Source organism: Ambystoma mexicanum, chromosome 8, assembly GCF_040938575.1.
Source record: "Ambystoma mexicanum isolate Mex_15411 chromosome 8, UKY_AmexF1_1, whole genome shotgun sequence".
In the NCBI taxonomy this organism is placed as follows: domain Eukaryota; kingdom Metazoa; phylum Chordata; class Amphibia; order Caudata; family Ambystomatidae; genus Ambystoma; species Ambystoma mexicanum.
This window is the reverse complement of record NC_090929.1, coordinates 1,507,366,298-1,508,407,675: the sequence shown is the minus strand read 5'-3', so window position 1 is coordinate 1,508,407,675 and position 1,041,378 is coordinate 1,507,366,298. Positions and strand designations below refer to the sequence as shown.

The 1,041,378-nt window shown below is 47.2% G+C and overlaps 3 protein-coding genes and 1 long non-coding RNA gene across 7 annotated transcripts; 2 read left to right on the top strand and 2 right to left on the bottom strand.

Moving 5' to 3' along the window:
- Positions 1 to 103,357: 103,357 nt before the first annotated feature.
- Positions 103,358 to 407,392, bottom strand: TAF5 (TATA-box binding protein associated factor 5). Of its 2 annotated transcripts, XM_069611702.1 has the most exons (12): positions 406,776 to 407,325; positions 340,653 to 340,893; positions 331,486 to 331,801; positions 327,055 to 327,218; positions 305,047 to 305,182; positions 275,197 to 275,317; positions 263,205 to 263,334; positions 223,111 to 223,275; positions 185,450 to 185,627; positions 124,093 to 124,270; positions 117,068 to 117,144; positions 103,358 to 103,894 (listed from the first exon to the last, which is right to left on the bottom strand). In XM_069611702.1, the coding sequence occupies exons 1-12, from the start codon at positions 407,218 to 407,220 to the stop codon at positions 103,802 to 103,804; spliced, it is 2,244 nt and encodes a 747-aa protein (XP_069467803.1). In that variant the 5' UTR covers positions 407,221 to 407,325; the 3' UTR covers positions 103,358 to 103,801. The 2 variants fall into 2 exon arrangements, with proteins under 2 accessions (XP_069467803.1, XP_069467802.1); XM_069611701.1 differs by lacking the exon at positions 117,068 to 117,144 and having other exon boundaries at positions 406,776 to 407,392.
- LOC138473806 (uncharacterized) lies at positions 166,317 to 167,589 on the bottom strand. The gene is made up of 3 exons (XR_011268928.1): positions 166,739 to 167,589; positions 166,512 to 166,634; positions 166,317 to 166,419 (listed from the first exon to the last, which is right to left on the bottom strand). It is a non-coding gene; the product is annotated as an uncharacterized lncRNA (long non-coding RNA).
- A 333-nt stretch (positions 407,393 to 407,725) lies between the features above and the next one.
- PCGF6 (polycomb group ring finger 6) lies at positions 407,726 to 991,383 on the top strand. 3 transcript variants are annotated; one of them, XM_069611700.1, is made up of 10 exons: positions 407,726 to 408,042; positions 508,046 to 508,145; positions 553,552 to 553,648; positions 630,252 to 630,307; positions 633,052 to 633,111; positions 682,082 to 682,190; positions 756,050 to 756,077; positions 809,307 to 809,405; positions 821,033 to 821,119; positions 968,482 to 970,422. In XM_069611700.1, exons 1-10 carry the CDS (start codon positions 407,866 to 407,868, stop codon positions 968,536 to 968,538), a joined length of 870 nt encoding a protein of 289 aa, XP_069467801.1. In that variant the 5' UTR covers positions 407,726 to 407,865; the 3' UTR covers positions 968,539 to 970,422. The 3 variants fall into 3 exon arrangements, with proteins under 3 accessions (XP_069467801.1, XP_069467800.1, XP_069467799.1); XM_069611699.1 differs by lacking the exon at positions 968,482 to 970,422 and adding an exon at positions 991,062 to 991,383 and having other exon boundaries at positions 407,762 to 408,042; positions 682,085 to 682,190; XM_069611698.1 differs by lacking the exon at positions 968,482 to 970,422 and adding an exon at positions 991,062 to 991,380 and having other exon boundaries at positions 407,763 to 408,042.
- Positions 991,384 to 1,006,501: 15,118 nt separating this feature from the next.
- LOC138473412 (histone H4-like) lies at positions 1,006,502 to 1,006,858 on the top strand. The gene has a single exon (XM_069612082.1). It carries the CDS (start codon positions 1,006,502 to 1,006,504, stop codon positions 1,006,856 to 1,006,858), a length of 357 nt encoding a protein of 118 aa, XP_069468183.1.
- Positions 1,006,859 to 1,041,378: the final 34,520 nt, after the last annotated feature.

The window sequence follows — 1,041,378 nt, the reverse complement described above, 5'->3', positions numbered from 1 at the left end:
TGTAACTGAAGGCAAGCAGGTGGCCAACTGCATAAAAAAACTGGGTGCTGCAGACTTGTGTATAGGGGCATTACAAATGCTATATCATCATATATCGTATCATAGCTGAAGGCATGCTAATTGTGTCATGCCTGACTTGGGCAATCTGGTGTTAAACTTAAAACACAGGCCACTTTACTCAACATGCCTATTGCACCAAATGCACTGTTCAGTAAAGCATTTGAGGATGCCCTTAAAAGCGCCAAAGAAGAGTATGACACCCTAATATCTCTTGGGCAGCTGTTCAACAAGCCATTTGTGTTGAGGGAGTCTTTCAACACAAGACTGTTCACTGGGCAGGGCCCACAACACTTCAGTTTTGGGCGAAGAGCAGAGTTAGAGCCTCCTCTGCAAGGGATTCTACCCCTCCCAAACAATGATAACCTGCTCCAGGTCCCCTCCCATGCCTCTCCAGTAGGAGGTTCCATCTCGCACTTCACCCATGCATGGGAGGGGAATCGCCTCAGACAAATGGGTGTTAGCCACCGTGGTGGGCAGATACTATATAGAACTAGTGTAAAAAACATCTGACCACCTGCCGAAACAAAAAATCAAAACGAGGATAAACTCCTACTGTAGGAGGTGAAATCACTGCTGGAAAAGGACGCAATAGAAATCGTCCCAGTAAACCAGGGTATTCAACGTACTTCCTTGTGCCAAAAAGACCTAACAATCCTCCCAGTACTATACCTCGCCCAGCAAACTCGTATGTCAAGCCACAAACCTTTCTCATGCACCCCTTCGGAAAGTGATTCCCCTTCTAACCAGATTCATAGTTTCATATTTCCATGTTTCCATCGCACAGAAAATACCTGCGATTCCAGATAGCGGGAGAACACTACCAATTCAAGGTGCTCCCCTTCGGCATGGTCTCGGCTGCAAGGGTGTTCACCAAAGTGCTGGCAGTCGTGGTGGCGCACCTACGCAGAGTCCATCCTAATGTACCCTTATCTAGATGACTCGCTGATAGGAGAAGGGGAGGGGGGTAGAACCCTCAAATTTGCAAATTCAACACCCAGAGAATAATCAACAATCTGTTCCAATTGGGCTTCCCCTCAAACGAAAGAGTTTAGAACATGCTGCTACAAATAACTCACTACCTGGTTGCCATACGCAAAGCAATGTGCCTGCTCAGGATGGATGGCATCATGCATCTACCTAGCGCGGCTGCGCATGCAAGAATGGTTAGCTAAACAATGGTGTTGAGCAGGCAGACAATAGGACAATCTATTGGTTGTTTCGCTAACCCTGGTACAGGCTCTTTGCTGGTGGTCCAAGACAATTTATTGAAGGGAAAACCTTTTAGCAATTCACCAGATCAAGCAATACTAACGAGTGATGCCTCACTGTACGGTTAGGGAGCCCATTTCCTTCACCACACAGCTCATGGGCAGTGGAAACGCACCACAGCCCAAAACCACATCGACCTTCTATAACCTCTAGCAGTTTTCAAGGCCCTGCAATCCTTTCAGCAGTATCTACTAGGTCAGACCTTAGAAGGCCTCATAGACTGCACCACTGCCATGTTCTACCTAAACCAGCCGGGAGGAACACACCAAGTCTGTCCAGACTGTCCCAAGAAATGTGGCAGTGACACACACGCAAGTGGAGCATGTTCCTATTCTCGCAACACGTTCCAGGGGAACTCTATGCTCTAGCATAGTCTCTGAGCAGAAATCCTCTTACAGAAGAACATGAGTGGCAGTTCAACAAAGACATTGTAGACTTTTTCCCTGTGGGGTTATCCCCCTTTAGACTTATTTGCCACAAGCCAAAACAAACCATGCTACGACTTTGCATCTAGGTTTCCCCAACCAAAGTCCATGGGGAACGCCCTGTGGATGAGTCGGTCAGGGAAATGTGCTTACGCTTCCCCTCGACGCCACTCCTCAGCAGAATAGTGCACAAGATGCACCAGGAAGAAGCCACACTGATCCTGATGGCCCCAATGTGGGCAAGACAGCCATGCTTTCCACACCTGCTCAAAATGGCAATATGCAAACCAACCAAATTCACGTCCCCCTACAACATGCTGTCCCAGCATGGGGGGATAACGCTCAATCCACATCCTCAGTCTATGAACTTGGCAGCTTGGCTCCTGAAGTCTTAGAGTTCAGGCACTTAAAACTTCCTCAAAAGTGTATGGATATCCTTGAGGAGGCATGGCAACTCAACACCAGATACGGTTACTTCAACAACTGGAAAAGGTTTGTGATATGGTGCCAGTCACAATCCTTAAATCCAATTGAATGTTCCCCTTCCAACATTCTACACTACATGCTTTACCTACTAGACTCCGGCCTAGTATTTAACTCCATCAAAGTACACCTAGCAGCTCTGTACGCATATGCCACTTCACAAAAAAATGTGTTTTGGTGGAAAGTTCCTGTTCTTAAGGCTTTCATTGAGGAAGTAAAGCGACTACCCTCCCATTTCAAACCCTCCACCAGGTTGGGATCTTACTGTTGTGCTCTCAAAACTCATGGGTCTGCCATTTGACCCTATGCACAAACCCAGCTTAAAACACTTAACCTGCAAGGCTGCCTTTCTAGTAGCCATCGCTTCCATTAGACTGGTTAGTGAGCTACATGCATTGTCTCTACAAGACCCTTTTCTTTGTTGTCGACAAGGACAAGGTGGTCCTTAGAACACATCCTAGGTTTTCACCTGGACAAGTTCCATGTCAATTCATTGAATTACCTACTTTTTTCCAAAATCTAACTCTGCTGAAAGGAACCTCCATACACTAGATGTAAGGAGGGCGGTCTTGTACTACTGTTTCCATAGCAACTGGCAGGGAAGGTGATCACTTTTCAGAAAACGGTATCTCCAGATGTATAGTCAAGTGCATCCAACTATGCTATTCATTATCCAAGAAGACCCGGTCTTTCACACCAAGAGCTCACTCTTACCAGAGGTACAGGAGCTACATTAGCTTTTATCGCAAATGTCCTCCTAGATGCTATTTGCAAAGCAGCTACTTGGAATTCCGTACATACCTTTACTCGGCACTACTGCATTGACACTTGTTCTAAAGCAGATTCACAGGTGGGACAAGCGGTGCTAAAACATCTGTGTGCCGCTGTACCTGCTCACAACCCACCTCCAGATACTGCTCGCTAATCTATGCTTAGATTCACATGCGCCCACCCTTTCTCCTGTACTTGAGGGTGGAGCATCCTCTGAGGGGCCCATAGGTCAGAACTCGCCCTCTAGTACCTGTAAGACAAGATGGCTTCACCTTGAGGAGGTTAGGTGGCAAGATTCATTTACTCTGACACACTTCAATAAGGACAACTCAATAGTTTGGCAAAGGGAAGTCCGTTTAATGACCAGTACAAAAAACGGGGACATAAATGGTAATCCTCAATGATGCGATCGCCTGTCTTGCTTCAACTCCCAACTTCTGCATTCAGACAGCAACTTTTATGGGCAAAATTCGTCCTCATTTGACGTGCAACACTCATAAGTTTGTCATGCAATTTCTATTGGTCGGAAATGTAACTTAAGTATAGGTGCTATATCTGTATATGGTAACAGAACAATGCGATTGGATAACACTTATCGGGTGGGCGTCTAAGCCCATCCCGCTACATCACTCATGATAGACGTCACTACAACTACAACGTCTTATTGGTTCTACAAGCTATAGGACCCTAGATTATTTGGTCCATTGTGATTGGGTGGGTTGCACCCCTAGACATAAATCTCCACTTTAATTAGCATGCAGAATGGACACCCAGATGTGGCGTGCCCCAAGATTCACCCTGCCTCCCTTCCATCAATCAGTACCTTTAGGGCTATGTCTATGTGTCAATTAGTAGGCCGAGGATGGAGGATGGCCTCGAAACTGTAGTTCTTATCACGAAAAGTTATGGCATCCTCGGGCTCTGGGTGACATCAGACGTTGGTACCTCTTTGCCCTTAGCTGGTCACGTGTCTGTTCACTGTGAATCTGCTTCTTTTTCCTTCTTTTCGTATATTTGATTCTTTGTTCAGCCCAGCCACCTGCCTGAGGCCTCTTTATCTCGACTAGCAGTCATGCTCTGGAGTTCTGATTCTTTGGAGTTGCCGCTTTCCTCCCTTCCTGGAGTTGACCTTGAATTCCCAAGCATGAACTACTTCTTGTTGAGTTTCGATTCTGCTCTTCCCTTCTGGCTTTAGCTGGAATATGAATCTCGGCCTTGGTGGCCCCCTTGCAGCCTAGGCTTTGTTCTGCTTTACAAAATGGAGTCGCACTCGTATAGCGTGCTTCTTTGAGGTAGAGATATAATTGGCGCATGCCGCACTAAGCTTCTACTAAGCATTGCAAGCAGTACCGTTTACTTTGCTTCTTGCGTTCCAAGCCTATTTACATGCATTGTCAGTTAAACGATTCCATCCTGGGTACGTTCTTTGTGCTGCAAAGTGGTATTTTATACGTTTGTCACATCATTATTCATTTACAGTTCGTCCTTGTGTACTTTCTTTTGCTTATCGTTTTATGGTTGTCTGTACGTCACGTCTAGGCTCTTATATCGTCACCAATTGCCTTCCATTAAGGTTCTGTGGGCCTCTTCGGGGACAGTCTGTAAGTAGTCTTCGTATCTTGTCGTCTGCTGGTATGGTTGTCTCAGGGGATACCTTGCAGCCCACGGTTGTCTGGTTATTGGTGCTTCAATAGGCATACATGTCCCTCTGATGGGTACTGGACAGAGCCCCACCGTGGCTCTCTGATTCATTTGCTCCTTATATGTCACATATCTTGGCGAGTATGCTTCTGGCATTTCAACATGAGTGGCTGGAGTGCAGGCCATATTTGGGACCTCCTGTATACTCTCCTCCTGGAGTCGAAGGTGCATAGATGTTCTTGCTCCATTGCTATTTTCTGCTTGATTACATATGTACTCATGCTAAACTTCATGCTACCCCCTGTCAGAAACAATGAAATCTGAGGGACCTCAACGTGTGAAGGACCATGGGTACAGTTGACGTCACACTAGGGATACTATTACTGACATACCAGCCAACGTCCCTTTTTGAGTTTCAAATTAAAATCGTGTAATACTCAGCAACTACCACTAGATGTCAGCCTATGCATAGCATGTGAAACTAAGCCAGTGGTAGTCTTCATGTTTTTAGGCCTGACCGCCTGCCCTCCCCCCCAGACAAAATGTGCGCAGGCTGACCACCCCCCCACCCAAAAATACCAAATGGACAGTTAGTCCAAATGGCTATGAACTATTGTGCACCCTCACTGCACCCTACTCGGTATAATCCATGGGCTGCCCCACCTGCTCCATTAGTCTCTAGGCTTCTTCATCCCACTCCTACCCAGTCCCTGGGCTTTCCCCATCCCAACACAGACCCTGGGCTCTCCCCACCCTGCCCCCACCACTATCCCATGGCTCCTGCCCATCCTGCTCCCACCACAGTTTCTAGGCTCCTCCATCCTGCTCCCAGCACTGTTCCAGGGCCAGTGACGGCTGGTAAATGTATTAAGTGGAGGGGCATATTTACCCCAAATATGCCATAGAGACCGAGCGTAGTGAGGGAGCCCGAACCAATCCAGGGCGCTTCAGGGGGTTCCCCCGTGAATTGTTTTTAAGTAATGGGTTAACATGTTGCATTTTAGAGCATACTTTAAAAGAAAATTGGGTAAAAAGCCATACAGTTTGCAATTGGTACTGGGGGGACCAAGGGGGCAGGCATGATATGGACATCTATGATAGATGTCCAGTAAAAAGATACCATCCCTGGGCTCCAAGCGCCTCAGGAGAGCTGATTTTGGCAGATGGGTAGGGGATTATGCAACAAAGCATTTTTAAAATGCCTTTGTTGTACAACCCTCCCACCCCCAGTTGCCAAAATCAGCTCAATGGACCAAAATAAACATGCACACATCCACACTAGCACCCATCGCCATAGATTCACACAAAAGAAGCATACACGCACCCTTACACATATTTAAATAAAAAATAAATGAACATAAACTTACCTTCTGCCCTGGTGTTTCCTCTCCAGCGCTCCAGAAACTCCCTGCTCCATGCTGCTCTGTATGTGTGAGGAGGGGCAGGAGCTCCCCCTCGCACATACAGACATGCAGTTCCCCAGCCAGCATTTCCAATGAGCTATGAAAGGCTGGTGAAGCAAAACACCCACAGCCTTGCATGGCTCAGTGAGCATGTGTGGCTGGGGAACTGACCTGTCGAAGGCAAACAGTGTTTCCCTTTGACAGTTCAGCCAGCCCCAGAGCACTCCCTCAGCTGGAAAAAGCAGCTGAAAGAGTGCTCAGTTTTTCATTGGGCTGGCTCCTTGGCGCCTCGATAATGGGTAAGGGGGCCATTGGGTCGACGCCCCCCCCCTGCCTATTACGAATGAGCCGCCAGGTGGACTGGCTTATAGTACTATGCAGCGAATAGTTTTCACCATTGTTTCTGAATAAATATTCTTTAAATATCACAATTTGCCTACATTTTAACAGAAAATATCCCTTTGAGTACTATTCAAACTGTCCAGTCTGTGACTAAAGGAATGAATTGCCATTTGCAACTGTGGGCCACTTTTTCATTGCTGCCCTAGACAGTTTCATGCTCCAGTACGACCAGGTGAGCCGCCCATACCCATTTCCTCCATTAAAAATAAAGTGTTTTGTTTTTTTTAATTTCAGGCTGGGGTCTCGTGCCCCACCCCTTGTGGGAATGCGGGTGCACCCCACCCCCACAGTTTGAAGACCCCCTGATCTAAGCAGATGGCATCAGAAATAAGATCACAGTGAATAATGTATTATATACCTACACATGTAGATACACCTTCAGAAGGATAAGTACTATCACAATAAGCAAACACAATGTATAACTAACACACTACCTCTTGTACGTGAACCACGGTGTAAAAGGCTTGTAGAATGGCAGTATGCCATTCAAGCTAAGTAAAAACCACTTTGTAGCTACTTTTCTTTTTTAGATTAATATACACAATTCAAAGGTAAGCAATAACCTAACAAGTACTTTTCAAAATGGCCTAATGCAATTCAAAGGTGAGTAATAACTTTAAGTTATTCAGTTCAGGAATAACCTGGCTGTACATGACCCACACAAGTAGGTTACCACTTTACATAACTTGTAGTTACTTTTCAGAATAGGGGAACCCATTCAAAGGCAAGTAGGAACTTCGTAATACTTTTTAGAATGACTGCATGTAATTCAAAGGTGAGTTTTTTTTAAAATACTTTTTAGACTAGTAGACTCAATTCAAAGGTAAGTAAGAACATGGTTTCAGATCCTTAAGATAGAAACCACACCAAAACAAGGTAAGTTACTGAGCAATCATTTCAGAGCTTAGGCTTTAGGAGTCCTTCCCTATCAAGTTCTGAGTCTCTTTCAGGGTTGGATTGGCGGTCAAAAAGGCAGGCACAAGCTGTAGAAAAGTCAAGAGTTCCTGTGGAATTCTTTTGGAGCAAGTACGTGTTTATGGGTAGAATGGTTCAGGGACTTCGGAGGAGGCTTCCAGCATTGGGCCTGGACGAACGTGTATGGACGAACACTCCACCACACTAATTGCCCCCCCCCCCCCCCCTCTAGCCACACAGGAGCGACTGAATGTCTCCTCTAGGTAAGTATTACCTCGAGTCCCACAGTACCTCGGGAGTGATGAAGAAAATGCAGCTGGATGCCTTCACGATGTGGCAGCGGTGGACCCGGTCTCATGTTACTTGGTCGTGGTGTCGAAAGGATGGACTCTGGAGGGAATTTCACAGGAGCAGTCGAGAGAAGGGACTCCCTACAAAAAGGATTCTTCATGCTCCAACCCTGATCTGCAATTTTGGTGCCTTTTCAGAGACACCAGTGAAGAACTTGATTTGCCTTTTTGCTTGCTCAGTCCTGCACTCTGTAGAGGAATGAAATCTTGCTTCTGGAGGCCTTGAAGGAGTCCACCAAAGTTTTGGGAGTGTTTGTTCACGGGAAGACTATGCACTGCAGGATGGTCCCAGGGTATTGGCAGTTTGCAGCCCAGGAAGATCGCAGCACGTTGTGGGATGGCTCAAATTGCAGGTCGTTTTAGGACTGATTATGCCCACCAGTCCATGGGAGGGAGGAAGTCTTCTTCAGAGCTTCCCTGGTCGATTCGAAAACTGAGTTAGGACAGGTGCGGTCACTTCAGCCGGCTTCACATGTTAATGGAAGGGGCTGCAGGCATCTCTGGTCCACTTCATCTTCAGTTTGTCTATTCCAGTGGTCGACTTGTCTTCAGCTTCCAGATCCAGGCCATTTATCCAGGAATCCAGCCAATCAGCTATATTTAAAATTTGGAGGGTGCGCGGGGGAGGGGGTGTCCTTTCAGGACAGCCATCTTCCCAGTTAGGACTAGATCCAGGCAGGCATGCTAGAAGACTGTGCTGCAGAGTTTCAGATGTATCCCTCATTTCCTGCCCTCAGACACACTGGAGCCTTGGTGGACTTCACAAAGGATTCCCGCTGAAGACAAAAGTCAATCCAGGACCTCCCCTCCCCAGGACGGCATAAGGACCAAGAAAGGACAAGCACACAAGAAATGGTGAAAAAAAGAATACAGCCACCATTTGTGGAAATGGTGACCCTTCTGTGCATTACAGGGGCTGTGAACACAACCTGCTGGTAAAAATAGCACAAAAGTTGGTAGAACACACCCACTGCCACCAGCCATTCACATATTCTTGTTACTGTAACAGAAATGTTACAGGACAGTAGGAAAGGGGGTACTATTTATTGTTCACTTGGTAGGGGCTTATACAGCAAGTAATGTCTTTCAAAGCGCCCACAGGGAGGGACATGGGAATGAGAAGCTTTGAAATACATACAATATTAAATACGGTGGAGGGGAGAAAAAGACAAACCTACTATGCCTTTTGAGTATTCAGAAAGTGCAAGTGCAAGTGCAGGAGGGAGGGGGCAGTGGGTGTAGGTGCCTGTCCGTGAACAACAGATGAAGTGCATCGTAAGGTAAGTGCGAGCCTCCAGGACGGAAGGTGTGCCGCAGCAAGTGCTTGGGGCGATTGAGTGTGGTTGATCAGAGCCCCGAGGATGCACAAGGGCCCTGGAACTCAGTTGAAGCAACTGAGATTAGCAGACGAGAGAAGGGGGAAGGAGGAGGTAAAGAGGGAAGTCTTGAGGAGCTTATGGAATTTAAGAATGTCTTGCTCAAGACGCAGAGGGAGAGGGAGGCAGGTTCATAGAAGGGAGTCAGCTGAGGAAAGCAATTGACCTCCTGCCCTCTGTTAAGCAAATCACTTTACACAGAAATAGTTTGCGCCAAAGGAACGCAGAGGTCTAGAAGGGGGATATCTAGTAATAGAGTTGCTAATAGTGGGGTCCCAGACCCCGTAACCTTTGTGGATGATGAAGGGATTTAAATTTCAATCCGTGAAGCAACCGGGAACTAGTGAAGACTGTTTATGGCAGGCAAGATTCGGTCTCTGGGCTTGAGGCCAAGGATAAGTCTTGCTGCCCTATGCTGGATTAGCTGGAGGTGTCACAGAGTGGAAGAAGGTAGATTCAGGAAGAGGCAGTTGCAATAGTCAAGCCTGGAGAGAACCAGGGCTCAGGTAATGAGATTCTGGGGGAAAGTGAGAAAAGGTAGGATGGCAGGCAGTCGGATGATGTAAGGTGCAAGAGGGTGAGGGGGAAGTTTGAAAAAGTTGTGTTGTCTGCGTAACACTGGAAGTTGTAGGAGATGAGGAGTGCCAGCTGCGTGAAGTAGATGTTAAAGAGCCAAGAGAGTGGATAGAACCCTGGGAGACACCACAGGTGGAGAAAGAAGTGGGAGAGAAGGTGCCCAGGATGACTTGGGAAGAGCAGTCACTTAGGAAAGAGGTCAGCCAATCCAGTGCCCGTTCCAAGATACTAACGGTGTCATGGAGCCTTTGTATGATGATGGATTGATTGACTGTGTCAAAGGCAGAGGAGAGATCAAGTAAGATGAGGTCAGCTGGGGAGTTGGACTCCACAGGTGCAAGCAGTTCTTCATGGGTGTTCAGAAGAGCAGTTTCTGTGCCTCTGGATGCTCGGAATCCAGATTGATGGTCGTGGAGACCACCCACAAATTCCGTGTGAGAGTTGAGTTGGGGCAAGGCCAACCTCTCCAGACGTTTCCAAGGAAGGGGATGGGCGGAAATAGGGCGGCAGTTGGCTGGGCAGGTAGGGTGTGCTGACAGTTCTTTAAGGAGTGTTAAGGATTCTAAAGGGGCGTCACACACTGGACCAGGACTCTTGCTACTGGCCTAGGATGCAGCGCACAATTAAAACACTTTCTTTATTGGCTAAGAATTCAGATTGAGAAGGCATCCAACCCGTCTCACACCCCCTCTTAGAAGTACCCTGGGCCGCAATGAACCATGAACCAGGCCGGTGGATAGTAGTACAATATTTATTTATTTTAAAATCCAAATGAAATCACACATTTAATATAGGGCAGCAATCACCAGTGTGGTGGTAATTGCACAGTAAAATGAACGGATACACTTAGTTTGACCTTTTCATATAAGATAAACACTACACAATTGAAAGAAAACAAAATTAATGTTTGAGTGTACTTTTAAATGGCATCACGATTAATCATTCCCCCCTGCACACTCCCTCAAACCCCTATTAAGCACGTTTTGCGTGGATGGGGAGATGTAGCAAGTCAGGTACACTATGCAACAATCAGAATTAATATCTGACTTACTCCCACTGAATAGGAGGTGAAAAATCAGATTTAGCTCCCTTGAAAACTGAGCAAAACAGCCTGCAAAAATACTAAATGGTTATTTTACATGCACGGTTGAATGTAGAAGGCACAAATGTGTGTGGCTATATCAGAAAGGCAAGGAAACTCGGAAAATACAATGCAAAGGTACTGAGCATATACATACAATTTGAGTTGGGAATGAAAACACAGTGCAGAAAAAGGCCACGTGTAGAAATTGAATTTGGTTATTTTCGTGGGTTTAAAATGACGAAACAGCTGGAAAAATTGGTTAAACAGACACAATCAGAATGCAGTTTTTATGCTAAGGGACAACTGCACATCACAGTTATAATATGAAAGTGAAAGGTTAACTCTGGAGGGATGACAGGATAAGATTTTTAACGGGAAAGGAAAGTTTCTAAACGGAGAGCAGTTTCACAGGGAAAATCGGTTTGGAAAGGTAAATGACAAGTGATACTGCAACTATATTTTGTGACTAGATAATCAAGAAGAGAAACACTGCCCGTGGGAAAGGTCAAGCTGCAGTCTCAACCCCCTCATGGCGCATAGCTCCTTATGGGGGAATTAATTAGTTTATTCCAAATATGACTAAGGATTTATGCAAGGGACTATAAGGATGGGGAAGAAGGACGCTAACACCTGGAAATCAAGGAACAGGATACACAGAGGGTTCTAATAATTTAACAGTTCCTAGTGTACTTTCAGGATTACTTATAGGGTTGAACAGATGGCAAAGTATCAGAATGGGATGTCCTACGTTTTGCAATGGCATAGGGTTATACTTGCAATAAGCAATTGAATTTGGAATTTTGGACCACCAACTGGGTATCTGAACAGCGGGGCTAGGGTCTGGTCATGGCACTGTGGCGCATCAGCTGAATAAAGCAGGTATCAGGGCAAGCAGGTAGCACTGGATAATTCCAATGATGATTCAGCCATCTTTGCCCTTCTCCCTGAATTAGTGGGATTTTTTGTGGGGTTTAATTCTGAAGGGTGGTTCTGCCTGGATAAGAGGGTCTGGATCAGCTATCCCTTTCCTGGCAGTGGAATCTGGAATCTTGCAGGGTAAGTATGAAATGTCTGGATCTCAGGATATGCTGGAACTGGAAATCAGAAGTCAGTGAGTCCTTTGTCTCTCTGAGCCTCCACCTTTTATAAGGAGGATGACATCACAGGACTTTACTATGGGGGCAGACTTTGGCTGGACCTGCCTCTAACAACTGGGTTGGTCGGGTGGCTGTTACCCGCCTTCCTGTCAGCCGGTTAGACTTCAGGGACATGACATCAGTTGGACGGTGTGTGCTTACCATGCCCATGGCCCTCCCACAGTTATTTTTGCCAAAATCAGTTATGACATAAATTGCACATTTTTACAGTTGTGGCGCTTTTGCAAATCACATAGGCAAAGACCATATTTTACAGAGATCCTGTCATTCCAATTTCCAAGTTTGTACGATGTCGTTTAGTCCTAATAATCTTTCACTGTTTCTAGTGGGAACCGTTTTACCTAAAATTCTACAATTTTATATGTGTACATATTATCGCAGAGCATGTTTGCATTTCTTTTCAAAGTTGTACCATGTATACTTTTCCCTTAAATTAAATATTTCTGGCGTTTGTGTGCCAAACATGCAAGGGAAAGCTACAATGTCTTATTTTAATGACATAAAAATGACATTCGAAATGTTAAAGTTTCGCATTGCTGCGTTTTCTGGTTGCAGAGATAAAAGTCTTAAAGTCTATTAAATAAGAAAAGTATTTTGACCCAGGTAGCCTGGCTTTGCCTTCCAGATAAGGGCATTCCTTCCAAACCACAGCCAAATGTCAGGCTCTAGTCAGCCTCAGTCCAATGTTGCCATGGAGTTGCCTTTGTAGTTCTTCAGTTTGAGTTGAGGTGAGGTGCCACCAGGAATTCGCACCTATGTGTCCTGGAAAATCCATTGTCCCATGCTGGAGCACTGCCGCTTTGTCTGACGAGGGTGCAAGATCCTCCACCCTTACCCATTCATATGTTATGTTACTTGGCATTTATATAGTGCCTTATATATCATTGGTATGACCTCAAAGCGCTGGTAGGGTTCAATGCCCTTGGGAGCCGCAGTTCAAGTCAGAGAGAGAGCATGTCGTATGGTGCGTGGGCGAACCGGATATGTGTGCATCTGGTGTGGTTGTTGCATGGTAGCTGCTTCTTAGCGGTAGGTGTTGTGCTGAGGAAATCAGTTGGATGTGTTCAGTCTGGAGGGTGGACACCCAGACTGAGTTCTGGCTGCATTAGGCCTGAGGAGACGCCTAAACTAGCCGGAATGGGCTCAGCTAGCTGTGTTTTATTAGGATGAGGTGTTCGGGGGTCATGTTAGTATGAGAACAGCTAGGCCGAATGTGTCATAGTATAGCTGTGTTCTAGTTGAATGATGGTGTATAGGAGAAAGTGTAGTAGTGGGATATGGTGGTTATCAGTAAAGTGCCTGCGACCAAGCACGAGAGCAGGACAGGGAGCATACATAACGGCATGCGTATATCAAGCGACCCTATGGATAGGGTAAACATGTGCTACAGATAACATGGGGATAGAGGTACATAGCATATACATAGCATAAATGGGAGATACAGAGATATATCCACACCATTCACTCTATCCTTTCCATCCACTCCATCCATCTGTTCCATCCACTCCATCCGTTCCCTCTTATGCCCCGGGGGCTGGTCTACTTGGGGGGTGGGGGGGAGTTAGATTCTGTTCCCAGGAAATATATGGTTTGAAGCAAACCCCCATCACATTTCTATGCAAGGACAGGGCCTTGATTCAACATTTATTTCACTTTTAAACAGACATTTTCTTGTTTGTAAAAAGCAACATTTTACACGTGGGGTAATGTTCATGGGCTGTCACTTTTACAAATGCGGCCTTCCTCTCATTCATATTCTGAACCCTTCCAAAGCCCTAGTCATGTTTCTAATGCACAGGCATTTGTTCAAATAAAGGGTCCTTTGGAACTGACATGAGCTAAGAGAGAGAGAGAGGGCTTTTTGGGAACAGTTTGCCTGTGATATTTTGTTGCGGAAAAGTAAAACACTCGCCGTATGGCTTGGAGTGAATTTCTTTGCTATTTCGCAGGTCTTGCCTGACACAATCTGTCATTCAGTGAGAAATGCCTCCCTTTGCTGGAGCACAACCTGAATATGGATAAACTTAGCTGGGTCTTACTGAAACCAAGTTGTGTACTGTTGAAAAGAGGGACAGGGCATCAGTGTGCAGTCATTTTTAAATGCAAAACCTTTTCTTTTTCAATGGGAAATTTTGAGCTGGCAGCATAGCAGCGCTGCCTTTGACTTCTTTGCTTTGGTGCAAATGAAGAAAGAAACAGGCAGCAATTCGTGGGATATTCTGTGTTTCATCTTGCACCATATGTGCCTGGAAAGACTGCGCAACCAGTATTTTGATGACTGCAAAATGCAGTTTTGATGCAAGGCATTAGTGCTCAACAGAGCCAGCGCAGCCATTCTGCTGATAACTGCTGAATTGCAGCTTGGTGAGGTAGGGAAATTCTGCTGGGCTGGTAACGTACCCCACAGGAGGGGGGCATGAGGGAGTGCTTGAGGGAGGAGGGGAAAGATCCAGTGGCAAAGGAGTGGTTGCAGAGGGCAGCGAGTGTGGGGGCAAGAGAGCCAATGTTATCTCTGATGGTTCTGGATGAGCAAGGGGAAATCTGTTTGGAAGAGACCTTCATGGAGCGGACAACTCTGGGGACTTTTTCAGGCATGACAGGGGCGAAGGAGGAGAAGTGGGTAGGAGGAGGGTGAGGGGGGCCAAAGGGGTGTGGGATGGATTGAGAGGGCGAGTAACAAGGCTGTTCAGGATGTTCTGAGTTTTTGTAGCAAAGTGAGTGGGAAGTGTGTTGCAGAGGGCCTGGGAAGGAAGAGGAGACTGCGGTAGGATTGGCTAGTTCCCAGCAGATTTTGAAAAGTTCAGCCATGTTGTTGGATGCACCAGATACCGGTGCCTGAATGTGAGCCCTTTTCTTGGCATGGATGGAGTCTGTATTGCCTTTGGAGCAGACGGCAGGCCAGTTTGTCAGAGGGTGAGCCTGAAGTTTGCCACGTCTGTTCCGCCGCTGTTCACTTTTGTTTCAGAGCTGCAAGTTTGGAGTTGTACCAGGTTGTTAGGCTTAGAGGTGGATTTGAGGTGGGTCCTCATGACTGGGGAATGTCAAAAGTGTTGGTGAAGGACAAGTGGAGGTTGCAGAGAGCAGTGTCGGTAGTAGAGTCAGTTATGGGGTAGGGTAGATAAAGATGGAAGTGAAGACAGCAGCTAACACTCGTTTCATCGGATGGATGTTCGTGAACAAGGTTGACCGGCTTCTTGGGGGTGCTGTCAGAGGGCCAAAAGGACCCAGGTGGGAGGAGAGAAGAGAATGGTTTGACAAAGAGAGAGGGGTGACCAGAAGAGATGAGAAGGAGGTCAGAGTGGATGAGGGCATCAAGAGTGTGCCCAGCAGAGTGGGTTGGTCCAGGAGGGAGAATGGAGAGGGACAGAGAGGTGGAGAGGTCACTGAAGAGTGGATGCTGTGCCTGGGGAGCCCAATTGGATGTAACCCAAGAAGAGCAGATTGGAGGAGGTTGAAAGTAAGGAGGAACAGAAATTAGCCCATTCAGAGAGGAACAGGGAGGTAGCGCCCGGAGCCTGGTAAATGGTAGCAATAGTCAGGGTGGAGGGAGAGATTAATAACCTGCATACCAAGCTCTCAAAGGAAGAGTAGAGCTGGGTGGGTAAGAAGGAGGAAGAAACCCAATCGGGGACGATTAGTGCAACCACACATCCAGCACTGTGAGGTTGAGGCTTGGAAATGATCTCAAAGCCATCAGGTAGGAGGGAGTCAAAAGCAGTGACTGAGCCGGCATTGAACTGTGCCTCAGTAAGAGCAAGAATGTCGAGGTCAGTGTCTTCAAGAAGGAGGCAGAAGTCAACAGAGTGCTTGTTGGCTGAGCGGGCATTAAGAGTCACCAGGTGGAGATGGTCTCTGCCTTTTGAAGGTTTTCTGAGGTGGAGTACAGGGGCGTGGTACTCCAGTCAGAGGGGGCGGGGGGCAGAGAGAATTTTAGGGGGATACGCAGGAGAAGGAAGAAAGTTAATGAGGGACGGCAGGATCTGGTCAAAGAGAAGGAGGTTGGCTTGAGGACCCTGAACCAGAATAGTGCCAGTGTGGTGGACATTAATGATGCAGCGTGATGAGAAGAAGCCTGCCAAGAGGACTTCCTACTTGGTGCCACCATTAATGAGAGAGGATGTGAAAGGGGAGAGATTAGAGATGAGATTAGAAGTCCATAGGTCTGGAGAAGGGACAGAGAAACGGACATTGGTGAAGCTCTTTCTGGAAGATGCTCCGACATGGGTGTCTGCAATGGGAAGGCCAGGATTTGCACCCAGAATGTCCGGTTTGTGCTTTTTTCGTCCAGATTTTGTGAGAGGAAGGATGGGTGATAGTGTAGCAGTTAAAGAATATAGGAGAGATGGAGAGTGCCATCTCAGTGGTAGAGGATAGATGAGAGAAGGAAAGAAAGGATGTGTGCTGCACTGCACAGTCCTGGCCCTTACTCCAGAGGCGGCCTAGTAATTAAAGAGGGAACATTTACAAATGCAGAGCAATAAGGGGGTGCAGGAAACAATTATAAAAGGATCACAATGCAGTGCACAAAATGGATTCAAGATGAGAAGCGCACCCACCTAGATATGATTTTAAAAAGGATCACAATGCAGTGCACAAACCGGATGCAAGATGAAAAGCACACCCACATATATATGATTTTTTTTTAAAACCTCAGCACTCCACACAAGGTGGATTGTGCTGATCTTGCAATAGAAAATGTAGAAGGGATAAAAAGTATCCCACTACCCTTGGAGACAGTAGTTCACACAATGAAAATAAAAGAAAATATAAAGGGAAGCCCAAAGGTCTCCCAGAAGCACTGCACTGCTATATGCTACAAAAGTAAATTACAGATGCCTTAGAAATATGGAGGCAAACATGCCTTCATAAAATAAAGTACAGAAATAATGAACTAGGGTTCCCATAGACAGACCAAAAAGATGAGTGGGTGGGAAAAAGGCTCCCAATTACTCAGAACAGACCAAAACATCCATTAGTCCAGCAAAAAGTGCTGGGGTCTCACGGGTGAAGGACATTTAGAATAGAAATGTAAAATCTACCTAATGGGTACCTGCATGACTCTGAACTCTCTAGATGTCCTTGTAGTTCCGTTGCTTACTTCCAACGTTCTTTCTTCCATATCTCGTTCTCTTCGCTGGGGTCACTGATGCTGTGACTTGAGTCAGGAGTTGCTTACTCCCACGGGTGGTATCGGCATTGTTGTGCAGGTGGGTTGCCCACCACATTTGCTCCATTGTCATGCCACCACCGACCTTTCTATTCCAGTGGGTCGAACCTTCCTTAGGTTTCATATGCCAGCATTTCTCGCTCTGTGTTGGAGCTGATCTGGCTTATGCAGACTCGTTTGGCAACCGGCCGCCTTCCTCCATTCTGCTAGTGACGGGATTTTTCCCTTGCTTCTGTCGACTTTCCACGCTCTCTCCGCTTGCTGACCTGTCTCAGTGGTTCTTTTATCTCTCATCCCTTTTCAGCCTCCTCTGCACAGTCCATTGGAGACTCATTTAAAGGGACATCCTCAACTTCTTTTTGTTGCCCATATAGATTCACGTTATCTTCATGAGACGTGTAGCATTCTGACTCTTTATACAAGTCCATCACTTGTGCCGTATCAGGGAGTTCCTCAAGGGAACAGGAGTCCTTATCCCCAAAGGGGGAGTCTCTCCCTTGAAGTCTCATTTGCCTTGACTCCCTAGGGAGGGTGTTGCGGAGCAGGCTCACCCTATTAGCCTCAAAGGGGCTCCTCCTTGGGGAGAAGTGAAGAATTACCTCAATTCATCATATAACCCTACACCTTATTTTTGTGGTTCCCCTTTACTTATGGGAAATCGGCTCAGGAAATCAACATTCCCTTGTTCTTGACCTTTACGATGTTCAACCGTAAAACAGAAGGGATGTAAATCCAAGAACCAACTAATTATCCAGGGATTGGCATCCTTTCTCAAACTCATCCATGTTAATCGGGAGTGGTCTGTGATTAGCCTGAATTTTCAGCCTGTCAAGGTGACCGCCCATTTTATGGCTAGAGCCTCCATTTCTACAGTAGCGTAAGATTGTTCTCTGGGGAAGATCTTCCAGCTTGCATATCATATAGGGTGATCTATACCATCATGTTCCTGGGAGAAGACTGCTATTGAGCCCACTTTAGAAGTGTCCATTTGCAATAAAGTTTAGATTGAAATTGGGCATTTTAAGGACAGGTTCACTCCACAAGATTTTGATCTCGTTTGTCACATAGTAGCTTTTGTGGTTGGGCATGTTTGAGCTTTTCTGCGAGGTTGGCTGCAATGGTGGAGTAATTGGGAATTAATCTCCTATAATATCCAGTCAACCCCAGAAAGGCACAAAGCTCTCTTTTTGTCTTTGGGACAGGTGTTAGCTGAACTGCCTTCACTTTTTCATTTTATGGCTGTATCAGACCATTCCCTATGACAACTAAGTATTTCACAGAAGATTGTGCGAGATGGCACTTTCAAGGGTTGGCTGTGACCAGCTTTTCTCAAGGCCCTAGTAATTTCATAAAAGTGATGTACGTGTTCTGGCCAACTGTGACTATGGATTACATTGTGCCACACAGAAGCTTGAATACGGTTTTAATAGTTTACCCATTAACCTCTGAAAGGTTGCTGGGCCTCGTGCAACCCAAAGGGTAGAACTTTAAACTGGAATAACCCCAGTGGGCTGGACAAATCGTTCTTTCTTGGTCATCTGGATTTAGAGGGACCTGCCAATTCCCCTTTGTCAGATCTAAAGTGTAGATGCATTTGGCTGAACCCAACTTTTCGATGCTATTCTTGGCATGGTGGATTTTTTTAACACTGAAATTGAATTCATCATATGTCAGCTGAGACACATAATTATAAAAATATACAAGAATAGCATAAATATCAAGATAACCCAATAAATACGCAAGATAAGAAACAATAGTAAAATAATATCTAAAACAGTACAGGAAAAGGCATGCCAAATAAGGAACAAGTCACATACCTGTGTAAGTCCTGTTCTCCAGCATGGGTCTGGCCGTTTTGCTCAAGCGTGACAACTGCATTTCTCCTCTAAACCACTCACACTACTTTGGGTCATACAGCCACCCTCGAATGACAGTCTCCCTAGGCTCCACCCCCTGGTAGCCATTCTCAGATTTGGTAGAGCACGTGAAGTGGTAGTATGAACCAAGAGGAGCCACAGAGGGTAAGGAGGGAGAGTACACATGTGAATCCATGCCAGACCCATGCTGGAGAAGAGATGTTACAGGTAAGTAATTTATTCCTTCTCCAGCATGGGGTCTGGCATGGATTCACATGCTCATAAATACAATTAAACAGCAGTACACCTACGGGACGTGGCAAAGCTAAACGGAAGCAATACATTTACCCCTGGAACAGACTCACCTCAAACAGGTTGCGTAGCACCGCTTGGCCAACACAGGACTCCTCCCTGCAATCCCTGTCAATGCAGTAGAATCTCATGAAGGTGTGGGTGGACCTCCATGTGGCAGCCCAGGCGATATAGAGCCGGGGAACACCAGAGAGAAACAGCATAGTCGTTGCGATGACTCTGGTGGAATGGGCTCTCTGCCAGCCTGGAAGCGGTCTGTTGGCCAGACTATGACAGTGCATGATGCAGCTGGAGAGCCACCTGAATATGGAAGCCTAGATTGGGCCTTCCTGTCATTCACAGGTCCAAAATTCACAAAGTGGAGATGTCTTCCGAAAATCCTTTGTGCGTACCACATAAAACTTCAAGGCACGAGCACCGTCCAGCAAATGCAATGTTCTTTCTGTCAGTGTGAAAGGGTTCAGGAAGAAGACTGGTAGAACCAAAGGCTTGTTCAGGTGGAATTCCAAAGGAATTTTTAGCATAAAGCTGGGGTGGGTCTGCAACACCACCCTTGTAGTGTGGAAGGACAGGTACGGCTGCTTGTGAGAGAGCCTGGATCTCCCTGACCCACCTGGCTGAGATCATCGCCACGAGGAAAGCCGTCTTACATGAGAGATACTTGTGCCCCATGATCTTCGTCAAGACGACGTTGAGCTCCTAAACTGGAGCCTTCACTGGTGGAAAAGTCCTGAAGAGGCCTTTGGGAAACTCTTTTCCGAGCCTTTATGACCACAGGGATGGCTTTCCAGGCGTCCTGGTGTAACTGGATATGGCAGCCCGGTGCACCTTGATGGAGGCGTGAGCCTTGGCCAGGGAAAGCAGGTATGTAAGGAGCTGCAGAGCGGTGACAAGCAGAGGCGTAATCTTCTGACTCCTGCACCACACTGACAAGCATTTCCATTTATGGCCGCAGCACGCCAACCTAGAGGATGCTCTGGCTAGGATCTTCTTACATTCCAGCGGCAGAGAACAGTGCCCAAACTCTAGGGCTGCAGGAGCCAGGCCGTGAGGCTCAGCGGTGCCGGGTCGTGGTGCAGAATCGCCCGGTCTTCTCTGGCGAGAAGATCATGAAGTGAAAGCAGCCGGATGGATGGATGGAGCCACTGACAAATGGAGCAGGCCACGCTGGAGTGATGAGTATCATCCTGCAATGACACATCTGAGTGTGTTGGTCACTCAGAGCAGGATCAGAGGGAAAGCGTACAGGAAGAGTACCTGCCATGGGAACGAGAAGGCATCCCCCAGGATCCTCGGCTGAGGGAACCTGCACGCACACCTCTGGCACTTGGAGTTAGCTGCTGTTGTAAAGAAGTCGATCTGGGGTTGACCCCACTCACAGAAGAGACACTTGATCCTGACGATTCCATTCGTGGCAAGAACGCAGCTCCCTGCTGAGCAAGTAGAATGGATGTAGAACATGGTGGTAGTATTGTCTGTGAAGATGCTCACTACCTTCCCTTTCAGCAATGGCAGGAATGACTTGAGGGCCCAGAAGACTGCCCAGAGTTCCAGGACGTTGATGTGAAGGTCCTTTTCCTCCAAAAGTCAAAGGCCTCTGGCATGCAACAGTCTGGTGTGGGCCCGACCCCTCCGGGGAGGCATGTGTGGTGTCTGTTTCCTGGTACAGTGGGTTCTGAAAAGGAGCTCCTTATTTTATTTATTTGCTTGTTAGGCGCTTATACAATAAGAATATACTGTTTCAAAGTGCCCACATGGCAGGGAGGGAGGGGGGTACATTACAACACAATATTAAGAGCTGAAGGGGAAAAGGAAGAGAGACGCACCTAGTATACCTTGTGACTATTCCGAAAGTGCAAGTCCAGAAAGGAAGAAGGAAGAGGGGTTAAGTGTTGGGGAGTTCGACCTCGTGGGTGAGCCATGGAGAATGTGCTAGGAATGTTGAGTGCTACACGGCCTGGGCCGCGGGAGGTGTAAGTGTGAGTCTCCAGAACAAAGGGTATGCCGGTGCAAAGTGCTATGGATAGACAGGAGATGGGAATAATTGGTGTGGGAGGTCAAGACCGAGAAGATGCATAAGTGCCAAGGACACCGATTCAGCAACTGTGGGACTAGCAGAGGAGAGGAGGTGGGAAGGACGAGGCAAAGAGGAAAGTCTTAAGGAGCTTCTGAAATTTGAGAAGATCCTGCTCAATGAGCAGCAGGGGAAGGTAGACGGGAAGGCTAGTCCTAAGGAGCGAGCCCACAGAGGAAAGTGAGCGACCCCTTGCCCTCTTTTTAGCAAAACACTTTACACACAAGGAGTTGGTGCCAGAGGAGCGAAGAGGTCTAGTGGGAGAGTATATAGTGAGATAGAGTTGAAGATAGTGTGGTCCCCAGGCCCAGACAGCCTTGTGGATGATGCAGAGGGATTTGAATGTAATCCGTGCAGCAACCGGGAGCCAGTGAATACTTTTTAGTGCAGGAGAGATGCAGTCTCTTGGCTTAAGACCAAGGATAAGTCTTGCTGCCCTATTCTGGATAATCTGAAGGGGTCGCAGAGTGGAAGAAAGAAGATTCAGGAGAAGGCTATTACAGTAGTCCAGTCTAGAGAGAATTAGGGATTGAGTCACATTGAGCCTCTGCAGGAAAGTGAGAAAAGGTAGAATTCCTTTGAGAAGGAACAGCTGATAGTTGGACTTCTTGGCAATGTCCTGAGTGTGAGGGAGGAAGGAGAGAGAGAGAGGAGTTGAAGATGACTCCAAGTTTTCTGGCTTCTGTTGAAGAAGCTGGGGGTAGAGCCCAAGGAGGAAGTACAGAGTGAGGGGAAGAAAGAGGGAGCAGGCATCCCAATGGGAAGGATCTTTAACACTCACCTGGTTCCCACGGGGGCGCTGGTCTAGTCTGGATTGCTGTGGCCTCTTCTAGCGTGATGCGCAGGACCCGGAACACCGATTGGACAGGACCTCCAAATTGTGCTTGCCTGGCCCGTAGGAATATCCTTCTGCAGATGAGAAAGGGGATTAACAGTCTGCAGAATAGTGTGCTAGCTCCCCCTTTCCCTCTTCGTCCCTCTCTAACTTCCTCCAAACCCCGGTTTAAGCTCACCTTATGGTTTGGAAGGATGAACTCTCCATCCTGCTTCTGGTGCAGGGGGGCGTGTTCGTCCAGTTACTTCACTGGTTTTCAGAATGGCGCTGGCAAAATCCACTTGACTTTCCTGAGCGATGCGCCGTAAGTATGAAAGTTCAAAGTTCAAGTGAGGCCCCCTTTATGTTGTCTTTCTAACCTGTGATCTTTCCTTTATTTCAGGTGCAGAATGAAGGCGATGCGTCGAGGGGTTGAACTGCCGAGGTGAGTAGTGATGAGGGCGATCCCTCTAAATGTCCTTATCATTCCCCAGAAATGTCTCTTGTCCTTTCCCCATAGGGGCCGGGGTACGGTACCTGCCAACGGGGCGGCGCCGACCCGAAATGTGGAAGAAAAGCTGGTAAGTATTATGGCTGTTAATCAGGCTTTCCTTCTGTGTTCCTTCTGCTCACCTTTTGTTTCTTCCTCTCTCCCCTAGGTGCAGAGATGTGGCGTCCGAAGCTGACAGCCACAATGGAGCCGGGAGATGTCTCGAGGACAGGTGAGTGAAGCGTGGCGCTGCAGCGAGCAACGCAATGCTTTTAAATGGAAGTCTTTGTTCAGGGATGCTGGCGAGAAGATTCTGGATGCAGGTAAGAAGTTTGAAATAGTCCTTGGTTTTCACCTTTCTCTTCTCTTCCTTCCTTGCAGGTCTTCCAGGTTTGAGGCGGGTGTGGCTGGAGTCCAGGAGCAGGAGCAGACACGGTGAGCGTTAAGCTGCAGGAAGCAGAACAACGCAAAGCATGAGCTGCTGTCTGGGCGTGGCTTAAATAGCCCCCCAAAGAAGTCCCAGGTATGTATCCTTCCCCAACTAGGTATGTATCCTTCCCTGGCCACGCCCGAGTGAAAAAATAGTCCCTATGAAAAAATAGTCCCTTTCAGGTCTCAGGGAGGCCTGAAGCGTGCAGCATGGTCTGCATCAGGTAAGTGCACAAAACACCTCCCTTTATGAGCCTGGCGCCTATGGCGCCAGGACTGAGTCCAAAGAGCCCCTATAAGGGGCTGCTGGGCTTTTACCCGAGGGCATGATGCCTGCTTCAAGGGGTGCTGGGCCTGGCCTGGTGCTCCGGGGGTAGGCATCATGACAGGATCTCAGTTTTACAGGTGTTGAGGCAGAGATCATTGGAGGTGCACCAGGACTGGATGGCAGATGGGCAGTCGGGGATGATGGAGGGTGCAAGAGGGTCAGCAGGGAGTCTGAAGAAGAGCTGTGTGTCTGTGTAACACTGGACGTTGGAGGAGATCAGGTGTGCAAGTAGCCAGGGGGAGAGAATAAAGCCCTGGGGGACATCACAGGTGGACATGGAAGTAGGAGAGGAGAATGGGCCCAGGATGACTTGGAAAGAGCGTTTAGTGAGGAAAGAGGACAGCCAATCCAGTGCCCGCTCTGAGATATCAAGTGTATTGTGGAGCCTTTGTATGAGGATGGAATGGTTAACTGTGTCAAATGCAGACAAAACATCAAGAAGGATAAGGACGGCTGAGGAGCTGGAGTCCAGAGATGCGAGCAGTTCTTCACAGGTGTTCAGAAGAGCAGTTTCCGTGCCTCTGGATGCTCAGAATCCAGATTGATGGTCGTTGAGGCCGCCAACAAGTTCAGTGTGAGAGTTTAGTTGGGGCAAGGTCAGCTTCTCTAGAAGCTTCTCCAGGAAGGGGGTGATGGAAATAGGGCGATAGCTGGCAGGGCAGGTAGGGTCAGAGATAGTTTTTTCAGGAGTGGGCGCACAAGGGAGTGCTTAAGGGGAAGATCCAGTGATAAAAGAGTGATTGCAGTAATCAGCGAGAGCAGGGGCAAGAGAACCAATGTTATCGTTGATGGTCCTGGATGAGCAAGGGGAGACATGTTTAGAAGAGACCTTCATGGAGTGGACAACTCTGGTAACTTCCTCAGGTGTGGCAGCAGGGGAGTTGCTAGGTCTGGAAAAGACATGGGGCTAAGCTTATGTCGGAACTGTTGGGACCGGGGGCTAGCTAGTCTTTTGGCTGCAGCTCCTGAGATTCTATCCGGGGCTACAACCAAAAGATCAGGGGCTATAGCACCCTTAGCCCCCCCCTAGCAACGCCCCTGTGTGACAGGTGAGAAAAGGGAAAGGAAGAAGGGGGGTTGGGGGAGGGGCATGGAGGGGTGTGTGGGATGGAATGTGAGGGAGTGTAGAAAAGGAGGTCAGAATGTCCTGTGGTTTGGTGGCAAAGTGTGAGGACAATGCATTGCAGAGGGCCTGTGAAGAAGGAGAGGAGGAGACTGCGGATGGTTTGGCTAGTTCCCTGCAGATTTTTAAAAGTTCTGCTGAGTTATTGGATGCGCCGGAGACCCATGCCTGAATGTGTGCTCTTTCTTTGTAAGAATGGCGAGTCTGTATTACCTTTGGAGCAGGGGCCAGGCCAGTTTGTCAGAGGATGAGACTGAGGTTAGCCACTTCGGTTCTGCTGCCCTGAAATTTCGTTTCAGGGCTGCAAGTTCGGAGTCGTACCAAGTGTTACGCTTTGAGGCAGGTTACAGGGGAATCCTCATCATTGGGGCAAGAATGTCAAGAGTGTTGGTGATGGACAGATGGAGGTTGCTGATGGCAGAGTCAGAGTCGGAGGTGGGAGGGTGAGAGGGGGTATGTAGTTGGAGTGAAGGCAGCCACAGTCAATCATTTCATCAGGCGGGTGTTGGTGAACGAGGTTGGTGCGACTTTGGGGTCGGTCAGGGGGCCAATGGGACCCAGGTGAGAGGAGAGAGTGGTTATACCAGGAGAGAGGGGTGACTGATGGGGGGGGGAGAGAGAGGTCAGAGTGTATGAGGGCATCCAGAATGTGTCCAGCTGTGTCAGTTGGCCCAGAAGGGAGAATGGAGAGAGAAAGGGAGGAGCAGAGATCAGTGAATAGGCTGGTCGAGGAGCCAGGGGAGTCCAATTGGATGTTGAAGTCATTCAGGTGGAGAAGGTTAGAAGTGGAAGCAAGTAAAAAAAAAATCAGAAGTCAGCCCATTCAGAAAGGATTAAGGAGGCGGCGCCTGGAGGACGGCAGATGATAGAAATGGTCACAGTGGCGGTGGGAGAGGTGACCAACTTTCAGACCAGGCTTTCAAAAGAGGAATAGGTCTGGGTAGGTAAAATGGAGGCATAAACCCACTCACGGAAAATCACTGCTTTTGACTCCCTCCTCTTTGTCGGATTCAACAAAGAGGAGGGAGTCAAAGGCAGTGATTGAGCTGGCATTGAACCAAGTCTCGGTAAGCACAAGAATGTCGAGGTCAATGTCTTCAAGAAGGAGACAGATGTCAGAGGAATGTTTGTTGGGTGAGTGGGCATTAAGAGTCGCAAGGTGGTCAGTGCTTTTGAAGGTTTTCTGAGGTTTGGTACAGGGGTGTGGTACACCATTCGGAGGAGGGGGAGAGAGTAGAAGGGGGAGATGCCGGTGAAGAAAGGAAGTTAATGACAGTAGGCAATGTGCGGTCAAAGAGAAGGAGGTTTGGTTGTGGGCCCTGAACCAGGATGGTGCCGGTGTGATAGACATTAACGAAGCAACAAGAGGATACAAAGCCAAGTGGGAGGACTTCCCACTTGGTGACACTGTTAATAGAAGAGTGTGAGGAGGGAGGGAGAGAGAGAGTGGAGATGAGATGGGGAGTCCAGGGATCTGGAAAGGGGACAGAGAAAAGGATATCAGTGAAAACCTCTCTAGTCTAGAGGAAGCACTGACATAGGTGTCTGCAATGGGAAGTCCAGGGTGTGCACTCAGGATATCTCTTGTGTGCATTTTCCTGTCGGACTTGGAGAGAGATGGGGGATAAGTGATGGTGTAGCAGGCAGAGGTTCAAGTCAAGGAATGAGGCAAGAGAGTATTGCACAGTTCTGGCTAACTCACTATGAGGCCTAATACGTTGCGTAAGAGAGAATGCAGATGGTGCACAGGGAAGCAAAAGCACCCAAATTCGATTTAAACAGCACACCCCAAACATTACTTTAAATGCAGCATACAGTACAATGCGGATGGTGCACAGGGAAGCAAAAGCACCCAAATTTGATTTAAACAGCACACCCCAAACATTATTTTAAATGCAGCAGACAGTGCAATGCAGATGGTGCACACGGAAGCAAAAGCACTGCGAAACATTGATGAAATAAGTAAATGTAGAAAAAAGGAATGAAGTTAGTTAACATGATGATGGATTGAGAGTACAGCACAGGCAATGCCTCAAGAGAGTTACAAATGAAAGAACAGCCAAACTCACATTCAATACTGCAGGGATTGAGGGAGGCCTTTGAACCTGAGACAGAGGAGCAGTCCAGGAATTAGTCTGGGGGACGGAATATAGTTAGAACAGTGATTTCTATGGCTCTCCAGGCCCTCCTTGGCCCGATCAGGCACAGATAGTGTCCTTAGAAAGTGGGCCTTTGAATCGAGGGCTGGCTATTCGCCTTCTGGCTCCTGATTGGCTTGAAATGCAGAAGGATGGCCAATCAGAGTGAGGCGGGGCCAGGTAGCTGAGCACTCGCTGCTTGGTAGAATAAAGCAGCCATTTTAAAGGTGCAAAGATGACAGAGGCACCACATGGCCCACTGGCCAAGAACACAGCCACAGCATGAACTAGCACACAGGAGTTGAGGGGTACATAGCAGCAAAAAAGTGAAAACCAGCAATGCCGAAATAGTTAATTTTGTGCTCGCCACCACGCATGCTCTAAATGTGCTAATTGCAGTCCCAAGCCTCTTTTGGGCATACCTTCTTAGCTGTGATGTTGAAATTCAGCTGCAGCCAGCAGGAAGGAGCTGCTCATATCAGGTGGAGGAGACCTCCTTGCGTGAGATGTGAGTGCCCTCCACACCATCGTAGAGCCTGCCGGAACTCCTGGTTGAGGACGATCTTGTCTGTCCATGTGCCTGAGAACTGCAGCCACTGTGCGCCCAGAAACTCCTAGAGGGGTCTCATCTGCAGCCTGCAAAAAGGGATGAGGTGGACGCAGGAGGACATCATGCCCAACTGCGACTTAATGGCTCGCACTGGTGCGGATTGCGACAAGTGCTGTACCTTCCCCAGGATGGCCGTCCCCCCTCTCCTCAAAGGGAGTTACTAGGCAAGCAACCGTGTTGGGACGGGCGCCCAGGATTAGAGCATTCTGCGATGGCTCCGTGCAGAACTTAGGATAATTGTTGGGGAATCTGAGATCCTTCAGGAGACATATGGTCTCTGCTATGTGCCGGTTTGCCATTGCGTGAGCGGATAAGCCAATTGGCCAGATAAGGGTAGACTTGTATGCCCTTGAGACGAAGATGCAGCGTCATTGGAGCCAAGCACTTCATGAACACTCTTGGGACCGATTTCAGGACTAAGGGCAGTACCTTGTACTGCTAGTGCTGTCCCTGGACCATAAACCACAGGAACATCCGATGCTTTCAGTGGAGCGGGACATGAAAGTAAGCGTCTTCCAGATCCATCGTCGCCAGGAAGTCTCCTTCCTCCAGTTGGCCGTGCACGTGCTGCAACGTGACCATCCAGAACTTCTGGGACTTAAGTACTTGTTGAGATGTCTTAAATCCAGGATCAGCTGCCACCATCCTGACTTCTTTCTTACCAGAAAGTATCTGGAGTACAATCCGGTGCCCCGGAGGTGCTGGGGGACGGGTTCTATCGCCCATTTCCTTAACATGGCTTGTACCTCCTGCAGCAGTTGAGCCATATGTAGTTCTTGGCGCGCCACAGGAGGAATGCAAGGACATCTGTGTTGGACTTCCAAGGTGTGTCTTGATGTACATCCAGCACCCATTTGTCTGTGGTGATGGTCTTCCACTTGCTGACAAAGTTCACTAGTCGACCTCCCACTGGGGTGCTAAAGTGGGGGCCCGGATCCACATTAGCTTCAGGCCTGCTTGGGAGTTTGCGTCTTAGCCTGCGGGCAACAAGGCTGGCCCCCGCTGCTGCAGGATTGAGAGTAGCCTCTTTAGGCTTCCTAGGCCATAGTTTTGATGATAGGGGTGTCGTACCCCTTCGAGGACCTGCCAAACCGCCCCCTTGAGGATCGGAAGGACAACAACCTCCTCTGCTGCAATGTCCCCAGTGAGCGTGTAATCTCCGTATCCATCTTAATCGCCTGGAGAGACTAATCTACAGTCTTGCCAAATAGAATGTTCCCATCAAAGGGAATTTCCACCACCTTCGCCTGGACGTCCGCCCTGAAGTTGGTGGCCTTCAGCCAGCCTTGTCGTCGGAGGGACACCCCGTTGCCCATCTGGTGAACCCGGTACCTGCGATGTCCAGGACCACTGTGATGGCGTGATCCGGAGCCACTTTACCTTCCTGGAACAGAGTCATGGCCTCGACCATCTTGTCCTCAGGCAGGAAGTCCAAAATGGGCCGTAGCTTATTCCACAGCCCACCGTAGCGGGATAAAATGGCCAGGGCATTAGCGACCTTGACGTGGAGGCTGCAGTATAAATGATGCGCTTCCCCACAGCATCAAGCTTCTTTCCCTCATCCTGGTCTGGAGGCACCATGGCAGACGCAGATACCACTGAGTCTGGGAAAGGCTGGGACCTCAAGCACATGGGGCCGAGTCCTGAAACCCTATATTTTTTCTCCAGCCTGTCTCTCTTTGTGGGAGTGATACTTGGCATCTTCATTAGGGCCAAACCCTCCACCTAGACATCATCCAGCAGAGGAATTGGCATGGCTATCTTCCGTCTGCACTCCCGATGCTGAAAGAGGAACCCCTCTTTCTTCGGCCCCTCTGGTACCAAGTTGAAGAGAGTTGAGACTCTCAAAATCATGGCGTGAAAGGAACCAACCTCATCTGGCGGTGAGGCCCTAGTGGGCGCATTGGCACCCAGCGGTTCCCTGTCTGCTGGTACATAGTCCTTGGACTCATCGGTATGAGTTGAGTAGAGTCTGTATCCATACCGTTGTCCGTGTGTGGGGGCTCCTCCACCACTGGAGTCAAAGGCTGATGTAGCAGTGGTGGCGGTGTCTGTTGATGCCTCTGGGCAGACGGGTCCCTTGACCTATGCTTCAGCCTGGAAGGGCACCTAGTCTAAGGCCTCGTCCGACTCTGTGTCAGAACAGGCACAGGAGTAGTAGGCAGCCACTGTTCTATCTCGTATACCAAAGTGTGCAGGGCCGTAAGGATGTCCAATGACATGGCTCTGGGCTGATAGCGATCCAGGTTTGTCTCGCGGAGACCCCTCCATGGACATGGTACTACAACCTCTTTCATCGTCCGAGTAGTAGTCCTCTGGCAAGTTGTTGTCTGAACTCGTGTAACTGTGCACATGTTCATTCAGGGAATCTCTTGGCATCGCTGGGGACCCCCTCCCTGCATGACAGGAAGCTCTGTGGGCAGTAATCGCTCCTTGTCCTTACCTGACTCCTTCCTGAGGAGTCGATGGCTACCCAGACTTTCACAGGGGCATCGGCTGATGTCATTGGTGCTGCCGCCAAAACCTTATGCTGCGGAAGCGAGGCCAACCATGGAGTTGATGTCGTTGCCAGGCCCCCTTTTGATGAAGTTGTGATGGTCGTCGATGGGGTCGTCGATAAAGTGGATGCCGATGAAGTGGATGCCGGTACTCTTGGAGAGGTGGTCGTATGTTATGTTATTTGCCATTTCTTTAGCGCTCTAAATATCATTAGTATGACCTCAAAGTGCTGGTGGGTTGAAGGCCCTCGGGGACCGTGATCCAGTTCAGTTGAGAGAGTAAGGTGGCATAGGGTGCATGGGTGCACCAATTATGTGTGCAGCTGAAGCAACAGCGTGATGGTAGCTGCATCCTAGCATTAGGTGTAGTGGTATTTGATATCAGTAGAATCTGTGCATTCAGGGCGATGGTCACCAGGACTGGGTTCTGGCTGCTTTAGGCCTATTTAGGATGCTTATGTGTGCAGCTAGTTTGAATTTGAGGGGTATAGCAGAATTTTATCAGGGTGTTAAGGTGTTCATGAGAGGTATTGTTAGTATGTGACCAGCTAGGCCGAAATTGATCGAGGGGTGTAGCTGTATTGTAATAGTGTGTTGGTGTAGAGAAGAGAGTTAGCGTAGCGATATGAGAGGTGAGTGTATGGGAGGACGGTTTGATCTAGCAGGTTCGCTGTTCCAGAATTAAAGTCCGTGTTTGCCATTGCCACGTTCAGAGTAAACCTATTCGTAATTTTTTAGCGGTCTTCAGTGGCGTTATTGCACGGGATTTCAGAACATTTGTCATCAGGTAGCAAGGTTTCAGCAGTCCCAGTCACATTCGGCATTATGGAAAGAGCCAGTTTTTTAGAACTTTGCGAAAGGCCATCTAGTTATGGGTGTGTCGAATATGAGTGGGAAGAGAGTTCCACAGAGTAGGGGCTAAGGTTGAAAAAGCTGATCCTGGCAGAGTTGGAGGTTGGAATCGCTAGAAAGAGGGCAGAGCTTGATCTGAGGGTACGTGATGGGAGGTAGGGTTTTATTTTTTCTTGCAGGTATGTTGGACCGCTCTTGTGCACTGCTCGTTGGGTTATGCATAGGGTCTTGAAGGTATACCTTCGTCCGACTGGGAACCAGTGGAGGGTTTGAAGAGTGGGAGAGATGTGGTCTCTGTGTCCCAGGGCGAGAAGGAGTTTGGCGGCAGAGGTTTGGGCTCTGTAGTTTGCTGAGTTGGTGACCCGGTGCTCCCAGGTACAAGGAGTTGGCATAGTCCAGTCTCGACATCACAATAGATAAAACAGCAGCAAGTCTGTTGGGATAGGCGAGGTAAGGAAAAATGTGTCTTAGAAGTTTGAGGTGATAGTTACAGCATTTTGAAACATTATTGATCTGATGGGAGAGGGTTAGGCCTGAGTCCATAGTGCAGCCTAGGTTTTTGACTATATCGGAGGGATGGGGAGGGGGGCCATGGTAGCGGTTGTGGGAGAAAGGTGGTGTTGCTGCATACCATGATTTGGTTTTATCAGGGTTCAAAAGGAGGTGGTTACAAGTCATCCATCGGTCAATATCACAGAGACAAACCTCAAGCTCAGGGCATGGGTTGGTCTTAGTCTTCGGGATTCTTAGGATAATTTGGGTATCGTCAGCGTAGTTGTAACAAGAGATGTTGCGCGCGCAGCTAATTCCTGGCAGAGTGGTGAGTTAGAGGTTGAAGAGGAGAGCAGAGAGGCATGCACAGTGTTGACTGGCGAGCAGTTGAGACAAAGGGGGGGAAGGAAGACAGTGTGTTTCCTGTTGCTGAGGAAAGATGCAATCCATTTGAGTGCTGAGCCACGTATCCTAGGGAGTGGAGGCAGTCAAACAGGATTGAATGGTTAATGGTGTCAAAGGCTGCAGAGAGATCGAAGAGTATCAGTGCTGCGCATCCCTCCGAATCTGCCGTGACCTTGAGATCATCACAGATCGAGATCAGAGTGGTTTCTGTTCCATGTTGAGGTCTGAAGCCTGATTGAGCGTGGTAAAGGAGATTGTTTGATTATACAAAGCAGTTGAACTGGGAGTATGCAGTCCGATCAATGAGTTTCGCTAGAAATCTGGTGTTGGAGATCGGTCTGTAATTCTTGGGTTCAAGTGGGTCGAGGCATGCCTTTTTTTAGAGGTGGCTTGACATGCACAGTTTTAATGGCATCTGGGAAGAGGCCAGAGGTGAGGGAGCCATTAAGTATAGCTCTTTCATGTTCTCCTGCAAATGGAGAGAAGAATATTTCTTTCAGAACAGAGGCAGGGCAGGGGTTGAGGGGTGGTCCGGAGGGTCTGCTGGCTGTTAGTAGGTCAATGAACTTGTCTCTGGAGATGGGTTTGAAAGAGTCGAAGGTTGGTCGAGTGGGCGTCTGGGCAATGGGGTCCGTGTAGGGGAGGGTTTCAGCAAGGACAGTTTGAAGTGAAGGGTTGTCATCCGGTCAATTGCGATGTTGTAGAGATGTAGCGAGAGGGAGTCGCCGAGTGATTGTGTGCGAGTGGATTGGGCGGAGGTGCAAGCAGGTTTCATGAATTCAGAGATGATCCTGTGGAGTTCTTTGCTGCTGCTGCCACAGTTCAGAATTTGTTTATTGTAATAGGCTTTTTTTGGCTTTACGGATCTCGGATTTGTAATTACGGTGGCAGAGGGCGAACAAGGATCTGGTGGGGTTGGTTTTAGAAGTTCGCCATTTGCCTTCAAGAGAGTTATTTTGTTTTTTGAGTGTCGTCAGGAGGGGAGTGAACCATTTGGAGGACGGTCCTTTGTGTGAGGTTGCATGGCGCAAGGAGGTGATGTCACGATGCCTGCCCCCGGAAAGCCAGACCAGGCCCAGCAACCCCGGAAACAGGCATCATGCCACTTGAAGCATGCCCAAAAACCCCAGTTAGGGGCTATTTGGCTACAGTCCTGGCACCTCTGGCGCCAGGCTCATAAGAATAAAGTCAGTCCTGGCGCCATGGGCGCCAGGCTCATTACAAAAAACTTACCTGATGCGGACCATGCTGCATACCTACCTGATGCAGACCATGCTGCACGAAGCCACAAGCCAAATGAGGCTTAGAGGGACTATTTTACCTCAGGTACTCCTTTCCTCTCGGGTGGGGCTGTGGAAGAATACTTATCTGGAACTTCTTCCAAGGCTATTTAAGCCACACCCGGACAGCCTCACGTGCTTCGCGTTATTCTGCGTGCTGCAGCGTAACGCTCACCGTGTCTTCAGCAGCTCCAGTCTTCAGCCACGCCCGCTTCAGCCCTGGAACACCTGGAACAAGAAAAGGAGAAGAGATCAGAACAAAACCCTTACCTGAATCCTTGATCCAGCACATTGTCGATCTGGACGAGAGAAGTCTTCACAGTGCCTCGCTGGACCGCGCTGAACTCACCATCCGGGGCTGCATTCCTTTACTCCATCGCGAACCCAGCATCTCCAGGCCAATCTTCAACACCTGGGGGAGACAAGAACAAATAGGTGAGCAAGGGCAATACAAACCACCCCCAAAGACTTACCTGATTACCACAGGGGGGTACTCGCCTCATCTCGGTTCGGCGCAGTCAATCCTGCATCACCGCCGCACCCCGGCCCCTAAGGGGAAAAAAAGGACAATACAACCTAACCCCAAAGACTTACCTGATTTACCACAGGGGGGTACTCACCTCATTTCGGGTCGGCGCAGTTAATTCTGCATCATCGCTGTACCCCGGCCCCAAAGGGGAGAACCACAATAGACTTACCAGGATCTTACCAATTGCCACTTGGAACTCTTCTAGTGGTTTAAATCTGTAACCTGCAAGGAATCTGGAAGAGTGAAGATCAGACTTTTGAACTCTTACGAACGATTGGACTTTAGAGTCAATACTGGAACTCGCCAATTCCTCCACGCCAGTGAAGTAACTGGTCGTCTACGCGCCCCTGCTCTCGACGCAGGATGGAGAGCTCATCTTTCCAAATCATCAGGTGAGATTAAGAGGGGACTTCAGGAGTGTTCTGTGGGCAGACAAGGGGAGTGGGAAGGCGGGTTAACGCTCAGATTACGGGAGGTTAATTCCCCTTCTCCATTGCAGAAAGATATTCGTACGAGTCCAACAAACGAAGCTAAGTGGGTCTGTCCAGTCTGTCATCCCGGCTCTACGTGTTACTCTGGTGGAAGCAACAGCGGGCCAGTCCAGATCGACGCCCCCGTGGGAATCAGGTGAGCGTAACAGAACGCGAAGCCTACCCACAAATACCCACCTGGGCGTCATGGAGACCTCGGAAACTGATCAGTTGGCCCAATTATTAGGGGAACTAAGGGCCGAAGTGCATTCCGCCCGCCAGGAAACCAATGCCCTCAGGAGGGAATTGATAGTATCAAAAGAACGAACAGATGATTTGGCCAGACAGCTATTACAAAGCCAGGCTGGACAAACACCTCTACCTGGACTCGGGGCCAGCCCAGCTCCGGTGACACCGAGTAAACCGGTGCAGATAAACCTTCCTGGAGCCGTTCCCTTGGCTCCGCCTGAACGCTTTGCCGGAGACCCAAAAAGGTTTGCTATATTCATGAGTCAATGACGTTTACACTTTTTATGCAGACCTGGAGCTTTCCCAAACGATCAAGCCAAGGTAGCTTTTGTAGTGTCATATCTCAGCGGCAGTGCAGCGGACTGGTCCATTCCGCTAGTAAATCAGGATGACCCGATTCTTCGAGATTTCCAAGGTTTTCGAACAAGCATGGAAAGACTGTTTGCCCGACATTCCCAAGGACAGGCTTTGGATAATGAACTTTTATCCTTACGGCAAGGTAATCAGGATCTTTTATCTTACATTGCAATTTTCAATAGATTAGTTGTGGAAACCGAATGGCCTGAAGCCAAGCGAATTACATTATTCCATCGAGGGCTTCGGGGAGAACTCAAGGATGTTTTAGCCCAAGTCGTGAACCCGCCTCTAGACTGTGCTGAATATATAGATTTTTTGGTCCAGTTAGATCACATACTTCAAACCAGAAAGGCTGATCGAACAAGTTTGAAAACAGGGTCTTGGTTAAAACCTACCTAAGCTCTAAGGGGGTAGATGCCTCAGAACCCATGCAAATCGGGGGGGTTAGAGGACCCTTAACCCAAAAGGAAAGAGAAAGAAGACGGCAACAGCAATTATGTCTATATTGTGGGGCTACTGGTCATTTCCTTCGGAACTGCCCTGTAAAACCACCCAAGAAAACTATAGGAGCAGCAGACGAAAACCACTTGAAACCTGACTCGGGAAACGACCACGCCCGGCAAGCGTAGAGGTCTGCTTGCCGAGCTTACAGAAGGACACTCTGACCTCGCATTTCACCATACCCATGGTCCTTATAGATCCAGAGCAGCCATCACGCATGCACGCGGTAAAGGCGTACGTAGATAGTGGAGCCATAGGAAACTATTTGGACTGCGGATTGGCTTCCAGGATGAATCTATCTCTCACCCGAAAGACCACTGCCGATGTTGTCACCACTGTTGATGGAACTGAAATTGCCTCTGGGCCCGTAACTCATTCCACTGCAGAGATGACATTGCTGGGTCAGGATGGACACCGAGAGGTTATGGTGTTTGATTTAATCAAGGCTCCACAGTTTCAACTGATACTGGGAATCCCTTGGTTGGAAAAACACAATCCCTGTATTGATTGGCAAGAGAAGAGACTAACCTTCCCAGAATGTGCTAACACCTGTTACCCAAAGAGAACTTTAAATTCAGTACTGGCCCCAATAATCCCAGCTGCCATACAATTACCTGCTGAATACCAAGACTTTCAGGATGTCTTTCAAAAGGAGCAGACAAACACCTTACCACCGCACAGATCGTATGATTGTCAAATAGATCTCATACCAGGAGCACAACCACCTTGCAGCAGAATCTATGCCCTCACGGAACCTGAAAATCTCCACTTGCACCAGTACCTAGACCAGTATCTTGCTAATGGCTTCATCCGCCCGTCCAAGTCCCCTGCATCTTCCGCTTTGTTCTTCGTGCCTAAAAAGGAAAGCGACCTTAGAACATGCATTGATTACCGCGCGCTGAATCAGATAACTATCAAGAATCGATACCCATTGCCTTTGATCCCTGAACTACTAGACCAGGTAAAGAACGTTTGTATATACACAAAACTAGACCTTCGGGGGGCATATCATCTGGTACGCGTCAAAGAGGGTGACGAATGGAAGACTGCTTTTCGCACCAAGTACGGATTATTTGAGTACCAGGTGATGCCTTTCGGACTGTGTAACACACCAGCGGCCTTCCAGTTCTTCATGAACGATGTCTTCCGAGAGCTCATCGATGTTTGTGTAGTCGTTTACATCGACGATATCTTAGTATACTCCCTATCAGAATCCGATCATGTAAAGCACGTCCGAGCAGTCCTAGAGAAGTTACGCCAGTATAAGTTATATGCTAAACTGGAAAAGTGCATCTTTCACACTACGGAAGTAGAGTTCCTTGGATTTATTCTGACCCCGAAAGGAATCCGGATGGATACACGTAAGGTGGACGCAATTCTTAATTGGCCTTCGCCAAGCTCAGTCAAAGGAGTTCAAAGCATGCTCGGCTTTGCCAATTTCTACCGCAGGTTCATCCCGGACTTCTCACACATTGTACATCCCATTACAACACTATTGCGAAAGAATAAACGCTTTGAATGGACAGAAGAAGCAGAGAACACCTTCCAAGAGTTAAAAAAGAAATTCACGTCCGCTCCTGTATTACGACACCCGCGCCCAGAGCTTCCCTACATAGTGGAAACAGATGCATCCAGTTAAGCTATGGGAGCAGTGCTCTCCCAAAAGGATCCTGAAACTAACCGGCTGCACCCAGTGGCGTTTTGGTCAAGAAAGTTTTCGGCTCCCGAATTAAATTATGCCATAACCGGCAAGGAGCTGTTGGCCATCAAGTCCGCCTTCAAGGCTTGGGGGCACTATCTGCTGGGCGCCAGACATACCATTACGGTCATCACTGATCACCGCAACTTACAATACCTAAAGGTAGCCAAGGCCCAATCTTCACGCCAACTCCGTTGGGCATTGTTCTTCGCCGAGTTTGATTTTGTAATAACCTATCGACCAGGTTGTAAAAATGGGAAAGCTGACGCCCTGTCCCGAATTGGAATGGGAGAAACAGAAAGAGCTTTAGAACCTGTACCCATAATTCCCGAACAGAGGATCCTTGGTCTGACATCCATACACTCTCTGGAGGACATTCAAGAAAGGGTCCATCAACTCTTTGATTCCGATGCCTTACAGGGCTGGGCAAGGAAAGGTCGAGAGTATTCTGTCACCAACAATCTACCTTATTACCAAGGCCGGCTATTTCTGCCACTAGAGGAACTACAGAAACTTGTCATTTCTCATTACCACAACACCTTGATGGAAGGGCATCCTGGCATTGCAAAAACTGAAGCCAAAATCAAGAAACAGTTTTGGTGGCCCAACTGGCGAAAAGATGTCAAGTTGTTTGTCATGTCTTGTGGCATTTGCGCTCAAAATAAAGGGGAAAAGAAAAAACCAGCTGGATTATTACAACCATTAGACATACCACCTACTCCTTGGCATACCTTGTCATTAGACTTTATCACGGATTTACCCCCGTGCAACGGTTATAACACCATTCTAGTTATTGTAGATCTTTTTTCTAAAATGGCCCATTTGATTCCTTTAAAAGGAATACCTTCAGCTTCAATCCTGGCCAAGGAGTTCCTTGAAAATGTTGTCCGCCTACATGGCTTTCCTTCCGTGTTAATTTCGGACCGGGGAAGTCAATTTATTTCACATTTTTGGAGGAAGTGCTGCCAGCTGGCACAAATTGATGTTAGGCTTTCAACCAGCCACCATCCCCAGACCGACGGTCAAACAGAGAGAACCAACCAGACTCTTGAGCAATACCTACATTGTATGCTACATCAATCTGAGGGGGATTGGAAAGACATTCTTTGGATCGCCGAGTATGCATACAATAATTCTGTACACTCAGGAACTAAACAAAGCCCTTTTTTTTAACCATATATGGTCATCATCCTCGAACCTCAGATTTAGATTCTCCCCAGCATTTAGAGATTCCCGTGGTGGACCATCTCCACGCTGTTATCACACAAGCCTTTAAAGAGGCGACTGCACATTTACAAAAGGCTAAGGATAAATACAAGAAGGATGCTGATCAACACAGGAGTGAAGCACCGCAATACCAAGTAGGGGACCAAGTATGGTTAGCCACCAAGTACTTACCACTTAAGGGAACACGGACTTTTAACCCCAGGTATTTGGGACCTTATTCTATTAAGGCTATAATTAACCCAGTGGCTGTCAAGTTGGACCTGCCTGGTCATATGCGTGTTCATCCTGTTTTTCACGTGTCTCTTTTGAAGCCTGTGCAACCAGGAACTAGGCTAACCACCCCACCTGAGCCTATCCTCATAGACGGAGAACCCGAATTCGAAGTCAACAATATCTTGGACTCTAAAAGGGTGAGATCAAAACTCTTCTATCTCATTGATTGGAAAGGTTATGGTCCACAAGAAAGATCTTGGGAGCCTAGTGACCATGTGCATGCACCTCAATTAGTGAAAAGGTTCCACCAAGAATTTCCAGACAAACCTAGGCCGAGAGGGAGAACAGCTTTAGGAGGGGCCTTGAGGGGGAGTGCTGTCACGATGCCTGCCCCCGGAAAGCCAGACCAGGCCCAGCAACCCCAGAAGCAGGCATCATGCCACTTGAAGCATGCCCAAAAACCCCAGTTAGGGGCTATTTGGCTACAGTCCTGGCGCCTATGGCGCCAGGCTCATAAGAATAAAGTCAGTCCTCATTACAGAAAACTTACCTGATGCAGACCATGCTGCATACCTGTAACGCTCACCTGATTCCCACAGAGACGCTGACCCGAACTGGACTGCTACCGTTTCTTCTATCGTGAGGCGCAGGGCCCGGAAGATGCTCTGGACGGGGCCTCCGAATTTGAATTGCCTGGCTTGTAGAGTAAGTTTTCTGCAGGTGGAAGAAAAGGGATTGATTACCAGCTGGTGTGGATATGTGTTCCCACCAATCTCCCGTTTCTCACTCTTCTTGACCCCCAACTTGGTTTCTGCGAGCTCTCACCTTAGGTATTGTAAAGATGAGCTCTCCGTCCTGCTTCAGGTGCAGGGGTGCGTAGGATCCAGTTACGTCACTGTATGGGAAATAGTTGTGGACACTGTGTCCTTTCGTCTCTCCTGCGGTAGCCGTAAGTATGAGTGTCTTTTCTCCACAGGAGCCGGGGCCCAGAAACCTAAAGCAGGTAAGTCTGTTGGTGAGTATTTGTTCTCCGTGCTTAGTTAGTGCTCACCATGTATTCCTCTTATGCAGGCGCTGGGATGTAGCTGGCGTTGTGGCCGCGGTGGAGGAAGGTAAGTGAAAGAAAAGCGACTGCTTACTTCTAATGATTGTCTTTTCCTGCTTACAGGTGCCGAGATGCTGCTGGCGACACAGCCGCTGTCGCGCGTGATGAAGCACGTAAGTAAGTGGAAGAAATGTGGGCGCTTTAGAGCGGGCACCTCTAATCACTGTCTTTTTCTGTCTCTCAGGTGCCGAGATGCTGCCGGCGTCGTGGCCGCGGTGGAGTTCGGCGAGGCCACGGATGGGTAAGGCAAGGTGGCGCGGCTGCGAGCGTTTGAGAGCGCTGCTAATCTTGTACCTTTCCTTTGCAGGATCGTCGGAGGTAGGATTGCTGAGGCCGGATTCCTGTAAGTATAATTTCTAATGCTCGCCTTCTCTTTTCTTGTCTGTTTGCAGGTGTTCTGGGTGCTGGCGGGCGTGTCAGGAGCCAGGATGCAGGAGCCGACTCGGTGAGCGTCCTGCTGCTGATGCAGAATAACGCGAAGCACGTGTATTCCATCGGGCGTGGTTTAAATAGCAGAGAAGTGCTTCAGGTGTGTGTTCTTCCACCGGCCCCACCCAGGTAAGAAAAGAGTTCCTGAATAGAGGAAATAGTTCCTCCCAACCTTGATGGCTGGGGACTTCAGCCAGACTGGATTGTTCTGGGTAAGTATGCAGCATGGTCTGCCTTAGGTAAGTCCACCCAAGCATTATTACACAGTTTATCAATATGAGCCCGGCGCCTATGGCGCCGGGACTGAAGTCCTTTATGAGCCTGGCGCCAAAGGAGCCAGGACACGGTCCAAAGGGCCCCTGTAGGGGTCTGCTGGGTCCGGAGATGTGGAAGAAGGGTCTGCTTCCAGGGGCGCTGGGCCCGTCCTGGCTCCTCGGGAGTAGTGCTCATGACAATACCTACCTGATGCAGACTTAGAGGAACTATTTTACCTCAGGGACTCCTTTCCTCTCGGGTGGGGCTGTGGAAGAATACTTACCTGGAACTTCTTCCAAGGCTATTTAAGCCACATCCGGACAGCCACACGTGCTTCGCGTTATTCTGCGTGCTGCAGCGTAACGCTCACCGTGTCTTCAGCAGCTCCAGTCTTCAGCCACGCCTGCTTCAGCCCTGGAACACCTGGAACAAGAAAAGGAGAAGAGATCAGAACAAAACCGTTACCTGAATCCTTGATCCAGCACATCGTCGATCTGGAAGAGAGAAGCCTTCACAGTGCCTCGCAGAGCTGCGCTGAACTCACCATCCGGGGCTGCATTTCTTTACTCCATCGCGAACCCAGCGTCTCCAGGCCATTCTTCAACACCTGGGGGAGACAAGAACAAATAGGTGAGCAAGGGCAATACAAACCAGCCCCAAAGACTTACCTGATTACCACAGGGGGGTACTCACCTCATCTCGGGTCGGCGCAGTCAATCCTGCATCACCGCCGCACCCCGGCCCCTAAGGGGAAAAAAAGGACAATACAACCTAACCCCAAAGACTTACCTGATTTACCACAGGGGGGTACTCACCTCATTTCGGGTCGGCGCAGTTAATTCTGCATCATCGCTGTACCCCGGCCCCAAAGGGGAGAACCACAATAGACTTACCAGGATCTTACCAATTGCCACTTGGAACTCTTCTAGTGGTTTAAATCTGTAACCTGCAAGGAATCTGGCAGAGTGAAGATCAGACCTTTGAACTCTTACGAACGATTGGACTTTAGAGTCAATACTGGAACTCGCCAATTCCTCCACGCCAGTGAAGTAACTGGTCGTCTACGCGTCCCTGCGCTCGACGCAGGATGGAGAGCTCATCTTTCCAAATCATCAGGTGAGATTAAGAGGGGACTTCAGGAGTGTTCTGTGGGCAGACAAGGGGAGTGGGAAGGCGGGTTAACGCTCAGATTACGGGAGGTTAATTCCCCTTCTCCATTGCAGAAAGATATTCGTACGAGTCCAACAAACGAAGCTAAGTGGGTCTGTCCAGTCTGTCATCCCGGCTCTACGTGTTACTCTGGTGGAAGCAACAGCGGGCCAGTCCAGATCGACGCCCTCGTGGGAATCAGGTGAGCCTAACAGGTGAGCAGAATTAGTGATTCTTCAAGCCAGGAGTCGAAAGATTCAATGGTTAAGGGTACTACCACCGGACAGGGTTGTAGCGGGATGGTGTAGCAGGGCTTCAGCTAAGTCGGGAACTACTTTAACTCTGTTCCAGCATTTGTGGACATGTCTGGGGGCAGAGGTGGCCGCAGGAGGTGGGGCTGCTGTGTGGATTGAGAAAGGGATGGCAAAGTGGTCTGTCCAGATAAGTGGTTTGGGACTGGATATAGAGGCCAGGTCGTAGGAGCTAAAGATCACGTCAAGGGGGTGCCCACCTGAGTGGGTTGGACCAGTTGTATGGGAGAGGTTGAGTGAATCAAGACTGTCGACCAGCGGATGGGGTTGTTGGGCATATCAAACCAGATATTGAAGTCTCCCAGAAGTATAAGGGATCGGTGCTTTACCTGAATGGTGGCAATAGAGTTGCAGAGATTCTTGGCGAAATGTCTGTCATATACAGGGGGTCTGTGGATGAGTAAGAAGCTCTGGGTGAATGTCGATGGTAGAGAGAGTTTTACCAGAAGGGATTCACAGGAGGCGTTACATGTCTGGCTTTCGACGAGTGGGACGCAGAAATGGGGTTTGTAGAGGATTGCCACTCTGCTACCTCTGGAGGGTCTATTGTGGGTGATTAGCGAGTAGCAAGGGGGGAAGGCCTTGTGCACCACTGGTGCAAAATCATTGGAGAACCAGGTTTTGGTGATAAAAATGAGGTCGGGATTGTCAGCGGAAAGGAAGTCAAAGATGCCGTGTCTGTTTCGTGCTACGGAGCGGGCATTAAAAAGGATGCCTGTGACTTTGTGAGAGGAGGTGGATTTCGTGGCGCTCATCACAGGAGGTGTTAGGGGGGCAAGGGTGACAGACGTTGAAGGGGTTGTGGGAGGGTTATTCTGGGTGGTGAGGACTGGGAGAGGGGGATTGGAAGGGGGACTGGGTGCATGTGTACTTTGGGTGATGTGAGGGGGTTACGTTGGGGGGGAAGAGTAGGCGAGCGGTGGTAGGTATGTGAGAGATGAGGGGAGGATCAGGGGGAAAGTAAGGGAGGTGGTTGGAGTACATGAGGTGGGGGGTTTAGGCAGATTGCTTGTGGTTCGAGTCTGGTGGGCGCAGAGGGTATAGGAGTGCTGGAAGAGAAGTCAAGAGTGAGGGGGTGGAGAGTGGGAGAGGGGGGTTGGGAGGGACTGGAGGTAGGGGTGGGAATGGTTGGTAGGACAGTCACTCGTTTGGCATTTTGAGGGTTTTGGTGCCATACGAGTGTGACACAGGGTAGGAGGGTCGGGGGGGAGGAGGATGAAGCAACAGTTCTGGAAAGGGCGTTGGTGGGGTAGAGTAGGGGTTGGGGTTGAGGGAGAGGGAGGCATTGGAGATGGGGTGAGAGGGCGGGGAGTTACTCGATGGGCAAAACAATGGTGTGGTAGTGGGGTGGGGACAGAAGGGAGGAGAGGGCGGCATGGGAGGTAGAGTGAGAGGGTGAGGAGTTTCTCGATGGGCATAACAATGGTGTGGTAGTGGGGTGGGATTTGTGATGATTGGCACGCCAGAAAGCTCCCCTTGCTTGAGAGTTTGATATTGCGCGTGGTGGATGGACAGACAGAGAGGGGTTATCAATGGATGCAAGGGGGATGATGGGTGGTGGTGTGTTTGGGTGGGTTGAGAGGTGCTTGTGAAGTTTGGAGCGCCAGAGAGCTCCTCTGGCTTGTGAGTTTGACACTGCACGGGGTGTATGGACGAGGGGTGAGCGGGTGTTCTCAATAGATGCTAGAGGGAGGGTGGAGGATAAAGAGTTCTGAAGGGATGGGGAGTGGGGAGATGAGCAATTGAGGGGGTGGGGGCATGGCACGCAAGAGGGGTCCTCCAATTCCAGAATTGGGGGTGGGGAGATGGTGGTGGGGTGCAGGTGAGTTCCAGGTGGAGTGGAGTTAGGGGGATGTGTTTATGGGTTATGGGCTGATATGGGGTCTAGGGGCAGTTCATGAATTTGGGTGCAAGGGTGCGGGCCATGCGCAGGGTGGATGAATTATAGGCGGAGGGTAAGGTCTTGAGAGGCCGGGAGTGAGGGAGGGTGTAGCCGAGGGGGGGTATTGTTGATGTGGGGTCTCCATCCAGGGGATGTCAGGGGCAGCACTGAGAGTCCGAGGTACCTGTGACAGCGAAAGCAATGGCCCTGGATGTGATACCAACATCTAGACTTAGGCTCAAGGACAGAGGGGGAGGGTCAAAGGGGCAACAGAAATTGTAGGAATTCAGGGTGCAATAGGAGTGCCTAGATTTGGGATGCCTGGAAAGAGGGGGAACGACCCAGTGCGGGAAGAACCCTGTAAGTACCAGTTGTGCCTAGACTAGGAGCACTTGGATAGCGTGAGAAAGCCTAACACAGGCACAGCAGTAAATGCGGTAGTGAGTGATCTATGAGTTCCCAAGCTGAAACCGCAGCCCCTAGATTTAAGATACCAGGATGGAGAGAGAAAGGACTAACACAGGGACAACAGAATTGACTAAGGGTGGGGTCAATACAATGCTAACAATTTTCTAAGTTTGCGACGCAGGCTAGTAAATTCATAGTACTATCAAAGTGAGCACTTTCTAGGTTTGAGTCAATGCAATGCTAACAAGTTTCTAATTGCGCGATGAAGGCTAGTAAATTCACAGTACTATCACAGTGGGCAATTTCCAGGTTTGGGTCGATGCAAAGCTGACAAGTTTCTATGATCTGGGAATATCCTGGATACCTCGCTATTGGTTTATTTTACACAATGGATTTTCCACACCGTTTCTTGTTTTGTGATAAATGCAATTGATTTTATTCATCAATCGTTGATGAATAAAATCAATTGCATTTATCCATTGTGTAAAATAAACCAATAGTGAGGAATCCAGGATATTCCCAGATTATACCACAAAGGAGGTGTGGGCTTCACCTCAACAACCAAATCCTGTGACCTTGCACTAAGGAAAAGGACACCATAACAAATAACAGAGGTCAGCAAGGAATGTTCCAAACCTAGGGCCCAACACAGAATCTTGCTGACAAGTTTCTAAGTGTGTGACACAGGCTAGTAAATTCACAGTACTATAATAGTGGGCACATTCTGGGTTTGAGTCAGTGCAATGCTAACAATTTTCTAAGTGGGATTCAATGCAATGCTAATAATTTTCTAACAATATTCAGAGTGTGCGACGCAGAGTAGTGAATTTACAGTACTATTGCAGTGGGCACCTTCTAAGTTTTGAGTCCATGCAATGCTAATAAGAATGTAACAATTTTCTAAGTGTGCGGCAGGCTAGGATATTCACAGTACTAAGACAGTGGAAACTCTCTCGGTTTGAGCCAATGCAATGCTAATTAGTTTGTAACCATTTTCTGAGTGTAAGATGCTGGCTAGTAAATACACAGTACTATCACACGAAGCAACTTCTAGGTTTGAGTCAAGGCAATGCTAACAAGTTTCTAATTGTGCAACGCAGACTAATAAATTCACAGCACTATCGTAGTGGACAGCTTCTAGGTTTGAGTCAATACAATGCTAAGGAATTTCTAAGTGAGACCGTGTAATGCTAATTTTCTAAGGGTAACACAGAGTAATGCTTAATAATTTTCTAATTGTGCGACGCAGGCTAGCACACGCACAGTACTGTCAGGCACACGGAGAGCGAGCAAGGGTGCAGGCAGAGCCCGGGGGCCTGAACAATGATTCAAAATTACAAATGTCAAGGCCCAGGAGGGTCTGAACACCACCACGCTTACCTGAAATGCCTGGAAGCAAAAGAGGCGATCAGGGACTTGTGCGGCAACTAGCCACGGCAAGGTTAATATAATTACCTTATCAGGGGAGGGGGGGGGCGGTGGGAGGTGGGAGGGGTGAGGGAAGGGAAGCAGTGACAGGGACAGCGAGCAAGAGTGCAGGCAAAGTCCGGGGGCCTCCACAATGATTCAAAATTACAAATTGCAAGGCCCAGGAGGATCTGGACACCACCACGCTTACCTGAAATGCCTGGAAGCAAAAGAGGCGATCAGGGACTGGTGCGGCAACCAGGCACGGCAAGATGGATAAAATGTACCTATCAGTGGAAAGAGGCAGGCTGGGAGGTGGGAGGGAAGGGAAGCGGGCACACAGAGAGCGAGCAAGGGTGCAGGCAGAGCCTGGGGTCTCAACAATTATTCAAAATTACAAATTGCAAGGCCCAGGAGGGTCTGGCCACCACCACGCTCACCTGAAACACCTGGAAGCAAAAGATGAAGTTGGTGAAGTTGGCGCCTTGGACGACTAAGTGGTCGTTGACAAAGTCGTCTTGGTCACCGACTGTCGTCGACAGAGGGTGAGAGGAGCCACCCGAGGACTAATCAGTTGCAGCCTTGTCCGAGATCGGCACTTGCAGCCTCAATGGGCTTCCTCTTGGAAGGAGCACCCCTAACTGGTAGGTACGCCATGGAGGTAGATGGCAACGATGAACGTGTCCTTCCTGAACTGGGACCTGTAGGCCCGGTGAACCCAGCGGCATCTGTAGCATGTTCTTTAGCCTTCTTTTGGACCGCCCTGTGCAGGGGCGTCCTCAATGGATCTCAGCCTCTTCTCAGAGGGAGTTTGCTCATGGGACCAGCCAGTCCTGGATGATGCATGTCTGTGCCTAGAGGCCGTGTCAGAGGCCTTCCCCCAACTTGAGCCACGCTGCTAGCCTGCTGTAACAGCCCTTTTTCGTCTATGAAAAACCACGGCAAAAATGGCATCCCTCCACATTGTGGTCCGGATGCAGACAATACAAAAATGTATGGTGTCGATCCTTAACATAGACATTTCTTAGTGCACATTTCACGCATATCTTGAAGAGGCTCCTTCTCCTCTGACATGATGTCATGTGCGAAGTATGCCCAAGCCTGGGCCTGTCAAACTTTTGAAAAGAGATCTGTGATGTAAAGATGATCTTCCACGACAATGCATCCCCAATGCCGGTAGTTGACCGATGGAACAAAGTCAGCCAAAAAAACACTAAACTTTATCGAAAAAACTCAGAATATCAAAAAAGCTCACATAGCAAGATGAGGACTCTCAACACGGAAACGTGTGGGAAAAAATCTGAAGATGGCCTCCAGGGTTGGAGCTTAGGGAGAGGACTGTCATTGGATGGGGGCAGTATGACCGTGGACGGTGATTGGTTTAGAGGAGAAATGCAGTTTTCAGGCTAAAGCGAAGCTGCTTTTCTTTTTACTGAGGATTCCCAGCCTGACAACAGGGAATATTCATGAGCATGTGAATCCATGCAAGACCCCATGCTGGAGAAGTACATTATCAATTAGCATAAAAGTGCCAAGTGCCGATACCAATATTCAGGTAGTTGTTTGAGAAATCCTTATCAACCAAGCAGGTGGATAAATGTAGCAGTGGAAAAAAATATTAAAGTTGGTTGCCTTACAGAAGGCAATTGCTTCATGAGTAAAATTAATATTAGCTCTAATCATGGAGAGGAGGTAATGGGCGCTCAATGTTCTATAACCATTACAAAGCAGCAAGAAATGGATGACCTTTTCAACACTATAGCTGCAAACCGGGCAAATGGTATCTTGGTTGCCCCAGCTACTTTTCGGCACCTTTAAAATACCCATGTGACACTCCAAAAATAAGGCACAGTCAAATGGTGGGATAGGTATATCAAGATATTTTTTCAAACCCAGGAGCCTGTTTAACCTGTAAATCGAGCTGTCCTGTGCTCAGTGTATTGCAGGAGCTCTTTAGTCTTTGCCAAGATGGCTTCTTTGCTGCCTTAGATAACACAATCTCACACCCCCTTCCCAAGGAGTGCAGATCCTCCCACATGCTCTGTTAATTTAGGGTAAAATAAATGTTTTAACATAAGCTACCCATGGTAACGACCACCCTTGATAGAGAGAACATAAGAGAAAGCCTCCCTATCCTTCCCCCATTTCGAGGGTGATCCAAATTCTTGCCCAGTATAATATGAGTTTTTGATGCTGGAAATGCCTTATGGAGGGACAGGGCCTCCTGTTCTTGTCAAGCCACTTCTCTGAGTTATGTCTTCTCTGTGTTCTGCCATTGAGGTCCAGCCTGGACCTGTGAAAGTGCAGCTCTTCCTTTTTACCTTTTGGTAAACATTACCCATGGGATATCCTTATGGCACCCATGGGTGGGGGTACACCCTTGTACCTTTTATGTGTGTTATTGGGCACCTGTGTGTTGCCCACAGAGCAGGGTATGGGCTGGTGGCAGCTTCATGCTCATATGATAGGAGCGCCGAGTATACTCCATTTTGGGATACCAAGGCCCTTCCATAGGAATCAGTGGATTCCTGATAGAAGCCAAGGTGGCCCCTGGGCCTCTTGATTTCTATTGGCTGTTATCTTTTTTCCCAACATCCTGGGAAGTCCTGGGAAGCCCTGACTCTGTCCCTTCCCAGGACTGGCTGTTGGGTGGAAGAATCATATATGGTATTGTGGGGAAGTCCAGGCCAGATTGGCTGGAGCCTTCCCAGTGACTGTATGTTGTGGGTACACCCTTGGGGTTGGACCTCTGTGAATGGAGTGTGTGACCACTATGCATTCCTTGTTATGGGTGTCTGGTTTCTGTGTGTGTGACACAATGAATGAGACAGCCCTGCCTGAAACTGATATGAATGCAGTGTAGATTGCTGAAAGGCTGGGTGCTTGCCCCAATCCACATTCCTTGTTATGGGTGTCTGGGTGGAATGAATGGCCTGGATGCCTGTGAGCCTGATTGCCTGCCTGCATGGATGCCCTTCTGTGTGATTGGCTGACTGAGCCTGGCTCAGTCAGAGTGAATGAGGGACAGATGTGTATATCTGGGGACCTCTCTATTACCAATTTGTTCAGAAGCTGAAGTCGAAACTTGAAACAGATCCTTGAAGCTCAGCTGGAGGAAAAGATTGCTGCCGCGTTTCCTTTGATGTAATCCAAAAGCTGTTGAGTCTGTTGAGGACTGATTCAAGAGAGGACCTGGCTAGGAGACCTTTCCCCGAGCTACAAGGGTCCATCGTGCAGAAACTTCTATTCTTCCTCAAAGAACCCTGGATGCCAGTTCTGTGAGTCTGACGTCCAGAAAAGGGGTCTCCCGAGAATCCTGAAGGGTACCTGGACATCAAGGGTCATCGAAGTCCATTGGCTTTGAGCAGGGTCGGAAGATTTCCGTAACCGGTGGAAGCCAAGCCAAGTCAAATCGTGTCACCCAGAAGCCGAGAAAGCTCCACCTTGCCTAAGAACATTTGAAGGAGGGCTCCCTTGACATCACTGTCGACCACTTTGTCCCGCCGGTGAAAGTTGAGGTCGCCGGCTACCGAGGAAAGTCCGCTGGTGCGTTTCCCGCCACCAGAAGCCGACAAAGACATTCCGAGGACACTGACGGAGTGAAGATCCGAGGTCCAGCCCGTGGTCGAGTTCTGACCGTCAAAGCTATCCTGAGGTAAGTGCTGCGGCCACAGCACTGACAGGCCAGAGGACCGGCGAAAGCGACTCCTGACAGGCCTGCATCCATCACCGCTGAAGGTTTTTCAAGTCCACTGAGTCTTACCTGCGGCACCGAACATTTTGCATCTAGGCCTATCACACGCCTCATCTTCCCAGGACTTCCACCATCGAGGAAACAATCCATCGTTGAAGAGCACCTCAAAGGTCGAAGCTGCTGTATCGCGGCAAGTGTACAACTCCTCCTCGAGGTTCTCGATGCCCTGTGGCTTCTTCTTCAAAGGGGGTCCATCCTCAGAGGATAGCGTTGAAGAACCATCGAAGAAACTCTCCCACTTCAGGTACATAGGGGTGGTTGAACTTTTTAACCAGGAAGCAAGGCTTATTGAGCATTTATAGACTGGGCTTGTTAATTATTTTATTACAGGTTGCCCAGGTGGGGGGGATCCTCATTCAGAATTGTGCATCTATATCCAAAGAAAGCATTCTGCCACTGCTTAACCTTATACTATAACAAGAAAGTCCGTACTGCTGTGAATACAATTCTCAATAGGTTCAATTTGGATTGATTCTCTAGGCGTACCACTACGGTATCACACATTATTTTAAAAAAAGGTTCTCTGAAACAATCAGGGCAGCCTCAAGTTTGTGAAAAGATTCTTTAGGTATTTATTTCACAAGGAAAAAAGGTACGCATGAATAGTTTATAAACAGTAAAAGACATAATACAAAAAACAAATAAATGTGATAACATATAAATTCAAAATTAGTGAAAAGCGAACTGCAATAAAAAATCAAATATCAATTTCTTAGAACAAAAGAAAAAATACTGGAGGAAACTAGACACATAGACTGCCAATAGTGGAAAGTGGCCTAATTATAAGCCCACATACATGATTTTGTGGCTTAGTGAAGGGCCACTGTGTAGTTTATTTTCAGAAAAGAATGGCAGAGTCTGAGTTTGTTCTGTTTCCTGTATTTCATTGACAGGTCTGCCTATGTGTACGTGTCAAAAAATAATAATACTGGAACTGCAAAAGTTCAACTTGACATCATTAAACCACGTTTCGGCAAGGGTGCCACCTGTCTGGCCATGAATTCCATAACATAGGGAAAGTTGCCTTCCTCAGGTTGAGATACCTCACAACAACTGGACCCTGTGGGGAAGCAGACATAAAGAAAATAAATAAATAATGTGAAAGGGATAATCCCCCTTCTTGGAGACTACCAAGATTGCTCTGAGAGAAAGTTAGAGTAAAATACCCATTGGCAACATGAATTACCTAATTGGTTGGCTGTGGATGAATAGAAAAACAGGCGCGTTGTGGGCGGGGAAGCCCAGTACTGGGCGTTTGGAAGAGTGGAACCGGGGTATCCACGCAGTCCCTACATCAAAGCAGAGGTCGCATTGGAGAACACTCTCTCTGAAAGTGGAGAAAATAGTCATGAGAGGAGAACTATTACTGTGTGATACAATATGATTAAATGCATATGAAAGTTACCTTATAAGAGAAATGCTTGCAAAAAGACGCTTGGCGGAGTCTGTTCCAAATAATGGCGTTCAGCAAAGCATGTTGGAAGAGTTCCTGAGGTATGAGTGTTCACATCAAAGAGTAGACCTAAAAGGTTTAAGTGTATATACAAGATCAAGTTGAGAAAAATTTGGAAAGGAAAAACAAAGTGTTTAACGTTGTAAAAATCTTTTTGTAAAAAGTATATAAGTGTATAAAAGCCTACCTCATTCGAGGTAACAAAAAGAAACATCCAGCCAAATAGTCGCTTTTAGTACTGGATCCGAGCGGTGAAATACTGACTTACCGCCTCCAAATTTGCTGGGCTGAAGAGTGAAGTGCTGCCTCTACAAAGTGAAATAGAGGCAAAGAAATTGTTAAGTAAACCTGCACGGCTCTGGTTTCATGCAGCATGAATAATAGTGGAAAATATACACGGACCTCATCCGCATGAACGGTACAAGACTAAATGTAGTGTGTTACCTCGGAGAGACTTGAGCTAACGTCTTGTCGATTGCTCCTTTCGCACTGCTCTGTGAAAGCTCTGATTGTGCGTATGCGTATTGAGTTGCACGAGGAACAAACTGCTGGTTGCAGTGTAGGCATTGGTCCGAATGGCCTCATCCTATTGGGACTAGTCCTGGAAGAGACCTGATTCGCCGGGGGCTAGCGTGCCTCCATGTCAATCAATATGGAGGATTGGGCAAAAGCCCAACCCTTGAAAGAAACTGCACAGAGGCTGCTTCTGTAATGGCAGGCTGCTGAGTCATAGTGCACATGACTCGGCGCAGATCGTGCAGATGGCCGCGAAATGCAGCGAGCTGGCTTTGGTGAGTGCAGCGAGCGCGGCTGACTCAAAGTGAGTCAGCCGAAAAGCGGGAAAACAATCCCAAGAAACAGAAAAATGATTCAAAGGCACTCCACGCCTTCCTTAAGGGGAGTGCCTTTGAATCATTTTTCTGTTACGATTTATTCGTTTCTTGGGATTGTTTTCCCGCTTTTTGGCCCTATCCCTACTGCTTCTGGGACATTTCCCCTACTCTTTTGTACACTGCTTAACCTTAACCTGCCTTCCTTCCCTGTTTTCCACATTGATACACCTTACTGAATAATTTGTATGCTCTATTATAACTGCCAGCAGTTGATGCATTTTAAAGGAATCTAAAGTCTAATGGCCTCATCACGAGTTGGGCAGAATCCTGGCGGTATGACTACCGGAATACCGTCCACGCTTATAGCGTTACCGCCCAACCGTCGGGTGCTATTAGCGCCGGATCAAGGGTTGGGAGGTAATGTGTATTCCCCATGGGTCCATTGGACCCCATGGGGAATTGTTGGCGCAATTACCACCGGTGGCATTACCACATGGTAATTGCACCAAGAATCGGCATTTTTCCAGTGCATTTACCCCCATCTTAGAGCTGGGGGTAAATGCTGCCAACTCATGTTTGGGCAGACCCTTAAATGTGGCGGTAATAGCGTTACTACCACATTTAAGGGCTGCTGCCCAACTTGTGATGAGGCCCTAAGTGTGGTACCACATCGAAGTGTATAGATTTGTCATTATAGTATTACCAGAGGACAAAGTGTTGTTGAAATGTGTATATATATCTGAACGTTAATTTTATATAAAGAACTGTGTTATCACAAAGATAGTGTGTGGACATTCCTTTGTGGGGCCTTGGGGACTCACTGTACTTAAGCTGCTTGCATCACCTCCTGAAAGCTTAAGCCTGGCTGCTCGTCCATAGCTACCAAATTGGGAGCCTTGCTGGGGTTGTTCTGTGCCTTTACCCTACCAGATTGGGGGTAGAAGTACAGATACTCCCCTTCAGTCTTTGCAGGGTTTAAATATTGAAATGTCAGAAATTGTGCAGAGACCGCACTCGATATAAAGAGAAGTATTAGGTCTTCCTTCGGGAAGCCTTAGTATTAAATTAACAAATGTGTTCTCTACTATTGCCAAGGGTGGACAATTAATGTAACCTCAAATCTTTGCACCATAAAGAGATGCGGGAGTGCCTGCAGGTTGTAAAACTCTTAAGGCGGGGGGTGGGGGGGGCATTGATCTACAACCATGTATGCTGCTTGTGAGGTCCCGCATGTTTGTCTCGAAAGTCACTACCTTCGCTTTGCAGTTATTAAGTTCTAAACATAATTGTTTACATTTATTGATAAAGCAGCTCAAGGTGTGCCTTAATTCCATAGGGTAAGTGGGTAGAAGCACGGAATTATCAGCAAAAAAAAAAAAAACACAGGAACTTGTCCCCCAATTTCGGGGGCGGGTCAAGACAATTCCCAGACAATCCAATAACCTCCTCTATATGGATGTTAGTGGAGTGGAGCAAGGGCACAGCCCTACCTCACTCCTCTTTCAACCCTGAACTCTGCAGTTACTTCACCGCCCATGCCCCAATGCACAACTGCCGAATTCCCGGAATATAACTGATTTATTATTGACAGAAGGTGGTTTGGGATACCTCTCTTGGTTAAAATCTGTCAGGGGGCACTGTCAAAGGGGGCCTTTAAGTTCACGAAGGCTGCATAAAGGCTGACCTTCCTTAGTACCGTGTACACCTACAATATTAAAAGTAACCGGAAGCTCTGGTCAGTGGTACTCGTACCTAATCTAAATCCGGGTTGGAGGTGGTTCATAATACTGTTGTCATCCACCCACTGCAATAAATGGTTCAACCCTAGTTTAGGCAAAGATGTTTCCCACCGCATCGAAAAAAGCAATGGGGGGTAACTATCTACCGCCCTTTTTGGGGACGATGAGCGGCTACCGCCAGAAAATCGGAATTATCCCTGTCCTCCTCACCGCTTTAAATAGTTAATATAAGACAGGAACCATATACGGCCAGCTCGTGTTTACGAAGATCTACTGGGACAGAGTCCAGTCCTGGGGCCCTTGAGCGGTTTAGCAGAATGCGATGTTAATTTCAGCTTCGGTAAAGATTAGTATATTCGTCTCAGCCACTAAGGGGGGAGGGGTCGCTGGTAATGATTCTGTAGACATGTCTAGGGAGTTCTTATACAACCGTGAGGTGTTCCCAGCAGGTTTCCGGCCCTATACAACAGTGTTCCCCACCATCCCTGCATCTAGCAGGCTATCCCAAATTGCCTGCTCAAAGCTGTTTTTCTTATTCCTAACAATGGTTTGAAATTTAGTTCTGGCTATCCGCAGACATTGCTTATCTACACGCGACTTCCCTGCTAGACAACATGACAGCTCCTGGCCACTCTACAGAGGTCATTGTACTAGGCCTCCCCCACTGGTAGATGATTGTCGAACTTCTTTCACTGAGCAAGTTAAAAGGGGGGTGAAAGTCATGGATCATTTTATCAAGTTCCTGCAGTACGCAATCATCCGAGCTTGTGGAGTCGCATATTGTCCTAATACTAGGAAGAGCAGCCTCATAAATGTGTTGCTTAATCTCGGGTGACACTACCTGTGCCCATTTTACCATACAGCGAGTATGTCCCGCCATTCCTATGACAATAGTGGTAACCGTTCCAGTTTCACAATTTGTTGCCTTAGACAGGATGCACAAGGTCGCTGGTATGGGCCTAGGGTCACTATCCGAATGTTCAGACTTCAAAGGCTGTTAACCAATTCCAGTCATTACCTGAAATCTTAACCTAATCAATTAATGAGAAATAGTCTGGTTTACCAAAGGTTTTCTTGGCCGGTTGGTCCAGGGGAACCATCAATTGCAAGCCCGGAGGTTTAGCTCAAATATCAACCGAGCCTTATCAACGGCATATCTGTTCTAGGATGGGGTGCAGTGACTAGTGGTGGTATCTCCCATGTTGCATCTTGCTCGTCACAGATTTCGTTGTGAGCAGCTAGAGTTGCGCATTAAAATCACCTACCACTAAAATGCAGATATTGGCATCGAACCAGTGTTTTAAGGTTTCAAATTTGTTCATACATAAGGGACACAATACCCAGGGGAGCAGCCCCCAGAGGTCTATTGTTAACATTTAAAATGGCTAGATGTTGACTGGCCCCCATTGTTGCAATTAAGCATTGAAGGTCTGGAGAACCAGTGTCCAGGCTCCCAATGGCGCAGTTCAGACTTGAGCTAACCCAAATACATAAGTCTCCATTGGTCTACCCTTGGGTCCCCTTTGGGCTGGGATATGGAAGGCTTGATATCCCTGGAATTCCACTACCTCCATGGTCCAGGTCTCTTGGAAATAAAGCAAATCATGTTTCCACACAAAGCTGCACCACCCAGTGAATACATCAAGCCATCTACGTTCCACCCTATTAGCTGGCATGAACCGGTCCTCGGGGCACCCTCCAATTTAGGCTGAAAAGAGGATGTTCAGTCTATCTACAGCGTCTAGGCCCTTGCAGGGCAATCTCTGTGGTTTATCCCTGGCAGATTCACAGAAACCCATCAGCAGGGGATTAGTTGTGCGCATTGGGAGGCATGGTCTCAATGACACCTTTGTCCCCCTAGGAGGATAAGATTTTTAAATGTTTTCAATCTTCTTTTGATTAGTTTTCCACCAAAAACCTCGCGGGACCAAACCATATAACCCCCCCTCGACTTTGCCTCCTGTCCAATTCTCCCTCTCAGTCCCTCCCGCTGTCAGCTGATGCTCTACCATTCCCTTGTACACGTTGTACGTCACTGTGTGCGTTCCTGGTGGCCTACCTATCATTCCTAGCATTCTATTTTGTTTCACTCCTCTTCACTTCCTATCCCTGTACCAGTTAATGGGGTTTCAAGTCCTGTGTGAAAGCCAAATAGTTCAATAATTGCCCTCAGTCTATTTCCAAATCATTCTCCCCCTCAGGGTCCCTATTTTTGAGCAGATGTTCCATTTCTGCCCACCTGTGTACATCTTGCAGCCAATGTCTCAGCAGCGGGCCCTGCGCCCCTTTCCATGCGATTGCTATCCGCCTTTTGGCTAGGACTAATAGGAACCTGCCAATTCTATTCCTCACTCTGTACTTCTTTGTCCCTGGTAGTAGCCCCCACAAACATACCCTATGTTCACTTTTATAGTTGCTTCATAGCAGCGCATTAATGCATCCCACCAACTCTCCCCAGTATTGCATAATCACTGGACAGCTCCAAACCATATGCCAGAAACCGGCGTTGCCTTGCCCGCAGCGTGAGCACTCACGAGTCACTGAGGAGTCTATGACATACATCTTTTCTGGCGTCATGTATGCCCTGTGCAAGTAATACAATGGTCTGAGCTGGAAGCGTGCATTCCTTGATGTCTTTCTCAGCTGCTCCCATATCTTTGGCCATGTTTTGTCTTCAATTGGCAGTCCCACGTCCCTCTCCCATTTCGCCTTCACCGCCAATTCCTTATCCACCCTTGTTGCCTGCAGCGCTGTGTACACCCCTGATATTCGCCCTTTACTTCCTTTAAGTCCCAACAACGTGCGCATCAGCAGGCTCACCGACGTCTCCCCGGTATGTCCTCTCACAGTTCTGCTAGTCGTTGCACCACCCTAGCATATGTGAGGAAGTGGCCACTTGGCTACCCCCATACACCTGTCTCCATTCATTGATCGCCATCAGTTCACCCCCACGAAGAAATTCCCCACTGTAGTGCATTCTTTCCGTCAAGGTTGCCAATCGAATACCCCTCTGTGCCGTCTTGATAGTTGTGTCGAATACAGTAGGTATCTCCCCGTCATACATGCCTTTGGCTTTCACCTACCCTAGCAGCTTTTTCCACACCTCACGCACCACCTTGAAGTCATTAGTGTCCCCTTTCCCCTCTATAGGGTTCCACAACAGCTCTATGCTCTGTCTATCTTCTGTTATTCCTCCCTATAGTCCTGTAATTGCACCTTCTGAGGAAATATTTCAGTGCACCACCAATTGTAGACATGCCGCCATAAAGAATCATTCGAAATCTGGCATGTTTAGACCCCACTTACTCACGTATGCGTCGTAATTTGTGCATGGCTACTCTGCATCTCACGGTGTTCCATAGCAGCTCCCCATATGTCGTATCCAATGTCCTAAAATATTTATTTTTAATTTTTGATAGCATACAGGATGTTTATGAAATATATAACCTCGGTAGTAGCATCATTTTTCACATTGCTACCCTCCCCATCAGCGATAGTGAGAGCTTCCTCCAAAACTGCACTGTGTCACCTGTGTCGGAGAGTGCACGTCACGTATTGTACATGAACGTCTCTTCGATATCCCGGAAGATCTGAATTCCCAGGTATTTAAAGGATTCCTTTTCCCACCGGATTCCCCACTCCGGGAGAGCATCGCTGTCCTGGGTGCGAAGTCCCGCCAATGGAAACAGGACAGATTTATCTCTATTAATCTGAAAACCTGATAATTTCTGGAAATTATCTAATATTTCCAATAGAATCGGCATGTTTTCTAGAGGGTTATCCACGTATTGTAAAATGTCACCAGCATAAAGCGAGATGTTATGGACCACCCCGTCCGCTAAAATACCTGTTTCTGGGATGATACCTAGCCAATGGTTCAAGTGCCTGTGAGAATAGAATAGGGGAGATCGGGCAAACCTGTCTTGTACCCCTCTCTAGTGTCCATTCCGGCGGCACACATCGACTCTCCTTAAAAAAAAAACGTCAGCAGACCCTGTACAGTCCACTACTGCCCTATTTCCATCGCTGCCTTCCTGAAGAAACTGCTTTAGAAATTGGCCTTGCCCCAACTCAACTCTCACACTGAACTTGTTGGTGGTCTCCACAACCATAAATCTGGATTCCAAGCATCCAGAGGCACGGAAACTGCTCTTCCGAACACCCATGAAGAAATACTTATATCCCTGGATTCCAACTCCCCAGCTGTCCTCATTCTACTTGATCTCTTCTCTGCCTTTGACACAGTCAACCACTCTATCCTCATAAAAAAGACTCCATGACACCCTTGGTATCTCGGAACGGGCACTTGACTGGCTGACCTCTTTCCTAACTGACCGCTCTTCCCAAGTCATCCTGGGCACCTTCTCCTCTTCTACTTCCTTCTCCACCTGTGGTGTCCCCCAGGGTTCTATCCTTTCCCCTTGGTTCTTTAACATCTACCTTACTCAGCTGGCACTCCTAATCTCCTCCTTCTGCCCCAACTTCCAGTGTTATGCAAACGACAGAACTTTTTCAAACTTCCTGTCCTGCAGACCCTCTTACACCTTACATCATCCCTGACTGCCTATCTGCCATCCAGACCTGGTGCACTTTCATTGATCTCTGCCTCAATGCCAGCAGAACTGAGATCCTTCCCATTGGAAACCCTGCTCCCGCCTTCTTCCCTTCACTCTGGCCTTCCTCCATGGGCTCTCCCCCTGCTCTGTCTTCTGAAGCCACAAACCAAGGAGTCCTCTTTGACTCCTATCTCCTTCCTCACGCTCGAGATTTTGCCAGGAAGTCCCACTTTCAGCTCTTCCTTCTCAAAGGAATTCTACATTTTCTCACTTTCTCCCAGAAGCTCAATGTTACCTGAGCTCTAGTTCTCTCTAGGCTTGACTATTGCAATAGCCTCCTCCTGGACTCACGCATAGGGACCGCATCTCTCCTGCCTTTAAAAAGTCTTCACTGGCTCCCGGTTGCTTCACAGATTAAATTCAAATCCCTCTATCATTCACAAGGCTGTATGGGGCCAGGGACCACACTATCTGAAACTCTATCTTACTGAATATTCTCCCTCTAGACCTCAGCGTTCCTCTGGCACCAACTTTGTGTGTAAAGCGTTTTGCTAAAAAGAGGGCAGGAGGTTGATCGCTTTCCTCAGCTGGCTCCCTTCTATGGACCTGCCTCCCCCTCCCTCTGTGTCTTGAGCAGGACTTTCTTAAATTCCGGAAGCTCCGCAAGACTTTCCTCTTTACCTCCTGCTTCCCTCTTCTCTCCTCTGATAATTCTCACAGTTGCTTTTATTGGTGTCCAGTGCCCTTATGTATCCTTGGGGCCCTGACCTCCCACACCGAATCGCTGCTAGCTTGTGTCTATCCTCAGCACTTGCCTCGGCACACCCTCTGTCCTGGAGGCTCGCATGTCCCATACCTTGCACTTCATCTTTTGCTCACCTACAAACCAGCATCTACCCCCACCCTTCTGCACTTGCACGTTCTGAATGCTCATAAGACATAGAAGGTTTGTCCTTTTTTCACCCTCCACTGTATTTTATATTTTGATGTATTTTAATGTTTCTCATTCCCATGTGACCTCCCTGTTGCCCTGTGGGTGCTTTAAAACAGAATTTACTTGCTGTATAGTTATACAAAAAACAAGGGGGATCCTGGGAGTCCCTCTGCCGGACATTAGTCACAGTTACGAGAGACTTACCCAGAGTCTTTAGCTCACTATTTTCACAGAGGAGAAATATCCAAAAATATCAGTCTTTGTCCTGCCCCAGGGCAGTCCAGCACCGAAAGGCTAAGCAATTCTCTTTGAAAGATATTGAGCTAAAGAATCTGGGTAAGGCTCTCGTAACCGGGACTAATGTCCCGCAGGGAGACTCCTAGGTCCCCCGCTTGTTTTTTTGCATATTTAAGTAACTTTGGGTCTCACCCTAAGTTACCAGAGGAATCCAGACGTGGACCCCTTGCTCACTATTCCTAGAGAGGCACAGCTCCACCCTACCAATGAGGTCCAACCAGACCGAAAGACGTGTCTGAGGTTGCTGTTGGTACTCTTGTTCAGAGGAGAATTGCATAGCATTTCGGTGCTGGACTGCCCCTGGGCAGGGCAAAGACTGATATGTTTGGGATATTTCTCCTCTGTGAAAGATAGTGAGATAAAGAATCTGGGTAAGGCTCTTGTTTTTTTGTGTATAATTATACAGCAGTCACAACCACATCTAGATCGCACTCCCAAAGCATTAGGCTTCCAATACCTTGAATATCCATGGCCATTCAATTGAATTGAAGCCCTGACTACATTGAGTACAGCTAGCACCATTTCTCATTGCAAGCCCTTTACTGTGTCCATTAGGTTGTGCAAACATCACAGGTTCATGCTCATATCCCTCCCTCCTATAAACCCACACTGATCTGGGTGTATTAGCACGTGGGCCACCCTAAAAATCTTGTTGCCAACACTTTGCTGGGGATCATTGCGTCAACATTTAACAGAGAAATTGGCCTGTAGAAGGCACATTGGGTCGGATCCTTATTCAGGAGTACTGTTATTGCCTCTCTCATTCTTACTGGTACTTCTACCATACAAAGTGCACTGTCATACCCTTTTCAATTGGGGGCCCAGGTCATCGGCAAATTCCCAGTAAAACTCCACCGGGAACCCATCGCTCCCCAGAACCTTATTTGTCTGCATAGCTTGTATCGCACCCAGTATCCCCTCCTCCATTATGGGTGCCCCCAACCCTTCCCTGGCTTCCCCACCCAGATTGTGCATTTGCATCAAATGTAGCAAGTCTAAGGCCTCCGATTCCGAGTAGGTGCCCTCAGTCGCGTACAATGCCTGATAGTACCGCCGAAAAATGCCTCTTTTTATCTCTTTGCAAGGACATCAGATCACCTGTTGGGTTAGGAATTTTGGTGATCTTTGTCCCCGGGTGTTCCCGTTTTATTATCCATGCCAATAGCCGGTCTGCTTTATCCCCCTCTCTGTGTGGTTCTGCCGTATAGCGTCTATGGTCGAACTGCGAGAGCATGTTTTGGGCTTCCTGATGGGCTTGCGTTTTTGCCACCAGCTCCTACCCTACCTGTTGTCCCTTCCCGAAGTCCCTCTCCAACTCCCCTATTTCCTGTTCTAAACTTTTTAGTGAGTTGTCCAGTGCCCTTCTTACACCCACCGCCTGGGATATGCAAATCACTTTGAATGCATCCCATTGTGTGCCTACATCCTCTACTGACCCCTCATTTAATTCAAAGAAGGAGGTGATAGCTTCTCATAATGCACAGTTGCCCTATCTTCCAGTACACCCGCCTTCAACCTCCAAAACCCCACGCCAGGCCGCCCACGCAGGTCCTCTAGAGTGGCCACCAATGGTGAATAATCTGACAAAGTCCTTTCTAGATATGTCGGGTCGGCAAACTAATGGAAGTTTTCTCTCCCTACCAGCAGGAAGTCCAACATGGAATGCGAGACATGAACCCCTGAATGATAGGAGTACCCTCCTTCCCATGTACCTCCCTCCATATCGCTACCAACCTCTCCATGACCGATGCAATGCTCCCTGTGCTTGTTGCTTCATAGTCCCCATCCCGCCGGTCCGATCCAGGTCTGGATCCATGACACAGTTGACGTCTTCCTCCAAACATAAACCAGATCTGCAACCCCCTGTCAGTTTCTGTACTGAAGGGAAATAGTCATAATCTTCCACATTCCGGGCGTATGAGTTTATCACACACATCCTGACCGTCCAAGCGTCCCACTAGCGCTATCGTTCTCCATTCAGTATCACAGATTGTCCATTCCACCTGGGGCCATTTCACCAGGGCCACCCAAATCAGTACTCCCCTGGCAAACGTAGAGTAAGAGGAACCAAACACCCTACCCCCCATTTAGCTTTCAGCTGTGTCAGATCTGCACCTTAACTGGGTTTTCTGCAGTAGTGCCAGCTGTATCATGTGCCTGTTCATGTACTGCCCTTCCCGCAATCGCTTTCTGCTATTCCCCAGGCCCCACATGATTCCCGTGCCTCTTTTAAGGAGCCCTGTGCCCGTTCTGCAGCCTATGTTGGGTCGGTTTCCCCCTCTTGTGCGCCCATGGACCTTTCCCATAGCTCTCTATATTTCAACTGTTTCCTACCTTCAGCCCGGTTAAGACTTTCCCCTTTAACATATAACTCTTCTTACCCAACTCCCACCTGTCCCTCTCCCTTGCATCTCTCTCCCTCACCCGTTCCCGCCTCCCCCTTCCAATCAACAGCAACCTAGATGTCCTTCCCTCCCACACCTGACTCCAGATGCGGCCTGCCGGGTCCTGTTGTTTGGGGTGCCCCATCTGCTTCACTTAGTTTGCATCTTCCTGTGGTGGCCAAGGAAGAACTCTGCAAGGACCCAAGGCAGGCAACAAATTTAGTTCTCGGCCTCTGTCGCTGACTCCTCGTGGTCTCCATCTAACCTGCGTTTGCTCCCCTGAGGAGGATGACTCCCAGGCTCTCTTGGCATCGTCTTGGACGTCCTTTGTTCCAGCCAGTCCAACACTGCCCGTGGTGAGATGAAAAAGAGAGATCTGCCATCATCAGTTAGTTGCGGTTTCGCTGGGAAATCATCATATATCGTAGATTCAGGTCTCTCCACTCACGTCGGACCGAATCGAATGATCTCCTCTGCTTCTGTACCTCCTGTGTGAAGTCTGGAAATATAAGTATCCTGGTGTTGTCAACCTCTAAGTGGCTGGCCTTGCGAGCCGCCTGCAGTATTGTGTCCCTATCCGTGTAATGCAGTAATTTGGCCACTATTGCTCTGGGCTGCCCGCCTGGCGGTGGCGGATTGCCCGGCATGCTGCCCATTCCACTGTGAAGAGTTTGTACAGGCCTCTTGTGCGTAGCTTCTCCATGATCAGTTTTTTTTTTTACATATAGTTCAGTGCTTGGCCCTTCCTCTTGCTCTGGGACTCCCACCAGGCAGACATTATTCTGGCTGGACCGACCTTCCAAGTCCTCCACCTTTGCCTCTAGTGTTCTTGTCACAAGATCATCCTCAACAGTGCTTACCCGCTGTTCCACATCTGTCACCCGTTCACACGCCTTCCGCAGGTCAACTTGTACTGGGGGGACATCAACTCTTATATCTTGTATATTGTTTAGTTAAATCTCTTCCCAAAGAGTGGAATGCGAATAAGTTAACTGACATAGCTCTTTAATCCGTTTAGTCCCCGAGGTGTTCAATGTACAAGGTATAAACTTGTATTCTTCTGTCCTACAATGGGTTAAAGACAACCCTATTGGTAGTAGCTGGAGAGGTAATCTATCAACAAAACAAAACATGTTACCGTTAATATCTCACGTCTTTGTTCGTTTAGAATGCTGTCATACTAATGAGAAAAAAAATCACTTACTATTGCCCAGAATACTCCTCAGATGTTGATTGTGAGTTACTTCTCCCTTCTGGCGCGGAAGGAAACTCCTCAACTATGTTTTTTTTTGTTTCTTTCAGTATTGTTACAAATTGAAGATTAGTGCCTGAATGAACAAACGTAACATTCAATCCATGTAGCATGATTGGTATAATTATAACCTTCTGATTATACGTGGGTCCTGTAATTCAGAACGCCAGCTGGTACATTTAGACTAAGAATTCAAAAAGGTATCATTTTTTTGACATTACTACAATTGGAAATTGGTACCAGAAACATAATGACATAAAGTAGACATTCGGTACTCTGTAACATTGTTACAATGCTTGTAAAATTCGGATTATTCCAATTCATCGATACAAATGGGTCCTCTAATGCACAGGACAAGATGGTACAGTTAGGTTCAAAATTCAAAACAGAAAAGAAATATGGAAATCATTAAAGAAAATGTATTATGATGTAATGGTGTAAATAGGGAGAATACAGCATAGTGAGCCTGATTCATAACTGTAGTCATTGGCATGTTAGATTATTGTTCCCTAGGATATTTACTTAGAGGTAGCAGTATAAATCCCAATCCATATTCATCCCTTTTGGGTGCATCAAGTCCAATTTCTCTATCCAGAAGGTTTCTCTCTGTTGGAGTAGTTTTGGAAGGTTACCTCCCCGTCTTGGTAACTGTACATGTTCGCGAATTACAAACTGTAACTGAGCTACTGTGTGTTTCGATTTGTTAAAGTGTTGGACTACAGGGGATTTTGGTGATCCCAGCCGCACATTAGATTTATGCCGTCCCCATCTTTTTTTGGCCTTTCTTGCCGTAAGTCCAACATAATAAAGACCACACAGACATTTAATTTCATAAATAACATTCTTTGTATCACACATAGAAATGTCTCAGAAAGATCTTATTGCCTTTGTGGGGATGGTTTAAATAGTTGCCTTTAATAACATTGTGGCAGCAATTGCAGTTATTGCAGGGGAGAGTGCCCCTGATGTTGAAGTTTGGGTTCGTTGATAACTGAAATCCGACTTGATCAAATAATCTCAAACCGACCGGCTCTTATTATACGCAAAGTGGGGTGGTGCTGGGAATAGTTTTGCAAGCTTCGGATCCAAACCCAAGGTATCCCAGTTCTTCTTGATGATTTTTTTTAATTTGAGCACTTTGTTGTGAATATGTTGTTACGTAGACTAAATCGTTGTCTTTCTTTTTAGTGATAGGTTGCAAGGCTTCTTGTCTTGTTATAGCTTTGACCTTATTAGTATCCATTTGGATCTTGGTTGGATCATAACTGCTTGACTGAAATTTCAATGTTAATTCATTAGCTGTTGTGTGCAATTCACTCTCCTCTGATATAATTCTTCTGTACTGCATTAGCTGACTCATGGGTATGCTTTCAATAGTTTTTCTTGGGTGGAAACCTGATGACATCAATAAGCTGTTTCTGTCCGTTTCTTTTGTAAAGACTGTTGTTTCTAATCTGCCTTGTTTCGGGTATACAAGAACATCTAGTAATTCCATCGATGTCTTGCTTGATTTATAGGTAAATTGAATTCTTGGAGTGAGTGAATTCGTAAAGTCAAATAATTATTGTATTTCCTCTTCAGGTCTTGACCATACACCAAACAGGTCATCAATATACCTTACTAGGAATTTCAATGTGTCTTTCCATAAGGGGTTGTTTATCACTCTGGTTTCTTCCAAATAAGCCATGTAGATGTTAGCATAACTGGGAGCCATAGCGGCTCCCATAGATGTTCCAGAAATTTGAATGAAGTATTTATCTTCAAACATAAAGAAATTATTGTTAAGTACTATAGTTAGTAATTTAATTACAGTCTGTCACTTTTGACTTGATTTTCCGTGTTCAGAAGTGCCCATTCTATCGCTTCCAGGCCAGCCTGATGTGTTAAATTTCTATAAAGACTGTTTACATCCATTGTAAATAGAAGATCTGATTCTTGGTTGAAATCAAGTGTTTCCAATTTGCTCAGAAAATGATTGGTATCTTTGATATAAGTTGTTGCCTTCTGTACCAGTGGTTGTATAATTTTATCAATATATTGCACTACAGGTTCTAGTAAACTGTTGGTGGCTGCAATTATACGTCGTCGTGGTGGATCTTGTAGATTCTTGCGTATCATAGGTAAAATATATAACTGGCATGATTGGGTGTGGATTCATTAGGAAGGTTTTTGTCTTGTATGTAATGTATTCTTCTATTTCTGCCTCATCTAGTGTCTTCTTAATGATTTCCTTAACTTGTTCCATTGGATCGGTGGTAACTTCCAAGTAGGTGTCTGTCTTGTAGCTGTCTCTCAACTTCGAGCTTGTACTTGATGGTATCTAGGATAACTAGGGCTATGCCCTTATCCACTGGCTTGATTATGATATCTGGGTCGGCCATAATTGGTCCAGGACTTGCATTTCTCTTTTAGTCAAATTGGTGCATTGGGCCTCATTACATGTCGTGCGGTAAAAATAGGATTTTACCGGCATGGCGTAATTTGCGTGTCCGCCCTCGCAAGCGGCCGCCATTTGCGTGCCATTACGAGTTCGCGGGCACGAGCATAGCGCCATGCCGGTAATGATCCTACCGCCATGCCGCAAAAGTCCCCAAAAAGTCCCTTAACGGCATCCTTGAAAGCGCTGTTAGCACTTCCGACCTGCCGCCACATGCAAATAGCGGTCACCGCAATTAGCGGACATCGGCATTAGCGGTCACCGCTAATAGCGGTGACCGTTATTTTGCGGAACCAGAAATAGCGTCATCGCACAGGAACGGGAAACAGCACGGCGGCCATCTTTAAAAACACAATCCATTGCCATCCTCCTTATCCAGGACACCTTACCAGGAAACACGTTCATAAATCCTTCCAGGACACTAAAGATGCCCAAGGCCATTAAAAAACAATCAGAGCGGCAACGCAAGGAGAAATTCAGCAAGGCGGAGCTCATAATGCTCACTCAGACACTAGCAGAAAATGCACAGGTGGTCTTCTGCAACGACAGGCGTGGGAGACCATCCTGAAGAAGGCCATCTGGGAAGAGGTAGCCCACAAGGTCAGCGTGGTAGGCACCACCACCCGCACAGTTAAAGACTGCCGAAAGAGGTGGGACGACCTCCGGCTACGTGTGAGGAACATCCTATCTGTAAACCACAACCTGGCTACGGGCACAGGAGGAGGAGGCGAATCGCCGATTAAGCTCGGTGAGTGGGAGGAGACCTGTGCATCGACAATCGGCGTGGAATCCAACGAGGGAGTTGGACAAATGGAGCATGGCGTGGTCATTTCATCTGATGGAGGTGAGTGTATGCATCAAACAATGCACAGTGAAGTGTAATGGTCCCCCCAATCATGTGTCCATATGAATGCCGTGGATCCAGCCACAAACACACATGCATGCATCACCACATACCCGTTCAACACAGAGCCATTCATGCATGACCCACCCAACATCCCCATTACCTGCATCCACACTAAAGAGCCCTAAATGCATAGAACAGCATGACGTACTCTTTCAGCATAAGACAGGTCGACCCATTAATGATGATTTTCCCCATTTCTCGCCCATACAGGATCACACACAGAAACTGAGGAGGCACGCACTTCCACACCTGCTCCCACATCCAGCAAGAAACCCAGGAGGGATGCCACAGGGGACACCGCCACATCCTCAAGGGCAGCCAGGAGGAGTGACCATGACCACAGGGACAAAGGCAGCAAGAGCACCAGTTGCACGCAGCCACAGGCCATGCCTGCTGCCGTCGTGGCACCCACGGGAGTGTGTCTCCCAGCAAGTGAGCTGCTGCCACCAGCTCAACGGTTGAGGCAGCAGCCACTGCCCCACTTTCGGATGAGGAGGAAGCACCTGGCATTGAGGATCTAAGCCAGAGCCCCAGACCAACACGCCCCTTACTGGCAAGCCAGAGGTCGTCATCAGGTCCGGGTAGCCAAGGAGAATCACCCACCCCCACCCTTGAAGGGGCATGGAGCCCCCAGGTATTCTCACCTGATGCAAGTGCCATGGATCCAGGCACATCAGCCATCCCACCAGCACCCACCATGCGACATGACCTATCATCCATTTTTCAGAGGCAGACCGAGATAACTGGTCTAGTAGGGCAGCATGTGGCTGAGACAGGTCGCCTGAGGGAGGACATCGGTACATTTGCACAGCAGACGAGGGAGGCCATGGAGGCATGCACCAACAGAATCTGCAATGAAATGGCCCAACTCAGGGAGGCCATGAACCGCATAGCAGACGCAATTGAGCGCCGATGCCCACTCCCAACCCAGGATGAACCGGGCCCAACCTCCTCTGGGAGTTCACAGCAAAGTAGCCCCCTACGCCGGTCTCTGCGGAACCTGCGGCGCACCACTTCACAACCACCAGATGACGGAGCAGGCACTGGCAATTAGGGCCAGCAAGGACTGGGTGCCACATGTGGAGAAGGACACATTCACGCCATGAGGCTCACATGGGGGTGTTGTGGGGGGAGGGGGGTAAGGGTGATTTTGAGAGTGTTGGGGGGGTAAGGGTGATTTTGGGAGTGTTGGGGGGTAAGGGTGATTTTGGGAGTGTTGGGAGGTGAGGGGGGTAAGGTGATTTTGGGAGTGTTGTGGGGGGAGGGGGGTAAGGGTGATTTTGGGAGGGTTGGGGGGCAGGGGGGTAAGGGTGATTTTGGGAGTGTTGGGGGGAGTGTTTTAAGGGTGATTTTGGGAGTGTTGTGGGGGAGGGGGTAAGGGTGATTTTGGGAGTGTTGGGGGGCAGGGGGGTAAGGGTGATTTTGGGAGTGTTGGGGGTGAGGGGGGTAAGGGTGTTTTCACAGTTGGGGCCCTGCACTTAATGTTGTCTTTTGTTCACAATACACTGTTTGAAAGTTTACACTGGCTTGGTATTCATCATTGTGTGTGTGTACTGTATTGGGGAGATGGTTCTTTGTGGGACTGACCACATGCATCAGGGCAGTAATGCCCATCTTTATCCATTACAGTCATACCTTGTATGACATGCAATCTGATGCATCCGATGCTGACGCACATCGTGTCCTGCTTGGACATTGCCACTTGCATGTCCCTGCGGGCCTTTTGCGCCATCCTCATCATCCTCATCTTGTGCTTGCATGTCAGGTGGCATAGTCACATTCCGCCTGATGTAATTTCAGTCCCGCAACACTGATGCCATGGTTTACTTCGGCACTTTGTCATGGCCGTACGGGAGGGCTTCACCCGGCACGCTTAGGGACCGGTGCTGTGTGTTGTACAGGCCGGATGCCTGCTCCATCACAGCGCAGGTACGGCTATGTGCAATTTTCTTGTCCTCTTCCTGCTGGTTCTGTGGTATTTCTGGGTGCCCTGCTGGTGCTTGCTGCGCCTGTCTTGCCCTACTCCTACTCCTCCTGCGTCTCCTCTGTGCCTCGTGTTGTTGATGGTGCCGCACTACAATCACATCCTCCAGCCCATGTAATGCGGGCAGTATTGGAGGCATTTTTGTGTGGGAAGGGGTGTGCCCTTTTGTGCTGCCACAGTCTCCATCCCCTACACCTGTGCTGGATGTGTCCACCTGTGGCAGGTGGACTGCTCAGGTCTCTTAACGGGTGGTTCGCGATGCCGGTATTAGCGCCATGGTGGTAGGGTGTTTTGGGGTCTTTACCATGCCACTATTACCATGTCTGCCTACCTTGTGCTGGGATGCTATTATTGACATGCCGCTATTTCCGACCTGGGGGTCGCGCGCCCACAGACTTGCCGCTATTAGTGCCACCGTACTTAACGATGGCGCTAATAGAGGCAAGTCCGGGTCGTAATTGGATAGGAAATTTAGCGTTACCGGTATTCACTTACCGGTAACGTTATTTCCTTACCGCCGTCCGTGTAATGAGGCCCACTGTCTTTTCTGGAAATTGAGTTTCTTGAAATCTTTAAGAACTGATTTCTGAAATGCCTCAAGTATACAATTCTGTACTGGTGGTGAAAAAGTACTTTTCGGTGTCATTTCTAAATATTCCGATTGATTTCTATTTTCTGTCAGTTAAATAGAATCTGATGAGTCCATTCTTAATAAATCGAATTCTCAGTTATCACCCTTTACTTTGGTTTGGTCTAGCATAGCAGGACACAGCGCTTTAATAGTGACTGGTCCCGCCCTAGACCATTTAATTACCGTAGGTCAATTGGTGGAGTAACTTTAGTTTTGTTGCTAATTTTTTCAGAATATATTTTCCGAAGCAGTCTGCAAGAAATAGTTGATTCTTAGCAGCTCATACAAAGGTTAGTGGACACAGCCTTCTCATAATCTTCAGTTTTGTAGTTACGGTTTACCAATTATGAAGATTAATACATTTTTTTAAGAGTACTTACCTTTGCTACAATTTCAGAAATAATTACCTTGATATCAAAACCTGAAGAAGGACGTCAGGCCCGAAATGCGTCGTAGATGATAGGTGGACGATTTGTATCATCAACACGATACACATCCTCTATCAAGTTATCAAGAACACTATTGTGGATAACTCTGTTTAAAATATCTGAAGAGATGTAATTAGCAGGAAGGACATTTTTGAATATTAAGTTATTAAGTATAAGTTGTATGCACAGAATCATTGTTTTATTCATTACATTGAATTAATTTGTAAAGAACCACGGACGGTTTTAAAATGTACATTTTGTGGATATTGTTTTCAAAATTTTAAGTTGAACTTATTTACATAAAATTGCTCTATACATAATGAATACAATTTGTTGAAAATTAATGTCCTTGATTTATTGAATGTCTAACTCTTTTCACAACCTATGTGGTTGTCTTTGTTGTGCCCTTGCTTGTATCCCGAGATACCTTTTGTTTTTACTTAGTTTCAGATCTAGTAGCACAGATCAAACGAGGAGCACCTTGGAACATTATTTAGAATATCGCATTAACTCATTAAGTGACAATTGATCTGTCTCTGAAAAAAGAGTGCACCCCTACAACCACACTAGTTCTGGTACCCTGTCTGGAGCCAACCTTTAGTGTGTCCCTGATATCTCTTCTAGGATGCGGCTTGCATGTGGCTCTGGATCCTGCACTCCTCAGTAGGCTTCCCCTGTTTTCTTGTAATTTCCGTGTAACCCCCCTGTCTCTCTGGTTGCCGCTGACTGTTTGGGTTCTTGCACTTTCCTCCCTGTCCAGACCAGGGGTTCTGCTCCCTCTCTCCTGCAGTACCCCCTCCAGCTGATGGGACTGGGCCTGCTTTGCCCTCTACATGAGTCCCACAGCTGGACTAGTGCTGGACTCCTGGGTAGCTTCACTGCTACGTCTCTTGCAGGACCAGGTTATTTGGTGTTGCCCCAACACCCTCACTCTATGGCCCAGTTTGCTTCACCCTTGCTTGGGTGCTCCTTCAGTAACGTTTCTTTTTTATCAATCGGTACGGGTAAAGGCCTTATACTGTCTGCCGGTTCCTCTCACCTGCATAGGTTGACCGCCTTCCGTCGCCACTCCTGGCTTCTCCCTGCCAGCCTACTTGCCGGCCTCCCAGCAGTGAGGTTGGGTCTCTGTTTTTGCACCTCGTGCTCCTGGTGCCCCCACCTACGCTGGATTGCTTAGGAAGTCTGGGCGCCTAATCTGCTGCCCTTACTTCCTCCATGACCGACGTCTCTCCTTTGCTGTCCTGAAGGAATGTTACTTCGCTGGTGCAATCCCGACCCCTGTAGGTCTAAGCAGGGCGCTGCGAGCATCACCAGCAGTTCTTGGGTCTCTGTGCAGCTGTCGGGTCCCCACCTCTGGGTTCCGATTTCACTGCTCCTTCGTCCACGCTCTGACTGACATCTTGCTGCCTCCAACAACTGCTTGCCGGCTCGTTAGCCTCCCTTGATCCAGCAGCAGATTCCAGCCATCTTGCCACTCACCGTGGCTAGATTCCAATGCCCAAGGCACTCCAATACGTTATATGCCTTGTCTTTACCATAGAAATGCTCTGCTGCAGGATACTTTTCAGGATTTAATGCGGCCTGGGACAGAGCTCTGGAGTCTCACTCCTTCATCTGCCGCTCGCCGGCGAAGCCCCACCTTAACGCTATTTTGATTAAATCATCTGGCATGGCCTCACTCCGGCAGTATGTCATTGCGTATAACCGACCTACAATCTCTGATGTGGAGAATCCAGTATAAACGTTTCTTAAGTGCCTCTTGATTCTCAAAGGATCCCCTAAGCAGTCTGGGTACATTATACATGCAAGCAAAATATACCCCATCCTGTGCAGAGGACTTAAAGTGAGGAGTCTCAACTAGAGTATACCTTCGTGGGGCTTGGGGCACATCATGAGTACATGGGAAGGAGGTAATAGGAGAAACTGGACGTGCACAGAATAATCCCCATACAGCAGCCGTTTCCGAGATGCACTAGACTGAACACTGTTTTTAGGGATAACTCTCACCATCCAGCCTGCAGAAACCCTATGGAGGCAATCTACATTCGTTAGCAGATAAACTTTCCCTTTCACTGAACTATCCGGGGCAGCGCCCAATATGGGCCTATTGGATGCCCTGTGGGGATGCCGGCATGGTAGTACATTAGGTGCCAAGGTACCTACGAGAGGATTACCGTAGTTTGCCAATGTATCCATTTTAGTGCTGAGTAGATCAATAATTCCTCTTAGTTGCCTTACCTCCCTCAACAGGATTTGATTAGGGGCTTTCATACAACAATTGCACACAGTGATGTCCAAGGCAGGGGTGTCTCATCCAGGCACCATAGCAGAGGTTTTAATTAAATTACCCACACTGGCATCTGACATGCTAATGGGACACTCATCAATGCAATTTTCAGCACAGGCAGAGCAGGGGATCAAAGCTACATTGGTCCTTGTGGTGTTGTCCCCACTAACCCCTTCCTCTAACCCACCCAATAGGGAGAACCGATTAGTCAAGGTGATTTCAGGGGCCACAACAGTTAATGGAATATAATATCATGTTGAGAAGTTGAAGTGAGTGAAAGGGTGAATATTTGATGTAAACCACCTGAATTTAGCACAACATGATTAGCATAATCATTAGTTACTGGTGAAAGGGTGACGGGTGTTTGCATCAACAGGGTGTTAGCAGATTGCTGAAAGGGGAGTCACCCGCGTTACACCATTTCGCCAAACAACTGTGGATACATTTGCTGCTACGTGACACATTACTAGTGCAGACGCGTCTGAGGACTTCTGACTGATTGAATGAAGGTGCCACCACAAGCTTGTGTGTTGTACATGTTTTGTAAGTGCACTGGTTCACTTGCCCGGAATACCTGCTCTCATCAAGGATCTTACATTTGCACCTGGATATTGCCATTGGTTTTGCTGCCTCTCTGCCTGAACTGGTTGACCGTGTTGAACTTGTTTATGCTTGCGGAACAGGCCCTGTTCAACGCTGCAGCTCCAACGGATATTGAGCATTGATTCAGTATTGATTTCGGCACTGCCTTTTGGAATATCTTCATCACCAGCATCCTGCCGTGTCAGAGGCATTCCCCTGTGCTTACCACAAAGCTGCACAGTTCCCAAGGCTATTTTATTAAAGACAGCCAAGAGCGGGGAAGAGAGTCGGACTCTTGCAGCCCTTTGAGCGGTCACGCGTCCCACTCCCAGCTGGTGTTGGCTCCTGTGTTTTTATAACAGTTTGTATTGCTCTGTCTTTCAAGATTCTCTCGGAGAAATCCTTACATAAAAACAACTTAGGCAGAAGCATATGTTTTGGTAGCTGGTGACTTGAATTCCCTATGTGTCCCATATAATCCAGGGGGGCAATCGTCAAAAGCAAGAATAGTAAGTGCCAATGGGAAAAGATGGTGCTCTGTTTTCAGAGAATGGGACCTAAATATCCTGAATGGTTCCGTAGAGGGTGGCGTACCACCAGCATACACATGGTCACGAGGGAAGACCAAATCCACTCTGGACTATATTCTTTTATCCCCTAATTTATTACATCTATGTGACCATTTTGAAGTGGGAGAAACCAATTCAAGCGATCATAGAAGGCCAGAAGCTTCCATTCGTTGGAGTCACCATAAAAAGGTGACATTATGGCAAAATACACTGCTGGTAAATAATCAGAAAAATCGAGTAACAAAATATAGAAATGACGGTTGCGGTTAAATGAACCTCTCGTCCAGATTCAAAGTGCCTCAGGAACAGATGCTTTGGAACAAAATTGTCAACCTCAGCATTTTCATGATTTTTTGTGGACAATAGAACGCCCTCAAGCTATAACGTTGAATAGAAACATTGCATATAATCATGTATTTCACTAAACAACTTGGGAGAAAAAGCAGGAAATGCGCTGTCTTGTGAACACTGCCAAAAAATAAATAACTGACAGTACAGTCCTCTGGAAAGAAGTAAAGTTAATTAAAAACACCTATAAAAACTGGTCTAGGCATCAACGAGTAACGTTTACAAAAAGACGGAGAATCAATGTTTAGAACTTTATCTGATAACAACTCTTGTCATTTCTGGTCACTGATCAACTCCCAAGGTAAAGACCAAAACATCATTCAAACAAACTGTGTACCAGAGTCTGTGTGGATTCATTACTTTTCCGAAAAATATTTGTAATCTAAAGGGGGTCCAACATTTGATATCTCTGATATTCCATGGTCGTTTGAAATCACAGAAGAGGCTATCCTTGAGCTAATCAACACATCCTCAAGAGCTGCAGGGCCAAGTGGGCTCACCTACCAGGTCCTAAAAGGAAATATAGTGATGTGGGCAAGAATACTGCAATATCTCTTTTGTGGAATTTTGAAGACCAAATTAATTCCACAATCATGGAAGACCGCTCTAATCATACCCATTTATAAAAAGGGAGACCGAAAGGACCCACGAAATTACAGGCCTATTACTTTGTTGGACATAGAAAGTAAGATCTTTGATGGCCTACTGTTGAAAGAACTGGAGAAATGGACTAGATTCAACAATATTTATACCGAAGCAACAGACCGGCTTTAGAAGGGGACACTCTGCAGGTCTGAACGGTATCACATTGGCAACTCTTTGTAACGGGGAGGAAAAGAAGAAACCATCAAAGATATTCGTAGACTTATCAAGCACCTTTGATTTAGTTGACAGAGAGGGACTTTGGCTTAAGCTTAGTAGCAGAGGTGCCCCTAAATCAATACTAAACATCTTAGCAGCTCTGCATGAAAACAACGCTGCAGTAGTGAGATTGAACATGGAAGGTCTTTTGTCGGAAGATATCCTGGTGAAAAGAGGAGTGAGGCCGGGCTGTATGGTCGCCCCTTTTCTTTTCAATTTCTATCTTTCAGACTTTGTTGAGGTGGTCGATTCTGTAGCACTAGCAAGTGTCAAAGTCTGCCATAAAGCAATGAAATGGCTCATGTATGCTGACGACATTGTTCTTCGCCATAGAACACCTGTGGGGCTTCAAAGGATGCTGTGTGCCTTAGAAACTTACATGAAGCAAAACGACCTATAGTGAATCCAGAAAAATCAAAAATAGTCTTGTTCAGAGGGAAAGGGAAGGGTGACGGCTTTCCTTGGAAAATGGGTGGCCAAATAATACCAGTGGTAGAGGAAATCGTATACTTAGGCTACACCCTGTATGCTAAACCCGAAATGGTTCAAACGCTGTCAGTATTCATATGTAAGACCAATCGACTCACAGCACAATTACAATGAATTGTCAGGCAATTTTGCAAATTCTCATTACTGCCAGCATTGAGGTTTTACAAAGCAAAGATCATACCAACTCTTCTTTATGGAATTGAGGCTAAACCATTGGCCTGGACCATTGACTAGAACAAAATAGACGGACAGATTTGGAAAAAGGTTTTAAATCTCCCCAAAAGTCTGTCACTCGCGTGCCTAAGGTTTGAGCTGGGAGTAAAATCCTTAAAATCCCAAATGGACTGGAAATTACTCTCACTATACAGACTCATAATAGATCCATTACGGAACTCATTATATGAAGATCTCAGAAAACACCTCAAGCAACTTTCATCAGTATTACAAGAATTAAAAAATCTGGCACAGGAGATCCTCATTACCTGTGATAGTGACGAAGTGACACTAGTATCAAACCCATTGAAGACTAAAAAGGCAATGGATACAACTGACTGGATTAAGACAAGTGAACAAATGAGATCTTCACCAGTCACAGCCTCTCTTTCTCCTATTGATACAAATCTGGGTTTCTTGGCAAGATACTTTATAAAATTTCCAGACCCCAAAATAAGGCAGAATTTTCTCAGACTGCGGCTTAATCTGGTCCATACAGGCGCAGTCCTAGTAAGGAGAGGTCAGGAAGATCGATGCAAAATCTTATGTCGGGGATGTCAAGATCCAAAACATCAGACCCTCGAACATCTACTACGATATTGCCAAGGAACCCGGAACGCCTAAAAAAAACATTTTGGGAGATTTATATCTAACACTGACTATGATGAAGGGCTGGCCCCACAGATGTTTTGGAATAAACTAATTACCAGACAGGAAACTGCTCTAATGATAAATGTCATCAGAATGCTCCAAGAGACTGAGGGGCCGATTCGTGGAACAATTGTGCGCCGAATTCGGTGGCGCAAACATGAAAAATCCAGCGCACGCGTGCGATTCATGGAAGTCTGTGCGCGTGTTTTTCCAGGGAGCTGCGCCGAAACCGCGCGTGTTGCACACGTCACTGCAACATCCCGAACGTTGGGTGCGACGTGCACAGCGAAAGCGCACAACGTGTAGCGCACACACCAAAAAGGGGCGGAAAACGTGGAATTGGGAACAACGCGTGAAAATGAAGGCGTAACTGGGGAAGTACTGCTGGGAAATACATGGAATACCCACACGCTCACAAACAACACGTATTCATGGAATGGAAAAGGGGAAACCTGCGCACACCAAAAGACACACACAGGCGTAAACACGTCCGCCACATGAAGGCAGGCGGAAGCATCCCTGCGCAGTATAAAAGTGCAGGCAAACAACAAACACCATTTCTCGCAGCACTGATCGTGGCACACCGCAGGAGGAGGAGAATAGCCAGGCCCCGCATTTTTTTTGCCCAGGACCAGCCTTTTTGGGATGCCCGATGACCAGGTCTATGGCCGGTATAGGTTTCCACCTCATATCATCCTAGACCTGGTCACTGAGTGGAAGGATGACCTCATATCACCCACCTTGTGCTCCCAAGCACTGAGCCCCTTGGAAAAGGTGCTCAATGTACTGCATTTTTTGGCCACTGGGTAATTTCAGCAGGCAACTGCCATAGTTGGGGGTGTCTCACAGGCCACACAGTCACGCTGCCTACACCAGGTGTTGGCAATCATGACTACGCGCCCCTCAGTCCGCAGGCACATATACATGCCCAGAACACCCGCAGAAAGGCAGGCCGTGGTCCAGGACTTTTACAGGGTGGCACACTTCCCCAAAGTGCTTGGTGCCATAGATTGCACCCATGTGACCTACGTCCACCTACGGCTACTGAGAACATTTACCGCAAACACAAGTACTGGCATTCTATCAACGTACAGGTTGTATGCGATGGGCATGGAATCATCACCTCTGTCTATGCAAACTATCCTGGGTCTACCCATGACAGTTTCATATACAGAATGTCTGCCCTGAGCCGGGACCTGGAAGCTGGGAAGCAAGGCGACACATGGCTCATTGGCGAGTACAAATGTCTGTGCACATGCATGCATGTCACACATAGACAAATACACAAACCCAACTAATGACAACCATCCTCACCTCTCCAGGGGACATTGCCTACCCTCTGAGCAACCACATGATGACGCTAATACGGAACCCCACCCCAGGTAAGATACAACGCAGCCCATATTGCAACCAGGGGCACAGTGGAGCGCACATTCAGAGTGCTCAAGTCACGCTTTCTCTCCCTTGACTGCTCTAGCAGCCAGCTACTTTATGCACCCCCAGTAGTGTGCAGGATCATTGTGGCAGCATGTGTCCTGCACAATGTAGCAACACGGCGGGGCGTACCGGTGGACATGGTGGTGCCCCCACATTCCCAACCACAGGCGCTGCCCATGGGAGGGGAAAGGGCACGTGGCGAGGCAGCCCGGACCCAGCTTGTGGGCAAATTATTCACCTAAACCCGCACCCCTGCAGTGTGCACACAGGCCTGCCACATACCAGGTGACAATTGATGACAAAGAGACAGTCAACTGTCACAACCTTACCACCCTGAGAATGTTTCCACGGAAGTGCTCCATTGTGTGCATCCCTAGCTACTTAAACATAACCAATCCAGTGTGACCAAAAGGAAAACATGCAAGGTGCATATCACACCACCCCCTGCAAAACAGGCCATGAACATCACTGGTATGTCACCCAAACCCTCCCAACCCCCATCACCCTCGTCGGCCACACCATGACATGGCATTCAACAGCAAAACAGCAAACCAAAAGCACAACACATGACAAATTAGATATGAAGTGCCAAGTGATAAATGGAAAGAGGTCTGAGTAAATCACACCTGACATGGAATCAGATGAAATGACTGACCAACAACCTACCACACATACAAAGTCATACACAAATGCATGCCACCAGTGGTACCATCAACAAAAGATAGAATGCCTGTTGGCATGCACATTGGCCAATCCAAATCCATAAATCCCAAAAACGTGTGCTTTGTGTGTCTCCTGCAACACACCGCTCTGCACACAGCACAGTGAGCAGCCATTCTGTTGGGGCTCACAAGTGCATGGTGCCATGTGGGCTGCCTGTGGTGCATGTGCAGGGGTGATGGGCTACCTGTGGGGCATGTGCAGCGGTGTTGGGGGGTGGCCTGTGGTGTGGGCTGCCTGTGGGCCATGGGGAGGGCACACCCGGCAGGGCACACACTGCCAAATTGCATTTAATTCTCACTTGTGTACCGCGGCATACATGTACCCCGCTCGCGCAAGGGTAATCGCGTGTAATTCTCACTCGCGTACCCCGGCATACACGTACCCCCACTCATGCAAGTGTAATTGCGTGTTGTTCTCACTCCCGTACCCCCAGATTCACGCAGCAGTGTGGTGAGGAGCCACATGCACCCCATGCAGCCAGACCACACCACAGGGGTCCACCCTACACCCCTCCCCATTCCCCGCAGGCAGCTCATCACCCTTGCACATGCCCTACAGGCAGCCCATCACCCTTGCACATGCCCCGCAGCCAGCACAGCAAAGAGTTTTACACGCAATAGGCCTGGCACGAGCGGGGTACACGTATTCAGAGGGGTGCGGAGGGAGTTTTACACGAGATAGGCCGGGTGCGAGCAGTGTACGCGTATTACGAGGGGTGCACAGGGAGTTTTACACACGATAGGCCTGGCGCGATCGGGGTACGCGTATTCCGAGGGGTGCACAGGGGGTTTTACACACGATTGGGATCTTGCATGTGAGCTGTGTGGCGTATTTAGCGCTTTTTCATTGTTGGGGGGCTGTATGCTGGTCCACTGGTCTTTGTGCCATGTAGGGGATTTGTGCGGATGTTTTTTTGCGCACAGGGTGGGGTGGGGGGCATAACTGGCGCTGCTGCAGGGTCGCTGCGCCACGGCTGGTTATGGATGTAAGTATCCTGTGCGTCAAAAAGGGTTTTGGCACAAGCGGCTGGCGCACGCTCCCTCTGTGCGCCACTTCTGCGCTTGATTCCATGAATTACCCTCCGAGTTTATTCCATCAAAATACTGCTAAAAATGCTAAGGAATTGATTAGCAACTCACTAATGAGTAGGGATTTGATTTTCTTTCTTTTTCTGTCTTCTAAAAAAAGTGAGAAATGTAATTGTGAAAAATCAAATTTGGTTAAAACACAAATACAAAATAACAGTTTGTATTGCTTGTGATTGATAGTTGAACATTTTGGCTTTGTCTTTGCTCCCGTTTTTATGCTTATCGAGTGGTTTGGTACAGCTTTCATTTTATTTTATCTGTCTTAGCAAACCACATTTGTTGCCACCAATTGCTGTCATTAATAGATGTTGGTGGTGGTTTTAATTATTTTGAGTTTCATGATTTTAGTGTTATTTTTTTTTCAATTGCTTAATTGTCTTACTTAGTCCCTTTTGCACATGTATAACCTTGGGAGTAGCGCATCCCCTAACCAGAATGTCTACAAGAAAAGCTTCTGCACCACTATCACCACAGGCGGGCCTGAAGGTTTACAAGCTTTTAAGTCAGTTAAGGAAGTTAATTTTTTAATTACAGAAATACAACATCATTTGGATGACATTTGGGGAGGGCGGAACCTGGCTCTGGCCACAATAATTTTAACGGCTATAGAGCGCACAAGTCAAATTGCACGTCTAGTGAATTGAAGCCTGGTGTCTTGAATATTATAGCTACTGATAGAGCTGCTAATGATTCAATGCCCCAGGCTTCCAACAATAGTGCTCATCCCATTAGAGCCATGAAAGTACCGGATGATCCGCTAAGTTTATTTGAGGTGGGGAAAACTAGTTGCCAGGTTGGGGGGAAACTAGAGGGGGCGGGAGGAACTTCAAGCTACTACCTACCCTTATTGTAGGGACTGGTAGTAATGCACCCTGTTGTGGTGTTGAAGTTTATCCTGCAAAGGTGTGTGATCCAATTGGTGAAACTAATGGATTTTGAGTTCAACTTTCTAAAGTCGATGTAAAACCACCATGATTGATCCGGTTTTGCAACCAAGACAATAGGGCAGGACCAAGGACTCTCAGCGGGCTCGATTTATATCCGCCTTGCCTCTACACAGAGTTTTATTATTTTCTTCCGAATCTCAGGGATTCTATATGGTCTCAAATTAATGTTCTTCCCTGTGGGTGTTCTGATGAAATGGAAAAAAATGGTTACCCTGCCTGGTTGATCCGAGAATACCTCGGAAACTACTCCGGTAAATCAATAATTTCTGATTTTTGGGAAGGGGACAGATCAAAATTAAGGTGTGATCTTTTCCAGTCATTTTGTACAGCGTCCATAGTGATGATAGTCTCTTGTTCATGGTCTACTCTCCACTCTTTTAGCATATTAATGTGATACATTTGGGTTTTCCGTTGTCTAGCTGGCTGATGCAAGATAATTCAAAGGGCCTTTCTTTTCCAAGATCTTGTATGGACCGTGCCATTTAGAAATCCTCTTGTTCTCTGAGGTAGGTAAAAGAACCAAGGCTGACTGCCCCACTGAGAATGTGCATGTTATGGCCAGTTTATTGTAGGTAGCTTACTGTTTTTGTGCTTGACCCAAGTGTATGGCAGCAGTGCGAGGAATCCTGAATAAACAGACTTTTCATTTCTGTGCATTCAGAGAAAGGGTTAAAATAGCTTCTTCCCATTCTTCTAAAGTTTCCCTTAGCATATATAGGATATCCCCGGACTCTCTCCCACAGAGTAGTTTGAATGTTGAATATCCCAGTGAAGCTTGTGGGGTTTTACTGACTCTAAACAACGCCCAGAGGGATCATCACGTCCCAATTATTTCTGTCGGCCTTACCCAATTTCTTTTTTAAGGGGTTAAATAAAACACACCACCAGACCATTGGTTTGTGGGTGATATAGCAAGGTTTTTAAGGTCTTAATATTGAGCATTTATTTCCACTCTTGCATTAGATGTGACATGAAGGTAGTACCTTCATCGGTAAGGATCCATTTAGGAAATCCGACTCTTTAGAAAAAACGGTAACAAGTGTTTCAGTATTTGCTTTGTTGCATTATCGAGGCTAGGGAATGCCTCTGGATAGCGAGTAGCATAATCCATAATAACTAGGATGTAACGATTCCTGAGCTTGAATTTTTATAAGGGGCCTACTATAGCCATTGCTATCCTGCAAAAGGGTACGTCAATGATGGGCAATGGATGTAATGGGGCTGGTGGAATAGAAGTGGTTGCTGTCTTTGGAAATATGTCAAAAAGAAGTTCTTAATATCGGCAAAGATTCTTAGCCAATAAAATCTGGGAATTATCTGGCTTTGAGATTTTCTGATCCCCTGGGATCCAGCTGTCAAATGGGAGTGTGCCAGTTCGAGAACTACTCATCTAGCTCTGTGGGATAACTAGTTGTTTACGCCAAACTCCCTCAGGAGTTATGTCCCCCCAAACCCCACTGATTAAGCAAACCCTTTTTTAAAAAGAAGAAAGGGCTGGCTTGGCTTCATCCTGTCTCTTTGGTAATGACCTTCTAAAAGGCCTTTGTGAGAATGGGGTCATTTCTTTGAGCACAAGCTAGGTCAGTTGAAGGAGTGACCTCCTGTGAGGAATAAGGGCTGGAAGCGCACAGGAGTAACACGTTTTGTTTCTTAAACCTCCTAAGGCAAGTACGGAGGCAAGACTACAATTCCCAGGAAGTCACAGGGGGCTTGTAGTTCAAGTCACGGCCACAGGTGTATGTCACGTGCGCTTTGCCAGCTGCAGTGATTGTGAGCAGCATAAAGGGCAACAGCGCGTAAATCAGGTGTGGCTTGTTAATGATCTGGGTGCGGTTGGTGTGAGGAGCAGGTCGACGGAGCGCTGCGGAGCCATGGACGGCGATGCTCTGTCCCTTTGATTGCTGCAACGAAGCTTCACACGATGGACCGTTGAAGCCGCCAGCGTTCGCTCGCACAGTGCAGAGCAGGCGGACCGGCTGCGACTCACGGCGTGCTACAAAGACTCCGAGGTGTCCCGAGGGGCCCTCGGAGATCAGATAAGTGCTGAAGGCATTGCGGGGTGGGGGCTCATTATGTACTTGCTTTCACTCGCATTGGATTTGTGCTTGGCAATCACGGAAGGTCTGAGTTGGTTGCTGATAGTGGGTTTGTTACCATGATGCAAGGACTTCGCGGAGTGCTTATGCGGGCATAATCTCACCTGTTTAAACTTCAAGGACATGAAGTTACGTGTTTGTGTATCGCATCAAGCTTGCCTTACGGGCCATGTGTTTTGTCCTTCATTTATGGGGAAATTCCCCTTGTCCTGTGTTCATCCCGCTTGCTACTACATGTGAATGTTTGCTTCTCTATGTTTTCTCTTAAATCGAGTGCATACGTATTTAGGTGTGTCTTAGGTTATGCTACAGTATGTTCAGGTATTAAGAAACAGGAACCAGATAGGAAGGGTTTTTTCCCAGTGCTTCCCCCTACCTATCCAATTTAGGTTTGCCCTGACCCTTTTTCCGGTTTTCCTAACTTCCCCCACCCCATCCACAACCTCTCCCTAACTCCTCTTACCTCCACGGGCTGCAACGTGATGTCCTGTGTACTACTTCAGGCACCTGTGCCAACCACGGTGGGAGGGTCAAATTCATTCGGCTTCTGTGGTTCGGGGGAGAGTGTCGATTCCTCTCCTCCCTCATTGTAAGTGTGTTTTGACACCTCCTCTACCTCACCAGCAACATTCTCTATGAAGGGAATGTCTGCCTGCCAAATTCTTTAGTCACCCATGCAGTTTGTTCTATTACTTGCTGAAATTTCGGGAATAAGATCTTCTTTCCTTTTTTCACAGTATAATGATGATTATTCCCATGGTTATGTATGAGGACCTTGATATCGCAGCGAAGATCGGGATCAAGAACACCGGTCATAACATCTAACCCATATACCAGACTTGGAGGCTAGTCCAGCATAGGTTGATTGAGGAGGTACCAAGGTTCGTCCTGTAGGGATTAGTGGTCTTTCACCTGGTAAGATTATAGTATTTTTAGTACTGTCTAAAATCAAATCCTATGGACTCCATGGTGGCTACCGTAGTGGCCTTGGCCAAGCAAATAATATGCGTCCCCAGCTTTTATCAGTTGGAATATATCCCACTCTAACACCATATGTGCAAGATCAGAAGGACACAACATAGACATTTTGACTATATAGTTTAACTTAAAATAAGACCCATCTCTCCCTATAACTATGGGGTGTTCCCTGCGTATGTTTTAATTAAGTTGTTAGTCAGTGTGGATGTAAAAAAACAAGTCTGTCCACTGTCCAAATGTAACCCATCTGACCCTACCACTACTATAACTAAGGCCAGGAGAATGACTCCCTTTTCCTGGTGGCTGTGTCTCGTCACAGGGATTCTCTTAACTACCATAGTCCACTCAATAAGCTATACACATAGTCTTTGGTTATCCGCTGGATCAAGTTTTGTAATTGTTGTAAGGGAATGGCAGCTTCTCTTGTCTCTTCTTTAGATATTATTTTAGTTTTGTTCAGGTTCCGTCTTTCTCTCCTGCAGGGTTTCAGACCCCCTATTATATTACTCTCCTCTAGGATGTCTTGGCTGTTTGGAGTTATAATGACCCATTCCCAGAGTGATGTTTCATGTATGAGCCTTTTCTGCCTATACTCGCAGGTTGGTACTCCCCACATGACTTTCTCTAGTATAGTTTCTTATCATCTGGATATGTGGTGACAAGCTTTCAATGTTATTTCTCTTCCTCTCTGTGGTTTTGCTTATTTCTCGTTATCTCCAGAATACAGTTCTGGTTCAACAAAATGCCTCCAATCCGTTCCTCATTAATACTGGGATAGGTGTCGTTTAAGTTATAAGTCTTTGCAGACTTTAAGATATGCCGGTTTCCTTTATTGCTTTTGGTCTTCAGGGGCAGCGCTGTTGTCACTGCAGGACTGTGGAATCTCTATAGATATCCTTGTAGTTCTGCGGCTTACTTCCAGCATTATCTTTCTTCCGTGTCTCATTCTCCCTCAGCTGTCATCATATTACGGGTCTCCTTTTTACGGTGAGACACACTCATATTACGAGTGTCCTAATATGATGTGATGGTTCCGTTAAGGTACAGGAATAAGTCTTTCTATTAATTACATATTTTTGCTGGGGAATACTCCCAAGAAGGATTTCTTCGAATAAAAGGTTGGTAATTGTCACCTATATTTTGGGAATGCACTATTCTGTGCTATATACAATATAACAAGTTTGCAAACAATCAAAAAACAATTACAACCATTAGTCAACAGATTCTCTACCTCTAATGGAGTTTAAGGCTCAAAAGAGGAACAAATCAAGTTTAAATCTTATTTGTGGTACGTAGAGGAATAACTAAGTGGTATATTATTTAGCTTGTGTATCTTCTATACTTATGTGGACCTAGAGAAATCCCACCAGGCAAAATGTCTGCATGTGCTCCAAGGAGTTAATGTTGAGAAAGCCCTCCATGGGAAACATTAGCACGTGCTCCAAGGAGCTAATGTTTTTTATTTTCTGTTTTGGGTCACTCAGACGGGTGACACACTGTTATTTGTTTATATATTTATTGATCTATACTAAACATAATTGTTTTTGATTATGTGAACTGCTTATACATTCTTATTGTTAAATATATATTACATGAGTACTTACAATGAAAATGTGGATTAGGGTGTTATTAACTAATTCAGTTATAAAAAGGGCTTTTTTTTTAAAATAACATTGCACTTTTTGCGCATCATTTGGCAATATAGGTTGGTTTATGGTGTTACAACCTCCAAATTTTTGCAGCAGCAGTTTTTGATGCTGCAGTTTAAGTGTCTAATAATCATACTGTTTTCGTGAAATTTCACCAAACAAATTGTTTAGGTGAGCAGTTTCCCAATATATAACACTGTCTCAAAAATGTGTTTATCCTCAACGTCTTGTTTACCATATAGATTCAACTTTATCTTCAAGAGACTTATAACTTTCTGAGTTTTTATACAAGTCCAAATAGGCCATCACTTGGCCCCCACAAGGGAGTTCCTCACAGGAACGGGATTACTTGTCCCCTAAAGGGAGTCTCTGTCATGGGGAGGTCTCACTAGCCTCGACCCTATGGGGAGGGTCTTGATGAGAGTGCTCACCTCCCTAGCCTCACAGGAGAAGGCGACAAATTCCCTCAATTCGTTACAATGTCCCATAGAGGATTGTAGTTTTCAAGTCTGCATGATGATGATTGAATACAAAAATGACCAGAAAAGTGTTCTGGTTCACCTTCTGTCACTAACATTTAAAACTCAGAAACTTTAGTAGAAGGGACATACATTCTGGTTACAGTGCAAAACCATAAATACGTTATGGAACCAGATAAAGATCATATTGGATAGAAAAAATTACCTACCTTAATTAGGGTATGAGGTTAGGACTATTTGTCATCTATGCATGAAGTTGGTACTAAACATCACTTGCATTTCTCCGATATATAGCAATTTACACTATGAAATGATTGATCTACTTTTAATAATTTTAGAAACAATCTTTTGTACGTATAACTGATGTATGAATTAATTGTATACATATGCAAAGTTTTAATAACTAAACTTAGTAAAAGAATACAGCGCAAAACCACTGAGGTTCTCAAGTTATGGTTGCCAATCAAAACTTGCTAACCCCCATGCACTGCTAATAGCATCACACAAACGTGTCCATGTCCTCAGGCAAAGGGGTTATGCAGAACAGAGATTCCTTTTGAGGCCATGACCAGGGGCTTAAAAATGCTGTTTCTGGGCATAAATGTTCCTGCCCCGTGCATACTCTGGGATGGGTTACTTGGTTTCAGGCGTGAGCCGAGATCCATAAGGAGGTTGTTGGTATACTTCGAGGACAGGATTTCAATGGTATCTTTTTTTAGTTGGACCAATCTTTTGCTATTGGGATTCCCAAATGCGATTTTCATTAAGCAACGGAATGAACAGCTGTGTCTAACACACATACTTGAATGGTGAATTCTCGTATGACGGGAGTAAAATGTATAGATGCCTTTACTCACTCATGTGCCTATAGCCCACTGCCAGAATGGAGGGTGTCTGTTTGCAGCTGTTATAGTAGTGAACACTCACCACCAACCTCTTTCTATTAAAAGTATTGCCACCGCTAGTCTGGAGAGTAGTGAGAGGACAGCTGTTGTGACATGGAGGTGCTTGAGCACCAGCAAGATCCCTTTCTGCCCCCATTGCAGGCCCTGGAACTTCCCTGTCTGTCCTTTGAAATCCTGCTCACTCATGGGCCATTGTAACATTCCCAAAATCCCCCTCCACAATTAGCCACACACCCATATTTTTTTAACCTTGTCTGCCTTCTCCCTACTTCTAATTTCACTATTGGCTCCTCTCCTTCTGACCACTCAATCCTTTACTTTTAGTACCTCTGCCCCCTTCACTAAAAACAAATGCAAATTTAATCCCAACCCCATGCCTCGATACAGTTGGATCCTCGCTGCTTTTTCTTGTGCCTCCTCTATTGACTAGGTCTTTTCAGACTCTAAATTTTGGACCTCCACTAGTCCTCCAGATCCTTCACTCCGTCCTACACCAGCAGCCCTGGATTACCCCTTAGATTTGCCTCAGAATAAAATTCCACCTTTGCAAGTGACACAAATACCATACAGCCACATCTTCAAGAATATCCTCCTTCACCATGGCTCTAGATTCTGTTCAACCATCCTACACTTTAATCCACACAAACTGTCCTCGACACTACACACCATTCGGACTCCTCCTTTGCCTACATTGTCTTCTCTCTTTACAAAGGAGTGTATGACTTAAGAGAAGTAGGAGGGATTTGGAACACCTTTACTGCTTTCCTATCCCTCTCCCTGATTCTTCTTCTACCACTTCACTTGGTTCACCCTCCCTACTTTTCTTCAGCTTGCCCCCATCTTTAGTACTGCAAACCTTTTCTGCGACTCTGTTGATAAGCTTTCCTCTCACCTATTCCCAACTATAATCCCGGTTTAACTTCTTGCTATCTCTTGGTGTGTTTCCTGCTTGATTCTGTTTTTGTCAGCTTAGCCAACTTTCAATCAGTATTGATCCTATGTCACTATTAAAGCTCTTTTTTTTTATAACTCTGTTTATTGCATTTAAACATCACAGCAACAACATAAATGTTAATCAGACATTCGTTGGAAAAGGAAAAACAAGGCAATATCGACAGCGGCAAGAGCACTGCAGGGCCAAGGGTCCGTGAGACGGTTGCGGGACAAAGAGATGGTGGTAACCCAGGTTGCACCCTAAGTCCTAGAGTCAGGGGGGGGTGAAGAGGAGAGGGTAGGGAAGGGGAGGGGGGGAAATGGGAGAGGGTGGGTTTCAGCGAGCATCGAGCCATTTACCCCATATTATTTCAAATGTACGGGGACAGCCCTACGCGTTATAGATCCGGCGCTCTGAAGCAGCGCATCTGTCCAGTTCATTGCTCCATTGGTTCGGGGACAGTGGGTCTGCAGAGCCCCAGTTTGCCGCGATGAGTCTTTTACCCGCCCCGAGCGCAATCGCCAAAAATATTTTCTCATATTTTGTCAAGTCCACTTCTCCCCAGATGCCCAGGAGTGACATGTTAGGATCCCTAGGAATTGGCGACACCAGGACCGTGGAGATCGTGTTGATACAGTCCCTCCAGAAGACTTGTAACACCTGACAGTCCCAGATCATATGGTAGAAGGTGGCCGGCTCGGTTCGACATCTGATGCATATCACATCCTCGGACCCCCCCCCCCATCTGGCCATGTCAGTGCGCGAATAATAGGAGCGGTGGACAATTCTCAGTTGTATTGGTGGTCTGAGTTTGGTTTCTATCCCAATTTCTCTAGGGGACATTAATGCATGTATCCAATCTTCAGGTTCCAGTTCACCCAAGTCCCTTTCCCACCTTTCTTTGAGCCTATCGAGTTGTGCGGCCCCGAAGGAGTTGAGGGCCTGATAGAGGGTAGAGGTAACCTTGGAGGGAATGCGTTGCGGGAGGACATTGGTCTCGATGGGAGAGCAGGGGGGGTATAGTTGTTGTGTCAGGGAACTGGGTGCGCATGGCATGGGCCAGCTGCACATGTCGAAACTGGTCCATGGGTGCCAAGCCTAATTGCTCTTGCATGGTCTCAAAGTTTAGGAGGCGACCCCCCCCAGGATCACATGTGCTAGCGTAGTTATCCCTTTCGCTCCCTAGTGTTCATAAGAGCCCATTTTCACTATTTCCGGGAGGTGCGCGTTCTGCCATATGATATGATGATGATCTGATATGATAAGGCATTTGTAACGTGCCTATACACAAGTGTTTCAAGGCGCGACGAGGCGGGGGGGGGAACAAGGGGAGACAGACAACGATCTTACTAGGCCAGGTGTCATTCAGATCACGCAAGTGCAAGAGTAGAGGGGAAGGGAAAAGTGCATGGGGGAAAGGGAGAGGGGAAAGTGCAGTACAGGGATATTAGCATACAGCATAAATAACAAGGGCCAGCTGGTGGCAAGTGCGAGGTAAGTGCAGACAAGTGCTGGGAAGGGGAGCTGTATGGATACAGACACAGTCCAGTAGTGCAGGGGTTGCCGTGGAGGCAGTGCTGGGGAGAGTGGCTGGGCCGAGAACGGTGAATGGCCCAGTTGCAGATTCAGTGCAGTTTCAGTAGTATTAGCAGGGGAGAGGGGGAGAGAAAGCGGAGGCAAAGAGGAAGGTTTTGAGGTGCTTCCGGAACCGGAGTTGGTTCTCCTCAAGTTTCAGGGAGGCAGGAAGGCTGTTCCAGTGGGAGGCCCCTGCAGTGGAAAGAGATCTGCCCCCAACTCGTTGTTTGGAGAAGTGGCTGACCCTGAGGGAGTTGGAGGCGGATGAGCGAAGAGCTCGAGAAGGAAGATATTTAGGAAGAGAGAGTTGAAGGTATTTTGGCCCAAGGCCCCAGACGGCCTTGTGGACAATGCAGAGGGTTTTGAACTTGATCCTCGCAGTCACTGGGAGCCAGTGTAGTGATTTCAGTCCTGGAGAGATACGGTCCCTGGGCTTGAGGCCAAGGACAAGTCTTGCAGTCCTGTTCTGGATGAGTTGCAAAGGGCGGAGAGTAGAGGTGGGCAGATTTAGATAGAGGCTGTTACAGTAGTCCAGCTTAGAGAGAACCAGGGCTCTAGAGACAGTGAGCTTCTGGGGGAAGGAGAGGAAAGGAAGGATACCTCTGAGGAGGTGTAGCTGGTAGTGTGACTTCTTAGATACGTCGGATATGTGAGGAGAGAAGGAGAGTGTGGAGTCGAAGATGACCCCAAGGTTTTTTGCCTTGCAGGTAGGAGCAGGAAGAGGGCCCAGAGAGGCCGGCCAGAGAGCAGCAGGGAAGGAGGGAGTGGGAGTGCCGATGAGTAGAATCTCAGTCTTTCTGGCATTAAGGCAAAGGTCGTTGGCGGCACACCATTCCTGGATAGCAGAAAGATAGTCAGAGATGAGGGAAGGAGAAGAGGAGGCCGAGGGTAGCCTGAAAATGAGCTGGGTATCATCCGCATAGCACTGAAAGTAGGGGCAGAGAGCGGCGATGTGGTGGGCGAGAAGTGCCAGAACCTGGCTGAACAGCCAGGGAGAGAGGTTAGACCCCTGGGGAACACCACAGGTAGAGAAGATGATGTCAGAGAGGAAAGACCCCAGTTGGACCTGGGAGGGTCGATTTGAGAGGAAAGAGGTCAGCCACGCCAGAGACTGACCAGTGATACCGAGGTTATCACAGAGACGGTTGAGCAGGATGGTATGGTTGACAGTATCAAAGGCAGAAGAGAGATCAAGCAAAATGAGAAAACAAGGAATGTTAGAGTCAAGGTTCGAGAGCAGGTCCTCACGGATGTTCAGGAGAGCAGTTTCCGTGCTTCTGGCAGCTCTGAAGCCAGACTGATGGTCATGAAGACTACCAACACATTCAGCATGGAGATTAAGCTGGGAGATGGTCAGTTTCTCCAGGAGCTTGCCCAGGAAGGGAGTGATAGAGATTGGGCGATAGTTAGCTGGGCAGGAAGGGTCGGAAGAGGGTTTCTTAAGAAGGGGGTGCACAAGGGAGTGCTTGAGGGGATGGGTTGGGATAGTGTTGGCCTCCCCTTCCAGCCGACCAGTTTGTGTGCGTCCCGCCAGGCACGGCGGATATGGTGCGTTATTTTTGGTAGCTTCGGGAGTTGGTTGTTGGTGGCGTACAGGATCAGTAGTGGGGGTATCGGGGACATAGTCTCCATTTCAATACGGATATGTGGTAGTGTGGGATCTGCGTGTAACCAATCGTTTACCACCCCGATCTGTCACCAGATAATATGTGCGTATGCAGGGTAGGCCAATGCCTCCCTCCCTTACCGATCTCTGGAGCGTTTTAAGGGCTATTCTGGGTTGTTTCCCTCCCCATAGTAGTGTGCGAAGATTCTTATCAATGAGTGTGAAAGTTTCTCGGGGGATAATAAGCAGAGCATTTTGAAGAACATACAGGAGTCTGGGGACGGTCATCATTTTGAATAGTGCGGCCCTACCTATTAGGGATAGGGGGGAGTGATTGCCAGTGGGAGACATCTCTATTAAACCGCTCAATTACAGGCTGAAGGTTGAGTTGGAGGAACCCTTCTAGTGTCGGGTCGAGCCGTATGCCCAGATATTTAAATTCCCTGATACAGACATGATATAGACAGGTCTCTGGGATCGCAGACTCGCCGCCCTGGATCGGGAAGTAGATGGTTTTGGCCTCATTCACCTTTAGGCCCGCAAAGTTTTGGTATTCCCTAAAGATACGGGAGACGGTCGGGCATGAAGCCCTCAGGTTGCTAAGGTATACCAGGAGGTCATCCACATAGAGCGAGAGTCGGTCCTCACCTCCCTCCGGCCAGGTAAATCCAGGCCAGTTATTATTCGCTCTGAGTTCTATTGCTAGTGGCTTGATGGCAAGGAGGAAGAGGAGTGGAGATAATGGGCACCCCTGCCAAGTACCTCGGCCTAGAGGGAATGGTTGGAGGACCTACCTTTTACCCTTACCGCGGCCTCTGGGGATGCATAGAGGAGTTTGACCCATGATATGAATGTTTGCCCGAGGTTCATTCGAGCCATGATTGCCCATAAGGCGTCCCATCCCAAAGAATCAAATGCCTTCTCAAAGTCCACTGTCAGGAGGGCCAGTGGAGCCGGTATTTCTGTGGCTCTGCTCAGGGCGATTTGGATTCTGCTTAAGTTCATGCGGGTGGATTTGTTGGGCATGAATCCACATTGGTCTGGGTAGACAGTCTCAATCACCTTCAATAGTCTATTAGCGAGTGTTCTGGCGAGGACCTTGGCTTCTCCGTTGATCAGTGAAATGGGACGGTAGGAGGCACATTCCTCCGGGGGCTTTCCAGTTTTATGTATGACAACTATGCACACCTTTCTGAGGTCCGGTGGGGAAGCCGTTGGGGCCTGGAGTTTTCCCAGGTTGGAGCTGTGCGAGCGCCTCTTGTATTTAAGTCTCCGTGATTTCAGCATTCAGGAGGTCTGACTGGCGTTGTGAGAGTTTCTGGATCTCAATCCTGTCTAGGTAGCAAGAGGGCTCAAGTGCAGGTCTTCTGGTGGGCGGAGTATAGAGTTTCTTGTAGTAAGCCGCAAATGCTTCCACAATGTCAGTCTTCCGTCACCAATGTTCCCTCCGGAGATTTGATAGAACGCACCTGTCCTCTACTTTGCTCCCGCTTCTCCAACCAGGCCAGGGTTTTATTTGCTTTATCACCTCATTTGTAAATTTGGCTCCGGACTGGCTGATGGGCAGTTTGTGCGTTGCCCAGAGCTGTATTTCTGAGGGGATCTTGTGCTTCTTGAGTGTTCTGTGCCAGGATTTGCCATTCGCATTCCAGGACTTGTGCTTCTGCTTCCCTGACCTTTTGGGCATGTCTTTTTTGGTGGTCGGAAACCGCCGAGATAGCTTCTCCACGGAGGACCGTTTTATATGCCTCCCAGATCGAGATTGGGCATTCCACTGAGCCTTCATTTATGTCAAAGTATTCGGCCGTCTTTTTTTCCAGCTCTTCCGCGATTCCCGGGAGCTGCAAGTGGTATGTGCTCAAGCGCCAGTTGCGATCCGGGGATTGGGAGGGATTCTTCATGGTCATGAGGAGCGGAGAGTGGTCCGAAATTCCCCTTGCGAGGAATTCAGCAGACAGCAGTCTGTGGTTTGTGTTACGGCGGATGAAGGCATAATCAATCCTTGAGAATGATTTATGCACGCAGGAAAAAAAAGGAGAAGCCAGCCTTGTCACCATGGAGTGAGCGCCATGTGTCTGTTAGCCCCTGTGCCTCGGCGAACGTGGCAAGCAATGACAGGACGGGCCGGTCTCCTGTAAGATCTATCGACTGACATCCATCACTTCGTTGAAATCTCCTCCTATCACCCACAGGTTGGCCTCTTCTTCCAGGAGTAAGTTCCGCAGTTCGATCAACAGTTCTTTCGTAAGCATAGATTGCGACGAGGTGCCATTTCTCACCCCAGATATCAGCAAGCAGTAGCACATAGCGGCCCTGGGGATCAGTTCTGACTTTTTTGACCTGTAGGGGGACTCGCTTATGGACGAGCACCATTGTACCCCTGGCTCGTTTCGTGAATCCGGCGTGGTAGGTTTGTGGGTAATTGGATCGTTTGAAGAAGTTGGTGTTCGTCCGATCAGATGCGTTTCATTAAGGAGAGCTATGTCGGGTGAATACCGGTTGAGATACTGGAGCACCAATCTTCGTTTCACGCTGGAGCCGAGGCTGTTAGCGTTCCAGGACAGTAAGGATAGCGTGTTGGTGCTTACTCTATCTGCGTCCGTTACTTAATGGGGTATTTGGAAGGAGCAATGGTGGTCCCTTGTCTTCCCAAGGTGCGCAAAGGTATTCACCAGAGGGAGACCTCTGGGGGTTGCCCTGTGGTTGTGTGGCTGATGACTGGGTAGCTCGGATGTGACTGCCCCGCCCTTAGACAGCGTTTGATTCTCCTACCAGCATGCGTCAGTGTACTGCCTTCTTATCCTGTGATTCTGATTACTTACACCCTTAAAACTCACCCCACCCTGTACTACCCCCATCCCCCAACTGGGAGCACCTGTTGCCCAAACATCAAACTTATAACTTAGAAAACTTCCTTGGGATGACCTGGGCTAGGGTAGTAACTTCTATGGGGTCACCCGGACTGCAGTCGGAACTACGCTGCCTGTAGGACGGCGGCCACTAGAGTGGAGTTTCCGTAATGTTACATTGCGGATCAAGTTCTATGTTGCCCAGACCTCATCCGTTCTCTGTGATATTTTTGGCGGGGCGCTGTGGCGACTCGGCTTCCAGGTGTACCGGAGTTAAGGGTGGCGAGCGCTGTTCGGGCCTGGGCTGCCGTGCGGACGGTCCGGAGGGTGAACGTCGGGCCTCAGGCCCATTGAGGATCTGCGTTTCAAACCATTCCCATGCTTCTTTGGGATTGTGAAATAGGTGGGTCGTGCCCTCATGATGGACCTTGAGCAACGCCGGGAAGAAGAGAGCATATTTGATTGACTCAGTCAAGAAGAAACTTCAATCCCTGTCTAACGACTAGTGGGCTTTTTGAACCTCCTTAGTATAATCTGGATAGAACCCCACTCTGCATCCGTTGTATGTGATTGGGCCAGGGGCCCGTGCCATCTGTAGGATAGCGTCCCGGTCCCGATAATTGAGGAGGCGTGCAATTATTGTTCTGGGCGAGGCTCCTGGGGTGGGCACCTATGTGCTCTTTCAATGGAGAAAAATTTCGACAGTTTCTTGGGGGTGAAGCTATGAGTCAGCCAGTCCTCTAGAAAGAGTTCAACACTGGGGCCCTCCTCTTTTTCCGGAATCCCAAGAATCCTGAGGTTATTGCGACATGCCCTACCCTCGGCATCTTCGGCTCGGAATTCAAGTTGGCTGACTTTCTGGGCAATTGTGGCAAGTTGCTGCTCCAAGTGACGGACGTTGTCTTCTGTGTCCGATACTCTTTGTTCCGCTTCGCCGACTCTGGACGATAAGTTGCGGAGATCTTGGCGCAGGAGAGATACTTCCGTGGATACTCCACCAATTTTGAGTTCCAGCGATGTCCCCAATGGCTTTCATTAAGTCGCTCAGGGAGAGCTGGGGGTCCTGAGACTCTTCCCTGGTTTGCGTTTCCGCTGGAAAGGTCCATCTTGCTTTGTAGGGTTTGCCTCTTAGCCTTGTCCTTGCCCATGGTGGAGTCGGTGATTTGCGTGAGGCGTTAAGTCAGGGTGGACCGTGTTGATGCCCCGAGGGGGTTATCTTGGAGTCCGAGTTGGGGTGGGCTTGTCGTATATCTATCTTCCGCAGTTCTGTTCCTGTTCCGGAGCGCCAGCGGGATTATCTTAGCCACTGGGGGCAAGTCCTTTGCTGCGGTTGGCCCGCTGTGTCGGTTGGGGGGGGGGGGGTTGTGGGCCCCCTGGTGGGTATCCGCAGGTACGCCCTCGCAAGGGCCGTGCGCGCAGCCTTGACTATGTTCTTTTCATGAGCAGCGTATAGAGGGCAGCAGCCTCCGGCGTTGGCCACCAGCAACCCGCTGTGCGTGCTACCTTGTAAAATAGTACCTCCCCTGTGAGTGTTGGTTGTGGAGTGGCAACGAATTCTCCCACTGTTGATGGTCCCCAGGATCCCAGGTCCGGGTTGGCCCAGTGAGGTTTGGGGTTTTAGGGTTTTTGCCCCAATGCGTAGTTTCACCCAGGGTTTTTCTCCCCGCTATGGAGTATTTGTCAAGTACTTTATGGTAGCAGGATTGTGATCTTTCCAACCGGGGCCCCTGTCCCTCCAGCGGCCGTGTTCCAGAGATGCTACCTTGCTGCCCGGCCCCCGGGCCCTGACCGATAGTGCAGCATGGGGGGCGGGGGGAGCTGCGGGCGCTGTCAGAGGTTCAAGGGGCTTACACTGTTGGGGGAGTGGAGCGCCCTCAGCCCCCCCATCGCCCCGTGCTTCCTCGAGCAGATCTTTTATTTTGAAGAAAAAAGGAGAGAAGGGTGTGCCGCCTCCACAGTGCAGGTCAGTGTCCAGTAGTTTGCAGGGTTGGGGGGGGGGGGTTTGCACATACCATGTCGGTGCCGTTGGGGGAGCGTGGCACCTCCTTTCTTCCCCCCTTTTTTCCCTCGCCGCGTCTCAACCCCAGGTGCTGCAGTCTCGCTGATGGGGGGAGGAGGGCGGAGGGGCTCCCACACCGCAGTGTGTCACGTCCCAGTCTATGGTGCCGGGCAGCGCAGAGTGGGCGCCCCGCGTTGTCGGCGTCCAGTCGCCCAGTGCATTGCAGATGTCTGGCCGCCGCGTGGATGAGGCGGTTCTCTCACAGGGGGCAGGGTCGCAGCAGACACAGGCGTAGGACGTTGGCTGCGACCGTACCCGTGATTCGGGCCCTCGTCTGGCCTCCGTGCCTAGAATCCAGCAGGGGGGAGGTGGGGGGCCCAGGCAGTGGTCTGTTGGTGTGGTGCCGTCGTCTATTGTCTCAGGTTCATCCGGTCCCCGGGGCCTCGAAGACCACGGCAGCCCAAGGGGGAGGGGCGGAACAGCCGCTCATGTCCGCCTAGCAATGGCGGCGAGTCTCGCGCTGGCAGACACCGGGACGTTGCTGGTGTTCCCAGGTCCGATTATGCCCCAGCTTGCGGGTGTTGTCACCTGGATAGGTCCGCTGCTTCAATGCTTTCCGAGGTCGGGCGTATTTTCAGTAAAACGGAGTCTTTTACAGGATATGTTGTTGCGGCCGCCGGGAGCTGATGCAATTAGCTCCTCATGCGCGGCTTGCGCATCTATTAAAGTTCTTTAAGTCCCAAAATCAACATGTCCTCAATCTACCTTGACTAACAACAACCTCAGGAACCCTATTCAGTCTCGTTTGTGCCAGTAGAATTCATGTGAATTGACCACACTTTTTTCAAGCTTCCCACCCCCCCACTCTAAAGTACCTTACATGCTAATCCTACGCAACTATTTTTGATTCAGTAGACCACTGCCTTCTTCAGACCCTCATTGACCTCAGCATTCCCTCCCAATTGTATCGCCTCTTAAACATCTCATTGGTCTGTCTTGATCTCTTGGAACTGTAATAACTCTGACCCAATTTCTCTCCCGGTTGGTGCCCTCAAGTCTCTGTCGTTGGCAGTCTACTGTTCACCGGTTACAACGCACCCTACCAATTAGATGCTTCTTTTTTTTGTGCCTAGCACCTCTTTGTGGCCACTACACAAATCATCTTTCCCCACATTTGCTCCAAACCTCTACCTGCACATTGGAATGCAATCAGACACTGGATGACACTGCCAAAACTGAAGTCATCTACCATCATGCAAATACCACACCCTGCGGTCTCTTTTCTTTAGCCACCGGAACTACTCTTGTCCTTCACTACGGCTCACAACTTGGTGGCATTAAGGGGCTTTGACAGTGACCTCAATTTCTCCCCGATATCACAATTGTGGTTAAGATTAACCTTCTTATATTAAGAAATTGTGCCACCTCTCACAACTTCACTGAAACCCACATCCTAACCTTGGTTCTTAGCCACTTGGATTAGTGTGCCAGCCTCCTCCTTAGCATTACGTTCTACAACTGCTCTCAGCATTTAAATGGTACTCAACTTTGCAATCTATACCTACAACAATCTTCTACTGCTTTCATGCCGGTTGGCTCTCCATGCCTAGTCAATCTCTCAAACTTTTATTTCTGATCTTCAAATCCATCCATTGATCTGCTGCCCCCGCCTTCTCCCTCGAAAACAAACTATCCCTTGCTACTCATCCCATGCACTCTGCTCATCCTCGCTCCCCATTCTTTGTCACTATCTCCTGTGCTGCTGCTCCTTATCTCACTACACTTCCTTTGCTTGCATATTAACTCCTCTCCTAGCTTCCACCTGTTCAAAGATTAACTCAAACACCACCTACTTGACTTTGAGGTGTACCTGCCTTTATATCTCACCTGCTTATTAACTGGTTTGCTCTCTACCGTACTGTACATGCTAATCTGTTCTCAGCCTGTTTCCTGTAATAATATCCCATTATTCTCTGGCCTCCGGCCAGTTCTTGCTGCCTACATTGCACAGCACCAGACTCTGGATCACTGCATTATATTTTTGGTGTGTTGCTGATCAAAGCCCCGATTTCTTCACTAAATACAAACTGCCTTTTAAAGCGCTGTTGAAGCAGAAACTGGTTCTCAATTGCTGTATGATTTTATTTTCCACCAGAAAGTAGGAGTAGATCCTTTTGCCCCACTGGAAGGCAACACTTTTTCTATTGTGTTTTTGCTAGGAGTAGACACTGACCTATTGAACCCATTCATCCAGACACGTGTGCCTTTGAAAACAGAATACTTGTGTTAAAACCTAAGATTATAGCTGTCATTTTGCTATAGTAGAAAGTTGTGTGAAATGCTTCCAGCCAATTTCACCCTCTGCACTGACAATGCCAGTGTAATGTGTGCTTTGGGGCACATTTTGCGGCAAGTATCCTAGTTAAGTTGGAGCCACTTTGACTCTTCTCCACTGTCCTCAAGCCATGGCAATGCCCACCGCTGTTACTTGCCACACTGATAAGCACCTGATTAAAGCAGACACCCCACCATCGCTGTCAACAGTTTGTCTGCCAGAAGGCAGGCTTCAGGTGGTTTAAGGAATCCTCAGCACCCTAACTACCCGGCACAAAACATTGTTTAACTAGCTGCTTCTAGCATGGTTACTAAAATCGAGCAGGGTTTTGCCTCCACTGCGTTTATCCGCCTGCCTTTTCCAAGGAGTGGTTTCATAGGCCATGCACACACATTTTTAGGTTATTGCATTATAGGGGTTTTTAGTTGTGAGGGATGTTAAATTAATGTGATTGTGTACCTTGTAAAATCACTGCCATAGTCATTTCAGAGCACCTAGGTTTGTTTTTGTCATAATGTGCACTGCCAGGGGTATCCAGACCTTAGCCTGCTGAAGAAGAGGAGGAGAAAGCAGGAAATATGACATTAGTACTATGATTGAAGGGAACCATTTTTTTTTTATAGTATGGGTGTATGTCCTGTTTGATGGACCATAGTTCTGGAAAAGGAGGCGGATAGGTCCTTAAGTGTTATAATAACTGGGTTGTGTGCTTCCAAGACAGATTTGAAGAATTTTAAGTTTGTATGCAATAAAATGTTGGATGGAGGACTTGTGTATGTGCAGGCAATACTGGAATTTTGATTGCTTACTGTTGGATACATTTTCACTTACTGCTATTTTACCTCTATATTTGTAGATCATCCCCCCCCCCCCCCCGACTGTGCTTTTGTTTCAGCCTCCTGTCCTGACTTTCTGCCAGTGAAGCACAGCCTTCCGCTGTGCCCCACTGGGCTTTTGCTCATCATTATGGGGAAACTGACTTGTCATTCTGACAGTCAGTACTGGGAAACATGTTTCCCTTAGTCTTATGACTTTGTTGGCACTTTTGGCAACTATAACACAGTGCAAAGTATATTACAGTAATGTGCACTGGGGGTCTTTGCATTTTTGGACTGTAGACATCCCTTAAGGATTACTTTGTTAACTGGACAATGTGCCTAGGAGTAGACTAATGGCAGCAGAAGCTTTTTTGTGTATTTCTATTAACTTTTACCGAGCCATATCGTGCTTACCGCATGTGGCTAGTGTCCGTCATGGCCATACCACAAGATCTTTTGTCTTCTCCTTTGGCCATCCGCTTGCTCTTTGTGACCTGGGGAGTACTTATTTGGACATGCATTCTCCTGCAAAAGCCAGCGATATTCGTGGGCTAATGCAGATCACTTGGATGGGTACCCGGGAAGTTTGCTGGGACTGTCTGGTCCCAATCCACACTACTGGTGCCAGAATGTCTGGTGTGCCTGTGTACAAGAGAGCCGCAGTAGTTGCCGATTGGACTACTGTTGGCAGGCATGAGTGGGCAGAGCTCCTCATTGGCCAACTGCATGAGAGCCAATCCTGGACTTTTGGGATATGAGGGGCTCTGAGTGCAGACCCGCAGATCACCCTTGGGTCCAACTTGACCTATACACAGAGCCAAGTATCCTGAGAAGCAAAGCAGATCCAAGGGCTGTCTGGAACCGCGCAGAAAATGTTTGGCACCATGAGCCCGCTGTTGGCCCGGTGGAGCCCTGCTTTGCACGCGATCTTCGAAGACCTGCAATCACTCACAAGGCCTCCTTGGTGCCCTACAAACAAGCCTTCTTGGAAGTGTCCCTGGGCCCTCCAGTGGATTGACCAGCTTGTCCCTTGGCACCCGTGCTGGAGCGTTGCGACATCAAGTTTTGGTACAAGCTTTGGGAGAACCCTAGTTTGCACTGCAAAGCATCTTCTTGCAAAATCTCCTTGTCCCTACTGCTTTGGGCCACGAGAGAGAAGGGTGCATCAGTCCATGAGACTTGGGTGCTCCTGCGACAGTGGCGGTCTCTGCTGGCGACTTTCCCGCCTTTCTTCAAATGTCCTGAGACCAGCCGCATCAGTGCTTTCTTTGTCCTGCATTTGGGACAATAGATCCAGCTCCCGATATAAATCAGATCCACACCTGCAACGCCTGCGCACTTTGAAGAGTAACCAATGAGGGGATTTTGTAGCCCAGGTGACCTTCAAACCTGCCAAGTTTGGATCCGGAGTGAGCTAAGGGAGGTAAGTAATCATACCACTTACTGGTGGCCCCTAGTTCATCTCTACCGTTTTTACGCACAAAGGATCCCTTGTGGTCCTTGCCTTGGTTTGGGTGACTCTTTCTTTCTGAAAGTTGGGGACAGCTTTGTTCTCCGTAGCAGACCCACCTCTGACTTTTGGACCCGAATTCCTCACAGTCCAGTGTGCTCTTCTAACATTTCCAAAAACAAAGAATCTTAACCACTGGCATTGCTCTGGGCAACCCACCAGACCATCGTTCTTCGCCTGGCAAGCCATTACAAAAGGGGAAAGACCATATGCAAATCAGGCATGGTCCCAACCCAAAAGGGGCAGTCCAGCCCGAACTGCTAGGTCACATCCCTTCTGCACGAGACCCCAGGCATCCCCAAACATGTTTTGGCCTTGTTGGGCCTCATCGGTGAGGAGTAGCTTGAGTCTCTAGGCCCAGCAGGCACGGGACACACGTCTGGGCATGCCCGTCCCATTCAGGTGACATACCAAAAACAAAGCGGTGATAGCTGAAGGTTTAGAATGAATCTTAACCACTGCCATTGCTCTGGGCAACCCTCCAGACCATCATTCTTTGAAGTTTGTCCGTTGCAAGCTTTACCCATCAACGGGCGCTTTTTTACGCACCAACATAACATTGAGCACAAGGCTCCAATCTTCGTAGGGCTGAACTTCTTAAGTTAGGGATACCCATTTCTGGAGTTGGCCAATGTGTTAAAGTCTGTTTTCCCCTCGGCAGGAATCTGCACTTTACCACATTGACCAGTTAGTGACAGTATATATATTTTACATAGTGTGTGTTTAAGTAGTAGTAGTATTATTGTGTTTGCCATTTATCACTTGTGTTTGTTTTGGACCTAATAATGTGTATATTTTTGATAAACTGTCTAAGGGTAATTCTTGTCCTAGTGTGTGTGCTACTCAGATCACCCCACTACTCCTGAGACTTAGTGTTGACTGCTCTCCAAGCTACCTTGAATTGCCCTGGCTAACTTCACAGAAATCTTCCGTTTCACTAAACAAGGGTGGCCGCCTGAACATCTGTTCATCAGGGCAGAGTTCAAAAATACATTCTAACACTTACTTGCTTGGGCATCTCTATACATTGTACCTCAAGTCAAATAGCAAAAATGTTATTTCACTGACTGCATGCCTGAGCCAAGAATGGACAATGCTTAAAGGTAAATGTTGGAAAAAAGAAATTCAAGGAACAAGTGATCAAACTAGTATGGTACAATTGGAAAAGTCTGAGAGCTTGATGTGTAAAAAAAAAGTTTATTAAAGGTTTGTTCTGTCATGTCAGGCTAGATTTAATTTATGGTGAGCCACGGTGGTGCCTTATTGGGGGATCGGTGATCACAGTATAGTAATACATAGCATCTATATTGCTAAAACGTAGCCACAGCTCCTTATCAGGGTGTAACCAGACTGTGAAAGGTGGATGTGTAGCAAACACTTTAGGGAGAGAAGGGTCTGATATTATGTTTTGACCGTTACCTTAAGGCTATGGCACGCTTTATGCCACAGTAAGGCCTCCTCATAGGACTGAGGAGCAGCGAGTCTTTTCAGTTTGCACTCTAAAATCATACCAGTGCGCCCAAAGATTAGCACTAAGACACCTGCCAGCCTAAACGTACATGAAATCGAAGTCCATGTGCACAAAACACAGGAGAAATGGTGATGAGCAGCTCTTATACACCTGGGAACCCCTTAAAAACATTGTTCAGGGAAGGGGGTTTATGCAATTCCCTGCAAAATGTAATCCTGCCACCCTCATTAAAAAGATTTTATGTTGTACCAAATCACCACTGCAGTTGTCTCAGAGCACCTAGGCTTCTGCTTTTTAGCAAAACATTTAAGGTCTCTTGAGCACTGTCTTTGGCTCAGCAGTGGCCTTGCTTTTAAACATGCCAGTGTCATTGTGAACATGGGCATGTTGAAACCACACCGAAGAAAACAGTAGGTCGAAGCGCTGCTAATTACTCTGCTAGGTGCTGAATGACCACATTCTTCAAGGTTCATCTGGGTCTGTATATTTGACTATTAGCACCCATCCTTATTTATCGGTCTTCTACAGTGTCCTGCAATTCGCTGTCTCAGCTCTTACAGTAGTATTTACTGATTCAATCCTCCCCAATGTCTCATTGAAACAAGCGTCATTCATACTCTTTCATGCATTTTACTATTGGATTTCTGTTGTTGGGTAAGCATGTTAGCTAGGTTCTAGTCTTTGCTTACTGTTGCCTTTATTATTTATTTGTTCAAATGAGTCACTGGATGGCTGAGTTGTTACACAGCTTGGCACCGATTTTCTTACTAACCATGCACTTTTGAGTAATATTTTGATTTTAGGAGTCTCAATGCCTATTACTAGACGTCTTGCCCATAATATGGCATCTGGGCATATTCCTGAATCAACCCCCTCTCTGCCTTCTCTTGAGTATAAGTTGCCTTGTTTGGAAGTAAAAAGCGTTTTTGCAAAATGCATGCCATTGTTGGATCTTGTACAAACCAGGGTGGAGACTTGTAGTCTGATGGTTCTCGACCCCACCCCTCAGAAACCCCAGCACCCCCCAACCCCCATTCCTTGGCAGCTGCTGAGCAAGTTGTACAATGGGAGCACATTTTAGAGTTTAGAAAAATGACATGTTAATAATGGCTCCAAAACTGATCTGAAATTCTTTCTGGTAGACCAGTTTGACAATACTGATCAGAGGAAGCATTAGAGATATCTTAATGGTGGACAGTAAATCTATTACCTAGTGTGCAGTGAATACTCAATTGGTGGAAGGTTATGGAGCTAGGGTTGGTCTTGGCATGAGGGATATGGCTTGTCAGACCGATGTTGCTCCAGAGTCGTCTGGCTCACTAGTAACTGCAAATCTTTGTGTTGGTACATCTTCTATGCCTGTGATTGATAAGATCATGAGAGAATTTGTTCTGAATATAAGAAACATAATGACCAACAATGAAAAGCCGGTCTGGCACAAACCAAAAAAGTTTTGAGGCATGCAATGCTGTTATGTTCACATGAAAGAACTGGGCTGGATATCATTAGAACCTCTGGCCTTAAAGTTCTCCATTGAATTAACATTGACGGGTGGTGGTGCGCAAAAGATAGTGTGTGCTCGTGGTGGTAGTAATCGTCCATGTTTTCTGTACAGGTGCCATGATATTGTTCACAGCCCTACTAAACTAAATCTGGTAATTAACTTGGTTTAAGCTCTCTTTAGGTGGTAATGAATAGTCTTCCCGGTGTCCTGACTTGCTGCTTCTGATCTGTATTTTGTTCAATTAACAGCTTTGTACATGTACCCAATTCTTTTTGTTTAATCTGTTATTTATTGAATGTATAGGTTTTTTGTGTGTTGATGCCTACGTGCACTTATCGGCACAATCCAAATAATAAATAAAAATAGCATACTCTGTGTATTCTAAAAGAATGCAGTGCTGAATTGGGGAGGGGGGGGGGAAGATTTAGAAACCCGAACCCTATTAGGCAGTGCTCTTCCAAGTAGTCATTTGCATAATCCACCCCTATAATATCCTTCTTGACTTCAGCTGCAATTACAATACCCTCTTCATAGGAGGTCCGCATGCGACTCTTTGGTCAAAACCCAGGAACATGTAGTCAACATCTGCTTACTGTATTCTACTTTGAGCAAGCTTTACAGTGTATTAAGCAGTCCTTAATCCACAATTTGGACTGGTATTGACTGGTTAGCAAAATTGTCTGTCTAAAATGGACTGCGGCCTCCTCTAGATAACATCATTTGACCTTCCAAAATACACAGAGAACATGAGAAAGACAATAAAAGCACTTGTGAATAATAAAGTGGAAACTTGCCAAACATGACCCTTCTCCACAGGCAAATGGCCAACTTAATAGGTTTTGCATAAATGATGGATATATACTGGCCATATGTGCTTTTACTCAAACCAATTGGAGGGTGTTCTAAAGAGGACTTGCACCAATATCGCAAGACACATCACTTACCAGTTTCACTCAACACTATTGGGCTCAGCATTGTATAGACCACTTTGTTAAACTATATACATTACCTTTTTATGGAACAGCTCCCAATGGCCCTTCTGTAAACTTTAGGTGATGATCAATGTGTCTAAAAGCACACAATACCTAGCTCAACCATACCAGGCACTAGCAATCTGCCATCACATAGATGTAGCCTTTTCTAGCTCCCATATCTGAAGATTACAAACAGACCATTTGGTACAGTAGCATTGCACACTCTTTCAAAGAGCATCCAGAAAAAAAGTATACGTGGCGCTTACACAGTGGAAGACAGGATTGTCAGCCACCTTTCCCTCAACACTGTATTTTGCAGACCACTTCCCCTAGAAGATACTGATTTGCTTAGATCATGAAAGACAAGGTGATGATGAACACCCCATTCTCCTTTCCCCCCCATTTCTTGAAACAGTGTGGAAAAGCAATGATATGTACATATTATTCCACAGTATATGCAACACAACAAGAAGTGAAAGGAATTTCTCTCCAAACTCATTCCATTTACATTACTTAGTGCTCTCTGCAAGCCACGAGCGCAACTAAACAACATGATCCTCCTCATTGAGGCAAAGACTGCTGTCAAGCACCCACCAGTGAACCGAAATCCCCTTTGGCATGAAGGGAACTTCTGCAGTCGTGAAAGCACTCCATTTCTTACCATTTCACTACCTGCACACACTGCAAGCCTACATTCTATGAAGTGTTTCAAGACAGCTGTGCATTTTCATTCACTTTTAAGTGCTGTGTGCAACCATGAATAGTGCAGTTCCAGTCCACAACTGTCCTTTTACATAAGATGAGCAAACTACTGGATCCTGCACTCCTAATAAACTGCAAAATCAACCTAGCACTAACCCTCCCCGACCCCCCTTGCATTCATCACTTGCTTTTCAACCACATCAGTCAAACTCCCCCAATTCTCCTGATAACGTAATCTTTACTATCATAGCAAAATTGTAGAACTTACAGAAAACACTTGTCAGTGAGTTCAATTCAACCATAAATCTTACTTCTGAAGGTTACCCATCATCATAACAATCAAGAACTGAATGGCACATTAGCAATCCTGCAAATCAGTGACATTGTTGCCCTTCTTAACACAACTGTGGTCTTAATCAGGCTGTCAACACACTGCAGGTCCATTTCCCTGTTGGAACCTGCTTGAAGTAATCCTTTGCTTCCATTTCAGAACTGTACAGGCAATTGCACAAATACACAAGGCTTTTTCCTCAGTGTCTACTGTGGACTATATGCTCCAGCAGCAAGGAGTAAGTTTCTGCGGGTGAAATGGATATGTGTCACAGGTGTCGATTTGGTCATGTATACACCAAGCAACAATTCATGTGAATTGTCCAGCAGGTTTATGTGTCCTGTTGATGTGGTAAAATCATCAGTCTCCAAATCTTCAAATGCTTTTGCAGAATCCCATAAACGCACTGTGTTATCCATTGAACCTGGGTGGGGACAAAAACAGATTCGAACAAGAGATATAATTTCTAAACATCTTCCACAAAGCCATCAGAACTTTACTTAACCCCCCCACACCCCCATTTAGTAGCTAGCGCAATATCACCATAAGCAGTTAGCTTTCTTCCTCCAACTACCACACCTCTGAATTGCCAACATAAGGAGATGTATCCTCCAAAAGCCCCTCTAGCAACATGGGTAGTTATAATGCTTCCTCCCATTAGTCTGTAGCCTTAATGGCCCAAGTACATGATGCAAGGCGTGGGACCATTGCTGGACCATCAGAAGACATACACAGAGGATATCATACAGTAACTTTCAGGCTCTTCATTTTGTTGCTCAAATAAAGTACATTTTAACCTTACTCCCTACAGCCCAGATTCTCTGCTGCTTCAGAACATTCTATGCAGGAACCCTTGGGACTGTGTTTCTGTACATCATCTTCCTGTTTGGGCTATGTGGCCTACAGAGGCCCCACTAAAGCATCTACTCTAACCAGCAGCTCATCCCCTCTGGTAATTGTGCTATACATCACAGACCAAAATTGAAAGGCAGGCTGCAAGCTGTGATCCCAAGCATAATATTTTGATGTAGAGTTCTTCACAATTTCAGTGTGACAGGCGGTCCCAACAAGTTCCTAAATGTAACAACCTTATTAAAAGTAGCTTGGCAAAGTCGCAATTGTCCAAATTAATAATTTCTGCAGGATATTCATTCTTCTCACTTCCTTCAACCCATATGAAGGTTCTCGCAGCATTGTTCACAAACGTCTAAGTGCCCAAAATCAGCCCTCAAGGCCAAGAATAAACAGTGTGACCAACATGTAACACCAGCTAAGGGCATGAACTAAAATAAATCTCAAACTCTGCTAGATGAAAAGGATATTTATCCTACATACCAGAATTTATAAATGGAAAAGAAAAAAAAAAAATATTAGGTTATTTGAGCACAGATCTAGCTTCAAGAAGTAACAGACCGCTTTACAACCATAGGTAACGGGGGAGGGGGGGGGACCTGCTGAGGAACACAGAGAAACAACCAGGGCAGGCAATTTGTCAGCAGGGGATCTATAAGCAACCACAGGAGGAAATGGAGGATAAGATCACCCAGTCTCGAGTGTAGGGCACGTAGACCTAGCTATTAGGGAGGCACCTTTCATGCTCAGCAAATAAACCACAAGCGCTGTTCACAACTAATCAACCAACCCAAACTGTTCCCTCACTGGAACCAGTCACAGCCCTACTATGCAACATGGCTCATTTCTTCCCAACTAACGTGGAAGCTATAATAAAATATGGAGTTGGCTGCTGAGTTGGTTGCAGTCTGCAGCAGCTCGCTTTACTTTGTGGAAAGGCTTTTGCAGTCTGTTCACTACCTCTATCTGGTGAAGGAGGAGAGACTACATAAACCCCTTTGCGCCGCAGAGTTGGCTGCTACGGTGGTTGCAGTCTGCAGCCGTCCGGCGGCCTCGGCAAGAAAATTACATCAAGACGATTTCAGGAAGATGAAGGGTGCCGGCTACGTAGCCAACGAGCCGGCAGCAAGGACAGCAGACTAGAACATAGAAGCCCGCTGAAATCTCCCTTGCGTTCAAGAAAAAACCCTGAAGGACCAGAACGTAATACAGGAAGGAGGTAAGAAAGTACAAAAACCACTTTCATACCAATGTACATCTCCAAAAATAACTAATCGAAATATGAACAAAGAAAATCATACCCCACGTTTGGCAACTCTTGCACAGACACATTTATCTGACTCAGTGCAAAATCATTAGATAATTGATAAAATAAAAATATCATACTTACAGTGACCGAGCGGGAGAAAATTACGGCTGATGCAGGGGGCGGTGCCCGTTCGGGGAGTGGAGGCACAGACAGGGATCAGAGGGCTGAGGTGGGGGCTCCGGCTGCATTGGGACTGGTCACGCCCACAGGCCAGGAGGCAGACACCCCCGAAAACTCAGCCATCAAGTCAGCTGAAGTTAAAGAGCTTCTTCCTGGTTCAGGAAGAGACGGAGCTGATCTGGAATCAAGTAAAAACGAAAGTACAGACCAGCAATTTGAATTCCAAAGCCTAGAACAGACGAAACTTAGGAAACAAACAAAGTTTTACAAGAGTGCCAATCCTTCCTGAATGAGCCAGAGAATCGCAACAACGAAGATAATCAGGAAGTTGAAACAATGGGAAAAACCACAAGCACTCAACAAAAAAATCTGATCCCACTTGAGGGAAGGAATCACTAGTTGAAACCAGTTGAAGCACAAATTCATATGGAATCGAACAGAGAAAAATCTGCAAGTCCACAAATAGTGGACTTAACCACGGATCCCATACAAGAGGGAAGTGCATCACACAAAAGAGTAACAACAGGTCCCAACTGTAGTTTAAACATGGAAGAACTAAATGAAACAATGAACAATTTGAACACTCCACTAAACTCAACGGATGTTGAAACAAACCAAGAAGAAAGACTGGGAACACGTAGCTTAGACAAAAATGTGCAACAAAACAAACAATACAAAATTAACTATAAAGCATGCGAAATTGAGAGGGAAATTAAAACCACCACTGAAGGGTGTTACAGAGAAAGATCACAAAGGACCCAAAAAAAAAAAAAATAAGAAAGTGAACGCACAGAAAGATAACGACTAAAAAAGGGAGCCTGTACCAGCACGACCCCTACCATACCTTTTCAAAAATACACCAACACAAGAACAATGCTAGGGGAACTTTGCAACGCTGAATTGTTGGAGGGGGCCCAGGTCCAAACCAATGATGAGACCTGGATAAATCAGTGCTTCACTTGGTTAGGCATACACTTGTCAACGAAAAAAAAAGAAAAGGTTGCAAAACGTGATGCTACCACAATCTACATTTTCCCCAGAATGTACCCGTGTCACCACCAAAGAGACCTGGAAATCAATGCAACAGGTTAGCAGCAGCAGCAAACTTAGTTACATCAAAAGAAACCGAGTGAATTAAGAAGTTCACGTCTGGGGAAACAACTCCTCTGGACTCAGGGGAGGCCCAACTAAGATCAGACACAAATGCACCAGATACAGGCACAATCCCCAAAACATCAAGCGAACAGAAATATATGAAAACAGTAACTCTCTGTGAAACAAAGAAGTAAAAAAATCCAAACGGGGAACAACTATCTGGAGAAAACAATGAAAATCAACCAAGGGCCGATCTATTAATTAGTCTGCCTCCTGAAGACTAGACAGACTAAATTCAGTTGATCCAAACACCAACTTCAGCCACAAGAACATCATCGCCGCAAATAAAACAAAGGCCGAAACTTTCCTTAACAAGAAGAAAATCAGTAGCAACGCCTTCGGTCTTGGATAAGGAGCCCAACTAAAGAAAACATATTTTTGCAATCATGTCAGCGATGACAATGGCTTTGGCACCATTTACCAAGTTGTATGAGAGCATCAACGATACCTTGAAAGACCATACAACATTGACTGCCATGATGCACACAAATCTGATGTAGATGGATACATATCAGATTCAGAAAAAACAAAAGAAGCAGCTTCACACGCAAATGTAAAGAGAATCAACACAAGACAAATGCACCTGAGGGGAGAAGGAAAGAATTAATCAAGTCAGTAACAACATCTGTTAGTACCCAGACGCCTTGTGAGACAAAGTATACTCAGACGATAGAGATAGACAATGTTTCATACAAAGATGCTACTGATTCAACTTCAACAATTGGAAGGACTACACGCTCAGCAGTACCGAAACACTTAAAGCCAAAAAACAACTCTGAGAAGTCTGTCCAAAATGTATCATACTTGAATACTTCCGTGGCAACCAGATGTATCTACTTCCAATCAAACAAAAGGACCAAAAGCTTCATAATAATGAAAATATTAATGAGGAAATCCTAAATCAGACAAACAATGATACTTATCCACTGTTTAACAAAAAAACATGTTTGAACGCATCTGTAAGAGACACACTAACAGCCATAAAAGCTAGCATATTTAAAGAGATACTCTCACAAGAAAATAAACGTAACGAAACAACTTCCTATTTCAGCACTTAGAAAATCAAGACTGAGTCTGCGATCCAAAGAAGGTGCAACAACTTCACTTGACAACTTGCAGGATAAAAACAAACCAAGCACAAAAATTGTGGAAGTATCGGCGGTGTCAGTAGATCTGATGTATCCGTCGCAATACACGATTAAAGGATCGGAATCAGAGCTCAACCAAGAAAATGTGAGAAGCAACTCAATAACAACAAACAGTGAGATTACATTCGGCAAAAACCAACAATACAGCAATCTTTATGATACTAGCAGAAAAATGTGAAGAACCAGTGGAGACTGAAGAGCGTCGGCTAAATGGCTCTAATCCCCGGAAATAACAAATCCAAAACAAAGACTGGGAAAGGGAAAAACATACAGTAGTGCCCATACTAATCCGAAACAGCAACATCTAAGAATACCAGATCTTGCAACAAACAGGAAAACTGTGTACTCAAGAGTGAAATCACCACCCAGGAAGGAACACCGACCGCGTGAAGAGAATTGTTGGAAAACGAACAAAAGAGTTGAGGTGGCGAATGAGCAACACCTTACATATCAGGAAAAAAAAAAAATCAAAGTCTCAGAAACTTTAAACTGGAGCAAATTGGAGGAAGCCAAGGAGAAAGTCCTAAACAGGAAAAATGTAATATTAATTAACTGTATACCTGACCAAGTTTGTACGGACAATATAAAATAATTGTGGAATTCGGATTCAGAGGAAGAACAGACTGTATACCTCCACATACCATCTCCCGTGGTAAGGTCGATGTTCTCAAAAGCCACACAGTTTTCAAATGTTAGGATTTGACCTAACAGAACACACTCAGAACGATGCAGTACTAAAGGAACCAATTAAAAATGACCACAGGGGCTCCCCCCAAAAAAAAAAAAAAAAAGCTCCTTTTGTGCACTCTAAATCAAAACTTAACCAATCAATCAATGGAGAAAAGGGATAGAAGTACCGGGTCCAGGAATAAGGAGGCACAGACTGAGGCCCGCAAAGGCAACAAATCAAAGGAAGATGAAACAGCCTTTGGAAGACGAGAAAAACCTTATAGTTGTCGAACATAAGATCCAACTCTTCCAACAAAACTGAAAACTCAAGTCCTGTCAAGACGTGTTGAACATAAGGCGTAAACCTCAGAGCCCGCTTTCAAAGTTAACAATCTCCTTCAAAACAGACAAATAATTTACGGAGTCTGTAGAACCAGATAACCGTAAGGAGAAGTAAAGCTTGTGAAAAGTGGGCTTGGATACCTGAAGTTCTGGCTACCTCAACTCGAAGATAGCAACCCACTGACCTCAAGAACAAACAAGGCCCCCCAGAAGGAAGTGATATGTACAACTAAGGCAACTGGACAATTAACGCTGGGCTCGTGGAATACCAGAGGGCTCACACACACATCCTATCACCAAGTGATGTAAACTTTGGAGATTTGTCTTCAGGAGACCTGGCTAGCAGAAAAAACGTATATGGACGGCTATGAGACTTATTTCAACAGCTGCAAAAGAGTACGCTTGGTCGTCCATCTTCAGGCCTCTTGACTTTGATACGTTCCAGCAGCGAAATCCGCCATATACAAACTCTGACGTCAAGTCTTTTTTCCAAGTACTACATCTGAAGTGGGAGCACGTCAACTGTACAAAATCAAAGGATGAGGGAGATGATATTGTTCTATTTAACATCTATTGCAATCCGCAGGCCATGAGCAATACAAACTTCCTGGAACTGGCTGAAACAACAGTGGACAAAGTCCTTGTAAACTTACAACCAAAGTACGCAAAACAGCATGGAGACCTGAACTTAACCTATCCGAAAGTTGGAAAACCCGCTAACAAGCGAAATCAAAAGTCAGCGTCATACCAAAGGGGCACACTATGGCGATCGATAATGACCCCGAGAGATCTGCTAAACCTCCTACTGACAGTAAAAACAGAAGAGGATCCAATCCCAACTTGGGAAAGGGATGGTAACTCAGCCATTAAAGCGCATGTTTTTGTGTCAAGAGAATTTCTCACACACATCCCCATCCTTTGCAACGGTTCGAACTACTTATAGTGACCATAACTTATTGATGATGAAATGAAATAGGAGATGTGAGACGAAAGAAAAGATGGAAGCCACAATAGAATAATGTGGAGGAAGAACTCGGATGAGACCATCAGCAACAGCAGTCAAAAAACTAACGACATACACCACCATCACCTCAACAACAGACGGAGACGCTAACAACAGCGACTACGAGCCTTATTTAAGCATCTACTGAGTAAAAGGCAGGAACACGAGTAATGACCAATGTGACTCTAATCCAGTGACAAGAAGGTCACTGCAGAAAAAAGGTTAAGATTTCTGAAACGCTAAGCAAAAAGAAATCTAACTGCAAAGGCAATAGAAAAAGCTGAAAAGGCACAACAAACATACAAAAAAAAAAAATTGGTTAAGATCACACAGCTCATCACTATATCAAACGCAGAAGGCATGTTGAGAGTGATTTGTGGGAGAAAACAGAGAATTTTGGTCGCTTATCAAGCTCACATCGAAGGGGACAAAGAACGTGTTGTAAAATAGTGTGGGAGAAAACGTATGGACAAAGCATTTTACAGCTCTTTCCCAAAAACCTACAGTAACCGGTTTGGATTCTTCAGATAACATGCACGATGACGCTCTGTCCAAACTTACGAACACAAACTGGGATATTTCCTGTGATAAGGAATTGATACTAGAGAAAATCCAAAAACTTAATATATCAAGGGCCCAGATGGCCCGACAAACGCCCACCTGAAGGAAAACTCTACAGAATGGGCCACTTTCATCGCATAGGTCATCAAAAGAAATCACTGACGCAAGAACCATATCAACGTCATGGAGAACAGCAACAGTGGTACCAATATTTAAGAATGGGCCAAGAGATAATCCAGAAAACTACCGACCCATAGCGTTATTGAACGTTATCAGTAAGATCTTTGGCTCCTTGTTGCTAGAACGCTTCCAAGCGTGGACAAAAGCAGAAAACCTGGCAGACACTTTCCAATTGGGTTTGGTCAAAACACAGGAACATCAGTGAACATTCTGTTCCTAAGCGTGTTAAAAGATCTGAACTCTAAAATCTATGTGGCTTTTGTTGACCTAGTCCAGGCGTTTGACCAGGTCAACCGGGGAAATCCTTTGGAAGAAGCTCTCAGCAAGAAGTTGTCCAAGAGAAATCTTGGAGACAATTAAGTTTAAGTTTTACATAAAGATACATCCATGAAAGTAAGGTTGAACCACTGTCCGACAAAATCCTCAACCTGTGCCCGTCGTCATATTTGCGCTCAATATTTAAGGTTTCGACTCAATCTCTGGCCGACAAGAGATATTATGGCCAGGCATAAATGGATTCCAAAAGAACTTATTTTTGCCGCTTGTGTGTAAATAAGTCAGAGCAGGAGACACTAGAACACTGTATAATGCACTGCCCCATGTTGTCCATTCAAAGGAAAAATCATTTGGTAAATATTTATGGTAACATGGAAACAAATGACATCTGGTGAGTCATATTCAATAGCTCTAAATTGGGAATGCGTGTGGCAACAGTTCACTTTTTGGACTCCATCTTTCCCAAATGTGATAGTAACAAAGTTGATTCTGAACGAAACATTTTATGAATTCAAATGTCATCCTAGAGGTTACAAAAATTGTGGCCATAAATCCTAATTGTACATCTCCTTAGAGAGATTTATCGCGAACAAAGCAAGTTGATAACAAAATTTGAGTTGAACAAGCTATGTTTTAAATGTGTTGGAAATTAAATATTATTCAATTGATAGTGATGTAATCTGAAACTGTCATTCACATGTTTTATATATTTGAAATTGACAGTGATGTAATTTGAATTATTATTTGTATGTTGCTGTATGTTGTTATATATCTGTTTTATATATTTGAAAGGATGATTGTATTATCTAATACAAAAAAAATCCTCACTGCTAGAGGAGTGAAACAGGTGTGCCCCCCCTAGCACCCACCCACTTTTGTTCATACCTATGGGACTTTGGCGAAACAGAAGGTGGTGTTGGAGCTTTCCAACTGACTATGGGAGGAGTAAAAACGTCCCGTTTACTTTACGCAGATGATCTGATCTTATTAGATCAGACCTCCAGAGGTATGCAACATCAACTGGACAATCTGATTATCTCTAAATCGTTATTTTTGACGTAAACAAAAAAAAAAGACCAAAATTATGATTTTGGAGAAAACCCCAAGAAACAATGAGAAATCACAGTGGTATTTGGAAGGCGTTAAAATTCAGTGTGTGAAAGAATTCAAATACTTGGGAGTCATGCTGGGCAACAGTTTAAAAGAAACTAATATGCAAGAGTCTTTGGTCAAGAAAACTAAGAAATTGACACTCCAAGTACGAGCCAGAGATAAAAAAAATGCTGGCGCTTTACTATGGTTCTACTAATTTGGAATTACAAAGCAAAGGTGGTACCCTCCTTGACGTACATGGCAGACGCTATGCCTAGGATCCCGGAAGTAACCTGGCCCAAACTACAAGGTCAATTTTGGCACCAGGTTCTGAATTTGCCAACATCAAACCCCCTCCCTCCCCTCCTCCGATAGTTCAAGAACTGTGCACACTCACTTCAAGCTACAGTGGATAGAAGCAGCCTCATGCTCTATAGGAAAGTAATCATGACAGAGCCAACAAACATTTTTGAAATAATTAATAATGAGATAAAAGGAGGAAAGAATAAACTACTGTTGGAATGGGTTCTGAAAAGTCAATCCAAGTTGGAAGAAATAAACTCTACAGAAGAAGAAATAAAGACAAATCCAACTAGAGTGCAAAGGAAATTGGAAGAATGGGATTGGATCCAAACATTGGAAAAAAGTGCTAAATAAAAACTGACTGCCCATCTTCCACCCACAATAACACGATTTCACAAGATCAGAACGTATTGGGGAAAATGTCCTAACTAAAATTTGAGCGCTATTTTTATGAGGGCATCTCCAAATCTAACAAATGCCGCTTCTGCATGAACCAAAATCAAGTAGAGACCATTAGACAGTTAATGAGGGATTGAAAGCCGAAAGAGACTTTACATTGGCCCTTTGTTTAAAAACGCCAAAATATGCCAAGAAGTTATGTCGAAATGACTAATTGAGGGAGAGCGAACTGGCAATGTGATAGCAGCGATGCAATTTCTTCAAAAAAAATCTACTTACAAAATCATGAAATTAAAGAAACAAAAGACTATGGACAAACTTCAAGGACCAAGACATGGAGTTAAAAACTAAAGCAATGCACTTCCGACATATCCTTGTAAACTTTATCTGGACCTGGTTTTGTGGCTCTGCTTTTGTTTGATTTAATTACTGTTTCATACTCCATTTGATCATCAGATGAAAATGGGTGAAAAAAAAAAATTGGAAACTTTGAACGATGACGCTGATGACTGAGTCAGGATGCTCGAGAGAAATAACCGTGGAAAAATTGTTATAAATAGTTGAATCAAGTAAAAGCCTTCCAACTACTAGAATTGGCCACTGTGAACCTCGTAAAAAAAAAAAAAATTAACCATTCAAGAACCAAGCTTTCCCATTGCTCAGCCTATCTGATCACGTCACGCTTGCCTCCCCGACAACCTTATGAAATGTGTCCTTCCACAAGAATACTCAAAGGCAGTTATTGCTCCTCCTGAAGAAACATGCTCCATCAGTCCTAACAAACTACAGGCCTATCAGTTCTATGGGATGTGGTTGCTTTTTCTGTACAGCAGGACACCAAGTGAGCCTCATGAATGGCACCTGCCCGCCTAACCCATTTCCAGTTCCTCCCCACCTGCCTTACCGTGTGCCCACCAAACCCCTGCCAACATGCTAGTTGGTCCTTTCCACACTCCCTCCCCTTCCCAATATCCACATCCCTACCCCTTCCAACCCCCTCATTTCCCCATCCCCCTACATGTAGCTTGCCTAGCCCTGCATTCCCCACCATGAACACAACATTCGCCTCTGTGGCCTTTCCAGTGAACCCCTATGATGGCAGCACTGGGAATACTTTTGTGACAAGTTGGAGGGCCCAGAACCACTGTCATCTGGACCTAGACCTGAAATGACCACTGCCCTTGCGACCCCTAGACTAAGACTGATTGCATCAACCAGTCTTAAAACATGTTTGTATGCCTCACAGTCTTAGAACACAGAAGAGGCAGAGTGTGACATTTCGTTTGCATCCTCCTGAAGCTGATCTGCCTCATTGCAAGAGTTCCTTCCCTGTGCTGCAAAGACTCCTTCACCTTGCTGCTGTCAATCCTCACCACATAGAGGGTCAGGCCTTTAATCAAAGACGGACCTCCATGCTGCCTCTTATCTGCTGACCCTGCAAAACATAGAATCTGCTGCTCCCAAGTAGTCCCCATGTCACATGGGATTCAAAATCAGTCTTCTTCCCCATTCAGGGGACCTGCTGGTGTCTGACCACAACCGTCCTGGATAGCCTCGAAGCTGTGACCAGGGGCCCACTACTGCAGAGTCCAATGAGCACAGTCAACTATCTGCTGTGGAGGGTTGTAGTTGCTGATCAGGGTCCAAGGGTGTTAGAACAGTTTTTCTGAAGTCCAACTAAGGGCTTAGTAAAACCATTCAACTGAGGCAGTACAAGACTCCACTCTTGAGAGAGTGGCTGTAGAATCAGTGCAATGGAATCGTACTACAAATGGTCGAAAGAAACTATGTATTGTAGAAATAAATGGCTTAAATACAAGTAGGCACACATGGCTAGCGGCCATGGCATGAGGTTGTACTCCTAAGAAGCTCCTGCACGATCCTGGAAGAAGACAGATCCTGGCACTACTAGGAGTGCACCGCCCACTAAAATACACCTGCCAGCACCAGACCACAGCAGGAGCTGGCTGCAGTGGACACTGGCAAAAATGGGAGACATTAGCGGTGAATGCCAGCCGCACAGACCCAAGGAGTGAGTCCCAAGATAGCAGCTGCAGCGATGCTGAACGCACCTGGTGAAGCAGAGGAGACCGCACACAGCATGTGGCTGGGCTAAACGAGAGAGAGAAAAAGGGCAAGAGAGGAAAAAGAGGGGGTTGGGGGGGGGGGCAGTGGACTGCAAAATCCTAACGGCAATCCCGGCCAATAGGCTAAAAAGGGCGATAGGAGACGTAGTACACATAGACCAGACGGTATATATTCCAGAGCAGAACACCAAATGGAACTTGTGGAGGCTCCATTATGTTATAGACAGCAAACCAGCAGTCTGGGGACATGGCCTTGTTAGATGCAGTCAAGGCCTTTGACTCAGTCCAGTGGGACTGGATGATGGCCACTCTAGCACATTTCGGAATCGGCAAAGCCTTGCTGCGGTGAAACTGATCTACACAGCACTTAAGGCCTGTATAAAACAGGTAGGATGATCTCTGAGGGATGGGAAGTGCGGAAAGGCACCAAGAAGGGTTGCCTGCTGTCCCCAATGTTGTACATCCTCGCACTGGAACCACTGGCCGTGTTCCTTAGGGAAGAATACACAGATGCAAGAATACCCCTAGACGGGGTGGTACACCTAATCTCCCTGTATGCAGACGTATTGCTGTATGTAAACAGACCAGAATACAACTTGCCACTCCTGCTAGAGGTCATGGATCAGTTCACCAACCTATTAGGGTTCAGAATAAACCAGGAGAAATCCTGCCTGTTCCCACTCATGGGACTTCGAGATCTGGACAGACACTGTCTGCCACAGCTAGGCCTCTGATGGGAGACAAAAACCTTCCGCTACCTAGACATTAACATGTGGCATGACCTGGCTGCCTCACACAGGAACACCACCCAAAAAGCTATGGAAGGGGTGGCCAGCTCCATGAGGTTTTGGTGGAGACTCCCTCTTGGAGTGCCAGGGAGGCAGGGAGGGCAGCCCTCCTGAAGATGGACCCCCTGCGCCCCCGCCATCTCCTGTATTGCTTTGCCAATGTGCCATACAGCATACCGACAAACTTTGAGGGCTATTACCTAACGGGACAGTTGCAGCACGTGGTGCACTGGTTGGGAGACAAAGCTACACAAGACACCAGGCTGCTACAGCCGCTGCTAAAGCGATACATTTTGAAAGAAATATTGTGGGTGAAGGAGCCAGCCTTGGCGAGACCCTCCGAGCTATTGCAGCTGGGTAAAGACACATGGCACAGGACGTGGAAATTCCTGGGTAGCCCAGATACTTATTCTATAAACATACCCCTGGCCGGGATAGTTAGTGTGAGGTGCACTAGGACGGTACAGAAAACACTAGGAGGGAAAAAGGCATGGCCACGGTAGGGGACATGGTAAAATAAGGGGAGACAATACCCTTCCAGGCCCTGGTCAGGCATGGTCAAGAGAATTGAGAGGCAGTGGCTAAGTCAACTGAACAGGGAAAGAGCCAATGAGAAACTAGACACCATGAATGACTTGGCAGAAGGTGGGGGGAGACACAGTCTCCAGAGTATATGATCTCTTTCTGTGTAGCCTGGGGATAGTGGAGCTGAAGGCGCAGAGCAAATGGGAGGACCCTTACAAACACAGAATGGAAGAGCGCCCTGCTCTACATGCAAAAAGGATCTAGGAATGACAGATTCAAACTCACCCACTCTTGTGGCAGGGCGAGGGGCTCAGACATGCCTAAAAATGCACATAAGGAGGAGCAGATCTGATACACATGTTCAGGGGGTGCCCGGTAATCCAGAAATTCTGGGGAGACAGAAGGTACAGCGAGGAAGCATGCAAATACAAATGGGGTCACCAAAACACTGTTTGCTAGGACTGTTCCCCTGGAGTGGGAGGAAAAAGGCACACCTCGCTAAAATGAAAGACCTAGTCTGCATATTGGCAATACGTAGGTTGCCATTGCATGGAAATTAGCATAAGGCCCTAGAATAGAAACCTGGTGGACGGACTTGCAAAGCTGGTCATTAGCAGAGCCAGCAGTGTGGCACAGAGCATTGCAGAGATGAATGCACAAAAGAAGTGAGAGTATTGTGACACGGAACACCCTGATGCACACTGTTCACCCCCCCGAAACAGAAGAGCCACACTGAAGGTACATGTTAAAGCTAGGCGGCAACACCCGGGATAATGATGCATAATTACCATGCACAGAACCACGAGACATTTTGCACAGGTGAAGGTGTTTGAGCCAATAGATCCACAAGCGCTCCATTTGAAGGCTAAAAGGGACACAAAAATGAAAACACCCCTGAACAAGGGTCGTGTTGATGAAACCGACATGTGCGAATAATGGTATTGACATGGGCTAATAATTATGTAATGCTATGGTGAATCCTGACAGGTATTTGTTTATACATAAAACCAAAAAAAGTAGGCCCAGATAAATCCTGGGGGAAATAAGTACTATCAGAGATCCTATAACACACTTTTTTAAATGTTATTAATTTCTTCACACAAACAATACAGACCAAACTTGCAGTGTATATGGTAACATTTCAATTATGCATCACTCAATTATATTCACTGCACCCCTTATCCCTCCCCCTTTTCGAGGCTACTCCTTCTCACATTCCGTTCCTTCATCTTGTGACAGGGTGTCCTCTGCCATGGGTTCCGTCGAATCTCGCACTGGCCCAAATAACTCTGCTATTAATAATATCCAGGCCATCAGGGTCTCTGTCTTCTCCTCCCCCCAGCACTACTTGTTTCTTGCCATACCATGGTTTCTGCCTCAGTCCATTTCTGCAAATCTTTCCACCATACCTCTAGTCGTGGTCTATGGCACGTCTTCCACCCAATAGCAATTCTCTTAGCTAGCACATATGCCATGTCCCTTAATTTGCTCACGTGCTTGAGTTTTTGTGGTCTAGTGAAGCCCCCTAATAAGCAGGCCCACACTATCAACTACAATCTTAATACCTCTTTCTGCAAGTCTGTGTGCCATTTCGCTCCAAAAACGCTCAATAACCGGGCATGACCAAAACATATGTACCATACCAGCATTCTCTTCATCACATTTGGGGCATCCTTGCCGTCCCATGTTTTTAAACCTAGCTATCTTCTGTGGCGTCATATACGCCCTATGCGTGACATACAGTTGTACTTGCTTTAGTCTTGCATTCCTCGACACCACCTTGTGGTACCCTTGAGCTTGTTCCCACATCCCATCATCCATCGGTGCTCCCACTTCCGCCTCCCAGTCTTGTCTCAGTTGCACTACCTCCTTTCCTACTTTGGACATCATCATCTCATATATCTGGATATATCTCGTGGCCCCCCTCTGCTATGTCATAGATTACATCTATGGTGCCATCTGGTTCTTCCTCCAGTACCACTTCAGACCATGTCCTCTTGATTCTCTGCACCATTCTATGATGCGTGATATACTGGCCGATATGTAACCCCATTTCCCCTTTCAGTGCCTCAAAATCTATTATAGTCCCTTCTCGCCAGACATCACCCATTGTTGCTATCCCAACCGGTTCCCAGTGGTTTCCGATTGTCATCCTTAGTTGCTTTTCTTCCCCTGCTAGTGCTACCAATGGCACCTGTGGAGAACACGGGGATGGGCTCTTCATCATCCGACAAGCCCTGCGCCACATCTTCCACCCAAGTATCATCATCTTGAGGCACCCTTCCATTACTGTCTTGGGAAGCCACATGATCTCCCATCATATAACGACACTTAATGGAACACAACACTATGCTTGAAGGTACACAGACCAACGCATGTATAACCTTATTTGGAACACCCAACAGGAGTTCTAGGGAAGTCAAAACCAATAGTTACTTTTAGATTACTTTCAGTAATACCATGGTAGTAGACCATATCCGTTGTACCGTGACACTCGGCAAGAAATCACACAGTAATATGAACTGGACAATATACTTTTGAACTAGTGAAACACAGATTCTAGGAACAGTGTAAACCTGTAACTGATTCAGGATAACGGTGATTCTAAGGGAGTTAGAAATTGGGGTGTTATATTCAATTACAGTTGCTTTTCAGTTCACAGACTAAGTGAAGCAATAACTAACTTATTTTGGTATAACAGTTATAGTCAAGGTAAGTAAAACCTATACACTTTTTACAGGGGCTATAAGCAACTTAAAGGCAGGTATAAGCCTCAGACTGTTTGTGTCTGTCTGCAACAGACCAGAGAAAGCAAAACCCAGAGTTACACTTTATTAATTACTCAAAGTTATTCTAGGTAGGTAAAACCTAAGGCAGACTTATTCTGGACAGGCTAACAGCAGGTCAGGGGAAGCAAGACCCAGTTGGGGACACCCATACATTTATCTTAACAGGAGTAGTGATGTGAAACCAACAGCATTACTTTCGGGAAGAGGCACAACCAAATCACAGGTGAATAATATACCCTTACATTTACTCTGTTAGAATGGTGAAACGGTTCCTAAGGAAAAAAAGGGGTTACATATCATTTTCAGAATGGCAGAACATTTCTAAAGGTAAGTAATAACAGAATTACAGTTACAACCCCACTTCTTTTTCAAGTAACCTCTAAACACTTCTCTTTTCTAGGCAAAAGGCCCAATCTTTAGAAGTCTTTCCCCTATTCTTGGAGCATGAGTGTTCTCTGTGGCAGAAGGCGGCAGGAGGAGGGGGGGGGGGGGGAGTCAGTCTCTAGGGTCTAGCGTCCAACAAGCAGGTCAGGATAGGTTCAGTAGAAAATGTCAGAGTTCCTAAGGAAGACTGTTAGAACAAGTACGTACTTTAGAGTTGAGGAACCAGGGCTTCATAGAATACAACCTAGAAGGATTCCAGCAGGGGCATGTGTGCACTGGACAAGAGGACTTCTTGTTAGGCAAGAGTGTGTGCAGTACCCTATGGGAGACTACAGCAACCTTGACCTCCTGGCAATAGGAACCCAACCTTTGGTATAAGTCTGTACTATGCAGGCTGGTAGTGTGGCTGAGCAGCCAGGCTTATCTCAAGAGGGGTCAATGTGAGCAGTGAAGTGGTTACACAGGGCTACACAGTGACAAGTACTCAAACTCTTACACTCAAGGTTTCCTGATGGTTAAATTAATAAATGTTTAGTCAGTTATATAAGCCTTCTTCAGAAGGGAGCAAATATGCAACACCTCAAAATACACTTCAAAACACACAAGGTTTCTCTAAATAAGATTATACCCATTGGGGATGACACACAGACACCTCCTACACCCTCTGGTGACTTAAATAGCTAGGACACTGTGGACATTGATTTATCAATGGTACATTTAGAGCAATACTGAGTTTGGTGCAAAGGTTAGATAGGGGAATAAAACAAAGGTTAACAAATACTTCATAAAACTGGTAAGTACTTTTTTAATCCTCCAATGCAAAGCAAATTAACCCTTTCCTGGGGGAAAGGTAAAGACACAAAGTCAGAGGTAAGAAGAGTCTCAGGGAGCTAGGAGAGTCAATGTTAGTTGAGCAAAGTCTAAGGGAGCTGAAGATCTTCTTGGCAGGTAACTAAAAGTCTTGCACAATGGTTTTAGAAAAGTTTGTAAAAATACGATCACTTGAAGGGCCACAAGCTGTGAGGCTTGTGAGGGGCAAAGTTGCAAGCAACTGTGCAAGGTTAACAAAGTCAAGTCTCAACTGAGAACAAGTAAGGCTACACCACAAGAGAGAAGTCCTCTCAACTTTACAGTACCTTTAGTTAGAAGAAATGGTTCCAGCTGGCTTCTGCTCCTGTACAGCTCTACAGATCCTGGTGTTCCTGGGACTCGGTCGTGGGCACAAGAGTGAGGTCCTCTGGGGACTCCTGCACTGCAATGGGAAGGTCGGTGGCAGCAAATGGCAAAACTTCAATTCAGCTGAACTTTGCTGTCAGACGCGAGGAGCTGAAACAACAAACAGCAACACCATAGTTCTCGGATACCACATTAGACTTTCCTCGGATCTGGGGTCCAGCACTCTGTTGAGGTGGCTCAGGCTTGGTCAGTCCGGAGCATCATCTTGCCGCTCGGGTCTGACTTAAAAGCGATCCACTAGATTTGGTGTTCCTCTCCCCAGCACTTCAGTTCCAGCAGCAAAAGTACAGCCATCTCAGAGAGGATGTCCAAACGAGTTCACTTTGGGGTCGATTGGTCCCACCAACCCAAGGGGAGAAGTAGTCCTTGCAGGGCTTCTCTAGTTGAAACGAATTCGGAGCTTCAGCCTAGAAGCAAGGCTTCACCGGGCAAAGCAACGGTTCAGGAGTTGCAGCAGGCGTCTTCCAAATTCTTCTTTGGATTCCTTCCTCCAGTGCTCGTCTCTGCCTTCCAAACCAAAAAGCCTTGCCTTTTATGCAGGTTTCTCCCATTCATTCGCAGCCTAGCTGTCACTCACATAGCAGGGTGGCTGTCCTCCACAAACAGACAGCCAGCCAGCTAGCCAGCCAATCACCTTTGAGTGCATTCATGCAATCAAGGGGATTAAGCAGAGGGAGTTTCGGGCTCCTCCCTCACTTCTTGCCCCTGCCAGACACGCTGGAGCCAGAGGCGGGCTTCAACGGTGAATCCCGCCAAAGACAAAATGAACAAAGGGACCAAACCTGGGTTGGCCCACAGAGTAAATCTCAAGAAGGTCCTTTCCAACAAGAAATGGTGAAAAAAACAAGACCGGGCCTATTTTGACAAAATGGGCACCCATGGGTGCCTTACTGCAGCTGCGATTGCAGCCCGCAGTAAAAATACACAAAGGTAGTAACTGCCACAAGCCATTAATTGTAGAAAGGCTAACATAAAAATGTTACATGAGAAACTACACAAAGGGGATACTAAGTAACCCCTCCCGCACCCTATGGTAAAATAGTGTGTGCTGGGTCTAGAATGTTACAAAATGTAAGTAAAGTCAATTTCACTTCACTGCCCTTGGAAACAGTTTCACCAAGAGAAGGTATTTAAACCTTTGGGAAATCTAAAACTTACCTGTGCCACTGCACTGAAGGTGCTGTGACACAATGTAAAATATGATGCCTATGGAGTGTGTCAGACTTCAAAGTCAAAGGAAACAGTCTAATTCACAGAAAAATATATGAGAGTTTGGAAAAAGGTTTTGCTCTCTCCAGGTTAGAAAGTAAAAGTGCTAGAGTCAAGCAAAAAGAGCTTGGGGTCTCTAAGGTAGGGGGAATTAGCACATTTGTGAGAATTCTCCCTAACAATTACATATACACACACACACACACACACACACACACACACACACACACACAGAAGTCACTGTTAAATACGTATCACAATAACCCAACACACATGGGTATACTTAACAATACTTTCAAAAGGCCACTTCTTAGTTGGCAGTTGCTGAACACGCACAAGGTTACAGGAGTTTCACAGGTCTATCGTACAATCGGTAATAACGTGCACCCACAAAGTAATATAGTAATTGTATTTATTCAGCATACACATAGAAGATAGTGATTTCTGGGAAGGGAAACAGTTGGTTAGTGTTAACCTAGTAGAGCTTTAGGTTCTAGAGGCAGTCACGGCACAGCAAGTCTTTCAAAGTCAAAAATACAACCTTAGCTAAAGGGCATTTCGTAGCGGCTTAAAGTCTTTGCAAAGCAGTAGAAATCAAATTTTCCTGTGGATACATTCTCGTCTCTAGGAAGGAAGATGTAAGAAGGCTTAACCAACTTTGGAGACCCTATTAAAAGGCTCACTAAGAGGACAAAAGCAGCAACGAGTCGGAGGTAAGCAGGGGTTGCCCTGGACACCTATGTGCACTCCAATGCTCTGGAGCAACTTTCTGGAATAAGGTAAACAATACCCTTTTCCCCAAAGTACCTTAGGTTTGAAGAAAACATTTGTGGTGGATGCTCCGCGATGTTGCAGCTCTGGACCCAATCTTTGGATTCCTTGGTCTGATGATGAAAGACAGGACAAAGGACAGGATCTCTCAGCAGCAGTCTCGAGGGAGTACCTCTGGCACAGCCTTCATCAACTTCTTTGGTCACTGCGATTTTAGCACCTTTTCTGCAGCCCCAACAAAGGACGCGATTCACCCATTCAATCTTCTTCGGTTCCTGCAGTCCCGCCCTCTGATGAGGTGGGAGGGGGGGGTGGGCGGGGGGGGGGAGAATCTGGTCAAGTTGGATTATGTCTCTGGAGTGTCCTTGAGGACTCAGCAAAGACTTGGACGGATTCGGCCTTTCCACAACGATGCACTCGAAACGTGCAGCAGGTCTCCTGGTATTGGGGTTCCGCAGCTTTGGAAACTCACAGGACCTCAGGAGAGGGCTCAAATCAGTTTGTCTTGGGACTGGTTGAACACATCCACCGCCACCAACCATAACTAGGAGATTATGTGACTATAAAGTCACAGTAGCAGAGAGAAAGGGGATAATGGTATCCCTTTGGCACTCCACATAAGGTGTTATGTGCCAATCTCTCAGACTGAAGTTTTTGGAGAGATACTAAGTATCTCTCTATCCTGTAGAGCTGTAGTTACTCTAGGATACTGAAAAAGAATCTCGAGAGGACCCCAAAGATCCTCTGCAACACTGCCCATAAGGAGCTGTGTGCTGCAACAGTAAAATGCAGATGCCTTTAAGAGTTCCAGATAAAAATAGACTCCATAGGATAGGTACAATACAAAGTACAGAGCTCCAAAAGACAGTACCCATAAGAATGAAGTGTAAAAGGGCTCCCCTAATTCAAGACTTCAGAAAAAGGTCCAGAAGTCCAGGAACAAGTGTTGGGGCTCTCGCTAGGAGAGGAAGCATACAAATGATAAATCTCCCTAACATGAGTGCGTCAAGAGAGACTTATGAAAAAGCCCTGGCAAGAGAGTATACCAGATCAGGAATTTCAATTTAAAGTTTCATTTTGACACTGCAAGATATACAATCCTCAAAACTTTAGTGTCTATTCAGAAATATCTGATGCTGCTAGGGTGCCCATCTCCGACGACAAAATACAAACATGGGATGTAAACATTTATGACTAACTCCTGAAGTTGCATGCTGGCAGTTTCTTACCTTAAGAATTGACACGGCTGTATCCCAGGCCCGATCTCCCCCCTCAGCCCTCACACCCACCCGGCCCCCAAGCCAGGAGGTGTATAAAACCTGGTTATGACTCTTGAAAATAACTCAAAAGGACTTTGTTCCTTTACCACTAGACCCAGCTTAATTACAACAGCTCCCATTTTTAATAAAAAGAAAACTACTAACCTGATGCCAAAATCTCTCCTTCTCTACTGAATTTGAGAGCGTAGACCGTGTCTGTGTGTCCCTTTAGCTCTGAAATCATTAATCCATGTCCAATGTCCCAGAGAAGCACTCTCCCATCTGATGCACCACTAGCCAGGAATTTACCATTTGGAGAAAAGGCCAAAGTGTGAATTGGTCCCTGGAAAACAGAGTGTGATCAAATGAGCAGTAATAGCACACAAACCTTCGACAACATATAATGTATTTCATATTCAGTGCTTAATAACTAATTTGCGTTGATCAGCTCAAACTGTATGTTCAAGCGGCCACAATGTGGTGCTCAGCATATCAAAATTTGAGTACATATTTTGGTGTATGCTATGAGGCCATGCTTCTCCTAATTGATTACAAATTAGCGCAGGAGGAGGCTGATCTGTTGAAGGAACTTGGGTTCAATGAAAAAATTCAAACAAACTTGCCTTAGGAGTCTGAGCTCTTAAACATTCCAGTTCCATGAGAAAGGCATCCACTTATGTTTTTTCTTTGGAATTCCGTGATTTGTAGTCTTATTTAAAGAATGGAAAAACATCCCAAGTGAAAAACCAGGACTGATGCCCTGCTCATTTAAGGAACAGGTATGTTTGAGACCTCCGATAAACTTATTGCAGAAGCAGAACATGTAAATAACTAATATTTTACCTTAAACATTGTTCATGCAAGACTGATTTATTTCTCAGTGGATGTATATTGCACCTGATGTAGGATACTGGTGTTAGAGCAAAGTAGGAGTAAATACTAATTTAGCAATAAACCAACCAATTTAGCACCAGAAACTCACGTTTATAGCCACTCTGCCTCATTGCACTACAAAAGGATCACGTGTTGTGGGAGATCTCAATTTCTATATGATTATAGTGCATAGAACTCCATGGGTATTTACCACAAGCTGTAATGCCTACGCTGTAAATGTAACCATTTTTGGGGGATTCACCTCCAGCTTTTTACTAGATGTGAATCCTTCCCTTTACCTCCGAACTTGGAATTCAGCTGTGCAATAATTCTGTTACCACCAAATAATAGCACCAACAAAATTACAGGCACTTTTTTTTACTGCACCAACATACTCTTAATTAGGCCCGTTTTATCCATGACTATATGTGGAGAGAGGAGCTTACTTAAATGCATCACGGAATTTTGGGTTAAGCGGTTGAAAAAGCATGAGGGAGCAATTTCTGAAACCTATACAACCTTGTTGTTAGGCAAATATGTCTTGGGCTATAATGTTGGGGCCCAGAAATATCACTCTACTTGGATCATAGGCCGTTTACTTAAAAAGTCCAACCAAGTGGAAGAATCACATGAGCAGTCAACGCAACTCTTCAGAGGGGTGAACTGGTTTCATAATACAGTAAATAATTTGGAGGATCACAGGGGGTGGGGCGATAACATCTGTAAATGTATTCAAATATGTTTGTGCATGGGATTAAACTATAAAGCATACATGCAAGTACCCATCTGAATTAACCTTGCATTATATTGATAAAGAAATACAGAAAGTCTCACAGGACCACAAAGTTCAAATAGTTCACAGTAGTTGAATTGGCCTTTTTCGTAAGCCGCACAGGCCTACAAATCAATTACCCCCAATTTAGGGATACTTTAACTTTTTTCACTTTCCCTCCATTGATTTCAATGGGACCCCCAGGATCTTGGTCTACGATGGCTTCTTGGCTTCTTCTGGAGTGAGCAATGACTCTTCACTCATCTGCTTGACTCACTTTTACCAGTCCAGAGAGATTTTCTCCCATTTGATTTTTACTTTGTAACTCAAGCCACGTTCAGTGGAGTTCAACTGTGCTACTTTTTTCTTTTTGTCTAGCAACAATTGTTACGTTGCAGATGTGCGCTGGTGACAGTGGCCTGGGTCTTGCTTTTTCCAGTGCACTGACTTTTCTTTTTTTAAACCCTATTAATGCATTTTTTTTAAATACCATTCTCTGAATGGATGCTCCTTGTGGTGCAAGTCCTGGGAACTCCAATATAAGAAAGGCACTAATCTCGGATACAGCCTTGGAATCCCGGTCAATGCTTGGTTTACTGTAACTGGTTGGATTGGGAGCAGACCATCCCACAGGTAATGCTCATTACTGGGCAGCTGTGAGACAGTTGGCTGTTGATTGGACAGACCAGCTTGTTTGAATGTGCACATCCTTCCCATTGGTGGGTTGGAGTAGTCCCTTGTTGGGATTTTAGATAGGAGGCTCTGGAGCCATCTTGGTGGTCGACCACTGGAACGAAGAATCAGAATAAATAAGATACCACAAAAACGAGTTAAGGACTGTGTCTAAGGGAATAGGCATTAACAAACACAGCCACCAGGGAACTTCTAGATCATCTTTAGTGACAAGAGAAGATCTTGAAGAAAAAAGGGGGAGGTATCGCAAAGCACAACTCGCGATACAAACAGGGGCACAGACCATAGCAAACGAATAGTTGCTAAAACACTTTTAGGCTCTTAATAATTACAAATAAGACAATTCAAAGAAAAGACATTTCAAAAAGAGAAACTTTTTTATATTCAATTTCAAAATAAGCGTTAATCAAAGCAAATAGACAATAAATTCTTGTCAGTAATTTTTCAACAACCTCAAAACCCACATTTCATATAAAAGAATCTCAACATAAGAGATTATAAATTACATTTGCCAAAAACATATCTGGGTTATACATTCAATTGTTGACCAGTTGTTACATTCAAATGATATACACTGATATCTAGACAGGGAAATATTATTGTTGTTGGGTCTTCTGTCCTATACTACGCGTTTCGGGTCTTCATTAACCCTTCTTCAGGTAATGATATCAGATAATTCTTTCTGAAAAATTAATAGGAGGTAATTAATATAACTGCGCTTCTCAGAAAAACCAGAAAAGGAGAAGAAAAAGAAACTAGACTATGGGCTGTGATAACCAATCACTTAACTAACCTGCACTTAAGGTCAAAAAATCTTGGTCAATATTCGCAAAAGGTTCACTCTGTAGACTTCCTGAACCTAAAGATGACAGAAAATTACAACTTACTGTCAAGCTAGAGGTGGATGTTAATAGTGAGTAAAGTGGCGATCTGGAGTGGGACCAGTGGCGCAACGAGGCGCTGGGTCCCACTCTCAGATCGCTAGACTGAAAAAAGGATTTTTATTAGCTCACCTATCAGGGTAGTCAATAATCTGTATGGAGATCGTAGGGTACTTCAACTGTTTTAGGCCGCAGCTTTAGGAAAACGTGCAAGCGGCTGTAATCAATGAACAAAGATATTATTGTTTTAAATCTGTCTTGAAAGTACAAGATCTAAATAAACTCTTTAACTTAGGCTATTAGGCGTTACCTGGAGCCGAGTGTGGCCTAACTTCCTTGGTGGAAGTGTTGCCGTTCAACGCCGTTAATTCCCACTTCCCATAAACGATAAGACGGATAAGGTCACTGAACCACCTTTATAATGCACGTTCACAGTGATTCGCCTCGGTAACTGATGTCAAATACAACGCGACAGTACCGCTGTTGTAGAACTCTGTTAGAAAAGGGGAATATAATAGCACCCCTGTGTTAGTCTACATAAACCAAAAACGCAACCTATCTCGCGGGTTTGTGTTAGTCGTGAAAGCGAAATAGTTACCTGCTGCAATGAGTACGAGCCTCGCACTGCATTCGTCTAACGGGAGTACCGCGGACTTCCTGTTTCTCCTTTGATTTCAGCGTAGCTAATGGCAACGTGTGTAGATAAATAGACTAGGATGTACGAACGGTTCTCAGTGGCGGCCATGTTGAAAGAAGAAGTGAATAACTCCTATCCATGCTGTTGCATGAATGTGAGCTGACCCAGTTGTTAATATAAATTAATGGTCAATCGACGGGACAAGAGAAAATAACTGTCCGGTTTGCCTGTTCTCTACTGGAATTTCATTTGCTCACAGGTTTATCAGTATATTACCCTAACGATCATTGTTACCAACAAGTTATAGAGTTACAGAACAAATTCCCTCTATCGCCACCCAACTGAAATATCAGATGTATGTCTCAAAAGTTTATGTATAACAGTTAGAGCAACAATATCGTTTTTAAATATGTGAGAAAAAGTGTTTTTGATATTCAAAAGCAGTGATAAACATTAAATCACAAAATATTGCAACAAATAGTCCAATGTGGAGGTACACCCTATTAGATCTCAAAACACAGTAATGAGCCTTCAATCACAAGAATCTGTAGCAGACAGACCATCACAAAAAACAATACAAATCCCATTCTAAATTCATTCCCCGAGGGGCCATTGAGTCCAATTTGTCTATCCAGAATGTTTCCCTTTGTTGGAGTAATCTTTGTAGGTTACCTCGTCTGGGTAATTTGACATGTTCCAAAATTACAAACTGCATTTGTGCAATTGTGTGATTGCGTTCATTGAAATGTTGTGCTACAGGGGATTTCATGAGTTTTAATCGCACATTAGATTTATGTTCGCACCATCGTTGTTTGGCTTTCCTGCCTGTAAGGCCCACATAATAGAGCCCGCAGGGACACTTAATGCCATAAATCACACTCATGGTGTCACATGTAGAGGTGTGATTTAGTGCAATCTGATTGCCTTTATGTGGGTGGTGAATATAATTACCTTGTGGACATTGTGGCAACAGTTACACTTGTTACAACAGTTACACTTGTTACATGGGAGGGTTCCCTTAAATTTGCTCAGTTGTGTTTTCTTGGCAGAGAAGTCTGATTTAATTAGACAATCTCGAATTGACTTGCTCTTATTGTAAGCAAAAAGTGGAGGTGTCGGAAACAGGCTTACTAGTTTAGGATCAAGTGACAATTTCTCCCAATTACTTTCCACTATCTTTTCAATATGTCTGCTTTGTTGCGAGTAAGTAGTGACATACACAATGTCTGCAGTGTTTCTCTTGACGGCTGGGCTCAAAGCTTGTTGTAGTGTAATGTTCTTGACTTTTTTTTTATCCTGTTGTATCTGTGTCTGATCATAACCTCTCGAAAGTAATTTTAGTTAGTTCATTCGCTTTCTTCTCAAATTCGTTTTTTTCGATACGATTCTTCGGTATCTCAATACTTGGCTCAACGGAATACTTTCAATCGTTGTTCTTGGATGAAAGCTAGATGCAAGAAGAAGACTGTTCCTATCTGTTGATTTGGTGAATACGGTAGTAGAGAGTATCCCTTGAGATTCATATACCATTACATCCAGGAATTCCAGTGATGTCCTACTCATTTTGTATGTAAACTTGATCCTTTGTGCCAATGTGTCCATAAATTTAAAAAATTGTGTTAGTTCTTCTTCTGTTCCGCTCCAGATACCGAAGAGGTCATCTATGTACCTAGTGTAGAGTTTCAATTTTTGATTCCACATCTGATTATTAAGTACGTTCGTCTCTTCTAGGTATGTCATGAAAATGTTTGCGTAACTGGGAGCCATCGCGGCGCCCATTGAGGTTCCAGAAATTTGGATATAATATTTGTCCTCAAACATGAAAAAGTTATTGTTCAAGACAATTGTAAGTAGTTGCATAATAAACAGTCTATCAGACTTAATGTTGTTGGTTGTTCTTAAAAGTGCCCATTCAATTGCCTCAAGTCCTGCCTGATGTGTAATGTTTGTATAATGGCTGGTAATATCCATAGTGAACATAATATCCGTAGTTGGATCAAAGGTAATTGTTGTCAATTTCGATAGGAAGTTATTGGTGTCTTTAATGTAAGAGTGAGCCTGTTGTGCTAAAGGTTGAATTATTTTATCTATGTATTTTGCCAGTGGTTCCAAGAGACTATTGCTAGCTGCTATTATTGGACGTCCTGGTGGATTCCGTAGATCTTTATGAATTTTCGGTAAAACGTAGATGACCGGCATGATAGGATGTGAATTTATCAAAAAGGCTTTAGTTTTGTATGAAATAATTTCCTCTTGCTCTGCTGTTTCTAAAGTTTTCTTGATTATTTCTCTCACTTGTTTGGTTGGATCTGTATTGACTTCCATATAGGTCTCTGTATCAGCAAGTTGTCTTTCCACTTCTGCTTTATATTTTGATGTGTCTAATAGCACCAAAGCTCCGCCCTTATCAGCCGGTTTGACTATTATTTCTGGGTTTCGCCAGAGTCTGTCGAGTACTTGTTTTTCCCTCGCCGTCAAATTTGTGCGCCGTTTTCTTTTGAAATCGATTTTCCTAAAGTCATTAAGGACAGATTTCTGGAAGGATTCCAAAATACAGTTCTGAACCGGAGGAGCAAATGTGCTTTTGGATTTCATTTCAAGAAATTCAGACTGAGTCTCTTTTTCAGGTACTTCAATAGAGTCAAAAAATACTTAGTTTCATCTTCCGCATCAGTTTAAAGAAGCTGATTTTTTCTTTCAATAAGGTGCTCGAATAGTGGGGAACAAATAAGAGTCCTTTTTGAAGCGTCTGGTGTTCAAATTGACTTAACTGGTATTTAGAAATGTTGACTACTAGGTCTTCTTTGGCTGAGGAAGTACTTTTTTGGGAGGATTTCTTTTTTTTGCTGCGTCAGATCTTAGCCGGTCTAAAAAAGAATAAGATGTAGGTAGTATCTCTGAAGTTGGCGCCAAACACCTAGCACCTCTACAGCGCCAGAAACAATAATGCAGTTGAGTAACTTTTTCTATGCTTTACATATCCAGCACACAGAGTGACGTCAATTAGGATCAGTATAAGCAGTTTCATCACCTTAGCAAAATTGAGATGGGAAAGTTTCAAAGTTAGGCAGAACACAACCAGCAACTGTTAACAAGTACACTCTTCCAGAGGGTTATAGGCAGTCTGTTTCCTAGCAATACAAGTGTTCACAATTAAAACCTATGGCGGAACCAGCATTGCCAAAGCCAATATGATCAAGAAGATGGACATTTGGGAAACCAGGACAGCCAAAGTCAAATGGACAGTTCCAGTTCTGATGAAGATCTTCAGAGGAAAAGTGAGTTAACCAGCGAGTGGTTCTTGGAGAAGTACAGGAGCTCAAGGGAAGCCTTCCTGATAGTGCACAAGCTGCAAAGCCTGCACAGAGGAGTTGAGGTTAACTCTCAGTTGAAGAAAACAGCACTTCCCAAGCCAGAAAGCACTGGAAATGGCACAAGGCAATTACAACCCAAGCCCCACAGAACCTTGAAAGTAAAAATAAAAATAAAAAAAAAAAGAAATTTAAAAAAAATTGTAGCTGGCTTCCTTCTGGGTACAAAGTTGCAGACCCCAATTCCTGCTCTTTGGTCGTGGTGCCAAAGAGAGGGGGAGGGGGGATCCCTGACGGGCTCTTGCAGTAGCACTCACAAGGGGTCGGCAGCAATGGATTCAGCTCACTCCAGAGGCCCTCTGTGGTTTTGGTGCCTTTTTCTTAGTACTAAGAATAAACTAAGATCGGCAGAAGGATTCCCTTCAGTTACTCAGGCCTGAACTCTAGTGAGGGGACTTTTGGTGAATTCCAGCGCCTGGAAGCCCTATACGGATGCAGGCAAAGTTTTAGCTGGATTCGATCTTCGGGAGATGATGCACTCAATAATGGTCCAGGTATCTCGGGTATTGGGATTCTGCAGACCAGGAAAGTCGCAGCAAATCGGGGGATGGCCCAAAATGAAGGTCTGGAGGCTAGTTGGTCCCACCAGCCTAAAGGAGGAAGTCATCCTTGGCAGATCTTCCCTGTCTATGTGATAACTGGGTCAGCACAGATGCAAGGCTTCACTGGTGCTTCTGTAGTCCTGGAAGGTGCTGCTGGCATCGCTTCATCGGATTCCTTGTTCCAGTGGTCGACTGCCTGTGGTGCCGAAATCCTTGCCTTTTATGCGGGATCCCATTCCTTCAGACTCTCAGAGCAATCACCTTGGGGGTTGGCTGTCCTTTAGGACAGCCAGCCGTCCAGTTAGAACTGGTTTCAGCTAGGCATACCTACAGACAAAGGACAGTGATTTTTCGGACTCCTGCTTCACACTTCCTGGCTTCCCAGACACACTGGAGCCTGAGCAGGCTTCAGGGCTGAAGCCCGCCAAAGGCAAAAAACTCACAAAGGACTCAAATCTACTCTAAAGGAAAGAAGAAACGGCCAGAAGGAACTGCAAGCGAAAAATGGCGACAAAAGACGACCAGGGCCATTTTGGGAAAATGCTCAACCATGGGTGCTGTACTGCAGCTGAGAAATCAGCCTGCTAGTAACCTGCAAAAAAGGTAGTAAAAGAAACCACTGCCACCAGCCATTTAAGTTAGTCATTCATAACAAAAAGTTACACGAGGAGTGGGTGAAGGAGTTACAATGTAACCCCCAGTACCCTATATAAGGTGGTGTGTACTGGACCCACGAAAGAAAAGTTAAGTAAGATAAAAGTTATCTTACCATTCTTGGGAACTGAGTTCTCACAAGAAAATGTATTTAAACAAAGAGAAGTCCAAGGGACTTTTCAGTGACACTGCACATAGGGTGCCGAGTGTCACAAAGCAAAAAGCAGATGCCTGTATTAAACATATGGAGTTTGCCAGACTCCAAAAAACAGTACGAGAAAAAGAATGAGTGAGTGGTAAAAAGTTCCACTCACTCAGGAGATCAATCAAAAAAGTCCAGAGTCCAGCAAAAGCGCTGGGGGTCTCAGGTTAAAAGGAAATTAGCACATCCACTGAAAATACTCCCTAATACAGAGATGCGGTCAGTGAGGGAAAGGGATCTGTCTACTGGGTTCACAATCAGTGCTCTAAATCGCTCGCCGTATAAGGTGGCGAACAAAGGTGTAAAAGGGTCAGAAACCTTGCTCCAGCCAACGTTGAACTAAGTTCAGGTCTGGTGAAGGTAGTGGAAATTGATTTGGGAAATGTGATGTGTGTTGCCACTGTGATAGGAAGAGGGTGCACTGAGAACACTGCAAACAGTTGCACAACAGGGAGGGGAGACAAATCAAGATGCATATGTCCCAATAGGCTTCGGCCAGGTGCAGAGCAACTCCTTTGGTATCCAGAGAAAAGGTACATTGGGACACATGGCATTTAATACAATCCCTGTACTGAACATTAGGAGAGCCATAGCAAAGCAAAAAAGGATGGCAGACTTTCTCTGGGCATGGAAGCCTGCCTATGCCTGGCACTAGCACAGAGATTAGGCACAAGGGGAGAAGGGGAGCTCCAAATGATTGTGACAGCATTTCATCAGTGACCAAAGTGTAATAGCAACAGACTTATTGGAGGAACGGAGTGTACCCAAATGTAATTTTACAATGGGGGGTTGGGAAGGCCCTGTGCATTTCAATGCCCCGATGTTTTCTTACATGACTGAACACCATATCAGCACCTCAGGTGGGGGATTTGATGAAGGTGGAGTGCCCAGTCATGAAGCTAGCCCCTTGCCACAGGGGATGCATTACACTTTGAGGGAGCTAGATTAACATGGGAGGTGAACTGCTCTGGAGCTCTAAGCCTTAAAACATGCTTCCAAGCTCCTTCGTTTCTTTGTACGACAACATAAAAACTTGCTTAGTTACGACCCATACCGTGTGCTAAGTGAGCTGAAGTTGGGTATAGAGGAGGTGCAAGGTCAATGTAAAAAATTGTTGGGAAAAAACAACCCTGAAATCACTCAAGAAATTAATCCACACGTTCAGAGGTTGTCTTACATCGGGCCGAGGGGAAGTCACCACCCAAACCCCAAAAAAGGGAGAAAAAGGGGAGGAATTCAGGCTCTAGAAAATAACTCAGGAACATGGTGTCACCCCAAGCCCTACAGTCCATGGGAGACTGAGGATGACTACTCTGGTGTATGAAATACCACTGGTGACAGGTAGGTCAGAAGAACTGAACAACCCTGCCTACTATTAGAATAGGAACAAGCGGGTAGCGAAGAAGACAACCAATGAGAGATGCCCTTGTCCCAAAAAAATACATCCAACGCCACACAGTGGTCCACTCTTCTTGGCCAAAAAGGTGGGGCGGGGAGACATGGGGACGATCATGATTCACAACACATAAGTGGGTGTGGGATGTTCCATTTTATTGGGGGCGAATGGCCCAAAGGGTAAAGGAATTGATGTGTGTATTCAACCATGTGGCAACGAGGGCGGGGGTGGTGTGGGGGGGGGGGGGGAGGGGGCACCCATCCTAATCCAGCCAGGGCAAGTATTTTAAGATCTGTTGCAGTCTTGGAGGGTGGTGTGGGCCCAGTCCAGGACCATCAAGGGCAGCCCCCAAAGGCCAACAAGAGGTTCAACCATATATTCTTTTGATAGGGCACCTATAGGTCCCCAGCTGGTAACCACAAACAGGGTTATTATCTAAATCCAGTGTCCGGTTCGCAGGGGATAAAAAGTGTTTAAAGGTCAACATCGGAAGAGGTGCATGACTCAAGGAGGGCTTATCCTAAGCAAGAGAAGTGTAGGTGTATGGGGTGCACGGTTGTGAGGAACACAATCTGTTGCAAAGTGGGAGAGGGTCCCAAAGGGAGTAACGCACCTTAATGTGTGGACAGAGTCAGAACGAGCAAGCTTTGATGAAGGGAACCGTTTGATGTTGGAGCGTTCATTTGCTATAGCAGACAAAGTTGCCAAGTTATTGAATGAAATCGCGCAACTTCGCTTGATCAGTTTAAGGGATATTGAGAGAGTTTATTTCCCTGACAATAGGCATACAGATGTTGTACAATTAGTACTAAAATCGATGTTGGCAGTTAATTTGGTAACGGCTGAAGTGGAGGTACTACAGAATTTGCAAAAGGAAAAGGTGCGGGAAGAGGATACTAACACTTCTGCGAGGCAGTATCAACAGGGCCTTTTACGACCTTTCAGGATTACATGCAAGCTGGCAGATTACAGGTCCAGGTCTGCTGTGGGGGGCACAGGCGGCTTAATTGTAGCTGTGAAAAATGCCTTAATAGAGTCAAAGGTCATCTCAGAAGAGGACTACGGCATCTTAGCGATCAAAGAAAGACACAAACATTTTGGGGGAAGAGCCAGTTGCTGTTGCTTAACCTATACAGTAATCCTGCGTGTGTTATTCTACCTTCCTATTTGCATAAAATGGCTAAAATTTGTGAACATGTTGGGGCACATGTGCTGTTGGTGGGTGACTTAAATGCACCCTGTGTGGAGGCAGGGTGGGCAACTGGATTGAAGCGAAGAGGGGAGGAGGAGGCTACACTAGAGCTCCATTAAATCAGGTTATCAGAGTGTTTAATGAGGGCATGCGACTTCAAATTCCTGCAACAATCCTGAGGGACCATAATCCTTTAACAATTTAGGATTTTAAAGTTAAACCGAACATGCAGTTTTTCGAACCTAGTCGTTGCTAATGGACCCAATCTATTAGGGAGGAGGATTCCCAAAGGGCACAAGTGTACCGAATATTTTGAACAGCTCTTGGGCTCAACCACCTTACTTGAGAAACTAGATATGCTAAAGGTGGGATCTTTTTACCACTTATTGGACAGGTTTGTAGTATCCTCCAACTAACACAAGACACAATAAAGTGAGGGAGGCCGGTACACAACCATTTGATCAATTGGTCCAAGAAAAGAAAGGTATTTTGCGTAAAGAAATCCAGAGAATACATAGAGACTGTCCCAGATACATCCGTGCTAGGCAAACAGATGAGAAAATTGAAACAAGCTTTTCAAAATTGGCTCAAATCCCATTCATACCACAAGCACAACTAGAAGGTGAAAGAATGATGCTCAGAACTTTTTGGCGGTAACACTCTGGTTCACTCCAGGACAAAAAACAGGATAATCCTGAAGAGAGGGTCCCTGGAATGCCCCACGTCACCCCCAAGAACATGACAGCCCGATAAGTTAAGAACGCACAAAGCAACTCACTATTCGGACAGCCTCCAAGAGGGCCAGCAATATCCACGCATGCAGACACAGCTACCCTCTTAGACAACCATTCAAACCTTACCCAGTGAATTTGTTTTTGGACACTGGTACTTCAACACTGGTCATGGACCCAAATGCCTTGATGGAGGACGTGGACTAATGTCGAGAAACCAGTGTGCTGACTTCATTAGTGACACCACAACATGGCCACGTTAGTCACGAAGTAAACTTGCAGCCATGAACGAAGTTTCACGAACATACACTTGCACACACAAAGAACAGGCTTACACAGTTCTGATGATATATATATATATATATATATGAGAATGCATTACTTACCGTAAAAGCATTTCTGATGGTTGTATCTGCTTAGATTCACATGCTGTGCATAGGTCCGACATCCAGTGGTCACTGCGGAGTATTGCATTTTGTTTTTCGTAGTCGAAAAGGGGACGTCGACCAGGCGTGTCTGAAACACTATCCCTATAGTGACGTGCATTGTACCCACAATCCCTCACGCGTCGAGGTCCCTCTGTTTGTATTTTTTCTGCCCTGAGGGAGCCTTCTAGACGTGAGTGAGTACAGAAAGAGAGAGATATATAAAGGAAGTCTATGTTCCTTCCATCCGAGCGGGGAGGAAGGGTGGGCGCATGTGAATCTAAGCAGATACAACCATCAGAAATGCTTTTACGGTAAGTAATGCATTCTCTTCTGATGTTTGTTAATCTGCTTAGAATCACATGCTGTGCATAGACTAGCGAGCAGTACCCGGAGTTGGCGGTGGGTTATGAGAAGGAACAGTAGAGAAAAGGTGTCGTAATACTGCCTGTCCCACCTGGGAGTCAGATCTAGAGTGTGTATCTAGACAGTAGTGTTTTGTAAAGGTGTGCACAGAACTCCAGGTAGCCGCTTTGCATATGGACTCAAGGGGAACATTTGCAATGAATGCTATGGAAGCCCCCGTGCCTCGAGTAGAGTGTGCTCTTGGCTTAAAGGGTAGTTCTCTCTTAGCAAGAGTATAGCAGAGAGTGATGCATTGAACAATCCATCTAGAAATAGTGGACTTTGAAACCGCATCTCCTTCTCTTCCTGCTGCCACCGAGACGAAGAACTGATTAGTCTTCCTCAATGGTCTGGTTCTTTCCATGTAGAACATGACCGCCCTGCGTACATCAAGTGTGTGCAGAGTCCTTTCTCCCAAATTGGAAGGATTTTGAAAGAACGTTGGTAGTTCTATAGACTGGTTTACGTGGAATTTAGAAATAAATTTCGGAGTAAACCTAGGGTGAGTGCGTAGAACCACTTTATCTTTGTGAACTGTAACAAAGGGGTCTAGAATAGAAAGAGCCTGAAGTTCACTTACTCTCCTGATGGAGGTGATAGCTATTAAAAAAGCAGTCTTAAGAGTAAGATGTTTAAGGGATGCTTTGTGCATGGGTTCGAATGGAGAGCCCATGATTCTGGTAAGTACCACATTAAGGTCCCATCCGGGAGCAGGGTCAGCTATCGGGGGGTGTATTCTTTTTACTCCCTCCATGAATGCCTTTATAACTGGGATCTTCCACCACGACACTTTGAGTTGGGAGGTGGTGTATGCAGAAAGTGCCGCTAGGTGGACTTTAATGGAGTTAAACACTAGGCCTGAATCCAAGAGATGGGTCAGGTATAGTACCACATGTGTGGGAGAGCAGTCAATAGGGTTGATGCTTTTACTCCTGCACCAGATGACAAATCTCTTCCACTTGCTAGAATAGCAGTGGCGAGTGTTCGGTTTTCTGGCTTCCCTGAGGATGTCCATGCATCTTTGCGGGAGTTGTAGATGCCCGAACTCTATGACCTCAGGAGCCAAGCTGCTAAATTCATGTTCTGAGGGCATGGGTGCAGAGTCCTGCCCTTGTTCTGAGATAGCATGTTGTACGGGCAGGGGAGTTTTACTGGGGGAGATAGAGACATCTCCATCAAGTGAGCGAACCATGGCTGTCGGGCCCACATTGGGGCCACCAGTATCATGGTCACTTGTTCCTGGTGCATCTTGTGCACTACCTTGTTGAGAAGGGGAGTCGGGGGAAAAGCGTAAACAAATTTCCCTGACCATTGCATCGATAGACCGTTCCCCTTGGATTGGTTCTGGGGGTACCTGGAGGCGTAACTTAGGCATTGAGAGTTCTCCAGGGTTGCGAACAGGTCTATTTCTGGGAATCCCCATTGTGTGAAGACGTCGAAGACGATGTCTTCGTGCAGACGCCATTCGTACTCTTCGGGCAGGGGGAAATCTCTGCTGAGTCTGTCTGCCAGCAGATTGAGTTCCCCGGGTACATGTAGTGATAGTAGGAACATGTCCTGTTTGAGAGCCCACTTCCATATATTCTGGGCCAGTTTGGACAAGCCTGGAGAGTGGGTGCCCCCCTGCTTGTTGATGTAGTACATGGCTGTAGTGCTGTCCGTAAGGACCATTACTGTCTTGCCTTGTAGGAGTTCTTGGAAGGCTTTTAGCGCCTTGAATACCGCTAGTAGCTCCAGTAGATTGATGTGTTTGGATGCTACGTTCGGAGTCCACACTCCGTGAGCAGTCTGATGGGATAGGTGAGCACCCCATCCTGTGAGGGATGCGTCTGTGGTTAGAGTGGCTTCCGCCGCGGGTGTGGCAAAGGGTTTTCCTTTTTCCATGTTCCCCTTTGTCCACCACTGTAGCGAGAGAACCAAGGCCTGCGAGACCACCACTAGATCGTCCCATTGTCCGCTGGCCTGACACCACTGGCTGTTGAGCCACTCTTGCATTGGGCGCATGCGCAGGCGCGCGTGAGGTACCAAATAAATACACGACGCCATCATTCCTAGCAAGCGCATTGCTTTGCGTACCGTCACCTCTCGGCCGGTCACATATTGGGGGATCTGAAACAGCATGTTTTGGACCCTCTCTTTGGAGGGGAAGACGAGGCCGTCCCTTGTTTGAATTAGAGCCCCTAGGAATGGTTTGATTTGACTGGGGTCTAGACTGGACTTCTTTTCGTTGATGGAGAAGCCCAGTTGGAACAAAAGGTCTACCGTCTTTTGGGTATTGGAGAAACATGTTTCGTAGGAGTCCCCTGTTATGAGCCAGTCGTCGAGGTAAGGGTAAACTGGGATGGACAACCTGCGCAGGTGGGCCGCAGCCACTGCCAGTACCTTTGTGAATACCCTTGGTGCTGAAGCTATACCGAAGGGTAGCACCTTGAACTGGTAGTGTTTGCCCTCTATCATGAACCTTAGGTATTTTCTGTGCGCTGGCAACATTGAAATATGAAAGTATGCATCTTTCATGTCCAATGTTGTCATGTAATCTCCCTGTGAAAGCAGCGGGATCACCTCCTGTAAGGTCACCATACGAAACTTTTGGGGTTTGATAAACTTGTTCGCTGGGCGCAGATCTAATACAGGGCGCATGGTTAGATCCTTTTTGGGTACAAGGAAGTACACTGAATAAATACCTTCCGTTACCTGAGATAGAGGCACGACCTCTATGGCTCCTTTTTCCAGCAGTTGTTGTACTTCTTGAAGAAGGATGGCAAGATGTTCCGGCGTCAACCGCCGTCCCCTCGGGGGTCTGTAGGATGGGGAACTGTTGAATTCGATACAGTATCCGTGGGCTACGGTGGAAAGTACCCAACGGTCTGACGTTATCTCCTCCCATGCAGGAAGAAAGGATGTTATCCGGCCCCCGACCGGTGTTGCATGGGAGGGGACGCGAATCTTCGCGTCACTTGGAGTTGTTGGGGGCTTGGGAGCCTCTGGGGGTGGATCCCCGACCTCTCCCTTTGCCCCGGCGTTGGCCTCTTTGGCTGTACTGCCCACTATTGGCTTGGTAATTGGTGGCAGGGTATTGCTGATGCTGACCTTGTTGTTGTTGCCGTTGGCCACGAAAAAAGCGCTTGTTGCCATAGCCGCGTCTGGTAGTGGGCTTAGAGATCTGGTCAAGAGTCTTGATAGTGTCGAACTCTTTTTTGGCCATCTCTAGGGCTTCATCTACCGCCTTTCCGAAGAGGTTGGCGTCCTCGACAGGTTTATTTATTAAAGACGCCTGTGTCTCCGGTTTAAAGCCTGAGTTGCGCAGCCATACATGGCGCTTTAGGAGTATTCCTTGTACCAGGGAACGTCCTGCTGTTTCTGCCGCGTCCAGAGAGTTTTTTTACAATGCTCTGGTTCACTTGTGTTCCTTCGCCAATAGTCGACAGTAGGCGTGTACGTAAAGGCTCCGGTGCTTCCTCTGCGTCTTTGCGCAGTTTGGCCCACTGCGCGTCTGCGTAGCTCGCAAGCAAGGAATTGTTGTTGGCAATTCTTGCTGAGAAGGCAGCCGAGGAAGTAACTCTTTTTGCAAGGGCATATAGCCTCTTGCCCTCCTTGTCAGGGGGTGCCTCACTGGTGGAAAGTGGTACCCCTGCCCTCTTTCTAGTATTAGATACAACTAGGGAGTCCGGTATGGAATGTCCCCTAATGTAGAGCGGATCTGAGGGTGAAGGAGCGAAAAGTTTCTCAATCCGTGGATTGACCCCTCTGATCAATGCGGGAGTGGACAGCGACGGGGTGATCCTCCTTTTCACTGAGGCGAGGAGTGGAATGGTCTGGCTGACCGGGGGTTTTTCTTTAATGACTCTTTCTACAAAGTCTAATTCTGGAGAGAGTTCTCCCGTGTCCAGTTCGAAATGCGCTGCTGCTCTGCGCAACAGTGCATTGAAAGTAGGCTGATCGTCAATTGGAGACGTGTTCCTAACTGGAGAATTATCCGGAGGAGTTAGATTTAGGGCATCAGTGTCGGAACACACTGATGGTGATTGCCAGGGGTGCGAAGGTCCTTCTCCTGGGCTAATCCCGAAGCCTTCTTCTATCATATCTGTTCTGTCTTCTAGACATTCCTCCTGGTCCATGAAATCATCTTCTTCCTCGAAGTATTGTTCCTCCCCAGTGAGGTCATATACATCTTGGGAGTCTGAGGCTGTGTCCAGCAGGGGATCGACCAGCCTCGGTTTTTTGGCTCTGGGGTCGTCTTGAGGCCCTTCTCTAGTTCTTCTGAGAGTTAGAGGGGCTTGGGTACTCATAAACTTTTCCATCCTCTCCATACAGAGGTGGAGTCTCTCCATAGTTTCATGGGGTACCCCAGAGCGGTCTAGCGGGGGAAAACTCGAGTTGTCTACCTCGAAATGGCTCGACCTCTCCCAAAGCGTCGAGGAAAGTGTCCCGTCGCCCTCCTCAAAACCCTCAGGTGTGTCGGGAGACTCCCTGACTGAAGGGGGTAGTCCCTGCTTTCCTTCGGGTGTTTTCGGCGTATCCTTTGATCTATGCGTAACGCTCGACGAAATCTTCGGCGTACGCTTTTGGGCGTCGGCTACAACGATCCTGGCTAAGCTATCGGCGACATTTTTGTCGGCGGAAGCTTGAGTTTTCGACGCTATGGGTATCGAGCGCTGTACGGCGGTCTGCGCCTTCTGTTGAAGCGCACCGGCCGATGGTTTGGTGGTGGCGCCCTTGTTTGCCGAAAGCCCAGTCGCAGGTCGCGGCTGCGGTTGCGAGAGGGGCTTCGAACCCGAACGGTCCGAGGAGGCCGCCGGTGGAACCTGCGTCTCCTTGGGCGCCGAAGCTCTCTTCGACTTAGACGAAGAAGAGCCATGGGTTGTGTGCTTACCTTTATGTGAATCTTTGTGTGCGTCAGTGTCGCCGGGGTGTTCATCCCCATAAGCAGGGCGTGAGCCGAGCCCGTCGGGGCCGGGGACAGACGACGAAGCGCGTAAGCGCTCCTTAGAGGGGGTTTCGACTTCCGTGGCGGAGGTCGTGTCATCGCGTTCCTCGTCACTGTCGGTGGTAGCAGCGGCGGGTGAACCTTCGGCCTTCGACATCGCGTAGGCCGCCCACCTTTTAACCCTACGGTCTTTTAGAGTTTTAGGCTTCAGAAGCCGACAAGCCGCGCACCCTTCCTCTTTGTGATCGAGGGGCAAGCAGCGGTTACACCGTGAGTGCTTGTCCTTCCAAGTGAATTTGCCTTTACAAAGTGGGCAAAACCTAAATGGTGTCCTCTCCATAGCAGAGGCAATAAATCGCGATAAACACCCCAAGGGAAAGGAAGGGGAAAGGGAAAGGGAAAGGCATTCTCAGAAAGACCCAGAGATGTCCCACGACCCCACTCTCCCTACTGTATGTGGCCAGCGAGGCCAGGCCACGTGTTCGGCAGCGCCGAAGATTTCCTCCGCTCGACCCTCCGTCGACGATTTTGCTCGGCGGAGAACAGCTACACTGCGTCGAGGGAGTGCTGTATTAATCTTCGTAGAAGAAACGACCAAAGGTCGAGGGTTGCAATGTCTCTCGAGGAGCTCCGCGTGAAGGCGACCAGAAGCTGGGCGGAAAAAAACAATCTGAGGGACCTCGACGCGTGAGGGATTGTGGGTACAATGCACGTCACTATAGGGATAGTGTTTCAGACACGCCTGGTCGACGTCCCCTTTTCGACTACGAAAAACAAAATGCAATACTCCGCAGTGACCACTGGATGTCGGACCTATGCACAGCATGTGATTCTAAGCAGATTAACAAACATCAGAAATATATATATACACACATATACACACACACATATATACACACACACACACACATATACTGTCAAAAGCTTTTATTATTTTTCCCACTAGCTAAATGCAGAAACGCTGAACGCAAGGCAAATTAAGATGCAGAGCAAGCTTGCAGACGCTTGTCGCAACTAACCCTATGGAACTACAGGATCATGTAAGGAGCCTGGAAGGACCAAACGCAACTAACCTACGGGAAACATAGCACAGATCTGTAGAACTCATAGTATAATTATAATAAGGTTACATGTGGCAACAGGCCACAGAACGAGAAATCAAAGCAGCACTATGCTGCACAGAACTGCAGACCAGGGCTCGCAGCCAAGGTCAGAAAAAAGCAACACATTCCGAAGCTAAAACAAGGAGCCATCTGCAAAAAAAACAGGATTGATTCTCAAATTGCAAACCCGAGAGCTTGATTTTGCGGTTCTCAACCACGTGGTGCTGCTGAACCAGACAATAGTCATTCACCCGCAGTGGGAAGACGGACGATTCCTAGTAAAACAGACATGAAGTGATACATGGAATCTTTAACAATGTTGCAACGCTGAGGGCACTCTCAGAGGCAGAAGTAGTAGTACCAACAGTTACATTGGGAACACTTCGTCTTTCTCATTACCTTGAGAAGGTGCATAGAGCGCTGAGAACAGAGTTGGGCATCAGGCCTGGGGAGACCAGCTCCAGCCAATCAGGGAACAGAAATCCAGGGGTGGATGGCAGAGGGCAAGAGTCAATGGTAATCCTGCAACAACGAAATAGTTTCTTGGGGAAGTGGCAGGCCAGCCAACTGACATAAGAGTACCAATAAAACAATATCTATAGGTGTCTACCATAAATGATACCACCCCAATCACCCAAACAAGCAAACACTTATTTTTTTTCCCCTTTATTGCGCTTTGGTTTCTACAAACATTTGCAAGTAAGAACCTTTCACAAATACAAAATACAAGTAACTTGTGTAAGAAAAAAAACAGAAAAATATAAAGTAGAAAAGAGAAGGAAAAGAGGAAGAGAAGAAAAAAAAATACTAAAATGCATCGCATTATTCACAAAGTAAAATAATTTTAAAAAAACACTCCGGTTTGGTCTAATTTGATTACAGTGCATCAGCACCAGGCGTTACCATTTCTAACTTTTTCAGAGATTGGCCACCCATCACGCTACTCCACAGTGCTTCATTACCCACGACTTTAGCCAAATGTTTTCTCCAGTCTTCCTTCAGAGCCAGACAAACCATCACCAGATTTTTCGTGGTTTCTTTCATATTTACCATTCCACGAAGCTTACAACTCAAGTCCCCGTCCAGGTCCTTCCACCTGCTCACTCTTTCCAATGTTGGTAGCTGGTTTAATAAAAAGTGGAGATATAAAATACGCTTTTTTGGACATGGAAAGATTAGTATGTATTTGGACACCTGCTCCCTTTGGTAATCAAGCTTGGCATATTCCTAATAGAGGGTATATTTAGTCAGCTCATCAATAGTTTTTACCAAGTCATGTTGCAATAGTTTTTCTTTCGCCCTTAAAGGCATCTATGGCTAGCTCTTCTCTAGAAGAGCCTACAACGACAGCAGGTCATTCATTTGCTCCTTTAGTTTAGAATTGGTTATACCTGAAATATGCGTTTGATCTTCACCCCTCTTCATATAGTGAATGAGGGAGCGGATTTATCAGCTTGGCGTACTGAGTCAAATTCCTCCATTGGGATCTGGTAGTCATAGAAACAAGCCCAAACTCGTGTCTTATAGCATACCCTGAATTTAGTTTGTCGCCCAAATCATTTAGGTTGATATCTAATCCATAAAGTATGGTGGGTTCCACTTGCATCAAGTAGAATTGATTCAAGGGGTTCATAGAAAAAAACAACTGTGCGCAGACCCTTTTCATTTTAGCTAATGACGGGCTAGATTTTCCATTAATGTGCTGTATCCCACTATGTTTTGATGTGGTATTTAGGACCTCGTAGCCCAAGTAGGTCAAAGAATTTGTCCGCTCAAGGGCCTCGTCCACCACATGCCAAATCAGGGGGTTTTGTGCTTCTCTTTGTAGAGAAAATCAACACTCTCGATTTGTGTCCATTTACTTTTAAGTTGTTTTCTACTGAGTATGTGTGGAACAAAGTGAGTTTCCTTTGAATTCCATTTGGGGTGAGATCAAATAGGACTATATCGTCCACGAACGCTATCCAGTCTTAGGTTTTTTGGGGGAAGCGCCCATGCTGTGATGTCAAAATGAAACAAAATGGCCCGACAGGGGCTTGGAAGTAGTGATCCTGGGAATTTTTCGAATGTCCTGTATGATCCATGTCTGTGTAATAAACAACACTTGCCTTTGGCTGAGTCCTCCATTTGTGAACTAGGGGAGGGTTGTTGGGCCCTGGGAGCTGAACCGGTGAGGTCGTAGTAACTCCCAGTCGCTCTGGTATACCCAAGCCAACAAGATGGTAGCAGCGGTATGGTTGGCTACGTCCCCTCGGCATAAGCAGCATCTCCTGCCTCAGTGCCTCCAGGGCTCCACGGTGCACCCCCGTGCAAAGGCCGTCAGGAGCCAGCTTGGAAATATCCTGCATGCAGTCCGTGAGGAGCCTAGCAAACCAGAAGCGGGATGTGACAGCTTTGAGGGAGCCGGTAGCCGAACAGCGTCAGTAGATCACAGAGTGTAAGTATTGACAAGGCAATTGAGGGGCAGAGGGTGGGGGGTGGTAACAAGTATTGTTGAGTATCTTTTGAAGTACTGTTTAGTAGTGTTGAGTATAGTAAAGTATAGTAGGGAAAGGAGCGGAGGTAGATGTCATTTTGTTGGTTAGGGAACATTCGGTCTTGAGGTAAAAGGTTCTGGCAAATAACTAGACTATTGACTTAAGGATACAGATGACAAAAGCTATGTGAATGTTGGATTCCCTGTGGATTGGGCATTTTAGCTTGGGTCATGGATGAGGGTATGCCCGTGTAAGGGCTTAGGAAAGGGAGCATGACTAGATTGTGGAAGGTGTTCTTCTGGTTGAGTCTTGCAGAGGCGTTTCATCTACAAGGCAACACTGTAGGAACAGATTGAGCACGAGAAATATTGGTATCCCCTGTAAGGAGGCAGGAAGAAAGCTGTGGGTTCATGTTGGGGTTGTGAAAATGTTGGTGTAATGGGACATTAGCACTGTGAGCTTTGTAAGTGATCTCTAGCACTCACTTATTTATTGAAGCCATCACCCATAGGGCCTGTGCATAGGACTAGGAGAGCACGAGGAGGTACAGAAGTGGTGCTCAGAATTTTAAAATTGATGGAGTAGGCTGTTCTGATGCGGTGCGTGGAAGGCGCATGCACAAGATTGGTGGGTGTGCTTAAGGTGGGAGAGAGTTGTAGAAGGGCGGTGCACGCAGTACGGTTGAGAGAGGCTCAGGAAGAATTGACAAGAACTGGGATTTGTGAAATTAAGAAAACTGAATTGAAAGTATTTTCTGTGCTTGTATAATAACGGAAGTATCGAAAGCCTCGACGAGGTCAAGTATGTATAAAACAATGCATCAGGGGATGGGGAGAATATGCCCCTACAGCACCTATGTAAGGCCCTTCCGCGATATAAGGACAGTATTTGTAAATATAGCATGGAATGGACGAAAAGCACAGAAGAACAAGTTACTTACCAACTGGTAACGTTCTTTCGACTGGATGTTCCTCCAACGCATTCCACATCTTTGACATGTAATGTCCACAGCTGTGCACTTTGGAAACTTTTTCAGCTGAGGGCGTTCTGCGTCTATGACGTCGGGTCGATGTCCCTCGAAGGCCTCCGGATGTTATAAATAGGACGCACGGCGCCCATAGCCTCAGTTTAAGTTTTTTGCCTCTGGACGTGTGGCACCAGTCTCATGCCTGTTTGACTGCACATAGCCTTGCGGAAACGTAAGCTGCAATCGCATAGGACATTCTCCAGAGGGGCAGGCTGGGAGGGCGATGTGGAATATGTTGGAGGAACATCCAGTCGAAAGAACGTTACCAGTTGGTAAGTAACTTTTCTTCAAATGGATTGTGTCCTACAACGTATTCCACATCTTTGACAGACTCCCAAAGCAGTACCAGTAAATGGAGGAGGGAAAAGAATTTAGAGTACCCAATCAGATGGCGGAATAAAGAACCGATTTACCAAAGGCCATATCCTGACCATGGACTGTATCCAGGGAGTAATGCTTAAAGGAGTGGAGCGAAGGCCATGTAACGGCATCACAAATATTCGGAATAGGACCCCCCCCCCCCCAAACCCCTGCTGGAGGGTGGTGGAAGTAGCCACGCCCCTAGTGGAGTAAGCTTGCAACCCTTCAGGAGGGTCCTTACCCGCCAAACAGTAACACACCGTAATGGTAAGGATAATCCACCTGGACAAGGTCTACTTGGCAACAGCCTGGCCCAATCGGTGTCCAACATATCCTACAAAGAGTTGATCGTCCACTCTGACCCTGGACATCCTAGAAATGTAAAAGCTCAGAGCTCTCCTAGGATCCAACCTATGGAGTCGCACCTCATCCTTTACAGGATGAGGAGAAGGATAGAAAGAAGGAAGAACCACCTTCCGACTGAAATGAAATTCAGAAACTACCTTCGGTAGAAAGGATGGACGTACCCTATGTACTACCCTGTCTTTATGGAACACAGTAAAGGCCGGCTTAGAGAAAAGTGCCTGCAATTCACTCACTCTGCAAGCGGAAGTAACCGCAACCAAGAACACGGTCTTGAAGGACAATCTCAAAAGGACAAGAGTGCAACGGTTCAAACAGAGCACCAATGAGAAATTTCAAAACCAATTTTAAATCCAAAACCGGCACCTGGAAAGGAGGCAGGAACACATTAGTCAGTCCTTTAAGTAATTGAGAAATCAAAGGAATCTTAAAGTAAGAACATTCTTCAGACGAGCACTTCAATATAGACAGCGCCGCCAGGTAACCCTTAAATGGTACCAACTTGAAGGCCCCTTTCAGCCAAAGAAAGCAAAAGAGACAAAACCATAGGAATGGAGCACTGAAAAGGATCCACATTGTGACCTCTGCAACAGTCCCAGAACTTACGCCAACGATACAGGGATTTTGTTGCAGGCCGCCTGGCCGAAAGCAACACCTCCATCACGTCATCCGGGAAGTCCCAATCATTATACCTCAACCTTTTACATACCAAGTGTGAAGGTTGAGAGTCTTCACCTCTGGATGGAGAACCTGCCACCCCTCTGATACCCCCTGGCGTGCGCAAAAGCAGATCCTCTCGGTAGGGAAGACGGCATGGAGGGCAGATGGACATTTCTAGAAGGTCAGAGTACCACGCTCTCCTGGCCCAATCCGGAGCAATGAGGATCATGTATGAACCGAACCTCCATAACACACGAGGAATGGCTAGGACTGGAGGAAACGTGTACAGCAGTGGGATTGACCAAACCACTACAAACGCTTCTCCCAAGGATCCTCTTGGAGGAAATTCCCTTGAGCAGAATCTCTCACACTTCCGGTTGACACTGGTGGCTAAGAGATCCACTTGTGGGGCCCAGAACCAGAGCTGCATTGCCTCTCTGCACAACGGGAGTGACCCTACCCCCTTTCTTTTTGAGGTAATGCATGGCCACTGTGTTGTTAGTTATGATCAGGACACTCCAACACCACACCCCCTGCCTCCCCCCCCCGTACAGCCGGCAGAAAGCCTTCAGGGTGAGCCTGATAGCCCTCAGCTCTAACAGGTTAATGGAGTTTGGACTCCGACAGAGACCAACGACCGCTGGCGGTGAAGCCGTCGGCATGAGCACCCCATCCCCCTTCTTCAGGTTCCCTTCGTTGGCCCACCACAGAAGATCCTGGGAGACAGAGTGGAATCTGAACGGGATCCGACATCTTGCCTGAGAACTGCGACCACTGCATCTTGAGGACCCATTGCAGGGATCTCATCCTCAGCCTGGCCTCTGGCACCAGAAAAAACACAGGATACCATGAGGCCGAGCAACCTTAAGAATTCGAAAGCCGGGAGACTCTGGGCCCGTTGAAACTTGTCCACCATCAGCACAATACGATGAGCCCTCACCCTGGGAGGCGAGCACTTCCCCCAAGGACGTGTCCAACACAGCCCTGATGTACTGGAGCTGTTGGGAAGGTGTCAGATACGACTTCTTGAAATTGAAGGAGAAGCCCAGTCTGTAGAGGGAGCGGCAGGTGTGACCCAGGTTATCCAATGGTTTCCTGGGAGAGCGTGCCCAGCTCAGCCAGTCGTCCAGGCAGGGGTAGACGTGAATCCCCCCCTCACCGAAGTTACACTGCCACCACCACCATTAGCTTGGTGAAGACCCTCGGGCAGAGGTCAATCCGAAGGGCAGTACCCCGAAACTGAAAGTGTGAGTCACCAGCCGCAAACCTCAGTTACTTCCTGCGCTTTGGATGAATCAGCATATGAAAGTAAGTACCCTGTAGGTCCAGAGACACCAACCAATCCTGAAGTTGAAGGGCCTGGAAGACTTGAGAAAGAGTAACCATCTTGAACTTGTCCTTCCAGAGAAGCTTGTTCAACCAACGCAAGTCCAGGATGGGTCTCAATCCCCAGTCTTTCTTTGTGATCAAAAAATAAGGGGAATACCATCCCTTGTTCCTCTCTGCTACAGGCACCAGTTATATAGCGCCTTTCTCCAGCAGACTTAAGATTTCCTGCACAAGGAGCAGATCTGGAAGCTTCAAAGAGAGTTTCACCGGTGGATTGTCAGGAGGCTGCTGTAGGAAGGGAAGGCAGTAGCCGTGGGCTATGGTATCCAGAACCCATGCATCTGAAGTAATGGCCCGCCACTCTTCGAGATGCTGAGACATTCTACCCCCAACCGGCGAACCATGGGACATGGCCACATGACTGACTGAATCGGCTGCGGCAGTGCCTGAAGGCAAAGAGGCAGCTGCTTGAGCGGCTTTGGCACCTCTATTTCCCTGCCCACCACGGGTACTTTTTGGCTGGCCCCCTTTGACTGGCAGCCCCTCTCGTTCTACCAAAGGAGGAGTAGTAACGAAAAGAACCTCCCCTCCAATGCTGTCCCCTAGGACGAAAAGGCTGAGGTTGACGCACAGCTGCGCTCAAAGATTTTGCCGCAGCTTTCGAGGTCTACAACCTCGCAAGGCTCTCATCAGCCTTGTTGCCAAACCAATGTCTGCCATCAAAGGGCATGTTCAGAAGACTGCTTTGCACATCCAGAGCAAAACCAGACTTCCGCAACCACAGGAACATGCGTATAATGGTGCTGACAGCCATGGACCAGCTAACACTATCTGCCGTATCCAAACCTGACTGAAGGTATTCGCACATGGCATCCCTGTCGTCCTGCACTAGAGCCAGGAAACCATCCCTTTCTTCACCCTCGGGAATATGCTCAGCCGCTAATGAAACAGTTCCACTGAGTGTGTGAGAACCTTGCTAAGGCACAAGTGGAGTTGGCCGATTTGAATGCCATGCTCCCGCAGAAAACACCTTCCGAGCCCAACCGTCGAATCGCTTGTCGTCCCCATCAGGAGGGATGGTAGGGTATGCCGCCTGCCTCAAGGCGGCCGTAGCCGCCTGAAGCACCAAACTCTCGGGAGTGGGGTTAGTGGATAAATATCTGGGGTCACTAACGGAAGGGCAGTACTTTTTTGTCAAAGATTTATTAACAGCCAGAAGAGATTTCCGGGGACTGCCAAGCAGCTGCCTCCCTTTTCTGTAAGGTAAGATGAAACGGTAACACTGGGTCAGAGGACAGACCTTGATCTAAGATGTCCATTAGATCATCCTGTACAAAGTCTTCAGGAGGACTGGACCAGCCCAGATACTCCAATACCCTATCCATGAGCCTCCTGTATGAAGACTCCTGAGCCCCAGGCTCAGGCCTACCAAATTCCACTTCCGGAGAAGTGTCCAACCCACTGGCATCATTAAGGGTTTGCCTCAACTCCTCCAATTGACTGTCCAGAAAATAAATTGGACCCACATCAAGTTCACCAGGATCCTCAAAAACAGACCTTTCTTCCTCTTCATAAAAGTTATCCAGAGGGAGTTGAAACCCTGGCCAGGGGACAGAAGACGACCTGGAGTCCAACACTGGCCTCACAGACTTCACAGTAGCCTTCCTCGGAGGATCCACCACATCGGGGTACCCCAACGGCAAATTTTGGGCAAAAATGTTGGCGGTAAGGGCGCCAAAGGCTTCGACAACTTCGGCGAAGACGTAGACTGGTGCCAATGGCGCCGTGGGATGATAAGATGGCAAAGCATTGACGTCTGAGTCGGACGGACACAGCGCCGACTGAGTCAATGCCGGCTTCGAGCCCTTAGTAGGTTGCAGCGGTCTCGCTGGGGACGAGGACCGAGACCTAGAAGCACATCTCTTGCGACTATCTGAAGCCTTGTCTGAACAGGACCTCAAAAGGTTCCAGATGAGTTGCATCGCGGACGAGAACCTGAAGGCGTGCAAGCCACTGCACGAGACCGATCCTGGCCAGCTTCGTTAGAAGGTGCGACCGGACCAGTGTCCTGTGATTGAAATATCGCCAACATTTGCTCCTTAAAAAGGCACCCCATTTCTGCAGAAGTCGAGGACTTTGTCGGGCATGCCACTTTCCTCGTGGCTCAATCCTCCGAGGAGGACGGGGAAAGTGACTGGTGACGGCGCTTCCGAGAATGGTGCGATGAGGAAAAAGAATGGCGGGAACCACTCCGGGACCGAGAACCCCAGTCCTCCTCCCGACGCAGAGAGTCGCCCCTCGAGTCGTCAGTGGACACCCCTTTGGATTTTGACTTTATGGGACTTACTGGGCTTAGAGCCCCTACCTACCTGGAGCTTCCCCTTATGCTCCCGCAAGGCATTGACAGTTAGCGACTGGCATTTTGAACAGTCTGTGTCGTGACTCTCGCCCAAGCACCACAAATGCGATGCGGGTCGGTGATCTACATTTTGGACTTGCAGTCCCGGCAAGTCTTGAAGCCAGACCGCAGAGTCGGAGGGGTCGAAGAAAAAGACAGCTCAACGATGAAACACACGAGGCGCGCTGAGTTTCACAAAGCAACACGTTCGCGGAAAAAACAGAACTGAGGCTACGGGCGCTGTGCGTCCTATTTATAACATCCGGTGATGTCGTGCTCGACGGAGGCCGGAGGCCTTCGAGGGAAATCGACGCAGGACGCCCTCTGCTGAAACAGTTTCTGAAGTGCACAGCTGTGGACATTACATGTCAAAGATGTGGAATACATTGGAGGACACAATCCATTCGAAGGTAAATTGACTAATGGTACACGGGAGGGTCAACCACTTCTCTGCCAAGGGCCAGGGCAACATAAACATACTACAACAAAAGGTGTCCTGACAGGAAAACTAGACAGTATTATTCTAAACAGTTAACAGGATTCTTTTACACACCTTGCTCCTCAGTTGTACTGGGAGCATTTCTTATTGTTCTGTATCTATCAGAACAGAACACTGTACTAGGTCTCCAAAATAGTCACTTTCCATAAATGTATTTAATATATTAAATTGAAAAGAAATTTTTCACAAATTGTTATACTTACACAGAAGTTTGTGCATAAAGCAGGTATTGCGTCAAGCCCAAAAAAAAAAAAACTATTAAGTAATAAATAAATAAAAGAATAAAAACGAAGACCACCACAGAATTTGAAAACCGTTACACAAATGTAGTTTCCAAATTAACAGTAAATCTTAATGAATACAATCAATACTGCATCAAAAATAGCTATAAGCATTACACATTGTATTGCCTCACTAGCTGACAACTAATACGTTTTACTTCTCACGTTGCACGTAAATTTAATATCGTTAGTTCAGGGGTCTACGTGGTGCACTCTTGTAAAGCAGACGGTATCGCAGCCCAAAAGCGTGATTTAATCAAGACGCAGGGGCTGTACGTTTCAGCGGTCTTGTATCGATATATCCGCCTTCCTTAGGACCAAAAAAAAAAAAAAAAACAGAACATACTTGATGGCTCCCGAAAACTGATGGGAAACAAAGGAAGGAATCAGGCTATAGCTGAACCTGTATCTTCTATATGTCCCTCCCAACGTTCCCTCCAATTATTTTTCTCCAAGTGCGGAACTGGTTGCCTTTCGTGCACACTTTATTTTCCATGTGTGCAACTGACTAACAAGGTAAGCCACTTTGTGAGCACGCGTAGTTAGTGAGTTACCATCTCCAAAGAGTTTGGAAAGGTATTTCCCCTTCCCAACCACTGCAATTCTTTACAAATCTGTGTACAAGGTGCATCTTCCAGCTCTTTTTCCAAACACATAAGCTAAAAAAAATAATATTGTATATGTGATTGTAAAGAGAACTAAACAACCAGTTCAAGGTCTGCCACAGTAGCTAGCAAAAGTACTCATGTGTGGAAAAAAATGTTTGCTTTATGCCACTGAGAAAACACTATTACAAAAAACAAATATCGCTTTTCATAACTGAATTGGCTGTCAATAAATCAGACCAGATACAAGGGCCAGGAGAACATGCCTCATAATTTGAGAAAGGATGATAATTGAATCAGAATAACTGCATCACTTAATATGATGATCAAAATTCCCTGGATTCTTATTACTATCCGTATTACGTTGTCATGCGAGTTGTGACAACACTTACTCAAAACCTGCCTTACAGCCAAGAAACATATACACTATCAATTTTTACTCCCTAAAAACAAACATGTGAAAAACGGGAAACAATAAACACATATTAGCCAACCCTCTGCTTTTGTCCACAAAGCGCTCCACTGTAATTTTATTTGATTTATTGACCAGCATAACAGTGGCATAGGAAGGAACTATAATAATATTTCTGCTCAATCCTAAAATGAATTTTAACAGGAAAAAAGAAAATTTTTAATATGCATAAAGTATCCTGGTTGGCAAAGCTAATTGCTCTTTGACTCCCTGAAAAATCATTTCACTGTAGGAAGCATATTCTCACCGGAGCCTTGCTGGTTACCCTGACATAGGAAGTAAAATGACAGGGCACATATTACTGCCCACTCTTCCTCACCAGAGCCTAGATAAAAATTAAAAAAGAGCCTTACTGAAGATTCTTATGGAGCTTGGTTGAAGAAAATCACATATATATGCCTTTTAGGTTAATAGCAACAATGCTCAGGAGGTACAACTGCCTGGGTGCCTTCTTCTATAACTAGGGACCCCTCTGTAATTCATTTTTAGAAGTTAAATAAGATGCAGGGGGATGCTAGAGTCAACATTCGTATATTGAAATGTCCTCAGCAGCTGTGCCTAGAAAGACACAGAAGTTGCAGTTCTATAGACTGTTACTAGTGTTTCCTATCCTTCAGCAAACACACACATTTCCTCAACTGTACTGTCCTGCCGAAACAACTGACTTGGTTTTGGAAAGTTACTGATTAGCTCATCACCCGCAAGGAGTGTTCTCCTGTGCCCTTCCACTCGTACCCCTCTCCGGCTCCCATGATAGCCTCCCATGCTAGTTGGCAGAGCACTATAAAAAGTCAGGGATTGCAACAGTAAAACACTCACTGGGATATTTGCAGACCCATAATACTTTGAAATTAAAAAATATGTAGTGCCTCACCATGATATGATATGCATTTTAAGAAAGTGTCATGAATCTGCATGTAGGCTATTATTTTGTTTGCAACTTATCCCACCCTTATATAGTTGGGTAGGATTATACAACTGATTGAAACTGTTTGTATAGCAGTGAGTTAAATATAATTTGTTGAGGTCTATGCCCAATGCAACTCTGAACACTTGGAAAGGATGCAGATTGTGTGAAAAGCATTCTATTGTCTGAATATCTGTTGCCCTACTACTATAGATTAGTAATACTGGGGTTAGTCCATGCCCATTATCCCTTGCAGGTCAATTAAATATTGCAATGTTACTCACCACCTATAGGGAGGTATTAGCAATGTTAAAGTAGGAGACGCTGAGCATGACATTTGTCTACTCAAAATCCATAGAGAGAAAATTAATATTTGAGTTTTATAATTCATTAACTTGTAAGGGGACCCCTTCAAAGCACTTGCGTGGCATATGTTCCAATAGAAAGCAAGGGATGAGGTTAGACATCTAAGTAGCCTGCTTAATTATAGTCAGTATCCTATATTTAAGATGATAGTTGGGTTACATAGTGTGGGTGACACTATTACTACTAGGGTATTTATTGAGCGCGGACCTAGCTTCGGGAAACTAAGAGAACTTTACAATCACATTAAGAGAAGCAGAGAAAAAGGGAATGGGAGCTAACGGGTGGGCAATTTGCAGCAAGGGATTTACAAGCAACCCAGGTAGGAGACAGTGAGGAGCAGATCAGAGAGTGTCAATACGGTGGGGAGTGCAGGGTGTGTGGACCTATGTGTTACAGAAGAGCCATTCCTTGAAAATAAAGGTCTTGAGCTCTTTCCTGAATGGTCTGAATGATAGCAGCAATGGGGTGAGTTTGATGACCGTATCGTTCTTTTCTTCCTGCGCCATCGTAGTTCAAGTCTGCATATTTCCCGACTCCTTGTGGATCGCAGGCCTCTGGAGATGCAGAGTTTCTCAATGAGGTATAGGATATATTATTTTATTTATATCGCGCTCCTACACAAGTGTTTCAGAGCGTTACCAGGCAAAGGAAGGAGAACAGGGGAAAACAAAAACAACAATGTTACTAGGCCCAGTAACATTGAGAACGCGCAAGTGCATGGGAAAGGGAAAAGGGGGAAGTGCATGGAAGGGGAGGGGGGGGGAAAGAGGTGAAAAATGCGGAACAGAGGCGATAACAGAATAAATAAAAAGCTAAAATAAATAAATTGTGGTGGTGCAGCCAGCAAGTGGCAAGTGCTAGGTTAAGCAGGTAGGGTATATCTGATAAGTGCACAAGAGAAGCAGGTGGGGACTGTATGGGTACAGATACAGACTCCAGTGCGTGAGGTGGCCCGGAGGCAGTGCAGGAGGGTGGCAGGGTGAGCAGGTACCTGGGCCCAAAGGACAGAGGGTGGCCAGGTGCATGGCGCAGAGAGAGAAAAAAGATCAGCAGGGGAGAAGAGAGCCAAAGGCAGAAGCAAAGAGGAAGGTCTTGAGGTGCTCTCGGAACAGAGATGGTTCTCCCCAAGTTTCAAGGTGGCAGGGAGGCTGTTCCAAAGAGAGGCCCTAGCCGAGGACCGAGATCTACCCCCAGCTCATTTCTTACAAAAAGACTGACCCTGAGGGAGTTAGAGGTAAAGGAGCAAAGCGCTCGAGAGGGGAGGTATTTACGGAGTGATAGTTGAAGGTCTTTTGGACCCATGCCCCAGAAAGCCTTGTGGACAATGCAGAGGGTTTTAAATTGTATCCTTGCATCCACTGGGAGCCAATAAAGTGATTTCAGAGCTGGAGAAATACGATCCCAGGGCTTGAGGCCAAGGACAAGTCTTGCAGACCTGTTCTAGATTAGTTGTAAAGGGCGGAGAGTGGAGGCAGGTAGATTTAGAAAGAGGATGTTACAGTAGTCCAACCTAGAGAGAACCATAGCTTGGGAGACAGTAAGCTTCTGAGGGAAGGCGAGGAAAGGCAGAATACCTCTGAGGAGGTGCAGTAACAAGTTTGACTTTTTAGAGATGTCAGATGTGCGCGGAGAAGGAAAGTGTTAAATCAAAGATGACCCCAAGGTTCATAGCCTCGCAGCTAGGGGTAGGAGTGGGCCAAGGGAGGCCGGCCAGAGAGTGAGGGGAAAGAATGGTGCAGGTGTACCAATGAGGAGGATCTCGGACTTGTTGGCATTTATACAAAGATCGTTGGCGGCACACCAATTTTGAATGGCGATTAGGCAATCAGAGATGAGGGAAGGAGAGGAGGTGGCTGAAGGAAGCCTGAAAATTAGTTGGGTGTCATCAGCATAGCACTGGAAATTAGAGCAGAAAATGCAAATGCAGTAGGCAAGAGTTGCCAGGTATTGGTTGAAAAGCCAGGGCGAGAGGTTAGACCCCTGGGATCACCACAGGTAGAAAGGAAGACAGAAGATAGGAAGGATCCACGTTGTACCTGGGAGGGTCGATCAGAGAGGAACAAGGTCAGCCAGGCCAGAGCTTGATCTGTGATACCCAGGTTGTCACAGAGACGGTTGAGCAGGGTGGTATGGTTGACCGTGTCGAAAGCAGAGGAGAGATCAAGTAGGATGAGGACAGAGGGAATGCAAGTTTGGAGAGCAGATCTTCACTGATGTTCAGAAGTGCAGTTTCTGTGCTTCTGGCAGCTCAGAAGCCAGATTGGTGATTATGGAGAGAACCAACAGAATCGGAATAAAGGTTAAGCTGAGATATGGCCAGTTTTTCCAGGAGTTTACCCAAAAAGGGAGGAATGCAAATTGGCCGATAGTTAGCAGGACAAGAAGGATTTGCTGTTGGTTTCTTAAGGAGAGGATGAACAAGGGAGTGCTTCAGAGGGGAGGGAAGGGGAGGGGAGGGGAAGATCCAGAGGCAACGGAAAGGTTGCAGAAATAGGCATGGGTATCGATGTGGTCCTTAATGGTTTGAGGAACAGGGATAGACCTATTTTGAGGAGGCTTACATAGACTGGACTTGTCTAGCAACCTCATCAGGGGAGAAAAGAGGAAAGGAGGAGAAAGGGGGTTGGGGGCAGCTGAAGGAGGGTCAGCAGGAAGAAAAGGAGGAGGGGGAGCGGAGGAGAGGGTGGACAAGAGGTCATGGGTTTTAGAGACAAAGTGAGTGGCAAGGGCATTGCAGAGAACCTGGGAGGCGAGAGGAGGGGTGGCGACTGCTACAGAGTTGGCCAGCACCATACAGATTTTAAAGAGTTCGTCCGAGTTGTTGGATGCCACAGAGACACAGGCTTGAATGTGGACTCTCTTTTTGGTGCGGACAGAGTCGGTATTGCCTTTGGAGCAGGCGGCAGGCCAGTTTGTCAGAGGATGAACAAGAAGGCCTCCATTTCCTCTCAGCCCCTCTACACTTACATTGTGTAGCTAGGTCAGAGTCATACCAAGAATTGCACTTGGCTTTAGACTTCAAGTGGATCCTCATGACAGGGGCACGAGCATCAAGAGTAGCAAAAATAGAGGAATGGAGCAGGGACAGCGCTGTGTCAGGGTGCGAGTCAGCCTGGGCTCGAGGGGGGAGAAGGTGGCGGCGAAAGCCTCGACTGACACGCTTCATGGGCCGGATGTGCGAGAAGGTGGGTGGCAGTCTTGAGGAAGGCTTGGGAGGAGGAGATGGAAAGATGAGGAGAGGAGGCAGTGATCACTCTAGGAGAGAGGAGCGGAGAGAGAGGCCAGAGGGAGGTAGCTTGGGGACTTCCGGGTGACAGCCTTGCAGCAGGAGCCAGTCCAGTTAGAGGAGGGTCAGGGTCGAGTCCTTGGATGACTCGTGCTGCAGCATGCAGAACACATCTCAGGGGTGCCAGTGTAGTCAAAATGGCACTTTTGATAAGGCACCATGAATAATATAAGGTCTGCAGCTTGAACGTTATTTAAATTACAACAAACAAAGCAAGTGGATGTAGGTACAAGTCTGGTAACCTTTTGCATAGCCAAGAGAGGAAGAGTCCCGGTTGTCCCTTAATTTCGAAATAGGTTCTGGGGTAGAGTTTAGAGGTCTGAGTAAATGTGTGGTAGAGTAAAGCATAGGAGTCATGGGTGGGGAGGGGAGGGGACAGTATTTAGTTAATGTGTGCAGGCATATTTTATCTAGATTTTTCTGTTCATGGAACCACTTTTTCATATTAGTTTTTACCTCTTGTGGCTGTATTCGGGTTTTAAGGTCACATTTGCATAGTAGGGTAATGTCAATGAACTAGACCAGAACATCATGACTAGTTCATTATTTTGAGTGAAAGTAAATGTCAGGTGATTTCTGTGGCTTGTGCCTTATTAAATCTTATTGCATAGGTGAGAAATGTCTGTGTGCGCTGCTAAAAATCATCTGAGCGGCACCCAGAAGGAAGCTGGGCAAGCGCACAGCTTAGAGGGAACATTGGTCCCCCCTAAAGTGGATAGTGAGCCCATGCATTAGGTTGTGTGTTTGAGGGGAAAAAAGGGTGCTAATTAGAGGAAAGAACAAGTTACTCTCTTACCTGGTAACGTTCTTTCGATGGGATGGTCCGACGACGTATTACATATCTATGACAGTAATCACCACAGCTGTGCTGCTTTGGAAAATCTCAGCATCTGCGTCGATGTGCTGTCCACGAGGGCCTCCGTCGAGCCGATGTCACCGGAAGTTATAAGTAGGACGCACAACGCCAGTAGCCTCAGTTGTAGTTTTTTCCCCAGAACGTGTGGCACCAATCTTCTGCCAGTATGACCACAGAAAGCCTTGTGGAAACGTAAGCTGCAATCGCATAAGAAATTCTGTAGCAGGGTCGGCAGGGAGGGAGCGATGTGAATTACGTCGTTGGAACATCCCATCGAAAGAACGTTACCAGGTAAGAGTAACTTGTTCTTCGAAGGGATTGGGTCCTCCGACGTATTCCATATCTATGACTCCCAAAGTAGTACTAACGTATGGAGGAGGGAAAATAATTTAGAATATAGAATTTAGAATGCCCAATCAAATTGCAGAGTAAAGGACTGCCTTGCCAAAGGCCAGATCCTGCCCATGGATAGTATCTAGGGAGTACTGTCGTACAAAAGTATGGACCGAAGCCCAAGTGGCTGCTTCACAGATGTTACGAATAGGAACACCCCTCTGCAGGGCAGGAGAGGCAGCCATACCCCTAGTAGAACGGGCCCATAAGCCTACCGGAGGGTCCTTACCCGCCAAGCGGTAACATTCAGAAATTGCCAAGATAATCCATCTAGAAAAAGTCTGCTTAGTAACAGCTTGTCCCAAATGCCTTCCAGCGTAACCTATAAAGAGCTGATCATCCACTCTGACCCGGGACATGCGTGAAATGTAGAAACTTAAAGCTCTCCTAGAATCCAACCTATGGAGCCTCTCCTCGTCCTTACCAGGATGCGGAGGAGGAAAAAATGCCGGAAGAATCACCTGGCTTAAATGAAATTCCGACACCACTTTCGGAAGAAAGGAAAGACGAACTGTAAGGACAACCCTGTTCTTATGAAACAGTGAAGGGTGGCTTAACTGAAAGTGCCTGTAACTCGCTCACTCTGCGAGCGGAAGTGACCACAACTAAAAATACAGTTTTAAGGGTTAACAGTCTCAAAGGACAAGAATGTAAAGGCTCAAATGGAGCACCCATTAGAAACTTGAGAACAAGCTTCAAATCCCAACCGGGCACCTGGAAAAGGTGACCGAGGGAACACAATGAGCCCTTTCAGAAACTGAGAAATTAAAGGGATTTTAAAATAAGAACACTCCTCAGACAAGCGCTTAAATATGGACAGCGCAGCCAGGTAACCTTTAATGGTACCCACTTGCAAGCAAAAAAGACAGAACCACAGGAATGTCACATGAAAAAGGATCCACATTCTTAACCCTGCACCAGTCGCAGAACTTTCTCCAACGGCACAGGGACTTTGTTGGCATCCGTCTGTCTGAAAGCAACACCTCCATCACGTCTTCAGGGAGGTCCCAATCCTTATACCTCAACCTTTCAGAAGCCAAGCGTGAAGGTTGAGGTATCTGACCTCTGGATGGAGAAGATGACCCCCCCCCTCCCGTGAGAACAGATCGTCTGGGTAGGGAAGACGACGTGGAGGGCAGATGGACAAGTCGAGAAGGTCCGGGTACCACGTCCTCTGGGCCCATGCCGGAGCAATGAGGATCATCCGGGAACCGAACCTCCGTAACCTCCGCAGCACTTGCAGGATGACGGGGTCTTGAGGAAACGCGTACAGCAGTGGGAAGGACCACTCCACCACAAACGCGTCTCCTAAGGCTCCTCTTGGAGGAAATTCCCGCGAGTAGAACCTTTCACACTTCTGGTTGACACTGGAGGCGAAGAGATCCACTTGAGGGATCCCCCAAAGGGCGAAGATCTCCAGGAGAATCTCCTGAGCCAACTCCCATTCCTGAGAGTTCACGATCTGCCTGCTCAGAGCGTCCGCAGTCTCGTTTTTGTCTCCGGCCAGATGAACTGCTGAGATCGAAATTTCCTGCTGAATTGCTCAGAACCAGAGCTGCATCGCCTCCCTGCAAAGAGGAAGTTACCCTGCCCCCCCCCCCTTTTGTTGAGGTAGTGAATGGACACTGTGTTGTCCGTCAGAATCAGGACATTCTTTCCTCGCAGTCGGCAGAAAAGCCTTCAGGGAAAGCCCGACGGCCCTCAGCTCCAGATTAATATGGAGTCTGGATTCTGACGGAGACCAACGACCGCTGACTGCCAACTAGGTCGCATGAGCTCCCCATCCCGTGAGGGATGCGTCCGTTACGATAGTCACCTCAGGCCAGGGTAGCCAAAATGGAGCCCCCCTTCAGAGTGCCTTCGTCGGCCCAGCACAGAAGGTCCTTAGCGACCGAGGGCAGCACCTGAACGGGGTCCGACATCCTGCCGGAGGACTGTGACCACTGCATCTTGAGAGCCCATTGCAGAGATCTCATCCGCAACCGGGCTTCTGGCACCAGAAGAATGCAGGATGCCATGAGGCCAAGCAACCTCAAGAACTCGAAGGCCGGGAGACTCTGGGCATGTTGAAACTTGTATACCATCTGCTGAATGTGAAGAACCCTCACCTGGGAAGGAAACACTGCCCCAGGGATGTGTCTGATGTACTGGAGCCGCTGAGTTGGCGTCAAGTGGGACTTATCGTCCAGGTAGGGGTAGACGTGAATCCCCCCTTTCCTGAGATACGCTGCCACCACCACCATGAGCTTGGTGAAAACCCTTGGGGCGGAGGTCAATCCGAACGGCAGGACCCGAAACTGAAAGTGCGAGTCACCAACAACGAACATCAGGTACTTCTTGTGCTTGGGATGGATCGGGACATGAAAGTAAGCGTCCTTGAGGTCGAGAGACACCAACCAGTCCTGAAGTTGAAGGGCCTGGAGGACTTGAGAGAGAGTAACCACCTTGAACTTGTCCTTCCTGAGGAGCTTGTTCAAACCGCGCAAGTCCATGATGGGTCTCAATCCCCAGTATTTCTTCGAAATCAAAAAATAAGGGGAATATCATCCCTTGTGTTAGGGAGAATTCTCTTATAAGGCTAATTTCCCAAACCTAGTGAGTACCCCAGCAGCTTTGCTGGATTTTTGGGGTTTGTTTTTTTCTCCTGCTAAGAGTGATACTCTTTTCCTCCCACTCTTAGGCATGATCTGAGGTATGTCTGACTGTGTGCTTATGGGCTATGGGGTTTTCTTTCTAGTCCATAGGCTATCATCTATTTTTTGTGTTTTACACAGCACCCTCAGTGCAGTAACACAGGTGTCATAGTGACCATAGTGTCTCCCAGGGCATGTAAAGTCACCATTGACTTTACTAGTCCTAAATTGTAAACAGAACCAGTACAAACCATCATATTGTGGAAGTATGATGGAATGGGTTAATTCTATTGCCCCTGGGTCTGTTTTCAAGGGGGCACTTTCCAGTCCCCTCTTGTCGAGTTTCTGGCTGGTGGCAGTGGTTACCACGCAAAATATTCCACCTGAATATTCTCTATGGGATTTTCCCATTGATTTTAAACGCACCATTGTAATATTAAATCAACGGTTGTGTCTTTTTGCCAGAACTCTTTTATAAAATGGCGTTCATGTCTGTAACTCTGACCATGGTGGAGCCCTTTGTTCCACTTTTTGGCGGGCTTCTCCACAGAAGCCCTCCAAATGGTGCCACCATGTCTGGGTTCCACAGGATGTGTGCGGAGGGGAATTGGCACCCTGGACTGCGTTGCCTTAGCAACTCAAGTCGCACTCTATTCCAATTGGCACGGTGGTGAGCCGCCCGGCTCACCACTTAGCATGTGCGAGTGACAGCTAGGCTGTTGAATGGGGGTTTTTCTGCATAAAAGCAGGGCCTTTGGGACTGGAACTTCAGAAGTTGCCACAGGACCTAAGAATCCAAAGAGGGAAGAAGCTGAGCCATCTACAACGACAACACCACCGGTGAAGCCCTGCTGCAACTACCTCACCACTTTCCCGACAACAAGAGAAGATCTTCTGCTAGACGAGTCTTCTTCCTCTGAGCTGCCAGTTTCGACTTCCAAAGACGTCTCTTGGTCGAATCGCCCGTGCCAAGCAACCCGGCAGCCGGATAGCCAAGCTTCACCACTTTTACCACGAATAAAAGGAACGCACCATTTACCGACAAAACTCTGCGGCTGGTTTCATCCCTGTGCAGTGCAACGACTCCACGTTTCCTCCTCGACAAGATCCTCTCTTCCCCTGGTCGAAACAATGAACTGCAACCACTGCCATGAACAACTGCCACCGTTGGAGCTTCCTCTCTTTAAGGTACTGTGTCCTGCCTGGCCTCCCTTTCTTCGGTTTGCCCAAGCATCCTTGGCTTTCCAACTGGGTTGGCCCCAGACCTTCTAACTTTACCTTCTTGAATCAGCCCAACCTCTTTTGAACATTCTGCAAAGACTTAGTGTATTTTAAACAGTGTGATCCTGGGCAGATTTCGCTTTGCTCCATTTAAAGTGGGCCTGGCCTAAAAACTTTGGCTCTACCGGGCATACTGCCTTTTTTCCCTTGCTGAGAAAGTGTTGGGACCGGTTTTATTTCTATGCTCTGCCTTTTTCTCTCCCTTTAACTGAACTATTGGAGTGCCATCAGGTTACATGCTCACATCTGTTTAACAAATCGTGGTGTTTTAACTCTGACTTGTCTAATAGTTATCAAGGGAGGTGTGTATACGTTACCCGACTGTTTTAACTTGCTTTTGATTTAGAGTGCTAGTATATTGCCTAAAGTGTGTTTTAAATAAATAATTATATACTTTTTATACAAAGCTCTGGTCAGTGTTTGTTTGCTCTACTGTGTTTTTAGCCCTATTGTGTATACTTTATATACTGCACTACTCTTCTTGAGAGAAGTCTGGCTGCTCAGCCACAGCTACCAGGTAAATCCGGGTGATGCAGACTGCTACCAATTGGGTTTACTGCTTACTCCTGTAGTCTTAATCTTTTTGCAGTGTTCCCTAAGGGAACTGCACAGGATTCCGCCTAACACCTTGTTCCTCTCCGCTACAGGCACCAGTTCTATGGCGCCTTTCTCTAGCAGGGCTTGTATTTCCTGCACAAGGAGGGGATCTGGACTCTTCAAAGAAATTCCCTGGTGGATTGTCGTGAGGCCTCTGCCGGAAAGGAAGACAGTAGCCGTGGGCTATGATGTCCAGAACCCACACATCTGAAGTAATGGCACGCCATTCTACAAGATGCTGTGCCAGCCTTCCCCCAACCGGCGAACCATGGGACATGGCCTCATGACTGCGCTGAAGCGGCTGCGGCATTGCCCGAGTGTAAAGAGGCAACTGCCCGAGCGGTCTTGGCACCTCAAGTACCTGGTTTTCCACCTCTGGTACTCCTACGGTGGCCCCTTCGACTTGCAGCTCCTCTCGAGCTACTAAAGGATTAGTAATATCGAAAGGAACCTCCCCTCCAGTGCTGTCCGCTAGGACGAAAAGGCAGAGGTTGGGGGAACTGCAGTGCTTACAACTTTGCTGCAGCTTTTGAGGTCTGCAACCTCTCAAGGCACTCGTCAGCCTTGCTGCCAAAAATATGTTCACAATCAAAGGGCATGTTGAAGAGCCGGGCTTGCACATCAGCAACAAACCCCGACTTACGCAACCACGCAAACCTGCGTATTACAGTGCTTGCCGCCGACACAATCTGCCATGTCCAGACCCGACTGAATGGACTCGCACATGGCATCCTTGCCATCCTGCACCATAGCAAGACAACCATCCCGTTCCTCCCATTTGGGAATATGATCAGCCGCTAACGAAATACAGTTCGAGTGTGTGTGAAACGTGACAAGCCACACACAAAGTTGGCTGCCTGCAAAGCCATACCCCCTGAGGAAAACACTTTCTTTGCCCAGCCATCAAAACGCTTGTCGTCCCCATCAGGAGGGATGGTAGGGTACGACGCCTGCTTTGCTGGGGCCGTAGCCGCCGGAGTGGGGTGCGTGGTCAAGTAGCAGGGGTCGCTACTGGCTGGACGGTATTTTCACGGCAAAGACTTGCTCACTGCCGGAAGAATCTCCAGGGCAGTCCAAGCCGCTGCCACCCTTCTTTGCAAGGCCATATGGAATGGCAGTACCGGATCAGTTGGTGGACCTTGGTTGAGGATATCTGTCAGGTCATCCTGCAGAAAATCCACTGGTGGCGCAGACCACCCCAAGTATTCCGTTACCCTCGACATAAGGCGCCGGTACGATGACTCGGCATGGGTGCCAGGCTCAGGCCTACAGAACTCCACCTCCGGAGAGGTGTCCAGACCACTGGCGTCGTGCAACGACTGGCGCAGGTCTTCAATCTGGCTATGACCAGAGAAGATCTCGTCCGGTACCGTATCAGGAACCAACCCTTCCTCAGAACATTCTCCCACCTCAGAAATATAATCCAGAGGCTGGAATGAGGGCACAGAAAAAGGGACAGACATTTTTAGCCTTGGCCAGAGCCTTTCTAGGGGGTTCCACCGTGCCACGGGGTACCTATGACAAAACCGCCTCGAAACGCGTTGGAGTCGATGGAATCGGCATCGATGTCGAGCGTGGCGCCGACAGCTTCGACACAGTCCTCGAGGGTGGAGCCCCGAGTGTGTCCTTCGACAGCCTGGGCGTCGATGGAGTCGACGGCTTCCTCAGAGGCGGAGCCTCGAGAGAGTCCCTCAACGACCTCGGCGCCGATGTCTTCTTCGAAGACTTCACAGGCTCCAACAGTCTTGAGGGCGTCGAGGACCAGGACCTGGAACGGGCATGTCTAGAGCGACCAACCTTGTCCAACCGGGACCTTGAAGGCGCCCGGTGATCGCGACGACCACTCGAGCCTGAAGGCGTGCGAGTAGTGTCTCTAGCACTGTCACGGCCAGCATCTTTCGACGGCGCGGACGGACCGGAGCCCTGCGACTGAAAAAAATAATAAAAAAGCCATCATTTCCTGCCGAAATGAATCCCATTTGGCAGGAGTGGAATGCTTGTTGGGACAAGCAACCCGCCGACGGGCGGAGTCCTCGGACAAGGAAAGCAACTGGTGACAGCGCGTCCTTGAGTGCCTCGAAGAAGTAGAGGAATGGCGGGACCTACTATGGGACCGACAACGACGCTGCAGAGAGTTGCCCCTTGAATCGTCAGTCGAAAAGCCGGTGGACTTCGACTTCCGGGGCTTGGCCACCTTACCTACAGAAAGCTTCTTATGCTCCCGCAAAGCCTTCGAAGTGAGCGACTGGCAGTCCACAGTCATCTGTGTCGTGGCCTTCACGGAGGCACAAGAGACAAGCGACGTGCAAAACCGTCAACGACATCTTGGACCCGCAGTCCTGACACTTCTTAAAACCCGGCCGCGGGGTAGAAGAAGAGGACATCATGGATATTCACAAACGAACAGGTTCGAGGAACCGAAAGAACAGAACTCAGAAGAGTCAAGGCGCACCGAGATCTCCGAAGCGAACACGTTCGCGAAAAAAAGAGAAAATGGACTGAGGCTACTGGCGTCGTGCATCCTACTTGTAACATTCGGTGACGTCGGCTCGGATAGCGTATTGACACAAAGATTTTCCGAAGCAGCACAGCTGTGGTGATTACAGTCATAGATATGGAATACGTCGGAGGACCCAATCCCCTCGAAAAAGTGCTCTTATAATCCCTTCACCCGTTAAAACAATTGCAAGAACATTGGAGAGAAGTTGAAGAGTTGATAAAATTGATAAGTGGGTTAAAAATGCATGAACATTCCCTGGGGGTACAGAGAGAGGCCAACACAAGTGATGTGCTTACCCTGGCCGGAAGGTGTCCCTGGGGAGGGTGCCACAGGATCTGGGAGCGTGAATGGAGCGAGTCCTTGCTGCGCTGGTTAATACGCTGGATGGCTGCCTCAAACTGTAAAGCAAGGCAGGGTTGTCAGGAAGCGCTGAACAATGTGCTGAGGGAAGGCAGAACAATATGAATCAACGCATCCAGGACCAACATACCTCAAAATGTTGTGGCCGGTAAATGCGGAAATTCAGGAGTCGTCCCGTGAGTAGATGGTCTGCTGTAGAGGCTCTCCAAAAGTGTCATGGACATGTGTCGGCTTACATGTCTGAGAGGTAGATCTATAGGAAAATGGACGGAAGCACACACGGGTCTTCAGTTAACTGCACACTGGACAGTATGTGCAAATGCTGGCGTCTTGGTTTTTGCGAGCGCTGCTGCTTACCCGATCGACTGTCCCCGATGCGTGGGCGTGCTGTACTCCGCGACGGAAGCTGTGCCGTGGGTTGTCGTAGCAAGGTCACTATGGCAACCAATAGTGGCGTCTCGGGGGGAAGGTTGTGCGGGATCTGATGAACATAGGCCCTGCGAAAGGCGTGGTTAACTGCGCACAAGAGTATATTAGAAGTACTGCACCCCATGTAAAGGGAAATTGTAAGTGGCGGACAGGTCCTGTGGAAAGGGATGTCTGAGGGAGCTGCAGAAAAATTCATAAGCATTACCACTGTGTAGATGAAGTGGCGCGAGAGATAGCATGCATATGCAAGCAACTGCTAAACCTCAAATTGTGCAGCAAATAAAAGGAACGTGTAGGCATTGTCCAACACGGGCATTGGTGCAAGTTGGTCTCTGCAAGATATGGAGTAAAGGAACACTCAAGGATCCTGTAGGCTGGGAGAAGTCAACTGGTGTCCGTGGAAGATTGGGAGGCACTAGTATGGAGTGCTGACATTCAGTGTTAGCAGGGTAAGTTCTGCAGGGGTCGGCAGAGTGGCGATGGCCCAGGGCCTCCCAGACACACACTGTACGTGTTGGGGATTGCAATGGTATCAATTCAGGTATAAGGTGGTACCTCTTCATTGAGCCCCCTTTCCATGGTACGGAGACGATGTATCCACCATGCCTCTTTATTGGGAAGACTCCTGTGTGGGCTGGATGCATTTTTTTTACTACATCAATAATACACCATTTGAGGTCATCAGGGGAATGTTGGAACTCCAGAAAGTGGGATACTAATGATGCCGTATGGCTTCTGCATCATATCCTGGACCTGTGCTCATTGATCCAGACATAGGCTGCCCAACGTATCTCAAGCCGCATGGGCATTCTATGCAGTATATGACATTAATGGTTTTGAAGTTAGACATGAATCTCAATTCCCATGTTTTATACTCAAGTGTTTTGAAAGTAAACTTGCATGCTCTGCAGATGCCACATGGGAAGTGTCCCATGAGTGGGCGTATGTCACAGTTGCTTATATTGGATCTGGTCTGCTTGGATCCAGTTGATGATAGCACCAGTCAGCTTCACTCTTAAATACTGGCCTGGCCTTTATATTTCCGACATTGAGGGGCTATATTTTACCCCACACTACTTAGGAACTCACCCCCCCCCCCTGCTCGACAGTTTCTCAGACCGCTCAGTGTGAGAGAAAACGGACTAACACCTGAGCCGTATACCTGACATGTCCAAAAATAATGGGAAAGAGACAGCAAGACCAGAGAGAGTTGCAAGGAGGAAGTGCCCTTAACATTTTCAGTTACTTTCATGAGCCTTCCAGAATAAGAAACATAAGACCTGGAAATAAGGCTGAAGAAACCGGCGTTGGTTGTCGGGGGGGTACCCAGGGCTCTCCTGCGTCGATAGCCAAGTTGGGGGGGGCGGGAGGGAGGGGGAAGAGCAGGGGAGCGTTTGCCGCTGTGGTACTGTCCTTGGCTACCACAACAACGCTGCGCCAGTAAAGTCAGCACAGCCAGTGAGTCGGGGAGAATGATGATAGACTGTTCTCTGTTAGAACCAAGGTTGCAAGTAGCAACATTGTATGAAGAAATCTGAAGAGAACAGTGTGAAGCATATGTGACTAGCAATGCAAATATAATTGAACATTAAAAGGAGAGACTGAACTTTTGAAGCCAAGATAGATACTGTATATAAGATATAATATTGGCTTTCACTTTCTACAGCTGGTCACGTGGGCGACTCCTTAATCTCTCTTTTGGTTTTATTGTGATAAATCTTGTTAACATAATCTGAGGATTACACTTCCCTCATGATGTCGCAATTCCTCGGAGTTGCCGGTATCAAGCCTATACCGTTAAAAATGCATTGAATGAAGAAATACCTCTGTGACTCTGCGCCAATTAATTTTCGGAAGTTGTACGTTTTATTCAATCAAAGGTTAAATCAGAAAAAAAACGCCAACAGAACAGAAGTAAAGTTCATCACACAATATAACCAAGATCATAGAAGAATTCAAAAAGCCTTGAACAAGCTCATTATATGGTCTTGATTAATATTCAAGTAGGATTAGATATTTATCTTTCTGAAATGAATACAGTGAATTAAGCAGACCAATTATATGTAATTGACAGAGAAGGAGCTTGGGATTGAACCCAATTAAATCAAAGCAGAACAACTTAATCAGGGGACAAACTAATAGCAATTGGGTAAGTGAACATGTGGTTAAGAACATATCAGAGATAATTACAATACCACTAGCATTTGGCAACCAGTGCTAACAATGTTGTATTTCTCTCTTTCTCCATTTCGTTTATTTATCATTTTTATTTTATTTACCTATTTGCTTTGTTGTGTCTATGAAACTGAATCAAAATATGTTTTACTTTCGGTTTGTTTTCATCCCTTTTTACCTACCATTTCGCTTTTTTGTGTGTTGCACAATGTATTTGCACAAATGTGATTTTTCTTTTATGACCCATACAATCCTCCCCGTTACCAACCCTGAATCTCTGTCTTTAAATATCAATTGGAATACTTTCGATTATATGTTTTTGCGGGGGGGGTATCGTGATTGGGGGAACGTTTTGAACATATGTATATTTTGTTACATGTAAAAGACAAATCAGTAATGGAATAATAAATGCACCAAAGGAGCCCACTTTTGAAGAAGGCTTTATTAAGCCGAAACATGTGTCAACAGGGCGTTTTTTTCTGATTTAACCTTTGATTGAATAAAACGTACAACTTCCGAAAATTAATTGGCGCAGAGTCAGAGTTATTTCTTCATTCAAGATAGATACTGTATACAGAGCGGTCCAGCACCACGTGGGTGCTCATTCGAAGGTCTCCGTTAGGTATCTAACGGAGAGGTGGAAAAATGTAAAAAGGAATTGTGAAATCAAAGTGGTCCTGCAACGGGTCAAGCTAAATCCTGTGCACATTCAAACATCTTCAATAGTTTATGCAAACTGAAATTGGTCCGAGCCCGGCTGAGGGTAACTAATTGTGTAAAAGGAAGGATCCGAGCACAGGCTGAAGAGTGAATCACCTGAATTAAGTACTTGTAAGGTAAGAGGAAAGTCAATTTGTGTTTATTTTGGTACATCAGGGCCGCTGAATCAAGAGACTTTGATAAAGAGACTTGAGCACAGAAGGCCCTGATGCTGTTTATTGAACTGTATCCTTGTGATGAAGAAGCCAGAGTGTGCTATGCTCGAGTGAACCACATTGTCCTTTGCTGAAAACAAGGGCAAGGGAGGCCAACGGCCTGAACATCAAGACACATTTTTGTGAACACTTCTGTTTCATAAACACTACCCCCACACTATTTGTATTTTGAGGCAAGGATTGGCAATAGGTTTGTTAGCATTGGCCCTTTTATTTTGACGAGACTCCAAAAGGACTGCACTATTATTAGATGGTCGTATCGTGCTCCCATCTGTAGATTTAGGATTAGATAGGCGTTTATCACACCCTTGTTTAAGTTCAAGAAACACCCTTGAACTGTGGTCACTTATGTCGGTCTTAGTCCCACCTGTAAGGAAGGCATGGTATCAATACTGTCTGATCCCATTCCACATCCATGGAGCCAGAGTCTAGGTGTATCACACGAGTGAAACCAATAGATTTCCTTGATTGGCCAACTACTTGCTATTTCAAGGTGCAGATCCTTAACATTGGTGGGTTTGGACTGGTTTCCAGGCTGGATTTTGGATAAGAAAAGGATTCCTGCAGACATTTCTTCAGATCAGTGTTGGAGCCAAGAGTCCCTCGTAGAGGAACAGCTGACTTAAGATCCAAAGACAACTCCTGAAGAGGCCTGGAATCCCTTCCTGCGTCTGGCCCAGTGAAGCCCTGTTTAACTACCTGATATTTGAATACCCTGAGCAGTGCTTCCGCCCTAGGGCAAGTGGGACTAACTAGTCTCTCTGCCTTCCAGGATCCAGCTGTCCTGAGCATTTGGAAGGGTCACTGGAACATCCCATAGACTGACCAGCTCTCTCATGGGCTAACTCGCTAGAACAGTTGCTGTTTCTGCAGCTGCACCCGGAACTTTGGTGGTAACCTGCTTGTGGTACAAAACGCCTTCCCTGTGAATATCAGCATCCCCTGTGAATATCAGGATCCCAGCTTCAAGGGATCCTGTCCTGGAGAAGCTACTTCCACCACGACTAGGACGCCTGCTGTCATTTGTGTGCAGTGGCCATTGCTGGAATTCTCCTTCCCCCATCCTGTGAAGAGTCCTGAGGAGGACGGCATCTGTGAATCTTGCAACCTACAGAGGACGTCACTACCTGATCGGGCGCGCATACAACACATCTCCACCCGAACTGCTAGGTATGTATTACGCACCACTCTGGTGGACACTGGCAACAGGCATGGAGAGCCGCACACATCAGAATACAGCAACGACAAATTTGGTCTCACTGGTCACATAATTGTTCCGCCTACTTACACCAGACTACACCTCAACACCTTTGACAACAGTACGCAGGGAAGACCTACAACAAATTCAGGTGCCCTCGACACGTAGCGAGTCTCTAGCACACCATCTCCGGACTCCACTCAGCACCTATCCACATGCCTGACCGCATGGGTTGCTTTCTACCAGATACCGTAAATCTGGTCAACCCTGCAAAGCCTTATTTGGCCAACTGCACACACGTATTCTAATCCTACTCTGTAATCTCCAACACTCTAGACTTTGGTCCCCGGGGGCGTTCCCACCTCCAGTGCATTGAGACAATGGTAAAAGGCACTATATAAACGATAACTACAATACCATTTCTTCTTCGCCAGGGGTTGCATCTTGACCAGACCGGAAGAATCCTTGCACCCGCATCTTCTGGGCACCTCACATTGGAACCAATCCAACCTCTACTGACTGCCAATCAGCCCATCAAGTCATCTGGGATAATCCGAGTCAGGGGAGTAAGCAAACGCAAAGCATTTCCTTATCTAGTAACCTTGTTCAATATCTTCTTTGACCTCGCCAACACAAATAAAATCAGAAATCACCTAGAGACTACATCTGGGGGAGAAGCATTGTGACTCCTGTGAGTTTTGGGCACAAGGTCCCATTGTTCTTAGGGATTGGACTGTTGAAGTTAAAGAAATTCACTTGTGACTTGGTTCCATCTTTGCTTCATTAACGTACTTACCCTTTGGGTTAAATAAGTCATTTGAATGCATTTTAAAAACCTATGGTGAATGTATCCGTTCATTGTGAGATGATATCACCTGCTAGTTTAATCTTTTTAGTGTGTGTGTAAAAGCATAGAATAAATATTTGTAATGTTACACATTCCTGTCTAAATTTAATTATTGTGAATTATATTGTGTAGACTCATGGAGGAACCCGACCGCATTCACACTTCTGAGAATAGCCTTGACTGCGCTCCATGTTTATCTTGATTGGGTTTCGGCCAACCTCTGAGTTCCCGATGAACAATAACTAGGGTGGACCCCTAAAATATGTCCTACACTTACAATTGGTAGGCCTGGACTTGATTCCAGCTCAGATTTCAGTAAGCGGACTTCTGCTGCCATTCTTCAGATCTACATTGGAGACAAGTATCCCTCGAAGTAGTGCAGGTCATACATGTCCCAGAGACAACTTCTGCAGTGGTCCAGCTTCCTCGCCAGTGACCAGCCCGGCAAAGTCCTGCTCATCTTCCTGATCTCTGAAGACCCTCTACGGTGGTTCTGCCATAGTTAAATAAATAAAAATAAATACATTGGAGAAGTGGCACCAACTAGTCTCAATGCCTTTGAGGATCCAGTCCTTCAGAGCCTTTCGAAAGTGGCCCTGGACTGCCTTGTGGACTAACCAGCTCTCTCCTGGGCTACCTTGTCAGAAAAGTTGTCGTTCGGTGGTCGCATGCTTGTGCCACAAATTGCCTTTGACCTGAATTTCTCATCTTCAGGAAACCTGTCCTGAAGCAGCTTCTGTGACTGGAAATAAGTTACTCACCGTAGTTACTAACGTACTCCTAGTCCATAGCCCCCTTTCCTCCATACTGCATGGGCGTCTCTCGATAGGGACGGAAGATGGAACCTTTTTCACCAGAAAACATTCCCCTTTAAATTTAGACGCGTGCGGTGGCTTCCCCGACTCTACCCAGCGGCGCCACTCCTCAGTCCCCCTTGAGGCATCGACAATATTACAATTGCCTATGTGACACTAGATTTATTAGGGGTAGGATGGTGGGATGTATGGAGGAAAGGGGACTATGGACTAAGAGTACATGAGTCACTATGGTGAGTAATGTGTAATTACTCTTACGTCCGTCCCCTTTCCTCCATAGTGCATGGACGATTACAACTGAATGTAGCCCAAGGGTGAAGAGGTGACCCTCCTTAAGAAAACAAGTTCATGAATACTGCCTGCCAGATTGCCACGTCTGACCTGGAGCCGATATCCCAACAGTAGAGTTTGCAAAAAGCCAAGGGAGTGGCCTAAGTGGCCGCACTGCTGATGACCTGCTACGGTGCGTGTCTCTGGAAAACAACCGTTGTGGCCTTGGCTCTGAATGCATGGGCATGCATTTTTGCCAGAAGCGGTTTGTCTTGCCCCTCCTAGGCTTCCCTAAGGAGGCCACCCTCCACCTTGCTATGGGGGCCTTGGATGCCCGATATCCTGGCCCTAACCCTCCGATGGTGATTAATAGAGCCTCAGACTTGCAGAAGCTATTGGTCCTGTCCAGATAGAACTTTGGCGCACATCTAACATGAAGAAAGTGCAGGAACCTCCGAGCATAGTCCCTAGGGTCAGCGAAGAAAGTAGGGAGTACTATCCCCTCATTTAGATGGAACGGAGAGGCTACCCCCAGGAAAGTATGAAGGAGGTGTTCTGATGACCACCCTGTCCCTGTCAAAGTTAGTGTATGGCTCGGGTGCCATCAGAGCTTGGATTTCACTGACACAGCGTGCAGACGCAAGGCTCACCAAGAGGGCTGTCTTAATGGTGACTAGCCTAATGTCAGTTAGGGAGAATTCTCAGAAATGTGCCAATTCATCTCTACCTTAGAGATCCCCAGCTCTTTTGCTGGACTCTAGGACTTTAATTTTTTGCCTGGAGAGAGAGAGAGACCCTTTTTTCCCCCACTCTCGTATTTAATGTGATTTTGAACTCTGTTTCTTTTGGTTGTGGAGTCTGACAAACTCCATAGGCATCTTTTACATTGTGTTACACAGCACCTCAGTGCAGTGACACAGGGAAGTCTTCCAGATTTCCCAAAGGTTTAAATACCTTCTCTTGGATAAACTATTGTTTTCAAGAGCAGTAAAGCGAAATTGACTTTACTTACATTTGTAACTTTCTAGACCCAGCACACACCATCTTACAATATGGTGCCGGAGGGGTTCTGGCAGGGGTAGGAAGCGAGGGAGGTGCCCGAAACTCCCTGTGCTTAGTCTCATAGGAGACAGGAATGCACTCTTAGGTGATTGGCCGGCCGGCTGTCCGGCAAGGATAGACACCCTGCTGGGTGACTGACAGCTAGGCTGGAATGAATGGGAGAAATCTGCATTAAAGGCGAGGCTTTTTGGTTTGGAAGGCAGAGTCTACCACTGGATGAAGGAATCCGAAGAAGAACTTTGAAGACGCCTGCTGCAACTCCTGGACCGTTGGTTTGCCTGGTGAAGCCCTGCTGCTGTGCTGAAACTCCAAATTCTTATCGACGGAGAAGCCCCTCCAAGGACGACCTCTCCCTATGAGTTGGTGGGACCAAGCAATTCCAAAGTAAGGCACCTGGACATCCTCTCGGAGCTGGTTGAAATTCCACTGCTGTCGCTGCTGGAACAGAATAGCCAGGGAGAGGAACACCAGATTGTGTGCGTTGCTTTTAAGCCGGCCAAGACCTTCAGGAAGATCCTCCAGACTCCCAGGAAGCCGGACTGACTGAGCCTGAGCCACCTCAGAGTGCTGGACCCCAGATGCAAGGAAAGCCCATCTCAACAGCCAGGAACCGCTGTGTTGCCATTTGCACTAGACACGAGGAGCTGAAACACCGAAGTGCCACTTGTTTGAAAATTGCCGTTTGCGGTCGGTGACCGTCCCTTTGCAGTGCAGGAATCGCCAGATGTCCTCCCTCTTGTCCCCACAACTGAGGCCCAGGAACACCAGGATCTGCAAAGGAACTGAAGTCATCTGCTGCCCTTTTTCTTCAACTTAAAGGTACTGTACAGTCTAAGAGAACTTAACTCTTGTTGTGTAACTGCACTTGTTCTCTGTTGGTGAGACCTGTTGCAGTTGCTCTGTAGAGTTGTGAAGTAGAGAATCTATCTGCAAGTCTAAACAGATTGTGGCCCTGCTTTGAATTCTTTTTTCTACAAAGACTTCTAAAACATTGTGCAATCATTTTACTTACCTGCAAGAAGGGCTTCAGCTCACCTAGACCTTTGCCCAATTGACTTTGGCCTAGCCTGGCTCCCTGAATGACTCTTCTGCCCTCCGACATGGTGTGTTGTCCTCCTTCCAGGAAGGGGTTAACTAACCTTGCATTGGGGGTTACCAAAAGTACTTATCTGCTTCAGAATATTGGTGTGATCTCTTATTCTCTTCTAATCACCTTTTTCTTTACCAAACTCTTAAGTCCAATCCTAAATGCAAACAGTAGTATAATAATGTCCAGTGTCCTAATGACTAAAGTCATCTGAGGGTGTAGGAAGAGTCTGTGTGCCATCCCAAAAGGGTACTTACTGGTTTAGAAATATTAAGAGTGTGGATTTTGGAGTGCATTTGTGTGTTACTATTATATTGCCCCCTTCTGAAGAAGGCTTATTCTGACTGTTAAATAATTGTTTAATCAAGAAACCTTGTGTGTAAGAGTGTATTTGAATACTTGTCACTGTGAATCTCCAACTCCCCTACAGCTCACATTGACCCCTCTTGAGATGAGCCTGGCTGCTCAACACGCTACCAACCTGTGTAGTACAGACTTATACCAAAGATTGGGTTCCTATTGCCAGGGTAACCATTGTATGGTGAAAAATCCATGAATAGGAGCCCAGACCCCGCTGGGAGGCTGACTCCTTCCACTGCCTGCCTCTCTGTGTGTGAGCGAATTTCCGTCCACAGTTATTGTCCCAATCTGTGGGAGGGGAGGTGTGAGGCGAAGGAGGGAATCGGGAGGCAGCAGCCAGAGGACACTGCGGGGAGGATCTAAGGGACCGCAAACCTTGTTCGCCTGGCTATATGCCTTTGGGGTGGCCTTAGCGAGGGTGGATAAGGGTTCAGCAGTCTGGGGACTGTTCTTCCTCTTATCAAGGTCCTAGTCAGTCGTATAACGGACATGCCCCCCCACCTCCAAAGGGAAGGTGGATTATGCATTCCTGGGCTTCCGGGTTGAATTGGATTACCCATAGCCAGGCAGTCCTTCCCCTGCCAGTAGCGGTGCAAATGGCACCACCTGAGGCATAAATGTACGCCACAGCGGACTCCATTATGTTTCGTGCAACGATTTTTGGCCTCCGCCAGCCCTACCTTGAAAGTGGCCAAGGAGTGTGGATCTGAGTGCCAACAGCAAGAGGGGGCTCCCTCCAGCTGTCTAAACGTGGTGTCGAGGCGCCTGTTGGTATGTTGCGCCAAATGGGGTTCAAGCTGTGTGTCCCGAGCCGGCTGCTGAGAAGGAGGCTGTGGGGCTGCCAAGATCGTTTGAGGTGGAGCTGGTGTTGTGGGTACTGGCATGGGCAGCTGGGGCTGCACAGGAGCCGGAGGCACTGGATCCAAGGGCGGAGTGGCCGTGGGGGGAGTAAGTCCTGAGCGTCATGGCTTTAATAAATAAATAAATCAGTCTTCACAGGCCGGTGGAGCGCTTCAAGGCACGGGGCCTTGAGGGTGCTGCGGCCTGAACTCACTTGGCCTTAATGTCTGCGGGGTGCATCGGCCCTGCGACAATGAAGGGTATGTCGTGGGTCTCGTACTTCGTGAAGACCAGTCCCATCTCGAAACTCGTTCCCCCAAAGAGGGATGGTGTTGGACGAGCCGTTATTTTATATGGCCCGTCGCCATTTTGTCGGGCTGTATGCCGCATACCTGTGTCGTGGTGCTTGCAGCGTAGGGCCCGCCTCTTCCAAGACTCCTGGCGGTGGAGGTTGAGGGCTACCTTGCACCTCCGGACAGGGCCTGGTAGGTGGATTGCCCTTGGCGATGCTGCCGGTAGTGCTGCGTACAGGCACCCCCTCAGATGTCTGTCTGGTACTAGGGCGTGGCCCTTCGGGCCTAACCCCGGTAATGGAACCTTGCAGCCCCTCCGCTCAGTCACTATGTAGGATCTTGCGACCCTTCGGCCTGGCGGCCAGTAGCAGCTTTGGTACAAGAACCTGTAAGGTCCCTCCCGTGATTGTGCCTCCTGGACGGAGACAACTTTGCGGGGTGCGTACAAGCGCCCCCTCTGACATCTGTCCGGTACTAGGGCGTAGACCCGAGAATAGTCCTTTGGTGCAGTGTCTGGTAGGATCTGGCGACCCCACGGCCTGACGGCTGGTAGCTGTAGCAGCCTTGATACTTGCACTGGTACCAGGACCTGAACGGTCCTTCCTGCTCCTACGCTTCCTGGGGAAGGAGTCGCCTTTGTGGGATACGTGGTGCATACCGGTGCCCCCTAGGACATCTGTCTGGTACTAGGGCGTAGACCCGGTAAGAGCCTCGACGCCCCTCGGCACAGTGTCTGGTAGGATCCTGCGACCCCTGGGCCGGTAGCTGTAGCAGCCTCGGGACCTGCACTGGTACCAGGACCTGAAAGGTCCCTCCTGCTCTTGTGCCTCCTGGGGGAGGAGTGGCCTTTGCGGGTTATGTGGTGCATACAGGCACCTCCTCGGATTTCTGTCCGGTACTAGGGCGTAGCCCCTTGGGTGTAGACACGGTAAAAGCCTTGTGGCCCTTTAGCGCAGTCACCGGTAGGATCTAGCGGCCCCTCAGCCTGGCGGCCGGTAGCTGTAGTACCCTGTACTGGTACACAAACCTGAAAGGTCCTTCCCGCTCTAGGTGCAGATGAAAAACAGAGCCTGTACCTTGGGCCTGGACTTGTGCCGACGAATTCCTTTGAGTCCTCTGGAGGCAAACTTTTGAAGAGCTCCCTCCCCCGGGCTAACCTGTTCTTCAGAGCGCGTTCTAATCGTGTTGCACCCGGCACAGGACTCCCAGCCGTGGTCAGAGCCAAGGAAGCAGAGAGCGAGGGGGTGAGACGTAGGGAAGAGCCCCTTGCAGGCTGAACACATGCTGGAGCACGCAGACGAACTGTGCCGGGGAATTACAAGGCTGGAGGACTAACCCAGGAGCACTGGTAACAGCGGTCCATTTCCTGTTGACGTGGAAAAGAGGACTGGGGAGTGGTGCCAGTGGGCGGAGTCAGGGGAGAAGAACAAGTTACTTTCTTACCTGGTAACGTTCTTTCGATGGGATGGTCCGACGACGTATTCCATATCTATGACATGTAATCACCACAGCTGTGCTGCTTCGGAAACTTTTTCGGCGTCTGCGTCCTGCGTCGATGACGTCGATGCGCCGCCGTCGAGGACCTCCTCCGACGTCATCCGATGTGATAAGTAGGACGCACAACGCCAGTAGCCTCAGTTGTAGTTTTTTCCCCCAGAACATGTGACATTAGTCAACTGCCAGTCCGACACAAAGCCTTGCGGAACGTAAGCTGCAATCGCAACAGAAATTCTGCAGCGGGGAAGGCAGGGTGGGAGCGATATGGAATACGTCGTCGGACCATCCCATCGAAAGAACGTTACCAGGTAAGAAAGTAACTTGTTCTTCGAGGGGATTGGGTCCTCCGACGTATTCCATATCTATGACAGACTCCCAAAGCAGTACCAAATCAAGGAGGAGGGAAAGAATTTAGAAACAAAATTTAGAATAGCCAATCAAATAGCAGAGCAAAGGACCGCCTTGCCAAAGGCCAGATCCTGCCCTCTGATGGAATCGAGGGAATAATGCCGTACAAATGTATGTACTGAAGCCCAGGTGGCAGCATCACAGATGTTGCGAATAGGAACACCCCTCTGCAGGGCAGTAGATGCAGCCACGCCCCTGGTAGAATGGGCCCGCAAGCCAGCCGGTGGGTCCTTACCCGCCAAGCGGTAACACTCCGAGATGGCCAAAATAATCCAGCGTGACAATGTCTGTTTCGTCACAGCTTGCCCCAAGCGCTTACCAGCGTAACCAATAAAGAGTTGATCGTCCACTCTGACCCGGGACATGCGAGAAACATAAAAGCTCAAAGCTCTCCTAGGATCAAGCCTATGGAGCCTCTCCTCTTCCTTACCAGGATGCGGAGGAGGATAGAATGCCGGAAGAACAATCTTCTGGGCCAAATGAAATTCCGTCACTACCTTTGGAAGAAAAGAAGGACGAACTCGAAGGACAACCCTGTCCTTGTGAAATACAGTGAAGGGTGGCTTAACAGAAAGTGCCTGTAACTCACTCACTCTGCGAGCGGAAGTAACCGCAACTAAAAACGCAGTTTTCAAAGTCAACAGCCTCAAAGGGCAAGAATGTAAAGGCTCAAACGGAGCACCCATAAGAAACCTAAGAACAAGGTTTAAATCCCAACCGGGCACCAGGAAAGGCGACGGAGGGAACACATTAGTGAGCCCTTTCAGAAACTGCGAAATTAAAGGGATTTTAAAGTAAGAACATTCTTCAGATGAGCGCTTAAAGATGGACAGCGCCGCCAGGTAACCTTTAATGGTACCCACTTGCAAGCCCCTGTGGGCCAAAGAAAGCAAAAAGGACAGAACCATGGGGATGTCACATGCAAAAGGATCCACATTCTGAACTCTGCACCAGTCGCAGAACTTACGCCAACGGCAACGGTACAGAGACTTAGTTGCGGGCCTTCGGGCCGAAAGCAACACCTCCATCACGTCTTCAGGGAGGTCCCAATCCTTATACCTCAACCTTTCAGAAGCCAAGCGTGAAGGTTGAGGGATCCGACCTCTGGATGGAGAACCCGACCCCCCTCCCGTGAGAGCAGATCGTCTCGGTAGGGAAGACGACGTGGAGGGCAGATGGACAAGTCGAGAAGGTCCGGGTACCACGTCCTCCGAGCCCACGCCGGAGCAATGAGGATCATCCGGGAACCGAACTTCCGTAACCTCCGCAGCACTTGCGGGATGACGGGGACTGGAGGAAACGCGTACAGCAGCGGGAATGACCACTCCACCACAAACGCGTCGCCTAAGGCTCCTTTCGGAGGAAATTCCCGCGAGCAAAACCTCTCGCACTTCCGGTTGACACTGGAGGCGAAGAGATCCACTTGAGGGGTCCCCCAAAGGGCGAAGATCTCCAGGAGAATCTCCTGAGCCAACTCCCACTCGTGAGAGATCGCGCTCTGCCTGCTCAGAGCGTCCGCCGTCACGTTTTCGTCTCCGGCCAGATGAACTGCCGAGATCGAAACTTCCTGCCGGATGGCCCAGAACTCGAGCTGCATCGCCTCCCTGCACAGAGGAAGTGACCCTGCCCCCCCTTTTTTGTTGAGGTAGTGCATGGCCACAGTGTTGTCCGTCATGATCAGGACAGCCTTTCCTCGCACAGTCGGCAGAAAAGCCTTCAGGGCTAGCCTGACGGCCCTCAGCTCCAACAGATTGATATGGAGTCTGGACTCCGACGGAGACCAACGACCGCTGACTGTCAGCCCGTTGGCATGAGCTCCCCATCCCGTGAGGGATGCATCCGTCACGATCGTCACCTCCGGCCAGGGTAGCCAAAACGGAGCCCCCTTCATCAAGTTGCCTTCGACGGCCCACCACAGAAGGTCCCGGGCGACCGAGGGCGGCACCTGAACCGGGTCCGACATCCTGCCGGAGGACTGCGACCATTGCGTCTTGAGTGCCCACTGCAAAGATCTCATCCGCAGGCGAGCCTCTGGCACCAGAAGAATGCAGGATGCCATGAGGCCGAGCAACCTCAAGAACTCGAACGCCGGGAGCGTCTGGGCATGCTGAAACTTGTGCACCATCTGCTGAATGTGAAGAGCCCTCACCTGGGGAGGAAAACACTGCCCCAGGGAAGTGTCGAGCACTGCTCCGATGTACTGGAGCCTCTGTGTTGGCGTCAAATGGGACTTCTTTAAATTGAGGGAGAAGCCCAGCCTGTGAAGGGAGTGGCAGGCGACGGACAGATGATCCAGGACATGCTCTCAGAGCTCCCCCTGACCAACCAATCGTCCAGGTAGGGGTAGACGTGAATCCCCCCTTGCCTGAGATGCGCTGCCACCACCACCATGAGCTTGGTGAAAACCCTCGGGGCGGAGGTCAAACCGAACGGCAGGACCCGAAACTGAAAGTGTGAGTCGCCAACCGCGAACCTCAGGTACTTCTTGTGCTTGGGATGGATCGGCACATGGAAGTAAGCATCCTTGAGGTCGAGTGACACCAACCAGTCCTGAAGCTGAAGGGCCTGGAGGACTTGAGAGAGAGTAACCATCTTGAACTTGTCCTTCCTGAGGAGTTTGTTCAAACCGCGCAAGTCCATGATGGGTCTCAATCCCCCGTCTTTCTTCGAAATCAAAAAATAAGGGGAATACCATCCCTTGTTCCTCTCCGCTACAGGCACCAGTTCTATGGCGCCTTTCTCCAGCAGGGCTTGAATTTCCTGCGCACTTCAAAGAGAGGTTCCCCGGTGGATTGTCGCGAGGCCTGTGCCGAAAGGGAAGACAGTAGCCGTGGGTTATGATCTCCAGAACCCACACATCTGAAGTAATGGCACGCCACTCTACAAGATGCTGCGCCAGCCTTCCCCCAACCGGCGAACCATGGTACATGGCCTCATGACTGAGTAGGAGCGGCTGCGGCGTTACCTGAGGGCAAAGAGGCAACTGCCCGAGCGGCCTTGGCACCACGGGTACCTTGTCGTCCACCTCTGGTACCCCTGCGTTGGCCCATTGACTGCCAGCTCCTCTCGCTCTACCAAAGGACGAGTAATAGCGAAAGGAGCCACCCCTCCACTGCTGTCCCCTAGGACGAAAAAGCGGAGGTTGGCGAACTGCAGCGCCCAACGACTTCGCTGCAGCTTTTGAGGTCTGCAACCTCTCAAGGCTATCGTCAGCCTTGCTGCCAAAAAGATGTTCACCATCAAAGGGCATGTTGAGGAGCCGGGACTGCACATCAGGAGCAAACCCCGACTTCCGCAACCACGCAAACCTGCGTATCACGGTGCTCGCCGCCATGGACCTACTGACGCATTCAGCTAAGTCCAAACCCGACTGAACGGACTCACACATGGCATCCTTACCATCCTGGACCATAGCAAGGAAACCATCCCGTTCGACCCCTTCGGGAATATGTTCAGCCGCTAACGCAACACAGTTCCACAGAGTGTGCGTGAAATGCGACAAGGCACAAACGGAGTTGGCCGCCTGAAGCGCCATACCACCAGAAGAAAACACCTTCGCCCAGCCATCAAAACGTTTGTCGTCCCTATCAGGAGGGATGGTAGGGTACGACGCCTGCTTTGCCGGGGCCGTGGCCGCCTGCACCACCAAACTTTCCGGAGTGGGGTGCCTGGTCAAGTAGCAGGGGTCGCCACTGGCTGGACGGTATTTTCGCGACAAGGATCTGCCCACTGCCGGGAGACTCTCCGGAGCAGTCCAAGCCGCCGCCACCCTACGCTGTAAAGCCATATGGAACGGCAGTACCGGGTCAGTTGGGGGACCAACATCAAGGATGTCCGTCAGATCATCCTGCACAAACTCCCCTGGGGGAGCAGACCATCCCAGATACTCAGACACCCTAGCCATAAGGCGCCGGTATGAGGAATCGGCATGGGAGCCAGGCTCAGGCCGACCAAATTCCACCTCCGGAGAGGTGTCCAGTCCACTGGCATCATGCAGCGACTGCCTCAAATCGTCAAATTGACTATGGCCCGAGACAATGTCATCCGGCACCTGACTAGGAACCAGGCCATCCGAATCCTCATCCGCCTCCGAAATATAATCCAAGTGGTGGAAAGGCACCCGAGAGTGCCTGCTCTTAACCAGAGCCTTCCTAGGGGGAACACCCGAGACACGGGGCACCTCCGACACGAAAGGCGTCGATGGCGTCGAGCGAATCGGCGCCGACGTCGAGAAAACCGGCAACGGCGCCGAGAGGATCGGCGTCGACGTCGAGGAAATCGGCGTCGACGTCAGATGCAGCGCCTCCAGTATCGGCGGCGTCGACACAGCCCTCGAAGCCGGAGCTCCGAGCGTGTCCCACGACGACCTGACCGTCGACGGCTTCGACGACTTCCTCGGAGCCGGAGCCTCGAGAAAGCCTGTCGACGCCCTCGACGCCTCAGACGTCGATGTCTTCCTCGAAGACAACACAGGTGCACACGGTCTCGATCGCGTCGAGGACCGGGACCTGGAACGGGTACGGCGAGAACGAGCCCCCTTGTCCGAACGGGACCTCTCCCGTGACTCGCGCCGACCACTCTTGCGAGCGGTGGCTCTCGACCTCTCACGGCCGACCCCACTCGGGGGCGCGGACGGTTGAGTACCCTGCGATTCAAGAATCGCCAACATCTTCTTCCCGAAGGAAGCCCATTCCTCCGGCGTCGCACGGCTGGTGGGGTAACCGACGTGCCGGGCAGAGTCCTCTGAAGAGGACCTGGAAGGCGACCGGTGTCGGCGCTTCCGAGAATGCCTCGAAGAGGCTGAGGAGTGGCGAGACCGACTCCTAGAAGAAGACCGACGAGACTTCCGACGATGACGCGGAGAGTCACCCCTCGAATCATCCGTCGAAAGCCCCGCCGACTTCGACTTCCGGGGCTTGGACACCCGACCTACCGACAATTTCTTCTTACGTTCGCGTAAGGCCTTGGACGTGAGCGACAGGCAGTCGACACAGTCATCCGTGTCGTGGGCCTCCCCGAGGCACCAGAGGCAGGCATCGTGCGAGTCAGTCACCGACATCTTGGACCCACACTCCCCGCACTTCTTGAAGCCCGGACGCGGGGTTGAAGACGAAGTGGAAGACATCGCCGAAGGAATATTCACAAACGAACAGGTTCGAAGAACCGGAAAGAACAGAACTCCAATGAGTCGAGGCTAGAACCGAGAAACACGAAGCAACACGTTCGCGGAAAAAACGGAACTGAGGCTACTGGCGTCGTGCGTCCTACTTATCACATCGGATGACGTCGGACGTCGGAGGAGGTCCTCGACGGCGGCGCATCGACGTCATCGACGCAGGACGCAGACGCCGAAAAAGTTTCCGAAGCAGCACAGCTGTGGTGATTACATGTCATAGATATGGAATACGTCGGAGGACCCAATCCCCTCGAAATGTTCCGTCTCCTGTCCCTAGTGAGGGACGCCCATGCAGTATAGAGGAAAGGGGACGGGATGTAAGAGTATGACTCCACTGCCTCCATCCTGTGAAGTGTACTGAAGAGGTCTGTATTTCTTTGCCGACAGATTGCAATTTGCAGTTGCACCCGACCAGAAGAATACTCCAACCCCCAACTGCATTTATCTCCCGTCTCCTCTCCACTCACATTTGGTTATGAAACCTGGGTCGGGTATCCTGCCCCTAGGTTAGCCTTGGATCTGGAAGAATGGAGAGAATTTACCTATCTTTGGGTAAATGGTTATTGAATTAGTTTGAAACCAATCACCACCTCAAGCCCATTGCATCTTTTTTCTAAAGAGTACTCTTACCTGTGACATTTGGGCAAAAGGCCATATTCATTTTAGGGTCTGAACGTTTGAAGTTGGAATACTGTACGTGGACTGGTTCCCATAATTTCATTGCATCTGCAGTACTCGCCTGCAATGCTTATTTGAGGAGGTCTAATAACTGAACGTAATGGTGATTGTATACATTTGTACTATAGAGTGTTGTGATAATACTACCTACTGGTTTCATTTTTCAGTGTGTTCTAAAGGCCTAAATACATTTTATAATGGACTGTCTAAATTGAAGTACTGTGTAGATTCACTGAGGGCATCTGACCACGCTCACACTCAGACTAAGCCTGGACTGCTCTTCAATGCTACCTTGAATGGGTTTTGGCTAAATTCCCAGAGCTCCCTGTTCACCATAACTGGGGTGGCCTCCCAAAATCTGTCCACCAGGCCGGATTGTAGAAATCCATCTTAACTGGATGGATGAAGCAGCGAGAAATTGGTGCACGCCCATGTGACGACTCCTGTTCTCTAGCAGAACAATCCGGCTTGCTCCCACATCAACAGTTCTGTTCTAGCGAGTACTCTACTGAGACTACAACACAGTATAGATGTAGAGGAGTTGCAAAAGTTCACAATTTAAAAGCTTTGGTACAAATCACTCCGACCACTGTTCGTGGAGGGTGACAGAGTACAGGGATTGTTTAAGTGGTGAAAATGCCCTCAATATGCTTTAAACACATTCAGAGCGGGGTATATAACTTATGTAAATAGTCACTCACAGCTGAACTTAAGTGTTGCTTAACCCTGGTCAATTCTATTTCAAATAAAATGATTGCTTTGAAAAGTTACTTATCCTAAGCATATTCGCACGTGACAATTTTTGATTATGTGAGTTTGTGTAGGGAACATTTGTATGAGGGCCTGAAGTCTGAATGGTAAACGAGAGTACCTTTTTAATGCTTATATTGCTCAGCGGCACAATAGTCCTGTTTTAACCAAAATGTTGACATTTGTACAGTTTTCAGTAAGACATGCACAAACTCTGAAACCACTGCCTCTACTTGCTATAGATTTACCTTGTGGCCAGTGAAAATCCGTACACAGTTCCCATTCAGAACATCCCAAAGTCTAACTGTTCTGTCAGTTGAGCCTGTTGCCACATAATTGGAGTTTGGATGAAACCGGGAGCATGTCACATCAGCAAGATGACCAGCAAATATTCGTAAAGGCTGGTAGTGGTCTGTAGCCCATAACCTTAAAGGGAAAAAAAATGGAACAGTAAGCAATGTGAAGCACGAGTATGTGACAGCTTTACCAGGATGATTGGTCGAGTTAATGAAAGAATAGCTGGAGGAGTCATGGTGGGTGAAATTATGCAAGACCTTTTTCTAGGGGAAGGCGAGTGAAAGATCCCGATAAACTACTAAGTTGCGTTATGGTGGACCTGTAATGAAAACCTACCAAATTCACTTGGGGGGGGGGGGGAGGTTGGAGGGTGGCCTGATGAGTTGGGGGGGGCAGCACCTTAGCTGAAAGGACAATATTGATAAAAATTAAAGTCCTAAACTGACTAAGTAAGTCCCATATAATTTTTAAATGTTTCCCCTCTCGGCTCACCAACTTCCCTTTTATCCCCAGATAGTCCCTGTCCATGTAACTCTGTGCGTCTCCAGGAGCCCCCAAGCCACCCAGGGCAGAGTCAGTTTCCTACAGCCGGTCGCTCTGCTAGATCCCTTAGGAGTACTCACTCATTGGTGGAAGCAGTTTTAAACAGCATGCAGCTTTCTGAAAATGTACAGCCAGTTTAGGTTTGAGAAGCAAATTGCTCATTATATTCTGCTCCCCATTAAAATGGTACCTGGACTTAGAATTCCGCTTACCTGTTAAGCGTGGAAACAGGTCTGCCATATACAGACAAGCTTAGGTTCTCTGATACTGCTATGGTTGGGATTTGACGCAGTATAAAAATTAAACAACCTATGGTCATGTCTTCCTGCAGAATACAAAATAAAGTTACCCTACTGTGTGTGACGCTCTCATCCAACACCTACCCTTTCTTTAGTGGTGTCTAAAAAAATAAAATGCACTTTTAGACATAGTTGTTACCATAATAGCATGTACTACTTCAGTTCAAAAAATTATTCTGATAAATGCACAAATACATACATTTTTCAGTTCTCATTTTAACCTAAAAAATGTGCGAAATCTCCATACAATACCTAGTTTTAATAAAATAGCCTGCACCCACTTGTGGACCCTGGCACTCAAAAACCAAGTACCACAATAATCAACCTAAACAGAGATTACACAAAGTAGGAACTGTTGCGTTATGCTGGTTGGTAATCCTACAGCAATGCCAGCCATGTTTCCATCCCAGTGTTAAGGGATTTTCTTCAGAGGCTGTGTTCAGTAGATAATGAGAGGTGCCTATAAAAGAAAATGTGTGTTACTAACAAGAAGGTGAGATCTAATTATATATATCCATCTACCTCTGGTGCTTGTATCTGCTTAAATTCACATGCTCTGCAAAGTCAGACATCTAGTGGTAGTCGCAGAGTATTACAAGATTTGTTTTCGAAACTCAAAAAGCAATAGCAATACTATCCCTAGTGTGACGTGTACTGTACCCATGGTCCTTCGCACGTCGAGGTGCCTCAGGTGATTTCTGACATGAAGTTGCATGAAGTGTAGCGTCAGTACAGATGTGATAAAGCAGAAACAGTGATAAACCCAGAAAACATCTATGCGCCTTCTACTCCAGTAGGGGAGGAAGCATGTGAATCGAAGCAGATACAAGCACCAGAAATACAATTACGGTGAGTAATGTATCCCTCCTGGAGTTTGTGGATCTCCTTAGATCATATGCTCTGCATAGATAAGCAAGCAGTATGTGGAGTGTTAAGAATTTCAATCAGGCGACTCACATCTTGGTCTCTGCCTAGTATGCAGCGCACGACCGAAATGCTTATCTTTTTATATGCATAGATTCAATATTGAGATGTTACACCACTCATATGACACCTCCTTTTCAAATACCCTGGGTCACAATGGACCAGGCTGGTTGGTAAAATACAAGATTTGTTTATTTTAAAATTAAAAAGAAATCGGACACTAATGGGGTGATAATTACAATGAGAATGTGAACAATGCTTTTAACCTTCTAGTGGAACATACACACAGCACAGCGGAATAGGAGCACTTTTTGATTTAGGAAAGATAGCACCCAAGTTAGAATTTCACCCTGCAATGTTCCCTCAACCCACAAATAATCAATTCTGAGTGGATAAAAAGAAGTAACAGGTAATCAGGAATAAGAGACAGGAAACAGAATCAAAATCTGAACTTCCCACCCCAAATAAGAGAAAAATGGATTTTAAACCCCTTGCAATGTTATGAAATGGCACTCGGAAATTGACAATTAATGTGTGTTAAAAACCTTGAGGCAAAGATAATTCCTCACTAAAGCACCAATGCAAAGACACTAACAATCCTAAAGAATGGTTTACCAAAAGCATACAGTTTGAAAATGAGTGGTAAATTTGAAACAGATGCAGCAAAATGACATGTTGGATACTTTGCAATTTCCGCCTGAAATTACCCAAACGGTTTTGAATAATAATGGGTGAAATACACTGATTTGGAGAGGCTGGGGTATAGAGATATATCACAGGAACACTATGGAAGTGAAATTAAGTCTCTAGCTGGTAAATTGGGTGAGTTATGCAAGATACAAAAAAGGTGCGCTTGGAGTAAAATGGAGCTGTGAAATAGGAAAGGAAATCGGTTGTGACAAAAACAGTTTTACTTTACACTAGAGTATTCAGGCTAGGCCACCAAAGATGGACACGGTAAGCTCCAGGGTTGATTCGCAAGTTCAACCCTATCACCCCAGCGCCCAACCCTGGCAGAAACCAGTCAGATGGCGCTAGCACTAGAAATCAAGGGCAGGGTTGCAAGAATGATTCTGACAGTGAACAAGTTAGCAGGGTAAGGATAGGATGACCGAGAGTGAGATAAGGACAAAGACAAGAGGCTATGGGTTAAGATGGGGTGGCGATTATAGTCTACTTTTAGTTTGGGATTTTGGACCATCAAGGGATCTGGTCACTACACGGCAGAGAGCCTGGTAAACAGCTGGGCAGTCCTGGTCACCGGATGGCACTGGACTGGAATGGCAATTCTGGTCACTGGATACTAAAGATCAGCTTGATGGCAGGTTTGCAGCGGCATGCAGTTAGGGTACCAGGATGCTTCCAACAAACACCACAGCTTTCCTCTTTGGTTATTTGGGAATTTAGTGGGTTTTCAGAATTGGGGCCTTGTTGGGAATAGGATCAGCACTGCTTGGGTTTTGCAGTGGGTCCTGGAGTAGGGTCAGCAATGCTTTGGCCTTGTAGTTGGGATCTGGAAGGAACAGGAACGCAGCGCAGGAACGTCAGGAAGAGTGTCTAGAGTCTTGTCAGGGACTCTTATTTATAATGCATAGTGACATAAAAGTATATGACTGGGGCAGGCTTAACTAAACATGCCTCCAACAACGGGATTGGACAAGGGTGATAGTCTCCGCCTCTCTCAGCTGGTTGGATTTCAGGAAAATGATGTCAGATTTATGATGTGAATTTTACAATGTCCAAAAGCCTCCCACAGTTACTTTAACTAAAATCCGATTTTGCCACAAACATACATTTACACAATTGCAATCTCTTAGCAAATTATATACACCAGTTACATATTTTGTGCAGCACATAGCAGTCCAATCCTCCAGTCTGTGAGACCTTGTTTTGCCCTTCTACCAGTTTTTTGCGCTTTTCAATGGGAGTTATACTACTCAAAATTCTATAACTTTATACATGAGCCTAAGTGATGCATGTACAAAAATTGCAACATGGATGCTTTTCTTGTAATCAGCCGTACTTTGCCATTTCTGTCCCCAAGCGGTCAGTGAATTCTACCATGTCTTAAAAGAAAGTCCAAAATAAAAAAAAAAAATCACTTTTACACTGAAAAAATTCTACATGTTTACAAGGTCTTGCTGCAGAGATAAAAGTCTATAAAGTTTATTTATGAAATAGTCTTTGGAAACAAATGGCAGTCCTTTGTCACTGGCTCATTTTTCTTCTTCCTTCAACTGCTACCAAATGTCATTTCCTTCAAAGCAAGGTGGGGGTTTCTCAGCTTGAGTGAAGGTTTATTGCCCCTTCACACTTCAAACTTCCTGGCCCTGGGAGTTCCATTGTCAGTGGGTTAGCCTAGACTAGATTCTTTCCCACCCTGTAATTATCATTAAGGTGTTCGTATCTGCTGAGAATCTATGGTGTGGCTCCCTTCCTTGGGGGAAGCTTTTAGGGCTGCCAACTGGAATATCTTGTTTCTGGGAGCTTGCAAATCCAGCCCATGTGGCTTACAATCTTTATTTTCCTATTTTGGGTCCTGGTTTAAAACAAACCTGTGGAATAAAATAGCCCATGTGTGTGTTATCACCAACAACGCAACCCCTTTGCATTGCTAAATAAGGGAAGCTTTCATTCAACACTTTACTTTCTATACTGGCCATTTTTTTTTCTTTAGTTTGCAAAGGCCCATTTTTACATGTGTGGTGAAAAGCTTTAAATTCGGTTTGGCAGCGCCATCAGATTCCCACACTTTCTTTGCAGCAATAGCCATTTTCTTGAAAGCAGGAGTTTTGTCTGAAGCACAGATATATTGAAACTGACCTGGCTCAGAGAGTTAGTCTCTCTTTGGACTGCTGCGCTTTAGATACTTTTGTAAAGAAATAAACGTGTGTCCCGTGGGAGTGAAAGTAAAGTTCCTTGTTGATTTCTCTGAGTTGGTTTGTCAGGGCCTGTCATTCAGAGATTATGCCTGGTTTTGGTGAAGCACAATGCGATATGCTGGGCATGGCAGGGCCTTATTAATCACAGTGGTTTCAGAATGAACAGATGGAATTAGCGTCAAAGCAGCATTTTTAAAGGGTAAAAACGTTTTTTTGAAGGTGAATTTTGGGTTTTCAGCAAAGCAGTGCTGCCTTTTCACGTTCTTCCATTTGTATGCGTCAGGACACACTGGCATGCTCTGTGTGTTCCCTGGTTCCATCCTGCCCAATGTGTGCTTGGCAGGATCGTGCAGCCATTTTTATTTGTTGTTGCCAAACACAGTTTTGAGGCCATGGCGCTCACAGGAGCCAGCGCAGCCATTTTGCTGTTTCTTGCACAAATGCAGCTTGGTGATGTGGGGAAATGCTGTTGAATGGGTCAATATATCCCACAGGAGAAGGAGGTGGGAAGTGAGAAAGTACCACGGCAAAGATGTTTTAGAACACTTGTCCCACCTGTGAATCTGCTTTAGAGTGAGTGTCAATGCAATAATGCCGTGTGAAAGTATGGATGGAACTCCATGTAGCAGCTTTGCAAATGGCGTCTCAAGGGACGTGTGAAATGAAGGCTAAGGTAGCTCCTGTACCTCTGGTAGAGTGAGCCCTGGGAGTGAAAGGTAAAACACTTTTGGATAGGGAATAGCAGAACTGTATGCACTTGACTATCCATTTGGAGATGGAGTTTGATATGCGATTGCCCTCTCTCCCAGGTGCTATGGAAACAAAGAGTTGGTATGTATTCCTTAGATGTTTAGTTTTGGTCACATAGTACAAGACTGCCCTCTGTACATCAAGTGTATGGAGGCTCCTCTCGGCTGTATTGGATGGATTTTGAAAGTAGGTAGGACGTTGTATGGATTGAATAACATGGAATTTTTAGATGAACTTAGGTGAAAACCAAGGATGTGTTCTGAGGACAACCTTGTCCTTGTGGATTTTGAAGAAAGGGTCTTGTACAGACAAAGCCTGTAGCTCACCGACTTGTCTTTTAGACAGCTACTAGGAATGCAGTTTTGCAAGTTAGAGGTTTTGGCAGGCCTTGTGCATAAGCTCAAAAGGTTGACCCATGAGCTTTGAGAGCATGACATTAAGATCCCAACCCGGAGAAGGGTTGGACTTTGGGGGTCTTATAGCCTCTTGGCCCCTTCCATGAACCCTTTAATGGACAGGAACATTCCACCAGGACACCTTGTTTTGTGAAGTGGTGTAAGCCGATAGGGCTGCCAGATGTATTTTAATGGAGGTGAATACTAGGCTGGAGTCTAGTAGGTACAGCATTTAATGTAGAATGTTAGCTGGGGAACATTGTTAGGTTTAGTGTTTGTGATCTGCACAAGATCAAAAATCTCTTCCACGTATTGAAATAGTGTCCAGTGTTGGGTTTTTGTGCGTACTTTAGGATATCCATACACCTTTGTGGAAGATTCAAGTGACCAAATTCTATGACTTCGGGAGTCGGGCTGCCAAGTTCATAGATTGAGGTTGCAGGTGGAGGGACGCTCCCTTGTGTTGTATTCGCATGTTGTACGGGCACAGGAGCTTGATTGGGCCGTACATCACCAGTTTGAGCAGATGCGAAACCAAGGTTGTCCTGCCCACATAGGAGCAACCAGGATTAGAGTTACTTGTTCCTGGTGCATGTTGTGCACTATTCTGCTCTGGAGTGGCGTGTGCGGGATGGTGGGGGGGGATCTTAAGCAAATTTCCTTGACCAGTTCATCCACAGGGCGTTCCCCCTTGCTGGTTGGGGAAACATGGACGCAAAGTCTGGACATTGTGCGTTTAGGTTTGTGGCGAACAAATCCAACGGGGGATGACCCTATCGTGAGAATATTCCATCTAGGATATCCTCGTCTAGTTGACACTCGTGTTCTGCTGGTAAAGGGTACCTGCTTAGTGTGTTTGCCAGAGAATTGAGTTCCACTGGAACACGTTGGAATGTTAGGAACATGTTCCACTTGAGTGGCCATTTCCATATTCTTTGGGATAGCCTGGAGAGACAGAGTGTTTGCCTCCCTGTTTATGTAGAACATGGCAGTGGGGCCGTCTGTAAGGACTTCCACTGTCTGACCTTAAGATGTTGCTGAAAGGTCTGGTCAGCCTTGAAGACTGCCAAGAGTTCCAGGAAGTTGGTGCGTCTTTGGGCTGTAGCACGCGTCCTGTGGCCGTGGGCTATGTGGTGAAGGAAGTGAGGCACCCCCCCACATCTGGCAGACGAGGCGTCTGAAGATTGCTTGTGCTGGTGGAACACGGAAGGGTTTTCCCATTAGCAGGTTGTCCCTGGACCACCAGCAAAGAGCCTGTACGAGGGTTAAAACAACCACTACATCATCCAATGACTGCTTCCCAGAGACCATTGTTTCGCACAAGTGCATTGCTTTGCGTAGTTAACTAACAACCGGTCTTGTAGTGCAGTACCTTTACTCTCTCGTTTAATGGGAAAGTCGGCGGCTCCTCTTTTGTCTGTAGAATGGCCCCCAGAAATTGTTTTAAATTGGCTGGGGACTAGACAGGATTTATTTTTGTTGATGGAGAATCCCAGATTGAAAATATCCATTGTCTTTTTCTTGCAAATTCGAGGAGATTCCCCAGTAATTAGCCAGTCGTCCAGATAAGGGTATACAGGGATTGACTTTCTGCGCAGGTGTGCTGCTACTACTACTAAAGACGAACGAGAAGCATTGAAAATGCTCTGTGAAGATCCCCTTAGAATTATTAAACCTGCCGATAAAGGGGGTGGCATCGTGCTGATGGATATTCAGAAGTACGAAGATGAATGTTTGAGGCTCCTTGGAGACAGGGATGCATACAGAAAATTAGATCATGACCCTACGCAAGCTCTACAAGAGGAAATTAGAAATCTGATGAGACACGCAGTGAATGAAGAATGGATCAGTGAGGAAGAACAACAATTCCTATGTAAGGTTCATCCAAGAAAAGGGGCATTTTATGTACTTCCAAAAGTGCATAAAAATGCAGAGAACCCACCAGGGAGACCGATGGTCTCTGCAATTGACTCATTGTTAGAGCCCCTATCTGTATATACAGAGTTCTTTTTGAAATCATTTGTTGAATTAATGCCTGCATATATAAAGGATACAACCCATATGCTCCTGATTTTGGAAAGTATCACCATGGAACAAAATGACATTTTAGTGACGACGGACGTCGAATCATTGTATACGTCCATCCCTCAGATGCAGAGTTTGGAGGTGTTAAGAAAGATTCTCGATACAAAAGAAACACCATTAAATCCACCAACGGGATTCATACTTGAATGTGCGCGTTTGGCCATGTGTGAAAGAAAAGTTTATACAAACAACTCAGAAGGGTAAGTATGGGTGCCACCTTTGCACCTGACGTGGCAAATTTATATATGGCTGATTTTGAACATAATTTTGTACTGGGACCCTTATGTGCTTTGAAACAACAGCCGTTTGGGGGATACTTGAGTGTGGAAACGGTTCATAGATGATGTGTCTTTGTGTGGAGAGGTTCTATCGAATCTGTGGTGGCCTTCCATATGTGGGTTAATGCATGTGATCCCCACATCAAGTTCACAATGGAGTGGAACAAAGCGAGTAAGTTTTTTGGATCTAGTGATCCAAAAGAAAGAAGATCACTTGGAAACAACATTACACAGGAAAAGCACTGACAAACACACTCCTACATTACTCGAGTTTTCACCCGGGAGGCCTTAAACAAAATCTACCATGTGGTCAATTTCTCTGTATTATGAGAAATTGCACACAAAAAACCGAGTTTGTGAACTACTCTGTGAAATTGAAGGACATACTAATGGATAGAGGGTATCCAAAAAAGCTGGTGAAACAACACTATAAACGAGCCCTCAACACACATCGGGAGATCTGTTTATTAACGAAGACCAAAGAAAAGAATAACAGATTGATCTGTGCGTCTACATTTTCCCCAATAAGCAATCTGATCAAGAGGAGTGTGAATAAGAAGTGGCATCTGGTGAAATGCCCAGGGTGTCTGGCACACAAACCAATGTTCGCGTTTAAACGCAACATGAATCTCAGACAAAAACTGGTCCACACATACAAAGAACAAGAAGATAACAAAACAGTGATGAACCAATGGGGTTTGAAACCCATTATGGGGCGTGTCAATTTACCTCTATGAAAAAAATCATTTGAATATGGCAAGAAGGAGTGGTTTTTTTAAAATCAACCAATTGCTTGAGCAAAAATGTCATATACATTATCCAATGTCCATGTGATCTTGTATATGTAGGAAAAACTATGAGAGAGGTACGCCAGAGAATATCGGAACATCGTTCCTGCATAAGGAACAAAGTGCAAGACAAACCTTTAGTTGAACATTTCTCTAAATTGCGGCACACAGACAAGGATATTAGGTGGTTTGTACTTCAAACCATCAAGACCCCCATGAGAGGAGGTGACCTGTCCACTATGTTACACAGACTAGAACAAAGATAGATTCACTCTTTGGACTCAGTTAAAAAGGGTTTGAATATTTCCATAGAGTGGAACAAACTGGTAACTGGATAAGAGACATGGTCTCTGCTCTTATTGGTTGAGCACCGTTTTATATCAGTTATCTGGTGAACTTTGGATATACATGCCATCTGATAAATATATATGAAGGGCATGGCATGTCAGCACATACATTTGGACTCTGGATTACCCATATTTGAATTTTACAATATTGGTTTTGGTGAATGCGCCTCCTGCCACTGTGACGGGGGAAGGGCGTTTGTATCTAATAGTGAGTCATGGAAGTAACCTGCATATTAGATCACACCATGATCCAGGATGAACCGAGGGCGAGTGGCCATGACCCAGAATAGCTAGCTATACACAAGGATCACCTCGGATGTTGTAATGAGCCGCATACACCAACAGTAAAAATTATGCAGCATAAGCACCCATTGGTCTATGCACGAAAGAGGGTGAGGTAATGCATTTTTGTAACATCCCTCATGCTGCACTGGTATCTTTACACAATCCAAAATGTTTATGTAAAAAAAACATTTGTCTATGAAAGGCCTACATTGCTCAAAATCACTGGAAGCCGGGGCTTAATAGTCCTGTCCACCTTCAGAAACAATCAGGGTTTAGCAGCATTTATTGTTTTCATGCACGTAATAGGGTTAGGTAATTCATCCTTCACGCTGCATTATTTCCCAAGATTTACCAAACAAACAATATTTGGTTCAAAAAAGAAAAAAAGAAAAAATGCTTTACAAAATGTTTTTCACACGGAGGGACTACATGGCCCAGAAGTCTCTGGGAACTGGGGCTCAAGAGTCCTTTCACTATGTTGGTGGCGTATTTAAGGAAGTCACGCCCAGGAACCAGCATGAAATTTGGAGTGTGCAGGACGAGAGAAGGAACCCAGGTTAAGTAAAATGTGCGTGCGTGTTTGAGTGTTTAAATACACAGTTTGTTTGAGGTTTAGAAGAGAAAGAGCGCGAGGGTAAACTCGACCCTTTCAATTCCATTTCTGCTGACAATCAGCATGCACAGCGCATGCGAATAGATGCGGGATGGGTCTGCTTTTCCCTTTTTCACGCATATAGAGGTGTTTCAACAGCCATGGAGCCCAGCTAAGGCTGCAGTTGTGTGTTTACCATCAGCATTATAAGCTGTTTGGCAGTCACTGTGCACAGCGACCCATTATTATTATTATTTTTAGGGTCAGAAAAGCCTAATATGATATCGTTAAAGACCTCCAGCATGATTGAACAAAGGTTCATGAAGGGAATTTTTATCGGTTTCCTTCACAAAACTCTATGTAGGGAGGGGCAGGGGAGTGAGACAGCAGCATTAACAAAACCTTGACAATGTTCTCAGTTAGATATATGAGCATGACGTTTCGTTCCATGTATCCCTTCAGGAATATTGAACTGGAATCACTGCGCAGTGAGAAAAATTGGGGTACCAGAATAAGAACATATCTGGACTCGGCCATATGAGGTGAGGCGAATTGATAGGAGGTTTTGATTACCTCCAGTGTTGTCAAGATGAAAATATTTGAGTATTGAGTCTCTGTGTTTCATTTCAGGTGAGAACCGGGATTTTTCCTCTTTGGATTTATTGACTAAAGACGCAAGACACCCCCATACCTGAATTTTTGATCAGGTAAGACAGTGTGTCCATACTATATATATATATATATATATATATATATATATATATATATATATATATATATATATAAAATGGTGTATTGTTTATAGGGCAGGCTTACTAAGATGCTTTGTCGTCCTCTTACGTTGCAGTATAGGCGCAGAGTTATCTAGCACCACTGCAGGATTTAGTCCATCATTTACATGCGTCTCCATTATTTCACGTGAAGGTGAGTGCCAATCTGTATACACATAAACTGAGATATACACATAAGATATATCTGTGTCTAAACAAATAAGAGATTGGAATTCTGAGGTTATGTATATTGTTTGTAGATTGAGGTTTGACGACATCCTCCACCTTTTGACATTTCGGAGTGGTTGCAACAGAACCATCAGTCTCCTGAAGAAGGTCGCTTATATTTACCGGCTTGAATTAGGGGCCTATTGTTACGACCGAAACATATGTTGAGTTAGAGCAAATAAGTAATACGCTATTTGTTTTTGTATTAACACTTACTGTAATCACCAAGAGGTGTTGAAATTTATGTCAATATATTGGTTCTAGGTGGTCTTAGTACCACAAGTGTGGAAGATTGACATGTATAGTGAGATTATGAATGATGGAATGAATGGTGGTGTTTAAACGTGGATGTTGAGAACAATAAATATGTGTGCAAATTGCTTATAAATAAATATATATATTTTTTGACATGACTTGGTATAGTTTAAACGTGTACAGATGTTTTGATCTCATTTCGCCCAGGTTAATTTTTGTTGTTCCGTGCTGCTACTACTGCAAGCACCTTTGTGAATACTCTTGGCATTGAGGAGAAGGGGAGTACCTTGAACTGGAAATGAAGTCCCGCTATCTTGCAACGCAGATATTTTCTGTGCGCAGGTAGCACTGAAATATGAAAGTATGCATCTTTCATATCTAATGTTGCCATGTAGTCCTGCCGTTTTAGGAGGGGGATGACTTCTTTGAGCATGATCATGCGAAACCTTTGGCGTTTGACATAGTTGTTCGCAGGGCGCAAATCTAGTACTGGGCACATGGAAAGGTCTTTTTGGCACAAGGAAGTAAGTTGAATAAATACCCGTTTACCTGATTTGCTGCGACAATCTCTATTGCGTCCTTTTCCAGCAGTGCCTTTACTTCTGTTAACAGAATGCACTCTTCTTCTGGCTCCGTCTTGGTGGACGGTTGGGTGTTTTTTGTAACAGTTCGATACAATACCCATCTGCCATGGTGGACAACACACACTTGTCTGACGTTATCCCCTCCCATGCGTGGGTGAAGGGTGAAATTTAGCCTCCTACTGGAGTTTTATGGGAATGGACTCTGTAGTGGTGCGTCATTTTTCGGGAGGGGTGGAGCCTCTCCCAGGTGAGGCTCTGGACCTTTGATTTCCTCTTTGAAAACCAGAAGAGAGAGTTTGCCCTTGCTATGGGCCCCAAGATGAAGACCGTCTGCCCAGAGTATATCCAGAGGAGCGTTGGGAACCCTGACCCTGAAACCTTCTGGAATTTGAGGAGCCCCGTTGTACGTAGGGCTTGTTTGTCAACTGGCTAAGGGATTTAAGAGCGTCATACTCCTCCTTTGCACTCTTGAGGGCGTCTTCGACAGCCTTAGCCAAGAGTACATTAGGCTCCACCGGCATTTTAAAGATGGTGGCCTGTGTCTCTAGCTTAAAACCAGACTGAGCCAGGCGTGTCGTTTGATGAGCGTGCTTTCTGCGATGATGCAGCCTGCAGCAAGATTATTTTTGAGGATGCAGTTTGATACCTGCTTGCCGTCTGCAACAGTACTTAATTGCGACTTTAGGGTTCTGGAACTGCTTCAATCCGATGTTCTAGGTTATCCCACTTGTGGCAGCCGTAACTAGCTAGAAGCGGAGTGCTGTTAGCGATTCTGCCTGGATATGCCGCTGAGGAGGCAAAATGGCCCCGGTCGTCTTTTTTTGCCATTTCTTGTTGGAAAGGTTTTTCTTGAGATTTACTCTGCGCGCCAATCCAAGTTTGGTCCCTTTGTTTGTTTTGTCTTTGGCGGGTTTCACGAGTGAAGCGCACCTCGGGCTCCAATATGTCTGGCAGGGGCAGGAAGTGAGGGAGGGGCCCGAAACGCCCTGTGCTTAATCCCCTTGGATACAGGAATGAACGCAAAGGTGATTGGCAGGCTGGCTGTCCTTGGACGACAGCTGCCCTTCTGTGTGATTGACAGCTAGGATGGAATGAATGGGAGAAACCAGCCTAAAAGTCTAGGCTTTATGCTTGGAAGGCAGTCGACCACTGGACAAAAGAATCCAAAGAAGAACTTGGAAGAGACGCCTACTGCAACTGAAGGACCGTTGGTTTGCCCGGTGAAGCCCCGATGCTGTGAAGCTCTGAATTTGTTTCGACTAGAGAAGTCCTGCAAGGATGACTTCTCCCCTTGGGTTGGTGGGCCCAATCAACCCCAAAGTGAAATCGTTTGGACATCCTCTCGGAACTGGCTGTACTTCCACTGCTGCTGCTAGAACCAAAGTGCCAGGGAGAGGAACACCAAATTGAGTGGATCGATTTAAGTCTGACCCGAGCGCCAGCAACATACTCCGGAATTCCCTGAAGCTGGACTGACCAAGCCTGAGCCACCTCAGAGTGCTGGACCCCAGATGCGAGGACAGTCTGAAGTGGTATCCAAGAACCGCAGTGTTGCTATTTGTTGTCAGACGTGAGGAGCTGAAACCGCAAAGTGCTGCTGAATTGAAGTTTGCCCAATGCTGCCGCCGACCTTCCCATTGCAGTGCCGGAGTCCCCAGATGTCCTCCCTCTTGTCCCCACGACTGAGGCCCATGAACACCAGGATCTGCAGAGATGTACAGGAACATAACCCAGGTGGAACAATTTATTCTAACCAAAGGTACTGTTAAGTTAGGAAGATATACCTCTTGTGGTGTAGCCTGACTTGTTCTCAGTTGAGACTGGACTTGGTTAACCTTGCCCAGTTGCTTGCAACTCTGCCCCTCACAAGCCTCCCAGCTTGTGGCCCTTCAAGTGATTTTATTCCTACAAACCTTTCTAAAAACATTGTGCAAGACTTACTTACCTGCAAAGAAGATCTTCAGCTCCCCTAGACTTTGCTCAACTAACATTGGCTGTCCTGGCTCCCTGAGAGACTTTTCTTATCTTTGACTTGGTGTTTTTACCTTTCCCCCAGGAAAGGGTTAATTTACTTTGCATTGGAGGGTTGAAAAAGTACTTAACAGTTTCATGAAGTATTTGTTAACCTTTGTTTTATTCCCTTATCTAAACTTTGGCCAAACTCAGTATTGCTCTAAATGTACCAGCGATAAATCAATGTGCACAGTGTCCTAGTTATTTAAGTCACCGGACGGTGTAGGAAGTGTCTGTGTGCCATCCCCAATGGGTATCATCTGCTTAGAGAAACTAAGAGTGTGTTCTGAAGTATATTTTCAAGTGTTACATGTTTTGCTCCCTTCTGAAGAAGGCTTATTTAACTTAATTGTTTAATCAAGAAACCTTTAGTGTAAGAGTTTTTGAATAATTGTCATTGTGAATCTGTGTAACCTCACTACTGCTCACATTGACCCCTCTTGAGATAAGCCTGGCTGCTCAGCCACACTACCAACCTGTGTAGTACAGACGTATACCAAAGGTTGGGTTCCTATTGCTAGGAGGAAAAGATTGCTGTAGTCTCCCAAAGGGTACTGCACACAATCTTGCCTAACAATGTGTATAGTGAATCCTTCACTACGGTGATGCAAGCTAAACAGTGGCTCCCTCTGTTGCCCTTGCACGGTGTGAGAGACTCAATGGGGGGTGTTTTTCCTGGGAGTGCTGCTTTTTGGGACAGCATGAAGAGAGTGCAGGATGGGTTCGAGAGAATGGTGGTGAAGGGGCCAAACATGCAGAAAGGTTACCCACCAAATAGAGATGGTCTCACCGGTTGTGGCCTGTTCACCAAGTGTGTATGCTCCTTCTTGCTGTTGCATGTGGTTGTTTAGTTAAACCTTACGGTGCACATTTGGATGTACAGGTGTTTCTCGCCTTGAGATAATTGCATTGTGCTACAGAGTAATGCAACATTATTAACATGTATACATACACATGGGTAGTGTTCGGTAAGAATTGGTGCAGTCAAACTGGGTGAGACTACACAAGACTTATCTGCGTGGTATTAGGTAACCCACCTTTTGGTATAGGTCTGCACTACACAAGTTGGTAGTGTGACTGAGCAGCCAAGCCCATCTCAAGAGGGGTGAATGTGAGCTGTACAATTGAAATCTGTAAATACAAATAGCCAAGTAATACTTACACTAAAGGTTTCAGTTCTAAATAGTTATCTATTTAACATCAGTTTTAAATAAGCATTCTTTAAAAAGGCAAAAGATTGTAACAATATGAATAAACTTTGAAAAGACTTTTCAGAATCAATCAAGCCAGTACATCTTTGGATATGCTGAATACATTTCTCCTACACCCGGGGGTGACTTCAATCACAAGGATAGTATTTGCATTTATATATTACACTAATATACTTTGCAGAAAGGATAGATTAAAGGAAAAAAAGGTTAGAACAGTATCTCAGAAAAATGTGAAGACACCTGAATCCCCAATGCAGTCTAGATGAGCCTTTCCAAGCAGTAACAGAGTTTAACAAGCCACAACCTACGGGGGAGAAGAAATACCAAAGTCAATGGATTTAGAAGAGTGCCATAAGGGAGCTAGGAAAGCCAACGTCATTTGGACACAGTCTACAGTTCTGATGCACTTCTTGGATAAAAGTCTTGCACAAAGTTAGAGAGGTCAGAAAAATCACTTGTAGAGCCACAAGCTGTTAAGCCTGTGTAAAGGTAGTTGAAATCAACTCGGGAATTAAGTAGGTGCAAGCCTTAAGTGACAGCACGACTTAAGGCAAGAAGGTAAGTTCCCCTAAACTCAAACAGTACCTCTGGTTAGAAGAACAGGAGGTTCAGCTGGATTCCATCTTGCTAAAGCCAAGCAAACCCTGGTTCCTGAGCCTCAGTCGTGGGGACAAGAGGGAGGACGTCTGGAAGGCTCCTGCGGCAGTACTCAGGAAGGTCGTCAGGAGCTACGGGCTCTTTGTTTCAGCGGCACTTCGCAGTTGTAGCACTTTGTAAACTGCACTGACGCAGAACGCTGGACATCGGTTGGACTTTCCGTACACCCTCATTCCTGGTCTCTGGCGTGGGGACTCTGGATTGGGATTTCCTGCTTCTGGAGGGTCCTGGAGCTTTTGGTTGGATTTGTTACCCGGCAGAAGTTGCCCTCGATTATGCACACTTGACCACAGGCACTGGACTTCTGCAGCAACGGAGTGGCACAGCAAGTCGGGGCTGGAGCCAAGTGCAGTTTGTCTGGAGCTTAGTTGATCCCACGAACCCAAGAGGAGTGCAGAGCTTCTCAGTCAAGGTGAAAAAGGAGGTCAGCACTGCAGTAGGTCTTCACCATACAATTGAAGGTCCAGGAGGTTGCAGAGGGCTTCGTTCATGGTCTCTTCTTCGGATGTTTCTTCCAGTGACCGACTCTGCCTGTAGTCCCAAAACCCTCGTCTTTTAAGCAGGTTTCACCCATTTATCCACAGCCTAGGCAGTCAATCACAGCAGGGTGGGCTGTCTGTTTAGGACAGCCAGCCAGCCAATCGGGACTTGTTTAGTTTCAGGCACACCTAGATACAGGACAGGGGAGTTTCCAGACCCTCCCTCACAACCTGTCCTTCCAGACACACTGGAGCCAGGGGCAGGCTTCATGTCTGAAGCCCGCCAAAGGCAAGACAAACAAAGGGCTCAAACCTGTCAACGCACAGAGTAAAAGCCAGCCTACAGACCAGTGAGCAACCAGAGGAGGGATGGGAAACCGGGAGGCTTTGTGGGAACCCCAAGGGACGATACCACAGTGGGACACTTGAGTACAACCCGGATCCAATAAGGAGTGGCCTCCAGGGTAGTCTTCATGGCAGTCCCTGGCAGACTGGGAGATCAGGGCTGCCCAGGACCCGAGAGGAAGCAACCGAAAGGGGTCCTGGACCCGACAAAAATACAGGGCAGGATAGTGAACCGGGTACAAATCCTGAGAATCAAGAAGAGCTGTTAGGAATTAGCACATTTCTGAGAATTCTCCCTACCTTAGAGACCCCCAGCCCTATTGCTGGACTCTAGGACTTTAATTTCTTTGCCTGGAGAGAGTGAGACAGTTTCCCCCCCCCCCCCCACTCTCTCATGTAATTTAATGTGATTTTGAACTCTGTTTCTAAAGCACAAACTGAGCTCAGTCTACCACCTGCAAGCCAACGGATTTGTAGAGCAGCGTAACAGCCTATTGGAACAATGTTCAGATCAAATCTGCCATTCTTTAAGCAGAAACTGTCTTCCCATTGCTTTGTTCAGACCTTGGAATCAGTCAGACAGCCTCCGACGCTCACAAAACAGCAGAAGTATTACAGGATGAATAAACACGTTTGAGCACAATTTTGATTTCCTCTTTTTTTTAAAAGGGGGAAAAGGGTATATGAGGAATAGACCATATACAAAAGCAACAAACACCACTTGCTACCCAACTTCCTCTATACTGTCAACGGGGTGGTAGTTCCTTTAAGTGATATTTGTTTCACTTAGCTGCAAAGATCACATGAACATGAATGTTAGCAAAAATATAACAACTTTTAATTCATAATCCAATTGTTAAAACCACCATCTGAAAAGCCAATATAACGATGGTGTAACTAAAAAACAAGTCACCGATGTACAGACAGGTAGATATTTTCTCAGAGAGCTTCACAGTTTGAATCAAAGCATCATCTATATGCATTTAACAAGTGTATTATGAAAATGTCTTATTTCAAAAAAGATCTTTCGTATCTATACCAGCAACTGTGATGTTAATATCAAAGTGATATGAAAACAACATGACATCTTATCTTTTGTCATGACACGTCTACACCAACTAGTGTTTCGGGGGAGAGGCATACACCACAGCTGATGTATCTTGATGTAAGGTGGGTAGTCTGTCCCCTTCTTCAGGACGCTGTCAATTTTTCAGTGTATAATCCAATACACATACAAAGGAGCAGTCATGTGATCAGCATATACTGCCTGTAAATGCAAACAAATAAGTGGCTTACTATTAAAAACCTTGTATTCATGTGACCATAACGGTTTCATCTAGCAGCACAGGGGCTAAGCACCCCACTGACCTGCTACTCACGCAGCTAGTTCGTTCGTGTGGGAGTCAATTTTTGTTGTTTGGCATCACTATTTTGCCCAGTGGATTATTCCTTACTGAAAGACAGCAAAAAACAGCAGAGGGCAGAGGTTATATAGATTCTCTCCTTACTGCTACATAGGCAAATCTATGAAATATTCTGTTTAAAACCATTACCTGTTCATGGTAAGGGATAGGTACGACATTCTGGTGTACAGCGACCTTATCTGGAGTGGGGCGAAGAAAAGTCTCCACATCCAGACGTCAGCAGCGTCTGTTGTGGTGCTGCGGACATGAGAGAGAAAAGGGGAGGGGGAGAAGGAGGGGAGAAACAGACCAAAAGACTTAGCCTACATGTTTCCAGTCATGTATACTGTTAGTGAAAGTTACAGGTGTGGACGTTTGCACTTACTTTTGCGACGTTCGCAAGGTAATCCGAAAGCCGTGATTACATTTTGTAACGCAATGGCAGTCCACGTGTCAGTGATCCGCTGGAGCCTGCCGATCGCGGAATCTTTAAAAAAAATTGAGGGTTTCCTAAGATTCAAAGATAGGGATTTTTTAATGGATCTGCATTTATGTCTACAAGTGCTAGTGGATTATTGAGGTTACCGCTTCACTTACTCGTAAGGAATGGAAATCTTCGTATGTTCGTCTCGCGGCAACACTTCCGTGGTGGCTTGTTTACATCCAGCCACCATGTTGGAAAAGGGCATACTTAAGCTAGACCGCTCAACTGACGTCTGTGTACGCACGATGTGGCGGCCATCTTAGATTGGTGCCGCGGATGTACACACAAGGGATAGATGTTAATCTATTCCCTGCTTGTACCCAGAAGTTAAATCTATTTGTCCTATGCGAGAGACCCTGTTTCGTAAGGGTGCAGTGACATTTTAGTGCTAAAAAGTGTACATATAAGTTATTGTGTTTACCATCCCATAATAGCGATATCAGTTCAGTGCGCACACTTAAAAATGTGTGCATGTTAATATACAAGTTACACCTTGTTCTGGGTCACCTTAGATGTTTGAGAAACAAAAGAAAGGAATATCTGAACAGGGAGGCCCTTAATGTATATGGGAATACCGTTATAGCTCAATAGAGACGGGGAAGGTGGATTGCATGTCCTGAGTCAATGATAAAAGAGATTCCACTCTACAGCTAGATTTAGACCAGTTTTTGCCACGTCCAAGTTATAAATCCATCTTTGTTCAGTTTTCCTCCGGGTTAGCTCCCTACCGCCTCCTCATGGGTGTGCTCGAACTACTTGAATTACAAACCAATACATTTCATCTTGGGTGTGTTTTATTGCATCATAGTGTGCCACCAGTGGTTTATCTGCAGTGTGGTTTCTTATGGCTGATCTATGCTCACATATGCGTGTCTTCACTGTTCTTTTGGTCTTCCCAATGTATAGGAGACCACAAGGGCATCTAATGCCATACACTACCCATTTTGTAAGACAGTTTGAAAAGGTGTTCAGTTTCCAGTTACACCCAACCCTCCCCGATTTGCATTCAAACGCATGCCCAACCTACGTGACAAACTTGTGCATACTTACCCCATTGATAGAAACCCAACCATAGATCAGACCCAACTATGGCACCTACCTCCAGTAGTAGGCCATTTCAAATGTGGACACTGTACGGTATGTCACCTGATGAGTGATATCAAACAGGTTGATTTAAAAGGACGTAACTCCACGAGGAGGCGATAGGGATCTAACCCTGAGGAAACCTGAACAAAGATGGATTTATAACTTGGACACAGCAAAAACTGGTCTAAATCTAGCTGTGGAGTGGAATCTCTTTTTTTTTAATTTACTTGTATATAATCAAAGAGAAAGATTTTTACAAGGATGCGACCTAAGAAATAAGGGGGCATCTTGAGATTTGGGGTCTAAATCTCAGCGTGTCGAGTGCAGTAGTGGTCTCGAAGATTTTCTGTGACACGGTCATCAGATGCTGGGAGCCTTGCCACTGGAAGTGAGTGGCCAGGGGAGCGCCTAGGTTGCAGCGTTGATTTTGATGAAGGCAGCTTCCATTATTTTGGCCATCGCAGCAGCCCAGCGGGATTTTTCACCAGATATCAAATGGTACCACCATGTTTGCTCATCGATCAGTACCGAGTCGAGCCATAGGGGAGATAGAAAAGCTGTACGAACTTGAGTTAAAGCGGGGCAGTTTAGGAGAAGGTGGCGGACGGTCTCAATAGAGTCCGGAAGTTTACACAGTCTGCATGTGGTGACGATCGACAGCCTTCTCATCGCTAAGATTTCCCGCGTATGGAGCAGATTTAAGCGCGCTCTTAAAAATATAGAGCGAAGCTTTTTGTCCGGGAATCTCAGACAGTACGCCATGGGAAGTTTCAATTTGTTGTAAGTCGGTGGAAGACGATTAAGGAACTTGGTTGCCGCCGCTTTGTCAGAAGTATTAATCCAGTCTTGCAGTTTCAATTTTCACTGACTCTCTGCGGGTTTGAGATCAGGTCGTTTAATGTACAGTGCAAGTCCTCCAGTTTGGTTTTTGGAGGTGAGTCCATTTTTGGACAGCCTTACAGTTCGATGACTCGAGTTCTTGACCGATGATGTTGGAAATTGGCAGGCCGTCCTTAGTAAGAATCTTCCTGAAGAGGGCCAATGAAGACCCACTAACGGAGGCAGTTAGTGATAGGAGGCCCAGGTCTCGTCTGATGGCTTCGATTGGAATGGCGGTGGGTAGGCCTAGGAGCGATTTCCAAATGTAGGCTTCCAGAGACCGCCAAAGTGTGGACGGAACAGTGAACATGGCGTCCATGCCATAGGTCAGGGTCGGTACCATTTTGCCTTTGTAGAAATGAATGGCCGGCACTAGCGAGAATTTGCCATTCTTTCTGTCGATCGCTCTTAGTTGAGAAGTAAGTTGTTTGGTTTTAGACCACAGACGTTGTTGCATTGTGAGTTCCTGCGAGGAGCCATCGAAAATCACTCCTAGATATTTGAAGTGCGAGACCACTTCAATGTTGGTTTTACACACTGACCAGGGTAGAGTTTTTTTTCTGGGGGCGGCCCGATCTTGAGAGGATCATGATTTTCGTTTTCGTCTGATTGATCTGAAGATTGTTGGTGGTCATATAGGCTTCCAGATTGTCCAGCTGCCGCTGGAGGCCGATTGGGGTTTGGTCAAGCAGAATCAGGTCATCCGCATAGAGAAGGCGTGAGAGGGTACTGTTGCCAAACTTCGGCGGGAAGCTTCGGACCTGGGCTTCCGAGTCTTTGTAGTCCCCCAAAAAAGCCACGAACAGAGCAGGGGCTAGAGGGCAGCCTTGTTTTACTCCTCTGTGAGCGTGGATTTCTTTAGACAGTGCTCCCTGTCTGTTCAACCGGACACTGAGTGTATTGTTGGTATGGAGGGCTATTATTGGTAGTAGCACGTCTTTCGGGCAGTTCCAGTTTTCTCCACAGTTTACATCTCTCAACTTTGTCGAATGCCTGAGAGAGGTCGATGAACGCCACGTAGACTGTGGGGGACCCTTGTTTTATTTTGGCTTTCAGGATGGTGAGTATGAGGATGTTTAATGCGGTACCGCCGTTTTTCTTGAAGCCTAGTTGAAATGGGTCACTGCAGGGGGCCAATTTCTCCCATCGGTTGAAATGGTTCAGCAGGAGGGACGCAAAAAGTTTGCCCATTATGTCCAATAGGGCAATTGGGCGATAGTTTTCAGGCGCTTCCCTGCTGCCTTGTTTAAAGATTGGGATGATTGCTTTGGACCATGATGCTGGAATCTTTCTAGTGGATCGGCAATGGTCAAACAGAATACTGATGAAGGTGGACCATTCCGTGTGGTGTTTCTTTAGGCCTATGTTCGACAGGCCGTCTGGGCCCGGAGCTCGTGAAGATTTTAGTTTTTGAATAGCTGCACTTATGTCTGCTGGAGCTGACAGGTCGATCCAGGGGGCGGCCGTAGTATCAAAAGACGTGTTAGTGGCAGAGGACGGACTGGCGAAAAGATTGGTGAAAAATGTGACCCGGACTTGTTCCGGGACTGCGTTGATCATAGTTGAGGTTGTGATACCATGGGAGGCGTTTACCAGGGACCAGAAGTCCGCAGTTTTCTTTGTCATTAAGACTCTCGTCATTAATTCAGCGTCGTGTTGGTAAAGTGCGGCTCGGCGCGCTCTGATCCATGATTTATAGATTTAGTTTTCGTCTTCCCATCGGTCCCATGCAGCAATGGTGTTATCAGCCTTGGCGCGTCTTCTGAGTAGTCTCAGTGCTTTTTTTTTTCAATGCTATTTGTTTGTCGTACTGATGGATATGGACTTTTGGGGTCGCCAGCCCCTGTTCCACATGATGCTTATGCTTGAGAAGCATAGGTAGGTAGTTCGGCCTTGGTGATGGATCGAGAACCATTTCTGACAATGTCTGAGACGTACTGATGAGTGATCATTCTAATGTTGGCCGATGTCAAGCGGAGACGCGTTTGTTGGGGATTCGTTTCGACCGATGTCAGGTAGCACGGTGCAGTGCGGCCGGTAGAAGGCCAGGATACTGTTAGAATTGGTAGAGTTTTGACTACGCGAAAATCTTGAATAATTGCACACAGTGCTGGGGAGGCGAAGATGTAATCTAGAGTGGCTGAAGACCGGTCTCTCTCCCAGGTCGGTAGGTGTGGCTGGCCTTCCAAGAGCCAGGCAGCGTTATGCAGGTTCCTGGATGTCATCAGGGTCATCCAGGCTTGGCCCCTGAGCTCCGCTGCTGTGGTGATGGTCGAGTTTAGGGGGATGTTTTGTGGTTGAATGCATTTCGCGTTGAGGTCCCCGCAGATAAGTAGATAAGGGGTGTTCCATTCATTAAGAATCTCGTCGATTGCCTCAGCAATAGTTTGACAGAAGAGTGATGTCGAAGACCTTTGTGGATTCCAGTAAGTAGTGAGCAGAGCGAGCGGTAGGGCTGAGGACTGCTTTGCGTGTGGTGTCGGGAATTCGTGTGCCGGGTTCCATTCAATTAAGACCGCCAGCACCTCGTAGGATCTTGCCGTTGTTTTGATAAATTTTAGGTTTTGATCTGACCGAATTCCAATCAGAAGGCCTGCTGAAAGGCGGCCTAGTCGACCTTTAACAGCTGGCGAGATCACGATGTCATATCCGTCCATGGATGGTTTTTCCTGGAGCCATGTTTCCTGGAGACAAAATATGTCAAATTGACCCAGGTCTACGGTATTGTGATCAGTTAGGTGGGAGTGTCCTCTGGTGTTCCAGGAGGCCAACGATAAGGACTTTTGATGAGATTGGGCATCGGCTTCTTTTGATGATTGCTATCTAATGCGCTTTAAAGATAGAGCATCCTTTATCCATTCCCATGGGCCAGATGGAGTTGTCGAGTTTGTGCTGGCCGTCGGCGAAGATGGTTTACGTTGCGCCCGGGGACTGTAATTAAGCCGGACTCTTCGCAGGGACTGGTCTCTCCAGCTGGGCTTTCTGTTCTCCCAACGTGGTCTATGGGCTTGAGAATGGGGTGGGCGAGTCTTAGCAGGATCTTGTTTTCTAATATAGTGGCTTTTCTGTGGTGACCGGTTTAGCTTGGAATGTTCACAGACTGGGCGTGTCGAGCGGGCAGGGGAGTCTGGGTGCGTTTTCGGAGACCCGGGTGAGAGTATGAAGTGAGATTTCAATTCAATTCTTCGGTTATCGTGTCGATTAGATGAAGTGTGGGCGCTTGACCTTCCTTTATTATGGTGTGTTTCTCTGATTGGGATCTTGGGATCCAGAGTTGGTAATTCCGAAAGCCACAAGCCTTGAGCTTTTAAGTCTTCACCGGCTTGGCGGCAGATGTCTTGTATTGCGGAGGAGTAGATGTGGAGGTAGGCTTTAGCCTTATTGTCTCTGTGATAAGGCTCAATCCACTTAAAGTCAGCCGAGTTTAGGTTCTTTAGGGAGGGTAGAGACGATGTTATCCTTAAGACAGTACTTCTGTTCAAGATGATGTATTTGTCTTTGCTAGAGAATTGTTCTAGCTTGAAGAGGCGGGTAGGGTTGGCCCTCATATTGTCAGCGTATTGTAGTGCTTGCTGTCGGGAAGGGCAGGCGTCTGACATAGGCGACCTCGTTGATCTGGTTCTTGGTCTTGATCTTGATCTTCTTTGTGTGGCCGTCGCATGTCTTAAAGGGTCTGTATTGCCAACGCCCTGAGTGGACTTGTGGGGACTCTGAATCGTCAGTGATTGGAGTTGGGGGTCCTCTGAATGCTTGAGGTTGGAGGTAGACGGCGATGATTGTGAGAAAATGCCTTTGGAGGGACCTGACTCAGGCACTGCTTGAGCGTTGTCAGATGATTCCATCAGTATGAGACTTGAGTTTAAGGAGTCTTCTGTTAAGACCGAGGCCTTGGATGGGTCCGTTATACAGCTCGCTCGAATGGGGCCACGAGCGGAAGGTCCCGCATCGGTGTGATGATTGAGCGTCAACACTCCAAACTCGTCCTTTCGTTGGGTCCGTTGGTGGGGTGGGGCAGGTGATTGATCGGTCATGGCTAATTTTAGAACTTTCTTGGCTGTGGCCGTGTTTGTGCTTGACGATGGTTGTAGCTTGTTCGCGAATATTGAGGCGAATTCGTTAAGGTTTTTGGGGTGGGAGGTCTGAGTTGATTTGTGCAGTGGTATATCTGATGCAGAACCTTTTTTCAAACAGGAGGGAGCTGCGGCCATGGGCGACACAGGGACTGCCTCCTGTCTTGTTGTATGCGTTAGGTCATACTTCAGGTCGATGGCTGTTATATATCCTTCTAAGAAGGTAAGCTTTGACTGTATGTTCGCCAAAATGGCCGTGTTGTCCTTTGAGACGTCGCTTAACGTTTCATACAGCTTGCAGAATGGGGCCATGGCAATGGTTATGGCTGACATAATTGTGGTCAGATCCTCTGTTAGGGGACTCTTTGTGGGGCGATGGAGGAAGGTCCCATCTTCTTCCCGTCCTCAGTGGCGTGTCTCTTGTTCCTAAGGAGGAGGGGTTCGCCAAAGAGTGTCTACGAGTGGGATTGGTGGATCCAATATCCAGCGAAGACGATGGTCTTGAAGCTGCTGGTCTCGTTTGGAAGTTGGGGTCGTCCCGACAAGAGAACTGGGGTGCGGGGACTAGGTGACTGGACTTGGGCGTGGCAGGGGTTAAGACGGTCTTTACCTGCAGGTGGGGGGGCGTTTCTCTGTGTGGCCCTGCTATTGGTTGTAGTAGGTCTAGAATGTCCGTAAGGCCCTGATGTGGCAATCTAGTGGTGTTTATTGGATCTGCGTTTGCGGGTGCCACCCGCCCCGGGGTGGGTGATGGTTGGGACCTCGCCAGCAGGTCTGAAGGTGTGACCGAAATGTCAATAGGCGGGCAGTCAGAGCCCGGATGGGAATCAATTGGTGCGTCCGGTAAGGATCCGAGGAGGTGAGTGCTCAGAGGCGGAGTTTGCCCGACTGAGGATAGATGAGGCCCGGTTGAAGCTGTAATTTTCCTGGATTTGGGCACTGGAGGGATCTCGTCAAAAACTTCCAGGATTTCCGCATCTGATAGTTCAGAGTCATTGGATAATTTTCTTTTACCTTGTGTCTTGAAAAAATTCATCAGAGCGTTGGACAAACGCGGGGTGGAAAGGGCAAGTTTTGCATAGCCCTTTTTCCTTTGTATTTGTTGTGAAGCGACCTTTTTATTCTGGTTGCTAGCTTTATAAGAGCCGAGCGCTGGATTTTGCTGTTTCTTTGTCGAAAGAGCTTAGGAGTTTGTGGCTGCAACCGCCGTGGGCTTAAGTGTCAGTTTGCTTTTATTCCTATGTGTTGGTCTTTTTGCGGGATGATTGGTGGAAAGTTTGGAGCTGGAGTTATCCAGTGTGTCAGGGGAGATGTCGGAATCTGAATCCGGACTCTCCTCATGCAGGGGAATCGCAAGCAAAGGGTCAGTATGGGTGTGAGAGTGCGTGACATCATAGGCCCTGTTTTCCGGAGATCCGGTTGGGTCTAAAGGGGGCGATGTGGTCACTGGCATCAGAGGCGGCGTAGACATACTGGGTGACAGGTGTAGGGTAGTCTCTTCGGCGTCCCTTGGTGTGGTTAGGTTCCGTGAGTGAGTAGCGTCACCCGTGCCAGGTCTGCCCGGTTGGGCTTCCTGAGCCAGGTGGATCTGGGCCGTAGTGGTCCGGAGGAACGGGCTCTTCCGCCGGTTGCAGGGATTCTCCAGATCAGGAGAATTGATGTTCCGCAGTGTAGAGTTCGCGGCTTCTGCAGCGAGCGGGGCTGATGCCCGTCTGCCCGTTTCATCTCGGGTGCTAGGCGCTTCAAAGGTGGCCGTCGGCTTTAAGGTGGTAACCGAAGATGTCGAGCAGTGGACGTCGTGCGCGGCAGCCGCCAGCGATGTGGCCACCCTCAGACCCCCTGGCAGGGGCCCTCCAGCTCCCGCACAGCCTGGGTCGCTCGCCGAAGCGGTGGGGGGGCGGCCATCACCGGGTGGGGCTACCGGGCCTTGTCGTTGGTCTTGGAGAAGACCATAAGTTAAAACTGAAGAGGCCTTGTGGTTGAAAGCTGGAGGCTGACTCGAGGTAAGTGGGGTCCTTTTCGTGTGGCTCCTTAATAAGCGTTGATCTGGATCTTCCTCCATCTCAGATAAAGGATGCTGGAAGGGGAAGGAAGGGGGAAGGGGACAGGAGAAGGGGGAAAAGGAACGGAGGAAAGGAAGAAGGGAAGGTGCAGGACCGGGGAGGGAAGGAAGGGAAGGGAGGGAACGGGTGGGGTGGGATGGGGTGGGATGGGGAGGCTGGTGTAGGGGAGCAGGAGGATAAGGTGTCAGTGTCAGCAGGTAGCAAAGATCGGTCGGCTAAGCAGGACCAAGGGGGGCACAGAGCTCACTTTTATACCCCACACTCGTTTCGGTTTTCTGTTGAGGTCAGCTCAGTTCAGTTCAAATTAAGTTCAGAACAAAAGGGAGACCCGATAGAGAGATAAGTGGCAATGCAGGTCAAAGAGAGTTTCCGCTGGGCAGTATGGGCACTGAACGCCTACCTCTGTGTCCTGGCAGTTCTCATGCAGCTCTCTTGTATCGGTGAATCCGTCCGACAGCCCCAGCTCCCGGAGCGGACTGGAGCAGACTGGAACTCTGCCCGGCGCTCCACGCGGAAGAAGGGTTTTTATGGAGGTTGGGCTTGTTTTCTCCAAAAGCCCAGCCCCAGCCAAAGCAAAAAAAAAAAGCAGAAGAAGCAGCACGCACGTCCTCTCTTTTATCATTGACTCAGGATATGCAATCCACCTTCCCCGTCTCCATTGAGCTACAGCGGTATTCCCATATACATTAAGGGCCTCTGTTCAGATATTCCTTTCTTTGGTTTGTTTTTCAAACATCTAAGGTGACCCAGAACAAGGTGTAACTTGTATATTAACATGCACACATTTTTAAGTGTGCGCACTGAACTGATATCGCTATTATGAGATGGTAAACACAACTTATATGTACACTTTTTAGCACTAAGATGTCACTGCACCCTTACGAAACAGGGTCTCTTGCATAGGACAAATAGATTTAACTTATGGGTACAAGCAGGGAATAGATTATCAACATCTATCCCTTGTGTGTCCATCCGCAGCACCAATCCAAGATGGCCGCCACGTCGTGCGTACACAGAAGTCAGTTGAGCGGTCTAGCTTAAGTACGCCCTTTTCCAACATGGCGGCTGGATGTAAACAAGCCACCACGGAAGTGTTGCTGCGAGACGAACATACGAAGATTTCCATTCCTTACGAGTAAGTGAAGCTATAACCTCAATAATCCACTAGCACTTGTAGACATAAATGCAGGTCCATTAAAAAATCCCCATCTTTGAATCTTAGGAAACCCTCCATTTTTGAAAGATTCTGCGATCGGCAGGCTCCAGCGGATCACTGACACACGGACTGCCATTGCGTTACAAAATGTAATCACGGCTTTCGGATTACCTTGCGAACGCTGCAAAAGTAAGTGCAAACGTCCACACCTGTAACTTTCAGTAACCGTATACATGACTGGAAACATGTAGGCTAAAAAAGTATTTTGGTCTGTGTTTCTCCCCTCCTTCTCCCCCATGTCAGCAGCTCCACAACAACAGACGCTGCTGACATCTGGATGTGGAGACTTTTCTTCGCCCACTCCAGATAAGGTGGCTATACACCAGAATGTCTTACCTATACCTTACCATGAACAGGTAATGGTTTTAAACAGAATATTTCAAGATTTGTCTATGTAGCAGTAAGGAGAGAATCTATATAACCTCCCCCCTCTGCTGTTTTTTGCTGTCTTTCAGTAAGTGAGTAGCAGGTCAGTGGGGTGCTTAGCCCCTGTGCTGCTAGATGAAACAGTTATGGTCACATAAATATGAGGTTTTTAATAGTAAGCCACTTTTATTTGTTTGCATTTACAGGCAGTATATGCTGATCACATGACTGCTCCTTTGTATGTATATTGGATTATACACTGAAAAATTGACAGCGTCCTGAAGGGGACAGACTACACACTTTACATCAAGATACATCAGCTGTGGTGTATGCCTCTCCTCCGAAACACTAGTTGGTGTAGATGTGTCATGACAAAAGATAGGATGTCATGTTGTTTTCATATCACTTTGATACTAACATCACAGTTGCTGGTATAGATAGGAAAGATCTTTTTTGAAATAAGACGTTTTCATAATAAACTTGTAAAATGCATATAGATGATGCTTGGATTCAAACTGTGAAGCTCTCTGAGAAAATATTTACCTGTCTGTACATCTGTGACTTGTTTTTTAGTTACACCATCGTTATATTGGCTTTTCAGATGGTGGTTTTAACAATTGGATTATGAATTAAAAGTTGTTATATTTTTGCTAATATTCATGTTCATGTGATCTTTGCAGCTAAGTGAAACAAATATCACTTATAGGAACTACCACCCCGTTGACAGTGTAGAGGAAGTTGGGTAGCAAGTGGTGTTTGTTGCTTTTGTATATGTATTACAGGATGCGTTTCAGGGATATCTTAGGGACGTAACTCAATGTTTAAAAGTTATATTTCAACAGTTTGGACTGCATCCACAACTGCCGGCTGCATCAGATCAACAATTCAGCATCTCTGCAGCAACCATTGTTCTTCCCAGGCGATCAAGTTTTTGTGCGACATTTGTAAGAAAGCAGAACGAAGATTCCAGGGACCTTGCCAAGTAGTCAACGCTACACCCACTGTTGTGAAGGTTAAAAGGACATAATACTGGGATTCATCTAACGGACATTTGGAAGTATACCAGAACCGGCCCACCTCCCCAGGAGCAGGACATAAAGAGTGGTGTGGGTGGGGGAGTCAGGGAGAGCCCAAAAGAGGAGTTTATTTAAGAAATACGTTATTGACATTTCTATAGTCAGTGTGTCTTTTCGGACGAACAAACGCCAACACTTCTCTTCTTCACAGCCTCCAGGAACAGCGGATAAAATTAGGAGAATTGGGTTGTGTATTGATTGTCTTTCCCTCTTTGCCTTTTTATGACCAGGTTTATATTGTTGGAGGGATATTGGAATAGCATATCGGTTAGCAAAGGGCAGTGTATCCGTGGCTTGAAGCAAAAGGGACACTGAGGCTCAGGAGGTTCTTTTTGAGAGTATTTCAGAGGCGCATCATCCCAACACAATTTATGGTACAACCACACGTGGGAGGTGGGAAGAAGGAAGTCAAAAGAATCCTTTTATGTTTGTTCTTTAATAACCCATGCCACTGGCACACCGACTATTCCCAAAGAAATGTCACCTCCAAAAGCACAATGTTTAGGGCACCTGGCTCTATATAGGGAGCGTGGGTTGTTTTAGGGACATAAGGTTCAAACAACTGTGTTGGAAGCAGACAACAGTGAATGTGCTGAAAATAACGAGCAGTTACAGTACAGAATAAGACCCTTATTACAGCTGAAGGGTGCAGTTTTTCACAACAAAACGTGAGTCAACTAATGGGGTGCAAAGCAGGACTGTTGGGGTTTTCGGAGGCAGTAGTGGCACATAAATGAAACAGGTTATGAGGTGTGGTGACTAACAAAAAACAAGTGACCAGGATCAAGCAATGTCAACGTCCCAATAAAGTACAGATACTGACAATTCTCCTTGTGTTTCAGGGGCAATGGCAGCATACCTGTTGGTACAAATTGACAATGCAACAGAACACTTGATATTCCACATCTCGTACTGCTCCATATCTCAATGGAGGAACTGCAGCGCTCCGTGGACCTTTTTGGGCATGTTGGAGTTTTGCATATGTCCAGCTCCCACTGTTTTGGAAAGGAGGGGTGGGGAGGGTCTATTCCCCAACAACTTCACATTCCCATGTTCTCAGTGTGCCAGATGCCCATCACACCATAACAAATGTGCCCCCCCCCCCCAGTAACCACCCGGTTAGGTGGGGTGGCGTAGCGCGATTGGCTAAATGGCAAGTTTTCATGGGCTCCTTCCTGGATGAGCATAGCCATAAAAGTGCTAGTTCCCATTGTTGTCCTGTTGCTGGTCATATTTTGCTCCGGTCAGCTGGTCCTATGGTGCTGCACGAAGGCGCTATCCAAAGGAACAACTATGATGTCCCCAAGCTTAAAATGGGTGAGGCCACGCTCCTCTTGAAACATGTGCACACACAGATGACACAGACAGACAAATGGAATGGTGAGATTGAACACGGAATGTCAGGATAGAACATCAAATTGGTCCCCTGGGACACTTTCCTATCCCCCACCCCATCCAGAGAACTAGATGTTATGTTGACTTATACCATGCACCGCTACCACCCAGGGGCATTCTCCAGGTGCTCACGTGGCTCTGCAAGAAAGAGGACGGATTTGGTTAGTGAGTATAGAGGGATAAAATGGGTCCAGAACCAGGAGAAACTGGAGTGTGTGTGTTGGGTTGCAGATGGGTTGTTTGCATACACTGTTTTGTTGTATCCAGAAGGGTGAGGCCCAATGCCTGGGTTTATAGCTTAGGGGCAAGGCACTTGCCTTGGAAGCAAGATGACGCAGAACACAGGTTCGATCCCTGGATCCGCGCTTAGAAACCTCTGGGTTTTAAGCGTGTTATAAATAACCAAATATAATAATTGTTTGTTGTATGTGAATGTCTGTTATGTTGGTGTGTATCTGTGTGTGTTTCATGTGTAAATTGGCTGGAATTTAAGGTTGTGGTTGAACGCACTGGCTTGTGTACCCGTAAGGGTTAGGCCCAGTGCCTGGGTTGTTTGTTGAATCAGTATGTATGTTATGGTGGGTGTGTGTTTCATGTGTACATTGGCTGGTGTTTGAGGTGATGGTTGTGCACACTGGCTTGTTGTGTCCATAGGGGTATGGTCCAGTGCCTGGGATTGTTGTATGCAAGTGTTAGGCTGGGTGTGTGTATGCATGTAGTTTGGCTAGTCCATGGGCATATATGGTATAAGGGATGTGTGTAGGAGGGGAGCAGAAGAGGGGGCTAGGGGCTTTAGTACATTGGGTACAAAACGTTCTCAGTTGGTAATTGTGCAAAACCTGAAGGTGTCTCACCCGCTAATCCCCGGGATTCGGTCATTCAGGTGGCCAGGACATGGCCATCGCTTTTGGATCCAGTACCACGGGTGGACAAGTGTGGGAGGATCACCTGGATGAGGGGTCTTCGGGGAGTGGAAGTGGGACAGCTGACAGCGAGACACAGTATCCCCTTCCCTGTAACACCTTTTCCCCATCCTACCAAACCCACCCCTTTTCAGACACAAACACTTTCTCACAAACAGCTCACTGAGAGAAAACGGATTAACATCTGAGCCATAAAATTGACATGTCCCAACACGAGTCAGGCAATTACTGATCATTACACACACCCGACCTCCATCACACTTCCCCACATGGATTAAAGGCAGAGCACGAAAACATACTCTAAGCAAGGCAATCACGAGGAAGCAGCAGTTCCAAGATGGCACTTTAATACGTGGAGAAAGACGGCAAGACCAGAGAGGGTTGCAAGGAGGGAAGTGCCCTTGACCGGTAAAGAGAAAAACCATTACTTTTACGAGCCTTCAAGAATAAGAAACATAAGACATTTAATTAAAGCTGAAGAAACCTACATTGTCAGAGGTACCCGGGGTTCTCCCGCTGTGATAGCCAAGGCTGGGAGGAGTGCTTGCCACTGTGGTACTGTCCATGGCTCGTACAACAAAGCAGCGCCAGTAATTTCAGCACAGCCAGTGAATCGGGGAGACTGACAGACTGGTCCGTGTTAGAACCAAGGTTGCAAGCGGCAACATTGTATTAAGAAATCTGAAGAGAACAGGCGTATGTGATGACCGACGCAAGTATAATTAAACATTAAAGGAGAGACTGAACTTTTGAAGCCAAGATAGATACTGTATACAGAGTGGTCCGGCACCACGTGGGTGCTCATTCGAAGGTCTTTTTTGTATCCAACTGAGAGGTGGCAAATGTAAAAGGAATTGTGAAATCTTAGTGGTCCTATAACGGGTCAAGCTAAACCCTGTGCACTTTTGAAAGTCTTCGATAGTGAATGATGTTGGGGAGAATTCTAATTTCTGTGCTAATTCCCTTCAACCTTCGAGACCCCCAGCTCTGGACTTTAGGACTTTCTAATTTGAACCGTGGAGGAAGTGAGAGCTTTTTCTCACTCATGTATTTTTGATCCGATTTAAACTCCGTTTCTTTTGGTTTTGGAGTTTGATAAACTGACACCGCAACCTCAGTGCAGTGTCACAGAGGTCAGTGTCACAGAGGTCCCCTGGATTTCTCATAAGGTTTAAATACCTTCTCTTATGTAAACTACTGTTCCCAAGAGTAGTAAAGTGAAATTGACTTTACTTAACTGTTTTTCCTATGTAGGTCCAGTACAGGCCATTTTATGTGGAAGTACGGGGGGGGGTTACTTAGTAGCCCCTTTTGCTACTTACTCATGTAAAAAATGTATGTTACTCTCACTACTTTTAATGGCTGGTGGCGGTTTAAATTTTCCTACCATTGTGCGTTTTTACCGCAGGCAGAATCCTTAGCTGCAGTATTGCCAAAATATCAGCGGTCTTTTTTTCGCCATTTCTTGCTCGCGAGGTCTTTCTTGGGTTTTACTCAGCGCGCCAAACCAGGTTTAAACCTTTTGTTTGTTTTGCCTTTGGCAGCCTGCACTGTTGAAGCCCGGCTCCAGTGCGTCTGGCAGGGCAGGAAGTGAGGGAGGTGTCCGAAACTCCCCGTCCTTGTCTCCTTGGTTACCTGAACGCACACAAAAGGTGATTGGCTGGCTATCCTTGGAGGATAGCCACCCTGCTGTGCGAGTGACAGCTAGGCTGTGCCTGAATGGTAAAAAAAACTACATAAAAGGCATGGTCTCTTGGACACAAGGGGAGTCAATCACTGGACGAAAAATATGTAGAAAAACTGGAAGAGAAGCTTGCTGCACCTCCTGGACCATTGGTTTGCCCAGTGAAGCCCTGCTGCAGTGCTGAAGCTCCAAATTTCATATCGACTAGAGAAGCCCGAAAAGGACTACTTCTTCCTTGGGTTGGTGGGACCAACTGAGCGCAAGACGAGCTTCACTGGAACCCCCATCCCTGCTGGCTGTACTTTTCTGCTGCTGGAGTCAAGTGCCAGGGGACAGGAATGAGTGCATCGTCTTTAAGCCGGACCCGAGCTCCAGGAAGATTCTAAGGACCCCTTTGAAATAGGACGACCCAAGCCTGAGCCCCAACAGAGAAGCAAGGGAAGCCCACAAGGTGTCCAAGAACCATGGTGGTGCCATTGACGGGTAGCAATTGCCGCTGATTTGGAAAGAGCCCATTGCCGCAACCGACCTTCAAACTACAGTGCAGTCTCCTCTAGACGTCCACCCTCTTGTCTCCACGACCGAGGCCCAGGAACCCAGGAACTGCAGGACTGCAACCGGAAAAGACGCAAGCTGTATCCTCTTCTACCAACCTTTAGTCTTGACTAAAGGGGTACTTACTTTTTTGGTCTGTAGCTTATTTGTCTCACTGGAGACTTGCAGAAGCTGCTTTTTCTGCAAAGTTTCTTGCAGCTTTGCCTTCACAAGCCTTACAGCTTGTGGCCCAACAGTGATTCTTTATCGACAAACGATCGAAATAACATTGTGCAAGACTTTTGTGCTATCTTAAGAAGTGCCTCAGCTCCCTAGACATTGTTCCAATTGGCTTTGGCTATCCTGGCTCCCTGCAGACTCTTCTGACCCATTGACTATGTTTAACTGTCCTTAATGGGCGGTGCATAAGTTACTTGTATTGTTGGGAAAGAGTCAACTTGCACTGCATTGGGAAGATTGCAAAGTATTCACATATTCTGAGAACCAGTTAACCTTTTTCCTTCCCTAACCGTTTCCCACAACCTCAGTATTGCATTAAGTGTTAAAAAGTGTTATATCAATGTCCACAGTGTCCTAGCTATTGAAGTCACCTCAGGGTGCAGGACGTGTGTGACATCCCAAAAGGGCATCTACTTTCTTAACTTCAATCTGAGGAAGTGTATTTAAATTATTGTTGCAGTGTTATTTGAATACTTGTAAATGAATCTCTAGGTTACATCTCTACAGCTCACATTTACCCCTCGTGGCTGCTCATTCACTACCACCTTGTGTAGTACAGACCTATACCAAAAGGGGGGTTATCTATTGCCAAGAGGACAACGCTGGTATAGTCTCCCACAGGGTTAGTAGATACAATCGGGCCTATCAAATGCGAAAATTATTGGTCCGAGCCCAGCTGAGGGAGACTAATGGTGTAAAATGAAGGATCTGAGCCCTGCTGAGGGGGATCCGTGGTGAACCATGAGTCACCCGAGAAAGCTTATTCTCTGAACACTGGAGAAAGATCTGAGCCCGGAAGAGGGGGGATCCAAAGTAACAATCGTTGTATAAAAAGAGATCTGAGCTCGGCTGAGGGGGATCCAGGGTCAAGAGTGAATCACCTGAATTAAGTACTTGTAAAAGGAAAGGAACTTTGCATGTTTTGATACATCAGACCTGCTGAATCAAGAGATTTTGATAAAGAAAGGGACTTGGGTGCAGACGGCCCAGATGTTGGTTATGGAACTATATCCCTGTGCCGAAGAGAGAGAGAGAGTGCTGTGCTCGAGTGAACCACCTTGTCCCGTGCAAAAACGTGGGGAAGGGAGGCCAACAGGCTGAAAATCCTGAGATCATTTTTGTGAACACTTCTTTCTGTTTCATAAACATGACCCCCCACACCATTTGCATTGAGAGGTAAGTATTGGCAAATGTTTTTTAGTATAGGCCCTTTTATTTTGACAAGACACCACTAGGACTGCATTAGCTTGCTCCTATCTGTAGATTCTGGATTAGATAGGCGATTATCATACCCTTGTTGAAGTTCAATAAACACCCTTGAACTGTGGTCACTTGTGTCCGTCTTACTGTTGATACCATGCCTTCCTTACATGAGACTCACGATTCTAGGTGTGACACATGGCTAATCTTCACTAATCTAATGTGAGGCAAGGCTAATCTTTACAAATCTATCTGGGAGCCTGACATGCAGACCAGAAGAACATGCAAAGAGCAGAGAAAATATATACGTAATGTGTTTAAAGTGTGGGTGCACAAGGATGATTTTTACAGGGAGAGGGGGAAAAAGGATAAGTTAATGAATTAACTAAAGGGGGGAATGTTGGCATGCAAGTGCAACATTCCAAATGTGGAAGGAGGTTCAGACTGCATATATGACCAGCAAGGAGAGCTGGTCATATAGTGTGTAATTTTTGCTATTTGGTTTAGCATTTCTGCACGCGTGCTATTTGTAGATAGCTTTATGACACTTTAGAGAGCATCACACAGTAACAGAAGGAGCAGCAAAGATATTGCGGATAATATTTGGAGTTTAGGTGAAGGATATTTGAAGGGCTTTATTGCTAGCCTTAGTGAATTCAATTGGAGCTTTATTATTTAGGCGAACTCAGAATATGTTGTTTTGGTAGCTGGTGAAAGGGTGAAGTGCCACATAGTGCAAACATTAAGTAGTATAGATGTTCCTACTTTGCTAACTTAACGGCTGTCGGCTATGTTAGCAAGAGTTCTGCCATTTTGATGTAGGCCCAGTTAGTGGTTGCAGTTTTAGTTCGAGCATCAGGCTGGATCTTGGAGCTTCTGTTAATTTAGTTAATTGTATCCCCCCCCCCAGTGAGTGTTCGACAACCAAGGCTCCTGGATGAAGGGGGAAGCACCACGCAGATAGTTAATGGTGCAGGGTCGAGCAGTCCACAGGAGCTGGGAACAGAATGTATTATATCGGTTTTGTCCAGAAGATTAGATTAGTGCAGCAGCTGTGAAGGACGAATCTTACAGAGAACAAGGCCTGGCGTTCAGACATAGCCAGGGTGATGAACTAGGTTGTGGTTATACTGCCCCCATAGAGAAGTGGTAGGTCCATTAGAACTACAGGTAATCTAAATAGGGCAAATCAATACAAGAAATATATCCCCAAGAGTAGTGCCGTGGCTCCGTTTTTTCATGAAGACGTCTGGTTCCCAAAGAGATCTGGAAGGATGTACCAGGAAAGCAACATGTTTCAAGACAGGAATTGCAAGAGGTGTTGCCAAAGAGTAAAATGCAAGGTCGAAGAGCTTTTCAGGGTTGCCAAGTTGTCTGATCTCATGAGAAAGTCCACTTCATTGTTCACACTCACAGTGGCTCATGATTGGGTCTCTTCAAGGGGCATGCACCTCACAAATTATCTGAAGTTGCTTTGATCAATAAAGAAAGTCCATTGTTGCAACAGGTTGCCTGAAAATATCGGAACAGAACAAAGTATTTTTTGCGGATTGCACAATGAGGTCATTGGCAGGGGGCTGTTATGTTATCATGGATACTTAAATGACCAGTGGGGTAGTAAAATATAGGTGACGTTTAGCTTTTTGTATAGGGATTAATCTGCATTGGATATGTTGCCAAATGTAGTTATTGTGATTTTGGCGTGTTGTGTGAATTCTCAGTTTTCAGTTCTACAGAGCAGACTGACCCCTCCCGCACGTATTTGCATGTAATAAAACTTGTTTTCCTTGGAAGACGTGCGCTTTTTGTTGACCACTTGGATTATTTTTTATGTTTTGTTTTTTGGTCATACTTTACACACCTTATGCATGTGGTCATATATCAGAATGACAGTTCTCAATGGTTGCAAAGGGTGGAAGACATTAATTATGGGCATACAACAATGCTAAATAGACCGATTGTTTAATATTTTTTTTAATTCAGACGAGTGTGGCCATTTATTTGATTTTAGCTTGCAAACGTTTGTGCACAAGATGTGCGGTAGTGTAAGGAGTCGAGACAATTTGTTCTTATACAGTTCTACTCCCAATTAAATATGCAATACACCTGCCGTTTCAAATCTACGATCAAATTCAAATTTACACGTCAGCCTGCGCCATTGTGTTTGTGCTGGGAAAAAAACCCCCACAAATAACTAGAGGAGTGATTGGTTAGGAGTATGGCTGAACATCAAAATCAAGGGTGCATCTACTCATAAAAACAAATTATTATTGTAATACATACCGAGCAACTCGGTCATGACCTCCAGATATGAAATAGTAACCATAGGGAGAGAACTGTGTATCCCATACTGGATAATTATGACCTTTGTAGCCCACCAAGCAGGTGAAGGTTTGCAGGCTCCACAACCGGATTGTGCCATCTTCTGAACAAGACAGGAGGTAGTTCCTATAAGGGAACAAAAGTGAAAAATGCACTTAGGATAAAGATAAAATAGAGTAAGGAGTTCAATATGGTTTGCAAAGGTACCATTTAGGAGTGACATTTTATAATGACTTGACATTTAATAAGGTGTCTTTATTACAACACAATACACCACTTTTGCTGTTACAAAGAAACATTACCAAGAACATTTTTTTGTAAACTTCTTTGGCGCGATCTTAATTCCTCCTGGAATTAATGCAAACAGTATGTAAATGTCTAGGCCCTTTTCAGTTCATGGATAAAGCCGTTTACATGCGTGTCCCTTGCATCTAATGGATTAAATCATTCTTCACAACACAAATGTTGGGATTCATGTAATTTTTACCTTAGACATTACATGATTTAACCATCAACTGCAAACGATAGTATGATTGTACCATTTGTCTAACCATTTAGTATTTTACAACTCTATGCTCTTCTTCCACAGCACGCAGCTTGAGATTTGAGGCTTTGATAAAACAATATGCATAGACCCAATTCGGAATGCCTGACAGGCCAAGTGAAGAAGCCATGTTTTAGAAGATGTGGCGTTAGGGAGATTTCTTGCACACTTTTCTAGGGTCAGGATACACCAACTGTTGGGTATGATTTTGTATACTGTGGCCTGGTGGACAGACGTATAGAAGGCAAGCCTAGTATTGTGACAGGGACAACTCAGAGCTGTAGCCAAACCAGTTCAAGGTAGCAAGGCGAGTGGTCTAGGACAAGTCTCAAGAGGTGGTGAGCTTGGAAGGGGGCCACAATGAGCACGAACAATGACAGTCAAGGAACTCACGTTCCACAATCGGGTATCAAAAAACTTCTTTACTTATTGCCATATAACAGTATTACTTGCTATTAGTCATTTCATTCACCATCACACAACACTAATAGATACATATATACAATCTCTGGAGTAGGGCAAAGTACACATCAAACCCCTGAAATGGAAGGTACATATTAGTACAAGCACTGCAGGTCCACACCGATACAGGCCTAGCTTCAGAAGTCCATCCCTAAGATGCATGGGGCCTTATGCCCAGAAATGCATCAAAGTTCCATATAGTTGTGTGAAGGTGAGAAAAAAAATGAAGGTAGGGTCTCTGGGGTCCAACGAACAGTTCCAAGTGTTAGGGGACAAGTTATTCTAACAAACAAACGTGTCACCCAACTTTCAGAGTGCTTGTGCGAACAAGCAATGGCAACGGCAAACTATTTCAAATGTTTATATCAGTTATCAAAACCTTTAAGAGTTAGGGGTTCAGGTAAGAATTGGTATAACTCACCCCCCTACTCAAATTCTTCGTAGGACTGGGCAGGTCTGCTGAAGAGGGTCCAAGGTCACTTTTCTCGCCGTCACCCTCAGTCTTTGATCCCCAGGGGGTTGCAGGTTTGATCACTTCTCTGGTCGGCTACTATTGCTGGTGCAATGTTTTCCAGTTGAAAAAAGCAAAATAACTTAATGCAGGCCCCCCTCTCAGGACAGGAGTGGACGCAGGCAAGTCATTTCGGACGACGGCCACCCGTGCCGTGGTCAGACTTCGCATTCTACCTCGGGTCCTCTTGATGCTAGGAACATGATATTTCACAGAGGTAAGTCTTAAAACACAAGACGAGGATCCCCCCTACCCCCCCAGTGCCAGGCCTCAACTTGGAACGGTGACGTCTGCAGCACATTAGCCCAAACTCTGAGCTGGTCAGCCACTGGGTGGTCCAGGGGCACTTCCCAACGCTCTTGTTTACCTTTGCAGATGGGGAGCAGGTGCAAGTGGATCTAGGTCACCTGGCCTAAGCCCCACCCACCTGGTGCCTTGCTGCTTGCCACTCTTTTTCACAATGACCTGAAGGTTCGTCTGAAGGCAGACGAAGAAAAGGGCAATTCCTGTTTGGACCAGGAGAACCCAGGGCCCGACCGCAGGTAAGCATGAACCAACATGTGTTACTCCCTCTGTCCCCACAGGCCATCCCCACCCCCTCTGGTCCCCCCCGCGATATTCCCTTGTGCCCCCACCATTCTCGCACACAGGTGTTGCCTGTTTTGCATGATTCTTCTACCCTGCTCCCCCCTCAAGCCTACTTCTGCAGGAGTCTGTCCTGATAGATTCTGGTTTCACCCTCACTGTCTTGTAGCCAATGCTGGATTTGACTTTTATGGACTTCATTCACCGTGCGTCACCCTTTCTCAAATCTCATGCTGGACTTCCTTTGCATCTTGTACACATGGTGGCCCTGAATCATGCTGTTCCCATCTTCATCTTGTATCCTGGCTTCCGACACTGTGTTACTACTGACTTCTGCAATTGTATTCACTCTCCCCTCTTGCTTCTCCACTCTTGACGGCTAACTCTGTTCTCTCCTCCTTTCCCTTCTCCCTTTTCCTATCTCCCCCCCCCCCACTTTCTTCTAAGCACTTACTCTATCAGAATTGTCCCTGGACCTAGTATGATCGTAACCTTGTCTGTCTCCTCTCCCCTTACTGTTTTTTTCCTCCCCACTCCCCCCCCCCCCCCCTCCAGTACTATCTGAAATGTCGTCAGGCCTAGTAGGATAGTCCCTTGTTTTGTTCGTCCCCTAACTTTCTGCTCTCCTCTTGTTTTTATCCGGCACTATCAGAAATGTCGTCAGGCCTAGTACGATAGTCGCCTGCGTTCCATTTCCTTCCCACTCTCCCCCTGCCTCATCTATGTCTTAGCTCTTGCACTATCTGAAGTGTCGTCAGGCCGAGTACGATAGTCGCCTGCGTTCCATTTCCTTCCCACTCTCCCCCTGCCTCATCTATGTTTTAGCTCTTGCACTATCTGAAGTGTCGTCAGGCCGAGTACGATAGTTAATTTCACATCCTTACTGTTCCTAGCCTGTAAGAATGTCATTGTATTTTCCCGTGATCCCTCCCTTACCTTGAAACACATTGTGTATAGGCGCTATATAAATAAACTATCATAGCATATCTTCTTCAGTAGGACTCCAAGCTGACTTTGAGAACGGATGTTCCCTCGATTGCAAGCATCGCAGCTCCTTCGCAGGACTGCTGGAGCTCTTCCACCCGACGGGGCTCTACCAGGACAGCAGCAGATGTTGGTTGCCAGGCCTTCTTCCAAAGGGGCTAGATAGGATTCTTGGTTTCTTCCAGGATCTCTCTAGAGTGGGTGCAGGGGTCCTCTTCCTATCCAAGAGGACAGGTAAAAGATGAACCTCCCACTAACAAATGGCAGATGTGGCCCACACACACCCCAGCAGTGGCCCAATCAGGACCACTGGTGGCACAAATCATGAATACCAGTCACACACCAAAACCAGTTTGTGGATTGGGACCAGACAGTCCCAACCCACTTCCTGGCAGCAAACACCCATGGCCCACCAGTAGCCCGCCAAAGGTCTTGGCTTTCCCAGGCACTGGAATTCCATATAAGGAGAAGGGCAAAAGACAAGATGGCAAAGGACAAGTGAAAAACCATGTGGTACGTCCATGTTCGGACACTAGCCACACTTGGTAGCCAAACGCGGTAAGGCCAAAATGAAAAACCCCAAAAATAGCAAAGAGTAACTGCTGCCACCAGCTTGTCCCTTTAGGAACACCTAAAGTAGCCAAAAATCCTCTGAGTGTTAGTCTAGGGCAAAACAAAAAGTGTACCCCATTGTAATACACATTGTACAACGATAAAAGTAACCAAAAGTAGTAACAAGACTAGGGGAAACAATGTTTCCCAGCGCCGACAGCCTTATGGACAGGTCAGTGTTCCCATGACAAATTAGCAAAAACCTGTGTAGTGCCTTCAGCTTCACTGCACTGCAAAAAGAGCAGGTCAGAATCAAAACTAAAGGTGTTCATAAAAATAGAAGGAAAGGTGCTGTAAAGAGAAATCTTTCCTAACACTAACTTACTTTGCTTAACAAGGTGTTTACTCAATGAATGCATGGCTCTTCAAGTAGTGCAATAGACCGAGGTGAAGGCAAAACCTCCAGAAGATTTGAAGGTACAATAAATACTAGGGATTACCACGCAATAAGATAAGGTGTAGACAAAGCATCTATATAAATGAATTTAAAACTGCACAGGAATGAACTACAAAGTCAACTGACATTGGGACCTTTGGAAACAGGGCTAGCCAATCAAAAGGCTAGGAAAGAAGGTTTGCACTGACAGTATAGAAGCCTGTATTCCTCAGTGCCACTATTCTCCCTTCACGCCGTGCCACAATTGTTTTTCTTTTCACGTTCCGCTCACCCTCACAACCCCCCCATTCCAAGCACCATGCAATCTCCACGACCTCTCCTCACTCGCTTAAACTGCCGCTCCAGTCCTCGGTCCCATGCTGCTCTCAATGCCCGCCTCCTACAGCTGCCATGAAACTTAGAAAAGGGACTTCTGCCCCTTTCTATGCTGCATAGCAACCATCTTTTTTAAATGAATAAAAACAAATATGTTGGCCTTATGCTGTCATTGCACACAGTTCCCTTAAGAAAAAGATTATCGCCCGAAAGGGAGCCACCTGGTGCAAACGGCTTTAAGTACCTGGGTGTGGTCTTGCCCGGTAATGACCCTACGACCCTCACAGGGGTGACTTTGTGCTTGTGATAGTGGCCCGTTACCAGCCAAGGCCAACCCTCCAAACAGACTTAACTCTACAACGTAATAACTTAATGGAATATGGCACAGCTACAGGACCATAAAATGTTTAGACAAATCCACAAAGTACAACTTCACATTCAGTGAGGATCACAGGCCTCCAACATAATTACCCTTAAGCGCAAATGTTAAGTATATAGTATTCAATTAGCCAATAGTAACCAGGGAAGGAAAGCAGATCTGCATACAGAACCCTATAAGCAGTTGGGACCCAAAGAGAATCCAGAAAGAGGAGTACCCACCAGAGTTACCCAAGTCGAGGAGTTTGACTCACCAATAACCAAGACAGTAGATTGCAGAGTTGAGTAGCCAAAACCAGCAGAGAATGTCCAAGTTTAGTTTTGGATAGGCTAGCTAATCACAAGAGCTCTACTGCCACAGAACAAAACAAAACCCCCTCAGGTGAGTAAGCGAGTTTTGTGAGGATTTGGGGGGGCGGTACGATTGGGGGCACCAGGAAATTCCAACAATGAAGTCGGCTGTGAACAGCTCAGATTTGGAGCTTGCAAAGGTAGATTCAGGATGGTTTGGAGTTGTTCCCTGGGCAGGTAGTGCTCTGCCCTGGAGCGTCAGAGGAGCAGCGCCACCAATTCCAGCAGCATCAAGGCTGCTCACAAGAACAGATCAACAAATACACACTGTTTAAGAGACTGTACAGTTCAGTTTCTGGAGCAGCAGCAATGAAAAGTTGTGGCCATCATCCAGATTGGCAAGGTTAGCAAACAAAGACTGTGGCCCCCTAGGTGATCAACCTAGCAAGCCCAACTGAGTTTGAAGGGACCCAGTGCAGAAGTGCAGGTGAAGAAACAGAGGCTCAGTGACTAGGTAGTTTCAGAAAATTGTGACCACTGCCATGAGTCATAGATTGCGGTGTGAAGAAAGCACACAGTTGGGACACTCCACTGGACTTCTCCATGCCGGGAGGACAGCACCAGGGTCTCGCTACTCAGATAAAAATGGTGCACAAGGGATCAATTAGAGCAGCACAGGTAGTATTTACAACTTTCTGTTTCACATAGTTATATTCTGTACATCTTTCATCATTTCTACAAGCATGACCTGTTGGCAGAATTTAGGTTTTCAGGAAGTTTTAAGTATTGGACCATTTAAAATTAAAAAGAAAAAAGTGATTAATTGCCAGATTGAGTATACATTCAGGAGAAGCATAACCTTCTCAGAGAGTCTGCCATGACTTTCGCTCTTGATGAAATGCCACAAAGATCAGGCTGCTGATAAATGGCAAGCTCCAAATAAAAATAGCAATCCGTCAGACAGGAGAGTTATTTGTAGTGTGATCCAAAGGAAAATAAAAGATTTAAAAAACGGAATATCCTTGCAGTGAAACACCCTTCATTGAAGGAGAAAGTGTTTGAGCATGTTGAAGCTTGCCTTAAACTAGCCACTTTGGAAAATCCTGTCTCATCCATTAATGGAATGCTTCTACCAATAATAAAAAAAAGTACTGAATGAGTTAAATGCATCACTAATTTAACTTGAGAATCTGGTGTTTGAGTCCAATTCAGTCAGGTCACTGGGGTTAACCTTTTACAGATTGCTAAGGACTTGCATGATCATATTCATTTCTCACTCAGATTCACTTGTCAAGGTAAGTCCTATATTTGAAGGAGTGTTGCACTTCGGCCACCTGGGCGACAGCCACAACCCTCGATTATGACAGTTCTTGGAAAGGTTCATTATTTCCTTGATTATGGGTTAGTTACAGATTGTAGTTTTTGGGTTATTCATTTGTGAAGAATCTGGACAATTCGTCCCTTCTCCCCAGAGGCGAGCCACCCCAATGGAGGCTAGGGAGGTGAGCCGTAATGATGTATGTGCACAGAATAAGACTTGTAAATGGAGAGAGACCGGGAAGACGTGCACGACTCCTACGCAGAAAGGAGAATCCACGATATGCAGAGGCAAGCCTCTTGGAAGACATCCTGGATGGGCAGAGCTATGCACGGCCACTAAGCCAGTGGTAGCATAGCAGGAGCTAAGCCCACTAGCTGGAGGCTATGAAACTGGTACGCTGACCCACAGGGTATGTCCGAGCAAGGAAGGGAGGCAGAAACCAAATTGTGGCGCAACCATGAAAGCCCAGTGGTGGGCTGGGCACCCAGCAACTGATGCCCAAATAACAAACCACCAAGGAGCCAGAGTCTCCAGGCTCCACACGGAGAGTGCAGGTCCAGGTGGGACAAGCATGAATGGGGAGGTCAACGCTCCCGAGTCTGCCACAACCATTCCTGGTATGAAACACTAGAAAAATCGAAAACAAGCCTTGTTCAGTATTAGAAAGTGAGAGACTTGTATAGACACAAATCTTGTGAACCAAAGAGTCAAAATGAATATGTGTGTTGTTGTGGAAGCCAAAAAAAAGATTTTAGGGGTTTTAATTGAGGCATATCAGAGCCACAGGACTTTGGGGGTGGGGGAGAAGTGTCCCAGTGACAAGAGCAGGGGTGAATTTTCAAAGTGTCCACATATTATGCATTTTCAGCAAGCCCTACCCTTTTCCTATGAGAACAATTTGAAAATTAAATGGGTTAACCTACAAAAGAACAGTGTAGGGTGGGAGACACACAGTATCATAGTATGCACGCAAGTCAATTAGGCCAAACTAACTTATAAAAATGTGTAATTCAAAAATAAGATTTCAGGTGCAGCAGGGAGAATCTCGAGGCCACTCGGGATTCAAAAAACAAAAGCACAAGACACACACCTGCCGTTACCAGCTGGTAGCCCCAAGCTGCACTCCTAGTGGGACCTAGTCCCTGATGTTTTTTTTAAACCTCGTAAATCCAATTCAACTCCCAATAGGAAGTGTTTAGACCTACGATGGTCGCTTATGTAAATTTGTTTCAATGTAATAAGTTTCTCATCATTTGCATAGTATTCAATAAATCAGCAATGTATATAGAGTTCTGTCAAACTCTATGTCTACAGACAGGAACCACAAGGCTAAGACAAGCCAGTTAGACAGAATGTATTTTATATTTTAACAAAAAAAGATCAAAAGGCACACCACGCTATTACATTATAGTGTGGGATACCATTTCAGCAAAATTATATATTCACACAATTCTGAGACAATGACAGCGATCCAGTTGAGCTGAAAAACAACACTTACAAAAACCGTAAAGTATACAGAAGTTTATACACAAAATAACACATTAAAGAAGGGATTTCTTTGTGGCTGAAAAGACCACATTAGCACGTTTGTCCTTCTGGGCAGTATAATTCACTCTGCTCAGAGCTTCCTAAACACACTCCTAAAATCATGTGTGCCGACGTGTATCGGATTAATCAAAGTCCATCTTCAAGGCAGGGTGTGTTCTAGTTTCAACAATGTTCAATATAAATTCCTAAAACGAATAAGGATAAACTAATTAGACCTCCATGGTAAGAAGGAGATTTATCAAGTTGCTTTCATGTGAGCCGAAGTACACTAACCTTGATTTCTGTGTACGTAGAATATACGGGCAAATACCTGTGTGGTAAATGCAAAATAATATCAATTGCAAGTGTTCATTCCAAGGCAAGAGTCACTCTCTCAAACGATACAAATGATGGCCAATCTACTTACCCGGAAGGAAGATCAATTCCTCTCCCCGGGTAATGTAAAGGTGACAGGCTGTGATTTCCAGTGAACAATGGCTGAAGGCAAGAAAAGAGGTCAAAGGTATTCAGTTCCTGTCTAGAGAATATACCTCATAGCAACTGGTGAGGCATATAAATCAATAAAGTCAGTGACTAGATAGGTTTCTACCGTAAAACAATATTGTACTCGTGTGGGAACAAAACTTAACTTCATGTGCATGTCAGGAGAATATCCCCCATAGCAACTAGTGAGGCATATAGATCCATCAAGTCACTGACTCAATAGAATCACTGTACTCGTGCGCAGTGAAAACTTAACAGCACACACCTAGGGAGGTCTGCTACTGACAGCGTTTGGAGTTTGGCACCCATAAAGAAATGCTTACTCATTCTCCACATAACAAACGCGAGTCTGCAATCTGTTACCGTTTACATGAGAACGGAGCAGTCAGGGCCTACGGTAAATCCTCAAAGCCACTCACCTTCGAGGACCACGTTACACCAAGGAAAATGAGCTGTGTCGTCAAGACGCGCTGCTCATCTGACTTGTATTCATGGTCATCAAGGAGGCAGCGCGCACGCGCGTCCCGGCTCCTGTCTCCATCTTGGTGTGGGACTGGACATTTGCAACATCGTGTTTGTAGGACGTGCATAATAACAATATACCCTCCTCTCTGTGCCCGGGCCCTGCAAAGGTCCAAAGGGACCAAATGCTTGGCTGTATGTAAATGTTAATATCTATATAGTAAACACCATAAACTGGGGTGCTGGAGTAGATCTAATTGCAACGCGCACAGGCACCAACACTGCGGGGCAGCGCGTAAAGTGCACGTGTCCATGGGTTCATCTTAAAGTAAGATGTGAAGCTGCGTGGCATCCTGTGGGGCGCAGCTGTCTCAGCACATCAGTGTCATGGGCTGGGGGACCACACTCATCTCAATTAGGGATGTTAAAGTGAGAGATAGAAGTCTCTCAGCAATCGCTGGTGAGTAGAGGTACATGGGCTCTTGATGAAGATTAAGGGCGGGAGGAGGGGCATCAAAGCAGTAAAAAAAACTGCGTGGTGCTCCTACCTCCCGCTGGCAATCAAAATGAAGAGAAGGGACTAGGTGTGTGTAACATGAGTGAATGAGAAGTAGAATACTAGTGACTCAAGGAAGGTTGAGGGCGAGAAGAGGGGCGCTGAGGCAGTAATCTACTGCATGGTGCCCCTACCTCCCGCTAGCAGTTAACCATCTGGTGAAAGTGGGGTGGTCAGATTACCAACTCTCCCCTCTCTCCCCGAGGTTCACTCCATTAATGGTGTGATGTAGAGTACAGATACATCAAGACTTCTGGATGTCAGCGAGACCGATAGATCCAACCAATAGTTACATATGATTTTCGTCAATCTCTCGGTTTTAGAACCGTTCACATTCTGATCAGTTGGTAGGTGGAGCAGATGACAAAGCATTACTTACCGTAAAAGCATTTTTGATGGTTGTATCTGCTTAGATTCACATGCTGTGCATAGGTCCGACATCCAGTGGTCACTGCGGAGTATTGCATTTTGTTTTTCGTAGTCGAAAAGGGGACGTCGACAAGGCGTGTCTGTAACACTATCCCTATAGTGACGTGCGTTGTACCCACAATCCCTCACACGTCGAGGTCCCTTGTATTTTTCTGCCCTGAGGGAGCCTTCTAGACGTGAGTGAGTACAGAAAAGAGAGAAATATAGAAAAGGATGTCTATGTTCCTTCCATCCGAGCAGGGAGGAAGGGTGGGCGCATGTGAATCTAAGCAGATACAACCATCAGAAATGCTTTTACGGTAAGTAATGCATTGTCTTCTGATGTTTATTAATCTGCTTAGAATCACATGCTGTGCATAGACTAGCGAGCAGTACCCGGAGTTGGCGGTGGGTTATGAGAAGGAACAGTAGAGAAAAGATGTCTTAATAATACCTGTCCCACCTGGGAGTCAGATTTAGAGTGTGCATCTAGACAGTAGTGTTTTGTAAAGGTGTGCACAGAACTCCAGGTATCCGCTTTGCAGATGGACTCAAGGGGAACATTTGCAATGAATGCTATGGAAGCCCCAGTGCCTCGAGTGGAATGTGCTCTTGGCTTGAAGGGTAGTTCTCTCTTAGCAAGAGAGAAACAGAGAGTGATGCATTGAACAATCCATCTAGATATAGTGGACTTTGAAACTGCATCTCCTTCTCTTCCTGCTGCCACCGAGACAAAGAACTGATTAGTCTTTCTTAGTGGTCTGGTTCTTTCCATGTAGAACATGACAGCTCTGCGTACATCCAGTGTATGCAGACTTTTTTCTCCCAAGCTGGAAGGGTTTTGAAAGAACGTTGGTAGTTCTATTCACTAGTTTACATGAAATTTCGATATGAATTTTGGTGCAAACCTTGGGTGTGTGCGTAGAACCACCTTATCCTTGTGAACTGTTACGAAGGGGTCTAGTACAGAAAGAGCCTGTAGTTCACTTACTCTCCTAATGGAGGTGATAGCTATTAGGAAAGCAGTCTTAAGAGTGAGGTCTTTAAGAGTTGCCTTGTGCATGGGTTCGAAATGCGGGCCCATGAGTCTAGAAAGTACCACATTTAAGTCCCATCCGGGAGCTGGGTTAGCTATCGGAGGGTGTACTCTCTTTACCCCCTCTATGAAGGCCTTGATAACTGGTATCTTCCACCATGACACTTTAAGTTGGGAAGTGGTGTATGCAGAAAGTGCCGCTAGGTGGACTTTAATGGAATTGAAGACTAGACCTGAATCCAGTAAATGGGTCAAGAACAGAACAATGTTAGTGGGAGAGCAGTCAACTGGGTTGATGCTCTTAATTCTACACCAGATGACAAATCTTTTCCACTTGCTAGAATAGCAGTGGCGAGTATTAGGTTTTCTGGCTTCCCTGAGGATGTCCATACATCTCTGCGGGAGTTGTAAATGTCCAAATTTTACGATCTCAGGAGCCAGGCTGCTAAGTTCATGGTCTGAGGGCATGGATGCAGTGTCCTGCCCTTGTCCTGTGACAGCATGTTGTACGGGCAGGGAAGTTTCACTGGAGGAGATAGGGACATCTCCATCAAGTGAGCGAACCATGGCTGCCGGGCCCACATTGGGGCCACTAGTATCATGGTAACCTGCTCCTGGTGCACCACTTTGTTGAGAAGGGGAGTTGGGGGAAAGGCGTAAACAAATTTCCCTGACCATTGAATCGACAGACCGTTCCCCTTGGACTGGTTCTGGGGGTACCTGGAGGCGTAACTTTGGCATTGTGAGTTTTCCATAGTTGCGAACAGGTCTATTTCCGGGAATCCCCATTGCGTGAAGACTTCTAAGACGATGTCTTCATGCAATTGCCATTCGTACTCTTCTGGCAGGGGGAAGTCTCTGCTGAGTTTGTCTGCTAGCAGATTGGTTCCCCTGGTACATGTTGTGATAGTAGTAACATGTTGTGTTTGAGAGCCCACTTCCATATATTCTGGGACAGCTTGGACAGTCCTGGAGAGTGAGTGCCCCCTTGCTTGTTGAGGTAGTACATGGCTGTGGTGCTGTCTGTGAGGACGATCACTGTCTTTCCTTGTAGGTGTTCCTGAAAGGCTTTCAGTGCTTTGAACACCGCTAGAAGTTCCAGCAGGTTTATATGCTTGGATGCTAAACTCGGAGTCCACGCTCCGTGAGCAGTCTGATGGGATAGGTGAGCCCCCATCCTGTGAGGGATGCGTCTGTGGTTAGAGTGGCTTCCACTGCGGGTGTGGCAAAAGTTTTCCCTAATAACAGGTTCTCTTTTGTCCACCACCGTAGCGAGAGAACTAAGGATTGCGAGACCACCACTAGATCGTCCCATTGTCCGCTGGCCTGACACCACTGGCTGTTGAGCCACTCTTGCATTGGGCGCATGCGCAGGCGCGCGTGAGGTACCAAATAAATACATGACGCCATCATCCCTAGCAAGCGCATTGCTTTGCGTACCGTCACCTCTCGACCTGCCACATAATGGGGGATCTGAAACAGCATGTTTTGGACCCTCTCTTTGGAGGGGAAGACGTGGCCGTCCTTTGTTCGAATTAGAGCCCCTAAAAATTGTTTGACTTGGCTGGGGTCTAAGCTGGACTTCTTTTCGTTGATGGAGAAGCCCAGTTGGTACAAAAGGTCTACGGTCTTTTGGGTATTGGAGAAGCAAGTTTCGTAAGAATTCCCTGTTATGAGCCAGTCGTCGAGGTAAGGGTATACCGGGATGGATAACCTGCGCAGGTGGGCTGCCCCAAGGTATTTGGGCGTGGAACCTTTGGGGCTGGAGCCACGACCTCTTCCTTTTCCACGCCGTTGGCCTCTTTGACTGAACTGGGTGTTGTTACCCTGGTTAGAGGGCCAGTTGGTAGCAGAATAAAATTGCTGTTGGTTTTGCTGCTGGCGTAGGCCACGAACGGAGCGTCTATTGCCATAGCCGCGTCTGTTAGGGGCCTAGAAATTTGGTCAAGAGTCTTGATGGTATCAAACTCTTTCTTCGCATGTTCTAGGGCCTCATCAACTGCTTTCCCAAACAGATGTGTTTGTGTTATGGGCTTATTTATCAGGGACGCTTGGGTTTCCGGCTTAAATCCTGAATTGCGTAGCCAGACATGGCGTTTGAGAAGTATTCCCTGAACCAGGGAACGGCCAGCCGTCTCTGCGGCATCTAAGGAGTTCTTTACGATGCCCTGGTTTACAAGAGTTCCCTCTGATATTATAGCTAACAGGCGTGAACGCAGGGGTTCTGGTGCGTCCTCTGCTTCGCTGCGCAGCTTGCTCCACTGTGCATCCGCGTAGCTAGCTAGTAGGGAATTGTTATTTGTAATCCTAGTTGAGAAGGCGGCGGAGGTCGTGATTCTCTTTCCAAGTGCATAGAGCTTCTTGCCCTCTTTGTCAGGTGGTGCCTCACTAGTGGATAGTGGTACCCCCGCTCTTTTTCTTGTATTAGTAACTACGAGGGAGTCCGGAATAGAATGTCCTCTGATGTACAAAGGGTCAGAGGATGAAGGGCTGAAGAGCTTTTCTATTCGAGGGTTGACCCCTCTTACTAAGGCAGGATTGGAAAGGGAAGGAGATATTCTTCTCTTTATAGAAGCCAGGAGCGGAATAGACTGGCTAACAGGGGCTTTTTCTTTAATAACTTTCTCTACAAAGTCTATGTCAGGAAGAGTTTCCCCTGTGTCTATCTCAAAATGCGCTGCTGCCTTGCGCAATAGTGCATTGAGTGAAGGTTGGTCATCTATGGGAGAGGAGTTCCCAATATGTGAATCCTTGAGAGGAGAAGGGTGAAAGACATCAGGGTCTGAGTGCACTGATGGGGATTGCCAAGGTTGCACTGATGGGGATTGCCAGGGCTGCGAGGTAGCTGTATCTTCTTCAAAAGCTCCTGCAGTAGTGTAAGGATCTTCTTCGAACCCCTCTTCCTCATGTTCTTCCTCTCCACCCAAACACTCCTCATCTTCCTGGAGGTATTGCTCCTCTTCAGTGAGGTCATATACGTCTGTGGAAGGGGGAAACAGCCTAGGAATCTTGACCCTAGGGTCATCCTGGGGCCATTCTCTTTGTCTTGTGTGTGGGTGGGTCTTGGCTTCCCAAAAACCTTTCCATTTTCTCCATACAAGAATGGAGTCTTTCAAGGGTCTCATGGGGTACCCCTGAATAGTCTAGAGGGGGGTAATCGGTGTTTTCAGCTTCAAAACGCTTAGAACGCTCCCACAACGTCGAGGAGAGGTTTCCGTCTCCCTCTGAAAAGCCCTCCGGTAGTTCAGAAGTGCCCTTAGATGAAGGGGGCTGTTCCTGGCTACTTTTGTGCTTTTTCGGCGCGGTATTCGACGTTTGTTTCGTCCTCCGCGTACGTTTGTCTTCGGAAACAATTCTCGCCAGGCTCTCGACAACGAGTTTGTCAGTCGAGGGCTCTGGTGTCGACGTTGCCTGCGTTGCGCGTTGTTCCTCGACGGCCGCTCTATGGAGCGTTACGTCGGATGATTTTGAGGTAGCGCCCGTGTTTGATGAAAGCCCAATCGATGGTCGCGGCTGCGTTTGCGGGTGGGGCTTGAGACCTTTACGGTCTGAAGTAGACGCCGGAGTGCCCTGCGTCCCCTTCGGCGCTGATGGATCCTTCGTCCTCGACGAAGAAGAGCCGTGGGTTGTGTGTTTAGTCTTATGGGGTCTATGTGCGTCCTTGTCGCCGGGGTGTTCATCCCCATAAGCAGGGCATGAGCCGAGCCCGTCGGGGCCGGGGACGGGCGTCGAGGAGCGCGAGCGCTCCTTCTGGGGGTTAATGACTTCCGTAACGGACGTCGAGTTATCACCCTCCTCGTCACTTTCTGTAACAGCGGCGGCGGGTGAGGAAACTGACTTCGACATAGCGTAGTCCGCCCACCTCTTAACTTTGCGTTCTTTAAGAGTTCTTGGTTTCAAGAGCTTACAGGCCGCGCAGCTGTCCTCTTTATGATCGAGGGGCAAGCAACGATTACAGAGCTTGTGTTTATCCTTCCAAGTGTATTTGCCCCTACAGCGTGGGCAAAACTTAAAAGGTGTCCTCTCCATAGCTGAGGCAATAATAACTGGTGATAACAACCCCAAGGGAAAGATAGGGGAGAAAGAAAGACATTCTCAAAGAGAAGATAAAAGTTCGAACCCCCACTCTCCCTACTGTACGTTGGCCGGCGAGGCCAGGCCACGTGTTCAGCAGCGCCGAAGGATCTCCTCCGCCTCTTCCCCTCCGTCGAAAACTTGCTCGGCGGAGAAACAGCTTCACAGCTAACGTCAAGGGGAGGGATCTTTAACAATATAATAAGTATAATTAAGGACCAAGGGCCGTAGTAAGTATTAGCAATGTCTCTCTAGGAGCTCTGCGTAAGGCGGCCAGAAGCTGGGCGGAAAAAAACAATCTGAGGGACCTCGACACGTGAGGGATTGTGGGTACAACGCACGTCACTATAGGGATAGTGTTACAGACACGCCTTGTCGACGTCCCCTTTTCGACTACGAAAAACAAAATGCAATACTCCGCAGTGACCACTGGATGTCGGACCTATGCACAGCATGTGATTCTAAGCAGATTAACAAACATCAGAAACCTATTTACAGACTCAAATGATTGACCATAATTCGATCGCCCGGTGCCCAAGCCGTACACAATCTGGAGTGTGACAGTGAAACCCGACAGCTAAGTAATGTTCAGATAGGTTGCTTTAAAGACATGTTATCACAAGTATCTGTTGAACTCAATTTTAACCGTGACTCATGCTCAAGATATGACCTTAAGCATGCTGTACAGGGTGCTTAGAGATGTACTGTTAAAACCACTACACCAATACCCTACAAGCAACATTACAATAAACACTACCAAAAAACACTACAGAACACACACAAGGTCAAATTCACAATTCATTCCTCTTGGGCTCAGACAGTCCAATAGATCAATCCAAGCAATCTCCCTCTGAAGTAGTCTCTTGTGGACGCCCCCCCCCCCCTCTTGGTCCCACCTTCACTTGTTCCAAAATCATACACTTAAGTTGGGCAATAGAATGCCTTGCTTCCAAAAAGTGCATTGATACTGGTGATCTGAGACTTTGTCCGAATGTTGGACTTATGCTCAGTCCAACGCAGTTTCGCCTTTCTCATGGTAATCCCAACATAATAGAAACCACAGGGGAATTTGAGGGCATAAACGACATTTGTGGAATCACAAGTACACAAATGTTTTAGTGCAATAGGCTTTCCTGTGTGTGGGTGTGAGATTGTGTTCCCTAGAAGGATATTACTGCAATGCTGGCAGTTATGATAGGGTTGTGTCCCATTGTGTCTTGTCAGTGTCCCTTGAGGCAAGGGCAAGTCTGCTCTAACCAGACTATTTCTTAGGGGATCGCTGTTTCTGTAGGCGAATATTGGCAGTTGTTGAAAGAGTGGTTGTGTTAGAGGGTCCATTTGCAACAATGACCAGTTTCTTTGGATAATGCTCCTGATTTGTTTGCTCTGAGCGGAGTATGTAGTAACATATACCATGGAGTCATCTTTGTTCCGATTTTTGGGTTTGAGTAGCGTTTCTCTATCAATGGTTGCCACTTTCTCCTCAATCTGGGCTAAGGTGGTTGGGTTGTAGCCTCTTTCCTTGAACTTGTGACATAGTGATGCAGATTGTCTCACAAATTCAGTATCTTCTGAGATGTTCCTCCGATAGCGTAAAAATTGGCTTAGGGGGACACTGTCAATTGTCCTGCGAGGATGAAAACTCGTTGCCAGTAGGAGGCTGTCTCTGTCGGTGACTTTAGTGAAGATCCGTGTCTCCAGATTATCCCCTTTAACATAGACTTCGACGTCCAGGAAGTTGATCATGACTTTGCTAGTTTCGGTAGTAAACTTGATCTTCGGGTGCATTTCATTCATCATGCAGAAGAATGCATGTAGTTCATCGTCCGGACCCGACCAAATGCCAAACACGTCATCTATGCATCTTACAAAGATGGTCAGATGACAGCCACCTTGCCGATGTCAAGACATGTTCCGTTTCCAGATGATACATATAGGTGTTCGCATATGCTGGGGCCATTGCGGCCCCCATGCTGGCTCCTGAGATTTGTAGGTAAAATCTGTCTTGGGAGGCCACCAGGGGGCGCAGGCAGGATGGACGCCTGAGCTTCGAGCTCCGCACCCAGCCCCGGGTAAACTGCGGTCCACCAGCGGAACGAGGGTCCCATGAACCACGCGACCCCCACCAAGAGGTGCGGGAACCGGTAGCCCCCACCTAGACCCAACTCCGGTCCCGATCCGACGCTCCTACGCAGAGCTTTACGGGCTGAGACGATACCAGCAGCCCCTCCCCCACGGCCTGGTGTGGAGCAGCGTGGGAGGTGACGAGGGAGAGCGTCCGCGCACACATAGGCCGTGCCGCTCACGAGAGGGCCTGGGGCCGCGGACACTTAACGCGGCCTACCGCGGATCATCGCACGAATCAGGGGCCCGACCCGAGGAAGGCCATCCGCCCGCCCAGGGAGCTGCGACATCGCAAGGGGGCCGACGCGGGAGCGTGCCCCCCTTTCCATCGCGGCACGCATCAAGGCAGCCCGCGGCGCCTGGGGGCTCCACGCCTGGCGCTCCTGAGGCGGGGCAGCCGGGAAGCCGCCGACGCGGCCCGGAGAGGGCCATCCTCCCACCCTTAGAACAATGACACTGCTGAGAGGCCGACGCTGGGGCGTGCCCCCCGCCCTTCCACCGCGGCCCCGCGCCTGGCGCTCCAGACACTCGAGGCGGGGCAGCCGAGGTGCCGCAGGTGCGCTCTGTCGGAGGGAGGCCCGGGCCTACCTGCCCATCCCACGGCCCCAGGGTCCGATCCGAAGAAGGCCATCCATCTGCCCACGGAACATCGACATCGCCCGGGGGCCGACGCGGGAGCGCACCCCCCCCCCCCCCCCAACACACTCCCCCCTCCTCCCGCTCTCACCTAAGGAAAGTGCCAGGGGACACCTGCAGCCTCGCGACGACGACCCTCCCCACTGCGGCTAGGTTTGGGGATCAAAGTGAGGCAAGCATAGAGGGCAAGGACCCCTGCCCGGCACCCCTACAACCCCCCTCCATTGGAAGGCCTCTTGGAGTAAACGGGGTACCAAAGGGAACGTTCCGCAAACTAACGGAGCCAAACAGGGTAGACACGATCCTCCCATGAGCTGGAAAGAAAACTTGCTGAAATACCAATTTGTTGCCAACGAGAGTGTCATGGCGACCGGGGGCCCCGCTACCCCACCCCCAGACTTGGGGGCCATCCAGAACAATATCCAGACGATTCTAGAGGAGATACGAGGGATGAGGACTGACATGGGCGCCAAATTGGCTGACCTCACGACCAAAGTCACCACCCTAGAAGACCGAGTGGAGGGAGTCGAAAACAATCAACTCTCTGTAACACTCCTCGAAACCCAAATGGACATTAGACTCCAAGACATGGAAAGACGAGAGGAAGAACTCTGGCTTAAGGTCGACGACATGGAGAACAGGGAGAGAAGGAACAACCTGCGCATTTTTGGCCTGGTGGAGTCCGAGGGCGAATCCACACAAGGACTCGAGGGCAAAGTGCACGACATTGTGAGGATCGCCCTGGGAACATAGGCTCCGGGCACGATCAACTTTGACAGAGTGCACCGGGCGGGGGGGGGAGGGGGGGGGATGCAGAGGCCCGCGCTCTGTCTTGGTCCGGCTACATTATTATAAAGACAAGGCCAAAATCCTAGAGAAAGCGAGGAACCTCGGCAACATACAATATGGCGACTCAAGGGTGTCCATCTTCCAAGATCTGTCGGCCCTCACCCTGTCAATGAGGAGGAAATGTGGCACCCTCACAAGATGGCTTCAAGGTAAAGGGGTTCAATACCGCTGGGGACAGCCCTTCTCTTTGGAATTTGAATGGCTAGGGGAGAAGTACCACCTGGTGTCGGAGGAGGATATTCGGAGGGCCACAGACGACCTGGTCAGCGACCAGGCGGGCCACTCAGGCGCCCAGGACGGAAGAGCCCGTGACCCCCCCAGGGGTCCTGACAGACTGGTGAACCACAGCGGCAAATCCAAGGTCAAGGGGGCCCAGAAGTTCCGGAAAACTAGACACCCGTCGACAAACTCTGAAGATCACTCGAAGTCATGATAATACCGCTCGAGCGGAGGTGGAGGAGATCACGAGGTGAGCATTGACTCGGGGCCCGGGCTCTGGAGGTCCTGGGTCCACGAGATGCCATAACTGGACGCCGCGTTGGCGCAACGGCTGGCCCGCCGGACTACAGGGCGGGCGAAAGTTTGTTAAAAAGTTAACTGTTTGGTTGAGTTAGCCCACACACGAGGCCCAAGTTAATGGTTGGTGGGCTGGAGTGGGGGCTCATGGTTCCAGAATTCTACCTCGGACACTTGTACCGAGGTTCTGACGGGCCAGCCTATATTGATCTTGAGAATTGGGATTCCCTAACACATGAAAATCCCGGGGCTGGGGTTAGAGTCCTTGGTGGTTCGTTGACCAACCCCACCGTATGTTGGGGAAAGTGGACGAACGACTTATGTTTCAGGGGAAGGGTGGGAGGGGGGGAGGAAACAGGGAGGGGGGCTTGGAATAGGGGGGAGGGGGGAAAAATGGTCAACAGGGCAGACAGAGTGGTAAGGGGGGAAAGTCAGTTCAAGTCACGTAAACTTGCTTGGCGGCGGGCTCCGAAATTCAGATACTATGAGGGGTCCAAAGTGCACAACCGAAAAGGCGATAATGATTGAAGGGAAGATAGGCACGTTGAACGTCAAGGGCCTTAATTCTCAAAATAAGAGGTCCCTTACGAGCAATATGTTCCGCAAACAACATCTAACAGTTCTATTCCTACAGGAAACACATAAACGTGGGAGGGAGTCCAGAATCAAAGGGAAAGATATTGGCTGCAACTACTGGGCATCACACCCGACCTCAAAGAAGGAGGGGGTGGGCATTCTCTTGGGAAGGGCACTCCAACTCACAGGGGTAGAAACCAAGAGAGGATTTGGAGGTCGATTTTTAGGTGTTAAAGGGTTTTGCGAGGGACAGCGCGTCACTCTAGCCACCATATACGCACCCAACTCGGGTCAGGTGGAATTCCTCACGCGGGTCTTCAGTGTCATGGACGAATGGGCAGAGGGGGCCATGATACTGGGCGGGGACTTCAATCTAATAGCTGACCCCCAACTGGACTGGTGGTCTGCCAGGGGAGGGACACCCAAGGGGATCACTAAGGACAACCTGGCCTTGCAAGCCCTCCTGAGGGATCACTACTGGGTAGACACCTGGCGCAAAGCATACCCGGGCCAGGGCGGTTAGACCTTCTTCTCTCCCCCGCACTGCACCTACACTAGAATCGACCTCCTGCTGTCCTCAGAGGAGGGGGATGGGGTGGTAACCCAACCAAGGGTTGAGGCCATAACGTGGTCGGACCACGAACTGCTCGTGGCTAACTGGTCACTGCCCGTTGCCCCGAGATCAACTCGATGGCGGTGCAATGACACGCTCCTTAGAGACCCCGTATTCCGCGACTTTATGAAACAAGAAATGCTGGCCTACTTTGAGACAAACGACACCGGGGAGACTGACATGTCTATGGTATGGGAAGCGGGGAAAGCCACTTTTAGAGGTCTCCTCATAGCAGAGGGCTCGAGGCGCAAAAGGGAGAGGGGCCTGATCGAGAGCAAAGTCCGTGCGGAGTTGCAGGTCTTGCGGACCAGATTGGGCGCCCCGGGGGTTGATCGGGAGGCACTCCTGGACGAGATGCAGGGCAAAAGACAGGAGCTCCATACGGTTCTCATAGGGGAGGTTGTCAAAAAAATGCGGTACACTAAGCAGTTATACTATGAACGGGGCGACAGGGTAGGGACTCTGTTGGCACAAAGGTCACGGGGGTGCAGGGTGGAAAGAGGGATTACCCAGCTTGGTGATGAGGGAGGCAGAATTCATAGGGACCGGCAGAAAACAACGGAATGCTTTGCTGACTACTACAGCAAACTTTATTCCAGGCAAGTGGGTGAATCACAGGAGGATATTTCCTCCTACTTGGCGGAACACCCCCTCCCCAGGCTGACCGACGAAGACCTAGAGGCCCTCGAGGGGGAAATCTCAGAAGAAGAGGTGGAGGGAGCCATCAAAAGACTGAAGGCCGGAAAGGCACCAGGCCGAGACGGCTATACAGCAGATTTTTACAAACAGACCCAATCGATCCTAGTGAAACCCCTGGCTAAACTGTTCAACCAGATTAGGAGTCGCGACACAATCCCACCGACATTCCTGCAGGCCCTCATCACCGTCATACCCAAACCAGGCAAGGACCAGACGGACTGTGGGTCTTACAGACCCATCTCACTTCTTAATTTGGACGCCAGGATTTTCGCTAGCATCTTGGCTTCCAGACTGGAAAACTCCCTCCCACGCCTGATACACCCAGACCAGGCGGGATTCGTCCTTAACAGACAGGGCTCCGATAATTTAAGGAAAACGCTCCACATACTTGCCACAACTGAGGCCAGAAACGAGGGCACACTCTTACTGGCTCTCGACGCGGAGAAGGCCTTTGACAGGGTCAGTTGGGCCTTCATGAGGGAGGTCCTCACATCTATGGGGATGGGCCCAAGGTGGTTGGGATGGATATCTGCGCTTTACTCCTCCCCCTCGGCCAGAGCGGTGGCAAACGGAATGGAATCAAGAGAATTCCCCCTTGAACGTGGTACGAGGCAGGGATGCCCCCTATCCCCGTTAATCTATGCATTGGTAATGGAACCATGGGCAATCTCGGTCCGCAACGATATAGCCATCAGGGGAATACAGATGGGGGACATGCACTGCAAAATTTGCCTCTTCGCAGATGACGCCCTGCTTTATGTCACCAGACCGTCCCAAACAATCCCCCGGTTGCTACAGGGCCTCACGCGATATGGGGAGTTATCGGGGTATAAAGTCAACCTGGACAAATCGGTAGCATTTATTGGTGGGAATCTATCGGACCCGGAGATGGCCTTTGTGGAGGGACTCCCCTTCAAACGGAGTGAGGAGGGGTTCCGGTATCTGGGAGTCCAGATCACGCGCGACCTTGAAGACCTGTATACGGCCAACTTCCCCCCCCCCCCCCACCCCCCTCTGGTCAGCAATCAGGAGAGACATAGAAAGGTGGGCGGGAGCGGGTCTCTCGTGGATGGCACGCCTCAACTTCATAAAAATGGTGATTCTCCCAAAATTCCTGTTTCTCTTCCAGATGCTCCCGGTGCAGGTCCCTAGGGCCTTCTTTTAAGAAACAAAACGTGTCCTCCTTAATTTCCTCTGGCAGGGTAAAAAACACAGAATTTCGTACGAGGTACTGACCAGGGCCAAGGAGGACGGGGGGGTGGGTTACCCTGACCTGGAGACATATTACAGGGCATCCCAGTTGAGGATACTGGTTGATCACTTCTCACCGGGAACGAAAAAACAGTGGGTAGCCATGGATAATAGGCCCCTTGCACCTGTCACAATAGAGGAATGGCTCTGGGTCCCAAGGAATAAGATCCCCAGAACCGTCCTGAACCATCCGATTCTGAAAGTACTGTGGTCCTTATGGAGAGAGGGAGGCTACTACAGATGGCTCACAACATGGCCCTCCCCCTTAAGCTGCATTTGGGCCCCTCCTTTCCTGGCCAAAATAGCAAAACCAGCAGCATACCAGACATGGTTCGAGGCAGGCCTTAGCAGGACTGGTCATATGTGGGTGGGGGGCTCTTTCTTACCCCTGAGTGACCTTGAGGAGGCCCTGGGAATAGGCACGCTTTCCCCTTTCCGTTATCTTCAGCTCAAAGGTGTCCTCACTGAGCCATCCTGGGGCGATACCCTCAGGAGGGATCTTACAGACTTTGAAAAGCTCCTCCTGACCGCGAGGGGCTCCAAGGGGATAATATCCCGCCTCTATAAGCTCTTTCTGTTCTCTGTCCCCAGAGACCCACCGCCAGCACGCACACAATGGGGTAGGGACCTAGGTGAGGAGATCGATGACGAAAGATGGACGGAGATGTGTAGACGGGCTAATCGATCCACGGCCTCCCTCCAGTATCGCCATCAGGCCCTCAAGATACTACACCGATGGCACTACCCCCCGCAGAGGATAGCTAGGATGAGGCCAGGATATGACCCCCACTGCTGGAAATGCAGGACAGAAAGAGGAGACTACCTTCACATGTGGTGGGGATGCCCAGTGGTCCAAAACTATTGGGACAAGGTACGGGCCTGGATCAAGGGGGTGGATAGGGTTGAGCGACCTTCCTACCCTTGGCTCCTCCTCTTCGGAGTTGACATTGGGGAAGGCCAAGAGGGCACTCAAGACCATATGCTTCAGGTTATGCTGGTAGCAGCCAGATGTTGCCTGGCACAGAAATGGAAACATCCGGGAATGCCAGGGGAAAAAACCTGGGTAACCAAGGTACGGGCCATCTACGACATGGAGTTCCTCACACACCTGCTTGATGAGTCCAAATCCAGCATCGAGGAAATCTGGCTCCCCTTTTTTGACAAATACGGTCGAGCGGTCTAGTGCCTAAGGGTGATGCCGGGTGATGCCGGGGGAACCCCCACCCCCCTCCCCCCCAAGGACACGGAGCCATGACCCGCAGACCCGTTAGTGAACTTTACCCAGTTGGTCCACACGACTTCGACGTGCCAAACGCACAGTGCACTGACACTTTTGTTTTCTAAGGAACCCGTCAAGCAAGCAACTAACCAACCTATGAACATTTGAACTGAAGGGGGGTGGAGGGAGGGAAAGGGAGGGAGGGAGAAGGGGTGTGTTGCGTTTGGTTTTTTCTTGTTAACTCATATCTGCAAATGTAATGTAATTTCGTAATGCACAAATGAAACTTAATAAAATCGATTTTCAAAAAAAATCTGTCTTGAAATCTGAAGAAATTGTTCATTAGCACCAATTTGAGCAATGTTAATGCAAATATCTTGTCGCCCTGGCAGTTATCACAATTTAATAGTAGCCATTCAACAGCCTCTAGGCCAGCCTCATGCACGATATTGGTGTAGAGAGAGGTTACATCCATAGTAAACAGAGTATCCCTATCTTTGACAAACTCGATCTCCCTTAATTTTGTCAGAAAGTGGGTAGTGTCCTTGATGTAGGTCAGGGTTTCCTGTATGAGGGGTTGTAGGATTCTGTCCAAGTATTTTTCCAATGGTTCCAAGATGCTGTCTGTTGCCGCTATAATGGGTTGCCCAGGAGCCTACAAAAGGGCCAGGGTGCAGAGACCGATTGGGAAATCGCCAGAGTTCCCCAAAGGCCTGTCCAGCTCTGGACAAGAGTGAAAGCAAGAAGAGGATATGAAAATGTAATCCTGGAGGGATTTGTACTACTGGTAAAGACTAAATGGATCCTGGAGGCATTTAGCCAGCGGTGAGTAACAAACGAGATAAAACAAGAATAATTGTCTGTTGGTTCCCCAGGGAGGGAGAGAACAAGACCTGTATACAAGATAGTCACACTTTAGTGACAAACTGCATACAAGGACTAGATATCGTGTAGGACTATGCTGCGAAAACCTCGATACTGAAATTCCAAGTGCCAAGCAGCTGCACATGCAGAGCTTGTTCTGCAAGCCTCATTTTCTTTTTAGATAGGTTTTTCTAAAGTGGTTGGGCCAGATAGGAACTCAGGAATTTGGCCTCCAAGCTCATTTTGGGCAATGACCAACACCTTTAGTTTTTGTTCTAGAAGGCAGGGAATCTCCCTCATAGTAATGAGGCCATTTCTCATTTTATTTTGAATTAACACTGATATAACTCGACCGATTGTTGTCCCTCTTATTGTTCGCCACACTGTATTCTGTGCTAATGCTCCAGGCACAGAAGGATACACCCACTGCAACGTACCCATCCTAATGTTGCCTCACTAGCAGTTTTCATTAGAACCATACTTGCTTTAACTCTTTGGGCATTCTAGTACTCTTTCCTGCATTGTGATCCTCCACAGGATCAATGGGCTCACATTCTGCTACCTCATTCTTTTCAGCCTTTCACATTGGAGGTCAACATTTTTTTTTAAAAAACCATTAAATTGCATCCTGGTAACAATTTACAGTACTACAAAATTGTCAAAGTTAGAGTACCACGCCTCACAAAATACCACACCTCAATGGAAGTAATAACTCTCGCGGTTAGGACTGGTTATCTATAATCTGGCCTGGTGGACAGATGCCTAGGAGACCAACCTAGTTAGTGAACAGGGACAACTATGGGAGCTGTAGCCAAACCAATCAAGGTAGCATGAGAGAGTTGTCAAGGCTAAGTCTGTTTAGTTTATTTATATTGCGCGCCTGGCCCGGAGGCATCTGGGCGCATTTCTTACAAGGTACAGGTTACAATACAACGCATTTCTTACAGGTTACAAATATTAGCTGGTACATTTGTAACAGCAAAAGTGCAGGTACTCAAGAATACAGTGGGCAAAGATACAGGTCATAGACAGACCAGCATTATGAGCGAGATGCCGCTGTGTCCTGCTCAGAGTGCCATTTTTTAGTTGTGTGTTTGAAGGCAGGGAGGGGAGGCTCCTCTTGGATGGGGAGGGTGTTCCAGAGTTTGGCCGCGAGGACAGGGAAACTGTTTCTGCCTGCTGTTTGTAGCTTAAATCTAGGAATGGACAGCGAGTGAGTAAATGTGGATCTCAATGGACGAAGGGCAGTGTGTATGGTGATGCGGTTGGCCAGGTATTCGCGGGCAAGGTTAGCTTGAAACTTTTAAGAGATCATTAGTATTTTCAGTGAAATTGTGTGGGCGACTGATAGCCAATGAAAGCTCCGTCTGGTGTCCGAGATATGTAATTTCCTACAGATGCTAAGATCAGCACTAATGGCATTGTTCTGGGTAACCTGAAGTTTGTTCATGTTTCTTTGGCTAGTCCCAAGGTAAAGCGCATTACAATAGTCGATCTTTGACAAGAGGAGTGTTCTGGCCAGGATGATACAGTTATTAGTTGTAAGAAAGGGTCTGCATGCTTTTATCAGCGTGCATGTGTAAGCTGTTGCAGAAGCCACTGTGTTAGTTTGTCGATGGAGTGATAGGGTGGAATCTAGATAGATACTGAGGGTTTTGGTATCATTGGACACCTTAATGGGGTTCCCCATCAATGATGAATGATTGGAATACTGAGTCAGGTTTAATCTAGTTTGTGAACCTAGGATAAGTAACTCAGTCTGATCGTTCAAGCAGAGCCCATGATGCGCCACCCAGGCTTGAATGACGGTGTAGACATCATTGAGCGCTTTTGAGTCGGTTGCATAGTCACCATTGATAGAGATCAGTATCTGGGTGTCATCTGCGTAATTCGTGTAGGTGACACCCAGAGAGTCCAGAATATTAAAGAGCGGCTTTGTAAATGCATTGTATAATGTGGGGGGAAACACATGACCCTTGTGGGACCCCGCAACTGACTGGAGAGAGCTTGGGAGTAGTAGATGGTGAGAAGACCCTCATTCTGTTTGCCAGGAAGGATCTAATCCATGAGGTGGCATCTGAGAAGTGGGCAGCGATTTTGAGGTGATGGCAAAGAATTTGGTGGTTGACCAAATCAAAAGCTGCTGAGAGGTCAAGCAGAAGGAGGAGTGCCAGTTTGCCCATGTCGTTTAGATCCTCATTTTGCGTTTTTAAGTCTATCAAAGCAGTTTCCGTCCCGTGTCTTGGTCGGAAGCCTGATTGACGAAGAGCCAGCAGTTTGTTATCTTCAAGATAGGCCTGAATTTGTAGATGGCCAGCGCGGTCAAGAATTTTCAGGAGAAATGGCACTGTGGTGATGGGTCTGTAGTTTGAGGGGTTACTCGGATAGAGGTTCGGTTTATTGATTAAAGGGATGACCCACGCGGCTTTCAGATTGTCGGGGAAAATACCGGATTTGAATGAGGTGTTAATAAATGTGGTAATGAAAGGGGCATGGTCATGGGCTGCCTTCTTGACGATAGGGGCAGGGGAGGAGTCGTCTTGACAGTTGGAGGGTTTAATCTTGTTAATGAGGTTTTCTACTTCCTGGATAGTTAAAGGAGAGAAACACAAAGGTTTGAAGGGATGATTAGTTGCTGGTGGTTTATTAGCAAAGGAATTAGTTGGTAGGTCTGGTAGCAGACTACTTTTTTGTTGTTGATTTTGGTTTGTGAGGTAGAGCTTTTATTAAGGAGTGCTTTTTGGATATTGTTACACCATAAGGTGTCGGTGTTGCACTTGTTAATTGGGGCAATGGGCGATTCAGGGTCTTTTAGAATTCGGAAAAGCTCTTTGGTGTTGGATTGAGCTTGCAAGATGCATTTGTTATAGATCTCTTTTTGCCAAGAGAATTTCTTCTTTGTAATTGGATGAAGCAATGATCAGGGTGTTTTAGTTGGAAGCCCTTTCCAGTGTGCTTCAGCATTTCTTTTAGTTTTATGTAAATTACGTAGGTGACGTGTAAACCATGAGTTGAGGTGCGCTTGGGGCTTAGGTTTGCGTAATTTGAGCGGGCAATGGCATCCAGTGCTTTTAGTATACATTGGTTGTAAATGTCTACTAGGACTGTGGTGTCAGAACAGAAAGCTGTGGTGTGGTTGAGAAGGGGGGAGGATGTGAGAAAACAATTTTTCCTTTATGTCCTTGTTGCGGGTATGTATAGCTGGTGTGATGTTAGATTTCTGGATAGAGGTGTTGGCCTGGATAGCTAAGGTAATCTTGTAGTGGCCAGACCATATACAAAGTGCCACAGTTAATTGACCAATGGTACAGTTAAGATCGGTAAGCCAGTCAAGGGTTCTCCTTTTGTTGTGTTTGGGTTCTTGAGTTAGCCAAGTCAGAGGCTTTGTGGTCATTAGGGTCAAGGTAGCCTAGATTAAGGTCTCCAAGTAATATAATTTGAGACTTGGGCTTAGTATTGGCAGCTAGGAGAGATATGTCCTCTATAAATGTTGAACTGGATGGACCCCAGTGCTGAAGCTCCAATTCCGAATCGACTAGAGAATACCCAGAACGGACGACTTCTTCCTTTGGGTTGGTGGGACCAACTAACCCCAAGACAAACTTTGCTGGAGGACCTTCCCCAACTGGATGTACTTCTTTGCTGCTGCTGGAACAGAGGGTCAGGGGTCTTTAAGCCAGATCGAAGCTCCAGGAAGATCCCGAGGACCCTCCCAAAGCAGGACGACCCAAGCCCCCCTCACCAGAATGCTGGACTCCAGAAGCAAGGGAAGCCCATCAAGTGTCCAAGATCCGCGGTGGTGCTATTTGACGGTAGCTGAAACCACGAAGTGCCGCTGAACTGAAAAGAGCCCGTAGCTGCCACCGACCTTCAAACTGCAGTGCAGGAGTCCTCCAGACATCCTCCCGATGGAGGCCCAGGAACCCAGGATCTGCAAGGCTGCAACCAGAACAGAAGCCAACTGGATCCTCTTCTTCAAACCTAAGGTACTGTCTTGACTAAGGGGTACATACCTCTTGTCTATAGCTTGCATTACCTGAGTTGAGACTTGCAGTAGCTGTTTTTTGCAGAGTTGATCTCAGCTCTGCCTTTCACAAGCCCAACAGCTTGTGGCCCAACAGTGATTTCTTTACAAACTCTAAACTTTGTGCAAGACTGTGTGCCTAAGAAGTGCCTCCGCTCCATAGACATTGTTCAAATTGACTATGGCTGTCCTGGCTCCCTGCAGACTCTTCTCACCCATTGACTTTGATTCCAACTGTGCCTCATAGGTGGGGCATAGGTTTAACTTGTATTGCTGGGAAAGATCCAATCTAGACTTCACTGGGGGATTGAAAAGTGCTCACATGCTCTGAGAACCTGTTAACCATTTTCCTTCCCTAACCTTTTCCACAACCTCAGAGTTGTATTAAGTACAAAAAGCGATATATAAATGCCAATACTGTCCTAGTAATTGAAGTCACCTCAGGGTGTAGGAAGTGTGTATGAAGCATCTCCAGAGGGCATCTACTTGCTTGTCTTAAAATCTAGGGAAGTGTTATGAAGTGCATTTTTATTGTTGCACATTGCCCTTTTTAAAGAAGGCTTATTTAAAAAACTGACCGTTAAAATAATTATTTTACTAGACAACCTTGAATAAGTGTTATTTGGATACTTGGATTTGTGGATTTCGATGCCACGGCTCTACAGCTCACATTTACCCTTCTATAGCCAAGTCTGGCTGCTCAGTCACTCTACCAACATGTGTAGTACAGACCTATACCAATAGATGGGTTACCTAATACCAAGAGGATAAGACTGGTGTAGTCTCCCACAGGATTACTGCATATAATCTTGCCCAACAACCACTGTAGGACAACATCCGAAGAAGAAGTCAAGAGACTGCAGCAGCACCCTCCTGGACTGTGAAGTGCCCCGTGAAGCCCTGCAGCTGTGCAGACCCCGTTTTCATTGGGACTGGAAGGACCCGTACAGACAACTTCCTCCCTTGGGCTGGTGGGACCAACTAGCCTCAAGACGAACTCCATTTTGGCTCAAACCTCAACTTGCTGTTACTTTCCAAGGCTGCAGAATCCAATACCTGGGGACACCTGACCATCGGGTGCACGGTCTTCGGAAGTGCGAATCCAGTCAAAACTTTGTGGGCATCCAGAGGACCCTACACAAGCAGGACATCTTCACCCAGAGTCCCCTCACCAGAGTCCAGGACTGAGGGATCAAGTAATTTCTAACCAGAGCCGCTTGTTGTTTTTCTTTGGCGCTGAGAAAAAGGCACCAAAATCACAAAGCCGCTGAATCAGGCCGAATCCATTCATGCAGAGTCCCTCTCTCGAGAGCAGCCGTGGGAGCCCGCCAGACGTCCTTCCCTTTCGTCACCATGACGAAGGACAAGGAACAAGGTTCTGCTGCACGGCAACAAGAAGGCATCCAGCTGGAACACATTTTTCAGTTTACAAGTACTGTGGGGTTTGGGGTACATCAACCGTTTGCCATTTGTGGTGCTTCCTACACCCTGGGGAGTGCTATTTTTCCCTCTTCTGAGTTGACCTCAAGTCACTTGCACTCTCCTTTGAGCTTGTGTTTCTTCAAGGAGACTGCCCTTGAGTTGCTGTGATTTTCTATTTGTACTCTTGACTATTTAAAAACATTTTCTGAGAAGAGGGCATCAGACCTTTGAACTGGCACATTGACTTTGGCGGTCCTGGCTTCATAAAGGCCCCCTTCTGAACCACTTGGCTTTGGCAGTGCTTGTTCCTTTACAGGTTTTAATTGAACATTATTATTGCTGGGATAAAAGACTGCATGCATCCCTCTTGGAGAATCTTGTTTTTGTAGAATACCAGTATGTTCTGAACCAACTATAAACTTTCCCTTCTTATAACTCAATACTGCAAAGTTGATACAAAATGTGTTATTACGGACCACAAATGACGTCACTCAATGTACTGGAAAATGTATAACACATGAAAGAATTACTCACCTACTTTATTGTTCTCTTTTCTAATTGAATCCTAACTTGAGATTAATGTTACTATCAGTTGCTGCTTTATCTTAAAAACTTTAACAGGCCGATTCATGGAATCAACGTGCGCCGAAAAAACAGCGCACGCGTGCGAAAACGTGCGATTCGCAGTGAAATAGCGAAAATCGCAGTGCAAGTGCGATTATCGCACAGAAAACATCGCACATCTATTCATGGAAGTCCGTGCACGCGCAAAATGTGGGATGTGCGCGGCGCACGCTGGCGCACAGGTCATCGAACGCCGTGCGATAAGGACACAGCGAATTCGCACATAGCGCGGCGCACATAACAAAAGTAGGCGTAACACGGGGCGTTACACGCAGAATGGGGAACAACTTGTGAAAATGTGGGCGTCACGGGGGAAGTACAGGAGGCAAGTGCACAGAACACCCACACGCTCGCCTACAACACGTATTCATGGAATCGAATAGGGAAAAACAGCACACGTCCAAAGACGCGCACAGGCCCATACATGTCCGCCACAAGAAAGCAGGCGGTAGCGTCCCTGCGGAGGAAAAAAATGTGTGCCAAAGTTCTACACGCGCGAGAAGTACCACACGCGATCGGGCCTGGGGGAGCGTGTGCGTGTATTTCAGGGGTGCGCGAGAAGTTTCACACGCGATTGGCCTGGGTGCGTGTATTTTAGGGGCTCGCGGGTGTTTTCACACGCGATTGTCCTGGGCGTGTGTATTTCAGGGGTGCGCGAGAAGTTCCACACGCGATCGGGCCTGGGGGAGCGTGCGCGTGTATTTCAGGGGTGCGCGAGAAGATCCACACGCAATTGACGTCAGGCGCGTCTGACGTGACACGCGCGGGCGTGTCCCTGTACCCGGGGGAATGTTACAAGACCAAAAACTGCACGTCCGAGTGTCAGCCCGCGTGATTGGAGGATATTGCCTCAGTGCGTATACGCGGAAGTGACGTTGGACGTGTGGTGCGGTTTAAAAGGTGCGTGTAGTACATCATTTCCTTGTACGTGCTTCCCGTGGAGAGCGAGTGGGTGAAATCTGTACTTCTTGTCGGTTCACACGCGATTTACTTCACAGCGTTTCTAGTTCGTACTCCCTTTTACCTCTGTCAGTATTTTTCTGATTTTCTCTTCGACCTGTTTCCTCAAACAGCGTTGACTTCTCCTTTTGTCTTGTCTCCTCAGACAGTGTACAATTCTTCTTTTGGCGGGGGTGTTGCCAACGCGCACACGCGCGTATTTTTCACGCTGTTTTCCCAGGCAGACGGTGAGTCGCGCACTTTACCAACTGTGCTAGCCCCGTGTGTAGCGTACCCCTTCAGAGGTCATTGTAGGCTGCGTGTGACACGCATATGTTCATTTTTGTGTTTCTGGGTACCACAGCGTAGTGCAGGTTCCTTTTCCCACGCACGTGGTCTATGAGGGGTCGCGTGCACGTCATTTTCTGTTTAAGGGGTGCCTGTGCATTGCGTGATCCGTCATCTTTCCCCAGGGGTTACATACAGCCTTGCTAGAGCACTAGGGTACGAATTCCATCTAGTCCCTACCCCTTTGACCCCCAATTGCCCAGGACAATTGTTCACTGCAACTCCCATACGCACAACTCCATCAGTGCCATGGCTGGGAGGTGAGCAAGTGGTAAGGGTGGCAAAGGTGGCCGAGCCTCAAGAGGTGGGCGTGGTGGGCGCGGTAGGGGACGTGGCCAGGATTTGCAGACTCCCCCAAGCCCCCCACGTGTGGAGGACCAGTCAGGGACACACATCCCCCCCCCCCAATGGTTGAGGGAAACGTGGCTGACACCATCCCTGCTCAGCCCTTGTTGGACCGGCCCGTTGTGGCACCTGACCTAGCACAGGGTGACTCCCAGGCTGACTTCCAGGTCGCCAAGTCTAGGCCACGTGTGGCGGCGCAAGCCAGTGTCACCAGGCCACGTGGTACAGGGGCAGCCATGTCATCTGCTGCCCCGAGTAGGCGGGGTGGGGAGGCTGCAGGGGCAGCTGCAGCTCCATCCACCCCAGCTCTGACTCCTCCAGCAAGGACAGTGTTGGTCCCGGTACATCAGACTGAGGTTCCCCCTGCCATCATCACACTTCAGCTAATGCCTGCAGAAAGTCATGTGGTCAGTGTGCCATTGCACACTACTACTACACAGTCCACCGGTGCTCCTGCCTCTAGTGTCCAGAGCGGCGTAGGGCACTCCGGATCCCTACCACCCACAAAAAGAAAGAGGAAGAGTGCTCGTCCAGTACAGGCTGATGACCCCGACACGGCTACACGGTCCGGCACGCCAAGGAAGCCTAGCTTCAATGATGCCGAACTGGATGCACTTGTGCAGTATGTGTCCGAACATGACGCCGAAATGTTGGTCACTTCAGGGTGTAGGATTACACCTGCTCGACGTCAGGCACACTGGCAGTCCATCGCAGACAGCATAAGTGCCCTTGGGTTTATGAGGCGCACAGCTGTTGAGTGCTACAAGCGCTGGAACGACCTTAAGCGTAGGGCAAAGAAAAAGCTGGCCTCAAGTCATGCCGCAACTCTGCTGACTGGAGGTGGGTCTCCACAAGAGGACATAGAACTCACTCTACATGAGCATGTTGCTGGGACCTACGTCACAGAGGAGCAGATCCAAGGTGTGGGAGAACTGCCAGATTACGAGGCATTGTCCGGTGAGTGCACATGCATGTGTGTGTGATCCATGTGTATGTAGTTTGTGGGAGGGGATCTGGTTGAGTGCCAGGTCAGGGTGTGTGTGCCTGAGTGTTTTGTCCCACCCATGTGCTTCATCCAATGCATTCTGCGCCCCGGGATTTGGGTATTACAGTATCCCTTCTGGCCACAGTAGGCGTTTTGCACTACATTGCGCCAGTTGCCCTTGAAGTGGCATCTTGCTACCACATTGTTCCGTATTTAGCTGTGTTCATTCAGGCTGATTGTAGGAATTCACCTGTTCTACTGCGCATCACTCTGCCCCATTGTCACATATATGACATGCCCATGGTACATGCCATCTGTGTGATGGCATGTGTCATGTATGTGTATTGGACATGCCACTCACAGGCCAATGTGTGATGGCACTGCTAGCCAGCAAGCAGCTGATGTGTTGCTCTCCCATCTTGGTGTCATCAGTGTCTGACATTTTCCTCCCCTTCCAACTCATGGACAGTGCATGCATGGGAGGGTTATAGTCATGTGGGACATGTGTAAATCAAGTACTGGTACTGTAGCTTGTCTGGCCTAACAGCGTGCCATGGTGCTAATGCCTGTTTCCATTTTTTGTCTTTCTTGTTTTTGCAGAGGATGACGCACCTGATGCTGTTGAGGGAGAGGAGATGGTGCAGGCCCATGAGGGATCTGAAGCACGACCAGGCACCAGTGGGGACGCGGTTTGGTGGTGGGGGAGAACCTTCTCTTGCTGCAGGCCATACTGTCCCGGGGTGTCCTTGGCTGCACCTCCCCAGAACTCTTTTCAGGTGTTGATTCGGATGAGGCCTATGTGGATTTGCAGGTATGTGTTCATGGAAGGGATACTGTTCTGTCCGATCCACCTGCACCAGGGGTAGAGCCCACTACGGGGATGTCAGTGTTGGTAGGTGCACCTGTGGTGGTTACGGATGCAGGGCCACACTCATATGATCCTGTTCCTGGGCCAGCAGTTCAGAGGGGAAATGCAGTCCTGCAGCCTCAGGCAGTGCAGACACAGCAAGGCGCAGTTCGCCTTGCCCCAGACAGGTGTGGTGCCTGCCAAGGCGGTGGCCGTCCGCCACCAGGCTATACCGCATGGGAGCAATCCATTTACGGTATGGCCAACCAACAGGCAGCATCATCCGAAATGATTGCTCAAGCCATGGAGAGGGTGGCCACTTCCATTGTCCCCCCAGAAAGGCAGATGGAGCTACTACAGCAGGCAACAGACTCCATTTGCCAATCAGTCAGGGAGGACATGTTGGCGTCCAACAGGGACAGACAGGCGGCCCTGGACAATCTGAGGGAATCAATTTCTATAGATGCCCAGGGACAGAGGGAAGCCCTGAGGGGAGAGGTCCGGCACCTCAGGCAGACTCTTGTGGACCTTGAGGCTTCCACTGTCATCAGGACGGAACAGCTGCTGGAGCGCCTCACCCGTACGCTCTCAGCAGAGATGCAGGCAACTCGGGCAGAGGTCCGGGCAACACGTCGGGTGTTGCATGGGGATCTCCGCACCATATCCCTCCAGAACGAGGCCTTCCAGACCCGCATGCTTGCTGCCATGGAGGACCAAACTAGGGCATTGCGTGGGCTGCCTCCCATGGTACCACCACCTCCTGTGGCAGCAGCAGCAGAGGTTGAGGAGAGCGAATCCAGCAGTGAATCTCCCACTATTTAGTAGCCGTGCAGGCCATGAGCCCATGGAGGTGTTTTTTTTGCAACATTCACGCAGGTGGCTGTTGGTGGGCACCCTGTCCTCGGACCTCCTGGGTGGCCTCCCCCACCCCCCGGCCCACACATGGCCATTTTTGATTTTTGATTTTTTGTTGCAGTGTGTTGCCTTGTGTGGCTCCCGTGGGCATTCACTGTATTCTGGCTGGGCACATGCAGGCTTGTCCCGAGTTTGGGTTAGATGCTTGGGTCAGTGAGACACACACCCCTCCTGCTTCCCGTTTCCATGGGCTTGCAAAGGGTGTGCCCAAGTGACAGTGTATTACACAGTGACGTTGGACTCCCATGAGCTGTGTGGGCAGTCTGTAGTCAATACTGTGTATACATTCCTAGTGCATATTGTTGTTGTATTGTGCACTGCATGGTGTATTGATGTGTGCTTGTGCATCCATGTCTCCCTCCTAATTTGCAGGTTCATTCCTCATGTCTTCACAAGGCCGTCCACTTTGGAGATGGAGCTCATGTTGTGAGCAGTGGACTTCCAGATGTGCGTGGCAACAACACTGTACAGTTGGAGGTGGTGGATGTGCTGGCATTCTCATGTTGTAAGACTACGTATCCTTTGCCTTAGTACTGTCATGTTTATGCTATGTCGATTGTATTGTGGTAAGTATTTGGTCATGTGTGTTGTTGTTTCTACATTTATGTGGGCATATTGTGTGTGGCCAGTTTCCATTAGGGACACTATACTTTGTGACACGTGTCATGTTTGGGGGATGACTTTGCTTGCTCTCACATGGCATGTCATGCCATGGTGTGTTGGGTGGCGGTGCTGGGGAGGGGTTGGGTGACATGGCACTGTTATGTGTCTTGCAAGGGGGTAATGATTTTAGCAGCATAGAAGTGTGTCTTTTGAACACAGCATTGGTGGTGTTTGTGTAGGTAGGGAAGCACAAAATGGAACACTTCCAGATGTACAATCTCAGGCTGGTATGGTTGTGACAGTTGACTGTCCATTGACACATAATTGTCAGTAACAATCATCATTGATTGTCAGCTGGTATGTGCCAGGGCTGTGTGCACTCCACAGGAGTGTGATTTTATGTGAAGTAATTAGCCACGAGCTGCGTACGGGCTGCCTCACCCCGTGCCCTTTCCCCTCCCATGCGCAGTGGGCATGCATGTGGTTGGGGATGTGGGGGCACCACCATGTCCACGGCCAGGCCCCGGCGTGTTGCAACGTTGTGCAGGACACATGCTGCCACTATGATCCTGCACACTACTGGGGGAGCGTATAACAGCTGCCCGGCAGAACGGTCAAGGGAGCGGAAGCGTGACTTGAGCACTCCGAATGTGCGCTCCACGATGCCCCGGGGTGAAATGTGGGCTGTGTTGTATCTTACCTGGGGTGGCGTGGTGGGGTTCCGAATTGGCGTCATCATGTGGGTGCTGAGAGGGTAGGCACTGTCCCCTGGGGAGGTGCTGATGGGTATCATCAGTGGGGTTGTGACATTACTCAGTATCTGACATGCATGCATGCGCAGTGGCATTTATACTCACCGAGCAGCCATGTATCGCCATGCCGCCCAGCTTCTATGTCCCGGTTTAGGGTAGACATTCTGTAGATGAAACTGTCGTGGGTGGAGCCTGGATAGTTGGCGTATACTGAGGTGATGATTCCCTTGGCATCACATACTACCTGGGCGTTGATGGAATGCCAGTGCTTGCGGTTTCTATAGATGTGCTCAGTTGCCCTGGGGGGACGTAGAGCCACATGGGTGCAATCAATGGCACCTAGCACTTTGGGGAGTTGTGCCACCCTGTAGAAGTCCTGGGCAACAGCCTGCCTTTCTGCAGGTGTTCTGGGCAGGTATATGTGCCTGCGGACTGATGGGCGTGCAGTGATGATGGCCAAGACCTGGTGTAGGCAGCGTGACTGCGTGGCCTGTGACACCCCCCCCACTATGGCACTTGTCCGCTGAAATGATCCAGTGGCCAGGAAGTGCAGTACATTGAGGACCTTCTCCAGGGGGCTGAGTGCTTTGGAGCACAGGGTGGTTGATGTGAGGTCATCCTCCCACTCACTGACCAGGTCGAGTATTATGTGAGGTGGAAACCTGTACCTCCCATACACATGGTCATCAGGCATCCCAAAAAGGCTGGTTCTGGGTGTAAAAATTCTGGCCTGGACTATCCTCCTCCTCCTCCTGCGGTATCCCACGGCCACTGCTGCTAGGAACGGTATGTTCATCCTGGCGTGTTTGTTGTTTGCGTGCACTTTTATGCTGTGCGGGTGGACGTACGCCTACTTCCTGCTGGCGTACGTGTTTCCGGATTGGCCACGTTCGTTTCCATGAATACGTGTTGTAGGCGAGCGTGTAAAACTTCCCGCGCAGCCCTGGAATACCCGCACCCAGCCCAATCGCGTGTGGTACTTCTCAAGCACCCCCGAAATACACGTACCCCGCTCCCCCAGGCCCGATCGCGTGTGAAACCACCCGCAAGCCCCTGAAATACACGCGCCCAGGCCAATCACATGTGGAACTTCTCGCGCACCCATGAAATACACACACCCAGGCCAATCGCGTGTGGAACTTCTCGCGCACCCCTGAAATACACACACCCAGGCCATTCGTGTGTAATACTTCTTGCGCACCCCTGAAATACGCGCACACGCTCCCCCAGGCCAGGTCGCATGTGAAACATCGCACACGCGTGTTCCCGACACCCGTAATACGCGTTCCCCGCTTTGCGTTTGCTGTTTGCCAGTCCGGTAAACTGGTACAGGGTTGGCGCAGCCCTTTGCGATGGTTTTGCGATCTTGATGGCTTTTCCTTGCGCGAGGGCGTTCTTGGGGGCGTAACTGGCGCTGCTGCAGTGTCGCTGCGCCACTCTGCGCCACGTCTGCTTTTGGAGGTTGGAATCCATGAATACCCTGTGCGCGGAAATTGATTTTATCGCACGCGGCTGGCGCAGACATTCGCACGGGCACGCTGTGCGCCAGCCGCGTGCGACACTTTTGAGAGGAATTACATGAATCGGCCTGTAAGTGGGTAAGTGTTTACCTGGATATCCGCATTTACTGATTTCATTGTACACAGAGCAGAGAGAAGGGGGTTACACCAAGTATCCATTTGGCACGCCACTGAAGGTGGTGTGTGCCAATCTCTCAGACTATAGAGATTTTGGAGAGATACTAAAGAACTGTAGTTATTCAGGATATAGAAAAAATAATCTTAAAAGGAGGACCCCCAGCAACACTGCCCTAAAGGATCTGTGTGCTGAAGTAGTAAAACACAGATGCCTTTTAATGCTATGGAGCAGACATACTCCATAGTTCAGGTAGAATAAGAATAGAGAATAGAATAGAGAATAAAGTTCCAAAGACAGCCCACAAGAATGAATGAGTGGAAAGGCTCACCTCATTCAGGATTGAATGAAAAAAGGTCCAGAAGTCCAACAAAAAGTGCTGGGGGTCTCACTAGGAGAGGGGGATGAAGAATAAAAATGATAAATCTCCCTAACAAGTAGGTAAAACTAATTTACTTACCTGCAGGTCTAGTGGAAATCTAAAGAATTTGCAACTTCCGATTTGTCTCACCTATATCTTACTTCAGCAGTACATAACAATGCTGTATGTAAGCTTATTGAATTTTTGGATGCAAATAACTTCTGGTGAGATTAAAAATATTAGTACAACATTGATAATCAAATGGGTGTGTTTTTTTCTAATCAAGAACATTTTAATTAGCAAACTCTGCTGATCTATTTTTGAAAACTAATTTATGCCTTGCTTGTTACAGGTCGAGTTTTAGAAAAAAAAAGAAAAATAGTAAAAGTCTCAACATCGCTAGGGCCCACTTGAGCACCTCTCAAGTCCTTCACAACCACACACCAATCATGTTTACACCAAGTATCATCTAGTCAAGAGACTGCCATCATAGTTATGTCTTGCTTGTAAAACATACTGCATACTCCTTAAACCTTCTCTCATGCCTACCAAGGGCTAATCACAGCTAAGAAACATGCATCCCAACAAACACAATGATCCCTCTTCATAACCTCGTTTTCCCCCCACTAACTTGTTTTGTCCACTAACCCCCCCTTTCCCCATCACCTCGTATACCCTCAACCTTTCTTTCGTACCCACAGACCATGGTCTGATGACACCGGGGCAGGGTCAAAATACGCTGCATTTCGGGCAAGGTTAAGCATTGGAAGGCCACTACGGTGGTGATGGGTGCAGTATAAATACTGAACAACAACTTCCAGCTAATAGGGAGTGCAAGGAATCATTTAAGGAAAACCCTGCACATATGCTACAGGTTCCTTTTCCTATGTCCCCATTGGAGATCTTGTGGAAAAGCTGCAACAAAGAAAATGGATGACGCCATACATGGTCATCATCTCTGCATGCCTTGGAGGGCGAGGATAGGAGCAACCAAGAACAGACCTGGCCATATGCGTTAATCTCATCTGGGATTGTTCAGTGAAATTGAAACTTGAATGTTTTCCCAGGAAGTAGCAGCAGCCAAATGAATGACTAAATCGAAACCTCCCAATTCGAAGTTGAGTTTGCACTTGGTGCAGTCTACAAGGTTAAATAGAAATACTCAGAGCCATTAGTTTGGCCCTGGGATAAGTCGCAAATCTACCCATTCCTCTGCTGGAATACACAAGGACTTCTTTCAGACATAAAACAGCCGGTGTTCAGAAGGGAAACTAGGATACCCAATTTCATGCATAAAACAAGGAGGCAGTGCAACACTCCTTAGTGTGCAAGACAAACTATGCACCATGTTTGCCACACTATGGCTGGTTTACAGCGAAGATCAGCAAGGTAAGAATGTTAATGCTCCCAATTCCCTCTAGCCCGGCAGCCCCAGGGGAAAGTATGGTTTCTCAGCTCTGCAACTATCTGGAATAAGATTATTTTTTTAAATAAAAAAAAACATGGGGAACATGATATTCAATATTCTGATGAGGATAATGTGAAGATTTAGAAGTAAATACACTCAATGGGCACAAAAATAAGGCTGAACAAAAGGCTTAATTACACCTGCATACATCCAAGAAGCTAGAGTTAACTGGCTTGCTTTTACAATGGATTCCTCCACACAAATATCTAATTTAAGTTTTTCTGAAAGAATGGGAAAGGTTGATATTAGCAACAGTGTGAAAGGCCTTCGTTTTTGTACTATATAGCCTTGTATACACTTTCTCACATGTGCAATAATTTCCCCTTTGAACAAACACATTCAGATTATACATGTACAATGGCTCCTTAGTTCACAACCAAGGTTTGAAAAAACATCACCTGGAGTGATGTTTAAGGTGAAATTATGGTTACGATACACATTTCGAATCAGATGCTACAATCTTCCAATTTTACCTATCGGGACTGAAGCTGGTTCCATAGACCGGTCCACTGTGGCCGTGTAAAACCTTCAACTCACTTGCTGTTCGCTCATCCATTATCCTCTCGAGCACATCATCTGATTCTTTGTCTATGAGACTGAGATCTGCAAAGTACCAAATTTAGACAAACATCCAGTGAAGGTTAAATAAAACTACTAACAACTAAAAAGTAATAAAAAATGTTTTAAAATATTACTCAATATTGCATCAGCCTCATACATTTGTAGGCAAAGACCTGCTGATGGCAACCTAATTCCATTTTAAAATCGATTAATTTTGGGAAAGATCTCTTTACTGCACCTTTCCTTCCATTTCTATGGACCCCCAAACATGCAGCTTTTATTTTTGATCCTGACCTGTACTTTGTACAGTGCAATGAAGCCTTAAGCTTCACTACACTGTTTTTTGCTCATCTGTTATGGGAAAACTGACATGTCCTTCAGGCTGTCAGTGCTGGTAAACAGTTTCACTTAAGTCTTGTTACTTGGTTACTAGCTTTAGTAACTTGTCGTAACTTTTTGTCATTGTACATTTCCAGCGTTACAAACTGTGTCCGAACATTTCCAGAACTGTTGGGCATAAGGTCCTAGATAACATATATTTATCGAATTATTAGTGTTGTGTGATACCTCTACCTGTTAGTAGTCTTTTTCATGGTGTTTGGCCATAAATAAACTATTTGTATACAGATTGTCTAAGTGTAATTTGTGACTCCCATGGTGTGTACTCATTGTGGACCCTTTACAAGCTCACCACCTCTTGAGACTCAGCCTTGACCACTCGTCACTGCTACCATGAACTGGTTTGGCTACAGCTCCCAGAGTTGTCCCTGTCACAATATAGGTTGGCCTTCTATACATCTGTCCCCCCCAGGCCAGAGTATAAAAAAAATCAGTCCCAACAATGAATAAAATGTAAAGTATCAATATAATGCATGAAAATCCCATAATTTCCAATTTGAATTCTTATCCCTAGATGCCCAGAAATCAACCTCTTAGCGCATCTCCAGAAATATATTACTCATTTGGTTTGGCTTAAACAAAAGTAGCTGTTTAATGCAAAGGGGCAGTAGTTCCTCCATTTATTGGTTTGGTTTCATTTTCCATAACCACTGCGTGGTTTGCATTGCTTTAATGACCCATTCTTTTGGTTTTGTCCAGTTTAGCTTAAAGTCTGATGGTGCTCCTACACAAACTGCATAGAATCAGCTACTTATTTATGATAGTGTCTTTCTAGTACTATACAGAGACTGCAAAAGGGCAGCAGCCTAGCCTTTTCTTTGGCCTTGCAAGGCACAGTGCAATGCTATGCATTATGCATGATCCATGGAGCGGACCAGATATTTGGGCTTTAGGGGCCTGATCTGGACTATATGCCTTATGACACTTAAATTAGTGCCTTCTTTCTATGCACAACCCCTATAAAGAGTAGATTTGTCAAATAGAACAGTGTGTGGGCATTCTTTTAATGTATGGCGGTGTACGCTGTACCTTACTACCTCCCCTAGCATCGTCTTAGAGTGAGTCTTCTAGTATAACGTATGTTATGATATAGTGCTTGCTACCAGAATCCTCAAGCCTCCAAGCGCTTTAATAACGGGTGGTGTTCTTACACAAATAAAGTGTGCTCAATGTATCTGTCTCGAAAAGATGAAAGGCCCAGTCTGCCCTTTCACAGAAAACAAACTTTTGAAGTGGCTGCTGTGCCCATATGAGAGGTGAGCACTTAACTTGAATTACGTGAGCTATCCAACCATACAGTTACCCCACAACCAGTGTAAGTAAACTTTTCTCCACATTTGATTGTGGTTCTTCAAAACAGATAATTCAATGGTCTGGTTGACATGGAGTTTAGGTATACCAACGTTTTCACCAAAATGTATCCTAAACAGCATATTTTCCTTACAATTCCAAAACTGATAGGACTTACAGCTCACTGACCCTTCGTATAGAAGGACCTATTTAAAAACAAAAAATATTTGCACCTTTTAGGTAATATTTGTGCGTGGGTTTGAGGGATCGAAGTATGAGCGTAAGTAGAACAGTGTTTTGGTTCCAACTTGGTGCTGGTATGGTGACCCCCCACCCATGAAAAACAATGGGTACTACCCCCCCACCCTTCCCCACGTGCGACTATTGCACACTAGTCCATTCATCGTATGCGCTCATGCATAGGCATGCCAAGTGAATACATGATGCCATCATATGCAACAGTCACATAGGCGCTGTGACAAATATTGAGATTTTGTCCCTTCTTCCTTGGGGGAGCCAGTCTCTTTGAGGCTAGTGAGTGTTAGGACAGTTTTACTAAGGTACTCCCAAGACTTCTTAAAAACCATATCTGAGGCAGTACATACGCTCCATAAGGCTGTCCCACATGAGAACGTGGTAGCATGAACAGAGCAGCCATGGTCATTTTAGGAGGGAGAGAGGGCTGTAGCTTGGTACAAAGAAATTGTAGCATACATATGATTCAAAGAAACACTATATATTGTAAAAATAAAGGGTAGGTAAATACTATAACATCATATAAACACAATCCCAAAAATCCAAATCAATACCTATGGTATGCAAACCAAGGTATAACCTTATTTAGAGAAGCAAGTCAAAGCGAGTCAAACCTAAGGTTGTACATTCAGGATAGTCATCTACTATTATTGGGGAATAAGACCAGGTTAGATATACTTTTAACAATCAGTATTTCAAGGGCAGTTGACCCCGTCAGTCATGCAGTGGCACTCTGTTATGAAATCACATAATAAACCAACCCGGTTACAAGTATACACCTTGCAACATTATCTTTTAGAACTCAGATCAGAGCTAGTAAAACTCATACTTTCTGGAGGGGCCTTAAACTACTCTATGGCAAGTATTAACACGCAATAACTATTTTAAAATCAGGGCAAGCAAACCCCCATTACGCTGAAAGACAATGTATTTTAAAGGTAAATAATGAACCTATTGGTACATAACTATCTGCTATCAAATAGCTAGTTATACCCAGTATACTCTGAATTGTAGAATACATTTTTAAGTAATAACTTTATTTAAATATTTTAGAACAGCACCAAAGCAATTCAGGGAAGCACAACCCATGGTTACACGTCTAGAAGAGCACCAGTAAGGCCTATATATTTTCAAGAGTGGCTACAAGCAACTCAAAGACAAGTATTATTTTTAAGACTGTTTTAGATCTGTATGAAGGAGACCAGGTAAAGCAAGACCCTGATACACTTTAAGAATCACAATGTTATTTAAGGCAAGTAAACCGTATTGGTAAGCGTTTACACTCATTCAGTTTGGCAACGATAACACAGTACCAACACTTTACTTTTTAGAAGTGGTGAAACAACATTCAAACTTCTTTCACATAGATGCAGTTACTGCACTAACTTCTTTAGCAAGCAAGTACTTTTACACTTACACTTTCAAGGCAGAATCCTTCCCTTATCCAGTCCTTCTCTAGCCTATTGCAGGAGTTCTCTCAGAGGCAGAAGGGGGACCTTAGTGGTCTAGGTGCCAGCTGTAGGCAGGTTGAGACAGGGTTCAGTTGCAGTAAAGTCAAAGTTCCATCGAAGTTCTTCTTAAACAAGTATTCACTTTGAGTTAAAGTGTTCAAGGACTTCACCCAACGCTCCCTATATGCAGTCCAACATTAGGCCTGGGCAAGGGGCATGGGCAAACTCCCAAACACACAAATAATCCACACAGCCTCACAAGAAGCGCACCAGACTTCAAGTAAGTATTATCCAAGTCCACATAGTACCTTAAGAGAAAAGAAGAGCTTCCGAGTGGATGCAGCACACAGGGACCGGACCCTGGATTCTTGGCCTGGAGACCAAAGAACTAGACCATGGATGGGAACTTGCAGCAGCAGTAAGAGGAGGCTTTGTTAAGTAAGAACTGATGTAGTAACACTGTGCGAGGCTACACAACACGTATCTGCTTGGCATTAGGTAACCACCTTTTGGTATAGGTCTGTACTACAAAAAATTGGTAGCGTGACTGAGCAGCCAGGCCCATCTCCTGAAGGGTAAATGTGAGCTGTAGCAACGAAAATTGCAAATACAAGTAACCAAATAACACTTACACTCAAGGTTTCAGTTATAGTTATTTAACATCAGTTTTAAAATAAGCGTTCTTTGAAAAGGGCAAGATATTTAATAGTAAATATATTTTTAAAATACTTTTCAGAATCAAACAAGTTAGTGGATGGATATGCTCCTTGCACACTTCCTACACCCTGAGGTGACTTCATTCACAAAGACAGCAATGGCATTTATAGATCACACAGATTCTGAGGTTGCCGAAAGGAAAGGTTTAAGGAAGGAAAAAAGGTTAAACAGGTTTTCAGTATACGTAAGTGACACAAATCTTCCAATGAAATCTAGACAAGCTTTTCAAAACAAGTTACCACCTATGAAGGCACAGAAATATCAAAGTCAATAGGATAGAAGAATCTGCAGGGAGCCAGGACAGCCAAATGTCAATTGGAACACAGTCTATGGAGCTGAGGTACTTCTTAGATAAAAAAAAAAGTCTTGCAAAGTTAGAGAGTTTGTAGAAATCACTTGTAGGGTCATAAGCTGTGAAGTCTTTGAAAAGCAGCAGAGTTGGAATAAACTCTAAAAAGGTAAGCTAATCCAATTCCCAACTGATAAGAGCACAGCTAAAAAGACACTGAGATAGGTACCCCAAGTCTAAACAGTACCTCTGGTTAGAAGAGTGGTCCAGCTGGATTCTGCTTTGTTGCAGCGATGCAGACCCTGGTTTCCTGAGCCTCAGTCGTGGGGACAGGAGGGAGGACAACGGAGGTTTTGTTTGTTTTGTTTTTTTATTTGTTTTGGCTCGATGAGCCTTTACAAAAAGACAAATAAACAAGCAAATGACAAAGTTACTTTACAAATATACACATTTTTGGCTAAGATGAGACAATGCTTTTTGCCAAACCTGCCACTTTTCTACAAGCCATCTGAGTGCACAATGTTGTGGTGATCTATTTTCCTGGGCTATACAGGTTAAATGATTATTTCACAGTTGGTTAACAACTGGATAGCTGCCGACGTCAATGCAACATTAGTACCAGAAATAAGTCTGTCCCACAAAAAGTCTGATATAACGTCTTCCTCTCTGCGCACAAAGTTCCTAAATAATCTTAAGCGATGTATCCATGAACCTTCACAGTCCATTAGTAAATGCCTTAGTGTTTGTTTGGCAGGGTTTAAGCAAATGGAACAGTTTTTTTGCCTTATGCCCTTGGTTTCGCTTTTCTAAAATTGCCCCACAGCGGACTAAGTTTAATCTCCTTCTGAGGAAATTTGAACGCAACTTTCTATTAGGGGATTTCATTAGATAGCAGGAAAGACACCCAAGTTTCTTCCCCCCCCCTCAAGAACGCGCTTTGAACTGGATCTGATCTAACCTTCTCTATTGTTTCGATCCAGTCTAAGAGTTTTTTTTTTTTATTTCGAGTGGGTTTGAGATCAGGGTTTCCTCATCAATGTCTATTTTTACGAGTGCCTTCGTGAGATCAAAAGTGATGACTTGCCCTGCAGCTTTTGAGACCCGAGGTCTCTGTATAGGGAGGTTTCTTTGCCCGTAATTATTTCTCAAACAGGGAAATCAGTTTCTAATCTGTCATACACTTCAATGACTTTAAGCCCAGCTCGAATCTCAGGCTTCTTATAGATGTGCAGCTTGGAAGTCCCAAAACTCTTTTCCAAAGTCGACTCTTGAAAATTACCCAATTTGCAGACCAGAGACCCGGTTTAGCTTCCAGTCCATAAAGTATCACTGGTACCACTTTTGCTAAATAGTACTTCACTAGCGGAAGGATGGAAAATGTACAGAATTTATAGTTCAGTATCATTTGTGATCCGGCTTGTGTTACCTTGTCCATAACCTCAGATTCTGCCTTGTATTGGGCTGGATGAGCGTGTATATTATAACCCAGATATTTTATGGTTTCTACAACTCTACATTCGCCCCTCAGTTTCAGTTTTTATATTTAGTTTTTGACAACGGATGTTTAAAAATGAGGATGTTTGATTTGGCAGGGTTGACTGTTCGTTTGTTTATCCCAACATACTCATTCAGTCTCGTTAGACGTTGCAGACCAATTGGTGTTCCATCAAGAAGTACTAGATCGTCTGCGTAAGCCAGCCAACAGATCTATCTCCCATTTAAGGTGGGACTGGCCGAAGCAGCAGCCGATTGTAGGAAAAGTCCCATGTCTGCCAAAAACAGATTGAAAAAAAGAGGCGCTCCTAGGCACCCTTGTCTGACCCCCGTCCTCCACCCGTTTACCTCTATTAGTTTTGATAGGTGGCCCATTGCATCAAGGCAAACTCTTAGGTTTGTGGCTCTATGCAGTTCCACCAAGATTGATAATAGCGTTTCTGGCATTCCCCACCATCGCAATTTTTTGCCAGAGTAATGCTCGTTCTACTTGATCAAAAGCTTTCGATAAGTCGATCCAAGTTCCATACGATGGGGGCGATTTTTTACTCTCGGTTTGTTCGTTCAAGAGGTTTAGGATCACACCATTGACTGATGTCGAGTGCCCCTTCCGGAATCCTGTTTGGAAGCGTGATAGGACGTCAAAATCTTCTACCCATTTTGAAATATGGTTTAGTAGGAGTTTCATAAATATTTTGCTTTCGATGTCGAGCAGTGCTATTGGCCTATAATTTGCTGCTGCCCGACGATCACCGTTTTTAAACAAGGGTATTACCAGTGCCATTTTCCAGGAGATTGGAAATGCCTTTAAGGATTTCCCCAAAGAGACCGGATAATAATTTCAACCATAGTTCCGGTTCGCTTTTAAGTGTCCGATAGATCAGGCTGTTCAATCCTGAAGCTTTAGATGTTGAAGAATTCATTATAATTTAATAGATTTCCTCTTCATTGAAATTGAGTTGCCATGGTATATCTGGTTTGGTCGTAAAAGGACAGGTACTCTGACTCTTGTAAGTCTCTGTTAGATATTCAACCCAACCTTCTTCAGAGACTAGGTTACAAAGAGAGTCTCCCGTTTCCCCCTCAAATTGGTTTAGTGCTTCCCAAAAGTTTTTATTGTTCTCTCTTAGTATATTAAGTATATATTCCCCGTCTGTTTGCATCCGGATTTCCCTTTGTGAGAGTGATCAAGATTTATAATTGGTTTTTTCTCTATTTCTATTTTCGGTTGTTCTACCGGATACCCTATTTTCTTGATTTCTCGCAGGGCTTTCCTATGCTCTCTGTTTCTCCTTTGTGTTGTTTCATGAAAGGCATGGAGATGTTTTTGTTGGTCTCTCCCCGCTAAATCTTCGGGTGCTAGTGTTGCCCAGAGAAATTTATTAAACCTCTGGGGGTCGCATTCCAATTTCCAGATATACTCGGGAATCTCTTTTAGCCTCTTGTTGAGCTTAAATCCCCCATTCTTGTATTTCACAACTCTAATTTTCCCTTTTTTTCCTTCTAGGTTCCGAGTTTCTCTTTCTGTTCTTGTTCCTAGAATGTTTTGGAACGATAGCTCGAGTCTGCTATGATCACTGCCCCCATCCCGTTTGAGAACAAGAAGGGAAGGTGATGCATGCAGATTTTTGGAAACAAAAATCAAGTCTAAAGTGGAGGAGGATTTCCCTCTATGCTATGTTGTATATGTTCCTTGATCACCCTCTTGTGGGCTATTGACCATTCTGCGGTCCCATCGTTCCATAAATTCCTGCCACATTCTACCACTACCTGTCTCCCCAGCAATCAAGTGTTTTGCCTCACCTTTTTGTGGGTATAGGCAATGTGTATTGAAATCCCCTGCCAGAATTATGTTGCTAAAGGCTGAGTTCACTTTCACTGCTTCCAGTAATAGACTGGAACCTTCCAAGAAAATGTCCAGTTTTGAGCTGGCGGGGGTTCCAGTATATGTTTATCATGACCCAAGTTGAGGGTTTCCCTTGTAGATGTTTTTGCTCTGCATGCGTGAATACCTAACGTATTTTTCCAGATTTCTACTATATTTTGGAAAATGTGGTTCTTCAGTGCTATGAGCAAATCCCCTGATGGTCGCCCTAATGATTAACAGAAAACTGTGTACCCTTCAATGTTTAATGGGTTCACCAACCAGGTTTCTTGTAAAAAAACGGCATCACCAATATTAAATTGATGTGCCCTTGTTTCTTTTGCCCTTATGGAACTGGAGCCCCTGGAGTTCCAACTGAACACATTTAAATCATCTTTTCTAAAGTTGCTGCGTGCCCATTCCTAGCTTCTGCAGTACTTGCGAGAGAATCTCTGGATGAAGTGTAAGGGTGTTTTCTTTTGTGTTTGGTTCCATCTCTCTGCTTCCCTCCTTCATCAGGTTCCGTTCGTTTGAAGTTTCCCTTCCCTTGTTTTTTAGTGTTGGAGTGTTCTGATGATTGATAGTAATGTTTCTTTCCGAGTCATTGCAATAAACTTCCAACCCGTAGGATTCTAGCTCCACGGACTCTTGCAATATGACATTTTTATCGTTCCGAGGTAAATACCAGTTCGACCAAAAAGGGATCTTGCGACATTGGAAATGTAACACTTTCTATATCTTCTGATGAAAAACGACGAAGGTTTTTCACTTTCTTCATTATGCCCAGTATTACTGCCCGACTGAGTGATTTATGACGCCCTATGTTGGAGCGCAGTCTCAACCAAACTCTGGATGGGATAGTTTTTTTTATTGTTTTTGTTCAGATATTCACTCGTTTTTGATGGTATCTGTGTCATCAAACAGGTGTCATCTTGGTTTTCTAGGCTGTTTAATTTGACCGACTTTCCTTCACCATTTCGAACTTTGTTTTTATTTTGTTCAAGGTTGTGGCGGTGGTCGCACTTATCGAAGATGCACTAAGTTCCTTGCCGGTCTTCTGGTTCTTCGTTTCAAATATGGGAGCATTTTTTATGTTTTGATCGCACTGTACCGTCGCGCTGTTATCCGAACAATTACTCAGATTGAAGATCTTTTTTCAGAAAGATTGGGGCCCATTTTATTGCTTTTATACCGATATTTTTTTGAGGGGCTCCAGTTGGTTCTTTCTTTGCTTGTGATTTTTCAGATTGTGGTTGATCTTTCAGGATGCTCTCCTCTGTTTTTGTCCTTGGATTATTGCTTGCCTCTACCTTATTCTCGGTTTGCAGACCGATACTTGCTTTTGTAATTGCTACAATTTCTTCAGGTTACGGTTTCCCGTTTTGATCTTTTCAGAGTTCTTTTTAGTTTGCTTCTCATTTCTCTTCTCTTGGCTAATCCTGTTTTTTCCCCCAAGGGAGGTTGTGGACCTACGACATCACATGTTGAGCTGTCCTGTTCATCGCTGTTACCAGAAGTTTTAGGATTTGCCTGCAAGTTTGTCCTTTTATATTTCCATTGTTTTTGTTGTCTTTCAGCCTTTTCTTTTGGCGTTTGTTTTAGGGTGTACTGTCTTTGACCTCTCTCTTCGTGCGAGACGTTTCCTCATTTTTCTCCTACCTCTTGAGGTCTGGTCACAGGGATGCTGCCAGTCGTGGACTGTGTTTGCTTCCCATTTGCCTTTTCTGGCTGCATTTTTTGGACCCCTTCTACAGTTTCCATTTCTTCTACTACATTGACAAGTCTTCGGAATTATTCCAGCACAGAGTCCGAGAGCGGTGTATCATCTAGTGAGTATTCTCGAATGTTTTCTACATTTCCCTCTGCTGGATTTGTTTTCCGATTTTCTTTCAATAAGGAGAGGGCCTCTCCCAGTAGTTTGTTGTTTTGTTTCTCCATGTGTTTCTTTTCTTTCATACTTTGCTGTATGGAGGAGATATCTAGTCCTCGTTTTACCATTTCCAGGTTTAGATCCCGGAGCGGCAGGGTCATGTTTGTTAGTTGCAGCAACCAGACCGACTAAGGATGAGTCACACAATGCGATTTCTTTTGTCATCTGCAAGAGTGTCCCATTTTGTGCTTGTACCTCCATTTTTAGCATTTCAAAAACTGAAACCAATGAATTGAGAACAAAGTTTAAGGCTTTCAATGTTTGTGTTTGTATCTGTTTTTGTCTTGTGATCTTTGCGATAGGCTAAATCTCTTAGTTCTTCTGTAGTTTGTCCTATGTTTTCAGGTGACTGTTTTGATGGGCTGGTGTTGCCACATTTTCCCCATCATTTGGTATATCGGTTTCGTTCCCCAGTTTTGCTGGTGATGAGGGGATTTCCGTGCTAGTAGATGGGGTTTGGGGTTTCCTCGGATTTTCCCATAAAATAAGTGATTCTCCTTCGGCATCACTATGGCTTTTATGACATTTTTTCCCGAAGTGGTTTTCTTTTTTTTGTTGAATTCTTTTCGTTGTTGTGTACTCTAGTCCCCGTTTCCATTTATTTATTATTGCAGTACTTCGGTTCTTCTCTTTGTGGCAGTCTACCAAATGGCCAGGTATTTCTTCTGCATGTATTTGAACCTAGATTTTCTGAGGAGTGTTTAGGTGTATGTTTTCCTGAAATTGCCCGTTAGCAGAAATGTCTGTTTCAGGGCTTCCACTTAGGTATGACCCGTTCCCTTCTCTCCATGTCTTTTGTACTGCGTAATTTCATTTCAGATCTCTGAGTCCAAACTCTGATTGCAGTTGTGAGAATTGTTTTGGATTGGCCACTTATGGAGTTCCCCTTGGGTGCGTTGGACTAGTTTTTAAGGTTTATGGCAGGCTGCCACTATACCCCGTACTGTCCCACACTCTGGCGTTTACAGATCCTCTATAGATACCTCTAGTCCCAAAACTCTCACCTTTTAAGCAGGTTTCTCCCATTCATGAACAGCCTAGGCTGTCAATCACACAGCAGGGTGGCTGTCCTAAAAGGACAGCCAGACAATCGGGGCTTGCTGCATTTATGCACTCCTAGAGACGGGCGTTTCAGGAACCTCCCTCACATCCTGCCTTTCCAGACACACTGGAGCCAGAGGCTGGCTTCAGGGCCGAAGCCCGCCAAAGGCAAAACGAACAAAGGGCACAAACTTGGCTCACAGTAAAACCCAAGAAAGACCTCACAACCAGAAAATGGCCAAAAAAGACAACTAGGGACATTTTTGACAAAATGGTCACCCATGGGCGCGGTACTGCAGCGGAGTGTTCAGCCTGCGGTAGAAACTCCATGGTAGGAAAATTAAACCTCTGCCACCAGCCAATTAAAGTAGTGAGGATAACAAAAAATGTTACATAAGTATGTAGGATAAGGGGCTACTAGGTAACCCCGCCCCCCACCCCCACCCCACCACTCCACATAGGATTGGGTGTGCTGGACCTACAAAGAGAAAAGTTAAATCAATTTCACTTTACTATTCTTGGGAACTGTAGTTCACAAAAGAAAAAACGGCATTTAAACCTTCTGAGAAATCTAAAGGATTTCTCTGTGACAAAGCACTGAAGGTGCTGGGGTAACCATACAAAAAGTAGATACCTATGTAGTTTATCAGACTCCAAAAATAGAGGAAACACATCATCCAAATCAGGGCAAAAACATGGCGGGAGCGAGAAAAAAGGTCACTCACTCCAGAGTTAAAATTAAAAAGTGCTATAGTCCAGCAAAAGAGCTGGGGGTCTCCAAGGTTGAAGGGAATTAGCACAAATGAGAATTCTCCCTAACAAAGATTAAAATCTGTAGCGTGAAAACTGATGTGCACAGGGGGCCCCCCCCAAGGTTTACAAGGTAGTATTTGTTGCAGTCCCCAATCCTCTGCAATTTTATTTGTTGCTTTCAGCTTGGATTGTCAGTTTGCTTTCCCTTACAGTGATGTAGCACTCAGCGCCGAAACAAACACTGCAAATGTTTGTTGCCGTTTAGGTGTTAAACCTGTTTTCAAACTATTACTTTACCATGTTAAGAGCCTCAACTCACTTCCCCTTTTCATATCTGGGACACCAAGGTTCAGTAGAATATGGAACCCTCCTCTTTAAAATTAACTCAAGATTGTGTTTTGTTAGAGAGTCATAACATTACCTTGTGCAGTTTTCACACTGCGTAGTTTCTTTGGAGTCACAGACCATACTCTAACTGTGGAGTCAGCAAAGCCTCCAGCCATTAAGCTGGAATCATCTGTGATGTCCACTGCAGTCAGCCCCTGCACAAGAGATGCAGATTATGAAATTGTAACAAGATGGAAAAAGAACAGTCATCTACAGCAACTCCATAATCACAGTAAATGAGCTAGTCAAACCCCACACATCCCACCCTATGGCAAACCACTTGTAAAAAGGACAGGACTAGATTTCTCTGGTGGTCAGACGATTTCAGTTCCAAATTCCTTTTAGTTATGAATGTGGCAAGCATAACAGTTGAGTAGAGGATTGGAAGGAAGGCAGAAGTCTGTATATTCATTTGCGTATTCTCAACAAATTAACTAACTAAAATTTTGGGTGGAATATCCCAGTCCTGGATTCAGGGTTTAGGTTACCTAAGCATTCCTTAAACTTTCCTGGTCCTTGCTCCGGTTCGAACTGACCTATAGGGCAACACCTAAAATACAGGTCCAACATGCTAGTGTTGGCCAGTTTTTTGGCTGAAGTGTGCTAGTTAGAAGTGATACTTCACTGTGCAGCTAATCCGTTTGACCAGAGTTACTGAGCAAATCTTTGACATGCACAATTTGTAATCTATATCACCATACAAAAAATTATAAAAAGTGTCATGGGTTACTACTCAAACCGTCCATCACAAAAGTCATTTGCAGCTGTGGGCCACTTTAATACTGGTGACCAGTGACCCCACGCACAACACATTTGCATGTTATGCTTCTTCCTTGCAACCTCCAAGCCATAATCAGAAGGCCGACTTCAAGTAGGGGAGATAGATGAGAACAAAGGATAAGAATATTAAGTCACAGATGAACTTAATACAAACTCTTAGAGAGTTCAACTGTTACGACAAATGTTCTCTCCAAGGGCCTCACTCGCTCTCTAGTCTAGAAGAAGCAATAATCTCCCTTACCCAAGCACCCCTATTCCCCAGGTTAGTATCTAGGGCTTGTTAACACCTGCTATCCAAGTTAAATCTTCACTGTCAGTGAGGGCCTAAAGGCAAATGCCTGATCCATCTAGCCTTACACTAGAACATCCTAGGTTAAAACTACATGATCAAATGGTTAGTGGGAGTTTGTGCCTTCCAGATACCCAAGCTCCCAATAACCAAGACGACCACGAGAGCCCAGGGGAAGCAGCAGAAGCTTACTTGTGTTGGCGAGTACCGACACCCCCATGGACCAAGTACAAAGGTATGCAGAGGGGACAAGGGAGATCCCCAGAGGCTATGGTTAGGAGGAAGTAGAGAACCACCTTCCTCTTCCCCAGCGGGACCAGTGAGTGACCAAATAAGAACACATGGAGTGAAAGACCATCTCATGGAGAACCATCAGAGTAATCAGGCGAAAAGGGTGTGGGAGCCATGCTGGGGAAGTGCACCCCAAACAGGAATAAGAAGGCGTTAGGCACGATTGTATGATGTACCCTTTGGGAACACTACAACAACCCTGACTATAGGCAATAGGAAACCGAACCTTTGGTATAAGCTTGCACTACACAGTTTTGGTAGCGTGTTGAGCAGCCAGGCTTTTCTCAAGAGGGGTCAATGTGAGCTGTGAGGAGTTCGACTCACAGTGACAAGTATCCAAATAAACACTTACACACAAGGTTTCTTGAATAAACAATTATTAATTTATCAGTCAGTTAAAGTAAGCCTTCTTCAGAAGGGAGCACTAACATACAAATACACTTCAAGACTGTACACTTAGTTTCTAAATCAGTAAAGACCCTTTTGGGATGGCCCACAGTCACAACCTACACCCTCAGGTGACTTCAATAGCTACGGTACTGGGGACATCAATATCTTACTGTTTGCATTTCGAATACTTTTAGAAGTGGGTTAAAGGGCAAGGTTATTAGAACAAACAAGAGACCACAAATATTCTTAAGCAGGCAAATACTTTTGGATCTCCCCAAAAAAGCTATTTTTTTTATTTTTATTTATTTATAAAGCGTGCAGCTGCCCCAGGGCATCGTGGCGCTGTTACAGCATATTCACTTAGGTGCAGGCAAAAACTGTGTACAATTTTAGGGATCAAAATCATACAGATTAGGCAGTAATCCGGTTCCTTGGTTACAGTGGAACAGCAGTTATTTGAATAGTATGGTTTTCAAAGCCTTTCTAAAGGCTAGGAGTGATGTTTCCTTTCTGAGTTTGGGTGGTAGTAAGTTCCAAGATTCTGGTGCAAGCACTTCGAAACTCACACCGCCGGGTTTGGCTCTGTTAAAGACAGGGATCGAGAGTTGGTCAGAGTAACGTTCTCGCTTGGGTCTAAGTGATTGTACAAGGTGTATTCGATCAGCTAGGTATTGGGGCGCAGATTGGGAGAGACATCGGTGTGTGATTGTGAGCGCTTTGAACAGTATGCGTTCTTTGATAGGGAGCCAGTAGGCATCTTGTCTGGCCTGGGAGATATGCTCTCTCCTGGAGATACTGAGAGCAGCTCGGAGTGCATTGTTTTGCGCAATTTGTAGCCTGTTAATGTTCTTGGCGGACATACCTAGCAAGAGGACATTGCAGTAGTCCAGTTTAGCGCCTATGGTGGCTCTGGCAATGTTGAGACAGTTCTTGGCAGAGAGGTAGGGTTTTACCGCATTGATAATTTTAGTGGAATGGGCTGCTGATGTGGAAATATAATTAACTTGTCTATTCATGGAGAGGGTGGAATCCAAAAAGACTCAGGGTTTTTACTGCAGCAGAGACTGTGATGACAGTGTTCTCGATGCTGAAGTTGCTGTATTTGGTGTCAAGTTTTATAGGGTTTCCTTGGGGCCTACAATGAGGAGTTCCTTTTTATCCCTGTTAAGGCAGAGGCCGTTGGCCGCCATCCAAGCATGGATGATTGCATAGGTCTGTTGTAAGGTTCTGAGGTCTTTCTCATAGTCACCAGATAGTGGGAGAAGAATTTGTGTGTCATCGAAATAATTGGAAAACGTTATGCCGAGACATTCCAAGTCATTAACTAGTGGTAGAGTGAAGAGGTTATAGAGGGTTGGCGAGGTGCATGAACCTTGAGGCACTCCACAGCTGATGGGAGAGGGAGCGGCTGATGCCTGGTCTGAGAAGACCCTCATGGCTCGGCCCTCTAAGAAGGAAGTTATCCAGGTGGTGGCTTCTTGGGAGAAGTGAGCAGAGTTTATGAGATGCTTCCCTAGTATTTTGTGGTCGACCAAGTCGAAAGCTGCTGATAGGTCGAGGAGCAGGAGAAGCGCAGACTTGCCCTTGTCCATGTTTTCTAGGAGCTGATTTTTTAGATCTAACAGGGCTGATTCTGTGCCGTGCGTGGGCGAAACCCAGATTGCCTCCTACCCAAGATGTTGTGCAATTCCAGGTAGGATTGTATCTGTAGGTAGGCAGCTTTATCAAGAATATTCAGGACTGGCACAGTGGTGATCAGTCTGTAGTTGTTAGGGGAGTCAGGGTCAAGTGTGGGCTTTTTTAGCAGTGGCCGGACCCAGGCTTCCTTAAGGGAGGAGGGTACAGTGCCCAAGGTAAATGAAGCATTAATAAAGGCTGTATAGAAGGGTGCTAAGGCTGCAGCGCAGTCCTTGATAATGTTAGCAGGGCAAATATCGCCTTTACATAGCGAGGGTTTTATGTGCTTTAAGATTAGTAGGACTTCAGGGATGGTTACTTCTCTGAAAGCAAAGGGCGTGAGGGGATTGGAGTCTGAGGAGGTGGAAGTTTGTGGCCCGGTGCCAACCTGTGTTGGGGGCGAGGCTTTGGGTAAGCTGTTGAGATTGGCTTTAATTTTCTTTTGGAGTAGGTTAATCTTGTCTAGCATAGCATGTTGGATGTTGTTACACCATTTTTCATCCTTTACGGTCTGATCTGTAGACGTGGGGGGAACAATCAGTTCATTGAAAATGGCAAATAATTCCTTGGATTGGGATTTTGCATTGTTTAATACTTGAGTTGTAGGCAGCGGCTTTAGCTGTGGCGATGGCATTTTTATACTGTTAAGCAATTGATAGATAAGTAGGTCTTGATTGTACCAGGTGTTGAAGTGTTTGGTACTTTTGGCTCTTACTTTCTAGTGGGGCGATGACGTCGACTGCCTCTTTGCTGACTGTGTTGTAGAGATCGACCAGTTCTGTGGGATTATTGTGTAGAGGCCGTGCTAGAGCTGATGCTTCAAGAAGGGGGGAGGATTTTTTATTTAGTGAGCAGTTTTTTGGATCTGGCTAAGGTGGCAGGCATTGGAGGGTTTTGTTGCGCAGGTATTTTGGATGGTATGAGGAAGTGCAGAAGGTGGTGGTCAGTCCAGGGGCAGGGGGTGTTGGAGCTGATGTCAGCACCACAGTTGTGATCGGCTAGCTAATCTAGTATGCAACCTTTGATGTGGGTTGGGCTGCTAACTTTTTGGATAAAACCAAGGTCAAGGAGAGATTTGGTGAAGGCTTTGCCTTTTTTATCTTTGGGATCCTGGAAGCCACGATTAAAGTCTAAGAGAATGGCTCTGGTTTTGAGGTTACTTCCAATGAGGTGTAGGAGATTAGCTTGGAAGTCCAGCAATGGGTCCGGAGGACGGTAGGTGTAATGTCATAGTGTCATTAGGAGAGAAGGAGATTTTTATGGAGAGTGCGTCAAAGTGATCTGAGGTGGCTGCCTTGATTTGTCTAGCTTTGAGTGATTCTTTGACGATACGGGCCAGAGTCATTCAGTACAACAGGCTAAGCAAAAGTTAATGGGCAAAAGTCTTATATGGGATGAAGCACTTCTTGCAGGCAAGCAAGAAACGTCTTTGCACAACGTTTTAAAAGTCTGAAGAAGAATCAATGTGGGGCCACAAGCTGTTTAGATTTGCGAGTAGTAGAAGATGCAAGCAACTCTACAACAAGGAGGTACGTTCTCTTAAACTTTTACAGTACCTTTGTATTGAAGAAAAAGTGCAGCAGAGGACTTTTGTTCCTGAGCAGCTCTGCAGATCTCACTGTTCCTGGGCCTCAATCGTGGGAGGGAGGACTTCTGGGGACTCCTGCACCGCAATTGGACAGTCACCGTTCGCAACCAGCAATCTTGCCAACAAGTGGCACTTTGGTGTTTCAGATCCTCGCAACTACCACAAATAGCAACACTGCGGTCCCTGGCTGTCAAGATGGACTTTCCTTGCTTCTGGGGTCCCGCACTCTGTTGAGGAGCCTCAGGCTCGGTCAGTCCTGCTTCCTGGGAGTCTGGAGCGCTCTAGGCCAGCTTAAAAGCAACGCACACAATCGGGTGTTCCACTCCCTGGCTGCAACTCTGGAAAAACAACCAGCTCTGAGAGAATGTCCAGGTGGCTTACTTTGGAGTTGATTGGTCCCGCCAACTCAATAGGAGAAGTCGTCCTTGCAGGGGCTTCTCTGTCGATATGAATTTGGAGTTTCAGCACAGCAGCAGGGCTTTACCGGGCAAACCAACGGTCCAGGAGTTGCAGCAGGCGTCCCCTTCAAGTTCTGCTTCGGTTCTTCGTCCAGTGGTCGGCTCTGCCTTCCAAGCCAAAAGGCTCGCCTTTTATTCAGTTCTCTCCCATTCATTCCAGCCTAGCTGTCAGTCACCCAGCAGGGTGGCTGTCCTTGCCGGACAGTCAGCCAGCCAATCACTAAAGAGTGCCTTTGGGTCTCCTAGGAGACGCAAAGGGAGTTTCAGGCACCTCCCTCACGTCCTGCCCACCCAAGACACCCTGGAGCCAGAGTCAGGGTTCACACATGAATCCCGCCAAAGGCAAAGCGAACAATGGGACCAAACCTGGTTTGGTGCGCAGAGTAAATCTCAAGAAGGACCTTTCCACAAAGAAATGGCGAAAAAAGACCGGGGGCATTTTGACAAAAATGGCACCCTGGGGGCTTTACTACAGCTGCTAACGCAGCCCATGGTAAATGCACACCACGGTAGGTAAAATTAAACCACTGCCACCAGCCATTCATTGAGGAAAGGGTCACATAAAAAATGTTACATGAGAAGCAAGACAAAGGGGAATACTAGGTAACCCCTCGAGCACCTTATATAAAGATAGTGTGTGCTGGGTCTAGAAAGTTACAAATGTAAGTAAAGTCAATTTCAATTTACTGCTCTGGGAAACAGTAGTTTATCCCAGAGAAGGTATTTAAACCTTTGGGAATTCTGAAAGACTTCCCTGTGCCACTGCACTCAAGGTGCTGTGTGACACAATGTAAAAGATAATGCCTAGGGAGTTTGTCAGGCTCCATAACCAAAAGAAACAAAAAGCACATTAAAATACCTGAGAGAGTGGGGAAAAAGGGTCTCACTTTCTCCAGGTTAAAAAAAAAAAAAATCAAGTCCTCCAAATCCAGCAAGTTGCTGGGGTCTCTAAGGTGGAGGGAATTCACACAATCCTGAGAATTCTCCCTAACAGAAGGGATACAAACTTTACACTCAAAAAGTGCTCATAGACCTTGGCATGAGAGTAAAATCAAGGCTGGGGCCTAAAGAGCGCTGTGAAGCCAACCAAGAGAAACACAAAGTCTACATGCATGATCGGCATTTAGACCTTGGCAGGAGAGTAAACCAAGGCTGCGGGTGGATATGAAGTTAGAGAGAAGAGACAGTGTGACAGAGTTCGTTGAGGAACTCGCTTGGCATGAGAGTGGACCAAGAAGGGGTTATGTAGGGGAGGAGTGGTCCAAAAGACCCCCCCCTTGCCTACATCCCCTCCCCAGGTGGGGGCCATGGCTCATTGGGCGTTCCCTCAGACCACCCGGGCCCAGGTGGTGGAGGGTTCACCTGCTGAAGACATTGCCCTCACGTATTGAATTTAGCTAGGCCCAGAAACCATTTTGTCTATCAAAGATGGTGTGAGCTCAGCGCACTGTAGCACGGCCCCCACCCTCGGAGAGTTTCGATTATCCCTGTCGCCGCAGCACCCTGGCAGATCCGCTGTGAGCCCGTTCCCACGAACAAGACGGACATGAGCTAGCATAAGATACTAACACTAACATTTTCCCGTCCACAGTGTATCACTGCTCCCAGAGTGACCCGGTCAGCGAGGCCTGGGTGATGGGGAGATCTGTAGAATGGTCATCCGATGAAAGCAGAAAAATACCCAAATACGAATGTCAAAAACTACTTTTAATACGTGTATTCTTTCCATAAAACTACTTCTACTAAAGAAACCTGTAAAATTGTGTAATTATTGTATGAAACGCATGTTTACATGACACCAGCAATGGAGGACCCACACCCCTGCAGGGGTGTGCAAATGATAAAAAGCATTTCCGGGAAATTGTTCTTTATATGTATCATTGAAAACCGTACACCCCGCGGTCCCGCGCCATAACTGAACTAATGCTGCTAGAGTACACAAGAAGACGAATGTAACCATACAGAGGGCTCATGTGAAGGATGTGCGAGAATGCACTTGTCATGCGTGTATGTCTAAGCCCCTTGTGTGCCACCACCGTCACGTACGGTGGCAGGTCATTTTCTATGTACTCCACCAACCTCACTACTACCTCACTTACTGCAAATGTATATGCATATAACTAAATACTGTAATTGTTAAAACAGTGTACGAATAAGGTGCTCAGACTGGATATAATCGAGACACATCCAGCAAAGTTGAAATGTATTCAAACAAATATTATAAAGTGTTTAAATGATTGTGATGTTTTCACCTCTAAAAGCCGGCAACACACGAGGAAGATACCTTTGTGAATATGTGCAAGGACATTCCCCCTCCCACCCTGCGAAGACTGCCAAACATGAGAGCAGAGGCCCGCGCCGCGCTGCTCCACCTCCCCCAACCAGACTGGAGCCGCTTCAAAGATTTGTAGCCCCCTCTGCAGCACCCAAGGCCACGGCCCGCCACCTGCATTATTTACAGCACAGCAGTAAACCTCTGCCTGAACACACACTTCGAAAGGCGCCCCCTCGTAAACCCCACAACCCACCGGATCATCTTAGACTTACGGCCCTGTGCAATCAGGACACCCAATACTGTGGCAACACACAGCGGCACATTCATAACCACATCTAACAAGACAGGAAGGCATGTACCGCTTGTCCCATGCCCTGAAGCTTAGCCCCTTGACCTATGGTCAAACAGGACACCGGTAACCATGCACGGATAAATCACCATCAAACCCCTCACAAGGTGCATTCCTCTTGTGTTGCATTAACCTGTAGGATAACCTATTAATAGATTTACTAAAGGAGATAACATTGCAATGACTGAATGACTGCGGTGTGCATGGCATAGGGCAAATAAGTCAGGAAAAGACATTCATCTCTGACACTGGCCACAATGGCACAACAACACCGCCCGGATGAACTCAGCTGACCTGCCAGGCCCAGCCCAACCCACGAGGCTGACAAGTGACGTCCTCCAGCCAAGGCCAACCACATCGCAGCAGCACCTATAGCTAGTCATCGCCACCCTATCCCATTGAACTTGTGCCCCTTATAGTATGTAGGTACTGATGACGTTTTTTGTAAATAAATACGCCTGTCTTTGCTATCATCAGGCAGAGCGCTCTCAGAGTTTGCAGAGTTCTTTGCATGCCCTATTCTGATTGATACTCTCTCATTTAAGCTCACCCGCACTCTGTCTTGCTTTATTCCCGACTTGGGAGAGTCTGTCATTGTCTCTCATTGCGGGGAGGATCGTGCTGGCTGGGGACGCTTGCCTTCAGTGGTGACCCCGAAAGCGTGATTATTATTATTATTATTATTATTATTATCCGACCTAACTTTACCGTCCCCTTTTGGCACGAGAATCTCCGGTCGAAAAGGGATACGCACGGTGCGCCGGCTCCGGGAGGCTGCCCGCCAACGGCGACCGGTACACTAAGAAGTGCGCACTCAATAGAGAGAGGGTACGGGATCCCGGTTGAAAAATCCCCTTTGAGTACCGCTTGCCGGAGCCGGGGCTGACTGTTGAGCGGACGGCAACACTGCCTGGACAGACCCAGTTTCGGAGACTATCGGTTCAAGACGGGCACGTGAGTATTGAGTGCGAGCGATCGTAAAGGGAGTGGAGGAAGAAATTTAGGACAGAACGAAGAGGGGTAGAAAAGGGGGGTACGTAGATCTACTAAGGATCATCCTAAACTTTCTTTGCTTTTTCTTTGCATTTGGCCATTAGGATTAAGAGGTGAATAAGAGATAAGAGTGACGGGAACCTAGCTCCGAAAGGGGGTGGAAGGCGGCGCCGCATAGTGCTATCTTGACTAGTACTCGGAATATATGAAGAAGAGGATAATAAGATAAAAGTGTCTGGCAAAGGGGGACACGGAGAAAATATTAGTGACTGCTATTTCTTCTTTCTATTCTTTTCTTTAGGGTTGGGGGAAATTAAAAGTGAGATTAGTACAAAACGTTAGGGAGGAAGTAAAAGAGAGAGAGAGTCCTACTACAAGAGGGAAGAGCAGACCAATATATACGCATCCATATATCTGCATAAGACGGACAGGGACAGCCGGCTAGGGAGGAAAGGGAGGGCAGCTTGAATTGTGAATAAAGTGTTACAGAGAGGTGTGTGCACCTTGTATGCGTCGGAAAACAATTTGGTGCTGTGGGTGTGTAAAATGGTTATAAATGTATGGTAATTGAATGGTCATGGTAAGTGTGGCCGGATAAAGCTTCTTGAAGACAAAAATGACAAGGTGAAGTGAGCGGGTACCTGTTTGATTTCCGGGTTAATAGTGTCAAAATCAAAGATGGTTTGCTCTTGTATGTGCCCCCCCCCCCAAAGAGAATAACAGACTGTGTACAGCCAGTTTTGCATTGCGCAGGCAGGGGGAAGAGTACAAAGGAGCCCATTATTGAATGTGAAGTAGAAGACGAAACCCATATTGGTAGTAGGTTTACATTGTAATTGTGGACACGCAGGGACACACAAGTACTAAGAAAACACAAAGATGGGGGCCGAAAAACCCTTATCACATATTTGTAAGAACCTACCAGGGTACGCGGAGCGAATTAAGAAATATCATGACCAATGGATAACAGAGCTGAAGGGAGAGGGGTTACCCCACATCTGGCCCGAGGGGGGGTCGTTTGATAAAAGTGTTCTGGATATGGTGGCCACATGCATTTGTTTGAAATACAAGGGGAAGCAGTTGCACAATAGGAGGGAAATATTAGATCTCTGGAGGTTATTTGAAGAGATACCACCGCCTTAAGCACCAGCATTAAATCCTGATCTACCCTCCACCACTGACAATCCACTGATGATACAGAAAGATGGTAAAGAATCGTCAAATGTAGAGCCACAAGTAGAGGTAATAAGCTTGTACCCGATATTAAACAAGCCTGTGCCCGCAGAAGGGTACAGTGACCCCACTTATGTCCCTCCTCCCCTGACAACTACTACACCCCACCGGCCAACGGCACCCCCGCCCTATGAAAGTACTAGGGAGCGAGCCCAGGCAGGTACACAAAGAGTGGACATAGAAAAGCTAACAGATTTACAATCAAGACTCTCAATAGCGAAAGATGAGCTCACCAGGATAAAAGAGATATGTGAACAGACAGCACTTAATGCAGCAAGATCAGGGCGTACGTCTAGAGCGCCGAGTGAGAATAGAACACTTGAAGATGGGTGGAAAAAAGGTGAGATACTGTTCAGAATTGAGGAAGAACCGACACGAATAATAGAAGTAGGGACACGAGAGGGAGGTATTGATAATGAAGAAAGGCATATAGGGGACAGAGAGGAACTATTATGTGATATAAGGGACGATTTAGAAGAAAGCGACAGTTGAGCATGGCAATGGGTGGGGGAAGTGAAGGTGGATGGTACATGTTCAATGAGAACACTGGATGATGAGTGGACAGGGCGATTAAGGAATAGGGTGGGGAAAATGGCATCACTGAGAACATCAACGGCCAAAACGGGTGTAGATGCAACGACAAAAGGAAGGCTACAGCTCCCATTGATACATAGGGGAGGAGGGAGGCCGAATTATATCCCATGGGCTCAGATGGATAAAGCCAATTTATTAAAGCTATTGCCCCCGTTATCGGGAGGGGCAAGAAAGTGGATATATGCCTTTGAGAAACACACTGCTGGGGTACCCCTAGCAATAGGAGATGTGAAGAGCTTGCTCATATCAGCAGTGGGGGATCAGGCTGATAGAGTATGGGTCAAGGCCGGTTTCCCGGAAGTAACATTAGACTGCGACCGCCATGATGGGGCCTCCTTTAACAGTGCGTGCAAGGGTGTGGGATGCCTTGCGAGAAACGATTCCAGATACACCAGACTTACAGTCAGTAATGCAGTGTACAATGAATGACAGGGAGGAGGCTATGGATTACATTTTTCGGATCCAAGAGATGTGGAGAACAGAAACGGGCACGCCCTGGTATCAATCGACATCTTTATTTTACTTCATTATAAAAAGAGGGCTCCCAAAAGAAGAGCAAAAGGCGCTCGACAAGATAGCAGGGATTGAAGCAAAGGGATGGCCTGAGATCCAGAGCATAATAGTACACCATTGTAAGAGAATAAAGGAAAGGGAGAAGGAGGTGGCGCAGAAGAGATTGGCAGACGAAGCAAAACTAGTGCAGACAAAGTTGGTGAAGGTCGCAGCGGCTGTAGCCGCACTCCCCCACAGCAGGGAGGGAGATGAGGAGGAGGAGGGGCTGATAGCAATACAAGGAAGGATGGCAACTAATTGGGATGGAGCAGGACAGCGGCAGTGGAACGAACAGGAGCAAAGCGGAGGTCCGCAGTGGCAAGAGTGGACCCCTCGAGGGGGACGAGGTGGGTACAGGGGCCGAAGAGGAAGTGGACCGGGGTACGGGGGAATGGGAGGAAATGGATGGCAGGGCCCTAGAGGTGCACAAGGGAGTTGCTGGAACTGCGGAAGATGGGGCATTACTCTAGGGAGTGCAGAGCCAGACCCAACAACGGGTTCCAAGAGGTAGAACAATATGGCCATCCCCACCCGGGGAGCCCATATGGTCTTCCAATGGGACAACAACACCCGAGAAACCCAGGCCAAGGTAATAATGAGCAACAACAGGGGCACCAGTATAGAACACAGAACCACCCACAAAACAATGGCAACTTGCAGTACACGCCAGGCAACCCTTTTGCGACAACAGCAAACGGGGCCCCCGCACCAGCACCTTACAACGGAGTGTCAGTAGTTTCAGGAAGTGTCTTTAATGAAGGGGGCGATGAGACACCCTGCATAGGACAGCCCACAGAGAACACTTGCGTGTCCAGTTCTATCTACCACCTACGATGCAGCAGAGGAACCATTGGTAGGGGCGCAGATAGGAGACAAGCAGTTCATATTCATGGTGAATTCGGGAGCAGAGAAATCATGTATCAGGGAGGGCCGGTTCCCGTTATCTAACCGGAAGTTAGAGACGCAGGGGTTCTCTGGGGCTGTAATTGAAGTTCCTTACACAGAAGCATTGGACGTAACGGTGGGGGGGGGGAAGACTGTAAAGACACCCTTACTGTATTATGAACACTCACCAATAAATTTACTAGGAAGGGATCTCCTGAGTAAACTCAACATGACCATATCATTCACTGAGAGAGGTATAGTGTGTTCAACACCTGGAATATGGCCATTGCGGGCAATGTTGGTAGTACATGCCCACACGACCACACAAGAAGTACGAGGTTTGCCGGAAACGAGGAAATGTTTATTGAAGGGCTAAAGACATTGGCCCTCATAGTCCCAGAGCTGAGGAAGATGGATTGGAGGATTCCAGCAGAATTCCTCTTCCGCCCCATAGTGTGCCCTGACACAGCACCAGGGTAGTGGTATCATTAGACTTGCACGCTGTACAGGTGTCAGCAAAAAGGATTGCGGTGATTGGAATAGATATGGAAGGATGCGAGTGGCGTGCAGTATTGTGCACGAATGCCAACATCGCCCTAAGAGACTTAACAGATGAGGATCTCTTTTCAGATGCAGAGGGGAATGGTTAAATTATAATGGAAATAGCGATGCCCTGTGACATTTTGATTCAAGCTAGGGAAATCCCCGTTCAACTGATGGCAGTGGTAGGAGCACCACCGTCATTCTTTGATGATGACATGAGACTTGTACCAAATAATTTGTGGACAACAGGCCCCCATGATGTAGGCCTATTGCATGGAGTACAACCTGTAATAATAAGACTAAAGCAAGGAGCAATTCTACCCCGAGTGAAACAGTATCCATTGTCCCGTGAAGCTGAGCAAGGGATAAAAGAGACAATAGATGCACTACTAGCACAAGGGATAATAGTGCCTTCAAACTCCCCATGTAACACATGTATTTATCCAATCAAAAAAGCGAAAGGAGGGTCTTGGAGGATGATACAGGATTTATGCCCCCTAAATGATGTAATTCAGAAAGAGTTCCCTTTGGTCCCGAACCCTGCATCAATATTATGCAGCATCCCAAAAACGGCATCACACTTCACAGTAGTAGACTTGAAAAACGCATTTTTCTCAATCCCCCTGGCTGAAGAGAGTAGATACCCGACAGCATTCACACTGGGGGGAAAGAGATATGAACACTGCAGACTACCGCAGGGATACTGTGAGAGCCCAAGCATATTGAACCGCATATTGCATGAAGACTTGGGAAACCTATCAGTTGAGAGTACGATCATTCAGTACGTAGACTATTTACTAGTGTGTGCACAAGACGAGGAAAGATGTAGAAAGGATTCAACAACACTCCTGACTCTATTGGCCAATAAGGGGTACAAGGTAGACAAGGAAAAGCTACAGTACTGTCTGACAGAGGTCTTATACTTGGGACAGCTGGTATCAAAAGATGGAAAAAGAATAATCCCCGACAGGGTAGAAGCGATAAGATCAGTAGGAGAACCCACAACAGTGAAAGACATGCAGAAGCTCCTGGGAATGTGCAACTATTGCCGAGCATGGATATTAGACTATGCAGCATACACGAGACCCCTATTACAAGCACTCAAAGAAGCACAACAGGAAAATAAAAAAATAGAATGGTCAGAAGAAATGAGCGCGTCATTCAAATCATTAAAAGAGTTAATTTCAAGCGCTCCAGTGCTAGCAAATCCAGATTATGGACGCGAATTTTACCTATTCTCGCACTGCAAGGGAACACTCATGACAGCTGTTCTGACACAAAAGACGTCCCTAGGGCACAAGCCTTTGGCTTACTATAGTGGTACTTTAGATGCCGTGATGCAAGGCCATTTCGCGTGCAAGCAATCACTCGCTGCAGCCGCGTTCGCGATTGAGTAAAGTGCCACAATAGTAATGGGATGCCCTGTGACATTATTTGTGGAACATTCACTATTTGCAATACGAGAGGTCAAAAAGCACACTGACGACACAGCGGGCGACAGCCTATGAGATCATATTGTCTAGCGCCAATATCCATGTGGTGAGATGCAAGACAGTGAACCCCGCAACATTCATTACAGAAGCATGCACACTAGAGGACATGCAGGACCACGATTGTGCAACTTACACAGGAGAACGAGGGGAGGACACAGTGGTGTGTGAGAATGCCCTGAGCGAGGGGGAAGTGTACTTTGTGGATGGGTCTGCATCGATTGATGTGGACACGGGAGAAAAACATGTTGGCATGGCAGTGGTGAGGTTAGAAGACGGTGAATATGAAACACTAGCACAGTACCGCCTCCCATCACATTACTCCGCACAAGCAGCAGAACTGATTGCGCTCATAGAAGCACTACATGCAGCAAAGGGTTGCGCAGTGACAATATATACAGACTCGGCTTACATGACGACAGTACATGGAGGTCTAGCGAGATGGGGGCGGAGGGGATTTCGACGGGCAGACGGAACACCAGTACAGCATGCAGAATTGTTGAAAGAGTTAATTGAGGCCCTACAAAACCCAACTGAGGGAGCAATAGTGAAGTGCCAAGCACATACATCCAACACAGACGTTGTGTCTTTGGGAAACGCGGCAGCGGACGCCGCCGCCAAGGAGGCTTCCTATTTTCAGAAATATGAAGCAGGTGAGTACATACTGCAGCACAAGACAAACGAAGAGCCCCCAGACAGGTACAACATGATGCCTATATCACAAATACTAGAATTACAGGAAGGAGCTAGTGCAGACGAAAAATTGATGTGGACAAAACGAGGGTGCAGCAAGTCGGCGACAGACTTACTGTGGCGGCAAAATAACTCAGGGAAAGTGGTAATGCCAATCAAGTTACTAGAAATTGCGTTTCAACAACTACACTTCCCTGCACACAATACCAAACAGCACATCGCAGCAGAAATACAGGAAGAATGGTTCGTGCCCTGTCTCCAGGAGCACGTATCTCGATTAGCGATGGAATGCACAACATGTCAGATATACAATTCAGGAATGACATTATGCACGCTCCGGGGAACAATTCCAAAACCCATTGGCCCATTCAGAGAGCTACATATTGATTACGCGGACATGGGGGAGAGGTGTGCACGACCTGATGCCAAGAGCGCTGCAAAGTTCCTAGTGAGGGAAGTGTTCCCGCGCTGGGGAATTTGTGACGTTATTCGCTCAGATAATGGCACTCACTTCGTAAATGAGCTTTTCAAGGAAGTTACTACATTATTGGGAATAAAACAAATTGTGTTCGATTTATCATCCTCAAAGTAATGGCGTAGTGGAAAAGATGAACGGACTGTTAAAAGGCAGGTTATCAAAACTTTGCTTTTCATTGAAAAAGAATTGGATTTACTGTCTGCCCCTTGCGCTATTTGAGCTGAGAAATCAGCCAAGCAAAGACCACCATTTGTCCCAGCACGAGATCGTGACTGGGAGACGAATGAGCACAGCACACTCTCCACTGCGCGAACACTCAGATGCACACAGGAGCACCGCGATATTGGGAGAAGAGTTTACAGACTATTTGAAGAAATTGACAAGGGCAGCACGCGCAATATCAAAGCAGCTCTCTCCACCCTTCACAAGAGAGGAGGGAAACATAACAGGGTCTGTCACAGAGCCTGAGCAACAGCTACAGCTGATGCCGGGCGAATTCATTTATGTCAGGAGTTTTGTGCGTCGATGGAATGCACCACGGTTCCATGGCCCATACGAGGTAGTGTTCTGCACGCCCACGGCAGTAAAAGTAAAGGGCCTAAAACACTGGGTACACTTAACAGATATACGAAAAGCATATAGTAATGTGCAGGAGGAGGTAGATGAGGAGGCACAGACAACAGCAAACGGTGTAGCTGAGCAGAATGTCTGAATATGAACATGTGTATGTGTGACAGTAACGGACCTGAATGGGAAAATGACTGATAAGTATACTGGCATTATTTTTAAGATGTTACTGATTAAAAAAAAACGTTTTTTTCTTTTTATCTTGTGGACTTATATGTAATTAATGAAGTGATCAAATTATGACGTGTTTACACCCTTGTCTGTGAATACCCTTCCCCGCAACCCTACCCGCTTCCATTCCTCGTCAATATATAACTGGCACTGGTAGTGCCCACAAAATGTTTACATTAATGCACTTAATGCACTTTTATATCTCGAACAGGAACTACCATGGCATCTAACGGGCGGCCTGCAACGGATCCATTTACTAGAGTTAGAGAGTGGTTAACTGAGAAATGCAGATATTCGTATGAATGTGGACTATCAGTGTGTATTACATTGTTTTTTTACACTAATGTTTGGCCTGGTTACATACTGGTTAATAGCGTTTATCTCTATCGAGATAAACGAGAGGGGAGGGACTAACAGCACTACTGTAAGTAATGCAACCACGAGTGTAAATACTAAGGAAGGTGACTTCTTGGTATGGGACGGGACGAAACTTGTATGGGGTTATTATACAACGCCATCCAATGCTGTCATGATAAAAAACGAAGAGCTACAGGGTGAAATGCAAAATAACAGTGTCCCCGCCAAAGATATCTAATTACAATGCTCACAGTCTAAACGACCGAAACCCCTCGGCCATATCCTGGTTGTATAACACTCCTACCAGCCAACCTACCCCCATAGCTACAGACGCATTGTCAAATAATAGAATGGAAGAAAATGGAAGAATGAAAGCAACACATGAAATGCTATATGATGATTGGGTGAAGGGGGGCGGGAAGGAGAAAGGGGGGTCTACTATGTCTATCACCCCTGAAGCCGGGAAGTACATTAGGAAGAGAAGTAACAGGAGAAAAAGGGGAGCGGAAAGGAGGAAGTATGATGAGTACTATGGGTTAGGATTAGATAGAATGGAAGACCCACGACACCCCCACCAAACGAATAAATGGTATACGGATATGAGTGCAACAGCTAAACAAACAACAAACGAGAGCTGCTATGTCTGCTCCCTCATTCCCCATGCTTCAGGTACACCCAAAGTATTGCTACCCAAAGAGTTGCCAATTATAGATGCCCAGTGTCTCCTTCATCTTACGTTGTGCAGGATTAAGAACACCTTCCAGGCACATGAAGTTACTTTTAGAATGCTGCAGAACGAGAAAACTTGCTACCCGAAGACGGCAGGGGTGGTATGCCTGGAGGAACCATTTTTTGTAATACAAGGGACACTTTTTTCGGACAACAAGTGGAAGGATGAAGAAGTAATGTGTAAAGCTGAAGCACTGAGAGGTGTGGCACCAGAGAAATTGCAATGGATAGAAGAAACATGCACACCAGTATGGAAGGAAAACATCTCAAAACTAACTTGGGTAACCGCCATTGAAAAACCCTTCAAACTGCAGAACGAAATAGACTATGAACTATGTTTTAAAGGAGAAGGGAAAACCTCCATGGGGACAAACAAGAACTGTAACAAGACCCTCACCATCCCAGATCTGAGAAAAGGGGACAGCGGCCCTGATGGACACGTACTGGGTATGCGGCAACCAGGCATCCCTGCACCTTCCCCCGTCATGGAGTGGCAGCTGCTCAATGGCCACTCTGCACTCAGCCCTAATGGTAATACCAGAAAGCCACATCGATGGGAGCAAAAAGACACAGGAACGCATACAACAGAGTGCAGCCCAGCCGACTGCGGAGTCACAGATGTATGTCCTGTCTTCCGGGAGCAAGGAAGAGGTGCTGACCCGTAACAAACTAGCATCAAACTACATATCAAAGGCATCATCAGAACTGTTGGCTCAGATCCCAGACAGATACCGATTATTCAGCTCAGCAGAAACATTCTTTGCCTCACTCATCTCAAGTGTCCAAGCAAGGGCAAACGCAAAATGGCTCCAGATAACACGCTGGGAATTGATTCAGCTGGCAAATGACACTGAAGAAGGGTTCAACGTAATAAAAGTGGAACTAAGGGCTTTACGGCTGATGACAATGCAAAACAGCTATGTCTTGGACCTGTTGACGGCGATGGATGGAGGAGTTTGCCGAAAAATTGGAAGTGCCTGCTGCACTTTCGTACCTTCCGAAGACGCAGAAAACGGCTCCCTGTCCCATGTGATCGAAGCAGTACACAACCTAGGAGAAAAAATGAAAATGGAAGGTGGAGCCGAAGACAGTACGTGGTTCGACAACATCTTCTCCTGGGTCCCCTCATGGCTTGGAACAACTGTGAAATTTTTGATGCCAGCTGTGGTGTTCCTCCTTTTAATTTTTTGCATGTGGCAGGTGGGTCTTCGATATTGTGCTAACGCAGTACCTAATGGTGCAATGATGATGGTGACAATGGGCAACACCCGTGGGAAAATGCAAACTATGCAGGAAGTGCAGGTATAAACCGGAACTGATGATACACCCAGGTATCAGCTAGTGCCCAGGTATCATGACAAGGATATCATAGACAAATTATGGCACACCACCATCAGAGAGCCCCGTATACTCGAATGGCACCAGGAGGTGTGGGTAGACTTGGAAGGAGAGGGCGGATGTATATATCTAACCTGTACCCCAGATGAATATGCTAGGAGGGGTGAGAGCTTAAGGGGGTTGTGCAGAGCCTGGATGCCGATAAAAGGCACACCAGCATGGGATGAGGCAGTTACGGACGAAGAAGAGTGTAGGAGATTAAATGAGTTAAAGAATTTGTTACTTAAGTAACGAAAGGGGGGAAATGTAGGGGAGGAGTGGTCCAAAAGACCCCCCCCTTGCCTACATCCCCTCCCCAGGTGGGGGCCATGGCTCATTGGGCGTTCCCTCAGACCACCCGGGCCCAGGTGGTGGAGGGTTCACCTGCTGAAGACATTGCCCTCACGTATTGAATTTAGCTAGGCCCAGAAACCATTTTGTCTATCAAAGATGGTGTGAGCTCAGCGCACTGTAGCGCGGCCCCCACCCTCAGAGAGTTTTGATTATCCCTGTCGCCGCAGCACCCTGGCAGATCCGCTGTGAGCCCGTTCCCACGAACAAGACGGACATGAGCTAGCATAAGATACTAACATTTTCCCGTCCACAGTGTATCACTGCTCCCAGAGTGACCCGGTCAGCGAGGCCTGGGTGATGGGGAGATCTGTAGAATGGTCATCCGATGAAAGCAGAAAAATACCCAAATACGAATGTCAAAAACTACTTTTAATACGTGTATTCTTTCCATAAAACTACTTCTACTAAAGAAACCTGTAAAATTGTGTAATTATTGTATGAAACGCATGTTTACATGACACCAGCAATGGAGGACCCACACCCCTGCAGGGGTGTGCAAATGATAAAAAGCATTTCCGGGAAATTGCTCTTTATATGTATCATTGAAAACCGTACACCCCGCGGTCCTGCGCCATAACTGAACTAATGCTGCTAGAGTACACAAGACGAATGTAACCATACAGAGGGCTCATGTGAAGGATCTGCGAGAATGCACTTGTCATGCGTGTATGTCTAAGCCCCTTGTGTGCCACCACCGTCACGTACGGTGGCGGGTCATTTTCTATGTACTCCACCAACCTCACTACTACCTCACTTACTGCAAATGTATATGCATATAACTAAATACTGTAATTGTTAAAACAGTGTACGAATAAGGTGCTCAGACTGGATATAATCGAGACACATCCAGCAAAGTTGAAATGTATTCAAACAAATATTATAAAGTGTTTAAATGATTGTGATGTTTTCACCTCTAAAAGCCGGCAACACACGAGGAAGATACCTTTGTGAATATGTGCAAGGACATTCCCCCTCCCACCCTGCGAAGACTGCCAAACATGAGAGCAGAGGCCCGCGCCGCGCTGCTCCACCTCCCCCAACCAGACTGGAGCCGCTTCAAAGATTTGTAGCCCCCTCTGCAGCACCCCAGGCCACGGCCCGCCACCTGCATTAATTACAGCACAGCAGTAAACCTCTGCCTGAACACACACTTCCAAAGGCGCCCCCTCGTAAACCCGACAACCCACCGGATCATCTTAGACTTATGGCCCTGTGCAATCAGGACACCCAATACTGTGGCAACACACAGCGGCACATTCATAACCACATCTAACAAGACAGGAAGGCATGTACCGCCCGTCCCATGCCCTGAAGCTTAGCCCCTCGACCTATGGTACCGGTCAAACAGGACACTGGTAACCATGCACGGATAATTCACCATCAAACCCCTCACAAGGTGCATTCCTCCTGTGCTGCATTAACCTGTAGGATAACCTATTGCTAGATTTACTAAAGGAGATAACATTGCAATGACTGAATGACTGCGGTGTGCATGGCATAGGGCAAATAAGTCAGGAAAAGACATTAATCTCTGACACTGGCCACAATGGCACAACAACACCGCCCGGATGAACTCAGCTGACCTGCCAGGCCCAGCCCAACCCACGAGGCTGACAAGTGACGTCCTCCAGCCAAGGCCAACCACATCGCAGCAGCACCTATAGCTAGTCATCGCCACCCAATCCCATTGAACTTGTGCCCCTTATAGTATGTAGGTACTGATGACGTTTTTTGTAAATAAATACGCCTGTCTTTGCTACTGTCAGGCAGAGCGCCCTCGGAGTTTGCAGAGTTCTTTGCATGCCCTATTCTGATTGATAAACTCTCATTTAAGCTCACCCGCACTCTGACTTGGCTTTATTCCCGACTTGGGAGAGTCGGTCATTGTCTCTCATTGCGGGGAGGATCGTGCTGGCTGGGGACGCTTGCCTTCAGTTACTGAGCAGGGACCCACGACAGCTTGGAAAAATCATCCATGTTGTTCTTTGTCGCAGTACCTGGGAGCCGTGACTGGGACCCTCAAGACTGCTTGGGAAAGGTATCCAGGCTATTCTACCTCATCATAGGACCTGCTAGCCAGGCCTACCAAGAAGGTTGAAGAAACTGTGGGGAAAGGGAAACAATCCTTTGAGTCGTGTGGAACTTTTGTTTTTCTTTCTACACCTTTTGGAACGTTTGTTTTTAACTGCAAAGCTGGGCTACAGGCGGCTAGCCAAGAGACATTTCTATTAGCACATTTGACTGAGTTTAGGTTGTGGGGGATAGGTTAGTGTTGGGGAGATCATTTTTATGCTTCATCCCCTCTCCTAGTGAGACGCCCCAGCACTTTTTGCTGGGCTTCTGGAGCTTTTTCTTTAATCCTGAATGAGTGTCATTCTTATTGGCTCTTTCTTTAGGAACTCTGTTCTTTGCATCTTACCTGTCCTAGGGAGTCTTTTTTCCTCCACACCTCTTTAAAGGCATCTCTAATTTACTATTGCAGCACACAGCTCCTTATGGGCAGTGTTGCTGGGGACCTTTTGGGTCCTCAGAGATGCTTTTCATTATCCTAGAGTAACTTTGTATCTCTCCTAAAGCTTTATATTCTGAGAGATTGGCACACACCACATTATCTGGAGTGCCAGAGGGATACCTGGTATCCCCCTTCTCTTTGCTCCTTTGACATTTTAGTCACACAGACAACCTCTAGTTATGGCTGGGGGCAGTGGACGTGTTCTACCAACTATTGTGTGATTTTTCTACTGCAAGCCATGTCCATATCCCCCAGTAGTGCACAATAGGGGCACCCAAATATTAACTTAGGGGCTTTCGCCATGTCTAGCGTGGTTGTTCTTTGTTAGCCCTTGTACCATTCTGAGAGGGGGCGGTCTGCGTCCCTATCTATGCTCCAGCATGTGTCTGGCTGGGCAGTAAGTGGGGGGGCGTTTTCCACCCCTCCTGTTCTTTGTCAGAGTGTCTGAATAGCTCTCACTGTGGGTCTGGCTGTCCTGATTGGACAGCCATACACCCCTTTCTGTAAATTGCTGAGCGAGATTACAGAGGAGTGAGTGCTGGAACTGTATAAAAGGTGATGCTCCCGAGTGAAAAGCAAGTCGACCACTAGAAACGGAAGTAACCGAAGATGACCAGACGCCTGCAGATCCTTTGCAACACCGTGAAGCGACCACTGCTGTCCTGAACCCGTTTTCTATGCGACAGGTACTCTGAAGAGGACACCGACTTCCCTTTGACTGGTGGGAACAACTAGTCCCAAGACGAACTTTGATTTTAACCATCTCCCTAGGTCCTGCGAGTTTGCAGAGCTGTGGAACCCCAATACCAGGAGACCTGCTGCTCAATTTGAGTGCATCGTCGTGGAAAAGTCGAATCCATCGGAGTCTTTGCTGAACCCTCAAGGACACTCCAGCAACACAATCCAACTGGTCCAGACCCCCTCAGAGTGTGGGACTGCAGGAACGCAAGAAAATTGACCGGGTGATCCGGGTCTACTGTTGGTGCTGCAGAAAAGGCACCAAAACCGCAAAGTGACCCGAGAAGTTGATGAAAGCTGTGCCCGAGTTCCTCCCTCGAGACTGCTGTTGAGAGATTCTGTCCATTGTCCTGCCTTTCATCATCAGCCCAATGAATCCAGAGGTCTGGTCCTGAGCTGTAACATCACAAGCATCCAGCCACAAACACTTTCTTCTGCCCAAAGACACTGTGGGGAAAAGGTATTGCTTACCATATTCCAGAAAGTCGCTCCAGAGCATTGGAGTGCACATAGGTGTCCAGGGCAACCCCCTCTTACCTCGGACTCAAGCTGCTGCTAGTTTCCCTTTAGCGAGTCTTTTCACAGGGTCTGCAATGCTGGTTAAACCTTCCATCTTCCTTCCTTGAGACTGGAAAGTAGCCGCAGGCACTTTTGATTTCTGCTGCTTTGCAAGACTTTAAGCTACTTTGAACTGCCTTTTAGCTAGGGTTGTGTTTTAGAATTTAAGACTTGCTGTGCCTCAAATGCCTCTAGAACCTGAAGCTGTGCTAGGATAACACTAACCAACCGTTTTCCTTCCCAAAAATCTTTATCTTGGATGTGAATGCTGACTAAATGCAATTACTGTATTACTTTGTGGGTGTGCGTCATTACCGATAATACGGTAGACCTGTCAAACTCCTGTAACATTGTACGTGTTCAGCAACTACCAACTAAGAAGCGGCCTTTTCAAAGTATACCTGTGTGTGGTTTATTGTGCTAAGTATTTAACAGTGACTATTGTGTAAATATAATAATTCTATGTTTTAATATACATGCATGTGTATTTCTTTGATGTGCATTACTAACTGGGTTCATTGTACTTCCCTACAGCTCCCATCTTCCCCTTATGATAAGCCTGACTTCTCTGCCACTCTACCGAGGTCTCCGAGTAGTACAGACTAATGCCAAGAGTTGGGGGATCTACAAACCACTGTGATAGCTCACTTAATTGGGAGTTTAGGAAAACTCCCCTAACAGTTAGGATTTGACACAGGACTGCAAACTTTAGTTTGGGAAACTCCAACCGTTTTCATTAGCTAGTTTTGTTGAGGCAGGGAAATCCCTCATAGTGATGAAGTCAGTTAGGTTTTCCTCCAACTCCCCGGCCCCCATTTTCGTTGTCAATAAGAGCATTTGCCATTGTGTGGCCCTTACTCCTACACCCCCACAATATCCAATACACTTTCCTGCTTTCTTTGAGGTTGCTAATGGGCCAACTACACTCAACTTCCCACAATTCACTTTCTTCATGCCAGCATTTCTCCTACAGGCACTCCCAAACTTTATTTCCATGCTGCTCTTCTCCATCAGAAGCCTCCTGTCTAACACTAGCTCCTCAACCTCCAGGACCCCAGTTTGGCCCACCTCACATTTGAATGACCGGTTTGGTCTCAAATGCACTGCAATTTAGCTAGGGTGTGACTTCACGGTATTGGATTCAGCTTGCCTACGTATTGGACATCTCCCGGTTAAAGGTCTTCCTGCAATTCTAATCTTTACACTTTCCATCTTTCAGCATCCACAGAGTGTGTGAGCCTTTATCACATAGACAGTTTACCATTAACTGCTCCTCCTTTCTGCATAATTCTGCAGTTGCAATTGGTAGCAAACAGGTTGAGTGCTCTCTCAGGTCCATGGGAGCCAATTACTCTATTGGTCAACAATTCTTAACACGTTCACCAGCCAGGATCTCCAGGAATAAGGGAGGAGGTGGCTCCATTCATTTCATTTGCTCATTTAGCATCACTGTTAGGCTCATTCTACCTACATCTGCACTCATAATGGCCATTCTCAGAACAGAGCAAAGATCAATCTCCCTCTAACACTACACTGGAGGGCGTTGGGGGAGGGGGGAAATCAGCAGTCTGTAAATAGGACAGCTTTAACTCCTGTACATTTAATAGGGATATTACTAATGCAGTCAGCAAAAAAGCAATGGTCTATCACACAAACTATGAGTGGAGGACTGTGAATGGTAAAGAGGCACAGGGGTGTGGGTCTGAAGCCAGCAGCCATCACTTTCAGTGGGCAAGGCCCAAAAGTAGGTCTTGGTCATTTTAGGTTTTGAGCAGCAGGGAGAGAAAAGTAGGTTAGAATAGGATTTCTGGTCAGAGGACTTAATTTATGTTTAGCCAGGTTGACACCTGGAAGCGCACCCTTTTTTAACTTCATTTGTAAAGAGAGGTGGTCTCTAGTCTAAAGATGGAATAAAACCATGATAATGATGGCTCCTTTTCAGTCTCCTGATTCTGACTTACCACAGGCTTTACAGTAAACCCTTTATGCTTCCAAACTATCCCAAAACCTATACCTGATGGCCAACTACTCATAATTCCAGTGGAACTTGATTTAGTTTTATTTATGTATTAATTTATTTATAAAGCGCACAAACAACCCGTATGTATCGAAGCGCTGTTACAGAACCAGTTACTTGCATTAGCACAGAGGAAAGGACATCAGGTTCACATTTACAGTAGTAAAGGGCTAGTTATGCCAGTAACCATGTTTTGAGGTCTCTCCGGAAACCCAGTAACACAGCTCAGCTCTGAGGGTAGGCGGCAGGGAGTTCCACTGTTTGGCAGCGATGAACAGGAAGCTCTGGCCACCAACTCCGATTTTTGGCTGCATGAGACAGTGAGCAGTTGGCGTAAAAGATAAAGATCTGGTGATTTTCTGAGAAAGGTAGGGGGGGGAACCGTATTAGACAGACCTGTGTGATGGACATAGTTTTGAGGATAGTCCGTTACCAGATTGGAAGCCAGTGGCTCTGCTGATATGTGCGTACATTTGGGAATGTTCAGATCTGCTTTGAGAGCATTTTTTAGAATGACTGCATTTTCTGGAGGTTACTGCTCATGCTATGGTGAGGCAGCTATCGGTTGTTCGGAAGGGTCTCGAGGCATTTAGTAGTTTGGAGGCGTAGAAGCGGAGGACAGACATGATGACATTCACCTGACTGGTCAATGAGAGGGTGGCATCAAGTTATACCCCTAGCATTTTTACGTGGGCAGATACAGGGACCTGGATGTCGTCAATTATGAAAGCGGAGTATTGAACATTGAGTTTTGTAAGTACCGCATAGGGTCCTACTAGAAAGATCTCTGTCTTATCTCCATTCAGGAAGCGACAGTGCTTAGCCATCCTGACCTGAATGGTAGAGTATGCAACATTGAGGGTACAGGAGTCTTCATCGTAGTTGCCTGAGAGCAGGAGGAGAATTTGAGGGTCATCTGCATAGTTTGTGTATGCTATGCCAGAAAGTCAGAGAGGTCTGGTGAAAATATTGTAGAGTGTGGAGGGGTATACATGACCCTTGTGGTACTCCACATGTAATAGGAGTGGGCCAGGCGCTAGTATTCTCAGCAAGTACTTACATGGTTCTCCCCTCCTCCAGACAGAATGCAATCCATGCAGTGGCTTCAGGGGCAAAGTTTGGTGCCGTTTTGAGAAGGTGGCATAAGATGGTGGTCGACCAGATTAAAAGGAGGAGGAGGGCCGGCTTCCCCTCATCCCTGATCTCAGCCATCTGGTTCTTTAAATCCAGCAATGCTGACTCCGGGCCACGTCCTGGCCGGAAGCCGAACTGGCTCATACCTAGGATGAGATTAATTACTAAATAGGGCTGTACTTGTAATTATGCAGCTCTATCTAGAACTAACAAGAATGGTACGGTTATAATGGGCCTGTAGTTATTTGGGGCTTCGGATGTAGCATGCATTTTTTTTTAGGAGTGGAAATACCCAAGATTCCTTGAGGCTGGAGGGCACTATCGCTTCAGAGAAGGAGGCATTTATAAAAGGCAGTGATAAACGATGTTAAGACTTTGGAACAGTCTGATGATAGTGGCAGGACACATCCCCCATGCACCTGGATGGTTTTAGGCTTACTATGATATACGACATTTATAACGCGCCTATACACAAGTGTTTTAAGTATGGCGAGGACTTCCGGTTCCGAGATCTCTTTGAAGCAGAACAGTGGTCCATCATGGGTCAGCTGTGGGGGCTCTGGGCGATACAATTATAGTACCGTCGGGCGAGGAGTGTAGGCTGGCTTCATTGGTGAGGATTTTTTTTGTTGAGGACGTCAATTTTCATAAGCATAGCAGTTTGATCGGTACACTGGTCTTCATCCTTGATCGGGGTGGGTGGCAGCGGGAGTTTCCATTTCCGAGGATAGTAAAATATCTCTGGTATCAGATTTGGCATTAGCAAGTCTGGCAATATAGGCAGAGTATTTGGCAGAGATGAAAGCTCGTTTGTATCGCTTAGAGGCCTCAATGAACTGAAGCCGCAGGGAGATTTTTTTTTTAAAAGTAGATTCCGCCAGGTGTTTTTTACTTCCAAGTTCAAGGACGTCTGGGGTGAACCAAGAGTTGGAAGACCTGGCAAGTTTGGCTTTGCAGAGAGCTAGAGGGGCAATGGCGTTTACTGCTGCTGTTAGGGTCGAGGCATAGAGGTCCACCAGAGTAGTAGGGTCTATGGAAAAATGGTTGCTTTAAGTTAGACAAATCTAGAAAGGGCAAGATCCTTTCTTTAGAGAGCTTCTGGGAGATGTGTGCCCAATGCGGGTGGTAAGGGTACTGAGCTAGGCTTCCGTTTCTTCTGTTGTGGGATGACGAAGTTGATAATATTATGGTCAGACCAAGGGCAAGGGGCGTGAACGCTGATGAGATTAAACAATTGAGGTCGGCTATCCAGTCCAACGTGCGAACTTTGGCATGCGCAAGGTCATTAATGTAGTGTCTCGGGCCTAGCACTTTGAGGGAGTTGGCGACAGACAAGGCCTGTGGGTCCTCGGGGTAACTGAGACCTAGGTTCTGATCACTCAGGAGGATGATCTTGGAACAAGCCTGATATCGTCACCAAAGATATGGAGAAGATTCTCTTCAAAGTTCAGGGTTGGATCAGGAGGGCGGTATATGAGGTGGATAGTGATGGTACTAGTGGGTGAGGTGGAGAGTTTGATGGAGAGGAGGACTCCATTCCCTTCTAGGGAGGATTTGGCTGGCTTAAAGAGGATAGAGTATTTAGCTACAATAGCAACCCGTCCTCTAGCGTTGATGTGGTCTTTACAGAAGATGTTGCCTGGCCCATATGTTTCATGCAGCCAGGTTTAAGATACTGCCAAGGCGTCAAGGTTCCAAGAGGTGAGGTCGTCGTTGATGTCTAGCGCATGCGCTGATATTGAGCGAGTGTTAATTAGAGCACAGTTCAGATGAGTTTTTTTACAACAAGAATAGAATGGTATATATTGGGCTCTGTGAGGTTGGGTGTGAAAGTAGGTGGCTGAGATTGTGGGGTAGAGTGGCTGCCTGTCAGTGATACTGTGCTGCCCAGTCTCCTGTGATGGACCTGAACATCTGGTATAGTGAAGTTGTTCTTGTGATAAGGCAGTTAGTTCGTAGTCCTGGCTGGGGGGGTGGGGGGAGGGGGTGTGAGTGTGGGGGCAATATGGTGGCAGCAGGGTAGCTTTGCCGCAAAGCAATGACCCGAGCAGTCAGTGCAGTCTAGCATTGGTGCAGTGTTCAGGGCATCATAAGGTAAACTAGGAGCAGTTAATTCACAGCAGTTATTGGTTGAAGCCAGGGAGTGTCACGCTGATATCATATTAAGGGCATCATGTGGTGCGCTGGGTACAGTTAGCATGTTAGGAGCAACATGAGATGCAATTGGGACACATCCTACAATCACTGGTTGGCAGAGGATCCGACAATACAGGGTTCCGTACATCATACATGTGCCGGGTACAGTTAGCACATAATGGTTCCCTTGTAGAACAGAGTAATCTGGCAAAGATGGAGTAATAGGTGCATCATCGGTGTAACCAAGTATATTAGTCACATGGCTTAATAGTCACAGCACCAGTGTCTATCTGTGAAGCAGAGTGCCCAACACTGTAGAGCGAGGCGAGTTTGTCAAAGAGTTGGAACTCCTGGGTGCAAGGCAAATCTCCTGAGCTCCAGTACTATTGGCAGCGTGAGGAGGACTCTGAAATGCTTACAGTGCGCACAAGACTGGGCCTTTGTTGCAGAGCAAGGCACATAGCGGGTGGAGTTGGGCTGTCATGTGAGGTGAATGATTAAATGTGGCAGGTTTGGGGCGTGCAACCCTGGCGTGTGGCTCTGCAGGGCTGGTGGTAGGAGAACGGAGGATATTCCAGAGTGCTTATGGGGGAGGAAGAGACGGCCATTGATCACTGCCCGGTGAGTGCAAAATTTGAGCCCTGCCAACAGCCATTGGCAAGCTAAAAAAGAAACTTGCCAAGTAATAGTGGGCTATGCGTAGAAATGAGAGGGAGAGTGATTTGATGGCTGATTAGTAGCTCAACTTGAAATGTGTAACCCTGGCGAAGGTATAATACCTTTCACTGCTCGGTGTGTTCTGCCCATTTTAAAATCTCTAAACCACAAGGATTGGCAATGCCAACACTTTCAGTTTTTTTGTAGCCCTGGGAAAGGCACTTGCCAGGTACTGCCACATTGGTATTACTTGGCCATAGATGGTAGCGGGTGCAAAATTGTGTGTGTACTTGGACATTTCATACCAGTGCCCGGCAAATTCCCAATACTGATACACAAGCCAAACCTGTTGGCTTAGCCAATGCAGGCTTTTAACAGGACTTCAGTGAACAACACGCATAGTGCTTAACTGTCAGAAGGCTGCTTTGAAAAAACACTGGGAGGGACTTGGACGGCAAAGTTTGATGGTATGGCTAGATTAAAGCAAGCTCAAAGAGTTCCCATGAGGAGGTGTTTTGGGCATGGAGGGGTAGGAACTGGGTGCGACTGGCCATAGGGATTAGCACGGCCATGAGCAGTCAATGGGTCAGCAAATAACCAAACACTTACAAGCTTTCTGTTGTTCCTCATATGCCATTACTCCCCATCTGTAGTCTAATGTAATAGCATAAGCTTAAATAATGCTATGGGCCACTTCTCATTACAGTTGGCAGTAGTGATCACTTGGGATTCCTATGAAATCTGGAGTTAGTTTGCCTAGAATTCTGGGTATTGCATCCTTCCACCATGAGGGTTTGCTGGCCCTCGTCCCCAAATTATCAGCTACACATGACAAACGCATTCCTCTCCTATTAACAATGAGGAGCCCAATGTCAAACAATTCCCAAACATTATAAAATACTTGCCTATCTGAAGGATGATTCTGAAAGACCAGGCAAAGATGCGAAAAGTTCACTAACCTGATAAGCATTAAGGAAAGTATAGAAACAGATGGAAGGAAGACAATCTGGACCCAAGCGCACGCGTTTGGTGGCTTCCTTCATGTTCATTATTTTGTCCAACTTGTCAGAATCCTTTAGCTCCGGTAGAGGAATCCTAATGCACATGAAATATACAGTTAAACAGCCATTAAGTTTACATTAACTGAAAAAAGACAAATGATAATCTCCCGAAAATGTTTAAGAAAAAAAATAAAAATAAACTGCAAGTTCTCAATCATGGCATTATACAAACTGTTCATTGGAAAACTACTGGGGTAACATTCTAGTATTGTGAAAGTACCACCTCTCAACGAGAAAGCGCTGGGTACCTCTGTAGAGCTAATCACAATTTAGTCAATAGAAGGACAGAATAAAGCAATTTCTTTGAATAACTACCAAAACAGTAATGGAAGTATAAGAATGAATAGCACCTGTGAAATTGAGCTACCTTTCGGCCCCTTCCCAAGGCCACATTGGTAGACCCTTCTGAACCCCATGCTGCACTTGTTCACATGGTTTTAAAACAGAACTTTTGTATCCTGTCTGCACAAGCCCATCAAGTCTGCCCATTTCCACAAGCATAAATGTTACATGGCTGCAGAAGAAAAAAGGTAAGCGCTTCCTCAGAGTTGCTAAATGGTTTGTTTTTTCCTAGATAGCCAGCAAAGGGTTGAGATTAGGGTGACTCCCGTTCGCCATTGCCTCCCTACACTGCAACCCAAATGCCCCAGCAAGAGATTACTAATCAGCAAGTTAAGTCTGACGAATTGAGGCAATTTGTCCCTTCGCCCCAAGGGGGAAGAGGGTCCCCCCCTGTGCCCCTGTGAGGCTAGGTAAGTGACCCCGCTGAGCAACACCCTGCCTAGGGCTTGAGACAAGTAGGACCTCAACGAAAGACTCCCACTTTAGGGACCAGATTTCTTGTTCCATGCAGGAACTCCCTGATGACATCCAAGTGGTGGCTTATATGGACTAGTGTAATACATCACAATGTTATCAGTTTCATGGAGATAAGTGAACCTACATTTAAGCAGCAATAAATGGGGGCTATCCCTTTAAATCAAATTCTTCAATGGACGGTGCTGAGAATAATGAAAAGGGATGACAAACCAAAAGACCAGAGAGAAAGGGCGGAAAGCTGAGCGAGAGGCTGAGAGAACCAGGTGATGCACCTGGTATGTCGTAGATCGGGAGGCGCTGCTGTCACAGAATGCAGAGCCTATGTAAACCAGAGCAGGAACCAGCATGAGAAAGTGAAGAAATCCAAACATGGTGGAATGGAGAGCTCATGGTGGCATGACCACAAAGCAATAGTCGCGAGCCGCCAACCCATGCAACGCTGCCAATACCACCAGTGAGAGGCAGGACTCCTGATCCAAGTCACACCACCAGCTCTTTCCAGAAGAGCTAAAGTGGGATGCCAAGGAGAAAGAAGCTGAAGGGCTACGAAGAAAACAAGAGTCCAACGTCCTACAGGTACCAACGTCGTTACACCTGAAAACCAAAAAAAATAATAAAAAAAAAAAATAAAAAAAGGGTAGTACAGGGTAACGGGAATACCACAAAAGCATGACTCATACGAAAATTGGCCCAGTCCTAATGTGAAAAGAAGTGGAAATAATCTGATAAATCAGAACTGTGTTAATGAGATCAAGAGAAACCCAAAAACCACTAAGGGGGAGAGAAACAGAAACATGTTGTGGAGTGCAATGTACCAGAGGGTCTAGAACCTTACAAGAAAGAAGGAACTTGAACAGAAATAAGAATCTCTACGAAAGAGGGAGGGGAAAATACCAGTCCACTAAAAGAACTGCATACCTTAATCCAGAGGATAACCAGAGATCATTTACAAATGGTCTGCTGATTGAGACAATAGAATCAAGGAAAACAACAACCAGGAGGAGGGAGTCATTCTCCTGGCCTTAGTCATATTAGTGCTAGGGTCAGATAGTTTACATTTGAACAGTGAACAACTTGTGTTGGACATTCACACTGACCAATTAGCACCTTAGTAAAATAGGTAGGGAACACCCCATAGGCGTAGGGAAAGACGGGACTGTTGGGTAAAGTTTGTGTGCAGTACCCTTTGGGACCACTACACACAACTAGGACTACAGGTGTAAGCAAAACCAACCTTTGGTATAAGTCTGTACTACACAGTTTTGTGGTAGCGCTGCTGAGCAATCAGGCTTATCTCAAGAGGGAATGTGAGCTGTAAGGATGTTACACAGAGGACTATAATTACAAGTATTCAAATATACTCTTATACTCAAGGTTTCTTGGTAGTAGGTTAGGCCAAAGTAAATGGGCTAACGTCTTGTATAGGATAACGCAGTTCTGGAAGTTAAACGGAAAAGTCTTTTCCCAAGTTCTCAGAAGTTGCTCGTAAAATAAAGATTCATATGTTGGGTCACAAGCTGACTAGTACTGCAAGTTGCCAAAGTTTCAATCACTTTCGCAGCGAGAGGGAAGTTCTCTCGGTCGGGTTTTCACAGTGCCTTACAATGAAGAAAAAGATGCAGCTGAAGATGTCTGTTCCTGGCAGTTCCTGCAGATCTCGCTGTTCCCGAGCCTCAGTCGTTGGGACAAGAGGGAGGACGTCGGAGGACTCCTGCACTGGGACTGGTCAAAAAGCTGGCAAAGGCAAATCTTTGATTCCGGTAGCTGTAGTCAAGCATACAAACTGGTGTCCTCCTCTCTGGCTATTTGGTTTCTTGCAGCACTCTGAGGAAAATAAAACCAGCTCAGAGAATGCTATCAAGGTGGCTTACGAGTTGATTGGTCCCACCAACTCAAAGGGAGAAGTCGTCCTTGTAGGGCTTCTCTGTCGAGATGAACTTGGCAATTCACACCTGCAGCAGGGCTTCACCGGGCAAACCAACGGTCCAGGAGTTGCAGCAGTCGTCCTCTTCCAGCTAATCTTTGGTAATTTCGTTCCAGTGGTTGACTCGGCCTTCCAAGCCAAGAGACTCGCCTATTAAACAATTTTCTCCCATTCATTCCAGCCTAGCTGCCACTGACCCACCTTGCCGGACAGTCAGCCAGCCAATCACACCAGAGTGCATTTGGGTCTCCTAGGAGACTAAGCACAGGGATCAGGCACCTCCCTCACTTCCTTCCCACCCCAGGCACTCAGGCGCCAGAGGGGGTCTTCAGTCCTGAAGCCCGCCAAATGCGTAGGAACAAAGGGACCAAACCTGGTTTGGCACGCAGAGATAAAACTCTAGAAGGACCCTTCCAAAAAGAAATGGCGACAAAAGAAGACCGGGACCCGTTTAAATAAAGGAGGCTCAGACGCCATCTTGAAAAACATGGCTCCTGCGATTTAACACTACCGGTGTTCGCAAGCGGGAAAAATCATGGTAGTTCGTTGTAAAACAACTGCCACCAGCCACTTTGAGAGTAAAGGGTAGCATTTGACTGCTACATAAGTTTCTAGACATAGGGGATACTAGGTAACCCCTACAGCACTATGGAAAGATAGTGTGTGCTGGGTCTAGGAATTTGAAGAGACTAGTAAAGTCAATTTCATTTTACTTTCTCTAAGAAAGCAGTTTTTCCCAGAGAAGGTATTTAAATCTTGGGACAGCCTAAAAGGCTTCCCTGTGTCACTGCACTGAGGGTGCTGTGTGACCCAAATGAAAAGATGATGCCTGATTATGGAGTTTTAGAAAACTCCATAATCAAACAGCGGAGAAAAGAGTGGGGGGAAAAAAAGGCTCACACTCTCCAGGTAAAAACATCAAAGTCCTCAAAATCCAGCAAAGTTGCTGGGGGTCTCTAAGGTGAAGGGAATTAGCACATTTATGAGAATTCTCCCCAACAGGGACTTATTGTAGTTTAAATAAAATGGTGAACATGTCTTTATTGCACCCGTGTTGTGATTGTGATAGGAAGCTCAATGGTTCACACAGACCAGCTGTGGAGCCTCTGATGTAATTCCAGGAGTCTTTATTGTACATATTCACAAGTATACAGTTCCAGTTACTCTTGGCTATAATACAGGTAATTAGACATGCAGTACACCCACCCGCCATCCTCACATCACCAACTCAGGCCCCCAACTGACACACATGGTACATTCAGATGCAATACTCATTCTCCTGAGCTGCCAATCACATTCACCAACATTCTACCAGCATAAATCAATGGCCAGCAGGACAGGACAAGACTGGACATACATTAAACAACCCGCCTCCTTCTGATCCTCCACACCAGGTATGAAGCACTGCCTTCAAATCACCTTCTGTGACACAGCTGCTGCATTTACCCATGTTTATCCTGCTCCCACTGTAGTTGCGTCTGCAGATTCAGACTAATTTTGTTTCTAGGTCTTATGTGCTACCTACTGTAATTATTCCCCAGCTAGACGTTAATTCTAGATATCCTCTACTCTATCCCAGTTTAATTTTGATCCTTGTTCCCCATTGTACCTGTGCCCCAGTGGGTCGACCGTTCCAGGTTTTGCCCTACCATGGTTTTTCCCCTGAAGCCTTTCTATTTTGTTTCCAGGTTTCCCTTGTTGCAATTTTGCTCACGCTTGAAGCATAGGTGTCCTCCACTGATTTCGCTCCTAGGCGTTTTCCTTACCTTTTTGTCACTTGTAGCCCAGTGCTTAACACCCCCCCGTCCAAAGTGCACTGTTCCGTCGTCAACCACAGGGCCTTCATGAGGTTTACCCTGTTACCCTCCCTCAGGACATACTCCTCAGTCAGAGACCTACACTGCACCAACCTCCCAAACCTCACTTCCCCTTAAAGCTTTATTGGGAGATTTATTCCAAATCCCTCCGACGAGGGGTGTGAAGAGATCCATCCTAAGCGGAAACAGTGTACACATCAAATTAGACCACAAATCTTTATGTGGAAAGTAGCGGGGCTCCGCAGAGCGAGCATGCTTCAGCTCCAGAACCTGCTAGCAGAGCTAAAGGATTTAGAAGGGCAGTATAGCTTGCGAAAGTATAGAAAAACTACAAGAGATCAGGAGCCAGGTCAATTTGATTGAGGAAAACAAGGCAGGATTTGCTCTATTAAAAACAAAGCAACTATATTATGAACAGGGGAAAAAAGCAAGCAAATTACTAGCTTCGAGGCTTAAGGCCCAGTCCAATAAAAGGGTGGTGGGAGAACTGCGAGCTTCTGGCGGAACCTCTGTCTCCGCTGAACATGGGAAGCGCAAGGTATTCGATGACTCTTATTGAAAGTTACACTTCAGACCCCCCTAAGTCCAAGTTGGTTGAAGCTTTTTTGAGCAGATGCAGTATACCGAAATTGACGGCGGAGGAGAGGCAGGGGATATAACAAAAGATGAGATTCTAAAAGCCATTGGTTCCCTCAAAACACAAAGCCTCGGGGCTAGACGGATTTGCACCAGAATCTTCAGATGTATGCCAGCACGCGCCTAGGACCACTACACGCTTTATTCAATATTATCTGGAGGGAGGGTCACGTCCCGAAATCAATGGAGGAAGCAAGGGTCTCTGATTCTCAAAAAGGGCAAAGACCCAAGTCTGTGCTCGTCATACCATCCTATAGCGGATGGTAAATATTGACAGGAAATGGTTTGCCACGATCCTTTCGACCAGGCTTGACCCGGTCCTACCATTCTTGGGGACCACGGATTAAACGGGATTTGTAACTGGGAAGCAATCGGCGGACAACACTATACTGGCCATACACCCCATTGATATTGCGCATAAGAAAAAAATCCCAGCTATGCTAGTATCCATAAATGCCAAAAAGGTTTTTCGGCTTGGTAGAATGGGGCTCTCTGCAGGCAGTGCTACACAAATTCGGCCTGTGTGAACAATTCATAGCAGGAGTCTTTGCCTTATATAGCGATCCGACAGGCAAAGTAGTGGTTAATGGATACCTCTTGCAGGGCTTTTAGGTGAGCAGGGATACACGTCAGGGATGCCCGCTATCAACCTAGTTTTTTTTAAAACATTTTATTGACGTTTCTTAATTTTGAACAATACCAAGTATTTGAAAAAGACTAACATGAGGAACATGTCCTCCAGAAATCCTCCTGTACCCTCTACTTGACCCCGCCCGAGACCCCCCCCCACTTCAAGTAAACTCTACTTTAGGCAACTGAACATGACAGACTGTTCGTACATCAATAAATGTCAAGTGGTCCATAAGCACCTATTCAACCCTATATCACTGTCCGTGATGCGCCCCTGCCATTTAAAGTCTCACAGGGTTGGGCCGGTCCTCTCTTTGAAATCCATCAGTCCCCCCACCCTCCTCATCCAAACATTACAAAATTGGAGCCATTCTGTTTCAATGGATGCACTTCCCCATGAATAGCTGCTGTGATCCTCTCCATTGTGTAAATGTCTTTTGCTGTGTTAGAACTCTTTTACCGTGGGGAGGAGACTCCTTTTCCAATATCCAGCCTGGCAGGCACTCTTGGTAGAACCGCTAGCTGAGAAAATAAGCAGCAGGAAGGCTGCCTAAACCAGAAGGTGCAGACTACACTACCTTTGTATGCTGCACGGTGAAGTCCATGCAAGCCCCCACATTGGATGACTGGTTAAGAATCCCTGCTATCCTAACTGGAAAATCCAAATGGCTCAACTAGATACCGGGCGTCACGGTGCGACATCAGACCAGAACTACTTCCCTAGGGATGTAAGAGGATAGGAAAATAATAAGCTGTGTCCATGGCCATGTTGAAAGACGCCCACAGACAGAAATCTGTGTCACTATCTTGGGAAAGGAATTCTCTCTCATATTAGCAGTGATTCCCAACTTACCAGTTCAATTAGTTATAGGGAGCGACGTTCCCCAGTTTGACCAATGTATCTCCCAGGTGGTCCTAATAAAAATAAAGGACCCACTGAAATCTTACAACTATCATTTCTAATGACGTCCATGTACCCTTGCCACATGCATATATGGCATATTGTGATGTAGAAAGTCCACATTTTTTCCAGTCAAGTACAGTATTTGCCTGTTCTCCCACCCACCCACCCACTACCCGGTATTGTACTGAGACGAGGTAATTTGAATACGAACAGTATTGGCAAAGGCACAGTGGCCCCAACGCTTGAAGGGAAATGTGGAAACTAAGGCGAACATTGTTAAAGGGTCAGTGACCCAGCATTGGATCAATGTCATCTCGTGGATAAAAGAAAAAAATAATTGGAGAAAGCGAAAGCCCTGGCAGGTTAATGAACCATGCGAACCGCAAGTCTGGGACTCACACACAGGAAAGATAGAGAAGTAAACTTGTGATTGAATTTGTGAAACAGTAACATCCTGGTAGGAGAGTAAAGCAGTAGTGGGAAAAGTAAAGAATTAATGAAACAGTAATGTGATACCCTGGCAGGAAAGTATACCAAGGGTATAAAGGAGGAACACTGGAAATGAAACCATTTCCATCTGTTTTTTTTTTTAAAAAAGGGGTGCGAAGTACGGGAAATTGAATATGAACTGTGATAGTGACTTTAATCACCAGAAGAAATCTAGGGTAAGGGAGGCCCCTTTTTTCTTTCTGCACTCTGAAGCCTTTATGTTTTGGAACTTTATCAAAAGTCGAGTATGGCTTGTTGAAATCCCCTTGTACACATTATATTGAGTTTAGAGCGCAAGGGTCAGTTTAGGGTTTGGACACGGGACAGAAGACGCTCTTTTGTTAAACATCCTGACACAGACATTCCGTAGTTTTGTTGAGGGAATTTCCACCAACTCTTACTGTTTTGAAAAAATAATGTCTATAGCCAATAAGCAACATGCAACCAGGTCCGAGTTTTGCTCTTGATCTCTTAAAGCGCAGGACAAGATACCTAGGGTCATTATGGAAAAAGCGTCTAGCCCGCCATTAGATTATAAACCAATGTTGTGCTCTTTGACGTCCACGCTGATGGTATTTTCTGAGGCAATTGAGAAAGAGCACATCCTGGACTCTATGCTGACAGCAAACAGTGGTATTGGCACTTAGAGAATACCCAGATCTCCCTCCCAGCGCGGTCTGAAACCATCAACAGATCCCCTTCTGGTATCCACTAAGGACCTGTATAGTGCACAAATCAATCCCCTAGAGTAGTGTTAGGGAGAATTCTCAGAAATGTGCCAATTCCCTCTACCTTAGAGACCCCCAGCAACTTTGCTGGATTTTGAGGACTATTTTCTTTACCTGGAGAGAGTGAGACCCTTTTTCAGACTCTCGTGTATTTGAATGTAATTTCTGAACTTTGTGTTTCTTTTGGTTATGGAGCCTGACAAACTCCATAGGCATCATCTTTTACATTGTGTCACAGCACATGAAGTGCAGTGGCACAGGGCAGTCTTTCATGATTTCCCATGGTTTAAATACCTTCTCTGGGATAAACTACTGTTTCCCAGAGTAGTAAAGTGAAATTGACTTTAGATTTGTAACTTTCTAGACCCAGCACACACACACTATCTTACAAAAGGGTGCTGGAGGGTTTACCTAGTATCCACTTTGTCTAGCTTCACATGGAACATTTTTAATGTTACCCTTTCCTTAATGAATGGCAGGTGGCAGTGGTTTACTTTTAACTACCGTGGTGTGCATTTACCGCGGGCTGCGTTCGCAGCTGCAGTAAAGCCCCCAAGGGTACCATTTTTGTCAAAATGGCCCGGTCTTTTTTCTGCATTTTTGTGGAAAGATCCTTCTTGAGATTTACTCTGCGCGCCAAACCAGGTTTGGTCCCATTGTTCGCTTTGCCTTTGGCGGGATTCACGATTGAAGCCTGACTCTGGCTCCAGGGTGTCATGTCTGGGGTGGGCAGGACGTGAGGGAGGTGCCCGAAACTCCCTGTGCGTATCCTAGGAGGCGCTCTTTAGTGATTGGCCGGTTGACTGGCAAGGACAGCCACCCTGCTGGGTGAGTGACAGCTAGGCTGGAATGAATGGGAGAGAACTGAATAAAAGGCAAGGCTTTTGGCTTGGAAGGCAGAGCCGACCACTGGACGAAGGAACCAAAGAAGAACTTTAAGGGGACGCCTGCTGCAACTCCTGGACCATTGGTTTGCCCGGTAAAGCCCTAGTGCTGTGCTAAAACTTCAAACTCGTATCGACAGAGAAGCCACTGCAAGGACAACTTCTCCTTTCAATCAACTCCAAAGTAAGCCACCTGGACATTCTCTCGGAGCTGGTTGACTTTCCAAAAAGTTGCTGCTGGAAACCCGAAACGCCAGGGAGAGGACCACCAGATTGTGTGCGTTGCTTTTAAGCTGACCAACAGCTACAGGAAGATCCTCCGGACTCCCAGGAACCAGGACTGACCGAGCCTGAGCCCTCCACAGGGTGCGGGACCCCAGAAGCAAAGAAAGTCCATCTCGACAGCCAGGAACCGCAGTGTTGCTATTTGCGGTAAACGTGAGGAGCTAAAACACCGAACAGCCACCTGTTTGAAGATTGCCTGTTACGAGCGGTGACCATCCCATTGAAGTGCAGGAGTCCCCAAAATTCCTCCCTCTTGTCGCCACGACTGAGGCCCAGAACAGTGAGATCTGCAGGGCTGCTCAGGAACAAGTCATCTGCTGCACTTTTTCTTCAATACAAAAAAAAGGTACTGTAAATGTCTGAGAGAACTTACCTCTTGTTGTAGAGTTGCTTGCATCTTCTACTACTCACAAGTCTAACAGCAGTGGCCCTACATTGATTCTTCTTTTTCCTCAAAGACTTCTGAAACCTAGTGCAAAGGCTTTTATTACTTACCTGCAAAGAAGTGCTTCAGCTCATATAGACTTTTGCCCATTAACTTTGGCTTAGCCTGTTCCACTGAATTACTCTTATTGGGGATCTGAAAGTAATTGCCTACTTAAAAAATATTTGTGGTCTCTTCTATGTACTAATAACCTTTTCCTTTGATTGGCTCCTAAATGATTCTAAATACACAGTGGTACATTAATGTCCCCAGCACCTTAGCTATTGAAGTCACCTGAGGGTGTAGGTTGTGTCTGTGGGCCATCCCAAAAGGGTACTCACTGATTTAGAGATATAGAGGGTGTATTTTGTGAAGTATATTTGAGTGTTAATGTTATATTGCTCCCTTCTGAAGAAGGCTTACCCTAACTGATAAATTAATAATTGTTTAGTCAAGAAACCTTGCGTGTAAGAGTTTATTTGAACCCTTGTCGCTGTGAATTTCTCTGCAACTCCACTACAGCTCACACTGACCCCTCTTGAGATAAGCCTGGCTGCTCAATCACGCTACCAACCTGTGTAGTACAGACTTATACCAAAGGTTGGGTTCCTATTGCCAGGAGGTCAGGGTTGTTGCAGTGCACCAAAAGGTTACTGCATACAATCTTGCCTAACAAGTAGGAAGCAGTATCCAAGATCTTTTTGAGGGGCGTAAGCTCCCTTTGTAACTTTTCTTTCCAAGCCTCCCTCGTTGGGGTCCCCTTCAATTGTAGGTACAGGATAGCAGAGTGTACTAGTCCTAGGGCCTCCTCTAGCTCAACTATTAAGATAAACCTTTCCATTTTTCCACAGTTGCCCAATCCTTTCTAGCCCAGCCTCGTACCAGGTTTGGAACCTTTCCGCGTTTAGTATGGTACCCCTGACTCGCGGTACCCAAAGATGTCCCAGAGGTGAGGGCCAGGATGTAGCGCCACCCAATCGGCTCCCGGTCTCCAGATACTCCAAATGGTGCTTAGGATGCGCTGTTTGCGTATCCTGCGCAAAGAATTTGCTCTGGGGACCCACAACCATCCCGTAGATGGAGGTTGTCTAATCCCACCCGTTGCAGATCTCCCTGCATTCTCAGGTATGGGATCAGTACTCTAAGCTGAGCAGCCTTGTAGTAGAACTGTACATCAAGCAACCCCACACCTCCACTGTCCTTGGGGAGACTTAGGACCACACTCAAAACTCTGGGCTTTTTCCCTTGCCACAGAAACCATAGAAGGGTACCCTTAGTAACTTTGAAATAGAGGTCAGGGATCTGAATTGGGAGCATCTGGAACAGGCATAGAATCTGAGGGAGCACCCCCATTTTTAGCACGTTCAGGCACCCCAGTCATGAAATAGTCAGCTTGTTCCATTTCTTAAGATCTTTCTCCATTTCACTCAGCAGATGGGTGGGGTGGGGGGGTTGGTGGAGGGTGGGGGGGGGGCTAATTGTTCGCTTCATATAACCCCCCTCAGGCTTCTCATGACACAGATACTCAAGTACCGAATCGTGTCCAGGGGGACTCATGCCCAGGGGTGAGAAATGTTCAAGACTGTCGTCAAGGGGAAAAAGAACCGATTTGCCCTTGTTAATTTTGAACTCCGACATAGGACTGTATTCTTCGATCAGACTCATGGCCGCCGGCACAGAGGACAGCGGGTTAAGCACATGCAGTAGCATGTCGTCCACATACAGACCCATTTTGTATGTCTTCCCTCCCACCTGAAATCCATCAACTTTCCCCATCTTCCCTTGGCCTGTGGGCCAGAGGTTCCAATGAAAGCACAAAGAGCGTAAGAAAGTGGGCAACCTTGTCTTGTCCCTCTGCCCAAACCACCAGGAGTATCCCTCCCCCCCAATCACCACCACACATGCCCCTATTATACCCCTCAGGAGTCTTGCCTACCCCAAATTCCAGGAGTGCTGCTTCTAGGAAAGTCCACTCCACCGTATCAAAGGCCTTCTCAGCATCAACAGAAAGGAGAGAGAGAGATCTCACCTCATTTATCAAATGCAGTGTTTTTCTCATGGTGTCCGCTCCCTGGCTTCTCTTGACAAAGCCCAGCTGGTCAGAGTGAACCAATCTGGGTAGGTGTCCTAACCTAGTGGCGAAAACCCTGGCATATATCTTTTCATCTATGTTTAGGAGGGAATTTGGGCGATATGAGCCACAGAGTCTGGGGTCCCTGCCCTCCTTTGGTATCACAGAAGAGGGCTTGGACGAAGGAGCCTGGCGCCCTTCCTGTCTCCATGATGTCATTAAAAAGTGTTGCAAGGAAGGGGAGCAGAGCTGGTAAAAAGATTTTATAAAACCCTGGGGTGAAACAGTCTTCCCCTGGCGCTTTCCCCAAGGCGAAGGCGCCCTATCGCGAGCTTAATCTCTTCTCCTGTAATTGTGGCATCTAGAACCCCATATTCTTCCCCAGTTTACCTTGGGAGACAGGACTCTTCTACATAGCTCTTAATCTCCTCCGCCCAGGCAGACGCTTCGCGTCTATATAAACCCTCAGAACGAGGTAAAAGCCTCCTGAATCCCATCTGCTGAAAACTCCATACTCTCGTCCCCTACCTCCTTTTCCCTTACCCATTTTTCTGCACTTTGTCCCCTGCATACTTGCAGCAAGAAGAGCATCTGCCTTATCCCCCTTTTTGTAGAATTTCTGCTTCAGAAATTGCAAGGTACAAACTGTTTTCCCTTCCTCCACTAGTCTCAATTCCTCCCTAGCCTCCATAATTCGATCCACCCCGTTTCTAGTGGACGACCGAGAGCCTTTCCAGGGTTCGTATCTTCGTCCGCAATCCATTCTCAATAAGGGTACGTTCCCTCTTCTTACGATCCCCCTCTCTAATCAATATGCCCCAACACGTGGCCTTTCGCAGCATCCCAGACAGTTCCCATCCGCACTTCCCTGGTGTCATTAATATCGAAGAATCCTTTGATACCTCCCTCCATTTCCTCTTTGAACAAAGGGTCATCCCTCAGAGTCGCTACACCTCCATTTAGAGTTCCGAGAGCAGGGATCGGTGCAACTAATCGACGTACACCATGTCATGGTCCGAGCAACTAATTTTCACTGACCCCAGTGAGAGATCCCACAGGTCCCTAGAAACGTAGAAGTAATTATTCTCGTTAAGGTTGCATGTGGGGGCGAATAGTAGGTAAACCCCGTCTCCTGTTGGTGAAGGTGGATCCATAGGTCTCAACACATAGTTCCATGGCAGTATTGAGTGCCATACTTCCTTGTTTCTGAGATTTCCGTACCCCTGGGTTTTTAGACTGTCTCGGTCCATCCAGACACTAAGATCTCCTCTAACTACGATGTGTCCCATGCCCTCACTCCTGACTTTCTCCAAGGTTCTCTGCAGGAAACTCCTCTGTCCCTGATTCGGAGCGTAAATTGTGGCCAACATGAACCTCATTTTTTTGATAAAGCCTGAGACCAGGACAGCCCTCCCCTCGGTGTCCAACCACACCCTGGTAACCTCCATCCCGAGTACTTTGCAGACCAGGATCCCAACTCCTCCAGTCTACCAGTTTTAGTTATCCCTGAGCCCCAGTACTCGCCCTGAATCAGGCCACAAGGAATCCTACGCTCCCCCCCCCTAAGATATTTAGTTTCCTGAAGGAACAAGACGTCGATTTTGCATCTTCTAAATTCCCTTCCTTACAACCGAAAGACCTCTTGGCGGGGGAATTCAGTCCTTTCACATTCAGAGTACACACCCGTAAATTGTCCCTGCACCTTCCCTTTGTCATGTCAGCCATAAGAATGACCCTTATCCACACCATCCATATGCCTCTGAGTAAACACCCTCCCAATATAAGTGAAAAAGTCCATAAATGAGCAACGTCACAGCCTTGTCATAAGTTCTAAACTCACGCAGAACCCAAATCGCACCGCCCTCCCCCTCCCTACCCTCCCCTTGGTGTCCGGTCCCTTCCAGTTACTTTCACTGGTGGAGTGCCTAAACACTAGCCCAGCCCGTAACCCAGGCCCCTCCCCTTATCTCCTACATATCAGGTGCCCCCACACCCACCCCCCCCAAACTTCAACCAACACTAACCTCAAACCACTTCAGCACAACACAAAAAAGTTCCCAAACCCCAGTAAATCACCTCAGTAGATAATTTTTAACTTCAATCACCCCCCAAGCCCCATACAGACTTAGCCATATAGAAACCATTACAGTTTCCTCTCCGGCCCCTTGTAGAAATCATTCAAGACATTATCCGGGGGAGTGTTCAGATTCATGAATTTCCTTGACTCAGGGATTCGTCCCCTGCTGGGTCCCTTAATACGCCATAGTCTGCCTCCTCTGTTGTCTCCCCTTGGGTCGAGTCCTCCCCTCCCCACCCCCCAAAGTAGCTCTCGAGAGACTATTTATTCCTCAATTGCCAGCCTGTAATTACGACCGTCCAGCTCAAAAGAGAATGGGAAGCCCCTCCCACCCCACCCCTCCCCATCTATATCTGACCCCCTTTTCGTTCAGCCATTTTGTCAGCGACAAGCAAAGTCTTCTTTTGGTTAGGGAGGACAGATCCTGTAAGATTGAAAGATGGCGATTCTTGCTGTGCTGAGGGTCACAGGGCCCTCAGCCCTCGCCTTTTCCAAAATCTTAAGCTTCTCCGGGTAGTTCTGGAAACGTGCCAGGGCTGATCTTGGGCCTCTACCCCAACCACCAGCCCTATGAACTCTCAATTTTCGTCTCATCGATTGAGTCATTGTTGAAAAGGAGTTTAGCGATTTCATGTATCCTCCGCCTGAGGTCCCGGTCTACCCTTCAGTCTCCGGCATCCCACAAAATCTAAGGTTATTCCTCCTTTCGCGATTCTCGAAGTCATCCATCTTCAAGACCATCCCCCGCCTCCCTCTTCTCAATTTCGCCCAGTCTCACATCCATTTGAGTCTCCAGGGTGCCTAGGGAGGATTGGTTGCATTCAACTGCCAGCAGTCCCTCCTCCATTTTGTCCTTCCTCACATTGTTCTCATCAGCCTTTCCCCCCCTGAGGTCCATTTCCAGCCCCCGTGATTTGTGTGACTGCTCAGCCTCGGTGCCAGACTCCTCGAGCAGGACTGCTCTGTGGAAAGCATTTTCACTTTCCGACTCCTTTTACCCCAAGGTAGATCTCGACTATCTGCCCAGTTTTTTGTCCCAGGCACTCCTGGTGGGGTCCTCAGTCGTCAGCTGTCAGCGTTTACCCTCAGGGGTGGGGGCAAGTGGAGGCACCTTCCCTTAATCAGGGAGCCAGAATAACCTGCTCAGGCAACCTCCTTCCATGCCCCCCTGGCACGGAAAATGCTTTTAATAAAGTGCAGTGGGATTACATGTTCACGGTATCATACAATTACGGCTTCAGCGGTCATTCTGCCATACACAAAACTACTTTACAATAATCCCTGTACTGCTGTAATAACAAATGGATGTACGTCCGAAACCTTCACCCTCCATACTGGAGCCAGACAGGGCTGTCTATGAACACCCAAGTTGTATGCTCTTGCTATCAAGCCACTGGCCCAAACACTAAGAAAGGAAACTAACTGGTTGGGCATTCACAGAGGCGATACGGAACACCGGGTTTCACTATATGCAGAATTTTCATTGTACAGCCATTGCTCCAGCTCCCTTCCACACATCCATGTTTTACTGCAGGAATATGGTACCATATGCCTGGACCTCAGGCGGAGGATACATGAAATTGCTAAACTCCTTTTCGACAATGACTCAATCGATGAGACGAAAATGGAGAGTTCATAGGGCTGGTGGTTCGGGTAGAGGCCCAAGATCAGCCCTGGCGCACTTCCATAACTACCCGGAGAAGCTTAAGATGCTGGAACAGGCATGGGCCGAGGGCCCTGTGACCCTTAGCACAGCATAAATGCGGTTAGTCAGAAGTCATAGCCCTGCATTCGGATATTGTGTGGGGTAGGGGTGGGGGGGGTGGCAAATCACTGAAATGATCCATGGATCTGCAAAGTTCATTAGTCGGGACTGAATGTGAAGGGCAAGCCCGTCTCCCCCCACACATCCTAGAGAGCTGTGGACCCCGATGCCCTCCTTATTGTCTTTTACCCATCTGAGACAGGTACCTGGAAGAAACCCTTGTTTGAGCTACTTTGCTGCTTGCACCTGTGGAGGGTGGGCACCGGACCGGCTGGCGTATTCTGCATTCCTGCAAGATCTGGCCTGAATCTGTTCATAGGACTTTGTGGCCGGTTTAGCCAGGATCGTCAACAACTTGGCTGTTTGCGAGCTGGTTTCTTTTTATTCAACTCCCTTGTGGAGGAGTGAAACAGGTCCCCCCCCCCCTCAAAGCAGAGATGCAGGATGCGGTCCTGGTCATCTGGGTTAAACAGTTGCCCTCATTCAAACCGAATACTGCATTTCAGTAGCGATACAAATGGCTCTCCATGCCATGTCTATATGGGCCACAGTGCATAATGTCCTGAGCGACCAACTTGCCTCGGCTAAGCCTGACTTGAAGGCTGCAGGTCTATTTACTGGCAGATCCAGAAGGACTTCCGCAAACTCCATCTATGGCCTTTGGTTGGCTGCGGCAAGCATCGCATCCACGTGTGCTTGCCCACGGTGAAGCCCGGCATTCAAGAATTTGGTCGCCCTTTCCCAGCAACGTAGAGGTTGAGTACGTGAATGCCTGCGGCTTGGAGTACATGGAAGTAGCTGCTATGACAGAGGAGTGTGGCTGCGGATGGACCGACAGCAGCAGGGTGTCACCTTTGGTCTACCAGTAGTTGTCGTCCAGGCCTTCTTGGCCAGCGCCTCAACGTCCTTCTGCAGAGGAATGCCGTAGACCTGGTGGCGGCTCTAATAGTCCATACCTCGGCCAGGACTGCCAGACTCAGGATGTTTCTTCTGTGGCTGAAGTATACCCAGGTAGCCTGGCGTGGAAGGTCTCAGCAGAAGTGGAGGTATCTGCATCATCTTCATTGTCTGAGTCAGCCTGGCCTGTGCTGCCCCCCCCCTGTTCCCCCCCAGTCCCTGATGAGGGTCTGTAATACCCTGATCGCTGCTGTCTGCTGGCGGGGTCACCGGCGATATCTTTGGGATTTGCGGCGTCAGCGCTGGGAAAGACACTGGCGGCAGAGGCTGCACTGGGGGCAGCAACTCAGCCTGATGCTGTACTGGAGCAGGTGGTGCCGGAGGCTCGACTGGAGCAGTGTCACAACCCTCGCCCAAAACCCCCCTCTGGCAAACCCATTGGCCAGGTGGAGTCAGGACTCGGGCCTCTATAGCCTGGCATCCTCTTCAAAAGCCCTCATGGGGCCAGTCCTGGCACCTATGGCGCCAGGCTCATACACCATGAAAAACAATGTGCTTGGGAACTACTTTATTGTATTGTCAGCCAACATGGAGGCATCCACAAAGCTTGGTTAATAAGAACCAAGCTATGTGGTCTAGTGTTTTGGGTGTGGTAGCCTGGGACTACTTTGCCTGGACTATTTTGTTGGGGCTATTTAAACCACACCCGAGCAAGACAACACGCTTCGCGTTACTTTGCAGCTTGCAACGTGACGCTCACCGTGTTCAGCTATTCCCTCGAACCTCGGAGAAGCAGAACCTGCAAGGAGACAAAAGGATCATCATTAGCAACAGCATCTTACCTGCAGTCTTCATCTTTAAACACTCGCAGCTACTGAGAACAGCTGCCTCGAAACTGCACGCCTCCCAGAAGAACGACCTGAAAGAGGAAGATAGAGGCAACATTAAAGAAAGCAGTAAAGACATTTACAAATTACAAACTGCTCAAAAGGCTTCCCTGGCTGGTCGCCTCTCGGCTGGCACCACTCTGGTCATTCCACTCACGCTGAAGAACACCGTGACCTACAAGGAAGGAAAACACAGGTTAGCAAAGGCAAAACTTTGCAGCGCTGCGCATAGCGCTTACTTACCGCATCATAGCGCTCTTAATGTGGCATCATTTACCAGCGGGGCTCAACCAAGCCAGTTTGCCGCGCTGAAGCTCTGCATACCTAAGGGAGAAAAAAAGAAATTTTAAACAAAGAAAGGCATGCAGGATAGCAACAAAACTAAACAGCAATAAGACCTACCTGAACAATATCAAACGGGCCGGCGTCAGTGAAGTAACTGGACCGCACTCGCCCATGAAAGACAAGGCGCCCCTGCAAAGAAGGCAGGGCAGAGAGCATGCTTAATTCTACCACAAGGTGAGGAGAGGGCGCCAGAGGGACTGAAATCATACGGGGGTGGAGGGAGGATACTTACCCCAGTCGGTCAGTCTTGAACACAGTCCTCCTGCATTTTCAGGCAGAACCATCCCCGCAGACCACAGCTGAGAAGCATACCAGCGAGTAACCCGGCTGGGTGGCGTCCCTGTGGATATCAGGTGAGCGTAACAAGCAGGCAGTGGCTGAGGCAGTACCAGAGCTGAGGGCTGTGCTGGTGCAGGCGGTAGAGGAGGCATTTCCTTTATGAGACCCTTTAAGATGCCCGCCATCTGTGGCGACTTCATCTTTGTCATAAATTTATGACATTCTGTCCTCACATGCAGGAGTGGCACGCTCTGGAGATACTAGGGCTGCTGGAGTAGTGGCCTAGATTGCGTATAACTAGCCTCGGTGTTGGAAATGTCCTACATGTTGGTTAAGTTTGGTGTGGTAAAAAATAATTAAAATTGTTTAAAAAAAAATAAAAAACTAGCCTCGGAGTAACGCACTGACAAGGAGGGTACTGGGAAGACATCTGCGGCATGTACGTGGGCGACCATTCCACCAGTGGGGTAAATTCCTACCTGGGTGCGGGAGGCGAGACTCCCCGTGTGCTTTCAGGTTGGGCTGGGTGTGCCTCTGTACACAGCACCATTTTGGCACTTGGTGCCACCATGTCATCTGGTTGGGTTGGCAAGTGCGGGAACTGTGTGTTCACCCACATACTTGCACGTGCCTCCACCGGTTTGCCTTCTAACCTAGGACCCCCCCCTCTTCTGCTCCGCAGGCATGGACCGTGATTTTTTTAATCGCTAAAAAACCATCAAATTTGTTTTAAGGGGGGGTGGGGGGGTTAAAAAAATTATATGGGTGTGGGTTTTTGGTTATAGATATAAACTTAAAGGGATGTTGGGGGGGGGGGGGGGGGGAGACCAAAAAAAATATTCCAATGGGTTTTTTCGATAAAAAAAAAAACTCAATAAAAACCCAGCATAAAAACATCCTGCAATGAAATGACATGGAACCGGGCATAGACCCGGTACTGCACCAGAGCAATGCCCCAGGAGATTTCCCGGTACTAGAACCTTTCGGTCCCTCCGTCCTTGGCCTGGGAGGATCCTTCGATCCCTCCGTCTGCTGAGCGGTAGCTTCAAGAGCCTCAGGTCTGTGACTGGTGATACGATCACCACGGTCCCTTCCGCTCTGGGTCTTCCCAGGGAAGGACTCGTCCTTGCAGCATGCTTTAGAGAAGAGTATAGTTACCTTGGACCTTAATTTCCTACATACATACTCAAGTGTTTGGGCAGAGATCTGGAGAAGAGCTCCTTCCACCTGGCGAGACGGTTCTTCAATTAACGAGGGATAAGCACGTTGCACGCCGATAAACCTTCCCACCTGAGGTCCTCACCCAGGCACTGCAGACACAGCGCGTGCAGGTACGACACCGAGAAAGATGTGTCGCAGGAAGGTCACCTACTAAAGCCCACCTGGGCCGACATGCGCTGGGAAGAACTATGGGACAATGGATCCAGGGAAAGGGGGGGGTGGAGGAGGGGAGGTCGTCGGTCAAGCACGAGGGAAAAGTCTTCAGCACAGGTGAAGCACGTCCAATCCCGTTGCCGTGGAAAAGAGGACAGGGGGTGGCACCACAGGGCGGAGTCAAGGGGAGCGCATGCTCCTGGTACCACGCCTCCACCAGCAGCTAAGGGCAAAGGCTTTTTTGTGTGAAAAAAAATAAAGGCTCATTCCCGTCCCTAGGACGCCAATCCAGTATGGATTGATGGGACATAAGATTATGCAGGAAAACCAGCTCTACCTCTGGTGAAGCAAAAACTAAATTACAGCTTCCACCAGCCTACTGCACCGCACCATTTTAGGGTCGCACAATCACCTTATTATGAAGGATCCTGTGAAGAGCACAGGTGTAGCACCACTCACCCCATGTACAATCTGCAGTCACATCAGATAATGGCAACCCTCACATCTGCACTCAGGCTAGTGTGATGAATCTGATGGCGTCATCATTTCTTTCCCAGCGGTGACCTCTCCCCCATGTTGCCAGGGGATGACAGCCACTACCTGATCCTGGCCCTGAGGGTGGATATATGAAGGAGGATCACATGGGGTGGGTGTGTGGGGGAGAAGGAGTTGGAGGGGAGGTGTAATGACAATCGGAAAAACATGGCATCCCATTTTTCTTTTGAGGATACCCCCTCCATTCCCGATGGCATATTGTCATGCCTCACCCACCTAGGAAGTGTACTGAAAACAATTCACAGGATCTGTATACAAGTGATCAAGAAATGAATTGCCTTTCAAGATCACTGTCCAACAGACTTCCATTTCACTAAATACCAAAATACTGTGACGAAGATGAGCCAAGTGTAAATCAATGGGGACCAAGAGCACAAGCTGTGCTCTAGTCATTGCAGGAAAAGGCTAGCTGCTGGGAAATTTAAAATGGTAGACTAGCTGATAAACATACTGGCTCAAGATCTCTAGTCCTCTCTGTGTATACCAAGGGACTGAAGGGCTGGTGCGAGGTCTGTGGGGCTAACTGGCTTACCGAAGGAACCAAGGGGAGCAGACTGCACGGGACAGTATGCTGAGAGGACGCCAGAAGCAGGCAAGAGGCTTCAGAGTGATTGCAGGCACCGAATGTCTCGGGAGACACGAGAGACACAGAAGCAGAGTCAGCGAGAGGGAGCTGTATGCCGAAGAGCCGCCGTAGGCTTACCGTAGGAGAGCCTACACACGCCATCAAGAGCCGGCGAGTCCACTCAATGGGAGAAGGGACATCAGGGCGCACTGGCAACCCTGCCAAAAGCAAATCATGGTGAATGCAGTATATGAGAACTAGCAAGTGAATATCACTTGACAAAAAGAAGTAAATATAAGACAGGCATAAGTTATGCTGTATACCTATAATAAAAGCCCTGACAGGATAGTATACCAGGTAGAATCAAGACAGACCAGAACAAACCTAAGACTATCAAGTTCGTAAATATGCACATATAAGGAAACCCCTGGTAGCAGAGTATACCAGGTAGATACAAGCTGCAAGTGTATTCATACAAGAAAGCCCTGGAAGGAAGCATACTAGGCAAGGTCAAGTAGAACAGTGTGTAAACTACATCACCTAAGTCGTCCTGGGAAGGATACACCGGGACTAGAAAAAGGATGCGTTTAAATCCAGCTCTTGCAGGAGAGTACACCAGGTATCCTACCAAGATACAGACTAACAGCCAAGATGTTTTGTGTACCAGTTCTGGTGTTGATCAAGAGAAATGTTAGGAACTACTAATCCTGAAAGTATAAAACAGAGCGAAGATAAATCCAGGGGGAAGGGAACCACCCTCTGAAACAAGGAACTCTATCCTTCGAGAACTTGTGCTGGAGTTACACATTTCCTTTTTGAACACTTGTACACTACTTGAAGCCAAACACATTTTTCCTTTCACCTTGGAGTTGTTTTTTAGAATGTGAGGACCAGAATAGTACTTTGGTACACATGACGTTTTGCTTTGGACATTCTGACATTTGACAGACCCATAGTTTTGTTTTAGGTAGAGAAACACCTCTTAGTAGGGACAGTGGGGCATTTCCCAACCCCACTTACTTTAGTTAATACATGTTTATGGCGAGAATAGGTTTGTGTGTCCAGGTTTCATTTGTGGTTCTTCACACTAGAGAAGGGATCCGTAATTTGGCTCTCCAGATGTTTAGCACTTCAAATCCCACGATTCCCTCATTAACTTTGCTGGCTAGAGCTGATGGGACTTGTAGTCCAAAACATTCAGAGAGTGAAAGGTTGTAGACCCTGGTCTAAACTGTTCAGTGCCCATCACAATTCTGATGCAAGAAACCAAGCAGCACAGTCCTAGACGACATTGATCACCACATGCACTACTCCCCTCACAGCCTACCTCAGTTCAACTTAGCTGAGAGCTCTGGTTCAGAGCTGCCGCAAAATCCTTTTGGACAAGGAGGTGGAGCAACAAAATCATACCAATGTATACTGTTTACTGTATAAAACAACATTTATGAATCTGTCCAGCAAAACCCCAAGCTTTGCAATACATAATACACACAGAATAAGTTACAATACAGGTCTACAATGACACCTTTCTCCATGTACACACTGACACACCTGGTTTGTGGAGGCGCATTAGGGTCCTGCTTCTTGCTTTTTGATCCCAGACTGTCTTTTTTGGGTTTTTTCTTTTTTGGTTTGCCTTCCTCATTCTCACCTTCTTCGTCTTCATCATCTAATGGCACCTCAATCTCTGGCTCTTTCAATAACCCAAAGAAAACCTGCAGTACACACATGAAGGTAATACAGGATGTTGAACAAGAATTGCTCATGATTAAGTAATCTCTTGCTACTAAACACCATAAAACCTCTACCCCAAGAAACAGCAATACCCAGATACAATGTGTTGGCATAAAATGCACCCACAAGGGGTTCAGAAAAGAAATGTTTTAAAAAAGTATTCACTTGTCCGAGCTACCTTGCTATTTTGCTGGCTTTGCAGAGTCTTTAACCGTTTTGTCAACAGTGCAGCTCTTTCTAAAAAATCTCACTGTAGACTGCAATTAACTTTTTTCATTGGCAACCTTGGTAGGGCTAACAGGGCTGGGGTATTTCCAAATTATCCCATTTATTCCCTTGGAGTGTCACCATACCTAGAGAGTCAGTCCGGATGCAACGGTTCACCTTTTACTTGGTTGGACGTCAGTGAGCAAAGTTGCTGGTAAGGGTTTTTCAAATCCTATGAACTGGCCATTTTCTTTGTGGCCCTGTTTCAGGACAGGAATGGCCATTTTACCAATGGGGGCTCTCAAGAGCTTCCCCAAATAAAAAGGGATCCAGTTTCAACTAGGAGTGAGACCAACTACCACCGACTGGCAGCTGCCAAACCCTTAAAATGTGGCACCAATTTTTAGAGGGCTGGTGTGGGAACATGTGCTATACGGCCTAATCCAACAGATTCGGCATTGTCTCTTTGCACTACTACTGCTGCTGTACCTGGATCTATCAACTTGAGTGGCATCTTGGGGGTTCCACCAACAGTTTCCATAAAGAGGGTTAATCGCTTTCGCTCTACTGTGTCAGCGACCTCCCTCCTAGGAGTCCGTTTCATAGTCTCTTAAGGTGACCACTGTGTGGCATTTTACCCTGTAGAGGGCAGAGTTGCACTTTGCAACATCAGGTAATGTGGCAGGGTGCAGACTGACTGATAGGTGTAATTAACTATTGGATTGCAAAGTTGAGGGAGACTGGTTTGGTAAAGAGTCCTACAAATCGGTACCTCGATAAGGACTTTCCCCAATATCCAAATTCACAGTGCTCCCCTCTTATTTAAGGGGGTGCTCGAAACATGCACCTGCCGTGTTCTTACAGCTATACTTGTGTGGCTCAATGGACATCAGAATAGCCCACCAGGAAGTGGAATCCATGTAGGCATTGAGTGGAGCCGATACTGGTGGTGCAGTCTCCTCAAAAGGACTCCCCCGGAACGGCAATTCAATGAATTGGAATGAAGGCTGGAAGAACCACCGCGCGAGCAGGATCTCTTGGAGGATTTTTTCTTTTTCTAATCCTCGAGGACCGGCAGCCTTCTACTGTACGACGCTCCATTGCATACAGCCTTGAACAAGTCTGCCCCCATCACTGAAGCACATAAACTGACAACCTAAAATTTGCAGGTCATGCTCCTCTCTAAGACAGTAAAGGCAATTCGTGTTTGGTCAGAACCGGACATCTGTGGCCCGCAGTCCAAGCAATATTTAAACCCCAAAGCTTTAGCTTGCTTTGACGGGCGCAAACGTGTTAGGCACGATTGTATGCAGTACCCTTTGTGAACACTACAACAACCCGGACTAAAGGTAATAGGAAACCCAACCTTTGGTATAAGCTTGTACTACACAGTTTTGTTAGCGTGTTGAACAGCCAGGCTCATCTCAAGAGGGGTCAATGTGAGCCGTAGGGGAGTTAGAGATTCACAGTGACAAGTATTCAAATAAACTCTTACACACAAGGTTTCTTGAATAAAAAATTATTAATCAGAGTAAGCCTTCTTCAGAAGGTAGCAATATAACAGTAACACTCAAATATACTTCATGAAATACACTCTTAATATCTCCAAATCAGTAAGTACCCTTTTGGGATGACCCACAGACAACCTACACCCTCAGGTGACTTCAATAGCTAGGGTGCTGGGGACATTAATATATCACTGTTGTATTTAGAATCAATTCAGAGTAAGTCAACGGAAAAGGGTTATTAGAACATACAAGAGACCACAAATATTCTTAAGCAGGCAAATACTTTCACATCCCCCAATAAGAGTCATTCAGTGCAACAGGCTAAGCCAAAGCCAATGGGCAAAAGTCTATATGAGCTGAAGCACTTCTTGGAGTGAAGTAGAAAAGTCTTTGCACAATATTTTAGAAGTCTTTGAAGAATCAATGTAGGGCCACAAGCCGTTAGACTTGTGAATAGTAGAAGATGCAAGCAACTCTACAGCAAGAGGCAAGTTCTCAGACTTTTAACAGTACCTTTGTATTGAAGAAAATGTGCAGCTGAGCAGATCTCACTGTTCCTGGGCCTCAGTCGTGGGGACAAAAGGGAGAACTTCTGGGGAATCCTGCACTGTAATGGAATGGTCAGCGCTCGCAACCGTCAATCTTCATATCAGTAGCTGTTCGATGTTTCAGCTCCTCAAGTCTATCGCAAATAGCAACACTGTGGTTCCTGGCGCTGGAGATGAGCTTTCCTTGCTTCTGGGGTCCTGCACTCTGTTGAGGGGGCTCAGGCTCGGTTAGTCCTGCTTCCTGGGAGTCCGGAAGAGCTTCCTGGAGCTCTAGGCCAGCTTAAAAGCAATGCACACAATCTGGTGTTCCTCTCCCTGGCTATACAGTTTCCAGCAGCAACTCTGTGGAAATTCAACCAGCTCCGAGAAGGATGTCCAGTTGGCTTACTTTGGAGTTCATTGGTCCCACCAACTCCAGGGGCGGAGTTGTCCTTGCAGGGGCTTTTCGGTCGATACGAATTTGGAGTTTTCAGCACAGCAGCAGGGCTTCAACGGGCAAACCAACGGTCCATGAGTTGCAGCTGGCGTCTTCTTCAAATTCTTCTTCGGTTCCTTTGTTCAGTGGTCGACTCTGCCTTCCAAGCCAAAAGCCTTGCCTTTTATTCAGTTCTCTCCCATTCATTACAGCCTAGCTGTCAGTCACTCAGGGTGGCTGTCCTTGCCGGACAGTCAGCCGGCCAATCACTACAGAGTGCTTTTGGGTCTCCTAGAAGACTAAGCACAGGGAGTTTCGGGCACCTCCCTCACTTCCTGCCCACCCCAGACACCGTGGAGCCAGAGGCAGGCTTCACTTGTGAATCCCGCCAAAGGCAAAGCGAACAGAGCGACCAAACCTGGTTTGGCACGCAGAGTAAATCTCAAGAAAGACCTTTCCGCCTTTCCACAAAGAAATGGTGAAAAAAGAAGACAGGGCCATTTTGACAAAAATGGCAGTCTTGGGTGCTTTACTGCAGCTGCGAACGCAGCCCACGGTTAATGCACAGCACAGTATTTAAAAGTAAACCACTGCCACAGCCATTCAGTGAGGAAAGGGGAACATAAACATGTTTACATGAGAAGCTAGAAAAAGGGGGATACTAGGTGACCCCTTCAGGACCCTATTGTAAGATAGTGTGTGCTGGGTCTAGAAAGTTACAAATGTAAGTAAAGTCAATTTCACTTTACTGCTCTGGGAAACAGTAGTTTATCCCAGAGAAAGTATTTATATCTTTTGGGAAATCTGAAAGACTTCCCTGTGTCATTGCACTGAAGGTGCTGTGTGACACAATGTAAAAGATGACGCCTATGGAGTTTGTCAGACTCCACAACCAAAAGAAACAGTGTACCAAATCACATTAAAATACATGTGAGAGTGGGAAAAAATGGGTCGAACTCTCTCCAGGTAAAAAATTCAAGTCCTCAAAATCCAGCAAAGTTGCTGGGGGTCTCTAAGGTAGAGGGAATTATCACATTTCTGAGAATTCCCCCCAACAAAAAGTGACAAACCTTTTAATGAAGTGGTGTTCCTGATGAGAGCAGTGTGTGTGTGGAGAAAGGGAACTGAGGTCACAGGGCAGGATGTCTCAATACATACTGGCCTGGATGTTGCATCAGGCAGGGGCGCATAGAGGCAAAGACTGGAGCCAACGTGAAGCCATGCTGCACCCCCCCCTAGTGGAAGAAACGCTTGACGAGCAGCTGCGCTGGGAGATTGATGATATACATGGAAAACCCAGGGGAAGAAGGAACCCATTCGAAAATGTTATGAGTATGCAATCTTCCTGCCAATTCTGCAATAGAATAACCTGCACCACAGTAAATGACAAATCCTCAGATTTACTAGACTTTTCTTTCGGTTTAAAAGTCAACAAGGGACCATCGCTTCACAGTAAACTCCAACACTGTGCATGGGAGAATGCACCCACATACACCGCTAGTGCATTTAGAAATGTAAAAACAGTTCTGAATGAAACTAAAAGAAATCTGCGTAACAAAGCAACAAATACCTTTGCTTTATTTGCTTCACGCTTTGCCTCTCCAGCCAAGCTGCCAACCATTGCATCAATCTGCTGCTTGCTGCGGGGCATTCCATCAAAAATGTCAATGTAGAGGTGCTCCTGCACAATGCTCCATATCTGATTGTTCTGCCGCTCCTGAAGATGCCTCTTCAGAAGCTGATAAGAGTCACGTGAAATCCTTAAAACAAATTTGCTAGTCCGGAAATCGAGCATCGTCTCATTGCCCTTCATGTGTTCTTTTTTAGTAAGGCTGGCAAGAACACGCAGGTCATCTTCATAGTAACATTCCTGATCCCCATAAAACCTGTTGATAAAAAAAGTAAGTCTACAGGTCAATATTGATTTCTGAATGCACACAAGCTAACCATATTAATTTGGGAGAGAATAGTCTAATCCTCGTTTAAACTTCGCATTCTGGGATTTGAAGGCCCGGCCAATCAAGGACGTGTCCCAGAATGCAAAGCTAAAACCAGGACTGGGCTAGCATCTTCCAAATTAAGTGAATAAGGTTGGCATTTAAGTGAAACCTTGAAGTGTGTCAGTTTCAGTAAAGAGTACGATTTTGGATATGTATACAACTACAGAAGCAATTGGAATGAATTACAAAAAATAAAAAGAAAAATTGGTCAGGAGGGGTACAATCAACAAACAGTAATATTTGTTCATTTTAAATACTAAATTATAATACTAAATAATAATCAATCCAGGATTTATTTTTACTTCAACGCTCCTCATTTCTGCATTACTTATTACATAATCATCTAACTCCATCTCCAGCAACATACAGGCGAAGCAGTGGCACAAACAATTAGAAAGGGGACTGTGCGGTTCCACCCTAGTACCCGCAGTGCAGGGAGCCAAACCACACGGAGCAGACACAGAGCAGACAGCCCCCAAAGCAGATGACCGGAGGAAGCAGGTGGAAGACCTCCAGTCCTGGGAAGGGCCGCCGCTGTATGCAAAGGAAATGGGAGGAACTAGCGGATCAGCAGGGACACAGGGAGCGCAGGAGGGTCTCCTAAGCACACCGCAAGGGTCGCTGGGTTGAGATAAAAACAGAAGTAAGGAATGTTTCCTCATTGGGCAGGTCAAGTAAAGCCCAAGGACCACCAAACACTAAATATACATCAATGTGAGAAGTCCTCTTACTCAGTACTGGGCAGAGGAATGAACTAGGAGCTCAAGTGCAAAGAAGAAAATGAAGATCATGGGGAAGAGTCATTCCCTCCGAATTTTGACTGGAAGAAGAAAATCCTTGCTCGATTTGTGACTTTTTGGAATCTAATGCCAGGCGAAGAGAGTCATCCTCATGTGAATTGAACTTTAAGTTAAGACTTCAGTTTGAAGCGTGAGGGGCAGAGATAGGATTGTACACACAATGGTGGATATACAGCCATCCGGACAGACCAATTAGTATTTTAGTTGAGCCAGGGAAACCCTTCACAGTTCGGGAATGTTAGGTTTTCTCTGGCTTTTTATTTGGCCAATAAACGTCTATAGCTCCAAGCATGCCACCTCTGTGTCAAGTCTCGTCCTTCTGCACCCTTACAGCATATTTTCCTTGTTTGTAGGGGACTGGTTTAACAGTCACTAAATCAGGTAATAAGCCAATGGAGAATAAATGTACAGCCAAGTGATTTTGGAAAGCACTCCTCTGCCATGTTGACAGCCTTGTTGACCATGACCCTACAAGAAATGGGAGTGGAGATGGTTAGTGAGATAGAGAAAAAGGCAGACGTAATTCCTTGGAGGTGTTGATGTGTCAATGCTGTAAATACCAGATTGCTGGTATGAGGCAGCATGGGTTGTGGCGGAGGCACGTGTGTGTGTCAGATGGAGGAGCCCAAATTTAAGTAATTTGGAGGTCAGCACTGCGAGACCTGGGTTGCTGCTGGCATAGTGGCAAGGGAGACTAGGACTAGAAAGGGGAGCACTGTTGTTGCTCCCTTAATGTGGTATGTTAGTAGGCAGCTGGATGAGCGATTGTGTGAGCACTGTAATGTAGTAAGATTGAGGTGTGAGCAGGTTAGTTGGGGGGCGGGGGGTACATATGGGGTGTGTTGAGAGTTTCAACTCCTGCCCACAAAAAATGTTTGCAGAGAAACATCACCCACAGAAGGTTGGTTATTAGTAAGTATGTGGCTTATGGTGGTTTGGAGGGGCATGAAGGTCAAGGGGAGCGGTCTCTACACAGGTAAGTGGAGTGGTTTGTACAGCCAAATGGGTGGGGGGACTGGGAAAGGGGAAGGGGCACAGAAAAAAAGGAAAGGTTCAGTGGGCAGTTGGTCCAGGAGGGCGAGTTGCAGAATGGGCGGATGACAAGTAGTTTGGGGGAGGGAGGGTCAGATGCCTGATAAGGGGGACACTTGGGTGGGAGGAACATAAACCCTTCAACCCCCCAATCCTCTCAGGAGAAGAGGAGAAGTGGAAAGCGGGGGCGGCCTTGCGGGCCCAGCACAAAACGAACATTGCAGGTGTGCTGAAAATGCTGCATTTTTGTCTACGGGTGACGTTTGTATCCTTTGTTTTAACATGTTTATTTTAAATCTGCTGCACAAAGGAGATAATACAAGCAGATATACAATGCAATATAATCAGATCATCGCTAGTGAGGACAGAGTAGTCATGGTCCCGCTACCCCAGAACCCCACCTCCCGTCTCTCCCCTTGTCTTCTGATCAGATCTCACCCTGGCTCAGTGGAGCAGTAGCATCCGTGATCAGATCTGAGCCCGACCATAAAGCCAGTCTGGGGGAGGTTTGTAGGTCAGCGTCGGGAAGTTCCCATCATATTCCATCAACAGGGCCCAAATATCTGTAAACCTCTAAGAGGCCTGCTTTAGTTGCCGTAACTTTTTCAGCCACTAAAACGCCCCAGAGTTTGATCCACCACAGAATCATGGCGGGGCCCTCCGTGGTTTTCCATGTGCAGGCTATTGCGATTCTTCCTGCCTATAGGAGTTGGATCAAGAGGTTGTCTCTTCTTCCCGATCTAGGGTAGGTCTCTGGAGCCAGAACATCTAATAAAATAATTTCCAGTTCCCTAGGAATAAATCAGTTCCCTAGGAATAAATCACATGAGTGATTCAATAGCAGAGATGCAATGTTTCCAGAAAGTCTGCACTGTGGGGCAAGTACACCACATATGGAAGTATGAGCCGGGCTGACCACATTTGCACCAACACCAAGGATCAAGGGATTGGTTGAACCAATGCAGGCGGGTTGGGGGGGTAGTAACATCACAGGAGCAGTTTATGAGCGCACTCTTGTTGGTGATGCAAAAGGAAGAGGAGTGGGTCCGGGACCATATGTCGACCCAGGTTTGGTCCTCCAGAGGGTGTTTCAAGTCCACCTCCCATTGTGCCATATAGGGGAGTCTGGTAGTCAGGACATCATCCTGTAACAGTTTGTAGAGAGTAGAGATCATGCCCCTCTGTAATCCCTGCAAGGTAATCTCCAGAGGGCTGAGAGCTCGTGTGACTGCCTGTCGAGTCTGGGTATGTGAACACCAATGCCGGAGTTGCGAGTAAGAGAACCTATCCGCTTTGGTTATGTGAAAGGTTAATTTACACTGTTCAAACGATCAGGGTTGGCCATTCTCAAACAATTGTCCCAGGGATTCATGCCCCCCAGCCGCTCAGTTTTTGAAGTGCCTAGGGTGTGACCCAGGTGAGACGGCTGGATTGTGAAAGATGAGAGATCGGGGGCTCAAGTCACATGGGATACCCTTGTGCTTTAATGCCTAATCCCAAATGCTAAGGGTGAGTTTGGTGGAGGCCAGGATCCCCACAGAGGACTTCCGCAGCAGGGGTGGAGTCCAACTGCTCTAGTTCCACCCATTTTGGGGGCCCAGAGGTCATGTCCCAGGCTTGAACAAGCGCCAATTGCGACGCTATGTGGTACTTACGTAGGTCGGGGACCTCCAAGCCGCCCAATCGGGTACTGCTCATCATTGCCTTCTGGGATATTCTCGCCTTTCAACCTCTCCATATAAACCAGAGCCTTTTCCTCTGCATGCGCCAGAGGGAGGGGCGTGAGTTTGGGGTTGGCAAAGAGGAACAAGTAGAGAAACAGAGGAAGGAGGTTCATCTTGCAGGTGGAAATTTGCCCAATGAGGGAGATTTCCTGCGAGGTCCATCGTTCCAGGTCGATTTCCATTTCCTTAAAGAGCGGGGGAATATTTAACAAAAATCTTTTGGACAGGCTGGGATCTGGACTCCCAGGTATGGGATCGATCTCTCACTCCAGTGGATCTGGCATAAGGGCCCCTCGTTCCGCAGGCTCCAAGCCTATCCCCAGGACCGTCTATTTCCTGTAGTTGATGGCAAACCCAGAGACCCTCCCAAATCTGTGGAGCTTCTGGAGGGCCGATATCAGTTATGGATAACAGCACATTATCAGCATAAAGTGAGATCTTGTGCTTGGAGGTAGCCACAGGAAGGCCTTTAATGCTTGGGTCTATTCATATGCGCTGGGTGAGGGGTTCCATTACAAAGGCGAATAAGAGTGGGAACAGGCGGCATCCCTGTCTGGTCACAGGTCAAGGAGATCGGGTCTGAGATTTAGTGATTAACTCTGAGAATAGTTTTAGGGGACTGGTAGTAAGCCAGGAGTAATTTTCGGAAGCTCGGGCCAAAGTGAAAAGCTTCTAGGGCGAGTTGCAGGAAGGTCGAATCTACTTTGTCAAAGGCATTGGTGGCGTCCAGTGCCAGCAGGGCCAATTTATGCTAGTCTTGTGCTGCTATGTCCACTAGGTTGCTATGTCCACTAGGTTTAAGGCTCTACGGATGTGGTCTCCAGTTGATCTATGCATCATGAACCCTGTCTGATCCGAATCGACCAGTTTGGGCAAATAGGGGCCAGGCGATATCGCCAGAACTTTAGAATAAATGTTGGCATCAATATTTAGTAGGGAAATGGGCCTGTGTGAGCTATTTTCTCTGGGGTCTTTGCCGGGTTTAAGTGCAAGCACGTTTATCGATTCTTGCATGGATGGGGTGATCGAGCCAGAATTGAGAAAGGAGTTGAAGAGGATCGTTGACGGGGCCACCAGCTGGGGGTGGAACAGTTTGTAAAACCTTATCGTGAACCCATCAGGGCCTGAGGTTCTAGACTTCAGAGACTAAATGGCAGCCTCCACTTCCTCACCCATGATCGGGAAGTCCAATCCCTCTTCATCGGGCTCCTCCAGTTGTGGAAGGTTGGCTCCCTGCAGGTATTGTGCCCGTTTAGCATTGTCTCGAGGCACTGCAGGCATCGTTTTCGGCGAGATGGGTCACCACCAGTTGCAATTTATCCCGATCAGCATATTGGACTCAGCCCTAGGAATCATGGAGGCCCACTATGGTGTTCCTTTTTGCCTTGGCCAATTTCTCCACTTGGAGTTTGTTTGCTTTGTTGTTCTTAGCGGAGTAGCCTAGTAAATGCATTGTCTCCTCTGCGTAATGGGCCTCCAACTTCTTCCGGGCAGTCTGTAGGGTGCGTTGGGTCCTTTGGGACCATCCCTTTCTTTTGTGAAGGGCCTCTGCCTTTTGGACCTCCTCCTCTAGTTCTGTGTGTAAGTTTGAGATTACGATAAGCTGCCCCATGTGCAATCAATTCTCCCCTCACTACAGCTTTCATGGCATCCCAGGTATTGGCTGTGGATGAGTCTTCAACCGGGTTTTCTCAAAAGAAGTTCCTGATCGCTTTAACAATGGAATCCCTTAGCTGCATCTCATTCAGGATGGGATCATATAGGTTCCAGCGGCATTGCGGGAGTGGATCAGGACTATGGGCTCAGAGCGTCAGTTTAACCAGGGCGTGATCCAAGAGCACTTTCGTTCCTACGGCAACTTCGGCTACAAAGACGAGAATTTGTGGGGAGGTCAGCATAAGATCTATTCCAGAGGATGTCCTGTGTACATATGAGGAAAGAAGTCTTCCACCCGGGTGGAGCACCCTCCCATAAGTCACCACCCCCAGAGTCTGGAATAGGTGAAGTTTTGTGGCAATTTTATAGTCTCGGGGGGGCCGGGACGCGAGACCTAGCCCACAGGGGGTCTGGGACCCCATTGAAGTCTGCCCCTATGATTATTTGGCCATCAACAAAAAGGAGAGGAGGTAGTTGCCCAGTGCTTCATAGAATGCTTCCTGACCCTCATTTGGGGCATGATCCGAAATTAAAGAATAAAGCTGTCCATATACGAAGCCCTTGACTGCCGTGAATCGCCCCTTGGGGCACAGTAGTGTTTCCAGGGCCTTGAACCGGACATTCCTGGCAAAAAGGATGGCGTTGTCCCCTCTCTTGGTCCCGTAAGAAGCAAGAAATTGGAGTGGGAACTGCCTACTTCGGAGTCGTGTGAAGTCTGGCGGCAGCAAGTGCATTTCTTGTAAGAAAACCACTGAGCCTTCCATGTCTTTGAGCCATTTCAGCGTCGATTTACGTTTGAAGGGGGAGTTCAGGCCCTTTATGTTTAACGAGATCAGGTTCAGTTTCTGATGTGGAGGGGATTCCTCAGGGGCATTTAGATTCTGCAGGTGAGGGTCAGGGGCCGTGTGCGACTCAGTCGCCATCTATGTCCTCCGTCATCCTGCCTCCATTGTTCTGCCGGGGTTTTAACTTTAACTTCCAACGGTAAGCCTTAAACTTATAGGAAGCCGACCCTTCTTCGTAGGCGACTTCCTTAACTAACTGAAACCTATTGGTTTGTGAGTCCCTCCAAGGGCGTTCCAGTGTCATCCACCTTGGAGTTGAGCATGGCCGTGTGAAGCCCGCTAGAGTGCATCAGTTACGTTGCGTTCTTTGGTGTTCCAGGGTCAGCCAGAGCGACTGCTCAAGATAGGGAGCCCAGAAAAAGACTGGCATCGTGGCCATGGCAGCCCTGGTCTAATAGTCCTTTGGGTCAAGAATGGGGGTCATCTTGGATTCTGACCTTTCTGTACCTTCGTCCAGGTTGTGCATTTTGGTTTAAGGGGCGAGATCGCAGGGTCACCCATTGGAGAGTCAGGGGAGGTGCCCGCCATTTCCCTAGGTGAGTTGGGATGTAGGATCGATTGTGCATCTTCCAATAGTCCGATTGTCTGGGATACCCCTTTGTAAGAGAATTGGAGCGCAGTTGGAAATAGCCAGCAGTATCTAATATGTTGCTCTCGGAGGAACAATGTTAGGGGCCTCAGAACTCTGCTTTTTTTATTGTCGCTACAGCCAGGTCCTGTAAGATCTGAAGGGGAAGCCCTGGAATGTTATTTTGTCTCTGGAACGACCTAGCGCCATGACAGCCTCCTTAGATGTGTAGAAATGGACCAGAGTGATCATGTCTGGAAGGGGCATCCGAGTCTACCCCTCGGCGGGGTCGGAGTCTGTAGGTGCGGTACAATAGGAGTCGTGCTTTATCCAGGTGTGGGAGCAAGGACTGAAAGAGGTTGCCTACATATTCAGCAAGATTTTGGTTCAAGATTGAGGAGGGGACCCCCTTGAATTCTAATGTTCCGTCAGGCCCTGTTCAAGGTCTTCCTGTTGATATTCTAGGATCTCATTTCTGTTGAGTAGGTTCTGGATAGTGCGTTGTACCTCCAGGAGTGTTGCTGAGTGTTCTTGGGTTAGGTCCTCTACTTACCCCACTCTCTGATCCACCTCCACTACTCTGTTTGTTCTAACTTAGTCTTGAGCTCCGCCATACAGGATCTAAATTCAGCCTGAATGTCTACCATGAATGCTTGGAAGTCCCCCTTGGTTGCCAACTGACCAGTTCCTTCAGAGGCTGTTTGCGGTGAGGACTTCGGTGTTTCAGGCTTTTTCCCCTTGTCTGCTGGGAGCAACATGGTGGCGATGTCTGCATATTTGGAAGAATTAAGGTGTTTGGCCATTTTTCGCAGGATCCTGAAGGTATCCATGTGTTGACTTCCAGGAGCGGGAGATGTGGACTTCCCCAGGCTGTTCTTTTCCAGGGTTGGGGGAAGAGGACGTCTCTTCCACTCCCCATGGGGTAGGCTCACAGGAGGTGCTGGCCGAGTGGGGCAGGTGTCAACACCAGCTTTGGTCCTGGGGCACCACTGGCAGTGGGAGGCACTGCTTTTCCTGTCACCCAGGGGCTTCTCAGAGTAAGGAGGGTAAAGTCCTGCCAGATAGTTCTCAGTGCTGTGTCAGATGCAGGAGGAGAACCACTGCAGACGTGACCTTCCTTCCCCTGGGTGTCGGGGGGGGGGGAGTGGAGGGGGGTGTGGAGGAGTGAGGAGAGCAGATTGGCTCCCAGCTTCCAAGTTCAGAGGGCCTCAGTTAAGTAAGGGAAGTGTATCACAATCAGGTGGTTATCCTAGGGGGATGGAGTCAGGCAATGGGGCCCCAAGAGATTGCGTTCTTCCTGTTGCCTTCAGATGGCCAAACCAGTGGGACGTCAGGGGCCCGGGGGAGAGAAAAGTGGTGATGCCCCCTGCTGATTATCCTGCTTCGGGAGCAGGGACTGCACACCCGAGTGGAGTTTGGGGACCGGAGTTCATCTCGCTATGTGGAGGGGGAGGCCAAGGGGGTGGGGGGGGTTTCCGTCCATGCCCTCAGTGTTTAACCATTCCTTCGGCAATGTCGGGGCTGCAGCGGGGACCCGATGTGAGGGCTACGCGGCTCACCAAGGGCACAGGGGTCACCACAAGGATTCGCTGTTCTGAAGAGGGCCAGGGGCCCGTAGTGAAGCAGTGATCCCGGCTCGAGCCATGCGAACACCCCAGAAGCCGCAGACTGCGTTCCTGCGTAGTGTGGGGGGATGAATTACAAACAAATTATTTGGTATGGGCGTTGTAAATAAAACAGAAGCTGCAAATTACTTATATGAAGAAGAAAGTTGTATTCTATCAAAATAAACCATAAGTCTTCTGGTTGTCACCTCCAGCCCCCAAACGGAATGCATTGTGCGTCAGTGGACCAAAAAAACAAAAAAACCGCACACACCATACTCTGCATGGAAGAGTAGAATTTGACTGCATCATAAGCATTGCTTTACAGGGTGATCCTTGTGAACTGAGAGGCTATTTGCACAGGTTGCAAGGCATTCTTTAGACACCCATCTTGAGACTTCGGGTCAGATATTTTTGGGCAAACGCTAGTTTCCCCTTTGTTACTTTAGTGCACTTATTTCACCACAACTTTTATAATACAAAACTTGTGATACAAATGTTACTTTACTTGTCAAAAAATGTCTTTGCTTCAGTTTCATGTTGATTATACACAAGCTCCAAGTACATATGCACAAAGAGCGGGTAGAAGAGCTGAGAGAGCTCTGCACGGTGGCAATCCAGGACTGACTCGATAAAGCGCTTCAATCCACTGTAGTAGGCTTCATACTTGGATGGATCCCCTTGCTGAGTGTAGGCTGAAAGTACTGCGCTCACATCCGGTTGGTTCTCGGCATTCACACTCGAGGTAACTAGTAAAATAAAAAAACATGACATTTATGAAAAAAAGAAGAAAAAAAAGTGTAAGAGAAAAACTAGAAGTACTGCTTGTTTTGAACACCCACATTCTTGGCCTTCTCTAATAAATGAGAAGTATGTGAAAGTTCACAATTTTAACCAATTGCTTAGCGCATCGAGCATTTCAGCAGGAATTCCTTCAGCACCAAGGAGGTTAAACAGATACATCTGGGTAAGTTAACAATACTCATTTACAGGAAGAGGGGTAAGTGAAGGGGTAATAAAAGAACGAGATGTTGGGAGAAGTCAGTCTAAGTGCATACAATTTACACCTCACCTACAAAAGCTAGGTGACGAATGACAATTACATGTAAACCATATACACAGACAATTCCTTAACAAAATGGTTACATAAGTAAGTGCAAATTATAGTTGCTCTCTACTAAACATGCCAAATAAGGACTTTGCTATACAAGGCACAAATGGCAAACGGTGTGGCACACCATAAAAGAAACAAAACTAAGTTGTTGACAACTCAAGTAAGACCAAAAATGAATTTTACATTGCGCTATTTCCAAAGAATAACTTGCAGAAGTATCTCAACATTGCTCAACTCCAAAGAAAGTAATTTCATGGTTTAACCCTCACCATTTTTAAATATATATTGTAATAATTTTTTTTAAAAATCAATCATTTTGTATTGGCATTTCAAGATTAAATCACAAACTTCTCTCGCCCACCCTTTAAACCAACCTCCCAAACACCCCAGCCCCCCCTGCCTCCTTCCTTCCCTCACCTGGATGCCACAAAATTGAAAACAATGTAGTGGTAATAACACATTACAACATTAGCCTAGTTCAGCAAATCAAGAAATACACAGCAGGCGCAGTCTTTGAGGGCAATACGGTATGGGAAAGTCTTTGTATAAATTTGTTAGCACAACGTTCCAGTCTTCAGTGAACGGGGAAAGGTCCCACTGTAAAGAGTAGGTCATGCATTCTAGTGATAAAAAGTTCCATGCTTTTGCAAACCATTCAGATGTTGAGGTGGGTCTTTACGCTTCAAATTCTGGGCAATTACAAGCAGAGCAGCTAGTTGCAATATCACAAATGCTTTCTGGACAGCATTCGGCCGATGTCTAAAATCATTGTCTAGCATAAGAAACACACCGGTACGTAAAGAGAGGAGTTTTAATAGAGAAGATGTCAAAGATACACGAGTTAACCTCTCCCCAGTATTGGGCTAACCTCGGACAAATCAGCCAAATGTGTTCCAATTCCCTACATGGTCACATTCTCTCCAGCATGTGTCAGATATGCTAGGTTTCATTTGGGCGAGGCGGGCTGGAGTGTAGTGCTATTGCACCATGGGTTTGAGCCAGAATTATTTTATTGGTATCGATCTGGTAAGTTTGGGGATTGTTCACCAAAGTGGCTCCCAATCCTGATCAGTGATCTCTTCCCCAATTGTGACCTGCCAGCCTGTTTGTAGCTTATTTTTGTTTTGGGTGACCCTTGCCCCAATATTCTGTATAGAGCGGAAATAAGGGCCTTGTTCCCTGTATTGGATAATACATGATGTTCAAATGTTGTCAATTCCCTGGTGGCCGCCACCTTAACTGGGGGGAGCTAGAATCCAATGCTGCAACTGTAAGTATTCATTTTTCACCAGTGCTGCACACAAAAAGAAGTGCATTTATAGCTTTGCACTTTGAATTGCGACTTTGTGTCGCCCACGAAAGTGAGAGCTTGTGCAAAATGGACCTTAACCAATGTGTATTGATCTTGCATTGAAGAAGACTGGATCATAACTTTGCAGTTTGTTAGAACAAGTAATAGTTGTACCAGCTTTTAATACAGCGCATGCCACGTCCCACTATTGTGTGTGAAAGGTAAACAAATTGAGTAATAAAAAGGAAAAATGCTACTCTCCCCCTCCCTCCCCCTCATCCCGCCCCCTTTCTTTGCTTTCTTTCCAAATCGCAAAGTGACACTTAACCCGAAAGCCAGCCCTACAGATCTCTGCCACTTTTTCTCCCTAAAAATAGGCAAATATTGACATAAAATTTAAATAGGGAGTCAAAATACTCCCAACAAAAAAAGGAAACCAACATTCAAGACCTTCTGCCCCTGCTTCTACCCAAACAGTTCCATAGATATGTTTGGACTAGTAGTGCATGTAGAAACAGGAGGAGGAAACTGCTATTAATTGCTGATTGGAAGAGGAAACATGGTTACACATCTGCATAAATATCTAGATGCAAAGAAATAATACACATTTTTTTTACTGGCTTATAAAATAGTCCCATTGGAAAATGGACTTCCATTCCCCTCAGCCCCACCCACCAAAATCATTTTACTCCCACCTTCAAAATAAATGCTTATCTGGAGTTCTGCCGAAGACACAGAAGAGTCACGCGTTTCAAAGTCTCCCGGACACCTCTGCTGCCAGGCAAGGCTTGCTGCAGGTTCCTGTGGAAACCACACAAGGAATGTGCTGCAGAGTACCAGCTGGGTGCAGATCCAGAAGCCCGTTTTTTGTAACCAGGGACAAAGACCCAAGAAATGGAAAGAGCAACACAAATCAAAAGTAACGTCGACCCCAGGCCAGAAACAGCTGAAGCTACCAAATCTAAGGTTCACATTACTTTCGGAAAGAGCCAAGAGTGACCACAAAGGAAGTCCCAACGGTAACAGAGTACCACTCTGCATCAAGATCAATATCCTACTCAGCCAATCAGAAGCAGACCCATCTCTTTAATAGTAGAGAAACTCCTGGGCGAGTAAACAAGCTCTGCAGGCCCCTTTGTCCACCCTTTTACCAAAGGATACAGATTGACCTTACATTTTGTGCAAGACCACAACATCGAAAGCAATGCCCTTAAGGGACTCCTGCATTGCTTACTTGTAACCTAAACAAAAACACGTACCTACGTTTTACTAGAAGCAAAGTAAATCTTCATAACAAGTGTGGACACTTTGTGATTCTGCATTGTATACTACCCTGTATACTAACATACTCCACTCCAGGGGAACAGGACTGTTCTACTACCACTAGGCAAGCCGAGGAGATCTTAAAGAAATCCATTTGTCTAGGTTTAGGAAGGTACCCAGGCATCCTCTGCACTGGATTAGGAGAATCTGTTCCACCAGCCACTGCAGAAGAGGGATACGAGTGGTTAGTGCCACAAATCTTCGCTGTATGGTTAATCCAGTTGGCAGACCTGCAAATCCATGCATCATATGGCATTTGCATTTTATCATGGTTTTCATTTTAAAATTGAAGTTTAGGGCTGGCACACGTTCTTGGGTGAAAGAAATGACTCAAAAGATCCATCTTTATTAATGGGCCAAATGCTATAAATGCTTGCCAGTTCCATGTTCAGTTGTCTACAATAATCTGCCAAATTTTTGACTTTTAATACATTTAATGTTTTATATCGTGATCGCTACAGAACTCTATTGCTAGGCACAGGCAATCCCCCAAAGAGCTACAGTAAGTAGCGGTAGCTACATTAGAAATGCAAGCAAGTTTCCAAGCAGGAAGTGTTTGCATGACAACACTACCATATTAGCAACTAATGGATTTGATTAAAATAGGTCCATCAGAGCACAGCCATTAAATGTGTAATATGTGGGTGATAAGATTTGCTTCAAGTTGTACATGGTTCAGGAGCTGGGCAAGTTTCACTTAGGAATTTCACTCCAGGAAAAGTGTCGGTTCTCAGATCATTTGAAAATTGCTCCTGAATGGTCAGAAGATTGGTGCAGCTGTGTGAAGTCCTGTAGCGATGGGTTGAATTTCTTTAGCAAATGCATTGTGGTTCTAACATTTTTAAGAAAAGGGACCTTGTAGAGACCCTTCACACAGCATGAAGAAAACGTTTGCTTGCAAGTGGGAGGATTAGACTGCTGCACTTACCTAAATCCGAAGCACACACCGACCCTAGGTTTCCATTATTGGTTTTGATGGAGTCTGCTTAACAAAGAAGGTGGAGATTTGGAAGAGGGTACATTTTCAGGAGGTGGTGTAGGTGTAGAAGTGTTAGGAGGATCTAAAATGGCAAAAGTTAGGTTTGAAGCAGTTCAGTGTAAGGCATGTTTTGATGGGCACAAGTCAATATGAGACAATAGTAATATTTTCTTCTAAGGACTGTGGTGAGTCACAAGGAGTATGCAGACACTGAGGACACTTCCAACATCTGTTTATTAAAGAATAATAAGGTGTAACTTTCCTTATTGCTACGGGGTATTCCCTACCTATTTTACTAAGATGCTCATCAATAAAAGTCCAAGGGAAGAAGTCTGCTGTCCAAAACTAATGCTAACTGACCCTACTACTATTCTAAGAAAACTAAGGTCAGGAGAAGGAATTATTTCTCCTGATGAATGCTACTTGCACTTTCCTTCTTGTTGCTTGTTAATATTCAAGTATTCTCTTGTTACTTTCTGTACCAGTTCTTGTAGTTCTCTTTGAAAACGTTTGGCTTTCTTTTCCTCTTTAATGATTACTTTCTTTGGTCTTTGCTCAATGCTTTGACTTGTAGTAACGGGTAACTGAGGAAAGTGGATTTCCCTAGGTGTTTACAATTAGGCTTCCACCTTTCTTGGCATAGTCTGTCTTATACATCATGCATTCCTGAAGCTATACGCTTCACTTATAATATTCTTTCTCTGTTGACTTGCCCTCATTGCACATGATTCCTAAGGCTTCTCTGTCCCTCAGTTATAATATTCTTCCCCTATCAAGTGCTCCTCAATATTCAGGACGACTTTCTTTAGCCCTTGTCGAATCCTTTGGTTCAGGCCAGGTAATCATGGGCAGTGTCCTTGCTTAGGAGTTTGTTTTCTATGCAATTATGGTTCAACCTTTCTTGGAGTAGTCTGTCATATTATTTACTCCTGAGGCATCTCTGTCCTTTCCACTTTACAATATTTCTCCGTTACGTTCCTCTCAATATTCCTTGAGTAATTGGGTGCTTTCCACCCACCCTCTTCGTAGGATAGTGCAACCCACGTTCCATTGCTTCCTCTCTCAGGATTACTATGATCTTTCTTCTTATAACCACACTATTGAAGTTCATCAGATTAAGTTTCACATCTTAGTCAATTGTACCGAGATAGGAGTGTGCTTGCATGAGCCTTGCACGGCCACCCTGTTCTCCCCTTAGCCGGGCCGGGGGGGTGCAGGGTGGAAACATCACTGGGGCCTCTACTTGTGTGCAACATTCTTCCATCGTTTTCTCTGCTGGCGTCTTCTCCTTGCCGTTCTCTCGCTCCATCTTGCCGTCAGTTTCCTTACGGGAGATCAGAGCGTTTTCAAATTCTCTATTGGTATTGTGCCAGCGTTGTTAGACGGGCAGCCTACCCACCACAATGCCCTTGTGGTCACACCACGGCCCACTTTGGACTCCACTGACCTACGCGTCTCATTTTCTCCACGCACTGGGCTTCCAGCGTTCGTTTCCCATATTCAGAGAATTTCTTAATGTCACAGGCTCTTGCAGGTTTCTCAAGCGCCACCTTCTCCAGCTCTTACACTTCCAGGGGCCGCCCCTGCGCAATTAAGCCATTGTAGGACAGCTTGGTGGAAGGCTTGATAGAGATCTAGGATTAGGTGCCGATTTAAAGGAGCAATTTCTTGCCATGTGTATTACAATTAGCGCCAACATGTGTGCATCAATTATCCGGTTCGATAATTTGTTGTTTCAAATTATTGGGTTTGTTGGCCAAACCTGGCACCGGGTCCTGCAGTGACCTTCGGCGGACTCTTTAATAATCTGCAGACCAGGTGGCAGTGTAGAGTTAGAGATGCTGAAAGACTTGGCGAAGCTTCAGCATTGGCCAAACTAGGTGTTCAAGCAGCAGCTTAGATGGGGTCAGAAATGCCCAAACCAGTGTCTTGACAGTTCGAAGATACAGGGATATCCAGGAGTCACTTGATTTTGCATTTGCTGCGTGTCCCAAGCCAGTAGCTCTAGATCAAGTTGAGTCCTTGCGTTTCACTCCCAGTCCAGGGAAAGCGGGCTGGCATTTGCAGTAGTTCCTTCAACTCCAGTGAAGAGCAATGTTCCAGTGAAGCTAGCAGAGTGCAGGCCTTGGTGCACAGCAGTTCATCCCCAATGTCCATGGGAATGGTAAGGAGACGGAGCTTGCCTGTGTCTTGGAAGCACTTCATGTTCACCTCACAATTGGATGACTTTGCAATGATTGTTCTCCCAATAGAGGTCCAACAAACTCTACTGGTCTTACTAGAGGTCCAAAATGAATCCAGGAAGGAGTGGGAGACCCCTTGTTTACACATGTAAATAAGGCCCCAGGGAGTTGGACAAAAGGGAGTCTAGTCACTGTAACAAGGGAACCTTTCCTTCCGGTCCCTTCCACTTATTATGCAACAAAGCCAACCCCACCTCATTCCCAATCCTGCAGCTCCAAAGAAATTTTTTGGTGTGCAACCCCTTCGTGTGAGGCTATCCTTTATTATGCATGTGCATCTTTGAAGTACGGTTTACAGAAGATCTCCCATGCGTGGGCAGAGGAGTTATCCAGAGCATCAAAAGGAATGTTTTCAGCCTGCTGTCTCACTTGCTGAAGTGGAGACAGGCAGTTGAGCCATGAATCCATACAGTCGACCTGGCTCACAGGGTTGAAAATATTTTTCTTCTTTTTTTTTTAGAGTTTATTACAAACGTTCAACAATTTCATTCCATCCTTTCATTATTGCGCATCAATTCATTCCTTTAAAACACTAAGATTTTGACACTAAAAACAATACATCTTAATAGTGCATAACATTTTCCCTCATTTATTCCATCGCTTGAGCTTACTTTACGCATGATCTTTTTTTTGAGGGGCGGAAAGAAAACTAATACCATCCAAAAATCTTATCAGGGCACAATTCAGCCTAAAATAAGTGCCTCCACATCGAATTTACCACCACTCTTCTTCCCCAACCAATGGGGTCCCCATCTGAAGTCACCTAAGCATGCATTTCTCCAGACCTTTAACCCTGGACAATCCATGACTAAATGTTTCAACAATGCCACCTGTTTTTTTACAGCATCGACACAGTCACGATCATAGGTTCCCATGTTCCTACATCTCAGTATTTCCTTAGTCAGTAATAAGTTCATGCAGAAGCGAACGATTGTCACAATGATACCTACTAGCGAACTTTTCCAAATATGTTGGCAATCTTTTTAAATGTTTTACATCCTTCCTCAGTTGTATATAACAAGTAATAATTCTACTTTCTCTCACACGTATCTCTCCAACCATCAGCCCACAATACCATTTTCACAGAATCTGGGTTTGCTTTCAATTGTTCTTCCGACACCAAGATATTTTCACATTCTTTGCACCACAATCTTTCAAGATAAAAATTGAATTTTGCTATCTTCATAGATTATTTTCCTGAATAGTGATAGCGTTGACCATGCCCCTCTTGCATACAATGACACCAGCCCTAGCTCGTATCTAATGACGGCCATCAGGACACAGTTTGGAAACCCCAACGCTCTTCACCATAAGATTCCCTCTAGTGTCTCCCACATGTCTTTCAGGGTACACCCAACAAAGCCTCTGCTCCATAGCAAATTGTAGGGGCTGCTTTGTTTTTAAAACATTAAACGGGACCATTGAGAAACTTCCAAATTTAATGTGGATCTTTCTCCCTTGGGCTGCCATGCTTTAAGTCTTTGATTTACACTCCTTGATCTTCATCAGGTTGCTTCCACAACCTTTCACATTCATGCCCAAATACTTTAACGACTCCGACGGGTGGATTACTGCATCTCCAAATATTAATCTCAGTGATGCTTTTCTCTTTGCCCTCGCCAGTTGGATAATATCACTGACTTTGCTGCATTATTTTTTTTTTTTAAACATTTGTATTGGTTTCAAGAACATAATCAACATTTCCCCCCAGCACCCTCACCCCTCCACCCCCAACAAGAGGAGTTTCTTTCCGCTTCAGTGGAAGATTATGCGTCACTAGCTGAATAAATCCATGGTCCTGATCTTGTGTGGGCACCATTGCACCATATAGTCACTTTGTAAGAAGGATAGTACTGTTCCCCAGTCTTCCCGGAAATTATTTTAACTGTCCTGCAGCTTACCTATTCCCTTGTGACATAAGACCATACCTTCTGCAGCCATTATTAAATGGACGGTGGGGCTTGTTTGCATTTTTGCCCAATCGCCAGCCATGCTGCTAACGTAGGCCCATGAAGTTTCATTTTTGCATTTTCGGCACGACCCTAGAGCTGGAATCCCACATTCCGCAGAGCCATACTTTTTTCTCCCACCTGGTCTAAATCTTTGAACATTACCAGCACAGCACCTGAGTTTTCACCTCAGACCAGAAACTTTTGATGCCCGGGCAGTCCCACCATTTGCTGCTCCTCCAATTTCCCCTCCCTTTAACAGCCTCTCCAACACAGTTTTGATGTTTGCAGATACATAGCGTTTAGCCTCTATGGGGTGTAGTGCCATTGAACCATCATTTTTACCCACATTTCTCTTAGTTGTATTGCTCATATCATTTTTGCGATGGCTCTCCAGGTGTATTCCCACTGTGTTCTTGAAATTGTTTCCCCCACGGTTTCTCCACACTTTCATATAGTTCCATTGGACCTCCTCCTTTTAGGTGTCTAAAAATGTATACAGGGCTGATACAAGCTTCTTTGTGCCTGAGTGAGACATCAAATATAACTCAAAGGGGGTTAGATTTCTGGTCGCTGCCTGTTTTATGGATGGGGATGACAGCCAGTGTCTCAGCTGTTCACATTTATATCTGTCTTTAGCCGTCAGGCCCAGTAAAGCTTTACAGTCCTCGAACAACCTAATTTCTTTGTCTTGGTACATATCCCCTATTTTATTACACCACGCCGTCTCCCATTTCATGCATGCCCACCCCCTTCTCTACTCCCAGAGGGAATTCCAGGTTTCCAAACAGGTCTGAAGGGCATATGTGCTTCAGTCAGCTCGCCTTTTTTGGTTGCTTCATCCCATATGTCCAGGGCCACCCCATCACTTCACTAACTTGGAGGTTAGGGTGTCTATACTTTTTCTCGCTCCATAGCAGGTCGGGCAGTGATGTCCCCACTACTGCCCGGTCTTGGTTTGCCCAAATTTTGTGTGCGTCCGTCGGGACCCATTCCTTTAGTACCAACAGCTGCTCTGCCTCGTAGTACTTGAGAAAATGCAGAAGAGATAACCCTCCTATGTGATTTGGCGCTGGCAGCATCGTTCGCCACCCTTGGGGGGTCCTTTGTTCCAAATATATGCCATGATTGTCCTGGTCAGTGATTTAAAGAATGACTTGGGGATTGTGATGGCGGTAGTGCCTGAAAATAATAAAATAATTTGGGAAGTATATTCGGTCATCCTCCCCCCATCATGAGATCGTCAGCGGGTTCCATCTCTCTGTATCCTGTTTTATTCTCCCAAGTAGTTGCGGAAAGTGCTTCCCAAATAACTGTCCCACTCTCGCTGTTAGGGTACTTACTAGGTATTTAACCACTCTATCTGCTACCTTTAGGTTTAGGCTAGGAGGAGATTTTTGAATTGCGTCCGTCTCTGGCTAGGATTAAAAGCTCTGATTTCTGCCGGTTTATTTTTAAACCAGAGACTGTCCTAAAACTCCACCAATTCCAGCATCACTGCTTTCAGCGAGTGTTCAGGGTCCGACAATGCCAGCAGGTGGTCATTCGCGTAAGCCATTACTTAGTGGGGTTTCCCCGCCATTTATTTGCCTTTAATACAGTCCGAGTCTCACATTTTAATTAAGAGGGGCTCCAGAAATATTGCATGGGGACAGTGGGCATCCCAGTTTAGTTCCCCTGGTAATTCTCAGTTTCTCCGTTACCTTCTCGTTTATGTCTAGTCGTATGCCGGGGTATTGTAGTTGGCCTGTATTATTTTAATATACTGCTCCCCAAATCCCATTTTCTTCAGATTGCGGTACATGGGCGACCACTCTACTTGGTCGAACGCTTTCTCTGTGTCTAGAGAAAGCAGTATGGCCGGGGTCAGTGTAATACCTATTTTTTCCATCAAATGGATTATTCTTCTGGGGTTGTGGGTCTGCCATTCAGAAATAAAGCCGGATTAGTCTTGGCCTATTATTTTAGGGAGCAGGGGTGCAAGTCTATTTGCCAGGACTTTCGTACACACTTTAGCGTCTAAGCTGGTGTACCCCAGGTTCATTCCCTTCCCGGGCTGCAACCTGATCCTGGGGCAAGTTACCTGCTGATCCTTGCAGGGTTAAATACCGTTCTTAGTTTCCTCCAGAGATCTGCTTCTTCGTAGCTGGAGGTGCCGGCTGGCTTTCTTCAACCGTCATTTTGTGCTTCCATTGTATTTCTTTGTAATTGTTTTTCACTCCCCCGGAATTCTTCTAGCTCCGTCGTCGTTAGTTTGCTTTCCCTCCTCCCTTCCCTCTTCTCGTGGGTTAAGGAGGAGTACGCCTTCGTCACAGGTGGTCACTCTTGTCTACAGTCTCATGCTACCAGTAGTCCGAACGAAAAGGTCCATTTGTATCTAATTTGTTTAGCCACCACCAGGCCCATCTCTCGACGTTTTTGCAGCGTCGACTGTACCAAGTCCTGGTATGGCTGAATTTTCACCCCTTTAATTCGGGTATGCCGAATCTTTCTTGCTTTGTGTAAGATTAGTTCTTTTTGGGGGTATGATGAGAGCGCGTGCTACCAGGACATCTCTGGGGCTTGCGCCTGGTTCACCAATCCTTCGTGGGCCTACCCAGTGGATTCCGTCAATCCGGACCTCTTCCTCTTAACTACTGGCCAATTAGTCCTTGAAGACGTGCTGCCCTGCCTTCTTGAGGTCTTTCTCATCTATAGTTTACAGCATGTTCTTGATACAGATATTGGATCTGCGGGATCGGTTTTCGAGATCCTCGCGCTGTAGTTCCAGGTTATGCGTGAGGCGGAACAGATGTTCTTGGGCTTCCCATGACCACTGTGCCTCTTCCTCCACATTCTTCACAATTCTCTCCATCATGTCTGTTCGTTCTTCTAATTTTGGCACATCTACCCTTACATCTTGCACCGCCTGTTTCAGTTCATCCTTCAGTGTTTCAAATTGTCTGTGGAGGGTGGTCATAAATTGTTCCTGCAGCTCTTTGAACCACAACCACTATCTAGGAGCAAATTCAACACAATGAAACTTTGAGGGCGCACTCAATGTGCCCCATTAGTTTCACTTTGTTGTATTCTGAATCTAGGTAGTGAGGCCAAACAGAGCATCCCTTGAGCAGGACTCCATCCCACCATCTAAATCCAAAATGAGAGCTTTACTCTGGCGCGCCTCACACCTGTTAGGCAGAAACCTGTGCAGTTCCCTTGGGGAACACTGCAAAAGATTTAAGACTACAGGTATAGCAGTAAACCCACTTGGTAGCAGTCCGCACCACCCAGATTTACCTGGTAGCTGTGGCTGAGCAGTCAGACTTCCCTCAAGAAGAGTTAGGCAGTATGTAAAGTATACACAATAGGTACTCAAATACAATAGCACAAGCAAACACTGACCAGAGCTTGGTTTCAAAAGTATATAGTTATCTATTTATTAAACACACATAAGTTGAAATCACTCTAGCAAAATATAGTAAAAACACTTCAAACACAGTTATAATGAAAGCAGTTCCAACCCTTACTCCTATCTAGACAACTCTAAGTTAACACCACATAATTAAAACAGAGGTGAGCGCTTAACGTTAGATGACACTCTAGTAGGTTCAAGAAAGGGGTAAAAAGAAACAGAAATGGGTTAAACACACCACTCTAAGGTCCAGAACACTTGCAATAGGCTCAGAGAAGCACAAAGTCACAGGTGAGCAAAAGTCACTAGGCAGGGCCCACTCTTAGAGTAGCCGGAGCGAAAATGTGCCCAAGATCACACTGTTATTAGGGATTCAAAGTCTTGCAAAGAGTTAGAAAGAGTTTAGAGTGGCTTAGAAAGTTTAGCCAGGGTGTCCCAGGCACTCCCAGGGTCGAAAGCCGGGGGCTAAATCTACCCCGTACAGTCGGTGGCAAGGGAAGCCAGGCGGAACACGGTACCTTAAGCGGAAAGGATCCTCCAGCGGTGGCAGTTGTTCCAGGCAGTGGCAGCAAGGCTCGACGTCGGTCAGGGGAGAAGAAGTTCTCGCTGAAGAGCAGAAGAAGAAGGTCGTTGCACTGCCCGGGAAGAAACCAGCCGCGGAGTCCTCCGGTTAAAGGGTTGTACCGACTTTCGTGGTTGGGGTAAAAGTGGTGGGGTTCCGGTTACCGGGGTGCTTGGCACTGGCAAGGCGGCCACGAGATACCTCGAGAAGCGAAAAGAAGGCGAAAACTGGTTGTCCCCACCAGTCAAGGGAAGGAGCCACTCCGTTAAGAGTTCTCCTCGGTCGTCGGGAAAAGTAGTGAGACGGTTCAGCAGGGCTCCACCGGGTGGTGTCGTCGAAGCAGGTCGGCTCAGCTCTTCCCTCGTCGGATTCTTGGTCCTGTGGCGACTTCTGAAGTTCCAGTCCCCAAAGCCCTGCTTTTATGCAGCAAACCCCCATTCACCCAGCCTAGCTGTCACTCAAACATGCTAAGTGGTGAGCCGGCCGGCTCACCACTTGGGCCAATCAGGACGGAGTGCGACTTGAGTTACCAAGGTAACTCAGTCCAGGGTGCCTAAATCCCCCTCCACCCCTCCTAAGTACCCCAGACAGAGTGGCACCACTTTGGAGGGCTTCTGTGGAGAAGCCCGCCAAAAGTGGAACAAAGGGCTCCACTTTGGGTCAGAGTTACAGAGGCGAACGCCAACGCCATTTTAGAATCAAGTTTTGGCAAAAAGTCCCAACCGGAGTTATAATATTAAATATATAAACCGGCGGTATGTTTAAGGCTACCGTAAATAAATAATTAAATGTGTTAGCCTAAAACAATGGGAAATCCCATAGGGAAATATTTGCGGTCGAATATAAAAAGTAGTTTCCACTGCCACCAGCCAAAACTTGATCAGGGGGGACGGAGACGTGCCCCCTCGACTAACAGCCCCTGGGGCAATCGAATTGCCCCAGCCAGTACGTCCACAATATGATGGTTTGTACTGGTTCTGTTCAGGATCCAAGACTAGCAAAGTCTTTGGTGACTTTACATGCCCTGGGAGACAGTAGTCAGTCCCAGGGTATGGAGTCTATGTTGGGGAGTCCCTAGGACACCCCTGGGTCACGGCACAGAGGGTGCTGTGTAACCCACATCACAAAAATACATGAGGCCCTATGGAGTAAAAGACCCCATAGCCCATCCAACACAAGGTTTAACCAAGAAAACACACTTCAACATGTCCAAGAGTGAGGGTAAAAGAGTCCCACTCTTGGCAGGAGAAAAAAAGAAACCCCAGAAATCCAGCAAAGCTGCTGGGGGACTCACTAGGTAGGGAAATTCAGCCTAAACAGAGAATTCTCCCTAACAACACCTCCCTCCCCTAAAATCCCCAACCCTACCGTCCCTAACAAACCCACCGCCCCAATCCACCCTCCATCCACCATCATCATCATCATCATGAGCTCACCTGTACCACCCCAGCCCCTATCCAACTCCCAAGCCAGAGGAGCCCGATGGCGCTCCAAACATCCAAAGGCCTGTTTTTCCATCCCCTCCCTCAACTCCCCTGTGAGCACTCCTCCCTCTCCCCCCTTTACCTCAAAGTCCACACCCACTATCCATCACTGAACCACCCACCCCCACATCCCCCCTCCGACCCCCTGCCCCATCACCCCACTCCTGCCATATCCCTTCCCCTCCCTAAAAACTGCATGTCTCACCCTGGCAAGAACAGTGGCCTCATCTCCATCACCATCCGACCCCACCACCCTCTCACACACCGACTGCACTGAAAAACATGAAAAGAAGAAAACAAGCCTGGTCCCCTTCTCTCTCTCCCTCTACTCCTCACTTGACCCATTCCCATTCTCTGACCCCCCCACCATAACCAACCACCCTCGCCCCTTCCCTCACCCCGCTTCCAACCCCTCTCCCTCGACTTCTCCAGCCCCATGAGATACACACATGAATCCCCAGTCCCCAAGGCCTCCCTGCCCTTTGAACAACTGCGCACCCGCCCGCCCAACTCCATCCTCCCCCCGCTCACATCGTCCTCCGCCCGCCTACTCTTCCCAACCTCTACCGACAAGTCCACGACACACACCAACCAGAACCCGCAACCACCCTACCCCCTCCCTCCCTATCCTCCCTACCCCTGACCCCGAACCAGCCACCGTCCCCCGCAACTCCCCCACCCACACCCTTACAACCGCCAGGATAACCACCCCCCCCAACTCCGAAGTCAGATGCATCCTTTTTAATGCCCGCTCTGTAGCAAAACACAGAGAGCATCTTTGACCCCCTCTCCTCCGACAACCCCGACCTAGTCTTTATCACAGAAACCTGGTTCTCTGACTACTTTGCCCCCGTCGCTCATGAAGCCCCCCCCCGCCCTCCGAATACTCCCTTATCCCGCTCAAGAGACCCTCTAGATGAGGCGGAGTGGCAATCGTATTCAAATCTCACTTCATCTCACTCGTCGAGTCACAGACATGCAGTCCTTCGTGTAAATCCCTTCTCGTTAAACTCACTTCTCGATGTTCTCCCATAGCTTCCTAATCATCTACAGACCCCCACGGTTATGACAGACATTTCACAACCAACCTCTGTGACTCTATAGCCACCATCCAAGTGAACCACCCCTTTCTGACTCTTCTGGGAGATTTCAATATCTGGCTAGACATTCTGTCACGCTCACCTGATTCCCACGGAGGCGCAGGTCTGGCTTCGAGTGCTGATGCTTCTTCAATGGTGAAGCGCAGGACTCTGAAGATGGACAGGAAGGGGCCCCTCTACTCTGGCTTCTCTGGCTCGCAGGAATATTCCCCTGTGCGTGAAAAGGGAGTATTACCTACTGACGGAATAATGCTCAAGCCTCTCACTCCCTTCCAGCCCTCCACGAAACCCTTCCACGATTCCCAGTGAAGTCTCACCTTTGGGTCTGGAAGGACGAGTTCTCCATCCTGCTTCTGATGCAGGGGCGCGTTGAAACCCAGTTACTTCACTGGATTGAGGTTTGATGGGAGTTCAAAATAAGCTTGACTATTCAGGTAAGGCGCTGTAAGAGTTCTGTTGCAAGTTCAAAAGTTCAAGCTTAATAATAATGTTCATTGTCTTATTGCAGCAAGCGCTAATGCTTATGTCTTTTTCCCCTTAGGGGCCGGGGTTCGGAATGCCGGAGATATGGCGCCGACCCGAAGTGAAACGTGCAGTTCCAGTAAAATGACAGGTAAGTTCTGGATGAGCGTTCAGGTAATGTATTTGAATTCGCTCATTCAATGTCTTTGTCTTTTTTCCCCATAGGGGACGGGGTCCGGAATGCCTGGAAGCGGCAGGACCCGAAATGAAATGGGAATGACCCAACAGGTAAGTCTTAGAAGGAAACTGAGCTTTTCCTATTCCCTTCCTTCTCTCACCTTGTTTTCTTGTCTTTCTCTCTAGGCTCTGGGAAGTGGGTGCGGATCCGGATGATCGCTGCTGAAGATGGAGGCGCCCAGGAAAGGTGAGTGAAATGCAGCGCTGCAGCGATCGAAGCGAAATGCTTTTAAAATGATGTCTTCCCTTTCAGGATCGTCGGTGTGATGTCTCCGTGATGCAGCTTTAGCAGGTAAGGTCTTCTTTCTCTCCAATTCTCTCTTATCTCCCTTTGCAGGTGACCCAGGATGCTGACAGGCGTGGCTGAAGTCCAGATGCATGAGCTGACACGGTGAGCGTCCAGCTGCGAGGAGCAGAACAACGTGAAGCGCGAGTTGCTGATCGGGCGTGGTTTAAATAGCTTTGGAAGAAGTTCCAGGTATGTATCCTTCCCAGACCACACCCAGGCGGAAAGTAGTCCCACAGGTAAAGTAGTTCCATTCAGGCCTCAAGAGGGCCTGGATGTAGCAGCATGGTCTGCCTCAGGTAAGTGCACATTAAAACACTTGAACACATGTCTTGCTTCATGACACATGTCTTGCTTTATGAGCCTGGCGCCTAAGGCGCCAGGACAGGGGTCCAACATGAGCCTGGCGCCTAAGGCGCCAGGACTGTGTCCAAAGGGCCCCAGCTTGGGCCCGCTGGCACTTCCCTGGGGGGGAATGATGCCTGCCTCTGGGGTTGCTGGGTCGGACCCGGCTCCTTGGAGGTAGGCATCATGACACATTCCCACCAACCCCATGACCCACTCACTGGTTGACTGCCTTGATGCGCTTAACCTCTCCCTTCACATGAACGGCCCAACACACCCTTGATGCCATCTTCAGCTCCCACGACCAGATACATCTAGCTCCCCCCACCCCTCTCATCTGGGCTGATCACTTCATCGTCCCCTTCTCCATCTGCTCCCCTGCCTCCGCGCCCAACCCTGAACCAACCGCCCTGCTCCACTGCAAATGCTGGAAGAAACGAATTATCCTCCCAGACCTAGCCGAAGCCCTGCTTCACAGAACCCCCACAACCACCCCCTGGGATGATCCCCTAACCAACTCCTTTGAATCATGGTTCAATAACTCCCTAATCCCGCTCACCCCCTCATGCCGCCCCACCTCATGCCTCAGTCCTTATCCCCAAATGGTTTACTCCTGAGCTAAAGATTGCGAAACAACAAAATAAATCCCTGGAACGCAAATGGCAGAAAACAACAACAAATCTGAGTAAATCCACCTTCGCCTTGCACCACCCCCACTATATAGCGGAAATCCAGAAAGCCAAAAAGCCAAAAAAGCCTACTACAACAAATTCTTGTGTAAACACCACCACTCGACAGAACAACTTCTCTTAAACTGACCCTCCTCTCCACCACAAAATATGTTCGCTCCTCCAAGCACCCCCCCGCCACCACAACAAAGCCGCTGCCACCCACCTTCGACTCCTTCAAACCAATCTCCAAAGATGAATTTTTCAAACTCCTCTCTACCCGAAAACCCTCGGTTGCCCCCCCACCCCCCCTCGACCCCTGCCCCGCCTCAGTCCTCAAAGAAATCTCATCCACATGCGCAGGAGAGTACGCAAAGACCATCTTAAATGTCTCCCACAGCTCTGGGATCTTCCCCGATGCCTTCAAAATTGCACATGTCAAACCCCTTCTAAATTAAAATATATATATATATATATATATATATATATATATATATATATATATATATATATATATATATATATAATCCCGACCCCAGAAACTACTGCCCCATCTCAAACACCAGATTCCTTGCAAAACTCATCGATTGAACCACATACATACTCCCAACTAAACGCCTTTGTCGAATCCAACAACCTTCTGGACCCCGCCCCATCTGGCTTCACACCACGACACAGAACCGAAACCACTCTGGCCTCAATCTGGGACGATCTCAAAATCACTGCTGACTCTGCAGGATGCACTGCACTAATCCTTCTAGACCGCTCTGCCACGTTTGACACAATTAACCACTCAATTCACCACTCAATCCTACTTGACCACTTCCACTCCATAGGAATCTGTGGAACCACTCAAATGGATCTCCTCCTTACTGAACAACAGGAAACCAATAACCCTCCTCTCCACTTTTGCCTCGGCCGCTAGCCCAGTCAACATGAGGTACCACAAGTAGCATGCCCATCAGCCCTCCTTTTCAACCTCTATATATGCCCACCCTCCCTGGAATCATCCGCCCGCGCAATATACTGTGCTACAACTACGCCGATGATACCCAAATCATCCTGAAACTCAACTAAGACTCCAACTCCCAGCCCGACCTCCTTGACATCGACCGCTGGATGACTACAAACCACCTCCTCCTAAACCCCACTAAAACCGGAATCATGGTGTGCAGCAACACTGGGCTTCTCTCCCATCTTCTACCTTTGCCCCCATCCATGGGTCAGCCACCCACCCACCCCCGCTGCCACAGTAAAAAAACCTTGGATGCACTCTGACCTAAACCACTCTCGTCAAATCAACAACGTATTCAAGTCTTGTCATTACCATCTCAAAATTCTCAGACGCATCTTTCCCTACCTCTCCTTTCCTAATAGACTTGCTGCCATCAAGTCTATTGTAATGTCAAGACTAGACTATGCCAACACCCTTTACCTCAGTGTCCGGGCATAGCCCCTTATTAAATTGCAAAGAGCGCAAAACGATGCTATCTAAATGCTACTAGCACTGGGCCCAAGAGACCACACCTCTCCAGCTCTCAGAACGCTCCACTGGCTCCCAGTTGAGCGAAGGGCCACTTTCAAGACGTTATGCATCATTCACCGTGCAGTGCACAAAACCGGCCCTCTATACCTGCAAGACAAGCTAAAACCTTACCTCCCACAGCGGACCCTAAGATCAAGCTCTGCCCTCCTTTTAGTGATCCCAACCACCAACTCGGTCAGAATCGGAGGATCCTTGTCCTCAGCCTTAGCCCCCATTTTATGGAACTCGCTTCCACCTCACATCCGACACACCAAAAACTATTTTTCATTCCGCAAATTACTAAAAACATGGCTCTTCCCATAAAAACGTGTCTGAATCTCCCCCCCACCCCCCAAACGACAAAACACTCAATGAGACTATTCTACTTGGTGTTGAAAACCTGCAATGCTACCCACAGGATAGGATGGAGTAAGTGGATGGGGTGCATGGGGTGGACGGAATGACAGCTAATGAGTGGAAGGAATAAACGAGTAATTGGAGTGGATTGTGGAGCATAAAGAACAGGATGAATGAATAAAATCAGAAGGAATATATGGTGTGGACGGAGTTAGATGGAGTATAAGCAATATATGGAGTTGGAGTGATCAGATGAATGAATGGAAGTGCATAGAGTGAATAGAATCGGATAGAGTAGATAGTGTGTAGAATGGGTTGAGTGGAATGAGTGTGTTGACTAATGAGTGAAATAAGGTGGAGTATGTGAGCAAATTAAGCCGATGGAGCGAATAGAGTGCGTGGAGCAGATTGGATCAGACGTACTAAGTGGAGTCGATGGAGTTGATAAAATGAACAGGAATCTAGATAGAGCGATGGGAACTGATGAAGTAGATGGAATGAAAAAACAAATAGTTTGGATGTAACGCTAAGAGTAGTTGGAACGGACAGAGTGGATAGAACGGATGGAATAAATTGAACAAATCGAAGGAATAGTACGGATGGATCAGATAAAACGAATATAACAGATGAGAGCAGAAGGAGCAATCGAAATGGATGGAGCATATAAAGTTAATAGAACAGATAGAGTTGACGGAACGGACAGAGTGGAAGGAACCAAAAGACTAGATGAACAGACATAGCGGACTGAGCGGTTAAAACGGACAAAATGGAGTGAACAGACAGAGTGGACGAAACAAATTGAGTGGATGGAACGAATGAAGGTTTAACGTCTAAGGCGCTAACCACCATATCACACCACTACGCCTACTCTCTACTATACACCATCAACTAGAACACAGCTATATCCCTGATAATTCTGCCTAGCTGTCCACATACGAATATGACCCCATGAACACCTCATCACCCTAATAAATTCAGGCCTAATGCAGCCAGAACCCAGTCTGGGTGTCCACCTACCAGACTGCACACATCCAACTGATATCCTCAGCACCACACCTATTGCCAGGAAGCGGCTATCGTCCAACAACTACACAAGCTGCACACATATCCGGTGCACCCACACACCTTACGACACAGTCTCTCTCTACTAATTCAAACTACGGTTCACGAGGGCATTCAACCTAGTAGCGCTTTGAGGTCATACCAATGATATGTTACTTGGCATTTATATAGCACTTTATATAACATCTGCATGTCCTACTGGTTGCCACCATTGGAAGTGCCGATGTATGGCCAGCGTTTGACTGTCTCTCCCTGACTTTTGTTTGGGAGGTGCGTCAGTGCTGGCGAGAGTCCTGCTTCGATGTCTGGTTTTGCATTGTCGGCTGATTCCCTTTTCCCCCTTGACTTGGACATGAGGTCTGTCGGGCGTGTGTTTCGCCTGGTGTCCTGCTGTCATGACTTCGTTCTGGTCTGTCGGGGGATTAGCACTCCTTTCTTTGGGGGGTGTCTTCTGTTAGCCTTTGTGTGGGTGCTGCTCTGTAATGAGTGCACCTTTCAGGGTGGGATTCTGGCTTGTCTGCGCTTGTGGTTGGGGGGGGGGGGGGGGGGGGGAGTGGGAGGGGACAATTCATTCGGGCTATCGCCACAGAGTTGTACCACTGTTCTTACTGCCATTGCATGTAGAGCTCCTAATCGCTATGAGGAGTTGCGGCGTTCTTTCCGGGTTTATTCTTTGCATGTGTGTGTTTTCCTCGCTTTGTCCCCTTTCCCACATGGGCATTGTGCAGTTTGGAATTCCTGCTTATTTGTTGGTGCCTGCTACTCCCCTCCCCCCCTTCCCAGGGTGTCTTGGGTGGGGGAGGGAAGGGGCGCTTTGTTTCATTGTATGTTTCACCGCCGCTACCCCGGGGGCAGGGGAGGGGGCGGACGGGACGTGGAACTCAGACCACGAGCCGTACCTTTTCCCTTAAATTGGCGGTAGTCAGACGTCCCGTTCCTCCTCGGCTACCTTCTCCTGGGGCGCGAGGTGTCGGCTGTTCTCCATTTCCTTCCTGGGCCTGTTTTCCAAATGCAATGCTCCTCCCTCCCGCTTCCCGGTCGTAGCTGCTCTGGGCGGGTGACTAAGCCTCACACTCCTGACGGGAGCCGGGGCGAGGGAGACCCTCCTTGCTGATCCGTTACTGCGGTCTACCTTTCCTGGTGCCGCAGCTGCTTCCTCCGTCACTTCTCGCTCCCGACCTGTGTAGGCTCCAGTGAGGCTGCGCTGTAGGGCTCATCCTTCTCATCTGGTCTATGTCTCAGAGGACCACTTTCTGCTCTGTAGGGCCCGCCATCGCTGCACCCTGCCAGTATAGAGTTCGCCTCTCTCCCGTTCCTTGATGCTGCCCTTGGTGTTCTATTGCCAGGCTGCTAGGCCCTGAAGACCCTCCGCATATGGAAACAAGCATAATCACCAAATACTAGTGATACGACACACAAGGTTCGATTTCAAAGTACTAGGGTTTATTGCAAAGAAAATATATGCTCAGTTGGCCGACTGGGTCTAACATTTCGCAACGTGCGTCACCCAGACCTCGTGAGACACAAGAGCGAACATTATACAACAGTATCATATATATATAAACATGCAATCATACAATCTTTTTGTGACACATCAAAACCGCCCATAATGTATCTTGTTGAGTTAGGTTCGGTAATTGACTATGACATTATGACAAGCTTCTTATTTAATCTATTATACTCGTTTTAGCAACAGTTGCAGTTTGCAGACATAGTTCTTTGTTATGAAGAACATAAGGCACTTGCTCGCCATGGATACTGTGTTCACTGGAGAGACACATTCCAAAGTGTGTTATCTACCGGTTTCTATTCGTGAACTAGGGGTCAGCCTGATCTAAGGAAGAGTCCCGAAGGGGGGCCGCTAGAAAAGTATATTTCATGCCTGTTTCTACAGTTCTAGCGAGACAAGCCGGCACCTGGGCCACTGATTAAATGCCTTCTCTACTCGCCTTCAAGGACTTGTGATGGAGGAAAACAATGTATTTCTGTACAGTTTGGCATTTCTGTCTGGGCTGATCAACATACAAGCTGTGGCCTCATACTGTGTATGAGCTTTAAGAATAGAATACGTTTTGCAAAGCATTTGACAAAGGAAGAAAAAAGCAAATGACGGATGTTACACAAAATGACCGACCTATGGTTATACTGACGATTCTATTGTTGGCGAGGATGCGATGCGATTGGTTTTCGGCCAACATAATATACCTTCTATGCTTCGTTAGGGTCGTTTCTAGACTTACAAACCCTCCTTTTGGCCGTAAGCCAAGAGCATCAACCATACACCTCATCTTCCTCTGACCATGTATCTAATTTTGAATTATGCATGCTACTATAATCATCATCTTCAATACTTTTTTTTTTTATTTACTTGTATTTAATCACACAAAAGAGAATTTTACAAGAGTGAGTTTCAATCTGGACACTTTCATTTCGGATAGCGTCTTAAGGTAAGTGCGATCTTTGCATTTAGATTATTTGATGGTTCGTTGTAACTCCGACCTCTGTCACTTTTGTTCTTTCCATTGCCAGGGTCAAAAGTTTTGCAGCAGCCGTATGCCATAGAGTCTTTTCTCCTGTGATAAGGCGATTCCACCAGATCTGTTCGTTCCCCACGAAGGAGGTGGTCGTCAAAGGAGTGAAATAGGCGATCCTGGCTTGATGGAGAGCAGGGCAGCGCATCAGTAGATGTTTTATCGATTCAATTTCTTCGGGGTTTGCACAGAGTCTACAGGTTTTTTCCTCTGAACCTGTTCTGATCGCGAGAATTTCTTGAGTTGGTAAGACATTTCGACGTGCTTTTAAGAGAATTCTCATCAATAATTTGTCAGGTTACTTTTTGCAATACTCCATGGGTTCTTTCAATTTGTTTGTATTCATGGGAAGGTGTGCTAGAAGTTTGTTGCAGCTTTTTCGATCGTGTTGAGTCTCAGTATTCCAGTTTAGTTTTTATCCTAGTTGGATTCTCCTTCAGTTCTTCTTCGGTGCACGTTATTTTCTGTAGTTTTTGCTTTTGGTCCGTAGCCCACAGATTCATAGTATGATTGGAGCCCTTTTCAATTTCTTCTGCCATCATTTGATAGATTTTGAGACTCTCTGGGTGAATGATCTTTCTGTATAGCTGAAGAGAACTGTGATCCACCACTGCTTTCAGAGACAGAAGGCCATGTTCTCGCCTTATAGGAGCTATCGGAGTAGAGTTTGGTAGACCCAGGACAGCTTTCCATATGTGGCCTTCATGTTTTTTGCCAGAGTAAAGGAGGGATTGAAGGTATGGCGTCCATGCCGCAAGTCAGTGACAGAACAATTTTTGCCTTGCAGTAGTTTATTGCCGGTTGAAGTGAACTTGCCGTATTTTCGGTCTACTAGTCTCAATTGCGCTGTCAGATTTTTACTTTTTGACCATAGGATGGATTGCACGCTGCCTCTTCGAGCTGTCAAGTTGTACTCCCAGATATTTAAAAGAGTCCACCACTTCAATTTGTGTCTCGTTGAGATGCCAATGAAACCGCTCCTTTTTGCTGGCCGGTTTTTGTAGGATCATTATTTTTGTTTTGGATTTGTTAATCTCCAAGTTGTTTTCCTGTATATACGAAGACAGATTGTCCAGTTGACGTTGGAGACCAACCTAGGTGAGATCGAGTAAAATTAGGTCGTCCGCGTACAGCAATCTAGAAATTCTTGCCAAACCTATTTTTGGTGGCAATGATCTGATCTTACTTCCTTGAAATCTCCCAAAAAACTATGAACAGCGCCGGAGCCAGGGGGCAACCTTGCTTTACTGCGCGACACGTCGAGATGGAATTTGATGTTAAGCCTTTGTTGTTTAGGTGGACTTTTATGCTGGTGTCGGTATGGAGACTTATTATGGGCTCCAAGATTGAATCCGGACAGTCCCAGGTCTTCAGTTCGCCCACAGTTTCTGCCTGTCCACTCTGTCGCAAGCTTGAGACAAGTCAACAAACGCAAGAAAGATTTGAGGGCCTCCTATCAGGACTCTTTCTTTGAGTATAGTCAGACACATTATGTTTGCGCCGGTACTTGCGTTTTTCTAAAAGCCTGTTTGCATAGGATGGAAACATTTGGAGGAGAGAGCCCATTTCCGAAAATGCGACAAGAGGATGGAGGCGAAAAACTTCCCAATAACATCGAGAAGGGCTCGGCCGATAGTTCAGAGGATCCTCTCTGGAACCTTTTTGGAAAATTGGGACGATCAGAGCTTTTGACCATGATTCTGGGACTGTTCTTTTTACTCTGCACATTTTGAAGATTGCACTAATAAGATTAGACCACTCGTCCGGATGTTGTTTTAAATCACAGTTCGCTAACCCATCCGGTCCGGCTGCTCTTGATGGGTTTAGTTTCATTATTGTGGATTTGATGTCACTTATGTCCGTCAAATCCACCCATGGTTAGTCGGTAGCTCGTATAAAAACCTCCTTGTTACCTTCTGGTGGTTGGAACAATTTCGAAAAGTGCGTACTCCAATTTTCTTCCGGAACTGGGTTAATCATGTGCGAATTTGAGAGCTTATTGGGTTTGTTTATCAATGCCCAAAAGTCTCAGGATTTTTTGTTGGCGAGGGCCTTCAACATCTGTTCAGCGTCCGCTTGATATAGGAGGCTTCTTGAATTTTTCAGCCATTGTTTGCAATGTCTAGTTTCCACTTTGAGAGTTTCCCCAATGTGATGGTAGGTTCCAACTTACTGCTTCTCAGTTTTCTTAAAGCTCTGCGTTTAGCGACCAAAGTTGCATTGTATTCGTGGGTGTGCTGGATCGACTGCGTATTGAGGTTTTTTCTCTGCTTTTTGAAGGCCAGAAGAAGTGGAATGTAGCCTGATCTAGCCACACCATCTTGCAATGCAGGATCCGACATTGGGGTTGTAAACTGGTCTGTAAGTTTGCAGAAATCTGATGCGATCATACGTAATCGAGTTTGTTGCGTATTAGTCTTGATTTTCGGATCGTAAAACTGCGACTTGGTCCCCTTGTATCTGCATGTGAGATTTATTAAGTTGTGGTCACTGTGTCTTGTTTTGACGGCACTGAAGGAGACTATGTTGAGATATAGAGAGTTGGAGACAAAGATATAGTCAAGAGTGGCCGATGTATCGCGTTCCCAAGTTGGAATCAGGGCATCTGAATCAGTCACCATGGCCGAGTTATGAAGATTACGCGATTTCATGATTGCGTTCCATGCCAAACCCCTATTTGCGGAGGTCGAATTTATCGATTGTTTTCTTTGAGTCGAACTGCATGTTGCGCAATTGGCGTTGAGGTCACTGCAAACCAGAATATTGGAAGATTTGTAGTTGATTGCGATTTCATCGATTGTGTTGGTCACTTCCAGCCCTCTAGATAAGGTGCGTATCTTTCCTTTTTACGCATCTAATTGTAGCCAATACGGATGATTTCACCTTCTACTGCGTACGCTTTATTTATTCATTTAAAAAAACATACTTTCCACCACTAGATGGCACTGTAGCATTTCTTTTGTCATAGCCTTTCTTATGCATGATAATTTCCAACCGAAAGACCACCAGTCCCCTTGCAAATGTGTGACAGTTAGAATAACACAATAAAGCATGCACCCTTTTAAAATGTGGTCATACCATATCGAGAGGGTAACTCTGCTGCTGGCGAGTGCCAGTACTCCTGTCCAGTCTGGGCTGCAGATAGTATACCTGCCAGTAGAGAGGTGTCGGGACTGCCCAGCAAAAGGTTAGCAGTCCTGCGGAACCGTGCCAGTACTGTGCTATTAACAGTGGACCGGGCCTGGCCATAAGCAGCCCTGGTACAGCAGCCTGCTGCCAGGTAGCGGCACAGCACTATCATTAGGAGCAGCTCTGATGTGAAGGGACAGCTCGGGCCCAATCTTAAAAAGGGAAGAGCATCGCCGCGCTTTTTGTCGCCCCCCCGATTATCTGCCCGTGAACTTGCTTCCCGAGCCCACTACGTGGCAGTGAGAGGAGGTCACTGAGGTGGGTGGGGGGGCTTTGGGCAAGGAGCCAGGGCCTCCTGCAGCAGAGTCCCCGCATGTGTTTATTCGCTGAAACAAAGGCGATCTTATTTCTGAAGCCTGGAAGGGGTCTGGTGGCCCTTCCCACCTGGGCCTCCCCGTAGTCTTCATGTCATGTTCCACAAGTGCTGTGTGCGCCCCTCCCCTTTTCTGACAGACCAGCATGTGGAGAATGGGAGGCTGGAAAGCAGAGAACAGCTGGAAAAATATCACACTCACGAGCATCTTTAGTTTAGTGGGACATGGAGTGTAAAGTGGACTTCTATGGAAATCTACACTCCCTAGAATCCACGGATTGCGTTCTATTATAATAATTTAGCATTTATATAGCACTACGAATCCTCAGGTATCTGAGCGCTGCTTATTAATGTGTGTGGTGCCCATTTATCGACTTCGGAAGGATGAAAGGCTGAGTTTGGCCCTGCCGGGATTCGAACCTGCATCTGCAGGCTCTGTACATATGTCAAAGCGAGCGCCCTACTCGCTGTGCTATCGAACCGGCTATTTTCTGCCTCCAGTGAAAAATGTAAAAGGAAAAATGGCAAGTGCCAGAATTTAAAGGGGAAAACGTGGCTCGGTGACTGCAGCTGACATGGGGGCACGAGGGTTCTAAGAGTGCGGGGGCTGGAAGCCAGCGTGAGCTGCGTAAACGCTCACGCATAGGCCCCACACCTCCCATAACGTCTGTCCTTGTTCCTCAAGCTTTTTGGACTTTCCATACCCGTGTGGAGCACTACCAAGACCACCCCGCTCTAGCCGAGGAATCCGACTATCCTTCTGGGTGAGATTGAGGGCCGGCTGAAGACGTGTTGAGGATGGTGGGGGACACTGAGGGCCAGATTCGGAAAAAGTAGCGCAAATGACAGGCGCAGAGAATGCGCTCATTTCACTTGCACTAGTGTCAGAAAGGCTCTGCTCCCCTTATTCTCAAAGGTGACCTGAGCATTTTAGGGGAGGGGTGGGGGGGGCGAGATTTTGAGGATTACAACTCCAACAGAGCAAAGGTGCGCTGTGAGGAGGGGCTGGACATTAGTGCTGAGAGCCACCACGTGGTTGTGGGGAGCACATTTCACAGAGATGGGCTTCTCTCGATGCAATGCTTGAAAAAAAAAGCATGTCCATCTCTGTTTGGGGGATGGAAATTCTAGTGCAACAGTCGCGGTTTAAACCACTGTCTGTGACACTTAAAAAATAAAAAATAAATCATGACAGTTACCCTATCATGATTTGCCCCCCCCACCCCCGAATACTGCCCTCATTGGCGCAGCGGGATAACCCTCATTTTTGGGCATTTAAAGGCACATCCTGTTTGTGAATTCAGGATGCACTTTTGAATGCTCAGAAATGCTCCCTGATTTCAGCAAGTGTGCAGAGGGGTGAAAAAGAGCACCTGAATGAGTGAATCTAAAATGCGCTCATTCAGATGCCCTTTGAGAATGGGCCTGCTCCTTTTTTTGGCGCAATTTTTAAATGTCCACTGAAAAGCTATCAATCGCTCTTTGCCAGCGCAGTGCTAATGTCAGGGAAACCTGAATTAACAGGCAACGAGGCGCTAAGAATGTTGCCTTAAACTGCCAGAGGAAGGCGATAGCCAGCAAAGGCAGCCTGCGAGGTGCACGCTGCGCACATTTAATGTCATGAATTAAAGGAGTTGGTTTCTGTGGAATAAGACTGCCAACATGGGACAGCTGCTCGGCCCCTCCACCCCCAGAGCTTAGGGCCCATTTCAACTGAAAAGGTTAAAAGGCCCTGTGGCCGTAACTGGTAAGAACACCCATTGCACCTGCATGAACCTCCAGAGCTGGTAATCCTCACGGCTGCCAAACCAATTAATCATTTCTCGTCAGCTAGGATTGCCCTGTGACTGCATACCCTCAGTGACGGAAGAAAAACAAAACGTACTTGTAAGCACCCTACACTTCCTGACATACTACCTGTATTGAACCTATTCCCAAGCTCTCTGACCCTTACTTCCGGTGTTCGAGCGAGAGCGAAACTTCCCAGCCGCTACGTAAGACAAGCATTTGCAATGCCAACAGTTTGACCTATTGTGAAGGCGTGGGAAAAACACCTGCAAGGCACTGCCATAAGGGTATTCATTGGACATCGATGGTAGCAGGTGCAAAATGCTGCGAGTACCTGAACATCTAAGTGTAGTGCCTGGCAAATACTTAATAATTATACACAAGCCAAAACTGTTGCCTTTGCCAATGCTCGTTTTTAACAGGACGTCAGTGAATGACAGTGCTTATTAATCAAGTAGCTTAAGACCAACCTGGTTAAGACATTTTTATTACACCAGTAAAGCTTTTATAGCTCCAGTTAAGTCCTTAACTGTAATAAGACTGCTTTGAAAAAACACTGGCAAGTACTTCAAGTGCAGAGTTTTATGGTAAGGCTTGATTAAAGCGAGCTGAAGGAGTTCTCACGAGGAGATGTTTCGGGCAGGAACTGGGTGGGAATGGCCATAGGGATTAACATGGCTATGGGCAGTCAATCGGTGGGCAAATAACCAAACAACACCTACAAATTTAGTGTCCCTCCTCGTATGCCATTTCTCCCTAGCCAGTGCAGGAAATGGGAACCATATATTGGGGAACCCTCTCCTCCTTTATGGGGTGTGGCCGTGAGGGAGGAGTGGACAGGGCCGAGGGGCATGGTCCCAGGCCAGGTAACGCAATGCAGCATCTCTTCATAGAATCCCATCCTAGCGATTTGCATAAAAGCAAAAAGCATTATGGGAACATAAGTATGTACAGAATTTTAAATTTGAAATAGGTCTTATCGTGATTCAGTAAGAAACCTTTTTGAGAGAATAATGGCAGTTGGGGTCTGCAGTTTTAATTAGTCACACTACTCACCCCAAGAAGAAAATGTCTCTACACTGCAGGACAGCTGCAAGCATGTGAGGCTTTGGCTGTTACTATATTCATAGACCCATGTCAGAGTGTACTGAAAATGTCTGTTTGCTGAAACGTGTGTTGCTGTGCAGGCTTCAGGGCAGATCTTGCTGGCAGTATCCTGCTTTGAAGCAGAGTTGTCACACACTATTGCAAGCAACCCACGCTTTGTGGAGCCGACTGCTTACAGAAGAGACTCATGAATGCTGCAAAGTGCTCTTTCCCGGCCTTAAGCCCACCTCCCAGTCCTCCCCCTCCCATAATTGGTTGCCTCCCTGGCCTTACCTGTTCCTCCCTGGGCAGCCCACTGCCCGGCAGCCCCTGCGGCTAAGGGCCCAAGGACAAGGGCAGCTCCCACATTGGCAGTCCCAAGATGTGTCTGCAGATGTCAGCAGGGGAAGCCAATGAAGCCACCAGACACCAACAAAACTGCAAGTGTTGGCATGGGTGGGGGTAGAGCAATTACTCTATGTCTATGTAGAGATATGTGACCACCAGCCTGAACCGATTCATAGCTGGACAGCAAACATTGCCTGCAGTATAATGTTAACTAGTACCATACCCAGAGAGAACCATAAAGATTATCCTGTGCCAAATCTAGACAGAAATGTGATTGTTAGCATATGCCATTGGAATTCTCAAGTTTAGCCCGCGCCACATCTAGATGGAGGTGCGATTGTTGGCATGTGCCGCACATATATGGAATTCCTAAGTCTAGCCTGCGTCACATCTAGATAGTAATGTGATTCAATGATTGCCATACGATTCGCCAGCCATGCCGGGACCAAGCGTGCCATGCAATCATGAATCAATAACCGACTCACTAACAATTTCACCCCTCCGCATATATCCTATCAAACTCTAAACACAACCACAACTCTATAACACAACAAACCGCACAAACTTCACTACACAGCAACAACAAAACAAAAAACAGACTTGCACAACAGTACAAGACGTCTACCGAACGGAAAACACCCCAAGCCCAGCCAACGGACCCACCGGGCTGAGGCCGCCAACAGCACATCACAACTCTCTTGAACTTTTCCAGCTTACTCCCACTAACTCAACCCTCCTTCCTCCCAGTTTCTTTTTCAGAGCCGCAAGGGGACCACTCCGATGGTGATAGTGCGCGGTACAAATATCCTTTAACATTAACATAACGTCTAATAGCTTCATTTGCTAAAAAGTAAAGTTTACTTCGATGTCTTTAGTTGAATGTTCTTTAACCATTCATAACACAGAGTTTTGTGACGAATCGCCAAACCGAAGTGAGTTTATGGCAGAACTTATTTTTTGTGTGTTTTTAAAGCGCTGAAAATAAAGTGGGTAAATCGGGATGTTTTACCTTTTGCATGTGGAAAATAAAAAGGTACAGTGATATTATTCTGGCCCAACATGCTGCTATAAGGATTTACATGTTGTCATGATGCTTTTACTATGAAATTTGTTTCTTTTGCAAGTAAACTCTATAGGACAGTATTATTGTAGGTCTTGACACCCAAAACTTACATTTTTGTTCCACGTAAAACGCAGAAGAAGGTGGCTGTTCCCAAATTGAAAGCGTGGGTTAAAATCAAAGCTTAGATCCTGGGCAAATAATGTAATCTCACCCTGACTTCAGTTGCAAAAAATTGGAGTGCTTATAAATGGTAACGTTTACATTCTTACAATAGGACCGTTTTAAGTGTAGGGTCACATTGGTGTATCCTGGTGCTCCTCTGCTAGTGGCTCCAATACTGCTGCATAGAATTGCATTATTGCTGCACTAGCCCTCCCCCAATCTTGTAACACGGTATTTGACAGGCCGACAGTCTCACCAGCCAGTCGGTGCACCAGAGATTCTACTATAGCGGACTGTGGTAGAACCAACATTACATTTTCTCCCCTGTTGCTCCCAACAACTGAATTTGCTTGGGCCGTGCAGAGTACTGCCCCACACTCTGCAATGTCCTGTTTTGCTATGATCTTGAGTCTTTCATTGCACACCAGCTGCCATTTTCCCACTTTCTAGGACCTTCAGGATCTGCAAGAAGTGGGTGCTTCAGACTCAAAGGAGAGAGAGCAGTTAACTGATTGTAACATTGAAGCTGCACTAGAATAGTCTTATAACAACGGTTAATGAAGGTAGATGCCCCTACACAAGTAAGTTTGCCACTCCTCCACAGTCTCTTAATTTAGTGCCTCTCCCAAAATTTGAAGGGTTGGCCCACCCCTAAATTTTAGCCTAGGTGCACTCCTGGATGGGTGCACTTGCATTTTGTTAGGCAGAGAGGCGAGCCTTTCCCCGAAACTGGCAGCGTTAAAGTTTTATTGTTTGTGATAATAAAAATGTACTTGAACAAACACAGTAAAACTTTAAAGCTGTTACTTTCAAGAAAGTCCTCCATCACCTCTCTGCATATTGCGCTTTAAATTATACTAATCGATAGTTGGTCCCCGCACCAGACCATGGGGCAGGTGGGTAGAACAGTGGGGGCAGAGCCTCCAAGTTTGCCCTGCCTATTTATGTTGCCCCTCCCATCACGACTTAATCCCCCACACCCCCGAAATGTAGGTTTTGTTGCACCCATGCATGGGAGGGAGGTCAGGTAGGTCGGCTCACTCTCACAAGCCACCAGCCACCCCCACCGGTCCCCTCACAGTGCTGAAATAAAGGGGCGGGAGCCAAAACATCTGCAATAATTCCTTTACTTGCTGCACCATGGCCCGTTGCAAACCTGCTCTGTAATGTATAATTTATAAAGTTATGCTGGCTGTAGTAAGACATGCGCTTGCTGGTGGGCTATACCACGAGGGATGGGCCGTTACCCCATGCAGGGATGAACGGTTCCATTACCCTGCACCAGAGATGCGGGGCAGCCCGGGAACTGAATAGATTTGCCATTAGCACATGCAGGGAGGCCATGTGCCACTGGCACATGCAGAAAACAGATGCTCAGTTGTGCAGAGAGATGTGCTGCTGCATGTGTACAGAGGCTATGCCAATAACATGTGGAAAGGGAGTATGTGTTCTTACATAGCGCTTCTAGCAAAATTCCTTCAGCTTTTAAGCACTGTGGTGACAGTTATTATCCCAGTTCGAATTTTATTACAGGAAAACCAAGCAGAATGCCAGGGGAGCACTGTTGGGCATTGTGGTGGGGGCTGGTGAGGACGTGTTCGAGTCAGGCTGAATAAGGAAAGGGGAGGGGAGAAAAAAAAATATATATATATAAAAAAAAGAAAATCAGGTACATTTGGCCCCAGTGCATTTTGTCCATTTCCAGCACCGATATTAACTTATGTGAACGGTTATTCTTATTATTGCACGTCTTGTAAGAAAGAAGCAACTCTTCTGCGGTCTTCCCTTTGTGCCACACCCATCAAGGCTGCGTCAGCCCTCCACGTAATTGGAACTTGGGATGTGCAGGCCGCCCTCCTGCCCGGTAGCTTTCCAGCCTTTCTTTGGATGCAAGGTTAGCATGTGCTTTGCCAGCATTAGCCTGTGCAGAAGGAAGCCCTGCCATTAAAGGCATGGTCCAGTAAAAAATGTTATTGTCCCTACGGGACAGCCATGTTTTTTTAAGCCTAAGTGGCTCGATTTTACAAAACTTTCCTATACCTTACCTGAGTTTTCGTCCATTAAACGCACGCGAAAACAGGCACCAGGGAGCCGCCATTTTGTGATAATCCTATCACTTGCCGCATCGCCCTGGCTGACCTGCTTCTGCGGCACTAAATCAATCAATTCCCCCGCCCCTGAGCCCGACATTATGAAAACATTCATATTCCCCGTCTCTCTCCACGACGTTACTGTGCTGCGTAGGCAAACGCGCCCAGTCTTCTACGCGACTCCACACAGAACCCGGAAACCAACACAGACCATCTCACAACACGGCGCGCCACAATTCGGAATATGAAACTGTACTTTAAAATCAAACAGCAACATGGTACATTTGGTAAAGTACATTTATTTGACATTAAATTTTTAGAGAATATTCAGCAATTGCCATATGAACTCCGAAAGCCATTTATTTTCTTTTATCTGTATCTGCAATGGTACACAGGGTGTTGCTTTTCGTTAAAAGAAGCACTTTGGAAGCACGGTGAACAGCAAGGCTGTTCCATCAACTAGGCACTAGTCCATCGTAAAGGTTGATATGTTGCTTCTAGCCACTAGTACAGCGTAAGGGCATGTGGGCCCCTGGCGATCGTCCCATAAAATTGTCAGTGTGCTCCAGTTCACACGAAGCTGCAGGTCTCACGAAAAAACCATCTGCTGGTGTCTCAAACCGATGACAGTAGCAGAAGGGGAGCAAATACCTGTTATGAAAACAAAAAAATTATAATTAGTCTCGCCAGCCGATCATTAATATTACTCATTTTATTTATTACGGCCGATGAGAAACTATTTGCTTGCAAGGATAGTTCAATGGAGTATGTTCGGCTCTAAAATCAATGCGAAAAGTAACGAAATAAATCGAAGCCAACACCCAATGATAAACGACAGTTAGTCTACATGCGTGTGGAATGATAGGATATGGCATTTGTAACGCGCCTATACACAAGTGTTTCAAGGCGCGACGAGGCAGGGGGGGGGAGCAAGGGCAGACAGACAATGTTCCTACTAGGCCAGGTGTCTTTCAGATCGCGCATGGGGAAGGGGCAGGGGGGTAAAAGTGCTGTACATGGTTAGTCGAATACAAGATAAATCATAGGGCCAGCTGGTGGCAAGTGCAAGGTAAATGCCAGGAGAAGGGGCTGAAGGATACAGAGACAGTCCCGTAGTGCAGGTAGGCAGTGCAGGGAAAAGTGGCTGGGCCAAGGATCGAGATCGGTGAGACCAGTGGACCTGCATGCCCATGTGCCCACAACAAACACGTTTTCCTTGCTTTTCCTAGCTCTTTATTCATTCATGCATCCATTAATTAATTCTTCCTTCCGGTATAAAAGCGTCTAAAGATTCTCACATTATATTTGAAATTTCCATTGTGTCTCTTCGTAATGCAGTCTGTAAAACAGACCGTGCTCTTGACAATGATTTTTCGTATACTGAACTAAAATGAAACTCGGTCTAGTTTCTGAATTTTCTGCCTTATCGTCTTACGTTATTGCGCACCCCCTTCAAATGTAGTTCTTTCGGCATGGTCCCTGTCTCAAGGTCAAAAAACAATAGACCCTTATACTTCCAGTGCGACTTGTGGGCCTCTTCTGGGCGCCAGCTGAAAATCAAAGCCGCTGTCCTTCGCATTTTTTATTTGCAACATCACGTAGTAAAGGCATCTGTGAGAACTTGAAGTTTAGAATCCCTCTATGTAGTGCGCCTCAATGTGCAAATGCGAACTGGCTTCTCTCCCAAATGCCATGGCCCGCTTGGCGCGTTCTAAGGCCCCCAATTTTGTCCCTGTTGTCTGCGAGCTTTGCAGCCCCAAAAAATCATAACTATGGAGACATTTCATTTTTGGCGGAAGGTCAGGGATAGTGTAAAGTACCACAGGAGTTGAGTTAAAAGTGAGATTTATTGTTTGTTTTATTATTTGCAATACGCAAGCCACCCCTCCGTTAACAGTGCACAGCATTTACATGAGAGGAGACATGAGAAAAATATATACATACACATATATGAGGTGAATAGAGGGAATTCAAAGATGACACCCAGCTTGTTCGCCACCCATGATGGTGAAGGAAGGGGTTAGGGTTACAGGTGCACTGTACAATAACATTTATTTACAAAAAGACAATCGTATTGCAATTATTTAAACCGGGATTTGTACTTCACAACCAGCTGTGCTTCGGGTGGACATGGCACAGTTGCAATGTTCGGTGGCAATGGATCACTGCTCTGCACAGAAACGTCCAAAATTCCATATCTGTGCTTCTCTAACACAGCAACAATAAGGCCTTTCACAAAGTCGAACTGCATTTCATCATAGACTGGTTTGATCACCCATTGCTTACTTCGTTTTGAAAACACCTTACTGTAGCAAGGCATCCTTACTTTACCCCTAGTCCTAGATTGTTCACGTCCAACATTGCTGTTAGAGGCCAAGACCGCTAGTAGAGTGCGATGTTTCATGCCCCGAAAGCTAAAATGCAAGCGCTTTGGCCTGTACTTTAGGCACATATTGTGGAACACCTCCAAATCTCCTGTGACACAGAATTCTGTCAGTCCTCTCAGTTTTGTCGAAAACAATCTTCTCAATGGCTTTGTGTGTCGGTGAAGATGGAATCAACCACTTCTTCTTCCGTGCCTCCTCTGGGGACAAAGGGCCATGTTCACATTGGTGGAAATGTTGGTTTTCTGTCCAGCGGTGAACGTTGGTTCAGTGGTGCATCAGTGACCGCCATTTTTCAAGTAGTATTTCCACTGACCCTTCACAAGTTTTTGAGCTGCACCAAAGATGGTTGGTGATAGACTGGGACCACTGCAAAATACTTTCAAAACTTTTTTTTTTCCTGCAGCCGAGATTTTCTTACTGATTGATTTAGCAAGATGCCATACGTCAAATTGATATGTGGGAACTGCTCTCTCATTGTCTTGGCAATTGAAACGTGTCTGTCCGTGGCTATGAGGTCGATGTGCATTCCCCTTGATTGTAGATATTCCACTGATTTTATAAATCCTAGTTTCTCCATGGCCACTGAGGATGTACATTGTGTTACCTGCACGACCACCGAACTCACAATTTTCTTACTATCCATGTCCTGAAAGTGGTAGGTGCAGTACTTGGCAGAAAATCCAGGGCTGTCGCACTGTCCATCGCCGGCTAGCCTGAAACGTTTCCCTTCGAATGTACTTACTAGAGACAATTTTTCAATTTTCCAAGCATCACTAATGGCCGGAAACAGATAATCACGTTGGTATATGTAGTACAGAGATTTAGAAATGAAATGGAGTCCCACAAACTGAAAGAAAGCCTCTAACTTTCTAAAACTGGAGCCACTAAAAAGAGATGCAGCTGCACACAGTAGATTGCCTGCTGGCATTTTCCCCAGCATCGTTTATGCAGACCATGAGAACCTATGATTTAATCTACAGGCGGCATTTATTTTGATGAGTCACATTAATCAATGGCTTCCCACATACTTTCCCTCTAACGGAATGCACACATTTCAGCATACTTATTTCCATCAAACAACTGTCGAAATACAATGTATTTGCTCTCTTTCATTAGACGGTCATCCTTCGTCAACGTTGTTTCGGCCTGTGACGTTGTGGAGATTAATACATTGGAAAGTAATATCGCTGATATCAAGTTCTGATGCGTCTATGGATGCTGCGGCTGGTTCATTCTCTGTCATTTCGACATCTATTACTTCAACATTGATGGGAGAACACAACAATGTCGACAGGTTTTTGGGTGGCAATTTTTTGGCGGGTGTAGATTGTGTGAATTGATCTGCAACTACTTCAGAGCTATCTTCAATACATTCAATATCATCTTCTTGTGGTGGTGCGGTCGCACTGTAGCAATGGTCCAATGCAACTTTGCTGTATTCTCCAAACACAGTTAATTCATGTTCCGGCCATTGGACATGAGCATCTCGAGCCTGAACACGACTCGCCTCAATTAATAGTTCCTCCATAGTGTACATGGTCTGGCAAGCAACATCTCATTCACTTCACTGTCTGTGTATGTATAGTTCTGACACCCACGAGTAACTGGAGGAGAGATTGGAAAAGGGATGTTCAGTTTAAACACAAGATAAAGTGTAGTCCAATTGACTGGAAAAAAACAAAATAGTCCCCAGCACAAACATTTTTTTAAAGTTATGAACTGTTTGTAACTAACCTTTGTTTGGTTTTTTTTCTTTGCAATTTTTTATGACTCGACCTTCAACATCTGCACGCTGTAGCTCCGATTCGTTTCCGCATGTCCTCCCTTCCTCTTGCGCTACAACGACTATATTTTCTGTATCCGCATAGACAGCACGGAATGAGGCTCCATCGTCTCCCTGAAACATAGTACTTTCATTACTATGTATCACAATATTGATTAGCATAAAACACACGCGAGGACGAACACACAAGTACATCTCAATAGCCAAACACGATTTAAACACTGTGTGCAACAATCAAACGACAAGTATTCGACCAGTGATGATCTATTTCGATGGAGCTGTCAGTATCCATACCTCTGGCTCTGCATGGACTGCCATGAATGGTTGTATTGGAGAGGAGGCATCAGCATCTCCCTGAAACACAGTACTTGCATTAGTATGGTTTTCAATATTGGAAACATAACACACACTTGGGGTCAACGGCACAGGTACATATAAAGAGATAACCACAAATGATGCATTGTCTAAAAGAATCAAGGAACATCTAAATATGATCACATTTCATCGACTTATTTCTCCGATTTATTTACATCTGCATCATCTAAATGGGATGTTGTGATTGTAGTGGAAGCTCCGTCGTCTCCCTGAAACACAACACTTGCGTTAATAGGGAAGAAAGTATAGCAAATGGAATCACGTTATATGATCAAGCATGATGGAGCTGTCAGTATCCATACCTCGTGCTGCTGAAGAATATCTATGGATGTTGCAAATGTAGTGCGCACTTCCGAAAGCTGTTGCGCCGATTCGTATATGCATGGTCCCGCTTCCACTTCCCCTGGAATTACTTGAATGTCAGGCTCTGCACCAAGTGCAGGGGTTGACGCTCCATCAACTGCCTGAAACATAGTACTTGCATTAGTGAGGATTACAATAGTGAAAACATAACACACATGGGGTCTACAGCACAGGTACATATCAATGGCTAACCACGAATGAAACATCAATCGACAAGAATTCCAGCTCTGATGATGACGCTCGATGGAGCGGTCAGTATCCATACCTCCGGCTGGTGAAGAACATCTAGAAATGTTGTAGATGTGGCGGACGCTTCAGCATCTCCCTGAAAGACAGTACTTGCATTAGTATATCAATTGGAAAGAACTAACCAAACATTTGGTAAAATAATTACACAATAGAATAAAACTATTACTTGACATGCATAAAACAAGTCTGTAGCGGATTAGCCTAGTAAGATTACCCGATACGCGCTAGAAGTGGTTGATAACTGCGACCACGTCAAGGATGTAGAATGTTCTTGCTTCAGATTCAAGGGATAGTCAAGAAGTTGTAAAGGTAAATTAATGATTGATAATGAAATGCCAATATTAAAAATAGCCATGTAAGGCGACGGAATACTTGAAAAATGCTCAATACAGCACAGTTCCCTGTTCCCATATATATACATTGCGTTTGTGGGTCATGAAATCGAAAAAGAATATATTGATAAATGTCATTATTCAAAAAACTATACACTAATATCAATATCGAAATTATTACAAGGGATGGAACACCTACAATATCTATTAATCCATTAGGCTACCTACACACTACCGCAAGGTCTAAAGCTAAATGCGGACACTTGACTCACCGGTGGCGGAATGTGGACGAATAGAGTGGGAATAGCGTTTGAGCAATTTCTGTATCGTTCGCCGTTTATTCTTCTTTGTTACCAAAGATGTTGTGTACATGTCCAAGGAAAAGTGCCGGCTGCAGATGCGGTATCGATCACCCCTCTTGTCCTGTAAGACTTGGTGGACTCTACTTTCCAGCTCATCCAGTGGATATCCGCAATGTCTGACCCATTCTCTTATTCGATCAACAGTTTTCGGGAATACATGCATTGTAGTGCCTTCAGATTTCGCATGGGTCTTCGAAGGGCAACCGCTAATCGAACAGGCAGGCATTGTTGATAAATCTGAAAAGTAAATATCGACATTATTATACAATCTTCAAGAATAAAGATTTGATACAACAGTAAATGAATCATACAATGATCAATGGAAGGTTTGTTTTGGTCGCAGGAACTATACCAGTTCATTATGTGCGGCTTAGTATTTGCATAAGTTGCAGAAATGTATAAATGATGGGACTAAAATCTGAACATGTGACTCGTCCCTTGGATGTTCTGTCTTGCACGAGAAGGAAACATGCTTACATTATAGACTGGACCCACGAAGGATGCAATTCGATGACAATAGACACAGATGAAAATAAATAGATCTATTGATAGCATAGCAATGGAAACTCAAGTCAATAGCAATGAGACCAATGAACATAGCACTATTGTGTACTCTACTCGCAAATAGATAGAAATTTAAAAATCTGCGAAATATGACTAGGATACATGGCCTTACCTTGACCAAAAAACAGTTGGATTCAGCAAGCAGAGCAGTATGTTGCAGGAGAATAGGTGGGTGGCTACAGGTAGCACACTGATGGGTTTGCTCTAAGCGGTCACAGAAGTTCACGGATAGCACGACGACGAGCAGATTAGCTTAGATCTCAGTGGTTGCCAGGTAGCATGTCCAGGAGTTGACTTGCAAAGCACAAAGAGGTTCTCATGAGACATATCAAGTGGTTTATAAAGTATTAGAAACAGGGGTGTGTTTGTGAATGAATGACGTATGCATGTCGTGGTATTAGGGGGGGCGGCCTGCTTTAAGGGGAGGCCTGGCTGGAGACACGGGGTCTGAGGAGGACATGTGACCGATGGCCCCTTGGCGTGGGATACCTTTTGAAGTGTACATGTAGTTTGGCACCTTGGCCTTTCGCGCCCCATGACAGCGCTCATCCCCGGGTGCGAACCGCCTTTGATAGAGGGGGTGGGCCTGGGGCGTGCAGATAAGGCACTGGAAGACTGTTGAATGGAGACACACTTATGTGGATTGCAGGGGGGCGGCCTGCTTCAAGGGGAGGACTGGCTGGAGACACGGGGTCTGAGGAGGACATGTGACCGATGGCCCCTTGGCGTGGGATACCTTTTGAAGTGAACATGTAGTTTGGCACCTTGGCCGCCCCCCAGACAGCCCCACATGCCAGCGCTCATCCACGGGTGCGAACTGCCTTTGATAGTATAAAGTTGCTTATCAATAACAAATGCCACATACCGGAGATTCTTGTGAGCACAGACCCACACTTCAACCGGTGTATTATAGTGGTCAAGACCCTTAACCTAAGGCCTGTATAATCCAATGGTAATTGTTAGTATAGCTATATGTGTGACTTTTATAGAGACATAACCTACTGAAAGACTTTGAACAAGTGTTATTTAGTGCATGCATTATCAAGAATATGTTATGTTAGCTTAGATAGATAGTGACCACCCTGCTTCTCAGGGACCAGACCTTCACCCATTCGGAGCACAGATGTCTGACGTCCATCCTTGAATGGAGACACACTTGATTCATTTTAAAAAATCGAAACAACCGTTGTTTAAATATATGTGGTGTTTTATTTTGTATCTTATTTTCATGACACAAAAATACAAGACTTTAAAGATTATACAGGTCGGGTTGCAGCACAGCAAGAGAAAATCCCCTGTACTGACCGCTGTCACTCGGGAACGTTTCTCTTATGGCACGAACGGCACAGGCGGGTATCACTCTTGGAATGCGGTGTCCAAGCCTCCCGTGCAGCCACCATGTAAAGGAACGATAGGCCACCAGCCTGTACCACCTATGAAAAGGAATGAAACAAACTGTTTTTAAATGACCAAGATAAGTTTAATAAACGTTTGTTGTCAATGACAATTCTTGTAACTAATGGCATTCTGCACAGACAAATGCTATCTAGACAATGCACACTATTGAACGACTTACATGCGTTACAATGATAGGTAGATGTAATTTTGCATATAGTAGAAGAACATGAAATAGGAGTGACATGACAAGCAGAGTATACTTACTCGTTACTCGGATTATGAGGACGAACAGTTGCGCGAAGTTCATGCATAAGCACCATCATTATTCTCAACACGGCCCGTGTGAGGCAGGCTGCCCTGAAGTCTGGCAGCTCGGTGATGCATTGCGGTCGTGGCTCGCCTTCCGAAATGTAGGCCAGGCATCCCGAGTTTTCTCGGCAGCAGCAGTTCTCCTCCTCGGTTGGCATTAGCTCGCACCAATTGCATGTGCACCAGGTGGAGACGCCGTCCATGCGACTAGGCCCAGGCTCTTTATCTGTTGAATCGTCCTCCCAACTGCCGTCCGCATCCCCATCGTTTTCGCGTGCTTTCCTTTCCAGTAGTATACTCCTCTGTATACTCAGGCTCGTACATGTAGGGCATTATTGTAGCCATTGTGTGGTAAACAAAGTAAAATAATTTACCGAGATGGTACAGGTGTTCACACGGGCTACAAGCGGCGAAGGTAGCTGACCAGAGCACAGAAACGAGTCACAAAATACTATAAGTAACACAGAGAGAGGAATGGAATCGAAAATCTGCTGCTGTGTGTTGTGAAACGGTCTGTTTATACTTATTGAGGAAAGAGGCGTCCTGCCATTTCCATGGCGACACGTCATTAGCTGAAGCGCAGCAATGTTGACACAAGACGTGCTTTGGCGTTGGGAAATGGGCGGTACGAGTCTGCTGATGACAGGCTCAGGGGCGGGGGAATTGATTTAGTGCCGCAGAAGCAGGTCAGCCAGGGCGATGGGGCAAGTGATAGGATTATCACAAAATGGCGGCTCCCTGGTGCCTGTTTTCGCGTGCGTTTAATGGACGAAAACTCGGGTAAGGTCCATAGGAATGTTTTCTAAAATCGAGCCACTTAGGCTTAAAAAAACATGGCCGACTGGTAGGGACAATAAAAAATTTTACTGGACCATGCCTTTAAGACTGGCAGAGAGGAGATGTGCCATTATAGCAGGGGCAGAGGAGATGCTATGTTAGCACTCGCAGAGAAGAAATGTCTTCTAGTACGTACTTAGTAAAGGTGTGTCATTTGTATGTGCCAAGAAGAGATGTGCCATTAGTATGGAACAGAAGTGCAATTGGCATGCAGAGCCGAGATGTGCTGCTAGAATGTGCAGAGACAGGATGTGGAGTTTGCACATTAGCACGTGCAGAGAGGGTATGTCCCATTAGCATATGCATAGAGAAGGCGTGTCGTTAGCATGCGCATCTTCTCTGTGCACATGCGCGCAATTAGCATGCATGTATAGAGAGCTGTCCCACTAGTATGTGCACAGAGACAATGCACCATTAGCAGATGAGCAGAGATGTGCCAATAGCATGCGCAGAGAAGAGATTTGAGGTCACTATGGGTAGAGATATGTCCTGTCAAAGTGTGCAAATATCGGGCTTGCTCAACAGAACGTGTTCTAGCAATACGTGAAAACAATGTCTGCCATTAGCATATGCATAGAGATGTGCTTGTTAGCATGCGCACGGTGTAAAGGTGCAATTTACACATGCAAATGACACAAATTTGCTCTTCAAATGCTACCAGCACATCTCTGAAAATGCTGAAAAGAGATGTTCCTTTACCATGTGCACAGAGTACGTGTCATACTCGTTAGTATGTGTCAAGAGGAGATGCGTAGCTAACATGTTCAGGGAGGATATATGCCATTATCAAGTGGAGTGATGTGCTGTTACTGTGTGCTCAGATGGGATGTGCCGTTTGCATGTGACGTGAAGGGCTCTGCGCAAGCCAGACACCTCTGATCTACAACTCCTTTGGTCTACGGGTCTGATTTTACATATATATTGGGTAAATGTGTTGGATACGTTTTACTCTCTTGCAGAGGAGAAAACCCATTTTTACTCTTGTTTTTGCATTTACTCTCGAATTTGAAAAATCATGCGTAAAATACTCCCACCTCAAAATCTTATCTGGAGCACTGGTCACTTCTTCGCACATGTTCTCAGTTGAAGTCTTTTGAGGATTCCAGTACACATTTATTATTGCTACAACATCTTGTGTTCCCGGCTTAGTCAAGAAAGTTCCCGAATTCCATGTGGTTAGAACTGCCAGGATTTCGTAGGTCTGCTTTATGACCTTTATGATTGATACCCCGGAGCCAGTCCGGATCGCTGTGAGTAAACCTGACGAGGGGCGGCCTAGTAGTCCCTTGTGGGCCAGAGATATTTCAATGCAATAGCCGTCGAGGGCCGGTTTTTCGCGCAGCCACGTTTCTTGCAAACATATGATGTCATAGCGGCTGAGGTCATGGCTCTCAGGTTCAGTAAGATGGACATGTCCCCTGGTGTTCCAAGATGCTATACTTAGGATTTCACTCACAGGTGTTGTCACAGACGAATGGGATGCGAGTATCATCGACTTAGCATCCCCAGATGATTGCCATTAGTTAGGACACTGCGAAACCAGCTCCATTTGTCCTTCTTTGTTACTTTTTCTAGCTCAGTCGGGGTTTGTTTAGTGGCTCTTCTAGCGGACATGTCATCAAACAGAGTTGTAGCTGATTTTATGTACCGCTCAGATGTGCTTTTGTCTCCTCTCTTCTCTGTGTTCAAATCTTTCGTCCCTACTTGACTTAGGTGTCCAATGTGTCAATTTAACGGTACTCTCTTTGCAAATATCTTCTGTGTGAGCAGCAATCAATAGGTCAATGTATTCACTGGGCTAATTACTGGTGTACCTGCGAACCCTACCGAGATGTTTTGCCCCGACAGTGGTATTTCTGGAACCAAGTGATGGTCAATTGAGCACTTCTGTGCACCTGTGTCCACTCGAAAAGTGTGCTCCCTATTCCCAACATTTCTACGTAGGGGCCTTTCTGGTCTACGGGAATAGATACTGGTTCCAAACCCTGTCTTGGGCTGTCCTAGTTGAACAATACATCATCAGATGTAAAGTCGCCAGAGTAGTATGCATTGCCCCGTAGCAAAAACATTTCCTTCTCCTGTACTATTCTGCAGATGCTGGCTTTGGTTCCGATTCTGGTACCAATTGTTATTCCCCTGGTTATTCTGCTTTTGTGGCACCCTGAGTTTCTATTCTGTCTTCTCGAGGTACTCCCATGTCTACACTAACTGTGGGCACTGTGCTTTCCAATGACCTGGTTTACAATAGGTATATTGATTCAATCCAATTGGACCTCCATGCATGTTGGAAATGTTCCCTCTCGTTTGCGCATTCCCTCCAACCCCGTTATTATTTGCCACCTGCTGCATTAAAACCCTTGTTTTTAAATTAACTCTGTCCCTTGTTTCTTTCACTTTTCCTGCATTTACTCTATTCTCATAGTGTTGGGCCGTGTCTAATACTTCACTCTGTGATTTTGCTTGCCATGCACTTTCAGATGTCATCGGTAGCAACCCTCTCGTCAAAAAACTCTTCCCGGGTTCAGTACTCAAATTTTGGCCACTAAAATCTGCAAATACTTCTTCGAATCTATTGAAATAGTCTGTAGCCGCTTCATCTTTACCTTGCACACAAGTAGTTAATTTACCCCAGACAATTCTTTGTTCAGGTATTAAAATGTTTAATTTCTGTACTATTCGCGCTGGTAAGGCTAACAGGACCGGCGGCCGCTTCTCACCAGATTTTCTGTCTGCATCCTCTTCAAACAAATGTTCCCATGTACCACCCAAAATATCAACGTCATCTACATTTCTAATTTGTTTCTATATGTCTATCGGGAGAATCACAGGAAATAGATCAATATCACTCATTGTGAAAATAGATGATTTTAAATAGGACTCAAATCTCCTTATAAAATCCCACCAGATTCTTCCTTAAATCAGGGATTATTCGTTTTATATTATTTACCTCCTGTCTGGAAAAAGGGACATGCACGAACTGCGCTGTATAATGGGCTTCTACTACCCTCGCTGGCTGTCCATCAACAACAGCAATCTCTACTTTGGGTACAAACGTGGGGGGCACTCCTCTCATGGGCAATTGCAAACTAGGCGTTTCCTCATTGGTTTGTTTATTAAGTAATAAAGCTAAATTGAGGGAGAGGGCAGACCTTCCAGTTTCAGGTAAAAATGCTCTTTTGTATATTGTCATTAAATCGGGGCGGTGGGTGGGGGGGGCAACAAAAAATCTTAAACACTCATTTTGCAAATACTCAACCATTACCTGCAATACCTTTCTCTGCATCTCTAGGGTATACTTATTAAACGTATCATGCACTTCCATTGGAGTAATGGCAGCATCCGTAATCCATCCAAGCGCCTCTCGCGTAAAAATGTTCATCTCTTCACTAACAGGTTTTAACGGCGGCAAAAATTGCTGTTGGACATATGGCACCACCTGTTTCCCTCTTTTGATCTCTTCATGCAATTGATAAAGCTCACTTTTAAACTCAAATAGTCGGCCTACATGGTCTTGTACTTCCGCCGCACTATCCCTCATACGAGAAAAAAAATTTAGATCCCGCAACTTCTGCGGTGCCAATATACCAGTCAATTGTTTCCATTTATCTATAAGATACTCCGCCATGCATTCTAACAATACCTGTTCGCCAAGCTTCTTATAGTCATACATGGAACTCTGCATGGATCCCTCATCATTGCCTTCAATGTACGTTTCTGCCCATTCATTCAGCTTTTCTTTTCTCTCCCTGCTAACCGTACTATGAGTTACTCTGGTGCTCCCTTTTAGAGCAGGCCCCTCCTCCGTAGAACTGCCTCCTCGGGCAGCTGCTAATTCACGCTCTCTCGGTAATGGGGGAAATGGTGTCACGTTGTAACGCTCACCCGATTCCCACGGAGGCGCAGGTCTGGCTTCGAGTGCTGATGCTCCTTCAATGGTGAAGCGCAGGACTCTGAAGATGAACAGGAAGGGCACCTCTACTCTGGCTTCTCTGGCTCGCAGGAATATTCCCCTGTGCGTGAAAAGGGAGTATTACCTACTGACAGAGTTATGCTCAAGCCTCCTACTCTCTTCCAACCCTCCACGATACCCTTCCACGATTCCACGTGAAGTCTCACCTTAGGGTCAGGAAGGAGGAGCTCTCCATCCTGCTTCAGATGCAGGGGCGCGTTGAAACCCAGTTACTTCACTGGATTGTGGATTGATGGGAGTTCAGATAAGCTTGACTATTCAGGTAAGGCGCTGTAAAAGTTCTGTTGCAAGTTCAAAAGTCCAAGCTTAACAATAATGTTTATTGTCTTGTTGCAGCAAGCGCTAATGCTTATGTCTTTTTCCCCTTAGGGGCCGGGGTTCGGAATGCCGGAGATATGGCGCCGACCCGAAGTGAAACGTGCATTTCCAGTAAATGACAGGTAAGTTCTGGATGAGCGCTCGGGTAATGTCTTTGCATTCGCTCATTCAATGTTTTTGTCTTTTTTCCCCATAGGGGCCGCGGTCCGGAAAATGCCTGGAAGCGGCAAGACCCGAAATGAAATGGGAATGACCCAACAGGTAAGTCTTAGAAGGAAACTGAGCTTTTCCTATTCCCTTCCTTCTCTCACCTTGTTCTTGTCTTTTTCTCTCTAGGCTCTGGGAAGTGGCTGTGGATCCGGATGATCGCTGCTGAAGATGGAGGCGCCCAGGATAGGTGAGTGAAATGCAGCGCTGCAGCGATTGTAGAGAAATGCTTTTAAAAATGATGTCTTCCTTTTCAGGATCGTCGGTGTGATGTCTCCGTGGTGCTGATTTAGCAGGTAAGGTCTTTTGTCTCCCTTTGCAGGTGACCCAGGATACTGACAGGCGTGGCTGAGGTCCAGATGCAGGAGCTGACTCGGTGAGCGTCCAGCTGCGAGGAGCAGAACAACGCGAAGCGTGAGTTGCTGATCAGGCGTGGTTTAAATAGCTTTGGAAGAAGTTCCAAGTGTGTATCCTTCCACCGATCAGGTATGTATACTTCCCAGACCACACCCGGGAGGAAAGTAGTCCCACAGGTAAAGTAGTTCCATTCAGGCCTCAAGAGGGCCTGGATGTAGCAGCATGGTCTGCATCGGTAAGTGCACATCAAAACACTTGAACACATGTCTAGCTTTATGAGCCTGGCGCCTAAGGCGCCAGGACAGGGGTCCAACAAGGGCCCCAGCTTGGGCCCGCTGGCACTCCCCTGGGGGAAATGATGCCTGCCTCTGGGGTTGCTGGGTCGGACCTGGCTCCTTGGAGGTAGGCATCATGACACACGTGCACAGGGGGAGATGGTGCAGATGGAACAACAGGAGTGGGAGTGGCAACTGAGGTGGAGGGGCAATGTGTATAGGTGCAATAGGGTCAACATTACTTTGAGGATGTTCTTTCCTTTGTTCGTTCAGAATTTTGTTTATTAGTTCATCTGATATATGCAAATCTTGTGGATATATTTTTTGTATGCCTAATGAAAGCTCCTGTCCTGTCTTCTGATATCTTCTGTCACTTTAAGCTCATCTAGCTTGTGTGCTTTTTCTGTGTTTGATTTGTGTCTTCGTGCATGCTTCTCCCTACTTTTTTGACGGAGATTAGCTTCCCTCCTCCAGTCTCTTATGACATCAAATGTCACGGGGCGTGCTTCCTTGTGCAGCAGTACTGATTTGAAGTGTTCTATACGTGCCAATTCAAAAGTTCCATCTTTCGGCCACTGTAAATCTGCTTATGCCAAATTGCATTAAACATTATTGCCCCTATTCCATACTACACATACATTTCAAACGCTGGTGACCCTACGGGTGGCGCAACCTGGCCAGTTTCCAAAGATGATCTACTGCTATACAAAAATCCCACTAGACAGGAAGACAATTTCCCAGGCATAATTGATCTTACTCGTTTCTTACCCTGGGCGTTTGATATTGCAAGAGCAACACTCAATGAATATCAGGGCTGTTAAGAATCGGGGCACGACTCACCTGATCAATCAGTTCGTCACTCAAGACGCAATTCGTCCGCATACAGACGCAACCAAGAATCGTCGTGACTCCGTATCTGGCTCAATCTGCCTCGTTTCGGAACCCTCGTCTCGATGCTCTCATCACTTTCACAGGGGCACCCCGAACACCTTTCGATCCCAGCTCGACGGCCTCGATTTGTTTTCGCCTTTTTCAAATTCAACGCATACGATGGAGCAAAAGGGGGGAGGGTCCCTATTCGGGCGCCATTTTTTGCTAGGCCCTGAAGACCCTCTGCATATGTAAACAAGGCATAATCACCATATACTAGTGATACGACAGACACGAGGTTCGATTTCCAAGTACTAGGGTTTATTGCAAAGAAAAATATATGCTCAGTCGGCCGACTGGGTCTAACGTCTCGCAACGTGCGTCACCCAGACCTCGTGAGACGCAAGAGAGCGAACATTATACAACAGTATTATAATATATATATGAACATGCAATCATACAATCTTTTTGTGACACATCAAAACCGCCCATAATGTATCTTCTCGAACTAAAGTTCGGTAATTGACAATTATGACAAATATGACACGTTATGACAAGCTGCTGATTTAATCTATTATACTAGTTTTAGCAACAGTTTGCAGACCTAGTTCTTTGTTAGGAAGAACATAAGGCACTTGTTCGGCAAGGATACTGTGTTCACAGGAGAGACACATTCCAATGCGTGTTATCTACTGGTTTCCATTTGTGAACTAGGGGTCAGCCTGATCTAAGGAAGAGTCCAGAAGGGAGGCCATTAGAAAAGTATAATTCATGTTTAACTGCCTGTTTCTACAGTTCTAGCGAGACAAGCCGGCACCTGGGCTGCTGATTAAATGCCTTCTCTACTCGCCTTCAAGGACTTGTGAGGGAGGAAAGCAATGTATTTCTGTACTGTTTGGCATTGCTGTGGCCTCGTACTGTGTATGAGCTTTCAGAATATAATACGTTTTGCAAAGCGTTTGACAGAAAGGAAGAAAAAAGCAAATGGCGGATGTTACACAAAATGGACGCCCTATGTTATACTGACGATTCTATTGTTGGCGAGGTAGGGCATGCAATGCGATTGGTTTTCGGCCAACATAATATACCTTCTATACTTGGTTAGGGTTGTTTCTAGACTTACAAGGAGGGCCCTTTGTTCTCATCAGCTCTTCATGTGCGTGATCCCGCCTTCCACAGAGGATTGTAGGTCTGTTTCTCTCTGCAATTGTCACCTCGGAATTCGGCTCGTGCTGTTCCTTCAAATATGTTGCTCCCTTGGGAGCTCCTGTGTAGCATCACTGTCCACGGCTTTATTATTTCTGCTTTACTGTTGCAGGCCGGTGGGAGAGGCGCTTACGCACGTCTGCTTCCTCCGGCTGCCATCTTAAGTACCTGCAGCGTTTATTTTAAGGCCATTTTAATTTATATACTCTGGCATCATTACTAATTTCCACTGCAGCCAGATTTGGGTCTGATCAATAATGACAAGGTCTCCTGCGTAGAACAACCATCCCAGCCAGATTTGGGTCTGATCAATAATGACAAGGTCTCCTGCGTAGAACAACCATCCCAGGGGCACCCCTGCTATTCTAGGCAGGAAAGTACCAGACTCTCATTGCCACTTTCAGGTACGAGATAAATAGGCTAAATAGCACAGGTGCTAGGGGGCATCCCTGTTCCGGGCCTCTCGCTGTATCGATTTCTTTTGTCATGAGCTCTGTCTGACTTAGTCTCACCTGAATTGACGCGTTTTCATATAATGCTTCAATAGCTCTAATCAGGCCATTTGGGCATCCCCATGCTGTTAGTTTCCTCCAAAGTAATTCTCAATTTATTCCATCGAAAGCCTACTCTAGATAGAGAGGTAGAATTTCTTCCCCTCCCACAGTGCTTTAGTTTTTAATAAATTGATACGGAATAAATTCAAGGCACAACCTACGCCTTTGGTGAACTCTGCTGGTCTTTCATCTCTATGTCCTGCTTTTATTGCCCAGCACTGTACTCTTCTCAAAAGCACAGCCACAAAATATTTTCACGGCACGTTTTTAAAATTCCAAGAAGAGGGGGAGGGGAAAATTGGCTTTGTTTTTACTTCTGTAAATTATGCCATTGCAAAATTCACCTATTCGTCCCGGGCTGATTACAGCATTGCGTTTGTCAGTCTGTTTGGTCCTAGGGCTCGGAAACTGCTGGCCTATCAATTCGACCAGCTCTTCCTGTTCAAAAGGTTATATTCCAGTCAGTGGCATCTACACTAGATTTTTTTCAGACCACTTCCGATACAGGATTCATTTGAATTGTCTGCCAGTTTTGACCTTCCTCATTTAACATCTTTCACAATCCTCTAGTATTACTGGAGGCAATTGCTCTAACATTGTCTCTGCATCTTCATCATCTCACTTTTATGGGCAATCTACGAGTTTTTGTTTACGAGCTCCACAACGCTTTAATCACATTACAGCCGGTAGCTTTTTTAGTCTTCCAATTTCCTTCCTTAATAGGTTTTTCTGTATCGCGATTTCATTATCATATGCATGCGATTACAGTTTCTGGGTCTCCCCTTTTTCCTCTAGACTTGTGAGCAAAGGTAGGTAGTCTTTGGTACCCTTATGCGCGTTTACCCTAGCTTTAATGTTTTTTGTTGACCGACTAACTGCCTCTGGGTTTACATGCAGGCTGATCTTATTCACTTCCTTCTACCCTTACCGGCCAGTTTTTTTTTGTTTTTTTAGATCTTTCTCATATGGGGCCTTTCAAGTCAATCTCACCTTATGGTTGTCCTACTTTGCATGCATACTACTTCTAATGATCATACTACATCAAACACACATTCTGTGACACAAAGTAGTAATCCAGAACAGAGTTTTACTTCCCTCTACACCACATTTGTGTGCTTGGAATGTCACGAGCTATTTGGATATTTAACATCTTTAGGTTCCTAATTAAGGTTTCCTTCATCCACCATTCTGTTCTTGTTTTCTTTCGAACCACTACATACTTTCTTTTACCAAGTTCATGCCTCCCTATCTTTCAATATTCGATGTTCAGATCCCCACACAGAATCCAACACACATTCTCATATTTGCAGTACATCTTATGGATCACTTTCATCACTAAACTCACATTTTTCAGTTTCACAGCTTTTGTCATTCCAATAGATTTTAATTAAACCCAGGAAGTGCTTCCCTCTACCCTCAGATCCTCTTAGACCGATGATTGAATAAAAGGGTTTTGTGGAAAAACATTCATGATCTCCAGGCCCATTCCATTTTTGATAATCGTTATTAGACCAGCCATTGCGCTGCCTATTGGCCCCTTTATTGCGTTTTTTGCGAGTATACTATACTCATCGATTATGGGGTTGTGCGTTAGCCAGGTTTCCTGCTGGCATAACAGGTCATGATACCTGGTTTCTCTCTTCACCGTATTGAATAAAGGAGAAAACCCTTGTGTTCCAGGTACCCATCCCCATCTTATTGTCCATAGTCTGGCGTGACCAGTTTTTTCCCCCGCGCCACCAACGCACCAGCCAGCCAATCCCAAGATGCATCCTCTTGTGCATCAGGATTCTTTTTTTTTTTTTTAGTCCTTAATATTCTTCTTTTACCGCCACCTGTTTGACAATTGCCCTAGTTGGCACCTATTCTCGTAGTTTCTCATTATCCAATACCCCAATGCCCTTGTGCACATTTGATTGTTTTCCTCCTTTATCACCGTCCCTTTTTCAGTATGGGGTCTTAATTCCTGCTCTTAAAAACTCCTCCATCTTTTACACATTCATCAGAGCAACAGATGTCGAACCCTAATCGTCTTAGGCTAGGGGCAGCGTCAATGAGTCATTTTTGGATTATATTAGACTTAATGTGGAGACACACCAAGTCATTTTTCTTTCCTTGGGGAATTCTACTATCAAAATATCCTCGAATTCAATTTTTCGCAAGTTGGAATGTGGTGTAAGAGCCTCATCACATTATTGCGGTTCAAAATTCAATTAATAATTTGCAGTCAAAACCCTCTAATATTACACAATTTTTTTCTTTTTCCTTATGGCTGTCTTCTCGTTCTTTTTTTTATCTTAAACCACGTGAATTTTACAGCATTTTACCCATCAGTACACCATTTAATTCCTGGCTCTTTACTTCAGGCCCTCTGGTTTCACTTCTTTTCATGTGTCTAGAGGTCTGGTTTTCACCCTGTGTTTTTTTATCCCACTTTGTACGGTGGGCTATGTCTGCTAATGTTCTTTTTTCAGCTAGGGTTTTGAAGTTTGACTTTGAGGGCTCCTTTACCACTATTTGGCGATCTTCCTTTATAATGTGCACTTCATTGCGCATTGAATTTACTCTTCATGGTTTTGGGGAGGCCTTTAAATCACCCTCGACTTCAATTTCCTCATCTTCATAAACTGAGATGTTCCATTATTCTGGATTTATAGGACTTCTGGCTTCGTTTCCATGCTCCGAATCCTGACATTCTTGCTTCCGCAGGAACTACCCTCTCTTCTACATGGTTTCGCTCTTTGATCTTTTTTGAGTTGGTGTCCTCGACGCTCAAACTTTCTTTCCTATTTCTGAAGTGGAGACAGGCAGGTGAGCCATGAATTCCTAGAGCCAACCTGGCTCACAGGTTTGACATTTTTACAATATCAATTTGATGTGGCTTTACCGATTGTCTGCTCTAATCAATAACCATAAGGGGGAAAAAAAAAAAACCAAAATAAAACAGTATGGCATATTCCAAGAGATGACCCTATCACCAGAATGATAGGGAACCAATCTATTCCAAGCGCTGAAGTGAAATGCAGCCTACTTCTGCTGGTCACGACAGCTGCCAGCATGAACATGTGACCCTTGAACCTGCCCTATGTCAAGAGTGGGTGATGCAGGGGTCAGAAGAATAGGAACATCATGGGTCTCAACTGTACAAGATTAGCACGGATAAGTCCTTGGTCACAGTAGTAGAAGTTCCACTCGGATAGAGAGGAAACTGCATGGGGTGGGCAAGCACCCCCACACTGAACAGGGAAATGAAGGGCCCAAAATGTAAGCTAGACTTCTGTATAACAGGAACAGCATAGGCCTCAGCAGTCCAAATTCCCATCACAAAGAACTTGCTCAGCGGAGGCTAAGTGATCCAGGTTTCCCTAACATAGAATAGGAATAGCTTACTAGCAGTGGGAGCACCATCCACATACTACAGGAACAGTTAATTGCCTGAAAGCTACTTCTGCTTCCAGAATAGGAAAAACTAGATAGTAGGAAATTAATTACATTTGTGGAAAACCTTCTCCTACAAACTAATATGCAAGAACACACCACAGAGGCATCGTTATGCATCATGCAGCGTAAGATATTTCAGCAGGTTGAGCACTCACTGCTGCAATCTAAGTGATCTACAGGTCTCTGGTTCGAATCCCGGCAAGGCCAACTCAGTCTTTTATCCTTCCAAGGTCGATAAATTTGGTTGTGTGATAATGGTTTGTAAATATGCTCCATGTATAGTGCTTGGCGAAAGCCCTTATAACACACATAATAGCCATTATCCTTGATGATGTATGCATACAACACAGGAACTCCAGAAAATACCCGTTTGCAATGCAAGCAAGCATTCACTTAAAAAAAAAAAAAAACACAAACATTTGTTTGTTAAAAGGATACTTCCCAATTGTACGTTTTCCATCTCATTACTATGATCCTAAAATGCTGCGTATATAAATGTGCATGCATTAAGAAATGCATCATTTCCATGATCATCTACAGACACAAAACAAAAAGTGAACATAAAGAACCCCTTCATAGTGTGCCGTTTACATCTCACATAATAATGTCTGAACTGATTCCATCAAGTCTCTTGCCCTTTGCATTGAACTCTGCTCTCAAGTGGTGCGTAAATGGTAAGCATAGAAAGATGAAAGTTGTCGTATACATGATTTCAATGCATAAAAAGACCCAGTACAACACTGATCTGGAGGCCTGCATGGAACAATTAACGGACATATAGGAAACCCATACAAAGTGGAGAAGATGCAAAAGAAAATAAATTACATTTCAAAATATATGGACTGCATCCTGGGCAAAGCACTTCAAGGAACAAACGAGAGTTAATATGGTAATGTCAGCACCTGATCTACAACAAGAGTGCGTTTGTCCACAGTAAATGAAATGGCCAACAAATAAAACCTTCCAGTTACATAAAAAGTATCCAGTAATCTTTATTAAAGGGATGAAAAACATAGCAGGTTATAGAAAAGGGAAAATCGAATTGAGGCCTGTATTATTTCTGCTTTCTTCTTCAACGAGCCGAGAATCGACATTATAACAAAAGCCTGCAGAGACTTGGTAGTGTAAATCTTTGACAGGAGTTTGATGCAAACATTTTAATGTTGCTATCATTGAAACGTGGAAAAGAAAGTTACTTTAAAAGCTACATTTGTGAATGGAAAATGCAAAGTTGGGCTAAAAAAAGCGAAATTTTATTTTAATTGACCATACTCCACCCAGAGTGCTGAGGAGAGATTTTCCCAGGGAAATGAAACCCAGACCACTGAGGCTGGGCTATAAACTTTGACACTGCCTGGATACACCAAATGACCAAATGTTTTCGTTGTTCTCAAAGACAGGCCTTGCCAGGAAAACAAACAATACTCATTATGAACCTCCATTTGTCACTGTGCCTAGCCAACAATTCCCTAAAAATATAGAGAAACACATCCTGAGAAGTGGGCTTGCAGTGTACTTCACCCAGGTAATCAGCAACTTCATCAAACGGGTTTTATTCAGACATGAAGACAGCTTGCGACAGCCTGCTCGTGTAATCATTCTGAGCATCTGAAGTTCAAAGAACTTTCAGACAAAGATTCCCATGACATCCATCCTATCCAGGATCATAACTGGCCTAGGTCAGGTCTGAGCCTCAAAGGGACCAACATTATATGGCCTGTTGCAAGGCCAGGAAACATCATTGATATTTTGTGAACCAATCACATGGAAAACAAAAATAACTGCACTTTTGTATATGGGAATCAGAATATCTTGATGGCAATTTCCTTGCAACTTTTTTACATTTTTTAAAAATTGTTCAGGGCGAAAAACTATTAGCTAAATGAAAAATATTTTTTAATGTCATTTATGCAAATTATACAAATGTTGCTATGTTTGCACAGAAGCGCTGCACGTCAGCTCCCTTGCCTGCTGTGCCTTCCTCCTCCTCCGCACAGGCTCCCTTGACAGCTGTGCCCTCCTCCGCACAGGCTCCCTTGCCTGCTGTGCCTTCCTCCTCCTCCGCACAGGCTCCCTTGCCAGCTGTGCCTTCCTCCTCCTCCGCCGCACTTGCCTACAGTGCCTTCCTCCTACACATCTGCCGCACAGGCTCCCTTGCCTACAGTGCCTCCCTCTTTGCTTCTGCTTTCTCTCCTCCCCTCCCTTGCTGAATTCCTGACTGAAATTGCACTGTTACCTGGCCACCCTTTCTGATCTCTGGCCCAGGCCCAGTCAATTACCCACCTGCACTGCCTCCTTGGCAACCCCTGCACTTGAGGACCGTTTTTCTGTACCCCTTCAGTCCCCCTGCCAGCACTTGTGTCTGCACTTCCTTGCACTTGCCACTAGCTAGCTGTTTTATGTGTCATTTATTCCACTTCCCTTGTACTGCACTTTCCCCTCTCCCCTTCCCCCTTCCCATGCACTTGCACGATCTGAATGACACCTGGCCTAGTAGGAGGGTTGTCCGTCGTCCCTTTGTCCCCCCGCCCCCTTGCCTCGTTGCGCCTTGAAACACTTGTGTATAGGAGCGTTATAAATGGCAATATCATATCATATTCTTCTGCCGCACAGGCTCCCTTGCCTACTGCGCCTTCCACCTCCGCATAGGCCCCCTTGCCTACTGTGCCTGCCTCCTCCTCCGCACAGGCTCCCTTGCCTACTGTGCCTGCCTCCTTCGCATAGGCCCCCTTGCCTACTGTGCCCTCCTCCTCCTCCTCTGCACAGGCTCCCTCGCCTTTCCTCACTTTCCTGGCTCCCTTGTCGGCCTTGGCTCCTCCCGTCACCCTCCCACTATCCTTCTGGCTCTTCTGTCCCTTGCGCCCCCCTGCGGAATACCTTCAAAGATGGCAAGCTGCTCCATATTGCCACGCTTTACTCTCATTCTGCTGTCAAACACTTGTCTGACATCGGCAACCTCCTTGAACTCGTGGATCTTGATGTGCTTGCCATCACAGAGAAATGGTTCTGTCACAAGCTTTGACACTCCTCCCTGAAGGATACAAGATCCTCTCTGTGCCCACACCCAAAGGGATAGGAAGGGGGATAAGAGGGGGATGGGTGGAGTGGCCCTGATCCTCCCAGAATGGATACCTGTGTCCATCATCCCTACTCAGGCCTACTCCTCCTTCGAGAGGCTAGTCTGCGGGATCTCACACTCTCCTAAATCTTCTCTCCTAATGGCCACCTTCTATCGGCCACCAGGACAGTCCACTCTCTTCCTCTCTGAATGGGCTGACCTGGCCTCCTCTTGACTTTCCTCCTGCTGGGTGACCTCAACATCCATAAGGACTCTCCAGACTCCTCAGGAGCTTTCCACAACCTATACAATTCTCTCTCCTTCTCCATCTTACCCTCTGGCTCCACCCACACAGTGGGCCACACTTTGGATGCTTTCATATCTACAAACATCCCTCTCTCTATCGCTCTCACTACCTCTCGGACGGACCACTCTCTTCTCTCATCACACTTGAAGCTCTCCTCTCCTCTTGCATCGGCACACCCAGTGTGGGCACTCCGTCTCAAAGTCACCAGACCCATGAAAAGAATGAGTGCAGCTGCCTTTGCCACCAACTACTCTGCCTACCCCCTGCCTCCTTCGGCGGGACTCCCACCCTGACACAGCCCTCGCTAACTTCAATCTCTCCAACACCCTTGATACTCTTGCCCCTGTCATTAGGTCCGACTGAAGCCTCCAAAAAGTGCAACTCTTGGTATGACTCAGATCTGGCTGCCCTTAAACGCAAGTGTAGGGCAGTTGAGCTGAAATGGAATTTGTTGGCCGGACCCTCTGACAACCCGCCGCCTCCTTCAAAGGCAATATCGATTCGGCATCCACACCAAGTAAAGAGTAATTATTCAAGCCTGCATCTCTGCGGCATCAAACATGGCTGAACTTTCCAAAGTCTGTAAGGAACTGGCCAATCCTGCAGCAGCCTCTTCTTTTGTCACACCCATCCAGGATCTTTGCTCGGCCCTGGCTGCACACTTCACTGCAAAAACCCAAGACATCCTTTCCTCTCTCTCCTACACACCACCTCATTCACCAACACCTCTGAAGCCTCCCTTGCACCCACCACCACGTCTCTTCTCTTTTCTCACTCCAGTCACACCTGATGAGGTCACCAGACAAGTCTGGTCTATGAAGGCTTCATCCAAACAGGTGGACCTCTACCCCTCCAAAAACAAACATGGACTCTCGCGCTCCTGCCTTGGCTGATCTCTGCAATCTCTTGCCACTGGAGTTTCCCGAACTTCTCTTAAGCACTCCCTTGTGCACCCTCTACTTAAGAAACCCTCCGACAACACCTCCATTCTGGCAAAATACTGCCCCATCTACCACCCCTTGCCTGGGCAAACTCCTGGAGAAGCTTGCTATCCCTCAGCTCACCCTCCAAACTGAAACTACTGGTTGCTTCCACGGTCATCAGTCTGGCTTAAGAGCCTTCAGCGGCACGGAAACTGCTCTTCTGAACACCTGTGAAGACCTGCTCTCAAATCTCAACACCAACACTCCCTCTTGTCCTCATTCTTCTTGACCTCTCCTCTGCCTTTGACACAGTAAACCAAAACATCCTGATTGCACATCTGCACGACACCCTGGGAATCACAGGTCAGGCACTGGCGTGGTTTACCTCCTTCCTTTTCCTGCCACCCATCCCAGGTGGAACCTTTCTCTCCACCATCACTCTTTCAACCTGTGGCGTTCACCAGGGTTCTAACCTATCCACCTGGTTCTTCAATGTCTACATGGCTGACCCTGCAAGTGTGATTGCCACCTTCATCTCCAACTTCCAGTGTTATGCGAATGACATGCAACGCTCAGCCACCTCTTTCTCGGTCATATCCGACTGGCCACAATTAGTCATGGTGTGCTGCAAACGACCTCCCGTCTCGACGCCAGTAAGACAGTTTGTTCGCAAATGGACTCCTGCTCCCACTTTCCCACTCTGGCCGTCCTACCTTGGCCCTGCGCCGGCACCCACCTGCGAGGCAAAAAACCTTGGGGTTATTTTCGACTCCACTCTCTCCTTCTCCACTCACATTTCGGACATCTCTAAAAAATCCAACTACCAGCTACACCTCCTCAGAGGTACTCTTCCTATTCTCACCTTCCCCCAGCGGCTCACTGTCTCCAGAGCCCTAGTTCTCTCTGCCTCTGCTCTGCGCCCTCTGCAACTCATCCAGGTCATAACCACAAGACTTATCCTTGGGCTCAAACCCAAAGACTGCATCTCACCGGCGCTGAAATCCCTCCACTGGCTCCCCGTGGCTGCAAGGATCAAGTTCAAGACCCTCTGCATTGCCCACAAGGCTTTCTGGGGCCTGGGACCTACCCATCTGCAACGTTGCCTACCTAAATACTGTAATTCCTGAGCACTCGTCTACCTCCAACCTTCTGCGAGTGAGCCGGTGCTCCAAGCAGAGCTTTGGTGGGAGATCTTTATCCTCTGCAGGGGCCTCCCTCTGGAATAGCCTCCCTGTCACACTCAGTCTTGAGCTTGATCGCCTTCAGTTCAGGAAACTCCTCAAGACATTCCTCTTCTCTTCCTTACCTCTCCCCTGCTAATCTTTCTCTCTGCTCCATCCCTCTCTCCCTCCTTTTTCTGCGTAGCCTTCCGACTGGCCGCCTGATGTAACTCAGTCTCACAGGTCCCCGACACCCTCGTCAGTCCCCTCGCACTTATCTCAGAGCCTTGCACTTGCCTCATTGTTACTGCACTTGGTCAATGACCCTTGAGAGTGACATCTCACAGCACTTAACCCAGCTTCTGATTGACTGGGTGCATTTGGTCCCCCTCACCCACTGCACTTGCGCCCCCCCCTTTCCTGCACCTGTCTGCGCAATTGCACGATCTGAATGCACCATGCCGTGAAGATCATCTGTTTTTCCCTCGTCTCCCCTACTTGCATGGTGGCGCCTCGATGCACTTGGAAAAACTGCAGAATCGTTGTCAGACCCATTTACTGTTATCTACATAGTTATGTATTATATGCACTTGTTATGTTATGTTATTTTGCATTTATATAGCGCCTTATGTCCCATTGGTATAGTCTCAAGGCGCTGGCAGGTTGAACGCCCTCAGGAACCGAAGTTCAAGTCAGTCGAGAGACTAGAGAGAGTCAAACGGAGCGTGTGAGCACCGGATGTGTGTGCAGCTGGTGTGGGATTCGTCTGATAGCTGCATTCTAGCGGTAAATGTAGTGGTTGAGAGATCAGGAGTATGTGTTCGTTCTGGCAGCTTTTATACAGACCGATTCTGGCTGCGTTAAGCCTGAGGAGAACGCCTAGGCTGGAGGATGTATAACCAGCAGTGCTTTAATTAGGGTGATGGGGAGTATGAGGTAGATGATGGTATGAGAACAGCTATACCGAATGGTGTCATAGTATCGCTGTGTTCTAGTTGAAGGGTGTAAAGAAGAGTAAGCGTGGAGATGTGATATGGTGGTTTACCTTAGGTTTTCTTGAGATTTGGCTCACTCCAAAAGTGCCAAGTGCTCCATCCGTTCCATGTACTCTGACCGTTGCATGCATTACGATCGTATCAAGCACTCGAAAACCGTACAGTGCCATGCTCATTTCAAATGTTCCATGCATTCAAATCATTCTGTCCTGCACATATATGCCCGTTTGCTCGACACTCTATATCCGCTCCGTACTCTACACCCGCTCCGCAGCCGCACCATAATCCACATCCGTTCAGCACCTTACATTGGCTCAATACACCGCAACCTACATCCACTCACTCTACATCTGGTCACCCCCCATCACGCCTCTACACCCTAAATCATGACAACACTCTATACCCGCTCGATTCTATTATCCACTCACACAACCTGCATCCGCACCACACTCTTATCTGCACCATGCTTCATTCGTTTTGCGCTCTCGTCCGCAGGCACTCTTTCCCACCCCCTAGGCACTCCCCACCCCCCCCAGGCACTCTTCCCCCCACACCCCCTATATACTCTACCCCCCCCCTCTAGGCACCCACTCTGCCCATGCAGACTTGTATCGTTCAGAAATTCAAGGTCTCTGAAAAGGACTTGTTTTTACCCCCTTGTTCCCTCACTCCTTGGGCGCTTTGAAACACTTGCTTTGTGTATATGCGCTTTACAAATAAACAATACCATACATACAAGCGTCTGTGCCAGCTAGGCTGACATTCTGGGATAGGAATAGAGTATTTATTGAGAAAGTAGCAGAGAGTTAAAAGCAAAAATCTGTCGCATGCACATCACACGATGTGCCGAGATGAGTCTAGCATCATTGGATTCACCTGTGCGAGAACAATCTGAAAAGCTAATTTTTAACTTAATCATGGAACATAAGGTTTTATAAAATCACAACTGTTAATGTAAACATCTTCGAGATGACAGCACATCAAGTGGGAGGGAAGCTGGGTTTGCAAGTAACTCCAATTAGACTGCCCTCCTCATTAATATGCCCAATGAGCACAAGGGGGTTGTTTAGCGGAATGTCACTTTTGAAACACTGTCCCATCACATACGCTGACCAAAGAAGAGAAATCATACATAACTCTAAAGGGGAGTGGTTTCTAATCAATAAAAGTCCAAAACCATACATGAACAGAGATTCACTCATTGATGGACGTACAGCCCTACTGGAAGGAGGGGAAAGAGACAAATTGATAACAGTATGGAGAATAGAATGGCTTACTTTCCTTTGGACACATTTTGGATTGCTGGAAGACCACAACGAATCTCCTTCCCATGAGGCTAGGGTGGTGAGGCCGCTGCCCGATAGTCCCCCCAGGGGGTGGTGTGGTCTGGTGCTCAGCAGGAGGATCTCATGGGGAGGGAAGACCCCACTGGGAATATCTCAGGAGAACGCATTGACCCTATAACCCTTGAACCTTCCCTTAAGACCCCTCCATTTCCCTCATTCCCCATTACTTCCATGTGCTGTAATAGCATATCCCGAGTGAGAAGAGGACACTAGGAATGATGATCACTTGTCAGAACCAACACACATGCTCTAGTCTCCCAGAAACTCCCACTGGCCAAAAAGCCAAGGAGGGAAGAAAACGATGGCGTCTTGAACTTCGGTCCTGCACGGACCGAGAACACAGCAAGACCGGAGCAGACCCAGAGAGCAGAATGGAAGACCGTGTCCTGGAGGGAAACATGCACGCAGGGACACCATGACGCAGTAAGCCAATTGAAAACTGGGTGAGGACCCGTCTGTAACTGAACCTGCTGGCATCCCAGAATCCTGCTGGAAAGTTGCAGAGAAGGGACACGGAAGGCTAGAGAAGGTCACGAGAAGCCAGGCACGCTGCCGAAGCTCCTGGAAGACATGAACAGCTAGAAGATGACAGCCAAGACCCTACAGGTACCAGGGTTGCTAATCACAGGGCTGGGGAGAACCAGAGACTACAAGGGGTGAGAAGCAAAGCAGAAAAGCAATAGGGGGGCTGGGTCCCACATAAGGAAGGCATACCCCTACCAGTCACAAAAGGGGATACGAACTTCACAAATATCAGTGGCAGTCACAGACAGTGGCAGAAGAATAAATCAAGGATGTGTATATAAGGAAGATCAGGCTAAGAGAACATTGTGCATAATCAAGCGAAGGGGGTCTGGGAATCATAAGGAAAGCATACCCCTACCAGTCACGAAGTGAAATGCAAATATAAGTGGCAGGCAGACCTGGAACGGGAAGGGAATCAAGAGAACATTGCTACAATCACGTGATGGGGGTCTAGGACAAGTTGTGAGTAAGAGGAATACGGATCTTATGTGTACAAGGAACACCACCCAAAGACTTGGCAGGAGAGTAAACCAAGGCTCTGGGTAGAAGTGAAGAGAAAGAACTGTGAACATTCGGTACCCTACTTAGCAGAAGAGTGTGCCAGGAGGAGGGGTACTGGGAATAGGGTCCGAGACCATCAAATAAGCTTGTCAAAGATAGCCAGACCCTTCTTCCTTGTTGGGGTTGGGACTGATGTCAATCGAGTAAAGATCAAGATTTGTTAAAGACACAGATGCAAAGTTGGATAAAGCCAGAAAGACTCTGGGGAAAGGAAACACTGCCACCTTTGTGTCCATCTCTTACTTCTAGAACCTCACACCACTGTGAAAGACTCCTATGAAATTCAACCCCAGGCCTTTCTCAGTGGGAAAAGAAGCAAACCGGCCCAACACAAAAGGAGAGAAACCAAGCATTAGAGTGGAGCTGACTTCTTGCTGACTGATGCCCACCGATTACTAGAAGGGGAGAAGTAAAGCAGTCTTAGAGAGGGTATCTACCTGTCGGCGAGAAAGCCAAACAGACATTCCTATGCAAGTATAGTAAGGGGAATATAATTATGATTGAAGGTTGACTCAAAAGGGAAATAGATTACATTCCAGACCTTTTCTGTTATCTGTGAAAGTACTGAGGGGGAATGTCAGTAGACAGTAAATCCTGGGAACATGAAAATATTTCAGAAGTGTAAGTGCTTCTGGAAGGTTGGATTCGATAAAATAGACCCAAAATGTGTGTGTGTATTGGGAGATCCCAGGCTCCTCCTCTGTACCATGGCCAAATACAGGCTGGGAGTCCAATAATATCTCACTTTACATACGTCTAGAAAATATATATTTTGTTCATTTGGTTTACAAATCAAACCATCGACATATTTCATCAATCTCAACACAGTACAACAAATAAAATAATCTAAGAAGCCAAATACACGAAATATAAAAAATACATTTAAAAAATACATACATACCACATAAAATATCTGTTCACTGCAAAAAAATGATTTTTCCTCAAATTCCTTCCATATATTAAAGGCAGCAGAATAAAGGCAGAATAACCAGTGAATTCCCTGAAAAGATGCTGCCCCAAAATTGATCTGATTCAATACAACCAAAGTATTAAAGTCTTTATACCCGTTTATACAAATCGGTGTAAGAATGTGTCTAGATGTTTCAACCTCTACATATAGTTTATAATTTATTGTTTTCCAGGCACCTAGAATTTCAAAAGTATAAAAAAAATGTCTAAGACGCATGATAAAATTCCTCAATTGAAAACTATATGATTTAATCAAATAACTAAAAGGTTCAGGGAAAGGAAAGCTCTGTTTTATATATTAGAGAGGCAAAGCTTCACCTCACCAATGACGCTATGCTATACATGTGTCTGGGGTTGCTGTTTGTACTCTTGGTCAGAGAATTGCCTACCATTTTGGAGCTTGACTATCTAAATGGGTGGCACCAGACTGATATGCAATGGATATTTCTCCTCTGTGAAAGGTACAGTGAGCTAAAATGTGGTTGTAGACCCTCCCGAGCAGGCACCTTCCCTTAGAACAGGTTTTTTGGCTGCGTTTGTTCTCGGTAGATGGCCTCCCACGCATTTGTCCGTTTTATACATTCATTAAATAGCGTTTTCATAGAGAGTTTTTGCATCAGCCATCCTCTATCCCACAGCTTGGCTTCATGTTTCAGATCTTGGAGTATCAACTTTAAAATCATGATGAAAGGTTTCCACCTCCTGCACAAAAGTTCTAAACACAGTGGTGATCGCTTGGGTCCCACTCAATATTATTACTAATAAAAAGGAGTGTACATGTCTGTTCCATCATTACCGTCTAGAAACTTCAAATATGAAGTGCTACGGGCCATTTTCCATAAAATTAATTAAGCCAAACCTAGTTAACAGAGTATTGCTTATGCAAAAACTGAATTAGGAAGACCCAAACGGGCGCGTCAGATTGCCAAACCATACAACATCCTTGTCATAATAGGCTTAAAGGCTGTATAGTATCGCTGGGATAATATTAACTCCATACATATTCAGCATACCTTCAATTGAATAACCTTCATTAGAGGAAATAAAAGATTTAATTATACGACATTTTTTGCATAAATACATGTAGTCCTCAAAGGTATCATCAATCCTATATATTTATTTAATGCATTTATTGAACATTTGTATGGTGCCTATACACAAATGTTTCCAGGCACCTTATGAAATGCTCTCGGCATCTTCTACTACAACCATAACCATAATCTTGGTCTTGTTCAGATAAAGGGTCAAATTATTAGCTCTAGAGTATTCAGACAACTTAAACAAACTACGCTGATGGCCAATAGAAAAATAATATAACTTAAGTTATCCCCTGGTTATATATCATCAAGCTGATTCTTGTTACATACTCTGCACCATTCAAGCGGAAGGGATTTTTAACTGCCACCCATTTTCCTACCTTTGCAAATGACAAATGTGCATTTTACACATTAATGGAATAGAAAAACTATTGAAGGGAACATAGCAAACCTACACGTTAAATAAACACTTCTTTTTTCATGAGATTTACATGCAGGAACGTCAAGTGGACCAACTTTAAACAGTTTTCTAGATGCTATTTGAAATACTGGAATGTCTACTGCGTATGGGGGAGGTGTTTATTTTCAATAAATGAGAAGAAAAAACATTTAGGTGGGCAGGGATGCAGATTTCATTTTGTTTTTAATAAGTTGAAAGCTCTGTCCTGAATCATCCCTATTCTAAGTTTCAACGCAGTATGCGCTCAGGGTGAACAGAACCAGTTGTCCATATTGTGAGGTGTGTGCTTTAAAAAATACGTTTAGGTTAAATGCGGCTTTAACAATCCAATTGACCAGAAGATGATCATTCATCATTGCAATAACCACTGACATTGGGATTGAGAATGATGAAAATGTCGAATTTTAAAATTGGTTTGATCATTTTTAATAACCATAAACATAACATCTGAGCAACTCTGCGTGTTTCTTGTCCCGAAAGGGGAGGGAGGCTGTAGGGATTTGATACTGAAACTGGTGCGTCTCATGTTCATAAAAATTATCGTTAAATAAAAATGTGCACCTAAATTGTGGTATGTGGGGAAAAAAATTCCAAATTAGATGTTGCCTGATTAAAACATTCTACAGTTTAGTTGAAAATAAATGCTGCAGCATAATGCCATGTGGATAAGTAGTTTTCACCTTGCTTACTTTAATGAAAGGAAAGAAGCGAGATGGCTGCGCTTACTCACTGAAGACTAGTACTACCTCTCGAAAAACTTATTTCAACACAGTGCTCTTTAACTGTGGTAAATGTGCAGGACATGTAATAGAACACCACTGTGGTAAGCTGCACGCATATGCTTTTAAGAAACACCCTTATTGCTATGTTCCAGTAGTATTCTTATTGCATGAATTGAATGTACTTTTCATCATTAACTGGGGCAAAAATGATGTAGTCCAAATCTCAAATCCACAACTATATTTAGTTGAAGCTGAGAGACAGTGGTGTGTCCATAGTGGCCAGAGGTGGCACGTGCACTCATAGAATCTGATTGGCCACCCGATTACCCTAAACTATGATCATTATGTGTGTGCGCTTAATCTTCATGCCACCCCTGCATAAGTCAGTGCCCCACTTGGCTGGCCCAGTCAAAAGAGTCGGGACACGCCATGGGCAGCAAACCCCTCAAGATGCCACCTTGTAAGTGTCCTCCGCTGCCGTGTGTTTTCTCGTAAAGGCAGCAAGCCCTGGCATGAATTCCAAACATTACCAAATGGTTTTATGCAGCATCAAGAAGTCAACCTATTTTTGTACATCTACTGAGCTACTATTAAGAAAGTTCAGTGGTGATTGCGCTACTGCACCCTTACATCAGCATAACTGCAGGCACAGCGCTCCGAGTTCCAATCTTTGCCTCCATTCTCACAGCCCCTCTAACTAGCGCCACGTTCTATAACATCCTGCCGCTGCTTTGTAGCAGTTACAAAGTGCTCTGTGACGTAAACATACATAAATATAAAACACTAATAGCAACATCATTAAATATACGCTCAACTTATTTGGTGGGTCCGTAGGCAATTTGGGACTTTAGTTCCTTCTCCTGGTTTTCAGGGGTAAAATTGTTTTATTAAAGAATTAAAAGCAGATTTTAATAAAAAGTGGCGTTTTTTTAATATACTGTAGGCAAGAAAAATGTCTCCTGGCACACAACTGATAGCTGGACTGCTAAGGAACGGACACTCAAATTACGACTTACTCAGGAACTGCCTGCACATATTTAATTAACAGTGTATACTTGTGCCATTTGAGGGGGGCTGGGCGGTTACAATATGTGAATGTACCAGAAATATGACATTAATGGGGCACTTAATATATGACAGATAAAACCTTTTGGCAGTAAGTGTATCGCTTGTTTTGGAGGTAACGCGGAAACCACCCATCATTGAAAAAAACTCACTGCACAGTTCTGATGATATTTCTGGACAACAATTCTGGTCTAGATGGTGGCCTAATGCTGGGGGTAGATTACAGTTATAGTTTAGGAGTATTGGTTTTGGTGTTTGATTCACTTAGATACTTTAAGCTTGTGGGTGGTGGGCGTGTCCTGTCCGAGCGCGACAGTTGAAATCCTCGGTGCAGGGCTGTGCTTAGGCATCACACAGCGTGGGGGAAGAGGGACGAGAGGGTTCTAAAAACTCACCTTTGACAGGTGGCGGCGCAGGGACGGCGGTGCTCCGATTTAGAAACAGTGGGTCGGGGGCCCCTGCGGCATCTCCACCTGGCGCAGAGTCCTCGGGAAGCTTCAGCTCACGGCGCAGGACGTTCGCAGCCTCCAAAAGGTTGCTTTTCTTGAGGAACTCTAACACAGAGCGCAAGGCGTCTGGGTCTGGCGGTTCTGGGGCGGGAGGCAAGACGGGGGTTTCAGAGTCACCCGCATTGGTGGCGCCATCCGCGCTCACCTCTGTCCGGCTTTCCTCGCTGCCCGTGGCCTCTGGCTTGGGCTCGGCTTCAAAGCTCGCCTTGACTGGTACGGGAGAGGGCGGCGGGGGTGGGCCTGCAGCCCCAGCCGCCGCAGCAGCAGCCGCGGCCGCCACTACCTCTTGCTGCTCCTCGGGCAGCGCTGCCATCGTCCACTCCCCCGGCATGCCAGGACGTGCTACAAAACACTAGAGCGGCGGCGCGTCTTGCAGCAGGACATTATTTTCATGTACATACAGACCACGTTAGACGTAGGTACGTCCCCGTCCAATAGAAGATTAGGGCGTGACCCATGTGTGGAGGCACTTCAGATAGAAAGACCGATTCGCTGTAGAAAGTAAAGAAGGACTACAGGGAATGTTTATGTCAATCCCCCCGACCCCCCACCCCCACCCCCACGCGCACACTGAAACTTTCATTTTCGAGGGTGCATCTTTTTACAATATCAAGGACTGCAACGAAGTGTTTTCATTTTGCGAAGGAGTGTTTTAGTATTTATCAAGTATCAAATATTTATATATCGTGCCACATATATAAATGATCACACGAAATCATCCAGGCCTATTAAACCAATTATTTCCAAGTATATACATTCGTTTTTTTAAACTCACCCTCTATGTACTAGAAGATGTTGACTTTATATTGTAGCCATCCCACCCAGCCCCTCAGAATGGGTCTTGGTTGCTTGTCCTTTTTCTGTTTCCTGTCTAGTGACCGTGTGGTCTGCATATAACTAAAACTACACGGATCTGTGGCGTGTGGCGCCCGCTTTCGAACTGTATCCGCGGGCCAGTGCTAGCAGTGCCGTAAACATGGATTTGACAGAAGCCGACTCGGTACTCTCGGGTTCTCTAGGGGACGAAGAGGAAGAAATGGGCAGCCCCGAGGTCATGGACGCTGCCTTCCAATTCGAGGGCTTGGAGTCCAGCGAGGAGGAGGAGGAGGAGGTGGTGGAGGAGCGCTGTAATCTGGGGGCGCCGGATGAGGAGGTGAGCAGGGTCTCCTTAGTTACGAGGGTGCAAGGAAATCTTGTCAGCCTCGTGGAATGTCGATGAGCTCTTCTCTCTTGTGATCCTAATGCACGCAAGCACGACCAAGTGCAGATGTCCACCTGATGAACACACAACAACATTGATAACATGTGAACTTCCTACTTCTGCAGGTATGAAGCGTTGCAGCCTTATTACTGGCAGCAACTACACGAGTTCACCTTTTGAGCAAGTTCGTCCTCTACGTTGCTGTAGATCATAATGCAGAGCTCTCAGCTAATTGACCATATGTGAAGTTTGAGATTGCAGTGGATTTTATGTCAAAAAGGGAGGCTCGACAACATCCAGAGGAGACAAAACGTAATTGTAGTTTAAACTTGGTAGGGTGTTAAAGTCCATGCGACACGACCACCGTCCAATCCCATACCACCAGAGTCTAGACCATCACTGGCTGCTGCTCGAGCAGCAGATAAGTGCACATCTTTCTCATTACGTGTGGTGTGTAGCAGGTTCGCGCGTGTGGCCTGATTATAGGGTCCGCGCTTTACCCAGACAAGTTAATAGTAGCGCAGCGGCACATGCGAGGTAGAAAGATTACTCAAAGTATGTTGACAGAAGAGCGACTGGGCCTTGCGGCTCCATTGCTTCAGTTATTGTTGCGCTCCAAGTGTAGTGGGACAAACCCACAGGCCCAAGAAGACAGGTCACTCAGAGGAGGTCCGGGATCAAGAAAACCGATGAAAAAGACTCCCCCCCTCCCCCCCCCCCAAGTGCGCAGCTTGCAGGATTGCATAATACCTGACAGGCTAGGGGCTTGAGTGAAAAGGCAGGAGCAGCAACAGAACAATAGAATGGATTCAATGAGTGTCAGCAGTACACAAGAGATCCCAGCTGCACCACCCTCAGTAACCCCACTCTTACCTGCTCTATGGTGTGAATAGGCTGGAAACCTACTTAATGTCAAAAGGTAGTTCTCCGCAGTTGATGATGATAGTGGCAGAAGACTCAAATCCCCAGAAGATTGTCTGTTGAGTGAAACCTGACCTGAACGGCACGAGGGCGCAAGCTAAGAGAATCCAGAAGTCCAGTGAACACATCAGAGCGTCCCAAAGAAAGTCCAACAAACAATCCAAAAAGTTACCTGTGTTTGATCCCAGCAGAGCGGCCAACAAGTCACTGAAAGGGGAAGTGAAGGGGGAAAGAGCAGCAGAGCATCCGTAAAACAAAAGAAAAACAATGTGTGGATCCGGTGGTGAACTCCGTGTGGATGTGGAGCAAAGTGTCCTTGAAGTAAAGCTGGTAACGTGAGGAAAAGAGAAAGGTATGGAAAATAACTCTTTGAAGGTGTGGGACTGATGTGGTTTTCGGAAAAGTGCCCACGGTTGGAATGCCGCGTTTGACACTGGAGCAGAATGCAGGGCGAGGCTGCGAAATGCAGAGGGATAATCACGGGACTTAGCCAAAGGGTCGAGTAGCCAGGGGGAAGCAGTCAGAGGGAACCGTAAGTCGGAAGCCAAAAAGGGTTGACCATGGGCAAGGTTCGGGAAAACAATCCGAAGTCTGGTAACCAAGAAAAATGCAGGAAACATGAAATACAACTTTTCCGAAGTCGTAACAGCAACGGTTAAGGAGCATCTGAACCGCGGCTGTCAGCTGTGTAAATAGTTACAACGCTGGATGACTCGGAGGGCACGTTGCAGGCGCGCCACATGATTGGATAGTACCGGGCCTGCAGGGACTTGTAGTGCGCTTACGCCTGTGATCAATCCGATGCTGGAAAAGGTGCCAGTGCAGCCTCCAGGAACTGCTGGGAATGCCCGGAGTGCCCTGGTGTTTATGTAGGGGAACCCAAGGCATGACCGTGATGGGGGCAGAGTACGCAGAAGTTCACCAGTGGAGCGCGACTGGTCCGGCGCTCGCCTGCATACTTTTATGCGCCTCAGTGAAGCACGGGCAGCAACCACAACGCTCCCGCTCCATCAGAGCAGAGTCTTTTGCCTCTGTAACACTATACACCTAAACCAGGGATTGTGGTTTCATTAACAGCTGAACATCCCTAAAAAAGAACACATCTCAGCAGCTACGAAAGCAGTAAACTGGCTACTCGGCCATGAACGTATCCTCTTCAAAACCCTGTCCATTACCCACAAATGTCTCGCTAACTCTGCCCCCCATAGCTCTCCCAGAAAATCTCGAGATCCCAGTCGTCCAGACCAACCAGATCCTCCTACCTACACAGCCTCACCCAGCCCAAAGTCAGACGAGCTAATGCAGGAGGCTCTAGCTTCCTCTACATCGCAGCAAAGCAGTGGAACTCACTTGAGTGTGGCACTATCATACTGGATATTCAGGAAATCCCTTAAAACCTGGTTGTTTGCCTAGTTTGTGATTGTCTACAAATAAGATCTTGTAACCGACTTGCTGCTTAATCAATTGTCTTTGTTCTGCCTATTGCATGTAACTGGTATCCGTAACTGCGCCTTGATACCTTCGGGTTATTTGTTTGCTTTATAAATGGAAAAAATAAAGCGAAAGCTGGGGTGGGACATGGCGTCAGAGTGCGGTGGAAAAGCCTACCAACGTCGACTCTGTCAGCGACAGTGCCACCTGGCAGCCACAGAGAGATTGGACGAGTTTTCCTCGTATCAAAGGGCAGAAAGCTTGCACCCAGCGCAGCCTTATCCCGTGGAACGGCTGCAGGCCAGGGCACAGACTGGGTCAGTCCCAAGTTAGCATATACATATCAATAGCGACCCAGACCAGCATTACTAATTTGACGGGGGCAGGCTCAGGTATACCTTCAGAAACCCAGTCCCCATGTTGGTATGGCCAGCCAATTAGCATCATGAGCTGGAGAGAGAACATCTCCACGGAGGAATCGGGTGAGCCGCACTCCAGCAGTAGGCTGCACCCTTCAATGGGGCACATGGTGGAGAAAGTCATCTGCGCTGGTTTAGGGACCCTCGGCAAGCATCTGAGCGTGATGGAAGACTTTCTGTCTTTTTCGCAAGGCATGCAGGAGCAGAAAGAGTACAACCTCACAGACCCTGCGATAGATGGCAGGGAAGGGGGAAGACCTAAAGCCTGCATGGCCAAGAGCGCCTTGACCCCCCACGCTCACTGCACCATAAGTACATCCAAAGTAAAAGAGTAAGGTAATGGGACAGCAAAGGCAGAGGTCGTAGAAGGGATACCTCCTCAGACATTCCAGACGAGGATAGTTGGGCGACCCCTCTGAGATGAGCTTGGAAGAGAGGGAAGAATCATCCTCGGGTACAGGGAGATCGCACCAAGAAAAGGAAGACACGGGGAAGAGGACCAGGAATTGTTTGACCCAGACAGTCTCGTTCACCCCAGATCAGCTGTGTGGGAGCCGCCAGAGAAAATTGCCACCTATCTGGGGAAACGCCTGCGCACGGCCCTAGATAAAGAGGCCCGAATAAGCTCAGGGCTGAGTGCCACCGGCCTCATCTTCCCGACAAAGTGGCAGAGACCCCAGACATTGATGAGCGCATGCTCACTTTTATGGGTCGCTACAGGACAGATGTGAAAAAAGATATTGATATATCCTAGAGGGCGTGCCAGGGCAAAATGTTGGACTTGTTCGGACCACTCGCAAAGATTTGGCAGCTAATTGAGGAAGCTCAGCAGCAGCAGCAAGCCATCGACCCAGATATCCTAGTGGGCTGGGCACAACTGGCTATATGCCTTCTAGAAAATGTCAATTGCACCCTGGCTACCCAACATAGCTCTAATGTAGTCAAATTGATCTAAACTGGGGTAGCTCGCTTCGTTGGAAGCAGCGGGTGCTGCGAAAGGGAAGCTATTTGGAGGTGTTTTTATGAAAGACATGAGAAAGTTCCCTATACATATGCAGCGCTAGATAAAGCGCAAGCTTCTTTTTAAAGAGGGTGTTCGGCAGTGGAGTTTTTAGAAGGGCTGGCAAGGGCTGCTCAGCCAGTGGCTCCTTCGGCTACAGGGCCCCTTCCGGCAGAGGCTGGCGGGAACAGGACGACAGCAAGCCAAATCCCTTCTTCCCGTCCTGAGGGAGAGGCAGAGGAAGAGGGTGAAGACACAGCGGGAAGCAGCAACCTACTAACCCAGGTGAGGGTCCTGCCTGCACTGCGCCGCGAGCAAGCGGGCACGGATATCCCTCTGCTTGGGGAGGCTGGCGCAGAGCACAGAGAGATAGGTAGATATCACCAAAGACGACTCCTTATTACAAGCAGTACAAAGGTTCTGTTTAGAATGTTTATCAGCAGCCAGCGCAAGCCTGGCTGCCCAGCCCCATACTGTTCTCTGCGGAAGACGAGCGCTTGTTAGGGGCAAAGATTGAGCCACTACAGCGCAAAAGGGCTATCGCGATGGTGGAACGCGGCACAAGCACTTTCGCAAGCTACATGTTCTTAGTAAAACAGAAAAGCAAACTTCATCCGGTGATAAACCTCAGAGCGTTGAATGCTTTTCTAGTGTATACTTCAAGATGGAGAGCATTCACCTCCTGCGAGACATCGTTCAGACAGAAGATTGGCTAGCAACGATAGATCTGAAGGGTGCTTATCTCACATTGCCCATTGCGCAGCAGTACCGCTGCTTCCTGCATGGTCAGAGATGTGAGTACACCTGTCTCCCCTTCGGACTGGCATCAGCCCCATGGTGCTTCACCAAGTTGATGAAACGGGTGGTCACCAAGCTGAGAAAACAAGGCATCTGGCTCGTTATCTACCCTGGACAACGTGTGCCTGATGTGTCAGAAAATGCAGATGTTACAGGGGCAGGTAGCATACACAGTCAAGTTACTGCAGGGTCTGGGGTTCCTTATCAATTGGGAGAATTCGGAGATCGCTCCATCCCAAATGATGGAATTCCTGGGCTTAATCGTGGATTCGGCAATACGATCAGGAAAGAGGTCTGGGCATTCATGTCAAAGGACCGGGTCTCGCTAAGGGAATCTGCAAAGCAAGTAGGGTGCCTCGCTTTGTCGATCTTTCCCAGCCCTCTCCACTACCGGGTGCTTCAACGACTCAAGATCCAGCATCGTACGAGCAGAGTCCCTAGAAGCAAAGACGGAATTGTCCTGGTGGTTTCACCACATGAAGGCTTGGAATGGGAGAGCAATTTTCAGATGCTCCCCTGACCTGGTCATAGAATCGGACGCCAGCCGTTGGGGCTGGGGAGCCCAATGTGGTAAGATGATGACCAGAGGTAGGTGAGCAGAGCAGGCGCTCAGTCTGCATATCAATTCGTTCTAGGTGAAATGATCTTTTTAGAAAGATCTTTTCACCAAAAGATTGATTTAGAACGGAGCTGTCTTTCTAAATCTAACTGTAACTCCTCTGCCGCACACGAGTTCTGACGGGCTCTGCGGGACCCGGAGGCATGCAGCGAGGAGGAGGGGTTAGTGTGTGTGTGTGTGTGTGTCTAGCTGTCTTGGGGGGTGGGGGTGAGTCTTGGGTGGGGAAGGAGAGGGCTGAGATATTTGAAAGAAATCCTGCCGGAGGGTGGAGGTAGGTGGAGTTTTTTTTTTAGTGGTGGAGGGCATGGAGGAACCAAGAGGGCCATGGGGATGGGGCGTGAAAACACCCAGTAAAGCTCTCAAGCGAAAAAGACCATTACAATGCCGGTTTTAAGATCAAAAGAGAAACGGTTATTGTAAATCTGTCTTTTTCATTTGAGAGCTTTAAAATGAGTCAATTTCACATAGAGCCTATCAATTGCCTAGAGTTGCTGGCAGGCTCTTTCGCAGGAAAGTATTGGACTCAGGAGAAGGCGCAATGCTGCGTATTGCTCAAAATGAACAATGTCTCTGCGGTCCGATACATCAATCGGCTTAGGGGGGACGAAGTTCAGAATGCTAGTGGAGCTAGTGAAAGATTTCTGGCATTTGTGCCTGCTAAACAAAATTAGCGTGATGCCAGAGTATCTCCCGCGGCTACAGAATCAGGCAGCCGACTGGAATTTGAGATACCTCAGGAATTTCAGCGACTGACAGCTGAATCCAATGGTGTTCCTCGAGATGATGGCTCAGCCGCACCCCTGTCAGATGGACCTGTTCGCGTACAGGCTAAACAGGCAGCTTCAGCGCTTCTACAGCTGGAGGCCGGACCCTGAGGCGGCTGCGACAGACTCCTTTCTCCAGTTGTGGCATTCAAGCACAGAGTATGCGTACCCACCTTTCGTCATGATGGCGTGGACGCTAGCTCAAGTGAGGAGGTAGAAAGTGTAGCTAGTGCTGGTCACTCCAGATTGGAAAGCATGGTTTCCAAGCCTGCTAGAGATGTCATGCAAGCTTCCCATTCTACTGCCTTGACATCTGTCGATCCCGCTGGACACAGCAAGCGAGAGGCATCCGCTTGTTCAGGCGGCCAGTTTGAGCCTAATAGGGTGGACGATTTCTGGAGAGCCTGGTCTCTGCCAGGCATTTTGGGAGCGGCTGAGCAATTTATCAGAGTGTCCTGGACCCCAGGGACACAAAAAGCTTACAAAGCTGCCTGGGGAAAGTGGCGTAGCTGGTGCCTGGCTAGGGATGTACATCCCATTAGAGCGGCTATAGTCCTTGGCCATGCTGGTGGCATAAGGCAAGGCATACCGGATGGTTAACGCAGCACATTTGGCCGCAGCAGTGGAGCATGCACGTGTGGCAGGGCTCTCCATGCAGGAGCATCCTCTGGTGCTAAAGGGGGTATGGCTCTTGAAGCCTCCGGCAACCAAGTATTCCGAGTTCTGGGAGGTTGATGTGATCCTCAGCCAATTTCAAATCTGGCCGGAGAAGGAGGCATTGTCGCGTAAGGCACTCTCTGCTAAGCAATACCAAGAGAACGAAAACTGGGAATAGATTGTTGGCATGTCTGCCGTTTCCGCATCGGCCGAAGCTGTGTCCAGTGAAATGCCTGGCAGCCTATGAAGCTTTGATGGAGCAGATTAGGCTGCCGGAGCAGTCCCGTCTATTATTAGCCTTATGGAAAGCGTTCAAAGCAGTATCTTCAGCTACGCTAGCCAGACGGGTTCGTCCGCGCATGCAGCAAGCGGGCATCAATATCGAAGCTTACGGAGCTCACTCGAGGCGCAATGGCATCCAAGGCCTTCACCATAGGGGTCCGCCTGGAAGACCTCACAAATGCGGCCGACTGGCCTAACAAATAATTCTTGAAGACCTTTTACTTTAGACCGACGGAGCAAGTGTCGACATTGATGGTAAGTAAGCTTTAAACGCGCACAATCCGAGCCTCCGGTCTTGACATAGAATTCAGATTTTCCCTACTTGCGTAACAAAGTCCTAATTCTATTATACACAGAGGTGAAGGATTATCCCACCCAAACAATCACGTAGGCATACGCATGTAAGTAGAATGTGTGATGTAAGCACGTCATATGTTGCGATTGCCCGCTCTGTGGTTAGCCTTCATTCAGTGTTGGCACATTCTTTGTCTCCATGCAGGTGCAGAGGTCAAGTTGGCGAGCTTGTGAAGCAACAGGATAGTATGTTGGATGCGAGAGCGTTTACCGGTTGGAGCGCTAGTTCGTTTATAGAGGCAGCAAAAGAAAGAGGGGGAAGTTCAGTCAGTGAGGGATGAGTGGATGGTCGTGTCACATGGACTTTAACACCCTATCAAGTTTAAACTACAAAAGACTTTTGTCTTCTTTGGCTGTTGTAGTTGTTTTGTGTTGTTGTACAGTTTTATTATGAAGCTGCTCGAGAAGTAAAGAGTAGAATGGAGCATAATCCTTCGCCTCTGTGTCTTTAATAGAAGTATGACTTTCTGTTAGATAAGTAGGGAAAATTTGAATTAATCTGACAACACAGCTCTTGGGTTCCAATATACATCTTTATTTTGCATCAATAATCGCTGACACCCATCATGTAAATAATGTGGTGGAGCTGTGGGGAGACGCAGCTTCTTGCGTCAATCGCCCAGCTCCCTCTGTGTGTGCCCGCCGGTCACTAATCGTTCAGGTACATCCCTTCTTTTTGGTCTGTCCATTTCTGGCAGAGTGTCTTTTCTTCCCGTGTTACCTCAGTCTTCTTCTCACCCCTCTTTATGAATTTTTTCAACTCGTTCCCCTTCAGTCGGTCATCTGTTGTGTTCTGCTTCTTGTGAAAAACCAGAGGGCGTTTCACACCCTAGTCCCTGGGGATCCCGTACTCAGGTGGCCAGGGAAAGGCCATTGCTTTTGGATCCCAACCCTGGGGTGGACAAGCAAGGGAGGATCCCCAGGGGTAGGGGGTCCTCAGGGAGTGGGGGAGAAGCATCTAATGGTGAGACATGGGATCCACCTTTCCACACAGCCCATCTAACCCCTATCCCTATCTATTTTATGAGAAACTACAGCTCCCATAATTCCGCCCCACTTTACACTGACTACACTATTGAGCCAAGGAAGATGAGGAATGAGGCTAGGAAGATTACCTCTCATGACCTGCAATGGCTCTGTCCCTTTTATGCGATCGGGCAGAGTCAAGCACGTAATCCTAACTGTAAGCACCTGCCACTTTACTCCCTGTCTGCATAAAAGGTGGCACGCACCGGCACCCTCTGAGCGAGGCTTGGTGCGAGAAGGACCAGCTCTTCCAGGGCTGATGCGCACCAGTCTAAGTTGGAAATACAAGGGGCCAACCCCATTTGCGGAGAAACGGAGAGAGCCAGGTGAGAATTATATACTTTCATAAAGCCATAAGTGTTCCCAAACTGACAGAAGGATTTGCTTTCAAAGTGCTTCAAGGCAGCCCGCTCCCCCCCCGGGTGAACGACAAAGCTGGGGAGGAGCAAATGAGGTATTGGTAACGGCCTTGACTGCTGCATGAAACGCGGTGAAGAAAGAAACCCAATTAACACGATCAGTGAGTTATCGAAGGAAGCAAAGGCCTGGTTTTGTTAAAGGCAAGTGAAACTGTAGCAAGAGTTAAAGGCTGCGCGTGTACCGATAAACGCATAATGGAAAAGCCAATCGTTGAACTGAAATTAAGGTATACAACGTAACACAGTGGTCCTGTGAGGTGAAATCGCACATTCGAAAGTCTCTGTAGTGTTTGAAGTTGTGATAAAGCTTGAAATGAAGGCAAGATAGTAACCGTGATCATGAATGAAAGTTGATTGAATGGAAAACCTACATGAACTTTGATACGCCAAGAGGGCAAAGGGAAAAAAAGGATACCGAGAAGCATTGGTGTTGAGAATTGATGAAGGTTTTTAATTTGGTTAAAGAGAGGTCGAAGTGTCATGCAGAGGTTTATGTAAAATCCTTGCAGTTTTGAAAGTCTTTGACAGCGAAAATAAAGTAAGGTGAAAGTTGTATGGAGCTGTCTCGGGGAAGGAAACCCAGCAAAGAGAAAAGACTGTTTTAACCCCCGCGGAGGGAGACCCATGTGGCAAAGTAAAGGTGAAGTTTGAAAGGAAAGACCGACTCGAGCCCGGCAGAGGGAAGAATGTGCTGAACTGTGGTAAAGTACAAGTTAAGAGTTGAACTGTGTATGTATAGCAGGGCGGATGAAGCCTAAAGGATTTGTGAAACTGTTAAAAACTTGAAGCCCAAGCCTGAACTGTTGAATTGTACCAGTAAGTCAAAGTGTGTCAGATTGATAGAACTGTGCCAACCACCTATCCTTTTAAGAAACTCTCGAGACCCTGTGCTTCTGAACGTGGGGAAGGGAGTTGCTATCTAAGCCATTCTGACATTTCTTATGAGGCACCATTTTTCCTTCATATATTCCCTTTACACATTTGTCATTTAAGGAGGAGGCCAAGGTCAGGTTTTGTTAGTATATGCCCTTTTATTTTGACTATTGCTTTAATGGTTAAGACTACTCCCATTCAAGAGTTGGGGCCAGTTAGGAATTCTCCCAACCTTACTGAACCACAAAATAAAGGTTTTTGAAACTTGCAACTATTGTGTTTGTGTCTGCTATTGATACCACTCCTTCCTTACATACTTCAGACTGAGTACATCTAAAAGGTCCTGTCCATTCTGGTATGACTCCTTCCCTTCTTTGATATACAGCTACTCTGGCCATAATCAATTTCTTGCCTCCTTTGATCATTATGGTGTCTGTCGGGTCTACTGTATGTGGAAGAAGTGTTTTTAGTCTTTCTGGGGCATCTGTATCTTTACTTCGTCAACGGCTTTAATTACTCTTGACATTGCTGCACTCGTTTTCCAAGGTCTCCCCTTGCCATCTTTGAGTGTTAGTCACTTGGTTAATCATTTCTGATATGTTTATCGTTTGGTTGTTATTCCTTGGGTGTCCCCAAGCATGATGAAATTCAATTTTTGGCTTTTCGTCCTCTCAATAATTGGAAAGGAGTGACTTGATTTTATAGTAACTGTATGAACTGATCTTGTTTTCTGAACTGCAGTTGGTACCGCAAGCTTAGTTCTGCTAGATTGCTTCCTTAATCATGCAACTTGCTCTTTTTACCTGGTTAGTTCCTCTTTGGTAATAAAGAGCTACATGGATGTGTTTTGTTTCTTGTTAAAGAAGTTCACCATTTTGCCTGAGATGAATTCTATGTCAAGATCCGGAGGCTCGTATTATGCTTCTCTTTATTCACCACTCAAGCAGCAAAAACCAACAAGTTTTCAAAAACATGAAACACATGAAGGATCTTCCTTCCAGGAAGGACAGTCTTTTCTTTGAAACTTGAATGTCTCAACTTCCCCTCTCACTCGATTCCGTCCTCCAATCCAGATCTAGCTCCATACGTAAAGTCCTGTGACCCTCCATTTCAATCCTTTTTCTTTGCGGCTCGAGCAGCAGGTAAGTACAATGTTTTGTTTCATAGTTTTTGATATAATTGTGTGCTCACACTTCAGTGTAGAGCAGCGCAAAAGTGTCATTCATTGCGATCCTGAAGCATGTTATACACGCAGGCTTCAACTTCCCGCTTGGGAGTATAGCTGCATGTTTTCTGGCAGCGCATAGCTGCTTCCCGTGACGTGAACGCCGCAGAGTGAATCGCAGCTGGCGTCAGAACTGTATCATGAAGTTACGGGTGCCGGCACCTTCGCTCCTCACAGTCCGTGCACGGCAGAACTGGGGAAAATGAACCCCAGCCTTCTCCTGCATTAAATTTGATAGTCTTCACCAAAGATCAGGAAACGTTACCGAGTGCACACCTCAGCCCGCGGGCTGCATCCCGTGAACACCACCTAAAGGCTTTTTAGCGGGGTGCACATTTTTTCTTGAAATCACACCAATGAGATGGGATCAGGCACAGGAAACCTGAATATACAGATAACTGGTGTTTACATCAGCAGCAGCCGCCAATAGAAGAATATTCAGTGTGAGCAGAACCCATGCAATGGCTTAGCTTCGAGACTCATCTTCTGGGTCAGAGTCTCCATGTGCTTGTCCTTCAGGCTTGTGCTGGCTGTCGCAAGACCTGCAACAGCTGTTGAAGACAGCAGTCTGGGCAGGGTTGGGTCTCATTTCCAGTAAAGCCGATTTCCTTCAAGATTGGATAACTTTTTCACAAGGCCCCACCCTTCTCCGGGTTCCCTACCCAAACCCTGTCATGCTCAGAAAAGAAGCTGCGAAAGTCTGCAAAATGCGCCATGTGCAAGGACGTACCCCTCTATCCCTGAGGAAGAGCACTGATGAGAGCTGCACTACCGGCTATGCCGGGGATGAAGTCTACGCTATCGAGTGACTCCACTGACAGCGAGAGAGAGAGCGGAGAAGGGCCCTGAGGAAGCATAAAAGGAAGTCTGTCAGTCATTCAGAATGGGAATTTGACCCCGATTTGCTGGTGCACCTTAATTCTCCAGAATGGGAGCCTTCAAAGAAAGCAAACCACTGAAAACTCTGCTGTACAAAGAGGCTCAGAGTAAGCTCAGGGCAGTGTGTTCTGGGCCCCTGCTTCCTGGCAAAGTTGCAGAAACCCCAATAATCGACCCATGAATACAAACCTTTATGGCGAAGTATGCCAAAGATATCAGGATAGATATGACGGCTCGTGGTCCGCTTGCCAGGACAAATTACTTGAAGCCTTGGGGCTGCGGGCAAAGATAATGGAGATGGCTGAGAAAGCAAAACAGAACAAAAGTGAGGTGGACCCACAAGTCTTGGTAGGCTGGGCGCAAAGGGCAGCTTGCCTGTTTGGAAACGCCAACTGCGCTCTAACAGCCAAAACGTGCAGTCAAAATTGACCCCAAATTGGGGAAGTTAGCGGCACTGGAGAAGTTGTCACCTCAGGAAAAGGATGTCTGTTTCGGCGACACCTTCAGCAAGGATGTCTCCAAGTGTGTCGAAACCTCAGCCGCCCTCCACAAGATGCAAGTGTCCCTGCAGAAAGATTTTGCTCCCAGAGATGTTGGCAAGGCCAGCAGAGGAAGTGTCATGCCTGCTGGACATATCTCTGGACCAGGAACGACCTCTCCATACAAAATGAGTTACGCCCATAGAACCACTAGACCATTCTACTCGAAATGGAGGTTGTTCGATGCATTACCCGGAAAACGACGTCTGCATTTTTCACGCCGTTAAAATTCACGTGACTTAGTTCCGTCACGTATATCACGGCAGTGCGTACATAAGCAGCGCGGAAACGCTTTTGGCGTTTTATAGCTGAACCTCGGACCTGCGTTCTCTCATTCCCTTCAGCAACTTCTTTGGACTTTTTTGAACATGTTTTCCTCCACACGCTAATTCCTGGAAGCGTATATCCTGTTCGCGTGCCAAATCTCCACGCGGACGCTGTCTGCAACCGCGGCTGTCCTGAGCTGCGTGTATCCTGTTCGCGTGCCAAATCTTCATGCGGACGCTGTCTGCAAGCACGGCTGTCCTGAGCTGCGTGTATCCTGTTCGCGTGCCAAATCTCCATGCGGACGCTGTCTGCAAGCGCGGCTGCCCTGGGCTGCGTGTATCCTGTTTGCTTGCTAAATCTTCACGCGGAAACGCTGTCTCCAAGCGCGGCTGGCCTGGCTGCGTCACCTGCGTGTACGCTGTCGCATGCAATCCTGCACGTGGTTTTCTGAACTTCTTTGAATCTTTGGTGCCTGTGACAGTTAACAGGTGAACATCGTATTTTGTTCTTCGTGGGAAAGAAAGTATTTCATGAACTTTTTGAAGGTGATTGTGCACAGTACTTTGGACGCTATCATGTCGTGCACCAACCCGGTATCTAGCGTGAGCCTCGTGCCGTTCGGAATAAGTCTCCCTTACTAATCTTCCCCTCCTTTATCGTTGTTTCAACTTCTGGTTTTCTTCAAGAGACTTTCGTTGAATTCTTCAATTTGGCCATAAGGTTAGTGTTTCGAATTAATGCTAATAATGTGCTATCATAGTGATTTGAGTTTGGGACAGTTTCTTATGATACTTTATCTATCCTAGGCATATCTTACAATACAATACCCACGCCCTTTCCAGTGATCCATCTCTCTGCCTGTTTTATCAGTCAGAGAGTTGATCATTTGGAAGGTCTAATTTGACCTACCTACAATCAAGTCGTGTGAAAAAGGATCCGGAAGAGCCCTACCAATTGTATCCTTTTTTGGTTACCGTATCCTTTTCAATTGATACATTGGTGATTTATGACAGGAAGAGGGTGTTCAGCTGGCTGTTCAGGAGGACACAGGCCCTCGTACCGAGGATCTTGGCACACGCAAGACATCCCTACTCTGGGAAGAGGCAGAGGTTATGGCAGTAGAGGAGGCAACATGATTCCAAATACTGATACAGGTGGGGGCACAAGCTCCGGCAGCCAAAGCCGGTGGTGTGCTTCCTGCAAAAGGAGGTACATCAGCCACGCCCTTGCAGTAATGGCAAAGGAGTACCAGAGACGCCTGGTTCCTACCATTTAATGGTTTCAGCTGGATTTTTATGCGGCGCCAGCTCAGACAGAGCTCCCCACACCGCTGATTTATTTTACAAGCAAGAGCAGAAGCTCATGGCAGAAGAGAGCTCCAAGCTTCTAAGAAAAGGTGCGATCAGACAGGTCGGCAGCAGAGCAGAAGTGTTCGTAAGCAATCTATTCCTGGTGAAGATGTCGGCCAAGTCATGACTCTCAGCGCATTCAATGTTTTTCTAGTATACCGCCATCTCAAGATGTTGGGCATCCATCTGTTGCGGGACATCTTGCAAGCAGGAGATTGGATAGCGCGGATAGATCTCGGGGACGCATATCTATCGGCATTTCCTGTAATTTATTTGGAAGGGACAGAAGTGGCAGTTCACTTGCCTTCTGTGATGAATCCTATGGATCACTCACTGTATCCCTGCCTAAAGTCTCCTCCCAGGTCGCCAAGGAAAGGCAGAGGCTTCTTGATCCTGCCCTTGGTGGTGGTATACCGCAGGAGGATCTCCTGAGCGGAGACAGGGCCCACGGAGGTAAAAGCATCCTCTGGGGTGAGACACAGTATCTTCCTTTTGAAAGGGAATAACCTTTCATATATACCAAAACATACAATGGCTTATTGTCATTATAATATGTATGATCCCTATATTAAGTTGAGAAATATGGGCGAATGGGATGTAACATCTTTAAATATCATACTTGGTGTGCGGTACAAATATCCTTTAACGTTAACACCACTGCAGTAGACCTCTGGCGGCTCTGAAAAAGGGAGTGGGGCGTGAGTTAGTGGGAATAAGCTGGAAAAGTGCAAGAGAGCAGTGATGTGCGGTTGGCGGCCTCAACCCGGTTAACTCCGTTGGCTGGGCTTGGGGTGTTTTCCGGTCGGTAGTCGTCATGTGCGAGTCTATGTGTGGTTTGTTTTGTTGTTGCAGTGTAGTGAAGTTTGTGCAGATTGTTATGTTATAGGGTTGTGGTTGTGTTTGGTTAGAGTTTGAGAGGTGTATGCAGAGGGGTGAAATTGTTAGTGGATTGGTTAATTGGCATTGCTGTCTGGAAGCAAGGCATTATACTTGTGTATTCTCTCTGGGTTGGGACATTAACAGTCCCTTTCACACATGGCGTCCACTCTCATTCATAAACTTGCCCAAGATCGGCCTTGGCCACCTATGTGAAACCTGTCTGCAGGCAGGCGTTTGTGCGTCCCTTCATATCTGGCCCAGAGAGCATTGCCAATCCAGTCAGTGCATGGCATTGGTCAGTTAAGCTACTCCATCCATATGTGGCGGTGGTCGACATTCGTCATCTCATTCAGTCGCTCGTGCAGGCTACCGCTTTCAGCCCCTTCGAAGCGTGGCACATGCCAATGCTTGCAGTTACGTCCAGGGGCGGTACCTGCCATCATTCACAATTCCATCCAGTTTAGGCCCATGCCAATGTCCACAACTTAGTTCAAGTGTGGCAAGTGCTAACATTCACACAACTCTATTGAAGTATGATACCCGGTAGCAATTTTGAAGCGGGTGAGATTGTTGGCTGGAGTTGGCTAGGGACGCAGATTTCTGTCCTCATGGGTGTCGCTTGAGTCCTAATTCGACCTAGCATCGTCTCTCTTGTTGTAGTAGAAGTTTCCTTTAGACGGTTTTAGATGTTGTCAGTGTCATCCTAAATTCTGTCATCCTGTCCTTTGTGTTTCCCGTTTGATTGTTTAGCTTTTTCAATTTGAATCTGTGATGTTGAAGAGCCAGGTGTTTAATACTTTTCTGAATTATAGGTGGTCTTTGGTGTTTCTTATTTCTTTCAGAATGTTGTTCCAGGTTTTTGCGGCTAGGTGGGAGAAGGAGGAGCCCCCAAGTTTTTTCTTATGGTATAGTTTTTGTTCTATGCGGATTTCGTTGCTTGATCTGAGGAGTCTCGTTGGCTTGTAGATTGTTAAGGAGTTCAGCTACCTGTCCGCTGATTGCCCTGTCTGTTATGCACATTTGCGATGGTTGACTGGGAGCCAGTGTAGTGTTTTTACTGCTGGAGTGATGTGGTCTCTTCTGGATAGTTTGAGGAGGAGTCTGGCTGCTGTATTTTGGATGCGTTGTTTCTTCAGGAGGTATTCTGGCATTCCGAGGTAGAGGCTGTTTGTATAGTCGATTCTTGACATGATGAGGGCGACGATTGTGAGTGTTTTGTGGGTAAAGGAGAGGAAAGGTAAGATTCTTCTTGTGGTGTGAAGGAGGAAGAAACATTTCTTGATTATTGCATTTATTTGTGATTCTAAGGTTAGGGTGTTGTCCATCAGGACTCCGAGATTTTTTACTACCTTAGATGGTGTTGGTGCGGTTCCCATTTCCCTTGGCCATGGAATGTAGGTGTTGTTCTCTTGGTTTTTGTATATAATCATGATTTCTGTCTTTCCTGGGTTGATTTTCAAGTTGTTGGCGTTCATCCAGTTAAAGACTTCTTTTAGACACTCGATTAGTGTTCGGCTTGAGTGTCTTGGATATTGTAGATGATTTGAGTGTCATCTGCGTAGTTGTAGTATATAATCTTGTATTTTTTGAAGATTCTGATTACTGGCATCTGGTAGATGTTGAAGTACAGTGGTGATAGTGTGATAGTGAGGACCCTGGTAGTACTCCAGTCGTTAACTTGTGGGGTGGATTTGAAGGGTTTTATCCATACGGTTTCTGTTCTGTCTGCTAGGAATGTTTTCATCCAGAGTAGTGCCATGTCCGTTATGCCTATGTCTTCTAGTCTTTTGGTTAGGGTGTGATTGCTAACTGTGTCGAAGGCTGCGGAGAGGTCGAGCAGAATCAGGGCTGAGGTTGTGTTGGAGTCTGCGTTTATTTTTAGGTTGTCCCAGATGGATAGTAGTGCTGTTTCTGTTCCTCTTACGGGTCTGAAACCGACTTGTGCTTGGTCTAGCAGGTGGTGTTTTTCTACGTCTTCTTGGGTTAATTTGTGTGCGTAAGTTTCAAGAAGTTTTGCTGGGTAGGGAATGTTTGAAATATGTCTGTAGTTGGATTAGTCTTCTATGTCACAACTTGTGTTTTTTTAAATGCGTTTTGATCTATGCTGATTTGAAGGTTCTTGGTACAGTTCCTGTTGATAGTGAATTTAGGAGGTTTCTGTAATATTCTGATGGTGTTCCATGTGCGAGGATTGATTTGTAGTTGTCAGGGGGGCGTGGATCCATGGCTGATCCTGCTTTCTTGCTGTGTTTTACCAGCAAAACGAATGCCTTTGCTGATATTTCAGGAAACTTTTGGAGTTTGTGCTGTGGCTCTGTGTTAGGTCCGGTTGGTTGGTCTGTTTTGTAGGATGTCGTTGATTTTGTTCTGTCTGCCAAGTTGTTGCAAAGTTTCTCTGAGGGGGTTGGAGTGTTGTCGCGGCTGGTTGGGTTTCTCACTTCTTTAACAATGTTGAACATTTCTTTTTGTGTGTTGGTGGCATTGGTGATTCTGTCATCATAATGCCTTCTCTTTGCCTTTTGTATTCCCTTCTTGTATGCACCGATTTGTTTCTAGAACAGTATTTTCTTGTCAAGGTTGTATTCTTTCATCCATTCCAGTTCCATCTTCTTGTCCTTTTTCATGGTGCTTAGTAGTGGGGTGAACCATTTTGCCACTGCCCTTTTGTTTGTTGAGGAGATTAATGGTTTTTCCGGGGCGATGCTTCCAATTGTATTAGCAATCCATTTGTGCAGTAGCTCCGTTTTCCCATCTAGGTTAGCCAGCTCTAGTTCTGTAGTTGAGGGCTTGGACATCTCCAGTTGTTCGAATAGGTTGCTTGCTTTGACGGTTTTCCAGTTTCTTTTTGTGGTGGTTGTGAGTTGGGGGGGCTGGATGTGGACTTGAGTTGGTAGTCTGATCACGAATGGGATGATGAGATGGTCGCTCCACAGTATTTGTATCGGTGGTGCCGTGGTGATAAGTTTTTCCTTGCGAAGATTGCATCGAAGGTGTGTCCTGCCGAGTGTGTTGCCCGATTGACCAGCTGTTGTAGTTTCATGGTTGTAAGTTGTCCATTCAGTGAGTTTTGGAAGTTGGTGTCTCTTTCTTCAAACCAGATGTTGAATTCCCCCAGGATAATTAGATGTTCATGCTTGTTGGCTATGTTGGTGATGGCTTCTACACTTGTGTATAGGCGCGTTATAAATGCCATATCATATCATGAAGTTATTGACGAAGGTTGCATCGTATGTCGGTGGTCTGTACACCAGGATGAATGTGATGTTGGTTTTTGTATTCACTGTTAGGTGTATGACCATGGTTTTGCAGTTGATGATGATAGAGGTTTGTCTGTTTTTATTTTCAGGTGTCTTTTGAATGCTATTGTGAGGCCTTCTCCTTTTTTAATTTTTTCCTGTTTACTTGAAGGCATTTGATGTTGATTGGGAGGCAGCTTTGGAGTGTGAATTTGTAGTTGTTGTCCAGCCATGTTTCTGTGATGAATAGGATGTCAATGCCGTTGTCATAGAGAAGGTGGTGTTCAGGTGTGTTTTGTTCTTTCTGCTCTTTTTCTTTCCCTTGGCCAAGGTCTTTTGTGCAGCATTTTGAGCTTGAGAGTTTTTATCTTTTGGTCTTTATTTTGTTTGTGTCATGATCCCAGTAAAAGAGCACAGTTCCCATTCAGGCATACAGGAGAAGCAAGGGACATCACATCAGTCAGCAGGTGAACAATGGGTACAGCCTGGCACAAATGGCATTTGTACCATTCTTAGCATGTGTATCCATAGGCTCTCGTAGTGCTTACAGTGGTTTTCATACACTAAACCTGGCCGCCACTAGGTCCAAAGATAACTTACAGCACACTCTATACCTATTGTAGAGGGAGCTACTTAAGCTCCGCCTCCGCTGGAGCGCTTTCTTCACGTCTGCTCCGCTGACAGCAGGTAACGCTACCAGCGTCTCTCCTCACAGAACCTATCAAAGGAGAAAACAGACACATTCGTTTTCACAGAAAAAGCAACATAATTCCATAGTATTTGAAAGGACTTACCGAACCAAAGTATTTCCGAAGTGTTTCTTCAGTCAGCTGTTTTTGTCGTAGCCGCAGCATCTTCTGTCAGAAGTTTCCTCACAGCCGCAGCATCTTCTTCGCAGCAGTCTTTGTTCGCGGTCACAGTACCTTCATTCAAAAGTTTCCTCAGCAGACTCTGCATCTTCCGAAGGTATTTCTTCTTCTGCTTTCCGAAAACCTGCAAACAAAAGGTTTTTCATTAACGAACAAACTTAATAGAAAGAAGAAGTTTAACTAAGTTATGTACCTGAAGCTTTTTCAAGTTTTTGCCGCTTATTTTTTACCTCGCTCTTCCCTGCATGCTGAAATTACTCTGCATAGACGTACTTAGGTTTGTTAAATGTTTCTTCATCCCGCGTAATTTCGCAGTCATTCCGCAGCCACTAACCTTTCCGAAATCCAAGAACCGTCAAGATTAAGGGAAACCTATTAGAAAGAGAGATCTCTCCAATGTAGGGACTATTCAGAATCTAACGGAAAAGCATAGACATTATAAAGACAAGAGTCCATTGAACTCTGTAGCCTTCCAAGTTCAAAGTTCGTCATTCCAACGTGCCCCTGTAGAATACAGGATGGCGAGCTCCACAAAACATAAACACAGGTAAGAAAGGAGGGATTACCAAAGGCACACTGCTATACAGTAATTTCCCTGAAAAATAGATATTATAGTAGTTCTATTGTTATTATTGTCGTTACACAGAAAGGGAATCTTAAAGGTGCCCAAGTAACAGATCACTGGCTGAGAAGGAATTACGCTCCCGAGAAATCCAGGTAAGTGTTACAGAACGCAAAACCAGTACTTAAAATACTCCACCTGAGCGTAATGGAGGACACAGGAATTGACAATGTATCCTAGCTTTACGGAGAGTTAAGCGCAGAAGTCCATGCAGCTAGGTCTGAAACCAACTCTCTTTGTAGTAGTAGTTGGTGGTTAACAGACAGTGCACTGATGAATTGGGTCACCAATTGCTACAGTCCCAAACAGGACAAGCACCACTTCCTAGTGGGGTTTCACAGGGTCACATTTCCGCTTCCAGCCCTCCTCTACAAGTACTTTTACCCGGGAACATTCCACTAGCAGCCCCAGAAAGATTTACAGGGTACCCAAGGTGTTCCAATGTAATTTACACTTTCTATGTAGACCTGGGGTCTTTCCTTCAGATCAGGCCAAGGTGGCATTTGTGTTGTCATATCTGGGAGGACATTCTGCGGACTGGTCCATACCCTTAGTAAATCGAGATGATCCATTACTGAGGAATTTTCCTGGTTTTCGGCAGGAGTTGGAGAAACCTTTTGCTCATCCTGCTCAGGGACAGGCATTAGATAATGAGCTGCTCTCTTTACGCCAAGGTAACCAAGAATTGTTGGCTTATATAGCCACCTTTAGTGGCAGAGACCAATTGGCCTGAGGAGAAGAGAACCACACTCTTTTATCGAGGATTAAGAGGAGAACTCAGAGATATTTTAGCGCAAGTAGTGAATCCTTCTACAGGTTGTACTGAATTCATAGACCTGACAATACAGCTGGATCACCGATTGCAGAACCAGAGCTCTGATCGGGCCAGATCAGAGGCTAGATCATTTTATGTTAGTTCAAAAGACTCTGGAACTCCTCCAATGACTGAAAGTCATACTGAGCCAATGCAATTGGGAGTTGTTCGGGGTCCCATATCTAAGGAAGAAAGAGACGAAAGAAGACAGCAGATCTTATGTCTCTATTGTGATTCGGCGGGTCACCATTTGCGAAACTGTCCAGTGAAACCACCTTGGAAACCAGTGGGAGCAGTAGACCAGGTGGACAGGAAAATCACAGAAAATGAACAGCCGGAAAACTCCAACGCCTGACAAGTGTAGAGGTCGACTTGTCGAGCCAGAAGAAGGAAATTCAGATCTCTCATTTCGTTTCAGTCATCTTAAGTAGTGACATTCAACCCTCTAAGATATATGCTCTGGAAGCATATGTAGACAGTGGTACGATTGGGAACTACATGGATTGCGAACTAGCAGGAAAGATGGGTATTTGGTATGCACCCAAAGGCTGTGGTAGAAAATGTCACTGCAGTAGACGGTAGTCAAGTAATATCCGGACCAGTGACTAGGTGTACTGACATGCGATGGCCAGTAGAATAACATGTATAGTGTCCACTATAGGCGGTAAGAAGCTCGGTATCCAATTAGGAGAGCCGATAGGTTTTTGGAGAAAGGCCCAAGTAATGACGGAAATTTTGCGAGCCAGGAGAAGTTGAGACGTGCATGGATTTTTCCTGTTCCTGTGCTCATCCCTGTTGCTTTTGTTTGTAACAAACCGCAGTTTGAACTTGCCATCGACTGAATCCTCAGTTTGTCCTGAGGAAGGTGCTGGGCCTTCCGAGAGTCTGCAAACTCCTAGAGGCTTTCTGGCATACCTGGGTGTTTGCCCCAACAAGTTGGTAGCAGAGGCATGGTTGGCTGCACCAATCCAGAACCAGGTTGTCTCCTTTGCCGCCGAACCCGAGAGATCCCTTAGTCTGTCCCATATTTTGAGAAGACTGGAAAACGCGTGCCCGTGTACTGGTTGTCAGGAGCCCCTTGTGAATCATCCTGCCCGAAGTCAGCGAGTTGTCCAGGCAGACCAAGAAGCGGAGGCGAGCGCCTTGAGGAGCCGGCATCTGAGCAGCTCTTGCAAACCACGGAGTACAAGTATTGACCCAGTCTAACAACAACTATGGGTGTGAGGGAGGGTACTGAGTATTGTCGAGTGTTGTTGAGTATTGTCAAAGTGTGTAGGGACGGGTGCGGAGGTGTCCCTTTTTCTATGTTTAGAGAACACTCGGTTTTGGAGGTAAAAGGTTCTGGTGAATAACCTAGACTATTGACTTGAGGGCTTGGATGAAAAGATATGTAATAGTGGTATTCCTGTGGGTTGGGCGTTTTAGCTCGGGTTATAGATGATGGTATCCTCATGAGGGTTAGCAAGGGAGCTGGCCTAGATTGTGAATGGACTGGTTAAGTCTCCTGGAGTGAGCGGCTCGTAGATACTGAAAAGTATTATTATTGCATTGGCTTTTCTCCCAAACCAGCGGACTATCGAAACCCTCGACTTGAGGTCAAATAAAGGTACCAAAATGTATTGGGGCAAATGCAGGGGGGGGATACGCCCCTTTAGCACCTGTGCAAGACACTCCCGTCTTATAGGGAAAAGATCTGTAAATATAGCATAGAATGGTCCAAGGGTATCAAGGGGAAATTGACTAAACCATGGCCACCTTGCAGAAGTTTCTCCAAAGACTTGCAGAAATCACTATTGACACACATACAAGGTACCTACAAGGGGAAGAAACTGACCAAGCGCATGGCTATATTTGAGTTATGGTGCATGTTCCAGGAGGGCGAGGGGGATGCTGCGAGGCGTCAGTGGATGCTAAGCCAGCAGGAAGTGAAGGATTCAGGGACCCATCCCTCTGCACCTCCGCCGGCCAGCGACCGAGAGGCGAGCAGTGAGGCACAGCATTGCACAAAGGAGGGGCTCAAGGGCATAACCACAAATGAATGGATAGTTGCACAGGTACTCTTGAAGCTTCAAGGGAAGACACATTGAGAGGCAGAAGGGGCAACCAAGGCGATATTAGGCCTGAAGAGAAGCAGCGACGCAACAGATTGGGCAGAAATAATGGATGAGGGGAATAGGAGGGAGAAGGACAGAGGGGAGGTTGGAGAACAAAGACAGGGATAGAAGAGAAGTTGCAAAGGGAGGATGGGTAACGGCAAAGGGAGGAAGAGGAGGAACGCCTGGAGAGGGAGCGGCAAGAAAGGATTGAGAGATATTTCAAGGAACGGAAGGGGGTGGAAAGTGATGAGAGAGAGAAAAGGGAAAGGGAGCTGGAGAAGGCAGAAAGATGGAGAGAGATAGCAGAGCAAGAAAAAACAAGTTGGCAGAGGTGGAACAGAGGAAGCTATAGTTGGACGGACTGGCAAGGGAACGAGGACGAGCGAGCAATAAGGGTGGTAAAGACACAAAAAGCATTAGGTAGGGGAAAAGATTGATTTGAGGAGGGCAAACGGATAGAGCCAGGCAGTACAAATTCTCAGGGCAGGATACAACAGAAGGAGGAGGAGCGAGCCTAGGGGCCTAGGCGGGAGGAAGTAAGTATGACTTGAGAGACATCGATCTCAGCACGAAGCCCAAAACAGACGTGATATCGAGGAGACTGAGTTTTGCAGACGATTTCTGTAGTAACATGGAGACATGATCTGAAAACGAGGACAAATACAGTGGGGACGAGAGGGGGGAGCAGTTTCAATCCCAGTCAGCGGGGACGGGGACCGACAAACGGGTGTCATGGGAGTTTAGGACACATACAAGGGGAGAAGTGGGCGGGTCCGGTTCAGACGAGCAGGTACAGTGGGTGAATGACCTTTGTTGCTATAGGTGCTGTGTGAGGTGCAAACTAAGGGATCTCCCAGGACGAAGGAGAGGGGACATAGCCATAGCGTGTTCAAGGGAACGATTGACTAGGGTTTATGACAACAGGAGAGTGCCCATATTGGAACCAGTAGATGTATGCACAGGCATTGAGAGCGAGAGGGGGGATCGACAAATAAGACTGACTAGAAGGACACATGAGGAGGAGACAGCATACACACAGATGCCCTTATTGGAGAGAGGAGGGATCAGACCTCAGTGTGTGCCATGGAAGCACACAGACGAGGAGAATGTGAAGTGCAGACTACCGTCGTGAGTGCGGGGGCTGGGAAGTGGATTTACGAGATGGAGAAAATGACAGCTGGCCATAGGCAGGCAGTGCGTGACATAAAGGTTTACTGAAGAACTGCACTCAATGCGATCCCACAAAAGAGCAGCCCTAAAAAACTGGCAATCTGACCCCTGCACCAATACCAAAAACATATTCAATTTAATCTCCCGCCAATACAAGAGAGCTATCTCCAATGCCAAAGCCAACGCCTTTAACGCTCGCATCGCCAATGCCAAGTCACACTCCAAAGAGATTTTCGCAATCTTTAATGAGCTCATCTCCCCCCCCTAATACTCCAGATGAAATAATCAAAGATGAAGCGTGGTGTACCAGCATTCAAGCTGCCATGCTTCACAAAATTGACCTTCTCCAAAGGAAAATCAAAGACCACTGCAAAGCACTTCCACACCAGACAGGAACCAAACCGACCAACACCCCACCCACCTCCTTCAAGCCCACCATACCTGACTTCTCCTTCAGAGATGTCACTGAAACAGAAGTTATTAATCTTCTAATAAACCTCAAACCCTCCCCATGCAAAGGCGACATCTGCCCACCTAAACTAGTCAAAGACTGCGCAGACTGCCTTGCGCCGCTCCTCACGGCATTTATCAATGCGTCCTTCAAAACAGGCATCATCCCAGCCAACCTCAAAGAGGCTTGGGTCCGGCCTCTCCTAAAAAAACCGACTCTTGACCCCTCACAACCCAACAACTATAGACCCATAACCACCGTGCCATTCTTGCTGAAATTACTGGACAAAGCCGCACACTGCCAAATCCAACACTTTCTGGAAACCCACTCCATCCTCGGGACGAGACAATCGGGTTTCCGGAAAGGACATGGCACAGAAACAGCCCTGGTAGACCTGAAGAGTCAGATCACCCAAATCATGGACAAAGGCAAACCGGCTCTTCTGCTTCTTCTAGATCTCTCAGCCGCGTTTGACCTGGTTGATCACAAGATTCTCACCTCCCATCTCACACACTCAGCCAACTTCTCCAAAAAAGCAGCCGCCTGGATCACTTCCTTCCTCGAAGGTAGGGCCATGAAAGTTTTCTCGGACATCGCTAACGCCACACCCACAACAATCCACTGCGGGGTCCCTCAAGGTTCCTGCACTGCACCCACACTCTATAACTTGTTCACCAAGCCCCTCTTTGACAAACTTGACTCACACGGCATCACCTACACGAACTACGCGGACGACACACAAGTACTTCTTCCCCTCTCAGGCTCATACAACGAAGACGCAAAGGCACTCCACACCATCTATTCCATCATCAAGGCTTGGATGGCAATTAATGGCCTCTGCCTCAATGGGGATAAGACCGAAATCTTGATACTTGGCCAACAGAACACCCTGGACAAATTGGACAAACTGTACACCAACTTCTCAATTGACAACTCCATCATTCCCGTGTCCACAGCCGTCAAGACACTGGGAGTATACCTTGACTCCTCACTATCCATGACCAGACAAATCAGCGCTATCACTTCCGCATCCGCACACACTACCAAACTTATAAACGCCATTAAGCCTTACCTCTCTAAACCTAACTGCCTCTTCATAGCGAGGGCAACCATAGGAGCCAAATTGGACTACTGCAATGCTCTCCTAGCAGGCACATCAGCCAAAAACATAAATAGACTACAAATCACACAGAACAACGCTCTCCGGGCCGCTCTCAGTATCCCAAGAAGAGAGCATATCACCCAGGCCAGGCTCTCAGCCAAATGGCTCCCAGTCAAAGAACGGATCACCCTCAAAATCCTCACCCTCACTCACAAATGCCTCTCCTTCTCCGCCCCGTCCTATCTTTCAGACACCATCCTCAAACCTTCCTCCACACGTCCCACCAGGACGCAATACGCCAACCTACTCTGCACCCCACGCATCAAAAAAACCAAAGCCGGAGGTCTAGGTTTTCCCTACATTGCAGCACAGACATGGAACGCTCTCCCTTCAGACATCCGAACGGAAAACTCACTTCCCATCTTTCGCAGGAAATTGAAAACCTTGTTCCTTGATAAATAATTAGCAAATTTCAGGAAGCCATGTAAATATACTGCCTTGCTATTGTATATATTTCCTATGTAATTTATGTATTGATTGTAACTACGGTCTCCTTTGCAACTAAGATTTCTGTAACAAGCGCCACGATGCTTCTGGGCTGATGTGCGCTCAACAAATTTGAATAAATAAAGGTACCATTAGTTTCGATATTAGGGGACGCAGCTGATGGAAGAGGGCGGGATTCCCAGGGCCGACGACACAGAACACAGCACACAATGGGTCGCCATTTGCAAACTGCAGGGCAGCAGTATGGCAAGCATTGAGGACACAACCCGGACGGCATCGGGCGATTACGTCACGCAACATGAGGGAAGATGAGGATCTGGTGCAGTACATTCAGGAGATTCAAGAGCTTTGGTGCCTTTAAAACGCCTTGGGACAAAACAGTAGCAATATTCTACCACATATTAGTGCAGGGACTACCAGAGCAAGTTCAGAAGAGTTTGAGGAAATTAGTGGGGATGGAGGCAAAAGGTTGGCCAGAGATACAGCTCATGATAGTTCATTGTAGGCTGTGATAGGAGAAGTTTAAGCAAAAGGCAGAGGACAGGAAGGCAGACGAAGCAAAGCTAATACAGAAAAAAGTATCAAAATATGCAATGGAGGGGGCGGTGATAACCAGCCCCGCACCACAGTTAGAGCAGCCACAACAGTTTGCACCACCCATAGGAGGAGGGTTTATGGGGTGAGGTGGGCAGCAGCAAGGGTTCTGAGGAAGAGGGGGGGCCTACAGAGGGGGTGTTGCTTCGGGCTACAGTTGCATCACAATCAAGGGGGGTTACCAGGAGGGTTTTGGTGATATGGACAACAGATGCACCAAAACCCAGGGGACTCTTCGGGGAGCTTCCAAGGACAAGGGAGGGAGCCACCACAGTTTTGGACCTGTAGGCAAATGGGGCACATTTTCAAGAGTATGATGGTGCAAAAGGATGCAGCAGAATTGGGGAGGGCAGGGCCACCAGTCATATCGGGGGTGTGAGAGGATCAGGACAATTATTGTGCACAGGACCAACAACCGCAAGGACAGATACAAGGCACATATCAAAAAAACGGCACACGCACCACCAACACAGATGCAGGTACCACAGCTGCCAGCACCAGTACCACAGTATCTACAAGCACCACAGATTCGAGGGAGCACACAGCTAGCACAGATACAGAATGATGATGCACCAACACACATGGACACTGTGGCAACAGTACCCGTCCGACAACTGGGGGGGGTTACGATGGTAGGGAACAACCCCTTTACATGGACTGGGTTGTCCCTGTACCCTCAATACTACAGCCCACAGACAAACCTGATACCCAACGCTGTGGAGGAACCTAGATTAGGGGTAGCGATATGTAACAAAATATTTTCCTTTATTGTTGACACCAGGACGACTAGGTCATGCATTAGGGAAGGATCCTTTGTGTTGTCCGGAGATGCCATGAACACTTGAGGGTTCTCTGGGGCTCGGGAAGTGGTTCCTTTTACAGATGATATCTCACGATCTATAGGAGATCACAATCTATCACTGCCTTTACTTTACTCCCGACAGACACCTGTATACACACTGGGACGAGACATTATGAGCAGACTAAACATGACCATCTCAATCACAGACAAGGGCATAGTGTACTCGGCACCAGGCATACACATGCTAAATGTAAGGCAGATTCTCCAAGCATATTTTGGACGCACAGTACAGAGGGGGGGGTGCCCGTGGACCCAGAGATGTTCCAGTATGGGACTGACATTGCCATTGCATGGCTTCCAGGCATTGCAGGGAAAATGTGGCGAGTTCCAAACAAGTAACTATTTAGTCCAGAAACACCTATGCCAGAAGGAGCAATAGTGCCCATAGAAATAGAGGCAGTGGTGGCAAGAGAGGATTGGATTTGATTGCAGTGCTTGGGATGGATGACACAGGGAGGGCATGGAGAGCAATAATTGCAGTTGCAGAGGGGTGCAGGTTGACCACAGTGACGGATGATGGACTATTCAAGGAAGAGAGGCAGGAACCAGAGATGGTTTTCGAAATGAGTGTAACCTACTGGTTACAGATACACTACAGAGAGGTGCCACAGAGAAAGACGATGGCGCTGGAAGTGCCACCCTCATTCTAGGAGGACAAGGCCAAAGTACCCAGTAGGTTAGGGACCACAAGTCCTTATGACCTGGGTTGCATAAAGAGCATAGGGGAGTGAAGATAAAATTTAAGTCAGGAGCGATTATGCCAAGAGTAAAACCGTACCCACTAACTAAGGAAGTGGATTAAGGCATTTATAAGACAATCGCAGCACTAATTGAGAGCGGCATCCTGGTACCATCAGAATCCCCATGTAATACGGATGTGTACCCCGTGCACGAAGCAAACGGATGGTCATGGTGTTTCATACAAAGTTTTAGACCTCTTAACCACATCGTAGAAGCAGAGTATCCTCTAGTTGCAAACCCAGCAACAATCTTGTGCAGCATTATGGCAGAAGCTGCCTGTTTCATGGTCATTGATTTGAAGAATGCATTCTTCTCAGTACCACTCCACCCAGACTCGCAAGACCTGACCAGCTTTATGTATAGAAACCAGAAGTGGAAACCTACTCGGCTTCCACAGGGGTCCTGCGAGTCACCATCTATTTTTAACAGAGTAATCCAGATGGACCTGCGCAACATACAAATGAAAAGCGCAGTTTTACAGTATGTAGACAACATTTTGATCTGCAGTGAGACAGACCACCATTGCAGGAGGGATTTGGTGAACACGCTGGCAGTGTTAGCTGACAAAGGGTACAAGGTGGACAAGGTCAAGTTACAGTATTGTCAGAAGGAGGTGCTATACATTGGACAGACGATATCCCAGAACGGCGAACAGATAACCCCACAAAGAACAGAGACAATACGCAATACACCTCAGGCCATGACAGTGAGGAAAATGTAGCAGTTCTTGGGGTTATGCAATTACTGCAGAGCATGGGTCTTCGACTACAGCACATACACAAGGCCACTATTGTGCACCCTGAAAGAGGCACAGACTGGAACCAAGACACTGACATGGACCACAGAGATGACTGAGGCCTTTGAGGAACTGAAGGAAGCAATAAGCACTGCCCCAGTGTTGGGGATTCCAGACTACAAAAAGGAATCTTTCCTATTCTCACACACTGACGGTACTATGATGAAGGTAGTACTGACACAAAAGACAAGCATGGGCCACAAGCCAATTGTTTACTACAGTGGACATCTTGACCCATTGATGAGAGGCCATTATCCGTGCGAACAAGCTTTGGCAGCTGTCGCATTTGCGGTGGAGAAATCGGCAGCAGTAACAATGGTGTGCACCACCACTCTTTACGTGGAGCACTCCCTCTTTGCGATACTGCAGAAGCCAGAGAGCACACTGACTACATAGAGGGCATCATGTTATGAAGTAATGCTATTGAATGTAGGCTTGAAGATAGTAAGATGCAAGACTGTAAACCCAGCAACATTTTTGGCAGATGTCCTTCAGACAGGAGATTATGCACACGACTGCACAAAGAACATAGAAATGTTCAATGAGACACACAAGGTAGAGGAGGACGTCCTTGAGGGGGGAGATGTGCTCTACATTGGCAGTTCTTCAACTATTGATCAAACTGATGGGGTCAGACATACTGGGACTGCAGTGGTAAGATTGAAGGAGGACGGGACAAGTGAGGTGGTCGCAAGTGCACGGCTACCATTGCATTATTCAGCACAAGCAGCAGAACTAGTGGCTCTCATATTAGCACTGGAAAGCAGCGTAGAGAAGGAGGTGACGATCTATTCTGACTCCGCCTACGTGACGTCAATAGTACACTAAGGACTGGCACGATGGCTCAGGAGAGGGTTCAGGAGAACAGACGGGACCCCAGTGCAGCATGTGCTATTATTGGACAGATTGATTGAAGTGATTGCCTATCCAACAAAGGTAGCAATAGTGAAGTGCCAGGCCCACACAAAAGGGGAAGACCCTATCTCAAGAGGAAATGAAGCAGCAGATTTCAAGGCAAAATGCGCAGCGTACTTTGGGGAATTGTGGGAATTGAGAGAATCATATAAGGCACAGGGAGGAGCGAGAAACGTGGTACGGAAGGAGGGCTACAATGTATTGCCAGACACACAGATTATGGAGCTGCAGGGAGCTGTGCTCAAGGAGGCGAAAGAGCTATGGGTGAGGAGAGGGTGCTCAATGTTTCTGACAGACGCCCTATGGCGACAGAACAACACAGGGAAATTGGTCCTGCCACTAGTATTATTGAACATGGCGTTAGCACAATTGCACTATCAAACATGCACACAGGCAAGGAGGTCATTGCTACAGGCATTGGAGAAACGTGGTTCTACCCCAATTTAAATGAACATGTGGCCGAATTTGTGAGTAACTGCTTCACCTGTCAGCAGTTTACAGTAGGGCATACCTTGAGAGTTGTGAGAGGAGCCATACCAAAACCAGTAGGCTCCTTTCTGCATTTACATGTATATTACGTGGATATGATCCAAGTCTGTCAAAGGTACCGCTACATGATGGTGGTTGTCTGCCCATTCTCTAGGTGGTTCGAGGCTGGTCACTGTTCACATGCCGACGTTCTTACAGCGGCCAAGTTCTTGGTCAGGGAGGTTTTCCCGGGATGGGGCGTGTGTGAGGTCCTGCGGTCTGACAACAGCCCTCACTTCGGCAAGGAAATGTTTCTGCTTATCACAACCCTGCTAGGCATTCAGCATAAATTTGCCTGTGCGTACAGTCCTGCAAGCAAAAGGGGTGTGTGAACACCTGAATGGACTCCTGAAGGAGTGCATAGCCAAGACCCAGCAAAGCACCAAGAATTGGTTGCACTGTTTTCCCCTTGCACTGTTTGCACTGCGCAATAAACCAGGGCCCTACCACCATTTAACGCCCCATGAGGTGGTGACAGGACGGTGCATGCATCTTCCCCTGGCTCCTCCCACAAGGGCACTGAAAGACTGTGAGAATAGTGCAGATGTGTTAGCACAGGAAATGTATGAGTACATTACTTCTCTGGTGGCCAGCGCTTCTGTTATCTCTCGCCAGATACAGCAAATTCAGGGGACCCAGAAGACAGCGGAGAGGCCAACTGCGATGACGCACCAGAGGACTGTGAACTAAGACACCCTGTGAAAGTGGGTGACATCGTCCTCTTGAGGAATTTCATAAGGCGCTGGAATGCACCCAGGTATACCGGACCTCATGTGGTGGAGCAGGTGTCCGACCGTGCTGTCAAATTAGTCGTAAGGTGGTCTGGAACCACCTGCAGGACATCAAGCCCTACAAAGCAATGGCCTCTCCTGGCAACAAAGTCTCTGTGACCGACGGGGCCAACGTTCAGCATCTAGACGAGCAGCAAGTACGACTAAGGAGACACGGACACCCGATGGTTACGCCCTCCCAAGCAGCGACTGGAGCACTTGTGGAAATTGATTAAGGATACACTGTCTGTTATTTTCCTTTTCCGCACATGCAGAGCCTATGTGAATGCCGCAGGGATTGCACTGTTTGTTTTCAGCCATGTTGCCTTCCACCCGTCACCCAGACACATTCTTTAACCAGTTTGTCCACGCTGTAAGGAGACCCAACCGATTCAGAGCACAATCCCCTGGAATATATTCCCCTGGAGTATATTATCTTGTCTTCATAGGGTACTTGTCCCAAACATACCCACAACTTGAGCACGGTGAATCCCCAGTGCTGGCCACATTGAGACCCATCAGTAAGAAAGGTCTGGGAGGAGGCGTTTGCCTTCGCCATCAGTGATTATTTGGTCTGCAGAGTTTAAGTGCACTGACAATACTGACAGTGTAACACACTTCTTTGCACTTTCCAGGTGGGTAACTGTATCACCGAGTTGCAAGGATCAAGAGGCATACATGGAAATAAAGGAAACAATAAAGAACATTATCGTTATGTCGTGTCTATTAATTCCCAGTGGGTTGCTGGGATTGATATTCTGGCAATTATATGTTGTTGTTACTGCTACCGCTGTATGTTAGGCAGAAACCTGTGCAGTTCCCTTTGGGAACACTGCAAAAGATTTAGGACTACAGGTGTTAGCAGTAAACCCACTTGGTAGTAGTCTGTACCACCCAGATTTACCTGGTAGCTGTGGCTGAGCAGTCAGACTTCCCTCAAGAAGAGTTAGGCAATATGCAAAGTATACACAATAGGCACTCAGATACAATAGCACAAGCAAATACTGACCAGAGCTTTGGTATCAAAGTATAGAATTATTTATTTAAACACACACTGTTTGAAACACTCCAGCACTCTTTTTGTAAAACACTCTAAATACAGTTACTATTATGATATATACAACCCTTATTCCTTATCAGACAAGTCTTAGTTAACACCACTTATTTCCAGACAGAGGTGAGCGCTTAACTATAGATGGCACTCCAATAAGTTCATGAAAAAGGGAGGGAAAAAGGCAGAATATGTGAAGATACACCACTCTAAGATTTAGGAACACTTTTAGCAAGGCAGAAGAGCAAAAGTCACTTGTGAGCCAAAGTCCATAGGCTGGGCCCACTCTTAGAGATAGCAGAGCACAAATGCGCCCAAGATCACACAGTTACACTAGGCTTTGAAAGCCTTGCAGAGAGTTCGAAAACAGTTTAGAGAGGCTCAGAAAAGTTTAGCCAGGGTGTCCCAGGCTAACCCAGGTTCGAAAGCCGGGGGCTAAATCTACCCCGTACAGTCGGTGGCAAGGGAAGCCAGGCAGAACACGGTACCTTAAGTGGGAAGGATCCTCCAGCGGTGGCAGTTGTTCCTGTTAGCGGGTGCAAGTCTCGGCGTCGTCCAGAGGAAGAGAAGATCTCGACTTGGAGGAAAGATGAAGGTCGTTGCACTGCCAGGGAAGAAACCAGCCGCAGAGTTTTCAGGTTAAAGGTATTACCCTTTATTTCGCGGTCGTGGTAAAAGGTGGTACTCCGGTTGCCGGGGTGCTTGGCACAGGCAAGGCGGCCACGAGATGCGTCAGGAAGGCGAAAAGACGGTGAAACTGGTTATCCCCACCAGTCAAAGGAAGAAGACTCTCCGGCGGGAGATCTCCTCTGTCGTTGGGAAAAGTGGTGAGACGGTTCAGCAGGGCTCCACCAGTGGTGTCGTCGTAGCAGGTCGGCTCAGCTTCTCCCTTGTCGGATTCTTAGGTCCTGTGGCGACCTCTGAAGTTCCAGTCCACAAAGCCCTGCTTTTATGCAGAAAACCCCCATTCACTCAGCCTAGCTGTCACTCAAACATGCTACCACTTGGGCCAATCAGGACGGAGTGCGACTTGAGTTGCCTAGGCAACTCAGTCCAGGGTGCCTAAATCCCCCTCCAGCCCTCCTAAGTACCCCAGACACAGTGGCACCACTTTGGAGGCTTCTGTGGAGAAGCCCGCCAAAATAGTGGAACAAAGGGCTCGACTTGGGTTGGAGTCACAGAAGAGAACACAAACGCCATTTCAGACCCGAGTTCTGGCAAAAAATACCAACCGGAGAATTAATAATAAATAAATAAACCAGCGGTATGTTCGAGGCTATCGTAATTAAATAAAGATAGTAGCCTCGAACAATGGGAAAATCCCATAGAGAAATATTCGCGGTTGAATATAAAAAGTAGTATCCGCTGCCACCAGCCAAAACTCGATCAGGGGGGACGGAGACGTGCCCCCTCGACTAACAGACCCCGGAGCAATCGAATTGCCCCGGCCAGTACGTCCACAATATGATGATTTGTACGGGTTCTGTTCAGAATTCAAGACTAGTAAAGTCAATGGTGACTTTACATGCCCTGTGAGACAGTAGTCAGTCCCAGGGTATGGAGTTTATACTGGGGGGTCACTATGACACCCCTGTGTTACTGCACTGAGGGTGCTGTGTAACACACATCACAAAAACACATGAAGCCCTATGGATTAAAAGACCCCATAGCCCATTCAACACATCTAGAGTCAAAGGAACACACTCAAATCATGTCCAAGAGTGAGGGTAAAAGAGTCTCACTCTTGGCAGGAGAAAAAAATAAACCCCAAAAATCCAGCAAAGCTGCTGGGGGACTCACTAGGTTAGGAAATTCAGCCTAAACAGAGAATTCCCCCTAACACTGTATCCCCTACTAACATTCCCCCGATCCAAGCAGGTGGAACAACCATGTCAGGTGGGCGAGAAAACACTGCTGATAAGGTAAGGAGAGGTAAGCACAGTGTTGACACAGACATGAAAGGAGTAGGCCTGTATCTCACTGACACTGCTCGAGTGTCTAACAACATTTGGTACAAACACATGACAAAAGTAGGTAAGGAAACCACTGCGGAGAGCTGTTATGCCTGCTCTTTAATACCCTACGCAATTAGTCCCTCTAGAATGTTCATAGCAACTGAAACGCCAGCAGCAGAGCACAATGCCTGATTATCTCGCGATGGTGCAAACATGAGGAAAACTTCAAGGGAAGTCAGCAAAGTTGAGATGGATGTCCAAAAGAACATTCCCATACGAAGATAATTACATCCAGGTATTAGACATGACAACTATTGGCAGCTAGACAAAGCTATACAATATATAACTGACAGTCCTGAGAAGGGAGAAACAGACTATCACGCTGAAGGAATTGCCTTGTCCCTGGACAAGAGTGAGGGAGATGGGAGTAGAACCTGGCTGCTGGGAAAAGCCACAGATATAGTGTATGGACAAGTGTACACAAACGAGGGATAGCAAGATGGAGTGGTGGGAAGCAAAACACTGACACTAGCCCAGTCGTCAGTGAGTAAGGTGCAGGAAGAAAATGACAAGTGCCTGAAGGAATGGGATGTGAGTGCAAAGTTACTACGTGGGTGTAAAATGAAGCAGGCCTGATACCGAGAATCCCTCTGAAGACACCAGCCCTGTGCTATTGGAACAATGGCGAGTTTGAAGTTGCCGAGAACGTTGGGTGCAAAACAATTGAACAGCTTGCAGCTATGAAGGCAGGAACAGCGGTACTGATGGATCACTATTGGGCCTGCAAATCGAAAACATACGAGAAGATGCCACCCGATTGGGGAGGAGTTTGCTCGTTGGTACACATCAATATGCCTTCATTGGCCGTGCCCAGGAAAGATGTAAAGCTCGATGAATTCCCAAAAATGAACAATAAGAGAAGGAAGAGATCGGTCGAGGTGGCACCAACGGCCAAGGCTGAGAAACGGGATGGGTTGAGCAGAGTGAAGAGGAGGGAACGTCTTCTCGGAAGCATCATAAACGGCATTAGATGAGATCCAAGCAGAGCACAGGCTGTTCACCAGGACGCAAATGTTCTTCGCATCAATAATACCATCCCTACAGTCATACACGAGCGCCAAGTGGTTACAGATCACTCGATGGGAGCTGATGGTAATGATTAACTCTACTGTGAATGGGTTCAATGCAATGAAGGAAGAGCTTAGAGCGATAAGGCTGGTGGCATTCCAGAATAGATACGTTCTGGATCTCCTCATGGCTATGGAAGGAGGAGTTTGCGCAAAGATAGGGAGTTCCTGTTGCACATTCACACCTGCTAATGACGAAGATAACAGAACGCTATCGGATGCAGTGGTGCAAATGGCACAGATACACGCCAAAATGGAAGATGAAGCGCAAGGAACGGGGAAGGACAAGAGCTGGCTAGCATACATATGGTCAAGGATGCCATTGTGGCTGTCAGATGGACTAAAGGTGATAGCAGGAGCTCTCATGTTGGGAGCAGCATCCATGTGTCGGATCAAGATCTGCATGGCAAGATTCAAGAAAAAACAGGAGGCTCAGAATGCAGATCCTGATGGATCACAGGAGGAACAAAGTACGAAATTGTAGCAGAGAGGGACAAGCTCAGAGAGCAAATCGCACAGACTCAACTATTCCCCACTGAATCCTTGAAGCTTGACAATCCGCATGACCCAAAGTACTATGAAGGGAGGTGGGTGTCATGCCTGTCTGCCCTGTCAAGCCCAGACAACTGAGGTCACATGCCCACACGGCTCATAGAACTGGCAGACCGTTTTATACTCCCTGGAGTCTATTTAGAAAACTCCCGGGGAAACGCTTTTATTAAATCACAGCGCATGGTAAATGCTTGATTTACCCTGGATGTGCATTGATTGATGGGGCAGGAATTACATTCATCGTTGCACTCGGGTCTTGTCAGGTGGTACTGTGTCCAGGCGTACGCGTATCACGCAAGTGTTCACGTGACCAGTATTTAACCCAGAGGTGGTGTTGTACGTTGCTTCTGATTGTTTCCTGTTCGGAGTTCAGTTCTCGCAAATCCAGCCTTTGACCGCGTTCCCCTGCGGTGCATCTTTCCAGCTTTCTAGTGCTCCAATTCCACTCGGAGCAGTTGACTGGACTATCCATTGCTTACCCTGCTCTTTGTTAATTTGGATTTATTTCCTTGCTCTGTGAACAGTTCCACCTCTACTGCCAGTCCATCCCAGGTTACTCCCAACGTCCTTTCTTTTGCTGCAATCCAACAATCCTCCTTAATTTCGGATTCCCTTTTCTTTCTGTGATCCAATCTGAACTTTATTTACCTCACAGATCCTACAAGGGCATTACTAGTCATCAATCACCTGGAACCTTGATCACCACTTTCCATTATACCTTTGGGAGGTTTTCCATGCAGGACTAAGTGCACTGGACTCTATGGACACTAACCTGGGTGCACCAACCTGACTCTAGTGCGGCCCTCGTTCCATTTGGGTTAGTTCCCTTACTAACTACCTTCCCATTCGTTGTTCCTTGGAAAACCTATTGACTTTGGATTCTAGCGGTGACTGTCCTAATCACAGGTTAGTGTTCCTCAGAAAGACTAATAGCTTGTTGTATGATTGTGGTATAGGTTCTAAAGTCATTCTCATTTCTTTTCACAGTCCGGTGGTTTTTTGGTTCCTTACACGCCCTTTCCACTAATTACTCTCTTTGTCTGTCGAATTCACCCAGCCAGAGAGTGACATTAGTTGGAAGGTTTAATATAGACAGACGTTGCTCTACTCCTCGTCACTCAGGGGCGACTCCAAGTATATCCTTTTGAATACCTATCTGTATCCTTTGATTGGTGTAGTATTGGTATTTTCTGGTTTGTGTAACAGTGGGTTTGGTGCAACCTTGAAGGAGTGTGTTGCTATATGCACTGGTCATTCGATGACCACACAAACTATTATGGACACCTCGGAGGAATAACGAAGATATGGCAGCCCCAAGCCACAGGACTGTCCTATTAGGATGTGGTTGTCAGGTCGACCAGAGGGGGGGGGACTGAAGAGGGATGGGGGAAGCCTCCTCCGTCCTCCTCCACCTCCTATGAAATTCATGACATGGGAGAAGGCCAGGAAACACTGCAATTACCCATTCTATTTTGGATGAATTCCCAAAGGACCAATGGTTGCCAAGTATGTCGAGAGATACGCCCTTAACCAGCCCTACCGACAAGGTGCAGTACAATTTACTCCAGCGTGGACGAGGAGCCCCAGGCTATGACCAAAGACGCCTCCATTGACAGTCACGATTAAGCCCACTGAGAAGCCATGATTGCTGACGTCGTTAGAGACACCACGACTTAGCAGCGTTAGACATGAAGCACACGTGCCATTCGCACTCCGTGACATAAACACACACTTGAATACGTGGAGATCATGAGCGTACAGTTCTATAGTTGGAGGACAGATGCATAGCCATACTGTCATTGCTTTGTTATTTTTGCCATTAGCTAAACGCAGCAATGCAGAAAACGCAAGAAGCAAGAGATACTCAGCAAGGCTATGCTTACATGCGAATAACCCTATGGAATTGCAGGAGCACCTATGGGACCTCACAGAACCAAGTGTGACTAACCTATGGAGAATGTAGTTTATCATGGATATTGTAGAAACCACATTATAATGGTGTAGGAAAATTACAGCAGGCTGCAGGCCTCTCAACAAGAGCCGAGCTGAGCTGAATTCAGGCTGGACAGAGAACAAGACGTGTGAGACAGGCTCCGCAGCCAAGGCCCCAAGATACAGATGGCATTCCATTCCCTGGACCACAAAGGCACCAGCTGCAGTAACTATGAATTATTCCTCATGCTTCAGAGCTGCACAGCTCAAAATCGTGGTCTCGGAACACGTGACCCGGCCGAAGCAGACAATAGACAGCGACCAGCACTGGGAAAGAGAGCCGATCTCAGGCTACCAGACAGAAGAGTGCAACAAAGATGCTACAATATGAGACAAGTGTTGCAGTGAGCAAAAGAGCTCTCTCATAGTCTAAGGTGGTACACACAAGTTACAATGCAGACACATAGTCCTTCTTATTACCTTGAAAAGGTACACAGAGAGCTGAGAATCTTTGCAGATCCCAGGCCTGGTTACGACGGCTCTAGCCAACCACAGTTCAGTATCTTAGGGTAGGTAGAAATGGGTCAGAACCAATAGTAAGCCCACCAAACTGCAACATTGTTATAGTGACTTTGGGATGGACCAGGCCAACCACCTGACGTGCGAGTGCCAGTAGAATAACATCTATGGTAAAAGTCTCGGTATCCAGTTAGGTGGGCTGAGGTTTTTGGACAAACGCCCAAGTAATGACGGAACAGTGATGTCATTTTTCATCAAAACTGGTCTGCAAGCCAGGAGACGTTGAGACGTGCATGGATGTTTCCTGTTCCTCTGCTGAGCCCTGTTGGTTCTGTTTGTAATAAACCACAGTTTGAACTTGCCGTTGACTGAGTCCTCCGTTTGTCCTGAGGAAGGTGTTGGGCCTTCCGACAGTCCGCGAACTCCTAGTGGCTCTCTGGCATACCTGGGAGTTTGTCCCAACATGGCCAATAAGATGGCTCAGCCGGTTCAGCGCTCGTTGTTGCGATCTGTGTGTGACCTGTAGGTTGCAGGTTCGAATCCCGGCAAGGCCAAGTCAGCCTTTCATCCTTTCAAGGTTGATAAAGGAGTACCAACTTTGGTTTGATGATAATTGTGATAAATATGTTCTATGTACAGCGCTTTGCCAAAAGCTCCATGTAAATAACCATTTGACCATGAGATTAGGTATAGATTTTAGGATGGAGTCCTTGCCTCTGTGCACTGTTGTATCATAACATTGCCATTCCATTAGGTAGTAATAGCTCCAGGAAATGAGGATTGTCATTTAACATCAAAAGACAATTTTGCTATCGAACCTCAAAACGCACAATACTATTCATGTTTGCTTTACTATGTAATTGGCTAAGTTTTTGTGTTTTAAACATTTAAATATATACAGGAGAGATGAAATGGCCAGACCTTGGAGAAATAATTAATGGTGTATTCTGTCACAATGCAGAAAGCTGCTGCATGGTAATTATATTTTATTTATATCGCGCCCATACACAAGTGTTTCAAGGCACGATTTCCATACAGTTTTTGCACATGTCTGCCGAATGTTACATACATTTTACTCTCTTGCAAAGGAGAAAAGTCCTTTTTACTCTCTTGAAATCACATTTACTCTCAAAGTTTAAAGAAGGGAGTAACATACTCCCACCTCAAAATCTTATCTGGAGCACTAGGCGGAGGGACTAGTTGAGGGAACATATATGCCTATAGTTCATTTATGTGTTAGTAACATCGTTGGCTGCCCCTGATCAAGTTGGCACACCTTAAACCACCAACTACGTATAATACAGATAATAGCAGAATAACAGCAGATTGGCTTCTGCAACAATGTATGATCCATCATTTCATAGGCCCTCATGATTGGTTGGCACTCACTTCCAACCTTGGACATTCAGCTCGTTAGTAGCACGAAAGCAAAACGAAACCCAGGTGCGGGGCACAACATCAGACAGTTGCCCACTTGGCTAATCAGCCTACCATCTCATCAGTTAGGCCACGGTGCACCACATACGGCCCGCGGGCCAAGTGCGGCCCGGCATGCTTCTTTTTCCAGCCCGGCAGCCTCAGATTTTCCTAATGGAGGCCAGCCCACTATCAACAACGGCCGCCCTCCATTAGGAAAGTCTGTTTGCCGGGCCGGGAAAAATCCTTACCCTCTATTGGTTTAGTGCATTCACTACGTAGCTCTTGCGAGCCACGTAGTGAATGTGCTGCAACAATAGAGGGCCAGCACTGTGGCCTGTTGCTGGAAAGCATTTCAGTCTTGCCGCGCCAGCCGCAGGACTAGAAAATCTCCCTTCCCTCTCCTGGGAGAGTCAACAGATCAAGGGGTATGCAGGAGACAGACACCCTCTCTCTCCATACCTAGAAACCTCTGTGCTGGCCTGGGAGCAAGATCTGTCACGGAACATGAGAATATGAGGGGTGCAGGCTAGGATGAACTAAGATGCAACTATGTCACCCCCACGAAATATGCAATGTGGGTATTATACCGTAAATTACACATTCTCATGGGGAGTTTACTATCAAATCTCCTTACCGGCAGAAGAAAACTGCACATGTGAATAGAAGGTACACTTGCGAACATGTTAGTGATCCTGAGAATATTGTCTCGGACCTTGAGATGTCTTCATATTCTTGGAGACTTCTGACCTCACCCTGGGAGTTCTTTGCGCTCTTGCCTATCAGAGCACCTGTGAGTGGACTCAGTAGTGTGTCTGACTTTGCAGATGGCGCCCAGCAACCCGCACAAGACAGGAAAGCAACACGCTTAGCTGGAGATGCCATGCACTGTCCTGGGAAGTAAATACGGAAGTTTGTCCCGCCTCCGACCCAGTGCCCTTCTGCGAACAGGCACATAGTATGAATATTCGGTGGACGGTTGCGAAGTGTCGATCTAATGATACAATCGTAAATGTTACGGTTTTACGCACCTAACACAAGAGTAGAGCCGGTCATCCACGAAAGATGCAGACCCGCACCGACTACTTGTTATTGTCAATTGACAAACTACAATCACCAGATATAAAAACAATGCTGCAGCTCGAATTCCGTATTGTGGGTTTGCAGGGTGTCCTTCCTAAAAAGCGTGCATTTTTTTTAGTCTTATAAAAAGATCGTTTTTTTTTTCAAAGCTGTGGCTCTCTAGATCGCCCTTGCAGTGATCATGTTTAACCGATGTAGCCTAGCAGGTAGAGGAGTTTAAGTATTAGAGCTGCAGCTCGCTAGGCTTCATTGAAATACAGAATACAACTTTTTAAAACAGGAATACAACAGGCTTCTAGCAAGAGCACTCCATGTCATCTCAGCCGGTATTGTATGCTATCCTACGTCCCATGGTAGCTCGAGGGAGGCAGTGTTCGGCAATCTTCGGAGCCATGCTCACTTTGATTACACTGCCCACCCACAGATGGCTACAGCCATACAAACTGCGTCAAAATGAAAAATGACAAACCGCAGTGGCATAGCCCCCCCCCCCCACAGCTCTCTTCCTGGGATGGGCCAGTGATGTCTTTGTAGCTCCGCCCCTGCCCATTCCTGTCATCTGTAGGGGATGCAGAACATCACACAAACCAAGAGGCAACAAAATGTTAGCTTGCAAACAGATCAACTCATCAAGCACTACCCGTTACCCAGTGTCACAGCCCACCTGAGTCACAGGCTGAGTAATAAACCCCACAACACGTTTCTTGTATCATAAGCAGCAGAGGCTTTCTTATGCATGATGGTGACTTTCCAATTGAAAGGCCCCAGTCACCGTGCAAATCTGTGATATTTAAAGCGAGCAAAACAATAAAGCACCATTTGAAAATGTTTTCACACCCATAACGTCTAATAGCTTTATATCCCAAAACGTAAAGTGTGCTTTCGTGTCCTTAGTTGAATGTTCTTAAAACCATAAATAACAACACGCTGGAGGTTTGTGACAAATCTCCAAACCTAAGTGAGTTTTTTTACGCCTCTTTTATTGTGTGTCTGAAAGCGCTGAAAATAAAGAGGGTAAATGGATATTTTGCCTTTGGCATCTTATAGTTTTCCATTCAGGATGTGGAAAATAAAGTTATGCTGATATTATTTTGGCCTAACAGATTACTATAAGGATTTAAAGGTTATCATGATGCTTTACTATGCAATTTGTGGATTTTACAAGTTAACTCTATAGGACAGTATTATTGTAGGTCTTGACACCCGAAATATTTGTTCCAAGTAAAGCGCGGAAGAAGGTGGCCGTGCCCAAATTACACAGTGGTTTAAAATCCCTGCCTCACTGTTTAGCAAAGTGGGTGATCCTGGGCAAATAATGTAATCTCACACTCGGCCTCATTACAAGTCCGGCGGTAACCCTGCCGTGCTACCGGCGGGTTGTCGTCGGACTTGCAAAATTTACCGGCACCTGGCTTGCCATAAACACCAGGGAATTACTACCCCGGTGTTCCGGGAAGTCAGGCGCTGGTAAATGGTAAATCCCCCATTCCCATGGGAATGGGGATGATGGAAGCACCGGCTTCCATGAAAGTCTGCAGGCAGGTGCCTTTCTGCCCGCCAGGTCTGACCCTGGTGGGCCGGATTGCACGCGCCCGCAGACTCGTAGTGTGCCGGTCCGGTAACAACAATGCTGGTACGCTTACTGGTACCGTTGTTACTGGACTGGCACACTCGTAATGAGGCCCACTGACTTCATCAGCAAAAATTGGAGTGCTCATAAATGATTACGTTTACACCCTCACAATAGGACAGTTTTTTAATAAGTATAGGGACAAATTGGTTTACCCTGGTGCTCCTCTGCTAGTGGCCCCAATGCTGTCACATAGAATTGCATTATTGCTGCACTGGCCCTCCTCCAGTCTCGTATCACTTGATTTGACAGGCAGGCATAGGGCCTCATTATGAGTCCGGTAAAAACGGCACGGCTGCCGCCAGAGTCATTTTTGTTCCAGTGCCCGGCAATGGGGACTTACCGGGGCATTATGGTCCCATTCCCATTCAAGTCCCATTGGACTCAATGGGAACGGGGAGGACGGATGCACCGGCTCTGTGTGCAACAGTGCCGGTGCATCCGTCAAAGTCTGCGAGCGGGTGACCCACTCGTAGTTTGCCGGTCCGAAAACAACGGTACCGGCAAACTTACCGGTACCATTGTTTCCGGACTGGCAAACTTGCAATGAGGCCCATAGTCTCACCAGCCAGTAACTGTGGTAGAACCAACATTACATGTTCTCCCCTGTTGCTCCCAGCCACTGAACTTGCTTGAGCCCTCCAGAATACTGCCCCACACTCGGCTATGTCCTGTTATGCAAGGATATTGAGCCTCTAAGAGTTAGACCAAACATTGAGAGCAAAGGTGCCAGGAATAGGCCTTTGAAATAAACAGTGCGCAGGAACTAGAACATTACGTCTGCACGTAATACCTTTTACTTAAACTCTGAAAGCTAGTCTTGGAGGAAAGATGGGGGCACCAAGCAAGCTCTGCAGCAACACAATCTACTGCCAAACGTCCACATCCAGGCCAATGGAAGAGTTGTATTTAGCTCAGCTTGTACTTGTGTATTTATAAACCAGTTATGAATTTATCGTTTTATGTTAACCGGACTCTGCGGCTGTATAGCCCTGGTGCGCAGCTGCTAGGTTCTTCCCAGCCGTTTGCTGTATATTTTGCTAGTAAGCAACAAGGACAGCACATTAGCAGAGAATCGGGGACGGTGGCAGGGCCTTTCAACTTTTTCAAATGAAAGAGACCTCAATCCTCAGGGGCCCCCCAGCAACAGCCTCCATATTGCCACTCAGCAGTGTAGTAACACAGCAATATATTCCTTTATATATTGCTCACTTTGAGTCTTACAGTGTGCGCTTGCAGTGCTCGCCTTACAAGCTGCTGGTGGAGCCCGTCCTGCCGTCACTTTGAGGAAAACCGAAATATTTTCACCTACTTTCAACACTGTTAGCGCCACGTCAGCCACTTTCTTATGAAGAAGGATCATTCACAACTATTCAGCGGTCATTCAATGTTTCAGCTCCCTGCTGGCTCGTGATAATTGGCGGCTATTAACATTATTTTTACCTCCATTATAATGTATGCCCGCCACCCTACAGGAGCCTCAGACTGATTTCTGCTCTAAGCAAGGTGTGCCCCACCATCATGTTGAAATGGTCCCCCACACATCTGCCTGCAGAGAATATTCCATTATGTTTAGAGAGGACATTATATCAGACCGATGTGCACCACTCCATCGAAACTATTTTGCCGTTGAAAATCATGGCCCATACCGCACGTCATAACGTTGAATAATATGCACATGTACCAGAGGTGTAGCATTCATACACTTACAAGAACAGTACAAACAATTTTGATAGTGGGGGTGCAAGATATCAGGGCCTGAACGGACCTACAGTAATTCGCATCCCCTGACTCGCTGAGGTTAATTCACACTAACACAAGTGGTCACCCTGTTTTATATTTACTCGGGTCCCAACCAATGTAGAGGTACCATCTTTCCCTTCTCTGGACACCCCATACCTTTTAATTGTGGGGGTGTGAGGTATCATGGCCTGAACGCACCTATGGTAATTTGTATCCCTTACCTCCCTGGGGTTAACTCACACTAACACAAGTGGTCATCCTGTTTTGTGTTTACTCTGGTCCTAACCGATGTAGAGGCACCATCTAGCCCCTCCCTGGACACCCCAATACCTTATGATTGTGGGGGTGCAAGATATCATGGCCTGAATGCACCTATGTTAATTCGCATCCCCTGCCTTCCTGTGGTTAATTTACAGTGACACAAGTGGTCATCCTGTTTTATGTTTATTCTGGTCCCAACCAATGTAGAGGCAACATCTAGCCCCTCCCGTGAACACCCCCATACCTTTTGATTGTGGGGGTGAAAGATATCATGGCCTGATTGCACCTATGGTAATTTGCATCCCCTATTTCTCTTGGGGTAATTGTCACTAATACTAGTGGTAATCCTGTTTGTATTTACCCAGGTCCCAACTAATATATCATCACCATCTATCTCCTCCCTGGACACCCCCATACCTTTTGATTGTGGGGGTGCATGATATCATGGCTTGGCCACCTACTGTTATTCGTATTCCCTGTCTCCCTGGGGTTAACTCACCATGACAGAAGTGGTCATCCTGTTTTATGTTTATTCTGGTACCAACCATTGTAGAGGCTCCATCTAGCCCCTCCCGGAGCACCCCAATACCTTTTGATTGTGGGGGGGGCAAGATATCATGGCCTGAATGCACCTATGGTATTTCGCATCCCCTGCCTTCCTGTGGTTAATTTACAGTGACACAAGTGGTCCTCCTGTTTTGTGTTTACTCTGGTCCTAACCGATGGAGAGGCACAACATAGCCCCTCCCGGGAACACCCCCATACCTTTTTGATTGTGGGGGTGCAAGATATCATGACCTGATTGTACCTATGGTAATTTGCATCCCCTATTTCTCTTGGGATAATTCTCACTAACACAAGTGGTCATCCTATTTTAGATTGACTCTGGTTCCCCTTAAGCGATGTATATGCATCCACTAGCCCCAAATCCTTTTGATCAGTGAGGTGCACAGAAGGTTCAACCAAGTGCTGAATAATCTGTGGATGACTTGCGTGCACTCTGTGTGGGAGTGGTAACCAGTGACTCCAGAGGGAGCTGTGTATGTGAGATGGGGTGTTAGTGTTGTGGTGTGCAGGATGTAGAAGAGGGGTAGGTGAAAAGTGTAGATGTCGAAGGAGTAGAGATGGTTAAAGTGGAAATGAGAGGTGAGTGGTAGAGTGAGAGAGTAGTGAGTGGCAGAGAGGGCAAAGGATATGGGGGAGTTGTAGAGGGGGGGGCATGACCGCCTGGTTGTCGGAGCTCAAGATTGATGGCCCCACTCCGGCAAAGGATATTAGGCACCATAAAGAGACCAAAAAGTGATCACATTAGCGCAGTCATTCCTATCGGTGCCATCTGGTGTGGATCCGTCGGCGTCGATGTCCGACTGATCGTACATGCCTCAATGCCGATCTGTTTTTTTTTCGGCACTATGGCTTTGATTTTCGGTGACAATGTCCACGAGCCGTTTGACGTTGATCTCTCAAATTCGGGCAATGGAGGCAAATCTCTTTTCTCAGATGTGGCTGATTTGATGGCCGTGGCAGAGGGGCTTTGAGATGCAAGTGGCTTGGACACTTCCTCTGATGTGGAGACTCAGCAAGCCCACCCCCATGGTCATGCAAGTGCAAAGTATCTTTCCACAGTGGACACGGGAGTGGATGCACTAGGTTGAAGTGCCCCAGCCAGAACTCGGTCAGGATATGATCTGACTGACATTTTGGATGAGGGAGCCTCTACATAAAAAGCCATGCCTTTCAATATGGCCATTGCTGACCCCATCACCACCTTGTGGCAGAAGTTGTGTACCACAGCACCTGTGAATTCTTTCTTCACAAAGAAGTATAAGCTGGCAAGAGGGGACCCAATATACCTCCCCTCTCTCCCTAAGCCCGAGGGGCTGGTCATACAAGCCGCCACCGTTAATACTAAACCATCCATGTCAACTTCCATTCTACCGACAGACGAAGGTAAGGTGGTGGAGAGTGTCGATCCCTTCACTGTGGCCAAACAGTGCTCGTTCCCCTGGATGGAAGTACCAGTCCAGGGGTGCCTGAGGGGCTTAAAAATAAAGAGCGCTGTGACCAGTGAGTTTCATAGAATGTGAGAAACCCGGTGCATGTATGAAAGTTGCTGAGTTGCATTGTATTGGAGTGGTCACATGCGATCGGCAAATTCTCGAAAGCCTCTGATCAAAGCAGAACGAAATGAATGCAATGTTAGAAGTGGATTTTGTAGAAACCATATATCAGAGTGGTCACGTCTGAAGCAAGTATACCTGTTTAAAAGTCTCATGATCAATCAAGGATACTAAGAAAGTAATATGAACGGTTAATGCTATGAAAACAAGAAAGAAAGGTGTGAACAAATAGCTGAGGGAAGCCAATGAAGTGTGAGCAAAATGCTGAAAGAGCAAAAGTAAGCTGATCAAGTGGACGTAAAGGCTGCGAATGAAAGCCAGTAAAGTGAATTTGGAAAAGAGAGCCAAAGAAGTGCCAAGAAAGAGAAATCAATAATTTATGAACTCGTGAGCTTCTGAGTTGGTGAACCACCAAACCAATCTAAACCAAAGTGGCAGAAAGCTGGGGCAAGGGTAACTGGTTGCGTGACTGCTAATGGGTGGGGCGTGCAGCCTGTCCTCTGCACCTAGACCAGGAAGCCCCAAGAAGTCCAGGACAATTGTGAACACAACCCTGAAACAAGATAAAGCGGAACATTGTGAGGTTGTTTTGTGAACCAGTGCTTGAAGCTTGAGGAAGGCAACCCTGAGCTCCTTTTGAACTTTGTATAGTGAAATCAAGTGTTCTTGAAACTTGGGTGAGAGAAACCCAAGTCCTGACAGAACATTTTAAATCCATAATTGTTGGAACTGTATCCTGAACTTGGGGAAGGGAGCTAGAGACTGCTCCAGACCTTGGGCCACATCACAAGTTGGGCGCCAATACCGCTCCGCCGGATCACTAGTACAAATCCTGCCAGCGCAATTATGGTAGTACAGCCAGCTGTAATAGCGCCAGCACCCAATCGCACTATTCCAGAGTCATCACGAGTCCGGCGTAGGTGCTATTAGCGCCAGAAAATCTGCCGAAAAAATACCCCTAGCCAAATGCTGGAGGTAAAAGAACACAGGAGACGGCAAAAAGTGCCCAGGTGAAACCAATGCACATCAGAGGCCTAAACAGGACCCACCCATGCACAACACACTCTCTGCAACGCCATTACACCAGCAGGAACAGGGAGGACACAGCAAAAAGTGCCTAGGGGAAACCAATGCACATCAGAGAACTACAGAGGACCCACGCATGCAAAACACCCCCCCCCCTCCAACCCCAACACCATTACACCAGCAGAAGCAGGGAGGAGACAGCAAAAAGTGCCCAGGTGAAACCAATGCACATCAGAGGCCTACTAACGACCCACCCATGCACAATACACCCTTCCCAACAGCATGTTGCCATTTCGATCCGGGAGCCTTGATGATGACATCTACTTGCTGCACCTGGAGCTGCAGAGGCCTGCCAACCAGCCCAGGGCCCTGAGAGCGCAGCGGGTATTGGGAATGAGGAGAAGGAGGAGGAGACCCGCACCAGCAAGGCAGCCAGCCATCTCCAGGGTCAGGCCAACACCCTGGGCCCTGACTGAAGGGAAGCTGGTGACAAGTACAGGTTGGACAGGGCAACCATCACGCAGTTGCTGGACTCAATCCAGGCTGACCTAAGCAGCCGTATAGCCATCAGCACTGCTGTGCCCCCATTTGTCAAGCTCGTGCCGGTACCACAGTACCTGGGGACTGGCAGCTACCAACAGACCGTTGGCATGATGCACGGCATGGCTCAGTCCACCTTCAGTGCTGTGTTGAGACAGGTGCTGGATGCACTGCTGCTCCATGTCAATGAGCAAATCGCATTGCCAGCCACACAGGCACAGGTCACCCAGCTCAAGGGCCAGTTCAATGCCATTGCGCAAGTCTCGAACATCATAGCAGCCCTGGAATGCACACACGTAGCACTAGTAGCCCCCCGGCAACATGAGGCAGCCTACCGGAACTGTAAGAATTACCATTCATTGAACATGCAGATGATGTGTAGTCCTGACCTAACCTTCACACACTGCTGTGCCCGCTACCCAGGACCCACTCACGACTCCATGGTTCTTCACAACAGTTCTCTGCCAGTCTACATGGAGATGCACCAAGGCCAAAACACATTGATGTTGGGTGAGTACAAAACTAGCCTCAAATGCATGCAAAATTTCATCTGCTGGGGGGAATACACAGAGGAATCCCTGCATGACAGCATGCGACACAGGCAGCAAAAGCACTGCAACATTCCCATGGCAGAGCCTCGCACATGAAACCTTGCACAAGTTCAACACAGCAGAACCTAGTCTGAATGTCACATACCTGTGAAAGCACAGTCACATATGGAAGCACAACTACCACTGAGCATCTTGTGTATCGCAGTGCTGCACCCCACCCTGACACAGAAGAGACATTCCACCCTGGCCACTAGACAGTCATGCCAATAGAGTCCTAATGTAGGCATATTCACAAAGCCACCATACACGAGTAGTTGGAGTCATTACCATCCCTGAGATACTGACCCTTGATTTGGCAATCACATTCCTGACCAAATGTACATGACCGTGCCAAGTAGCAAACGCAACACCAGCCATAGCGAATGCCACGACACATGGCCTAACAACGTGTTACATGAACATGCAGACATAAGGCTACCCCCATCCAGTGATAATGGACAGAGTACTGTGGCATTTCGACACTGGGGTTATGAATGCAGTAAATGGTCCATTGATTTGTTGCACCTTGCACAACACACACCACAATGAAAGTAACCAAATGGGAACTAGCGTGCGTGTACAACATGAGAGTGACACACAAAGGAATCCACATATCAATTGATACACTGCTGCATGTAAACCTCAGGCCATGCATGTCTCACAAGGTGAAGGATGTATGCCAACATTTCACTGAGATAGCAGGAACCTTCACAACGCATACTTGATTGTGCTGCCAATGTCACTGATAACCGAGCCTTGTACACCCACTGAACCAACCTTGCCCTAATGTGCACATTCTCTCCCGTGCAGGTGAGACCAAGGTCCAAGGAGAGCATTCCTTGTTATCACCTCACCTTCTCTCTAAAATGCTAAAATCTTTTCTCGGTCCTTAAAGTTCATAATCTTCGCAATCGTATGTCTTGGGGGTGCTCCTGTGCGAGGTTTCCTGGTCAGGGCCCTATGCGCTCTCTCAACCACAAATCCCTGGGATAAGTTCCCTGCCCCACCTTCTGGAGCAGTAGATTCTCTATGTAGTTCGTGGGTTCTCTGCCTTCCTCACCCTCCGGCAGCCCCACTATAGGCTCATTGTTACGCCTGGCTCTTCCTTCTGCATCCTCGGTCCTTTGCTCCAGGGTGCGTATACGATCTAGCGCCTCCGTCATTTCGCTTTGGGTGGTAGTTAAGTTTGCTGTACTACTCTGCACTTGCTGTTCTGCGGTGTTGACCCTCTCTGACAGGTTCCTTACATCTTGCCTTAGAAGTCCCACGTCCACCATCACTGCGTCCATCTTATATTCAAGTGATGTTTTCAGCACCGCTATGGCTTCGAGTATGCGGCCCTCCTCTTTTCCCTTCTCGACCTGTGTGGGAGCAGATGCACTAGAACCAGCTTCTCTGGTGTCTCCATCTGGGGCGCCTCGTTCTTCCGGGTGAAGGCCTCCATGCTGGTTTGTTTTCCTTTCCCTCCTTTTTGCTTCTCTGACATGCCTGTGCCGGTGGCGCTTTTTCGTTTGCGTCGGGGCCCCAGTCTCACTTCCTCTCTGCCGCCGCTTTCGTTTCCAGCGGGTGTCCTGGAGCAGCTCCCTGCCTACTGTCAAGGGTTTTGACCCATGTTGAATCCTTAGACTGGGTAGATGTGGGGATGAGCTGGCGCCGCCCATTATTCTATCCCAGAACAAACTAAATCAATAGACTGGGTGGATGTGGGGATGAGCTGTCGCCGCCCACATTCACGCCAGAATCCACGAGAACTGCGCAGTTGGCACAAGACCACTCCAAAGATACAACCTTCTTGTGGGGGGTTCCACATCACCACTCTACTGTAGGGATGCCATCAAAACAATGTTAAGCAAAGGACCTATTCTATCAAGCAAAAAACCACTCTATTGAAATGCAGTAATTCAAGACAGCTCCCAAAAATGGATGCAGTACCCACAAATTCCACAAGGCGGCGCTAGCGGTCTAAACTCTGACAGGAGAACTGGCTGACAAAGGGACCTGAGTCAACTGGACTTCAAAGGCCTGTTGGTTAATTAAAAAATCTTAGCCACCTGCTGTTCCCAGAGGCCAAGAGGCTGAGAACTCTTAACACCTCAGAGACTCACCACAGGAGGCAGGATATCACATGGCCCTTCTGAGTGAGAGGAAGGGGGTTTCCCCTTCAGCCTGGAGGAGAGAGACAATAGCCCCTTTCAGTTGAATGGGGTATGTTAATTTTGAGTGTTTCCTGTCAACAGCCCTCTGCCAGCAAGGACAGACATGTGATCACTGACCCACCCAGACTTCTGGAGGCGGACCCAAACACTTTGGGGAGTTGAATTGCAACAAATATATATTTTATAGAAACAGTGATAACTTATTGTAACCAAATGACAGGAATGTACAACTTTGAGAGTCTTAGTATGGAAAATGCCCTCACGATTTGAGTCCAAACTCCGATTTGTACCATGTTCTGGGGCAAAACCCCGCTAATTATGAATATTGTAGACACTGTATTTAAGCTAGAGACATGGAAAGTTACTGGGATATATGTGGAAGGGAAATGTACCTTTGTATAATTTTTGATGAAAAACCAATGTTGCAAAACCCAGTAAAATCGAAAATAAGTTGCCATTTTTGAATGCAAGCTCCTAGAAACGCCAGAGTCGGGACAGGGACTATCTTTAGTAATATATGATGTTGTCATGATGCCTACCTCCAAGGAGCCAGGTCCGACCCAGCAACCCCAGAGGCAGGCATCATTCCCCCCAGGGAAGTTCCAGCGGGCCCAAGCTGGGGCCCTTTGGACGCAGTCCTGGCGCCTTAGGCGCCAGGCTCATGTTGGACCCCAGTCCTGGCGCCTTTGGCGCCAGGCTCATAAAGCTGGACATGTGTTCAAGTGTTTTAGTGTGCACTTACCTGATGCAGACCATGCTGCTACATCCAGGCCCTCTTGAGGCCTGAATGGGACTACTTTACCTGTGGGGACTACTTTCCACGTGGGTGTGGTCGGGGAAGGATACATACCTGATCGGTGGAAGGATACATACCTGGAACTTCTTCCAAAGCTATTTAAACCCCACCCGAACAGCCACACGTGCTTCGCGTTGTTCTGCACCTAGCAGCTGGACGCTCACCGTGTCTGCTCCTGCTTCTGGACTTCAGCCACGCCTGTGAGCATCCTGGGACACCTGCAAAGGGTGATAAGAAGAGAATTGGCGAGGAAGAAGGCCTTACCTCCTAAACCTGCATCACGGAGACATCTCACCGACGATCCTGAAAAGGAAGACATCATTTTTAAAAGCATTTCGCTCCGATCGCTGCAGCGCTGCATTTCACTCACCTTTCTTGGGCGCCTCCATCTTCAGCATCGATCATCCGGATCCGCAGCCACTTCCCAGAGCCTAGAGAGAAAAAGACCAGAACAAGGTGAGAGAAGGAAGGGAATAGGAAAAGCTCAGTTTCCTTCTAAGACTTACCTGTTGGGTCATTCCCATTTCATTTCGGGTCTTGCTGCTTCCAGGCATTTTCCGGACCCCGGCCCCTATGGGGAAAAAAGACAAAGATATTAGATGAGCGAATGCAAAAACATTACCTGAGCGCTCATCTAGGACTTACCTGATCTTTACTGGAACTGCACGTTTCACTTCGGGTCGGCGCCATATCTCCGGCATTCCGAACCCCGGCCCCTCTGGGGAAAAGACATCAACATTAGCGCTTTGTTGCAAGAAGTCTCCAAAGGAATCTTCATTCATCACCTGAAAAAGACAATGAACATTATTATTTAAAGCTTGAACTTTTGAACTTGCAACAGAACTTTTACAGCGCCTTACCAGTATAATCAAGCTTACCTGAACTCCCATCCAACCTCAATCCAGTGAAGTAACTGGGTTCAACGCGCCCCTGCGTCAGAAGGAGGATGGAGAGCTCATCCTTTCAGACCCTAAGGTGAGACTTCACGGGGAATCGTGGAAGGGTATCGAGGAGGGTTGGAAGGAAGTGGGAGGCTCGAGCATTATTCCGCCAGATTGTAATACTCCCTTTTCACGTACAGGAGGATATTCCTGCGAGGCAGATTAGCCAGAGTTGAGGGGCCCGTCCTATCCATCTTCAGAGCCCTGCGCTTCACCATTGAAGAGGCATCAGCACTCGAAACCAGGCCAGCGCCCCCGTGGGAATCAGGTGAGCGTGACAGATGTGTGTATGTGATGTCAAACAACTGTGTACCTGGGAAATATGTATTTGTATCAGGAATAGATTTGTGTGCACATTGACCAGGGGAGTGTCATTTCTGCAGGTCATAAAAATGACATCACTCTGACACACTATCCCTTCCCAAATCAGGGACCAAAGAATCTATTGACCTATCAAATCAAGAGAGAGGCAGGCTTAGTGATGCTAACCTCTCCACCCACTTTTTAAAACACATAAAAAGAGACTGCTGGGACGGGTAGAGACATTCAATTCCATTTGCTGCAGAGCATGCTGACCGACGACTTCGCATCCAGAGATCCAACACTTAGACTTCCAAGCTAAACAGAGACTACAGAACTTTGAACCAAGAAGGCCCACTGCAAACAAAAGTATTTGTCAGCAGGCCTCAAAATCTTTTGCAAACTATTCAACAGCCGGGCGAGCTGTTTGAATTCTTTGCCAAGAACTTTTGCCGGAACCGCAGACCAGACCCAGACCGCTGTGAGCAGAACCAGAGATCCGGATCGCTGTGAGCAGAACCGGTGCCTGATTGACCCGCCGAGCAGAGGGAACCGCCGCTGGACGTGTTGACCAGATCCGTGACGAGGCCCATTCATTTCAAAATTAGGAGTGAGTATCCGCCAGAACTGTGCAGAACCCAATCTTAGTTAAAATAATCTAATCCAAACTATTTTAACCTAAGTAGAACTGCCTCCTAGAAATCGTGTCATCTGTCATTCTACAGCTGCGAGTTGTCACCTGTCGTGAGTTTACTTTAAATCCGAAAAACTACCTTCACAAAATCGTCTGTATCTCTGGAACCGTTTGTCCTAGGAATGTGGTTTAACTTTCATTTTAAAGCTGTGATTCTAGGCTTTCCAACGAACCTAGAACCAACTTCCTATACTTTTTCCGCAATCGCGATGTACGCACTCGCAGCAAAATTTACCGCGATTTTGGCTCAATTTCTCCACTTGTCAAAATAGCAGCTCCATTCTTTCCTTTGTTAAAATCCGTTTGCAACCTGGTAATAACTCATAGAGCATTGCTAAAGTGAGCCTGAACTAATACCAACAAGCATCTCTCACTCACCCTGAATCTCTAGAGGGAATTAATATCAGTAAGCACATTTTCCCATCCATTGCCATCACATTTAAAAGCATTTTGGGCCTGTGTTTTAAAAAGGATACCTGTTGTCTAAGCTTGCTGGGGGGGGGGGACTGAATTCCGTATTGTATTTGATTGTATTCCTGAAGACTGTGTGTGTTACTTCCATCTCCTTGCATTGCATATAGGGGGGGGGGTGAATTGCCACTAGGGGAAAAGTGAACATATTATCTCTTGTGAAACCATATCAGTTTATTTTCTGTACTACATTTATTCCACCTTGCATTTCCTTGAAACCATAAAGCATTTCAGCTACCTCATCCTCTATACTACTTCTAAGTAACCAAATCAGTTACCAGTAGAACATTATCCATTGTTGATCACTGTCATATTTTAAGTGTGATATCCAATATTAAATTTTAAAAGTGTGATAGATATATATTGTTATATTTCTCAAATAAACCTTTTAAATTTGCAAAACAGACCTACTTCTTGGCTCAGTGGGGTCAGTGGGATTCTAAGAGAGGGGTGTTATATAAGGGTTGTCATCCAGAGTACATGAAGTGGACCTAAAAATATATCAATAAGGGTTTCCAGACAAGGCATTGACTTAGCTGTAGTGTTGAAGTGAAGCCGCTTAACACTACCAGTGTGGCCTCCTGTGTCGTGGGAGTCCTCGTATCGCTCCAGGCCTCTCCTCCTGCAGCTCTTGTTGCTCTGCACCTCTCTGCTTCTTCTGTGTCCATGCCCCACCAGGTCCGGTCAGGGCCCCGTTTGTGAAGAGAGACTATGGAGTGACAGCTGTGGTTGTTGCTGTGGCTCGCCTTTGCGCCTTGCTTGCCTGTCTCTGGTCCAGGCTCCCCTTGTGGCGAGTACCGTGGTGCACTGGTTGCTGGACTGGGCCTCCCCTTAAATAGTCATTATTGGGGTTGTTTATGCTCCCGTGTCCATTTGAGTCCAGGCCCTCTCTTTTGTGGCTAGTGAGTGTGAGATTATGTGCCAATGAACTGTGGCTTCCCTTGTAATATAGCTTTTTCTTGCTATATGATATTGGTCCTCCTCGTCTACTGGTGTGAGCTGCCGGCCACATGCTGATTGTGCGTGGTTTCTGGGTCCCTTTCTTTATGTCTTGTCCTCACTTCTGCCATCGAGCCTCGTCGTCCTGTCCCACGTGCTGGGTCTAGCTGGGCTGATTCAGGGATGGCCCCCGCTGTAGCAAGGAACTGCGGTGATGTGACCGGTGCACTGTGTCTACCCTCCTGTGCGGGGTGTCATCCAGCGCCCCTGGTGGTCTCTGCCCAACACTATGCTGCAGGCGGCCTGCTATTGGGCTATTACTGCTGGTGTGAGAAGCCTCCGTGTTCGCTGGTCTGCCCCCCTCTCCTCTCTCTTCAAATCATGTTTGTGCTGGTTCGGGCCAAGGTCCCTCCTGGTGAGCGGCCGTGATGCCTCAGTTCCCTGGGCTGCCCTCTCTCATGCAGGATGCTGTCCGGTGGTAATTGGCCCCACTGGATCATACTGGGTCGTGGCACTCCTTGTTCCCCCCTCCTCTCTCTTGCCTCCTGTCGCCTTGCGCACAGCTGCCGCTCAGGTCCCCCCCGCAATGTCTTGTGGGCGCTCCTGTGCCCACTATATCTTCCTCTTTTCCCTGGGGGCTGTTTGTTACTGATAGTTCCCAGTGGGGGGTCCCTCCACCAATGTAGTGCTTACTGTGTCTTGGTTTTTTGGCGCACCTCGCAGCCTGATGCAGCCTAGCCTGTGGCTTCTCATCCTCCCTGCTGTCTCTGTGCGCAGCAGCACTGGTGCTGTACCCAGTTTAAGTGTTCACCCAAGGATAATGCGGCGGGCGTGCTTGAAGAGCCTGTGAGCAAGCTCTGTGAGCTCTTGGATTCCAGCTCACCCCGTCAGGTCTGCCATCCAGGTTCCTGCAGGTTTGCCTTCTTGAGCTGCTCGGCGGTGTTCTGTGCCCTGCTTGGTGAAGGTGAAGAGTCTCTAGGGTGCCTTCTGCCTACCCACCTTTCCGGAGTCCCGACACTGGGGGTCCCGCTCTCCCCTCTCTCTCTCTCTCTCTCTCCTTACTCCTTGGCTCTATTTGTTACAGCCTCTCGTTATGGGCTTCACTCTCCCGTTGTCCTTCATTGCGGGTCCTCCTCCTCGCTCTCAATCCGGTGCTGCGGAGATCTGGTCGCACTTGTGCATGCAGTAGTGCGATCCCGGTCCGCCAGCCACCCCGGGGTTGTTTTCGGATCGCCTTCTTCCAGATAAGGGTCTGATTTCGGTTTTGAAGTGCCCCTCTGTGCCGGCGCAGGGCGTCTGGTATCTCTCTTGTCCACCACAATGCCACTCGTAGGGCTAATCGAGCAAGGGCTCACCCACTCGATGTTGCATCTGCCCTTTTGTGAGGCAGTGCAAGTCTTGCTTTGGGCTCTCCTGGCCTTTCCGTCTTCCGTTTTCACCCTGGCATCTCCCCAACTGTGCCTCAGACCTTTAGGCACCCTTTCTTCGAGTTGGCTAGGGTTGCCGTTGCGTTTTGTGCCAGCCTGTCGGATAGGCTTGCTGGATCATGCGGGAGCCCTACGGAGCTGCGTCTCTATCTATTCTGCTTGGTTCGGAATTCAATATTTGTTTCAAAGGCTGTTAACATTTCTGGTCTGTTCGGAGCGCCCCGGTGCCCAAGTGTTCCCCCGACACTCACCGGTTGATGGCAGCTCCCTCTGACGGCCCTCGCAGCTTCTTTCTAGACGCAAGGCCATCGGGCCTTCTGATGCAAGCGTTGCTCGCCTGCCGGGCAGTCTTCCCTGCACTCAGAGGCTTCTCTCCCGATGCGGACGGTGTTCTCTCTCTCTCTCTCCAGGCTTCTCCCACAGCCCCTGCTGCTCGCACTCTGTATTGGAGGCTCCCACACCTGTGCCACGACACGGCCCATTTGCCTTGGGCCACACAAGTTCTTCAGGGTCTCTGCCGGGGACCTGGCTCCTGCGCTGGCCCCACCACAGCTGCCTCCATACATAAGGGTTCTTCTGCTGGTCTCTCACGCGCAGCCTCCCTGTTGTGCTTCTTTGACCCTCATTTTATACACCTGCAACCAGTTAACATGTTGCAGGTGTGTGTCTTTTCTTGGGGTTGTCTGACCATGAATAAAGGGACATGCCTGACTCTCTGCAGGCATCCTCTTTGTCCCAGTACCAGAGTGGTAAAAGGAAGGTATAGTGTTTACTACTGTTTCCTCTTCCTTGTCCTAGAACATTTAACAGTCAAGAGTGGGGAAATGAGGGGAGCAGTCTTGTAGTAGCCCATAAAGGTTGGGGGAGGGTTAGGTAGGTCATTTTTAGGCAAATGGGGATACCATGTCCCTCCTAAGGGTACACCAATTTTAACCCCTTCCCTCTGCTGCCTCTAGACTGGCAAAATCTTTTATAATTTTCTTTGTCAATGGTATAGGGGTAACAATATCCCATGATTGCGTTTGGGATAGGGGATTCTTTGAGAGAAGGGAGTGTGGAATACTGTATCTCACCTGAGGACATCTCGTCTCCAATCCCCAACTATTTTCCACCCAGGTGCTCCCCCCTCGCTTATCTGCCCCCATGGTTGGGATCCAAGAGTGATGGGCCTTTCCCTGGCCACCTGAGAAGAGGTTCCAAGGGAATTACATGTACGGACGCCCTCAGGTTTCTCGCAGTACCCAATAAAGCTGATACACAGAGCCATCATATGACAGCAGGTCTGCCACTTATGTGCTTGTCACAGTCTGTACACAGAGCTATCACATGTCGGCGCGTATGTCTGCTCAGTGCCTGACACATGTTCTACACAGAGACATCACATAGCGCATCTGTTGGCTATGTACCAATCACATTTTATACAGAGATCCATCCCGAGCAAGTGAGTCTGTCTACTATGTGCCTATCACAGGTAATCCACAGAGTGATCACAGGTCAGTGACAAGGTGTGCTGTGTGCCTATCACGGGAGAGACACAGAGCCCTCACATGCCAATGAATATGCCGGCTCTCTGTCTGTCACATTTTCTACCCAGAGCCATCATATGCAAATGAGTCTGTCAGTTATGTGCCTATCACACATTATACACAAAGCCATCTCATGTCAGCAAGTCTGTCTGCTCCATGCCTATCACAGGTGGTACACAAAGCCCTCACATTGTAGCTATACTGTCACCAGTGGGCTTATCACATGTGATGCACAGACTCCTCATATGTCTGAGTCTGTCTGATGTGCCCCTTTCACATGTAAAATGCAGAGCTGTCAGGTCAGTGAGTCTGTGCCTATACTGGATGACACACAGAGCCATTACATTAGTGAATCTGCTGTGTATTTATCACACACAGAGCCATGTCAGTGAATCTGCTGTGTACTTATCACACACAGAGCCATCAGCAAGTCTGTCTGCTGTGCTCCTCGCATGTTATGCACAGATCTATCCAGTGGTCGAAGTGTACGAAAAGAAGTAGTGGAGCTATGTTCCCTGCTAGCCTGCTCCTGCTCCCCACAAACCCCATTGCCACAACCCCTCCCACACAAAATACACCCCCCAAACACTTGCACCTGCTGTTTAAGGTAACGTGCAGTGCACTGAAAGTGAAGGTTTCAACTTCTACCTACACTTTTATTTTAAAACAAAACCATTCCGGAACGGTTTCTTTTTTTAAAAAAAGTATAGGAGCTGTACAAGGTAATTAAAAAAAGTATAGGAGCACCGCTCCTGACCGCTCCCGTCACTTCGACCACTGGATCTATCACATGGCATTGAGCCTGTCTGACAGGCCAATACCATACCCCATACCATCCAACGGGTCGTCCTTGGGCACCTGGGAGTCAATCTGATCAGAACCTTACAAGGTTTATACATGTGTCTGTGGGGCTGTGTAAGGAAGGCATGGTATCAAACAGTAAGACAGACACAAGTGATCACAGTTCAATGGTGTTTATTGAACTTTAATTGGGTTTGAAAAATGCGTATCTAAACCTAAATGTAAAGAAGGGAGCAAGCTACGACCATTACATCATAATAACCCAGCCCTAGTAAAGTCTGTGAAAATAAAAGGGCCTATACTAATAAACCTATTGCCAATCCTTGCCTCTAAATACAAATAGTGTGGGAAACAATGTTATGCAAAAGAAAGTTGTTCAAGAAATGATATGTCAGGATATTCAAGCCATTCGCTTCCCTTCCCCACGTTTTCAGCATGGGACAAGGTGTCACACTCGAACTTAGCACACTCTCTGGGTTCTCTAGCAGAAGGATGCAGTCAGAACTTCAACATCAGGGCCTTCTGTGCCAAAGTCTTTGTCATTCAAAGTCTCTTATTTCAGATGGCCTGATCCAACACAACAAACATTAAAGTTCCTTACTTCTTAGGATTTCTCATATACAACTTCTCGAGTGATTTACTGTTCTCCCCGGGTCTTCCACCGCCACACTCAGACCCACTTTGACACACAATATACAATTGGTATCCCTCTGCAGGGTCTTGACCCAATATTTCACATATGCAACTTCTCTACTTCTTCAAAACTGAAGACTATCGACAGTGCACAGGATTTTACTTGACATATCGCAGAACCACCTCGATTAACAATTACTCATTATATTCTTGATATAAAAAAATGTTCACTATCACTTTTGCCACTCCTCAGCTGAATACCTTACAGAGACCTTCGGTTGAGCACCCACGCGGTGGCGGGCTACTCTGTCAAAGGCATTGTCTTGTCTTTAAAGTTCAGTCAGTCATCAGCAATTCAACTTTACTCTTCTTATCACACATGTTTTAACAATGTTTGTTCCAGCGCTCGCCATACAATGTTGCTGCTTGCAACGTTGGCTTCAACACAGACCGGTCTTGTATCAGTCTCCCCAACTCACTGGCTGTGTTGATTTCACTCACGTTGATTTGTTCTTGGAGCCAAGGATGGGACCACGGCGGCTGGTGAATCCCCCTGCTTTGGTTATTGACGCGGGAGGGCCCCGGGTATCTCTGACACACAATGCAGGATTCTTCAGCCTGGTTTCCTGGTCTTGCGCTTTCTATTCTCGAGGTTCCTGGAAAGTGATAGTTCCTTGTCGAAAAGCTTGCAACTAACCAGGCACCGGAACATCCCACCACCCGTGACCTGGCTATGCACGCTGAAAACACACAGGAGGCATACACAAAAAGAAGAGACGCACCAAGAAGCGAAATGAACGAAACATATGCTGTCACCCCACATATCACAAAAACACAAGGACACCTCCCCCAAATGCAACAAAATATAGAAGTGGAAGCAGAAGAAATCAGCAACCCAATAATTAATCTAACAGGCCAATTCAATGAAGAAACAGTTCACGCTGAACACCCACCACATCCGGAGAGCAACATGGAAGGATACCGACATAACAACCACAGCACAAAGCCAATATTAAAAATGTAAATAAACTGCATCAAAATGATCCACTGCAATCTAATCAACGCAAAATCGATGTCCAAACATGCCACAGAGATATACAACCTACTGTGCGACCGAGGTATTGACATCCTATTTATTACAGAAACATGGCGAGATAACTACAAAATCACACTACACAGCTGCCTTCCCAACAACTTCAAGTGCTCACAGATAAACAGGAAAGACAAAAGAGGTGGGGGACTTGCAATGGCATACAAAGAGCATCTGAAAATAAAAACAAAGAACCACTAAACATCGTAAACTGTGAATCCCTAATCCTTCATCTGACAATGGACCCCAAAACAAATATCAAATTCATTCTGGTTTACAGACCACCAACATACGACGCAGCATTTGTGGACAGCTTCACAGAAGCCATCACCAACCTGGCCATCGAACACGAACACCTGATAATCCTCGGGGATTAACATCTGGTTTTAAGAAGAAAATGCAAACTCGCAAAATTTGCTAGTCAAGCATCTCAAGAAAATGAGATTACATCAGCTGGTTAAAGAAGTAACACACGCAGCAGGATACACACTTGACACAATCTTCTCTTACAGGAACTTTATCGCCCTGGCACTGCCAATACAGATACTCTGGAGCAACCACCTCATCATTCCATTTGTGATCAGGCAACCTGTCAAAGCAGCCAAACAACCCAATAAACTTCTGACTGTCATGAGAAGAAACCATAAAAGATACTAACTTATTAGAACAATTCGAACTCACAATACCATCAACCATGAACCTCGACTAAATCAAACTCGATAGACAGAAACACTTCATAAATGAATCACCGAAACAATCAACAATATCTCCAAGGAAAAACCCTTTACCCCATCACACAAGAGAACAATGGCTAAATGGTTTACTCCCAATCACAATTTCAACGACAAATCCGCTCATACAAAAAGGAAATCCAAAAGGCAAAAAAGAAATACTATGACAACCGAATCACCAAAGCCACAAGCACCCAAAAAGAACTGTTCGACATCATAAACAAAATGAGGAACCCAATTGGATGCAACACCCCAGTGCCTTCAGTGAAACTATGCAACGACCACACAGACCACATCAAAATCAGTGTCATCCACCAAATCATACAAAGCAGACCAGTCAACCAAAATACACAACCCACTCCCCCAACTGAGGATCCCCAGAACAAACTCCAAAGCTTCCCCCAAATATCAGTAGAGACTTTTGTGAAGCTGGTAAGAAATAGCAAAACAGCAGGCTCCCCATTGTACCCCTGCCCTACAGACATATACAAATGAATCCTCACACAAGGCACACCCTTGGAATGTTACAGAAACCTCTTCAACCAATCACAACAGGGAAAGTGCTGCGTTCTTTCAAATCGGTGTACATCAAACCACTTCTCAAGAAGACAGTAGGCCACGTGGAAGACCTTTCCAACTACAGACCCATCTCGAACATCCCGTACCCAGCAAAACTACTTGAAACCTATGTCAATGGTCTAACACGGGAACATATAGAAAAATACCAATTGCTGGACCAGGCACAAGTTGGGTTTAGACCTAAGAGAGGAACTGAGATGGTACTCTGCTCAATCTGTGATGATCTAAAGACAAATGCAGACTCTGACACAATTTCAGCTCTGATACTTCTGGACCTCTCTGCAGAGTTCGACACAGTCAGCCATGACTTCCTCATTAAGACACTCAAAGAAATAGGAATCACCGACCTGGCCCTACTCTGGATTAAATAATTCCTAACAGACAGAACGGAAACCATCTGGAATAAACCTTTCATATCCACTCCAAGAGACACCAACTGTGGAGTACCACAAGGATCATCCCTAGCCCCGCTGCTCTTCAATATCTACCTTACTCCACTAATCAAGCTCATTAAAAAACACAGATTTACATGCTACAACTAATCAGACGACACACAAATCATCTACAAAATAGAAGACGCACAAGAAGAAAAATCAATGATGGAAGGATATCTACAAGAACTCTATGAATGGATTAACACTCTGCAACTCATCCAAAACAGGACTGCAAGACTTGTCCTTGGCCTCAAGCCCAGGGATTGTATCTCTCCAGGACTGAAATCTCTGCACTGGCTCCCAGTGGCGGCGAGGATTAAGCTCAAAACCCTCTGCTTTGTCCACAAGGCCTTCTGGGGTCTCGGACCTCAATACCTTCAACTCGCTCTTCCTAAATATCTTCCCCCTCGAGCTTTTCGCTCATCCACCTCCAACTCCCTCAGGGTCAGTCGCTTCTCCAAACAGCAAGTTGGTGGTAGATCTCTCTCGTCTGCTGGGGCTTCCCTCTGGAACAGCCTCCCAGCCCCTCTAAAACTTGGGGAGAACCAGCTCTGGTCCCGGAAGCACCTCAAGACCTTCCTCTTTGCTTCTGCTTTCTCTCCTCCTCTTCCCCTGCTGATCTCCTGACTGAATCTGAAACTGCACTGGTTACCTGGCTACCCCCTGATCTCGGACCCACGTCCCCTCCCCGCCAGTTACACACCTGCACTGCCCCCCTGGCAACCCTTGCACTCGGGGACTGTTCCGTTATCCCTACAGCCCCGGCTAGCACTTGACACCTGCTGGCCACACTTATTTATTTATTTATTGCCTTTATTTATATCCTTTATTTATCTTACTGTTATCCTATGTACCGCACTATCCCCTCCACTTTCCCTCTGCACTTTTCCCCTCCCACCTCCCCTGCACTTGCGCAATCTCAATGTGACCTGGCCTAGTAGGATCGCTGTCTTTGTCTTCCCTCTGTTTCCTCTCCCAGGCCTTGTCGCGCTTTGAAACACTTGTGTATAGGCGCGTTATAAATGCTATATCATATATCATATCATATCATATCATATCATATATCATATCATGGGTCAGGGCTTTGGCATTTCTTTGTCCTGTAGACTGTAGTGTGTGTCTATGCAGAGGCATAACTAAAAAGAACCCAAAGACATACAAAGCAATGCCAGGACTGGCGTTCTTAAACCCTCCATGGGAGTATCTACCTTACTCGAGGGGCAGTTCACCCTATTGACACAATAGTCTGTTGTTAGCACGGCAGGGTTTGGTTAAACTATGCGAAAGGGCAGTTCAAGAGACCAATTTGTTTCTACCCCAACCCCTCAATGGTAATTTCTGTTATGTTAAGTCTGTCCACTCAATGACCATTTGTGTCTAAAGCTCACCAGGGGCTATGCTATTCCTGATGCAGAAACACTCCACCTCTTCAAGGACTTTGCTCATGAATCAATGAGCCATACAAACATTGCATATCTGCACCAATAGTTGTATGAAAGGGGCTTCCCTCTACAATACGTAAATGAGTTGTCTCCCCTGAAATTTAGAAATAAAACAATGCCTTGTGCAAGCATGTAGGTATGGGAACTCTTTTCGGAACAACTTATAACTGAGCAGTCTGCTCACTTCTACACTGAAACAAGCCCTGCCAGAAAAAACATAATAATGCAAAATAATGTACTCTGACAGGTCACTGCAGCTGTCAGTCAGCCTCCCGGGGTATGTGATGACAGCAGGTAAAGCTTTGCAATCACAGTTGACCTAACTATTCTCTGAAAAATCAACCCACCCCACTGGGCTTCATGTGTTCTACCTACAGGGTCCCAAAATCCAAATCCTAACCCACATTTTCTAGAACTGGAGTTGAAATAGTACATGATATCCTCCTAAAACATTCAAGGGTAAAAGGACACACATATCTATCTAAGGATTGTTTGTATAGCGCTGCTCGCCCAAGGGCCTCTCCAGTGGTTTTAATTTAGTCTTCTTACTTCATAGTAAAGAACATTTTAAAATGTGACTGCAATATGCCCCTAGGGTGTCAAGTCCCCCAGGGGCACTAGTGAGAGAACACTTGGTACTGTGCATCTGCAAGGATGAATGTTTTATCACCTTTCTCTCAGCTGACCAACGAGACTGACCACTGCTTACCACTAAGAAGCCCCAAGAGGAAACACTTGACCGAAAAACATATATTGTTATGTCCTATCCCCCTGACTGATCAGGTTACATAATGAAGGTACTCCCAGGCAGATGACTACAAAAATTACTTTTTATTTTCCTTTAATCCCTTATTCAGATATACGCCCCTGCCTCCCTTTCCTCTACTTGGGTTTTCTGCCTCAGAGATAGCTATGAACATGTGGGGTCAGACCGTGATCAAGCTTTCAAATGGACCAACATAAATATAAATTAGGATGACCACTTGTGTCATTGTGAGTTAACCACAGGGAGACCGGGGATGCAAATTACCGTAGGTGTGTCCAGGCCATGATATCATGCACCCCCACAATCAAAAGGTATGGGGGTGTTCCTGGGAGGGGCTAGATGGTGCCTCTAGATTGGTTGGGACCTGAGTAAATATAAAACAGGGTGACCACTTGTGTTGGTGTGAGTTAACCCCAGGGAGAGAGGGGATGCGAATTACCATAGGTGTGTTCAGACCATGATATCTTGCACCCCCACAATCAAAAGTCATGGAGGTGTCCAGGGAGGGGCTAAATAGTGCCTCTGCATTGGTGGGACCAGATTAAACATAAAACAGGATGACCACTTGTGTCAGTGTAAATTAACCCCAGGGAGGCAAGGGATACAAATTACCATTGGTGTGTTCAGGCCATGATACCTTGCACCCCCACAATTAAAAGGTATGGAGGTGTACAGGGAAGGGATAGATGGTGCCTCTAGATTGGTTGGGACCTGAGTAAATATAAAACAGGGTGACCACTTGCGTTAGTGTAAATTAACCTCAGGGAGTCAGAGATATGCAAATTACTGTAGGTTTGTTCAGGCTGTGATATCTTGCACCCCCACTATCAAAATTGTTTTTACTGTTCTTGTAAGTGTATGAATGCTACACCTCTAGTACATGTGCATAGTATTCAACGTTATGACGTGCGGTATGTCAGGGCAAATTAATTTTGATGTAGTGGTGCACAGAGGTCTGATATAATGTCCTCTCTAAACATAATGGAATATTCGCTGCAGGCCCGGGTGAAGATGTGTGGGGGACCATTTCAACATGATGGTTGGGGCTTCCCTTGCGTAGAGCAGAAAGCAGTGTGAGGCTCCTGTGGGGTGGAGGGCATACATTATAAGGGAGATAAAGATAAGGTTAATAGCCACCAATTATCACAAGCCAGCAGGGAGCTGAAAACACTGAATGACCGCTGAATAGTTGTGAATGATCCTTCTTCGTAAGAAAGTGGAGGAAACCGCGTTGAAAGTAGGTGATTCTGTTTTCCTCAAAGTGACGGCAGGATGGGTTCCAGCAGCAGCATTGCAAGCGTACACTGTAAGACTCAGAAAGTGAGCAATATATAAAGGAATATATTGCTGTGTTATTACACTGCTGAGTGGCAATAAGGAGGCTGTTGCATTCATTTGAAAAAGCTGAAAGGCTATGCCGCCGTCCCTGATTCTCTGCTAATTTTATTTATTTTTATTTATTTGCATTTGTGAAGCGCACTTGCAGCCCGGAGGCATCGAGGCGCTGTTACAAGAATTTGTAAGAAGTTTTGATTCACATGTTCATGGGGAAACCATAGTTCTCTTAGTTGCAAATACAGACTCGGTGAGGTACAAGTATGATCAGTGTTACAGGCATACGTAAGATAACAGTACGGCAGTTATACAGGGATGTGCCCATATATATTTACCTTTCATACAAAGAGCTTAGTTTTAATGGCTTTGCGTAATGCTTGATGGGACCCGATCATTCTTAGATGAGTGGGGAGTGCGTTCCAATGGGTGGCGGCCAGTGTAGGAAAACTGGAGCCCCCCGCACGGGCTTTCCTGGTTATTGGTGTGAGAATCTTGTTAGAGTAGCCCACCCTCAGGGGTCTTGTGGTAGTGTGCTTGGTGATTCTCTGGGACATGTACGGAGGTGCGAGCTCATGGAGGCATTTGTGAGTGAGGGTAAGAGTTTTAAAGATGATTCTTTCTTTGACCCGGAGCCAGTGGGCCTGCCTTCTTACTTCAGAGAGATGGTCTTTTCTTGATGTACCTGTGGCTGCCCTGAGGGCGTTGTTTTGAACCAAATGGAGTTTGGCAAGATCTTTTTGAGACGTTCCTACAAGGAGGGCATTGCAGTAGTCCAACCTTGAACCAATAATCGCCCTAGCAATGGTAAGGCAGTTCTGGTGGGATATGAAGGGTCTGGCTGCGTTAAGCACTTTTGAGTAGTAGGCTGAAGAGGAGGCGACGGCATTAACCTGTCTATCCATGGTCAGATCCGAGTCCAAGTAAACTCCAAGTGTTTTGACATAGTTCGAGACCTTGATAGGAATATTATCAATGGTGAAGGATGTATACTGCTTGTCGAGGTTGCCAAGAGTAGTGGGCGACCCTATAAGCAGATGCTCTGTTTTTTCACTGTTAAGGCAGAGCCAGTAGTTGTCTGCCATCCAGGATTGGATAGTGGAGTAAATGGTGGTGAGTGTGTTCATATCCGCATCAAAGTCACCCGTAAGTGGGATGAGCACCTGCGTGTCATCCGCATAGTTTGTATATGAGATGCACAGGAAGTCAAGGATGCTGATCAGTGGCCTGGTGAAGAGGTTGTAAAGCGTGGGGGCAATACAGGAGCTCTGTTGAACACCACATTTAATGAGGTTGGGGGTGGCACAGGCGGAGTCAGAGAAGACTTTCATAGCCCTCTCTTTGAGAAAGGATGTGATCCACTCACATGCTTTCAGGGAGAAATTGGCCTCCGTTGCTAGGTGGCGGCACAAAGTGTTGTGGTGAACCAGGTCGAAGGCTGCAGAAAGATCCAGGAGTAGAAGGAGCGCTGGTTTGCTTGCATCTCTGAGATCGTCCATCTGGTTCTATAGGTCTAGGAGAGCCGTCTCGGTGCCATGGCGCGGGCGGAAGCCAGATTGCCGCAGGCCGAGGCTATGGTTCTCTTCCAGAAATTCTTGGACTTGCAGGTAGGCTGCTTTGTCCAGGATTTTTAGTAAACTTGGGACGTTGGTGATGGGCATATAGTTCCCTGGGACAGTAGGGTCGAGGGACGGTTTCTTCAAGAGTGGGCACACCCATGCTTCTTTATGTCCAGTTGGAACATGGCCAGATTGGAATGAAGCGTTAATGAATGCAGTTAGGAAGGGTGCTAGGATATGTGCCGAATCTTTGAGTTGGGCAGGACAGGTGTTTCCTTTGCAGTTGGAGGGTTTGATAGATTTGAGCAGGGTGATGACTTCCACCTCTGTCATATCTTTAAAGTGAAAAGGAGGGGAGGAGTTGGTCGTGGTGGGCTTAGGTGTTTCACTCTGCAGGTTGGCTATGAGATGGCATAGGGCTTGTTGATGGCCAGGGATTTTGGTTTGAAGAGAGTTGAGCTTATCTAGCATGGCAGCCTGAATACTATTGCACCAGTTCTCGTCCTTAAGAAGGGTGGGAGGAGGGGTTGAGGGTTTTTCTAATTCCCTAAAGATGGCGAATATTTCTTTGAACCCTGATTTGGTGTAATTGATTCTGGAATTGAAGGATGCAGCTTTAGCTCGGGTGATGTTGGCTGTATAGGATACAGAAACGGCATTAAAGTCACTTCTAGTGGCTTCAGTTGGGTTGGCTTTCCATGTGGATAATGCTAGCCTTTTCTGGGAGCGTTGGTCAAGAAGTTCTTGTGAAAACCAAGAGTTGGATTGTTTGTTTTTTTTTAGCTTTTTTAAGGGTGAGAGGAGCAACAGTGTCGACCGCTAGGGTGACAATTTCTTTGAAGGTGTTGGCTAAGGTTTCTGGGTTATTGGAGAATGGCGCTTGCAGGTCAGGCACTTGAAGGAGCGATGCTAGGTTTTCGGCCGTCAATTTGCGTGAGCTCCTTGCTAAGGTTGCTGGACAGGGGGTGATGGGGGTAGAGGGCCCTTTTTTCGTATTAAGGTTGAATTGAATGTAGGGGTGGTCAGACCATGGAATGGGATTGTTGGCGATGATTTGGATGGAACAGTTATCCTGGCTGATCCAGTCTAGAGTACGTCCTTTGGCATGAGTTGGTTCAGAGATAGATTGCACAAAGCCCAGAGTGGAAAGGGCTTTCTTGAGGGATTTGGCATGCGAATCCTTAGGGTTATTGAGCCCTATGTTAAGATCGCCCATGAGTATGACTTGGGACGTCTTTTTGATGTTGTCAGATAGTGATAGGATGAGAGAGTCCTGAAAATCAGAGATGGGACCAGGAGGTCTTTAGACAATATGCATAGTGATGGTGCAGTTGTGGGAGACATTGATTATTAGTGGCAGGTAGTCACAGTTGTGATCAAGATGCCCTTCTGCCTCTCTGATATCAAAGGTATCCCAGGCAATGAGGGCCACACCTCCGCCTCTTTGCATGGCACGGTCTTTTCTGATGTCCTTGTTGCTTACTAGCAAAGTATACAGCAAACATGGCTGGGAAGAATCCAGCAGCTACGCACCAGGGATATACAGCCGCAGAGTCCTGTTAACATAAAATGAAGTTCATAACTGGTTTATAAATACACAAGTCCAAGCTGAGCTAAATACAATGCTTCCATTGGCCTGGATGTGGACGTTTGGCAGTAGATTGTGTTGCTGCAGAGCTTGCTTGGTGCCCCCATCTTTCCTTCAAGACTAGCTTGCAGAGTTTAAGTAAAAGGTATTACGTGCAGACGTAATGTTCTAGTTCCTGCGCACTGTTTGTTTTGAAGGGCTATTCCTGGCACCTTTGCTCCCAATGTTTGGTCCAACTCTTAGAGGCTCAATATCCTTGCATAACAGGATATAGCAGAGTGTGGGGCAGTATTCTGGAGGGCTCGAGCAACTATACATTGAGTTGTATAGGACTCAAATGGGAATGGGGATTTACCATTTACCGGCGCCTGACTTCCCAGAACACCGGGGTCGTAATTCCTAGGTGTTTATGGCAAGCAAGGTGCCGGTAGCACGGCAGGGTTAACCCCAGACTTGTAATGAGGCCCAGTGTGAGATTACATTATTTGCCCAGGATCACACACTTTTGCTAAACAGCGAAGCAGGGATTTTAAACCACTTTGCAATTTGGGCACGGCCACCTTCTTCCACGCTTTACTTGGAACAAATATTAAAGTTTTGGGTGTCAATACCTACAATAATACTGTCCTATAGAGTTTATTGTAAAATCCACAAATTGCATAGTAAAGCATCATGACAACCTATAAATCCTTATAGTAGCATGTTAGGCCAAAATAATATCAGCGTACCTTTATTTTCGACATACCGAATGGAAAACTATAAAATGCCAAAGGCAAAATATCCATTTACCCACTTTATTTTCAGCGCTTTCAGACACACAATAAAAGAGGCGTAAAAAACTCACTTGGGTTTGGAGATTTGTCACAAACCTCCAGCGTGTTATGTATGGTTTTACGAACATTCAACTAAGGACACGAAAGCACACTTTACGTTTTGGGATATAAAGCTATGGGTGTGAAAACATTTTCAAGTGGTGCTTTATTGTGTTGCTCGCTTTAAATGTCACAGATTTGCACGGTGACTGGGGCCTTTCAATTGCAAAGTCACCATCATGCATATGAAAGCCTCTGCTGCTTATGATACAAGAAACGTGTTGTGGGGTTTATTACGCAGCCTGTGTGTCTCAGGGGGGCTGTGACACTGGGAAACGGGTAGTGCTTGATGAGTTGAACTGTTCGTGAGCTAACATTTCGTTGCGCTCTTGGTTTGTGTGATATTCTGCATCCCCTATAGATGACAGGAATGGGCAGGGGCGGAGCTACAAAGACATCACTGGCCTATCCCAGGAAGGGAGCTGTCGGAGGGTGGGCTATGCCGCTGTGTTTTGTCATTTTTCATTTTGACGTTGTTTGTATGGCTGTAGCCATCTGTGGGTTGGCGGTGTAATCAAAGTGAGCGTGGCTCCGAAGATTGCCGAACACTGCCTCCCTCAAGCTACCATGGGACGCAGAAGGATAGCATACACCTTTATGACTATGACTATTTTTTAAGAAGATCGCACGCTCGCGCAAATACAGTGTATATTATAGCCAGAAAAAAAGGCATATCAAGCCATGGCATTTGTAAGTGTGTTTTTCTGGAGCATGTTGTGAACAATATGAAAAAAGAATACTTCCTTCCTACATGGATCACACTGCAAAGTAAATAAAGGAGCATTTTATTGCCCTCCATTTTTGGTCTTCGTTTTCACTAATGCAGAATGAAGAGAGGGTGGTACTGAACCTGAACCATAAGCGCACAGCACACTGAGCTATCTTACTGAGCACAGCGAGCCATGGCATGATTAGTCTCACATAAGTGAGAGCCCATATGTCATATGCGGAAGTTGGAAACCCACACAAGGGTTATCGGCTGCTGAACCCCTGTTTTATCTAGTCTGCTTTTTCTTTGCCCTCGGTGTTGCATCTGTACCCTAATACCCCTGCTTGAGGTGGTCTCGTTTTTCCAATGTGTTTATTTATCCTCCCACGTCTTGGCTTGAGGTAGTCTGATTGGGGTGTGGGAGTCATGGGGCATAGCATTTGCTTCGGGCTGTGGGGGCCATGGGGCGTGCGTTTGCTTGGAGGGTGAGGGGGCATAGCGCTTGCTTGAGGGGGGGTCATGGGGCATGGTGTTTCCTGGGGAAGGAGGGGCAATAGGAAGGACCAGGGACATATGGGGGATAAGGAGGGACATATGGGGGGGCGGATAGGATAGGGCCATGCCTTTTGGAGGGGGTGGGGGGACTACGGCCATGTCATTGGTGGGGTGGATAGGGAGGGACCAGAGCTATGCTGTTGGAGGGGATTAAGGGGGGAAAGAGCCATGATGTTTGTTGGGTGTGGGAGGACCAGGGCCATGTTGATGGGGGGGGGGGATAGGGAGGAGACCAGGGCTATGCTGTTTGGTTGGGTGGGATTGGGGGACCAGTGCTTTGCTGTTTGGTGGGGGGCATAGGGGATTGGGCCATGCCATTGGTGGGGGAATAGAGGTGGAACAGGGCCATGTTGTTTTGCAGGGGGATTTGTAGTTTGGTGGGTTATGAAGGGACATGGGATATAGAAATAAAGATAAGTATGCCTCAAAGCACTTATTCTTTTTCCAGGTGTTTAATTAAATTTGGGGGTAAAAAAAGCCCCCTCCTCTCGCCCAACTACCGTCCCTTCCCTGTCTTTAGTTTTTGGCCCACTATCAGCATCATGTAAGGTACATTCGGCCCTCTGGCAACATAAGTTGTGCACCCCTGAGTTAGGCCTTAAGCCAAGGATTCTTCTTTGTAGTTGACCTTACTGGCTGTTCTCTTCTTCAGAACTTTAAAGGGAGTGAAGGTACATTGCCATCTTCGGCTGGACCTTTATGAATAGGCCTTGTTTCTTGGTCTTGCACCATGTTTGAGGAGACCATGATTTTGCCCATACTGCCCTTCTATTTAGTGCTATTTGATTCAGTTAAACTAGGTGCTATTACTCTCCTCGGCCTCTGGAGGCTTGGTTGCTCGGTCTTGCATATTCTTTCCATGTCTTTGATTGTACAATACTTGGCACTCACAAATGTTCACTCCTTTGCTTAATCTAAGCGAAATTTGTCCTGCATACATGCCTTATCCTCCGACTACTTTCGTGCCCTGCAGTTGCTTCTTGCTGTGGCATCCTTGATCCTAAGCCAAACAAATATTATTTGTTCTTGCACAAATTTTGTATTCCAGTTCCCGTCAGCTCTGCAGCCTTGGTCTCTCTATTTCAGGCTTCTCGCTTACTATTATACAAAGTCGACATCCATTTTCACATCATGGCTGCTTTACCCTTGTTATATTTTTTACTGTAGCAAGCTTCTTTAGGTCTCATCTACCTTGTGTTTCAGCAGTACATACATCTACTGCATCTCTTCTCACTTATCTTCTCTGTGTATATGATTTCTTATTCGCATATATGTTCACTTTGTCACCTCAGTCACATCTTCATTAAATATTTGCATATTGTTTCAGTGCGTCCTTGTGTCTTCTCTTTATGACATCACTTTACACCTGTCAAACTTCACTTGTTCAGTGGTGTCTGCAGACTTCCTTCTACCACTTCAGTTTGAGGGTAAATTTGATATGGTTATCTGAGTGCATAACTTCTCTCATATCTTCGATGCAGTAATGGAATGATACCTGGTGTCATACAACGTGTCTTCTTGCTGTTCTTCCAATATGACAGAGCTGAGGGGCGGGCTCTATAGATGACATGTACATCTGCCTCTCTACATCCCCCCCTCCCTCTGGCTGAGTCCTCGACCACCTCAATTGTCTTCACCTTTTCTTCACGTAGTGTTTTTTTTGGAATACATATCTTTGGCACCCCCCTCAAGTCACCTGCATTTTTTGTGTGTTTATCCACACTCCCCAGTCAGTTGGCAGAACACCCAACCTCCTAAATAATTCTAATGATCCCTGGGATAATATACTTTTGTTCCTGGGGGTGCCAGGGTACTTCCTTTCAGTTGCTCACGGTTGGTGCATTCTGTCTGTGTGTGCTCATGAGATACAGAATTCACATCGATCATTATCTTCATCCCAATAGCTTTCTTTGCTGTCTTCTTGCACTGTCCTATGATTATTCTTGTAAGACAGAATCCTACCAATACCAACTCTAGTATTGCTCTCCATTCGCCATCCAGGTTGGAACCCACGAGAATAGAGATGAAAATCAATCCTCATCCTCACTTTTGTCTACTTCTTCCACCATTTTCATATGCAGAGTTGACAGCATAGTTATTGCTTGTCAGGGTTACATTTCTTTTCCTATCATGGGCAGGTATGTATGTATGTACAGCAAGAAGGCCCGATCCTGGCGCACACTCTTCCTTCCATTGCTGTAATTAAGTTCAGGACATACCTGTTCTGGAGGGTCATAAGTCTGATGGCCCTCAATTCGTGTTTAATCACATTCAATCCTTTTATTGTCATGTTAATTCTTTGTAACAGCTCCCACCTTGTGATTTGTAACCACTTGGTGTTCACTGCAGTTTGAATTCCTGGCATGAATATGGCTGTAAATATTGCTGCCGTCCTACTCAACATTTTGGGCTCATCTGGAATGTCGTGATGAATGTCTGTTGATGTTGCTGAAAAATTGTTCTCTCGCTTCTGTCGAGTGAGGCTAAGCGACCTCTTCTTCCTTTGATGTGCATCCATTTTCGGAAAGCTCTCTATATAGAGATCACTTTGGGGAATCGCCAATGCAGGATCATGTATGATCACTATAGAACATATTCCTCCTCAATTTTTAGGTAGCTTCATACAAGCTTTGGATTCACAGGCCCAATAGTGGTCCATTAGCACGGCAGTTCCACTACTAATTCCTGGTACATCAATTATTTGCTTGCATCCTTTATGTTGTCCAACTTTGGTCAGACCTCGGTTTCTGAAAGTTTTGCTTTCTTCTTCGGTAGTATGGATACAGGTCCTGCTTCATTTTTAACCCATGTTAATAATTTTGAATACTTAGCCCATTCCTTTGTGGATTCATCATTCACTATTTGCTCTATCCGTACTGGTGTTGTCATTCATAAGTGTTCACTGCATGCTAACATTCCTTCTTCCTATCCTGTACTGGTGGCTACTCGTCCATATACCAATAGCTGAGGTCTCTACCAGCATCCTGGCAATCCTGGTGTTTTCCATGTGTCTGCACAACCCAGTCTCTCTTGTTCAACAAACTTTATCTGTTCTCCAGTCAGACCTGTAAGAAAGGCATGGTATCAAACGGTGAAGACAGACACAAGGGATCACAGTTCAAGGGTGGTAATTGAACTTCAATAGGTTGTTAACACACCTATCTAATCCTAAATCTAAGAATGGGAGCAAGCTACGACCATCAATTAACAATAAAGCAGTCCTAGTGGAGTCTCTGTCAAAATAAAAGGGCCTGTCCTAATAAACCTATTGCTAATCCTTACTTCTAAATACAAATGGTGTGGGATAACAATGGAGCCAAAAGAAAAGTGTTCAAGAAATTATATGTTGAGCAGTTGGCTTCCCTTCACCATGTTTTCAGGACGGGACAAGGCGGCACGTTTGAGCTTCACACACACTCTGGCTTCTTGGCCATGAGGAAACAGTTCAAAGCACAGGTATCAGGGACTTCTGCCAAAGTCTCTCTCCCAATGACAGTCTCTTATTGCAGAGGGCATGACGGAACAAACAAACACATTTTACAGTTCACATGTTTGCAATTGCTCTCCCTCACTCGGGCTCGGACCACAGATCTCCCTTGTTCAGGCTCAGACCCCTTTGTATCAAAAACCAAAAACTTTGATTGGGCGAGGTGAAACAAGCACAACCTGAAACTTATAATTCCTTTGCCTTGTGTGGTAGTTCAGGCTGAGGGAAGCTTGTATCTTCAAGAGGGATGCTAACTGATAATAGCAACCGAAACAGTAGAATGCTGTTATTTATTTATAGCTATGCATCTTGTACTTCTAGAGGGCCTTTGCAGATTTCACCTTTTAAATGTGGGCCAGATGCGTAAATTGAGGATCAATTAGCAGCTATACAGTTAATACTTTTCATTCTGGAGCTGTTCGTTCAGTATTTTCCCAGTGTACATGTACCATTGTAGTGGGTGAGGGGGAATTTGAGGCAACTGAATTATCATAAAAATGTCCACCACACACCCTCTGCCACCCTAAAATGATTTAATCAAATACATGGCATTCTACAACCCTCCCCCAGTCTGTCTTGTGTAGTTTTCTCCCTCCTAGAACCCATAAGAAAAACTACCTTTCGTAATCATACCTGTGCTGTTCAAGCACCACCCTCCTCCCCTGAAACTCTGAGGGGGGAGCGTAATGTTACCTAGTGTGCTGACACCCACTCCCAAATGCTTGTTCTCTTTCTCGCCGCCTTCCTAGGGCCACATGTTTAGCAGTGTTTGAACTTTACAGCAGTTTCTCACATAACATGCTGCCGAGCCCAGTCCTGCTGTGTGTGAATTCCTAGAGGCCGGACAAGCCTAGGACTACCTCTGTGTGGGTGAGGAGCTGCTGCAGAGTGTAAACGCCACTGTTACAATGTAAAATATGCCCTTGCCGCATAGCAGTTGATACAAGATTTCTCAACCAATTAAGTATGAAAGGCTGATTCGGGATTGCTGTTGCTCTAAAGGGCAACCTGCAGAGCACACATACATAACGGATTTAACTGGCATGTGGGGTGCTGGGGCAGTTCCCAATGTGCTGCAACAGCTTGCTAGAGTGGGGCATTTTTTGGTGATCTTGTTGCAACAATGTTATAAGTTAGTGCACTGTGCAACTGGTAGTTTCGACAAATATTGTCCATTCTCCATCACTGAACCTCAAATTCCCACATGTACCATTATAGTATCCCCTTAAATTTCCCAAAACACGAGGTATGATTTTGAAAAGGGCAAAGAAAACTTGATAGATAAATAACGAGATACTTTTTACGATTATTAGCAGTAGCAGCCATCTTTACCTATAACCACAAAATTTGATGAGTGGAAGGTTTTTAATTATTCTTAACCACTGGCAGTATTCTGGGCAACCTTCCACACCTTTGCCTTCCTGAGTTGTAAAACCCTACTATGCGCTTGTGTGATGCTTATCTAGGGTTAGGGGACAGGCGGAAGAGGCCTGACCTATCTACTTCAGGCAGTGGGTGAATTTCTCAGTAACAAAATCAAGATTACAATTATAAAAACACACTACTGAGGTAACAGAGTTGTACCCCAAAGTGTGATGGAGGCAATACAGGATGGTTCTTTCATTTTAATTCTCCTGTTTAGCAACCCCACATCAGGATAAAACAGCACAACGAAAACTGAGTTCTGCTAAAAAATACAGCTCCAAAAATTGCGAGCTGTCTCTTTTGCTTGTGGTGGTTTTCCACTAGTATTCCGGCTGAATGTTTGGAGATTCCTCATTCAGGCCGGTTTTAAATCTGCTCATCAATATTGCGCCTTGGACTGTTGGTAACAAGTATTTATTTTATTTGTATTGCGCACCTGGCCCAAAGGCATCTGGGTGCATTTCTTAAAGGTAAATGGTTACAGGAGACGAAAACAGTACAAAGAAAAGTGCAGGGTGGCAAATGCCAAACAGGTATAGTCAAAAATACAGGTATACAGACGTGCAGGGCGCACATAAAAGTTACATACACATTTATAGAGGGATGCAGATATTGTACAATTGAATTACGCGGTGCTGCAAGTTAGGAGTAAGTAGTAGCATGTTACAGTAAGTGCGGAGTGATATTCAAGTTACAACATAAAGGTGGTTCTTAAGCATAACTACCATTCCAAGATGGCTACCGGGACGCCCTCATCGTGAGGAGAGGGCTCCCACCCGGCGTCGCCAAAACAATACAGATTTGGCATTCCACACCCTAAAGGGGAGAGGGTAAATCGGCGCAGCAGCCCAAGGAAGACTTTGGAACCCATGAAACCACAGGATTAAGACCGATCCTTGTGGGTTGAGAGCAGGCAGGAAGTCCCAGCAAGGCCTCGCCCAATCGCCATTTTGGAAATGAGGCCTGTGATGGACCGTGGAGGATGAGTCTGATCCTCTCTCTCTGGTGTAATAGCGGACCACCACGGACTACTTTGGGCGGCTGGCTGTGGCGCAGTGAACTGAGGGTATATATCAGTGGAAAAGTTGGAGTAGATGGAAACCTGCTGAAAGAAAATCCGAGCTGTGGGGGCGTGGCAGGTGTGGCATTGTGGTGATTGGGGGACTGCAGCATCGCACCCAACAATTGTTTTATTGGAGGTGGAGCCCAAAAGCAAAGGAGGGGTTTAAGGTGTCGCTGCAGCGAAAGTGGAGGGACTTTGGTAAGCTCGGGAAAACTAGGAGAGGCGTGGTGGACTTGATTACGGTGGAACCCTTCAGGAGCAGTGAAATACAGGATTAAGGAGAAAACCCTCTTTGGATACAACAGCAAATGTCATCCAAAGGGGCCCCTCGCACAAACGCAGAGCAAGCATGGCCCAATTAGCCATGGTGGACTCATGGAAAGAAATTCAGAAGGGAACCAAAGGATATACGTTTTATTCTCGCGTCCATCAGTCATTTTCCCGGATAGATTAGAAATGGTGTCTGCTACTTTATCAAGGCAAGTACGTAAAATCGAATTCGGCTGATAAATCTGTCAGATCACTCTGCTTTATCATTAGAAATCCAACAGGAACGTGGTCAGTCTGGGCTTTGGTGCTGGACATTTCCAAATCGGTTGGGTGACCCGGTCATAGGTACTGAGATATGCTGTAAAATTGAGGAGTTTAAAAACGAATAAAAAAAATCACCAAGAATGCAGAAACTGACTGTGTGGGGTGCCTTTAAGGTGACAATGAGGGGTGAGCTAATTGCAAAGAAGGACTCACGACAAAAAACAACTTCTAATGCAAGGTGACTTAGAATCACAATTGAAGGGGGTAATGAGCAGAATGGAATCAGATAAGGGGGTGACCTTGATGAAGTAATTTAAACATATGACCTTGACATACTCACACTCACTGAGACTTGGTTCAGTGCCGCCTCAGTCACTTCCTTTGACTGGCTCTTACCCGACGGCTTTAATATCACCTCCAAGCCTCAACCTCACCGGGCTGGCGGTGGGGTTGCCTTAATCTTCCCAGAGTAGATTTCTTTTTCCATCCTATCCACTCAGCTCTACTCGTCCTTTGAGAGCCTAGTATGCAAATTGGTCATCTCTCCCTCCTCCACCCTGACCATTGCTACCATTTACCGGCCTCCAGGCGCTTCCTCTGTTTCTCTCTGAGTGGGTTGATTTCTGTTCCACACTCTACCAGCTCCAACCTGCTACTCCAGGGTGACTTGAACATTCATTTAGACTCCCTGTGCACAGCATCCACCCGCTTCATTGACCTCTGCACCTCCCTATCCCTCTCCATTCTTCCTTCTGGTCCAACCCACTCTGCCGCACACACGCTGGACGCCATCATTCATTCCGTCTGACCTCTCATCTCCTCTGGCCACCACTCTCTCTTGGTCTGACCACTCTCTTGTCTCCTACCACCTGGGTCCCTGTGGCCCTGTGACAACACCTCCAAAAGCCCTGCCAACCTCGTTCACAAAAATCCATCCGATGAAACGAGTGTCGGCTGCTGCCTTCACTCCCACCTTCATTCCCCCTTGCCCATCCAACTCAGACTCTACCTCTGAATCTGCTCTCCGCAACCTCTATCTTTCCATCTTTCCATTACTAACATCCTTGACATCCTTGCCCTAGTCACGGGGATCCGCCTGAAACCTGCCTCCAAGCTTAACACCTGGTACAACTCCGAACTTGCAGCCCAAAGTGCAGGGCTGCAGAACGGAAGTGGCAAACTTCAGGTTCACCCTCTTGACAAACTGGCCTGCGGCCTGCTCCAAAAGCATTACAGACCCTCTATCCGTGCCAAAAAAGGGCCCACATTAAGCACAGGTATCTGGCGCATCCAATAACATGACTGAACTCCATGAAGGTCTCTTCCAAACAGGTTCTCCCTTGCTCATCCAGAACCATCATGGACAACATTTCCTCTCGCCCCTGCTCTCGCTGGTCTTTGTAACCACTCCTTTGCTACCGTTTCTTTTCCATCCTCCCTCAAGCACTTGCCTGTGCACTCCCTCCTTAAAAAACCACCAGCAGACCCTTCCGGCCTGGCCAACTATCCCCCCATCTACATCACCCCTTTCCTGGGGAAACTGCTCGAGAAGTTGGCCCTCCCCCCAACTTAACTCCCACACTGAACTTGTTGGCAGTCTTCACGACCATCAGTCTGGATTTGTATGCACGGTTAAGGCAAATTATCAGTCGCTGGTACTGCGATTGGAAATTAAAGGGAATTCAGGTGTCTTGGGTTACGAAACAGGGATGCCCTTGTCCCCAGTGTTGTATGCGATACATTTGGAGCCGCTTTTATCAAAGATCCGCTAGGAGAAGAATATTAGTGGTATTCAATTTGGAGGAGTGGAACATATGATATGGTATTTGTAACGGTATTTGTAACGCGCCTATACACAAGTGTTTCAAGGCGCGACGAGGCAGGGAGGGAGGGAAACAAGGGGAAGACAGACAAACGATCCTACTAGGCCAGGTGTCATTCAGATCGGGCAAGTGCAGAGGTAAGGGGAAAAGGAGAAAGTGCAGGGGGAGGAGGAGGGGGGGAAAGTGCAGTACACGGTAAGTAGCGTAATAAAATAATAAATAATAAATAAAAGGGCCAGCTGGTGGCAAGTGCGAGGTAAGTGCAGAGCAAGTGCTAGGAAGGGGGCTGTAGGGATACAGTGACAGTCCCACAGTGCAGGGGGAGCCAGGGAGGCAGTGCAAGTGGAGAGTGGCTGGGCCCTGGACCGAGGTCGCTGAGAGTGGCCAAGATGCAGGTTTAGTGCAGAATTTCAGTGGGGAGTTAAGCAGGTTTAGCAGGGGAGAGGGAGAGAGAAGGCAGAAGCGAAGAGGAAGGTTTTGAGGTGCTTCCGGAACCGGAGATGGTTCTCCTCAAGTTTCAGGGAGGCGGGAAGGCTGTTCCAGAGGGAGGCCCCTGCTGCGGAGAGAGATCTACCCCCAGCTCGTTGCTTCGAGAAGCGGCTGACCATGAGGGAGTTGGAGACGGATGAGCGAAGGGCTCGTGAAGGAAGATATTTAGGAAGAGAGAGTTGAAGGTATTTAGGCCCCAGGCCCCAGAAGGCCTTGTGGACAATGCAGAGGGTTTTGAACTTAATCCTTGCAGCCACTGGGAGCCAGTGAAGAGATTTCAGTCCTGGAGAGATACGGTCCCTGGGCTTGAGGCCGAGGACAAGTCTCGCAGTTCTGTTCTGGATAAGTTGCAGAGGGCGGAGAGTGGAGGCAGGCAGATTAAGATAGAGGCTGTTCCAGTAATCCAGCCTTGAGAGAACCAGGGCTCGGGAGACAGTGAGCTTCTGGGGGAAGGAGAGGAAGGGAAGAATACCTCTGAGGAGGTGCAGCTGGTAGTGTGACTTCTTAGAGACGTCAGATATATGAGGAGAGAAGGAGAGTGTGGAGTCGAAGATGACCCCAAGGTTTTTAGCCTTGCAGGTAGGGGCAGGAAGGGGGCCAAGGGAGGCCGGCCAGAGGGCTGCAGGGAAGGAGGGAGTGGGTGTGCCGATGAGTAGAATCTCAGTCTTGCTGGCGTTAAGGCAGAGGTCATTGGCGGCACACCATTCCTGGATAGCAGACAGACAGTCGGAGATGAGGGAAGAAGAGGAGGAGGCCGAGGGTAGCCTGAAAATGAGCTGGGTATCGTCCGCATAGCACTGGAAGTGGGGGCAGAGAGCGGCGATGCGGTGGGCAAGGAGTGCCAGATACTGGTTGAAAAGCCAGGGAGAGAGGTTGGATCCCTGGGGGACACCACAGGTGGAGAAAAAGATGTCAGAGAGGAAGGAGCCCATTTGGACCTGGGAGGGTCAACCGGAAAGGAAAGAGGTCAGCCATGCCAGAGCCTGACCAGTGATACCCAGGTTATCACGGAGACGGTTGAGCAGGATGGAATGGTTGACAGTGTCAAAGGCAGAGGAGAGATCGAGCAGAATGAGAACACAGGGAGTGTTGGAATCGAGGTTCAGGAGCAGGTCCTCACGGATGTTCAGGAGAGCAGTTTCCGTGCTTCTGGCCGCTCTGAAGCCGGATTGATGGTCATGAAGGTTACCAACATATTCAGCATGGAGGTTAAGCTGGGGGATGGCCAGTTTCTCCAGGAGCTTGCCCAGGAAGGGAGTAATGGAGATTGGGCGATAGTTGGCCGGGCAGGAGGGGTCGGAAGAGGGTTTCTTGAGGAGGGGGTGCACAAGGGAGTGCTTGAGGGGGGATGGGAAGACTCCAGAGGCGAATGAGTGGTTGCAAAAGTCAGCCAGGGCAGGAGCCAGGGAGTCGATGTGGTCCTTGATGGTTTTGGAGGAACAGGGGTGAACCTGTTTAGACGAGGCTTTCATAGATCGGACTTGTCTGGAAACCTCATCAGCAGAAAAAGGTGGAAAAGCAGAGAAGGAGGGCGGAGGGGCAGCTGCAAGAGAGCAAGAGGAAGAGCCGGGAAGAAAGGGAGGGAGGTGAGAGGAGGAGAGCGAGGACAGGATGTCCTGAGTTTTTGAGATGAAATGCGAGGCCAGTGCAGTGCAAAGGGCCTGGGAGGGGACAGGAGAGGTAGAGACTGCAGCAGGGTTGGCCAGCTCCTTGCAGATTTTAAAGAGTTCGGCCGAGTTGTTAGGTGATGGCGTTTGCCAATCATTTGCTTATCACAGCAACAGAATTGGTTAGCTCATTACCAGAACTGACTACAGAAATTAATACATTTGGTGAAGTAACAGGATTGAAAATTAACTCCCATAAATCAGAAACAATGGTAATGCAAGGTGGAGCTGTCTCAAAGGAACGGTCTATAGATGTGTGCCAGTATCAGAGCAGAGACAAAGGGTTAAGATACTTGGGAGTGAAAATAACCAATTCAATTGAATCCATATATCAGGCCAATTATCCCCCTTTGTTGGATTCAATCAAAAAGTAGTTGGAGGAGTGTAACCCTTTGTCATTTTCTTGGATAGGTAGGATTAATGTAATTAAAATGGTTGTGATCCTGAGGGTATTATATTATTTCCAAGCCTTACCATTGGTAGTCCCTTTAGAAATGTTTCAAAAATCTAAATAAGATGGTGAGGCCCTTCATATTGAATGGAAAAAATCAAGGGTGGTTTGGAAAGTACGAACGGCACCCATCATGAGAGGTGGGATGGGGGCTCCAAACTTCAAAACCTATTATCAAGCGGCTCAGTTGCGGATAATACTGGAGTGGTTTGGGGGAAATCAGGAGACAATATGGCTACGGATGGATAGAGCACTGGTTGGGAGGCCCCTAGAAGAAGTACTGTGGTGTCAGAAGGTTGATAGACGCCCTAACATGTTTAAGAGCAAAATAACGTTGTTGATAGGTGATGTATGGGAAGAGGTGGTATGGTGGGGGGGCATAACTATGTTTAAGCCTCTATTTTGTAATCCACAGTTTGCACCAGTGGCAGAGCATGGAGCCTTTAAGCGATGGGAAGAGGCTGGGTCTCAGAAGATGCGTGCTATAATAGAGGGCCAAGAGATTAAGACATTTCAACAATGCAAACAGGCATTTGAGTTGCCTGAAAAGGAACGGTTCAGATATTCACAATTGAGACATTGGCTATAGACACAGGGAAACAAACGGGCGTCAATAAGGGACCTTACCCACTTTGAAAAGTATCTAATTACAAATTCAGGTGACCGCCATATGGTCGGAGCACTATATAGGCTAGTTATGGATTCTCCAACCATACATTCGCACTGGGGGTATATGAAACAATGGGAAAACGTCTTGAATAGCTCTATATCAGATGAGCAATTGCAGGAAGTGTGGCAGGGGATTCCAAAACTCATGAGAGCACTTCAGATCCGAGAAATGTGGGTTAAGGTTTTTATTTTTTAGCATTTTTTTAAAACAATTTTTATTATTTTTAACAACACACCAAACTTTACCAACATATCGGACATTCACCTATATTTGCTTCACATCATTACTTTTGCATGTTATACATCCCAGTCCTCCCCCCACGCACCCCCTTAACTTGAGCACCTTCTTCAATACCTCAGTATGAGTTACTTAGGGTTTATCTCCCTTATTGTTCCCAAGCGTGTTATCTTCGCTGGGTTCAGCGTGGGAGAGTCCCGACATCGTGGCCACCATTTGTCTCCACGCTATCAGGGGTCCCGCTTCCTCTTCCCCTCCCCTACTGACTGCTTCGTACCATGCTGCCGTCTCAGCCTCTGCCCACTTCAGGAGGTCGGTCCACCACACCTCTATTCTAGGTCTTTGGGCTGCTTTCCAGCCCATAGCGATTCTCCGTTTGGCCAAGATGTGCTTTAGGTTGCGTGGTCTGGCAAAACCCCCCCAGCATGCATGCCCATACTGAATCCACCTCCAACTTAATCCCCTTTTGGGACAGGCGTTGTTTAGCCTCCGTCCAGAATCTGCCCACCTCCGGGCACGCCCAGAACATGTGTGAATCATCCCGGCATCCACCTCTCCACACCTGGGGCATTTCTGTATCACTGAACTTCCAAACCTGGTGATTTTGCTAGGGGTCATATATGCCCTGTGGGTGACGTATAACTGGATCTGCTGTAGCCTCGCATTCCGGGACACCTTCTTATGATACTTCTGGGCCCTTTCCCATTGTCCATCTTGCATAGGTTCTCCCACCTCCTCATCCCAGTCCCGCCTCAGTTGGAGCAACTCCTTGCCCACCCTGGACATCAGTAATTCGTAAATTCGGGATATTTCGTGCCGCCCTCTGCGATATCGTACATCGTCTCAATGACTGTATCGGGTTGTTCCACTAGTACTACCTCAGGCCACTTTTCTCCCACTCGTTTGATAATTCTAGTATATGTAATGTATTGTCCTTTATGTACCCCGGTGTCCTCTGTTATCTTCTGGAAATCTAGTACCCCCCCCCCTTTTTCTCCAAGGGTCGCGAGGCTCATCGGTCCCCATTATTTGCAGATCCCTTTTATCATTTGCGTGTCCTCACCACATAGCACCACAAGTGGCACCTGCAGGGAGCATGGGGTCGGGCTTCCCACTATTTGGCATGCTTTGCGCCATATTTTCCAACCCAGTTCCAGCAATCTCACACTTCCTTGCATCTCTGGTTTAGATAGCCATACCTGTTCTCTTAGAAAGAATGGGGCGGTGTCCCTGCTGAATAATCTGGCTTTGGCTGTCTCCTCTTCGGACAACCATCTGGCCACATACTGGAGCTGTCCCGCCAGGTAGTATATCTCGAAATTTGGTAGGTTTATGCCCCCTTTATCACACGGGTTCTGCAACTTCCAAAGGGCCACCCTGTTCCTGGAATTGTGCCATATGAAGCCCCTGCATAAGCTGTGGCATTCCATGAAAAAGCGTTTGGGGAGCATGTATGGGATGTTTGTGAAAGAGTGTAACAGCCTAGGCAGGACCACCATCTTGAGCAAAGCCACCCTTCCCATCATGGCCAGGGGGAGCTTCGCCCAAAACCCCATACTGTTCTTGATGCCTTCCACTGCCCTCCTGTGTTGTATTTATATTCGTCCACAGCCGTATGGTATATATTAATCCCCAAGTATCGGAATGTTCTGGTCTGCTAGGGTATCGGCAAAATAGGCAGATTACCACGCGGGGCCCCCCTGTATCTCCCTAGGGCGAACATGCTTGACTTCTTGGGGTTTACCGCTATGCCAGAAAGGGTCGCATAACGTTCCATCACTTCCAGGACATACTGTAAGTTTTCTTCTGGGAAGCGCAGGTATAACAACATATCATCGGCGTACAATGATATCGGGTGCGGGCCCCCCTTCGTGTGGATCCCTCCGTACTGTTGTCTGAGACAGATCGCTAGTGGTTCTAATGCAAGAATGTATAGCATGGGGGACCAGGGGCAACCCTGTCTTGTTCCACTGCTAAGTTGCCATTTATCCGAGATTATCGCGCCCATTTTGACCCTGGCCATTGGGGAGCTATATATCCTCTTAACCCACCTCAGATACCCTGGTCCCATCCCGTATTCTTTCAAGGCCGCCAGCATCCACGGCCACCTCAGAGTCAAAGGCTTTTATTGCATCCAGCGAGACTATTGCCAATTTCGCCAGGGTCATTCTCTGTCTGTTCTATGATGTGGTGGAGTCTCCTGTGGTTGTCGGTTATATTTCTGCCCGGGACATAGCCTGTTTGATCAGGGTGTATGAGTTTGCCAATTACCCTTTTGAGTCGGTTTGCCAACACTGCCGTGAGAATTTTGCTATCTTGGTTTAAAATAGATAGGGGTCTGTATGACCCACAATCTGTGCTTGGTTTACCAGGCTTTAGAAGCAGAATGATCACCGCCTTCCTCAGAGTTTCCGGCAACCTTCCCCTCTCGAACGCTTCATTTAGCATGGCCAGCAGCGGGGGGGGGGGGGAGTACTTCCTGCTTATACGTTTTGTAAAATTCACTAGGGAGCCTGTCCGACCCCAGGGCTTTGCATGTGGGTAGGTGCAGAATCACAGTCTCTAGTTCCTCTATTGTAATTCGGGCCTCCAGGTTCTCCCGTTCTTCATCATTTACTTTGGGTAATCCTATGTCTTCCAGTGTTTCCTGAATCTCTCGACCTGTCTCCTCCCCAGTATCTTCATAGAGGCATTTGTAGAATCTAAGGAACCCCTCGTTTACTCCCTCTTGGGTGTTCCAGGTCTGACCTTCTTCTCCCTTTATCTCTCTGACTACTGGTCCTGGTATCTCATTTTTATATAACCATGCTAGCAGCCTCCCTGGTTCGTCTCCCCCCGCGTGTTGCCTTTCGATATATTTTTTATAGTTCAATTTACATGGCCTGTCCCAGTGCTCTCTGCTGGTTTGTTGTAGTAGATTCACCGGTTTGGCGTCCTCCTGTGAGGTGCCCCCCTCTGCATCATTTCTTCCAGTTTCTTCTGTCTCTTGTAGCTCTCGCTCTATGCCCCCTTGGAGCCCTCTGGTTTTAGATATGGCCCCACCCCTAACTACAACTTTAAACACCTCCCATAAGGTTTCTTCTGACTGCACGCTCCCTGTGTTAGTGTCAAAGTACTCAATAATCTCCTCCCTTAAATCCTCTCGGAATACCGAGTCCTGCAGGGCCTCGGCTCTGAGCCTCCATGTCAGGATTCTTGCTGTGAGGGACTGGTGTCTCCACTCCAAGACCAGGGGGGAGTGGTCCGATAATATTCTCGCCTTATATTCTGAGCCTATCATTTCCCCTACAAGTTCGGAGGCGACAAACATATAATCCAGTCTCGTATACAGGTTATGTGGGGCGGTGTAGTGTGAATGGTGCCTATCATTCGGGTGGTGCTGTCTCCAGATATCCTCTAGTCCAAAATCTCTCAGCAGGGCCTGTAATGCTTTCGGCGGCAAGGGTGGGTTTATCTAGTTTACTATCTGACCTGTCCATTTTAGGGTATAGCATACAGTTAAAATCCCCTCCCCATATAATCGCGCATCCCAAGAGGGGGCTGATTTTACCATATAAAGTCCTGAAGTAGGCCGCTGTGTCTTGGTTCGGGGCGTATGTATTTATAATACACAGTTCTCTGTTCTCCAGCAGCCCCCGCATCAATATCATCCTTCCATTTGGTTCCGCCGTGGCCTGAAGCATCTGGAATGGCACATGAGGTGCCACCCAGGTAACCACCCCCCTGGCATAAGCCGAGTATGTCACTCCCATGGTGGTCCCTCTCCACTTTTTTTTTTACCACCTCCAGTTTCTCTTTAGTAAGGTGGGTTTCCTGTAGTAATGCTATGTCCACTTTCAGCCTTCTCAAGTACATCATTACTTTATTCCTCTTCAGGTAACTGTTGAGGCCTCTCACATTCCAAGTTACAATTCTAAGACTTACCATCGCCATCCGTGTTTTGCCCCTTCTCCCTCACTCTCTGTTCTTTCCTCCGGTCTTGTTTGGCATGAATGTGGGCTCGTACTCATCTAATTTGAACATTAACTCCCCAACTAACACCCCTCCCCAACTAAGTTCACTGCACACGTTCCCACCCCTCCCTCCTCCGTACCCATCCCCAACTGATACCCAGCTCTATCCCTGAATGTCAGGCTCCCCCGCATTTGGTCCTGTCTCGGAATGCCAAGATCAGGAACCCAGCAGGGTGTCACCGATCTACCGGTAACCTAACTAGTCTATTCGTGGGGGCGTGAGAGCGAGTTCTGTTAGGCTCCTACAACTTGGACTATATTTCCGTGCTTAGAGAATCATATTTATGCACCCCTTGTAACGCCTGTCCCAACTGTCTTTGCCCTGTCTTATATTCTGGTCCCAGTGTCTGTAGCCTGCTTCCCGCAATCTTCTTTTCACTCCGCCGTAGTTCATACGTCGTCTTTGTACCTACTCCTGGCGGTGGCCTCCTCATCAAGGCCCAGTGCGCCCGTTCCACTGCAAATCCTTGAGTCAGCACCCCTCCGGTTATTTATTGCAGCAGCATTGTTTCAATATAATCCATGGGGTTTGGTCCCTCTGCTCCTTACGGCAATCCCAGAATGCGTACACTATTTCTCCGGGCGCGTCCCTCCGCTTCTTCTGCCCTGTTTTCCAAATTGCTAATGCGTTGTTCTAGGATGTGGATCTCTGATTTGTGAGACGCACATGCAGCTATATTCGGGGCCACTTCCTTTTCAAATTCGCCTGTGCGTTCTGCTAGCGTCCTGACTTCTTGCCTGAGGGGATTCACCTCTTCCTGCACTGCACCTACTTTGAGTTCCAGTGCCGCCTTCAATTCGATCGTAGCCGACTCCATTTTAGTTTCCCACGCTAGTTTCAGGTCCGCAATTGCTTCCAGGATTTGCTGATCTTTGCTCGCAGTGTCGGTGCACACAGCGGGAGTCCTCTCCTTGCTTTTGGCCTCTTCTGCCATTAGTGGTGTTCTGGCGTATTCATCGAGCGTGGGTTGTTTGACATCTCGATGTTGCTGTGCGTTTCTCTGCGGGCACTCCGGATTATGGTCTTTAGATCCTCAGGGTTATTCCGTACTCGGCAATGGTACTTGAGGGGGGCTATAGTGGGGGTCCTTGTGTTCTGTTAGTTTTTTGTCAAAAATGGATTATGTCCTCCCACGTACTTGGCCGCTACCATTACTTATTGACATTATGCCCCGACTCTTGGTAGTTCATAACCCTATCTGCGCACCCAAGGGCTGGCTCGTGGACCTGACAGGATGCTGCTGTAGACCTAGCTATCCCCAGCAGCTTGTGTCATTTGGCCGCTGGTGCTGTGTGTGTGTGTGTGTATATGTATGTATTTATGTGTGTATATATATATATATATATATATATATATATGTATATATATATATATATATATATATAGTCCTCAATGGTGCTTTCCACTGGGTGTGTCTCGCGCCTTCTCCTTTCATCATAGGATCAAGGATGCCATCTTCGTCCGGCTCCTTTGTTCTCACCATTTGTCCGCTTGTTGTTGGGATCGGGCTCCAGCGGGTCCCCCCAATCCAGGTTATGCCCCAGGTCGTGCCTTCAGCACCTCTCGCAGGCGGCCTCCGGCTTCCTTGTGTTTTAGACCGTGAAGTCTCCGCCGGGGCCATCAACCTCGAGGGGAGTGGTCACTGCTGCCTGTGTGACTGTCCATTGTACGGCATCCGGTATTATATGTTCTTTTACGTGGCCTTCAGAGCTCCTGTGGCAGCCTCTCACGTTTGTGCTCACAGTTTGTTTGTTTTCCCCTTCGTGCTCCGCGCTTGCATCCAAGTATGTGGCGCAACAATGTATCCACAGCAGTTCTCCTCAAGGCAGGGCCGCGTATGCGTATGCCTGCAAGCTCTGTAGGACGTGCTTGCCATGCAGTCCGACGTGGTTCCCCGGCAGGGGTATTTCGCGCGTCCGTCTCACCGCACCACGGGCGTCCCGGTGCTCTCTTCACGGGGCTCCTTTGTCCACCTCACATGTCTGCCTTTCTGTTGGGCTGCTCACTTGCCGGCCACATTGTTTTACGTTCTGTGCAATGCGGGCGCTGAGCCGTGACTGTTCGGTCGGGTCCCTCCTCCTGAGACCGCGGTGGGCTGCCGTCTCCCGCTGCAGGCGAGCCTCGGGAGCGGTTCGTTTAGGGGATCCCTCCCCACTGTGTGTCGGGATTGGCTCTGCTCCTTCATGTCCATAAGCTCTGGCTCATCGGCGCCCGTGTCTGCGGCACAGCGGTACCTGTGTGCTACACCTCACAGCCATGCTTGCCCTTCGTTGTTATCTCACTGTCTTGCCCAGTCAGCTAGTTCCTTTGTTTGTGCATCCTTTCCGCCATTTTGTGTCACCTTTCTTAGGTATTCGTGACCTCCACAGTATTCATAACTCTGTCCCCATACGTTTTACGGGCTCCAGGAGTTCACCAGACGTGTTCACTGCATTCATAGGGGGGCATGTAATTTTCCAAAGCTTATAGGCGTCCCTGTGTGCACTATTTACAAGGATCATTTGCAGGATCTCGGGAGCTCCTCTGGAACGCATCTCCTTACATGGCTCTCGTAGCCACGCCCCCAATGTGGGTTAAGGTTATGGTAAAATGGCACCCGACGCCTGAGAAGCTGCATACATTTTACCCCAAAATGTCTGGGAAATGTTGATGGGGTTGTGAAGACAGTAGGTGGGATTGTCCTATTTTAAAACTGTTTGGGAATTGTATCAATATGGCAATGAAAGTAATATTTGGGCCTTTCAATACGCAGAGATTTTGGGGAGACAATGCTGGGTTTGGGGGATATTTTGGACATTTTATCATTGAAGCCCCAGAGAAAGGCGTATATTATCCTTAGTGTGTCAGCATTATCCGTTGTTGCCCAGAGATGGAAGCAATCACTGGTACCCACAGAACATGAATGGTTGGCTAAGATCTGGCACTATGTTTCTTTAGAATGGGTGTCTTATGTGGTTCAAGGAGAACAGAGGAAGTTTAAGGAAGTTTGGAACTTGGTACTGGACTTTCTCCATTAAGACTATTGAGTGAATTGGTGCCTGCAAAGAATACGTTTGTTAGACTTTTTTTTTAAAGATGAGACCTGGTATACCAAGGAGTCGTGAATGGACCCAATCAGAAGAGGATCAGCAGTTTGGGGGGGGAGGGAGAGAATTGGGGTGGGGGCCTAGGGGTTGTTTGTTATAATAAAACAAATGCTAATATATTTTTTTAAAGAATAACCATGGCGAGCCACACTTCCATGCTTTTGCTGTGCTAAATGATTTTTGAATTGGGCATTTTGCTGTGCTAACTGATTATTGAATTAGGACACTTCCTGTGGTTAAATGATGTTTTAATCTTGGCATTTCTGTGCTCTGGGTACCTGTGTTTATTTTCCCCTACTTTTTATCTCTGTGCTTCTCTCAGAATTCCTCCTCGGGACATGAAAATGTGTGCCCTGCTCTGACACTTCTCATGTATGTCTGAACTTCACTTCTTGTACCTCTGCTACGGTTCATCCTCACTGGGATCTTGTTTATAGTGCCTATTTTTCCTGCTCCTGTTTGGCTGCTAGGCCGCCTGGTGAGTTCTGTCGTGCACTGCGCAACTCTGTCCCTCTCCCTGCCCTGTGCACCTCTCTGATTTCCCTCCGATATTATTTTTTTTGTTTCCCCCCCGCTCCCTCGCACCTAAGGTGCTCCCCATCTCTCCTATCTATTCTAACTGCTTCTCCATCACATATCCTCCCTTTCTCTCGACGCTTGAAAGGAAGAAATGTAAGAAGGCTCTCCTGGTCGCCAGCCCTGGTCTGCCCATAGCCGTCACTTACATCAATGCTTCCTCCAGCTAGACTGTCACTGACAGTCCTCACAGTTTCACACCTCCTCACTGGGGCACTTCTACCTCCCAACTAGCACTATTTAAACTTCTGCTTGCCGGTATTGTCCTCGAGGCAGCGAGGGCCCTCCAACATGGCCGCCTCATTCGGCAGAGCTATTAGCTGACCATCAACGACAGAGAAATTGTCTGTTTCCTCGTTGATCACTCCCATTGGTTGGGCCTCTTCTCATTGGACACACAGCGCCCGGAGCCGGCAGGTGAGCGCCGGCCCCCTCGAAGGACCTCATCTAAGGGCCTGGTCGCTCCCTGTCTCGCTCTGGACGACCTGGAAGACCTCTTGCCACACACCAATCTGCAATTCCTGTTAAGAGCCCTACACCTTGCACCACCGTTGCTGCTCCGGCTATCCCCCAAAACCGAACTTGGGTCACTTGGGCCTGCTGATTAAAACCCACTGGCTGTGAACTATGCCTGCACTATGCCTGCACTCCTAACTTGACTTGCAGTGTGCGCTGATGCTCCTCACAAATGCGCAGCTCCTCTACGGCCCTCTCTATGTGACTCAATTCCATGCATGCCCGATTGACTTTCCACGCCCCCTTTTCTAGTGACCACCTGGGCCATGCAATCCTTCATCAAAAGACACCGAAGTCATGCTCTCTTTTAAGCCCTGCTTTGTCACTCACCTCTGCAACTACCTTCACATGCTTACTCTTTCTGCTGGCCTGTTACTCTAATGTTGATGCCTCTCTTGTATCGCATGTTGACCTGCCATCCTCTGTCTCCAAGGTGTGCCTTGCATCTGTGCAGCCTCCACCTTTTGCTGCATTTAAGTGTTTCTGTGAAAAATCGATTTTAGGTGTGCTTTTCCAACTGCATTCCCCATTGTGTACTGCTGTTTTAGTGCTTTCTGGCAAATTCGAATTTAGGTGTGCTTTCCAATTTGTTAATGATCATTTAATCTGGGCATCTCTAGTGTGCTCATAGATTTTTGGCTGCTTGGCCGTCTGGTGAGATTTTACTGTTGCTTAGTGTTTACAACCATCTCCCCTGTTCCCCCCCCCCCCTCCTGATTCTGACCTCATGGTGCTCTCCATCTCTCCTATTTACTCTTATTGCATCCCCATCAGCTATCCTCCCTCTCTCACGAAGTCTGGAAGGAAGACATTGAAAAAGGCACTCATGAGTTCCAACCCTGGTCTGCCAATGCTTCCTACAGACCATCACTGGCATTCTCTTTGCTATTCCTTCCTCTGGCTGATGTACTCCCTGTATGGTTTCTGTCCTCTCCCCCCTTCTCTTCCTCTCCCATTACTGGCGACACCAGATGGAAAGTGCTTTTGGCTCACTTCGCATCGTCCAAATGCACCATTAATGTCTATCATAACGACACTATCGTGGCCCAGGTCTTCCAGCCCAACGGCATATTCCATCTCTCTTCAACTCTCGCCAGCCCACCTCTGTGCCCCCCTGCAAATCATTTAAAGGGGCAACCAGCTTCACTTAGCTACCCTCAACTCCCACTCTGCTATCAAACACACCCTGACATCTGTCTCCTCCTTGAAGACCTTGACATCATTGCTCTCACTGAGACGTGGTTCAAGGGCAGCTCCGTCACTGCTTTTGACACTCTTCTCCTTGAGGGCTATAATATCCTGTCCAAATCGCAGGCCCTCCCGGCCTGGTGGCGGAGTGGCTCTGATCTTCCCTGAGTGGGTTCATGCCTTCATCATCCCCACCCAAACCGACTCCTCCTTTGAAAGCCTAGTCTTCAGGCTCTCTGTCTCGCCTACCTTCTCACTTACTCTTGCTACCATCTACAGGCCCCCTGGACCAACTTCCCTCTTCCTCTAAGAATGGGCGCACCTGTCCTCCTCTCTTCTTGCCTCCTCCCCCAAACTTGTCTTCTTTGGGGACTTCAACATCCATCTTGACTCTCTGGAAGTTTCTACTGTACCCTTTTGCGACCTCTGTGACACTCTTTCCTTCCCTCTGGCCCAACCCACTCTGCCGGACACACCTTGGATGCGATCATCTCAACAGACCTTGCACTCCCCAACCCCTCTTGCTACCCGTCTCTCCTGGTCTGACCTGTCTCTCCTCTCTTCCCACCTTGGCCTCCCCTGTCCCTTAATGGTGCCTCCGCCCGCACTTCGTCTCCTTCTCCGTCATTCGACTGATGAAGCATGTGTCACTTGCTGCATTTGCCTCTTCCTTCATCCCTCTGCGCCCCCCCTTCTTTGAACTCTCCTTCTGACTCTGTTCTAGCTAACCTCCATCTCTCTAACTCGAACACCCTTGATATCCTTGCCCTTGTCATGAAGATCCACATGAAGCCTTCCTCCAAATGCAACTCTTGGAAGCTTGGCAGCTTTGAAACGCAAGTGCAAGGCTGCAGAGCAGAAGTGGCAGGCTCTCTCCCCCCATACTCTCCTCCTTCTCTCCCTATGCACCAGACGAGATCTCTAGTTGTCTGCTCCATCAAAGTTTCCTCTAAACAGGTGCACCCCTCCCTGCTCCTCATCAAGGACAACATCGCCTCTCTCACCCCAGCCTTGGCTGACCTCAGCAACCACTGGCTCCTTCCCACAACCTCTTAAGCATTCTCTTGCGCACCCTCTCCTGAAAAATCTGCCTGCTGACCCTTCTTGCCCGGCTAACTATCGACCTATCTCTATCACCCCTTTTTGTTTGGGCAAACTCATGGAAAAGCTGGTCATCCCCCAACGGACCCTCCACATTGAAATGGCTGACTGCTTCAATTATCACTAGTATGGTTTCAGGGCATCCAGAGGCACGGAAACTGCTCTCCTGAACACCCGTGAAGACTTGTTCTCTAACCTGGACTCAAACACGCCCTCCGTTCTGATCCTCCTTGATCTTTTTTCTGCCTTTGACACAGCTAACCACTCCATCCTCATAAACCGTCTCCATGGTACCCTAGGCATCACGGACAGAGCACTGGCATGGCTGACTTTCCTTTCAAACAGACCCTACCAAGTACAAATGGGTCATTTTCTCTCCTCCACCTCACCCTCTACCTGTGACGTCCCCCAGGGCGCTATCCTATCGCCATGGCTCTTCAACATCTACCTGGCCACTCTGGCCCAACTGATGATCCATTTTCTCCCCTCACTTCCAGTGTTATGCAAACGACACACAGCTCTCCTTCAAGCTGCCATCCTGTACCTCCTCCCTCATATCTGACTGTCCGACTGCTATTCAGTCAAGGTGCTCTGCCAATGATCTCTGCCTTAATGCCAGTAAGACGGAGATCCTTGTCATTGGGATGCCTGCTCCTTGTCCCTGCCCACACTCTCTGGCCAGCCTCCTTGGGTCCCCTCCCCTAACCCACTTGTGAGGCAAAAAGCCTTGGGATCATCTTTGACTCCTCCCTCTCCTTCTCTCCACACATCATGGACCTTGCCAAGGAGTCCAACTTTCAACTCCACCTCCTCAGGTACATTCTACCTTTCCTCACCTTCCCCCCAGAAGCTCAACGTCTCCAGAGCCCTGGTTCGCTCTAGGATGGACTACTGCAACAGCCTCTTCCTCAATCTGCTCTTTCCTCCCTTTTCCCCCTTCAACTAATCCAGAATAGGACTGCAAGACTTATCCTTGGCCTCAAGTCCAGGGACCAACTCTCTACCATCCTAAAATCTCTCCACTGGCTCCCGGTGACCACAAGGATCAAATTCAAGTCCCTTTGCATCATCCACCAGGCCGCCTGGGACCTCTCTACATCCAGCTTTCCCTCTCTTCATTCCTCTGGCTCTAACTCTCTGCAGGTCAAACGTTTCTCCAAGCAGAGAGTGGGAGGTAGATCCCTTTCCTCGGTTGGTTCTTTCCTCTGGAACGTCCTTCCTGCCCCCCCTCAGATTGAGCTGGATCTTCTTAAGTTCCAGAAATTTCTTAAGACTTTCCTTTTATCCTCTTCCTTTCCTCTCCCCCTCCTGTGCTAACATTCCCTCTGCCGCTGTGACTGAGGGCCTGGTCCCTTCTTTGTCACACTGGGGTCAGACCACCTCCCAACCAGTCCCCCCAGCATCCTTTGCTAGCACTTGCCCACAGGCTCCCTTCCATGGACTAGCCTTAACCTGGTCCTCCTTGTCCACACCACTCATTCTCCCTTCCCCCTCGCACTTGCTGCCTTGGCCCCCCCAGCACTTGCTCAACCCCCTCCCTTGAGCGCCCCACTCCTGCACTTCTCCCTCCCTCAAATCCCCTGCACTTACCACCTTGTCTTGCACTTGCACAGTAGGATTGTCACAAGGCCAATATAATCATTATTTGTTATACTTCTTTCCCATGTTCTTGCCTGACCTACCCCCTCCTACTTGTCTTGTGGCGCCTGTAAACTCTGAGTATAGGTGCCATACAAATGTCCAATAAATTGGCTTTGCCGTTCCTTCTCCTGACCTATGGATGCCCCATATGGTTTCTGTCCTCTCCCCTTTTTTCTTCCTCACCCATTAATGGTGGTACCAGATGTGAAGTGCTCTTGGCACACTTATCATCGTCCAGGTGCATCATCAATGTCTATCGTAATGGCACGATCATGACCCTGGGCTCTCAGCCCAATCTCCTCCATCTTGGCAGGCATTTACCATCTCTTTTCAACTCTCCCAGCCCCTTGCCCACTCCTGCTGCCCACTGTCTTCCATCCCTCTTCCATCCATCCCTCCGGTTGTGGCACCCCACCTCTGTAACTCCCCTCGTAAAACATTTAAAGGTGGCAACCAGCTTTACTTAGCTACTCTCAATTCTAGCTCTGCTGTCAAACACTCCTCTGTTTCCTCCTTGAAGACCTAGATCTTGATGTCCTTGCTCTCACTGAGACGTGCTTCAAGGCCAGCTTTGTCGCTGCTTTTGACATCCTTCTCTGCAAAGGCTACACAATCCTGTCCAATCCCAGGCCCACCCGATCTGGGGGTGGGGTGGCCCTAATTTTCCCTGAGTGGGTTCGGTCCACCCTCATTCCCACTCAATCCTACTCCTTCTTTGAATGCCTCATCTGTAGGCTGTCTGTTTCTCCTACCCTCTCCCTCACTCTTGCCACAATCTACAGGTCTCCTGGACCTGACACCCCCTTCCACCCCCCCCCAGACCTACCCCTCTTTTTCTCTTGGTAATGGGCAGACCTCTCCTCTTCTCTCCTGGACTCCTCCCCCAATCTTCTCTTCCTTGGGGACTTTAACATGCATCTTGACTCTCCCGATTTGGCCACTGTCCTCTTTCGCGACCTCTGCGACTCTTTCCCTCAAGTTTCTTGCCTCTGGCCCAACCTACTCTGCCGGACACACCTTGGATGCTCTCATCTCAACAGACATACCTCTCTCCAACCCTCTAACTACTCCCTCTCTCCTGGTCTGCCCACTCTCTCCTCTCTTTCCACCTTAAGCTCCTTGGCCCCCTGTCGATACCTCTGCTGCACTGCCAATGTCCTTCTCTGTCAGTCGACAGATAAATCGGGTGTCAGTCACTGCATTTGCCACCACCTTCATCCGCCCTCCCTCACCCCACCCTACTTTTGATTCCTACCATCTCTGCACTGGCTAACCTTCAGTTCTCCATCTCTAACACTCTGGACATCCTTGCCCCTGGCATGAGGATCCGCATTACACCTGCCTCCAAATGCAACTCTTGTTATGACTTCGACTTGGCAGCTTTGAAACACGAGTGTAAAGCTGCTGAGCGGAAGTGGCAGGCCTCGGGTGCATCCTCTGACAAACTGGCTTGCTGCCTGCTCCAAAGGCAATATCGCCTCGCCATCCACTCCAAGAAGAGGGCTCATGTCCAAGCCCTCAACACTGGGGCCACCAATAACACAGCTGAACTTTTCAAAATCTGCAAGGAACTTTCCAATCCTATCGCAGTCTCCTCCTCCCCCTTCTCTTACAAGCCCTCTGCACTGCACTTGCCTCCACTTCTCCACCGACACTCGGGACATCCTGTCCTTGCTGTCTTCTACCTCCCTCCTCTCTTGCTTCCCTTGGGCCCCCCGCCCCATATTCTCCTCCTTCTCTCCCATTACACCGGATGAGATCTCCAGAGTAGTCTTCTCTATGAAAGTCTCCTCCAAACAGGTGCTTCCCTGCTCTTCCAGAACTATCAAGAACAACATCTTCTCTCTCGCCCCCTCCTTGGCTGACCTTTTGTAATGACTACGTTGCCACTGGCTCTGTCCCACAATCCCTCAAGTACTTCCTTGTACCCTCTCCTAAAAAAGACATCAGCAGACCCTTCATGCCGGCTAACTATTGCCCTATCTCCATCACCCCTTTCTTGGACAAACTCATGGAGAAGGTGGTCACCCCCCCCCCAACTGACCCACCACACTGAATCAGCTGGCTGCCTCCACGAGCACCAGTCTGCTTTCAGATCCTACAGCGACACAGAAACCATTATCCTGAAGACCTGTGAGGACCTGCTCTCGAACCTGGATTCAAACTCTTTGTTCTGATCCTTCTCGATCTTTCTCCTGCCCTTGACACTTTCAATCATGCCATCCTCGTAAATCGTCTCTGTGATAACATAGGCATCAGGGACCGGGCAGTGGCGTGGCTGACCACCTTCCTTTCAAACCAAACCTCCCAAGTATAATTGGGCCCTTTCCTCTCCCCGACCTACCTCTCTACCTGTGGTGTCTCTCAGGGCTCTATCCTATTGCCATGGTTCTTCAACATCTACCTTGCCCCTCTGGCCCACTTGATCTCCATCTTCTCTCCTCACTTCCAGTGCTATGCTAACGACCCACAGTTCTCCTTTAAGCTTCCACCTCGTCTTCCCCTCTGTTACCCAATTGCCTAACTGCTATTCAGGCGTGGTGCTCTGCTAACAATCTGCCTTAATGCCATTAAGATAGAGATCGTTCTCATTGGGACACTTGCTCCCTGCTTCCCCCCACTCTGGCCACCCTCCTTCGGTCCCCTCCTATCACTCTCTTGTGAGGCTAAAAACGTTGGGGGTCATCTTTGACCCCTCATTCTCCTTCTCGCTGCACATCACAGACCTTGCCAAAAAGTCCAACTTCCAGCTCCACCTCCTCAGAGGCTTTCTTTCCTCACATTCCCCCCAGAAGCTCAATGTCTTCAAAGCTCTGGTTCTCTCTAGGCTGGACTACTGTAACAGCCTCTTCCTCAATCTGCTTCTTTCCTCCCTTCACCCTCTTCAACTAATCCAGAATAGGGCTGCAAGACTTATCCTTGGCCTCAAGCCCAGGGACTGCATCTCGCCAGCCCTAAAATCTCTCCACTGGCTTCCAGTGACCGCAAGGATCAAATTCAAGACCCTCTGCATCATCCCACCAGGCTGTCTGGGCCCTGGGACCTCTCAACATTCAGATTTATCTCCCTAAATGCCTCCCTGCTAGTGTTCTTCGGTCCTCCTAGCTCCAACCCTTTGCAGGTCAGACGTTTCTCCAGGCAGAGAGTGGGAGGTAGATCCCTTTCCTCGGCAGGAGCCTACCTCTGGCATGGCCTTTCTGCCGGCCTCAGACTTGCACCGGATCTTCTTAAGTTCTGGAAACTTCTGAAGACTTTCCTTTTCTTCTCCTCCTCCTCCTCCTCCTCCTTCCCTTTCCTCCTCCCTCCATCTCCCCCTCCTGTGCTAATGTCCCTCTGCGACTGGTGCCTGGTCCCTTATGAGTCTTACTGGGGCCACTCCCCCTTGACCAATCTCTCCCAGCATCCCTAATCAGCACTTGCCCTTGGGCACCCTTCCCAGACTTGCCTGAATCTGGTCCACCCTGTCCATCGCACTTGTTTTTCCTTTCCCCCTTTTTTCCCTGTCACTTGCCCTTCGTGGCTCCCCTCAGCACTTGCTCAGCCCCCTGGGCCCACACCTGCATTTCACCCCCTAGCTCCCATCTCAGCCCTGCCCCTCTACTTGCACCCTCCCCTGCACTTCTGTCTTTGCACTTGCATTATAAGGATGTCACATGGTCTAGCACTACCGTTATTGTTGTTTTTCTCCTATTTGACCCCCTCCCTCTAACCCCCTCACACTTTTTTCCATTTTTGTCTTGTGGAACCTGGAATCACTTGTGTATAGGCGCCATACACATGTCCAATAAATAAATAGTGGGAGAAGTCGAGCCTGATCTGCCAGGCCAGGTAGGTCCCATCTGCACGGAACTACAAGCAACCACAGAAAAATGTCAGCCTTGGGGTGGGACCAAGCTGGATTTGTGTATAGTCTTTCCCCTTACTGTAATGGTTTGACAGGTTAAAGAACAAAGGTCCATGGGGCTGCCCATATCAATGCCAGAGGCAAAGATTGCCTCCGGAACCTTTTTTTTGTTTTGCTTTAGCCATCCTTATGTAGACTGCCAACCACACCGTAATATGTGGCTCGGAAGGGCCTCTAGGGGAATAGGGCAATGCATAAAGTGCAGGGCCAACATTCTAGCATGGGTCTTTTTTGGTCGAAGTGTGCCATTTTGATGAGTTACTCTGGACAACTAGTACTTTTGACCAGTTGGATTGAACAAATATTCTTTGCAATGCACTATTTGAAAGAGTAGATCCAAAACTCCACCGTGGTAATGTAACCCATTGTTTGGTCGCCTCTGCTGTCAGTTTAATGTAGAGTCCGAGTTGTCCAGGTTTGACGTTGTAATAGTGCAAACGTTATTAAAAAAATGTTTATTTCTTTCCTCTTATCCATAGTCCTGGTATAAAGCTTTTTGGTGCCATCAAAGCTGCACTTAACATAGACCGTGCAAAACATAATGTTGTGCCAATCTTTGTGTTTTTGGGATGTGGGCTTTGCCTTTTTCATTTTGTGCCGTTGCTTTTCACGGTGCTCTCCAGGGGTGTTGCTAGGTCTGGAAAAGATCCGGGCCACGCTCATGTCGGGACTCGGGGCTAGCTAGCCTTTTGGTTGTGGTCCCAGAACTATCCGAGGCTACGACCAAAAGACCCGGGGCTGCAGCCCCTTCCGCCCCCCTAGCAACGCCTCTGGTGCTCTCTGGGTAGTTACCATGCAACTTCAGTGCACCTCTACATGGGTAGGGCGCGCTCTAACTGTGGGCTGTGTGCGCATGCACTCCTCTTCCAAGCAGGACGTCTTTGTAAATATCTTTGTCCCTAGGATAACACGCCAAGTGTGCGACGCTCGTCTAAACCTTCTCTTAAATTTAACAAAAGTAATGATTATGGTGTTAACGGCTCTGCTGTTGTTGCCAATAAATACTAATTTAGTGGCATAGCAGATAAGGAATTTATCTCATCTGATGAGCAGAGGATTATATTCTATAGAGGGACTTACTCTGTACTGCACTGATCCGATTGATTGGAAAAATGCAGGACTTTTAGGTGGGGAAACCTTTGCATTGTGCTTCTTTGCAAACCATGTTGGAAGATTAGCCGCTATTGATAATGAAATAAACGGGCGATCCAAGTAATGCGAGCCCCTGTGTCTAGCCAGGAATTTCCGATAAACACTATTGCATCTCCTTCCATTGATTTTATTTTCTTCCACCAAAGTCTAGATTTTGTGAAATGGCTTCTTGTTACAGGTTGAAATACTATTTCTAAGAGTAGCCAACTTTGTGTGAAGTAAAATAGATGGTTAATAATCATGTACTATGTTTGTTTGGACGTATTTTCAGGGATTGATCAACCTGTGTGAGCTGAAACCATACATCGTGTGCACCATCTGCGAGGGCTACTTCATTGATGCAACAACCATCACAGAATGTCTTCACACATGTGAGTACACATTGTGGTGTTTGCGCCAATGTGACGAATGCTATGATCTGGACTATGCAGGTGGTGTAGCTTCCTATTTTACCCCTAAAGTCATGCCAGTGCTCCACACAAAGTAAACTAGGACGTAACAGGAACTTGTGTCTGACTTGACCATTTATGCCACCCACACTGCTCAGGTGATAGGTTCCGACTAGCTGTAGGAGTGGTACCTGCCACAAACTCTGCTATAGTGCAGCTTGATTCGAAAACAGAACATGCTTGTCATTTTATAGAAATTGCTAACGAGAAAGAAAATTAAAATCTGTTTACACTTTTCTAAAAAATACAACAGTCGGGAATGAGAACTTCGTTTTGTCTCCATACAAACGTCCTTTTATTCCCTACTTTGCAAACAGACACTAAAAGTAATCTTATCCGTGTCCCTAGGTATAATCACACTAAGTGATACGTATTTTGTCAGTATGGGTTTATGTAATGGGTACTTTTTAAGAATTCTCAAACTTTGTGTACACTTTCTCAAGGTGTGCGAGGTGGCTTCTACACTGTTAAACTGCGTTACTCTTAGTGTGGCATCACTAGAGGGCCATAGTCCGCGCTCCCCCTCTGATGTCGGACGCTGCCAACTTGACTTGCTAGTAAAATGCTACTGCTACACAATTGCAGAGCCTTGACGTGAAGCAGCTCTTCTCTCTTGTGTGCCAGCTGGCTGAGAACCAATTCTTCTTCCTCTTCCCACATTGTCATGAACGCAGGCCTTTTACTGCCCCATGTAAGGCAGGGCAGGGACTTCAGTGTGCAATCGTGGCCTGCTCCATAACCCTCTTCACATCAGGAGAAGGCCTGCAGCACCTGAAAGGGAACTTTACAGTGAGTCTGGTGGAACCTCTCGGCTTACTGAAGTTGTGATCCCTCTTGTTCCGTTTTCCTTTCTGGACCTTTTCCCTTTACACCATTTATTTTGGATCCCTACAGTTCCACTACCAGCACTTGACACCCGATGTCTGAACTTTCCCTTAGACTAGCCACCAGCTGGCCGTACTTTACTTATTGTTTATTATTCTTTATCCCATGTACTGCACTTTCCCCCCTCCTCCTTCCCATGCACTTGCATGATCTGAATGACGCCTGGCCTAGTAGGATTGTTGTCTGTCCTCCCTTTGTTCCCCCCCTTGCCTCATCACACCTTGAAACACTTGTGTCTAGGTGCGTTATAAATGCCATATCATATCATATATCATAGGGATGTGTGTGTGAGTGAACCAACTTTGCAAGAATAGTTTGGAGCAATTTTACTTGCTGGTCTTCTGATGGTCAGAAGAGCTTCGAAATGCAGTTGTCAAGAATAAGGTAGCCTAGCAATCCCGGGGCAGTAAGACTCTGGTTTTGAGCCCACTTAAGCAGAAGTGCTGTTCTGTGAACCAACAGTGCATTTATCCTGTATAGTTCTAACTTCTAGGTGATATTGCAAGGGAGCTTGTTTTGGGCTTCTAGGGTCAGACAACTTGGCAGAAAGTAACATATAAATGTCAGTCAGTGCTTACGATGTATGGCTGGTTAAGTAGCCAACCAACAGACAAGACCTGTCCAGTTTCCAGCATATTGATTAGGCTGTAAAAGATTTAAGTGAAAACTCGGACCTAATTGCATTCAGATTCGGGGCTCAGTTGAAGAATACATACATCTGGACAACAAAGGCCATGAATCCCAAAATGCTAGCCTGGAAAGGGTATTTATAAGAGTTCTTTCCAGAGCATGTTGTAATGCAGTCCATATCTGTACCTTTCATTGTTGATTTTCTTTCATTACCACTTCATCTGGTATCTTGTATTCTTGATAGTCATTTTACATACACACGAGGACAGCAGGGGTTCAGGATTCAGTCCCTTGCCCTTGATGTCATCATTTTCTGGATGATGCACATATCTGTACAGTTCATTCACTGGTGATATCCAAGAAGACACTCTCTTCTCTTATGTCACTCTGTAGTGTGTTGGCAGATATCTGATACTCTTCCCGAGTAGCTCCAATTTGGAAATATATTGTGGATACGGTCATGGAAAGAAATATCTAGTTTCATGGCCATCTTTACGGTCATGGAAAGAAATCTCTAGTTTCATGGCCATCTTTCTCTGGCTGCCACATCTGTTTCCGTGGTCCTTTCTCTGGCTGTCGCCAAAATCTGTTTAGACAGTCAGAAACCTGCAGGTGATCTTTGGCACACCTCAAAAACGTGAAATTGCTCACAGCTTTTTCAGGGCACTCTGATTTTCTGGGTTTGACCACGTGCATTGGGGGCAATCTGCTTCTTGTTCTAATCCTCCATCGATTACTGTTGTGCTGTGCTTAGTTTCCTAACATAAACTAATATTGTACTGCACAAAGTTAGGAATTGAACAGCCCAACTGAGTACTGGTTCAGTTACTATAAACCCATCCACCAGTACCACAGTCCTTGCGTTGTCTGCTCATCAGACCGAGCATACATGTTACAGCCTTATATTTAGTTATTTATCACGTGCGTAATATCCAGAGGTTTCTAAGCGCAGACCGGGTTCGAATCTGTGTCGCTCCGTGCTGTCTTGCTTCCAAGACGAGCGTTTTGCCCCTGAGCTATCCTCTGGAGACTATGCATTTCATACGTGGTTATGGACCCATGGATCGAAGTATTTTTACAACAAACCAAGATCAGATGTTCCAGGCATAGCCGCCATAACGTTTTTTCCACTAGGTGGTCACTGAGGACTAGGTCTCTGTAACAACCTTCCAGCCCCCCACACTTTTTTAAAATTGCCCTGAGAGCAAGATCACCTGCAATTTCATGAGGGGGGGTCTGAAGTTGTCGTGTTACAGCCTGATATTAATGAGCTCAGTCGGAAAGCCACTGGCACTTTACCTTCTGAAGCAATCGGCTGAGTAGAATGCACTGCTTTAAAAAAAAAAAAAAAAATGAAATAAAAAAATGTAACATTACAAGTAAAGTGTTGAAATATTTCTGCACTATCATTAAAGCACGGAGTATCCTAAAGTTGCATATGTACTTAACAGTCCCTGCCTCCAGAACTTTAAAGGGGGTAGGGCCGATTCAAAGCGCTAGACAGATCATGGACAAATTTGATTGCTACTGACCAATTATTACTGGTATGCATTGAACAAATTGTGTGAACTGGCCTTCTCTTTTTGGGTGCTGCTTTCAGTGGACAATGCACCTTTTCCTCAGCATGCCTCCACTGCATCATTAAGCTATCCTGCGGTGTAGTTGTTTATGGGATGAAAATAGACATACAGGCTGGTCTCTGTCATGATTTCATGGAAAGCGGGCATGGACTACCAACACCACGCCATAGAATTGGGTTCACTTAACAGATATTTGGTCTATTGTTTCTGCAGGCAGATCCTTCACCTGTTGCCACACCTCACAGGAAGACTTTGCAGTGGAACAAACCAGGGACCATCAGAGCCGGTAGCTGGTAGGACTACAATATGCCAGCCCTAGGAAGCCACACACCAGAAAAAAGTGCGAAAGGAGCACATTCCCACCCTCCCGCGATCATTCTGCGGGCTTCCCCAGTGCTGGGGAGAGCAGGGTCACCACCTACAGCCAGCGCTCTAATCCCACACCCCTCTGTAAAGGCAGGCGATCAGCGGACGGCTGGCAGCTGGCACAGTCTCTTTCACAGCCTAGAAAATGGTGCGAGTTCTATTTTGCGAGTACCATTGCATGTAAATGCAATCCTGTCATGTATTGAGTGTCATGACATTTTATTTAAAAATATTGAATCTGGTGCAAGTACCTGGAAATATGATGTTTGTAGATGGCACATTATTGACGTGCATGGGCATACAATGTTAGTACCTGGCAAAAGGTGGTAGTATCTGGACAAATGTGGCAAAGTATAAGACACTGCAAATTAAATGGTTGACAAAGGGAGGCAGTCTGTGGACATTTGTTGCCAATGCCTTCAAATAGTGTGAGTATCTGGCCATATTTTGAAGCATGTACCTGGTCCGCAGTCCACCACAAACCTAACACTATTTGCCCACCAAGAACGTACCCAAAACTCGCATCCTTCCACATTGGCACTGAGAACGTTGCTTTCTGCAGCCCCGATTTGTGTAGCGATGTACATGACATACCTATGCTAGATGTGTGCTGTACAATTCTAATGAACATAACATATGATGCTAATAGCTGTGAAATGGTGTGCATATGAAGGCATCAATGATGGGACCGGATTGGAGTTTCATGCAGTACCTGGCAAACTGTGGCAGTTGCCAGCCAAAGGTGCCTGAGCATTTCATGGCCATACATAGTATGGCAGTTCATGGCAATAGGTAACGTCTGGTTCTGCGTTTATCCTTGTTTGTGTGACGTGCATTAGTATTTTTCTAGGGTAGAAATACGTTTTGAAACGACAACTTTCAGCATTTGGACCAGGTGCATGGCTATATAAGATTATCTGGATTATTAGAATTGTGTACAGCATACATGTGACACCTGGTATGCATATTTTCATGTGTAGATTGGTAAGAGCCAATTCAGAACAGTAGGGTTTATATAGATTGCAACATACTAAGCTTATGCATTCACTACAGGTACATATATCATTTCTATAGTGCAACAACAAGGCCTCAATTAGCTATGAATTCAACGCGCACACACACACAAACGCCTATATACCATTTTAAAGCGCTTGGAGAAAGCTTGCTATGTTTTTGATTTATGGTGAAAGGCCTAACAAGTGAAATAAAAGGCCATTGTTTAACTGTCAGCAATTGAATGGCCCAAAGAGTTATTTTACAATTTGCGGACTCAGTCAGGAAAAACCATGTTTAGAAAAAGCTTTTCTCTCTAGTTTCAAACAGGCCAGACAGAAATAACATAAGACAATGGTCCAGATAGATGGGGGGGGGGGACAAGGGGGGAGAAAAAGTACACAATTACATAGGGACGTTTTTAACAAATAAGATTTCCAACAAATAAAGTAGCCACTGGAACATCTGTGTTCGGTCAAGTAATGCATGACTCAGCAAATCACACTTCATATTACATTTAATTTGCCCCAAAAACAGTATAAAAAGGGGCATAAGATTAGCCTGAGATGAGCAGCCTCCGAACTACTGTAGAAAGTGGTGCTGTGCCACAGCCTTTTTGGGCATAGCTGAGAGAAGCAGCCCGGGAGATCTGAAGATGGAAGATGCCTGGCGGATATGAACTCTGTCAAAGATGCCATCTGCTAGTAGCTGCCCAAGATCGTCAGGAACTGGCAATTCTAACCTTGGATGCACAAAAGATTTTGACAGGCTGGACTGGACCTTCGTGCGCTTCACGCTGGAAGCCTTTCAGTTCGGCCCTACATTTCGCAAGATGCTACTGGCCAACTACCAAGCCCTGAAGACTTCTTTAAGGATGAACCAAAAGCTCTCGTCCCCGATCTCGCTCTTGTGTGGGACGAGACAGAGTTGGCCGCTCTCCCCACTGATCTTCGACCTCGTGATGGAACCTTTCGCACAGAGAATTTGCTTGAACAATAACATAGCAGGGATGGACATAAATGGAGAACAATTCAAGATATCACAATATATGCGGATGACGTGATGATCTCCCTCACCAGCTGTCAAACCTCGCTCCCCGCCAACTTAGCAGAGCTGGGAGACTTTGAACAAGTAGCAGGGTTTGTGGTTAATTACACCAAATCGGAGGCCCTGGGAGTGCATATGCGTGATGATCTCATGAGGGACCTCCAGGTGACATGTCCACTGAAATGGAGCACTACGTCCTCTGCCTACCTTGGGATACATCTGGTTGCAGACCCTAAATGGCTTTATGCAGCAAACTTCCCCCCCTGTTCAAGGAACTGGAAACCGATCTGAAAAGATGGGACGGTCACAAGATTTCTCTGCTGTGCAGATTACAGCATGTAAAATGAATCTTTTGCCCAGATTCCTGTACCTATGCTCGACCCTGCTGGTCCACCACCCAAAACGACCTCTGATGCTGCTACATAAGCAGCTTTCGAAATTCATCTGGAAAGGAGGTAGGGCGAGCATCCCGGTGAAAGTCATTACTGGAGCGGCCAAATGGGGAGGCATGGGTCTACCAAGTCTTACAAACTATTATATAGCGGCTCAGCTAGCAAGCGCTACTACATGGGTGGACCAAGCGACCCCCCCCAAAATAGACTCTAATCAAACAGGCCAGATGCCCTCTATGGTTGAGCTCCCTGCTACACGTGTCGGGCACGGCACATAGCCATTGGCCGACTATCCTTTCATCCACCAGAACAACCTTGGGCACATGGGCATGGGCCCTGAGAAGGAAGAAACTCCCCAAGGGCCTGGGCCCTCTCTCCCCAATCCTCGGGAATCCAGACTTCTCCCCGAGAATGGACACAGCAAATTTTAGCAGATGGTCCCGGGGGTGCGGACTTTAAACCCTCTCACAGCTGTTTGAGAACGGTGCCCCTCTCTCCTTCGAACAATGCATGTGTCATGGGTATCCGGCAGGTAGTTGGGGCAAGCTGGGTGGAGGCTTGGCAGGCCTGGCATAGGCACACAAAGAACCCATAACAGATCCCTCCTTTCATTCCTTCCTAGTGTTTGTAGTAACTTCCTGGTTACCACTTCCTGTTGCAAAACAGGAAGTGCATGATAATTCATGAGCTCTCTAGTGTTTGTGTGTGGCTGTTTATGTAAGCCACACCCAAGATTCTTCCAGTGCTTCGTGTTGCTTACTGTGAGCTCTATCAGCAACACACTTGCTGTGCTCTGGATCAGCCAGCATCTGCTTACCTGCTCCGGATCATCCTGTTTCTGCTTACCTGCTCCGGATCATCCTACTTCTGCTTACCCGCTCCGGATCATTCTGCTTCAGCTTACCTGGTTCTTACTCCACGCCACAGCTATCTCCAGTCAAGAGGGTACTTCTACACCGGCACCTGTAAGAACAAAGAAGAACAGTGTTAACACGCGCACATCAGTAACGCTGTGCATACTCACCGAATCTTCCCGCAACCCTGGAATCCAGGTTAGTTGCACGAGTGCACAAACCCCTGTAAAAGAAAGAAGAGACATTATTCATTGTGCTCGCCCCAATAACGCAGACACTTATTTCACTGCACTCTCTCTCTCTATGCGGTGCATACTTACCAAAAGCATCCGTGCAAACCTACCTAACCTCCAAGTCTCCAGTAGCGCTGAACCCGGACTCGAGGCGTTAATACCACATACTTTCTCCTGCAAGGTAAAGGCAGAGACATTACCAGGCACGCTCGAATTGAAGGTGCTGCGCAAACCTACCATCAGCTAGCTTCTACACACAGCGCTACTCGCTCACAAAAATACCAGCAAACAAAGACAATACATACAATTTTGGACACTCAACATTCTCTGCGCAACGTTCACTTGTGGGAAGGACTTTCTAGCCAGTGAAGAAACTGGCGCCTTGAACTCTCGGCATCGCTGTGAAGGCATAAAACAGCGTTTGGCATCTGAACTCAGCCTAGAGACAATGGCACCAATCACATGAGTTAATCACACCCCTGTGAAGGCAGGATGGAGTGCACACCCTACTAAAGATTAAGGTAAACCCATAGGGGGACATCACAGCACACAGTAAATAGAAGGGAAGGGCCCAGGGGAATCTGGTGAATCCAGGTCTGATTGTACACCTTGTATTTGAAAGGTATTCCTCCGGGTGAAACGGAGGAAGTGAAGACTCGGGGGTCAAGGGAGGCTCGTCCATCGCTGCTGCAGAGACACAGGTGAGTGTGACAGCAAGAGCCGCTTCCAGTTGGCAGAAATGGAAAGGTTCATCTATGCCCAGATCAGGCATTGGATCTGGCAACCGGCGGTCCGACAGGGGGCCACAAGGGTTCTTTATTCACTTGACCACGCAATGAAGGGGGCTCACACCGGGGTCTGATTACCAAACTCTACAAACTACTGCAGGTCGACACCTGACATCAAAAACCAGCAAACATGGCCAGATGGGAAGCAGACCTGGGGCATCCCATAGAGGACCAAACGTGGGTGGACTTTTGGACCAGGATCAACTCAGCCTCTAGATGCATAACCAATAATCAATGCACACTAAAACTTCTTCACCGCTGGTATTGCCACCCGGAGCGCCTACACCACTTCCAGAAATCCATAGACCCGAACTATTGGAGGCAATGCAGTGCTTGTGGAACCCTTTTCCATATGTGGTGGGAATGCCGAAAGCACAGGCGTTCTGGGAGGAGGTCATACAGATTATTGAGGCTATAGCCTAGCGTAAACTGCCCATGGACCTAGAGGTGATCCTGCTGGGAATAGTCAAGTCTGGAATGCTACCCAAAGGCGGGTCACTCCGCCAAACTGCTCACGCAGCTGCTTTTGGCAGCCATGTTAACCTTGGCCCGTAAATGGAAAACACAGGAGGGCCCCTTAATACCCCTATGGTGGATAAAAGTCTGGGAGATTCTGGTGGCCGAAAAAGTCAGTGTCAACGGAAGGTACATTTCACTGCTTTACGGACTGTTGGGGCCCCGGTCCTGGACTACAACAGCCAGTTCCCCACATTAGCCTTCGAACCACAGCTTGCGAAACGCTTTTTGGGAGAAGTCACGCGAACATTGGAAGGCCCAGAGAACGGGCAGACGGGGGAGGGGAGGGGTTAATCTAATGTGACGTAAATGTTTGTCTCTTACACGAAACTGCTTTGACTATGCGGTAACCGTAAATAAATAAAGTTGTAAAAAAAAAATGCCATCAGCTTGCCACTGATTGCGTTGGTATGCTAAAGACAAAATAGAAACTCATTATTTTAATGATCTTTTTGGAAGCACACGAGTGCTGGTCAAAATAAAGGAGTATAGAACATGCAAGGAAAGCATTTTGAGAATTCCTACGGAGATGCAGGGAAAGCATTTTGAGAATAGAATTCTTAATCAAGTACCTGGTACACTCCAGATTAGTACAGAAACGAGGAAGTGTTTGGGGAAACTATTTTGATAACACAGTACAAGAAGTATAGCGATAAAGGAGCACTTGAAACACTTTTCAATGAAAAACATTTCATTTTTGATTGAAACCAATACAATACGCATGATCAGGTTAGATTTGCCAGTTCTGTGTGGCGACAATCTGACAGTGCATGTTTGTGTGATGCTGCAAGGGTTCGAAATAGAGGGGAACTGGTAGCTATTTAGCTCCTGCTTGTAGTCTAGAAGAGCCTGTTTAGCTTGACGCCAACAGCTGCCAGGAGCTACTTGTGTCTCCCCAGGCCAATTGATGCCAAACAAAACCCACCTATGGGAATTTGACTCTGTGCATTTGGGGCAATCTAAATTAACATTAAGACACATCTATACACTGTTTAATGCAAAAATGCAGTCATGAATAATGGACAAAATTATATGTTTTCATTTTATGTGGAATTTAGATTAACAGAACACTCTGTTTTAGCTCCTCGTTCACAGTAGTAGCTTGTGGTCACTGGTTAATACCCAGTAGCTGCTTTTAGCGCCTGCTTATTCAATCTTAATTTCGATCGTTAACGCTTTTTCATGTTTAAACAAAGCAAAATATTTTAAGAGGTTAACATATAATTGCAACCGTTGTATAGTATTGTATTGTAAAGAATGAATTCATGAAGAATCGGTGGATCTTTTTTTAAGGAGTATCAGCTTAAGCTGTGTTTTATGTTGATTAAGATGGTAAACAGAGCCTTGAATATTGATTGATTTCTTTTGAATAAATACCTTTTTTATAATATGCCAACTTGGTATTTGTTAGGCAGAAACCTGTGCAGTTCCCTTGGGGACCACTGCAAAAAGTTTAAGACTACAGGTGTTAGCAGTAAACCCAATTGGTAGCAGTCTGCACCACCCAGATTTACCTGGTACCTGTGGCTGAGCAGTCAGACTTCTCTCAAGAAGAGTTAAGCAGTATATAGAGTATACACAATAGGGCTAAAAATACAGTAGTACAAGCAAACACTGACCAGAGCTTTGGTATAAAAGTATATAATTATTTATTTAAAAACACACTTGTAATAAAAATACACTGGCACTAATATGTCAAGCACGTTCAAACACAGTCACTATAAGTATATACACCTCCCTAATTAATTATTTGACAAGTCTAGGTTAAGACACCACTTATTTAGCAAAACAGAGGTGAGCGCGTAACCATAGATGGCACTCCAATAATTTGTTTAAAAAGGGAGAGAAAAGGCAGAATAGGAAAAACACACAGTACCAATACTTTTAAGAAACCACAGCAAGTCAAGAAAGGCAGGGTCTACTGTAGAGCAAAAAGTTCATAGGCCAGGCCCACTCTTGGAGAGAGCAAGGCGGAATGTGCCCAAGATCACACAGTGGAAATGCACTCAAAGTCTTTGCAGGAAAAGTCAAAAGAGGTTGGATCAAGTCAGAAAGGTAATGTTAACAGGTCCGAGGTCACCCCAGGATAGAGAGTCAAGGATTTACGGGACACCTTGGACAGTCTGTTGCAAGGGAGACAAGGCGGGACACAGTACCTGAAATGGTGAGAAAGCTCCAGCGGGGGCAGTTGTTCCTGGTAGCGGGTGCAAGTCTGGGCTTCGTCCAGGGGAAGAGAAGATCTCGACGTGGAGGAAAGCTGGAGGTCGTTGCACTGCCAGGGAAGAAACCAGCCGCAGAGTTTCCTGGTTGAAAGGTACTACCCTTTTATTCGTGGTAGTGGTGAAGCGTGGCTATCCGGGCGCCGGGGTGCTTGGCACGGGCGATTCGACCATGAGACGATCCAGGAAAGCGAAAAAGGCAAACTGGTTGGTCCCACCAGCTCAAAGGGAAGAAGACTCTCCTAGAAGAAGATCTTCTCTGTCGCCGGGAAAGTGGTGAGTTTCGTACAGCAGGGCTCCACCGGTGGTGTCGTTGTTGTAGATTGCTCAGCTTCTCCCCTCTTCAGATTCTTTAGGTCCTGTGGCGACTTCTGAAGTTCCAGTCCCCAAAGCCCTGCTTTTATGCAGAAAACCCCCATTCGTCAGCCTAGCTGTCAATCAAACATGCTAAGTGGTGAGTCGGGCAGCTCACCACTGGGCCAATCACACAAGAGTGCGACGTGAGTTGCCAAGGCAACTCAGTCCAGGGTGCCTATTTACCCCCTCCCACACATCCTGTAGACCCAGACAGAGTGGCACCACTTTTGGAGGCTTCTGTGCAGAAGCCCACCAAAAGTGGAACAAAGGGCTCGACTTGGGTTAGAGTTTCAGAGGCGAACACAAACGCCATTTTAAAACAGAGTCCTGGCGAAAAGACCCAACCGGGGAATAAATATTAAATAAATAACCCAGCGGTATCTTTAACATTGCACCAAAAAGTGGTGCGTTTAAAATGAATGGGAAAATCCCATAGGAAATATTCTGGTGGAATATTTCACGTGGTATCCACTGCCAACAGCCATAAACTCGACAAGGGGGGACTGGACAGTGCCTCCTTGGAAAACAGACCCAGGGGCAATCGAATTACCCCTTACCAGTACTTCCACAATATGATGGTTTGTATTGGTTCTGTTCACAATTTAAGACTAGTAAAGCCAATGGTAACTTTACATGCCCTGGGAGACAGTAGTCAGCCCCAGGGTATGGAGCCTATGTTTGGGGGTCACTATGACACCCCTGTGTTACTGCACTGAGGGTGCTGTGTAACACACATACCAAAAACACATGAAGCCCTATGGAGTAAAAGACCCCATAGCCCATAAAACACATTACATAGTCAAAGGACATTCTAAAATCATGCCTAAGAGTGGGAGAAAAAGAGTCTCACTCTTAGCAGGAGAAAAAATTAAACCCCAAAAATCCAGCAAAGCTTCTGGGGGACTCACTAGGTTTGGGAAATTAGCCTTTACAGAGAATTCTCCCTAACAGTATTCTTGCAACGCATTCACAACAAAGATCAGTGTCTGAGCTAAAACCGATGATTTGTTGTCAATGAAATGCACATGTTAAATATCCCAGGGCAGGCCATTTCCTCCTACAAGCGCATTTTAACCTTTCAGAGGATAATATGCACATAATTCAGGCGGCACTACGAGGGCTCAGTACAAAAGCAAATGGCTTTGTCATTGCTGTCTAGCTAAACAGCTTGATCCTGGACAAGCTTCAATTGACTATGTCTTGTCTTTTATATCGGACCTTGCAGCCTCTGGCATCCACGTCTTATCATGCAGGACCTACCTATCCGCCATTGCGGCTTATCTGTCTACAGACCGTTGCTCCTTTTCACTGGCAAACCCAGTAATCAAGAGACACTTCGCAGGTCTTCTTCATCTCTTTCCTCCGGTCAGGCCTCCTCATCCAAAATGGGATGTGAATGTGGTCCTCACCGCTTTGTGTCATAAGCCATTTGAACCTATGGCCACTACCGAGCTCAAGTACCTTTCTTAGAAAGTGGCCTTCTTGATTGCAGTAACATCTGCAAGAAGAATAAGCGAGCTTCAAGCTCTCTGTCGAACATCCGTTCCTAACATTCCACAAGGATAAAGTTGTGCTTCAAACCCATCTTTCTTTCCTTCCCAAAATTGTCTCCGAGTTCCACATAAACCAGTCAATATCCTTACCGGTTTTCTTCTCGAACCCGCTCTCCGATGCCGAGAGGGCTTTACACAACCAGACATCTGACGAGCTCTGAAGTTTTACCTCGACAGAACAAGAGAACTTGCAAGTTCTCTACAACTCTTTGTTACGTTTGGTGACCCAAAAAGGAAACCTGCTTCGAAAGCATCCATCTTACGTTGGATAGCTTCATGTATCTCAGAGGTCTACACAATTCAAGGCCTCCAGTCCCTAAATGGCGTTTGTGCACATTTGGACCATGGCAAAGCGGCTGCTGATGCCTTCCAGAAATATTTCCTTGGGAGTCCATAGCCAAGGCTGATATGTGGGCTTTCTCCTTCGGCTTTTTGCAGACATTGTCTTGACTTAATTACCCGTGCTGATGCCCAGTTCGGCCAGGCAGTTCTTAAAAACTTGTTCCAATAAGTGACATTTCCATCCTCCCGTTTTCTTTGGTCAGTGCTTGGGAATCTCCCAAAAGTATGGAGGAAAGGGGACGGGACGTAGAAGTATGACAAAGTTACTCACCGAAGTTACTACCTTACTAATTCATAGTCGCCTTTCCTCCATATGCCCGCCCGCCCGCCATCTCCTCTAATAAGTATCCTCTATTTTGCTAAATGGTCCTTAGACTTGGCGATAGAAAAGGACCGAAGGGCAATGGGTGGGGCAGAGCTCAGGAAAACGGGGCTACGGTCACGTGCGTTGGGCCGTGTAAACATAATAGAAGGCCCAAAAAACATTTTTTTGATGCTTAAAAGGTGCTTAAAAGGTGCTCCGGTCCCTTCCCGATGGACGGAATGTCCCAAAATCACTCACCTGAAGGTACGAACTCCAAGGTTCAGCCAACATGGAGGCACACACGTAGCTCTGTTACAAGGAACTGAGCTATGCGGTTTAGTCTTTTGGGTGTGGCAGGCCTGGGACTATTTTACCTGGACTACTTTACCTGAGACTATCTAAACCGCACCCAAACAGCAGAACATGCTTTGCATTATTCGGCTGTGGGCAGCGTAACGCTCATAGTGTCCAGTTATTTGATGCCAGTTTACCTGAAACCAAGGACCTGCAGAGAGAGAAAGAACACTACGAAATGTACCTGGAAAAGTATCCTGTCTTCAGTCCATCGCCGACTTCAGTTCCACTCACCTGAAGGTACGAACTCCATCATCCGGCACTGCATGCATCCTGGAATACAATAACCTGGAAAGAAGAGAAAGAAAGACAGCATTAGTAAGCGTTTACTCACGTTTCCTCCCGAATGAAGAAAGCCACAAAATTCTTACCTGGGTAGTCATCTCCTGGTCAGTATCATTGCTGGAAAATTATGGCGCTCTGCGAGCAACATCGCAACCTGCAAGGAGAGAAAAGTCACAGGTTAGCAATATAAAAGGCATAACAGCGCCAGGGCATCGCGCATTACTCACCGGACAGCATCGCACATACCACGCTTTTGCCTACTGGCCCATGCTCCTCTTCAAACTGCATGACAACACCAAAATACCTTTCCATACCTAAAAGGAAAGAAGCAAGACATTATTATTCAAACTAAGAGGAACATAAGTACTGCATATAAAGACTGTAAAGCAGCAAATCTACGGAGTGGCAGCAGGCCTGGATTCCCACAGGGGGGGCTTGCACCAGTGAAGTAACTTGGTCGCTGCTCGCCCCCACCCCCCCACATCATCTCTCCCCTGCCACAAGGAGCAGGACGGAAAATCCACCTTTCACAATATTAAGGTGAGGAGAGGGCCCAAGGGGTAGGAATGAGTATGGCCAATGGAGGTGGGAAAACATAAAGACAATCTGGTATTGAATCCAGCTCTCCTATATTGCAGACCCATCTTTAACCAGAGGCTTTACCAAGGGACTGGGAGAGCGTTCAAGAGTGCAAATCATCCAACCAGGGCTGGGTGGCGTCCCCGTGGATACCAGGTGAGCGTAACAATAAACCATTAGGGACCCAATAAAACGTAAATCCACAAGATGTTTCTATCAATCAAATCAAATGCCTTCTCCAAATCTGAAAAAAGCTCCAAATAATCTGCCTCCCTTAACCTTATTGTATTTCTCCTTGATGGTCCGCAGAGTGAATCAGTGGTCTACTGTACTAAGCCCTACCCTGAAACTCGTTTGGGAGGGCTTCAAGATATTGTTATCTTGAGTCCACTGCTCCAGTCTCAGCAACAAACATTTGGAGAACGTTACTGTAACGTCCAGTGAGAAAATTGGCCTGTAACCGTGTGGCGCTGGGGGTTCAAGGAATGCTTGTCCAAGAAGATGGCATAATGCCTGTCTCGACAACTGCATTAAACATAAAACAATGTTGGTGTCCTTCCTAGAAGCTCCCATTGTTTCTCAATAAATTCTTTTTTTGTCTTTTGGTAATTTCTTTATATGCCATTATCAAACTATAGAGCTATCTCCTCTGCCACAGTCCCCACTGACCTCACCACCATCCCCACTATCTACTTCATAATCCTCCACACCATGAAGCTGTCAGCTCTTCCTTGTCAGCACGCCGCCCTTCTTACCATCATTTCCACATTTCTCGCCCTACACTCAAGTCACCAACACAATCCACCAACCTACCATTGCTACCTACCCCTCCTACACACCTTCTCTCTCTTCACCTACCATTGCAGTGCTCCCTGCAATTCACCTCCTCAACATGTCTGGATCCCCTCACACTAAAGGGGACGCAGTGCTCACACCAATACACCATCCCAGCTGCACCTTCAGATGCTCCAGACTCAGAACACGCACCCTGCCAATGCACACTATCACCCTCCCCACACCTACCACGCTCAAAATATAAATCTGACCAGCCGTGTACACTACGCTCATTAAATCATGGCTCACATTTCTTTCCTAGATTCTACATTCTGATTTGAACCACATGACGTCCCTTTTACCTGGGCCTCATGAACTTGGGGATGCTGTTTGCCAATATCTCTGTAGCTGATAGTTTCAACCAAAGAGTCAAATAAATTGACACTTTTCTTTGTGGCCTCTGAACTGTTTAACAGTTTTAAGAGAATATCTTATTTTCTTTGTGAATTAGTAATTTATTTCCAATGCTTCCTTGTCAAGCTTAGGCATCGCCAACCAGCCCCTCTGCCTGTTGGGCATCTTCTTTGTGGTGCCTACACTGGCCATTGGAAAATTAATCCTAGCGGATAGTGTTCACTCTTTGTTCATTAAAAATACAAGATTTCATACCATTCATGAAGGGTAAACAATCCACAGTACAGTAATCAATGACTGTGGAACAGTATTGCTGATCCTGAAAATCCTTGGGCAGAATCCCAAAGTACACCTGAAAATCAGTGCTCCATTTGTGACCAATTTTTCTGTCCAAACATTTGCACTAAATTTCTTAAAAATGTTTGGCTCAAGAACCTGAAACCCCTGATAACGTCTATTTAGTCCTATATTTTTAAACAATTTTACTGGTCCTAGGTGTCTAAAAATGTACTACTGACCCCTCAATTTACTCAACATTTCCTGTAAACAACCAATTAATGTCAAATTAAATTAAAGGCCTTGCAAATTTCCTTTACTAGAATTGCACATGGTCTAGATAACTTAAGTACAGCAAATTAAAATGTTCTGTAAGCGGTTTTAAGTTTACTACATTTCAAATTTTTGTTGTAGTCATTTGTCCGTCAACTGAACACCGATTTGTTTCATCGAAAAATTGATGTTGCTCACCATTTCAATTGATATGCACATTTTGCTCATGGCGCACAGAAGGTTGGGGACCCTTGATGTTGAGGATGCAATAGTAATTGCAGCTATGTCAAATGACCTACCACAGTGTTCAATAGCCTTTGTAAAATAAGATGTATGCATTGTCGTGTCTGAGTCTGAAATTGACATCCGAAAAGGTTCCAGACCAAGTGGAAAGTTGAAGGTTAAACACTGAATTAAAATAATTCCTCTGAGTTCTTAGGAATTGTATTTTCAGCAGGTAGGGGATTTGAGCAAAAAGGTTAAGTATTAGAGTATCAGATCTGCTTAACCAATGGTGAATATGCTGCCACCTCTAGCAGCTCTTCTTTAGCTATAGAGCCCTCCAAGTATCCACTTGCTGTACTATGGCACCATTCCAGTACACTCACTTGCCGCCTGCTTCATATTTCCAGCTACTGCACCCTTTTCCGAAGCAGCAGCTGTGACCGGGTCCAAAACTGGTCTCTGTCAAGGGGGGTTGGAGGGGGAACAGTCCCCCATCCAAGCCAGGGGCAGAGGTCTTACCGGGGTTTTTTCAAGAGCCAGTGCTGCCCCTGAGGTAGGGGGAACGAGTTGAGAGGGCGACAGGCTCTGCCCCTCCTGTGTGTGCCGTGTTGAATAAATAAGGTGCCACTGTCAATCTCTCCATACCTTGCCGAATCGATACTGGCACGTTTTTTAAAATTTTGTTTTTTTAATTGAACTTTATTGAGATTTTTGTCATTCTAAAATACGATCCAGCCAGTATAAGACATATGTCCAAAAATAAACAAAGAGCAAACTGACTTAACAATGGCCATCAACACATCACCCGGCTGTTGTCCTCCTGCCCCTCTCTCACCTGCCCCCCCACCTCTCAAACGAGCACTACCACCCGACCCAATTCGACCCACAAATGTTAAGGTTAGCCCAGTCTGATCCACATGAAGACCTGATTTCCCATTTCAACCCTCTTTACACATGATCGTCCTATTCTTGCACAGTCTACAATACTTGCCCTCCGCACATTCTTTTCACCCTCCCATCATCTTCCCTCAAATCCCTTGTCCCCCTGCACACCCTCCGTGGGCATGTACCTTGTCCGGAATTCCTCCCATTCCACTTCAGTAGTCCCACCCCTGCCTTGTATGGCCGCCGTAATCCTCTCCATCACCCATATGTTCTTCACCGTATTTATCCTTTCCTTCTTGCTTGGGAGCGACACCCTCTTCCAGTGCATCCCTAAACACGCTCTACCCTCTATCAGCAAAAAATGTGGCAGTTGCGGCAGACTACTATATTCCACCTCACTACCTTCTAAACCAAATAGAACCAATAATGGTGACTTCATTCTGGGACTCCTTCCATCTCCTTGATCCACCCAAGTACCTCATCCCAGTATATCTGGACTTTCTCACAACCCCACCACATGTGCTAATAGTCAGCCTTTTCCCCACATTCATGCCAGCAAAGAGGGCTCTCCCCCTGAAAAATCTTAGAGAGGCACACTGAGTCATACTGCCATCTGTGGAGTAGTTCAATCGCATGCAGTGTATAATGGAATGCGATTGAGACCCTATGGGCCCTGCAGCACATTTTCCACCATAGCATTTCATCCACCTTCAAGCCAAGCTCCCCTTGCCACTTTATTTTGAGCTTCTCTGTGTTACCCTTCTCAACCTCCACCAAGGCCCTGTATAGGAAAGAGATCAATCCTTTCCTTTCCCCTCTCGAGTCCAGGACTTCCTCCGAGGGGGTCAGCTCCCTCTGTACTAGTTCTCTCCAAGGCTCTGCAGTAATTGCACCTTTCAGCTGTAGATACGAAAACATTGTTGATTTCCCAATACCCAATGCCACCTCTAAATCCACCAGTGAGGTAAACTGGAAATCCCTCCACAACTGCCCCACCCTAGCCAGACCCGTCTCAAACCCAAGACTGAAACCTGTCCAGATTCGGGATCCGCTTCCTCAATCCCGGGGCCCAAAGATGACTGGGGAGAGGGCCAAGTCGTCATGCCCCTCATCTCCGAGCCCTTTTGTCAAATATTCAAAATAACCCCTAGGATGGGGTGTTCCCTGATCCTCCTCAGGACTAGCTCCCTTGTCACCCATATCCATTCCCCCACCGTAGCCGGTAGAAGATGAAAATCTTCTAGCCATAACCATTGACTATCCCGCCCGTCCCCCTAAATGAGGAATCAAGACCCTAAGTTGTATCACCTTATAGTATTAGTATATGTACGCGAACCCTTTCCGTAGGAAGCACCAGGATCTCATACGCCACCCTGGCTTAATTTCCCTGCCACAAGAATCTCAGTAGACGGCCCTTAACCTATCGGAACATAGAGTCTGGGGTTTGAATTGGGAGCATCTGAAATAAATATGGGATTCTGGGAAGGAAGTTAATCTTTATAAAACGTCCCAGCTACGAGATTGTCAAGTTTCCCCATTTCACCAGATCCCTGAATACCGTCACTAGGAGTGGTTAGAAATTTGCTTCATATAATGCCTGCATTTCTCTCATAAAATGTATGCCCAGAAAACGTAACTGATCTCCTTTGTTGTCATCCTCGGCGTGGCCCGTCTCCTCAGATCATTGTCCTCCATCTGGTCCAATGGGAATAGGATGGACTTCGCTTTGTTAATTTTAAAGTCTGAGAGCGCTCCATATTGCTCCACAATTTCCACCACCGCTGGGACCGAAGACATTGGGTTTCTGAGGTGTACAAAAATATCAGCATATCGGGCCAATTTATATTCCCTTCCCACCCCCCACCCCGGGAATGCCTTCCAGTAGGGGGGCCTCCCGCCACGTCTGGGCCATAGGCTCCATTTAAAGATCAAAAAGTATCGGCGAGAGGGGGCAAACCTGTCTCGTACCCCTGTCCAACCCAATCCATCGTGAGGATTTCCCATTAACAACCAAGCAGGCTTTTGGATCCCAGTAAAGTGCCATAATACCTCGCAAGAACCTGGCCCTTATACCAAACATAACGAGAGCTGCCTTCAGAAAATCCAATTCCAATCTGTCAAATGTTTTTTCTGCACCGTAGTCCTCCCCTCTGTGCCTCCGACCTCTTCAATTAAGTGTAGGGATTTGCTCATCATGTCTGCTCCTTGTCTCCCCCTTTTATAAAACTCACCTGTTCAGAATGCACAAACGTGTCATATGCACGTTTAGTCTTGACACCAGGACACTTTCGGGGCCTGACCAATGTCCAAGATGTTATTAAACAACGTTACTAAGTGAGGGATAAAGATGCTTGCAAATGTCTTGTAGAAACCTGAAGTATATCCGTCATCCCCCAGTGCCTTTCCCAGTTGCAATTCATGGATTGCCAACAAGATCTTGTCTCCCGTAATGGGGGTATCTATTTCTATGGCTTTCTCTGAGGTCAACGTCGGTAAAGACACTTCTTCCAGATAGGCCCCTATACCCTCTCGGGCTGGTTGGACCCTTCTATAAACTTTCGTAAAAGTCTGCAAATGTCTCCACTATTCCCCCCACCGTTGACCTCTCCAGGGTACCGTTCGGCCCCTCCACTCATGCTGTCGGCACGTTGGCGATGCAGTCGAGCTGCCAGGAGGGCTACCGCTTTGTCACTTTTTTCATAATATTTCTGCTTCAGGAACTGGAGTTTCGGAGTTATCCTTCCCTCCTCCAAGAACCGAAGCTCCTCTCTCTTACCCCTCGCTTCCTCTGTCCATGCACCCACTCCCCCCTCTGAAGCCTGAATTCGTTCTTCCAAGGCCCCTGTCTCCATCCGCAACCTATTATCTAGCAAATTCCTCTCCCTTTCCTACGGGCCCCTACTCTGATCAGTAGCCCCCGCCATGTTACCTTACCTGCATCCCAAACCGTGGCCTGATCCATTTCCCCTGGGTGGTTTACAAGGGAATCTCCACCTCCAATTCCTCCCTGAACACCCAATCCTTCCACGGGTACTTGTTACACCTCCACATAGAACTATTTGTGCCTAAATCCGTCCAAGACAAGTCTAGCGATACCATGTTGTGATCAGGCCAGACAATCTGGTGAATCTCCGATCCCAACGCGACTTCCAGGAGTTCTTGAAATACAGAGGTAATCTATGCGAGTATAGTTCCCATGAGGTGTGGAATAAGAGGTGAATCCCCTTCCCTGCAGGTGAAAAAAACACCACACATCATGCAGGCCATGTGTGTTGAGGCACACCTGCACACCTTGGCCTCCCTCCGAAACGGCCCCGTACCAGTTGTTCCCATGGACCTTCTATCCAGCTGTAAATTTGCCCACATATTGAGGTGCCCTCCCACTATCGGGTGTCCCACCCCCTCATTCAAAGCCCTCGCCACATGGTCTTCAGGAAATTCCGTGGCCTTGGTTGGGGGTGGATAGCACCACAAGTGTAAATCGGTACCCCTCTAATGGAGCCTGTCAGCAAAATAGCCCTCCCCTCCACACCCTAGTTACCCCCATTCTCAATCTCTTATCTATCAAGATGCCAAACCCCCTTTTCACGCCTCCCCAGAGGCCCAATAGACCTGTCCCAAGAGGCTGCAGGGAATCTTCCTTTCCTCAACTTTGGAGAACCGCATCTCATGAAGGAGAATATTCGTCCCCAATCGCAAACTCTCTGGCCACTAATGACTTCTTATTCTGTGAATTTAACCCTTTGGCATTTAGTGTGCATAGCCTCAGACGATCCCTCCTATCCCCTCTCTTGATATGATATGATTGGTTATTTATAACGCGCTTGGGTTTCTAAGCGCGGACCCGGGGATCGAACCTGTGTTGCTCCATGTCATCTTGCTTCCAAGGCAAGCACGTTTCCCCTGAGCTATCCTTCCGAGACTCTTCTGGACCGCCATCATCTCCTTCATTTTACTAATTGGCATGATTATCACTAACTAGCGTTTTTGTATTACCTCATGTGCCTATCCCCACGCTCGCCGCTTGTTAGGGAGAATTCTCTGTTTAGGCTAAATTTCCTAACCTAGTGAGTCCCCCAGCAGCTTTGCTGGATTTCTGGAGGTTTTTTTTTCCATCCTGCCAAGAGTGGGACTCTTTTTCTACCCCTCTTGTACATGAATGTGTGTAATTCCTTTTAATGTCAATGTGTTCGATGGGCTATGGGGTCTTTTACTCCATAGGGTCTCATATGTTTTTCTATGTGTGTTACACCGCACCCTCCGTGCCGTAACACTGGGGTGTCCTAACGGACCTCCATCATAGACTCCATACCCGGGGACTGACTACTGTCTCCCCGGGCATGTAAAGTCACCATTGGCTTTACTAGACCTAAATTTACTAACAGAACTAGTACAAACCATCCTATTGTGGACGTACTAGTAGGGGTAATTCGATTACTCCTGGGTCTGTTATTCGAGGGGGCACTGTCCCGTCCCCCCTCGTCGAGTTTTGGCTGGTGGCAGTGGAAACTACTTGTTATATTCGACCCCGAATATAACCCTATGGGATTCATCCCATTGTTGGAGATTAATACTTTTTCTCGTTAAATCTCTAACATACCACCGGTTTACTTGTCTTAAATAAGTCTATCGGGTGGTATTTTCTGCCAGAACTCGGTTTTTAAAATGGCGTCTGTGTTCATCTCTGACTCCTAAACCAAAGGTTGAGCCCTTTGTTCCACTTTTGGCGGGCCTCTACACAGAGGCCCTCCAAAGTGGTGCCATTCTGTCTGGGTACCACAGGGGATGTGGGAGGGGGTTTAGGCACCCTGGACTGAGTTGCCTTGCCAACTCCAGTCGCACTCTGGTGTGATTGGCCCAAGTGGTGAGCCTCCCCGCTCACCACTTAGCGTGTTTTGATTGACAGCTAGGCTGAATGAATGGGGGTTTTCTGCATAAAAGCAGGGCTTTTGGGACTGGATCTTGAGAAGTCGCCACAGGACCTAAGAATCCGACGAGGGTAAAGCTGAGCCGACCTGCAACGACGATACCTCCGGTGGAGCCCTGCTGAACCAACTCACCACTTCCCGACGACAGAGGAGATCTCCCCGCCGGAGAGGCTCTTCCCCTGACTGGTGGGAACAACCAGTCCCCTTTGCTTTTTCTTCGCTTCAGGACGCAGTGGTCGAATTGCCCGTGCAGAGCACAGCGGCAACCGATAGCCACTACCCCTGCACCACGACCAAAAGGTGGTGCCTTGTGACGGAGCACTCCGCGGCTGGTCTCTTCCCTGGTGGTGCACCGAACCTCAACTTTCCTTCGACTACGAGATCATCTCTTCTCTTGGCAAAGACCCGACATGCATCCACCACCAGGAACAACTGCCCCTGCCTGAGCTGTCTCTCCGCAAACAAGGTACTGTGTCCGCCTGGCTTCCCTTGTTGCCGGATAGAGTGGGGTGTCTTAACCCTCGCCTCTCCATAGGGTCGCCTCCAAGCTTCTATAACGTTTTGTTCTGAACGGGTCCAATCTGCCTATAACAATTTGCGACAAAGACTCGAAGCGCATTTCCACTAAGATACTTTTTGGGATATATCGCCTTGCCTCTCTGAGTGGGCCTGGCCTCTGAACTTTGGAATCTACAGTGGTTCCTGTCTTCTTGCCTTGCATCTTTGTTCTTAAAAGTATTGGTATCGAGTTGATTTCTTAACCCGCCTTTTCTCTCCCGTCCTAACGAATACTAGAGTGCCGTCTAGGTTAAAGCATAGACCTCTGTCTGCCAATAATGGTTGCAGTTGAACCTAGACTTGTCGAACTATTGTTAGGGGGATTATTTTTTTTCGTATAGTAATTGTGATTGAAACTGTTTGCCGTATTAGTGCCCGAGTGTTTTCCATAGATGTGTTGTTATAAATAAATACCTTTATATCTTTACACCGAAGCATTGTTCCGTGTTTGCTTGTTCTACTGTGTAGAATTGCCCTATTTTGTATACTCCACATACTCTTCTTGTGGGAAGTCTGACTGCTCAGCCACAGCTACCAAGTGAATCTGTGTGGTACAGACTGCTACCAAGTGGGTTTACTGCCAAACACCTGTAGTCTTAAATCTTTTGCAGTGGTCCCAGAGGGAACTGCACAGGTTTCCGCCTAACACCGCTGTGTACTCACTGGACTCTAATAGTGAACGGCTCCAACCTGTGCTTCAACTTGTAATTTTAATTGTTTTGTATTTTTTGCCTCTAATTTGTGTTTTATAAAATCTGTACGGCCAAACTCCGACGCCAAACTGTGCAATTCACACTATTCCAGCTATCTCCTCTGCCACAGTCCCCACTGACCTCACCACCATCCCCACTATCTACTTCATAAGCCTCCACACCATGAAGCTGTCAGCTCTTCCTTGTCAGCACGCTGCCCTTCTTACCATCATTTCCACACTTCTCGCTCTACACTCAAGTCACCAACACAATCCACCAACCTACCACTGCTACCTACCCCTCCTACACGCCTACTCTCTCTTCACCTACCATTACAGTGCTCCCTGCAATTCACCTCTTCAACATGTCTGGATCCCCTCACACTAAAGGGGACGCAGTGCTCACACCAATACACCATCCCAACTGCACCTTCAGATGCTCCAGACGTTTGTTTGTTTGTTTGTTTATTATTTATAATGCGCCGAAAAGCCCAAGGGTAACATGGCGCAGCAGATACAAGAAATTGCAAGACTTGGTTACAGACAGTAATATATGTACAGGGATGAGTACAGTAATAATATCAATCGGCAGTAGATATAAAATGTATACAGTTAGCAGTTATGTATCCAAGATGTAGGCCAGGAGGTCCTAGATGATGGTTGTCTTCAGCCAGGATTTGATCTTTGAGCGAAAGATTTGGTAAGGAAGGTCCATTCTAAGAGTGGGTGGTAGGGAATTCCAAAGCTTGGCTGCTTTCACTGGGAAGCTATTCCCGCCTATAGTTGCACGTTTGTAAGAGGGGACGGATAGGGAGTCTTTGTAAGCTAGCCTCGTTGGTCTTGTGGATGTTAGTCTGTGAAATCTGTTAGTCAGATAGGTAGGGGCTGCATTGTTAATGGATTTATGGGTGAGTGAGGCAGTTTTTAAGGAGATTTTATCTATAATGGGGGTCCAGTTGTGTTGTTTGCTGTATGTTGTGATGTGGTCTCTTCTTGAGATGCCCAGGGCCGCTCTAAGTGCGTTATTCTGGAGAGTTTGTAGTTTGCCAGTGACGGCTTTGGATGACCCAAGATAGAGGGCGTTGCAATAGTCCAGGCGGGAGAGTATAAGGGCTCTGGCCAGGGTTAGGCAACTGGCCTCGGATAGAAAAGGTTTAGCTGTCCGGATCAATTTACAAGTGTAGGACGTGGAGGAGGCTAGTGAGTTCACTTGTCTGCTAAAGTTGAAGTTAGAGTCCAAGTAAAAACCCAATGTTTTGACTTCATGTCCAACCCTGATAGTATTGCCATCAATTATGAATGATGAGTATGCAGGGCTCAAGTTCTTTAGGCTAGCTTTAGTGCCCAGTGTGATGAGTTCCGTTTTATCATCATTCAGGCATAGACCGTGAGTGGCCATCCATGCCTGGATGATGATGTAGACCCTATTCACCAAGGCCAAATCCTTTGCATAATCTCCAGAAAGCGGAAGGAGGATCTGGGTATCATCTGCATAGTTAGTGTAGGTGATACCGAGATGGTCCAGATCATCGAAAAGGGGCTTGGTAAATATGTTGTACAGTGTCGGGGAGACACAGGAACCCTGAGGCACACCGCAGGTGATGGGTATAGGGTCTGCCGCGTCTGTAGGCGAGAAGACCCTCATAGTTCTGCCATCAAGGAAGGATCTGATCCAGGTAATAGCCTCGGGGGAGAAGTGGGCAGCTGTGTGGAGATGGGTACAGAGGACAGCGTGGTCGACCAGGTCGAATGCTGCGGAAAGGTCAAGGAGGAGGAGTAAGGCTGCTTGACCATTGTCTTTGAGCAGATCAATCTGTGTTTTAAGGTCGATGAGAGCTGTTTCAGTCCCATGTTGGGGTCGGAAGCCTGATTGTCTGGATCCTAGCAGGTGGTGATCCTCCAGGTGCTTCTGTATTTGTACATAGGCGACCTTGTCCAGAATTTTCAGAAGGAATGGTACTGTTGTTATAGGCCTGTAGTTAGTTGGTATAGTTGGGTCGAGGGTGTTTTTTTTTAGTAGGGGTAGTACCCAGGATTGTTTTAGGTTAGTTGGGATGGAGCCGGTGGAGAAGGAAGCATTGATTAATTTAGTGATAAAGGGGGAGAGGTCACGGGCAGCGTCTTTTATGAGCTGTGCTGGGCATAAGTCTCCTTGGCAGTTAGATGGCTTTAATGACATGATGATTTTTTCCACTTCAAGTGTGGTCACTTTGGTGAAGTTAAATCGTGATTGTTCAGTTGTGGACCGTTTCTCAGGTTTAGGCAGGGCAGGATTGTTCAAGGAGGCTTTTTTACAAGATATTTTCTTTTGTAGCGTAGCGATTTTATTAGCTAGGGCAGATTGGATGTCGGTACACCAGTTCTTGTCTTTTATACAAGTGTCTATGGGTGCTATGGGGGTTTCTACTTCTTTTAGAATTGAGAATAATTCCTTTGTATTTGATCTGGCTTGTGAGATGCGAGAGTCAAAGGAGGTATGTTTGGCAAGGCGGATTTCTTTTTTGTACAGGGCTGCTAATTTGGTAAATTTAAGTTTGTTGTCTGCTGATGGGTCTTTTTTCCAGGTAGATTCGCAGTGTCTTTTTTGTTGTCTTAGGTTTTTGAGGAGAGGTGTGTACCAGTTGTTAAGGTGAGTTTTGGACTTACTTGGCCTGAGTTTGAGAGGGGCAATTAAGTCCAGGGAGGAAGACATGATTTTGTTATATTCCTCAACCAAGGTTTCAGGATCCAGGTTGTCATGCAGTGAGTTCAGTGTGGGAAGTAGGTTGGGGATAAGTCTCTCCACTGTGATACTCTTTTTGTTTCTAGTAAGAGTGGGGGGTGCCCTACACGGTAGTAAGGGTGGTGGTCTAGTAGTGGACAGTACAAATGATACCAGGTGGTGATCAGTCCAGGCTAAGGGTGAGATGTCCGTAACGCTGGCTAGGCAGTTATAGTCAGCTATCCAGTCTAGTATTCTGCCTTTGTCATGGGTTGGTTTTAGGCTTCTTTGAGTGAATCCTAGTTCGGTGAGGGTGTTCAAAGTGGTGATGGCGGCTTTGTCTTCAGGGTCATTAAAGCCCATGTTGAAGTCGCCGAGGATGAGCATTTGAGTGGCATTTTTTAAGTTGGTGGATAGGATGGTGTTAATATCCTCATCGAAGGTGCCTAGAGGACCTGGGGGGCGATAGATCAGATGGACATTGAGGGTTTGAGTATTTGTGATGGGGATTTTAGCTGAGAGTAGTTCGCAAGATGGGGCATTAGTGGGGGTAGCTAATCTTATTGGAAGGCTGCATTTGTGAATGATGGCAACACCGCCTCCTCTGGAATTGGGTCGGTCTTGTCTCAAGATGGTGTAGTTCTCTGGGATAGCTAGCATCAACATAGGTCCTGCTGCCGGGTGGAGCCAGGTCTCTGTGATGGCGAGGAGATCCAGATCCTCATTGATCAGTAGGTCTGCGATTTCAGTTGCGTGGGCTACTAATGATCTGGCGTTAATTAGAGCTCCCTTGATTTGGGGGCTTACCATAGGTGCAGTAGGGGCCGACAGTTTCTGAGGGGGTTTAGTGTTTTTCTGGAAGATGGGCGAGTTAAGGTCTTTGGTGGGATAGCTCAGAGATCTTTTGGGTCTGTAGTTGTCAAAGCTAATGAGGGTGGGTTTAGATCTTTTATTGGTAGGCATGGAGCGGGCAAGAGGCTCGTGAATTTTGGATAGTCTAGCTCTGAGTTTTATGTTCCTGACTGCAGTGGGGCATGGGAGACTGACCATAGATGCTAGAGGAGTCTCAGATGTTGTGGGCATTAACTTGCTTGAGGTCGTGTACATGGCGGTAGGGGGTTGGGGTGGCATGTTGGATAGAGTAAAGGTAATTAAGAGGAATATGGGGCTGGCAAGGTAGTTGCTAGGCAGGGGGGGCATGCTGGTTGGTGGCAGGAGTACGTGAAGGGGATCTTAGGCACGACACAATTCAACTGGTCTGAAGGCAACCTTAAATGCACAACACGAATCAAGTGGTCTGAGAGCGACCTTAGGGCACAGTACAAGTTAAATGGTCTGAGAGCGACCTTAGGGCACAGCACGAATCAAGTGGTCTGAGAGCGACCTTAAGGCACAGCACAAGTTAAATGGTCTGAAAGCGACCTTAAGGCACAGCACAAGTTAAATGGTCTGAAAGCGACCTTAAGGCACAACACGAATCAAGTGGTCTGAAAGCGACCTTAAGGCACAACACGATTCAAATGCAGATAACAGGCATGGAAGCGGGAGGGCTCCTGCCCGCTCGAGGGATTGAGGCTGCAGAGGGTTGCAAGTTGACCCATCAAGTAAGCAAGGCGTAGTGACACAGGTGTTTCAAGCGTCAATATATTACATTGTACTCACAGATCATAGAGGCGCCGGTTGAGTGGGCACAGGGATATCAGGGTGGTCGAAATGGCAGGCAGCGGTTGTCTGGGGTGACTTAGAACACGCACCCTGCCAATGCACACTATCACCCTCCCCACACCTACCACGCTCAGAAATTCCAGACTAGGAAACCGCACCATTATCAAACACCCCCGTCATATCGCCAGCCTAACCATATCCAAAGCAAGATATACACATCCTCATGACAGCTGGCCTTCTCCCACCAAACCCCCTATCTGTCCTTCAAAAGTGTGCCAAGCCAAACCGTGCCTAGACAAAACCACACAACCATCAGACCTCAAATGCGCATTGCTCAATGTTCGCTCCCTTCCCGCTCATGCGCTGGAAATAAATGACCTCCTACTTAGTCAAGACCTAGACATTCTAGATATCACTGAAACCTGGTTGTACGAGGCCTCAGGCTCCTCCATCACTCTAGCCCTGCCATCAGGGTACACCATCGTTAGACAGGACAGAACTTCCAAAATCGGAGGGGGGGTTGCACTTATCTACAAAGAAGCCCTATCCAGTAGGCCCATCCCTCACCTTTGGGAGGGTAGCGCAGATATCCTATCAGTAAAACTATCGCTATCACCCAATAATACAATCAATATCCACCTCCCATATCTGCCACCAGGACTCACTGCAGACTTCCAGGGACACATCATCCATTTACTCAATGACAACCTTAAAAAACCACTAAATCTCTACTCCTGGCCGATCTGAACCTAGGATTCAATTGCCCCCATGAAAAAGTCGCAACCACACTTGCCAAAGTCGAAGACCTTTCAGATCTAGGTTTTACCCAAAAAATTCAAAGTCCCACCCACTCTAAAGGTTGCATGCTTGAGCGGGTTATTGACCACAACGGTAACTCCACCATCACATCCTGTCTCGCCTACCCATGGACAGACCACAATTGCATTCAATTTTCTAGCCCCACAGCCTCCTGCACCAAAATCGCCACGCCCGCACCCACCACACTAGCTAGAATCTCTAAGAAGCTTACCGCAGTTGACATCCGACTCTATCTTAACATCCCATGCCTATCACCACCCTTCTCACAATACCCCATTATCCTAGCTGATATCTTTAGGGACACCCTCACCAACGCAGTAAACTCCATAGCACCACTAGAATTTAAGAAGGAAAAAAAGGTCTTTTCACTCAAATTCTTGGTTCACAGAAGAGCTTCAGACCTTGAGGTCAAACAAACGCAGATGCTAAACATCTGGCAATCTAACCCTAGTGACGCCACCAAAGGTAACTTCAAATCAGCTGCTCTGCAGTATAAAGAGGCCATCTTCACTGCAACATCTAACACATTCAACCTTCGAATATCTAATGCTAACTCACAACCTAAAGAACTTTTCACCATCTGTAAGGAACTCACCGCACCCCCTACCAGCACTGATGAAATCATCAAGGATGAAGTTTGGTGCGCAATCATTCAAGCTGCAATGCTGAAAAAAAATAGACCTCCTCCAAAACAAAATCCAATCTCATTATAAAGCTTTAATAAGACAGAATAGGCTACGTCAGACTATGCCCGATCATAAAGTACACCATCTCCCTAAATTCTCCTTTAAGGACATTTCAGAATCTGAAGTCCTAGACCTTTTCAAACACCTTAAACCTTCCCAATGTAAGGGTGACATTTGCCCCCCTAAGATCATTAAAAGACTGTGCCAAGGACCTTGCCTCTCTTCTCGCGGCTTTTATCACCTCCTCATTCAAAACCGGCATAGTCCCCGACAGTCTCAAAGGGGCATGGGTACGCCCCCTCCTGAAAAAACCTTCACTAGATCCTGCCCAACCCAACCACTACTGGCCCATAACCACCGTCCCGTTTCTATTAAAAATATTGGACAAAGCGGCTCATAGCCAGATCCAACTACACCTGGAGACTAATTCCATTTTGGGGAAAAAGACAATCTGTGTTCCGCAAAGGGCACGGCACAGAAACGGCCTTATTATACCTAAAAAATCAAATCACTCAAATTCTGGATAAAGGCAAGCCTGCCCTCCTCCTCCTCCTCCTAGACCTCTCGGCTGCCTTCGACTTGGTAGACCACAAAACGCTCACCACTCACCTTACGCAAGCAGCACAATTCTCCAATCAAGCAACTTCCTGGATCTCCTCCTTCCTAGTAGGCAGAGCAATGAAAGTATTCTCTAACATAGCTAATGCAGCACCTACTACCATTCACTGCGGAGTCCCACGAGGATCATGCACTGCGCCCACGCTATACAATCTCTTCACAAAGCCCCTTTTCGATGAACTTGATGCTCTTGGTATTGCATATACCAACTGTACAGACGATACCCAAGTACTCCTACCTCTAACCGGCTCATATGACCAAGTTGCAGAAGCACTACGACAAATTTACGCCACTATTCAAGCCTGGATGGCAGAGAATGGCCTCTGCCTCAATGGAGATAAGACAGAGATGCTTATCCTCGGTCAAAAGTCTACTCTAACCAAGCTAGACAGTCTTTACTCCAATTTTAACATAGATAACCCCATGATTCCTGTTCTATCATCCGTAAAGACACGAGGGGTTCACATCAATGCCACGCTATCCGTGGATAAGCAAGTCAATGCCATTGTCTCGGCTTCTGCACTAAGCACCAAACTCATCAATGCCATAAAACCTTTCCTAACCGAGCCCAATCGTCTCTCAATAGCAAGAGCCACTATAGGTGCTAAATTAGATTACGGCAATGCTCTCCTAGCAGGCACTTCTATAAAGAACCTAAACAAACTCCAAGTCACTCAACAATGTGCTAAGAGGAGCACTAAGCATTCCAAGAAGAGATTACATCTCACAAGCCAGACAGGCAGCTCACTGGCTTCCAGTCAAGGACCGCATGACCTTTAAAATCCTCACTACTGCTCACAAATGCATCAACTCTACGGCACCCTCCTACCTATCAGAAACACTATCCAGAACCACCTCAGCCCGACCCATCAGAACACGCTACACCAATCAACTCCACATCCCACATATCAACAGAACCAAAGGAGGAGGGCTCGGCTTCCCATACATAGCACCTAAGCTATCGAACTCGCTCCCTACTTCCCTCAGAGCTGCAACTTCACTCTCGGAGCTGAAACTTCACTCCTTGCCTTCCGGAGAAATCTGAAAACCTCTCTCTTCAACTAACACTACCCCTTCATCTATTCCTACCAACTTCTTACCCCCTCATCTCCTACACCACTTAATTCATTTTATCTGTAACATTTGTAAAATTGTTTTTCTGCTCTCTACTGTAACTAAGCTTTGTTCATTGTCTGTAATTAGCTTCACTATGCCCACGGGCTGTTGTGCGCTTAACAAATATGAATAAATAAAAAAATCATCGTACTTCAGCGTATCCATCTGGGCCGACCACTTCTTATTCAAAACAATTTCCCGCAGGGTCATGTACACTCGCATTAAACTCTTCCCCTTCCAATCCTTCCCCCTCTCCCAACTCCCCTTCCCATCCCTCCCCACCCTACTCCTCCCCCTATCCCCCCCACCAACCCTGAAGCACCTGGTCCCCTCCAGTTACCATCACTGGGTGAACACCAGACCACCAATAGGATGCAAACCAACAGGTCCTCTTCTACTACTCCAAAATATGAGCCCCCCTGCTTTCCCTTTCTGCTGCACCTAAACCCCCCTCCCCCCTTTGCGTTCCTCCGTCCTCCTCGGGGTTTAATCCCTCCTCCAGACAATATCCATCCTTGAGTTAGACTACTATATCCACCCCCTGGGGACTGTTCCCCTCCACCCCCACAGGACATTCTACACAGATCCACCCACCTCCCTATAACGCCCCAAACATATCACTTAACCTAAAGAAAACCAAGAACCTTAGGAGTATACAGTACACATCCATCCACCTCTAAGCAGGTGATAAGCCATCTAAGTCATGTAGACCCAGCTGGAGGAGTGTTTAATTTCCTGAATTTCCTCGAACTGGCCACTTTATGCATCTTTGGTCCTTATTGTACGCCATTGTCTGTCTTCAGGATCCTTCACGTCTCCTTCCGTTGTCGAACCATCAACCTCAAAGGATATGGAGAAGGGGAAGCCCCATCTGCATCTCGCTCCCTTCTCATTCAGCCATTTTGTGAGGGAGGCACATAGACTCTTCTTCGTCAATGTGAGAGTGGACAGATCGTGATTTTCACATTGCCCAGTGCCACTGTGCCTTGCCTCCTTGTCCTTTCCAGAATTTTCTGTTTCAATAATTATGGAAGCAAGTTAGGACTGATCTTGGCTCGCTGCCCGACCCACCTGCTCTGTGCACCTTGTCAATTTTAGGTTAATCAATAGCTTCATCCACAAACAAATCTTTTGCCGCCTCATGGATGACTGTGCGCTGGTCCCTGTCCATTTCTCCCTCTTTCTCTGGGATTTCGAAAAACCTTAAGTTATATCTCTGCGGTTTTCAAAGTCAGCCATTTTAAAAGCAATTTCCCACTAATCCCAGTGTTTCCAGGGATGACTGGTTGTTTTCAAGTGTTAGCAAACTCTCGTCCATTTTATCATTTCTGTCATTAATTTTGTCTACTTTTCCGCCAATATCGGCCTCATCCCCCTAATCTCTTCCAGGAGTGAGGCAATGTCTCTCTTCGTGGACACAGGGTCATCGCCTCCTTCCAGCATGATCTTATTTGAGGTATCACTCCCTGATCTCTGCCTCAGTGGATATTCAAATCGCTCCAGTTTCGACTTTCAGTCCATATTTAATGATGGAACCCCTATTCTGGACCAGCTCAACCAGATCTCAGTGGAGCCCCACGCCGCACCACGACTGGAGGTTTCCTCCAATCTCTCTAGCACCCTCTCTGGGCCCCCAACAAGGGGCCACAAGGATAGCAGATGGTGTGGTAGGCCTGCCCATGTCTCACGCCTCCGGTAATGCCATTGCTGTGCCCTTCACCCGTAGCAGATGCCCCTGTCATCTCCCATTTGGCTCACTGTGCCACAACCACCGGGCATGCGCCCTAAGCACTAGTCGGCACCCCCAGGCTATTTCTCCATTGGCTCAAGCATAGACCACCTTCTTCTCCCCCTTGGTTATTCTCCTTCAGTCCACTAGGCCAGAGAGTCAATTGACCTCAGTCACCCCGCGGGAGGCCACAGTTGACATATCTGGCCCGGCAAGAGCAACAGGCCCCAGGCCCAGAACACTGACCTTGTGCGTATGTTGGTCCAACGGCCGTGCACCGACTGCAGGCCAGGCACTCGTCCGGGTCCTGGTGCTGCTGATCGCCCCCTTCTCCTCCACTGCGACCTCACCACGTAGTCCGACTGTTACACCGGCACCTACATTACGCAGTATTGGTATGGAGCGCGACGTCTGGGAAGGCACTTATGCTTTCCTGTGGGAGTCTTTGTCGTTGCATATCCCTGCACTGAGGGACCGGAATCACTCGGGATTTTGCATCTGTGCAACTCAGTGTTCCCACACATTGGAGTCCCGTCAAAGCCTGCCTTTGGGTGTCCCAAGTGGGGGCTCACTCAACTTTCCAACCTGTTGGCATGGGAGCAATGCGCTCAGGCAGCTTTCATGAGCGCGCCCCATGGTGGCCTCCCCAGGCAAGTTTTTATTTATTTCTTATTTCAGAACCTCTGTGGCAGGTCGGAAGGAGGAGTCGGACACATTAAGGACACTTTAGTTCTCTTTAATGAAATTATAGGTAAAAGGGCCTATCTGTCCCTATTAAAGGGATCACCCTACCTATCTAAATCAACTAAGGTGCTCGTCTATCATCAGGGGGTCCAAAAGGAACTGTCCTCCATCCCAAAACCTAACTCTTCCTGACATTACCACTAACGTGAATAACTCAAAAAGGGGCCAAAAGAATATCGCTCTTCTCTTGGTCGTTTGCTTCTTGCCTTCCTTCCAGTGGCTTTCTCTTTCAATCAGTATCTTATATCCTGGGGTTATTGATATTCAAATGTCTCTGTTTAGAATACATGCCTTCTTCAGGTCTCTTCCCTAATGGTCTCTTGAAACTTCCCTCATGAGCTCCTGTAGCTCTTCCCATATGCTTGCGGGTTTTATAGTGTCTTTAATGCCAGACTTATGACAATCTTTCTTGGAATACGTTCTCCCCCTCGTGTCTTTCACCTAGTAGTGTTCATTTTCTTGAGGTTTAATCTTCCTTGGGTTTTGTATGACTTTATGCCAACTATGGATTCCTCTCTCCTGGGTTCTTGATACTGGATTGTCTCTTTTCTGATTCTGGTCTCTTTTCATAACACCTGTCACATGTGGTGGGCTCTTTCCTCTCCTTAAGGCTATGTACTTGGGCGCTTCTCCCTTCATCCCAAGGTATTTGCTTCCACTTTTTAGAAGTTTCCCATACAGCGTTATTCCTGATGCATTGTATTGACATCATATAACTCCAATTCTGCTTATTTAATGTTCGACTTTCATATGTGGATTATGCAAAGGTTGTCTCTTTCTCATTTGTTGCCCCTGCGGCCTCCTGCCTTTCCCGTTCTCCCCGGTACCTCTTCTGATGCAGGAAAACCTTGCGGTGTTCTGCCCACAGTCCCGTCTTCTGTTTTCCAATTCCTTTTCTCTGTATCTGGTCTCATTGGCGTCTCGTTCCCAGTTTCACAGTAGCAGGGAGGTTGTAGCACTACCTCCTCAGGTGGTCTCGGCATCGTACGCTGAGCCCTTTGTGCACCATGATGCAGCTGTGGTCACGCCGCCACCTGGTGCAGGATTTTGTTTCCTGTTGGGGCAACGGTTCTCCCGTTACAGGATTGTTTGGCTCTGTAGCACCTTATCTGGTGTTTCTTGACTGTCCGAAGTTGCGGGCACCGCGACTTTGCTCTGCTTCAGCTCTCCAAGGCGTAATGACGTCCGGGGTCTTCCCTTGCTTACCATACTCTCTTTTCCCAAGTGCTACTCATCACAGTAATGTAAACGTCTCTTTTTACTTTTTAAACAGACATTTTCTTTTTCTTTGTATGGCTGGTTTGTTCCCACTTTGCTGGAAGCCAAATATAAGTATGACAAATGTGTCTTCATAGCTGGCAGTCCCATATAGGCAGATATTGTATTGGACCCAGGGTCTTCCTCATCGGAACGCAAGTCCTTGTCCCCAAATGGGGAGTCACTCCCATTTGAGATTCTACTTGTCCATACCCCTAGGGGAGGGTCTTGAGGAGTGGGCTCACCTCCCTACCTTCAAAGGGGTTGGCTCCCCCTAGAGAAGGGATGAATTCCCGCAATTCGTCACACTACCCATACCAGATGAGCATGCGCCAGAGACTGCAGCAAACTAGCTGAATGTAATAACCAGCGGTCCCAGTAAAGTCTCTGAATCTCTGGCGCTCAAAGTGCTCCTGCGCAACATGCAGCTATCAACTCAAATTGGCACCAGAAAACGCTAATACCAATCTTTTAAAGAGCCCCAAACCAACTTCTAATGTCACACGGAAAAAGGAGCAGAGCCAAAATGGGTTTATCAAGATTTACAGCATGGAAACCCAACCCCGGGGAAAAGTACTGATTGGCTGCTAGGGTCGGGCGTGGCACCTCACTTTCCTTCACCTGTGCTTGCCTCCAAGGTCTTTGCTTTACCAGAAAAAGCTGCACCTTTCTGTTAAGTGACTGTCCTTTAAACCAAGCCCTTAGTCGCCACCCCTCTAGTAGCCCATCTTTCTCTCCTTCTAGTGGGCCTCCTCTAGACCTATCCATTTTAGCATCATCCAGCTACAATGGTGAATGCCCTGCATGGATTCTTTTGTGGCACTTAATAGTCGTCTAGGTAATATCTTCATTTTCACAAGTAGTTTTCCTACATGTGCCATGGAAAACTCTGTCTCCTTAAAGGTCCACTAGAAAAGAATACTGCTGTATAACAAAGGAATAAATGGAACTGTTAGATATAATATTGAAAACATTTGAGGGGTTCTCGATACTCTGAAAAGCAGTAGAAGTACCACAGCACCTATTTTGCAGATTCCCCTGTAATTAGCCAAAGACATGTTAGGCAAAGTTGTATGCAGTACCCTCTGGGAACACTACAAACGACTCTGACTACAGGTATGGGAAACCCAACCTTTGGTATAAGCTTGTACTTCACAGTTTTGGTAGCATGTTGAGCAGCCAGGCTTATCTCAAGAGGTCAATGTGAGCTGTAGTGGAGTTACACAGAGATTTACAGTTACAAGTATTCAAATGAACTCTTATACTCGAGTTTTCTTTAATAAACCATTATTAATTTATTTATTAGTCAGTTAGAATAAGCCTTCTTCAGAAGGGAGCAATATAATAGTAACATTCCAATACACTTAATGAAATACACACTCTCTTAATATCTCTAAATCAGTAGATCCCCTTTTGGGATGGCCCACAGACACTACCTACACCCTCAGGTGACTTCAATTGCTAGGATGCTGGGGACATTAATATATCACTGTTGTATTTAGAATTATATAGTAATAAGTCATAGGAAAAGATTATAGGGGCATGGCCTGAGCTCATGGTGTGAGGCTGCGTCCGAGCGGAGCTCCTGCCAAGATCCTTAATGATCCTGTAAAACACACGGAAATAAGAAGATTTGACCAGCTACAAGCACACCTGTCAACACCACAACCATTTCCCTGATCCCTGAGCGAAACGCGGCCAAAAATCAGAAGACGGCCGTGGGAGGAGACAGCAGCGAAGTGAAGCCCCTCCGAATTCAAAATGGCAGACGCAGTGGCCCGGATTTGAAGAGGAAAGGGGACCGAGGGAAGAGGAGACGGGAGACAACGCTGGGCGCCCTAAGATGGAGAACCACCTGTGACTGGAGGAATGAAACGAGGAAACTAGGCATCTGAGGCGCCATACCTAGTACTGTGGCTGTGGGGTTGTCACACGGGCTGCAGTGGGCCAGACCAGGGCGACTGAGCAGCGAAGGTGACGCCAGCGAGCTGGAAGGTCTACAGGCGAAGGCTGCGGCAGAGACGGATGGCCAGCCCCAGCCAGCTGGGATCACACCGCAGCTGAAAGAGCGACGGTAGACGCGCACCAGCAGGAGAATCGGGCGCCCGGCAGAAAAGGCGCACAGTGAGAGAGACCACCAAGAGCACACGGTGGACGAGGCAGCAGGACAGGGGAAGGCCTGGAAGTATGAGCGCGACACGGCAGAGACCTGAAAGGGGCTCTAACACCGGCGGAAAGCAAGTCGCGGCACCCAGCAGCAAGACACAGTGAGGCTGCTGAGAAGGCACCCATGAACTGTTAACTTGAGCCAGTGGACGCGAGTCCGGTCCACATCGAGAAGCTGGGAGACAGTCGCATGACACAGGCGCCTGTGGAGAAAGCACTATAGGACAGCAACCATCAAGGGAGCGCGGAAAACAAAGCAAGTAAGGCGGCGGGTGCTCAAGCCTGAAAGCAAGCACACGATTGACGCGGCAAGGACACGAAGGGGGCCCTGACACTGGTGGAAGATCAGCAGTGACGCCTAAAGGTGCAGAGATAGTAAACGGTGAGGCTGCAGGGTAGGCCCCCCATAACGCATATTAACCCGAGCCTGAAGACATGAAATAGGGCATAACACCGGGAAACCGGCACCATCGCCGCGGCAGGCGGGAAGCAACGAACAATGGGGAGACCCGAATTGAAGCCAAGGGCTGGGGGCGGAGAATCAAAAGCAGATAACGGTGGCAAGGGATGAACGTGGCGGCAGCCGCACACGACGAGTGGGGCACCACCTCACGGGCATAGCTCGAACATTGGAGCACCAGGCACGGAAGGAACACTGCTTGGGGTCCAGCAGAGTGCAAATACGACCCCCCATGTTGGGGTAACCGCAACGATACACATGCAGGACACAAAAGAAGACTCACACAACGCAGACAAGACACGCCGAAGCCCAAAACAGGCCTGAGCTCCAAAACACAGACTCGCAACAAGGAAACGCAGTCCCAAGATCACACAAGCAAGAAGCCTAGTGGCAAGGCACCAGACAGTCCTGAGGGACCTCCACACGGGAGGTGCACTGACACAACCAGTGGTGCGCTCCCCACACAAACTGCAATCACAGAAGCACCAGGTGCCAGCGAAAACATGCCCTCAACAAAAAGGATTCCCCCGATCATTGACTCTTTTAATGCTTCCAAACATAAGGGCAGCCACAAAGTGCCTCATAAACGCAAAACACAAAGACAAACATGGAGGCCACCACCAAAGACGGTCAAGTTCTAGAAGCCATAGCAGCTCTAAGATCCTTTTATAGACATAAAAATAGAAGAGGTCAAAACTGATATGCAGCTGATGAGACAAGATGTCCGCAATCTTATGGAGAGGGCCGCGACGGCTGAAACAGAACCAAAAACGACAGAAACCAGCAGAGACTCAGAAAAGCGACTGACATAGCTAGAAAGAATGAACGTGACACTAGAGGCCAGAGCGGAGGATGCAGAAGGGCCCGCCCAACGCAGCAACGTGTGCCTGCTAGGAGTCCCAGAGGGGATGGAAGGATCCGACCCTACGAACTTTGTTGAAAATCTGATACTGCAGGAAATAGGGGCAGGTGCACTGTCGCAGGGGTTTGTAGTAGAGGGGGCACACAGGTCCCTGCAAAAAAGACTGCCGCCAGGCTCACACCCTCGCCCCATGATAGCAAAAATATTGAACTTCCGTGACGGAGAAACCATCCTGAAATTTTCCATAGAGGGTGGTGAGATCCGCCGGGACAACGCCAACATAGCGATATACCCGGACTACACGCTATCAGTGCAAAGGGCAAGGAACTCATTTGTGCTGATAAAGTTCAAACTCGGGAAGCTAAACATCAAGTGCATGCTGATGTATCCGTCCAGGCTTAAAGTACTCTACAAGGGACAAGCAGTGTTTTTGAAAACGCTGGTGGCGGCCACTATGTGGTTGGAACACAACAACTTGGACGATGGCAACGAAGCGTTGACATGAGGAGCGGCTGTCTTAAGAGAAGATTGGGGGAGGGAGGAACACACTAACCGAAGGTCTGCGGGTGAGTGACTTGGTACAAAGGAGTACTTTGTTCTGTTATACGGCAGGAGCGAAGTAAGAACCCCGATCAGGGTGAACAGAACACACCCCACCGATTGTTGGCCAGTTGCTGACGCACCACAGCCCGCACGCTGAAGCCCGATGGGCCAAGCAGATGCGTGGGCGCTCGAGCGTCGCGACCGTTGCATGGCTGCTGAGTGCAGTTTCTCAGTTTTGGTTTGTTTTGCAGTTGGTAATGTTTTGAATCCTACACAAGATGAGGTATGTGCCAGGAAGTGCCCGTGTGTTGTGTGTGGCTGGAAGGGGGCGGGGGCTGCCTGGGGTGTGAGACAATGGAGGACGCTGAAACAGGACTTGAGACCAAAAGGGTTGAAGGGCTGGGGGGGGCGGGACCCATACACTGGAATGGGCAACGAAATTAAATTATTGACCTGGAACGTTCGTGGCATGGGAACATATATGCGCAGGAACCGAGTGAAGTCTTTTATCAACAGGAAAAAGGTGGTCATTGCACTGCTCCAGGAGACCCACCTGACGCAGCAAACTATGGGGGTAGTAACGGATCACTGGGAAGGACAGTGCTATGGGGCTCCCTGCTCGAGGTATGCCCGGGGGGGGGGGGTACTCATCTGGATAAGTCCAGCGGTTCCCTTTAAACTGCTGACCTGGGAGGCCGATCCAGAGGGCCGGTACCTGATAGTCAAGGGATGGGTCGAGCAGGTGGAAGTTTGCATAATAAATTCGTATTTCCCCAACTATGGGATTCCAAAACATCTAGACGCACTGGGGGCCAAACTAGCCCAACATCAGGATAGCTTTTTCATCTAGGGAGGAGATCTTAACTGTGTTAGGGATCGGGAGCTGGACAGGTCTAAACCGACAGCAACCAGAAATGATGCAGCGACAGGGGCACTAAACACGCTGATAAATGCTCCAGACCTGGTGGATGTGTGGCGAGAGCTTCACCAAACGGACAGGGGTTACTCGTACTTCTCCTCGCCACATACCCTGCACACTAGAATCGATTATTTGTGGCCAAACACCACCAAGCACAAATAGACTCAGCGCAGTACTTGGGCAGGTCAATTTCAGACCACTCCCCACTGTTGATGACGTGGAAGGCACAGGGCCCCAGGCCACCCATACCGTTGTGGCGCATGGCACCAGACGCCCTGACTGACCAGGCTTTCGCGGAAGGGCTGCTGGACAAACTGGTGGAATACATAGAGAAACATTTAGGCAGTGTTGAAAGATGGGGCACAGTCTGGGAGGCAATGAAAGTGGTGGTGAGGCTATTACAGGAGCGGGGGCATACGGAAAACATTAAGAGCGGAATTAGAAAAAATGGAGGATGAGATAAGGCACAAAGAGTCCAATACACAGGGGAAATGGGAGGAGGAGAAAGAGCTGACGCAGCTGCGAGGGAACTGACTGGAAGCATGGGGGAGGCTCCCCAAATTCGACTACTCATTGAAAACCGCTAAGGCACACGCTGAGGGAGATAGGCCAAGCAGACTGCTGGCCTGGCTGTGCAGAAGGGAACACCCACAACACCAAACCACTGAGGTCCAAGACACAACAGACGCAGTACACAAGGCACAACAGAAGATAAATGATACATTCTGGGACTTTTACTCCCATCTCTACAGCCACGACCACCAAGTTGCACAATCAGACCTACTAAACACACTAGACAAAATAGGCCTCCCCAAAATAGACCCAGCACAACAGGAAACCCTAGATGCGGAGATAACAGGGGAAGATATTGTGGAAGCAATAAGGTCCCTTGCCTCTAGTAAAACACCAGGTAGCGAAGGACTCCCTCCCGAATTCTATAAAACGTATGAGACAGTCATCACACTGGTGTTGCTTGAGGTCTACCGAGAGCCATACACTAACGGGGAGCTGCCAGGGTCCATGAGAGAAACGCTAATCCTACCAATAGCTAAGCTAGGGAAACCAATGGACGAATGCCATTCTTATCGCCCACTGGCGATGCTGAATTACGACGTCAAGATCCTAACCACGATACTAGCTAAACGCCTGAACAGGATAATGGGGGGCCTAATACACAGTGACCAGAATGGTTTTATACCGGGGCGCAGTACTGCGTTGAACTTCAACGCAGACTGCAACACATCCTGGTGCAGACAGAGGGATCCCAAAAGGAATACGCTATGCTCTCCCTAGACGCCACAAAAGCGTTCGACTCAATCTACTGGGAGTGGCTGTTGGCGGCACTAAAGGAGTTTGGATTTGGGGAGGGATTAATTCGATGGGTTTGGATACTGTACGTGAAACCAAAGACCAGGGTAAAAACGGGGAGGTTGGTGTCTGCAATCTGGGACATAAAAAGGGGGACCAGACAGGGTTGCTTGCTGTCCCCAAAGGTATATGTGCTGGGCCTTGAGCCAATAGCGATGTACCTCAGGAAACGATACCTCAACGCCGGCGTCTGGGTCAGGGGAGTGGGACACCTGCTATCGCTCTATGCAGATGACGTGCTACTATATGTAAGAGACCCGCATCTAAATGCCCCAGTAATCTTAGACATACTCGATAATTATGCTAAAGTGTCAGGAATCAGTTTTAGCAGATCAAGTACTGGATATTCCCGATAGCTGGGCTGAGGGGGAGGAGCGCCAATGCACTACCAGCGGTGGGACTCAACTGGGAGGTGGACTTGTTCAAATACCTAGGGGTAAACATAAAGCATACACCAGAACAGATGCATGAATAGAGCCCGGCGAAGGTAGTGCAGGGCTTGAAGAAGTCCATGACATTCTGGTCTAAGCTACCACTATTAGGTAGGGTAGCCATCACCAAAATGATCATCCTACCAAGATTCTTGTACTACTTCAATAACGTGCACTGTTATGTCAAAGTGTCTTTTTTCCGATCGTTGGAAGTGCTGATCCGGGTGTTTTTGTGGGGCACCGCCCGCCACAGACTCTCACTAACAATGCTATACTTACCATACGACAAAGGGGGATGGGGGGTGAAATTGCAAAACCTGGAGAGATATTACCTGGCAGCCCAACTCAGTCACGTGGTTAAATGGTTGGCAGACAAGTCCACCTCAGAGACTGGCTTAATGCAACATTTGGTGGCTCCCATTAAACAGAAAGAAATACTGTGGGTAACATATGGAGGCATGGAACACACCCCAATGGTGGTGACACTGGGAAGGAAAATATGGAGGAGGGCACAAGCCTTACTGAAACTCGTAAACCCTTACTCTCCAGAAGTGCCAATAGCGGCGGACACGTGTCGAGATAGCACAGACATGGCAGTGGTGAGAAGATGGGAGGTGAAAGGAATATATGCATGGGGAGATGCACACGAAGACTGGGTCTTCAGGGAGTTTGACTCAATGCAAGAAAAAGAAGAGGTGCCAGGTGGGCAGTTTCTCTGGTACCAAAGAGTCCGGAAGGTGGCCAAGGAAAGGTGGGAGGGTTGGCCAGAAAAACTGCAGCCGGAACCACTACTGACCCTGATGTATAATTTGAACGATGGCTGGCGGCCGTTTTCCAGGCTGTACAGTATGCTAATAGACACACCCAACCCCAAGAGCACAACATTGAAAGGGCAATGGGAGACAGACCTAGGCACAAATATAACAGAGAAAGAATGGGAGAGAATACTGGGCTAACCCAAAGCAGTATCGAGGAGCCACCTTTTCAAACTGATATAATTGAATGTGCTGTATTGCGCATACATGACCCCGCACAGGATAGCCACATTTAACAAGAAAGCAAGTTCACAATGCCCATGGTGCGGAGGCGAGGGAGCTGATTTAATACACATGTTTTCGGGGTGCGGACGTGTGAGAGGATTTTGGACACGGATAGAGCAAGCCTGCAGAGCGGCTGGAGTAGCAAGGAATGAGTGGTCGCCGAAGGAATGCCTGCTTGAGGCCTATACCAGAATCGGCAAATACAAGCACGTGACCAGGTTTATGGACATGGCATGCATATTGGCCAAGAGAACCATCTCCATGTCCTGGAAAAATGCTCGGGCCACAATATGGAAAATGGCACAGGGAATTTGAGAGGGGGACAGAGGCTGAAACTAAGGTGTGGATGGAAGGGGTTAACAGATCGGAGTCGGATGGCAACGATAAGTGTGTTGCATGGAAGGCACTGGTGTGGAACATGTTCCACCCCTCTGACGACAAACCCCCATGAGCAAGACACATAGAGTAAGATACACTTGCTTCTTGCCCGGACAGTCACTTAACCGCATCTAACCAATAACTGTCATTCATGAAACCAGGAGAGTGGGAGAAAGAGCTGAGCCCCAGGCACTGTGGCGCCTGCCCCAACGGTCGCTGTAACACAACATATGGCACATGTAGGAAGTTGTTTGTCGTTATTTGTTATTACATTTTGGTATAAATGTATGACCTGGACAGAAGGCGAAATATTGAAATGCATGGTTGTATCTACATAAATGCCAATAAAAACATATTTAAAAATAAAATAAACAAAGGAAAAGATGATTTAGAACATACAAGAGACCACAAATATTTCTTAAGCAGACAAATAATTTTGGATCCCCAGAAAGAGTCATCCAGTACAATAGGCTAAGACAAAGTCAATGGGCAAAAGTCTTATATAGGACGAAGCACCTCTGTTGATGGAAAAGTTTTTGTACAATGTTTCAGCAGTCTTTGGAGAAAATAAGAATCAAATGGGGGGCGACAAGCTGATTTAGACTTGTGAGCAGTAGAAGATGCAAGCAACTCTACAGCAAGAGGTAAGGTCTCTCAGAATTTGTACAGTACCTTTTAAAAGGAAGAAAAGATGCAGCAGATGACTCCTGTTCCTGTGCAGGTCTCACTGTTCCTGGGCCTCAGTCATGGGGACAAGACGGAGGATATCGGGGGACTCCAGCAATGCACTGGGACGGTCAAAACTCGCAACCGGCAAACTTCACTTTCAGTGGCTGTTCAGTGTTTCAGCTCCTTGCGTCTACCGCAAATAGCAACACTGTGGTTGAGATGGACTTTCCTTGCTTCTGGGGTCCCGCACTCTTGAGGGTTGCTCAGGCTCGGTCAGTCCCGCTTCCTGGGAGTCCGGAGGAGCTTCCTGGACCTCTAGGCCAGCTTAAAAGCAACTCACACAATCTGGTGTTCCTCTCCCTGGCTATACGGTTTCCCGCAGCAACTCTGTGAAAATTCAGCCAGCTCCGAGATGGATGTCTAGGTGGCTTACTTTGGAGCTAATTGGGCCCTCCAGCTCAAGGGGAGTAGTTGTCCTTGCAGGGGCTTCTCTGTCGATGCGAACTTGGCGTTTCAGCACTGCAGCAGGGCTTCACGGGCAAACCAACGGTCCAGGAGTTAAAGCAGGTGTCCTCTTCAAGTTCTTTTTCGGTTCCTTTGTCCATTGGTCGACTCTGCCTTCCAAGCCAAAAGCCTCGACTTTTATTCAGTTCTCTCCCATTCATTCCAGCCTAGCTGCCAGTCACCCAGCAGGGTGGCTGTCCTTGCCGGACAGTCAGCCGGCCAGTCACCACAGAATCTATTTGGGTCTACTAGGAGACTAAGCACAGGGAGTTTCAGGCACCTCCTTCACTTCCTGCCTACCACAGACACCCTGGAGCCAGAGGCGGGCTTCACTCGTGAATCCCGGCAAAGGCAAAGCGAACAATGGGACCAAACCTGGTTTGGCACGCAGAGTAAATCTCAAGAAGGACCTTTCCACAAAGAAATGGCGAAAGAAGCAGACCGGGCCATTTTGACAAAAATGGCACCCTTGGGTGCTTTACTGCAGCTACAAACGCAGCCTGTGGTAAATGCACATCACGGTAGTTAAAACTAAACCACTTCCACCAGCCATTCAGTGAGGAAATGGTAACATACAAAATGTTACATGAGAAGCTAGACAACCCCTCCAGCACCCTATTGTAAGATAGTGTGTGCTGGGTCTAGACAGTTACAAATGTAAGTAAAGTCAATTTCACTTTACTGCTCTTGGAAACAGTAGTTTATCCAAGAGAAGGTATTTAAACCTTTGAAGGTGCTGTGTGACCCAATGTAAAAGATGATGCCTATGGAGTTTGTCAGACTCCATAACCAAAAGAAACACTGTGTTCAAAATCACATTAAAATGCATGAGAGTGGGGAAAAAGGGTCGCACTCTCTCGAGGTTAAAAAAATCAAGTCCTCAAAATCCAGCAAAGTTGCTGGGTGTCTTGAAGGTGGAGGAAATTGGCACATTTATGAGAATTCTCCCTAACATGACCTAAAAGCAGAGCTGAAGTAATTTGGACAGGCACCTTACGATAGGAAAAGTATCTGTGATGTTCTGCTCAAAGCCTTCTGTTAGTACATTGACGGGGATAAACAAAAAAATGGATGCACTGCACATGAGCTAAAAGTAGCTCCTGGCTTTTGCATCAGCCAGTAAACTGGAGCTATCGGTGGGGAACTAATAGCTATTACATAGAACACCACACATCTGACATCCACATGACGTGCAATCCTAACATTTTGTCAATTTGTATACGACTCTTCCTACCAAACAGAAAATGTGGTTCTCAAGAAAAATTATAAACTATCTGGGCCTTTTTGAAATAATGTATTTTAACTATAACCTGTTTCTCAAGAAAAACTAATTGCACTCTTTCTTTTTACAGTTTGCAAAAGCTGCATTGTGAGGCACTTCTGGTACAGTAACCGATGTCCTAGGTGCAATGTTGTCGTCCATCAGACACAGCCTCTCTATAACATCCGGTAACTTTTCTTTAAAAGACAAAGTACCTACAGCTTTCTTGTTTCAAATGTCTTTGCATTTATTTGTAACACTTGTCACACAATGCACAGGGTAAGAAAAAGGCTATATATATGTATATATACACACAAGACTCCTTCTCAAAAGTACTTTCTTTTAGATTGTCTCTGGACTTTAATTTGTATAAAACACAAGTACGTTAGAATAAATAAAGGATACACTGGTTCTCGAAGGGACTCCCAGGTTCTCCCCTCCCCTTTTCTGTATTTTATCCAGAATGGGGTATTGCATCTAAATGTGTGGGTATCCAAAGATCAAAGCAAAGAAAAAGTATTCAGTCCCATATCAAGCCGTGGTCTGACTCTCTCACAGTAGCTTGTTACTTAAGTCTAGATGTGGGGAAATAAGTAGGCGGGTTGCCTGAAAATAACTTTAAGAACACAACTATATATGTTAAAATTCCTTTGGGCTTTTGGCGTCTCCCCCCTCAATCTCTGAGAGGAGGTTCCTTCTATCTCTTTCACTCCTTTTACTGCTTTCATGGGTTTCTTTAGGTAGCTTGCTTACTGTGGGAGAGTCTTCCTCTTGTGGTCTCTTGTCCAGATTGGTAACCATGTACTGGACCTGTACCACACCTCGAGTCTGAGTTGAACTCTCAAGGCTTGGAGCTTTGTGCACCTTATAGATTTCTGTGCCTTCCCTGCTACGCTTCTCATCAGGGTGGGTCTGTCTTTGTGTCTCTCTCCACGCTTTGATCAATAAGGTGCTTCCGCTATTTGATTAAATTGATCCAATTGAAAAACGTGGTGAAAAACCATGTAGATTATATAATGACCGTGACGTGTACAACTAATTCAGAATATTAAGTCAAACTAAAGAAACCCTAAATTAAAGTCCTATAAATGTGTGTGTATATAATGTTCTATTTGTTAAGATCAATTTCCTGGTTAGCTAATTTCCTTCTGCCTTTATTTCTAGTTCTTATTACAACTGGTAGAAAAAGTTCCAGAGACAAACTATAAAGGGTCATGAACAAGCATGAAATAATTGTAATGTACTCGCTGCATGCCGGTCTCAAGTAGCATTTCATCACGTCCACAGCAACTATTAATATTTGTGTCCCAATACTCCTTGTAGAAAGCCAGTGAAAGTGTATGAAACCTTAAAGAAGTTTCCTGGAATAGTTTATGTAACTATATGAAATGTCAGATTTCCTAAGAAGCGTTACGTTCTGCAGCAAGTTTAGCTATTACAATAATGATCCTTTTTAAGAATCCAGAAAGTTTACACAATCTTAATGATTTAAATAAATTCTCTTTTAGGGTCCTTCAAATAAAAGTATTGTTATAAAAATGTTTGCAATAGGACAGCCTCTGTTAAACCAGGGATTTCTTTGTAAGATCTGCTTATATTTAACCCAATTTGTCAACGATTTTTAAATAGTAAAATTTAAAGTTTGAAAGGCTTCAGTAACACTGTAAGCTCTCCGAGAAGGTTAGAGAAGTCGTGAAGGATACTGGCTCCTTTTTAACCACTTTATTTTATTTATGTACAGGATGGAACAATCCTCTTTTTATCACAAAAGAATGTACAATAGATAAGCAATCCAATTTGATGGGAACCACTGAGCGTCTTACAATGGGGTGAGTACGAGTGACATTCTTGCCAGGTTGTGGAGAGGGAGTACATTGAACAGTCACCGGGGACAATACATGGGTGGACTTGCAAAGATTAAGGACAATCAACATTAGATATAAGTGTAGCTAGACGGTACGGCTAGATGTGTTAAGGATGTGACAATGATGGATGAAGTGCTAGAGTGGAGGCAGAGAAAATGAGACAGAGCCAGGTAGAAGCAAGGGAACATTTGTAGCTAGAAGGCATGAGAGATATGTTAAGGGGGTGACTCCAAGGCGATGAGGTAGGCTTTTAGGTTGGCTTTTAGGTTGTGTGACGAATTGAGGGAATTCATCCCTTCTCCCCAATGGGTGGTGGGGTACTCCCCTCACCCCATGAGGCTAGGGAGGGGATGCCCTACACGTGATGACTTATATGGCCCTGCCTAATACATCAGAACCATATCAGTTTCATGAAGATAAAGTGAACCTATATTATCAACAAGAAACTGAGGATATCCCTTTAAATCAGAGTCTCTGATGGACTGTGACGAGGATGCTGAAAAGGGATGACAAGCCAAAGAACCAGCGAGAGCAGGTGGAAAGCAGAGAATACCAGGGGAAGCCCCTTGTACAGAACAGAGAAGTAGGCGGAGTGGTTGTAGAGCGCAGAGCCCACATAAACCAGAGCAGCTCCAGCGTGGAAGCAGAAATGCTAGGAGACTGGCATGCGATAAAGGAGGAAATCCAAACAAATTGGAACCAAGAGTTCAGTGGTGGCGTGACCACGCAGCAATTGTGGAGGGGAGCCAGCCTGCACAAAGACGCTGATGGAACCAGCGGGAGGAAGCAACTCCCGATGCGAATCCCGGCAACAGAAGGTGAGATTGGGACGCATATGAAATGGACGTTGCAGAAAGTGAACAACAGAGGCACTAAGAAGCAGAGAGAGAGAGAATCCAAAGTCATATAGGTACCGGGAAGTTACCTCTGAAGACAGAAGGTAAAACAGGAATACCGCAAGGTTAAAAGGAACTCTGTATAAGTTGAAGGAAACTCATCCCAGTACTGATGTGAACAGAATTGGAAACCAGCAGATTTCTCAGGACTGTAGTAATGAGATCAAGAGAAACAGGAAAACCACAGAAGGGGAGAGAAATAGAATTGAAATCCTAGTTCACCTGAACTGTATTAATGAGATGAGGAGAAACCCAAACCCCACACAGTAGGACAGAAATAGAATTGAAACACCTCTGAACTGTGCTAATGGTATGAAGAGGAACAGGAAGTTTAGCTCCGAAATAAGAAAGTAAAGGCAGCACAAGATACCCCAATACTCAAAACAAAATAAATCGGAGGGCTTAACTGGGTACAATGGAGTATTCGAGATGATTTCTTCCCAACTATTCCCAACTTCGAGATGATTTCTTCCCAACTATTCACCTCACACCTTACTGATCAGCTGAAAAATGCAGAACCCCAGAAAATTAAATGGACCCCTGAATATCAGACTTGTTTTGAAAAACTCAAAAATATTGTATGTAATCAGCCAGTGTTGAAGGTGGCCAACTTTATTAATAAAGAGTTTATCTTGCAGGCTGATGCATCACATGGGGGATTAGGAGCTGTTCTATCCGAACGTCATGATGGCATTGAACACCTGATTCTCTATAGAGAAAAAAACGATGCCACCATTGAGTTGGAGGCCTTCGTTATAAAATGGGCAGTTTCATATTTGAAATATTATCTCACTGGTAGGAAATTCAGGTTAGTCACTGATCATTTCCTATTTACATTAATGAATCTGCGTTAAGATGCACATGTCATGCGCTGGTTCCTAGATATGCAGCCTTATTGTTTCACAGTAGAGCGTGGACTCCCTTTTCCCATTTCCATTAAACTGCGGGAACCAGCGGCATTAGGGGAAGGGTATGTGATGAATCCAAGGATATCATCACTGGGATAGCCCTCTCCCAGGTGGCCAGAGGACTGCAGCCGCTACCTGATCCTGCCCCTGGGATGGCTATGAGGGAGTACCACCCGGGGGAAGGTGATTCTCAGGGAAACCAATGACGTCCTTGGAGGAAACCACATGCCCTCCTTTCCCTTTCAGGGAGATCTCCTCAGTCCCTAATGCCTTAATGGCATACTGTCACACTTATCCCCCACTGCTTTACAAGGCTAAGGTGTTTAAACCCCAAACTCCCATTAGGGAAAACATACTACTGGCTAGGACAAGGAAGAGGCAGGGAGTAGTGAAGGTCACTCCCCGGGAAACTCAGTATCCACTTCCCCCACGTCATTGAGAAACCAATTAGAAAACCGACACGAAGAAGAGTGACTGAGTAAGGATAATTAGAAGGGCCGGGCAGCGAACGTTGCGGTCAAGTTGTTAGGAAATGAGTAAGAAAACCGGGAAGTTTAAATAGGGGCTTGTCGCAGCTGACAGCAGGCAGGAGGGGGAGGAAAGCTGCAGACGCTGAATCCCCTCCTAAACCGTAAGCTTACTCAGCAATGTGTTGAATGGAGTAGCGCAATGGATAGGTCGGAGAGGCAGACCCGACGAAGGAACAGAGAAGCGAAGGTGCGGGCAGTCCACTGCCTAGAGGGTGAAAGCCGTGGAAACCATGCATCACGAAAACTGACACCACGGGACTGCATCGCCGGAGGAGGCGCACCAGAGAACAGTACAGTGAGTTGGAGAGGAAAGAAGAGGCACAACAGACGTCAAGTAAGCCATGGGAAGAACTAATGGTTACAGGGTTTTCCTGGAACACAGGTTGCTGTGAAGCAACAACAGAAATAGCTGGTGAACCTAGAAGACACAGATGAGTTACTGAGTGGTTAAATAAAGGGAAACCCTTCTTAAGAATGCTACAAGCAGAAATCAATTAAATCATTAAAGAAGCCAGAGGATTTAGTATGCAAGTTTTTAATGGATTATTAAACCTCAATTGCAGGAGGAAAGAATAACGCATATGACAACACCTGGCAAGCATCTATATTAGCTGAAGGTTGTGAAAGAAAAGTGTTCCAGAAGTGAAAGCCCTGGAAATTAAGCACACCAGGTGAAGTTAAGTATTTGCGTAATGAACTGTTCATGTAATATAGTCCTGGCACAAGAATACACCAGGTGAAGCTAAAGATTTGTGCAATAGCGTGGGTATATAATAAAGCCCTGGATGAGAGAATAACAGGTGAAGTTGAATATCTGTAAAGTAGCAGAGTTCTGGCAAAAGAATAGGCCAGATGAAGTTAAGGAATTGTGCAACAAACTGTTTATACAATAAAGTCATGGCCGGAGAGTATACCAGGTGAAGGTTTATGTTTAAGTAATGAAGTCCTGGTAGGAAGTACACCAGATGAAGGTGAAACAAGTGTGCAACATGACCTGGCAGAAGTATGCCCCGGTGGAGATTGAAATTCAGAATATTGTAAAGACCTGCAAAGAAAGGTCCTTGGTTCAATAGGCTATTGAAAAACTATAAAGAGGGGAAGTACTTAGGAAAAGACATATCACTAAATGAACTGTAAAGTATGAACGGACGAGAACGCTTGGGTAAGGGAGCAATTCCCCACAAGTGTTGAACTAAAAGTTAATTTAAGGAGCCTAGGGAAGAAAGAGAAACCCTGGGAAAAGAGGATTGTTCATGAAAAAAGCTTTTCTGTTGAATTGGAACTTTTTGTGTTGAACCTGAACATTTGAGCACTTGGAATAGTCCAGAAATAACCCCCTTTAAACCTTTAGAGTTTAATGTGAGGGCCAGAATAGGATTACATACACAGGAAGGACCTTTTGTTTGGACATCTTGACACTGCACAGACTCTGGTTTTAGTTTGAGCTAGGGAAATTTCTCCTAGAATCGGGATAGTGAGGCATTTCCAACCCACTTATTTTAATACAAGTTTATAACCAAAATATGTCTCCTCTGTGTCTGCGTCTCATTCCTGGCTCCTCACCTTTCCTACATGTGGGAAATCTACATCTCATAAGCCTTATATACATATGAAAACTCAAATGAAACTCGGGACTGACTTTGGGTTTGAATACCTATAGCAGATATATTGGGTACATGCCACATTAGTCCGTCTTTAATGTGAATTTTCATACCGAAGTTACCCAGGGTAATCCAGACTTGGACCCCTTGCTCACTGTGTTTATAGTGGCACAGCTTGACCTGATGCCGAAACACGTGTGTCGGGTTGCTGTTGGTATACTTGTTCAGAGGAGAATTTCGGTGCTGGACTGCCCGAGTGGGTGGGACCAGACAGTTATGCGAAGGGATATTTCTCGTCTGTGAAGGGTACAGCAAGCTAAAACGTGGTCCCGAATGGGCACCTTCCGAGAAAAAAGGTTTTTTGGCCGTGTTCGTTCTAGGTAGAGGGGCTCCCAGAACTTTTTTCTTGTTTTGTTTAAAAGAAGAAAAAATATATATTCATACGTGTTAGGAGACATATAGGACATGTGCATTTTCTATGATTATTATTTTTGCCAAACATTCATGTGGTGTACACTGATTCTTCGTACGTAGTATGTTCATATGCAATACACCAGACACTCCTATGGCATACAGTCACATACAACAACTCGCATATGCCACTCATGTGCCATACACAAACACAACGAGCATATTCCATATCAATACACACACGAAGAAAACGATGGTCATGCCTGGCTACATACAAACATACACACGGAATAATTGTCATACCTCGTACCTACATGCACGATTAAAGTCCAGGCAAAAGTGCAAACATCAAAAACATATATTTCCCTTTAATACACACAAACCACAAATTCACACAAAAACCCATTCAGACTAAAATATCAAACACATTGAAAATCCAATGCGCAGGCACACAGGCAGACTCGCACAACGGTCATGTTTACGGTACACATAAAATATATGCCACTAATGTAGACAGATTAAACATTAATCACACAAACACAAAATATTTGCATTACACTACACACAAATACATCAACACACACGGCACAATTCATACCTACCCGCACATTTAAAGTACCCACCAAAAATGCACACACGACACATTATGTGACGAGGGCCTGAATGAGTCTCTAGAAAAATCGAATATGTTTTCAGTTTTTTATTGCAAAAATTGAGCTATGAAAACAGGCAGTTGTGGCTATGTCTCCCTGCACAGCTTAACCTTAGAGAAGGCTCCCACCTCGGTAGCACAGTCTCCTTAAACCCACAGGTCATAACGTAGTGCTAATTCACGAGAGCCAGGGTACCCTTACTGTCTGGTCTATCTCTGCCGGAGCGAGGGCCTAAGGGTTGTGACCATCTCCCTGTCTCCCACAGAGACTTTCTAGGTGACCTAGCGGGATAGTGTGGTTGTCCTGGTGCCCTTTCCTCCAGATGACCATCTCTCAACCTTTTCTCGACTCCCCTATCTCCTCTCTTCCCCATCCTCCTCTGTCTCTCCCCACACGATGTATCCTGAAATTAACACTCTCTGCCACTTGTCCTGTCTCCACCCTCCTGATATTATCCGCTTCCTTCCAAATATGATTTCTCCCAACACTACAGCTGCCTCTACCCTTCTGCATCTCGATTCCCACTCATATACCCCTACTCCCAACCCCCCACTTTCTGCTCTCCCTCCAAAACTAACTTCAGACATTCTCTCACTCCCATACAAACTGCCAGATTGGTACCACTCCTTCAGTCTCAACACCTTCCCTTCACTCCCTCCAAACACTCAGTCTCCAAGTCTCCCTCCACCTGATTTATCTCCTCATTGCAGCTCCACAGACTTCACCCAAACACCTCTCGCTGCCACCTGACTCTGCTGGCTTTTTTCGGGCCCCCCCCTTTTTGCCTAGAAGATTCCCTTTGCTCCTTTTGGTTACCAGAGACAGCTGCTCCCCTGGGCCAACCTCTGTCTGAGCTCTCCCATTGGATGACAGCACTTCCCCCTGGAGGACTTCATAACAATCTATAGCCCCACCCTCTTTTCAGTCTCTATTTTGCCCCTGTGGTTTTTGTTTTATTTTGTTGTGGCTCTCCTTCACTCAGTAGGTTAGTGGTCCAACTGGGTTTGGGGAGTGTTCCCATGACTCCACTATTCGTGAGCAGTCTATTGCTAGCCATTGCTCTGCTGCAGCCACCCCATTGTTACCCCCTGTAGCCAGGCTGCAGTTTGTGGGATAATTGTTGGGTTTTCCATTCTGTTCCTGAGTGGGGGAGTCCTATTCTTTTTTCATTTGAGTAACCAGTCCTTTCCTCTGTTGGGCCCAGTTGCACTGTAATTTTTCTCTAAACGTTTCAGCTTCCCACAAGCTGTTCTCCATCCCAGTGTCTGAAGAGTCTGGTGCATTCTGATCACTGGAGTCTCTTGAGAATCACCTGGGAGAGAAGACAAAGATCTGGGCAGGATAGAGGCTGATGGGCATATGGTCAAAGGAGGAGGCTCCAATGTGCATACATGGCTCCAGGCATAGTGGCGACCGAATACGGGGGTCCCAACTACCCTCGTCCGCCGCCCACCCCCTGTCACACTTCAGAAACAAAACTGCATGTTTACACAACCGTACACACAAACCGAGGCCAAGTAAAAAAACAAATTCCATGCTCAATGCTCTCACGTACGCAGCAAAACACACAAACACGTGTGTGTGTGTGTGTGTGTATATATATATATATATATATATATATATATATATATATATATATATATATATATATATATATACACACACATGAGAAGTAGATCACATACCCACACATGTAGCATCATGTCTAATTGCTTAAATGTCTTTGTGTAACTTGTAGCTTAATACTAATATATAACAATCCTACACATGGATTTGAACCTTTTTCGGTGGAGAAAAAACAATGTACTATTAGCTAATTTATTGAGCGCAGACCTAGCTTCGGGAAGCAACTGAATGCTGTAGAAGTCATAGGGGGAGGTACAGATTGAGGGAAGCAGAGATACAATGATGCAGAGTGCAAACAGGGGAGGGGGCAATTTGGCAGCGCATGATCTACAAGCAACCGAGAGGATACAGGGGGTTGGGTGGGTTCAGATCAACCAGTCTCGGGTTGGGTCGTTAGATGGGGAGTGGAGGGTGTGTGGAACAAGGTTTCAGGAGGAGCCATTCATTGAAGAGGATGGTCTTAATCTCCTTCCTGAAATGTAGAGGTGAGGTGGTGAATCTGGTGTTGACAGGGTGGGGGTGTAGACCGGCAAGGCTTGTCTTCTGGTTCTTTCCTTCCTGCACCAGTGGAGATCAATTGTGCAATGAAAACAATTTTTAAGGTTAAACCAACAAAAACGTTCAGCACATTTTTAGAAATAACCATTTTAAGGTTACAAAGCAATTTACTGTTTATGCAAAATTGGAAATATATTAAACAAAATTCCAACACCATGTTAATCCTTGTTTTTGTGCTTTGCAAATGTTTATTACATTGTTTTACAGTCACTTAAAAAAGAAATGTCTTTCTCCACTGATGTATGGGGCTGATTGCCTAAGACCAAAAAGGTGCAAATATGGCTTACACTAAAAAGAAATGGTGCATCTTCTGCTGCATAACTCACCAATTCACTAATCGGGTTTAACATTTTTTAATGAAGGCCAAGAAGCTTGGTGAATCTGAGGATCTTCCTCTTCAAGGTTATGCAGAGGATCTTCTGTTGCATACATTTAGCTGTGACTTAACTGAAATTGGGGTGTGGCCTGGTTTTTGAGGATATATATAGGTGTGCATGGCAGACATTTATGGTGTACATTTGCTGGAATTCACTAGGTTTTTGGCATCTGCTGAAAAGTGATCTACTGTGTCATAAATTACACCTGTAAAATCATGCTGTGAGTGTGTTATTTGAAGTGCTTAAGTTAAAATTTGAGAGTGGAAGTGAGGTGATTAGATGGATAATGTGTAGAAGTGCGTGAGAAAAAAAATTGAGAATTTTAGTTTTGTTTTTCTGACTTATACAAAGGTGTAATTTCTGTCTCTGGAAGTTTGCGTGGGTGTTTTGTGGTTTCAAAGTGTGTTTTTATGAATTACGTGGAAGTTACACCACCTGTTATCAATGAATAGGTTGTACCTTAATTAACTATTTGACTTGGTGAATTCTATTTTCTGGATCACTTACACCATACCTGGTATCACACATGGCCTTACAAACACCCTGGCTTAAAAATAGAATCCAAGAATTTGTATTTCTCTCAAATCAAGATGTTTGGTGGTTTGACTGTAGGAGGCTGGGCAGTGGCACTCTGATGTTCTATTATGACAACTTGTAAAGCACACGGTCACCCGAAGGTATCATGGCGCTAGAGAGGGAGGCAATGTTGGCATGTCCATCAGTAACAGACTTCAAACCAGGTAAGTCTTCAAGGCCCTTCTGAATGCCAAATGATTTGATAGGTTCTTCAGTGCTAGTGGGAGGTCATTCCACAATTGAGCCGTGGCCACCGAAAAAGCCGGACCTCAATTCGAGAGCGACGGAAGGACAGTACGCACAGCCCAACAGCCGAGGCCGAACGTAATGTCCGATTGGGAAAATAGCAGATTCATTTAGCCCAGAGATATTCCAACCCTAGGTTGTGCAGCGCACGGTGAACCAAGCAGAGTGCCTTAAACCTAATGCGTTGGGCCACAGGCAGCCAATGCAGGGAACGCAAGCCTGGAGACATATGGGCACCATAAGGGGATCCGGTGGCTGCACGCGCAGCCAGGTTTTGTAAGCGCTGTCGCCGCTGGATAGTGCCTTTAGGTTGGGACAGATATAGCAAGTTACAATAATCCAAGCTGCTCAAAATCATGGCAGCTACCACTGGCGGCCAGATATTCCGGGGTAGAAATGGAAGCACCTTTTTCAATATATTAAGATGAAAGTGGCCAGCCTGACAGACCGCCGATATTTGTGCGTCCATGGAGAGAGTGGCAGAAATTGCCACTCCCAAATTCTTCACTCTAACCTCCGGAACAGGAAGAGGGCCCAGAGAAGAAGGCCAGAAGGATGACCCCCAGAGTGAAGGGTTGAGAGGAGAGCCCACCGCCAACGCCTCTGTCTTGTCTCCATTAAGTTCAAGCCAATTCTGGTTCATCCAATCTCCCAGGGCAGACAGGCACTGATGCAGGCGCAATGACATCTCAGCCTGCTCAAACTCTAGACGAATCAGGATCTGACTGTCATCGGCATATGACTAGCACCTGATGACAAAGGAGCGGATGAGACGCACCAAAGACCAAATATACATTTTAGAAAGAATGGGAGACCAGGCGGAGGTCCTGCGGCACCCCACACACCAGTGAGCAAGATCCCAAACGGATCGACATCTCCCTGGGTGTTTTCCCACTCCCTAATTCGGCATCTCTAAATCCCAGGTTGTTGAGACGCGGAAAACATTAGGTGCTTCGGCCATTGGGTTCCGCAAGAACTTGCTTTCTCCTTCTGTAGGTAGAAGTTGGTGTTGGTTTCAACACGACTCACAAACACTGTAGGTTTGCAAACTCCCTGTCCCTGTTGGTAGCCTGTTTGTGGCTCTGGTCCCCAGATCACTATTGTATCTTGCAAGGTTTTCTAAATATTAGTCCTGTGGATTCAACTCCTGTAATTGGACACACATGCTGGGGCTATACTGTCTCTGGGGGCAGGAGCAAGTATGCGGGATCCCTTCTCATCCATGCGGTGGGGTCAGATGGGAAGTGGCTGGACCAGGCCAGTCCCTAACAGCTCACATGCCCCCCATTCGAGGATTGGGAGTTCAGGCAACTCTCCACACCATCTATTGGACAAGAATTAGCTTTAAGATGTGGCCTGTGGCACTCCTTAAAACACCTAATGGATGGGTACGTAATTTAATATAGCACATTGTGAGGATACGCCTCGGCTAGAGCCGCGTGGCGTGCATCAAACACGCCTCGGCTGGAGCCGCGGCGAGGACCAAACGCACCCGATCCCAAGAACACTGGGGTCCTTAGTGACGGGACCTCCCAGCAGGTCCCGTCCATTAACTTAGTTACGAAAGCGGGAAGGGGAGCCGCTGCCAACAGTCGCGGTGACACCGCACATTGCTTACCTGGTTTTCGAGCCGGCCCGGATGGGGGTGTGCCGTGCTCACCGGAGCTCCTGGATGCAGGGGAGAAGCGACCGACCCATCACCGCCGTGCTCCTCGTGGCGACTCCGGGGCTACCCGTAGCGGGAGGAAAACTCCCAGCATCCGGCCATGCCCATACTCGGCGCGGCCACGGACACGTGACCGACGCGAGTGTCGTACATTACAACAAGGACGGGAATGGCCGCACGCCGGGACAGCGTCCTTTAAGGGAGGTGGGATAAAGCCTCAAGAGCCAATAGGAAGGGGCTGGGCTGGACGCTCAATGATTGGTTAGGGCCTGAACCCATCTGTTATGATAAAAGCACGCCAAGCCGTTCTGATGGGTTGTTCTCTTTTCACAGGATACGGAGAAGAGAGAGGAGGGAGAATCGGAGTGGTGGGCCTATCCGGATACTAAGAGATAGAACCAAGTTGGGACTAAGGCCAACATACTCTGGGAAGCCAAGACACCGGTGAAGCAAACCGGAAGGACTTGTTTATTTTATTTTCCTTAAAGAAAACTACTGCCTTACTAAAGAAAATAAATATTCTTTCAGCATTCGCCTGTCTCCCGAGTGCAATTCCTCACACACATGATAAAGCTACACTTGAATTTTTATTTTTTTATTAGTGTTTTCAGGCATGGCTTCTGCCTTTTTTCCAGTGTCCCTTGTTCAATTAAAGTTATGTTCCTAAAGTAAATGTCAAGGAAGCGCTTGCCATCAATTTTACAGAAAATTATACTTGAGTTAAGTCTTATTTTGTTTAACCTTGACAACAGTTTAGGTTGCTCTCTTGAGAGGAGGTCTTAAGTCTTTCTCTAGTTTGTGAACCTCAACTGCCTAAAGAAAAGCAAATGTGGTTTAGCCAACCGATTAAGGGTTTTAATTTAATATTTGGTCTTTGTTCTTTTCACATTAAGAGACATTTTCGTCCTTTTGTTTAGAAGTTTCTTAAATAATGTAATGCCAGTGTGGTTTGTTTTTGGTAAGAGGATTTGACCCTTTTGAAAACTGCTCCTGTTTTCTGTCAGGCCAGCCTCTCGCTCCCTAAAATGTGTTTCTATGTAGTTATTTTCTAAGGCTTAATTGTGCCTATTATTTATTTGTAGAGAAACCACATTTCTATTAGAATGATTTAGTTTTTATTTTCAATTTTGTTCTCTTACATTTTTTAGAACATTTACGACAATATCCTAAATCTGTGTGATCTCATCAAAACAAATAATGTTTAAATTATTGAGCTCTTCTCGGTTTCACATGTGTTTCGGCCACCAGTGCCTTTCTCAAAAACTGGGCTGGTTAAAGTAATAACGGGTCAAATTGACTCTTTACAAAACGCTCACATTGAAATACAAATTAATATAGCATGGACATGTATACGAAATTGCATAATTAGACAGAAAATGTAGGAATAGTATTGGGACGGATTGGAAGGAGAGAGAAAACAGCACCTACACATGTTAGTTACTACTTCAACTCATGAAGTTGTACGGTTCTGATGTAAGCTTTACTTTATTATAGAATTAAGTTGTTGCCACTACGTTGTGTAGTTGAAAATGGTAAGGTCTAATTGAAAATATTATTCTTTAATAATATATTAAGTGTCCGTAGTCTCAATCAAATCTTTAAACTAGATATTGTGAGGTGATCTCCCCAACGTAATTTCATGCCCCTGTTGATTTTATATATTTTCAGTAGTTAGAATCTTGATCTCCCAGTGTAATGCCTTCACGCACTATGGTGCTTTTAATGCTTGGCAGGGTGCATATGCGTGGGTGAGAGTAATATAACATTGCTCACCATTGCGTATGTATTCTGAGCTAATCATTCAATTTCTGCCGCGTCTTGCCTCCTAACTAGCGATTTCCATTTAGATCTCTAATGCCTGTAAAGGAAAATCATACCGATCGAATTTTATGAATATGATATACCCATATATTAAAATTAAATGAATTAGGCACTCTGTGTCCTTCCCTTTAAATGAAATGACCAAATGGCGGTTACCTGCAGGGTTTCCCAATCTGCAGGTATTCGTTACATCGTCACTGCGATTGTAATCCTAATCGCGGTCACCGGTCTAGGAAGTTTATTTAAACAGAAATTTCAATGCGTAATTCTAAGTGTGGAGCGCATGACATCATCCTGTTGCGTAACGGCGATGGCGTATGCAATTCTCGCGATAGTTACTTTGATTTGGCGGCCATACTTAGGGCTGTAATATCCCATTTCAGGCCAAGTTTTCCTGATTGCTGAACTTATATACTATACTGTATGGAAATGAAAAAATGTGTGCGAGTTTGACACCTTCCCCGCTTAGACTAAAAGTAAACAGAAATAAATATGTCGATGAACAGTAAGGTGATAATAGTTTACTAGTTTGGCCATTTGTCAATGGTAGAATACATAATTCGGTTATGATTCCTATTGTAACTACATTAGCGAGCAAATTATATATTTACTGGCTCGTCAGGCAGGTCTAGAGGAACCATACAGTTCCTCTGATTTGTCAGTAAATATATCATTTGCTTGCTAGTGTAGTGTATATGACATCACACGCTCTACAAGTAGAATTACGCATTGACATCTTATCAAGTTCCACAGAAGGACACGGCTGCCTCTGTTTTCTGCATGTCTCTTGTAAGGGAGGCATGGTGCCACAAGTAGACGCTGACACAAGATTTCAAGTTTCAAAAAAGTTATTTATATATTTTGAATGGGGGGGTTGGGAGACCTCCTAACTTGCCCTAATGCTAAAATGGGAGTAATCTCAACCATAAACTAAAGAAAACACAGTCCTGGTCAGTCTTGTCAAAATAATAATGGCCAATGCTAAAAAAACCTAATACCTGCCCTTACTCTAAGATAACAAATGGGTGAAGTGATATAGATTGGGTCAAAAGAAAATCAGTGTGAAAAACAAATTGTGGCTGAGCAACCGTCTCTCCCCACATTTGATAGCATGTGTGAAGTGTCACACTTGGCTTGGGTGACACACTCTGGCTCCAGACACGCAGATGCAGTTCAAACATTGTGGACTTGGGTCCGCTTGGCCTACCACGATCAGTTCCTTTCTTTGGCAGGTCAATACCTTTCTTTGGCAGTTCAACTAAATTACCACAGTTCACAATCACGGCTCAGCTTCTTCTCCAAGTACAATTTCACAAGGTCTCCCTCTGTTGAGCTTGGACCTTTTTATATCACAGTTCATAGGGTTCCTTTCCCCAAGCTTTGTGTCGCATTCATTAGGCTCCTCCTCTGTCAGGCTCAAGCTTCTTTTACTTTTCCTACTGTCGAATGAATGTGCAAGGATTTTTTTGAGACCTCTGCATGACCACTTCTGAGATTTCTAAGCGCTATAAGTCCAACAAAATGGAGCATTCTGAGGCAGAGTTTCAAAATTGCAAGGTCAGATTTAATTTGCACATATCATACACTCGAGCAGACTTCAGGTTCATCCATGACCAGTATTCCATGTAGAGTGGAGAAGTGAAGTATCTGAATGGTTCATCGTGTCTCTTCTTATACAAAGACGAAGCCTGCATCAACATAGTGTCATGCTCATGAAGTCAAGGGCACAGGCATGCAGGGGTTGCATGCACAGGAGACCTGGGTGGAGACTGTCCTGGCGCCTTTGGCGCCAGGCTCATGAACAAAAGTAAACAAGAACATCCATTTAACACCAGAAAGCTTTTATTATGGACAGAGCACTTACATTAACCTTGAACATTCCATCCATTCAGCAGGATGCATTAACCTTGAACACTCCATCCATTAAGCAGCCCCAAGTGTATTCTTGGGTGTGGCTGCTAATGGATTGCCTTCACACGTGCTCACTCTCTAGGAGTGGCAGGGTGTGGCTGGTAAGCCGTCCCTAATGGGCGTTCCCCCGATCTCAGCTATATAAGCTGCCCCGATCCTCAAGACAGATGCTTCACCTTATTCTGCACTTGCAAGCAGCGGAACACTCACCGTCGCCTGGGGTAAGACTTACCTTTGAAGATCCTGCTTCCTGGACATCCTTCTTCCTGCCAGCATACTTACCAACTGGGGGAAGCTGTTCTTACCTGTACATCTCTTCAGCGAACCAAGTATTCATCTTTACACTTTCCGGAACGCTGAAATCTTCATCTTGGCACTGCAGCACGACGTGCTCCATCATCGACGGCAGCGCCTGCAAGGAAAAACAGAAGACAAGGTTAGACATCTAAAAAACAGTAAGTTTAAGGTTGCGCTTCGCCATACTTCGCGCTTTCCCTTAAACCATCACTTACTTGCTGTCAAGCATTGCGGTTGCATCCATCTTCCATCCGGCCGTGTCTCGCGTCTCACAGCTGCATTGAGGCCGCATTTCCATCTAAGGGAAGAAGACGGAAGAGAGACATTATTGCCGGCATAAATAGGAGCAACATATACGGACCTTAAAGAGAACAAACCGCATCATAAGAGCTCAAGAAAGACTTACCAATCATAAGGAGAAGCATAGTCGCAGCTGGACTGGACTAATCCTTATCAGGGAACAGTGAAGTAACTAGATCCCATTCGACGCGCCCCTGCCAGAAGTAGCAGGACGGAGAGCTCATCTTCCATAATTCACAGGTGAGCTTTATGGGCCGGCGTATGCTCACAGAAACCGTACTTTGGGATGAAGGGTTCGAGAGGTACAACAATCAAAGATTGGCGCACTTGCACACTCTTATCTCCACCCAGGATCAGTATCACCACGTACCACCACTCACAGCTTTTCTACTGAGGAAGAGGCCTGAAGGGGGTGATTCAAGATCAGGGAGGGCTGCAACCGTGCCCCAATGTGTCATGAATCGCCACTTCCGCCCCCTATGGACTTCATGGTCCATAATGCACCGCAACATTGGGTCAGTAATCCTTCCAACATGGCCGCCTGCACAGGAAAGCCGCTCTCTAGCGTTTACGCCGGACGCGCTGCCTTCAAGAAAATAGGCACGCACCCGCGGCTCTGCGCATCTCAACGCCACTGTTTTTCGTGTTGCTAGCGATTGCTATCGTTACTGCTCCCTTTTCGTCAGTGCCCTCTCCAGTTTCTTCTGTCCTTCCCTTCCAGGCTGCCCCCTTTGAACTGCTCTCGCAATTCTTGGCTCCCTTCTCCTTCCATCCCGGACCGCGCCTGTGGTCCCGTGCTAGCAGGTTCCCCGCTTGCTCCGAACTCTGAGTTACGCTCCTATTCATTCCTGGATTCCGCCGCAGTGCTTCCTTCCTGGATCCTGAATGCTATTCTGCTTCCTGAGGCAGACGGCGAACCTCACACTGGACCCAGACCCAGAGGATACATGCCCTTACCTGTACAAGTCCACAACAACCAGGAAGAAGGAAAGATCTCCCAAGAAGACTCAACCCAGAGAAAAACAGGTGAGAAACAGGGCAGAGTGTGACAGTTTGAGGTGCCTAGAACCTGATATCGAGCCTAACATGGAGGCTGCAGTCCAGGACCTCATGAGAGGAATGCAAGAATTAACTACTGAGGTTCAAAACCTCAAGGCAGAAAATGCAGCCCTAAAACAACTTGTATTGTCCCGGGATTCGGCATTCAAGGAAAGTGCCCTGGTAGGGGGGTATAGTGGATAAGTACGATGGCTCTTCCAAATCCCTGCGTTCCTTCCTCGATTCCTGCCTGGTATATTTCACGTTTAAACCCTACTATTTTTCCATGCCCAGGGCTAAAGTGGGGTTTATGACATCGCACCTTTCTGGTAATGCCTTACCCTGGGCAACCCCCTTGGTGAACGCAGGAGACCCACTCCTGGACAACTACGATGGATTCTTAGAAGCCTTCAAAGCCGTGTTTGATTGCCAGAACTCGTTCATAGCGCCCAGGAGAGACTACTGGAATTCCAACAGGGAAATCAAGATATGCTTACCTATGCGACTCGTTTCAAGCAACTGGCTAAAGAGGCTGATTGGTCCTAGGAGGCTAGTTTCACCCTGTTTCGAAGAGGTCTGAATGATGGACGAGCTAGCCAGAGTGGCCCGTCCAAGTTCCTTTCAGGCCTTGATGGATTTGTCACTACAGATCGATTTCCGAATCCAGGAAAGAAAGGCTGAGAAAAGAAAAACAAAACCCACAAGCCCAAAGCCAACCATGGAGTACCCTAGCCCTAAAGAAACATCCACTCAACCCTCTTCAGATCCAGAACCTATGCAGATGGGCTCCTTTCAGCATCCGATCTCCCCACAAGAAAGGACCCGTAGAATCAATGCCGAACTCTGCATGTATTGTGCTTCCGATAAACATCTTGTAAGGAATAGCCCAATAGCACCACCCCGGCGTTCGTGAAGCGCCAGCTCCCGATCTTGAGCCGAGCACAGCTTCGGGAGAAAGATATCTGCTCCTCTTCTGTTCCTTCCTTGACTTGTCCTTGCCAGAATACTATGGTGGTTCTGCAAACATTCTTGTCATCCACCAAAAAGGACACTTTTCCCATCCTGGTTCTAGTGGATTGCGGTGCCATGGGAGTATTTATAGATCATGAATGGGCCCCGAGAAAACAAGCGTGATTCAAGCTGTCGAAGGAATCGACGGGAAACCATTATCATCCGGACCCATTACCCACCAAACCAAGAAACTATTGCTCTCAATAAATAACCATCAAGAAACACTCTGTTTTGATATCATAAAAGCAGCACATTACCCCATGGTTCTAGGCATGCCCTGGCTCCAGTCCAGAAGCGCAACCCGTATATCAATTGGTCAGCTGGATCCCTATTTCTAGGTTCATAATTCTGCTTGACCCATTGTTTGTCTCAAGGCTTGGTGCCAGATCCTCCAGTGGACTCCCAGAATCCCGAGCAACCACCATTGTGTGTTTCCAACATTACTCAAGTAACTGAGATCTATCAATCCTATTCTGATGTGTTTTGAACTGCCATTGTCCAATCATTACCACCCCATCGACCTGAGGACTGTGCTATTGACACTGAAGACTCGGCAGGGATACCATTCGACAGAATGTTTATACTATCTGAACCAGAGAAAAGAGCCCTAAAAGAATATCTGGACACTAATCTCGCTAATGGAACCATTCGTCCTTCAAAATCCCCAGCCGGTGCTTCATTGTTCTTAGTGCCTAAGAAAGACACTAAGGAACTCTGACCTTGTTTGGACTACCGAGGTATCCTCTACCCCTTATTTCTGACATATTGGAGGCTGCTCGAGGTGCTGTAATCTTTACCAAGCTCGATCTACGAGGTGCCTACCATCTTATTCGAATTAAGGAAGGGGATGAGTGGAAGACCACCTTCAGAGCACCTTTTGGTCATTTTGAGTACCTGGTCATGCCCTTCGGCCTAGCCAACGCCCCTGCGGTTTTTCAGCGCTTCATGGACAGAGTCTTCTCGGATATGGTGTTTCTTTTCGTCATAGTGTATCTGGACGACATACTGATCTGTTCCAACGAACCCCAAGTCCATCAAGAACATGTAAACGCCGTACTTCAGTGACTAAGAGAGAACAAGCTCCTGGCCAAACCTGAAAAATGCCTCTTTCATGTCTGGACCGTTCATTACCTTGGCTTCGTACTAAGTTCCAAAGGAATTGGAATGGATACTGCCAAGGTAGCCTCAATTCTTTCCTGGCCAGCACCTACCACAGTAAAACCGATCCAATCCTTCCTGGGACTTGCAAACTTTTACAGGAAATTTATTCCCACATTTTCTGACATTGTGCATCCCATTGTCACTCTGCTGAAGAAAGACGCACCATTCATTTGGTCTGTTGCTCAAGAAACAGCCTTCCCGGAATTAAAACAAAGATTTACCCAAGCCCCCATCCTGGCTCAACCAGACATAAATAAACCCCTTCGAAGGGATTGTGTCCTCCGACGTATTCCTTATCTTTGATAGATCATCTCCCAGCTTGCTGGCCTCGGAATTTTTTTTTCAGTAGAGGGCGCTGTGCGTCGACGTCCCTCGAGCCGATGTCCCTCGCAGGCCTCCGTATCGGCGCCGACGTCACCACGCATGTAGACTCACGCAGCGTCCGTTGCTCAGTTCTGTTTTTCCGCGCTTCGTGGGGCCTCGGAATATTGTTGCTCAGTTCTTCAGTCAAATATATCATTATTCCTCGTGAATACTGACTCGTACTCGATGGCTTCCTCACCCGAACCGACGACTCCACAGTCTGGCTTCAAAAAATGTCGAGACTGTGGAAAGAAAATGTCGTTGACGGATCCTCACAGGATCTGTTTATGGTGCCTGGGAATCGAGCACCGGTGTTCGGAGTGCGAGGACTGCATGTCCATGACGGCAAAAGCCTTGAAGGAGCGTAAGGGGAAGCGCGAGAGAGGTAAGGCAGTTAAAACTTCTTCGAAAGTTTCCTCAGCGGAGTCGAGACATTAGTCTCCTCGCCATCACAAAAGACATTCTCGTTCTAGGTCTCGAAGCAGTTCCCATCATCATCCTTCGAGATCTAAGCATTCAAAAAAGAGACATCAAAGATCCCCTTCGTCTTCAGTTTCCCCAAAAAGGGTCTCCTGCCCCACAAAACATAGCTCTCAGGCTGAGTGGGAGGAATTCAGGAAGAAGATGCTAAGCATCTTCGAGAAAGCGGCCTCGACCCCCTCGAAGACTGTTGAGGGTGATACCCTGGGTGAAAGACCCGAAAAATCAAAAAGCCGCGAGTCGCAGTACCCGGTGAAAAAAGCCACTCGCGAGCGTCACGAACCCTCGAGTAAAGGCAAAGTTGCGTCTTCGAGTCGACGCCGTCTTCGACAACGACGCCGAGAAAGGATAAACTCACAGCCAGTGGCCATACCCAGAGCCTCGAGCACGAGAATGTCGTCGACAACCTCGAGTAGAATCCCGATACTCTCGAGTTCATCGAGGCCTCTACCACCTTTCTCGACGCCTTTTTAGATGGCTTTGATGGCTTCAAAGCCTTTAACGTCCGCGTCGACGACGTCGAAGTTTTCTCAGCCAATCATGACGAATTTGGCTCCTCTGCTCCGGCTCGGAGGAGCCTGAGAAACTCGGAAAGAAAAACCGCAGCGTTTTCAAACACAACCGCGTTGTGTTTATGCCTGCTGTGGCTATCACTTTGGGTCTCCGGTGCTCCCCCCAGAGCACCGGAGACCCAAAGTGATAGCCACAGCAGGCATAAACACAACGCGGTTGTGTTTGAAAACACTGCGGTTTTTCTTTCCGAGTTTCTCAGGCTCCTCCGGCTCGGAGGAGCCTGAGAAACTCGGAAAGAAAAACCGCAGCGTTTTCAAACACAACGTTGTATTTATGTTTGCAGTCACTTCAAAAGCGACCGCAAACATAAATATAACGTTTTTAAAGCTGCGGTTTTATTTCTAAGTTTTCCGGGCTCCTGCAGCCCGGAAAACTTAAAAAAAAAAAAACACAGCTAGTGCTTATTTTTAAAAAAAAATAAATGGCACTTACCGGTATTCAGCTGCAGCTTTCCTGCTATGGTCTCCGGTCCGCGTCCTCCGAGTCCCGGCATCAATGAAGGAAAAGCCACCCAGCGGTAGCTTTTGTTTACTACAGCTGGCTGGCTTTCCCATCATTAGTGCCGCAAAAGCCAGCACAGGCGGGCGTCCATTTCACAAAATGGATGCGCCCATGTGCTTGCTTTTGCGAATTTTGAGCTTGAATAGCTCAAAATTTTCCATAGGAAGTTTAAAAAAAAATAGTGCTAGTATTATTTTTTTTATATTGCCTATTTTTTAAATACATTTTTTTACTGGACTATCCCTTTAAGGATGGTAAGGAAGCAATGTGCGAATACCTTCAGACTGGCATCGATTCTGCTGACCGCATCAGCAGGGCCATGGCGGCAAGTACAACAACCAGGAGATTTGCTTGGTTGCGAGTCTGGTTTTGCTCCAGATGTGCAAACCAGACTCTTGAATATGCCCTTTGACTGCTCTTCTTTGTTTGGTAAGAAGGCGGATGACAGTTTAGAAAAACTACAGACATCAAAGGCATGTTAAGTGACTTCAATTCAGCAATCCCATTAAGTCAGTGCCTCGTCTGGGACGCCCAAGGGAAGCCCTTATTTATATATTTTTATGACAAGTTATACTCTGGATGATAAACCCTTATATAACGCCCCTCTCTTTGAATCCCCCTGACCTCACTCACTGAGCCAAGAAGTAAGTTTGTTTTGCAATTGAAAAGATTTATTGGAAAAATTAAACTATATATATATATCACACTTTTATAATACATTAATATTTGATATCACACTTAGGCATATGACAGTGATCAACAATGGGTGATGTTACACTAGCACACTGATTTAATGACGAGTTAGTATAGGGAGGATAAGGTAACTGAGAATGCTTTTATGGTTTCAAGGAAAAACAATGATGGAAAAGAATGCAACACAGGAATAACCTTGATTTGATTTCAACAAAAGACAATGTAATAACTTTTCCCCTTTTGGCAATTTGCCCCCCCCCCTTATGCAATATAAAAAGATGGAAGGGAGAGCACACAGTTCTCAGGAATAAAATCAAATGTAGTTCAGTTCCCCCCCTAGCAAGCTTAGATCACAGGGATGATTTTAAAACACAGGCGAAATACTTTAAATGTGGTTTGCAAAGAAGTGAAAATATGCTAAAAATGATTTTACTTCCCTATAGGAGATTCAGGGTAGGTGATAGCTACTTAAGATTAGTTCAAGTCACAGTGGCAATGCTCAATGAGGGATTAGCAGGTTGAAAACAAATTTTTTGCAGTACAAGCAAAAGACTGCTATCTTTGACAGGAGCTAATTTTTCAATTCACTTCAATTTTTCCGAATGCGTCGAGCGCGATTACGGAATAACTATAAGGAATAGAAAGACGTTTTTAGGCTTGTTGGAAAGCTTAGAATCTCGTTCATAGCACATGCAGTTCCAAAGATACGGAAGATTTTGTGAAGGTCGTTTTTCAGAAATGAAATAATGATTCAAAATGGCAAATGACACTTTTACAGGTTTAAAATCGGAGAAGGTGTCATGATGCCTACCTCCAAGGAGCCAGACCAGGCCCAGCTACCCCAGAGGCAGACATGTCCCCGAGGGAAGTCTCAGCAGCCCCAAGTAGGGGCCCTTTGGACTCAGTCCTGGCGCCTTTGGCGCCAGGCTCATATTGGACAACGGTCCTGCCGCCATAGGCGCCAGGCTCATAAAAGATGACTGTGTTTAAAGGTGCTTGGTGTAAACTTACCTGATGCAGACCATGCTGCAACATCCGGGCCATCTAGAGGCCTGAATGGGACTACTTTACCTTTGGGGACTACTTAACCACACGGGTGTGGCCGGAGGAAGAATACATACCTGAGAGGAAGGATACATACCTGGAACTACTTTGAAGGCTATTTAAGCCACGCCCAAGCAGCAACTCACGCTTCGCGTTGTTCTGCATCTAGCAGCTGGACGCTCACCGTGTCTGCTCCTGCATCCTGACTTCTGCCACGCCCGCCAGCATCCTGGAACACCTGCAAAGGGAGAAGAGAAGAGAAGAGAATAGGAGAAAGAAGAGTCCTTACCTGCTAAATCCGCATTCTGGAGACATTTCGCCGACGATCCTGAAAAGGAAGACATTCATTTTAAAAGCACATTGCATCGATCGCTGCAGCGCCGCATTCCACTCAACTTTACTAGGTGCCTCCATGTTCATCAGCGACCATCTGGATCCGCAACCACATTTCAGCGCCTAGGGAGAAAAAGACAAGAACAAAGGTGAGCTAGGGAAGAGAATAAGAAAAACTTAATTTGCCACCATAAGACTTACCTGTTGGGTCATTCCCACTTCATTTCGGGTCGGTGCCGCATCCTGGCATTTCCGGACCCCGGCCCCTAAGGGGAAAAAGAGACATCAGCGTTAGTGAGCGAATGCTAAGACATTACCTGAACGCTCATTAAAGACTTACCTGATATCTACTGGAACTGCACCTTTCACTTCGGGTCGGTGCCATATCTCCGGCATTTCCGAACCCCGGCCTCTATGGGGAAAAAAAGACACAAGCATTAGTGCATTAATACAAGGACACTAAAGGAACCTCTCATCAAACAACTCACCTGAGTTTCCTTCGTCGGTTCCATTGCTTGTCTCGGAATCTTTGTTCTGCACCTGAAATAGAGACAACGGACAATTATTATTTCGGGCTCATACTTCTCACAGTACTTTACCGGGAAGGTCAAGCAAACTTGAACTCTCTACAATCCATGATCCAGTGAAGGAACTGGATTACAACGCGCCCCTGCATCAGAAGCAGGATGGAGAGCTCGTCCTTTCAGATCCTAAGGTGAGACTTCGCGGGGCATCGCAGAAGGGTTTCGTGGAGGGTGAGAAGGGAGTGGGAGGCTTACACATTATCCCGCAGATTATTGATACTCCTTTTTCACACACAGAAGGATATTTCTGCGAGTCAGACAAGCCAGATTTGAAGGTCTGTGTCATGATCACTGCTTCCAAGGAGCTAGGACCAGCCCAACGTCCTTGGAAGCAGGCCCCTAACCTTCATCCTAGGCACCAGCCGGTCCCCACAGGGACCTTTTGGACCTTGTCCTGGCGCCGGTGGCACCAGGCTCATCAAAGTCACTGGTCCGGGCACTGGAAGCGCCGGGCTCATAATTTGTATGAAGATGCTTGGGTGGACTTACCTGCAGCAGACCATGCTGCTTACTTACCAGCCACATAGGAATCCTCTGTGAGCCGGCACTACTTTCTTACCTGGGTGGGGCAAGCTCCACTCCCTGAATACAACACTGGAACTCTTCTGGAACAGGAACTCTTTTCTTACCTAGGCGAGGCCGTGGAGGAAGACGCCTCATCACTCCAAGGCTATTTAAACCACACCCGATTGATGAAACGTGCTTCGCGTTATTCTGCATCTGCAGCAGAATGCTCACTGTGTCTGTTCCAGTTTTCTTCTTTCCGATCCCGAACCTGCAAGAACAAACGCTTACCATTCCTGTATCCAGCCTTCAGTAGCACCTGCAAAGACAAGAAACAACAGGTTAGCACGGCAACCTTCACGCGCAGCGCTTTCCTCACCTGATCCATCGGCAGCTACCATCTCTTCACGCTGCTCCTCCGCCTGTGAAGACAAAAGCATAGTTATTCCTGTGTGGAATTACTTACCGGCACTCCGGGAATTACGGTTTTCTTCACCGCTGCAATCCTGCACCTGAAAGACAAAAGAAGAGACATTAGACAGGTATTTTACTTACGCGCCATCGCACCCGCCACAATAGGGCGCCTGCAAACACTCTGGCGTTTCCAGCGTCTCTTCAACACCCGAACTCACAACTGCAAGGGAAAAGAGACAGTTGGAGAGCTTTTGAAAAGCAGGCAACCGGCATTTACTTACGCATTTCCAAACGAGTCATTCCAAGACTCTGGCTCGAACTTCGGCTTTCTTCACACCATCTTCTACCTCAAGAGCCCTGCAAGACAAATAGAAAAAGCATTATACAGAGCCCTGTTCCACATTAACGTGCCCACGCACCTAAAGACTGTAAGGACTTAAAAGGTGTCCGGAAACTCACCGTTCGTGCAGTTAACGACGGTAGCAATCCTCTGATGTCAAGAGGCCTACGTTTCACCCAGTGAAGGAACTGGCAACGGCACCCTGCACCAGACGCAGATGGAGAGTCCAGCATTCACCTATCTAAGGTGAGCACGTTGACCTTGGGGCTCCACGGAAAAGCGAGGAAGGGAAAGGGAGAGAGATACCCGACAACCCCAGATCATTAACCCCATATTCTTTCACCTGCAGATATCTCACTTTTCGAGTTAGACACACAGTGCGAAGAGGCTCAGCCCCGGAAGCCAATCGAGTCCTGCACTTCACTTTTCGAGTCACAGACACCATCCTGCCAAGACCGGCGCCTCCGTGGGAATCAGGTGAGCGTTACAGTCCGGTCCTGTCCATCTTCCGAGACCTGCGCTTCACCATAGAAGAGGCAACAGCACTCCAAACCAGGCCTGCGCCTCCCTGGGAGTCAGGTGAGCGTAACAGAAGGGGCACACGATTCTATGATGCAGTTCTGGACAGATTAAAATGTTTTGAATCAGATTATTTTAAACTAAGAGATTTGTTTGCACAGTTCTGGCCGAGTACTCGCACTATAAATTTGAAATAGGCCGTCGAGGTCGGATCAGGTTTGGACTGGACTCCTGGCGGGTGGTTCTGAAGTCACAGCTATCTGGGTCAGCTCTGCTCTGCTGGTGTGGTCTGGATCTCTGGTTCTGTGTAGCGAATTGCATGTAATGATTTCGGCTCGCGGTGGTCACGCGCGCTCTGTGTCAGTGTTCGGAGCGAAGAGCCGCGTGACCACGGGGAGACGGTTGACGGAGGCGAGATACGAATCTGAGAGGAGCAGGTTGAGGGCTCCGGGGAGCTCCGTAAATAAAGAACTTCAAAGGCCAAGTCTGTGTCGCGTCAACTTCCTTCAAGTGGCGACGAGGATATAAACATACGGAGCTCGCCGCGGAGCCTGGTGACGTCTTCCTTACGGCCAGGAAAGAAAAGTGCGCTGCCGCCAGAAGCGAGGAGATTGGGCCGCGACAAACGCGTGAGGAACCGAGGTTAAGGGGAAGGGAGCGGTCTCAGCGGCACTGGGAAGTGTGCGCTGCAGGGGGACAGTCTCCCCTCCTCTCTCTTGCCCGAGTAGCTGTAAGAAGCAGACAGCTAGTTTCTGGTTGGTGCCGCCCACCCTGGCTCATTGGATAAAGAGGTGAGGAGCAAGGAAAAGGGGGGTTGGACACAACCAGAGGGGGGAGGTTCACCATTAAGGTGAACAATAATTGGCGATTACAGTGTGGGAGCGTCTCCACGGACACATTGAGAGTTTGTAAAGGCAAGGAGGAGGCAGAACTAAGGATGGTGTTGGGGAAAGTGAATATATAATTATGATGTGCCACAGTGCAGCTTAATCACTGGGAGATTAGTGCACCTGAAGAAGTGAACAGTGTTGTCTAGCCGTGAACTAAGTGACATTTAAGGGAACTTAAAGCACCTAGACATACATAAAGATGGCGGCAGCTAGCATGGCACCCCCACCACCGTTCCTGGCTGAACCTGGGGCACCACCAATAAGGTGGGACAGGTGGAAGAGGTTGTTTGACACGTACCTGGTTGCCATTGGAGGGGACAAGTTCGCATCAGCTAGGAAGGAAGCAATTTTACTCCACAATTTGGGAACTGAAGGCAGAAGCGTGTATGATGGATTACCTGATCCTCCACAGCTGGGCCAAGGAGAAGTGGATCAATATTCCATGGCGGAAAGGAAGTTGGAGATACACTTTGAAGCCAAAAAGAACATAACGTTTGAGAGGCATAAGTTTTTCCAAAGGACACAAGGTCCACAGGAACCAGTGGAGAATTTCGTGGCAGCATTGAGGTCCCTTAGTCACACATGTGAATTTGGACTGCTCACAGACTCTCTCATAAGGGACCAGTTAGTGCGATGTACTAATAACGTAAAGATACAAGAGAGACTATTGTCCAAAGACGCATCACTGGAAGTAGCTATCGAAACGGCAAGAAGTATGGAACAGACCCAGAAGTACATAACTAAGATGAAGGGAGAGAAGTTGGAAGGAGAAGTGGCAGTAGTGAAGGGGTTTCGTAAAGGAGTTCCCAACAAGGAGATAAGATGCTACAAGTGTGGAAGTAACCGTCACATTTCGACCAGCATGTTCTGTCCAGCCAGAAACATATCTTGTCTTAAATGCAAGAAAAAGGGTCATTTTGCGAAAGTTTGTCGTGAGTCGGGAGTGGTGCAGAATATTGAGGAAGGAAGTAGGGTGCCCGAGCAAGAAGATGATGATGCAGAAGGAATCTGCAACCAGACAAAGCATATACTAGAAGTGTCAGAGGTATCTAATAAGGGTGGAGCACCTTTAGATGTATTCAAAGTCAACGGGAAGGCAATTACAATGAAGGTGGACAGTTGTTCGCCGTGGACTTTGATGTCGAAAGCAACATTTCTAGGTCGCATGCAAGGAGATGTGAAGCAACTGAAAGAACATAAGATCGAACCGTATGCGTATGGGAATGTGAAGATTGAAATTGTAGGCATGTTCCAGGCTTCAGTGGACTATAAAGGAAGAAGCTGTGAAGCGGAGATATACGTTACTCAAGAAGGTTCGACACTCCTGGGATGGGGTGAACAGTGGAAGTTGGGTATTAGAATCCAAGCGAATGCGGAAAGGCCTATAGATGTGGCGGAGCTGAAGGATAGGTGGGAGAAGGAATACCCCGAAGTGTTTCAAGATGAATTAGGAGTGTTGAAGGGATTTGAACATCAGATTCAGCTGAAGACAGGAGCCACTCCAAAAGTGCACAAGGTGAGGCCAGTGCCTCACGAACTAAAGGAAAAGTTAAGAGTGGAAGTGGAATCACTGCTGCAAAGGGGAATAATAGAGAAAAGTGAAAGCTCTGAATGGCTGTCGCCAGTGGTAGTAGCAGCTAAGGCAAACGGGGATATAAGACTGTGTGTTGACTTACGAGACTTGAACAGAAATATCTTGATTGATAGACACCCCCTGCCGATAATTGGTGATGAATTATCTGTATTGAACAATGCTAAAATATTTTCAGTCATTGATCTTTCTCAAGCATATCATCAGGTTCCACTGAAGGAGGATTGTCAAAAATTGACGGCATTCATTACAGTGTTTGGTACTTTTAGATATTGCAGGATGCCGTTTGGGCTCGCTTAGGCGGCAGCTGTATTCCAAAGGGTGATGGAGACGGTGCTGTGCGGGGTGAAGAATATTATTATTTTTCAGGATGATGTTCTGATATATGCGAATTCCACCGAAGAACATGAGGGGGTGTTGAGAAAGGTGTTAGATAGATTAAGGGAGGCAGGATTAACGGTGAAAAGGAGCAAGTGCAAGATTGGAGTGCACAGGGTTGAATTTCTTGGTCATGAAATAGATGAAAAGGGTGTGAGGCCTAAGAGGAATTTGGTTGAAGCAGTGAAGGTTGCACCGGTACCAGAGAGTAAGGAACAAGTGAAATCGTTCCTAGGTTTGGCCGAATATTACCATAAGTTTAAGGATTTTGCAAAAGTATCGATTCCCCTCAGAAGTTTGCTCAAGAAATGTGCAAAATTTGAATGGTCAGCAGAGTGTGGTGTGGCTTTTGAGTGTATCAAGCAAGCAGTGAGCGAGGCACCATCCATAGGAAGGTTTGATCATAAGGATAAAATTGTTTTGGTGGTTGATGCGAGCATGCTGGGACTGGGAGCGACATTGGTGCAGTATGACAGGGATAATACTGAAAGAGTTATTGCGTTTGCGTCTAGGACGTTGAGGGGTGCAGAGTGCAAATATTCTGTTATTGAAAGAGAAACCTTAGCTATGTTCTGGGCAGTGAATCATTTCAAGTATTTCTTGTGGGGAAGAAGATTTGTGGTTAGGTCGGATCATAAGCCCATGGTTCAACTTTTTGAGAGTGGAAGGTGGGCGTTAGGTTCCCCAAGGATTAGCAGATGGGGTCTGGGGCTCCAGAATTTTAACTTTGATGTGAGCTATCTGCCGGGAAAGAAAAATGTGGTGGCGGACTGTTTGTCCAGGTTGCCAGTAAGTGGTGGATTTGCAGAAGACAGAGAAGCAGAGGAGGAGTCAGTTGTGGCAGAAATAATGAATGCAGTTAGCAAGGTTGAGTGGATACGAGAAGAGGATACTGACGAGGAGCTTAGTCTTATAAAGGACTGGACCGTGAAGGGATGGCCTGCAAAGGGAGATTTGGATAGTAAATTCAATAATTGGTGGGAGATAAGGGATGAATTGAATTTGTGTGGAGACAGGCTAAGAAGAGGAAGATGTGTTGTTCCTCCGCAGTCTATCAGGTCAGTGCTGGTTAGTTTGGCTCATCAGGGTCATCCGGGAGAGGCTGCCATGAAAAGCAAATTGAGGCAAAATTATTGGTGGCCGGGAATCGATAGATGTGCGGAAAGATTTGTCAAAGATTGCATGACTTGTCAAATGAGTGACAAGTGCAGAGTAGTGAGGGAGGCCCCTTTGATACCAAATGTGGTGCCAGACCAGCCTTGGTGCAAATTGGCAGTGGACATTATGGGTCCAGTGGCAGGGCTGGGAGGTGGCCAAAAGTTCTTATTTGTTGCAGTGGATTTTCATTCGAAATGGTTTGAGTGGGAAGCGGTGAGAGAGGTTACAGCCAAGGAGTTGATTTGTTTTTTAGAGAGACTGTTCCTTAAAGAGGGGGTGCCTAGTGAAATTGTGTCTGATAATGGGGTACAATTTGTATCCGAGAGTATGAGAAAATTTCTTGCAGGTTATAGCATTAAACACACAAGGACAGCGCTGTATAATCCTAAGGCAAATGGTCTTGTGGAAAGAATAAATAGGTACATAAAAGGGGGTCTGCAGATGGCCATGAATTCTGGACAACCGTGGAGGGAAGTATTAAGGTTGTTGACGTGGAATTATGTCACCACGCCACACTCTGTGACGGGTGTGTCTCCTTTCGTATCACTGAAAGGCAGGGAACCTGGGACAAGGCTTTGTCCAGGATGGTTGGGAATGGCCAAGGTGGTAAATGTTGATAGAGAACACATTATGAAACTAATTACTTTAAGTCAAGAGAGAAATAAAGAATTGTTTGATGACAGGAGGAGGGTGAAAGAACAGGAATGGAAAGTTGGTGAAGAAGTGTATGTTAAGAATCCTAGATTAGTAAACAAATGTGTGGAAAGTAAATTCCTGGGACCGAAGAAGATAAATGCAGTAAAAAGTAATGTGGTGGTTTTGGAGGGAGGTGAAGTGTGGTCAAAAGGAAGGTTGGCGAAAGTTGGTGATGTGAATGTCAGTAGGTCGGAGGAGAGAGTAAGGGAAGGTGTGGTGAAGGAGGGACACAGTACGTTAGAAAAGGTGAGGAAAGAAGGTGTTGTAGACGGAATAAATGTTGAAATTGATAATGAGGAGAGAACTAAAGAAGGAGGGTCGCATAGGACCAGATCAAAACCTGTGTGGATGAGGGATTATGAAAATTAAAATACCTTGATCTCAGTACGTAAAGGAGAAATACAAATGCAAGATTAGTATTAACATTTTAATAATTACCAGGAGTTGTCGCATTCTCCTATGTTTCAGGTTGATCAGTTACATTAGTTAGTTTGTGACCGTCTTTTCTTTGGGTGGTTAAAATCTTTTATTCTATTATAAAGGGGAAGATGTGTAGGGAATTGCATGTAATGATTTCGGCTCGCGGTGGTCACGCGCGCTCTGTGTCAGTGTTCGGAGCGAAGAGCCGCGTGACCACGGGGAGACGGTTGACGGAGGCGAGATACGAATCTGAGAGGAGCAGGTTGAGGGCTCCGGGGAGCTCCGTAAATAAAGAACTTCAAAGGCCAAGTCTGTGTCGCGTCAACTTCCTTCATTCTGCTCACAGCGATCTTGTCTGGTCTGTGGTTCTGGATTCAGCACTGCTTTCTGGGTACTGGCACAGGGTTCTAGCCAGGATCAAACAGCTCAGCCCGGCTGTTTGAATAATTTGCAAAAGATTTTGAAGCCTGCTGAAAAAGGATTTAGCTGTTGGTTCAGGCCTCTCTGCTACAAGTTCTGAAGTCTTGAAGTCTGGATTCTAAGTTCTGGAGATGGTCCTTCTGGATATTGTCTGGTCCGGCAAAACGCTGCGCAAGAAAGTGGAAAGTGAATGTCCCTGTCTGGCTTTCAGTTGCTCTTTTTATGTCTTTTGAAAGTGGGTGGGTCGGCTCCTTCTGCATGTCCAACCCTCTCATGATTTGATAGGTCAAGGATTCTCTGTGACCTGATTTGAGAAGTGTGTCAGAGTGAGTCAGAGTCTTACAGTCTATTGAAGAAACGCCCCTTTGCTTTTACTTAGAAAAATAATTTTTCATAACTAACAGGTTTCCCAGATACACACGTCGTTGAAATTACATACACATATCACAGATTAATTTAAGATACACTCTCGCCCCAACTCTGATCCCCTAAGAGCCTGGGTTCAAAAATGGCAACATTATGTGCTTTTTAGTGACTTTCGCCATATTGGTTTTTCCTCAAAATTTACAGACCTGCACCCCTTCCCTGAGCATATTACTGGAAATTACTATGTCTCTATCCTAAGCACAGTGTCTGCAATATTAATAAATAGCGGGGTTCGGTCCCAGAACACCGCACAAAGTGGAGTTTGGTCTCAGATCGTGAGGGCATTTTCCATATTGAGGACCCTCAAAATGTATATTTCTGTGAGCTTAATACAAGATTTTATAAGCAATTTAACTTAAACATATATTTTCTGAAATATGAATCCACAATCCCGTCTGGCCCGCCCCCAGAAGCTTGGTGAGTCAGAGATCACAGGCCTCTCCTTCTTCCAGAAGACTTGTTTACAGTCCACACCCAAAATCAGCATACCCCATTCAATTGACAGGGTCTATTGTGTTGTGTCCTGCGGGCTGCAGGGGAAACTCCTCCCTCTCAATCAACAGTGCCATGTGATATCCTGGGCTGTTGTGTGTGTCTCTGAGGTGTTAATGGTTCTCAGGAAAAGCAAGTCTTTTGAACTTTTAATTACATAAGACCCCCTTCTGTTCACTGCACAGTTCTGCAAGACAGTGCCGGTCAGTGTCCAATGCCAGTACTGCACCTATTTTTGACAGCTGTCTTGAATTAATACATTTCAAAAAGAAAGGATTTTACTTGATAGTATATGATCCTTGCTTGACATGGCATTGATGTGGATCTGCAGTAGAGTAAAGTAAAGCACTCAACCATAGTTGGATTTTTGTTTGGTGGTTTCGGGCCCAGGATCTTAGCAATTTTTGACATTAATAAAAACGGATTTTGAACAGAACCATCTTTCTTTGCCCTGGTGGGTGGCAGGTCAGAGGACCATTTTGGTGTGCGCAAAACTGCGCGGTTCTCCTGGATTCTGGCGCAAATGTGGGCTTTTCCGCCATCTTGGATGTTCTAAGCCCACAGCACCAAATGTTGCAGCATAATAGTTCAAACGTGGGTCAAGACACCCAACAAGCCCCTCCGCCCAACCGCTTTGATTTTGAGTCGAGGGGGAGTCGGGTGCAAAGGATGTCCGCATCATCTTCTTCCGATGCCACAGATAGGCAAAAGCATGTTCAAGGCGTTTCCTTAAATTCTCCACATACTTATGAGTTGTGGAGGCATTTATCAATTTCTGCTCTTGGGTCCTGTAGAGCAAATGCTGGGGAAGCACCATCTGGCGTCCAGTCATCAGCTCAAATGGTGACATTTTAGTTGCAGATGAAGGGGTAGATCTGATGGCCATTAGGACCAGAGATAATCGGATATCCCATTTTTATCCAGAATCTGCCACAACTTTTTTAATATGCTCACAATGGTTCTGTTGTATCTCTCCACTGCACCAGAGGAGGCTGGCCGGTAAGCAATATGTAGCTTCCTTTTAACCCCAGTATCTCCCACATCTTAGTCATTACTTTGCTTGTAAAATGGCTACCTCTGTCTGACTCAATCCTTTGGGGTAGACCAAAACGCGAAAAGATGTGGTTGATCATCAGGGCAGCTGCTGTTTTTGCCTTGCAGTTTGGGGCCGGGAGACATTCCACCCACTTGGTAAACAAGCATGTGACCGTCAACATGTACTTGTTTCCCCTAGAGGAGCGAATCATGGGGCCTATGAAGTCGATTTGCAAATCTGACCATGGCAGTGTCTTCCCCCTCTTTTGGAGAGGCGCCCGGTGTGAGGGATGTTGGCTGAAATTGTGCACACACAAGACACCCCTAAAGTATTGGTCGAGGTCCTTCCCCATGTGTGGCCAGTATGCAACCTCTCTTAAGATCTCAAGTGTTGTATGAAACCCCCTATGACCGGCGGTGGCCGCAATATGGGCGTGACTTAACATCAGGCTTCGGAATGAGGTAGGGACCACCCACTGATCATGGCCAGCTTGGGATTTCCTTACCAACAAACCGTCTTGGATTCGGAACATTTTTGGACATTTCATTAACACTCTAAGGTCCTCTTTCCCAATGTAATCGGTATCCGTCAGGGGAAAGTTCTCAGGGTCCTCAATGTGTTGGTCTAACTTAGCAATTATTGGATCCCCTTTTTGAGCTTTAATCAAATCAGCATCTGGGGTCTCCTTACTCCATTGTGCAGTTGAAAGATCATTGTGAGCATTTGTCTGGGACCTAGTGATAGCAGTGACCTGGATTTCCCCCAACAGGGACTCAATCTCTATTAGATCCCCTTGGATGGCCCCGGTTTTGGCCAGCTGATCAGCTAAGTTATTTCCAGTCTTGTCCCTCTACTTTGGAATGACCCTTGATCTTTTTCCAGTAGATGGTCATCCCATTCGATGTGACCAGATCAATATTTTGGTTTAACTTCCCATGTTTCAGGGGTTTGTTATTCGCACATAACATGCCTCTGGTTTTCCAATTAACCAGGTGCTCCACGAACCCGTTCCGTACATAATCTGAATCTGTGATCATGACCAGTTCGTGGAGTTGATGTTGGACAGCAGTGAGGATGGCTTGATACACAGCCATCAATTCTGCCACCTGACTACTTCGGGGACAAATTTTGTATCCAGCAGAGGGTTCTGGGGACTCATTCACCCATGCATTCCCTACGCCGGCCACAAGTTCTTTTTCCCCGTTGTTGTCAACATGGTAAGAGCATCCATCCACATAGACAGTGTGCATTCCCTCACACTTGTCTTCTTCAAAGACTTTGTGTGGGAAATTAAGGTATGCCTCCATGTTGTCCTTGATTTTTAGACTTTCGTCCTCGAGACAGTTTTCTCTGGCACAATCATGCAAGTCAGCCAGACCTTGTGTGAGGGGGCTCTTCTTGTTTTGACCATATATGACCTCCACAGGAAAGCCTTGCATTGACAGAATCCAGGAAGTAATTCGGGAATTACTCACATTTCCGGCCCGGATTCTGTCACTTTGGAGATATAGCAGAGGCTGGTGTGGAGTCTCCACTATGATGTGTTCCCCCTGGATAAACAGGCGGTAATTCTTCAATGCCCACACCGTTGCCAGGAGTGCCTTCTCACAATCGTTGAATTTTTCCTCCACAGAGGATAAAGTTTTACTCACATTGGAGATTACTTTATTGACCCTGTCATGCTTTTGGTATAATACTGCCGTCAAGCACGTATTAGAGAACCCTGTCTCCAGGAAAAACTCCTTGTTTCTGACAGGGTAAGCTAGGAAGGGCGCTTGTGAGAGGCTTCTTTTGAGCTGTCTTACTGCCTCGGATTGTTCTGGACCTCATTCCCACTTTACCTCCCCCCCCCCCCTTCAAGAGATGAATCAGGGGTCTGGTGATCTCTGCGTAGCCCTCAATGAACTTTCTGCTGTAATTAGTCAGTCCAAGGAGGCTCCTTAGTTCCCGCAGAGTTGTGGGGTCTTTCAGTTTCTGAAGTGCTTTCACTTTCTTTTCTTGGGGACAGAGACTCTGAGGAGTAATCTCATGCCCCAAGAAATTAACACAGGTTCTACACCACTGTGCTTTCTGAAAGGAAAGTTTTGCTCCGGCGGCCCTCAACTGGGTCAGAACATAACGGATCTCCGCTATGTGTTCTTCCACAGATGAACTTTTGATGAGGACATCATCTACATAAGACAGGTTACCCCTCGCACCCAGGTCGCGCATGGCCTTATGTAGGAAAATGTTGAACTCATTGCTGGAGTTGAGGTATCCGAGGGGAGTCCGGGTCCATGTGTACTGCTGGCCCCCAAAGGTAAAAGCCAGCTTGTATTGGTCCTCCCTACTGACGGGCACAGTCCAGTACCCATTGGTCAGGTCTATTGCAGTGAATACCTGTGACCCCTGGATCTGGGCCAGCCCTTGGTCAATGTAGGGCAGAGGCCATCGGGAAGTATGGACCCGTTTGTTGAGCTCCCTAAGGTCGGCGCAGAGTCTCCACTGGCCGTTTGGCTTCAATATTCCCATCACCAGATTATTGAAGGTGCTGTGTACTGGACGGATTATTCCCCGGGACTCAAGGTTCTTAATTATTTCAGTAAGGGACTCCATGGATGCTAGAGGCAAGCGATATTGCTTCACAAACACTGGAGTCATGCCAGGGTCCGTGGGAATTGTTGTTGTGTGGATATCGGTGCGACCACAGTCATATGAGTCTACCGCAAAGAGATCTTGAAAATCCAAGAAAACTTGTTTCAACTTTTGCTTCTGCTCCAGAGTCACACAGGCGTCAGCTAGGTTGACTCTCTCTTCCACCATCTGCCTGAAGCCTGGAAAGACTTCTGGTTTGGCTATCTCAGCGGCCTCCTCCAGCTGAGTGGAGAAGTCCTTGGTCAGAGTGCTGATTTGGACTGGAGGCTTCAGGTGGGAAAGGCAGCCCTCATGGACCTGGAAAATCGCCTCATCCCTCCTGAAGTCACAAGTCACATCTTCCTTACCATAAGGGCAGGAAGTGTACACCAAGAAGTTCCCCCCCCCCCATGCCGGGTAAAGATCCTGTCTGGTGTTGTATTGTCATCACTGTCACTGTCAAAACAGTCCTTGGGGATTGGTCCTAACAGTTCATTTCCTAAATCAATGGAGAAATGTCGGTCATCAACCGCCATTCCAATAAGGGTGCCTGCGGCTAGAGTGATGCTCTTTAAGTCGCTGTTATCCACCTCTATTGAAATGGTGTCCTGTTCTATGTTGACTAATGGTGTTGGGTTTACCCCCAACCCTTGCTGTTGGAGAGAAGCATTTAGATGAATATAAGCATCTGGGTTGTTCAATTTTTGTCCTCTTTTAACTTGCACTTCCAGGGAGAATTGTTGGGTCCTTTCTGGGATGGTGACTTCCTCTTTAACCTGAATTTCAACTGCATAAGGTAGCAATCAAGCTGACCTAAATGCTTTTTCTGGATCATCAAAGCCCATGGGATTATCCGCTAATCGGGACCAAGCTTCGAAGTTTATTAGGTCCAAACTAATGGCAAAGCGATTGAGAATGTCACTGCCTAAGTAAAAGGCAGCAGTGACATCTCGCACGACCCAACAATTATGGACTATGCTCTTGTTGCCAATGGAGATTTTGAGCATACACCTGCTTGGCAGGAGATGTTTCGAATTGGGTGTTTCCAGATCCATTTCCCATTTGTCTATCAGTTTGAATGTGGGAATGGCTGGATTTTTGGGAGGTGGCGGAACACGGCTTCGCTGATGAAGCTCTTAGCGTTGTTTACACACACTCGGGTGAGAACCGAGTCCTTCCCATCATTTAACAGAACAGGGATGAACAACTGCTCTCCACTTTGCTGAACATCAGCCAGGCTCTGAGCTGATTTCACATCTTTCTGGACTATAGGAGTGGGAGTTTCTGATTGTGGATTCGTAAAGAATTTCAGTGTGTTTCCTTCCAGTGTGGAATACCACCTTAAACTGGAAGGAAGGTTAATTTTCAGAAATAGAGAGGACCCCCCATCACCAGTCTGTTGTCCTACTGCTATTACTGTCACGTCTGGAATTTGGTTATTCTGGAAGTGGAATTCTACTTGGTCAGATTTTTGTTCAACCATGTGGCAGGTGCCGTTTCAACTAACATGGTTGACACTTTCATTTTATTGGTCGGCTACTCTGGGTCCAGAGGAACTTATTTACGCAATCTATTAGGGGTGACAACCTTCTCAGGAGGTCATTCCCTAGTAAACAAGGGGTGCCCCCTGGAGTCACTACTATGACCGGGTGTTTCACCTTGTGTCGCCCAATTTTAATGTCCAAATCTGCAGTCCCCTCGACAGGAATTTCCTTCCCGTTAAAGTTCTGAAGTTGTCCAGGAAGCGAGGTGAGAGGAATTTGGTAATTCTCCCCCCTTCCTAAATTTAGCTCATCAAAGGCTCTTTTGGACAGAAGGGTAGCTTGGGATCCCGTGTCCACCAGTGCCAAAATTGTATCCTGCCCCTGTACTTGAACCGGGGCATAGTATCTTCCCTCCTTCTCCTCAAGGGGGCACAGATAATGCACATTTTTGGACAACCGGTGGGCTAATTTTCTGGTTTTGGACATTGAGAGAGAAGAGATTTGGGCAAAATTCTGTGGAGAGTCTTGGGAATCTGAAAGAAAAAGTTGGCAACTGGATATGGTTTTGGGTTCCCCTGGTTCCAGTTCTGGGCCGCACCCCCCTTTTTGGAGGCAGTCACCAGGATGGGTTTGAACCAGGGGTTTTCGGTATTGTTGGTTCTGGGATAGAATGATGGGCGGCGACAGCTCAATCCCCACATCTACCCGGTCTGGGTTGGAATCCATTGGGACTCATTTTTCCTTGGGAGGAGTTCCCCCCCATCTCTGAAGGAGAAGAGCCTTTCCCCAGGATCCTCTTGGGATCCCTCTCCCTCAAATTGGAAGATCTGTACCTCCTCCTCAAAGTGGGTCTGTTTGGGTTCTTTGTTTCTCCTTTCAGGGGCAGGAGATTTTGTTTCCGGTTCCTGGGTTTCCAGGGGCTGTTTACAAGGCTTTACACCCCCTTCCCTTTGTGCCTCCTCCCTGGGAACCGGTGGGTTATCGGGGTGCTGCCCCCATCATTGTTCTGGAGCACCAGGCCCAGAGTTTGGTGCATTCTGTGCCGGCATGCCCATCTGAGGGATCTGCTGAACCCCTGGCACGCGACCCAGCTCCTGTGCCATATTTTGGACCTGGCGCTCAAGTTGGAAAACCCGCTCAGGCTGATACTGGGTTCTGTTTTCTCCCCTGGGCTGATCCCGGGAAGGGTAGTTATCCCTTCTCTGGTAGTACTCTGGGTTGGGAAGATTTGGGTACCCCTCCACCCTTGGCCTCCCCTCTCCCGGATTCGGTTGTCTGGGCTCAGGGAATTGGGGAAAGAAGGATGGATGATTTTGGGGCTGGAAGTTGGGTGGATACCTGGGGAACAAGTTCTGCCCAGGATTTGGTGAATTTCTGCCCTCCTTGGGGAAGTGCGGAGGGAAGTTCCCTCGGTTGGGTGCTTGGTTGGATCCCCCCCCTTGGGCCGGAGGAGTCCACACATAACCCAGGATTGGACTGTTTCCCTTATAGCGGGGACTTACATAGTCAGGGGAGCGAGGGACCCCATTTGTGGGACTACCTCCTTGACTCCCTGTCTGTGACTGGCCCGAGGGCCTTCTGGGCTTAGAATTATTCGGTGCCGGCAGGTTTTTAGGTCCCCACATCTCCAAATCTAAAGCAGGGGCAACCTTTACCTCTGCCACCTTGGCAGCACCAGGGGTGCTGTTGGTTTTGGGGTTTTTGGGCTGATTCTTATTTTCCACCGGTTTCTGCACCTCATAGATGCGGGTGGCTTGCTCAATGACCCAGTCTAAAGATCTTTTCTCGTGAAAATCTCTCACGAGCTGGGTCATTATGTATTTGGGTAAGGCATGGAAAAACGTATTAACAAATTCTTTACTGTCCGTGCGCACCCTTTTTGTAGTCTGTGCAAAAGCATGCTTTAACTCCTGCACAAATTCTTGTGGGGCCTGATCCTCAGTCAGACACCATATCGCCCCTCGGGAACCTCTTGGAGAGGTAAGTCCTTTCGCTTCTATTCCGCCTTCGGAAGAGGCAGAGGACAGCCGGTTCAAAGGGGTCAGAAAAAATTCACCTGAGGTGGACTGGGTAAAAATACAAAAGCTGCAGCAGCAGCAGGTGCCTCTTTACCCTCGGCATCTGCATCAGCCGCCTCCAAACCGCTCTGAGGACTCTCCTCACAAGACACCCGTAAGGGGCAGGTTAACTCAACATCTGACGGAATGGCAGGCTATTACGTCAGATGCTTGGGCATTGGAGACAGTTGCCCAAGGTTACTGCCTGCCCTTTCTACGCATCCCTCAGTCATCCACCGGGGAACAGCTCTCTGAAAGTTCCAGATCCGCTCCTCTTGCTGGAAATTGTAGACCTGCTAGAGAAAGGTGCCATAGAACCGGTACCTGTAGCGGAGAGGAACAAGGGCTGGTACTCCCCCCTACTTTCTCATACCGAAGAAAGACGGAGGACTGAGACCTATCTTGGACTTACGAGAATTGAACAAGTTCCTTAGGAGGGACAAGTTCAAGATGGTAACTCTCTCAGATCCTTCAGGCCCTCCAGCTCCAGGACTGGCTGGTATCTCTGGACCTCCAGGATGCTTATTTCCATGTGCCAATCCATCTCAAACACAGGAAATACCTGAGGTTCGCAATTGGCGGCTCTCATTATCAATTTCGAGTTCTGCCATTTGGGCTGACCTCCGCCCGAGGGTCTTCACCAAGCTAATGTCGGTAGTGGCTGCAAGTCTAAGGAGGGAAGGGATCCACTTCTACCCCTACCTGGACGATTGGCTGATCAGAGCTGTATCTTCGGAACAAGCTCAGATCCAGCTAGATTATGTCTGCCACTTCCTTCACAAACTGGGCTTCTCCCTCAATTTAAAGAAGTCACAGATGATACCATCACAGAGACTCCAGTTCATCCAGGTGGTCCTCCCTCATTCGTCCACCCGCATGGTTAGGATCTGAGAGCACCAGCCCACCTGAATAAGGGTTTCCTGAGGTGTACTTGGAAGAACACCCTCCGGTTTCTCACAGTAGTGACTTCAGTGTCATTGGGAAGAAGTGTCTTTAAAAGATGTACAGAATCATGTTCAAGGAACCAAAAGAAGGCAGAAAGTCCTATCACTAAAACTGTTCAAAATGGCAATATTACTATTCGGTCTTCCATTGTCTATAGCTTTTGTGAGCGAGAAAGTAGAGTCACTTCATTGTTTTTCATTCGAATTTGAGCACCAAGTGGATGCAACTCCATAATGCAGGTTTTCTTCAATCCTTAGATACCCTGTTACCTCCTGGTGTGCACAGGGATCAGGACACGCTGATTTCTCATGGGTGCAAGGCTGACTTCAATATCAAACCCACACGTTTAGGTTTCCAGTGGGTACAGACTGACATCAGTACCAGATCTGCACTTTGTAGATTTCCAGTGGACACTCTATTCCTTCCTGGTTCTTAGATTGTATCTAGTCGCTCCTGGGATAGTATGATCTTCGAACATTGTGGGTGTCTTTATTGAAGACTTTATATCTGATTTTGACAGACTCACAGGGGTGCAAGATGATCTCCATCAGAGGGGGAGGGCAAAGCAACCAATTTGATGTGAGCAGCGTGGATCCAATGCCTTTTCCCCTCTACTCGAACTGCAGTTTGGGTGGCAAACAACACCTTGTTGTCATGGTCACCTGCCCTAGGACACAGGCACCACACCGTCAGGTGATGGGGGCAATGGGTCACATAACCTATTCTCACCCCTTTGGGACGTATCAACATAGGGGGCCCGGCTGTACTCAGTCCTGGCGCCTTTGGCGCCAGGCTCATGTAAGAATCTAAATGGGAATGCTTCATTATAGCACCAGAGCTCTTTATTGTAAAAGACTTTCCATGTGCTTTTACTTCCCGAACAGTTCCACATGCAGACTATTTGGGCGTGACACCAAGGGCTGGGCTGCACATGCAGAATTCTAAGAGTGGCAGGGTGTGGCAGGCAAGCCAGGACTAGTGGGCTTGGCCTCAGGACCTCAGCTATATAAGCTGTTCCATCCCCTAGGCCAGCGCTTCCCGTTAATTTGCACTTGCGTGCAACGTAACGCTCACCGCCACCTGAGTTGACAGACTTACCTCTTGGATCCAGCATCTTACCTGGGTGGGTACCTCTTGGAGACCGGCGTCCGTCCTACCATCCGCAGACTCATTCTCTGGAACTCCGCAATCCTGATCTCGATATCACCGCACATCGCGCTCTTCGTTCAGGAAACCAATTCCTGTGAAAGAAACTGAAGACAAAGTTAGAACATTATTCAACATTCCATTTAGGGTCGTGCCTCAATCAATCCTCGCGCGCATCCCGAAGGACCACTTACCTGTTGCCGGACCACCGTAGAGCTATCTTCGTTCCCTGCGGATTCCGCCCCGTGCTTCGCAGCTGCAGCTGGGTCTACATATCGCCTATACGGGGAGAAAGCAAAAGAGAGACATTACTTACGGAGCAAGCAACAATACTGGAACAAACAATACAAACTTTATTAAAGCAGGCTGAAAGCAGACAGGCAAGAAGTGACGAAGAGAGAAACAGAACAACTCTCACCTGAAGGGACATGGACTAGTCGCAGCTGGACTGGGCTACCACATGCGAGGGACCAGTGAAGGAACTTGGTCCCCGACATTTAAGCGCCCCTACCAGAAGCAGCAGGACGGAGAGCTCACCATTAACAATCATCAGGTGAGCCTCTCAGGAACAGCGCATTCTCACAAAAACCACGGCTGGGAGGAAGAGTTTGGAGGGGGTAAGGGTCGCAGACTGGCATATTCACATACCCTTATGTCCACGAAGGAGCAGCACCACCAATAGTCGCAGTCCACTGCATAATCACAGAGGGAGAAGCCAGAAAGGGTGACCTCAGTCAGGGAGGGCTGCAACCGTGCCCCAACGTCCCAGCAGAGACCAGGTGAGCGTAACATTGGTATGGTCCTAGCCAACGTGGTTCCAGTGTGGTGCTTCTTTGAACGTTTTTGACCATCACCAGGGATCCGCCAAAGTCCTTATCGCAAATCTTTGTCCGGCAAGCTATCCTTTGCCTGTTAGTGGATATAACGCAATTGTTCAGTAAATATACAATAATCAACAAGCAGTGGGTGCTCGATGTCCTTCAATGATAGTGGTCTAGGAGCCTCAAATGTTAGCTGGTCTACCCATAACTATTTCACATGGGGATAACCCTGATATGTACGTGACTGTAGTCCTCATAGAGAGTAATGCTAAAGGCCTGTGTGCGCACAAACGTAGCTATTTTGTTTTTAGAATTCCATTGTGGCGCTCAATTAACCCTGCGCTTTGAGGATGGTTAGCTGTGTGAAATTTCTTTTTGATCTGCAACACATTACATATATTTTGTATTAGTTCTGCAGTAGAGTGGGGTCCATTGTCAGACCAGATTACCCTGGGCCATCCAAACCTGGGGAAATAGTCTTTCTCTTTCACAGTGGAGATGGCTGTATTATCTTTCAAGAATAAAGCCTCTACCCATTTGCTAAAGGTACACTGGTGGTTGCAAGCTTTTAGGAAAGACAGATCCCTGCACTATATAGGTTGTTGAAGATGCCTATTTTAGTCCTGCAGCTGTGTACAGGGTTTCATTGGGAAAAGGTCACATATTGGGAGGGTGATAGAAACCCTGTGTGTATTAGCACTGGATCCATGCAAGGTAATAGCGTCTAATTTCTTAGGTCCAATGAGAGATCAAGACACTCAATGTATATTCAGTCTTGATTTAATGAGAGCGTGATGGCCAGTTGTTCGCTGGGCACGTGTTGTGCTGGATACATAAGGAGGCCATATGAGGAAAGCCAACACTTGTTTCAACCATAGGTCTTAATCAAGGCAGTGTTTGTGAAGTGCAGGTGTTAATGGGTGACAATGTGATTTTACTTGACATAACACGACGCAACATTTACCATAACATAAGAACAGATTTATCATGTGTTAATTCTGTGAAGTGATGAGGGAGATGTGCAGCATTGCGTTTTAGTATATATTAATCACCAGTTCATCTAATAACCATTGTTACATAGTATTATGTGAGACGTGTTGCACGCACCAAGGAAAACATTCCTTAGGGTGGGGGAACAAAAAATAAGAAGAGAAAGGGGAGGGGGCAACGGGAAGTATAAGACAGGTCTGGTTACCTTGGGTCAATGGAATGGATTGAAAAAGGCTCTGTATTTGGTAAGGGATCTGTACAGTTTATAAGGTGGGATTTAAGTTCTTGGATAAGGGCCCTGGATAAATGAGAGAAAGGATGGTCCATGTTTTACTAATATAATAAGGAAGATTGTGGGATGAGTTAGTGCCATGTTCCATACTAAAGTGGTACCCGGCCCCTCTTAATATGCTGTGAACAGTATCCAGCTCGCCACCCCCACCCCTCTGCCCTTCTTGATATTGGCTCATGTCCCATACACACCGAGACAGCTCGCCTCAAACCCCGGCTAGTCCCACTACACATCCTACACGTATGGGGGGGCCTGGCCCGTCCCGTTTCTCGGATTGGATATCGCACTGTTAGCCTACCCATCAGCTGCCAGCTCTCTCCTGACTACATGGCCAATCAGTCACTTCCTTCTATTAATACACGAAGAAGAATGGCGGACGGGATCTTACGTGACAGAAAGCATCTCGCATAATACTGTGTAACAATTGTAATTACATGAACTGGTGGTTAATATATACCAAAACGCAATGCTGCACATGTCACAATATCACTCATCACTTCACGGAATTAACACAAATATGTATTATGATAAATCTGTTCTTATGTTATGGTAAATGTTGCGTTATGTGACGTAAAATCACATTGTCACCTATAAACACCTGCACTTCGCAAACAAACACACCGCCTTGATAAAGACCTATTGTCGAAACACGTGTTCGCTTTCCTCATTTGGCCTCCTTATGTATCCAGCACCACACATGCCCAGCCAACAACTGGCCATCACGCTCTCATTAAATCAAGACTGAATATACATCGAGTGTCTTGATCTCTCATTTGACCTAAGAAATTAGATGCGTTTACCTCGCATGGATCCAGCGCCAATACACGCAGGGTTTCTACTACCCTGTTACGCTCACCTGGTATCCACAGGGATGCCACCCAGCCGGGTTACTCGCTGGTATGCTTCTCAGCTTTGCCCTGATGTGTATACAGGAGGACTGTGTTCAAGACTGACCTACTGGGGTAAGTATCCTCCCTCCACCCCTGTGTGATTTCAGTCCCTCTGGCGAAGAATTGGGCGTGCTCTCCGTCCTGCCTTCTTTGCAGGGGCGCATTGTCTTTCATGGGCGAGTGTGGTCCAGTTACTTCACTGACGCCGGCCCGTTTGATATTGTTCAGGTAGGTCTTATTGCTGTTCTTTAGTTTTGTTGCTATCCTGCATGCCTTTCTTTGTTTAAAATGTCTCTTGTTTCTCCCTTAGGTATGCGGAGCTTCAGCGCGGCGAACTGGCTTGGTTGAGCCCCGCTGGTAAATGATGGCGCATTAAGAGCGCTATGCGCAGCGCTGCAAAGTCTTGCCTTTGCTAACCTGTGTTTTCCTTCCTTCTAGGTCGCTGTGTTCAGCGCGAGTGGTGCCAGCCGAGAGGCGACCAGCCAGGTAAGCCTTTTGAGCAGTTCGTAATTTGTAAATGTCTCTACTGCTTTCTTTAATGTTGCCTCTATCTTCCTCTTTCAGGTTGTTCTGTCCGGGAGGCGTGCAGATTCGAGGAAGCTGTTCTCAGTAGCTGCGAGTGTTTAAAGATGAAGACTGCAGGTAAGATGCTGCTGCTAATGATGTTCCTTTTGTCTCCTTGCAGGTTCTGCTTCTCCGAGGTACGAGGGAATAGCTGGACACGGTGAGCGTCACGTTGCAAGCTGCAAAGTAACGCGAAGCGTGTTGTCTTGCTCGGGTGTGGTTTAAATAGCCCCAACAAAATAGTCCAGGTAAAGTAGTCCCTAGGCTACCACACCCAAAACACTAGACAGCAAAACTTGATTCTTGGAAACCAAGCTATGTGGATGCCTCCATGTTTGCTGACAATACAATAAAGTAGTTCTCAAGCACATTGTTTTTCATGGTGTATGAGCCTGGCGCCATAGGCGCCAAGACTGGCCCCATGAGGGCTTTTGAAGAGGATGCCAGGCTCTAGAGGCCCGAGTCCTGACTCCACCTGTCCAATGGGTTTGCCAGAGGGGGTTTTGGGCGAGGGTCGTGACACACCCTTCCCAGTTGCGAAAGGCACAGATCACTACTAGTACATATTTCAAATTATTATAACTTTTTAATTCAATAAAGTCAAAATGCAAAAATTCAAATGGGAAGGTTAGAGAGTGAACATTTCCTGTGGAGAACGTAGTCCCTCTTATGTTCTAAGCATATGCAATTTCTAACCACATTCTCAGCTGTTGTAGTAATCAATGAATTACACCAAACATTCTCCAATTGTTTGCAAATAGCATTAACGTGTATGTGTGCGGGTCCGTGGGTCATTCGCACAACCAAAGGTACATAGGCATTAGGTAACATCCATTGTTTTTTAGAACCTGTGACCCAACACCCCTCTTCATCCTGTAAAGCAAAGCTGTCTTCCCATCCCCTTATTTCCTCTTCAGTGGCCATTGCTTGTATCTCTTTAATACTAACAGAGGTTTCCTCCATCCATCCTAAATCCTGAGCCCTTCTTATGTTCTCAGCATTATACATCCCAAGGTACAATCTAATGCTGTTTCTTTAGCTATAGGGTCAGCAAAATCATTTCCTTTATGAATTTCAGTCACTATTTTCTGATGGGCAGCACATTTAATTATAGCTAGTTTCTTATAGATGACAACATTTGCAATATTAAGGAACCATGCTGTATCTTAGTTCCATGAGAAGTCAAAAATCCCCTTTCCGCCCATAGTTTTCCGAAATTATGTGTTGCTCCAAAAGCATACCGACTGTCAGTAAAAATATCTACAGAATGGTTTTCTGATGATTCACAAGCACGAGTCAAAGCTATGATTTCTGCTGCTTGTGCTGAATTAAAGGGTATTCATTTGGTCTCAACTATAGTTTTTAAAGTAGTAACCATGCAAGCTGCGGTTGCAGTTGCATCAGGCATTTTAAACATAATCCGTCACAATATAATTCTCCTTCCTCTAGCAGAAGGGGGGGTATCTCGCAAATCGGTTCGTCCCTTGGTGTCCTCTTCATTTGCAAAGATACAATATCGTCGGCTGCCTCATTATCGCTGATACCCATATTTGGTATGGCTAATGGCTCACCAGGGTTGAGTGTGCTGCAGCGCTTAATTTTGATATGTGGTGCAAATATCAATTAATATCTGGCAAGTCGGGCTGTAGTCATATATTGGGTCTGAGTCTTAATTTAAAAGGACATCGACCGAGTGAGATACCATCACGGTTAACGAGTGACCTAAAACCATACCTTCACATTGTTTTACTGACAAAGCTGCAGCTGCTACTGCACGCAAACATTTAGGCAAAGCACATGCAACAGGGTCTAACTTGGAGGAAAAATAGCTGCACTGTCTATTCCTTCCTCCATGTTCCTGTGTCAAAACAGCCAAAGCACATCCATCAACTACATGCACAAACAAAACAAATTCCTTATTGTAATCCAAAGTCCCTAAAAGGGGAGCAGAACAAAGTGCTGTGCGCAAAAAAACAAATGCCTCTTGATGTTCATTAGTCCATGGTACTGGATCTTGTACATTTCTAGTCGTAAGTTGTATCAGGGGTTTGACAATAAGCGAGAAATTGGGTATCCATTGCCTACAATAGGAGGCACCGCTCTAACTTCTTTTTGTGTCTTCGGCTGTGGCATTTTAGAAATCGCTTGTATTCTATCAGGTGCTAGTTTCCTACCCTCCTTAGACAGGAGGTACCCAAGATATGCTTCCTCCTGTCTACAATACTGACATTTATTCAAAGACGCTTTATGACCAGGACGAGCTAGATATGACAATAACAATATAGTTGCATGTTTACAGAGTTCCTCCGTGGGGGCTGCTATAAGTAAATCGTCAATGTATTGAATCAAGGTAACCGATACAGACAATTTCAGGGAATCCAACTGTTCCTTAAGCTCCTTACTGTATATACTTGGGCTCTCTTTATAGAATTGTGGTATTCTAGTGAAAGTATATGCTCTCCCACCGAGGGAGAAAGCAAATTAAAAATCTGCTTTCTGGATGTAACGGTATACTAAAAAATGCATTTTTCAAGTGGATCACTGAAAAATATTCTTCAAATGGTGGTATAGTGGAAGAATGGTAGTAATGTATGGAACTATTGGAAACTGAGGTACTACAATCTTATTAATCACTCTTAAATCAATTACAAGACGATATGGTAGATTTGTGTCCCCTTCTTTAAAAACAGGCAAAATGGTGCTATTGCATACACTCGATGCTATTTCTTCTACGATCCCTTGTCTTACTAAGTCTAAGACAATTGTTTCAAGGGCTGAATAACCTTCAGGGGATACTTTGTACTGAGGAATATGTAGATAAATTGCTCCCTGTCGTATTTGTATTTTTACTGGGACAATATCCATAAGACCGTCATTATCTGATACTGCCCTTAAGGCATCAGGGACGTCATCAAACTCCGGTGGCAAAAGCTTTGCTAAATATTTATTCATTTTCGAAGGGCACACTGTAATGTGTACTCCCTCTGGTGTGCAATAAATACTAGCACACAACTTTTTCAACAAATTTAATCCCAACACATTTTCTCCACACTGTCTAGTTAATAAGGACTGTATCTCACTAGCTGCTGGTCCTAAAAGAACAGGCACTGGAACCGGTACTTTACTAACAGGTGTACTACAGGTGTTCCAGCGAACCCTTCTGAAATATTAGTATGCCCACTCAAAGGAATATCTGCAACCTTAGCATGATCTATATAGCTCTTTTGCGTCCCTGTGTCTACTAAAAATCAATGCTCTTGTCTCCCAACTATCATGTGAACGTAGGGTCTTGTCTGATACACAGGGATGGGAATTGGTTCCATTTTAATTTGAGGGTTGTTCTATTCTGGGAAATACCAAGAGCAAGCCCCAATATTGTATTGATTAGTAACAAAAATCTCGCTGTGATTATCGAAAACATTGGAGTTAATAGGGACTGTAGTAGTTGCCGAAGGCCCAAGTGGTACCCATCCACCCCTACCTCCTACCTATTCTCCCTGACGTCCTCTTCCCTTTCTTTGATACATTCCGCTTCCCTTTTCAACAAGGCTGGGCACTGTGCCCTCCGGTGGCCCTCCTGTCTACAATATGCACACTGGTTAAGGACCTGGCAGTGAAAATGGTACAAATGGACCAACGCCTCTTCCTCTTGAGCCAATAAATGGCCCTCCCCTAGTTCCCTGTTGTACTTACTGTGTTAATGCTCTTGTCTTAAGATCCACTCTCTTCTTTACCGTTTTCTCTTTCTCCGCACTCACTCTATTCTCATAATATTATTCTCCCATAATATTATTATTAACTCTATTCTCCCTTCTCTTCGGACTCCCCTCCTCTCATCTCTCCCCTCTTAAATCCATCTACCACTCTGCCATCCGCTCCCTATGCCTTCTCTCGCTTCCATCTCCTCCTCCCTCACCTCTCTAGGTTGGCTCACTTTCCACTCCCAACTCAAGTTCAAGTTCCTCTGTCTTGTCTTCAAATCCCTCTGATCTTGCTCCCCCTTACCTCTCCTCCCTTCATTCCTTCTACACCCCTTCTCGTCCTCTCCACTCTGCTAATCTTTTCCTACTCTCTCCTCCACCCTGTGCCCCCTCCCGCTTCCACTCTTTCCAACTCCTTGCTCCTTTCCACTGGAACCGCCTCCTCCTTCACATCCGCTCTTCTCCCTCCTACTCTTCCTTTCGCTCTTCTCTAAAATCTTATCTCTTCCACTCACCTCCCTAACACCCCACCTTCCCTACCTCCTCCCTTCCACTTTACCCTTACCTCTTAATCCTCCTCTTCCTTACCCTCTCCATCCCTTCGATCCCCTTCCTTCCTTCCCCCCGCTTGACTCTTGTCTCACCTTCTCTGCTCTTCTTCCCTCACATTCGTGCTCTTTCCCCCGTCCTTACCTCCTCTAACACCTACCACTCCCTTGCTCACCTCCCCACTCCCACACCCTCCTCACCGCCACAATACTGTAAGTTGTTCTTTATACTGTTATCTGGTTGTGGTTCAATTGTAATTTTATGCTTACTGTATGTTCACTTGTTCTTATGTACAGCACTTTGGAGTACAGGGCTATATAAATTCAATAAAATACAAAATACAAATACAAATATTGGGCCATATGCAGAATATCTGACTGTGTTTTACTCTGCCATGCCAAGCACTCTGATTGCATTATAAGAACGCTAATTTCCAGTAACAATTGCCGGACAAATGAATTTACAAATAATTGTTTTCCTGCCGGCATAGTAATTTCTTGTCCTGAGAAATCAATAAATACTTACTCAAACTTATTAAAATACTCTGTTACCCCTTCAGTTTTATTTTGGACACATGTGACAAGCTGATACCAGTTAATCTTTTTCTCGGGTACCACCCTTTTGAGTTGTGCAACTATCATAGTGGGAAGGTTGAGTACTGCAGGAGTGGGCCTTTTGCCAGCTGTCCTATTAGCGTCAACTTGAAAAAGTACGTCCCATGTCCTCCCCAAAGTAACAGGGTCAGTGATATTTCTAATTGGTGTCCAAATATCTGATGGCAAAATTACAGAGAATAGAGCTTCCAACTCCATACTAGTGAAGATGGAGGTATTCAAAGCGGCTTCTAATTCTTTATAAAACCCAGTGGGATTTTTCCTAATGTCAGGGATTGTCTGTTTTAATGCATTTAATTATTGCCTAGAAAAGGGTACGTGAACAAATTGGGTATCCTATTTAGCCTCTGCATAATGGGTTTCCCTTGATTATCAAGTACAGGATCTCCTTGAGCATCAAGCGTAGCATGCTGTGGTATATAAACAGGTGGCACCTCCCGCATAGGAAGCTGATAACTAGGTGATTTTCATAATTTAAAAGTGCCATTAAGTGGATGAGTTGCTCTGGGATACTCATTATCGATGAATTATCTATTAGTTTCAAGTGTTGCAACTTTGCAGAATTCTCTAACTCGCATTCCTCATTTTGCTGCATAATTGCATCCAACATTACTTTCATGGCATGCATCTGGGTCTGTGGGGGAATACTGACAAAAAGTACTGCAAATGACCGAAAGAGGGGTCAAAGTGGTGGCCCATCTAAGAGCGGTGTGTGTAATTAACTGCAATCCCTCATCTGACACACAAGATTCTTTACATGCTGTGATGATAACAGGCTGTTGGACATACTCAGAAGTATTAGTTTCAGTTTCTAAGCCCAATCGAGCTTTCTCTAGTCCTTTCATTTCATCACATATCTCCCAAAGTCCTTTAACATGTGAAAAGGCATCCTTCTCCGTATGACAAGAGAAGGCGGATACATTTAAATCTTGCAGTTCCCTAGAAACTGAAGGCATTTTTTTTCCCCACTGGAATCCATTCTCATCACCCAAACATTCTAATTCACTCAGGACCTTGGGTTTCAAGTACTTCCTCAACCAGATTCAGTCTGACCCCACTCAATACTAACCCAATAGCCTGCTCCCTCAATTTCCTTTGTTGGGGTAGGCATGCAAGCAGCGTGTCTTCCTAATAAAAGGTTCTAATTTCCTTGCCTTATCTTTAGTCAATGGGCCATGTATATATTCACTGGGAGAATCTATGCTGTCATCGGATATGTCATCTTGTTCTAGTATGGTGGGGGATGTTGAGGATCCGGAAGGGTGGGAGGGAGTTTAGGGCCCGAGAGCCCTAATACTAATGAGGTCTGTGGTTGACCGTACAGAGGAGGTGGTGCAGAGGGAAGGAGATGTTGGCGAGGGTTATTAAGAATCTGTTCTATTACGGCATCTTGAGTATTGGTAGGTATAGCGGGGTAAATTCCTGTTCTTTGTAACTGCCAATCTCTGTCTATCTCTCTATTAATTTTGCTGATAATGTACCAAAGCTTTATCAGCCTGTGACATGCGTCTTCGAGCAAATTTCTGTTCGCGTTTGATCTTCTACGTGGCTTCTTTGTGCCAATCGCGGATAACATCAAAGCGGAGGGTCTAGCTTTATATACAGATTGTAAATGCTGAATTATGGATAAGTCAAAAGAGCCATTTTCTGGCCATCTCAAGCAAGGCGTGTCTTTAGTCTGTTTGTGCCATGAACTGTTGAATACTATCACCCCTAACCCGTATTTGAGGGTGCAGACTGACCAAATTCTAAGTCATTCGCAGAGCGAACACAAAGTCTGGACCAACATATACGAAGCTTACTGGTACTAGGCATGATATTATATGCCATTTTATAACGCACCTATACACAAGTGTTTCAAGGCGCGACGAGGCAATGAAGGGGGAACAGAGGGAAGACCGAGACAATGTTCTTACTATCATTGACATTGAGAACACGCACGTGCAGGGGAGGGGGGCGCATCATAGAAACATTCAGATTTTTCCTGGCAAAAGAAGGTATTTGCAAATATCTTCAGTTTAACCCACCCAACCAAGTCTTACCTGCCAAACAGCTATACTTACTGACAAAGTTCTGTCTCAGTTGCTCTGGGTGAAATATTGCATGTTGTTCAAAGGGCCCCAGCCCGGCGAGAGCGTCTATGGAGAGAAGACCGCCGATGGAGGCTAGTGTCAGCTGAAAGCAATTAAATCTCCAAGATAGCAGGGATACCCGAAACCAAGGGATCCATTCGGCAGGTTCCTGTCACGTCTCCCAGTCCACGCATTGTTAAACAATCCACAATCCACAATTTCGACCCTCAGTGCTGTGGCAACTTCCATGGAAACTTCCACATTGCCGCCGAGGAACACTGAGATTCACGCATCACGTGAGGTGAATGACTACCAGTCACATTCATCATCTATTAGCATGTGATTTTCCTCAGGCTTCCCTGATGCGCATCATGTGACTGTTGTTAGCAGTTAAAAGCATCGGAAGCCACAAAGTCAGTGCTTCTCAGCTGCCTCTTAAGGACTGTTTGGCGTTTTGAATCTCATTGGATATTTAGGCACTACGACTACGGACTGCTTCACGGATTTGTCTTCGTCCTTCTCCTTGCATTTGTTACCATTGCCCTGGATCTGTTTCTACTGGTATTGACCCCAGACACTCAACGGACTGCATAACGGACTGCCATTTGCCTGGAACTTTTGGCCTTGTAACCACTGGTTTTTATCTCGTTTTTTGGATTCTGGACTCTTGTGCAAATTAATCTTGACCCAGGTGTTGGAACTGTTATCGGCCTCACTAGATACCGACCCATTGACTCCGTTGTTGGTCCCCTGATACATCCCATCCTTTGCGGCCTTGTTTACATTACACTTAGGTAAGCCTTATTACAACTTGTTTTCATATGGCAGTATCATCATTGCACCTTGTTTGATAACCATCTATTGCATTACGACGCTGTCGTGATACACAAAAGTGACAATTTGCCAATCAGGGCTTTAGATGACAGCATTAGCCGCTGAAAGCCAATAGTTTATTCAAAGTATGTGTTAAATGCAGACAGTAGTCTGTTGTAGCACCTCCATTACGCAGTAGTGAGCTACAAGGAATATGCAGGCCTAGTAGGGGTGGTAGGTCACATTATGCATTGTAGATAGACAGGCAGGGCGGAGGCCCCAGTTCTGTAGCTAATAGAGACATTATTGGAGTGTTTGGAGCATTATGGCACCTACATAGCGCTTATATAGCCAATCTTAAGCGCTATGGACACTAAGCTATGAGTGCATGCCTTTTAGAGCTTGCTCACATGGGGTTAATTCATCTCGGCTTCTCTTAGAATATTCTGCCTATCTAACTGTAGCCCTGCATGGCTTCGTAAACAAATCCTGTTTCCCTGAGAAGGCCTGGTACGGCCTTGCCCACACGCTGATGAGGACATTCTAGTGCTTTCGCAGAGAGGGCTCCAAGGGAGGGGTAGGAGCGAGCAGGGAGCATCTCAGAGAGAGTTGGGTTTTTCCATGAGCAAGCCTATATTTTGCGCAGGGAAAGTTCTGGAACTGTGCGTCATGGACTGACGGCACGAGATTACAAAAATGCATGCCCACATGGATCAGGTGGGGGATCGATCCGTGGACTTGGTTCGAGCAGGATCGAGTGTCCGGAACCTGATGCTCTGTCGGCACCCTGCAGCGCTGTCATCTGAGCGGGGCTGGCAACAGCTAGCTTATGAGGGCCAGGGTCTCCCAGTGCTGATTGAAGGGGCGTAAGACTTTGTTTCTCTCTGTTTCTCTAGGTTCTATGTTTCTCTATATTTTGTATTTCTCTAAGTTTTGTGTTTTGTAATCTTCAACTTGAATCCCAAGGTGCTGCTGAATTTAACTGTTTTTTGTTTTTTTTAAAAAATGTTTTTTATTAATTTTTAAAACAAACAAACAATACAAACCAAACTGGCAGCACTTTTTGCAACAATCACATGAACATCAATTAGTCAAGACCACTGCTCCCCCAATCCCTCCCCCCTCAAGAGCTTGTTTGTCCTTCACGTTCCGTATCTGCTACGTGTGGCAGGGTATAACCTCCTTCTGAGTCTGCAGAATCCGTTATTGTTCCAAACAGTCCTGCTATTAATACTCTCCATGCCATCAGGGTACCCACTTCTTCTTCCCCACACATGCTACATGCCTCCTGCCATACCACCGTTTCAGCCTACGCCCATTTCTGCAATTTCCGCCACCATACCTCCACCCGTGGCTTATGACACTGCTTCCATCCCATGGCAATCCTTCGTTTTGCGAGCACATATGCCAAGTCCTTCAATTTCCCAACATGTTTAAGTTTCCGTGGTCTGGGAAACCCTCCCAACAGGCAGGCCCAGGCCGTATCTATAATGAGCGTGACCCCTTTGTCCGCTAGTTTCTGCGCCACTTCTCCACAGAAACTCTCAATCACTGGGCAAGACCAAAACATGTGTGTCATGTCAGCATTTTCCTTATCGCATTTTGGGCACGCTTGTCGTCCCGCATTTCCGAACTTCGATATTCTCATCGGGGTCATGTAAGCTCTGTGCTTTATATACAACTGTATTTGTTGTAATCTAGCATTTCTTGACACCTTCTTGTGGTATCCCATAGCACGCTCCCACATCCCATCCTCCATCTGTGCTCCCACCTCTGTTTCCCAATCCAACCTCAAATGCGTCAACTCCTTCCCAACCCGGGTCATCACCATCTCATACAATCTAGAGATCTCATGCCCCCCTTCTGATATGTCATATATTGTCCCCATAGTGGCGTCTGGTTCCTCCGTTAATACAATCTCAGGCCAGATTTTACGAATATTCTGCAACAGCCTTAGGTACGTGACATACTGGCCCCTATGCAAGCCCGCCTCTTTCCCTAGTCCTTCAAAATCCCTAATGGTCCCCTCTTGCCAAACATCCCCCAATGTAACCAGCCCGACTGACTCCCAGTAGGTCCTGATTATCATCCTTAATTGCTTGTCTTCCCCTGCCAAAGTAACCAACGGCACCTGCGGGGAACACGGGTACAGGTCCTCCATCATTCGACATACTCTACGCCACCTCTTCCATCCCAGCAACATCATTCCCGGCCGCTCCTTCATTTCTGAACTAGGCAACCAAATAATTTCCTTCAGCTAAAACGGAGTGCAGTCCTGTCCAAACAGCCTAAATTCGGGAGTTACCTCATCAGAGAGCCATTTGACCACATATTGCAACTGACCAGCTACATAATAGGCCTCAAAATTAGGCAGCTTAATACCCCCCCTCTCATAGAAATTCTGCAACTTCCATAGCGCCACTCTATTCCGGGTGCCATGCCATAGGAAGTCTCTGCACATACTATTCAGCTTGGCAAAAAACTTCTTAGGTATCAGATACGGAATATTGCTGAAAAAATGTAAGAGCCTAGGCAGGACCACCATTTTAAGCATGGCCCCCCGTCCCATCATCGCCAACGTCAACTTCTCCCAAAACTTCATGCTTATACGGATTTTTCTCACAGCCACCTCGGTGTTCTGCAAATGTTCCTCCTCTACCGTGTGATACACATCTATTCTGAGGTAGCGGAAGGAACCAACCGCCCATGGTATCGGCAACACTGGCAACCGCTCCGGAGGGGTTCCTCTGTAGCTACCCAATGGGAATATGCTCGATTTTTGGGGGTTCACCGTTATGCCAGACAGTTCCGCATACCTTTCCATTACCTCCAGAATATATTGAAGATTTTCCTCCGTATATTTCAAGTATAATAGCAAATCGTCAGCATACAGGGATATTAGTTGTTTCTCTCCCCCTACCTCGATGCCTATCATGTCATATTGTTATGATATGATATATGATATGGCATTTGTAACGCGTCTATACACAAGTGTTTCAAGGCGCGACGAGGCAGGGAGGGGGGGGACAAAGGGAGACAGACAGCGATCCTACTAGGCCAGGTGTCATTCAGATCGCGCAAGTGCAAGGTTAAGGGGACGGGAAAAGTGCAAGGGGGAAAGGGAGAGGGGAAAGTGCAGTACACGGTTAGTAACGAACAAGATAAATAATAAGGGCCAGCTGGTGGCAAGTGCAAGATAAGTGCAGTCAAGTGCTGGGAAGAGGGGCTGTAGGGATACAGAGAGAGTCCCGCAGTGCAGGGGTTGCCGGGAAGGCAGTGCAGGGTAGAGTGGCTGGGCCAAGGACCGAGATAGGTGAGTGGCCCAGTCGCTGATTTAGTACAATTTCAGTGATTTAGCAGGGGAGAGAGGGAGAGAAAGCAGAAGCAAAGAGGAGGGTTTTGAGGCGCTTCCGGAACCGAGATGGTTCTCCTCAAGTTTTAGGGAGGCAGGAAGGCTGTTCCAGAGGGAGGCCCCTGCAGCAGAGAGAGATCTCCCACCAACTCGTTGCTTAGAGAAGCGGCTGACCCTGAGGGAGTTGGAGGCGGATGAGCGAAGTGCACGAGAAGGAAGATATTTAGGAAGGGAGAGTTTAAGGTATTTTGGCCCCAGGCCCCAGAAGGCCTTGTGGACAATGCAGAGGGTTTTGAACTTAATCCTCGCAGCCACAGGGAGCCAGTGTAGCAATTTCAGTCCTGGAGAGATACGGTCCCTGGGCTTGAGGCCAAGGACAAGTCTCGCAGTCCTGTTCTGGATGAGTTGCAGAGGGCAGAGAGTAGAGGCAGGCAGATTTAGTTAGAGGCTGTTACAGTAGTCCAGCTTCGAGAGAACCAGGGCTCTGGAGACAGTGAGCTTCTGGGGGAAGGAGAGGAAAGGAAGGATACCTCTGAAGAGGTGCAGCAGGTAGTGTGACTTCTTAGAAACGTCAGAAATGTGAGGCGAGAAGGAGAGAGTGGAGTCGAAGATGACCCCGAGGTTTTTAGCCTTGCAGGGAAGAGGGCCAAGAGAGGCCGGCCAGAGAGCTGCAGGGAAGGAGGGAGTGGGTGTGCCGATGAGTAGAATCTCAGTCTTACTGGCATTAAGGCAGAGGTCGTTGGCGGCACACCATTCCTGGATAGCAGAAAGACAGTCAGAGATGAGGGAAGGAGAAGAGGAGGCCGGGGGTAGCCTGAAAATGAGCTGGGTATCATCAGCATAGCACTGAAAGTAGGGGCAGAGAGCAGCGATGTGGTGGGCGAGAAGTGCCAGGTACTGGTTGAACAGCCAGGGAGAGAGGTTAGAACCCTGGGGGACACCACAGATAGAGAAAAAGATGTCAAGACAGGAAAGACCCCAGTTGGACCTGGGAGGGTCGATTTGAGAGGAAAGAGGTCAGCCAAGCAAGAGCCTGGCCAGTGATACCCAGGTTATCACAGAGACGTTTGAGCAGGATGGTATGGTTGACCGTATCAAAGGCAGAAGAGAGATCAAGCTAAATGAGAACACAAGGAATGTTAGTCAAGGTTCGAGACAAGGTCCTCACGGATGTTCAGGAGAGCAGTTTCCGTGCTTCTGGCAGCTCTGAAGCCAGACTGGTGGTCATGAAGGCTACCAACAGATTCAGCATGGAGATTAAGCTGGGAGATGGCAAGTTTCTCCAGGAGCTTGCCCAGGAAAGGAGTGATAGAGATGGGGCGATAGTTACCTGGGCAGGACGGATCGGAGGAGGGTTTCTTAAGAAGGGGGTGCACAAGGGAGTGCTTGAGAGGGGATGGGAAGACTCCAGAGGCGAAGGAGTGATTGCAGAAGTCAGCAAGGGCAGGAGCCAAGGAGTCGATGTGGTCTTTAATAGTTTTGGAGGAGCAGGGGTGGACCTGTGTTGACGAGACTTTTATAGATCGGACTTGTCTCGAAACCTCATCAACAGAAAAAAGGGGAAAGGCCAAGAAGGAGAGAGGAGGGGTAGCTGCAGAAGGGCCAGAGGACGGGCAGGGAATAGAGGGGGGGAGGGGATGGGAGGAGAGTGAGGACAGGATGTCCTGAGTTTTTGAAATGAAGTGAGAGGCCAGTGCCGTACAGAGGGCCTGGGAGGGGACAGGAGAGGTAGAGACTGCAGCAGGGTTGGCCAGCTCCTTGCAGATTTTGAGTTCAGCCGAATTGTTAGATGCCGCAGTGATGCAGGCTTGGATAAGGGCTCTCTTTTTGGTGAGAACGGAGAGCCGGTAATGCCTTTGGAGCAGGCGACAGGCCAGTTTGTCAGAGGATGAACATGAAGCACGCCGTTTCCTCTCTGCCACCCTGCACTTGCGTTTGAGGTTGACGAGATCCGAGTCAAACCAGGAGTTACATTTGGCTTTGGGTTTCAGGCGGATTCTCATGACAGGGGCAAGGATATCAAGAGTGTCAGATATAGCAGAGAAAGAGTGGAGAGGGCTGTGTCAGGGTGGGTGTCAGCCGAAGGGGGAAGAGGGGGCCAGAAGGTGGCAGCGAAAGCCTCAACTGACACGCGCTTCATGGGTCGGATGACCGAGAAGGAGGATGGCAGTGATATTGTTGCCGAAGGTACACTGCCAGGGGCTCCAGGGCCAGAATATATAACATCGGGGACCAGGGGCACCCTTGTCTGGTGCCTCTGCTAAGTTGCCACCTCTCGGATATCACCCTAGCTAGCGGCTCACTGTACAACAACTTCGCCCACCTAATGTAGCCCAGCCCTATCCCGTATTCCCTCAGGGCCTCCAGCAACCACGACCACCTGACTGAATCGAAAGCTTTGACTGCATCTAAGGACACAACCGCCATTTCGCCCTTGCTCTTGCTCCCCCATTCAACCAACTGGGGGAGTCGCCTATGGTTGTGGGTTATATTCCTGTTGGAGACATAACCTGTTTGGTCCGGATGTATCAATTTACTAATAACTCTCTGCAATCTATTAGCCAGGACCGGCGTCAATATCTTGCCGTCCTGGTTCAGCATTGACAAAGGCCTGTAGGAGCCGCAGCTATGACCTGGTTTGTTGGGTTTAGGGAGCGGTATTATAATCGCCTCTAAGCGATTCCGGCAACCGGCTCACCTCAAACGATTCATTAAGCATTTCTAGCATAGGGGGGGTACCTCTTCTCTATATGCTTTATAAAATTTGCTAGGAAGTCCGTCCGCTCCCGGGGTCTTACTGGTGGGCAGCTGCCTCACCACCTCCTCCAATTCCTCTAAAGTAATCGGTGCATCCAGCTCTTCTCTTTCTTCGGCACTAATCTTAGGTAATCCAATCTCTCTTAAAGTTTCCCTTATCTTCTCTCGGCTGTCCCCCCCTTTGTCCTTTATAGTGCCCTGTAATAATCCAAGAATGCCGCATTGACTCCTTCTTGGGTGTCCACTACCTCCCATCCTCTCTGGTTATCGTCCTAATCGGGGGCTTAGGGGTTTCACTCTTGTATAGCCACGCCAAGAGGCGGCCCGTTTTATACCCACCTGCATGCTGCCTCTCAACATACTTCTTATAGTTGAGGTTGCAGAGCCTTTCCCAAAGTTCCGCACACCGCTGCTGTAGTTTAAGTACTAGCTCCGCATCCCCCCCTCCACTATGGAGTTCCCTTTCCAGTTCATCCTCAGCTCCCCCTAACTCTGTCATGACCCCACCCTGCAGGCCCTTTGATTTAGCGATGGCAGCACCCCGCAACACCACCTTAAAGGCTTCCCAGAGCGTGCCCGCCGAATCCACACTGCCAGTGTTCTCTTAGAAATAATGTATAATCTCGTCTCTGATATCCTCTCTGAAAACCGGATCCTTGAGCGCCTCAGCCCGGAGGCGCCACGTCGGTATCCGCGCCCTGGGGCGGCAGTGCTGCCACCCCAGGACCAGAGGCGAGTGGTCCGACAGGACCCTCGCTTTGTATTCTATTTGGGTGGTCTCTACCACCACATCTGGCGTGGCAAAAAAATAATCAAGTCTCGTATGCAGTTGTTGAGGGGCTGAGTAATGCGAATACTGCTCCCCATTAGGATGTTTCAGTCTCCAAACATCTGCCAGCCCAAAGTCGTCGAGCAGCGTCTGCAATGCCCTGGCTGCTGGGGTGGGCCTATCAATCTTATCATCAGATCTGTCTACCCTGGGGTTCAGCACACAATTAAAATCCCCTCCCCAAATAACCGCCCCACCCACACACGTACCCAGGTTGGTACACAGAGTCCTAAAATATGCTGCCGTGTTTTGATTGGGGGCATACGTGTTTACAATGCACACCTCTTTATTCTCCACCAGCGCCTTCAATATAACCATCCTCCCCTCTGTATCCACCACCTCCTGTGTAAGTTGGAGTGGAACGTGCGGTGCCACCCAGACCAACATTCCCCTAGCGTAGGCAGAATACGGAGAACCCACTACAATACCTCTCCACTTCTTCCCCACCAGCTCCAACTTTTCCCGTGTCAGATGCGTCTCCTGCAACAGTGCAATATCAATCTTCTGTCTTTTCAAATACATCATGACCTTGTTCCTCTTTAAGTAACTATTGAGTCCCCTGACATTCCACGTTACGATCTTAAGATCCCCCATAGCTCATAAGTATCCTCCCCCCCTTCCGTGCAGCCAATCCCACCTGCCCATGCGATACATATACAGCCCTCTAGCTCTTTCTTGTAGCCTCATGTACAAACTCAAACTACCCATAACTATGTACACCCCAAACTCCCCTCTTCCCTCCCCACCCTCTACCCATCCCTTCCCTTCCCCAACACCACACTCCCCAATTGCTGCCCAGCTCCATCCATGGTACTCGGGCACCCCCACATCTAGCCCTGCAAGCACCAACCAATGCCCAGAGCTCAGTAGGGTGAAGTCGCCCTAATGGCCACTTAACTAAGGTTACTAAGTGGGGTAAAGAAATCCGCTCTGCAAGGCTCCCCTTAAAACAGCAATAGCCACAGTGCTCATAACATATTGTTTAACAGTCTGACCTTCTCTGCCTAAGGCCGCTCAAATGACTATAATCAAGTCCCAGAGTCCTATTCCGCACCATCTTGTAGCGCCCTCCTCGTGCACCACTTATCTCCTCCATCTCCTCTTCCCAACCGAACGTCCGGCTCCTGGGGGCATCCCTGCGCGTCGTGCCATCCCATGGCGTCCTCCGGAGTCTCAAAAAACAAAGTCCTGTGTTTATGAAAAACGTTCAATTTCGCCGGATACAGCAACATGTATTTATGGCCCGCCTCTCTCAATCTCCGCTTTACCGTCCCAAAGTTCATACGGCTACGCTGCACAGTCAGGGTATAGTCCGGGTAGGCCGTTATGTTTGCCGCCCCTCGTGTAATCGTTCCACCCTTGCGGAAGTGTTCTAGTATCCTCTCCCGGTCCCGGTAATTAAGGATTTTGGTAATTACTGGCCTAGGCGGGTTTCCCGGCGGCGGCTTCCTTGTCAGAGCTCTATGCGCACGTTCCACCGCGAATCCCTGAGATAAAGCTCCTCCGGGTATCTCCTGCAACAGCATAGATTCGATGAACTCTGTGGGATCGTGGCCCTCTGTTCCTTCTGGCAGGCCCACAATGCGAATGTTATTCCGTCGGGCGCGTCCTTCCGCCTCCTCCGCCCTGTTCTCCAAGTTGCGCACTCTCTGCACCAGGGCATGCAATTCGGCCTTATGGGAGGCACAATCCGCGGTGTTCGGGGTCACCTCTTTCTCGAGGATCTCAGTGCGCTCTGCCAGAGACCTGACATCCTGTCGAAGTAAATTCACCTCTTCCTGCACCTCACCGACCTTAAGGTCCAATGCCATTTTCAGCGCAGTAACGGCCAGTTCAAGTTCAGCCTCCCAGGCCGCCTTCAGGTCCGCAATCGCAGCCAGGACCTCTTGGTTAGTGCCCGTCACAGGCATGCCGCCTGCAGGTGACTTATCCTTGCTCTTGGAACTTTCCGGACCAGGGGACGTCTTGGCGAAGTCGTCCAACGTGGGCTGCTTCGCCTTCGGTCTCATGGTTCTATTAGACATGATTCTGCAGCCATACAGGCCGATTCGCGTTAGTATCCCAACATAGGGGACCTGCGTTCCGCGCAAGTTACAAGTGCTGACACAGTCCGCTCCTATCGCCCGACCACCGTGCGGCCTGCTCCTTCCTTTGTTCTGGTCGTTGATCGGCCATTTTGTTTCGTCTTCCGTCTCCGGCGCTCCTTATCTTTTTCGCACAAAACTCCACCGCCAGTCCTCCCACGCCTTCCAAAAGTTCACCAAGCGCAGTCAGTCCGTTCACACACTAACATGTGTGTTTTCAGCAGTCATAGGCATGTTGTTATGCACTATTTCGCCAGGATCATTTCAGGATCTCGGGAGCTCCTCCAGATCGCGTCCTCCTACATGGCCCTCGTAGCCACGCCCCTCTAAATTTTACTGTTTATGCTTTTTTCTAATAAATGGAAGGTGTCATTTGTCACTAGCATGAGTTCACTGCTCGGCACAATAGAACCTGTATTTTGGGCTGATTTGGGTAATTTTTGCTCTCAAGGGCTGGTCCCGAGGAAGATTTTCCTCTTTTCAAGACAAGCGCTCAGGGGGTCCTTCCGGCGTTCCTGGTTCCAGATTGACGGCTCACTTCACCTGTGGCCTCAAAGATTGCACAGGCAGTGATTGGCCATTCTGCCTGTGTGGTACTTGGGGACGGAGGTATTCATTAATCTGCACGACCATCAAGATCAGAACAGACTGAGAAGCCTACTGGTCGTCCTGATTATGAATCCCTCCACCGGGGACCCTGTGACCGCCTTAATGCAGGCAGTTGCGGACCTTAGGACCGACATGGCCGCAGCTACCACGGCAATCTACCACCGTCTTGATGCCTTACAAAGCTCACGCCACCCCTTACCCGCTGATGCCGAGTTCGGAGACACCACTCCTCCAGCCCAGCCTCCTCCCGCTCCACCCATGACTCCTTTGGTACTCCCAACCTCATTTCCTCTTGCTGCCCCAGAAAGATTTCTGGGTGATCCCAGAAAGTACTGCACATTCTTGAATCAGTGTAAACTGCACTTTTTATGTCGACCCCAGGCTTTCCCTGATTCCGTCACCAAGGCTGCTTTTCTTCTTTCCCATTTATCAGGGCGAATCCATTATTGGAAAATGACCATCCGGCCTTATGACTTCGATCTTCTAGTAACAGAAATGGCTAAGGTATTTGATAGTAGTTATAAGGCACTATCTCGAGACCTGGAACTATTAGATCTCACACAAGGCAGGCAAACGATTATCGAATATATAACTCGCTTCAACCAACTTGCTGCAGAGACCTCATGGCCGGAGTAGAAAAAGGCCATTGTGTTTTACAGAGGTCTATCTAATGCTATGAAAGATGCCCTCTCAGTAGTTCCGGCCCTTCCCTCTGTTTTTTCGGATCTAGTGGACCTGACGCTGCAGTTAGATGCTCGCCGATCCGGGAGTAAGGCAGAATCCGTTTTTTCCAGTCAGTCATCCCCAGCTTTGGCAACCACTAATCCTGAACCCATGCAAATCGGTGGGATTTGGAGTCCCATCACTCAGGCTGAACAGGAACACAGAAGAACAGATAATGCCTGTTATTACTGTGGTATCAATGGGCATTATGTGAAAGAATGCCCCCGTCGCCCAAAGAACAAGAATTTGGGTTTTCAGAAGGCTCGCCCTTGAGATCGGGGGTACGGGCGAGCACTTCCATGACCCCCACAGAACCCGTCTTCGGTCCCATCAGACCTATTGTGGTCCAGCCCTCATTGAGACCTACTGGGGAGCTTACACACCCTGTACACATAGTGATTGATTCCGGAGCTACTGGCTGCTTCATCGACATTAAGTTGGCCCATGATCTCAACTTACCCTTGATTATGAAGGAACACCCAGAACCGGTACAGGCAGTTGATGGCACTTCACTTGCTTCTGGCCCCATCATGCATCAAACTGCCCCTATGGAGGTGGTAATCCAGGACACTCATAAGGAAACAATGTCGTTTGATCTTATCACCACCCCGCAATTCGGTATCATTCTGGGCATCCCTTGGTTGAGACAACATAACCCTTTGATCAATTGGGAACTGGTCAGGTCACTTTTGAATCCGAGGTGTGCCAACATTTCTGCCTGACGGAACCTGATACTCTCGCCTGCCAGTATTCTTGGGGCCATGACCTCTTCCCATTTGGAAGAAACAGTCCCAACTGTTACCACCACTCATACTGTGGGGGCTGTAATGGCTGGTATCCCCAATGTATATCATGACTTCCTCACTGTTTTTGATAAGGCCACAGCAGAAAGTTTACCACCGCATAGACCCTACGACTGCCCCATGGATCTAGTCCCTGATGCAGTGACACCCAAGGGCAGGATATATTCTTTATCCCAATCAGAGGAACAGGCCTTAAAGGATTACATCCAAGAAGCATTACGATTAGGCCATATACGACCCTCCTGTTCTCCGGCTGCTAGTCTCATCTTTTTTGTGCCGAAAAAAGGAGATTTACGTCCTTGTGTGGACTACAGACAACTGAATGCTATTACCATAAAAAACAGGTATCCCATTCCACTAATCTCCACATTACTAGACAGATTGGTCGCGCATCCATATTTACCAAATTAGGTCCGCATGCGCCACGGAGATGAGTGGAAAACGGCGTTCTGCACCAGAGAAGGTCTGTTCGAGTATACTGTGATGCCCTTCGGTTTATGCAACGCCCCTGCCACATTCCAACGCTTCATCAATGAAGTGTTCAGTGACATTCTTGATATATACGTAGTGGTCTACTTGGACGACATCCTGATATTCTCCTCCTCCTTGGAGGAACATATTGTCCATCTTAAAGAAGTATTGTCATGCCTCAAGAAAAATGCCTTGTTCGCGAAATGTGAAAAATGCTTATTTCACACTAAAGAGGTAGATTTTCTGGGTTTCCACATAACACCTGGAGGCCTATCCATGAATAAGTCAAAAGTCGTGCTATCGGGGGCGCTGTTGAGCAGCCTGCAAAATGGCTGCCTAGTGCAAGAGCTCCGTGCCTAGCCGCCTTTTATCCGTTGACATCTGCGGTTCTGCTGTGTCCCTGCTACAATCCCTGCACTGCGGCCAACGAGCACTATCCACACGTCGAATTTTGGGAGAAATCTGACCCTCGGAGCCAGAGATCTTCGTCCCGCTGTGTCTTGGTGGGGGCCGCCTTTGGTGCCTCCCGCCGGATTCGCTGCCCCGCCACACTGTCCGTTCCGCTGGGGGCTTAGGCCGCGGCCGCCTGCGGCGCGTCGGCTGCCCGTCTACGGTAGTGAGGGGCCTGGGCTGAGCTGTTTGGTGCGGACCGGCGGGGACCGCTGTCGCGGCCTGTTTCCTGCATGGCTGCTGATCTGTAACCCAGTTGAACCTAAATGGTGTGTTCATTTTCGACGCCGATCCGGTGGCGGTCAGCTGAGGAGCTGAGGGGGTGGCTCCACCTTGGCCCTACATGTATCCGCGATTCTTCCACCCTCTCCCTTGACACTGGCTGGCGGCGTGTGCATTGCTTGGTCCATTCCCTGGAACACCGGGACACGGCCTCTCTACGGCGGATTGCCCTATCACCCACACTTCAGCCGCGTGGCTATAGGGGGGTACCTCTCCCGCTGGAATCTCCCTCTGCCGCCCTGCCATACATTGCTTCGGAGCTGCAGCCTCCCCGGACTTGACACTGCTCCCCAAGGGAACCGCAATAGAGAATGTGATGATCCATCTGGCCTCATACTTGGCTGAGCTATATATTTAGAATCCCCACACACGGGGCCTCCTCAATACCTGACTCACTAGCTGGACTGACCGAGGGGGGGCTGTGTTCTCAACTTGCCGGGCTGGTCTTGTCGAGCCTGTGGCAGCCCCTAACGCCGCCGGAGCCCGCTCCCTTCATCTTATTACCTCCCCCTCTGGTTCCGGCCATGTCGAGTCGTTCCAAAGGATCTGCTAAAGGGGGTGCCATGGACAAATTTACTAAGACGGTCCCTCGGCCTGAAGTGGGCCACACGTCGACCCCACAGGAAGAACTTGACAACGACCCTAACCCGGGGGTGGCGGCGCCAGACCTCACTGCCATGATGGAATCAATGGCTAAAAACTTTGCCTCCTTTCACTAGAAGCTTGACGACATTAATGCAAATTTTGCCTCACTCCAAACCCGTGTAGACCAGGCTGGATCTAGAATTACTGAAGCTGAAAACCAGATCTCCACCAATGACGATGCGATACACGCACTTCAGGACACTGTGGCCACCTTATCACGCGACATGAAGAGCGTTAAGGCAAAATGTGATGACTTGGAGTTCCGCTCCCGTAGAAACAACCTTCGCATCATTGGGGTCCCTGAAACTGCCCGGAAGGGGCGCATGGAGGATGCAGTCGAACAACTACTCAAGGACTTGCTGGGTGATCCGGACCTCTCCCCTTATTTCACGGTGGAGCGGGCTCACCGGGCCCTTTCCCCGCGACCCAGACCTGGCGATAGCCCCAGACCCATTATAGCCAAGATTCTTAATTATCGTGACAGGGACCTCATCCTTCGCCTGTCACGGGAGAAGGGGAAGCTGCGACTGGAGTCTCACACTATCAGAATCTTCCCAGACATTTCGGTGGCGGTGCAGCAGGAGAGACGTCAATTCCTCGGCGTCAAGAAAATGCTCAAAGAACGCAATGTCCCATATGCCATCTTATTCCCTGCACGGCTCAAACTCAACCATAAGGGCAAACTGTACTTTTTCACCGTCCCTGATGAGGCGGTGAAATTCATTGAGATGCAAATACCGCTTCAGGGTTCTGGAGACGGCTGTGTTGATGATAATTGATTGCGAATGGCACGGATTGTAGACATGTATTGAACTTGTTAACTTAAACTGCAATGCGTTACTGGTAAGGTTGCTCTGTTCACTGTAACGTTCTGCGCCTGCAATGAATCACGTCCCTGCAGTCCTTACGAGCTACAGCGTTAATGTGCACATCCTTATTGGCGTGTTAGTGAGGCACTCCACAGAGCTAATCTTGCATTGTTTTGTTGTTCTACCTCAATTTCTGTCTTCCTGTTGTTCAAATGCAGGTCTTTAATCTCTCTGCGATAAGCCCCGTTCCCTGTATATGGGACATGGGGATGTACACTATTTGACTGTTCAAACTGTCTCGGTTTGTTTCGGAACCGCAGGGGCTCGTGCGCAGTCCCCGACTACCCGCTCTGCGGGCGGGTCCTGCGTCATGTGTCCGCCATCACTGTTCGTTTTGCAACAGAGCCATCTGGCTCCAAGCGTGCTAGCGCACGGCAACGGCGCACCCCATTGCGATTGCACTGTTTTTTTCAAACCTTTGATACGTGTTGGCCCCAGTTGGGCCTCAGGGCAGTTTGGGCCAGGTTGGGGACGGCCCAACTGCACGCAGTTAAGGGTGGGCGATGTTTACACTGCTGATCCATGGTTAGTGGTGAGGGTGGGGGGGTGTGAAAGGGGTGGTTTTTCAAAAAGGCACACAAGGTTTCGTGGTGCGCATGCTGAAGGGCCACATGCCCACTTGCTGTTCCATCACTGGAGCTGGGATGTTCACTGAAATATGGGTACTGTGTGTGTAGATGCCTACCTCTGAAATGGCTACTGTCATAATGTCCTGGAATATTCGGGGGCTGAGAAATCACACTAAGGCCCGTAAGATTGTGGCCTATGCCAACAGACACAATTGCAAGATATTACCTCTACAAGAGACACATTCCAATGGACTCATCCCGAGGGCTGTTGCCCTGTCATGGGGTTCTGCCAGGTTCTTTACCTCCTATTCCACACAATCTAGGGGCGTTCTCACGATGATCCACAGATCAATCAAGTTTGTGCTGCATAAAAGCTACGTCGACCCTGAAGGTCGTTATGTTATACTACACTGCACACTGGTCAATAAAGAGTATCTGCTGGTTAACACTTACTGTCTCAACGTAGATTCTCCTGAATTCTTTGACACTAACTACCATACTGCTGGGCTTCGTAGGGGTGCAGATCATATGGGCGGGGGGGTCTGAACCTTATTCTGGACACTGTCCTGGAGAGAACTGCCACGGCTGCCAGAGTTCTCTCTGGTGCGGCGCGCAGGCTGCATGGCCACATGCAGTCGCTCAACATCTGTGACACCTGGAGAACACTTCACCCCCAGCAGCGGGAATACACCTATTACTCTTCTGTACACGATAGCTCGTCCAGGGTAGATTTGTTCTTGGTCTCTAGAGAGGTCATGGGTAGGGTGGAAGATGCATGCATTTTGCCCCGCACATTTTCGGATCACGCTCCAATTACACTGTCTTTAGGACTGGGAATTCCCATTCCAACACTCTGCACCTGGCGCTTTAAGTCCAAAGCCCTAAAAGACATTGTCTTTAAGTCTGAGATACTAGCTGACATTGAGTCGTTTTTTGAACTTAACTCTCTTCAGGTCTTGTCCGCCGCGGTTAGATGGGAGGCCTTTAAGGCTTACATTAGGGGTATGTCTGTCTCCCGGGAGGCTGGGGTGTTAAAAGCTATTAGAGCCGCTCTTGGGCGATCTGAGGCCAAACTGAAAAGATTGGAGCAATGTTGCTTCTCCGGTACTGACCCCACCACTCTTGCCCAAATCTCGGATGAACTCCAAGTATTTAACACACTAGCTACCAGCGAAGTTCATTACTTCAGCCGCCCGCAGGCCGCCAGGAAATATGGAGAGGGAGACAGACCCGGGAAAACGCTTGCGACACTTGTGAGGGGGGAACTGGGCCGAACGCAGATCACTTCCATCAAAGATCGAAATGGTGACGCTCAATGGGCGGACCAACAAATACTGGATATATTTACCGAGTTCTATAGATCCCTTTACTCCCAGCCCGTAGAGCACCCCGAACAACATATGCGAGAGCTCCTCGACCAGATGCCCACTACGGAAATTTCCCCACAGACCCGGGACCAGTTGGATGCCCCATTTACGCTAGACGAGATAGTATCGGCTATCTCAGACTTACCTAAAGGCAAGGCGCCGGGACCCGACGGCCTCACTGCGGACTTCTACCAAGAGCACATAGCTATTCTGGCCCCCCGGCTGTTGGAGGTCTGGAATGAGGCACTCCGTGCCTCTATCCTTCCCCCTTCCATGTGGGAAGCGGCCATCACGGTGCTGCTCAAACCGGGTAAACTTGATGACGAATGCGGGTCCTATAGACCTCTCTCCCTCATGAACCTCGACACAAAGATCTTTGCTAAGATCATTGCTAATCGCTTTCTGCCTATTATGACGCACTTGGTACAAGAAGACCAAGCAGGCTTTGTTCCCGGCAGGTCCACATCCCATAACATCAGGAGATTGTTCAATGTCATGTCCCGTATAGATCAAGACGCCCAGGCCGTAGCGGTTACGCTGGACGCTCAGAAGGCCTTCGATATGGTCTCTTGGAAATGCATGTGGCTGGTCCTCGAAACAATGGGCATTGGCCCAAACATGATAGGGTTCATTAAACTATTATTCACTTCCCCTGTTGCGCGGGTACAAGTTAACTCACTAACATCCGAGATGTTCACGCTATTCAGAGGCACCAGACAGGGATGCCCTTTCTCCCCGATCCTTTTCGCTTTGGTGATAGAACCAATGGCGGACTTTGTCCGTGCACGACACTCGCGTAAAGGAATAAGACTGGTTGAGGATCCTGAAATAATATCTCTATATGCTGACAATGTCCTACTATATGTCAGAGATCCCACAACCCACCTAGATCTCATACTGAGAGACATCACTCGCGTCGGCACCCACTCCGGATTTATGATTAACTATTCCAAATCGGAGATCTTCCAGCTCACTAAAGCTACCCTACAGCCCACCACCGAGTATCTCCTGCGCTGGGCCCCTGAGGGTGTTAGATACCTTGGGGTGCAGATATCCCTCACTAAACCCACCTTGCTTGCCGATAATTACTCAGCTATAGCACGAACAGTTGAGACCAAAATTTCACGATGGGGCACTCTTCCGTTGTCCGTTGCTGGCCGACTATCTCTTATTGAAATGATCTTGCTCCCCAAGCTCTTATACACCTTTTGCAATATACCCATATGGCCTGGGAGGGCTTATTTCACTAAATTGCATACGCTTTGTGCCAATTCCTTTGGCACTCCGGTGCAGTGCGCAAGAAGTGGACTGACATGGCACTTTCATACAAACGGGGTGGTATTGCTGCTCCGGACCTAGCACTATACTGGATCGCGGCCCAGGCCCAGCATGCTACTCATTGGTACCCTGGCTCCCCAGTGCGCCCACATGTCAAACTGGATTGGCTTGCGTCCGCTGGTATCGACTTAATGTCCTTAAAACTACATCGACACTATGCACCCGATTCCCCCATCGACCCCATTGCTGCTACTCTGTATGCCTGGTCACGTCTGCTATACTCGACAAGTGGGCCCTCCCCATATTACAAATGGCTTCCCTTATGGGCCTTCCTTGGTCTGGAGCCCACGCTGGATACCGCTTTGGCCCGACTTTGGGGTGCACTGGGGTATCGGGCGCTATCTGACTTCTATCCCGAAGGCAAATTCATAGATGCCCAAACTTGGAGACGGGGGCACACCAGATCCCCCCCTAGAGACTCTTCAATACTACAGGCCCCGCGCCGCGTTCCGCACCATGTGGCCCTCCTTTCCTGATGAGCCCCCAGATAACCCGGCAATAGCATATATCGCTAACTCGGGCGGTGCAGGGGGCGTCGTCTCTTCGCTGTATCAAATCCTACAAGACATCATCCCCACTCCAGCTCTCGGGGCGTGCAACGGATAGTCAGCTGAACTGGGCCTAGAAATAACTGATGAATTGTGGGAGGATATGTACTGCCACACCCAAAAAGTCTCCCTCAACTTCCGTTTTCGTGCCATGCAATATAAGCTTCTTAATAGGCTCTACTACACTCCACGCAGGAGTTCGGGGTTTGCTCGCTCTGAGGTGCACCTCTGCCCGCGTTGCAGGGCAGTGGATGCTGATCACTTACATATGTTCTGGACCTGTAACAAATTGTCCGATTTTTGGGACGGTGTTCTACATACACTAAGTGCAGTAACTGAAACTGTAATTGATTTCTGATCCTTTGGCAGTTCTGTTTGGGGTCTGGAGGACTGACGAAACTAAGCGCCTGAAAAAGTTTTTGAATATAAGTTGCATGATTGGCAAAAAATGTATACTCCAGAGCTGGAAGCGCTCCTCCCCACCAGCCTCTCAGAAATGGCTGGGTATGCTCACATGGTCACAGAACTGTGAGGAGGAATACCTGACTCTGCTGCCCGCCCAATCTCGCCCCAGGAACATCTGGAGCAAATTTAATACGTATCTCAACAACCAAAGTGAGAACACGCCCGGATCTGGCTTGTCTCCATCCATGCATTGTGATCTCTGTTGTGTCCTTCTTTATATGGTGATGCTCTGTAACTACTGTTGGAACTATATTTTGTAATCATTATGATGTTCTATGCTATGCCTGGTTGATATGCTTGTTGCCTTGAAGTTTGTGCCTTGTGAACCTCTGCCGACAAAAATAAAAGTTTTTAAAAAAAAAGTCTGTGCTATCATAGAGTGGCCTGCCCCGATCAACCTCAAACAGTTACAATCTTTTCTTGGTTTTGCTCGTTTTATCGCTGGTTTTTCTTCCATTGTGTCCCCACTAACTGCCCTGACCAGTCCTCTGGTCCCTTTTTGTTGGGCGTCAGAGCATCAGAAATCCTTTGAAGCCCTTAAATCCAGATTCATCACCGCCCCTGTACTTCAACACCCTGATCCGGAACTCCCATTTGTCCTGAAGCAGATGCCTCTTCCTTTGCACTAGGGGCAGTGCTTTCTCAACCCTGTTCAGCCACGGGACAGCTGCATCCTATAGCGAATCACTCGCGAAAGTTCACATCATCAGAAATGCATTACACGGTTACTGAAAAAGAAGTACTAGCCATTACAGATGCATTACAGACATGGGGACACCATCTTATGGGGGCAAAACATCAAACCGTGGTGTACACAGACCACAAGAACCTACAAGACTTGGCCTCCTTTAAATGCGTAAATAGCAGACCGGTACGCTGGCATCTCTTCTTTGCAGCGTATGATTTTTGTGGTGAAGCACAGGCCGGGTACAACCCATGGCAAGGCGGATGCGCTTTCTCGTTCTCCTGGGGGGGAATCCTTATCTTTGTTTCTTGACACTCTATTAGGTGAAGGTCATGTCATTTGTATATGCACTCCATCCTTACCCATGCTTTCTACCATCAGGCAGTGGGTTTCACGACATCCACACTCATTGGCAGAATGGGACTTGGTACTTCAGGAGCGACTACCATTCATTCAAGGAAAACTTTTTCTCCCTACGAGCGATGTACGCAATCAGGCGCTTGCTTGGTCACATGATGCCGCCATCAATAGACACACTGGTCAGCTACGCACCGTGGAGTTATTGCAACGTTGGTGCTGGTGGCCATCAATGCGGCGTGACGTGGAGGCCTACGTAAACACCTGCTCTATATGTGCCCAGTGCAAATCACACCCGGCCCGTCCACTAGGTCTACTCCAGCCTTTGCCTATTCCTCCCAGACCTTGGCATACTGTTTCTATGGATCTAGTCCTGGATCTACCCCTCAGACAGGGTTATGACACAATCTGGGTAGTCGTTGACTCCTACACCAAGATGGCCCGTTTTATACCCTGTACCGGTATACCCTCTGCCCCAACACTGGCCTAGTTGTTCTTTAAGTCAGTTTTTTGTTTTTTTGGTTTACCACAGGTCATAGTATCAGATCGTGGCTCACAATTCACGTCACGTTTTTGGCAAGCCCTTACTAAACTTCTTGGTATTGATGCCCGCTTCTCCTCCGCATACCACCCGGAGAGCGATGGGCAGACGGAAAGGGTGAACCAGGCCCTAGAACAATACTTACGTTGCCTGACCCTTCAGTTTCAGAACACCTGGCTGAATTTACTCCATCTTGCGGAGTTCTCATACAACAACTCCCGACATTCTTCCACAGGCTTTTCCCCTTTCTTTTCACTATACGGACAACATCCCCGAACCCTTCCTTTCCCTGATTTCGATTCCTCTGCTGCTCCTGCTGCTAATGCTTGTGCCTGCGACCTTGTCTCGGTTCATGCCCAAACCCTTGCCCATTTACGTGAGGCCCAAGTGTCTATGAAGGCGAAAGAGGACAGGAAACGGGTGGCAGCCCCTGACTATCATGTGGGTGACCGCGTTTGGTTATCGACTCGCCATTTGCATATCCCTGGCTGCCGCAAGTTGCTTCCTTGATTTATTGGCCCTTACAGGGTTGCCAAGGTCCTGAACCCTGTGGCCCTATGCCTCTCAATCCCCTCTGCATGGCGTATACACCCTGTTTTCCAGGTCTCCCTGCTCAATCCTTATCTTGCCACTACTCGTGTCATCTCACTCCCTGCCTCTGTCTCCTCTCCGGATGTCTTTGAGGTCAGTGCCATTCTGGGGTCTCGTTTTTGTAGGGGTAAACTATAGTACCTTGTGGACTGGTTGGGTTACGGTCCTGAGGAGAGCTCTTGGGTCCCTTCCCGGGATGTTCATGCTCCGCACCTAGTTGCTCGTTTCCATCGGGACCATCCTTCCTGCCCACGGGGTCGTGGGCCTTTAGGAGGGGGGCTCTGTCACGTCTCCCAGTCCACGCATTGTTAAACAATCCACAATTACACAGTTCAGCCCGTACCTACCTGGCACGACAGTCACCTCTCATCATGGCGCAAAGAAACGGCATTCCGCTCGACAACGGAGAGCGCTGACTGGCACTCCAGAAGTTTTTCGACCCTCAGTGCTGTGGCAACTTCCATGGAAACTTCTGCATTGCCACCGAGGAACGCAGAGATTCACGCGTCACGTGAGGTGAATGACTACCAATCACATTCATCATCTGTTAGCACGTGGTTTTCCTCACGCTTCCGTGATGCGCATCATGTGACTGTTGTTAGCACTTAAAAGCATCGCAAGCCACAAAGTCAGTGCTTCTCAGCTGCCTCTTAGGGACTGTTTGGCGTTTTGAATCTCATTGGATTACGTAGGCACTACGACTACGGACTGCTTCACGGATTTGTCTTCGTCCTTCTCCTTGCATTTGTTACCATTGCCCTGGATCTGTTTCTACTGGTATTGACCCCGGACACTCAACGGACTGCATAACGGACTGCCATTTGCCTGGAACTTTTGGCCTTGTAACCACTGGTTTTTGATCTTGTTTTTTGGATTCTGGACTCTTGTACAAATTCATCTTGACCCAGGTGTTGAACTGTTATCCAAGCCTCACTGGATACCGACCCATTGATTCCGCTGTTGGTCCCCTGATACATCCCATCCTTTGCTGCCTTGTTTACATTACACTTAGGTAAGCCTTATTACAACTTGTTTTCATATGACATTATCATCATTGCACCTTGTTTGATAACCATCTATTGCATTACAGCGCTCAGGGGGGGTCCTTCCGGCGTTCCTGGTTCCAGATTGACGGCTCACTTCACCTGTGGCCTCAAAGATTGCACAGGCAGTGATTGGCCATTCTGCCTGTGAGGTACTTGGGGACGGAGGTATTCATTAATCTGCACGACCATCAAGATCAGCACAGTTCCTCTCCGTCAAGTCTAGTCAAGATGCCCTCGTCCTCGGTGGGGCCCCACGTTGGGTGCCATTTTGAGACTTCTGAGCACTATAATTTAAACAAAATAGAGCATTCTGAGACAGAGTTTCAAGAATTGCATGGTTAGATTTAATTTGCGCATATCATACACTTGAGCGGACGTCGGATTCATCCGCAATCATGATTTCATGGAGAGTGGAGAAGGGAAGTACCTGAATGATTCACTGTGTCTCATCTTATACAAAAATGAAGCCTGCCTCAACAGAGGTCATTTGATATTCATTTGCAAAAGATTATAACGCAAATATGTTCAAACTACATACACAATGTTACACCTAATCTCAAGAGGGCAGGCCAAATTGCATAATGCTATGTCAAGAGGCTCCACTTTACTTATGGCTTAATTAAATGCTCTTTCAACCAGTTCACGGACGGTGACTTGTGTTTGTGGTCCTTCAACACCGAACCCGCCTGCCCTTCATTCCAATAATGGTCACCCTATTTGCACAACCTTTTAAAAGACACCTTTTGTTCTTTAAAACAAAATGGAAGGGCTGACCACTATGACTCAGTATGTAACTAACCTCTGCATACTGCAGTCAATCTTTACATAGTATTTAGCTAAAAGAATGAAACCATATTGAAACAGCTTTTCTTCGCTGAATGAGAGGATCTGCCTTTAATGTTATTTTAAACTAGGTTTATCAGTGAAGGCCAGGCGTCTAAAACATGTATTGTACATGGACCCAGTCTTTTCTTGTAATGACCGACAGAAAAAAGCCACAAACACATTTCCATTTCATTTTACTCAATGACTGACAAACGCGACCCCATTTTGAACATTATGATGAGAACGGGTTTTGTTTGCAAAAAGGGACTAGCTTAGGGCTAAGAAAACACATATTATTATTATAGCATAACACTTCGACTACAATCACCTGGTCCCCTCCGTCTCGCTCAAGCCTCTCATTTACTTTTCCTTTTGTCGAAGACGTTTGAATGTGCAAGGATTTTTCTGTGACCTCTGCGTGACCACTTCGACCTTCTCTTCTCATTTGCTTTCCCTTATAACACAAGTTCCTTGATTCCTCTAAGTTCGCAAACCTGCAAAAAGAAAGTTCAACAAAATCTTCACCAAATGACACTTTCTTGCAATGCCTTCTGGTACTTGCAGTTTTTCACTCTCAGGCTCCCCTCAGTCGGGCGAACGCCTTGTTTCCAAATTTCTCCATGTATTACTTGTCTGCGTGATATCACAAAGCCCTTTGATTGTACCGCTTCTTATGGTATGACCACTTTGCTACTTGGTATTACGTTGCGCCTTTAACTGGAAACGAGAGTCTTTTTTCGCTTTCCTCATGATTGCCATCTTACGAGCAACCTTTGCTTGCCACTTTGTTGCTGGTACAATCTTTGTTTCACACAAACCGGTCTTTCAGGGCATTCACTTCACTCACCGGCTGTGTGAACTCCTTGCGTTTGCTCGCGGCTTTGTTCCTGGAGTCAAGGTTTGCAGTTCACAGCTGGCGCCTCGCCTCCCCAACTGTCGTTCAACTGGGAGGGTGGCTGATAACATGGAAACACTATGCAAGCCTTCTCTTGCCTTTCAATCGGCCTTAAATCCGCAACCTTCAGGATTCCAGGGAGGTTCAGGGCTTCTTTCCACCTTGCTTCCATCCCTCGTCCTGCTCCACCTGGTTTGCCACGGTCCTGAAAGTACTGCTTCATTCCGTGTCTCACATTGCTCAATTTGTCCCAGGGTTCCATCTTTTGTTCATGTGGGGAGAGTTAATGTGAGTCAGGTATATTCAATTGTGGTCAATTGCCTGACCATATTAAATGGACGTGTCAAGTGTAATGTATAAGTGTTACTCGTTTTCCTCATAGACCTCCTCTTCCTTGGCTTAGTTTTTGTGCAGGAAAGGAGAGGGACCTGGGATGTTGCAATAACCTAAAATATAGGATGGGATCGGGTTATTGGGAGGGAGACCGTGTCTCACCATTAGATGCCTCACCTCCACTCCCGAGGACCCCTCACCCAGGTGATCCTCCTGCACTGGTCCACCCCCAGGGTCTGGATCCAAAGGCGATGGCCGTGCCCTGGTCACCTGAGCAAGAGATCCCCTGGCACTAGACGGTGAGACACCCTCTGGTTTCTCACAATCTGTAGGCATTGAAAATATTTTCGTTCTGTGCTGTAAAATTCATAGATCGCCATTAATAGTTGCACATGTATGCAGAGTGCATTAGGGAAGCAACATGACCGCCTCTTGTTTTTCTGTAATTTGTAACAATTTTAACACTTGCCTTTAATGGTCTTCTTTATTACTTGTATAGGTTGGATCACCAGCTGCAGGACATCGTGTACAAATTAGTTGATAACCTGGAAGAGAGTGAGTTCTATATTTTGCTTAAGTGCGTAAGAACATATGTGCCTACAAAATAAATGATCAAACAATGAATGTCATTGCATACAGTGCTGACTGTTTTAAAACGCCCTACCCCATACCTCTGTTAACTTGTTTGTTCACGATACACGCAGCAGCAAAATGTAAGGAACTCATGGTGGCAACAGTAAAGACACACAAAAGTGATCGCAGTTTAAGGGTGTTTATTAAACTGCATAAAGAGGTGAGATAAACGCCTAATCTAAATCTAAGATGGGAGTAAGCTACAACTTTCAAATGATAATAAGGCGGTCCTAGTGGCGTCTTGTCAAATAAAAAGGGCCTATAATAAATAAACCTATTGTCAATCCTTAAAACTAAGTTGCAGAGTAGTGTGGGATAATGTTGACAAGAAACGAAAGAAGTGTTCACCAAATGATAAGTCAGGATGGTAGGGGTCTCCCTTCCCTACGTTTTTAGCACGGGACAAGGTAGGACCCCTGAGCACAGCACACTCCTGGGCCTTGCCAGCACGGGATTACGGTTCCTTTCATCAATGTTAGGACCTTCTGGGGCCAAGTCTCTTTACTGCAAAGTCTTGTGCCTCAGAAGGCTTGCTGAACCATAAACAACAAACAAAACAAAAGTTCCTTTGGTAATCTTTCACGTTGGGTGATTGCTCTTCGCCCCTTTTGATCCCCCTCAGCCGGGCTCTGATCCTTTTTGTAATGTTAGCCTCCCTCAATCGGGTTCACCACAGCCTTTCACTCAAAAACGTCTCATTCCAACGTCTCAACAACTATCCATTGTGGACCTCCCTCAGCCGGGTTCACACTTGTCACAATGTTCACAGGTACACAACTGTTTCCCCTCAATTCGTAGGCATCCCTCTGTCAGGTTCATTTTTGCCAGTTTCACAGTTCAATCAGTTTTTTCCAATGTGTCGGAGACCTTTGAGTGTACCAGGGGTTTTGCTCGACCCTCGTAGGACCACTTTGACACTTAACCCGGGCCTCTCTTAAGGCCTCTTGGTTCTTGTAGTTTAAAAAAAACAACACGACCCCCAAAGGCTACAGTCAGAGTCCTTCAAATGAGCGCCCCGCAATGCCTGACCACTCTGTTTCTGAACCTTTTCTAGGCTTTCTTTAAAGTTCACTCACACAGGTTCTTTGTCAACAAGGTTGCCGCCTGCAACCTTGGGCCCAGCACATTCGGTTTTACTATCTGTATTCAAATCACTGGCTGTGTTGAACTGTTTGAGTTTCTTGCTTTGGGAGTCAAGGATGGCACCACGGCAGCAAGCACTTATCCCCGCCTTGTCTATCAGCGCGGGAGGGCCCTATGTGCCGTTGACAGCTGTCACTCCACACGCCTGCTAGACTTTCCGGTTTTATGATTTCCCTTTCGGAGGCTCCACAGGTTTTAGTTGAAAAGGCCAAGGACAGTCCCACCCTCCAGGTCTCACTGCCTTTATCCTCCGTTTGAACTGCCCGTTCGTTGTAGCCGTTTCCTCTTGCATTCGTCCTTGCTCAGAATGTGCTGTGGTGCTCTGCCTGTAATCCCTGTGGGGAAGGGAAAGGGCCATCAGGTGTGCCTAGTTTTTGTCAATTGCCTGGATCTGCCTGACCCTTGTGTTCGGACATGTCATGTACAAGTCTCTGGTGTTAGTCCATTGTCCTTCACGGTGTAGGAGAGTGTTTGTGTCGGAAAAGGGGGTGGGGTAGAGTATCCGGGGTAGGATGGGGAAAAGGGGTTAGAAGGAAGGGTGTACCACATCTCGCCCGTCGGTATCCCACTTCCACTCCTCGAAGACCTCCCCCCGCCCCAGGTGAATTTCCCCCACTGGTCCACCCCCAGGAACTGGTTCCAATAGCGATGGTCGTGTCCTAGCCACCTGGATGACAGATCTCCGGGGACTAGCCGGTGAGACACCTTCAGGTTTCTCACAAGAAGCTGTACGTTTTTTGCAATAAAGTTCAGTGTATTGGTTGGAAAGGAAACAAAAGAGAACAGCAGAACTAAGGGTGTCCTAGCTAGGTCCAGTTCTGCAAGCATTATTTCATTGGAACGTCTCCAAATGTTACTTTAAAGTTCATTTCAAAACTAGAAGTTGGACTGTAAAAAAATCAATAATGTTTAAGAAACAATTAGTTCTCTATCATGGGACCTTTATTCTAAATCATAAACGTATATAATATCTCTGCATACTCGGAATCCCAGAACAGAATTCATAAGAAATATCTCAATTTAAAAAACTTCCAAATAATTACTAGCATTGCTTCTCTTTCAAGCAGTAAAAAAAAGGAAGGAAATGTCACGTTTCCTTTGAAACCTCAAAAGCAAATGTAAAGGGATAGAAATGCTTGAAAGGTATACAAGGCAGGAGTGCAGGTCATGGTCCCTTTTAAGAACAAAGTTCTGAGTGCCCCATTCTAAGTGAAGTGACAGTTATCTCTCTATGCGTTTCTTAATCTCCATGTACTGGCTGTTGTGACACATGTCATTTTGTGCTTGCTTTTCTTCTGATCCAGTACCTCACACCTTTACCTTGTCTGCCCTTTTTGACAGGTGCTCCTCAATGTTTGGTGGTGAGATGGTTGAACAGGACGAGCATGACATGTGCCTGAATTGTTTGCAGACTTTGGTTAATTGTGACTTTAAAAAGTGCCAAGGTTGACCTCCATCTCTGTTGCTCCTTTTATCCATTTCTTGATAAACAAGTAAAGATTCAATTTTTTCCTGCACTCTAGGAGAAAAACAACAAATTCATGAATTCTATAAAGAAAGGGGTCTAGAAGTTCCAAAGCCTGGTAAGTAGATCAAGGATTCATCATGAAGGGGTGATCAGTTCCCTTTTTTAATATGTTTAATGTAAATTGAATAAGTGGGTGTTGTATATTGCATATAACTGTAACCCGCCATCCCCAAAAGTTCTCTTACGTTTCTCCTTTGAATCTTTCGGAATTGTACTGTTCTGTTCCTTATGGACATATGGTGATGCAAGAGATTCTAGAAAGATGGTAAACATCTGCATCCTGGCCAGACGCAAAGTAAATTGACAGGAGTGATGCAAACATCTCCTATGTTGGTCCATTGCAATATTAATGAACCTAGAACTTGTTAGCCCATATTTCATGCCAGTAAAGCATTATTGTATTGTACTGATTTTAGAAGAAAAAGTTGATGTTTGGAAGATTTTGCCCCTTGCATTTGTAGTATATAGGCATCAGGGAGTTTGGTGGCCATCTGTTGCACTGTTTCCATACTTGTTCAATGGAAGGGCTCTTTGTTTGTAGTTTTCAGACTGCATGACATCCTGAGCTATTTTTATTGCTTTAATGTCTTGGTAGCTGCTAGGTATTTTTTAAGCACATATCTGGCATTTTGAGTTGAAGATGTATATCAATTTCATTATACGTATATATGTGTTTTGCATAATGATGGATCATCAATAATTGGAAAGGTAGGTCAGTAGTCAAAGTGTGCACTCTGAGACACCTAGATCACAAATTTGAACCCTGCAAGGCTGACTGAGCCATACATTTTGAAAGTGCAGTTTTTACTATTACTATTGAGTGGGGTAGAAGTCCCTAAATGCACAATATGAACAATATGACACTATGCGTTTGTTATGTTAATGGTGTGAGGGATCAGAAATATGAGGCGGACAACTTTGTTTTCAACTTTTGTCATTTTATTAAATTAACAGATTTGCTAAACGACTCACTATCCCTACCCTGATGAGGATTTCCCTGCCTAACATAAACTAGAGGGGACACTCTAACCAAGGGATAGCTAACCCTCACACTTACATCACAATCAAATCAAAAAGGAAATATATGGCAATTCAAATCAGCAACAATATATAACATCACTCGATACACAGAATGGTCCATGTCTCTTGTGTTCTGGCCAAATATCCCTTCCCCAGATCCAAACAAGGATCTTCCACAAAAAGAAAAACGAGGAAATCCTCTTCAACACTAAGTTCAACACAGTTCTTAAGTTCTTGTACTCAATTTCATAAAGTTCTGATGCGTCACTAAAGTACCTTGAAAAAGACACAAGCTCTCACTCCTCCGCAATAAGAACATCCTTTTTTGGTCCGGATGCTTCTCCACAATTTTAACTGCAGAAAGAGTTGTAACCTTTTCTTCAGCCAGCTTTCACAATTGGTCCCCAATGTCACAACTCAATATGTTGTTTTCTATTAGTACTACTCTTTAGCACTTGCACCTTCCACGACCTGGATTCTTCTTTCACCAGGTTTCTTCTGGGCAATCACTTCTTGCACTACAGGTATACTCGCCTGCCCGTCTTCTTCTTCAAAACCAGAACAGAAAAGTGCTTCAATGGTAACTTTCAAAGTACAAATAACAACACCTGTAATAGTCTTTGTTGCTATCAAAATGGCAGTAGCTTTCAAAGAATAGAACATTCACATTGGTCCATATCAGGACTTGACTACACATAATGCTCCTCTCCATCTGGATAGCTTCCTCCAGAAGGGCAGCCTGTTTGGCACCTTCTTTCCCCTTCTACATCAACAACCAAACAATTATATTATATGATATGGCATTTATAACGTGCCTATACACAAGTGTTTCAAGACGCGATGAGGCAAGGGAGGGGAAACGGAGGGAAGACAGAAAGTGATCCTACTAGGCCAGGTGACAATGGGACCGCGCAAGTGCGGGGGGAAAAGGGAGGGGGCAGTGCAGTACATAGGATAACAGTAAGATAAATAAAGACAATAAATAATAATAAAGTGCGGCCAGCTGGTGGCATGTGCAAGGGTAAGTGCAGACATCAGGTGTCAAGTGATAGTAGGGGCTGTAGAGATACAGACAGTTTCCAAATGCAATGGTTTTACTTTGCCTCTCTTTTGGCTTTGCCAATGTGTGTTTGTATCAACCACATCTGTAACTCTCCCAAAGCATAAGTAACCAACTTTAGAACCTTTGGGCCGTGTGCTGTTCCCCTTGCCTCTGGCAATAGTTGTTAAATGGATATTGCCTATTCCAATTCTTTTGGCTTGGGTATTGGTTGTACCTTTGAGTTCAAATAGGTTTCCACACCGGGTAGTTGGAGTTTCCAAGACCTTATAGGCTCAGGGTTTGAGCCTTTTAAGTTTACAACATGCCACTTGCAACGCTTGGAGACAAGCTGTATGAATACCGAACTGTCAACCTGTCTTTACTCAGAACGCAGTGAAACATTCTGGGCGGCACACGCAGACAGCACCAGACAGCCCCGTAGTCACTTGCTTGCTTCCGACTCACTGGGTAAATCGCTTCTCTGTGCTCCGCTTGCTGTTTGCAGAACCTTGATACTCGTGGCTTCTCCCAACCAGGTGCCAGACCTCTCTTAGGTCGCCTTTGCTTCCTCCACGCTAGATTAGAGCCGCCTTCACCTCTCTGCCTTCTGCTGCACAAACTCTGCACAACATACTTTTTGGGGTGAAGCATTCGTCTGTCATCGCTAATGCTGTGCAACCTCTGCAAGGGGGATAACAAGAGGCACTGACCCTCTCAGGACCCACAGTGGTCTCAGCGTATTCTTGCTCCTCCTCAAACTGAAATGGTTCGCACAGCATAGACTGCTGCTTATGCTTCTCTACACCTTGCACCTGAAGGGGGCATTTAAGCCTTTTAGTCTCCCTCAGGTGAGGATCTTTTTGGTTAATTAGCTGACCACTACAGTTTTGTTCCTCTGCATCCCTCTTCCTCAGTACTGAGGGAATTCTGGAACTCAAAGACCCGAATAACAAAATTTGTTTTCTTAACCAATTTCGTACTTTGTTTTTGATCTCACTTTTCAAAAACCTTTACTAAAGGAATATTAGGTGAATCAGGCATCAGACTAGTTTGTAAAGTGTAATCTAGGTCTTTAGATGAAATGTTAACCTCCTTCTCTTAGACATTTGAGAATTAGGGAAATCTTCAAGTGTCTGAATACCCTGAATTTGAGAAAGATGTCTATTATTCATACAGGGTTTCTGACTAATTCCACCCACACTAAAATGGTATGATATGATATGACATTTATAACGTGCCTACACACAAGTGTTTCAAGGTGCGACAAGGCAAGGGAGGGGAACAAGGGGAGGACGGACAAACAATCCTACTAGGCCAGGTTACATTCAGATCGCGCAAGTGTGTGGGAATGGGGCAGGGACAGTGCAGTACATGTGAATAGATAATAACAATAGTAAGTAACGGCCAGCAAGTGGCAAGTGCAGACATCAGATGTCATGGTCGGGGACTGTAGGGATACAGAAACAGTCCCCAAGTGCGGGGGTTGCCAGGTGGGCAGTGCAGGTGTGTGACGCTAGCTGGGGAGGGACCTGGCCCGAGATCAGAGGGTATCCAGGTAGCCAGTCGGTGAACTCGTGCAACAGAAGGGTTATTGTGGCAACAAACCATTATATATTGTGTGAGTGTAAAGATGTCTCCTTTAAAGTAGGCAAATACTGTGCATCATCGCCTGGATTCCCTTCACCTCCATGGGCCTTTTCTCCTCTCAGGTGATACTCTCGCAGAGCACCACGGCCAAGGTCATGATCAGGAAGGGTCTGCCTTTCCCTGGCGACTTGGGTGGGGACTTTGGGCAGGGCTTCAGTGAGGTAGCCATAGGATTAATCACAACAGCCGCCTCGTAGCACTCTGGGTTTTCTGCAAGTGGAAAGACTTCCACCAATGCTCTGGTGAGGACCAGCTCTGTGGTGGAAATGTGTGTATAGTAAGTGTGCCCAAAATCTAGTTCATTAGGGCCGCAGATGCACTCCAATCACCCTGCCTCTAAGATATGGCACAGAAGCTTCAAAATGTGGTTGTCACATTTTAAAATTATGCTTAGCATTTATTGTGGGTCTTGAATTCCTCTAGTTTGGAATGTTGCTGACTAGTGTGGGGGATTATCTCCATAAGTGACAGAGAACATTGTTTGGCTGATATTGTGGTGATTCTTGAAAATTGAAAAGCTAGATAAGAGTAGAGTGTGATGAATCCTGCAGAGTCCTCCCAAAAACCCTACATACATAAAAGTAGGGACACCAGGTATGTGTACACCACGGTAGCACCTGGTTCAGAATTATGAAGCATATAAAGAAAAAAGCCAGGGTGTGTTGCCCATTTGTACAGTAGACAAGAAAAAAACAGAAAGAATAACACATAGAACAACAAGGGTAGAAAGTATTCAATTGGGTCCCATTTATTCACAATTATTAGTCTATCATATTTATTAGTAAAAAACTGAACAGGTAAAACATTGCTAATAAAACAACGAATATTGCATAGAATCAATAAACATTCGTTAACTATCTCTAAAAGGTAATTGGGACTCAGTCTAAAATAACTGGTGCAGAGGGACTCAACACCTGTTCACACAATACGTGAATAAACCAAAAGGGTAACACAGGACAAAAAAACCTTTGTCAAATGACATACACTCAATTATTCAGAATTCTGCGCAATCGCGATACATTGACAAATATAAATCAAACATAATAAATTGATATATATGTATGTCATTTACAAATTCAAATCCTGCACACAAATCAGTAGACAGCCTAATGCAAGTAGTTCAGGCCAATTTCATCCCAACATGTTTCTTTCCCTTATCAAGCAATGGTCATATGTATTAGGAAATTCTTCCGGGGTGGTATTTATTGGTTGTTTTTCTGGTGTTAAATTGGCTTTAATTCACTACGTGGTAACGGAATTTTGATTTCTATTTCTCTTGGTCACCTGTACACATAAATGCCCAAATGAAGTCGTTATATTGTGTCGTTTTGATATAACAAATCAATCCCGAACAAAGAGGGTAATGGTCTGCATTGACTATTAAACCTCCTTTAACAAGCTCACACTTACCCAATTGCTTCATTAATAATCAATTTGAGGGTGTCAGAAGAATAGAATTGTCTTCTAGATGTGGCTATCCGTTGAGAGACAACTGGGTAGGGAAACATGGAAGTAGCTGTCAAGAGGAAACTAATTCTGCGGTTAAAATGAACACTAATACAATCGGTGTAATGTGCTACTTACTTTATAAATTTAATTCACAGGCTTGGCTCAAAGTAGTCAAAGGTCCGGCTTTCGAAAGTTCTTTGGGTTCAGAGACCATCTGAAATGAGAATGTGTTGCGAGTACCAAATAAATCCCTGTTGCCTGTAATCACAAGAAAACTGTGCAATAGCTAATCTGCATGTGTGTGGTTCAGTTGCACTACACAAGATGAGTGATATAACGGGCAATCATTTATATTGCTCGTGGCAACAAGTAGCATGATGAAACCAAGATAAATGCTTACTTCTAAAATTTGTTTACTATATGCGTCACGGACATGGACGTCTGCTCCACGCAGCATGTCTTAGTGTCTGGATGTCAATCCCATTGCGTTCACACTGAGCGAATAAATAGCTCCAAAGGCTATAAAACATAAGCCAAAGGTGTGTATTAGAGAAGACCCAGTGATTGAAAGTGAATGTAAACAGGGTCATTGTGTACAGATTCTATCCTGAATACACACATAAACTAGTGTGGTGAGGCGTGTTGTTTTGAAACCGACTACTTACCTTATATTGTGTGCTCCGTTTCTCCACCCGCTCGGCAGCCCGTGAAAATGTCAGTGCAGCAAGTCGAGCGCAGTGAAACACGGATAGACTGTTATAGAGCCCCTTGTCTATTGCCATATCATCGTGTATCAAGCTCAAAACTTGGCGGCCATCTTATACAGTCTAAACCGTATAGATTGAAACCATTAAGGAAAAGGCTATTATGGCTCTTACTCTGCGTTGTTTATGCAAAGATAGCGTCAAATCGTTCACCGAACTTAAAGAAAACAAACGTGAGATTCTCATAATACAAAGATTGAGGCACTGGAGCCCATGTATCAGGTAGTCATATTACACCAATTTAGGTGTTCATTAAGGCCTATTGCATGACTCTTGGTTAGAAAAATAAGCCTCGTCTTTTACTAATAAATATGACAGACTAATAATTGTGAATTAATGGGACTGAATGTAATAATTTCTACCCTTGTTGTTCGATGTGGGATTCTTTGTTTTTTTCTGGTCTACTTTACAAATGTGCAACACACCCGGTATTTTTTCTTTTATGCTCCCAAAAACCCTACCTTCACTCTCCTCCCAGGGGGCCAGGGGAAGGCCCTGACAATGGGGGTGGTATTAACCAGGAGGATCACTTGGAAGGAAAAGGGCCCAAGGGGAACAAGCGGACTTTGTTGGGTGAGATGCAGTATTTGTCTTCCTCAGAGGAAGAGATGCCAGTGATGCCAGAATATGTAATGACTTGTTGACAGATTGAGATTTCTTGTCCCAAAGCTATTCATCCTGGGGATTGTAAAAACTGTCCTAATCAATAATCTATTAGGTATAAAGCTACCCCTCGCAAAGTTGCTAAACATCTTTGATGGTAAGAACTATTGTAGCCAACAAGAGAACGTTAAATGTGGACACCAGAACATTGCCATCTTAAGTTCTAATAAAGCTAACTCTTCTTTGATTCCAAAGCAATGATTGACTCTTTTTAAATTTCCTCTTGAAAACATAGTCAATAATGGAAGCGAAGTAAGTGCATGTAAAAATGTTCAGCAAGAAAAAGGCAATTGGCACATTCGGGACTTCAAGTCCCACAATGCCCGAAGTACTGGGATGAGGAAGAGGGATTTGGAGGCACTAGACTGCAAGGTGCAGTCTGATGATTCTAATGACGCACACCTAAGAGGCTCTGGTGAGTATAAAGGGCTCCCTCAGGTGCAGGGCATAAGGAGAAGCAGAAGGTCGAGTAATTGTCGTTGCAGGGGCAGTATAAGTTCAAGGGAAGCAGAGAAGCCAGAGCCACTGCTATTTGTGAAGCTGATGCCAGTTTCGTGAGGGTCTCTACCCTTAATGACCCTGTATGCAGAGGCTGCACAGCGGGAAGCTTTAATCTAAGTAGCTTTCCCCACAGTAACTTGTACTCCGGTGGCAGGCGAGCACCGGAGTGCTCGTGGAGCGAGGAACGCTCCTCTCCCGACCGGTGCGGGCCATCGGAATCAGAAAGAAGCAGTTTACCTTGCAGCGGGAAGCGGAAGAAGCAGAAGCAGAAGCGGCAGTGGCGGCTGAGCGAGCGCGTATGCAGCACCTGGTGAGTTCACTAGTGTTGTAACACCCCGGAACACTCTGTAATCGCCCGCTGGCCAATAGTGGGAATTTTGAATTCCAAACTAATGTAAAGAGACTTAAGTTGCAGACTAAGATTGACCAATCTGATATAAAGCGGCTAAAGTGTCAGAAAAAGAACCTTGGAACAAATAAGGTTATGATTGTAATTACTAAGGTCAAAGTAATTGCCAAAACCTAACAAAGGGCAATCTTAAAGGAAGGTAACAATTACCATTGGCAAAGTGAAGAAAGGGCAATTACGCCAATTGTAACCCTTACTGCCAAAGAGGGGAAGATGCAATAGTTGATAAAGACCCAAACAACCATTGTCTAAGCCAAAGAAGAGAACGTGTGTTAAAAAGTCCTTCTCAATAGTTGGTTGTAAGACTGGTAAAACGAGAGTGGCAGAAGAGCTGCCCTCCTGACAGAAAGCATTCAGGAGGAGCAGAGCATGATCTGCATTGCCTGTGGCATAAACTGTACCACTGTGTTTAGAGTCTTTTCAGAAGAAGTATTAATTGCTAAGTTGTTTGAAATGAATTTTACCACAGAAGTACTTGTAGCAGTGTTGGAAGCTTTTGGTCCTGGCAGGCGAGTATACCGGGGCAAAGGGCATTGTAGTGGTAGATCTGGCAGGTGAGTGGACCAGGTGTTGAAGTACTGTGTTGTGGTTAAAGACTGAGAAGAAGTAGCAAAGACGGTTTAGGACGTTTTGACTGCATGCAAAAGTTTGCATGGTCAAAAAGTCCTAAAAATGCTACCAGCAAAGGTTCGAACACCAAAAGTGTGAACCTTTGGTGGTGGCATTATAGGTAAGTATAAAAATAAAAGGCTGCAGGGATTGGGGGGGAAACCCCTGCAGCCCCCGTAGCATGTAAGTGTGTTCGCTTGAGAAAGGTGCAAACTTTTGGTAGTTCGCACCTTTCTCATGCGAACGATTTGCCCGCTGGAATTTTAGCCGCGGGCAAATCACAAGACAAACCTTATCTCTAGACCTTTGTTGTAGAATATAACTTTCTTGATTTTGAACTCTTGATACAAATTCCTGCTTTGAGTCTGGGGAAGGGAACATTACCCAGGTTACAAGGAGAAACAGTTATTAAGTTTATGTTGGATATTTGTTCTCCAGCATGGGGTCTGGCATGGATTCACATGCTCATGAATATTCCCCGTCGTCGGGCTGGGAATCCTCGGTAAAGAATAAATCTGTATCATTTTCGTTTCTGATCTGTCTTTGTCAGTAGTAACCAATCACTGGTCTCTGGGTCATACAGCCCCCAGCCAATGACTGCCCTCTCCCTAAGCCCCGCCTCTGGCAGCCATCTTCAGATTTTTACCGCACGCTCAAGTGTTGGGAGTCCTCGTGTTTAGCTCTCGAGCTTTTGCTGCGTTTTCACGCTTTTTTCAAAGAGAATTTCTCATTTTTCGGTCAAATAGAGCCTCAAGCTCCACCGTCTCTACATCCGATTAACGGGTATCCGTGTCAGATTTTTTTCTACGCCCCTCAAGGGTGAAGATTTCGTCGATTTACGCTTCTTGGGGGATTCCAGAAGTTTCTGCGGCCTACCCTGACATGACCCAGGAGAAAGGAAGCTCGACCCCCGGAAAGCTGTTCAGGGTTTGCCTTGGATGCCAGCTACAGAATGTGTTCAAGGAGGACGAGCATTCGAAATGTCTCTACTGCCTTCATGAAGACAAAACGCACATGGAAAGACTGTGCGTTTTGCAGGAACATGTCAGAACGGACCATCCGGGACCGACACCTTCGTCTCTCCAACTGGCTGGAAGGAAGGAGTCCGTCAGGTGAGAAGAAGAAGTCAGAGCGGTCTTCTAAATCCTGTGAGGGCGCCCCGGCAACGGGGGCCCAACAGAAGGCAAAGCACCGCGAGTCCGCAGGCACCAGGAGCGCCGAACGGTCAGGCTCTTCGCCTGCCAGGCAGGGCGCGCCTTCCCCGGCACCATCAACCACGAGCCAAGGCTCTGGTCCGGGGAAGAGGAAATCCGAGAACCCGGGTAAGCCCCTGGAGAGGCCCCGGTCGATCTCGAAGGATTCGGCCGAAGGGGAGCGACGCGGTGACCCTCCCCCCAAGTTGAAGGCCTCAAACGTGCATAAGGCGGTGAAGGCTTTGATACACCCGGCCAAGGCCTCTATCGAGGGAGTCGTGGCGGAGCGCCGGAGGCAAGCAGGGTGCCTCCAAGGGATTTCAGCGGTGGCTCCTCTACGTACCGCCAAGCGGCCCGCTCCGCGTCATAGGAAGCCTATAGAGGACGAGGCAAGTCGGGGGGGCCCTGCCGTCGTCGCCAGGGAGGCCAAGGCGGCAAGGTGTCTGCCAAGCAAGATTGAACAGACAGCGGGGTCAGGCCCCCACCGAAGCACCCCGGTGGGAGGCCGGCTGGCGAAGTTCGTCAGCGTGCGGGAGTCCATCTCCACCGACCGTTGGGTGCTGGATGCCCTGGCCCAGGGGCACACCCTCGAATTTATAAAGTGCCCCCGCATTCCACCCGTAGTCAGGAAGGAAAATCATGTCCCTCCACTACTTTTGGTGGTGAGGGCGTTGCTCAGAAAAGGTGCCATCGAGCTCGTGCCAAAGAGGTTCCGGGGCTCCGGAGTATACTCGGGGTACTTCCTAGTAAGAAAGAAGACCAGAGGATGGCGCCCCACCCCGGACCTGCGACGGCTGAACAAGTACATCAAGGCACAGAAGTTCTGGATGGTCACCCTCCAGCACGTGCTGGGACAACTGGAGGAGGGCGATTTCCTGTCGTCTTTGGATTTGGAGGACGCGTACTTCCACATCCCCATTCTGACGGGTCACCGAAAGTTCCTCAGATTCGTGGTCCAAGGACGGCACTACCAGTTCAAGGCCCTCCCGTTCGGAGTGTGTTCACCAAGTGCCTTGCACCGGTGGCGGCGCGGCTGCACCTGCAACGGACCCACGTCTACCCCTACCTGGACGACTGGCTCATCCGAGCAGGTACAAGGGAGCTCGCTGTGGATCACACAGCAAAGACCGTCCAGCTGCTGTCGGACCTGGGATTGTCCATCAACTTTCCCAAATCCCACCTGGTCCCGTCACAAGTCGCCCTGTTTCTGGGAGCAAAGCTCGACACAGTGGCGCGCCTGGCATCACCGTCGGAAGAAAGGATGAAGGCCATCCCAGGCAAGGTGCAGCTCCTGCTGGCCATGGACGTGGCGGGTGAGGTCCATCAAGTCCCTCCTCGGGATGATGTCCTCCTGCATATATCTCGTGCGCCTGTGCAGGCTTCGGATGCGCCCTCTGCAAAAGTTCCTCGACTCCCGCTGGATCCAAGCGACGGGCAGCTTCGGGGACGGGATTCCGCTCGACGAGACCTTCCGACGAGCGATCCGGTGGTGGGGCACCCGCGCTCCTCTGACGGCGGGCACAGACTTTCAGACCCCATCCCACCAGATAACGGTGACGACGGATGCCTCCCTGGAAGGGTGGGGAGCACAGACCGGAGATCTTCACGCAAGAGGCCTTTGGATCCCGGAGAAGAAGAAGCTCCACTTCAACATCCTGGAGCTCCGTGCAGTGTTCTGGGCCCTCAGGTCTTTTCTCCCGTCCCTCAAGGGCAAGGTGGTGAGAATTTTCACCGACAACACCACCACGATGTTCTACATCCGGAGGCAGGGAGGAACCAGATCCCCAGCCCTCTCTAAGGAAGCCCAGGATCTGTGGCATTGGGCCGTCGCCCAAGGGATGTTTCTGGTGCCTTTTCATCTGACGGGGATAAAGAACACCATCCCCAACTCACTCAGCAGGGAGCTGCGCTTGTGCCACAAGTGGGAACTACGTCAGGATCAAGTGGATCGACTCTTGCGACGATGGGGAAAACCCCAGATCGACCTGTTCGCGACAGCGACAAACTCCAAGTGCCAGAGGTTCGCCAGCAGGTTTCCCCAGCCGATGAGCATGGGCAATGCTTTCTCGTTCCCCTGGGAAGGCCTGTTCCTTTATGCGTTCCCTCCATTGCCGTTGCTGCTCCGACTCGTGAACCAGCTCAAGAGGTCCCGGTACAGGATGATCCTGGTCGCACCGGCGTGGCCAAGGCAGATCTGGTTCCCGGACCTTCTGGACTTGTCAGCGTCCCCACCAGTCAAGCTGCCGACGGACACGGACCTTCTCTCCAGAGAAGGAGGCGCCATACTTCATCACAACCCGGAGTCGCTGAACTTGCAGGCCTGGCTCCTGCAGCGCTAGAGTTTGGAGGGTACGATATCCCGGCTGACTGCAGAGAGGTCCTTGCAAAAGCCAGGGCGTCCTCAACTCTCAAGTGCTACGGACATAAGTGGAAGAGGTTCTCTGGTGCCGTGCACAGAAGATAAGATGAACCCTCTAAGGATTACGGCCCCTCAAGTGCTGCCGTACCTACTGTCGTTGGCCAAGGCTGGACTGGTTCATGCCTCCATCAAGATACATCTGGCTGCGATCTCCCGATCTCCCCACCAGTCAAGCTGCCGACGGACACGGACCTTCTCTCCAGAGAAGGAGGCGCCATACTTCATCACAACCCGGAGTCGCTGAACTTGCAGGCCTGGCTCCTGCAGCGCTAGAGTTTGGAGGGTACGATATCCCGGCTGACTGCAGAGAGGTCCTTGCAAAAGCCAGGGCGTCCTCAACTCTCAAGTGCTACGGACATAAGTGGAAGAGGTTCTCTGGTGCCGTGCACAGAAGATAAGATGAACCCTCTAAGGATTACGGCCCCTCAAGTGCTGCCGTACCTACTGTCGTTGGCCAAGGCTGGACTGGTTCATGCCTCCATCAAGATACATCTGGCTGCGATCTCCCGATACACCAGAACCACAGGACGGGCGTCCTTGTGGTCCCATCGCCTGGTGAAGGAATTTATATAGGGATCGTTCCGATCGCTCCCGCCGGTGAAGGCCGCTGCCCCGGCGTGGGGGCTCAACGTGTTGCTGACCAGGCTCATGGGGCGCCATTCGAGTCGCTGCATTCGGTGCCGCTGAAATTCCTGTCGTGGAAGACTGCGTTTCTTGTGGCCATCACCTCCGCACGGCGAATGGGAGAGATCCAGGCCCTATCCTGCAAGCCTCCATACTTCACTTTTCACAACACGAGGGTGGTGCTGAGGACGCACCCCTCGTTTATGCCCAAGGTGCCGTCGGACTTCCACCTCAACGAGCCCTTGGTGTTACCTGTTTTCTTCCCGTCGCCTTCGTCTCCGGCCGAGAGGACTTTGCACTCGCTGGATGTGGCTAGAGTGCTGAAGTTCTACGTGGACCGAACAAAGAGTTTTCGGAAGACATCACAGCTGTTTGTGAACTTTGGACCTGTGAACCAAGGGAAGGCTCTCTCGAAGGCTTCCATTTCCAGATGGCTCTCCGACTGCATCATGCATTGTCATCGGTTGGCAAACCGACCGTTGCCCGGCCGTCCGAGAGCCCACTCGACCAGAGTGATCGCTGCTACCACGGCGTTCTTGTCTGGTGTGCCCCTGCTGGACATCTGCAGGGCTGCTACGTGGAGGTTGACGCACAACTTCACGAGATTCTACTGCGTCGACCGGGATTCCAGGGAGGAGTCCAGAGTCGGCCAGGCAGTACTGCGCAACCTGTTCGCTTAAGGTGAGCCTGGTGAGGAGATAAGAGATGCTTAATGTTGAGTTTTATGTAATAATGTTGAGCCTTGCCACCTCCCGTGGTTGTGCATGTGTACTGCTATGTATTCTTATATTCATGAGCATGTGAATCCATGCCAGACCCCATGCTGGAGAAGGAACAAGTTACTTACCTGTAATTGTTGTTCTCCAGCATGGGTCTGGCATGGATTCACATGCAAACCCTCCCTCCTGCCCCTCTACGGCTCTTCACTTGGTCATACTGCCACTTTGCGTGCTACCAAATCTGAAGATGGCTGCCAGAGGTGGGGCTTAGGGAGAGGGCAGTCATTGGCTGTGGTCAGTATGACGCAGAGATCAGTGATTGGTTACTACTGAGAAAGACAGATCAGAAACGAAACTGATACTGATTTTTTTCTTTACCGAGGATTCCCAGCCTGACGACGGGGAATATTCATGAGCATGTGAATCCATGCCAGACCCATTCTGGAGAACAACAGTTACAGGTAAGTAACTTGTTCCTTATATTTGATTTGCCATATGTTTCATATATATGTTTGCTGTTGTATGTATAAGCGTGAGGTACAGATTCCTTTTGTTAGTGTTTCTTTTAGTTAGGGATAGTGAGGCCTTCCTCAAACCTTTTTAATAAAATGGCATTTTATGAAAAACCTTCACAAAGTTGTCTGCCTCACATTTCTGACCCCTCACAAGAGTTAAAATCTTTGTTAGTAAGATTTGTCAGGTGGTCTGGAATTCTGTCTGCCTAGAACCCACAGTTCTTTAGCCTTCAGCGAAGACACCTTGAGGGGTACAACGAGGCTCATAGTGGCAAGTGAAGCCACCATCTAAGAAGCGACCCCTAGAGGTGGCATATTGGGAATCCTTCACTCCCATCTGAAACCTGCTTTGTTGGGGGAACCTAGTGAAGGAGGTAGGATCAGCCATAGACCATGATCAGGGAATCAAACAAGCAGACTGGTAGTTGGAGGCCGCAGCATAAGCATTTTGTTAGATGATGGCAGCTGACATAGTACCCAGTGAGTACTTGAAGTGATCAACAGCTCAATCACTTGTACCAAACCCTCAACACCCACCATAGATCTTGGGCAGGTGGTCAGCTGGGGAAACTTTAAACCACACAAGCAAGAAATCCAGGACCTGTGACCACGAGGAAGACAAGGTGGCCTGCTTGTTTGGCCGCATGGATGCATGGCACAGTATATCTGACTTCAAGATGACTTCAAACGATTTTTAAGTCTTGCGCTGCAATCCCTACAGAATCATTGAATGTAGTAACTTGTATGAATTAAAACACATGAGATCAATGAGGGAAAGAACGAGAACACAAGGCAGGGAGCACTTTCCCAAAGATACTACCCTGAGATAATCGGGAAATTATCAAATTTGTGGGAGGTCTAATTTTACATTGATTGACAGAACTTCAATCACCCCAATGAGGCAGAGAGTGTGAGTTAAGAAGAACATGTGGAGATATGTATGGGTAAAGGGAGAGCCAGTTAACGAAAGTGATCCATTTGCAGAGCAGGACTGCATACTCTTTGGTACACATTGCCAAGAGCATTCTGAGGGTTATGACCATGAGTCAGGGGACCATGGGAGAAAGTAGGCAACTCAGTTTGCCATTTCTATATCCTAGAACCTGACTGGAGAAGCATAAAAAGCAGAATCTGTGACTGGCTCACACCAGGATGCAACCATTGGCATGTGGGTGAAAATAACTTCAATCTGAAAAGAACCTGGGCCTAAGGCAATAGTGATACCAAGTTAAGGCCTTTCATGGAAGGCATGTGTTGAGTCTAGAGCCACGAGAGGTACCCAGGAGACTACCTTTGAGCCAAGAAGCAGCATAGTAGCCACGATAACGTGCTAGGGAACTAAGAAGACCCGGTCACTGAACAGGAGCTAGCCAGCAGGAGGCTATACCCACAGAATGGTGTACTATACAATAGAGAACTGAACTTGAGTCCTCGTAGTTGGGATGCTTTGCACTTGCTCAGGTCTGCCTCCAGCATAACACTGCTCTGCTGCATGACTTTACTTCCTGGACTGTGCAGGTCTTTCCCTGTTTGCCCTACACTGAAGCTCTTTCAGGACCTCCTCAGCCCACTACGTCACTGGTTTCACCATCCTTTTTCTGTCTCACAGTGCCAAGTCTGCATCACATGACTGAGTGTAAAGGCTTGCAACTCCTTACTTTTCTTGAAGTCTGAGATGGCACTTCACCACAATATCCTTATGTGCTTTAAAGGAGTTGCTGAAAATAAGGTATTCCTTTATGCTGAGGATTTCGAGCTGAAAGGAGTACTCAACTTTCGTGATTTGAATAGAAATTGAAGTAGTGCCCAGACGGATTTTAAGAACTGTACCATCTTCACGGTCCTCTCTGTCAGTCTCATGCTCCCAAGATGGCACCATGCAAAGGCGCTCCCCAGGGCTAGTGCACATGTGCAGTCGAGTAACAGTTTGCACATGTGCAGTTGCATCGTCTTTCAAGACATCATGTGTCGGGGTTGATCTGTAGTTTCTTTTCCTTTACTCCCATGTTATGAAAGACGGTTATGTGACAAGCTTTTGTCTTCCCTTTTTTAAGGGGCAACCAGGAGTCCTGGGTCTCGACCTCGTGACGAAGCTGTGCCTAATGGCTCCTGGTCCTCAGTCATTCATGCCTAAAGCAAGCCAAGCGCTATGCTAGCGCTATACAACTTTGGGCCTAGTTTACCGTGCCTTTGGCATGATAAAACACAAACAGCCTGGATATTTTATTGAATCTGAAAACACCTTTTAGAGATGACTGTTCTGAGTGGTTGCACAAATGAGAATTCCAATGAGTTTATTTATAATGTATTTTAATGCAACCCATTATTTCCTAAAAGGATGTACGTTAATAAGGCAAGCGGCAAGAATAGCAAATATAACAAAACAAACCATCACGCCTAATAGTTAAACAATCACCTAAGGGATGAACATGTTGAGTAAGAACAATACAAAAAAATAATTCGCGTTAAAATGCATGGGAAACACAATTCTTCCCTGTACTCCATGACCAGTCTAAAACGCAGCCTCTGTAAGAGCCATTGTACTCGTGTTAGAAAGGAAAACAGTTGCAAGATAATGGCAGCTGGTAAGTTGGAACATCTAAATGTCTGTTGTTAGAAGTCATTAGTTCACATAACAGTGAAAGGGGGATGTGAGTGTAGTGGTTAAGTGCATTCGTTAGGTCATGGGAGGCCCGTGGGCCATGTTCGGTCCCGCCTGCGACACATACCTGTAAAGGGATGGTAAGGAAATCCGCCCCCCCCCCTTCCCTTTTGGTATTTAAATCGCATGGAACAGCTTGTAACTGTTTTGTTTGAGATAATCGTAACACATTTTACAGTGTGGATCCTGCTTTTGCGTTGGGAATCATTCTAGCTGTTTTGAAACTGTTCTTAAGGATTTCCACACGCAATCCGTTAACAAAACAGCTTGATTGGGGAGAATAGTAACAAGTTGGCGCTGCATGGCGCTACATCATTTACTTAAAACCCACAGGAATGAGTGGGGGCCAGTAGGATCATTGAGACACCTCGAGCGGCAAAAACAGAAGTGTTGCTTTACTTGGTCCACAGACCACTTGTTGGTAGTCTTGACAGCTGACTTTCCTCCCAGTTTGGTTCCCCAAAAAACAAATGTGCCGCACAAATGCTTAAAGTGTGCTTTGCAGTGGCTGTCCAGGCTCTTTTGGCTGTGGTGTCCCAAAGTGGGGCACTGACTTATGCAGGGGAGGCATGAAGTACGAGCGCACACATATAATGATCATAGTTTAGGATAATGGGCTGGCACCTGGGGTGGCCCATCAAAAAAGTTGCAAACTGAATTGCTTTTATGGGCTCCCAATGTACATACATTATGGAAATGGGTCAAGCAAAAAGAATGTGCAATGTTTATTTTGCTCTTCCTGAATCAAGGATTTCACTACATGCCAAGTAAGGTTTATGTTGTGTGCTATATGAATGGACAGTATATTATTATGTAACCAGGTAACTCAGTGGATTGAACACTTGTTTCTGTGTGTATGTGTGTGTGAGTGATATCTGCAGGTAGAAGATTCTAATACTGGCAAGGCCAACTCGGCCTTTCATCCTTCCAAGGTCGATAAATCAGTGGCAACTCTAGTTGGGTGATTATTGTATGTGAATATGTTCTATGTATAGCGATTTGGTGAAGCGCTATTTACATAACCAATAATTATCATTAACTCTCGTTTAGTGACTCTTGAGAGTGCATAACAAAAGTTGAAAACTGAATTGCTTTTATGGTCTCCCAATGTTGGTAGATCAGGCACAATGAGATTGCATGATTTGCCCAGGATGAAACACTTTGTTTAAGTAGCAAAACCAGGATTCTGTTCCAGGTGGAGATGTAAGAACTTGACCACATATCTTCACAGATATACTTCATACCAGTATTTTTAAGGCTTGGTAATCAAAGGGTAAATGATTGTCTAGCGATGCCTTGAAAAGTGCACAAATCACATAATAAATTCACCTGACAATATATTTACATATAGAAACAGGTCAAGCAAAAGAATGTGATTCTACATTTGTTTTCACCATCCTGGATGCCAAGTTTTCCTGTGTAAACCAAGAGAAAGTTGTGGTGTGCAATATATGAATGGACACTTTATTATTGACGTCTTCTCATTGCATTATTTTATGAAGCTTAGCTGGCAATTGGGTTTTTACTTCACTTATTGCACAAGAATGTCTATAAAGGAACTGTTTTTATTTTTTGCACAACACTGAATTTATTGTTCTCCAGCATGGGGTCTGGCATAGATTCACATGCACATTTCTGAACAGTCTTTCTCCTAACAACCAATTACTAAGCTCTGGGTCATACCGCCCCCAGCCAATGACTGCCATCTACCTAAGCCCCTCCTCTGGCAGCCATCTTCACATTTTTACCGCACATTGAAGTGTTGGGAGTCCTCATGTTTAGCCCACAAGCTTTTACTGTGTTTTTTGCTTTTTGGAATAGTTTTACTCTCTTTTTCAGTCAATCAGGCCTGGTGCTCCATCAATCAACCGTCTGATTAACGGGGACCCGTTTTTCGGTTTCGTCAGCGCCCCTCAAGGTCGTATTTTCATCATGTTTCTTCGTGGAGGCTTCCAGAAGATTCTTCAGGCCTATGCCGCGTGGACCATGTCAGAGGAGGAGGATTTAGGCCCCCTGTTCAGACTTTGCTCCGACTGTGGCTTGCGGAATGTCTTTTCAGACAAGCATTCCCAGTATCTTTATTGCCTGTGCCTGGCGCACGTGGAGGAAGACTGTGCGTTTTGCTAGTAGATGCCGCCTCGCACGCTGAAGGAGCGGCTGCAGGCCAAGGCCCCTCCTCTGGGTGGGTCCCAGCAGCATGCCTCTCCCGTTTCCAAGAAAGCATAGTGGCCTTCTAAGACCTTTGAGGACGCCCCTCACGCAGTGATCCAACAGAAGTCTAAGCATTGCCAGTCCACTGCCCCTAGGAGCGCCTTTGTGCGGGCTCCCCGGCGGCCAGGGCACGACCGACATCTCCAGCGACTCCAGTCAGCGTTCAGGATAGTCTGCCATGAGGAAGCCGGACCATCCGGGCAAACTCAAGGAGAAGCCCAAAAGTGACCTGCCGGAGAAGGCCAAGGGGGATCGGGCACGGACCCTCCCCCTAGGAGAATGCCAAGCAGAGCAAGGCGTCTATGACACCCAAGGCCCCACAGGACAAGGCTCTTTTGACCGTGAAGGCCACAGTGCACCAGATTAAGGCCCAGCCTTCCATCGAGGGGGTGGTGGCGTCTCTCGCGAAGGCCGCCGCGATGTCTCCGCAGGGCGCAACCCCGAAGGCGAGGGTATCCCTTCCTCCCTGGAGGGAGGCTGCATTCCAGCCTGTAGAGAAGACCCCAGAGAAGAAGATGCCCATCATCTTCCCAAGACCTTCCCCTCTGGAAGCGACAAATGGGGTGGGGGGGCATGGTGGCCCTCGAGGGTATGGATATCTCCTCTGAGGAGGAGCTTGTCTGCCTGCAAACCATCCAGGAGGAAGAAGACGTAGGAAACAGGCCCTACGACAAGCGCGCCGACGAAGGCGACTGTCGAAGAGGTCCCAAATAAAGCCTGCACTCCAGTCACCCATTTTAAAGTACCAGGAACGCTCAAACCGAGGTATATGACCTATGATGAACAAATAAACCAGCATAGAGCCGCAGTAGGGCTCTGCCCAGTACCTATCAGAAGAGCAACACCTATTGAAGTACCGATACCCAGAAAGCCATGGACAGTAATGTATCCATTAAGGAAACCCAACCAGCAAATGAGCCAAAATGAAGATTGCCTCAGTACTGTCCTGGAAGAAACCAAAAAGGCCTTAATGGAAGACGAATGGTGACGTCACGAGGACCCGGACAGGCTCGCAGATAGAAGAAATGACGACCCGAGAATGACACACAGAAACAAAATGCCATGAGGAAGGATATCGTGAACCTAGGATAAAAGATGATGTCCAAATGCAAGAGAATGGAGCTGTATGCAAGATATATTCAACCAGCTAAACACCTGTAAATATGCTTGGAACCACAAGAAAGCTAAGAAAACAGTGTGGCTTGCTATGCGAAGTAGAAGAATAGTGCGGCAAGCGCCATTATACATAATCTACCTCAAAACAAAGTGCAGCATTAGAAGTGCGATTCCACTTTGCACGAAAGCAGAATCAATTTAGGTTACTAGAGGCCAAACAAGACAAGATTCATATTCTAGCAAAACGAGAAGAGACGGGTGAATCGAAACTCGGCAGATCCAACTTGAGCCAAGAGAGCCAAGGTTGTTAGGCAGAAACCTGTGCAGTTCCCTTAGGGACCACTGCAAAAAGTTTAAGACTACAGGAGTAAGCAGTAAACCCAATTGGTAGCAGTCTGCACCACCCAGATTTACCTGTGGCTGAGCAGTCAGACTTCTCTCAAGAAGAGTTAGGCAGTATATAGCGTATACACAATAGGGCTAAAAATACAGTAGCACAAGCAAACACTGACCAGAGCTTGGGTATAAATGTATATAATTATTTATTTAAAAACACACTTGTAAAAATACACTGGCACTAATATGTCAAGCAAGTTCAAACACAGTCACTATAAGTATATACACCACTCTAGTTAATTATTCGACAAGTCTATGTTAAGACACCACTTATTTAGCAAAACAGAGGTGAGCGCGTAACCGTAGATGGCACTCCAATAATTTGTTTAAAAAGGGAGAGAAAAGGCAGAATAGGAAAAACACACAGTACCAATACTTTTAAGAAACCACAGCAAGTCAAGAAAGGCAGGGTCTACTGTAGAGCAAAAAGTTCATAGGCCAGGCCCACTCTTGGAGAGAGCAAGGCGGAATGTGCCCAAGATCACACAGTGGAAATGCACTCAAAGTCTTTGCAGGAAAAGTCAAAAGAGGTTGGATCAAGTCAGAAAGGTAATGTTGGCAGGTCCGAGGTCACCCCAGGCTAGAGAGTCAAGGATTTACGGGACACCTTTGACAGTCTGTTGCAAGGGAGACCAGGTGGGACACAGTACCTGAAATGGTGATAAAGCTCCAGCGGGGGCAGTTGTTCCTGGTAGCGGGTGCAAGTCGGAGCTTTGTCCAGGGGAAGAGAAGATCTCGACATGGAGGGAAGCTGGAGGTCGTTGCACTGCCAGGGAAGAAACCAGCAAGGGAGTTTCCCGGTTAAAAGGTACAACCCTTTTATTCGCGGTAGTGGTGAAGCGTGGCTATCCGGCCGACGGGGTGCTTGGCACGGGCGATTCGACCACGAGACGATCCAGGAAGGCGAAAAAGGCGAACTGGTTGGTCCCACCAGCTCAATGGAAGAAGACTCTCCTGGAAGAAGAACTCCTCTGTCGTTGGGGGAGTGGTGAGTTCGTACAGCAGGGCTCCACCGGTGGTGTCGTCGTTGTCGATGGCTCAGCTTCTCCCCTCTTCGGATTCTTTAGGTCCTGTGGCAACTTCTGAAGTTCCAGTCCCCAAAGCCCTGCTTTTATTCAGCAAAACCCCCATCCATCAGCCTAGCTGTCACTCAAACATGCCAAGTGGTGAGCCGGGCGGCTCACCACTGGGCCAATCACACAAGAGTGCGACTCAGTCCAGGGTGCCTAATCCCCCTCCCACACATCCTGTTGACCTCAGACAGAGGGGCACCATTTGGAGGGCTTCTGTGGAGAAGCCCGCCAAAAAGCGGAACAAAGGGCTTGACTTGGGTTAGAGTTTCAGAGGCGAACACAAATGCCATTTTAAAACAGAGTCCTGGCAAAAAGACCCAACCGGGGAATAAATATTAAATAAATAACCCAGCGGTATCTTTAACATTGCACCAAAAAGTGGTGCGTTTAAAATGAATGGGAAAATCCCATAGGAAATATTCCGGTGGAATATTTTGCGCGGTATCTACTGCCACCAGCCAGAAACTCGACAAGGGGGGGACTGGACAGTGCCCCCTTGGAAAACCGACTCGGGGGCAATCGAATTACCCCTACCAGTACTTCCACAATATGATGGTTTGTACTGGTTCTGTTCACAATTTGAGACTAGTAAAGCCAATGATGACTTTACATGCCCTGGGAGACAGTAGTCAGTCCCAGGGTATGGAGTCTATATTTGGGGGTCACTATGACACCCCTGTGTTACTGCACTGAGGGTGCTATATGTAACAGACATACCAAAAACACATGAAGCCCTATGGAGTAAAAGACCCCATAGCCCATAAAACACATTACGTAGTCAAAGGACATTCTCAAATCATGCCTAAGAGTGGGAGAAAAAGAGTCTCACTCTTAGCAGGAGAAAAAAATAAACCCCAAAAATCCAGCAAAGCTGCTGGGGGACTCACTAGGTTTGGGAAATTAGCCTTAACAGAGATTTCTCCCTAACAAAGGTCATACCAATAGAAGGAACGAACAGTAGCTACACAGAATTGAAACTTAAGAACAGAATATCCTGTCTCTGAAAGGTCACGATAAGGAGGCGTAGGCAGGTGGCAAGCCAAATAAGAAGCAAATACACAAATTGAGAGAAACCAGACAAATTCACGGTGTCTGCATCACGTGACCAGCCGAGCGAGAAGGAGCATAGGTTCACACCTACGCTTGGCAGCCTCCCAAGCAGAGATATCGGAACTTTTCCAGACAGAAGATGCAGTTTCGAGGCCAACCACAGTGAAATAATTGACACATAGTTGCTGAAGTGATGATTGATCGTAACCTTAATTGGATGAAGGCCGGGTAACTGAGGGGCACCCCACACCTGGCTGACCATTCTGCGTGCTGCTAAGCAAAGTGGAAAATTAGGCATGGGGTTGGTGCCAACCCAATCACAACGGACTAAATAATCTAGGGTCCTATAGCTAATAGAACCAATAGGACGTTGTACTTTTAGTGACGTCTGCAGTAGTCATTTTGAAGGAAGGGCTTATATGCCCACCTGACAGTGTTTTACCCAATCCCCTCACTCTGTTACCATATACAGATATAGCACCTATATTAAAGTTACCTTTTCCTAACCAATAGAATTGCATGTTAAACTTTTGAGTGTTACACGTCAGTTATGACGAGTTTTGAGTATGAATGCTGCAACTTGTATGAAGTTCGTTGGAGTTGAAGCGAGAAGGACGATCGCATCACTGCTGATTTCCATTACTCCGTTTTTTGTAGTTGTCATTAAACTGGCTCCCTTTGCCAAACCATTGAGTTGTCCTTATTGATTGGTGTTGGAGTACTAAATCTGCACCCCCATCCATCTCAAGGGTGCAGCTATCTTATAAAGTACTTCGAAGCAAACTTCGGCTCTATGGGCCGGCCGGGTGTCTCCGGAGCACATGGCGACGGTGAGGATACCATCGAGGAAGAGCAGCAAGGCGAGGAGTGCCTGGGTGCCCTGCCGGTGCCCCAGCTACCTATTCCGCCTCCACCTCAGCTGTCGCCCGCCTCAAACACCTCCTAGAAACCTCTCGGTGGACATTCTCTGTGTACTACATACTCTGGTGTCTGAGATACAGACAAGGATGCCTATCGTGCCGGTGGCCTCGCCCGCGGTGCCGGCAATGGCCGACCCCTCCGCCCCCCCTTGGCAATGGAGGAACCGGCGGCCAAGAAGAAGAGTCACCCTCCTCCTCCCTGCTACCCCTCACCTCCCTCTCCCCACCGAGGGATGAGACAGACCCGGATATGGCGACGGCAACGATGGGCACGGACAATGACGGTGGGATAAGGGACCTACCATCGCCTCCCCGCAGACCATCCCCGCCAGGCGAGGTCGTCTCTTTTCACACGATGATCTCCAGAGCTTCGGAGCTCTTTCAGCTCGCTTCAGCGGAGAAAAAGGAGGGTTTCTTATACCAGCGCCGTGAGGCGAAAAGACCACCATCCTTATATCCCACTTCTGAATGACATTTGGGACGAGGGACTGTCCCTCATGAAGAAACCTTTCTACGTTCCTCGGCAAAGAAGGATCGCTTGGAGAACAAGTACAGGTTGCTGGACTCTGCACCCAAGCGCTTACGGGCCCAACCATCGCCAGACTCTGTGGTATCGGCTGCGGCCAAGAAGTCATCGGGCGCTTCTTCCTTGGCAGCGTCCCCCCTCCGGGATGTTCAGACGAAGGTTTTGGACTTGCCCTTTGATGGAGATAACCTCTTCAGGAAGGCTGTAAATGAGACTCTACAGGCCATCAAGGCTGACACGGAGACAGCATGTGCCCTGGGCACTCTTCAGCAGCAGTGGCCATCCTTTCGGCCCTCAGAATGCAAGTCCCAAGGATCTTCCAAAGGTTTCGGCAGGAGCTCTTCTTCCTACCGCCAGCCCAGGGGCTGTTCCGAGGCTTTTGGAGGAGGACGTTGTTGTCGACAGGGACCCCAGGGCAGCCCTTCAACATCCAAGCAGAACTGAACTGGCCATGGCATCGGGCCCCCACCCATGCACCCTGGTTGGAGGCCGGCTGGCGAACTTCGTCAGCGTGTGGAAGACCATCTCCACCGACCGCTGGGTGCTGGATTCTCTCGCCCACGGACACACCCTGGAATTTCAGCGAAGTGTCCCGGAATACCACCTGTGGCCTGGCAGGAAAATCACATCTCTCAGCTGCTGCTTGAGGTGCGGGCCATGCTAAAAAAAAAAAAAGGCACGATAGAGCTCATCCCAAAGAGGCTCTGGGGCTCCAATGTGTACTCAAGGTACTTCCTCGTGAAAAAGAGGACAGACCCATCCTCGACCTCCGTCGGCTGAACAAATGCGTCAAGTCACAGAAGTTCTGCATGGTCACTCTTCAGCACGTGCTCAGACAGCTCGAAGTGGGAGACTTTCTGTCATCGCTGGACTTGGAAGATGAGTACTTTCACATTCCAATCCACAAGGGACACAGCAGGTTTCTGCGCTTTGTTGTTCAGGGGAAGCATTACCAATTCTAGGCCCTCCCCTTTGGACTGAAGTCGGCACCAAGGGTCATCACCAAGTGCCTGGCACTGGTGCACCTGAGACTGCAAGGGATTCATGTCTACCCTTACTTGGACGACTGGCTCATCCGGGCCAGTTCGGAGCACATCGCCGTCGACCACACAGCGAGGACCGTCCGCCTACTGACGGATCTGGGGTTCTCGGTGAACTATGCAAAGTCCTGCTTGACTCCATCGCAGGACGCGCTGTTTCTGGGATCCCGACTCAACACAGTGTCGTGTCTGGCCTCACCGTTGGAAGAAAGAATAGCGGCCATCTTGGGCAAGGTGCAACAGCTGTTGGCACTGAAGATCGCCACGGTGAGGACCATCAAGTCTCTGCTCGGCATGATGTCGTCATGCATCTAGGTTATCCGACTCTGCAGGCTATGGATGCGTCCATTGCAAGAGTTTTTCGACGACCATTGGATACCAGTGTCAGGAAGCTTTCAGGACAAGATTGCATTCGACAAGGGCTTCTGTCAAGCGATAAGGTGGTGGGGGAGTGCGCTCTCACCTGTCCGGAGACACGGATTTCCAGACCCCACCACACTAGGAGACTGTCGTGACGGACACCTCCCTGGAAGGATGGGGGACTCACACCGAAAGTCTCCATGCCAGTGGCCTGTGGCTGCCAGAGGAGAAGTCGTTGCACATCAACGTACTGGAGCTTCCAGCAGTGTTTTGGGCCCTCGGGTCCTTCCTTTCGTCCCTCCAGGGCAAGGTGTTGCATTGGTCTTCATGGACAATGCCACCACAATCTGTCACATCAGGAAGCAGGGGGCACCAGATCACCAGCGCTCTCCAAAGAAGCGCAGGACCTATGGCACTGGGCCATCGCCCAGGGGATGTTCCTCATTCCGTTTTATCTGGCAGGAGTAAAGAGCACAGTCGCCAACTCCCTCAGCAGGGAGCTACAATCGTGTCAGGAGTGGGAACTTCAGAAGGATCAAGTGAACCAGCTGTTCCGCAGATGAGGCAGTACCCAGATCGATCTGTTTGCGACGGCGACGAACACCAAGTGCCGGAGGTTCGCCAGCAGATTTCCCCAGCCAGGGAGCATGGGGGACGCATTCTCATTCCCCTGGGACGGCCTGTTTCTGTATGCGTTCCCTCTGTTGCTGTTGCTTCTTAGAATCATCAATCAACTCAGATGGTCCCGATGTAGGATAATCCTTGTCGCACTGGCGTGGCTGAGGCAGATCTGGTAGCCGGACCTTTTCACCAGGTCAGCATCCCCTTCAGTCAAGCTTCCGGTGGTCGCAGAACTTCTCGTCAGGGAAGGAGGCGCAATTCTGCACCATGACCCAGGATCGCTGAACCTGAAGGCCTGGCTCCTGCAGCGTGAGTTTTCGGGGGCTACGATCTCCCAGCGGACTGCAAGGAGGTGCTTGCCAAGACCAGGGCATCGTCTACTCTAAAATGCTAAGGACATAAATGGAAGAGGTTCGCCGTTAGGTGCCGTGCACAGAAGATCGACCCTCTACAAGTCACGGCTCCGCAGGTACTACCGTATTTGCTGTCGTTGGCCAAAGCATGACTGGCCCATGCCTCCATCAAAGTTCATCTGGCAGCTATCTCCTGCTACACCAGATCTCTGGGACGGTCATTGTTATGGTCACTCCGTCTGGTTAAGGAGTTCGTCAAAGGACTGTTCCGTTCATTCCCGCAGCTGAAGGCTCCAGCCCTAGCGTGCAAGCTCAATGTGGTGCTTACTAGGCTCATGGGACCTCCATTCGAACCTATGCAGAGAGTTCCACTGAAGTTCTTGTTGTGGAAGACAGCGTTCCTTGTGGCCATCCCCTCCGCGCGACGAGTGGGAAAGATCCAGGCCCTTTCCTATAAACTACCTTACTTGACTTTGCACAAGACGAGGGGGTGCTGCAGATGCACCCCTCCTTCATGCCCAAGGTACCGTCGAACTTTCATCTAAACGAGCCCTTGGTGTTACCTGTGTTTTTTCCGACGCCTCCGTTGCCGGCTGAAAGGACTTTGCACTTGCTGGATGTGGCTAGAGTTCTGAAGTTCTATTGGACTGCACAAATGTTTCCGGAAGACGTCGCAACTTATTTTGTGAACTTTGGTCCTTTGAACCATGGGAAGGTCCTCTCCAAGGCTTCCATTTCCAGGTGGCTCTCCGGCTGGATCCCCCACTGTCACCGGTTGGCAAACCGACCGCTGCGTGGCCATCCGAGCCCATTCCACCAGAGCGATCGCTGCTACAACGGCGTTTCTGTCTGGGGTGGCCCTGCTGGACATCTGCAGGGCGACTACATGGAGGTTGACGCGCACCTTCATGAAATTCTACTGCGTCGACTGGGATGCCAGGGAGGAGTCTCCAGAGTCAGCCAAGTAGTGCTGCGCAACCTGTTCGCTAAAAGGTGAACCTGGTGAGGAGGTAAGAGATGCTTATGTTGAGCCTTGCCACCTGCTGTACTTGTGCATGTGTGTACTGCGATGTATTCTTTATTCATGAGCATGCAAATCCATGCCAGACCCAATGCTGGAGAAGGAACAAGTTACTTACAAGTTCAGTGTCTCTGTCGTCACTGTCTTCCCCCTCACCTGACTCTTTGCAGATTGTTACACTTGTGCATATGCACATTATGAATGACATGTCATTTGATAGGATGTCATGTCATGTCCTTCACACATGGGAGTCACAGTGATGTCTTTATTTGGTTCTCTGCTCTGGTAATGTCAGCTCTTTGAGGCTCAGACCATGACACGCCTGGGTAGTGTCTGTTCACGTGGCGCACATTGAGGGTGCGTCCTAATCTGTCACTGTGTGACTATTTCTACATGTCTATTTTTCTCATGACTGTCACATGGACTGCAGGGCCTCACTTTACCCTTCACTTGTCTGATGTGTATGTTGGGAAATGGTTTCAGACAGCAATTGTGTTTTTGTGTTGAGCAGCTGCCACACTCAAGGATGTTTCTGTTTGCATGATTTATTTTTAACAGGAGGTTCGGGGTGATGCCAGTACACGTCAGTCAAGGTGCTCAACACTCCATCGATGGAGTGTACATGTGTCACAATGTCACCATCCAGCATGCAGGTGATATCCAGTCTGGAAGGTGCTACCTGCAGGGTAGCATCACAGGTGAAGGGGGCTAGTGGGTCCCATGTAGTGGGGGCTGCCTGCAGGCTGGGGTGATGGCGGCTGGGGGTTCCCATGTAGTGGGGGCTGCCTGCGGGCTTGGGTGATGGGGGCTGGCGGGGTCACATGTAGTGGGGGCTGCCTCCGGGCTCGGGTGATGGGGGCTGAGGGGTCCCATGTAGTGGGGGCTGCCTGCGCGTTTGGGTAATAGGGGCTGGGGGGGTGCCATGTAGTGAGGGCTGCCTGCGGGCTTGGGTGATGGTGGATGGGGGTCCCATGTAGTGGATGCTGCCTGCGGGCTCGGGTGATGGGGGCTGGGGAGTCCCATGTAGTGGTGGCTGCCTGCGGGCTCGGGTGATGGGGAGTCCCATGTAGTGGGGGCTGCCTGCGGGCTCGGGTGATGGGGCTGGGGGTTCCCATGTAGTGGGGGGCTGCCTGCAGGCTCGGGTGATGGGGGCTGGGGGTTCCCATGTAGTGGGGGGCTGCCTGCGGGCTCGGGTGATGGGGCTGGGGGTTCCCATGTAGTGGGGACTGCCTACAGGCTGGGGTGATGGCGGATGGGCGGGTCCCATGTAGTGGGGGCTGCCTGTGGGCTCAGTGATGGGGGCTAGGCATTCCCATGTAGTGGGGCCTGCCTTCAGGGTGGTGTCACAGGTGATGGGTGCAGGGGGTGTCCCATGTGGAGGGTCTTGCAGGCTGGGGTGTGGGTGTCTTGTCAGGAGTGGTATGCTTCCAATGCATTTGTGCGGGTATCTCGGGTTGTTTTGGAGGTAATAGGGTGTGTCCAGGGTACGCGCTGAGTCTTCACACGATTTAGCTGGGGGGCATTCGGGTACACGCTGTTTTCACGCGATTTGGCTGCGGTGCGTCCGGGGTACACGATGAGTTTTCACGCGATTCAGCTGAAGGGGCTGTATGCTGGTTCAGGGATGGCGCGTGTTACTGGCGCAGCTTGAATTTCCCTGTGCCACAACTACTGATGCTTCGGGAAATCCATGATTACGCATGCTGCGCAATTCTTTATTTGTGTGCCAAGAGTCATACAGACTGTATTATTGTAGGATACAGTCAAACTAATCTTCTATTGTTTTTTGTAAAAATCTGGATAATACGTCATCTCCCACCAACATGAGGATTATTTTGAACTGACACTTTTGAATACCCTTCTGACTTGTTGAGTTGATTAGTTTTTTTATCCTGGTGTTTTTTTTTCTTCTTTTTCTAGTGGGTGTTCTAATTATGATGTTGTTTTGTCTGCATGTTTTTATGTTGCACTCTGAGGCCTATGGGCGTGTTGAGCATTATGATAAATAATAAAATAAAATCTTAATCATCGAACAAACCCAAAGAAAAACTACTGCATATGAATGTGCTTCTTGGGGGAATTTTTCTATTTGCAAAGCAGTTCATGGTGCCGCCGTTCAACCATATGGTAAAAAAAAAATCTTGCCAAATCAGTTGCTTTATACTGACCAAGTATTTAGTGTTTTAGAAGCGGTCCTCCGCTCTCAAGTCGCTGAAAACAAGGCTGTTGGTTCCATTGCAGCTTTTGGAGGACACTTCCCAAATTATCCCTGCTTTGATCCATCTGTAACAATCAAAAGGCTTCCTTACCACAAAAGATTTTAAGTTCTAAAAATTACAGCAAGCATGCATTAGAGATTATTTGGCTTAGTTATGTTGCAAGTCAAGTAAGCCTTTTCAATATTACAATCGTGTCTGCTCTAATTTCGGTTCTTTATAAGGCAGATGTTAAAAAGCTTACTAACTTGCTTCAAATTAGATTAGATCACAGGAAAAATTTCAAACAGTGTGGCTTTTTATCCTCTAATTCCATGCAGCCCTATTTGCACTAGTCGTCTAACAAAAAAGACAGAATGTTAATTACCCGGTGCACGTTTTAATGTGTTCTGTTTACACACTGTTTTGGCAACATGGTTCAGTGATCCTGAAGATTTACGTCTTACACTCCCTGATTGTCTGTTTTATCCAGATGTTGTCAGGTCACTTACTTTTAATTTGTCATAAACATCTTGGAATTAGGAAAGTGTTTTTAAGGCCTGTTTCAATAGAATCATTTATTCATCAGTCCCATGTTGCATTCGTTTTTTTTTATTGTTTCTCCATTCATTGTGTTTTCTGTTTCCAATATTTAGTATCATCTACCATAAGCCCCGGCGTGGACTTCTTTATCCATTGGGGCGGACTGGCTCCTACTGAGTATATACAGTGGGCCAGAGTGTTTTCAGTGATTTTTATCTTTCTAACAATATTTGTCTACATGGAAAATGAAGAAACAAGTAGAAAAAACGAATTTGGTTGATATGTATAAAGTTATTCTTTTATCTCAAATTATTTATGTATTTTATTGTATGTAATGTATTGTATTTTTACGTGTTTGTTTTAAGTTGTTACTCTATGGGTGACTTTTTCCTAAATAAAGATTGACAATACTCTTTCCGGAAATCCAGTTCAGGTTTTGTTCTTGCTTCACAGATGTATTTTGGGAGTAATAGTGAACAGGGCTTTGGTAGTGAGTGGGGACAACGATGTGCATCTGTCTTTTTGGTAAAATCTGTAAACTATGGAGATTCCGGTCCATGCTTTGCGATTGTTCTATTTTTGGGACCTGCAGGACAAACTGATATGGGATTAAAGCATAAGTGGACACTTAACAGTGGTGCGAATGAGAATGTCCAGCAGTATAACGAGTTAGGAATAGTAATTAACCCATAACTTGAATTGGACATTACAGATCGAGAGTTCTAGCTCTCAAACTACATACGCCAGCAATTATAGCTTTCTCTACACACGGGCTACTTACTATGCAAGAGCCTTACTAGAGATCTATCTGATTAAAATTCTGCCTGCGAGTTTATAGAGTGTTGACATTTCGGTCAATCTAAAGAGTTAAAAAATCGAACGCTATTGTCAGCATATTCTCATCCAGATGGCTAAGAGTCTAACTGTGTGCAATACTTGAGGGCCGAACTATCGCTGCCATCAGCGTCCCTACTAACTTCCCAACATCGTTATATGTAAAATAGAAAGATAAAAATCACTGAAAACACTCTGGCCCACTGTATATACTCCGTAGGAGCCAATCCGCCCCAATGGATAAAGAAGTCCACGCCGGGGCTTATGGTAGATGATACTAGATGATACTAAATATTGGAATCAGTACATCGATCCGACAGGTATGATAACACACTTGCCTAATAACAGAACCAAAGAGTTAATCAAAGAACATTTTAAGCACGTTGACTGTGCACACAACCAGGATTTTAGCTATTAAGGCATGTGCCAGTGATTTTATCCCCTTTATACCCAAATTTGAGGGCTATTCCCAATACATCGGGGAGTTCCGTATACCGGTATTTAGAAGGGATTACGTAAGGATTAAGCTTAATCTGGCTGAAACTGGGGAAATTGCAGGGAGCTTGTATGCATACAGTGCGGGCCACCAGAACCTGTCGCGCTTGTTGATTTGATTTTATTGAAAGTGCAAAACACCTGTTGACTGAATGTCCTGCCTTGAATGAATTGAGAAGGAAACACTTGTTAGCAAATGGGAGCGCTGAGGCCGCTCTACTTGACAATATGATGCTATGGACTAGGTACATTGGGTTCCATGTAATCATGTGCCTGCAAAAATGTCTTCTGACAAAGAAGTCGCTGTTTTTTTGCTGAGACATTATTATATTGAACATGCAGGGAATACCCCCGCAACTCCCGATTGATTTCTATTTATTTTACAAGGGGAGCAGGGGACACCCCTGCAACCCGTCCCCATATATAATGTCGCCAATGGCTTTTCCCGGGGACATTATGTATGGGGACATTACCTGATACCATACTTTGGTGGCAATGTTTCCCTTCTCCTCTAGACCTTTTGCAGGGACCAGTGTGGTGCGTAGCGGGAGGAGAACCCCCTTATGGGACTGGGGACGCTCATCTTCAGGACGTGCAGTATAACCCCAATGAAAGTCCATTTACCACTTTTCAGGAATAACATTCCCCTCCCATCTGCCCTGATACAACTGATATGTTCTATTGTGAAACCAATCCAACTAATTCATTTATGCAGAGTAAAGAGCAAACCAATATTGACTTATTATATCTGAAACCCTGTACTGAGATGAGAAAGACTGCCAGGATGAAGATCACTTCAGTTAACCGAAGTGAGCAGTCTAGTTCTTTAAGGAATCTGATTGGTTCGAAATGGCTCCCTTTCCCAATGCAGGAGTGTAAATGTTAAATGTAACACAGCTGAAAGCCAGAGGAGGATCCCTCCGGGTAGCTGTAACCGGAGAAACAAAGCTGTCAGCTGGAGAGCAGTGCATGGAGATGCAAGACTGACACAGAGACAAGATGCAGTCTGCCGGCGAAGGTGAGAGAACAAACGTAGCCTGGGAGCTGGCTACCCTGAAGCTCACTTACTGAATAGACCTGGGAGCGTCAAACCCTGTCCATGCCAACCCCAAGAAGGACGTGGAACGCTGCGAACGTGAAACCGAAGCGAGCACAAGCCTGATGGCTAACGGAGCCTCAAGAAGGAATCCTATAGCCCAGAAGATGCAGACCCAAAAATAAGGTACGCGGGCTGTTGGGAAGTAACAGAAGGCCTGGGAAAGCCAGGACAAGCATGGAAAGGACCAAAGAACGGTCCCAGAACATTTAGGTCTAACACACCGAGAGAAATATGGATAACTATGGGGGTAGTTGCCCCAATCAATAATTAATTTACAGCAAATGAATGCATGACAAGTAAACGCAAGATAAAAGAAACATTGACTTGGTAGTAGAGTGAACTAGGCTATTGTGGACAGCAATTGCGAATCCAATTGAAGTAGAGCACAGAAGGGAGTCCACATACAGTATGAAAATAAGAAAAGCTCCGTTTGGCATTAAAGTAAACCAAACGAGCCTGAAGTTGCATAGTGAGTCTGGGACCTGCACCCAAAGGAAAGACTAAGAATAAAAGGGTCTGAGACCCCAAGGATAATCAGAAATTACAAGGGCTGGAGCCCTACAAGAGAAAGGAGAATATATGAAATAACTGGGTCTTGGCTGGAGAGTACCCCAAGAACCCTCAATTATTGCGTGTCTGGGAGTCGCACCCAAATAGAAAGCTGAATCAAAGGGGTTTAAAATCCTAAGACTGATAAACGTGTTGTACTATTGTTTGGAAGGCCACCTTGTGTTTTATGAGAAGAGACTGAGAAGACATTCATCCTTTTTGAAGTTTAGGGGAAAAGAGCAACCCCCAATATTGGAACGTTATTTCTTAAAAATTGTTTTTTGATCCTTTGGAAACCCGACTGGCTGAGAACATTGGTTTGCTTGATGAATACTATTTTCTTTATAGTGAGATCATCCTTGCGCCATTTTGTTAGTTTATAGAGTGAAGGACATAAATAGGTTTTGGGGACATGTCTGGGACAGACTTTACTTTTGGACATCCTGACTGTTTCATTAGTTCTTTTGAGGCAGGGAAACCCCTCTTAGATTTAGGGATAGAGAGGCGTTCTTTACCAACTTTTCTTGATCAATAAAAGTCTATACCCTAAAACATACCATCCTTGTGTCTGAGCCTTACTTCTGGTACCTCACACTTATCATATACCATCTGAATTGTCTATGGTATGAGATAAGGAAACGCTTAAATTCATTGCTGATATATCAAGGAATTGCAAATTACTTCCTAAATGTGTGTGGCTAATCGCCTTCTGGTGGCTTACAAATTGTAGACAGTGTGATATATAATGATTTTATGTGTTTGTATTGTAAATGAAAGATACGATTAACTGAAATGACATCTGATAACTATAGAGGGCAACACATCTGCTTAATTATATATGTAAGTGGAGTACACATTGTTTCATAATATTTGTTTATCAAGGATTGATGACCATTAGAATCTTGATTTAATGTGTCCTTATTAATTGTATGAAAGTCATATTATTTTTACCATTATACTAAAACGATTAAAAAAGATGGGTTTGGTTTGTGAGATGTGGCCTAGTATTTTAAACCCCCCAGTGTTGTAAGTAAGGAAAGGGTACTGTTCTGGTCGCTAGCGTTTCCGAGCACATTTTCCCTGAGTGAATCTGATTGAAATGTTTTCAAATCCGCTCCAGGTCTTGTGACAGAGAATGTGATGCATTATGTGAGATGCGATTTTCAAATCTCTTTACTTGTGTACATTTTGCTTTCGACTTCGAACCGGTCGGGACTGATGATCCAGGCCCTGGAGGTAATGGAAAAGGTATTTAAGAACTTCCCCCACAGCCCAATTCCCTGTCCAGAGTGCATTTCACGGAGCGAGTGGGCAAAGTTGGTCCACGAAATTCTTCCAGCCTCCCTATCTAGGTTCCTGTGATAATCAATGTGCTTTGGCTTTGCTTTCTTTGTATTGCTGTGCTCAGCAAAGGTCCCGACACCATTGTTATTGATATCCCAAGTGGATCGCACAAGAAAGAGACCGGTTTATGAAAGAGCAGGGCCTTATCAGTGGTCCATCCTGTTACGACACATTAGCTCTGTAGCAAAAGAGTAAAGTGCAGACTAACTGCGAACAGCAACATTAAAGAAAATGGACACATTGGTAATGAATGAAGAAAAGATGCTTGCAAATAGAGCTGTAAAAGAAGCAACCGTTGCATGTCTTGACATTTTTGGATTTGGAGACTGGCAGCGTGTGAGTGAAGGAGTTAAAACGTATGGGGAAAAGACTGACTGTATATGAACAAATTCTGAAGAAAAACACTTTTTTGAATAAGGAATAAAATAAGGCTTAATGAAAAGCTGTCCATATTACTTTTTCAGTGTTTAAAAGGGATTGTCTTACTACAAACATGTACAGCACAAAACAGTTCTATTAAAACCTGCAAGGAATGGTGGTTAAAATCCCTTTGTGGGATTTCCGTACAAAATATGTGACTTATTTTACCAGATTCCTCGGGCAATTCCCTTCCTCGCTAGATGATCATTCAATAACAGTTTTTGGTGGCTGGTGCGCTAGGTATAGGGATTCAATATCCTCCTTCGGGCTGTGATATTTCAAAAGCTCGCATATATGTGCAAGGAGGATTGGTTGCAAACCCACTGCGCACACAAACAATATAAAGATGAATTAATTAGTAATTTAATCAAAAAGGTGGTGCAGCCTGACACGTATTTCGAGCGACTGGCTCTTCTACTGAGGCTGCGTGTTGAATATACAGACATTAAATCAAATGAAATTATAACCGTGGTGAGCAGAGCAAACCCAACTGCGGAACAAGACAATTAGGTGGACCAATCCAACCAATACAAGAAACCAATAAAAACATGATTTGTCAACAAATAGTGCAGATAAATACATTGCAACAGTTGAACCAATTTTTAGGAAAAGGATATGCAAACCATATGGTATAAATGTTTCCAATACGGGCATTGCCACAAGTTGAGAAGAAATAATGTAGGGAAGAAATGGAAAGAAACTCCATTAGCATTGGAAGCAATGTTGGCCAAACAGTCAAATAGAATACAAAAACATTATGGAGTACCTGAAATCTGGGCTTCCCTTTGTGTTCACTACAGAGGAGACAACATATTTGCAAGAAAATCTGGTTTTTAAATTTGGTGGCAAAGGGATCAGAAATCGGTTTCTGAAATTTAGTGAAGTGTAAACAGCATAACTGAGCACACTTAACCATTAATTGGTGTAAAATTGAATTAAAGTTTGTAAGCGTGGGCTCCTGAGAAAATAAAACGTGAGTTGCTTAACGTTGTGTCAAGGAAGCAAAAACAGATTTGTGCAACGAAAAAACGTGCTTAATAAATAATCTGGGCTGTGAGAGTTCGTAACCACATACCTGTAATTTGCAGTTACAAGGCAGGCAATTAGTGTAAGAGTTTCAATGGACCCGCTGGGGTAGATGTGTATGTCGAGAGATGGGTAGCCGTTGCGTGCAGAAAAGGAAAAAAGAACAGACGCACTAATTAGCTCATCTGAAAGACGGTCAGGTGTACCCGCATAGCCCCTCCGACTACTCTAGGGGTCTACGCGAAAGTGCTACAGCTTACCAGCGTTTCCGCTGTGTCTGAGGAGCAGGAGCCAGCCGTCCGCGTCTCCTGCTAGGATATTTGAATGGAAGAAATGCGTTAACATGGATCCGTGCGCGGCTGTGCGTCCCAACGTGGGCGCCATCTTGGGTGTACTGTTAATGCAAGGAAGTTGAATGATGAACCACTGGGGTAAAGTATGAATGGTGCCAAAATGAGTTATGCTAGAAAGAGGGCACCTATATCAATTGTATATTAAATTGCGATACCTTAATTGCGGAATGGAAATCCCAGATAAATCATTAGAATATGGGACAATTAGCCGAAAAATGTATTAATGACGGACATGAACTCAAATTTATGTTTGAAACAATTCATGGAGACAATTCTATGACGGCCTGGATTTGGTGACGTGAGAGTATCGAGTGCACCGGATCAAGGATAGGTGAACTAGCCAATGTATACGTAATTCTGAGAATTATGTATATGAGTGGACACGTTAATAGATCAATACCCAGAATTGGGGTAGTGATGTAACCTGATGGTACAGTCGTGTTCTTCATACACTAAGAGATAATTATGCATGCATGATCACGCCTAGTCTGTGCTGGTGAAGTAACAAACTAGACTAGAGTCAATTGAACTAAATGCATGGCCAACATTAGGTGAAAAAAGAAATTACATGTTGAAAGAGATAAAACGAACTTATTGTTGAAAATACATGCTATACATGATCACAAGAGTACAGATAGTTTGTGGTCCGTATTAAGACCATGTGTGACAGTACGGTATTGGCAGATAAGGCGAGCTTCCAATTGCCTTAATTTGAGAACGAGGTTGCCACCTCGTTGGGGTAAGGTGACTTTAGCCATTCCAGCAAATTGAATCAGTGCTTTATCGTCCATTTGGTGGACTTGTTGCCAATGTACAGACAATGGGTATTTAGAATCAATCTGAGAAATGGATGACAAGTGCTCCCTTAGTCTGATTTTCAAAGGACAAATGGTGCTGCCAATATAGCGCTGCCCACATATACATACAATGCAATATAACTAAAATGTTGTGTTACAGTTGATAAAGGAATTAATTCTGTGTGTACCCAAATGGCCAAATTCAATTTTGGAAGTTTCATATGCGTAGGCACACATTGAGCACGCCCACATTTATGAAGGCCTTTATTAGGTGGTTGGTATAACCAAGTATGTTTGTGTTTTTGAATAGACATAAAGGAGGGTGAAAGAATGTTTTTGAGGTTGTTGGCTTTGGTGTAAATAAAGTTAGGTGCAGTATCTAACCATGGGCTGATGTCTCTGTCTAAATGGAGAATGTGCCAGTGTCTTTTGACTGTATTATACAGACTAGAACTATCTGCATTGTATCTGGTAATACATTTGAGTTTGTGACTCTTTGTACTATGTGAACGTACTTTGGGAGTAAGCAGATTTCTCTTCATCCGTTTAACCTCCAGTTTAGCTTTGTCAAAGAGGCTGTGATCATATCCTCTTGCCAGGAATCTTTGTCGTGTTGATGCACATTCTGTGACAAAGTCCTCATTTAATGAGCAATTACGTCTGGCACGGACAAATTCACCTTTAGGTATGTTAGTTGTAACTGATTTCTTGTGACAACTGGACGCATGTAATACTGAGTTAACTGATGAAGACTTCCGGTAAGTCTTGGTTGCAAATTTGTTGTCAGAAATGCTAATCGTGAGATCCAAAAAATTGATGCTAGTATAGCTGAAAGTGTGCGTAAATTGTATGCCCCAAGTGTTAGTCCTAATGATTTTGTGCTTTAATTAAATACTAAATATTTTTCTATATTTTTCGCGAACATTCGGCTTCATTCTTTGAACACATTGAGTTGGTTAAAGATTTGTTATGTGCACTCTCTAACAATGTGTTTTTATTTAACACCACCTATTACAAACAACTAATAGGTATAGCGATGGGAGCTAGCTACGCTCCAGCCCTCGCCAACATATTCATTCACCACTTTGAGCAGCAGATTGTCTTTTCCAATGCTACATTTCTGCCGCATATCTATATGTGGAAAAGATATATAGACGGTGTGATTCTGATTTGGAAAGGTCCTATTGATTGTCTTAATGATTGTGTGCTTTATTTAAATACTAACACTTGGGGCATACAATTTACGCACACCTTCAGCTATACTAGCATACATTTTTTGGATCTCACGATTAGCATTTCTGACAACAAATTTGCAAGCAAGACTTACCGGAAGTCTTCATCAGTTAACGCAGTATTACATGCGTCCATTTGTCGTCAGTTACAACTAACATACCTAAAGGCGAATTTGTCCGTGCCAGACGTAATTGCTCATTAAATGAGGACTTTGTCACAGAATGTGCATCAATATGACAAAGATTCCTGGCAAGAGGATATGATCACAGCCTCCTTGACAAAGCTGAACTGGAGGTTAAACGGATGAAGAGAAGGGATCTGCTTACTCCCAAAGTACGTTCACATAGTCACACAATCAAATGTATTACCAGATACAATGCAGATAGTTCTAGTCTGTATAATAGTCAAAAGACACTGGCACATTCTCCAGTTAGACAGAGACATCAATCCATGGTTAGAGACTGCACCTAACTTTATTTACACCAAAGCAACAACCTCAAAAACATTCTTTCACCCTCCTTTATTTCTATTCAAAAACACAAACATACTTGGTTATACCAACCACCTAATAAAGGCGTTCATAAATGTGGGGGTTGCTCAATGTGTGCCTACGCATATGAAACTTCAAAAATTGAATTTGGCCATTTGGGTACACACAGAATTAATGCCTTTATCAACTGTAACACAACATTTTGTGTATATTGCATTTTATGTATATGTGGGCAGCGCTATATTGGCAGCACCATTCATCCTTTGAAAATCAGACTAAGGGAGCACTTGTCATCCATTTCTCAGATTGATTCTAAATACCCATTGTCTGTACATTGGCAACAAGTCCACCAAATGGACGATAAAGCACTGATTCAATTTGCTGGAATGGCTAAAGTCACCTTACCCCAAGGAGGTGGCAACCTCGTTCTCAAATTAAGGCAATTGGAAGCCCGCCTTATCTGCCAAAACCGTACTGTCGCACATGGTCTTAATACGGACCACAAACTATATGTACTCTTGTGATCATGTATAGCATGTATTTCAACAATATGTTAGTTTTATCTCTTTCAACATGTAATTTCTTTTTTCACCTAATGTTGGCCATGCATTTAGTTCAATTGACTCTAGTCTAGTTTGTTACTTCACCAGAACAGACTAGGCTTGATCATGCATGCATAATTAGCTCTTAGTGTATGAAGAACACGACTGTACCATCAGGTTACATCACTACCCCAATGCTGGGTATTGATCTATTAACGTGTCCACCCATATACATAATTCTCAGAATTACGTATACATTGGCTAGTTCACCTAGCCTTGATTCGGTGCACTCGATACTCTCACGTCACCAAATCCAGGCCGTCATAGAATTGTCTCCATGAATTGTTTCAAACATAAATTTGAGTTCATGTCCGTCATTAATACATTTTTCGGCTAATTGTCCCATATTCAAATTAATTATCTGGGATTTCCATTCCGCAATTAAGGTATCACAAATTTATATACAATTGATATAGGTGCCCTCTTTCTAGCATAACTCATTTTGGCACCATTCATACTTTACCCCAGTTGTTCATCATTCAACTTTCTTGCATTAACCGTACACCCAAGATGGCGCCCACGTTGGGACGCACGGCCTCGCACGGCTCTGTGTTAACGCATTTCTGCCATTCAAAATACCTAGCAGGAGCCGCGGACGGCTGGCTCCTGCTCCTCGGACACAGCAGAAACGCTGGTAAGCTATAGCGCTTTCGCGTAGACCCCTAGAGTGGTCGGAGGGGCTGCGCGGGTACACCTGACCGTCTAGACTGTCTTTCAGATGAGCTAATTAGTGTGTCTGTTCTTTTTTCCTTTTCTGCGCGCAACGGCTACCCATCTCTCGACCTACACATCTACCCCAGCGGGTCCATTGAAACTCTTACACTAATTGCCTGCCTTGCAACTGCAAATTACAGGTATGTGCTTAGGAACTCTCACAGCCCAGATTATTAATAAAGCACGTTTGTTCGTTGCACAAATCTGTTTTCGCTTCCTTGACACAACGTTAAGGCAACTCACGTTTTTTATTTTCTCAGGAGCCCACGCTTACAAACTTTAATTCAATTTTACACCAATTAATGGGTAAGTGTGCTCAGTTATGCTGTTTACACCTCACTAAATTTCAGAAACCAATTTCTGTTCCCTTTGCCACCAAATTTAAAACCAGATTTTCTTGCAAATATATTGTCTCCTCTGTAGTGATCACAAAGGGAAGCCCAGATTTCAGGTACTCCATAATGTTTTCGTATTCAATTTGACTGTTTGGCCAACATTGCTTCCAATGCTAATGGAGTTTCTTTCCATTTCTTCCCTACATTATTTCTTCTCAACTTGTGGCAATGCCCGTATTGGAAACATTTATACCATATGGTTTGCATATCCTTTTCCTAAAAATTGATTCAACTGTCGTAATGTATTTATCTGCACTATTTGTTAACAAATCATGTTTTTATTGGTTTCTTGTATTGGTTGGATTGGTCCACCTAATTGTCTTGTTCCGCGGTTGGGTTTGATATGCTCACCACGGTTATAATTTCATTTGATTTAATGTCTGTATATTCAACACGCAGCCTCAGTAGAAGAGCCAGTTGCTCGAAACACATGTCAGGCTGCACCAACTTTTTGATTAAATTACAAATTAATTCATCTTTATATTCTTTGTGTGCGCAGTCGGTTTGCAACCAATCCTCCTTGCAATAATCACCTAGTGGCAACTTGGCAGGTTTCCACTACTGTATTTGCCTGCAGCCCATCCGAACCACACTAAATTGTTCTAGTCCTTGCGCTGAACCTCACTGTCCCTTTTCTGCCAATTTTCTGCAACTCTCCTATATGTGCACTGTAAGGAAGGCATGATATCAATAGTAAGTCAGACACAAGTGACCACAGTTCAAAGGTGTTTACTTTATCAAGGGTGTGATGAACGCCGATCTATTCCTAAATCTACAGATGGGAGCAAGCTACAACCATCAAATAATAATAATAATGCAGTGCTAGTGGAGTCGCAATAAAATGGGCCTATACTAAAAAACCTATTGCCAATCCTTCCCGCTAAATATACAAAGATGTGGCGTAGTGTTCATGAAAAAGAAAGAGGTGTTCACAAAATGATATGTCAGAATGTTCGGGCAGTTGACCTCCCTTCCCCATCTTTTCAACACCGGGCAAGGCGGTTCACTCGAGCAAAGCACACACTCTGGCTTCTTCAGTAAGAGGATACAGTACTATTACCAGCATCAGGGCCTTCTGTGCCCAAGTTTCTTTTCTCACCAAAGTCTCTTGATTCAGAGGGCCTAATGCACAAAAACAAGATACACAGTTCTTTAGTGTTCATTTTGGGTGCTTCACCCTGAATCCCCCCTCAGCCAGGTTTTGATCCCTTTTATTTCACTTTCGTCGTTACTGTGGATCCCCCTCTTCTGGGCCTGGGCTTAGAGTCCCCTTTTTACAATGTTCAGAGAATATTCTTTTCTCGTTTCACTCAGTTAACCCTGGATCGCCCTCAGCCGGACTCAGATCCTTCCCCTTTTCCAATTAGTCTCCCTAAGGCAGGCTTGGACCAATTGCAGTTTGCGTTAATTTATCGAAGATTTGCGAATGTGGACAAGATTTAACTTGACCCATGGCAGGACCACTTTGATCTCAAACTTCCCTTTCGTATAACATTTGCCATTCAATTGGATACCTAACAGAGACCTTCGAGTGGTCCGGCGCCACGTGGGTGCTTATTCGGTCTATGGTATCTTTCTTGGTCTCCCAATGTTCAATCACTCCTTTGTTTTGCAATTATATTCTTGTCGCTAGTCACCTAAGTTTCACACCGTGTTCTCTTTATATTTCTTCATACAATGTTGCTGCTTGCAACTTTGGTTCTAACACAGGCTGGTTTGCTATCAGTCTCTCCGACTCACCGGCTGTGCTGTCTTTGCTCGCGCTGCTTTCTTGTAGGAGGCAAGGACAGTACCACAGCGGCAACCGCTCCTCCCGCCTTGCTTATCGGCGTGGGAGAGCCATGGGTACCTCTGACAGACAATGCAGGTCTTTTCAGCTTTAGTGCCTGGTCTTAGTTTTCTTACTTCCCATGGATCACAAAAGTAATGGTCTGAAATGGTCAAGGCACTTCCCTCCTTGCAACCCTCTCTGGTCTCGTCATCTTTCTCCTCGTATTAAACTGCCATCTTGGAACTGTTGCTTTCTTGTATGTTTTGCCTCATTCAGATTGTGCTTTCGTGCTCCGCCATTTATCCGTGTGGGGAAGTGTGATGGAAGTCGGGTGTGTGTAATGATCAGTAATTGCCTGACCTTGCCTGACCATTGTATTGGGACATGTCAGGTATATGGCTCTGGTGTTACTCCATTTTCACTCATGGTGAACTGTCCATGAGAAAGTGTTTGTGTCAGGAAAGGGGGGTTGAGGTCCTAGGTAGGATGGGGAAAAGGTGTTATACGAAAGGGGAAACCGCGTCTCACCATCTGGTGTCCCGCTCCCACTCCCCGATGACCCCTCATCCAGGTGATCCTCCCGCACTGGTCCAACCCCAGGAACTGGATCCAATAGCGATGGCTGTGTCCTGGCCACCTGGATGACAGATACCCAGGGACTAGCAGGTGCGACACCATCCGGTTTCTCACAGCACATTGTGTTTGCTTCTCCAAAGCTGCTACCATTGAAATTGTGTGTTAGCATTTGAAAAGTAAACTGTTTCACTCTGTGCATTTTAGCTGCCATATAATAGTGTTACATTCTTGTGTGTGCATATATACATTATTGTATTTTTGTTCTGTATCTGTTCAGGAAGCTTCAAAGATATTACGTGGAAATTTGGAGGGACCAGTGCTGGGAGTGACTGGAGTGAGATTAGGGTGGGGCGGCCCGGGGGTCAGGATTGACATCGATTTTAGAATACAGAAGATAAGTAGCAGGGTCTTACTTAAAGCTGATTAGGTGGTATTTGAACCACCTCCTGAAACTTGATTATGTGAACTTCCGTTGTGTGAACTGATCTCACCTTTCTTGTACCTTACCTGGCGGAGGTTAAGTCCATTATGTTATGCCGACCATGAAGCTGGTGTACTGGTAAAATAGCACTGATGGCGAGGTACCTGGGTGCACCCCATGCAAGACTTTTTGTGCTAAGCAGTGGGGTTTGAATTCCAAGAGTTGATGAATTGTTAGCCGTTCAGTGACCTCAGTACATTGGAGATGGGATGAGATATTTTTAGGCCAAAGGTGAGGTGCACTGCTTTGTTTTTGATTCATAATTGGCACATAACCTTGCTTTGGAACCCACTAGATGTACTGTTCCATTGCAGTAGGCCATATAGAGTATAACCCCCAAGAATTATCTGGGTGAACAGTTATGGCACTAATAGTGAGGGAAGAATCATTCCGAAAAGGCACAGATGGTAATATCCAACTTTTGGTAACAACCTTTACATTGGTGTTTGAAGGACAGAGCTGGATTAAAAAATGCCCCATTTATGTAGCTTTTGCAAAGAGTACTGGCAGGAGTTCCGAAAGGTATCTCCATGGACGTTGCTGAGTCAAATGTGAGACAGCAGAGAGGGTTAGGGGGTTCTCTAGGATCCTGGAATAGAACCTCCTTCTCTGACCCAAAGAGGCAAAGACTAACTGGGTATTTGTGGAAATTGTTGATGGAAACAAGACTTGTCCCCACTGTGAAAAACCAGAGGATGTTTCACAACCTAGTCCCTGGGGATCCCGTACTCTGGTGGCCAGGGAAAGGCCATTATTGCTTTTGGATCCCGACCCTGGGGGTGGACAAGCGAGGGAGGATCACCTGGGTAGGGGTGCTCGGGTAGTGGGGGAGAAGCACCCGATGGCGAGACACTTATATCCCCCCTTTTCCACAACCCCTATCCATGCTTATTTCATGGGAAACTGCAACTTCCATAATTACTCCCCACGTTACATTGACAACACTACTGAGCCGAGGAAGATGAGAAATGAGGCTAGAAAGATTACCTCTACTGACTTGCAATGAATGGCTCTGTCCCTGTAATGAGACCAGGCAGAGTCGGGCACGTAATCCTAACTATACACACCTGCCACTTGTTAACACTCCCCATCAGGATAAAAGGTGGCGTGCAGAGGCACACTTTAAGCGAGGCTGGGAACAAGAAGTAACAGCTCTTTCTGGGCTGATGCGAACCAGGATATGGAAGTTGGAAGGCCAAGTGGCTGACCAGCAGATGCAGAGAACGAGAGAACGAGCGAGAATGCCAGACTTTTGGGAAGCAGTAAGTGTTTTAAAACAGAGTGAGCAGAAGAGATAAACCTTCAAGGTACTTGAAAGCGCCATGTGATCCTGAGTTGGGGAGGGGCAGAGAAGGCGTTGGTAACAGCCTTGATTGCTGCATGAAGAGCGGGGGTGACAGAAGACCAAATAATATGACCAGTGAGTTATTGAAAGCAACAAAAGCTCTGTGTTAAAAGCCAAAAGTAACTGTAACTCAAATGTTGAAGGATGCGCGTGTGCCGATAAAACATGTAATGGAAAGGAAAAGGATACAAAGTAACTGGTGTAAGCAAGTGGTCCTGCGAGGCGAAGTCGCACATTCGAAAGTCTCTGTAAAATGTTCTGAGTTGAAATGTATTCCAATGGGTATCAAAGTCAAGAAAGTAAGGGCTATCGTAAAAGAAAGTTGAATAAGTGAAAAGGAAATTATATAAATTGAAACTATCCCAATAGGGCAATGTATATGAACTTTGATAATAAACTACAAGTACCAAGAGGCATTGGTGTAGTTCAAGATCAGGAAGATTGTGAATTATGGAATTGTTTAAAAGAAAAGTTGAAGTGATCATGCAGAGGTCCACGCAAAAACCTTGCAGTTTCGAAAGTCTTTGCCAGTGAAAAGACATCCTAGACAAAACATGGGGGAAGAGAATCCCCACAAAGAGAATAAACTGGCTCGAGCCCGGCAGAGGGAAGGCTGTGCAGAACTGTGTGATAAGGTGAATAGGCCAGCTTGAGCCAGGCAGTGGGAAGCCTGTGCAGAACTGTGATGACGTGAGAAAGTAAATGTGAAAAGAAAGGCAGGCTCAAGCCTGGTGGAGGCAAGCCTGCATTCAACTGTGGGAAAGGAAAAGTAGAACTGTGTATTTATGACAAGGCGGATGAAGCCTAAGGAAGTGATTGAACTACCAGAAGCTTGACGCCCAAGCCTGAACTGTTGAATTGTACCAGTAACCCAAAGTGTGCAAGACTGCTAGAATTGTGCCATCCACCTATCCCTTTTAAGAAACTCTCAAGACCCCGTGGGGCTGAAAGTGGAGAAGGGAGTTGTTGACTCCAACCTTTTCCTGGCATTTCTTTTGAAATACTATTTTCCTTTTGTATTCCCTTAACACATTTGTCATTGTTAGGAGGACAAGGTTATTTTTTTTTGTTTTTGTTTTTTAGTATAGGCCTTTTATTTTTACTAGTCTGACTTGGAGTTGTTTTGTTATTTATTTAATGGTGGAGACTACTCCCATTTTAGAGTTAGGGCCAATTAGGAATTCTACCAACTCAACCAAAATACCAAATAAAGATTTTCGAAACTTATATCTATTGTGTCTGTGTCTACTACTTGATACCATCCCTTCCTTACACAACCCCTTTTTTTGTAACGTGTGGTCAGTTTGAGGAATAAAACAAGACACTTGTCATCAAACAAGTTTTTTTTATGTTGCAGGTTATTTAATATATTCTATCACCAATTACGAATTACGTTATGGTGGGTTGAAAAATGCTTGGGAAAAAACATTTCATCTGAAAGGTATGATTTTGATTTGGTTTTTTGTATTTGTAACACGCACGTGACGTACTTAATCGTATATTGGCGCAGATATCAGCAGAGGCAAATGATGTATATCAAAACGAGGCCCCCATAAAATAAGGGGGCCATCTACCTGAAGAGAAAGGTTTTCAGTGCTCGGCAAAATTGCAGGAGAGAGCTCATGGTCAAGTTGTAGAGGTAGAGAATTCCACAATCTGGGACCAAAAACTGAGACTCTTCTGTCACATCGAGATGTATGAGCTGAGTGAGGAATGATCAGGAGATGACTGTCGTTAGAGCGTAGTTGTCTCATTGGGTGATATGGCTGAATTAGCTCTCTTAGATACAGAGGAGCATTGCCGTTTATACACTTAAAAATAATGCAGGCTGTCTTGAATTTAATGCGGTCAGCAATTGAAAGCCAGTTTCGCTCCCGACGGTATGAGGACACATGAGTAGATTTGTTTAATTTAAATATCTTTTTATATTATTATTTTACGGTGAAGGTAGAATAATTAATTTGAGCCAAGTCACACATGCCACAACTCTACCTAGTAGCCATTGCTGGAACTTCACCTTGACTTCAGAGCCACATCATTGTTCCGGGAAATTGTATTTGTTTTACAGGGCGGCAGTGCTACTTTATACATGGCTTTATCAACCCAATTTCCTGGAGCAAAAAGCTTGCATTTTGGCTAATTTGCATACCCTGCCTGATGTGGCTCTGGACTGGAGATACACTTCAAGCGATGGCTACTAGATGGCGATGTAGCATGTGCGACTGGGCTCAAATGAATGATATATATATATATATGTCCAAATTATGGGGTACATTACAAACCCTCAATTGGTTGAATGAAATACTTAACATGTTGGTACACATCCATCGGGGCACAGAAGCATTGATAAAATGTTGTGGAGGGGTGTGAGATGGGCAATGATTCACTCAAACCTGTAGAAACTATGGTTCCAACTGACCTGTCCAGGCATGAGGCAGTTCATTTGGCGGACCAGCGGGAGGGTCACAATGCACTGTATGCGTTGGCAATGACAGAAGGTTCGACAACAGAGTCCTGACCAGCGCTGGGATACCCGAACCATAGTGCAGCCACACAGCCCGACTCCCGTAATACATATCCCAGAATCCACCGCGGAATAAAAGGACAAACGGGGAACCAGGAAATATACAGCGAGCAGGAGCATTCACTATAAACATAAAACGGCCCTACCTTATGACTACGGAACCTCACCTGTTCAAGGTTAAAGAGAGAACGAGGGTCTGGGTGAGGAGGAGGAGGGAAACACTCACAACAGGTGCAGGAAAACGGGAGTTGTCGACAATGGCCGCATTAGAGGGACGGGAGGCCGCTAATTGGAGGGGAGGGACGTTGAATGGGTTAAAACCTGAAGACCGAGACTCAAGGGCTCTCTCCTTTTCCCATAGCAGACCTTGCCCGGAATCTAGGAGGAATGGAGTGAAACCCCGAGAGATTTCCATTGGGCATATTAAGAACCAGAGCAGCAGGAACCGGGGGCCTCCGTACCCCTTGCGACCACCTAGACACACGCCCAGCTGAGGAGGGAAAGCCAGGTTCAAATATCTTCGAAGACTATTGCTGTCCTGTTGAACCGGCAGCACAGGTCCCTGGCTGAAAGGCTGAAGCCGGCACCCGTATACCGAGGATAGTGCATTTCTTTTTGAGATACCGAGTAGGGCGCCTGGCTGAAAGGTTGAAACCAGTGCCTGTGACACCTTTCTTTCCGTGCTACCAGGGAACCATCCGGGTCCCAGTTAGGAACCAGAACTAAACGTTGACTTATTCTCTGGACCCGAGCCTGTAGGAAGACAGACAGCTGACAACACTGGCTCTACTACTTCTGTTGTTTTTCTTAAGAACAAAATCCGAGTGATGTAAGTTTGAATAAAAGTTCGTTACAAACCGCCTACTTTACAAGGGGTCATTGCACACCGCACTCAAGATCAAAACTGTGTAAGACAGGGGTGCGTTCTGCCATCCCTGCTCTTCTCCCTGTATATTAATGATTTAGCAAAGATTCTTATCCATCTTGGTACGGATGAACCTCGAATGGGCCAAGTCCTTCCAATGTTGGTCTATGCTTACGACACTGTCTTGATAGCACACACTCCTAGAGCCCTCCAAAAATTGATAAAGGAATACACAATATTTTAGAAGAATTTTGATTTAAAAGTGAATGCCTCCAAATCTGGTATTCTAGTATGCTCGGGCACAGTTAAATGCATTAGAATTCCAAAATGTTGACTGTATAAATTCTGTTAATACAGGAATTACATTTTTAGGAATTAGATTAAATAAAACATGATCGGCTCATAAACCTATGGTAAAGCAGGCTATTACTGGTGTATTCCGCTTCGCTTAGATATGTAGGTTCCAACCAATGAAAATGATTTTGTAAGTTTATCAAAAAAATTGCTTGCGGTAGCGATCTATGGTGACTCTTTGGGATTTCACAAAATGTACCCTATTGCAGTGCAAGGAAAATCAGTTCTTCGGAACTAGGCCTAAATTTCTAGGATGACGATTTTTCCCTGCAACTAGTCATTCATAGAGATTGTGGGGTAATAATAAGGATGAAATAACAGTGACGACCATTAAGGTCCTGATCGGCAAATCGGGAGCACTGTCCATAACTTGGTTGCCACACGTTAAAGTTCTCTTGTCAAAGGTGAATGCGCATAAGGCATCTAATGAAGCTAGGCCCTCTGGAGGAAGCCACGATTTCTCATGTGAAAAATCAGTTAACTGCATAAACAAGAATCAGCTGAACTGATGAAACCCCGGAACAGCCAGCATATTGTTATTTCGGACAATCTACAAGCTTATCTAACATGGTCTAACAATGTGTATGAATGCGATCTTTTGACAAGAGCGAGGTTTAATTGTATTTCTTTTGAGGGAAACTTTAGCTTCATGGTCCGGCCTCTTGGAGCAGGGTTCCTGTTTAATTTGTGGAAGCCCTGTGGAGAATTTACTACACTTTGCTGTCTTTTGTTCGGCCTATGATTACATAAGAGCACTGGAATCTCTTCTGTGAGGCAGGAGTTTTGTGAAATGTAGAGTGGTTCCTATCTATTGTGGGTGGATTTCCCTTTCATTGGATGGACAATGTTACATTACCTTCTGCGTGATTGGATAAGTAGAAAAGGTATTATGGATATTCACCAATGAAATTGTCTTACTTTTTTGTTTTTTGTTTATATAATTCTCATGATTTTAACATTGTTGTCCTATGTTGTATTTTGATACTGCTGTGTTTTATCTTGTACAATTTTATGGATCTTTCTTATCCAAATAAATATATATTCAATTTCGTAAGCAATCAAAAAGTTTGTTTTATGACTTTCATTTTGTCCTTCAGCAGTAATACAACCAACCTGTGTGCGCAGAACAAAAAACAGGAAAAGCTTGAGCACTGTTTACCGACTTCCACCAGAGCTTGATGTCTCCCTTCTATTAGAGTTCATCGGGTAAGTCAAGAACATGTCTCCTGGTCAGAAATGTAAAGTTTTCCCATAGTGGAAGTACCTTTGGTATTGTTGCATGAGCCTTATGGTGTTGAAGCAGGTTTGGTTATTTATTTAGTTGTATTTCGTGGCAGAGTTGACTCTTCAATGAGCGCATATAACTCTTTCCGAGGATTAGCTGCAGAACCCTTTTTTCCTTTTTTTGCATGTGTTTAGCTGCACGCTTAATGAGCATAGCACTGCAGAGCTTGGTATACATTTGAAAACATGTGCAAAAATGGAAATCTCAGCTGATTTGAGGGGCTTTACAGGGAGGTACCTTGATAAAAAAAATGCATGAATCTGGCTCTTACACAGTGCTACTGGGCAATAATGTCACAAAGGTGTACTGGGGGTAGCTCCAGATTTGGAAAATAGTCATGACGATTCCTGGCGGTGTTAAGGGGTCTTTGGGTACTCCTCTGAAACGTGCATTCCGCTCCGGTGAAGTTGGCACATTCAGACATTCAGTTTACCTCCGATCAAGCTCCCTGTCCCAAAGCATCATTACTGGTTGTTTCCAAGGCTTTTTCAGGCCTTCAAAATGTCCTAGCTTAAAATATTCATGAATGTCTTAAAACCTTTTGTACTTGTTCCTGTACCAGAATCTTCTTCCACACCTGTTCTTCTTTGAAGCCAAGAAGATTAGAAAGGAGGAACAGAGTTGGGATAGAGAGAGAAGCAAGTAAAAGCCCTTCTGTGTTGCAAGAAAATTTCTCTCTTACCGAGCAGTGGTTTACCTCAGTTAGCAACAGTGTGTTTCATTTGACTATTCTTCAGACCGGCAGAAAGATTGTTGTTCCTGCAGGCATGGAAGACGCATTGTTTAATGCTTGGCAGTCCTTTGCTATACTCCAGGGCACGTCTTTGGTTCTCTGTTGATGTATACTTCATTTCCTTTCAGATTTTTCTGTATTCCCCATTTTGCCTGCATCCCATTTCACCAAATCTCATTTCGCTGCCGTTATTTTACTGCACAAATTTAGTTGCGGGTTTGGGTTAGGTCGATAGAAAGGGGCGTGGTGGGAGGGAGTGTTGCAGGTCTTGCTCTGCCTTTTTGCAGTAAAAAGCAGTTTAAATAAATGCAGAGAAACTGAATCTGCGACATGGGATGCAAGTAAATCTCGTACATCTGATTTTCCCAATCTCCAAATTTGAAGGATTCCTCCCTGCAGGATCCATGCCTTCCTACTTCTCCTCCATCGCAACACACCACCATCCCCACCATCTTTTTTCTCTTTTAGACACTGGGCCGTCTTTCGTACCAACATCTGAAGTGAAGGGCAACCAAAGACAATGGCAATTTGTATTTAGTATTTTTTGTATTTTATTTGGGATTTATAAAGCACTTTTATCCAGTGCGCTATACAGAGGTTCATAAAAAAAAGTACAATAAAATGAAGATACAGGCAAGAATAGAACGACAATCGGCCTTGTGTATCAGTTTGCAATAAATAGGTCTTCAGTGAAGAACGAAATAAAGAGTATGAAGAGATTGAACGGAGAAAGATGGAGAGAGCATTCCAAAGGAAAGCAGCTAATAAAGTAAACAAACGAAAACTAGCACAATGAGGACGAGGGACTATAAGAAATTGTGACTGAGAACGAAGAGAACGAATAGGGATATAAAGAGACTAGCGAGCAGAGGTAAGTACGTGCAAGATTATGAAGAGATTTAAAGACTAGACATAGAAAATTAAATTTAAGACCGGAATGAAAAGAGAGCCAGCCAAGAGTAGAAATAGAAGAGACAATCGATTCAAGTGGGAGGAGAAGATGGAATCAAAGCATTAAAAACTGATTTCATCGCAGCAAGACCAGAGAGAGGAAGATCATATAGTGAGACTGTGTAATAGAAAAGTCAGAAAATAATTGTGAGTTTTGTTGCATCAAAAGTTAAGAAAGGACGAGCTTTGCGGATATTCTCTAAATGATAAGGACAAGCGCGGGAAGATGAGGAGATATGATGGGAAAAAGGTAGATCTGAATCAAAGTAGAGTCTGAAGTTACGAGCCGAGGAAGAAATAAGAAGTAAAGATGGAGGAAAGGAAATAGAAGAAAGAGGAGGAGGAGAAGCAATCGTGTTTTCAGGGGAAAAGAATTCTTCAGTTTTGGAAGCATTTAATACCAAAAAGTGTTCCATCATCCAGGAATTAAGGGCTAGGCGACATGTAGAAAGTTTAGCGTGTATTTCAGGAGTGAAAGAGGAAAAAGATAGGAAAAGTTGAGGGTCGTCTGCATAGAAATAGTGAGACAGACAAACGAACTTGTGCCAAGGGAGAAGTATAGAGAGAAAACAGAAATGGACCAAGGATCAAGTGTTGAGGAATTCATTTTTGGTTCGCTTATGACATTTATTTATTTATTTTATTTATTGTCCCCTTGTTAGGCGCTTATACAGCAAATCAATTCTGTTTCAAAGCGCCCACAGGGGAACATGGAGGGGACAAGGAGATGAGAAACATTACAAAAACATAAAAAAGATTAAATGCAGTGGGAGGGTTGGGGGGGGCTACTATGCCTTGTGAGTGTTCAGAACGGGCAAGTGCAGAAGGGGGGGGGAATGGGATAGGTGCTGGGGTGCTCATGCGTGAGTGAAAGGTAAGGTGCAATGTATGGTAAGTCTGAGCCTCTAGGGTGGAGGGTGTGCCGAGATAAGTGCTGAGGATAGACGGAAGCTGGGGGCGATTCGGTGTGGGAGGTGCATGATGGCCCTGGACACCAAACAAGCAACAGGGAGGGGAGGGGAGCCAGAATTTAGGAAAGTGCTGCTCAACCCTCAAGAGGGAGAACCCCTGCTCAATGATACCCAGATAGACCAGTGGCTTGTGTGTCACCCAGCCAACACCCTGTTCCCATGCACTCCTAACCAAGAGAACCTGATCCACATCCCACTCCCTACCCATACTCCACCTCCAATACACAGATATGACAGACATTTCTGACGACCTCGCCACTTATAACTCAAGCACACTCTTTAACAGAGAGACCTGGCTTATCCTGGCTCCACACACATCCGGGATGTTGTCCTACTATGTGCTACAGCATCCAACAAAAGGATCTCAAAGACTGGTGGAGGTCTCACAATCATCCACGAGACCTCATGGACCACCACTTTCCATGAGCACACTGCATCCTCCTGCATGGAGCATGTTATCTGCCTCTTCCTGCTCATACAGCCACTTTCCATTTCATCTAGCTACCCAAACAAAGAGATCCTTTATTAATAAAATCAGAAATCTCCCAACAATTTCTTACATCAACACATCTTTTTCAGAGACCTCAACCTGCTCAGAAGTCAAGCCACCACGAAAACCAGATCACTGTACTCCATTTCCATGGCTATCCTGGAACTTGTCACAGAGCCAACCCATAACAAAGGCAGCACCCCACGCTGTACCTGGTATTCACCTCCTCTTCAGTCATCAAATATCTCCTCTTTCCTCCCCCTAACCCAGCCTCGCACACACCTCTGACTAATTAGTTTGTGCAGCAATGCCCATCCTGCTCTACCACAAAAACCACATACCTCTCCCCAACCTGGGCCAATCAATCCAAACCAACATTGATACCCTTCAGGAACATCCCCATGGTACACACTGCCAGGAAACCTCCTCACCTCAACCTCCACATCCGAACCCTCGGAAAAAAATGTCAACCCCAAGCTTGGCGTGTTCAACCACACACTGAGCCCACCAAAACCATAGGCCCTACATACAATGATACTCACAAGAACAATGATAGCCACCCACAGACAAAGTTTATGTATGAAATCCCACCAACAAGATCTCATCACATTGAAAACCTTCCAATAATCATGCAGAACGCTCATCACCAAAGCCAAAACAAACTACTGCACAACAACCATCATGAAAGCATCTGACAAGAGCAGAGTATTCTTCCAAGCCATGAAGCTCTGCATAAACCTCCTGCCAGACCCTGCAATGCAAGTCCACTGTCAAATGCAACACCATCAACCTCTTTACAGAGGAGACAGACGGGATGAGGGAACACTGGTCCAGATACATATATACATTCTCTATTGGGTTCTTCTAGGGAGAACCCCTGCACTTTACCTTTAAAACAGCTAAACAACAGTTGGCATATTTATAAACAACACTTTCAATAACTGTGTATGGTAATGCAAGTTAGAAAAACAATAGGTTTTAAATCAGTGAACACCTATAAGTAGCTAGCTGGTCACTCTTAGCACGAAAGGAAGAAGACTTCTGCAGAGCAGGTGACCTCGAGGGAAGAGAATAAAACGGCATTCAGCAGGATTCACCATGGTCAGGCGGCAGTTGGCGATCTTCGGTTGGGGAACAAAGGAGCAGGCCCTGCATGCCTTCTTTTGGGATTAAAAGGCTGAACATATAAGGGCAAGTGACTTGGAGCACAAGTTAAGATCCTCCAAGTTCCAAGGATGCCCTTGGAATGGCGACAACTGCAGCGAGGTAGCCCAGGGGAGAGCTGGTAAATCCACTCGGTGGTCCAGGGGTTGAAGTACCGACAAGGGCCTCTCTTGAGATCAGGGCTTCCTCCAAACTGGGCTGGTAGCAGTGCTGGTCGGCTGCAACGGTCGTCCTTTGGTCTTCAGCAGGCTGCACTTCTTTGTAGGGTTCTTCGCTCCAATGATCTGTAGAATGTTTGCAGGAGTAATCCTTTTATCCGGGATTTGGCCCAGAGTTGCCACCACGTCCACCACAGTTAAGGGTCTGCACCATTCAAATAGGCAGGGCTATCCAATTATGGACAGCCACTACCCAAACATGTTCCTCAGCTACGGATACTTTGTGACTTGGATTTGGACCGGGAACAGACCGGCCCTGGACAGGGGTAGGGTGTGCATACAGACACATACATTCCCTCTCTCACTCATTCTCCTCTATAATATTTCCAATCTGGATTCCGAATACCATGCAGTTCAGCATCCGCTTCAATCCAAGTTATCTATGAGTCGCTCCATGCCCTGGACACAGGGGGCATCTGTTTATTCGTCCCTCTTAACCTCTGCAGCCTTCAATATTGTTGCATGGACTTCAAAAGAGCTGTTCTGCAGTGGTTCGCCGTCTACCTCTCCAGTAGGGACCAACTCCCCAGGAGGGGCCCTAACAGAAACCAGTGCTGCCAAGTAGCCTGCAGAGTTCCACAAGGGTGTATATGATACTTCGGGGGAAACACCTCACAAATCTAGACTTCAAGCTAAACCAATGTACAAGCTTGGATGTCAAATGCCACCTGAAGCTCAACCTCACAGACTGAGTCCATTCTCTAAGGAACCAAGCATGCTTAAGTGTAGAATTAGGAAACGGACAGAGCTCCATCAATTCATGCCTTAACTCAGCCATTGCTAAATATCTGAGCTTTGCTATTCACTGGAACCCCTCATCCAAAGCATGCGTTGCCAAGAAGAACAGAACAGCATCCTATCAACTTGCAATCCTCTGCAAAATGTGAGCAATCACAAATGCGAGGCATACAAGTAGAGAGTTTTCTCACAAGTAGCCATTTTGTTAAATAAGATGGGTAAGGAAACGCCTAACTTTCCCTAACCCAACAAGGATTTCCCTACCTGTCCATCTAATACTAAAGGAAAACACTTTAAAAGGTTTCTGTCCCTCACACTTATACATACAACAAAATCATAAAGGTATAAGATGGCCAATCAAACGCAACAATATATTAGTTATATTCAAACATAAACTTTGTAAACATGTTTCTGATGCTTGTTAATCTGCTTAGAATCACATGCTGTGCATATAGTCCGACATCCAGTGGTAGCCGCAGAGTATTGCATCTTGTCTTTCAAGGATCGAAAGGGTACGTTGACATGGGTGTGCCTGTAACACTATCCCTAACGTGACGTGTAGTGTACACAAAATCCCTCACGCGTCGAGGTCGATCTTCTGGCGGATGTGCTCAGCAGAGACTTCCCACTGCCCGTAGAGTACAAATGGCGATTACACGAAGACATTGTCTCCAAAGTTTTCACGCTATGGGGCTTCCCAGAGATCGACTTGTTCGCAACTCTGGCAAATGTTCAATGCCAAGATTACGCCTCCAGGTACCCCCAGAACCGATCCAAGGGGAACGGTCTCTGGATTGCATGGTCAGGGAAATTTGTTTACGCTTTCCCCCCGACTCCCCTATTCAACAAGATCTTGCACAAGATGCACCAGGAACCAGTCACCATGATATTGGTGGCCCCCATGTGGGCCCGCCAACTATGGTTCTCATCTGATTGTGATGTCCCTATCTCCTCCAATTAAACTGCCTTGACCTTCCAACATGTTATTTCAGGACAAGGGAGAAACACTTGACCTATGCCCGCAAACCCTGAACATAGCAGCCTGGCTGCTGAGGTCATAGAGTTTGGGCACCTACAACTCCCTCAAAGATGCATGGACATACTTAGGGAGGCGAGGAAACCTAACACCCGATATTGCTACTCCAGTAAATGGAAGCGCTTTATCTGGTGCAACTCAAAGGGCATCAATCCCATTGACTGCTCTCGTACACACATTGTGTTGTACCTGACTCACTTACTGGACTCAGGTCTGGTTTTTAATTCCCTGAAGGTTCATGTGGCTGCCCTCTCAGCCTACACCACATCACAACAGAAGGTGTTGTGGTGGAAAGTACCTGTTTTTAAGGCTTTCATGGAAGGGGTTAAAATAATTAATCCCACCATTTCTAACCCGGCTCCCGGATGGGACCTAAATGTGATATTGACAAGATTTATGGGGTCTCCCTTTGAGCCTATGCATAAAGCAAGTCTCAAAGATCTTACATATAAGACAGCTTGCCTAGTAGCCATCACTTCTATAAGAAGAGTTAGTGAACTACAAGCCCTTTCAGTCCTAGACCCTTTTGTTACATTCATAGAGATAAGGTGGTTCTGCACACTCATCCTCGATTTGCACCTACATTTATTTCCAAGTTCCATCTGAACCAATCAATAGAGCTGCCTACTTTCTTCCAGTACCCCAGTAATGTGACCGAAAGAAGCCTTCACACATTATATGTGTGCAGGGCAGTCATGTTTTACCTGGAAAGAACTAGACCACTGAGAAAAACAAATCAATTTTTCGTTTCAGTGGCAGCTGGTAAAGAAGGGGGTCCTGTCTCTAAATCAGCCATCTCAAGGTGGATTGTCAATTGCATAACACTCTGTTTCTCTCTTGCTAAGAGATAACTGCCCTTCAAGCCTAGAGCACATTCTACTCGAGGCACTGGGGCTTCCATAGCATTTATTGCAAATGTTCCCCTAGAATCCATTTGCAAAGCGGCAACCTGGAGTTCTGTACACACCTTTACAAAACACTATTGCCTAGACACTGATTGTAGGTCTGATTCTCGGGTAGGACGAGCCGTACCAAGACATCTTTTCACTACTGTTCCTTCTCACAACCCACCTCCAACTCCGGGTACTGCTCGCTAGTCTATGCACAGCATGTGATTCTAAGCAGATTAACAAACATCAGAAGACATGCATTACTCACCGTAATGGCATTTCAGATGATTGTACCTGCTTAGATTCACATGCGCCCACCCTTCCTACCCGCTGGGGTGGAAGGAACATGAAGGTGGTACTGCTTTCTCTCGTTTATGTACTCACTCATGATAGTCGAGGGATTCTGGGTACACTACACGTCACATTGGGGATAGTGTTACTGGCACGCCCATGTCGACGTCCCGTTTCGATCCTCGAGAGACAAGATGCACTACTCCATGGTTACCACTGGATGTTGGACTATATGAAATAGAGCTCGAACTAGTGGACAAAGACAAGGATGACGGAGTGCACAAGTGATTTTTGACTTGGTTTCAATTCCCAAGATTTTTCATTTTATTCAAGAAAAAAATACTATGTCTAAAAACATATTAAATGATTCCTACAATACTATGACCCATTCGCTTTTCTATTCATTCACATTCATACTGTTCTCATCAGTCTCTCATTCCACAATTCATTCTTTGAAAAAATGGTCTGTATATAAAAAACAGTTAAACATCTGTTATATCTCCATGTGATTACAGTTCATTGTAAAACATCCCCACCAATTTTGGGCTATCACAAAAGTCTGTATTCTATTATTTCCACAGCTTCACGTCGACACGTGTTTCAGTTGCTCTCTGCGAGCATCGACATTAATACTCTCTCTGTACGGCAACCTTCTTCAGGACAAAACAACCCATTTTTCAGGCACATATATTGACATGGGCCACACCATCTATAAAAATACATAAAACACTACATAAGTATTGTGTACTCCCGTCAATCCTTTTCAAGTTATTTGATTGCATATTAATATGGTATGCTTTCAAATTTGTAAAGCATCATCCGACTCACCTCCTATCCAATGGAATCAGGAGGGGCAGGATATAATATTCAATTTCAGCACATCTTAGTTGGAATCTGGAGGATGATTGTCCTCTGATCTAAGGGGTTAGGGCATATGTCTATTACCATCTATTGTACCCAATTCGCTTGATCGCAAAAGCCAACATTATTTATATAATTTAGCAAGTCCCAAGAGGTACCAATCAATGAATAGGAACCAAGTTAGAGATAAATAGCTCTATCACTTACTCAAAAGTGAAAACAGCCACAGTTTACGATGTTGATTCGTTTTTAAGCATATTATTCGGTGGGAAAAAATGACTTCTAGTTCCGAGGCTTCCCTTCTTTCAACACCTTGCTTTTAATTCATCTAGTAGTTGGGTTTTAGCTGGTACGTGAATCTGTAAACACTCAAAACAGCTACAAGATAGACTGGTGGAGAGGGGTTACCCAACACGACTGGTCAAAAACAATCTGAAGAGGGCAAAAAATACTAATAGAGATGTATGTTTAACACACTGTCCAAAAGAAAAAGAAGAGCGACTGGTCTGTGTTACTACCTATAATCCAATAAGTAACCAGATTAAGAAGATGGTCAACCACAACTGGGATCTTGTGAAGCAAGAGGGGTCCCTACATCGGAGATCGATGTTTGCTTTTAAAAGGAACCAAAACCTTGGGCAAAAATGAGTACATACATATGTGGAGCCAAAAAATAAACAGACAATACTAAACCAATGGGGGTTGCCCCGGTGATTGGTCACCATAAATGCGGAGGATGTGTAGCTTGCCCTCTGGCAGAAGTAAGAACTGACTTTGAATACAGACAAGTTAAATGGCAACTTAGAACACATACCAACTGCAAAACCAAGAATTCCATTTACGTAATCAGATGTCCATGTGACCTATTATATATAGGCAAGACTACCAGGGAAGTATGACAGCGTATCTCGGAACACAGATCATGTATAAGGAACAAAGTGGCGGATAAGCCGCTTGTGGAACATTTTGGGAGATATGGGCATAAAGACACAGACCTTACTTGGTTTGTGTTACAAGTAATACAGCCTTCAAAGAGAGGTGGTGACATGGGCACTCTTACATCAGAAGGAACAACGCTGGATACATACTTTAGACACAGTGAAACGGGGTTTGAACTTATCCGTGGAATGGAACCATCTGATTGCAAATATGTAAAATATTTTTTTGCTGTATTAGATAGGAAATGAACAGCAAGGGGGCCTAATCTAACACTCCTGATGTAGGTAGAATACTGAATGTTTTTGCAAAAAAATACGCCTAAAGAATATGCTGAGTAAAACATGCCACATTCCAGAGTACCTTTATATATATTTTTTGCTGAAATAATTGAAAATATTCGGCAACAAACATTTTAACAGTCTGTTTTACATCTCTATGACCAATATAGAGGTATTGCAATTGCGATCCCTGAGTTTTTCGGCGATTACCAATTTTCACAACAGAAGTTTAAGTGTCACAGCGAGATGGTTCATGAATAAAATAAAAAATAAGGAGTTGATGCACAGCCCGCGAAATGAGGAGGCTTTCCCTCACGTATGCGAGTGCTTCATAGTCCTCTTTCTACTAGCACTAACACAAGGAGTTGTGTTGATGGTATCTCGCGACCTCGAACTGCAACGCTGCGGTGTACGCGGAAAGGAAAATCCACAAACGGCGTGAATAAGGTAAATTTGAACATACAGGGCAGCCGCTGTATCTGGGCACTCGAATAGCGCTAAAGTAGAAACTATGCACCCTTGGATGCGAGATGGTGTCTTCCCAGTTAGAATTAAGAACTGGAGACACTTGTTCCCCAACCATTTAATAAGGGCACGAATGGTGATAATTGAATAATGTTGCCGTCGTAGATAAAACACGGACTGGCTTCTATCTAAATATTAGAGACTCACGCTTTTTATAAAATAATAAGGTTTGGCTTGCATCCGAACCAATTACTAGAGGCTCGTGCGCCCTAACTTGGACAAGTGGGAGCACTAGTGCTATCTCGAACAACAAAAAGAAAAATACTTAAACTTGAAGTGAGATACTTCTATACTGAATAACTTCAGTCACACAGAACTTATAGAACTAACTAAGCTTTCTGTATATCTTTACAGATTCACGTACCAGCTAAAACCCAACTACTAGATGAATTAAAAGCAAGGTGTTGAAAGAAGGGAAGCCTCGGAACTAGAAGTCATTTTTTCCCACCGAATAATATGCTTAAAAACGAATCAACATCGTAAACTGTGGCTGTTTTCACTTTTGAGTAAGTGATAGTGCTATTTATCTCTAACTTGGTTCCTATTCATTGATTGGTACCTCTTGGGACTTGCTAAATTATATAAATAATGTTGGCTTTTGCGATCAAGCGAATTGGGTACAATAGATGGTAATAGACATATGCCCTAACCCCTTAGATCAGAGGACAATCATCCTCCAGATTCCAACTAAGATGTGCTGAAATTTAATATTATATCCTGCCCCTCCTGATTCCATTGGATAGGAGGTGAGTCGGATGATGCTTTACAAATTTTAAAGCATACCATATTAATATGCAATCAAATAACTTGAAAAGGATTGACGGGAGTACACAATACTTATGTAGTGTTTTATGTATTTTTATAGATGGTTTGGCCCATGTCAATATATGTGCCTGAAAAATGGGTTGTTTTGTCCTGAAGAAGGTTGCCGTACAGAGAGAGTATTAATGTCGATGCTCGCAGAGAGCAACTGAAACAGGTGTCGACGTGAAGCTGTGGAAATAATAGAATACAGACTTTTGTGATATCCCAAAATTGGTGGGGATGTTTTACAATGAACTGGAGATATAACAGATGTTTAACTGTTTTTTATATACAGACCATTTTTTTAAAGAATGAATTGTGGAATGAGAGACTGATGAGAACAGTATGAATGTGAATGAATAGAAAAGCGAATGGGCCATAGTATTGTAGGAATCGTTTAATATGTTTTTAGACATAGTATTTTTTTCTTGAATAAAATGAAAAATCTTGGGAATTGAAACCAAGTCAAAAATCACTTGTGCACTCCGTCATCCTTGTCTTTGTCCACTAGTTCGAGCTCTATTGTATTTTCTGATTGATTGACCTGTAGAACTAGGGACGTTAAAACAGGTACCCCTTCTATTTTGCATTGTTGGACTATATGCACAGCATGTGAATCTAAGCAGATACAATCATCAGAAATGCTATTACGGTGAGTAAATCATGTCATTCTTGTAACCTGCGCCGTATCCCCCTTCCCCAAGATGAAGGCAGGATTTTCCAGATCCGAGTTCTAATTATGAAAGTTCTTTTGAATATCTAATGTCTGCTCTACATGCGACACAAAGTTCTGTTCACTGTATAAGTCTTTCACTTGACACTTGGATATGTTAAAAAAAGATTTATCACTCTTCAAATAGGATTGTTCAAGGTTTCCACAAGCTTAATAAACCAAGAAGACTGTCTTCACACTTCTAGCCAGCTTTCCAAATAACTTCTCTTCTTTGTAAAACAACCACTTTCAGATTTCTTGTTTATAAACAATAAGGTTTTGTCAGGATGGCTTTACCACACTCCAACTCATAACACATTAGTGGACTTGCCACTTTCTTTCCACCACAACCTTCATCCACAATACAGTACTTCAGTGTCTTTTTCCTGGTCCACTAACCTGCCAGGACTAACCACTAATAATCCCTTTCCTGGTATACTCACCTGCCAGGATAAAACTACTACTAATTATTGTCAAGCTTGGGGGGAGGATGTCAGGGGGGGAGTCGGACAACTCCTCCCAACCCACAGAAGCTGAATGGAGTACTGTGCCTGATGTAAGACTAACCAGACACCATACAGCAGCCAATAGAGGGGGAGGGGAAGTTTGGGAGAGGTTGTGGACGGGTATGGGGGAGGTTGAGGGTATCCTATGATGATATACTTTATTTATATCACGCCCGTACACAAATGTTTCAAGCCGCGATGAGGCAAGGGTGGGGTACAAGGGAGGACAAAACGGCAATCTTACTAGGCCCAGTGATATTGAGTACGCACAAGTGCAGGGGAGCGGGAAGGGGGAAAGTGCAAGGGGCAGGGGAGGAGTGGAAAGTGCTAAACACATGATCAAAACAGGTAGTGCAGCCAGCAGGTGGCAAGTGCAAGAATTAAACGCAGACAACGTGTGCCCAATAGGTGCAGTAAGGGGACTGTAAGTTGCAGTGTGGGTATGCAGCTGGGAGGGCAGGGATCTGGGCCGGAATTCATAGGGTAGCCAGATGCCAAGTGCAGAAACAGACAGAGATCAGCAGGGGAGAGGAAGAGAGAAGGCAGAAGCAAAGATGAAGGTCTTGAGGTGCTTTTGGAACAAAGATGGTTCTCCTCAATTTTCAGAGAGGCAGGGAGGGTGTTCCAAAGGGAGGCCCCAGCCGAAGAAAGAGATCTACCACCAACTTGTTGCTTGGAGAAGCGACTGACCCAGAGGGAGTTGGAGGTAGCGGAGCGAAGAGCTCGAGTAGGAAGGTATTTCCGAAGGGAGAGTTTAAGGTATTGCGGACTCAGGCCCCAGAAGGCCTTGTGGAACTTAATCTTTGCAGTCACTGGGAGCCAATGGAGATATTTCAGGCTGGAGAGATACGATCCCTTGGCTTGAGGTCAATGACAAGTCTTGCAGTCCTGTTCTGGATGATTTGCAGAGGGCGCAGAGTAGTAGTAGCAGCAGATTTAGTAAGAGGCTGTTGCAGTAGCTCAGCCTAGAGAGAACCAGAGCTCTGTAGACAGTGAGCTTCTGGGGGAAGGAGAGGAAAGGAAGAATACCTCTGAGGAGGTACATTTGGTAGTTTGACTTCTCAGAGACGTCAAAGATGTGTGGCGAAAAGGAAAGCGTGGAGTCAAAGATGACCCATAGGTTCTTAGCCTCACAGGTGGGAGCTGGGAGAGGGTCACGGGAGGCCGGTCATAGAGTGACAGGAAAGGAAGGTGCAGGAGTGCCGATGAGGAGGATCTCTGTCTTACTGGCATTAAGGCAGAGTTTGTTGGTGGCACACCACTCCTGGATTGCAGACAGAGATGAGAGAGGAAGAAAAGGCGGCATAGGGGAGCCTGAAAACGAGCAGTCATCTGCATAGCACTGAAAGTTGGAGCAGAGAGCAGCAATGCGGTTGGCCTTGGGTGCCAGGTATTGGTTGAAAAGCCAGGGAGAGAGGTTAGACCCCTGGGCAACACCACAAGTAGAGAGTGAGTTAGAGGAAAGTAAGAACCCAAGTTGGACCTGGAAGGGTTGGTTGGTAGAGGAAGGAGGTCAGCCAGGCCAGGGCCTGATCGGTTATACCCATGTTATCACATAGGCGGTTGAGCAGGATGGCATGGTTGGTCGTGTTACAGGCAGAAGAGGGATATAGTAGGATGAGGACAGGGGAGATTAGAATCAATGTTGGAGAGCAGGTCTTCACGGATGTTCAGGAGTGCAGTTTCCAGGCTTCTGGCTGCTATGAAGCCACACTGATGTCATGGAGCCAACCAACAGCTGGGAGATCGCCAGCTTTTCCAGGAGTTTGTCCAGGAAAGGAGTGATGGAGATTGGGCCATAGTTAGCTGGGCAGGAGGGGATTGCTGTGGGTTTCATGAGAAGAGAATGCTTCATGGGGAAGGGGTAGGCTCCAGTGGCGAAGGAGTGGTTGCAAAAGTCAGCCAGGGCAGGAGCGACGGTGTCCATATGGTCCTTGATGGTTTTGGATGAACAGGGAAGAACCTGTTTTGACGAGACTTTGGTAGATCAGACTTGTCTAGAAATCTTGTCAGGGGAGAACCGAGGAAAGGAAGAGAAAGAGGGAGGCCAGGTGGCTGCAGGGGGGCCAGAGGTAGCAGAGAGAGAAGCTGGAAGAGGACGAGATGGTGGACAGGATGTCCTGGGTTTTAGAGATGAAATGAGAAGCCAGGGCCGTGCAGAGGGCCTGGGAGGGGACAGAAGCGACTGCAATTCAGGCCAGTCTAAAGGCAGCAGAGTCGCCTTTATACACAAAGGTAGTGTTCAGATCAGGATTAGCTCTAACATACAAATCCCTTCAGCTGAGCTACTATCAGTCAAACTTGCCATCTCGCCAAACCAAACTGCTACTCTGCACCTGGTCTACAGACCTCCATGCCCTCTTAATACCTTCATCGAGGATCTTACAGCCATCCTATTAGAGAAAATCAAGGCAAACTGCCAAATCATTCTGCTAGGTGACCTTAACCTTGGACTCCTCAACCCTAACGACCATCATGCACTGGAAACTGCTAGTACCCTCTTTAACATAGGTTTCACACACCGCGTATGCGAACCCACTCACAACAAAGGCCGTACCCTTGATTGGGTAGCCGACCTTAATTGTAATATTAATATATAGTTGAACATTCCATGTGTGTGGTCTGACCACCACATTATCACCTTTAACATCCCAGCCAATAACTCTCCTACCAAACAGGACATCGCACCTGCCATAAGTACAAGAAACAAAAAGGACATCACACGTGATAAACTCCTCCCCATCATTCTGCCTATGCTCAACAAAATTGCACTAACGTAGTGACCCCACAACCCTTGTGGACGCCTATAACCGCACCATGCTCAAAGCCATAAACCCCATAGCTCCCACTAAACACAGGAAACCTAAACCGCGAGCGCACCTCAACTCGTGGTTCGCCTCACAATTGAGAGTGTTAAGCAAAGAAAAATAAACTGCTGAAACCCGATGGAAAAGCCTCTCCTCCCTATCCAACAAAGACAACCTTATTGTTGCTTCTCTTAACTACAAGGAAGCTATATTCCAAGCTAAAAAAGAGATTTACAACCCACGCATTTCACAAGCCGAATCTAACACTAAAGAGCTCTTCAAAATCTGTCCAAACTGGACTACTGTAATGCACTGTATCTAGGGACGAGCCAACGTAACCTAAACAAACGTCAGGTTTCTCAAAATAACGCCATCAGGGCTGCCCTTATCTTCCCTAGATCTTCACACATCTCGGACACTAGGCAAAGCCTTCATTGGCTTTCGGTCACCCAAAGAATATCACTCAAAACGCTTGCTCTCTCACATAAATGTGTAAACAATCGGCCCCCACTTACTTGGTTAACCACTTTGTTCACCATTCCTCAACACGCCCACAGAGATCCGCTCAAACTTAGTCTCTTCGTATCCAGATACAAACTTCAAAAAGCTGGCGGTGTGAGTTTCCCTGTCCTCGCTGCTAAATTATGGAACTCTCTGCCCATCCCCATCAGGAACGAACCATCTTTCCACGCTTTTAAGCATAAAGTCAAGACATGGCTGGTGCCCCAAGATGCCTAAGCCGGTACACACCTACATTAACTCTGTATGTACATTATTAATCTTTCTTGGTCCCCCCAGTCTGTACTTACTATGTGCTTGCCTCCCCTATGTACAGTGTTCTATATTTTTGCGTACTGCTTTTTTTGATTGCTTACCCTTTGCTCATGCTTCTTGTAAATATGTGTAAGTGTACACTGCTTTAATTTGTACATTGTTGTCCATATGTAACTGTAACAAAAGATATGCACCCAGATGCCTTTGGGCCAGGCACGCTCTGCAAATAAAACAAATACAAATACAAATACAGAAGTAGTGACTGCAGCAGGATTGGCCACCTCCTTTCAGATTTTAAAGAGTTTGGCCGAGTTGTTAGAGGCCTCAGAGACGCGGGCTTAGATGTGGGCTCTCTTCTTAGTGTGGACAGAGAGCCGGTTTTGCCTTTGGCGCAGGCGGCAGGAATGCACAAGATGCCCGCCATTTCCTCTCGGCCACCCTACATTTGCGTTTAAGGATGTCTAGGTCAGAGTCGTACCAAGAGTTGCACTTGTTTTTTGGCTTCAAGCGGATCCTCATGACTGGGGCAAGAACATCGAGAGTAACAGAGATAGCAGAGTGGAGCTTGGAAAGGGCAGTGTCAGGATGTGTCAGCCAGAGGTGGAGGTGGGGGAGACAAAGTAGCAGCGAAAGCCTCAACTGACACACGCTTCATGGGCCGGGTGACCGAGAAGGTAGGTGGCAGTGCTGGAGCTGGCTTGGCCTGCGGTGTAGAGAGGGAGAGATGGGAGGAAAGGAGAAAGTGATCGCTACAAGAGAGAGGAGTGGTGAGAGGGTTGGAGAGGGGGAGGTCAGAGGAGATGAGAACATCCAGAGTGTGCCCTGCAGAGTGAGTCGGGCCAGAGGGAATAATAGAAAGAGAGAGAGAGTCGCAAAGGTCGCAAAAGAGACCAGAGGAGGGACAGGAAGCTTCCAGGTGGATATTGATGTCTCCAAGGAGGAGGAGTTGAGTGGTTGAGGCCAGGAGGGAGGAGAGGTCAGCCCACTCTGAGAGGAAAGAGGTAGTCTGACCAGGTGGCCAATGGATAGTAGCAATGGTGACAGAGTGACCAGGAGAGGGTGAGTGCCTACAGACAAGTCATTCAAAGGATTAGTAGGCCTTCACAGCACAGGAATGACAGAGGCAGGAATCCACTCCGGAAAGATCCAGGCTACACCCCCACCAGGACGGTTGGATGTGGGTGCGGAGAGGATCTTGTAGTCATCATGGAGGGGAGTGTCAAAGCTTGTGGCAGAGCTGTCCATGAACCATGTCTCGGTGAGACTGAGGACATCGAGGTCAAGTTCTTCCAGGAGGTGGCAGATGTCAGAGGAGTGTTTGACAGCCGAGCGAGAGTTCAGAGTGGCAATATGGAGAAGATTGCCAACCTTGAAAGACTTTGGGGTGGGGTACAAATCAGAGGTACGCCCTGCAGAGGTGTAGAAGGAACCCAAGGGGGGGCAGAAGAGGAAGGAGGAGAGGGAAAGGTAGCCAAGGAGGAGGCAGAGGTGGGAGGCAAGGAGGCCAGAGAGGAGAGAGCGGGAACAGCAGGAGAAGGAAGGAAGCTGATGAGGCGCCGGAAGCTTCTATCAAAGAGGAGAAGGTTGGCCTGATGTCCTTGGACCAGGACAGTGCCATTCAGGTAGACATTACTGATTACCTTAGAGGAATGGAAGGGGTTCAGGAGGGCCTACCACCGGGTGCCACCATTAATGGGTGAAGAAGAGAAAGGAGACAGCACAGAGACCATATGAGGAGTCCAACGGTCTGGTGAAGGAACAACAAAGAGGATGTCAGTGAGGGTCTGTCTGGAGGATGCGCTGGTGTAGGTGTCGCCGATAGGGAGACCATGGTTAGAGATCAAGCTATCTTTTTTTAACTTCTTCCTACCAGACTTAGTAAGAAGGGTAGGACAGTCAATGGAGAAACCGTTGGAGACGATAGGAGAAACGGAGAGCTCCATAGGTGATGTGGAGGAGGGAGAAGAGGAGAGAAAGGGGGAGCAGAAGGGGCGGAACAAGACAGGAACAGCAGTACACCGTAGCACAATGCGGTCACTGGGCACAGCCAAAATCAAAAACACAGTACAGCCACCGGGCACAGCTAGATTCAAATCTTAGTAAAAGTTGAAACACAGTACAGCCATAGGGCACAGCTAGATTCAAATCTTAGCAAAAGGTGAAGTAGAACAGCCACAGGACACAGCTAGGTTCAAATCTTAGCAAAAAGTTGAAACACAGTACAGCCACAGTCAATAAGAGTGGGAGTCCAGGTGAGAGGAGTGATGGAGGGAAAGACAGAGGGGTAGGAGCATTTATAGGTAAAGGCGACTAACCCATGGTCGGTGAAGTGAAAGTGTCAAGATAGTTCCAGCTTCTCCGAGGAGTGTAAGAGCCCCAGCCCCAATGCGCTAGTGAGGGGTGCAGGAAGACCTCCCAGAACGACCAGGCAGCTGACGGGGCCTTAGATGCGGGCCTTTGAGGAAGGGCCGGCTCCCGCCTCCCGGTGTCCCTCATTGGCTAAAGAAGAAATAAGAGTAGCCAATGGTGGGGGCTCGATGCAGGCAACAGGAAGGGTATTAGTATAGCACCAGTAAAAATGCTGCCATCTTGGCCGTATGCAACAAGGCCACTGGAGAATGAAGTGGCAGTCCCTTATCTTGTAGGGCTTCGAATTCAACACTGCGTGCAAGATGATTCAAAAAGCATGCTGTGCACAATCCAGATCAATGACACTTACATTTATGATGCGTGTCGTCCGCAGCGCGATGTTGCAAGAAATGCACTTGCAGACAATTGGTAATTCAATGTATGATGCTGGTGGCAGTAGGCGGCATTGCATGTGCCTCGATAGCTTACTTTCACAGAGAGGCACTCTGTAGTAGATGTCGGGTCAGCATATGCCCTGGAACGCGAGGATCATCTGTTACGCTATGAAAAAGCAGAGAGAGAAGAGGAATCCGGGCCTCGATGCAGCCTTTGAAGCCTCCCAAAGCCCCTCATTGGCTAAATAAGGAAAAAGAGTAGCCAATGGAGGGGTCTCGGTGCAGGCACCAGGAAGGTTATTAGCACAGCACCAGTAAAAATGCTGTCATCGAAGTACGTGAGTGGATAGGGAAGGGGGGGAATTAGGGAAGGTACAAACAACATACAAGTATCTCCTGGAACCTGTCCTACCTACTCCCTGCTCCTGTATCTAGTTGTCTGAGACCCTACATGTAAACCCAGTTACTCTTTCACACAACTCACAAATGCAGATGTGTATTTGCCTGGTTACCTTGTGCTTGAGATCATTAAGCCTCTTGATATCATTTTTTATTTATTTTTGTAAAGCGCACTACAGCCCATATGCATCGAGGCACTGTTGCAAGAATGTCTTAGTTACAAGTAGCAGGCTTTGCTCATGGTTACAGGGAGCGAGGCTGACCAAAGGTGCAGTAGTAAGTGCATTGGTGAGGTTACAAGACAACGTTTTATAGTATTTGGTTACATGCAGAATGCTTGGCTCATGTTTACAGGCAGTGACGGCATAATAGGTGCAGAATACAGGACAATAGGTGCAGAAAACAGGTACCGGTATAGTGTTTACACACTTAGGTAAGGTAACTCATGACCACTTGATCTGGAGTGGGCAGATTATACAAAAAGTAGTGTTTTAAAAGCTTTCCTGAAGGCTGAGTGAGTCAATGCATCTTAAATGCGGGGGGGGGGGGGGGAGTTCCAATTGGTGGCAGCGATGACCAGGAAGCTTGAACCACCTGCACAGGTAAGGGGCTTGGGAATGGTGATGAAGTTCTAGTAGGCCGGACGGTGGAGGGTCTGGCAATCCTCTGGGAGAGGTACAGTGTGGTGGCTTTGTTATGGAGACATTTGTGGGTAAGGGCAAGTGTTTTAAAGATGATGCGTTCCTTGATTGGGAGCCAGTGGATATTTTTCCTGTTTGCTGAAATGTGGTCCAGGTTACATAGACCAGTTGCAGCCCTCAGGGCATTGTTTTGGATGATCTGCATTTTTCTGCTGTTTTTTACTGACATGCCAGCCTTTGCAGTAATCGAGCCGAGACCCAATTATGGCTCTAGCGATAGTGAGACAATTTTGTTCTGTCAGGAAAGGTCTGGCTGCGGTGAGCAGTTTAGCGTGGTAGGCCGCCTCCGATGCTATGGCGCTGACCTTCCTGAGCATGGAGAGGTTAGAGTCTAGACTCCTAAGGTTTTGACTGTTTTTGGAGACTGAGATGGGTGTGTTATCAATTGAGAAGGATTTGTATTTTTCATCAAGTTTTTGATGGTTGCTTGAGAGCCAATGATAAGAAGCTTGGTTTTTTCACCGTTCAGGTATAATACGTTTTCTGCCATCCAGGTTTCAATTGTGGCATAAATGGAGTTTAAGGTTCCCCTATCAACTTCATAGTCACCAGTTAGGCGGATGAGGATCTGGGTATCATCCGCATAGTTCATATACGAGATCCCCAATGCATCGAGTAGTTTGAATAACGGCTTCATGAACAAGTTGTAGAGCGAGTGAGAGATGCAAGATCCTTGTGGAACTCCGCGTTTGATGAGTTTGGGGCTGGCGCATGCTTGATCAGAAAAAACTTTCATGAATCTGTCCTGGAGAAAGGATGTAATCCAGGCTGTGGCACTGGGCGAGAAGTTGGCCGTGTTGGCGAGGTGGTGGCAAAGGGTGTCATGGTCCACCAAGTCGAAAGCTGCGGATAGGTCGAGGAGCAAAAGGAAAGCAGGTTTGCCTGCATCCCTGAAATCATCAATTTGAGGTCCAGCAGTGCTGTTTCGGCCCCATGGCCAGGACGGAAGACAGACTGCCGGAGACCCAGGACCTCATTCTCTTCTTGGAAACTGTGGACCTGCATGTAAGATGCTTTGTTGAGGATTTCTAATAAGAACGTGACAGTGGTGATGGGCATGTAATTTGCAGGGACGGTGGGTTAAAGAGCGGGTTTCTTCAGAAGTGGCCTTACCCAGGCTTCTTTGAGGCATGCCGGTACATAGCCTGAGGAGAAGAAGGCATTGATAAAGGCCGCGATGAAGGGTCTGAGGGAGGATGCACTTTCTTTAATGATCTTTGAAGGGTAAGCATCTCCCTTACAGTTGGAGGGTTTGATCGTTTTGAGGAGGGCAGTGACATCCTGTATGTTCATTTCTTTGAAGGAGTAGGAGGGAGCGTCACAGGAGGTGTTGCAGTTGAGGTTAGCTAACTGTTGTTGTAAGGCCTGTTGGTGTTCAATGATTTTCTTTTGAAGGATGTTCAATTTGTCCAACATGGCATCCTGGATATTGTTACACCATTCTTCGTTTTTCACAAAGGCTGGCGGGAAGGGGCTGGCTTTTCAAGCTCTCTGAAGATGGCGAAGATCTCCCTAGTGCCTGAGGTATTGTTTGCTATACTGGTGTTGAATGAGCCGGCGTTAGCTTCGATTATGGCAGCTTTGTATTCTTTGAATAGGGGCTGGAAGGCTAATTTGATGGAGTCACTTGGCTTCGCTAGCCAGGCTGAGTGAGCAGATCTTTTCCTGGTGCGTAGCCCCAAAAGGTCAGGGGTGTACCAGGCATTAGTATGTTTAGTACGTTTGGCTTTCCTGAGGGCGAGAGGGGATATAGCTTCCACCGCTTGGGTGATGATGGAGTTGTAGATTGAGGCAAGGGAGTCTGGGTCATTAGAGAAGGGAGGCTGGAGGGCTGACACAAGGAGGTGTGGTAAGAGCCTTTCTTTTGTGAGCTGATGGGAGTTCCTGGTTAGTGCCAGTGGGAGAGGATCCAAGGCTGTGATGCACTTTTTAGTTAGGTTAGGTTCGAAGCAGATGGCGAGGGGATGGGAGGGATGGAGGTGAAAGATGTTGGGCAGTTATGGTGGGCGATCCATTCAAGAATCCTGTCGTGAGAGGGCCCTGTCACGGTTTATTTGAAGCCCAAGGTGGAGAGTGCTTTGTTGAGAGCGGCTGCATGTGGGTCAGCAGGATCGTTCAGGCCCAGGTTAAGGTCTCCCAGGAGAATGGCTTTGGTGCTTTTCTTTAGGTTGTCAGAGCTAGAATGGAGGATGGCTTCCTTGAAATCGGTGACCCGGTACACAATGTGGAGGGCAGTGGTGCAGTTGGGTGAGGGGTTGACTTTGATGTATGGTTTTATAATGTAAAGTTTTGATCTTTAATATCATTGTGGTCAGCCGACACGTGTTTCGAACCCTTCGGGTCTTTATCAAGGCTAATATTCTTGGAGTATTTCTGCTGTTGCTGGTTACGGGGGCTCAGTTTCATATCTTTGCCCATGGGTGGCCCTAGGTAGGGTCCGTCTGGTCTATGCATGTGCTGTGCGCCTTTCGATGTTCTGTTCCAGATGAGGTAATGGATGTTCTATTGCACATGAAATGAAAGCATGAAAAGGTGGCGTTTCCACCTACAAGCAGCATGAGTGAAGCGAACAAAAACACAAGAGACTCTTATAGCTGAACATGTCACAACTTAAAAGAAGCCTGCCCAAATATGGTTTCCCCTGATTCCACTCTTAGTTTGATGGACTGGTACATGTGGTCCTGCATGCACCAACAAACATCAGGTCTTACAGTTTCAAGAGCTGCTAGACAGCTATGTAATTGGTCATTCGCCCAAAACACTGTTGCTTCACACAAGTTAACACTACTGTATGTCTAATACACGCTCCCCATAGCCTGAAAGTCTCTGCAGGTACTTGCTTTAAATCTCCTAACACTGAGTTCACACACAATCGCTACTTATCGTATGCTTTGGGTGTCTCTGGCCAAACCAAGTGGAAGAATGCAGGCGAATAGTGCTCCCCGCTGCGATATCGTGGTGACTCTCTGCTGTGTACTGGATGACTGAGGAAGACTCCTGCGGGTATCCCAAACCCGCGGGAGCGCCACACTAACCGCATGAGTAGCTTGTGGTTCACTGCCACAACCAATGATAGCTTGTGAAGGACACCGCTTTCACTGCCGCTGCTTTAGGATTCATGGACACCTATTCTTCACAAGCTGCTCGCCCGTGCCTCATCAGGAAGTAGCATCAGCACCTGGTACGGGCGAGCGGCTTCCTTAAGAGGCCTCAGGCGTTGTGCACAGCACCTGCGCCAAAGCTTCATGAGGCTTGTCGTGTTTTTTAACAGAATGGTCTAGGGACCCAGCACCAAGCACCTCCAGGGCTCATTAGTCCACACTTGGTGGCTCTGGCCACAACAGGCCCCTGTAACATGAAAAATGACCCCCAGGCTACCCTTCGCCTTAACACTACTACTAGTACTACTACGCGCTCTCTGTGGTGAAGTCTGCTTCAAAACATTGAGATTTATAACTTCTTTCACAAGGGCATAATACACATTGATGCTGTGTGTTCCACTGATTTGTTTGCCGCATGCAATGCAGGTTATCTTCCTCTCCCCCTTGATGATGCCTACTAGGAGGGCTTCTCTCCTACCACGTCTGATGCCTTCTACTAGACCAATTAACTGTTGGTAATCTCTTTTGTTCACATTTCCCTCTTTCGGAAAGCGTGCTTCCCTTTAATTTATTATTGCCCTACTTTGGCTTAGGTAACGCTGATTGTTTTGTTCTGGTATTGTCCCCTCTTTACTTTGGCAATGATGGGTACAGTCTTGTTTGAATATTTTCCCCTCTTTACTTTGCAATTGATTGTTATAAACTTTCTTCATTTGGTCTCTCTCAATGTAAGAGTTATTCCAAAAATGCTTTAATTCATTAGTTCGGTGTTCAAAAGACTTATTTCCAGTCGGCGGTCTGTTACGGAGTGCCCCAGGGTAACAAAGAATAGGCCAACTCACCTGTCTTTGCCTGCGCTTCTGCCTGACCCACTGCTGCTTCTGCTTCTTGCGTCGGGATTTGGACATCTGACAGCTCTGGTCACACTTCCAGTGCTCGTGCTTTCTGTTCAGGGAGTCTGCTTCAGTCCTCGCGCACTCCGTTACTCACCAGCCAACGGAGCACGGCACAGAATTTGGAGAGTTCCTCTCTCCCACGGGACAGCCAACAACCACATCACGTCCTGCTGTGCGATCTATGCACTTCCAACTCTTGCTCTTACGACTCTCTGCAACGCAACTCTCTGGAAACACAGCGGCGGTTCCAGCATCTTCTTTCTGCTTCCGCTGCTCCTACTGCTGATGAGTTCCAATGACCTGCACCTGAAGGGGCTTAAATATTCAAATGTCCTACTCAGGTGTGGGTCATTAGAACCACTAGACTGCACACCACAGTTCTGCACCTTTGAGCCCCTCTTCCTCGTTTCAGTACCTAGAGGATTTTGGGACTTGAAGTTTCTAATGTTCTTGTTCCTTTTTTCGTCACTTGTTTCAATTTTACAATGGGCCATTAAGACTGTGGGATTATCATGGAAGTTGGTTAAATGGTTCTCTCAATTCTCCTGACGTGAGTCCCCTGCCATGTGATCCTCCTGCAGAACACCCCCACCCCCAAGGTCGGGATCATGAAGAGTCTGCCTTTCCTTGGTGTAGAGAATCAGATGGGATTCCCCCTCCCCCCCGAACCTCGTCTGGGACCCTTGTCATGTGGCATGGGAAAGGTAGGTGCTCTCTGATCCCAACCCTGGGGGTGGTGAACTGTGGGAGGATCACATGTGGGGGGGGTGGGAGGGGGAATCAGACCGGTAAGACTGGGAGGAACCCCTTTTTAACTTGCCCTGTAACCCTACCCTTTTTATGGCCTTTTGCTGCTCTAAAGAATTAGGGAGATCAAATCTTCCCAAAATAAACTGCAAGTGCCAGAATCCCTCTGGGGCTGTAAAGAGGAGGGCTGATGAGGCCTACAAGAGTCCAAGTCAGGCAGGCAAGCCCAATGGCTCTCGGCTAGGCCAGGCAATTGGGCCTATGGACCTGTACCTGAAAACAGTTAGCCCACCTGAGAGGCATAAAAGGCTCCAGCAAGGAGGATTAGCAGAAAGAAGCTGGAGCACGAATTGGAAGGTCTCCAGTAGCAGAGCATGAAGCTTGCAGATCACACGGAAGTGTGACTCCAGAAGAGACGCCAGAGCAGAGGCAGGGCAGATTTCACCTGCAGGCTCTGAGTTGGTTCTGTGCTCACAAACCTTGTTTTGCTGTGGCAGTATTGGAAGGGATGGGAGGCAACAGGCAGTCGTTCCAGGTGTTAAAAAAAAAAAAGGTAGCGGGTGCTCCTCTCCAGAAAGAACATGGCATGATAACCTGTTCTGAGATGAGTTTGCAGCACACGCTTTTTGCTCACTGTACCTTTCACAGATGGGGAAATATCCCTTTGCATATCAGTCTTTGTCCCGCCCACATGGGCAGTCCAGCACCGAAGTGCTATGGCAATTCCTCTCTGAACAAGAGTACCAACAGCAACCCCATACACGTGTTTCAGCCTTGTTGGGCCTCATCAGTGAAGTGAAGCTGCGCCTCTCTGAGCACAGTGAGCAGGTAGTCCACGTCTGGCTCCTCCCAGGTAATTTAGGGTGACCAACCCCAGGTTCCTTGCAAATATTTCAACAAAAAAAAAAGGTAGCAGGTGCTCCTCTCCAGAAAGAACATGGCATGATAACCTGTTCTGGATGTCTTGGATGACCTTTGGCGCCAGGCTCATAACCATCATGAAGACCAACATTAGAATGGGACTATTTACTTGGGACTATTTAACTTGGGGAGGTTCAGCCAACATGGAGGCACACACGTAGCTCCGTTACAAGGAACTGAGCTATGCGGTGTAGTCTTTTGGGTGTGGCAGGCCTGGGACTATTTTACCTGGACTACTTTACCTGAGACTATCTAAACCGCACCCAAACAACAGAACATGCTTTGCGTTATTCGGCTGTGGGCAGCGTAACGCTCATAGTGTCCAGTTCTTTGATGCCAGTTTACCTGAAACCAAGGACCTGCAGAGAGAGAAAGAACACTACGAAATGTACCTGGAAAAGTATCCTGTCTTCAGTCCATCGCCGACTTCAGTTCCACTCACCTGAAGGTACGAACTCCATCATTCGGCACCGCATGCATCCTGGAATACCATAACCTGGAAAGAGGAGAAAGAAAGACGGCATTAGTAAGCGTTTACTCACATTTCCTCCCGGATGAAGAAAGCCACACAATTCTTACCTGGGTAATCATCGACTGGTCAGTATCATTGCTTGAACATTACGGCGCTCGGCAAGGAACATTGCAACCTGCAAGGAGAGAAAAGACACAGGTTAGCAATATAAAAGGAGAAACAGCGCTGCGCATCGCGCATTACCTACCGGACAGCATCGCGCACACCGCGCTTTCGCCTACCGGCCATGCTCATCTTCAAACTGCTTGACAACACCAAAATACCTTTCCATATCCAAAAGGAAAGAAGCAAGACATTATTATTTGAACTAAGAGGAACATAACTGCATATAAAGACTGTAAAGCAGCAAACCTTACGGAGTCGCAGCAGGCCTGGATTCCCACAGGGGGGGCTTGCACCAGTGAAGTAACTTGGTCGCTGCTCGCCCCCCACATCTACGCACCCCTACCACGAGGAGCAGGACGGAGAATCCACCTTTTACAATATTAAGGTGAGGAGACGACCCAAGGGGGAGGAAGGAGTTGAGGCCAAGGGAGGTGGGAAAACATAAATACAATCTGGTATTGAATCCAGCTCTCCTATATTGCAGACCCATTTTTAATCAAAGGCCTTACCAAGGGACCGGGAGAGGGTTCGAGAGTGCAAATCATCCAACCAGGGCTGGGTGGGGTCCCTGTGGATACCAGGTGAGCGTAACAGTTACACACTCCTCTGGGCCCCAGGGTGTGGAAAAACACCATAAGAAATCCTCTTAAACACCTCATACGGACAAAAGTCCCACTAGGGACAGGTCTTCACAAAAGGGAATTTTATCCAAGCCCATAGAGAAACCTAAAGACTCTAGGCCAAAGCTTATACCTCCAACTAATGAAGACATGGGTATTCCCGACACTGTAATCCCAAGTTCAAAGCAATGGTCTTCGCAAGATATGCGAAGAATGACCTTTATGGAAAATTTCTTTGAAAAAAAATCCAGATTACCTTCAAAGCTTTCAGACCACCCCTCCCACCTCAGCCCCTTCTGGATCTCAACCCTCTGTCTCTCAACCTCCTACCGAGAGGGCTCGTCTGATGTCCCCACACAGGGCAGAATTATAGATCTATATGACCCTGAAATAGATCCTGAAGACCAGGATGATCTTTCATTTGTGGAGACATCTGACCCTCAAATTATTGATGAAGACACAGACAAACTTTATTATGGGTACGATGAGGACCCAGACCAGGAGGCGAACATGTATTCCTTAGATTCTCCCATTAATCAGGACGCTCCAGTTGTAGATTCCCCTGTTGACAATAAACCCCTCCTCAATGAAGTCTTAACCAAAGCGGCAGAACATTTCCGCATTGACACACAGGAGGACAGAGACTTCGCTGAACAATTGTTGGGAGACAAAAAGACAATAGGGCGGTTTATCCAACTGCTGAAATCTGTGCAACGCAGAATCCAACCTTCTTTAGAGGCACCGAATCTCACAAGGGCCGTTATCCCGCGTGTGGAAAAACTGTTCAGGCCTGCACCTTCAGACCCCCTATACATAAAAGGCCAGTTAAAACCAGACTCTTTGGAGGTTACTACCACACGAAAGAGAGCAGGCACACCCCTTGCTTCCTCCAAGGCCCCTGCGGATAAGGAGAGCAAGAAAATATATGCAATGGGCAGGAAAGTAGCCTCTTCTGCAGCCTACCAGGCAAGAATTGCGAATAATGCTACACTTTTGGCAAGTTACAACTGCCATAAATGGAAGGAGGTAACAGCAATTTTCACTGCTTTCGGGGCCAAAATTCTCAGAGGGGATCAGGATACAACCAAGGCCAGGGTTCCTGTGGCAACAACCAAGGACAAAACTTTCAGGGCTATCCACGAGGACAACATAGAGGTTGTGGTAATCTGGGCAGGGGCCCGGCTCGATGTGGCACCCCACCTCAGAGCAAGTGACATTCCGCTTCAGGTACCCTCCCATACATCTCCAGTAGGAGGACGCATTTCCAACTTCACCCACGCATTGGGAGGGGTAACCCCTCGGACAGATCGGTGCTGTCCACGCTAGCAGGGGGCTACTGCATAGAACTTCTTCAAAGTCCTCGCGATTCTCCCCCCCCCCCCCCCCCGAGACAAAAGGTCCACTCAGAGGAACATCAGCGGATCCTTCTAGAAGAAATAACAGTGCTTCTATTAAAGGACGCCATAAAAGTGGTCCCAGCCAACCAGGTAAACGGGGTATTTATTCAAATTTCTTCCTTGTTCCAAAAAAAGATTGAACGATGCGCCCAGTATTAGATTTGAGGCCTGCAAACAAGTATGTCAAGCCACAAAACTTCTGCATGACTACGCTACAAGAGGTAATCCCGCTCCTAAAAAAAGGGGGATTACATGGCAACACTAGATATGAAAGATGCCTATTTTCATATTTCAATGTTCCCAGCGCACAGAAAATTCTTGTGTTTTCAAGATAGCGAACCAGCACTACCAATTAAAGGTGCTTCCCTTCGGAATAGCTTTGGCTCCAAGGGTATTCACCAAGGTACAGGCGGTGGTGGCAGCACACCTGCGCAGGGAGGCAATCCCAATGTACCCTTACTTGGACGACTGGCTCATAACAGGGGAATCACCCCTGATTTACTGACAAAACATCCAAACAACTATCAACCTCCTCTTTCAATTCGGCTTCTCAATCAACGAGAAAAAAATCAAGCCTAGTGCCAAGCACTTCCAAACAGTTCCTAGGATCTATCCTAAACACAGAGGAAGGATTGGTCTTTCCCTCAGAGGAGGGAATAAATAATTTGTTACTGCAAATAACACATTATCAGGCCGGCAGCCAGATAAGGGTGTGCAAAGCAATGCGTTTAATTGGCATGATGGCATCTTGCATATACCTGGTTCCTCACGCGTGCCTGCGCATGCGTCACCTACAGGAGTGGTTGGCGAAACTATACTCTCAGGCAATCGGTCAGTGGGACGATCTAGTGGTCGTTTTGCAAACACTGGTACAAAACCTTTGCTGGTGGACGAGAGAAAACCTGACAAAGGGGAAACCCTGTACGACCCAAAGATACAAGCAGTGGTCACAATGGACGCCTCACTGACAGGGTGGGGGGGGCTCACTACCTTCACCACACAGCCCAGGGTCTGTGGTCTCACACTGCAGCTCAGAACCATATCTATGTGCTGGAACTTCTGGCAGTATTGAAAGCCCTCCAGGCGTTCGAACCCCATTTAACAAACCTGTCGATGCAGATCCTGACGGACAGCACCACAGCAATGTTTTATATCAACAAGCAGGGGTGTACGCGCTCTCCAAATCTATCCAGACTTGCACAGAAAATCTGGAAATGGGCACTCAGACGGAAAATGTTCCTGTCATCTCAACATGTTCCAGGGGAACTCCACGCTCTATCAGACTCATTGAGCAGAGATCCCCTACCAGAGGAACACGAGTGGCGTCTACACAAAGAAGTCATAGAACACCTCTTCTCTCACTGGGGTTTTCCAACTATAGACCTATTCGCCACAAGCAAAAATTGTCAATGCCCAGACTTTGCATCCATGTCCCCCCAGCCAGGCTCCAAGAGGAACGCCCTATGGATGAACTGGTCAGGGAAGTTTGCTTCCCCCCCCAAACCCCAAATCCCCCCGACTCCTCTCATGAGGAATGTGGTGAACAAGTTACACAAGGAACCGACAGCGTTGATCCTTGTTGCTCCTATGTGGGCAAGACAGCCGTGGTATCGACATCTGCGCAGACTGGCGATGTGCGAACCCATCAAACTCCCGTGCCAGTACCATCTACACTCCCAGCATGGAGGACTAACCGGGCACCCCCAACCACACTCTATGAACTTGGCAGCATGGCTCCTGAAGTCATAGAGTTCGGACATCTCAATCTACCGCAGAGATGTATGGATATCTTGAAAGAGTCAAGAAAACTGAACACGAGGCACTGTTACTATTATAAATGAAAACTATTTGTAATTTGGTGCCAGAATAAGCAAATCAACCCCATTGATTGTACTCCTTCTAATATTCTAACCTATATGCTCCACTTACTGGATGCAGGGTTAGTGTTTAACTCTCTAAAGGTACACCTGGCGGCTTTGTCAGCCTACACCACTAGCCATAACAAGGTCTCATGGTGGAAGGTACCAGTCGTCAAAGCATTTATGGAAGGGGTAAAGAGACTCCACCCTCCAATTTTTAACCCACCGCCAGGTTGGGACCTTAATGTGGTACTCGCTGAGCTCATGGGACCACCCTTTGAGCCCATGCACAAGTCTAGTCTCAAACACCTGACTTGTAAAACTACCTTCTTAGTAGCCATCACTTCTATAAGAAGGGTCAGTGAAATCCAAGCTCTGTGAGTGCAAGATCCTTTCTTTTCAATACATAAGGACAAACTGGTTTTACAGAATCACCCTAGGTTCTTACCCAAGTTCACTTCCAAATTCCATGTTAACCAGTCTATTGAGCTACCGGCTTTCTTCCAGTAACCCAAAAGCTCTGCTGAGGTAAACTCCACACACTAGATGTGAGGAGGGTGGTCCTCTACTACGTAGACAAGACCAGACCGCTAAGAAACCAGATCAACTGTTCGTCTCCATACCGCAAGGCAGACAAGGAGATTGGGGTGGATAGTCGGATGTCTCCAACTGTGCTATTCCCTATCAAGTAAGACACTGCCCTTTACGCCAAGGGCCCACTCCACTAGAGGTACTGGAGCCACTCTGGCTTTCATTGCAAATGTCCCCTTAGACAGTATTTGCAAAGCAGCTACATGGGGCTCTATACATACTTTCACTCAGCACTACTGCATTACACTCATTCCAAGATCGATACACATGTGGGAGAAGCGGTTCTAAAACATTTATTCGCTCATGAACCTTCTCACATCCCACCGCCTTCTTCCACTGCTCGCTAATCTATGCACAGCATGTGATCTAAGCAGATTCCACAAGCCTCAGAAGGGATACATTACTCACCGTAATCGTATTTCTGATGCTTGTATGTGCTTAGATTCACATGCGACCCACCCTTCCTCCCCTCAGAGAGAAGGCGCATGGATGCTTATGAGCTTGTCTGATATGTATCTGCTTGGATACAACTGTACTCGCGCTACACCATGTCAGAAAAATAACAATCTGAGGGACCTCGACGCATGAGGGATCATGGGTACAGTGGACCTCACACTAGGGATAGTATTACTGGCACGCCCTGTCGACGTCCCTTTTCGGGTTTCGTAAACAACAACTGTAATACTCCGCAGCTTCCACTAGATGTCGGCCTATGCACAGCATGTGAATCTTAGCAGATACAAGCATCAGAAATACGATTCTGGTGAGTAATGTATCATATATACCATCATGTAAGCGATATTCAATCAACACTACAGCTAAGTCAATGCCTAGTCTGGGATGCTGAGGAAAACCCTTATTGATGTATTTTTATGTCCAGTTCAGTACTCTGGATGACAACCCTTGTATAACACCCCCCCCCTCTTAGAATCCCCCTGACCCCACTGAGCCAGGAAGTAGGTTTGTTTTGCAAATTAAAAGGTTTATTTGGACAATTCAACAATATATATCTATCACACTTTTATAATATATTAATATCTGATAGTACACTGAGACATATGATGTGGATTCACAATGGGTAATGTTACAGTGGTACACTTGATTACTTAGGAGTAGTATAGAGGATGAGGTAGCTGAAAATGCTTTATGGTTTCAAGGAAATGCAATGAGGAATAAAATGCAGTACAGAAATACTTGATATGATTTTAGCAAAAGATAAGATAATCACTTTTTCTCTGGCAATTCACCCCCCTCCCCTATGCAATGTAAGAAATGGAAGGAGATGGAAAGAGGAGCACACAGTTCTCAGGAATGCAATCAAATACAATACGAAATTCAGTTCCCCCCCGCAAGCTAAGAGGAAACAGGTAGGAGTTTGAAACACAGGCCCAAAATGCTTTTAAATGTGATGGCAATGGATGGGAAAATGCGCCAACTGATTTTAATTCCCTCTAGAGATTCAGGGTGAGTGGGAGATGTGTGTTGGTATTAGTTCAGGCTCACTTTAGCAATGCTCTATAAGTTATTACCAAGTTGCAAACGGATTTTAACAAAAGAAAGAATGGAGCTGCTCTTTTGACAAGTGGAGAAATTGAGCCAAAATCGCAAATCGCAGTAAATTTCGCAACTGCATAACTCGTGATTGCGGAAAAAGTATAAGGAGTCGGTTCGTTGGAAAGCCTAGAATCACAGCTTTAAAATGAAAGTTAAACCACGTTCCTAGCCCAAACGGTTCCAGAGATACGGACGATTTAATAAAGGTAGATTTTCGGATTTAAAGTAAAACTCAAAATGACAGGTGACAGCTTGCAGCTGCAGAATTGACAGGTGACAGTTGTGCAGCTTTAAAAATGTCAGATGACACGATTTCTAGGAGGCTGTTCTACTTAGGTTAAAATAGTTTGGATTAGATTATTTTAACTAAGAGATTGGTTCTGCAGAGTTCTGCTAGGTACTCACAATATCAATTTGAAATAGGCCTCGTCACGGTCTGGTCAGGTAGGACGGGACTTCCGGCGGGTGGTTCTGAAGTCCCGGCTATCTGGGTCAGCTTTGCTCTCTGGGTCTGTCAAGCACCGGATCTGCTCACAACGGTCTGGTTTGTGGTTCTCTCGGGTTCCGGATACAGCACTGCTTTCTGGATACTGCTACAGGTTCCTGTAAAAATTCTTGGCAAAAATTCAAACAGCTCGCCCGGCTGTTGAATAGTTTGGTTGGTTTTGAGGCCTGCTGAAGAGGATTCAGCTGGTGGATTCAGGCCTCTCTGCTACAAATTCTGGAGTTAATTTCTGCTACAGGTTCTGGAGATTGATGGATTTGAAGTCTGGATCTCTGGATGTGAAGTCGTCGGTCAGCATGCTCCGCAGCAAATGGAATTGAATGTCTCTACCTGTCCCAGCAGTCTATTTTTATGTGTTTTGGAAGTGGGTGTGTGCGTGGCATAACTGAGCCTGCCCCTCTCTACTTGTCATTGGCCCAATTCTCCCCTCTCCCATGATTGGCGGAAGGAAATGGGTTGTCAGAGTGATGCTGTAGGTTTTATGGTCCGAGGAACCTCCCCTTGTCAAATTGCACACATCTATTTCTGATCCAAATACATATTTATCTATGTACCATTTTTCTCATATTATAGGTCCAGTTAACATATTTTCTGTAGCACCAAACCATCCGATCCCTGTCTTTGTACGATGCTGTGTCCACTGATGACAGAATTCTCCCCTTTTCATCCAGATAACAAGCTCTAAACCTTTCCAGATTTTACACAAATGTGCACCAGGGAGATGGGTTTCAGATGATAAAGTGTCAGATTTTTAACATGCATACATTTGGAGGGAGACCTTATTTTCCGCTAGCAACCCCCCCAGAATACACCACAGGGTCCTAACGCCTCTTAAAACGTGCACAGAAAAATCACAAAAATAATGATATTACTTATATAATTCTGACAAGTCCGCACTATGAGTTATCTATCTTTTTAAAATTATGCTCTGGTCAAAAAGGGGTGTGGCTTCCCACATCACAGGGTGGAATAACTGGTTTATCCACTTCCCCCAAGCTCAGCTGCTAGCAGAGGCACTGCCCCTCCCAGTTTCCCCCAAGAGGAATCCACTTTACAGCCCCCCAATATAACATTAGCCTGAGTCCATTGTTCAGTTTCCTGCAGTTGCCCCTCCCCTAATCTAATCAGAGAGGTGTCAACTCCTTTTGATGGGGAAGCAGGATGCAGCTAAGCCTGGGAACACAGCTGTTGATCCAGTTTCAACTCCTGTCGGGGGTAGTTGTCAGGCAGAATCCAGTTTCATTAAGCCAGGTTTCAGCTAAATGTCACTTTTTGTTCCCAGTTTTCTACATTCAAATCAAACTGACGATTTTTACATATACATTAAATAATTACTTCCTTCAAGTCATTTCAGAATATAGTTTTACATTGTATCCACCTCTTAGCAAGTCTTTCCTTGGTCTGGTTTGGGTTCCTCTGTTCAGTTTTACACAAAAGTCTGGTGGTTTTAAAACGCCGGCTTTCTGATAGTGGTGAGTACCGGTATTGCAACCATTTTTGGGATTAAGAAAATTAATTCCCCACAGTTCTGAGTTGCTTTTTGGCAATCAGCATTGCCATTCCCAGTGGTTTCAGGCTACTGTGTGTGTAGCCCAATGGTGGTTTTAGGCAGTGCCCTCCTGTGCTCACAACATAGGCAAAAATGGGTGGCAGCCTATTCTTCATGTTTTCCCTGTGCACTCTCTGGGGAGTTCTGGCCATCATGATGTTTTCCATGCCAGTACTGCACAGTTTTAAGGTAGGGCTTGGATGCATGGGTAAAAACATCCCACAATCATGAATGTTAGCAAGTGCCACACTTAGAATTGTCAACATAAACCTGCGTCGCATCTGGACAAGATTGTAGATGTTGGTTTGCGTTGCAGCTAGATAGAGCTGTGAATGTTAGCAAGTGCTACACTTAGATGGAATTGTAAAGGTTAGCAAGTACCACATTTAGATAGCCTTCTAAACATTAGCATGCACCAGACCCAGATAGAACTGTGAATGATAGCAATAGACGCACCTAGATTGAATTGTGAACATTAACCTGTAATGCATCCTGATAGGATTATGAATGTCAGCAAGTGCCACACTTGGATAGAACTGTGAACACTAGCCTGCATCGCGTCTTGACAGGATGGTAAAGGTCGGCAAATGTCACATTTAGATAGAAGAGCGAATATTATCCATGGCCACATCTAGACTGCATTGGGAATATTGCCAGTGCCACATTTGGATAGAGTTGTGAATGCTAGCTGGCATTGCATCTAGACAGGATTGTGAATATGGGCCATTGCCCCATTTGGATATAATTGGGAATATTGGCATGCATCACAAATGGACCGGATTGTGAATATCAGCAAGTGCCTGGTCTAGATAGAAAAGCAGAGATACTCACTCCTAGAAAGAACATGGAAACTAGCACATATCACATCTAGATAACCAACCCACTAACAATTTTACACCTCTCAAACTCTAACCAAACACAACCACAACCCTAAAGCACAACAAACCGCACAAACTTCACTACACCGCAACAACAAAACAAAGCACACATAGCCTCGCACAACAGCACATGACGGCCACGGACTGGAAAGCACCCCCAAGCTCAGCGAATGGTGTTAACTGAACTGAAGCTGTCAACAGCACATCACTGCTCTCTTGCACTTATCTGGTCGGCCCCACTAACTCACACCCCTCCCCCACCCCCTTTGCTTTTCAGATCAGACAGAGTGCCAGGGGACCACTCCAGTGGTGATAGTGCATGGTACAAATATCCTTTAACCTTAACAGGCTGCTTGTGTTCTCTCTTGGCCTGCTCGATAATGACAGTTTATGCCTTCAAATTTGCCTCCATGGAGAGGCCTGGTTTAAACAAATAAGTGAATACAAGATTGTAAGGGTTTTTTTACATGCCCCCATTTCCACCAGTTAAACATTATGGATAGTCTGACGTTCCCGCACCTCATTTCAGCTTTTTTCAATATCATTAATCACACGTTCGTTCCAATGTTATTGGGGATTTCTGTCGCAGCCATTTTCTTTCTTTTAAATGATCGTGTTTCTGTTAAAGTCTCCACTAACCTTTTTATATTCGTTTGTTAATCTTATCAAATTTCGCAATGTCGAGTGTCTCCTAGAAGAGCAACGGCTCTAGATTGACATTATCAAAGTTGGTAGCTATTCTCCTCATATTTCATCTTTCCACTTAATTACCCCTACTTTTACGTGCAATAGCTCCTTTTTTCTTTCCCCTGGGTAATACTGTGAGGCAATAGCCATTTGACTGATCTGACACTAATGGTAAAGTCCGGTCATAATGTAAAGTTCTAGCCAATCGTAGATGCTGAAGTGGAAGTCATTTGTGTAAGCTGAGCGGACGGCCATGTAGCATTCTTACATTCTTGTGTCCCTGGGAACCGGTCCAGTCTGTTCCCTTAACATCACTCTGTTTTTAGTATGGGTTCTGGGATGTTGCATATTTCATCCAGTATATCTGCCACGATCACAAATTCCTCTCGATAAACCAAACCAAGGAATCACATTTTGTGTGAAAATCAAGGCTATATGCTTGAGTAGAAACATATTCTGCCAGTAGGTGGCAGCAATTACCACTACTGAAGTGTTCTTTCCTTTTAATAATGCATAACATTGAGCGATTGCTGACAAGGTTTGCGTTTTTGCACTGCGAGAAATGGTACATTTTTTTAAAGTAATTTAATTTCGGTTGTCATCCACGAACTGGCCAGAAAATGTACAACGCTTTAAAGGCAGACTCATTGTTTAGTGTCAGAAGTCATTCTTTTTCTAATATACTTATTGTGTAAAAAAAAAGAGGCTTCCATCGGATCTTATTGATTCATTTCGATAACCGAGTACATGCTTTCGATTTATTTTTTTATTGCTGTATGGTTCATTGATTGAAAATTCAACCTTTAGCAATTTAAGATGCACAACAATTGAAGGGAACTAAAGAGAACAAAGGAAAGAAAAAGAGAAAAAAAGAAAAGAAGAAACAGACCCCACCCTAAAATGCTGCATAAAGTCTCCTCCCAGGTGGCCAGGAAAAGGCAGACTATTCTTGATCCTGACCTTGGTGGTGGTGTACTGAGGGAGGATCACCTGGCAGGAGACTGGGCCCAGGGTAGTGAGGCGATCCTGTTGGACGAGACACTGTATTTGTCTTCTGAAAGGAAGTGCCTTTCTGGGTTACACCCAATCCTAAAAGTCCATCTTGTACTGAATTTAAGGGGAATAGATCTACCCTTAATAGCTAAATTGTGGAAAAAGCTAACTTTGTTGAAAGGGACTACAAGTCCCATCATCCTATAAGTATTGGGACGAGGAAGAGTGCTGAAGAGATATATAGTTGTATTAGTCAGGTAATCAAGCCTAACAGCCCATACCTAAAGGAACCTGGGAGGCATAAAATACCTCCTAAAGTGCAGGCAATTGGGAGTGGAAGGAGCTCGAACTGGGACTGGAATGCCTGCTGTAGCAGTAGTAGCAGAAGGAAGAAGGCACAAGGCTGGCAAACGAAGCAGAAGTGGGAGAACAAGAAGGATGCCGGAACGTGCAGACAGCAGCTTTCATCTGTTTGTTCTGAGAGTGTCCTGTTCCCCAAACTCTGAAGTGCAGAGGCTGCGCAGCGGAAGAAGTGCATGAGAGATGTCTTTCCACATGTTAGCCTTATTGCTGTGGTTGCCGAGCTGCAGACGGCATGAGACCGAGGCAAGAAGTAATTATCATGCTGTGGGTCTCAGGAGTTAGAGGAGCTCCCAAAATGTGTGGCTGGACCTGAGACAGCTTTTCAGGAGAAGGGTGTGGGTCCCCAGTGAGCCAGAAGCAGTAGAAGTTGTGGCAGAAGTCTGGAAAGCAGTGCAACCCACAGAGCATGTGTCTCAGAAGCCGGTGAGTGAAGTACAGCGTTCTAACACATTGCACAAGCCATGCCGTTAACAGTATCCAGCTCCCTGTTAACTCGTGCAAGACTTTAAGCGAGTAGAAGTTGTTAGTTGCATCCAAAATACTCTGGAAAAGTAGCACTTGCAAATGATGGTAAAACTCTTCTACTCGCGTGAGTAGCTAACGTGACTAAAACCCATTGTTCTACTATTCCTAGACTGTTAGTGCTTGGAGTGGTCGCGTGTCCCTAATTAATGTTAAAGGATATTTGTACTGCGCACTATCACCACCGGAGTGATTTCAGTCACACAAAACATGACCATTACTGTGGTAAAAAAAAAATGGCAGGGTGGTACGAGTTATAGAAGACATCGCCGCCATATAGATGGTGTCTAGGTACCATTTTCATGACACTTAGCCCTCAAGGGAGGGAGCCAAAGTGGCGTTTACACATTGTCAGACACGCCTTGAGTAGAGGCAACCGGAATGATGTTCCCGTCTTGTCCAACACACCCCTCGAGTAGAGGGAGCGGGACTGGCGTTTCTTTCTAAAGCACGCCTCAAGTGGAGGGAGCTGGACTGCCATTGCTTGCCAAGGCACGCCTCAAGTTGAAGGAACCTGAATCGCGATCCTTTCCAAGGCACAGGAGCACGACTAGCATTGCTTTCAAAGGCACGCCAAAGGGGAGTGAACCAGAAATGTGCTTCCTTCTTGTCCAAGGAACGCCTCGAGTGGAGGGAGCTGGACTGATGTTTCTTTGTAAAGCAAGCCTCAAGTAGAAGGAGCCGTAATCGCATTCTTTTGCAATATACGCCTCAAGCGGAGGGAGCTTGACTGACGTTTCTTTCTAAGGTAGGCCTCAAGTGGAAGGAAATGCACTAGCATGCCTTGCCAAGGCACGCCAAAGGGGAGTGAACTAGAATGGTGTTCCCTTCTTCAAGGTACGCCTCGAGTGGAGGGAGCTGGAGTGGCATTCCTTTCTACGATACGCCTCAAGTGGAAGGAGCCTGAATCGCGTTCCTATGCAAGTCACGCCTCGAGCAGAGGGAACTAGACTGACATTTCCTTCTAAAGCAGGCCTCAAGTGAAAGGTGCCGGAGTGGCATGCCTTTCCAAGGCAGGCCTGAAGTGGAGGGAGCAGGACTAGCAATGCTTGTCCAGGCACGCTAAAGTGAAGTGAGTCGGAATGGTGTTGCATTTTTATTGAAGGCACGCCTCCAGTGCAGAGAGCAGGAGTGGCGTTCCTTTGTGAGGCATGCACGAATTGAGAACCTATGGGTCCCTTTGTATGAATGATGGGCATTCCAGGGAATCACTCAATCTCCCAATACTTTTCCTTTGTATGATGCAAAAGAAAACAAGGCTGTGGGCAGAGAGCTGGCATTGAAGGGCATTGGGAACAGTACACCTGAGTATCCCTCCTCCTTTGTACACACCTTACATTTTCTGGATGGTTGTGTCTTCATGGGTGTGGCAGGAACATAATCAGCAAAGTGACGTCCTTTCAATCTGGCCACATCTACTTCTGGAAAGAAGGGAGTTTGTACATGGACAATGGTCAGCAATTTTTAAACTTCTTTTTCAAAGTTTAAAAATGACTGTTTTGTGGAGCAGCTGCACAGTATACAATATACGCATTGTATGTAGCTGAATGCCTAATGTGTACGGCCAACTTCTTGTACCACATGCAAGACTTGTGTGCTGCCTGGTATGGCTCCAGCAAATGGTCTGCTTTATCTACTCCACCCATGTACTTGTTGTAGTCCAGAATTCACTTGGGCTTCTGCACTTGCTGAGCCTGCCCGTGCACAGTGAACATCATGAACAGTACTTGGCATGTGCACATCCCTTCTGTCGCAGAATTTTACTGCCAACAGTTCATCCTTCCGCATGCAAGTGTGCCCACATTGTATAATTCCTTGAAGAGTGGTATTCCTGTGTAGAAATTGTCCACATACAAATGGTGAACCTTGTGGAACAATGGTGTGGCAGGGTCCCAAACAATCTCCCCACTTATCCCTGAATGGGCTGGGCAGCCCAGAGCGTTTATGCTAGAGTCTTTTCCAGTGAACACTCATGTTGTAGGCATACCCAGTGGTACTTTCGCACAACATGTACCGTGCTCTCTTGCTCGGAATATACTGCTTGAACAGTAGCCGACCTTTGAACAATACCAATGATTCATCAATGGCTATGTTCCGGGCTAGGAACATACACCTCTGAAAATCGCTGAGTAAAGTGCTTCAGAAATGGCAGAATTTTAAATAGCCTATCACATTTTGGGTCAGTTCTGGGTAATGCTGGCGAGTTGTCATTGAAATGCAACATACGTTGCAGTGCTTGGAAACAATTTCTACTCCTTTTTTCTGGAAAAAAAGGTTGTAAATACTGCTTCAGTAGACCAGAACATTGAGATAGATGGCTTCAACGATATTCCAATGAGCAGAATGAGACCCCAACATTTTCTCATCTCAACATTGGTAGTTGGAACCCAAGATTGTGCTCTGGAATGGGGTTTGAGAGTGAGACCCCCTGACCTCAAGAACTGTTCAACGTACAAATTGGTTTGCTCAACCACATCTGAAATGAACCCATCATCCACAAATAGGTAAATATGCTGAAAAATATCTGTATTCTCTGTGCACCTTGATATTCCATTGAAAGGTGACACAACAGCACCCATTCCGAATCAGCCATGTCATGATCTGGCACATTCCTCGAACGTCCTGCATGTTCCCTCAAGCTTGCCGGTAACCTGTGTGTGGCAAGTGTCAGAAGAGGTACATGTACTCCTTCATTCTCTTCCTCATCAGATGAGGAGGTGGAACCAGCCTCAACTGAAAATTTGCTTCCTGAATCAACTGCCTGCTAACCCACAGAAGCAGATTCTGTTCCAGATTCCACATCCGGTACTGTGCCTTGCTCCGAGTTAGACTGCATAAGTAAGGCCAAAGCCTCCTCACTGATCATCTGACGAGAAGCTATGACTACTCTCACAATGTAACCCTTTACTGCCCAAAGAACAGATAAAGACTGAAACAATAAGTATCTTTGCTTCTCAAAGTATGGAAACTAGTAGAGTAACTGGTATTGAAAGCCACAGACCAAGACCACACAATTACGCCAAAATGTCCAGACTCTGCTCACAAACTATAGCAGCCCAGATGTAGTCTCAGCATGCTAAATAAAAAGCAGTACTAATTTGCTAACACTCACGTTAAATGCGAAGGACCAGCTCACTGCTTACTTAAGTGGTTAGACTGCTACAACACACCTGCACCTACAACAAAGAGAACAAAAAAATCTAAGCAAGGTGTCTAAAGCTATTTATTAAACAAATACAAGTATGGGGAAGAGGACGGAACTCAGACTACCAATTCAAAGACAGCCACCATGTATTGAACCCTCCACTCCCCCATGGGGTGCAGGTGGATGGGAAATACAGGTGAGAAGCAACATTGCAATTTATTTGTGATTGGGTGAGGTGAAAAGGCAGAGGCGCTCTGGACGCAGACAGTGAAGATGAGGAAAGTGCATGGCAGGCCCTTCAAGACAATTGCTGGCGCACTTTCCACAAAACCCCTTGTTCATTCACATAGGGTCGTGTTTGAACGGGGACAGTCACAAGGACCGAACGACTTCGAGGGCCAGCAAGTGGAATTAAGCTGCTAAATGTGGTGATGCTTTGCAAAGAAATAGGCTGCACTGACATATTTAATACATTGACATTCCAACAAAACAAAGTAGTATGCAATTGCTAGGAAGTCAGTCTCCCTGTGAACAGATCTAGCTATCAATTTATTTTCATGACACACAACCAAGTAAGTCCATCAATTATTGGGATCCCCCCCCCAACATAATCATATTGTCCTCAATCAAAACGTCCATGCCACTCTTAGAAAGGTGCACTCTGTCTTGGTGAAACATCAGTTCAACTTTGATGAAGCCATGGTGAATTGTCCGAATTCTGTCATTGTCCTTGGCAGTCTTGCCAGCTTGCCATTAAGCTTCCTCACGAGTTGGAGCTCAGCAATCTAGGGTTGATCCACTGAGACGGGAATCATCCAGAAGGTGCCTAAGGAGATGAATTGAGGGCCTCACGGGACGAGCCGCACCATCATGTGCCTGTTAAGAGCACACTGAATGCTGGCTAGTATCCTACTCCATGGTCTTCAAGGGACACGCTCAGTCAAACACCATTGCTGCTAAATCAGTTTCTATCCAAAATCCATCAACCAGTAGAACTTTTCCAGAGAGCTAAGCAATGTCTAAATCCAGTTGCGCAGCCTTGCTTCTGTTTGTGGGGGTACCATCACAAATTACTTAGTTCTTTCCACATTAATTCCTATCTCCTATTGCTAACTTCAATATCATGTGGCAAATCTCCAGGCAGTCAAGCGAGAGGGCCCATCCGGGGGAAGGTTGTTCCTCTCGAACTAGTTACACAGGCGTTTGCTTATAATTGGTGGAATGAAGTTGCGACGATCCTGTACCACCGAATGTAATAACATCAGCTGAAGCTATTTTACCATTTTGGTGCCCATTATTATAGGCTTCTTTGCTGAGGACACATTTGCATCGATCAGTGATTTGAAAGGGACATGTAGATAGTCTTTATCCGGTTCTATGTGTTAAAATCGTGGCAGAAAGTAGATAGTCTTTATCCGGTTCTATGTGTTAAAATCGTGGCAGAAATGGCCGTGGACACACAATATCGCGGCAAAAAAGCTGTGGTTTTGCCGCCGCAATCCATGTAAAGGATGCGGGGGACACCCCCAGACCATTATACCATTTAAAGGGAGCGGGGGACACCCCCACTCCTCTTAAATGGTGTAATGGGGTACACCTTTAACGGGTCAAACCACCGCATTTTTGCCGCCATTGTTTGTACAGGTGACATTTTTGCCGCGGTTTTATCACTGCATACCCTTTATCCTTCTCCTGATGAGCATCATCCAGCATTGAGAGGTCCTTCCATTTAAGCAAGTCTTTTTAGGAGTATTTTGTGGCTGATGGTGTCGAAGGCCACAAAGCTCCAAAATGACGAATGTTCTTGGTGTTAGCATTGTTCTGTAGCGTCTCCCAGGTCCACAGTACAAAATGTCAAGTTGAAAGGGTATCAGTTAATAATATCCCTATATATATATATATGTCGCCGTATATAATGTTGCTGGGAAAAGGTGTTGGTTGTTAATCTGCTTAGAATCACATGCTGTGCATATGGTCTGACATCCAGTGGTAACCACGGAGTATTGCATCTTGTCTTTCGAGAATCGAAAGTGGACGTTGACATGGGCGTGCCTGTAACTCTATCCCTACGTGATGTGTAGCGTACCCAGAATCCCTCACGCGTCGAGGACCCTCAGATTGTTTTTTACCGCCCAGCATACTGGTTGCCTTGATGCAGTGCTCGTCAAAGGAAGCGGCTGTTACAGACCTCGCCACAGACCTTCAAGAACTCGAAGGACGGTGATCCAGTCGGCGCTGCCGACCACGTGGCCTGGCCTTCCGCTGGCCTATACAGTAGGGAGAGTGGGGTCAGGGTTGACATTTCTATACAAATTGAGAATGCCTTTCCCTTTCCTTCCTCTTTCCCTTTCGGTCTTTGTCACTCTACCCATCCTCAGCTATGGAGAGGACTCCATTTAGGTTTTGCCCTAATTGTGGGAGCAAATTCCCTTGGAAAGATAGGCACAGATGGTGCAACCAGTGCTTGCCGCTCGATCACAAGGAGGAAGGATGCGCGGCTTGTAAGCTCCTCTGTCCTAAGACATTAAAGGAGCGTAGAGTCAAGCGGTGGGCGGCCTACGTTATGTCGAAGGACGAATTTTCTGCCACAGCCACCGAATGTGACAACGAGAGTGACGATCATACCTCCTTACCAGAGGTTGTTGACCTTTCGACGGAACGCTTGCGTTCCGCATAGTCTGTCCCCGGCCCCGCTAGGCACGGCTTAGGCACTGCTATGGGGAAGTCACAGCCCGGCGACAAAGAGCGAACATGTACACAGCACAAAGCACACAACCCCAAGTCAATCTTCGGCCAGGTCGAAGAAGACTTCAGCACCAAGGGGTACACTGGAAGCTCTGGCGGCACCCGCCAACCGTCGGGATCGGCAGCCCTCCCCGCAGCCTCAATTGTGCCTAGCGACCGGGCAATCGAATCAAAGGGCGCTACCCATAATATATCAGGTTCCGCTGACAGCATCGCAAGAAGGCATCCGGCGACGATAGGGTTCCGGTTCCGCCGAAGAAGGCGGTCTCAGAAGACTAGGCCCGGCGCCGCTGAAAAAGGCAACCGTTGAGGACAAGGCCCCGACACCGGCAAAGAGGACCCCCTCACAGGCTGAAGCTATGTGCCTCCCCACCGCGAAGGACGTTGCCGGCAGCTTAGCCAGGATTGTTGTCGCCGATTGTCAGAAGCGGCAGGCGGGGATGCGCTGAGGCCCACGGAAAGGCCCAAGGATCCGTCGAGTTCCAAGGATGGCCTAAGGGGGGTACCGGAACCCACCCATATGTCGAAGGAGAAGCACAGAGACTTCTTACCTCTGCCGGTGCCCCAGGAGGAGTTCTCTGAGGGCGAAGGACTGTTGTCGACGATGAGACGAAAATCTCGACTCTTTTCGACGGAATAACACGATCAAGACATTTTTCCACCTCCTAGACCATTCTAGGTCCTCGGTTTGGACTAGAGAAAAATTTGAGAACTGTTTGGAAAGGCTGGACAGGTTTGTTTCCCATTCAGAACAACCCACACCAAGGAGGCCAAGGCATGAGAGCCCTGTGGACCCCAAATCTAAGTTTCCAAGACTTTTAGAAGAGGATATATACAATTACGACCTAACATTCATGCTGATACCCAGGATGAGGAATTAATCAACCCTGAGGACATGCATGAGCCCATAGAGGGCTGGGAAGAAAGCCCAGATGTGGGTGAACCCCAATCATGGCAATCCCCTGATCATCAAGACCCTGATGTCCTGTGCCTGGACTCTCCCCAGTCTAATCTCACTAGGCAACAACCATCGCCAGTGGATGACCAATTGACTTTTAACGTAATGTTACGTAAAGCAGCAGATCATTTTAAGATTGCTACGGATGAGGCGGTCCCCGAAGCTGACTTTGTGGAAGACATCCTTAAGGAGAAACCATCGGCCAGCCAGGCCATTCCCCTCCTCAATTCAATTAAGAAACGTCTGGCGCCATCCTTTTCGATACCTGCTCTCACAAGAGGTGTCAACCCATGAATAGAAAAACTCTCTCGCCCTTCTCCATCAGACCCTCTTTATATCAGATGTCCTTCCACCCCAGACTCCCTGGTGGTGACTACTATGCGAAAGCGGGCAGGGGTCCCTTTGTCAACCGGCGAGGCAACCCCTGTTAAGGAAGGTAAACAATTTTATGGCCTTGGAAAAAGGATCACGGTTGCGGCCGCGTTCTCAACGTGCATTGCCAACAATACCTTGTTGGCCAGCTACGCCGATGCCCAGTGGGCTTTACTACAGGAAGGCATACAGGAGGTTCCCGAACCCCTATGTACTCGTCTCCTCTCCACTATCTCTGAAGGCAGACGGGTGGTGAAACAGAGCATTCTTAAGAATACTTTGGATTCTGCAGAAATGGCTGGTCGATCCCTGGCTCAGGGCACACTCCTAAAAAGACATGCTTGGCTACGGAACTCTGGATTTAAGCCAGAGATGCAAGCATCACTAATCAACATACCCGTGGAAGAATCCAACTTGTTTGGGAAGGCGGTAGATGAGGCCCTCGAAACCGCAAAAAAGGAGCATGACACCTTTAAAAATGCTGGACCAGATTACACAAAGACCCTCTACAAGAAGAGGTTGTGGGTCCAAATGGCTTTTTCGTGGCCAACGCTTCCCTCAGCAACGATACTCCTCGGGAAACGATTGGAATTCTACACAGGGAAATAGAGGATACACCACCCTATATCCCCAAAGGGGTCAATGCCGTGGCAAAGGAAGAGGCCAGATCTCTACCCCCAGAGGCTCCCCGGCATCAGGGTCAAAATGACCCAAAGGTTCGGGTCCCCACCCATCCCTCCCTGGTCAGGGGCCGGCTAACATCGTTTCTTCAGGCATGGTAGGAGATGACTACAGACCAGTGGGTGCTAAAGACCGTGGCCAACGGGTACTGTATAGAGTTCAACCGGTCCCCAACATTCAGACCTCCACGAGCAAGATGACTGACCCCAGATCATCTTCGCATTCTTCTGCAAGAAGTAGAAACACTACAGGAAAAAGGAGCCATGATGGCGTCCTGTATCTACTTGGTTCCGCGTGCGCACCTGCGCATGCGCCCAATGCAAGAGTGGCTCAACAGCCAGTGGTGTCAGGCCAGCGGGCAGTGGGACGAACTAGTGGTCGTCTCGCTGGCCCTCGTTCTCTCGCTGCAGTGGTGGTCGAGGGAGAACCTCTTGAAAGGGAAATCCTTTACCACCCCCGCAGTGGAAGCCACTCTAACCACAGATGCGTCTCTTACAGGGTGGGGAGCTCACCTGCTTCAACAGACAGCGCACAGAGTTTGGTCGTCAGACATAGCATCCAACCACATTAACCTATTGGAACTGTTCAAAGCACTAAAAGCTTTCCAGACACAACTGCAGGGGAAGACGATCCTGATCCTCACAGACAACACCACGGCCATGTACTATATGAACAAACAAGGGGGCACTCATTCTCCAGGGCTGTCCAAACTGTCCCAGAACATTTGGAAGTGGGCTCTCAAACAAAACAAGTTCCTACTATCACAACATGTTCCAGGGGAACTTAATCTTCTGGCAGACGTACTCAGCAGAGACTGTCTGTTGCCCAGGGAGTACGAATGGCGATTACACAAAGACACCGTCCCCAACTTTTTCGCAGAATGGGGCTTCCCAGAGATAGATCTGTTCGCAACTCTGGAGAACGCTCAATGCCAAGATTACGCCTCCAGGTACTCCCAGAACCGCTCCAAGGGGAATGGACTCTGGATAACATGGTCAGGGAGATTTGTCTACGCTTTTCCCTCGACTGCCCTTCTCAACAAGATTGTGCACAAGATGCACCAGGAACCAGTCACGATGATAGTGGTGGCCCCATTGTGGGCCCGCCAACCCTGGTTCGCTCATCTGATGGAGATGTCCCTATCTCGTCCAGTCAAACTGCCTTGCCCGTACAACATGTTGTCGCAAGACAGAGGGGAGACGCTTCACCCATGTCCGCAGACACTGAACTTAGTGGCCTGGCTCCTGAGGTCATAGAGTTTGGACACCTGCAACTCCCTCAGAGATGTGTGGACATTCTCAGGGAGGCAAGAAAGCCGAACACCAGATACTGCTATTCCAGTAAATGGAAACGGTTTGTCATCTGGTGCAACTCAAAGAGCATTAACCCGATTAACTGCTCTCCCACACACATTGTGTTATACCTAACTAATTTACTTGACTCAGGCCTGGTCCTCCACTCCATAAAGGTACACTTTACTGCACTTTCAGCCTACAATACATCACAACAGAAAGTGTCATGGTGGAAGATGTTCCAGTTATTAAAGCTTTCATGGAGGGAGTGAAACGAATGCACCTTCCCATTTCTAACCTAGCTCCCGGATGGGACCTAAACGTGGTGTTGACTAGGCCTATGGGGGGCTCCTTTTGAGCCCATGCACAAGGCAAGTCTTAAAGACCTCACCCTTAAGACTGCTTTTTTTGATAGCTATTGCCTCCATCAGGAGGGTAAGTGAACTACAAGCGCTCTCGATCCTAGATCCCTTCGTAACAGTTCACAAAGACAAGGTGGTTATGCGCACTCACCCTAGATTTGCGCCTAAATTAATTTCAAAGTTCCATGTGAACCAGTCAGTAGAACTACCAATGTGCTTTCAAAATCCTTCAAGCCTGGGAGAAAGAACCCTGCACACACTGGATATATGCAGAGCTGTCATGTTCCACATGGAAAGAACTCGACCACTTAGAAAGACTAATCCATTTTTCGGTGTGGTGGTAGCAGGAAGAGAAGTAGACGCAGTCTCCAAATCCACTATCTGTAGATGGATTGTCAAATGCATTACACTCTGCTACAATCTTGCTAAGAGAGAACTGCCCTTCAAGCCTAGAGCACATTCCACTCGAGGCACTGGGGCGTCCATAGCATTCATTGCAAATGTTCACCTTGAATCTATTTGCAAAGCGGCAACCTGGAGTTCTGTACACACCTTTACAAAACACTATTGCCTAGACACTCATTCTAAGTCTGAATCTCAGGTGGGACAGGCAGTACTAAGTTACTACTGTTACTTCTCACAACCCACCTCCTACTCCTGGTACTGCTCGCTAGTCTATGCATAGCATGTGATTCTAAGCAGATTAAAAAAAATAAGAAGACATGCATTACTTACCGTAAAAGCATTTCTGATGGTTGTATCTGCTTAGATTCACATGCGCCCACCTTTCCTCCCTGCTCGGATGGAAGGAACATAGACATCTTACAACTTTCTCTCTCTTTTCTGCACTCATTCACGATAGTCACAAGGCTCCCTCTTGGCAGAAAAAATACAATCGGAGGGACCTTGACACGTGAGGGATTTTGGGTACACTACAGGTCACGTAGGGATAGTGTTACAGGCCCACCCATGTCGATGTCCCCTTTCGATTCTCGAAAGATGAGATGCAATACTCTGCGGTTACCAGTGGATGTCGGACCATATGCAAAGCATGTGAATCTAAGCAGATACAACCATCAGAAATGCTTTTACGGTAAGTAATGCATGTCATATAGGGGCAGGCAGGAGTTGCAGGGGTTCCAGGGGTGTCCCCTGCTCCCCATGAAAAATAAAGGGTTTGGGGATTGCGGGGGTGTCCCCCGCATGTTCCATGTAATGATGTCCCCACAAAAAAGAAGCAATTTTTCAGAGATTTAATTTTTTTTTTTGCATGCTGATCTTTTTGAGGGGACATTATTACATGGAACCATTGAAAGGTACTAGCCACAGATAAATGTCAGTCGCCTGCATTCGTAAACGAAGGGCAGTGTACGACACACGCAATAGTCCACCAAACATCAGCACATATGAACAAGTGTTGCTCGCTTACATTGATAGGGTCAGTTACATATTTCAAATCCCAATCCAGTAATAAAACTGCATACATTTAATTCTATACTCAAACAAGGAAAGGGATGTCAATCATTTTAACCATTGCACAATAAATATAAATGGGTGGTGCACCTGGTATTGAGTTTGCTTTCTGTGGCTGTATCAACATTTTCTGTTGCTCTTATTCAGGCGATGTCACATTTGGAACTAGGTGGTGACATGGGTTCTAATCCTGGTTTCCCTGTGACTTAAATCTTGTGATCCTGGGCAATCGCCTCATCACTGAGGCAAAAAACAGTGACATTTAAGTGCTAAAGAAAACGAGCATTGGCAAAGCCAACAGAATATGGCTTATGTGTGGGCATGGGATAGGCATTTGCCAAGCACTGCCATACAGTACTAATTTCCCATAAAAAGGCGACTCCTGGAAAACGGTGAAGTTACCGCCAGGTACCACAGTGTTGTGGAATTGTCGAGATATTGGCAATCACCACACTACCCGAGATGTTGACATTGGCAGGTGCACTGGCCACATGAGTATGAAGGGAGGACAGGGGGAGTTATGAGAGAGCATGATCGAGGTGGGGCCGAGAGGAGAAAGGAACCTTGTATGCTAGACGAACCCAGATCAGAACAGTGGCGAATCAGGGGAGACTACGCAAGCCGAGCGCCTCAATTCAGGAAAGAAATGCAAACTAACCAACCCTACTAATGATTTCCCCTTCTGCATACAACTCTCAAACTCCAAACCAAACACAACCAAAACCTACAGCACAACAAATTGCACAAACTTCACTACATTGCAGCAACAAAACAAAAACACACAGACTCGCACAACGGTACACGGCGACTACCGGCCGCAAACACCCCAGGCCCAGCCAATGGACCCACCGGGCTGAGGCCGCCAACAGCACATCACTGCTCTCTTGCACTTTTCCTGCTTCTTCCCACTAACTCAACCTCCCCTCCTCTTTCAGAGCCGCCAGGGGACCACTCCGGTGGTGATAGTGCGCGGTACAAATGTCCTTTAACATTAACATTAACATATGATATTGGTGCCTGCCAAATACTTGTCTCATGCCTACACAAAACTGTTGACTTTATGAATACTTGTTTTTAACAGTTCCTTAGAGCAAGGAACATATACAAATCAGGTGGGTGAAGGTACACTTGGTTAAGAGATGTTTCTTACACGAGTTGTGCATTTACAATTACGCCATTAACTCGCTGCTTCAAAAGAACACTGGCAGGCCAAAGTGTGTTACTGCTTGATGGAGCTAGCTTGGAGAGATCTAATGAGGATATGTTTTTCGCAGAGAGGTAGTGTGTAGGAAGGTCCTAGGAATTGGCGTTGCCATAAGCAGACAATGGGTAGGTAAAAAATCACACACACAAGCTGTGTCCCTCCTTAAATTACATATCCCTCCTATCTGTACTCCAATGCAATAGTTTCAGCTTAAAGGTGGTGCCTGTGCCCCACCTAATAGGCAAAACAAAATAAAGAAGAAAAATGGGCAGTGTTCTATGACTCCCTGCTTGACCAAATAATGTGATCCTGGGCAAATCGTTATCTCATTGTGCCTTAGTTTGACTGGCTGCTAAAATGGGCCCCACCCACTTAGAAGCTTACAGTAGTGGGTTATATTGAAGCCTTCCTCTCCCACGCACCCTTTTTATCCTCCTAAAGCGCAAACTGATATAAGAGGAAACTTAGGATAAAATCTCCCTTCCGCATTTGGCCAAAATTATGTGGCCCGTGCAAAGTTACTGTCTCTCTCTGACCCTTGTTTTAACTAGGTTCAAGAATTGGGAACAGTGTTAGTCTCTGACATATTTGGATGACATGCTTTAGGGACCCTAAATACACATTTTCATAATACCTGAAGCACTGCTCAGACACTTAATTATTTTGTATTTCTTTTATTTTAGTGTATCGTAGCAGGATAGGAATTTTTATACATTAAATACATAAGCTACATCAAATATCATAAAATCCCTTTAAGTAACCCTTGAGATGTTTGATTTGCAATATGCCATGTTTTGAATGTTTATGACCAATGATCTATGATGTGCATGACTTGTACCTCACCAATGGTTAAATAAAAAGTAAAAATAAAATACAAATATATGTAATAAACAACACGTCATTAAAAAACACTTAAAAATACATAATACACATCAAATGTCATCAATCCACTTAGATAAAAGTCATAAATGTTATGCTAAAAAGAAAATCATTTGAACAAATATTGTCCAGCATTGGGTCTCGTATGGATTCACATGCTCATGAATATTCCCTGTCGTCAGGCTGGGAATCCTCAGTAAAAAAAAAAAAAGCATTTTCGCTTTAGACTGAAATCTGCTTGTCTCCTCTATAACCAATAATTGTCCTTTGGGTCATACTGCCCCCTGCCAATGACACTCATCCTTCAAAGCTCCACCCCTGGTGGCCATCTTCAGGTATTTACCGCACGTTGCAATGTTGGGAGTCCTCATACTTTGCTCCTCAATATTTGTGGATTTTTTGCTGTTTTTGGGAAAGTTTGATTACTTTTCTTCCATCTCTCATCTACCATGCCTTGACTACCGGCAGCAGGGGCCCGGTGTTGGGAAAGATGGTCTTTTGTTGGATCGTCTCTCTGTGCTTTCGGCGGGCCCAGGCTAGGGCCTACATCTCAAATCGACCATGTCTGACGTGACGTAGAGAAGTCTCTTCAGGGCCTGTGAATCCTGTGGTTTGAAGAACATCTGTCGAGGACCGTCGCCTCCAAGTGTCTTTGTCTCCACCTGGACCACGATGAGGATGGGTGCGAAATTTGCTGCAGCTTTCCAGCAAAGACCAAGAGGGATCGCTAGCGGAATTTAGTGGCTTGGATCAACCAGGAGAAGGCCTCTGGGTGCAATCCCGCCTTGTCCAGGACTGGCAGGTCCCAAGAGCATGCTCCCTCTGAGAAGAAGACGTTGAGGTCCTTTGAGGATGCTCCTCCCAAGCGGATCCAAAAGAAAGTGAAACATCACGCATCTGCTCCCATGAAGGTCGCTGCTGCTGCAGGATCTGCTTTGGGAAGGGGTCACTCACCCACGCTGCCGATATTGACGGTTAGTTTACTGGCTGGTGGGTGACCTCCATCTGCGAGGAGGTTTCTGACCCCTTCCAAGCACAAGTCTTCTTCGAAGGAAAAGTCATCGAAGGACAGGCCTGCGGTAGGCCCGTTAGCGGGTCCCTCGTCTATGTCCGTACCGGGGGCAAGGACCCCGTAGACAACAACTTCGTCTGCCAAGTCCTGTACCCCATCGACGATGGCTTCATCTGCCAAGTCCACTACCTCATTGACGGCCTCCTCGTCGACGCCCACAGCACCATTGGTGGCCACCCCGTCAGCGACCATCGTTTCCACATTCATGACAACAATGCTGAGGGTGTCTTTGCCTCCACACCCTCTGTCAGCGATACTGGCCACAACCTTTTGTGCGGCAGCACCACTTTTGCAGATCCACATCATCGCCTCCTTCCCGAAGGACTCAAGTAGGGTAAGGTAGTTGCTGCCTCTGTCAGACTTCCTGCCGAGACCCGTTCCTCCCACTCCTGCGGGATCGCAGAGGAAATCTCCTCACATCTCTACTAGTTCGGAGGATGACCTTCCTGAGGATTTCTACTCGGAACATGAACTGGGCCAAGGGCCCTTGTCACAAGAGGGATCTCCTCGTCGGGAACAGTACCATCTGTTTGTTTCTCCAAGAAGTTTCAGCCCACCTCCATTCCCGGCTGCACCTTTCGCACCCCAACCGGCTCCCAGGGATGTGTCGCTGGACTTCCTCACCACCCTGCACCCTCTGGTGGCAGAAATGAAACAGAGGCTGCCTAATACCCCTGCGCCTGGGCTGGCCAGGGGTCCTCCCAGACCAAAGCGTTCGCCGGCGATGCTTTTTAGGGCACCTGTAGCATCTGGTTCTGCACTTTGGGCCTTGGCCCCAGTGGAGGAAGAGCCACTGCATGTAGACACAGGCACTGAACAGATTTCCTACCCCTCACAGTATTCACAAAATGCTTGGCCCGTTAGCTGTGCACCTACGCCGCAGGGGGATACAAGTCTACCCTTATCTGGACGACTGGTTCATTTGCTCCTGTTCTCCCGCACTGTTGACCCAGTACATGGCAGAGACCAAAGGCCTTCTGAATTCGCTCAGGTTCTCCATCAACTATCTGAAGTCCTGTGCCGTGCTATCACAGAACGCTCTGTTCCTGGGCGCCCGTCACAACACGGTCACGTGTCTGGCAACTCCCTCGGAGGAGAGGGTGAAGGCCATCCTAGGGAAAGTTCAGTGGCTGCCAGCAGTGTCCATCACAACTGTCCACTCTATGAAGTCTCTGTTGGGCATGATCTTCCTGCATCCATCTGGCCCCCTTTTGCAGGCTCCAGATGTGGCCTCTCAAGAATGATTTATTCATTGTTTATTTGTATTGCGCCTATACACAGAAGTGTTTCACAGCGCTCAAGGGTGGGGTGAGGAGGGCAGTGGGTAACAAAACAGTAATTCAGAGCCCTTCACTTTCTAAATGATACAGGCCTGCACAGAGCTGGGTAAGTGCAGGAATAAGGGCAAATAATACATATAACAGTGAAGATAACTCTTTCATGTCTGACGACAATCCTTAGTTTTTCAAAGTGCCTTACACAAATAGGGTAAAGGTGGGTGGGGGGTGGGGGGCAGGGTCGAACAGACAGGCTACTATACAATGCTAAATTGAAGTGGATCATACAATTATATAGCGGCGTGACATAAATACAGTGGAGGGGGGTGGGTGGGTGGGTGGGTGGGTGGTTGAGAGGGCAAGGGAAGAGGAGTTTAGGAAAGGTAGACTACTGGGTTGGGTTAAGCAGTTTTAAAGTATAAGGAAATGGGCAAGTAGGTTGGAGGGGAGAGGAGGATGGGACGGGGGGGTCCCATGTCTTCATCGCAAATGTTTCATCTAAACATGTTTTCATGGAATATTTTTTTTTTCTTGAGGGCGGAGGGCGAGGGGGGCCCCCCACCGAACCCCCTGTTTAGGACCCTTAAAAACCCACCCCAAACGTTTCGCAAACAAAATGAACCCTTTACCCCACACAAAAATGCATTAGATGAACATTTTTTCGTTCGAAAATATTAGATGGAAAATGTTCAGATGATATTTTTTTCGATGAAATGACTGGATACTGGGATGGGGGCGTTGAAAACGGGGACAATACACCAACATTACAAGGTGAATAGAAGAAGAGTAGAGTGCGAGCAGAGAGGGTGGGAAGGGGAGGAGAGAAGAAAAACGGGGGGCAGGAAGTAGAGGCGGCAGATGGCACAGCTAGATCCGATTTTTGGCAGGGCAAGGTGAAACTCAGCAACTCGCATGCAGCAACTGGGCACAGCTAAATTCGATTTTAGGCAGGACAAGGTGAAAACACATGCAGCAACTGGGCACAGCTAAATTCGATTTTAGGCAGGACAAGGTGAAAACACATGCAGCAACTGGGACCAGCTAAATGAGTGGGAGTTCAGATGAGCTGGAGTGAGAGATGGGACACTCCCAGGTGTGAGCGAAGAGGATCGATGAAGTTAGTTGAGAGTACTGACTTTCAGAGAAATGTTAGATGCTCCATGAATTCAGTGTGTCCGGTACGTGTGGAGTTCTCCTCAGCCTCCATTTGCACGTGGGGGATGGGGGTGTAGGAGAGGACCCACACACCCGGCTAGGCAACGGACAGGGGAACAGACAGGATCTTAGGAAGTGGGCCTTTGGTGAGGGGGCCGGCTAAAGCCTGCCTGTGCCCAATAGGCCAATTTGCTGTTCTCCCAGACCAATCGCATGCAAGCAGGTGGGAGAGGAGGACTCTGAGGGTCCTTCTACATTGCAGGGCAAGCAGCGGGCATCTTGGAATACCCACGAGGACCACCAGGCAAATGGGCCATTACTATACAGTCTCACCTTTGCCCAGGTGCAGGCTGCCCAGTGGTGATGGGCAGCAGTGTGGCAGCAAAAGGAAGTGTGCCATCAAACAGGCGCTTTAATGGAAACAATTCTCTTTTTTTATATTTTGCATTTTTAAAGCAAATTCTTTTCTTTTCAGTCGGTTCTACCTCGCATTCCAGTGGTGAAGGAAGGAAGATTGTGGTCACAGGGGAAAGCAAGGAGGTAGTTGCAAGCAGGCAATGCAGGGAGTTGAGTCCTTCTGGCTCAATGAAGGAGAGAGAATTCCTAGACGCCAGGTGGCAGCAGACCACAGGCACTTGGACGGACAAGGTCGCCCTTAATCGGGCATTCCTGCAGGCTCTACAATGGTGGGCGGTGCATTCACATCTCTCTCTCAACGAGCCCCCTTTCGGATTGCTCCGTACCAGGCCACAGTCACCAGACACCTCCCTAGAGGGTTGGGGAGCCCACATAGGAACTTATCATGCCAGAAGAACTCTGGCTCCAGGAGAAGCATTTGCACATAAACCTCATGGAGCTCTGGGCAGTTTTCTGTGCCCTCAAGTCCTTCCAGCTACCGCTATGGGGGAAGATGGTGCGGGTCTTCACAGGCACCATGTTCTACATCCAGAAGCAGGGTGGGACGCTCTCTCCCTAGAAGCCCAGTCCTTGTGGCGCTGGACCATTCTTCAGGACATGTTCCTCATCCCCTTTCACCTGGCAGATGCCAAAAACACCACCCCAGACTTGCTCAGCAGGGAACTGCGGTCCTGCCATGAGTGGGAACTTCAGCAAGCGCAGGTGTCTCAGTTCTTCAGCAGGTGGGGTCCTCACCAGATCAACCTCTTTGCGACAACTGCCAGCTCCAAATGCCAGACATTTGCCAGCAGATATTCTCAGCTGAGGAGTCTGGATGATGCCGTCTCGTTCCCGTGGAACGAGCTCTTCCTGTATGCCTTCCCTCCTATTCCGCTCGTGTTATGTGTGATCGACACATGGATGTTTCCATTGCAGGATAATTCTCATCACGCCGGCATGGCCGTGGCAGATCTGGAACCTGGACCTTCCCCATCTGTCCGTGACTCCGTCAATCTGGTTGCCTCTGCCCCCCGACCTTCTCTACAGAGAAAACAGCAATACTGCACCACGACCGAGTCGCTGAGCCTCACAGCCTGGCTCCTGCAGCCCTAGAGTTTGGGCACTATTCCCTGCCGCAGGAGTAAATGAAGATTCTGGCCAAGGCCAGAGCTTACTCTACCTTGTCTTGTTACAGTCAAAACGGAAGTGCTTCAGTGTGGTGCATGATTCAAAAGATTACGCCTCTGCGCATAACGGCCCCGCAGCTCCTCCCATACCTGCTATCGCTGGCACAAGCTTGGCTAGCTCACGCCTTCCTCAAGGTTAATCTAGATTTATTTATTAGAATTTATAGAGCGCACATTAGCCTGTGGGCATTGTGGCGCTGTTACATGAAGGGTTGCTGGTTACAATTGGGTGCGAACTTAGTTACAGGTAATAACATAGGTACATATACTTGGTTACAGGACAATAAAGTATATTACAAAGCATACATAACTGAGGTTATTTGAAGAGGGTGGTTTTCAGAGTTTTGCAGAAAGTAGTGAGGGACATTTCAGCTCTGAGGGAGTGAGGAAGTACGTTCCAGAGCCTGTGGGCTATGGAAGGGAATGCTATATCCGGTCCACCCAGGCGCCAGGCAAGCTCTCCCTGTGGTCGCACAGGCTTGTCAAGGAGTTCCTTGAAGGCCCCGTCAGGACTTTTCCGCCGTTGAAGGCTCGTGCCCTGGCTTGGGAGCTCAACATAGTTTTGACTAAGCTCATGGGGCCTCCATTTAAACCGATGCATGGGCCCCTCTGAGGAAGTTTCTCTCGTGGAAGACTGCTTTACTGGTGGCTATCACTTCGGCCAGGGGAGTCTGGGAAATCCAGGCCCTCTCCTGCAAGCAGCCTTCCTTGACCTTCCACGCTACAAGGGTGGTGCTGCAGACCCTTCCCACCTTCATTCCAACGGTTCCTTTGGAGTTCTATCTCAACAAGCATTTGGTTCTGCCAGTTTTCTTTCGAAACCCTTCATTGCCTGTTGAAAGGGCGCTGCATTTACTGGACATTGCTCGTGCCTTGATGTTTTATGTGGCATGCATAAAGCATTTTCGGAAGACATCTCAGCTGTTTGTTCATTTTGGACCAGCTGGACACGGGATGGTGCGGTCTAAGGTTTCCATATCCAGAAGGCTCTACGGCTGTATCATGCACTGCCTGGCCAACAGACCTCTTCCAGGCCGGCCGATAGCGCACTCCACCAGAGCCATCGCAGCGACAACAGCGTTTCTCTGTGGTGTTCCCCTGCTCGACATTTGCAGGGCAGATACATGGAGGTACATTCACGAGATTCTACTGTGTCGACAGGGATTCCAGGGAGGAGTCCCGGGTCAGCTAAGCGGTACAACGCAACCTGTTTGTTTGGGGTGATTCTGTTCCAGGGGTATGTGTATTGCTTCTGTTGAGCCTTGCCACCTCCCGTGGTTGTTTTTATGTACTGCTGTGTAATCGTATTCATGAGCATGTGAATCCCTGCAAGACCCCATGATGGAGAAGGAACAAGTTTCTTACCTGTAACTCCTGTTCTCCAGCATGGATCCACATGCAAACCTCCCTCCTTCCCCTCTATGGCTCTTCTTGGTTCATACTGCCACTTTACGTGCTGTACAAAATTTGAAGATGGCCACCATGGGTGGAGTTTAGGAGGATGAGTGGCATTGGCTGGGAGCGTAGATTGGAAGCAACGAGGCAGAATCCAGCGAGCAAGAAGGAGAGGCCAGATGGGCAGGGGAGAGATTCCGAGGATAATCAACTGAGTCGCTGCCGACCCCCCCCCCCCGGCCCCCTGCCACCCACTCCCCCAGCCTCGCAGTAGCAACAAAGAGAATAAAAAGAATAAACAGTGCGGCCGCCCCATCCCCCCAGTCACATAGCAACAGTAAGAAACTAAGAAAGTGTGGTGGCTGGGGAGCCCAAGGGAACGGCGGCAGGTCACAGAGAAGACCGTCCCCTTGGAGGAGAAACACAAGGGTCCAATAACTCAGCAAATGGCAGCAGAGTGGAAATACCCCCGGTGACATTATTGCAATCTGACAGAGCATAGTGTATACGCCACGGGGGTTCAGTGCTATGAGTAAAGCCCAGGCAGGAAGAACAGGCCGTAGCGGAGGACGTAGGAGCCCTCGTGGGAGAGGGGGCAGTTAGCGACACTGCAAGGAAAGCACAGTGAGGAGCAGACATCTGAGAAACAAGTAGAGATGAGCCCACAGCCTGATTTGAAACTTGTATGTGGAGTTGTGAAGAATACTAAGACAGTGGATAGTGGAGTAGCTGAAATAACCCCAGGGGTGCCATCATCTACAGGATAAATAAGACGTAAACATCATGGTGAGGAGAAACGGTGCATTCAGCACTGGAAGCTCTTCCACAGCCGTTGCATAACATACAAGAGAGACTGGGACCACGGTCAAAACGGACATAAGCTGAGAGTGAGAAGCAAAAAAAGCTGCCACCAAATGGCTGAGATCGGACCCCAGTGCACTGCCTGACCGAACAAAGTGAAGGGGTGAAAGCTCAACACTGATGAGACGGTGAAAGAAGGCACAGGCGCCAAGGGGAAGGAAGGGAAGCAGCAAAGTTGCTGAGTAGGGGAACACGGGGCAGGGGGCCTCCGGAGAGAAATGGAGCAGCATAGTCAACGGCAGAGGCTGGGCGAACAGGAAGAAGAGGAAAAGACTCAGCTAGGAGAAAGGGAGGAAGAAAAGAAAGTAACCAGAAGAGAGCAAGGGGGGCTCCTGGGTCGGCGACAAGGAAAAGATGGACGGAGGGGGGAGAGTCAACAAGGAAGGCCCCAGTGGTGAAAATGATGAAGAAAATGGACATGTCCTTCTTCTCAATGAAGGAGAACTCGGGACATATCCTGGTGGAAATCAAAGCCCTCAGGGGAGACATACAGGCCTCGCTGACCGACCTAACTAGCAGGATGACCACGGTGGAGAGCAAGGTAGAGGGCCTAGAACATAACCAGCTCAATGCGGACATGGTGGAAATGAGGCTTCATGCCAGATTGACAGAGCTGGAGCTTGGAGAAGAGGAAGTGATGCTGAAAATGGATGATTTATAAAACAGAGAGAGACGGAATAACATAAGGATACTGGGCTTGAAGGAGACGGCAAGAGAGATCCCGAGGCAAGTAGAGGAGAGTGTCCAGGCCTTAGTACACCACCTTTTTGAAGCAGTAGGGGGTAAACTGGTGCAACTTGAAAGAGGGCATAGAGGAGGTAGACATACGGGAGCGGCCCTGCTCCAAAATTGAGTGACAAGGACAAAACTGATGTGTTGAACAGGGCGAAGCAATGAGGGGAATTGGACTTCAAAGGCTCCAAGGTCACGATCTACCAAGGTTTGTCCAACCTCACACTCTCTAGGCACAGGGACTGCAGGCCCCTCACAAAGTGGCTACAAGAAAAGGGCATCATGTATAGATGGGGCAACCCGTTCACACTACAATTCGAAGTAGAGGCAGTAGACTACTGCATAACCTCAGCGGATGAAGTGGAGCAGGCCCTATGTCACCTCACTGCAGACATGGAGGCTGAACCGAGGGGCACTGAAGGACCAACTGCAAGCAGGGAAATACCAAGATCGGCACCATGCCTGCAGAGGAGGAAAAGAGGACAAACTGGCAGAAAATACATGAGACTGAACCGACCGTCGCCCCATAAGACACCCACATGTCATAAATCACCAAGGTATCTTATGAAAAGGATACAGTAACCAAAAAGGATACAATTGGTAGGGCTCTTCCGGATCCTTATTCACACGACTTGATAGTAGTGAAGTCAAATTAGACCTTCCAAATGATACCACTCTCTGACTGATGAAACAGGCAGAGAGAGGGATCACTGGAAAGGGCGTGGGAGCTTTATAGGAAGTCAGCCCAGGATAAATAAAGTATCATGAGAAACTGTCCCAAATCAACTATAGAACAGCAATAGCACTAATTAACAACACTGACCTGTAGGCTTAGAACTGAAGTCTCCACCAAAGTCTCTGAAGAAATCCAGGATTTGAAACAATGAAAAGGATGGGAAGGTTAGTAAGGGAGACTTATCCCGAACGGCACGAGGCTCACGCTAGATACCGGGTTGGTGCACCACAGCATAGCGTCTAAAGTACTGTGCACAATCACCTTCAAAAAGAAATACTTCCTTTCCCACGTAGAACAGTAATATGATGAAATGAGTCCACCTGTTATTCCATCACAGGTGCCAGGGATTCACTCCAAAGCAAAGAATTGTATGCGTGTACACGTTTCAACAGAGTTCAAAAGCTCGCGTGCAGGTTTACACGCAACAGAGTTCACGCAGCCGGGACAGCCGCTCTTGCAAGCGTGAGGTTTCACACGCAACACAAGGACACGCAACTAGGACCGCAGCGTGTAAAGAGTAGAGTAGACCGCGTGCGATACGCAAACAGAAGTGCACGCAGTCAGAGCAGCCGTACCTGAAGAGTTCCAGAGTCCGCGTGTGTATTACCCGCAAACAAAGTACACGCAGCCGGGACAGCCGTGCTAGCGTCCGCGTGAGATTTAACACGCGACCAAAGTACACGCAGCCCAGGACAGCTGCGCTTGGAAACAGCGTCCGCGTGGGAATTACACGCGACCAAATTTCACGTAGTCAGGAAAGCAGCATGCGAAGAAATCAGGAACCCGCGTGTCAGAATACACGCGAGTGAAGAGCACGCAGACAGTGTGGCCAACTTGTGATTTCCAGGCAGCAGCTCCAGGAATTCACGTGTGGAAGAAAAACACGCCGAAGAAGCCAAGGAAGTAACTGAAGAGAATGCGAGGACGCAGATCAAGGGTTTCTGCTACCAAACGCCATATTGGTTCAATCAGAAGCAGCGAGCGACGTATCCACACTGCTTATGAACGTACTGCCATAACACACGTGACTAACCTGAATCACGTAAATTTAACGACGTGAATAATGCAGACGTTGTTTTCCTGGCAGTGCATCAAACAACCTCCATTTAGAATAGAACGGTCTAGCAGTTCTATGAGCATAACTCGTTCTGCGTGAAGATGTTGTTCCAGGTCCAGAGGTAATATGTCCAGCATGCATGACACCACAACACCAGAGCAGCTGAGGGAGAATAATTCCAGAGAAAAGACTGTGTGACGTTTGTTTGTTTGTTTGTTGAATTTCAAATGCGCACCAGACCCAAAGGTAACGGGGCGCAGCAAAAAGGTCGGTGCAAGGCTTACAAAGTTACATAATGAATAACAATATGACATAATAATGAAATACAAGAAAGATATAGCTATGAACATACAGATAATAATTTACAGTGATGCGTAGCGATGTGTGCTATTGTGCAATAGTCTCAGTTTACACTAGCCTTCGGTCAGGTTGAGATGGGTGATATAACTCTTTCTAAAGTGTAGATCGGGTTGGTCAGCTCTCAGGTCGTGGGGCATGGAGTTCCAGAGTTTGGCGGCTTTCACAGGGAAACTGTTGCCGCCAATCTTAGTAGATTTGAATCTCGGTACCACCAGGCAGTTCGTATTCATGACTCTAGTAGGCCTGTTGGATGTTCTTATCGGCAATTTGTCAATTAGGTAGCTAGGGGCAGCATTGTGTAATGCTTTGTGTGTCAGGGAGGCAATTTTTAGCTGTATCTTGTTGTGGGTGGACAACCATTTGTGTTGACGTCTGATGGAGGTCATGTGCGCTCTTTTGTTGATGCCTAGTGCGGCTCTAAGAGCGTTGTTTTGTAGTATTTATAGTTTTTGGAGACTAGCTTTTTTGGCGCCACTGTAGAGAGCATTGCAGTAATCTAATCGGGAGATAATTAGTGCTCTGGCCAAGATAATGCAGCTGTCGTTTGAGAGGAAAGGCTTGCCAGCTCTGATAAGCTTGCACGTGTAGGCTGTGGTAGAGGCCAGGGATTTCACTTGTTTATTGAAGGACATGGTGGCGTCTAGGTAGAAACCCAGGGTTTTTACCTCCTTGGAGACTGGTGTTGTTACCATCAGTGATGAATGATGCGTATTCATGACCTAGTTTAGTGATGTTGGAAGGGGAGCCTAAAATGATGAACTCTGTCTTGTTTTCGTTCAGGCAGAGACTGTGGTTGGCCATCCATGCCTGAATGATGAGATAGATCCTATTCATCAACGCCAGGTCCGTGCCATGATCCCCAGAAAGTGGGAGGAGAATCTGTGTATCATCTCCATAATTGGTGTAGGTGATACCCAGAAGGTCCAAATCATCGAACAAAGGTTTGGTGAATATGTTGTATAGAGTTGGAGACACGCATGAGCCCTGAGGCACCCCGCACACGATTGGGGTAGGGTCAGCCGCTGCCGATGGGGAGAACACTCATGGTTTTGTCACTCAGGAATTATTCTATCCATTTGACAGCATCTGTAGAGCAGTGGGCTGCTGAGTCGAGGTGCCTGCAAAGGACCTTTATAAGGAGAGATAACCGTGAGATCAGGTGGAACGCAAAGGTCCGAAAATGGACTGCTGGAGGGAGGTGAATGTCTCTGCTCCAAGGTGGCCCTCTGTGGGACAGAGGGCATCTCAACGACTCTTATTGAACATAACAGGTTAAAGTTACAAACAGTTATAAAGTTGATAGGGGATCTGTGCAGCAGGTTTAGCCCCAGGCAGGAGGGTATTGATCAGAAATAAATTAAGTTTCTACGACAGCGAAGAGGAGGGAAGGAAAGAGTCACTAACCATGCAAAGGATGAAAAGTAGGGCACGGTGGAGCAATCATAATGGGGAAAGGTGAAGTTAACAGGGGTCTGGTTGTGGGAACGTTAAACGTAAAAGGCCTAAATTCCCCAATGAAAAGGTCTCTGGTCGTGAGGGAATTCCACAGGGCCTCTCTGGGCGTGCTTTTTCTGCAGGAGATGCGCCTATTGCAAGGAGAAGAGCGGGCGCTCAGAGGGGCAGGGATAGGACAGGTCCACTGGGTGTCTGGGAAGACCAAGAGAGGTGGTGTCGGAATTGTTTTACACAAACAAGTGTTACGTAGCGCGGACGAGTATGTGGACCGGATGAGTGTGTAGAATGGACGAGTGCGTGGGCAGACTGGAGTGCATGCGTATGGAATACATGAGAGCATGCGTAGGGCACGCTGGAGAGTGAGGGATAGACTAGAGCACGCAAGGCGGACTAGAGTGCGTGAGTGTGTCGAGCAGACAGGAGTGTGTAGGGCAATCCTGAACGCCTGAAGTGAATAAAAATGCATAGAACGGACCTGATTGCATAGAATTGCGTGACGTACATAATATGCTTAGGAATGCGGTGAACATTTGAAAAGGCATATATCATACACACCCCACGCTTACTCTCTTCTTTACACCACCACTCAACTAGAACACAGAGATACTATGACACCATTCGGTATAACTGTTCTCATATCAACATCTACCGCTCACTACCCATCACTCTAAGTAAACACTCCTGGTTTCACACCCCCCAGCCAGGCGTTCTCCTCCGGCCTAACGCAGCCACACTCGGTCTGGATAAATCCTGCCAGAGCGAACACATACTCCTGATCTCTCAACCACCACACCTACTGCTAAGAAGCAGCTACCACATGAATTCCGCACCAGCTGCACACATACCTGGTGCGCACACGCACCTTTGAACTCTCTCTACTCTCTCTACTGACCCGAACTTCGGTTCCCAAGGGCGTTCAACCTACGAGCGCCTTCAGACCATACCAATGGTATATAAGGCGCTATATAAATGCAAAATAACATAACATAACAAACAATGTAGATTTCGGGAGTGTGTAGCTACCAATCTGTTGGAGGAAAGGTCACCGATAATGCAGGGTACCATGGAAGGGGCAAGGGTACTATTGGCAGCGGTATATGCGCCCAACCAGGGGCAAGAACAATTTTATACTGAGTGTGCTCAATGCAATGCAAGGGCTAGAAGCCCATATGTACATGATGGGGGGAGACTTTAACTCCTGGGCGATTGAAACGTGGGACAGAAATGTGAGGGGGGAGGGAGGATCCGAGAAAGGAGAACACCGATTGGGACACTTAGGATGGGCAATAGAGACACGAGGACTAGTGCAGGTGTGGAGACAGCAGCACCCGCGAGAGGAAGGCTATACATTTTTTTTCTGCCCCACACAAAATGTACACTAGGATTGATTATCTATTGTTAAATAAGGACCAGGGAACAAGGGCGATGAGCTGCAATATTGGGCCATTGGGGTGGACCGACCATGACATGGTATTAATGACCTTAGATATAGGATTGCACAGGCCGGATAGTAGCTGGCGCTGTAATGAATCGCTCTGGAGAAACCCTTTCTTCGCAGCCCAAGCAATTGGAGAATATTTTGAAATAAACTGCACTAGGGAGGTACGCACATGGGTGTTTGGGATGCAGGAAAGGCAACCGAAAGGGGGCTCTCGATTAGAGAGGGTGCAAGGCAAAAAAGGGAAAGATGTCTGCAGGAAGAGAGATTGAGAAAAGAGATAGTGGAGGGGGAGGAAAGGATGCATGCTACAGAGTAAACCGTGGAGATTAGAGAAGAGCTGCTATAAAAGAGGGTGGAACTGAAAGTGCTGGGGGAAACCCTGTGGAAATGGAGGTACCATAAACAGAAATATTACGAAAAAGGGGACAAGGCACATGCGCTGTGAGCTGCGAGGCTCCAAGCGCAGAGAGCGGAAAGATGGGTATCCACCATTGATACTAGTGCCAAAATGTTTTCCTGAGTGATAGAGGGCTGTTAAAGCCAGTCTGATTGAATGGAATGTTATTTTTTGTGACCCAGCTATCAAAATACATTGAAAGGACTTGCGCAAAGATCTTGGCCGGGGCATCTAATGGGGCCAATATCCTATAGTTTCTGGGGTTATTACATGGCCACTGTAAGATATTGTGAGTAAGACTCGGACACAGACACATAGTGTTGATTTCTATAAACCTTTGATAAAAGATATGGGTTGGAGAAAAACCTGTCTTTTCCTAGAGGGTTTCCCTGCCTCAACAAAACAAACTACGTTCTCTGTCAAGATGTCCAAAGTAAGTCTTCCGTCCTATGTCCAAACCCCTACACTCACCCTACACTTGCACGCTAAACCTATCATATTGCAAAAGGGCTTAATGTTCTCGAGTTGCCGCTTGCAGCTGTAGTTCACAAGTTAAACTCAAAGTTCCAAAAGGGTGTCAAAGAAATAAACAACCAAACATTCAAGCATCATTGGAAGGGGGTTCCCATCCCCTAAGTTGCTTACTTCTTTCAGTCTCATAAGCGTCAAGAGGATGTTCGCCTCTCTCAGCCTTTACACCACTTTCAAATATATGGCAAGGATTTTGTATCAAGAGATTGTCCTTTCTTCTCCTTACAATTTCTTCCTCCCAAGGGACCGGTTTCACACATTTACATGGTTTCTTTGCCTTCCCCTCTTGCTTGCTTTCAGCACAGTGGTTTACAAGTTTAACCCGAGAAAGTATTTCCGTCCTCTTGGTCTTTCAACTACTTTTAAATAATTGGAAATGGTTTGCCTTGTGAAGAGATTACCCTCCACTCTTCGTAGAATGGGTTTCACTCGCTCTCCAAGTACACAACAAAAGAAAATGAGACCAAGACATTGCTTCTTCCCTGCTTGGTCTTTTCAATCCTTTACAAGACTTGCTTTATTTCCTTATTTGTATTCAACACAGTTCAGGGGTGAGTCTCCTAACTCATAAACAAAAAGGGGCCTGGTGTACTCTCCTGCCAGGACTTGGTTTAGACTTGACTACTTGTATTTTAGGTACGGGTCACAGACTCTCATTCAAATTGGCTGGTATACTCTCCTGCCAGGCTTTGCCAGTGTTGTAACACTCATATGTTCATATTCTGGTCCATTTGAGTATTGGGCATTTGCCCGCATTTCATACACAACTTCATGTGCTTGGCAGATCCCCCCCCACCCTCAGCTCCCCTGCGTGGGTTCTCCCAGCCTCTCCAATTACTTTCAATTGGTGTGCAGTGTACGTCTCGAAGTGCTCCAATCTCCTTGTGTGGGCTCGCCGGTCTCTCCTGGCTGCTTTGGCATTTTACGCAGTCTGTGCATTGCCCAGCCGTACGCTAGCCAGTATCGCTTGGGCTCCCCGGCCCGTGCACTGCAGCGGCTCTCCCAGTAGAGCACATCTTGCTCCTTACTTCCGTGCAGCAGACCTACAATCTCGGAGCCTACTCTTCCGACACTGCCACGATCTCGCCTGCTCTCCGGCCTGCTAAGATCCCCTCTGATTTCCCAACTAGCCTTGGGTATGCTGTGTCACCATGATCCCGGCATTGGTCAACTAGCCTGCACCGTGTGGTTCTCGGTGGTGTGATCTTAATTACTCATCCCATTATGCCCATAGGAACAAGTATGTGTTTGTCTATGGTTTTTAACAGGAAGTTCCAGATTACAATATGCCATACATAGCTGGGAAGGCAATGACTGGTAACTGTTAAATATCATAAGGGGGACAGGAGAGGAATCTAGGCCTTCTAGTGAGCCTTCTTCACCCCACTGAGGTTGGTTACCCTGTCCCCATGTTGTCCTCCCACAGATGGCCATCGCCAGGGTTCAAAGTCAGGTAGCTTCTGCCTCTCCCAGGACACATGAGGGGAGATTTTCTCCAGGGAACCAGTGCCGACTTTGCTAGATTCGTGACACAACTTTTTAGGAATCTGGACAATAATGCTTTCACGCCAGGGTAGAGGGAAGTAAGCCAGTATAACTAATGGCATTATACAAGACAAACAACTTTTGTGTCCATCAGGCTTTTTTTCGTGGAGTTTGTTGCTGAAAATTGTCGGCCGAAAAAAACTTGGTGAAAAATATGGGTGGGAGAGGGGCCAGAGGGAGAATAGGGATTAGATGATGGGAAATGGGGGGCTTAAGGGAGTGTGGAAAATTTAAAATTTCAATGTGTTTTTTGGCTGAAAAAATCGGCAAAACGCTCCACGAAAGAAAACTGCCGATCTAAGAACATAGCACCATTCTGATATACTATTGATACCATTTGTAAGTTGGCGTCAATCACGCCTCAAAGACCTTTTAGCCTCACGTATGTTATGATCGAACTGATGAGTACGAAAGGATCGAATAATGTCATAAGCCATTGTTCTTACAGGTGACCTAGTTAAAGTAATAAAGTATGTGAGGTTTTTAATAGCTTCAGTAGACAGTCCTATATTGTAAGTAGAATATTCCAGACTATTCCAGACAGTAGCTAAGGATCTCACCAGATCACTAGCACAACCAAGCCCATCAAGTCAGAACTGCTGAACTCACCAAAAGTAGGATAAAACACCCAACAAACAATTATGTATTGTGGCATGTTTTGTGGACATTAGCCTTGAAAAAATACAGTCGAAACACGTGTTGGCTGTTTCAAGCAAAAATATGCCATGAATGCTTAAAAGCACCACTTATCATTCTCTTGAATTAGGAATACTTCCTTGAAGGCCTGTTCATGAAACTGCATTCTTGTATATAGCAAGCAATTATTGTAGGCAAAACAATGATCTTCTAAGCAGAGGCGAAGTGCAAGTGTTTAGTATATATTTTAGATACTAGAAGTGTCAACCTGTCATTCAGGGCCGCACAGTAGTAGAATTCAACATGCAGCAAGCTGTTTTGCTCATAATCTTTGGTCCTACTTTGCAGTTCAAGTCACACTGATGGGATATCCTCTATCTTTTCCATTAGTGCAAGTTTAAGTGCCAGTCCTACACGAGGAAGCAAGAAAATAATTGCTTTCACAGCAAATGAGGAACAAAATGTTGTCAATCGCCTGTACATCAACTAGCTCAAACAGCTACTTGCACTTGTACTTTCTCTTAATTGGAATAAACCGTTCCGTTCCTCTTTAAGTAAGATCCCAAGAGAGTATTAATAACTGCAAAATCATTATACAATCAGTCCCTGACAAGCTGGCAAGCATTTTGCAGATTAAGCCTGTATGTTAATGTATGGTCCATCACTGGGCAGTGTTCAGGCCTTGTGCGATTTCTTGCAGCCCATGGCTAATTGCTTTGTTAAATTGTCCAGATACCTGTACGTAGCAGGTGGGCAAATGATGGTACTTCCATTTTCACACGAGAATAAAGGTCAATGGCTTTTTTCTAATCCTAAAATGTCTTCTCCCCCCCCCCCCCCTGGTATGACAAGGCTTACATGTTTTTCTAGTGCCAGAGATGTCTAAGAAAAAAGCAAATGCGTTGGAGGTCTGCTTCCTCCCGTGTGGCATGTAAGCAGCCTCTATGCCAGTTCACCTGGATAAAGCAAAGGGTTGGACATTTGTTGGATGGGGCATAAAAGAGAAAGACCCAGAGTTGTGCCAAGTCTGATACACTCATCGCGTGACCCTCATACCATCTCAATTTGAAGCGGATTTTAGGTGGTTTACAGTTAATTCATGAAACCTAGTGGAGTTCGATGATTTTGATGAATGTAAATTGCTTTGTTTTTGTAGCACACTGGCAGATGGCGCCAGCCATTTAGATTGCACCGAAAGTGAGCTTTATTCACGGGTATAAACCCGCGTTCCGTGCTGGCTCCTGGATCCTTCTCCCAGTGCCTACCATTAGCGCTGCTGCTGCTGAAAGCCCTGGAAAACTTACTTTACACTGCTTTTAATGCTCCATCACTTTACCTGGAGTCTGGAGTCTTCCAGTGTGTTCAATTCTTCATCATACTAATATATATGTACGGTAGTAGAATATTTATCAACAGTTATGCCAAACTCACTCTCGCTAGTATTAAAAGCATATACATTTATTCACAAAATAGTAAACATTACATATAAATGATTCAATTTAGAAAGGTTAGAAAAACATCAGAAAAACATTACAGTGCATACAATATTAAAACTATTATATAAAAACAATAGCCTTATTGACAGCAATATTTTCCTTTTTAAGAGGCTGCTGGGTATGAAAATGACTCGGTTTGTTGTGTGTCTGCCTCTGTATTCATAGTGAACTTTATCTGAGGTAGACAGAACTTCAGGGCTTTTCATATGAGTATCTAGATGTATTACTAGATCAACAGGCTCAACATGTTTCTGTCCTCTATTTTCATTGGGGACATTCGTCAGGAGGTGTCACTTGCATTCCAAATGTTAATGTATAGCACTGGATCTTCATCATAGAAGTGAGTATCTTGTATTGTTTGGGATAACTGTTGATAAAAGAATAAATAAACTCCAGGTCAGTTATAAGTACTATAGTTCCTGGTGACAATATAAAGCTTGAGTTTGCTAGTCAGCTGGTAAAGATAATACCTGCTACAGCATGTGGATTATGTCCAAATAATGGCATCTTGACTAAATCAGGATGTTGTGAACCACTTTGGGCTGCTAGGAAGTCTACAAAAAAGCATATGAATTGCATTTATGGACTGAAATTGTTTACTATTGAATTCCCTATTCTTATTTCTCTTGTTTGGACTCTTCCAAATCTTACCTTCTCCAGAAGTCTTTTATTTCCTATTTCCAAGCAGGCTGTGCCTTCATGTCTTATAGTTATTCAAATTAAAGGGTCGTGGTATGGCGTGGTTTGCGAGATCTAGGTGAAAATAAATTTACTGCGATTTAACTGAGATATGATATGATAGTTTATTTATATAGTGCCTATACACAATGGCCCTCATTACGACCCTGGCGGAGATCGTGGTGCAATATGCACCATGGAGCACGGCGGAAAGCTGCCGATACCGCCATGGGGGTTGGCGGATTTTCCGCCCCATTCCGACCTTGGCGGGGCGGTAAATCCCCAATCCCCATTTTACCCTTCCCCATTCCCATTCTTGCCCCATAGGGTATAATGGGAGTGGGGAAGGCGTTAATTACGCCACCGTAAATTACGGTGGCGTAATTAACAACAAGGTCCCGTAGCGCCATGGATTTCTCCGCCCGGAAAAACCAGGCGGAAAAAGGCTCCATGGCGCTACGGGAACTCGTAGTAGGGCGGAAGGGTCCGCCACGAATACCGCTGGCGTAAACCCACTCCGCCAGGGTCGTAATGAGGCCCAATGTGTTTAAAAGCACTTCAAGGCAAGGGAGGGAACAAGGGAAAATACAATGACATTCTTACAGGCCATGAACAGTAAGGATGTGAAATTAACTATCGTACTCGGCCTGACAACATTTCAGATAGTGCAAGAAGACATAGATGAGGAAGGGAGGGGGAGAGTGCGAAGGAAATGGAAACAGACAGGCGACTACCATAGTAGGTAGTCGCCTGTCTGTTTCCATTTACTTCCCACTCCCACAGAGAGTAATCTTATTCTATTTCTCTGCTTTTAGAACAAATCTATATTCATATGTACGTGTAACTCTTTGTCATGATGCCTACCCCCGTGGACCCAGACCAAGTCCAGCAACCCCGGAAGCAGGCACCAAGTTACCCCAAGCAAGCCCAACAACCCCCGCTAGGGGCTATTTGGGTGCAGTCCTGGCGCCTATGGCGCCAGGCTCATATGGAGAGTCAGTCCTGGGGCCATAGGCGCCAGGCTCATAGATTAAAACTTACCTGATGCAGACCATGCTGCAAGAGCTCCAAGCCAAACAAGGCTTGGAAGGGACGATTTTACCTAGGGACTATTTTTTTACTCGGGTGGGGCTTGAGGAGGAATACTTACCTGGGACTACTTTGGAGGCTATTTAAACCACGCCCGAAGAGCAGCACATGCTTCGCGTTATTCTGCATCCAGCAGCGTAACGCTCACCGTGCCTGCAAGTCTGCATCCAGTCTTCTGCCACGCCCGCCTCGAGTTTGGAGCTCCTAGAAAAAGGAAGAAGGAGAAGAAAAGGTTAGAACAAGAGCAATACCTTTGATCCTTACCTGAATTCCCGATCCATCGTGCCTTTGAGCTGGAAGAAAGAAGTCATTTTATGCACGTCACCTCGCCTGCTGCAGCGCCGCGCTCAACTCACCGGCCTTCGCAGCATCTTCACATTTCACCGCATCCTCCTGCATGTTCCCGCCGCACTCCGGCACCTAAGGAGAAGACAAGAACAGCAAGGTGAGCCAAGGGAATACACAGAGGAATACCCCCCATAGACTTACCTGATTTTACCACCGGGGGGTACTATTCTTCTTCACGGGTCGGCGCAGCTTCCACTGCATCCTAGCCGAACCCCGGCCCCTAAGGGGAAACAAAAGGACAGCAAGGTGAAACAAGGGACTAACAAGGGAACCCTCCTCACCACAAAAGACTTACCTGATTTTACCGCCGGAGGCATTATTCCCAGAGACTTCATACTTTCTCTCAGCGCCTGAATAAGTGAGAAAGCAACAGGTTACATATGGACATTATTTTATCGAACTGTGTTGGATAATACAAATCCTTACCAGAACATTACCGGTTGCTACGAGGAACTCTTCAGTAGGGTCAAGGTGCAACCTGCAAGGAATCGGACAAGAGTGAAAGTCAGGCATTTCAACTCTTACGAACTACATACTTACGGCGTCTTGCCGGGAATATCGGAGTCAATATTGTCCTGGAACTCACCAATTCCTTCGAGCCAGTGAAGCAACTGGTTATCTTTGCGCCCTTGCGCTCAATGCAGGATGGAGAGCTCATATTTTCAAATCATCAGGTGAGACTATAAGAGGGGACATCCAAGGTGATCAGTGAGGAGAACAGCGGGGTGGGGGGGGATTTACGCTCCACTCCACGGGTGGTTAATTCCCTTTCTCCATTTGCAGAAGAATATTCCTACGGGTCAAGCAAACGAAGTTAGGTGGGCCAGTCTAGTCTGTCACCTCGGCACTTCACGTCACATTGGTGGAGACCGCAGTAGTCCAGTCCAGATCGACGCCTCTGTGGGAGCCAGGTGAGCGTAACATTCTTACCTCTTGGGTCATTGAGGTTCAAAGCGTGTGGGTCTTCTCTTTTTTCTCACAGTATAGTTGGATTTCTTATATTCCAGTACTCAGCAAACCGATCAGAAGTTTCTGTAAAATAGATGCAGGGTGGCCCTCAGTGTTTATCTGTTAGCCGCTATGTGTAATGGAACGCTAGAATAGCGTGGTCATTCTACGGTTCTTGTAATTAAAATACGGCTATCTGGCATTCTCACTTACCTATGACTTCTTTAGTTACTCTTGAGTGAAACCTTCGGTTCGCGGTAAGTTGTGTTACATGGAAATCCACGTCTCCACTAGATCGATTGTGGAGTTACAGCGATACATGTATGGAGCTCCATCTTTGTAGGGCTCTGTTGAAAATAATAGTCCCTTGTTTATTTTTTGTGTTACTGTGTCTGTTTCTTAGAAACCGCCGGGGTTTTCGGTGGTTATCTGTGTTTATGTAGCTGTATTGCTATATAAATCCAGTTAAGAAATCCTGATTAACACGTAGATAATTATGATGTTCAATGCGTTCATGATCTAGTGTCCTTTAAGATGTATTTCATTTTCTATCTTTCAAGATAAAGTCAAGGCCAAAGTATGAGCTTATTAATGCTGTGTTTGTAGAGGCTAATTAACGGAATGCCTTGAAATGGCAGTTCAAATCTTGTGCCATTCAATGGCCTCATTTAACCCCGTCTTGTCACTTTAGGTCAAATTTTTTGTTCCTTCGCTAACAGTATTTTATTTTTAATGTTATGGTTAGTAACATGTATAAGCATTAGCACGGTCCATTTGAAATATTCACTTCCACGCTTTTTTCTGTAAAGTGTTTAACCATCCGGGCCAAGGATAATTTTATTCTTTATGCAGCTTTTATGCTCTATGATCCGAGGTTTTACTTTTCGATTAGTCTTTCCAATGTAATTAAGTTTGCAGGGGCAAGTAATCATATACACTGCACACTCTGAATTACAATTGGAAACATTTGTCAGTTGCCAGGGTTTTTCTGTTCCAATGTCTATCTCTTTGGCTTTATATGTCATCTTGCTAACTAAGCAATTACCAACAAAGGAGCTGATCCTGCCAGTAATGGTCCATATTTGGAGAGTGGTTCTAAAACGGAATTGATTCCTGAGATGATCGGCCTTCCGGGAGGATTGATCCGTGTTTTATGAATTTTGGGAAGACAGTAAAAGCTGGGTAACATCGGAAAAAGAAGCATTGACAGCATTAAACAATAATGAAAGAATAACTATGAAAAGGGCTGACTAGGGGGGGAAGAATAGTCATCCTCGACAAAATCAAATATATTGAGAGTGTTCTTCCCAACTAAACAACACCAAATATTGCAAAAAACATATGCAAAATCCCACCAAGGAACTACAAGCCATGATTGAAATAAGTAAACCAAGCAAAAGATAGGCTTGGATAAGAAAACAAGAGTGTGATTTCCTGATCAATAAAGAACCAGCTATACCCAGCTTTTACTGTGTTCCCAAAATTCATAAAACACTGATCAATCCTCCCGGAAGACCGATCGTCTGGGGAATCAATTCCGTTTTAAAACCACTCTCCAAATATGGACCATTACTGGCAGGATCAGCTCGTTTGATGAGTTCTTGGTGCCAGAAATGATGTCTGGTCAGCCTTGACTGAACCCATGCTGTGCTCCACTTGCCAGCTTGTTGTTTAGAAGATTGTGGGGGTTTAGCCATTTGATTGTGCAAATATAACCATCCAGTATTGGTTTCTGGTGTGTAATAAGATTCCCTTTGTTAATAACTTCCATGAATGTACATAAGTCAGTTTTGTTATGGTTTTTTTACTGATAAGTTTACAAGTTTGCTTCATCAATGTTCCTCTGTTTACGCACCCGGTGATAACACCTCTTGTACGTTTGTCGCTGTACAGTCATTTATAAGAATTTGTATTATCAATCAATTATCATTGACTGTCTTCTCACTGTTTAATTTGCAACACACACATAATCTTCCTTCCAAATAGCCCCTTGTTCCTTTACAGCATGCTTGTACACCTTAAGCCAGTCGTCGTCATCTAGGGGGGTCCTGAAGGATAATCCTGGTGGGTGCGAGGCTTTTCAAAAAGAGAGAGTAAGGTGACTGCTTTTAATGGAAAATATGACCAGACATGGCATGATCTGGGGCAGGGGTCGGAGGGGCCGGCAGCACTGTTTTTACCCCAGGTATGCTCAGCATAAAAACATTTCAATAACACTTCCTTAAGCACCTATTACCCCAGCTAAGGGGAAGGATTGCCACGCTAAGAAAATAGTGAAACGCTTTGCATCAATTGTGTCGAATATCGTATTTGAAAATTAATTGTTTGCCACTGAAGTGCTTAGCAGCTCCCAGTGAAGTTGGGGAAATTAATGTTAACAGCTTGATTTAAGTGTGAAGCAAATTGAGCATCTTTAACTGGCAAGGCATTTGAGCATGAGATATTTAACATTATTGATCTGTGGTGATTTAGATATTGTTTGATACAAAGCATGAATTGAGTGTCTGGTTTTCTTCATTTTTCAGAGCAGAAGAAGGCACCGGAAAATTTAAGGTAGGCGGCAGCTAGCTTTTGAAAGCATGTTTTAATATGAAATACGTCCAAAATGAGGATGGTTGGTGTACAGTCAAATTACATTATTTTCTCATTAGTAAAAGTAAGCATTTGCAAGCCACCACAGGCAGACCTCATATAGTTTCTACTTAACTTTCACATCTACAGTGGTTACTTATCTCTGTGTTAGAGCCTATTTTCTTATTTCATTAGGTTTATTGATTTGCCACTGTTTGACATTGAAAAATATAATCAAAGAAATAATCTGTTGTATGCATCCATAATATTATTTTTTTTAATCCCCAGTTAAAAAAATTATAAAATGCTTGTCTAGAACAACGGACAAGCCTTAATTCGTGACCAGTGGAAATATAACTCTAGGCACAAAGTTACTATACACTTATACACAATACCAGGAAAACATCGTGATTTCAACATTTCATTTGTTTTTTTTATCTCTTTACCAACTTCTGCCAGAAACCGAAATATTAGCAGTATGTAGGAAGTCCAGGTCGCCAGAACACAGCCATCTCTATTGGATCCAGTTCCTGGGGGTGGACCAGTGGGGGAGGATCATCTGGGCGAGGGGTTTTCGGGGAATGGAAGTGGGACACTGAGGGTTGAAATGCAGTATCCCCTTCCCTGTAACACCTTTTCCCCATCCTACCCTGTAGGATATTTAGAAGCTCCCCCACACCTCCCCCCCCTTTTCCCACACAAACTCTTTCTTACACGGAAACAGACAACAGGTTAACACCAGAGCCGTTTACCTGACATATCCAAACACTCTGGTCAGGCAGAGTCGGTCAATTGACAATAACCACGCACATCTGACGGCCCTTTACCTTCCTACAGGGATAAAAGGCGGAGCACGAAAGCACACTTAGATCAAGGCTGAACGCACGAGGAGACAGCTTCACCAAACCAACAGTACAAAGGGAGAAGAAAAGCGGTGAGACCTGGAAGGATGACGAAGGGGGAATTGCCCAAGCCCTTTTCAATGCAGACCCGCAAAGCCTCCAAAAGGGAAAGCATAAGACCGGGAGTTACAGCTGGCGTGCGAAGCAGCAGATGCCAATGGTACACGGGGGGCCTCCCGCATTCTTAACACAGGCAGAGAGGCAAACTGGCTACCGTGGTACCATCCTTGAATCCAAAGAAAAAAGAAGCCAAACGGGTTCAACACAGCCGGTCAGTCAGAGGAAGCTGATGGCAAACCGAACTGCGTTGAGCCCAAGGTTGCGAGTAGCAACATTGTGAACGCAAGAAGAAAGAACTTGTGTGTATGTCTGAACTTTAAAGAAAGCCCAGTTGAGGTCCAGGTGCAGAGGGGTCTGGTGCCACGTGGGCACTCATTCGAAAGGCTCTGACCGGGACCTGTTTTTTGAAACTACAAGAGCCAGAAGGCCCTAGGAAAGGGTGGAGTGAGGCATCAGAGTGGTCCGACATGGGTCGAGTCAAATTCCTTGTACAATGGAAAGTCTCTGACACATTGCCAGAGGAAACGGAGCAATACATGAACTGTATTAGGAATACAGGAACTGTGTTGAAGAAAGGCTGTAGTGAACCCGATGGAGGGAGGCCCATTTTTGCAAGGAGGAGCCGAGCCTGGCAGGAGATCCTATGGGCGAAGAGCAATTGCCCAAGGGGCAATATCACAGAGAGAACTTTTGTTTGTTTGTTACATTGAATCAATAGACCTTCTAAGGCAAGAGACTTTTGCAGGAAAGAGACTTAGCCTCTGAAGACATTTTGATATTGTTGAACTGAACTGTGAACCTCGTGCTGTCGAAGCCCAGGAATTTGCTGTGCTCGAGAGTCCCGCCTTTTCCCGTGCTTCAAATGTGGGGGAAGGGAGACCTAGCCATAGCATCCTGACTTATCATTTGTGAATACTTCTTTCTTTTCTGGTGAACATTATCCAACACTCATTTTGTAATTTAGTAGTAAGGATTGGCAAAAGTTTTTTTTTTTTTTGTATAGGCCCTTTTTGTTTGACAAGACGCCACTAGAACTGGCTTATTGTTTGATGGTCGTAGCTTGCTCCCATCTCAGATTTAGGTTTAGATTAGGCTTTTATCTCACCCATTACAAAGTTCAATAAACACCCTTGAACTGTGATCACATGTCTATCTTTACTGTTGCCACCATGAGTTCCTTACACATGGTGTCAGGAGTGGGATGTGACTCAATTGAAACAAATTGGGGAACCCTACAATTTCAGAAATGTAGTCAACGAGCTTCTAACCCTTCTGTTGCCACAAAGGAATCAATAGGTTTCGATATTTGTAGCAGTAGGGAAGCGGTCATTCCCCCTGGGGAAAAGAGGGATGATTCCTACTGATTTGGTTCTGATACCCCCTCCAGGATGTTACATCAGGTTGGCCCCAAATTCTAGCCTAGCATGGAAGTTCAGTATAGACGTTTTAGCAGGCGTCATCGACCCCTGACTTCCGAAGAGACATAAAGATTCTTTTAAAAAACGATGACAAAGTCCCATTTGAAGTGCATCGTGGGGATACAATTGCTCAAGAAATTTTGGAAAGGGCACTAGTCCCTCACTTTCAAGAAGGGGAACCAGACAAAATGGAAAGAGGTGTATTGGGCTTTGGGGAAGCTGATAAACCTTCTGACTTTGAAGGCACAAAGGGAGAGGAACCCCCCATCTATCTCGATCTAGCTTTCGCCCAGCGATCTCGCTCTTGCTCAGGCCTTCCTACAGGCTATTCCGGAAGGAGAAGGTATAGAAAAGGCGAGCCCCTTTTTCTTCTTAAAACGGGTATGTTGTACAGAAGGGAAACCTCAAGTGAAGCGTTGATAAAAACACATTTGGTGATTCCCCAGACCCACCAAAAGGTTGTACTGGAGATCGCACACTTGCATCTTACCGGGGGTCACTTAGGATAAACGAAAACCCAAGCGCACATCAGTGTGAAGTTTTACTGGCCAGGTATCCACGCTGATATAAAGACCTTTATCCAGACGTGTGAAATATGTAAAAAAAACTAGCACACTTGTCCCCCCTATGCCCCATTGAATCCTTTACCCATCATCTACAGTGCAGTAAAGACGACCTGCCTGCCTTCTCTTCTTTTTCGAGGGTGCCCCTTCCTTGCCACATGATCCTGCATTGTGTGCACACTGCGATTTGCACACAGAGGTTGGTTTGCCTTTCTACACCCTGCAGACCGTAATTAGTTAAGGATTCGCAAAATTGAACATTAATTGTGCATTCTTGCCATTACATCCGCGTTGACATCCGCGCTGTGTTGTGCTTGCCCTTTGCTTCCTTGTGGGTGCGCGTTCCGATTTAAAAGGCTTTTTCTGTTTGTGGCCTTTTCTTTGTGTGGGCATCATGGTCATTCCAACATGGCCACCGTGTACAGGGTGAGCTAGATGGAGGCTTGTTCGTTCCCCTGCCCTCCCACTTACTGGATTCGGATTGGCCACTGGACTCTCTTATTGGCCTATTGGGGACCGGCAGGCTTTAGCCAGCCCCCGTTCCAAAGGCCCACTTCCTAAGGCCCCTATCTGCTGTCTGGCCGGATCTGTGGGCCCTCTCCTACACTTACCCACGTATACATGGAGGCTGAGGAAACCACCATGTTCCCTAGACCCACAGTGAGATATGGACTTCCAAACACTCTTATGGAGGTCAGCTCCTTTTTACTAGCTTCTCAAGTCCTTCCCTCTGCACCGGGTCTGGCTACTTCTCACTTTACCTGATCTGGACTTCATTTATCTATCCCTGCCAGTAACTGAATGTGTTACCTGCCCTGTTTTAAAATCGAATTTAGCCTGTCTAGTGTTGATGCATTTCACCTGTCCTGTTTTAAAATTGAATGTAGCCTGTCTAGTGTTGCTGCATTTCATCTGCCCTGCTGGATAATCGATTTTAGTTGTGCTTTGCGGTTGTTTCTGTTCCCACAAGGCGCACCTCCCTTTGTCTCCTCCCACCCTTCCCCAATTCCCCCACTTCCAAGTGCATTAGTGCTTCAGCCTGGAAAGTGTCTCCGCCCCCACCCCCTCCACTTCTGCCTACCTTGTCGCTATCTATCTCTCCTATCCTCTCCAACTGCTACACAATCATCGATCCTTCTCCTATCACTAAATCAGGCCGGAAGAAACTTAAGGAGGACACTCTGGGCTCCAACCCAGGCCCTCCTATTGCCGACACCTATGTCACGGCTTCTGCCAGAGAGACTGTCACTGACATCATCTTCATTAACTCACCTGACCTATGGACTCACTACATGGTCGGCCTTCTTTCTCCTATCGCCTCTTCTCCCATTAATGGTGGCACTCGCTGGGAGATCCTCCTTGACCACTTCACCATTTCCAGAGTCATCATTAATGTCTATTTCAACTGAACCATCATAGTTCAGGGTCCTCAACCCAACCTTCTTCTCTTTGATAGGCTCCTCTCTCGCCTCTCTAATCTTACCCCCCTGCCCTCACAGCCCGGTTCACTTGACCACAGTGCTTTCCTCCTCCTCTACACAGGCCCCCTTGCCCACTACATCTTCTGCTTCCTCCTCTGTACAGGCGCCTGGGCCTTGCCCTACAGTCCTGGCTCCCTTGTCGGCTTTCACTCATCCACTACTATCCCTCTGGCCCTCTTGCCACCCTCGGGCAGGGGGCGGATCACTGTCCATGCGCGCCTCCGCGGAAGATCTTTTAAGGATGGCAAGCTGCTCCACATTGCCACCCTTAATACTGGCTGTAAAAAACTCAACCGATATCTGCAACCTCCTCGAACTCATGGATCTTGATGTGCTCGCCATCACTGAGACTTGGTTCAAGAACAGCTCTGTCACAAGCTTTGACACTCTCCTCCCTGAAGGCTGCAAAATCCTTTCTGCGCCCTGGCTAAAGAAGGCTGGTGGGGGAATAGCACTGATCTTCCCTGAATGGATACATGTGTCTATTATACCTACGCAGGCCTACTCCTCCTTCAAGTGCCTATTCTGCAGGCTCTCACTCTCTCCTAAATGTTCTCTCCTCATGGCCACCTTCTATCAGCCTCCTGGACAACTCAATCTCTTCCTTTCAGAATGGGCCGACCTAACCTCTTCTCTTCTCTCCTCCTCTTATCAACTCCTGCTGGGTGACCTCAAGATCCATCTGGACTCTCCTGACTTGTCAGGACCTTTCCGCAACCTATGTGACTCTCTCTCCCTCTCTATTCTACCCACTGGTTGGATGCTCTCATCTCCACTGGCATCACTGTCTATCCCCCTCACTACCTCTCTCTCTTAGACCGACCACTCTCTTCTATCAACTCACCTGAAGATCTCCTCTCCTCTGGCAGCAACTCACCCGGCGCAGCCACTCGGCTTCATGGTCACCAGACCCATGAAAAAAGTGACAGTGGCTGCCTTTGCCTCCACCTACTCTCCTCCTCCCATTCTGGCGGCTGACTCCCACCCTAACACAGCCCTCACTATCCTTAATCTCTCCATCTGCAACACTCTTGATATTCTTGCCCCTGTCATGAGGGTCTGACTGAACCCTTCCAAAAAGTGCAACTCTTGGTACAACTCCAACCTGGCTGCCCTAAGCGCAAGTGTAGGGCAGCCGAATGGAAATGGAATTCGTCGGGTGGATCATCTGACAAACTGGCCAAACTTTTCAAAGTCTGCAAGGAACTGGCCAATCCTGCAGCAGCCTCCTCCTCTGTCACTCCCACCTAGGACCTCTGCCCGGCCCTAGCAGCACACTTCACCGCAAAAACCCAAGACATCCTCTCTTCCCTTCCCCCCACACCACGGCACACACCAGCACCTGTGCCTCCCTTGGCCCCATCTCCACTTTCACTCTCTCCCGTCACACCTGATGAGGTCGCTAGACATTTATGAAGGCCTCATCCAAGCAAGTGGACCCTTGCCCTTCCAAAACCATCAAGGACAACATTGACTCCCTCGCACCAGCTTTGGCTGACCTTTGCAACCTCTCCTTTTCGACTGGAGATTTCCCAACTGCTCTCAAGCACTCCCCTGTGCACCCTCTGCTCCAGAAACCCTCTGCTGACCCTTCCATTCCGTCAAACTACCGCCCGGTTTCTATCACTACTTTCCTGGGCAAACTCCTGGAGAAGCTGGGTATCTCTCAGCTAAACCTCCACATGGAATCAGTTGTTTCCACGACAATCAATATGGCTTTAGAGCATCCAGAGGCACAGAAACTGCTCTTCTTAACACCCGTGAAGACCTGCTCTTAAATCTTGACACGAACACTCCCTCTGTCCTCATTCTCCTTGATCTCTCTTCCGCCTTTGACACAGTTAACCACAACATCCTGATCTCACGGCTTCGTGACAGTGGGAATCACGGGTCAAGTTCTGGCTTGGTTAACCTCTTTTCTCTCCGACCGCCCATCCCAGGTCGAACTTGGTGCCTATCTCTCAAATATCACCCTCTCAACCTTTGACTTTCCCCAGGGTTCGAACCTATCCCCCTGTTTCTTCAACGTCTACATGGCTACCCTGGCCACGTGTGATTGCCACTTTCACCTCTAATTTCCATTGTTATGCGGATAACGCGCAACTATCCTTCAGGCTACCCTCCGCCTCCTCCTCCTCTTCACTCATACCTGACTGTCTGTCTGCTATTCAGTCATGGTGTGCTGCAAATGACCTTTGTCTCAATGTCAGTAAAACTGAGATTGTTTGCATTGCAACCCCTGCTTCTGCTTTCCCCTTCTCACTCTGGGCTGCCTCCCTTGGTCCCACGCCCACCCCACCAGTGAGGCCAAAAACCACCATCTCCTTCTCCTCTCACATTTCGGACATCTCAAAAAAGTATATCCACTACACCATCTCACTTTCCACCATTGGCTCACTGTCTTCAGAGCCCTTGTTCTCTCTAGGCTGGATTACTGTAACAGCCTCTTCCTCAACCTTCCTGCTTCTGCCCTGCACCCTCTGCAACTCATCCAGAACAGAAACACAAGACTTATCCTTGCCCTAAAGCCCAGGGACCGCATCTCTCCGGCACCGACATCCCTTCCCTGGCTCCTCATGGCTGCAAGGATGCAAGGATCAAATTCAAGACCCTCTGCATTGTCCACAAGGCTTTCTGGGGCCTGGGACCTAGGTGCCGTCAACGTTTCCTACCTAAATACTGTCCTTCTCGAACCCTCCGCTCATCTACCTCCAACCTTCTGCGAGTGAGTCGGTTCTCCAAGCAGAGATTTGGAGGGGGATCCCTTATCTCAGCAGGCGCCTCCCTCATGGTCCGCCTCTCTGCCACCCTCCATCTTGAGCCGGATTACTTAAGTTCCGAAAACTCCTCAAGACCTTCCTCTTCTACTCTTCCTTCTCTCACACCGTACCAACCTAGCTCTTTGTTCTTCCTTCTCTCCATCCTTTCCGTAGAGCGTACTGACTGGCCGCCTGGTGTAGCTCAGAGTCTCACAGGTCCCAGGCACCCCTGCCAGTCCTTCTGCAATTGCCTCAGGGCCCTGCACCCCACCCCCCTCACTGCACTTGTAATAAATCCTTGAGAGCTCTCTACTGACTGGGTGCACTTGGTACCCTACCCCGCCCTTGGCCTGCCCACACTTGCACGATCTGAATACAGCCCTGTCTAAAGATCATTCTGTCTGTTCTCCCTTATCTTCACCCCTTAATGTGCACTTGAAAAAAAACGCAGAATCGCCATTGGGCCTATTTGCTGTATCTAAACTGTTAAATGTATCATATTTACTTAATCTGCCTGTGCAGACCGTTATAGTCTCAGGAATTCAAGGGCTCTGAGTGACTGTTGTTTTTTTCCCCTTGTTCCCACCCTCCTTGAGCGCTTTGAAACACTTGTCTGTGTATAGGCGTTATATAAATAAACATTACCATTACCTTAGAGGTCCACTTTTCAAGAATCGGAATGGACATTATTGGACCTCTAGAATCATCCTGATTAGGCAACAGGTATGTCCTGGAGATTGTTGATTATGCCACAAGATACCCCGAAGCATTTCCAATGCGAAATAATGCTACCCAGCAAACCCTTGAACACCTACCGTATTTTTCGAGGGTTGGCCTTCCCAAGGAAATATTGACCAATCCGGTTTCAAATGTTATGAGTAAGCTCATGGCCAAGCACAAAGAGCTACTCAATATAACCACCGTACGAACTTCTGTGTGCCACCCCCAAACCAATGGCTTAGTAGAAAGATTCAACAAGACGTTAAAATCAATCTTGAGGAAACTAGTAGCTAAAGACAGGAAGGACTGGGACCAAATGATCCCGTGGACACTATTTGCAGTGAGGAAAACTCCACAGGCCTCTACAGGATTTTCCCCTTTCGAGTTACGTTATCGGAGAGAACCCAGAGAGGTCCTAGGCATATTCTGGGAAGCCTGGGAAGAATGAGAAGAGGCACCCATTCCCATCTCGCAAACCGCTACCCGAATGCAAGAACATATGAGACTTGTCAGAGATCTTTTCAGCACTCGTATGGTAAAGGCCCAAAGTCAACAGAAATCTAACTACGATAAGAAAGTAAGCTTGAGATCATTTTCTATAGGGCAGAAAATATTGGTCCTATTAGCCACCTCAGAAAACAGGCTTGTTTTTAAGTGGCATGGGCACTATGAAATAGTAGAACGAACGGGAACCTGCACTTATGAAGTAGCCCAACCAGACTAAAAACAGAAGGTCCATTTATATCACATAAATCTCCTAAAGGAGTTGAAGGAGAACCCGTCAGCCACCCATGCCAAAGTACTATCTTGTTTGGTTCCAGAAGATGTAAACAACTACTAATTCCTCCTGAGTTATCTACCCAAAAACAAGAAGATCTATGAGATGTAATCACATCCTTCCCCGATGTATTTTCAGATAAACCAGGAAGAATGAAAGGCACCTACTACTATATCAGAACACCTAAGGGAAAACTGGTACATTTAAAACCCTATCAACTCCTGGAGGCCTGTAAACCGATAGTGGTTGAGGAAGTAAACAAAGTGCTGCAAGCTAATATTATCGAGCCCTCATCGAGCCCATGGTCCTGCCCCATCGTGTTGGTCAATAAACCTGACTGTTCCTGGAGGTTCTGTATAGAGTTCCGTCAAGTCAACGTGATATCTCATTTCGATGCATATCCCATGCCGCGCATCGATGACCTAATTGATAAACTCAGACCAGCCACCTTTCTATCCATCCTAGACTTAAAAAAAGGGTACTGGCAGGTACCAGTATATGGGCCAGATAAAGGAAAGAAAGCGTTTTCAACTCCCTTAGGACTATTTCAATTTAAAGTCCTTCCTTTTGGCCTACATGGTGCACTAGCCACGTTGCAACGCCTAATGGATAAAATCTTACGTCCGTATTCCGACTTCAGTGGAGTTTACATTGACAATATCGTCCTTTATAGTAAAACCTGGGAAGACCACCTTTTCCACCTTCATACTATCGTGAGAGCCCTCAGACAAGCCGGCCTAACTACTAATCCATCTAAATGCAGATTGGCACACTCAGCGATAAAATATCTTTTTCTTTAGGGAACGGGAAATGTACAGCCCCAACGCCTTCCCGCCCACTCCGCTGATTCACAGTGATTTGCAAGATCAAGGAGTCTCGCCAGCTCAACATCATTCTAATAGCTCCATGGGGGCCGGCCAGGCCATAGTTTTTGGAGCTGCTCAGCCTCTCTGAGATGCCTCTGATTCACCTCCTGACGGCCCAGCACATCTTCTGGCGCAGCAGGAGGTCAGGGTCATCCACCCCGCGCCATAGAAACTAGCGCTGACAGCGTGGTTCCTGAGCAGGTAATGCTGTGGCACCTCAGCATCTCCCAGGCTAATCTGGAAATCATACAGGGCGCAAGGAGCAAGGCTACCAGGGCCCAGTATAAAAGTAAATGGACCAGGTTTTGCCACTGGTCAGACTCCAAGGAAATCGACCCCCTGGCATGTACTTTGGATGACGTTCTCTCCTTATCGGCGCACCTTGCCCACTCTGGTATGCAGGTGGACACCTGCCGTACATACCTCGCAGCCATCAGGGCTTACAGGAATTCTGAGGAGGGAGATCTTCTCCTCCAATCCTATCTTCAAGAAACACCTGAAGGGGCTCGCAAGGCTCTACCCGCCCATTATGAGGCATCACATCGTATGGGACCTTAGCATAGTCTTGGGCGCCCGTGCGCAGAAACCGTTTGAATCAAAGGCGTCAGCGGACCTCAGGCTGGTAATCATCAAGACGGCCTTACCTCGTTTTGTAGAGTCAGCTAAATCCAGGCGCTGGTCTACTCGGAACCATATACTACCTTTCACAGGGACAAGGTAGTCCTGCGGTCACACCCAACATTTCTGCCCAAGGTACCGTCTGCTTTCAATTTGAACGAGGAAATGGTCCTTCCCACATTCTTTGCCGATCCTAAGGACGAGGCACAGAGTGCTGCACTGCCTGGATGTCAGGCGTGCCCTGAAATTCTACTTGGGCAGGACCAAGGGCTTCCGCAAATCGGACGCCCTCTTTGTCACTTTAGAAGGCTCAAGACCAGGCTATCAGGCCTCCATGTCCCGCTGGATGGTCTCGACCATCAAAGAAGCGTACGAGGGCCAGCACAAGCCACTTCCGGCCAACATGCACGCCCACACGGTTAGGGCCAAGGCGACGGCCATCGCATTCCAGTGCCATGTCCCTTTCCAGGTCATAAGCAGGGCGGTCACTTGGGCCCCCCCCCCCCCTCGGCTTTCTGCAAGCATTACTGTTTGGATGCCGTCTCTAGATCTGATGCAGCTTTCGGACAGGCGGTTCTCAGGAACCTATTTGCTTAAGGAGGGTCTCCTCTCCACCCTGGGGCTACATTCAGTTGTAATCGCCCATGCATTATGGAGGAAAGGGGATGGGACGTAAGAGTAATTATAAGTTACTCACCGTAGTCCTTAGTCCCCTTTCCTCCAAGCGTCCCACCATCCTACCCCCTAATTATATTGGTGTCATTAGGCAATGTTAAATCTATTGTCGACGTGTCAATGGGGACTGTGGTGTGGCGCCAGAGGGCAGAGTCAGGGCAGCGCATGCTCCCTGGGCCGCACCCCCTCACGCCTCTAAATTTAAAGGGGAAGAAGGTTTTTTCTGGTGAAAAACGTTCTGTCTCCCGTCCCTTGGAAGGGACGGCCCATGCAGGATGGAGGAAAAGGGACTAAGGACTAAGAGCATGTTAGTCACTCTAGTGAGTAACTTATAATTTAAGGTCCTTTGCAGCGACATGGCGGGAGTGAGTAGCTGTCCAATCGCAGATTAACCTTGGCAGATGGAGAGAGAGCAGTCGTCCTGCAGATCAGCCATTCTCTCACTATGGAGGTGCACTTGAGAGGTGTGGAATGGAAATCTAAGTACATACTTTCTCCCAAGGGACTGCCTCCCAGATGTCATTAGGTGCAAACCAATTAAACACCGTGCACTGTGGTGTCTCACTTAGGCGAGCACTAAGAGGAAGAGCTCACAGAAGCAGAGCTACAGAGACTGATTATTTGTTTGGCGTGCACATCTGTTTTTTATCGGCCTTGGTTTTTCATAGTCTGCAGCTTCATCATATTGTTGGTTGGTTTTTCTCAAACTGTTTCCGGCCAAGGGACTCCAAGAAGAGACCTATGGGACTTGTGATCAAGACTAAAAGTGAAGTCAAGGGGGAGACTGGGGAATAGTCCTGGATACTATCGGAGAAGAATGCAAGTTGGGAGGCAACATTTTCAGTTTCTCCTAGCTGTTGTAGTTAGATCATTCCCTCTAGGCGAATAAGCTATATTCTCCAGCATGGGGTCTGGCATGGATTCACATGCTCATGAATATTCCCCGTCGTCAGGCCGGGAATCCTCGGTATAGAAAAAACAATCTGTATCAGTTTCGTTTCTGATCTGTCTTTCTTAGTAGTAACCAATCACTGGTCTCTGGGTCATACTGCCCCCAGCCAATGACTGCCCTCTCCCTAAGCCCTGCCTCTTGCAGCCATCCTCAGATTTGGTAGCACGTAAAGTGGCAGTAGGACCAAGTGAAGAGCTGCAGAGGGGTAGGCGGGAGGGTTCGCATGCAAATCCATGCCAGATCCATGCTGGAGAACAACAGTTACAGGTAAGTAACTTGTTCCTTCCTTGAATAAGAGAATACACATGCACAACCACGGGAGGTGGCAACAGGCTCAACATTAAGCAACTCTTACCTCCTCACCAGGCTCACCTTAGGCGAACAGGTTGCGCAGCACTGCTTGGCCGACCCTGGACTCCTCCCTGGAGTCCCGATCGACGCAGTAGAATCTTGTGAAGGTGTGCGTCGACCTCCACGTCGCAGCCCTGCAGATGTCCAGCAGGGGCACATCAGACAGGAACGCCGTGGTAGCAGCGGTCGCTCTGGTTGAATGGGCTCTCGGACGGCCGGGCAGAGGTCGGTTTGCCAACCGGTGACAGTGCATGATGCAGCCGGAGAGCCATCTGGAAATTGAAGTCTTCGAGAGAGCCTTCCCTTGATTAACAGTCCCAAAGTTCACAAACAGCTGTGACGTCTTCCGAAAACTCTTCGTGCGGTCCACGTAGAACTTCAGCGCTCTAGCTACATCCAGCGAGTGCAAAGTCCTCTCGGCCGGCGACGGGGAATATTCATGAGCATGTGAATCCATGCCAGACCCATGCTGGAGAACAACAGTTACAGGTAAGTAGCTTGTTCCTTTTTCTTTATCCATGTGGATGACTAGCATTCATGCCAGGGGATAAGTTGCTTTTATGCCTGACTTGTAGCTTGCAACTTAAAAAATGTTACACTTGCTATTGTGTGTATAATTTGGTTTGTTCAGCATAGTAACTCAGCCCATGTTGCAAAATGTTAGTCCCTGGTTACTGTGTTTTTACAGCATGGGGATCATTTTCTGTGGCTGTCCCTTAACAATACATGTGAAGGCATTGTACTGGTTACTGTGTTTTTACAGCATGGGGATCATTTTCTGTGGCTGTCCCTTAACAATACAGGTGAAGGCATTGTAATCTTATTTAACGGCACCCCCCTCCACCATGTTGCTCTTTCTGTTCTCGACCTTACGGTGTCCCCAGCAACCCTGGGAAATACATGGATGGCAATATGGGCAAGAGTCATTGTGAAGAAGTTTCTTGTCTATTTCTATTGTAGTTTGCAAGCTGAACAAGAGTGTTTATATTTCCATTTTGTTTTAAAAATGGATCTTACTAAGGTAAGATTGGATACCATGAATGATTTTCCCTGTTAATCAGTACTTTTTGTGTTTATTTTGTTTGGTCTACTGCTGCAAGTTGAAGTAGTTCAGTCGTTTCCAGGAATCATCTAGGTGTGTGATACCTGCAGGGGCAGTAAGCCCATGAGAAGTAGCATACATCATGTATGCTGATGGGGTGTGATCTAGCTATTGATTCTATTCGTCTGTACTTGTACTTACGGAAAAGCCACTTTGGTGGCTCTAGGCACTAGTTTGTCAGTATTGTCAGGATCTATCCTTCGGGCTGTCTCTTTGCTGCTCTCTTTTGTCAGTACATTATTTCAAATAACAAGAAGTCGTTATTTTTGGAGTGCTCGTTGACTATGAAGATCTGTTCTGTGAAGATCTTTAATTTCGTGGTACACAGTATCCAGCATATTGATCCATTTCTCTTCTGCAGGCATAGGTTTTGTGATTAACTCCCATGCATTAAGTAGGGTCCTTTGCAGTAGGAATCAGAACAGTGCATCAAACACTGATATTATTTACTCTTTTTGTTTTGGTCCATTAGCCACTTTGCCTTTTGAAACAGTTCCATATGCTTGCAAATGCAGCATTCACTTTGTCTTTGGGTTATTCAGACACAGATCAGTGCATTAGATGATGTAGAGAAAATTCAAACTCTGCCAGTTTGGTGAGAAAGATTATATGAGATTGATTATTTGTAAGGCGCCCATACAACAAATGGTGTTTCAAGGCACCACAAGACAAAAAAGGGACGGGTAACAAGGGAGAAAGCTACAATAAGGGTCCTACTAGGCCTTGTGACATTCGGATTGTGCAAGTGCAGAACAAGAAGTGCGAGGGAGAGGGGGGAGGGAGTGCAGGTCCACGCATAAAGGGAAGTGCTCGGGTGGGCAGGGAAAAACATGGTAAAGAGGAGCAGGTGTAATTGCTAGGGAAGGCAAGTGCCAGGGAATGCGGTGGTGCAGATTCACATGCTAAGTGCGAAGGGGGGGTGTGCGGGGGGGGGGCCTAGAGCCTCGTAGAACTCATAGGGAACCAGGCAGCCAGTCACTGCGGCAGAGGGAGGAGTTAGTAGAGGGAAGGAAGAGGACAAGATAAAGGTCTTGAGGAGCTTCTGGAATTTAAGGCGATCTGGCTCAAGCCTGAGAGGGGTAGGGAGACCATGGACCATGGAGCAGGGAGATCTACCCCCACTCTCTGTTAGAGAAGCGTCTGATCTGCAGAGAGTTGGAGCTAGCAGACCGAAGGGCTCTAGCAGGGAGGTATTTAGGGAGAGAGAGTTGGATGTAGCGGGGTCCCAGCTCCCCAGACAGCCTTGTGGATGATGCAGAAGGTCTTGACTTTGAACATAGGAGCAACCGGGAGCCAGTGGAGAGACATAGGGGCTGGAGAGATGCAGTCCCTGGGTTCGAGGCCAAGGAAAAGTCTCAGTCCTGTTCTGGTTTAGTTGAAGAGGGTGAAGGGAGGATAAAGGATTCTGCTCAGTTTGTCTTTTACTGTATACCTTTTGGGTCAGGTTGCGCAAGTGCACCATTTGTGATATCCAACAATGGGGAGAAGACACCTTTGTGTTTAGAGGTGGTGGTAGTTTAGGGAGGGATTTACACATGATTGTGTTTTAAATTGTTATAAAGACAAGGTATTTGTAGTGTTGGTTACCCTCTTGTAAATATGTTTTTATATAATGAGTTTCTCACGTAAATATGTTTTTATTGATCAGTTGTTTGATATTAGTACTTTCTGGAGTAAAGATTGTTATGCAAAGTAGGGTGGTGAAGTGGGGCAGTGAGTAGGCTGGTCTGCTGAAGCACTGAGGCACTGTGGTCACATGAAGAGCATACCCCATGTCCTCCATGATATGCCTTCACATGTTCTTCCTAAAGGGTCATTGCATTTGGAGCGGGGCATGAGCGGGCTGTTCCTGCATTCCTCCTGGTTCGAGCGGTCTGACTGGGTTATGATTGATCACATTTATTGTGAGAAACCTGAAGGCACACTCACAACCACTCCCCAGGGATCCTCTGCTCAGGTGGCCAGGGAAGGGCCATCACTTTTGAATCCCGACCCTAGGGGTGTACAACCAAGGCAGGATCACCTGGGTGGAGGGTCCTTTGGGATTGGAGATAGGGGGCCGGACAGTGAGACATGGTATCCCCCCTTCCCCACGGATTTTCCGTCCCTTTCTTCAGCCTTCATGGGCTACTTCCATTCATGCCCTAAATTTCCCAATAAGTACTCGCCAAGTACTGAGAAGAGGAAGATGCAACTAGGAGTAATGCACACTTCCTACTACAAACACTATCCTATTACTGGGACAAAGAAGAGTGGTATGAGGCCATCCCAATACTGAAGGTCAGGCAAGTCACATTAATTGGGTTAATTCTGGCCAGGCAAGACAAGCACACGACTCACACCTGAGGCCATTTAATAGGGCTCAGGTGTATAAAGGGAGGAGGCCCAAACATGCAGGCGAAGGAGAACCGCTGTGTTGGAAGGAGACTCAGAAGTCTGAACGCCGGCATCGATCCTGGAGGACCTACAGCTGGTGGGTGTGGGACTGGGAGCCTTGAAACTGGAAGGCGGGCAACTGGGGCTGCCAAACCGATGAGAGAGTGGCACCGTCCGTGCCAAGACCCAGAGGCAGCTGGAGCGACAGAGCCAACCGGGAGCCAGTGAGACGCAGTCCGTGTCTATTGTGAAGCAAGAAGGGTAGTCGGAACGTGCCTGACTAACGTAGCGGTCTGCTTCCCAGCAACTGAGACGGTGAGCGGGAGCAGCAGGTACTGTGACTGAGCACGCTTTCAAAACCATGCACCATGACTTGTCTTTAAATTTAATCAAATGAATAGATCCAGGGGTTTTACCTATTTCACATTTTCTACTATGAAATGTAACATCTCAGGAGATGGAAGTAAACCTTTCAAGCAGGCCAAGTCGAACTGAACTGATTGAGCAGTGCTGCCAGCCCCTTATAAACAGCCAGCCCCATGAGCTATTTGCCACCAATGCCCAAAATCTGCCTAATCTACCCAATGCACTAAATCTGGATTCATCATTTGTTATGTCTATTTCTTTGGCTGCAATACCTGCAGACACTTTGGGCACACATCCTCTAGGAGCTAGCCATGGGGCCTCATTACAAGGTTGGAGGTAAGGGATAAACGATGCCGGTAAAGGATTACCGGCATCGTTTACTGCTCCGGGCCATTACGACCCACCAACCCGCTATTAGCGGCACCGTAATTAACAGCGCCTCTAATAGCGCCATGGGTGCAGGCACGCGACCTCACATGGCGGCAATAGCGGCATGGTGTAAACAGGAGCTGAACACAAGTAATGCGGATATGCTAATAACGGCCTACAGAAGACAGAAAAGTACCTTACCGGCATGGGGCAAAAACTGGCATTGCGGACCACCTGTAAACGGCCATGTGCAGTGTTCACAACTGCCACAGGTGCACACAATCAGCACAGGTGGAAGCAATATAGACTGGGCCAGCACAAAAGGAGCACGCCCCACCCCTTCCCACACCCAGTCACACACAAAAATGATTCCAATACTACTAGCAATGCTGGGGCTGGAGGAAATGATTGCAGTGGAACTCCAGCAACAACTACTACACCAGGCAGCACAGAGGAGACTCAGGAGGAGAAAGCGGGTGAGGCAGGCCCCAGCATGCCCCAGCAGTGCAGCCAGTGGTACCACGCAGGCAGCCCGCAATCCCTTGCATCAGAGCCAGTCCATTCAACCTAACCCCTGAGCAGATCCACACCCTGTACCGTGTGGGCCGGGACACCATCACAACCATCGTGGGCATGATACATGACGACTTGTCAGCCTGATTGAAATATGCACCGCCATCCCACCACTACTGAAGGTAGTGTCTGTGCTCCACTTCCTGGCCACAGGCACCTACCAGCGCACAGTGGGGCACATGCATGGCATATCACAACCATTATTCTCACGTACGCTGAACCAAGTGCTCGATGCCCTCCTGAAGCACACAGGTGACCACATTTTCCTACCACAGACAGCCCAGGAGTTCTCGAACACCAAAGTTGGTTTCCATTCACTGGCCGGCATCCCTGGTTGCATTGGCACCATCGACTGCACCCATGTTGAATTGGTGGTCCAACATGCCATGGAGGTAGTGTACCGCAACCGTAAATTATACCACTCCATCAACGTGCAAATGGTATGTGGCTCAAACAAGATCATCACACATTGTTGTGCCCGATTTCCCGGATCAACCCATGATTCAATGGTCCTGCGGAACTCCACAATACCACGCTACATGGAGCGACACGCAAGGCACTGATCCTGGCTTCTCGGTGAGTTGCATGTCAGGCTCATGGCATCGCGATGTGGGTAGATGATTGGGGGGTGAGATGCATACTTCACCTGGCTGAGATGGGGGGTGGTGAGATGCATACTTCACCTGGCTGAGATGGGGGGAGGGTGAGATGCATACTTCACCTGGCTGAGATGGGGGGGTGAGATGCATACTTCACCTGGCTGAGAGTACCTGAGAGGATGGCCCATGCCCATACCCCAAAGCAGGCCAGACCGGACCTGAGACATGACCCCAAAATGCAAGACGTAAGCTGCCCTACCATGAAAATGATGCAGTGCTACAACCATTCCATAGCCATCAACATGTGCACTGTACATAATCAGACCACGCAACACAATGCAGCTACAAGCAATTAGTATGCACAGCACCAAATACCATCAACAAAAAGGACAGTCCTCCATTACTGCGTACAAAGGAGTCACATGAGGGCAACATACATTAACACAGAGGTCCACCAAAACAGCATGTCCCCATTTGTCGTGAATAGTGAGATCATCATAAGGCTGCCATCAACGGTGACAGGGTGAAAGCATACAAATAACCGCACATCACTGAGATCATGGGAACAACCAGCGTGGACTACCACAGTGCATGAGCACTCACACGGAATAGGACCCCCCCCCCCCCTGCGCCCACTAGACGATGGCACGCACACCTGTCGATAAGAGGAATGGACACATGGCAGTCACATCATGTGTCTCTATTCATGCATGGATATGTGGGTGCAAACAGGAAATAAATGCATGCTATGGTGTCAATGATACAGGTCCCATATGATGTGATGACTTGCACATAATCATTGTTGCCCACATGTAGGTGATTCAAGCTATCCCTTGAAGAGGTGGCTCCTTACCCCAGTCAGGAACCCGCAGAACAGGCACGAGGAGGACTACAATCGTGCGCATACACGTACCCGTGTGGTGATTGAGCAGACATTTGGCCTCTTGAAGGCACAGTTTCGCTGCCTCAGCAGGTCTGGTGGGGCGCTCCGTACGGTCATGAGAAGGTGGGCAAGATCGTCATGGCATGTGTCATGCTACACAATATGTGCATCAGACGGAATGTGCCTCTGCCTCCTGACACTGAACTGCAACCACCTGACGATGAGGAGGGCGGAGATGGGGCTGCACTTCAGGGAGGCAGTGATGCACAGGAGGGACGTGCCATGCGTCAGACTCTGATTGACCAATGTTTCTAGCACACATGGATGGGGAGTGTGACATGGAGGTGGGACACAGGGCACTGGGTGTGTCAGGGACATGGACACTGTAGACTGTTCACCAATAAAACACACGTACACAATAAGCAATGTCCGCATATGTGAATAATGATTTCACAACAGGTGTATTCAAGAAATATAACATATCAAGTGCACAAGCCTGCCACCCCACACACCCTCCCCCCCTCCGCCCTCAACTCCCCCACACACCCTCCCCTCTCCCCCTCAACTCCCCCACACACCCTCTCCCCCCTCAACTCCCCCACACATGGTGTGCACTGGCATGCACCATAAGTGTCCATGAGTTCAGAATGCCTGGCTGAACCTACACCTCTTCTCCTCTTCCGGCATCAGGTGGACCCTTGTCTGACCTGCGCAGGTTCCGCACAGACCTACGCAGGGGGCTGGACTTAGTGGAGCTTGCATTTGAGGATGTCCCAGGTTGTTCTACCACCTGTGCAGGACGAATGGCCTCCAATGCTGCCACCATTTGGGTGAGGACCTGCCTCACAGCTGCCAATTCAGGACATGTCTTTTGAGGTGGTCTCAATTGCTGATTTGAGGGATGAGGCGCATTGCCTTATTTCCTCCCTTGCCTGGCCACATTCCGTGATGTGCTGTGTCAACAGCCCTGTCGGCTCCTCCTGCCGCTTTTGGATTGCCCTGATCCCTCTTGGCTGTTCCGGACACTGGTGGATGTATGAGGTGCTACCGACATGGTTGGTTCCTCATGCACGCTTGGCGTGGGGCTGAAACTACCGGGCCATGACTCCCCAGGAGACAGTTCATGGCTGTTGCTGTTGTGTATGCTGGATGGGGAGAGGTGTGGTGAATGCGGGGGGCCTGTAGCCGTAGTCGTGCCATGTGGCAGAACATCTGCCTCGTCATCGGACACGGCTGCTGTGGCAGCTGTCTCCCCCACAGTACTGCTGGCAGCCAATACAGTGCCTTCAGCCACTGGCTCCTGTGTGTTGGTGGCTGGTGTGGGTGCTGTGGTGGGGGCTGTAGTGCACATTGGTGCTGTGGGTTCTCGGGTTGTCTTGCCCTTCCGCGGTAGTCCAGGTTGCCCTCTTCCCCTTGATGTTGAGGGGCGATTTTCTCCCTTCATGCCCCTGGTCGTCTTGTGTGGTGTCGCAGCATCCTCCCTGGGGTCCTGGTTATCGCTATATGATTGCGTGCCTGTGGGGGACCAAGAGAGGGAGAAGATTAGTGATGGGTCTACATGCATCAGGCATGCATTGGGGTAGCTGCATTTATATTGAATTGCAGTTGATTGGCATTGGGGTGGTCACATACGGGTTGCTTGGCTTTTGGGTGGGTGATGCAGGGATGCGTCTGGGATGAAACATATATGGGGTGCATAATGCATGTGGACAAGATGGTGCTGTGCACTGCCTGTAGGCAGTCTTGCAAATGTGTCTGGTGGACCCTGCTTTCCATCATTGCACTGTCAGTTCAGGGGGACATCATCGTGTTGGTCTTTGCAGTGTTTCATTTGGGACACCTACCTGCATCAGTCGATGACGGGGCTCCTCGCTCCATGTCCCCCACTCCCTCAATAGCCTCTATCCCAATGGTGCTTTCACAGATCTCCTCCCAGGGTTGCATCTTTATGGGGGAGTCCGCACCTCCACCTGTTGCCATCCTCTGCTTGCGGTTGGCCGAGAGGATGTTCCGCACGCGTAAGCGCAGGTCGACCCAGAGCTTCCGGACATCTTTAGGAGTGCAGGGGATGGTGCCAACGGCACTCACTTTCTGCACCACCTCCGCCCATATCTCCTTCTTCCGCTGCACTGCAGGTCGAGACATGTTGGTGGAGAAGACGACATCCACATGTTCTTGCAGCGTCTCGGCCAGTATGTTCAACTCCTCTTGTGAGAAGCGCTCCTTGCGCAAGCGCTCTGCACTTTTTTTGAGTGCCTTGGGCATTGTGATATGCTGCAGGTAGAGGTTGAGGTGTGGTAGAGGTGTGGTGGCGATATGGGTCCTGGTTACAGAGGATGGCAATGGATTGTGTTTTTAAAGATGGCCGCCGTGCTCTTTCCCATTCCTGTGCGATGACGCTATTTCCGCTTATTAGCGGTGACCACTAATAGCGGTCACCTCTAATGCCGATGGCTTGGATGGCGGTGGAGCTATCTGCGCTTCACGCAATGCCGGTAAGGGTTTTTTTTCGCCCTTTTACGACAGGGCGGTAAGGTCGTTACCGGCATGGCGCAAAGCTTGTGCCCACGTACTCGTAATCGCCCTCTAATAGCGGCCTTGTGGCAACACGGACACGGTATTTGCTCCATGCCAGTAAGGGCCATACCTTACCTCCAAACTCGTAATGAGGGCCATGGAGTTTTTAATTGTGTTTAAGTAATTGTTGGCTTGTTGAAGGACTTATAGGTAACTAAGGTGGAGTTACAGCAGAACAATTGGATGTATTTAACCACTTTTAAAGTGTTTTTAATTAATTGTCAATTATGGGTGTTGTTTTAAGAGATGTTAAAAAGAAGTGATGTTTTTATCACATAGACCCTGTATTCAGAAGCCTATGCAGCCTCCTGAGAGTCTATCTAACCTAGCAAACCCAGTTCTGCCATAAATTGGGCAATCCAAAATCCCCTTGGTTGCATTTGATGCACAGTCCAGAAAAGTGTTGTGAACCATTAAGGACTACTGTTGATATCCATACTGGAGCAATTAGCTATAACATTTCTCAATCTGTGAACACATCACTGGTTGACAGGAGTATGTCGCCACCTCAGCATATCCTTAATTTACCCCTTTGCCGGTGTTCTTGCAGGGCAAATCCCCTTCCTGTTGTGTATAGGGTGCACATGCTCCCCTATAAACAGAACAACCCCTTGGATTAACACCAGATTGGAGGGGCTGAAAATCGACTCCCCTGGAAGTCTTAATGGCTAGATGGGTGGATTGGGTGGGGCCCACTCACAAAACCTTACAGGGGGGTTGGATTGTTTTATTTTTTTTCTCGAATCCGAACGAGGTGATGATGTCCTTAATTTAAATTTGGGAGTGGGCTCTGCAAACACTTTACTGAGAATATTACCTTTTATCCTAGTTCTGCCCATTTGCTCCTCTCAGTTTATGCTCCACCCTGCTGTAACCCTTAATACAAGGTTGTTGTAGAAGATCGCATCAAGGGCCAAGCTACAACAAAGAATAGCAAGGTGTCAGCAGTTATCATCATGACGCCCCTTAATAAAGTACCAGCACCTGGAGGTAGCAATGAGCCTGTCCTTATATGATGTACTAGCCAAGGGTGAAATCTTGCTACCAATCGATTTGAAGTACTAGCTTCCCTTGAGGAAGTGGGTTGACTCCACATTCAGTCGGATAAATATGAAGGAGTGGCGACACACTTGTGCAATAACCGGTGCAGGACATTTCACTGTTGGTCAGCAATGGGACTAGGACTACCCCAGGGGCTTTGTTCGGTTTCTGATGAGCCAATTCGAACCTTAATCTTGCTTGTATCTTGGAACATTGCAAGAGCAATGGGAAAATTAAAGGAGAATGCTACTGTTAAAATCCTAAGTACGTAGAATATAATGTTTCTACACGAGACCTGGGCACCAGCAGATATTTAGTATATGGCTGCTATTTACGCTTTTTAAAAAATGGGGGAGATATTACGGTGGTCTGGCTTTTCTTATAAAGCCCTCGATCAAGTGCCCTTTGTTCAGATTTAAATTGTGTGCAAGCCTTTAAATTAACTGTTGTGAGCAGCCCTACAAATAAGGGGTGTATCTGCCACTTTTACCTCCTAAAAATAGGCAAATATTCCCCAAAAATAAAAATAGAGAATAAAAATACTCCCAACAAAAATAAGACACATAAGGGGCCCATCCCCCGGCTCCTGGATATGTTTAGACCAGGAGTACATATAGTGCCAGAGGAAGAGATTACTATTATTACTGTTCCAAAGTGGTAACATTGATCTTTTAATGTAAATAAATAACCAGTTGTAAAGAAGTGTTTATTACAAACACATTGCGGCTTTAGAATTAAAACATTATTTTCCCAAAAACATTTATTTTACATGCTGTGGAAAATGGCATGAACACATTATATAGGTATAATGGCAGGATTTACAGAATGAAACCAAAATGGCATATTCAGAACACATTCTACAAGACCCTCCAGCCCATGACCCCCCAGCATCATAAGTAGCAATAGAACTGCCTCCTACCCCCAAAAATCAAGTCTACCACAGTGGGAATTGCCGGATAAGCAGAGGTTTTCCCACAATAGCCAGGTAAGTCTCTGCAAAGTCAATGAAAGGCCTCCAGGTGGCGACATTATTGCCATATCTCCCCTCACATGATGCAGTGATTATATCTGCCACCAAGATATCCCACACTTTCACCCACCACATCTGAGCCACCGGACACTTTGCAATTTCGGTCAATGGTCAGTTTGGCCGCCAGGAGAAATTGCCCAGTCTGCATGGCCATAGCACCTGACAAAGGAAATGCCCTGTCACCAGTATACCCCAGCAACTCCACCCGGGGATCCATTGCTAGTGACAGACCTTTGATACTTTTGAGTTTGGACAGCAACTCCTTCCAAAAGAGACCCACCTTCCCACACGTCCATACCATATGATAAAGAGAGCCCACTGCAGCACACCCACTCCAACAATTCGCTGAATGTTCAGCTGAAATGTGGTGTAACCTCTCTGGTGTTGGATCCCATCTGTAGCAAAATGTGTAGGAACATTCTCTCAGTCACACATCTAGAGGATTTGTGCATCCGCGCCCATACTCTCAGCGAAGCCTCATCCTATATTGTCCCACCCAGGTCTTATTCCCATTTACACATGTACGGCAGGCGCACCACTGAGTCCCCTGTGTTCAACAGTTTATAGATGTGAGAAACCCAACCCCTTGTGAACCCTGCCTGAATAGTCCATTTGAGTGCGTTCAATGGTCTAGTGGGCCCCCCTGCTTCGTGGGATGCTGAGAATCTCAATGCTGTAGATGAGCGTAAAGTAACCACTAATTTTTAGACATGGCAAATGCCTCCTTACACCTGGAAGCCTAGATTATTCCAGATAGGTGCATATGGCCCTAAACTCAGCACTGTGCCCCATCTGCAGAGCACCCACCTCATGTAATAAAGCATGTTCCTAGTAGCAGTGAGTAAGGAGAAACCAACAGCCCCCACAAGGCTCCCCTTCTCCACGTATGGGAGATGCACCAGTGCCACAGCCGAGCGGGCCTGTTAAATCGCTTTCCATTTTGCCTGCACGCTAGCGTCGGCCCAGGTAACCACATGTGAGATCTGTGCAGCTAGGTTATAACGAAACACATCCGGGACCCCAGTAACACTCACCCTTACAGGTTTCAATAACACCCTCTTTGAGATCCTCGCCCTGACTGGCAACGCCAAACATAAACACAAAAATCTAGGGATTAGATTCATCTTGACTGCAGCAATTCTGCCAAACCAGGATTTTTCCTGCCACCCCCACCCACCTAAATAACCAGGTCCTCAGACAGCACCTGAAACAAAGGCGGAAAGTTGCGACAAAAAACGTATACAATTTTGCTTGGAATTTGTACTCCCACGTAGGGGCTAGACTTCTGAGACCATTAAATTGGGACCATGGGCCGGTCCTTTGGCCGCAAGGAGACATCAACCCATGTGACTTGTCATAATTGACCTTGAAACCGGAGACCAGGCCAAAATCCACCAGTTCACGCAATGCAGCAGCCAGCGAGGCACAGGGGTTCCGCAGGGTTAGCGGAATGTTGTCTGCATAGAGATACACCTTATAGTCTAACCTCCCTCCCCCCACCACAATCCCTTCAATGGCCACATTATTCTTAATGTGACAAGCCAGTGGCTCCATGCTCTATGCAAATATCAATGGGGACAACGGCTAGATGAACTTCGTCCGTTAAGTCTCAGTTGGGCCTGAAAGATGGCCATGAACCATTTGGAGAACCCTGGACCAAAGCCAAACTGTTGCAGAACACACCAGAGATACCCTCAGTCTACCCTGTCGAAAGCCTTATGGGCATCCATCGCAATTACCCCCATATCCACCCCCGAGAGATGCCCCACTTCCAACAGGTTCAGAACAGGCCTCACATTGTTATGTTTGCTTCGTCCAGTGATGAACCCCCGTCTGATCACTGTCTATGATCCTAGGGAGAACCTCCATCAGATGTGCCAATATCTTAGAGAATATCTTCGAGTCTATATTGGTAAGAGTGATGGGGCGATAAGTATTGCAAAGTTTCGGGTCAATCCCCGGTTTGGGGATCGGAACAGTAGTGGAGATGCCCATGGAGGGAGCCCTGCTACCCGTGACTAAGAATGAATTCAAGAGTTCCTCCATGGGGGAACCAGAAGAAAGCAAAACCTTTTATAAAAGGGAGCCGTAAACCCATCAGACCGGGAGCCTTATTTTTCAGTGATTTAATGGCCCATTCTACTTCTCCCGTCAAGATTGGGCCCTCTCACCACGCTCCTCGGCCGACAGCCTCGGCATGCGCGCGCTGTTCAAGTAGTTAACTTAAGCGTCGGCTGGATTGGCATCTGCACGAAACACTACTCTAAAGTGGGCTTCAAATATCCCCAGCTTGTCAGCTCCCCCCCGCTTCACCACTCTGTGGCTATCACACAATGCCAGTATGGTATTCATATTTTGGAGTTTTCTCAATTTAGTTACCAGGAGACGATTAGCCCTGTTCCCGTTATCATGATAATATTGCCTGGTCTTTAACATTGCTTGGGCAGTCCTACATGCTAGTGTTCTTCCAGCCTCTTGTGCACACTCTTAAAGTGTTCAAAGCCAATCGCGAACTGGCCCTTTTGTGTAGCTGCTTAGCCTTTTTTAACTCCCCTCTGTAGACCTAATCGAACCAGCTGTCGCTCCTTCGTGTAAGCTGCAGCTTTGCTAATTAACTCCTCCCGAACCATCAACTTCATTGCATCCCAGACAGTAGCTAGGGGATGACCTGAGATGCGATTCACCCAAAATAGTTGGTTATTACTTCCCCTATTTCTCAACACCGCACTGGGTCCATCAGCACTGGGTCATACAGCATGCACACGGCCTGGTCCTCTCCACTCTGCCAATTACTGACAGAAATGGAGCATGGTCCTCATACCTATTTCCACTGCACGCACACAAGGGTACAATGCGCTAGGGATCAGCATGAGATCTAACCTAGAGAAGCTTCCGTGAACATGCAGTCCTTATCCCCACCATGGAATAATCTCAAGGCATACACCAACCCCAATTCCCGAATTAAAGACTTAAACGATATAGCATGTTTAAAGTCTAGCCTGGTGGCGCTACTTGTTCAACAAGGGGTTTGGCACCAGGTTAAAATTGCCCCCTATCAAAATGTGCCCATCTGCAAAGGGAAGGGCATGCAAGAGTAAATCCACCAGTAAAGCATCCTGCCCTGTGTTAGGGGCATAAAGGGATATCTGAATAAACATGCGCTCCCAGAGCAGACCCTGAACACACATATACCTCACCATGGGATCCCGCAAAATTTGGACCCTAGCCAGAGGGATCTGCTCACCCAGTAATATTGCCACACCCCTCTTTTTCTCACCCCCTGAGTTGTAAAATAGTCCCAGGAACGCCTTTTACGCAGCCGCATCTCGTCCAGTGTCCGAATAGTCGAACGCCTCCCTTGGTAAGAGAAGTGGAGTACAGTAGGAAACCTCCATCTATAGTTCACCACCTCACTCTGCAGCCATTCAGTCAACTGCCGCAGTGCCCTCCGTTTCACCAGAGTAGTGGAGGCAAAGTCCTGGTACAAGGAAAGAGACGTGTTACGGAAGGCAATGGCCGACAAGGGCCCAGCTGTAGTCATTAAGCGTTACTTCAATGTAACGAAGTGCACTCAGGTGAGCACGTCCGGGGGCCTGTACTGAGACGCTAGAGTCCCGGTCCTCGTTCGATGAGTCCTGTCCAATTCAATTGCAGAGTCCTCGGGGAGATCCAGAATGAAACTAAGGAGGTCTGGCACAAAGCCTGGCAGTTCATCCCGTACAGTTGAAGACATTTCACAGGTTCGGATGTTGTTACTGCAGGAACGATTCTCCTCATCCTCCTGTTTATCTTCCAAGTAGGCACAACGCCCGCCCCTCAAGCGCCTCTAATCTGTTGGAGCACTCCCATCTCGTATGACTGCTCACATAGAGTATCCTCCTTCACCTCTGCTCCATCATCCGAAACTCTTATCTAATGTCAGGAATTTATTAGACTACTCCTCTGTACTTTTGTTAATTTCTTTGTGAATTTCCACTAATAATTCTTGCAAATCTGTCTTGGTAGACATCTGCATGAGCAGGTTCGAAAGTGGATCAGCCCCATGAACAGGAGCTGTCACCATCTTGCTGCTTCTGTTCTTGTCGGCTGGCTGCACCATTGTAGAAATGTCCCCTTGCTTACCGGGCTTGGGTGCTTTGGACATAATACCAGCAGGAGTTGGAGGATCCAAGCCCACAAGAGCCCCACGTAATGTGCTCCTTCCTCATTGCTGCGGCCTAGACCAGTGTTTCTTTATGCCCCACACTAAGGCCCCCACAGCACCAAACCGCAGCACACTGAGGCTTGTTTTCCAAGAAGCTCCTCAAAAGGATGTAATTTGTTATTGACAGAGTATGTCCAAGAACACCTGAATTGGGGCAACCTTGTCACTAGGGGAAACTGAGAAGGGCACCACACTCCCCATATGGCACTCCCCTAATGTCCCCAGTGCATAAAAAGGTCTGTGGTGATGAGCACCACACTAAGCTGAATGTCTGCGGATGCAGGGTGCACCCCCATTGGCCACAGGAACAGCTGTATAACCCTGAAGCATAAGTTAAGTGGTTGAATAATGAAGGCAACACTTGGAGGGCGGGTGGGGGGTCGAAGCGCTCAGCCACCCAGCACCAGTCCAGGACAAACATGCACCTCCATGGCCCGTGCCCCGCAGCAGGCAGGCCGCGTGATGCCCTGCAGGCTTAGCTGTTCCGTCAGGCATGAAGCAGAGGTCCCGGCAAGCCGTGCCACTCTTACCGGACCAGCTATGCCGCTCCACAGCTCCATGCTGCTGCTCATCGGTTTAGGCGCAGACCCCCGGCCAACAGCACGGCTCAGCTATGCAATTGCGGCAACACACTCCTCAACACGGGGCGGACCCAGCGCCTTCATAGAGAGGCCACTCCAGCAGGCGCCATCTTCCGGGAGAGCAGCCAGGACTTCAAAGGACTCGAACTAGAGATTGCGGGTATCATCACACGTCAGAGAAGAGCTCACTTGAAGAGGCAGGCAGTGCACTACTGACAGCCCCATTTTCTTGCCAAGTCGAGCGCTGGGAGAGGGGCCCGCTGCAGTACTTGCCCTCGCTTCGTGGGAAGCTGTTCGGGAGCCATCTTGCCGATGTGCCTAGCCACGCCTCCTAAAACATATTTTTACTTGCTTATTAAATACTCCGACTGGGAATGTCAATTACTTTTGTCCTCCCTAAAAAATTATTTTACTCCCATCTTTAAAAAATAGGGAGCAAAATACTCCCACTGCAGAATCGCATCTGGAGAACTGGTTGTAGGAAAGGAACCCATTATATTGGTAAATTATTATAACGGTCCCCAAAAGCAGAATGATACCACTAGTTTAGCGCTTTTTAAACAATTTATGGATTACCTATTTTTTACATTAATAAAAGGCCAGTACTAGGTCATTTAAGGTGGTGACTTTATCTTAAAAATAAGGAATGCCCACCCACCGACCCATCCCCGAGTCTGACTTTTTTGGCATCCAGGAAGATGCGATTTTGGGTATCACCCTGCATGAAAGATTCACATATTTGCACCAGTGGTCTCAAATTGTGGACCTGGCAAATCGAATGTGGGTTGTGCTCCATTAACGACCACGTTTGTAAGGACAATGCCAGGCAAATGCATTCAGGGGTCCTCAGGTGGCATCTACTATTGATTATTTCTGCCAATATATGGGCTCCTATTTTAAAGATTTTTTCATTGTGGAGGATGTTTATAGTGTCCATCACCCAATAGATTTGCAGATTGGATGGCAGGGTCGCATACCTAGCCCACCTTGCCTTTGTAGAAGACACTCAAAGGTAAGGGAAATTAAATTGGGCTTAGATTGACAAATTTACTATCCACCAGCATCTAATTACTCAGAATACCTTGTATTTTAAACTATTGCTAAATATTGACTCTGTTTTCCCTGGTCGTGTCTCATTTGATGACTATTTCGGAAAGGTTTTATTTTTCTATTAGTACTGTATATTTGGTATATAAGCCGAAGGATTGGTTCAATGTAGACTGCAGAGTGGCTAAACACAACTTACTTTCTAGATTACAAAATTCGGACTCAAGAAGAATGAGATGGCAATGGCTCACGCCAAATATAAGAAAGCAATTTCTAGTCATAAAAGGGAATTGGACAAACTAGCCTGGTCTGAATTAATAGATCATTCCACACGGAAACCCACCCAAAAAGTTGGCATTTAGTTACGAATGACCCAATTTACCAACACAGTTCAACTGGTTGTGCAACCAGTGTTGAGGACCATGCTTGTGTAGCCCACTTTGCTTCACTCTATAGGCCTTTCAAAACTGCCAAATGCCAGGATTTTTCATAGAAGACCTTTTATCTTGTACCTAGCAATCCCAAAATCTAGGACAGTGGAATTTACTTTACATGAGGTTCGGGGGGGCTACTGAAAAGCAGGCATACAAACGTCCTGGTATAGACAGGATCAAAGCTGATTTATTGCAGAAATGGTTGATATTTGGGCTCTGTGTTCACTATTTTCTTTTTTTATTAAACATGTTAAGGTTTATTACAAACCTTTCATGATACATTCCCTCCCTTCAACCAAGAAATGAAAACAACAGTTCTTACATCATCCTTAAACTAAGATAAACAGAAACCATATCTTAGCCCAGCACAAAAAAAGAAATGGACACTTCCTTATATCACAATTTAACTCTAAAACTTATAAAAATCTTTGTGATAGCCAATACCACTGAAACTCTTTCACCCAACAGGGACTCTTCCCACCATTCCTCTTTCGTTAAAGTTCTATACTCCGACAATACATCACTTAAGAATGTACTCCTCGTCACCTCTAAGGCACCGCAATCCAACAGAAGATGTTTAGTTGTTTCAACGTGGGCTTTACAGTGCCTACACGAGGGCGAACCAACAGCCTTATCCCTTCTATACCATAGAATGTCTTTTGTCGGGAGAATGTTTAACCTCAACCTTAAGAAAACATTCCTATGTTTATTAGAAAAGAATTTTACCAGGTACTTTGGCATTTGGTTAATGGCCCTTTGCTACATCTTAAGACTAATGGAGTCTTCATATGCAGATCTTACATCCATGTTCTCTATACAATCGAGCCTTCTCAACTGGATTTTGGCTTTGTCCGGGATGTTCAACGTGTCCTCATTTATACCCATAGCTTCCAAGTCCTCTCTACACTTAAGTTTCCAGGAGACAACAACTCGGTCCCTTAAGACCCCAAAGTCCTTATCGCTGTTCAATCTATTCTCCACCACAGTTTTGCTCTACAGACCTAAGGACTTCTACTTAACCATAGATTTAAGTGACTGCAGTCCCCGTTCAAATCTAATTAATGCGACGGGCAAACAATTAGTCGGGTCCGAGAACTCGCCTCCAAAAGACACCTGCCAACAAATTCCAAAAAGTCGAGGGAATCCTCAACGCTGTTTCTGCTCCATAAAGTAGGATGAGAGGCACCTTTTGTTTGTAAAAGGCTAGAATAAGGACAAGCGTAAATCTACCAAATTTCCATATTACTTTCGTCTGCGGTGCCAGTCTAATGCACTTACGCTTTAACTCTTCAGTCTATATCTTCTCCCTTACGTTGTTTTTAATAAGGATGCCCAGATAAGTTATGAACTCTAAACGCTCCATCTTCTGCGTGATTATGTACCATGACAGCTTGGGGTTTGCCTTCCTTCTGCGCTTGTAAAAGCTGTGATTTTCATTTTATCTGTATTTATTTGCAACTCATTGCTCTTAAAGTACACATTTAGGTGAGTAAGTCTCCTTTTGGAGGCCCATTGGTGTACAATCTCTTACTACCACTTCATTCCCGTACATAACCCAAGGCATGTTTTGCCTATAAAGTTGCGGATGAAAGGCTCTTAACCTCCTTTTCACTTGAAGCCATGCCTGAGAGGAATAGATTAAAGATTGTAGGTGTCAAGGGGCAACCCTGTTTCAATCCCCTACCTGTTGGAATTGAGGATGAAAGTAACCCCCAAGCAGTCAATCTGACCTTTATTGAAGTTCCCGAGTAGAGGCTCTTTATGGCTTCCAAAAGAACAGGCGGGCAAGACCAGACAGACCTCTTCCCCCACAATATCTCTCTATTAATACTGTCAAAAGCTTGCGCCAGATCGATGCAAGTCATACATATATTTTGCTGAGACTCCATAGTTCTTACCTTCAGGACATTGAGGATCAAAAGGTTTAGACTAGTTCCCACCCCCGGAACAGAGCCTGCTTGCCTTATATCAAAATGCACCGACTCCGGGACCCATGAGTTTAGGTGTTTTAGTAGAATTGAGGCGAACATTTTCCCAAGAGAGTCCAGGAGGGCAATGGGCCTATAGTTTTGTGGGTTGTCCCTTTCCCCTTTTTAATAGTGACCACAAGGGCGTACCTCCATGATACAGGGACCTCTCTTACAGCCAATATTCGAGTAAACAAGATCAAACAAAAATCCAACCATTCCTCCGGATTTTGTTTAATGAAGTAGTTGTTTAATCCATCCGACCCTGCAGCCCTCAACGGGTTTAGATGTTTTATCCAATATAATATATCCCCTCCCTGTCGAAGGTTATTGCCCAAGGCACCGAGCCCTTTCTAGCTGTGAGCGGTCGTTGTTGGTCCGATGCTAAGAAAAGTTCAGTAAAGAATCAAATCCAGAACTTCTCTGGTACCGTTGGTGTCATTGTAGCCAACTGAAACATGGCATTGTTATTAAGTAGCGACCAGAGATCCCGGGTGTTTCTATTTGCCAAGGCCCTCATCATGGTTTCCGCATCTTCTTGAAACAGCTGAGCCCTAGAATCTAGCAGCCAATTCCTATATCGCTGTTTCCTTCGTTTTATTTTTGCCTCACTTTGTCTCTGGATTGCTGCCAATCTATAGCTCTTAAATCAGACCTTGGCTCTTATTTCATCTGTTTCACTACCATGCTTGACACATGTAACCTCTTCAGATCAGGTTTGACCCCTAAGGAGGTTTTCTGCTGAAAAGCCAAAAATACAGAGGAGTCGTCCACACCCCCCCCACCATTATTTGACATTAGGCCCTCAAGTCTACTAGAGATCTTAGTCACCTCATTCCGGGGGATAAAAGGCCTTCAGTTGAAACCATTATTTCCTTAATTTGCCCCTTAAAGGTTATTTTTAGCAGGCAATGGTCACTGCTTAGCATCGGGATAACTGCTAAGCATTCTAACCATTCATACATGTCAGTAGACACAAAAATATAATCCAAATGAACCCTTAAAGCATCCCTGCATCAGGCTGTTTTCCCAGATGTCTCCCCTTTCATATTACCATTTACCATTGTAATATTCCTCTCTTTTAGCTTGGGCACCCATAAAACTGCCTTTTTGGATAGTCTATCTTTGTGTAATGTTAGGCCCCTCACATCAAGGCATTTGATATTAGGATCTCCACATATCATAACTGTGGGTTTATTGTATTCCACCAATGCGTGCGTCACCAGATCCACAAGTCTCATCCCCAATTCTCTCTGGATTCCAGTATACGTTAAAAAGCAATAACGTGTGATGGGCCCCCCTCCCTCTCTCGTACCCACGACAGTACCACTAACTGCACAAACAGACAGACTCAACTGCTTGAATTTTGAAATTACACATATACATCCCCTTCTTACCAGATTTATAAGGCCCGTAGAGGGCCTACCACGACTTTTCAACAAGGCCGGGGAGAAATGGACATGACAGCTCTCACAGATTGGTTTGGAAACCAACCATGTTTCCTGCATACAAATCACATCCAGGGGACACAGATCTAAGCCCCCCTCATTAAATAAATGCCTAAAGCCCCTGGTATTCCATGATGCCAAGGATAGGGGAACTCTTCTTGTTTTGTGGAGTTTCGGGTCTGACCTTCGCACTAAGGAAGAAGCTACCCATCCCCAGTCCTCATCAGAGTTCAAACTTTTTCCCTTTCCATATGACTGCTTGGCATTACTTTCCTCTCCCTTTCGACATTCAAATGTAACCTTCAAGCGTGTTTTCCCATCACCCCCCCAAACGCTTGAATTCTTTATGGGATTATCAAACCTTCCCCCATCTGCAGCCATATCAAGCTTGTCCACCCTGGGCACCTTCACCTCCCTCCCACAAGAATAATATTTCCTCGGTTGAGGGCCTATCATCTCCCTGTGATGCTGGAAATGCATTGGAGGGACAGAGCCACCCCGCCCTTGTCCTGTAGTCCTTTTTCATTTGTGTTCTGTATTGTTTTCTACCCAGGAGTCCATGTGGGACTCCTGGCAGTGCAGCTCTTCCCGTTTTTGTTTTGGTGTATCAACCCATGGGATACCCTTATGGCACCCATGGCTGGGAGTGCAACCCTGTGCCCATAGTGTATGTATAGGCTGGTGGCAGCTCCATGCTGAATTTGACGGGTGCTCTGAGTATCCTCCATATTGGGCTACCGAGGCCCTGCCATCGGAATCAGTTGATTTCTTATAGAAAGCAAGAGGCCACAGGGGCCATCTTGTTTCCTATTGCCTGTTACGTTGTTTTCCCAAAGTCCTGGGAAGCTCTGAATCTGTCCCTTCCCCCTGACTGGCTGTTGGGTGGAAGTTCCATATATGGTGGTGTTGTGAAGCCCAGGCCAGACTGGCTGGAGCCTTCCCAGTGACTGTCTGTTGTGGGTACGCCCTGTGGGTGGGACCTGGGTGAATGGAGTGTGTGACCAATATGCACTTCTTGTTGTGGATGTCTGGTGTCTGGTATGAGAGACCAAGACTGAGACAGCCCTGCCCAAAACTGGCATGAATGCAGTGTGTAGTGTTGAATGGCTGGGTACTTGTCCCAATACACATTCCTTGTTGTGAGTGTCTGAGAGGGAGGATTATGGCCTGAATGCACTGTATGCCTGATTGGCTGACTGACTGCATGAATGGCCTTCTGTATGATTGGCCGCTGAGTGTGACCTAGCAGTGTGGATGAGAGACAGAATAGTCTATCTGGGGACCTCTCACCACTGGAAATTGTTCAGAAGCTGAGTCAACACTTGAAGAGTTACTGGAACTGCTTATCCTCGACGCCCAGCTGGAAGAAGACCTGCTGCTGCATTTGCTTCGACCCGATCCGAAATCTGCGGAGTTCGTCGAGGACTGATCCGAGAGAGGACCTGGCTAGGCGCCCTCTTCCCGTGCTCCGAGGGACCATCGAGCACTGCTAACCTTTGCCGAAGCCCCCTGGAAGTCACACCCTCGGAAGGCTGCCGACCGGGGACGGGGACCGCTGAGGAGAACAAAGTGAAGCACCCGGACACCGACGAAGTCCATTGTCGTCGACCAGGGTTTGGAGTATCGCCGTAACCGCTGGAGGCCCGTCGAAGCCGTGTTGCCCAGAAGAGGGGACTGCTTGATGCCGTGGCGCCGACGACCGGAGCCACCCGCTCCTTTGCCCAAGACAGTTGAATCGAAGGACTCCCTTGTCCACACCGTCGACCGCTTTATCCCGCTGGAGAAAGTCGAGGACGCTGACGCACCGAGGAGATTCCGCCGGTGGGTTTCCCACCACCTGAAGACCACAAAGCCTTCAACGACTCGACGCCCTTGTCGGGCTACAGTTCTTCAGAAACTCTTTGCGTTCCTGAACTACCATTCGCCGAGGTGCCCCGCACACCTCATCCATGCAGGACGTCGCCGACGAGCACCGCCTGGATCGACGCCGTGGCCTCAGCACCCCCAAACCTTTCATCGACGCCAAGTTCAACTTCTTAGACGCCTCTTGACGATCCGTGGCTCCTGCTTTAAAGGGAGTCACTCAAGAAGGATCCATCGACGCTTCTTCGAAGAACTCTGCTCCACCAGGTACATTGGGAGGGTAAAAACATTATAGGAGAGGATAAGACTATTGATCAATATATGGACTGGGCTTGTGCTACATCTTTATTTTACAGGTTGCCCAGGTGGGGGGGGATCTCCACACAGAACTGTGTCTAGTGGTAGGGACCAGTAATCTGCCTATTGTTCAACCATCTTGCTTTCCTTCCTATGCCTATTGCTGGTTTCCTTTTTATTGATCTGTGTGACATTTGACAGTATAGTTGATGCACTTTAATGAGATCTGATAATAATTGTGGTACCACTGTATATATCTACCATTGTTGATTTTCTGAGCACAAAGTGAGTTATTGTGATGGTGTACATAACCTTGAATATTAATTATATAAAGACTGTGCTTTAACTAATAGTGTGTGGACATTCCTTTGTGGGGGCTTGGGGACTACACTGTACTTAAGAACCAACCTGCATCACCTCCTGAGAAGCGAGGCCTTGCTTGCTCGACTACGTTACCAATAATAGAGAATCTTGGCTGGGATCCTCTGTGCCTCTCCTCTGCCATATAGAGAGCAGAAGTACAGACCCCCCCTCTAGTCTTTACACTCCCCCCTGTCAGCTCAAAACCCAAAGGTAGAAAGCCCATTGCAGCTTCTAGCAAACAGTTCTTCACCAGATCTGATGACAAATGGAGCGTCAGCCAGTACAGATGCTCCTCGTCCACAAATTCCACAATGTTTATGTCCTCTGGGGAAATAAACGTCAGTTTAGGCGAACAATGAAGAAGTTTTAAGACGTTTGATCTGTTTATTATTAGGCCGTCCCTTTCCGGTATCAACACGCGATGGTAATGATCCTCTTTCCTATATCTTCTCTGTCTGTAATAGAAGGAAACGTCTGTTCTTTCCGCAGATGAGATTTTCATAGAGTCCGTCCTGCCTCCACCCTAGAGGGAATACTGTGCTATCAACCAAGTCTCTCTTTTGCTCCAAAGTACGGAATATGGGCGACATCAACCAGGCGTCACCCATCTGCTTTTGTTGATTTTCCTCAGTAGTCTTCCTTGATCTTATATCCTTCAGAGGGATCATTGGGCTTATGTCCACCTCAAAATTTGCATTCATCTGGTCAATTTCCCCCATGGACGATTTCTCCAAATAAGTTGAGAGGTTCAATAGCAATTGTATGTCCTCTTCCGGCACCTCATTTTGTAAGAAGCACTCATTCTCTCTATTCTCTTCTGCTACAATTTTACAACCAACCCTCTTCTGGGTTGTCCCCTCTTTACCTGGTTTAGGAAGCAAGATGTTTCTCAGGAAGGCCCTCGAACCACAGGGACGCCCCCTTCTGCTTGCCAACTGGTTTTTAGATTTTTTTTTGTTGTTGAAAGGACAGGGTTTGCTTTCTCATGAGGGCTATTTTTCTTGTTTCCAAAGACTGCACAAAACGTTCAACCCAGCCCCTAGAAGCACATCCTTATCTTGAGATTTGTCCATGGCCTGGATATTCGCCACTACAGTGGCCTCCCTTTTCGGGTCGCTGTCCAACTTTTGTCTTGAACTCCCCTCCCTCACCAGTTTATCATCAACCTTTCCCCCATCCAAAACCCGCCCAGATCTCTTTGATCCTGCAGTGAACGTGTTCCAGTAGCCACGGCCCGGACCCTCAAGGAAGAGGTCACCAATTCTTGCGCGCCCTCTCCCACCTCTAAAGGGCTAGGTCTTAAAACCCTAGAGGCTGGATCATCCACCTGGGGCTCAGATAACACCTGTCTACATTGATCCTCCTCTGCCATTTCATTAAATCCATTAAAGTCAACATCATTGTTGATTTCTCCGCAATCTCCCCTCTCACTAGATCGAATAACCTAGCCTGCCATTGGGCAGACAACTCAGCTTTTTAATGAAATCTTGTTTGAACCATGCTCAAAAATGACTCTAGGAACACCAACTTTGTATGAGACAAGGCCAACAAGGTGGCTTGATCTTTAAATGTTTCTTGCGGATTCTCGTATAATTTCACAAAGGGATTAATTGACACCGCCATTGATAACATGATCAAATGTTGCATCTGGGGCCATTCATCCCCCCATGCTTTGCCCCAGAATCATTCTCATTCTGGATTCGGTGAGATGAAGACTGATTAAGTTGGGAGTCACTTGATGCTGAAGATTCAGATATTTGTTTCCGCTGGGAGTACAGTGGCAACACCACTTGGTCATATAGTACTGCCTCTGGCGGAATCCTATCCAGGGGATCCATCTGAGAGGAAATGACTCCCTCCTGGTTTCCCTCTCAGAATGTAAAATGTAATCCATCCTTCCTTTCCGCAGGAGGTCGGGCCTATTAGGGCCGAGGATTCCAGTAGATTGCCTGGCCCTCCAGACCGCCCCGCAAGAGGGTTGTCAGCTCATTAAACGCACTCGGCCTCTCTGAAACAAGCGCGTCGTATTGAGCAATTCCGCATCCTTAGCCATTCTAATTGCCAATGCCAAATGCTGCTGCTCTAACATGGAAAGCTGCAACCGAGACGGTTGCGGCGACATAGAGGTTGATTGGCCCACTCGCCCCTGTGACTCAGAGTCCTGGGAATCGGGTCTGTTGAACACATCTTCCAAGTACGAACAGTCCTGTATGCACACAGATTCCATCATTGAGGATGGGCCTTCTTTCTCCCTTTCCTTGTTGGTTACCAGCGCCTCCCTGGTTTGAGAAGGTGCATTAGGCGTGGAGCCAAACATTGAGCTCTTTTTAGAGACTTCCTCCTGGGTCACACCCACATTAAAACGTATTCTTCCTGATGATGTTGTAAGCTCAACCTCCGATGTTGAAGAGGGGAGTATACTTACTCCACCCTCTTCATCATCTCTTCAATCGAGTTACTCAAAGCAGGCTCCCCCATGGCCGCCTTGTGTGGAGATCTTCTCCATCCCATGTCCTGGGAAGATGGTAAGTCCCTTTGCTCTACCCAAGGAACCCCACCTTCGTGATGAAGTGACTGCTTGCCTGCAGGAACTTTAGTTACACAAGCACCTTGGGACGATTCCTCCATTTGAGGGAGCTCAGAAGTATTTAAATCCTCAGAGGCTTCCCAGTTTTTAACTTGGCGCCTCGTGCGCGGGTGAGTGGGAAGCATGCTTTACCTATGTCTTCCGTGAGGCCGTAGTGTCACTAGCTTTCCCTCAGTGACAGGCAGATCCACACAACCCAAACCACCAGAGATCACAGTAATGGGGTGGAGGGGGGGGAACCGCTCTTTCGGAAAAGGACAAGACTTCAGACATCTCCAGCATTGGATCTTTGATGGATTCACATGCTGTGAATATTTCCCATCGTCAGGCTGGGAAACCTGTCACGATGAGCAGACCAGATCGCCCCAGCCCAGCAGCAGTGGGAACATTGGGGCACATTAAGGGCCCTGACTGGATCAAGCCTCAAAGGAGCCCACCTGGACCCAGTCCTGGTGCCTCTGGCACCAAGCTTATGGAGCTAACCTCAAGGAAAACACAGGTATAGTCGGTCTGCCACTGAGTGATTGATTTCTCTGCTAATTGGAGTTAAGAACATAGCTCTAAGCCATTAGCTTGTGCATTAATCTGCAATCATGGGTGTAGCAGAGAGCTTCTGGAATTAATTACACAATGGGAGTGGCAGGGCGTGGTTGGCTATATAAGCCCCACCCAAGCCCTAAGGCATGCTTCGCGCTATTCTGCAGTTAGCTAAACAATAGCGGTAGCTAAATATGGCTATTCTCTGGGGTTTTTCAGATTTATCTCTGTTACATATGGGGGCCAACGATTTCCTTAAGAAATTGTCTTCCGAGCTCCTCTTCTAATTATGCTGTGCACACTTGACTTGGACTATGTTTTTTAGAAGATGTCCTTTCCTTGGATCCAGTCTTTCACTGCTTACGCATTTGCAAGAATGCATCCATTATTAAAGCAGTGTTGCACAAACTGGGTGCAATGTCTTTCCCTAGGCTTTGGCATATCAACTCTCTTGACAAAAGTGAATGCACAAAGTCACTTTTATACACCAGGTTTCTTAGAAGAGGCTGGTTGTAAAAATCTTAAAAGCATGGCTTCTATCTTACGTCAAGGATACGCAGAATTCGCATGAAGTGATGAAACCTTTCAAATGAAGACATATAATAACCTCTAACTGTTTGCTATCTATCTATCTTGGAGTAATCATCTATCTGAAAGATGCTTAATTTACCAGTCCAAGGTGTAATTGCCTACCATTAAGAAAAGGCATCACGGCTGTTTGGTTAGGCCAGGAGACCGAGAAGAGCTGCCTGCTTTGCCAAGCACCATGTGGAGATCTTCTGCATTTTATATATTTTTTTTCTTACAGATGCACACATTGGGTGTAAAACAATGACCTTAATTTTAAGAGCGGTTTTGATTTTGCCAATGCTGTCTGGCCCTATATTTACTAAAGGTCGATTCGTCACGAATAAAGTGGGCCTAATTAACTTGTTTGATGTGTGCTCTAAAAATTTGGGAAAATGATTTACCATCTTAATTGTTATCTAAATTTGTACAGACTAATCTTTATAAGATGACTTAATTCTTGTATGCATTTGTTCTTTTGATTTATATAGTTTAACCAGATGAATTTGGACTATTTAAAATATAAGGTTTGACAGTTGTTTAGGAATTGTATACTGATTCTTTTTTTTATCTATGTTTTGCATATATTGTGACAGTCTCCCGTCACAAATAACCACACTGACTCTTATGAACAGTCCAAGGGTGTTTATTTGAATGCTTAATGGTCAGAATACCTGCTTCTGTTCTTGATTTTTTGTGGTCTAGGGGACTCGTGATGATTGGCGCTAGGACCGTCCCTTTCTCTAGGCCTGAGACCCACCTCTCAGCCCCAGACGTCCCTACCTGGCTGTTAGTCACTACCGATTGGTAACACCTATTTTTTCTTCTAAATATGACTATAGGTGTTTTCCCTAAGACGCTGGCTACCTGTCTCCCTAGGGAACTTCTAAATTTCCCTCTCTTCTAGTTGGTTAGTCTCTCTGCCTTCTTTCACCCAGCGTCGCGCACACTCCTTTCACACCCTCACACACTTGATGCTTTCCTGTACTGATCCCTTAATCTATTCTCCTCCCACCATGTTGCTGTCCCTCCAATCTCTCACTCTGCCTTTCCTACCTCCACCCTTCGATCTTACTTCTTTTCCCACTCCTGTTTTACTGCTGCTTGTACTTCTAACTATCCCTCTCCCTTGGTTCCTTTTCCCTCCTTCCTCTCACTCTACTTCCCCACCTCTTGCTATTTCTCTCCTTATAATTTCTATCTCACTTAATGCCAATAGCCCCGCCTACTCTCCCACACCATGTCGCTCTTCCAACTCTGCTATTGTTCCTATTTCCCTACTACCACTAAAGCTCTACTCACTTTACTGCTCGGAGACACTCAGGGGTATGGTGCCCTGCACACCGCTCTCATTGTTACAGAACCTGTGGATATAGCTCCCTGATCACCCTCTGCTAACTCTTGTTCGACCCTCAGGGACTCTCAGGGATATTGTATCCTGTACACCCTTCTTTCTACTACAGACCCCAGGGATATGGTCCCTGCTCACCCAGGGATGTGGGGCCCTGCTCACTGCCGTACTACCGATTACCACTCTACCACTTTTATTCTTTCCTCACGACTCCCGCCACCTACTATCTTTATTCCCAACCACCACTACTGCTGCCTACGCTCCTACTTCCCCACTCCACCACTACTCCTAATCTAATTCTAATACTCACACTTTCCTCTCTCTCACACAAACACTCCACAGACCTCTTCCTTAACAATAGCCTCCACACGCAAGTCGCTCTTACCTCCTCTGGTCTCTTGGACGTCATGCTCCGCTCCCGTTCCTCACCCAACTAGCCCACACTTACACAACACCTCCTTAAACACCCCACCCCCTCCCAGGATTGGGTGTCACCCTGTCAAATCGTTTTCCTGACTCAAGGGGGAGTGGCAGAGGGAGTGTTTAGGGTGGTTTCAAAAAGGGCTTGTAACCCCCACCCCTTTTTCTGGAAGCATCTCTGGCAAGGAAAGTGGAAGAGTTTCGAAGGAACTGGAGTCCCTGTTCCATAAGGCCTCTTTTCCTGAATGGTGTGTAGATTGCTGGAGACTTTGCCCACGTGTCCAGTGTTAGGGTGCTGGCTGTGTGCTGCGAAGAAGTGCAAACTGCTGCTGCGTGGTGGCTTCCCTCTGCTGCCTCCCGCTGCGGGTTTCCCTTGTCAGTGTTCGCCATCATAGGTAAGGTGGGGGATTGGAGAGGGGTCTGTACACACTCGCTCGAGCACCAGGGAATGTTTGAGGTGGTCTCCCTCCCTTCCCTGACACGGCCTGTAAGCAGGCCTTGCCACAATATTTACTGTTTGCTAATAATTTTGTATATTCGGTTCATGAATGTATTTGTACATTCGAAATAAACATGATTGACAAACTAGGCAGTTGTGCTTACTTCTGAGTATCTTATCCAAGTTGTGTTCCCTGTTATACCACACACTGTTTTATTGTCTTTTCTTATCAGGTTGACTGTACAGAGTTTGCAGTCTACTAATTTCATCCAATTCCACCAAACCATCCGTCAAATGCAGTGGGATGAGCACCTCAGTTACTTTTTTGGGATAAGAAGTGCTACAATCTAAGCCTAAACATTTGCTGGTTGTTACATTTTATGAGAAGTGCTAATACTTCCAATATTGAAATATGGTTTGACATCATGACCAACTAATGGAAGTAAATCGCTATATAGGAATTATAGATTTCTCGTTCTCCTGGGGAGAGAGGTGGGTGACGGTCCAGCAAAAGCAGCTTAAGTTTACGTACATATTTGGGAGTGGTGTGCCTTGTTGCGCCACCTTCCTATATAAAGGCTCAGCTCTAGTCGAGCCCAATAAACCCGTCGCTTCACAGCTCAGCTCCCATGCTCACCTACCCTGATCCAGCTCTTCGGCAGCGTCCATAATTGTACCACCTAAAGCCGCCCCTGATAAAGCCTGTGTTCGAGAGTGAATGCTTGCCTTGGTGTGCTTCTGTTTATGGTTGCAGTGAGTGCTGATTTAAACAGGGCAGCTTTACTTGCAATGCCCATGGCTTATGCACCCTGCCTCTTCCTTCCATTAAGCGTTACGTTGTCTTGTACATGTTCTTGCACATCTCTGATGCACCAAAGGCTATGTAGTAGAAGTGTTTTAAATAGAAACAACCTCCTTCTGTCTTTCAGGTCTGAATAAAGAGGACAAGTAAGCAGGTGGAATTGTACAAGTCCCAGTCTGTCCACAGGGAACAGAGGGAGGTACTCGGGAATGTGAAGGGGAAATAGAAAACATCATGAACAAGTTTACGGATACTTCTGAGGCTACACAACGGGCACTCCTATTTTAAACAGTGGGGCAAGCCAGAAGGACTCGGACCAGAGGACATGTTTCAAGATACTTTTATTCAAATAAAAGAAAAAATGCCTACCTGACCCCATTGCTGAAAGGGAGTTCCCTTCCTATCAAATTAAACTAAGATGCCTGTCAAAAATAAAAATAATCTTCCATCCAAACCCTCAAGGACTTTCAGAGGTCGTTAGGGTCCAACCACCAGGATTGCACCCTGTGCTGTTCTGTGGGCTAAGCTGGGCCAATTGCAGAGGTCCCGCAAAGGGCTTACCAGGTTCCTCTGACAGATCCCACTTTGTACCATCGTGATCACTGGGGCTCCCAGCCAAACATTAGACCAAAAATGTTTCCCCCTTACAAAAACGTTTTGAGCACCCCTGGTTATAACTTGTAACTTCATTCTCTGGCTAAAAGTCTACTACACGTTTGTGTTTTTAATTTATCTTGAGGGGGGCAATGCAGAAATCAGACTGCGTCTTTGTACCATTTCTAGGTTGGTCAACCTGTTGCAGGCAATGTGACTGGAATCAGCAGCTGCTTGGATGCCAGTCGATTTTAAAATGCGATGCCTCTAATATTTTCAATCAAACCATCTGGCCGCAAGCTCCCAGACTCTCTCCCATCCCGGTTATGCAAGTTCCCTAAATAATAGAAGGGAGGATAGATAACAATCTTACCATGATAACGCTGATAAATAAAGTACCCCAAGTATGTTTTGCACAGCTAAGAGATGTATTTCTTTCCCATGCAAGTGATCTCAGAAAATGCCTTCAGTACATTGCTGCCAGAATAGACTACTGTGTCTAGGCCTTCTGAAATATTATGATAAAGAGCTCTACCTTGAGCGTCCCTCAGATTACCAAGCACATTGATTGCACCCTTTCTTCTCGGCTGCTTATTGACTTTTATATGGCGTCCTTTATTTTAACCATTTGTACCTCTTGGTGGAGCACTCCGTTCTTTGTAAATACTTGTTTTTGATTGTGACCTTTAGCACGGTTTTAAAAAAAGAATGTGGTGAAATGTCCTAACTAAAATGTTCATAGTGCCTGTCCTAACTAAAATGTTCATAGTGCCCATTTGTCTAAAGTTATCTTTGCCCACGGAAACATCTCATGGGTGATTTTCTTCCCCGCAACCGGGCAAAATGGCAGCTTGCATTAACCAGTCGGGCTTCTTTTTACTGGGACCCATTGGTCACATACTTTGTGGCTGAGATCTTTAGCACTCTTTCCCGATCTGTCAATAGAGATAGGTTTGCAGTTGTTTGTAGTATATTTCTTGAAAGGATGAGGAGTGTAATCATGCCACCATAATATAGACCCCTTGTCTTTCGAAAATCAGATGAACCTTTGTGTGATATGGCTATTGTGGCTTTTACAGGTTCCCGTCCATTTCAATGGCCTGAGAGACTCTTCCACCTGTTTGCTGTAAATGTTGGTGTTGTCGAGAGACATACCAAGCAGCCCAGCTTAGATATTACACCTTTATCCAGAGCACTTTACTTTGGCCCGTCTTCTGAGCAGATGGCTGCTGCACATGCGCCAGAAGCTAGTGTCAGCCACCTTCCGATGAGAACATCGTTTTTTTCTTTTTTTATTATTAAGTTTATTGAATTTTATAGAAAACATACAACCAACAAACTTATCAGCATTGTAATCGTAGAACTCATTGCATAGAATCCACACCCCATATCCACCCCCAACCTTCACAGAATCTAAAAAGCAAAACAGGCCAACTTATTATCACATGTCATCCAAAAACCCACCCCACATATCATCAAACAATTTCAACTTTTTGTTCCTGCGAAGGATAACCTTCTCAATTCTGGCCACTTGCCTCAAGTCCTCCACCCATTCTGAACAGGTCGGTCTCTCATCACATTTCCATTTGTTCAAAACAATTTTTTTCGCAGAATTTGTAGCCCTAAAAAAACAGCATTTCTGTGGATAAGTGAGATCTTCCACTTTATCATCCTCACCCAAGATGATAGTGTTATAATCAAAATCCTCTTGCCGTAATAGAACCTCATTAATCTTCTCACTGACACTCCTCCAAAATGTCCTCAGTTCATAACAGTCCCAGATCAAGTGTTCAAAGGAGCCGACATCATGCTTACACCTCCAACAGGATTCTGAGTCAATCATCCCTCTCGCATACAGTCTCTGGGGAGTCCAAAACACTCTATTAAGAATTTTGATTTGGCGGCATTGTTCTCCAAGATTAATGGATGTCAGAGTTACGTTTTTACAAAGAAACCTCCACCTCTCCACAGTCATATCAGAGCCAAGGACCTCAGACCACTTAGTTAACAACCCCTCTGCTGGCGTGTACTGTTGGCTCAGATTTCTATATACTTTGGACGCCATACCACCTAATGTCTTATATTCAGGTAGCCATAACTGCCAACCACCGCCATCAACAGTTCTCTGGTTCCGCAGCAAACCTCTCAATTTTCTGTATTCACCCATTGTACAGTCTCTGAGATCTTTAATTTGTGAAAGTCTTCTATAGCTGATCCATTTGCCGTCTTCCATCAGATCACTCAACCATAGTACACCACTCAGGAGCCAGTTCAACCACAATAGCGGCCTCCCATTCAGCAAAATACCTGGATTCAACCAGATAGGGATGTAATCATTATCACATACCTTACGCTTACTTTTCTTCCATAGTTCCCTCCAACAAGTTCTCAGGAATCTTGTCGGTGGAAATGTGCGATAATCAGATCAATCCACCGTGGACAGTATGGCCCTAGGCGGCAACGGAGAAGAACTACTTGATTCCGCCAGCGTCCAAACATCCTCCGAATCTTCAATAAATGGAACCAGATGCCTGGCTCCAAAGGCCAAATGATAATTCTCAAAGTCGGGAACCCCCAAACCTCCACAGTCTTGGGGCAGCTGCAATGTCCACAAGCTGAGGCGTGGCTGTTTGTTCTCCCAGAGAAAGGACTGGATTAAACTCTCAATTTTCCGCCAATGGCCCTTCTTTACGTCCAGGGGAAGCACACTGAGCACATAGTTGATTCGCGGTGTTGATGTCATTTTGATGGCATTCACTCTCCCCCAGAGACTCAATTTAAGTGCATTCCATCTCTTCAGGTCCACCTCCAAAGATTGAATCACATGTGTAATATTGACATCCATTATTTTCGAGACATCATTCGTTAGCCAAATCTCAAGGTATCTCATCTTATTCGGACACCACTTAAAGGGAAAACCCTGCATCTTCAAAACAGTGCAAGTGGTTGATGCCGGCAGCGCTTCCGACTTGGTCCAATTGATCTTGTATCCAGAAACCTTGTTGAACACATCGATCAACTCCATCAGCACAGGAATGGAGCTCTCCACATTCTGAACCACCACCAGCATGTCATCCGCATACAACCAAACTTTCTGGGAGGCTGCACCAAAGCGTACGCCCTCAATTCTATCCTCTTCTCTTATCCTCACAGCCAGCAATTCCATGGCGATCACAAACAGAATTGGCGACAGTGGACAGCCTTGCCTCGTCCCTCTCCCAAGTTCAAAAATGCCCGGGTCCATGCCATTAGTCCGAACACAAGCAGTCGGCCGGGAATACAGCAGTCTTATCCATCCGATCATGGTATCTCCAAAACCAAAGCCTTTCAATGTACTTAAAAGATATGTCCATTCAATACGGTCGAAAGCTTTCTCAGCATCCAAGGACAACGTCACCACATCATTATGGTGTTCTTTGCTTTCATACAGTGTCAGCAACAATCTTCTCACATTTTCTGAAACATGTCTGCCTTTTACAAATCCAGATTGGCCTACATCTATGATATCCATCAGCGCATTCTCAATCCTCAAAGCTAACGCCTTGGCGAAAATCTTGTTGTCCGTGTTCAATAAACTGATCGGCCTATAGCTACCAGTTTTCACTGGTGATCGTCCCTCCTTCAGAAAAACGGAGATTGAAGCATGTCTTGTTGAACTTGGAAGGCACCCATTCCTCAAAGAGGCGCGCAGCATCTCTAGCATCAAAGCAAACACCTCTTCTGGGAAAATTTTGAAAAGTTCAGCTGGTAGTCCATCCAGGCCTGGACACTTCCCAGAATACAGCGCATAAGCAGCCAACCTGAGATCCTCCATGTTCAAATCTCTTTCCATACACTCCAAGGAATCCAAACTCACTTTCTTCAGATGGCAGTCATCAATGACTTGACCAATTGTACGCTCAGATAAGTTGATCTCTGAAGAGTACAGGGTTTTATAATATGACAGAAATGCCGCATTAATCTCCACAGGATCAAAAGTCACCAACCCATCCTGTCTTTCCACTGCATTGACAGATCTGCCACTGTCCATAACCCTTAACCGATGTGCCAGAAGTCGATCACATTTTTCTCCTTTTTCATAGTAGTTGCTTTTGGTTCTAAAAAGCAACCACTCAGCCTTCGAAGAATACAAATCTTCCAATCGTCTCCTTTTCTGCTTCAATATTTTAATAGTCTCATCTGAAAAGTTTTGCATATTATTTCTCTCAAGATCCTGAATGTCCACAATAAGCTTTTTCACTTCTGCATCTCTCATTTTTTTCTTTTTGCTGGACAAACCAATCAACAATCCTCGCATATATGATTTGAAGGCTTCCCACACAAACTCCACCCTGACTTCACCAGTCCAATTCACAGATATAAAGAATCTCGCCTCTTGAACAATTTTGTCCACAATTTCATCATCGTCCAAGAGGGAGACATTCATCCGCCAGGTGTTAGACCTAGGAACCGGGAAGGTCAATCGCAAGTCTATGGAGATTGGAGCATGGTCCGAAACAAGTAGTGATCCGATGTTACCCCTTTGGAATGATTGTGTACAGAGGCCAGAGGTCATAAAGAGGTCAATTCTCAAATAAGCATTATGCCTTGCAGAGAAGAAAGTATATTGTCTCATAGAAGGGTTTTGCAATCTCCAAACATCTGTGAGGTTCCATTCATCAATTAGTCTCTTTAATGCTGTTCTTTTTAGAGCGTTGGCATTGTCCACACCCCCCACACTTTTATCAAGTCCAGGTTCTAAAACCACATTGAAGTCCCCTCCCAAAATCACATTAATCGCATTTACATTCTGCAACATTTGCGTTAAAGCTACAAAAAAACTACCATCACCCCCATTCGGAGCATATATATTGCAGAAACAATACTGAGCATCCTGAATATGTGCAGTGACACATACTATCCTTCCATCCCCATCCTTCACACACTTCACCCCAGTGATCTGGAGATTCTTCCTAAAAAGAATACACACACCCCTAGAACCAGTAGTGAACGATGAACCATAAACATCACCAACCCACTCCTTTTTCCACTTATCTATATCCGCATCTAACAAATGAGTCTCCTGAAGCATTGCGACATCCACCCCCATCTCCCCTAGTTTACTCAAAATCACCTTCCTCTTGACAGCACAATGTGCACCATTCACATTCCAAGATACCACTCTGAAATTCCTCTGATAAGTGTAAGACATTGCTAGATCCCGTTTCCCAATCCTTGCAATGAATTCATAAGGCACAATACTACCTAAACCTATAGTCAAGTAAAGAAATAAAATAAAAAAAACACACTCCTGGGCTTGAACCACCCAACCATCCAGAACATCCCTTCCAGCTACACGCTGAAAGGGACTACCCCCCTCCCTCCCTTAGGTCAGCCTATAGAAAGCCCATAAAGGGTGTCACAGACCACATTTGGTCAAATTCAAATGAAGTTGAAAATACAATTTGGTCTAAAGGAATTCCCACAACTCTCCAGCAAATGAAAGCACAAATAAGAGCATTCCTGAATAGATGCAACATCGCCTACTCAAAAACGCTAAATACCACACCATGTGTCAATCACATGCCTAGACAAAACCTGAATTCTCTTATTATAACCATCAACTAATCCACCTACCGTCACAACCATCAGTGTAAACATCACAAATCCCAACTACTGCGGGCATGCTGAGCAATTGAGCGTGAATCATCACTAGAAAGTGTGAGCAAGTGTACAGAGAGTTGCAAAATACCTGTGTCCCTGCACCCTACCAAATGAGATTAGAAGCCAGATACTGCATTAAACTTTTCCATGGCATTCACACACCAATCCATGACTATCCCGGTGGCCTTACCACTCACCTTGCCAAGCATAAAAATCAGAATCTCCGGTATTTCCTGGACACTACATTCCCCCATGTGACTTCCATGGCACAAAACTGCAACCCCCACCGTGTTAATCCAAATGTACTGTATAACTGGGCACTCCAGATATAACGTGTTAGCACATCACTCATTGCGCTTTGAGAATGGAATCAAACCCTCTTCAACGTAAGCATTACTGCAAAAAAAAACCTAATCGAAAATTCTGTCTGTGATTTGGTAAGTAGACAGAGGTGCACAATCATATCTTAACCATAGGCCTCGTCAGTGTTCACATTAGATGACAGCACTATTACATTCTCACAGCTGATTTCGTTACTGCACGAAAGGAAACGTACCCATGCAAAGTAAAAGGTGTAGACTACAGTGGAACCCCAGGTACCCAATAGTGACAACTCTCACCATCTTTATGCAGTGATGGTAATGGCATACAGTTGGCTTCGTTATTACAGTACAAGTACATGTCAAATATACCCCACTCAGCATGTCAGGGGTGTGCAACCAGGACAAGAACAACTGTTACATGTGCAGGGGATTAGCATTGGGCAGCATACTCGCAAACGTGGCATTCCTTCATCTAATTCTGGCTATGGAAACACATTACAATGCGATCAACGTACCACAGCAGTCCGGGATAAAGCCGTGCAAAGAGCATTCCCCTCCCCTCAGCCACAACACATGCACCCCAGCCTCTAAACCCACTGTGCCCCCCCAACACCTGAGCATGCAGCAAGGCGCATTGCCCGGAACACGCGTGCCTTCGGCCCCAAAGGAGAATGCGCCACTACGCCTTACCTCAAATGTGCGTCAACAGTGGCCGGTCACCCGCATCCACCAATCCAACACACCACTGCCGGCAAGACTCCGAAGGGTGTCGCACGGCTGACATTTCCGGACAGCACGACACTTCCCGCACTCCGTCCAAACAAAAAACAAGCACCATCACCTATAAAAAATCTATAGAGCGCGTACTGCCGTAGAGTAAAGCACCCATTATCCGAGCCCACATCAAGCCTACGCTCGAGCGAAAAACCGTTAGAGCATATTTGAAACATTAATAACGCTCTGATACCTAAACAAACCAATTCCCATCTAACAAATTCAGGAAAAAATGAATCGATAAAGAAAAGTAACCTTACATCTTCACAGCTTCATACATCATGCATCACACCAATCTGCAATACTATTATCCACGTTTAAGCCCCCAGCCCTCAGCCACTTTTCAGCTTCAACTGGATCCTCTGTGGTTTTGACACCTGATCCAAAAAATATCTTCAGTGTCGCTGGTTTCACCAGCAGAGTTTTAATCCCTTTTTCTTGTGCCAAAGCTTTTGCACTTTTGAACGCCTTCCTCATTTCCACTATTTCCTTAGGGAAATCTGGATAGATCGCCAATTGATCTCCATTTAGCAGAAGTTTCCCTTTTTCTCTCGCAGCCTTTAAAATCCTTTCCTTTGCACTCACTCTGGACATCACCATGATGATCTGTCTTGGTTTTCCGGCCTGGACCAGCTTACCAGCTCTAAAGGAGTAATCCATGTCCATTTCTTTTAGGATGTTGTTACCCAAAGTTGCCTCCAGTACTCCTCTGACTCTGTGATCGAGGTTTTTGTCCAAAGCAGAGTCTTCACTCACACCCAGCAAGCGCAAGTTCAAGTTCCTTTGATCAGCCTCCAACATCAGGTTCCTCCTCTTCAAATCAGAAACTTCATATCTCAACTCCTTGTAGGCCCTATAACTCCCTGCAACCTCCGTGGCCAAGGTTGTATTTTCTGCTTCCACTTTGGTGACTCTATTCTCCAGGTGACCGACTTGAGGGGACAATTCACTGAGGGTAAACTTCATTTCCTTCACATCCTGGGCAATCTGGAGAAGCAGTGCATACATGTCACCATTCTCTGAACTCTCACCCATCTTCTCCCCTTGTTTAGCTTTTTTGGAGTTGGGGTTGTCAGGGATCTCAATCTTCTTCTTTGATATCAGCGCAGGATTCATTTTTCTCAATTTCCAATATTATTATTATCCATAGGCTGGGAGGGAGCAGGAGCAGTTGGTTTAAGCTGCTGCCTTGTTCACCAACATTCCAGAATCTCGAGAACATCGTTTTTTAACACTCTTGATTATTTCATTAAACATTATCACCAAAAGATAAGATTAAACATAGGAGATGCACACTAAAACAATATTTTCGTCAGTGCAATAGGTGTGTTAAAGTGCTGAACAGATGAATACTCGCTTGATTGAGATGGCATTTCAACAATTATTATTGTTGAAAATATGTGATGGGAGGATAAATAATCAAATACTATTCTCTGATATTTCAATGGTAGGGTGAGCTTACACATTTAGTGCGCCCCATAAATAGTATCATATCAGTCATGCACAGAACCGAGGATTCTCAACAGAAGAGAGAAGTCTTGAGAAATATTTGGAATGACTTTATTTGCAAATTACTGTAGCCATTAGTGGATGACATGTTTTTCGGCAGAAATTGACTTGCCTTTCTCAAATCCAAGCTGAGGACACATCTGCATGAGGTGGGATTGAGCTCATGACTTAACACTAACCTGCATTATGCTTCTATTCACCAAGTGAGCAAGGCCTGGATTTGAGAAAGGCAAGTCAATTTTTGCCGAAACTCGTGTCATCCACTAAAGGCTACAGTAATTTGCAAATAAAGCAATTACAAATATTTCTCAAGACTTCTCTTCTGTTGAGAATCCTTGGTTCTGTGCATGACTGATATGATACTGTTAATGGGGCGCACTAAATGTGTAAGCTCACCCTACCTTTGATTCCCTCACCATAGTCATTTTACTATTCTCTGATACACTGGACTACTAGGTTAATACCAAATGTAAATTTGAACTTCAATGATTGCCACAATGCTAATTGTGTAATTCATAAGTGAATCTTCTGTAATGCTTATAGGATATGGTAACAGATGTTCTAGGTTATATGCCGATGTCTCTTGCTAGTAACAAGTGGAATCATTCAGTTCAATGCTCTTTAAAGCCCTAAATATTCAGAAGGGGAACTTTATTTTTGGAAGATTTTTGAATATATTTTTCACAGAACAATAGCGCATGCATTGTGGTTTGCATTACTAATAAAACAACCATCACTTTGGTGATACACCGATGTAACAAAATTGAAACTTAATTGAATCAGTGTTATGTTTCTGGCATAATACCAGGGTTCGAAGCTAAGATTCGATGAGCAGGAGCCAAAATCATCTCCTGGGTGTCGAGCACCCCCCTGAAGGCAGGAGCCATCACACAGGAACAAGGAGCTACCAGAGATGCTCCTTTAACTTTGTGTCAATTTGATAAAAACCGTTGTGTTTAAATGTGTATTAGATGTATTCTAATTCTTCTTCATTAATATTCTCAAAAACTCAAAGATAATGTCACATTTACATGTTTGGAAGGTACCAGTTGGCCCTAGGAGCCAAAGTAGCTCCTAGTAGCTGTTGGTTTCAAGCTAACCAGGATCTACTATGCTAGAAGCGGAGCTAAATAGCTCCCAGCTCCCCTCAATTTCGAACTTGGTTGAGACTCTCCCAGGGGCCATCCACCCAAGAACAGATCAATGGGCTGTGTTGGTGCTGGTAGAGTGACTCCCAGAACCCCCCTTTGTTTTGCATATAAGTAACTTTGGGTCTCACCCTAAGTTACCAGGGGAATCCAGACGTGGACCCTTGCTCACTGTTCTCAGAGAGGCACAGCTCCACCTCACTGATGATGCCCAACAAGGCTGAAACACGTGTATGGGGTTGCTTTTGGTACTCTAGGTCAGAGGAGAATTGCCTAGCATTTTGGTGCTGGACTGCCCCTGGGCAGGACAAACACTGACATTCTGGGATATTTCTTCTCTGTGAAAGGGACAGTGAGCTAACTACTTGGTTTAGACTCTCCCAGGGGCCATCCACCCAAGAACAGGTCAATGGGCTGTGTTCGTGCTGGTAGAGAGACTCCCAGGAACCCCCTTTGTTTTTCAATGATATTTTTTAGGGTTGGCTTTTATAATACCAAATGGCCACCTACAGAAAGAGTAGCGTGGGTGCATTTTGGCATTTTAGATGGTTTACTCCAACCTCTCGGCGCAGAAGATAAACCAGTGCTTGTAGAGAGAAATGTACAAGGTTTCCAAGGAAATGGTATTGGTATCTGCTTCAGAATAGCCTCATGTCAATCGCATTATATGTTGCCAGTGATCAAAATTGTCTTGATTAGTGGCTAGTGTGAGGTGGAAGGTACCTAACTATACATCTTGTGGGAAACTCCAGCACTTTTGGCTTTTTAATTGATTGGTTTATCGACTGACCGTTTGCCTGAGGAGTCCTAATTTGAGGCACGTGTATTGCCAAAAGTCATAGCCACGCCCACAGTAACCACTGATAATGGCCACTTGTAATGTCATTTGTAGTTTTCCTTGCCATCGTAACCTGTGCATGGCAGGGCGTGAGTTATGGTTTTGTTTTGAGCCTTAACTGGCAAATCTGTGTGTGTAGTATATTTCGGAGTGTGTGTCAACAATAGGAATACAATTGTAACTACATATTGTGTGCTCCTTGCATGTAGCTTTTGATATTTGTATGATTTTTTTACTTAATTAAATGGACCAACATTCTGTTTGATATTTTAGTGCATTGACCACTATAGTGACATTTCTCTCTCGTCCTCTTGTGCTACATTTTTAAGTACGTTCTCTTGCATAACTTTGTGACACTTTAAATGATTTCCTGAAAAATATATTTATTGGAAAAATGGTCTCCATTCTCTTAACAGGCCTTGGAGAAGAAATTCGTCCGGGTTTCAGGGGAAGCTACAATTGGACATGTCGAGAAATTTCTGCGAAGGAAAATGCAACTTGCTCCTGCTTGTCAAGTGAGGCTTTTTTTTTTTTATTGAAGTCCGCTTTCATCCCCTCTTATAATAATATTGAAGTTGCCAGCAGATCTTAGTTTAGTTCGCAAGACTGGGGCTACCATCTTGTGCTTTTTTGGATTCCAGAACCACGTATTCATCTGGTTAGATGGCCTTGCTTAATCAATGACTAAGTCTGCTTTAAGGATAGCCACCAATAAATGCTTTCCTGCTGTATGTGAATAACTTAAGAATTGCCTGCTTTTGCTGATAACTTTAGCACGTATTAATGTTTTAGGACCTCATTTTGATTAGTCTGCAATTTAAGAGGAATCCATCACTTTAAGCAGATCTGCGCCTGTCGCTTCGATCCTAATATAATTGAACCTATGGATTGGATTTTTGCGGCCACGGTGTATGCTGCATTGGCTTTGTTTGAATTCAAATGATCGAGATTACCTGAGTTTTCACTCCAGGGGTTTGGCTTGATGGGATTGCTTGCGAAGAGGCCTGTGGGTAATAATTTCACGAAGAAATTGCCAATATCAGGAGCCGCTCACCGTTTATCTGTCATCTTCTTGTATGTGCTTTGCATTTAATTTCTTTGGAAGCATTGGAGCTCCGGGACATGCAAAGAAGACTAATTGCCTCATTTCGATTCCCTGAATAGTTCACTTGACAAGGTAGTAAAAAGCTGTTGTGACTTTGCAAAGAGCAATTTTACAAGATTGTGAGTTGATTTTTTTTGCCATTGTCTGCGGATGCAGCAGTTCTGTTTTTAATAGAAAATCTATTAACTGTCACCTTTGCCTCCGTATAAGAAAATATGCTTAGTTGGAAATATGGGACTTGACCATCATGGGCTAACGTTTTCTACTGATATTGAGTGCATGCAGGGCTCCAGATAAGATGTTGAGGTGTGACTGTTTTACTCACTACTTTTAAAGCTTTAATGTGTCTGACAAGTAAACAGTAGTTCTTATGCTCTTTTGCAGCCCATTTAAGGAAGTAAAAATATATTTTAATTTCAAGACATGGGTGCTTTTGTTATCCATAATTTCTTTGTTGCAAGTATTAAATCAAAAATATGTATTTATATACTAAAGGCCTTCTTTTGATAACACCAAACTGCTGTACTATTGTTTGGCGATCGCTATGCAAGTTTTAAGGTGTGGTCACACACGCAGCAAGCCAACTATCATTTCTTTCATGATGTTTTGTCTTGTGTGCTCTTCATGTACAATTCTTTGTTTCACCAGATCTATTTGCACCTGACTATGCTCGTATCTCTTGCTTTGTTCCTTTGCTTCTACGCACCCTGTCACTCTCCCGCTCATATTAACTTCAGTTGGATCGGTTTTGCCTCTTCCTGTGCTTTTCATACATCAGGTCGAAACCTGCCGTAGCTCTAAACTCCAGTCTGTTTTTCTATGTCCAATCCACAGATCTTATCCAGCTTACCTCAGTCAACAGCTTATGTCCAGTCTTGTTAATCCATGGTGCCTACTGCTCTATTGTTCTGCCAGAATTGAGCTTACTCTAGCGAATGCTAAACTGTCACTCCTCCCCAATCTCCAGATTTACGCTAATTTTGCCCAGTGTTAAATGCGTGTCCTGATACATTCACGTATTCATGGACAGGCCAGATCATTCTGTATACCCTGGGGTCTTGGCGTAGTAGATAATCCTAAACATGGACAACATGTGCAAACGATACAGTGCCCCTGTCGAGCACAGAATACATACTAATCTGACTTCGCATTTGAGTTTGATGGCCACCAGTTTTCAGTTATTATCAATCATGTTTTCTTTCATGGCAATGAGGATCCGGGTATCTCTATAGTGAGATTTTAAAGGAAAGGGAAGAGAGACAAACTTTGTGGCTGTGCATATTGAATATGGTGTATCCCCCCTTTCTTGATGGACGCAAACCCCACTCAGCCTTCATTGAATGTATTCAGGCACATTCTGCTCTATTCCTCAAACATCACTTAAGTTCTGGGTCGAAGAAGAGGAGATCAAGAGGAGTACTGACTCCCTATGAGAAACAACATTCTAGGACTGAGATGAAGAAGATGCAGATCAAGGCACATCAGCCTCTCAATTTTCTATGTCCCATTAACAAGGCCAAGCAGAGTAAAGCAATTGACTTTCATCATGCACACCTGCAGCCTGTAGAGGTATTGAAGACAATATAAAAAGCACCCAAGCACTTAATGGAGGAAACGAGTAGGAGGGTGGATGGAAGCCGCAGCTGAGCCGGAGTATCCCAGGACCAGACAGCAGAGAGAGAGACGCCGTGACGCCTGCCCCATCCAGAGAAAGGCAGGTAGGAGGAAGCGTGGCGAGGGAGCCGTGTCTCCAAGGAGCCAAAATCCGATAGTGGGAGGCAAAGCGATTGCTGAAAGATCCAGGGAATTGCTTGTTCCCCTGGGCAGTAAGAAGGAACCCAGGAATGTCTGAGAGGCAGCGGGTGAGACCCTGACCTTAGCGGTTTAAGCCAGAGCAGGCAGAAGCAGTCGTGTGACCAGTGAGTTTCCCTGAATGAAGGAAATCCAGTACGCGAGTCAGTGTTGCTATTTCAACAGTGTGTTTAAGCGAACGCGTGCAGGTGGCACACTAATGAAAGCTCTTAATGGAAGAAAAGCAAATGTAGGCAGAAACAAACTGTTGACGTCGGAAAAAACGTAAAGGAGTGGTAGTGTAAAAGAGTGTACGTCCTTGAAAGACTCTCAGAAGCTCCTGTGAGAAAAGGGGTAGCTGTGTGAAACCTGAAATGGGAGCAAAATCCCAAAGTAAAGGAAAAGAGGATTTCCATTTAAACCAAGATTGTAGGTAATCATTGGGGTGGCCCCCAGGCAGGAGGTTGATCCCGGAGGGCAGCAGAGACCCACAGGGAGAACAGAAGAAACACTGATCAGGTAATGCACCTGGTTGCACGACCTGTAGTGGGTGGACCGTGCAGTCTGACAACTGTGCCACGACCACGGGAGCCCTAAGTGGAAAAGAGAGCTGCATAAAAGTACAGTGAACTGAACTGTGAAATTTTACAGGAGGCAACATTGAGCTAGTTAAGCATTTTGTGAAGTGGAAAACAATCAGGAGGCTCCGGCTCATGGCGCGGGAAGGAATATCCTGACAGGAGAAGGTATTGTGAACTTTTGTCAAGCCAATCTGAATTGCCAAGTGAATCCTAAGACTGTGTGGAACTTTCTAAATTGTAGTGCTTTGAACTTGGGGAAGGGAGCTGCAGAGGAGCTCCATTGTTACACTAACTTTATTTTTTTAACATTACCTGAGTGCCTTGAACTTGTGGAAGGGACCTACGGAATGGTTCCATTGTTACCCTAATTTTACTTTGAACACTATTGCAGTTGGCCAAATCCCATAAACCCTGTTCTGTAGAAGTGATTGCAAACATAGGATTTGATGCAGACAGATTTTTACTTTCGACTGTCGGACTTAAACTTCCCTTCGTTTTCCTTTCGTTAGGGAACATTCCCACCTTAGGGTTAGGGCTTTTTGAAAATCTACTTTTATGTCCGGCTCATCTCTTGATACCATGCCTGTCACACAGGGGTCAGCAACGCGACATGAGTACAGTCCAGGGCAGCGATCACATTTGGCATTTGCGCAATGGCATAGATCTTTGCCTTCATGGCATTGACCTGGGCTGGGGTGTTAGACCGTGAGATGTGGCGTTGCGCTTGCTGCAGGAGGGCTTTAAGCACCTGGCCCGACACTGTGCAGAATGTGTACTGTGCCATGGCCTGCATCATGGCCACAGAGTGTTGGAAGGTGCCAGTTCCAACGAGTTGTAGAGCAGACGCTAGCTTTAGCAGTGGGGGCAAGCTGTCCGGATGCTGATCCTGCTCCCTAGATCGTCCTGTATTGTGGTGAGCAGCTCTGTTAGGGTCTCCCTGTTGAAGCGTTACAAGGTGACCAACGGGCGGTCGGTGAGGGTCCAGGGTGAGGGCCTGTCCCTGGGAATCGGTGCACACCTTGCTGTCCTGTCCCACCTCACAGTGGCTAGTGGCAGCATGGTGTTGGAAACCGTGTTTGTGGTAGTGGTTTGCTTTATCTCTCTGGGGTGGATTGGTATCACCTGTGGCTTAATTTCAGGTACCTGTATTCATTTACCTCCAGCTAAAAGCTGGAGGTAAATGCGCCGTGTTTTCGATGGTACACTAATACTGCTGTACAATGGACATGTGATGCAGCTGTGTTTGCGCCTCATGTGGCCGGCTCTAATAGCGCTGACTGCAACAGCACTGTCTGATTTCACCGTCAGTGGTATGTGCGCCGGCTCATGATCCGGTGGAGCGCTATTGGCCATGCAAATTCCGTTACCACCACTTTTAAGGGTTACCGCCGGACTTGTGATGAGGCCCCAAGTCTGACAGTGTGAATCTATCCTCCTATGAAGAACTTGCTAATGGGAGGATCTGATCTCTTGGAGAGCAGACCATTGCACAGCGCTTCCCAGAGTATGTTAGTTGTAATTATCTTTTCCATGTTGCATTTGGCCATGTTGCAATTGTCAATTTAAACATGGCGCCATTATAACATGTTTGCAATCAAACTTATGTTAAAGACTTATGCTGTGAATGCCTGTAGGCTTTGATGTTATAATGCTGATTCCTAGTCCTCTAAGGAAAATATACACAATGCAGGCCCCAATTCGTTTTATTTTTTTTACTTTTCTATAAGATGTTGAGTTGTTCATTCAATATTGGACTGTTCTCCTTCTATTAAGAGTTGCTGAATAATTGCAAGTAACTAAAGATGTATGTGTGTGCCTTTTTATTTTATTTGAACATATATACTCTTATTGTGTATTGGCTACTGATTTGAAAACGCTTCCTTGCATGTGTCTTTAAGATGCTGTGTGCAGGATGAAGCATAGGTATTTGTTTTTAAATGTAGCACCTTTCTTTGCATCCTTTCCTTCTTTTTAAAAACATCTTCATTTAATTCGGTTCACATCAGACACAGGCAACGATACAGCTACCACAATGTTTGATAAGCATGTGAATACATTTGAGCCTGAATAAATCAAAATGACAGCAGGAAAACTAATAGTTTGTTCATACCCCCCAAAATTATAGCAATAAAAGCAACAAACATATAGAACATATCACCAGTTTGTAACAAACATCAGAATATCTGCAATCCATTCCAGCAGCTCTCTCGGCCTATACTCTCTGCATCTACTCCTCTGGCTGTCTGCATCTCAGGAAGTCCCTGAAACGTTTCCATATATGTAAATGCTTAGAGTCGGCTGGTGCTAGCCTGCATAAATCTGTTTCCACATTAATACCATGTAGGGGTGTAATGGAATACCGGTATACCGTTATAGGTACCGTGAACAGCTTAATTGAACTATAATAACTGGCACGTTGTTTATACCGTTTTAGGGCCTGCACCTTTGGATCTATCTGCGCCAGGATTGCAAAATGTCATCTCAAGTTTAGTGCTGTGTAGCGCCCCAGTATGAAGCCTTACTGGTCCAAATGGACCAGGGAGGATAAAAAGGGAAGAAGCCTATCCGCATGAACTTTTGAAAACATCTTGGTGTCCAAATTGATCAATGAAATGGGCCTATATAACGTGCACTCCAAGGTGTTCATGTCTGGTTTTAGGAGCAAAGATATAATGCCCTCCCTCATAGTGGAGGGAAGCCTGCCTAACAGCGATTCTTGCCAGCGCATGTAGTAAGTGATTTCCCACATTCGGGACAAATTCATTATAGAATTCGACCATAATTCCGTCCGACCCAGAAGGCTTGGAAGAAGTCAAGTCCTTCTCGCTAACAAACTCACGAAGTGCAGCTGAGTGTCACGATGCCAGCTCCCGGGGAGCCGGTTCAAGCCATGCGTCCCCGAAAGCGGACATCCAGTCCCCAAGGAAGGATAGGGGCCCTTTGGACAGTGTCCTGGCGCCTATGGCGCCAGGCTCATTATGGAAGTGCTTGGGTGCACTTACCTGATGCAGACCATGCTGGAGGATCCCGGCCTCCTTGAGGCCTGAAAGGAACTACTTTACCTGTGGGACTAATTTACCATCCGGGCGTGGTCGGGGAAGGATACATACCTGATTGGAGGAAGGATACATACCTGGAACTTCTTCCAAGGCTATTTAAACCCCACCCGAACAGCCACACGTGCTTCACGTTGTTCTGCATCTAGAAGCTGGACGCACACCGTGTCTGCTCCTGCATCCTGACTTCTGCCACGCCTGCCAGCATCCTGGATCACCTGCAAAGGAAGAGAAGAAGAGAACAGAAGAAGGAAAAGTCCTTACCTGCTAAATCCGCATCCCGGAGACATCTCGCCGACAATCCTGGAAAGGAAGACTTTTATTTAAAAGCTTTAAAAGCTCATCGCGTCGATCGCTGCAGCGCCGCATTCCACTCACCTTTACTGGGCGCCTCCATGTTCAGCAGCGATCATCCGGATTCGCAGTCACGCCCCAGCGCCTAGGGAGAAAAAGACCAGAACAAAAGGTGAGAGAGAGAAGGGAATAAGGAAAGCTAAATCTCCATGTTAAGACTTACCTGTTGATTCATTCCCTCTTCATTTCGGGTCCGCGCCGCATCCTGGCATTTCCGGACCCCGGCCCCTAAGGGGAAAAAGAGACATCAGCGTTAATGAGCGAATGAAAAGACATTACCAAAAAACGCTCATTAAAGACTTACCTGATTTCTACAAGGATTTCACCTCTCATCTCGGGTCGGTGCCTGTTCCCCGGCATTCCGTACCCCGGCCCCTATGGGGAAAAAGACACTAGCATTAGTACATTAATGCATGGACACAAGGGGAACCTCTTATCAAAATACTTACCTGGAAGCCAAGCAAGTTTGGTTCTCACCAATCCGAAAATCCAGTTAAGTAACTGGATACCAACGCGCCCCTGCATCAGAAGCAGGATGGAGAGCTCGTCCTTCCAGACCCTAAGGTGAGACGCTACGAGGAATCACAGAAGGGTTTCGATGAGGGTGAGAGGGGAAAGTGGGAGGCTGATTGCATTACCCCGCAGACAGTTAATCCCCTATTTGCGCCTACAGAAGGATACTTCTGCGAGCCAGACAAGCCAGATTTGGGGGCCCGGTCAAGTCCATCTTCCGAACCCTGCGTATCACCTTAGAAGAGGTCACAGCAGCGCGAACCAGGCCAGCGCCTCCGTGGGAGTTAGGTGAGCGTTACACTGAGCTCTGCCCACCCCTCTCACTGTATAAGGATTTGTAAAATGTGCGAAACACCCCCAGTACAAGGCCGGGGTCAGCTATCAATTCCCGCTTATCATACTTAATGGCCACGATATCTCTAGAATTACATTCACGTCGTAAGAGTCGCCAAATACCGCCCAGGCCTACCTTCCTCCCCATATCGACTAGCTCTGAAGGGAAATGCCAAATACTGCACCTCCCTGTCCACCGCACCCTTAAACGCCAATGCCGACCTGATAGAGGCACCTACCTCGTCCGGCTCTGATCAATTGTATTTGCTTGTAACTCTTTCAGCTCCCCCTCAAGTGTGCCCAACCTACCGCCTAATTGCCATAAGCAGTCCATATTCAAGGGACATGCACCTGCCCCGTAAGTAGACCTTGAAGGTCTCCCAAACAGTACCTACAGACGGGACTGACTCTAAATATAGCCTGAAGAAATCCGTAATCCTATACAAAAAGGCCCCCTTAAACACCACATCATGCAGTGCTTCCGCTTTGAAATGCCAGAATGGTAATTGCATAGTCTCACCCTGCGTAGACAACTGCCAAACCACCAGAGAATGGTCTGATAAAGTCCTTGGCAGCAGACAACTATCTACGGTGACATGTACTAACGAAGTGGGAGGCCAAGACAGAGTCTATGCATGACCATACATCGTGTATGGAAGAATAAAATGTATACTCTAACATATCTATTCCAATGTGAACCAATTTTAACCATGAAACCCCTAAACCCAACCTGCCCATCTGGCTCGCCGCCTACCCCAACTGTGTGATAGAGCCAGTGGAGTTCTCATGCATTCCCTGGCAGTGACCTCCTCCCATCTGGCTAGGGGACAGCAGCTGCTACCTGATCCTGACCCTGAGGGTGGCTATATGAGGGAAGATCACATGGGAGGAGACAACTACCGGGGAGTTGTCATGACTTCATTGGACGCGATGCAGTATCCTACCCTTCCCCATGCGGAAGACCCTCTAGTGCGCAAGCCCTTAATGGCCTATTGTCAGCTGGTTGTCCCCCCCCCCTAGGAGAGGAAACCTCTTCCAAATATTATTTAGGTCAAACCCCCACATATGACTTAAACGCACAGAGCTCCAACAAAACCCTTTTTGCTTCCGATGTACCTTAATGTGAACCTGTTCTCTCATTAAAATCACTGAGGAAAACTATCTGAACGCTGTGTGTCCAATGACACCAAGGGACTCTGACTCCCATTATCACCTAAGTACCAAGACGGGGAAGATGAGTTGGTACAACATAATAGAAGCCCGAAGCTCAATATGTAGACTAGTTCTACATAATCACCTGTGCACTGTACAGTGAAAGATGGAAACCACACTACTGAGGATGGCAGTGCAGGAGAGACGTTGGTTCCTATGCAGAGGCTTTCAAGCATGGGGGACACGTACCAGTGAGGCGGAGCAAAGGAGGCTGCTGAGACAGGAGAAACGCAGTGGGTGAGCAGGACGTGCTGTAGAGATGCCGGGGACCGCAAGAGAGATCCTGGATGCTCAGCTACTCGAAGAGGCAGTGTTCTCCATACCGGGACCTGAAGGGAAGCAGGCGTGTGACCGCAGAGCTGCGAAGGAAGCTGGTTGGACATCTGCACAATACAAAGTAGGAATCAAGTAGCAGAGCCACGCCACAGAAGCGCAAACAGGACCAAAGATGCTGCAGAGAACCGGCGAGTCAACCCAAAGCAAGTGGGGACTCTGGGGTGATACGGCAACCGCACAAATGACAATTTGAATGGTATGAGATTTGCTAGTACAGGAACTACAAGAAGATTGTTTGAATGCAGAAAAGGCAAAGTACAGATGCAAGCCCCAATACGATATGGATGCACGAAATGCAAATGTGGGGCAAAGTTTGAACGAACATTACCACAGACCGACATACAGAGCCAAGAAAGATATATGCTGTTTTGGTGATACAGAGGAACTGTGAAACACATAAGAAGTCCTGGCAGGGGAGTATACCAGTCGATTTGCAAAGCTACAAGAAATGCTAAAGAAGAACAGGGTTTTCTAGACAAAGAGGACACTTGTGTTAAAGAAGGACATTTACAGAGCTTGTTGCCTAACAGGAACATTGTAAATCAAGGAGAGACACAAAGGAACTGTTGGTAAAAGAAACATTGACATTCCATTTAAGAATCGAGGGGGGAAGGGAACCACCCTCTGGATCCAAGGTATTTCACCTTGGAGAACATTTTTGTTGGAGCTAGTCTAATTTTCAGTTGTGAACACTTTTTGCCAATATCAGGTTGAAGACATTTAATTTCTCACGTTATTGTTTTGTTTGTAGTGTGAGGATCAGAATAGGACATTTTGGACACAAGGACGGCTTTTCAGTTATTGACATCCTAAAACAAACAGATCCTTTTGGGGATTTTTAGGTAGGGAAACTTCTCTTTAGAATAGGGTCAGAGAGGCATTTTCCCAACCCATTTTCATTTAAACGAAAGTGTTTAACCAAAAACATGAAAATGGTGTACCGCTTTAATTTCTGACTCCTCACAACGGCCATCCCAAAACATGCAGTGAAATCCCCCCCCTATCCTCATATCCAACTGCCTCCCAACACAAAAGGGAAACATCCCAAGGACACCAGGACCCACGCTCCAGCCACCCAAACCACATATAAGAGGGATTGAGGGGGTGGCCGGCTGGCCCACTTCACACCACCTTAAAGAACAAGTATATACAAATTTGTTACATTCCTACATATTGCATAATACCATCTACACACCACTGGTCTCGCACAAAGGATAAAATTCAAGCACAACCCAGAAACCCAGGCTCAAAGCCACCATGATGGAGTCACACAGACTCACAGGGCCCAGCAAAAACGAAAGAAAAAACAAGAACACAGGCTGAGCACGTATGTGTACATATTCATCCTTTAGGGAGGGACTCCGAAGGACCGCACCTCTGCTGAATTTGTAAAAGAAATATGTCTTATTGTCTTGAATAACTCTTAATTTAGAGGGGTACAGCATGGCATATTGCAGCCCTCACTCACGCAACTGACGTTTTACTGCCACAAAGTTAATGCAGGCTTTCTGCACTGCTGGTGTAAAGTCAAGTAAGTGGTGTAAATTGAAATCCTAGACTCCTGGTAATGCAGGTCCCCCATCTCTCTCGCCTTCAGTTAAGATGACATCTCTATCCCTGTAGTAGAGTCGAACAATTGCTGGTCTGGGAAAATGGCCCGGCCTCTGCACTTGCGAGAGACACCCTATTAGCCCTTTCAAAAAAAAATTGTTGAAAAAGAGGCAGATCAGCCAACACTTGGATCAAGCAGGATCAGGCGTCTCGTACCTAGCCTTCACCCCTGCAACCTCTTGCAGCAATGATGAAAAAGCTCGACACATTTTTGAATTTGTATCCCCCAATGTTCCAATGTGATGTTCAGCTTCGGAGATCCTCCCACTCTGCTCAATTCTTTGTTGCATCAGATCCACCTTATAAACCAGGTTGTCCAGCTTTCCGGAGATGGATTCAAAGCCCAACTTCATCTGTTCATAAAGGACTGTCATGTGAACTGAGGTCTGTGGAGCAACTCGCCTCTGACTCGACGCTGCAAAATCTGCCACTGCATCTCCATTGTTTTCATGGTGGGCAGTGACTACCATAGCCTGGTCTTACTGGGCGTCTCCATATTCACAAAGGAGAGCCTTGCTCGCGTCTTACCCCCTTCAACATTGAAGCTATGCCACCAACCAGCGACCAGTCCCTCGAAGAGCCCCTCAGAATAATAGAAAACACATGAAGCCGTAACTTAGTCTACGAGGCGCCCTTTGGTGGGTGTAAAAAGTTTTTGTATTAGTTTGAACCAAAATCTTTTCACAATGAGGAACACAGATCCACCAGAAAGCACATTATCAGAGGTAGGTAACAAAGTCAGACTGGTATGCAAAGTATACCTGTGTAGCGCTTATAAAAGGACCTGCAATCACTTTACTTTTTGACACAAATTGTTTGAGTAGTGCCCCACTCTTTATACTTATTTGGCAATTTTTTATTTAAATGTTGAACACTTTAAAGCACATTGGAGCAAGATCATTGTCCAAAACTACCTGCTGTTCAGTGCATTATATTATCACCTTGGCCATATTGTCACACAAAAATAGCCCACAGAAGCTGGATTGGTCGTACTTTCGAACATTGCTACTTACAGCCATTCGGAGGCTGTCCTTTAAAATATTGATCCTTTATAAAATATAGTCTTCATTTGTATTTCAGTCGTGCACAATGTGTAAAGTGCAAACTTATTTTTTCCTCTACAGTGGGCAGGGTAGAAATGAGTAGGCTTAACCCTTAGTTTACCCTTGAAAATTGTCCAGTGGCTTTAATGTATGGAAATATTCAAATGGCAGATGGAACTTTCATTGCAATGTTCCCTTTATTTGCAGGTGGACATAATATGTGGAGATCATTTGTTGGAGAGCTATCAAACATTGAGAGAAATTCACATGGCGATTGGGGACAGCGCATTACAGGTAAACAAGGACCTTTTAGGTTAATTATTATTTGACTCCATTTTAATGAAATGTGCAGAACATTTTCTTGTAAAGCAACAGCTGGACATTAGTCCTCTGTTTGAAATTGCATGTATATAACAATGTTATTGTTGACTATCCATGCTGTTGAAGAGAAGCATGTCCCTTGAATGAAAGCAACAGTGTTCCTTGTAGAGCCAGGTTTCTTTACAACATACTTTTTATGGAGAAAGAAAATCTTTATTGAAATATGATTTACATAGCGATCAAAAGACAAAGAAGTGTTGAATATTACACAATACAAACAGACATACTAGTTTTTCTTTCACTGTGATTAATATATTTGTGATTTTAACATTTAGGGGCGACATAGACAATAAAATCCTAAGCTTTAATGTTAGAATTGCAGAAATTTCACATAAAGGAAGACTCTTGGAAAGTGAAAGTGTCCTGCCAATGGAAAGGACTTCAGCAGCTTGGTTATATGAAGCAACATTGATCTTTGGATTGCTGAGTAAATTCAATAAAATGAAGCCAAGGTGACACGTCTTTAAGTTTCCCCTTCAGAGATGGCTTGAGATTATCCATTGCCCGGTCATTTCCTAGTTCAGCTAAACAAACCTGAAATGGAGGTGCAGTTGGGGATTTCCATTATTGAGCAATAGTCAGCCTTGTGGCCAAAGGCACGTGGGTTACTAGCTTGGTCAGAGTGCCTGATGGTTTATATAAGGTATCTGTACATGCGCTAGACAATTATTCTTGGATGTTATGTTATCAAAGTTTTATAAAGTGCATCAAATACCCAAAGGTGTCTCGGTGCTATACAGGCTAGGAAAGGCACTAAGCAGAACGTGAAGTAAGGGAATGGGGTATAGTGTGGTGCGAAGGTATCCAAGGTAAAAGAGATATGGTTTAAGTTGCTTCCGGAAGGTCACCTGATTTATCTCTTTCGGAAGTGCAGCTGGGTGGGTGTTCCAGAGTATGGAGGCCAGAACTGTGAAGGTACGGCTGCCTTGTCTTTCTTTCAGATGCATGGGAATAGACAGTTTTCTGTCCACGTTGGATCTTAAAGTCCACAAAGGGACATATAAATTAATTCTGAGGTAAGCGGATTGGAATCGGGAAAAGACTCATGTGAACCAGGCACATGCTCTTGAAGATGATTAGGTTTCTGACAGGGAGCCAGTGCAGGGCCTGCAAGACTAATGTAATATCTTTGGGCTAGAACCTCTGTCCAAAAAAGCTCTACCATACAACAGAACTACAAGAGCTGCAAAGGGAGCCTTCGGCCATGAGGCAGCCCCAATGGAAAGGAAGGGAGGAGGGATCAATCTTTTGGAGATGGACGGGGAATAGGGGGCGGAGCGCTACAATTTCATTAGCAAGTTGTACCCCTCATTTTGCAACTGGGCAGAGCTAGAAATCTTGGCTGCCCTAATCCAAATGCTGTTCCGGGAAGATTAATCTATTTTCTTTTGGGGACCTGCTTCCTATTATTTCACCTAAGGGTGAACAAAGGAGATCTCAAGATCCTTATAGAGGTGTGAAACTTTATGTAAAGGTAACCCATATGAAGCAGGTAGTCCATCCCTGGGAGATTGCTAGTCCCTTAACGTTTAATGTGTGTTTGGGAAACGCAATGCCTCAGTTCCTTCTATCTGTACAAACCTATTCTGTGAATCTAAATTATTCTTCCTTTACCTTTCTCATTTTCCAGTGCCATTTTCTATTGAGTCACATACCACAGTTACGCAGGGCGAGGGCGCAGTACACCACCATCTGTACAAGCCTTAGCGCTGATTGACGGCTGTAGTGGTGACTGGTGTAGTATTAGAAAGCCTCCTGACATAACATATGCGCCTATGGTCCGCATGAGCAGCCGTCTAGAGAGTATTTATCTGGACACCAACATTTTCACTTTAAATTTGTTACTGTGGCCAGCCGCAGTCCTGTGTGATAGGGCTTGCACATGATGTGGAGGGCGCCGTCCTGCACAATTAAGCAGTTAAGAAGTTTTAAAAATGTGTTTCTTCTTTCCGTAAGTGAAGGTATGACAAACTTATGTTTTGTCCTACAGATTATTGACTCATGTTGCAATATTAGTTTTTCTAGCACCATGATTCCTTTGAAGGTAACAGTTTTGCCTTTACAGATTTTGAATACTGTGGAGAATTGAGGGAATTTGCTCCTTCTTCCCAAGAGTGATGCCTCAGTCTTCCCCTCTGTGAAGCTAGGGAGGAGAGCCCACCCCAGAACACCCTCCCTACGGGTCGAGGCAAGTGGGACCTCACTGAGAGACTCGCCCTTTTTGGGACAAGGACTCCCATTCCTGTGAGGAACTCCCTACACCAGAAAACATGATGGCATATTTGGTACTGTCAAGCCATAACATCTATCCAGGGATTGAATTTAAGATTTCATAAGCAGGAGCTAAAAGCAGCTCCTGGGTATCCAGCATTAACCATTGACCAGGAGCTACTACTCGTGAACCAGGAGCTAGTACATTTCTTTCTTCAAATCTAACTTCCACGTAAGATGCAAACACATCATTTTGTCCATTATTTATGACCCCTATTTTTTTCAACGTCAGTTGGCCTTAGGAGCCTAAGTAGCTCCTGGTGGCTTTTTGGTGCTAACCAGGCTCTTCTATGCCTCAAGCAGGTGCTAAATAGCTCCCAGCTCCCCTCAATTTCAAACCCTGCTATCAAAACTTGGACGAGGAAAAATCTAACAGATGCTGTTATTTGGAAGGAAAATATATGGTCTCTTTAAGTCAAAGTATCCACTCCACTGAGACGAGTGGATTGAAATATGAAGACTCGCCAGACATAAAGCCAGAAGGACGAGAAACGAGAGAAGTAGTTGCCAAGCATTGGAGGTTGCCTGGTTATGTGACACTGAGTTGAGGTGGAACCACAACGGGGCGCGGAGCCCGCAAGATACAAACTTGCTGGGAGTTTAGCAAGGAGAACGCCGAGAAGCCAGCGTAGCTTGAGGCTGAGAATTAAGCCAACCAGAGCTTACAAAGCCGAGAGCTTGAGAAGGTGCAAGCTGAAGGAGGCTTGAGACGTGGTGGTAGCGCGACCACAGTTGAATTGTGGTGGGCAGCAGGCCCATACAACAGCGCTGATACCGCCAGTGGGCAGCCGCAGTAAACTGCACAGCTCCCCATTGCCCTACAGAGTCAACTAGCAGACGAAAAAAGAGTAGATGGGAGGGAGCCATGGAAAGCGGAAGATCCATGTGGTGGAGACGTAAAGCCGAAGTGTAAATCTATAAGAAGCAGAGAGAGAGGTTTTCCGATGAAGAAGGTAACTGGAAACCGGGAGGCATGGGAAGATCCAAAACAAACATTTAAACTGGCTAACTCGCCACAGTGATACTGAGAAAGCCGGCACTTACAGTCAATACATAGTTGCACAAACATAGGCAGAGTTCGGCAACTAACATGGAATTTGGCATTTTTGGTGTAGAAATCAGACCCTTTCAGTGCTACTTTAGCATTGTGAAAAAAGGGAAAAGTTACTTTTTATGCACCTGAAACACAGAATGGAAGAAGTACAAATGATTAGAAAAAGATATTATAGGTGTTGGTGGATGGGGTGTACCAGGTGTTAGGGACTTTTGTGAATGGAAAGGACCCACTGCGGCAAGATTTCACAGGTGCCTGATTTCTCCCCCCCCCCCCAAATGCTATGAATTTTCTCACCACTTTTCATAACTGAACCACCATCCACAAGATGCTTGTGTTCCTCTGATACAGTGTAGGTCTTGCATTTAATTTTCTACAAAAATGTATTTTATTTATCTCAGTTGTTAATTGCAACTTTTTCAAATATCTGTACCTTTAGACATCAACAAATGATAAAACAAGCATTGAACAGCTGCCATTAGGAAGAGAAACACAGTAAAAGTGAAGCAGTACCAGATTTCAAGAATTATGGAGCACAACAATATTGCATAAAATGTGTTATATTTAACATGAGTTGAACAATAAATACTATTACAACAAAATGATTGCATAAAAATGCAAAATTCACTATACAAAGCACAAGTTGAACAATAAATACTATTCCTAGCCAAATAATAACAATACAATTATCCAAGCAGTAAGGCATCATCATGAATTTTTAAACCCAGCATGAACTATAGTGTAGCAATATTTAAAGAAACCGAGTCTGTATTAAACATTATTGTCCATAAAATATCTTCTGTTAAATTTCTAAAATGTTTAAAAAACAGGTCTTTTCTTTGATGTGATGGATCTGGACAAGAGACAATTAAATGCTTCAAGGTTTCACTTTGATTTTTGTTTTACAAAAGCGAGAAGTGGTGTCCATATTTGATGTTTGAGCGCACAGCAGTCTGTAGCTTGGTGTGCCTTAAATTTAACCAAAATCTCATTGTAACTGCAACAAACCTACTATCTGGAAATTTTTCCAAGTATTGCAGGATCGAGTTTATGCATTTTAAAGCAAAATCACCATTATTAAAGGTTGGATACTTTAAGCATTTGCTCCTGGTCATAATCCCGTCCCACGCCCAGAGTTTCGATTTTGCTTTGTCTGGGTTTTCAATCAAAGTTTGAAGGGAAATATCACATTTGTCAGATGTTGTTTAAAATATAGTTCCCCTTCATATAGCGGACTGGAGGGTTGGCCATTCAAAGATGAAGATAGCAATGGCAGCAATGTTTTAGCCTTGGTTGGATTACTTAGGCATTTTCTATATAGAACTAGTGCTTGCCATGCTACCATCGTGGCCAAAGAGACCAAACCCAGTTTGTATCGTAAAATGACTATTGGCGTGCTCTTTGACAAAGATAAAATCTTCTTCCAGTATATACCTTCTATACGGTCCCAATTCAGATGTTTCTTTGGTTGTTTGCATTGGGCACCATATATAATTACTGGTACGACCTTCTATTTAAAAAAAGATGATTACAGGGATATGAGACTCTCCCACATGTCTTTTGGATTAATCTCCCTCGCATAAGTTTTGAGTGCAGACAATATTCTTTGAAGACCGATTGGAGTTTGGTCTAATAAAACTAAGTCATCAGCATAAAGTAGCCATGACACATGGTCCTTACCGATTTTTGGTGGAAAAAGAACAAGTCTGGTTTAAAACAAGGTTAATATCATTAATATAAAAATTAAAGAGAATTGATGCTAAAATACATCCTTGTTTAAGACCAGGCATTGTTGGAATTGCCGTTGTTAATAAACCATTTCTTGTTAATTTAACTAAAATGGAAGGGCCTGTATAAAATTGGTGAATTAGATATAAAATATAAGATGGGCAGCCTGCTTGTATCCATTTCAACCACAGCCGCTCACGAGAAACTGAATCAAATGCCTGTTTAAAATCAATGAAGGCTAAATATATTGGTTGTTTTGAGTTACAAGCTTGTTCTTTGATTGTATATAAAATAAGAAGGTTCAAGGGTGTACCTATTCCCTTGACAAACCCTGACTGATGACAATCAAATAAATCCTCTTGTTGCAACCATTTCAGTAAATCTTTTAGAATTATCCTTGCACATTTTTTTCCAGGAATATCTAAAAGTGCTATGGGGCGATAGTTGCCTGGCACTGCCCGATTGCCCTTTTTAAAAATAGGTATGATTATGGATTCCTTCCATGTTTTGGGAATGAAGCGAGTATTGCGCATGTTCTTGAAAATGATTTCTAGCTCCTGAGCCCATTCATGAGGATGTTTTTTTAGGATGGCATTAGATAGGCCGGCTGGACCTGGAACTTGCGAGCTGCTTAGGTTCTTGATAAGCAGCATAATGTCTGTGTGATCAAATTTAAGACAGCATAAATCAGTCTTCGGAATTAATAAGGGTTTGTTATGGGACGGAGATCTTGCAAACAGTGCAGTAAAGTGCAAGACCCATGCCTCCTCACTCACTGAATTCAAGAGCAGGGAATCTGTAGTAGACAATGGATCTTCTTTCAAAAGGTTCCATATTTGACCAGTTGATTTGCTTATTATTGCCATTAACATGCGTTCATTATCTACTTATCTCTGGTTATTTTGGATTTGTCGAATTGTGTTTCTATAACGTGAATGAATGTTGGCAATTATTTTAGGGTTATTCATATTCGTGCACCGTCTTAAATCCTATCGTAATGCAACTTTCAAAGCGTGGATGGCTAAGTTATAAGGATATTGATGTTTAAAATTCGGAAGATTAAAAATTAAAGTGTTCTCATTAATTATAATCAAAGCATCCACATATTAAAACCAATTTGGCATGGAAAATTACATTTACTCATGTGGCAAGAGTGAATTTCAGGCGTTGTAATTTTGGAAATCTACCAGTGGTCAATTCCATATTACCCTTAAATACTGTACTTACTATTGCAGCATGAGGGATCCATTTTATCTCTAAAATGTTGTGATCACTTGCATCCGAGGGAATAATTGTAAAAGACTGCATTCTGTTCACAGCATTTCTTTAAACGTAAGCATAGTCTATAATAGCCATAGATGACCCTCTAGACCAAGTAAGCGCCAGTGGAGTGTCCCCAGAGACATTCAAGATGGTGAAGTTGCGAGTCTCCATTAGTGCAGTCCACCTCGCTGCCCGCTGTGATAATGGCTTGGTCTCAATGGGAATGCATTTGATATTTAAATCACCTACTATTAAGGTTACAGTTGAATAAGAATTCAGTATAATTTGGTATAGAACCTTTTCTAGATGCTTAAAGAATTTGTGGTCACCTGTGGCAATTGGATTCCAGTATATGTTTACCACAGTAGCTTGAGGGTACAGCGGATGGTAGCTATTAGATGTAGTTAGCATAGTCAGTTGGAAACCTGGGTAAGGGGAAGCCCAAGGTTTAAGGGAAATGCCAGAGTCTACTTTTATTGCAGTGAGTAGACCAGCAGCAGGTCAGCCTTTCTTTTGCTTGAAAGCCGAAATCCACGCTATCTGGTAACCTGGCTAAATTGGTTGACTCGTCATCCATGTCTCTTTGAGAACTACTATATCGTAAGAGGCTAATTTGCTATTCTTGTAACATAGCAAGTGAGAAAAGCCTCTCGTATTCCAAATGGCCATTGACAATGGATTTTGAGATGTTTGGCGTTAATTATCATTATTTGAGTTACCTTGGGCAATGGCTTTCGTAAGCCAAGACCATTTAGACTGTGGTGGTGAGGGGGAACTGGATTTCGAATAGATTGTGCGACTCGAAACATCCAGATTACTACTGTATTGAATTTTATGGGGCTGGAATGACGATTCTTTACCACACATTTTTGTCTGTCGATTTGAAGTTGATGTCTTATGACCATGCTTTACCTGAGATTTATAATGGGTGCTTTTTGTTGTAGTAGTATGTGCTTTGGCAGGAAGTTTTATATTATGCCTGCATAGCAGAAATCCTACTTGCATGAGGTCATTTTTAGAATGCCACAACAAATCAGCAACAACGTTAGAAGGTATCATTAATTTAACTGTATCATACTTCGGGCTATTTGTATATTTAATTGACTCAATGTCACTTGAGCAAATATATTAGAGATTTTCAATAGTTTGAACAGCAGTCAATATTGCGCTGCGGTTTGGGTATGGATCCCTTCTATGGCTGTCCACCATGGTCAGTATAAACTGGTGTACACCGCAATAGAATGTAACTTTGACTTTGTACTAGGCAGAGAAGAATGTCTTTCTTCGAGTGTCACTTGTTCAGACGCTTGAAGCACAGGCTGTTGAGTTAGTGACTCTTTTACTAGCTGCCTTTTGGTTGGAATGGGTCCTTGGTGTATTAAATACCTCTTTTGTTCGATAGTTAAAGTTGAAGCAAGGATGTAATGGAACACGTCGAGAAATTAATGATTTCTTTCTCTACCTGTTCTGTATTATTACTATCCATTTCACTCATTCTAGTATCACCATATGGCCTGCTTCTAACCAGAGATGTTGGAGGAGGGTGAGAAGTTAAGATCTTGGGCCTAGTGGAGACCATTTCAAATGATTCTAACAGGATAGGGAACAATACCATATTGCAAGGTTTGTCATTTTTAAGGTCCGTTATTATAGGTGGAAGCAATCTCAATGGGGTTGTCATCTCATTAATAACACTTTTGGTTCTGCGATTTAATGATTTCTTTGCCATGGATTGCTTCTTTGATTTTCTTTTTTAGGGTTTTTCACCCGAGTGATGATATTTTGCTTTTTTGGCTTTCCTCCCAAGTGGAATTGGGTGGAAGAAGTCAAAGACTTGTGGAACCACTACCTCTTCTATGGGTTGTGACTCAATAAGCAAGTGAGACTGATCTACATGATTGGGTGGAACATTAGTAGCCATAATAATTATCTCAGAAGCACCAGATGGTGATTGTATGCCCTCCTCTTGTTCAATTTACAGGAAGCCTTCCTCAACTTCAGTAACTGAGTTCAAGTCATTATCATTCTGAATCTCTAAAGGTGGAGTAGGGTTTAAAGGTTGTTGCGTAATAGAGTGACCTGGACGATACATTATTTCCGCAGCCACCCAGTTAATTTTTGCCATTAGTCGGGACAAAATCATATTGTGATGATCACATTTCTTGTCCATATGCTCATGTAATTTAACAAGGCTATACATACTTGTATTGATAGCAGATAACATAGATTCATGCAACAAGTGTGATGGATGAGTAAAACCAAAAGATGGATGCAGAGTTGGTTTTGCAAAACTTGCTGATGTGGATGAAAAGGAAGAGTTTGCCACCATTTGATTTCCCGTTTCCGAATATAATATCGGTGAGTTTAATAAGTTCATGAGAAAATTTCTTACATCAATATCACCCTGCGTCTCAAGAACAGTATCGATACTCAGTATGGGAGAAAGCGGCAAATAACTAGGATGTGGTTTCAATTGCACTGAGTCTAATGGGAAAGGATGCAGGCAGGAAACAGGACTGATATGCAAAGGGGGAGCCGCGCAAACGACCTGTGAATATAATAAAGGGATTGAAGAGGAATCAACTGTATGAATGACTGGTGCACAAAAGTCATGGATGCCAGCTGGTGATACCGCTTCAGGGGTGGCAAATAAATCTGATTCCTGGTCAATCGTCAGGGGTGAAACACAAGCTAATATAGCAGTGTCTGATATGGGTTGCATCATAGACCTCTTTAAAGGTACAGGTACCTCTGATACACTTGGGAGCATGTAGCCCTGTAACTGATGAAGAGAGAGCAGACAGGACTTGCAGAATCTTACTTGGGGAAAGTAATCGGGCCGCTCTTAGCCGTGCGGCAAAAATGCTGTATGTCAGGCCCTGTTGACTTAGAGCGCTTCATTTGAATGCACGATTGATTTGCCATGGAAGATTTTACTAAAGGAACAATACCTTTAATTACAGAAGGTGGTGTTGCGAGATTCGCTCGGAAGATCGCATTTGCTGTTTTCGAAGGCATGTTTGATGTCGGAGTATAAGCAGCCATGTCCTCAATTACGAGGAAGAAACCAGAATCAAAGAATTGAGAATCCGTAATGAGCAATCTTTGTCGGGTAAGTCGAGGGACAGATTTGACCAGTAACCAGCGTGAGGGCACCTAGCACTAATGTACCGCGAAACAGCGTAACAGTACTCACTGTGCACTCGATGTGTGCGCATGTGAGCTTGTTTTTATACACGCCTGAGTAAGTAGGAGCGGCTTGCTCACGCTCCAGTGCAAAGGAAAAATAAACTGTTAATAGTGGTCCGTAAACTAATCCAGACTATAAGATGTTTGTGTCCAATGTGTAACGGTTAGCGTTCTAAATTTGTCAGTTGCATACCAGTTCCAACAAGCGCCAAAAGCACGTAAGTGAAATCAGGGATCCAAACTCTAGGGAAGTCTTTCCTCCGCATAACAGCACTCACATGCACTCGATGTCTGTGCTCGCTTGTTCTTCTTCTTGCTGATAGATTTTTATCCATCAGCGGTGATTTTTTGGATACCGAGGCTTGAGCCTCATTACTCCATCTTCTCGGGTTCAGCATGTAGTCGTGGTTTGTTTTCTTCTTGGTCTTTATGGTCTTGTCACAGTAGAAGCTTGTTTTTATACACGTCTCGGTAAGTAGGAGTGGTTTGCTCACGCAGTTCCAACGAGCGCTGAAAGCACGAAAGTGAAACGAGGAATCCAAACTGTAGGGAAGTCTTTCCTCTGCGTAACAGCACTTCCGGTGCACTTGACACATTTAATTTGACTGAAGATAGTTTGCCATTTCCCGGTCACCAAGTGCATACATTGCCAAATTTGTGACTTGAATTAACAATATAATGCCACCCTGCCCTTCCATTGCCGTGCACCAAATCCAAAATGTGCAACGTTTCTCTAATGATGGAAGACTTTTTTTATTAAGTCTGTCGTCAAAATCATTACTAGCTGGATGACTGAACTCGTACAGATCTTCCTGTATGTTTTTTCGACTGTGGGATGACACTAAATCCCCCACCTTGTTTTAAACCATGAATTCTTTTCTGTGGTTTTGCTCGCAATAAGCTAAGGTGCATCCTGAGAATCTATTTGAGGCCGGAAGGGGGCATTGGAACTATCTTGCTGTGGAAAAGCCTGCCATCTGGAGTAGATGGACGCACTTGAGTCATGCAAGCAGTGTGAATTTACTGCATCTGAGGAAAGTTGCGCTTTGTTTACTATGTTTGTTGACATTTAGTACTCGACAAAAGCGAACTCGCCCTGCTAAAATGATATGCCACGGCTTCCCTCACCAAAAGCGTTTTGATTCACTTCATGCCCTCTGCACCAATAGTTGCAACTAAATTACTTCTGCACACGCTGTTTTACTTTTAAAACGAAGGCTGCATGTGGTCAAGTCAGAGACTAAGGTGTTGATTCATGAAATTAATGTGCGCCGAAAATTCCTGCGCAGAGGTGCCAAAACGTGCAAATCGCAGTAAAAGTGAGAAAATCGCAGGGAAACCAGCGCACATCGATTCATGGAAGTCCATGCGCGAGAAAAACATTGGATGTGCGCTGAAAAAGTGCGCCGCGCACGCCGGCGCACAGGTCCTCCAACAGCGTGCGTCACGGCCACTGCGAAATCGCACATAGCGCGGCGCACATCACAAAAGTAGGCGGAACACGGGGCGTAACACTCGAAATGGGGAACAACGCGTGAAAATATGGGCATCACGGGGGAAGTACAGGAGGCAAGTGCGCGGAACGCCCACACGCTCGCATACAACCCGTATTCATGGAATCGAATAGGGCAAACCAGTGCACGGGGAAAGACGCGCACAGGGCCAAACAAGTACGCCACAAGAAAGCAGGCGGTAGCATCCCTGCGCCTGAAATAAATGTGCGCCAAAATGTGCGCTAACAAAAAGCACCCATATACAGCCATGATGAATGGTCCATACAGTGGCCCTCTAGGACAAATGAGGTGCAAAGGGGTAGCAACAAACACGGACACCCGCTGTGTGAAAAATAGCGTGTGCGTGTGTTTCTGGGTGCGCGGGAAGTTCCACACGCGATTGGCCTGGGTACGTGTACTTCGGGGTGCGCGGGAAGTTCCACACGCGATTAGCCTGGGTACGTGTGTTTCGGGATGCGCGGGAAGTTCCACACGCGATTAGCCTGGGTACGTGTGTTTCGGGGTGCGCGGGAAGTTCCACACGCGATTGGCCTGGGTACGTGTGTTTCGGGATGCGCGGGAAGTTCCACACACGATTGGCCTGGGTACGTGTACTTCTGGGTGCTCGGGAAGACCCACATGCGATTTCAGCAGGGTACGTGTATTCCGATGTGCGCGCGAAGATTCACACGCGAATCCAGCAGGGTACGTGTATTTCGGTGGTGCCGGGGAATGCTACACGTGATTTGGCCGTGTGGGTCCTCCCAGGTGTTCCCTCTACACCCTCCACTGTCCCTGCAGGCAGCCCACACCACAGGGAACTACCCTGCACCCCTGCTCATGTCCCACAAGCAACCCATCCACCATGGCCATGCCCCCCAGCCAACCCACATGTCACCTTGCACTACTGATCACCAAAACATGTCTCCCAGCACCCCCACCCCCCAGCACTGTGGGGCACCCTCCACCAGGCCCCCACTCATGTCCAACTCATGTGTCCCATCACCCCCACCCACCAGCATCCAGGGGCACCCTCCACCAGGCCCCCACTCATGTCTCCCATCACCCCCACCCCCCAGCATCCAGGGGCACCCTCCACCAGGCCGCCACTCATGTCCCCCTGCACCCCCACTCCCAGCATCCAGGGGCACCCTCCACCAGGCCCCCACTCATGTCCCCCTGCACCCATACCCCCCAGCATCCAGGGGCACCCTCCACCAGGCCCCCACTCATGTCTCCCATCACCCCAGCAGTGCAGGGCACCCTCCACCAGGCCCCCACTCATGTCCAACTCATGTCTCCTATCACCCCCCAGCATCCAGGGGCACCCTACACCAGGCCCCCACTCATGTCCCCCTGCACCCCTAGCATGCAGGGGCACCCTCCACCAGGCCCCCACTCATGTCCCCCTGCACCCCCACCCCCCAGCATCTAGGGGCACCCTCCACCAGGCCCCCACTCATGTCCCCCTGCACCCCCAGCATCCAGGGCACCCTCCACCAGGCCCCCACTCATGTCTCCCATCACCCCCACCCCCCAGCAGTGCAGGGCACCCTCCACCAGGCCCCCACTCATATCCAACCCATGTCTCCCATCACCCCCACCCCCCAGCAGTGCAGGGCACCCTCCACCAGGCTCCCACTCATGTCCCCCTGCACCCCCACCCCTCAGCATCCAGGGGCACCCTCCACCAGGCCCCCACTCATGTCCCCCTGCACCCCCAGCATCCAGGGGCACCCTCCACCAGGCCCCCACTCATGTCTCCCATCACCCCCACCCCCCAGCAGTGCAGGGCACCCTCCACCAGGCCCCCACTCATGTCCCCCTGCACCCCCACCCACCAGCATTCAGGGGCACCCTCCACCAGGCCCCCACTCCTGTCTCCCACCACCCCCACCCCTCAGCAGTGCAGGGCACCCTCCACCAGGCCCCCACACATGTCCCCCTGCAACCCCACCCCCCAGCATCCAGGGACACCCTCCACCAGGCTCCCACTCATGTCTCCCATCACCCCCACCCCCCAGCAGTGCAGGGCACCCTCCACCAGGCCTCCACTCATGTCCAACTCATGTCTCCCATCACCCCCACCCCCCAGCATCCAGGGGCACCCTCCACCAGGCCCCCACTCATGTCTCCCATCACCCCCACCCCCCAGCAGTGCAGGGCATCCTCCACCAGGCCCCCACTCATGTCCAACTCATGTCTCCCACCACCCCCACCCCCCAGCAGTGCAGGGCACCCTCCACCAGGCCCCCACTCATGTCTTCCATCACCCCCACCCCCCAGCAGTGCAGGGCACCCTCCAACTGGCCCCCACTCATGTCCAACTCATGTCTCCCATCACCCCCACCCCCCAGCATCCAGGGGCACCCTCCACCAGGCCCCCACTCATGTCTCCCAGCACCCCCACCCCCCACCCGTGCGATTTGCCTGGGTACGTGTATTCCTGGGGTGCGCGGGTAGTCTCACATGCGACACCATCAGGGTACATGTATTATGGGTCTGCGCGAACTTCCACACGCGATACCAGCAGGCTACGTGTATTACGGGGTTCGCGGGAAGTTCCACACGCGATTGCTCTGGGTACGTGTATTTCGGGGTGCGCGTGAAGTTCCACACGCGACTGGGCCTGTGAGAGTGGGGTACGTGTATTCCAGGGGTGGGCGGGAATATTATTTTTTTTATTACTTGTATATAATCAAAATAAGATTTTTACAAGGACTCAAAAACATTTCGGTAGCACGAAAGAAAAGTTCATGATAGACATCACCAAGGGGACAAGAACAAAACAGTGCTTCCACCAAAAGGGATGTACGAAAGTCAGATGGCAATGTTCGATTTAATTTTTTCGATCGCTAAATTCAAACGTTTGGCAGACGCCGTGTGCCATTGTGTCTTGTCCCCAGTGATTAAACGATTCCACCAGATTTCTTCGTTACCCGCAAACGAATTTACAGTCAGAGGGCTGAAAAAAGCGATCCTTGCTTGTTGCAGGGCGGGACAGCGCATTAGCAGATGCCTGATGGATTCTGTTTCTTCAGGGTTTTTACACAGTCTACAGGCTTTTACATAGATCCTGTTCTGATCGCAAGAATTTCCTGCGTCTCCAGAACGTTGAGGCGGGCTTTTAAGAAGATTCTCATCAATGATTTATTAGGATATCTCTTACAATATGTCATTGGTTCTTTTAGTTTGTTAATGGTCATTGGAAGATGGGCTAGGAGTTTGTTGTGTGCTGTTTTTTCCGTAGTCAGATCCAGTCTGTATGTTGCATTTTGGATATAATCCTAGCAGGATTATTCTTTAGATCTTCCTTGCTGCATGCAATTTCCTGTAGTTTCAGGTTTTGATCCATAGCCCATTTTGTCACGGTCCGGTTATTGCCCTTTTCAATCTCTTCCTCGATCATGCGATAGATTTCAAGGCTCTCTGGATGAATGACTTTCCTGTAAAGTTGTAGTGAGGAAATATCCACCACAGCTTTTAGGGAGACAAGGCCAAGTTCCCGTCGTATCGGAGCTACAGCGGTGGAATTGGGTAAGCCCAGAATGGATCTCCAGATAAATCCTTCGAGTATAAGCCAAATACCCGGAGGAATAGACGGGGTAGCATCCATGCCATATGTCAACGAGGGGATAATCTTGGACTTGTAAAAGGTGATGGCTGGTTGTAGAGAGAATTTGCCGAATTTTTCTATCAACTGCTCTCAATTGAGCAGCTAGATTCTTTGACTTCGCCCATAGGTCGTTTTGCAGATTCCTGGCCCACTTTGTACTGTCGAGTTGTACACCAAGATACTTGAAAGACTCAACCAGTTTTATTTTGGTGTCGTTGAGGAACCAGTTGAAAGCCTTGCTTTTTTGTCCCTGGTTTTTGGAAAATCATTATCTTGGTTTCTGTTTTGTTGATTTCCAAGTTGTTTTCGGTGGTATAGGCTGACAGGTTGTCCAATTGTCGTTGCAACCCGATCTGGGTCTGGTCTAGCAATATCAGGTTGTCTGCGTATAAACGTCTCGGGACCTGAGTAATGCCTATTTTGGGTGGAAAAAATCTTATGGTAGATTGAGTTTCTTTAAAAACTCTGAGGAAAGATATGAACAAGGCGGGGGCCAGAGGGCATCCCTGTTTTACTCCACGCGAAGTCGGTATACTGGTGGATGTTAAACCTTGGTTGTTTAAGCAGACTTTTATACTGGCGTTTGAGTGAAGGTTGATTATCGGGTCCAGAATACCCTCAGGACATTTCCAGGAGTTGAGTTTGGAGCATAGTTTGGCTGTCCACTCTATCGAATGTTGCAGACAGATCAACGAACGCTAGGAACATCCGAGGGGATCCAATCAAAACTGTCTTTGAGTAAGTTCAGACATAGTATATTTGCACTCGTACTCGCGTTGTTTTGGAATCCTGTTTGCAGGAAATCTGAACATCCAGCAGTAGCAGCCCAATTACGAAAATGCAAAAAAGGTAGCAGGCGCCCCTCTCTCGAAAGAACAAGGCATGATAACCTGTTCAGTGGTCATTAACCACATTGAGAGTTCGCAGCCATTGCTTTTTGCTCACTGTACCTTCACAGATGGGAAATATCCATTTGCATATCAGTCTTTGTCCCGCCCACAAGGGCAGTCCAGCACCGAAATGCTATGGCAATTCCTCTCTGAACAAGAGTACCATCAGCAACCCCATACACGTTTTTCAGCCTTGTTGGGCATCATCAGTGAGGTGAAGCTGAGCCTCTCTAAGCACAGTGAGCAGGGAGTCCAAGTCTGGTTGCCCCCAGGTAAGCTACGAAAATGGCTTAGCAGGATTGTGGCAAAAACCTTTCCAATGACGTCCAGCAAGGGTATTGGCCTATAGTTCAGAGGGTCGTCTCTGGCTCCCTTTTTGAAGATCGGAACGATCAGAGCTTTTTTCCATGAGTCTGGAATGGTTTGGGTTTCTTGACAAATTTCGAAGATTGAACTAATAAGATTTGCGCATTCGTCCGGATGTTGTTTGAGATTGCAGTTCGCGAACCCATCAGGGCCTGGGGCTCTAGACGATTTCAGTTTCAAAATGATTGATTTGATCTCGTCGATCTCTGTCAAATCCACCCAGACTGAGTCCTGTTGTTTTTCTGGTTCGTTGTTAATTCCATTTATTGGCTCAAACAAATTCAGAAAATGGGCGGTCCATTTTCCTTCAGGTACTGAATTTATCATCTGTGAGTTTTGGAGTTTGTTTGATTTGTTGATTAAAGACCAGAAATCTTGAGATTTTTTGCTTGCCAGAGCCTTCAACATCTCCTCAGTGTCCGACTGGTATAATGCATCTCTTGAGTTTCTCAGCCATTGTTTATAGAGTCTTGTTTCTACCGAAAGTTTTTCCCAAAGTATTGGTTGATTCATATTCGCTACCTCTCTCTTTAGTTTTCTCAACGATCGGCGTTTGCTGGCTAAGATTGTGTTGTATTCATGAGTGTGCTGAATTGGAATATGATTACAGATTTTCCTTGGTTTTTTGAAAGGAAGGAGGAGAGGGATATAACTCGATCTTGCCATTACCGTTCTCGATGTTGTATCAGACGTTAAGATGCAGAATTGATCAGCATCTTTACTCGCGACTGGGCCAGGGAGAGCGTGTTACGTGTATTCCTGGGGTGGGAGGGAAGATTCACAAGGTCGCCTAAAACGTGCCGAAAAATAAATGGTCCAATCCTGAAACACGTACGCCAGCATGAATCAGGCGTACGTCGACCCGCGCAGCATAAAAGTGCGCCCAAGCAACAAACAAGCTCAGACGCCAGGATGAATATACCGTTCCTAGCAGCAGTGGCCGTGGGTTACCAAAGGAGGAGGAGGAGGAGGAAAATGAGGGCCCGAATTTTCACTCCCAGAACCAGCCTTTTCGGGATGCCTGATGACCAGGTGTATGGGAGGTACAGGTTTCCACCACACATAATACCCGACCTGGTCAGTGAGTGGGAGGATGACCTCACATCACCCACCCTGTGCTCCCAAGCACTCAGCCCCTTGGAGAAGGTCCTTAATGTACTGCACTTCTTGGCCACTGGATCATTTCAGCGGACAAGTGCCATAGTGGGTGGGGTGTCACAGGCCACGCAGTCACGCTGCCTACACCAGGTCTTGAACATCATCACTGCACGCCCATCAGTCCGCAGGCACATATACCTGCCCAGGACACCTGCAGAAAGGCAGGCTGCCGCCCTGGATTTCTACGGTGTGGCACAATTCCCCAAAGTGCTAGGTGCCATTGACTGCACCCATGTGGCACTACGTCCCCCCAGGGCATCTGAGCACATCTATAGGAACCGCAAGCACTGGCATTCCATCAACGTGCAGGTAGTATGTAATGCCAAGGGAATCATCACCTCAGTATATGCCAACTATCCAGGGTCCACCCACGACAGCTTCATTTACCGAATGTCTACCCTAAGCCGGGACCTAGAAGCTGGGCGGCATGGCGATACATGGCTGCTTGGTGAGTATGAATGCCACTGCACATGCATGCATGTCAGATGCAGAGTTATGTCACTACCCCACTAATGATACCCATCACCTCCTCACCAGGGGACAGTGCCTACCCACTGAGCACCCACTGGATGACGCCAATTCGGAACCCCATCACGCCTCCCGAGGTAAGATACAACACAGCCCATGTTGCAACCTGGGGCATAGTGGAGCGCACATTCAGAGTGCTCAAGTCACGCTTTCACTCCCTTGACCGTTCTGGCGGGCAGCTGTTATATGCGCCCCCAGTAGTGTGCAGGATCATAGTGGCAGCATGTGTCCTGCACAATGTTGCAACACGCCGGGGCCTGGCTGTGGACATGGTTGTGCCCCCACATCCCCAACCACATGCACGCCCGCTGCGCATGGGAGGGGAAAGGGCACGGGGTGAGGCAGCCCGTACGCAGCTGGTGGCTAATTACTTCACATAGAAATCACACCCCTGTGGAGTGCACACAGCCCTGGCACATACCATCTGATAAGCAATGATGACTCGACCTGACAATTATGACGAACAAAGAGACAGTCAACTGTCCGAACCATAGCAGCCTGAGATTGTTCATGTGGAAGTGTCAGAATGTGTGCATCCCTACCTACACAAACACCACCAATGCAGTGTCATCAAAAGACACACTTCCATGCTGCAGAAATGAATACCCACTTGCAAAATACTACATGAGAACAGTGCCATGTCACCCAACCCCTCCCCGGCACGGCCACACAACACACCAAGGCATGTCCTGCAATGTGAGAGCAAACAAATTAATCCCCACAACATGCCCCAAGTGTCACCAACTACAGTGTCCCTAATGGAAACTGGCCACACATGAAATGCACACAGTAATGCAGGACCTACAACACACATTACCAAATACTTACCAAGAATACCAATCACCTACACAACCTCCAACCTACCTTAAACAGGACATTACAGGCTTAAAAATTTGGTAGCCTCACTACCTGATAATGCCAGCACTTCGAACACTTCCAAGTATACAGTGTTAGCGCCACGCAAGAGTGTAGGTGCACTGCTTACAACATGGACTCCAGTTCCAAGGTAGACCGCCTTGTGAAGACATGAGAAATGGACCTGCAAATTAGGAGGATGAGATGGATGCAGAGGCACATATCAAAACACCATGCAGTGTACAATACAACAACAATATGCACTATGAATGTATACACCGTATTGACTACAGACTGCCCACACATCAAATGGGAGTCCAACGTCACCAGGTACGTCAATGTCACTTGGGCACACCCTTTGCAAGCCCATGGAAACGGGAAGCAGGAGGGGTGTGTGTCACACAAACCCAAGCATCTGAACCAAATTCATGACAAGCCTGCATGTGCCCAGTCACAATACAGCGTATGCCCACGGGAGCCACACAAGGCAACACACTGCCCAAAAAAAAAAATTTAAAAAACAAAAATCAAAAATGGCCATTAATGGGCCCCAGGGGTGTGGGGGAGGCCACCCAGGAGGTCCGAGGACAGGGTGCTCACCAAAACCCACCTGTGTGGATCTTGCGGAAAAAAAAACATCTCCATGGGCTCATGGCCTGCACGGCTACCCTATTGTGAGAGAATCACTGCTGTCGCTCTCCTCACCCTCTGCAGCTGCATCAGGAGGTGGTGGCACTATGGGAGGCAGCCCACGCAAAGCCCTAGTCTGGTTCTCCATGGCAGCAAGAATGCTGGTGTGGAAGGTCTCGTTCTGGAGGATAATTGTGCGTAGGTCCCCATGCAACAACTCACGTGATGCCCGGACCTCCGCCCTGGTTGCCTGCATCGCAGCTGAGAGCGTACGTGTGAGACGCTCTAGCTGCTGTTCTGTCCTTCTGTTTGTTGAAGCCTCAAGCTCAACAAGAGTCGTCCTGTGGTGAAGGAGTTCCACCCTCAGGGCTTCCCTGTGGCCCTGGGACTCTATGGAAATGGCTTCCCGCAAAGTCGCCAGTGCCGCCCGCCTTTCCCTGTTGGACGCCAACATGTCCTCCCTGTGTGACTGGCAGATGGAGTCTGTTGCCTGCTGTAGTCGCTCCATCAGCCTTTCAGGGGGGACAATGGAAGTGACCACCCAATCCATGGCCTGAGCCATCATCTCTGATGAGAAAAACATTTGATATTCCCACATTATGGATGCGCTCCCACCAAAACCCTTCGAAAAGTGGATAATCCTCTGGCGAATTTCCTTAACAGTAAATGTTCTGAAATGCCACTAAAGTGAAGGTTTCAAGAATTTAATCTTCATAGCATGTGCGGTATCAGAGTAAAATGCCAACACGTGTTTCGACCTATCTTGGTCTTTTTCAAGGCAAAGCTCATTATTTAGAAGCTATGAATATACATCTTGAATGTATTATTCAGCCCGAGAATTCTTCCTATTCCAAAATTTATGAATGTGAATCAATTAGCACATTCTCCTTCGAAACAACGTCCCGCCTGGATTGTTCCGCATAATCTCACGTCTGTGTGAGCCTTTTTCAAGGCAAAGCTCTGTACAGCATGTGTGAGTATACAATATGGCAATACATAAAAGTCCCCATCAATAAGCCAGGACATGAGGTACAGAAAACACATACAAGCAAAATTATTAATAAATATAAATATACATTACCGGCATGTTGAGTTTAGTATAATGAAAGACAGCACATGAAAAGTAATAATTAACACAAATTAGAATTAAAGCCAAGAATTCTAACAGTGGAAGCCTCCTGTAACAATTGGTGAAAATGTGTTCAGAGTAATAAGAAAAATACCTTCTATAATCATATTCAAGACCATTAGTGACATGAGTGTGTTACCCAAAACTGTCCTCAATAAAATCTAACCTTTATACATGTGGTTCTCAATGTCACATGCACCAGTGTGTATCACTTCCCACTTTTCATTCGTGCATGTCACTATCAGGTGCCAATCAAAAACCGACCCCGCACACAGTGCAGCACCCAATGGGTCAAACCCTGAACTAAATCAAAAAATAGTCTCATGCAGTGTTGCAATTATTGAAACACATTAGGGCCCATGGACCCAGAGCAAAGTAATTAAAGTTAAAATGAAATTCAATTCCCTAACACCAAAAGTGACAAATTCACAGAATAAAATAAAATAAAATAAAATACCATTATTTAGAAGCTATGAATATACATCTTGAATGTATTATTCAGCCCGAGAATTCTGAAAGAAAATGAAATGACTCGATCAAAATGGTGAAACCCCAGGTCACCAGTGAAAGTGTTGTAAAATATATGGACCATTACCTTCCTATTCTAATTCTGAAGGTAATGGTCCATATATTTTACAACACTTTCACTGGTGACCTGGGGTTTCACCATTTTGATCGAGTCATTTCATTTTCTTTCAGAATTCTCGGGCTGAATAATACATTCAAGATGTATATTCATAGCTTCTAAATAATGGTATTTTATTTTATTTTATTTTATTCTGTGAATTTGTCACTTTTGGTGTTAGGGAATTGAATTTCATTTTAACTTTAATTACTTTGCTCTGGGTCCATGGGCCCTAATGTGTTTCAATAATTGCAACACTGCATGAGACTATTTTTTGATTTAGTTCAGGGTTTGACCCATTGGGTGCTGCACTGTGTGCGGGGTCGGTTTTTGATTGGCACCTGATAGTGACATGCACGAATGAAAAGTGGGAAGTGATACACACTGGTGCATGTGACATTGAGAACCACATGTATAAAGGTTAGATTTTATTGAGGACAGTTTTGGGTAACACACTCATGTCACTAATGGTCTTGAATATGATTATAGAAGGTATTTTTCTTATTACTCTGAACACATTTTCACCAATTGTTACAGGAGGCTTCCACTGTTAGAATTCTTGGCTTTAATTCTAATTTGTGTTAATTATTACTTTTCATGTGCTGTCTTTCATTATACTAAACTCAACATGCCGGTAATGTATATTTATATTTATTAATAATTTTGCTTGTATGTGTTTTCTGTACCTCATGTCCTGGCTTATTGATGGGGACTTTTATGTATTGCCATATTGTATACTCACACATGCTGTACAGAGCTTTGCCTTGAAAAAGGCTCACACAGACGTGAGATTATGCGGAACAATCCAGGCGGGACGTTGTTTCGAAGGAGAATGTGCTAATTGATTCACATTCATAAATTTTGGAATAGGAAGAATTCTCGGGCTGAATAATACATTCAAGATGTATATTCATAGCTTCTAAATAATGAGCTTTGCCTTGAAAAAGACCAAGATAGGTCGAAACACGTGTTGGCATTTTACTCTGATACCGCACATGCTATGAAGATTAAATTCTTGAAACCTTCACTTTAGTGGCATTTCAGAACATTTACTGTTAAGGAAATTCGCCAGAGGATTATCCACTTTTCGAAGGGTTTTGGTGGGAGCGCATCCATAATGTGGGAATATCAAATGTTTTTCTTGTCTTGCTAAGTGGGTTTGAGGTGCCCGCTCTTTTCCACAGGGTGCTGCACCCCAATCTTCGAGGTTTAATTGACTTGTTTCTTCTTTATATCAAATTGCTCAAGCGCTATTCACCTGGCACACCCCAACACCCTTTGTTCTAATCATCTCTGATGATGCTGCCTGTTGGGTTGCCATACCGTATATGGATTGCTCCCATGCGGTATTGCCAGGTGGCGTACGGCCACCACGTCGGCGGGCACCACACCTGTCTGGGGCAAGGCGAACTGTGCCTTGCTGTGCCGGCACTACCTGAGGCTGCAGGACTGCATTCCCCCTCTGATCTGCTGGCCCAGGAACAGGATCCGATGTTGCGGAGTGTGACCCTGCATCCGTAACCACCAAAGGCGTACCTGCCAACACTGACATCCCCATTGAGGGTTTTAACCCTGGTGCAGGTGGGTTGGACAGAACAGATTCCCTCCCAGGAACACTCACCTGCGACGGCACATAGGTCTCATCATCCGAATCGACACCTGAATACAGCTCAGGGGAGGTGCAGCCAGAGACACCCCTTGAGAGCACGACCTGCAGCAGTTGTGGGTTCTCACCCACCACCACACCACGTCCCTCACTGGTGGTCGGTCGGGCCTGAGACCCCTCCTGGGTCTGCACCATCTCCACAACCCCAGCAGTATCAAGTGCGTCATCCCCTGCAAAGACATAAAAGAAAACAAATGGAAACAGGCATTAGCACTATGGCACACAATTAGGGCTGAGAAGCTACAGAAACAGTACTTGATTGACACATGTCCCACATGACTAAAACCCTCCCATGCATGCACCTTCACTGCGTGTGAAGGGGAGGCAGATGGCACACATTGATAACACCAAGATGGAAGATGAACACATTTGCTGCATGCTGCCTAGCAGTGGCATCACACATTGGCCTGTGATTGGCAGGTCAAATACACATGCCATCACACAGATGGCATGTACCCTAGCCATAAAGTGAAGAGGGAGAGGTGGGCACCAATTGTTCATTCAGTCTAGTTTGCTCATGAAATTGATTTTTTTCATTGAAATTGTTCAAATGTTTAACCTGGAGCTGCCAGTCCAAAATGGTCCTATAGCACAGGGACATGTCTAAACAAATAATATCCAGGAAACAAAGCCAGTCCACTGTACCATAGCCATGTCAGACATGTGAGAATAGGACTGAGAAATGCCTAGTAAAAGTGGTGGTATGCAAACAATCTGCCTGAATAAACAGAGGAAAATAAGCAACAATGTTGTGGCAAGATGACACTTCAAGGGCAACTGGCGTGGTGTTGGGCTAGATGTCTAATGTTGGCAGAAGGGATACTGCTATACCCAAATGCTGGTGCGCAGAATGTATTGGATGAGGCACATGGGTGACCCAAACCACTCAGGCACACACACCCTCACCTGGCACCCAAACAGAAGCCCTCACACACACATGCATGTGCACTCACCGGAAAATGCCTCGTAATCTGCCAGTTCTCCCACGCCTTGGATCTGTTCCTCCGTGACGTAGGTCCCAGCAACATGCTCATGTGGAGTGAGTTCTATGTCCTCTGCTGGAGACCCACCTCCAGTCACTAGAGTAGCGGCATGACTTGAGGCCAGCTTATTCTTTGCCCTGCACATCAGGTCATTCCAGTGCTTGTAGCATTCATTAGCTGTGCGCCTCACGATTCCAAGGGCACTTATGATGCCCGCGATGGTCTGCCAGTGTGCCAGACGTTGTGCAGGTGTGGTCTTGGATCCTGCAACAATCACCATTTCGCGGTCATGTGCAGACACATACTCTACAAGTGCATTCAGTTCGGCCTCATTGAAGCTGGGCTTCTTTGACGGGCCGGACTGTGCAGCCGTGTCTGGGACATCAGCCTCTACTGGTCGAGCATTCTTCCTCTTCCGCTTGGAAGATGGTGGGGATCCCGAGTGTCCTATGCCGCTCTGGAAACTAGGGGCAGGAGCCCCGGTGGACTCTGTACTAGGAGTGTGGGATTGCACACTCAGCATGGGAGTTGTTGCAGGCATTAGCTCAAGTGTGATGGTGTCAGGGGGAATGTCAGCAGGATGGACTTGGACCGACACTGTCCTGGCTGGGTGTGTGAGAGGTGGGGTGGATGGAGCAGCAGCTGCCCCTGCAGCCTCCCCAGCCTGCCTACGCGGGGCAGCAGATGACCTAGCTGCCCCTGATCCACGTGGCCTGATGACACCAACGTGCACCGGCGCACGTGGCCTAGACCTGCTGACCTGGAAGTCAGCCATGGAGTCACCCTTTGCCAGGTCTGGTTCCACAGTGGGCTGGTCCAACAAGGGCTGAGCATGGATGGTGTCAGCCACGTTACCCTCAACCGGGGGGGGGGGCATGGGTGTCACTGACTGCTCCTCCACACATGGGGGCGCTAGGGGCACCCTGCAAGTCACGGCCACGTCCCCTATCGGATCCACCACGGCCACCACTTGGGGCTCGGCCACCTTTGCCACCCTTACGGCTTGTTCGCCTCCCAGCCATGGCACTGATGTTATTGTGCGTATGGGAGTCGCTCTGAACTATTGTCCTGGGCAATTGGGGGTCAAAGGGGTTGGGTACCAGATGGTAATCGTACCCTAGTGCTCTAGCAAGGCTGTATGTCACCCCTGGGAAAAGATGGCTGATCACGCAACGCACAGGCACCCCAAAAAAGGGAAGTAAGGTGCATGCAACCCCTCCTAGACCACGTGTGTGGAAAAATAAACCTGCACTACGCTGTGGCACCCAGAAACACAAGAATGAACGTATGCGTGTCACACGCAGCCTAGAATGACCTCTGAAGGGGTATGCGACACACGGGGCAAGCACAGATGTTAAATACGTGCGCAACTCAGTCTGCCAGGAACAAAAGTGTGAAAAATATGCGCGTGTGCGCGTTGGCAACACCCCCGCCAAAAGAAGAATTGTATGCTGTCTGAGGAGACAGGACAACAGTAGAAGGGAACGCTGTTTGAGGAAACAGGCCCAGGAAAAGAGAAAAAGCTGTCAGAGGTAACAGGGAGTACGAAATTGAAACGCCGTGAAGTAAATCGCGTGTGAACCGACAAGAAGTACAGATTTCACCCACTCGCTCTCCATGAAAAGCATGTACAAGGAAATGGCGTTCTACACGTACCTTGTATACACACGTCACAGACGCGCATACGCGATGAGGCCATTTCCACCAATTACACGCTTTGACACTATCTTTTTTTTTACATGCGCCATTCTCTACGGCCATGCGTGTGACGTCATAGCTGCGCATGGAGGCCTTTGGGCCAATGAAATCGCGTATGCGTGCAGACGCGCTTAGGCGCTAAGGGCCTTTCCTCGAATTACACGCAGACGTGCAGGATTTTCACGCGCCAAATCACTCCGTTTCAAGCTGGGCACACGGAAGCACACGGAAGACCACGCTCCTGCCCAGAAAGCTGATTTACTGCCCCCCAGAGCCCCGAGCACGCTTCCACCTGCCATCTGGTGCTGCCTGACTGCCTGCTGCCCACGTGTCCTGCCATTTGCTACCTGCACATCAGCCAGGGGTGCTGTTGCTGTGACCACCCCTGCTGGAACCGAAGACTCCCGACTGGGATTCCATCGCTCCACAGCCCAGCCCCAGGACCCAGTTGCCCACCCACTCCTGACTCTGGGGTTGTCATGTTGGGCACTGCAACATCTGGCACCACTGACAACCCCCGGCCAAAGAGGCAGAGGGGCACCAGCTTCAGTGCCAGGGAAGTTGGTGTCCTGGTGGAGGAAGTCCTGGGGCAGTATGATGCCCTCTTCGGAAGTGTGCGCGCCAACAAGGAAGGACGGACTCGGATCTGGACGGACATCGTGACTGCCATCAATGCGGAGGGGGTGGCAGTCCGAGACTTCCAACATGTCAATAAGCGCTGGGAGGACTTCAGGTCCAGGACCCTCAACAAGGCCCGGCGCCACTTGAAGGCAGCGGATGCTAAGGGGCGCCCGGGCCACTTGTCGGAAGATCAGATGAAGGTCCTGGAACGCATATCCCCAGCGCTCCACGTCCAGGTCCTTGAGAGGCAGACCCGTCTGGAGTCGAGCGGTAAGTGTACATGCATCATGATTGTAAGCTGTGCGTGTGGTGATGTGCCAGTAGTGTGCAGGTTGCACATCTGTTTGTATGGGGCCGAGTATGGGTGGGGGTGTACAGGGCCGTGAGGCTAACACATGCGAGGGCTGTCATGTGTGAGACATGGATGGTGCTTGTGTAGGCTTGCATGCCAAATGCAGTTGTGTGGGCACACATGTTTGATGAATGTGTATGTAAGTAGGCATGTTCGTGATGTCACGCATGTATGTTGTTTTCAGCTGCATCTATCAGCACTGTGTACATGTGTGTGTATTTGACAAGGGTGCAACAGTGATGCAACATGGATGCATGTGACAGCGGGATGTGGAAGCCTGATTGGCAGATGTGACATAGATGCCCATCTGAACACTGCGACATTTGGCTGAAGTGTACACATGCATGCAAGTGTGGTGGTGGTGTTCGTGCATGTGTAGTGCACTCCCTGTGTTGCATGTGATGTCTGGCTCACCTTTGCCTGCTCATGCTGTTGTATGTGTATGGATGGTGCTGGCAGTTGCGATATGGCTGTGGTATGGCTCATGTGTGCAAGTTGAAATGACATGTGTGTTGCCGATTGTGATGCCATGTCTGAGGTTTGCCAATGCCACTCATGTGTGTATGTGTCCATTGTACAGTGCCCTGATGCCTGTGTTTTATTTCTCCCTGTCTGGAGCGTCAACTGATGAAGAGGGCGGAGAAGGTGCTGTGGAGCACAGCGGCGGGGATCGCACCGCCAGCCGGAGACGCAAGGCCCGGCTCCCCTCCCAGGTTGTGATCTCGTCGGGGAGTGAGGAGTCCGGTGCCGCGTCCCAGGCCGCAGCTGCAGGGGGGAGGTCCAAGAGGCAAAGGTCGGAGTTGGACTCCTCGGCAGCAGAAGGGGCAGCTTGGACCCCACAGGGCCCAACGGGGGAAGATGGCACGGAGTCATCCAGGTTGGTGGGGGGTTTGGTGGAGGAGGAGGCCGTGCAAGCAACAGAGACGGGGTCTGGAGGTGGGGATTCCACTGGTGCTAGTGGTGCAGGACCAGGAGGCAGCACAGGTCGCCGCGGAGGTGCCTGTGTGCAATCCTGTCCCTGATCCTGTCACTGCATCATCTTGCACCAGCAGAGATGCCTACGTCCAGACCCGTTTTCAGGCAGGGGATGAGCTCACGACAACTGGCCTTCCTCTGCCTGCGGACGTGGCTATCCGGGTCCGGGTTGAGCCTGTCCGGACTGGTGTGGCGTTGCGTCAACGGGCCATGCGAGGTGACCTGCAGTCTTTTCATGAGGAGACTGCACGTCATCTTGAATGGCTCGTTGACCGCGTCAGCCTACTGCGACAGGTCACCCAGGCCGGATTCCTCTGTTTGATGGGGCTTGCTCAGACCCCCTCCTCAACTGAACCCCCTATGCGCCAGTCTTCCTCCGTGCCATCTTCCCACCCATTAGTCACCTGGGTGCCCTGTGGAGCTGCCTCTGACGGTGCGGCCAGGCTGGTGGAGGAGGCATCCCTGCCACAGTCGGGAGTCGGACGTCCAGCAGGGGTGGCCACATCAACGACTGCACCCCAGCCAGCGGAGAATGTGCAGGCAGCAGGAGGCAGTGCACGGGCAGAGGCACAGCAGCAGCAGCAACGTGGTGGGAGCCATGATGGCTCGGGGCCTTCGACATCAGAGGGGCAGGCATCGGCCGGAGGGCAGGAGGACCCAGGACGGGAAGTGTCTTCTGTGTGGCAGCGGTTGGGCCATGCCATAGATGCGGAGCGGCAACCGGGGCGGAAGAGGCACGGCTCACAATGGTCAGGGCGGAGAACTCCATGCGGAGGGCCCTGAGGCGGGCCAAGTGCCTCGAGGCAATCCGCAGGGAGTTGGGGGTGAACATGTCGACGTCCCTGCGGACCCTCGGGGCCATGGAGGAGGACCGCCTCTGGGACATTGAGCAGGAGTTTGATGATGCCCTGGCCCGGAACATCCCGAAGTGAGCCGTCGGACTAGCCCGCTGCCCTTGTAAATAGTTTTGTAGTTAGTGTTAGGTTTCCTTTGGATTTGCATTTTTTTTGGACCTTTTGGACAATGGGCCACATTTTGTGTATATAGTTTTTTTTTTTAGGTAGTGTTATTAGATAGGTTTCATTTCTTCTGTTGGGATCATGGACCCTTGATTGTTTATCTGTATATAGTTGACTTTTGGATTTTCATTTTTTTTAATGATTTACCCATGGAGCAATGGTTTCGATTTTAGTTTTCCATTGGATTTACTTTTGTGGACTGTGACTTTGGACACCTTTCCTTTTGGATTATGATTTGTGGTTTTGCATTATTTCATTGACATGCTGGTTTATTTTTTTTTAATTTCCATTATTGTTTGTTTATTTTTGATTCCATTTATGTTGCTTTTAATACATATTTTTTCTTCAAACTTCAATGTGTAGTATCATCTCATTGGTTTCATGCATATCATGATATGGGTTTTGACATTCACTGACACCCATTGGGTGTATGTGAGGGACATGTGTTCATTTCCAAACTTGCAATTGGGGTTCTATCATGTTATTGCCATTTCTAAGTGGGTGTTTGGCATTTGTAGGCTGACCATAAGGGCCAGGGATCTAGATTGTGATGACATGTTGGCTGGGGGACATGAGTGGGGGCCTGGTGGAGGGTGCCCCTAGATGCTGGGGGGTGGGGGTGATGGGAGACATGTGTGGGGGCCTGGTGGAGGGTGCCCCTGCACTGCTGGGGGAGGAGACATGAGTGGGGGCCTGGTGGAGGGTCCCCCTGGATGCTGGGGGTGGGGGTGATGGGAGACATGAGTGGGGGCCTGGTGGAGGGTGCCCTGCACTGCTGGGGTGTGGGGGTGGTGGGAGACATGAGTGGGGGCCTGGTGGAGGGTGCCCCTGCACTGCTCCGGGGTGGGGGTGGTGGGAGACATGAGTGGGGGGCCTGGTGGAGGGTGCCCCTGGATGCTGGGGGGTGGGGGTGATGGGAGACATGAGTGGGGGCCTGCTGGAGGGTGTCCTGCACTGCTGGGGGGTGGGGGTGGTGGGAGACATGAGTTGGACATGAGTTGGGGCCTGGTGGAGGGTGCCCTGCACTGCTGGGGGGTGGGGGTGGTGGGAGACATGAGTTGGACATGAGTGGGGGCCTGGTGGAGGGTGCCCCTGGATGGTGGGGGTGCTGGGAGACATGTGTGGGGGCCTGGTGGAGGGTGCCCCTGCACTGTTGGGGGGTGGGAGACATGAGTAGGACATGAGTGGGGGCCTGGTGGAGTGTGCCCCTGGATGCTGGGGGGTGGGGTGCTGGGATACATGTGTTGGGGCCTGGTGGAGGGTGCCCCTGCACTGTTGGGGGGTGGGAGGGTGGGAGACATGAGTAGGACATGAGTGGGGGCCTGGTGGAGGGTGCCCTGCACTGCTGGGGGCTGGGGGTGGTGGGAGACATGAGTTGGACATGAGTTGGGGCCTGGTGGAGGGTGCCCTGCACTGCTGGGGGGTGGGGGTGGTGGGAGACATGAGTTGGACATGAGTGGGGGCCTGGTGGAGGGTGCCCCTGGATGGTGGGGGTGCTGGGAGACATGTGTGGGGGCCTGGTGGAGGGTGCCCCTGCACTGTTGGGGGGTGGGAGACATGAGTAGGACATGAGTGGGGGCCTGGTGGAGGGTGCCCTGCACTGCTGGGGGTGGTGGGAGACATGCTTTGGACATGAGTGGGGGCCTGGTGGAGGGTGCCCCTGGATGCTGGGGGGTGGGGGTTGTGGCAGACATGAGTGGGGGCCTGGTGGAGGGTGCCCCTGGATGCTGGGGGGTGGGGGTGATGGGAGCATGAGTGGGGCCCTGGTGGAGGGTGCCCTGCACTGCCGGGGGGTGGGGGTGGTGGGGAGACATGAGTTGGACATAAGTGGGGGCCTGGTGGAGGGTGCCCCTGCACTGCTGGGGGGTGGGGGTGGTGGGAGACATGAGTGGGGGCCTAGTGGAGGGTGTCCCTGGATGCTGGGGGGTGGGGGTGATGGGAGACATGAGTGGGGGCCTGGTGGAGGGTGCCCTGCACTGCTGGGGGGTGGGGGTGGTGGGAAACATGAGTTGGACATGAGTGAGGGCCTGTTGGAGGGTGCCCCTGGATGCTGGGGGGGTGGGGGTGCTGGGAGACATGTGTGGGGGCCTGGTGGAGGGTTCCCTGCACTGCTGGGGGGTGGGGGTGGTGGGAGACATGAGTTGGACATGAGTGGGGGCCTGGTGGAGGGTGCCCCTGGATGCTGGGGGGTGGGGGTGCTGGGAGACGTGTGTGGGTCTGGTGGAGGGTGCCCCTGCACTGCTGGGGGGTGGGGGTGGTGGGAGACATGAGTGGGGGCCTGGTGGAGGGTGCCCTGCACTGCTGGGGGGTGGGGGTGGGGGTGGTGGGAGACATGTGTGGGGGCCTGGTGGAGGGTGCCCCTGCACTGCTGGGGGTGGGGGTGGTGGGAGACATGAGTTGGACATGAGTGGGGGGGGCTGGTGGAGGGTGCCCCTGGATGCTGGGGGGTGGGGGTGATGGGAGACATGAGTGGGGGCCTGGTGGAGGGTGCCCTGGATGCTGGGGGGTGGGGGTGGTGGGAGACATGAGTGGGGGCCTGGTGGAGGGTGCCCTGCACTGCTGGGGGGTGGGGTGGTGGGAGACATGAGTGGGGGCCTGGTGTAGGGTGTCCCTGGATGCTGGGGGTGCAGGGGGACATGCGTTGGTGGGCAGTAGTTGAAGGTGACATGTGGGTTGGCTGGGGGGGGCATGGGCATGGTGGATGGGCTGCCTGCGGGACATGTGCAGGGTAGGCCCCTGTGGTGTGGGCTGCCTGCAGGGGCCGTAGAGGGTACACCTGGGAGGACCCACACGTGCAATTCACGTGTGGTGCTCCCCGCGCAACCCCTGGAATACATGTACCATGATGGAATCGCGTGTGATACTTCCTGCTCACCCCTGAAATACACGTACCCTGCTGCTTTTGCGTGTGATACTTCCCGCGCACCCCTAAAATACACGTACCCTGATGGAATCGCGTGTGTTACTTCCCACGCACCCCTGATGTACACGTACCCATGACAATTGCGTGTGAAACTTCCCGAGAACCACTGAAATACACGTTCCCCGCTTGGCGTTTACTGTTTGGCAGCCCTGTGAACTGGTCCAGGGTTAGCGCAGCCCTTTGCAATGATTTGGGAATTTTGAAGGCTTTTCCTTGCGCGAGGGCGTTCTTGGGGGCGTAACTGGCGCTGCTGCAGGGTCGCTGCGCCACGGCTGGTTTCGGAGGCTAAAATCCATGAATTCGCCGTGCGATGAAAAGGCTTTTTTCACACGCGGCTGGCGCAGTGTATCGCACGGGGACACTGTGCGCCAGCCGCGTGCGCCACTTTTGTGCGAAATTCTATGAATTACCCTGTAAGACTCCACCCATAACACCACTTAAGTTGATAGCCAGCCTTTAGTGGCACCTTATGTCAACAAATCGGATCCCCTGAAGAAAATCCCACTAACCACCTTGGGATTGAAACATGTCGGGCAGCATTGAAGGATTTACAAGCAAACAAATTAGTGTTGGAACATAAAGCAATACTTCCTTTCCCTAATTTTTACACGCGTAGTAATTTTTGTTGAACACATTGGTGTTGTCTGTTGTTTAGGGTGCCATAGTTCCACAGGATGTGGACAATGACAAACATTTTTTGTAATCACTTGTTGTAAAAAACAGTAGTATTTTAGCTTTGTCAACCATATAATAATGTGTTTTCATGTTTGTATGTATTTATTAGAATTAACTAATTTTTAATCCATTCATCACATGTCTATGTAATAACAACTAAGTGTCTACACGTATATTTGTTTCACTTGAGAAACCACTATAGGAAGGACAATGTTTGGAAGAGAGCGCTAAGCAGACTAGGGCTACTTTGTATCTAGTATTTGGTTATCCCCTTCAAGATAGCCCTGGTGATAAAGGGGAGCTTTTTCTGTTTTACACTTAAATAGTATCTCACCTTCTTGGGAAAGAAGAACAGGAAATCATCTTCACACTTTAGTGCCTAAGTGCAGGACACATTTTTCAGAAGATTTCCAGTGTTGTGTAGGAAGCGTTGTGCACGTCTTAGCTTACCTTACCTTATACCTTTGCCCTAACTACTTAGAAGTGGCTGACTACTGTCAAGAAAAGACCCAAAGGCAACCTACAGTCTTGATTGTTTTGCTTGCTATCATTGTTTTGACTGTCTTCGGCTCCAACTACTCTTGTTTACATATTGTGGATTAATATGTACTAGTGGTCTGCAGCGTGTCTGTCATAAACCGATCTCGCTCGTCTCCATGTGCCACCCTGTGTGCTGTTTAGCTTGTGTGGCGTGCACTTATCCTCTAGAGGTGTAATCTCCCCTTCCTCTGATCTCCTGTCCTTCCTGTGTGAGCTCCCGTTTGCCCCATGAGCTGTGCTGACAAGCCACGCTGACTGACCCATGAGCTGCCCTATGTGCAGGTGCTAATGGGCTAGGGTGGGGCGCTCTAACCCTCCATGAGTTTACTCAGCTTGCCTGTTCTCACTATCCTGGGGTCTTCTCTGCCCTACAAGCCTTGCAGGCAAGTTGCACTATGTTCCATGTGAGCAGGGGGTCTCGAGCTCCCGCTGTACTGGGCTGAGGCGCATTATAGCCTCGCTATCGGGAGCCTCCATGTGTAACTGCTTGTGCACGATGTGGAGCAATGTATGTAGTGACGGAGCTTGCACAGCTATCCTTCGCTTAGGGCATAGGAACAGAAGGGTACCTGCACATGTAGGGTCAGGATCCTGTGACCACAACACCCCTCGCCACATCTTCTTTTACTATAGAAGTAAACTTTTCACACTCGGGACCAATCACTAAATGAGGACATGATGCATTTCATGGGTTTCTAAATCAGTGCAAGCACCAGAAAGACTGTACTGGATTAGTAATGATTGCCATACAAAGGATATGATCTTATTTGTCATAAAAGCGAGGCAAGTCTTTCAAGTAGTTGATTCTTAAAGGGAACAGACAAACCAGTAAGAGAGACGCCTTCACATTCTTCAGGGCCTTTAATGACAATACACTTCACTCTTCAACTCTTTCATCCATTCGCAGGCCTTCTTAAAATATGTTTGCAAAGACATTTCATGCACCTCCTTCAGTTTTCCTACTTGCTTTTCCTTCCTTTGTATCAGGTTCACTAGCAGAAAACCTCATTTATGACCATCAAAGTGCATACGCTGTTTCTCCTCTGGTCTACAGATACTCTCCGAGAAAGACCCCAGCCTAGTACAGCCATTTGCATTCCGCTTTTTTGTACTGACTAATGAGGTTCTGAAATACGCTCTTCATGTGGGTCAGAATTGCATTGTACCTCTGAATCCTCTCTAAACGTTCCTCCTTTGTTTTTGCTGTTGGGGCAGCGTAGCCACACTTGCCAACTATTTTTGTTTGCACTATAGGGTCCTTTAGTGCTTGGCTTGGCTATACTGCATTTAATAAATGTCATGCTCTGTGTATCCTTCCACAGGCAAAATATTGTTTTGCAAAGGCACTCAAACAGCTCAGAATGCTTTGAGGTGCATGCTCTTTGATGCAGTGGAAGACAAGGGTGTGCCCCCAAAGCACAAAGGATTGAGAGCTCAGGAGGGGGCGCTCAAGAGCCCATAATGATCGATGCCTAGATGTGGCGCTGCAGAGAAACTTCCTGCAGTTTTGCAGCTCAACATACCCATACTAGCTAATGGCAGGGGGAAAGTAAAGAAACAGGCTCTACATTCGATGGGAGTTTCTGACAGTAAACATGGGTCATTGGCAGCGGCTCACGGATGACCATGGGAAACTAGCTGAAGAGTGGGCCCACTTTGGGACAAGCTAGCACCGAAGCCATTGAGGGAGCAGACCAGAGCCATTGTCAGCTGGATTCCTTGTTGTAAGAGACCAGATTACAGTGGTGATCGGGGGAACTCCTGGGTGGCTGGACGGTATTCCTGCAGGCAGTGGGGCTTGGAGTGGAAAGCAGTATTTTATTTTTTTATTTATTTTTTTATTGTGCAAAATTGGTTAATTTAAACCTTATACACACATTACACATTTTATTTCCGCAATTAACAATTAAGAAAATAAAAACCTCATAAATTCATCATACAAAACACTCTTGATCAAACAAAATTGCATAAAACTGTCTTCATCGAGCCGTATTACATACAAATCTTGTTCCATATTTAAAAAGCAGCCCCAGAATATACCCGAGATTTGGCTACATAAATTGCAGCCCAAAATTGGTGTGAGGTTATCAAGGCCAAATCACCAGCTAATTCCGTATAAAGCCTTGAATAAAAACCATGTAACTTTATACATCCTGTGAGTAAATGTCTCACTGTTTCCACTTCACTTCCACAAAAACGGCATTTCGTAAGCTCATATGGAACGGAGTTCCAGCCATCCATGTATTCTTTACAGGGGAGTATGTTAAAACGTAAGAACATCATAAAGCTTTACAAATCGGGATTACCATATTTCAATAAATAACCACTTGGTTTACCACTTTTAAAACCCTGCAAAATGTAATAACCATATCTCTTTTTAGTACTAAGATGCTCCAAGGATTATATCATATCCCATTCTAATGCCTTCTTCCTCAGAGGATTACAACAGGGATCCTCTCTGTCATGTTCAATATTGTTCAAATTGATGTTGAGAAGAAAATAATTCACATACAATTTTAAAGTGTTAAAATAATTAATATATTCAGACATAACAGTCTTAGCTGTAGGTCCAAAAAGGCTATCATTTTCTTCATATCTCATGATCTTGTTATATAATTTAACACATCAGATTTTCCTCAGAGTAGAAAGAGAAACAGTACCCAGTTTGCATCCGATAGCTTTGATCGGAACTGCACCAGGAAGCCTGAGCACACGTTTCCAAAACCTACCCTCTAATGTGGCCAATCATAGTACATATTTCTCCTCGAGTGCCTCCAATGCATACAAAACTCCCGGAACAATGCTACCTTTATACATTTCTATAAACCCCTCAATCGAATGCCCACCATTTGCTCCCAGGTATTTTCTGACGACATTCCACCAATTAATCATCCTACCTGACAGCAAGTTATCAAAAATGGAGATCGAAGGGTTACTAACAAAAGTCATTCCTAGGTAAGGATACACGTCCACAATCTCCAGACCTTTGTTATTTATTTTCCAAACATAAGATCTTTTTTTCCTTTTCTTAGAATTAGCACCAATTCTCATTACTTTCGATTCATGAGATTTAATAACCAGGTCATTATCACTGGCATACATACCCACTGCATCCAACCATCGCTGGAGGCCAACAGCAGTTTTGTCCATTACGACAGTGTCGTCTGCATAAGATAACCACTTTATGCCAACAGACCCTATTTTAGGGGCAAAACAATTAAGACCCGACAGAGATCCATGTCTGCGACCTACAAATTGTAGAGTACTAGGTATGTCACACATCCCCGTTTTAAACCTTTTATTGGTCTCAATCGGGGGGTGAGTGAACCGCTTCCATCCACACTGTCACCATAGTGGCAGTATTCATTGCCCTATTAAAATTCAAAACCATCGGACTAATGCCCCACTTCTTCAGCTTTTGCCATTATCTTTCCCGATTAACACAGTCAAATGCCCCAATGTAATCTATGAAGCACAAATAAAGATTACTCTCAGGATGTTCTAAAATATCAGAAATTAGATAATTTAGTGTAACAATGTCATTTATGGTGCTATGCCCCTTCCTAAAACCAGGTTGCTGGTAGTAGATAACGTTCTTATACTCTATCCATTTATTGATACTCTTCAGGAATAAGGTGCAAAAGATTTTGCAACAGGTGTCTGACATGGCTAGCATTCTATAGTTTGATGGGGTAGATCTAGAGCCCTTTTTAAAAATGGGGATCAAGCTTGACTTCTCCAACTTTCCAGTATTTTGCCTGTCTCCCAAATTAGTGTAAACAATTTAAGTAAGGGTAGCCAATTTCTGAGGGCTACGTTTAATTATTACATTAGCAAGCCCATAGAGCCCTAGAGGCTTTTAGTTTACTGATGGCAGTGGCAATATCATCCATATCAAATGGAAAAGGTCCAAAATCTCCCCATTTCACACTAATAAAATGTGAAGTTTTTAACACTGTCATCCAAATAGAAACTTTTAACATCTCCAATCCGTTCATCTATGCTGATGGCATTTGCTTCTTCTATCATCAGCTAGATGGTGCCTATTGTAAGAAACTCATGGCGGTAACAGTAAAGACAGACACAAGTGATCACAGTTCAAAGGTGTTTATTAAACTGTATAATGGGTGAGAACAACGCCTAATCTAAATCTAAGATGGGAGCAAGCTACGACCATCAAATAATAAGAAAGCTGTCCTAGTGGCGTCTTGTCAAATAAAAAGCACCTAGACTAAAAAACCTTTTGCAAATGCTTACAACTAAGTTACCAAAAATAGTGTAAGATAATGTTCCCAAGAAAAGAAAGAAGTGTTCACCAAATGATAAGTCAGGATGGTATGGCGGGTTCTCCCTTCCCCACGTTTTTAGCACTGGACAAGGCAGGACCTCTGAGCAGAGCACACTCCTAGGCCTCGCCAGCACGAGGTTACAGTTCCTTTGAGCGATGCCAGAACCTTCCGGGGCCAAGTCTCTTTTCCTGCAAAAGTCTCTTGCCTTAGAAGGCCTGCTGTACCAAAACAATAAACAAAGGTTCCTTTGGAAATCTTCATGTTGGGCGACTGCTCTCTGCCCCCTCGATCCCCCTCAGCTGGGCTCTGATCCTTCTTGCAATGCTAGCCTCCCACAATTGGGTTCACCACAAACTTTTAGTCAAAAACACATTACTCACCAATCTCAATGTCTTTTAAACCAACTATCCACTGTGGACATTCCTCAGCCGGGTTCACACTTGTCACAATGTTCACGGGTATATCACCATTTACCTTCAATTCACAGGCATCCCTCTGTCGGGGTTCAGACATTCGGGTGTACGAGGGGTTTTGCTTGACCCTCGTAGGACCACTTTTACACTTAACACTAGCCTCTCCTAAAACCAGTTTGTCTACGTTGTTTCAACAAAACAACACACCTTAGAAGGGTTTCTGTCAGAGTCCTTTCAATGAGCGCCCCGCGACGCCTGACCACTCTGCTTCTGAGCCTTTTACCAGGGTTTTTTAGAATTGAAAACAGAAGTTCTTTGTTGAACAAGGTTGCCGCCTGCAACCTTGGGCCCAGCACAGTTGGTTTTACTATCTGTCGTCTTCGACTCACTTGCTGTGCTGAACTGTTGGCGTTTCTTGTCTCAGGGCTCAAGGACGGCACCACAGCAGCAATTGATTCTCCCCGCTTTGGCTATCACTGCGGGAGGGCCCTGTGTGCCGTTGACACCTGTGACACCACACGCCAGCTAAACTTCCCTGTTTTATGATTTCCCTTTTGGAGGCTTTGCAGGTCTGAGTTGAAAAGAGCAAAGGCAATTCCCTCCTCGTCGTCCCTCCAGGTCTCTCCACCTTTCTCCTCTGTTTGAGCCGGTCCGGAATAGCTGCTTCCTCGTGCGTTCGGCCTTGCTGGAAGTGTGCTTTCATGCTCCACCTTTTATCCCTGTGAGGAAGGGAAAGGGCCATCAGGTGTGCATAGTTTTTGTCAATTGCCTGACTCTGCCTGACCCTCACATTGGGACATGTCAGGTAAACGGCTCTGGTGTTAGTCCGTTGTCTGTCACGGTGTAGGAAAGTGTTTGTGTTGCAAAGGGGGAGGTAGAATTTCTGATTATCCTACGGGGTAGGATGGGGGAAAGGTGTTGTAGGGAAGGGGTACCGCATCTCACCCGTCGATGTCCCACCTCCACTCCCACCTCCACTCCCTGAGGACCCCCATCCAGGCGATCCTCCCGCACTCATCCACCCCCAGGAACTGGATCCAATAGTGATGGCCCTGTCCTGGCCACCTGGATGAAAGATCCCTGAGGACTAGTAGGTGAGACACGTTCAGGTGTCTCACACTATACAGGTACCAAAGCCTTTTAGAATCATTAGTTTGTAGTATTCTAAAAATCATTTTCCAATTGGAGTTACTAATGTCACTTTTATGAAAACACAAACAATTCTTAAATTGGGTGCCTAATGTAGTCATCACATCCTTTTTTTTTTTTAATTACTCCTATTTTGATTTCGATTTGCTTTGTGAATATTTGCTTTCATTATTTTTTTCTTTTCATAGATGACACCGTCAGTACTAGTCAGTCTACCAAGATTCTGTGGCTCTGTGTCATGTTAAAAATAACTTCTCAAAATGACTAATATTTAGTTCTGACCAGACAATCCTATTGCCACCACTATTCTCGTGTCTAAGAGGGTGTCCAAGGCTACAATTCAGGGTGAATTTCAAAATTGCATGGTCATTCAAACTAGCATACACATGATCCATTTCTTTTACCAATTCATTCAAACCCTTACTTAAAAAAATGTAATCCACTCTTAATGAGACCAAATCATTTGTCCATGTCTCCCAATTGTCCCCCTCGTTAGGTGTGGTAGGGTTAACCAAGTGTTAACCCATACTCAGTAAAGGCCTTCAACCACTTCATACCTTTCTTTATTTGCAGCAAATGTTTGTGTTTTTTTTATAACCTCCATAGGGCAAATCCGGTCATACGGTTCACAGTCTTTGCCCCACTCATCCAATATTGTCTTGGCCATATAACAAGAGTTGAAATCGCCCATCACTAACATTTGGGATTTGGGGGACTCCTCAATCCATCCATCCATCCATAATAGATCTAACGAATTGTAAGGTGAATTTCTCCGGTATATCTCCAGGGGGGTGAATATACATTGATTAAGAGGCAGTCCCCAAGGTGACCCAACCCTGAACTCCTCTGAGGACAAAAGGGGAACTTCCATATTTACTGAATTCTCTAATGCTCAGTTTATTAAAAACGCCTATGCATAAACCGCTAGAGTACCGCCAACCCCCAGAGTAAATGGCAGGTGTCAATAGACTGTAGCATCCAGCATTATATTACCATGAACCCACGTATCCTGGAGGGCAAAAATATCGCAATTAGAAATAGCACGGCACACTTTGGGGCTAAGAAAAGAACATTATCCTTTTTTGTACTAAGACAGCAAGGAGATTGTGTTATTTTCCAATAAATTTCAATGAGCACCAAAGTACAGATGTTCTGTTTGCCAGGCTAGTTTTTTTGTTTTCTCCAGGTGCATTTGCTGACTAGCATGCCCCCTCAGTTGGCCCATTTTACCTGATTGGTAACGAGTATTACCAGCAGTGGGTCATTACTAGCAGTGGGTCAGGTCGAGGATTAGGCCCAGTTGCTTAAATTAGAATTCAAATCTTTTTTTAAGATGATCACTTCGAAAAACCCGTGCACAGTAAATGGGCCGCGTAGTCCTTTATCTTTTCCATGATAATTGAGGAAACAAATTGTATGATGACCCAATTCTCACTGCGGTACAGGTCCGGCCTTACGATGCACTCCATATCACTCGAATTGATCATCAACAGCTCAGGAAATTAACTGAACAAATCTAGCACTTTATTCCGATTAAGAACTGGACTGTCAGCCAGGGGCGAAATCTCAACTCATTTTATGGAATTACCCAATAAATTAATTAACCTTTGCATTCCCATCCCTAAACCCAATAGGGTTGTGACTATTGTCAGCCTCTACACGATAATCAATATCATCGTTCTCATCCATGCTTATAGACGATCCCTTCAAAACCATCCTTTCCTTGAAAACCAGTACCTTAAGGTCTAAGGGTAGGGAGGAGGAATACAAAGTCCTACCTTCACTACTTACAGTCGGCTCTGCAGTGTTTAACTCAATGGTGTAGCCCTAACCCCGTGTTAATCTTTTTAGCACGGTTACCACAAAAGGAGATCACGTCATATTGGTTATTGGAGCTGATACAGTGTTATTGGAACCAGTATGGGCCAATTAGGTGCAATTCTTTAAGGGGCTGTTCACAGACAATAGCTTGCATTTATTTGTATTACTTGTATTGTATACTTGTATTAGTTTTTATTATTTTTGATTATGTCTTGACCTCTTTCTATGACCCCACTTGTGGGTTACCATACATGCTTCATCCTGCGGATCAGGTGAGGTGGGCACAATCTCCACATTCCGATTAATCAGTATTTCATCACCTTTCTCCTTCATCCATCGAATATCCATCCTCAATAACATCACACAAGACATCCATCATCTCCTGTAAATTAACCACCTGACCCACCCTAAATCCCTCAGCCGTAGTGCAGATGTTATTAAACCGTATATTATCTACAATCTTGGCCGCTATAAAGTTAAGATCCCGATGCTCCTTCATTATTGTGTAATATAGGCCAAAAACTGCCTCTAATGTTGCTGTAATCTCATACAACGTTTTTGGATGGGCAAGAGTCATCATTGTCATAGTGCATAGAATCATGGTCCAAGACTTGAGACAAGGTTTTGCTATCGAGCAGCAGTGCTTCTTTCAGAAGAGATCGATTTTAAATAATTCAGCAAACCGTGTTGGGTCAGGACTTGCTGACAAGTTAGTACCAATGATGTCACAGGGTTCTCCAGATCCCGGGAGCATATTCGAACCAATCACGTTTTTACATCCATCCGTACTCTGTTGTATATAATTTCCGTCTATCACGGGGGCGGCCCCCCAAGGATCAACGTTTCAGATTATAGACTCATTTTAACAAAGAATTGTTATCCACCATGAAATTCTGTGAATTATCAGTTAATACTATAGGGTCAAGAAAGAAGGTCCAAGTCATTAGTTGTACAATTGGGTTCCAAATCGATGACACTAGGAGTTAGGAAATCTGTGATTTTCATTTGGTCTGTGATTTGACTCACCTTAGTATGCTTGCTATCGATCACTGATTTAGGAAACTGTTGCATTTTTGCCTTTTTTGTGGACTGGACATCAACAATGGAGGAATGAAAATCTCCAGTGGCATGATTGTGACCGTGCTTGATGCCTTATGGCTTGTGTGATCGCAGTTTAGCAGGCATTTTATCAAACTGCCTCAGGCCACCACAAACTTCCAGGCCCAACGAAGTGGAAAAATAATCAGCAGGTGTTTGGAAGCCCTATGGATATCAACTCCCCGAAGTGTTGTGCCGTTCCAGGGGCCTTCTCTCAAGAAGGACCATAGAGGAAGCTGGACTAACCAGCACACACTGGCCCTGAACAGCAAGCTCAGTACTGCGGGTCCAACCTCTCCAGACTACGAAACAAGGCACACATATAATGCTTCCCTTCAATGTTCCTCACTGCCCAACCTCCAGGGCAAAAGAATGGGGCTAAGCGAGGACACTAACCAAATTCTGGCTCACACTACACAGCCCATGGTAAGGCTATCCTTCCACTGTGAAGTACTGCAAATAATTTAAAAAAAATAGTGCAACCACACTCACTTATACTGTGTTGGCGCAGTTCATAACCCTTTGTCCTGTAAGGAACTCATGGTGGTAACAGTAAAGACAGTGTAATGGTTTCTTCCATTACATTCCGAGATGTGTGTGATGATCGTGCCTTTAGCTTTTCTGAGACGGCATCATCTGCAAGAAGTGTTGACGGTCTAGTTGTGATTACGATCACGACGTTACCGCAGGAAGCAGTAGGACGTCAGGGGGATGTAGCCACGCCCACGGAAGAAGATCCGAAAAAAGAATGGAGAGCGGATTTCACGTCACGTCACTACTCGATTAGAGGTTGTCAGACGCTCCGTGAGTACGCTACAGGATCTTTTTGTATCTTTCTTTGTGCTTCTATTTTCCCTTTGGATCCGTGCAAACTTGCATCACTGTTTACCTTCTCTCCCATATTTCGATAGGAACTCAACTTTGGAACGGTGACCTCTTTCGATCCTCCTTCTGTTTAAACTCATTGCCTTCCTTCATAATCCCAGTTACAGTGTTTGGGTAGGCATAACTTGACATTAGTAGTTTGTTCTTGTGTTGACAGTTGGCGGAGGGTTTGATAGGTTTATATTGTTGGTTCATTTTCATGTTCATTTAGGAAGCCGCATTGGTTCTGAGAGCCACTCTCTCTTTCTCGAGAACTACGACTCCCAGAATCCTTTTTGTCATCTTGTGCGCACTCCCCATTCTACGGACGAGGTCGCGCAGCCTTCATCTCTTGCAGGTGGAGAAACCCTTTCTTCCCTTACTTATTTCTATCTGATATCTCCTGGGGCAAACTTTGTTACTATCTACGCTTCTTCTTTCATTTGCTCATAGTATTGGAAGGCTCCAGGAACACGGACTCTTCGCTCAACCTTCATCATTAAATTACCATTCGGTTTTAGTACTTTGGTAAGAGCAGGGGAACTTTTCTGTAATCTTTATTTTCCTTTTTCTGTTCCATTCTTTAGCTAATATTATTCTTAAATTCATCTACAGCTGGGCTAATTAGTACAAGCTTTCAACATTGGTAACCGGAAAGCAGGAATTATTCCGAACATTCCGGAGGGAAGGAGAACATTTATCCACGCTCCCCAGCAGCTCAGCTCGGGGTTTTTTCCCCCTCGAGGGTTTCTCTGGAATTCCTTTCGGGGGGAAGCCTTTGTAGTGCTGACCGCGTAGGGGGTTCCAGGAGGATCCTTTATTTCATCAGGATCAGCGCAGCCCCCATCGTGCACCTGTCTTCATTAAGACAAGGTAGGAACTATTCCCAGACTGCCTCGTTTGTTTGTTTGTTGTTGTTTATTAAGAAAGACCTTTTCAGGCTTTCTATAAACTGGGTTGGTTTAGTAATTCACGGAGGTTGAAGTTACAGACAGACACAACTGATCACAGTTCAAGGGTGTTTATTAAACTGTAAATGCAGGGTGGAAAAACGCCTTACCTAAACCTAAGATGGGAGCAAATGTCGACCATCAAATGAAAATAAGTCAGTCCTTGTGGTGAAGTTTCAAAATAAAAAAGTCCTATACTAAAAAACCTATTGCTAATTCCTTACAACTAATTACAGAAAGTGTGGGGGATAGGGTTTTCAAGTGTTCACAAATAATAAGCCAGGATGTGATTGTTAGGGGTCTCCCTTCCTCACGTTTTGAGCACGGGACAAGATGGATCTCCTAAGCACGGCACACACTCGCTTTCCCAGCACAAGTGCACAGTTCCGTTTCAGCTATCGGGTTCTTCGATGGTTAAGTCTCTTATCAAAAAGTCTCTTGCCTTCGAGGGCCTGATGCATTATACAAACGAACACAAAGTTCTGTTCCACTTCTACTTTCGGTGACCACTTCACCCGTGGGTCCCCCTCTTCCAAGCCCAGACCCTTCACCAGTTATATTCAACAAAACAACTTAACAGTTCCTTTGCTCAACAAATTTTGGGTGATGACTTTTCACCACTGGATCTTCCTCGGCTGGGCTCAGACTCAACTGACAAGGAGGATAATTCACTTCCCCTAGTCTTCCAATACTTCTTGCATTCACAAATATTAAATGTCCTTGTAAACAGTTCTTCTGGCTTTGCCCCTGGTTGTTGGCTTCCCTCTGCCGGGTTCACTCCCGCCAACTTTTATCAACAGTTCATTGTATTTCAGGACTTTAGACTTCGTCCCCTCTAGTTAGCATCCCTCCACCGGGCTCACTCTTGACAACCTTCACGACAGTGTGGACGCTAGTTTCACTCATCTCCCTTTCCTTCATCAGTATCCGTCGGTCAAAGGCTTCACAAATCTTAATGTCTTTTCAAACAATTCTTTGTGGACAAACCCGTCGGGTTCATTCTTGTCATTACACTGTTCATAAGACTTCAGACTTCACAATGCAGGATTCGTTCCCTTAGCTTTCACAATCATTGGTCAAAGACTTTCAACGGTACAGAGGATTTTACAAGACCCCTGTATGACCACTTTGACCTCTCTTCGCCTCTTCCCAAAGCCTTCTGGTTATGGTAGTCTCTACCTTCAGGTAATTGGCCAGAGTTTTCTGCGTGAGCATCCACGTGGTGCCGGACGTCTCTGTTGCAGGCTTTCCCCTCACTTTCTCAAAAGTTTCTTTAAGCTTTTCCAAGTTCAAATTATTGGTTTGCCACACAGCCCGGTTTCTTATCGACTTCCCAGCTGTGATGAACCGCTTGGCTTTCTTCTCCTTCGAGTCAAGGTTGGTACCAGAGACCAGCATCTCTCCCTGGCTTGGCTATCGGTGGAGGAGGGTCTCGTGTACCATCGACATCTGCTGCAACACATGCAGGTCTTTGTTCGTGGTCTTATGTTTCCGTCTGCTGAGGTTTCACGGGCCTTGATGGGAAAGGGCCAGGTCACTTCTCTCCTTGTCACCCTCTCGGTATTTGCCATCTTTCGCCCCCTCTTGAACTGCCGTGCTGAGTTAGCTCTCACGTTGTGCGGTCTGCCTTGCTCTTACTCTGCTCTCGTGCACCACCTTTTATCCCTCTGGGGAAGTGGAAGGGCTGTCGGGTGTATACGATTCTGGTCAATTGCCTGACTTTGGTTGTAGTTTATATTTTCGAAAACAAACGTATCGAATGCCTTTTGTTCATCAGTCAAAGGGTAAAAAAAAAAAAAGGGTTGAATTGTTTTTATTTTTTATGGGGGGGTTCCCCCAACCCTCTGTTTTCTTTATTAAAAACACTTTTTTTTACCAACCCAAACTAAAAAAATATATAAATAAATACATTTTAAAAAAGTCGACCCTTTTTTTCTGATCCTTTTGTATTCGAGCAAAAGATTATTCGCGTCATCTTCAGATCACACCCCTTTTGGACCTCCTGGTCCTTGTCTCAATGGGGCTTGCATTCCGTACTACTTCCAACATGGCCGTCCAGAGCTGAAGCCCTTGCTCGCTCCATGCGCTGAACGCGGTGTGGTCTATTTATAGACCACGCCTTCCGCGGCTCAGCGCGTCTCAATGCTATTGCAGAGTAGCCCAGACGTGTGTTCGTAGCTCACAGTATTGTTTCCCTTGTCCCAGTGCTATTACCCATTCCTTTTCCTTTCCCCCTTCCTGGTTCGAGCTTTTCTAGCCTTTTCCAGTCTCCCGGATTCCTGGACTCCTTGATCCCGGAACTAAACGCAACCTGGAACCAGACGAATCTCGAGCAGCGCTGTTCAAGACCAGGAGCGTTTGCAAGAAGGCAGCGATCGAAGTCACCGGCAAACATTGGACCCAGGTGAGAAGGGGGGAACTCCTTGACAGTTTGAGACCCCACCCGACCGAACCTAAAAACGAGATGGAAGCCGCCGTGCAGGACTTAATGCTACGCATGCAAGAACTATCAACTGAGGTTCAAAATTTTAAGGCGGAAAACGCTGCGCTCAAACAATTGGTCTTATCCCGGGATTCAGCTACAAAGGAGGGTGCCCTGTTGGGCGGTATTGTTGACAAGTATGATGGTTCGGCAAAAACGCCCCTTGTCAACTCCGGCGATGCCCTCCTAGACGACTATGATGGGTTCATACAGGCCCTTAAAGGCATGTTTGACCGTCCAGAGCAGGTCTATACGGCCCAAGAACGCTTGCTGGACTTTCAACAAGGCTCCCAAGATATGCTCACTTATGTGACCAGATTTAAACAATTGGCCAAGGAAGCAGACTGGTCCCCTGAGGCTAGTTTTACCCTGTTCAGGAGAGGCCTAAACGAAGAGATCAAGGATGAACTGGCCAGGGTGGCCAGACCAAATTCATTCCAAGCACTAATGGACCTGGCCTTGCAAATAGACTTTCGCATCCAGGAAAGAAATCCAAGGGAAACCCACCCAAGACGTCCTTTGAGAGCACAGCCAGATCGGACGCAAACCCAAGTCCAGAACCTGAACCCATGCAAATTGGAGCCTTTCGTGGACCCATATCGCCTCAAGAAAGATTGAGAAGGATCCATACGGGTTTGTGTATGTATTGTGCTTCAGACAAACATTTAGTCAGGGAATGTCATCTGGCACCTCCTCAGCGTTCGGGAAACGCCAGCTCCCGATCTTAAATGGAGCAGAGATTCGGGAGAGAGATGTTTGCTCCACATCAATTCCATCCTTGAACTCTCCTGGACAAAACAGTTTGGTGATACTACAGGCTTTCCTGTCGCCCTCCAAAGACAAGACCTATCCCATTCTGGCCTTGGTGGACTGCGGAGCTATGGGAATCTTCATTGATCAAGACTGGGTGGTTAGTCATCATATTCCGTATGAGACCCGAAACACCATGCAGCCGGTGGAAGCAATAGACGGAAGACCACTCTCTTCAGGGCCCATAAGCCTGCAGACTAAAGAGATCCAACTTTCCATAAACCAACATCAAGAGCGGATTACATTCGACATCATTAAGTCAGCCCATTACCCCATGGTTTTGGGAATGCCCTGGTTACAAAAACACAATCTGTATATCAATTGGACAGCAGGATCATTATTCCTGGGCTCAGAGTTCTGTATGTCCCACTGTCTGTCCCTGGATCCCTCCTCGGTAACTCCTAAAGAACCACCAAGAGACCAAGAAACACCACTCATGGTTTCCAATATCATACAAGTTCCAGAGGCCTATCAGGGATATGCTGATGTATTCTCTAGTGCCATAGTCCAGGCCTTACCCCCTCACAGGCCCGAAGACTGTGTCATAGATACTGATCCCTCAGCTGTAATTCCTTTCGGCAGAATGTTCATTCTTTCCGAACCCGAAAAAAAGGCCCTTCGGGAATACATAGACACTAATCTTGAAAATGGCACCATAAGACCCTCGAAATCTCCAGCGGGTGCTTCATTGTTCTTCGTTCCCAAGAAGGATACCAAGGAACTCAGACCTTGCCTCAACTACAGAGGCTTACATCAATGCACTCTCAAGGATCGCTACCTACTGCCCCTGATCTCGGATATCCTGGAAGCTGTGAGAGAGCCGTAATATTCACCAAATTGGATCTCAGGGGTGCCTACCATTTGATCCGTATCCGGGAAGGAGACAAGTGGAAGACTGCCTTTAGAACACCCTTTGGCCACTACGAGTACCTGGTCATGCCCTTTGGACTAGCCAATGCCCCAGCAGTTTTCCAACGTTTTATGGATAGGGTGTTCTCTGATATGTTGTTTCTCTTCGTCATTGTCTATCTGGACGACCTATTGATTTTTTCCAAGGACCCTCAGAAGCATGAAGGACATGTCAAGGCAGTTCTACAAAGACTCCGGGAACATCACCTTTTAGCCAAGCCTGAAAAATGTTTGTTTCACGTTACCTCTGAGCACTACCTGGGATTTATCCTTAGTCCAGAGGGGATTGGCATGGACCCTTCAAAAGTAAAGGCCATTCTCGCCTGGCCTACTCCCACGTCCGTGAAACAAATCCAATCCTTCCTAGGACTAGCCAATTTCTACCGGAAGTTCATAGCCACCTTTTCCGAGATTGTACAACCCATAGTGGCTCTGCTAAAGGAGGACACCCCATTTGTCTGGTCAACTTTACAAGAGACTGCATTCCAGCTTTTAAAGACTGAGTTCACACAAGCTCCCATATTGGCTCAACCCGATACAAGTCGACCCTTTTTATTGGAAACGGATGCCTCTAATTACGCCATAGGAGCAGTGTTGAAGCAGAAGATGGAGGACGATTTGGAACACCCCATTGCTCATCTGTCAAGAACCTTAACTCCTAGTGAAACGCACTACTCCGTCCTGGAAAAGGAACTCTTAGCCATTCGCCAAGCTTTCACTGAATGGCGACACCTACTTCTAGGAGCCAGACATCCTGTCCAAGTCCGTACTGATCATCGGAACCTACAGATTCTACAGTCACTGGAGTGCAGGAACAGTCATCAGGCACGTTGGGCCTACTTTTTTGCCCAGTATGAGTTCCACATTACCCATGTCCCTGGATCACAGAACCGAATTGCTGACGCCTTGTCTCGCAGTGACCACTGAAGATAAAGCATTTCCTAAAATGTTCTCTCCCACAATATTCGTAGCCCAAGCAGTTAATCTCCTGGAAGAAGTCCGATCGCAAACCCAATCCTCGGAATTATGGAAGGACATTTCAACACAAAATCTCTGGAAATTAAGAGCCAAGGAAGGCTACTTATTCAAGGGCAATGCACTATTGATTCCTACACGGAAGCTACAGCAAAAGATAATAAACCTTTGTCATGACACACTCCATTCCGGGCACCGAGGTATCAACAACACCCTCCGTCTTATACAAAGACAGTTCTGGTGGCCTAAAATGAAGCCTGAAGTGCAGCAATACATCCAGACTTGTATAACCTGTGCCCAAAATAAACATGATAACAAGAGACCGGCGGGTCTTCTTCTGCAGCCCACTCTACCCTCTAAACCATGGGAAATCATTGCTACAGACTTCATAGTGGAGTTACCACCATCCCGAGGATATACTACCATCATGGTCACCATAGATTTGTTTACCCATATGGCCCATTTTACGCCACTGATGAAACTACCCCCCTCTTCAGAACTAGCTGGAATATTTCTGGAACACATATTCCAACTAGATGGGCTTCCTTCCAAGATCATATCTGACCGGGGTCCCCAATACATTTCACAATTCTGGAAACACCTCTGTCGGGTATTCGGAATCCAACGTGCCCTCTCTTCATGATATCACCCCCAAACCAACGGAGCTACAGAGCGTGCAAATCAGACCCTGGAACAGTATCTCTGATGTTTCGCTACCAAGGTCCAGGATGACTGGTCTCTCCTGATACCCGTTGCAGAATTCGCTTACAACAACTCCGAACACTCAGCGTTACAGACCAGCCCCTTTTATTGTTGTCAGGGGTTCCATCCATCGGTCTTACCTTCGGTTCTTCCTGACCCTACACCAGTACCTACTGTTGACTCCTGGATCGAAACTCTTATCAACATTCACCGGGAGGCTAAAGAACACTTAGAGAAAGCCAGATTACAGACCAAGAGATATGCAGATTCCAAGAGAAGACCAGATCCGTCCTATACGGTCGGTGACCGAGTGTGGTTGTCATCAAAACTACTCCCCCCGACACTTACGACCAAACAAGCTGGCTCCCCGCTACTATGGTCCATTTCCCATCAAGGAGATTATCAATCCTGTCTCATATCGAATCAAGCTACCTGACTCCTGGAAAAGAATTCATCCAGTCTTTCACACATCTCTATTGAAACCCTACATCCAGTCCTCTCGAAATCCCAGTAGACCACCTCCTCTACTGGTTGACAACCAACTGGAATATGAGGTGTCCCAGATTTGTGACTCCAGGTATAAGCAGGGCCATCTTCAATATCTAGTGGAGTGGAAAGGATATCCTCCTAGCGAAAGGACCTGGGAACCTATTTCAAATATCAAGGCTCCTTGGTTGCTCAGAAGATTTCACCTAATACACCCGGGCAAACCTGGAGGGAAAGGCCTTCGGAGGAGGCATGCTGTCATGAACTTCAGATCACGCCCCTTTTGGACCTTCTGGTCCTTGTCTCAACGGGGCTTGCATTCCGTACTACTTCCAACATGGCCGTCCAGAGCTGAAGCCCTTGCTCGCTCCATGCGCTGGACGCGGCGTGGTCTATTTATAGGCCATGCCTTCCGCGGCTCTGCGCGTCTCAATGCTATTGCAGAGTAGCCCAGACGTGTGTTCGTAGCTCGCGGTATTGTTTTCTCTTGTCCCAGTGCTATTACCCATTCCTTTTCCTTTCCCCCTTCCTGGTTCCGAGCTTTTCTAGCCTTTTCCAGTCTCCCGGATTCCTGGACTCCTTGATCCCGGAACTAAACGCAACCTGGAACCAGACGAATCTCGAGGAGCGCTGTTCAAGACCAGGAGCGTTCGCAAGAAGGCAGCGATCGAAGTCACTAGCAAACATCGGACCCAGGTGAGAAGGGGGGAACTCCTTGACAGTTCGATCCTTTATTTTCGATCCTTTAACTGGACACCCCTGAAGGTTGTAGGTTATAGTTTTGAAAACAAAAGGATCGAATGCCTTTTGTTCGTCAGTCAAGGGGTCGATGACTTTGCCAAACCCTTATATCGGGACATGTCAGGTAAACGGCTCGGGTGTTAGTCCGTTGTCTTTCATGTTGTGCGAAAGTGTCTCTGTCAGAAAGGGGGGGGGGTGCAGTGTTTTGGAATATCCTACGCGATAGGATGGGGAAAAGGTGTTGAAAGAAGGGGGATACTGCCTCTCACCCTTCAGTGTCCCACTCCCCAAGGACCCCCCCCCAATTCACGTGATCCTCCCTCACCGGTACACCCCCAGGAACTGGATACAATAGCGATGGCCGTGTCCTGGCCATCTGGATGACAGATCCTCTGGGACTAACTAGGGAGACACCGACCGGTTTCTCAGACTCCCTCCCCCGTGGCTCAAAAGGGAAATATTCCCCCACACCCAACTCAACTTGTTTAAATCCACTGCTGAGGCAGTCTTCGGTCATTCATCTGTTTCCCCATCTGTTTTGCTCTGTGGGTGGGGGAGCGGGGCGGTTCCACGTGTGGTGTTGCCTCCAGGTGGCTATTCTTTCCACGTTTTGTTCCCTGTGAGATGTCAATTGGAAGCCTCAACCCTGTGACAAAGTGCTATATTTGGGGCTCGGAGATGGGACTGGGCTAAACCTTTCTTTGTGATGTCATGCCTGCAGGTACACTCTGGATCCCCAGTATATCACCAGCTCTAGCAGGGGGACTTGTTATCAGGCCTCCATTTTTTACATCCCCTAATATTAGGCCAGTTAGCTTCTCTCAGCAACATAGGTGTACATTCTGAGGATGGGGGACAGGAAAAGCTAGCAACCCCTTATTTCTTACATGTCCTGGTTTTAGGTATTCTAGACTATGATCCATTCCTCTCAGGACCAAACATTAATCTAAGTAGTGAATTCAAATGCTGGGAAAATTGGGTCTTGCAAGTCCCCCACTGGTTGTCAGAAGGGTAATGCAATAGTGTCCCAAGCAAGCTGTAGCTACTGAAGGGTTGAGGTTCACACTCTGGAATTCAAACCCCCAAGGGAGAACTACAGACACCCTTACTCCCAGGTTATGAGTACCTTATAATGCTGAGGCTTTAAGGGATAAATGGACTCTCCTTCAGGGTGGGCACATTCATTTGGAAGGAATAGTTAATACTACAATTATGTGGACGTTACCTGAAAAATGCCTGCCAGGTCGTGTCATGCCAAGTCATTTTTAATTGGTCTATTTAAGATGGGAGGGATGTGTGGTTCCTAGCCAGCACTATAGAGTATGTTTCACCTTTTGGTCCATAGTCTCTGGGGCCCAAACCAAAGTCTCTGGGTCCAGCACTCTCACGTCCCACAGCTACTGGGTCCCTTCCCTGGACATTCTCCTTTTCTGTTGTTCATGCTTCAATCTGTATATTACGCTCCGCTGCTTTTCGTTCTCATCTGGGAGACCCCCTGGTCTGGGTCTCAACCTTACATGTGCCTGCATGTTAAACCTTGGCAATTGGTAGTGGAGGGTGGTGTAACAGCATCTTACACCACAAGGCTAGTCACCAGAGCTGCTCTCTGGATCTGCTGCTCCTTGGCACTCTACTGTCCTAAATCTAGTCTCCAGCACCCTATCCGTGTCGTAACACAATGATCTTGTACCTGAATAGTTCTTAAACTTCTCTCCTCTTTGGCCTTTCCACCTCCTCAGCGCTCCACCATGTGCTTGTACCTCCACCCAACTGTGAAATACCTGAGGGTATCTCACGTAGTGATCTGCAAGAAACACTTATTCAGGTGGCCCTACGTGAAACTGTGATAAACACTTGAGAAGGGTCAGCGCCCATAAGAGGGGGACCCAGGGGTGCACCCATCACCCAGCGAACATTGGAACCTAACTTTCATTTGTTAAGGGAACTTTTGTTTTTGTTAGCTGAACATGCCAGGCCCTTGAAGGCAAGAGACTTTCAAGTGAAACGAGACTTGGCCATCGACAGTCCTGAGAACTGCCATTGGAACTGTCGTCTCATGCTGGAGAAGGCTGAGACCGAACTGTGCTCCAAACTCCCATCTTACCCTGCGCACAAAATGTGGGGAAGGGAGACCCAGGCTACCGCATCCTGACATATTATTTGAGAACACTTCTTTCTTTTATTGAGAAACTATCCCACACACTTTTTTGTATTAGTTGTAAGGTTTGGCAATAGGTTTCTTAGTATAGGCCCTTTTATTTGACACAACGCCAAAAGGGCTGCCTTATTTTTCATTTGATGATCGATGCTTGCACCCATCTTAGATCTAGGTTTATAATAGGCTTTTTTCCAACCTGCATACAGAATTCATAGTTCAATAAACACCCTTGAACTGTGATCACTTGTATGTCTTATTGCCACCATGATTTCCTCACACAACCTCTTGTCATACCTCTGAGCTTAGGGTGTGATTCCCTCTTCTCTTGTCTGATCTTCACCTATCACCTTCTCACTCTTAATCTTTTCATCCTCCTTAACTCTTCATCCAACCTCTTCCTTAACACATTCTTCGAACGTATTCCTTATCTTTGATAATACGTTTCCATCTTGCTGGCCACGGAGATTTTTTCTGTAGATTTATTCTGCGCGTCGATTTCCCTCGACGGCCACCGTATCGGCGCCGACGTCACCATGCCCATAAATAGCCACGCGCTGCGTCCGTTGCTCAGTTCTGTTTTTCCGCGCTTCGTGGGGCCTCGGAACGTCGTTGCTCAGTTTAGTCAGGATAACCCTCTATATCTACTCGAATAAATACCAACTCGTTCTCGATGGCATCTTCATCGGAACCGACGACGCCACGATCCGGCTTCAAGAAATGTCGAGACTGCGGTAAAACAATGTCGATAACGGATCCACACAGGATCTGCTTGTGGTGCTTGGGAGCCAAGCACCATTGTTCGGAGTGTGAGGCCTGCATGTCCATGACGGCGAAAGCCTTGAAGGAGCGCAAGGGGAAGCTCGAGAGAGGTAAGTCAGTCAAAACCTCCTTGAAGGTTTCTTCGGCTGAGTCGAGGCATTCGTCTCCTCGCCGTCGAAAACATTCCCATTCTATATCTCGAAGTAGCTCCCACCATTCGTCGAGATCAAGACACTCAAAAAAGAGACGCCGAAGATCCCCTTCCTCGTCGTATTCTGTTTCCCAGAAAGGGTCTCCTGTCCCACAAAACACAGCTCTCAGGCTGAGTGGGAGGAATTCAGAAAGAGTCGCTGCACCTGGCGAAACATTTCACCCAAGAGCACCACAAACCATCGGGTAAGAAGGCACTGTCTTCGCCGTCATCGAAGATTCCTTCTTCGCATGGATCGGCGCCATCGACGCCGGCGTCGAAGGGTTCTTTGATGCATCGGTCGATCGACTCGACGCCATCGTCGACGCCGATGAAAGAGAAGACCAAGGCTACTCCACAGCCAACGGTGGTTCCAAGGGCCTCTGGCACGAAGCCGAGACCGTCGTCGACATCCTCGAGTAGGATCCCGATCCTCTCGAGTTATTCGAGACCTCTTCCAGTCTTCTCGACGCCGTTCTCGGCGCCTTCTAAACCGGTCACATCGGCATCAACGACATCGACGTTTTCTCGCCCAATAATGACGAGTTTGGCTCCTTCTGCCTTAGAGATGGGTTTTACACCATTTCAGAGGTCAGAGTACCCTGGACTATCTTCAATTTATGAAGAGGGGGGAAGATTCTGACCAGGAAACATTTGGGTTGCAGAGGGCCACACTGCCTATTTCAGAGGATTTCACCTCCTGAGGAAAGAAGGTTGAAGGACCTACAGGAGTCACTACATGAGGCAAGTGGGCTGGACACTTCCCCAGAAGTGGAATTTGTTAAGCCAGACCCAGGGGAACATGCCGAAACACCCTATAGAACCCTTATGGCAAGAATTATTGAATTTATGGGTTGGTCTGCGCCTTCGCCTGTTTTTCAACAGGATGACCTGACAGACATATTAGACAAAGGTCCACAGGAGGACCCTGTGGTCCCCTTCCATGCAGCCTTACAAAGGAAAATTACATCTAATTGGGAAACTCCTGAAGTTGAATAAAAGATTGTCAGCCAAGTATAGGGTAGAGGCTGCTGACCCTGAATACTTATCAAAACACCTGACTCCAGAGAGCCTGGTGGTCCAAGCGGCAACTTCATCAAGCAGCAGGACCGCTTACCCTACTGTCCCACAGGATAGAGATGACAAGAGGTACGATTCTATGGCAAAGAAAGTCTTCTCTGCTTGTAGTATGGCGTTGAAGTCCATCAACGCCACCTGTACGCTTGCCAGGTTCAGTCACATACTGTGGGAGTGTGCTTCATCAGCGGCTGACTGCATACCCGAAGGAGAGGAAAAGGAAGCCTTCCTTAACATTATTAAAGATGGCAAAGATGCCATGTGCGAATCACTTTAAAACTGGCATCGATTCCGCTGACAGTATCAGCAGGGCCATGGCGGCAAGTACAACAATCCGCAGGCATGCGTGGTTGCAAAAGTCTGGCTTTGCTCCAGATGTACAGGCCAGACCTTTGAATATGCCCTTTGACGGTTCTTCGTTATTTGGAAAGAAGGCTGATGACAGTCTGGAAAAGTTGCAGACATCTAAAGCAGCGGCAAAATCGTTAGGAGCTGCAATCCGCCAAACTCCTTTTCGCCCTTCAGGAACCTCTGGAAGAGGAAAGTCCTTTTGCTATTATTCCACATTCGGGAAAGGCAGAGGACAGCCGGCTCAAAGAGGCCAAAGAAGACCTACCCGAGGTGGACGGGTCAAAAGTACTAAAGCCGCAGCCGCAGCAGCAGCAGGTGCCTCTTTACCCTCGGCATCTGCATCAGCCGCCCCCAAACCACTCTGAGGCCCCTCCACACAAAACACCTGTAGGGGGCAGGTTAACTCACCATCTGACGGAATGGCAGGCTATAACGTCAGATGCTTGGGCATTGGAGACAGTTGCCCAGGGTTACTGCTTACCCTTTCTACACATCCCTCAGAGTCATCCACCGGGGCACAGCTCTCTAAAAGTCCCAGATCCGCTCCTCTTGCAGGAGATCATAGACCTGCTAGAGAAAGGTGCCATAGAACCGGTACCTGTAGCGGACAGGAACACAGGCTGGTACTCCCCCCTACTTTCTCATATTAAAGAAAGACGGAGGACTGAGACCCATCCTGGACTTATGAGAATTGAACAAGTTCCTCAGGAAGGACAAGTTCAAAATGGTAACTCTCTCTCAGATCCTTCAGGCCCTCAGCTCCAGGACTGGCTGGTATCTCTGGACCTTCAGGATGCTTATTTACATGTGCCAATCGATCTCAAACACAGGAAATACCTGAGGTTCGCAATTGGCGACTCTCATTATCAATTTTGAGTTCTGTCATTTGGGCTGACCTCCGCCCCGAGGGTCTTCACCAAGCTAATGCCGGTAGTGGCTGCAAGTCTAAGGAGGGAAGGGATCCACGTCTACCCCTACCTGGACGATTGGCTGATCAGAGCTGTATCTTCGGAACAAGCTCAGATCCAGCTAGATTATGTCTGCCACTTCCTTCACAAACTGGGCTTCTCCCTCAATTTAAAGAAGTCACAGATGATACCATCACAGAGACTCCAGTTCACCGGAGCGATCCTGGACACTTCCCTGGGAAAAGCCTCGCCACCAGAGGTGAGGGCTCAAGATATTCTGCAGATGGTCAACAAATTTCAAAATGCCCAACATCTCCCAGCCTTCGACTTTTTGAGATTGCTAGGCCTCATGGCATCCTGCATCTTCCTTGTGCCAGAGGCTCGCCTGAGAATGAGATCTCTCCAGTGGGCACTAAGAACCCAGTGGTCACAATACTCAGGAAGAATGATGGATCTCCTCTGGATTCCGGACAAGGTAGCCCATGACCTTCAATGGTGGGCCTATCCAGAGAACATCTTGAAAGGAGAACTGTTTTGGCAACCATGGCCGGAGATAACAGTAGTCACAGACGCCTCACTCACGGGATGGGGAGCCCATGCCAATGACTTGACCATCAGTGGTCGTTGGTCTCCATCGGAGTCCAGACTACACATCAACCTATTAGAGCTGAGAGCGATCAGACTAGCGCTGAAAGCTTTCCTGCCATCTGTACAGGGGAAAAATGTCCTGATAATGACGGACAACACAGTGGCCATGCACTACCTCAGCAAAAGAGGAGGCGTAGGATCACTGCCACTGTGCAGAGAGGCAATGCAGCTCTGGTTTTGGGCAATTCGGGAAGGAATCTCTATCGGCAGCCCACCTAGCCGGAAAGAAGAACTTGACAGCAGACGCTCTGAGCAGGCAGAGCACAGTCTCCCATGAGTGGGAGCTAGCTCAGGAAGTCCTTCAAGAGACCATCCCCTCAGGTGGATCTGTTCGCCACAAGCACCAACAGGGAGTGCGATCTGATCTGTTCAAGGGAATTTCCCCCGTGAGGAGCTCTAGGGGACGCGTTCGTAGTGGATTGGGAGTTTCCACACCTTTTTTTTTTTTTAATTTTATTTGTGTTTGACTCTCTTAGCAAGTAAGAGAGACTTTACAAAGAAGATATAATAAAAAAAAAGGCATTACAGCAAATGCCTACAAACGTGAAGACTTACAATGCATAGACCTAAAAAGACATCATACAAGTAAAAGTTTAAAAGCCATTAATTCCTATAACATAATGAAAAACACATAAAAAACAAAAGAATACACCATGGGGTTATCTATACGCTCAAATGTACATACATCCTCAAATTCATACTAATTTACAAGGGGGAAGAGAGTTAAAATAAGTGATTCAAGAGATATTCATGTAACAGTCTTTTTCCAATTCTCTTGCAATCACTTTACATAATTTCGTTACAGCATATATCAACGGCTTATGGTTACCTCGCATCATTCTGTCCCAAAGAAAAGGTAGGCAGTCAATAAAATTAATGTTTACAAATTCCATCAATAATAACGATCTTTGATTCCTAAAATGGGGACAATTTAAAACCAGATGTTTTAATGTTTCAGTGGGTTCGGTACACATGGGAAATCTGCAGTGCGGACTGGAGGCATACAGCTTGTGACCGATCCATTTTACAACTCTTTCTTTAGTATGAAACAAATTGAGTTTGAACCAGAGATACGTCCTCCGCGTGGAGTCACAAGGAAAAAGCACAATGTAGTCGTGTCTAGGGATACGTTTACGTGCAAATAATTGGTATTCCTTGTAAAGATAGTAAGATCCCATTTTATCAAGGGTTGTGCACCAATCAAGTTCAAAAAGTTTTTTTTTAGCATAGCCCGGTCTATGATAGACATCGTCCACGGTAATGTTAGCCGTCTTGAGTATACCAGCCATTTTTGACACATAGAGAGCCATGGAAGACGTAGGTGACAGCGTAATGGTATGATTCAGCTCGGCATATAGGGAGTTCGCTGTGGGATGCCTGATCTTAGCAAAATTGGTTAGGAGTCGCCATTTCCAACGGGTAGACAGTGCTACTAGACCCAATTCATGCCTCAAGATCGCATTGGGGAGGGACATCGGAAGCGACATGGCACGTTTCAGGGCAGTACCCTGCAGTTGGTCCAAAATTGGGCCCATTTCACCCATACATATGTCAAGAGAATACAGGATTACGCTTTCAATTTTCAAAGTAAAGAACTTGATAAGGGGAATTAATGAAAATTTGCAGTATTTTGCATAGATTACTTTGGATTGTGATATCAAGGGTCTGGTCTTTTTACTGAGAACATCATGCCACATTGAGATGGAATTTTTCTCTGTTAAGTAGTATCCCAAGTAGATCGTTTCTCTAATGACTGAGATGGGGATCTGCATGAGATGCCACTGTGATTTGCCAGTTCGTTTCTGTACACCAAATTGCATTACTGCTGTTTTAGCAGGATTAGGCATCAGGTTGTGTGCTAGTGCAAATTCTTCAAATAGACGTAGTTTAAGTTGGAGGCCTGACGGGGTGGGATCAAATAAGATGATATCGTCTGCAAAGGCGAGCCACTTAAGGTGGATCAAGCCGATTTTAGCAGAGAAGAGATTTTTTTCATCCCAACCTTTATCAAGATCAGAGAGGTATAGGTTAAAGAAGGTAGCAGCAAGATTGCAACCTTGCTTCAAACCCACCTCTGTACTGATATCTTTAGAAACGCGTCCCTCTGAAGTAAGCTTGATTCTGTAAGAGGTGTTAGTGTGTAAGGCTTTAAACCAATAAATGAGAATAGACGGAATTCCCATGTTGGTCAACTTAGTCCATAATATATTACGGATCACTGTGTCGAAAGCTGAGGACATGTCGATAAGAGCGATGTAGACCGGGTTAGATGTTGGTTTTTTGGCTTCTGCGATCGTGAATGCCATTACCATAGCATTTAACGCGGTGGACATGCCTTTTCTAAATCCAGTTTGGTATTTGGAATATAGTCCTAGTGCCCCAATGTACTTTTCCAAGTCATGAAGAAGAAGAGAGGCGAATAGTTTCGCCGCAGTGTCAATTAAGGCAATGGGACGGTAATTCTGTGGCAGCGCAGCATCTCCTTTCTTAAAAATCGGAATGATGTTGGCAGTTAGCCATGAAGCTGGAATAATTCCTGTGTTAAAAATGGACTGAAACTTGGCATTGAGAATACAGGCCCACAGGTCCGGATCTTCTTTATAGAGGCATGGAGGTAGGCCGTCGGGACCGGATGATTTAGAGTAACTGAGTTTGGAAATCGCCCATTTAATGTCAGCGATGGACCAGCCCAACCGCGGCAGATCTTGATATCTTATTAGCGGTGTCGAGATATTCGCAAATTGCACCGGAATCCGGAATTTGTGCCAGATATACTTATACCAAGTAGGTTCCGATATGACATTCGGCATAGAAAGTGATACTTGCGAAGAATTGCTCTTAATCGTTCGCCATATAATACGGGTGTCATGAACAGAGATGGCTCTGATGAGTTTACAATTTATTTCGTTATGCCTTATGAGCCTTAACTGCTTCAAGCTATGTTTGTAATTCGACAGAATGGATTTGCGCCGCAAAAGATATTGTTCCTGCGACAGATCTGGAAGTTTTTTCAGGGCCCTAAGAGCCTTGTTTTTTTCCCGCTTCTGTACTTTACACAGCGGATCAAAAGAATGACAGTCTTTGATATCTGTATTTTTCTTTTTGTTGAAGTATGTTAGTGCTATGTGCGTTATTTCAACATATCGCTGCTCAAGGGCATCCATAGGCATACAATCCAAGTTATGCCAAGGCGCAATGGCTGACTTTATAAATTGGATAAATTGCTTGCAGAGAGCCGTAGACCATCTGATAGAGGTCATAGGCCGATCTACTTCACATAATGCAGTAGCATGGTCAACTCCGGTAATAGAAAAATCAAGTTTCAAATTACCTAGTAACGCAGCATGGTCACTAAAAGGCAACATGGAGATTCTTAGGGGAGAAGATCGTAGAAGCAAGTTATGACTAACAAATATAAAGTCAAGAGTTGACATTTTACCATCTCTTGACCATGTGGTCCAGTTCAACAGGTCGGCGGGTGGAATAAGATCTAGGTCCCAGTCTTTCAGAAAGGACCTCCATATATTGCCTCTATTTTTAGAGAGAAGGTTTCTAGGGGGATCTCCGGTTTCATTGATGGTTCTGCAATCACAGTTAAAGTCACCGCCTAGAATGATTTCAGTCTTTTCATATTCGTGAGTGACATATTCCAGACAGTTCTCAACTATCTCAATCATCTCATCAATCTCAAGGGTGGACGGATTCCAATACATAGTCATAATAATTAAATGGGGATAGTTCTGGATGTTCGTTTCCAGTAGAACTGCTAGTAAGTTATTAGCGTGCCACACGATTTTTGAATTGAACATAAGAGCATTGTCTATGGCTATCATAATTCCGCCCGAAGGACGACCAACCGGAGCACGTGTAGCAGGAATGTGATGCGTTACATAATCAGGCAAAAGAAAGGAGGAGGTTTTCATGGTCTCCTGGAACATTAATATTGATGGACGACTCAGACGGTCGAGAGTTGAGTGCCATTTCATAAGATTAAGGTATCCACATGAGTTCCACGATTGGAAAGAAAGGCGGTCTTTGAAAGATGGCTATGAAGAGGAGAAACCGTCCGTAGTTTTTGAGAGGGAATTAAGCATAGGGGCAAGCCAAGGCAAGTTGTAAGAAATGCCTATTTTGAGCAAAAGTTCAGAGATTGCATCATTAGCGGCCGGATGGTTGATAGCTTGTAGTGGAACAAGCAATTCGGGGCTCATAGCCTGGGGGCACTTAAATTGGATAAATTTGTTGGCCTCTTGTTCATTTTCCAATGAAGTTAGGATGAGGCCTTCTTCATAAATGCCATCCCTGTTAGACCATAAGTATTTCTTTACGGTCTCTGACGCTAAGTAAATTGCGGCACGGTAGTTATTGTCCGTAGCTAATGACACTCTTAGAATGTCGGCCGATTTGAACATCCGTAGTTGGGGGATGCGACCAAATAGTGCCAAAAGAAAGGCGCGATTAATTCGATTTCTGCCGAGTAGATCACTTTTCCCCTCAAATCCTATTAAATGGTGTTTTTCCGGAATAATTGGTGCATTCGTAACAGATAGTTGGTCGAATGCTTTTGAGTGGGGATCAGGGGCGATTTCGCAGAACGGAACCTGGTGGGAGATCGTGGAAGCCGCATGATGGGAGATTACATTAGGAAGGTTCGATTTCGATGATCTTTCATCAAGTTCCTTCCTCAGAATGTCCAGAATTGCATGATGGGATAGCATGGTAGTAGCTTGGGGATCAAGGGTGCAGCCACCCGTTGGAAGGCTCTGGTCAGAGGTGCAATTCGGAGCAAGAGGGGGGGATATGATGTTAGGAGGAGGAGTGGAGGGTACCATGGTGGATTCAGGGGCCCATAGTGCTGCCTTTCCTAGTCCGTTACCAGACCTCACAGAGCTAATACAATTAGTAAAGTCGGCATTGCTGTGCAAGGCAGTACAACAATTGGGATCATTGATCAGATGAGGAAGTGCACATGATGAGCCCATAATGTTACTGGATTGCACGTCAGTCGAACGTGGAAGTGCTAAAAGCACAGAGGGCAAGCAAGGTGGTATCAGTGCATTGGCTTGGTCCCAGGCAGCGTTCATTGTATTGCTAGTATTAGCATTTAGATTGTTTCCAGGGGGTGGGGTACATATTTCAGTACCGGTTCTGGGGAGGGAATTGGCTGGGGGATCGGGCCCTACCATTTCGGCAAGCCGGGTGGTACGGTTTCTCCCACAGACCGGAAAATAGGTAATCAGATTTGATTTGGTTCCTGTCAAAAGTGATGGTGCTTGTCCGTTTGAGGATGGGTTGGTTAGAGTTGCATTAGTGTTTTTTGTTTTTCGTTTTAAGGTGTGTGTTTCAGTGAGGTCAGCTTGTTGTTTCTCGACTCGAGTGATATCCAAAATGGTCAAACTAGAGTCAATAGTTGGAAGTATAGCTGCGTGGGGCCCAGTAATTTTACAGGGGTGAACTGCTGCATCACTTTCAGGCAGATCTAGTATTATGGATGGAGTTAAGACATCTTGGCTTTCTTTCGAGAGTTGATTAAGGTCAATATGATCCTCATCTATTGGTGTGTTGTCGTTGATCCTAATAATCGAGCCAGGTGAGATATTGAAGTCTTTTGGGACGATATTCTTCTTTCTTTTAGCATTTCTTTTTACAGCTCTTTGGTGGAGTTTCTTAGCCTTCCGCGACATGAAGCCAGTATAATTACCACCGGAATCAGGAACCGGAGGTGCAGATTGCATATGTTCAAGAGCTGTAAGAAGAACAGTAGGGCTATCGGGGCCAATCATAGGGGGCGGAATTGCCGGGGGGTATAAAGCTAGTAATGTGTTCATTTTTTCAATGGCGGATTTCAAATAGCAAGCGGGATGGTAATATTTGCACGGGGTAGAGTCTATAGGCTTTACTGAATGAATGGCAGGCAATTCTGGGGTCAGGTCCAAGCAGCACTGTATACTTTTATTTTTCATGGGCTGGATGGGGGCAGATTGATGAACCGTAGGGCCTACATTTTTGGAATTTTTTAGCATTTCAGCTGCTATAATGAAACCCTCGATCCGATCCATCTTAGCAGTGATCAGTGACTGCGTTGACTTGATCTCCCTCAGTGCAAGATGGGTCAGATCATGACCTTTATCCAGGAGGTCCAGGATACGGATGATCACTGGAAACGAATTTGGGGAGTATTGGGATTGAGACCCCTCACAAGGGTGCTGGATTTGACATTCATGAGAAGGTGGTACCAAATGTTCCACATTAATAGCTTTGGAAATGGGTTCAGGAGATAACAGTAAATGCGGAAAGGAGAGTTTTTTATTGATGGCATTGGTTGAACTGTCGCTCTTATCCAGAAGAGTTTTGGGATCGTGCAACGCGTGAGCTTGGGTAACCATACGGTTTGATACGGAATTAAAAACTATGGGTGTCAAAGTGCCTATTGAGCGGCAGACCGCCTTGTCCAATGCCTCCATTTTCGCCATGGTTAAATCAAATTGGCATTGATCAGAATCAGTGACCAACGGAGATTCAGAGCAACTTTTGAAGTCATCAATAGCCTTGCGTACTTCAGGACTGATGGAAGGGGAAGAGATTGAAGGCACCGGAGAGGTCGGAGGTGAGGAAAGAAGGGGAAGTAGAGGGTTTTTTGGTGTGTTTATTTGCACAATATGTACTACAGGGCAAGGTGTACACGGCAGGTCCAGGATTGGTAAAGACGCTCGAACATCCGGGGCAGATAATTCAGTGTAAGATGGAGTGCCCGGACATACCAGTGAGTCAATGCTTGTTGCTGAGAGCGGGGGAGGGGCGATGAATTTGCCCTTGGCGCTTCTCAAGCCATTTGCCATTTTCACAGAAGCAACCTCGAAAAGGAAGGGAGTGAGAAGAATGTACAGGAAAGGGATGACTTTCTCTTTTATTTTGGGCGAGAGCAGTCGTGAAATCGACTAGGTCCGCTCGAAATAATTTAGCACTTGAGAGAGTCAGAGGGTATTGTACTGTGTAAAGGAGCCGTGAGGCTGATAGAAAACCTATAATCTAAGGAGGAGACCGCACCCCGCAGCCGAGCAGCGAACAGCAAACAGCGCTACTTAGAGCGCGTACTTGATGCGCGCGCGCAGATGCGCGCCGGAAGAGGATTATAAGCACTTCCGGTAGCGGGGGCGGGGCCAGCTAGAATAATAGAAAAGTAGACATATATAAGTAACATGTACTAATGTTAAGCAATATAGTATCAATGATAGTGCAGGAGAGAGATATACCAAAGTCCAGGCAAAGTCAGGCAGTCCAAGCAGGTCCAAACGGGTCTCGAGCTCGTGTGACAGCGTGGATGGCCAGCAAACAGCGCTACTTAGAGCGCATACATGATGCGCGCGCGCAGATGCGCGCCGGAAGAGGATTATAAGCACTTCCGGTAGCGGGGGGCGGGGCCAGCAAAGTCCAGGCAAAGTCAGGCAGTCCAAGCAGGTCCAAACGGGTCTCGAGCTCGTGTGACAGCGTGGATGGCCACACCTTTACGCGTTCCCACCAGTCCCTGTTATTCCTCAAATGATCAGGAGGTTGAGAAGATTCCAGAAAACAGTGATCCTAATTGCCCGGACTGGGCCAGGAGAACGTGGTACCCAGACCTTCTAGATATGTCCATCTGCCCTCAATCCGTCTTCCACTCAAAGAGAATCTTCTCTCGCAGAAGGGAGGTCAGGTTCTCCATCCAGACACCAGAACCCTCAACTTTCACGCTTGGCTTCTGAAAGGGTGAGGTACAAGGATTGGGACCTCCTTGATGACGTCATGGAGGTGTTGCTTTCGGCCAGAAGGCCAGCAACAAAGTCTTTATACCGCTGCCGTTGGAACACATTTTGCAGCTGGTGTAGGGAAGAGAATATCGCCCCTTTTTCATGTGGTACACCAACGGTGTTATTGTTTCTACTTTACTTGGCAAACTCAGGCCTTCAAGTTGGCACTGTAAAAGGCTATCTCGCAGCGCTTTCTATCTTCAAGCGCCCTGCGGAGGAACCATCGTATTTCAAACTACCTCTAGTGATACAATTTCTCAAGGGATTAGCTAATGTTTATCCTCCAAAACCATTCCAGGTTCCCTTATGGGACTTAAATTTAGTCTTAAACTTCCTAATGGGCACTCCATTCGAACCACTTCACTCTTGTTCGCTGAGATTTCTCACGCTTAAAACTTTCCTATTGGTAGCACTAACATCTGCTAGGAGGGTGAGCGAGCTACAAGCTCTCTCCTGTAAACCCCGACATGCAATTTTCCACAAGGACAGAGTTGTCCTACAGGTGAAGCCTAATTTCCTCCCAAAGGTGATTTCTGAATTTCATATTACACAGAAAATTACCTTACCTTCGTTCTACCCTCCTCCCCATCCGGGGAAAGAGGAAGAAAGGCTACATAGGCTGGACCCAAGGCGAGCTCTCAGCTTTTACATCAGCAGAATGGCTAGGATCAACCAAGCAGACCAACCTATTTGTAGGATACTCCGGTCACAAGTTGGGACTACCCATAACAAAATAAACCATTTCCAGGTGGATTATTTTGGCCATTCTGGAATGTTATAAACTGGCAGGGAAAGAGCCACCCCAAAATCTTAGGGCTCATTCAACCAGGGGTATTGCAGCCTCTTCGGCTCTCCAAAGAGGGGTACCGGTCCGAGACATATGTGCAGCTGCCACATGGTCGTCCGCACATACATTCACAAAATATTACAACCTGGATTCCTCCACTAGTCAAGTTACCAGATTTGGCAAGGCCGTATTACATTCGGTCCATCCCTAAAGCGATGCATAACATTCTTACTCCCACCTCCAATTACATGCCACTGCTATAGGAGTCTATCAAAGATAAGGAATACGTCGGAGGACACAATCCCTTCGAAGAACAAGTTACTTCTTACCTTGTAACGTTCTTTCGACGGGATGTTCCTCAGACGTATTCCTCATCGTCCCTCCCATCCATCCCTGCAGTAATACTTCCCTTGTGGTTGCAGCTTACGCTCCTTCAAGGTCAATAACCAATTCAGGCATGACTTTTCTTATGCTACAAAACGGATCTGAGCAATGGACGCAGCGCGTGGCTATTTATGGGCATGGTGACGTCGGCGCTGATACGGTGGCCGTCGAGGGACATTGACTCGGCGGACGTCGACGCGCAGCGCCCTCTACAGAAAAAATGTCTGATGCCAGCAAGCTGGAAACGTATTATCAAAGATAAGGAATACGTCGGAGGAACATCCCGTCCAAAGAAAGTTACAAGGTAAGAAGTAACTTGTTCTTCTCACTCCTATAGTGTCTCCTCCAACCATCTCCTGAATATACTGCTCCTCAACCTTCCTTCCAGGATTCTTTTGAAACACTTCTTTGTGGTCTCCTGCTCTTCTGTTGTTGGTTTCAAACTCCTCATGGACAAACTCCTCCTCTTCCTCCTTGAGATCAACTTCATCCTCCTAAATGTTCTACCCCTTCTTGTGAAACATTACTGAACTCTGGCTTTCTCTCCTTGAGCTCTCCCTCCAACAACATCTAGATTAGGATTCTAATTAGGGTATTTGAGTGTGTACCTAGCTTCATGAACAACAGACCACGTTACAAGTCATAGTAGGGAAGTACACAGTGAGGGAGCAGAGATACAAGGGAGCAGGGAATGAACAGGGAAGGAGCAGGGCAGGCAATTTGGCAGCAAGTAATCTACAAGCAACCACAGGAAAAATGAAGGGTGAGTGTGTGGTCGTAGGTGTTTGGCAGAGCCATTCCTTGAAGAAAAGGGTCTTGAACTCCTTCCTGAAATATAGAAGTGAGAGAAAGAGGGGCTGGTGTTGATGGGGATGTGGCACCAGAGTCTGGGGGCACAGACGCAGAAGGCCTGTTGTCTCGTTCTTTCCTTCTTGCACCTGCGAAGTTCAACTCTGTACATGTTATTACTTCTGGTGGATTGTAAGCCTCTAGGGATGCTGAGTCAGAGAGGCAGCTTGGGGACTTTGGGGTGATAAACTTGTAGACGATACAGCAGGATTTGAAGATAATACGTGCTTGACGTGGAAGCCAATGAAGTTCTGTGAGGGTCGAATTTGTGAAGACCTTTGAATCCTGCTGCAGCATGAGGCCACATCTCAGAGGTGTTTCTGCGGGAGTTTGACCATACTCATGCGGGGCATGCATGTCTTCCCTGCAGACTTTCAGGGCCACAACTAGCAAATGTGTCATGGTCTATGGGTTTTTTCTTCAGTCGAAAAGTGGAATCGTGTGAGACGTACTCCCAGACGTCTCTTGACAGTATGGGTAGCCAGGGTTAGGGATGGCTTCTCTGGTGACCACAAAGGACCTGTGCAGGGAATTTTTTGTGTGACCCTTCCCCCTGGATCCAAAGGTTTCTTTCTTATCAGGTACAGGCTTCCCTTCCTAACAAGAGGTGGATTCTAGGGATTTCGCTTTCTGGATTTTAGGCTTTCCGGGCTCGTTTCAGTGACATCGCCTGAGGATAAAACTAATCTCAAGGACCTGGGGATGGCATCGCCTGCCGTGATATCCCTTTATTTCAAGTGACATTTCCAACTGAGACAGAGTGGTTGCACTACTGTGGACTCCTGCTAGCATATTTTTGGCAACATTGAAGACTGGTTCAGCAGGAGGTATCTTCCATGGACCCCGCTCACAGCCGCTTACGTTTGCTGGCTTGGCAAGTGGGGATCCACAGATGAGAGCAGAGGAGAGTATTTGATGTGGGAGATGCAGGGTGTGTGACTTGCTGACAGGTACGGTTAACCTGGCCAATGCACAGAAATAAACAAAGATGGCAGCTGGCCCAAATATCGGTACAGGCCAGGGGACCATGCTTGGGAGCAAAGGCAAATTTGACACAGATGCAGAATTTGTAGTTCTTTTGGCAGATCACAAATCGGAGAGGTTTCCTCGTACAATGGCCCCTGTTAAACCAGTGACCTAGTTATTGAAGGCAAGGGTTGCTCTGGTCCCCTACCATACCAGACCCAGACAGTAAGTGTTGGAGCTGGGAGCAGGAACGAACAGGAGAGCTGTAGAGCATATTGTGTCAGTGAAGAGAGGGTAGGAGGAGAGAGCACAGATGCAGAAAAGACTAGAAAGGTGGATGGAGGCGGCACAGAAAGAAGAGAGGTGCAAGAGGAAAAAAGCAAGAGGGTCATACGAGTTGTGGAGACAGGGGCGAGTGGAAGTGAGAAGAAGACTGGGTGCACAGAAAGAAAAGGGAAGAAGCTGCGAGTTGGAGAAGGGAAGAGGGGGTGCTCAGAAGAGTTGTGGAGTCAGAAGTGAGGGGATACAAAGAGATCTATAGGAGGTGTGACAAGGTGAGGCTCATGACCCTCTTAGGGGGAGGAGGGGTCACCGGTCCCCGGAAAATCCCCCTCCCAGGTGCCATCAATGTCAACCCTGATACCACTCTTTGATTCTCAATGCCTTCCAGTACAGTCACTCGCCACAATTCTTATTATAGGACTACAGCTCCCCGAATGACAGCGAGTAGCCAGAAAAGCCTGGACCAGAACCAAACAAGAACATCTGAAATGCAGCAGTTCTGCCAGATGGCGGACCGACACCACAACCCAACAGTGACCAGTACCCCAGAAAAACAGAAAGCTCACCATACCAACAACCAGCAAACTTTCAGACCACAGCATGACAGAGAAAGAGCACATTGTCTGTAAAACCCTGCTGGAAAAGGGCGAGGGGCTTATAAAGCCTGCCAGCTGTGTGGCCCACCTTGTGGGGGAAAGGCAGACACTGATTGGTGCCGAGAATCAGGTGAGCACTGCAGCCAAAGGGAGGAGGGAGAAGGACACAGAACCACCAGCCCTGCACTTAAAAGCAAACAGCAGCATAGGCATAGTGTGGGGTGTATGGGTGAGGTTGCAGGTGGAGCTGGAGGTGGTCTGGGGTACCTAAGTTCTATCATAAGTCTGCAGAAATCAAAACCGCCTGTCGCACAAACCTGACGGGTATTGTAATTTTCCAGGCAGCAATACAAGGAGATGTGTGCAGATGTCGGTACCTTTTTAAAAATATTGATTACATAAAGTAATTCCACGTTTTGAAGAAATTTTACAACCTGCTTGTGTGTCTCTCAAAGGTTGAAAGCCTGCTGTGACCATCTTTGCCTTTTTGTCCGAAGAATGCAAAATGTATAACATTCCAATGGATTGTGTCATCCCATTTCTCCAGCATGGGGGTCTGGCATGGATTCACATGCTCATGAATATTCCCCGTCGTCGGGCTCGGAATCCTCGGTAAAGAAAAAATCAGTTTCGTTTCTGAACTGTCTTTCTACTAGTAACCAATCACTGGTCTCTGGGTCATACTGCCCCCAGCCAATGACTGCCCTCTACCTAAGCCCCTCCTCTGGCAGCCATCTTCAGATTTTTACTGCACATTCAAGTGGTGGGAGTCCTCGTACTTGGCTCTCGAGCTTTTACTGCATATTTTTTCAAAGAATTTACTCTTATTTTTTCGGTCAGTTCGAGCCTCAAGCTCCACCGATTCTTCTTCCGATTAACTGGGACCTGTTTTGGAAATTTCTACACCCCTCGAGGGCGAATTGTCGTCAAATTCCACTTCTTGGAGGATTCCGGAAGATCTTTGAGGCCTACCCCGCGTTGGACATGGCCCAGGACAAAGGAGATTTGATGACCACTGGATCCAAGCTGTTTAGGAACTGCCCAGGATGTGGACCGCAGAACGTCTTTAAGGAGGACAAACACTCTCGGTGCCTCTACTGTCTGCACGCCGATAATTCGCAAGTGGAGGAGGACTGTGTTTTCTGCAAGAACATGTCCGTTCGGACCATGAAGGACCGTCGTAAACGACTCGCTGACTGGTTGGAGGCGAAGAGCCCAGCAGCAGGTGAGAAGAAGTCTGAGCGGTCTTCTAAGACCTTTTAGGGCACTTCGCGACAGGTGCCCAACAAAAGGCAAAGCACTGCAAGTCCGCAGGCACTGGGAGCGCCGTTGGCTCGGGCTCCTCGGCTGCCAGGCAGGGCGCGATGTCACAGACGCAGTCAACCACGAGCCAATGCTCCGGCTTGGTGAAAAGGAAGTCGTAGAACCTGGGTAAACTTCGTGAGAAGTCCTGGTCGATCCCGACGGAGAAAGCCAAGGGGGGGAGGGAGGCAGTGACCCTCCCCCCACGGTGAAGGCCTCTGGTGCGTCCAAGGTCGTGAAGGCCCTGATTCACCCGGCTTAGGCCTCGATTGAGGGAGTCGTGGTGGCCCTGGCAAAGCCTGCGGGGGCGTCCCCAGTGGAGACGGCTGTCATGATCCCTACCTCTAACCCCCACTGTCAAGTCAGCCTGCCAGGTAGGGCCAGGTTTCGGGGTTCCATTATGGCCTTAAAATCGCACCCAAGACTCTCTTGGAGTCAGCCCTGGCGCCTTTGGCACCAGGCTCATAATCACTATGGAGAACACCTTTAGGTTGGGACTATTTTACTTGGAACTACTTTCTTGGGGGCTTCAGTCAACATGGAGGCACTCACATAGCTCAGTTACCAAGAACTGAGCTATGCGGTATAGTGTTTAGGAAGTGGCTGGCCTGGGACTACTTTACCTGGACTACTGTACTTGAAGACTATTTAAACCACACCCAAACACCAGAACAAGCTTTGCGTTATTTGCTGTTTGCAGCGTAACGCTTGCCGTGTCCAGTTGGGTCTCCAGTGTTCTTTGATGCCAGCTATTCTTGAAACCGCGTGCCTGCAGAGAGAAAAAGAACATCGTTATTGTAATCTTACCCCTGAGTAGCATCCCATCTTCAGCCCATCGTCAGCTCCTGGTTCTGCTTATCTGGAGACATTCGATCCAGCGAACTCCATCATCTGGGCACTGCATGCTTCCCGGAACGCAGCAATCTGAAAAGGAGAAAGAGAAGAACAGCATTAGTGAGCGCATTCCCACGGTTCCACACGAACAACGAAAAGCACAAGATGCTTACTTGGTTAGTCGCCTGTTGATCAACATCATTCCGGAACATCACTCCAACCGGCGAAGAGCACCATGGCCTACGAAAGAAGGGGAAAGACACAGGTTAGCATATACAAGACAAAACAGTGCATTACGTACCGGACAGCATCATGCACACCGCGCCTTAATTTACTGGCTCGTGCTCAGCTCCAACCCGCACGAAAACGCCAAAATCTCTTTGCACACCTAAAAAGAAGAAATAAGACATTAATAACAATAAGAGGAAGGAAGGAAAGAACAGAATAGAGTACAAAGACTGTAAAGCAGCAAGACCTACCTTAAAGACACTCAAATGGGCTCGCACCAGTGAAGCAACTTTGTTGCTCACGTCCACACGAGACTACGTACCCCTGCCACGAAGGGCAGGACGGATAGCACACCTTTTAAAGAATTAAGGTGAGGGCCAAGGGAAGGTTTTCAATCCAAGGGAGGTGGGAAGACACCCTACCAGAGACAGTTAAGTCTTGAATCCAGCCCTCCTGTATTTCAGGCTCATCTTCCATCAGAGGCACTACCCAGGGATTGAGGAGAGGGTTTGAGGCGCATATCATCCAACCAGGGCCGAGTGGCATCCCCGTGGATACCAGGTGAGCGTAACGACTTCCGGGTCTAGAGTTTCCCTGCCACCCCGGAGGGAATCGTCTTTCCAGCCTATCGAAAAGACCCCAGTGAAACCCCAGGATGAGAAGGAGGGGGTAGCACGGTAGCCCTAATAGAGTCAAATACATCCTCCGAGGATGAGCTGTCTGGCGTCAAAGCTATCCTGGACAAGAATTTCGAGGAAGTCGGGACCTACGGGAAGGATCCCGACGAGGCGGACGTAGAGAGCGATGGTGGAGCTGACGAGGAGCGGCGGGCCGTGGAGGAAGCGGAGGACACCACGCCCCAGCCGACACTCCCGTCGCAACCGAAGCCTACGCCGCAGGACAATTCGGGAGCAATCTTGATGGCTTTGCAGACCCTGTGTACAGAGATAAGGACATGGTTGCCCTTACCCCCAGCAGACGATGCAGCGGCGCCTGGACCATCAGGGAGCCCTCCGAACAAGCAGAGGCGAGTCCATCCTCCCCTCACTTCCATCCTTCACCTCCAACCCCTCTGCCGAGGGACAAGACGGCGGCGACTGAATGGATCGCCCGTCCCCTCCCGACAAAATTGGCTCCTTTCACACCATGATCGCCAGGGCCTCAGAGCTCTTCCAGCTGTGCCCCGAGGAACAGAAGAAAGAGGGATTTCTTTACCAACGACGGGAATCCAAGAGGAAAACTGTACTCTGTCCCGCTGTTGGACGACATATGGGAGGAAGGGCTGTCCCTTTTCAAGAACCTGTCCACGGCCCCTGCGAAGAGAGACTGGTCCGAGAAGAAGTACCGGGTCCCAGACTCCGCTTCTATGTGCCTCAGGGCGCAACGGACCCCGGATTCAGTGGTCTCTGCGGCAGCCAAGAAAGCGTCGGGGGCGACGACGTCATCTTCCACTTCCCCGCCGGATGGCGAAGGGAAGAAGCTAGATGCCATGGGACATCGAGTCATCTCGTCGGCGGCGATGACCATCAAGGCGGCCAACGCCCTCGCGATCGTAGCCCGCTATGATAGGGAGCTGGTTGCCAGTCAATTCGTCGAAAAAAATTGGTCGACCAGACAAATGGTCGAAGCAAATTGGTCGAAAACCATTTCGTCGAAAAAATTTTTTTTCTATTTTAACCCTTTTTTTTTTTTTTTTTTTGGGGGGGGTCCCCCCCAACCCCCTTTTTTTCTCTAAAAACCCCTTTTTTAACTAAACGAAAACCCAAAAAATAAATATATAAATAAAAAATATATTTTCGACGAAATGGTTTTCGACGAAATTGCGTCGACCAAATTGCAGTCGACCAGTTTTTTTTCGACGAGTTGACTGGACACCTAGGGAGCTGTGGTTCAAGATCACTCATATCCTGGATGCCCCCTCACCCCCCCCAGACAACAAGAGGGCGGAAACCCTGGCAATCCTGCAAGAGGGCGAGGTGGCTTCGTATCACGCCATCACGGTAGCTACGGACATCGGCGATGAGGCATTTCGTCAGATGGGCAACAGCGTTTGCTGGCGCGGTTGGCTCAGGACCACCGATTTCCGTCAGGACGTGCAGACCAGAGTACTGGACACGCCCTTCGACGGAAACAACTTGTTCGGCAAAGCAGTGGACGAGTCACTGCAGGCCATCAAGACGGACACTGAGACGGCCGTCCTTTCGAAACTCCGTAGGCAAATCCCAAGGTGCCTCCAAAGGATTCGGCGGCAGTTCCTCGTCGTACCGCCAAGCGGCCCATTCCTCGTTGCAGGAAGCTTACAGGGGCCGCATCAAGGCCAGTGGATACCGTTGTTGTCGCCAAGGAGCCCCGGGTGGCAAGGCCTCGGCGAAACAGGATTGAACTGGCCGTGACGTCAGGCCCCCACTTGAGCACCCCGGTGGGAGGCCGGATGGTGAACTTCGGCGTGTGGGAGCCCATCTCCACCGACAGTTGGATGCTGGATGCCCTGGCCCACGGGCACACTCTGGAGTTCCAAAGGATGTGCCTCCATTTCCCTCCCATGGCCAGGAAACAAAACCACGTTCCACAGCTGCTTCTGGAGGTACGATCCATGCTGAGAAAGGGCACCATAGAACTCTTCCCAAAGAGGTTCCGAGGCTCCGGAGTATACTCGCGGTACTTCCTCGTCCGAAAGAAGACCGGCGGCTGCAGGCCCATCCTAGACCTTCGCCGCCTCAGCACATACATCAAATCCCAGAAGTTCTGGATGGTTACCCTTCAGCACGTGCTCGGACAGCTGGAGGAAGGTGACTTCCTATCGTCGCTGGACTTGGAGGATGCCTACTTCCACATCCCCATACACAAAGGGCATCGAAAGTTCCTACGTTTTATGGTCCAAGGGCGGCACTACCAGTTCATGGCCCTGCCCTTTGGGTTGAAGTCGGCTTGAAGGGTCTTCACCAAGTGCCTGGCACCGGTGGCGGCGCGGCTTCGCCTACAGGGGATCCACGTAAACCCCTACCTGGACGATTGGCTCATCCGAGCAAAGTCAAGAGAACTTGCGTCGACCACACAGCGAAGACTGTCCGCCTGCTCACGGATCTGGGATTCTCAATCAACTTTGCGAAGTCCCACTTGGTACCGTCACAGGACACCCTGTTCCTGGGAGCCAGACTCGACACAGTGGCGCGGTTGGCCTCGCCGTCGGAGGAAAGGACGAAGGCCATCCTGGGCAAGGTCAATGGCTGTTGACCATGGAAGTGGCCAGAGTGAAGTTCATCAAGTCCCTGCTCGGCATGATGTCATCGTGCATCTACCTCGTGCATCTGTGCAGGTTGAGGATGCGGCCACTGCAGGAGTTCCTCGACGCCCGTTGGATGAAAGTGGCGGGAAGCTTTGAAGACAAGATCTCCCTCAATGAGACTTTCCGTCAAGAGATCCGGTGGTGGGGCACCCGCGCACATCTCGCGGTGGCCATGGCCTTCCAGACCCCAGCGCACCAGGAAACTGACGACCGACGCCTCCCAGAGATCTCCACACAAGAGGCCTTCGGCTCCCAGAGGAGAGGTCCCTGCACATCAACGTCCTGGAGCTCCGGGCCGTGTTCAGGGCTCTCAGGTCTTTCCTTCCGTCCCTCAATGGCAAAGTGGTACGGGTCTTCACCGACAACACCACCACGATGTTCTACATCCGGAAACAGGGAGGCACCAGATCCCCGGCCCTATCCAAGGAAGCGCAGGGTCTGTGGCACTGGGCCGTAGTCCAGGGGATGTTCCTGGTAACTTCATCTGGCAGGAGTAAAGAACACTCACCGACTCACTCAGCAGGGAGCTGCACTCTTGCCACGAGTGGGAGCATCGGCAGGATCAAGTGGATTTCCTATTCCGATGGTGGGGCAATCTCCAGATCGATCTGTTCGCGACGGCGACAAACACCAAGTGCCGGAGGTTCGCCAGCAGATTTCCCCATCTGGGGAGCATGGGCGATGCATTCTCCTTCCCCTGGGACGGCCTGTTCCTGTATGCATTCCCACTGTTGTCGTTTCTTCTGCGACTCATCAGTCAACTCAGACAGTCCCGGTGCAGGATGATCCTCGTCGCACCGGCGTGGCCGAGGCAGATATGGTTCCCGGACCTTCTGGACATGTCGGCGTCCCTCCCAGTCAAACTGCCGACAGACGCGGATATTCTCGCCAGGGAAGGATGCACCATCCTACATCACGACCAGAGATTGCTGAACCTGCAGGCCTGGCTCCTGCAGCACTAGAGTTCAGAGGCTACAATATCCCAGCAGACTGCAAGGAGGTGCTTGCAAAGGCCAGGTAGTCCTCGTCTCTTAAGTGCTATGGACCTAAGTGGAAGAGGTTCTTGGTCTGGTGCTGTGCATAGAAGATCAACCCTCTACAGATTACGGCCCCTCAAGTGCTGCCTTACTTGCTGTTGCTGGCCAAGCCGGGGCTGTCACATGCCTCCATCAAAATCCATCTGGTGGCTATCTCCCGCTACACCAGAACTCTGGGGCGATCATCACTGTGGTCTCATCACCTGGTGAAGGAGTTCATGAAAGGACTGTTCCACTCGTTCCCGCCGGTGAAGGCTCCGTCTCTGGCGTGGGAGCTCAATGTGGTGCTGACCAGGCTCTGCCCTTCGAGCCCTTGCATTCAGCACCGCTGAAGTTCCTATCGTGGAAGACAGCGTTTCTTGTGGCCATCGGGGTCATCTTCGACGCCACACTTTCCTTCTCCGCCCATATCTCTGAGATCTCTAAAAAGTCAAACTTCCTACTGCACCTCCTCATAAGTACTCTGCCTTTCCTCTCCTTCCCTCAGAGGCTCACTGTCTGCCAAGCTCTGGTTCTCCCTAGTTTGGACTATTGTAACAGCCTCTTTCTAAATCTACCTGCCTCTACTCTCTGCAACTTATCCAGAACAGGACTGCGAGACTTTTGGCCTCAAGCCCTGGGATCGTATCTCTCCAGCTCTGAAATCACTCCATTGGCTCCCAGTGGATGCAAGGATTAAATTCAAAACCCTCTGCATTGTCCACAAGGCTTTCTGGGGCCTGGGTCCAAAATACCTTCAGCTATCCCTCAGCAAATACCTCCCCTCTCGAGCTCTTCGCTCCTCTACCTCGAACTCCCTCCGGGTCAATAGTTTTTCAAAGAAACGTGCTGGGGGTAGATCTCTATCTTGGGCTGGGGCCTCCCTCTGGAACAGCCTCCCTGCCACTCTGAAACTTGAGGAGAACCATCTCCGGTTCCGGAAGCACCTCAAGACCTTCCTATTTGCTTCTGCCTTTGCTTTCCTTCTCCCCTGCTGATCTGCTCTCTCTTGGCACTGTGCACCTGGCCACCCTCTGTCCCCTGGGCCCAGGTACCTGCTCACCCTGCCACCCTCTTGCACTGCCTCCCTGCCACCCCTTGCACTGGGGACTGTATCCTATACCCATACAGCCCTCCCACCCCCATTTCCTTCCTTTTTCTGCACTTATCAGACTACCCAGTCTGCTGCCTTAAACACAGCACTTGCCATTTGCTGGCTGCACTACCACTGTTTATTGACGCAATGTTCTATTTGTATTTATTATTATTGATTCTGCTCTCCTCTGCTCTGCACTTTCCACTCTCCCCCTTCCATGCACTTTTCCCTTTTTCCCTTTCCCATGCACTTGCGCATTCTCAATGTCACTGGGCCTAGTAAGATCGTTGTTGTGTTGTTCTCTCCTGTTCCAATTGCCTAGTCGCGCTCAGAAACACTTGTGTACGAGCGCGATACAAATAAAATATCATATCATCCCCTCCGCACGACGAGTGAGAGAGATCCAGGCCCTCTCCTGTAAGCCTCCATATCTGACATTCCACAAGACAAGGGTAGTGCTGAGGACGCACCCTTCCTTCATGCCCAAGGTGCCGTTGGACTTCCATCTCAACGAGCCCTTGGTGTTCCCTGTTTACTTTCTGTCGCCTTCGTCGTCGGCCGAGAGGACTTTGCACTCACTGAATGTGGCTAGAGCTCTAAAGTTCTACGTGGACCGCACAAAGAGCTTTCAGAAGACATCACAGCTGTTTGTGAACTTTGGCCCTGTGCACCAAGGAAGGCCCTCTTGAAGGCTTCAATTTCCAGATGGCTCTCCGGGTGCATCATGCACTGTCAGCGGTTGGAAAACCGACCGTTGCCTGGCCATCAGAGCCCATTCAACCAGAGCGATCGCTGCTACTACGGCGTTCCTGTCTGGTGTGCCCCTGCTGGACATCTGCAGGGCTGCTACATGGAGGTCGACGTACACCTTCACGAGATTCTACTGCGTCGACCGGGATTCCAGGGAGGAGTCCAGAGTCGGCCAGGCAGTGCTGAGCAACCTGTTCGCTTGAGGCTGAGCCTGGTGAAGAGGTAAGAGATGCTTAATGTTGAGTTGTTGAAATGCTTAATGTTGAGCCTTGCCACCTCCTGTGGTTGTGCATGTGTGTACTGCTATGTATTCTTGTATTCATGAGCATGTGAATCCATGCCAGACCCAATGCTGGAGAAGGAACAAGTTACTTACCTGTAACTGTTGTTCTACAGCATGCGTCTGGCATGGATTCACATGCAAACCCTCCCGCCTACCCCTCGGCAGCTCTTCTCTTGGTCCTATTGCCACTTTACGTGCTACCAAATCTGAAGATGGCTGCCAGAGGAGGGGCTTAGGTAGAGGGCAGTCATTGGCTCGGGGGCAGTGATTGGTTACTAGTAGAAAGACAGTTCAGAAACGAAACTGAAACTGATTTTTTCTTTTACCGAGGATTCCCAGCCTGACGACGGTGAATATTCACCAGCATGTGAATCCATGGCAGACCCATGCTGGAGAACAGCTGCTACAGGTAAGTAACTTGTTCCGTATTCCTCATCTTTGATATTCGCTTTCCAGCTCCAGCTGCTTTGGAAAAAAATTCGGCAGAGGGCGCTGTGCGTCGATCCAGTCGACTCGATGTCCCTCGAGAGCCTCCGTGTCAATGATGATGTCATCAAAGGCATATATAGCACGTGCAGCACCCGTTGGCTTTAGTTCAGTTTTTCCACATAAGCTATTGCTTTGAGAAACTACGGCGCGCTTCCTTTGTTCCTCGCAATGTCTTCTTCAGGCCAAATGGGCCAAAGACTTTCCCCCCCAAGAGCTCAGCCTACAGAAATCTATTCCACCTGTCAGGCTGGGGGCTTGAGTGAAAAGGCAGGAGCAGACTCAGCAGAGCTAAAGGAACAAAGAACAGAGCAGACGTTCAAAATATGCAGCCAGGTATTGCCAGAAGAACAGCAAACACCACCCCCAAGTACCCACTCTTACCTGTTCCGTCGAGAAATGTACCAGTAACCTACTAGTATTGGACGCAGAGATGAGGACTATATAAATGGTGAAGGAGGAGTACACCAGTATACCAGGACACCGATGTCAGTGCAGCAAAGCGTCCCAAAAAGTGCCCAAAGTAATCCAATGTAGATTCAGCAAAGCGTCCCAAAGAAATACCCAAAGCAATCCAATGTAGATTCAGCAAAGCATCCAAAAAAGTACCCAAAGTAATCCAATGTAGATTCAGCAAAGCGTCCAAAAAAGTACCCAAAGTAATCCAATGTAGATTCAGCAAAGCGTCCCAATTAAAAGGTGCCAAAAGTGTTTAAGCAAACAAAAGGAAAAGACCAAGGAAACGAGCGTTCACCTCACGCTAGTTCCTTTGAAAAATGTTCGAGTGAGAGAGCGTCACAGCCTGAGGACTTAGCAATTGGAGATCAGAATGGCAAGCGGAGTTTGAGTAATCCGGGGGAAAGCAGTCAAGGGGGGCAGGCATCGGGGAAACAAGAAAGGGCAAGGCAGAGGCAGGGTCTTGATTTAAGCGCGGAGTTCGAAGTTAAACAGAAGTCGGGAAACAGCGCTCGTAACTAACACAGTTTAGGAGCACCTGATGTTCGAACAGACAGTATTCAAATACAGTCTTCAGAAGGGCACGGCAACATGGTACGTGTGCGTCACGTGACTACCATAGCAGGAAGATGGGAAATGTAGTCTTAGAGGGCTCTGTGTGCTGAACATCGCTCAAACAAACGCCATGGCTGTTTCCAATGGAAACGGGATGTGACCGACACAGACTACCCCAAAGACCGGGTTCAAGAAGTGTTGAGATTGTGATTCCAAAATGTCATTAACCGACCAACACCGAGTATGTCTGTGGTGTCTCGGGTGAAGCATAAGACCTCAGCCTGCTCCAAGTGCCAGTCAATGATTGAAAAGGCTCTGAAGGACCGTAAGGGGAAATTGGCAGTAGGGTAAAAAAAAAAATCCATCTACCCCGTGGAAAAAACCTTCGTCCGACAAGCCGAGAGGCGACTCCTCAGAGGAAGAAGGGTTAAGAGGTGAAGATCGAGGAGTGGTTCCCACCACTCCTCATCGTCGTCTAGGAAGTCAAAAAAGAGGTGATCACAGGTCGCTTTCTTAGATTTCGTCATCAGACACCTCCCCTGAGAGGGTGTTTTGCCCCACAGAAAACTCCACACCTGCCGAATGGGAAGCATTTAGGTCCGAAATGCTGAAAATATTTCAAAAACCTACGGCAAGCCATGCTCCTAACGCGCCTTCCAAAGAAGCCGGTAAGGAAAGGGTTTGGACCAAATCCTCTGTGCCCTTGAGCACGGGACGAAGGCCAGATCCTCATCAAGAGCCATCTAAAACAAAAGTCGGTCGTCTACACCATCAACGTCACTGGTGCCATCTGCACCCTGGACACCAGCTAAACTCTCGACATCGGCCACGCCATCGACGCGAGCAGAGCCATCGACGTTGGCTGCACCATCGACGCCAGCTGCACCATCTATGCCACCTGCGCCATCTAAATCTATGGCGCCATCAAAGCCAAAAAAGGTTTTGACGACTCCTCGAGCGTCGAATCCAGTTTAATAAGTCTTCGATGCCTATTCTAGAAAGAAAACTATATTCCCTTACCAAGGAAAGATTATTTTAAATCTCTCATCAATTTATGAGAAAAATGGACCTTCAGACAATGATGCGCCTTTTGGTCTCCAATTTGGTACACCAGATGTGCCTGAGAGCTTTATTTCAGAAGAGTCTAGGTTGAAAGATCTTTGATCATTTTCAGACGGCCAGTGGGGTAGACACCTCACCTGAACTGTTTTTTTTTTCGTAGACCTGAGGCTGGTGAGCATGTAGATGCTTCATGTAGGCAGGTAATGTCTAAAGTGGTAGACTATATGTGTTGGAGTAGACCTCCCATCCCTTTTGAACAGGAGGATCTGACAGGACATCCTTGATAAGCGTCCGCAGTTAGATCCTATATTACCATTTCATGTTACTCTCTAAAAAAGGGTGGCAGCAAATTGGGAGACGCCAGAAACTAATCCGGCAGTGAATAAAAACTTAACTAAAAAATACTGCCTTTCCAGTAGTGACCCGACTACCTGTCTAAGCACCCCACTCCAGAGTCTGGTGGTACAGTCAGCTACCGCAACTTCCAAGCAGGCAGCTTATCCTTTTATCCCTCCAGATAGGGATGGCAAGAGAGTAGGTGGTGGATGGGCAAGAAAAGTATTTTCGAATGGATTGTGTCCTCCCATGTAGTCCTCATCTATGATATTCCTATCTCACCAGCCTCGCTGGCGAGATACGAATATCATAGATGAGGAATATGTGGGTTTGGAGCATCCAGTCAAAAGAACGTTACAGTTGATAAGTAACTTGTTCTTCTGCAGGGAGTATGGCTCTAAAATCAGCCAACTCCACATGTGCCCTTGCAAAATTCTCATTCACTGTATGGGACTGCATTTCCATGGCAGCAGAGCATATTTCCGAGGGGGAGGAAAGACTGATTCTTGGCTATTGTTCGAGACGTCAAAGATCTGGATCTGGATTCTGCTGACAGCATCAGCAGAGCCATGGCTACTAGCACCATAATAGACAGATTTGCCTGGTTAAAGTCAGGATTTGCACCGGATGTGCAATCCAGACGCCTCAACCTGTCTTTTGACGGGTCTCACCTTTTTGGCAACAAGGCTGACAAAAGCATTGAGAAGTTGCAGACCTCAAAGGCGCCAGCCAAATCTTTATGTGCCAACATTAGGCAGCCTCAGCCCTTTTGCCCCAATGGGCAGCCTCGGAGGGATAGATCTTTTTTCTACTACTGCTACGTTGAAGAGCGAGAGGAATGGCTGGTCAAAGAAGATTCCCTCATGGTGGACGAGGGAGAGGTGCGAAGCCCACTCAAGCAGGGGTATCTTTACCATCAGCCACTGCATCAGCCACCTCAAAACCTCTCTGATGTCTTCAGTCACAAATCACCAGTGGGGGGCAGACTGTATAAGCATCTGAAAGAATGGCGAGACATTACTTCAGATGCTTGGGCACTGGAACCCATAGCCCACGGTTACTGCCTTCCTTTCATTCAGAGACCTCAGAACCATCAACCGGGGAACCACTCTTTGAGGAGTCCGGATCCGCTCCTTGTGCAGGAAATTCTGGCCCGGCTAGAGAAAGGCGCTATAGAACCGGTTCCTGTAACGGAGAAGAACAAGGGATGCTATTCTCCATATTTCCTAAAACCGAAGAAGGACGAAGGACTGAGACCCATCTTGGACTTGAAATATTTTAACAAGTTCCTCAGGAAGGACAAGTTCAAGATGATCACACTTTCTCAGATCCTTCAGGCCCACTAACTCCAGGATTGGATGGTGTCATTGGACCTCTAGGAGGCTTATTTTCATGTGCCAATCCATCTCAAGCACAGAAAATACCTGAGGTTCGCAGTTGGCGGTTCTCATCCGTTTTGAGTTCTGCCATTCCTGCTAACCTCCGCCCCAAGGGTTTTCACCAAACTGATGGCCGTGGTGGCAGCGAGTCTCAGGAGAAGGGGGATTCACGTCTACCCTTACCTGGACGATTGGCTGATCAGGGCGCTTTCTCCCGAACAAGTCCTGCATCATCTCAGCCATGACCTGCTGCTCTCTTCACAGACTGGCCTTCTCCCTCGATTACAAGAAGTCCCATATGACACCTTCTGAAAAACTCCAGTTCATCAGGGCTGTACTGGATACATACTTGGGAAAGAGCTCACCTCCCGAGGTGAGGGCTCTAGACATTGTGTAGATGGTCACCAAGTTTCAGAGTGGCCAGCGTTTCCCGGCCTACGATTTTGTGAGGTTGCTCGGTCTCATGGGATCCTGCAATTTTCTGGTGCCAGAGGCCGGCCTGAGAATGAGATCCATTCAGTGGGCCCTCAGAACACAATGGTCCCAGTTCTCAGGAAACATGTCAGACCTACTTCAGGTTCTAAGCAGGGTCGCACAGGATCTCATGTGGGGGACCAGCAAGGACAACATTCTGAAGAGAGAACTGTTTTTGGCAACCATGGCTGGAGATAACAGTAGTGACGGATGCCTCACTCATGCGGTGGGGAGCCCACACCAACGATCCGACAGTCAGCAGTGATTGGTCTCCATCAGAGTCCAAACTACATATCAATCTTTTGGGGATGAGGGCAATCAGACTAGCGCCGAAGGCTTTTCTGCCCTCTGCATGGCGAACAAATGACCTGATGATGACGGACAACACAGTGGCCATGTACTAGCTCACCAAGAGAGGTGGTGTAGGGTCACTTCCACTGTGCAGAGAGGCAATGCAGCTCTGGTACTGGTCAATTCAGGAAGGAATCTCTCGATCAGCAATTTACCTAGCCGAAGACGAGAACACGGCAGTGGACGCTCTGAGCAGACAGAGCAGTGTCCCACAAGTGGGAACTAGCTCAGGAAGTCCTTCGAGAGATCTTCACCCTTTGGGGAACCCCTCAAGTGGATCTGTTTGTGACCATTGACAACCGGGAGTGCGAACTGTACTGCTGTAGGGAATTTCCTCCGAGTGGAGCACTAGGAGATGCGTTCGTAGTGGACTAGGAGTTTCCACTCCTGTACCAGTTTCCTCCAACCCCCGTCATTCCTCACGTGATCAGGAGGTTGAGAACATTCGGGAAAGACATGATCCTAATTGCCCCGGATTGGGCCAGGAGGGCGTGGTACCTGGACCTTCTGGACATGTCCATTTGCCCTTCAATACGTCTTCCACTAAGAGAGGACCTTCTCTATCGAGAGGAGGATCGGGTTCTCCATCCAGAGGTCAAGTCATTCAGCCTTCAACCATGCTTTCTGAGAGGCTGAGATACAAGGATTGGGACCTCCCGGATTACGTAATGGAGATTTTGCTTTCGTCCAGAAAGCTAGCAACAAAGTCCTTTTGCCGTTGGAACACATTCTGTAGCTGGTGCAAAGACAAGAATGTAGACCCTTTTCTGTGTAAAACACCAGCAGTATTATCTCTTCTACTATCATTAGCCAATCTGGGGCTCTAGGTTGGTAGGCAGTGAAAAAGTCAAACATTATGTCAAAAGACATAATGTCGCAAAAAAAGTAAAAAAAAATGTGAATGTTTTATTTTTTTATTTACATGTTTTTTTTGGGTTTCGCGCGTTAAAAAAAGGGGTAAAACAAAAAAAAATTCTAAAACGGGGGGGTTGGGGGGTAACCCCCCCATTTCGAACAAAAAGCAATTAAAAATAGACATTCGAATTTTGTTTTTTCGACTTTTTTTGGACATTATGACTTTCGACATGTCATTCGAATTTATCTCTATAAACCCTCTAGGTTGGAACTATTAAGGGCCATTTGGCAGCGCTATCCATCTTTAAGTGCTCCTCAGAAGGATGTTCATATTTCAAAATTCCACTGGTGACACAATTTCTAAAGGGACTCGCCAATGTGTTCTCCCCCCCCTCCCATCTCCTTTCCAGGTTCCAGTTTGGGACCTTAATCTGATACTAAAATGTCTAATGTGTGCACCTTTTGAACCTTTACATTCATGTCCACTAAGGTTGTTAACATTTAAAACCATTCTCTTGGTTGCATTAACTTCAACCCATAGAGTGAGAGAATTGCAGGCACTTTCATCTAAGCCACCCTTTATTATCTTCCATAAGGATAGGGTTGTTCTGAGGGTTAAGCCTTCATTTTTACCCAAAATCATTTCTGATTTTAATGTAGGGCAGAAAATGGTATTGCCCACTTTCTATCCACCACCTCATCCTGGTAGAGGAGGAGGGATTACATAGATTGGATCCATGCAGAGCTATGAGCTTTTATATATCTAGGCTATCAAAACCTTGTATTGACGATCAGCTTTGTATAGGCTATATAGGCCACAAACTGGGTCAGGCTGTGACAAAACAGACCTTATCCAGGTGGAGAATTCTGGCAATTTCAAAATGCTACAGACTGGCGGGCAAGGATCCTCCAGAAGGATTAAGGGCCCATTCCACCAGGGGCATGACTACCTCTACAGCCCTGCCAAACGGGTGTACCAATCAAAAACCTTTTGTGAGGCACCAACGTGGTCTACTATTCCCACTTTCACAAAGCATTACTGCCTTGAGTCTTCCCTCGGTCAGGATGGAAGCTTTAGAAAAGCTGTCCTCCATTCGGTTCATGAAAACCTTTGAAAACTAAATTCTTACTCCCTCCACCAAAACAAACACTGCTTTGTGAGTCTATCAAAGATGAGGAATACGTGGCAGGACACAATCCATTCGAAGAACAAGTTACTTAGCCCATGCAACATTCTTTCGACTGGATGTTCTCCCATCTATTTGTCATCGCCCTCCCACCCTACCCCACAGTAGAATTTCCCATGCTATTACAGCTTTTGCTACTTCAACGTTGAGTACGGTCAAACCTGTGGTTATGGGGGTAGTTTCTACTGTAAGAAAAACAAAACCGAAGCCAACGGGAGCTGCCCGTGCTTTATATGCCTTTGATGATATCATCCTCAAGATGGAGGCCTTCGAGGGACATCGAGTCGACTGCATCGACGCACAACGCCCTCTGCCGAAAACGTTTTCCGAAGCAGCTGAAGCAGGACATGAAATATCCAAGATGAGGAATGCGTGGGAGGAACATCCAGTCTAAAGAACGTTACCAGGGGTAAGTAACTTGTTCTTCGACTAGGTAAATGGGAACCATTTAAAGTACCAAAGAGCAGTCCAATTTGTTTTTTAAAGTACATGTTTTGTGTCTGTACAAAGGCACTTGCTCTGTAATGTTTCGTTGAAAATGAAGGAATATATTCCTGAGCAACCAGGCAGAGCACGGAAGTTGGAGGGGAGTGCTGGAGAGTTAGTTGGTGGCCGAAGTTAGAAAAGGTGAGGTACTTGAGAGAGATAGTGGCATCACCAGTGTGTAGTTTAGTGTTTTGTAGTGTAGGAATTGGGAAGAGGGGTGCATAGAAGACGTGAGAGATAGAGATAGAGATAAGGATAGGGATAGTGTTAGCGATGGAGTAATGAGTAGTCTTGTAGTAGCCAGTGAGAGAGAGTGAGGCTAGGAGTGAAGGAGTGGGGCACAAGAAGAAGGTTGTATAGAAGTGGGAAAGGGGTGGTAGCAGTAGCAGTAGTAGTGAGCGCAGAAGTATTGACAGTGGTGGGAGTAAGGGCAGTATTAGTGAGAGAGAGGATGGGTAGTAGTAGTGAGAGAAGGTAGTGGTAGTAATGGAAGGAGAGTAGTACCTGGGAGACGAGTAGTCGTGATGAGAGTAATTAGTAATGTTGGAATAGTGGTAGAAAGGAAAAGAAGGAAGGTCGTAACATTGAAGGGTGGAGACAAGTACTAGTAGTGTCGTGTTGAAGTCAACAGAAGGAAGTTATGGAAAAGGCAGGGCAGTAGTAGCAGTAAGAGTAGTGGTAGTGCAGAAAGTGTAGAAGTAGTGGTGAACGGAGAGTAGAAGCAGTGCAGAGAAGGTGGTGTAGCAGTGGAGTGGATAAAGTGATGGGAAGGAGAGAGTTACATCTGAGAGACAAAGTAGACAGACGTGGGTAGTAAAGAAGGTGGGTGCATTTGGACAGTGTAGAGTAGGCAGAGGAGGAGAGTAGAAAAGAGACAGAAGACTTGAAGGTAGAATGGCACCTGCATACATCACCCTTCATTGCTAGTGTAGGGCCAGGTTAGGAAGCCCCTGAGGGAATTATACAGCCATCGAATCAGGGAACCATCTTTACAGAAAGGCAGTGGTAGACGGAAGGGGTTACAGGTCATTAGCACTAACTGGGGGCTACAGATGCCTGGGCTAGGGCGGGAATCCCATGGGAGGTGAGAGGGGGAATGGCTCTAGTGCCACTTCCCGGGCCCCTTTTCAGCTGGTGCCTTTATTAAACCATCTGCCTGTTCATAGTTTGACTCTATACCCTCAAACCTGGCAAGGTATTTTTATTGTGACTTTCAATAAACGCTGTGAAACGTCTTGGCGTCTCTGTGAATTATTTAGGCCACCTGTGACCAAAGTAATCCTACGAAGGGGGAGAGGCAGTACAGAGAGAAGTGCCAAGGAAAGGGTGAAAGCTTGTGAAGGGGCTGAACGAGCCAGATAGATGGAAGGTATGGAAAGGAGTAATGTCAGTGAGGCGGAAAGGCTGCCCGGCTCAGTCAATCAGACACCTAAAACGAGACACACAGAAAATAAAAATGAAGAAGCAAAGACCCCCGAAGAGGTGAGAAGGAATAAGGGTTGCAGCAGGGTGAGGAAGAAGGGTTGTATACCACTTGAAACCTCCAAGTGGTGAAGCAAGAGAAGGGTGACAAATGCACAGTAGGAGACACTGCATACGAGGAAAGGTTCCGGGAGGAGAACAAACAGGTATCTGGTTGGAGCATAGCAGTTTGTCTTAGAGGCCAGAGACTCACAACTAGTGGGAGGAACGCGGGATATAAGGCTGAAAAAGAGGAGGCAGACCACGAATGGGCAGGAACATGAACCCAGCGTGGTCCTGGACTCCAAGGACAGAGAGCCAGGTTAGGACGTTCATTTGGACCACCCCTGGTGCCTGAGGTGACTGGTGTCAGCAATAGCATCTTGTTGACTCGGATGAGCGGCAGAGGAATTAATAAGAGGAATTACTATGGACAAGTATGAGTATAGTTTAAACCATTACAACTATAAAATGGAAATGTGAATGCACACATGGGTAGGCATTAATGTTTAAGAATGATCTATTCGAGGGGATTGGGTCCTCCGACGTATTCCATATCTATGACAGTAATCACCGCAGCTGTGCTGCTTCAGAAAATCTTTGGCTCCTGCGTCGATTACGTCGATACGCCGCCCTCGAGGACCTCCTACGACGGCCGATGTCACTGGATGTTATAAGTAGGACGCACGACGCCCGTAGCCTCAGTTCCGTTTTTTCCGCAAACGTGTTCGCTTCGGGAATCTCGGCGCGCCTCGACTCTTTGGAGTTTCTGTTGCTTTCTCGGTTCTTTGAACCTGGTTGTGAAATATTTCTTCGTGAAGATGTCTACCTTGTCTTCCACACTGCGTCCGGGCTTTAAGAAGTGCTGGGACTGTGGGTCCAAGATGTCGTCACGGACTCGCACGACGCCTGCCTCTGGTGCCTCGGGGAGGCCCATGACACGGATGACTGTGTCGACTGCCAGTCGCTCACGTCGAAAGCCTTGCGGGAGTGCAAGAAGTTATCGGTAGGTAAGGTGGCCAAGCCCCGGAAGTCGAGGTCTGCAGGGCTTTCGACGGACTACTCGAGGGGCGATTCTCTGCGTCGTCGTCGGAAGTCCAGTGGGTCTCGGTCGCGGAGTCGGTCTCGCCACTCCTCTGCCTCTTCGAGGCACTCCCGGAAGCCCTGTCATCGGTCCCTTTCCCCATCCTCAACCGAGGACTCCGCCGTCGGGGGGTCGCTTACCCCACCAAGCATGCGACACCGGAGGAATGGGCTTCCTTCGGGAAGAAAATGTTGGCGATTCTCGAATCGCAGGGCACTGGTCCTGCCGCGCCTCCGAGTGGGGTCGGTCGTGATCAGCCGATAGACGCCGCTCGCACGCCTTCAAGCTCGGGTGGTCGTCACGATTCGCGGGAAAGGTCCCGCTCGGACAAGGGGAATCGTTCTCGGCGTGCCCGGTCCAGGTCCCGGTCCTCGACACGCTCGAGACCGCGTGAACCTGTGAAGTCTTCGAGGCAGACATCGACGCCTGTGGCGCGAGGTCGTCGACGGACTCTCTCGAGTTTCCGCCTCCGAGGAAGTCGTTGATGCAGTCGGCACCCAGGATGTCGAGGGACACGCTCGGGGCTCCGCCTTCGAGGCCCATTCTCTCGACGCCGGCTCCGATTCACTCGATGCCCTCGACGCCTTTCGGGGCTGTGTCGACGGGGGTACCCCGTGGCTCGGGGGAACAACCTAGAAATGCTCTGGCCAAGGTCAAGCATGGCTTTGGTTCCAGTTCTGTGCCTTCTTACCACCATCTATAGTTCATTTCAGAGCCAGATGAGGGCTCTGATGATGGCATGGTGCCTGACACGGTGCCTGACGAGATTCTCTCTGGCCATAGCCAGTTTGAGGACCTGAGGCAGTCCCTGCATGATGCTAGTTGGCTGGACACCTCTCCGGAGGTGGAGTTTTGTAGGCCTGAGCCTGGCACTCATGCCGATTCTTCGTACCGGCGCCTTATGTCACAGGTCGCCGAGTACTTAGGATGGTCTGCTCCCCCAGGGGAGTTTGTTCAGGATGACCTTACGGATATCCTCAACATTGGTCCACCAACTGACCCGGTACTGCTGTTTCATGTGGCACTACAGAGGAGGGTGGAAGGCTTGGACTGCTCCGTAGAGTCTCCCGGCAGTGAGCAAGTCTTTGCCGCGAAAATACCGCCTAGCCAGTAGTGACCCCTGCTACTTGTCCAAGCACCCTACTCCGGAGAGTTTGGTGGTGCAGGCGACTACGGCCCCGGCAAAGCAGGCGTTGTACGCTCCCATCCCTCCTGATTGGGACGACAAGCGTTTTGACGGCTGGGCGAAGAAAGGGTTTTCTGCAGGGGGGTATGGCGCTTCAGGCGGCCAACTCCATTTGTGCCTTGTCTCGTTTCATGCACACACTGTGGAAGTGTGTTTCCTTGGCGGCTGAACATATTCCAGAAGGGGATGAACGGGATGGTTTCCTTGCCATGGCCATGGTTCAGGATGGCAAGGAAGCCATGTGTGAGGCCGTTCAGTCGGGTTTGGACATGGCAGATTGCGTCAGCTGGTCCATGGCGGCGAGCACCGTGATACGCAGGTTTGCGTGGTTGCGGAAGTCGGGGTTTGCTCCTGATGTGCTGGCCCGGCTCCTCAACATGCCCTTTGACGGGGAACATCTTTTTGGCAGCAAGGCTGATGAGAGCCTTGAGAGGTTGCAGACCTCAAAAGCTGCAGCGAAGTCGTTGGGCGCTGCAGTTCGACAACCTCCGCCTTTTCATCCTAGGGGACAGCAATGGAGGGCAGGTTCCTTTCATTATTACTCATCCTTTGGTAAAGCGAGAGGAGCTGCCAGTCAAAGGGGCCACCGTAGGAGTGCTAGAGGTGGAAAACAAGGTACTCGAGGTGCCAAGGCCGCTCGGGCTGTTTCCTCGTTGCCCTCGGGCAACGCCGCAGCCACTTCAGCTCAGTCATGAGGCCATGTCCCATGTTCGCCGGTTGGGGGGAGGCTGGCGCAGCATCTTGCAGAGTGGTGCGCCATTACTTCAGATGTGTGGGTTCTGGAGATCATAACCCACGACTACTGTCTTGCTTTCCGGCAGAGGCCTCAAGACAATCCACCGGGGAATCTCTCTTTGAATATTCCGGATCCGCTCCTTGCGCAGGAAATTCAATCCCTGCTGGAGAAAGGCGCCATAGAACTGGTGCCTGTAGCGGAGAGAAACAAGGGATGGTATTCCCCTTATTTTTTGACTTCCAAGAAAGACGGGGGATTGAGACCCATCATGGACTTGCGCAGTTTGAACAAACTCCTCAGGAAGGACAAGTTCAAGATGGTTACTCTCTCTCAAGTCCTCCAGGCCCTTCAACTTCAGGACTGGTTGGTGTCTCTCGACCTCAAGCACGCTTATTTTCATGTGCCGATCCATCCAAAGCACAAGAAGTACCTGCGGTTCGCGGTTGCCGACTCGCACTTTCAGTTTCGGGTCCTGCCGTTCAGATTGACCTCCGCCCCGAGGGTCTTCACCAAGCTCATGGTAGTGGTGGCAGCGCACCTCAGGAAAGGGGGATTCATGTCTACCCCTACCTGGACGATTGGTTGAACAGGGCACGCTCTCCCGAGCAAGTCCTGGATCATCTGTCGGTCACCTGCTACTCCCTCCACAAGCTGGGCTTCTCCCTCAACTTAAAGAAGTCCCATTTGACACCAACTCAGAGGCTCCAGTACATCGGAGCAGTGCTCGACACGTCCCTGGGGCAGTGTTTCCCTCCCCGGGTGAGGGCTCATCACATTCAGCAGATGGTGCACAAGTTTCAACTAGCCCAGAGTCTCCCAGCGTTCGAGTTCTTGAGACTGCTCGGTCTCATGGCATCCTGCATTCTTCTGGTGCCAGAGGCCAGGTTGCGGATGAGATCTTTGCAATGGGCACTCAAGCTCCAATGGTCTCAGTCCTCCGGCAGGATGTCAGACCCTGTTTAGGTGCTGTCCTCGGTCGCCCAGGACCTTCTGTGGTGGGCCGACAAAGGCAATCTGATGGGGGGGGGCTCAATTTTGGCTGCCCTGGCCGGAGGTGACGATTGTGACGGATGCATCCCTCACGGGATGGGGAGCTCATGCCAACGAGTTGACAGTCAGCGGTCGTTGGTCTCCGTCGGAGACCAGACTCCATATCAATCTGTTGGAGCTGAGAGCCGTCGGGCTAGCCCTGAAGGCTTTTCTGCCGACTGTGCGAGGAAAGAATGTCCTGATCCTGACAGACAACACGGTGGCCATGCACTACCTCAACAAAAAGGGGGGGGGCAGGGTCACTTCCTCTGTGCAGGGAGGCGATGCAGCTCTGGTTCTGGGCAATCCAGCAGGAGGTTTCGATCTCGGCAGTTCATCTGGCAGGAGACGAAAACGAGACGGCGGACGCTCTGAGCAGGCAGAGCGTGATCTCTCACGAGTGGGAGTTGGCTCAGGAGATTCTCCTGGAGATCTTCGCCCTTTGGGGGACCCCTCAAGTGGATCTTTTCGCCTCCAGTGTCAACCGGACGTGCAAGAGGTTCTGCTCGCGGGAATTTCCTCCAAACGGAGCCTTAGGAGACGCGTTCGTGGTGGAGTGTCATTCCCACTGCTGTACGCGTTTCCTCCAGTCCCCGTCATCTCGCAAGCACTACGGAGGTTACAGAGGTTCGGTTCCCGGATTATCCTCATTGTTCCGGCGTGGGCCCAGAGGACGTGGTACCTGGACCTTCTCGACTTGTCCATCTGCCCTCCACGTCGTCTTCCCTACCGAGACAATCTGCTCTCACGGGAGGGGGGTCAGGCTCTCCATCCAGAGGTCCGATCCCTCAACCTTCAAGCTTGGTTTCTGAAAGGTTGAGGTATAAGGATTGGGACCTCCCTGAAGACGTGATGGAGGTGTTGCTCTCGGCCAGACGGCCCGCAAGTCCCTGTACCTTTGCTGTTTGCGTAAATTCTGCGACTGGTGCAGGGTTAAGAATGTGGATCCTTTTGCATGTGACATTCCCATGGTTCTGTCTTTTTTGCTTTCTTTGGCCCACAGGGGCCTTCAAGTGGGCACCATTAAAGGTTACCTGGCGGCGCTATCCATATTTAAGCGCTCGTCTGAAGAGTGTTCCTATTTTAAAATTCCTTTAATTTCTCCGTTTCTGAAAGGGCTCACTAATGTGTTCCCTCCGTCACCTTTCCAGGTGCCCAGTTGGGATTTGAACGTTGTTCTCAAGTTTCTGATGGGTGCTCAGTTTGAGCCTTTGCATTCATGCCCTTTGAGACTGTTAACTCTTAAAACTGTATTTTTAGGTGCGGTCACTTCCGCTCGCAGAGTGAGTGAGTTACAGGCACTTTCAGTTAAGCCACCCTTCACTGTTTCATAAGGACAGGGTTGTCCTTAGAGTTCATCCTTCTTTTCTTCCGAAGGTGGTGTCAGAATTTCATTTAGGCCAGAAGGTTGTTCTTCCGGCATTTTATCCTCCTCCACATCGTGGTAAGGAAGAGGAGAGGCTCCATAGGCTTGATCCTAAGAGAGCGTTAAGCTTTTATATTTCACGCAAGTCCCGGGTCAGAGTGGACGATCAGCTCTTTATTGATTACGCTGGAAAGCGTTTGGGACAAGCTGTGACAAAACAGACTTTGTCTTGCTGGATTATTTTGGTTATCTCTGAGTGTTACCGCTTGGCGGGAAAGGACCCACCGGTCGGCTTACAGGCCCATTCTACCAAGGGTATGGCTGCCTCTACTGCCCTGCAGAGGGGTGTTACTATTCGTAACATCTGTGATGCAGCCACGTGGGCTTCGGTACATACTTTTGTACGTCACTACTCCCTCGATTCCATCCGGGGGCAGGATCTGGCCTTTGGCAAGGCGGTCCTTTAATCCGCAATTTGATTGGGCATTCTAAATTTCTGTTTTCTAAATTCTTTTCCCACCTCCTTGCATTGGTACTGCTTTGAGAGTCTGTCATAGATATGGAATACGTCGGAGGACCCAATCCCCTCGAAGAAAAAGTTACTCTCTTACCTGGTAACGTTCTTTCTATGGGATGGTCCGATGACGTATTCCATATCGCTCCCTCCCTACCTTCCCCGCTACAGAATTTCTTATGCGATTGCAGCTTACGTTTCTGCAAGGCTTTGTGTGTCAAACTGGCAGAAGACTGGTGGCACACATTCTGGAAAAAACTACAACTGAGGCTATGGGCATTGTGCGTCCTACTTATAACATCCAGTGATGTCGGCCGTCGGAGGAGGTCCTCGACGGCGGCGTATCAACGTCATCGACGCAGGACGCAGACGCCGAAGATTTTCCGAAACAGCACAGCTGTGGTGATTACTGTCATAGATGTGGAATACGTCGTCAGACCATCCCATCGAAAGAACTTTACCAGGTAAGAGAGTAACTTGTTCTTCTGTCCTGATGAAGGCCTAGGATTACACCAAGAGGCAGGGAGAATCTCTCACCTGAAGATGTGGCTGGCTGGGTGTAGACCTGGGTTGATGTTTGTTGTGTAGAAAAAGCTGAACACTGGTTAAGGTGTATAATCAAGGGTTATAAATTACCTGATATGGACCATGACCAGAAATTCGGGTGCAGTGAAAAATATCTTTAAAAAGTATGAGAATTCCAGTCTGTTCCCGAAAGAATTGATGATAAATCCTGAGTGTGTTCTTTTATATTTTAAACTGTGAATACTTGCAATTTAATGTTTTACTTTCCCCATGTGGTGATTGGATATTGATTCTTTTTGCGAAAATTATAATAAAGATAAGAGAGAGGTTGATTTTGGCCTGCCCATTGAGCACATTGAAACCATTGATGATTAAGCACAATCCAAAGGTGTTCTGACATTGCAGATGTAAAATTGATTTATTTTGGATTTACTTTATTAATGTTTTAAATGTAAAGGTGTTTTCTCTTTGAAATCGGGGATACATCGACCAATGGGTATGCAAGTTCTGCCTTTTTACTCTTTATGTGGTTTACTTGGACATGCAACAGTGCATCCAAACACCACCAGGGATCTACCGCTGCCTCTGACGTCCCAACCCTCTACGTCTCTATAGAAATGAGGCACTGATTGATACGATGTACAGGCTACTAGTTACTAGCAGGGCTCATGACATTTGATGCAGATTTTTCAAACAAAAAGGTTACTTGTGTTCTCAGCAACCACACAGAAATGCGGGCATGTGTCGAACATGGTATTTGCCTTGCCTCAAAAAGCAATACAAGACATTCTTAAAACATTTAATGTTTGGCTGTTAATGTCATTTTGATACTAAATAAACCAAAGCTGTGTTTTGGTATGTATGCATTTGTTCTACCTAATGTTCTTCCAACACACCTGCTCTAATGTTTTGTTCCGAAATTGTGGTTTGCTAAGTAGTGAACCTGTGAGATTGTTGTGTAATATAGATTGATCACATACGTGTTTTGTTCATTTTCAGATTGAAAGTAGTCAATTATAATAATTGAAATCTGACATTTCTTTCTCGATCTTAAAAGCTGCCAGAGGCTTTCTTGACATGGTAATGGGGCAGAAAACTCTTTAGTGTAAAGAGTCAGTGTTGCTCGGTTACCTCGCTGTGGGCTGTGTGCATTTAAATATCTAAGTATAGGTTTTGATCCCTGCTTAGCATTTAACGACGTTGAACGTCTGTGAAATGGAACCAGCCTTTAAGGATAATGTTAACATGCATATATTTGCAAACGCTGAATCAACAAGCTTTTATTAATCCATTCCTTAACGAAAGATGTATTAATTGTGCTGTAAACAAAATCGACTTTTCTTATACACTTTGAGCAGTATCACATTCCGAGGTCCTGATAGGATTTTTCAGGCTTTTGTATTTCATGGACTACTGTAGGAAGTTGTGATTTGAACAGATTTGTTGCAAGTAAAAAAAAAAAGTAGTTCACATTTTTGATTAGGGTATTTTAAGGTTAGTAAAAATGGACTTTGATTTTAAGTTTTTTCCACACTTGTTAATCAGAAAGGCACCCGCTTCATAAGAGGTAACACAATTGTTGAGCTCCTGTGTGTGGCAGGACTGGGGCTGCCGTTTGTTGCAATATATCTAGGGAGTGCTTCGAAGGGCATAAAGGCTCTGACCACTGAATGCCAGTGTGACTTAGTTCACCTTTTATCTGGATCCCCGGTCTCTGTGATTGCAATAGAAAATATACCTTTTAAAGGAATTCCCCTTTGGAGTTGAAAGGATGCTGGTAGGGGATTCTAGAGAGGGTATGGTTTATTCAAAGTAGTTTGGAAATTGTGACGCCATTTTGTTTTAACCACTGTAGAATTCTCTTGAGTAGCACTCCAATTCATGTTTCTTAACTTTTCTGTGCCTTTACAGAAATACTAGCCAGTCTGCATAATAACAGTCCTGTACTCTGTTTGATCATCTTCCTCCTTCTAAAGGTCTTGGGAAACATGCTGGTTGAGTAAGCCAGGATTGGAACTGCTCTTTAAAAAAGGAAAATGTTGTAACTTCATATTTTAAAGAGCCCCCGTCTGGACACTATTTATCAGAGTTCTGTTGCTGTACTGGCCAAACTCCCCCCACATCATCTTGTCCGTTTGTGTTTCTGCCAAGTGGTTGGGCCAAAACAACCACTGTGCGAGGATCCTTAAATCTATTTCTTTAATGGATTGTGTCCTGCAACAGATTTCTCATCTTGGATATATTTATTTTCATCAGCAGGGATGCCATGCGATATTGGCATCAAGTTCGCTTAGCGCGCACCTTTATGTATGTCAGCTTCAATATGTATAGTTCACACCGTACCAATGACCTCTATTTCTATCATTTTTCCCTGTGCTCAGCCATGTTGGGGAATTAATTCTCATGGTAATTTGAGAGTGAGCTCTCTATTAGAGGGGCAGGATGGGAGGGCGATGAGGAATCTGTGGGAGGAATATCCATCAGAAAGTACTTTACAATTTGTTTTTCTAATAGTTTGTGTCCTCCCACAGATGCTTATCTTAGATAAACTTCCGTAGCAGTACGTTTATGCAGGAGCAGGGGACGAGCGAACCCAAGGCCATGGCCAAATTAAGACATTTTGAAAGACCACCCTAATAAAGCTGGCAGCCTAAACTGACAGAGCTTCCAGGCAATAATGTTTTATGAAGGTATGTAACGAGGAACATGTTGCAGCCTGGCAGATGTCCAACATCTGAAGTCCTCATTGGAGTGCCCAAGTAGCAACTGTCCCTCTGGGTGAATGTGCTCGAAAGGCCTCTGGTATTTCTTTCCCTGCAATTTAGTAGCGTTGAGACACACAAGACTATCCATCTCGATAATGTCTGCTTTGTCAGTTAGGCCTAGTCTAGGACCACTGTAGCCTATGAAGCTGGTCCTCCATTCTGAAATCTTTTGTTTTGGAGATGTAAAAAGTTCGATCCCTCTTTGGGTCTACAAGAAACAAAATTGTAAACTGATGTTCTTAGCTATCTCAATATAAGATAGTGATTCGTTTTTGTGTTGATTCAACAAAATAAGATTTATTGAGAAATTATGATTTGTCTATGGATTTAATGTCACGTAGACCTCGATCCAAATAATGATCAACCAGTTGTACGCAAATTCCAGGTCTACACGTGTTTTAATAAAGAGTGGGTTTAATCGTTTTAATCACACCTCCTTGGATGCATGAGTAGGGTAAAACACTGCTAGCAGAATTTTCTGAGACAGAGGAAACCTCGAGACCTTTGAAGGAAGGCAGGTGGGTCGTACTAGAACCATCAACTTTTCCTTGGAGAAAACTGTGAATGGAGGCTTGCAGTGTAGGGCATGCAATTTGCTAACTTTACGTGCAGACGTAATTGCCACCAGAAATATTGTTTTCCTTGTAAGTCATCTGAGCGGGCAAGAATGAATCGTCTCAAAAGGAGCCCCATTATGTGACGACAATATTCAGATCCCTTGCCGACACAATAAAAGGAACCAGGGAGGACGTATTATTCAGTCCTTTACGATGCCCATTGTGAATACAATTCCTTAAAGTATAATCCTTGTTACGGCATGTCCTTTAAAACAGAAAACACTGCCAAGTATCTTTTACCCTAGTGACCTGTAATCCCTGTCGGGCAAGGGGCAAAAGAAAAGATAGTAGCATAGGTTTGTTGCAAAGGTAAGGATATTTGTCATTAGCTCTGCACCCATCAACTCCCTACCAAGCCCCACCTTTGAACCAATCTACCATCAAGTCATTAGTAACAGTAGGAGAGAGGGAAATGAAGGGGGGATTTAAAGGAATAAGTGAGTGGAATAGACTGGGGTGGGCCTGTCCGTTGGGCGAGAAACCACTCTTTAACAACCCTGAACAACAATAAATCTCATTTAGAATTTACCATTGAAACTACCACCCTCTTCACCCAAACAGCAGATCGTTCACTGAGATAATTACCATCCTACACAAATGTCTGACAGCAAAGTCGAGGAGAAGGCACACACAGTCTGAATATCAACAGCATCACCTTTAAAGCAAGTGTTTTTCCCATTCCAACCCTTTTCAGATCACACCTTCTAGAAAAATGTCTTGTCTTCCTCTGTTTGACCAAAAACTAGCAGTTTGAACCAATAACCCACCTTTAGCTCACAGGGAACACTACTGCTGTTGCATCCAGTGCTGCTAGGGATTTCCTCAATTTAAGCATCTGGCACTGGCCTTCCCCCAATGAAAGTCAACCGGGGTAAAGCAAACCTCCCTCTTCCTGGAGCAAAATCTCACACTTAACAGTGCGAGATAGAGAGCACCAGAAGAAAACCCCACATTTTATTGAACAAAAGGTTGGTTATCTACACCTCAAAAATCGTAGCAAGAGTATTGCTGGAGTTCAGTTTCCCGGGAATTCGGGAATAAGCTGCTCACGGTGCAGAAAATACGGGTGTGGTCTTCTTTGCACAGTAGACTCATGCCCCCTCCTAATAGGCCCAACAGTACTCCAGTTGGTCGGTCTCTGTGTCTTGCTACTACAAAGAAAGAGATGCAAAAGACACAAGGTAACAGTTTGGTCAGCTTTTATCTGCTGTTTCCTGACCAATCCCCATTCAGTCCTCTACTCTGATCACGTGAGATTAGGAGTATGACCCCACCCCTGTAATTCGGCTTCCTTCTTCCTGGCTGCAATGATGCTTTCAGGTCTCTGGTAACCGCCTCTCCTAGGCCTTTGAGGATATGCGATAAAGCGGCAGCTCCTGCCCCCTTCGTGTGAAGCACTGACTGGTTTAGGTAAATGGAATTGCTTGGTCTCTCTTGTTTCTGTGAGCTGGTTATATGATTTCAGTTTATTCGCTGGTAACTCCACTTGGGTATAATGGATAACGGGATCCATGTACTGACAGGTCAGGAGGCTTGGATTTAGCGTGGCATGCTTGGAGGTCCTCAACGCATTTGTGGGTTGCTGATAACCCATTGCAAGTACAGTGGCCATCCTTGTTTTGGGCAATATTATAATCATGCATACTCTTGAAGTGAAGCCGACCATGGGGGGAGGCCTTCTTAACTGTGGGCATCTTTATTTATTGTATTGTGTATACTCCTCCAAGAGGAACAGAACAGTACTGCCATAAGTTTAAATTCCCCTTAGTCATCTTCATCTATCACAGAGGCCTATATAATTATGTTACTGGAATATGAATGAGTTATCACCATACATCATCCTAGAGTCCGTAACATTGGCCAATGAGGGTTTTAGATACATCCAGCCTTGATGACGGATGGATTATTTCAAATTTAGGCAGGTGTTTCCCCTGCTCTGTAATTCTAGCTCTGCTGTCCTTATTCTACTGACTCCCCTGTTCGTGTTTTTCGAAACCTTGAAATTAATATCAAAATGGCCTCTGGAAGGAGTAAGAAGGACACAATTGCTGATTCAGGCTTTATTTTTACACCACAGGCACGGCAAACAGACGGGGTTCGTCGAGCTGTGAGTCATCCAGGCCATAAGCTCCCTCACAGGACCGAGTGCTGGCTGCACTCGGGCATATTGATAAATCACTGTCACATCCGTAGAGTTCATTTCATAAGTGAAATGAGAAAGTGGCTTAACTCCAATCTAGAGCTTCTACTTTGGAACAGAGGACCTCGTAGCTGGATCCTCATTGTGTGCAGTTGGCCCTTATAGCGAAACTAATGACTAAAGAGATGGAAACTTTCATTAAGGCCAATAGAGCCATGGAGAACAGGCTTGAATATTTAAAAAATGTGGTGCAAGTAAAACAAATAAGTCATCAGCCTCCTCTCTGGGACAGAAATAGAAGATCTGATTGCATTTGTTTCCAATTTGCTCCCAGAAATGCTGGACTTAAATGTAGAGGAAGATCATGTATTCATAGACCAGTATTAACACATTAAAATGCGTAAACCTAACAAGACGCAGGATACCAGAACGGGCCTGACACCCCTTATCAAGGTGTCTGATGTCCGAGATAAGGATAGAATATTGAAGGCGGCAAATGCGAAAAGTACCTTAGACTATCAATAACATAGGGTACTTCTCTTTCCCGACCTGGCACCGGTTACTGCGAAGAGAAGAGACTGAACTCTCAAGAAATTCTTCCTCGCCAACGGTATTAAAACGGGATTACCTCATTCAGTGAAAATACGTGTTACGTGGAATGACAAAGAACATGTTTTCTGGGACACACAGGGCTGAGGCACTCCTGAACTCGATATCTGAGGGAACAACTGCTGGCACAGGTAAGGGTTAAAAGCCTATAGACTCGATCATTGGTATTGGCGATCTCATGTTTGTGGAAGTTTATTCTCCTGGTCTGAACACTTCTAAAACAGGTGTCCCGAAGAAAACAGTACCTCACATGTGTGGGTGCACCTACCTGGGCGCAAAGAGAAAATCCTAAAACACTGGTAACCCCAAGTCTTTTGTCAGAGCAGATTTGCTCATGTGGACAACCTACAGATTTGGGCCTAGGGTGTCCAAGCCACCAAGGAAAACTGGGAACCCCACGTATTTCTGAAAAGAGGACACCCGTGGGAATCCACAGAGGGCTGACCTGCGTGAATCGGCCCAGAATGTATTACCCACAATCCCTGGCAAAGTCCTAAATTTGGCAAAAAATAAAACATTTCTGCACATTTCACTTTGGTCACCCACTGAAACACCCCGCCAACACCATATGTCCTACCAACTCAAGTTCCCACAGGTGTCCCGACGAAATCGGTACCTCACATGTGTGGGTGCACCTATCTGGGCATAAGGGAAAAGGCTATTTTATTGTTTTGCCCCTTCCCTAGGGGCAGATGGCCACATGTGTGTGTCCATCTGCCCCCGGGGGGGGGTGCAAAACGTACTGCCCCAGGCTTGGGGGGGGGGGGCTGTGCCTATATTTCGGGTGACCGCTCCTCCCCACCCCAAATGGATGGAGACTATCTCATGTACCCCTTCCTAGGGGCATAAATCTTCCCCCAGGGAGGGCTACATAACATCCACTTAGGGTGTGGGGGAGAAGGCCATCCCCCTTTCAAAAATACCTGGTGGCTAGTGGCCACACCCACCCAAAACTCTGTTTTTTAAAATTGTATTATTTGTTTGCGCTCCTACCCTGGGGGCAGATGATCACCCATCTCCCCCCAGCATATTGCCCCATGCTTTGGGGGTGGGAGGGAGAGGGCCGCTTACATAGTAAGCAGCCCCTCCCCCTACTTCAAAAGCAGATCCCTGATGGTCTAGTGGCATTGCTGGGCGCGGATCGAGAGCTCTGCGCCCGATCCGCGCCCAGCAATGCTTCAAAAAATGTGTCGTTGGAAAGGGGAGAGTCTCCCCTTTCCAACGACACCTCCCTCGAACTGAACGGGACAATAGCCGTTCAGATTGAGGGAGATAAAAGGTGTAAACTCACCTTTTATTTTCATGTCGGTGTGCATTACGCACGCCGATGTGAAACTGAAGCAAATCTAACCCTCGGGCCGTGAGGGAGGACCTCCCCCTCACATAGCCTGGGAGTTGGATTACAGTTTTGTGCAACCCCTGCTTTGCAGGGATCGCACAAAACGAGGTACCAAAAAGGACAAGCTATCTCGTCCTTGGCACTACAAACGTAATTTCAAGGACGAGATAACTCGTCCTTGGCATTTAAGGAGTTAAATTTAGGAGCGTGCGGCCCTGGGAGCATGTGCTCGCCTGAATCCGCCCACCGGTGCCACTCCCCAGTCCCCCTTTAAGCGGCGACGGGAACGGGCCGATTTCACCAGCGCTCCTGGGTTTGGCTTGGGCCATGTAATACCACACGCTCTTCCCCGGATATTTCTTATATCTTTTCTTTTCAATTGGGTACTTGGTCCTCCGACGCCACGTTCCTCCCTGGCGCATGTCGACTTCAGCAGGTGTCCAGCCTTCTCTATGTCTGATCCCCATGCCCTCTTTCTCCGCTGCCTTGGCCCAGACCACGGCTGGGAGGGCTGTTCCCTGTGCGATGCATTGACTCCACGTGCACTGAAGAACAGGCTAGTTCGGTGGATCGAGCTCTTCCAAAAGTCACCTCTGGAGGACTTGAAGGACTTCATCAAGCATCGTTTGAGGCCAAAGGCAAGGCCTATATTTACCATCGCACCCCATAGGGGCGACTCCTTCCCAAGGAAGTGCCTGAGTGGGAGGAACCTCTCGGGTTCTCACACCAGCACATGTACCGAGGCTAGTCCAGCTACCGGCCTCATGGCCGAGGGGTGTCCGGATCCTTCTGGTATCAGTGACGGGGTACCGCAGGTTCTTTCACCGGGGTCACACCCAAGGGGCAACGCCCTAGTACCGGCATTATGTCTGAGGGGGTGCCTGTACGCAGCACTACCGGCCACCTTCCAGGCCTCACCCTGAGGTGCAGGGTAAGCCTCATGTTCCAACATCAAGCATCTTGGATCGGGCTGGGCCCAGTGAGCCAGGCACATGGCACGTAGCTCGTCAAAATGGCCACCACACCTAGGAACGGAGCGGGTGGAGGAAAGAGTCACAAGGTGGGACTGGTGTCAACCAGGTACGTGGCCTACAGTTTATCCATCAGCAGCACAGGGCAGGTATCCACTGCACCCCAGGCAGAGGGCGCCCCGGCCCCAGCAGCTTTCAGCCACTCCATCAATATCATCTGCCACCTCTTCAGCCTCCGAAGACAGATTCTTCGAAAGGTTCCTAACGCTGATGGAAACCCTCAAATGGGCGCCATCCTCCGGGATGCTATCAAGGACATGCTCCCTTCGGTCACTCCTCCTATGGCTCTGGCGCCTCAGGCCCTAGTGCAGCTCACGCTGCCCCTCCCGGCTCCTTTGATTCTGGCTCCCCTACCTCCCACAGTACAGGCGGTCCAGTCCCAGCCTCCATAGCAGCCTCCGCTCTCCACGCCGCAGCCCAGAGTGCCCTGCACTCCACCTCCTGCGCCGGACCCTCTGACCATTCGGGTGGATACAGATGTGGAGGCGGACCCCGACACGCCGTCTTCCGCCAGGGCCTTCCATTAACACCTTACAGGTTTGGCTGAATTTTTGGGCCTTCCTCAACCTGATGTCTAGCAGCCCGAGGAGGGGGGGTCTTGGCAGAAGTCCTCACCCTAAGACCCCCTACAAGAAAGGGGATACTGATGAAGAAAGATGTCGTTGCCCTGGCCAAGAAGGGGTGTCTAAAACCGCACTCGGCCCAGCCTGTCAATCGGCACCTCAATGCAAAGTATAGGAAGATGGAGGGGGGATACACTCTTGCTTTCAGCGCACCCTCAACCACACTCCTTGGTGATCGCTGCAGCGTCACTGTACTAGAGTTGGCGGGAGATAGCAGACTTCCTCCCAGAACTTCTGGCGCAGAGCCAAGCGCACTTCAATGCGGGCCTAGGAGAAGCCAGGCTGGTAGCGCAGGACATCATGGAGTCCACCGTGGCCCACATCGATACCTCTGGCTGGGCCATCTGCATCGCCACGGACATGAGAAGGACGGCCTGGCTCTGGGCTACTAAGTTTAAACCTGATGTCCAAGAACACATATTGGACCTTCCATTCGAGGGTATGACCTCTTTCACCCCACCACGGATGAGGAATTGGATAAAAAGAACAGCTCGCAAACCGCAAAGTCTTTATCCATTCTTACTAAGGCCACGGCCAAGGCGTACACCCAGTCACATTAACGCTCTGACAAGGTGCAGGCGTTTGGCAGGTTCCAAGAACGGAGGTCCAGACAGCCTGACTCTCCGAGTCGGCACCAGTTGAAACAACAAAAAAGGGCTTGGGGGGGAAGGGCAAGGGTTTTTTCCAGTCCCCCTCCTTCGCAATAGCCTCAGAGGGAAAGAAGGCATGACGCGTCCCTTCGGGTCCACGTGTCTCTGGTGGGGGCAGGCTTTCCTTACATGTGCAATTTTGGCGCCAGAAAATTTCAGACCCCTGGATCCTATCTGTAGTCTCCACGGGGTACCACCTTCCGGTCCCTTGCTCTCCTCCCTCCTCCCCTCCTCTCCCACAGATTGGGACAGCAACTCTGTTGGTGGATATCTGCTCGCTCGTCGAGAGCCAGGCAGTGGAAGAAGTCCCAACCTCCCAGAGAGGCTTGGGCTTCTATTCCAGGATTTTCCCCATACAGAAGAACCAGGCTGGCCTGAGAGTTGTGTTGGACCTTTCCACACTCAACCTCTCCCTTCCTCTGCAAACACTCAAGATGGTTACGCCAGCACTCAGTGCGGAGACACTGGACAGGGGAGACTGGATGTGCTCCCTGGATCTGAAGGACGCGCATCTACCCGTTCCGATTTGGCAGTCACATCGTTCTTAACTGCGATTCAGGATCATGGGCTGCCATTTCCAATACAAGGTGCTACCCTTTGGCCAGGGCAGTGACCCCGGCCTGGTGGTACTAACATTTGTTAGATCCTCCAGCTTATACCGATTTTGCGATACCGCAAAATGCAGCGAAAAACGGCCGTTTTTGCACTGCTGTTTTTCCAAAAACACCCACAAAAAGGTAATTTTTTTTTTTTTTTTTTTTTTAAACTCAAGGGGCCAAGGGGATCAACTATTATTTTTTGGACTCAAGAAATTAAATGCGCAAGCACATTTCATCACTTGAGCAAAAAAATAAATTAAAAAAAAAGCCTTCCGATCCACAAAGAACATCTGAATGGACGCTTCTTATATGCGCCCATTCAGATGTCATTTTTCTCCCCTTTGCGCAAATCGGGGGGCGTTTCTGTGCATTTAAAAGCGCATCCCAAATTGACAAGGAAGATGCGCTTTTAAATGTGCAGAAATTGTAGGCCACTCTATGCGCCCACTTTAAATACGTGCACGAGGGGTGCCACTGCTTTACAGGGTCTTTACTGACCCTGCTGACTCATGCAATACTTTTTTTAAAAAGTGTGACAGCTGCTGTCTCAATTGCCTTTCTGTTCCCAAATGGGATAAAAATGTGTTTTTTTTTGGGTTACATTTTACAGTGGCAGGACCGTTAAGGGCCAGTCACAGTGAAATGCATGGGGAGCCTGTAGACCATTGTCGGTAGAGCTTTTCTAACACAAACGTATTCAAGGTGGCTAGCCAGCCCATTATTTGCACTACAGCTCTGCCCTGTTGAAATGCCCATGTCACCTTTTGAGATTAAGGTGGCCTGGTCAATTCCAAAAATGGCTTATCTAAAAACAGCACATCTTCTGCTCTATTTTTAGATGCCCCATTTTTTTAGGACAAAATCCAGAGTTTTCTTCAAAATTTTTAAAATGGTCACAATATGTGAGAGAAAGGAGTGAGATGGGAGTGATGGGTGAGCTGTGGCGTGGTAGGCAAGAAAGCGAAGGGAGATCAGAGGGAGAGCAGTGGGTCAGAGGGCGAAGCAGTGGGCAAGAGAGCAAATCGGATGCAGTGGGGCTGTGGGCCAGAAATCAGAGTGGAGGTACAGAAAGTGGAAGGAACGTGGGCTCAAGGGCAGTAGTGGGCTGCAGATTGGGAGAAAGGATGAGGGGAAGCGTGAGATAGAATGGGAGAAAGGATGAAAGCTGCAGAAGTAGCATGCAAGAAAGAAGGACTGTATACTGCGGGAGGAATTGGGGACCATACGGTGTGAGTGGGGGAGTATGATTTGGAGTTTGGCAGGGACTAGAGAGCGCAAATTGTGACTTAGCAATGTGACAGAGAATGCGAGTATGTGTATGAGTGAGCATGATGTTCAAAAATACAAGTTGTGATGGGGAATTGCTGAGACGTGTGAGGTGTGTTGGGTGAGAGGTGTGTGGGTGTTTGCGGGATTGGGGAACATTTTCAGCATTACAACTGATAATGATTAATAACGTTAATATTAAATAGGCATGCACATTGAACCAAAAAACATAGCCAAAACAAACACTGTTCTGCCAAGCCAGAGACATCTAGTACTCTTCCTATTTGATATAAAAGTTACATATATTGACACCCTGGCTCTCTTGTAGCCTTGCACACAGCCTCTTTCCTGCAATGTACCAATCTTGCACCCTCCAGTCAATAAAAATTGTGCTGCAAAAATGCTGCCATAAATAATGATTTGTGCCGCAAAATTTGCCATTTCATGCCGCAAAATTTGCCATTTTATGCCGCAAAATCCTGGAGGGTCTGATTTGTTGGGTATAATGGCAGCGGTTCTACTAGCCGTACCCCACACAAGACTCGGGAGGAGGAGATTACAGCTGCACTTTGCAGCCTCATGGAATCAGGAGAGGGGCTCCCAAGCTGAGCTGGTCAGTATTCCTCCTTTACTTCACTCGGACCTCACGTGGTGGTCCGCGGACTGCAACCTGAGGACGGGCAAGCCCTTCCGGCAGCCGACCCTTCAGGTCACCATTACTACGGACTCTTCCCTAGAGGGCTGGGGCGCCACTCTCGGCAGCCACAGCGTTCATGGAGTCGGGACTCGGCAGGAGTCCCACATCAAGCCTGCGGGCTTCCAGCGCTTTATAAGTACATATATAATAAATAATAATTGGCTGGAGCTGAAGGCCATCTGGCTGGCTCTCAAGGCCTCTCATTTGAGGCAAGGTAGTAATTATCCAGACGGACAACTCCACCAGCATGTACGTCAACAAGCGGGGGCAGGTGGTCCCAGGTCCCCTCCACTGTGCAACTTAGCAATAAGCATGTGGGAATGGGCACTGGAGAACAACGTTTATCTCATGGCCGTCCACCTTCCGGGGGAGTCCAACCTGGAAGCGGACAGGCTCAGCAGACTGGGAGCAGACAATTACGAGTGGCAATTGAATGACCCGGTGCTGAAGGAGGTCTTCCTCAGATGGGTGCAACCCCAAGTGGATCTGTTTGCCTCCCGGGACAACAGGAAATGCCAGCAGTTCGCCTTGTGGCATGGTCAAGGCCTCGGCTCCCTGTGCGATGCATTCCAGATACAGTGGGACGGCATGATGGCTTATGCCTTCCCGCCCACACCCCTTGTCCAAAGGCTGATCTGCAAGATAAAGGAGTCTTTTCACCTCAGTATTATTCTGATAGCTCGATGGTGACCGGCGAGACTGTGGTTCTCCGAGCTCCTCAGCCTATCGGACAGGCCACCCATTCACCTACCGCTGGGCCCAGCTCATCTCCTGGCACAGCAGGGGGGGCAGAGTAGTGCTCCCTGCACCGTGCAAGCTAGCCCTCGCAGCGTGGTTCCTGAGCAGGTCACGCTGAAACACTTGAGGCTTTCTCAGACTAACCTGGAAATCATTCAGGGTGCCAGAAGCAAGGCTAGTAGGAGCCAATACAAGAGCAAATGGTCTAGATTCAGCCATTGGGCCGTCTCTAAGGAGATCGACCCCCTTAAGTGCACTTTGGACGATGTGCTCTCCTTCTCGGCACACCTTTCCCACTCTGGCGTACAGGTGGACACATGCTGCACCTATTTGGCAGCCATAGGGGCTTACAGGAATTCGGAGGAGGGCGTATTCTCCTCCAACCCGGTGGTCAAGTGACATTTGGCGGGCCTCCACAGACTCTACCCGCCTATAAAGAAACCACACCCTGTGTGGGACCTCAATGTAGTGTTTTGCACCTTGGCGCACAAACCATTCGAGCCAATAGCATCCGCGGACATTAGGCTGGTCACCATTAAGACAGCTCTGCTGGTGGGCCTCACCTCGGCACGCAGAGCCGGCGAGATACAGCCTCTGGTGGCATCAGAACCCTACACAACCCTTCACAAGGGCAAGGTGGTCCTACGGACGCACCCTGCTTTCCTGGCCAAGGTAGCCTCCTCTTTCCATCTTAACAAGGAGATAGTCTTACCCACTTTCTTCGCCGACCCCAAGGATGAGCCTCAGAGGGTCTTGCACTGTCTGGATGTCAGATGCACTCTAAAATACTATCTGGACAGGACCAAGGATTTCCGCAAGTAGGACGCCCTGTTTGTTACATTCGGTGGGTCAAGGCCCGGTTTTTGGGCTTCCAAGGCCTCCATAGCAAGGTGGATGGTTTTGGCCATCAAGGAGGCCTATGAGAGGCAGCACAAGCCATTGCCAGCGAACATGCATGCCCACACTGTCAGAGCCAAGGCCACGGCCATTGCATTCCAAAGGCATGACCCGTGGCTGTTCATCAGCAGGGCGGCCACCCCTTCAGCTTTCTGTAAGCCCTACTGTTTGGACGCTGCCTCTAGGTCAGATGTGGCCTTCGGTCAGGCGGTTTTAAGGAACTTGTTTTCTTAAGGAGGGTCTCCTCTCCACCCTAGGGCTACATTCTGTTGTAATCGCCCATACAGTATGGAGGAAAGGGGACGGGAAGTAAGAGTAATTACTAGTTTCTCACTGTAGTGACTAATGTACTCTTAGTCCATAGTCCCCTTTCCTCCATAAGTCCCACCTCCTCCCCCCTAATAATACTGGAGTCATTAGGCAATGTTAAATATTGTCGACGCATCAATGGGGACTGAGGAGTGGTGCCGGTGGGCGGTGTCAGGCGAGCGCATGCTCCCCGGGCCGCACCCCTTCGCGCCTCTAAATTTAATGAGCAAGAAGGTTTTTTCTGCGGAAAAAGGTTCCATCTCCCGTCCCTCGTGAGGGACGCCCACACAGTACGGAAGAAACGGGATTATGGACTAGGAGTACGTAAGTCACTGTGCTGAGTTACTAGTAATTTAGCTCACGCTGTCCGCTACTCCTAAACAGCCCTGCTTAATATATTGTCCCATATATAACAGTCACTATTCATATATTGCAAATCAGTTTTGTTGGTTCCCTTACTCCTGGCAACCTCTTTAAATATGGCGGGAGTGGGCGAAGCATGCAATGATTCCTTATGGGCATTCAGGACGAACATACACGCCATTAATATTTAATGGGTGTAACTTCCCATGATTCTCTCGAGTATCAGGCTCTTTTGTGGTGTCATTTTCAGTGATGTCACTAGATATGCAAATATTTGGCCACCAAGGCAATTCTCCTTGGAACAAGAGGAAACATGTGTTTTGACCATGTTCAATCTCATCGGTGAGGTGATGCTGAGCCTCTCTAAAAATCAGCAGCATGTATCAGTTGGAGGCAAAAGCTGTCAAATTTGCAGATCAGCTGTGGAGGGTCAGTCTATGCAGGTGGTGGACTCTGGACAAGTAAGTTGATGCAAGGTCATTGGACAGAATAACAGGGAACCTGATATTGAGGATTAGTTCAGCTACTTTTGTGCTCTAGCACCTTGAAGGGTCTTTGTGCTAGATGGAATTACCAATAAAATGTCTCAGACCAAATAACCGGACAGACTCAAAGAAGATGGCAAAATACTGCTTTTATCTCAAATGGAGGACAGCAGGGTGCATAATCATTCATCAAATTGATTCATGCAAGACCACACTGTCCTTTTGATTATACTTAGTTTATATAATGCTAGATGCGTCATATATGAAGTCATACTATGTGGCATATCACAAAAACCTGTCGAGGGGTGGGATTGAATGAGGAGAACATGTCTACATATAGAATGCGTGAATATTAATCTCCCATTGGCAGCCCCTTGTCTGTAGGACACGCCCTGAGCTACATCTAAATACGTATAAAACTGATTACAGCAGAGAATATGGCAGCAGAATAATACTCTGCAACATTGTATGTAATAGTGCATGGCAGACCATCAGGCAAACCCTACGGGGCTGCAACCAAGCCGCCCGCAGGAGCAAGATTCATAAGGGCCTGGGCCCACTCTCACCAATAGCATATAATGCAGACTTCTCCCCTGGACTGGACCCAAAGTTTTGGGAGGGATGGAGTGAAGCCGAAACATTGACGCTCCAAGACGTATATCAAGAAAACACCCCTATGTCTGTCATTCGAGGCATGCAAACAGAAATTCAGGATCGGAGAACAACAGAGGTAAAAATATCTGCAATTGCGCCATTGGCTCTCTCATCCAGAGACAAAGATTGCAGGGTTGCGAAATCCACTGGGCCTAGAACTTACCATACAAGAGGGCTCCACTAAGAAAGGTATCACTCGTCTATATAGGCTACTGGACAAGCCACAAACATCAGACCCGCTGCAATATACGAAAGACTGGGAAAAAGACATAGGGGAAGAGATCTTGGAAGAGGAATGGAGCCAAATATGGACTAGAGTGCATAAACTATCCAAATCGGCATCGATCAAAGAATCGGCATACAAAATCTGCTACCAGTGGTACCTGGCCCCTAATCGCCTACACAAAATGAATCCGGCATACCCCCCAGTATGCTGGCGTCAAAGCGGTAGTAGAGGGGATATGTTCCACATGTGGTGGACGTGCCCGAAAGTGATCATCTTCTGCAAAGACATTTTGGGGCTCATCAAGGACATAACGGGATCCGATCTGCCATGGTCCCCAAAAGTAATTCTGCTGGGTGGGCGGAGTGTCAGAAGGTAAATATGCCGCATCAGGAAATGAGGCAGCTCTGATTACACACCTACTGACGGCAACTAGAATGACAATCTCCCAACGTTGGAAAACGATCTAAGGGCCCACCACCCCCTGGTGGGTCATGGCGATGGAAAACATTTGTGCTACTAAAGCAGGGAAATACCTGAAGTTCTTGGCAATATGGGATCTACTCCAGGACTACGTAGGAGAGAGCGAAGGCTGTTTCTTCAAACCGAAATTGCTCAAGACGATACATGTCCGATAAGAGACAAGGAGTGCCCATGTCCCAAAATGAATGAATGAATGCTCAATGAAGGGAGCGGGAACTTGATTGAAGACTCTTGGTTAAAACAGGGGAATGGGGGGAGGGTTAGGGTGGAGGGGGATTAAAGAGAATGGGGAGTTAATGTTGAAAATGGAAGATCGGATTGATCCTTTGTTAAAGATGTAAGTTGTGATGATTTTGTTGTTGCAGTGCATGACTGCCATATGTGAAGGTCTTATTGAAAAATAAAATTGTTTTAAAAAAAAAAGTGTATGGCAGGTTTTTCTGATGGGTTGGCAACCCAAATTCAACCATGGACATTCTGCTTGCTAGCAGCACGTCCATAGAAACGAAACCCAGGTGCTTAGAGATACATTAGCTCACCCCTTGTTTTTCCAATTAGTCTACCCTCTCTCATCGGTAGGCCCCAGGCCAGTGTCCTCTGTTTGAAGGCTGACCTTGCCAATCTGCACTCTCAGAATATTTAAGGGAGTGTAGGCACGCCATTATCTTAGCTTCAAGCCTAATGATTAGCCCTTGTTTGTGAGCTCTTCGTCACGTGTTACGAGATCAAGAATGAGTCAATTTTGACAGTGTATTCAACAGTATTTGATTAAATTATACTGGGTGCAGTTGTTCCTCTTGGTGTTTAGAGACTTGCTCACTCTATCCCATATAAACTGTATGCACTTTTATTCGGTCAATACTTGGCTTTCATAAATGTTCTTGTTCCTCCTAATCTTAAGCAATATGTCCTTTGCACATGGTCTGCTCGTTTGACTCACTTAGTACTTTGCCTTCATCATTCGAAATAACATCCTTGGTCCTAGGCCAATGTACCCATCTACTTTCCAAGGGGAAAGCAACTTCTTCAACATCTTTTCACTTTAAAATCATGGTGTTGTGTTTTGAGGTTTAAGGTAGCTAGGTTGATTGACATAAGCTGTCGTCCATCTTCTTCTAATGGTCATCCTACACATTGAATATATACCTCTCGTAAGCAAGCGTATGTTCTTTCTACCTTGCGTTTTGTCAGATTTACAGTTATTGACCAGTGAGTCACTTCATTCTTCTTTATGTTCATGATTACTGTATCATACGGTACATGTTTCTCTCAGTGTTTGTTACATCGTCATCCTTAAGTATCTTCATATCGTTTCAGCATAGGTTCTTATATCTTCTTCATGACATTCTTTCGCTGTTGTCAGACTTTGTTTTAACGTACATCCATTCTGTTCATAGCTGCATTTCTGCAGCTCGGCAAAAAGCATCCTTCTTGGTAACTTTTCTCCATTATGTCAGCTTGTGGATACGCTCTAAATGGTTGCCTATTGCATATCGCCTCTCATATACTTGGCGTGGTGCAGAAATATTGCAAGGATTCATGCATGGGTTCCCAATTATGGCTCTTTGTCTGTCATTCCAATACGACAGGGCTAAGGGGGCAGAGACCAGGGAGAAGGTGTCCACCTGCTCCTCTACAATTTCATAGTATTTATTTGTATTTAATTGTTTTTGTATAACTTGCCTAATACCGTACCTGAATTCGGTTTCTAAGCGCGGATCCAGGATTCAAACCTCTGTTGCGCTGCATGGTCTTGCTTCCAAGACCAGTGCGTTGCCCCTGTGCTATCCTGCGTTCAGTAGAGATGGCAACCTCGGTTGGCCAAGCTTTGTAGGTGGTGGCCCTGTGGTTCAACAGATAGGAAGATGCTTTGAAAAATGGTTTATAGACATTAGCTACTGTTGGTCTGTTGTAGCAAAATCTGGCTCTCGGCACAAGTTAAGCCGGGTAAGCTTATGGCAAGTGCTGTTCCAATGACACCCAGAGGCCTAAAATGAGTACATCTGCTGTGCCACTGGATCAAGGGAAGGGCACACCGGTGTATTTCCCTATGGTCCTGGGCTAGATCTAGAATGCTCAGGTTCTTCAGTACTCTGTACGCGTCAGACGGAAAGGAACCAGCCAGGTCCTCCACAAAGGTATTATGCGAACACCACCAAAGATGCACTTGAACGACCAATCTATCATCTTGATAAACCTAAGAAAACGGCATGGTGCAGAAATCTATCTGAGACTAAGTTATGTATAACTTGCTCCACCTCTGTGAACACATGCCGCAGACACGGCTCCTCCTCCATGCACTCTAGAATGCAGTTATGGTTATGCAAATCCATTCTAGCAGCTCGCATAGCCGTCCACAGTGAAACACCTGACGGACCTCAACCTCTCTGCCATTAGTATACGACGACAACCTATGTAATAAATTTGGTCTAGCTGGACATACATCCAATCTCCTGCACTAGCACTCTATCCTAATCCACCAACAGCACCCACCCACGTGCCTGACCTTGGGGCTGCTTACTTGGGCTCAGCCAACTCTCCCAAGTCCTAACCTGGCAGAATGCACACACCTATCTTAACCTTAAGTCTTAGAATCTCCCTTACATATTTGTTTGTTGACTTGTACCGCGTACCAGGTACCCTAAGGCTTAAGGGCGCAAAGACATGAAAAGCACAAGACAAACTAATGTTACATGAAAGGAAGGGGTTCAGGGGCCATACTATAAAGTGATGGGCTATAAAAGAAGCTAACAGAACAGGAGAGTCTTTAATTTATTCTTGAACACATCAGTCGCCTCAATGGTTCTAAGAACAGGAGGCAAGACATTCCATGCCAATGGAGCTGCAATATTGAAGGCTCCATTGCAGACTTTATTGGTTTTACAATGGGTGGTTTTTATGAGGTTTGTGTTGTCGGATCTTAGGGATCTAAAACTATGCTTTTTTACCAAAGCTTCTATTAGATATATTGGCCTGTGATCCATGAAACATTTATGAGTGATGAGCAACAATCTAAAGCATACTCTAGCCTGAACGGGGAGCCAATGCAGGCTCCGTGTAGCATCAGACACGTGGTCCCTACGATTGAGGCCTTTCACAAACCGTACTGCCCCCTTCTGGATAACCTGGAAGCGGTGAAAATCAGCTTGGCAGATGCCAATTGGAGGGCTGCAGCAATAATATATCTTGGATCCAATAATGGCTCTCGCTAACGTTTCAGAATTTTTCTCTGAAATGAGTGGGCTAAGATGGCACAGCAAATTGATAAAATAAGATGACGAGGAAACCAAGCTGCTAACTTGCGCTTTCATATTCATATTTCTATCCAGAATAGCACCCAGGGTCTTCACTTTATTTTAGACCTTGTTGTTACAGTTATCTATGTTGAAACTGTTATACATCGGATCTAGTTTGGCAAGCCTGGTATCAGAGCCAACAATCATGAGATCCGTTTTTGCGCTATTCAATGCCAGGCCATTCAGAACCATCCAGCTTTGTATGACGTGAAATGCTTTATTGATGTTTAGTTCATCAACATCATGAGATCCTATAATAGGGATGACACATTGTGTGTCATCTGCGTAGTTGGCGAATAGGATTTCCTCTTGTTCCAGCATGTGGAAGAAGGGCACCATAAAGAAATTGTAGAAGCATGGTGACACGCAGGCTCCCTGAGGGACCCCATACAGCAAAGATACTGGTTTTGCTTCGGCTAACTCACTTGCCACTCTCACCAGTCTACCACTTAGGAACGATGTAACCCACTGGGGTTCGTTCCCGAGGGCGTTCAAACCACAAAGGGGGCTATATAAATGACGATTACAAAAAGCTTGTGCTTGTTTGCACCTTGTGATACGGGCCCCTTTCAAAAACATTTCCAGGGCCACTTTTGGTTCCCTGTCTACCCTTGTGTGTACTTGTGTACCTAGGTCAGGTGTCTGCAACCTTTGGCTCTCCAGATGTTTTTGACAATAACTCCCATCAGCCCTAGCCTGCATCGTGAATGGTGAGAGATCATGGTAGTAGTAAGCCAAATCATCTGAGCGACACAGGCTGCAGACCCCTGCCCTAGTTGAACTTTGCTCAGGGAGGCAGAGGGATGATGAGTCAGAGGTGATGGAGTGCAGGCGGAAGGTGCATCCCAAAGCCTATTAATTAACTCGATTTGTTGCAGTTTTATTTTCTCACCCACAGCAGCGTGTTAACACAAATTGGCAATATTTAGCAACGTGCTAATTAGGACTAACAATGGAAAGACACTTTGCTTGTTGATTTCACCCACCGAATAAACTTGGAATATGCACGGTAGGCATGCCTACAAAAATAACGATTGTACGGCTTCTAAATGGTAGCAGTAACTTGTTACAGCACCCTGGAAATGCAGGTATGATTGAGGCTATTTTTGTAACTCCGGGGGCTCCAGTGCAGAGCTAGTGAAGAAAGGTGTCTAAAAACCACTCAGTGGTTGTGGAAAACGAGCCTGGGAATAATATCAGCTGCGATGAAGCTTCTTTTTAATTGTTGTATTTCAACTTGTGTGAATACCGGTGATGCGAGAAGCTTGATACTTATGTAAAATTCTTAGAGGTCAACATAAAAACGACATAAAATGGGCAAGCTTTAACTAAATTGGTTTAATATAGAGTGTTGATTTATTTTTCAAATGTGACATCCATGCTTGGTGTTTAACATAGGCAGCACGTAGATAATTTCTCTACATTGACACAGTTGGTCGCTTGACAAAGAGCTGGACGTGTGTTGCACTTCTGAGTTTGCCATTCAAGAACGAAATCAACATCCAGCAAGCCATCAATGCAGCTACCTTTTGATTACAACCAGGACTGGAAAGATGAAGAGGTATTCTGTTTATGCCCACTGTGAGCACGTCGAACGCTTGAAGGACTCTTTTTTCCATCTTTACTACCCCTGCCGTCTTTAATAGAATCATGAACGTTAGTATGGAAAATCTGTATTCTATGGCAAACACCGAGGCTCGTATTACGTTGTTTAAAGCTTACTTAATACTAACGCAGCAACTTGATCAATTGGCTTGAAGTAGAACGTTTTAAACACTGAATTCCCTGACCAGTGTGTGGCCATCATAATGTCTTCTAGCCTGGCTCCTGCCAAAAATGCTTTGGAGGCCATAGCACCTGTAGCTAGAGTCCACCCCGAGTACTCCGGTATCTATTTCTGCTTGCTCCATGGTCCAATTGACCCATCTTGCTAGGGTAGCGCATGAGACTACTTTATGCGGCCTAGTTAGACTTACTAGCAATTGTGTTTCTTTGCCCAGTATGAGCTGCGCTGTTACTTCCTCATACACTTTGAGGCATCTAACAATGCACAGCTTAGGCTGGTCTGGAAAGGTTGGATATGGCGCAGTGGAGATGTTCGTATTGGTTTTTCTAGTCATGTGAAATGTCACCCCTTCCGGAGAAAAACCTCTATTCGATATTTCCAATACTTTCACATCCAAAACGCTTACATGAGATCAAGCATAGGAGCGTTGTCAACTTCGCTGTTACAGCTTTCCTGGGCAGTTGCTCATTATCTGGCCAAGAGAGAGTTAGTGTCAGCCCTACGTTTCTGTCCCAGAGCCGGGAGTATTTCGGGACCGGCAGCTTCAGGAGCCGAATACCCTTCATCCCTCTCTTTATGAAGTGATGCTATCTCCCTTGAGCTCCCCCAATTATGGCGTGTCCTGCTTAGACCGCTGACCTGTACACATTGACTGTCATGTAAGGCATACTTCTTGCCGCCAGGCCTGCCAAACAATTAGCTACCACATCTGTTGTAACAGGATCTGAACCCCCTGCTACTCACCAACTATCCCAACTGTGCCAGGCTGTCTTATATGACTTTGCAGTCCCCGGGGCCCATGAGCTTGTAATTAATCGTCTAGCGTCATTGAAAATTCCTGGCTTTCTCTAGGCACCCCTGAAATCATCCACGCTACCAGGGTCACCAACCCGTCCAGCATCATCGGGTGCAGGTGCTCCGCTAGGTCCTGCAAGATCTGCCGCATCCGCGGCAGCTGAATCTGCATCTGTCGATAGATCCAGGAGATACAGGAACCATGATTGCATCGACCACAATGGGGTAATCATTACCTTACCACTCTGGCTCTGTGTCTGCGTACGAACACTAGAGTACGAGTGATCATGGTGAAAGGAGGGAAAGCGTACTCCTTTCTTGGCCACCATGTCTGCACAAAGGCATCCATCGCTGCTGCTTCTGGGTCTGGTCTCCAGCTGAAGAATCACGTCCGCTGGCGGTTGGACCAGGTGGCAAATAGATCTGTGCTTCACAGATCCCACATCCTCCTGAACCTCAAGAAGACCTCACTGTGAAGCCTCCAAGCGCTGGCATCCCTCAGGAACCTTTAGTGCCAGTCCGCTACTGTGTTGGCTTGCCCTGGCCGATGTTCACCCGCCACTGAAATGTTCCTCTCCAGACAGAGGTGCCAAACATCCTTGGCTAGCTCCACTAGGAGTCTCGATTGCATGCCTCCTAGGTGATTTATGCTTCTCACCGCCGAGACATTGTCCATCCAGAGAAGGACACAGCATTTCAGTATGTGGGGATAGTGTCCTGATAGCAAACAAACCGCTAGCAGTGCCAGACAATTGATGTGCATCTGGATTTCGTTGGGCGTCCACTTGCCGCTGGTGGTCACCAAGCCACATCGGGCTTTCCAGCTTGACCTTCTGGCATCCAACTCTAAATCTCCCTCCCGTTCCAGGCATCCTTCTGGCCCAACCACCAGTGCATCTCCATCCTGGCATCGTCGGATATTGGTACTCGCTGGTCATATCCCAAACCCTTGCGTAAATGCTGTATCTTGAGCCTCTGCAGGGCTCAATAATGCAGCAGACCTGGGAATATTGTCTGGATTGAGGAGGCCATCAGGCCCACTAGCCTCGCCAGTTGCCTGTGGGAAGTGTCCTTTTTCTCTAGCATCACTCTGATCTCCTTGCAAATCACCTGCATCTTGTGTGCTGGCAGGCTGAGCGCTGCTATTGTGTCTAGTTGGAACCCTGGGAATTCACTCTTTTGGGCCGGCTCTAGCTCTGACTTCTCCCAATTTATCAGGAACCCCTGGCCCTGCAGGAGGGACACTGCTCTCTGAACCTGCGTCGTTAAGGTGTCCTTGTCCTGTCACATGAAGATCATATCATCTAGATAAATTATCATTCTGGTGCCTTCTTCGTGGAGCCTGGCCACCACAGGCTTCAGAGGTTTTGTGAAGCACCATGGCGCGGAGGACAGACTGATGGGAAACTGGAGAACTCCCAGGTCTGCCCTGCCCAAAGGAATTGCAAGAACATTTTGTGGGGTTGAAATATTGGGACTGCTAAATGCACGTCTTTGAGGTCCAGACGAACTAGCCACTCCCTTGTCTGCAATAGGTCCCGGAGAAGGTGAATTCCCTCCATTTTAAAATGTCTGTAGACCAGTGAGTGCTTTTAAATTTGACCAGTCAGACCTTTTCCTTTCTTCAAACTAAGACAACGTTGCTGACAAAGCAGTCTCCTCGTGGGGCCACTGCTCCTATGGCGTTCTTTGAGACTAGCACACTCACCTCTGTATCCATTAGCAAAGTCTGTGCTGCAAATCTGATCGTGGGAGGAGGGTGCGCTTCATAAGGTTGTGTCAGACACTCTAACTGGAAACATTGCACTACTTGCAGTATACATGCATCTGTCGTTAGCTTGCACCACTTGTTTACGCATAGCACCAGCCTGCCACCAATCGGCCCTTGTTCCAAACTCTTGCACACCTGCATGGGTTGGCAACTGCTTCTGTCCTCTACATCCTCTACCTCTTTTGCCCCTCCTGCTTAAAGGGAAGAAGGCATCCTTCGTCTGACAAGTCTGTGCCCTGAATGTCCTTATCTCTCTCTTTTGAAGACGAGGTGTTGTTCTCGGCAGAGGGCCCCTCTGCCTCCTCCCTCTCTGAGGAAGACTGGCAGCTTTCTTGCACATCTTTTTTGGAATAGTCTACTCCCCACCTAGGAATGCTTTACGTAACTTCTTAAGCGCCTCCTGTTCCATCAGTATTGGCTTGTCAGCTGCTTTTCTCTTCTGGGCTTTAACTGCTATGTGTTCTCTTTTTTTCTTGCGTTCTCCCTTGCGCCTCTTTTTTTACTGCTGACTTCTGCTGGTGCGGACAGCCATGCTTCCGCATTTGCTAGTATTTCTTTCATGTGCTTCAGCCCTGCGCTTATTGCTTTGCACACTGACTTGTCCATAGAGTTCCCCAACACACTCTTAAAACTCATCACCATCTGCAAGTCTTTGGGGTTCATCACCTGGCTAGACACCTCAGAGTCGGACATTATTTAAATATATATATGTAGAACGCAAGGTGGTGCCACAGGACTTGAGCTTGGGCTCCTGATCACCCGTCTGGACACAGTCACAACCGTGGCGAGCTTTAGGGGTTTACCTTGGGACCCTACTGACCCGTCTTGTTGCAGGGAACTCGCTGTTTTAGCAGCCTTTATTAATGGGGAACTTGCTGTTTCAGCAGCCTTCCTTTAATAGGGCCCCAGCCCTTTATTGCAATACAATCAATATAAATGTCCCTTTTATGCAGCACACTCTATTGCTGTGTACTCTCACCGCACTGAATCTATGTTGAGCTGGGGTGATCTGCACCTCCTGGTGGCTTATTGCGGCTTTGCAACTGCTGTGCAGGCTGGGTTGAGTGACATAAAGGGATCACTGTCCCTGGGAAGCCCGCCTGTACCCGATTTCTGTTCAAAACAGCTTGCATCCATTCAAAAAGCTTGTTGTAATTTAATATCAAAGAGCGCTGAACTGTTCCGCGCAACTCCCAACGGTTTGAGTTTGCACGCAGACGCCATAACTCGGCTAAGTTTTCACTACTCACTATATCAATTTAAAGGTAAGGCAACACTATACTGTTAAGGCCACATTACATTAAACAAACAATGAGGCAAAATACTCCTCTCCTCTGCTTTACGAGCATCAGAGAAAGAGTAGTAGATTTCTGGCTGAAGGGACGTTACATGTTATGGTGGACTGTGATTGTGGGGAGACAGTCGCGTGTTGTTAAGACTCCTTTCAGCAAATGCTCCTGGGAAATGTCATGTACTAAAGTTACGTTGTTTTCAATTATGCTGTCCTCTGAGAATTATAGAAAGAGAAGTATAATATGAGCCTTCGTGCTTGCCATAGAATCCTTAAAAAGGTGCTTGCGGCGTGAAGTGCACCCAAATGCAGTTATAGCAACTTGGGAGTTTGCTAGTTTGTTGGCATGGAGAGAGCAAGAGGTATACTGCTTATGCCCACTGTGAGCACAGTGAACACTTGAATAACTACAGGGAGTACCTTTTCCATCTTTACTACCCCCAGCGTCTTACAAGCAGAGGAAGAGGAGGAGAATCTTTCAAAGAGTGCTTGTGGTGCAAAGCGCACCCAATTGCAGTTATACTGGTTGCTAAGAGCTCAAGAAAAGTCACAGGATTGCCAAAAGTGGGGTGGGTGGTACCTCCAAGTTGCAATTTCACTGTATATCGTCTTTGTGTTCTAAAAATGTACGCTTTAAGAAGCAAAGCATCTCAGGCAGGGGGATCTTCGGCGAGTAACCATTGACTTCCGGTTTTGTCTCTTCCTACACTTTCGGCTTCATTATCTATTTTGTCTAATGTCTCTATTTGCCAAAACTACGGGTGTGGATAATTATGACCATGGTTACCAAGTTGGTGAGAATCCAGTCTTAAAGGCGAATGTAATTGGCTCAAGGGAAATTATGGATATGCAAATTGAAGCTTTACCTTAAGCTCGATGGCAAGGCAAGTTAGTCAGACGATTGACTGAAATGTCTATTCCAGCAGAGCTTAGCCTTTCCGCTCACCCCCTCAATGACTCCCTGCCACAGCTTAATTCACTGCCTAACTCCATTAATTTTGGCACCAACAAATCTTAAATTTGACAACCCTCTGCTTCATCGTATAATCTTACTCCTATGCCTCCACACTCGTATCATTCCACGGGCAACGGCTCAATGATCAATTCGTCTAATTCTCATGAACTGTGACCACCGTCTCTATTTTCTTTGAATTTCGTTTTAAATTCTTTGAAACTTTGAGACTATAAATAGTGAATTGAAAGATAATACGAAGGTCTTGGTTTCTCTAATCACCAAGGTAACATTTCTGGAAGGATTTATTTGTGCACAAAAAAACGCTCCTGAGAGCAATGTTTTATCTAACATTGACCAGCAGTCTGCATCTTCAATGCTTGTGGAAATTATTGCATTATCTCCTTCTCCATTGGCCAGTGATGAAGATGAAGTAATAGACACAGTAGCCCTTGATGTTGTCAATCAAAATAGTCATCCTTTCTTTCCTTCAGATTTCAAGGAAAAAAATCTCCAGAAAAGAAAGTCTAAACATATTTTAAAGTCCATGATCAATTAACAATGACGGTTCGAGGAAGTTTCTATGATCTCTGTGTCAGGATCCTGTAGCAGAATGATAACTATCTTTTGAGCGTTGACAAAGGACCCTAAATGAGATGTCCTCTAATAGTATCAACAAGAAAGTGAAAAATAAAAAAAGAACAGGGTGAAAGCCCATAATTGTGAGCAGTTGCCAGATTTGGCCAGGTAAACAGAACTGTCAGCTCATAGCGATTGTAAAGATACCATTGATTCAAGCTTAATGTATATCAACTTGATTTTTGAACTTCCCCAGCATGGGGTCTGGCATGGATTCACATGCTCATGAATATTCCCAGTGAGGCTGGGAATCCTCTGTAAAAGGGAAACGGTTTCACTTTCACTTACTAACTGTATTTCTCCTTAAACCAATCACTGTCCTCTGGGTCATACTGCCCCCATCCATATCTCTGTGGGGAAAGGAAAGGGCTGTCAGGTGTGAGTGGTTCTGGTCAATTGCCTGACTTTGCTTGACCAATGGTTTAGGACATGTCCGGTAAATGGCTTTAGTGTTAGTCTGTTGTCTTTCGTGTCGTGAGAAAGTGTTTGTGTCAAAAAAGGGGGCGGGGTAGAGTTTCTGAGTTTTCCACATGGCAGGATGGGGCAAAGTCCTTACAAGAAGGGGGAATTTTATTCTTCTTCCTTGGGGGGGGTAGGTGAATTTGAAAGGGTAAGTTTGGTAGGGTTTGTGAAATGAATAGGGGGGCTCATGGGAACAGTAGTTATCAATCATCTGCATTTTCAGTTGGACCGGCATTCCAATTGCCTACCCGGCCCCTCGCTCACTTGCGAGCGATCCAACCTGCATAAACCACACGGCTCACACCACAGCATCCCAGACTCCCTGGGTACGCTGTCTGTGTACTGCTCTCCACATCGGCAAGCTTTCTGTGGCTGTCACTGATCCCGGCTTGGCACTCCTTGCTTCCAGGGTCTCTGCCGCCTCGGGTTAACAGAGAGCGAGTCCCCCTGACTCCATGATGTAAGCAAACCAGCACTGCCACCAGTGACCTTCCAAATGCTCCAGCCACAATCTGCTTCTGCTGCAAAGACGCTTCAGCTCTGTGGCACTTGGACACGCGTCTCCCGGCCTTTACCTCCGGCTTCTCCTCCAAGCAAACCACAGGCGATCTCCCAGGCACTCTGTCAGGCAATCCCCTTCGACTCACCTGAGCGGGGCCATTTATACCACTCTCTCGGCCCCAGTTGAAGGCAATGTTCCTTTTCTGCATAACGGTCTGGGTATTCGGCATCCCTCATCCCAGTACCAGAGTGGTGTTTGTGTATGTCTGAGTTAATAAAGGAAGGATTCATGACTCTGGGTTATCTCTTCCTCGTCTCAGTACTAGAGTGGTGTTTTGGGGGAATGTTTTCTGGAATAATACAGAAAAAGATTGGTAATACCCTATAAAAGCCTGAGTGACATTTGACTCCTAACAAAAGGGAAATGGGGAATACCGCGTCTCACCCAAGGATGCCTCATCCCAACTCCCCAAGTCGCCTCCACTCAGGTGATCCTCCCTCGCATATCCACCCCCAGGGTCAGGATCCGAAAGCGATTTCCTTTCCCTGGCCACCTGGGAAGAGGATATATTGGGGAAAGAAGTGAGGACGCCCTGCAGTTCCTCACACCTTTTATACATTAAATGGGAAAGATGGTGATAAGAGGGGGGCATCAGAGATGGCCCTTTGTAAAGAAAATGTAGCTGTTGTAAAGGGAAGCGTCCTGCGTTTTCTTGAAAATATAAATTAAATGTTGCTCTTACTCCTTCTTCAGCCCCCTAACATGACACCCCTCCCAGTTCTGTCTGCTAACAGCAATTGAAATATGCAGCCAACCTTCCAAGAAAGTGCATCTTGGGAGCACAATAACATCCAAATTCACTTGGGGTCTTTCACTCTGCGTTGTCCAAGTGCTGACCCCATTGCTACAATTACCAGCAAGACCCCGGCCACAACTTCTTGTTGTGGCTGGTACAGGTTGAATTACCATCTACATGTGAGCTAGAGCAATCAATAGGAGGGGCTGAGTGACCAGTAATTAGTGTCTGAGCAATGTGGCCATGGGAAGGAGATCCAGGTAAGGGAAGGAATTTGAGTTAAGGGATGGTTCAAAGGGTAACAGAGGTCTGAAAGTTGAGAGGGTGAAGGGACATTGAGGATGTGTCGCAAGGCAAGGACACCGGAAGGTGATGTGGAAGGATAATTGGGTTAGTAAGACAAAAATGCACATCTAGTAAGGTAGGTCAGCAGATTGAGTGGCTGCTTCTCAGGTCTGTGCATGACCTGCAAGCCAATGTACCAGATTGTGGGACTGTCTTGAGCCCCTTTCTTGTTCTAATGAACTGATGCATACTTATGTTTCAATTAAGGTGTCTCTTATATTTTGAGCAGATCACTATTGATTACTGTTCCTTGTTTTCCTTAATCATCTGTAGAGAAGGTCTCTCATATGGGTTTATAATCCAGAGTGTTGGTCCATAAATCGTGTTACTATATATTTTTGAAAGTGTCAGTTTGTCAGCTATAGAAATGAAGGGGAAACTGTCAAGAGGGCTCCAGAGGGGTCTAACAGGGGTAACCTTTCACAAGGAATGTAATGGTGTGGTTTAAAGTTGCCAAAATGGCACCCTTGATGGATAGAATCAAGACAAATGCTTAATAGCCTTTTCCCTAATCTACCCTCTTCTTCTCTACGACCCCTCCATTTAATCCGGAATAGGGCTGCAAGATTTATCCTTGGCCTCAAGTCCAGGGACACCATCTCTTTAGCCCTAAAAACTCTCCAATGGCTCCCGGTTGCTGCAAGGATCAAATTCAAATCCCTCTGCATCATCCACAAGGCTGTCTGGGGCCAGGGACCAGGTTATCTACAACTTGCTCTCACTAAATACTCTCTAGATCTTTATGTTCCTCCAGCACCAACTCTCTGCGTGTTAAGCGCTTTGCTAAACAGCAAGCTGCTGGCCGATCCCTCTCCTCTGCAGACTCCCTCAAATGGAATAGCCTTCCCTTTCCTCTTAGTCTTGAGCTGGATTTCCTCAAATTCCAGAAGCGCCTCTAAACTTTACTTTTCTCCTCCTCCTTCCCGTCCTCCCTCCTCAGTTAAATCCCACAGTTGCTGAGATTGATGACCAGGGCCCTTATGCATCCTCCCGGTTCCTGGCCTCCTGTAGCCTCCATTCACCCACCCCCTCACTTTGCCTCGGCACCCACTGGCCTATGTCACCACAGGCCTGCACTTAATGGTGGCTGACCACTCTGCCTAGGCACTTACAGCTCCCTTGCTCTTGATGCACCTAGCACTTACCCCCCCCCGCACTCCCTCATCCCTTCTCTCCGCACTTGAACGTTCTGAATGCTCACAAGGCCTAGTAGGTACGCCTCCATCTTTCATTGCTGTATTTGTTCTTCATTCCCATGCCCCTCCCTGTTGCCCTGTGAGCGCTTTGAAACACAATTTACTTTATGTATAAACACCTTACAAATGCACAATGAATAAAAATAACAGTATTTAGCTAAATTTAAAGTTGCTAATGTGGCTCCCCTGGTGGATGAAATTGGAATCAACGCTATTTTTGCTTAACAACCAACCATAGCTATTTTGCGTAACGAAATCGAATGATTTGCTTAGTAAACCACCATAATAAAATATCAGAATGCACAAAACATTAGTACAAGTAATCGGGGACAGTAAATACAAGAAAATAAAGGAAATTAGTCTTAATCGACACGAGGTACACATCCCCAGTGACCATAAACCTGTAATTCATTCATCGTGCCACCCAAGAGACAATATACTTCTCCAGCATGGGGTCTGGCATGGATTCACATGCTCATGAATATTCCCCGTCGTCAGGCTGGGAATCCTCGGTAAAGAAAAAACCAGTATCAGTTTCGTTTCTGATCTGTCTTTCGTAGTAATAACCAATCACTGGTCTCTGCGTCATACTGACCACAGCCAATGACTGCCCTCTACCCAAGCACCGCCTCTGGCAGCCATCTTCAGATTTTTACCGCACGTTCATGTGTTGGGATCCTCGTGATATTGCTCTCGAGCGTTAGTGCTATTTTTTCACGTTTTTTCTCAAAAACTTCGTTTTTTCGGTCAAAAGAGCCTCAAGCTCCACCGACTCACTATCCGATCAACGGGGACCCGTGTCGGATTCGTCTGCGCCCCTCAAGGGTGAAGATTCGTCGAGCTACGCTTTTGGAGGACTCCAGAAGTTTCTCAGGCCCGGTCATGGCCCAGGAGAAGGGAAGCTCGACGCCCGGAAAGCTGTTCAGGGTCTGCCCTGGATGCCAGCTGCAGAACGTCTTCAAGGAGGACGAACACTCCTTTTGTCTCTACTGCCTACATGAGGACAAGACGCACGTGGAGAAGGACTGTGCGTTTTGCGGCAACATGTCAGAGCGGACCATGAAGGACCGCCATCAACGTCTCGCCAACTGGCTAGAAGGGAAGAGCCCGTCCGGCGAGAAGAAGAAGAAGAAATCTGAGCGGTCTTCTAAGCCCTTTGAGGACGCCCCGGCGACGGGGGTCCAACATAAGGCCAAGCACCGCGAGTCCGCTGGCACCGGGAGCGCCGAACGGTCGGGCTCTAAGGTCGCCAGGCAGGGCGCACCCTCCCCGGCACCATCAACCACGAGCCAACGCTCTGGGACGGGTAAGAGGAAGGCCGAGCACCCGGCGAAGCTCCTGGAGAGGCCCCGGTCGAGCTCGAAGGCCCCATCGGAGGGGGAGCGAGGCGGTGTCCCCCCCCTCAAGGATAAGGCGGTGAGCGCACCTAAGGTGGTGAAGGCCTTAATCCATCCGGCCAAGCCCTCTATCGAAACTGTCGCGGCGGCCCTGGCTCAGCCTGTGCAGGCTACACCAGTGGTGGCGACCTCGGGGCTCAGAGTCTCCCTGCCACCTCGGAGGGAGTCATCTTTTGTGCCCATCGATAGGACCCCCGTGAAATCCCCCGTGGGGAAGAAAAAGGGGGGGCAGGGCGTCGTCGTAGATTCGGCCTCAACCTCGGAGGAGGAGCTGGTCGAAGTCTTAAGCCACGGCCTCGGCGTGGAAGAAGACCGACCCGTCGGGATGGATCCCGACGCAGGTGACGACGACATCGTCGAGGGTACCGACGGGGTCCCTGATCGCCCGTCTGATTCCCCTCTGCCAGCGCCGCGAGACAACTCGGCGGCCATTTTGTTGGCTATACAGTCCTTATGCTCAGAGATAAGGACGAGACTACCGTTGCCGACGGAACCTCTCCCGTCGGGGGACCCAGAACCGGGACCTTCTGGTGTTCCCCCTACCAAGAAAAGAAGGATCCACCCTCCGCCTCCTTTTCAGCCGTCGCGCCCCTTCCAGCCCTCCTCCCCGTCCACCCGAGGGGATGATACGGGGACTGACACGGCAGCGACGGGTACGGACGACGAGGTATACGACGAGGATGTACCGTCGTCGCCTCCCACCAGGGCTTCTCCGCCCGACGAGATTGGATCGTTCCACTCCATGATCTCCAGGGCATCCGAGCTTTTTCAACTCTGCCCTGAGGAGAAGAAGAAGGAAGGTTTCCTTTATCAGCGGCGCGAGGCCAAGAGGAAGACGGTCCTCTCAGTGCCTCTATTGGACGACATTTGGGATGAGGGCCTCACCCTCCTCAAGAACCCTTCCACGACGCCAGCTAGAAGAGACCGGTACGAGAAGAAGTACCGGGTCCCGGACAGGAAGAAAACGGGGGGGGTGCGGCCCCCACATCGACTTCCCCACCGGACGGTGAGGGAAAGAAATTGGACGCTATGGGACGCAGAGTCATCTCGTCGGCAGCGACGACGATTAAAGCGGCCAACGCCTTGGCTATCGTGGCACGCTACGACAGGGAGCTCTGGTGCAAACTGGCTCCCCTGCTGGACTTCCTGCCGGACGACAAGAGGACAGAGGCCCTGGAGATCCTGCAGGAAGGTGAGGTGGCGTCGGACCACGCCATTACCGTTGCGACGGACATCGCCGACACTGGGTTCCGCCAGTTGGGCAACGGCGTTTGCCTTAGGCGGCGTGGATGGCTCAAGGCTACGGACTTCCGTCAAGACGTTCAGACCAGAGTCCTGGACATGCCCTTCGATGGGAACAACCTGTTTGGCAAAACAGTGGACGATTCCCTTCAGGCCATTAAAGCGGACACTGAGACGGCCCGGGCCCTGGGAGTTCTGCAGCAACGACGGACGCCCTTTCGGAGCAGCGGAGGCAAGGGCGCCTCCAAAGGTTCCGGCGGCGGTTTCTCCACCTACCGTCAAGCGGCCCGCTCGTCGTCTCAGGAGGCCTACAGAGGACGAGGCAAGTCTGGCGGACTCCGCCGTCGTCGCCAAGGAGGTCAAGGCGGCAAAGCCTCGTCCAAGCAGGATTGAACCGACCGTGGGGTCGGGCCCCCACCGAAGCACCCCGGTGGGAGGCCGGCTGGCGAGCTTCGTCAGCGTGTGGGAGTCCATCTCCACCGACCGTTGGGTGCTGGACGCCTTGGCCCGGGGCCACGCGCTCGAGTTTCAAAGAAGGTGTCCACGCGTCCCCCCCGTGGCCAGGAAAGAACTTCACGTCCCTCAACTTCTCCTGGAGGTAAAGGCGATGCTCAGGAAGGGCGCCATCGAACTCGTCCCAAAGAGGCTTCGGGGCTCCGGAGTGTACTCGAGATACTTCCTCGTGAAGAAGAAGACGGGGGGGATGGCGCCCCATCCTGGACCTGCGACGTCTGAACAAGTTCATCAAGGCGCAAAAGTTCCGGATGGTCACCCTCCAGCACGTCCTGGGTCAGCTGGAGGAAGGAGACTTCCTGTCGTCGTTGGATTTGGAGGATGCCTACTTCCATATTCCCATCCTAAAGGGGCACCGAAAATTCCTCAGGTTTGTGGTCCAAGGGCGTCATTACCAGTTCAAAGCCCTCCCCTTCGGTCTACGGTCGGCACCCAGGGTGTTCACCAAGTGCCTTGCACCGGTGGCGGCGCAGCTGCGCCGCGAGGGGATCCACGTCTACCCCTACCTGGACGACTGGCTCATCCGAGCCAAGACGAGGGAGCTCGCCGTGGTTCACACGGCAAGGACCGTCCAACTTCTCACGGACCTGGGATTCTCCGTGAACTACGCCAAATCCCACCTGGTACCCGCGCAAGACGCTCTGTTTCTGGGAGCGAGGCTCAACACAGTGTCCCTTCTGGCCTCCCCGTCGGAGGAGAGGACCAGGACCATCCTGGGCAAGGTGCAACGGATGTTGGTGGCCGACGCGGCCAAGGTGAGGTCCATCAAGTCCCTCCTCGGAATGATGTCTTCCTGCATCTACCTCATTCCCATGTGCAGGCTCCGGATGCGCCCGTTGCAGGAGTTCCTGGACGCGCGCTGGATCCAAACGACGGGCAGCTTCGAGGAAAGGATCACTCTCGACGAGAGTTTCCGACGAGCGATCCGGTGGTGGGACACCCGCGCGCATCTGACGGCGGGCATGGACTTCCAGACCCCAGCCCACCAGGAGACAGTGACCACGGATGCCTCCCTGGAAGGGTGGGGAGCGCACACCGAAAATCTACACGCAAGGGGCCTTTGGCTCCCGACGGAGAAATCCTTACATATCAACGTCCTGGAGCTCCGTGCAGTGTTTTGGGCCCTCAGGTCCTTCCTTCCGTCCCTCAAGGGCAAGGTGGTGAGGATCTTCACCGACAACACCACCACCATGTTTTACATCAGAAAACAGGGCGGAACCAGGTCCCCAGCACTGTCCAAGGAGGCGCAGGACCTGTGGCATTGGGCAGTTGCCCAAGGGATGTTTCTGGTGCCGTTTCATCTGGCAGGGATAAAAAACACCATCGCCGACTCACTCAGCAGGGAGCTGCGCTCGTGCCACGAGTGGGAACTACGGCAGGATCTAGTGGATCGCCTCTTCCGACGGTGGGGCACACCCCAGATCGACCTGTTCGCGACGGCGACAAACTCCAAGTGCCGGAGGTTCGCCAGCAGGTTTCCCCAGGCGAGGAGCATGGGCGATGCTTTCTTGTTCCCCTGGGAGGGCCTGTTCCTCTACGCGTTCCCTCCTTTGCCACTGCTAATCCGGCTCGTCAACCAGCTCAAGAGGTCACGGTGCAGGATGATCCTCGTCGCACCTGCGTGGCCGAGGCAGATATGGTTCCCGGACCTTCTGGACTTGTCAGCGTCCCCGCCAATCAAGCTGCCGGTGGACGCGGATCTGCTCTCCAGGGAAGGAGGCGCCATCCTCCACCACGACCCGAAATCGCTGAACTTGCAGGCCTGGCTCCTGCAGCGCTAGAGTTTGGAGGATACGACATACCGGCCGACTGCAGAGAGGTTCTTGCAAAGGCCAGGGCGTCCTCGACTCTTAAATGCTACGGACACAAATGGAAGAGGTTCTCTGTCTGGTGCCACGCACAGAAGATTAACCCTCTACGGATTACGGCTCCCCAAGTTCTGCCGTACCTGCTGACGCTGGCCAAAGCTGGACTGGCACACGCGTCCATCAAGATTCATCTGGCTGCGATCTCCCGATACACCAGGACCACGGGACGGACGTCCTTGTGGTCTCATCGTCTGGTGAAAGAGTTCATGAAGGGACTGTTCAGATCGTTCCCGCCGGTGAAGGCTCCGGCCCCGGCGTGGGAGCTCAACGTGGTGCTGACCAAGCTCATGGGACCTCCGTTCGAGCCTCTGCACTCGGCCCCGTTGAAGTTTCTGTCGTGGAAGACGGCGTTTCTTGTGGCCATCACCTCCGCACGACGGGTGGGAGAGATCCAGGCCCTTTCCTGCAAGGCCCCGTACTTGACTTTTCACGACACGAGGGTGGTGCTCAGGACGCACCCCTCCTTCATGCCCAAGGTACCGTCGGACTTCCATCTCAACGAACCCTTGGTGTTGCCTGTATTCTTCCCGTCGCCTTCGTCGCCGGCTGAGAGGACTTTGCACTCGCTGGATGTGGCTAGAGCGCTGAAGTTCTACGTGGACCGCACAAAGTGTTTTCGGAAGACGTCACAACTCTTTGTGAACTTTGGACCTGTCAATCAGGGGAAGGCTCTCTCGAAGGCTTCCATTTCCAGATGGCTCTCCGGCTGTATCATGTACTGTCATCGGTTGGCAAACCGACCGCTGCCCGGCCGTCCGAGAGCCCATTCCACCAGAGCGATCGCAGCTACCACGGCGTTCCTTTCTGGTGTGCCCCTGCTGGACATATGCAGGGCTGCTACGTGGAGGTCGACGCACACCTTCACGAAGTTCTACTGCGTCGATCGGGATTCCAGGGAGGAGTCCAGGGTCGGCCAAGCAGTGCTGCGCAACCTGTTCGCCTGAGGTGAGCCTGGTGAGGAGGTAAGATGCTTAATGTTGAGTTTGATGCAATGCTTAATGTTGAGCCTTTGCCACCTCCCGTGGTTGTGCATGTGTGTACTGCTATGTATTCTTTATTCATGAGCATGTGAATCCATGCCAGACCCCATGCTGGAGAAGGAACAAGTTACTTACCTGTAACTGTTGTTCTCCAGCATGGGTCTGGCATGGATTCACATGCGAACCCTCCCGCCTACCCCTCTGCGGCTCTTCACTTGGTCATACTGCCACTTCACGTGCTTCCAAATCTGAAGATGGCTGCCAGAGGCGGTGCTTGGGTAGAGGGCAGTCATTGGCTGTGGTCAGTATGACGCAGAGACCAGTGATTGGTTATTACTACGAAAGACAGATCAGAAACGAAACTGATACTGGTTTTTTCTTTACCGAGGATTCCCAGCCTGACGACGGGGAATATTCATGAGCATGTGAATCCATGCCAGACCCATGCTGGAGAACAACAGTTACAGGTAAGTAACTTGTTCCTTTTGCGAAGTCATTTGGTGCTCTGTGTAGAGAGGCAGCCAGGCCAGCAGAGACAGTTGAACAACATCTTGTCTCTGGAGGTAGCTCAAGGGCAATGCGCTCGCCTTGGTCCGCGCTTAGAAACCTCTGTGCGTTATAAATAACCAATTACAATTACACCACCATCAAATACCTCAAGCACAAGCAAGCAGATAAGCAGCATTGAGACAACAAGACATACCAGAACAGAGACAAGACAAACGGGCTGATGCAGTCGTCTGATGGGTGGCATAAAGAGGAGCCAGGCCAGCAGTGGAAAACCATATTAAGGGCCCGATTCATAGAATTAAATAGCGCTGAAAAACGGGCGCAAGCGTGCCAAACGTGCGCAAGCGCCTGTTTGTTGATTCATGGAACATATATCGCGTGGCTTACCAGAGACTTGCCAGAGACTTGCGCTGGTCCAACACATGGCTGCGACACCACAAAAGCCAAGGATGCATGCAGAGCCCTCAGTTCCGCCCGTCGGCTCCTGTTGCTGGCCACCATGTTCAGCCTGTGTGAGCGACATGTGGACCGCAATGCCTGCTGCTGGTGCTCCACCTGCCTTGCTGGGGGTATCATGGAATTGGCCACCCTATCCATGCTCTGAGCCATTTGCGTGAGACGTCCAGCGAAGGGGCATACCGTCTAGCGCAGTCACCTAAAAAGGGGGCGGAACACGTGGAATGGGGAACAAGCGTAAATGTGGGCGTTACGTGGGAAGTACCACAGTAAAAAACGTGCAGCGCCCACACGTGCGCTAACAACACGTATTCATGGAATTGAACAGGGCTCTCCTGCACGCGGAAAAAGATGCGCTAATCCGGAAACATGTCCGCCAAGGGAAAACAGGCACATCAAAAACAATGCATAAAAAGAGCACACACACGCGTGTATACAGCTACAATGAATGTCCCATTTTTTTCGCAGCAGTGATCGCGGGACACCGCAGGAGGAGGAGGATAGCCAGGGCATGCATTTTTCTACCCAGGCCCAGCCTTTTTGGGATGCCTGATGACCAGGCCTATGGCAGGTATAGGTTTCCACCCCATATCATATTAGCCCTGGTCACGGAGTGGGAAGATGGCCTCACATCACCCACCCTGTTCTCCCAAGCGCTGAGCCCCTTGCAAAAGGTGCTCAATGTACTTCATTTTTTGGCCACTGGGTCATTTCAGCGGACAACTGCCATTGTCGGTGCATTTCACAGGCCACGCAGTCACGCTGCCTACACCAGGTGTTGGCAATCATGACTGCACGCCCCTCAGTCCGCAGGCACATATACATGCCCAGAACACCTGCAGAAAGGCAGGCCGGTGTCCAGGACTTTTACGGGGTGGCGCACTTCCCTAAAGTGCTTGGTGCCATGGATTGCAACCATGTGGCCCTACGTCCACCTAGGGCCACAGAGCACATCTATCGTTATCGCAAGCACTGGCATTCCATCAACGTGCAGGTTGTATGTGATGGCAAGGGAATCATCGCCTCTGTATATGCCAACTATCCAGGATCCACCCATGATAGTTTAATATTCAGAATGTCATCCCTACAGCGGGCCCTGGAAGCTGGGAGGCATAGCAAAACATGGCTCATTGGTGACTACAAATGGCCCTGCAAATGCGTGCATGTCTCACACCAGACAAAACCACACTACTGACAACCCATCTCACCTCTACAGGGGACAGTGCCTACCCTCTGAGCACCTACATGATGATGCCAATACGGAACCCCACCACACCACCCAGGTAAGATTCAACGCAGCCCATATTGCAACTAGGGGCATAGTGGAACTCACATTCGGAGTGCTAAAGTCACACTTCCACTCCCTTGACCACTCAGGTGGTGAGCTACTATATGCGCCACCAGTAGTGTGCAGGATCATTGTGGCAGCATGTGTCCTGCACAACGTTGCAACACAGCGTGGCGTACCAGTGGACATGGTGGTATCCCCAACCACATGCACGGCGGCTGCGCATGGGAGGGGAAAGGGCATGTGGCGAGGCTGCCCATACCCAGCTTGTGGCACAATTTTTCACCTAAAATCCAACCCTTGCGGAGTGCACACAGGCCTGGCACATTCCAGGTGACAATCGATGATGACAAAGGGACATTCATCTGTCCCAACCTTAACACGATGAGAATGTGTCCTCGGAAGTGCTACATTGTGTGCATCCCTTAGTACTAAAAGTATCTCAATCTGGTGTGCACAAAAGGAACACATGGAAGATGGAGTATGCCAGAAACGGCATGACAAAGTACACATCTAAATGCCGGTATGTCACCTAAACCCTCCCACACTTCATGTCACCTGCTTGACACACCATGCCATGGCATGCAATGTCTAAACAGAGAAATAAATGGCCAACACATAACACTACTGTCACAAAGTGTGCAACGATCAACCTAAAGAGTCCACAAATAACTCACTCATCAATATAATCATGTACACAGGAACAGCAATTGGCCAGTACAACAGACCAGAAACACAGAACCCAACAGTTAATCTGTCTGACCGTGACCATACTCAAATGTACATGTGCTTCAATGTGTCGTGACTTGCACATGCCACCTTTCTAAATTCCACCCTTCTAAATTTGTGTGGCACTGCTAACCAAAGGGGGCCAGGGAAGAGCATACAGCATGAAGGCTAACAACAATGGAGACAGTCAAGGCAATACATGAAGATGAAACATGAACAGAGGATGCATCTCAATGTACAAACATAAAATGATGGCAACCATGCACTGGACAAACAGTCATGAATCCCACTTGGGGTGTATACACAGGTCGGACTTGAGACTGCCCACAGATAGAATGGAAGCCCAATGCCACTGTGTAAGTTACTTTCACACGTTGCACTCCTAGGAAGCCCATGGAAAAGGGAAGCAGGAGTGTCATATGTGTCTGGACCCAAGGCACAAACAACAAAATGAGACAAGCCTCTATGGGACCAGCTGGAACCTACAGTGGATGCCCTCGGCTGCCCCACAAAGCAACACACTAAAATGCACAATAAACAAAAACTAATTAAAAAAATTCAAACATGCCCATAGGGGACAGGAGCCCACCCAGGAGGGAGGAGGTGCAGGGTGCACGTCAACAACCACATGTGTGGATGTCAAAAAGAACCCTCCATGGGTTAATGGGCCACACGGCTATGATGGAGTGGGAGACCCGTCGCTGCAGTCGCCACCCTCTGGTGCTGCATCAGAATGTTGTAGTAGAAAGGGAGGATAATCCACATAGCCCTGGTCTGGTCCTCCATGGGAGTGGACATGCGGGAGTGAGATGCTTGCATCTGCAACATGATGGCCTGGAGGTCTCCATGCAACACCTCACAGGATGCACGCAGTTTCTCTGTGATGGCACGAGTCATCAGTTTTATCTGCTGTTCAGACTATCTACTGCTGAATGCCTCGAGTGCAGCCAGTGTAGTCCTGAGGGACCTATACTCTGACCTCGGAGCTTCCCTGTTGGCCCGACCCTCTGCAGCCAAGGATGCACGCAGAGCCCTCAGTTCCGCCCGTCGGCTCCTTTTGCTGGCCAACATGTTCAGCCTGTGTGAGCGACATGTGGACCGCAATGCCTGCTGCTGGTGCTCCACCTGCCTTGCTGGGGGTATCATGGAATTGGCCACCCTATCCATGCTCTGAGCCACACAGTCTTGCCAGCTAACACACGGCCACCGAGTTGGTGGACCCCACGCCTGCCTAGGCCCAGGGTACCTGGCCCTTGATGTGATGATGCCGTCAGTGGCTGCAGGACTGCATCGCTCCCTTGATCTGCTGCCCCAGGACCAGGAGTCAATACTGTGGAGAGTGACCCTGCAACCGTAACCACCATAGACAGCTGTCCTGACACTAACTGGCCCTGTGAGCCCCCCCCTTCCAGACGTTTGGGATGCAACAGCACCCATAGTCGATGCACTCACCTGCAACACCACAGAGGTATCCATATCTGATTCACCACCAGAGCCTAAGGCTACCTCGGAGGCGGACTCAGACTGAGTCTGGGCCAGGATGGCCTGTAGAACCAGTGGAACATCATGGGCTACCACACTACGTCCTCCACTGGTGGTTGGTCGTGGCACACTATCCTGTTCCTCCTCTGCATCCAGTGCCTCATCACCTGCACGTGGACAGGCTGAAAATGAAGAGCCATGTAAATACCATAGGCCACACACATAGGCATCACAATGTTGCCATGTCACAAACTCCTGCACCTACGCAGTGTCAATGCAAGTGAAGGCTAGCATGAAAGCAGCCATGGACCTGTATGGAAGGGATAAATACAACCTGTAGTGCATGGTGCATATCACCTGCTACACACATGAGCATCACAGATGCGAAAACACATATGCCACGTACCATAGCCATGCCTGATCTGTAATACTGCATTAGATGCGACTTTCTGACTACTAACCCAGAGACATGTACAATGGATGTAATCACAAACTCAATACACACAGGTGTCACACGGTGCAACGATGCAAGGGTGGTGGAATGGAGTGAAGCCAGACACACCATCCCATGAGGCCAGCTCACATTGTCCTCTTCCTCGATGTGCAGGTCTCCTGTGCCGTTCCTTGGGACTGAGCCTGTTTGCCTACTGCACGCTTTGCCTTCTTATGAGGCTGTGCACACCCTGAGTGGCTGGGACCACTTGGAGAGTAGGGGCTGGAGCACTGGTGGCCTGGGACATCACACACTGATGGTGTGACTGTAGGTGCCCTTGCAGGTGGCTTTACCTGGGTGCCGGTGCCATGACGCTGCCCAGCATTTTGCTTCCCCCTTGATGCACGGATAGCATCTGCCCCTGCGTCTCCGTCGACCGGGGCGGGGAGCACCACAGGCATGGCTGAGTGACCCGGAGGCTGGGTGGTGGTTGCTACAGCTGCCACTGCAGCTTCCTGACCCTGTTGGGTGGGGGGGCATGGCTCTCCCTGCACGGGCCGACACCTCTGTCCCCTCGCACACCTCCACCACCTCGGGCACCTCTGCCATCCTGGCCACCTTTGTCTCCCTTCCCACTAGTTGCCCTCCCAGGCATGGCACAGATGGTGCAATGGGAGGTGCAGCTATCGATTGTACTTGGCAGTTTGAGTGAGGCGGCAGTGTACGTGATGTCAAACATATCAGTGTGCCCCAGCAAGGCTCAATGTAACCCGTTGGGAAAAAATAAACGGGCCGCGTAACGCACAGGCACCCCAAAAATGGAAATAAACATGTATACCACCTCTCTGCAGCCTACGTGTTAAGGAAAAACCTAACGCAGTACGCAGTGGCACCCAGCAACACGAAAAATACGTTCACGAAGGACATGTAAGCTACAGTGATGTTAAATAAGGGACTGCACGACACACAGGGGCACCCACAGATTGCGAAATGCGTACACAACTCAACGTCCGCCTCAAAAGTACACTCGTGTGTGGGCGGAGGCAATCCCCCCACTAAAAAAAGAGGCTTGCACACAGTGAAGAGATAGCGTGGAAACAAAGTCCACACGTCTGTCTGCTAAAACTCTGCAAGGGTGTGATGCTCTCCTACGCACTACTTTATCCCGATCCTGAATGCCACGCCCAACAGGCCTTTCCTCTGATTTCATGCTTGCGTGCTGTTTCTGCACGTGTGGAGTCACTCTGATTCCCGCTGGCCACGCGAGTGACACGCCAACAGCAATTTATCTGCCTCCAACTTCCCCGAGCTGCCTCCTACGAGCCATCTGCTGCTGCCTGCCCACTATGTGCCTGCTGCCCACGTGCCCTGCATGTTTGTTCCTGCTTATCGGCCATTGCCAGTGATCCTGTCATTGTGACTATATCTGCTGACCCTGAACACTCCCTACTGCCATACCACCGCTTCACAGCCCAACCCCAGGACCACCTGCCCACCCACACCTGCCTCCCGCCAAGTGGCAACCCCCTGGCAGAGGGCTGTCAGCTTCTCACCCAGGGAAGTTGGCATCCTGGTGGAGCAAGTCCTGGGGCATTATGACCATTGCAAGCCAGCAAGGAAGGACGCAGGAAGATCTGGGCGGACATCGTGGGTACCATCAACGCGGAGGGGGTGGCACCCCGCGACTACACACATGTCCACAAGCGCTGGGAAGACTTCAAGTCCAGGACCCACAACAAGGCCCGGCGCTTCCACAGAGCTGGTGATGACCAAAGGGAGCGCCGGGCCGGTTTACCACCGATGAGATGCGGGTCCTGGAGCGCTTATACCCAGCGCTGTACGCCCAGGTCTTGGAGTTGGTGTGCCGTCTGGAGTCGACTGGTAAGTGTCCATGTGTTCTTGTCCACCATAGTGCATGTGCATGTTGACGTGTGGCTGGAGTGTGCACCTTGGCCTTATGCCTGGCAAGCTTCCTGTACATGTCCCAGACACTGCTGCATGTGAGTCCATTCAAGTGTGTGCATGTCATGATCACTGCTTCCAAGGAGTCAGGAACAGCCCAACGTCCTTGGAAGCAGGCCCCTAACCGTTATCTTAGGCACCAGCCGGTCCCCACACGGGACCTTTTGGACCTTGTCCTGGCGCCGGTGGCACCAGGCTCATCAAAGCCATCGGTCCCGGCACTGGAAGCGCCGGGCTCATAATATGTATGAAGATGCTTGGGTGGACTTACCTGCAGCAGACCATGCTGCTTACTTACCAGCCACATAGGAATCCTCTGTGAACAGGAACTACTTTCTTACCTGGGTGGGGCAAGCTCCACTCCATGGATACAACACGGGAACTCTTCTGGAACTGGAACTCTTTTCTTACCTAGTCGGGGCCGTGGAGGAAGATGCCTCATCACTCCAAGGCTATTTAAACCACACCCGATTGAACAAACGTGCTTCGCGTTATTCTGCATCTGCAGCAGAACGCTCACCGAGTCTGTTCCAGCCTTTCTTCCTTCTGATCCTGAACCTGCAAGAACAATACTTACCACTCCTGTATCCAGTATTCAGCAGCACCTGCAAAGACAAGAAACAACAGGTTAGCACGGCAACCTTTACACGCAGCGCTTTCCTCACCTGATCTATCGGCAGCGAACATTTCTTCACGCTGCACCTCCGCCTGTGAAGACAAAAGCATTGTTATTACTTACCGGCACTCCGCGAATTCCGGATTTCTTCAACGCTGCAACCCAGCATCTGAAAGACAAACGAAGAGACATTAGACTGGTATTTACTCACGTCCATCGCGCTCGTCACAATAGAACGCCTGCAAATACTCCGGCGTTTTCCAGCATCTCTTCAGCACGAACTCACAGCTGCAAGGGAAAATAGACAGTTGGAGCGCTTGCATTTACTTACGCATTTCCAAGCGCTTCATTCCAAGGCTCTGGCTCCAACTTCGACTCTATTCACACCATCTCCTATATCAAGAGCCCTGCAAGACAAATAGGAAAAAGCATTATACAGAGTCCTGTTCTATATTAACGTGCCCACGCACCTAAAGACTATAAGGACTAAAAAGGTGTCCGGAAACTCACCGCTCGTGCAGTTAACGACGGTAGCGATCCTCTGATGTCAAGGGGCCTATGTTTCACCAGTGAAGGAACTGGCAACGGCACCCTGCACCAGACGCAGATGGAGAGTCCAGCATTCACCTATCTAAGGTGAGCACGTTGACCTGGGGGCTCTACGGAGAAGCTAGGAAGAGAGAGAGAGAGAGGGACATTCAACAACCCAGATCATTAACCCCCATATTCTTTCACCTGCAGAAATCTCACTCTTCGAGTTCGACACACAGTGCAAAGAGGTTCGGCCCCAGAAGCAAATCAAGTCCTGCACATCACTTTTCGGGTCACAGACACCTTCCTGCCAAGACCAGCGCCTCCGTGGGAATCAGGTGAGCGTTGCAGAACGCAAAGCCCACCGCAAAACTCCTACCCAGGCGCAATGGAAACCTCAGACACTGATCAATTAGCCCAGTTGCTTGGGGAACTAAGAGCAGAAGTACATGCAGCTCGTCAGGAAACAAACTCTCTAAGAAGAGAGCTGATAATTTCCAAGGAGCGAACAGAGGACCTCGCTAGGCAATTGCTACAAACGCAGGCAGGACAGGCACCTTTGCCCGCTCCAGGAGGAAGTTATCCTTCTGCATCATCCTTAAATCCAGTGCAAATTAATCTACCCGGCAATGTGCCCTTGGCTCCGCCCGAACGCTTTTCTGGTGACCCAAAGAAATTTGCAGTGTTCATTAACCAGTGCCGCCTACACTTCTTATGTCGACCAGCTGCCTTCCCAACAGATCAGACCAAGGTGGCTTTCGTGCTTTCTTATCTCAGTGGCAGCGCCGCAGATTGGTCGATCCCTTTAGTCACTCAGGATGATCCGGTTCTGCATGATTTCCAGGCCTTCCAGTCCAGTATGGAGAAACTGTTCGCAAGACATGCACAAGGGCAGGCCTTGGACAATGAACTTCTTTCGTTACGACAGGGTAATCAAGACCTCTTGACTTATATAGCCTCATTCAACAGACTTATAGTGGAAACTCAATGGCCTGAGGATAAGAGAATAACGCTCTTCTACAGAGGCCTGCGTGGAGAGCTCAAGGATGTGTTAGCTCAAGTTGTGAATCCTCCACAAGAATGCTCAGACTATATTGACTTAGTTGTCCAATTGGACCACAGATTACAGAACAGGAAGGCTGATCGTTCCAAATTTGTTACCCGAATGTTTTCTAAACCACAGACCTCTACTAGGGGAGCTGACACTGTGGACCCATGCAAATAGGGGGCATGAAAGGACCTTTAACCCAAAAGGAGAGGGAAAGAAGAAGACAGCTGCAATTATGCCTCTATTGCAGAAACTCGGGGCACTTTCTTCGAGACTGTCCAGTGAAACCAGCTAAGAAGGCTGTAGGAGCCGCAGATACCTGTATCACAAATTCTGAGCAGGGAAACGACCTAGCCCGACAAGTGTAGAGGTCCTCTTGCCGACCGTTAAAATCTGTCCCGTGACCTCGCATTTCGTGGTGCCTATGGTCCTCATTGGTCCTGAACGTCCGGATCGTTTGCATGCAATTGAAGCTTACATCGACAGCGGAGCAATCGGTAATTATGTGGACCGTGAAATGGTATCAAGGATGAATCTACCTCTTGTCCCTAAGGCAGTAAAAGACGCCATTACTACAGTGGATGGCACGGAGATATCCTCCGGACCAGTAACGCACGCAACCCAAGAAGTGACGTTAGTGAGCCAAGATGGACACCGGGAGAAAATAGTGTTCGATGTGATCAAGGCTCTTCAGTTCCAGATCATTCTGGGAATCCCTTGGTTAGAGAAGCACAATCCTCAGATCGATTGGCGAGCAAAGACGGTTCAGTTTCCAGAATGTTTTACCACTTGTTATCCTCGGCTTGATGTTTCACTGGCGGCAATCTCTTCTGAGGTTCCCAAATTACCTCCCGAATACCAGGAATTCCAAGACGTCTTTCGGAAGGACCAAGCTAACACCCTGCCTCCTCATAGGTCTTATGACTGTCAAATAGATCTGATACCCGGAACAGCTCCTCCTTGCAGTAGGATTTATGCCCTCACCGAGCCAGAGAATCTTCACCTCAGACAATATCTGGACCAATACCTAGCTAACGGGTTTATCCGTCCTTCAAAATCTCCAGCTTCCTCGGCTTTGTTCTTCGTTCCGAAAAAGGAAGGAGACCTTAGGACTTGTATAGATTACCGCGCCCTGAATCAAATCACCGTTAAAAACAGATACCCGTTACTTTTGATTCCTGAACTCCTGGACCAAGTCAAAGACGCATGTATATATACAAAGTTGGATCTCAGAGGAGCCTACCATTTGGTACGAATAAAAGAGGCCGATGAATGGAAGACGGCCTTCCGCACCAAGTATGGGCTGTTTGAATATCAAGTTATGCCCTTTGGACTTTGCAACGCTCCTGCCGCCTTCCAGTATTTTATGAATGATGTCCTTAGAGAACTCATTGATGTGTGCGTTGTTGTCTACATTGATGACATCCTCGTCTATTCCCCATCTGAAGAAGAACATCGGAAACACGTTAGAGAGGTCCTTGAGAGATTACGTCAACATAACCTTTTTGCGAAGCTCGAAAAATGCGTTTTCAACGTAACTGAAGTTGAGTTCCTGGGATTCATATTGTCACCTAACGGAGTCCATATGGATTCAAAGAAAGTCGATGCAATTATCAAGTGGCCTTCCCCAACCTCTGTAAAAGGAGTTCAAAGCATGTTAGGCTTCGCTAACTTTTACCGCAGATTCATCCCTGAATTCTCTCGAATATTCCAGCCCATCACCGCTCTGTTAAAGAAAAACAAACGTTTTGAGTGGTCTACCGAGGCAGAACAAGCTTTTCAGGACTTAAAGACTAAATTCATTTCTGCACCTGTTCTAAAACATCCTCGCCCAGAACTCCCCTACATCGTAGAAACAGATGCTTCTAGTCTTGCTATGGGGGCAGTTTTATCACAAAGGGATCCGGTCACACACCAATTACATCCTGTAGCCTTTTGGTCCCGCAAATTCTCGGCTCCCGAGATCAACTATTCAATTACAGACAAGGAACTTTTAGCTATCAGATCGGCCTTTAAAGCCTGGCGGCATTATCTTTTGGGAGCCAGACACACAGTCACCGTAATGACTGATCACCGCAATTTACAGTATCTGAAGACAGCCAAAGCTCAGTCTTCCAGGCAGCTTCGCTGGGCTCTGTTTTTGGCTGAGTTTGACTTTATAATTACTTATCGACCAGGCAGCAAAAATGGAAAAGCAGATGCCCTCTCCCGGATGGGAATAGATGAACATTTGACCAATCCAGAACCAATACCCATAATCCCAGAACAAAGGATTTTGGGCTTGGTCAGCGCTCAATCCTTTGAAGACATTAAGACTACAGTCAAATCACTTTTAACTCCGGCCGACTTACAGGACTGGCAATTAAAGGGAAAAGAATTCTCAGTGGATCGAGACCTACCATATTTGCGAGGACGATTGTACTTGCCCAGTGAGAAAATACAAAAACAGGTAATCTCCTGTTATCACGATTCACTAATGGAGGGTCACCCTGGCATAACCAAAACCATGGAAAAGGTCAAAAGACATTTCTGGTGGCCATCATGGAAGAAGGATATTAGAGACTTTGTAATCTCCTGCGGTGTGTGTGCCCAGAATAAGAGTCAGAAGGAGAAACCAGCCGGTCTCTTACACCCACTGGACATCCCTCCCTGTCCATGGCATACCCTGTCCATGGATTTCATCACGGACTTACCTCCATGCTCAGGGTATAATACCATTTTAGTAGTCGTGGATCTATTCTCCAAGATGGCTCACTTCATTCCCCTGAAGGGCCTACCTTCAGCTTCAGTATTGGCCCGAGAATTCTTAGAAAACATCGTTCGGTTACACGGTTTCCCCTCGATTTTGGTCTCCGATAGGGGAAGTCAATTCATCTCCCACTTTTGGCGAAGTTGCTGTCGTTTAGCCCAAATTGATGTGAGACTTTCTACCAGTCACCATCCCCAAACTGACGGACAAACCGAGAGGACAAGTCAAACTCTAGAGCAATATCTACGTTGCATGCTCCAACAAACTGAAAACCCTTGGAAGGAGATTCTTTGGATCGCTGAATACGCCTATAACAATTCGACTCATTCTGGAACCGGGAAGACTCCCTTCTTCCTATTATACGGACACCATCCTAGAACCTCTAACCTGGATCCTCCCCAAGAATTCGAAACACCTGCTGTGGATCACTTGCACTCGGAGATCACTCGTGCGTTTAAGGAAGCCACTGCCCATCTGCAAAGAGCTAAAGCTCAATTTAAGAAAGGAGCAGATCAGCACCGTAAAGAGGCCCCTCACTACGCAGTGGGAGATCAGGTCTGGTTATCCACTAAGCACCTACCTCTAAAAGGACCCCGCACTTTCATCCCGAGATACCTTGGACCCTATCTTATCTCTGCCATAATTAATCCGGTGGCTGTTAAATTGGAATTGCCTTCGCATATGAAAATACATCCAGTATTCCATGTCTCCTTACTAAAACCAGTGCAACCAGGAACCCGATTGACCGAACTCCCGGAACCTGTTTTAGTAGATGGAGAACTTGAGTTCGAAGTAAAGAACATCCTGGACTCCAAAATCTCCAAATCTAAATTATATTACCTGGTTGATTGGAAAGGATACGGCCCCCAGGAAAGGTCTTGGGAACCCTCAGAGCATGTCCACGCACCTCGTCTGGTCAAGAAATTCCATTTGAATCACCCCGACAAGCCAAAACCCCCGGAGAAGACACGCTTGGGAGGGGCCTTGAGGGGGGGTGCTGTCATGATCACTGCTTCCAAGGAGTCAGGAACAGCCCAACGTCCTTGGAAGCAGGCCCCTAACCGTTATTTTAGGCACCAGCCGGTCCCCACTGGGACCTTTTGGACCTTGTCCTGGCGCCGGTGGCACCAGGCTCATCAAAGCCATCGGTCCCGGCACTGGAAGCGCCGGGCTCATAATATGTATGAAGATGCTTGGGTGGACTTACCTGCAGCAGACCATGCTGCTTACTTACCAGCCACATAGGAATCCTCTGTGAACAGGAACTACTTTCTTACCTGGGTGGGGCAAGCTCCACTCCCTGGATACAACACGGGAACTCTTCTGGAACTGGAACTCTTTCCTTACCTAGGCGGGGCCGTGGAGGAAGACGCCTCATCACTCCAAGGCTATTTAAACCACACCCGATTGAACAAACGTGCTTTGCGTTATTCTGCATCTGCAGCAGAACGCTCACCGAGTCTGTTCCAGCCTTTCTTCCTTCTGATCCTGAACCTGCAAGAACAATACTTACCACTCCTGTATCCAGTATTCAGCAGCACCTGCAAAGACAAGAAACAACAGGTTAGCACGGCAACCTTTACACGCAGCGCTTTCCTCACCTGATCTATCGGCAGCGAACATTTCTTCACGCTGCACCTCCGCCTGTGAAGACAAAAGCATTGTTATTACTTACCGGCACTCCGCGAATTCCGGATTTCTTCAACGCTGCAACCCAGCATCTGAAAGACAAACGAAGAGACATTAGACAGGTATTTACTCACGTCCATCGCGCTCGCCACAATAGAACGCCTGCAAATACTCCGGCGTTTTCCAGCATCTCTTCAGCACGAACTCACAGCTGCAAGGGAAAAGAGACAGTTAGAGCGCTTGCATTTACTTACGCATTTCCAAGCGCTTCATTCCAAGGCTCTGGCTCCAACTTTGGCTCTATTCACACCATCTCCTATCTCAAGAGCCCTGCAAGACAAATAGGAAAAAGCATTATACAGAGTCCTGTTCTATATTAACGTGCCCACGCACCTAAAGACTATAAGGACTAAAAAGGTGTCCGGAAACTCACTACTCGTGCAGTTAACGACGGTAGCGATCCTCTGATGTCAAGAGGCCTATGTTTCACCAGTGAAGGAACTGGCAACGGCACCCTGCACCAGACGCAGATGGAGAGTCCAGCATTCACCTATCTAAGGTGAGCACGTTGACCTGGGGGCTCTACGGAGAAGCTAGGAAGAGAGAGAGAGAGGGACATTCAACAACCCAGATCATTAACCCCCATATTCTTTCACCTGCAGAAATCTCACTCTTCGAGTTCGACACAGAGTGCGAAGAGGTTCGGCCCCAGAAGCAAATCAAGTCCTGCACATCACTTTTCGGGTCACAGACACCTTCCTGCCAAGACCAGCGCCTCCGTGGGAATCAGGTGAGCGTTACAGTGCAACATCAATGGTGTCTGTGTTCAAATGCGTGATGCGCGCCAGCATGTAACAATGTGCACGTTTGCATCCCCGAGTGGACTGTGGCATGCCAGAGGTGTGACACATGGGTGCTTTGGCCGACATCATGGACATGCATGGTGTACATGTGCATGTGTCTGAGTAGTGAGTGTGTGACTGGACAACACTCTGTGATGTATGTTACTTGAGCTTTTGATTGTGTGATTGCCTCATGTTGCCAATTTGACCTCAAGTGCACTCTGACGTGATAGCTCCATGGCCTGCCTCATTACTGTCAGGTGATGTGTGTGAATGAGATGTGCATTTCCCATGGTGCGTGTGAGCTAAATGCACAATTCTGATTAGCTGGCACTGCCTTATCCAAGGATGTGTATGTCTGTTGTGAATGACAGACATGATTGTGCATGTGTATGAATGGCACTTCCCTGTGTGTAGTGGACGGTGAGGATGGTTGTGACCTTTGACAGTGCCACTGATGTACATTTGCATTGTGACAAACACACATATGAGTGGTACCCTGATGTATGTGTTCTAGGTTTCCCTATCCACAGCGACGATGGGAGAAGATGGCGGAGAAGGCGCTGTGGAGCACGGCAGCACCGATGCCTCCAACAGGCGTAGACGCAAGGCCCAGTCTGCCTCCCAGGTACTGCCCTCGTCTGGGAACGAGGAGACTGGTGCCGCGTCCAAGTCAACAGCCGCAGCTGCTGAGGGTACGTCCAAGAGGGTGAAGGTGGTGGAGGACTCCTCAGCAGTGGGATGGACAAGTGAGCCCACACAGGGGCAAGACCCTGCAGAAGAAAGTGGGGAGTCATCCAGGTTGGCGAGGAAGGGAGAGGAGGAGGAGGCCACATCAGCCCAGCCCATGCGGCCCAACAGGGGTGATGACGTAGGTGTGACTGGTGCAGTCCAGGGTCAGGGGCCGGAGGCAGCGCAGGTCACTGTGGAGGGGCCTGTGCCTAATCCTGTCCCTGGTACTGCGACTGCACCAGTATGCACCTGCTGGCATGCCCCAGGCCGGACCCCTCCGCAGGTGGCGGATGTTTCCACCCAGACGTAAACACTAATGCCTGCAAATGTCGCCATTTGGTACAGGGTGGAACCTGTGCTAGCTGGTATCACGAGGCGGGCAGACTCCATCCGTGATGATCTGCAGGTTTCCAATCGGGGGCTTGCACGTCATCACAAGGAGATCTGCCGTCTCATGAACTGGCTAGCACATTTCCTGGTATCGCAATGGATGCATGGGCTGGCCACTTACGTGACCCCCTCCTCGTCTGCCACTGTGCGCCAGTCGTCCTCCCTGCCCTCTTCCGGGCCACATACCACCAGGGCTCCCTGTGTACCTCTCACAACCCAGCGGCCAGTCTGGTGGAGACCACATCCCTGCCAAGATCGGGAGTCGCAGGATCAGCAGAGGTGGTCACCACAGAGATCCATCATGCAACAGGACATGTGGCAATGGTGGAAGAGCAGGCAGCAAGCAGCAGGGCACATGCATGGCAACCCAGGGGGTTGTCATCCCGGAAGCTGTCTCGGAGGCGCAGGCACCAGGCTATTCGGCGGCAGCAGGCTCGGCGTAGGAGGTGACAGGACTCAGGGCTTCCAATGGAGGGGAGGCATGTATCGGCCAGCGGGCAGGAGGCACACGTGGACCTTTCAACAAGGAGGTCTTCTGTGTTGGAGCGATTTGGCCAGCAGAGCGGCAGCGGGCACAGAGGGCACGACTCGCCAGGGCGGAGAATACCCTGCGTCGGGCGTAGATGCGGGCCGAGTTACTCGAGGAGTCTTGCAGGGAGTTTAAGAGGAGGTCATTGGAGTGCCTGCAAGCCCTTTAGGGGAGAGCACAGGACCGCCTATTGGAAATCGACACAGAGTTCGATGATGCCCTGGCTGAGACCTTGGGGAGGTGGGGAGGGTGGTGAGTCAAAGGACTAGCCCGCGGCCATTGTACATAGTTCTTTAGGAGTAGGTTTCATTTGTTTTTTCCCTTTTTTTGGGGGCGTTCCTGGACTCTGCTCCACATCTTGTATATAGGTCTTTTTTTGATGGTTTTGTTTGACAGTTCATACATGTTTTGGGACCATGTCCCCTGGATGTTTGTATATAGTTGACTTTTACTTGGCAAAATGTATTTTGCACCATGGAGGAATGGTTTTGTTCTAATTTGTGTTTTTATTTGGACATACATTAATGGACATGGACCACTTTTTGGAGTTTTTCATTTTTTCCATCCCGCTTAGTTCTGTTTTCACTTTCTTTTGTTTTTTTATTTGATTCATGAAGGTTTTATTGCTTTATTTCAAAGAGTGTGACTTTCATTGCATGTTTTTTAATACATTTTTATCCGTTTAAATCGAAGTGGTGTCTGGTCTCAATGGTTTAGTGCATGTTTCACTCTTCCTTGAGTCTCTTGCGTGTCCCTGCTGTTGACCAATGTTGTTAATGTGTGTGCACACATGCATGCATGTGTGATTTTAGGATTCTCATGCCATGGGGCATGTACTGGGGAGCATGACCAATGCATGGGTGTTGAGGTGCACCGGGGGGCTGCAGCGTTTGGTGGCATTTTGGTTGGCATCTGCTGCATGATTGTATGTTGGCCCAATGTGTTTTGGGGTGGGGTGTCCCTTGAGGCGGGGCCTGCCTGCAGGTTGCCGTCACTTGTGGGGTGGGGAGGGGGAAATGAGGCGGACCTGCCTACAGGTTGCCGTCGCTGGTGGTGGTGGGGGGACATGAGGTGGGGCCTGTCTGCAGGTTGCCGTCGCTGGTGGTGGTGGGGGGACATGAGGCGGGCCTGCCTACAGGTTGCCGTCGCTGGTGGTGGGACATGAGGCAGGGCCTGCCTGCAGGTTGCCGTCACTGGTGGGTTGGGGGGCCATGAGGCGTGGCCTGCCTGTAGGTTGTCGTCTCTCGTGGGATCGGGGAGATGAGGCGGGGCCTGCCGGCAAGTTGCCGTTGCTAGTGGGGTGGGGGGGACATGAGGCTGGGCCTGCCTGCAGGTTGCAGTCGCTGGTGGTGGTGGGGGAACATGAGGCGGGGCCTGCCTGTAGGTTGCCGTCACTGGTGGGGTGGGGGACATGAGGCGGGGCCTGCCTGCAGGTTGCCGTCACTGGTGGGGTGGGGGGGGGCATGAGGCGGGGCCTACCTGCGGGCTATGGTCACGGGTGCTGGGATGGCCCATGTGGTGTGGGCTGCCTGTGAGGTATGGTCACGGGTGCTGGGGGGCCCCATGTGGTGTGGGCTGCCTGCAGGGTATGGTCACGGTGAAGGGGGGGTCCCATGTAGTGTGGGTGGCCTGCGGGGTGTGGTCACGGGTGCTGGGGGGCCCGTATGGTGTGGGCTGCCTGCAGCGTATGGTCACGGGTGATTGGGGGGGTCCCATGTGTTGTGAGCTGCCTGCGGGGTATTGTCATGGGTGTTGGGGGCGCCCATGTGGTGTGGGCTGCCTGCGGGGTATGGTCATGGGTGATGGGGGTGGGGGCCATGTGGTGTGGGCTGCCTGCGGGATATGGTCATGGGTGTGGGGGAGCCCATGTGGTAGGGATGCCTGCATGGTGTGTGTTTGCGGCCGATGGCTGCACGCGCAGGCCTTTCCATGCGATGGTGGAAGAGCAGGCAGCAAGCAGCAGGGCACATGCATGACAGCCCAGGGGGTTGTCATCCCGGAAGCTGTCCTGGAGGCGCAGGCACCAGGCTATTCGGCGGCAGCAGGCTTGGCGTAGGAGGTGACAGGACTCAGGGCTTCCAATGGAGGGGAGGCATGTATCGGCCAGCGGGCAGGAGGCACACGTGGACCTTTCAACAAGGATGTCTTCTGTGTTGGAGCGATTTGGCCAGCAGAGCGGCAGCGGGCACAGGGGGCAGAACAAAGCCCATACCTTAACACAGAAGCGTGGTGTAACGTGCCGCAGTAGGCACACATGAGGCCTCATTATGAGTATGGAGGTAGCCATGCCCTTAATAAGGGCATGGCTGTCGCCTCCATACTGGGTTCCAGCTCCGGGTTCTGTGAATGAGGAATTACCGGGTCATTCCAACCTTGGAGGACCCGTTAATTCCTCATTCACAAAACCAATCTCCATTCCCATTTGAGCCCCCATAGGGCTCAATGGGAATGGAGCTAATAACGGGCCCGTTAATAACGGGCCCATTATTAGCTCCTTGGTCCCATTGCGTGACCCGCTAAGGATGTCTGGTCTGACCAAACGTTCTGTGCGGGCGCAAGGGAACCTCGTAATAGGGCAGAATGGGTTTACCGGCACCATTACCGGTAAACCCATTCCGCCAACCTCGTAATGAGGCCCATGAGGACCTTGCTGCAGACTCCCCCTCTCCTGGTTGCAGTTGTGCTGGGATAGGGAGAATTGTTGTGTATGTGATGAATTTGGATCTATATGTTATCTGTATGTTCTCCTTCTCTAGCTTTGTAATGAAGGGTCGCAAGGTCCTCACACAGGGAAGTCTAGTGTGAAAGGTAAGCCGTCTTGTCAAAATGTGGAGAACAATGCTCTTGCGTACTATCTTGCTCTTACTCAATAGTGTTTGAAACAGTGTCAGGACTGGAACCTTTGGTGTTGAAGCCGTTTCATTAACCAATTCATCAAAGTTGGATTTTGTGTTGTAATGAAAACCTACTACATTTGGTAAATTAACTGCTGCCACATAGACAAAAACTTGTTTTTATTATCTTTTCAGGATGGCTTGCTTGTTCTGCACTACGGTCTTGTGTTATCGCCGTTATCGTTGACTTGAAGTGAAATACAGTGTCCTAAAGTGAAATGAGGCAGTGCTGTCTGTCATGCCTTGCCAAAGAAGACTACAGAATATTTACTTCTCTTCCCAGAGTGCAAATGTTCCACTTAACTGATGCTGGAGAGCGGCTTCTAGTCTGGTAGCAAGTGCTGCATTGTCTTTGTATAGTACCAGGATCTGGGACGGATTCGTGAAAAGTGACATTTTAATTGTGACTGACTCAGGGAAAGCAAAGGGTACAAAAGGGCCTCTTGGTTCGTAACATCAAAAATTGGTGACTGCATTAATGACTATTAACAACCATCTTAAAACTCTGGTTATCAGTGAAGTATGTTTCTCAACAGACATAAGCTATATTTTTTCCAAACCTGTTTCATTCATGAATATGAAAATATACATTTGGCAGTGGAGCCTCTGTTTGAAAAGTTGATATAACAATGTTTTAAATGCTTCTAAAAACCTAAGGACCTAATCGTTGTGCATTACTTTTGCGTCATCTCTCTATCACAGTAGTCAGTACCATGTGGGGTAACTCCGAGCCTTTGAGGAAAGCTGTCTGCATGCAGTACACATTTATAAAATGATGTTTAACCCTTCCCATCCTCTTTGGTTTGTAAGTATGAAGCCTCTAGACGGAGACACATTGGCTCACTGAATGGGATTTGACCATCTGGTTTGAAAATGGATCTGTAATGTGAAGTCACATGTGGCCACTCTAAATGATCTTTTCTGATTCTTACTCATACCTAGAGGCAGTGTGAGGCCCTAAATATTTATTCTACCATCATATTTTAACCTCCCTGATCTGTTAGGCTTCATTCCAGAGGCAAGACTGACCGGTCTCAACCTAGATCTGTGTGGTCTCATTTATTTCCTTTTCATATGTTAATTTCTTTCCTTGAATGAATCCAAAATCATGGCTTGTGTCCATCTTTCCTGCTAAGGCAATATGTCACATCATAAGGTTCCTTGCTTTCATATCCCTTGCCTCAAATGAAAGACCAATTTGCTTGTAGTGTTGCTTTGGGTCAGGGGCAAATTGTGCCCCACACCTCAGATTATTCTACCAAAACATTTCTCATTTTGTAGGTTTCGGCCTTCTTCGCCTTACTTCTTCAGCGCCCCTATTGAAGGAACTTGAGGCCTTCAGAAGAGAACATGTAGCCCACGTGTTTGTGAAGTTTTGATCTAAATCTTTGCTGGCAGCTTGTGAATTATGCAGCCCAATGCCTCTTATCTGATTGGCGTATTCGATAGCAGCTTCCCTGCTATAGAATACATCAAACAGGAGTGGGCTGGCCACGATTGGTGCTAAAAGGTGAGGAAGAGTTCCAATATGGGGATATCATTGTATTTCAGTCTCTGAGATAGGTAAGCCCTCAAGCCTAATGATCCTCGTACTTAAGAGCTTTGCGTTTTGACGTTTAACTTTGTGTTAACTTGTATATTTGTACATATTCAAAGTTTCTTTTGTGTTTTTTTAAATATTATGCCCATACAGTCGCAAGATATTTTTATTGTTTAAAGTAGATCATTACAAAAGTAGATTAACTATTCTGTATAAAATGCATTAATCCCTGGGTCATTTCGTAAACATTTTTATTGGTTGAAAATTAAATGTGATGAATTTGTTAGACCTGTTGCTAAAATTCATATGTTGCTGTGTATTTGCATGTATGTATGTTAGGTTAATTTTATGTTTTGGTTGATTAACTAGAAATACAATGTTTACACATGAAATAGAAAATGTTTACCAAAATAACACCTCATTGATGCAACTTAAATATAGAACGTATTTTCTGATTTATATTGATATGTTTATTACAGCGGTCACCTTGAAGTTAAATTGGATACTTCTTGGTTGCAATAAACTATTTTGATCTATTTCAGTTTTCAGATTGGAAATTATTTGTCTTCTTCCTATCACTACTCGGCTGTTCTTTTTTATGCATAATTGGGAGCTATGAGTTTGCAGGCATCACTGACTGGCTTAGTAGGAAAACTGACCTCTGCTTCTTGGTATCCTTGCTATGTTGGATCTTCGGTCCCAGCTGATGACCGTTGTGTGCATGTGTTTTGTCAGTTGCAGCTATGATTGCCTTCATGGATTCCACAGTAACACTGGATTGTGGATGTTGTGCTGGCTGTATGTGTGTGTTTCGTGGGGTAGGAGAGGTTGGTCACCATTTATACACAGAGTTATTTAAATGTTATCTAGCCATTCACGCCTGCACGTCTGGTATGTTTATGCATGCTGTGCATGCAAAGACTAGAATGAACCCAATTCTTGATTCCTGGCATGCTATGCTACTAGTATGTGTTGCCCAAAAGGAAGCAGTTTGTAGCTGTATTGTTTCTTTATGGTAATATCAGATCTATCAAGGTTTACCTTCTTTAAGATTTTACAAATGTTTTTGGCAGCTGTGGCACAGAACCTGGTAGGAAGGAGATTGTCTGACTGTTTCGAGGCGATTGGGTCCTCCGACGTATTCCATATCTATGACATGTAATCACCACAGCTGTGCTGCTTCGGAAACTTTTTTCGGCGTCTGCGTCCTGCGTCGATGACGTCGATGCACCGTCGTCGAGGATCTCCTCCAACGTCATCCGATGTGATAAGTAGGATGCACGACGCCCGTAGCCTCAGTTCCGTTTTTTCCGCGAACGTTTTGCTTCGTGATTCTCGGTTCACGCCTCGACTCTTTGGAGTTCTGTTCTTCTCGGTTCTTCGAACCTGTTCGTTTTGTGAAAATCCTTCGTGTGAAGATGTCTTCTACTTCGTCATCGACCCCGCGTCCGGGTTTCAAGAAGTGCGGGGAGTGTGGGTCCAAGATGTCGGTGACGGACTCGCACGACGCCTGCCTCTGGTGCCTCGGGGAGGCTCACGACACGGATGACTGTATCGACTGCCAGTCGCTCACGTCCAAAGCCTTACGCAAACGTAAGAAGAAGTTGTCGGTAGGTCGGGTGTCCAAGCCCAGGAAGTCGAAGTCTGCGGAGCTTTCGACGGATGATTCGAGGGGTGACTCTCCGCGTCATCGTCGGAAGTCTTGTGGGTCTCCTTCTAGGAGTCGGTCTCGCCACTCCTCAGCCTCTTCGAGGCATTCTCGGAAGCGCCGACACCGGTCGTCTTCCAGGTCCTCTTCAGAGGACTCTGCCCGGCACGTCGCTTACCCCACCAGCCGTGCGACGCCGGAGGAATGGCCTTCCTTCGGGAAGAAAATGCTGGCGATTCTTGAGTCGCAGGGTACTATGCCGTCCGCGCCCCCGAGTGGGGTCGGTCGTGAGAGGTCGAGAGACACCGCTCGCAAGAGTGGTCGGCACGGGTCACGGGAGAGGTCCCGTTCGGACAAGGAGACTCGTTCTCGACGTACCCGTTCCAGGTCCCGGTCCTCGACGCGTTCGAGACCGCGTGCACCTGTGAGGTCTTCGAGGAAGACATCGACGTCTGAGGCGTCGAGGGCGTTGACAGGCTTTCTCGAGGCTCCGGCTCCGAGGACGTCCTCGAAGCCGTCAACGCTCAGGTCGTCGAGGGACACGCTCGAGGCTCCGGCTTCGAGGGCTGTGTCGACGCCGCTGTGCTGGAGGCGCTGCATCTGACGTCGACGCCGATTTCCTCGACGCCGATCCTCTCGGCACCGATGCCGGTTCTCTCGACGCCAGCGCCAATTCGCTCGACGCCATCGACGCCTTTCGTGTCGGAGGTATCCCGTGGCACGGGAGAACCCCCTAGGAAGGCTCTGGTTAAGAGCAAGCACACTCGGGTGCCTTCTTTTCGCCACCTGGACTATATTTCAGAGGCGGATGAGGATTCTGATGGCCTGGTTCCTAGTCAGGTTCCAGATGAAATTGTCTCGGGCCATAGTCAATTTGACGATTTGAGACAGTCACTGCATGATGCCAGTGGACTGGACACCTCTCCGGAGTGTGATGCTGGAAATGCATCAGAGGGACAGGGCCTCTGAATCCTTGTCCTTTACTGCTTTTTATCGTGTGTTCTGTCATGTTTTCTGCCCAGGAGTCCATGTGGGACTCCTGGCAGTGCAGCTCTCTCTTTTGGTTTGGTGAACAGACCCATGGGATACCCTTATGGCACCCATGGGTAGGGGTACAACCCTGTGCCCCTAGTGTATGTTTTTGGGCACCTGTGGGTGGCCCCAGGGCAGGGTATGGGCTGGTGGCAGCTCCATGCTGAATTTGACAGGTGCTCTGGCTGTCCTCCATTTTGGGATACCCAGGCCCTGCCATTGGGATCAGTTGATTCCTGATAGAAAACAAGATGGCCCCTGTGGCCTCTTGCTTTCTATTGCCTGGTATCTTGTTTTCCCAAAGTCCTGGGAAGCCCTGACTCTGTCCCTTCCCCCTGGCTGGCTGTTGGGTGGAAGTTCCATATATGGTGTTGTTGTGAAGGCCCAGCTAGACTGACTGGAGCCTTCCCAGTGACTGTATGTTGTGGGTACCTCCTGTGGGTGGGACCTGGGTGAATGGAGTGTGTGACCAATATACACTCCTTGTTGTGGTTGTCTGGTTTCTGGCATGAGAAACAAAGACTGAGACAGCCCTGCCCGAAACTGACCTGAATGCAGTGTGTAGTGTTGAATGGCTGGGTACTTGTCCCAATCCACATTCCTTGTTGTGAGTGTCTGAAAGGGAGGAGTGTGGCCTGAATGCACTGTGTGCCTGATTGGCTGACTGACTGCATGAATGCCCTTCTGTATGATTGGCTGCTGAGTGTGTGCCAGCAGTGTGGATGAGAGGTAGAATAGTATATCTGGGGACCTCTCACCACTGGTAATGGTTCAGGAACGTTCAGAAGCATCCGGGAGCTGAGTCTCCACTCTAAGAGTAACTGGAACTGCTGATCCTCGACGACCAGCTGGAAGAAGAAGACTTGCTGTGGCATTTGCTTCGAACGATCCGAAGGCTGCCGAAATCGTCGAAGGCTGACCCGAGAGAGGACCTGGTAAGGCGCCCTCTTCCCGTGCTCCGAGGGACCATCGAGCACCGCTCCATCTTCGCCGAAGCGCCCTGGAAGACAGACCCTCGAAAGGCTGCCGACCCGAGACGGGACCGCCGAGGAGATCGAAGTGAAGCACCCGGACATCGCCGCCGTCGAAGTCCATTGCCGTCGACCAGGGTTCGCAGGTTTGTGTAACCACTGGAGGCCCGTCGAAGTTGTGTTGCCCAGCCGTGGGAACCACTTGACGCCGTGCCGCCGACGACCGGAGCCGTCCGCTCCTTTGCCTAAGAACATTCGAATCGAAGGACTCCCTCGTCCGCACCGTCGACCGCTTTATCCGGCCAGAGAAAGTAGAGGACGACCAACGCGCCGAGGAGAAACCTGCCGGTGGGTTTCCCGCTACCCGAAGATAACAAAGACTCGAACGACTCGATGCCCTTGCTGGGCCTTCGTCTCCACAATCTTTGCGGTCCAGAACTATTGTCACCGAGGTGCCCCGAACCCCTCTGCCTTGCAGGACGCCGACGCGCCGACGAGCACTGCTCGGACGAAGTTGCCGCCTCATCGACGCCGTTCTACCCTGTTTGTCGACGGACGTTCGACGCCCCGTGCCTCCCGCTTGAAAGGGAAGGCATTCAAGAAGGGCCGTCAATTCCCCGTCGCCGAACGCCGAGTTTCTCGACGATCCGTGACTCCCGCTTGAAAGGGGGTCGCTCAAGAAGGATCTGTCGACGCCTCTTCGAAGAACTCGACTCCACCAGGTACATTGGGGGGGGTAAAAACATTATAGGAGGGAATAAGACTTGCAGAACAATATATGGACTGGGCTTGTGCTATATCTTTATTTTACAGGTTGCCCAGGTGGGGGGGATCTCCACACAGAACTGTGTCTAGTGTTAGGGGCCAGTATTCTGCCTATTGCTCAACCATCTTATTTTCTCTCCTCTCTCTATTGCTGGTTTCACTCTATTGATCTGTGTGACATTGTTACAGTATTGTTCATGCACTTTAATGAGATCTAATACAAAGGGTGGTACCACTTTAGAATTGTATATATTTGCCATTGTTGATCTTCCTGAGTACAAAGTGAGTTATCATGATAAGTGTACATAACCTTGAATATTGATTATATAAAGACTGTGTTCTAACCAATACAGTGTGTGGACATTCCTTTGTGGGGGCTTGGGGACTACACTGTACTTAAGAACCAGCCTGCATCACCTCCTGAGAAGCTAGGCCTTGATTGCTCGACCATTGCTACCGTAATAGAGAATCTTGGCTGGGGTCTTCTGTGCCTCTCTTCTACCATATAGAGAGCAGAAGTACAGACACCCCCCACCGGTTTTCTTCACACTGGTGGCAGCGGCGGGATGCTTATGGTTTTAAGAATCAGTGTATAACCGTGCCACTTACAAAGGATATCTGCCCTTTATTAAATTAAGGTTTAGTTGTGTACAAGATAACTGCATTACAAACAATGGAGTCTATTGCAAATGGCAAATTGACTCGGATGAGCTTGGAGGCTCTCCAGAGTGCTTGTGAAGCCAGGGAGTTAGACTTTGTGGATAAGTCTAGGGCTGAGCTGATAGCTGCGCTGGTGGACTACCAGACTGATAGTGAAACTCTTGATGAGGGGGGAATGCAACCAATGAGGACTCTGCCCCTGGGATTTCTGCTGAATCTGTTTCTGGGAATGCCGCCATTCCTGCTGCCTCTGTTCCAAACCCCAGCAATTCCTTGGAGCTTGAGTTATTAAGGATGAAATTGGCCTTTGAATACCGCAAGTTGGAAATAGATGCTGAACTTAAGAGGAGTTGGCTCAACAAGTGGAGCTCAAGAATAGGGATCTTGAACTCAGAAATAAGGACCTTGAACTCAAGAGCCAGGACACTGAATGTCAGAGAATCCAGCTAGAGAAAGCTAGAGTGGAGACTTCAGTTAAAACCAGTGAGAGTGTCAGGTCCCCAGCCACCAAGTTTATGAAAGATTTGGTTGGTGTATTTGTGGAGGGTTCAGATATCCTCCAATGGATTGAAGCGTTTGAAATGGCTTGTGCGATTCATGATGTTGATAAAAGAGATTGGGCTAAGTGTTTGTTAAGCAGAGTGCCTCAAACCGGATATGACTGTATTCTGAAGCTGAGTGTGGAAGAAAGGGGTCAGTATGAGTGTATGAAGTCTGCTTTGATTGCCAAGTTTGGCAAGACACCTACCCAATACCTTAGAAGGTTCAGGGATTTTAAGAAAAGAGAATGTGTCTTGGGTTGACTGGGTGAGTGCCGCGCACATGAACATGATGGGGTGGATCGATGGATACAAGGTTAAGACTTTTGTTGAATTGTCCCACCTCTTGTTTTTTGAGCATTTTTCTGAAGCCTGTTCACCAGAGCTGCGTCAGTATGTGGCTGACCAGAACATTTTGGACCCCTTTAAGCTGGCTAGGTTGGCTGACAAGTGGGTCTCCCACCGGGTGTCCCCTAAGGACTCCAGTGGGAAGGACAAGGACAAAGAAAAGGGGGCATCTCAGAAAGCTGAGGAGTCCCCCAAGCAGTCACAGTCGGGTAAACCAAAACCTTCCTCTCCTAAGACCCAAAAATCTAGTGGGGATAAGTCATCTGGGGGTGGGAATAAGAGTAGTGGTCCACCTGCTGCAAAGCAGGCTCCCAGTGGTTCCAGTACCGTACCCCTCACTCCTGGCGCTTGTTGGGACTGTGGGGCTCTGGATCACAAAAGGGGTGACCCCAAGTGTAAAGGTAAGGCACTTGGAGTACAGGCTGTCAGCCTGACCTACCCTTACCCCGTGTCTGAGGTGGAGGCCACTGTCCTCCCCTCCTCTGCCGGGATCACATTTGGTGCTCCGGTAGAGATTTCCTTAGTGTCCCTTGGGGCCTGGGACCAGTATGCAGAAGTACTGGCGACTATCCCACAGAACACCCGTAGGTTTTTGAGAAGTGTCCTCTTGAATGGCCAGCCTTCTACTGGTTTGAGAGACACTGGGGCAAGCATGACAGTGGTGGACAGGACCCTGCTCAAGCCAGAGGACTATGAAGGTGCTCCTCTTCAAACCACCAGGTTAGCTGGTGGGCCTCCCAAATTATCACCTGTAGCCTTAGTCACACTCATGATTGGAGACAAGACAGCAAAGCTTCCTGTCCTGGTTCAGGACAATGTCCCTGCTAACATTTTGTTAGGAAATGATCTAGTAGAGTTGGGGTTGATCTCGGATGGTCTTCCCATGACTGCTGCTGCAGTCACTAGGTCACAGGTGACACCGGGTCTGGCTGTGGGTCAGGTACCCGAGCCAAAAGGCGAGGCCTAAGGCAAGAAGAAGGAAGACCAAGAAGGCCACCTCTGTGGAGGGAACACCTTCTCTTCCTGCTGTTGCGACAGCACCCATTGGGATCCATGCTCCGGACGGGCTGGGTCCAGTGGAAAACCCAAACTCAACTCCTGTGGGAGAAGAGACAGAAGACTCTCCTGTGGGAGAGGTTCTCAACCCGGAGGATCATCCTGACCTTCAATGCTTGTTAGCTGAAGGGGGACCCTCCCGGGCAGACTTCTGTAAGGGACAGAGAGAGTGCCACTCTCTCGAGGGACTGAGGAAACAGGCCCTGTCCCAGGCACAAGGAGAAGTGCCTAGGACATTCCGGATTTATTGGGAGAGTGAGCTCCTTGTTAGTGAGCCCACTAAGCCTGAACCTGGTGCCCTCAAGAGGTTGGTGGTACCCCAGGTTTACAGGCCCTTCCTACTGCAGTTGGCGCATGAGGTGCCCTTGGCTGGTCATCTTGTGACCAAGAAGACTAAGCAGAGGCTCTCTGCCCATTTCTACTGGCCACGGATGGGAGTAGAGGTGGAGTTCCACTGCAGGACCTGCCCAACTTGTCAGTTGTCTGGCAAGACTGGAGGCAGTGTCATTGCCCCACTGCAGCCATTGCCAGTGGTTGGCACACCATTTGAGAGGGTGGGCAACGACATCGTCGGTCCCCTTGACCCTCCCACTTCAGGTGGACATCGGTTCATCCTGGTCTTGGTAGATCATGCCACCAGGTACCCTGAGGCGATACCCCTTCGGACTGTTACTGCCAAGGTGGTTGCCAGGGCTCTCCTGGGCATTTTCACCCGTGTTGGATTCCCCAAGGAGGTTGTCTCTGACAGAGGATCCAACTTCATGTCTAGTTACATGAAAACCATGTGGAAAGAGTGCGGGGTAACCTACAAGTTCTCCACCTCTTACCACCCCAGACCAATGGTCTGGTTGAGAGATTTAATAAAACTCTCAAGGGCATGCTAGGGGCTTTGGAAGAACCCCTAAGGAGGAAATGGGATCTCCTCCTGCCATGCCTGCTGTTTACTTACAGGGAGGTACCTCAAGAGGGTGTTGGTTTCAGCCCCTTTGAGTTACTCTTTGGACATCCCGTGAGGGGGCCCCTCGCCTTGATCAGAGAGGGCTTGGAAGCCACCCCTCCAGGTCCCGCCAAGCAAGTGGGGGACTATGTGTTAGGCCTCAGACGGAGGATGACACAGATGATGGGTCAGGCAACAGCAAATCTCAAGGCCAGCCAGGAATTGAATAAGTACTGGCATGACCTTAAAGCCTCGCAAGTGGATTGGACTCTGGGACAGGAAATCCTTGTGATGGAGCCTACCAAGCCTAGAGCTTTGGCAGACAAGTGGACTGGACCCTTCAGGATCATCTCCAAGATGGGCGAAGTCAATTATCTGGTTGACATGGGAGCCTCTGGGGTAGCCCCTCAGATATTCCATGTCAACAGACTCAAGCCTTTCCACCGGCGAGCAGAAGTCTCATGTCTCTTGCTAGCTTCCGGGCAAGAAGAGGATGAGAGTGAGCCCCTTCCTGATTTGCTGCATAGCAACCCTCAGGATGGCTCAGTGGAGGGAGTACATCTCTCTCCAGATTTGACAACAGAGCAACAGAGGGCCTGCAGGGCTTTGCTCCAACAGTATGCCTCTTTGTTTTCACTGACGCCAGGCCTTACACCGTGGTGTAGGCATGAAATTGACACTGGTGACAGTGTGCCTGTCAAAAGCAGGTGCTACTGTATGTCAGATACCGTCAAGAACCACATCCAGGCTGAGGTCGCCAAGATGTTGGATCTGGGTGTTATTGAGCCCTCAACCAGCCCCTGGTCCAGTCCAGTGGTCCTTGTCCCCAAGGCAAGTTCGCAGGCGGGTACCAAGGATTGGAGGTTCTGTGTGGACTACCGAGGAGTCAATGCCGTCACCAAAACTGACGCGCACCCATTGCCCAGGGCTGATGAGCTCGTGGACACCATAGGTGCTGCCAAATTTGTGAGCACCTTTGACCTTACCTCAGGCTATTGGCAAATAGCTCTGACGGACCATGCCAAGGAAAAGACGGCCTTCTCAACACCTGAGGGACGCTACCAGTTTAGGGTCATGCCTTTTGGGTTGAAGAATGCCCCTGCCACCTTCCAGAGATTGGTCAACCATGCGCTCAGTGGGCTGGAAGCCTTTTGTGTGGCTTACTTAGACGACATTGCCGTCTACAGTTCCACCTGGGAAGAGCATTTGACACATCTGGATAAGGTGTTGCAGGCCTTGAAAAGGGCTAACCTCACTATCAAGGCCACCAAGTGCCAGATAGCTCAGGGGAAAGTTACCTATCTTGGTCATGAGGTAGGAGGGGGTCAAATCCAACCTCACTCCAGTAAAGTACAGGATGTACAGAACTGGGAGACTCCCACTACTCAAACCCAGGTGAGGGCCTTTTTGGGCCTGACTGGGTACTATCGCAATTTCATGGCAGACTATGGAACCATAGCTGCACCCCTGACAGCTCTAACCTCACCCAAGCAGCCTAGGAAGGTTAATTGGACCGAAGACTGTCAGAGGGCCTTTGATGGCTTGAAAGAAAATCTGTGTAGGGCACCTGTGTTGAGTGCGCCTGACTACAGCCGACCCTTTATCGTCCAGACGGATGCCTGCGACACCGGAATTGGAGCTGTCTTGTCCCAGTTAGATGACAAAGGGAGAGAACATCCTATCATATTCATCAGTAGACAACTCAAGGGTAGAGAACTTAGGTGGGCTACTGTTGAAAAGGAGTGTTTTAGCATAGTTTGGAGCCTTAGGCGTTTTAGGCCCTACCTTACGGGGTCTACCTTCAAGGTCCAAACAGATCATAAGCCCCTGAAGTGGCTTATGCAGATGAAGGGTGAGAATCCGAAATTGCTCAGGTGGTCCATTAGCCTGCAAGGGCTAGACTTCACCATAGAGCACAGACCAGGGAAGAGTCACGATAATGCAGATGGCCTTTCCAGAAGGTATGTTGACCGTCTGGATGAGGGTGTCTATCCCGTGGGAGATTAGACACCCTCCACCTCAGTCTGGGGGGGGCGACTGTGATGCTGGAAATGCATCAGAGGGACAGGGCCTCTGAATCCTTGTCCTTTACTGCTTTTTATCGTGTGTTCTGTCATGTTTTCTGCCCAGGAGTCCATGTGGGACTCCTGGCAGTGCAGCTCTCTCTTTTGGTTTGGTGAACAGACCCATGGGATACCCTTATGGCACCCATGGGTAGAGGTACAACCCTGTGCCCCTAGTGTATGTTTTTGGGCACCTGTGGGTGGCCCCAGAGCAGGGTATGGGCTGGTGGCAGCTCCATGCTGAATTTGACAGGTGCTCTGGGTGTCCTCCATTTTGCGATACCCAGGCCCTGCCATTGGGATCAGTTGATTCCTGATAGAAAACAAGATGGCCCCTGTGGCCTCTTGCTTTCTATTGCCTGGTATCTTGTTTTCCCAAAGTCCTGGGAAGCCCTGACTCTGTCCCTTCCCCCTGGCTGGCTGTTGGGTGGAAGTTCCATATATGGTGTTGTTGTGAAGGCCCAGCTAGACTGACTGGAGCCTTCCCAGTGACTGTATGTTGTGGGTACCTCCTGTGGGTGGGACCTGGGTGAATGGAGTGTGTGACCAATATACACTCCTTGTTGTGGTTGTCTGGTTTCTGGCATGAGAGACAAAGACTGAGACAGCCCTGCCCGAAACTGTCCTGAATGCAGTGTGTAGTGTTGAATGGCTGGGTACTTGTCCCAATCCACATTCCTTGTTGTGAGTGTCTGAAAGGGAGGAGTGTGGCCTGAATGCACTGTGTGCCTGATTGGCTGACTGACTGCATGAATGCCCTTCTGTATGATTGGCTGCTGAGTGTGTGCCAGCAGTGTGGATGAGAGGCAGAATAGTATATCTGGGGACCTCTCACCACTGGTAATGGTTCAGGAACGTTCAGGAACGTTCAGAAGCATCCGGGAGCTGAGTCTCCACTCTAAGAGTAACTGGAACTGCTGATCCTCGACGACCAGCTGGAAGAAGAAGACTTGCTGTGGCATTTGCTTCGACCGATCCGAAGGCTGCCGAAATCGTCAAAGGCTGACCCGAGAGAGGACCTGGTAAGGCGCCCTCTTCCCGTGCTCCGAGGGACCATCGAGCACCGCTCCATCTTCGCCGAAGCGCCCTGGAAGACAGACCCTCGAAAGGCTGCCGACCCGAGACTGGACCGCCGAGGAGATCGAAGTGAAGCACCCGGACATCGCCGCCGTCGAAGTCCATTGCCGTCGACCAGGGTTCGCAGGTTTGTGTAACCACTGGAGGCCCGTCGAAGTTGTGTTGCCCAGCCGTGGGAACCACTTGACGCCGTGCCGGCGACGACCGGAGCCGTCCGCTCCTTTGCCTAAGAACATTCGAATCGAAGGACTCCCTCGTCCGCACCGTCGACCGCTTTTTCCGGCCGGAGAAAGTAGAGGACGACCAACGCGCCGAGGAGAAACCTGCCGGTGGGTTTCCCGCCACCCGAAGATCACAAAGACTCGAACGACTTGACGCCCTTGCTGGGCCTCGGTCTCCACAATCTTTGCGGTCCAGAACTTTTGTCACCGAGGTGCCCCGCACGCCTCTGCCTTGCAGGACGCCGACGCTCCGACGCCGACGAGCACCGCTCGGACGAAGCTGCCGCCTCATCGACGCCGTTCTACCCTGTTTGTCGACGGACGTTCGACGCCCCGTGCCTCCCGCATGAAAGGGAAGGCATTCAAGATGGGCCGTCGATTCCCCATCGCCGAACGCCGAGTTTCTCGACATTTCTCGACGATCCGCGACTCCCGCTTGAAAGGGGGTCGCTCAAGAAGGATCCGTCGACGCCTCTTCGAAGAACTCGACTCCACCAGGTACATTGGGGGGGGGTAAAAACATTATAGGAGGGAATAAGACTTGCAGAACAATATATGGACTGGGCTTGTGCTATATCTTTATTTTACAGGTTGCCCAGGTGGGGGGGGGATCTCCACACAGAACTGTGTCTAGTGGTAGGGGCCAGTATTCACCCTATTGCTCAACCATCTTATTTTCTCTCCTCTCTCTATTGCTGGTTTCACTCTATTGATCTGTGTGACATTGTTACAGTATTGTTCATGCACTTTAATGAGATCTAATACAAAGGGTGGTACCACTTTAGAATTGTATATATTTGCCATTGTTGATCTTCCTGAGTACAAAGTGAGTTATCATGATAAGTGTACATAACCTTGAATATTGATTATATAAAGACTGTGTTCTAACCAATACAGTGTGTGGACATTCCTTTGTGGGGGCTTGGGGACTACACTGTACTTAAGAACCAGCCTGCATCACCTCCTGAGAAGCTAGGCCTTGATTGCTCGACCATTGCTACCGTAATAGAGAATCTTGGCTGGGGTCTTCTGTGCCTCTCTTCTACCATATAGAGAGCAGAAGTACAGACACCCCCCACCGGTCTTCTTCACACGGAGGTGGAGTTTTGTAGGCCTGAGCTTGGCTCTCATGCCGATTCCTCATACCGGCGCCTTATGGCTAGGGTTTCTGAGTACTTGGGATGGTCTGCTCCCCCAGGGGAGTTTGTGCAGGATGATCTGACGGACATCCTTGATGTTGGTCCCCCAACTGATCCGGTACTGCCGTTCCATATGGCTTTACAGAGAAGGGTGGCGGCGGCGGCTTGGACTGCTCCGGAGAGTCTCCCGGCGGTGGGCAGATTCTTGTCGCGAAAATACCGTCCAGCCAGTAGCGACCCCTGCTACTTGACCAGGCACCCTACTCCGGAGAGTTTGGTGGTGCAGGCGGCCACGGCCCCGGCAAAGCAGGCGTCGTACCCTACCATCCCTCCTGATAGGGACGACAAACGTGTTGATGGCTGGGCGAAGAATGTGTTTTCTTCTGGTGGTATGGCGCTTCAGGCGGCCAACTCCATTTGTGCCTTGTCTCGTTTCACACACACTCTGTGGAACTGTGTTGCGTTAGCGGCTGAACATATTCCCGAAGGGGACGAACGGGATGGTTTCCTTGCTATGGTCCAGGATGGTAAGGATGCCATGTGTGAGTCTGTTCAGTCGGGTTTGGATTTAGCTGAATGCGTCAGTAGGTCCATGGCGGCGAGCACCGTGATACGCAGGTTTGCGTGGTTGCGGAAGTCGGGGTTTGCTCCTGATGTGCAGTCTCGGCTCCTCAACATGCCCTTTGACGGTGAACACCTTTTTGGCCGCAAGGCTGACGAGAGCCTTGAGAGGTTGCAGACCTCGAAAGCTGCAGCGAAGTCGTTGGGCGCTGCAGTTCGCCAACCTCCGCCTTTTCGTCCTAGGGGACAGCAGTGGAGGGGTGGTTCCTTTCGCTATTACTCGTCCTTCAGTAAAGCGAGAGGAGCTGGCAGTCAAAGAGGCCAACGCAGGGGTACCAGAGGTGGACGACAGGGTACCCGTGGTGCCAAGGCCGCTCGGGCAGTTGCCTCTTTGCCCTCAGGTAACGCTGCGGCCGCTCCCACTCAGTCATGAGGCCATGTCCCATGGTTCGCCGGTTGGGGAAAGGCTGGCGCAGCATCTTGTAGAGTGGCAAGCCATTACTTCAGATGTGTGGGTTCTGGAGATCATAACCCACGGCTACTGTCTTCCTTTTCGGCACAGGCCTCGCGACAATCCACCGGGGAACCTCTCTTTGCAGAGTCCGGATCCGCTCCTTGCGCAGGAAATTCAAGCCCTGCTGGAGAAAGGCGCCATAGAACTGGTGCCTGTAGCGGAGAGGAACATGGGATGGTATTCCCCTTATTTTTTGGTTTCGAAGAAAGACGGGGGATTGAGACCCATCATGGACTTGCGCGGTTTGAACAAACTCCTCAGGAAGGACAAGTCCAAGAGGGTTACTCTCTCTCAAGTCCTCCAGGCCCTTCAGCTTCAGGACTGGTTGGTGTCACTCGACCTCAAGGATGCTTACTTCCATGTGCCGATCCATCCCAAGCACAGGAAGTACCTGAGGTTCGCGGTTGGCGACTCGCACTTTCAGTTTCGGGTCCTGCCGTTCGGATTGACCTCCGCCCGAGGGTTTTCGCCAAGCTCATGGTGGTGGTGGCAGCGCATCTCAGGCAAGGGGGGATTCATGTCTACCCCTACCTGGACGATTGGTTGATCAGGGGGAGCTCTCCCGAGCAAGTCCTGGATCATCTGTCCGTCGCCTGCCACTCCCTTCACAGGCTGGGCTTCTCCCTCAATTTAAAGAAGTCCCATTTGACGCCAACACAGCGGCTCCAGTACATCGGAGCAGTGCTCGACACTTCCCTGGGGCAGTGTTTTCCTCCCCAGGTGAGGGCTCTTCACATTCAGCAGATGGTGCACAAGTTTCAGCATGCCCAGACTCCCAGCGTCCGAGTTCTTGAGGCTGCTCGGCCCCATGGCATCCTGGATTCTTCTGGTGCCAGAGGCTCGCCTGCGGATGAGATCTTTGCAGTGGGCGCTCAAGACGCAATGGTCGCAGTCCTCCGGCAGGATGTCGGACCCGGTTCAGGTGCCGCCCTCGGTCGCCCGGGACCTTCTGTGGTGGGCCGTCGAAGGCAACTTGATGAAGGGGGCTCCTTTTTGGCTTCCCTGGCCGGAGGTGACGATCGTGACGGATGCATCCCTCACGGGTTGGGGAGCTCATGCCAACGGGCTGACAGTCAGCGGTCGTTGGTCTCAGTCGGAGTCCAGACTCCATATCAATCTGTTGGAGCCGAGGGCCGTCAGGCTAGCCCTGAAGGCTTTTCTGCCGACTGTGCGAGGAAAGAGTGTCCTGATCCTGACGGACAACACAGTGGCCATGCACTACCTCAACAAAAAGGGGGGGGCAGGGTCACTTCCTCTGTGCAGGGAGGCGATGCAGCTCGAGTTCTGGGCCATCCAGCAGGAAGTTTCGATCTCGGCAGTTCATCTGGCCGGAGACGAAAACGTGACGGCGGACGCTCTGAGCAGGCAGAGCACGATCTCTCACGAGTGGGAGTTGGCTCAGGAGATTCTCCTGGAGATCTTCGCCCTTTGGGGGACCCCTCAAGTGGATCTCTTCGCCTCCAGTATCAACCGGAAGTGCGAAAGGTTTTGCTCGCGGGAATTTCCTCCAAAAGGAGCCTTGGGAGACGCGTTCGTGGTGGAGTGGTCGTTCCCGCTGCTGTACGCGTTTCCTCCAGTCCCCGTCATCCCGCAAGTGCTGCGGAGGTTACGGAAGTTCGGTTCCCGGATGATCCTCATTGCTCCGGCGTGGGCTCGGAGGACGTGGTACCCGGTCCTTCTCGACTTGTCCATCTGCCCTCCGCGTGGTCTTCCCTACCGAGACGATCTGCTCTCAAGGGAGGGGGGTCAGGTTCTCCATCCAGAGGTCAGATCCCTCAACCTTCACGCTTGGCTTCTGAAAGGTTGAGTTATATGGATTGGGACCTCCCTGAAGATGTGATGGAGGTGTTGCTTTCGGCCCGAAGGCCAGCAACTAAGTCTCTGTACCGTTGCCGTAAGTTTTGCGACTGGTGCCGAGTTCAGAATGTGGATCCTTTTGCATGTGACATCCCCATGGTTCTGTCCTTTTTACTCTCTTTGGCCCACAGGGGCTTACAAGTGGGTACCATTAAAGGTTACCTGGCGGCGCTGTCCATCTTTAAGCGCTCGTCTGAAGAGTGTTCTTACTTTAAAATCCCTTTACTTTCACAGTTTCTGAAAGGGCTCACTAATTTGTTCCCTCCGTCACCTTTCCTGGTGCCCGGTTGGGATTTAAACCTTGTTCTTAAGTTTCTTATGGGTGCTCCGTTTGAGCCTTTACATTCTTGCCCTTTGAGGCTGTTAACTCTGAAAACTGTGTTTTTAGTTGCGGTTACTTCCGCTCGCAGAGTGAGTGAGTTACAGGCACTTTCAGTTAAGCCACCCTTCACTGTATTTCACAAGGACAGGGTTGTCCTTAGAGTTCGTCCTTCTTTTCTTCCGAAGGTAGTGACGGAATTTCATTTGGCCCAGAAGGTTGTTCTTCCGGCATTCTATCCTCCTCCGCATCCTGATAAGGAAGAGGAGAGGCTCCATAGGCTTGATCCTAGGAGAGCTTTAAGCTTTTATGTTTCACGCATGTCCCGGGTCAGAGTAGACGATCAACTCTTTATTGGTTACGCTGGAAAGCGTTTAGGGCAAGCTGTGACGAAACAGACTTTGTCTCGCTGGATTATTTTGGCCATCTCGGAGTGCTACCGCTTGGCGGGTAAGGACCCACCGGCTGGTTTGCGGGCCCATTCTACCAGGGGTATGGCTGCATCTACTGCCCTGCAGAGGGGTGTTCCTATTCGCAACATCTGTGATGCAGCCACCTGGGCTTCAGTACATACATTTGTACGTCACTATTCCCTTGATTCTATCCGAGCACAGGATCTGGCCTTTGGCAAGGCGGTCCTTTGCTCTGCTATTTGATTGACTATTCTAAATTTTGATTTTAAATTCTTTCCCTCCTCCTTGCTCTGGTACTGCTTTGGGAGTCTGTCATAGATATGGAATACGTCGGAGGACCCAATCCCCTCGAAGAACAAGTTACTTTCTTACCTGGTAACGTTCTTTCGATGGGATGGTCCAACAACGTATTCCATATCGCTCCTTCCCGGCTGCAGAATTTCTTTTGCGATTGTAGCTTGCGTTCCGCAAGGCCTTGTGTTTGGCAGAAAACTGATGGCAGAAAACTGATGGCACACGTTCTTGGGGGAAAAACTACAACTGAGGCTACGGGCGTCGTGCGTCCTACTTATCACATCGGATGACGTCGGACGTCGGAGGAGGTCCTCGACGACGGCGCATCGACGTCATCGACGCAGGACGCAGAAAAAAGTTTCCGAAGCAGCACAGCTGTGGTGATTACATGTCATAGATATGGAATACGTCGTCGGACCATCCCATCGAAAACACGTTACCAGGTAAGAAAGTAACTTGTTCTTCACTTGGATTGGTGTAAAACTGGGGAACATATTTGTCTGTATAGTTTGTCTTACATAGTAGCAGCCGACGAGAAACCTTTTAACACTTTAAAACCTGACCTGTTAGAATTTCCCTGTCATAGGTGGAGAGCATGGTTTATGCGTCTCCGCTTACATCTATTTTCTAGAAAGGGAGGTAACCAGGATTAGATCAGGTGCGAAGTCTGAAGACCTCGCCTGTCGTTTTTGTGAGCATTAGGAGGTTGTAGACACACTACACCACTTAATCATTTACTGCCCTGGTCTACAGACGATAAGGCAGGAGAACCTCAGACATCTTTTATGAGCATAAACCCCGACTTGTTTTCACCTATGGTCCAGCATCTGTACAGGCTCGAATGTTTCTTTAATGCTAGCTTATTCAAGGCTGATAAAAACGTCTTGGACCTTAATGTGTGAGAATAGAAGTTTGCTCTTTATGTCTTGTAGGACTTTCCCCCAATCTTACTTCCGTCATAGTGAAACAGCACAAAAGGCTAATGGTATTACATTGTTGAATAAAAGTTGAACTTGGAATTTGTAAATGGAAGATAGCACTATATCTGTTTTTATTGGATTCATGTCTTATTTTATTTTTTTACTTTTTACACCTTTATCTTGCTTCTTTTTTCATTGTATTGTATTACGTCTTATATTGAATTTTAATGTGAAAGGTTTAATTAAAGCCATAACACAATAAATAAAAAAGACAAAGGAGATTGTCACTAGCTTCCCTACGAGGAGATTGAGAACAACTCACTGTTCAACCCGCTGTTGCTTTTTTGTGTTGTTGGGCAGTGCATAGAGACCCCAGCACAAGACCTACTTTGGATCAGAAGTTAAAGCGCGTTTGTTCGTGTTCGATCCTTGGGGAGTCTGTTGTATGTTTCTCTTGGATTTACTTGGATAAGGGAAGAGTGCAGTTACTTTTTCGTTGATGGCAGGGCAGGTTAACGCCAAGGTGGTAATGTATTTTTCTTTGAGGAAGGTTGTTGGGAGAGACCAAGTATTCTTTGTATCAGAGCCATGACAGAAGAGACCTAAAAAGTGCTTACATGTGCTTAAAAAACACCTTAATGGACAAATGGTAGGAGCAGCCCTGACTTGCCGACAGATGGGGTGGATATTGAAGCTGTTCAATTGAGTACTGGTCAATTATGCAAGTCCATTAGGGACCATAACATTTTAAACAGTTAGAAAAGGGGCAGAAAACTGTATTTTGAAGGATTTGGCACTCTCCTCCTTCTTCACCTGACTATAGGGCGAGTCCTTGGTGGTCACTTGGTTTCCCCTTATTACATCTAGAGAGGGTGACACCGTTGCTACTGATAGGTGTCGACCATACCTCTACATTGCTCGCCGGACGCAGAAGAGCACGGAAAGGTCATACCCTGATAATGTTCCTTGTCTTAGTACTTTTTGATGTACCAATGCTGTATATATATGCCCTATGAGATCACCTGAAAGCTCCACTCAGCATGACTGGTGGTGGCAGTGAGGGTGAAAAGAAATCAATCTCAAGTTGTGGCTAATAGGTATCGAAGATACCTTGAACACTTTGAACATCATCGTTACTGCAGAAATAAATAGTAGGAACCTGTGGGGCTAGAGCAGAGCCTTTCTATACAACCAGAGCCTTTTCAGTAACACTGAATGGGGCCAGCTATTTATTTATTTATTGTTCATTTGTAATGCGCCTATACAGAAGTGTTTTGAGGCGCAGCAAGGCAGGAGGGGGAGGTGGTGCGGGGGAAAGGTAGGAGAGAAGTAGCGATCCTAATCGGCCTTACAACATTCAGATCGTGCAAGTGCTTTAACGAAAACTGCAGGGAGGAGGGGGAAGGTGGGGAAGTGCAGGAACTGGGCGGGAAGGCCCATGAGAATGACAGGGAGGTCAGGTGGACAGGGCCAGTGGTAAGGAGAGAGTGAAAGGGGTCAACAACTAAGTGCAGGTTAAGGGGCTGGAAGGCTCCAAGGGTGCAAGCCAACCAGCCAAGTCTAGGCGGGGGGCCCAGGAGCGCAAGTGCAGGATGAGGGGTGGGGTCACAGGAGAAGTGCTGAGGTAGACTGGGCAGGGGATGTCCTGTTGCCCTATATGACTCTGAAGGAACAAGGCCACTCGTCTCCACCAGAGAGGACATTAGCAGGGATGGGGGAGGGAGAAGGAAGAAGAGAAAAGGAAGGTCTTTAGGAGCTTACGGAACTTAAGGATATCCGGCTCAAGTCTGAGAGGGGTAGAGGGGCCATTCCATAGGGAGGCATCTGCGGAGGAGAGAGATCTGCCCCCCACTCTTTGCTTGGAAAAGCATCTGATTTGCAGAGAGTTCATGCTAGAGGAGTTAAGGGCTCTAGTAGGAAGGTATCTAGGAAGAGAGAGTTGGATGCAGTGTGGTCCCAGGCCCCAGAAAGCCTTGTGGATGATGCAGAGGGTATGGAAGTTGATCCTCTCAGCAACCAGAAGCCAGCGGAAAGATTTACGGGCTGGAGAGATGCAGCCTTGGGCTTGAGGCCAAGGATAAGTCTTGCAGCTCTATTCTGGATTGGTTGAAGGGGGTGAAGGGATGTTAGGCAAATTGAGGAAGAGGCTGTTGCAGTAGTCCAGTCTCGAGAGAACCAGAGCTCTGGAGACATTGAGTTTCTGGGGGAAGATAAGGAAGGGGAGAATGCCTCTGAGGAGGTGAAGCTGAAAGTGGGCCTTCTTAGCCCAGTCCATGATATGAAGAGTGGAGAGGGAGGATTCGAAGATGACGCCAAGGTTTTTTGCTTCACACGAGAATGATGTGAGGGAGGGAGACCAGAGTGTAGGAGGGAAAGAAGGAGCAGGGGTCCCAATGACCAGGATCTCTGTCTTACCGGCATTAAGGCAGAGATCATTAGTAGTGCACCATGCCTGAATTGCAGACAAGCATACAGGAATGAGAGAGGAAGAAGAGGAGGTAGGAGAGGGCAGCTTAAAGGAGAGTTGCGTGTCATCAACATAACCCTGAAAATTAGGAGAGAAGGTTGAGATCAGATGGGCTAGAGGGGCCAGGTAGATATTGAAGAGCCAGGGATGGAGGATAGAGCCCTGAGGGACACCACAGGTGAAGAAGTGAGATGGTGGAGTGGAAAGGGCCCAATAGAAACTGACAATGGGAACCATGGGAGGTAGACGGAGGGTAACAATTGCTGAGAATGGTGAGGCAGAGATAATGGGCACAACATAGTTTGTACACTGGGGACAGGCCACACGTACTCTTGTTGGGAGGGGACCGACCGTTGACTTGTGGCCAATCTCTGCTTGTTTTGCTTCTCCCATGTGTTGGAAAATTGGTCATTTAGGCATGCTGGTGCACTCTGGGAAGACTGCACAATAGGTTTCCACGCTCCCTATGCATGTTGGTGCCATTTTGGGGAGGCAGCAGCTGAGGCCACCATGAGGACACTACACTTCACAGAAGGCTGGGCTTGCGCGGCTTTGTCCTTCCGCCCATGCACTGCTGACCAATCGTGATGACGCGTCTGGGAGCTCACAGACCCAGCAATAAGGGTCCCACTTGCACACTCCCAACAGTTCAAAAGAGACACAGCCTGCAAAGACCATTAGACAAGTCTCTTTGCTCCTGTGATTTGCTCATTTGACCCCTAGGTTCTTGATCCCATGGTAGTGACTTATAGCTCAGGCTATATGAATCTTTTTGATTTCTGGATTCCGGTGAGGTAGTGTCAACGTTGCTAACCCTTGGTTGTGTGCTGTGCACTTGTTTAAGGATCATCATATTTTTAATTGCATTTGGTATTCCAGCTATTCCCAGCATAGGCTGTTCAATTCTTCAATTCACCTATCGGGAGAGAGGAAGGGCAATTGGCTTAAAGATTGCTGAAAATGATTTCCTTATGTCACAGTGATTTGCGGCTCCTGTGCCTGGTTACCCATGCAATGCATTTTAGTCATTCCTGTCTCATTGCAGATCACCTCCAGGATTAGAACGCTGGGGATTGTCTGCCACCCTGTGTCATTTGTACCCTTTAGCAGTGCCCTTGTTACATTGGGTCAGGACCCATACAAAGCATTTCTTGTGACTTGTGCAGTTCATTTCCAGGTCACCCATTAATTGTCAGACAGTTTTATGGTCCGGGGACTGTGGCAAGTCTACTTCAAGTTTTATTGTGTTTTGGGTCATTATGTTGGGCACAATCTCTATTCAGGTGGGTAGTGGGTGCAATAGGTATTGCTATAAAAAGGATGGGGTTTGGATATGGACGTGCACTAATTGCTTCTGGTTTGTTTCTCCTGCAGCCAGTTAGAGAGCCCAATAAGCATTGGGGAACCTCCTCTGCCTTCGCATCCCGTGGTCCAAAACAAACCCGCTGTTCCTGAAGACCCTCCAGTTGCTCCCATTACCGTTCCAGCGGTGCTGCCTACTGTGAGGAGCCAGGAATGAGACTCTGACAAAATGGATTCGTGGTTTTGGTCAAAGGTTTTTATTAAAGTAAATGGGGGTAGGACCTCTGTGTTCTCTAAGAGGTATTTCCCTACCTAAAACCAAAACTAAGGGTCTGTTAAAGTCAGAATGTCCAGAACAAAGCTGCCCCGTGTTGAATGTACTATGCTGGCCCTCATATTCTAATAAACTACTCTTAAGTGAAAAGGATCATGTCTTTGTCATTCAATGGTTCATAAATGTTCAAAAAGGAAAATTCAAATTGTGTTAGCAAACAGTATTTAATTCATAACTCCCAGGATATATGTTTTGACTCAGTTCAGTGAGTATGCAGGAAGTCCACAGTCTTATTGGAAAAACTGACTTGTAGTCTCTAAGTCACTAGGCTCAAGTTTAGGAGCGAAGCATATCCCTCTGATTTTTATCAGAATTGTACATGTTGCAACAGGATAGAGTTTCTTGTTCCAGAGGGTGGGTCCCTTCCCCTGTATTTCTCATCTCTAGGTTGCTTATGCAACAATGTCAATTCCTTGGGTTTCTCTTGATCAAATGTACAAAACAACTTGAATCTCTGTCTTTGTCTTGGTAGGATACTTGGTGTACTCTCCTACCAGGGTTCTACTCCTCTTGTGATCAGCCCAGCCTTTTTGCTAATCCGGATTTTCTTTTCTCAGGACCTCTTTGATTCATGTATTACTTGTACAATGTTCAAACTGTCCTTGTCAGGTGTATTTTTCCTACCAGGGATTTCTTTCATACACACATTTACAACTGCCTGGTATACTGTCCTCACAGGGCTTTCTTGGATGCACTCACTTGCAATTGCCTGGTATACTCTCCTTCTAGGACTTTCTTAGATGTGCTCACTTACAATTAGGCCAGGTGGATAGTTCTGGGCAACGTTTTTTGTCTTGGAAAGCAAGACAACCCATAGCACCACAGGTTCGAATCCTCGGCTCACGCATAATAACTGGTTCTGCGGTATTAAGCTTGTGGTAAAAGAATCATTATTATATTATTATTATTGCCTGGTATACTTTCTATAAGCCTACATGCCCCGGCGTCTCGCTTCTCCTGGGCGGACTCACCGGCTTTGGCTGACCTATTCTTCTTCTCTTGCGGTAAACCAGCAGCATCTGCTCTCCGGTTGCCATATCCTCTTCTTGGCGTCTCTACGTCCTGCGGTCCCTGCTGGACTCTTCTGCTTCGTGTCTTCAGGCTCCGGTAAGGTGAAGACTGCCTCCAAACACCTGCGAATGCCGGCAAGCCCTCTGTTGGCGTCTGGCGTTCCCGCAGCGTGTTACTACTTGTGGTCAGCTTCCCTGATTTCGACTCTCGAGCCATTCTGCTCCACTGCTCCCTTTCCAGCCTCAGTCTCTTGGCTCATTCAGAGAGAAGCCTATTTCTCTCTCACTAGCAGCCTAGCAGCTGGATGCTCCCAGGCCTCCATATAAGGTGCGCACTAGGCCTTTTTACGCATGACAATCTTGTAAATATGACCGCTTTATTTTCCTGTGTACATTTACACACACATTTAGAGTAAAGTGCAGTGCAAACGTCAGGTTACTTGACAGAAACCAGGCGGCTTCTTTTGATTTTTATCTACATGGATGTAATTGAAAGCCTCTGAAAGAGAATGCATTTCTCTGAAGCCTTTCAAAAAAAGAAACTGCACATTGTGATAAAGGGAATGGTTCATTTCCATTCAGCTTCTGCTGTGTTTCTGCTCGTGGAACAAACAGAAGTACTGTGCATAATTATTTTCCTAGCACTTTAGGATTGTAATATTAATAAGATGGAAAACTAAGTTGCAATTGAAAATTAATATTTTGTAACAAATTGTTTTTTTTCTCCAAAAAGCAAATCGGTATTGCACAATTGTATTTTTCAGAGTTCCTATGCTGTGTGCATAATCATGCAGAGGCAGATCATTTTTACACGTATAATTTAATGTACACTCTAATTATAAAAACAGTGTGTAAAATGATGACTATGCACTGTCTAGTTTCCATCCATTCAACCTTGCAGTCAATGGGGTGCATTACTATAAATGGCCAGTGGTAGCAGAGTCTTTGTTCAAGGATGATTGATTGTCATTATGCCATTCACAGGTGTTCTAGCCTCTCAAATCTTCAAGACTACAATTAAAACATCCAAAACCAAACTCTCCAGGAAGTGCAAGAGCCGTTCAAAAACAAACAAATGAAAGTTACATTTGTAATTGAAAAAGAAACTCAGCAAAACCTGTGCCTGTGATAATCCAGATAGGTATTCAACTTTATGTAGCGCTTCATACATGATTCGTCCAACTTCTAGGCACTGTAATACTCAGTTAACCAACCTCTGAAGGATGTTGGCCCATAAGATAGCTCAGCTGGTCGAGCACTCATTGCTGCGATCTGTTGGTGATCTGTAGGTTGCAGGTTCAAATCCTGGCAAGGCCCAACTCAGCCTTTCATCCTTTCAATGTCTGATAAAGGAGTACTGACTTTGCTTTGGTGACAATTGTGATAAATATGTACTATGTACAGTGCTTTGCCAAAAGCGCTATATAACCATTTGATCTTGAGATAAGATATAGAATTCAGCATGGAGCTCTTGCCTCTCTACACTTTTGTATCAAAACATTGGCATACCATTAGGTAGGAATAGCTCCAGGAAATGAGGATTTTCATTAAACATCAAAAGACAGTTCTGCTATTGAACCTCAAAACACACAATAATGCTTGCTTTACTATGTAATTTGCTAGGTTTTTGTGCTTTCAATGTTTAAATATATACTGGCGAGATAGAATGGCCAGACCTTGGAGAAATAATGAAAGGTGTATTCTGTCACAATGCAGAAAGCTGATGCATAGTGATAGATTTCCATACAGTTTTTGCACACGTCGGCTGAATGTCACATACATTTTACTCTTTTGCAAAGAAGAAAAGTCATTTTTACTCTGTTAAAATTATATTTACTCTCAAAGTTTAAAAATAGAGAGTACAATACTCCCTCAAAATCTTATTTGGAGCCCTGGATGCTCCACTGGTTTAAATCTCCCGGGCACAGGTATTCGCACGTGTGAAGGGTCAGGAATGAAAGACGGACACAATTTAGACATGTTTTTGGTTAAAGACTTTTATTGATAAAATAAAAGGGGTTGGGAAAAGGCCTCGCTGGACCTGCGCTAGAGGTGTTTTCCCTACCTAAAAGATTTGGTCAGTGTCAGAATGTTCAAAACAATACCGTCCTGTGTCCAAGTACTATTCTGGCCCTCACATTCTAAGGAAATAAACCTTTAGGTGTAAAGGATAATGTCTTTGGCCTTCAGTGTTTAATTAGAAATGAATAAATCCAATATAAAGTCTCACAAGGATATTGTTCCTTAATCCAGAGATTGTCTCGCTTCCCCTGGTTTCTGATTCACAATTTCTTTACAATAATAGTTCTCGTCTTTTCCTTTTGTCCAATAGAAAAGTCACATATATATTCATCTGTGGCCTTTAGGTTGTCAGGACACCTGGTATTTCTTTGATTCCCTATATTCACACACCTGCAATTGCCTGGTATACTTTCCTGCCAAGGCTTTGTGTTTTCACACACCTGCAATTGCCTGGTGTACTCTCCTCCTAGTGCTTCTTGTATTCACACAGTTGCTATTGCCTGGTATACTCTCCGGCCAACCCGTCTTGTAGTTGTCTGGCTCTGTAACTCCAACTTTGATGGTTTACCACATTAGCCCTCTGGGCTGATTCCATTAGTCTGCAGTGTATTTCCTCATTAGTGTTTTGCTCACACTTCCAATCATTCACAACTTTATAATTGTGGTCTACTTTGCATTGTTCACTAAAGATTCCCTTTTGATGAAAACATGCCTTTAACTTTTCACTTTCATTATTAAGAAACAATTTGCTCTTTCTCCGACTTGGATTGTTCAGTGATTTACATACGACTTGATTGCCAATACGTCCTGGCGTTCCTTTTGTCCCTGCATGGACTTGCTGGCTCTTCATGTCGTCTCCTGTTATGTATGCATTTCACCTATGACAGCGCTGGATTCTTTCTCCTTCGCACTGCGTGGCTTTCGGTTTCCATGTCTCCCGTGGCTCTGGCTGGGCTTCTCTCCTCGTGGCTCTCCAAGCTTTTCCTTGGGGTTTTCCACTGACGAACGCCCAGGAGCACTGCTCTCAATTCTGGCGTTTCTATGTGAAATCTTCTTTGCGTCGTCCTCTGCTGCTCACCGTATGAGCTGGTTGGTTCCAACGTGCTTCTTTTGATTCTCCGGCCACTGGAATAGCTGCAGCCGGCTCCCACCAGCAGTCTCCAATTTCTTCTTGTGATCTTCTTTTAAACGTCCCGGTCACAGGTGTATGCACACAACAACTAGAGCATTGCCTGTGCTCGGGGGCTTCCTCAGCTCTGCATTCCTTCATTCCTCTTCTTCATTGCAGTCTTAAGGTGTTTCTGGGAATAATAGTTTCCTTTTATAAACTTACACGACAACATTGGAGGAATGGTTTTTACACGTCCTGAGGATGAATTAATGTTTGATCTGAAGAACTATTTGAGGGAAAAATAGTATTCTTCTTTTGAGGGAGCAGGGAAAGAACCACAATATGCTGTCAGGATGTTATGTATGGGAGATTCATCCTGCAAGGGAATAGGGGGATACCATGTCTCATCCGTAGACTCCACTACTCCATCCTCGAGGTTGTGTGCCCCCCCATGTGATCTTCCCTCATATAGCCGCCCCCATCATCACACTTCAGAGTTCCCTGTAGCCCCAACTGAGCGTTTTTATGGGAACCCTAAGTCCTATCACATTTTCTTGAATCCGTGGAAACTGCTCTTCCTTTGTCGACCATCTGCTTGGCTGCTGCTTGGCAAACCCGCTCTTGGAATCTAACAATCCAGTTTTTTAAAACGTGGATGCTCTTTGTTCTGCTAGTTGTCTTTGACGCTGGGTACAAGGCTCAAGTACAGGATTTGGAGCTATTAAATTTCTCTCAAGGGAAAATGCGATTATTGGCATGTGCCGCTCAGTTCAACCAACTTGTTACTGAAACAAGCTGACCTGAAAGCAAAAAGGTGGTAGTCTTTTATTGAGGGTTGTCTGAGGACCTTAAAGATGCATTGGCTGCGGTACCCTCTCTCCCTAGTGATTTTCCCACCCTATTGGAATTGTTTCTCGAAGAAGATGCACAGAGAATCGAACAGACAGGTGAGATGAAGGGTCCTCATATGACTGCTCAGAGTCAAATTTAGGGTCTTTCAGGGAATACTGGGCATGGGACGGAACCTATGAAGATTGGTTGGTTTGTGGGCCACTGATGGGGGGAAATGGGTTCAATCTTTGTCTTTCTTGTGGGCAAACCAGAAACTACATTCGTTCTTGTCCACGTCGTCTAGCCGAAACCAAAAAGATGGCAAACACCAAGACTCGCCCATAACCAGGTCCTTTTGGTCATGTACTATTCTCTTCGGTCCTTCAGAATTCGATGCTTTGGTGCTCTCCACTCGCATATGCCTAGGCATCTGGATTTTGGGTCCTGCAGCGGAGAGCATACCTTGCCTCATTATGCTGCATTCATATACATGAACATAAGCTATGCCTCTAACATGCGGATTCCAGTTGTGTCCAATAATTTCCCTGAACCAGTCAGAGCTGTTGATGGTATTGCTCTGTAGTCCAGCTGACCATGACCACTCAACAGAGGCATCTAGAAAAGAATCATGTTTGGTCGGAATTCTGCCCCCCCATTTACCCAACTGGTGACACACTGCTGTGGAGAGGCCAGGGAAAGCCAGCACTGTGGAGCCAGAAGTTAAGAATACTACTTTTGCCAGACTTCAAATAGGGGTACCCATCTTTTAAGTGCTCAGTGACAGTGTGCTGTGCCCAATTAATAATCATTACCATCGGGGAGGTAACAATCAGTTAATGAGGGGAACAATAGTAACACTGAGAAAACCTATTAAGAAAGGAGGATAATAATCTAACCGAGACAGGGAGAGCAATCGGCTCAACCAAAAGGACTATACATGAGCTCTGCGTTGGGCAGTGAGGGTCATAGAATGGGCTATCGCCCGGACAGCAGAGAGAGGAGGAAAGAAGCCTAAGGGAAGGAGCTGACTCCAGGTTACACTGCCTTTACTATGGATAGAAGGAAGAGTGTTTTCCAGAAACTACTTGATAAGGAGTCATATGCTGCCAGGAGACTACCCAGCAGCATTTCTAGAAGCTGTGGTCTTTGCAGAAGCCCGGAGCCTGCACAGAAGAGAAAAACTGTCGCACACTGCAGAGCTATGGGGTAAATAGACCCCTGGCTGGAGGGTCTATAACCATATCATCTGTCTGGCAATTGACCTCAAGGCAGGAGGAAGAGGTTTAGGCCTGGTAACTGAAAGAAAATAGTAACTCAGTGGAAAGGGGTGTTAAGATACCCCGGTCCCCAGACACCAAATGCTGGGGCCACCAGTACCTGTTAGTGGAGTGCAGCGCAGTGACTGAGCCTAAGATGCCAAAGTAATAAGCTGAACTAGAATTGTCAAAAGCCAACTGCTGAACCAGAGTTGTCAAAGGCTTTGACTAAACTGAGGTTGCTGAAGCCAACTGCATGAAAGAGAATTGCCAAAGCCTAATTGGAGACTATAAGGAAGGAAATCAAGGGAGGAGAATTTAAAGCCAGGAGGAGGCTAACGCAAAGACTGCGGTTAACCAAAAGGCAGAGTTCCAAGGAATAGGGTTACCGTTTTGGAATCAATGGCGGCAACTCCAGAGGTAAGATCTGGAGAAGGAGAGACTTTTTCATCATTATTGATCCATTCCACTAGGGCAATGTCAGTCCAAACTATTGCCAGGGAGGAGAGCACACTAACCTGATTATTGTTACCTTGAGAAGGGTATTGTCCCAATGCTAGGGAGAACCTTTTTCCCCTAAACACCTTTCAGTTATCTTTCCTTGGACACTGTGGACTCAGCCATCCCATATTCAGTGTAAGCTTCCCCAAGCCCACAGGAGTTTTTCCAACCCAACCTTGTTTTTTGTTAAAAATGGATCAATGAAGGTTTCTGGAAGCCTACAATGTCGGTGTCTGCATGTCTGTACATCCCAAAGCTCTGGCATACATTACAGTGGTTCAGGAACATCAGGAGATGGTTGGAGTTGCCTATCACAAGAAGGGCCATTCCAATGAGAAAGATGGTTTTGTGGACCCTTCATTTTTCCCAAAGGAGCCATTGAAGAATGCTACCATCACTGAGGGCCGTGGGTAACAGAGGTATTGTGGAAGAAAGACACCAAGAACCTCACCCGAATGGGTGTATGGTGGGAGATCTTTATGTATCATTGATTGCTTTTTCAGTTGTTCGCAGACGACCTGTAATAATTGAAATAATGAGTAAAGAGTAAAAGAACGACCAGCTTAGTCTGGTCTGTTGATCCATGTCCTGCTCATGGCACAGGGAATCTGCAGGTGCAAAGGTTACCCTGAGATGATCATGAGTGACAGCAAGCCAGAGTTAGTCAGTGGAGAAGTAAACATGTACTGCATGAAGAAAGGGATAAAATGGCAAAACTCTTCACAGATTAGGGATGCTAGAGCGTCATAGTAGAGTAGTTGCAGAGGCCATTGAGCTAAGAATAAGCAATCATTTTATTGTGCTGTTCTGAGGTCTTGTGAAACATAGAGATGACTCCCAACAGCACAACCACAGTCTTTGACTTTAAGCTAACGAAGACAAGAGCCAATTCTAGTCTCACTCCTGCATGGGTCGATGAAAATGGAGGGGAGGAAAATGTAGACGCTCTGGAAATCAAGATGAGAACGGGAAGAGTGCAGGAAAGGAATAAAAAAGCATTTTGTAACTAGGAAAACTGAGGACAAGTGTGGTTGAGGATAAACTAGAAATAAGCATAGGAAATGCTTTGCAAGTGGAGGATGGAGCAATATGAATCCTGAAGGGATAGTCAAATTGGCGGAAGAAAAAATGGAAGAAGAGAAAAAGGAGAATGTTAAGGATGGAGGAAGAGGGTGCAATATACACGCAAAGTAGTGGAACATTATTTCATCTGACATACAGGATGATTCTGACAGAGAGGAAATTGGAATCTGGAAGGTAGTGGGATGAAGGGGAGTAAAGAGGGAGATGCCTTACTAATGCATTGGGTCAAAGAGGGTCAGAAGAGCCCCAGACAAGATGAAGGTTTAGTTAAATATATTGAATGTCTTTTCAGCACAGAAAAGGGGTTTGTGGCATGCTAGGAAGTAGAGCCGTTGAAGGTATTATCGTGTATTATAGTAAAACATAGAGAAGTAGAACTTCTGCGGTGTGAACACACACGAAGGAAGCGAAGGGCAGTGGCTGGAGACCTCAAGCTTGCAATATTGGAATAAACCTTACGCCACCTGGCACAAGCTGGTATTTCTGGTATTCGGTTGGCCTGGTTCTCATCTTTACTTACAGATTGTATGCAAACAGTTTCTCTTCGTTCTTGTTGCTCTGCCCCCACTACATTCGCATGTAGTGCCCCACAGGGATCGTCCCTGTCCCTGCTTCTTTTTAATGTGCACCTGCGGCCTCATTTCTGAACATGTGGTGCATTTTACACGTATGCCGTCGTCACGCAGTTAGTGTTTCACCTTGATTAATCTACAGCAGAGCCGCCGCACCAGCTGAGAGATTGTCTATCTGCAATTGGGAACTGGATGGCAAATAATTTGCTGAAGCTAAATGGGGAGAAAACGGAGGTCCTGGTGGTTGGACATCCCAATGCTAATGACTTTTGGAGCAGGCAGTATTGGCCAAACTCTGTGCCCCTGCCCTGCCCCTCGGTAAAAAGCCTGGGTGTGAAACTCTTCTTAGCGTCGGGCTCAGGAGAAGCTCAGATCACTTCAGTATGTAACGCTGTCTTTATTACACTTAAAGTTCTTAGAAGAATTCTCCATTTGCTCCCTGTGGAATGCCAGGCAAAGGTAGTTACACCGTCCATTATGGGATCATTAGACTACTGTAACGTAATATACCTTGGTCAACCAGCATATAACAGCCAGTGTCTACAAATTCTCAAATTCGGCAGCGCGACTGGCTCTGGACATACCGGGGCTTACTCCCGCACAATCTATGTTGCGGCTGCGCCATTGGCTGCCTGTGAAATCTTGAATTGAGTTCAAAATCGTATGTATTACCCTTACCAGGTGTCTATGCTCCGTGGCACAAAATGTACTAAAAATCCCACGTGATCACAGAGAGCGCCGATGGGTGGACGCTCTTTTCTCGGTTCTTGCGCACGCTCTGACCCCTCTTCTACCCCAGATGGACGGCTATCTTCAGTTCGGCAAAGCATTGAAAACGCATTTTTTCTAATTGTGGCTCACTCGCCCACCGGTTATTCTCCCCCTAGCGCCTAGATGCATCTGGGCCTTAGTCTGTGCTTTATAAATATTGTACCATACCATCAACTTTAATCCTGACCTGTTTCGGTGCATGATTCGCTTTGTGTGATTGTTTGTTTTTGATGTTGATTGCCCACTGGAAAGGAGCAACACGTTTATTTTATAATGGATTCAGTTAGTGATGTATCTGCTCCATAATCAAAGTAGGGGCTCATAGTGACTGTGGTATTCATTTTGGCACTGTGACAGAGTTTTGAGTAGATTTACTGGAGTTTATTTCATGGACACATGCCCACAAATGTATGGTTTGGAATTGTTTTCAAACTATTTGGCAAAGGTCGTTAGTTAAGCCATATAGGCCTAGGAAGCAGTCCTTATTGTAACAAAAGTTGGTAAGGCCTTTTCCCAGGTGATAATGACCTCTCTCAGCAGCTCTATGGCTATTAGCATTTTGAAGGTAAAATAAATTTGCTCCGTGGCTGGAACATTGGAATTCTCTGAGCCTATAAGGATCCAGGGCTTCCGGGCAATATGCGCAGGTGTAGCAATGGATCCCGCTGGCTCTCAGGACTCCATGCTTCACTATACCAGCTCCCTCACTGCTCCCGCGGCCCCAACACTGGTTTCTCTCACTGGCCCACCTTCTTCTCACCAGGGTGCGTTACCACATGATATCCCCCCCCTCCTTTCTCCAGTCGCCCTCCCCAATATTGGCGACACTAATGACAGGCAGCCAAGCAGCGACCTTGCATGTAGTTTTGGATGCTTTTCATTCCTGTCTGCAGGCCAGTCTCTAGTAGCAATATTGTCCACGGCTGAAGGGATACATAGGTTCTTATGAGCCAATGGCCCTGCTTATACGCTCTTGCTCGACTCAGGCCCATAAGCTAGACTTGTAGGGATCATAGGAACCCATCTTGCCCACCCCATGTGGGCAATATTTCATATGGTGTGTGTGTGTGTGTGATGTCAGCGAAGTCAGCTGTTGGGCTGCTACTGAAGCCGGAATGTTTCGATTGGGGTGAACAACAGAGATTGGTACCAAGTCTAGGTGATGTGGCCTAGCCTGTCAGCCTATCAGGGAGCCTGTAATGCAGGCCATACCTTGTGGTATTGGCCCACATTCAATACTGCTTAATGAGCCGGATCTTGCCATATGGTCCCTGCCACCATTTGCCCCAGCGCACCGCAACTTTTCCACTCGCCCTCTCCCCAACTTACCTTCAGTCCTCCACACGTGGCTGCTGCGCTCGCCCCTCACCCCACCGGGCCTTTTCTTTCTTGGGTCGCCGATGGTTGCCATGGAAAAAGATAAATGACTGGGCATGGTTCCTTCTTCTGTTTGCCATAGCAGATTTTTTGTGTGTAGTTTTTCTTAGCTTGATTAAGAAACTTGAGCCTCAGGCCATTACTGGGTGATTACTTCATTATTATCTGAATTACAAGCATGTTGATTCATGTGGAGGAAGTCGATTAAGTCTTCGTGTGCTAGCAAAGGCGTTTAATGTCTTCTGAAAGTGTTTTTGTTGTAAGCTTGTATCACTGCATAGAGGGGCAGCCATTCTTCAATACCATGTGCCAAACGCAGCTGCCTACGTTGCTCAGTAAGGTCTATGTTGTGCAGTGTTGTTACAAGCATATCACTCGCAGACGAAATAGAGAAGTAATGGATGGATACACTTGTGCCAATGTGTCTTAATCATTGTGAATTGCATTCTATACATTATTGGTTTGTTTGTGCCATTGCAGAAGGAAACCAACTATATGCAAATCAGTCTTTGTTCTGCTCTCAATTGGAGAAGCCCCACCAATGCAGCTTGCCCAAAACACAGCAACACAAGCGATTCTAGAAATGTGCTCTGCAAAATCCTGCTTGAGACTGCCAACAGCGCGCTTTTTGGACATTACGAAAGACCGCAGACTCAATGTAATTTTTTTAAAATTTAACATAGTCACAGCCAAAATTGGTTTTGTATATAAAAAATAAACATACTATACAACACATGGGGAAGGGTTGGAAGTACATAGGACGGCCTTGTCATATGTAATGAGCCATGCAGGGGGGGGGGGTGAAGTGGTTAGCACATGTGAAGGGCTGTCTCCTAGAATTAGGCATGCCTGTGTATGGATTGAATCTCCGGTACCATCAGTATGGAATTGACTGACTTAAGAAACAAGATTACAAAGCAAATGCATGACAAACTTAGAGTCACTGCCACAAAACTGAAGTTTGGTGTGGAATACCCCGATACCACAGTAGAACTGGGGTTCAAGGCTTACCCTGACTCCACTTGTGTGCCCTTCGAGAAATCTCTTTATATCTGCTTCATGCTTGGATCCCTACCAGTAGCTTGCCAAACTAGGAGGTGGCAGCAGTCCCAGTCAGAGCTGTGCCCAATGTGTGGCTCTGGATCAGAAAATATGCTGCATTTCCTATCACTATGTAAAAAAACAGTGTGTTTGAGATGCATGTAGCTGCGACGTAGTCTGAAACACACAGGAATTTGTCAAGCAGTGCCAGCTCTACGATTTCTATGTGGTTTCTGGCACTGCGCGTTTCATCCATAGGGCATGACTCCTGAGAGGCAGGACTATTAAGTATGGCCCTGTCAAAATACATATAGCTGAGTGAGAGTCGGTGGCTGCAAGGTCTGCTCTCCCCGACAATCACTGCACCTATATCCTGGCAGGAACATTGCCTTACATTGATAAACAATAGCAGGAATTTCTACTGTGAAGATTTTACATCGCCAGTTCTCTAACGGGAGCAGAATAACAGGGTTTAAAGGTAGAGTGGCCCCTAAGGTAGATTCAATATGTTTTATACATTCCATTTCATGGGCACTATTAATCATCAGGCCCTTTCTCCTAGTCCCTCTCAGAACTGTCCATATCCCATTAGAATTACCCACAGAGGAATGGTATGCGATCTTACGCCACACTATGATGCAATCTAAGCCACTGACGATTAACACTCGCATTAGCAAATACATAATTAAGATGCAAGGCACTGTTACCATTACCCATGTATATGCTAAATTAGTAGCACCAGGACAATAACCATTAAGCATGAACATTTGGTGAGAATCAAACAGAAGCGCCCAAGAGCTTCCTTGCTTATTGATATTTCCAGGCTCAACGGGTCCAGAGTTACCTAGACCCTGCAGCTCCCCTTTTCTAGTATGATTTTGGCATTGAAGTTGCCCATGACCCACACTGGGATATCAACATTAATAGCCCCAAGAAGCTTATTGACTGTGGCAATATTTGGTATGTTTTTTGCGCTAGCATTAGGGGGATCATATATATGTATCGGGAACAGATCAGTGCTCTTATGTTTAATTTTCACAATCTGTACCGTGCTAGTAGAGCCCTTCACAGCACTCAAAGTCCAGGAATGACGGGAGAAGACCAAAAGCCCACCTTTAGGGCTACCAACGGGGCCCTTTGTAGCTAGAATTTGCAATGTACTTCTGCCATCAAACTCACATGGATCAACTAGCCAAGTTTCTTCAAGAGCAGCAATGCAAAAGAGATCCATGTAAGCAATTAATCCATCACCTGTAGACTGATGCGAGAAACCTCGAGGGTTTCATGAACAGATTATACGATCAACATCCAGTCTGTGCAGTGAAATAGCCTTACAGACAATGGGCAGCCATTGCCAGTAAACATCTTCATTATTTTATTCTACATTATGTGTATTTTTGTTATGATTGGGAGACTTCTGTATAGCTAAGGAGGGCAAGAGGGGAGTAAGTGTAGAATCAACGGGGATATTACTATTATTTGTGACATTCTTGAGGATATGAACTCTGAGTCACACTGTCAGCCTTGTTAGAATACTAGCCCTTATTTTATTGTAGGACATTTTTACTCCACTGCAAGTTACCCATGGCTATAAAGCTCATCCACCTATCGCAAGATGTAGTTTAGCGTGGATTCAGAGGTAAACCATACGTTAGCTATTGACATACTGGTGTGTTCTTCTTGGGCAACAATCCTGTTGTCACCAGAATTGATTGTCCGCAGCGCTACTCTGCTATGCAAGATGTTCAAGACTGCTGTACGATTTAACGGTGGATGGTATTCAGTAAGCAAGACTGGTTTAATTAGCAGTGCATTAAAGACTTCATCTATGTCGGGAGGAGCCAGCATGGCATTGTTCTTGACATACATTTCTGTCTTTTTTGATCAACTTCCACCAGTCTGGGACTGTTGATTTATCCCTTTTTACCATTACTTACTGTAATATTGTTATTGGTGATAATGTTGATCGGTGGTACCTTATTAATATTACCATTCGTCACCTCAGCATTTACAACTGTGTTAGTGAACACGCACTGGATGTCGCCTAATGCACTATCGAGCTTGCTAACAGCCTTTTCGTGTTTTTCATTTCTTGTTTTCAAGGCACCATCAGAGGCTGGCCTATCATTCAGGCTTTGGCCAGCCTTACTTTTGTTATCCACTCGTACGGAGCGATTACTAACAAGGGTGTGAGGATCCTTGCCCACTGCATTCGAATTATCGGCAGCAGAAATCGTTAGATCAATACTCTCCACATCCACTCCACATTTATTGGAGCTTGGCTGCACTTTGTTGGTATACATTATAGATTGGTTAATAACCTTCTTTTTGCATTTACTCTCTGCTTTCCTTCTCTCTTTAGCAACGGTCTGGGTAGATGTAGTGTTCATAGGGGGCAATATTATTATTATTACCCTCTTCATCTAAACCAGCTCTGTTAGTACTTTGATCTTTGACTTATTTTCCTACTACGATTAATACTTTTCGATGTTTAGTCCTTACTACTTCGTAACTTTTATTTCCAAGGCGTTTGCATTTTTCCACTACAGTCAGTTTTCAAAATTAAACATATGGGTAGAGCTCATACTGACATTACTAATACTACTAGTCGCAGAGGCATTTAATGCTTCAGCTGCCTGGTTTTCCTCTGGAGCACTTCCCACAGTTTCACGCATAAGCATTAGCACTGGCTACCAATGCCACAGTCGTCTGGCCCATTAAACTGTCATATGTGGTACTAAATTCGGCCTCAAATTCATCATAAGAGCTCAAGCATTGTCGGTGTGGTGTGGATGTCACAGCAGTATGGTTTTATGCTCCCACACTTACCGCCAGACACTCGTCGTTATTAATATTAAGTTCAGGTTCCCTGTGGTCTGTTTGTATCATATTGTCCTGGATAAGAACACTGTGTATGTTGTATTGCTGGCTTCGGTTCTTACACTTTCAGTCTCATTCATAGATATAGCATCGGTTAACACAAAGGGTTGTCAACAATCACGTGTATATTCATCGCCTCATTGGCTGTCTTGGACGTGCTCTCGGGTTCAGATGTGACCAAAACACTTGCACATGTGTCCATAGATAATACATCCTCAATTTTATGTAGTTCTTCAACAGTGCCACCCAGGACTGCATTGTGAACTAAGATGCACGTATTATCAGACTGTTCACTTTCGCTAGTTCTAATAACCTGACAAATGTCCTCCCTTAACAGCTGAAAGAATAGTTCAGATCCACAACAATCTCTTGCACGGCACACTCTTCTTCGATCAGAGTCCAGGCCCCCTTCCTAGGAAAGGAGGATGTCATTTTTTTAGTTTAGGAACTGTGGAGGGTTTAGCTATAATTTTGGGAGCACAAGTTTGCCGACTCCGGCGAGTCTGCACACCAGTCTTGGGCTGACTTGCATCAATAATCTGCACGGTCAGAGACCCTTGCAGCCAGCCAGTAGCCTGCTCCATTAGATCACACACAGTGGTGCAGGCAAAGTCTAGAGCCGACATTAACACACACAAGTGCAAACGCCTAATTTTAAAAGATAAAAACTGGGTAAGGAGGGGAAGGGAAAAAAGCTTGTTTGTGAGGGAGAGAAGAGCCATCATGTCTGGACGCAGCAAAGGAGGGAAAGAACTCGGCAAGGGCGGCACCAAGAGGCACAGGAAAGTGCTCCGAGATAACATCCAGGGAATTACCAAGCCCGCCATCCGCTGCCTGGCTCGTCGTGGCGGAATCAAGCGCATCTCTGGCCTCATCTACGAAGAAACCTGTGGTGTGCTGAAGGTCTTTCTGGAGAACGTGATCTGGGATGCAGTCACCTACACCGAGCATGCCAAGAGGAAGACGGTTACCGCAATGGATGTAGTCCATGCCCTGAAGCTCCAGGGTCGCACTCTTTATGGATTCGGGGGTTCAGGACATCCGCAGCACCACCACCACAAACCCCAAAGGCTCTTTTAAGAGCCGCAAAAAGTAGTACTAAAGTAGACCTTACAGGATTCGACTGAGAAGCTTTTGAAGGAATTAGAAAGCATTTGTCAGAGGTCATTAAAGAATATGAATAAAACATCAGAAGCTCTACTCCGAGAACCTGATCGAATTAAAAAAAATTGTATGAAAATGACTGGATAGAGACGCTAGAATCTTTATATGAATATAAACACTATGAAGAGTTTTGGCATATGCCCCAGAAATTGAATGCGCTTCCACGCTATATAAATATGTTTCCAAACCCGCTCTTAAGGATGCAATATTTACACTTACGCCTGAACTTATTTCCTTCGAATCTGCGGATGAGCGAGAGAAAAGGTTCAAGTATTCTACCCATCTGTAGACTATGCCGCTAGGAAAACGAGATTGAATCCATTCAACATCTGCTTTTGAGGTGTTCTAAACTATCGGCGTAATGAGAATTGGAGATGGGTGAAATTTTGAGGAAACATGGCAGATCTACGGAGGACTGGTGGTGGATGATAATTGAGGGTGGACAAACGCATCTTAAATTAGCGGTGGCAAAATGTTTACTTTTAATTCAGAAAAGACGAAGTAATTGTGTAACAGAACAATAAGACTATTTGAGTGAATTTCACATTAACTTTAATCTTGTTGATTTTTCTTATGAAAGTGATTTTTTTATGCTTTGACTGTTATATATGACAACAATGAACTTGTAAAAAATTTTGGTGAAAGGTTTTCAATATTGTAAACCATAATAATGACAAATAACACAAAAATAATAATAATAATTTTAAAAAAAAGAAATAAGTGGTGACTATATTTGCTGTGTTTACGTGTCGACCATGAACAATAGAATCTATTCCACTAGGCTTTTCACATGCGAGTAGCAGCGTGACTCAGTAATGAAACTATCAAAAAGCCATTGTGGTCGCACAAGACTCGCACAGGCCCAAGACCAATGAACAGCAAGCAGCACTCTACAACACACTCTCGCAAACGTACACGGCCACATCGTTATATAGGTGCTTCAGGGTCAAAGGGGTGGGGGTCACCAATTACGACAATATTATGCCTGTTGATGTACAAAAAAGGAAACGGTGATAAGTAAAAAAGGAAGTCCACATAAAGTCTGATCCAACAGTTCAGTTATATTCCATATAGGAAGTATTGCAAGTGTCCAGGGAGATAGTGTGTACCGCCAATGTTCTCACGTAGGTTCCACAAGGAGGGATGTGCTCACCAGCAAACAGCACTCTACAACGCACTCTCACAGATGCACGTGGCCTCCACGTTATATAGGTGCTTCCGGGTCAAAGGGGGCGGGGTCACCAATTCTGACAATATTATGCCGGTAATGTTCTCACGTAGGTTCCACAAGGAGGGATATGCTCACCAGCAAACAGCACTCTACAACGCACTCTCAAAGATGCACGTGGCCTCCACGTTATATAGGTGCCTCCGGGTCAAAGGGGGCGGGGGTCACCAATTCTGACAATATTATGCCGGCAATGTTCTCACGTAGGTTCCACAAGGAGGGATATGCTCACCAGCAAACAGCACTCTACAACGCACTCTCACAGATGCACGTGGCCTCCACGTTATATAGGTGCTTCCGGGTCAAAGGGGGCGGGGTCACCAATTCTGACAATATTATGCCGGCAATGTTCTCACATAGGTTCCACAAGGAGGGATATGCTCACCAGCAAACAGCACTCTACAACGCACTCTCACAGATGCACGTGGCTTCCACGTTATATAGGTGCTTCCGGGTCAAAGGGGGCGGGGTCACCAATTCTGACAATATTATGCCGGCAATGTTCTCACGTAGGTTCCACAAGGAGGGATGTGCTTACCAGCGAACAACACTCTACAACGCACTCTCGCAAATGTAATGATTATTTTTGCAGGATGATATTTTTCCACAAAGTAGTCATAGGCAGTACGCCAGATTAGTATCATACTGCCCTTTTTATGAATTCCAATCTTGTAAATAGTGCAGAGAGATATTTTATCACAACACTAGCCATATATTATCACAACACTGGCATACCATTAGTTAGTACTAATTTCAGGACTTGAGGACTTTAATCATCAAAAGACAATTCTGCTATCTAACCTCAAAATAAGTAATATGAGTCATGTTTGCTGTGTAATTGGGGGGGGGCTGGGGGCGTGGGGGGGTTTGTGTATTATAAATTATCATATATTTTTAAAGCTATCAAATCTCTGCAGACCTTTGTAGCGGAGTAATGAAAGTCGTATGAAGTGACTTTATATTAATTTTCCATTCTGCAGCATGCTTTGGGAAGTTTGCCAGGTGTAGAGTAGCTGTAGTTAGTACACAAATCCCCTGCTGTTCTAAGGTTGAATCCCTTCTAACAACAATTTACCATTCATATAATAATGTATAATTGGTTATTTATAACGCGCTTAATACCCAGAGGTTTCTAAGCGCGGACCCGGGATCGAACCTGTGTTGCTCTGCATCGTCTTGCATCCAAGGCAAGCGCGTTGCCCCTGAGCTATTCTCCCGAGACAATCTTTTACTAAATTCCTACTATGTGTAGCTTTCCTGATTCCAGAAGGAGAGTTAGCCTTTGTGTTTGGACTAGTCGATATCAATGCCATATTAGTTTTATCTGTGAGGAGCTTGCACTGGAGAGGCAATTGACTGTTTCTATTCTATCTTGCTAGTGCTCCCACTGCTGTTTTGTGCTGCACATTTCCTATGTGACCAGAGCTTGGATCGGTGGGCCAATGCTGGGCTTGTTCTCTGTGATGGGAGTTTGGACTGCTGAGATCAATGCTGTTCCCATTCTATGCAAGTTTCGCTTGCACTGCTGAGGTCCTTCATTTATCTGTTCTGTGTGGGGGTGCTTGCACTGCTCCATCCCATGCACTTCCTTCTCATTGCAAGTGGAACTTGTGCTGCTGTGACTCATGAATCATCTGTTCTTTGTGTGGTAATCATGTACTGTTAAGATCCCAAAACGCTGCTGTTCTATTTGAGCAAAGCATCACCTACTGAGGTTCATGGCGTACCTTTTCTATACCAGTAGGGGAGTGTGCACTCCTGCAGCCAGCCTATGTTACTCCTGTTCTATGTGAGGGGAGTTTTCACAGCAGAGGCCCATTCCTTATCTATTCTATGTGTGTGAATCTTCTACCCTTGCTTTACCTTTGACTCATCCTCTCCACTTGTTCCACATGATGAATGTTTGCATTGCTGTTGCCCTGATTCGTCTTGTCTGTTTGTGTGAGGAAAGCCTGCATTGCCCCTACTCAAGCTCACCAGTATTGTGTGATGTAAGGGTGTAGAAGTAGGAGACCGACACACAGGTGGCATGCTTTTGGCTATAGACTTTTATTAGTGAGCAAATAAAATAGAAAACCCTATCTGAGCCTATTACTAAGAGTGGTTTCCCTGCACAACGAATACTAAGGAAATTGTCAGGATTTCAGTCTAAAGCAAAGAGTCCACCGCCCTGTGTCAAAAAACGAATTCCATCCCTTACACTATAAGCTCAACTAAGAAAGAGGGGTGGTCTTCTTGGTCCAGAAGGATGGCTCCCTTCTTCTGGACCTCAATCCAATGTTCAGTGCTGGGTGAAGCAAACAACATTGTTCTTCTCTAGAAACGTAAATCAAATGTTTCAAAAAGGTTCTTTCAGTGTATTCCAGCAAAACACACAAAACAAAAAATGTATCTTCACAGCATTAGGGGGATGACTCCCCTCCCCCTGAACTTTCTTTGGTTTCTCAAAGATTCTCACAATGCTAGGACAAGTGCCTTTTTTCTCCTGGCCTTTAACAGATGTTTCACAAAGTCAAGAGGACCCTTCCCCCCTCTTGGTTCTTGACACAATGTCAATCAAGACCAAGGGGTATGTCTCCCATCCCTTGGTCTTTCTCAAAGCTCCTCAGGATGCCAAGAGAATGACTCCCTTATCTTGGCTAGTTTATCAATGTTCATAAAACCAAGGGGTTTGTCTCCCTTCCCCTGGCCTTTCTGAAAGTGCTCTTCAGGATCTCCAGTGTTCACTGTGTTGCCTGGTGCACTACCCTGCCAGGTACTGGGACTATGCCATTGGACCAATTTGCCATTGGTTGTGGGTCCCAGACCCTTCTCAGTTCCTCTAGTTATTCAGGAGTTGTACCCTATTCACGATCCTGCAGGCATTCCCCTTTGTCGTGGCCCAGACCCTCCTTATTAGTTTCTTTCTTCGTCCCGGCCCCAGACCCCTTTTTTATTAGTTTCCTTCTCTCCTTTGGGTCACCAGCCCCTTTGGCATATGCTTCTCTCTCTCTCTGGTCCGAGACCCATTTTGTATTTGCCCCTTTGGGTCCCAGACCCTTTTGGCAAAGGTGTATTTTGGCTCTCTTTTGGGGACCCTCACAACCGTCCCTGTCTCCCCACCCTCTTCCGGGGGCTTACTGGTGTCTTGTGCTTGCGTACGGGCTTCAATACCACTCTCGGGGGGCGTCTCCTGATCCTTCCAGGGATCTGTAGCAGCTTCCTGTGGCCTTTGGGCCTCCTCCAGTCATTCAAGATACTGCAGCGATCCCGCTGTGGTTCCCAGAGGCCTGCTGACCTCCTCTGATCGTTCCAGGGACTGCAGCGGCTCCCTGCTGCTAGGCTGCGCGGTCCAGGCAGCTCCTTTGCTCCAGCCTTCTCATTCGGCTGGGTGCTCTGTCTCCCACTCCAGCCTTTCCACAATGGACCTTCTAGCGACATAAATGCAGGAGGGTATCTTTATTGTCCTCTGCTGTTCCTTCGTACAGGATTGGAATCTCCCGGTTCCTCCAGGGCGGACCTCTCTGATTTGGAATTCCCTCTTCTGTTTTAATGGTAGCTTGGCCAATAGGAATCCCATAACAACTAGACCATTCAGTAGTGGTGCTCTTTATGCTTGCGCACTTCTTCCTCATCCCAGCACTGATGTTCAGGACTCCCAGTGAGTCAGTTGGTCGCTTCCTCGTCTCAGTACACAAGGGATGTAAGTTCCTTGAGAAGTCCACACTCTTTCTCATTTCAGTACTTCCTACCTGGCTGGTATGGCAAAGGTATACGAGTACACTAGGGAAGGTACTGGTGGGAGGGGGGTAGGAAGGTGTGTCAGGGTTAGGTGGGCTACAGGGATACCGTGTTCTCCCTGGGTCGTCACTAATCCCATAGGAGGCTTTCCTCCCCATGAGATCCACCCACTGAGTACCACCCCTAGGAGGACTATAGGTAGTGGCCTCACCTCCCCGGGGGCTCCCCCTAGGGGAGAGGTGATGACATCCAGGGATTCGTGGCAGTGAGCAAAGTGTTCAAAAGCTTGTTACACAACTCTGGAAATAGAGTAGCCTTATGGAAACTACAGAATATGTATGACAGAGGGGGCATAAACCTGCCAAACTTTGAGATATACCACTTGGCAGGGCAGCTACAACATGTCGCTAGGTGGCTGTCGGAAGCTGAGACAGCAGAATCCAGATTGCTGAGTGGTGAATGCGACCCTTAATTCCTAAAAGAACTGATATGGCTACCCAAATCAGAGCTGCATGGGCGATCAAGATTGCTGGACCCGGGCTGGCAGACATGGCGCAAAGCGTGCCGAGCTGTGGGAAACCCGACCGCATGCTCCCTGCAGGCACCACTTGTGGCGCTATGCGGGGTGGATGGGCAACTGAGGAAAGGGATCCACAAACACTACGAGCCGGTAGGCCTAGCGACCCTGGGAGATATTTGGCAAGAGGGCAAGGCACTGGACTTCCGAAGGATAGTGGACGAAACTGGGGTAAATACGGGGGAATATATCACACATACTAGAATAATCAAATGGGTGAAGGAAACATGGTCCAAAATAGCACTATCAGAACAACCTGACACCGCCATAGAAATGATGTATGATATCTCAGAGGGAGGGCACGAAATGGATGGCGAAGGGGATTAACCCCAATAGAAAGGAAATCCGCGGATTTGAGGTGGAAGCTCAAGTTAAGGGGGGGGAGGGAAAGCTGGGAAGACAGTAATAAATAACATGCAAATGTACGCTAAGAAGCTTGTACCTAAAATGTCGGGTGTTATGGTTGTTTTGTTTGTTGTAAAAATTAATAAAAACATTTTTTTTTAAAAGTGTTCAAAAGCTTATGCTGCTGTTGTACCTATTCTTGGCATGCAAAGGAAGCGCAGCGTTCTTGCTCATCTCTTCCATTTGTGAGGGGGTGTTTGTGATACTGCACTTTGTGCTTCATCTGTTTATTGTGAGCGAAAACTATTTTCCTGTCACGATGTGGAATGCTGCCGCATGATGGCGATTTCCTACAGTTTTCACTTTTTGCATGCGTCGGCTGGATGTCACATACTTTTTACTCTCTTACAAAAGAGAAAACTCTATTTTACTCCCTTGAAAATAGCATTTATTCTCAAAGTATAGAAATCAGGAATAAAATACACCCACCTCAAAATCTGCGGTCCTGCCCCAATTCGCTCATTGCCATAGGTGCTTTCTTTAGCGAACATTTGGAGCAGCTGCAGCGGCTTGGCCTGCAGAAATCTATAAAGATTCTACCGGGTTGCTGGCTTCTTTGCAGTAATGCCTTGTCGATATCCTGCCCCCGGGTCTCCCAGCGCACATTACTGAAGCCGCAAATTAAAGCCTGCCTCTGAAGTCATTAGGAGGGGCTTGAAAGATTCATGCCCATCTATTCTGAAATGAAGTGCAGTATGGATCTGCGGCCTCGGGAGCACCCGCCTGCTCATCGGCTGCCACGTGGATGCCCTGCTTGCCTTTATTTAGGCAGTTGGTACGCGCAGCCTCTGATTGCTCCTGGGCGCTGGATAACAGTACGTAGGGGGAATGCAAATAGTATCAATATGATGGCAGCAATTTTTAAAATATTTATTTTAGGCCCTTGCCATTATTATTGGGGCTTTTCTTTGAGCGTGGACATCGACTCGGGAAGCAATGGAGCACTTTGCAAGTCATAGGGAGGAGGACACGGCTAGGGCCAAACTCAGCCTTTCATCCTTCCGAGGTTGATAAATGAGCACCACACACCTTGGGTAATAATAATAACCCATGCTCAGTTACCTGAGGGTTCGTAGCGCTATATAAATGCTGAATTATTATTATCATCAATACCAGGGAGTGGGGAGCTAACAATGGGTAAGGCAGCAAGGGATTTACAAGCAAGGGGGGGGGGGATATAAATGGGAGCAAATGTCTCCCTCTTTGGTTCATGGAGGGTAAAGAGGACTGACATAGCACAGGCCATGCTCCTAGGGTTAGTGGAGCATTGTATTTGCAAGGAGGATCTTGAACAGGAGGTGCTGCGTATAAAGTAGTGTCCATAGCGCAGAGGTTTGCAAAGTTTGACTCTCCGATATATTGGACTACAAGTCCCATCAGCCCTAGTCGGCGTAGTCAATGGTGATGGATCATGGATGTCTTAGTCCAAAGCATCTGGAGAGCCACAAGCTGCCATTGCCCTGCTATAGTGTGCCCCACCCAAGTGGCAACGGGACACTTTACAACAAAAATAGATAAAAAAAAAATATATATATATATTGTAGAAACAATTGGCTAATGAAAGAAGCGACCAAGTCCTGATAGGTATCGAAGTGTAGGTTCCAGACCAAGAGGTTTGAATTAAGGGCGTTTTGCAAATAACATTAGGTAAGGATGTTGCAAGCATTCTATGAGTAGGGTTGAGGGATGACTTCACGTCAGGAGGGGACACCATATGCCAGTACTGAAATAAGTACAATTGGGATCAATGCAAAGCCCAGGATGGAGTAGCTGTCCCTCATGCCATGGAGTCACCTGGGAATCCTATATGGGAGAAAGTGCCAGATCTCAAAGGCATGGCATGCGAAGGGCTGATTAGCAGTCTTGGCTATTTAGATTTTGGGGATTTCCAGGATAGGTCGTGATCTGCCTGTGGCTCTGTCGCCACCTGCTAGGGTGAGTTTCTGGTGCAGATGCTGAAAGGAGGCAGAGGATGAGATGCAGCGTGGTTCTGCAGCAAACGTTGATTCTGGTCTCGGCGGTAGCCAATGTAGGTTGAATAGACAGCGGGCACTGTGGTCATTCTTTCTCAATCCATTGATTAGACTGGCTGCAGCAGAGGACCTAACAAGGATTCTGACAGTCCAGCTGCGGTAGAATCTAGGCTGGGGTCACTGTTCTGAAGTCTTGCAGTGGTATCAGTGGAAGGCAGAGGATTGTCCTGTTTTGACCGGTGCAGTGTCTGCATTCAATTAAAGTAAGAGGACTTGTGCTCCATCCATACATCTAAGTTAATTAGGAAAAATTCTAGAGCCATAATATTGCCAAAGGTGGACCACATCACAGAACTCCATATATGAACAATTAATCCAGAGAGTGTTAATTGGCACACAGCTGTGGTGTTTTAGAGCATTACAGCCCGCAGAGCATTCCGCGCCATCTAAGTGGGGCAGGAGGGAGTTAAATATGCATAAAAGGGGGGTGGGGAAAAGGAATGCGGGGGAGCACTTACCTCGGTACCGGTGGGGGAAGATGATAGCCTCCAGCTCAGAGGGGGAAAGGAGCCATGGGTTTTAACATGTGGTAAAAACTCCATCTGAGCCTCTTGATTGGTTGTGAGGCCACTCCCCCCACCCACCACGTGTACTAAGATTAGAAAGGTTCCCTCTCTGTGGAGTGCTGTATTCTGGCATAACATTCCTCATGAAAAATGCCCATACATCAATTTCCTGCAGATAGTCTAATTTCCAACGTTACTGGCATTGGTTCTGCGGTCAGGGTCCTGAACTCCAAGTCCCATAGTTGCTTCTTGCATGGCTTCAAATAGGACACGCCCGGTTCCATAGAACCTATATTGCGCATGGCCTGAAGCAGGGTAGATGTTCAGATGAAAACGTAAGTGTGACAGTTTCAGGCTACAGATAATGGAAGCAAGTGGCAAGGCCGTGTGTGGATACGTGCAAGGAGGGAAAGGTTTCAAAGTCAGGGTGAAGACAATGAGATAGAAAGCATGCCAGTAGAATGCAGTGTTTGGTAACGACCTTGGGCCTAGCACATTTTGAATAGGGAGAAACCAACCAGGGCCAGTGCAAGCATTTTTGCTGCTGTAGGCAAACGGTCATTTTTCTATCTATCTTCCCCCCCACAGTAACCATCATGCTCAAAAAGCGTCCCACCACTTCACATGCATGGCCTGGCCACATGTACCATGTGAAAGACACCCACATACCACGTTTTCTTAATGATCTAGTTCTAACACCCATTCTTATACCCAACATCTCCCACAGCCAGGCGGGTTCTGAAATAACTCGCCAGAATTAGAAACACTGAACATATCAGGCAGGATAATAAGCAATGAACACTATTTATTTATTTATTCATTTCTATTGCGCCGGTAACTCGCAAGTCTCGTGGCGCAGATACAAGGACACAAGGGACAAACAGAAAATATGACAGGACAGACTCTACGTGGAGACCATGAAAACTATCACCGCAAGGCAACACACAAACACTCTAAGTTACGCTTTGAAGTCTGTCGGTGCGCAGTGACCACTGGCAAAGTGGGACAAGCAGCTGCGAAGTATGTTAAGTGATCTATTACTGGAGGTATTCAACTTTTACCCCTAGTAACAGGGTGTCTTCTGACTGTCCACTCTGATGCTCCTGGGTATAGTACCTATGCCCAGAGGATTTTAGCAGCCATCACAGCAGTGTTTGCCCTTATCACGCCTCACTTTAAATTGTTGATGTGGTTGCTTGCCACTACAAAGGAGCGAGCATATTTGATCATTACTATTAATCGGTACGGAAATCTACTGAGTGTTCCGTAAAGTGATATCGTGTCAAGATTTATTGTGCAAAATGCATCACTGTTATTACACATCCCTTGCATTGATCAGATTGCAATGCACACATCACTCCTTTGGACCGTCTCCACCACACTCCCTCTATTCTTTTGCCTTGGTGAACTTTCTCATGTTACTCCCCTTAATATCTAAAGAGCTTGAGGAAATTCTATCATCTTTCCCTAGCATTGATTCAGGCTAAATGAAGTGCTCGGAAGCCAGTTCTAAAATCCTAATGACAACATTCAGGCCATTTATTTCAGTTATGCTGTGCGGTTCTTGTGATTGAATTATCTGGTTTAGAGCAGTCGGTCTACCTTTGTTAGTTTTTCTACTTATTCAGGACTGTACACCAGAATGCCATTTTTATAATCCTGTCCTCAATCGACAGAACGTAGCACTTGTTCCATTGTGCCTCATCACCCTTCTAACAGTCGTTTTCCTTCCTTCCCCTCTTCCTACTTGCACTTTCTCGTTTCCACTACAGCACCCTTTTTCTTGTCTTCCTCCTGTTAGCCTTTATTTTTCCTCTTTATTCTCCTCCCAATTTTTCTCCCTTCATCCCTTCCTTCCCCTCATACAACTGCTAAGTACCCCGATGTTGTGTGTGATATCATAAGTCAGAGAAGACATTTCAGCCGATAGCAGTTTTCATTCTGGGAGTTGTAGTTCCATTTTTTCATTCTGAAATATAGGCTTTTAAAAACTACATGTTTACATGTGCCAGAATACAAAGTTCTTCCTGTTGCCTAAAAAGCCAGTACTGGGGATGCAGTCACAATGTTATCGGAGCACAAGGACGCCAGTCTAATCTTTATTCTTAGAACCCTTCCTTTCCAGTGGATTGTGTCCTCCAACGTATTCCTCATCTTGGATGTATTCCATCCAGCTTTGCTGCTCTTCGGAAATTTTTTCGGCAGAGGGCGCCGTGCGTCGATGTTGTCGAGTCGATGGTCCCTCGAATGCCTCCGTCAAGGGTGACGTCATCGGTTGTATAAGTAGCATGCGCGGCGCCCGTTGGCCTCAGTTCCGTTTTTCTGCAGTTACGTTGCTTCGGACATTCGGCGCGCCTTGAGTTCTGTGAAAGAATATATATATATATATATAAACAAGAAGAAATAATGTCGTCGTCATCGACACCGACCACGACCCCGAGATCGGATTTCAAGAAATGCAAGTCGTGCGGCTCAAAAATGTTGATCACGGACCCGCACCGCGAGTGTTTGTGGTGCCTCGGAGAAGGCCACGACATGGAGGCCTGTTCGAAGTGTCAGGCGATGACGGAGAAGGCCTTGCGAGAAAGGAGAGGAAAGCTACAGGTAGGTCGGAAGGATCGAAAAGCCTCTAGCGTCGAGTCGAGACCCCATGAGGAGAAATCTCCTTGAGGCGAAAGGCATCGATCTAGATCCCGAAGCGATTCTCATCGCTCGTCATCTTCGTCGAAAAAATCGAAGAAACAACGCCACAGGTCTCCCTCCACCTCGTCATCAGACGAGTCTCCGAAAAGAAATGAAATGCCCCACGAAACATTCGTCTTCCGAAGAGTGGGAATCATTCAGGGTCAAAATGATGGAGGTGTTTGAGAAGGCGAAGCCTCGGTCCGCGCCTTCTTCGGAAGCCGTCCGGGAGCGTCATCGCTCCGACACTCGCGCGCCCTCGAGCCCAGGTGATCGTAAAAGGAAGGATAGGGAACCTTCCAGGACGCCGAGCGATAAACGCTCGAGTCGAGTCGACCGCTCGAGGTCACTGACGCCGTTCGAGACCTGTCACACCTCGAAGGGAAAATCGTCAAAGACTGCCTCGACGCCCTCGAAGCAGACCCTGTCGACGACCACTATGTGACCACTATATGACGCCTTTTATCGACATCGATGCCGAAACCCTCCGCGCCAAAGGCTCCAACCAAGCCAGGGCAGCCAGAAAAAGAGAAGGAGAAAGTTACAAAACATAATTTCTTCAGAGCCTGGTACTACACCTCTTACTCCTTCTCTCCCAGAGAAGGTTTTCAAGCCTCTCCCTAGGAAGGAGTTTTTCAAATCCTTGACCTCAATTTTTGAGGAACAGGAGAGATCCGAGGAGGAAAATGTACCTTTTGGATTGGAATATGGCACCCCAAATGTCCCAGAATGCTTGATCTCAGAGGAAAGGAGAATGAGGGATTTGGTGGAGTCTTTACATAATGCAAGTGGCATTGACACTTCTCCTGAGAATGACTTTGGTAGACCAGATCCAGGAGAGCATGCCAGTCCATCTTACCGTCAGTTAATGACCAAGGTGGTAGATTACTTGGGATGGGCTAGACCACCAGCCCAATTCGTCCAAGACGATTTAAGACATATTGGACCATGGTCCCACTGAAGACCCAGTACTACCTTTTCATGTAGCCTTACAAAACAGGGTGGCCAAAAATTGGGAAACTCCGGATTCTATTCCTCTGGTAAATAAGTCCCTCGCATCAAAATACCGGCCAGTCAGTAGCGACCCTGGCTATCTGTCTAAACATTCAACTCCCGAGAGTCTGGTCATACAGGCAGCCACAGCTTCCAACAAACTTGCGTACCCGTCTATCCCTCCAGACAGGGACAATAAGCGTGTGGATGGTTGGGCACGGAAGGTATTTTCAGCCCGGATCATGGCATTAAAATCTGCCAACTCCACATGTGCCTTGGCAAAATTTCCATACACTCTGTGGGAGTGCATCGCAATGTCAGCGGAGCACTTACCAGAAGGGGAAGAAAGGGAAGGTTTCCTAGCCATCGTTAGAGATGGAAAGGAGGCCATGCAGGAATCCCTTCAATCTGGATTGGACACTGCGGATAATGTAAGCAGGTCCATGGGCACTAGCACGGTAATGCGCAGGTTTGTGTGGTTACGGAAGTCGGGTTTTGCACCGGACGTACAGAACCGCCTTCTGAACATGCCTTTTGACGGGTCTCACCTTTTTGGCAACAAGGCTGACGAGAGCCTTGAGAGGTTGCAGACCTCAAAAGCAGCGGCCAAATCTTTAGGAGCTGCTATTAGGCAACCTCAGCCTTTTTGTGCGCAAGGGCAATCATGGAGGGGACGATCCTATCGTTATTACACCTCATATGGAAAGACGAGAGGAATGGCCAGTCAAAGGGGCCAAAGAAAGGCCACTCGTGGTGGACGAGGAAAACGTGCTAAGCCAGCTCCAACTGCAGCCTCCTTGCCATCAGCGGCTGCAACATCCACCACAAAACCACTTTGAGGACTTGCACCACAAAACGCCTGTAGGAGGCAGGCTGTCGCAGCATCTGCAAGAATGGCGAGCCATTACTTCAGATGTTTGGGCTCTAGAAATAATAGCCCAAGGCTACTGCCTTCCTTTTCTAAAGCAACCTCAAAGCAATCCACCAGGGAGACACCCGTTGAAGTCTTCAAACCCGCTCCTACAGCAGGAAGTTCTAACCCTGCTGGAGAAAGGTGCTATAGAACCAGTACCTGCAGCGGAGAGGAACAAGGGATGGTACTCCCCGTATTTTTTTATCCCCAAAAAGGACGGAGGATTGAGACCCATCTTGGACTTAAGAAACTTGAACAAGTTCCTCAGGAAAGACAAATACAAGATGGTTACCCTTTCTCAGATCCTTCAGGCCCTTCAACTCCAGGACTGGTTGGTGTCATTGGACCTACAGGATGCTTATTTTCATGTGCCGATTCATCTCAAACACAGAAAATACCTGAGGTTCGTAGTTGGCGACTCACACTATCAGTTTCGAGTCCTGCCATTCGGATTGACCTCCGCCCCGAGGGTCTTCACCAAGTTAATGGTAGTGGTGGCAGCGCACCTCAGGAGAGGGGGGATTCATGTCTACCCCTACCTGGACGATTGGTTGATCAGAGCGCGCTCTGCTGAGCAAGCACTGGATCATCTGAAAGTCACCTGCCACTTCCTCCACAAACTGGGCTTCTCCATCAATTTCAAGAAGTCTCAAATGACACCTTCCCAACAGCTTGAGTACATAAGAGCTGTACTAGACACATCCTTGGGAAAGAGCTCGCCTCCCAAGACGAGGGCTCAAGACATTCTTCAGATGGTTTCCAAATTCCAAAATGCCCAAAATATCCAGGCTTACGACTTTTTAAGGTTGCTCGGCCTCATGGCATCCTGCATCTTTCTGGTGCCAGAGGCACGCTTGAGGATGAGATCCCTTCAATGAGCCCTAAAGACTCAGCGGTCCCAGTTCTCGGGTCAAATGACGGATCTTCTTCAGATTCCGAACAAGGTCAGACAAGACCTTCTATGGTGGACCTGTACAGAGAACATCCTAAAAGGAGAACCTTTTTGGCAACCATGGCCGGAGATCACAGTAGTGACGGACGCCTCACTCCTGGGGTGGGGAGCTCATGCCAACAATTTGACAATCAACGGTCGTTGGTCTCCATCGGAGTCCAAACTACATAATGATAATGATGTGTTATTTATATAGCGCCTTAGTCCAAAGCGCTTTACAGAGCACATATTTACATACAATATCACCCAATCGAAATTGGTACTCATTTTTCGACCTCGGAAGGATGAAAGGCTGAGTTGGCCTTGCTGGGATTCGAACCTGCGACCTGCAGATCACGTTCAGATCGCAGCAGCGAGCGCTCAACCCGCTGAGCTATCTTACCGGCTATACATATCAACCTTTTGGAGCTGAGGGCAATCAGACTAGCGCTGAAGGCCTTCCTGCCATCTGTCAGGGGAAAGAATGTCCTGATAATGACGGACAACACAGTGGCCATGCACTACCTAAACAAAAGAGGAGGTGTGGGGTCACTACCCCTGTGCAGAGAGGCAATGCAGCTCTGGTATTGGGCGATTCAGGAGGGAATCTCTTTAATGGCAATTCATTTAGCCGGGGAAGAGAATATGACGGCAGATGCTCTGAGCAGGCAGAGCACGGTGTCCCACGAATGGGAACTGGCTCAGGAAGTCATTCAAGAGATCTTCACCCTTTGGAGAACCCCTCAAGTAGACCTATTCGCAACCAGTACCAACCGAAAATGCGAAAGGTATTGCTCAAGGGAATTTCCCCCGAGAGGAGCCCTGGGGGATGCGGTCATGGTGGATTGGAATTTCCCACTATTGTACGCGTTCCCTCCGATTCCCGTCATTCATCAGGTCATCAGGAGGCTGAGACGCTTCGGGAATCGCACAATCCTAATTTCCCCGGCCTGGGCCAGGAGAACGTGGTATCCAGACCTTCTAGATATGTCCATCTGTCCTCCAGTACGTCTTCCTCAAATGGAAGGTCAGGTTCTCCACCCAGAGGTCAGAGCACTCAACCTTTATGCTTGTTATCTGAAAGGCTGAGATACAGGGATTGGAACCTTCCAGATGATGTTATGGAGGTGTTGCTTTCGGCAAGAAGGCCAGCAACAAAGTCTCTATACCGTTGCCGTTGGAAAAAGTTTTGCAACTGGTGCATGGAAAAGAATGTCGATCCTTTTCTATGTTCTATTCCAGAAGTACTATCTTTCCTTCTGGCTCTGGCACATAGAGGTCTGAATATCAGAACAATAAAAGGTTACCTTGCGGCGCTTTCCATCTTCAAGCGCTCATCGGAAGAATGCTCCTACTTCAAAATTCCTTTGATAACACAATTCTTAAAATGTCTCACTAATGTTCTTCCTCCTCACCCATTTCAAGTACTGATTTGGGATCTACATTTAGTCCTAAAATTCTTAACGTGTGCCCCTTTTGAGCCAATGCACATGTGTCCATTAAGATTACTAACTTGGAAAACTGCCTTTTTAGTTGCTCTAACATCAGCAAGAAGAGTGAGTGAATTACAGGCACTGTCTTCTGGGCCACCCTATACTGTGTTCCATAAGGACAGGGTTGTATTGAGGGTTTAACCATAATTTTTACCAAAAGTAATATCTGATTTTCACTTAAGTCAGAAAATTATTTTACCCTCATTCTATCCTCCACCTCATCCTTCTAAGGAGGAAGAAAGATTACACAGACTGGATCCAAAAAGAGCTTTAAGCTTTTACATCTCTAGAATTTCTAGGCTTAGAGTGGACAACCAGTTGTTTATAGGTTACACAGGAAGGAGACTGGGTCAATCGGTAACAAAACAGACAATTTCACGCTGGATTGTACTTTGCATTTCAGAATGCTACAGACTAGCACAAAAAGACCCACCAGAAGGGTTGAGAGCTCATTCCACCAGAGGCATCGCCATCTTCCACGGCCCTTCAAAGAGGTGTCCCAATAAGGTCTATTTGCGAAGCAGCAACTTGGTCTTCACTTCACACCTTCTCAAAATTCTACAGCCTGGATGCTTCCCAGTCTAGGGAGCTGACTTTTGGAAAAGCAGTGCTTTATTCCGCCATCTAAAGGCATTGATAACAAAAAAAAAAAAATCTGACCCCTCCTCCAGAGAAAGTAACAAAATACTGCTTTGGGAGCCTATCTAAGATGAGGAATACGTTGGAGGACACAATCCACTCGAAGAACAAGTTACTTACCAACTGGTAACGTTCTTTCGATTGGATGTTCCTCCAACGTATTCCTCATCGCCCTCCCAACCTACCCCTTTGTAGATTTTTCCAGGTTATTGCCATCTCAAATCTCGCAAGGCTGATACCTGTCTGCCGACACAATCTACACAGTACAATATCACAGACAAAAAAAAGGGGGAAAAACAGAACTGAGGCCAACGGGCGCCGCGCGTGCTAATTATACACCCAATGACGTCACCCTCGACGGAGGCCTTCGAGGGACCATCGACTCGACGACATTGACGCACGGCGCCCTCTGCCGAAAAAATTTCTGAAGAGCAGCAAAGCTGGATGGAATAAATCTAAGATGAGGAATACGTTGGAGGAACATCCAATCGAAAAAACGTTACCAGTTGGTAAGTAACTTGTTCTTCTGTGGCTTTCTTGCACGGTTTTCCTGTCCACTATCCCTTCTTCTGACACCCTCTCCTCCTTCGATCCTCCACCAATCTGCTATTTCTCTTCGTTATCTATCCATGGGCATCCTCTCTCATCCACTACTGACCCCTTTGTTCACTTTCTTTTTTCTGCAGTCCTTTTTGGCTTTCTTCTGCAAGGTTTTCCTGTCCACTATTCCCTAATTCAATTTCCTTCTCCTCCTCTACCCCTCGTCCCTTGCCCATCTTTTTGCTCCCCATCCTTTTCCACAGACTGTTTCTGAACTCCCTGTTTCATGATCCTTCACCATCCCCTGAATCTGCCCTCTCGGACCACCTTCGTTCTGCTCATAATATGTCTGGGAAATTTAGACTTGCATTACACCAGGGACATGTTATGGAAAAGGGTTTTGGAGGGCTGACCTGGGCCACCAACGTGATCAAACACAAACCTCTGCATGCTGCTTAAGCTAGGCTATCCCTCAGCAAGTATACACACACGAGTTTAAGGGTAGTGTGTATATTGCGTTGTCTAATATTTGAGGATGGCCATTCTGAGAAATGAAATACAATAACTGACCTGCCTTGCTGCTATCAGGCCTGAAGACTCTGGTCCTCATTACAAGTTTGCCGATCCGGAAATAACAGTGCCGGTAGCACCGTACCGGCACAGTTTACCGTTCCAGTACATTCCGAGCCGTGCTGGCGGAAACACCGTCACCGCAAAGTGACTCTCACGGTGACCCGGTAGCACCGTGACCCAAAACAGCGGGACAAATCGGTGTACCGGGTAGATTACGAGTACCACCTACATGGAAACACTGCCATAAAAATGGCTTTAGCACTGTGACCACTGCGCCCGTATTACCGCCACCGCTGACCAGGCGTTAAACATTGCCAGGTGAGCACCAACAGGACCCTGCTGATCAAAATTAGCTCAGCTGCACACCATAGGCCACTGTGAACCAACAAATGGGAGAGACCCACACCCAACCCACCTCCCAACACAACCATGCGGGTAAACTGGCCCCAGGTGGACAAAATTAGCCCAGCTGCACACCATTGGCCACTGGACAGCTACAAAAGGACCACACCCAACCCACCTCCCAACACAACCAGCTGGAGCCCAGCTGGAGCCCACACCGTGCTGCAGGAGCAGCACCACCGTCAACCCTGCCTTGCATTGCAGGTAAGGCTAAGGATCTACTCTATCTAGATGCCTACCTTTCGGCCAACATCCGCGCATCGAGTACACATGGAGAAAATTGGAAAAAGCTTGCACGCGCAGTGCTAGAATCTATGGTATCCACATAATCTCAGAAACAGAGGCAGCTACCTAAGGAAAGCCTCCACCTAGAGCCATATAGAACCACGAGGGTTCTATGTATTCCAAGATGGCTGCCGCTATCTGTGCTGCTCTATCCATGGCTCACTGCCTGCCAGCAGCCTGCCCCACCTTCTGATTGGGCGCACTATGGCTCAAATAGCCAATTAGAAATCCCCAGAAAGCAAAGCCGGACAGGAACAAAGGCACGGGAACTAAGGCATAACGCCTGTCCTGCATGGCCCAACACCAGAAGCCCTCCAGTGGAGCTGGAGCCCACACCGTGCTGCAGGAGCAGCACCACCGTCAACCCTGCCTTGCATTGCAGGTAAGGCTAAGAGTCTACTCTATCTAGATGCCTACCTTTCGGCCAACATCCACGCATCGAGCGCACATGGAGAAAATTGGAAAAAGCTTGCACGCGCAGTGCTAGAATCTATGGTATCCACATAATCTCAGAAAAAGAGGCAGCTACCTAAGGAAAGCCTCCACCACTACACACCGCCATATAGAACCACAAGGGTTCTATGTATTCCAAGATGGCCTCCGCTATCTGTGCTGCTCTATCCATGGCTCACTGCCTGCCAGCAGCCCGCCACACCTTCTGATTGGGTGCACTACGGCTCAAGTAGCCAATTAGAAATCGCCGGAAAGCGAAGTCGGGCCGGAACAAAGGCACGGGAACTAAGGCACAATGCCTGTCCTGCCTGGCCCAACACCAGAAGCCCTCCAGTGGAGCTGGAGCCCACACCGTGCTGCAGGAGCAGCACCACTGTCAACCCTGCCTTGCATTGCAGGTAAGACTAAGGGTCTACTCTATCTAGATGCCTACCTTTCGGCTAACATCCACGCATCTAGCGCACATGGAGAAAATTGGAAAAAGCTTGCACGCGCAGTGCTAGAATCTAAGTTGTCCACATAATCTCAGAAACAGAGGCAGCTACCTAAGGAAAGCCTCCCCCTCTACACGCCACCATATAGAACCAAGAGGGTTCTATGTATTCCAAGATGGCCACCGCTATCTGTGCTGCTCTATCCATGGCTCACTGCCTGCCAGCAGCCCACCCCACCTTCTGATTGGGCGCACTACGGCTCAGGTAGCCAATTAGAAATCGCCGGAAGGCGAAGACGGGCCGGAACAAAGGCACGGGAACTAAGGCACAACGCCTGTCCCTTGCCGGTGTCTGCCCTCTGCCATAAACGCTGCATCCTTCATGGTGTCATGGTGTCATCCTTCTAAGGGACTGTACATCGAAATCCTATGTAATTTATCTAATATTCACTGACGTACGCCGTGCGATTACTACTTCACTTAACCTGCACTGGCACCCCTCTAACATTCGCAGCGCCGCAATAAGACTACAGCTTGCAGCGAGCCACATTGCCAATTAGGATCCTATTTGCCGCTCAAACGTCTAACGGTGTCATTCTGCCTCCCAATTATACACCTACCATCGTGAGTCTGACTGCTCAGGAGCCTCCGCACCAATTTGTGCGTTTTGACACCTTCAGCCAACTCCAAACTGTGCTACCTGCTTACCGTTAACTATTTGTTACAATGTTCTGTATTTCAGCCGGCTATAATGCCTTTTACTATTATTGATTAACTGCCTGCTGTATTGTGCCACCTATTATCTTAGCCTATCCCAGAAAACAGAAGCTAGGCCAAACATAAAGTGTCCCACCCCACACTGTGATTTCTACGTTTGTACAAACTAAATGGTGCTTGGAATCTACGCATTTGAGCCTGCCCACTGCATTTCTGCCACGAATGCGAATTTCAATGTAGTTGAACCTATCGACTTATTTGTACACCCTGCCCGCACATTGTATCTCAGCCTATATGCCTGCACACTGTACACTATATGTGTGACTGCCTTTATTATAACTACAATTGTCATGTACTTGTATTGTAGATATAACCCCGTTCCCACTGTATCTGCTGAGAACCGAATCTAGATGCATTGACAGCTAAACTACCAAATTGCTTAGAATTGCTATCATACTTACGTGCTGAGAATCAAATCTAGATGTATTGACAGCTAAACTACCAAACTGCTTAGAATTGCTTCATGCTTACGTGCTGATACTCAAATCTAGTTGTATTAACAGTTAAATACCAAGCTACTTAGAATTGCTCTCATATTTTAACTGCCATAAACCGGCTATCCGGTGAACTTTGTTATACCTACTGAAGCCTGAACTTAAGTATGTCCTAGTTTAGATTAGATATCATTCTGATAATTGCCTAGATAACCATGGACTATTTGCCGAACCATATGATCTGAACCTAGGTATGTCCATAGCGTTAATTTAAGTAATTACTGAACATAATATGGTACTAACATCTCTGAGGTCCGCCACCATATCTATCCAACACACGTAGTAGACGCAGAGCACTCTCAGTGCACTAGATAGATTCACTGCTTAACACATCATGCACGAGATACTTTCCAACCTAGTACACCAGTGCACCTTACTTACCTTGGTGATACTCTTTACAATGTCCTCATCAGGAGGTATAATAAACCAACTACCATTGCCTAATCTAGTCAACCATCAATATAACCCACCATACCAAACCACACCTTGCAACACACTTCTTAGAAACACACTTCTTAGAAACACTAGACTACGGGCACGACTACCAAGAATGTTTGATCCTCTTATCAAATATGAGACTAATACCTTCCGAACAAAAACTGCATCTGATCCTACTTCCAAATCTAACCACTATATAATGGCCATAATAACCCACAGGTAAAAAGAGGTAGAACTACTAGCTGCCCAACAGGCCCACCTCCTCTAGTTAAATCCATACCTAAACTGAAAGGTGCGTTAATAAATGCTAGATCTCTAGTCGCCCATGCTATAGAAATATTTGAAGTCATTTCCATTGAAGATTACGATTTCTTGGCGATTACTGAATCTTGGCTCCATGAAGCATCAGGTGCAGCACTGTCCCTAGCCATCCCGAACAAATGCACTATCCTCAGAATGGATAGACGTGAAGCTCGAGGTGGTGGCCTCGGCATTATTGCCAAAACTGTGCTCGGCATGAGACTTTCTCCTTCACCTGTTGTGGAAGCATGCAAAACATTGTCCAATAAAATTCCCACAGCCAATTCTCAAACATTGAACATTCACTTGATATATAGACCCCCCGGTCCCATCAAGACCTTCTTTGAAGAATTATCCACTATTCTCTCAGAAAACTTAAGACACATCCCAAACATTACTGCTCGGCGACCTTAATATTGGTTTCAATGACACTAATGACCTACAAGCCACAGCAGCATCTAACATTCTGACAGAACTGAGCTTCACCCAAAGAGTGAATGAGCCAACACACAACAAAGGGAGAATTTTAGATTGGGTTGCATACCACAATTGCAATACCTCCATCCTATCTCACCCCAAATTTGGACAGACCACCACCTTATATCCTTTACATTAGACACTAAAATTTCCACCTTATAAAAACCCCTTGCACCACTTATACTTACCAGAAACAAGAAAAATAGGACAGCAGACAAAATAATCCCTGGAATTTTGCCCACCCTTAATGCTCTATCTGCTAACCTAGATCCCAACCTTCTAGTTGATGAATATAATAAAATCATGAACAAAACTCTCGATAACATTACCCCCCTAATCATTTGAACAATTGGTTCACCCGCCACCTAAAAAACCTCAGATTAGAAGAAAGAAAATGCGCTAATATTTGGAAACTCGACCCCACACCAGAAAATAAACTGAAACTACAAAACATCTCCTCTCATTACAAGAAAGAGATCCTCTTAGCTAAACAAGAGACTTATAACAACAGAATTACTAAAGCTAGTTCTAGCATGAAAGAGCTATTTTCCATACTAAGAGAACTTGAAAATCCCATAACAGCCCAAGATAACTGTGTCAAAGACAAAACTTGGTGCTCTGAAATCCAGTACGCACTAGCCTAAACCTCCAAAAGAAAATTGAATTAAAAATGAGTCACTAGCTATCACAGCACTGCCTATAATCACAATACCGCCCAAAACGAAACCCCACACCCAATTTCACTTCTCTAAAGTCTCCATAATCGAGGTTGAGAAAGTAATACTTGGACTCAAACCTTCCAATTGCAAAGGTGATGTATGTCCAGCACAATTGATCAAAGATACTGCTAGGGACCTAGCTCCATTTATCACCAAGCTGATCAATGCCTCCTTCACCACTGGCACTATTCCCAGGAACTTAAAGGAATCATGGGTACTCCCACTCCTCAAAAAGCAAACTCTAGATCCAGCTGTACCCACCAATTACAGACCGATTACAACTGTGCCATTCTTGTTGAAGATTCTGGACAAGTTAGCTTACATAGAAATACAAAACTTTCTTGAATCTAACCAGCTACTAGGTTCCCGACAATCCGGCTTCCGTCCCCTACATGGCACGGAAACCGCACTTATTGACCTCAAAGCCCAAATAGATAAACTCAGAGACAATGGAAAACCGGCATTACTTCTCCTACTAGATTTATCTGCGGCGTTCGACTTAGAGGACCATAAAGTACTATGTAACCACTTGGATTCAACAGCCCACTTCTATAGCGTGGGGCTATAGAGTGGATTCAATCATTTCTGAGTGACCGTACCATGAGGGTCGTCTCTCCTTCTGCGGCTGCTGACCCTATCCCCATCATCTATGGAGTGCCACAGGGCTCTTGTGTATCACCAACACTATATAATATTTTCACTAAACCCCTGTTTGATGACTTGGATCATCTGGGTATCACCTACACTAACTATGCAGATGATACCCAGATCCTCTTGCCACTTACAGGGGACTACAGTGAGGATCTGGCAATGGTGAACAGAATCTACAGTATCATTCAGTCATGGATGGCCACCCATGGCCTTTGCCTGAACGATGATAAGACAGAGCTTCTCATCTTGGGTACTACGGCTCTTCTCAACAAACTAGGCGCAAGCTACTCTTCCTTCATCATTGATGAGAACTTAATTCAAGTAGCTAAGGAAGTAGAAACGCTAGGTGTATACTTAGACTCTACACTATCATTCACCAAACAAGTAAATACTCTAGTTTCATCAACAGCATATACATGTAAACTTATCAGAGCAGGTAAACAATTCTTATCTACAAATAGCTGCATGACCTTAGCCAGAGCCTTGATTATCTCTAAATTAGATTATTGCAATGCCCTTTATATTGGAGCAACCAAATCCACCATCAATAAAATACAGATACAGCAAAATAATGCTCTTCGAGCTGCACTGAATATCCCTAAGAGAGAACACATCTCTGAAACTAGAAGAAGATCCAAATGGCTCTCCACTTATGAGAAAATTTGACTCAAAACTGCCTCCCTCACACACACAAGTCTAAATAAGAAAGCCCCACAATACCTAGCAGACAGATTCTCTAGAACCACTTCTTCCAGACTGACTAGACTAGCAAACACTAATCGCCTTCAGGTACCCCAATTCAAACTCTCCACTATTGGAGGCTCCAGCTTCCCTGTCAAAGCCGCCCAACTGTGGAACGAGTTACCTACCTCAATGAGAATGGAACAATCCTTCACCAAATTTAGGCAAAACTTGATCAGCTGGCTAATAGAGACTAATGACAAATAAATGGACAAATCTATTCCTACTGTATATACTTTGATTTTGCTCACAATTGTCATGTCCATATTGTTAACTTAAACTGTTGTACCGTTTCATCCTTGCTCACTACTGACACCTTGTACTCTGTAAACTTGTCACTAAGCTGTACGTTTTCTTATGCTCTTGCGCCCTTATACCTTCAGGTCTGGCGCGCATAATAAATTCTAAACAAACAAACCATGCTGGCAGTCGATCTAGCAGCAATTGGTCTGGGGTACCTGCAAGCAGCTATGGAGTTAGAAGCAGCACTGAGGCAGAGCAGGAGGCGGAGGTGCTGGAGGCAAATGAGAAACCAGGTGGCCATCCCAAACATAATTCTACAGCAGGTACCACCCAGCAGACAGCCACCAATATCCCACATCTTGGCCTCGCCCTGGAACCTGACCCCAGGCCAAATCCACACCTTATACCAACTTAACAGGGACACCATAATGTCAATAGTCATCCTCATCAATGACATCTGCAGTATCATAACCATCTGGACTGCAATCGCACCCTTGCTGAAGGTACTGTCGGTATTGCACTTCCTAGCAACCGTCACATACCAGCACACCGTTGGTGATCTGCACGGGCTGTCACAACCCTGTTCTTCAAGAATATTGTTCCAGGTACTGGATGCGCTGCTGCGCCATGTATCGGATCACATTGCCCTACCCCAAACCCCTACACAGGTTAATGCCACCAAAGTGGCCTTCCATGCCCTTGCTGGTATGCCCAATTTCATAGGTGCACTAGATTCCACCCATGTTGAGTTGACTGCCCGACATGCCATTGAGGTGGTGTATAGAACTCTGAAACAATTCCACTCCCTGAACGTGCAGATGGTCTGTGATGCAGACCAACTCATTACCCATTTCTGTGCACGTTTCCCGGGATCGACACATGACTCTATGGTTTTGCGGTATTCCACGTTGCCAGGGTACATGGCACGTTACCACGGAGAGAGCACCTGGCTGTTGGGTGAGTAGAATGACCAATGCAGGGCCTCTGTGTTGTGGGGGGGAGGGCAAATAGACGCACACACCAGGGTGCTCATGGCTGTCGGGTGAGTAGAATGACCAATGCAGGACCTCTGTGTAATGGGGGGGGGCAAAAAGACACACCCCAGAGTACACCCAGCTCACTGCTGAAATAGGCAAATGACAATTTGCCATGTCACAGGAATCCATATACTGGCTAATGGTAGCACCCGCAAACCATGGCGTGTCAGACCATGCAATGGTGACGTGAATGAGAGTATCGGCACTGGCGAGAAAATACCAGTTTGTCCAATGTGCACAATGCCTACTTCTCCCACTTCGCACAGCAATGTCTACACTCTTGTGCGCTGCGGGTGCATGAGGCTGATTTTGACAGCACCTTACAAGACATGAGGCACCTAGTATGTACACAACCTGCAGTGTGCTAAATAAGACATGTAGTTGGCTAGAATGTATCATGAATGCAGACATTGAGCACGCCATACAGTCTCAGTAGGAGTGTGTCAAGTGTGTAACAATGAAGAGTACATCCAAGACAATTTAGCAGGCGAATTCTTAAATCTTTGCTATGTGCTATGTTCTGTGCTAACAAAATACTTGAGAGTGTGTACATTCTATCATCAACAGCACATAATTCACACCATAAACATCAGATGACCTTTCTGTCACTCCCATGCAGGTGATGCTGGATACTCCCTCACGCTGTGGCTCATGACACCCATCCGACAACCACGGAACAGGCATGAGGAGGCCTGCAACCGGACACGGGGCATCATAGAGCAGACTTTTGGAATGCTGAAGGGCAGGTTCTACTGCCTCAACAGATCCGGCGGGGCATTGAAATATAGCCCCATGAAGGTGGGCAAAATTGTGCTTGCATGTGCAATGCTGCACAATATGTGTATACGCGGGAACTTTGCGCTGCCCCCGGACGTGGACCCAGCAGATGAGGATGAAGATGGGATGGGTGTGCAACCAGGTCGGGGTGCCATGGATGGACAACATGCATGGGAAGCACTGATTTCACAATTTCTTTTGAACATCATCACAAGCACATTAAGCCACGCGTAATTATGAGCACTTGTATTCAATCATTAAGTCACACACACAAGAAGAATTTCCACTTGTTATTCTGATTTACAACCCAGTGTATTAAACCCACTCAACTCCCAGGCCCCAGACCCAATATGCAAACATGTGCAACAATTGTCAGTGGAACGGCACTACTTCTTTCCACGGTTGGGCGCATGAATGTCCCGCTGAGACGCCCCAGTTCTGGCCATCACAGTATTTCCATTTCCGGTGTTTCCGGCTCCATGTACACAGTTCTGCTATGTTCAGCATTAACGGGGCGGAGGCAGATGCAGCGGCAAGTTTTGTGGCGGTCGATCCATCTCTACCGGTGTTTCCATGATGGCGGTGGCACCGGTTCTGCGCACTGGTGATGCGCGCAGCCGCCAAGCCGTAATACTACTTTGTTTCCACCACCATCATGGTAACACCGGATTTTTACAGCCGGACCAGTGATGAAGGCCACTGTGACTTTCAGTTGACTTTAAGTGCACCTTCAGGGCTCAGGCTTCGGTGTGGTCTGGGTGTCCACCCTGCACCTCTTATCCCTGGGAAGGTGCAAGTACAACAGTTTCAATTTTAGCAAAGTGTTCCTCCATGAACCCATTGCTAGACTTTCAGGAGAGGAGCTGCTCAATGCATTCACAGACACTCTGCCTAAACAAACTAACGAAAATACCTGCTTCTCATCATTGTGTTGAGAGGTGGATGGGCACAACTTGCCCTCAAACCAAACCACTCTCACTTCCCTTTATGGATATGTCACTGCAAGGATACCAGCAAGGACATTTGTGAAAACAAACTCCACAAAGTGAATTAATTTATTAACTCAGTGTGCGTTTGGGGGAAAGTTCACAGCTACTCTGTCCTCCATATACTGGCGCTCATGCTGAGTTTGCAATAGGCGAGGGCCTAGTACTAGCACTGGCCCTCAACCCAACAAAGGCTCTTACGAACTTGCAGGCCTTTAGACCAGTGGCTCTTTATGCCTCTCATCCCATAAGCCATAACCCACACTGCGCAAAGGCCAAGACACTCTAAGTATGTAGCAGAAAGCACTATGTGGCACAACTGGTAGTTGGTGATCTCGTCTTTGGGATTCACGCTACTGTCCTCTCCAATGGGCTGCCTTGGGCCCAGAGATTCTCTGATCCTTCTACACAGCTGGCAAGCCTGCTGCTGGGCCTCTCTGAGAGATGAATACTCTAGGAACCAAGACTGGGGTGCCTGGAAAGGTGAAAACTGCCTCCAGCAGATGAGGGGAAGGAGAGAGAGAACACAGGGTGGTGTACCTCTGCTACAATAGAGGCCAAAGCTGCCTGGGACTGGTCTGAAAGAGCAACATATACCGCCTCTGATTCATAATGGAGAAGTTTCAGAAGTTAGTTCTTGGATTGTGCCTTCAGCCTGCTGAGCCATTCCCTTATATAATGGAAAGCCTTCTCCATATATGAAATCTGATCCCTTGCAAGAACAAATCAAATCACGCACTAATAAATATATTAATTTCAGCATTCACATTTACTAATACATTTCAGAGATGACATTTCAGTAGTTAGGTTATGTGTTGGTCGGAAAAGGGAGACAGACTAGTTTTTGTTAGACACACCAAATGGTTTAATGAAAAAGGAAGAAAATGGCATATCTATCCCTATTCAATGTGTTGCCCTACCTAACAAAACTAACTAGTGTGCTCATCGTCCGTAGAGAAGTCCAAAAAGTAAACTGTCTGTCCTCCATCTCAAAGCTAATCTTTTCTGGCACTACCACTAAGAAAAAATACCAAAAAGACCAAGAGAATTTCTCCTGGATAGGCTGTTCAGCCCTAATAGGTGCTATTCAAATACTTCTTGGCCATCTCTTGGATTAATTCCTAGTTTGTACTCAGGATTTTTCCACTCTACTGGCGTCCCCTTTCCTTGTTGAGATGAACTTTTTCTTCGCACTGTATTTGGGTATTCACCCCTTTTGAGTGTCATTTTGAAGTGCCTCTGTAAAGTTCCTCGGCCCCAGCACTTGGAGGAATCCCAATGTCCCTTCTCTTGGCTGAGATTCTCTGTATTCCTTTGCTTGCTTCCTTATTTTCTCATGAACAATGTATTTTACAAAAATCTTCTCTCAGTCTCTTAAACTGCCTTTTACTTTGGACTGAATCAGATATTCCCAACCACTGTGAGGGTTTTGTTACCCAATTTCCTGTCTTGTAGTGCTTAATGAGACCGGTTCCACTATGTCTCCCTTTAGGGTCAGTCTGGTTCTTAATGTTGAGGTGGTCAGGAAAGGCCCCAATGATGAAGCTGGGATCATGTTGCGCGTGCCATATTGGGGACTGCGGATGCAGCAAAGTTAGTGCGAGGTTGCAATTTTGTATATGTATCCAGTGTAGTTAAATGGAATCCAGTGTAGGATATGTTACTTTAGTGTTATCTTTTAAGTTAATACATATTAGATTTGAACGTGAGTAGAAAGACAAATGCCAAAACCACCAACTGAAATATAAAACATGACCCAGACATGGTGTGCTATGAAGTGCCTTGAAACTGGGCAACAAGGAGTTTTCATAATGCGCAGGCAAGGAAAGGGACTGGTCAAATAGAGCCTACTTAGAAGAAAATATGACAGTAATTAAACATGCACGCACACTGATATACATACACAGGGCATTCATAAATATACACGTATTGGGCTTTTTTTTATAAATGGATTAAAATGCAGCAGTTAGGGTTTGACTTTGAGAAACTGGTTTTGCAGCGTTGTCAGAGGCCAGAGTATGGGTAAATAAGTAACTACGACATTAGCCGATGGTCAGCTCAGCTAAGAACCCAGCAATGGTTTTAATGGCGTGGTAGTATCACAAAAGCAGATGTAATATCTTTTAAGGGCATTGTATATTGACAGAGGGTTTCGGCTATTTGTTTTGACCAACAATAAATATGGGTTGAAGTGATGCTTGAGGCCAAAGTGACTGATCCGTGTGATTCGATTATTTACTCAGGATGTGGCCAGGGGCCATGCATGTTGAAATGTGGCGTTAAGACCCCATTCCAAGGGCTGGAACAGGGAATAACAGCCCGGCAGCCCAAGTTCACGGCCTGAGCGGCGAAGCACATCAACACTACAAATGCCCAAGTGGATTTAATTGCACTGAATCAGGTGTTATCTACTTTTGCCTCACTATATGAAGATATTAAGTCTGAAGTGAGAATGCATACGATTGTTCTTGGGGCTATTGAGACCACATTGGACAATATCATCAATAAATCGGAATTAATGGATTTAGTCCAACTGAACATTATCAAAGAACGGTCTGACTTATCCCAGGCAATTTCTTGGATAGTAACCCAGGAGATAATTATTTTAAGTTTCAATTGGAAGACATGCATTGTATTTTTTTAGGGGCCAGTAATTCTGGGGCACCGGGTCCCAACCAGATGTCAAATAATCTTTTTAAGGGAGACCCCACTACATGGGCCATATTGTTGACATTTCTTTGACGCTATTATGAGAACAGAGCGATTCCACAAATCCTGGCAGACCTCATTTGTGAGACCTATTTTCATTCATTGTCTAAGACTGGGTCCCAAGAACTACCGCCCATTTGCAATATTGGATGCCGACAGTAAAACGTTTGCAAGCTTAATGTTAAAAAATTTGTAAGATTGCGCGGTAGGGACTGGCAGATTAAATAAAACCAAAGCGGTTTCAGGAAACTACATCGAACCAGCTTGAACGGTTTTGTTATTAAATGCTGCCAGGATTTAGTGTGGGATAAACAATATGAAGTGATTCACTTGCCGGCTATCTACCTGTCGTCTACATTCGACTTAGTGAGCTGTAACCACCTTTTAAAAAAACGTGAAGAATGGGGAAACTCAGACGGCCTTTTAAAACTGCTTGTTTTGCTGCATGAGGGATCCAACATATAGGTGCGGTTAAACCAAGAGAGGGTTCTTTCTGAAGAAATGTTCACCCGAAATGGCATAGGAAGGGGTGCATTTTGGCCCCCTGACTTTTTAATCTGTATGTCTCTGACGTAGGGGAAGTTTTGGACTCGGCTGCCATGGCCCTTCTAGAATAGTGTAGAGGAGCAGATGGACACCTCACTCAAGGAGCCCACCCCCTCACCTCCATCATATTGGAATAACAGCAAGAAAGCACTGTGCATGATGTCTGGTATCGCCCCAATACCGCATCTTAAAAATACTTCTAGAGCGCAACATAACCCAAAGGCACCTTGCCACTAAGCTAAGAGGTAAGTCTGACCAGAAAATGAGAGCTAAAACAGAAAGGTCTTCAGAGTCCAATGAAATGGCAGGTGCGCCTCCATGTTGCAAAGGGAGAAAGGTAGTAGGTTCCAAGCCTTCGTGGCCACCACAGAAAAAGCGTGCCCACCCACCTGGGCAAGCCTGGCTGTAAGGTCTTTAAATCTTGAGAGCGGAGTGGCCTAGTTGGTGCATACATGCAAAGTTATTTCTAGAGAACTTCCGCTCCCAGTTTATAAAAGGCTTTATGGACCATGCACAAAGCCTTGAATCTAATTCGCTGCATAGCACGGAGCCAGTGGAGATGACACAACAGAGGGGTCATATGGGCACCAAAGGTGGGGGCCCAAAGTACAGCCCTGCCAGCCACATTTTGTAATAGTTGGAGGCATCTAAGCAGATGTTTTGGGAGGGCCAGGTAAGGGGCATTGCAATAATCGATATTTCTGATGACCAAGGAGGAGACCACAGGAGTGTGGAACTTCAGGGGAATACAGGGCAGGACTTTGCGGTGTTACGCTCACCTGGTTCCTGCAGGGGCATTGAATGGAACTGAACAGCAGTGGTCTCCACCAAAGTGACTCGTAGGGTGGAGATGGCTGACTGGACTGGCCCTCTTAGTTTTGTCTGCTTGACCCGTAAGAGTAGTATCCTCAAAACAATGGAAGGGAGTTAGGCAACCGTGGATTGCGAGGATACCTGCACCCTATTCATTCCCACTGAACACCTCCGATATTCCCTTTATGTCCTCACCTTAGTGCTTGAAATGATGCGTCCTGCCCTGTTGCAGAGGTGCATAGAATGCCAGTTACTCCACTGGATCGAAGGAATAGGGTGAGTTCTGGGGAATGTGGCGTGGAGCCGTAATTATATAGTCGTTAGAGTTCCAATGTCTGCTATTCACTCATTTCCCTTTTCCTTTATTTATCTTGCAGCTTGGTTGAAAAGGAATTCTCCTGATTGGCAGCAGGTCGCGCTAAGGTAAGAGTCTGTATTACCCAGCACTGTCCGGTAGAAAATAATGATGCTAAATGTCTATAACCAAGTGCTTTTGTCCTTTTACAGGTGCGGCGTAAGAAGATGCTGGATGCCGAAGAATTATACCTCGGGTGGCAAATCAAGTAAGTGCCTGGCGGTAACCAAGATTGTCTATGTTTGCTCTCGGCTCACCTTGTTTTTTCTTGTCTTCCTCTAGGTGCCGAGAATGCAGCTACGAAGAGATGTAAGCTGCGCCGGATCGTGCAGATGCTATGAAGACTGGTAAGTATGGCGCGGCGCAGCTGCTAGAGGTGCGACGCGTTTATTTTTTCAAAGTCTTTTTTCCTTGTGCAGGAATGCGATGGATTCAGGAGCCGATAAAGATTAGAAGGTAGGTTCTTGCTCTAACCTCTTCTTCTTCCTTTTTTCCCAGGAAGCGGTCCGGATTCAGAGCGGGCGTGGCAGGTAACAGGATGCTGGCTGTAGGCACGGTGAGCGTTACGCTGTTGAATGCAGAATAAAGCAAAGCGTGTTCTGCTCTTCGGGTGTGGTTTAAATAGCTTCCAAAGTAGTCCCAGGTAAATAGTTTCAAGCACCACACCCAAGTAAAAAATAGTCCCTGAAGAAAAGTAGTCCTTCCCTGGCCTCACAAAGGCCAATGCTTGAGTTCCTTGCGGCATGGTCTGCATGAGGTACGTTTGATTGTATGATCCTGGCGCCTATGGCGCCAGGACTGATCCCATATATGAGCCTGGCGCCTACGGCGCCAGTACTGAATCCATCAAGCCCCTAACCGGGGCTTTGTGGGTTCCAATAAGGGGCTGGATGTCTGCCCTCTGGACTGATGGACTTGATCCGGAAGTCCGGGGGTAGGCATCATGACATGCGGAGAGTCCAGAGTTTAAAATGAGCTTTTTGACAAGCAGAAGAGACCTGATCAGAAATCGACAAGGAGGCTGACCTTTTGACCCCTAAGTCTTTCACAGAAGTCACCGGCTAGGGAAATGAGCCAAGGCTCTCAGGCCAAAGATCAGGGGTCCAGAACAGGGAAGGCGTTGCCATACCACCAGCAGCACGTCTGTTTTTTCACCATTGAGCTTAAGCCAACTCGAAACCATCCAATCTCCAATAGCTTGCAGGCAGTTCCTCATTTGAACCGCTGACTCAGGTTGGGTAAGATCCAGTCGCACAATGATTTATTTGAGTGTTATCAGCGTAGGCAGACCACAGAAAGCCAAAGGCATGAATGATATTCAAGATGTCGGATATAAAGATTAAATAGAGTAGGGGGTAATGAAGAGCCCTGGGGCACACCACAGAGTAAAGGAATCAGCTGAGAGCAGAACGGAGGAAGAGACACAGATTGAGAACGGTCCGTCAAGAAAGAAGACAGCCAGGCTAGAACCTGGGCGGAAAGACCTGCAGAAATGAGCCAGGTGATTAGGGTAGGGTGGTCAATGGTATTAAAAGCCACTGATAATTCAAGCAAGATCAGGGCAGCCACCCCACCCTGGTCGACCAAGCGAGTCGGGTCATCCACCACGGAGATAAGCACCGACTCCGTGCCCTGGACTGGGCGGAATCCAGATTGAAATGGGTCAAAAAACCCTGACACCTCCAGGAAAGTGCTAAGAAGGGGGGACACCAGAGATTCAAGAAGTTTCATAAGACGGGAAAGTAGAGAGATAGGTCGAAAGTTAGAAAGAACAGAGGGGTCCAAGCCAGGCTTTTTCAGCAGCGGGATGACAAGAGCATGCTTAAGCCTATCAGAAATAATCCCAGAAGAAAAAGTAATTCATGGCCTCAGTGAGTCATGGGATGCTATCAGCAGAGATTTTTAGTATAGAAAGCGGAACAGGGTCCTGTGAAAATGGCAATTTAAGATCATTAAGAGCTGCAAGTACTTCTTTCTCTGAGAACACTGGGATGTGAAAGATGTTATGCGCTCAGACGACTGTACCGAAAGAACCCTCAAACTGATGTGCTAGAAGGAAGTCTGCAGACACTACTGGACATAGAAGAACTATAAGTAAAGTCTGACAGGTGTAAAGTGACATCATGAAGAGAAGAGACGAGGGTGCACTAAAACTATATATGAAAACTCAAAGAAAGAAGATGTGACTGAAGTAACAAGGTGAACATACATGCAAATGTGAAGAAATGATATAGGGTGACAAGAGATGCAGTAGATGTATATATGCAGAAACACAAGTTAGATGAGAAGTATAGAAGCTTGCTAAACGTAGAAAATATAATGTGATTAAAGCAGCCACGTTGAAAAGATGGACATCGGTTTTTATTAGCTAAAAACCCCAAGGAGGGAGATTAAGGCTGCAGAGCGGATGGCACTGAAACACAAATTCATGCAAGAACAAAGAAAATGTGTTTGGCTCAGGATCAAGATTGCCGCAGCAAGAAGCAACTGCAAGGTACAAAAGGAGTTGAAGAGAATAAACCATGTACATAGGACATATTTCTGTTAGATTAAGCAAAGGAGTAAACATTTGCGAATGCTAAGTATTAGACAATCAAAGAGCCACAACTCATATGCAAGACGCAGCAACCAAGTCTACAGAGGCCAACGAGAGGAATAGCACTCAGTATAATTGAATCAAATAGCACTAAATAGGAGGATAAGATGGACAAAATCAAATCATGGTCTCCTCACACGTGGTGCAAGACCAGAAAACAAGGCCAATTTATAACGCTCCAGACGAAGATAGCAATGCACCTTCACCCTCTTCAAGGTTCAGAGGAAGAGAAACGTCAGCCAGGTCAACTTCAAAGAAGAGGCCTTGGTTTAAGGCCTAACTGATGACAGATGGTAGGCTATGTGGCCAAGTGGTCAGCTATCTGACATTGTTCTCCGAACCTGGGTTTCGTATTGTTTATGTGCTGCTAACAAGCCGAATGTCCAAGGTTGGAAGAGGGTACCATCCCATCAGGATGGCCTATGTGATGGTGGACCATACACTGTTGCAGAAGCCAATCCGCGGCTATTATTCTACTATTATCTGTATTATACGTAGTTAGAGGTAGTTTGAGGAGTGCCTACTTAATAAGGGGCAGCCAATGATGTTACTAACACCTAAATAAACTGAAGGTACATATGTTCCCTTAAACTATCCCTCCGCCCGATAGGTATTTACTATTTGCCACGTAGGATTTATTTAAAAAAAGAATGTATTTGGATTTGTAAAGCGCACTAGCAGCCCAAGGGCATCGAGGCGATGTTGCATGCAATTGTCTTAGTTACAGGAGGGTTACTTAGTTCATGGTTATAGTAAGCATGTAACCTAACAATGAAGGTATTTACATTTTTGGTTTGTAATACGGTTACAGGTTACAGTGAAAGTTACAAAGCAAAATAGAATGGAGTGTGAGTCTACATAGGACAGTGGCACCATAGATACTTCTTTAAAAAAACAGCATCGTTTTATTGCTTTCCTGAAGGCTAAATGCGACTCAATACTTCTAATGTAAGGGGTTAATGTGTTCCAGT

What these genes read in the sequence shown, in the direction of transcription:
- TAF5 (XM_069611701.1), bottom strand. Translation starts at nt 407,220, where the DNA reads ATGCCGGGGGAGTGGACGATGGCAGCGCTGCCCGAGGAGCAGCAAGAG. An exon ending in GCAAAGACATTTTTTGACAA is followed by an intron (nt 331,802 to 340,652) that starts GTAAAGTAACAT and finishes TTTTATCAACAG; the next exon opens with GTTTTATGGGGATCAGGAAT. An exon ending in CAGTGTGAAAACTGCACAAG is followed by an intron (nt 263,335 to 275,196) that starts GTAATGTTATGA and finishes GGTACTTTGCAG; the next exon opens with ATCTCAGTCTCATAGACAAA.
- PCGF6 (XM_069611698.1), top strand. Translation starts at nt 407,866, where the DNA reads ATGGATTTGACAGAAGCCGACTCGGTACTCTCGGGTTCTCTAGGGGAC. An exon ending in TGGGGGCGCCGGATGAGGAG is followed by an intron (nt 408,043 to 508,045) that starts GTGAGCAGGGTC and finishes ACGTATTTTCAG; the next exon opens with GGATTGATCAACCTGTGTGA. An exon ending in AGTTGATAACCTGGAAGAGA is followed by an intron (nt 630,308 to 633,051) that starts GTGAGTTCTATA and finishes CCTGCACTCTAG; the next exon opens with GAGAAAAACAACAAATTCAT.
- LOC138473412 (XM_069612082.1), top strand. Translation starts at nt 1,006,502, where the DNA reads ATGTCTGGACGCAGCAAAGGAGGGAAAGAACTCGGCAAGGGCGGCACC.